Below are 1,153,433 nucleotides of genomic sequence, written 5' to 3'. Positions count from 1 at the left end.
CGCGAGTTCATGGGAGACTGCAGCTTGGAGGTTGGAAGCACGAGATGACTTGTCCTGAGGTTGGAAAACTGTGTATGCGGGTGGGTGGTGGGAAAGAGGAATAGGGCTTATTTCACTGTAGTTGTTTTGTGTTGTTCTGCTGAACATTGTAGGCATGTTATATTGGCACCAGAATGTGTGGCAACACTTGCAGGCTGCCCCTTGCACATCCTTGGATTGTACTGGTTGTCAGCACAAATGATACATGTCGCTGTATCTTTTGATGCACATGTGTTAAATACAAATGTAAAAAGAAATCCGAATTTAGGAATAAATGTAGGAATACATTGAACCTGTTCTTCCATTTGATTCAAAGATGACTGAAGAATCCATCATTTCTATATATCCCTGAACAGCCTTGCTTTGAAAGATTCATCTGGAAAATTGCAACTGGCCCAGCATGCTCAGCTTTCAAGCAGAAAGCTGAAATTTCTGTAACTCCTAACAAGAGTGTGATTATTGATTTCAAAGTGAAATAATTGAGCTATAATTTAAATTAAACTATAATGCCTTTCATACTGGAGAAAATACACACAGTGGCCACTTTATTATGTACACCCACTCTTTAATACAAATATCTAATTAACCAAGCATGTTGTAGCAACTCAATGAATATAAAAAGCATGCAGATATGGACAGGAGATACCTCCAACACCCCTGAGTGTTTGTTTGTGGTATTCTGCTGCTGCAGCCCATCCATTTTAAGGTTATGCATTGTGCTCAGAAATGCTCTCCCCACACCACTGTTGTAACATGTGGTTATTGGCCTTCCTGTCATCTAGAACCAGTCTGCACATTCTCTGACATCTCCTCTTTAAAAGGTATTTTTCACCCACAGAACTGCTGCTCACTGTCCGTATTTTTGCAACTTTTGCTGTAAACTCTAAAGACTTGTATGTCAAAATCCCAGGAGATCAGCAGTTTCTGAGATATTGCAAGCCACCTTATCTGGCACCAACAAACATTCCATGCGTGGTCAAAGTTATTTAGATCACACTTCTTCCCCATTCTGATGTTTGGTTTGAACAACAACTGAAACTCTTGACCACTTGTTCTTCTGCATAAATTTGCTGCCTGATGATTGGCTGATTAGATATTTGCATTAACTAACATGTGTACAGATGTACCTAATAAAATGGCCACTAAGTGTATGCCTCTTCCTGAAGCTTTTATAATCAATTTAATGCTGTTCTTTTCCCTAGGGCAACATGGAAGAACAGCACTGCTTTGCAGATCAAACTATCTGGTGTCTCTAAAAGGGGAAGAACATTGAAATTGGAACAGGTTTTAACAGTCACTGTGGATCTAATATTGAAGAGTGCCACATTATGAAACAAACTTCAAAATAAATTTATCCTCAAAGTGCATATGTCTCCACATACATTCCTGAGATTCATTTTCTTGTGGGCATATTCAATTAATCTATAATAGAAAAATAACCATAATAGAAACAAAAAAGACCACACCAACTTGGGCATTCAACCAGTGAGCAAAATACAACAAACAATGCAAATACAAAAATAAAGAAATAATGATAATAATTGATCAATTAATATCAAGAACATGAGATGAAGAGGCTTTGAAGCTGAATCCAAGGTTGTGGGAATGTGTCAATGGTCAATGATAGGACAAATGAAGTTAACACCTTTAGTTCAGGACCATGATGGCTGAGGGATATTAGACTGTTCCAGAATCTGGTGATGTGAGTCCTGATTCTCCTGTAATACTCTCCTGGTGGCAGCAACGAGAAGAGAGCATGACCTGTGTGGTGGGGTCCCTGAGGATTGATGCTGTTTTCCTGCGACAGTGCTTTGTGAAGATGTGCTCAGTGGTGGGGAGGTCTTTATCCATGATGGACTGGGCTGTATCCATTAGTCTTTTGCAGGATTTTCCTAGGACCATAAAACATTTTAGCAGAATAAGGCCATTTGGCCCCTTGAGCCTGCTCCACTATTTGATCATGGCTTATCCAATTCCCTCTCAACCCCATTCTTCTGCCTTTGCCCCATAACCTTTAACAGCCTGATTTATCAAAAATCAACGCCAGTGGCAATGAATTACACTGATTTACCACCCTCTGGCTAATGAAATTCCTCCCCAGCTCTGTTCCAAATGGACCTCCCTCTATTCTGCTCTTAGACTCTCTCACTATGGGAAACATCCTCTCTCTATCCAGTCTATCTGGGCCTTTCAATATCTGATAGGTTTCAATAAGTTCCCACATTTTTCTTCTAAATTCCAGCAAATACAGGCCCAGAGCCTTATCATATGTTAAGCCTTTCATTCTTGGAATCATTTTCATGAACCTCCTTTGAACCCTCTTGAATGGCAGCAAATCATTTCTTAAGATACGGGTCCCAAAACTGCTCACAATACTCTCAATGAGGCCTCACCAGTGTCTTATAAAGCCTCAGCATTACATCCTTGTTTTTATATTCTTGTCCTCTCAAAATGAGTGTAACATTGCATTTGCACTTGTCTTCCTCACGCTGACTCAGCCTGCAGGTTAACCGTTAGGGAGTCCTGCATGATGACTCCTGAGTTATTTGCACTTCAGAATTTTGAGTTTTCTTCCCGTTTAGAAAATAGGCCATGTCTTTATTCCTTCTATTAAAGTGTATAACCATACACTTCCTGACACTGTATTCCATCTGCCATTTCTTTGCCCATTCTCCTAATCTAAGTCTATCTGCAGCCTCTTTACTTCCTAAACACTACCTGTCCCTCCACCTATCTTCATATCATCCACAGACTTGGTCACAAAACCATCAAATCCGTCATCCAAATCATTGATGTACATCATAAAAGGAAGTGGTCCCAATACTACACCTGTAGAACACCACTAATTATGGCAGCCAATCAGAAAAGTCTCTCTTTATTCCACTCTTTACCTCTTGCCAATCTCTCTGATGCACTATCCATGCTAGTATCTTTCCTGTAATACCATGGGCTCGTATCTTGCTAAGCAGCCCCATGTGTGGCACCTTGACAAGGTCTTTTGAAAATCGAAGTGCACAATATCCCCTGATTCTCCCTTATCTATCCTGCTTGTGATTTTCTCACAGATTTCTAACAGGTTTGTCAGGCGATAATTTCCCTGATGGAAACTATATGGACTTTGGCTCATTTTACCATGTGCCTCCCAGTACTTTGAAACCACATCCTGAACAATCAACTCCACCATCTTCCCAACCACTGAAGTCAGGCTAACTGGCCTAAAATTCTTTTCTTTTGCTTCCCTCCCTTCTTGAAGAGTGGAGTGACATTTGCAATTTTCTATTCCTCCGGAACTATGCCAGAATCCAGTGATTTTTGAAAGATAATTACGAAAGGCTCCACAACTTCTTCAGCTACCTCTTTCAGAACCTTAGGGCATAGTCCTTCAGACCTTTCAGCTTCCCAACCAATTTCTCCCTAGTGAAGCAATTGCACTCACTTATTCCTCCTGACACTCTCGAACATCCAGCATACCTCTAGTGTCTTCCACAGTGAAGACTTCTGCAAAATACTTATTAAATTCATTTTCCATTTCCTTACCTCCCATTACGAGCTCTCCAGCATCGTTTTCCAGTGCTCCGATCTCTTTTCCCGCTTCTCTGTCTCTTCATATATTTGAAAAAACTTTTGGTATACTCTTCAATATTATTGGCTAGCTTACCTTCATATTTCATCTTTTTGCTCATTATGGCTTTTTAGTTACCTTCTGTTGGTTCTTAAAAGCTTCCCAATCCTTTAACTTCCTACTAACCATTGCTCTATTGTATACCCTCTATTTCGCTTTTATATTGGATTTGACCTCTCTTGTCGGCCATGGTTGTGTCATCCTGTTTTAGAATACTTATTTTGGATGTGTCTTTCAAATTGTTCCTAGAAACTCCAGCCATTGATGCTCTGCCATTATCCCTACTATAGTCCCCTTGCAATCAACTTTGGCCAGTTCCTCTCTTATGACTCTGCAATTCTCCTTACTCCACTATAATAATGATACATCTGACTTTAGCTTCACCCACTCTAACTGCAGGTTGAGTTCTATCATATTAGTATTATTGTCTCCTAAGGGTTCCTTTTTCTTAAGCTCCTTATTCAAATCTGGTTCATCACACAACACCCAGTTAGGAATAGCTTATACCCTAATTGGCTTAACCACAAGCTGCTCTAAAAATTGAATTGAATTGAATTGAATTGACTTTATTTCTTATATCCTTCACATACATGAGGAGTAAAAATCTTTACATTATGACTCCTTCTAAATGTTCAATGTATAGTAATTTGTAATAAGTAGCATGTACCACAGGACAGCCAATATAGCATAGAAATACAATTGTGGTGGTGTGAATTAATCAATCTGATGGCCTGGTGGGAGAAGCTGTCCTGGAGCCTGTTGGGCCTGGCTCTTATGCTGCAGTACTGTTTCCTGGATGGTAGTAGCTTGGGATGGGATGACTCAGGTCCCCAGTGATTCTTCGGGCCCTTTTTATAACCTGTCTCTGTAAATGTCCTGAATGGTGGGAAGTTCACATCTACAGATGCACTGGGCTGTCCGCACCACTCTCTGCAGTGTCCTGCGATTGAGGGAAGTGCATTTCCCATACCAGGCAATGATGTAGTCAGCCAGGATGTTCTCAAAAAGCCACCTGATAGGCATTCTAGAAATCCTCTCTCTTGGGATCCAAAATCAGCATGAATTGGAAAACATATTGAAATACCCCATGACTATCGTAACTTTGGTGAACACACCTGGACCTTTTGTACCTTCCTTGGTCATCAAACTTGAGTGCCTCTGATCTGGTCCTCTGCAAATTGCAAATCTCATGGTTCATCCAAGGCTTCTGGTTGTGGAAGACTCTGAATGATTTTGTGGGGATGCACTTTCCTACAACTGTTTTAATAAAGTCCATGACAACAATGGTGTATTCAATCAGGTGCACAGAGGGGTCCTTGATCATGGCCCAGTCCACTGACTGGAAGCAATCCCATTGCTTCTCCTTTGCCTCCCACAACCACTTCTTTGTTGTCCTAGTCCCTGGAGCTTTGCTCTTCAACCTTTGTCTGTATGTTGTATGTAGGTAGAGAGACAGCCAAGTGATCAAATTTACTGAAATAAGACCAGGCATGGAATGGTAGGCTTTCCTTGTCTTAGTATAAAAATGGTCAAGTGTTACAGGTTATATGCTGATGGCAATTGGGCAGGGTTTTCTTCAAACAAACCTGGATGAAGTCCCTGACTACGATTTGAAATGTGTCAGGATGAATTGTTTCTTGTTTGGAGTCGGCATCAGGCAGTATCTCAAGTGCACTCCAAACCTCTAGTAAGCCACATGGGAGGCCCTGGCAAAGTATGTGCAATGTCATGTTTTCTCTCTCCTTAAATGCTGCCTGATCCATTGAGAATTTCCAGCATTTCTATTTTTATTTCAGGTTTCCAGTATTTGCAATTTCCTTTTTTCTTCATATTGATAAGAATAGTGATAGATTAAATGGAGGCACATATAATCTTGCAAAACATAGCAATGAGCCTGAGGAATGCAAGTTAGAAAAAATACATTAGAAAAATGAGCTAATAAATGGGAAATAAAGTGAATGTGAATAAATCAGTTTATAATGATAAACTGTCTGTAAGATCTTTTGCTGGAGATACTGCAATAGGGAATATGGAAATAGCTACTTCAATGTTGCTTCTCAGAAGATATGAAAATAATAACAACAATAATTATTATTATTATTATGATGATTACTATAAAAATAGAGGGCAATGGACAATTAAGAATGAGGAAATTATTGAGTATTAAAAATAAGGCTAACAGGTCTGAGCACCAATAAGCATGGGAATCTGATGATTTACATTAAAAGGTTTCTACAGAGATGATGATTTATTATGATCTTTCAAAATGCCCAAGATTCCAGAATGGGTGCAGTAAACTGAAAAGCAGCAAATATAACACATCATTCATGAAGTATAAATGGATGACAAATGTTAGAGTGATTCTGGATAGATAACGAAATAAAAGGAATCAGTGGACATAGATTTTTAGGGTGCATTTGAAAAAAAGTGCATATGCAAGATTCTTGTTCAATCTCTCAGAGTGCTTAGAGGATTTGTTCTATGATAGAAAACAGAATATGAATAAACAAGATATTTTCAAATTGGCAGCTGGGAATTACCCAGGAGTGATACTTTAGGTCTTGAAGAAGTTTTTTAGCTATGTTAGAAATCATAGAGTCATAGAGAAATTCAGTGTGAATACACCCCTTTTTAGTCCAACCAGTCCATGCCAAACACGTTGTCCACCCCACTAGTCCAAAAGTCCTGCATTTGACCCATATGCTTCCAAACCCCCTCCCAGATCTAAATGCTCCTTAAATAATATTATTGCACCTACCTCAACCCTTGCTCTGATAGCTCATTCCATATATTCGTCAATTTCTGCGTCAGAAAGATTGCCCTCAGGTTCCTTTTAAATCCTTCCACATTCATCTTGAACCTATGCTTTCTATTTTTAGACTACCCTACCCTGGAGGAAAGACTGTTACCTTATCTATGTCACAATGGCGGGGCATTGGGAGAAAGGGTGGACCCAAATACAAGACCCATCTTGTGAGGTTATTTAGGTTTAGTTTATTGTACGATACCATGAAAGCTAGGCAGGAGCAGGAGTAGCAAACTGGACAAGGACTGAGGACTACAACCAGGCTGGGACCAAGGGTCTGGGCTAGGACTCGGAATCGGCTCCCAGAACTAGAGGAAACATGAAGAGGCTAGGGTATGGACTCCGAGCCCGAGACTGGACAAGGACCCAGTATCTGGGTCTTGCCTCGGGCTCGGACCCCAGAACCAGGCAAGTACATGACATGGGCTAGGGAGAGGAGGAACATGGGAACACAAAGCCTCGGTCTCGGGAGAGCAGGTACATGGAACCATGGACACATACACAGAACACAGAGTCGGGACCCCTCCTTGGGTACAGGACATAGGGCCGGGACTCGCACACAGAACAGAGAGCTGGGACCCCTCCTTGGGTACAGGAAATAGGGCCGGGACTCATGACCCTTCGCAAGGCAACGGCAAGAGGGCCTGACTTACCCCATGGAGACGAGGACAAGACACGACAAGACATGACCCCCCGCGAGGCAACGGCAAGACAGCCTGACTTACCCCACGGAGGCAAGGACAAGACAAGACACGACTCCCCGCGGGGCAATGGCAAGATGGCCTGACTTACCCCAGGGAGGCGAGGACAGGACAAAACAAGACAAGACCAACACGAATGAATACCAGACAGTACCTATCTAACTCCAGTGATGGAACTAGACCGAAGTGCAGGCAGGGGCTGCAGATGAGGGCTAGAGGCGAGAGGGGCAGAGAAGGGATTCAGACAAGGGGGTAGGACAGGAATCACAGATCGCCAGGGCCAGGACTTGGCTCAGAACTGGGAAGCCGCCAGGACCAGGACTTGACATGGTACTTAAATGCCGCCAGGGCCAGGACTTGGATGTGGCACTTGGATGCCACCAGGGCCAGGACTTGGATGTGGTACTTGGATGCTACCAGGGCCAGGACTTGGATGTGGTACTTGGATGCTACCAGGGTCAGGACTTGGACGTGGTACTTGAATGCCGCCAGGGTCAGGACGTGGTACTTGAATGCCACCAGGGTCAGGACTTGGACAGGGTACTTGAATGCTGCCAGAGCCAGGACGTGGACGTGGTACTTGGATGCCGCCGGAGCCAGGACACGGTGCTTGGGACCTCCGGGTAGTGCCGAGCTCTCGACTCGGCCCGGGAACAGTAGACAGCAGCTCTTGATTCCCTCCGGCGGGTTAACTGATGGACCCACCTTGAAGAGGAAACTTTGCAGGCTCGCTTCGGCGAGTTAACTGGACAGGGTTGCTCCAGTGAGGAAAGGTGTATTACCGGCACTTGCTTCGGGCGGAGACAAGGTTTGCTCCGGCCAGATGACATTGGCATGCCGTGACTTTGCAGATTTTGTAGACGCTCCCGCACCGAACAGCTGAAAGCCGGAGACTATAAACTACCGGTTCAGCCAAGTGTTAATTGTCTCTAATCACCAAAGTCGAGGGACACGGGAAAACAGGGAATCAACGGTCCGGATCGTAACATAAACAAGCTAAATTTAAAGGGACCCCGATCCGGACCATGACAATCTATGCCCTTCATAATTTTAAACACATCAGTAAGTTCATCATCATTCTTCTACAATTCAAGAATAGAGAATGAGCCTGGTCACCCTGTCCCTATATCTGTCCTTCTAGTCCTGGAAACACTCTCATAAAACTTTTCCACAGTTGTTCCAGTTTAACCATGCATTTCCTATAACACGATGGTCAAAACTGGATACAGCGTTTCAGATGGAGCCTTTCCAATAATTCACACAAGTTGTGAGTCTCGGGACTGTTCCACTTGAATGGTCTCTTGATAGTCAGTTGTTCAAAATTTTAAAGATTAAATTCGATGTATTTTTGGGACCCATAATAAGGCAATCAAGTGGAATAGTGATGCTGAAGTAACGACTAGCCATGAAGGACTGAAGTGCTGTACTGCTTTTCCCTTCTTCTATTAAATAAACTAACCCATAGGTTAATAATGGATTGATATGCCATTTTGTGAAAATTAAAACTGACTCTCCTTTCACACATTAGAAATAATTAAAGTAACTTAGAACCTTTGATAATTACCCTGCCATCAAATGAATTATACTAACAACATGCAGTATACATAAGACATCATTCAAAATAATTCTATGGCAAAATACCTCTGCATTCTTGTGGCCTGTAGTCAGTGGTTATTGTGCTGGTGGAAAATTATTAATTCTCACCATCATAACTCTGTCAAATTGCTGGCATAGTCTGATGCCCACATAAAACTCAAGCATCTGAAAGTTCTTTTGAGTGATAAAAATGACGCACTTCTGCAGTCCTTGCTGGTGTAAACAGCATGGAATGATTGATTTGACATGAGCTTCAAATGTTAGTACGCCTTTTATGAAGGATGAGAATAAACTGGTTAATGAATGATAGATCTTCATTGGATGCCAAAAGAAATTTTCATTTTATGCTAGCCAACAACATCAAAAATACAAAAAGAAAGATGTTCTAATTTGCTGGAGTAATGCTCAATGAATTTCAGAAATTAGATTATACATTTTGTATAGATATTGTCATCTTAATTTTTAAACAATCAACATTGCAATTTATTATTGATCAATCAAAATCAAGACCTTTAATCCTATTTAGATATTTCAATATTCAGTAGGTTTCAATTAGATCTCCCCACTCCACCCCATACTTCGAAACTCCAGTGAGCAGAGACCCAGAACCATCAAATACTCCTGAAACATTAACCCTTTCATTCCTGGGTTCACTGTTATGAACCTCCTCTGGACCCCCTCCAATGCCAGCACATCCTTTTTTAGATAAGGGTCCCAAAAACTGCTCATAATACTCCAAGAGTTGTCTGACCAATGCTTTATAATGCCTCAGCATTACATCCTGGAGGTTATGTAATTTTTTTCTGTAAAATCATGGGCTGTATCTTGTTTAGCAGCCTCATCAGAAATCCATTGGATAAATTAATACAATGTCATGAAATGAAAAAGTACTAAGGCTGTTATCTATCTGCCTGCACTTCTAAATACAAGCAAGATCTATTCTGCAATCTTACTGCATTGTGAGTGCCACTAATTCCCTCATCATTTTCTCTCATAATTTCAGATCAAATCAATGCCTTTAATAAAGTATGCATTGCAGCCCTAGCCCTCACTAGCTTTTGACCTAGTTTTACTTCATTTCTGTGCCTTGAAGCTAATTTTGTTTTGATTGAGGTGTTATCGAAGAGAAACATGCATAAAGGTAATAGCTTAATCTGTTTTCTAGTGTTATATTTGATTGCTTCAAAGATTTATCTTCCTCACACTGAATTGCCTAATTCTTCATTACTGTTTTACTTGACCTTATATGTGTTACTTACAAAGCTGTAAAATCAACCAGCTGCTATAGGTTCATCAAAGAGCCAGGGAGACTAAAGGACCACTCATTCTATGCTGGCTTCAGTTTGTGTGCCTGTGATTACATTTGTGCTTCATCGGTTTGATAGACAGAAGAACAATCTCCCGTGTTGGGTTTTCTCAGTGCTATAAAAACTGCCTATTGATCATCTGCTTCCATGATTCCTGTATATCTATATTTACTCAACATTCATCTGATTATTTTTTTTAAATCTCTGTTTCATTTCTTTCAGAGTCGATTATGTCTCCCAATTAGATTAAATATCTGTTTTAGTATCTGAACATATTTCAGAAAATTTAACTTAGTGGAATAAGTGCTGTTAAAATTCTAATGGATTGCTTTTTTTGGACTTTGTTGCATAAATACCACCAATTTGAGAATGATTAGCTTTTTTGGTAAGATTTTTGAGTTTATTACTACAAGTATTTTAATTATTTCATGAGTATAAATTTTGTTAAATATCTGCTGTTTTCAAAAGAGGCACTCACATAACTTTTGCTTGTAATAAGTGTAATTGTGCTTAATTGTGAACAGACAACTTTGCTGTGCTTTATACAGAATCTTCATTTCAAAGTTCAAAGTAAATTTATGTTCCCACTTAAAACCCTGAGATTTGTTTTCTTGCAGGAAAACTCAGTAAATCTGAGAAATGTAATAGAATCAATGGAAGACTGCACCCAATAGGGCAGACAAACAGTCAATGTACAAAAGACAACAAGCTGTGCAAATACAAAAGAAAAAAAAAAATAATAAATAAATAAGCAATAAATAACTTGAACTTGAGATGAAGAGAACTTAAAAGTGAATCCATAGGTTGTGTTCAAGGTCCTGATGGTGGAGAGGTAATAAGAGTTCCTGAACCGGGTGGAGGGGGTCCTGGGGCTCCTGTGCCATGTGGCTGATGGCAGCAGTGTGAAGAGAGCATGGCCTTGGTGGTGGGGGTTCTTGATGATGGATACTGCTTTCCTGCAACAGCACTTCATGTAGATGTGCTCAATAGTTGTGGGGGGGGGGGGGGAGGGTCTTTACCTCTGATGGACTGGGCTGTATCCATTACTATCCATTACTAGTCCTGACGAAGGGTCTCAGCCTGAAACGTCGACTGCACCTCTTCCTAGAGATGCTGCCTGGCCTGCTGCGTTCACCAGCAACCTTTATGTGTGTTGCTCCATTACTATTTTATAGGATTTTCCATTTAGGGCATTGGTGTTTCCACACCAAGTCATGATTCAACCAGTCAACATGCTCTCCAACTCACATTTATGGAAGTTTGTTGAAGTTTTAGATGTCATGTCAAATCCTTGCAGACTTCTAATGAAGTAGAGACACTGCCATGTTTTCTTTGTAATTGCACTTGCTTCTACATGCTGGGCCCAGGACATGATAATACCAAGGAATTTAAAGTTGCTTTGATCCCCTGATAAGGACTGTCTCATTGCCCTCCAGTTTCCTCTTCCTGAAGTCAATCATCAGCTCCTTTGTCTTGCTGACATTGAGTGAGGCTTTGTTGTTGTGGTACCACTCAGCCAGATGTTCAATCTCCTGATTCATCACTGACTTTGATTTGGCCAATGACAGTGGTGTCATCAGCAAACTTAAATTTAGCATTGGATCGGTGCTTAGCCTTATAGTCATGAGTATAAAGTGAGTACAGGAGGGTGCTAAGCACACTGCCCTGTGGCGCATCTGTGTTAAGGGAGATTGTGGAGGAAAAGTTTTTGCCAATCCAAACTGACTGGGGACTGGAAGTGAGGAATTTGAGGATCCAGTTGCACAAGGAGATATTGAGGACAAGATCTTGAAGCTTACTGATTAGATTTTAGGGGTTGTTAATAATGAATGCCAAGCTGTATTTGATAAAGAGAATGCTGATGAATGTATCCCTCTGTCCAAATATTTCAAAGTTGAGTGAAGAGCCAATGAAACAGCATCTGCTGTGGACCTGTTGCTTCAGTAGGCAAAATGGAGCAGATCCAAGTTGCTTTGCAGGCAGTAGTTGATAGGTTTCATCACTAACCTCTCGAAGCACCTCATTACAGTGAATGCAAGTGTTACTGGATGGTAATCGTTGAGGCAAGTTGCCATGTTCTTCGGCACTGGTATAAATGAAGACTGCTTGAAGCAAGCAGTTGAAGATCTCAGTGCACACTCCCAGCTAGTGGATCGACTCAGGACTTTCATACTTGGTCAAGCACTCCGGATGCTTTCTAGGGTTCATGCTCCTGAAGACTGCTCTCACATTGGTGTCAGAGACTGAAGAAACAGGGTCATCGGGGGCTGTGGGAGTCCATGAAGGTTCCTCCATGTTTTGATGGTCAAAGCAAGACTAGAAGGCATTGAGCTCATCTGGGAACAAAGTCTTGTTGTCACCTATGTTGCATTTGCATTTCTATTGCGGTAGTCATAGGGGATTCCATAGTCAGGGGAACAGACAGGAGATTCTGTGAGCCTGTTAGAGATACCCACATGGTATGTTGCCTCCCAGGCGCCAGGGTACGGGATGCCTCGGATCGGGTCCAAAATATTCTGAAGGGGGAGAGTGAGCAGCCAGTTGTCTTGGTACATGTTGATACCAATGACATAGATAGGAAAAGGGAGGGGGTCCTGAAGAGAGATTTCCGGGAGTTAGGAAGGAAGCTGAGAAGCAGGACCTCCAGGGTAGTAATCTCAGGATTGCTACCTATGCCACGTGCTAGCGAGGGCAAGAGTAGTAGGATCAGGCAGATGAATGCGTGGCTGAGAGATGGGTACATGGGGCAGGGCTTCAGATTCTTGGATCATTGGGATCATTCGGATGACACGAAACTGGGTGGCAGTGTTAGCTGTGAGGAGGGTGCTAAGAGGATGCAGGGTGATTTGGATAGTTTGGGTGAGTGGGCAAATTCATGGCAGATGCAATTTAATGTGGATAAATGTGAAGTTATCCACTTTGGTGGCAAAGATAGGAAAACAGATTATTATCTGAATGGCGGCCAATTAGGAAAAGGGGAGGTGCAACGAGACCTGGGTGTCATTATACACCAGTCATTGAAAGTGGGCATGCAGGTACAGCAGGCGGTGAAAAAGGCGAAAGGTATGCTGGCATTTATAGTGAGAGGATTCGAGTACAGGAGCAGGGAGGTACTACTGCAGTTGTACAAGGCCTTGGTGAGACCACACCTGGAGTATTGTGTGCAGTTTTGGTCCCCTAATCTGAGGAAAGACATCCTTGCCTTAGAGGGAGTACAAAGAAGGTTCACCAGATTGATTCCTGGGATGGCAGGACTTTCATATGAAGAAAGACTGGATGAACTGGGCTTGTATTCGTTGGAATTTAGAAGATTGAGGGGGGATCTGATTGAAACGTATAAGATCCTAAAGGGATTGGACAGGCTAGATGCAGGAAGATTGTTCCCGATGTTGGGGAAGTCCAGAACGAGGGGCCACAGTTTGAGGATAGAGGGGAAGCCTTTTAGGACCGAGATTAGGAAAAACTTCTTCACACAGAGAGTGGTGAATCTGTGGAATTCTCTGCCACAGGAAACAGTTGAGGCCAGTTCATTGGCTATATTTAAGAGGGAGTTAGATATGGCCCTTGTGGCTACGGGGGTCAGGGGGTATGGAGGGAAGGCTGGGGCGGGGTTCTGAGTTGGATGAACAGCCATGATCATAATAAATGGCGGTGCAGGCTCGAAGGGCCGAATGGCCTACTCCTGCACCTATTTTCTATGTTTCTATGTTTCTGGGGGAAGTATGACCTGTTCAAAAATGTCAGGTGACACCTGAACCCGAAGGGGACCAGTATCCTGGCGCGAAGATTTAATAGAGCGATTAAGGAGGGTTTAAACTAATTTGGCAGGGCGATAGGAACAGGAATGATAGAGCGAAGAAGGGGGAAAACAGAAATAAATCTAAGATAAAGTAGTGAGCAGTAAAGATGTCAGGAAGGACAGGCAGGTGATGGGGCAAATTTGCAGCCATTGGGATGAGTTGCAGTGCAATCAAAATGAGAAGTACCAAATACTGGTCTTAAGGTGTTATACTTAAATGCACGCAGCATAAAGAATAAGGTGGATGATCTTGTCATACAGCTACAGATTGGCAGGTATGATATTGTGGCCATCACTGAGACGTGGCTAAAGGATGCATGTCTCTGGGAGCTGAACGTCCAAGGATGCACGGTGTATCGGAAGGATAGGCAGGTAGGCAGAGGGGATGGTGTGGCTTTATTGGTAAGAAATGATATTAAATCATTAGAAAGAGGTGACATAGGATCGTAAGATGCAGAATCTTCATGGGTTGAGCTAAGAAATCTCAGGGGTAAAAGGACCCTGATGGCAGTTATATACAGGCCTTGAAACAGCTGCAGTGATGTGGACTACAAATTACAACAGGAAATAGAAAAGGCTTGTCAGAAAGGCAGTGTTATGATAATTGTGGGGGATTTTAAAATGCGAGTGGATTGGGAAAATCAGGTCAGCACTAGATCTCAAGAGAGAGAATTTGTAGCATGTCTGCGAGATGGCTTTTTAGAACAGCTTGTTGTTGAGCCCACTCGGGGATCAGCTGTACTGGATTGGGCATTGTGTAATGAACCAGAGGTGATTAGAGAGATTGAGGTGAAGGAACTCTTGGAGGGCAGTGATCATCACATGATTGAGTTCACTGTGAAGTCTGAGAAAGAGAAGCCGAAATCTGATGTGTCGGTATTTCAGTGGAGTAAAGGAAATTACAGTGGCATGAGAGAAGAAATGGCCAAAGTTGACTGGAAAAGGAACACTGGCGGGAAGGACGGCAGAGCAGCAGTGGCTGGAGCTTATGCAAGAAGTGAGGAAGGTGCAAGACACGTATATTCCAAAAAAGAAGAAATTTTCGAATGAAAAATGGATGCAACCGTGGCTGACAAGAGAAGTCAAAGCCAAAGTTAAAGCAAAGGAGAGGGCATACAAGGAAGCAAAAATTAGTGGGAAGACAGAGGATTGGGAAGTTTTTAAAAGCTTACAAAAGGAAACTAAGAAGGTCATTAAGAGGGAAAAGATGAACTATGAAAGGAAGCCAGCAAATGATATCAAAGAGGATGCTAAAAGTTTTTTCAAGTATATAAAGAGTAAAAGACAGGTGAGAGTAGATATAGGACCGATAGAAAATGATGCTGGAGAAATTGTAATGGGAGATAAGGAGAAGGCAGAGGAACTGAACGAGTATTTTGCATCTATCTTCACAGAGGAAGATATCAGCAGTATACCGGACACTCAAGGGTAGAAGGGAAGAGAAGTGTGTGCAGTCACAATTACGACAGAGAAAGTACTGAGGAAGCTGAAAAGTTTAAGGGTAGATAAATCTCCCGGACCAGATGTAATGCACCCTCGGGTTCTGAAGGAAGTAGCTGTGGAGATTATGGAGGCATTAGCAATGATCTTTCAAAAGTCAATAGATTCTGGCATGGTTCCAGAGGACTGGAAGGTTGCAAATGTCACTCTGCTATTTAAGAAGGGGACAAGGAAGCAAAAAGGAAATTCTGGACTGGTTAGCATGACATCGGTAGTTGGGAAGTTGTTGGAGTCGATTGTCAAGGATGAGGTTACGGAGTACCTGGAGGCATATGACAAGTTAGGCAGAACTCAGCATGGATTCCTTAAAGGAAAATCTGCCTGACAAACCTATTGCAATTTCTGAGGAAATTACAAGTAGGCTAGACAAGGGAGATGCAGTAGATGTTGTGTATTTGGATTTTCAGAAGGCCTTTGACAAGGTGCCACACATGAGGCTGCTAAACAAGATAAGAGCCCATGGAATTACGGGAAAGTTACATACGTGGATAGAGCGTTGGCTGATTGGCAGGAAATAGAGAGTGGGAATAAAGGGATCCCATTCTGGTTGGCTGCCGGTTACCAGTGGTGCTCCACAGGGGTCCATGTTGGGGCAGCTTCTTTTTACGTTGTACATCAACGATTTGGATTATGGAATAGATGGCTTTGTGGCTAAGTTTGCTGATGATACAAAGATAGGTGGAGGGGCCAGTAGTGCTGAGGAAACAAAGAGTCTGCAGAGAGACTTGGATAGATTGAGAGAATGGGCAAAGAAGTAGCAAATGAAATACAGTGTTGGAAAGTGTATGGTTATGCACTTTGGCAGAAGAAATAAACGGGCAGACTACTATTTAAGTGGGGAAAGAATTCAAAGTTCTGAGATGCAACGGGACTTGGGAGTCCTCGTGCAGGATATCCTTAAGGTTAACCTCCAGGTTGAGTCGGTGGTGAAGAAGACAAATACAATGTTGGCATTCATTTCTAGAGGAATAGAGTATAGGAGCAGGGAGGTGATGTTGAGGCTCGATAAGGCACTGGTAAGATCTCACTTGGAATACTATGGGCAGCTTTGGGCTCCTTACTAAAGAAAGGATGTGCTGACGTTGGAGAGGGTTCAGAGAAGATTCACTACAATGATTCCAGGAATGACAGGGTTAACATATGAGGAACGTTTGTCCGCTCTTGGATTGTATTCCTTGGAGCTTAGAAGAATGAGGGGGGACGTCATAGAAACATTTCAAATATTGAAAGGCATGGACAGAGTGGATGTGGCAAAATTGTTTCCCATGGTGGGGGAGTCTAGTACGAGACGGCATGACTTAAGGATTGAAGGGCGCCCTTTCAGAACAGAGATGCGAAGAAATTTTTTTAGCCAGAGGGCGGTGAATCTATGGAATTTGTTGCCACGGGCAGCAGTGGAGGTCAAGTCATTGGGTGTATTTAAGGCAGAGATTGATAGGTACCTGAGTAGCCAGGGCATCAAAAGTTATGGTGAGAAGGCGGGGGAGTGGGTCTAAATGGGAGAATGGATCAGCTCATGATAAAATGGTGGAGCAGATTCGATGGGCCGAATGGCTGACCTCTGCTCCTTTGTCTTATGGTCTTATGGTCTTATAGTCTTCTGCATTTCTTAGTAAAAACAATGTCTGCAACCGATCTCCATCTTGTTTGGAATATGCAGTTTTTAAACTGACATATATATGTCTTGTGTTGAAAACACAGTTTCCCAAATTATCTCACTGACCTGTCATACTTTCAACTTGTCAACTCAAATTTGGTTGGAATTATCTTCAGGAAACAACAGCCCAGATATTAAGTCGTATGACACTGCTTTCTTTTCAGCATTATCTGACTGAAAATTGATCTAATGTGTGCTAGATAATTTTTGTGATCATTTTTGACCATCCTGCCAGAAGCTTACAACAGGGAACCTGCAATTCTGATGTAGTTTCTGTAGCAGGGATCCATGTGAAGATGTCATTTCCCATTCAATACTCCTTTCCAGAGTACTTCAGGTGAACTCGATTCATGTTGTTTGTGGCATACCAGGTATTTAGAAATTTTGTCTGCAAGTTACCACCTCTATCCTTATTACAAGGTGTGGTAGTGGGGACAAGCTCCCATTACCTAAAAGTGCTTCTCACGGCATGCGCCTCAAATAGCCTCTGACAACCAAGTCCAACTCCTGGCCTTCTCGTGTGGCTTAGCCTCTAAGCCCGGCGGAACTGTTTCTACTGACAGGAGAAGGGGCGAAGGTGGATCCTGGCACCTTAAAACCAGCGCTTCGGGACTTGTCAGCCTGGGAAGACAGTCCATCTAAGGGAGGGAAAACTCTGATTTCAAACCTCCGCTGCCTTGTGGCCATACCCACTCATGGGAAAGGCTTCGGGAGTAAACCCTGAGGACAAATCGGGAGCTGGCGTCCCTTAGGCAGTCTGACGTTGCCTTCAACCTTGTTCTGGCAACTCCTGCGACAACACTGGTGCCAAGCTGTATCGGCCCTTGCCCTTCCCTTGGACAACATTGATGTCGTGGAGAGGGGAGACTTGCAGCATGGGCAACTGCCGGTCTTCAATACAACCTTGCCCAGGCCTGTGCCCTGGAGAGGACACTCCAGCGTCACCTCACCGCGACAGCACAACACAAGACTTTCCAGGAGCAGATCCATGGTCTTGCGAGACTAACGGATGCCACCACCACCACTACCTTATTACATATATAACCAGACAAAAGAACACCTTCTCTCTCACTGTGATCAGACTCTTGAACACATCCCTCACCACAACGTCCTTATATACTGGACAGTATAATCCGTCTTGATGCAGTTAACAGTTTTTAAACTTTCCACATAATAATAAACCAATACCAACAGCAATTGCCCATTCTATCACAAATATGTACGACCTAACACACCCAAATATCCTGTTGCCTGTACTCAGACCAGCACCCCTCCCAATCCTGTGATTCCCTTCACATTTCTACTGCTTTCTCCACATCCCAACTACATCTGCATCCTGAAGTCAATCCTGAATACTCTTTCAGAATATGACAGTTCCACCCCATCCCTAGCATGGTCTGATCCAGACCATCAGCTGTCTAAAGCTACTCTGATCCATTCCATTTTCATATAAAATTGTTTCCTTTCTTCCCCTCTCAACAGAAGATTATATGCTTTATACCATTTTGCAACAGAAGGAAGCTGACCTTTTTTCTCACTACCCACTCACCCTTTCACTCTCACTCACTAGACACTGGGAAGACTGAGCCCAAGTGCAGCCAATGATGGTACATGTGATCTAAGGGAGCAACTCACTCTCAAGCCCTGCTTTGGGAGAGGAAGATTTTTGAGTGTGAAATGAGCGAAACTCAGACCTTTACAAACCACAGCCTTGATTATGCAATTGCGCTTTGATACAGTGGAACAGACCAAAAGCAACTGTTGCCCCACTTCAGACAAGCTCTTCAAGTGCACCCCTTGTGGTGCATTGAAACATCAACATTGGAAAGCTTTCCCACTTAAATTACATCATTAGTGCATAAATATATGATGGAGATGTTGAGAGATTTGCACAGTGTGGTCTAGATTGGAGAAGAATGAGAGAAGATAATTGATGAATGATAAAGATCTGATAGGTCATCTGTGAGAATAAAGAGTAAAAATCTTATTATATTAAAGTATTACCAAATACTTTGTTGGGGCAGAGCTTGTTTCTAAAAAGGATTCTGATTTTCACATTTCTAATCATAGGAAGTGGTGCTTATTTGATAAAACATACTCAAACAAATTCCACTTTGCTGTTTTTTATCTATGGAACAGAAATGTGTTAGTGAACTTCAAATGACCTCTAAAATTAAAAGTAGCTGGATGAATAGCGTGTGCGAAGAAATACCTTACCATGAAAAGCAGATTATGCCACAATATTTTTAACCTTCCTTAATAATGCATTGATTAAAATGAAATAAAAATGATTTCATATCCAAACCTTAACAAGTGAAATATCTTTAAAATTGTTGCAATTTTTTCCACTTTCGTACATAGTCATTTCTCTGAGAAAATAATGAATGTTATATATTTAATGTAGGAAGGCTCTGTACAGGAAAGAGAAGACTCAATATTGGCAGAGTCTTTATGAAGAAACATAGGATGCAGAGAAAACAGCTGAAAGTATGCTGAGCATATACAATAAGATGTAAAGAGCAAAACTCAATTTTACCATGGTATGAAATGAATTGGTTTTAAAACTAGTGCAGGATGTTTCTGTTTTTGATGCTTTTAAAAGACTATGGGATAAAAAGGAAGAAATTGCATTGCCCAGTGTAGCATTGCCCTGATACATTATCTACAAAAACATTTTGCTTGAGTGTTTTTGTATGGGGATTTTAGAACAATTGACTTTAACAGTGCTACCTCCCTGAATCCACATCTCAGATTGCTATAATAGGTTGATAAACCTGAATATGCGTAATACTTATGAAAAACTACAAAGAGAACTGTAAACTAAATAAATTTAATATTACTAAGTTAGTTCATAACAGCAAATTTTAGCCATTATCTAAATTTTTTGATATTTATCCATAAGCAGGCTTAAATTTTGACTCAGCTTCAAGTCTTTGCTGATCAATTTTTTTCACTCATCCAGAATACTACGTGCTGGAAATATTAAAGACTACAACTACTTACAAACTAATTCTTAGAATAACTACTAGTTAACATACTAAATATGCTAATAAAGAACTTGTATTACATCATAATATGTCTTCTAATCATGGCAGTTCTCCAACAAACTGAGGTGCCATTAAAAAGAACAATAGAACAAAGAGCCAAAGGTAAAGATGCTCAAGGGAGATACTGAAGTGTTCTCTACATAAGAGTTGAGAGTAGTGCATGGATTCCATTTTGTCTAGCCCTTTCCCTCTATCACCTATCACCTCCCTGCTTCTCACAACTTTTCCACTTTCTCCCTCTCGCTTGGTTTCACCCATCACCCATCAGCCAATGGCCCCTCCTCCCCACACCCCTTTATTCTGGTTTCTGCTCCTTTTCCATCCATTACTGAAGAAGGGTCTCAGCCCAAATCATCGGTTGTTCTCTTCCTCGGAGACTGAAATCAGAACATCTCTTGAGAGGGTTAACCCTCCAAGTTGTCAGATAGTGTACCTGGTAGGGTACTGAAAACCTGTGCCAACGAACTGGGAGGAATGTTCAAAGACACCTCCAATCTCTCACTGCTGCTGATGGAGCTTCCCAACTGCTTCAAAAATTTGAGTATCATAAGATTGGCCAGGAAGAGCATGGTGAACTACCTCAATGATTATTGGACAGTTGCACTCACATCTACTGTGATAAAGTGCTTCGAGAGGTTGGTCATGGCAGGACTCAACTCCTGCCTAAGCAAGGACCCGAACCCGCTGCAATTTGCCTATTGCCATAGTAAGTGTACAGTGGATACAATCTCATTGGCTCATCACCTGGTCTTTGATAACCTAGACAATAGTAATACTGTTAGATGATTACAGAGATTCTAACAGTATCATACCCTCAATACTGATCAACAAGTTCAAAAACCTGGGCATCTGCTACGGGATCCTTGACCTCAATCAACATCAGTAAGACCAAGGAATTGATGGAGAACTTCCAGGAGAGGAGAGCAAGTCCTCATGAGGGATCAGCAGTGGAAAGGGTGAGCAGTTTCAAGTTCTTGTGTATCAACACCTCTGAAGATCTATCCTGGGCCCAACATATTGATGCAATTACAAAGAAGACACGAGAGTGATTATATATCATCAGGAGTTTGGGGAGACTTGGTATGACACCAAAGACTTGCAAATTTCTATAGGTCTACCGTGAAGAGCATTCCAACCAGTTGCATCGGCATCTGGTATGGAGGGGTGACTACAGAGGATCGGATAAAGCTGCAGAATGTTGCAAACTCAGCCAGCTCCATCATGGGCACCAGCCTCCCCAGCATCAAGGACTTTTTCAAAACACGATGCCTCAAAAGGCAGCATCCATCATTAAATTCACAAATCACTCCAGAATGCCCTCTTTTCATTGCTACCAACAAGGAGGAGGTACAGGAGTCTGGAGGCACAGTTTCTTCTCCTCAGCCATCAGACTTCTGAATGGCCAGTGAAGCCATGGACACTACCTCAGGCTTCTTGCTCACTTTCTGCACAACTTATTCAATACAATTTTAAAAATATATTTCAGATTTTATAGTGTTTTATTATTATGTAGTGCATTGTACTACTGCCACAAAACAAAAAAATTTCACTATATGCCAATGATATTAAACCTGATTTTTTGATTTCCTTCCATAGTTGCTGTGTTCCTCCAACATTTTGCATGCATCGCTGCAGATGTTCAAGGGAGAAACTAAAGCCAGTCAAAACCATGGAAATTGGTGCTGGCAGAAAATGGATCACAGATTCATAATTTTGCAGCAGTAATTCGCATACAATAAATGTAATGACTGGAGGTTAGACATGTAATTTGAGGAAATTTGGTTTTACTCCTTTCCACACTGTCTGTAAAATTTATCTAGATTGCATACGTGACAGAATTCAAAGTACTCCAAAATCAGAGGGATGTTACCATAATTAAGAGAAACCAGCAATGGGGAGGCTGTTGACAGCATTTGTGGAAAGAGAAATAGAGTTAAAAGTAGAAGTTGAACGCCCTTCATCATAACCAGGGAAGTGAGAAGAAAAGTTAGTTTTAAGTTGCTGAAGATGGGGAGGGGCGGATGGGACAAAGTAGATATTTGTGATAGGATCAGGCCAGGTTGGGCTAGTATTTAGGAGCTCCATGGTTGACAGATTAATGGGGTGAGCTGGAGAAAGGAAGAACAAAGGAGCATTTCAAAACTGATATGTAGGTCAGAGGTGTTCTGAGATCTGAAATCAAAAGGAATATACTGGACATGCCCAATAAGTGTTTGTGACGAGGGAATAACTGAATTGTATTCACAGATGGACAACCTTTGAACAAAACAAGCAAAGTGCAAGTTATCCAAATACTTTAAATTTGATACTGAGTCCCAAGTGCTTTAATATACTGAAGCGCACCTTCTATAACTCCAAAAGACTGAGGTTGGGTAAAATACTGAAAGGCTTTTATTCGCTGTACAATACGACCTCCATGGTGTGTATCTGCCCCCGCACTGAGGGGGAGGGGCAAGGCGAAACACCTTTATACAGAAATCTGAGGGAGGAGCCACAGGGGCAGTCAGCAGAGGGGCGTGTCCAGACAGTTAACCCAGTTTCAACATATATATGGTTTACCACATATACCCTGAAGATATTAACTGCATTTTAGCTTAAATTAGGCCTTGTTGGAACCCTACACAAGACCACAGACAGATATGTTTGAGAACCAAGAGTGGATATTAGACCACTAGAAAATGACACTGGCAAGGTAATAGTGGGAGAAATTAAATGGCAGACAAAATCAGTATGTATTTTGCATCAGTCTTCACTAGAAAAGACACCAGCAGTATGCCAGAAATTTGTGAATGACATGGGGAAGAAGTGAGTGAGATTGCTATTACTAAGGGAACCTGGACCAAATGGACTACCCATCAGGCCTCTGAAAGAGGAAGTTGAGGAGATTATTGAAGCATTAGTAGTGACCTTTCAAGATTCACTTGATTCTGGAATGGTGCTGAAGAACTGGCATATTGCATATCTCATTCTGCTCTTCATAACGATAGTGAGGCAAAAGCTGGAAAATTGTGTCCAGTTAGCCTGACTTTAATGGCTCGCAAGATGTTAAAATGCATTACTGAGGATGAAGACCTTTTAGGTACTTGGAAACACATGTTCACATTAGCCTAAATGGTTTCCTTTTTGCCTGACAAATTTGTTCAAATTCTTTGAAATAATAACAGGTAGAATAGACAAAGGAGAGTCAGTAAATGAAATTTGCTCGGATTCTCAAAAGTCCTTTGACAACTGTGCCACACATAAGACTACTAAACAAGATAAGGACTCGTGGTATTTCAGGAAAGATACTACAATGAGCAGAAGATTGGCTGACAGAGAGAAGGCAAAGAGTGGGAATAAAGAGGGCCTTTTCCATTGGCTGCCTAGCGGTGTTCGGCAGGAGCCGGTGTTGGGACTGCTTCTTTTTGTGCTATCTATCCAGGTTCTGGATGACGGAATTGATGCCTTTGTGGCCGTGTTTGCAGACAATATAAAGATAGGTGGAGGAGCATGTCGTGTTGAGGATGCAAGGAAACTGCAGAAGGACTTGGACAGACTATGAGAATGGGAAAAGGAGCAGCAGATGGACTACTGTATAGGGAAGTGTATGCTGTTGCACTTTGTTAGAAGTAATAAAGGTATAGACAGTGTTTCCATTATTGGGAGAGTCTAGGACCAGATGGCAGAGCCTCAGAATAGAAAGATATCCTTTAAGAACAGAGATAAGGAGACATTTCTTTAGCCAGATGGTGGTGGATCTGTGGAGTTCATTGGCACAGACAGCTGTAGAGTCCGTGACTGGGTGTATTTAAAGCAGTGGTTGATAGGTTCTTGACCTTAGAAAGGGTTATACACCAGGGATTCCAGCAAGCGAATGGGAATGTTACGCTCTATTGAGAAGTCTTTAAAGACACTCGTTGAATCATTTAATTTCTCCTCTGGTATTCTTTTTCCGACAGATAATTGAAGTGGAATTCCTATTTCTGGAGGGATACCATCTGCTCCAGCCATCTAACTGTTTTTTTTTTGCGTTGATTCGGTGATATTGTAGTAGTCTTATCATCCACTCAGTCTACCTAATAAATCTAGCTTAGTTTATATACTGAAATGCCTTCTCTTCCTTCAGCATACTTGTCACGTTAAAGTGGGATTCTCAGTAGAAACTAAATTGTGTTGCACCTTATGTGACAAATCTACTCCTCCTCCTCCCATCCCTGGCTCCTTTTGCCTGTCATCCTTCACCCATCCTCATCCCACCAATCAACAACTGGTTGCCGTCTCGCCACTTCCTCTCCTCGTTATGTTGGCTATCATCCCTCTCTTCGCTCAGTCCAGATGCAGGCTTTCAGCCTGAAGTATCAACAATTCCTTTTCCCTCACAGAGGCCGCTTGACGTACTGAGTTCCTCTAGTGGATTGTTTAATATTCCAGCTTCTAGTCTCAGCACTTCACTTTGTAAATCCAGCTATGGTGCTTGTTGTACTTGTTGCTGACCTTAAAGACCTGGGTGTAGCCACTGCTGTGGCATGCATCCCCCTTCTTTAAAATGAAATCAATGATTGGCTCAGCAGGATCCCTGATACTCAGCACAGTGATGTTGTTAAGCTTATTAAGGAGAGTCACAGGTACACACAGCACAGAAGTAGGTCCTAAAAGCCATCATATCCATGCAGACCTTTTGTCTGCGATCTACATGAGGAGTGAAGCTAATAGAAAACTTTCTCACAGACAATAAATCAGAAGGAAAGAAGCAACAAACAAGATGCTGGTGGAAATCGGTGGGTAAGGCAGCACCTGTGAAAAGAAATAGACAGTCAGCGTTTCCAATCGAGACCCAGCAGTTTTCCAAAGAAATTTTAACTATTCTAGAAAGAGCAAAATTAAGGTAAGAATTTGTATAGAGGATTAAAATGAAATGTTACAAAACTATGCAATCTTTATTATTTTGCAAAGGTATAAAATTTTAAACTACCTATCTCAGGCTATAAAAGTCTAAAACTGAAATGACTATTTTCAGATTTAGGAAAGTTATGATAGAATGACCTAACCCTATTAAATTTCCTTAAGTTTGTTATAGCTGGGGTGGTGGTGGGGATAAACTCCCACTCCCTATTAAATGCTCCCAATGGCATGAATCTCAAATAGCCTCAGAGAACAAAGTCCAGCTCCAGGCCTTGACATGTGGCTTAGCTACAAAACCTGGTGGAGCCATTTCTTCTGACAGGAGAAGGGACAAAGGCAGGTTACTGGTGTCTTAAAATCAGTCGTTAAGGGCAGATGGGGCTCATCAGCGGTAGTTGGTAGCCAATCTAGGAGAAAGAAAACACTGATCTCAAACTTCTGCTGCCTTGAGGCTATACCCTCTCATGGGGAAGGCTTCAAGAGTAAACCACGAGGAAGAATCTGGAGCTGGAAATCCAAGGCATTTCTATGATGAATACAACAGTGACTGGCAACTCCTCCCATACTGCTGGTACCAAACAGTGTCGATCTCTGCCATTCCTTTGGATTCATCAGCAGCATGAAGAGGGAGAGCCTGCTACATGAGCAACAACTTGGTCTCCATATCGTAGTCCCCTGGCTTGTACGCAGCTGAGACGCAACATCTATAGTCAATCCAGACCAATGGAGGACCTCAAACCCTATAAAATGTTGGTTACACAGATTCCAATGTACAAACGTTTGTATAACATTTTCAGTGTTTTTAAAAAAGTCGAGTTTACGTATAGTTTAAGTTCTTGGAAGTTAATAGAAGCCCATAAACCTGCACTGCAGAAGCAGGGAACTTTGCATTTTTAGTTTTTCCAGGTGTTACTTTCAGTTTCATGGCAAAAGATGCCAGACACTGACAGTTTCACAGTTATTACAACCACAAGCTCCAGGCCAATACTTCCAGCAGGTGTAATGTAGAGGCAGGTTCAGAAACAATCTCTGTGCCTTGCTAAATTTATTTATACTTGGTGAATTTTAAAATGTGTTGCTATATTACATGTTTTACAATTGTAGCTGTAGCTGGTAGATTTGATTTAACAGGGTAGACAAGGGCACTTGGTGAAAGTGAAGAAACAATCCTCAGAAGGAAAAGATAACCAGAAGTGAAAGTGGAGATCTAATATTTTGTAATATTTTCAAGAACTGAACTTGTGTTAAGTTTGCTTCTGTGATTAAAGCATTTAAGCTTGGATTTTTTTTTGATATTTACAATTTTTAAGATGTTCGCTTAAATTCTTAGTGATTACTGTTATAATAATAGTAAATAACTTAATATTATGAAATTTGACCTATTGCTGTGGCAATACAGAAAAGCAACACCCTTGTGTCACGGGTTCATCGTGAAATTTGAGACTACACTCATTGCTCTTGTACTTGACCTGCATGTTTAGAACAGGCAAAGAAACAGATCTCACATGATGTGTCTTTGCCTGGAACCACTGGCGTTTATGGATCAACATTTTGGGACACAGACACTTATATTCTCATGGGATTGGATGTCCGTGTGAGACTGAGAGCTGGTGACTCAGCGTGCCTGGAGTTTGAGGCTGCACGTCATTGGTCAGACCGGGGGTCAATACTGAAGATCGAAGGCCAAAGGCCAGTTGGAAGTCTGGAAATCAAATGCCGATAATGGCTGAAGACAGGAGACTGGAATCTTGTCCTGCAGTTAGAGGACTGTCTTTATGTATGGGTGGGTGAAAGGGAGGAGAGGGGCTTGTTTTGCTGATCACAAACAAGAGAGAATCTGAAGATGCTACAAATCCAAGCAACACACACAAAATGCTGGAGGAACTCAACAGGCCAGACAGCATCTATGGAAGAAAGTACAGTCAACATTTTAAGCCGAGATCCTTCAGCGGGAACCTTGGAAGGGTCTTGGCCGGAAATGCCGACTGTACTTTTTTCCATAAATGCTGCCTGGCCTGCTGAGTTCCGCCTGTATTTTGTGTGTGTTACTTGTTTTGCTGTTGTTGCTTTGTTACTTGTTGTGTTCTGTGTTGTTCTGTGGAGCATTTTGGACGTGTTATGTTGGCACCGGAATTTGCAGGCTGCCCCCATCCTGAAATTCTTTATCTTTGCAACCATCCACGAAGACAGAGGAGTGTCCCAAAGAATGAATGACAGTCAATTTTTAGAACCCGCAAAACCCCCCCCAGCTCCTCCCACCCATGCACAAGCAGCAGCAAAGCAATGATCTCACCTTCCCCACCAGCAAAGGGAAAAACATCGGCACCCCCCACGAAGCACTCAAGCATGCAGCAAAGCATCAATAAAGACACAGACTTGCAGTACTCCAAAGACTACTCGTTCACCCAGTAATTTGACATAACACAGGCCCCCTCTCTCCCCGATAGGGGAAAAAGAGGTGTCTTCGTTTCACACCAAGAGGGGAGACATAAATCAGCGAGTTATTTGTTATGATGTTAAAGGTCTGTTACGTCACTTTTTCCGAGCTCTGTACCCAAAGAACTTGGGTCTCTGGGCACACAGCCAGCTCGCTGCTTTCGATCTTCTGTGTACTCCCATGACACACCAGTTTCCTGCAGAGGCACCGACCTCGAGCCCATCCACCTCCAGAGCCACAAAATCCCAGAACCCTGAAGGCGCACTAGTCTTCTAGGCAGTGTCCTTGGTATATCGAATAGCAGCCAGCCGTGAGACCCTAACAGCGGGTCCCATTCCCGCAAAGAACCGAATATTGTAACTCTGAATCTGAATCTGGCTCAGGCACTACTTTGGTGATCTTGATGGGCAGGGTATTGACAGGAAGACATTTTCTTAAAACAATGTGTTCAACTTATATTAATAGAGAAGATAATTCAATTAATTGTAAAACACAATAGCGATAAGGAATAAAAAGGCAATAACAAACCTTACTGTAATATGAGACCCTAAGATACAGGAGCAGAATTAGTCCATTCAGCCTATGCTATCATCTGATAATAACTGATTTAATATTCTCTATATTGTCCTTTCTTCTCGCTTCTCACAGGTGTCTCTGGCAATGAATTTCACAGATTTGTCACCCTATGGCTAAAGAAATATTGTTGTATTCTGAGGCTGTGGCCTCTGGAGCCAGACTCTACCACTACAACAATCATCATTTCCACATCTGTTCCACCCAGTTCTTTCAATGTTCAGTAGGTTTCAATGAGATCAGTCTCATCCTTCTACACTTCAATAAGTACGGTCACAGTGTCATCAAATGTTCCTCATATTAACCCTTTCATCCTGGAATCATTCTTGTAAACTTTCCCTGGACCCTCTCCAATGCCAGCACATCCTTCCTCAGAGATGGGGCCCTAAACTGCTCACAATACTCCAAGTACAGTCTGACCAATGCCTTATAAAACCCCAGCATTGCACCTTTGCTTTTTATTTCAGCCCTCTCAAAATTAATGCTAACTTTGCATTTGCCTTCCGCACTAGCAATGCAACCTGCAAGTTAACTTTTAGGGAGTCCTGCAGTAGAACACTCAAGTCCCTTTACACCTCTAGTTTTTGAATTCTCCTTATTAAATCAGCTTAAATCTGCATATTAAACATCTAATGCAAATTCAGTTTCAAATAGTAAAGAAGCCTTTAAACTGCTCCTGAAACTTGACTGGCCACATTCCTGTCTGATCCATGTTTTCCAGCTGTATGCTGCCAGTGGAGTGCTAACTTGGAAGAATGCTGCCTGAGGTGTTCCAGCTCCCTTGTCTCATCTCCTGTGCCATCAGCTTTACACAGGAGTCCATAATGAAATGAGAGCCCAGCATTAAAATAGCGCTTGTCTTGAAAAGGCTTAACTATCTGTGCTTTCCTTTTGCATCATTATCTTCAATGCTGCATACTGAATAGTTAAAGATCTCAGATTCATTGTTTTCTATCAATCCTTGCATGATCCAGCTTATATTTGAGCCTTCATCTTTTCAGCATCTTCAGGTAGAGTAAAATCTGACAAGAAAGACCTCACAGTTTCACTGTGTGAAGGTCAGCAGGCAGTCCTTATTCAGGAACAGAGTGTCATTATACATAAAAACAAACATCTCATAGATTTTCTTTTCTGAACTAATCAGCTGAAACTGTTAATGGACCGTACAAAGTAATTGAAATAATATTTGATCAAGGTAATGATTTTAATGTGTTGAAAATATTTTTGTACCAAATACATGTTTTTGTTTGTAGGGAGTAAGCTTGAAGTGTAACAGACAGGTTAGGTTTGCAGGCTCTGTTGGAACAAAGAGATCAGAATATCAAACAGAGGGATGAAGATAGAATTAAGGTGCTAACGTATTTATTGAATCAAAGAGTAACCCCAGCCCCACATCCTTCCCCGATATTCCTCTCTTCCTGTGATTGACATGTCTAAATAGCAGGTGGAGAAGAACAATGAGGGGACATAATTTATGCAGCAGGCGGAACATTTTCTTTGCCTGGATTTAATCTGATATGGCGACAAAATTGCAAAATTCTCATCCTGCAGATACTGATTCAAGCTTTTGAGGCAATGCAAGTTTTTTTTCTGTTCTATTATTTAACAGCTACATAGTCATTTCATCATTAATAAGTCAGAATCAGGTTTAATATCACTGGCATGTTGTGAAATTTGTTGTTTTGTGGCAGCAATACTGTGCCAAAAAAACTATATATAACAACAAGAATACATACTTGAAATAAATTAAATATTCAGATGGTGGAGGGGAAGAAGCTGTTCCCAAAAATGCTGAGTGTGTCTTCAGTCTTCTGTACCTCCTCCTCAATAATAATGGTGAGAAGAGAGCATGCCCTGGGTGATGGGGGTCCATAATCATGGATGCGGTGTTTCTGAGGCAATAGATTTTGAAGATCTCCTCAATGCAGAAGAGGTTAGTGTTTATGATTGAGCTGGCTGAGTTTATAACTATCTGTAGTTTTTGTTTACAATCTTTTGCAGTGGTCTCTCCATACCAGATGGTGATGCAACCAATTAAAATGCTTTCCATAGTACATCTGTAGAAATTTGCAATTTCTCCTAGGAGGAGGAGAAGATGGCGGCGCAACGGCAGCGCGCGCGGCCACTTTGGTGGTGATATCAAGTCGGGGACCGTGCACAATTCTGATTTGATGGAGACAGACGTGAGAGCATGGAGGAACATCTGGAAAACTTCTGAAATGCCCGCTTCGCTGCCGCTGCTACTGTGTGGTAACCGGAATCTCCGGAGCAGGAGGCCCTGAAATCCTCGGCTTTGCATGTTTCAGAGGCCGGGGCGAGGTCAAAGGCGCTCGGCAGAGGATGGCGCTCAGGAGGCTGTATCGGAGAGGCCGGTCGGAAGCTCGAAGTTTTTGGACGGATGGACTCAGTGTCGGCTGCGGTGGGCTGCTTCCAAGGCATCGGCAAGTTGACAGTGCCTGGAGATTTATGGCAGGGACTTTCTCCCTTTGCCACCTGCTATCGGGGACTCGGGAGTTGATCGACTTGGGGACTTATGAGACTTTATTTACCATACCCATGGTTTGCTCTTCATCAAATTATGGTATTGCTTTGCACTGCTGTAACTATATGTTATAATTATGAGGTTCTGTCAGTGTTAGTCTTTGGTTTGTCCTGTTTTCTGTTATATCACTCCGGGGAAACATTGTATCATTTCTTAATGCATGTATGCATTTCTAAATGACAATAAAAAGAGGACTGAGTGTTCTCATAATATAAAAAATCTTTGGTGACATACCAGGTCTCCTTAAACACCTAATCAAATATAGCTGCTGTTGTGCCTTCTTTGTAATTGCATTAATATGTTGGGCCCAGGATAGATCTTCAGAGATGTTGACACCCAAGAACATAAAACTGTTCAAGTTTAATTGTCATTCAACCATACATGAACACCCATGAATACAGCCAAATGCAACAGCATTACTTCGGGGCCAAAGTGCCAATGGTCACAAGGCATATCTAGCACATGACCCTGAGTTCACAAATGTTGCAACAGTTTGCAGTGAAACACAATATGGCATGTCTTCTGCCGAGCAAACACAGGGGGGCAGCAATGACTCCAGCTTGGATGCTGTACCATATCTCTACTGGCACACCGGAGGAACACACCAAATCCAGTGCCTCTCCCCGGTCAGCTGTAAACAGGCAACTCCGCAGCTTGAGGTCTACTTCTCACCATGACGGAGGCCATGCAGCTCCCCCACAGTCTGCCCCTGGCGTCCACCAATAAATCAGTGGGTCTGACATGCAGTATTCCACAGTAACAATGTCCAAAAGGGTTTTGTGATCACAAGAAGGGCGATTAAGACGACCATTTGCTGTTAGGCTGCACAATGCCTTTGCAAACCAATTCCTCCAACACCTGTCCCACATAGACAGCAGCACAATCCGAAGCAAGTCCAGCGCCTTCAGTCTTTCCGTCAACGAGCAGCATACTGATGGGTAGACCTGCAGTACCCTTAACTCTTAATGTTCAGCAGGGTCTCGTGATTGTAAAACAAGAAGTTCACAAAAGACAATAAAACCTTCTGTTGACCCTGTAGAAAAAGCTGCAGCACCCGACTGTGCTGTCTTCTTACCAAAAGTTATCACCCTTTTCACAGTTGATCCCTCGATGAGGACTGGTGAGTCTTCCCTCAACTTCCCCTTCCTGAAGTCCACGATCAATTCCTTGGTCATACTGATATCAAGCTGATATACTGTATCTCACTCCTGTACATCTTGTTGTCACCATCTAAAATTCTGCCAACAATAGATAAGTCATTGTCAAATTTCTAGATGGCATTTGAATTGTGTCTAGCCACACAGTCATGGACGTAGAGAGTAGAGCAGTGGGCTAAGCATGTATCCTTGAGTTTGGCCAGTGTTGATTGTCAGCAAGGAGGTGATATTATTTCCATGCACTATGGTCTCCCAATGAAGAAGTTAGGGATCCAGTTGCAGAGGGAGGTACAGAGGTCTAGGTTTTGGAACTTGTTGATTCGTACGAAGGATATGACGGTGTTGAATGCTGAACTGCCCCCAATAAACAGCGGCTTGACATAGGTATTGTTATTGATTATTATTATTATGATTATGAGGACACGCAGTCCCCCGTTATTGTCATTTAGTAATGCATGCATTAAGAAATGATAAAATGTTTTTTCCAGAATGATATCATGAAAACACATGACAAACCGACTTAAAAACTAACAAAAACCACATAATTATAACATATAGTTACAACAGTGCAAAACAATACCATAACTTGATAAGAACAGACCATGGCACAATAAAATTCTCAAAGTCTCTTGAAAGCCCCATCATCTCACGCAGACGGTAAACTTCCAGCGCCGTCAACTTGCCGGTGCAGCATCCTGGAAGCACCCGACCACAGTCCGACTCCGAGTCCATCCAAAAAACTCCAAGCCTCCGACCACCTCCCAACACCGAGCACCGGGCACTATCTCTGCCGAGCGCTTCGACCCCGGCCCTGGCAACAGGCAATATGCAAAGCCAAGGATTTGGGGCCTTCGTCTCCGGAGATTCTCAATCGCACAGTAGCAACAGCAGCGAAGCAGGCATTTCAGAAGTTACTCCAGATGTTCCTCTGTGCTTCTCACGGCTGTCCCCATCAAATCCGGATTGTGCACGGCACCTCTAGTTACACATATCGATATCATTCGGAATGGCCGCACGCGCTGCGTCGCCATCTTCTTCTCCTCAATTGTTATTGCCCAGGTGATCCAAGACCAAGTGAAGAGTGAGTAAGATTGCATCTGCTGTAGACCAATCACTGAGATTGGCACATTGCAGCAGGTCTAGGACCTTGCTTAGGCAAGAGTTGATTCTGGCCATTACCTACCTCCCAAAGCACTTCCACATAGTAAGTGTGAGTGAAACTGAGTGATAGTCATTGTGCAGCCCACCCCTGCTCTTCTTGGGGATATATCTGTCACCCCATTGAAGCATGTGGGAGCCTCCAAATGCAACAGTGAGAGATTGAAAAAGGCCTTCAACACTCCTGCCAGTTAGTTGGCACAGGTTTGCAGTACCCTACCAGGTAAACCCATCAGGGCATGATGTCTTGCGAGGGTTCACCCTCTTGAAAAAATGTCCAGGTGTCAGCCTCCAAGACAGAGATCACAGGGCCACCAATTGTTGCAGGAATTCGTACAGGTGTAGTTTTATTTTTCCTTTCAAAGTGTGCATCAGGGGCATTGAGCTCATCTGTGTGTGAAGCAACACTGGCATTCATGATTTTAGTTTTGCTTTATACGAAGTAATGGCCTGCAAACTCTACCAGAGCTGATGTTCATCCAATTCCATCTCTAACTTCATTCAGAATTCTTTTTTGCTCTTAAAATAGCCATCCAAAGGTCATACCTTGACTTCTTGTATAGTTCTGGATCACTGGTCCTGAATGCCACAGATCTAGCCCTAAGCAGAATACGAATCCCCTGGTTCATCCATGGCCTTTGGTCTGTGTATGTGTTACATAGAATAGTGCAACAAAAGAACCCACAATGTGGGTCACCATAATTAGTGAGTTGTTCGTTTTGTCTCCCCTCTTGCTGTGAAATGGGGACATCTTTTTTCCCTTATTAGGGAGGGAGAGAGCCTGTGGTATGTTGAATTACCGGGGAACAAGTAATCTTTGGGGTAGTGCAAGTCTGTGTCTTTATTGTTGCTTTGCTGCATACTTGAGTGCTTGGTGGAGGGTGCAGATGCTTTTTTGCTGGTGGGGGAGGGTGTCATCGCTTTGCTGCTGCTTGTGCATGGGAGGGGATGTTGGAGGGGGCTTTGGGGTTCTAACATTTAACTCTCATTCATCCTTTGGGGCACTCCTCTGTTTTCGTGGTTGTTTGCAAAGAAAAAGAATATCAGGATGTATATTGTATACATTTCTCTGACATTAACTTGAACCTATTGAACAGCCAGGGGTCATACTGCATATAGACACTAATGAATAGGCAGAAGAGGGGAAGATGTTCTATGCAGTGAGTACAACGTTGGGCAGAATCAGCTAAACAGCAAATCAAAAACACCCTAACACTCATCCCTCCTACCTACACAATGTCTTTATGCCTCCATCTTCCTTACATCCATGTGCTATCCAAATGACTCTTAAAAACCTCTAATGTATTTACCTCTACCACCAACCCAGGTAGCGCATTCCAGGCATCTACAATTGTCTGAGTAAAAAACTTAACCATATGACCATAGGACATAAGAGCAGAATTATGCTATTCAGCCCATCTAGTCTGCTCAGCCATTCCATCATGGCTGATCCCGGATCCCACTCAACCCCATACACCAGCCTTCTTGTAATATCCTTTGACCAATGAGGAAGTGACCAACTTCTGCCATAAATATACCCATGGACTTGGCCTCCACCGCAGTCTGTAGCAAAGCATTCTACAGATTTATTACTCCCTGGTTCAAAAAAAATTCCTCTTTAGCTCTGTTCTAAAGGTTCGCTCCTCCGTTTTGAGGCTGTGTCCTCACCAGAGGAAATATCCTCTCCACATCCTCCCTATCTAGTCCTTTCAATATTTGGTGGATTTCAATGAGATGCCCCTGCATTCTTCAAAATTCCAGTGAGTACAGGTCCAAAGCTGCCAATCACGCCACATATGTTAACCCCTTCATTCCTGGAATCATCTTCGTGAACCTCCTCTGGACTCTCTCCAATGACATCACATCCCTTCTGAGATATGGGGCCGAAAACTGATGACCATATTCTAAGTGTGGCCTGACTAGTGTCTTATAAAGGCTAAGTATTATCTCCTTGCATTTATATTCTATTCCCATTGAAATAACTGGCAACATTGCATTTGCCTTCTTTACTACAGGCTCAACCTTAAGTTAACCTTCTGGGAGTCTTGCACGAGGACTCCTAAGTCCCTCTGCACCTCTGATGTTGGAACCTTCTCCCCATTTAGATAATAGTCTGCACTATTGTTCCTTTTACCAAAATGCATTTACATACATTTCCCAACACTGAATTCCATCTGCCACATTTTTGCCCATTCTTCCAATCTGTCTGAGTCCTGCTACAATGCTTCCTCAGCACGACCTACCCCTCCACCTATCTTTCCTCAGCACCACCTACCCCTTTACCTATCTTTCCTCAGCACCACCTACCCCTCCACCTATCTTTCCTCAGCACCACCTACCCCTTTACCTATCTTTCCTCAGCACCACCTACCCCTCCACCTATCTTTGTATCATCCGCACATGTTGCCACAAAGCCATCAATTCAATTAAATCATTGACAGACAATGTGAAAAGTCACGGTCCCAATACTGACCACTGAGGAACACCACTAGTCATGGGCAGCCAACCAGAAAAGGCCTCTTTTATTCCCACTCACTGCCATCTGCCCATTAGCCATTCCACTATCCATGCCAATATCTTTCCTGTAACACCACAGGATTTCATCTTGTTAAGCAGCCTTATGTGTGGCACCTTATCAAATGCCTTCTGGAAATTCAAGTAAATGACATCCACTGCCTCTTCTCTGTCCACCCTGCTTGTTACTTCCTCAAAGAACTTTGACAGATTTGTCTGGCAAGTTTTCCCTTTATAGACACCTCCATGCTGACTTTGACTTATTTTATCATTAGTCTCCAAGTGCCTCGAAGCCTCATGCTTAATAAAAGACTCCAACATTTTCCCAACCACTGAGCTTGGGCGAAATGGCCTTTCTTTTGTCTTTCTTCTTTCTCCTTTCTTAAAGAGTGGAGCACATGCCCTGTAAACCAGGCGGCATCCAGGTCAACATCTTCTGCACCCTCTCCAAAGCCTCAAAATCCTTCCTATAGTGGGAAGTCAGAACTGTATGCAATATACCAGATGCGGCCTAACCAGAGTTATATAAAATTGCAACATAACCTCCTGACTTTTCAGTTCAATGCCTTGACTAATAAAAGCAAACATTCCCAAAGTCCACATAACCACCTTATCAAGCTGTGTAGCTACGTTCAAGGAGCTATGATCTTGGATCCCAAGATCTCTCTGCTCAGCAACACTGTTAAGGATCTTGCCCTTAATAGTGTACAGTCTCTTCGCATTTTCCTCTACCAAGGTGCAGCATTGTCACATTTATCTGGGATAATCTCCATCTGCCCAGATCTGCAACTGACCTATATCACGCAGTATTCCTTGCCAGTCTTCTACATTATCTACTACTCCACCAATCTTGGTATCATCCACAAACTTACTAATCTGCTCATCTACATTTTCATCCAGGTCATTTAAGTACATCACAAATGGCAGAGGTCCCAGCACAGATCCCTGCAGAACATCACTAACTGCAAGCCTCCAGCTTGGATAAATCTTTTCAATCACTACCCTCTGTCTTCTATGATCAAGCCAGTTTGGAATCCAAACAATCAATTTGTCACGGATCCCATGCATCTTAATCTTCTAGAATTGCCTCCCATGGGGGACTTTGGCAAAAGCCTTACTAAAATCCATGTAGACAACATCCATTGCCCTACCCTCATCTACCTCTCTCATCACCTTGTCAAAAAACTCATTCTACTTGATATGACACACCCTTCCCCTCTCAAAGTCATGCTACCCCTCCCCAATTAAGCCCTATGTTTCCAAATGCTTACACTGTATATCCTATCCCTAAGAATTTTCTCTAGCAATTTCCCTTTAACTGGTCTATAGTTCCCAGGATTTTCCAGTGTTCCCTTCTTAAATAGAGGTATAACATTAGCCATCAGCCAGTCCTCTGGGACCTCACCTGTGGCTAAAATGGACACAAAGATACTGCCTCAGCAATCTTATCTCCTGCCTCATTCAATAATCTGGGGATTTATCCACCTCGATGCTCATTAGTAGGCCCAACACTTGCTCCTCCTTGACCTCTAAACACCCTAATATATTCATACACTCCGCACTGATCTGCTGGTCCTCCTAATCCTTTTCCTTGGTAAATACTGAAGCAAAGTACTCATTAAGTACCTCGCTCACATTCTCCGTATCCAATCAAATGTTCCCTCCTTTATCATAGAGTGGTCCCACCTTTTCCTTAGTTATCCCTTTGCTCCTGATGTTTGCATAGAATGTCTTGGGTTCACCTTAATCCCACTTGCCACGGACTTTACATGACCTCTCCTGACTTTCCTAATTCCCTTTTTTAATCCTTTTCTGGCTTCTTTATACTTCACAAGGGCTTTGATAGATCCTAACTTCCGAAGCTTTACATACTTTTCCTTTTTCTTCTTGACTAAATTCATCACCTCTTTCGACACCCAAGGTTGTCTTATCTTTCCATACCCGTCCTTGCTCCTGACAGGAACATAGCTTTCCTGTACTCACTGCAAATGATCTTTAAGTACCATCCACATGTCTGATGTGGACTTGCCAGAAAAAGGTGTTCCCAATTAATTCTACTTAGTTCCTGCCTGATGTCCTCATAATTTGCCTTACTCCAATTTAAAGCTCTCCTGCAAGGACCAAAGTTATCTTTATTTACAGCAATCATGAAAGTTAAGGAGTTGTGGCCATTGTTCCCTAACTGTTCACCCACTGAAAGGTCAGTCACCTGGCCAGGCTCATTACCTAATGCCAGGTCTAGTACGGCCCCTTCTCTCATTGGACCATTCACATATTAATTTAAGATATCTTCCTGGTATTGCCTTCCTAAGAGAAGATGGTGGCGCGACACAGCGCGCAGTGGCCACTCCAGAATGAATATCTGTTATTTGTTAAGTAGGAAGCTGTGCACAATCCTGATTTGATGGAGACAGACGTGAGAAGCACGGAGGAACATCTGGTGAAACTTCTGGAATGCCTGTTTCACTGCCGCTGCTACTGTACGATCCAGAATTTCCAGAGGGGAAGGCCCTGAATCCTCGGTTTTGCCTGTTGCTTGGTGGCCGGGGCCGAGGTCGAAGCGCTCGGCAGAGATGGTGCTTGGTGCTCAGCTGGTCAGATGCTCGAAGTTTTCGGACGGATTCAGAGTCGGCTGTGGTCAGGTGCTTCCAGCGTGCTGCATCGGCAAGTTTGCAGTGCTGGAGATTTATGGCAGGGAGAGTTTTTCTTCTTTCTACTGTCTGCGTGAGATAATGGGGCTATCGGGACTTTGAGACTTTTTTTTACCGTGCCCATGGTCTGTTCTTTATCAAATTATAGTATTGCTTTGCACTGTTGTAACTTTATGTTATGATTATGTGGTTTTTGTCTGTTTTAGTCTTGGTCTGTCTTGTGTTTCTGTGATATCATACTGGAGGAACATTGTATCATTTCTTAATGCATGCGTTACTAAATGACAATAAACGAAGACTGAGGTCTTCATAATCTAATCTAATCCAATATACTTTGCACATTCTGCCCCATCTAAACCCTTTGCACTAAGGAGGTCTCAGTTTACATTAGGGAAGTTGAAATCCCCCATGACAACAACCTTATTGCTTTTACACATTTCCTTAATTTGATTTCGTATCGGTTCCTCAATGGCCAATGGCTATTGGGGGGGGGGGGGGTGTGATTGCACCCTTCCTATTCCTGAGTTCAACCCAAATGCACTCTGTCTCCATTATATCTCCCCTGAGTGTAGCTATGATATTGTCCCTGATTAGTAGTGGAACTAACCACTCCCCTCCCACTTTTACGTTCTCCTCAATCTTTTATTAAAATTTGAAAACCTGGAACATCAATCACCCATTCATGCCCCTTTCTCAACCATTTTCAGTAACAGCTAGAACTTTGTAGTTTCATCACCCTTACCCATAATACTCTTAGCATTCAAATATACACCTTTCAAACTATCCAACACATCACACCTGTTATTTCAATTTTGCCTTTCAATACTTTCCCTGATATCTACCTTCCAGTCCGATCCTTCCCTTATAGACCTGGTGCTCCATCTTTCCAAACCCTGCAAAACTAGTCTAAACTCTTTCAAATAGCTTTAGCAAACCTCCCAGCCAGGATGTTGGTTCCCCTCCAAACAGGTGCAACCTGCCCCTCTTGTACAGGCCACTCCTTCCTCAGAAAAGGTTCCAGTGATCCAAGAACCTGAAATCCTGTCCCTTGCACCATCTCCTCAGCCACTCATTCATCTGTGCTATCATCCCATTCCTACATGCATTGGCCTGTGGCACTGGGAGTAATATGGAGATTACTACCTTGGAGGTCCTTCTCTTCATCCTCTTTTCTTACTGTATATACTCACTGCATAGTACATCTTCCCCTCTTCTGCCTATTCATTGGTGTTTATATGCAGTATGACCCCTGGCTGTTCAATAGGTTCAATTTAATGTCAGAGAAATGTATACAATATACATCCTGATATTCTTTTTCTTTGTAAACAACCACGAAAACAGAGGAGTGCCCCAAAGGATGAATGAGAGTTAAATGTTAGAACCCCAAAGCCCCCTCCAACATCCCCTCCCATGCACAAGCAGCAGCAAAGCGATGACACCCTCCCCCACCAGCAAAAAAGCATCTGCACCCTCCACCAAGCACTCAAGTATGCAGCAAAGCAACAATAAAGACACAGACTTGCACTATCCCAAAGATTACTCGTTCCCCGGTAATTCAACATACCACAGGCTCTGTCCCTCCCTAATAAGGGAAAAAAGATGTCCCCATTTCATAGCAAGAGGGGAGACAAAACAAACAACTCACTAACTTATGGTGTTAAAAGTCTGTTGCATCGCTTTTTCCCAGCTCTGCGCCCAAAGATCTCGGATCTCTGGGCACCGCTTATGATCTTCCGTCTCCCAAGACACACGAGTTTTCTGCTGCAGCACTGACCTTGAATCCACCCACCTCCAGAGCCACGAAAATCCAACCCCACCCTGAAGGTGCGCTAGTCTTCTAGGCCTCGTCCTTGGCATATCAAAAAATGGCAGTCGCGAGGCCTTGAGAGCCGGTCCCATTTCCCTAAAGAACCAAAGTCAGTGTGTAACTCCAGGTCTGGGTCTTCAACGTAACCCTGAAAAGGAAAAAAGAGATATTAAAGATAGAAATAGGGCTGTTTCTGAAGATACAAGCAAAGGAGTCGCCATTGTCTGCCATCATCGTAAGCTCCACCCTCCTCCTTGAGAACATCTTGCAGCCACTCGGATACATCCGGGATGCTAGCACCCAGGAGGCAACGGACCATCCTGGTGTCTTTTCTGCAGCCACAGAATATCGTTTCTGTCCCTCTAACTATTGATTCCCCTATAACTACTGCACTGCCTAAATCTACCCTTCCCTGTTAAGCCTCAGAGCCAGCTACAGTGCCACCAGCCTGGCTGCTACTGTTGTGCTCTGATCAGTCATCCAGTCCGACAGTGTCCAAAGAGGTATACTTGTTGCTAAGGTGAATGGCCATGGGGAATTCTGCACTGACTTTCTAATCCCCTTACCTCTCCTGGTGGTCACCATCTACTGTCTGAAGCCTTTATTCTGGATGTGACCAATTTTTACAGAAGTCTCATCTAAAATATCTTCATCCTCCCAAGTGATCCTGAGTACATCCAACTCGTTGACACAGTGAGTCAGGTGCTGAAGTTAGGTGCACTTCCCGCAGATATAGTCATCAGGTATCCTGGATTCCCACATCTGACAGGAGGATCATTCGATCCTGACTACTCGGTACTAAAAAAAAGTTTATTCTTCTTAACTTTGCTTCTGTCTGTTAAGTCAAAGCCTCCCCACTCTATCACTGGCACACTTGCACAGCCAAATCTACTTTCTTGTTGTATGGAAGCAGATTCACGGGTTCAGTAAATGAAACAGCAGACACTAATTGTCGGTAAGTGCAGCAACCGATTATTCACAGCAAGCAACAAAACACCTTACTCAATGGAAGTCACACAAGCACTGCAAGTCACTCAAGCTATAGATGTTCCAACACTAAACACTAATTCAATACACTTGGTAAATCTGTCCAAGTTACACAACCAGATTAAACAAGTAATAAACAAGTGCTCAACTAGGTGTGCACTTGAAACATGAGCTCCTCTTTCTGTTACCTGTAACACAACTACCAAATGGCTTCTCCAGTGCTGCCTGCCACCCACAGCTTGGAGTCCAGAGAAAGAGGACACATGCATTCACCTTTATACACCTGAAGATCGTAAACCAGCTACAGGTACCCCAGCATGTGATTTAGGACCAGAAACCAGAACTGTAGGGCACAGGAGCTAACCAACGGGAAGATGGCTACATACCTCAAGCAGGTCCATCATTAACCAGCACAGTGGAAGCAACTTTCAGAACAATGTTCAATCAGCAAATAAGTTAACCTTCCACATTATAGTATGTCCAGTATGTTCTCAAAGACACACACTCATCCACACAGATCTTGATGAAGTCAGTGACAACTGTGACATAGTCCTTCAGATTTGAAGATAAAACCCTGAATTTCATTCAGTCCACTGGCTCACAGCAGTCCTGTAAGTGGTCCTCTGCCTCCCTTGACCATGTCTTTTTGGTGTTCACCAATGGCGCTGTGGTCTTTAGCTTCTGCCAATATGCCGGGTGTAGAAGTACAGCCAGGTGATTGGGCTTTACAACGTGAAGGCTGGAATGGCACAGTATGCATTCTTAATGGTGGTGTAGCAGTGTCAAGTGTGTTGGCTCCTCTGGTTCCACAGGTGATATGGTGGCAGTAGTTGGTCAGAGACTTCTTCAGACTGGCTTGCTTGAAGCCCCCCACAATGATAGGAAAGGAATCAGAATGCACTGTTTTGTGACTGCTGATCATGGTACTCAGCTCGTCCAGTGCCTGCCTAACATGGGCCTGAGACAAAATGTACACTGCTACCAGGATGATGGCAGAAAGCTCCTTTTGCAGATAGAATGGATGATACTTGGCCAATAGACATTCCAGATCGGGCAAGCAGGATGAAACAGAACTACCATCTATGTGCACCACGATGTCTTACTCATGAAGCATCCTCTGCCTTCTCTACCTATAAAAGACCCGGCTGTCTTATCTTTGCAGTGGATGGTGAAGCCCTTGGGCTGCAGCACTGCATCCAAAATGGTGAGGTGAACCACGTTTCCATGAAGCAAAGTGCACAGCAATCCTGATATCCCTCTGATACTACAATCTTGTACTGAGGTCTTCAATTCTATTTTCTAGAGACTGTACATTCGCCAGCAGGATAGTAGGGAGTGGGGGGTCTAAGTGTTCTGCATTTCAATTGTACTTGCTGATTGGCTTGCTTTCTTTGTTTCCTTTTACTTAAAAGGAAACTGCGCTCGTGACCCAAGTCTGCAGTCCAGGGTCCATCAATTTTGACGATCAATGCATTTTTTTTAATGTCTTAAAATTGTGTTACTTACCAACTGTGCTGTGGATCTCAGGTGTAGAAGTCCTAAACAGAAATATTTGATGGTTCCCTTCACAGCTGCACTTAATTGGCGCCACCCCAAGTGACATTTGTTTGCTATAGAAATTAATGTGCGAATTGTCAATTCCACCCTTAGATTGGGTATTACTCTGACCAAATTTCTAACCATTTCAGTTCAGCTTCTCTGCTCTAGCTATTGGATTTACAGCTTTTTTCAAAAGTGTCATTACTTAATTGTGTTGAAACCAAAATTATAGTGACTCATGCAGCAAGCTGCAGTTTGGATAATCCTAAAAAATGAACATTGGGAGAATGAGTGATTATGAAAAAACAAGATTTTGAAAAATCAGTAAATGTATGGCTGATGCATGCCCACTTATTCCTCAAAATTACTCTATTCTTCTGTCAGCAACAGTTTGTGCAAGGGAGGCCTCCATATTTCCAAGCCACACAATTTATTCTGCCCATAAATTTGCTAGTGATAAATTGGTATTAAAGTACATCTGTGTTATCTTTTCTTCTTTGAATTTGTTATATGAACATTGGCGTTGATTTGTGGGGTGCAGAAATAAACACCTGTTTCCTCTATGTTAATAGCCCGTTTCTTTGTCGGTCAGTGACCATCTGTGCATTTGGGAGCTGTTCACAAGCTATGGTTTTGAAAACAATTCGCATACATCTAGCCTAAAATATCAGTTGAACTTGGATGCAGGATTCAAATAGGCTGGTATTACTTTAATTCTACATTCAAATGTGAGAATGACAGTAGCATGCAGGCCAACAGCTGATAATTTGGTTCAGCAGTGTTTTGATTTCTGTACATTCTTCCAGTGTCAATTATATCTGCCTCCATCTGTAATATATAATTGTCAGGAAAAAAGTGGCAGGGGATTATTTATTTGAGATTTCACGAAATACTCTGCAATAATTATTGCAAGGAACCATATTCCAACTACCTAGCATTCTAATTATCCATTCTTTATCCAATCGCATTCATTGTTCTTATAGTAGAAATGTTTTGTTTTAAATACCATTATATAGACGTTGATACTTAGCCTTTAGGGAGACAGGTGGAAGGGGAGTATAAGAGGGGAAGGAAAACACCAAAGTATCCTCCATCCAGCGCTATGCACAGCTACAACCATTTCATAAAAGGTTGCATGACATGCTTGCAAGCACCTTCATTAACACTTAAATCAGATTCCCACAGTGTGGTTGGGTAACTGATGCAAGTTTAATAGTTGGTGGCTATAACAGTTCAAGAGCTCTATGTTAAAGCATTGCTTGTTGGACAGAAGAAACAGGAATACATCCCTTCCTCTCAAATAAACCTTCACAAATCCACACCATCCAGATCAAACACTACACTAAGACTCAAGGTTTCTCCCTTTCCACTCAATGCCATGTTTCTCTTTAGCAGCAGAAGTTCCTATTTACTATGGCACAATTACATAAGATACTGGAGGAGGAGCATGGAAAGATGGTGCCAACATTTTTTATTGCAGACCCAAGCAACTTCTTCCAGTTAATCCATGAAGCAGCTTATACTTCTCTCATGTCTTTTCTTTTCTTTCAAGGTGGTTGAGGTCCTGTTGGAGTCTCTGATCTACAGTTTAGACTAGGGTTCTTCGCAAGCAGTAGGCTAATGGTCTAGCACTTCGCTATCTTCAGGAACGGCCTGGAAGACATGCGCACTCGAGGCAGGGAGGTTGGAAGCTGGGGAGTGGCCTTCTGGATGATTTGGTTCCTCACCAATTTCGCTGATTGAAGCGTCATTGGAAACTGAAACATGAAGATCGTAGTCAGTGCATTTGCTAATCGCTGGTTACTGGCAGAAGGCGGCCTCTGTAGTCGAGTGATCCTCTCTCTTTTGAAAGAGTGGGATCCTGTCGGTCCTCAAGATGGGGCAGGGGGAGGGGAGGAGAAATGCAAGGGGGGAATGGCTTGGAGCAGTAACACAGAAGATTGTAACAGCAGAACAGTGAGTTGCTAGTCTCTATTACTGTTGTTGCAGGAGCGATCTCTCTCCTTCGATGACGATAGAGAGCCAGTCTGAGGTAATGAAGTGCTGGGTTGTGGCCTGTAGTTTTGAGGGATTCTGGGTCAAGGTCTCTTTGGTCACTTTTGCTGTTACTTGCATGGTGAGGTGGGGGTGGGGGGGAAGTATGGTGGTTACTGCTGCTTGTGTGAAGGCTGGGAGAAGAGAGGCTTCTGGGCTTTGATGTTTGATCATTCATTCTATGGGGTCTCTTGTTTCATGGATGTCTGAAGAGTAAAAATTTCAGGTTGTATAGAATTAGAATTAACCATTTCTTACATCCTTCACATATGAAGAGTAAAAATCTTTGTTATGTTTCCATCTAAATGTTCAATCACAGTAATTTATAATAAATAGAACAATCAATGCAACATAGAAATACATTCAGGTCAGTGTGAGTTAATCACTGTTCCTCATTTTTGGAACAAGCATAAATGTAGGTGATTTGAGATATCAATTTGTCCTTGGACACATGAGCTAACAGCAATATAGCTGGGACTATGAATGGTATTCTGCTTTTGAAAGTCCATTGCATTCAATAGAATCATATTTTGGTGTACAAATCCACTAATAGATCTCAGTTTAGTGCATATGACCAAAGACAAACGTCCATCCCTCTTGTTCTCCAGCTAAGTGCAGTTTTACAGCATTACTCAGATCTGGAGCAGTTGATCAAACAAGCATTGCATGTACTTAGTATGGTTTTGGCTTCAATCCACTGTAAGCTAGAGACAAATTCATAAACATTTGGCACATGCTGTTGTCATTAAAGAGTCAATTGATTCCTGGAATAATGGTTTATTGCATGTAGATGGATTAAACAAACTGGGAACATACCCTGTTGAAATTAGGAGAGGTGATCACATTTAAAAAAAGACGATTGATCTTGTATGTATGCCTTATGGTTACCCAATGGACAAACCTCAAATTAGGAGGTCAGGATTCAGAACAATGGCAGTTCAGATGTTATAGCTGTATAGAATACAACAGCACAAACAGGCCCTTCAGTCTATCTAGTTCATGCTGAACAGTTCATCTGCGACCTGCATCTGGACTTTAGCCCTCCATACCAACACGCCGCGCCCCCCCCCACCACCATTCATATACCTATCCAAGTTTCTCTTAAATGTTGAAATCAAACCTGCATTTACAACTTCTGCTATTCATTGTAAGGGGCCAAATAGTCTACTGCTTCTCTTATTTCTTATGTTTGTGTTATCATCAAATATGAAGAAATTCAGGATCATAGATATAGCCTAGAGACTCCTAAGCTTGACATTGTCATGGTGCACTCTCACAGGACTGGACCCAGGTGCAGAGGAACAGTGGAAACCCCAGGAAGAGAAGGAAATCAAGAGGTTATACATCAGAATTAGAGCCTTGGAAGAGCAACATCATAGGTAATTAATCATCTCCGACAAAGTAACTTCCCCACTAAGGTGCTGAATGGGAGACCTCTTTAAATAAAGATAAAATGCAGGAAACAGCCACAATTAACTTAACAAGATTAAGCCAAAAACAAAGGCTTATCAACTCTAGTTAAGATATTGATTAGTAAAATCAGGTGCTCAAAAACCCTAGAAACTCACTCTATGGCAAGCCACAGGGTTCACGGCAGTCCCTCCATCTCCAAGGCCAGGACCTTGACAGCCCAGGGAGCTCTTGAGTCAGGTCTGAAAAAACACAAGACAGATCTGGAGCTAGAGGCAGCACTGGAGAATCCAGAACTGCTGTGATGGGCCCAAGGCAGGGCTGAAATACACAAGGTAGACTAGGAGCTCAAGACTCTTGAGGCAGATCTGAAAAAAAATACAAGGCAAACATGGAGCTCAAAAACTATGTAGCTCAGAAATATGATCTTGCTATATTTCCAAGTTATATGTCTAAGAAACACTGTATTTCACTTAGTAACATAGCATATAATTCAGGGAAAAAAAACATAATATGAGAATCATACAAACCTTGTTGACACAGAAAACCTCAGGGGAAAAAAATCCTAAATAAAGACTGGAAAAGCTCGGACCCTTCCCTGGGTCCATGGGGTGTAGAGTGGGTCATTCTGTCAAGGTGCACTCTTGAAGGACTGGACCCAGGTGCAGAGGAACAGCAGGCTTGCTTTGTCACAGAGATCACTGGCACCTACTCAACTCAGGAGCTGCAGACAGCAGGCTCACAACTCAAACCAGCGGCAGGGGATTGGCAGAAATACCTGGAAGAGACAGAAACAAGAGGTTAGACCAGGGGTAAGCAAAGCTATTTTGACCGGCCCGTGAGTGATTTTTCCTTACTCTGAGTGTTTCACGTGACCACACTGATGGACGTGCATGGTGTCTTGTTACACTGGCCCCAGGTTCCGTTTTGTTCCAAACCAAACACTGGTATATACGAATGACGGGAAGGCAGCCTACCTTATTAATATGTATTAGATACTCTCTGTGCAAGTGCAGGTTTTCAGATGGGATCGTTCAAATTTGTAAACAGAAACAGAGTCACTGTATTTTAACAAAAAATCCACGCTAAATATTCAGATATTTACATGTGCTACGATACTTGTTGAATAACTCGCGTTTCGAAATAAAATCAAAGAAAAAAATTCTAATGGCAATGAATGCAAAACGCAGGAAGGTAGATGCTGAGTGCCAAAAAAGCCGTGAAAATGAAGAAAATACCCGTGCCTGCTACGAAGTCTCAAAACGTATTGCAGAAAAGATAAAGCCTTTTACAAATGGAGAGTTTGTCAAAGAATGTTTACTAGCAGTGGTGGATATTGTTTGTCCTGAAAAGAAATCTTTATTTGCATCTATCAGCCTGTCAGCAAGAATGGTCACACGGCGAGTTGAAGAAATGTCAGCAGATGTTAAAAGTTGTTTAAGGGATGCCTGCAACAAATTGCATTTTTTTTCAATTGCGCTTGATGAGAGTACAGACTTGAGAGACACTGCTCAGCTTGTAGTGTTTATGCGAGGAGTGACCTCAACTTTTCAAATTTTTGAAAAGTTTTAATTCCTATGAAGGGCACAGTTACTGGAGCAGACAGTTTTGAAGCTTTGCTGAAAATAATGTCAGAAATGAAACTTAATGTGTCGAAGCTGATTGGCATCACGACTGATGGTGCACCAGCAATGGCGGGACAGAAAAACTAAACTGAGTTCTTTGATTACTAGTTGGCATCCTTGGTTAAGCACAAATGATTTTCTAGCATGTGTTATTCATTAATTTGAGGCAAAACATAACTAGATGTATTTAAATGGATATTTCCCACATTTCAAGTTTTTTATGGCATTTATCTGGCCCACTGTCCGCTCATTAATACGCAATCCGGCCCACAGAGACAAAAAGGTTGCCGACCCCTGGGTTAGACAGTAGAATACCAACAGAGCCACAAATGAGCAACACCACAAGGAAATTTATCCTCTTCAACACAATGACCCCCACTAAGGCACTGAATGGGAGACCTCTTTAAATAATCATAGAATGCAGTAAACATATGCCAGCCACAATTAACTTAATAAGATTAAAGTGAAAATACAAATGCTTAACGACTCTTAGTTAAGATATTGATTAGTAAGTACAGATGCTCAAAATCCCTAGAAGCTGAATGCTCTATGACAAGCTGCAGAGCTCATGACAGATATATGAAAATCAGATTTAAAACTGATTTCCTATCAAAATTCTGGGAAGTGTGTAAATTTACCTTGAGAAAATTTGAACACATACTGTATTTGTGCTTAATTTTCCTGCAAATAAATTGATTCAAATATGTTTAATTTGAACAAGTGATGGAAGAAAAATATAGAATTAATTGCAATCCAATAACATGAAATACCACTGGATATCAAACATATGTTTGAACAAATAATATAGTCAATGAATCATATTTCAGATATTTATCATGAATAAATAGTTATTATTTGTAAAACCATCAATAGAAGTACTTCTTTTCTCAAGCTACTGAACAGAAATAGACTTCTGGTTGCAGAATAGAAGTAGTGTTCCCTCTAACTTCAGCCCTGTACTTTTTCACCCATCACCTCCCAGCATGTTACTTCATCCCCCCCCCCCTCGCACCCCTTCCTGCACCCACCTGGCTTCACCTATCACATTCTAGATTGTACTCCTTGCCCTCTTCCGATTATGGGTCTTACTTTTCAGTCTAGATGAAGGGTCGCAGCTTGAAATGTTGACTGTGTATTCATTTCCTTAGAAGCTGCCTGACCTGCTGAATTCCTCAAGCATTTTGTGTTACTTGCTCTGGATATTCAGCGTCTGTAAAATATTTTGTGTTCCCTCTAAGTTTGTGGGAAATGGGAATCTGTGGGATATATAGGACTGGTCTTGCATTTATTTCTCAATTCATTTGAACCTAGTGAATTTAAACGCAAACAACAGGAATTCTGCAGATGCTGGAAATTCAAGCAACACACATCAAAGTTGCTGGTGAACGCAGCAGACCAGGCAGCATCTATAGGAAGAGGCGCAGTCGACGTTTCAGGCCGAGACCCTTCGTTAGGACTAACTGAAGGAAGAGTGAGTAAGGGATTTGAAAGTTGGAGGGGGAGGGGGAGATCCAAAATGATAGGAGAAGACAGGAGGGGGAGGGATGGAGCCAAGAGCTTGATAGGCAATAGGTGATAGGCAAAAGGGGATACGAGAGGATCATGGGACAGGAGGTCCGGGAAGAAAGACAAGGTGGGAGGGGGGGACCCAGAGCATGGGCAAGAGGTATATTCAGAGGGACAGAGGGAGAAAAAGGAGAGTGAGAGAAAGAATGTGTGCATAAAAATAAGTAACACATGGGGTACGAGGGGGAGGTGGGGCCTAGCGGAAGTTAGAGAAGACGATGTTCATGCCATCAGGTTGGAGGGTACCCAGACGGAATATAAGGTGTTGTTCCTCCAACCTGAGTGTGGCTTCATCTTTACAGTAGAGGAGGCCGTGGATAGACATGTCAGAATGGGAATGGGATGTGGAATTAAAATGTGTGGCCACTGGGAGATCCTGCTTCTCTGGCGGACAGAGCGCAGATGTTCAGCAAAGCGGTCTCCCAGTCTGCGTCGGGTCTCGCCAATATATAAAAGGCCACATCGGGAGCACCGGACACAGTATATCACCCCAGTCGACTCACAGGTGAAGTGTTGCCTCACCTGGAAGGACTGTTTGGGGCCCTGAATGGTGGTAAGGGAGGAAGTGTAAGGGCATGTGTAGCACTTGTTCCGCTTACACGGTTAAGTGCCAGGAGGGAGATCAGTGGGGAGGGATGGGGGAGACGAATGGACAAGGGAGTTGTGTAGGGAGCGATCCCTGCAGAATGCAGAGGGGGGGGGAGGGAAAGGTGTGCTTAGTGGTGGGATCCCGTTGTATAGCACTCTACTATAAGCCTACTGACTCTCACAGCTATCTGGACTATTTCTACTATAAGCCTACTGACTCGCACAGCTAACTGGAATATTCTACTATAAGCCTACTGACTCTCACAGCTATCTGGACTATTCCTCTTCTCACCCTGTCTCTTGCAAAAACGCCATCCCCTTCTCGCAATTCCTCCATCTCCGCCGCATCTGCTCTCAGGATGAGGCTTTTCATTCTAGGACGAGGGAGATGTCTTCCTTTTTTAAAGAAAGGGGCTTCCCTTCCTCCACTATCAACTCTGCTCTTAAACGCATCTCCCCCATTTCACGTACATCTGCTCTCACTCCATCCTCCCGCCACCCCACTAGGAATAGGGTTTCCCTGGTCCTCACCTACCACCCCACCAGCCTCCGGGTCCAACATATTATTCTCCGTAACTTCCACCACCTCCAATGGGATCCCACCACTAAGCACATCTTTCCCTCCCCGCCCCCCCTGCATTCCGCAGGGATTGCTCCCTACACAACTCCCTTGTCCATTCGTCTCCCCCATCCCTCCCCACTGATCTCCCTCCTGGCACTTATCCGTGTAAGCGGAACAAGTGCTACACATGCCCTTACACTTCCTCCCTTACCACCATTCAGGGCCCCAAACAGTCCTTCCAGGTGAGGCAACACTTCACCTGTGAGTCGACTGGGGTGATATACTGCGTCCGGTGCTCCTGATGTGGCCTTTGATATATTGGCGAGACCCGACGCAGACTGGGAGACCACTTTGCTGAACATCTGCGCTCTGTCCGCCAGAGAAAGCAGGATTTCTCAGTGGCCACACATTTTAATTCCACATCCCATTCCCATTCTGACATGTCTATCCACGGCCTCCTCTACTGTAAAGATAAAGCCACACTCAGGTTGGAGGAACAACACCTTATATTCCGTCTGGGTAGCCTCCAACCTGATGGCATGAACATCGACTTCTCTAACTTCCACTAGGCCCCACCTCCCCCTCGTACCACATCCGTTACCTATTTTTATGCACACATTCTTTCTCTCACTCTCCTTTTTCTCCCTCTGTCCCTCTGAATATACCTCTTGCCCATCCTCTGGGTCACCCCCCCCTTGTCTTTCTTCCCGGACCTCCTGTCCCATGATCCTCTCGTATCCCCTTCTGCCTATCACCTGTCCAGCTCCTGGCTCCATCCCTCCCCCTCCTGTCTTCTCCTATCATTTTGGATCTCCCCCTCCCCCTCCAACTTTCAAATCCCTTACTCACTCTTCCTTCAGTTAGTCCTGACGAAGGGTCTCGGCCTGAGACGTCGACTGCACCTCTTCCTACAGATGCTGCTTGGCCTGCTGCGTTCACCAGCAACTTTGATGTGTGTTGCTTGAACCTAGTGAATGCTGATTTTATAAAGATGCTTACAGCTTTGCAGATGAACCTCACTATTTAGTGCCCTTGCAGATGATATAGTTCGTGATACAACACTAGGCAGGATTGTGTGTGGAAACAAGTATATGAAGAGGCTTTCAGGGCATTTAGGCAAGTTTAATCAACGGGCAAGGACATGATAGATGGAATCTAATGTGAAAAAAATCTGAGATCTGGGATGGCCTTCTCTCAAATTTAGAATAATGAGAGGAGGTTTCATTCAAATGTTAAAAAAAATCTTAAAGACTTTACAATAATTCCATCAGGTTTCCAACGAATTTGGTGACTTAAGGTGAATGTGGGAAACAGGACTCTGGTGAGATTAAAGAAAGCATGGAATGCAGAGCTCTGTTGTGTTCAACAGGAGTGTGGAAAACAGGACACCGGTAAGTTTAAAAGGAGCAGGGAAAACAGCCCCATTCATATTTTAAAGAAAGGTGCAAAATGAGACCTTGGTATGTTTAAAGGGAATGCGGGAAACAGCGCTCCATGGAGTTTAAAGATAGTGCAGAAAACATAGAAACATAGAAACATGGAAAATAGGTGCAGGAGTAGGCCATTCAGCGCTTCGAGCCTGCACCGCCATTCTGAATGGTCATGGCTGATCATCCAACTCAGATGATCTCAGTGAATTGAAAGGAAACAAGCGAAAAGGGGTCAGGTGAGGTTAAAGGGAGCATGAGACCAACCTCCTTGTACCTGGACGATGTCATCATCTTCTGCTCTGATTGGAGTTCAGTTCCAAGATTGATCAGTATCTGTGACCAGTTTGAGATGGCATCAGGGGCCAAAGTTAACCACAGGAAGAGTGAGGCCATGCTTTTTGGCAACTGGCCTGAACGATCCAGGGTCCCCTTCACCATCAGATCTGATTACCTGAAAGTGCTGGGGATCTGGTTTGGAGGGGACAAAGCGTGCGACAAGAATTGAATGGGATGGACTGGGAAGGTAAAACAGAAATAGGGACTGTTGAGAGGATACTCCCTATCAATAACTGGGAGAAACCCGATCATCAGTTTAAGGTGCTCTCAAGACTGAAGTACTTGGCACAGGTGTGGCCCAACCTTACTCCTCCAGCTTGGGAATCACCCGAGCTTGTCTTCAGATTCAACTGGGGATCCAAGAAGGAGAAAGTCAGACAGGTCACAATGCACAAGTCGCTGGACAATGGGAGCTGGGAGGCCATTTAGAGTTGAGGGTAAAAAAATACTTTATTCATAAGAGATTAATCTTCAAATTTCTCTACCCTGGAAGGCCAATGATGCTCACTCATTGAGTTCATTCAAAACAAAGGCTTATAGATAACTGGACATCAAGGAAACTAAGGGATTCATTGGAAACAGTGCAGAAAAATAATGATGCGTTAGAAGATCAGACAACATTCCAAGCTCAAAGGGTCCAATGTCCTCCTCTTCCTTTTAACTCTTGGGTTTTTTTAGCAATAAAAAATGAACAATCATGTCTTGAGAGGGGTGAATGGACTCCCTCTGCAATCCACACCCCCCAAAAGATGCTGCTCGATTCCCTGAGCTCCTAAAGTCAATTGTTTATTGCTCCAGGTACCAGCATCTGCAGTCTCTTGTGTCTCTTTTATGCTTTGTTTTCATTCTTGCCATTATACTGTTTTCTTTGTTACTATTTTATGACTATTACTGAGTGTGCTTTGTACAAATGCATGTATACAAGGATTCACGCCTTCATTGTTTTTGACTGTGTTATCTAGTTTTCTTGGGGACAGCATATTATTGACTGGTACTCCCAGACTGTGCATGTCCCTTTTTAGTTTTGTAGCTATCAAGTAGAAGTTTCTTAAAATCAAATTATTAAACTCTCACCTAATTGAAAATAAGTCGTAGATGTAATGCAAAAGGAAAATGTTGCAGAAACTGCAAATCTGAAATAGAAGTTAATATAAAAATACATTGGAAAGTTGTAGGAGTACTTTTGACTGCAAGTGTTGGTAATAACATTTTTAACATTTTCACTTCAGTTGATTCATCTTTAGATTCCCATTTCCATTTACTCTTGCTTCTATCATCGTCACCTTAGTCATTTAAGATCTCTCGTTTTCCACCTGTTCATATTTATAGAGTAATGGAAGCACAGCACAGCACCACTCTCTCAGGCAGTGTGCTCCGTATTCCAACCATCAGCTGGATTAATAGTTTCCCCGAGGTTCCCTCTAACCCTCTTCTCCTTACCTAAAACCATGCCATCTGGTTATAGATGTGTAAAGTATAAAGTATAAAGTACGTTTGTACAAAGATGTCCAAATAATGGGAAAATTTCCTCCTATCTAATCTATGTAAGCTTCTCATATTTTAGAGTCTCCCCTTAGCCCTTTTCACTCGAAGGAAAACAAACATTGCCAATCCTAATCCTTTTTCAGTTCTTTCCTTCACTTTCCCTTCATCTCATGATTTATATTGAAAGGAGATCAAACAGAAGCCTTGATCCTGTGTCTCTCATCTTGTCTATAACCTGGCCAGCTAATTGCTTACAACATTTTGTGCTTTAATTTGTCTTGTGCATTGGTTGCTTGTTACATACACCCGTTAGGGTGCATTCTCCAGTTACCTTATAAGGTAACCGTAGCCTTCAGCCAGGAGCAGGTACCATCAGGTGGTCCCCAACCTTCACAGAGTGTTTCGACCCTTAACCACGACACTCTCCAGTTGGTGGCCCAGCAGTATTGGCCAAATCACTGCCCATCTGCTCCTGGCTTCCAGCTTCCCTCCTCTCGCCTACTCCAAATCCAACAAGAGGCTTGTTCTGCCTCTTCCCCCATCCTATGAGCTGCTTGTTTTTGCTCCTTTCATCCAGGCCCAGTTCTGACAACAACCGCCATGCTGATTTGGCTGGGAAACCTCTGCAGTCGATCGCCACAGGGAACAACCATGCCTACCATCCCTTGTCTTTACACTCCTGCACTAAGGGCTGGTACTTCAAGGCCTTTCTCTTGTGGGCCTCTTCCCATCCCTCCTCCCATGGCACAGTCAGCTCAACCAGAATTATTTTCTTGTCTTTGGTTGACCAGAGTACAATGTTCGGGCATAGGGCTGTGTAGGGTAGACCACATCCGGGAACTACAACCTCCTTCCCACATCGACCCTCATCTACCAGGACTTGGCCATTAGCAGCAGTTTAGGCTTTGGTTGTTTGGTTACGAAAGGCCTAGCTCCCTCTTTGATGAAGGTGATGGCCTTCCTCAAATCTGTGCCAGCCGTCCTCTTCTTGCATCTCTCCCGCTCTAGTGTGTCAGCAAGAGCAGAAGCACCTTATCATTGCACCACCTATACCATCTTTGAGTTAGAGCTGTTTTACACCCGGACAGTGTATGAGCCAGTGTCCCCTTTTGACCACAGAGCTTACAGTTCGGGTCCTCTCTCATCCCCCATGTGTAGTGATGTAATGGTGAAGGAAGGGTGTCATACACAGATCGCAAGAGGAAGGAAATACGGAAGGGCTCCAGTCTCCATAACTCTGCCCATGAGATCTTGCAGTTAGGCAGCTCCCATTTTGTCCAGGCACCCTGGGACCCTTGTTCCACTGCCTTTGACATCCGCTTCTTTTCCTCAAGGATCCGTACTTCTGCCTGTATCATGTCTTGCCTGTTCCTTATGCTTGTGTTTCCCCACTTCTGGAAGTGAACTGAGCCGAGGCCTTGCTGCCTGACGCAGAGGTTGCCGATAATATCTCACAGCTTCAGAGAACACACTGCCTGCTCCACAGCTATGTTGGCTGCCCACTTGTGCCCAGATCTGGTTGTAATGTCTGCTTGCTTTACCAAGACATCATTGGAGTCTCTCAAGCTTAATAAGGCTCTGCATTTTGCCACCTTGAATTCCTCCACAACAGATGACAGGGGAAGCTGCAGTTGACCAGATCGAATATAGAGTTCTACTGAAGAGAAGTTTGGGGGAACTCCCAACCACCTCTGCAGGTGCTTGTTGGTTTTCCTCTCAATGCCCTCTACAGCATTCATGGGGAACTCATAAAGTGTGAAGAGCCAGAGAAGCCTGGGCAGAATGCCGTATTGGTACAGCCAGGTCTTGAATTTACCCGGAATTCCGGATTTGTCGATCTTCTTCAGCCATTCGTCTGTCTGCTTCACAGCATTGGTGACATTGGCCCCATCTGTCAGTGACACATTAAACCACTTCCCCAAGCATTTTATCGGGTTATCTTCAATGGAAGGGATGACCTCACCCTGAACTTGGAGGCTAAACTTGCTAGTAACTTTGCCCTTTCTGATCACCATACACCTGGACTTCTTGGCCTTGAAGGACATCCTTGCCCAAGTGGCTACATTACCCAGGGTTTCCAATACCCATCTTGCTTGGACATGTGACACAGTTGTTATAGTGATGTTGTCCATGAACCCTCGTAGAGCCGGCTGAACAATGCCTAACTCCAGCATCGGGCAGCAGGTTACATCTTCTGCTGCTGATAATAGGAGGTTCATTCCCATAATAAATAGGATGGGGAGATGGTGCACCCTGTTGGAATACCCTTCTGGAGGTCCTGCCAACTAGTTGTGAAATGGGCTGATGTAAATCCGAGTTTGAGTCCTCCTAGGTAGCTGAATAAAATAAAGCCTTCAATAAGCATTCAAAGCAGGAAAGACTGGAAATTCTCAATAGGTCAGGTAGCATCTGTATCGAGAGGAAGAAAGCTAACATTTCGCATTAATAAGCTTTTGTCAGAACCAGAAAAGTTTGAAATAAGACACATATAAATTTGCCAGGATAGAATAGAGCAAACAAGAGAAAAGATTTGTGATGGGAAAGAAAATATGAAAGATTAAATGACAGAGTGGCTAGCAATGCTGGCTGAAAGAAAAGGTTTAAGAATAACAGAGAGTTATGTGTAAGTAGGAAGAGATGAATAAAATCTGGCTGCATATCGAAAATTGTTAAATACTGTTGCTGCTTTTCATTATGCAAATGTGAAAATGCAGAAAGGTAAAAAGCAAAAATAAAAAAGCTCCTGCCACTATTGGCAAAACTAGTAAAAGAGGAAACGAAGAAAGTATTTTCACACAGTACTGTTAAAACCACCATCTAAAAGGCAGGTGCAGTCAGATTCTGTCGGATCATTCAAAGGGCAATTGTACAAGCACTTAAAGGAATAACTTTCAGGACTACATTGCAAAATCTGGTTTAAGAAATTAAATTGATCAGTTCTTTAAAAGAAGTACTATGTGCCACCTTACTGTAATTTTCTTGTATCCTGAAACTTGTCTCAGTTATTTATGGTAATTTACTTTAGAGTATCTGCAGTCTATGATATCCCATATTCAATACTGGACTCCAATGAATTTGATGGAATCAAATTTTAGAATTTGAGAAAAAAAATGGATGCAAAGCACTCCTAAGTGGTCATTAAATATGAATGACTGAAAAACAATTTTCTTCTTCATGTTTCTAAGAGCAATTATCCACAAAATGCAAACTGTTCTATGATGACTGATTTACCTAACTTTTAGCATGCTTGAAGCTTGAATGCAGTTACTTACGTGGGACTATGAACATAATATAAAAACCTAAGAAAAGGAAATGGAGCAAGTATAGTCCACATGGCCTCATTAGCCTGCTCCATCTTTCAAAGAAACAATGTCTGATCTTTCATTTCAATCCCATTTTTTTGACAAGACCCTATGCCATTTGATTATGTTAATGTTTAGAAATCTGTAGATCTCATGTTGAAGGCAACCAGAGAAGGATTCACAAATATTTCTCATATTCCAGTTCTACACAGCCAACCCCTTAATTTTAGACTGTCATACTAGTTCATAGCCAGGGAAATATCTTCCATGCATCTACCCTCTTCAGCCCTGTAATAATTTTGAATATTTCATTGAAGTCATCTCTTATTCTTTCAAACTTCAGAGAACAGAGACTTAATAGACCCATCATTCTGGATTCAAATCTGGTGAATCTTCAAATGAATTCCCATATTTTGGGGCAAGTAGGCCAAAATTATGCACAATATTACAGGAGCAGTCTTGCCAAAACTCTATATAATCCAGGATCCAGATCTTTTTACAATAACATTCAACAAATATTTGCCTTCCTAACCATCTGCAGCACTAGCATATTGCTTTCCAGTGACAGATACAAAAAAAAACACCCAGATCCCTTTTATTCCACCTACCATTTTATTGCCCATTCATTCAGCTTGTCTATATCTCCCACTATTTACACTGGTTTTGTATCATGAATAAATACTGCATATGGTCCCAACAATGAAATTGTTGAAATAGATTGTGAACAGCTGAGGCCAATCTCAGTCTTGCATATCTTTTAATTTATGTGGTCTCTTGTTAAGACCCATTCACCAGGGATGGTATTTTCCCTGCATTAAACCTGTAAAGCTCCTTAAGAATTTTATAACTTTCAATGAGATTTCCTCTCATTCTTCACAATTGTAAAAACAGTCATCCCAGTCTAGTCAATCTCTCTTTATATGACTATCCCTGGAACCAGCTTAATGAATCTTTGTTGGTTTATTTCTGTATTCAAATCCTCTCACAAATAAGGCTAACTTACTACTTTACCTCTGAATTGCAAGCTTCACCTATCTTCAGGAAATTGGGTATGACCACTTCTAGGTCTGTTTGAGTATCAGCACTTCTCAGTCTCTCACCAAATGCTCTATGTACATTTTTTGTCATTTACACTAAAAAAAAGATAATCCTAGATTTTTATACTATTTATTTAGTTTGCCACATTCTTACCCACTGATTCAGTTTATAAGGATGCCTTTAAATCTCTTTACATCCCGCTCCATATTCATAACCCCACCTGCTTTAATACTGTCAGCAAACCTGGAAATGAGACATTTAATCCTCCCAGCCAGATCATTGAAATAAATTGAATAAAGCCAGGGCCCCACCCTTGATCTCTTTGGTGTCTCAATAATCACAACCTGCCAATCTGAGACTGTCTACTTCTTGTTTATTCGGTACAAACTAATTCTAGATCTACAGCATAATTTTACATATTAATCTTATCAAAAGCCTACTGAAAATCCAAATCTGATAAGCTTAGGTGTTGGTTTCCTCAGCTTCTTATGCATCCAAAGAAAGGTACAAAACAGTTTTTTTTTGTGAGGTGCTGTGCTGTAGCATGTTTGTTGTTTACGATGCTAGACGAGATTCCTTCAGGTCCTAAATGCATTTGTAAGTAGTTCAAAAAATTGAACTGTAGTGTCATATTAATTTTGCCCATTGTCTTGAAACATTTGGATACAGTACAGATATGTGTAGCAAATATATCCTCTGATCTTTTTTGAAGGATATTTACAGAAGAATACTTCCAGATTTTGTACCTACAGGTTTCTTGCATTGAATATCCTTGTAATGGTCATGAAGTTAAGACAGATCTTGATTTTGAGGATTTGTGGATTGGTAAATAAAAATAGTACTTCCTGGTGCTCATTTCTATTGGAGCTTTCACCTCCCTTTTAATGGAGCCCTTGTGTGGTACAATTCTCTGTCTTGTTTGTGCTAAATTTTAAAGTCAAATCTCTAATTAACATTTTATCATGCAGCTCCTGTTTCAGTCAGGTGTACAGGATGATGAAGTGCTTTGCCAGTTACCTATTTGGAAGCTGGTTTATTTCTGGCAATCAAATACAGAATAATGCAAACAGTGGTTGATTTTGCAGAACCTGGGTATAATACTGTATTAGCAATTTATCCCCGTACATAGATGTACAAAACTGAAGAAATCTTAATTCAGACATTTTTTTTGAGGTGGCGTTAATATTTTGACAAAATAAATTGGAATGTCACGTGTTTCTTCAGAATTCATGTTGTGTGTCTGTTTATTTGGATCTTCTGCAATGTATTACAAATGTTTGAATTTATATTGTACACAACCAGCTGGAATATGAGATGAGATTTCAGCCCTTGGTATAAGAGCAGATACTGCAAAAGGTATATCTAGTAATTATCAGAAGGTGCTCCAAAGAAATATATGAAACTGCAACAGATGTGATCAAGAGAAGCAGGCAGAAGTTGCATCAAGACCTCCCAGACTTACCAAGACTCTTAAATTTTATGAGGATACTGATTTAAAAGAGATGCTTTACATAGAGATAAAAAAAAAACTAGCAATTGGATGTGTGGACATAAAAAGGGAAGTAGTTTATTTATAAATGACCATGTTATCAACTCACGCATGAACAATGTCACTGAATGTGCTTTGGGTTGCGGCATAATAGCTGTATTTTTTTTTAATGCGTTACAGTCAATATTGTTCCTGCATGGGCCTGACCTGGACTCCCTGGGCTCAATAGAAACTGGGCAAAGACTTCACTCTTTCATTTTCAACAGGCAAAATTGGTTCTCCCAGAATGTTACCTCTCCATATTTTCAGAGAATCATAGAGTCATACAGCACAGAGGTGCCCCATCATGTCCATGCCAAGCATGCTGAATATCTATGCTAATCTAATTTGCCTGCATTCGGCCTGTATCCTTCTACACTTTTCCTCTCCATTTCCCCGGCAGCTTGTTCACAGACTCTATATGAAACCTTCTGTATTCTTTATATTCACACCGGCTGTATAAAAAATATAACCTCTCTGGTCTCCTTTAAATTTCCCTCTTAAAACTTTGCCCCCTAATCTAACCCACATTTTTGCAGAGATAAATAATTTGATTTCCAGTGTTGTAAATGTATGATCTTCTCAATAGATGACATAGATCTTTTGTTTCATAATGCCATTTTATTTTAACCTTGTAGTTCAAGGTACAGTGTGTTAAATTCTCTGTGCACATCCAAATTATCCAGTCCAATTGTTAAAGTTTTAGATAATTAATTACTGACAACCATTGCAATCAACAATGAATGTGATTATTGACCTAAATGCATCTCCACAATCAGTTTAAGTTTTCAAAATTCTATGGAAAAAATATCTTTCTGTCCTATATACTCATCTCCACTCTTAGTGCATGCTGCAATTTTTACACAATGAAATGTTTCAATATTTCAAGATTATTATTTAAAAGATAAAACATTCGTTTTATTTGTCACATGTACATCAAAACATTGAAACACACAGTGAAATGAATCATTTGCAATGGGCAGCCCACTTTTGACACCAACATAACATGTGTACAACTTACTAACCCTAAACTGTACATCCTTGGAATGTAAGAGGAAACCAGAGCACCCAGAGGAAGCCCACTCAGTCATGGGGAGAATGTGCTGTACAAACTGCTTACAGACAGCAGCGGGAATTGAACCCAGATCACTAGTGCTAGAAAGCATATGCCAACCACTATGAAATCATGCCACCCTACATATTCACAAATATACAATAGCATATTTGAATACTTTAGAATTATGAAGAGCTAAAAATTCATTTGGTGCCCACAGTGTCTAATTAGTTGGTCACCAGGTAATTCATCAATAACTGTTTTGGTTGTGGTTCTAACACCACCAGATTCATTACCACTTGAGATTTGAGTTGACAAGTCATATGGAATTTGCATTTCGTGAGGAAAGACCTTTCCTCTATGTCCAATGTCTGTTCAACACGTGAAGATAAACAGTTAGACCTGGAGTCAGCAGAGTTCAGATGTTTCCTAGGAAGGGATGAGAGATTAAAATCTGGATCCGAGCAACTTTAGGCAGAGCTTTCAAGTGGTAATCCTGGAGATGTTGTGGTTGGGTTTTGTGATCAAGGGATTAAATGTTGTATGAGGTGATTGGAACTTGGAGTCGGGTGACCATGATCTGTGATTGAGGTCAGATGATTTAGGATATGATTGCTGGGAGATCCGTAGGAGGGGGATGGTTGCCTTGTGCCTTTGGAAGATGGTTCAGTTGAGACCTTCAGTAGTCTAGGCCTGAAGGAAAGCCTGTAGAAAAATAGTTAAACATCTCCTGTCTGAGACAGCTTTCTGGCATCTAATGAGACTCTGCTGGTAAAACACCCTTCCTAAACTAGCAAAGCAATCATTACTAGTAAAATCCAATAAGGGAGAATGTGTCCAATGACAAAAATGCCTCTGTACAAAGTGAATTAAGTTCTCATAACAGTGCTTAAACGAGCATTTTATGGAGGATGATATCTTAACAAGCACACAGGTATTGGAAAAGGGTGATTCATACAACAGGATTGGAAACAGAAAGTGTGTAACAGACAGCTCGATGTAGGCAGTTCCATCTTGAAACAGCACAATTACTTTGTGCTCTGGGAAATATTGCTTCTCAAAGGTGCTGTTCTGAGAAAGAGAAAGTAGTATGAACATATTTCTTGGCAAAAGTCTTGCTTCATCCGGCTTCTGATATCTTAAAATATGAAACGTTGTCCTATGAAGTTAGTGATTAATAATGAGAACAGTTAAGAGATGAGGATTTCAGTTTTTGCAAGATTTATTCAGGATTATTCCAAATAAATTTTGTAAATTAAAAAATAAATTGTCAATAATACTGTCAGCTTATGCCATACTATCACTGAATAATTGTTGAGGATACTCATTTGCAGTTATCTATTTGGATTAATTTTCTGTCACTTTGCTGCAACTATTCTGAGGTTTCAACAAACAAATTTTTATTTGAAATTCAAGGCTACTAACAGGTTTCACAAGCTTCCACTTTTGAATGCACTGTATTTGCTGAAAGTAAACTTAATGTAAACTGTTTTCGAGATATATCAACATACTCTTTTGGAAGTATCTGTATTGCAGCTCTGACTGTTTTGATTTTATTTATTTTAGATTTTACTGATTGAGCCAAATTCATATTCACAGCAAAGGCACATTTGACCGGATTTATATAATAACAAGGAAGTGTTTTACACTTAGACTAATGGTTGCAAATGATTCCTGTGTATTTTGAATATCGAACACAAGAATATAAGAAATACAAGCTGTGTAGGCTGTCTGACTCACTGAGTTTGATCTAGCATTTATTTAAATATTGGCTGATCTTCTACCTCAGCACCATCTTTCAGAATTATCCTCTTTCATTCCCTTTGATTCCCTTAATGTCTAGAAATTTCTGTTTCAACTGAACAAAAATGTAGTTTTACTCCCATAAAGAATAAAGACTTTCAAATGTTCACCATTCTATTTGTGAAGAAATTTCTCATCTGTTTATAAATTATTCAACCAGAGGAAATATCTTTCCTTCATGTAGCCTGTCAAACCCCTAAAATGTTTTGTTAGCTTTAATGAGATCTCCTTGTTGAAATCGCAAAAACCAGTTCCAGTCTACAATCTCTCCACATATTACAAACAAGTTATTTGAGAAACCTGTCTAGTGAATGGGAAATGGGGTTAGCATGGACAGTTGTTTAATGACTAGCCGAGATATAGTGGGTCAAAGGGCCTGTTTACTGTATTATATTTTTGATTTTATAGCACTTCCTAAACACGAGAGATTCTGGAGCTGCTGGAAACCTTGAGCAACACACACAAAACTCTGGAGGGACTCAGTAAGTCAGGCAGCAGCTGTGGAAGGGAATAAACAGTCAACGTTTCAGGCCAGGACCCCTTCCTTTCCAATCCTGGAGAATGGTCTTGGCCTGATACATCCTCTTCATTCCCCTCCATAAATTCTGCCTGATCGGCTGAGTGTGATGTGTGTATTGATCGCAACTTAGCGGCTTTGCAGATTGTAACATCGAAACAGCAAGCTGTAGGCCTTCCCTCTCACTGTGGCAGGAGTGATCTCCTCGTTAAAGAGAGAGAGAGCCAGTTGGGATGTCAAAGTGTTAGTAGTTTTTGATGGACTCTAGATCATGGTCTCTGGAGGCTTGCTATTGCATGGGTGGGTGATGAGGATGCTGATGCTTTTGCTAGAGTGAGTGGAGGAGGGCAAGGAGGTAGGATTGATACCTTTGCTGCTGCTTGTGCATGAGAGGGGGAGGAGAGTTTTGGTGTTCTTACATTGTCCTGTCATGCACTTTTGGTCTTACTTTCTCTCTATTTCGTGAATGTCTGAAAAGAGTTAGAACTGCAGGCTTTATACTGTATAGATTCTCTGATATTAGATTTTTTTTAGATTATGAGGACACATAGTCCTCTTTTATTGTCATTTAGTAATGCATGCATTAAGAAATGATACAATATTCCTCTGGTGTGATATCACAGAAACACAGGACAGACCCAGACTGAAAAACTAACAATCCCACATAATTATAACATACAGTTACAACAGTGCAACAATACCATAACTTGATGAAGAACAGTCCATGGCACAGTAAAAAAGTTCAAAGTTTCTCGAAAGTCCCACATCTCACGCAGACGGGGGAAGGAAGAAAAATCTCCCTGCCATGCCCAACCACAGTCCGACTCTGAGTCGTCCAAAAACTTCGAGCTCTGATCAGCCCTCCGACACTGAGTACCGAGCGCCATCTCTATCTGAACTCTTCGACCTCAGCCTTGGTCTCCAGCAGCAGGTAAAGCCGGGGATTTTGGGGCCTACCCTCTGGAGATTCTCGATCACACAGTAACAACAGCGGCGAAACAGGCATTTCAGAAATTTCTCCAGATGTTCTTCTGCTTCTCACGTCTGTCTTCATCAAATCAGAATTGTCCATGGCCCCTATTTAACAGAAACAATGTCATTTCACCGGAGAGCTGCCATTGAACCATTGAACTTCTATTGGTTTCCCTCATCCAAGCACAAGTACAAAAAATTCCAGCTGTTTAGACAAACATGATTTTCCTTTGTGTACCTATGTTGGTTCTGCACAGTCTGATTATTATTTTCAGTTATAGATTAAAGCACTTCCCTGGTATAATTAGGGTAATCTATGATAATTACATGTTGATAATTCCCTGTATTCTCCTTCCTTATTATTTTAAAGTGGGGTCAATTCCAGAATATAGACAGTGTTAGAAGATGAAACCCAGAAGATTCATCATTCTCTAAAGACACCTTCAAAATTTTGGGTATGTCAGATCTCAGCTCCTTGAGATTTTCAGCTTTCAATTTCATCACTTTCTTTAGTTTTTTTTTGTTAAATACTCATTTCCCTCAATTCTTCATTCTCATTTGACCCTTGCTTCTCTGATATATCCAGCAGGATTCGTGTTGTTGTCTTCCATGTCGGCAGATGCAAAATAAATGCTTAATTTGACTGCCATTTCCTTATCCCCCATTGTAACTTCTGCTGCCTTTGTTTATAAGGACTTGTCCTTGGTAGTCTTCTTCCTTTATTATGTACCTATAAATGTTGTTACAGTCTGGTTTTGTGCTACTTGCCAGTCTACTCTCTTATTTTGTTTTGCCTCTCTGGACTACTTGATGGCATACCTGATGGATGAGTTTTCTGTGTGCTTGGGGAAATGATGTGAGAATTTGGCATGATCACCAATGATTTGGAAAGCTATAGTAAAAAGTAATTTATTTAATCACTGTATTTGGCCAGTTTTGTCGCTTGAACAATTAATTTTAATCCTTGACATACTTTCAGACTGATGACAGGCTGGTGTTTCAGTCACAGAGTTGCAAAAAATAGAATCATACAGACATGCAGCACTTTTGTCCACTGAATTCACGGTGACCACCAACCAATATGTGGACACCAATCCCACATGACTCACACATTCTCACAAACCACACCCCCCATCTACAAACTGGTGGCAAATATTCTTGCCTTTTAATCTGTTTAATATAAAATACTACCCAGAAAGTGAGTTCATTTATATGCACAATCTTATGCACAAGTCGCACATGAAAAGCAAAATTCACTCCCTTTCAAATATTCATACACACCTTGTGTGAAATCAGCCAAACCCTGTTGTGATTAACCTTTAAGAAGCTGCAATTCACTGTTGAATTTCCCACATCTGCTGATGTCACTAGTCTGCTATGCCTGTATAGGGTGATCAGTACAGGACTGAATGTGATAAGCTTGAATTTCCGCAATTAGAGATAGGCAGGACGGGCATCACTGAGTTACGGCTGAAAGAAGATCACAGTTGGGAGCGTGACATCCAAGGATACACATCCAGGGTTCTGCTGGAAAAAATGGAATCAAATCCTTAGAAAGAGATGACATAGGAGCAGAAGAAGTTGAATTGTTGTTGGTAGAGTTAAGAAACTGCAAGGGTAAAAAGTCCCTGATGGGAGTTGTATATAGCCCTCTAAGTAGTAGCCAGCATATAGGATACAAATTACAATGGGATATAGAAAAGGCATGTAAAAAGGTCAATGTTGTGAAAATACTGAAGGATTTCAATATGCCGGTATATTGGGAAAATTAAAATTATGCTGGATCCCAGGAGAGGGAATTTGTAGAATGTCTATGAGGCAACTTTTTAGAGCAGATCGTGGCTGACCCCACAAGGGGAAAGGCAATTATGAAGTGGGTGTGGTGTAGTGAACCAGATTTGATTAGGGAGCTTAAGGTAAAGGAACCCTTAGAAAGCAGTGATCATAGTATGATAGAATTCATTGTAGAGTTTGAGAAGGAAAAGATAAAGTCAGATCTATCAGTATAATCGTGGAGTAGAGGCATGAGAGAGGAGCTGACCAAAGTTGATTGGAAGGGGGCCCTTGCAAGATGACAGCAGAACAACAATGGCTAGAGTTTCTGGCGACAATTCGGAGGGCATAGGATTGATAGATCAAAGATGAAGGATGAGGCAACCATGGTTGACAAGGGAAGTTAATCGCAGCATAAAAGTAAAGGAGAGGGACAAACTGTAGCAAAACATAATGGGAAATTTGAGGATTCCATAAGGAGAGAAAAGATGAAAAAATGAAAGAAAGCTAGCCAATAATATAAAAGGGGTTACCAAAAGTATTTTTTCAAATATATAAAGAGTAAAAGAGAGGGGAGAATGGATGTCCGTCTGCAGAAAAATGACCCTGTGGAGGTAATAATAGGGGACAAAGAAATGATGGAAGAACTTAAATAAGTATTTTGCATCACTCTTCACTATGGAAGATGCTAGCAGTATGACATTAGAATTTCTAGCATGTCAGGGGGCAGAAATGAGTGTCCTTTCTATTACTAAGAAAAAGTTGCTTGAGAAAAGGAAAGGTCTGAAGGTAAGTAAATCTACTGGAGCAGATGGACGATACACCAGTGTTCTGAAAAAGGTAGCTGAAGAGATTGTGGAGGTATTGGTAATGATCTTTCAAGAATCACTGGATTCTGGATTAGATTCAGAGGACCGAAAAATTGCAAATGTCACTCCATTTTTTAAGAAGGGAGGGAAGCAGAAAAGAGGAAATTATGGGTCAGTTTGCCTGACTTCAGTGGGGTGGGAAGATGTTGGAGTCCATTGTGAAGAATGGAGTTCTGGAGTACCTGGAGACACATGATAAAGAAAGCCAAAGTCAGCATGGTGACTAATTTGTTGGAATTCATTGAGGCAAGATAGACAAAGGAAAATCGGTGGATGTTGTTTACTTGGATTTTCAGAAGGCTTTTGTCGAGGTGCCAGATGAGACTACTCAGCAAGCTAATACCCCATGATATTACAGGAAAGAAACTAGCATGGATGGAAGATTAACTAACTGGCAGGAGGCAATGAGTGGGAATAAAGAGGACAATTTCTGGTTGGCAGCCAGTGACAAGTGGTGATCTGCAAAGGTTGGTGTTGCAGCTGCTTCTTTTCATGTCATATGTGAATGATTTAGACAATGAAATTGATGGCTTTGTGCCCAAGTTTATGGATGATATGAATAGAGGTGGAGGGTCAAGTAGTGTTGAGGAAAAGGGAAGTCTGCAAAGGACCTAGGCAGATTAGAGAATGGGCAAAGAAGCAGTGGATGGAATATAGTGTAGGGAAGTATATGGTTGTGCACTTTGATGGAAGAATATTTTCTAAACGAGGAGAAAATTCAAAAATCAGAGGTTAAAATGGGATTTTGGAATCCTTGTGCAGGATTCCCTGAAGCTAAATTTGCAAGCTGAGTTGGTGGTAAGGAAGGCAAATGCAATGTTAGCATTCATTTAGAGAGGTCAAGGCATTGGTCAGGCTAACTTTGGAATATTGTGAGCAGTATGTGTCCCTTATCTAAGAAAAGATCTGCTGGCATTGGAGAAGATCCAGAGGAGGTTCATAAGAATAATTCCAGGAATGAAGGTTAATGTCTGAGGAATATTTGATGGCTCTGAACCTGTACTTGCTCAAGTTTAGAAGAATGAGTGGGGATCTCATTGAAACCTATCAGATACTGAGAGTTGTGGATAGAATAAATGTAGGGAGGGTGTTTTCCGGATCGGGGTCCCTTTAAATTTACTTTGTTTATGTTACGTTCCGGACCGTTGACTCCCTGTTTCCCTTTGGTCCCCTGTTTTCCCACGTCCCTCAGCTTTGGTGATTGGAGACAATTTACTCTCGACTGAACCGGTAGTTTATAGTTTCCGGCTTTCAGCCGTTCGGCGCGAGAGCATCTGCAAAGTCACCAAAGGTATGGCATGCCAACATCATCTGGCCAGAGCAAGCCTTGTTTCCGCCCGAAGCGAGTGCCGGTAATTTGCCTTTCCTCACTGGAGCAACCCTGTCAAGTTAACATGCCAAAGGGAGCCTGCAAAGTTTCCTCACCATGGTGGGTCTATCAGTTAACCCGCCGGAGGGAATCAAGAACCGCTGTCTACTGTTCCCGGGCCAAGTCGAGAGCTCGCCACTACCCAGAGGCTTCAAGTCAAGTCCTGGCTCCGGGGGCATTCAAGTACCAAGTCAAGTCCTGGCTCCGGGGGCATTCAAGTACCAAGTCAAGTCCTGGCCCTGGCAGCATCCAAGTACCCAGTCAAGACGCGGCCCTGGCGGCAGCCAAGTTCTGAGTCAAGTCCCGGCCCTGGCGGCATCCAAGTTCTGAGCCAAGTCCCGTCCCTGGCAGTATCCAAGTTCCGAGTAGAGTCCTGGCCCTGGCGGCTTCCAAGTTCTGAGTCGAGTCCTGGCCCTGGCAGTCTGTGATTCCTGTCCTACTCCCCAGTCTGAATCCCTTCTCTCCCACTCTTGCCTCTAGCCCTCGTCTGCAGCCCTCGCCTGCACTTCGGTCTAGTTCTATTGCCGGAGCTAGATAGGAACTGTCTGATGTTCTTTCGTGTTGGTCTTGTCTTGTCCTCGCCTCCATGGGGTAAGTCTGGCCGTCTTGCCGTTGCCCCACGGAGGGTCATGAGTCCCGGCCCCATGTCCTGTACCCAAGGAGGGGTCCCGGCTCTCTGTTCTGTGTGTGAGTCCCGGCCCTATGTCCCGTATCCAAGGAGGGGTCCCGACTCTGTGTTCTGTGTATGTGTCCATGGTTCCAGGTACCTGCTCTCCTGAGACCGAGGCTCTGTTTTTCCATGTTGCTCCTCTCCCTAGCCCATGTCGTGTCCATGTCTGGTTCTGGGGTCCGAGCCCAAGGCAAGACCCCGGGACAGGGTTCTTGCCCAGTCCCTGGCTTGGAATCCATACCGTAGCCTCTTCATGTCGCCTCTAGTTCTGGGATCCGATTCCGAGTCCAAGCCCAGACCCCTAGTCCCAGCCTAGTCGTTGTCCTGAGTCCTTGTCCAGTTCGCTACTCCTGCTCCTGCCTTGCTCTCCTGGTATCGAACAATAATCTAAATCTAAGTAACCTCACAAGATGTGTCTTGCATTTGGGTCCACCCTTGTTCCCGATGCCCTGCCACTGTAACAGTTTCCTACAGTGCATGACTCTAGAACCAGATGGCGTAGCCTCAGACTAGAGGGACGCTCCTTTAAAATGAAGATAAGAAGGAATTTCTTTACCCAGAGGGTAGTAAATCTGTGGAATTCATTGCCACAGATGGCTGTGGAGGCCAAGTCACTGAGTATATTTAAAGCAGATATTGACAGGTTCTTGGTTAGTCAGAGCATCAAATGTTACAGGGAGAAAGCAAGAGAATGGGGTTGAGAGGGATAATAAATCAGACATGATGGAATGGCAGAGCAGATGAGACAAATGGTCTAACTGTGCTTCTGAGTCTTGTGGTATTATTATTAATGTAATAATAAGATCAAAAAGATAGGAACTGCAACCTTTATTCATAATATAACAAGGTGAATCATACTGAGATTGTAAAATCCATTGCAACTGAAGGACATCACTAGGGCAACCAATGTTACGTCACCATTGAATATATTGTAAATTTCGTATATTAAAACTACCTGTCCATGTGTGATCATAGAGCCCATAGCACACAAGATCAATGCCCAGCCTTATTGGTCTGCATCAAAGCTATGGAGCTCAAAAGTTTACCAAATCTCAACCCCAATTTACCCGTTTTATGAGCACTCACTCTTTTTTGAGGATAACAAAAGGTTTTTCAGATGTAAAGAAAATAAAAGAGGCAGAAGTAAATATTGGACCTCTGGACGCTGGACAGATAGTAATGGAGGATGAGGAAATGGCAGATTAGCTGCAAAAATATTTTGCTTCAGTCCTCACTATGGAACACACCAGAAGTTCAAGAGTATCGGGGGGGCAAAACAGAGCACAGTTGCTATTACCAGGGAGAAGGTGTTTGGAAAGCTGAAGATAGATAAGTTACCTGGACCAGATGACTAAATCCCTGGGTTCTGAAAGATGTAACTGAAGAGATTGTGGAAGCATTAGTAATGATCTTTAAAAAATCACTAGGTTCTGGCATGTTTCTGGAGGATTGGAAAATTGCAAATCTCACTCCACTCTTCAAGAATGGAGGAGGTAGAAGAAAGAAACTATAGGCCAGTTAGCCTGAACTCAGTGGTGGGGAAGATGTTGGAGTCAATTGGTAAAGATGAAATTTTGGGGTTCTTGGAGGCACATGATAAAATAGGCCAGAGTCAGCATGGTTTCCTTAAGGGAAAATCCTACTTGCAAATCTGTTGGAATTCTTTGAGGAAACAACAAGCAGGATAGACAAAGGGGGATTAGTGGATGTTGCATACTTGCACTTTCAAAAGGCCTTTGACAAGGTGCTACACATGAGGTTCCTTATCAAGGTAAGAGCCCATAGTATTACAGGAAAGATACTAGCATGGATAAAGCATTGGCTAATTGGGAGGAGACAAGAGTGGGAATAAAGAGACGCTTTTCTGATTGGCTTGCAGTAACTATTAATGTTCTTCATAGGTGTTCTTTCTACATTGAATGTCATTGATTTGGATGATGGTATTGATGGCTTTGTAGCCAAGTTTGCGGACAATATGAAGATAGATAGAGCAACAGGCAGTGTTGAGGAAGTAGGGAGGCTATAAAAGGACTCAGACAGATTAGGAGAATGGGCAAAAAAGTGGCAGATAGATACTGTGTCGAAAGTGTATGGTCATGCACTGTGATAGAGGGAATAAAAGTATAGACTATTTTCTGGACAGGGAGAAAATTCAAAAATCCCAGGTTCAAAGAAAATTGGGTGACCTTATGTAGGATTTCCTAAAGGTTAATTTGTAGGTTGAGTAGGTGGTGATGAAGGCAAATGAAATGTTGGCCTTTATTTCAAGAGGACTAGAATATAACAGCAAGGATGTAATTCTGAGGCTTCATAAGGTACTAGTAAGGCCTCACTTGGAGTATTGTGAGAGTTTTGTGCCCCTTACCTAAAAAAGGATGTGCTGTTATTGGAGAAGGTTTAAAGGAGGTTCACAAAAATAATTCCAAGAATGAAAAGCTTAACATCTGAGGAGAACTTGATTGCTCTGGGCCTGTACTCACTGGAATTTAGAAGAATGAGTGGGGATCTCATTGAAATCTATCAGATGTTGAAAGGCCCAAAAACAGTGTACATGGAGAGAAGGTTTCCTATAGTGGGGGAATCTAGGACCAGAGGGTCCAACAACAGCACAGAAGGACATCCATTTAGAATGGAGATGAAGAGGAATTTCTTTAGATTGATGGTGGTGAATCTCTGGAATTCATTGCCTCGGGTGACTGTGGAGGCCTGGTCACTGATTGTATTTAAGGTGGTTCTTGATAGAAAGGTTATGGGAGGGAGGCAGAACTGAATGGCCTAATTCTGCTCCTATGACATTTGGTCTTATGGACTTTATGGTTTTTCCTGCAAACACCAAAGTTCAGAGTTCAAATTATTTTTTCATTATCTCATATATGTCACCATCTACATCCCTGAGATTAATTTTGTTGTGGACATACTCAACAAATCTATAGAATAATAGCTATAACAAAATCAAAGAAGGACCATTCAACTAGGGCATTCAACCAGAGTGCTGAAAAAAAAAACAAACTGAGCAAATACAAAAAGAAGAAATGATATAATAAATAAATAAATAAATAAGCAATAAGTTTAACGTTTTAAAGTTTGAATAATTTGCCCCACTTTTCTTCTCTCAGTTGCCTACAAAGTGACACAAGAAAATCATGTATGACTTGTGGAGGGCTATTTCAAGAGTGAAGAAACATTTTATAGTGAGGCTGGAGGTGACATTGGGCGCACGTTAACTCTGCAAGATTTTCAGGACGTTATTTTCTACAAAATGAAACCAATAGTATGAATGGCAACAATGTTTCACTATCAGATGAGCTTAATGCCTTTTATGTCCACTTTGAGAGGAAGAATATAACCACAGCTGTGAAAATCCCTGCTGCACCTGGTGACCTTTTGATCTATGTCTCAGGAACCAATGTTATGCTGTCTTTCAGGAGGGTGAACCCCTCGCAAGTTGGCAGACACTGATGGAGTACCTGGTAAGGCTCAGAAAACTTGTGCCAATCAACTAGAGGGTGGATTCAAAGAGATGTTCATCCTCTCATTGCTACAGTTGGAAGTTCTCACCTGCTTCAAAAGGGCAACAATTATATCAGTGCCCAAGAAGACTTGTGTGATCTGCCTTAATGACTATCGTCCAGTAGCATTCACATCTATGGTGACAAATTGCTTTGAGAGGTTGGTCATGACAAGAATCAATTCCTGCCTGAGCAAGGACCTGGATGCGCTGCAATTTGCCTATTGCCACAATAGGTCAATGGCAGATGCAATCTCAATGGCTCTTCACATGACCATAGATCACCTAGACAATACAAATACAAGAACTTATGTCAGAATGCTGTTCATTGACTAAAGGTCAGTGTTTAACACTATTATCCCCTCAGTTCTGATCGATAAGCTACAGAACCTGGGCCTCTGTAGTTCCCTCTGCAATTGGATCCTGAACTTCCTAATTAGAAGACCACAATCAGTGCGGATTGGCGTTAATATCTCCTCCTTGCTGACGATCAACACTGAAGCACCTCAGGGGTGTGTGCTTAGCCCAATGCTCTACCCCTCACTATACCCATGACTGTGTGGCAAGGCATAGCTCAAATGCCGTCTACAATTTGCTGAGGATACAACCATTGTTGGTAGAATCGCAGATGGAGATGAGAGGGGCAAACTGGAGTGAGATATACCAGCTAGTTGATTGGTCTCACAGTAACAACCTTGCACTCAGTGTCAGTAAGATGAAAGAGATGATTGTGAACTTCAGGAAGGTGCAGATGAGGGAACCAATTCTCATTGAGGGATCAGAAATGAAAAGAGTGAGGAATTTCAAGTGCCTGAGTGTCACGATCTCTAAGGATCTCACCTGGTTCTAACATATTGATGCAGTAATAAAGAATATGAGACAGCAGCTATATTTCATTAGGAATATGGTTTTTCACATAGGACACTCGAAAACCTCTACAGATGTAACATGGAGAGCATTCTGACAGGCTGAATCACTGTCTGGTATGGGGCAGGGCTACTGCAGAGGATCAAAAGAACGTACAGAAAGTTGTAAAATTAGTCATCTCCATCTTGGGTACTAGCCTCTATAGTATCCAAAACACCTTCAAGGAGTAGTGCCTCAGAAAGCTGACATCCATCATTAAGGACCCTAATGACCCAGGACATGTCCTCTTCTCATTGTCACTGTCAGAAGGGAAGGTAAGAAAGTTTGAAGACACAAACTCAGCGATTCAGGAACAGCTTCTTCCTCTCTGCCATCCGATTCATAAATGGACACTGAACCCGTGAACACTACCTCACTTTTATTATTTCTATTTTTGCACTATTTTTAATTTAACTATGTAATGTACATATATATACTTGCTCTTATTGATTTACTTATCTACTTTCTTTTCTATATTATCATGTATTGCATTGTACTGCTGCCGCTAAACTGACAACATATGCCTGAGAAATTAAACCTCTGATTCTGATTCTGATATCTCTTTGTTTTCTTCAGTGCCATACAATTGAAATCAATGTTTTGCCCTGCCCTTCTCCTGTAAAATGCCATCTATATCCTCTTCTTTTCTTTTCAATACTTGTCCCCAGATTAATAATTTGGCCATTCAGGATTGAGATGTAAAAATTGTCTTCATTTGATCAGTGGAGTACCTTCTCTACATCAGAGAGCTGTGGAGATTGTCTTATGAATTCATTCCACACAGGGATCGATAGATTCCTGGATATCAAGATAATCAAGCAATATTGGAATAACTTGGGAAAATAAAATTGAGATAGAATATCAGCCATGAGCTAATTTATCTTTAGACATATGGGCCCTATGCACTACTTTAAATTGTATTAGTGTATGTTTAGCACATATAGAGGAAGTACTGACTAATTGAAAAATGTTATCCTATTTCTCTATAGGTAGGCAAAGTTGAAGTTCCCTTTCCCATTCATTTTTAATTTTATCAGATATACCTGGCTGTAATTTCATAATTATATCATAGATAGATGCTATTATTCCCTTCTGAAGAGGATTTAAACCTAAAATTTTATCGATGATATCAGTAGGGTATGCGGTCGGGAAGGTAGGCAGCATGGTATTTTAAAAATTTCTTATTTGTAAATATCTAAAAATATAGGATCTAGGCAAATCAAATTTCTTAGATAACTGTTCAAAAGACATGAAACATTTATCCAGAAATAAGTCACGAAAACATGTTATACCTTCCGTGTTCAATATCAAATGGCTTGGTCCATAACCGAGGGTTGAAAAAAAATTAGATATAATAGGGCTTGATAATATAAATTTGCCCATTTTTATTCCCATATAAACCCTGTTTGTGACAGATGTCACTCTGAAGTGGCTTCTTTAACTCATATGTTTTGGTCCTGCCCTCTTTTGGGAAAAATTTTGGAAATATATTTTTGATATTATGTTCATATTATAGTTCTGTGTTTTGATTTACAACCCCATCCTATTATGGCAATTTTTAGATTGTCAATGGTAGAATATAGATTTTTATCCTCTTCAGCCTGTCAGATGATTGCATTTGTTACTTTAATGGCCAGAAGATCTATTTTATTGAACTGGAAGGAGACCAATCCACCTACTACATTTCAATGGTTTTCCCAAACTATATTATATTTAAATTTAGAAAAATTAGAAGTGACATTTTTGATCCTTCGGTTAAATTTGAAGAGACTTGGAAACCATTTACTCAACATTTTCATATGATGTAATTTGACCTTTCCGAATCCTTCTTTTTAACTTAAAATATATGAACGGAGGAGCAGAGTTGATGACATTATTGAACGCGCTTGATTTAAGATAATGGTCTAGCCTTGTTTTGTTCCGTTTGATTTTTTGGGTTTAGTATTTCGTTCTTTTTTTTGGGAGGGGCGTTTCTTTGTTTTTTTTTCTTTTTATTTCTTTTTTCTCTATGATTAATTACATCATGAGTTTGCAAGTCTATTATACTTGTATTATTTGAAATCTTTTTTGTATATGCTTATTGACAATAAGATTATTCCAATCTCTCTGTATCAACATTGTTATTCTGTTTATAACTTTGGAAAATTAATAAAAAGATTTAAAAAAAAGAATATCAGCCATGACTCAGAATGATGGACAAAACTTAAAATACTTTACTTCTGCTACTGTCTTTAAACAGATCAATATTAGTGGAAACTTGGATTACACTGAAACGAATTAGTGTTTAAAATGGTTATCTTTCAGCAGGACCATATTAAAAATAAAGCTGTAAGAAAGTTCAGCAGAATGAGCATTTGAGGACCCGACAGCATGGTGAGATCTGAAGAAGTGGGATTTCCAACTCTAGAGATCATTGGATGCTGAATCGTGGATTTGGATAAAATCACTGGGCAGGACTTTGTCTACATTGACTTTAACATGTTCTTTGACAAAGTCCTGCATGGGAGGCTGGTCCAGAAGGTTAAATCACCTTGGATTCAGGATGCATTAGTAAAATGGATTCAGCATTGAGAGTGGTGGCAGAAGGTGATCTCGTGGTGTGCCACAGGGACTGGTGCTAGGTCCATTATTGTTTACCATCTACTGTATATTAATGATTTTGGTAAACTGAATCAGCAAATTTGTGGATGATACCAAAATCAGGGGTGCAGTAGACAGCAAGGAAATCTATCAAAGCTAGCGGTGGAATCTGGACCACTGATAAAAAATATCAGTGAAAAAATAGCCAATGGAATTTAATGGTGACAAGTGTGAATGCTATGTTAAAGTTGTATAAGATTTTGGTGAGGTCAGATTTGGAGTATTGTGTGCAGTTGTGGTCACCTACTTACAGAAATGATAAGATTTAAAGAGTACAGAGAAAATTTACTCGAGGACCTGAGTTAGAGGGAAAAGGTGAATAGATTAGGACTTTATTCCTTGGAACATAGGAGAATGACGGGTGCTCTTATCGAGGAATTATGAGGGGAACAGTTAGGGTAAATACATTAGGGCTTTTCCTCTTGAAATTGGATGGCACTAGAACTAGAGGTCATAGGTCCAGTTTGAAGAGTGAAATATTTAAGGGGAACCTGAGGGCAATCATCTTCACTCAGAAGGTCATGCAGTTATGGAACAAATGCCATCAGAGGCAGTGGATGTGGGTTCAATTGCAACTTTTCAGAGAAGTTTGGATAGGTACGTGGAAGGGAGGACTATAGTCCGGATGTGGGTAAATGAGATTAGGCAGGGAGCAGGGATACATGTTGGCATGGGCTAGATCTGCTGAATGGCCTGTTTCCATGCTGTAGTGCTCTATGACTCTGTGACAAGATTGTTTGTCCCGCTGGCAGAAACTTACAGAAACTGGAAAATAAGGAGTAAGGGACCTAAGTAAAGGCACAGCTCTCTTTTTTTTAATTGCAGTTCCAGTTTAAAGGCATGAGTAGGGTTTGGCCACTGGGGTTGCAATGGGGACTGCAAAGAAAAGAGAATGTGATCACTTATCTTGTCAAGTAACATTGATGTCCTTTTGTCAGATATCAGGGAAAGTAGGAAAGCAATTATTGGCAGAGCTGGAAAGAATTCAGGGTGTTAAAGCACAGGTCACAGAGAAGGTGACGGTTGTCAGTAAGAATGCCAGTTTTGTCAGCGTAGGGAGATCTTATTTAGTAACAAGGTCAGCAAAAGTCATTGTTATTGTTACACTACCTAACTTAGTTAAACACTGAGAGGAAAATGAATATTACATTAAGTTGTACAGAATTACACATCCAGTCAACAGCAGCAGTATGAATTTCTAAAGTTGAATATCATGTACTAATGCCACTATATGGCAAGCTTAAAGTAACCATCTGGGGCTGAATTTCTATGCATAGTATTTGCAGCACAGAAATAGGTCAGGCAAGTCAGTGGATCTGTGCCAGCATTTCAGCTCCACATAAACAACTATATCTTATTTCATCCCACTGTATCAACACATTCTTCATTTCATTTCTTTCCCATTGAGTTAATTAAGGACTTTCACAGCCCTAATATACAAGTAGTACCTCAGAAATATGAACAACGGTCATCTCCTATCGTGTGACACATTTTGCCACACCATGAAGAATGGTACTTGGTGCTGATCTAACTTAATGAGGTCCAGGGGTTGGTATCACCTCATCTTCTAGCCTAGCTTTAGTGGTGCAGGGATCATTTCCTTTAGTCAGTCTACACTGTCAGGTAAAATGTTACAGCAGTGCTCAGGCAGGACAGATTAGAGGGCTTGTCTACTGAGTCCTTATGGGTGGAGCTGAGAAACAGGAAAGATATGGCCACATTAGTGGGGTTGTATTATAGACCACCCAATAGTCAGCGAGAATTAGAGGAGCAAATCTGCAGAGAGATAGCAGGCAACTGCAGGAAACATAAAGTCGTGGTGGTAGGGAATTTTAATTTTCCACATATTGATTGGGACTCCCATACTGTTAGGGGTCTAGATGGGTTAGAGTTTGTAAAATGTGTTCAGGAAAGTTTTCTAAGTCAATATATAGAGGTACCAACTAGAAAGGATGCAATATTAGATCTCCTATTAGGAAACGAGTTAGGACAAGTGATGGAAGTGTGTGTAGGGGAACACTTTGGTTCCAGTGATCATAACACCATTCGTTTCAACTTGATCATGGATAAAGATAGATCTGGTCCTAGGGTTGAGGTTCTAAACTGGAAGAAGGTCAAATTTGAAGAAATGAGAAAGGATCTAAAAAGTGTGGATTGGGATAGGTTGTTCTCTGGCAAGGATGTGATCAGTAAGTGGGAAGCCTTCAAAGGAGAAATTTTGAGAGTGCAGAGTTTGTATGTTCCTGTCAGGATTAAAGGCAAAGTGAATAGGAATAAGGAACCTTGGTTCTCAAGGGACATTGCAACTCTGATAAAGAAGAAGAGAGAGTTGTATGACATGTATAGGAAACAGGGAGTAAATAAGGTGCTTGAGAAGTAAAAAAGTGCAAGAAAATGCTTAAGAAGGAAATTAGGAGGGCTAAAAGAAGACATGAGGTTGCCTTGGCAGTCAAAGTGAAGGATAATCCAAAGAGCTTTTACAGGTATATTAAGAGTAAAAGGATTGTAAGGGATAAAATTGGTCCTCTTGAAGATCAGAGTGGTCGGCTATGTGTGGAACCAAAAGAAATGGGGGAGATCTTAAATGGGTTTTTTGCGTTTGTATTTACTAAGGAAACTGGCATGAAGTCTATGGAATTAAGGGAAACAAGTAGTGAGATCAAGGAAACTGTACAGATTGAAAAGGAGGAGGTGCTTGCTATCTCAAGGCAAATTAAAATGGACAAATCCCTAGGACCTGACAGGGTATTCCTTCAGACCTTGAAGGAGACTAGTTTTGAAATTGCAGGGGCCCTGGCAGATATATTTAAAATGTCGGTGTCTACGGGTGAGGTACTGGAGGATTGGAGAATGGCTCATGTTGTTCCGTTGTTTAAAAAAGGATTGAAAAATAATCCGGGAAATTATAGGCCAGTAAATTTGACGTCGGTAGTGGGTAAGTTATTGGAGGGAGTACTAAGAGACAGAATCTACAAGAATTTGGATAGACAGAGAGAGTCAACATGGCTTTGTGCATGGTAGGTCATGTTTGACCAATCTATTGGAGTTTTTCGAGGAGGTTACCAGGAAAGTGGATGAAGGGAAGGCAGTGAATGTTGTCTACATGGACTTCAGTAAGGCCCTTGACAAGGTCCCGCATGGGAGGTTAGTTAGGAAAATTCAGCCACTAGATGTACATGGAGAGGTGGTAAATTGGATTAGACATTGGCTCCATGGAAGAAGCCAAAGAGCGGTAGTAGAGGATTGCTTCTCAGAGTGGAGGCCTGTGACTAGTGGTGTGCCACAGGGATCAGTGCTGGGTCCATTGTTATTTGTCATCTATATCAATGATCTGGATGATAATGTGGTAAATTGGATCAGCAAATTTGCTAATGATACAAAGATTGGAGGTGTAGTGGACAGTGAGGAAGGTTTTCAAAGCTTGCAGAGGGATTTGAAACAGCTGGAAAAAATGGGCTGAAAAATGGCAGATGGAGCTTAATACAGACAAGTGTGAGGTATTGCACGTTGGAAGGACAAACCAAGGTAGAGCATACAGGGTAAATAATAAGGCACTGAGGAGTGCAGTAGAACAGAGGGGTCTGGGAATACAGATGCAAAATTCCCTAAAAGTGGCATCACAGGTAGATAGGGTCGTAAAGAGAGCTTTTGGTACATTGGCCTTTATGAATCAAAGTATTGAGTATAAGAGCTGGAATTGTTATGGTGAGGTTGTATAAGGCATTGGTGAGGCCGAATCTGGAGTATTGTGTTCAGTTTTGGTCACCAAATTACAGGGAGGATATTAATAAGGTTGAAAGAGTGCAGAGAAGGTTTACAAGGATGTTGCCGGGACTTGAGACACTCAGTTACAGAGAAAGGTTGAATAGGTTAGGACTTTATTCCCTGGAGCGTAGAAGGATGAGAGGAGATTTGATAGAGGTATATAAAATTATGATGGGTATAGATAGAATGAATGCAAGCAGACTTTTTCCATTGAGGCAAGGGGAGAAAAAAAACAGAGGACATGGGTTAAGGGTGAAGGGGGAAAAGTTTAAAGGGAACATTTGTGGGGGGGGGCTTCTTCACACAGAGAGTGGTGGGAGTGTGGAATGAGCTGCCAGACGAGGTGGTAAATGTGGGTTCTTTTTTAACATTTAAGAATAAATTGGACAGATATATGGATGGGAGGTGCATGGAGGGATATGGTCCGTGTGCAGGTCAGTGGGACTAGGCAGAAAATGGTTCGGCACAGCCAAGAAGGGCCAAAAGGCTTGTTTCTTTCCTGTAGGTTTTCTGTGGTTTCTATGGTTTCTACACCGACAATCTTCTGCTAATTCATCCACAATGTGCGTTCAGTTTGTTTGCGAGCAGCATACCTTTGTTTTTAGAACACCATTGCATTCACCACTGGCAGTTTTCCTTTAAGAAGCTCAATGAAAGGATGCTTGGGATGACACACAACTCAACAGGTTCAAGATGACAAAATTGTTTTACAATGACTTTCTTGAGAAAAGAAATAAAGTCAGAGAGTGAAATATGAAGTTCACATGTCACATTTGTCTCCAGGGTGATTCTTTCTGGCCTGCTTCAATGAGTTCAAAGCCATTCATCCTTCTCTTTGAAAGATGATCAACAAATAGGTAGCTGATCAGTAAACACAAATAACACTGAGTCTTCCTTCTAAACAAAACGTAAAGCCTCGGTGCTGAGGAAGCCTTTAATAATTGGTTGCTTCAGGTCTTCAGGTTGACTGGTTATTTAAACAGCCAGTGCTTGAGCTGAACTTAATCATTAGAAATACTACAAATAAAAAAAAACGGACATTGAAATTGTTAATCAAAGAGGAGCACTTAAATTGTTAAAGTATATTTAAAACAAAATCCATTTTGTAGTTAAGTGCAATTTTTTTAATGCAAGCACTGAGCTTAGTTATCTCTTGTATTCATTTTTCTCTACCAAATTAAGCAAGTTACTGAACTTAAAATGTGTTTAACTTGGTAGAGGATCTGTTCCAGAATTTCCTTCCATAACCGCCAGGACACTGCAGATTGCAGGCCTTCTTGAAAAGTCAGAAAGCTATTGAATCAACAACAATAGGGTCCGCAGATTGATTGAGACTTTTCTATTTGCATGTGTAATCTTCAGAAGTGATTTGAATTGCCCGTCTTTCCTTGCCACAGAAGATACACAAAGAAACATAAAGCACACTGTATATAAATGATCAAGATCTTCTGGTCATGATGACACTGAGGTGTGGTCTCTGTTGAGATCATAGCTCAGTTGTTTTTTATGTTCATAGTGATGGTTTTGGGGACAGGGAGTAGAGTTAGAGGTCAGGTTATGGTTTAGGGACAGGGATATAGAGGAGCTGGAGGTCAAGCCTCTACTCCATGTTAAAACTCCAGCAACAGGGATGGTTAACAAAGAACTTCTGTAGAAGTCGGTCTGTCCTAGATTGGTGGGTCTCTGAATCAGCTGTCCATACAAGCAGGAGGCATGATCAGGCTTGAGAGCCTGTCGGGCAGCAAACCCGGAGTTCGATCCTGGAGTTCCAGTTCTGTCATCAGCTAGTCCGGGAGCTGATAACAAATATGGAAGCCCAAAGTTCGATTGGAAGTCTGGAATTCAAAGCCTGGTAGCAGAAGTCTGGAGACTGGAGGCCGGAGACAGGAGACTTGTTCTGGAGTTGGAGGACTTGTTCGTCCGTGTGTGTAGGTGGGAGAGAGGAAAGGGGCTTGTTTTGCTTTTGTTGTTTTGTTGCTTGTTGTTTGTTGTGTTCTGTTTTGTTTTGCTGAGCCTTGTTGACACGTTATGTTGGTACAACACTAGAGGGCTGCCTCCAGCAAATCCCTATGTATGTTGTTTTGTTAATATAAATGATGCATTTCACTGCATGTTTCCATGAGTAAGTAATAAATAAATATGAATCTGCTCTGAATGCTTCTTTTTTTCTTTTCCTTTCATGCTCTGTCTTCTATTTATAGAACAGACCATCAGAAGACAAAAGGTCGGAATGGATAATTTTGTGTAGAAGAGCACCAAGATGTGGTGCTGGAGAAGAAACAGGAACCTAAGAATAAGAGTCAAATACTTGCCACTGATAACGCTTTGTTATGAGGATGGATGTCACATGCAAAGTTGTAGTACTCTGTCATTCTGCTAACTTGCTTCAAAGGAGAAAGAAATAAAAGGGCTTGCCTTGATAAGCCAAATATTTGTCACCTGTTCCATGCTTTGGTGGATTGCTTGGCAAAAACAAAATCAGTGAAATAGCCCTTAGTTTTAGTGCATCACGAGCCTACAGGACCGACCAATAAAACAAGCCTGTGATTTAGCAGGCAGTTTAGGATGGATAATAATTGCTAGCCTAGCCAACAATGCCTATGTCTTGTGAATAAATAAAACCCAGTACAAACATATCACAGTCCTCAAGAGATTTATGGCATTGATCCACATGCAATCCAAACCTTTTTAAACATGGTGGAAAAATAGAAGCAAGTAAAAAGGAGAGACAGGAATAAAATAAATCAGAACTAGGCTTAGTGATAAATGAGGTTCTGATCTTTTTTAAAGCTTCTGGTTCCCAAGTCTCTGAATCTCTTGGTTCTTATTCCCAAGACTTTAATTTGCAACGCTCTTTTTCTAAGTTTTTGTGTTTAAAAACACTTCAAGTGCCCTCTGATCTTATAGCAATTCCCTGCACATAAGACCACACAACTAGTATCTATAGTAGATGTTGATTTTCAGAAAGAGCTAAAGACTTAGATAACAGGACAAACAAGAGGTCATATTAGTCAATCCATTTGTGCAGTTAATGTAATATAATTAAAAGATGTGGCAAATTATACAAAATATTTTATAGACCATAGAATAGTACAGCACATTACAGGCCCTTCGGCCCACAATGTTGTGCCAACCTTCAAACCCTGCCTCCCATATAAGCCCCCACCTTAGATTCCTCCATATACCTGTCTAGTAGTCTCATAAACTTCACTAGTGTATCTGCCTCCACCACTGACTCAGGCAGTGCATTCCACGCACAAACCACTCTCTGAGTAAAAAACCTTCCTCTAATATCCCCCTTGAACTTCCCACCTCTTACCTTAAAGCCATGTCCTCTCGAATTGAGCAGTGGTGCCCTGGGGAAGAGGTGCTGGCTATCCACTCTATCTATTCCTCTTATTATCTTGTACACCTCTATCATGTCTCCTCTCATCCTCCTTCTCTCCAAAGAGTAAAGCCCTAGCTCCCTTAATCTCTGATCATAATGCATACTTTCTAAACCAGGCAGCATCCTGGTAAATCACCTCTGTACCCTTTCCAATGCTTCCACATCCTTCCTATAGTGAGCTGACCAGAACTGGACACAATACTCCAAGTGTGGCCTAACCAGAGTTTTATAGAGCTGCATCATTACATCGCGACTCTTAAACTCTATCCCTCGACTTATGAAAGCTAACACCCCATAAGCTTTCTTAACTACCCTATCCATCTGTCAGGCAACTTTCAGGGATCTGCGGACATGTACCCCCAGATCCCTCTGCTCCTCCACACTACCAAGTATCCTGCCATTTACTTTGTACTCTGCCTTGGAGTTTGTCCTTCCAAAGTGTACCACCTCACACTTCTCCGGGTTGAATTCCATCTGCCACTTCTCAGCCCACTTCTGCATCCTATCAATGTCTCTCTGCAATCTTTGACAATCCTCTACACTATCTACAACACCACCAACCTTTGTGTCGTCTGCAAACTTGCCAACCCACCCTTCTACCCCCACATCCAGGTCGTTAATAAAAATCACGAAAAGTAGAGGTCTCAGAACAGATCCTTGTGGGACACCACTAGTCACAATCCTCCAATCTGAATGTACTCCCTCCACCACCACCCTCTGCCTTCTGCAGGCAAGCCAATTCTGAATCCACCTGGCCAAACTTCCCTGGATCCCATGCCTTCTAACTTTCTGAATACGCCTACGGTGTGGAACTTGAAAAGATAATCGTCTGCAAGGTTTAAACATGACTGAGTAGTTTGCATTAGAAATCATTACTAAATGAGATCAAACCAGTATGAACTGGGACAGGAGGGTACATGGAGTAAGATACCTGGGAACAAAGGAGTGATAAAGTAAACTTTTTGTTCTCTCTATACTTATTCTTAAACATAAACTATTAGAAATATGTATTGTCAGTTTGATCTCTCTGGGAGCATTCCTGCCTGACTCAGATGAGTTAGGCTTCACTGTAAAATCAGATCTTCCAGAAGAGGTGTGTGAATTGTTCAGGATGCCATTTTTCAGGGAGACATATCTACCTATCCTAGTAGCTTCACCGGACTGTAATTATCCCCACTGGGAAGAATTGAAAGTAAAGCAGCTGTCTTTGAATTTCTTTATCAACCAGCCGCACCAAAACGTGATTTGGATATTTATCTTTTAAAAATCTTGCTACATGCAAATGGTTTCCACTATTTCAAATACATATAAATCGAAAAGGGATCTCGTACTTTCCGGGCATATATGATGAATAAACTCTTCTTGGGCTTCCATCCGAGTACAGTACAGGTATCAATTATAACCAACGTTTGGATGACAAACTCTGCCATCTAAGAAGCCCAAGAAGAGTGTATTTGTACAGACAAATTGTTCTCTTATTGGAGGATCAGTATGTCATGATGTACTCTAACTGAAAAGACATCTGTACTACATAATGAAACAATTATAGAATTGAAAGGAGGTTCTGTGGACGAGAACAAGATTCCCGGATGGTATGTTGCCTTCCAGGTGCGAAGTCTAGGACATCTTGAATTGAGTCCCCAGCATCCTTTAATGTGAGGGTGAGCATCCAGAGGACGTGGTCTATAGAGATACTGATGATCTAGGTAGGATGAGTGACTAGGTTCTGCAGAATAGGTTCAGGGAGTTAGGTGCTAAGTTAAAGGGCAGAAGCTCAAGAGTTGAGATCTCAGGATTGCTTTCCTTACCATGTGCTAGTGAAGCCAGAAACAGGAAGATCATACAGTTTAACATGTGGCTACAGAGTTGGTGTAGGAGGGAGGGCATCAGATTTTTGGATCATTGGGCTCTCTTTCAGGGAAGGTGAGACCTGTAGATAAGAGGTTTGCACCTGAACTAGAGGGAAACTAATATCCTAGCAGGAAGGTTTGCTGGTGCTATACGAGGGGGGTGCCTCAGCAAGAGTTGCAGGGGGATGGGAACCAGAGTGCCAGAACAGATAGTGGAGAGGTTTTGGAGACAGATATGGTTAAAATCTCAGACAAAATCAGGAATCAAAAGGTTGAGCATGAGGTGACTAATGTCCTGACCTGTGTATATTTCAATGCAGTAAGTATTGTAGGAAAGGCAGATGATCAACAAATGGAATTATGATAACATGATATTGTAGCCATTAGTGAGAATTAGTTGCAAGAGGGGCAGACTGACATTACTAATTAGGGAAAATGACGTGGCAGTGCTCAGTCAGGACAGACTGGAGAACTCATCTAGTGAGGTGTTACAGGTGAAACTGAAGAACAAGATAGATATAACCATGTTAATGGGACTATATTTAAGACCACCCAACAGTTCATGGGATTCAGAGGAAATGTGATAGAGATATACAAAACTGTGAGGGGTATGGATAGGGTAAATGCAAGCAGGCAGGCTTTTTCCACTGAGGTTGGCTGGGGCTACAACTAGAGCTTATGTGTTAAGGGTGAAATGTGAGCAGTTTAAGGGGAACATGAGGGGAAGCTTCTTCACTCAGAGGGTTGTGAGAGTGTGGAAAGAGCTACCACGGGGAGTGGTGGATCTGAGCATGATTTCAACGGTTACGAGAAGTTTGGAATGGTACATGGATGGTAGCAGTATGGAGGTCTGTGTTCTGGTACAGCTCGATGGAAGTGGGTAATTTAAATGGTGTAGCATGGACTAGATGGGCTGAAGGCCCTGTTTCTGTGTGTATTTTTCTAAGATTCTATAACTATAAAAAGTTTTTAAAAATGCAGTAAATAAAAAATAGTGGATTTTTTTTTGATTGTGAGCACGTCAATTGTATCAGTCTAAAATGCTAATCACAGCAAGGCCCATCATAATTTGTTAATAAAAAAATATATATATAGTTTGCTGTCAGAGTAAGCCTTTTAAAACAGATTGTAGATACTTATGGTACAGAGTAGCGACTCGATTCACGATGTCCATGCTGTCAGTGAAGTCAGAACCTGCTTTCCTTCAACTCTGTTCATAACCCTGTAGAAGTTTTTCTGTACAGTGAGTTTGAAATTGCTGGATTCTTATTGGAGATATCAATGATTGAGCTGAGTAGGTTTCACTGAAAATAGGCATCAAATCCAGATCTATGATTCAATATGATCTGAATTGAAAATGAGATAAATGTGGTCCAATACACATCTTTTGTGTTTCCATAGACCAGGCAGCAGGGAAATCTATGACACAAAGGCCACATTGCATTCTATGCTGGCAAACAGGATCTTTTCAAATTAGTGACATTTCACACACCTCAGTCTGAACAAAATGTTTCTTTTTATTTATTGAAGAGAATATTATTCTGCTCTATGCTTTATTGAAAATTTTACATTATTTTTGACAGTTTATATACATGCATTCTCAAAACTTAATTTATGTAAAAATGTTGTTTTTCTATCGATAAAGTATATTGAAATTCATGAAAAGAAATAAAACTGCAAATGTTAGAAATTTAAAATAAAAATAGAAAATTCTGGAACTGCTTCTCGGGTTAGGCAGAATGTGTGCAAAGAAAAGTAGAAATTTTGTTTTCAGGTTGAAGAACTGACAGACCTCAAAGCTCAAAATTTGTTTATTACAGGTTTCCCCTGCCATCCAAAGGTAAAGCGTTCTTATGAAACAGTTCGTAAGCGGAAATGTCCCGTAAAGTGAAGAATCAATTACCATTTATTTATATGGGAAAATTGTGTGAGCGTTCGCAAACCCAAAAATAACCTACCAAATCATGCCAAATAACACATAAAACCTAAAAAATAGTAACATATAGTAAAAGCAGGAATGATATGATAAATATACAGCCTATATAAAGTAGAAATATTTTTCCACAATCATTACTGCACTGTTTTCTGTACCGAAAATCTCACGCAAGTGCCGTTGGCAGAAAATCTCACGCAAGCGCTGTTGGCAAAAACACTCTCTCCAGTAACCTTTAAGCTATGAAGCTGCCAAATCATACCAAATAACACGTAAAAATACACAGCCTATATAAAGTAGAAATAATGTATGTACAGTGTAGTATCACTTACCGGAATTGGTTCAGCGCCGAGCACACTGATGATGGTGTGTTAGACTGAGTTGTCGCAGGCTGGGGTGGTGCAGTGGCCCCCACCCTCCAGGCCACCGACCGATAGATTGCCGCGAAGCATGCAGGGGTGCAGCGGTAGCCGGGAAGCACACAGCACATCTTTAAGAAAAAAGCCGAAACAAACATGCGAATTAATTAGGTGCCACCCAGCATGTAATTTTCAGCCCAGATCAGTGCCGATTTCTGATTGTGTCGTCTCTGATCTGGGCCGAAAATTACGTGTTGGGCAGCACCTAATTAATTAGCATGTTTATTTTGGCTTTTTTCTTAAAGATGTGCTGTGTGCCTCCCGGATAGCGCTGCATTCTCCACGAATCGGTATCTGTCCGTGGCCTGGGGGTTGGGGTGGTGGGACACTGGGGTGTCATCTCGTCATCATCTGTTTCCATTAGGGCAGGCAGCTCATCTTCTATCTCTGCCCGCCTCGATGTCGAAGGTTGAGGTTCGTCGTCTGCTGTGGCTGATGTGGAAGGCTTGCTTGACTGCTGAGCCTCGCACATTTTTCTATCACACCGTTCTTTGTAAGGACTCAAACCATCTTGCAAATATCCCTTAAACCCACATACCCTTTCAAAATTAAAGTCGTACTTTATAATTGCAGCAAAAATCTCACACAGTTGCTTCACGTTCAGTTCGCTATTGCATTCGGTTTCGATTGTTATCCTTTTTTCTTCCAATTGCATCAGCTCTTCATCTATCAGATCTTGGTCATGGGATGCCAAAACTTCTTCAAATCATCTTCGTCAGCTTCCACAAGCCAGACTCACTTTGTCCTTGCTTCATTCACCACGATAGAAACGCTTAATTATGTCTAGTTTTACGCTAATGTAACATTACGAGCTCTTTTAGGCTTTTCCGATACCATAGAACTCACCTTGCAAACGGTTGCTCACAGGCACACGTTTAAGCAATGCCGGCGAGAATGCAGGTCCGAATCCGGAGGAGAGCGGCTGCTTGGGGCACACACTGCCTTTTGTTGCGCACTGATTTTTTCGTGCGCTGATTTTTTATCGCGCGCTGCTTTTTTTCGTAACAGTGAAAACACCTTCTGAAAGCGAAAACAGTGTACTAATGTAGGTCTTTCGTAACAGTGCGGTTTCGTAAAGCGAGCATTCGAAAAGCGGGGGACACCTGTATCTTAAAATTTATTTTCTTGCAGGCATTGACAGGAAAACAAAGAAAACAAAGAAATACAATAAAAACAATGAAAAGAAGAGTGTTTTCAACCTGCAAAAAAAAGAATATCTTTCCATAGATGTAGCCAGAGCTGCTGAAGATTTCTAGCATTTTCTGTTTGTATTTCATTAGAATTCATGGAGTATGATAGCTTTTGAAAGGCTTTTGTTTCAAGTTAGGTACTCAGAATGAAACGTTGACAGTAATATTCAAACTAAATTTTACCTAAGAATTAGAAGTAGAAGTGAGCTATTCAGTGCCGTGTACTTGTTCTGCCATTCGATGAGATCATGGTTCAGCACACTCTCCTGCACTCACCCTATATTCTCTAATTCCCTTAACATCCAAAAAGCAATCAATCTCCATTTTAAATATACTAAAAAACTGAACTTGCACAGCCCTCTAGGGTGGAGAATTCTAAAGATTCACTCTTTCCTGTGTGAAGAAGTGTCTTCCTTAGCCTGTCCTGAATTGTAGTCTCATTATTCTGAGCCCCAGGATCAACATATCCTCGCTCTTTACCTAACCTGTCATTTGCACCTGTTGACCAAGGAGGCCGAATTTTATTCAGGATATGCTATTAATTCTTAAGTGTAACCTGTTGAAGTTGTGAGTATAAAAGTGATTTAAAAGCAAATTATCTATCGAACCATGAGACAGATAAGTGTTTGTTGAGACACTTGCTGCTGAGGATACCGATTAGTGCTGCAGCCAACAATTCAAATTAACATTTTTCTACTCATGTTTTGCTATTTTTATTGATTGTAAGAAAGGCAGATATATTGTCATTTTATTAGCTAAAATCTCCACAGAGAACATGAAATCTCATATTTACTTACCAAACATAATAATTCTAAAGAAAAGGATTTCCTAATCATAGTATTATTTTACTTTAAGATGCCTGAATGGATGGTATGTTTGCCAGTGTGTTCTGTATATATTGCGTTACAGACATTAGAGACTGATAGCAGATTATGTTTGTAATGTCAACTTTTGGATTGAAAATGGTGGGCTAGGAATTCAATCATTTGCTACAAGTTTTTCAAGCACAGTGGAATTGATCTTTTGTATGAAATCAATCAAAAAATGCTCTCTGCACAAACTGCAAACATCTATCAGTATAGCCATGAATGCGAGAACCAATGCAAGGAGCATGTGGAGCATGTGTGGGTGACATTAATCATGTAAATACCCAATTACCAGTTCATCTGTAGAACTGGATCACAAAAATGTAAATAGCACAATTAGCACAGTGTGTGAGCAATATAAGAGAAGAAAGACTTAACAGCATAAACATTCTCACACCTGAGCTATTGAAAGCAATCATCAAGTCATTGTATAATGTTGGGAGTTATTAGAAAGACAATGGAAGGTATGCATGGTGGAGAGCATTCTGGCTGGTTGCATCATCCCTGGATCCAACACGTAGGATCAAAAGAGGCGGCAGACAGTTGTGGACTCAGCTGGCTCCATCATTGCACAAGCCTTCCCACCACCAAGGACAGCTTCAGTGCCTACAGAACGCATCATCCATCATTTAGGACCTGCACCACCTGGGACATACCTTCTTCTCACTACTACTATCAGGGAGGAGGTACAGGAGGCTGAGGATCCACACATTGTTTTAGTAACAGCTTCTTCTCCTCTGCCATCAGATTTCTGAATGGTCTGTGAACCCCCCAACATTACCTCATTATTCCTCTTGCGCACTGTCCATTGATTTATTTTCATTGCAACCTATACTAGTATTTTATGTCTTACACTGTACTTCTGCAGAAAACATCAAATTTCAGAACATATACCCATGATAATAAACCTAATTCTGATTCTGCAGAAGTGTTGAACTTTCAATACTGCTGATAAATGGGTGTTTGAGTAGTAGAGTCAGTATTAGGCTCAATATCACTGCCATATGTCACAAAATTTGTTGTTTTATGGCAGCAGTACTTGCAATACATAATTTTTAAAAAACTGTAAATTATAACAAGAAATGTATTTAAAACAATTAAATTTAATTAGTGCAGAAAGAGTAAAAACAATTTGTGAGGTAGTGTACATGGGTTTATTGTCCATGCAGAAATTTGATGGTGGAGGGGAAGAAGTTGTTTCTGAAACATTGAGTGTGTATTTTCAGGCTCCTGTACCTCCTCACCGATAATAGCAATGGGAAGAGGACATGTCCTTAACACAGATTGTGCTGCTGCTTGTGTCAGGGAGATGTCAGAGACATCGGTGCAGAAAGGAAGTGTGAGTGATCGTCTTTGTCACTCTTCTTGTGATAACAATACCACAAGCCCCTGTTGGACATTGTTAATGTGGAATCATGCAAGTCTTAATGGTGGGCAGCAGGGGAACTAACTGCCCGGCCTCAGTCGTAGCAAGGACTCAGTCTCAAGCCCCAGTGTTGCCGACTTGCAGCCACCCAGGAGAGAGGCATTGGAGTTGGTGCATTCCACTGGAGGCAGTGTGTTGCGGTGTTGAAGCTAGAGTCGGTGGTGCCCCCTAGTGTTCACTCGGCAGAAGACAAGCCTTATTGTGTTTGTCTGCAGATTTTTGCAGCATTCATAGACCCAGGGTCTTGGATGTTTTTTTGTGTGACTGTACTTTACTGATATTCTATATGTGCTTTATGCTGTCGTGGCAGTTGGTACTGTGTGTTGTACCTTGGCCCCGGAGTAAAGCTGTTTCTTTTGGCTGTATTCATGGGTATGGTTGAATGACAATTAAACTTGAACTTGTACTTGAATTTGCTTCCTGCTGTTCAAAAATCAATGCCACCAGATATTATTGTTTCCTGAGACAGTCATGTCAGAGCTTTAGACATGCACCCATGTCTGGACAACTGGGCCTGTAAAGGTGAAGGTCCCTATCGCAATACCTTAATACCTGCAAATATTATGTCACCAGTTTCCTTTGACACTGAACAAACCATTCTCCTAACAATCATGTTGAGTATCACAGGTGTCAGGAGATGATCTGAGCCCAATGTACTGCAGCAGCTATGAACACTACTGTGGTTAACACAATTCATTTTGCACCAAGCCATTTCACCATCCTGAAGGCTCAAGTCTGGGTTATGGGTGGAGATCTCTATTGCTAAAAAACCAGTAAACTATTTGGAACCAAGAATGCAGCTCTAAATGTGTCCTTCTTCTACCTTAATGAGTTCAGCTCTGAACTCACTAAAGAATACTCTGCCAATTTGCTGCACTAACAACCAATTTAACCACCCTGAGCTTTCACTGTATTTCAAGCATTGATGGAATGTGTGTGAGGGCTATTTCTTAATTAGATAGGAACTGGAACAACTAGGAGAAGTATGACAGCAGTTTGTACTACACATATTGAAGTGTCCTCTGCAAAACTTGGAAGTTGGTTGGCTTGAATTGTATTGAATTGACTTTATTTCTTACATCCTTCACATAAATGAGGAGTCTTTACGTTACGTCTCCACCTAAATGTGTAATACGCAATCATAGTAATTTATAATAATTTATAATAAATAGAACAGTCTATGTAATATAGAGTACACTCAAATCAGCGTGAGTTCATCAGTCTGATGGCCTGGTGGAAGAAGCTGTCCCGGAGCCTGTTGGTCCTGGCTTTTATGCTCCGGTAGCGCTTCCCGGATGGTAACAGCTGAAATAGATTATGGTAGGGATGACTTGGGTCCCTAATGATCCTATGGGCCCTTTTTACGCACCTGACCGCGCAAGTGTCCTGAATCATGAGAAATTCACAACTACAGATGCGCTGGGCTGTCTGCACCACTCTCTGCAGAGTCCTGTGATTAGGGAAGGTACAGTTCCTATACCAGGCAGTGATGAAGCCAGTCAGGATGTTCCTAATTGTGCCCCTGTAGAAAGTTCTAAAGATCTGGGGGGCACATACAAAACTTCCTCAACCTGTCTGAAGTGAAAGAGGCGCTCTTGTGCCTTTTTCATCCCACAGCTGGCGTGTACAGACCATGTGAGGTCCTTGATGATGTGGATGCCAAGATCCATTGAGGTCAATAGGGGTTAGACCGCCTCCATTCCTCCTGTAATTCACAACCAGCTCCTTTGTTTTTGCAACATTGAAGGAGAGGTTGTTTTCTTGACACCATTGTGTCAGAGAGATGACTTCTTCCCTCATTATTGTTTGAGATAAGGCCAATCACAGCCATGGGTATACGGGGAGTAAAGGAGGGGACTCAGTACGCAGCCCTGAGGGGCTCCTGTATTGAGAATCAGAGAGGTGAAGGTGAGGGAGCCCACTCTTACAACCTGCTGGTGATCTGACAGGAAGACCAGGATCCAGCTGCACAAGGCAGGGTCAAGGCCGAGGCCTCTGAGCTTCTTGTCGAGCCTGGATGGAACTATGTTGTTGACTGCTGAACTGTAGTCCAAGAACAGCATTCTTACATAAGCATCCTTCTTCTCCAGATGTGCAATGACTTTATGTAGAGCAGTGGCCATTGTGTCATCTGTCTATTGGTTGTGTCGGTAGGTGAATTGTAGGGGGTCCAGTGTGGGTGGTAGCAAGCTGCAGATGTAGTCCTTGACCAGCCTCTCAAAGCATTTGCGTATTATTGAGGTGAGTACGACAGGATGACAGGATGTCAGTCGTTCAGACACGTTACCTTGGTCTTTTTTGGTACAGGGACAATAGTGGACAATTTGAAGCAGGGGGGCACTCTACACTGAGAGAGGGAGAGATTAAAAATATCAGTAAACACAGCTGCCAGTTGTGCTGTGCACATCCTGAGTACTCGCCCTAGGATGCTGTCTGGTCCCACAGTTTTGCGACTGTCCACTCATTGGAAACGTCCACTACCGTTGCCGGCAGCCCATTCCATGCACTCACCACTCTCTGCGTAAAAAACGTACCCCTGACATCTCCTCTCTACCTACTCCCAAGCACATTAGAAATGTGCCTTCTTGTGGCAGCCAATCCAGCCCTGGGAAAAAGCTTCTGACTATCCACATGATCAACGCCTCTCATCATCTTATATACCTCTGTCAGGTCACCTCTCATCCTCCGTCGCTCCAAGGAGGAAAGGCAGAGTTCACTCAACCTATTCTCATAAGGCATGCTCCCCAAACCCAGCAACATCCTTGTAAATCTCCTCTGCACCCTTTCTATGGTTTCCACACTCTGCCTGTAGTGAGACGACCAGATCTGAGCACAGGCTTCTGTTTGCCCTGTAATGGAGTCTTTGACCTCTTGCATTAGACACAGTCTGGGGCTGAATCCATAAATGTTGGCAGAAATCTGATTGTTATTCTACACTAGAAAGAATGGATTCCAGACTTTGCACAAAGACCTGTGAATGATTTCAACTGTACCCTCCCATGCTCTTAAGTGTTTCACATGGGCTTTCAACAAACTTTGTCAATTCCACAAAATTCCCTGCATACAAAGGTAGAAGCTTCATTTATAAACTCCTACCCACCCAACTCACTCACATCTATGTCTGAGGTAGCATTCTTGTTCAACTCTTCTGTTAGAGAAGCACAATATGGTCTAATAAACACCTTCTCCTTAAATTGGCTGCTGTCTATTCTTGTCCACGATATTGACCTCATGCAAATGTTCCCTTTAATCCACTCCTAAGTGTCAACAAAGTGCCAGATCTGAGCTGGTGGATGGGATTGACTGATGCAGTAATGGTGTGTTGTCGACTTTGTCTGAATTTGGAGCTCTACCTGGCCACATGCTATTTCTTGTGAGTCTAACATAGGAAAGGTAGATGTGTATGACTTTGACAAGGACTGAAGGTTACTAAGCAAAGCAATTTGAACTTCTCAAAGCTGTAAAACTGAAGACATTGTAGGATGAAGGGTAGGTGAGATTTAGAGGATGGATCAAATATAATAATTTTCAATCATTTGCAGAGCAGCACAGCTACTAGCTCTACAATACTGTGCAAAAGTGTTGGGCACCTACACATATTTAGGATGCCTAAAACCTTTGCACAGTACTGTATTTATCAATGTGGAGTAAACAGCAAATTTGTGAGGAGGAGCAAAGAGAGGATGGTGCCCCAAGGGAGGAGTGGGGGAGAGATGGCAGAGAAGGAATAACAGAGGCTGGGGGTGGTGCAGGGGCAGACACACCCAGCCCTAAGACACAGGCAAGGTCATTACTGATCACTACAGAATGTCTGTCTGGTGCTTCCCACTCCCTCCCCTCTCCTTTCCCTTGTCCTAACCATGATTCCCTTCTCACCGCTCTCTTCCCACTCCCACTCCACAATAGACACTCTTATCAGAATCAGGTTTATCGTCACTTGCATAAGTCATGAAATTTGTTTTTCTTTGCCCTAGCAGTGCCATGCAATACATTAAATTGATACAGTACTGTCCAAAAGTCTTGGGCACCCTAGCTACATATATGTGCCTAAGACTTCCACATAGTGCTGCACGTAGATAGAAGGTGGTGTGAGGGTGCATGTGTCTGGGCAGTGCTGAGTTACTCCTCTGCTGCTGCACACTGGGGCAGTATGGTTGTGTAGTGGTTAGCATAATGCTTTACATTACCAGCGACCTGGGTTCAATTCTCTCCGCTGTCTGTAGGGAGTTTGTACATTCTCCCCACGACTGTATGGGTTTCCTCCAGATGCTCCAGTTTCCTCCTCCAGTCCAAAGGTGTACCAGTTGGTAGGTCAATTGGTCATTGTAAATTGTCCCGTGATTAAGCTGGGATGTGCTGGGCGGCATGACTCAAAGGGCTGGAAGGGCCTATTCTGTGCTGTATCTCAATAAATAAACATCAGATGTGAACGTCCTTCTGCGTGTGATTGTGCTGCAACGTGAAAGAATGATATTCTGATCATAACTGAACATCTGGTCAGGCACAAGGTATGAGTTATATATGTAAATGGTAGAATGATCTAAATGTGGAACTTGTAAATTTGTTGTAAACACAAGAGGTTCTGCAGACAATGAAAATCTAGATTTAACACACACAACATGCTAGAGGAACTCAGCAAGCCAGGCAGCATCAATAGATAGGAATAGGCAGTATATGTTTCGGGCTGAGATCCTTCATCAGGACTTGTTGCTGATAAAATGTTTCAGTCTGTTTGTTCCCCACCATAGATGTTGCCCGACTTGCTAAATTCCTCCAGCATTTTGTGTGTGGCAAATTGGCTGATAAGTTTTGCAGCATTTTTTTAAAACTAACCTTGAGAAAAAAGTGTGAGGACTTTATTTTTCTGTGTGGTACAGGTCCTGAAGGCACCCCTGGACAACAACTCCACTGCTGCTTCATTTCTGTTGGCAAAGTATATTTCTGCTTTCAATCTCTTCCTTGAAGATTTCGGGTCCAGCAATAAGGCTGACTAACAACTCCATCCAGTAACCCACCACCACTACTCTATTATTTGCTGCATTCAACTTGTATACAGTCACTTTACGCACATACAATCAAAGTACCTATATATGTTATCTTATATATTTATATTTATGGTTTTTTTATTATTGTGTTCTTTATCTTTTTATGTTTTTTTTGTGCTGCATCAAATCTGGAGTAACAATTATTTTGTTCTCCTTTACACTTGTGTGTGAGAAATTAAATAACCTTGAATCTTCCACATCCATGATAACATCAGCTGCTCGATGATGGAATGGTCATTTCCCTTTTAAAAAGTGCAGGTTTGTTGCCAATTAAATTAAATTATTTTCAGTAGTGCATGGAACTCCTGAAATTACTCATAGCCAACACATGCTGATAAAGGAAATATGACAATTGATTCCCCTTCCCACTAATGCTAATTGAACTGTTGAGTGCTTCTAGGTGTTCCTGTATATCTTCGGATTTCCTGCACCTGCAGGTACTTTTTTTTTGCTGTAATCCTGGTTAGCAATTGATGGTTATTTATAACTTAAACAACCTCATACAAGAAGGGGAAATTTATGTACTGACACTAACCAGATGATATTTTCACAAGTAGAAAAAAATTGATTAAAAGCTTCACACTTTCTTTTTGGGTTGAAGGAAAAAGTTGCAATGTGGCTGTGCAAAATCAAATGTTGATATCTAGTTTAATTCACAAGAATCTATGGTGATAGAGAAATCACATTTTTCTGGCAATGCTGACAACCTTCCAACGTCACAAGGGAGGATTCTCCTGTGGGTGATTTTTAATCCATTACATTTGGGCTTCTTTTCTGTTAAATTGAACTGGGGGCAATTACTGCATTTTTTCCGCAACCATTTTGGCACACACTATCTTTGGGGAGCCATAGGGATATCATGACTGCAATTCAAGGCTTCTGATTTTAATAGCTTCTCTGTAGAAACAGTGCAAGTTGCCAGTTAATATGCGTCTTTTGAAGAAGTTGTAAAGATGTATATGAAACTTTAAGCTGGATCATGCTGGACAAGGTGCAGCTTTGTGTTCCAGCTCCATGGTTGAACTTACTTTGTATGCCCTCGTGGCTTCTAATATCTTTCTGGAGTCTTGCCAGGGCCCTTCCATGTGGTGTAAAGCTTGCAAGCAATCGCACTGGGCAAGGGGTGAATAATAAGAACCTTCCCCCAGCTTTTCCCACTGAAAATCTGATGCTGGGTATTTAGAAACAAAAGGAAAATACTTCAGTGATTTTTCAAGTGAAAATTTAAAAAAGTAAAAATTATTTGATCACAATTCATGAAATTAAGTAAAAATCATTTAGAGACCATAAGATATAGGAACAGAATTAGGCCATTTGGCCCGTTGAGTCTGTTCTGCCATTTCATCATGACTGATCCATTTCCCTCTCAACCCCAATCTCCCGCCTTCTGCTCATATCCCTTCATGCCCTGACCAACCAAGAATCTACCAAACTCTGCCTTAAAAAATACCCAATGATTTGGCCTAACAGATGGCTGTAGCAATGCATTCCACAAATTTCCCACTCTCTGGTTAAAGGAATTCCTCCCTATCTCCAGTCTAAATGGACATTCCTCTGTTCTGAGTCTGGGTCCACTTGTCTTTGACCCCACCAGAGGAAACATCCTCTCCACTTCCACCTTATTGAAGCCTTTCAATATTCAATATGTTTATTTGTCTTTATTTATCTTTTTTGTGAAGATGAGCAGCCTAATTCAAATGATGAGAGATGTACCAGGCTCTTCAACTCAGTACATAATGGATACACCCGGACTCAACAATGCACGTGGCTACCAATTCCTGAATTCTGTAAGCAAGTCATCGATTAAATACAGTCCAATGCAGCATTCTTCCAATGCTGAGTGGAAAGGGAGCCACGTGCTAAAGAACAGAAAAAATAGTTGCAGTATATGGTTGAATTTCAATCTGCGACAAATAGGCTGAGAATGATTTACCAGGTGTGGAGTAGGGTGAACTGGTGGTCATCAATCACGGCTTGGCTTCGCGAACGAAGATTTAGGAAGGGGGCTGCCCATGTCTTCTTCAGGCTCGCTGGTGGCTGATGAGGCCAATCCAGGACAGCCAGGCCCGGCCACAGCGGCTGCAAAGGAAAGGATGGTCAGAGACGTGGGCGTGTCCTTCGGCCTGCACAATAGTATTTTAGGTGGGGTGCAACGTGCGCGGTACTGGCCCCACCCTTTACACATGGGGTTCATCTGCCATAGCCCAGCAAGCTGGGACAGTGACAGCGAGGTCCTTGGGTCCTAGGAGTTATGTTGGAGTGACCTTCTCCTAGATGGAAGGCCTGACAAGGCTAACGAGCCCCACCTGCCCGGGTTTGGATTCAGAGTTGTCCTTCTCTTAGGCTGGCTGCCAACCAAGGCTAACGAGCCCAGCCTACCCGTCCAATTATTCCACCGGACACTCGGTCGTACCATGACGTAGCAAGCTCGGTGGAAACGGGGGGCACCGAAGAGGAGGTGTTGCTACAGATGCAGTAATGTAGGAGAGGCCATTTGCAGTGGCCTCCTGCCTAGCAGACCAGACAGTGACCACGTGGCGATCACTACACCAGGAATGGAGAGGTGATGTATTGCGCGTTCACTTTCCCTGGGTGAGCAGGATGTCAGGCCCAGACCTCAGCCGCCCACCTGGTGGTAAAACAAAGTAAATTGACAGCATCTTAGGAAACTGACTTCAATTCGGCAACATTTATTTTTAACTGCACAGCATTAGGCTGCTCCAGCAGAGGAGGCTGTCCATTTCTCAATTTCAGTAGATAGTTAATCATTTTCAGAGATTTAAAATTGCCTGTATAATTTGACCATAGTTTTCCTGGCTTACTGGAACTTGCCTGTGAAAGAAAAATGAGCACACAATTCCAGCTGTTGGTCTGAGACATGGCAGGAAGATATGCTCATAATACTGACACCTCACAGCTGCTTTCTTGACTGCCTCTGTGAAATGCTATATTTGCAGCACCTGAACTCAGACATTGTATTGACAACTTTGGAGGTGTGTATATCCTATCTGATATTTGAAATGGATCTACCTGATGACTTAATCCAATGATACTATAAAAACTGCAAAGGCCTTAACCTAGGGAACTAAACAATAGGAAGCTAAAAGAATCAGCTACAGAGTTAGTGAATATATTCAGAGTGGTTTCTCAACACTCTGTAGATTTTGAAACCATTCCAATGATTCAGTAAGTAGAAAATCTAAAACTACCACTCAAGAAGCAGGTCTATTATCGATATGAAATTTGTTAACTTATAAGCAGCAGTTCAATGCAATATGTAGTATGGAAGAAAATAATAATAACAATAAATAAATAAGTAAATCTTATTCAGTCTACTTTATACAGTGTACGTATATTGAATAAATTAAAAATCGTGCAAAAAACAGAAAGACTGTATACTTTTTTAAAAAAGTGAGGTAGTGTCCAAGTGTTCAATGTCCATTTATGAAACAGATGGCAGAGGGGAAGAAGCTGTTCCTGAATCACTGAGTGTATGCTTTCAGGCTTCTGTACCTCCTACCTGATGGTAACAATGAGAAAAGGGCAGGCCCTGGGTGCTGGAGGTCCTTAATAATGGACACTGCCTTTCTGAGACACTGCTCCTTGAAGATGTCCTGGGAGATTTGTAGGCTAGTACCCAAGATGGAGCCGACTAAATTTACAACCCTCTGCAGCTTCTTTCGGTCCTGTGCAGTAACCTCCTCCCACCACACCCCCCTAAAAAAACCAGACAGTGATGCAACCTGTTAGAATACTCTCTACGGTACATCTATAGAAGTTTTTGAGTGTATTTGTTGACATAACAAATCTCTTCAAACTCCTATCCTAAAAGGTGGACGGAAATAAAGGGAACTGTAGGCATGAAGAAAGAAATAATAGGATTCACTATTAAGGAAGCAGTGAATGGATATTTAGCAAATAATAACAGCTCATTAAATGGAACAATATTTGAAAAATTTCACAATTTTTGAGGATGTAATCTGTTAAATTGATGCATAGAAGAAAATGTTAACATGCGAGTAGAGCAAACAATTTGTGTTTTATTGGAAGGGGTATCAAGTCCAAGAAGGAAATCCTGCACCAATTACAGATTCTCCTCTAAGTTGCCCATCTTGACTTACTAACACATTTGCTAGTCCTTTAACATTTCTGATCCAAATGCTGGATCTCCTTACTGTTGGAGTACCTTCTCCAGAAGGATTGCAGCAGTTCACAAAGGTCTTTTCAATGGTCTGGCCTTGCCAAAGACAATCAAATACTTGAAAATACATTAAAGTACTTTCAAATATTGAACAACCTTTGATGAGACTTAACCAAGGGTACATTCTTCAGTTTTGAACTGCATATTGAAAGGGCGATATACCCACCCTAGAGTTGGTGTACATATGTTTATGAGATTCCTTTGTGTGATGAAGAATTTCTCATGTGAAGAAATCAAGTGAATATATGATGAACCAGCTCCAATACAACTATGAATAGTTGCTATACATTGTATAGTGTTCAGTAAATCTGTATAGTTTTCCAGTATTTTTTTCTTGTACCCCTGTTAACTGATGCATTAGTGCCCATTTAAGATGAAAACATTGGCTGCAGAATTTCTGAGAACCTCAGAACAAAATTGTGTTCCCTTTTAAGAGGTGCTAGCTGACAAATGTGATAGAAATTTCTAAGCCTATAACATGGTGATATATAACGTGGCCTGACTAAAGCATCATTTAAGTTTACATCATTAGGAGGACATTTCAGACCCAATACTGATTTGATCAATGTCAGAAACAAAAACCAGCACCATGAATTCAATAAGCTGCTGTATTTTACTCAAATTTCACATTTCATAAAAATGTAAGTAATGTTTAATTAATAAGCCTCTTGCACAGTGAAATATGGTAAATAACTAATAATGCATATTTTGACTTTGCAATCTTTGTAATTTATTTAGGTTAGATAGTATCTGCTTCATAACTTTGATTTTCATATAATTATGGGGGATGAACAGCCTTTCTGAAAGCAGTTTTCTTGTAATACCTGATGTACTACAGGTTGGAATGTTGCAAAATAATGATCAGTTGACAAGAAAAACATAAGTGAATTTTCAATACAGATTGAAATTTTGCACTATTTAATTGCCATAATCATTTCTTTAACCCAGTATTCTAGTTTGTTTTTTTTTATTATCAGAAGAATTTCTACACATCAAAGACGCAAACAATCGAGATTCCCAGTAGTGCATCAAGTCTTTACAATATTATCCTGATATCTTTTAAAATATGTAAAGCTAAGAGGACTTCCAGGTAAGCTCAGTGTTGAATTTAGTTTTATTGCAGAACATCAGTGGGGCACCAGAATGATTGGAATACCAATAGCATAGATGGTAATGAAGGAATGATCTACTAAAAATGATGTGGAAGTATGATCATCAAAATGCAATTTTCTTCTCCACAAAATGAAATGAGGCAAAAGTCTAATTTTCATATAATGGCCAATGAGCAATTTTCATTACATTTGTGACCTCTCATTGCATGTTGCAGCAAATATGCAGTAACGCAATTTCAAGCTAAAGCAAAACTGGCTTGTGCTTTGGAACTGATTAAAGTAATCGAGCTACCATCTAATCTTTTTAAAAAAAGGCAATAAGAGTTATTGGTTTAAAATATATCCTTTGTAGCTTATTTACCCTCAGTTGACTTTCCAACAATATTGCAACATAATTAATCTTAAAACACACAACTTCTGGTTACTGTTAATAAGTCAGAAAAAATGCATCTAATATACCTTGAATAGCTGTTTCTGTCCTACTCTTAACTTATAGATGCTTTTATTTTTCTTCCTCTCTGCCTTCAAATTTCTGGAAAGTCCATGAACCCATGAAAATTATCTTGCTATTTCTCTTTTGCACCATGTATTTATTGTTATTGTAACTTAAAGTAACTTGTTATGCCTGCAATGTACCCCCACCACAAAACAACAGATTTCACGAATAATGTCAGTGACAATAAACCTCATTCCGATTCTGATTATTCTTTCTTACACCTGAGTGTAAAGTGAAGCTCTAATGGCTTCCACATGCCAAAGGTTATTGTTTGCCTTTTGAATGTATGTAGCCAGGTAATGATAGGCCTAGGGGCACTGGCTGATGAAATGCCTCTCTGAGTGTGGGTTTTCCTGAATGGTATTTGCTTGAACTCCAAGCCTATAAAATGTGCCCTAACAGCACATTCAAAGAAGACCTTCTGATGTTGTATCTGTTACCCTTCTCCCCCCTCTTCCCACCACTCCATCCTCCTCCTCCCTCTGCTGTTGCGGTTCCAGCTCCTCACTCATCATAATAGCCAGTTTATAGAATATGGAGCAGACAAAAGTAGAAAACAATTTCTTAAGAGCACTACAGAATGCTCACCTATCTGTCAATGCACCAGAACCTCATCTAAAAGATTGAGGTTCTTCATGAAGCCCCGCCTGGCCTTAAGGATTCAAATGTAATTTTGCTCACAATATCAGTAGGATTGGAATGAGAAACTAGGTCCACACTGTTGTCTAATTCCCAAAACTTCAATGAGAACAAAGATGGCCATATCATTATCAGTGTAGCTAATAGATGCCCAAGGAATCAAAGGGCTCCTATGAGTTCCTCAGATAAATGGTATTGACCATGAGGAATTTCTGGTTGTGTTTACAGTGAAGCTATCAGAGAGAGAGACAACACAATGATCCCTGTGAAACTAGTGATTCAAATAGAGAGTTCGGGCATTTCCTGAAATGTATCATTCCCTGGTCCCTAAAGAGACCTGATGATATTCACATGCCTGTTACCTGAGCTGGTTTATACTGATACAGTCCTTGCTCCTCAAGTAGGGGTCAGCTATTATGTTTCTAGTTCAAAGTGTCTGTGGTAATCAGTGAAATTTGACAGAGGCCACCCACTGCACTCAAGAATGATTAACTAAGTAGTACAGAATCTAGACCTCAAGAGACAGTCCAATCCCAGCTCTGGCTAATGAGGGTAATAATTGCTTTAGACAATGACTACCTCTTGATACACTGTACCCCAGAGGGCTAGAGATAGCAAAGTGACTATATTCTTGAGATATAGTGTGCACAGATTAGAGATTCCATTCCTCTGTCAAGGCAAATCTGACTTGTCTTCGTGCTGCAGGCCAAGAAGGAGCATCAGCTTTTCATGCATGGTAAGGAATTAGTAGTTCACAGCTCAACCAGACTCTTCCCACAGTGTGGTAACAAACTTCTCACAGGCACCTGACTCCCCAGCAAAGCTGCATGCGAGTGATTACATCTCCAGATTAATGGTCACGGAAGATGCTCCTGCTATGAAAACCTGTTTCCCTCTGAGAAGCCAGCATTGTGTTAAGTATTAGTCTATAATAACTTCTCACAGGAGGCTACCACAAAAGGAGTGCACTAAGATTGATGTCACACACGTTTTCTCTACAAGCTCCATGCTCCATTTGCTGGTCTGTTCCACGTCTGGAGGTGGTTGGCAAGAACTCTCAATAATGCTTGAAGTACATTACTTCTCCATATTCACGGGCAAGTGCTTAGAGCATAAAAGTCAGTCACTTAGCAATAAAAAAGGCCAGCTTCATATGAAATAATTTCCAGTTGAAGATACATTAACTGAGTTGGATTTGACTACAGTTGTAGCATTGTACTTAGAGTGAAATATACACTCAGTGGCCACTTTATTATATATGCCTGTACATCTCATTAATACAAATATCTAATTAGTCAATCATGTGGTAGCAACCCAATGCATAAAAGCAAGCAGGCATGATCAAGATGTTCAGTTGTTCTTCAGACCAAACATCAAAGTGGGGAAGAAATTAGATCTATAGTGAAGAAATGTCATCAAAGTGACTTTGACTGGGTAATGATTGTTGGTGTCAGATGGGGTGGTTTGAGCATCTCAGAAACTCCTGAATTCCTAGGATTTTCATGCACAATAGTCTCTAGAATTTACAGAGAATGGTACAAAAAAAATCCAGTAAGCTGCAGCTTTGTGGGTGAAAATGCCTTGTTAATGAGAGAGTACAGAGAAGAATGGCCAGACTGGTTCAAACTGATAGGAAAGTGACAGTAACTTCAATAAACGCATACTACAACAGTGGTGTACAGAAGAGCATCTCAGAATGCACAACATGTTGAACCTTGATAGTAGATTTCTATGCTTTAAGGTAATAAATGAATATATTATACACTCGAACTGTAGCATAACATGTGATTGATTTAACATTGATTAACGGCTCAGCTACCAAAAAGCCGAAGATGTTTATAGAGGGTCATTATATACATCAGTCTATATTTACACCTTAGAAACTGAACTGCCCTGTGGATATTACCTCTAGCCTCAGGAGGATAATTTTAACTTTGTGATATACCAAATATCAAGTGACTGAGAGCTTTAGTGGTTCATTATTATTCTACACATTACAGATTGGGAGTCCATTGGTTTTGGATCAATTACCTCTATATCTACATTTTAGATATGCTTAATATATTTATATTATTAAGATGTACAGTTTGATTCATAATTTTTACACTTTGGTTCTCTTGCAAATAGCATTCTGCTACATTTGAACAGAATTTCCACTTTATTGTAAATGTATCTATATTTTTAAGTACAGTGTATAACTCTATTCATTGTTAACAACCATCCTGTTTTCAAATCAAATTATTTATATTGATTACAGTAGTAACTAAATGTAACCAATGGCTGTTACATAACTAGTTTCATATGATAATTGAAAAAAAAAGCTATTTTAAATTCAGTTTGTGTCCCTGCATTTTCAGCAGAACTGAATTCCCTGGAGGGGGATTCTCACTACAGGAACATTTGGATTATGATTTTTGAGCTGTTTTAGAATATTGCTGTTGACCTTTTGCAAGCTAAATTTCTTGATGCATTCTTAGAACAATTAGCTTTAAATATTCAATGCAATCTGCCTGTGTCATTTGTATATACAATAGCATGCCTGAATGCCTGACTAATCGTAATGAAGATCACCACTGCAGTAAATATTAATGACCTGAGAGCAAAGTCCATTCCTATTCCAATAGTGAGTCATATTTAAACATTTGGAGGCATGCAAGTGTCATATGCATTCATCTACTGTATAAAAATATGTTTTCAGTGCCATATTCAGGGAGCACTGCACAGCCAGTGGGCATTGTCTTTTGAGAGTGAAATATAGACTTAGGCTTTCAATTCTCTCAGGTGGGTATAAAAAGCTTCATGGTGATATTTCAAATGTCATTAAAAGAAGTTCTTGCCTGGATCTATTTTGATATTTTCTTAAAACAGAAAAGGTTGTCATAATGAATATCAAGACTATTTCAGCTCTCAAGCAACACATCAAACCATTCCCCACTTATTTAATTGTAACCTATTCTCTCTCAAGCCTATTAACTCTGCTTGATTCTTCTACCATCTACTCACACCAGGGGTAGCTTACAGCAGCCAATTAGCCTACACTCCACCACGGACTCAAGATGTGACAAGAAACCAGAGCATTCAGGAGAAAAACCCATGTAGTCACTGGTGGAATATGTAATTTCTATACAGCACTGGAGTTCAAGACTGAGACTGTGTCCCAGAAGTTGTGAGGCTATAGCACTATCTGCTACACTATTGTGTTGCCATTATTGTGTGTGTGTCTATATACATACATATACACATACATACACACACAGACACACATATATACATATACACATACACACACACCAGAATTAATTTTTATATTTTCAATGAAGTAATCAAATTATGAGCTAAGTAGTTAGTTATGATTGTAAGTAGATGATTATGACTAAAGTAGTTCAGCTATGAGAAAAGCAATGACTGAAAAGTAACATGGTTCTGAAGACTTTGCCAATCACTTTTCGTAATGCATGTCCTTTATAGAAATACGTGCAAAGGTCTGCAGAAAATTAAATGTAAATTTCCTGTCTGGCAAGATCAGCAAAATAAAAGCAGCTACCTTCAAAAATAACCATAAAGTCACAGAACTTCACATCTCAGAATTTGCACATCTCAGCCTGTCTAATACTTTGAATAGAAGAATCCGTTCTCATCATTGAAAATGTCTTCATTAATCTCCTGAGAACTCAGTTGGATTCCAGCATTGTATTAAAAGAGCTCCAAACTGTGGATGTTCATAATTATCAGCACAATACATACAGTATATATATACTGAAACAGAATGGAGTTTCTTCACCTACAGATTGTGATAGGAGATTGGGATCATGCAATATGAACTAAAATGCCCAACATTTTCCTTCTGCGTCCCTTTATCTGTCTGCTAAAAGAACACAGGAACACTGGTTATAGAGTAACACCCAAAAGCATTTACTCTTGTTGGGACTTCCCTCAATGCTCTCTGGCCTCTGCTGTATCAGGCCTGATCCACATGGCTTATGACAGATTTCCCTAAGCAGGACCAAGCTCAATGCTGAGAATGCAACACAGGTAGGCCCCTTTTAAGAGTTTCTTTGATTTACTCAGCTTTCTTATGAGTCTTCTATACCTTAATACTAAGAGTAGTGGACCTCTTCTCTACCATTACATTCAGGATCCTAGTCTAAACTAATCATCTCATGCGTCAAGCATCCTCCCCCACTGGCAACAACAGTCTAATTTATCACCTCCCACCACCCCCTCTTCTGAGAATTGCAAGGAATTCCTTCATCATCAATTGCCAAAAGCTGATCCTTCCTCTAAACACTTTCTAATTCCTGGACTCTATTCAACCCATTGACCTTTCTTTCTCTGTGTCCCAGTTATGCTCCTGGACATAAGTGATTCGTTCGCCTGCGGTACAGCAGCATAGTATGCTTTTGTCACAAATCAGACAGGTAGCACTTGCTACCTTGGTCCAAATGACTGACCCATGACTTTTAAACATTACTGTCCTGCTCTGCAACTATTGCTTAACTGCATGTGTTGAGGACATTCTTGGTAAAGTATTTGTATTTCTAGAGTCCCTTGCACATAATTTTAGGGATATACAAAAATACATTTTAATCACAGAAGTATTTTTGAAAGGTAAGCTGTGCAAGAACATAGGAGTCAGAGCTGTAAATCTTTCCACAACAAGCTCTTGGCCTCCACCCTAAAATAGGCATTCCCATTTTTTTCTCCAACTCTCCTCTTCTTTATGTGATGCCCTGGTTAAGATTTTTACTGCTATGCTGTAGGTATTTCATTTTAGCAGTTCTGTAAGAGCAGTCTGTTCTGCTTTCAGATGTTTGGGTTTGAGCTAAGATAAGAGGCTTGTTATTCAACTTAGGATTGTGCTGTTAGCCAATCAGGACAGTGGAACTGGCAGAAGGTTCTGGAGAATGTTGGGTCTTTGTTGGCGGGGGCTGGAGGAAGACGGGGAAAAGATGTCTGAGGATGCTGTCCCTGTTGCACAAGGTGCTTTGTGCAGATGAATGGCTTCAAAAAGAAAGAACCAATACTCCCATGGGAGACCAACTTGATTGAGATGGATCTCGAGCGACATTCAGAAGATGGTCTGTGCTTTCACACAGACTGAGGCTCCAGCATGTGAGTGACAGACAAGTTCAAGATGAGCTCCAACTTGTCTGCCCATTTGACTGTTTAAGAGTAATGGGCCCTTTTTGTTATTTTTTCTTTCTTTCATTTAATAACTGTTTGCTTAAATTAACATTCTTAGTTATACTTTATAAATTATATGCAGTCATTTCTGTTATTTCTTGCTGTGGGCAATAACTCACTCAGCATTCAGACAAACAACAGGAATTCTGCAGATGTTGGAAATTCAAGCAACACACATAAAAGTTGCTGGTGAATGCAGCAGGCCAGGCAGCATCTCTAGGAAGAGGTGCAGTCGACGTTTCAGGCCGAGACCCTTCGTCAGGATTCAGACAAACCAGGTTTTGGGTGAGCGAGACACCCCAATTTCAGGGATTTGGCGGGACCAAAGTTGTATGCATCCTAGATGTATGAAGCCAGAGAAAGTTGGGTTTATCACTGCAGAATCTAGTGGCAGTTAGCGAGAGGCTAATGAGATGCCCAGAAAAGGGGGAGGGAGTTTCATTTACAATATTGAGACATGCTTAGTTTGTAACTTTTCACAGTTTTGCTGAAGTCACCACAATGAAATAATAATTCTCTTACTACAATGGCTGCCTGGCATGCTTTGTATGTTTAATATTTTATGGGTTTTATGAAAGTTAATTTTTCTAATATAATTCAGAATTTAAAAAAAAATCTGCTGATGCTGAATGTAGACCGGAGTTGAGGAGGAATTTCTTTAGCCAGAGAGTGGAGAATCTGTGGAATTCATTGCCACGGGTAGCTATGGAGGCCAAATCTTTATGAATATTTAAGGCAGAGGTTGATAGATTCTTGATTGGTCAAGACATTAAGGGATATGGGGAGAAGGGACAAGATTGGGGCTGAGAGGAAAAATGGATCAGCTGTGATGAAATAGTGGAGCAGACTCGATAGGCCGAATGGCCTAATTCTGCTCCAATACCCTATACCTTATCTTATATTGGAAGTCTGAAATATAAACGTAAAGTATTGAAACCATGTAGCAGATCAGACAGTATCTGTGGAAAGAGAAACAGAGTTAATGTTCCAGGTCAAATTCACTTCATTGGAACTGGAGAAGTGAGAGGATAAATAGGTATCAAGTTGCAGAGAGTGTGAGGAGAAAAGGAGAGGACAAAGAGAATTTTTCTGCTGAGGTGAGGTCGCAGGTGTCCTGAAGTTGTCTGGTTGCTTTGATCAGTTAGAGAGTGAGGGAACAGCTGTTGTAGAGAACTGCAGCCAAAAGGAGAGTCAGGCAGCATCTATGGCGATAAAATACTGAACGAATATTTCAAATGGATAACTTGCAGCAGAAGTGACCATATCATGGCTTTGTTTCTCTCTTAATGCCCTTATTAACCTGATGATTTGGTAAGTAGTGTATTGTCACAATAACTCAGGCCTCATTCCATCAGAAATATCAATTTACACACATCAAAGTTGCTGGTGAACGCAGCAGGCCAGGCAGCATCTATAGGAAGAGGCGCAGTCGACGTTTCAGGCCGAGACCCTTCAGTTAGTCCTGACGAAGGGTCTCAGCCTGAAACGTCGACTGCGCCTCTTCCTATAGATGCTGCCTGGCCTGCTGCGTTCACCAGCAACTTTGATGTGTGTTGCTTGAATTTCCAGCATCTGCAGAATTCCTGTTGTTTGAGAAATATCAATTTGTCGTGCCATCTCTCCTCAACCCTTTCTGTACCTAACTTTATTCCTTACCCTCTCAGTTTGACCTGAAACATTAACTCTGATTTTGTATCCACAGATGCCACCTGAACTGTTGAGTAGTTGCAGTATTTTCCTTCTCTGTGTTCTAAGCCTGAGAGAATTTATCCTGGACAGGACTGCCAAGCTCCATTTGTCTCAGTAAATCCTTAATTCACTTGCTAAGATTTTGGAAATCGTAACTTAATTTTAGCAGCAAAGAAACTTCATTCGTGAAACTATTTACAGACCCAGCAGGAATCTTTTTGCTGCTTTCTTTTAACAGGTTTTTTGTTGCAAGTTTTCATCCACAGCCAATCAATAACTTGAAAAAATCTTTGAAGGATCTTTATTACATTATGGATTCTTGGAATAGGAAAGAGGCATCACATCACAACACTCGCCACTGAGTTTTCCTGAAAATACTAATTAATTTCAGTAAAATATCTTGAAACATAGCTACCCTGAGTTGAAAATAAAGATAAAGGAAAGATTAATTGAAATATTCCACAGATATTTGATAAACAGGGAGCTTTACGAGAATATAATATTGAGTTAAAATGGTACATAATGATTTTACCTTTAATTAGCTTTAATATTGAATAAGTTTATGTAGTTTATAGATGTAATAGTTTCATTGAGTTCCTTGTATATATTTCATAATTTAAAAATACATATGTAACAAGTTAATTCAAATGTCAGATGTCAGAACCAAGGATGTAATCCCCCAATCTTTATCTAAGGGGTAGGCAGTATACCTCTGCCACGATTATCTCAGCAATGGTGTCTGACAGGGTTGTATCCTCAGCTCTCTGATTGACACCCTATACACACAAAACTGCATAGATAGATTTGTTCTAACTCAACGGTATTTCCAAGTTGGCTAATGATACCACTGTAGTGGGCTGTATCTCAAATATTGAGAAGTCGGAGTACATGAGAGAGAGTGAGTAAGTAAGAGAGAATAAAATGTCACAGGCATGTAAATAGTTAAGGCAGAAGCACTGGCATGTATGAGTTACAGCCTGCCAATCTGAAAAACACCTACCCGCTTCAATTTAATGTTAGTTAGTTAATCTTCAATCGCCATCTTAACTAAACTTCTGCAACACTGGCTCCTGAATCTCTGATGTTTCTCTGACCAGAACTTTCATGTACAGCATTTTTTGCAATACTATCATGATTGTATATACCATATCTCAACCATAAACAAAATTGACTTTCTAAAACTTGATGAGCACCCAGGGCATGAGGTGATAATAACTGAAGGCAGTTGAGGGGAAGTTCACTGAATAGGTTGTGGGGGAAAGGGGTTATCTTTCTTATGAGGAAAAAAATTAGAATAGAATGGTCTGAACTTCTACTGATAAGCTGTGATCTACTGAAACATGTAATATTCTGTAGGGCGGGGCAGGATAGTTGCTGGATTCCCTCAAATGGCGAAATGTAGTACAAAGTGATATTTTCAAGATCAATTATTTGCCTGTTTAAGATTGAAGTGATGTTGAATTTCAGTGCTTAATCATTCTACCTGCAGCAGATGCAATGGTAAAATCAACATCTGTACAATCATTGTGAAGCCAAAGTCCCATACTGTGGATGCAACCTACCACCTTTGTGATACTGCAATAATGCCAAAGGGAATTAACCCAGAACAAATCTGGCAACTCAAAACTGAACGTGTATGAGCCCATTAACAGCCCGTGATTTCTCCCTCAGCCCCCCACACTCAGTGTAATGGAAGGAAATCGGAGCACCCAGAGGAGGCCTACGCAATTACAGGGAGAGTGCACAAACTCCACTAATGGCATTGAAGGCTAGAATTGAACCCTGGTCACTGGAACTGTGAAACCACTGAAAGAACTGTGGAATCATCATATTCAACAGCATAGAAAATTGCCCAAAAAAAAACCTAGAAATATCCAATTTGGCCAATTACTGACCAGTTAGTCCAATGTTAATCATCAGCAAAGTCTATCAAATGACATTTATTCAACAGTAACCTGCTGACTGATGCCATGCTTGATTTTCAGCTCATGAACTCAGCATACTGTAATGATGGCCAAAATGAGCACTAAAGAGATGATTTCCAAAGATATAGTGAAGGAGACTACTCCTGATATCAAAAAGCCATTCGAAAAAGTTTGTCTTCCCAGAATCCTGGTAAAATTGAAACCAATGTATATCAAGTGGAACAAAATCCAAAGACTGGAGTGATACCTTAAAAAAGGAGCATTGTGAAGGACCCCACACACCCCTCGTACAAACTCTTCTCCCTCCTGCCATCTGGCAAAAGGTACCGAAGCATTCAGGCTCTCATGACCAGATGGTGCAACAGTTTCTTCCCCCAAGCTATCAGACTCTTTAATACCCAGAGACTAGACTGACATCTACATCATGTATTATTATATTGTAATTTGTCCTCTACTGTATCTTTTGTCTTGTTTATTATTTATTGTACTGCCCTGCACTGTTTTGTACACTTTATGTAGTCCTGTGTAGGTCTGTAGTCTAGTGTAGTTTTTGTGTTGTCTTATGTAGTCTAGTGTAGCTTTGTTGTTTCATGTAGCACCATGGTCCTGGAGAAATGTTGTTTTGTTTTTACTGTGTACTGTACCCGCAGTTTATGGTTGAAATGACAATAAAAAGCGACTTGACTTGACTTGATGATACTGAATAAGATCCCATTTCCTCCGTCTCCGCTACATCTGCTCCGAGGATGAGGCTTTCCGTTCTAGGACATCTCAAATGTCCTCTTTCTTTAAGGATCGTGGTTTCCATTCTACCATCATCAATGATGCCCTCACCCGCTTCTCCGTTTCCCGCACTTCGGCCCTCACCCCATCCTCCCACAAAAACAACAGGGACAGAGTTCCCCTTGTCCTCACCTACCACCCCACCAGCCTCCGGATCCAGCACATTATCCTCCGCAACTTCTGCCACCTTCAACAGGATCCCACCACTAAGCACATCATTCCCTCTCCACCCCTCTCCGCTTTCCGCAGGGATCGGTCCCTCCGCAACTCCCTTATCCGCATGTCCATCCCCACTGATCTCCCACCCGGCACTTATCCCTGTAAGCGTAAATGCTACACCTGTCCCTACACCTCCTCTCTTGCAACCATTCAGGGCCCCAAATAGTCCTTTCAGGTGAGGCAACACTACACTTGTGAGTCTGTTGGGGTCATCTATTGCATCCGGTGCTCCCGGTGCGGCCTCCTCTACATCGGTGAAACCCAACGCAGATTGGGGGACCGCTTCGTTGAGCACCTCCGCTCCGTCCGCCAAAACAGACAGGATCTCCCGGTAGCCACCCACTTCAACTCTGCTTCCCACTCCCATTCAGATATGTCCATACATGGCCTCCTCTACTGCCATGATGAGGCTAAACTCAGGTTGGAGGAGCAACACTTCATATACCGTCTAGGTAGTCTCCAGCCCCTTGGTATGAACATAGAATTCTCCAACTTCCAGTAATTCCCTCCCCCTTCCGTCCTCTATCCCTATTTCACTCCACCACCCCCACCCCCCACAGCTCCCTCATGGTTCCGCCTCCTTCTTCTACTACCAATTGTTTTCAGGGCTATGACGTCAATGCTTCCCTTCCCCCACCCCTTTGTCTTTCAAATTACTGGTCTTTCAACTGAAGCTTCAAGCATTCTTCAAATCCTTCCCCACCTTTCATTCTTCAGTCCTGACAAAGGGTTCCGGCCCAAAACGTCGATTCATCGTTTCTGACTGATGCTGCCCGACCTGCTGAGTTCATCCAGAGTACTGAAAGTGTTGCTTTGACTTGACTTGACTTGGTTGGAGACGTTAGAGGTTAATCATCCCTGTCCCAGGACATCACTGCCAGAGTTGCTCAGGGCAGCATCCAAAGTCCAATCATCTTTAAATGCTTTATAATGAATGTCTTTTCATTGTAAGGTCAGAAATAGAATGGTACCTGATACCTGAGCAATATTCCATGCTGTTGCAACTTCTCAGCATATAAAGCAACCAACGCCAGCATACAGCAACTTTCAGGCATTGGCTGATAAGTGGCGTGCCACATACGTCCCACAAGACATTCATAAGGCTATTCACAAAACTGTCTCCGTGAAGGTTACGGTTAAAATTACCTACTTGATTACTTTTACGATGGAACAGTGTGAAAAGCAAGTTGTTTGTTTGATGGTGGTTTGCTGTGCTTCTGATTAACTCCTACTCATATTTTGAGATAGGTTTTACTGCAAATTTTGCTTTAACATGATACAAAATGGTGTTAAAATAATGTAAAGTAATTGATACTTCAACACAATTTGGGTATCTGTTTCTGATAAATTTTAAAGTATAAATTCAGCTTTAAGATTCACTGTTTAATGAATTAAATACCCATATAAACTGTCCATTTGATCCGGTAAGCAAAATGCTTTATCTTTTGGATTATACAATCATTCTTGAGATCAGCTGAGGATTCATATTGTATGCCAGCTTTAAGCTCCACCTTGTAATGCCATTTCATAGAGCTGAATTCAATAAGGAAATAAGGAAAGTTGTATGCAATAAGATGAGAACAAATGTAGAATCGAGCTCATGCAATTTCTTATGTTCTGATAACCGGGACAGCTGTTTGTTCTACTTTCATTTTATTTCTGAATATTCCTTCTAATGGTCATCATGTGCCTGGCAAGAACAGAAGCTCTGCTGGTGAATTGAAAAAATCTTGAGATTGACAGTATGGCACCACTGCTTCATGATGTATCAACGTTTGATGCCTATCCAAAGTTTGTTTTAATAGGATTATGGAATCTGAAATAACACAAATTAAAATATGATGCTCATTGCCAAGCAAAAGCCATTCGTCTGTAAAGTCTGTATTAATTACAGTTTTTAAACTGAATATTTTGAAATGTGTTGATTATATATTTTGACCCAGCTTCCCTTGCACTGATGGGGAATTTCACATTTTTTATTGTGCTGTTTTAAAATTTGGTAGCATATTCCCTAGCTATTTTTAAACCTTACTGTCTGACAGTGAATATTGATAAAAAAGAAAGATATGCTGACATATCATGCAAGGAAATAAGTAACTTGTGTACAAAGACAGAAGAGCCAATCTTCAGATTCAAGAAAAATGGTCCTTCTAATTTATTCTTATTTTTTCTCTTTTTTTTAGAAATGTGTATTCTTATTTTTGAAACACATTTTACTTTAAGAACTCAGTCAAGTATATGAAATAACTTTATTCTACTTCAGATTTACAACAAACAAATGTTAATTAATGATTTGTTCCACCACTAAGGTCCTAATTTATGTTGTTTGTAAAATGACTTTTATACTTTACTGTGTTTTCTATTTGAATTTTGTTTTCTCAGCTTTCGTCTCAAGGCTAATTTTAATGCAATTAATTCTTTCTTGCATTACGTTTAAAATTATCATTAATTAACAACAAAGAAACCTTGCATCAGGATAATGAACTGTGGAATAGAATATCCAAAACACATTATGGCTAAAACCCAATATTTACTGACAATAAAAATGCACATTATGGGGAAAGTTATTAGGAGAACAGCAAATGAGTATTTGAACAAAAATGAATTGTTCAGAGGAAACAGTACAGATTTGTAAATTGTTAAAGTTGGACCATTTGCAAATATTTTTGGAGAAGGTGACTAATCTCTGAGACTTCCTAATGATTTCAATGAACTTTAATCCAAAGGAATAGGGAAAATAAAAGTGCATAAAATTAAAGCCACATTTTTTGTAAAAGAAGTGAATAGATTAGAAGATACAGAGATGTGATAATAATACATTAATAATACATACTTCATTAGTTGGATGCAACCAGTTGTGTCACTCAGGGATTGCAATGGGGCTTCAACACTTCATTATTTGGAAGGGAACTTGTGAAAGTCTTGCATTTCCATGTTTATTGGCAACATTAACTTACATGGCAAAGTAAATAGTGTAGTTGCTATAGAAGTTGTAAAAGGTCATTGATAGACTAAGTAAGTGGGTGTAAATGCAGCAGATGGATTTAAAAATGTGGGAGTAGAAGTGCATCTACTTTGGAGCTAAGGAATATAAATGACAAGAACACATGATCTATGAGACCGCAGAGAAATTTTCTTTAGTAGACAAAAATGTATCCATAAAACATTAATGGAATGTTAGATTTCGTATCGAAGTTCCTACAGTGCAAGAGGATAAAAGTTGTGTTTAATTGTGCTGCAAGTTGTGTTCAATTTTGGGCAAAGGTTCTGTGTGGATTCATCGGAATTATATTACAACAATTTACGTCATGTTGACAAGTTGTAGAAACTATGCTTATTTTTTCCCTTGAGAACAGAAGTTTAAGTGAAAAAACTTGTCTTGCCTACCACTTGTACAGATTGCTGTACAAGTACAGCAGTGCATTGAAGTAGTACTCTCTGGACACAGATCAGCACATCGTAGAAACCAAGCTCTCCTCCATGGACGTTATCTACACTTTGATAAGCTGCTTAAAAATTGATCAGCAAGTTTTTGGTGGTTTTGTGTACACTAATGATTGGTTTCAGTTGCAGAACTTGTTATGTAGTGGACAAAAATTGACATGGCTGCATAGTAAAGATTGTCACTCTCAAATACTACAGTGGGTTGAAATTGTCTGGGAGGCTAGTGTTAATGTGTACCATGAGCAATCTTTCAAAACACTTCATGCTGGTGGCTATCAAAGCAGCCAGGCAGTACTCATTAAAGCACATGACCTTGTTTTACATAGGTATTGAGATGAGTCATCTTTGTAAAGCAGGTGGGAAACTCAGAATGAAGCAGAAAAATCTATATCAATATATAAAACAATTTAATTGTTTTTATGTAATAAATAAAGACTTCCTCTTGTAGCATAATTCAATGCACTTTTTAAACATTGTACTAAACTACTGAGAGATCGTGTCTAAAGCACTTCTTCACACAGAGATAGTATAAATGTAAAAATTCTGTAAAATAGCTGTTGATACTAGGTCAGTTAAAAATTTCAAATTTGAAATTTAAAGATTTTGCTAAGGGTTTGTCATCAAGATGGGTTAATAAAATTATGTTACAAACTGCTTATGACCTAAATAAGTGACTGGAGTAAAGTAGTTAAATGGCACAGTTCTGTTTCAGTGAACATGTTTTAATCAAACTATTTTACCAAAAGATAAAAGTGCTAAATTTAGTATATTTATGTTTTAAATTTTTATATAAGTGAACTGATCATTGAATTTTCATTATCAGATTTTGAATTCAAATGTGATTTTTGTTTGTTATTTACGTCTATTTTTGCACAATTGATTTAGTTCCACTTCAAAACAACTTTTTAAAGATTGATCAACAAGTTTTTGGTGGTTTTGAGTACACTAATGATTGGTTTCAGTTGCAGGCTTGTCATTCAGTGGACAAAAATTGACATGGCTACATAGTAAAGAATGTCAAGTATTAAACAGAATTTTTGAAGCAGTCAAAATGCATGGTTTCTCACAAAACCAGCGTCTTGAGATGCCAGTAGTTGTACTAGATATTGCCAATTTCTGTTCGATAAAGATTGTCTGGAAAAATTAAAAGCCTGTTGGAAGGGTATATTCAACATCAAAGGCACTTTTGGGGATACTATTGTTGAACTATGATGCCATTTTTAAAGATAGTCACACAGAAATCATTGAATCTGTGTCTGAGGTACAATCCAGTCTATAGCAAGGTCCTTATTCTTTGCAGAATTGAATAGAAAAATTGCTTCTGAAATTCGAAATAAATTGAGTTTTCTTCAAAGTTATTAGGTACTACCAGCAGTTATGTTGGACAAAAACTGCTTCATGTTCTCTTAAGAAAAGTGAAATAAGTTAACTGACAAGAAGGAAACATTAGTTATTATCCCCAGCATATAGAAATTACTTCATTTCATTTTGGGAAGATCCTATGCTTTTATTACAGATTGTTACATGCGATGGATGATTCTAGGTTCTTCAGCAGCAATTTCAACAATTTCTGCAATGTAAGGGCACATTATTTTGTTGCTGTGGCATTTTTAAGTGGTTGTTTATTGGTCAACAAAGTAAACTTAATTGCTGATGGTCTGTCCAGATTAATACATGAATCATCTCGGTATTGGTAGTGAAGCATGATTTTGCAATCTGACATACAGACAAGGAGCTCTGTTGAAGTCAGGCTTCAAACACATACTGAGGGTGTGGATCAGCTGAGCCAAATGCCCCAAACACGAGGAAATCTGCAGATGCTGGAATATCAAGCAACACAAATAAAAGTTGCTGATGAATGCAGCAAGCCAGGCAGCATCTCTAGGAAGAGGTACAGTCGACGTCTCGGGCCTGACGAAGGATCTTGGCCTGAAACGTCGACTGTTCCTCTTCCTAGAGATGCTGCCTGGCCTGCTGCGTTCACCAGCAACTTTTATGTGTGTTGCTTGAAATGCCCCAAAGGTTACTTAGAGAGAAGAGTAAAGAGAAAGGAATAATTCAAGGCAGAGAAGTAAATTTGACAAAATGAGTCAGGGTTACCAGACATATGAGATATTCTGATCTTGCTGAAACAATTCAAGTCTGTAATCCAAAGAGGAATTTGAGATGCATTGCAAAAAAGGCCTGAAGCTCCATTAGGTGATCATAACAAAAGGCATATCTGAACACATTGTATAATATATGTTGGTACATCTTTTCCTTATGTCAGGATATTGTTTATCAGTGGCAATGAATTAAACTTAAAGGTTGCAAGTAGTCTAGTTCAAGGAACTAATACATTGGAGCAACTACACAATTAAAAAGTCCAAAATGAAATACAATCAGCTGACAGTCTATAAAGAATATGTATTCATGTGAAGAGTGAAAGCAATTTGCTGCATTTGTGAATACAATGTAAGTACATCTTAAAACGATGCAACATAAGGACCTCATGCATTTGTGCACCTTACAAGTTATACATTCTGCTTTAGGAACTCTTGGTGTGCTATAGATCTCGTCATAGTCAGAGTCAGCTACCAAACCTAGCATGGTGCAAAATTAATCACCAATAACATTACAGAGGCCCCTAAGTACTTGCTATCTTTGTCCTTCTTAAAGATAAAGGTTTGAAAGACAGTTTTGATGTTGCCTGGGTAGTTAACTAGTGAACTTGTAAATGATGGACATCACACACAAAATGCTGCAGGAACTCAGCAAGTCAGGCAGAGGCAGTGTACATGGAGGGGAGTAAAGGGTTGATTTTTCAGGTTGAGACCCTTCATCAGGACTGGAAAGGAAGGGGCAGGAATGGGGAGAGAAAGGGATTGCATACAAACTGGCATCTGATAGGTGAGACCAGACAAGGTGAACACGTGGGAGAAGGGGGATTAAGTAAGAAGCAGGGAGGGGATAGATGGAAGAGGCCAAGGATGAAGATCTTTACACTGTCATGTAAACATAGGAACATAAGAAGTAGGAGCATGGGTAGGAACAGTATATTTTGCCCTTCAAGCATTCTTCACTGCTTATCAGGACTATGGCTAATCTTCTATCTCAATGTCAGTTGCGTGCACATTCCAATCCCTTTAAGATCCAAATTCTGTTGACATCTTTATGAGTGAATTTAGTGACTGAGCCTTACAAACCTTTACCATCCTCTGCAGGAAGAAATCCCTTCACATCTGTTTCAATGACCTAGTTCCTACTGAGACCGCAGTAAAATAGAACACAATGGAAAACACTCAGTGAAGAGGTAATAGAACACAATGGAAAACACTCAGTGAAGAGGTATCCATGGAGAGAGAGACAGAATTAGCATTTAAGGTTGAAGATCTTTCATCAAAACTGAGAAAATAAGAAAACAAGTTGATTTGCAGAGAGGGTGAAGGAGGGATAGGACTATAGGAATATCTCTGATTTTCATTGTAAATGGAGGCTGATTTGCCCACCTGACCCCATGCTCTTACCAACTTACTTTTCTACATTCCTTGAAACCTTCTCCCCATTAATAATTTCACCTTTTACTGTATCATCAGCAACTTGGAAATATGACTTTATTTTTCTACATTTCTTATGGAGATCATATTGTGATATCTGTACCACCCTCTACAATTGGATCCTCGATCTCCTAACCGGAAGACCACAATCTGTGCAGAATGTTAGTAACATCTCATCCTCCCTGACGATCGACACTGGTACACCTCAGGAATGTGTGCTTAGTTCACTGCTCTACTCTCTCTACACCCATGACTGTGTGGGTACGCATAGCTCAAATGCCATCTATAAATTTGCTAATGATATAACTATTGTTGGCTAAATCTCAGATGGAGACGAGAGGACATACAGGAGCAATATATACCAGCTAGTTGAGTGGTTTTGCAGTAACATGCACTCAATATCAGTAACACCAAAATACTGGTTGTGGATTTCAGGAAGAGTAAGACAAGGGAACATGAACCAATCCTCACAAAGAGATCAGAATTGGAGAGAGTGAGCATTTCAAGTTCCTGGGTGTCACTATCTCTAAGGATCTAACCTGATCCCAATATATTGGGGCAGCTACAAAGAAGGCAAAACAGCAGCTATGTTTCATTAGGAATTTGAGGAGATTAGGTTTGTCACCTGAAACACTCAAAGACTTCAATGGATGTACTGTAGAGAGCATTCTGACAGGCTGAATCACTGTCTGGTATTGGCGGGTGGTGGTGATGCTACTCCACAGGATCAAAAGAAACTACAGGAAGTTGTTAAATTTGTCAGCACCATCATGGGTACTAGCCTCCATAGTATCCAAAACATCTTCAAGGAATAGTGCCTCTGAAAGGCAACATCCATCATTAAGGACTCCAGTGACCCAGGACATGCCCTCTTCTTATTGTTGCCATCAGGAAGGAGATACAGAAGCCTGAAGGCACACATTCAGCGATTCAGGAACTGCTTCATCTCTGTCATCCGATTCCGAAATGGACATTGAACCCATGAACACTACCTCACATTTATTATTTCTGTCTTTGTACTATTTCTAACTTAACTATTTTTTATATATATATACTGACTCTATTTATTTTTTCTATATTTATCATGTATTGCATTATACTGTTGCCGCTAAGTTAACATTTTGCATGATGTATGCCAATGATATTAAACCTGATTCTGATTTCTTCTCTAGGTTATGGAGGTTATATTCTTGTGTACACTGGAGCCAGGTTTAAAAAGCAAACATGACCTGTTGGGACTTTCTACAGAGCTTGAGATCACAGGGAAGGTTATTTGTAGAGAGCAGTTCCAGAATTATAAAATGAGAGGGGCCTGTTGGAACTTGCTGCAGAGCTAGAGATCATTTAGTTTGTAAGGCACTTTTGGCAAGAGCCAATAAAATGAAGTTAGGTTTAAGCAGAGCACCATTGTGGGAACAGCTGTTGTGTTAATGGGACAGAGTTAGAGTGAGAAACATTGGTTTAAGAGGGTTTGGTGAGGAGAGGCTGAGAGTAAATTAAAGTTTCTGTCAAGTTTCTCTTTCTTTATTTATTATTGCCTAATTATAATGGTGAGAATGGATCCCAAGTCAGTGTTGTTTGATCTGAGAGACCTTCAGTCTCCCTGATAAATACATCTGGGTGATGCTCCCTTCTCGTAAGGGAGCTTGAACCGAATGGATCATTTGGGAGAATGAAGAGGTGATAGATAGGAGCTGCAGGGAGCTAATTATACATGTGGCAGGAGGCAAGTAGCTGAGTGACTGTTAGGGAGCAGAAAGGGAATAAGCAGATAATCCAGAGTAGCCCTGTGGCCATTCCCCTTTATAACAAGTATAGCACTTTGGATACCTGTTGGGGGAATGGATGTCCTACCAGTGGATAACCCCTGACAAGTTCTCTGGCACTGGGTGTAGCTAAATAGCTCAGAAGGAGAGAAAAGAGGAGTGTGGTAATACCAGGGGACTCAGTAGTTAGAGGAGCAGACAGGAGATCCTGTGGACATGAAAGAGAATCCCAGATGGTATATTGCCTCCTGTCTGCCAGGGTCAGGGAGGTCTCAGATTGGGTCCACAGTATTCTTAAGGGGAGGGTGAGCGAAATAAGTTGTGGTACACATTGGTACAAAGTGACATGGGTGGGAAGAGGGATGATGTCCTGAAGGTCTATTCAGTTAGGTTGGAAGCTGAAAAGCAGAACCTCAAGAATTAATCATCTCTAGACTGCTGCCTGTGACATGCATCAGTGGGGGTAAGAATAGGATGATATGAAAAATAAATGTGTGGCTGAAGAATTGGTGCAGAGGACAGGGTTTCAGGTCTGTGGATCATTTGGGTGTCTTCTGCAGAAAGTTTGACCTGTACAAAAAGAAAACTCAAGGGGAAAAAATATACTTTCAGGCAGGCTTACTCGTGCTGTTGGGAGGATTTGACCTAGGTTAGCAGGCAGATGGGAACCAGAACGATAGGTTACAGGATGGAATAGTTGGTGCAATGGTAGATGCAGTGTGCAGAGACTGAGAGGAAAGATGGGCAGAGGATAGGGCACAATTGCAGTCAGTTTGGTGGGTTGAACTATGTCTATTTTAATGTGAGATGTATCAGGAACAAGGACAATGGAGGTAGAACATGGATCAGTACTTGGAACTAAAAGTTCTGGCTATTACAGAGACTTGGCTATCACAAGTGCTGGAATGTCTACTGGATGTTCTGGGGTTTAGATATTTCAAAAGCGAGAGGGAGGGAGGTAAAAGATATAGACACCGTGGCGCAGATTTGGAGGCAGATTTTGGAAAAGTGCAAAAATAACACGTTTGTTCTCATAGGGAACTTCAACGCCCCTAATATTGATTGGCATCTCCTTAATACAGAAGTATTTTATTTATTTACGTGTACAGCACAGAACAGGCCCTTCCAGCACAATGAGTTGCAAAGCCCAGCAACACACCTTTTGTATGTAACCCTAGCCTAATCACAGGACAATTTACAATGACCAATTAAATTACTAACAGGGAGCGTGGGAGGAATCCGGGGAAAACAACTGAGTGATCAAGTGATCACAATTCTGTCTCCTTTGGAGAGGGATAGAAACAGACAAGTTAGGAAAGTGTTTAATTGGAGTAAGAGGAAATATGAAGCTATCAGGCAGGAACTTGGAAGCATAAATTGGGAACAGATGTTCTCAGGGAAATATACGACAGAAATGAGGCAAAAGTTCAGGGGTTATTTGCGTGGTGTCCTGCATAGGTACATTCCGATGATACATGGAAATAAAGGTAAGGTACAGGAACCGTGGTGTACAAAGGCTGTTGAAAATGTAGTCAAGAAGAAAAGAAAAGCTTAGGGAAGGTTCAAAAAGCTAGGTAATGATAGAGATCTGGAAGATTAGAAGGTTTGCTGGAAGGAGTTTAAGAATAAAATTAGGAGAGCCAAAAGGGGTCATGAGAAGGCCTTGGCAGGCAGAATTAAGGAAAATCCCAAGGTATTCTACAAGTATGTGAAGAGCAAGAGGATAAGATGTGAGAAATTGGACCCATCGAGCGTGACAGTGGAAAAGTGTGTATGGAACCGGAGGAAATAGCTGAGGTACTTAATGAGTACTTTGCTTCAGTATTCGCTACAGAAAAAGATCTTGGTGATTATAGGGATGATTTACAGTGGAATGGAAAGCTTGAGCATATAGACATTAAGAAAGAGCATGTGCTGGAGCTTTTGGAAAGCATCAAGTTGGATAAGTCACTGGGACGAGACAAGGTGTAACCCAGGTTACTGTGCGAGGCGAGGGAGGAGATTACTGAGCCCCTGGCAATGATTTTTGCATCATCGATGCGGACGAGAGAAGTTCCAGAAGATTGGAGGGTTTCAGTTGTTGTTCCCTTATTCAAGAAAGGGTGTAGAGATAACCCAGGAAATTATAGACCAGTGAGTCTTACTTCAGTGTTTGGTAAGTTGATGGAAAAGATTCTGAGAGGTAGGATTTATGAACATTTGGAGAGGCATAATATGATTAGGAATAGTCAGAAAGGTTTTGTCAAAGGCAGGTCATGCCCTATGAGCCTGATTAAATTTTTTGAGGATGTGACTGAACACATTGATGACGGTTGAGCGGTAGATGTAGTGTATATGGATTTCAGCAAGGCATTTGATAAGGTACCCTACGCGAGGCTTATTGAGAAAGTAAGGAGACATGGAATCCAAGGGGACCTTGCTTTGTGGATCCAGAATTGGCTTGCTCACAGAAGGTAAAGAGTGGTTGTAGATAGGTCATATTCTGCATGGAAGTTGGTGACCAGTGGTGTGCCTCAGGGGTCTGTTCTGGGACCCCTTCTCTTCGTGATTTTTATAAATGACCTGCATGAAGAAGTGGAAGGATGGGTTAGTAAATTTGCTGATGACACAAAGGTTGGGGCTGTTGTGGATAGTGTGTAGGGCTGTCAGAGGTTACAGCAGGACATCGATAAAATGCAAAACTGGGCTGAGAAGTGGCAGATGGAGTTCAACCCAGATAAGTGTGAAGTGGTTCATTTTGGTAAGTCAAATATGATGGCAGAATATAGTATTAATGGTAAGACTCTTGCAAGTGTGGACAATCAGAGGGATCTTGGGGTCCGAGTCCACAGGACTCTCAAAGCTGCTGCACAGGAGTATGGTTAAGAAGGCGTACAGTGCATTGGCCTTCATCAACCATGGGATTGAGTTTAAGAGCCGTGAGGCAATGTTATAGCTGTATAGGACCCTCGTCAGACCTCATTAGGAGTACTGTGCTCAGTTCTGGTCACTTCACTACAGGAAGGATGTGGAAACTATAGAAAGGGTGCAGAGGAGATTTGGAAGGATATTGCCTGGATTGGGAAGCATGCGTTATGAGAATAGGTTGAGTGAAATCAACCTTTTCTCCTTGGATGGCGGAGGATGAGAGGTGACCTGGTAGAGGTGTATAAGATGATAAGAGGCGTTGATCATGTGGATAGTCAGAGGCTTTTCCCAGGACTGATAGGGTCTTTTAAGAGACTCCTGGATAGGTACATGTAACTTAGAGAAATAGAGGGCTATGGATAACCCTAGGTAATTTCTAAAGTAAGTACATGTTCGGCACAGCATTGTAGGCCGAAAGGCCTGTATTGCGCTGTAGGTTTTCTATGTTTCTAAAACCCACACACTCATGAGAAGGACATAGAAACTTCTTACAGACAGCATTGGAATTGAACTCTGAGCTCTGACACCTGAGCTGTAATAGTGTTGCACTAACCACTGCACGATTCTGGCATCCAACGGATTGAGATGGAATGGAATTTGTTCAGTGTGTACAGGAAGGATTCCTGGCTCATTTTTCAGGCCAGCTGGAGGTGAGGCCATAATAGATCTTGGTAAAAGGCAAAGAACCTGGTCAGGTGACAGATCTCATGGTAGGTGAGCATTTCCAAGAAACTGATCTTTACCGTAGCATTGTGGAGGGATAGGACCAGACAGTATGGGGAAATATTCAACTGGCAGAAACTTGGGAACGTAAATTAGAGAAGATATACTCAAGGAAATGTGCAATAGAAATGTGGAGGCTGTTTAGGCAGCTCCCCTGGGGGATCTGGAAAGGTTTGTCCCATTGAGACAGGGATTGTATGGTAGGCGAAGGAACCATGAGATGTGGACCATCTTAAGAAGAACAAAGAAGTTTACTTAAGTTTCAGAAAGCAATCATGAGATAGGGCTCTAGAGAATTACAAGGTAGCCAGGAAGGAGTTTAAGAATGGCCGTAGGAAGCTAGAAGGGGACATGAAAATGCCTTAATGAGTCAGATTCTGGAAAATCCCATGCATTCTACACGGAGTTGAAGAACAGGAGGATGACTAGCTTGAGTGTAGGAAGGATCAGGGATAAACAAGGAAACATGTCCTGGAGTCAGCGGAGGTCGGGGAAGTCTTTAATGAAAAACTTCCTTCAGTATTCTACAGTGAGAGGGACCTTGAGGACATCTTAATGCAAGCTTATATGCTGGAACTTATTGATGTTAAGAAAGAGGATGTGCTGCAATTTTTGAAGAACATTAGGATTGTTAAGTCCCTCAGACTGAAAGGGATATACCTCTCAGCTTACTACCAGAAGTGAGAGAAGAAATTGGTGTGCTTTTGTTAGTGACCTTTGCATCCTCATTAACCACAGGAGTAATAGCAGTAGATTGGAGGATGTTTGTTCAAGAAAGGTAATAGGAGTAATCCTGGGAATTATAGATCAGTGAGTCTTACATCAGAGGTGGGCAAACCATTAGAAAACATTCTTAGAGACAGGATTTGCAAGCATTTGGAGAAGCATACTCTGATTTGAGATTGTCCGCATGACTTTCTGAAGGGCAGGTTATAATTCACAAACCTGATTGAATTCTTTGAGGATGTTACATAAAACATTTGTGAAGGTAGAGCAATGGATGTGGTGTATATGGATTTTAGTGAGGTGTTTGACAAGGTTGCCCGTGTTAGTTAGACTCATTCAGAAAGTCAGGAAGCCTGGGAACCAGGGAAACTTGGCTGCATGAACTCAGAATTGGCCTGCCCACAAAAGACAAAGGCTACTCATAGATAGAGTGTATTCTACCTGGATGTTGGTGCCCAGTGTTTTTCTGCAGAGATTTCTGGGACCCCTGCATATTGCAATTTTTATAAATGGCTTGGAAGAGGAAATGAAAGTGTGGGTTATTAAGTTTGCAGAATACACAGAGATATTGTGGATAGCGTAGAAGGCTATCATATGTTACAATGGGACATTTATAGGATATAGAGCTGGGCTGGTAAGTGGCAGATAGAGTTCAATACAGAAAATATACTTCATTTATTTATTTAGTGATAGAGTGCAGAGTCCAGCCCTTCAAACTGCGCTGCCTCAGCAACCCCTGACTACCTCGATTTAACTCTAACCTAATTGTGGGGCAATTTACTATGATCAATTACCCTATCTCATACATCTTTGAAATGTTGAAGGAAATTAGAGCACCCAGGAAAAATCCATGCATTCCATGGGGCAAACGTGCAAAGACTCCTTATAAAGGATGACAGAAATGAACTCCAATGCCCCAAGCTGTAATAGTGTAACACTAACTGATATTCTACCATGGCAAATGTGATACAATTTGAAAAGTCGAGTTTAAGGGCAGAAAACAGGGTTAATGCCAGGATTCTTAGCAGTGTGGAGGAACAGAGGGATCTTGGGGTCTACCTCCATAAATCCCTTAGCTACACAGACAAATTGCAGGAGGAACTCAGCAGGTCAGGCAATATCTACGGAAATGAATAAACAGTTGATGATTTGGGCCAAGATCCTTCATTAGAGAGCCATGCAAGTTGACAGCGTGGTTAAGAAGTCATATGGTGTGTTGATATGAGGCATAAGCACATTTTATGGGGATAGATTCAGTGAGCTCTTATCTTTGGAGCAAAGGAGTATGAGATGTGGTTTGATATAGGTGTATAAGATGATAAAAGATATAGATAGCATGGATAGCCAGAGACTTTTTTTTCGAGAGCAGAAATTGCTAACATGAGGGGAATAATTTTAAGGTGATTAGAGCAAAGTGTAGGGGAGATGTCAGAAGTAGGTTTTTAACACAATGAGTAGTGGGTACATGATACACACTGCCAGAGGTGGTGAGAGAGGCAGGGACATTAGGGACATGTAAGAGACTTATAGATTGGGTCATGCATGAAAGAAAAATAGAGGGCTCTGCTGGAGGGAAGGCTTAGATTAGGATACAAATTCAGCACAGCATCGTGGCCCAAAGGGCCTGGAATGTGCTGTACATTTCTGTTCTCGATGTTCTATCTTCAAAGACATTTCAACCCCTTATATGACTCATGAATAGTTCAAACCCAGGACTGAACTTTGTGGTGTCATTAATCACAGCCTTTAAAGTTCTATTTATTCCCACTCTTTGCTTTCCTTCTAATAACCAATTCTCACTCTGCATCCATGTACTGTCTCCAACTTCATGTACTTTAACCTTATTGAAACAAGCAGCCACGGTATTGACCATACAAGTATACAACTTACACCTCTTCTCTTTCATCTATTCTACTAGCTGAATTTCCAAATATAATTTTTCTTTCTCAAATCCATGTTGATCCTGCTCTTCTGTCATTAGCTACTTCACTATAGACTCTAGCACTGTTCCCTCCATTTCCATTTGGCTAACAGGGAAGTAGCTCCCTGTTTTTACTCTCCTCCCTGCTTAAGTAGTTTGGTCACGCCTGTTATCCTCCAAATGTCCAATAACAATTCCATAAGATAATAACTAGAGCATTTACTATCTCATTCAAATGTCTGGGATGGAGATTACTTGGATTTATCACATTTCAGTCTCATCAACTTCTTTAGCATTTTGTCTATCAATCCTTATTCATGTAGTTTCTCTTCTTCAGTAGACCAATGTTCTCTGATAGTTCTGGCAGATTGTTAAATATTATTTTGTGAAGTGGACACGAATTAGCTAATAAATTTGACTGCCATTTTCCTTTTTCTGCACTGCATTTTTCTCATCTTTGTTTATAAAGACCCTCATGTGACCTAGATAATCTTTACCCTTTTTCATAGCCTTTGTCTTGCCAGTTTACTCTCAAATTCTATCTCACCCTCCTTATTAATTTCCTGAAATCTAAAATGCTCCTAATTGTCAGTGTTGCTCTTTATTTTTGGTAACTGTAGAAAAATCTCTCTTGGATTCAAATTCTCCTGTCTGACAAGGATGGATCACATTTCCTGTTGGATTTTCATGACCTAATGGTTTTTATTTTTACAAATATGGGCTATGGGTAACCCTAGGTAATTCTAAAGTAAGTACATGTTTGGCACAGCATTGTGGGCTGAAGGGCCTGTATTGTGCTGCAGGTTTTCTATGTTTCTAAATAGTGTTTCTCTCCTTTAAATTCTAGCCATTGCCTATTGATCATCATTTCATTCAGTGTAATTTCCCAATCTACCAAGCCAATTCTCCCCTCGTAGTTTCCTATGTTTAGATTTAACAGCCTAATTTTGGATTGAACCACATTATTTGAAAACTCATGTAAGAATTCTGTCCTGTTGTGGTTACGCTTCCCTGACGGCACATTTCCAACAAAGATATCAAATTTACGTGATTGGTCACTTTCTTTTTGGAGATGGACCTGTCCGGCAATTGTGCGTTATTTTCCACATAACGGCTAAAGCCTGTTTGTTGTCTATGTCTTTCCATGTGCAGGCATAGTTTGCTTTATTTTTCTGGAAGACTTGTGATTGGAGTTCAGTTATGTGCAATCGTCAGAAGTAACATCACCTACAAGACAGTTAAAGATACTTGAGCCTAGGACGTTGCTCTGAAAAACTCCTGCAGTGATGTCCTAAGACTTATTATTAGACCTACTACAACCAGTACTACTTTTCTTTGTGTGAAATGAGAACTTTCCATTTTGATACAATTGACTTCAATTTTACCATGACTTCTTGATGCCTTGATATCAAATGCAGTTGTTTTCAACTTATCTCTGGAATTTACCTCTTTGGTCCATGTTGGACAAAGGCTGTGATGAGGTCTGTAGCAAAATGGTTTTAGCAAGGTGGCATCCATGAGTAAATCATTGTTGCTAAAGAGCACTGTTGACTACTTCCATCATTTGCCAATTATTGAGAGAAGATTGACTCAGTGACAATGGGTTAAATTGAATATGTGCACTCCAGAATTCATGAAATATTATTACCATTATATGTGGATATTTAGCAAAAAAAAACAACATTCCAGGTACAATGCAAATTGATAAACTATTTCTGTGATGCAAGTTTTACTAAAAATAATAGAACATTATTGTTTAACTGATTTGTTTGTTACAAATATATTAAAACCTCGAACCTTTTTACATTAGATCACTTCTATGGATAATTTCATTTGAGATTAATTTTCAGCAATTTTGTTGTCAGTCATGGCTAACACTTGACATTCTACATGTATATTGAACAACAGAATGCTCCATTCCATCCTTACAAAGCCCACAGATACATTCATAACAGCATAATTGCTTTATAAACACAACCAATTTTCTTGAAATTTGCATTGCCTCAGTATAGTCACTGTTTGTATAAAATCAAAAAGCTAAACCCAGGTGGTACAGACAAATGAAATTCTTGTGTTCCAAATACACTGCACTGTTAAGTGTTCAGAGGAAGTTTAGTTCATGTTTACTTCTCAGTCTCAGGTGTGCCATCTGCGCTGATTGGAGCCTATGCAAAGAGCTTCCCAGGGAGAGGGAAAAATAGAGTGTGTCATGAAATGTTGTGCGATGTAGCTGGTGGCCAACTCAAGAGCATTATTGGCAGAAGCCTGGGAATAGATTGACTTTGCTGGTTCACAACCCAGGGATGAAAGATATTTTCTGATGGAAAAAAGAAAATTAGAAAGGAAGATTTTCTTTGTGACTCTTTTTGGAGGGCATTTAATTATATTAAGACTAAAGTAATTGTATATCTGATCCATGGAGACAAATAAAAAACATCAATTACCCTTATTAAATGAAGTTGTACAGTCTCAGGTTATAATATGGTGAAGTGGACCCAATCTACACCAACTGAATTTGCCAGATCCAACTGACTGATTTATCAGCATGTAGGCTATATGGCAAATGTTGCAACATGGCTTGTTGAGTACTTTCATCTATGGAAAAGCAAACAGAGTTAATATTCTAGCAGCTGACTGAACAATTCCTTTCGTTTTGTATCCAAGAGCAAGTTGGGACTTTATTTTGATTCTTTTCAATGACCATCATTGAAATCCCGAGAACCAGTTCCTTCTAAATTTTTCGCCTGAGCTTGTTTGCTAATATGTACAGTATATATTACCATATAACATTTATTATATATTGTATGATATAGGAAACATGGGATACATTTGTCCTTCACAAATGTTTACAAGTTTCCTTAGATGGAGATGCAATTCACCAGCCTAAATCTTTTGCTTGCTTAATGAAAACTGGAAAGCCAAATCTTTGCAATAAGAGAATTCATTCTCTGAACCTTATCATGACGGAACAGTTAATAAAAGCTTATAGCAAATTTATTTATTTATTGGCATCCAGCACAGAATAGGCCCTACCAGCCCTCTGAGCCGCGCTGCCTAGCAATCTCCCTATTTATCCTAGCCTAGTCATGGGACAATTTATAATGACCAACTAACCTACCAACTGGTATGTCTTTGGAATGTGGGAGGAAACCTGGGCTTTCTTGGGGAGAATGTACAAACTCCTTACAGGCAGTGACGGGATTTGAACCTGGGTCGTTGGTACTGTAAAGCGTTGTGCTAACCACTATGCTACCACACTATCCCAATTGAAGAGGATTAATATGAAAACTATTTTTTCAGCTCTTCTGATAATATTTGATATGTCAGTAGAAATAACAGTAATAACCAGTCTTTTACTGCAGCAAAGGTGAGCCAATATTTAGAAGTCTCTTATAGGGGCAGGAGTACAATAAAGTGGCGGCAGTTACAAACTGGGTCAACAGGAAAGATATAGTCTGCTTTGATTGTGTTGTAACGTATCTGCTGCTAATTACTCATCCCCTCTTACTAATACTTGCAAAGTTGTCCATAGGGTTTTTGTGGCAAGGTTTGGAAGTAGGTTGCCAGGCCTTTCTTCTGCGCAGATAGTTGGGTCCTGGCTAGATTCGAACACAGGACTACCTGCCTCAAAGTTCAGTGCTGATGCCACTACACCACTGACCGGTCCAACTTGATGTAGATATGATTACAAAATAATTTCTTGTTACTTATCCAGGAATTCTAACCATCATCAAAGTGAAACCACAAATAGCCCTCTATGAGAAGACAATGGCATGGAAACATCAATTAAACTATTTTCTGTCTGCAGCATTAAGTGTTGTGGTTTGTTCATTTGAAGAAATGAGACAAATATAGTACATATGTCTAAATTCACAGTCTCATATTTGAGTTCAACTTCCAGTTCAATACAATCCAATTTGACTTAGGGGCAAAATTGTCACAGGAGAAAGACATGGAGGCATTGTATTGATTTAAATTTTTTTTCTCTCACATTTTTTCTTCATTTTCTGACAAAGTTAACTTTTACTTGCACTCCTGAGCCCTGTACTTTAGAAGTGAATTGCCTAATTTGATTTCTGAAGTGATGTATATGCTGTGATTAGGGAGGAAGTCATTGAACAACACAAATGTGACAGTGAATATTTCAAAAGTACACACTGCCAACATGGAACAGCAGTGTGGTACATCTCACAAAAACAGTAAGTGCATGAAATAGTGAAAACATTAAATGATCATAAAATTAGAATAAATTGTCTGACATTTTAAAACATTCATTTTGGCACTTCTGTGAATTTTTCATATTAACCAGAGTGCCCTTCAGAATCTCTCTCTCTTATGAAGGCAAGCGTGAACACAGAGAAAATAAATATCCTTGGACCTACTGACTGGTGAAAGGTAAACAGTGGTATTCACAATTGATGTATTTCTCATGATGCCCTGCTGTTTTCCTGAAAACTGCTGAACATACATTTTCTTGCCACTAATTCTAGGTTTCTTGCTCTGATTTGGCCATTGGCTGAAATTGAGCAGCGTCTACATGCAAATATACATATTAGACCATAAAACATAGGAGCAGGATTTGACCATTCGGCACATCAAGTCTACTCCACTATTTCATCATGGCTGATGTATTATTCCTCTCAACCCTATTCTGCCGTCTCCCATAACCATTGATGACCTGATTAATCAACAACCTGTCAACCTCAGCTTTAAATATACCCAATGATTTGGTCTCCACATCTGCCTGTGGCAATGAATTCCACAGATTCATCAGCTCTGGCTAAAGAAATTCCTTCTCATCCCTGTTCTAAACAGACACTCCTCTATTCTGAGGCTCTGCTATCTGGACCTAGATTCTCCCACTATAGCAAGCATCCTCCCCATGTCCACTCTATCTAAGCCTTTCAACATTCAATATTGAGCACTGTACTTCCGAAGTGAATTGCCTAATTTGATTTCTGAAGTGATGTATATGCTGTGATTAGGGAGGAAGTCATTGAACAACACAAATGTGACAGTGAATATTTCAAAAGTACACACTGCCAACTTGGAACAGCAGTGAGGTACATCTCACAAAAACAGCAAATGCATGGAATACTGAAAACATTAAATGATTGTAAAATTACAAAAAATTGTATGACATCTTAAAACATTCATTTTGTTAGTTTTCTGAATTTTTCATATTAACCAGAGTGTCTTTCAGAATCTCTCTCGTTTATGAAGGCAAACACGAACACACAGAAAATAAATATCCTTGGACCTACTGACTGGTGAAAGATAAACAGTGGTATTCACAACTGATGTATTTCTCATGATGCCCTGCTGTTTTCCTGCAAACTGCTGAACATACATTTTCTTGCCACTAATTCTAAGTTTCTCGCTCTGATTTGGCCATAGGCTGAAATTGAGTAGAGACTACATGCAAATACACATATTAGACCATAAAATGCAGGAGCAGAATTTGGCCATTCGGCACATTAAGACGTTTCAGCCATTCCATCATGGCTGATTTATTATTTCTCTCAACCTCATTCTCCTGCTTTCTCCCATAATCTTTAAAGCCCTGACTAACCAAGAACATATCAACCTTAGCTTTAAATATACCCAATAATATGGCCTCCAAGGCCATCTGTGGCAATTAATTCCACAGATTCACCACCCTCTGGCTAAACAAATTCATCCTCATTTCTATTCTAAAAAGGCATCTCTCTATTCTCAGGCTCCCACTACACTCTCCCACTATAGGAAACATCCTCTCCACATCCACTCCATCTAAGCCTTTCAATATTTAACGGGTTTCAATGAGATTTGCTTCACTTTCCTAAACTTCAGTGAGTACAGGTCTGGGCCATCAAACGTTCCTTGTACATTAACCGTTTCATTGCCAGAATAATTTTCATGAACTTCCTCTGGACCCTCTCCAATGCCAGCACATCTTTTATTGCATAAGGGGCCCCAAAGTGCTCACTATACTCCTTGTGCAGTCTAACTAATGCCTTATAAATCTTTAGCATTGAATCCTTGCTTTTATATTCTAGTCCTTTTGAAATGAATGCTAATATTACATTTGCGTTCCTTACCCCTGTCTCAACCTGCAAGTTAACCTTTAGGGAATCTTGCATGAGGAATTCCAAGTCCCTTTACATCTCTGATTTTGAATTTTCTCCCCTTTTAGAAAATAGTCTACACCTTTATTACTTCTAACAAAGTGCATGATCATACACTTCCCTACACTATATTCCATCTGCCACCTCCTTGATCATTTTCCTAATCTGTCTAAGTCATTCTGGAGACTGCCTGCTTCCTCAACATTACCTGCCTCTCCAACTATCTTCGTATCATCCACAAGCTTGGCCAAAAAGCCATCAATTATATCTTCTGAATAATTGAAATATAATGTGAAAAGAAAGCAGTCCAGTACTGACCCCTGTGGAACACTATGAGTCACCAGCAGCAAACCAAAAAGGGCCCCATTATTCTGACTCTTTGCCAGTCAGCAAATCTTCTATCCATGCTAGTATCTTTCCTGTGATACCATAGACTCTTATCATGTGTGGTACGTTCTCAAAGGCCTTCAGAAAATCCAAATGAACAAGATCCACTGACTCTACTTTGTGCATATTGCCTGTTATTTCCCCAAAGATTTCCAACAGAATTGTCTGGCAAGATTTCCCCTCAAGGAAATAATACTGACTTTGTCCTTTTTCATCATGTGCCTCCAAGTACCCAAAGCCTCAATCTCAATAATGAACTCCAACATCTTGCCAACCACTGAAGTCAGGCCCATAATTTCCTGCCTTTTACTTCCTTCCCTTCTTAAAGTGTGAAGTGACATTTGCAATTTTCAAGTTCTCCGGAACCATTCAAGAATCTAGTGATTCTAGAAAGATCACTAGTAATGCCTCCACAATCTTATCAACTACCTCTTTCAGAACCCTGGGGTGCAATCTATCTTGCCATCTGACTTAACTACCTTCAGAACTTTCAGGTTCCCAAGCAACTACATTCACTTCTGCCCCTGACATGCATGAATTTCAGGCATTCTGCTAGTATTCCACAGTAAAGACTGATGCAAAATACTTATTAGACTCTTCTGTTATTCCTTTGTTTCCCATTACTACCTCTCTAGCATCATTTTCCAACGGTCCAATATCCATTCTTGCTTCTCTTTTACTCTTTACATATCTGAAAAACCCCTTTTGTATCCTCTTTTATATTATTGGCTTCATGCTTCATCTTTTCTCTCCTTATAGTTTTTTAGTTGCCTTCTGTTGGTTTTTAAAAGCTTTCCAATGCTAAAACTTTTTGTGATATTATGTGTCCTCTTTTTTTGCTTTATGCTGTCTTTGAGTTCCCTTGTCAGCCACAGTTGCATCATTTGTCCTTTAGAATACCTTTTTCTTTGGTACGTATCTATCCTGCACTTTCTATATTGTTCCCAGAAATTCTTGCCATTGTTGTTCTGCCATCATCCCTGCTAGTGTCCCCTTCCAATCAACTTTGGATAGCTTCTCTCTCATGCCTCTGTAATTTCCTTTATTCCACTGAAATACTAATACATCTGACTTTATCTTCTCCCTCTTCGACTACAAGGTGAATTTTGATTCCTGCCTCTTAAGGGCTCCTTTACCTTATGTTCATTCCCTAATCAGATCTGGTTCATTACACAACACCCAAACCACAACTGTCTTCTCCCTAGTGGGCTCAAACACAAGCTGCTCTGAAAAGTCATTTTGTAGGTACACTACAAATTTCCTCTCTTGAGATCCAGCTCCCAAGTGCATGAACAGCGGCAAGTCAGAGATTGGGAGCAAGAGAAGCAGTGACTCACTCAAGTCAGTAAGTGTGATTAAAAAACAGTGTTTCGTCTGAGTTTCAGTGTCTGAACAGTGGCCCAGTCAGAGATTGAGATCCATTAGCAAGTGTAAATTAAAGTAAGGCCAATGCAATGAAGCGGACTTTGTTGGAGTGAACAGTGTTAGAGTGGACATTTTGAGGCTTCATCGTTGAGAAGCGTGAGTGAGAGAAGGTGAAAAGCTGTAGGCAGATTTTTTTCTGTGTATTTATTATTTCTTTCTTTATAATTGCACAGTTAGGCCAGTAGAGTTGCCAGGCAGGATAGTTGAATGCTCCTCTTGCAGGATGTTGGAAGGCAGGGAGACCTCCAGTGACAATAACAACTTTACCTGCAAGAAGAGCATCCAGCTGCAGCTTCTAACACTCTACGTTAAGAAGTTGGAGCTGGAAGTGGATGAACTCTGAATCATTCAAAAGGCTGGGGGCGGGGGGCAATGATAGACAGGACATACAGAGAGATAATTACACCCAAGGTGCAGGACACAGGAAACTGGGTGTCAGTCAGGAGGGTGAAGGGAGTTAAACAGCCAGTGTAGAGTACCCCTGTGGTCACCCCCCTCAACAACAAGCATACCACTTTGGATACTGTTGGGGAGAAAAAGTCACAGTGGTCAAGAGTCTGGCACTGTGTCTGGCTCTGTGGCTCAGAAGGGAAGGGGGAAAAGAGGTGAGCTGTGATGATAGGGGATGAGGTTCTGTGGACGTGTATGAGATTCCCAGATGGCATGTTGCCTCCCAGGCGCCAGGGTCCGGGACATCTGTGTTTGAATCGTCAGCATTCCTAAGTTGGAAGCTGAGCAGCCAGAGGTTGTAGTTGAGTTGCTACAAATGATGTAGGTAGGAAGAGGGACGAGGTTCTGCAAAGTGAGTTCAGGGAGTTAGGTGTGAAGTTAAAGGACAGGACCTCCAGGGTTGTGATCTCAGGGTTGCTATGATGCCACATGTTAGTGATAAGAATAGGAAGATAATGGAGTTTAAAATGCAGCTAAGGAGTTGGTGTAGGAGGGAGGGCTTCAGATTTTTGGATCATGAGGGCTTCAGATTTTTGGATCATAGAGCTCTCTTCTAGGGAATGTGGGAATGGTACAGAAGAGACAGTTTGCTCCTAAATTGGAAGGGGACTAATATCCTAGCGAGAAAGTTTATTCGTACTGCTTGGGGTGGGGGGGGGGGCATAGTTTAAACTAGAGTTGAAGGGAGATGGGAACTAGAGACCCAGAATAGATAGCAGAGTGGTTTTGGAGACAGATGTTGTTGAGACACCAGACAAAATCGGGAAGCAAAAAGTTCAGCATGGTGAGTCTAATGTTTTGAGTTGCATATATTACAATGCAAGAAGTAATTCAGGAAAGGCATAATAGCTCAGGGTATAGATCAACACATGGAATTATGATATTGTAGTCATTAGAGAGACTTGCTTGCAGGAAGGACAAGAGTGGCAGCCCGATATTCCAGGGTTCCGTTATTTTAGACACGACAGAGCAGGATGGGTGCCATTTCTCGTCAGGGAATATGTTGTGACACTGCTTTGTCAGGATGCACTTGTCTAGTGAGGCGTTATGAGTGGAAGTGAGGAATAAGAAAGGTATGACTACGTTAATGGGTGCTATATTATAGACCACCCAACAGTATGTGGGATTTAGAAGAAGAACTTCTTAGAGAGATTGCAGACTAATGCAAGAAACTTAAGGATGTTATAGCAGGTGATCTTAACTCACCAAAAATTGACTGGAACTCCCATACTATAAAAGGACTAAAAGGGGTAGAGTTTGTCAAACGTGTTCAGGTAAGTTTCCTTAATCAGTACATAGAGGTCCCAATGAGAGAGCATGCAACATTAAATCTCCAATTGGTGAATGAGAATAGAGCACGTAACAGAAGTGTCTGGAGAGGAACATTTTGCATCTAATGATCATATGCCATTAGTTTCAAGGTAATTATGGAAAATGATAGATCTGGTCCCCAGTATGAGATTCTAAATTGGAGAAAGGCCAATTTTGATGATATCAGAAAGGATCTGGCAAGTGTGGACTGGGACCCATGGTTTTCTGACAAAAGTGTACTTGGTAAGTGTGAGACCTTCAAAAGTGAAATTTTGAGAGTACAGCTCATGTATATGCCTGTCAGTATAAAAGGCAAGGATAACAGGTGTAGGGAACCTTAGTTTTTGAGAGATATTGAGGCCTTGTCTAAGAAAAAGAAGGAACTACATAGCAGGTACAGGCAAGTAGGAGCAAATGAGGTACTTGAGGTGTATACCAGAAGACCAAGGAGATCATTGTGGACTTCAGGCATGCTAGGAGCCACACTCACGTCCCCATCTACATCAACAGAACTGTAGTGGAACACGTATCAAGCTTCAGTTTCCTTGGTGTCCACATTTCTGAGGATCTCACCTGGACCCTGAACTCTTCCATCCTGATCAAAAAGGCGCAACAGCACCTTTATTTCCTGCGGAGCATCAAAAAAGCTCACTTCCGTCTCAGGATACTGACGGACATTTACCGCTGTACCATTGAGAGCATACTCACCAACTGCATCTCAGTGTGGTATGGCAATTGTCCCATATCGGACCGCAAAGCACTCCAGCGTGTGGTGAAAACTGCCCAACAGATTATCGGAACCCAAATGCCCACCATTGAGAGCATCTACCATAAACGCTGCCTGGGCAGGGCGAAAAGCATTATCAAGGGTGCATCTCACCCTAACCATGGACTTTTTACTCTCCTCCCATCTGATAGGTGTTACAGGAGCCTCTGCTCCTGCGCCAGCAGGCAAAGGAAGAGCTTCTTCCCTGAGGCTGTGACCCTGCTGAACCTCACATCACAGCACTAAACAGTATTGCACCCATATTGTACTGTCTCAGTACTTCTATATTTGTGTGCTGTAGCACTTACTTTATATTCACAGTTATTTTGTAAATGACACTATTCTTTGCATTTCTGGTTAGATGCTAATTGCATTCCATTGGCTTTGTATCTGTACTTGGCACAATGGCAATAAAGTTGAATCTAATCTAATCTAATAAGAAATACAAGAAAACACTTAAGGAAGAAATCAGGAGGACTAAAAGAAGGCATGAAGTTGCCCTATCAGGCAAGGTGAAAGAGAATCCCAAGGGGTTCTAGAGCTATGTTAAGAGCATATGGACTGCAAGGGACAAAATCAGTCCTCTGGAAGATCAGAGGGGTGATCTATGTGTGGAACCAAAAGAGATGGAGGAGATCTTAAATGGATATTTTCATATCTCTACTTACTTGGGTGATGGACACATAGTCTAGAGATGTGAGGCGAAGCAGCAGTGAGGTCATGGACCCTATACAGATTACAGAGAAGAGATGTTTTCTGCCTGGAGACAAATCAGGGTGGACAAATCCCTAGGGCCTTACAAGGTATTCCCTCAGACTCCATGGCAGGCAAGTGCAGAAATTGCAGAGGCTCTAGCAGAGATACGTAAATCATCCTTAGTTACAGGTGAGGTACCAGATGATTGGAGGTTTGCTAAAGTTGTTCCATTGTTTAAGAAAAGTTCTAAGAATAAACTATGAAATTAATAGGCCAGTGAGCCTGACATCAATAATTCAGGGAAGTTATTTGTACGTGGTAGGTCATGTCCAACCAGTCTTAAGAGTTTTTTTTAGGAAAGTTGATGAAGGCAAGGCAGTGGATGTTGTCTACATGAACTTTAGCATGGCCTATGACAAAGTCCCACATGGGAGGTAAGTCAAGAAGGTTCAATCACTTGGCTTTCAAGATGAGACATTGACTTTGAGGGAGAAATCAGACAGTGGTAGTAGATGGTCGCCTCTCTGACTGGAGGCTTGTGACTAGTGGCGTGCTGCAGGGACCGGTGCTGATCCGTTGCTGTTTGTCATCTATATCGAAGTATTCAGTACAGAAAGTGGGATGTTATGTTGAAGTTGTATAAGACATTAGCGAGGCCTAATTTAGAGTATTGTGTGCTGTTTTAGTCATCTACCTACAGGAAAGATGTAAATAATATTGAAATAGTAGAGAGAAAATTTACAAGAATATTGCTGGACTGGAGGACTTGAGTTATAAGGAAAGATTGAAAAGATTAGAACTTTATTTCCTAAAATGTAGAAAATTAAGAGGAGATTTGATAGATGTATACACAATTATGAGGGGTATAGATAGGGTAAATGCAAGCAGACTTTTTCCACTGTGCTTCATGCCCTTTGTTTCTTTGGAATTCGACATTCTGAATCAATAATTTCATCAATAAACAACACTTGATTGGGTGAGACTGCATCTAGAGGCCATGGGTTAAGGGTGAAGAACAACGTTCTCTCTAAGGAGTGCATGTGTACACATCCTTTGCTGCTAGTGCATTATGGAAGTTAAACTGCACACAAAAGGTTGTCACCCTCTACTTTATTGGCATGTTAAATATATTTTACTATCGTACACAATCACATTTCCTTTTTAAGTTTCTGACGCGGATGGTATTGACAATGTGGAGTTTGTGATGATTTCTCTGAAGATTTTAGAACTGGCTTATATATAGTGTTTTTTTATCGAAGAAATTATTGATTCACTATGTCGAATTCCAAAGAAACAAAGGGAATGAAGCACAAAAGAACTGCTAGTTCATTTAAATCAGAATGGCTTAATTAAACAATAGAAGCTGCTACACCAAAACCTCATGAGGTCAGGAACTTAAAGCTACGAGAAATACTTGTGTACAATATAGAAACTGGTGTTACTTGTGTATATTGTCACAATGCAAAAGTTGCTGGAGAATTTGCAAGTTGGAAGAAGTGGAGTGATATTTACAAACTTGACTTTTTAAAGGGTCTCGGCCTGAAACGTCGACTGTACCTCTTTCTAGAGATGCTGCCTGGCCTGCTGCGTTCACCAGCAACTTTGATGTGTGTTGCTTGACTTTTTAAAGCATCATTTAGCAAGAAAATATCATATAGACAGTGTGCAAAAGCTCTGCCAAGAAAATTCTTCATTACTTGCTACAGGCCTGCTACATATGTTTTGTTAGAGTGCAGATGAACAAAGTGAAAACAATTAAACCCAGAGGAGATCAAAGTTCTTATTGACAGTGTTTTGCTGGCTGCTAAAATGAATACCTCTATATATAAAATTCAATGTGTACATGTTGTTGTCACTGGACAAAACATTGCACAGCACAAGATTTTTGTGCACAGTGGTCATTACAAATTAGAGAGAACATTGGTGAGTGGTGAACTGTTTAAGGAGAACACAGGGGAAATTTCTTCACTCAGGGGGTCATGAGAGTTGGAACAAGCTGCCAGTACAAGTGGTGGATGCAAAATGAATTTCAACATTTAAGGGACATTTGGATAGCTACATGGATGGGAGTGTTATGGAGGGCTATGGTCCTGGTGCAGATCAATGGGACTAGACAGTTTAATGGCTCAGAATGCATATGCTTAGTTTTCCATGACTCTATGACTCTGTGACCAACCCTATATTCCCAATCTACCTGCATAGTCAAATCCCCCATGCACTTTCTATCTCCCATTGTAATTTGTATCCCGCATTCTGGCTACTGTTCAGAAGTTTGCATATAACTCCCATCAGTGTCGTTTTACCTTTGCAGTTTCTTAATTCTACTTACAAGGATTCTACATCTTCTGATCCTACATTACCTCTTTCTAAGATTTGATTTCAACTTTACCAGCATAGCCACCCCACCCACTCTGCCAACCAGCCTGTCCTTTCAATAAAATATGTATCCTTTACACATTATATGGGATGTTATGCTCTCAGTTATGATACTGTTTCAGCCATGACTCAGTGCTGCCCATAAAGTCATACTTGCTAAACTCTAAATGCACTACAGTATACAGTTCTGTATACTGCATACATTCAAATATTACACGTTCATTCTTGTATTCATCACCCTTTTCAAATTTTCCCCCATGTTACACTTCAACTCATCCCACTGACTGAAATTTTGCCCTATCATCTGCCAGTCTTTCTCCATGGTCTCTTTACACACCACATCTATTTCTATACCAGCAGCCTCCTCCTCAGCCCTATCATTCTGGTTCCCATCCCCCTGCCAAATTAGTTTAAACCCTCTCTAACAGCTTGAGAAAACCTGCCTAGAAGGATTTTGGTCCCCCTAAACTTCAGATACATCCTGTACTTACTGCACAGGTCATACCTTCCCCACAAGAGATCCCAATGATCCAAAAGTCTGAAACTCTGACTGCAAAACTAATTCCTCAGCCACACATTCATCTACTAAATCATCCTGTCCTTAGCTTCACTGGTGCATGGCACAGGCAGCAATCCAGAGAGTACTGCCCTTGAGATTTTACCTAATAACTTATATTCTTTCTTCAGGACCTCCTCCCTTTTCCTAGCCATGTTACTGATACCATGACATCCAGCTATTCCCCCTCCACATTCAGAATGCCGTGGACCTGACCTGTGACATTCCTGACTCTGGCACCTGGGAGGCAAAATTCCACCTGCATGTCTTTGGCACATCCTCAAAATCTCCTGTCACCTCCTCTAACTATGGAATCCTCATTCACTACTACACTCCTCTCCTCCCCACTTTCTTTCTGAGCTATAGCCAAACTCAGTGCAAGAGACCCAGTAGGTGTCCCCTCTCAACAGTATTGAATGTGGTATATTTATTACTGAGGGCCATGGCCACAGGCGTACTCTGCACTGGATGCCTGTTCCCTTACCCTCTCCTGACAGTCACCCATGTAGTTGCTTCCTGCAACGTACAGGTGAATGCCTCCCTGTGTCTCATATCTATCATATCCTTGTTGTCCTGTATGAACAGAAGGTCAGCGAGCTGCAACTCCAGTTCCTTAACATAGTCTCAAAGGAGCTGCAAGTCGATGCTCTTCATGTAGATTAGTTATCAGGGAGACTGGAGGTCTCCCAGCGTTCCCACACAAAGAACATACCACTAACCCTGGATCCATTCTCACTGCACTAATTATGTACTGTCACATACCCCGTGACGGGTTAAAGATCCAGCAGAAATGGAAAACACTTTTGAGTCCAGTATTGCTATTAACTAATGGTATTTATTAGTAACTACGGAATACAGTAATATAAATGCAGATATATCAAACAGGTTAGCAATGATTATATATAAGTGAGTGTGGAAATATATGAAAACCAAGTGTAACCCCCCTGGCCAGCCTTAGGGTTGCTCGGGTCGCTGTCGTCTAGGGAAATAGCCTCGGCCCCGTCAAACTGGGTAATAGTTTGTGTGGATGCTGTGTGATGTACCCCACCCCACCCAAATAACAGACAATACACCAGATACAATTAAATGATTTACAGTTTATAGATATTACTGGAACTATATCATCAATAGAGAATAAAATATACAAGGAAAATAAAAGGCGGCACACTTATCAAAGTTCAATCTCTTCGTGCACAAACAGTTGGAGCTCAGGACCCTTCTTCTTCACCTTGCGACCCCTTGGACCACATCAACCGGCCACCTGGGACCAACAACGGTGTCGACCAGACGCTTCGCCCGAGTCTGTCTCCATCTCCTCGCCGAACACCCTCCTTGGGGTCCGACCCCGTTAGCAGACATCACAGCACCTGGTCCATCCTCTGTCTCTCCCGCCTTCTCCCTCCAAAACCCCACACATACAAATCTTCCAGATACACCGCAAGCAGAACAACTATCCCAATTGGTTCGTAACATCTTCTTATCACCACCTAACCCAAACAAGCTGCTAGTGCTAAAACTATTTCAGCGTTTAACATAACAAAGAAGCTATTTTAATTAGCCTACGCAGTATCATAAGAGACAAACCCCCCCCACCACTCTCCCCCCCACCAAATAAAGTCATGTCCTCATGACTTCTAAATAACTCGCCAACCAGTCCTGCAGACACGCAACACACACATACACAGATACACACAGTGACAGTGCTCCCCAAACAGTGGGCCTTATGCCCGTCCCACGGGCACTACATAGGCCAACCTATCTGGGAGCTTCTTAACCCTCCGAGACCTCCGTACCCCCTCACCTAAACCCAAAAGGCTCAGACACCACTAGGAATACCTTGGGCCTGCTTGCCAACTCCTCTCTCACTCAGGCCACCATTACAACTTGGAGCCCCCTGTCCCGTGTCCGGGGCCCCGCTTCTTTTCCTTCCTGGTCCTGCCGCAACTCAGACTGCCCTCAGCTAGCCCTCCCCACTACACCTGACTCAGTGGGAGAAGGGCCAAAGGTCTCTTCCTCAATCACGGGGAAGTTAGCGAAAGGCAGCATGTACCACAGGTGCAGCACATCATCCTTTGAATCCGTATCCTTCCTCAGTCCTTCGATCGGTAGCTGCTGTTTGAGTTTCTCCAAACTGAAACATTTAGTCGGGGCTACGCCTTCAGCCTCCTGCAGTCGAGACGTCAGCTTCTTCGGGGACTCCTTCAACTCTCGCCACAGCCTCCGCAGCTCTGACTCAGGATTCCAGGCCATCTCAATCTGGGACGCAGTTACCCCACCAGCTTATCCCACCCTGACCTGAAAAGCAGCAGTTAAAAGATGTTCAGCCTCCAATTTTTTCTTCCTGATGACGTCTTCCAGATCAACTTTCAGTTTTTCCACTTCATTTAAACTGGTGATAGTCATCTTCAGGTTCCTTTCAAGTGTCCGTCTCCCTTTTCTGAGATTTGTCCTCCATTTCTTCACCTCCTCGGGAGTGTAGTCAAACTCCCCTCCCTGGGCTCTCGGTTTTCTGTTGGTCTTAGTCAGAACACTTTCTTGATCTTCCCCAACTTGTAAGTCTTCCAATCTTTTCTGAATCGACGTCTTGAGTTTCTGCTGATTTCTTCGAAGGTGGGTCATTGTTTCTTCTCGCTGGATTAATTCATCAGTACATGACCGCAGTGTCGGCTCGGAATTCTGTTGCTCCTTCTCCACGTTGACGAGCGTGAATTCCAAGGCTGCAATGGTCGTCCCACAAGCACGGCGCTTAGTTCAGTGGTGCAAATCCCCTGTCTCCCGTGTCTCATTCAGGTTGATGACCTGGGTTTCCATCCCCAGGTCCACCACCGTCTGTTCCAACACCAGGAAGTTCAACTGGTATTTCGGGTCATTTTTCTCACATTGCACCAAACTCCTCTCGCCAAAAACTCTTCCACATTTGCCACTTTGCTTCTGTCGCCTGGGCTCAGCCACTCACTTTGCCTCATAGTCCCCCCAGGCGAATCCAAGCTCTAGGTGGTCATCCACATACGCCAAAACTCCACACACCTTCACTTCCCCCATGGTCTTCCTCATGCCCCGAGGGAAGGATGCAGGGGCTCCGGATATGCCCTTGGGCATCTTTTCGGATTGGAAGAATCCTAGGGAACTAATAATGGCCATCTTCGGCTCGACAGCCGCACTCCTTGGGATCTGGCAACATCCACTCCTCAGATCCAGCACATTAAACCACGTCGCATAATCCACAAACACGCTGCCTCCATCTTCCACAGCGCCAGGGTCCAGTGGCCGTGACCTCTCTCTCACCGAGGTGTCTTCAGCGGTCAACTCCCCTCCCTCATGGTAGTTCGGAGCATCTACTAAGAGGGTCTCACCCTCGGCTACTTTCCCTAGGTCGTACCACCACTGGGTCTCGTTTAAATTCAGTACTGGCTCAAGGCTGCTACACACGTCCTCAGAAGCAACTCGACACGCTGGGTGCCCAGACAATGCTCCCATGAACTTCAGGGTCATTATCCAATCATCGTCTTCTGGATAACTACTGGAACTGGTACCCAAAACCTCCGGTGCCCTTTCGGTTGTCAAGGGTAAATGCTTCAGACACCGGTTGTAAAACGAACTGTACAACAACTTGACCTGCGCCCCGGGGTCGTGGATGGCTTTAGTATTGCTTCCCTCTATCCATAATGACACCCTGGGGCATGGTCCCTCTAAGCCTTCAGGAATAGGGTCTTTTCCTTGCAGAAGTTCATTAGTATATTGCTGGGAACGTGCTTCCCCAGAGACCCCAAGCCATTCCCCCACTGGGCCTCCACTAAGTTTCCTGACACCTCTCTGATCAGCTGAACAACTGAAGGAGGGGCTGATCCCCTGAAATGATCCCCCGGCACTGCAAGCAACTTAGCCACCCTCCCAGCCAGAGAAGACACACTGAAAACTTTCCCTCCTCTTTCAAATAACTGACAGCTGTCACTACGGTGTAAGTGAACCTGACAGCTCTAGCACCGTCACCAGCCCGCCTACTCAAACTTTCAATCAATCCCTGTCGCTGTCCCTCAACCGAGCACTGCCACTCATCTAGCAACTGAGAGATCCGCTCCGCCCACGTCTCGCACACCTCCGCCCCTCTTGGGGTGGACACTATCCCAAGTGCCAGGCGGAGCCTGCCAGAGCTAGAACATTTATTCACAGACACTACCTCCAAATCAGACCACTCTTTCCTCTCTCTCCCAACAGCATGGACAGCCCCGAGTGCCATCTTCAACTTGTCAATGCCAGCCTGAACTTGACCAAAGACCGCACCCACCACACATACAGAAATAACCAGCAAATAACCCACAGAGACACACATTACAGATTTAAACAAGGCACCCACACAGCATACCAGTAGACCCAATCCTGGACAAGAGCCCACACAATGTAGACCCCCTGGCCAGCCTCAGGGTCGCTCGGCTCACTGCCGTCTAGGGAAACAGCCCTCGGCCCTGCCAAACTGGGTAATAGTTTCTGTGGATGCTGTGTGATGTACCCCACCCCGCCCAAATAACAGACAATACACCAGATACGATTAAATGATTTACAGTTTATAGATATTACTGGAACTATATAATTAATAGAAAATAAAATATAAAAGGAAAATAAAAGGTGCCACACTTATCAAAGTTCAATCTCTTCGTGCACAAACAGTTGGAGCTCAGGACCCTACTTCTTCACCCTGCGACCTCTGGGACCACCTCGACTGGCCATCTGGGACCAACAACAGTGGTCGACCAGACGCTTCACCCGAGTCCGTCTCGGTCTCCTCGCCGAACGCACTCCTCGGGATCCGACCCTGTTAACGGACATCACAGCACCTGGTCCATCCTCTGTCTCTCTCTCCCGCATTCTCCCTCCAAAACCCCATGCATACAAATCTTCCAGATACACCGAAAGCATAAAAACTATCCCAATTGGTTCTTAATACCTTCTTATCACCACCTAACCCAAAACAAGCTGCTAGCGCAAAAACTTTCTCAGAATTTAACATAACAAAGGAGCATTCCCAAGTATAACATAACAAAGAAGCCATTTTAATTAGCCTACGCAGTAACATAAGAGATGAAAACCCCCTTACACAAGCTTCTTCAAGTCTAGGGGTAAATAAATAGTCTTACGATGATGAGTAAAGTTCAGTTCAGTTCGTGGTATTGAGTTGAGTAGTGATGGAGAGAGAGAGGGGGGAGAGATTTGAGTCTTCAGGTGAGATGACACCGTCAATCTTCCTGTTGTTCTCCAAAATCCTTTAGAAGTCACCGACTGTGACCACAGCAAAGGGGACCGTTCTTCTGTGGTGGAATTATCAACTCAGGCGAGGGTCAGACACACAAGTAACTCCCCACTGGTTACACCCTTTTCACACTGCGAGAGCCACTGATCGATCCTCCAAAATCTACCTCCTCTGTGGGCACAACAAAGCTCATTCAGTGCCCAAAACCATGTGTCTGTAGGTCCAACAGCTGACCTTTTACTTATCTCACCCTGCTGATCACCAGCTGTCCATCAAGCGGCTCCTCCCTTCTCTCTCTGTAAGCACTTGGAAGCTGCCAGTGTCCTTGCAAAGTGTAAACATGCTGCAGAGAAACCATAACACCGTCTCCAAGCAGTGTTCATCTCTCTCTCTCTTAATAACAAGATGTCTGGTGTTGAATAACTCTCTCTCGCTTTTTTCAAAAGCACAGTTCATAGGGGTAATTCAGGACCCCATCACAGTAATAATTGACAAAGAAAGAGAAAAAAGTACCTTACTAGAAAATTATGTAGAACCTCCAGCTGTTCACATTGAAACATCTTGAGCCAATTCCCTACCACTCTAACCCAGGTCCACTCACACAATGGCTGCTCCCACAATAGCTACTCCACATAAACTTCACTTCCTTTTATTCGCTCATATAAAACTTACACCTAGTTTTTAAATTGTTTCCACTGCTCAGATCCTGCTCTCTCACTCGTTGCTTCAAAGAATTACTTTAGGAGCAGGGGCAGACCACAAATTTCCTCATGCCAGATTTATCGTGAACTAAGATCATGACAGATCTGACTGCCTCATGTCTGCATTCCCATCCACTCACAGCAAACCTTCACTTCCATACTTATCAAGAATATATTGATCTCAACCTTACAAATATTAAACTATTCTGCTCCCACTGCCATTAAGGAAGAGATATTCAGAGACTCATAATTCTCTGAAGAAAAAAACATCTAATTTCTTCCATATTCCCTTCTTTTTAAACAATATTACATTTTCCATAAAGGAATTATTTTCCCATATCTGTCTTGTCAAAGCCCCTCTGAGTTCTGTATATTTCCTTCAAATCATCTGCCATCTTTCTAATGGATACAAAACTTAGGTTGTCCACCTGTTCCTCATAAGACAACTTCTCCCATTCCTATATCAGTCAAGTAAACCTTCTCTGAATTATTTCCAATGCATTTGCACCCTTCCGGAAGCAAGGAGATCATTACTGCTCTTGAGTTAAGGTAATGCTACAGCTATATAAGACCTTAGTTTGACCCCACTTGGAGTACTGTGTTCAGTTCCGGTCACCTCATTACAGGAAGGATGTGGATACTGTAGAGATAGTGTAGAGGAGATTTGTAAAGATGTTGCTTGGATTGGAGAGCACGCCTTATGAGTATAGGTTGAGTGAACTTGGCCTTTTCTCCTTGGAGTGATGGAGGTTGAGAAGTGACCTGATAGAGGTGTATAAGGTGATGAGAGGCATTGATCATGTGGAAAGTCAGAGGCTTTTTCCCAGGGCTGAAATGGCTAACACGAAGGGGCATAGTTTTAAGGTGCTTGGAAGTAGGTACAAGGGGAATTTCAGAGGTATGTTTTTCACGTGAGTGGTGGGTACATGGAATGCACTGCCAGTGAAGGTGGTGAGGTGAATACAATAGGATCTTTTAAGAGACTCTAAGATAGGTACATGGAGATTAGAAAAATATAGAGGGCTATGTCGTAAGAAAATTCTAGGCAGTTTCTAAAGTAGGTTACATGGTCGGCACAACATTGTCGGCTGAAGGGCTCGGAATGTGCTGTAGATTTCTATGTTTCTATGTTTAGTACTCTAGATGTGCTGCATACCTGTGAAGTTTTGCCCCTTCTGTGTGTCATACCATATTTGTATGCATATGATCGATTATCAGTAGCTCTGTGTGTATGGGTGGAGAGATGCTGCTCTTGACATCCATCTGAATTCTCTTTTGCTTAAAGTATGTTGATGTTTAACTATTTTGGTACCTCTGTTTCCCTAGTCATGCTGAAGTGCCTGAGTTCAAATCAAATCCAGTTTTCTCTGATATAGCTTCGCTACCTTATAATTTTCTTGCTACACAGATTAGTAATAATAAGAAATTAGCTCAATTCTGCATACAATAAATACCTTGAAACTTAAAGGAAACAATTTTTGAAAAACAAAGTTTCTCAGTATAACTGATATTTTTTTCCTCCTCTTGAACTGTAAATTAAATCTTTAGATTATTGTCTTCACCAAGGAAGGCTGATGATGTTAACTGTTCCATCAGAGACACATTTAACTTCATTATTTAATGAAAATCAGTATAATACGCCAGCACAGCTTGACTGTAGGAGACTGAACCACAGCATGTTTTATTTACAGGACAAATCTTCTAACGTCCATGGTCAGGACTCAGTATTATTCGAAATAATTTTTCAATTTTTACACTTGGTTATAGATCAAAGAGCTCTTTCTTTTCAGTTGAGACTCCTAATCCATGAAATAGCAGAAGCTCAGATACCTTATTTTTATGATTTTTTTCATAATATTTAAATAATTTTAATATTCTCTTTTATCAATGTTTTAATAGTTTTAATTTTATTATGTTATTATTTAACTTTATTTTTCAGTTTTATTACATAAATTTTAATTTTTTCAGCATTCTTGAATGACAAGATATTTTAAAAAGATTAAATTCTCTTGCAGACTTTGAAAAGTGACACATTTCAGCCTGAACTTTGCCTGTTTAGTCCTGACTGTTGCAGGTACTCATGCACAGCAGTAACATTCAGTTAGGCAAAGTGCAATTCTGTATTTCCTGACAAATAAATACCTTTAATGGATCAGTTAAAAACAAGCCCTTGAATTATACAAACCTTACTAATTGCACGCACACACACCCACTAGGTTTTCCTGTCCTTCTGTATACAGTCAAGGAATAGACAAGGTAATACCCAAGAAGAGAAGTTTATGCTAGCCTGGTGAACCTCTTGATCCAGGTGTAATCTCCACATCTCCACTTCTGTGATTGTTGGCCTCCTGGGTTGTTGCTGGTGGTACTCCTGAAATCCTCCATTCTTATCCTCTTTCCTGTTAGATCAAAGTCAAAGTCAAGGCTAATTTATTATCTAAGTACACATACTGTACGTTGCTATGTACTACCTTGAAATTCATTTTCTTTCAGGCATTTACAGAAAAATAAAGGAAGAGAATATAATTTATGATAAACAATTCATTAGTGAAGACTGCATATATATAAACATAACTTGAAGAGTCCTTGAACGTAAGTCTGTACGTTGTGGAATCGGTCCAGTTGTATCTTCTACCTTCTATTGACTTTTCGGTTTCTGGGCATTAGTGTTTCCATACTGGGCTGTAATGCAACCAACTTGGATACTCTCCAATGTGCACCTGTAGAGGTTTGTTATTGTTTTAGGTGCCAAATCTCTTCAGACTTCAAGCACAAGTTTATTGTCATTTGACTGTACATTTACAACCAAAGGAAACAATGTTCCCCTGGACCACAATGCACCCACAAAACATATAACACACTCAGCACAAAAACCAAAATATTACCATAAATAAGTTAACAAAATATAATTCAAAATGCACACAGTGCAGGTAAACAGTAAACAGTACAGAATACAGTAAATGGCATCCTGACCTAGTGACAAGACCTTGGTGGTGATAGGTATTCTTTACACTCACAGCCTAAGGGAAGAAGCTGTTATACAGGCTGACATTCCTAGTCCTGATGCCTCTGTGCCTCCTTCCTGATGGTAGAGGCTCAAAGTTATTGGTGGATGGGTGGCTGGGGTCCTTAACAATGCTTTGGGCCTTTCATCTGCAACAATCCCTGTAAACGTCACAAATAGTGGGGAGCGAGACACTGGTAAACTCTTGGCAGTTTTAACTATTCCCTGTAGGGTCTTGTCATGTGATGCCTTTTAAACTCGGTACAACACAATGATGCAGCCAGACAGGACACTCTGAGGGGTGCTCCTGAGGAAAATTGTTAGTATGGGGCTGGGCATCCTTGCACACCTTGGTCCCCTCAGAAAGTGTAGACACTGTTGTGCTTTCTTGACTAATGAGGAGATGTGGTAGGTCCAGGTTAGATCATCCATTATATGCACACCAGGCAACTTTGGTGCTCTTCACTCTCTCCACAGCAGAGCCATTGATGTGGAATGGAGCGTGGTCAACCAGCACCTTCCTGAAGTTCACAATCATCTCTTTTGTCTTGTCCAGGTTGAGGCTCAGGTTGTTCTCCCTCCATTTGACAAGCCTCTCAGTCTCCTCTTTATATGCTAACTCAGCATTGTTGCTGATGAGGCCAACCACTGTTGCATAATCAGTGAAGCTGATGATGTGATTTGAGCTGAATCTGACAGTGCAGTCATGGGTCAGCAGAGAACTCAGCACACAACCCTGGGGAGCACCAGTGCTCAGCGTGATGGAGCTTGAGATGTTGCTGCCACCTTGGATTGACATGGACATTTCCATGAAGAGCCTCAAGATCCAGTTACAGAGAGGGTGGTGAGTCCCAGTGAGGACAGTTTACCCACCAGCCTCTGAGGGATGATCATGTTAAACACCAAGATGAAGTCAATAAACAACATGCTGGTGTATGAGACATTGTTTTCTAGGTAGGACACCACAGAGTGGAAGCGGGGAGGCTATGGCATCATCAGCACACTTGTCTGAGGGGTAGCTAAACTGGAAAGGATCAAATGTAGCTGGAAGATGGCATTTTATATGTTCCATTGCCAACTGCTCAAGGCACTTCATTATTGTTGAATTCAGTGCCACTGGGCAGTAATTGTTTAGGCCAGTTACAATTACTCTCTTGGGCACCAGAATGAAGGTGGCTGCCCTGAAGCCTGTAGAAGCAGTGGATTGTTTCAAAGAGATGCTAAAGATGTCCACTAAGACCTCTGTTAGCTGTCTGCACAGTCCCTCAGTACCCGAGCATGTATGTTGTCCAGTCCTGCAGTTCATCTTGGGGTTACCTCCTCACCTCAGCTATGGCCAGAGACAGAGCCTGTTCCTCAGGGAGAGAGATGGCTTTACTCAGTGCCACATCCTTCAATGCATCAAATTGTGCATAGAAGGCATTCAGCCTGTCAGAAAGGGAGGCATCAGAGTCACTGATGGGCAGGACAGACTTGTAATATGTTATGGTTCGAACACCCTGCCACGTGAGCTGCATGTTCCTCTTGGCACAAAGGTGTCTGTGAATTTTCTGTTCTTACTCATGCTTTTCCTGGGAGAGCAAGGCTCTTCCTTGCCTTAGAAGCATCCTGACCCCTAATATGAAGGCATTGGTCTGATCCCTAAGCAGAGCACGAATCTCTGCAGTTAGTCATGGTTCCTGTTTTGTCCTGGTAGTGTAGCGTTTAATCATGGTAACATCAATGCAATATTCTATGTCTCCAATCACCGATCCCACATATTGATCAATGTTGACGTGATGATCGTTTGTAGCCACCCCTCTGAATAAGCTCCAGTCCGTGCTTTCAAAACAGTTCTGCAATGCTGAGGTGGCTCCCTCTGGCCAGGTCCTGTTCTCCCTGTAAACCTGTCCACTTCTAAGAAGGTAGAGGCACTGTTATGCCTTCTTTGTGACGGATCTTCCATGCTGGTCCCAGGACAAATACTCCAATATAATAATGCCGAGAAATTTCAAATTACTGACACACTCTACCTCTGATCTTATAATGAGGACTGGCTCCTCCTGTTACTTCCTCCTGCACTAGATAACCAACACTTTGGTTTTGCCGATGTTGAGTGAGAGATTATTATTGTGGCACCCCTCAGATGGATTGTCAATCTCTCTGCACCACGCCGATTCTTCACTACCTTTGGATTGGCCAATGACAGTGGTGTCACCAGCCAACTTAAATATGGCATTAGAGCTGTATTTACAATCACAGGAATAAAGTGAATAGACCAGGGAGCTAAGCATACAACCTTGTGATGCACCCGTGCTGAATGTGATTGTGGTGTTCTCGAGAAGTTGTTACCAATCCGTACTGACTGGGACCTGCAACTGTGTAAATTGAGGATACAGTTGTATAGGGAGGTGTCCCGGCCCTGATCCTGGAGCTTATTGATTAGCTTTCAGGGGATGACAATGTTAATTACTAAGCTGTAATCAATGAAGAGCATCCTGATGTATGCACCTTCATGGTCCAAGCTTTGCAAAACTGGTTAAAGGGCCAATGAAATAGCATCTTAAAACTATAAAACATAAGAGCAGAATTAGGCCACCTGGCCCATCAAGTCTTCTCTGCCATTCAATCATGGCTGATCCTTTTTTCTATCTCCTCCTCAACCCCAGTTCTCAGCCTTCTCCCCATAACCATTGATGCCATGTCCAGTCAAGAACCTATCAATCTCTGCCTTAAATACACCCAACAACCTGGTCTCTACAGCAACAAATTCCACAAATTCACGACCCTTTGGCTAAAGAAATTTCTCCACATCTCTGTTTTGAAAGGGTGCTCCTCTATCCTGAGGCTGTGCCCTCTTGTCCTAGACTCTCCCACCATGGGAAACATCCTTTTCACATCTACTCTGTCTAGGCCTTCCAACATTCAAAAGGTTTCAATGAGATCTACCCTCATCCTTCTGAATTCTAGAGAGTACAGAGCCATCAAACATTCCCCATATGATAACTCTTTCATTTCTGGATTCATCCTTGTGAACCTCCTCTAAACCCTCTCCAATGCCAGCACATCTTTTCTAAGATGAGATGTTCACAATACTCAAAGCCTCAGCATCACAGCCTTCTGTTGACCTGTTGTGACATTAGGCAAATAGAATGGATCTAGTTCACTCCTCAGGCAGAAGTAGATATGCTTTGTGATCAACCTTCATTCACAGCAGATGTAAGTGTTACTGGTCAGTAGTTATTGAGGTAGCTTACTACGTTGTTCTTGGGCACTGGTATGATTGAAGCCTGCTTGAAGCATATGGGTACCTTAGACAGCCAATTGATTGTACTTGGCCAGGTATACTGTCTGGGCCAGATGCTTTTCATGGATTCACCTTCCAAAATAATGCTCTCACATCGGCCTCAGAGACTAAGATCACAGGGCCGTCAGCTGCTGTGGGAGTTCGTGAAGTTGCCTCCATGTTCTCTTGGTCTAAATGAGTGAGTTCATTAGGAGCAAAACCTTGTTGTCACTTATGATGTTTTTCATTTTGCCGCAACTCTGCCACAACTGTCGAGCACCATCCATGTTTCAAGTTTAGTCTGAAATTGCCACTTTGCATGTGATTTGACTTTCAAGAAGTCATACTTGGATCTCTTGTACTTTCCTGCATTGCCAGTCCTGGATACCTCCGAGCTAGCTCTTAGCAGATTGTGAATCTCTTGGTTCATCTAGGGCTTCTAGTTGCAGAAGACCATGAACAATTTTGTGGTGCCACACAACTGTCTTTATAAAGTCTGAGACAACCTTGGTGTATTCATAGTCCCAGTCCACCAACTCGAAGCAGACCCAAGCTGCTCCTCTAACTGCTGCGATCACCTTTTTGTTGTCCTTACCTCTGCTTCCTTGTTCTTTGTTCTCTTCCTATGTGCAGGCAGGAGAAGGACAGCTAGATGATCAGATCCCCAAAATGTGGTCGAAGGATAGAACTGTAGACATTCTTGATGGTAGTATTGAAGTGGTCAAGTAGTCAGTCTGTATATTTCAATTTTGTTCGCTCAGGCTAATTTGACTGGCCGTGTGAGCTTTTCATTCGATCTGGCCCAAGGTTAGAAGCAGTGTTACTTACTTCTGAGTCACGCCTCAGGTGACTTTCTTAGTTTTTTTTAACCAAATCAGAGCACTTCAAACCGGTTCAGTCGGGTCAGTCAAAGAAAAGCCTTAGACTTCTTCAGATCACAGGCTGTTCTATTCACAAGCCAACAATCCCTACATAACCAAATAAATTGTTTCTTATTTTGAAATGTTCTCGAGATAAGCAGATCACCTGCAGAAACTTCATTTTGTTCATTTTCAATTGCTCTGATAAAGTCATCCCTGATCAAGAACCAGTTCACAAAATGGTGGCTACATGAACATACCCACAAAATGGCAGCCTTCAGTCCTTTAACCACATGGCAAGAAAACAAAAAACATTTGGTTTGTCTTCTTCCATTGCCAATGCCTCATTCCTGTTTGCTGATTTGCAGGTTTTCATTACTTTTGGGCAACACTGACAGAGGTGTTCTGGGGGCAACACCTCAGCTCTATGTCACTTGAAGTTTGGATGTCCTACGAAGCCTACTGTTCAGTTCCTGGATATGGATACCTTCTGCATCTGAACAAGATAAGTTTGGGTCGCTGAAGCTAGATCCAGTCTATCACATCTGATATTGTGTATTCCCAGTGTAGTCGTAGATTAGTTTTGTTGTGCTTTGTTGTACCTTTTTTGTATGATGCATAGCCAAAAGAATACATTAGGGAAGCTAATAAGGATTACAAATTATTCTATTTAGCTTTCCTGCGAACTGCAGGATGTAAGATGTACCGGATAAAAATACTTGAGATATTCATGCAAATGAAAGAACCAATGTGAGTAATTTTGCCACATCTTTTTAGCTAGTACATCATATTAATAGTATTAGAAAGGATTAGCTGGGAAACAGACAGGCCCTAGTGCCACTTGGCTATGTAACTCAATGTATCCAATATATGTGTGGTTTGATTTAGTTGCCAAGCAATACATTTTTGCATGATTATACTAAGGAGATTGGAAGCCAGTGATAGTACAAGTTTTAAGCGGATTGCTTCCAAATTATTACTTATGGAGCAAAGGAAAGCCTCTGCCAATGTGTGTGAAGTCCAACAATGCAATGCCATGTTGGCCTTCAGCCATTATTTAGTGCCTGGGTTTTCAGAGTGTTTAATATTCCTGGGAAGTAGTGATAAGCACAGCTTTGATAACAACATGGACAACTATTAGGTGAGTAAGATAATAAAATAATAATTATGCCTTATAGTGCAACATTGTTTTTCATTTGCAGTATCTCCTACAGAAGTGCTGCTCTTGTAAAGTGGTTAATAACATGTCATCAGCTGAAGTTGAGCTCAATGAAATGCAGTAAATCCAATTAAAGGACAAAATATGTTTCTTTGATAATAAATCTGCATTCAGTTTTTTTCAAGAAACTTCTAAGTTCTGTTTAATTAAAGCTTGAAGCATTTATATGTTTTGCCATGACATGTATTTAACATTCAGTTATAAAATATTACGTGGTGATGGATTTTTTTTTAACCATTGCTAACTGTGGCCCACCTGAGAAATATCAATGCAGGTGTAAAAGCACTGTTATGGTTGCTAAGTAGCAGCAACCAGGCAGAAGTGTAGTTCAAGGCCCTCCTTTGAAGATTGTTGCTGAAAGATTCTGTGCAATCTCTGTATTTTCCTCATCTTTTTCACTTCAACCTTGGAAATTAATTCAGTGTTGCTCCTGGGGCTACGTACCTACACTTTTACCTTCTGAACCTTTTCACTGCATATTAACAGAACTTTTTCCTGAGGCATTTCCAATATTTCTATTAAAACAAGAAAGAAAGGGAGAATGAGGAAAAGATTTTCATAAATGTTGCGATCATCCCTTCAACGAGACCTGGTACTGACTTGCATGCAGTGATCCATAGGTTGCAACAAATATTTGCTCTGGACCTGAAGTTCATATCTAACAACCCTACGTTAGACATTGTATGTGAAGTGTATAGATTAATTGCAATTTTTATGGCAAGGTGCATTCTCTGTCACTCTAATTCTGACGGTGTAAAATAGATGTTTTTTCAAGTCAATGGTCCTTTTATCCGCATTGGAAGTAATTCAAAATGAAGCCTATAAAGCTCCAGAGAAATTCGAATAGGGTGTAGATTACAAAGATAAAACGTTAATTTTTTCTCTTGCTTTCCTCCTTTTTCCTTGGTCCTGTTCCTCTCCCTACACAGTGGCAGACAGCTTGAAGATCAAACTCATTTTTGCAGAATGAATAGACATAAAATCATACAACCATAGGATATAGGAGCAGAATTAGGCCATTAGGCCCATCAAGTCTGCTCAGCCATTTCATTGTGGCTGATCCATTATTCCTCTCAGCCCCAAACTCCTGCCTTCTCCCTATATCCCTTCATGCCCTGACCAAATAAGAATCTATCAACAAACAAGAGAAAATCTGCTGAAGCTGGAAATCCAAGGTGATAGATGAAACCTGAAGAGGGAAGGATGAAGAAAAGAGCTGGGAAGTTGATTGATGAAAGAGATACAGGGCTGGAGAAAGGGGAGTCTGATAAACGAGGACTGATGGCCATGGAAGAAAGAAAAGGGGGAGGAGCACCAGGGGTGACAGGCAGGTAAGGAGATATGGTGACAGAGGGAAAAGGGGATGGGGAATGGTGGGGGATTCTTTACCAGAAGTTCAAGAAATTGATGTTCGTGCCATCAGATTGGAGGCTACCCAGATGAAATATAAGGTGTTACTCCTCCAACCTAAGTGTAGCCTCATCACAACAGCGGAGGAGGTCATAGATAGACATATCAGAATGGGAATAGGAAGTGGAGTTAAAATGAGTGGCCACTGTGGGATCCTGCTTTTTCTGGCAGACAGAGAGTAGGTGCTTGGCAAAGTGGTCTCCCAATCCACATCGGGTCTCACCGATATACAGGAAGTCATACCGGGAGCACCAGACACAGTATATGACCCCAACAGACTCACAGGCATCTCCAGCAGGATCCCACCACCAAGCACATGTTACCTCTCCCCACCCACTTTCTGCTTTTAGCAGGGATCACTCCCTATGTGACTCCCTTGTCCATCCGTCCATCCCCACTGATTGCCCTTCTAGCACTTAGCCTTGCAAGTGGAACAAATGCTACACCTGCCCCTACACTTCCTCCCTCACTAACATTCAGGGCCGCAAACAGTCCTTCCAGGTGAGGCAACACTTCACTTGTGACTCCGTTGGGATCACTTCTGGTAATGCAGGACACCCCTTCTCCAGCCCCGTATTTCTTTCACCAATCAACTTCCCAGCACTTTACTTCATCATTCCCCTTCAGGTTTCACCTATCCCCTCCCCCCACCTTTTAAATCTGTTCCTCATTATTTTTCCGCTGAAAAATCTATCAACCTCAGCCTTAAATATACACAAGGACTTGGCCTCCATAGATGCCTGTGGTAATGAACTCCACAGTTTCACCATTCTCTGAGTATAGAAATACCTCCTCATCTCCATTATAAAAGGATGCCTCTCTATTCTGAGGCAGTGTCCTCTGGTCTTAGACTCTCTCATCATTGGAAACATCCTCTCGACATCCACTCTATCAAAGCCATTCACCATTCGATAGATTTCAATGAGGTCACCCCTCATTCTTCTGAATTCTGGTGAACACAGGCTCAGTGCTATCAAACTCTCTTCATATGCCAAGTTATTCAATCCTGAAATAAGTTTTTGTGATCCTCCTTTGAGCCCTCTCCAGTTTCAGCACAAAGGGTCCAAAACTGCTCACAATACTCCAAGGGATGCCACAATGGTGCTTTATAAAGCCTCAACATTACATCCTTGCTTTTGTATTCTAGTCCTCTTGAAATGAATGCAACATCACATTTGCCTTCCACACCACAGACACAACCTGAAAATTAACCTTTAGGGAATCCTGCACAAGCACTCCAAAGTCCCTTTGCACCTCAGATTTATGTATTTTCTCTCCATTTAGAAAATAGTCTAGCCTTTCATTTCTTCCATCAAAGTTCATGACCATACACTTCCCAACAGTGTATTCTGTCTACCATTTATTTGTCTGTTCTCCTAATCTAAGTCCTTCTACAGCCTCTCTACTTCCTCAAAGCTACCTCCCTATTCACCTATCTTTGTATCATCTGCAATCTTTGCAACGAAGCCATCAATTCCATCCTCCAAATCATTGACATATAATGTATGTCACGAATCACCAGAAGCCAATCAGAAAAGGCTCTCTTTCTTACAACTTTTTGCGTCCTGCTAATTAGCCACTGCTTTATCCATGTTGGAATCTTTCCTGTAATAACATGGGGTCGTAGCTTCTTCAGCAGTCTCATAGTGGCACCTTGTCAAAGGCCCTCTAAAATTCCAAGTAATCCTCTTTTGTCTATCCTGCTTCTTACTTCTTCAAAGAATTCCAACCAATTTCTCAGGACGATATTTTCCCTTGAGGAAACCATGCAGATTTTGGCCTATTTTTAATCATGTGCTACAAGCAGCTTGAAACCACCACAGCCTCATCAATCAACTCCAACATCTTCCCAAATGCTGAGTTCATACTTACTGGCCTACAATTTCATTTCTGCTGCCTCTCTCCCTTCTTGATGTGTGGTGTGACGCTTTTGGAATCATTTTCCAGTCTTCTGGAACCATTCCAGCATCGAGTGTTTCTTGAAAGATCATTATTAATGCCTCTACAATCTCTTCACCCAACTCTTTCAGAACTCTGGGGAATACACTATCTGGTCCAGGTGACTTATCTACCTTCAGACCTTTCTGTTTCCCAAGTTCCTTCTTCATGGTAATAGTAACTTCACTCACTTCATGATCCCTGTCACCACCATATTGCTAGTGTCTGCCACAGAGAAGACTGACGCAAAATACTTTTTCAGTCCGTCCACCATTTTCCAGTCCCCATTACTACCTCTCTAGCATCATTTTCCAGTTGTTCAATATCCACCCTTGCCTCTCTTTTACTCTTTTCACTCTATGTCTAAGAAAACTTTTGATATCCCCTTTGATTTTATTGGCTAGCTTACCTTCATATTTCATCCTTTTGTCTCCCTGTGCATATTTATTTGTCTTCTGGGATTTTTAAAAATTTCCCAATCCTCTAACTTCCCACTAATTTTTGTTATATGCCCTCTCTTTGGCTTTTATGTTGGCTTTGACTTCCCTTGTTAGCTGTGATTGTGTCTTCTTGCCATTAAAATACTTCTTCCTCTTTGGGATGTATGTATCCTGTACCTTCAGAATTTCTTCCAGAAGTTCCAGATATTGCTGCTCTGCCATTATTTCTGCCAGTGTTCTTTTCCAATCAATTTAGGCGAATTCCTTGCGAATGCCTCTGTAACTCCCTTTACTCCACTGTAGAACTGATACATTTGATTTTAGCTTCTCTTTCTCAAATTTCAGCGTGCATTCGATCATATTATGATTACTTTTGCCTGAAGGCTCTTTTAGCCTAAGCTGTCTAATCAATTCCGGTTCATTGCACAACACCCATCTAGAATAGCTGATCCTGTAGTGAGATCACTAAAAAGCCATCTCATAGGCATTCCAGCAGCAATCTAATTTTCCCAATCTACCTGCATATTGAAATCCTGCATTGTAATATTGCCCTTTTGGTTTGCATTTTCCATCTCACATTGTAAATTGCAGACCACGTTGTTACTACTGAATATAACTCTCATCAGGGTCTTTTTACCCTTAGCTCTATCCACAACTATTCGCCACCTTCCGACCCTATGTCACTTCCTTCGAATGACTTAATTTCACTTTTTACCAACAGAGCAATGCCACCCCCTCTGCCTTCCTGTCTGTTCGTTTGTTACAATGTGAATCTTTGGACATTAAGCTCCCAGCTACATGTTCTGAAAAATACTCACCCAATCATAGAACATTTAGAAATAAAAACAAGAGTAGCCATTCTAGCTATCTCTATCTGGCTATCTGCACTGTTTTGGCAAAGTTCAGCCTAAGCCCAAGCAATATTACAGCTTTTAGTATTCAGTGGTGCATTAAAATATTACATGTAATTAGCCATTTGAGCCTTCTATCTTTTATTTCCAGAATAAGTTTTCATTACACCCTTCCCTTGTGGTAATTTTTGATTTAATTGCTTCCAAGTTACAAATCCTCTTCTGTTATTCACTATCCACCGCTCACCTCTTTCAACAGATGCCAAAGCCCTTTAAGTTAGTCAACCTTACTTTATATTATGATTGTTGTTCACTCCCCAGAGGCTGGGAGACCCCCTTTTTGTCAATCTCAGCTTTCTAGCACAGCAGCTAACTCTTGCGGGTTAAAAAAGTTGATTTGAGTAAGACAAATTCCCAACCAATATTCCTTGTTCAGCTTCCGGCCATAAACAAGAACAAGTCTTCAATTCTTTATGTAAATTGCAAGCAATAATCAATCTGAAGTTAAAAGGACAACTTTGCAAGCAAGCATCACTTTTTGTAGAGCACAGGTTGCTGGCTCACAGCACAGGTCTGGCTGCTGAAGAGATACAATGGGAAAATGTTGGTTGGACCTGCATCAAACCAGACATCATTGGCTAAGTTATTTATTTCAAGGAAGCCTGCTGACCAGACTGATACTATCACTTAGCATATTAAATAGCTGATCTATCAATAGTTGAGAGATTTGTTTACTCAGAGAGTCAGCCCTCACAGCATTAATTTTGGGCATCTGGAATCTCTATCCCCAAAAGCTTTTGGACTATCTGTGTGTATTTCCCAGCAAAGAATTCTGAAAACCTATCACATGCATGTGAAGTCACTAAGTAGCAAAAAAATAGTATAATTGTAAGAAAGCAGTCAGGTGATAGAAATGGTTAAGGAACAAGAAGAATGACAAACAAATGTGGTGTCTAGAATCAATTCCCCTGCCTTCAATTTCTGTGGCAGATGACTCATTTGTCTGTAACTCGTCAGTATGTCTTTTTAGCTTATAGGAATTTTACCTGTGCTTTGGAATCCTTTGTGTATTAGAGTTCATTTGTAATTTGGGATTTTTTTACAAGATAGAAATCCCCTGTGGTTTTAAACATGTTTTAAGAATTTTATCTAAATTTAAACAAGAAGCAGTAAAAATAAATGAACAGTGTTTACGCTGCTTTGATAGCTGGAAGTATCTCCTTCTTGGTAGGGAAGGGGGACCCACTGCTCAGATAGTGGATATTGGCAGCTGAACTCACCATGAAGAATAATCAGGGAAGTGATGCAGCCTTTGAAGAATCCAGAGCGATCTATATCAGATATGGCTTAACATCTTCATCTGAGTTCAGAACTTCACAGAGAACAAGCCCAATTCCATCATGATATCTGCCCTATCATTGATCTTCTCCTTTGACCCCCTTGCCCTTCCCAATTTTCATTGCTGCTGTAATTAATTCAACTACAATTGTTTTATTTTAAATTTATTCCAGTTTTGATGAACTGCTGATGTTCTTCACTCTCTGTAGGCGTCACCTGACTCACTGAAAATTTCCTCCATTAATGTTTTTTATTTGAAATTGTCAACATCTGCAGCATTTTTATTTAGACTTCAGCACAAATGTTTACAGCCCTCTCTAAATGTTTACTTATGTGCTTTAAACAGTTTATAGCACTTCAGATATACAAATGTATTCCTGGTACATGCAAAAACTTTCACAATCGAACTACATTCCAACACCTTACCGTGAAATAATCTGGCATGCAACATGCCCAAAGGCAAACAGCGGTCTCATGTGAGTACTCCAAGATAAGAGAACATTTATTATAAAGTAAGGAGACAACATTAACTCATTGGTAACAATTTTGTTTCCTGGCCTGAGATTTGTGAGTTCAAATCCCATTCCACAGATTTCAACACATTATCTTCATGAGAAGATCAGTCTTATATTAAGTGAATATTGTGTTATCAGGAATACCTTTAGAATGAGATGATAAAAACAAGGCACCACCTCCCTTTAGAAGCATGAGAGTGATTCCCAATCAAATTTGTCCCACAGCCATCAGATTGCTTGTTTATCATCTCGATGGTCTTTGTGGTACTTGTTTTTATTTAATTCTTCTTTATTATATGAGTGATTTTATATCAAAAATAAAGTATTGCCTTTACAGCATGTGAGACATCCTGGAATTGGGAAAGAGATCATATAAATTTAAGTCTGTCTTTTATCTTCCGTTATGAGTTTATTTTCATGACTCTAGACTTGACATGCTAAGCATGATTAACAAAATGCTTGGTCCAAATTTCCTGCCTATTAAAATTAATGACTAAAAGCTCTGTGCCAGGAGCTTCGTGAAATTTATAATTATATTTCAACAACTTCCTATGATTATGCTTATTAAAATGTATCATTAATTGGATGAAAGAGCTAACATTATTTAACTAGATTACAATTAGGAATGATTTGCTTCCTGTCAGCAGTAAACTGGTCTCAAAATAACATACCTTAAAACTTTAATCATTTGTGTAACGTGGAACATGTAACTGAGTAAAAAAAGAGTTTATTAGGCATCATGCAGCTTTGTGCTTTCAGTTGGAAGCTTTGCATATTATGAGTAAGAATAGAAAATTTAGGCAGGTATGCCACATAATTTACTGACCATTAATTTAAATGAATAAATATTATTATAATTATAATTATTAATTATAATGATTGCAGCATGGGGTTTTGGCTATCAAGGATCACTACTGGAATCCAAAATATGAAAGACGTATTTTTTATTAGTGAATTAGGTCTTCAATGTGTTTTTCCAGTTTTACCACCCTGCTCAAAGAGAAAGTATGAGATGGATTTGATAGTTAAGGCTAAGGAAAATCCCTGGAAGTTCTATAGCTATACTGAGGGTGAAAGGGTGGCAAGCAATAGAGTAGGTCCACTTGGTGGTGGATGAGATTTTTAAAAGTATTTTTCCTCATTGGTTCTTTAAAGGATAAGGGAAACGTCACAACCAGGGGTCATTTTTAGAAAAAAAGAAAAGATTTTTTCCAGTTAGTATGTGTTTTCTCATCATGACCTCGTGGATATACAATTTTCCTTGGATTGCTTATCTTTTATACCTAATACTTTGTCTTTGCACTAGCCCTGGGTTTTCACTTTGTGTTGCACGTGTCTCATTTGGTATCAGGGGGGTTGTTAAGCTCTCTTTGTATTTATCACTTTTATTCTATTTGGGGTGATTGAATTAGCACAGGATTTTCAATCTCTTACATTGTACTTGTTGTCATTGGGGGTTAATGCTTCATCTGAGCACTGGGGCTGTCTGTTTGGTCTTGAATTCCTACATGCTCCAGGGTGTATTTCAAAGGGGCATCCCAACTCCACTTTGTTCAGACATTGTGGATTGTTGTCTGGTGAAACTCAGACCGTTCTTCTGTGTATTGTGAGTGACTTCAGTTCTTGAAGACTCTGTGTAGTTTGCCTGAGTCATTGCTAATTTTGCTGGTTGGTTTATGTAATAAGTCTTCTGTTTTGTTTGAATTGTCAAAGTCACTGGGATTCCTGCACGTGGAGATGATTTGGAGGACATACACGTTCAGGGGAGGAAGTATTTGTGGCCGTACAATGAAATCAGATGGATAAATCTACAGGATCCTCAGATTTTGTGAGAGCCTAGGGAGAAATTGAAAAAGCTCTTGCAGATATACTTGTTTTATCATTAGCCACTGAAGAAGTTCCCAAAGACTGAGGAGTGGTTAATATTGTTCTGATGCTTCAATAAGGCAGCAAGAGTAAGGCAGGGAATTATCAGGCTGTCAGCCTGACAGTGGAGAGTTATTATAGAGGGAATCTTAATGAACAGAAGCTACCAGGATTTGGATAGATGAAGTCTGATTAGAAAGACTCAATGTGGCTTTATATGTGGAAACCCATGGTTGATGATTCTTTTCAAGGTTTTTTGAAAAGGTTAAAAATAAGGTAGATGAGGTTATGGCAGTGGATAAGGTCTATTTGGATTTTAACAAGGTATTCAACAAGGTCCTGCATGGTGTGCTGGTCTAAAAATTTAGGTCCCATGGGATCTACATGGAGCTAGTTAGGTGGATTCAAAATTGGCTCAGAAAGGAGAATGGCGACTAATGATGTGCCACAGAGTTTTGTGTTGAGACCATTGTTATTTATTATTTATATTATTTGGATTCAAATGCACAAGGGTTGATAGTAAGTCTGTTGATGACAAATTGTTAGAAGGTGTTGATAGTGAAGAAGGTCGTCATCAATTACAGGGAGATCTTGATTAGTTAGGAAGTTGCCCAAACAGTGGCAAATGGATTTCAATACAGACAAGTTGAGGTAATACATTTTGGAAAGTCAAAACGGCCTAAGACCCATACAATAAATGGTAGTACACTAGGGAGTATAATGGAACAGAGGAACTGAGGGGTATGAATGCATAGTTCATTGAAAGTGTGTAGACAGTGTGGTAAACATGTTCAGCATACTGTCTTTCATCAGTCATGGCACTTAGTATAGGATTTGGTACATTACAGTATGTTGCAATTGTGTAAATCATCGGTGAAGCTGCACTTGGAGTATTGTGTACAGTTTTGATCACCTATTATTGGAAAGACATGGTTAAACTGAAAAGAGTGCAGAAGTGATTTGCCAGGACAAAAGGGCCTGAGTTATTGGGAGTGGTTGGCCAAGATAGGTCTTTAATCCTTGGAACTTGGGAGAATGAGGGGCAACCATATAGAAAGGCTTAAAGAAGATGGATGTTAAAGTCTTTTCCCTTATGTAGGGGAGATCAATACTCAGGAGTGTAGATTTAGGTTGAGAGTGGAAAGGTTTAAAAGGGACCTGAGGGGCAACTCACATAGAGGATGGTGAGTGCATAGAATGACCTGCCAGAAGATGTGGTTGAGGCATGAACTACAAAATTATTTACGAACCACCTGGATAAATACATCAAGTAGTAGGGCTTAGGACAATATAGGCCAAACACAGGAGATTGAGACCAGTTAAGTGGGCTCCATGGCTGGCAAGGATTTGTTGGACGAAAGGATCTGTATCTGTGCAGTATTGCTATATGACTCCAGAACAGGATGCAAGAGCATACAATTACAATAGAATTCATTATGTTATAGTCATTGAAACTGAAATATTTGATTATCATCAACCTGAAGGACAGGTTGCTGGGCTGTTTGTGATTGCGTAACTTCAGTGACATCCTTGAAAATTTGTGGTGATTGCCAGCGTGTTTCCTGGTCGTACTCTATATAGAGGATTATTTACACTTTTGACAGATTTTCAGGAACTGGCCTGAATATCCCAGTGCCTGGAAAAAGTATTTAGCCTCCAACACTTTGTTCACATAAATGAGTATTGCAAACAGGGATTTTGATCAATTTCTTCACAGTAGTGCCAACCTCCCCAAAAACAAACGGGGAAAATTGTTAAGTAAGAAATACTGAATTTCAAAAGCTGAAATGTCAGCAGTTCAAAAGTGTTCATCCCCCTTTGTTCAGTACTTAGTTGAACCACCTCTCGCAGCTATTACAGCTATTCATCCTTTTGGATAAGTCTCGATTAGATTTACTCAGTGCGATGGAGCAAGACTTGCCCATTCCTTGCAGAATTGCTCAAGCTGTGCCAGGTTAGGTAGGGAGTGGCAGTGGAGAAGAATCTTGAGGTCTTGCCAGAGATGTTTCATTGGGTTCAGGTCAGGATTCTGACTGGGCCATTCAAGGAGATCAATTTTCTTTATTTGAAGCCATTCTGCAGTTGTCTTGGCAGTATACTTTGGGTTGTCGTTCTGTTAAAAGACGAACTTCCTTCCCAGGTTAAGCTTTCTGGTAGAGGCTAACAGGTTATTATCTAGGTTCTCGCTGTATTTCACAACATTCATCTTCCCATTAGCCCTGAAGAGAATTTCAGTCCCTGCTGCAGAAAAGCTTCAACATAGCATAAGGCTACCTCCAACATACTTTACAGTAGGGATGGTGTAACCTGGCTGATGCATGGTATAAGTTTTATGCCACATGCACCACCTAGTATTGAGGCCAAAAAGTTCCACTTTAGTTTCATCCAACCATAAGACCTTCCTCCACATCCTTACTGTATCTTCTTCAAATGGAGAAAATGGACGTACTTGAGTGGCCCAGTCAGAGTCCTGATCTAAACCAAATTGAATATCTCCGGCAAGACCTCAAAGTTGCTGTCCATTGCCATCCCCCAAATAATCTGGAACAGCTTGATCAATTTTACAAGGAATGGGCAAATCTTGCTCCATCACATTGTGCAAAGCTAATAGAGGCTTATCCAAAAGGGTGACTAGAGGGTGCTCAGCGTACTGGTATCTCTGCTGAGTTCTGAGGTGGAGAGCTACCTGCTGAGTACATATGCATAACAATGACTGACTGCCCTTCGCATTCGGAAGACTCAGGACCATAGCAGAGATGCAGTGCCTCCTATTTCTCCAGAAGAAGTCCATCAACTTGCTCTAGGTCCTGGCAACAAGTTCATTAGGTGGGACTAAAGTGACCAGCCGGTGCCAAAGCATGGAGACTACCAGCTGGATAATTTCCCTGGTATGAGATTAGTGACATCGACCCAACCAGCATCCCAGCCAGATGAAGAATTTTGTCTCCAAGTCCTACCAGTTCACTGGCCAAGGCTCTGCGGTGTACTCCCAGATAGAGGAACTGCAAGGTGCTCAACACAAATGGTTTTAGCTCTTCTGGCAGCGAGTCTATCCCCCACTGACCCACTAAAAGACCAGTTGACCCTGGCCAGAGGACTCGGCTGAGAAGACTCCCTGGCAGTCTCATATCCTCTGTAGGTCAATAGGATCTGAGATCATGAGGAGGACCTTGCACGGATCCAGACCTGTCAACTGCTTCCGAAGAAGGCATAGAAAAGGCTCTATGTAGATTGAGTACAGCTGCCCCAACATCAGGTAACCTGATGTACCACTCCCACAAGGCAAAAGGAAGCCATCAAGGATCCATTAACCTTTACCTGGCACTCCACAGCAGCATGCATCAGACAGACACAGGCAACAAAATACGATCCTAGTTCCAACATGCGCAGATCCACCCATTCAAACACCTTCTCCTGATCAAGACAGAGAGAAAGGTTACTGAAAGGCTAACCTCGTGGGACAAGGTTTTAGATGTTTCAGAAAGGACAGGGAGGGAGGCAAAAGAGGTGGGGGCGTGGCACTGTTGATCAGAGGTAGTGTCACAGCTGCAGAAAAGGTGGACACCGTGGAGGGATTGTCTATTGAGTCTCTGTGGGTGGAGTTTAGGAACAGGAAGGGGTCAATAACTTTACTGGGTGTTTCTTATAAGCCACCCAATAGTAACAGGGATATTGAGGAACAGATAGGGAAACAGATCCCGGCAAGGTGTAATAATAACAGAATTGTTGTGATGGGATATTTTAATTTCCTAAATATCGATTGGCATCTCCCTAGAGCAACGGGTTTAGATGGGGTGGAGTTTGTTAGGTGTGTTCAGAAAGGTTTCTTGACACAATATGTAGATAAGCCTAGAGCAGGAGAGACTGTACTTGATTTGGTATTGGGAAATGAACCTGGTCAAGTGTCAGATCTCTCAGTGGGAGAGCATTTTGGAGATAGTGATCATAATTCTATCTTCTTTACAATAGCATTAGAAAGAGATAGGAACAGACAAGTTAAGAAAGTGTTTAATTGGAGTAAGGGGAACTATGAGGCTATCAGGAAGGAAATTGGAAGCTTAAATTGGAAACACATGTTCTCAGGGAAAAGTACAGAAAAAATGTGGCAAATTTCTAGGGGATATTTATGTGGAGTTCTGCATAGGTACGTTCCAATGAGACAGGGAAGTTATGGGAGGGTACAGGAAACATGGTGTACAAAGGCTGTAATAAATCTAGTTAAGAAGAAAAGAAAAGCTTACAGAGAGCTATGTAATGTTAGAGATCTAGAAGATTATAAGACTAATAGGAAGGAGCTTAAGAAGGAAACTAGGAGAGCCAGAAGGGGCTTTGAGAAGGCCTTGGCAGACAGGATTAAGGAAAACCCCAAGGCATTCTAAAAGTGTGTGAAGAGCAAGAGGATAAGATATGAAATTATAGGACCTACCAAGTGTGGCAGTGTGAAAGTATGTCTGGAACTGGAGGAAATAGCAGAGGTACTTAATGAATACTTTATTTCAGTATTCACTACAGAAAAGGATCTTGGCAATTGTAAGGATGACCTGCAGTGGACTTAAAAGCTTGAGCATATAGACATTAAGTGAGAGGATGTACTGGAGCTTTTGGAAAGCATCAAGTTGGTTAAGTCACCAGGACTGGACAAGATGTACCCCAGGCTACTGTGGGAGTCAAGGGAGGAGATTGCTGAGCCTCTGGCAAAGATCTTTGCATCATCAATGGGGACAGGAGAGGTTCCGGAGGATTGGAGGGTTATGGATGTTGTTCCTTTATTCAAGAAAGGGAGTAAAGATAGCCCAGGAAACTATAGACCAGTGAGTCTTACCTCAGTGATTGGTAAGTTGATGGAGAAGATCCTGAGAGGCAGGATTTACGAACACTTGGAGAAGTATAATATGATTAGGAATAGTCAATGTGGCTTTGTCAAGAGCAGGTCGTGTCTTACAAGCCTGATTGAATTTTTTGAGGATGTGACTAAACACATTGATGAAGGAAGAGCAGTAGATGTAGTGTATATGGATTTCAGCAAGGCATTTGATAAGGTACCCCATGCAAGGCTTATTGAGAAAGTAAGGAGGCATGGGATTCAAGAGGACATTGCTTTGTGGATCCGGAAATGGCTTGCCCACAATAAGGCAAAGAGTGGTTGTAGATGGGTCATATTCTGCATGGAGGTCAGTCACCAGTGGAGTGCCTCAGGGATCTGTTCTGGGACCCTTACTCTTGGTGATTTTTATAAATGACCTGGATGAGGAAGTGGAGAGATGGGTTAGTAAGTTTGCTGATGACACAAATGTTGGAGGTATTGTGGGTAGTGTGGAGGACTGTCAGAGGTTACAGCGGGACATTGATAGGATACAAAACTGGGCTGAGAAGTGGCAGATGGTGTTCAACCCAGATAAGTGTGAGGTGGTTCATTTTGGTAGGTCAAGTATGATGGCAAAATATAGTATTAATGGTAAGATTCTTGGCAGTGTGGAGGATCAGAGGGATCTTGGGGTCCGAGTCCATAGTATGCTCAAAGCAGCTGCACAGGTTGACTCTGTGGTTAAGAAGGCGTACAGTGCATTGGCCTTCATCAATCGTGGAAATGAATTTAGGAGCCGAGAGGTAATGTTGCAGCTGTATACGACCCTGGTCAGACCCCACTTGGAGTACTGTGCTCAATTCTGGTCACCGCATTACAGGAAGGATGTGGAAACCATAGAAAAGGTGCAGGGGAGATTTACAAGGACGTTGCCTGGATTGGGGAGCATGCCTTATGTGAATAGGTTGAGTGAACTCGGCCTTTTCTCCTTGGAGCAAAGGAGGATGAGAGGTGACCTGATAGAGGTGTATAAGATGATGAAAGGCATTGATCATGTGGATACTCAAAGGCTTTTTCCCAGGGCTGAAATGGTTGCCACAAGAGGACACAGGTTTAAGGTCCTTGGAAGTAGGTACAGAGGAGATGTCAGGGGTAAGTTTTTTACTCAGAGAGTGGTGAGTGCATGGAATGGGCTGCCGGTACGGATAGGTACATGGAGCTTAGAAAAATAGAGGGCTATAGGTAAGCCTAGCAAATTCTAAGGTAGGGACATGTTCGGCACAACTTTGTGGGCTGAAGGGCCTGTATTGTGCTGTAGGTTTTCTATGTTTCTAAGTCCCAGAGCAAATGGATATTGTCCTGAATGGACTAGCCCAGGATCATGTAGGACTGGTCTGGGTGGATCATTTGAGCCAGCTGGGAACCCAGGAGATTAATCGCTGCCTTGGCTTACATCTTGCACTCAGTGCATGGAAGGGACACTGGGCATCAGTTGCTCAGGCAGCAAAGATCCCCCTTCTCGGGCAGTAGGACCACAACCATCATATGCCAAGACAGGCATTTCACCGGTATTGGTACTGAGGGAATAGTGGAATTCATGTTTTATATTGCAGGCCCAGGGTCAACATAGTTAAATGATATTTGTGCAGAGACAACAAAGTGAAAGCTTTGCTTAATTAACAGTTGTGTAGTGAATTGGCTAACCTAGATCAGTTGATGATAGTCAACAGCTTGGATCGCAGGAGGAGAGAGAGAGAGAGAGAGCGTGACCTCGGAGTGGAGTGGTGTTCCGAAGGAGGTCTATCAAGCAGTTGTGTGCTCTGTGAGGCAGCAGAGTGCTGGCTTCCATTTTACTGAAGGCGATGGTGAACTTGTGGTATTCCTGTGGGAGTTTGGTGAGGTCAAGTGTTTTCTCCATCTCCATGGATTTACGGGGTGAAGTCCCCACTTCAGCAGTGAACCAGGTGACCAGATGAATTAAGGATTGTGAGTGCAGAGCCAGGGTTAACCCAACATGAGAGGATTGTTGTGTGAGTCGATAAGGAGGAATTGGATGTACTCAGAGTGCTCTCTGATGCTCATGTGCCACACTCTGACTATCCCAGACCCCAAGCGATATCCATCAAAGGCTGTGATGCAGAAGGGATGACAGACAAGCTCTGTAGGGAATCCAGCTGCATACACACAGTCCAGAAAGATGCCTGCTGTGACACCAGAGCCTCCTGTGCACATAGAGCTGTGGTGTGGAGAAGGACCAAGGTAGTGTTTTGGGTTATGGTGCTGGAACGAAGATGGGCTGGGGTGGGTGGGTATCTTACCAGAAGGGAGGCCCCTTGTCTCTACCAGGTGGTGCCATTTCCTGGGCGCAGTGGTTATTGGAACTGTGGGTGATCAGCGGCTCCACAGTAAGCACACATGTTGTTTTTCCATCAACACTCACTTTCTTGGGAAGCTAAGGGAGCATCCCTACCAGCTTCTGTACCTCCTACCTGATGGTAACAATGAGAAAAGGGCATGCTCTGGGTGCTGGGGGTCCTTAATGATGGATACTAACTTTCTGAGATACTGCTCTTTGAAGATGTCCTGGGTACTTTGTAGGCTAATACCCAACATGGAGCCGACTAAATTTACGACCCTCTGCAGTTTCTTTCTGTCTCGTGCAGTAGCCCACTACCTCCCCCAGCCCCCATACCAGACAGTGAAGCAGCCTGTCAAAATGCTCTCCATGGTACATCTATAGAAGTTTTTGGGTGTTCTTGTTTTTATACTAAACCTCTTCAAACTCATAATGAAGTATAGTCACTGTCTTGCCTTCTTTATAGCTGCATTGATATGTTGGAACCAGTTTAGGTCCTCAGAGATCTTGACACCCAGGAACTTGAAACTGTTCACTCTCTCCACTTCTGATCCCTTGATGAGGATTGGTATGTGTCCCTTCATCTTACCCTTCCTGAAGCCCACAATCAGCTCTTTCATCTTATTGACATTGAGTATAAAGTTGTTGCTGTGACACCACTCCACAAGTTGGTATATCTCGCTCCTGTACACCCTCTCTCCTCCATCTGAGATTCTACCATCAATGGTTATATCATCAGAAAATTAACAGATGGTGTTTGAACTATGCCTAGCCACACAGTCATGGGTCTAGAGAGAGTGGAGCAGTTGGCTAAGCACACATTCCTGGGGTGCACCAGTATTGATCGTCAGCGAAGAGAAGATATTATCACCAATCCACACAGATTGTGGTCTTCCAGTTAGGAAGTTGAGGATCCAATTGCATAGGGAGGTGCAGAGGACCAGGTTCTGTAACTTACCAAGCAGGATTATGAGAATGGTGGTGTTAAATGCTGAGCTATAGTCAATGAACAGCATCCTGACATAGAAGTTTGTATTGTCTAGGTGGTCTAAGGCCATGTGAAGAGTCATTGAGATTGCGTCTGCCATTGACCTATTGTGGTGATAGGCAAATTGCAATGGGTCCCAGTCCTTACTGAGGCAGGAGTTCAGTCTAGTCATAACTAACTTCCCAAAGCATTTCATCACTGTAGATGTGAATGCTACTGGATGATAGTCATTAAGACAGCTCACATTACACTTCTTAGGCACTGATATAATTGATGTCTTTTTGAAGCATGTGGGAATTTCCAGCCATAGCAGTGAAAGGTTGAAAACCTCTGCTACAATGGTGCCATAACCCACGGTGTAATCCAACAACCATCTTGAGTGTTGACACAGGTGAAGTACTTGATTCGCTGCCTCGCTTCTACTTCCGAAGTAGTCAAAAACCTGGCATATATCAGATGAATTACTCATATTTTTTATAAATGGTGGTTTTAGTGTCCCAGCTAGTAATGAGCCAGGGCAGAACTCACCCAATCAAGAGAGAGATGATGAAGGCAAGATTGCCTCGGTCCGTAGAAAACAGAGATGGTGGAGGTTGGTTTAAGATTCACTGGGACAGGAAGTTGCAGCAATAGGTTGGGGATCCATTAAAGTGTTCGGGCACTGGAATCCAGAGCTCGGAAGGTGGTGGTTGACTGTCACAAGGTTGCTGTACCAAGACAAACAGTTGGAAGAGAGTGAAAAACAAGTGGTCAGCGTTTTCCTGCTGCTTCTGGATCAAGTGCTCAATGTAAGAGAAAACGTCCCTTAGGCAAGAGTACTCTGCAAGGTCGATAAATCATTCACACATCCTGTCAGGAAATGTGTCAGAGGGTTGACCCGAAAACAGAGCAGCGGAAATAATTTAGTGGTGAGCGATAACTTTAATAATAAACTGCCATATAACAAGTCAAAAGGGGCCACAAAACAAGAGAGAACAGATACTAAATTCATAGGCTACTAGGTAACTGAAGGCTGGGAGTAACTGGTTGCGAGTTGGGTTTAAATAGGCTGCAGGTGAGGAGTTGGAAAGGAGTGGCAGGTGATTCCTATTAGTTGAGTGGAGACTGGAAGCTGCATGCCTGTGCAGGCCTGACACGGAGACTTCGAGGCACTGGAAAGTTGGGGAGAACAGTGGGAAGTGTGAGATAATGCACTTTGTGATGTCAAGTTCTGATAAGACATAGAGCATAAATGGGGGAACAATTGGAGCATTGATATACAGAGGGAATGTGGGGTGCAGGTCTTCATGAAAGTGACAACTCAGGTAGATGAATGGGGGTGAAGCATAACAAAGACTTTCCTTCATAGGTTGAGGTATAAAGTTGGGACATCACACTGCACTTGCACGAGACATTGATTAGACCACATCCTGAGTATTAGGTACACTTCTATCATCACACTATAGGAAGGATGTAGTAACAATGGAGAGGTTGCAGAAATGTTTCACCAGGATTTTCCCTGAATGGAAGGCTGTTGAAATAAGGAGAGATTGGATAGGTAGGATATATTTTAACTGCAACAAAGGAGAGTGAAGTATGACCTTTTAGAGATATGAAATAGAGGGGAAGGGTTAAAAGTGAGAGAGGAGAAATTTAGAGGAGATCTGAGGGGCAAGCTTTCTCAGAGAAGGTAGTAGTTAACTACAACAAGCTACCAATGGAGGAGTTTGAGGTCAATTCAATGACAACATTTAAAAGACATTTGGATAAATAAGAAATGGATGCATAGAAGACTAATACAGGCAAATTGGATTAGAGTGGGATAACCATCATGTCAGTTTGGGGGGAAGTGAGCTGAAACAAGCCATATAGGTGTTGTTCAACTCTGATTCTATGAATTAACATCAAGAGCTTTGCCTTATTATTTGGATGCGTATTGTGAAGGCTGGCTAGAGTTTGTTTATATGTATGCAATACACTGTTTCGTCTTTCATCTATTCATTCACAGTAGCCTGGAGCCAACATTATTCATACAGCACCTTTCCATATGGTGATTTGCTTGTCATAGACTACATCCAACCAAAGTAGTGCTGTTCAGTATCTGCCCTTCTCAATCTTGGAACACTACATATCAGCAGAAAGTACAGAATTCCCAAGGATGGCTGAATTATATGCTCTGCCTTCATCTGCATAAATCAGAGTTGTATTTTTATTGTTGAGCACGACACTGTGACAAGGCATGGAAGAAGAATTGTGACAATTATTCTTTAGCATCAAAACACAAACACAATTCACTACTGCAGTTTTATTTACCAAACCAAAAGCAGGTGGATTTGGAAAAGAAAATCCTGGTGTTATTGTTCAGATTTGAATAGATGAAAAATGATGGATTTCCATTTAATGCAATGTGCAATAAAAGCATACAAAAGTAGGTTCATGGAGTGTTTTTTTATGATCAGAGGACTGTTTTCCGGTACAGCTGAGACAGACGATTGTCCTGTTCAGAGGATGTATCTCCACAATTGTAATCCATTATATTTCTGAAATGTAGTTTCAAAATAAATGGAATATTCAGCTCAACATCTAAAATTCTTCTTAAATTTTATCAAGCACAATAATGTTTCAAAGGTGGAAGAGCAGGTATTTTGCATGATATTCATTTATTCCTCAATTAGTTCACTTTTAGTATGCGGATTGAGAAATTGCAATCCAATTGTCCTCTATGAGAAATTGATCAGCCAATTTGTGAGGGTATTGGTTACTCACTGATATCCGAGAAGAAAAGGGAAATGAAAGGAATACGGCTAGTCTCTGGTGTAGATTGAAAAAGCAAAATAGAACTACAACCTTCAAACATTTATAATAAAATACCAACAGTAATCACAGGACTGGAAATTAAATTATTGAATTTCCTCCCATTACTTGCCATGAATTTTAGACCCAAAATACCACGGAGGGTGGAATGAAAGATATGGTACTTATTCTGTATGTTATAATCTTTCTTTGAAAGGAACTGAGATAAAGAAAATGAGATCAATCTGCTCTCAGCTGGAATGGACTCCATCTGAGAATATCATAAGCAGTTGATAATGATGCTTCAGTATGGACTGAGAGATGCTGAAAGCATCAAAGCTTAATGTATTATTTGCCACTTAAGCTCCTTTGAGAGGCCTGTCAATCAGATTTAGTGCTTGAAGATGACACTGGGGATATGTAAAAAAAATGGAAGATTCATGAGATAATGAGAGGAATATTTACTTAATTATACTTGCTCTACCTTGTAAAGATAATGGTAACATAGGCCGTGGCTCTGGATAATCTACAGGCTGGGGGTTAACTCTCTTTGCACAAGAAATGTGTACTATGATTAATCTCTGTACTAGAATTTGAAAATGAAATATTTTTACTTGTAAGGAAAGGTTTGCAGGCAACTGAAATCAGACAAAACCCCACAGGAATATACTAACCATGCTCAATGAACATGCCTCACTTGTAACATAACTCCAATCTATCTTGGCTGACCTGTGTATCGTTGACCAGTGGCTGCATTGTCAAGAATTGAGGTGTCATCTAGACTACTGAGAAATAAAGTAAACAGCGAAGGCATTGGTAAATACAATCACTTCCTTCAAGAATGCCTTGAAATATTGGCTTTGATCATCTGAGTCTACAATCCCTCCTTGACGTAAGTAATCTCTCATATAGATGTTAATCTTTGGTGTTTTCGTTTAGGATCCATTAATATTAGATATTGCTGATCTATTGGCAAAATACTCAGCTTTTGAAAACATCTGACATTTTTTTCTCTATTGAACCAGTTCTCAATGATTAACTGCTTTAATAATTAAGACACGTCACTGGGGCAATCAAAATTAACCAAATATTTATGACTAAAATTATAGCTTTGTACAAAAAATACTAGTTTATCAGCTTCTCACAGGGAGAAGCTCAACAAGCAGAGTCGAGCAAGGATCTTACAATGTGGGAAACTTTCCAAATATACCAGGAGCAAAGGATTTACATGCACATGGAAGAGGATTTATTATGGCAATGAAATAGGAATATGATTTATATTCCATCAGGGATGTTAACTAAAGGAGGAAATGACAAGTGAGTTATGAGCAGTGTCATGGATAGCATTAAAATAATTTCTTGCCAGGAAATGGGGCTTTCTTTATACAGCACATATTATTGGAAGCATTTTCAGTGACAGCTTTAACTTTTCCTTAAAAAATAATTATAATGCAAAGGTGAAATAAAATTGTTCCATATCATTGTTATAATGTTATTTATTTCTGATCTGTCTAGAAATGATGGTCTTGATCATTTGCAAAACAGAGAACAAAGTAAGTAATGGGAATGAATAAACCACTGGATTTTTAAAAAATATATATAATTCCACAGTTAGTCAATAACTATAATTACTAAGACATTTTCAAGAAATTATATCACTTTAGTAATGCCAGCTGGGGTATATGAGGCATCCAGGGAGGGCAGCACCTCTGGTGAAGGGTGCTTGTCGTGTTCATTCTGGGCAGCTCACTCACCATCGGACACTCAGAGCTATCACCTGTGGCTCCTATAGCTGTTTGCATGTGACAGCAGTCACACCCCTGTACACTATTTTAAACCAAGTGAGGATGACCAGTAGGTCTTATATCCCCAGTAAGATAGGGTCATACCTGTTCCTAGTATGCAAAGTCAGTTGCAGTAGACCGGGCAGATGAGATCATTCAGTGAGATCCAATGCCCAGGATCTCAGTGCTGCAATGCTTCTAGGAGAGCAAAGGCATGACAAGGCACAGAAGAAGTCATGGTCAACCACTGCAACCAAGGAAGCCCGCAGTTATGACAACTACACATACTACTGGACCAGGACATCTGATAGCAAGAGAGTGGAATTGCCCCAGTTCAATGACTTTGCATTTTAAAAACGTTTCCTCACAGGTTTCATCATCATTGGGTTTGACAGACAACCACCACCAATGACAACTGCAGCTGTCAGGAAGCAATACCCAACTCTGCCAACTATAGAAGCAGTTTTCTTGGAAAAGAAGATGCAAAAAATTCATCCCAGTTAAATCATAATGTTATTTCCACAATGAACGTGGTATGGTCGAATCCCTGCACCCAAATATTTCATAATAATTACCTTAATCTCTAAAACAATGTTAATTTAATTTTCATTACAACATTTAGCCATGGGTATTTACCTTAATTGAGATAATTAACCAGAGATGAACTAAATGCATTTGGGTTCTCAATGTGTGGAAATTATGCAGTGTAACAGCTCTTTATCTATTATTATGACTCTTAACTTATTATTTTATAGGAAGTTGCCGATTTTTGTTATAGCAATTTTTTTTTAAACATGATACAAAAATGATTGAAAGTTGGTAATAATTGCTTCCTTATGAATTGGGATGGATCAGTAAATGAGGCTTGTTAGAACCTATTTCTAAATCAGGTAGGTTATCTATTGAAAAGATAGACAATGTGCCACATTATGCATGAAAAGCATAGTAAACTAGTCAATTCTAAGAATTATAAAATAAATAAAATAATAATGGAAATTGTGAAGGTAGAAATTTAAGTATATGCTCTAGGGTATGAAGTAACTAGCAAATATTTCCATCTTTAATATCTATATTTTTCCCTTTCAGGGTTCTTTTGAAGACCCTGACCTGGAGTTACATGCTGACTACAGTCCTTTGCGGAAATGGGACCTGCTCCCAGGGTTTCACAACTGGTCGTTGTTCAGCACACCAAGGGCTCAGCCCAAGAGCTCACCTCGCCTTCGGAGAACCGAGTTTTTGTGGCTCTAGAGATCGGAGGATCAGAGGTTGGTGTCTGAGCAGAAGACTGGTGTTTCGTGGGAGATGGAAGATCTAAGGCTGTGTGCCCAGAGACCCAAGATCTTTGGGGGCACTTCTGTTTTCGTGGATGTTTGTGGAGAAAAAGCATTTCAGGATGTATATAGTATACATTTCTCTGACATTAAATGTACCTTTGAAACCTTTGAAATATAGTTAAGAGGAGTCTGTGAATCCCTGATTGTTGATACTTCTAGGACTAACATATATATTTTACAAGGAGATTTCTTCAATATTTTATGGTAAAAGTTAAATCTATGATTAGTAGGTCAGTTACAGCTGAAACCATTCTGCCATTCTATTGTCTATTCCATTTAGTCAGAATCAGTGTTATTATTAAGGAAAGAATGGGAATAAATGGATTTCTTATTTAAGGAAAGTCACTGCAATTGTAGTAATAGTAAACTCACAATATTTGATTTACAAAATAAAGTTTATTATTTATGGCCTTATCCTTGTTTTTACTCATGTCAGGAAAGGGTTAGTTGATTGTATTTTGCTAATAGATTTGAGTATGAAAGACTCATAGAATTCATGGTTAGGAACAGCAGGGCTTCTAAATAAGTTTTTCATTATGAATTGCCAGAAATATTCCTGGAATTCAGCTGGTGTTCTCTCTATTCTTTTATATTTAATGATTCTCAAAGGCAATTTGACCAGAGTTTTGTCAGAAAAGGAGTATGCTGTGTAATTATTTGAGATGTTGAAAATTAACTGAACTTACTACTTATATTGGGTATAAATACTCAAATGAACATTGCTGTTCGGAAATGTGAATTCCAGAAAAATTTGCAAAAATGTACAATGCCACTGATGTTCTGTTGCATAATTGCAATGTCAGGATGTGATAGCTGAATAAAATAGGAACAGATTTATAGAGCTAAACAGCATAATAGAAAATGCATCATTTCAAAAGATGTGCACAGTAGTTTTCTGTATTGGGCCCTAATAGTCATAACATCTGTTATCAATAAACCTGCTTCTGCTATAGAGGCCTGAAGCTGCATTACAAGGGTTGCCTACTATACTATAGATCTCATTGAGAGGAAGCTGGCTTCACTGATCTTATTAGTGTTAGCATGGATGTAGTTTTGCAGAACTCCATTTATAATTGAAGAATACTACTGATCAATGTAGGTCAAAACAAGCAGAGCCAGTAGCTAAAGTACTCAGAAGGACTCTTTTTGGCTCACATTAACTATCTACAGAAGAATTCAGGCAGCTTTAAGCCACTTTTCTATCCTAGATATCTGTATCTTATTTTTTTCCTTCAAATCTCTCCCCATTTGCTTTTGGAAATCACTGCTTCCCCCACTGTTGTAGGCAGTGAGTTCCTGTTAATTTCCCCTCATGACATTAAAAATATTCCTCCTTACACTTTCCCTGTATCCCTTGCCAAATCTTACATGGGAGTCCCCTCTTTTCTGAACAAAGAAGCAACTTTACTTTGTTTATATTTTTTAAATTTTATGCATTTTTGTCATATTTTTCCTCAACTTCCATTGCTTCAAGGAAAATCTCAGTTTTGACAACTTAACTGTAAGATCCATCATTTCTGTAATTATTCTGCTAAATCTCCTCTGCAGCTCCTCGAGGGCCTTCACATCCTTCTAATGGACTTAATACTTAAGATATGGCCTAACTGAAGTTTTATTAAGGTTCATCATAACTTCACGCCATAGGACACTCAAAGCTGCTACGCCGGTTGACTCTGTGGTTAAGGAGGCATACGGTCCATTGGCCATCATCAATTGTAGGATTGAGTTTAAGAGCCGAGAGGTAATGTTGCAGCTATATAGGACCCTTGTCAGACCCCACTTGGAGTACTGTGCTTGATTCTGTTCACCTCACCACAGGAAGGACGTGGAAACCATAGCAAGGGTGCAGAGGAGATTTACAAGGATGTTGGTTGGATTGGGGAGCATGCCTTATGAGAATAGGTTGAGTGAACTTAGCTTTTTCTCTATGGAGCAACGGAGGATGAGAGGTGACCTGATAGAGGTGTACAAGATAATGAGAGGCATTGATCGTGTGGATAGTCAGAGACTTTTTCCCAGGGCTGAAATGGCTAGCATGAGAGGGCATAGTTTTAAGGTGCTTGGAAGTAGCTACAGAGGAGATGTCAGGGGTAAAATTTTTACACAGAGAGTGATGAGTGCGTCGAATGGGCTGCCGGTGGCTGTGGTGCAGGGGGAAACAATAGGGTCTTTTAAGAGACTCCTGGATGGATACATGGAGATTAGAAAAGTAGAGGGCTATGGGTAAGCCTAGGTAGTTCTAAGGTAAGGACATGTTCAGCACTGCTTTGTGGGCCGAAGGCCCTGTATTGTGCTGTAGGTTTTCTACGTTTCTGTGTTCCATTCCTGTATTGTTAAAGCTCAAGATCTAGTCTGCACACACAGAATGCTGGAGGAACTCAGCAGGCCAGGCAGCATCTATGGAAAAGAGTACGGTCAATGTTTCGGGCCGAGACAGGAGCTCTAGTATGCTTAATTAGCTGCTGCTCAGTATGTTCTGTCATCTGCAAATGAACATTCTTTGATTTTGCAGCATCTTTAGAACTGTGACATTACCTCCATATTTTACCTCCCCAACTATTCGGCTTAAATGCAACTGTTGTCACTTCTCTGCATTAAATTTCATCTATTGCTTGTCTGTCCATACCTTTCTATGTATTGTTATAATTGGTTGGTGTGTTATTATCTGTACATAATAAAGAACTACAGTTCCCAGTGGACAACATGGTGGGTTCACCCGGAACTATAAGCTATGACAGTGACCTATTTGCACACACACAGGGTTAAGCAGCAGTTGGGTAATAAAATGTTCTAACGTGAACCCGTACCAAGTTTATCTTCGTTAAGAACAAACATAACGTGGTCTCAGAAGACAGTGAGGTCTAAACACAGAGAAAGCGACTACATGAGTACTTAAGGAACAGCAGGTGAGGTCGGATACAACAGAGAGAAGCTGGCCAGTGAGGCAAGAGGGCACATTGTTCCCAAAGTTCAGCAGTCACTGGATTCACCAAAAAAGTTTCAGGTGAGAGGCTAAATGTCTGTGTCCTGAATAAGCTAAGTTCTCCAGCACCTATGCAGTTTACCACCAATCTAACTGATAACTGGAAACACTTCAAACAGTGATTCAATATATATTTAGCTGTTTTCAGAGCGGAAGGCACTGATGAAAAATTGAAAGCATCTACTTTTCTGCATGTAATTGGTGAAGATACTTTGGACATTCATAACGACTTTCAAATTGATGAGACAGCTTTTACATTGGACACTCTGATGACAAAATTTGAGGGGTATTTTGTCCCAAGTAAAAGCATCATGTTTGAGAGATGTAAGGTTTTTTCCAGCGACCAGAACCAAGGTGTTAGCTTCGACTAATACTTAGACGTGCTTAACACACTGAGTAAGTCCTGTGAATTTGGAGATTTGAGAAACTCACTAGTTACAGACAGAATAGTTTGAAGAATTATCCATTAATGGGGGACTCAGAGAAAGACTGCTACATGAAAACGATTTGACTCTAGAAAAGATTGTGAATATGCGTAGGGCAGTAGAATCCACATGAGCACAAGCTAAGGTTTTGCAGGGCAGACATGCAGAGTATAATGTGAAAACAGAGGTGCAGCAGACAAGGTGATCCCAAAGCAACAGCAAAGTAAAGAAGAAGGCTTAAACAGCAAATGTGGAGGTAGTCGCAATCCAAAGACATGTCCTGCTTGTAGAAAGTCCTGCAATAATTGTGGGTAGAAGACTCATTTTGCAATGTGCTGCAAAGTGGCAAAGAGAAAGATGCACATGGTTGATGAGGAAATTGAGGAATTTTTTGTGGATTTTCTAGACTGCTGGTGCTGGTGAAACAGAATGGGTCGTTCCGGTGATCGTGAATGAGACAATAGTTCCATTCAAACTGACTCCGGAGTTCAGGTGAATCTGTCATCCATGGATGATTACAAGACTCTCACAGTAATGAGCAAGATTTACCTAATGAAGTTAAATTAACAGGCTACACTGAAGAGAACATTCCAGTAAATTGAGGCTGTATAGTACCATTCAAGCACAAGGGACAGCACCTCAAGGCACAGCTGCTGGTTGTTGAAAAGAGAGTACAGCCAATATTAGGTCTGGGTGCTTGTGAAAAGCTCAACCTGGTGAAAAGCATTTCCATAGTAGTTTCAGAGACCAAAGATGCCCACATGACACTCATGCCTTTGAAGGGCTCGCATGCTTATCTGTTGTACACAAAATTCATATAAATGAGACAGTGGCTCCTGTTGTCCATGTATGCAGGAGAGTTCCGTTTCCACTTCGAGTCAGACTTAAACAAGAACTAGCAATATGGAACTGATGACTCTCATTCAGGAAATTGAAAACCAATAGACTGGCAAACTTACTGGTCATGGTGCAAAAGATAAATAGAGCATTGTGGATATGTCTCGACCCAAGAGATCCCAATAAAACCATCGAGAGAGTGCACTTTAAATTGCCAACACGGGAGGAGATCAGAATCAGAATCAGAATCATCGGCAGGTGATATTATCACCGGCAGGCGATGTGAAATTTGTTAACTTAGCAGCAATACATAATCTAGCAGAGAGAGAAAAAAATAAATTAAATGAACCATAATTGATTTACTTGTTTACTTATTATGTATATTGAATAGGTTTTTTTTAAATGTGCAAAAACAGAAATACTGTACATTAAAAAAGTGAGGTAGTGTCGAAAGCTTCAGGAAGGAATCAGATGGCACAGGGTAAGAAGCTGTTCCTGAATCGCTGAGTGTGTGCCTTCAGGGTTTTGTATCTCCTACCTGATGGTAACAGTGAGAAAAGGGCATGCCCTGGGTGCTGGAGGTCCTTAATAATTCCCAGTTTGTAGGTGCCAAGTAATTTAGCAAACTTGACGCATCATTTGGGTTTTAGCAGATGAAGCTTGCTGAGTTTGAGATTGTGTAGTTAACACACCACAGGGAAGGTGTCACTTTCTTTGACTATCATATGGGATTCTGCCTATACCAGAAGTCTACCATAAAACCACCCACATGATGTTTGAGGGACATTCCTGGTGTCAAAACCATGATGGATGATATCATCGGTCTGGGGGTCCACCAAAAATGAACATGATACACAACTAAGACATGATCTTGACGTGACACAGTATGTCAAATGAAATTAAATAAAGAGAAATGTGAGTTTGGTGTTAAGACATTGACCTTCGTAGGAGATGTTATGTCCGTAAGAAGGAGTGAAGCATGACCCAAGAAACACGTCAGCCATCGAAAACATGGAGAGGCCCCAAAACAAAAAGGAAGTGAGATGTTTCTTGGGGATGGTGACCTACCTGGCTAAGTTCATCCCTCGACTGTCTATTGTGTCAGCAACACTGAGGCCAGTCCTTGAGCACTGAAATAAGTGAATTTGGTCTAATGAGCAGGAAGAATGTTTCCAGACACTGAAAGGAGTCATAACTGAAGAGCCCGTACTGAAGTTTTATGATCTGGAAAGGTGTACTAGAATCTCGGCTGATGTGTCCCAGTATGGCCTTGGAGCAGTACTACTGCAGCAGCACAATGACACAGAGCAACCTGTGGTCTGTGCATCAAGGGCTTTAATGAGTGCAGAAGCTAAATGTGCACAAGGAGAGAAAGAGCTTCTCGTCAGCACATATACATGTGAAAGGTTCCATCAATACATCTATGGGCAAGATTTTGAAGTGGAGATGGACCATAAACCACTGTTCTCAATTATGTCCAAACCACTGAATGACTGTCGCATGAGGACACAACACATGTTGCTAAGGCTGCAAAAACATGATGTGAAGATGATCTATACACTAGGAAATTATTCTGTATGGTTGCTGAAGATGTGCTGTCTTGAGCGGTTGACAAGAAAGAATAGAGTGACCGAAAGGTTAATGCAAATGTACAGGCCTACGTTGACAACGACTGTCACTTCCCTCCCAGTATCTCCTGGTAGAACAGAGAAGATTAGGAAAACAGCAGGATCAGATGAAACAATGAAAGAATTGATACATGCAATATGGAAAGGATGGCCAGCAGTTAACAATGACTGTTCAATGTATATTTGGTGTAATTGTTCATGGAGAGCTGAACTGTCAGTAGTGAAAGATATGGTCTTCAAGGGAACAAATTTGTGATTCCAGTATCACTTCGCAAGGAAATTCTCCAGAAGATACACGAAAAGCATCTTGATAAGGAAAAATGTAAACGTAGAGCTTGTGATGTATTGGCCAAGAGTGTACCAAGACCAAGAATGAAGCAATTAGAAAGAGGTGACATAGTGTCGGAAGGTGTTGAATCATTATGGATAGAGCTAAGGAACTTTAAGGGTAAAAAGACCCTGATGGGGTTTATATACATACCCACAAACAATGGTAAGGATGTGGTCTACAAATTACATTGGGAGATAGAAAAGGGCAAAGATGCCAAAAGGGCAATGTTACAATACGCATAGGTGATTTCAATATGCAGGTAATGGGAAAATCAGGATGGTGTGATATTCAAAGCACGGAAATTTCTAGAATGCCTAAAAAAATGACTTTTTAGAACAGCTTGTGGTTGAACCCACTAGGGGATCAACTATTCTGGGTGTGGGGCAATGAACCAGAATTGATTAGAGAGCTTAAGGGAGAAGAATGTTGGGGGAGAAAGTGATCATTATATGATCGAATTCACCCTGAAGTTTGAGAAGAAGAAGCTAATGTCGGATGTATCAGTATTATGGTGGAGTAAAGGAAACTACGGAGACATGAGAGAGGAGCTGGACAGATTTTATTGGAAAAGAACTCTGGCAGGAATGACAGCAGAGCAGCAAAAGCTGGAATTTCTGGAAGCAACTCAGAAGGCACAGGATATATATATCCTATAGAGGAAGACGTATGGAAGTTGACATAACCATGGCTAACAAGGGAAGTCAAAGCCACCATAAAAGCCAAAGAGTGTGTTACAAGGTTCAGATATGGCCCAAGTGCCGAGTGAGAGACATTGAAGCAGGTTGATAGTTCACAGACTTTAATATGAACAGTGTTAAAGGGAAAATAAAACAATAAACGATAAGCCAAACAGGGCCATTAACTAAAACTCTCAAAAGGAAAATGAAGCCTACACTGCGGCTAAAAAGAACATCTAAACATTAAATGAGTACCGCTAGGCCTCACAGTCAGGTGACTTGACAGTCCAAGATCTCAAGGAAGGCCGAAGGCAAACAGCAGCTCTGCTCTGTCCAAGTCTTGTCAAGCACCACGACGACAAGTATGGAGTTAATTACTACCACGATTAAATAATAATTAGCAGACATGTGCAAATTCACAAGTGCAATTGCTGTACTTGTTGTTGTTGTTCGTCCATCGTTGACGTCGATGAGGACCTCGACACCACTATGATGGTGTCGAGACTAGCGCGTGATTTGGATTTAAGTGAGGGAGAGTTGCACAGCGTCAGCCTCACTCTCTCTTCCCAATTCCCATCTGGGTCCAGTGGCAATACAGAGTCTAGACGGCTGGAGATGGGACTAGGCGCAGTGGATGATCAGGACATCTTCTGCGTCTTGTCCTGCTCTACATGTTCCATGACGCTTGCAGAGACCGCCTTCTTGACCGTTGGACTTTCCATTGGTCTCGTCCGCTCAGTCCGCTGTATTTACTGTGCTGCCGAATCCGTGATTGTGACAGGGCCCCCTTCTCTACGCATAGCCCCTGAGGCGCCACAGATCTGTGTCTGCTGGAAGTCCTGTATCAGCGACTTGTTCAAGATGTCCTTCACTGGGAACCAATTACGTTCTTCTGGGCCATACTCTTCCCAGTCCACAAAGTACTGGACCTCACCATGTACCCAGTGAGATGCCAGGAGGTGCTGCACTGTATAGACAAGGAAACCATCTACCAGGCAGGGAGGAGAGGTGACTGGGGCCAGGGAAGAGGTAGTAACTGGCTTGAGCTGGGAAACATGGAATACTGGGTGGATCTTCAATGATGCTGGTAGACACAATCTATAGGACACCTTGTTGACAGCCTTTTCCCATGTAGCGCGGTGCCAATTTCCGGTTGTTGACTTTCAGGGCAAGATACCTTGATGCCAATTGGACCTCCTCTCCTGGTTTGAATGGCCTTACCTGTCGATGGAGCCGATCAGCCTACCGGGAATGTTGTTTCTGGGCGCGCAGCAGAGAAGCCCGGCTCGTCTCCAGGTGCTCTTGTAGCGCCGAATCAGCTGTTCAGCAGCAGGAACTCCTACATCGATCTCCTGATCAGGGAAGAGCAGCGGCTGGAATCCCTTCTGGCATTCAAAGGGAGGCACACCGGTGGAGGACGACTGGAGATTATTGTGGGCAGTCTCTGCCCAAACCAATTGGGAGCTCCAGGACGTGGGGTTGGAGAAGGCAAGACAGCGCAGGGTTGTCTCCAACTCTTGGTTCACTCTCTCAGTCTGGCCATCAGATTGGGTGTGGAAGCCAGACGAGAGGCTGGTTGGACGGTGGGGCACAAGCAGTGGACATAACAGACTGGCAGAATGCTGGCATGATGTCTTGTTCCGAGCGCAGGTGGGACAGGCAGATACAAAGTCGTGGACATCCTGGGACATAGATGGCCACCAAAATTGTCTCTTTATAAACTCCTGTGTCTGTTGAATTCCCAGATGTCCAACCAGACGGGAGGAGTAACCCCATTCCAACACTTTGGAATGCATCACAGCAGGGGCAAACAGCCAGTTGGGAGGAACCCCATCCGGGCCTGGATCTGATTGTTGGGCAGCCCTCACCTCTGCCTCTATTCCCCAGATCACCGGAGCAGCGATACACAAACAAGCAAGAATGGGCTCTGGATCGGCATTGTCCTCAGATCCATGGAATTGCCGGAAGAGAGTGTCAGCCTTTGTATTCTTGCTGCCGGGATGATAAGTGAGGATGAAATTGAACTGTGTGAAGAAGAGAGCCCTGCTTAGGAGAGGTTCTTGTGATCTGTCCAGACCAAGAATGGATGCTCTGCCCCCTCCAGCCAGTGTCACCATTCCTCCAGGGCCTCCTTGTCAGCCAGAAGCTCCCAGTTCCCAACGTTGTAATTCCTCTCAGTCAGAGTCAAGCGATGGGAAAGAAAGACACAAGAGTGCAGCCGGCTATCCGCAGACGAGCACTGAGAGAGGACAGCTCCAATGCCTACATCAGATGCATCCACCTCAACAGTGGATGGCTGAGATGGGTCTGGGTGTTGCAGCAGCGGTGCAATAGTGAAACGTTGCTTTAGCTCGAAAAATGCATCATCCATCCAGTGGAATCCTGCCGAGGTCTTCTTGGTGAGTGCATTAAATGGAGCTGCAATAGAGCCGAAATTCTGGATGAAGCGGTAATAGAAGTTCACAAACCCCATGAAGTGCCATACCTGTTTGACTGTAGACGGCTCGGACCAATCTGCAACTGCTTGAACTTTACAAGGGTCCATTTGAACATTGGATGGGGTAAGTATATTGCCCAAAAACCACACCTGGTCTTTATGGAATTCACATTTTTCAGGCTTGGTGTACAGGTTATTTTCAGGCAGCCATCTGAATACTCTCTGGACATGCTGGAAGTGCTCCTGATGAGAGCGGGAATAAATAAGGATGTCATCTAAATACATAGACAGAAACTGGTTCAACATGTCCCTGAGCACATCGTTAACCAAGGCCTGGAATACACTGGGGGCGTTGGCCAGACCAAAAGGCATCATCAGGTATTCATAGTGGCCATTAGAGGCATTGAAAGCCATTTTCCACTCATCCCCTTCTTTTATGCAAATCAGATTGTAAGCACTGCGCAGATCAATTTTGGAAAATATGGTTGCTCCCTGGAGATGTTCAAACGTAGACGCCAGCAAGGGAAGAGGGTAGTGGTTCTTCACGGTGATGTTGTTCTTCACAGTGGTGTTGTTCTTCACAGTGATGTTGTTCAGGGCCCGATAATCAATGCAGGGATGGAGCTTGCCATCTTTCTTGCTCACAAAAGAAGAAGCCCGTTCCTTTCAGCGAGGTTGATGGACGGATAAACCCTATGCTCAATGCCTCCATGTATTCTTCAACGGCTATCGTTTCAGGATGAGAGAGGGAAAAGAGCCAACCCCGGGGCGGACTGGTGCCAGGTAGGAGGTCTCGGGTACACTTGTATGGCTGGTGTGGGGGCAGGGTGTTGACCTTTATTTCACTGAAAACCTCAAGGAGATCTGCATATTCAGCCAGAATCCCAGACAGGTCCACATCCTTAGCTGACACAGGAGGGGATTCATGTAATGGAGCTTGAGCTGGACCCAGACAGGTATACGAGGGGTGATTGATAAGTTCGTGGCCTAAGGTAGAAGGAGTCAATTTTAGAAAACCTAGCACATCTATTCTTCTTATATCTACACACTTAGTCCAGCGGTTGTGGAGCATACGGATCCCTTCTTTGTAGAAGTCAGCATCTTGGACCTCCAGAATGTGGTCCACAGCAAGGATGATTAATAAATTTGTTGCCTAAGGCAGAAGGAGATGATTTATTACCTTCAAACTTTCTGCATTTTCACTCAAAGAGTTGAACTGCATGTGCATGTAACAAGAGCTATTTACTCATCTCCTTCTACCTTAGGCCACGAACTTATCAATCACCCCTGCTGTGGACCACCTGGAGGTCCAAGACGCTCTCGTTACATGCATATGCAGTTCAACTCTTTGAGTGATAATGCAGAAAGTTTGAAGTTAATAACTCATCTCCTACCTTAGGCCACAAACTTATCAATCACCCCTGCTGTGGACCACTTCTACAAAGAAGGGATCCGTATGCTCCACGACTGCTGGACTAAATGTGTACATGTAGGAGGGGACTATGTTGAAAAATAAATGTGCTAGGCTTTCTAAAATTGACTCCTCCTACCTTAGGTCACAATCTTATCAATCACCTCTCGTACAGGCATGCCAGTCCCAACTCTTGCAGTACCTTCAAAGACCAATCGATCCATGGGTTATGTCGGGATAACTAGGGGAGACCAAGTACCAGTGGCAGTTCAAGTGAATTAACCAGGTAGAAAGATATTTCTTCATGATGGTTGCCTTCGAGCACCAATTACAGGGGTTGGGTGGAAACGTGGATCTGGCCGTTTCCCAGTGGTCGACCGTCTAGCGCCTTGACGTTGCTCTTTTTTTCTTAATTCTTGAGTTGGAACTTCCTATCTTTGAGCGAGAGAGATGTCCATAAGATTCCTGGCTGTACCGGAGTCAATAAACACTTTAAGTTCATGGGTCTGAGACCTCCACGACAAGGAAGCTGCGAGCATTACAGAATTAGGGGCAGCTGACTGAAGAGAGAATCGACCCATCAGGATTCCCCTCCCTGCTGACCCGTATTCTCTTTTACTGGAGGCATGGAACATGCTGCCCGGAAGTGTCTTGGATCACCACAGTAGAGGCAGGAACCTGTCCTCAGGCACCGCTCTCATTCCTCCTGAGACAGGTGCTTGCGCCCCACTTGCATAGGCTCCTCCATGGGCTGGGTGCTGGGTGGTGAGGGAGGGGCAGAGGGCGAGGAAAGACTGTGATTAGGCGGCGTGTAGGAAGTATGAAATATTCTTTCCCTGTGCCACTCAGTTACCCGGTCATCAACTCGAATAGTCAGATTAATCAAGTCATCCAGACTATGCTGCTCATCCCGCACAGTGATCTCATGCCAGATCCCTGCATTCAGTCCATGCTGGAAGGCAGTGATGAGAGATCTCTCATTCCATCCCGTCTCTACTGCAAGGGTACGGATTTGACTGCATAGGCTCTCACCATTCCTCTGCCTTGGTGCAGGTCCAAGAGTCGTTGGGCAGCCTCCTGACCCCATACCGGAAGATCAAAAACCCTCCTTAACGACGCCACAGAATGTCAGCATGGCTGAGCTGCAGGGTATCCTTGCTCCCGTAAAGCGTTGAACAGGCTGAGTGGAGGTCCAGCAAGAAGATTGACCACGTACACCAATTTTTGCACATCATCACCAATACGACCAAGTGGGGCTTGGAATGTCAGCTTGTATTGGGTAATAAAATTCCTGCAACCAGCAGGATACCAGAGTATCTGCCTGGTGGTGGAATACTCGGTTACTGTACGGTCGTGGGAGTCGGCTCTGGTCCGGTCGTGGGATTGGGAGCTTTAGTAGCAGAGATTGTCGGGGCAGCAGAAAAGGAGGACCTGCGAGATGCTGGCAGTGGGGCGGCCTGAAACTGCTGAATTGAGCTGGCAAAAACATTAATGACTATCAGCTGATGCTGGCTGTTCACAGTAAGTTCGTGGACAGCGACTGTGAGTATGGAAATGGCAGACACCTGAGTCCGATTGTCTGTGGTGAGCTGTTGAACAGTTGCAGCCAGGGACGATACCTGTTCCTCCAAGTGAGACTGGGCTTGTCGGCACGAGGTTATCTGCCTCATTGCCTCCGTAACTTCACTGAGAACAGATTCCATTGCCTGTAGCTTATCTCCTACCTGGCCAATGAATCTCACGGTCAAAGTCAGCTGCCCTCTCTCTGCTGAGAGCATCTTTGTCGTCGAAACTTGTTGTTACCAGTTTTGGATATGGCCCAAGTGCGGAGTGAGAGACACTGAAGCAGGTCGATAGTTCACAGACTGTAATACCAACAGTGTTAAAGGGAAATGAAAACAATAAACGCTAGGCTAAACAGGACCGTTAACTAAAACTCACAAAAGGAAAACAAAGCCTACACTGCAGCTGAAAAGAACATTAAGCGAATACTGCTAGTCTTCAGAGTCAGTTCGCTTGATAGTCCAATTTCTCAGGGAGGGCTGAATGCAAACAGGCAGCGAAGTGTTGCTACACTCTGTCCAAGTCTCAACAAGTACTACAATGACAAGTATGGAGTTAAATACTACCACGATTAAATAATAAGTAGCTGACACATGCAAATTGACAAGTGCAATTGCCGTATCTACTGCACTGCCGAATCCATGGTTGTGACAGAGTGGGCATAAAATAAATTAGTGCTAAGTCAGAGGATTGGGAAGCTTTCAAATACCAACAGAAGGCAACTGAAAAAAAGTCATTAAGAAGATAAAGATGAAATATGAAAGTAAGCTAGCCAATAAGATTAAAGAGGATACCAAATGTTTCCTCAGATACATAAAGTATAAAAGAGAGGCGAGAGATGAGAGTGCATATTGGAGCAATGGAAATTGATGCTGGATAGGAGTAATGGGGGACAAGGAAATTGCAGACAAACTGAATAAGTATTTTATATCTGTCTACACTGTGGAAGACACAAGCAGTATGGTAGATGTTTCAGGTGTCAAGAGTCATAAAATGTGTAAAGTTACCATTACTAGAAAGATTTGTGGGAAAGTGAAAGGTTTGAAAGTAGATAAGTCACCTGGATCTGATGACGTAAACCCTAGTGTTCTGAAGGAGGTGGCTGAAGAGATTGTAGAGGCATTAGTAATGATCTTTCAAGAATCACTAGATTCTGGAAAGATTCTGGAAGACTGTAAAATTGCAAATATCACTCCAATCTTCAAGAAGGGAGAGACACAGAAGAAAGGAAATTATAAGCCAGTTAGGTCAAACCTCAGTGATTGGGAAGATATTGAAGGTAAGGATGTGGTTTCTAGGAGGCATGTGATAAAACAGGCCAAACTCAGCATGGTTTCAAGGGAAAATCTTCCTTGACAAATCTGTTGGAATTCTTTGAAGAAATAGCTAGCAGGATAGAGAAAGGAGAATCAGTGGATGTTGTGTCCTTGGATTTACAGAAGGCCTTTGACTAAGTGCCACACACGAGGCTGCATGACAAGCTACAAACCCATGCTATAACAGGAAAAATTCTAGTATGGATAAAGCAGTGGCCGATTAGCAGGAGGCAAAAAGTGGGAATAAAGGCAGCCTTTTCTGGTTGGCTGCTGGTGACTAGTGATGTTTCACAGGGGTCTGTGTTGGGACTGATACTTTTTACATTAATGCCAATGATTGGATGATGGAATTGATCATTGCTGCCCTGTGATGAAGATCTGATGCACAAAGGGGCCGCTTTGCTGAGCATATCTGCTCCGTTCAACATGAGCGGGATTTCCTTTGCGCCCAAACATTTTAATTCCCATTCTGATATGTCAATTCATGACCTCCTCTTGTGCCAACCTGAAGTCACCTTCAGGGTGGAGGAGATCACCTTATATTTAGTCTGGGTAGCCTCAAACCTAATGGCATAAGTATCGATTTCTCTTTCCGGTAAACAAACTTCACCCATCCTCCCACCACCCCTCGCCCTCATATTCCCCTCTCTGACATTTTACCTCACTTATTAGATCCTGCTGGGTGCCCTCCTCCTTCCCTTTCTCCTATGGTCCACTCTCCTCTCCTATCAGCTTCCTTCCTCTCCAGCTCTTGACCTTTCCCACCCACCTGGTTTCACCCATCACCTTCCAGCTAGCATCTTTCCCCTTCTCCCACCTTTCTATTCCAGCATCTTCCCCCTACTTCTCAGTCTTGAAGAAGGGTCTGAGACGTTCACTGCCTCTTCACTTCGATAGGTGCTGCCTGACCTGCTGAGTTCCTCCAGCATTTTGTATGCAGCAATGATGTTAAACTGGCTGGACAGTTGTTACTTGAAATAACTTTAAACCCTTCCTTGAACAAAGATACTCTCTTGGCTATTCTTAGTGGAAAATTATGGCAAGTTATTTGACTCTGTCTGCCTACTCTTTCCTTAGCCATCCATTTCAGGCATAGGCAATCTTGCTTGTTCTGCCTCTGGGTCTTGTATTGCTCCAGCTAATACCTCGCCTCTCCACATACACTGATGTTTGGTCAGCAATTTTTGCTGCAATTAATTCACCAATATAAAGTAACGGAGTGATCTACACCATCAGACATTATTCTTAGTGAGGAAACATTCAGATGCATTTAAGTTCACTTGGGTCCAAATAATGTTTTTTTTGTTATGATGTTGAATATTAAGTTAACAGTTGCCAAAAATGAACCCTTCATTGTTGCACTAGAATGAAAGACAAAATCTTAAGGAAGGGAATTTAGATATGGTATGATACAATTGGTGTAGCATTCTACCATCAGTTAAGAAAAAGTTTCATTATTTTGGTCATACAGTCCAACTCCAGACCCCTACAACTTTTTGTTGATTTCTCTGGTCTGGCTGAAATTAGTTTTCATCTTCCTCTGGATTCTCTATAAGTACACCACAGTGGATCAAAAAGCTGTGTAATATTTGCTCGGGGCACTTTATATTGAGGATTTTAAAGCAGAGCTTCAAGATGCAAATGCCATGGTCATGAACTAATGTGATATGACATGAAATCATAGACTTCTAGTTTTAATTTAGGCTTAAATTTCTCTGCATAAAACACCAAATTATTTCAGTGGTCCTGGGTACAATCAATGATCACATGTTCGAGTAGTTTGAAAGATATTTTATGTTTAATACTGCTACCAGTTTCTTCAGAAATAACAGTAGTTGCTTAGTTCAGACTGAGCAGAATAACATTTAGCTAATGGGCATCACATTGAAAGTACTTTCCGCATTTTCTATCAACAATGCTGCACATTAGTTGAGTGGCTTCTTAAATTGTGCTTAAGATCAGTGAATGCTGGATTATTTAGCACAAGAGATGTGGAAGTTATTTAATGTCATTTATAAAGCACAACATTTGCCACAGGTGCTAGAGACTGAAACATGATGAGAAACTTATTTGTGCTAAGCGTGTTACTTCCTATAGTTCCAGGAAGTTCACAATATGGTGTATGTGGCCATTAAATCCTGACTCAAAGGTTCCTGCTGCACTGGCTTAATACCAGTCAATCTTCAGATACAGATACTGCAGTTATTCCAAAGAAAACATATTTTTGTTATATGTTAATGATATAACAGATTATTGAGTTAATAAAACTTTACAAATGAAATATATACAAGAATATTTTCTAAAGGCTTGTAGTAAAAGTAGAAAATATTGGAAACACTCAGCAGGTCAGACAGCATCTGTATAAAGGAAAACAGAGCTAATGTTTCAGGTCTTTAAACCCATTATAAGAAGTCAGAAATAGAAAAAATGAGATTTATTTACAGTAGCAGAGAATGTAAGGGAGGAATGAACATAACAGAAGGTTAACCAGCAAGTAAGCTATGATGGATTACTGGGGACAAATAAATAGAGGGGGAACCTGAACAAAGAAACATAAAGGCCCCAAGGAGCAGTGTCTCAGAAAGGCAGCATTCATTATTAAAGACCTCCAGCACCCAGGGCATGCCCTTTCCTCACTGTTACCATCAGGTAGGAGGTACAGAAGCCTGAAGGCACACACTCATCAATTCGGGAACAGCTTCTTCCTCTCTGCTTTCCAATTTCTAAATGGACATTGAACCCAAGAACACTACCTCACTTTTTTTTTATATTATTTCTGGTTTTTTTTGCACAATTTTTAATCTATTCAATATACATATACTGTACTTGATTTATTTATTAATTATTATTATTATATTATTTTTTTCTACTACTTCTTCCTTATTATGTTTTGCATTGTACTGCTGCTGCTAAGTTAACAAATATCATACCGGTTATAATAAACCTGATTCTGATTCTGATGAGCACAGTTAGATCATGAGAACAAATAATTATACAAGTTGTAAAATGCAGATTTGCTGGATATACCCAGCAGGTTGGGTTGTGTTACTGTAGAAAGGGAAAAAATGATGAGCCAATGTACCGGGCTGAGAAGTGACAGATGGAGTTCAACCCGGATAAGTGTGAGGTGGTTCATTTTGGTAGGTCAAATATGATGGCAGAATATAGTATTAATGGTAAGACTCTTGGCAGTGTGGAGGATCAGAGGGATCTTTGGGTCTGAGTCCATAGGACACTCAAAGTTGCTGCGCAAGTTGACTCTGTGGTTAAGAAAACATACAGTGCATTGGCCTTCATCAATCATGGGATTGAGTTTAGGATGTGAGAAGTAATGTTGCAGCTATATAGGACCCTGGTCAGACCCCACTTGGAGTACTGTGCTCAGTTCTGGTCACCTCACTACAGGAAGGATGTGGAAGACATAGAAAGGGTGCAGAGGAGATTTACAAAGATGTTGCCTGGAGTTGTTACGTACCCCGTAACTGGGTTGCCAAACCAGCAGAAATGGATCACTCAGTTGGAGTCTGGAGTACTAGAACTAAGAAAGTTTTATTAAAGAAACAAGCAACACAGTAATCGAAAGGATAATAAATGCAACAATTCAACAATGATAACCACACATGTGCACAGAATTAAGATAACAGCATCAATCAAGCTCTATCGTTGTCTAGGGGTAAATGACCAATTTCAAAATGACTCAAAGTTCAGTTCGCAGTAATCGTTGCCATGGCGATGGACAAGGTGGGGGAAGAGAGACAGAGAGAACAACTCATCATTCAGCACAGCTTCACTCACAGACCAGCGAGATTGCTCACGAGCAACTTTTGGGCGGGTCCTTGGTGATGTCACCTGAGGTCACCGACTGTGACCCCTCCTCCAGATGCGGTCGATCCTCTGCAGTGAACCCGGCACCCAGGCAAGGGCGGACACACACCGGGTTCCCGCTGATCGTACCTTTCCACCCTGTGCGTTGTCCGATACTTCTCACCACTCGTGAGAGGCGTACCGCTTCCAGGGTCTCGTTACCTCGGGTGGCGTGTGTGTCTGTCTTAGCGAACCTGTCCCTTTTTATCCCCCTGCTGGGGTATCGCCTGTCCATCACTTCAAAAAGTTCAAGGTTCAAAGGGGGGAGCCGCTCCAGACAGCTCTTCCTCCCACATCCCTTCATTACACATCTCCAGACGCTGCTCCATTGTTCCTTATCTCTCCTTCCCCTGAGGGCAGGTGGCAGACCAACTGCTGATGCCACTGATGCTAGCCCAGACCAGCAAACATCTTAATTTTATGTGTATTCTCGTAACACTTCCCCCCTTTAAGGATTTTTACCGGGAGGTAAAAATTACAAACATGACTACATTATCTGATACATACACAATATACATCGTTAACAGTTATTTAGCTAATACAGAGAATTTGAAGCTGTCAACACCTTGACAGACAGTCATCACATTTTCTGTTCCTTTTACACGTGTTATTAATAATCCCTTAGACCAGGCTCCAACTCAGCAAACTTCATAGTGGCCAAAAACACTGATGAATTGCGACCAATGTAACCTCTCATTTGGTTTTGTCCCGGACCACAACAACAAGGGTCGTCCCATTCCGACTCAATTTTCCCTCGCAAGGGCTTAGTAGGAGGGGGACGGGTATTGACCGCAGAGTTATTGCAAAACTTCCTGCAGTACCCCACCATCTCCAAAAGCCTTCTGAGGGCCCTCTTGTCTGTCGGGGTTGGGAGGTCAGCGATAGCCTGCACTGTAGCTTGCATCACTGCCAACTGCCCCTGTGTCACCACAATTCCCAGGTAAGTGACATTCGTGTGGCCGAATTCATTTTTTCCAAGGTTCACTATCAAGCTGGCTTCAGACAGCCGTGTTAAATTGCCAATACACACCTCTGTGTTCATCAGCCCTTTAGTCACTGAATTACTCGAAAAATATGGGTGTTGTTTACTTGGCTGCCCTATTGTAACAGACATAACCCAACGTCCCAGTTCTTTGCATTTCCTCGGGACAATCAAACACATGGGTGCGAGTCGTTTAATTACTCCTTCGGGGATTAAGGGAGAGACCTTATCAGTAGACCTGGCCAAAACAATAGCCTTCTCCCATCTGACCGATCCCATCCTAATCTTTTCAAAATGGTTTTTTCCTCTTAGCAAGGGGCCCCTAGCTTCATTGATTTCCACGCTAACACCGACTAGGTTTGTTAGCATATCAAAAGCCGGTGACCGTCTCAGTTCGCGTCGGTCATGATCAATAACATTTTTCCCCCTGGGCAGCCGGTAACTCTCTTTCATGATTCCACCAACTGTTTCCTCCAGCACCGCAAAATGTCCACCGGGGGGTACCTCGTGGGCCATGTTAAAAACCTCATCCCCATAACTCTTTTGCACCACCCCCCACTCCTCATCTGCGGATGCTGTACTTGATTTCCCTTTCTTCCTTAGCACCTCCTTATCCGCACAATAGCTTGTCAAGGCTGTGTCAGAGAGAGCGGTCTCGGCCAAAACCATCAGCCCCTCGTCTCGCTCCTGCGTCTGCACAAATTCTTTCCTGGCTACTGCTACGTCCGTCCCAGCTCCCTCACTACCTCTTATCTCACTACACCCTGTCTCATACAAGGTTGGCAGAAATGTTTCAGCCAAATTCACCATCGCGGGCGGGGCCTCCATGCTGGCAGGCTGACCCGTCAATCTCACGACTGGGAACACGATTCCTCCGGCGATGTCATTACCGAGCAAGACTTCCACGTCTTTCATCGGTAATTCGGACCTCACCCCGATCGTGACTAGTCCAGAGACCAGGTTGCTCTGTAAATGTATCTGGTGCAAAGGGACTGACTCTGTCCCTTCCCCAACACCTTTGACCTCTACCTCCCCAGTCTGGGTCTCTGAGCTAAACTCTAATACACTCTTCAGTATTAGTGACTGACACGCTCCCGTGTCTCTCCAGATCCGCACTGGAACTGGTTTTAACCTCTCCTTCACTGACACCAGTCCGGCCGAGATAAACCTCTCGCGCCCTTCCTGGACTTTTTCAGACCTGTCCTTCCCTAGCGGTTCGCTTAACAGCTCAATACAGCCATTCAAAATTTCCGCTTTTCCTTTCCCCGTCTCCTTCCTTGGGGCAAAGCACCTGGACGCAAAGTGTCCGACTTTCCCACAATTATAACAGACGACCCCAGGAGACTTCCTACCAGACTGCTCCCGGTCTACCTTATCCTTTTCACTAGTCCCCGGCTTACTTTCTGACTTTTCCGGTGGACTCTCCCCGCCGTCCTGACTACCCTTCTGGTAGCTTTTACTCGGGGCAACCTTCATTTTATGCGTCAACGCATACTCATCCGCTAACTTAGCAGTTGCGGCTAACGTGGCTGCCTCTTTCTCATCGAGGTAGGGTCTCATACCCTCAGGGACACAACCTTTAAACTGCTCAATCAGAATCAGCTGCAGCAGTCTGTCATAATCCCCCTCTACCCCTTTCGAGGCGCACCAACGCTCACAATATGTTTGCATCTCACGAGCAAACTCCAAATACGTGCGGTCCCACTGCTTCCTCGCATTCCGGAACCTCTGCCGGTATGCCTCCGGGACCAACTCATAAATCCTGAGGATGGCCTCCTTCACCACCTCATACTTCTGGGCATCTTCCGCGGATAAAGCGGAGTAAGCTTGTTGGGCTTTCCCTTTCAGTACACTCTGAAGTAAGACAACCCACTTATCCCTCGGCCAGTCCTGACTTATAGCTACTTTTTCGAAGTGGAGAAAGTACCGATCCACATCGGTATCGTCAAATGGGGGAACCAGCCTAACCTCCTGGGTCGCCCGGAACCCTCCACCTTGGGTCGGCACGAGCCCCTGCTCGGCCCTTATCTTTAACTTCTCCAGCTCAAATTCCCTTTCCCTCTGTTTCTCCTCTCTCTCCAACTGTCTTTCTCTCTCTTGCCTTTCTACCTCTTTCTCTCTCTCTCGCCTTTCTAACTCTTTCTCTCTCTCCCGCCTTTCTAACTGCTTCTCTTCGTGTTCTAACTGCCGTACCCGGAACTCGTGCTCGAGTCTCAGTTTTTCAAGCTGTACCTGTACCGCGTCTCCAGCAGGTTTTTCAATAGACACCTCCCCCAGCTCACCTTGGGGAAACACACCTTTAGATACATAGTGCTCTACAATAGCTCTGTGTATCTCCTCTCTCCTCATTGTCGACTTCACCTTAGCAAGATTCACCCGTTTGGCCACAGCTATCAATTCCGATTTCCTGGCATCCTCTAATGCCTCCAAGGTCGGCGCCTTTATAAATTCCTCAACCTCCATTTCTGCTGTTTGTCTTTTCTTTCTTTCGGGAATTTTAACCCAATCAATTTACTCCGTCCCAAATTTAGCGTTCAAAATCGCGGACGAGAACCCCACTTATGTTACGTACCCCGTAACTGGGTTGCCAAACCAGCAGAAATGGATCACTCAGTTGGAGTCTGGAGTACTAGAACTAAGAAAGTTTTATTAAAGAAACAAGCAACACAGTAATCGAAAGATAATAAATGCAACAATTCAACAATGATAACCACACATGTGCACAGAATTAAGATAACAGCATCAATCAAGCTCTATCGTTGTCTAGGGGTAAATGACCAATTTCAAAATGACTCAAAGTTCAGTTCGCAGTAATCGTTGCCATGGCGATGGACAAGGTGGGGGAAGAGAGACAGAGAGAACAACTCATCATTCAGCACAGCTTCACTCACAGACCAGCGAGATTGCTCACGAGCAACTTTTGGGCGGGTCCTTGGTGATGTCACCTGAGGTCACCGACTGTGACCCCTCCTCCAGATGCGGTCGATCCTCTGCAGTGAACCCGGCACCCAGGCAAGGGCGGACACACACCGGGTTCCCGCTGATCGTACCTTTCCACCCTTGTCGTTGTCTGGGACTTCTCACCCACTCGTGAGAAGCGCACCGCTTCCAGGGTCTCGTTACCTCGGGTGGCGTGTGTGTCTGTCTTAGCGAACCTGTCCCTTTTTATCCCCCTGCTGGGGTATCGCCTGTCCATCACTTCAAAAAGTTCAAGGTTCAAAGGGGGGAGCCGCTCCAGACAGCTCTTCCTCCCACATCCCTTCATTACACATCTCCAGACGCTGCTCCATTGTTCCTTATCTCTCCTTCCCCTGAGGGCAGGTGGCAGACCAACTGCTGATGCCACTGATGCTAGCCCAGGCCAGCAAACATCTTAATTTTATGTGTATTCTTGTAACAGAGTGAACTCAGCCTTTTTTCCTTGGAGTGACAGAGGATGAGAGGTGACCTGATAGAGGTGTATAAGATGATGAGAGACATTGATTGTGTGGATAGTCAGAGGCTTTTTCTCAAGGCTGAAATGGCTAGCACCAGAGGGCACAGTTTTAAGGTGCTTGGAAGTCGGTACAGAGGAGATGTCAGGGTAAGTTTTTTACGCAGAGAGTGGTGAGTACGTGGAATGGGCTGCCAGCGACTGTGGTGGAGGCGGATACGACAGGGTCGTATACGATGGGTAACCCTAGGTAATTTCTCAGGTAAGGACATGTTCAGCACAGCTTTGTGGGCTGAAGGGCCCATATGGTGCTGTAGATTTTCTGTGTTTCTATGTTTCTTTGTTATTCATGTAGTGGTGAGTTCTGATGCAGACAGTGAGAGTTCCGTTAATGAACAAAATTCTATATGCCCAGATGAATGGACTGGTGCTATTCCTCCAGCTTATACTGGCCCTCATTATGAAAGGTTGGATAAAAATGGAGAATTGAAGTCAGACAACAGGAAGCTCAATACTCACAAAGTAATCACTCAGTATGTGTTGGTTTCTCCAGTGTTGAGGAGACAATACAGTGTTTCAAAAACTAAATGCCATACACTAGACTAGGCGAAGTCCAAGGAAATCATTGTTTCAGCTGGAAGGACTAATTGGGCTACTGGATTGCAAAAGGAAAGAGGTAAATAAATACGTAAACATGAGGAATTCTGCAGATGCTGGAAATTCAAGCAACACACATCAAAGTTGCTGGTGAACGCAGCAGGCCAGGCAGCATCTCTAGGAAGAGGTACAGTCGACGTTTCGGGCCGTAGTCCTGACGAAGGGTCTCAGCCCGAAACATCGACTGTATCTCTTCCTAGAGATGCTGCCTGGCCTGCTGTGTTCACCAGCAACTTTGATGTGTGTTGCCTAGAGGTAAATAAATAGGCATTATTTCTCCTGCAATGCATGGGGTAGTTTAGACCATCAATGGTTGAGGCAGATGAGCAAAGCAGAGAGGAGGTTGAGGAGAAAGAGAGGTGCGTTGAATGATGGCATCTCATTGGAACTGGCTGAAATTGCAGGGGATGACCTATTGAAAGTGGAGGCTGATGGGGTTGAAGCTAAGCATCAAGGGAAGTCAATCAATGCTCTGGAGAAGGAATCAGAGTAAAGGTGTGGTAAAAAGAGGAGAAGTGATCAACTGCTCTGTCACCTATGGTAGAGGGGAAGCTATGGTTCAGAAAGTAGGAACATTTGTGATGAGCTTCACCACCGCACTCAATCCAAAGGAGATGAAGGAGTGAGGATAATGGAATGGAGTCCTCACAGGAGGCAGGATGGAAGGAAGTTAACTTAATTTCTCTTTGCTACCTGCCCTGTTGAGTGTTTCCAGCACTCTCTGTTATTCTGCGGGTTGGATTCAGGAGTTGTGAGTTGTTGTTGTGGCTTTATGCAACTCTGATTGACTGCTCTTGGAATATTGTATTTAATTCTGGTTGTTTCATTATAGGAAGGATGTGAAAAATTTTGAGAGGGTTCAGAGGAGATTTAGCAAGATGCTGTCTGTATTGGATAGCAGGATAGATTGAGCGAGTTAGGTCATTTTTCTTTACAGTAATGGAGGATGAGGTGTGAGTTGGTAGAGGTATACAAGATCATATGAGCCGTAGACTGAGTGGACAGCCAGAGACATCGTCCCACGGTGGAAGTGACTAACACGAGGGGCATAATTTTCAGGTGATTGGAGGAAAGTATAGGGGGTGTCAGAGGTAAGTTGTTTTTACACAGAGAGTGGTGGTGCAATTAGAAACACACCTCACCGACATCAATTGAAAAACAGCTAATTAGTCATTCAAATAATTAGCACTACATGTAATATTAAAGTAAAATTCAGTTAACTAGTTAAAATGTATCAGTGAAGATTTCCAGGGACTTGGTAGTTAATACTTATTTAAAATTACTATTGTGTATAACAATTGGCATCAAAGCATATGGTGTATCATCCCTGAACAAATCCAGCTACGTGTGTCTAACTGCAAGCACTAAATCTGCTGTCATAGTTGTGTAGGCCTGGAATGATGGCAATGAGAAAATAAATAATAGTGCGCTCATCACCATCAAGTTAAATCAAGAGTTAAAATTGGCATGTCGCAAAGGTAATTCTACGGTTGTTATGGGGGATTTCAACATGCAGGTAGACTGGGAAAATTAGGTTGGTACTGGACCCCGAGAAAGGGAATTTGTGGAATGCCTCAGAGATGGATTCTTAGAGCAGCTTGTATTAGAGTCTACCAGGGAGAAGGCAATTCTGGATCTAGTGTTGTGTAATGAGCCAGATTTGATAAGGGAACTCGAGGTAAAGGAGCCATTAGGAGGTACTGACCATAATATGATAAGTTTTAATCTATAATTTGAGAGGGAGAAGGGAAGATCAGAAATGTCAGTATTACAGTTGAACAAAGGGGACTATGGACCCATGAGGGAAGCGCTGGCCAAAGTTGACTGGAAAGATACCCTAGCAGGGATGACAGTGGAACAACAATGGCAGGTATTTCTGGGAATAATACAGAGGGTGCAGGATCAGTTCATTCCAAAGAGGAAGAAAGATTCTAAGGGGAGTAAGGGGCGACCGTGGATGACAAAGGAAGTCAAGGACAGTATAAAAATAAAAGAGAGGACGTATAACATAGCAAGGATGAGCGGGAAGCCAGAAGATTGGGAGACTTTTAAGGAGCAACAGAAGATAACCAAAAAGGCAATACAGGGGGAAAAGATGAGGTACGAAGGTAAGCTAGCCAAGAACATAAAGGAGGATAGTAAAAGCTTCTTTAGGTATGTGAAGAGGAAAAAATTAGATAAGACCAAAGTTGGGCCCTTGAAGACCGAAACGAGTGAAATTTTTATGGAGAACAAGGAAATGGCAGACGAGTTGAACAGGTGCTTTGGATCTGTCTTCACTAGGGAGGACACAGACAATCTTCCAGATGTAACAGTGGCCAGGGGACCCAGGGTAACAGAGGAACTGAAGGAAATTCGCATCAGGCAGAAAATGGTGCTGGGTAAACTGATGGGAATGAAGGCTGCTAAATCCCCAGGGCCTGACGGTCTGCATCCCAGGGTACTTAAGGAGGTGGCTCTAGAAATCGTGGATGCATTGGTAATCATTTTCCAATGTTCTATAGATTCAGGATCAGTTCCTGCAGATTGGAGGGTAGCTAATGTTATCCCACTTTTTAACAAAGGAGGGAGAGAGAAAACAGGCAATTATAGACCAGTTAATCTGACATCAGTGGTGGGGAAGATGCTGGAATCAATTATAAAAGATGAAATAGCGGCATATTTGGATAGCAGTAGAAGGATAGGTCCGAGTCAACATGAATTTACGAAGGGGAAATCATGCTTGACTAATCTTCTGGAATTTTTTGAGAATGTAACTATGAAAATGGTCAAGGGAGAACCAATGGATGTAGTGTACCTGGACTTCCAGAAAGCCTTTGATAAGGTCCCACATAAGAGGTTAGTGGGCTAAATTAGAGCAAATGATATTGGGGGTAGGGTATTGACATGAATAGAAAATTTGTTGGCAGACAGGAAACAAAGAGTAGGGATTAATGGGTCCTTTTCAGAATGGCAGGCAGTGACTATTGGGGTACCGCAAGGCTTGGTGCTGGGACTGCAGCTGTTTACAATATACATTAATCATTTAGATGAAGGGACTAAAAGTAACATTAGCAAATTTGCAGATGACACAAAGCTGGGTGACGGTGTGAAATGTGCGGAGGATGTTATGAGAATGCAGGGTGACTTGGACAGGTTGGGTGAGTGTGCAGATGCAGTTTAATGTGGATAAGTGTGAGGTTATCCACTTTGGTGGGAAGAACAGAAAGGCAGATTACTATCTGAATGGTGTCAAGTTAGGAAAAGGGGAAGTACAACGAGATCTAGGTATCCTTGTTCGTCAGTCACTTAAAGTAGGCATGCAGGTACAGCAGGCAGTGAAGAAAGCTAATGGCGTGTTGGCCTTCATAACAAGGGGATTTGAGTATAGGAGCAAAGAGGTCCTTCTGCAGTTGTACAGGGCCCTGGTGAGACCACACCTGGAGTATTGTGTACAGTTTTGGTCTCCAAATTTGTGTAAGGACATTCTAGCTATCAAGGGAGTGCAACGTAGGTTCACGAGGTTAATGCCCAGGATGACGGGACTGTCATATGTTGAAAGATTGGAGCAACTGGGCTTGTATACACTGGAATTTAGAAGGATGAGAGGGGATCTGATTGAAACATACAAGTTTATTAAGGGATTGGACACGCTAGAGGCAGGAAACATGTTCCCGATGTTGGGGGAGTCCAGAACCAGAGGCCACAGTTTAAGAATAAGGGGTAGACCATTTAGAATGGAGTTGAGGAAAAACTTTTTCAAATAGAGGGTTGTGGTTCTGTGGAATGCTCTGCCTCAGAAGGCAGTGGAGGCCGATTCTCTGGATTCTTTCAAGAAAGAGTTAGATAGATGTCTTAAAGATAGTGGAGTGAAGGGATATGGGGAGAAGGCAGGAAAAGGGTACTGATTGTGGATGATCAACCATGATCACAGCGAATGGCTGTTCTGGCTCGAAGGGCTGAATGGCCTACTCCTGCACCTATTGTCTATTGTCTATTATCATTTGTCTGAACTTTATGATGGCAGTCAGTAACAGTTATGGAGGGGAGGAACAGTGAGGAAGGGAACTGAAAATTGTATGCTATGTTCTTCCTGTTTGCTCATTGGTGTTTCTGCGAAGGTTACCACTGTAGTAGCTCAGTCTCCAAACGTGAAGGTTTCAGCTCTAAGAAAATTCTTTATGATGTGCACTGTTTATCATTTTGAACCTTGTAAATGCCTGGGGCTTGTAATGATTTGAGTGAATCTACCTTCTTTTAGCAAATATATGGAAGTTTATAACCAAACCCAAGAATAATTTCAGATGTTGTATAATGTTGTATAGTATTTATTTATTTAGAGATACAGCATGGAATAGGCTCTTCTGGCCCTTCAAGCCTCACCACCCAGCAATCCCCTACAACTGCAATTTAACCTGAACACAATCACAAGATTATTTACAATGACTGATTAACCTACCCGGTTCATCTTTGTGTCATAAGGTGGTGGCTGGGAACGGACCCAAGTGCATGACACAGACACTGACGTACTAGGGACAGGACTAGGATACAGAGTGAGAGCTAGGACATGGACACAAAAACCCGGGAACCCGGAACAGGACTGGACAAGAGAGCTAGGAGCCAGGGCTTGGACTCCGACCCAGAGACTGGACAAGGACCCAGAACCTGGGTCTTGCCTTTGGCTCAGACCCCAGAACTAGACAAGGACATGACTTGGCTGGCAAGCAGGATGAGGCTGGAGTCTTCAGACTTGAGGGGAGGTTGGAGGCCAGAGACTTGAGGCTTGGGGTCTTGAAGCTTGGCTCGGGGCGAGGCTTGGCTAGAGATTTGAGGCCAGGCTGTAGGCCAGAGACTTGAGGCAAGGCTGGAGGCCAGAGACTTGAGGCTTGAGGTCTTGAAACTTGGCTTGGGGAGAGGCTTGACTAGAGACTTCAGGAGAGGCTTGACTAGAGATTTGAGGCGAGGATTGGCTAGAGATTTGAGGCGAGGATTGGCTAGAGATTTGAGGCGAGGATTGGCTAGAGGCTTGGGGTCTTGAAGCTCCTCCTGGGCAGGGCACGGATCCCCACCCAACAGAGGCAAGGGACAGGAAGGGACAGATCCCACCACAGGGTAACAGCAATCTGGCCTGGCTTACCCGATGGAGGCAAGGGACAGGTGGGGACAGGACCCACCGCAGAGTAATGGCAATCTGGCCTGACTTATCCGGTGGAGGCAGGGGACAGGAAGGGAGCTAGGTACAGGGTGGCTCCAAGACAAGACTTCAGGCGAGAATAGGCGAGAGTTACCAGCAAGATAAGGCAAGGCTTCAGGCATTGCAAGGCCAGACAAGAACTTCAGGGGAGGTGAGAGTTACTGGCAAGACAAGGCAAGGCTTCAGGTGAGGAAACAGAAGGCAGGGGAAGGGATACAAGGAGTAAGGACAAGAACAATCCAGCAGCCAAGCCCTGGTCTCTGGAGGTATTTATGCAGCCAGCCCCAACGAGCATCAGCTGCCTCAATTAGTGCTCAACAGAAACAGAAACAGGGTAGACAGGAAAACCTGGAGCAAGGGTTGATGGACCGGACTGTGAACCGGAATGCGGACTTCATGGACTGGACCATGACACTACCCCCCCTGCCCCCACGGGAGCCTCCTGGTGACCAAACAGGCTATCCAGACTATGGATGACCTGAGCAGGTGGGAGGGTACTTAACAGAAGGGAACCCCGGGTGGCAAGAGGAAAACGACAGTGTCTGTGTCGCTGGGTCTATGGTTGGCTGGATCGTTCTGTCATACGGTGGTGGCTGGGAATGGACCCAAGTGCAAGACACAGACACTGAAGTACTAGGGACAGGACTAGGATACAGGGTAGGGCTAGGACATGGACACGAAAACCTGGAAACCCGGAACAGGACTGGACAAGAGAGCTAGGAGCCAGGGCTTGGATTATGAGCCAGAGACTGGACAAGGACCCAGAACCTGGGTCTTGCCTCTGGCTCAGATCCCAGAACTAGACAAGGATGTGACTTGGTTGGCGCAGGACAAGGCTGGAGTCTTCAGACTTGAGGTGATGCTTATGACCAGAGACTTGAGGCGAGGCTGGAGGCCAGAGACTTGAGGCTTGGGGTCTTGAAGCTTGTCTTGGGATGAGGCTTGGCTGGAGACTTGAGGCGAGGCTTGGCAAGAGACTTGGGGTCTTGAAGCTCCTCCTGGGCAGGGTGCGGTACTCCTGTGCAGGGCGCGGATCTCCAACCGACGGAGACAAGGAACAGGAAGGGACAGAACCCACCACAGGGTAACAGCAATCTGGCCTGGCTTACCCGACGGAGGCAAGGGACAGGAAGGGACAGGATCCACCGCAGGGTAATGGCAATCTGCCTTGGTTTACCCGACGGAGGCAAGGGACAGGTAGGGACAGGACCCATTGCAAGGTAACGGCAATCTGGCCTGACTTACCCAGTGGAGGCAAGGGACAGGAAGGGAGCTGGGTACAGGGTGGCTCCAAGACAAGACTTCAGGCGAGACGAGGCGAGAGTTACCAGCAAGACAAGGCAAGTCTTCAGGCAATGCAAGGCGAGACCAGAACTTCAGGCGAGGCGACAGTTACTGGCAAAACAAAGCAAGGCTTCAGGCGAGGAAACAGAAGGCAGGGGAAGCGATACAAGGAGTAAGGACAAGAACAATTCAGCAGCCAAGCCCTGGTCTCTGGAGGTATTTATGCAGCCAGCCCAACGAGAATCAGCTGCCTCAATTCGTGCTCAACAGGAACAGAAACGAGTTAGACAGGAAAACCTGGAGCAAGGGTTGATGGACTGGACCATGAACCGGAATGCGGACTTCACAGACCAGACCATGACACTTTGGACTGTAAGAGGAAACCAGAGCACTCGGGGAAAACCCACACATTCCACACAGAGGACGTACAGAGGATGCCAGGATTGAACTCTGAACTCTGACGCCCCAAGCTGCAATAGCACTATGCTAACTGCTATGCTGCTGTGGCACCCCAATGATCTTTTGATGTGGTAGAAATGAACTGTAAAATAATGAAAATGAGAAATCAAAAGTAAAGTGTCTGATTCATTTTCCTGTTTCATTGATTCAGTCAACTTATCAAATTGCTGCTGTCTCCTCATTATAGCATGATAGATATGTAGCTACGACCTGTGCTATTTGTTTACTGCCTGGATATTATGCAGAGCAACTACCTAATAATGCCAGAGGGAATCCTGGCTCTTACTGATACATTAAAGTTCAGAACCAAACGTGAATACCAACTGAGCTCCCAGTCCTATAGTATCTCATGAGGTGGTGAAGAATAGAACATCAAAAGCTGGGACATTTTTGCACCAGATTTCTGACATCCAACAGTTGTGCTAATCCACATGTACTGATCTTCAGATAAACTTACTTTGATTGGGAATTAATGAGTGAAAAGGCTCATGGCTCTGATTTGACACTTATTATTTAAGGCATTTTTTAATTATATCATCAGATATTTCTGCCTGGTGCCTTCACAGTCTACTCTCAGTTGTTTATTTACTTAAATTAGCTTTCAGATCTCCTATGCCTGACAGAGCATTGATTTGGAGAGATTATTGTTATCCTTGCTTTATTCTGGCCAACACATTGGATATGTCAGACCTAGTAAAAGGTGGCAGAGACAGAGAAGTGGGTCTGGAAGATGGGTGAGAGCAGAATAAGATCCATAATAAATGTATTTACTTCACTTGCACTCTGATTGAATTCTTCTTCAGGAATACAGGTGGAAAAGGCAGTTAAAAATAAATGGTACTTTATAAACAATGGTTTTCCTTGTGCATATATAAATGATGATATTTGATCTCCATAAACTATAAGAACTGCCAAAATTGGAGTATTAGATGAAATTTCATCCATTTTTTCTCTCTCACCAGCTGGTATTTCCCTATAATGTGAAGAGTAGTATAGATGATGAAAGGAGTTGGAGGATAGTTTCTATGAACAACACTAAAAGTAAATGGAAATAAATTGGTTTAAAAATTGGCTTGATAGATTTCATAATACTAGAAAACATAAGACAGACATTGGAGAGCACATAGTGTGGCAACCATGGCATCTATAACAAGGAGGCATCTATTTTATGGTTTTATGAGAATTAGGAAGGGAAAGGGCAGGTTCCTTCAGCCAGAGCATGATTAGAACAAGGAATGGGTCTCCACAGGTATTTATTGGTTTCTTTCCTACTACCAGCAAATAGCATAGAAATGCCCACACTGACATATCTGCCACTAATCTTGATTGAGATATATCCTCTCTGGTGAAGTGATGAATTCCATCAATGATTATGGGCACTTGTTTATTTAAAGATTTTCTCCAATTGAAATTTAACACCAGGGGATAATTTAGCAGAGACTCCTTGTAGATTGTTTTTTTTTGTGCCTTCTTCCAATTTACATTTGCTTTCCCATCAAGCTAGCTTTAAAGTACTCCCTGTTGCTGTTAAACAGTTTCAATCTGTCTTGCCTGCAGTCTTGCCCTCTCATGTGTATGGTTAGGGCTCACTTGAAGCATTTTCGGCAGTTTATCATTTTCCAGACCAGCTACATTGTAATCATGTTTTCCTGAGTTAGCTAACTGATACAAAGCTGTGACAAAATTGCTCACAGATTCTATTTCTTATTTCCTTTGTATAACATTTCCCATTATGACAATTATATTTATAGTCCTTACAAAAATCTTAACATTTTCCCAAAACATTTTCAGTTTAAAGGAGGAGAGGTTATGTTTATGAATCCCATTGACATCAATGGTGAAATAGATATATTTTGTTTTTAAAGCCTGGAAGCTCTTCTGTATTTTTCCATTTTTTTTAAAGAAAAAGCTCCCTCAATATGTTTATATTGACATTTAAAATTTCTTTTGAAAGCAAGATTCCTTGGATTTTCTGTTTTTTCTTTCGCAATCACTTATCAGGTACAGAAGTGATTTAACTCCAACCCAATTTGCTTTTGAGAGTCTTGCTTACACATTCTGATCTGTTAATTTAAGATTAAGTTAACTCATGTTTGTCATACTTGTAATGTACAGTGCAGCTGCTGCGAAAAACTTGTTTTCATGTGATTTACTGTATATCCTGGGTGTGTATGCCTACGACAATAAACTTGAATTTGAAGCCTTCCATATTTCTGTGCAATAGAACAATGGGATGTTTATTGCCACTGTAGGGAAATTATTCAGATTACTTACCCTACAGTGTAAAAAAATGAATGTTTTATAACACTAAGCTATTATATTTTCTGACCCAACTCCTTGCCTATAGGAAATACCCTGGTGTTCTTCCTATTTCCAATGAAAATACAGGGAACCTATCTATATGTACAGTGCTGTGCCAACGTCTTAGGCATATGTATGTGTGTGTATGTATGTGTGTATATATATATATATATATATATATATATACACACACATACACACACACACACACACACACACACACACACACACACACACACACACACACATAGTGCCTAAGGCTTTTACACAATACTGTACTTGTCAATGTGGAGCGGAGCGTGAATTTGTAAATCTAGCAGGACCAAAGGATATCAGGACTGGCGAGGGTGGAGCGACACAGGAGGGTGTGAGACATGTAGCAGAGAGTGAGTGCCAGGGGTGGGGTGTGGTGAGAGTGCAGATGCACTCAGTCCTGAGATACCAGGCAACATCATTAAATGTCAAACAGTTGATTTATTGTCATTACAGAATATCGCTCTGGTGCTTCCCTCTCCCTTTTTTTCCAACCATTATTCCCCTCTGCCTGCCCATTTACCATTCGCAGTCAACTACAGAAAACCACATCATAATCACTCATGTATGCCATGAAATTTGTTTCCTTTTTGTGGCAGCAGTACAGTGCAACACATCAGATTATTACAGTACTATATGATTACTGCATGTATTAGATAGCCAGGGAGTCTAAGACTTTGTCACAGTACTGTACATTAGGACAGAAGCAGCTCTTAAGAATTCCTGACAATTACCTCTGTAATCTGTCAGAGGTGGGAACTTTATTATTTTTGCTAACTTCAAATCCTCATAACAAGACTTAATACTGCTCTGTAACCTGGATAATCATGCAACACATTATTTACTCATAAAAATGAAAATGTAATTAAAAATTATCTACTAAAGTATAAGGCCACTTGGCAGACAGTCATGCATTTGGACCACTGTAATCATCTAAACTCACATCACTAAGAAAACTCACATCACCAGTATTTGGATGAATTTTTCCACCAAGTCCCTTGTTTTCGGAGGGAACAGCTGATTGTAGTTCAGTTGAAGTTTTGGGCTGAAGCTCTTCGGCAGGACTGGAGAAAAAAAACTGATGAGTAGATTTAAAAGATGGGTGGAGGGGAGAGAGGAACACCAGGCGACAGGTGAAACATGGAGGGGGAGGGATGAAAAATGGAGCTGGGAAATTGATTGGTGAACGAGACAGAAGGCCATGGAAGAAAGTAAAAGGGGGAGGGAGGTGATGGGTGGGCGTGGAAATAAGGTGAGGGAGGGAAAAGTGGATGGGAAAGTGTGAAGGAGGGGTTTTGGGGTTATTACCGGAAGTTTGAGAAATTGATGTTTCTGTCAGGTTGGAGGCTACGCAGACAGAATATAATCTGGTGTTCCACCAGTCTAAGTGTGGCCTCATCACGGCGGTGGATGGGCATTATCGGAATGGGAATGGGAAGTGCAATTAAAATGGGTGGTCACTGGGTGATCCCGCTTGTTCTGGTAGAACAAGTCCCAGAACAAGCAGGATCTCCCAATGGCCACCCAATTTTATTTGATTTCTCAAACTTCTAGTAATGCCCCCCATCCCTTCCTTCACCACTCCATCATCTTATCTCCTTGCCCACCCTCTGGTGCTCCCCCCTTTTTCTTTCCGTGGCCTCCTGTCACTTTCTCCAATCAACTTTTCAGCTCTTTACTTCATCTTTCCCCCTCCAGGTTTCACCTATCACTTGGTATTTCTCTCTCCCTTCCCCCACCTTTTAAATCTACTCCTCAGCTGTTTTTCTCCAGTCCTGCCGAAGGGTTTCGACCTGAAATGTCGACTGTACTTTTTTTCCATAGATGCTGCCTGGTCTGCTGAGTTCCTCCAGTATTTTGTTGCTCGAATTTCCAGCATCTGCAGATGTTCTCTTGTTTGTGATCTGTTTGCAGTGTTACTCTGTTAAAATACATCTTTTGGATCACTTTTTCTCACTTCTATTGTTTCTAATTTCCTACTTTTTAAATTCTATTTCCGATTTGGAAGGACAATCAATTCACCTTTTCTAATGAAACCATATTCAGTGAACTATTCTGGAGGCCAAGTATAAGGTGCAAATATTCTCTCCCTCCACAGAATCTAAATCCATCATTTTACGCAATCAGAATGGGTAACTCTGACTGACGTCCATGCATCTTGACACATAGTGACATAAAAATACCAACAACCATGTGCCATACAATTATATCATCATAATCCTGTACTCAACTATCATCATTTAGACTACAAACATTATATCTACATTGGGGATCAGCTGGAAACGCTTGCTGAGACATAGGATCAGCTGTGATCTTCATGATGGAGAAGTGGGCTCAGGGCGCACATTGTCTATAGCAAAGTTCAAAGTTCAAAGTAAATTTATTCTTAACATTCATATATGGCACCATATACTACCCTGAGATTAATTTTCATGCAAACACTCATAGTAAATAGGAGGAAACACAATAGAATCAATGGAAAACCGCACATGACAGAGACAAGCAAACAACCAATGTGCAAAGGATAACAAGCAAAGATAAAATACAAAAGTAATAATGATAGCAAAAAATGTAATAATTTTTGAGAGTTGTAGAGTCCTTAAAAGTGAGCACATAACTTGTGTAATCGGTTCAGCGTTCGTGTGAGTGAAGTTATCCCCTTTCCTCTGATGGCTATGGGGTAATAATTGTTCCTGAACTTGGTGGTGTGGGACTTAAGACTCCTGTACCTCCTTCCTGATAGCAGCAGCGAGAAGAGAGTATGACCTGGATATTCAGTGTTCAAAGTTATTAGCAAAGTACGTATGTAATATATAACCCTGAGCTTCATCTTCTCCAGGAAGCCATGAAACAAAGAAAACCATGGAACCTGTTCAAAGAAGAACATCAACCCCAACCCCCATGTGCAGAAAAAAAACAAATCGCACAAACGACACAATTTGCTGCCTTGACGTCTCAATAGGCTGTACTGCATATGAGACAGATGCAAAAGGCCTATTCTCTTAGGCCTGGCCGCCCTTCCCTGCATTCTTTGGAATCTAGTAATGAGTTGCCTTTAGCGTCAGTTAGCAGAGTGGGCTGTTCTAGTGTCATCCATGATGACCTCTGACAGAAGACACGACTAGAGGTGAAGTATTATCTTCAACCAAAGCTGAAAAATACACGAGAATTGCAAAAGCATATTTTAAAAAATAAAGCAAATATATAATGCTTCTGTTAATGCATTGAAATATGATATTTTTTTTCATTTGACAAAAGCATTAAACTGGTTACCTATTATGCCAAGTCTTTAAGGAGCTTGTGCAGGCTCAGTGTTTCAGACAGACAGTGAGAACACTATATTGTTGCACAGTAAACATATCACATGACCCAATAACATCACAGTATGAACCAACATGGCTACAGACAGAAAATCACATTCATGCTTGGAGATACAGCACACTCTTCCACATTTTTTTAAAGCAACAGTAATGTATTTACAATATGAATATGCATCACCAACAAATAACAATGATGAACTAGTTTAGTGATTAATTAGTCAAGTTTTCTAAATCCTACAATTTTTGGTATTGAATAAAATTTTGGAATGCTTGGTTCAAAATTTCACTCAAAGGAAGTTCTGTTGCTTTGTGAGATTTGCTTACGTTTTGTATTTAACTTCCCAATATTTGCAGTAGATTCACCTCAACTGTAACTTCATGATCAAAGTGTTCACATTGAGATGTGGTTCAACTCTAATGAAGGTAATTTGATCTACTTGTTCACTCAATTATGTCATCAGTTTAAGTCAAACACCTCCTGGTTCTATAAATGGCGATTATGCTTCCTCCTTTCCAACACTAAGGAATTCACCTTCTTGATGTTTTTCTGAGTTTCAAGGTTTCAAAGGTACATTTATAGTCAGAGAAATGAATACAATATACATCCTGAAATGCTTTTTCTTGATTGTAATGTCACAATCATATTATCAATCATTTCTTTCTGTTGAATTCCAGAAATGAAATTTGCTTGAACAAATATCAGGTGTGTTTCAAACTTAGTTTAATAATTATGCATATCTACAGTACACCATGTGCTGATTTGTTCTATTCTTCAGCAAGGTATTGTCCAAATAATTATCCACACTGATTTTTGAATAAATTCATATAAATACATTAACAATTCAGATTGAACTTGTGGATTTTTTCATTTGATATGAAGGAACAGCCATTTGTTTGATACCATCCCATTGTGTGAAGCGTGTGAACAGAGCAGATCAACCCTGACTGTCATTGACAGAGACAAGCTCTCTACTGAACTATGACATACACATGAAGCTGTTAGTTCAGCTTAAGTATATTCAACAGTAGTAAGTAAACCAATGTATTTTACTTGAATACACTTTACTCAGTTGAATGGTTGTACATTGCATGCTTGATATTGCCATAGTAGATGTCACTGACTCAGGACCCTCTCATTATCAGCTATGGATTATAATCTATTACTAGGCACTTTCTGCAGTTGGTTATTTAACAGGCTTCAGTGGTATTAATTTCTGTGCCAATGCCTGGTTACTTATTAACATCTCCACAGAGGTATGTCTGTAAACTGCCATCTCTGCCTGTGGTGTAGTTACTATGCAATATCAAATATTACATGAAATGACATCTGAACTTTTAAATCTTCAAATTGCCACTGAATTGCTCGTTTCAGCCTTGGATGCACAGTCCATCAAAATGCAATATTTATTTTCTGAACTGAACCAAGTGTGTTAAGTAATAGCTATTACAACAATTGCAATTTATGGAAAGAATGGGAAAACATCTAAAATAAAAAAGGAACAGCTGGAAATATTCAGTATGTCAGTCAGCATGTGTTAAGAGAGAAAAAGAAGGTTGATATGCTTTCATCTAATCTTGGAAAGATGTATCAAGTTGCGCAAAAGGGGGACAAGTGGAGAGAAGAAATAATAATATTTATGATAGGGTAAAGATAATGACTGAATGACAGAAAAGTTGATAGTGCAAGAAAATAAGAATGCTGAAAGATTGTTAATCATGCTGACAATTCAAATAGCAATGAATGAAACATGAAACTGTTACACGAAATACAATGGGTGTTAGTTACGTTACAGATCCCGCAACCCACCTACCTGGGTCATGGGATGCTGTACAGATGAGCGCTGCACCAGTTGCCTCCATCTTTTACGCTTGTGGACAAGTGCCTGGGTTGTGACAAAGCTCTCTCAAGTCCACCCTGCAATGTTGCCTGTCCATTTCTTCCACTGTCTGGCCCTTTTTATATTCCCCAGTATTATTTCCTGAAGAATGGTTTTTGACAATCCACTTTATCTTGTTATATGGCCATACCATCTCAGTTTCCTCTTCTTTACTGTGGACAGTAGATCTTCGCAGTGTCTCATGTGTTGAGTGATGGTTCTTTGTACTACATAGTTTAAGACATGGTCTGTATAGAAGATGCCAAGGAACATTAAGAAGCATCTTATTTCTACTGCCTGGATTTCCTTTTGCAGGTCTGCTGTCAAACTCTTTGATCCGCATGCGTACAAGAAGATGGAGAGTACAAGTGCATGCAGGGGTTTCAAATTGAATCAGAGAGCGATGTTATTGTCTCTCCAGATTAGTTTTAGTTCAGCCAGCATTGTTATTGTTTGGGCTGTCCTTGCAACAAGTTCAGACTTTGATCCAACTTGGTTGATGATAGTACCAAGATACTTGATCAGTTTGACAATCTCTAATTCTTATCCACTGACTGTGATTTTTGTCGTGATTGGATCCTCACTGTTTCTCATCAATTTGGTTTTCTCTGCACTGATCTCCATGCCTTATCTGGTAGAGGTATTGGCCAGATGGTTCACGAGGCAGGCCAATTCATCCTCACATCCTGCCAGCCCATCAATGTCATCAGCAAACCTGAGGTCAGGTATGATCTGTCCTCCAATGTTGACTGTGCCGATATGGTCTTCTGGGGTATCTATCATTATTTGCTCCAAAGCTGTTCAACTGTGCATGTAGGAACTCTTAAATAGAATTAGAAGTTCTCAGGAAGTCTGGCAGCATCTATGGAGCAAGAATCTGAGTTCATCAACCTGTACTGTTAACTATCATCAGACTTAGCCTGTTCTAAATCAAACTGAAAAGGCTAGTGAACTAGAAATGTTAAATTTAGTTTTGAATCCTGATGGCTGTAATCTTGTAAATATTAGATGAAGTGTTATTTCAGTCTAGGTTGAGATCCCTTGGAACAGATTACGAGGTCAAAGGGAGAAAAGATAATGGGAGTAGTACATTAAAGATTAATTCTGCTTAAATCGGATTAGATTAGATCTATTAATCACATGTACAAAGAATCATGAATCATTCATGTAACAACCAACACAATATGAGGATGTGCCTATAGCAACCCACAAGTATCACCATGCTTCCAGCATCAACATACCGTGCCCACAATGTTCAGAGAACAACACACAGCCGAAGTACAGTAAATCAGACAGAACAACTGCAAGATAAGCACTTTCCTACTTCCCTGCCCCTATCAAGGATCATCAACCCTCATCCTCTGATCTACTGGCCACAGTCTTTGAGCTTGGGCATTGTAGGTTTTCATCATCGATGCCTACTGGCCTGACCTCCATACTTGGAGATCACTAGAATCCGACATCAGACCTGCCAAATGAACCCAGGCTTCTACACGCCCCATCTGGACCTCCATCCCTGAGATTCACTGATCTTTGAGACATCAGCCCTTGTTCTAAAGCCCGCTGACCCCTGTCCTTGGCCATGGGGGATCGTTGGTCTACTTTGTCAGCTCCTACTGACCAGATCTCAGGGATTACTGGCCTTTAACTATGGAGTGCTCCCTCCATCCTGGGTTCTGACTGCCAGCTTCTGCCCCAGGTTTTTATTTACTTCGTCTGACCTCTAACTCTCCCTCATCCCTATCCCTAAATCCTAACCCAACACCTATCCCTTTGTGCTGTACTCAAAACCATCCCTATGAACCTAAATATAACTAAGTCTGAGCCACAACCTCAACGGACATCACAGCTCAGTGCCATTTTGACGAGACACCCTTTCCCCAAGAATGCTTTCTGCCTTACTTACGATAGAACATTTCTATAGCATCTAACTCTAGAGTATACTTAGGCCAGAACTTCATATCTTTGTACTTTGCTACAGCTGTCTTATTCTGGGCTATGGCTACTTGTGTACCAAAAATCTCAAGCATTTTTAGTTGCTTTTCCATTAATCCAACAAATGTACATACAAGTTCACATGTCTGGTGTTGTGTGCACAACAGCTTTGGCATTTTTAACCAAACCACAAAATAATCTTTGCATTAAGGACAAAAATGCACCTAGTCGCAAGGAACTCTTAAATTTCTTATGAACAATGTAACTGGAGTCTGTGATTTGCAATTTGGAGATCATTTGGGTGATCCAGCATTTTGCTGTCTCTGAAAGAATTCCAACAGGCGCGAGCCTCAAGCGAGAAGGCTGTGGAGGGGAGGGAGGATGTGTGAGCTGATGTTCCATTCCATTTTGTTGAATAAAGCTTCCATTGTTTGCCAATTAAAGCGATGGGGGAGATTGAAATATCAAAGCGAATGCGGAAGGTGAATGCCGACTGCCTCCCTTTTGATCGCTGGTGGAATCGCTCTGCTATCGGAGAGGGGAAATTGTGTGGCCTACTACTGTGCCTGGAGGATGTTGCCAAAGTTTTCTGTGCTGTGGATACTGATATGGATATGGTTTCAGACGATTGACTATGGACTTTTTCTCAGCCTTATAGTTTTTTGTACATTCTGTGTTTTTTGCCAATTCTTTCTCATTTTTTTTGTGTGAGGAGAGGGGCATTTGGAGGCTGATGTTCTTGTGGTGTCTTGTGCAGGGGACGTGGGGTGTGGGGGGTGTTGATCATTGTGTTGCCGTTCTCTTTTTTCTTGGTCTGTAGCAATCTGGAGAAGAATAATCACAGAGTTGTATACTTTGATAATAAATGAACCTTTGAATCCTTTGAATCACTTTGTTTCTTACTGTGCTGTACTTTAGAAAACAGGTAAAGCCTGTATCACGGGAGGGAGGAATTCAGGTTAATCCCAGAAATCGGTCCTTACAACAACTGAGGCGCTCCATGGTTGTTTTGAGGTGACAGACTGGCAGGCACTCTGTGAGCCATCTGGAGAGGATATTGATGGGCTCACAGAGTGCATCACTGATTACATCAACTTCTGTGTGGACTGCAATGTTCCGACAAGAACTGTCCTTTGTTATTCAAATAACAAGCCATGGGTGACAAAGGACATCAAGGACATCCTGAACGCTAAAAAGAGGGCGTTTAGAGATGGAAATAGGGAGGAGCTGAGGGCAATACAGAGGGACCTGAAAGCCAGGATCAGGGAGGCTAAAGACAGGTACAGGAGGAAGCTTGAGTGGAAACTCCAGCAGAACAACATGAGAGAGGTCTGGAGGGGGATGAGGACCATCACTGGGTTCTGGCAAACTTGCAACAGAGGAGCGGAAGGCGGTGTGGACAGGGCCAATGAACTTAACCTGTTCTTTAACAGATTTGACATTGTGGCCCCTGCCCATCCCCCACATGAGTCATCTGTTGTCAGCCCCCAACCCATACATATTCCACTCTCCCCTCCTACCCCTCCTCACAGTCCCCCACCCTGCTCTCATGACTATGCCCCTTCCCCACATGAAACCACCACGGTGGGCTTCACAGCTGAACAGGTGAGAAGACAGCTGAAATGTCTCAACCCAAGCAAGGCTGCAGGACCAGATGGTGTCAGTACCAGGGTGCTCAAAGCCTGCGCCCCTCAGCTATGTGGAGTACTTCGCCATGTATTCAACCTGAGCCTGAGGCTCCAGAGGGTTCCTGTACTGTGGAAGACGTCCTGCCTCGTCCCTGTGCCGAAGACGCCATGCCCCAGCGCCCTCAATGACTACAGACCGGTGGCATTGACCTCCCACCTCATGAAGACCCTGGAGTGACTTGTTCTGGAGCTGCTCCGGCCTATGGCCAGGCCACACTTAGATCCCCTCCAGTTCGCCTACCAGCCCCAACTAGGAGGAGACTGAGGTCCTTTAACACCTGCCGGACGATGCTGAGGATGTTCTACGAGTCTGTGGTGGCCAGTGCTATCATGCTTGCTGTTGTGTGCTGGGGCAGCAGGCTGAGGGTAACAGACACCAACAGAATCAACAAACTCATTCGTAAGGCCAGTGATGTTGTGGGGATGGAACTGGACTCTCTCACGGTGATGTCTGAAAAGAGGATGCTGTCTAAGTTGCATGCCATCTTGGTCAATGTCTCCCATCCACTACGTAATGTACTGGGTGGGCACAGGAGTACATTCAGCCAGAGACTCATTCCACCGAGATGCAGCACAGAGTGTCACAGGAAGTCATTCCTGCCTGTGGCCATCAAACTTTACAACTCCTCCCTTGGAGGGTCAGAAACCCTGAGCCAATAGGCTGCTCCTGGACTTATTTCATAATTTACTGGCATCATTTACATATTACTATTTAACTATTATGGTTCTATTACTATTTATTATTTATGGTGCAACTGCAACGAAAACCAATTTCTCCCGGGATCAATAAAGTATGACTATGACTATGAACTTTTCATAATGACAGGCCACGTCATCTGCACGTGTCAAGAAACACAAGTTGAAAATTTATTGCATTTATTTATTAATTTTTAAACTTAAATTCTGGAAGAGCAAACTTTATTTCGTATCTCAGATGCTTGTGTCGTGTCTTTTGAATTCTGTAAATGTGAATTGCTATTACATAAACAGCCATAACATGTGGAGCGCTGGTATATAATTCAAAAGAGGTGCTGATTTATTTTACTGCATTCTTAAACTATTTGTATGGTGCATTTTTAGTATTTTGGTACAGATAAAATGTTCTTGACCAACTGTGACAATGTTACATTATTGAAAGACTTGCAAACCACATAACTTTCTCAACCAACAGGGTCTCCAACTCAACACTTACAAACGTTATATTGATAGATGTTGAAACCATGTTCATACCTTCTGATACCTTCTGTAACATTAATTGAAAAACAAAAGTAATGAAAAAACAAGCTAAAATAACTTAACATTTTCACTTTCCTTTGCATTTGCCTTCTATCTGCAGAATCAGGATATTCATATTTTTTATGATTTGCCCAATTTGAACCATCATTATACAAACTATTAGTTTAGATTTTCTTTCCCCTTATCTGTATACTCGATATGTGTGTTCTTCTCTGTGTTCTTATTAATTACCTGTTAATGGTGCTCTTTACCATGACCCGTTTCATCTTGGGTCTTTACTTCTTCTGGCTTTTACTATCACATTTTATTTCTCCTACACGATGAACTTCTATCCCCAATGGATATCACAACCCAACTGAGGTTTCTTCAGTACTTTCTCTGTTTTTCCTCCAGGTAAAGCTGAATGTTTCTTCTCCCTTAAGATATACATGACTCTCTACCCACTTTCCCAAGTAGGCACTTCCTCTGTAACTATGATCTCTGCAATTTTGCTTTGGACTTTAGTTTAAAAAACGCATCTGGGATCTTGCTATTTTGCAGAGCTTTGTATATTGCATCTGGATTCTGCTGGCAGTGCATATAAACTTTCTCATAAGCTCCTCACTCAGAATGGTCAAATCTATTCCGAAAAGTTAAGTATACAATAGCAATACAAATTATTTTAGAAATGTACTTCCTCCAATAAACTTGAAATTTGTATTGTGAATTCTTATAGCTTCCAAGTCCACCTTGCAAATTAATTATCATACTACATTACTGTATAAATATATAATATATAAACATGTAAAGGTTACAACAGTGGTTACTCCATGTGTTAGCCATTTTAGGTTCGTAAGAATTCTTCCTGATTTTATATGATCTCTAAAAACCAAGTTTGATATTCTTTACAATATGGAAGATAAGTTATTTTTTAAATATACTTGAAATGGAGGTAAAATGGAAAATGATGTTGAATATGGTGTGTGATATGATTTCCTTTGCTATATATCTTTCTGAGAAGATAGTAATTATAGTATTTTTCTCACAAAGGAATGCTGGAACAACTGATATACAAAATATCAAATTGAGCATCTTTCTTTCTAACAGAATAAGTGTTTTGGGGATCCACTGCTCCAATACTTGGTTGTTTTGCAATTTTTTCACTTGATCTACCTATCAATTTAACGCCAGTAGAATCATTTTCCTGGTATCTTTGTGCAGTATGTATTTGGTTGATTTAATTCCCTGTTGGCCTCAATCTTAAACACCTTTTGAAATGTAGCGTAAGACCTCATTTTCCTTTGCCTGCATATCACTTTGCTTTGATTAATGGAAATACATTTGTATCATTTACCAAAGCTCAAGTCATTCTATACCATCATATTAAACTATTTATATGGTAAAATCACCATTAAAGATTAATTTATTCCAGATGGAAAAGTTGAAAAGAAATAGCAATGCATTCTTGTGATTTTTAACCTGTAATTTCTGTGGATTACATCATACTTATTGCTTGACTAACTATCTCAATCTGACAGGAATCAATTTGTTTCTTTTAATGACGCCCTTTATGAAGAAATTAGAAGCAAACTGGAGAGTGATGTTAAGCAACGAGAGCAATCTCACTTCATCAGCACTGCAGAAGTCATTTCAGAATGTGAGTACTGAAGTGTTTTTTCCTGCTTGACCTTCAACACATTCTGGGAGTTTAATCATGAGGTTCATCACTTAATTGGTTTGTGATGATGATTTTCCTAATATTTTCTCAAGCACACTTCAGCATCAACCCTCAGCATATTGTTAGCAAACTTTACTCTGAATTACTTCCCATGTTTTGTTGAGCGGATTTCACTTAATTCGACCAATAATAAATCACTTCTGAACTCATGGCCATAGCAGCAGAATCTATTTATCAATGAAGCCTCTTTTCATGAAAGTTGATTTTCCAGTAGGAATTCTCAACAGACTAAAATGAGAAAATGTAAAGAGTAATCTAAAATGATTGAATTTGAAGGATACAAGAAACTACAGATGTTATAATCTCGAGTAAGCGCAAAGCAAATTGCTAGAGAAACTCTGTGGGTCATGCAGCATCTGTGGAGCCAAAAGGGTTAAGACCCTGTAGCAGTACCTGAAGTGTGGAGCGGAGTTAGCCAGTATAAAGAGGTGAAAGGACAGGGAGAGGCAGGAGCTGGTGAATGGTAAGTGGAACTCCATGAGGAGGGAGATGATGAGGAAAAAGAGCCAGAAAATTGAGGGTTTGAGAGACAGTGGCTGGTGGATGATGAATGGAGACAGATGAGAAAAAGAGGGATAGATGGAGGCAGAGGGAGGGGATGATGGAAGTAGAGACAGATGCTGGAGTTGACATGAAAACATGAGGGGCTGCAGGTGCTAGAATCTGATAATTCAAGAAGGTGTTAAGTGGATCCAGATAAGGGAGGGATGATGGACAGATGGAAGCAGTTGTTGGAAGGGAGAGGAGACCTGACAGCTTATATACAACGTGGGTTATAAGCAAGCAAAACCATGTGGGAGAGGAGAACAAAACTGGGAGACAGGGCTGGGGTGATGGGTGAAATGGTTGGATGAACTTGGGTAGATCAGAAGGAAAAAGAAAAGGGCACAGGGAGTGTGTGTTACCTATACCTGAAAAAAAAGTCAAAGACTATACAATTGAGTTGTCAACTATCAGGTGTTGCTCTGCTAGATTACAGTATGCTCCACCCCGGTATTGGGGAAGGCTGAGAAGAAATGGTTCAGTATCAAAATGGGAAGGGAGAATAAAATAACCTACAACTGCAGCGGATAAAGATGTCCCACAAAATGTTGCCAAGTCTGCACAAACCTGCGGAGGAAATCAGTATGTCAATGAATTGCCACTGATTATGCCAGCCAGCAGTTCTCCAGATTCCATTACCTGTATCTTTGGTATCTCTGGTGGATACTTGGGCTTGCTGATGCAGAGGAATCCATATCCAGAATATGAGGTGCAGTAGGGAAGAATGGAGGAGGTCCCTGTGAACATTCCTTCAACATCATATGGAAACGATCCTGGATGGTGATGAGGGAATAGGTGCAGAGATAAATTTTACATCTTCTGTGTTTGTAGGGGAAAGTGCCAGAGATCAGTGAAGAATAGATAGGCAGGGATGAGTGAAACAGGGACGTAGCGAGAGAGCGGATACTATGGAATGCAGAAGAGGATAGAAATACCAAAATGTGATTGGAAGTTGGATCCTGTTGCAGCAGGACGTGGAGGCTATAAGGTGAGCACTAATGCAATATTACCTCTCTTCTGCCTGGGCAGATGGGATTGAGCACAGGGCGATCGGAAATAGAGGAAATAAGACCATAAGGCCATTAGATATAGAGGCTGATTTAGGCCATTTGTTCCACCATTTCATCACGGCTGATCCATTTCCCTCTCAGAACCAATCTTCCGCTTTCTCCTTGTACCCATTCACACCCTGACCAATCAGAATCCATCAACCTCTGCCTGAAATATACCCAATGATGTGACCTCCACAGCCACCTGCGGCAACAAATTTCACTGATTCTCCACTCTCTGGCTAAAGGAATTCCTCCTCATTTCTATTCTAAATGGGCATCCCTCTATTCTGAGGCCATATCCTCCAGCCTTAGACTCCCCCACCATAGGAAACGTCCTCTCCACAATGACTCTAACAGGCCCTTTCAACATTCAATAAGTTTCAATGAGATTCCACTCATTCTTTTAGAGTACAGACCCAGAGCCTTCAAACACTCCTTATATAAGATTTTCACTCCTGGGATCACTTTCGCGAACCTCCTTTGAAATCTCTTCAATGTCAACACATCCTTTCTCAGATAACTGACCCAAAACAGCTCATAATACTCCAAGTGAGGCCTCAACAGTGTCTTATAAAGCCTCAACTTCACATTCTTGATTTTAAATTCTAATCCTCTTGAAATGAATGCTAGCATTGCATTGCCTTCCTCACCAGTGACTCAACCCGGAAAGTAACCATCAGGGAATCCTGCAAGAGAACTCCCAAGTCCCTTTACACTTCAGATTTTTGAATTTTCTCTCCATTTGGAAAATAGTCTATGCTTTTATTTGTTCAACCTAAATGCATGACCAGACACTTCTTGACACTATATTCCTTCTGCCACTTCTTTGCCCATTCTCCTAATCTGTCTAAGTCCTTCTGAAGCCTCTCTACTTCCACAAATCTACCTACCTTCATATTGTCTACTAAGCTTGGCCACAATCCATCAATTCTGTCATTGAAATCTTTGACATATAACGTAAAAAAAAAGTAGTCCTCTTATAGACCTATGTGGAACACCACAAGTCCCAGCAGCCAAACAGAAAAGGCCCCTTTTATTCCCACTCTTTGCCTTCTACCTATCAGCTAATGCTCTATCCATGGTAGTATCTATCCTACAGTACCATGGGCTCATAACTTGATAAGCAGCCTTATGTGTGGCACCTTGTGAAAGGCCTTATGAAAATCCAAGTAGAAAATATCCACCAGTTCTCCTTTGCTTATCCTACTTGTTATTTCTTCAAAGAATTTTTCATAGATTTGTCAGGCAACGAAACTATGCTGACTTTGACCTATTTTATCATGTGATTCCAAGTAACCCAACACCACATCCTCAACAATCAACTCCAACTTTTTCTCTAACATTGAAGTCAGACTAACTGGCCTATAATTTTCTTTCTGCTGCCTCTCTCACTTCTTGAAGACTGAAGTGACATTTGCAATGTTTCAGTTCTCTGGAACTATGCCAGAATCTAATGATTCTTGAAAAACTATCACTAATGCCACCACAAACTCTTCAGCAATCTCTTTTAGTACCCTGCGGTACAAACCATCTGGTCCAGGTGACATCTATTTTCAGACCTTTCAGTTTCCCAAGCACTTTCTCCACAGTAATGGCAACTTCACTCACTTCTGCCTTCTAATACTCTTGAATTTCCAGCATACTGTTAATGTCTTCAGTGAAGACTGATGCAAAATACTTATTCAGTTTGTCTGCCATTACCTTGTCCCCCATTACTACCTCACCAGTGTAATTTTCCAGCAGTCTGATATATACTCTCACCTCTCTTTTACGCTTTATATCTCTGAAGAAACGTTTGATATCCTCTTTAATATTATTGGCTAGCTTACCTTCATATTCCATCTTTTCCTTCTTTATAACTTTTTAGTTGCCTTCTGTTTGTTTTTAAAAGGTTCCCAATCCTCTAACTTCCCACTAATTTTTTACTTTCTTATATGTCCTCTCTTTGGCTTTTATCTTGGTTTTGACTTTTCTTGTCAGCCACAGGTACATGATCCTGCCTTTTGAGATGCTTCTTTTTTGGGATGTATCTACACTGTGCCTTACAGATTTCTCCCGGAAACACGAGCCGTTGCTGCCCTGCTGTCATCCGTGCTGTTGTCGCCTTCCAGTCGATTTTATCCAGCTCCTCTTTCATGTCTTTGTAATTCCCTTTACTCCACTGCAATGCCGATGGATCTGACTTCAGCTTTTTCTTCTCTGGTTGCTGGTGAATTCTCTCATATTGTCTCATATCACTGGCCCCTAAGGGTTTCTATACTTTAACCTCTCTAATCAATTCCAATTCATTGCACATCACTGAATCCAGAATAGCTGATCCTCTAGTGGGCTCCAACAGTGAGCTGCTCTGAAAAGCCAGCTCATAGGCACGATGCAAATTCCACCTCTTGGGATCCAGCATCAACCTACGTTTCCCAATCTATCTCCAAATCGAAATCCCTCATGACTACTATCACATTGCCCTTTTAACATATATTTTCTATTTACCATTTTAATCTGTAGACCACATCTTTACTACTGCTTGGGGGTCTGCATATAATTCAAATCAGGGTCTTCTTACCCTTACAGTTCCATAGCTATACCCACAAGGATTCAATCCTTCTGATCTTCTGTCATGTCTTTCCAAAGACTTGATTCATTTTCTACCAATACACCGACCCTACCCCCTCTGCCTACCTATCTGTCCTTTCAATACAATGTATATATTTGGACGTTAATCTCCCAGCAATAATCTTCTTCCAACCATGATCAGTGATGTCCACAACATCATACATGCCTATCTGTAACTGTACTATGAGTCTACCTACCTTACTCCATATACTGCACAGATTTAAATATAAATCCTTCAGTGCTGTATTCATTCTTTTCAATTTTGTCCACCTTTTACATTGCAACTCATCCTGTTGACTGCAATTTTGCCCTATCATCACGCTCTCCTTGCTAAGGGCCTCACTACACACTTACCCTGTTTTCAAACCAACTATCCCATCCTCAGCCCTATCACTCTGGTTCCCATCCCCCTGCCAAATTAGTTTAAACCTTCCCGAACAGCTCTATCAAACCTACTTGCAAGGATATTAGTCCCCCTTGGGTTCATGTGTTACTTGGCCCTTTCATACAGGTCATACCTTCCCCAGAAGAGATCGCGATGATCCAGAAATCTGAAACGCTGCCACCTGCACCAGTTTCTCAGCCAAACATTCATCTGCCAAATCATCTATTCTTACCCTCAGTGGTGCATGGCACAGGCAGCAATCCAGAGATTACTACCCTGAAGGTCCTGCTTTTCTGCTTTCTACCTAGCTCCCTAAAATCTCTCTTCAGGACAGCCTCACCTTTCCCACTTATGCCATTGATGCCAGTATGTACCAAGACTTCTGGCTGCTCACTCTCCCCCTTTGGAATGCCATGGATCTGATCCGAGACATCCCTGATCCAGGTATCTGTGTGGCAGTATACCATTTGAGTGACTCTATCACGTCAACAGCTTCTCATCTTTATTCCTCTAACTATGGAATTGCCTATCACTACTGCAGTCTTCTTCACCTCTCTTCTCTTCTAAGTCACGCGCCAGACTCATTCCCAGAGACCTGATCGCTGTGGCTCCCCGGTAGCTCAATCCGCCTCAATAGTATCCAAAGTGGTATACTTATTATTGAGGGAATGGCCACAGGGTTACTATGCACTGGTTGCCCATTTCCCTTCCTTCCCCCATCAGTAACCCATTTACCTGCATCCTACAAGCTAGGGGTGATTACCTCCCTGTAGTTCCTAATCTACCACTTCCTAAGTCTCCAGTATGAGCTGAAGATCATCGAGCTGCAGCTCTGGTTCCATAACACATTCTCTGCGGAGCTACAGCTCCTGACAGATGTGGTTATTCAGGAGGCTGGAGGTCTCCCAGAATTCCAACGTCTCATACACCGAACAAAGCACAGTCCCTGGAGTCATTCTCACAACACTAACTTTACCCGAGGAATGAAGAATGAAAAAGAAGAAAAAGGAACTTACCAGATACCTCCCTCACCTAAGCCTGATCCCTCACAAGACTACTGAGCCAAAGCCACTCCAACACCAGCCCACTCACACAATAGCCACTCTATTTGCCCCTGTCTTATTTTTAGTCTCCCATTCTAATGAATCCTCTTCACTGATTGGGCATGATCCATCTCGGAAAATTGCTGCAAAGCGCTGCCTTTTTAAATCTTCAATCACGGATCTATGTGAAATTGCTGCTTCTTCTCTTGCTCCTGATCACTGATTGAGTGCAGTCCAACACCAAAATCTGCCGTGTTCATAGGATTGATATTGGGGGCAGCGCAGGGAGTTTGTGGTCAAGGTATGGTTTGGGACAGGGATGGATGGAGTTAGAGATTGGGGTTATAAATGAAGAGTCTGGGCAGAAATTCAAGTCTAGGTTGATGTGCTCCACAGCTGAACATCAACAATCTTGTAGGTCAGGTCGTAGTACTAAAGATATTAGCATTTCCCAGGTGGGAGGACATTCCCAGGTCAGAGGTCCATACAGGGCAGTGAGCCTCAGATGGGATTTGGAGGTCCATGCAAGTTTAGAAGTCAAGGCCCGTCTGAGTCTGGAAGTTGAAGCCCGAAGGTTAAACCCAATGAATTCTAGCAACATCTGCAGGCTGCATCCAGCATGTCCTTGAGTGTGCTGGGTGTTAATGTAAATGATGCATTTCAACATCTCTTTCAATGGAAATGTGACAAATAAAGCTGAATCTGAATCTATGTTAAAGCTTCCTTGAAGAATTGCAATGTTATTCTACTGAAAGTCTCCTAAGAACATTTAGATCATGACCACTTAAAGTGATGAAAGAACAGTTTAGTATTGAGAACCTCTGACCATGGACAGTGACTTGCAAATGAACAATATTAAGCATATAATTATTGAGAATTATGGTCTTCTTTTGATCTGGCTTTGCAATCTATGAACAATATCAACTATTTCACTAGTTCAAAATGTATGCATATCACGTTCCTTTGAAATTTTAGTAATGATTTTGTTTTGTTCCATCTTGTGAGATACAAACCTTGTTTCATGGAATAGCATCTAATTATTCATTTCACAATATGAATATACTGTCAAATGAAATCATTATAAGCCGTTGACTCTGATAGCAGAGCCTCACAAGTTGTCAAAGACTTTCAGGGGCAGAGCCAACAACCTGCTCTAAGAAAGACCCTAATATGAATAACCAGAAGGTTCATATAGAAGATTGCTTCCAAGATCATGTTGGAAAAAACACTGTGGCCTCATTACAGGTGACACTGGAAAATCTTGCTCTTATTCAGTTCTTTCTGTTGTTGCCCCACCAAGAACCTTTCTACTTCATCCTTAAAATTAGTTCCTAAGCCCATCACTTCAAAGGTTCAAAGGTCAAGTTTAATGTCCAAGAAATGTATATAATACACATCCTGAAATTCTTTTTCTTTGCAAAACATCCACAGAAACAGAGAAGTGCTGCAAAGAATGAACGACAGTTAAACGTGAGAACCCCAAAGTCCCCCCGAGCTCCCCACTGCAAGCGGCAGTGAGCAACAATCCCCCCCTCCTCCCACCGGCAAAAATAAACGCACATCGGTACAGTCACCGAGCCCAACCATGTGCTAAGCGATAGCAAAGGCACAGACTTTGCAGTTACCCCAAAAGCTTCGTATTTCATCCCACAGGCTCTCTGTCTCCCTGGCAAGGGAGAGGGAGGCGTCCCCCATTTTCACAGCGGGCAGAAGTCATAACAACAACCCGCTGGTTTACGATGTTAAAAGGTCAAACAGAAATAAGAAACCTCCTTCTAATCACCTCCTGTTCCCTCCTTTAGCTAGTTTATCGGCTCTCGCTATCCTGAACAGCATATGGATGAAGGCAAAAAACAGTAAGGCCAGAACGTATATCCAACACCAAGTGGTAGAGCTGCATCCACAAACATTCCCTTACTCCACCAACAATGGAAAGTAGCAGCAACTTGTACCATCTACATGATGCACTGCCGCAACTCACCAAGTTACTTCAGACAATGCTGTCCACACCCCTAGCATTTAACAATTAGAAGACAAGGGCTGCAAATCATGGGAATACCATCTGAAAGTTGCCCTCCAGGCTGCATTCCATTGTGACTTGAAGATATATCACTGTTCCTTCACCACAGACATGTTAAAATATTGGTACTCTCTTGTTAACAACATTATATCTCAAGGACTGCAGTAGTTCAACAAGTCAACTCACCACCTCCTTCTCAAGGACATCAAAGGTTGGGCAATTAAATACTGGCTCAGATTATGAAGCACACATACATTGAATGAATAAAAAAAACACAGCAATATTTATGGAAATACAATTGAGATACATATTATCAAATAATTTGTATACAGCATCTGAAGTAGAAAGAACAGAGAGCATGTACGAATTCACACTCCCCTGTGGGTTTTCTCTTCTCAAGTGTATCATTATGGGACACAAAGTGACTTCCTTCACGCTGAAGCGGTGCTGTCAAACTGATAATTTTTTTGTACTTATGAAAAAGGTTATAAATATTGTTAAATTAACGGACTCAGGGTGCTTGTCACGTTTTGTGGCTGAGAAATTATTTCTGATGTATTATCAGTCCCTGGATGCCACCAGTTGTTGTAATGTTTTGTTAAATTGCACTGTTCATTCCATTATCAGACCTTCTTCAATCATGCAACAAAAAAAGAGATACAGCATCTATCCAATATTATTAGAACAGTCCCTTATCTTATAATGCTGATGCGTACCCTAAAATTACTAACTTCTCCACAAATAAGCTGAAATTAACAAAAGGGTTTATGTTTTCATTTGGTACCTTTTACCTATTATAAATAGATTGCATGGATTTCCTGCAATTAAAATTACAAGTAAAACTTATATCTTTATATTTGACTGTCAAATCATATTAACATTGACAATGTAATATCCACTAGTTTAAGAAAGTAAATCACATATACAATTTTGCAGAAGTGTTAGCAATTTGAATGCTTTTTCCAATTAAAATTGAAATAGAGGCAACAAAGAATTTAATTCTGGTAAGTACCCAGACAAATGTATAGATGGCAATTAAAATATTAGAGGTTATTGAGAGGTTCAAAATTTAAAGTCAAAGTAAATTTATTATCAAAGTGCATTTGTGAACCACATCCCCAGCTATAGGTAAGAAGCCTCATTATCTTGTGGGCAGCCTCGGGACAGACAAAGGCTATGGGAGTAAACCAGGCAGAAAATCTGTCATGTAGTTTCTAAGGCAGCTGGACGTCACTGACTATCCTTCCAACAGCTCCTGCAGCCAAGCTGGTGCCAAACATATTGCTTCGTTTTCCATTGGACTGCACCAGGGAGGCCAAGAGGGGGATCTTGATGACTGGGCATCCTAGGATCTCCATCCCTTCTGCCCAAGCATGTGCCCTGGAGAGGTTTACTCCATTGACCTTCAAGACAGACGAACCCCATCATATTATCCTCACATATATGAGAGTCATTTCCTTGCAGGCATTCATAGTAAATTGAAGCACAATAGAATCCATGAAAAAACACACACGACAGAGAAGGACATACTATCAATGTGCAAAACGCAACAAACTATGCAAATACCCCAAGAAAAAGTAAATAATAAATAAATGAGCAAAAAATATCGACAACATGAGTTGCGGAGTTCTCAAAAGTGAGTCCATAGGTTGTGGAATCAGTTTCATGTTGGGATGAGCGAAATTGACTGCACTTATCTAGACTGGTTCAAGAGCCTGATGACTGAGGGATAATAACTGTTTCTGAATCTGGTGGCGTGGGACTTGAGTCTGCTGTACCTCTTTCCTGATGGCAGCAGTAAGAAGAGAGCATGGCCTGGATGGTGGGGGTCCTTGATGATAGATGCCGCCTTCCTGCAATTGTACTCCTTGTAAATGTGCTCAGTAGTGGGGAGAGGTTTACTTGTGAAGGACTGGCCTGTATCCAATACCTTTTTGTAGTTTTTTTCCATTCAAGCGCATCAGTATCCCTATATTATGCCATGATGCAACCAGTGAGTATACTGTCCACTGTGCATCTATTGAAATTTGTCAAAGTTTTAGGGAACATGCTGAATCTGTGTAAACTTCTAAGAGAGTAGAGGCACTACTATGAAAAAACACACACGACAGAGAATCCATGAAAAAACACACATGACAGAAAAGGACATACTATCAATGTGCAAAGCACAACAAACTATGCAAATACACCAAGAAAAAAGTAAATAATTAAAAATGAGCAAAAAAAAATGGTAGTTACATGCTGAGAAATTTAAAGTTGCTGACTCCCTGCATCTCTGACCCATGATGAGGACTGACTCATGAACCTCCAATTTCCTCCTCCTGCAGGCAATAATCAGCTAAGGACGGATTTCGTTTTAGTCATCACTTGCCTGGTAGTTGCCACTCTGGACTTGCAGATTACAGGTACTATACATCTACAATTTTTCAAACAGTGTTTATCCTTAGTCAAGTGTCTCATTGCCGACTTTCACCGTATATTCGGATTTAACTCTTTTGTTGATTATAATAAACTTATGATCAGGAATTAATAGCAAAATTTGGGCCTCAGTTCTTATATTAAAATACTATTTTAGAGAGAACAAGTTACAGAGTTTTGAATTTTAGGGAATAGTGATAAGGTTGATTTGTGTACTTTAGTGTTACATGAACTAAAACAAGTTAATTATCTTCAATTCCTTGTTCCTTACCAATTACATAATGAAAATATCCTGATGACTGTTTTCCTTTCCCACCATCAGTCCTCATCAGTCCTATTCCATATTTCTTTATAGCTCCACAACTTACTTACCTGGATACACTATGTCCATCTTTTGATTCTGAACCTTTTGATTCTTTTTGCTGCTTATCAATACTGATAACAAATTTCACATTACATGCCGGTGATAATAAACCTGATTCTGATTCTGACGAGTGACTTATATGAATCAGTTAAACAGCAACACATTGGTGGCGGAGAATGAGAATGTTAATTTTTATTTGAGTGAAGAATTTGCATTGTTTTATTGTTATGATAATTGAGAGTATTAGAGTGTCATATTTTGATTTTAAGAGAGCTATTTGCTGGAAGTTATGCAACAGCAATCAGAATTCATGATTTTATCATTTCTCTACTTTCCTTTTTTAATAAGTCCATCAATTGGGTAATCATGTGTTAAAGTAATAGCAGATAATGTTGGGAATAAAAACAAACATCTCTGGAGAGAAAAATGCAGAGTTAATATTTGAGGTCAATGACCTTTCACTAGAACTGGGAACAGTTGGAGGCAAACAGACTTTAAGATGCAGGAAAAGGGAGGAAGGTGAGTAAAAAGTAAGATCTTTTGTCAAGTGGGAAGCAGGGAGATGAATGAACAATTTAACATGTTTGGGCGAACGTTATGAAAATGATGAAAACAAAAGGTTACTGACAGAAATCCTACACAAGATTCAGAAATAGTTCAATTCTTCATAGCCAAATGTCTAGGAATTTCTGCTGTCAATACTAAGGAGAATGCTTGACAAGCTTATGTGATACTTTTCTACTTTAACTGCGACATTAGCCCATTTTTAAAAGAAATAATGGGGTATCATCTTCATTAAAGCAGCAGGGGAATATGGTATGATTGCATTAACTGTTCATTACTACTTCCAAGTATAAAGTCATTTCTATACTAAAGTTACCATATCAAGTAGAATATATGGCATTAATACACAGTAAGTGTCAATTTGCGTTGACAAATTCTGTTAATTAGAAATAGACTCCCACTGTAATTCAAGTATGTTTGCTAAGAGAACATAAAGGAAAATGGTGTTTCTATTTACAACTGTAAATTAGGTTGATCACACAACTAAATTTTTGATTAGATCATAAACCAGAGAGGGGGCAATTTTACCTTTTTGTTTAATGTGCAACCAATTCTGTAAACCTGTTACATTTGAATGAGTTTATAATTTTGTTTCATACAGCGCTTTTTAGTTGTTTACTAATAATGCTTGTGGGCACATGGCCAAGTGGTTAAGGCATTGGACTAGTGACCTGAATGTCGTGAACTCGAGCCCCAGCCGAGGCAACGTGCTGTGTCCTTGAGCAAGGCACTTAACCACACAGTGACTCTGCGATGACACTGGTGCCAAGCTGTATTGGCCTTTGCCCTTCCCTTGGACAACATCGGTGTCATGGAGAGGGGAGACTTGCAGCATGGGCAACTGTCGATCTTCCATACAACCTGCCCAGGCCTGTGCCCTGGAGAGTGAAGGCTTTCCAGGCGCAGATCCATGACTAACGGATGCCTTAATAATGCATGCTGTTGCATATTCCAAATTTCACTCTCTGCTTTAAAAAGCATTTTGAATTGTTTTTTTTCCAAACAGAGTTTCATCACTCTGACATCTTCAAGTTTGGAAGTAATACAGTAAGATCTATTGGGAATCAACTCTGATAATTGGAAGGCAATCATAACTTTTATTTAGTTTTTATGTATAACTGCTTCTTCCTTAATCTTTACAAATTTAGAGTAAAAGATAATGCTCAGTATCTCGTAAATGTAAACCAAATTCACTAGCCTTAGTTACACTGTATGTACCTTTAACAACATTTAAGAACACTGCAATACTCTTAAGTTATTTTTTAATGTAGCTGTAAAATGTATGTCTTTTCCTGGAGAATTTCACTCTCCCTAAAGTAACAGATGTTTGCCATAGGAAATCAAATACTTATTTTTATTTCAAGCACCTGGTGTAAAAATTGTGTACTGCTGAATCAAGTTTGCCACTGTAAAATGCAGTGTCAAGCTCACTCTGCTCTGTCCCAAAGATATTCCTCAATACAGCTTCCGAAAAGATCCCTTGAAGCAGAAGTATGACATTTGGCCTTTCCAGTACTCAGGCATTTCCTTTTTAATGTGTGAAATGATAATTCATGGGGTGGTATGTCTGCTGCATGTGTTCTGTTGTGAAGCACTGCAAGAGAAAAAGCAAAGTGGAATGAAGTATGTTTACATGTTAATCTGCAGCTGTATTTTTGAAAATAATCATATTGTTACATTGTTGCACAATTTATAAGGAAATTGTTAAAATGTCTTGGATGGTCTGATTCACCCAACTTGCAATTCAGTTTATTTTCATGGAGTATTCTCTGCTCTACTCTCAGAATACACATGATTGTGTGGCTAGGCACAGCTCAAACACAGTCTATAAATTTGCTGATGACACAACTGTTGTTGGCAGAAATTCAGATGGTGACATCAGGCATACAGGAACAAGATAGATCAGCTGGTTGAATGGTGTCACAGCAACAACTCTGCACTTAACATCAGTAAGATCAAGGAATTGCTTATGGACTTCAGGAAGAAGACAAGGGAAAACACACCAGTTCTCATTGAGGGTTTGGAAGTGGAAAGTATTAGTAGTTGCAAGTTCCTGGATGTCAACATCTCTGAGGATCTATCCTCAGCCCAAGATAACGATGCAACATACCACCAGGAATCGAAATTGTCTACAGAACAGATGGCAGACTTTTCAATCTTGCCCGTCTCAAATCCAAAACAAAGACATCCACGAGTTCCCTCATCGAGTTCCAATACCCACAGATGACAACAGTGTTGCATCTCTTTCAGAAAACCACCTACAACATATTCTGACTGCCTTCAACAGTGCATACACAAAACTTGGACTTACCATCACTTCCAAGAAGACTCAGATCATCTATCAACCGTCACCAACAGAGACAAATCGGATAGAACCATCAATTCAACTTGGCAAAACAACCCTGGAAAACGTGGACCACGTACCGTATCTTGGAAGTCAGCTCTCCTCCAATGTCGACCTTAATGACGAGATCCAACATCGTCTTAAATGCGCTGGAACAGCTTTTGGACGTCTTTGAACAAGACTCTTTCATGATCATGACATCTGAACAGACAAAAAAATGTTAGTGTACAAAGCAGTGGTATTCCCAACGCTCCTGTATGCATCAGAAACCTGGACAATATACCAACGACATCTGAAGGCACTTGAAAAGTTCCATCAACACTGTCTTCAAAACATCTTAAATATCAGCTGGGAAGATAGAGGAACCAACGTCAGCGTACTAAATGAAGCAAAAACAATAAGCATTGAAGCCTACATCATCAAGAACCAATTAAGATGGAGCGGTCATGTTGTTCGGATGAAAGACGAACGTCTGCCAAAACAAATCTTCTACTCCCAGCTTAAAGAAGGCAAACGTAAAAGATGCAGACAACAGAAGAGACTCAAAGACATCTTAAAAGCCAACATGAAGAAATGTAACATTGACATCAACAATTGGGAAATCAATGCCAAGGACAGGAAACTCTGGCAACCCATCATCCAAGAAGGAACAGCAACTTTTGAAGCCAACAGATGTGCAGAATTAGAAGAAAAGAGAAGAAAATGGAAAGAGAGGCAGCAACAACCAAAGACCGATCTGCCATCTGGAACTACCTGTCCTGAATGTGGAAGAACTTTCAAAGCCAAGATTGGATTCATAAGCCACTTGAGAGCCCATAAGTAGATCAACAGAACGAAGAAGAACATCCTCGACCTCGAGGGATAGCCACAACGATAACCTCAAGAGGCACAAGCTGAAGGTTTTGCCATGGCCCTCACAGTCCCCCGACCTAAACATCATTGAAAATCTGTGGATAGACTTCAAAAGAGCAGTACATGCAAGACGGCCCAAGAATCTCACAGAACTAGAAGACTTTTGCAAGGAAGATTGGGCGAAAATCCCCCAAACGAGAATTCAAAGACTCTTAGCTGGCTATAGAACGTATTTACAAGCTGTGACACTTGCCAAACGGGGTGTTACTAAGTACTGACCATGCAGGGTGCCCAAACTTTGCTTCGGGCCCTTTTCCATTTTTGTTATTTTGAAACTGCAAAAAATGGAAATAAAAAAGTAATCTTGCTTAAAATATTAAAGAAATGTTGCCTTTTGGAAATCAGTTTCTCTTTTACTCGCTTAGCTGTTCACAGTAACAGAGGTACCTGGAAGACCTCGGCACAGTAATAGAAGTTTTGACCAGGGGTGCCCAAACTTTTGCATACCACTGTATATACTTCTTATTGTAATTTATAGCTTTTATTATTATGTGTTGCAATGTACTGCTGCTACAAAACAACATAACAGATACCAGTGGTATTAGAAAACAAATCTTTTCCCTAGATACTCCCTGGCTTGGTGAGTTTCCTCCAGCATGTTGTGTGTGTTGCCAGTGATATTAAACTTGTTTCTGATTCTGAACACGATAGAGCAACATAATGCCACCTCATGTTTTGTTTTCTTTATTTCTTTTTATATTTAATGAACTTTCCATGCTGCAGCAGAGCCTCCAGCAAAAACACAGTTATCTCACAATGAACTAACATTAAAGGGGACCGAGTAATGTAAATACGATTACTGGCTTCAGATGTAAGAAGCTCCGTAATCAGCATGTCATCAGGAACAAATAGCATATTTGAATAAATTGTAAATTGAAGGAAAAGCAGGAATTATTCCTACAGAAAGAAATACGTTGACTCATGTTTTAAATACATTAAGATTCAAGATTCAAAATGCAAAGTGTATTTATTATCAATGAATGTATAAATTATACCACCTTGAGATTTGTTTGCTTAACAGGCCGTTGAAAAGCAAGGAACCAGAAAGAAACCAATTTAAAAAGGACCAAACCCCAGTGCATACAGAGAGGAAAAAAAAGTCATGCAGACAGTAGAAGTGAGCAGCAATAACAGCAGCACTCTGAACCAGAGTCCTTAGATCCAAATCCCCAGAGCAGCTCGGAGTAGGCCCAAGCCTCAGTATTCACTTCATCATATTGGCAGGCAAGTCGCTGCATAGTTCTATACTTAAGGCACAGCAGCTGGGAGCAGTCTCACAGCCTCTCTGGGCCAGGAGTTGATTTGTCCGAACCTCACACTAGGAACCGGGCCCCACCATGGCGAATCGCTCTGGGCCTAGATTCTGTTGCTGGAGAAGCCGTTCTCAACCTCTCCAAATCGGCTCAATGCTTAACGTGATCCAACCTCGCCTGACTCTTGCCTGTCTTGGCCAGTGTTTAGATTGTTCAAACAGTGTATTATACCTCACTTTAGGACTCAATCCTCACCGTAGCTAATCACTCTGGGCATAGATCACGCCACTCAATGATTCACTTCAGACCTGGATTTTGCTGCCGTAGAAGCCATTCTTGACCTCACCAAACCTAGCACTTATAGTGATCTTCGCTAACATCTGGGTAAATTAGATGGGCATCGGAATTCTTCCAGCATGTCTTCTCCCCTCTGAATCATCCAATCCAACCAGCAAGGCTCCAACTCCAAGTGAATCAATTTTGCAGCGTTCCAGCAAGGCCCATCTCTCGAGTTCACTTTGGCCTCACTTGTCTCTTCATTATTTGTGGTTATGGTCCACAAGACCATAAGAATGTAAGACATAGGAGCAGAATTAGTCTATTTGGCCCATCAATTCTACACCATCAGTCAATCATGTCTGATTTCTCTCTCAACCCCAGTCTCTTACTTCTCTCTATGACCTGTGATGCTCTTAATAATCAAGAAACTATCAATCACTTTAAATATACCCAATGACATTGCCTCCACAGTTGTGTGTGGCAAGGAATTCCACAGATTCACCATCCCCTAGCTAAAGAAATACCTCCTCATCTCTGTTCTAAAGAGACATCCTTGCAATCTGAGGTTGTGCCCTCTGGACCTAGAAAGGACTTAAGTAACCAGCAACATAATGGTATGAGTTTGTACGGTACCTATCATGCTCACTGAATTTCTTTGGTCAAACTGTTAACATAACAGATAACATCCATAGTTCTACAGAGCCGTGATTTCTCCACACAACTTTAGGAGATGCTAACATTAGAGCAGTTGTAAAAACAATTCACTAATATTTCAAATTGCAGATAAAGCTATGGTTTGTTTCAATCAAAGCATTGTTTTTGTGATGACAGTCAAGCGTCAAAAACAGTGTGATTGCCATGAGGTGACAGAGAATTAAGTCATTAAATTGACTTTTATGGAGTTAGCAAACAGGATTCAGATAATGCAATCAAAAAGTGATTGCATCAATGAGTTATCACAGGTGTGATTCTTACAATGTAAGAAAATTTGCAAATTCTGTCCATTGTACAAATGGAAAGAAGACTTCTCTGCGTGATCACTGGGTGAGTGGTACTTTTACTTTAATGGGTTTATTGAGATCTCTGTGTGAGTAATTTAAATTTAAAAGATAAAGGGTACATTACAGGGGATAACATATGAGTATATGAGAGTTCACTAAGAGCTCCAGTTTCCTCCCAAACCCCCAAAAAAAGGTGCTGGTTATTTAACAGGCTACAATAAATTAACCTTTGGTTCAGGGAAGTGGCAAAAAATTTAAAAAGAGGATGTGCATGTGTTAAAGAGGGTAAGTTGCGGGCTACAGGGAAATAAAGGGAAAAGGAAGGGGACTGACTGGCCAAATTCATTCCTTCTGTGAGACGATAAGCGAAGAATCAGGTTTAATATCATTGGCATATGACATGACAATTGTTGCTATGTGGCAGCAGTACATTGCAATGCATAATAATATAACAGTAAATTATAGTAAGAAGTAGATATATATTTTTAAAAGTAAAAATAAATAAGCAGTGCAAAAAGAGAAAAATTAGTGTGTTCATGGGTTCAATGTCCATGGGGAAATCTGATGGCAGAGGGGGAGAAGCTATTCCTTTATCATTAAGTGAGTGCCTTTAGGCTCCTTTACCTCCTCCCTGATGGCAGCAATGAGAAGAGGGCATGACCTGGGTGATGTGGTCCTGCCTTTTTGAGGCATTGCTCATTAAAGATGTCCTGGATACTGGGAAGGCTAGTGCCCATGATGGAGCTGACTGAGGTTACTATATACTGCACTTTATTTTGATCCTGGCAGTGCCCTCACACTCCAGTACCAGGTGGTGATGTAGCCAGTTTGAATGCTCTGCACAGCACATCTGTAGAAATTTGCAAGTGTCTTTTAGTACAAGAAATCATTCAAAGAACATTGAAATGCACTGTTTAATCAGTCAATTCACAAATGGACAGCACCCTGTTCGATTCTGTCTTTATAGATTTAAGGATAGGTATGGATCACATACCTACATTGTTGATCACACAACTAAAAATTTTTCCTTCTAAAATCAGTTACTAGTGATTTTTGGCACAATTTTCCTGAAATTATTTGGAATGTAAGCCCTTCTACATATGAGTTTGAAACGAGATAAATAGATGTTGTGTAATTCATGTGTTCCCAGTGAGATTCTGGATCTCAAATATTTGGTACCTCAGTCACTGAAAGCAAGCATGCAAGTACAGCAGGCAGTGAAGAAAGCTAATAACATGCTGGCCTTCATAACAAGAATTGAGTATAGGAGCAAAGAGGTCCTTCTGCAGCTGTGCAGGGCCCTGGTGAGACCACACCTGGAGTATTGTGTACATGGCTTAGTAATGCACTAAAAGATTGTTTCGTTTTGTGTGAGTATTGTGTGCAGTTTTGGTCTCCAAATTTGAGGAAGGACGTTCTTGCTATTGAGGGAGTGCAGCATAGGTTCATGAGGTTAATTCCCGGGATGGCGGGACTGTCATATGTTGAAAGATTGGAACGACTGGGCTTGTATACACTGGAATTTAGAAGGATGAGAGGGGATCTGATTGAAATGTATAAGATTATTAAGGAATTGGACACACTGGAGGCAGGAAGCATGTTCCCGCTGATGGGTGAGTCCAGAACCAGAGGCCACAGTTTAAGAATAAGGGGTAGGCCATTTAGAATGGAGTTGAGGAAAAACTTTTTCACCCAGAGAATAGTGGATATATAGAATGCTCTGCCTCAGAAGGCTGTGGGGCCAAGTCTCTGGATGTTTTCAAGAAAGAGATGAATAGAGCTCTTAAAGATAGCGGAATCAAAGGTTATGGGGATAAGGCAGGAACTGAATACTGATTGTAGATGATCAGCCATGATCACAGTGAATGGTGGTGCTGATTCGAAGGGCTGAATGGCCTACTCCTGCATCTATTGTCTATTTTATCTACACCACTTAATGCATGATAGGACAAATCCAACATACAAAATACTTTCCTTTGTAATTTCCAATTATTGGGAAAGATTGTTGTGTATTTAATATTTCAGTAATATTTGAGTAATCTTGTAAATGTATTGTTTGATTAAGCATTCTTTGTTATTTATATAATTCATTATGGATATATGTAAAAATCTATGAATTGCAAACATCATGACATTACCACGTGACACGAGCACACTTCGTTTAAAGTAAAGAACAATCTCTCGGCTTTCTTGTTTCCCATTGAATTGGTTTGATGTTTTGGAGTTACAAAACATAACAGTGTCAATGAGGTATTTTTCAAAGAACCCAAGATGGCTACAAACCTGTTGAAGTGTAAAGAGATGTTCAATTAAAAAAAAATGCAATGAGGTACTGTCAATTTTTTTTTTAAAAAAGCAGCGCAGCACGTGTTCTTCGGAAGAGAATACAAAATCGATTTTTGAAAAAAGGCAAGAAATGGAAGAATTCACAGGCTCCTAAAGAGTGAATATCAGATGATACTAGCCATAAAAAAAGCAGAATTAGCTGGCTACATCAGAAAGATTGGCACATTTGATTACACAACAGATAACTGGATTTTATATACTGAATGGATTGAACATAAATTTAAAGCAAATTAATTAGTCAATGAGAAGTGAGTGTCAATTTTGCTGAATGTATTGGAATTAAAGGCATACAGTTTGCTTAGAAACTTGACTGCTCTAACCAAACCAGCCTAAATGAGCTTTGCTGATATAGTGAAAATAATGCAGAAACATTTAGAACTAAGACTATTGCTGAATGTAGAATGCTTTAGGCTTCATAAGTGGAATCAAAAGGAAGGGAAATCCATTTCAGACTACATGGCTAAATTGAAGAGATTGAGCCCTGTCAGTTCAATGAATGGCTTAGTAATGCACTAAAAGATAGTTTTGTTTATGAAATATTACAAGAAAGCATTCACAAATGGCTCCTAAATGAAACACAGCATACATTTAAAAGAGCAGTAGAAATAGCTGTATCAATAGGAATGGCAGACAGTGACACAATTGAGCTGCAGCCAGGAATGAAAATAAGCATGAACCAATTGCAATGTCTATACAGAAACCAACCTGGCTGAACAGATTGTGTTACTGTTGCAGCAGAGGTTTACCAACACCAGACCAATGCAGGTTTAAAGGTGAAACTTGTAGAAAGTGCAACAAGGTAAGCGCATGCAAAGAGAATATTGTGCAGACAAAAATAAATGGACTCCACGGAGAAGAGAAAAAGATAAAAAGTCAAACTGCAGTTTCAAAGAGCACTAATCTGCATGCTGTTGATGAAAACTCTGGTAATGATGATAGTGAAGCAGGGCTGGGTACCCTTGAGATTTACAATGTGAAAGCTGACAATAGACAAGCAATATGGCTTACACCAGAAGTGAATGGCAAATTAATTAATTAACAGTGAAATACAACAACCAACAAGCCACATTGAGCTTGTATGTGGTAAAACCAAGAGGGCCAGCATTGTAGGGGTGTAATTGGCTAAAACAACTGCAACTTGATTGGAGATCCAACCAGCATTTGCTTGCCATTACCCCTGTAATAGCATCCACTGACAGTCATTTAAGAAAGGTCTGGCAGTGTTCAAGCATGGCATTGGATAACCCAAACACATCAAGGGTAAAATAGTGTTAAATGAAAATACTATACCCAAGTTTTGCAAAGCCCGCCCAGTTCCTTATACCATCCATGATAAAGTAGCCAGTGAGCAGATTGAAAGGAGGCTGAAAGAATTTTTTTTCAAGGTTGAGTGGAGCCTATAGGCATTGTCAGCTGTCCCAGTAGCCAAGGAGAATGGGTCTGTCAGGATCTGTCGTGATTTTAGGGCTATTATCCACCCAGTACTGGAAGTAGATCAATACCCTCTGCCAAGGATGGAGAATATCTTTGCAAACTTTTCTGGAGAAAAATATGTCAACAAAGTGGACTTAGCTGAGGCTTACTTACAGATGGAGATGGAAGAAGGGTCCAAGATGTTCTCACCAGAAACACTGGCTTTATTGCTGTAATAGGCTTATTTCTAAAGTAACATCTGCACCTGCACACTGGCAGAAAGCTATAAACCAGATGCTGCAAAGCTGCTCAGGCACACAGTGTTACCCGGATGACATCACTGTGATCAGTAAGGATGACAAAGAACATCTCCAATAAAGTGTTAAAAATATTAGAAGATTATGAGATCAGAGCACAAAATGACAAGTGTGAATTCTTTAAACCAAACATCACTTATTGTGATCGCACCACTGACGTACAAGAATTGCACAAGTATGCTGAGAAAATTCAAGCAGTGGTAGATGCCCCAAGGCCAAAAAACGTACCACAGTTGCAGTCCTTTTTAGGATTTGTTAACTACTATAACAGGTCCCTGCCATACCTGGCTACTGTACCCATTGAACTCATTAGTGCAGAACAGGAAGAAATGGCAATGGTCAAAACAGTCTCCGGTGGCCTTCACAAAGGTAAAGGAAATGATAACATCAGACACTCTACTCACACATTATGATCCACGTCATCCAGTGAAGCTTGCCTGTGGTGCCTCACCTTATGGTATTGCTGGAGTCAAAGTAACACCACCAGCCTCCGGGTCCAACATATTATTCTCCGTAACTTCCGCCACCTCCAACGGGGTCCCACCACTAAGCACATCTTTCCCTCCCCCCCCCACATTCCGCAGGGATCGCTCCCTACACAACTCCCTTGTCCATTCGTCCCCCCCATCCCTCCCCACTGATCTCCCTCCTGGCACTTATCCGTGTAAGCGGAACAAGTGCTACACATGCCCTTACATTTCCTCCCTTACCACCATTCAGGGCCCCAAACAGTCCTTCCAGGTGAGGCAACACTTCACCTGTGAGTCGGCCGGGGTGATATACTGCGTCCGGTGCTCCCGATGTGGCCTTTTATATATTGGCGAGACCCGACGCAGACTGGGAGACTGCTTTGCTGAACACCTACGTTCTGTCCGCCAGAGAAAGCATGATCTCCCAGTGGCCACACATTTTAATTCCACATCCCATTCCCATTCTGACATGTCTATCCACGGCCTCTTCTACTGTAAAGATGAAGCCACACTCAGGTTGGAGGAACAACACCTTATATTCCGTCTGGGTAGCCTCCAACCTGATGGCATGAACATCGACTTCTCTAACTTCTGCTAATGCCCCACCTCCCCCTTGTACCCCATCCGTTATTTATTTTTATACACACATTCTTCCTCTCACTCTCCTTTTTCTCCCTCTGTCCCTCTAAATATACCTCTTGCCCATCCTTTGGGTTCCCCCCCCACCTTGTCTTTCTTCCCAGACCTCCTGTCCCATGATCCTCTCGTATACCTTTTGCCTATCACCTGTCCAGCTCTTGGCTCCATCCCTGCCCCTCATGTCTTCTCCTATCATTTTGGATCTCCCCCTCCCCCTCCAACTTTCAAATCTCTTACTCACTCTTCCTTCAGTTAGTCCTGACGAAGGGTCTCGGCCTGAAACGTCGACTGTGCCTCTTCCTAGAGATGCTGCCTGGCCTGCTGCGTTCACCAGCAACTTTGATGTGTGTTGCTTGAATTTCCAGCATCTGCAGAATTCCTGTTGTTTACCTCATAATCTTTGCATCATGTTCCCTTACTGCTGCAGATTGACAGAGAGGCCTTGAGTCTGGTTTGGGGTGTAAAACATTTTAACTGGTACTTGTATGGGAGAGAGTTTACCCTCATTACTGATCTTCAAGCACTGGTGTCCCTTTTCAATCCACAGAAGGGTGTTCTACTAACAGCAGCAGCATGAATGCAGAGTTGGGCTCTGTTTTTGGAGGACACATTTACAAGATTAAATTCAAGAGGATGACTAATCATGGAAATGCTGATAGATTTTCCTGTATACACTTGAAACATTTACAAAAAAGAACAACATACTCGACATACTCTCCCTAGAGCAAATTGAAAGTTTCCCTATTACGGCAGAAATAATCCAAAGGGAAACCAGAAAAGACACCACAGTGGCTGGAATGTGCATTAGAAACTCCAGTTTCCCTGTTTTTACCTGTGCCAAGATAAACTTCCCTAGTCAGGGGTTGACTTATATGGGGAGTATGCCATCCAAGCTGAAAACTAAAGTGCTGGAGGAGTTATTTGCCTGTCATCTAGACATGGTTAAAATGAAAGCATTGGCTAAAAATATTGTCTGGTGGCTTACAATGGATCAGCAGACCGAGCAGCTTGCCACTGTATGGGATGCCAAGGCATCCAAAAAATGCCAAGAACAGTGCCTCTTCATTCCTGGGAACAGCCATTGCCCTGGCAGGGGATTCATGTTGATTTTGCCAGATCATTCATGAACACAAATTTCTTGGTAGTGGTGGATGTAGCTACAAAGTGGCCAGAAGTGTTGCCAGTAGCCTCCAGTACAGCCTCTCATACTGTCAATCTATTAAGAAGCCACTGTGCAAAGACTGAAGTTCCAGAACACTTTGTCAGTTACAATAGACCACATCTTGTAGTGGAACAGTTTCGGCCACTCCTAAAAATGAATGGAAGTAAACATATTACATCTGCACTGTACCATCCGGCTACAAATGAACTAACAGAAAAATTTGCCCAGAGCCTAAAGAACGCACTGTGAGCAATGTTAGCAGAATACACTGCAGTAGCACTGCACCAGCAGCTCGCTAATTTCCACCTTGCATATGGACGTGCAGCACACTGCACAACCAATTACTCACCAGCCGTGCTGTTCCTGGGTTGTTCCTTGTGTTCACTCTTGGATCTCTTCAAACCCAGTCTCAGGAAAAGTAGGCAGGAGAAATCAAAGGCTCTGCAAACAAGAATGTTCAATGTTTCACTCCTGGACAAGCAGTCTGAGGGATGACCGAGGTGATCAAAAGTGGGTACTCAGAAAGTTTAAGAACTATACCACTCTCCAACATAGCGAAGATTGCCCCTGATGTCATCTCGTGATCACATATCAATCAGTTGAGGAGAGCAGAGTCAATTGTGAGAGAAGAAAGGTGATTAATATTGTTAGAACCACTTCCAGAGTTTCAGAGTCAACTCTTACATCCACCACAGAGAAGGCCTCAGAACCTGAGATTCTTTCACAGCCACAAGTCTCGCCTGCCAAGCAAAGTGGTCCTCCTTGTCAGGAAAGGAGTTATTCCACAATCCTCAGCAATTAAATCATTAGGCCTGAATGTGACAATTTAAAATATACTACGCTGTGGATGTCCATATAGTTGTTGTATTATACTATATGACTACTCTTAGTTGTATAGAATAATATAGTTGTATATCATTGAGATACGTTATATATTGTGCTGGAGTTTATAGCTAAGCAGGAAGGAATATTGTGCATTTAACATTTTGAAAATATTTGAATAATTTTGTAAATATATTCCTTGATTAAGCATTCTTTGTTGTTTATATAATTCACTATGATTATATGCATGTAGCCTGGGAAAAATACACACTCAACAACAATTCCTCTTCAGGTCTTTAATTCCTTTATGTGTTTTAGATGTTTTGATGCAGAAAGAGGGTATCAAAATAAAAATAACAAAATGAATTTAAAATACACAGTTGCTGCTGTTACAATCTCAGCTTAATTTCAGTCTACACACTTGTGTATCAAAAACTAATGTATGCAGTATGAATTTAAATAAAACACAATATACAAAGCCAATATGGTAGTGGCGATTCTAAAAACAATGCAAACAACATTAGAATCCCACCAACCCTGTACCTTATACACAACATAAAAAATGAATAAATACCCCTCATACTCCTCATTTTAATTAAGAGATTATACTCACTTTGGCACACACGTGCTTAACTTCCAAACGTGTAGGCTAGACCTTGAAACAAGTTTTCCTCGCTCACACTATGTGAACAGAGATTAACACATTCACCTTACTCCGTTACATTCACATTCAGTCGTGAAACAATAAAGTAAGACAAAAATAAACTTTCACAAAAACTTTTGCAATATATTGCCTTATAGTTAAATTATCAAGAAGACTAACCTACTTGGCTGATAAGGAATTTCGCACAACCACGCTATCCAGCCTGAAAACTTACTCGCAAAAATCTAAAGTAGCCACACGTAAAACATTTCAAATTACTGATATTCTAGATTTACAATCAAGTATAAATGGATTTACATGGATATTATTAAATATTATTCACATTTCCTCACCATACCAGGAGAAAACAGCTCCCAGCACTCGATGTTCGTCTAAAACATTGTAACTCTTTTTTCGACTCCGCACGTGCATGATATCACCATTTCCTCTTAAAGGCACAGGCAGCCATTGTAGCATTTCAGAGTGAATACATAAGTGTACTTTAACAATAAAAATTAATATTCAGTGGTTACCAGGTTACATGTAAAAATTACATATGTTATGACACAACCACACTGGCTCTATATTTATATGCTAAACACAAAGGGCAATCGTTATTTACAAGGTTATAGACAATGCATAGACAATGTTTTCTTTTGAAGCTACATACAAAACATCACACCTTTTGACTTCATCCTTTCCTCCCAACACCAACATGTCTGGGTTGGTATTCACAGCCTTTAGGAGTGCAAGTCAAATCCACAATGCATTTATTTGGTATTTTATGTGCTAACATAGAGGACAATTAATATTTACATATATAAAGCTGTCTTCGAAACTACCTGTAAACTTCACACTTCCATCCGCAGAGTCTGGCTAGTACTCCGATATTCAGAGCTTTTAGGAAATGCATTGTTATGAACTCAATCCACAGTTCTTTGTTAAGGAACAGAAGACTGATAGCCAGAGTCATTTATGTGTAAATGAATCATCTACCCAAAAACTCACTCTAACACTTACAACACATATGCACATCACTTAAAGTAAAAAAAAATCTTAATACTCACATTTCTCAGCTTCTTTGTTTGCCTTTGAATTGGTTAAATGTTTTTGAGTTCCAAAACATAACAAAGTTGGCTAGTAACACACATCAAAGTTGCTGGTGAACGCAGCAGGTCAGGCAGCATCTCTAGGAAGAGGTACAGTCGACGTTTCAGGCTGAGACCCTTCGTCAGGACTAACTGAAGGAAGAGCTAGTAAGAGATTTGAAAATGGGAGGGGGAGGGGGAGATCCAAAATGATAGGAGAAGACAGGAGGGGGAAGAATGGAGCCAAGAGCTGGACAGGTAATTGGCAAAAGGGATATGAGAGGATCATGGGACAGGAGGCCCAGGGAGAAGGAAAAGGGGGAGGGGGGAAAATCCCAGCGGATGGACAAGGGGTATAATCAGGGGGACAGAGGGAGAAAAAGGAGAGAGAGAGAAAGAATGTGTGTATATAAATAAATAATGGATGGGGCGCGAGGGGGAGGTGGGGCATTAGCGGAAGTTAGAGAAGTCAATGTTCATGCCATCAGGTTGGAGGCTACCCAGACGGAACATAAGGTGTTGTTCCACCAACCTGAGTGTGGCTTCATCTTTACAGTAGAGGAGGCCATGGATAGACGTATCAGAATGAGAATGGGATGTGGAATTAAAATGTGCGGCCACTGGGAGATCCTGCTTTCTCTGGTGGACAGAGCATCCTTGCAGGTGAGGCAACACTTCACCTGTGAGTCGGCTGGGGTGATATACTGCGTACGGTGCTCTCGATGTGGCCTTCTATAAATTGGTGAGACCCGACGCAGACTGGAAGATCGTTTTGCTGAACACCCACGCTCTGTAAAGATGAAGCCACACTCAGGTTGGAGGAACAACACCTTATATTCCAACATCTGCAGAATTCCTCGTGTTAAAGTTGGCTAGTGGTGGGTTGGGGAAGGAAGCTGGGTGTGGTCCATTTGTCATTGAGGATATCAGCAGAGAACAGTGCAGTGTCAATCACATTGTTAGAGAGTAATTTGAATTACCTTGGGCATCCTTAGTACTGCTGCAATGTCCATCCTTCTGAAAAATATAAATGGATCCTAGCAAAGCATGTTTGCAAAATGTTAAGATCTTGTTGATATTGTTGAAAAAGCTTGGGCTGCACTTTGTAAATATAACAAATTCAAAGGGAATATTTCATTCTAGGTCAGGTTGGCATTGCATGGATTAGGAATATATAAAGACTGAAATATACTGGTAAGCATAAAATGGTAGGACACAGAAATCTTTGATATTAAGTTCTTTCACCGAGGAAAACTAAACATCATTGTATATAATCTGTGATGTAAACACAGAAACATCTGTCATTTTATTTCTAAATCAGGTTACAAATTTGATATTGGATGAAATTTATTTTACCATTACCATCAGGATTTCCTCAATATGGTTCACACATATTTAACTGGAAATATGTACATCCTTGGTTGAGTAGACCCAGAGACATGTACTCGACTTTACGTTGCAGTGTCTCAGATAGATGTGTTTAGTTCTGATACGATTATATCCTGTGATGCTACTTGAGTATAGGTATATAGAATCATGTTGAACACAATCCAAAGTTTTCAATTAATAATGGAAATTTTGATTTAATTGTTTGATTCTCTTCTCAAACAATTGGAATGGTAGTTGATATACTATAATTTCAACAGTTTTAGATCTATACCATGTTTCAGATATTAATATTCAGTATCAGTCTGCTCCCCAGTTATCAACCGTTAATTCCATTAGAAAGCGGCAGGTCTCCAACCACAGGTGAAACTGTAATTCAATTTAGTTTAAATCCCTATCCTCTGTTGAGCAACCTCATAATTCTCCTATGATTTCTCAGTCTTTAGCTCAGTGAGTCAAACTAGCACTTCATGGTGTGCAATTAAAACTGTTGGAAAAGCTCAAGTAGAATCATACACAGTGAGACCTACTTTTAACTTCAATCTCATATATCCTGATTCATGACAATAGATATCCCTTTGCAGTGCTGTCTGTCTCAAAAATGTATAAAGGAAGAAAATTCAAATGATATTTTGTATTGATTTACCGTTAACACGTTCAAAATTCTAGCACTCATCTTCCAAGCCTTCAACTGCCTTGATAAACTTACAGCTTTCTTTTTTGTTTGAATCTTCTCCTACACCCTTTACAATGTTTTCGAAGAGCTCTTCACTTCCAAGTTGACCCTGTTTCCTCCCTGAGCTCCTTTGTCTCTTCCTCAGTGAAAAATCATCCCCAAACCCATCCTTTTTAATTTGGAATTAGCATTCAACTTGGTTCTGACTTTGATACCAGTTAGAACTGTATGTAAGAGCAAATGCAATGTGCTACGAATTGCTATGATTCCTTGTTAGCACTAATACAATTCTTTTCTTAGAAATCACCTACACAAAATTTTGAATTTTGCTGTAGTTTAAGTATGATATCATTAATTTAACAGAATACATTATATTATCACAAATTGTCCCTAGTGAATATGGTTACTATGGGTGGACGATAAAGTCACAGCCAGGGCAACATACTATATTTTTTAAGAAATGATAATCATTTGCATCTTCTGTAACACAGACAAGAAAGTAAACAAAAATACATGATATGCTGGTTTGCATGCATATTGTCAACAATCCTGATGATTAGCAGACATGTGATGAGGAGAGATTTTGGAAAAACATTTTCTTAAAATAACTAGTAATCAATCAATAAGAAGAAAATTATCTATCAGTTCTGACACATTGCTGAAAAGGTAATGTCTTTTTATTAATTCTTTCATGCCAGAAGGGAGTAAATAATAGGTGCTGAAAACAACACAACTTGAATTTATATAGCCATTTTAAAGTAATAATATCATTGCAGATTCTTCGCAGTGAGTAATGAGACAAAAGTTAACACCAATCCATGGAAGTGCTCTTTTGACAGATGATTAAAACCTTCATCAGAAAAGTAACATCCTACCTTGAGAAAGAAACTAGAACAGTGTGGGCATTTTCAGAATTTAGCACCAGTTCAGGCCAAGGCATGGTTGTTAATGAGGAGACTCAGGAATCAGATGCTTGAGGTGTAGATAAGTAATTTATTGGATCCTGGAAGATCATAGGAAGTACAGCAGTGGAGTGATTTTAGCACACAAAACATTGGAATATGGACTCTTGTATTTCCGTATTTCTTTAACAACCTCAGTATTTCTTGGCTTTGGAGTCAATAAAGTATTATTTTTATTTTATAGTGTAGGAAAATACAGTCACACAAAACAATAAGTTAAATGTTTAACTATTTACAGCATTGGTTATAGGTAATGTATTGACCAGAAAACCGAAGAACTCCCCTGTTTTTCTTCAGACAGTACTTAGAGACCTTTTGTATTCACCTGTGGGAACAGATGGGATCCCAATTTAAATTCTCACCTAAACTAACTAATCTCCACCAATATGCAAAATTCTCTCTCAGAAATGCATTGAAATGTCAATCGAGATTATGTGCTCTAGGGTGAGTTTGAAACCAAAAGCTTCTGAACTAAAGGTGATGATAATAATACTAAACTAAGGCTGATGCCTTAAGGCAATTGAAATGTCAATGTCATGCAATAAAGACTGCTTACCATTTTGTATTGATTCATTGTACCTGATGTCAGTCTGTAAGTTCCAATTAGGATACCAAATATATGAATTCACCTCACAGAATCAATGAAATATGCCAATTATTTTTTTTTAGTGTGGTGTAATTTACTGCAATTCCGACAAACGGGAACTGGCAGCCAAATGATTTTAAATGGGCTCTGTATATTTTTAGATTCCAGCAGCATGTTATCTGTTGCTCAGGAAAAAAAATGAATCATATTTCTACTGACAATTACTTATTGCCGAAGTTCAGTAAGTTAATATATCTTATTATTACTTAAACAAGATCTCATTTATTCTGCCTTGGCCTGATTAGATTCTTTGTTCCTTAATATTTCTAGATAGTTCCTTGTGTTCTCTTCTGGTAAGCTGCATTCCCTCTATAAATAATATAAGAAGACCAAAACTACACACAATATTCCAAGTGTGGTCTTATCCAGGTTCTATATATTTCTTGAAAATAAAAAAAATACAGATGCTGAAAATCTGAAACAGGAACAGAAAATGCTTGAAAAACTTAGCATGCCAAGCAGCATCTGTGGGAAGAGCAACAATAAACATTTTTGGTTTTGCCACCCTTCACCAAAACTGGGAAAGACAGAGATGCAAGTAGGATTTCAGTATGAAGGAATATGGGGGAAGGATGTGTAAAACAAACATGATTGAAATGCCTAGCACTACAGGTGGGGGGGGGGTGGTGCAGTTCAAAGGAGATATCTAGCTTTAGACACAAAGAGTGTGGGTGCCTGGAATGCATTTCAGTGGAGGTGATGTAGGCAGATATAATAAAGGCATTTAAGAAGCTCTGAGATGGGCACAGGAACATGCAGAAAATGGAGGGGTATGGAACATGTGCCGGCAGAAGAGATTAGGTGGCACTTGCTTAATTAGATCTGCGCAATGTAGTACCACTGAAGGGGCATGTTTCTGTGTTGAATGGTTTTGTGTTCTTTCCCCCTGGATATGGGAGTCCAAAGTTAGAAGGCATAGGTTTGAAGTGATTCTGTTCCCTGCAGGTTTGCTCTCAAATGCTATTTTTGTTCTCTGTGACAGAGTGGCAAATTTAATAGAGCCACTGCCTCAGCTCCAATGACCTGGTTCATTTCTGACCCTGGGTGCTTTCTGTGTGAGTTTCACCCAGTGGGTTTCTTCCAAGTGTCGTGCATTTTTTTCCATATCCCTAAAGGTGTCAGTTTAATTGTCTACTGCAAGTTGTCGACCTGCGTAAGTTTGTGGCAAACACTTGAGGTATATGTTGGGATCATAGGTTACATGAAAAAATAATAGGAAATCAAGATTTCTCCATAAACTTGCATAAAACTAGTGAATTGAACTAGCCTCCCATATTATAAGGAAACATAGAATTCAATTTATTTTTTCCTCCTTTGTTGTTCCCAATCACTGGGTATTCTTCTTTGTCTAGCAATCCTACGTGACTCCATTCTGGATCTACTATTAACTTCCTTTGTCAGCTATGGTTGTCCCACTTTTTATTTTGTATTTTTATATCAGATAGAAATGTGTAGCCTGGGGTAAAGTACACACTCAGGACAACAAAGATTTTTTCGGGTTTTAATTCCTCTATCGGTTTTCGATATTTAAGTGTCAGAAGAGGGTCGTGAAACAAAACGAACGAATTTACAACCAGTTCTCGCTATTACAATCTCAGTTTAACTTTCGATCCACACCCTCGTGTATGGACAGAATTGTGTATGCAGTATAAAAATACACCAGAACTAATACGGTACTAATACAATAGTGGAAATCCTGAAGGTACACAATACAAACATCATTAGAATCCACCCACTCTGCATCTTATACATAACAGCAAAAAATGTAAGCGAATACATCTCATGTAACATGTACACACGTGCTGAACTCCCGAACAGAACATTCACGTTACACGGTTACATGCACAATCAGTCCCGATACAATAAAGTTAGACAGAAGGTAGACTTTGGCACAACTTTTAAAAGGTATTGCCTGCCAGTTAAATTACAGGAAGACTGACCTACTTGGATGGTGAGGAACTTGGTATAAGCCACGCTACCCAGCATTGATTTCTTCATTCATGGAAATCTAAAGCATCCACATGTAAAACATGTCAAATTACCGATATTCTCATGCACCAACAAGCATAAACAAATTCACAGAGCCTTGTTGAGGGAAGTGCCTTGCGAGAAAAGAGCGAGTCTTCGGCGAGGAGGCTGAGAGAGGAGACTACGCCACAGTTGGAGAGGGCGAGAAGTGGAGAAGAGATGACGCTAGGCTGATTCAGTGTGCTGCGTGCATGATGTGGGAGGTCAGGGACACTGATGGTGCCTCCGGATCCTACACCTGCAGAAAATGTATCCAGATTCAGCTTCTAAAGGACCGTGTTGCAGCACTGGAGAGGCAACTGGATGACGTTAGGTTCATATGGGAGAACGAGAGTTTTCTGGACAGGACCTACAGTGAGGTCCTTACACCCAGGATACAGGAAGAGAGACGGAGGACGACGATGAGCAAGGAAAGGATGCTTGAAGTACAGGAGACCCCAGGAGATGTAGCTCTTGTAAACAGGTTCTCCCTCTTGGAAGCTGTCGGGATAGAAGACAGTGCCAGTCTGAGAGGCAGACGGGTCTGCGAGTCAACAATTGGCGTTGAGGCAAAGCCGAGGAGACAGACGTCAGGCACAGCCGTGGTGGTAGGGGAATCCATAGTGAGAGGTACAGAAAGGGGTTTCTGTGTCAACAGGCGAGATTTAAGGATGGTGTGTTGCCTCCCTGGTGCCAGGATCCAGGATGTAACAGACCGATTGCAGGGAATCCTCAACGGTGAAGGAGAACATCCGGAAGTGGTGGAGCATGTCGGCACAAATGACGTGGGGAAGAAGAGGAAAGACATTCTACAGCGCGATTTCAGAGAACTCGGAAGAAGACCGAAAAGCAGGACTTCCAGGGTGGTTATCTCTGGTTTGCTTCCAGTTCCCCGTGCTGGAGTGGTCAAGAACAGGGAGATAATGGATCTGAATGTGTGGCTGAGGACCTGATGCAGGAAGCAAGGATTTACATTCTTGGACCACTGGGGTATGTTTCGGGGTAAGGATGAATTGTACAAAAGGTACGGGTTGCACCTTAATAAGCGGGGCACCAGCATTCTGGCAGGCAGGTTTGCCTCTGCAACACGGGTGTGTTTAAACTAAGTAGTGGGGGGGAGGGGACGAACTGGAAACAAGGATGGAGATAAAGGGAAAGTGAGAATAAGAAAAGTTAAGAACGACAGCAGAATCAACAGAGCAGAAAGCTCAAGAAGGGATCATACAGTATGGCCAAGTGAAATAGGAATTGATATGGGAGGTGAGGGGAGTAATGAATTAAAAGTATTGTATATGAATACACGGTGTATAAGAAATAAAGTAGGAGAGCTTGAGGCTCAGCTGGAAATTGTTAAGTATGATGTTGTGGGAATAACAGAGACATGGCTTCAAGTGGACAGGGCCTGCGAAATGAATATTCAAGGATATACGTCCTATCGAAAGGACAGACTGATGGGCAGAGGGGGTGGGGTGGCTCTGTTGGTGAGGAATGATATTCAGTCCCTTGCGAGGGGGGACATAGAATCAGGAGACGTAGAGTCAGTATGGATAGAACTGAGAAATTGTAAGGGTAGAAAGACCCTAATGGGAGTTATCTACAGGCCCCCAAACAGTAGTCTGGATGTAGGGTGTAAGTTGAATCAAGAGTTAAAATTGGCATGTCGCAAAGGTAATGCTACAGTTGTTATGGGGGACTTCAACATGCAGGTAAACTGGAGGAATCAGGTTGTTACTGGACCCCAAGAAAGGGAGTTTGTGGAGACCGTCCGAGATGGATTCTTAGAACAGCTTGTACTGGAGCCAACCAGAGAGAACGCAATTCTAGATTTAGTATTGTGCAATGAACCAGATTTGATCAGGGACCTCGAGGTAAAGGAGCCATGAGGAGGTAGAGACCATAATATGATAAGTTTTAATCTACAATTTGAGAGAGAGAAGGGAAACTCGGAAGTGTCGGTATTACAGTTGAACAAAGGGAACTATGGTGCTATGAGGGAGGACTGGCCAAAGTTCAATGGAACAATACCCTAGCAGGGATGACAGTGGAAAAGCAATGGCAAGTGTTTCTGGGAATAATGCAGAAGGTGCAGGATCAGTTCCCTGACAAGGGAAGTAATGGACAGTATAAAAATAAAAGAGAAGAAGTATAACATAGCAAAGACGAGTGGGAAGCCGGAGGATTGGGAAACTTTTAAAAAGCAACAGAAGGTAACTAAAAAGGCAATATGTGGAGAAAAAATGAGGTACGAAGGTAAACTAGCCGAGAATATAAAGGAGGATAGTAAAAGCTTCTTTAGGTATGTGAAAAGAAAAAAAAATAGTTAAGACCAAAATTGGGCCCTTGAAGACAGAACAAGGAAATGGCAGACGAGTTGAACAGGTACTTTGGATCTGTCTTCACTAGGGAAGACACAAACAATCTCCCAGATGTAATAGTGGCCAAAGGACCGAGGGTAATGGATGAATTGAAGGAAATTTATATTAGGCAGAAAATGGTGTTGGATAGGCTGTTGGGTCTGAAGGCTGATAAGTCCCCGGGACCTGATGGTCTGCATCCCAGGGTACTTAAGGAGGTGGCTTTAGAAATCGTGGATGCATTGGTAATCATTTTCCAATGTTCTATAGATTCAGGATCAGTTCCTGTGGATTGGAGGGTGGCTAATGTTGTCCCTCTCTTCAAGAAGGGAGGAAGAGAGAAAACAGGGAATTATAGACCAGTTAGCCTGACGTCGGTGGTGGGAAAGATGCTGGAGTCAATTATAAAAGATGAAATTACAACACATCTGGATAGTAGTAACAGGATTGGTCTGAGTCAGCATGGATTTACAAAGGGGAAGTCGTGCTTGACTAATCTTCTGGAATTTTTTGAGGATGTAACTATGAAAATGGACAAGGGAGAGCCAGTGGATGTAGTGTACCTGGACTTTCAGAAAGCCTTTGATAAAGTCCCACATAGGAGATTACTGGGCAAAATTAGGGCACATGGTATTGGGGGCAGAGTACTGACATGGATTGAAAATTGGCTGGCTGACAGAAAACAAAGAGTAGCGATTAACGGGTCCCTTTCGGAATGGCAGGTGGTGACCAGTGGGATACCGCGGGGTTCAGTGCTGGGACCGCAGCTGTTTACAATATATATTAATGATTTAGATGAGGGAATTAAAAGTAACATTAGCAAATTTGCTGATGACGCAAAGCTGGGTGGCAGTGTGAAATGTGAGGAGGATGTTATGAGAAAGAGGGTGACTTTGACAGGCTGGGTGAATGAGCAGATGCAGTTTAATGTGGATAAATGTGAGATTATCCACTTTGGTGGTAAGAACGGGAAGGCAGATTATTATCTAAATGGAGTCAAGTTAGGAAAAAGGGAAGCACAATGAGATCTAGGTGTTCTTGTACATCAGTCACTGAAAGCAAGCATGCAGGTACAGCAAGCAGTGAAGAAAGCTGATGGCATGCTGGCCTTCGTAACAAGGGGAATTGAGTATAAGAGCAAGGAGGTCCTTCTGCAGCTGTACAGGGCCCAGGTGAGACCACACCTGGAGTACTGTGTGCAGTTTTAGTCTCCAAATTTGAGGAAGGACATTCTTGCTATTGAGAAAATGCAACGTAGGTTCACAAGGTTAATTCCCGGGATGGCGGGACTGTCATATGTCGAAAGATTGGAGTGACTGGGCTTGTATATTTTGGAATTTAGAAGGCTGAGAGGGGATCTTATTGAAACATATAAGATTATTAAGTGATTTGACACGCTGCAGGCAGAAAGCATGTTCCCGCTGATGGGTGAGTCCAGAACCAGAGGCCACAGTTTAAGAATTAGGGGTAGGCCATTTAGAAAGGAGTTGAGGAAAAACTTTTTCACCCAGAGAGTGGTGGATATATGGAATGCTCTGCCCCAGAAGGCTGTGGAGGCCAAGTCTCTGGATGCTTTCAAAAAAGAGATGGATAGATCTCTTAAAGATAGTGGAATCAAAGGTTATGGGGATAAGGCAGGAACTGGGTACTGATAGTGGATGATCAGCCATGATCACAGTGAATGGCGGTGCTGGCTCGAAAGGCCGAATGGCCTACTCCTGCACCTATTGTCTATTGTATATTGTCTATTGTCAATTAATGCTCACCTTTCCTCACCATGCCCAGCACACTCTGGGAGGAACCCGATTCCAGTGCCCCACCAGCGTCTTCAGCAGAAACAAAATGGTCTCCCCACTATCCTGCACATGCGTAATAAAATCACTGTCTCCCTTCGAGGGCATTCTATTCTAGCATTACCCGGATGGATGCCTAAGTACACTTTTAACGATACTGAATAAGATCTGACAGTCACCCGGTTACAAATGTATAACTTCTGTAGTTCTCATGTTTGTTCCTATGTATGAAAGTGGTTGGCACATTCTTATGACCACAACTCAATCTTAGATATAGACTTCTGAATACTGATAAAGAATCATTGCATCTTGTTTATTGAGGCCATCTGCTGGATAAATGGCACTGTCTGACAAACTTCTCATGGGAGTTCCTTTTGATATGATATCTCCCTCTGTATTTGCTGGTGGATTATACACCAGTAGATACAACATTGTCCTTGGCAGTAGTTTTTGTTTCAGGTGATAAAACATCATTTTCGAGAATAACCAGCCTGTTCACCTCAATTGATACCCATTTCATGCTGCGCCACATCCACTTCATCAGCCAATAGACAGAGTGTTCAAAACAGTGTTACTTTATTACTGGAACAAAATCAGATACTCTAAATGATTAACCCAGAACTATTGTGAAGGAGGTTTGAGGTCAAGTCTGACCTGGAGTTTGTGTTTTAATATTGAAAAAAAAATTTTAATAGCCTGGATCATCTATGAACACTTAATCTGAAAAAGATGAAAAAGTCATCAATTTAAAATGCTTCTGAATGCTACATAAATTCATAAGTTACATGGCTTTATTTTAGTAGAACATCATTACAATCATTATCATCATTATAATTCATTGCAACTGCTGTTGCTTTTAATATTATGGATCATTTATCAAATAAACTTAAATATATTACAAATAACAACCATGTTACTTTTTTAATGCTTCATAATTGTGTCTTTAAAAGCCCTCTTTAATTTAAAAAAACATCTTCTTCAGTAAGTTTGATCTCTGTTGCTAATGGCAACATAATTGCATACTTTAATTTTCTGTAAATAATAGCTCCAATGTAAAAATATAAATTGCTTAATTGCTGATTTTTATACTCCATTGCATGCAAGCCTTTAAAGCAATATTTTTAATAAAATATAAATGTTCTTTTAAATTATTTTATATTCATATATTAAAATCAAATCCTTCGAAAAGCATTTTCTATTTTAGTTGTTACGTGTTTCATTTTGTTAGGAATTATGAAGTTTATTCTAAATTGAGACAGACGAATGGCTGAAGAAGGTCAACAAATCCGGACTTCCTGATAAATTCAAGACCTGGCTGTACCAATACGGCATTCTGCCCAGGCTTCTCTGGCTCTTCACACTTTATGAGTTCCCCATGACTGCCGTAGAGGGCATCGAGAGGAAAACCAACAAGCACCTGCGGAGATGGTTGGGAGTTCCCCCAAGCTTCTCTTCAGTAGGCCTCTATATTCGATCTGGGCAACTGCAGCTTGCCCTGTCACCTGTTGTGGAGGAATTCGAGGTGGTAAAACACAGAGCCTTATTAGCTTGAGAGATTCCAATGACGTCTTGGTAAAGCAAGCAGGCATTACAACCAGATCTGGGCGAAAGTGGGCCGCCAACTCAGCTGTGGAGCAGGCAGCGTGTTCTCTGAAGCTGCGAGATATCATCGGCAACCCCTATGTCGGGCAGCAAGTCCTCAGCTCAGTTCACTTCCAGCAGTGGGGGAACACAAGCATAAGGAAGAGGCGAGGCATGGTACAGGCAGAAGTACGGATCCGTGAGGAAGAGAAGTGGATGCCAAAGGCAGTGGAACAATGGTCCCAGGATGCCTGGACAAAATGGAATCTGTCCAGGCGCAAGATTTCATGGGCAGAGTTATGGAGACTGGAGCCCTTCCGTATTTCCTTCCTCTTCTAATCCGTGTATGACACCCTTCCTTCGCCATTACATCTGTACACATGGGGGATGAGAGAGGACCTGAACTGTAAGCTCTGTGGTCAAAAGACTCATATACTGTCCGGGTGTAGGTAGCGCCATGATAAGGTGCTTCTGGCTCTTGCTGACACACTAGAGCGAGAGAGATGCAAGAAGAGGATGGCTGGCACACATTTGAGGAAGGCCATCACCGTCATCAAAGAGGGAGTAAGGCCTTTCGTAATCAAACTACCAAAGCCCAATCTACTGCTAACGGCCAGGTCCTGGGAGATGAAGGTCGATGTGGGAAGGAGGTTGCAGTTCCCAGATGTGGTGCACACAACCCTACGCCCGGAAATTGTACTGTGGTCAACCGAAGACAGGAAAATAATTCTGGTTGAGCTGACTGTGCCGCGGGAGGAGGGATGGGAAGAGGCCCACGAGAGAAAGGCCTTGAAGTACCAGCCCTTAGTGCAGGAGTGTAAAGACAAGGGATAGCAGGCATGGTTGTTCCCTGTGGAGATCGGCTGCAGAGGTTTCCCAGCCAAATCAGCATGGCGGTTGTTGTCAGATCTGGGCCTGGACGAAAGGACCGAAAAACAAGCAGCTCATAGGATGGGGGATGAAGCAGAATGAGCCTCTTGTTGGATTTGGAGTAGGCAAGAGGAGGAAAGCTCAAGCCAAGACCAGATGGGCAGTGATTTGGCCACCACTGCCGGCCCATCAGCTGGAGAGTGTCGTGGTTAAGGGTCGAAACAGTCTGTGAATGTTGGGAACCACCTGATGACATCTGCTCCTGGCTGAAGGCTACGGTTACCTTATAAGGTATCTAGAGAATGCACCCTAACAGGTGTATGTAACAAGCAAACAAGTCTGGTGAACTAGTAACTATAGGAACAGAAGAACATATGAAATTAGATCAGAAGTGGGCCATTTGGTTGATCAAACCTACCCTGCTGGACATCAAGTTCAAAGCTGATTTACTTTAGTATAAATTTTTTGGTACAATCCCCACATTCATTGATTTCCTTAACATCTAGAAATCTGACAATCTGCATTCTTAATGAGTGCAATAAATGAGGCCCACATCCCTGTGCTGTAAAGAATTCCACAGAGTTAACAGCCTCTGTACAAGCTAATTTCTCCGCAGTCTATCCATTGTGGTCTATTCATTATTCTGAGGTAGTCATCCTGGTTCCCAGTGCCTTAGCTACAGAAGCACCGACTTTGCATCGAGCCTGTAAAGCTGTGTATGGATTTTGTAAGTTTCCATGAGACCATAAAGTTGCTTGCTTTAGCTGCTAGAAAATTCCTTCAGTTTGCTGCTGAGTGATGAAAGCTGTTGGAAAGTTGTTGACTGGCAATGAAGCAAGAATAAAATGGGTTAGGGTAGAGTTGATACAAAGACCGGTGATTGATGGTTGGTGCAGGCTTGGTGGGTTGAAGGCCTGTTTCCATGTGGTATTTCTCTATGATTTCACTGATTTCATTTTTCTACAGTCCGACTACATTCAATCTTCCCTCATATGGCAAATGCACCATCCATAGAATTAGCCTGATAAGTCATTATGGCAAGAATATCCTCATTTTAGACAAGGGGATTAAAGCTATATGCCATACTCCTGGTGTGGTCTCATCAAGACCCATACAACCGCAGGAAGATATCTTTGCTTCTGTACTCAAATTGCTAGTGTGATAAGATAGATTCTTGACCACAGAATCTATCTTGTTATAGAAACATAGAAACATAGAAAATAGGTGCAGGAGTAGGCCATTCGGCCCTTTGAGCCTGCACCGCCATTTATTATGACCATGGCTGATCATCCAACTCAGAACCCTGCACCAGCCTTCCTTCCATACCCCCTGATCCCCGTAGCCACAAGGGCCATATCTAACTCCCTCTTAAATAAAGCCAATGAACTGGCCTCAACTGTTTCCTGTGGCAGAGAATTCCACAGATTCACCAATCTCTGTGTGAAGAAGTTTTTCCTAATCTCGGTCCAAAAAGGCTTCCCCTTTATCCTCAAACTGTGACCCCTCATTCTGGACTTCCCCAACATCGGGAACAATCTTCCTGCATCTAGCCTGTCCAATCCCTTTAGGATTTTATACGTTTCAATCAGATCCCCCCTCAATCTTCTAAATTCCAACGAGTACAAGCCCAGTTCATCCAGTCTTTCTTCATATGAAAGCCCTGCCATCCCAGGAATCAATCTGTTGAACCTTCTTTGTACTCTCTCTATGGCAAGGATGTCTTTCCTCAGATTAGGGGACCAAAACTGCACACAATACTCCAGGTGTGGTCTCACCAAGGCCTTGTACAACTGCAGTAGTACCTCCCTGCTCCTGTACCTGAATCCTCTCGCTATAAATGCCAGCATACCATTCGCCTTTTTCACCACCTGCTGTACCTGCATGCCCACTTTCAATGACTGGTGTATAATGACACCCAGGTCTCGTTGCACCTCCCCTTTTCCTAATCGGCCATCATTCAGATAATAATCTGTTTTCCTATTTTTGCCACCAAAGTGGATAACTTCACATTTATCCACATTAAGTTGCATCTGCCATGAATTTGCCCACTCACCCAACCTATCCAAGTCACTCTGCATCCTCTTAGCATCCTCCTCACAGCTAACACTGCCGCCCAGCTTCGTGTCATCCGCAAATCTGGAGATGCTGCATTTAATTCCCTCATCCAAGTCATTAATATATATTGTAAATAACTGGGGTCCCAGCACTGAGCCTTGCGGTACCCCACTAGTCACTGCCTGCCATTCTGAAAAGGTCCCGTTTATTCCCACTCTTTGCTTCCTGTCTGCCAACAAATTCTCTATCCACATCAATACCTTACCCCCAATACTGTGTGCTTTAAGTTTGCACACTAATCTCCAGTGTGGGACCTTGTCAAAAGCCTTTTGAAAATCCAAATATACCACATCCACTGGTTCTCCCCTATCCACTCTACTAGTTACATCCTCAAAAAATTCTATGAGATTCGTCAGACATAATTTTCCTTTCACAAATCCATGCAGACTTTGTCCGATGATTTCACTGCTTTCCAAATGTGCTGTTATCACATCTTTGATAACTGACTCCAGCAGTTTCCCCACCACCGACGTTAGGCTAACCGGTCTATAATTCCCCGGCATCTCTCTCCCTCCTTTTTTAAATGTGGGGTTACATTAGCCACCCTCCAATCCTCAGGAACTAGTCCAGAACCTAACGAGTTTTGAAAAATTATCACTAATGCATCCACTATTTCTTGGGCTACTTCCTTAAGCACTCTGGGATGCAGACCATCTGGCCCTGGGGATTTATCTGCCTTTAATCCCTTCAATTTACCTAACACCACTTCCCTACTAACATGTATTTCGCTCAGTTCCTCCATCTCACTGGACCGTCTGTCCCCTAATATTTCCAGAAGATTATTTATGTCCTCCTTAGTGAAGACAGAACGAAAGTAATTATTCAATTGGTCTGCCATGTCCTTGCTCCCCATTATCAATTCACCTGTTTCTGTCTGCAGGGGACCTACATTTGTCTTTACCAGTCTTTTCCTTTTTACATATCTATAAAGGTTTTACAGTCAGTTTTTATGTTCCCTGCCAGTTTTCTCTCATAATCTTTTTTCCCCTTCCTAATTAAGCCCTTGTCCTCCTCTGCTGAACTCTGAATTTCTCCCAGTCCTCAGGTGAGCCACTTTTTCTGGCTAATTTTATGCTTCTTCTTTGGAATTGATACTATCCCTAATTTCCCTTGTCAGCAACGGGTGCACTACCCTCCTTGATTTATTCTTTTGCCAAACTGGGATGAACAATTGTTGTAGTTCATCCGTGCGATCTTTAAATGCCTGCCATTGCATATCCACCGTCAACCCTTTATTGTTTACCTACACTATACTTTTCACTGTATTTGTGACACTTCATTTTGCATTCTGTTATTGTTTTACTCTGTTCTACCTCAATGTACCATGTAATAATTTGAACCATGTGAGCAATATGCAAGACATTGTATCTTCATGTATGTGCAATGATAAACTGATTTCAATTCCAAATCCTGTCAATTTAAAAGGCAAATGTACAGCTTTCTTTCTTTATCATTTGTTTCACCCGCATGTCAAATTTCAGTGACTTGTATACAGGAAACCCCAAGGTCTCATTTAGGATCAACATTTCCCTTTTTCTTACCATTAAAGAAAACTGAATTTCTGCTTTTTATCAAATGACGTAACTTCAACCTTTCCCCACATCAATTGAAACTTCTGACAAACTTGGTAACTGTTTATTGATACAAATTTATGATCTACTTTCTTTGCAGATAATAATTATGGTTTTATGCCAGTCATCTAATAAAACTTGATATTAATATATTGTTGTAACACAGAATATTGTGGATTTTACAATTATATAAGATTCAAATCTACAGTAGATATTTCATTAGCAACAATCTGTCAACATGCATGCTTTATTTTTAAGGCAGTTAATGCTTCTTATTATAGATCAATTTGTAGGTTTTCACAGATAAAACAGCAGAAGATCTTTAAGTTTAAGGGAAACCGTAACATCACCTTTATTGCCAACCAAACACAGAGAAAACACAGTAAAACTCATCAGTAGATCATTATGTCAGACTGGCCTCTTAAAGTGAACCCATCTTGACGTCGGTGCTTGTGAATTAAGAATATTTTTTTACCCATTATGCTACCCTGCACAGGCACACCCCCCCCCACCTCTCCCCCCCCCCCAAATTTTCTAGAACCAGCATTGTGAGCCTGTCTGGAGCTCAGATGAGCCACCCACCTTGGGTTCTACGTTCCTTGTGTGGAAAAGAGTGAGTGCATCTCCCTCATCCAGAGGTGTGTGGACTCGCTCATGGTCATGTTGTGATGCCAGGGGCAGGGTAGCAGAATCCACTGAATCTTGGTGGGCTGCTTTAAGGTGATCAACTGAAATACATTTAAGCTTGCTTCTTCTATCTATGATAAGGGTCTTTTTCTCTCCATTCCAAAATGCGGAATGGGCCCAGGGGAATATTGGTGTGCATCATGGGGGACAAAAGCAAACAAGGTGGAATGTAGGTCAACAGGAACCCAAGGGTGCTGTACTACATGATGGAAGGTAGGATTAGTTGCAAAGGAATTGAATTTACTGAGGAGGGTAGAACACTGTTGAGAAACTGACCAGGTAGTCTTGGCATCAGGAATTAAATCACCTGACACTTGTAATGGCTGCTGTATTCAAATTCAGCCGTGGACAACTGTAGGTCCTCTTTTGGAGCCGTTCTGAGCCCCAGCAAGACCTGCGGAAGACGAACGTAAGGCCATAAGACCATAACATATAGGATTAGAATTAGGCCATTTGGCACATCGAGTCTGCTCCACCATTTCATCATGACTGATTCATTTTCCCTCTCAGCCCCCATCTCCTACCTTCTTCCTGTATACATTCATGGCCTGACTAATCAAGAATCTATCAGTCTCTGACTTAGTTATACCCAATGACTTGGCCTCCACAGCCATCTGTTGCAATGAATTATACAGATACACCACTCTCTCAGTAAGGAAATTGCACCTCATCTCTGTTCTAAAATAACGCCACTCTATTCTGAGGCTGTGTACCCTGGTCTTAGACTTCCCCACTGTAGGAAACATCCTTTCCTTATCCACTCTATTCTAGGCCTTTCAATGTTTTTCAACAGGTTTCAATGAATTCCAGTGAAAACAGAACCAGAGCCAACAAATGCTCTTCATATGGCAAGCCTTTCAATAGCAGAATCATTTTTGTGAACCTTTTTGAACCTTCTCCCGTGTCAGCACATCCTTTCTAAATAAGGGGCTCACAATACTCCAAGTGAGGCCTTTATAAAGTCATAAGATTACATCCTTGATTTTATATTCTGGCCCTCTTGAAATGAATGTGAGCATCACATTTACCTTCTGTACCACTGACTCAACTTGCAAATTGCTCATTAAGGAATCCTGCACAAGGACTCCCAAGACCCTTTGCACTTCAGATTTTTGAATTTTTTCTCTATTTAGAATATATTGTACGCTTTTATTTCTTCAACCAAAATGTATGAATATACACTTCCCAACACTGTATTCCATTTGCCATTTCTTTGCCTATCCTCCTAATTTTTCTAAGCCATTCTGTAGTCTCTCATCTTCCTCTAGATAACCTGCCTCTTCACCTATCTTTGTACCATCCCGCAAACTTTGTCACAAAGTCATTAAAACCTTCATCCAAGTCATTAACATATAGCATAAAAGGAAGTGGTCAACACTAGGCACTGGCAGCCAACCAGAAAAGGCTCTGTTCATTTCCATTTTTTTTCTCCTGCCAATCAGTCACTGCTTTGTCCATGCTAGTATCTGTCCTGTAATACCATGGGTTCTTAATTTGTTAAACAGCCTTGTGTGGCATCTTGTCAAAGGCCTTCTGAAAATCCAAGTACACATCATCCACCAATTCTCCTTTGCCTATCCCGATTATTTCTTCAAAGAATTCCAACAGGTTTGTCGGGGAAGATTTTCTGTTGATAACCACATTACCTACAATCTACTTTATCATGTGCCTTGAAGTACCCTGAAACCACATCCTTAACATTTGACTCCTACTTCTTCCGAACTCCTGAGTTCAGATTAACTGGCCTATAACTTCCTTTCTTCCACCTCACTCCCTTTTTGAAAAGTGAAGTGACGTTTGCAATTTTGCATTCCTCTGGAACCATGCTAGAATCAGTTGATTCTTGAAAGATAATTAGTAATGCCTCCACAATCACTTCAGCCATCTCTTTCAGAAGCCTAGGGTGTATGCCATCTGGTCCAGGTGACTTATGTATGTTCAGATCTTTCAGTTTCCCAAGAATCTTCTCCATAGTAATGACAACTTCATACACTTCTGCCCCCGATACTACTGTCTTCCACAGTGAAGTCTGATGCAAAATTATTCAGTTTATCTGCCATTTCCTTGTCCCCCATTACTACCTCTCCAGAATCATTTTCAATCAGTCTGATAACTTCTCTCACCTCTCTTTTATACTTCATGTGTCTGAAAAAGTTTTGAGATCCTCTTTAATATTATTGGTGAGCTTACCTTTGTATTCCATCTTTTCCTTTTTAACGCAAACATGAGGAATTCTGCAGATGCTGGAAATTCAAGCAACACACATCAAGGTTGCTGGTGAACGCAGCAGGCCAGGCAGCATCTCTAGGAAAAGGTGCAGTCGACGTTACAGGCCGAGACCCTTCGTCAGGACAAAGGGTCTCAGCCTGAAACGTCGACTGTACCTCTTCCTAGAGATGCTGCCTGGCCTGCTGCATTCACCAGCAACTTTGATGTGTGTTGCTTTTCCTTTTTAATGTATATTTAATTGCCTTTTCTTGCTTTTTAAAAGCTTTCCAATTCTTTAATTCCCCACTAATTTTTGTTCTATTATTTGTCCTGTCTTTAGTTTTTATGTTGGTTTTGACTTCTCTTGTTAGCCACAGTTGTGTCATCTTGCCTTTAGAATACTTCTTCCTCTTTGGGATGCACATATCCTGCACCTTTCAATATGCTTCCAGAACTTTCAGTCATTGCCGCTCTGCCGTTATCCCTGCCAGTGTTCTTATCCAATCAATTTTGGCCAGCTCCTCTCTCATGCCCGGTAATTCCTTTTCCTCTACTCTAATGCTGATCCATCTGACTTTAGCTTCTCCTTCTCAAATTTCGGGGGAAATTCTATCATATTATGATCATTTATCTCTAAGGGTTCCTTTACCTTAAGCTAATCAATTACAGTTCATTGCACAATATCCAATCCAGTTTAGTTGAATTCCTGTGCGCTCAGGCATGAGCTACACTGAAAAGCCACCTCACAGGCATTCTAGAAATTCCCCCTCTTGGGATCCAGTACCAACCTGATGTTCCTAATCTACCTGCTTACTGAAAGCCCCCATGACTATTGTAACATTGCTTTTTTGACATGCATTTTCCATGCCTGTTGTAATATCTAGACCACAATCTTACTACTGTTTGGGGGTCTGTATGTAACACCCATCAGGTTTTTAAATTGCGGTTCCTCAGCTCTATCTACAATGATTCAGCAGCTTCCAACCACATGTCACCTGTTTGTAATGCTTAGATTTTGTCTTTCACCGACAGAGCCAAGCCAACACTGCTGTCTACCTGTCTGTCCTTTCAACACAGTATGTATCCTTGGACATTAGGCTCCCAGCTATAATCTTCTTTCAGCCTAGATTCAGTGGTATCCACAATGTAATACATGTCAATCTGTAGCTGTGCTACAAGTTTGTCTACCTTACTCGGTATTAGCGTAATTGCAAGTGTAACACCTTCGGTTCTGTATTCACCCAGTTTAATTTTGTCTGCCTTCTACATTGCAACTCAGCCTGTTGACTACAATTTTTCCCTACCATCAGCCTCTACTTGCTAGCAGTCTCACTACACATTGTCTGTTTCTATACAAACAACCTCATCCTCAGCCCTATCACTCTGTTTCCCACCCCCCGCCAAATTAGTGAAAACCCTTCTCAACAACTCTAACAAAGCTTCCAGTATGTATATCGGTCCCCCTCGTGTTCAGGTGTAACCCATCACTTTTGTACAGGTTGTATGTTCCCCAGAAGAGATTCTAATGATCCAGAAATCTGAACCTCTTCCCCATGCACCAAATCCCCAGCTAAGCTTCACCTGCCAAATCATTCTATTCTTGCCCTCACTGGTGCATGGTATGGGCAGCAATCCAGAGATTACTACACTGGAGGTCTTGTTTTTCAGCTTTCTACTTAGCTCACTATAATCTCTCCTCAGGACCTCCTCAACTTTTCCACCCATATCATCAATAGCTCGCCCTCTGGCTGCTCCACCTCTCCCTTTAGAATACCATGGAGCCAATCTGAGACATCCCTGACCCTGGCACCTGGGAGGCAACATACCATCCTGGTGTCTCTATCGCACCCATTGAATCTTGTCTCTGTTCCTTGGACTATGGAATCACCTATCACCACAGCAGTCCACTTTACCTCTCTTCTCTTCTGAACCACAGCACCAGACTCAGTGTAGAGACCCATTCGCTGTGAGTCCCCCAGTCGGTTATCCCCCTCAACATTATCTAAAGTCGTATACTTATTATTAAAGGGAACGGCTGCAGGGATAAGACAGTAAAATCATAAGACATAGGAGCAGAATTAGGCCATCTGGCTTATTGAGTCTGCTCCACCATTCAATCATGGCTGATCCTTTTACTTTCTCCTCTTCTACCCCAGTTCCCAGCCTTCTCCCCATAACCTTTAATGCATGTCCAATCAAAAACCTATCAATCTGCCTTAAGTACACCAAATGACCTGACTTCCACAGCTGCATGTGGCAATAAATTCCACAAATTCACCACCCTTTGGTTAAAGAAATTTCTCCGCATCTCTGTTTTGTAAGGGCATCCCTCTATCCTGAGGCTGTTTCCTCGTGTCCTAGACTCTCCCACCATGAGAAACATCCCTTCCACATCTACTCTGTTTAGGCCTTTCAACATTCGAAGGTTTCAATAAGATCCCCCCTCATTCTTCTGAATTCCAGTGAGTACAGACCCAGATCCATCAAACGTTCCTTGTATGATAACCTTTTCATTCCTGGAATCATCCTTGTGAACCTCCTCTGGACCCTCTCCAATGCCAGCACATCTTTTCTAAGATGAGGGGCCCAAAACTGTTCACCATACCCAAGGTGAGGCCTTACCAGAGCCTTATAAAGCCTCAGCAATCACATCCTTTCTCTTGTATACTAGACCTCTTGAAATGAATGCTAAATGACATTTGCCTTCCTCACCACCAACTCAACCTGCAAGTTAAACTTTAGGGTGTTCTGCACACGGACTCCCAAGTCCGTCTGTATTTCAGATTTTTTGATTTTTCTCCCCTCTTAGAAAGTAGCCCGCACATTTATTTCTACTACCAAAGTGTATTGCAATGCATTTTCCAACATTGTATTTCATTTGCCACTTTCTTGCCCATTCTCCTAATCTAAGTCCTTCTACATCCTACCTGTTTCCTCAACACTACCTGCTCCTCCACCAATTTTCATATCATCTGCAAAACTGGCAACAAAGCCATCTATTCCATTATCTAAATCATTTATATACAGTATAAAAAGGAGTGGTTCCAACACCGACCCCTGCGGAACACCACTAGTCACTGGCAGCCAACCAGAAAAGGATCTTTTCATTTCCACTTGCTGCCTCCTACCAATTAGTTAATGCTCTAAACATGTTAGTATCTTTCCTGTATTACCATGGACTCTTAACTTGGTAAGCTGCCTCATGTGTGGCACTTTGTCAAAGACCTCTGAAAGTCCAAATATATAACATCCACTACATCCCTTTATCTATTCTACTTGTAATTTCTTCAAAGAATTCCAACAGGTTAGTCAGGCGGTATTTTCCCTGAAAGGAACCATGCTGACTTTGTCCTATCTTGTCCCGTGTCACCAAGTACTCCATCACCTCATCCTTGACAATTGACTCTAACGTCTTCCCAACCACTAACCACCAAGGTCAGGCAAACTGGTCTATAATTTCCTTTCTGCTGCCTTCCTCCTTTCTTAAATAGTGGAGTGACATTTGTAATTTTCTAGTCCTCTGGCACCATGCTAGAGTCCAATGATTTTTGAAGGATCATTTCTAATGCCACCACAGTCTCTATCGTTACATCTTTCAGAACCCTAGGGTGCAGTTCATCTGGTCCAGGTTAAGGCATTATCAGGGATGCATCTCACCCTAACCATGGTCTTTTTACTCTCCTCCTATCCGGTAGGCACTACAGGAGCTTCCACTCACACACCAGCAGGCACAGGAAGAGCTTCTTCCCTGAGGCTGTGACACTGCTGAACCTCTCATCACAGCGCTAAGCAGTATTGCATCCATATTGTACTGTCTCAGTACTTTTATATTTGTGTGCTGTAGCACATTTTTTTATTCACAGTTATTTTGTAAATAACACTATTCTTTGCATTTCTGGTCAGATGTTAAATGCATTTCATTGGCTTTATATCTGTACTCGGCACATTGACAATAAAGTTGAATCTAATCTAATCTAATTTTATGTACCGTTAGGTCTTTAAGCTTTTTGAGCACCTTCTCTCTTGTATTAGTAACTGCATCCACTTCTCTTCCTTCACACATTACATCATCAGGCATACTGCTAGTGTCTTCCACAGTGAAAACAGATGCAAAATACTCATTCAGTTCATCAGCCATCTCCTTCTCCCCCGTTATTATTTCTCCTGCTTCATTTTCTAGCGGTCCTATATCCTCTCTCATTTCTCTTTTATTTTTAACATACTTGAAAAACTTTTACTATCCACTTTGATATTATTTGCTAGCTTGTTTTCATATTTCACCTTTTCCCTTCTAATGATTTTTTAAATTACTGTCTGCAGGTTTTTAAAAACTTCCCAGTCCTCTATCTTCCCACTAATTTTTGTTTTGTTGTATGCCCTCTCATTTGCTTTTACATTAGTTTTGACTTCCCTTGTCAGCCATGGTTGTACTATTTTACTATTTGAGTATTTCTTCATTTTTGGAATACCTGTGTCATGCACCTTCCTCATTTTTCCCAGAAATGCACGCCATTGCTGCTCTGCTGACATCCCTGCCAGCTGTTTCTTCCAATTTACTTTGGCAAGCTCCTCTCTCATACCACTGTAATTTCTCTTACCCCACTGAAATACTGCTACATCAGACTTTACTTTCTCCCTATCAAATTTCAAGTTGAACTCAGTCATATTGTGATCACTGGTCCCTAAGGGTTCTTTTACCTCCCTAATCGCCTCCGGTTCATTACATACACCCAATCCAGTACAGCTGATCCCCTTGTCAGCTCAATGACAAACTGGCTCTAAAAAGCTTTTCTCTTAGGCATTCTACAAACTCACTCTCTTGAGATCCATTACCAACCTGATTTTCCTAATCAACCTGCATGTTAAAATCTCCCAGGACCACCATAACATTGCCCTGGGTACTTTGCACTGGCAACACATTTCCCTTCCTTCTCCTGACAGTCACCCTGTTACCTGCCTCCTGCAACCTAGGGGTGTCTAGCTACTCTGTAGCTCCTATCTATCACCTATTCATTCTTCCATATGAGCTAATGGTTTCCAAGCTACAGCTCCAGTTCATTAATACACTCTCTAAGGAGCTGCAGCTCAGTGCACATGGTGCAGATGTGTTTATCCAGGAGACTGGAGGTCTCCCAGAATGTCCACATCTCAAACACAGTGCAATCACCACCCACGGAGCCATTCTCACTGCCCTGCTCAGCCCTAACAGACAAAGAATGAAGGATTAAGAATTGAAAGGGAAACTTACCAGGTTTTTTTATCACTCGCCCAAGCCTAATGAGCCAATGCCATTCCAAAAGCTGACCCACTCACAAGCATGTCCTCTCTACTTGCATTTATGTTATTTTTATTCACCCTGTCCAATGAATTCTGCTTGGTGATCGGTCGTAGTCAAACTCCAAAACACGGCTGTGAATTTTTGCCTTTCCAATCTTGAATGATGATCTGATTGAAAAGTTAGTTATCTTCACATACAGTGGCTGGGTGCAGTCCAACTCCAATCATGTCTACACTCATCCAACAGGGAAGTGGTGAAACCGCTCACATAGGTCATAGGACTGGGATGATACAATGTGGTGTGATGTAGCCTTTTTCCGAGGTTCTGGGTCATCGCAGCCCATAGGTCTGATATGAATTGGGGACAACGGTCAAAGGAAATATCAGATGGAATGCCAAGCTAAGTAACCCAGATGCTGATGAATGCTCGAGCCACATCTGTGGCTGTCGTTGATGCTAGGGGAATGACGTCCGGCCAACTGGTGGTACGGTCCACCATGGTAAGGAGATGCTTGAAACTATGGGAAGGGAGAAGTGGACTGACCAGTTCCACATTAACATGGTCAAGCCATCACTCAGGGATCACAAAAGGTGCCAATGGCGCCCGAGCATGATGGTTAATTTTTGCCCACTAACACTTAACACAGGCTGCAGTCCAACCATGTATGTCCTTTTTACACTCTTGCCACCCAAACTTTTGTGCAACCTGTTTCTGGTAGTGCAAAAACAGAAGTAATATACTAAATAAAGAAAACTAAGAGGCAGTGCTCATGGGTTCAATATCCATTTAGAAATCAAATGGCAGAGGGGAAGAAGATGTTCTTGAATCACTGTGTGTGCCTTCAGGCTTCTGTACCTCCTTCCCAATGGTAACAATGAGAAGAGGGCATATTTTGGGTGATGAAGGCCCCCATCACCCTGAAAGGAGGAGGAATTATGCACCTCAGTCTGACTAAGTCTAGACTATCAGGATTTGAAAAAAGAATGAGTAAGATAGTTGGGGGAGAGGATGAGGAGGGGTGGTAAGTGATAGGTGAAACTGGGAGAGAGGGAAGGGGGTGAAGTAAAGAGCTGGGAAGTTGACTGGTGAAGGATATAACAGGCTGATGAGGGGGAATCTGATAATCTGATAGGAGAGGGCAGAAAACCATGGAAGAAAGGGAAGGAGGAGGACCATGGTGGGGGGGGGGCATTGCTGAGCAGGTAAGAAAAAAGTTGAGAGAGGGAATTGGGAATGGGGAATGGTAAACGAGAGTGGGAATGGGAGCAATTACCGTAAGTCTGAGAAATCGATGTTCATGCCATCAGGTTGGAAGCAACCCAAACAGAGTATAAGGTGTCGCTCCTCCAACCTGAGTGTACTTTTGTTGCAGAGTGGAGATCAAGGATTGACATGTTGGATGGGAATGGGAATTAGAATTAAAATGGGTGGCTACCGGGAGATCCTGCATTTTCTAGTAGACAGTGTGTAAGGTGCTCAGTGAAGCAGCCTCCCAGTCTAAGTCAGGTCGCATTGATATACAGGAGGTCACATTGGGAGCACAGGATGCAGTAGATGACACCAACAGACTCACAGGGGAGGTGTCGCCTCACCTGGAAGAGCTATTTGGGGCCCTGAATGGTAGTGAGCGAGGAGATATAGGAGCAGATGTGACATTTGCAAGGATAAGTACCAGAACAGAGATCAGTGGGCAGGGACGAGTGGAGAAGGGAGTCACATAGGGAGCGGCTCCTGCAGAAAGCAGAAAGTGAGGGGGAGGCAGAGATATGTTTGGCTGTGGGATCATGCTGAAGATGCTGGAAGTTATGGAGAAATATGTGCTGGATGTGGAAGCTAATGGGGTGATAGATGACGACAAGAGGAACCCTATGCCTGGTATTGTGGCAGGAGGATGGGGTAAGGGCAGACATATGTGAAATGGAAGAGATGCAGGTGAGGGCAATGTTGATGCTGGAGGAAGGAAAGCCCTTTTCTTTGAAGAATCAGGACATCTCATTAGTTCTGGAATGAAAAGCCTCATCCTGAGAGCAGGTGTGGTGGAGTAAGTGTAGGTAAGAGAAGGGGATGGCATTTTTACAAGTGACAGGGTAGGAAGAGGTTTTGTTGAGGTAACTGTGAGAATAAGGGGGATTATAAAAGGTATTGGTGGTTAGACTGTCTTCAGAGATAGAGGTATAGAGAGCAAGAAAGGAGAGATTGGTGTTGGAAATCGACCAATTAAATTCAAGGGCAGGATGGAAATTGGAGGCAAAGTTGATAAAGTTGATGAACTGAGCATGGATGTAGGAAGCAACACCAACACAATCATTAATGTTGCTCAGGTACAGTTGGGGAGCAGTACTAGTGTAGAACATGGACTGTTCCATGTAGCCAACAGAAAGACAGGTGTGGTTGGGACCCATACACATGACCATTGCTGCACCTTTGGTTTGAAGGAAATGGGAGGAGCCAAAGGAGAAATTATTGAGAGTGAGGACCAGTTTCACCAGACAGAGAAAAGTGGTGGTGGATTGGAAATGGTTGCGTCTGTTGTCAATTAAGGAGTGGAGAGTTTCTGATACCCTTCTGATGGAGATAGAGGTGTATAGGCATCAGACATCCATAGTGAAAATGAGACGATCAGGGCCAGGGAACTGAAGTTATTGAAAAGATCATGGGTGTGTGAAATGTCACAGATGTAGGTTGGAAGGGACTGGACCAGGGGGGGAATAAAACAGAGTTGAGATATGCAGATGTAAGTTTGGTAGGGCAGGAACAAGCAGAAACAATGCCTCTACCTGGGCGGGCAGGCAGGCTTATGGCTCTAGGGTAGGAGGTAGAAATAAAAATAAAACAAGGAAGTTGATTTCCAGGGAGAGTCAGAATGTGGTCCATTAGATCTGAAGACCTAGCATCCCCCAGGGAGAGCAAGGAGAGGAGCTGTTGTGCACGCTCAGACTCTGATCATTCAAAACCCTGTAAAGGTGAGTTTTCAGCATACGATATTTTTTGCGTTCAGGCAGGTGTTCAAGCAGACTTCCCACTCTTGGAACCATGGAACTACTGAGTGACACTACTACATAGTCCCACTTTATGTCGTCCATGGAGGTTTCACGCAGCATGAACTGGGCCTCAGCTTGTTCAAAACAAGCAATGGCATTTTGCTCCCAAAGTTCTGTCAGTTTCAAAGAGACTGCATTGCCTGACATGTTGAATAACTCTGGAATCGTCCTAGAGCATTGGGGTTACCAGTGTAGGTTTTCATAAATAAAACAGCAGAGGCGTTTTAAATTTAACAGAAGCCATAACAACTCCTTTATTACCAACCAATCACAGAACATAAAATGTAGTAAAGAAGTTCACATCATTATGTCATCACATCGGACCAGCCTCTTAAAGTGAACCCCAATTCAATGTTGGTGGTTGTGAACTATGCATATGTTTCCACCAGTTACATTACCATACATCTTCGTCTATGGTATTACAACTGTAGGTGTTCAAAAAAAGACTTGTTATGGCCTGAACTAGATTTTCATGTCTTCAGTAATCCTGGAGTTGAACTGAATTAACTATATATGAGGCAAAGATTGCTTCACAGCACTCTCTGAATTCAATTAGCATAACATAGCTCCAAAATAATATTATTGGTGGTGCATATCAGGTAATTCTGTATTTTATCCTGCTGTTCTTGGGAAGGATGTCATATCTTTTAAACTGCTGTATTTTAGATGCATTTGGCCATGCAGCTCAATTTCCAGAAAACTTTAGATCTCTGTACCCTCGTCCATTTAAATTGCTGACTGTGCTGTCTGCTGCTGTTAACAATGCAGAGTCTGGTGCTGCTATTTCACCAAGACAAACTGCCAAAAGTGACCAGAGTACTGGCAGATATGCAACCTCAATTAATTTTCTGTTGAAAATGCATTTTAATGGAAGATTATCTCTTCTATTTTGACAAGCGAATCTCTAACTACTATGCAAGAAGGCTATGGGACTGTGACCTTAATGTCCTCATAGATGGTATTATCTTGGTGTTTGAAGATACATCTACAAATGATAAAATCGGAGTGTTTGAGGTTATGAACAACACAGATATAGATTGGCTGCACTGACAGTGGTGCTTATTCTTTGAAGTTTCTCTTAAAAGAGCAGACACATGAAGAGAAGTTAACTCTCAATAATCCAATTGTACAGCCCCAGTTCCCATGATACTGCATTCCATCCCTTCCATTAATCTACAAGAGGGTAGATGCATGGATTCTTTTCAGTAGTTTGAAACTAGCTATTATTGATGTCAATAATAGTTTTTTTTTTATCCAGGGTTGAACCTACACTAATGCTGCTAAGGATGTAAATATAATTCATGTTATAGCACCGGTATCTTGTTTCCAAAGAGGGAATTAAAATTTAACGAATTCAGCAGAGCACCAATGGTGATTAAGATAATGCCATACTGACTGAAAGCAAACTCTTCCATATGTGGAGAAGAAAGAACTGACAGACAGACTTGAGTGAAAGAGCAAAGTGTTTTCTCAAATACTTTTGGGAATAATAGAATAAATAGCCAGACTTTTTCTGTTCCTATGAAATAATCGAATATCTGTTGGCATTGAATCCCGATGCTGACTGTCATACCTTTGACACTGAGAACCAATGCTCATGATTTGTCCACTCTGTCATCTATTTCTACTGCAGCTGCTGGGATGATAAGCCATCATTTATTTAAGGTAACATAAACTTATTGGCCACCATATTAAGCACACCTGTAATAATATTTAATCAGCCAATAATGAGGCAGCAACTCAATGCAGAAAAGCATGCAGACATAGTCAAGAGGATTAGTTGCTGTTTAGACCAAACATCAGGATGGGGAGGAAATGTGATCTAAGTGACTTTGATTATGGAATGATTGTTGGTGCCATATGGGGTGGTGTGAGTATCTCAGAAACTTTGTACTTTCTGGAATTTTCACACATAACAATCTCCAACATTTACATAAATGGTGTGATAAACAAGAAAATCCAGTAAGCAGCAGTTCTGTGGGCAAAAATGCTTTGTCAATGAGAGAGGTCAAAGGAGAATGGCTAAACTGGTCCAAGCTAAACAGGAAGATGAGAGTAACTCAAATAATTATGCTTTGCAACCGTGGTCTGCAGAAGAAGATCTCTGCATGCACAACACATTGGACCTTGAAGTGGATGGGCTATGGCAGCAGAAGACCATAGACAAATACTTAGTAGTCACAGTTTTAGTTTGAGGAGGTACCTAATAAAGTGGCCACTGAGTGAACACGGTCCATCTTTGGTTTATCTACTGTAGATACACCAAGTGAACTGAATGTATCACTCTATCACTAAGTGTTCCACAGCTCTCCAGTTTTTTGAGTTGCATTTTACTGTAAGCATGCTAATACCACCACTAAGCACATCTTTCCCTCCCCCCCTCTCTCTGCATTCCGCAGGGATCGCTCCCTACGCAACTCCCTTGTCCATTCGTTCCCCCCATCCCTCCCCACTGATCTCCCTCCTGGCACTTATCCGTGTAAGCGGAACAAGTGCTACACATGCCCTTACACTTCCTCCCTTACCACCATTCAGGGCCCCAAACCGTCCTTCCAGGTGAGGCAACACTTCACCTGTGAGTCGGCTGGGGTGATATACTGCGTCCGGTGCTCCCAGTGTGGCCTTTTATATATTGGCCACACCCGACGCAGACTGGGAGACCTCTTTGCTGAACATCTATGCTCTGTCCACCAGAGAAAGCAGGATATCCCAGTGGCCACACATTTTAATTCCGCATCCCACTCCCATTCTGACATGTCTATCCACGGACTCCTCTACTGTAAAGATGAAGCCACACTCAGGTTGGAGGAACAACACCTTATATTCCGTCTGGGTAGCCTCCAACCTGATGGCATGAACATCGACTTCTCTAACTTCCGCTAATGCTCCACCTCCCCCTCGTACTCCATCTGTTACTTATTTTTATACACACGTTCTTTCTCTCACTCTCCTTTTTCTCCCTCTGTCCCTCTGAATATACCCCTTGCCCATCCTCTGGGTCTCCCCCCCCCTGTCCCATGATCCTCTCGTATCCCTTTTGCCTATCACCTGTCCAGCTCTTGGCTCCATCCCTCCCCCTCCTGTCTTCTCCTATCATTTTGGATCTCCCCCTCCCCCTCCAACTTTCAAATCCCTTACTCACTCTTCCTTCAGTTAGTTCTGACGAAGGGTCTCGGCCTGAAACGTCGACTGCACCTCTTCCTAGAGATGCTGCCTGGCCTGCTGCGTTCACCATCAACTTTGATGTGTGTTGCTTGAATTTCCAGCATCTGCAGAACTCCTGTTGTTTGATGCTAATACAATGATTGGTTTTTGGCCATTCAATATGTTACACCCCATTTTATTCCACTGGATTCCAGAATCTTTACCAATTACTCTCCTACTACACCTGCCAGTACTTCCTTTGGCCACTAAAGTTCTCTTAATTAGTTGAGTGCAATTCACCTCTATTTCATTAAAAAAAAATTCTTTGGAATTAGAAGTGCTACCTGTCTGAGGGAGGAGCTTTAAAACACAAACCTATTGTTCTCCTGCACTGCACTCCCATTTTGAAGCTTTGCTGGGTTTGGCTGGGCATTTGGAGCAGAAGTACATTTATAAAGAGAAAGTAGTTGCTTTTAGGTTCAGTCTCAGCTCAAGTATTGTCTAATATATTGTATTCTCAGAGCCACATACACAAGTCTACTTTATATTTAGTATCTTGACAGTAAACGGAGTCATGTATTCATGCTCACAGACAAGTGTTCTTCATCGTGACATATTTTAGCTTTGTAAAAGCAACATGATGTCATGTTACTAATTCAATAATTTTACTGCAGCTCTTTACCACTAAACATATCAGGTTAGACATTTCACTATCAATATTTTTTTAAAAGTCATTTATCTGAGATTCTTAGAGTGATGGAAATGAATTGAAATGTTTAAAACAGATCTGTAACAATCATATCAGTTGGTTAACCATTTTTGTGTGTTTCACCTAAAGCTAAAAGTGAAACAAGTATTGGAGACTGCACGCAAGCCATTTGATCTAGCCTATACCATCGATGCAAGTATGTCTTAATTGGTCACAATATCCTAGCCAGAACGTACTAGTGTTCCTGGGGTAAAGGAAGCATCCACCTTTATCTTCACGGTAAGTTATATGAATGATGATTAATACACCAGGATTTCTTCTAGGAACTTAGAAATTGGCGTTCTCCCTGCTTTGGTGTGATAAGCATGTGTGATCAAACGTTTACACGTACTTAAAAAATTAAATGAAATTTGTGAAATAAAATGTGAAAAGTTGTACAATGGTGTTGAACACATGAATTTATGTTGTAGAACAAGACCTCAGCAGCTCCTGTTGAAAACTTAATGCAAACTTTACAGCTGCATTTTCATTGATGCTCTGAAGTGGAAAAAATGTGACTCCTGATGTCATGGAAGGGCAGTAAACCAGGGGGTGGAAAATTCAGAGGGAAAATCTATTTTCTGTTTTCCTACATTCTATCTCCCCAGTTTACTGAAATGGTTAGAATGACTTTGGTTCTGCAAATGATCTCAAGCCACAAGGCACCATAGGTTAATCAATATGCCACAAATATTATGTGCAGGATAAAACAAGTGCTTTTTATCTGTTATCTATTTATTAGATATTCCATAATAGGTCCTTAATTTTCTGAGGTTAATCATTTCTTGTTACATACACCTGTTAGGGTGCATTCTCCAGTTACCTTATAAGGTAACCGTAGCCTTCAGCCTGTAGCAGATGTCATCAGGTGGTTCCCAACCTTTACAGAGTGTTTCGACCCTTAACCACGACACTCTCCAGTTGGTTCGCCGGCAGTGGTGGCCAAATCACTGCCCATCTGCTCCTGGCTTCCAGCTTCCCTCCTCTTGCCTACTCCAAATCCGACAAGAGGTTCATTCTGCCTCTTCCCCCATCCTATGAGCTGCTTGTTTTTTGCTCCTTTCGTCCAGGCCCAGATCTGACAACAACCGCCATGCTGATTTGGCTGGGAAACCTCTGGAGACGATCTCCACAGGGAGCAACCATGCCTGCCATCCCTTGTCTTTACACTCCTGCACTAAGGTCTGGTACTTGAAGGCCTTTCTCTCGTGGGCCTCCTCCCATCCCTCCTCCCATGGCACAGTCATCTCAATCAGAATTATTTTCTTGTCTTTGGTTGACCACAGTACAATGTCCAGGCGTAGGACTGTGTGCACCACATCCAGGAACTGCAACCTCCTTCCCACATCGACCTTCATCTCCCAGGACCTGGCCATTAGCAGCAGATTGGGCTTTGGTTGTTTGGTTACGAAAGGCCTGGCTCTCTCTTTGATGAAAGTGATGGCCTTCCTCAAATCTGTGCCAGCTGACCTCTTCGTGCATCTCTCCCACTCTAGTGTGTCAGCAAGAGCCAAAATCACCTTATCATGGCACCTCCTATACCATCCTTGAGTTAGAGCTGTTTTACACCCAGACAGTATATGAGCCAATGTCCCCTTTTGACCACAGACCTTACAGTTCAGGTCCTCTCTCATCTCCCATGTGTACAGATGTAATGGTGAAGGAAGGGTGTCATACACGGATCGCAAGAGGAAGGAAATACGGAAGGGCTTCAGTCTCCATAACTCTGCCCATGAGATCTTGCGCTTAGTTTGTGGGTGTTCCTCAAAGATTCTGGTTCTGGAATTGTGTACTGTGCAACCTATGATATTATGGGCCGATTTTTTGGCAGAAGTACAAAATAAACACAAGAAATTCAGCAAGTGCTGGAACTCCAAAGCAACATGCACGAAATGCTGGAGGCACTCAGCAGTTCAGGCAACACCTATGGAAATGAATAAACCGTCAAAGTTTCGGGCCAAGACCCTTCTTCAGGATGGAAAAAAAGGATGAGAAGTCAGTATTTTATAATCTGGTGATTAACAATACACTTTTTAATACTAGTTTGGAAACATCTGTTCACCTCCAAACTCAGAAGGTAAAAGAGACTCAGACAACTCAATGGGACAGTGACTGAGAACAACCTGTGATTCAGCCGGATATGGAGAGGAGTAGAAATAGAACCGTTGGATGAGCTCAGTGGGTCAAGCAGCATACAACGTACAGTACAGAGAACATAGCCACAGAAAAGTGAAGCACAGGAGTATTATTCTTTCATCGATCTAAGAGCGTATCTAAGAGTCTCTTAAGTGTCCCTAATATATCTGCCTCTACTATCACCCCAGGCAGCGCATTCAACACAACCACCACTGACATATCTTCTACAGTTTCTTCTAATTCCCTTAAAATTATGCTATTGTGTATTAACCATTTCCATTCTGGGAAAAAGGCACTGATTCTCCACTCTACCTATGCCTCATCATCTTATATATACATCTCTATTAAGTCACCTCTCATGCTCCTTTGCTCCAAAGAGAAAAGGCCCTAGGTTGCTCAACCTATGCTCATAAGATGCAACATCCTGGTAAATCTCCTCTGTATTCTCTCTAAAGCTTCCACATCCTTCCTCTAGTGAAGCAATCAAAACTGAACACAATAGTCCAAGTGTGGTCTAACCAGAGATTTATGGAGCTGTAACATTACCTTGTGGCTCTTGAACCCAATCCCTCAACTAATGAAGGCAAGCACACAATACATCTACTTCACCTCCCTCTTAACATTTATGGGAACTTTGAGGGATCTATGGATGCAAACCCCAAGATCCTTCTGTTCCTCCACACTGCTAAGAATCCTGTCATTAACCTTGTACCCTGCTTTCAAGTTTGATCTTCCAAAGTGTATCACTTCACAGTTTTCCAGACTGAATTCCATTTGTCACTTCTCAGCCCAGCTCAGCATCCTATCAATGACCTGTTGTATTCTATAACAAGTTTCTACACTATCCACAACACCAGCAACCTCAGAGTCTTCTACAAGCTTACTAACCACACTTTCACTTCCACGGTACCGCAGCATAAAAGTCAGGACTAACAGGCTCCGGGACAGCTTCTTCCACCAGGCCAACAGACTGATTAATTTATGCTGATACAATTGTATTTCTATGTTATATTGACTGTTCTGTTGTACATACTATTTATTATAAATTACTATCAATTGCACATTTCCCGAGGAACCAAATTTCCCTCGGGATTAATAAAGTATGTCTATCTATCTATCTATCTATCTATTGCACATTTAGACAGAGACATAACAAAGATTTTTACTCCTCATGTATATGAAGGATGTAAGAATTAAAATTAATTCAATTCAAATCAGTTCAAGTCATTTAAAAATACACAAAGGGTAGGAGTCCCAGAACAGATGTCTGTGGAACATCACTGGTCACCAATCTCCAGTCAGAATACAGGGCAGGCCAATTATGTATCCACACATCTAGGTTTCCCTGGTTTCCGTGCCTCCTGACTTTCTGAATGAGCCTACCATGGGGAAACTTGTCCAATGTCTTACCAAAATCCATATACACCACACTCAATGCCTTATCTTCATCAATTTGTTTTGTCACTGCCTCAAAGAATTTAATCAGACTTGTGAGGCATGACCTGCCCCTCACAAAGCCATGCTGATAGACTATGTTTCTCCAAATGCTGTCAATCCTATCACTAAGAATCCTCTCCAATAGTTTTCCTATCACTGACACAAAATCACTGGTTTATAATTCCAAGGATTATCCCTTATTTTTTGAACAAAGGAATAAGACCTTAAGAGATAGGAGTGGAATTAGGTATTTTTGCCCAAGGACTCTGCTCTGTCATTCCATCATGGCTGATCCAATTTTCCTCTCAGCCCCAGTCTCCTGCCTTCTCCCCATATCCCTTCATACCTGAACCGATCAAGAATCTATCAACCTCTGCCTTAAATGTAGCCTGGGGAAAAGTACACACTCAGGACAACAAATATTTTTTTAGGTTTTAATTCCTTTATCTGTTTTAGATGTTTTAGTGCCAGAAGAGGGTCTCAAAACAAAGCCGACGAATTTACAACTAGTTCCTGCCATTACAATCTCAGTTTAACTTTCGATCCACACTCTTGTGTATCGCCGAATTGCGTATGCAGTATAAAAATACATAAAGCAAACTGCACAAAACTAATACAGAACTAATACCGAACTAATACTATAGTGGTAATTCTGAAGGAACACAATACAAACAACATTAGAATCCCATCAACCCTGTACCTTATACATAGCAGTGAAAATGTAAGCGAATACATCTCATTTAAGACGTTTACTACTTTTTAGTACACGCGTGCTGAAGTTCCAAACAGAGACTAAACATTCACGTTACGCAGTTACATGCACAATCATTCCTGATACAATAAAGTCAGACAAAAGGTACACTTTGGCACAACTTTTACTAGATATTGCCTGATTGCCTGGTAGTTAAATTACAGGAAGACTGACCTTCTTGGCCAGTAAGGAACTTTGCACAAGCCACGCTATCCAGCGCTGATGCCTTCACTCTTGAAAATCTAAAGCATCCACATGTAAAACATGTCAAATGACCGATATTCTTGATTCACCAACAAACATAAACGAATTCACATGGATATTGTCAATTAATACTCAACTTTCCTCACCATGCCCAGTATCTCTGGGAGGAACTTAATCCCAAAGCCCCACCAGCTTCTTCCTCAGAAAACAAAAATGGTCTCCCCACTATCCTGCGCATGCGTAATGACATCACTGCCTCCACTTAAAGGCAGAGACAGCTATTCTAGCATTACCTGGATGATGCCTAGGTACACTTCTAATGATAATGAGTAGGATTCGACGGTCACCCGGTTACATTCTCCCCTGCATTCAAGTAATCATCCTCGATTACCCGCTCACTACAAGGGTACTTTTAACCTCCTTAACTGCTTCTCTAAAGAGAACTGAACTGAGATTAGCCAGAATCTCAGACACTGCTGCCGTACTTATGGAGACCTCACCAAAGACTGACCTTGGTTCGCGATGTGGGTTAGGGTGCTGTCCAGCATTTATTCATTTATTCCTGCGGGGTGCTGCCACAGGAGGGCTACCGACCTCTGCCCCTGCATTAGCAGTCGTCAGCTCCCCAGTCTCAGTTCCAGAAGGTGTCATATTTTCGGAAGATATGCTGTCTAGGCTAGGGTCAAGACTCTGTGCACCCTGTTCTGACATGTCTTCTACCAATATCACACCATTTTCTGAATCCTCAGAATCTGATTCATGCCCCAGGGGTGAGGTGGCCTGAGTTACTGGAGTTTGCAATCTCCTTCAGGTAGCTGGAGTGGGATGGTTCTCACAGGGCCTGATGTCTACCCTGTTCACCCTCTTGCTAGGCCCACCCTCCCAACGTTCCACAGTGTATGTGTTGCCCAGTGCCTCTACCACCCTGTGGACGGTTGAGTTCCAAGCATCCTGGATCTTATTTACGGCCTGATGTTCTGTTCCTCAGGTAAACCAGCACATTCACATCAACTTTGGGACAGTACACTTTGTCCTACTGCCAGGCAATGCATTCTGCCGCCTTCTGTTCAGAGTATTCTTTTGCTCTGGCAGGCACATCCCTCAGTTGGCTCTGGTGTACAGCTAGCCAGTTATGTTTCCGGTCCACAGTCTGTTCTTGCCCCAGCAGATCATCCACGGGTAAGTAGGGATCCACCCCAAACAACAGATAGTAAGGTGAATACCCGGTGGTTGCACGAGGGGTCGCATTAATATGCATACACCAACTCAGGTAGATGTTCTGGCCATCTGCGCTTCTTTTCTGGAGGCAACATACGCAACAAATCATGCACCGCCCTGTTGAAATGCTCACACTGCACATTGCCAGTAGGATGATGAGGTGTGGTACGGCTTTTCTTTACCCCATATAGTTTGCAAAGCTCAGCTATGACCTCACTTTTGAAGTTACGGCCCTGGTCAGAATGCAATCTCTCAGGAACATCGTACTTCATGAACCATTCCCTCAAGAGCACCCTTGCTGTGGTATCCGCCTTTTGATCCCGAGTCGGAAATGCTTGGGTGAACTTAATGAAAACATCCGTGACCAGTAGGACATTCTCACACCTGTCAGTTACTGGCTCCAACACAGTGAAATCTACAGCTACAACTTCAAGTGGCCTAGAAGCCAGAAACGACTTCATGGGGGGATGGATCATAGGTTGCGGCATCTTAGTTAGCACACAGCGTGGACAATTTTTGACCCACCATGCCACATCCTTGTGTATACCCACCCAAAAACGTCGGCTTCTCAACAACTGCAGAGTACGTTCTATGCCTCAATGGCCCATAGAGTCATATACATACTCTAACACTTTGCTCCTCAGGCTGATAGGTACCAGGAGCTGGTAACACTCCCCAAGCTTCTCATCCTCAACTACCCTATACAGTAACCCTTTACGCTCCCTGATACTGTCCCAGTGCCTTAACAGAGACAAAATAGGTTTAGGCAGAGTTTTACGCTCCTGGCCACTCAGCTTTCTTTTCTGATCCTATAAGTTTCTTAACACGGGGTCTTGCTGCTGAAAAGTCTGCGAGTCCCTATTAGAATAACCTGGGAGGGTTGGAGTGTTCCCTTGCATCGGACCACTTACATCACTAGTACCAGCTTCCCAGGCTCGAATCTGCTTAACCCTACAGCTGTCAAGACCAGCGGTAACCATTGCCGGGTCAAGAGCAGTGCCGCAATTGCTCAAACTACAGATCGCCACAGACCCATCAAACTCGACATCCTCTGAGACAGGCTCAGGCTCCCCTGCAAATGGCTGCCTAGAGAGTGCATCAGCCATGGTATCACTCCGACCCAGATGATACTGGACCTCAAAGTCAAACACTCACAGCTGTGAGATCCATCTCTGCTTTACTGCTCCCAACTTGGCAGTTTTCAAGTGGGATAGGGGGTTATTGTTAGTGATTACAATGAATTTGGAACCCAACAAGTATCCACAATACTTCTCTACTACAGCCCACTTTAAGTGCAAGCAGCTCCAATTTCATGCTGCTATAATTCCTATCATTCTTCTTGGCATTCCTTAATCGCTGGCTTGCATATGCAATAAACCTCTTCCCCGCTCCCTGCTGTTGGTATAACACAGCTCCTAGCCCATGATTGTTGGCATCGGACTCCACTATAAAGAGCCGGGAGGAATCGGCAAAGCCAAGGATGGGGGATCTGGTCAGTTTCTCTTTGAGCAAATCAAAGGCAGTTTGGCATTCTTCCATCCAAGACTGTTTTAACAGCTGGTTTGTTTTATTTGGACTCCCTGCATTAGTACACAGATTCGCGACATTATGCAGTGGACCTGCAATCTTTGAGAATCCCTGAATGAATCGTTGATAATAACTGCAAAAGGCAAGAAACGATCTGAAGTCCTTAACTGTCAATGGTACTGGCCACTACTGAACAGCTGAGACCTTCTCAGGATCTGTGCCTATCCCCTTGGCTGATATCTGGTGTCCTAAGAACTTGATCTCTGACTGCAGAAAATGACACTTCTCCAACTTTACCTTCAGACCAGTCTCCTGGAGGCACTTAAGCACAGTGTCGAGCCTCTCCAAGTGTTTCTAGAAAGTCTGAGAATATCATCCAAGTACACAAGCATGGTTTGGAAGATTAAGTCATTCATGGTTGCCTGCGTGAGCCTTTGAAAAGCCGCCGGTCCATTGCAGACCCCAAACGGCGTGCAAAGGTATTCATACAGACCAAACGGGGTCGAAAAAGCAGTCTTATGCCTATCATACTCCTCTACCACCACTTGGTGGAAACCATTTGCGAGGTCTATTGTTGAGAAAAATTGTGCTCCCCGCAGGGCATCAAAACTCTCATCAATACGTGGGAGCGGGAACGCATCCTTTCTTGTCTTAAGATTCAGTCTCCAATAATCTACGCACAGTCTTATGCTACCATCCGCCTTCCAGACCAACACCACAGGTGAGGCATACACACTATTGCTCACCTGAATCACACCCTTCTTCAACAACTTTGAGATGTGCTCTTTCACTTCATTGCACTGATTCGGCAGAACGCGACGGTATGGCTATGAAACAGGCTCGTCATCAATTAACTGAATTTCATGCTTGACCTTGTCAGTGTACCCAAGGTATTCCTCTTCAACTGCAAAGATATCCAGGTACTCAACCAGTAAACCTCTTAGCTGAGCTTGTTGTCCTTCACTACCCCGAATGTCGAGCTCATCTAGAATTGACTTTAACTTGTGATTACTGCACTCCTCCTTGTCACGTGATCAATGCCAGCCAGAGATCCGCTGAAATCCTACCGCACATTGTAGATCACTATCCACGCACTCCACCTTTGATAGGGTACCCAGCCGGGTCCTAGGTGCGAGCCATACATCCTCTCGAGAGAGGTTTAAAATCTGTATTGGCACTATACGATTACCAGAGTCAATGAGCGAAGGAATGACTATGATACCTCCTGATAAAGGGGTGTTAAGTGACTCAAGTAACATTTTATGGTCACTACCAGCATCTTCAGTGGCCTCGCTAGCCACAATGGTGACTACAGATCCAGCAGATATGTGCTCAGTACCTTTTCCCAATACTCGGACTACTGCTTTCTTTTCAGTAGTATGCATCTGCACTTTCTGGAAAACATCTCTCCAATCAGAACCAGTTTCCCTTCTAGGGTTGTGTCAAACTCTGCGTAGACAAGTTGCCTACACTGGCTGACAATGTTCATGCCCACAATACAAGGGATAGATGGTTCAGTGCTAACAGGATCCCTGACTACTAGAAAGCCACAATTTGGTATCTTCATGCTCATTGCTTGAACCTCTAGCTCTAGATACCCAAAGTAAGGAATATCAAGACCGTTTGCAGCTGTTAGCCTAAGCCAGCCAGCAGTGGACAGCATATCCTCGTCTTCTCCATTCAAGTGTTCTCAAAAGATCTGCTCAGTCAGGGTGCTTACTTGACTACCTGTGTCCAACAGACAACGGACAGCAACACCTGATATTTCAAGCTCAACAACTGGACATGTTCCTATGGCGCATTGCAGCAACTGGGCATGGGATAGCTGTACATTATCTGTATCTATGAGGTTCCGCCGAATTGCCCGACTCCCAACCTCTTGACTCCATTTCCCTTGCAACCCGCTTCCGTGGGCAATTCTTGGCCAAATGCCCTCCCACCTGATACTTGAAACATATTGGTTGCCTATCTTCTGTGAACCTAGGCTGCAACTTATGTCTGCCGCTAGTAGCGCATTTAAAATCCCTCTGTATGGTGAGATCTTTCACTGCTTGAGTCAATTCACAAAGGGCTTTGCCCTGCTCTGCGACTACTTTAAGCACGTCATCTAGTGTGACTGACTCAGATTCCCGAGCTTTAAGAATCGAGCACTGTGCCTGGCTCCTGCTACACTTCGACTTTCCAGACTTTGTATTTCCAAGGGCTCTTCTACGAGCCACAAACGAGCCTCCTCCCTCACTTCTATCATTGAGCACTCAGGGTGGCCCCGCACGAATCTGTGGAGCTCCCTTCTGAGGGAAGGATCCCAGATCCCCTCTATAAATTGATCTCTTAGCACCACCCTCTGATTGGTCACGGCACCAGGGGAGTGTTTCAGTATCAAGTTAAGAGCTTGGGCTAGGGCATGTGAAAACTCTCTTACATCTTCACCCTCACGTTGTTTGCGACTGTAGAAACTATGCCACAGTTGGGGTGCACTACGCTCGTCTCTAAAAGCTTCCCTGAGATAGGTGAACAAGTCATTAGCCCGCTATTCCACAGCATCACTGCGCATACATGCTTCCTCTAAGGTTGCTGCCCTGAGCAGGGACAAAACAAAGTCATACTGATCCTGGTCAGACTGATTTCTAGTATGAAGTGCACATTGTATTTCTTCAATAAAGTCATCAACAGACCTCCCATCTTTCTCAACATCCCCCGTAAATGGAACAAGGTGTCTTTCCCTTGGGACATATACATTGGATCTTTTGCTTAATTTATCTATGGCTGCCCTGGCTCCATCATATCTACTATGCAATTCCCTAATTTGTTCATTCAATTCAAATTCAACTGCTGTGTTCTCTGTGTGTAACATAGTAAAAGGTGAAGACTTTAAAGTTTTCATAACAAGCCTGCAAAAGGAGTTGCTGCCATCCTTTGCTGCAAACGCGATGGCTTCACAGCCCACAGTTCCCTGGATCCATGTCTCCGTTCTGTGTCCTGACATCAGTCGCTGATGTCCCAGCCCATTCCAAGGCTCTACCGCGCTCTCCATGAGGCAACAGGTGATCTCTCCTTCCGCCAGATGGGAACAGAGGTCCTGGTCCTCGTCTTCACCATTACTGTATTGGGTATTGTATATTATACTGCATACAACAATCAGAGACCCTCTAAACTGGCTTGGAATTAGCCCCACTCCTGGTACCAAATTTTGTAGCCTGGGGAAAAGTACACACTCAGGACAACAAGTACTTTTTTGGGTTTTAATTCCTTTATCTGTTTTAGATGTTTTAGTGCCGGAAGAGGGTCTGAAAACAAAACGAACGAATTTACACCCAGTTCCTGCCATTACAATCTCAGTTTAACTTTCGATCCACACCCTCGTGTATCAACGAATTGCATATGCAGTATAAAAATACATAAAACAAACCGCAAAAAACTAATACAGAACTAATACAGAGTTAATACAGTCGTGGCAATTCTGAAGGAACACAATACAAACAACATTAGAATCGCACCGAGCCTGTACCTTATACATAGCAGTGAAAATGTAAGCGAATACATCTCATCTAAGGCGTCTACTACTTTTTAGTACACACATGCTGAACTTCCAAACAGAGACTAAACATTCACGTTACGCTGTTACATTCACAGTCATGGTACAATAAAGTTAAACAAAAGGTACACTTTGGCACAACTTTTACAAGATATTGCCTGGTAGTTAAATTACAGGAAGACTGACCTACTTGGCCGATAAGGAACTTTGCACAAGCCACGCTGTCCAGCGCCAATGCCTTCACTCTTGAAAATCTAAAGCAGCCACATGTAAAACATGTCAAATTACCGATAGTCTCGATTCGCCAGCAAGCATAAACGAATTCACATGGATATCGTCAATTCATACTCACCTCTCTTCACAATACCCAGTATCTCTGGGAGGAAATTAATCCCAAAGCCCACCAGCTTCTTCTGCAGAAAACAAAAATAGTCTCCGCACTATCCTGCGCATGTGTAATGACATCACTGCCTCCACTTAAAGGTACGGACAACTATTCTAGCATTACCCGGATGATGCCTAGGTACACTTTTAATGATAATGACCTAACGGTTTGACGGTCACCCGGTTACATAAATATACATACAGACTTCACTTTCAGAGATGCCTGTGGCAAAAAATTCCACAGATTCACCACTGTCTGGCTAAGGAAATTCCTACTCATCCTCATTCTAAAAGTACGCCCCTCTATTCTGAGGCTGTGTCCTCTGGTCTTAGACTCTCCCACCAGAGGGAACATCCTCTCCACATCCACTCTTTATCAAGGCCTTTCACTGTTCAATAGGTTTCAATTAGGACCTCATCATTCTTCTGAATTCCAGTGAATACAGGCACATAGCTATTGACAAGCCATTCAAACCTGAAATCATTTTCATGAACATCCTTTGAACCTTCTAAAATTTCAGCACATCCTTTCCAAGATAAGGGCACAGAACTGCTCACAATACTTCAAGTGAGACCTCACCAGTGCTTTATAAATCTCAACATTACATTCCTGCTTTTATATACTAGTCCTCTTGAAATTATTGCTAACATTGCATTTGCCTTCCTCACCACAGACTCAACCTGCAAATTAACCTTTAGGGAACCCTGCACAAGTACTCCCAAGTCCCTTTGGGCCTCAGGTTTTTTTTGTACTTTGTCTTCATTTAGAAAATAATCAACCTTTTCATTTTTTCTACCCAAATTGCGTAACCATACACTTCTTGATACTAATTCCATCTGCCACTTCTTTGCACATTGTACTAATCTGTCTAGGCCCTTCTGTAGCCTCTTGACTTCCTCAAAACTATCTGCCCTTCACGTTTCTTTGTATTGTCTGCAAATTTGGCAACAAAGTCAACAATTCCATCATCCAAGTCATTGATATGTCACGTAACAAGAGTCACTCCCAACGCAAACCCCTGTGGAACTCCTGTAGTCACCGGCAAGCAATCAGAAAGGCTCTATTTATTTCCATTCTTTGCCTCCTGTCAATCAGCCAGTGCTTTATTCATGCTAGAATATTCCCTGAAATACCGTAGGCTCATAGCTTGTTAAGCAGTCTTCTGTGTGGCACCTTGACAAAAACCTTCTGAAAATCCAAATTGACATCAACTGATTCTTGTTTGTCAATCCTGCTTGTTAATTTTTCAAAGAATTCCAACTGATTTGTCAGCCAAGATTTTTGCTTGAGGAAACCATGCTGACTATGGCCTATTTTATCATATGACTCCAAGTGCTCTAAAACTACATCCTTGACAATGGACTCCAACATCTTCCCAACCACTGAGTTCTGACTAACTGACCTATAATTTTCTTTCTTCTGCCTCTCTCCCTTCTTGAACAGTGGAGTGACATTTGCAATTTTCCAGTCTTCCAGAACCATGCCAGAATCGAGTGTTTCTTGAAAGATCATTGCTAATGCCTTCACAATCTCTTCAGCCACCTATTTCAGAACCCTGACATGTACATCATCTGGTCCAGGTGACTTATCTAGCTTCAGACTTTTCAGTTTCACAAGAATTTTCTCCCTAGTAATGGTAACTTCACACATTTCATGACCCCTGATACCTGGAACTTCCACCAGCCTTTAATCAAGAGACAGGGAGGAATTGAAACATGTGCAGGGGAAGCTAAAGAAGAAGATCAAGGTGGCTAAAGAGGAATACAGGAGAGAGCTGCAGAACAAGCTTGGGCAGAGGAGCACACAGTAGGTGTGGAGAGGTATGAAGAACATCACTGGCTTCAATCAGCCCAGATGTAGAGCCTTGGAATGCAGGCATAAATGGACCAATGAGTTAAACCTATTTTTCCAATTGTCCTCCTGTTTACACCCCCCTCAGCATAATAGTCGAGGTGCAGAGTCACCCAATGACCCCCTCTTCCATCTTCCTCCCTCTAATTCAACACATGGATGAACAACACAGGCTACCACTGTCTACGTCCCTTCTCCACCATCCACACCACCATCCACACCACCATATGCCAACTGCTATCATCCCAATCCCAATCTTCACCTCCCCTAGTCCCCAACTTCTATCAACTCCCCAGTCATCATGGAATGGATCATCTTCACTATTGAGCAGGTGAGAAGGACTCTGTGGAATCTCAGACATCTCTGTTCTGTCTTGGGAGTGCGGATGTCAGAGCAGATGTCCAGGAAATGAAGAAGATATATAACCATATAACCATACAACAATTACAGCATGGAAACAGGCCATCTCGGCCCTTCTAGTCCATGCCAAACTCTTACTCTCACCTAGTCCCACCAACCTGCACTCAGCCCATAACCCTCCATTCCTTTCCTGTCCATATATCTATCCAATTTAACTTTAAACGACAACATCGAACCTGCCTCAACCATTTCTGCTGGAAGCTCGTTCCACACAGCCACCATTCTCTGAGTAAAGAAGTTCCCCCTCATGTTACCCCTAAACTTTTGCCCTTTAACTCTCAACTCATGTCCTCTTGTTTGAATCTCTCCCACTCTCAATGGAAAAAGCCTATCCACGTCAACTCTATCAATCCCCCTCATAATTTTAAACACCTCTATCAAGTCCCCTCTCAACCTTCTATGCTCCAAAGAATAAAGACCCCAACTTGTTCAACCTTTCTCTGTAACTTAGGTGATGAAACCCACACAACATTTTAGTAAACCTTCTCTGTACTCTCTCAATTTTGTTGACATCTTTCCTATAACTTGGTGACCACAACTGTACACAAAACTCCAAATTTGGCCTTACCAATGCATTATACAATTTCAACATTACATCCCAACTCTTATACTCAATGCTCTGATTAATAAAGGCCAGCATACCAAAAGCTTTCTTCACCACCCTATCCACATGCGATTCCACCTTCAGGGAACTATGCACCATTATTCCTAGATCCCTCTGTTCTACAGCATTCTTCAATGCCCTACCATTTACCATGTAAGTCCTATTTTGATTAGTCCTACCAAAATGTAGCACCTCACATTTTTCAGCATTAAACTCCATCTGCCATCTTTCAACCCACTCTTCTAACTGGCCGAAATCTCTCTGTAAGCTTTGAAAACCTACTTCATTATCCGCAACACCACCTATCCTAGTATCATCTGCATACTTACTAATCCAATTTACCACCCTATCATCCAGATCATAAATATATACGACAAACAACATTGGACCCAGTACAGATCCTTGAGACACACTGTTACACACTGTCCTCCAATCTGACACACAGTTATCCACCACTACTCTCTGGCGTCTCCCACCCAGCCACTGCTGAATCTATTTTACTACTTTGATATTAATGCCTAACGATTGAACCCTCTTAACTAACCTTCCGTGTGGAACTTTGTCAAAGCCTTACTGAAGTTCACATAGACAACATCCACCGCTTTACCCCCGTCAACTTTCCTAGTAACCTCATCAAAAAATTCAATAAGATTTGTCAGACATGACCTTCCACGCACAAATCCATGTTGACTGTTCCTAATCAGACTCTGTCTATCCAGATAATTATACACACCATCTCTAAGAATACTTTCCATCAATTTACCCACCACTGATGTCAAACTCACAGGCTGATAATTGCTAGGTATACTCTTAGAACCCTTTTTAAACAATGGAACCACATGAGCAATACACCAATCCTCCGGCACCATCCCTGTTTCTAATGACATTTGAAATATTTCTGGCAGAGTCCCTGCTATTTCCACACTAACTTCCCTCAAAGTCCTAGGGAATATCTTCTCCGGACCCGGAGACTTATCCACTTTTACATTCCTTAAAAGCGCCAGTACTTCCTCTTCTTTAATCGTCATACTTTCCATAACTACCCTTCTTGTTTCCTTTACCTTACACAATTCAATATCTTTCTCCTTTGTGAATACCGAAGAAAAGAAATTGTTCAAGATCTCCCTCATCTCTTTTGGCTCTGCACATAGCCGTCCACTCTGATTCTCTAAAGGACCAATTTTATCCCTCACTATCCTTTTGCTATTTATATAACTGTAGAAACCCTTTGGATTTATTTTCACCTTACTTGCTAAAGCTGCCTCGTATCTACTTTGAGCTTTTCTAATTTCTTTCTTAAGATTCTTTTTACATTCTTTATATTCCTCGAGCACCTCATTAACGCCAAGCTGCCTATATTTATTGAAGATCCCTCTCTTTTTCAAAACCAAATTTCCTATATCCCTTGAAAACCGTGGCTCTCTCAAACTTTTAACCTTTCCTTTCAACCTAATAGGAACATAAAGATCCTGTACCCTCAAAATTTCACCTTTAAATGACCTCCATTTCTCTATTACATCCTTCCCATAAAACAAATTGTCCCGATCCACTCCTTCTAAATCCTTTCGCATCTCCTCAAAGTTAGCCTTTCTCCAATCAAAAATCTCAACCCTGGGTCCAGTCCTATCCTTCTCCATAATTATATTGAAACTAATGGTATTGTGATCACTGGACCCAAAGTGCTCCCCAACACAAACCTCCGTGACCTGCTCTACTTCATTCCCTGACAGGAGATCCAACACTGTCCCTTCTCTAGTTGATACCTCTATGTATTGCTGCAATACAGCAAAGATGGGCTGCACCAGCTTAGTTCTCTCTTCCCAGGAATCATGTAAGGTGCTCCAGTTATCATCAAGGTCCACCTAATTATTGGATATGCTGGTGATGCTGATTCAGTCACTTCAATAGTTTCAAAATAGCCATTATTGTTTTGCAAACACTTTTCAGGACAATATTGGCTCGAACCTAAAACAGATCACAGTTCGAAAGGAGGTGATAAAGCCCAATTAATTGTGGAACTTATATTTTGCTTTCATGCATGTTTGTAAAACACCTGGTTGGATAATGGGTGGGGTTATTTTTCAGTTGCCCTTGAAAGGATAATTATTTTTAAGGCTGGCTACAATAAATTGCACAGGACATTAATAAAACTATAAGCTGCACAAATTGGCAGATGAAGTTCAACACAGTGAATGCAAGCTAATAGTATATTTTGACTCAAAATATAGATAGTGCCATTATTACTGGCATAATGTGAGTCCAATTGGGATAGAGGAATAAAGGGATCATTAAGTGAAAATGCATTAGGAACTAAAAATTGCTTCATTGGACAGCATGGTAACTAAAACTACAATCAACTCAAAGTTTATTTCTGGAGGGAAGAATGGAAAGCTAAAAAGAAAAATATATTAAACTTGTATTGATCATTGGTTAGAATGAACATGGGCAACAGTTCTGGTTCATATGTTATAATAAGAATACAGAAACAATGGAGATTATGAGTGAAATTTTATATGGATCATATCAGAAATGTGATGGTAAGTATATAATAAAACAGCAATCTGAAAAGAATTTAAGATCATTAAAATTTTGAAGGGTTTAATGAAGTGGACACAAAGAGAATATATCCACTTGTGGGTAACACCAAACTAGAAGACATAATTGTAAAAGAATCACTAGGAGTTGCAAAAGAGAATTCAGGAAAAATAATTTCCAAATCTGCAGCATTATATACGTGCAAGAAACAGACTACTAAAACAAAACCTGCAGGTGATAAAATGCTAATTGGAGATACTCATTTGATAAGTTAATGAAGAAGTGGCTTGTGAATAAGTGATATTTTATGAGTCTATGATCTGGCCTCAGAAAGATTTTGAATCCATCAAGATTACAAAACCATTTTTTATGGGGTGCTTGTCAGACATCTAATCAATTTTCAAAGTCAAAACAGAGCTCCAGAAGTGAAAATGCCTACTGACATATTTTGTGTTGTAGTTTTGTCCTGCTTGCAATTCAGTGACAATTTTTTGAAGTTCATCCTGCACTTTAGGTAGGGCTTTAGTGACAGATCAAAAACCTGCCTTTTTATTGTTGTAGGATTTATAAAAATGTGAACTACTTTTATACAGCCTTGATTTAGTTTTGCTTGTTGAAATCTGCACAGCATCAGAAAGAGGGCCACAAATTGGCTATGCCAAAAAGCACTGAAGCTTTGTTATCCGCAAATCCAGATAATTATTGTCTTTTATTGAGAAATGAAAGTGGTTCCTTTGTTGATTCTGCCCCAGAGTAGTGAGAATAAAAGTAAGACAGGTGATGGGCAGGATAATGCAGCACAAATAGAGAGGACATCCCAATTGCAAGCTCCCAGTCTAAACAGTATTCTGGCCATGACCAATATTCCAGGGATAACTGAAGAGCTGACAGTTTGACAAATCCAGTTTATGGATCAAGTCATCAACCTGGCCTGTCAGCTGTTCTACAGCAGCAAAAGGCTTTATTTAAGTGGAACCTGGCATTTGTTGAGGAAATTAATGCCATTGTGGCCTCATACTTTACAAGTCTGGATTTTGCTGGTAACTTCATTGTTGTATTTGGGATTGTTAAAAGGCATTTGGAGCATGCATCTTCCATGTATCTGGTGCCCTTTTCCTGAGCAATTTAATTGATTTGAATGCAAAAAAGGAAGACTAACAATCTGTGATTAATTTAACAGTTAAATATGTATCAGATTTTAAGAAAAAAGCATAGAACGAAAAAAATTCCCTTATCTAGCCAGAATATTAGACTGTACATAATGAAGAAAAAGATAACTAAAACATTAAAAATGGAGGAAAATTGGGATGCCTGAGATAAAGAATATAAAGACAACTGTTGTTCTTTTTAAATAGATGCCTAAAATAGAAAGCTTAAGACAAGTCCTCAAGAAACTGAGTTTGGAGATACTAAAGGAAAGCAGGAAAATAGCAAATAAATTAAAAATGTATTTGTAATCTTTGTTGCAAACTATTCAAGTAACATCCAAAAATAACTGTAAGTAAGGGATAGGAAAGAAAGGAAGAACACGGGGATATTACAATTATCAGGAAAGTGACATTAAGTCAATTCTTTCAGTTAGTCCTGACGAAGGGTCTCGGCCTGAAATGTCAACTGTACCTCTTCCTATAGATGCTGCCTGGCCTGCTGCGCTCCACCAGCGTTTCTTTATGTGTGTTGCTTGAATTTCCCGCATCTGCAGAGTTCCTCGTGTCTTGAGTCAATTGTTGGAGTTGGCATTGGTACTGATCTGTTATTGTCATGAGTGCCAAGAAGTTGTGAGAAATTTTGTTTTGTGTGATGTGCCATCAGATCATGACAAAAGTACATCAAGGTAGTTAAAAAAAAACAGATTGAGAATATCGTCTTGTAACTACAGAGAAAGTGCAGAGCAGGTAAACATATAAAGTGGAATGGCCACAATGAGTTATGCTGGGAGATCAAGAGTGCATTTTTAGCATATGAGAGGTCTATTCAACAGAACGATTTGTGGCTGTGAAGTCCCCAGATTCTGAAGAACATCATCCCAGGATACTAAAAGAAATGACTAGTAAAATAATTAACAAAATGGATGTGGAGAAGTTTCCTTTTGTGGGATCATCTAGAACCAGGAATTTTAAAAAAATGGAACTGGCCATTAAGACGGAAATAAAGTTTTTCTTCTAAGAAGGCTGTGCGTTTTTGGAAATTACTTCCTCAAAAGCAGTGAAAGCAGTGTTTTGAATATTTTAAGGCTGAGTTAAGCAAATTCTAATAGACAAGAAGGTTCATCCAGCGAAGCACAGAATCAAATATCGCTGTGATGGTTGTACGCTCTAGTATCAATTGTTTGGCAACAATAAAGTATAAAGTATAGATGTACATAATGATGTTTTAGTCAGACTAAATAGATTACTTTAAATGGCAGCTGATTATCGACTTCAGCAGAAGGAAATCGGAGGTCCATGTGTCAGTCTTCATTGGCGGCTCAGAGGTAGAGTGGATCAGAAATTTTAAATTCCCTGATGTTATTATTTCTGAGGACTGGTCCTGGTCCGAGCATGTATGTGCAATTATGAAGAAAGTACAACAACACCTCTACTTCCTTAGGAGTTTGTGAAGACACCTAAAACTTTGACAAACTTCTATAGATGTGTAGTGGAGAGTAGATTGACTGGCTGCATTACACCCTGTATGAAAACACCAATCCTCTTGAACAAAAGCTGCTACAGAAAATAGTGAAATCGGCCCAGCACATCATGGGTAAAACCCTATCCAACACTGAGTACATCTCCGCTAAACTCTGCCTCAGGAAAGCAACATCCACCATCAGGGACACCCATCACCCAGGACATACTCTCCTCTTGCAGTTTTATCAGAACGAAGGTACAGGAACCTGAGGACTCACACCACCAGGTTCAGGAACAGTTATTACCCTTCAACCATCTGGGTCTTAAACCAAATTTCACTTGCCCCATCATTAAAATGTTCCAACAATCTCCTTGTGAAAGTTCCTCACTTTCAAGGACTAATCATCTCATGTTATTTATATTTATTGTTCATTTTTTTTTTATTAATAATTCTTTCTTTTTTGTATTTGCGCAGTTTGTTGTCTTTTGCATATTGGTTGAACTTCCAATTTGGTGCGGCTTTTCATTGATTCTGTTATGGTTATTATTCTATGGAGCATGCCTGCAAGAAAATGAATTTCATGTACTTTGAATTTACTTTGAGTTTACTTTGAATTTACTTTGAACATTGAACAAGCTTAAAGGACCAACCAGCTTTTTCCTGCTCCTGATCTGTTTGTTTATATGTGTGCAACTACTGTGGTGTAATTATAGAAACATTTCGGTTTCTATGGAATGCGATCAATTAAACATCCACTGAATGTCACTTGAGAGACCACGAGTTAAAGGCTAAAAGGAAGGGAATTGTCTTAGTATTCCTGACTGAGACTGTGAGTGCATATGCAACTTAAATTGATGTATTCAGTGATACATAAGTACATAGTCTGAAAGTTGGTTAGCATACTTGGAAACCAACAACTGTTGGAGGATCATTTGTCAAGTGGTTCGGGCACAGGAGAACCGATTTGACTTTTGCATCTGAAGCCATTAGCACACAGCATCTGACCGCCATGCATCAAACATTTCCCTCATAGCTGTTTAGACTGAATTTACATTTGGCTCGCTTCATCTTTGAGATTCTTTTAAGCAGTATATCGCTATTCCAAATAAACCAATACTTCAATGTGAGACCATCGGCAGAGCAGTGAAATTGTTAAACTTTCTAACATTTTCTATCTCCCCCTCAGACACTGGGTGTTCCTGGCTAGATGTTTAAGGGCTGGCTTTGAAGAGAAATACTTGTACATTGTGATAGAAGATCTTGGCTTCTGACCATGCTGACAGGACAGTAGCCTCAGGGAAAGCCTTTCAGATAAGCAAATAAATGCACCTCAGTGTCGAAAGAAATCGTTGAGAAAGTAAATGAGAAAACGTCTTAAAGAAAAGATTTTGAAATTCAAAAACCTGACTTCTAGAGAAGTTGCTTAATGCTGGTGATATATGCAAATAATTTGATAAATAAACATTACCTCTGTTTCATTATTCATTAAGGCTCAAATGATTAACATTAGCAAGTGTAAGAGTTCCTCTCCACAGCATACAGTTATTTTGTCAATAATATGGAAACAATATCAAGTTTAGTTCACCAAATGTGAATACTTTTAAAAGTATGTTATTCTCATTAGGTTTTGGCTTGGTTTAGAAATTCCCATCTTTGATTTATTCATCTACTGACTTGGGAATTGAACCTCTTTCATTAAAATACTCAATATTTTTACTTTCTGAATATTTCATGAACTGCTCCTAAAGAGAGATTCAGAAGAGTGACCAGACCTGAAATATAAATACACTTGAGCTTCTTAATCATAGCTACTTTGTAGTTTGTTTGCAGCACAGCTGATGGTCTTGTGTGTAACTACAACACAGAATGAAAGCAATTCTCACCAGTTTGCTATCAATTAAAAGAATACAAAAATATTTTTCACAGACAACTTGGAAATTTTCCAAGTAAGTACGCCACTGATGGATGATCTAAAAGCTGATTATAAAGAGCTTTATTTTACTAAGGTTTACAATCTTTTTTGGGCTTATCATGCCAAAGTAAAAATGTAATAGATATTCACAATTATGATATTGTAATCAAGAAGTCTTGGAAACATTAGGACGGAAGGCTCTGACAGTAGTAAAGTATAACATCTTAATTCAACTATTTCGCAACCAGTCTCAATGGGGTAATTGATTTTTGAGGCTCAGAAGATTGATGTCTTGGGATATTCCCTGACCATCTGAACATATTCCTTCAAATTCTCTCCTGATTATTTCTTGTCCGTTTATGTTCTTCACACTTCTACTGCTCCCTGAATTTCACTAGTTATGTTGATTATTTTTTACTGGCATAGTGTTTCCAAACATTACTTAATTTCTTTTTCATTTTAGTAAGGTCCCAACAATGGAGACGATGTGTACATTAATTTACAATATTGCAAAATGAAATTTGCACACTTCTAACATATTGGGATGGTAATTTATCGACTTAAGTAGAGCATTTGATATGGTCCCCCATGGTAGATTGGTTCAGAAGATAAAGGTGCATGGAATCTGGGGTCAATCGCAAGTTTGGATCCTGAATTGGCTTTCAGTGCTATAAGGAAAGGTAAGACAAACTTGTGTGGTTCTCCCTAGAGCATTGGAAGCTAACAGAAGACTTGATGGAGGTTTTTAAAATTATGAGAAGCATAGGTGGGGCAGAGAGTCAGAAACAGTTCCCCAGCTTAGAAGTCTGGACCAATGATGTATGAAAAAATATGAGTTTGTGAGTCTAAGCTCAGTTAAAAAAAATCCAGAAATAAGATAGTAGTCTCAGTGAAAGAAACATGAAGTGGCAGAATGTTGAGAAAAACCCACTGAGGAAACGGACCTTTCACACAATTTCAATCCCAAAGCATTATGGCTGATACTTGACTGCCAGGATACATTTATGCAGAAGTAGTTCTAAAAGCTATAGAGTGGTGTTAAAACAGAACAGGGCATAAATGGAATCATTTTAAGAAACAACTCAAGATTACCAAGCAGGAGTGTAAAAGATATTTCTGCGTCTGCTATACCCCAAGAATAATTAAAAATGCATGGTGAACTGATATACTTTTTCTACTTTGCTTGTTAATTTATCTGTACCTCCTACAATTATTTTTTGGTGGAGGGTGAATTAATAATTAATTCATAGGTCTAGTTTGAAATTAATTAATTCATTTTCTGTTGTGCTTATGTTTCATTATTAATTTATGGTAGCTTGGTTTTTTCATTGACATTATTGATTTATTAGTTAATGTTCTTCTAATTTACTCATTTACTGCTGTAGTGAACTTTTTAGAAATTATTGCATTTTTGGGGCTTGCACTATATTCAATCAGTGTTGCAATAATTTCCTGGAATCTATTAATAAAGGTGCACACATGGTTGTAGAATATAATAGTAGTGCTCTATTAAAATACTCTTTCATGCAAACACACTGCATTGCATTAATTTACTAATCTGCATTTGCAACTATATTCTTTTAAACATGACTTGATTCAATCATGCAGTATGACACTACATTTTGAATTCGTTGTGTATATTTTTAGCTTTCTTATAAAATGGAGATTGCTTGTTTATTTTGAGCTGATTGGTTGGCGAAGAAGGGGTGTGAAATGACAGGTAGTAAAAGGTAGGGGTGGTGAGCAGGGGTGGATGGGATTGTTCTGGACTATTTCCTTCTTTTACTGAAATGAAGCAGTGGATTTGCTAACAATGTATTGGTGTAAGACAGAGGCAGTAATTCGTGCATAGAGCCTCTTCTCAAATTTTCCTTGCCATTGGATCATTTCCTTACTCTGTTTGGCCCAAGTGGTGCCTGTTGTGCATGTTAAAAGAAGCTAAAGATCTAGCAGAAAGCCCAGAACCTAGGGTATAAATGGTTAATGGACTAGAAGCTCAGCAACTTACTGAGATGACTAGTAGGTTCTTCTGCCTGGTTAACCCATCTGTGGCCCAATGCCCAATCACCTTCCCTACTGAGAGATAGAAATGGAGGTTAATTCTTCAGGGGTAAAGAGATACAAATTCTCATCTGTAAGGAACACTGTGAAGACTTCCTCTACTATGATTCTATCCTTTCTGTGTGAGCCATCCCGCGGCAGCCTAGAAGACATCCACTCCATACTCACAAAAAGCTGAGAATTCAAGTAAACAAATCAAAGTTACAAGGCCTTGGGTGCAAATGACATGCTGGTAAAACCTAGAATTGGTAATGAAGAACTTTACTCATAGCCTCATCTCACAGTTTGAAAAGAGCATCAGATTCCGTGGAACATCAGTGATGATACTGACACGATACTCGAATACTAGAATCTGAAGCAACAAGCAACCAGCTGGAAGAACTCAGCAGCTCAAGCTTCAGCTGTGAGAGGAAAAGAACTCTCCATCAGGACTGAAAGGGGAGAATCAATGTGGCTCATAGGAATAGGAAAAGGGGAGAAAATATTTTGAGGTGATTGGTTGACTAAGAATGGGTGTGATACGACAGGTAATGGCAGGTAGGGGCGGTGAACGGGGGTTGGATTTGGAAGACTGTGGCAGGTGAATAGATGGAGGCAGACAAAAAAAAAGATGAAAAAGGGGATAGGAGACAGGGACATAAATTGCTACCAGTTCTAGATTCCAATATGTAAAAGAGGTGAGAATGGGAACTATAAGGGGAGAGTCAAGCAGGAGTTGGAACCAAGTGGGCTTGGGGGAGGTCAGGGGGTACTTATGTGTGAAGTGGGTGAATGTATCCAGATGGATGAAGGGGACGAAAATGGGTGAAGGGGCCTCAGGTTGTATGAGCAAGAGAACATAAATCAGAGGACCTGAGGGAGGATCAGAAGGGGAAGGGGACAAAGGGGAAAATGGTGGGGGTATATCTAAAATTGGAAAGATCCACATTCATAGAAATATAGAAAACCTGCAGCACAATACAGGACCTTCAGCCCTCGATGCTGTGCCAAACATGTACTTACTTTAGAAATTGCCTAGGGTTACCCATAGCCCTCTGGCCGGCTGGTGGCATAGTGGCATCAGCGCCGGACTTTGGAGCGAGGGTTCCTGATTTCGAATCCAGCTGGCTCCCTTGCATGCTTTCTATCCATGCTGGGTTGAGCGTCGAGCCAGCAACTCGGCCTCGTAAAAATAAGAAAGCCTGCTAAAAAACTCTGTCACAACAGCGTGCCGACGGCTTTGTGGCTAAGTTTGCTGACGATACGAAGATAGGTGGAGGGGCCGGTAGTGCTGAGGAAACGGAGAGTCTGCAGAGAGACATGGATAGACTGGAAGAATGGGCAGAGAAGTGGCAAATGAAGTACAATGTTGGAAAGTGTATGGTTATGCACTTTGGCAGAAGAAATAAACAGGCAGATTATTATTTAAATGGGGAAAGAATTCAAAGTTCGGAGATGCAATGGGACTTGGGAGTCCTCATACAGGATACCCTTAAGGTTAACCTCCAGGTTGAGTCGGTAGTGAAGAAGGCGAACGCAATGTTGGCATTCATTTCTAGAGGAATAGAGTATAGGAGCAGGGATGTGATGTTGAGGCTCTATAAGGTGCTGGTGAGACCTCACTTGGAGTACTGTGGGCAGTTTTGGTCTCCTTATTTAAGAAAGGATGTGCTGACGTTGGAGAGGGTACAGAGAAGATTCACTAGAATGATTCCGGGAATGAGAGGGTTAACATATGAGGAACATTTGTCAGCTCTTGGACTGTATTCCTTGGAGTTTAGAAGAATGAGGGGAGACCTCATAGAAACATTTTGAATGTTGAAAGGCATGGACAGAGTGGATGTGGCAAAGTTGTTTCCCATGATGGGGGAGTCTAGTACGGGAGGGCATGACTTAAGGATTCAAGGGCGCCCATTCAGAACAGAAAGCGAAGAAATTTTTTTAGTCAGAGGGTGGTGAATCTATGGAATTTGTTGCCACGGGCAGCAGTGGAGGCCAAGTCATTGGGTGGATTTAAGGCAGAGATTGATAGGTATCTGAGTAGCCAGGGCGTCAAAAGTTATGATGAGAAGGCAGGGGAGTGGGACTAAATAGGAGAATGGATCAACTCATGATAAAATGGCGGAGCAGATTCGATGGGCTGAATGGCCTACTTCTGCTCCTTTGTCTTATGGTCTTATGGTCTTATGTTCACTTCAAATTTAGTTGCCCACAGAAATTCTCTACCTTATGCTGGTTCCATGACAGTATGTAAGCTACAACATCTGTCAATGAAGTCTACAACAGAACTAGTGAAGACGATGCCAGTTGAGACTCAGTCATTGTGGCAACATTCTTCTCAATCTTTCCTGTCATGATATTACACAACATTTCCATGACACTTTCAACAGGAATCCAATTAATCTTCAGGACTAACGAGAAGCTGTGAAACTCAAGGAGACTACCTTCCAGAACCAAGCCAACACAAACTTTACTTGTCTGCATGAGCTTTCCACATGCTCAGAAGATAAGCCTTCAAACCATTATCAGCACTTTCACTGAAGCATCTGGTTGATGAGGCCAATTAAGAAAATGAGCATTTGATGATCAAAGCTTCAGACCTGGAACAAAACTCATGGCCTGCCATGTAGCAATGACCTCTTTTCTCCCAAGTGCTTCGGAGATATGAAATGCCAATAGCAGATATCTCAATGTACTGGAAAAATGCTACAACTGCTTTCCCCACAAAACTCTCCAAATGCACTGGGAGAACAAGTGAATCAAATCAAAAAGTGTGAAGAAATTCATTATAGAAGGTCAAATTTAAAGGCAGAATACAGGGTTACTGGCAGGATGCTTGGCGTTGTAGAGAAGCAGAAGTATCATGGGATCCACGTCTCTAGATTCATCAAAGTTACTGTGCAAGTTGACAGGGTTATTAAGAAGTCATATGGTTTGTTGGCCTTCATTAGTCAGGAAGGAAAATAAGTTCAAGAGCCACAAAGTAATGTTGCAGCTCTATAAAACCCTGGTTAGACCACACTTGGAGTATTTCGATCAGTTCTAGTTGCCTCATTATAGAAAGGATGTAGAAGCTTTAGAGAGGGTGCAGAGGATACTTATCAGGACTCTGACTGGCTAGAAGGCCTGTCTTATGGTTCAATGGTTCAATTTAATATCACAGAATGTTTACAGTATACAACCTGAAATTAATTCTCTCTGCAGACATCCACAAAACAGAAACATAGAAACATAGAAAACCTACAGCACAATACAGGCCCTTCGGTACACACTGCTGTGCCAAACATGTACTTACTTTAGAAATTACCCAGGGTTACCCATAGCCCTCTATTTTTCGGAGCTCCATGTACCTATCCAGGAGTCTCTTAAAAGACCCAGTCATATCTGCTTCCACCACCATTGCTGGCAGCCCATTCCACACACTCACCACTCTCTGTGTAAAAAATGTACCCCTGACATCTCTTCTGTACCTTCTTCCAAGCACCTTAAAACTGTTTTTCTGTCATTCATTCTGGTATTAGCCATTTCAGCCTTAGGAAAAAGCTTTTGACTATCCACATGATCAATGCCTCTCATCATCTTATACACCTCTATCAGGTCACCTCTCATCCTCCACCGCTCCAAGGAGAAAAGGCCAAGTTCACTCAACCTATTCTCATAAGGCATGCTCCCCATTCCAGGCAACATCCCTGTAAATCTCCTCTGCACCCTTTCTATAGTTTCCACATCCTTCCTGTAGTGAGGTGACCAGAACTGAGCACAGTACTCCAAGTGGGGTCTGACCAGGGTCCTATATAGCTGTAACATTACCTCTCAGCTCTTAAACTCAATCCCATGGTTGATAAAGGCCAATGGATCGTATGCCTTCTTAACCACAGAGTCAACCTGCGCAGAAGAAAAAAACCAAAAGAATAAATGACAGAAAAACATTAAGACCACAAAATCCCCCACCCCTCCCATGCACAAGCAGCAGCAAAGCATGAAGATAGATTGAGTGAGTTAGGGCTTTTACCTTTAGAGCGATGGAAAATGACTTGATAGAGGTTAGAAGTAATAAGAGGTAAGTACCATGGATAAGCAGAGACCTTTTCCCAGGGCAGAAAGACTAAAATAATGGGGCAAAATTTCAAGGTGATTAGAGAAATTGGGGGGTGGGAATGTCAGAGGTATGTTCTTTATACAGAGAATAGTGGATGTGTGTAATGCCCTGCCAGGAGCAGTGGTAAAGGTGGACATATTTGGGGCATTTATGAAACACTTAGGTAGACACATGTATGATAGAAAAATGGAGGGCTATGTAGGAGGGACAGGTAGAATGACCTTAGAATATAATTAAAAAGGTTGGCACAACATTGTGGTCTGAAAGGCCAATACTGTGACATTATATTTATGTTTGGTGTTCTATGAATCAAAGTCATTCTCCTCTTCCATGCCATCATCCCACTACAAAAATTCTATTATCTCTTTACAACATAGATACAAATTATTTGGCCCACTCACCCTGTAATACCTCTCAGAGAAACCCTATCACTCCTATTCAATTAGGTCCTGTGTACCTTAATCTCTCTCTCTCTCTCTCTCTGACACCCATCAAATGCACAGTGATGATCTTGCCATCCCTATGCTAAAGGGTAACTAAAAGTAACCAACCCATCAGTGTGTCTTTGGAATGTAGCAGGAAACCAAAACATTGGGGTAGAGACTAGATCTAGCACAAGAGGCCAGGATCGATCCCAGGTTACTGAGACTAAGCAACAGCAACTCTGGCTGCTGCATCTCAGTGGCCACCCTTGTCACAGTTAGTCTCTTCCATGAATTTGCATGCCCAACACCAGACTCTGCAAACAGACACCCTAGTCTGAGTTCTGACCCAGGAGGAGGTTACCAGCTGGAGAGGTTAAAGGTTCAAGGATGTCCTGGTACCTCTACGAAGAAATACAGCATCTACACAGACCTGAGGGAATACATGGCCTTTAAAATAGAGAAAGATCTTTCAGGACGGTATTCGGATGCCAACGGCCATGAAGCATGAGGCTGAACGTGAGTGGTGGAATAAACAGACTCTCTCACAAAGTACCCACCTATCCCTATTATCAGTCTGGAAGAGATTGTAGTTCCCAAATTGCACCTCATTTGTCATAACCCACTAAACTGGAGTCAATATCAATCGCAAGGGACATCCAAAGAAGAAGCTGCAAAATTTGAGTCATGTTTTGACTAAATCAAAGAAGAACTACTGGTTTACTTCTCCAAAAGGTGCCATGTTATTGACAATTCAACAATTTTGTGTTAATGACACCGATCCTTTCAATGGTTATATTTCCCTAATGGGATTAAAACTAGTTTCTTTCGGTTTCAATCTGGATTGTAGATCAGTGATTCAGCTATTCAGCTTTTTTCTTCTGGATTATTTTTGATGATTCTGAAATAATGCTTTCACATGTCATTTTTTTGCCGCGTAAGTGTTCATGTGTTATTATTGAACAAATGCAATAGCACATTTTGTTACATTTTAGGTACACTATTTTATTCCATTAACTTTTAATCTTCATAACATTATTGTTGTAGCTTCTGTCACCTTCTTCTTTTGTACATGCCATCATTGTATTCTTTTTAATCACAAAGATAATTCTTTTGAAAATTATATGGTCTTAACTTCCGGCTGTGCACCACTACAAGAGATTGACTGGTTTATTATTAAAGTTCTTGTGTATGACATACATCAGGATGACAAATTTTGCTTATTTTCAGGATATTTGATAAATCTTTAATGTCAACTGTTGCCTGGGCAAAATTATCCCCAAGTTTCCCTGCGGCTGGGATTTATCTTCAGATACATACTAACTTGTATGGGTGTACAGGACCAGTTGTCCCGGGCCTCCCAATCTCAGAGAGAGACACCAAGCCACAGCTATGCCTCAGGTATTGTACCCGGAGGCTCCACATCCAAGATGACTTTTGGCACTTCATCATTGCTAAAGCCTTCAAAAGCTTTTTAACTCTAAATGAGATAGAGCAATTTGAAAAAAAATAAAATGAATACAAAAGATTAAAAAACACATTAATTTAAATACATTCAAATAACAAAACTATAGTTAAAAACATTAACATAATGTAAATGTGAAATAACTCAAGCACTTAGATTTTAACAGAGGGCTAGCTATCGAATTCAAAGGAATGGGTCACTATTTGCTACTAACACTGTTGTAAAGCTAAAGGGTCTTGGACTTCTACATTTGAACATTCACATATTGAATTCTGCAACAGACTGGATATAGTAAGGCTGAGTTCTGGCAGTTTCCTACTGTGCTGGTAGTTGGAGATGTACATGACTTAGCTTTTGAATACTTAGACACAAAGGGCACAGCCAAAAGGCTTAACTTGCACTTTATATTATGGAGGATGGGAGAACGTTAAAAATCTTTGCTCTTACTGATATCTCTTATCCCATACACAGTTACGCAGTCAGAGCCTTGTCCGCACAACTGAGTATGAGATGAGCAATATCAGGAGGATCATGTGAGAAATGTGACAATCGGGGATGCTTGTCTGATCTAATAATATCACCATGGCAACCTAGACCTTTCATGATCAAGATTCAAGATTCAAAATTCAAGTACATTTATTATCAAATACTGGATAAATTATACAGCCTTGGGGTTTGCTTGCTCAAATGGATATTTTGGGCAGGAGACCACCATAGGATAACATAAGCATAAGACGACTATGCAGAAAAGATGATATCAGGAGCAACTGCTCACATGCCTTTTAGCCTTCGTCAAGAAGTGAAAACAGAAGTCCATATGCTTTACCGAATTTATAGATTTATCTGAACATGCCATGCTTTGTACAATCAAAAAGACTGTATGCAGATCACATCAGTAAAGTGAAACAAGTTTCTCCCTCCCTCCATGATGCAAAGGATCAATCAAATAAATATGCTTCCATTAGATTGAGATTAGATTGCATGTGCTTCTCTTGCTCTATAATTAGTGTAGTCAGGAGGATCTTTCTGTCAAGTAGACACATGGTTAAACTGCAATATCATTCAGATGAGTGTTATTTAAATATCACCCATGAATTTGATGTAAAATGTTTGATCTTCACCTGGCTGGTGAGATATACTTACCTGGGAATTCTTTAATGACCCGTATATTAAAACGGTGTGTATGCTGTAAAAGAAGGCAATGGTTACGGATACCATCATTTACTGGATAACTCATGAGTTGGACAGAAAGCTCCCAAAGACTAAATGAAGAAAGATGGGTGGGACTCGAACTATGATGCTGAAACCCATAAACAATGGTAGTCCCAACAGCACAAAATATATCAAGCCGGAGATTATGTTAAGAAGGCAAAACATAAAGCGTTTAGATAGGTTAGAATCCACATAAAAGGACATGATGACCTTGAAACCCTGGTAGTGCTGAATTCAGGCAGAAGTTGGAAAAAATTATGCACATCTATAATATTGAAGCATTTAATGGAAGGTTTGATGGTTACTCAAATTCATTTATTTGTAAAAGTGCAGTTGAATATTTCCTGCTGGATTTCTTTTATGAGAGCAGGTCCTAAAAAAGAATCTACAACCCTAAAAATGGAAGCTGTTATGCAGTCCTGTCTGTTCGTTGACTTCTCTAACTTTATCAATTGGGTCTTAAGAAGTATTTTGAACTAAAGACCAAAGATGAGTATGTCAATTGCAGGTATTAATATGTCATATTTTACCAATGGAATTTTTGACAGCTGTGGAGAATGAGAGATAAGAGGTCTCCTTGAGATAAAATTTGGTTATGGTGTCTAATTCAAAGTCAATGAAGCTTTTGAAATTGGGTTCTTAGTATTGGTACAGTGAAGAATTGCTTTATTTTTTCATTCAAACTGAATGGATATTGTGTGAGCTTTTAAAAGTCAAAGGGAAGAAAAAATTAATGTCAGACTTACACTCCATTGTTTGAAAAGCTGCCAAGGTGGATAAGTGCAGAGAAGTTAGCCCTTTCCACTGACATTTCTCTTGTTTTTGCATTCCAGAAGACAAAACTTTAATTGGGAGAATGGAGATGAACTTTGACAATACCTGCCATTCTAAAAGGGATTTTTTTTCTGGTGTAGCAATGAAAAAAGAAAAAAAAACTCACAATGAATCTAAATATATAAGGACATTTCTCGGATTATTTTCACCAATTGATAATTGATTCTGAAGCTTATCTCAGGAAAATTGTGAACAAGAATAGGTATGATTGGAAAAGTTTGCATGTGAAATCAGAAGGATGAGTTTCATTGAATATCTCCTGTGCTGCAGCACTGGGATGCCATAACTGGTGGGCAAGTATGAGTAATTGCAATCCGCTATGGAAATTTATGATAAGCATGGACAGAGGAATAGGTCTCAAATATTTAGTCATACAACAACAAGTTAATGTGAAAGAGAAAGAGAGAGAAGGGGTGGTAATTGTTCGAAGATTAAAGCATTATGGTAATATTAAACCAAATCTACATTTAGATTACAGGAATGTAGATTCTGGACCAGAAAAGCTGGAGACGGGAAAGAGTTAATAAATGCTTATAAAAAAGGAACATAGAAAATCCTTCATAATATTGCAAGTAAGTATTTAAATCAGAAATAGTTAATATGATTCCATTTTTATTGTAGTGACTCAGGGGGATTATACAGTGTGTACAGTATGTTGTGAAAATGTTGGCCTAGGAAGTGGTAACCTCACAGAGAGTCCTTATAACAAGAGACTGACGAGCAGTCTTGCTTCTTAAGCAAAATCATTAAATTAATGAGAATAGAAAAGTAATCCCCTATCATCCCAGAGCATAGGAATGGTTGCAGCAAAATAATTATATGTTAAAAGTAACCTTAAATAACCTTCAGGGAATAGGTAGGTATGGGTAAAGTTATTCTTGATGTTTCTAATGATACCAGGACAAAACCTGATCAAACTGCTTGACTTCCTCCCCCATTCTCCCCATGAACTGTCGAAAGGACAAGTTATGAAGTTGCTAAATGCAATGGTTAGTTGGGGAGGGATTGTGGATCTCTGAAGGATTGAGTCAGGAAGCATATTCCAGATGAATGCAACCAATTGCAGATGGTATGGAAAAGACAGTAAGCTTGTGTGTTTGCAAAGGAAAGGGGGCATGGATACTGGTGGTATATATTCATTAATCAACATCAGGTGAGCAGTAGGACCTCATTGTTTAAAAATAGCCATGAGATTGATGATTGGAGGAGCCTTTAGAGTTCCCAGTGGGAACTGGTGAACATTGCATGAGGAGGTGATTCAATTGATAGAGATCTACAGCCAGGACTGGAGATGGCAGAATGGAACCGGTGCTAATCCACAACTTAGTTTTGAATACTATCTCTTATTTATAATCACATTGGTAAGAGTAATCAAACACAATGAGGTGTTAGGGTGCTATTGCATTGATTGAAGTATGTAAACTTTTTGTAATTCCTGATGAAAAGCAGATGGAACATGGTCATATGGTATGTTGCTAGGGATCTGGCTTACCCTGGAGAATGGCATTGTATTGTAGTTTGTGGGATACAATGTACAAGACCGTGAAACTTCTTATTATATAGTACCAGTAATGCTTCAAATAACTATTTAAGATTATCAGCGAATGAGTAACAGTAATATAGTAAAGTTTGCTCTACAACATTCCTCCATAGGGCAATAGATTCAATGGGGTGAGTAGTTACCAACACTATTAATGAAATAAACACACTCTGATAAAAGCTGTGGGGACAGGATATCTCTGGTGAAAATAATGCATCTTCATGGTATCCAGATAAGATTTAGGTGTTGAGAAAGTTAACAAAGTACGGCCTAACCTGCGAACAAGAAGCACTGGAGTTTCAAAGGTCCAAATAAACATTCTGTTGATTAAGGTGATGGAGTTATTGGAACAGCTGATCAATCCTAAATATGAGGATGTGACCGGAGTAACTCAAAGCAGTACTAGCCAGGTTTATGGAAGCTGGGAGATTGGCCAAATGAATCCAAAGAGATAAAGTCGAGGGTGTATCCCTGCTGGATTCACTACTGAAGGGCCTAACCCAAATGTGCACAGCAATACATAGCTGCAGGTCTTAACACTCTATAGGAATGGTTTTGCTAATCTCAGCAATGAGTAAGGAAATCTTCTTGTTGCCACAATATGAAGCAGTCCATATAGATGAAAGGATAGCAAGTCATTTCACAACTCTGGACTTCTGTACTGTAGGTGTAGAGTGACAATTTTTCTATCTCTAATGGAAGCTGTTTTGTGTTGCATTCCCAGCCCAGGCAGTGTGGTGGAGATCAGTCTTTGTGATGTAGAACTGACTCTGCCATGACAAAGGAGACAGGGAACTGATTGAATTATTTGAGGAAGTAGCAAAACAAATTGATGAAGGTGGAGCAGTGATTGTGGTGTACACTCAGTGGCCACTTTAGTAGGTACACCTGTACTCCTCGTTAATGCAATTATCTAATCAGACAAGTGGCTGCAACTCCATGCATAAAAACATGCAGATATGGTCAAGAGATTCAGTTGTTCAGACAAAGTATCAGAATGGGGCAGAAATGTGACCTGAGTGACTTTGACCATGGCACGATTGTTGGTGCCAGACCGGGTGGTTTGAGTATCTCAGAAACTGCTGATCTGCCGTGATTTCCATGCCCAACAGTTTCTTGAGTTTACAGTGAATGGTGTGATAAACAAAAAAAAAACATAGAGTGAGCTGTAGTTCTGAAGGCAAAAACACCTTGTTAATTAGCGAGATCAGAGGAGAGTAGCCAGTCTGGTTCAAACTGACAGGAAGGTGACAGTAAATCAAATAACCATGCATTACAACGGGAGTGTACAGAAGAGCATCACTGACTGCACAACATATCAAACCTTGAAGTACATGAGCTACTGCAGCAGAAGACCACAAGCATACACTCAATGGCCACATTATTAGGTACAGGAAGCACTTAATAAAGTGGACATGAAATAAATATGGATTTTAGAGAGCTGTTCAACAAGTTCCCTATTGTAGGCTCAGTCGAAGGTCAGGAGGGGTGCGATTCAGGGAAACCTGGCTCTGTGGATTCAGAATTAGCTTATCCACAGAAGGCTGAGGGTGGTGGAAGATGCTATGTATTCTGACTGGAGGTCAGTGACCAGTGCTATTCCACATGGATCTTTTCTGGATCCCCTGTTCTTTGTGATTAGTATAAATGACTTGGATGAAGAAGTGGAAGGGTGTGTTAAGAAGCTTACAGATGACATGAAAATTGGTGGTGCTGTGTACGGTGTAGAAGGTTGTTGTAGGCTTCAAGTGTATATGGATAGGATGAAAAGTGGCAGATGGAGTTCAAGATAGAAAAGTGTAAAACAGTACACCTTGGAAGGTCAAACCTCAAGGCAGCTTAAAGGATTTGTGGCAGGATTGTTAGCAGTATGAAGGAACAGATTGGATTCCACATCCATTGAACCCTTTAAGTTGCCGTGCAAGTTGATAGGGTAGTTAAGAAGGCATATTATATGTTATGGGGGGGGGATCGAGTTTTATAAAACTGGTTATGCAACACTTGGATTATTGTGTTCAGTTTTGAGTTACCTCATTATAGGAAGGATGTGGAAGCTTTAGCAAGGGTGCAGAGAAGATTTACCAGAATGCTGTCTGGATTAGAGAGCATGTCTTATGAAGCTAGATTGTGTGAGCTAAAACATTGTTGTTTGAAGTGACGGAGGATGAGTGGTAACTTGATAGATTTATATGATAAGTGGCATAAACAGATAGAGTCCACAGCCAGAGACTTTTTTCTCAGGGCGGAAACAGCCAATACAAGAAAACATGTTGAAGGTGATTGGAGGAAAGTATAGAAGTGATGTCAGACATAGGTGTAACTCTATCGCTGTAGGCTCATAACGTGTTAGCTATTACTCTGAATACAAGCTAACAGCAACATAACTTTATGCATGGGAATAATGAAAAGACCATTTGCAATGAATAAACACGTCTAGGGTAATTACAGTTTGGGTAAACACAACACATAAAAGTTTGAATGTCAAGTTAAGAGTAAGTTGGAATGTTACATGTATGAATACTGACACACCCATGTAAATTTGCTGTTAACTAGGAAGCAATAATTTAACTTGCACCAGTATAAATTTAAATTGATATTGTTTTAACAAATAATTTAATCTATAACAAACAAAATAAAGAAAAAGGGCCCATTACATATACTGTATATTAGTTCATGGTGATCACATAATCATTGAAGCTCATTGTTGCATAATCAATCCGGTTTGCTTCATTTCGTTTACTCAGAGTACCAAAGAATTCTGCCTGAAAATCCAGTCCAAGTGAAACATAAATAAATTTCCATGCAATGTTCAAGGACAAGGTGTTGAACTTCCTACAACATCATGTGATAAATAGCTAACTAAAAGTTATCTGTGCATTCTCTGTGAGACTCTGGTCTGCATAAGGATTTTCCTGACAGCAGGATTTGTTGTTCTTTGAGCGTTTCTCTATGTTCTTCTGCTATATTCATTGTCCATTTCCATTTTCCTTCTTTCTCCGTCTCCATTCCCATGCTCTCTCTAGAAAATACTTTCCCCTTTCTTTTACCCATGCTCTCTCTAGAATATTCCCAAAACAAATACTATTGGCTAATTTAACAGGCCTAAATTATCAATCCAGCAAAAATGAAATACTAAATTGTATAACGTAATTAAAGAAACACATTGCATTTTGAGAAAATCTGCAGAAAATAAAATACCCAACAGCATAACTGTATTGATAAAATAAAGCATGGTCTTAAACCAGGGTAATTCATAGGTTTTTTTACACAGGGAGTCGTGGATGTGTGGATTGGTCTGCCAGGGGTGGCGGTAGAGATATTTAAGAAACTCTTGCGTAGACACATAGATGAAAGAAAAATGGAGAGCAATTTGGGAAGGAAGGGTTAGATAGTTCTTGGAGTAAGATGAAAATTTGGAACAATATTGAAGGCCAAAGGGCCTGTACTGTTCTATGTTCTATGTTCTGACTTTGGGAATTGTCTGGTGTAGCTTCTGAGAAGCGCATGCTACTGGAAGATAATGAGGGCAATATTTGGAACCCCATTTGAAGGTGATATCAGTAATATCCTTATATTAAAAATTCCTGTATATTAAGTAAGTCTGACCTGTAAAAGAGTACAATATAGGATAAACCAAAAGTTCATCATGAAAAATTAGTTAATTAAAGATACTTGCCTGATGCTAATATCATCAGAACAGTAACCAAAGCTTAATTGAACAAAGGGCCAATTTTGGATTGAGATCACTAAACCAGGGAAATGATCAAGAAGAAAATTGATGACAGAGACGACTTACCAGCAGCTTTTTGTCTAATGAAGGGTCTCGGCCCAAAATGTCATCTGTTTACTCTTTTCCATAGATATTGCCTGGCCTGCCGAGTTTCTCCAGCATTTTGTATGTATTACATTGATTTCCAGCATCTGCAGATTCTCTCTTGTTTGGGCTTCTTGTCTTAATTAATTAAGACATGATAAATTGAAGTCTATGCATTGGTGGAAATTTTTCAATTTATCTTTAAAATCAGAAGCAGATTTGTGGAGTATTAATGTGAACAGACATCTCTATCCCTTTTTGAGGTGATTTGAGCTGATAATGGAGAATGTGAATGCCACCCTTTCTCCACTGTATGCTTAGATCATAGACCTTAAGACATAGGAGCAGAATTAGGCCATCTGGCCCACTGAGTCTGCTCCACCATTCAATCACGGCTGATCCTTTCTCTTTATCTCCACCTCAACCCCAGTTCCCGGCCTTCTCCCCGTAACCTTTAATGCCATGTCCAGTCAAGAACCTATCAATCTCTGCCTTAAATACACCCAATGACCTGGCCTCCACAGCTGCATGTGGCACAAATTCCACAAATTTATCATCTTTTGTTCTAAAGACATTTCTCCACATCTCTGTTTTGAAAGGGCATCCCTCTATCCAGAGGCTGTGCCCTCTTGTCCTAGACTCTCCCACCATGGGAAACATCCTTTCCACATCTACTCTGTCTAGGCCTTTCAACATTCAAAGGTTTCAATGAGATCGCCCCTCATCCTTCTGAATTCCAGCGAGTACAAGCCCAGAGCCATCAAACGTTCCATGTATGATAACCCATTCATTCCTGGAATTATCCTTGTGCACCTCCTCTGAACCCTCTCCAATACCAGCACATCTTTTCTAAGATGCAGGGTCCAAAACTGTTCACAATACTGAAGGTGAGGCCTCACCAGTGCATTATAAAGCCTCAGTATCATATCCTTGCCCTTGTATTCTAGACCTCTTGAAATCAATGCTAATATGGCGTTTGCCTTCCTCACCACCGACTTGACCTGCACAAGTTTTCTGCACAAGGTCTCCCAAGTCCCTTTGCATCTCAGATTCCTGGATTTTCTCCCCATTCAGAAAATAGTCTGTACATTTATTTTTACTACCAAAGTGCATGACTGAAGTAGAAAAGTACAGTGTGAACATTTATTTTTATGCAAGTATTTATAATGTGTGGCTTGTCCGGGTGTAGTTGCTGACATTCCTTTACCCCATCCTAATTAGTGCCCAAATCACTGTTGTGATAAGAGGAGATAAGGTGCCTCTTTCTATATTCTATTTAACACTGCACTCTCCCTCTATTGTCCTGCATACAAAGACTCTTTGTATTTTTGCCTGTTTATTGAACCCAAAAGACAAATATGGCCTATTGCTTCATACTGAAGCTTGGTCCCAGTTCAATTCGCATTTAGTTTAGATTCAGGTAATCCCACGCTTGAAGCCTTCCATCACTTTATTCTGCAACACATTCAGAATAGTTCTTGTGCTATAATTCCCTATGGAAAAATATGACTCATCTGATGAACTACACCACAAATTTAAGTATTTTTCCTGTAATATTTTTCTCTGCTTGTCTGTTCATGCAAACCACTTCACGCTATGTAACATCTTTTACAAGTGAGCCTCATGAGTGTTCTGACTACTCAACCTTTCCACGTCAATGAAAACTTTTTTTTTGCACACACAAGTGGTCTTTCTCAAAATTGCCTTGTTATATTTCCCTGGTTATTTAGAATGAAAATAATTATATTCCAAATACTTAAATTTTGGCCAATTTTCTACTGAATAACACTTTAAAGTTTACCAAGTATTGTTTATTTCAGTAACATGTCATTTTTTTTAGATTGCCATAAAGTATGCCCTATTCAATGTACAAATTTGAGGTCTGAAGTGCATTGGTAACAATCTGAATATTTTGGTTTAGAAATTCTATTGTACTACAAAATTTTTCAGTGTTAGATAATTTAATTCAAACTAAAAAATGATTGTAATTGTTTTAATGTGAGGGTTACGTAAGTCACTAATTTTGTCCTGGATCTGCAAGAGATGTAATGCATCTTTTAGTAACATAACTGTAAGCACTAAACTTCTCTGGGTCAGAGGGCTCAAGATGTAAAGTAATCACACTGTAGATTGTCAGTGGCTCAAAAATTATTTTATAAAATGTTTCACCTAAAATTCATTGAAGTAGAAAGGAATATTTTACTTAAAGGACAATTTCTGGAGTAAACACAGCAAAAACTGTTGACCCTACTGCCTTTGCATATGTATATGCAGTGAGTTAAACACCTTCTCAAAAGTAACCCGAGTCAGAAGCTTTCTTTCAGGTTTTTAATGAGATGTTACTTGTGAAGCTGCAGAAAACTGAGTAAAATATATAATAAGTTCATTACAGGATCATCACGTGCGTGATTATACTAATACTGTTGATTATTCTCGCAATCGGTGTTAACCAAGGTAACACACGCGCACACACACACACACACACACCATAAATGTAAACTCATGGTGCAACAATACTTAATAATGATAAATGATGAATATAATGTCCTTCAAAATACATCTACTACATATTTACCAATATTAATAAAAACGTAAGACTCAGTGATACTGCTGTTTCAAAGGCAAATAAAAAGAGGATGGAGATTAATATCTTTTCACCAGGTGATTCAAAATGAAATCCATATTAACCCGTACGGCAAGCGATATAAAACACAGTTTATGTAACAGAAGTGATGTTCATACAAAACAAACTGTGCCTCCAGAGGCCAGAACACTCACCTCTTGGCAGCCATAGGCTAAAATGCTGAAATTAGAAGCCAAATGATCATTTCATTAAGTCTTTGGCAAAAGATGGATAGTTTCAGAGACCAGCCTTGAAAACAGTCTTATTACAAACTGTGCATAGTCATTAGCCATTCTCACCTTGAAAGTACCAGCCTTGATGGTGTTCCTGGTGGGGATTTGCAAGAAGTGTTGGGCCAGTTAGCCACGAGGAGAGGGCGAGCTGTCAAGGTTAGAGCCCTCTTGTGCCATGATCAGCTGGGTTGCAATCAGTGGCTCTTCTGGGTTGGTTGTCTGATGCGTTGAACCCTATTATGTACAGTTTGTACATTAGTATAGTATCTCATTGTTTCATAAATATGTAACATAACACAAACTTGCTGTCGGTAAAGAACTTGTTATCATCTAGTTCTGTGTCCTTCTCTTCGGTTATCATTTCTGCCATCTCAAATGCTCAAAGAGCAGCACCGAGTTCAGGTGTTGTTATGGCGAGATCCAGTTTGGGATCAAGCTTTGCCTTGCCCAAGATGAATTCAACTTCACTATATCCAGCAGTATCTGTTGCTTCCATATACCTACGTGTTTCAGTCCCATATTCCTACTCTTTCTCAATAGCTGTCCTCTTAAGTCCTTTGATTGCCATAGCTGGCTAGGGGCAGTTACTAATTACATAAACTCTCATGTGGTACTCCAGAATCTTGGTGCCCAGTTGGTGATCATGAAACCACGAGACTCTGAATTCAATAGTTCAATAGTTTCATTTAATATCATTGAATGTAGACAATATACAACCTGAGAAATTCTGGATCTTCAAAGACATTGACAGAAACTGAATAGTACCTCAAAAAATGAGTTATAGTAAAAATGATAGAACCCCAAATTCCCCCTACTCCATCCTCCTATGCACAAGCAGCAACAAAGCATCACCGCTCCCCTCCCCCATTTATTTCAGCAAAAAACATCAGCACCCATCACCACCAAGTAAGCAATAGCAAAGCCCCCGAGTAAGACCATGATCTACAGTGCAACAAAAACTAATTGTTCACCCATCAATTCAATATGCCACAAGCTCTCACCCTCCCTAATAAAGGGCCACAGAGATGTTACACAGCAAGCGGGGAGACCAACAAGAGCAGAACAACTTACTTATTATGATGTTAAAGTCTGCTGTGTCGTGTTTTCTCGAGTTCTCTGACTGAAGAATCAACAGCAAACTGTTCCCAACTAATGAGAGAGGGAGAGACAGACAGACAGACAGAGAGCAATTCATCAAGTACAGAGACCACTGACAGCTGATCTGTTGTTCCCAATATTCTGTTTTCTCCTGCGACACTTCAGTCAATGACAGTTGCACAGAACTGGATTGTCCACAGGGCCGCAAAATGTATTCTCGATGATCCTCTCTCACTAGGAAGCTGTGGAACATTTGTTCGATGTCTGCCATCACTGCGATGTACTCAGCTCTGAAGTGCATGAGGGCCCAAGCAGACTGTTGTGGAGGTCTGGATCCAACAAGGGCACAGGTTCAGTGATATGCCTTTGAATTGCCCACTTCAATCAAATTCAATTCATATTTGCGCAGGTTTGGGGTGTGGTAAACACTGAAGTTGGGCAAATACCGGTTTTCTTTGTTGGGATCTGGTGGAGACATTAAATCAATATGATTGATTCTGAAGAGTCTCTCCACGAACTCCATGTAATGATCTTTCATTTCTGGTTATCTTCTCAATGTGCAACTGAGGGTTATGAGTTGAATGAGCTCTCTGTTATTTTTGTAGGTGTTATCATGGAGGGCAGAAAGGAAGGGAGCTACACAACCATTTGACTCGTCTTTGCTAAACTCTAAATTCATGGTAATAAAATAATTGTGAGCATTAAACATTTCTAGGTTAGAGGGCATTGTCATGACAACATTACTGTTTTATGAGCAGCTCGAATATAACCTAATGGTATGATTCACCAAAAAATCTAAGAATGTAACAATAAGTTTCTTTTTTAAATGTGTTCCAGATTTCCATAAAATCTGAGATCTGCTTCTGTACAAGTTAAAAGGAATGGAGTGTACCTGGTTACTACCATGGTGCTCCATCTCTGGATCCTCTTGCTGGTTAATATTTTAGCCTAACTCTCTCCCCTATCCACAAACTCTTTGCTGCAGATTATGTTCAAATACTTCACCTTGCAATCAAACTCAATTTATCCCAGCAATTTTTAGATTGTATGTGGGATTATATTAAATACCATTGTTATTAGTTTGACTTTTGTTCTGTCATATTACTTCTACACTTCTTTTCCTTCTAGCATCAAAGAACTGTTCATGATAAGTGAGTTCACAATCATACAATACCATTCCTAAATTTTCTTTCTTTTTCAGGCCAGTTTCTGTACTTCTTGAAAAATTAATCTAATCTTCATCATAAATGAAAGAAAACCCTTTGCAAAAGATTTCCAGGTTTGTACTCTGTAGATCGCTACCTCACTTGTAGAGCAAAGGATACATCTTTGTTAGCAATTAGTACAAAATCACAGGGATTCAATTTAATTACTTATCTCCAGCTTCTGATTGCTTGACATTCTGTTGGGTCTTCAGACATAATTAATATTTTTAACTTCTATTTTCATTACTTCTTCACTGCCTGAACTATCACAACTGAGGGAAACTTGTTATGATCATGTCCATAAGAAAGCTGTACTCTTTCTACTTTCTTTCTTATCATCAGCATAACCAAACCTGCCGTTATTTCCCTTTCACTGCTTTTTCTTTTTGAAACAGAATTCAGAGTCGATTGTATTTTCATTCTGTGCAGTAAGTCCCTTAATAAAACATTGTTGCTTAGAAGTTGCATTGTGCAGTTCAGCGTTTTTGAAAAAATCATGTGAAAAGAGAAATTGTGGACTTTCTATGTTTTCTACAATATCTGAGATATTCCTTTTGGATCCTTTCCATATCTGACACACTAATGCACAGAGGAACTCAGCGATATTTAAATACCATGCAATGCACACATGGATGCTTCTCAGTGTTAAATTAGGTGGCCTATGGATATCACATCTGGTGATTATGTGTGCTTCTTCAGCATTACTTTAAGAACATCTCTTGAATGGACTCCAAACTGTGGCTGGATGCTGGGAACATACAGCTTTCACGTTCTTTAACCCTTCCTGAATACCAGCTTAGGAGTCTCATCTAATTATTTCCGTCCAACCATCTATAACTTTGTAATGCTACACAATCATCCAGATTCTGATTCCATGCTGAATGATACCCTAATGCTGTGATCCCCACAATGATCTGGACTTTTGAGTTAAATGACTTGATAACTTCATTAGGAGTTTGACAAACTCTTAAAAAAAAAAGACTCCAGCAAATTTCTACAGAGGTACAGTGGAAAACATACTAAAGGGTTGCATCACCACCTGGTATGGGGGGTCCAATGTGCAGGATTGAGGAGGTTTTAGAGAGATGTAGGCTCACTCATCATAGGAAAAGCTGTCCTCCACTGAGGACATCTTCAAAAGGAGGTAGCTCAAAGGCAGTATCCATCACTAAGCACCTTCACTGTCCTAGACATGCTCTCATCTCGTTATGACCATCAGGAAGGAGGTAGAGAGCCATGAAGACCCAATGTTCTGGGACAACTTCCTCCCCTCCACCCTCAGATTTCTGAGCAGTCCATGAACCCATGAACGCCACCTCAATATTTCTCAGCACTTTTTATTTGTAACTTACAGTATTTTTTATGTCTTGAACTGCACTGCTGCCACAAAGCAACTAATTTCATGACGTCTGTCAGTGATTTTGATTCTGATTCACACTTTCAAGGCCTTTCAGCTCCACACGTCGCTTTCACGTCACTTGCTGCTGAATATTACAGCTCTGAACCCTTGAACAAATTTACTGTTCTACTGCTGCATGCCATCGCCATTAACATACCTTTACCTCCACATCTGAATTACAAGATCTGGATTCTAAATTTCAACATTATTAGAAAAATAAAATTAATTAGATGAAATTAAAAGTAGTGGAAGTTCCTAAATTGCTTACAAATTATACTCAATATCTTGCTGTTTTCACATAATAAATATAATACTTGAGTTAACTTCAATTAATAATATCATTAAGAGACTCCTTGCACACCCTACATGTCATTTTTTGCAAAATGTCACTTGTGAATATGTGGCCTCTTAGGCCTAGAAATTTAACATTCCTGTATAATGCTGTTTGGGTTAAAAAAGAATACCTAAGACAAAGAACGCATTTATTTTAACTTTTTTTTGGATCATTAGGATCTGTTCAGGGAATGGTATGGTCTATACAAGTTACACCCGAACTTGGGAACCAATTTCCTTGTGGGCAGGTTTGCAAGAGTTGAAAGTGAGGGTTTAAACTAATTTGGCAGGGGGATAAGAACCCGGCTGATTATATGAGGAAAGACAGGCATACTGGGGCAAAATTGCAGTCTGTGGGATGGATTGAAGTGTAACGTGGGGGCAAAATTGAAAAGGATAATGTAAACAGGTCTGAAGATGTTATATTTGAATGCACGCAGCATAGAGAATAAAGTAGATAATCTAGTAATGCAGTTAGAGATTAGCAGGTACAACATTGTGGGCATCACTGAGTCATGGTTGAAAGATCACAGTTGGGAACATAACTTCCAAGGACCCACATAGTATTGAAAGGACAGGCAGGTAGGCAGAGGGGGGTGGGGTGGTTCAACTGGTAAGAAATGAAATCAAATCCTTAGAAAGAATTGACATAGGATTGGAAGATATAGAAGGCTTATGGTTAGAGTTAAGAAGTTGCAAGGGTTAAAAAGACGCTGATGGGAGTTAACCTTTGAACAATGGCCAGGACGTGAGATACAAATTACAACTGGAGATAGAAAAGGCATGTAAAAAGAGTAATGTTACGATAATCATGAACAATTTCAATATGGAGATTGAGAGAACATAGTTGGTACTGGATCCCAAGAAAGCAAATTTGTAAAGTGCCTACAAGATGGATTTTATGAGCAGCCTGCGCTTGAGTCCACTAGGGAAAAGGCCAGTCTGGATATGGTTTTGTGTTATGAAACAGATTTGATTAGGGAGCTTAGGAAGAGGTGATCATAATATCAATTTCAAGTTCAAGTTAAGTTTAATTATCATTCAACCATACATGAATACAGACAGACAAATCAACATTCCTCCAGGACCAAGGTGTAAAGCATGTACAGGACAAGACACACACAGCACAGACAAGATAGCAAACAAACATATAGTTATGCAAAAAAAAATATCGCCCAAGTCCCTGAGTGACATGTTCCACACATTGATGATGCATGGGTGACATCGGCAAGAGAAAGCAGTTATCGGCAGTTCACAGACAAATGCACGCATACAGCCAATCCAGCTTGTCAGTCCACCAGTGAAACACTGGAGGGCACTGACAGGAGAGGCTAGATCCCAAACGAGCATGGGTGCTACACTACACTGCCTCTGACTTCTCCACTCCTGGACAGCAGAAACTGACAAGCCTGCAGCCTGAGGCCTCGTCCTCACCACGTAGTTCTTCCACCATCCATCACACCAACAAACAAGGGAAACAAGCCTGGGGCATCAATGTCCAATAGGACCTTACGGTCATAAGAGAAACATCCAAGAAAATCACCCACCATTGCACTGCACGCTGCCTTCACACACCAACACTGAAACCTTTGATACCTTTCTGCTAAAGGTTCTACAACAAGTCCAGCTTCTCCAACTCCTCCACCAACAAGCAACTTGCCGATGGGTTTACCTGCGATATGCAAATTATTAGAATCCAGCATTGTCTTGTGATCATAAAAAAGACATTTAAGAAATACAAAAGAAACTTTAGCTGGCCCCCGAGAGGTTGCTGCATCCGAGCATACTGCCATCTTACCGAAAGGCAACCAAATGATAGAATTCACCCTGCAGTAGAATGTGCCCTGACAATAAACTGGACTGGTCAAAGAGCACTGAGGCTGTCTACAAGAAGGATCAGAGCCGTCTCTATTTCCTGAGGAGACTGAGGTCCTTTAACATCTGCTGGACGATGCTGAGGATGTTCTACGAGTCTGTGGTGGCCAGTGCGATCATGTTTGCTGTTGTGTGCTGGGGCAGCAGGCTGAGGGTAGCAGACACCAACAGAATCAACAAACTCATTCGTAAGGCCAGTGATGTTGTGGGGATGGAACTGGACTCTCTGACGGTGATGTCTGAAAAGAGGATGCTGTCCAAGTTGCATGCCATCTTGGACAATGTCTCCCATACACTACATAATGTACTGGTTGGGCACAGGAGTACATTCAGCCAGAGACTCATTCCACCGAGATGCAATACAGCGTCATAGGAAGTCATTCCTGCCTGTGGCCATCAAACTTTACAACTCCTCCCTTGGAAGGTCAGACACCCTAAGCCAATAGGCTGGTCCTGGACTTATTTCCTGGCATAATTTACATATTACTATTTAACTATTTATGGTTTTATTACTATTTAATTAGTTATGATGCAACTGTAAAGAAAACCAATTTCCCCTGGGATCAATAAAGTATGACTATGACTATGACAGTTGTAGAGGGAGATGCTAAAGTCAGATGAAGTAAAGGAAATTTCAAAGGCATGAGAGAAGAGGTGACCAAAGTTGATTAGAAGGGGATATTTGCAATCAACTTCTGGCACTAGCAGGGATGACAGCAGAACAGCAATGACTGGAGTTTCTGGGAGCAATTCAAAAAGCGAAAAAGAAGAAGTATTCTAAAGAGAGGATGACGCAGCCGTTGCTGATGGTCAGCAATTGATGGCTTTGTGGCAAAGTTTGCAGATGATACAAAGAGAGGTGGAGGAGGAGGTGGTGCTGAGGAGGGAATGTGATTGCAGCAGGGTTTAGACAAATTGGAAGAATGAGCAAAAATGTGGCAGATGGAATACAATGTTGGAAAATTATGATAATACATTTTGATAAGAGGAACAAAGGTGTGGACAATCACCCAAATGGGGAGAAGGTGCAAACGTCAGAGGTACAGAAGGCCTTAGGAGTCCTTGTACAAGACTCCCAGAAGATCAATTTACAGTTTGAGTCCGTGGGAAAGAAGGAAAATGCAGTGTTGGCATTTATTTCAAGGGGAATAGAATATAAAAGCAAAGAGATAATGCTGAGCCTTTATAAGACCCAAGTCGGGCCACACTTGAAGTATTGTCAACAGTTTTGGGCCCCATATCTCAGAAAGGATGTGTTGTCATTAGAGAGAGTTCACAGGAGATTCACGAGGATGATTTCAGGAATGAAGAGATTAACATATGAGGAGCGTTTGGCAGCTTTGGGCCTGTACTCACTGGAATTCAGAAGAATGCCGGGGGATCTCATTGAAGCCTACCAAATGTTGAAAGGACTACATAGGGTGGATGTGGAGAGGATGTTTCCTCTGATGGGGGTATCCAGAACTAGGGGGCACAGCCTCAAAATTGAAGGGTGACTCTTCAGACCAAAGGTAAAGAGGATTTTTTTAGCCAGAGGATAGTGAATCTGTGGAATGCTCTGCCACAGAATGTTGTGGAGGCCAAGTCCATGCGTATATATAAGGTGGAAGTTGATCATTTCCTGATTGGTCAGGACATCAACGTATATGGCGAGAAGGCAGGTGTATAGAGTTGAATGAGATCCAGGATCAGCCATGATGGAACAGTGATGCAGACTCAATGGGTTGAATGGACTAATTCTGCTCCTAAATCTTAGGACTTATGGTTTAAGTCAAAGACAGCATAAAAACAAAAGGGAGAGTATATAATATTGTAAATAATTGTGGGAAGTTAGAGGATTGGGAAACTAACAGAAGGCAACTAAACAAACAAAAGGAGTGAAAAGATGAAAAATGAAGATAAGCTAGGTAATAATATAAAAGAGGATCCAGAAAGTTTTTTCAGATAGATAAAGAAGAAAAGAGAGACAAAAGTGGATATTGGACCTACCACTGGAAAATGATAATGAAGTGGTATTCTGGAGGACAAAGCAATGACAGATGAACTTAATAAGTATTTTGTGACAGCCTTCACTGTGAAATACACTAGCAGTATTCCAGAAATTTGAGAGTATCAGTGGGCAGAGGTGAGTTCAGATGCTATTACTAGGGAGAAGGTGCTTGGGAAGCTGAAGGGTCTGAAGGTCGATAAGTCACCTGGATAAGATGGACTACTCCTCAGGGTTCTGAAATGGGCAGCTGAAGAGATCGTGGAAGTATTCGAAATGATCTTTAAAGAATCACCAGGTTCTGGAACAGTTCTAGAGGACTAAAAAGTTGCAATTGTCACTCTAGTCTTTAAGAAGTGACAGAGGCAAATGACAGGAAATTATAGCCAGCTAGCCTGACTTCAGTGTTTGGCAAGATGTTGGAGTCCATTGCTGTAAATGAGATTTGGGGATACTTAGAGGTACATGCTAAATTAGGTAGTCATCAGCAAGGTTACCTCAAGGGTAAATCTGTTGGAATTATTTAAAGAAATTGTGACGACAGTACTTGATGAGGATAGTTTGGACCCAAATGCTGGGGTATCTGAAGCAAGGTTCGAGACATGGTATCAAACTGGATCTGAGCACAAACCTAACGCTTGATGATATAATTAGAGGGCTTTCAATTGAGCACAGAACCACAGTTCAGGTCTTCCTTAGATATTCAATTCTTGGCGCTCGAAACATGATTACCAATTTGTGGGACTATACTGAATCCTTAAAAGGGCCACGCCAGCTATTCATACTCCGGGTAGATTGAGCGCCTAAATCCCAGAAGCTGGCGTGATGGGGTGGGGGGGGGGGCACCTCATCACAGAAATAACAAGCAGGATAGAGAAAGGGGAATGGGTTGATCTCATGTACTTGGATTTTCAGAAAGCCTTTGACAAAGTGCCACACATGAGGCTGCTTGAAAAGATAAGAGCACATGCTATTACAGGAAAGACACTCTCATGGGTTTAAAATTGGCTGACTGGTAGGAGGCAAAGAGTGTGAATAAACAGGGCCTTTTCTAGTTGGCTGCCAGTAACTGGTAGTGTTCTGCAGGGTTTGATGTTTAGATTGCTTCGTTCACGTTATATGTCAATAATTTGGATGACAAAGTTGATGGCTCCACGGCTAAGTTTGCAGATGATATGAAGCCGGGTGAGGGGCAGGTAGTGTTGAAAAAATAGGGAGTATGCAGAAGGACCTAGAGTCTTAGAAGCAGATGTTCTTAGACAGATTAGGAGAATGTGCAAAGAAGTAGCAGATGGAATATAGTTCATGGAAGAGTATGGTCACGCAATTTAGTAGAAGTAATAAAGGCATATAAATGGGGAGAAAATTAAAATATCAGAGGTTCATTCAGACTTGAGTGTCCTGGTGCAGGATTCCCTAAAGGTTAACCTGCAGGTTGACTCAGTGGTAAGGAAGGCAAATGTAATGACTGCTTTCATTTCTAGAGAATGAGATTATAAATTCAAGGATGTAATGCTATGGATTTATAAGACATTGGTCAGACCGCACTTGGGGGATTTTTGAGCAGTTTTGGACTCCTTATCTAAGAAAATATGTGCTGATATTGGAGAGGGTCCAGAGGGGGTTCACGAGAATGATTCAGGGAATGGAAGGGGTAACAAATAGGGAGTGTTTGATGACTCTGGGCCTGTATTCGCTGGAGTTTGGATGAATGAGGGATAATCTCATTGAAACCTATTGAATATTGACTGGCCTAGATAGAGTGGATGTAGAGAGCATATTTCCTATAGTGGGAGACCAGAGGACACAGCTTCTGAATAGAAGTCTGGTGAATCTGTGGAACTCATTGCCACAAATGGCTGTGGAAACTAAGTCATTAGGTATATATAAAGCGAAGGTTGAAAGGTTCTTGATTAGTCAGGGTGTTACTGGTTATAGGGAAGAATAAGATTGAGAGGGATAATAGGTCAGCCATTATGGAATGGCAAAGCAGAATCTATAGGCTGAATGGCCTATTCTGCCCTTGTGTCTTATCGCCTGTGGTCTTATATCCACACATCATGAGATTTGATGAATAAGAGCCAATACATTTATAAGTAAGCAACAGATAAATATTCAAATAACTCACTTTCTTCTCAAAGCTATCAGTTCACAAAAGATTAATGTTAAAATGAATTTAAGCCATTTTCTTTAGCAAGCAGTGATAATTAATGTCAATGTGACTCACCTGATTTAAAATATATATATATCTATATGAATCAGACGTTTGCATATTCTAGCTTAAATTATCATTTAGTATATTGGTACACGACTAAAGTTATGCACTTTGTTGGTCCATCAAAAGAGCATTTAGATTGAATTCCCATATTCCGCTCAAGCGCATGTGGAATTTTAATGCTGTACTAATTGAAGTAATATGATGTCTGGGTCAATATTCCTTCCTAAGCAATGGCATCTCATTATCTGACAAATCATTTTGTATTTCCTGGTTTTGTAGTCACATTTTGGAACAAAGCCATTAGCAATAAAATGACAAGATATGCTGGAAATACTCAATATTTCAAGCAATATCTGAATATCTGTAGATAGAGAAACAGGTAAAAATCTTTAAAGACCTTTAGAATGCAGAGAAATGTAGAGTTGAGAGAAATAGAGAACTAAAAAGAAAAGAAAAACAGCCTGCCAGAGGAGATCTGTAAATTAAATGGCGTCTGTGGGAGGAAAGGAGCCCCATATCAGGACAAAATTCAAAACAGGAGGAGAAGTCTAGAATCTGCTGGAGATTGGAAGAAACATATTAAAGTGCAAGGTGAAAGAATGTGGAAATCGAGAAGTAAAGTAGGAAAAGTTTTGAATAAGAGTGGTAGAATCTGTTCTGTATTTAATATTTCAGTAATAGTTGAATACGATTGTAAATATATTGTTTTTTAGCCATTCTTTGTTGTTTACATAATGCATGTAAAAGTATATAAATGGCATAAATCATTACGTCACCGATCCAAATGCGTGTGCCCCAGTAAAAATGAAATTAAGATACGTAATTCCAGGATCCATGTTTTTTTTCTTTGAAGTAGTTTTATGGTTTGGAGTTACAAAACATAACAGAAACATTTTCTAAAATTACCAAAAGCTATTTTTATTACAAATATGGAATAAAAACTGTAATACTGGAAATGTTAGTAATCTGATCCTTCCTACTCAGTTTTGATTCTTGAAGGTGGGGAAAAGGGAGTTAGGAGAATAAGAGGAATTAACGGTCGGGACCGTGACAAACAGGCTCTGAGACAACTTCTTCCACCAGGCCATCAGACTGATTAACTCACGCTGATACAATTGTATTTCTTTGTTATATGGACTGTCCTGTTGTACATACTATTTATTACAAATTATTATAAAATTAACATTGCACATTTAGACAGAGGTGTAGTGTAAAGATTTTTACTCATGTATGTGAAAGATGTAAGTAATAGAGTCAATTCAATTCAACCCTACATTTGGGTTCGCTCATTCCACATGACACTGTTGCTCTTAGCTTTTATGCTGCAGGACCATTTCCCGGATTGTAGCAGCTGTAACAATTTGTGGTTGGGGTGATTTGGGTCTCCAATGATCCTTCGGAGCCTTTTTACACATCTGTCTTTGTAAATGTCCAGAATAGTGGGACAATCACATCTACAGATGTGCTGGGCTGTCTGCACCACTCTCTGCAGAGTCCTGCGATTGAGGGAAGTACAGCTCCCATACCAGGCAGTGATGCAGCCAGTCAGGATGCTCTCAATTGTGCCTCTATACAAAGTTCTTAGGATTTGGGGGCCTATACCAAACTTCTTCAACCGTCTGAGGTGAAAGAAGCGCTGTTATGCTTTTTTCACCATACAGCCAGTATGCACAGAGCACGTGAGATCCTTGATGATGTGTATGCTGAGGAATTTAAAGCTATTTACCCTCTCAACCCCAGATCCATTGATGTCAATAGGGGTTAGCCTGTCTCCATTCCTGCTGTAGTCCACAACCAGCTCCTTCCGTTTTTGCGACATTGAGAGAGAGGATGCTTTCTTGACACCACTGTGTCAGGGTGATGACTTCTCTGTAGGCTGCCTCATTATTATTTGAGATTAGGCCAATCAGTGTAGTGTAGTCAGCAAATTTAATTAGCAGATTGGAGCTGTGGGTGGTGACACAGTCATGGGTATACAGAGAGAAAAGGAGGGGGCGTAGGACACAGCCCTGAGGGGCACCTGTGTTGAGAATTAGAGGGGCAGAGGTGAGGGAGCCCACCAGGTGAAAAGGGGAATGAGTAAATTCATTGATGAAGAAGACAGTACTTCCATCCAGAATTTTGAGACATTTGTTGTACTAAGATATGCCTCCATTTTTTGACTGGATAACTTATTTTTCAAAATTTAAGTTATTCCAAAGGTGTTTCTAGGAAAATAAGTTCCCAGCAGAATTGTCATCAATATTCTAATTGTTATCGGTATTTGATAAAATCTCTGTATTTTAATGTCCGGTGATTTTTATGTCCATCTAACATATTGAGCTAAGTCCTGATGAAGGGTTCCGGCCCGAAACGTCGACTCATTGTTTCTGACTGATGCTGCCCGACCTACTGAGTTCATCCAGCGTACTGAAAGAGTTGCTTTGATCTTTTACAGCATCTGCAGATTATTTTATGTTTAACGTATTGAGCTCCTTACATTATCTATAAATCTCTGCTGAATTACAACTTTAATGCAATCTAATATGACTAGCTTACATTCCTGTTAGATCTACCTTACAGTCTTGTTTTTCTCATTAACCCATTGGTCTCTAATTCTATCTTGAGCCCACACTCTGCCCGTTTCACTGGTGTCTAGTAAAGAAAGAGACACAGGCTATTAGTTAGAATATTAAAAAAATTAGAAAAAATGTAGACAAATGAGATAATTACATTGAGATTAAGGACAGTCAGTCATTTGTTGTATTGTTTCAATTGTATGCCTCATTTCCTTTCACCACATTTACGTATTTGATCTTGTGCTGTATTTTAGAGTCTGATCAGGTGTTTATGTGAACATCGCAGAATCAGCTGCTAAGTGTGCTAAAGAAATTAGGGATTATGATTTATTTGAACCTATTTTATGTTCAATCACAAACTGTCTCTAATGTGTGGTGAAGCCAAAATCATGAATTCAGTGGAGGATCTCTCTCAGGGTTGAAGATAACTAACTTCCATTTTTGTTTGGTGCATTCCAAGGTTCTGGTTGAGGCCAACCTGAGCATCACAGACACTGTCAGAAGAAGAGTAGGAGATGTGTGTTGGGACAGGCAGGTGCAGAGGTTTTACCAAGTGCCAATGATAATTAGTTTGGAAAGTGGCATGCGCCTTCTGCCATATACTGTGTGCTTCCTAAAATTGGACTTACAGGTCAGTCTCCAAAAATGTACAGATTTCAAGTATCATTGTCATCATTCTGCACTAGAGTGAGTCCATCGCAGATGCTTTAGTTAATATCATGGCTTGCATCCTACCAATTGACAGATGACAGATGAAGGCAGCCAGATTTGAGAGAAATGTTTCATGCCCCTCTTCGTTAACCTAATCATATGTTTTTCTAAGAGCAAGAAATCCATATACAATATTTGATACCACCCCTCCAATTTATTGTGGAGTAAGAGAATCATTCATACAGCTTGCTCTCAGGTGAAGTAGTAACATATTTATTTGATACATCTTTCACCTTGGCCGGGGGAAGAGAAAGAGACCTATAAGCCTAACAGATATGGTCCATGCACTCTCTGTTTGTTTATACAAAACTTTGGCACTTTTACACACATTTTAGCAAATAGGTAGAAAATCTTCGGCAGAATACAGTCATTTAGTATCATTCCCTGATCATGATGCAGGATCAGTTGCTTCTGATATCACTTTACTGCATTATCATCTTTTGCCTTCAACTGCTCTCTCTGGTCAAGGTTCAGTTATCTCTTAGTGGATTGATGCATTTACATCCATCTGAAAATGAGAATAGCAATTTTTTTCTTTGTATATGTTAATTATTTATCACAGAATGCCAAATCTCATTTCAAAATATTTCAGCAAATGACATATCAATTTAATCCAGTTGCCTGACCTGCTCAATTAAATTTGAAGTACTGTGCATGTAAAAAAAATCCTCTTCCAGCTGCTATTTCTGTGTGTCAATTAATTTAGTAATCAGGAGAATACACATTAACTACAACTTTGGACTCAATACCCAAGTTATTATCTCTGTTCAGCCCATAACTTCAAAGAGTATGATCAAATCTGACTTATTCTACTTGCTGGAAAACCAGGTACCTAACCTAACAATCTGATGACTAACAACAGCAGAATCACATTGCAATCAACATCAAACTAATTAACTATGTTTAACCATCTATTGCATGGTTATATAGCTCAAATTTGAACTTGAGTGGTTAATTGCATTTTATTGCTGATATACGTAGATTGAGAAGAGACCAATTGAAATTTATTCTGAATGGAAAGATGAATCTGAATATTGCAGTTAGAAAAGAATAAATATATCACTGTCTGAGGCAATGAAAAGAAAGAGCATTTTGAAGATCCAGTAGAATTAGTGTTGTAATAATAAAATTAACTCTATTCAAATGGGATTCTTTTTCATGTTGAGAAACGATTTTAGATTGATGCCAAAAAAGCTGTTAATCTTTCATGCATCACATAAGTGTCAGGTAATTTTGATGTGATCCATACTGTACTAGAGTAAAATGTAATTGATAAATTCTCTTCATCTGTTTTAAACTGAAGTGAAAAATGAGATCCAGGTAAATCATAGCTGCTTGGCTTAAATTTGAACAGATTGAAAATATGGCTTCCATTTATAAAAATGAGGTTTACTTTTTCAGATATTATTAGAAATGTTATTATTATCAGACATTAAAGTATATACAGCTAGTATTAAGTTTTCACAGCACTTCTTTCTCCAATTCTGTTGGTATTGTAGATTTGTTTGTACTTTCAAAATACAGTTGTAAATGAATTATTAATGTCTTTTATGCTGAAGAAAAATGACTATTTTATGATGTTTACAGGAAATTTAATCAGAATAATATATTTTGAATTATTTGGATAAACTCAATATCAAGGCAAAAGCATTCACTACCAACACACACAACTTCCAAGCCAAAATTGGCAAGGTATTGTATGATAGCAGTGTCGTGGATAAGATAATGCAGTCATATAGATGGAAAGAAAAACAAAGGCCTGCCAGCAAGCTATGGACCTTTGTGTGAGCTGCAGGTTCCAAATTCATTGGCATTTACGCTTGGTAAATATTACTGGTTCATTGTAGTACTACTAGACTTTCTCAGCAAGTTCTAACCCTACTACTCTGTGCAATTTAGATCACCTATTTTATTTTTAAATAAATTAAATTTAATAAAACTCTGCTTCATCCTTCTTGTCAATCTGAACTGCACCTTCGCATGAATACTTCAGGTTACCATCATAAGTAAATGCTGATTAATTTGGAATTGTTTCTGTGCTGTAGTTTCTATGGTTCTACGGTTCTATGGTTCTATTTGCATCTCCCACAAAAGCCCTTATCCTGCAGGTAGCCGCTGTTTTGAAAGTTTATGATTTCAAAATGGTTAGTGGAGTTACATGAAGGCATAATTTTCACCAAGTACATTTTAATGTTTGTGTGCTCATGAATATCATGATTAAATACATTGGCTTTGCAACAGCAATTGCTATATCAAGTTCTATGAAAAATTTGGTGCAATATTTTCACAATGATCTCAGAGGCTTTCTAATATAAAAATGCACTGCATGTGATTTGGAAAAGGATTAGTTATCCATATGCAGTATCTTCTCAACTGTTCTCATCTGGATTAATGTGTTAGCTGCTTCTAGACTGTAAAGAGACACTGGTTCTCCGCATTTACCATTCACATCTACCCCTTAGGTAATGGGAATCTGTAGAATCCCCACCTTCGGGTACGTAGCATTGTGTACAGTTCCAATTGCCACACTGCATTTTATATGTGACAGTAATAGAGTACAGAAGAGATCCACCGGAAAGTTGGCCGGAATAGAGGGCTGTTATTATAAGGAGAGATAGATAGGCTGGGTTTATTCTCACTGGAACATAGGAGACTGAGTGGTGACCTTACAGAGGTTTTGAATTTAATGAACAGTATAGAGAGGACAGATAGTCAGAGGGGAGTCTAGAACTAGAGAGCACAAGCTTACATCAGCGGAGATAAATTTAAAGGTGACTAGAAGGTGTGGTTATCTGAAATAAACTGGCAATGCAGGTGATAGAAGCAGAAAAAAACCCAACAATTCAAAGACATTTGGACAGATACTTGGATAGGAATGGAGTAGAGGGATGCAGGACTAATGCAGGAAATTGGGACTGGAGTAGAAAGGCGTTAAAGTTGCCTCGATGAGGAAGATTGAAAGGGTCTAATTCTGTGCTATATAGACTATTTTCTAAACTAGGAGAAAATTCAAAAATCAGAGGTGCAAAGTGTCTTGGGATCCTTGTGCGAGATTCCCAGAAGGTTAATTTACAGATTGAATCGGTAATTTGAAAAGCAAATGCGATGTTAGCATTCATTTCGAGAGGGCTAGAATATAAGAGCAAGGGTGTAATGCTGAGCCTTTGTAGGGCATTGGTCAGACTGTACTTGGAGTATTGAGTGCTGAGAGTCCAGAGGAGGTTCAAGAGAATGATCCAGGAATCAAAGAATTAAAATGTGAGGAACATTTGATAGCTTTGTGCCTGTATTCACTGGAGTTTAAAAGAATGCGGGGGATCTCTTTGAAACCTATTGAATATTGAAAATCCTGGAGAGATTGGATATAGACAGGATGTTTCCTTCTATGGGTGAGTCTAGGTCCAGAGGACACAGCCTCAGAATAGAGAGGCATCCATTTAGAACAGAGATGAGAAGGAATTTCTTTAGCCAGATGTGAATGAATCTGTAGCATTCACTGTGGAGTCTAAGTAATTAAGTATATTTAAGGCAGAGTTTGATAGGTACTTTATTAGTCAGGACATCAAAGATTACAAGGAGAAAAGAGGAGAATTGGATTGAGAAAGATAATAAATCAGCCATGTTGAAATGGCAGAGCAAATGCGATAGGCTGAGTAGCCTAATTCTGCTCCAATGTCTTATGGTCTTGTTTACCACTGGGAAAGTAACAGCACATCCTTCTCAAGTACCTTCTCACAATGCATTAAAGAGCTGCTTCTCAAGTTGCATTGTGGGCTCTGTCCATAGAGCAAAAATATAAAATAAAATTAAAAGACCAACAAGTCTTGCTTTGAGAGCAAGAGAAACACAAATCATGCAAACAACTGAAGCAAACAATTGATATAGAAGATATAAATTGATAAAGAAGCAAGGAAGCTAACTAAAATATCTCCTAGAGATGAGAAACCAGTGAATGCTGATGGTCAAATAGATTCTGATATTCTTGCACATATAACAAGCAGATATATCAAAGAATTAAAAAGGAAAATAGTGTGTCCAGAATCTAATAGTAAGAAGCCGTGTAACTTTGCTTCTTAATGCCTGTTGTTTGGGTTTTCCTGCCTGATGCGGGCTTATTCATAGTATGATCCTTATTTGAAGTTCTGATACTACATTCATTGCTTGGGCATACTGAAATTATATAGCAGATTACGACATCAATCCTCAGATAACAACAACAATAATAAATTAGACCTATCTCTGTATTTTATTTAATGGATAATCCAGTGTTTGCCAGCTGGAAGAACCCTAAATGCAATGTTGAAACATCATCAGTTATTTTCACCATTATTAACATCTTTAAATATCCTGATTATGAGAAATACTGCTTTACACTTGCAGATTCATTCCAAGGTTTTGATATCTGAAGGGAGGTGTGACAGATGCAAGAATTTTGCCCTGAATTCTAGCTTTCAGCCTATGATCTCTCGGTTTTCAGCAAGACAGGAAGAGTAAACAGTGATGGTTATTTAGATTTGTATATTATATCTATTTATTAAAATATGCCTCTACTTACAAGGATGTATGTGTGCTACTGTCCCATCATTGAATCAGAGCAATATCCCAATGGGATCTGGAGAGCCCCAAAGTCAGCCTTAGAAAGTTAGTGTAAGGGGGGTATCACTGCGGGTACAAATATGCACCAGGTAAAGTCCAAGGACTATTCTAGATCAGACTGAAGGCAAAATACTAGAGACCAATTTTTTTTTCTCCATTTCAGTTTCTCGGGTGTCATTTAGGAGAGTGGAGGAAAGTAAAATTGCCTGCTTGCTCTAAGTAAAATGATTAAGAGCTCAGAACATTATGTTCTCACTCTCTTTCTGGCAGTTATTTGAATTAGATTCTGGGAGCAGTCATACAGCTAAGAGTGTTCCTCAAGATTTTGTTAATTCAGATAGTGCAGCAAGGCATGCAAGATGGTTTCAGCTGATAATATTAACAGGGTTATATGCCAAAGAATTGATTCGATAATTGCAAAACGGCAGGTAAACTCAGGTCAGTGAGACTCCAGTCATATATACTCCCCACCTCAAAGGCTGGTTTGTATAATTGCTGGCAGCATTTATAATGTGATTCCCAGGGCTGAATAAATATGAAAGTTAAATCACTGGGCCAATGATAGGAGGGTCCTCAGCATGAAATAAATGGAAGTAAGGCTGCCGAGGAATGGGATAATGGAGAAAATATAAACTTTCATTTTGTCAGTATCTAGCAAAGGTTAAAGATAGCCTTAGCTGGAACTGAAGTGTCAGAAGACTGAGCCAATTTGTGACCCCTGGGAGTTCATGAAGCAAGAAAGCTGTTGATCACAGCAAGGTATGACAACTTAAGTTGACTGCAAATTGTGGAACTGTCTTTCAGAAGAGCTGATGTTCTGATTGCCCTGGGCTCATTCATACCAATTATAACTGATTGTACAGAGCTTGTAAATAGAAACTAATTGAAAGCATAAGTTTGATTCTTATAGCAATTGTTTAACTTGGAAATCAAAGGTATGAAACAGAAGTGACCAAGAAGACACTGAAAACATAAATAAACAATAATTGAAATTATAAATGCTTGAAGTTTTCCTTAATTTAAGAACTGAATATACTTCACTATTGCTAAATGCTGTACCATTATAAATAATATTATAGGAGCAAACAGTCCTTTAAGACATAGCCTAATAATTACTGCTAATGAAGAAACATTCATCAAAATTTTGTAATTTTAAAATGCTACCTATTTGCTGTTGTGGAATTTTGGGAATTGCTAACTGCATGAAATAAAGATTGAAATGTCATTGGAGGCAAAAGCCAATCTCTAATCCAAGGTCTGTGAAAACAGAAATGTTAATCTTAGTGAACATCATGTTGAGATAACCCATTGTGGTTGTCATATGTTGAAAAAATAAAATGGACTGCAGATCAGCTGCTGAGCTATTAAAGCTTTGCACTCACTGTTCATTTGACCGCCAGCAGATACACAGGTGTATTGGTGGTAGCATTTCAGTCACTACACATTGTAGCTCTGCAAGCCATTATTCAACAGAAATATAGTTAATTATACAGTAAATTTCTGTCAGACAAGCCACTTTCCTTTATGGAAAACAGAATTAATATGCAGATAAAGAAGAGAAGATTCACTGGAGATTGCTGTGGGATTGTTTTCTTTGGGGAGAGCAAAATGTGGTATGAAATTAATATGTGCAATGTCTTAACTGAGAATGGTTGGCTTGAATAAAAGTGCAAATTGTCGAAATGTTCCAAACCCTTTCATTGCACCTCAACCAAATAAAAAATATTCTAAGATATTTACATAACCATGAGTAAATTGAAAAATAGAACAGAAATAGACAAATATAATTAATGGACATATTATGGAATTGTTATACTGGCTACCAACTCATTTCCTTTGAAATGGAAGGATGGGAAATGGCTGGAGACATGTTCCCAAAAATATATGTCCAGCAATGATGGTTACAATTGCACATGTGTAATATTGGAAAAGACAAAATTAAGCCTGTGCCCACAGCTCCCAATGCATAAAACATTTACCAGTATTCATCATCATGATTCACACACTAAGAGTATATAACAATACTAGCTGTAAAATGGTGACTGGCACTGAGCAGTCTCTGCAACAATAAGGAGTCAACAGGCTTTGAAGAGGAAGGAAAAGGAAAAAAAAATCACTGAGAGGTGAAATATTTGGAACATGAAAATAGAAAAGCTGGAACTTATTGGAACCTAAGGGCTGGGAACTAGAAGTTTCATAATATAATTTCTTGTGGAAAGAGAAAATGTATCTTCACGAACATACACAAATTATTGAAAAAGCATCATAATCATTAGACAGCAGTAGTATAAACTGAAGTGCCTTCAGCAAATAAACATCAGAGAACAAAATAAGAAAATCAAGCTTTGATATTACGTGTGCACATTCACACAATGGTACTAGATAAAAAGAAGTTGATAATTTCACATTCCTCAGGCCATAATAACTGCTGATGTCATGCATTTGAGATGAAGGAAGAAAGGAGAAGTCAATTCAGTTTGTGCAAAACTGTAAGACAAAACATTATTAAATTTAATGTAAAAGATCTGTCTCAATGATATTGCAATAGGTGCACTGTTTACAGATCAAATCTGTTCCAAATTTATCCTAAATACAGTTTTAAGAATTTGAATATTGTGTATCAAGAGGAACTAAGTTTTATACAAAATATCATGCATATATTCATCTGGATATACTTACGGAGAATTAATTTCAGAAGAGCTTTTAAAAGCAGTCTGTGCATGTAACATTAATAAGTAGATACGCTGCATAATCAATGGTGCTATTGCATAAGGAAGAACAAATCCACATGGGTGTTATGATATGAAGTACAGATTTATTGTGCAAATTGAATTATAGAGTCAATGTTCTGTTCTCCAAGCTGCAGTGGATGATGTTCTGACAAAACAAGAGATACCAGTCTTTTTTAACAGTTCACTTAATAGGATTTTGATACTGCTTATGGTAAATAAAATGATTTATGAAACATCAGCATTGCTGTCCATTATGGGAAAGTGTTCCAAAGTATTTTCACATTAAATTTCTCTTTTTTTCAGCTTTAGAGAACATCTTAGTTCTTGTTTCCATATAGATTTAAGGCTGTGGACTGGTATTGCAAATTATGGAAGAAAATATCATAGCAAAGCAGCACCTTTTCATTTCTTCAAAGAACTGCTGGGTTCCAGCCTCAAACTTTACACGGTTACATATAGAAATAGGAGGAAATACTGTACCTATAATCCTTCTCTGCCTTTCAATGTTTATCTACTTTAATGCCTTATTCCACTTGATTACTTTCGTGTTTAATAACATATTAAGCTTGGGTTTGGAAGTGCTATAAATTTACAAGTTTCAAAGAAATATCTCCCAATGCTAATCTTAAAAATAATGCACGTAATCTGAAATGATAACATTTAATATAACTTCTCTATTCATGGGGAAATATCTCTCAACGTATTTCTTATCTGCTTCTGCTTCTTTAGAATTTTAATTGTGTTACTGAGATTATAGTTCATTCTTTTAAAATTGATAGGTAAGAAAAGACACAATATCTTTCCATGTCCTCTCATCAGTAAGCGAACCTCTCTGGCATCTTCTCCAAGGCAAAGCTTGTGAGCTAAGGAGTCCAAAACTACATGCATGTCAATTCCATTTGGTGCTTCTCTGATCATAAAGCAATCTTTGCCTGCGTGTAGAAAGACCAGAGCAATATTAAGACTTGAACTAATGATTGGTATCCGAGCAGCAGAGTTGAAATGTAATAAGTTCCTTCTTCAAGTGAACCCAAACACCTCCTCTTGGGAGGAGTTGTTACAAGCACTGTTTTAAACAGTTCCTTCACTGACTGTGGCAGTAGAAAATAATGGGTACTATCTGTAATTTATGCTATCCCAGCTCTCTTGTTGTTGCTGCCATCAGGTAGAAGGTAGAAGAGCCTCAGGACTCACACCAACATGATCAAGAACAGTTACTACCCCTCAACAATCAGGCTCTTGAATAAAAGGAGAAAACTACACTCACTTGCCCATCATTGAAATGTCCCTATGATCAATTATCTCACTCTAAGAACTCCTTGCCTCATTATTTCACGTTCTCATTATTTATTTGTATTTACATTTGCACAGTTTGTTGTCTTCTGCACTCTGGATGATATTTCATTGATACTGTTATACTTACTGTGTAAGAGATTTGCTCTATACACCCACAGGAAAATGAATCTTAGGGTTGTATATGGTGACATATATGTATTTGTTGTAGGGGATTCGCAGCCCGTTCCTTAGTTAGAGCCTTCAGCATTTTGGGCATCGAGGGAGAGAGGAAGAGGAGAGCCATCCGCAGTACCACCGATGCGGCAGAGAGGGCCTCAAGATGGCTGTGGCTCAAAAGAGGGGAGCCGTGGAGTCATAAGTAGCTAGCCATCTGGACACAAGCTGGGGTCTGATCAGCCCCGGCTGGGTCACCTGGAGGAGGGTGTATGATGTTGAAAGACCCGAAACACCCGATGATTCAAGGAACGTCACTGAAGCTGTGTCCAGAAGCATCAGTCAATGTATGTCCACAGCATTTTGGTTAAACATTTTCTTTGAATTTTGACCACAGCAAAACTGCTTGGATTCTAAAATGGATATTGTTGAAAAATCGCTGTTTTAGTTACAATGTCTGCCCAAATGACACTCAAAACTGCATTCAAAATTTAGGTTCTGGTCTCATGAGGAGGGGAGGAGAAGATGGCGGTGTGGCGCAGCGCGCGTGGCCACTCTGAAATGATATCGTATTTGTGAAGTAGGTACCGTGCAAAATCCTGATTTGATGGAGACAGCCGTGAGAAGCACAGAGGAACATCTGGAGAAACCTCTGAAATGCCTGTTTCGCTGCTGCTGCTACTGTGCAATCGAGAATCTCCAGAGGGGAATCCCCGAATCCACGGCTTTGCCTATTGCCTGTTGCCGGGGCCAAGGTCGAAGCGCTGGGCAGAGATGGTGCTCTGTGCTCGGTGTCGGAGGGCTGGTCAGAGGCTCGAAGTTTTCAGACAGACTCAAGAGTAGGCTGTGGTCGGGTGCTTCCAGGATGCTGCATCGGCAAGTTTGCGGCACTGGAAGCTCATGGCAGGGAAAGTTTTTCTTCCTTCTATCATCTGCGTGAGATGATGGGACTTTTGAGAGACTTTGAGACTTTTTTTTACCGTGCCCATGGTCTGTTCTTTATCAAATTACAGTATTGCTTTGTGCTGTTGTAACTATATGTTATAATTATGTGTTTTTTGTCAGTTTTTCAGTCTTAGTTTGACTTGTGTTTCTGTGATATCATTCAGGAGGAACATCGTATCATTTCTTAATGCATGCATTACTAAATGACAATAAAAGAGGACTGCGTGTCCTCATAATCTAATCTAATCTAATCATAATCTAATTATCTGGAACTCAGCCACCAACAGAACACTAGCGAAACTTGATTTCTCATTCTACAGTCGCTGCTAGATCTGCTGATTTGTTTCCAAAATTCCTGTTTTCATTTTATTTTAGCCTCAGAGATTCAGGATAATGGTGCTCTTACAATTCTGGTTGTACCATCGTACCAAACATAATTGCCCTCTTCTCAGGGGCCATGATTTTGCTCTGTTAACCTGCAAGATCTGGAGTTGTCTTTCTAAACACCTCTACCATGCTGTGCCTATTTCCTTTTTTATACTGGTCTTTGTAAGCTACCTCTAAGCAACACAACTTCTGGTCTTCCACCTCAATGTCTGCCAATGTGGCCTGGCAACATTTGTTGATATTCTTTGTGTGAGGAGCCTTGAGATGCCTTAATATTAAAGACCTCACATAAAGCTGAATTGCAATTGAATTTACATCAATACTTCTTTCCTTTCATCTTGCAACAACAGATAATGAGCAGATTTGTAGTCTACCCCGCTTCTTAAAAGAGTAACTTTTTTTTGGGAGATGGAAATGGATGCATTGATGGTTGTTAATCTAAGGTATGCAAAATTCATAATACATGCAATGGATGAAGGTCTTCAATTCAGAAGATTGCTTTTTATTGATTAAAGTTGTTGCTAAATTATTTCAATTATATAAAGAACTATAAATCATCAATTTTATTGGTTTGGATTTCATGGCTGCTGTGATGATGACATTGTTAATCTTCTATGATTTCTCCTAGTGCTGCAATGTTTTGCAGCCTTCACAATCTTAAACATCTACAATTAGAATTGATGAAAGTTATTTATGAAACATTATCATCAAAAGGTACTCTAACTATGTACACCTCCTTGCATAAATATCATGTGAAATAATACAGCTGTTTTAGCCCGGTATTTAGTACTGTATTTAGCATGGTCTAGTACTGTGCATTAGTACTGTTTAATATTTATTCACATAGTATTCAATTTTTTTTTAGTGGCATACTATGCTAAATTATTACTTTTCAAACTCTCTGTCCTAAGAACCTAAGGCACTGAGTACAGGAATTGGGATATTCTGTTGCAGTTGTACATGATGTTGGTGACACCACACCTGGGGCATTGTGTAGAGATTTGTTCACCCTGTTATATAAAATTCAACATTAAATTGGAAAGAGTGCATAGACGATTTACAAGAATATTGCCAGGAATTAAGGGTTGTGTTTTGGGGACGAGTTGGGCAGGTTAAGTTTTCATTCATTGAAGCAGAGATGATTTTATAGAGGAGTTATTACTCCTGGGGTACTAATTTCTGGATTGCTGCCTGTGCCACGTGCCAGTGAATGTAGAAACAGGAAACACACATCAAAGTTGCTGGTGAACGCAGCAGGCCAGGCAGCATCTCTAGGAAGAGGTACAGTCGACGTTTCAGGCCGAGACCCTTCGTCAGGACTAACTGAAGGAAGAGCTAGTAAGAGATTTGAAATTGGGAGGGGGAGGGGGAGATCCAAAATGATAGGAGAAGACAGGAGGGGGAGGGATGGAGCCAAGAGCTGGACAGGTGATTGGCAAAAGGAATATGAGAGGATCATGGGACAGGAGGCCCAGGGAGAAGGAAAAGGGGGGGGGGGAATACCCAGAGGATGGGCAAGGGGTATAGTCAGAGGGACAGAGGGAGAAAAAGGAGAGTGAGAGAAAGAATGTGTGTATATTAATAACGGATGGGGTACGAGGGGGAGGTGGGGCATTAGCGGAAGTTAGAGAAGTCAATGTTCATGCCATCAGGTTGGAGGCTACCCAAACGGAATATAAGGTGTTGTTCCTCCAACCTGAGTGTGGCTTCATCTTTACAGTAGAGGAGGCCGTGGATAGACATGTCGGAATGGGAATGGGATGTGGAATTAAAATGTGTGGCCACTGGGAGATCCTGCTTTCTCTGGCGGACAGAGCGTAGGTGTTCAGCAAAATTTGATCTGCGGAGGGCTATTTCAAGGGCAAAGAGACAATTTCAAACGAGGTTGGAGGCAACATCGGATGCACGGCAACTCTGGCAGGGTCTGCAAGACATGACTTCCCACAAAGCGAAACCCAATAGCATGAATGGCAGCAATGCCTTACTACCAGATGAACTCAACACCTTCTATTCACACTTTGAAAGGGAGAACACAACTACAGCTGTGAAGATCCCTGCTGCACTTGATGACCCTGTGATCGCTGTCTCAGAGGCTGATGTTAGGCTGTCTTTAAACAGAGTGAAGCCTCGCAAGTTGGAAGGTCCCTATGGAGTACCTGGTAAGGCTCTGAAAACCTGTGCCAACCAACTAGCGGAAGTATTCAAGGACATTTTCAAACTCTCACTGCAATGGGTAGAAGTTCCCACTTACTTCAAAAAGGCAACAATTATACCAGTGCCCAAGAAGAATAATGTGGGCTGCCTTAATGACTATTGCCCGGTAGCATTCACATCGACAGTGATGAAATACTTTGAGAGGTTGGTCATGGCTAGACTGAACTACTACCTCCGCAAGGACCAAGGACCTGGACCCATTGCAATTTGCCTATCACCACAATAGGTCAACGGTAGGGCCGGATTAAGCTAGTGCAGGGACCTGTAGCATATGTTATAAAGGGGCCCTAAATTTTAAAAAAGCACTAAGTATAAAAACATAAATTATTTACTTGCATAGTAAAGTAATTCAAGTTTTTCATTTCCTATACAGCCAGATAGTACGACAAGTGTGTGACACTTCAGTAATAGTATTACTTACATGTAGGTGTTAACTTCAAATGTCAAAAGTAACAAAACTACAATTTACAAGTTACATTTTCTAGATTTAGCATGAGCAAATTTGTTGATGATGCTGGAAATGTCTATTTCACGCAGAAGTTCATGTTCAATGCTCATGAGAGTAAGATTGTTCAATCTGTTTTGACCCATGGTGTTCCTTAGTTCATTTTTAATCCTTTTCAGTTTTGAAAATGAGCATTATCCACTGCAGTTGGTAACCATGAGTGACAAATAGATGCGCAAGGCATTTTCTACATTTGGAAAACATGACTCCAAAGAACTGTCAGTTATCAAACGGTACAACTTTAATTCTACAAGGTCTTGTTTGGCGCCAATATGAGAAGAAAGATCAGGTTTCAATAGTTCAGTAAACTGCACAAATTCTTCCTCAAGACTTTCTTCGATATCTTCTGGATATGATTTAATAAGATTTGATTACCTCTTTATGATCTCTTCAGGTGTAATGACTGTAACTGATGAAGGAATCCAAAAACACCATTCACCTTTAGATAAGCTTTATGCTTTCTTGACAGGGCAGAAGGCAAGCTGTCAATAATGGCAAGAAATGTTCGGCTTTTAAACTTCTGAGGAGGTGTTTGAGATTCAACAAGTGGATCAAGAGTGCTGGAAACACTGAAATCATCGTATGCGCGATTTTGCTTGTGTTTTCTTCGAGTTTGCTGTTGATAATCTTCACACTTAGTCAGATCCTTGGCTTTTTGCTCAATGTCTGAAAAAATAGACCACATAGCTTGAAAATATCCGTGCAGGGATTCATAAAGTGCACAAGCTGTGTTCAAGTCTTGGCCAGAAGATTGCAAAGAAGCACTAGTTATTTGAAAATGCTGTAATACTTGATCCCACAATAGACTTGGCATGTCAACAAATACCCTCAGAAACTTCTGTAGATGTACCATGGAGAGCATTCTGACAGGCTGTGTCACTGTCTGGTAAGGAGGGGCTACTGCAAAGGACCGAAAGAAGCTTCAGAGTGTTGTAAATCTAGTCAGCTCCATCCTGGGTAATAGCCTACAAAGTACCCAGCACACCTTCAGGGAGCAGTATCTCAGAAAGGCAGCATCCATTATTAAGGACTTCCAGCACCCAGGGCATGCCCTTTTCTCACTTTTGCCATCAGGTAGGGGGTATAGAAGCCTGAAGGCACACACTCAGTGATTCAGGAACAGCTTCTTCCCCCTCTGCCATCCGATTCCTAAATGGACATTGAAACTTCGGACACTACCTCACTTTTTTTAATTTACAGTATTTCTGTTTTTGCACATTTTTTAATAATCTATTCAATCTAAGTAATAGATTTATTGTTTATTTATTATGTTTTATTTTATTTATTATTATTATTATGTTTTCTCTCTCTGCTAGATTATGTATTGTATTGAACTGCTGCTGCTAAGTTGACAAATTTCACGACACATGCCAGTGATAATAAACCTGATTCTGATTCTGCTGTCTTATGGTCTTATGATCTTTATAAAAGGATATATGTACAGAGTATTTTTTCCCTAGAGGAAAAGTTCTCAAAGGCAGAAGTAGGGAGGCTTGATATGAGAAGAAAAAGATTTTAAGGGATGCAATAGGCAACTTTAGTGTGTTATTAGACACTCTAGAAAATTTCTACAGATGTAACTTGGAGAGCATTCTAATTGGTTGCATCAGTGTTCGTCATTGTCGACATCAATGAGGAGCTCGACACCATTATGATGGTGTCAAGACTAGCACGTGATTTGGATTTAAGTGAGGGAGAGTTGCACAGCGTCAGCCTCACTCTCTTTTCCCAATTCCCATCTGGATCCAGTGGCAAGACAGAGTTGAGACGGCTAGAGATGGGACTAGGCACAGTGGATGATCAGGATGTCTTCCATGTCTTGTCCTGCTCTACACGTTCCACGACGCTTGTAGAGAATGCCTTCTTGACCGTTGGACCTTACATTGGTCTCGTCCGCTCAATCCGCTGGAGTCTGTCTTCACATGCTGGGGTAAACAACTCCCTATCTCACCGAGAGTTTGAGACCCATCGGCTACCCTCACCTGGTTTAGTTGGCTTGTCAAAGCCGTTGCCCGGGGTGTGGCCGCTGTTGCATGCAAACATCTACAGGGAGCCACAGGTGAGAGCTGAGTGCCAGGTGGGGACCAAAGGTGGACTAACCGCCTTGAAAGGGACGCAACATATTCCCCCACCAGAGGTGCTACCCCCTCCCTGACACCCCATACACCCCAATTGGTTGCATCAACAGCTCCTCTAACCCTCAACCCAGGAGCACCTCAGGGCTGTATTAAGTTCCCTCCTTTACTCCATGTATACTCATGACTATGGTGCCACCCACAGCTAATCTGCTAATTAAATTTGCCGATGACACTACATTGATTAGCCTAATCTCAAACAATAATGAGGTGGCCTACAGGGGAGAAGTCATCTCTCTGGCACAGTGGTGTCAGGAAAACAACCTCTCTCTTAAGGTCGCAAAAACAAAGGAGCTGGTTGTGGATTACAGGAGGAATGGAGACAGCTAACCCCTACTGACATCTGTGGATCTGGGGTTGAGAGGGTAAACTGTTTAAGTTCCTTGGCATCCACATCACCGAGATCCTCACGTGATCTGTACACAACAGTTGTGTGGTGAAAAAGGCACAACAGCATCTCTTTCACATCAGACAATTGAGGAAGTTTGGTATGGGCCCCCAAATCCTAAGAACTTTCTACATGGGAACAATTGAGAGCATCCTGACTGGCTGCATCACTGCCTGGTATGGGAACTGTACCTCCCTTAATCACAGGATTCTGCAGAGAGTGGTGCAGACAGCCCTTCGCATCTGTAGTTGTGAACTTCCCATGATTCCGGACATTTACAAAGACAGTTGTGAAAAAAAGGCCCAAGGGATCATTGGGGACCCGAGTCACCCCAGCCACAATCTATTCCAGCTGCTACCATCCAGGAAACGGTACTGCAGCATAAAAGCCAGGACCAAGAGGTTTCGGGACAGCTTCTTCCACCAGGCCATCAGACTGATGAACTCACACTGATTTGAGTGCACTTCTATGTTACATTGACTGTTCTATTCATTATAAATTATTATGAATTACTATGATTGCACATTTAGACAAAGACATAATGTAACGATTTTTACTCCTCATGTATATGAAGGATGTCAGAAATAAAGTCAATTCAATTCAATTCATCTGGTATGGAGGGACCACTGCAGGTTCTGAAAGATCTGTAGAGATTATGGACTTAGCCAGCTCCATCATGGGCAACAGTCTCCCCAGCACTGAGGCATCTTTAAAAGATGAGTCCATGAAAAGGCATCATCCACCATTAGGGATCCCCATCACCGAAAACACACTCTCTTATACTAGCTTCAGAGAGGACATACAGGAGCATGAAGACACACTCTCAGGGTCTTATGAACCCCTTTACCCCTCTGCCATTAGCTTTCTGAATGAACAATGAGCCAACTGAAGAGCACTACCGCACTATTTTTTTCTCTGTTTGCACTACTTCTGATTCTGATTCTGAATGTTTTCATGCATAGGCTGGGAGTATATATGGAATAAACTGCTAGTGGTAGTGTTTGAGTCAGGCACAAAAACAACAGTCAAAGTATACAAGGATAGGAAAGATTTAGGGGTATATGAACCACATGCAGGCAAATGGAGCAAGCTTTGTTCAGCATCGTAGTCGGAATGGATGAGTGAGGATGAAAGAGATGTCTGCATGCTGTATTATTCTCTGATTCTATTACTGTACTCTATCAGAGTCAAGCACTTGTTATTGTTAAGATGACTTACTTTTGACTAAAGTGCAGCATCTTTTTGTCAGGTTAGTGTGTACGCCAAATGATCTATTTTGTTCAATAGCATCACCGCCAAATTAGGTCATATGTGCACTACTGTGTACAGTGTTTTAACTTAATGTGGTTGCTGAAAATGACATCAGGTAGCATTTATTCCACTGATTCCTTTCCAAAAGATTCTACCTATCTGAAAAAGTCACCTCAGAGAAGTATGAGTTCATCTAAAGTTCAACGTTATTGGTGTGTTGAGTCTATGCACTCTAACTTTTCAATCTCAAAGTTGTGGCAAAGCAAAGAAAGTATGAGAGACCATTAAGAAATTGGCTGATGTATTATTAAAAGAAAGGTTAAAGTGGTGAAATCTGAATGATGTGCATGAGTTGTAAGAATCCTACCGCTTCTGATTTCTATTAGTGATTTGGATGCAGGAGTCCAAGAAATATTGATTAAAATTGAGATTATCCTTGCTAGAAAGGACAATGAAATCAAACGAATCATCTCAGGAAATCTAGCGTGTAAGTGTGAAATTTAACACAGGCAAGCGTGTCATACTTCGTAGGAGAAGGAAAATGGATGGATATGATAGCTCTTGAAATCACTCAGGGATGAATCTGAAAGATCACTAAATGTTATGACTGTGATCAAAGTCACCGGAGAGACACTAAACCTGGTGATATTGAAGTGTTTATTCACCACAACAAGCAGGAATCATTCTGGAGAAGCTCTCTGTAGAGGTTCACAAAGGTACAGCAATTTTTTACACCATTAAAATCAATAGTAGGCAATTCAATACAATTTCAATAGGTACAATTATATTGATTACTTTAATGCTTTGGGTTGACCAATAGTTTCTTTGAGATACATAATGGAAGTACAATACAATTGATAAGGCACCTCTGAAGGTGCAAATGCCTTTGGGAGAGACTAATTAATGCAAATATTCTAAAATGTTTTGATGACAGAGAGCCAGATACCCAAAAGTACTATCATCAGGGCAGATTCTGAGCACAAAAATATTGTAAGTAGTAAAAACTATTGATTTCCTAGGCCTGCAACCACATTTGCTATCCTGAGCAAAACATCTTTCCGGTTTGCCAGCTTGCTCTCAAGTCATAACGGTTCAAATAACTTAGCCATGTTGCCTAGTTTGATGTAAGCCAATTAACACAACTGCATTTTGTTTGGCTTTTGCAAATGCAATCTCTTAGTCTGAGGAGCATCAACAGACTAAGCAAACTTAATGCACAACAAATCCAAACAACGTGAAGTTACAATCATCAAATCAAACCGAATATAGCTCAAAAAAGTAAGGTGATCTTGAAGAATACATGTTATCTCCTATCACCAGTTCAAAACATCTGTTTCTCCCCCCGTAATTGCTAAAAGAACAATTTATCAAATCCAAATCAGTTTAAAAAAAATACTCCACACTGTTCTGTCACCTCCCCATTTCATCACCATGATTATTGCAACTGACACACTCCTGGGAGGGCAGAGAGCTGTGTGTTGAATTAATAAACTGCATGAAAGAGAATTTGGTGGAGATGAATATAGAGAAAGATAAATCAGCTGCATGCCTGAAAAGTCACCTTCAATCTTTATTTTTCAGAGGTAGAAAGCTTCAGAAGGTTACCTGTCATCTGCGCATGCCCAGCTGCATAAATGCTATGCTCCTCCTAACTGTTTAACGGCTAACCCTCCTCTTCTTCTTGGAAACTCCACTCTGGCCTTTTGCCTGCTCTAGATCTTTTCATTTCTAACTGCAAACGAGACATCAGATATCTTGATTTCACCACTCCTCTCTCTTTTTCAAGCTCATCCTTTCTGAACGCACTACACTCAACTCTCTCGACACCGCTTCCAACCTCAACATCAAACCCACAGACAAAGGGGTGGTGTTGTCTGGGGATTGACCTTTACTTTTCTAAGACTATATGTCAGCTCTTAGACACCTTCTCTTGCTTACCCCTTGAATAGAAACCCACTAGGAAGCAGCTGGCACTGTCTCCCACACTATTACCAACCTTATCAAACTTGGAGATCTCCCATCCACTTCCATAAGCTTCATAGTTCCTGAGCTTGCACTGCCTATTTCTATTTCCTAACCAAGATCCACACACCTAACTCTTCTGGTATTTCTATTGTTTCTCCATGCTCCTGCCCCACTGAACTTGTGTCCACATACCTCAACACAATTTTGTCCCCCTTGATTTGGTTCCTTCCTAACTACATCCATAACACTTCCCATATTCTACATCACTTTCAGTTCCTTGTCCCTGATTGCCTTACTTCACCATTAACATCAAATCTTCATACACTTCCATCCACTATCAGAAAGGCCTTAAAGCTCTCTACTTCTTTCTGGACTAAAGACATAACCAGTTCCCCTACAGCACCATTCTCATCCATCTGGCAGAATTGGTTCTTATCCTCAACAATATCTCTTTCATCTCCCACTTTCTCCAAACCAAAGATGTAGCTAGGGGCACTCACATGGACTACAGGTATGCCTGCCTTTTTGTCAGATACTAGACAATGGGGTGACCTGTTGGGACACCCTTTGAGATAAGGGTAGTGCAGTCTGATGTGAACAGAATGAACATTAAATTTTGCTGAATGCTATTCCTATCTCTTTGATTTGGAAATTAAAGAAGAAAACCTCAGTTTATTAAAGAAGAAAGACACATAGCAAGACAAATATGTGACCAGAATGAACATTAAATATCCATGAAGTAAATTTGAAGGAATCGGGCTTGCTGGGTTAGGTCTGGAATTAAATGTCCGATGTAATGATGTATTTGGCCTTGAATAATCACAGAAGGGTTCCATCCATTCCTAGTTGGAATGACTTCTTTGGCAGCAAAGGATGTCATTTGGAAGAGGCAATTGTATTGTCTGATGTTTTTCCTGAACTCATTTGCAATAGGTTCATCATTGTTGTACAAATTGAGGAGTTCATTAGGTAGAGGCTGCAAATTGTCTATCCTGACCTTTCCCTTCATACAGCAGAAATGTACGGTTTCTCCAGTGAATAGGAAGGCACGACAGTGAGGGCATACTCTGGTCATCGAACCAACATAGCAGAAATGTGACGGCATGCGAGTCGTGCATTTTGCCTTGCTCTTTCTCTGTCGAGGTATTGTTGTCGAAAGCGCCATTGCCATCTTCAGCAACTCTCGCAATAATTGCTCTGTGCTGCATATTCTCAAGTCGATCTTTCCTCTTCTCCTCTGTCTCTTCCTCTCTCCTCCTTCTCTGCCTGTTTTTGTCATTCTGGAGACGCGCAGCCCTTTCATCCTTCGTCTCTCCATCTCTTCTACCATTTGTTCTTCCTCTCTGATCCTGGAGTCGTGTGGCCCTGGCCTGATCGGATTCTTGTTCTCTCTTCCGTCTGTGCCTATTGTTGTCATTTTGGAGACGTGCATGCCTGTCCTCCTCTGTCTCATCTTCTCTCATCTTTTTTGTCCTGACTCTTTGATCCTGGAGTCGTGCGGCCCTGGCCTCATCCGATTGTTGTTTTCTCCCTCTCCTTGCCACTTCCCAATGACGTTTGGCGTCATCTCTTAACCATAATGTCACCCTTCTCTTTCCACACGACATAATTAGGCTATCCATATATTTTTACCCTAATGCTTGATAGAAATAGGAAGCAGTAACACCAAAGCCTCCAAGCTGCTGAGGTTGGCCGTGCGCATGCATCTGGACTTGGCGTCGTGGTCTCCATGAAAGGTGGAAGCGGCTCTGTGAGCATCATGAGGTGCTGCTGAGGCTGGCCATGCGCATGCGTCGGGTTGTGGCGTCCCGATTTCCATGATGGCCGGTCGGGTCTCGGGTGAAAGGCAGCCTGTTGATTTTTGGAGAATGAGTAATCTTATACGAATATATAACCCTGAACTTTGCCTGCATTCTGTAAGTTAGTGCATTTTAATTCCATTTAGCCAAAAAAAGTGCCGCTGTAATGCACCGTTTGTGCTAATTGGAGGTCACAAACAGACAAACAGACAGACAGAGCATGAGAGTTTCAGTAGTATACTAGACAACGGGGTGACCCGTTGGGGCACCCTTTGAAAGAAGGGTAGTGCAGTCTGATATGAGCGGAATGAACATTAAATTTTCCTGAATGCTATTGGTATCACTTTGCTTTGGAAACTGAAGTAGAAAACTTCAGTTTATTAAAGAAGAATGGCAAAGCAAATATAGCTGCTCCTCATTTAACGAAGGACACTTTTGATGGCATCATTTCTGGTTTATCTGCCGCCCTTGTGCCTCTCGTTGTCATTCTGGAGATGTGCAGCCCTCTCATCCCCCGTCTCTTCAGCTCTTCTGCTGTTTGTGTTTGTCTCTGATCCTGGAGACGTGCATTTCTCTCCTCCTCTGTCTCTTCTTCTCTCATCTTTTTTTGTCTTGACTCTTTGATCCTGGAGTCGTGCTTCCCTGGTTTCATCCGATTCTTGTTCTCCTTGCCGCTTCCCGATGACATTTGGCGTTATCCCTTGACCATAATGTCCCCCTACCCTTTCCACGTGGCATAATTAGGCTGATCATTTTTTTTTACCCTAATGCTGGATAGAAGATACGAAGCACTAACACCAAAGGATGTTGATTATTCTTGATGATGTGGTTGACGCTGTCCTAAATGGACGTGATATAGTCACCACTGTCTTTTGACTGCAGCAAAGGGTTTTATGGGTGTCTCGAAGCACCTCATTACAATAAGATTTAATTGGCCGGGTAGCATCCGTGGAAAAGATCGGTCGACATTTCGGGCCAGATCCCTTCGTCAGGACTGTAGGGGGAAGGGGCAGAGGCCCTATAAAGAAGGTCGGGTGAGTGTGGGAAGGAGAAGGCTGGTAGGTTCCAGGTGAAGAACAAGTAAGGGGAAAGATAAAGGGGTGGGGGAAGGAAGGCAGGGAGGTGATAGGCAGGAAAGGTGAAGAAAGAATAGGGGAAAACACAATGGGTAGTAGAAGGAGGCGGAACCAAGAGGGAGGTGATAGGCAGTTGGGAGAGGGGGCAGAGTGAAATAGGGATAGAGGAAGGGAGGGGGAGGGAATTACCAGAAGTTGGAGAATTCTATGTTCATACCAAGGGGCTGGAGACTATCTAGACGGTATATGAGATGTTGCTCCCCCAACCTGAGTTTAGCCTCATCATGGTGGTAGAGGAGGACACGTATGGACATATCTGAATGGGAGTGGGAAGCAGAGTTGAAGTGGGTGGCTACCGGGAGATCCTGTCTGTTTTGGTGGACTGAGCGGAGGTGCTCGACGAAGCGGTCCCCCAATCTGCATCGGGTTTCACCGATGTAGAGGAGGCCGCACTGGGAGCACCGGATGCAATAGATGACCCCAACAGACTCACAAGTGAAGTGTTGCCTCACCTGGAAGGACTGTTTTGGGCCCTGAATGGTGGCAAGAGAGGAGGTGTAGGGACAGGTGTAGCACTTGTGCTTACAGGAATAAGTGCCAGGTGGGAAGCCACCCCACTAGCTTCCAGATCCAACACATGATCCTCCGCAACTTCTGCCACCTTCAACAGGACCCCACCACTAAGCACATCTTTCCCTCTCCACCCCTCTCTGCCTTCCGCAGGGATCGGTCCCTCCGTGATTCCCTGGTCCACACGTCTCTCCCCACAGATCTCCCACCTGGCACTTATCCTTGTAAGCACAAGTGCTACACCTGTCCCTACACCTCCTCTCTTGCCACCATTCAGGGCCCCAAACAGTACTTCGAAGTGAGGCAACACTTCACTTGTGAGTCTGTTGGGGTCATCTATTGCATCTGGTGCTCCCGTTGCGGCCTCCTCTACATCGGTGAAACCCGATGCAGATTGGGGGATCGCTTCGTCGAGCACCTCCACTCCGTCCACCAAAACAGACAGGATCTCCCAGTAGCCACCACTTCAACTCTGCTTCCCACTCCCATTCAGATATGTCCATACATGTCCTCCTCTACCGCCATGATGAGGCTAAACTCAGGTTGGAGGAGCAGCACCTCATATACCATCTAGGTAGTCTCCAGCCCCTTAGTATGAACATAGAATTCTCCAACTTCCGGTAATTCCGTCCCCCTCCCTTCCCCTATCCCTATGTCACTCTGCCCCCTCCCCCAACTGCCTACCTCCTGCCTTTTGGTTCCGCCTCCTTCTACTACCCATTGTGTTTTCCCCTATTTTTTCACCTTTCCTGCCTATCACCTCCCTGCCTCCCTTTCCCACACCCCTTTATCTTTCCCCTTACTGGTTTTTCACCTGGAACCTACCAGCCTTCTCCTTCCCACCCTCCCCCCACCTTCTTTACAGGGCCTCTGCCCCTTCCCCCTACAGTCCTGACGAAGGGTTCTGGCCCGAAACGTCGACCGATCTTTTCCACAGATGCTGCCCGGCCTGCTGAGTTCCTCCAGCGTGTTGTGAGTGTTGCTTTGACCCCAGCATCTGCAGATTATTTTGTGAATAAGATTTAATTATCTCTTATTGATGGGTGGCAGTTAGATCTGTCCCAATCCTGCACATGCTGATGGTGATTAGCAGAATGTGACCCCTCGAAATCCCTCCCCCTCCCTTTCCCCATCCCAGTTTCACTCTGCCCCCTCCCCTAGCTGCCTATCACCTCCCTCATGGTTCCACCTCCTTCTACTACCCATTGTGCTTTCCCCTATTCCTTCTTCACCTTTCCTGCCTATCCCCTCTCTAATTCCCCTCCCCCACCCCGTATCTTTCCCCTTACTGGTTTTTCACCTGAAACCTACCAGCCTTCTCCTTCCCACCCTCCCTCCACCTTATTTATATAGGACCTCTGCCCCCTCCCTCTTCAGTCCTGACAAAGTGTTCCAGCCCGAAACGTTGACTGTTCTTTTCCACGGATGCTGCTCGACCTGCTGAGTTCCTCCAGCGTGTTGTGAGTGTTGCTTTGACCCCAACATCTGCAGAGTATTTTGTGCCCTTGAACTAGAGCTGCCCTGCCCTTTTGCTCCGGTAGGTGTCGCTGCTGAGGCTGGCCGTGCGCATGCGTCAGACTGTAGCATCCGGATTTCCATGATGGCCAATTGGCTCTCGGGTGAAAGCCAGCCTGTTTATTTTTGGCGAATGAGCAATTTTATATGAATATATAACCCTGAACTTTGCCTGCATTCTGTAAGTTAGCGCATTTTAATTCTATTTAGCCAAAAAAAGTGCCGCTGTAATGCACCGTTTGCGCTAATTGAAGATCACAAACAGACAGACAGAACATGAGAGTTTTAGTAGTATATAGATGTGGAACACTCCATATTCCAAGTCTACACTGGTAACGCTCCCCAACTTTTTCTGCTTCCTGCACCCAAACTGATCACAACAATTTCATAAACTTTCCTCAACTTCCACCCTGCCCTTAAATATACTTGGTCCATTGCTGACACCTTTATCCACTTTCTTGATCTCTCCATCTCTGGAGAGATATCCACTGACAGCTATCCACTGACAAGCCTACTGATTTTCACTGTTATCTTGATTATACTCTTTCTCAACATTACTGTCACTTGTAGAAAGGCTACTGCCTTCTTTCAGTTCCTCGATATCCACTACCTTTCTTCTCAGGATGAGGCTTTCCCTTCCAGAACATCTGAGATATCCTGTTTCTTAAAAGAACAGAGGTTCCCTTCCACCACCATCAATGCTGCCCTTACCTGCATCTCCTGCATTTTCCGCACATCTGCTTTCAACCCATAACAGGGATAGGATTCACTACACCTCCCGAAGCCTCCATATCCAGGTGTCTAGCAGATCATTCTGTATAACCTCTGCCAGCTCCAATGGGATACTACCACTAAGATAATCTTTCCCTCCCCCACATTCCCACCCAGGGGGATTGTTCTCCATACACTCCCTTGTCCCTTCATCTCTCCCTACTGATCTTTCTCATGACACTTATTTCTGCACACGTGTCAAGTGCTGTACCTCCTCTCTCACTACCACTCTGGGCCACAAACCATCCTTCCGGGTGGAGCAACACTTCAGTTGTGAATCTGTCAGGGTTATTGAAAGCATCCAGTGCTCGCAGTGAGGCCTGCTCGACATTTGTGACACCCAACGCAGATTGGGGGAAATGCTTTGTCAAGTAGCTTTGCTGCAGAAGTCAGGATCTTCCAGAGGCTATACATTTCAATTTGCTTTCATGTTCTCATTCTGACAAGTCAGTACATGATCTTCTTTAATGTCACGATGACACCACTGTCGGGCTGGAGGTTATAACAACTCGTATTCCATTTGGCTAGCCTACAACCTGATGACACGAAAATCAATTTCTCCAATCTCTGGTAATTGCACTCCTCCCTCTTTCTCTCTGATTCTATTCCCCATTTTGGTTATCAATGCCTTCTCTTCTCCTCACCTGGTCATCACCTCCATGCAGTTCCTCTCTTCCTCTTATTTCCATGTTCCACTATCTTCTTCTTTTGATTCCTTCTTATTCTCATCCATTACCCCTTCCAACCGTCCCTGCCCAGCTTCCGACTTCATCCCCTCTCCCCCACTCACCACCTACCCCCGCCGGCCCCATTGGTCTCACCTATCACCAGCCAGCTCGAATTCCACCTTTCTCCCCATCTTTTTTTGGCTTCTACCTCCTTCTTTCCAGTCCTGATGAAGGGTCTCAGTCCAAAATGTCAATTGTTTATTCCCTGCCTAACCTGCTGGGTTCCTCCAACAGTTTGTGAGTATTGAACAGTTAGGGACTGTCTCAAAAGCAGTCCAAACTCTGCATCTTCCCTGTATTTCCCTCGGAAATGTCACCTGACTCATAACAAAAATCAGTCAGAAAGTGTCTAGGTCTATGAAGCCACTGCAATAATTCTCTCTTCTAGTCCCATAGTTGCTGGTCAGTAGGAATTAAGACATTTCCATCATGAAAGGTGAACATAAAAATTAAGCCAGAAAAAACAGCACACCTGAGGACTGGGAGAAATTCAGAGTCCAACAGAGGAGGACAAAGGGCTTAATTAGGAAAGGGAAAAAAGATTATGAGAGAAAACTGGCAGGGAAGATAAAAACTGACTATAAAAGCTTTTATAGATACGTGAAAAGAAAAAGATTGGTTAAGACAAATGTAGGTCCCTTATAGTCAGAAACAGGTGAATTGATGGGGAACAAGGGGCTATGGCAGACCAATTGAGTAACTACTTTGGTTCTGTCTTCACTAAGGAAGACATAAATAATCTTCCGGAAATAGTAGGGGACCGAGGGTCTAGTGAGATGGAGGGAAATACATGTTAGGAGGGAAGTGGTGTTAGGTAAATTGAAGGGATTAAAGGCAGATAAATCCCCAGGGCCAGATGGTCTACATCCCAGAGTGCTTAAGGAAGTAGCCCAAGAAATAGTGGATGCATTAGTGATAATTTTTCAAAACTCTTTGGATTCTGGACTAGTTCCTGAGGATTGGAGGGTGGCTAATGTAACCCCGCTTTTTAAAAAAGGAGGGAGAGAGAAACTGGGGAATTATAGACCGGTTAGCTTAACATCGGTGGTGGGGAAAATGCTAGAGTCAGTTATCAAAATGTGATAACAGCACATTTCGAAAGCGGTGAAATCATCGGACAAAGTCAGCATGGATTTGTGAAAGGAAAATCGTGTCTGACGAATCTTATAGAATTTTTTGAGGATGTAACTAGTAGAGTGGATAGGGGAGAACCAGTGGATGTGGTATATTTGGATTTTCAAAAGGCTTTTGACAAGGTCCCACACAGGAGATTAGTGTGCAAGCTTAAAGCACATGGTATTGGGGTATGGTATTGATATGGATAGAGAATTGGTTGGCAGACAGGATGCAAAGGGTGGGAATAAATGAGACCTATTCAGAATGGCAGGCAGTGACTAGTGGGGTACCGCAAGGCTCAGTGCTGGGACCCCAGTTGTTTACAATATATATACTAATGACTTAGACGATGGAATTAAATGCAGCATCTCCAAGTTTGTGGATGACATGAAGCTGGGCGGCAGTGTTAGCTGTGAGGAGGATGCTAAGAGGATGCAGGGTGACTTGAATAGGTTAGGTGAGTGGGCAAATTCATGGCAGATGCAATTTAATGTGGATAAATGTGAGGTTATCCACGTTGGTGGCAAAAACAGGAAAACAGATTATTATCTGAATGGTGGCTGATTAGGAAAAGGGGAGGTGCAACGAGACCTGGGTGTCATTATACACCAGTCATTGAAAGTGGGCATGCAGGTACAGCAGGCGGTGAAAAAGGCGAATGGTATGCTGGCATTCATGGCAAGAGGATTCGAGTATGGGAGCAGGGAGATACTACTGCAGTTGGAACAGGAGCCCACCAAAAACATCAAACCATTGTCTCCCGCACAATCACCGCCCTTATCAACTCCGGAGACCTTCCATCCTCAGCCGCTAAACTCATTATTCCCACACCCTGTACTGCTCGGTTTTACCTCCTCCCAAAGATACACAAGCCTGACTGTCCCGGTAGACCCATAGTTTCTGCCTGCTCCTGTCCAACCGAACTTGTTTCTGCCTACCTGGACTCCATTTTGTCACCCATAGTTCAGTCCCTCCCTACCTACATCCGTGATACATCCCATGCCCTCCACCTCTTCAGTAACTTCCAGTTCCCCGGTCCCACCACTTCATTTTTACTATAGATGTCCAATCCTTATACACTTCCATTCCTCATCAAGAAGGCCTCAAAGCCCTCCGCTACTTCCTGGATAATAGACCTCACCAGTTCCCCACCACCACTACCCTCCTCCGGTTGGCGGAACTGGTTCTCACACTCAATAACTTCTCTTTTGGCTCTTCCCACTTTCTTCAGACTAAGGGTGTAGCTATGGGAACTCGCATGGGACCCAGCTACGCCTGCCTCTTCGTTGGTTATGTGGAACAGTCTGTGCTCCAAACCTATTCTGGTACTGCTCCCCAACTTTTCCTTCAATACATTGACGACTACATTGGTGCTGCTTCCTGCAACCATGCTGAGCTCGTCAATTTCATCGACTTTACTTCAAACTTCCACCCACTCAAATTCACTTGGTCTATCTTGGACACTTCTCTCCCCTTTCTCGAGGTCTCGGTCTCCATCTCTGGAGACAGACTGTACACTGACATCTTCTACAAGCCCACTGACTCTCATAACTACCTCGACTATACCTCTTCCCACCCTGCCACATGCAAAACTGCCACTCCCTATTCCCAGTTCCTCCGTCTCCGCCGCATCTGCTCCAAAGATGAGGCTTTCCGTTCCAGGACATCTCAAATGTCCTCTTTCTTTAAGGATCGTGGTTTCCCTTCTACGGTGATCAATGATGCCTTCACCCACATCTCCTACATTTTCCGCATTTCGGCCCTCACCCCATCTTCCCGCCACCACAACAGGGACAGAGTTCCCCTTGTCCTCACCTACCACCCCACCAGCCTCCGGATCCAGCACATTATCCTTCGCAACTTCCGCCACCTTCAGCAGGACCCCACAACTAAGCACATCTTTCCCTCTCCACCCCTCTCCGCTTAAAAATTACTGTTTTTTTCAACTACCAGCATTCTTCAAACCTTCCTCAAAGTTGTTCCTTCAGTCCTGATGAAGGGTTTCGGCCCGAAACGTCGACTAATCTTTTCAACTGATGCTGACTGACCTGCTGAGTTCCTCCAGCGCATTGTGAGTGTTCCTTTGACAACAGCATCTGCAGATTATTTTGTGTTTACGATTTGCTACTCCGCTGCGAAGACTCTTCAAGGTATGCCTACCCTGAAGATGTTTAAATCCTTTCTTCGGCGGGAGTTCAGTGAAACCCTCTCTCACTGCTCCCCCTCTGTGATCTCTCCCTCTCTCCGACTCTTTGACCACATCCTGACTCAGACCCGCTACCACAGCCACATCTCCTTCCTAAGAATGGGTCTCCGCCGCCATCTGTTACCACATGGATTCCAGCTCCAGTTCCAGGCCTCCCAGTTTGGGCCCAGCGAGGATCCTAGGTACCTCCGTTTCCACAACCGCTGCTCCCGTAGGATTCTCCGTGCCATGCTCGCTGCCATGCGAAGATACCTAAGGGCTCTGTCCCTCTCTCTGCCACCACTCCGGGACTCAGTCTCCACCGTCTGCCATGGTCCTCTCCTACACTTCATTCTCTGCCGGATTCACGCCACCAACCGCCGTTTCTTCTCCTTCCTCACGTCCAAGAAGGACAACAAGCTCGCCCGCCTGGAGCCCACGACGACGACCGGCTCCAGCCTGGACCAAAGCCCCTCAGGCCTCGACTTCTCAGGCTTTCAGCAGGCCGGAGACCCATCCGCCTCTGATTCTGACCCTGACCCTGACTGGAACCACTGCCTCCTGAAAAGGGGAACCAGCCCCCGGCGAACCATGGACTCCCTCGCTTCCAACTCTGACCTCAGTTCTGGTGCCCTGCAGGCTACAGTCTCTGCTATGCCAAGTTAAGATCCAGCTCCTACAGAGGTCCCGAAACTCTCCAAACCGGAACCGCTCTTACTGCCGCTGGGTCCCACCACCTATCCTATTCCCCCACTACCCTCTTTCCTCCCATCGACTCCCAAACATCCCTCTACCCCTCATCGTCCATTCCTCTGATTCCTCATCCTCCCCTAACCCCGCTCTCCCTGAACATCCCTACACCGCTCTCCCTCCTGAGACCTCCCACTCTTCACCCTCCTCCAACCCCAGCCCCAACCATTGCCGTGTCTTCACCATCCCATCTGACCTTCCCCTCTCTGAGGCAGAACGTTCTGTCCTTAGCAAGGGCCTCACTTTTGTCCCCCTCCGTCCACACCTCAGTGAGTTCCGTGCCCACCATGATGTTGAGCTCTTCTTCCATCACCTACGTCTCCGAGCCTACTTCTTTGACAATGATTCCCCTCCCCCTACTGATGACCCCTTCTCCTGTCTTCAACCCTCCTCCTCCTCCTGGACACTCCGCCCGGGCCTTCTACCTGCACTTGATCTCTTCATCTCCAACTGTCGCCGAGACATCAACTGTCTCAACTTCACCACTCCTCTCTCCTGTTCCAACCTCACTCCCTCTGAACGCACTGCCGTCTACTCTCTCCGCACTAATCCCAACCTCACCATCAAACCCACTGACAAAGGTGGTGCCATAGTAGTCTGGCGGACGGACCTCTACCTCACTGAGGCCAAACGGCAGCTCTCTGACACCTCCTCTTACTTACCCCTGGAACAGGACCCCACCAAAGAACATCAAAGCATTGTCTCCCGCACCATCACCGTCCTTATCAACTCCAGAGACCCTCCATCCTCAGCCGCTAAACTCATTATTCCCACAAACCGCACCACTCGGTTTTACCTCCTCCCCAAGATACACAAGCCTGACTGCCCCGGTAGACCCATAGTTTCTGCCTGCTCCTGTCCAACCGAACTTGTATTTGCCTACCTGGACTCCATTTTGTCACCCATAGTTCAGTCCCTCCCTACCTACATCCGTGATACATCCCACGCCCTCCACCTCTTCAATAACTTCCAGTTCCCCGGCCCCAACCGCTTCATTTTTACTATAGATGTCCAATCCTTATACACTTCCATTCCTCATCAAGAAGGCCTCAAAGCCCTCCGCTACTTCCTGGATAATAGACCTCACCAGTTCCCCACCACCACTACCCTCCTCCGGTTGGCGGAACTGGTTCTCACACTCAATAACTTCTCTTTTGGCTCTTCCCACTTTCTTCAGACTAAGGGTGTAGCTATGGGAACTCGCATGGGACCCAGCTATGCCTGCCTCTTCGTTGGTTATGTGGAATAGTCTATGCTCCAAACCTATTCTGGTACTGCTCCCCAACTTTTCCTTCGATACATTGACGACTACATTGGTGCTGCTTCCTGCACCCATGCTGAGCTCGTCAATTTCATCGACTTTACTTCAAACTTCCACCCAGCCCTCAAATTCACTTGGTTTATCTCGGACACTTCTCTCCCCTTTCTCGAGGTCTCGGTCTCCATCTCTGGAGACAGACTGTACACTGACTTCTTCTACAAGCCCACTGACTCTCATAACTACCTCGACTATACCTCTTCCCACCCTGCCACATGCAAAAATGCCATTCCCTATTCCCGGCTCCTCCGTCTCCGCCGCATCTGCTCCAAAGATGAGGCTTTCCGTTCCAGGACATCTCAAATGTCCTCTTTCTTTAAGGATCGTGGTTTCCCTTCTGCTGTCATCAATGATGCACTCACCCGCATCTCCTCCATTTCCCACACATCGGCCCTCACCCCATCTTCCCGCCACCACAACAGGGACAGAGTTCCCCTTGTCCTCACCTACCACCCCAACAGCCTCCGGATCGAGCACATTATCCTCCGCAACTTCCGCCCACTTCAACAGGACCCCACCACTAAACACATCTTTCCCTCTCCACCCCTCTCCGCTTTCTGCAGGGGTGCATCCCTCTGCGACTCACTTATCCGCATGTCCATCCCCACGGATCTCCCACCTGGCACTTATCCCTGTAAGCGTAAGTGCTACAGCTGTCCCTACACCTCCTCTCTTGTCACCATTCAGGGCCCCAAACAGTCCCTCCAGGTGAGGCAACACTTCACTTGCGAATCTGTTCGGGTCATCTATTGCATCCGGTGCTCCCTGTGCGGCCTTCTCTACATCCGTGAAACCCGACGCAGACTGGGGGACTACTTCGTCGAGCACCTCCACTCCGTCTGCCACAACAGACAGGATCTCCCGGTAGCCACCCACTTCAACTCTGCTTCCCATTCCCATTCAGATATGTCCATACATGGCCTCCTCTACTGCCATGATGAGGCTAAACTCAGGTTGGAGGAGCAACACCTCATATACCGTCTAGGTAGTCTCCAGCCCCTTGCTATAAACATAGAATTCTCCAACTTCCGGTAATTCCCTCCCCCTTCCTTCCTCTATCCCTATTTCGCATCACCTCGCTCATAGTTCTGCCTCCTTCTACTATTGTTCTCCTGCCAATCACCTCCCTGCTTCCCCTCCCCCATCCCTTTGTCTTAAAAATTACTGTTTTTTTCAACTACCAACATTCTTCAAACCCTCCCCAAAGATCTTCCTTCAGTCCTGACGAAGGGTTTCGGCCCAAAACGTCGACTAATCTTTTCAACTGATGCTGACTGACCTGCTGAGTTCCTCCAGCGCATTGTGAGTGTTCCTGGAGTATTGTGTGCAGTTTTGGTCCCCTAATCTGAGGAAAGACATTCTTGCCATAGAGGGAGTACAAAGAAGGTTCAGCAGATTGATTCCTGGGATGGCAGGACTTTCATATGAGGAAAGACTGGATTGACTAGGCTTATACTCGTTGGAATTTAGAAGATTGAGGGGGGATCTTATTGAAACGTATAAAATTCTAGAGGGATTGGACAGGCTAGATGCAGGAAGATTGTTCCCGATGTTGGGGAAGTCCAGAGTGAGGGGTCACAGTTTAAGGATAAAGGGGAAGCCTTTTAGGACCGAGATGAAGAAAAATTTCTTCACACAGAGAGCAGTGAATCTGTGGAATTCTCCTCTCACAGGAAACAGTTGAGGCCCGTTCATTGGCTATATTTAAGAGGGAGTTAGATATGGCCCTTGTGGCTAAAGGGATCGGGGGTATGGAAGGAAGGCAGGTACAGGGTTCTGAGTTGGATGATCAGCCGTGATCATACTGAATGGTGGTGCAGGTTCGAAGGGCCGAATGGCCTACTCCTGCACCTATTTTCTATGTTTCTATGTTTAACATATAGTTATCCACTGGACATTCTGTATATATTGGGTCATTTTGGAAATGGGGAGCTGCATGAAAAACACTCACTATATCTGCACTGTTGTCTATTTGCAGAGAATGCCTTTTGGGGCTTGTTTCTTGTTTGTTTTTTGACATCAAGGCAACTATATGCCCAGGTGCAGTTATGTTGGATTATATGCTGCAGACTTGAATAACCCATCGCGGAATTATTATGAAAGATCCTTCACCTGCAATGTTTACTCTGTTTGAAGATGTTGAATTATTGTTGAGCATTTTCCAGTTTCTGCTTTAATTTCAGATTCCTAGTATCTATCAGTGTGCTACTCTTGGATTTTCTTTTGTGACGCATGTTGCAAGGATGAGTTAACTTTGTGTACTGAACTCACATTGCAGAGTTTCATCCTATGTAAAGTCTTACGATGCTTAGGTTACTTGTCTTCGCTGGTCCTCCACATGACATCAAGTTATTGACTTATTCCATAAGACAGAGGAGTAGCATTGGGCTATTCAGCCCATTGAACCTGCTCCACTCTTCCATCGTGGCTGGTTTATTATCCACCTCAACCCTCAGCTTCTCACCATGAAACCTTAAATGCTGCTTTCACTATGATGCTGAATAACCTGTGGAATATTTAATTTAGCATTGCAATTTAGCGACCACTTATGTTCTCAGGGATTGATATACACATTCAAAGAAGAACCCCTTGTCTTTGGGCAGGTGCAGAGTGCAGCTGTTGTTCTCTGACCAGTCTACCTGTTACAACATTTTCAGGGAATAACCACCCAATCTCATCCAAGTCAACAGGGTTAAAATTATTCTTGCCCACCCCCCCCCCATTGTGTTCCAAACTATCCTATAAGTCTATCCTCAAACCATTGAAAATATTCCATGCTTCTAAGTCATATGCTACTCAGGGTGAGAATTAAGATATAACATGCTGTATTGATCTTGCTGCCTTCAGATGTTATGAGTTACTGATCTTTGGTAACAGTGAAGAGAAACACTGTCACTGTTAAAATGACAAGATCAGTGTAACCTTTATTGTAGCATAATCTTGTGGGGTAATTTTCAGTACAGATGGGGAAAATTACAACCTACAATCTGTGAAGTTCCATTAGCAGATCAACACTTCTGATAATTTTGGGAGAGAGAAAAATAGGTGTAAGTCAATGATGTGTTGATAAAAGTAGTTATATCAAACTAATGACCGTGTTAGTCTGAACTACTTGTACGTAGCACTGCATTTATTGCCTAGAAACTTCAAACGAAAATTCGAGCTGCCACTTGTGTGATCATTTGAACACGGCCAAGGTGATATTTATGTAAACTATCAGCATCATATAAATTGGCAAAACCACATCTTGGCATATCAACAACTAGCTTAGAATCCTATCAGCAGATAGTAGGCAATGTCCTGATCTTGTTAATAAATTAGCAATTAAACTATCATGTTACATCTCATCAAAAGAGTTGATAATATTCTGGGAGTTTTAAATGAAGTAATGCATGCTTCTCTATCAATAGGAACATCCTGAAACAGGTCTGATTTACAGGAAATAGTTATTTTCAAAATAGCACTGAAAGTGAGGTTGTACCAAATTTGCATTGAAATGTTCCTGGAGAGTATTCTGCAACTTGTGAATGTTTTGCTGCACAGCTTGTAAATGATGCATTATTGGGAGTGAAACAATGCCATAATCCAAATCTATGCAAGTTTACAGTCATTGTTGTGAAATATTTCCATTTTCCTTCACCTTTTGCAAATCTGATTTTCATAAGTATTGGTAAAATCTGTGTGATTTTGTTAAATGTTCAAAAGAGCACTTACCAGGATCCTCAGTGAAAATTAATCTTGTGTTTGGACAATAAAATAGGATGATGTTATTCTTTCAGCACTGATTAGCTTAGGGTTTTCACAACAATATGTTCTGTTCCACCAGGGATGCCAGTATTTTATGGAGCAGTTTTCTTAATTAGAACATAATGCTTTCTTTTCAGCAAGTCTGTAGATAGCATGCGGTATTATTTCAAGTAATTTAGAAAATAATCTGCTTGGAATTTAACTCCTAGCTTCGTAGTAATTTAAGACCCAAAACAATAGCTCTGTTATCCAGGTAATCTGTCTTTTCTGCTCTCTTGAGTATTTTTTACAGCTTTAGATATTGATTGTGTAATGCTAAAATAGGTAAATACTTTGACAGTGAAAGACTACGCTTGAATTGAAAGCTGAAATAAATTTACAAAAATATTACTTTGCAAGAGTTTAATTAGCTAAAGTAAACTATCATTGGCACTCTTTGGACAGGTTCTAGGTCATATATTGTTTTAATTATTTGGTTCATTTTTATAAAATATGCAGATAAAAATTTGTGTGATGCAGGTCATAGGAATCATGGAATAACTTTTTTCCAAGTTGAAGTTCAGCTGCTAGGAGTATACAGCACAAAGTTGCAGACATATTGTAAATCAAAGCTAACTGATACTTAAGTGTAAACTCAGACATCCCACCCTGCAAAAACTGATTTCAGGGAGGTAGCACCATCAATTTGCGGGAGACTTCCGGGAGAGGTAGGATGTCTGCAATAGAGTAGCTCCTTAGCAGCTAGCCCTAGCTAGTTTAAATAACGTTAGCTATGCTAATGAACGAATGGCACCTGTTAAACTCACCTCAGCATGTCTTTTACAGTCTTAACCCACCATGGGCAATAGAAAAGTTACTGTTGCAAACAGTGCAGCGAGCAACACTGTCATTATTTTTGATCCCTATTAGGCAGGGGTACACTTTAGTGTAGTCTGGGGTGACGTACGTTTTATACTTTCTTTTTTTTTGAAACCTCTGCCATGGCGCGCCCTTGCGCTCTCTCTCTCTCTCGTTTGCTTTCTCTCTCTCTCTCGCTTGCTTGCTCTCGCGCTCTCTCACTCTCAAAAAAATTGATTTCCGTGATATTGTATATAATTTGCGGGCATCAGGGAGCCACTATTCATATGCGGGAGACTCCCGGAACTTCCGGGAGAGGTGGGATGTCTGTAAACTGCATATTGACAGAGGTGTATTGGCCTATTTAGTTGCTGCATTATTTAATATCTTATTTCAAGCTGTTTAACAATAGAGTGCCCCAGTTAATACTGGTTAACTAGTCAAATCAAATATCAATTTTCACTTGTATTGCTAGACCCTAAGGTTGGATTTTCTATCACAATGTTGGCTTGTATTCAAGTTTACACAGTTGATTCTCTCCTGATTCAGAAACCTGTTCTGTTTTCTGAATAAATCTGATCAAATACTTCCCACTCCAGATGGTCATTCATACCAAAAATAACAACCCTTTCAGAAAATTGTTAGACTTCTTTTCATTTGTACATTGACAATTTGTAATTGTGAAATTGTGTTCCCACATTTTATGTTAAGCACCTACAGATATTATTTAAAAATATCCTGCTTTGGGCAATGTTGTGGCTCTGGAATCTGTTTAGACAGAAAGGTTAGGGTCAGATTAAGGAAGAAAGATTGGGTCACTTTACACTGAGTAATCAGGAGTTGTTCTGTTGGAGAGTTGAATGGTTGTTTATGGAATGCCTTAGGCAAACCCAAAGGGATACTATTAATTAATACATACAGATAAAACACAAGGTTAAAGGCCTAAACTAGTTAATGTAATTCAGAGATTAAAATCTCTTCACACAATGAAGGAATGATATCTGGAATGGACTTCATAACAGTGCTGGAAAAACCAAAATCTGGAAGACATCTGAGAATGTATGGATACCACCTTAGAATATTTATGGATAGGTGAATTAAGATAATATGAACATGCATTGTAATCGATACTGTGCCACTCACATAATGTTGCATCAACCACCTGTCCATTGTTCCTTCCCATTGTCATAGTTTTTAGCCATAACTTTTTGCTAATGTGTATAATGTAGAAATGACAAGGAGATCTTAAGCAGGTCACCGTTCATTTGGCCTTGGGCTCCATTGTTTGGTCCACTGTGGTGCAGAACACATTCTTATGCTGGAAGATGAGATCTTAGAATTGCACCATTGAGTGCAGTGTGGGAGTGCCTCATGGCAGGCACTCAGGTGTAATGACAGAGTGGTGTTGTCAGTCGTCAGTCATCTCCATGGCCAGGGATGCCTGTGATATCTTTGACATTCCCAAGCACTCAAAAAACATTGAAAACTGTCAAAATATAAAAACAGTAAACAATTTTGAATTACATAAGTATATACTCTTAAAAATAAGTAGAATCATTTAAACAAACCAAAATAGAAAAATGAAATAAAACAAAGAATTTGAATGGTCTTTGATCTGGAACATTAACATTACTTTTGTTTACAAAGATGCTGCCTGACCTGCTGAGTGTTGTCACCTATTTCTATGTTGTGTTTTTCCAGCATTGCAATTGTATTTTATTTTTTATAAATTGAAAAAATGATTTATTTGCCTTTCTTTCAAAACTATTTCCCTTGGATATGATGATCATTTTTTCCAGTGACCCACTTGAATCACGAGGCCTTGGGAGCCTTGAGAGTGACTCACAGGTCTGTGCGTGAAATTTTTTAAAAAGTGTTCCCTGAACTTCAGCATCTTTCGGCAGCCCAAATCAAATTGCAATTCATTAGGGGCAAATAAAAAATAAGGCAGTGAGCCTTAGTTTGTTGGAGTGGACCTGTGTTCAAGCGTGTTCCATCGGGCTTCAGTGAGAATAGGCTTGGACAAGGTACGTACCTAGTAAGTTTCTTCTTCATTCTTCATTCTTTATCTGTTGGTTAGAGCAGTGAGAATGGCTCCAGGGGAATGTGTTGGGTTCTTTGTGTGCGATATGGGAATTTAGGTGGACCTTCAGCCTGCCGGATAACGATATTGGCACCCAGTGCACCAAGCTGCAGCTTCTCAGAGCCTGTGTTAAGGAACTGGAGATACAGCTTGATGACCCTCAGCTCATAAAGGAAACTAAGGAGGTGATAGTTAGGAGCTACTGGGAAGTAGACATCCCTAAGTTGCAGAGTCAGATATTTGGGTGACAGTCAGGAGAGGAAAAGGAAATAAGTAGCCAGTGGGCGACCTCCTCAATAATAAGATATTATTTTGTGTACTGTTGGCGGGGATGCCCAACCAGGAGGGAGCAGCTGCAACTGGATCTCTGGTGCTATGGCTCAGATGGGAAGGACTGCAGTAGTGATAGGGCATTCCATAGTTAGAGGAGCGGACGTGAGATTCTGAAAATGTGAACCTGAATGATATGTTGCCTCCCAGGTGCCAGGGTCAGGGACATCTCTGATTGGGACCGTGGAATTCTAAAGGGGGAAGGTGAGCAGCTAGAAGTCTTGGTACACGTTGGCACCAATTACATAGGTAGGAAAAGGGAGGAGGCCTTGAAGAGAGAATTTAGGGAGCAAGGTAGAAGGTGAATAGCAGGACCTCATAGATATTAATCTCTGGAATGCTGCCTGTGCCACATGCTAGTGCGGGTAAGAATAGCATGATTTGGTAAATGAGTATGTGGCTGAGGAAATGCTGCAGGGCTTCAGATTTCTGGATCATTGGGATCTCTTCTGATGAAGGTATGACCTGCACAAAAGAGATGGGATACACCTAAACCCAAGGGGGACAAATATCCAGGTGTTTGCTGGAGGTGTGGGAGAAAGGAAACTGAGTGAGAGGGCTGAGAATGAGATAGATGTTATAAAGCAGAGGCAGTGTGTAGTGAGACTGTCAGGAAGGAGAGACAGATGATAGGGTAAAATTGCAGTCATTCGGATGAGTTGCACTGTAACAGGGGACAACATCAAAAAGGGTGATGAATACAAGACTGAAAGGTGTTATATTTGAAGGCACACAGTATACAGAATGACGTAGATGATCTTGTAACGCAGTTAGAGATTGGTAGGTATGACATTCATGGCATCACTGACTCGTGACTGAAAGAAGATCATAGTTATGTGCTTAATATCCACAGATATACATTGTTTCTAAATGTCAGGCAGAAAGGCAAATGGGATGATTTGGCTTTGTTGGTAAATAGTGAAGTAAAATCCTCAAAAAGATGTGACATAGGATCGGAAGGTGTATTATCATTGTGGGTAAAGTTAAGAAACTGCAAGAATAAAAAGACCCCGTTGGGAGTTATATACAGGACTCAGAACAGCAGCCAGGACGTGGGCTACCAGTTAAAGTGTAACATCGAAAATGCATGTCAAAATGGCAATGAATCAATCGTCATTGGGGGATTTCAATATGCGGGTAGATGAGGAAAATCATAAGCCCATAAGACCATAAGACAAAGGAGCAGAAGTCAGCCATTCGACCCATCGAGTCTGCTCTGCCATTTTATCATGAGATGATCCATTCTCCCATTTAGTCCCACTCCCACACCTTCTTACCATAATCCTTGATGCCCTGGCTACTCAGATATCTATCAATCTCTGCCTTAAGTTCACTCAATGACTTGACCTACACTGCCACCCGTTGCAACAAATTCCACAGATTCACTACCCTCTGGTTAAAAAACTTTCTTTGCCTCTCTGTTCTGAATGGACGCCCTTCAATCCCTAAGTCATGCCCTGTTCTGATTGGACGCCCTTCAATCCCTAAGTCATGCCCTCTCGTACTAGACTCCCCCACCATTTGAAACAACTTTGCCGCATCCACTCTGTCCATGTCTTTCAACATTTGAAATGTTTCTATGAGGTCCCCGCTCATTCTTCTAAACTCCAAAGAGTACAGTCCAAGAGCGGTCAAACGTTCCTCATATGTTAACCCTCTCATTCCCGGAATCAGGCTGGTGCTGATTTTGGATGCTAGGAGAGAATTTGTAGAATGCTTATGAGATGTTTTTTTAGAACAGGTTGTGATTGAGCCCATATGGGTGCAGCCATTCTGGATTGAGTGTTGTGTAATGAACTAAATTTGTATAAGGAGCTTAAGGTAAAGGATCAGGATGCAGTGTTCATAAATCTGATGGAATTTACCCCGCAATTTGAAAAGGTGAAGCTAAGGTCAAACATAGCAGTATTACAATGGGGTAAAGGGAATTAAATAGATCTGAAAGAGGAGCTGGCCAAATGTGATTGGAAGGGAAAACCATGCCTGGTAAGTGTTGGAATTCTTTGAGGAAATAGCAAGTAGGATAGCCAAAGGAGAGTCAGTGGATGTTTTGTACTGGAATTTTCAGAAGGCCTTTGACGAGGTACTGCACATGAGGCTGCTTCACAAGTTAGGAGCCCATGGTATTACAGGAAAGATACTAGCCCGGATAGAGCAAACTGGTTAATGGGTAGGAATCAAAGAATAGGAAAAAATGGAGCCTCTTAAGATTGGCTTCTGGGGCACCCAGGTGCGACTCGAGAAGCAGCAGTACTCTCAATGGATACGATTAAATATTCCCATTTCAGCCTGTTACCGCTAAAAAGCACAATTGCTCTCAAGGTCAGTACAGTCAACAAAGGTGTCTTAATGCTTTAAAATAAACTATCGTTGCTTAAAACCAACGGAAACAACACACTCTGTGGTCGGAAGGGCCGTGAAGAAAATCTCAGAGAAAGAGTGGGCGAAGATCAGGATTACAAGTGCGTTTAAGGAAACGGGGTTTTAAACTCCCTATACCGACGATCTTGCTGGCGAACGTGCAGTCTCTGGTGAATAAAATCAATGATCTCAGAGCCAGGGTGCTAAATCAAAGGGACATTAGGACCACTTGTGTCCTTTGTTTCATGGAATCCTGGTTAACCCCTTCCATACGGGATGCAGCGATTCAGATCAACAGGTTTACTATATCCTGTCAGGATAGATATAGAGAGTTTCTCAAAAGCAGAGGTGGAGGAGTATGCTTCATGATCAATTCTTCTTGGTGCACAAATATATCAGTGCTGTCCCAATTCTGCTCACCAGACCTGGAATATCTAGCAGTAAAGTGTTGTCCTTTTTACTTACCACAGGAGTTCTCTGGGGTCATTCTGGTAGCAGTTTACATTCCACCTCAGGCCAATGTCAAGCAGGCTTTAGATGACCTGAGCAATGAAACCAACATGCACAAAACAGCACACCCTAACACCTTGCTAACACCTTTGTCCCCCTTCACCCACACCTCAGCGAGTTCCATGTTCGCCATGATGCGGAACTCTTCTTCCGCCGTCTCCATCTCCGAGCCTACTTCTTCGGCAAGGACTCTTCCACCCCCACTGATGACCCCTTTTCCCATCTTCAACCCTCCTCTTCTTCATGGACACCCCGCTCTGGTCTTCTCCCTGCTCTGGATCTCTTTATTGCTAACTGCCGACGAGACATCAACCGTCTCGACTTCACCGCACCTTGTTCCCATTCCAACCTTACTCCTTCCGAACGTCCTGCTCTCCACTCCCTCCGCACTAATCCTAACCTTACTATTAAACCTGCCGATAAGGGGGGTGCTGTTGTAGTCTGGCATACTGACCTCTACCTTGCCGAGGTACAGCGACAACTCGTGGATACCTCCTCTTATTTACCCTTCGATCGTGACACTACTAAGGAGCACCAGGCCACTGTCTCCCACACCATCACCGACTTTAACTACTCAGGGGATCTCCCATCCACTGCTACCAACCTTATAGTTCCCACACCTCGCACTTCCCGTTTCTACCTCCTACCCAAGATCCACAAACCTGCCTGTCCTGGCAAACCTACTGTCTTAGCTTGCTCCTGCCCCACCGAACTCATTTCTGCATACCTCGACACGGTTTTATCCCCCGTTGTTCAATCCCTTCCTACCTATGTTAGTGACACTTCTCACGCTCTTAAAATTTTCGATGATTTTAAGTTCCCTGGCCCCCACCGCTTTATTTTCACCATGGATGTCCAGTCCCTATATACTTCCATCCCCCATCAGGAAGGTCTCAAAGCTCTCCGCTTCTTTTTGGATTCCAGACCTAATCAGTTCCCCTCTACCACCACTCTGCTCCGTCTAGTGGAATTAGTCCTTATTCTTAATAATTTCTCCTTTGGCTCCTCCCACTTCCTCCAAACTAAAGGTGTAGCTATGGGCACCCGTATGGGTCCTAGCTATGCCTGCCTTTTTGTTGGCTTTGTGGAACAATCTAAGTTCCGTGCCTATTCTGGTATCTGTCCCCCACTTTTCCTTCGCTACATCGACAACTGCATTGGCGCTGCTTCCTGTACGCATGCTGAGCTCGTTGACTTTATTAACTTTGCCTCCAACTTTCACCCTGCTCTCAAGTTTACCTGTTCCATTTCCGACACCTCCATCCCCTTTCTAGATCTTTCTGTCTCCATCTCTGGAGACAGCTTATCCATTGATGTCTACTGTAAGCCTACTGACTCTCACAGCTATCTGGACTATTCCTCTTCTCACCCTGTCTCTTGCAAAAATGCCACCCCCTTCTCTCAATTCCTCTGTCTCCGCCGCATCTGCTCTCAGGATGAGGCTTTTCATTCCAGGAGGAGGGCGATGTCCTTCTTTTTTAAAAAAAGGAGCTTCCCTTCCTCCACCATCAACTCTGCTCTCAAATGCATCTCCCCCATTTCACGCACATCTGCTCTCACTCCATCCTCCCGCCACCCCACTAGGAATAGGGTTCCCTTGGTCCTCACCTACCACCCCACCAGCCTCCGGGTCCAACATACTAAGCACATCTTTCCCTCCCCCCCCTCTGCTTCTGCAGGAATCGCTCCCTACACGACTCCCTTGTCCATTCGTCCCCACCATCCCTCCCCACTGATCTCCCTCCTGGCACTTATCCTTGTAAGCGGAACAAGTGCTCCACATGCCCTTCCACTTCCTCCCTTACCACCATTCAGGGCCCCAGACAGTCCTTCCAGGTGAGGTGACACTTCACCTGTGAGTCAGCTGGAGTGATAAACTGCGTCAGATGCTCCCGATGTGACCTTCTATATATTGGTGAGACCCGACGCAGACTGGGAGACCGTTTTGCTGAACATCTACACTTTGTCCGCCAGAGAAAACAGGATCTCCCAGTGGCTACACATTTTAATTCCACATCCCATTCCCATTCTGACATGTCTGTCCACGGCCTCCTCTACTGTAAAGATGAAGCCACACTCAGGTTGGAGGAACAACACCTTATATTCCGTCTGGGTAGCCTTCAACCTGATGGCATGAACATTGACTTCTCTAACTTCCGCTAATGCCCCACCTCCCCCTCATACACCATCCGTTATTTATTTATATACACACATTCTTTCTCTCACTCTCCTTTTTCTCCCTCTGTCCCTCTGACTATACCCCATGCCCATCCTTTGGTTTCCTGCCCCCCCCCGCTCTTTTCCTTCTCCCTGGGCCTCCTGTCCCATGTTCCTCTCATATCCCTTTTGCCAATCACCTGTCCAGCTCTTGGCTCCATCCCTCCCCCTCCTGTCTTCTCCTATCATTTTGGATCTCCCCCTCCCCCTCCCACTTTCAAATCTCTTACTAACTCTTCCTTCAGTTAGTCGTGACGAAGGGTCTTGGCCTGAAACGTCGACTGTACCTCTTCCTAGAGATGCTGCCTGGCCTGCTGTGTTCACCAGCAACTTTGATGTGTGTTGCTTGAATTTCCAGCATCTGCAGAATTCCTCTTGCTAACACCTTTACCATTGTTTTGGGAGATTTTAACAAGGCCAGTCTGAAAAAATCACTAAGCAATAACCATCAACAGATAACTTGCAATACCAGAGGAAACAACACACTGGGCTATTGTTACACCACCATCGAGAATGCCTACTGTGCTATTCCATGCCCTCACTTCGAGAAATCTGATCACCTAGCTATATACTCTATAGGTAAGGAGCATCTGACTAACTCCCTGAGTATAGGCAGAGACTGAAGACAGTAGCACCAGCAGTGAGGAGCAAGAAGGTTTGGACAAGGGAAGCACAAAAGCACCTACAGGACTGCTTTGAATCGGTGGACTGGACTGTATTCAGGGATTAATCTTTGAATCTGGATGAGTATGCTGCAGTTGGTACTGACTTCATCAAAACCTGTGTGAACGAGTGTGTTCCTACAAAGACTTACTGTACATTCTCAACTCAAAAGGCATGGATGAACCAGGAGGTACATCGTCTTCTGAAGGCTAGACCTGTGGCATTCAAATTGGCAACCCAGGCGTGTACCAGAAAACCAGGTATGATTTGCGGAGGGCTGCTTCAAGGGTGAAGGGACAATTTCAAATGTGGTTGGAGGTGATATGAGATGCACAACAACTCTGCCAGGGACTGCAAGCATTACTTCCTACAAAGTGAAACCCAATAGCATGGATGGCAGCAATGCTTCACTACCAGATGAACTCAACACCTTCTATGCACACTTTGAAAGGGAGAACACAACTACAGCTGTGAAGATCCCTGCTGCGCCTGATGACCCTGTGATCTCTGTCTCAAAGGCCAATGTTAGACTGTCTTTAAATAGAGTGAACCATTGCAAGGCAGAAAGTCCCAAAGGAGTACCTGGTAAGGCTCTGAAAACCTGTGCCAACCAACTAGTGGGAGTACTCAAGGACATTTTCAACCTCTCATTGCTATGGGCAGAAGTTCCCACTTGCTTTAAAAAAGCATCAATTATACCAGTGCCAAAGAAGAATAACAACTATCGCCCGGTAGCATGCACATCGACAGTGATGAAATGCTTTGGGAGGTTGGTTATGACTAGAATGAACTCCTGCATCAGCAAGGACCTGGACCCATTGCAATTTGCCTATCGTCACAATAGGTCAATGGCAGATGCAATCTCCATAGCTCTTCACATGGCTTTAGACCACGTAGACCTGTGGTCCGCAACCAGCGGGCCATGGACCGGTACCGAGCTGCAAACCATGTGCTACCAGGCCGTGAGGAAACGATATGATTTAGTGATATGAAACAATATGATTCAGCTGCACCTTTCCTCATTCCCTGTCATGTCCACTGTTGAACTTTAACGCACACGAGGTCATCAGTGACCCAAGACTCAAATGACCCATGACGTGCAAAGGAATAGGTCTGTGAATGTTTATGAATGTTTCTGGTTAATCTTCCAAGTCAGCGTGGGAAGAAGATCAACTCCTCGAGCTTGCAAATGACAACGGGCTGAAAAGTATGTTTGACATAACATCTCTGCCGGCATTCTGAATCAAAGTCAAGGCTGAATATCCTGAGAAAGCCACGAAAGAACTGAAAACATTGCTTCCATTTCCAACATCATATCGCTGTGAAGTGGAGTTTCCTGCAATGAATGCAATGAAAACTAAATTGCAGAATAGACTGGACATAAGGAACCCCCTTTGAGTATCTCTGTCTCCCTTCACCCCTCAATGGGACCGTCTTGTTACAGGATAACAAACCCAGGGCTCCCACTGATTCAGCAATATTGGTGTGTTGCAATGATTTTATATGTTCATACAGGGAAAATATGCACTGTGTGTTTAATATCCAAACGTTACTTAAAATGTTATGATGCTATTGACTTATAAGTGACTTATAATTCAGTGGTCCCCAACCTCCAGGCCACGAAGAATGCAGCGGTACAGCGGTGGCCGGGATGCACCCTGCAGATCTTTAAGAAAAAAGCTGAAATAAACAAGCTGATTGAATTGGTGCCGCCTGGCACGTCAATGTCAGCCCAGATCAGAGGCTATTGCCGATTGCGTCGCCTCTGATCTGGGCCGACATTTACGTGCCGGGCAGCACCTAATCAATTAGCTTGTTTATTTCGGCCTTTTTCTTAAAGATGTGCTGGGTGCGTTCTAGCCACCGCTGTACTACTGCATGCTTCGCGGACCGGTATCGGTCCGCGGACTGAAGGTTTGGGACCACTGTTACAATTGACCTATCACTATACTCATGCGAGGAAAATATGCGCTGTGTGTTTAATATCAAATTCATTAGATAAACCCCTTTAGAAACGAAATTGAGTGTATTAGCCACTTATAAGTGACTTCTAGTTGACTTATCACCTATATTCCGGTTGTGTTTAACACCCACCCCCGGGTTGGCCGGACCGCAAGAATATTGTCAATATTAAACCGGTCTGCGGTGCGAAAAAGGTTGGGGACCCCTGACCTAGACAACACAAACACCTACGTCAGGATGCTGTTCATCGATTATAGCTCAAAATTTACAAGGTGTGGTTGATAAGTTCATGACCTAAGGTAGAAAGAGTCAATTTTAGAAAATCTAGCACATTTATTTTTCAACATAGTCCCCTCCTACATTTACACACTTAGTCCAGCAGTCGTGGAGCATACGGATCCCTTCTTTGTAGAAGTCGGCCTCTTGGACCTCCAGAAAGTGGTCCACAGCAGGTGTGATTGATAAGTTTATGGCCTAAGGTAGAATGAAATGAATAATTAACTTCAAACTTTCTGCATAATCACTCAAAGAGTTGAACTGCACGTGCATGTAACGAGATCTGTTGAAACATAAATGTGCTAGGTTTTCTAAAATTGACTCCTTCTACCTTAGGCCACAAACTTATCAATCACCCCTCATAGAATGATGCTGCAGCAACAACCTGGCACTCAACGTCAGTAAGACGAAAGAGCTGATTGTGGACTTCAGGAAGGGTAAGATGAAGGAACACATACCAATCCTCATAGAGGGATCAGAAGTGGAGAGAGTGAACAGCTTCTAGTTCCCGGGTGTCAAGATCTCCGAGGATCTAACCTGGTCCCAACACATTGATGTTGTCATAAAGAAGGCAAGACAGCGGCTATACTTTATTCGGAGTTTGAAGCGATTTGGCATGTCAACAAATACACTCAAAAATTTTTAAAGTTGTACTGTGGGGAAACATTCTGACAGGCTGCATCACTGTGTAGTATGGAGGGGCTACTGCACAGGACCAAAAGAAGCTGCAGAAGGTTGTAAATCTAGTCAGCTTCAACCTGAGCACTAGCCTACAAAGTACTCAGGATATCTTTAGGGAGCGGTGTCTCAGAAAGGCAGCGTCCATTATTAAAGACCCCCAGCACCCAGGGCATGCCCTTTTCTCAATGTTACCATCAGGTAGGAGATATAGAAGCCTGAAGGCACACACTCAGTGACTCAGGAACAGCTTCTTCCCCTCTGCCATCCGATTCCTGAATTGACTTTGAAGCTTTGGTCACTACCTCACTTCTTTTAATATACAGTATTTCTGTTTTTGCACATTTGTTAATAATCTATTCAATACACATAATTGGTTTCCTTGTTTATTCATTATGTTTTATTTAATTTATTTTTCTCTCTCTCTCTCTCTCTCTCTCTGCTAGATTATGTATTGCATTGAACTGCTGCTGCTAAGTTAACAAATTTCATGTTACATGCTGGTGATAATAAACCTGATTCTGATTCTGACTCTGGCTGCCAGTTACTGGAGGTATTCCACAGCATTCGGTGTTGGGACTTTTTTTTTTGGCTGTATGTCAGTGATTTGGATGATGGAATTAATGGCTTTGTGGCCAAGTTTGCAGATGATACGAAGATCAGTGGAGGGCCAGGTAGTGTTTAAGAAACATGGGAGGCTGCAGAAGGACCGAAACAAATTAGGAGAATGGGCAAAAATGTGGTAGATGGAATACAGTGAGTGTCAGGAAGTGTATGGCCATGCACTTTGGTACAGGGAATAAAGGTGCAACCCATTTTATAAAGCAGGAGAAAATTCAATAATCCTAGGAAGAAAGGGACGTAAGTCTTTGTGCAGGATTTCTTGAAGGTTAACTTTCAGGTTGAGTCAATGGTGTGGAAAACAAATGCAATTTTAGAATTAATTTCAAAGTTGCTCTAGAATATAAAGACAAAAATATAATGCTGAAGATTTATAAGGTTCTGGTGAAGCCTCATTTGGAGTATTGTGAGCGGTTTTGGACCCCTTATCTAAGAAAAGATGTTCTGACTTTGGAGAGTTTTCAAGAAGTTCACGTAAATTATTCCGGGTGTGAAAGGTTTATCATATAAGAAGTGTGTGATGGATCTGGGCCAGTACTCACTGTAATTTAGAAGAACAAAGGGGATCTCATAGAATCCTATCAAATGTTGAAATGCCCAGACAGAGTGGATGTAAAAAGAATGTTTCCTTTTGTGGGCACAACCTCAGAGTAGAGGGGTATCCATTTGAAATAGAGATGAGGAGGAATTTATTTAGGCTAATGTTGTGAACTTGTGGAAGTTGTTGCCGCAGGCAGTTGTGGAGGCCAGGTGGTGGTGGCCAGGCTCCAGGTGGAGCAAGGCGGTGGTTGATAGTTTCTTGATTAGTCAGATCATGAAAGGTTATGGGGAAAAGGCATTAATATGAGGTTGAGAGGGAAATGGATCAGGCATGATCAAATGGTACAACAGACTCATTGGGCTGAATAGCCTAATTCTGCACCTATGTCTCATGGTCTTATAGTCTTTTTGGTAGTTTTGCCTGATTTGACCTTGTGCAGGTTCAATGGACCTTAGCCTGAGACCTGGGAAGTGGAAATTTGTTTGTTTTTTTTGCTGCCAGATGTGATAGTCAGCTGCACAGATAGCACTGTAGAAAATGTCTACAGTGCACAATGAATGTCAGACTTCTGCTGAGAAATATGTGGTTGCTGGATTTGAGTTGGTAAATCTGTCCTCTCAGTCATCTTCTAAAATGCAGTTCTGCTTGTTGACAATAGTGTATAACCCTGAAATCTCTCACCAATAATGAATTTGAGTGATTGCTTTTTAAAATTCTATACTGTGGTTTAAATGTCTTACTGGTTTAAATATGTAATATATTCAATCTCACCAGTGCAAATATAAAATTAAAAATTATTATTATTAACATCAATAATAATGGTAATAATAATAAGCAATAAATACTGAGAATAAAAAATGAAGAGTCCTTGAAAGTGATTTCATAGGTTGCGGAAACATTTCAGTGATGGGGTGGGTGAAGTTGAGGGAAGTTATCCACTCTAGTTCAAAACCCTGATGTTGAAGGGTAATAACTGTTCCTGAACATGGTGGTGTGGGTGCTGAGGCTCCTGTACCTTCTTCCTGATGACAGCAGTGACGTGAAAGCATAGCCAGGGTGGTGGGGTCCTTCATAGTGGATGCTGCTTTCCTGTGACTGCAGCCCATGCGATGTGCTGAATGGTGGGGAGGGCTTTACCTTTGGTGGGGACACATCAACTATTTTTGTAGGATTTTCCACTCAAAGAAATGATTTTGTGTGGACACACTCTTCTATGACTGTTTTTATAAAGTCTGTGACAACCATAGTGTATTTATTCAGATCCTCTGATGAGTTCTCGAACATGGCCCAGTCCATTGGCTCACGGCAACCCCATAGCTACTCCACTGCCTCCCATGATCAACTCTTTGTTGTCCTTATCTCTGTAACCTTGTCCTTTAGACTCAACTGGTATGCGGGTAGGAGAAGGGTAGCCAAGTGTTCAGATTTCCCGAAATGTGGTCTAGGCATGAAACAGTAGGCATTCTTTATCATAGTTTAACAGTGGTTGAGTGTGTTGGGGCTCCTGGTGCTGCAGATTATATGCTGATGATAATTGGACAGTCTTCAAACAAGCCTATTGAAGTCTCCAACTATATTTGAAATACCTGGGGTGGTCTGTTTCTTGTTTGGTGATGGCAACATTTAATATCTGGAGTGCCTGATTAATGACAGTTTTGATGGTAGATAAACAATAGACAGGATCACAGAGGAGACTGTACTTCTTGGTAAGTAGAACAGTCAGCATTTAACTGTTAGCTATTCCAGTTCAGGTGAACAAGAGTGCAACAAAAGACCGCTACCTCTGAACATCACAAAGTGTTTGTCGAAACACAGGCCCCCATCTTTTGCCTTCTCTGAATCAGCAATCCAGTCCTTCATGAAACACAAAATGCAGCAATTCCTCATTTCCCTCTGATATAGTAATTTTGCCCTTAGGTCCTCATTCTTGCTCTCTGGTGACTACATTTGCTAACAAGATGCTGGATAGAGGAACTTTCATTCCTTGGCATTTCCATCCGGCTTGCAATCCTCCCTGCTCCCTCTCTTCTGGACTTGGCACTGTATCTTTGTCTGCTTAAAGGTGCCGGACCAGCATGCTTGAGAGATTAGCCTGCCAAGTCCCTCAGAAGGTTGAGAAATCGCTAATTCATTAAAGCGGTTCAAAAGTTTATTTCTTAAAGAGAAATTACAGGCTGCAGATTGTAGTGAGACTAATTCAGAAGAGATATGTTTAAAGTGTTGAACACGTCACCATGGTTTACCAGTGCCATCTTGCATCACAGATGCAGTAATCAGTAAACCAACTGCTGGGTGGATTCAGTGGCTCATCTGTGGAAGCAGAAGGATGCTCGATTTTTCAGTTCAAGACCCTGGAGCAAAACAAGCTGTGAAGCAAGGGTAACCAACGTAAAAAGATGAGAGGGACAGTTGAAGCAGGGGCCGCTCACTGCAGTCGCCATCTTGAACTCCCAAGTTGCATGCCATTTCAGCTCACCTTCCCATTTCCACACCATCCTGTCTGTCCTTGGCCTTCTTCTCAACTAGGTTGAGAAGAACAGCATCTTATATCCAACCTGGATAGTCTACAATCCAATGGTTTTAATTTCAGGTGATCTACACTCACTTTGTTACCATCATGCTTCTTCAGATCCACACAGGTTCTCTCAACCCCTTTTTTTTTAACCACAAATCTCCTCGTTCATCCACTGTTTTTGATTTAGGTATGTATAGTATGTTCTCGTAGGTACACACTCATCCGCACAGGATTTAATGGAGTCAGTGACAACTGAAAGTTGAATTCCCAAATACTGTCCAGTCCACCGATTCAAAAGGGCAACAATCACACCAGTACCCAAGAAGAGTAGGGAGAGCTGCTTTCATGACTGACGTCCAGCAGCACGCCAATCTACAGTGTTAAAGCACTTCGAGACTTTGGCTATGGTTGGAATCGACTCCTGTCTAAGCAAGGACCTGCACCCACTGCAATTTGCCAATTGAGACAACAAGTCTACAGCAGATGTGATCTCATTGGTTCTTCATGTGGCCTTGGACCACCTGCAAAACACTAAAACTTACGCCAGGCTGATGCGTATTGACCACACCTCAGTGTTTAACACAATCATTCTGACAGTTATGATCATAAAGCTCCAAAACCTGAGCCTGTATATATAATAACAAACCTCATGACATACAGTAGGTCAGTGATATAAAACCTGATTCTGATTCTCACCATTCCTCCATGTTCCAATTTATTCTGTTCCCCCACCTGGTTCCATCTTCTTACCATCCACACACTTAACCTACTCAGCCATCTCTCCCTCTTCTTTACTTATTCCATCTGCCCATCATCCTTCTATATCTGGTGCTTCCTTTCTTATCCGGGTTCATCACTTTCACTTTTTCTGTCTTCATTTATCGCTTTCCATCCTGCGCCTCTACCCCCACTTTTACCTTCCCCTCACATTCCTTCATCTCCCTCCTTTCCTTTAATCCCTCTCTTTATCTCTTTCTACCTATCATACACCAATCCCTGTCCCCTAATTCTGTCCTACATCCCTTCCCCTCACCCACCTGTCTCCGACTTCTCATCAACCTCTTCTAAGTTCCACCTATCACCTACCATCTCCTGCCTCGCCCCTCCCTCTCACCTTTATACCGGCCATCTCTCCTCTACGCTCTCTTTCCTGATCCCTCAATTAGCTTTCACCTCCAGAGATGCTTCCTAACCCACTGAGTTCTTCCAGCGGTTTGTTTTCATCTGCCCTTTGAGAGACATGATTGATTCTCTTTATATACCAACCACTACAGAAGATGATCGGGACTCGCACTCTGCACTGCAATCCCACATGGCTTTTGTGTGTCTGATTTAAATACTGAAAATAGGTTCCTGCATGAAGCACAGGGTTACTGAACAACCATGCACATGGTCCTGACAAATTGTGTGATGAATCGAAGGAGGAACAGATATTCAAAACCATGGGGAGTATATCCTTAGTTCTCTAGCAGAGATTATTAAAATTAGTACTCATATTTGCAGAATCATATACCTTATTTAGTGTTATTTGCATGAATATAAGTAATATGAAGTAACATAGAAACATAGAAAACCTACAGCACAATACAGGCCCTTCAACCCACAAAGCTGTGCCGAACATGTCCTTACCTTAGAAATTACCTAGGGTTACCCATAGCCCTCTATTTTTCTAAGCTCCATGTATCTATCCAGGAGTCTCTTAAAAGACCCTATCGTATCCACCTCCACCACTGTTGCCAGCAGCCCATTCCATGCACTCACCACCCTCTGCGTAAAAAATTACCCCTGACATCTCCTCTGTACCTACTTCCAAGCAGCTTAAAACTGTGCCCTCTCATGCTAGCCATTTCAGCCCTGGGAAAAAGCCTTTGACTATCCACACGATCAATTCCTCTCATCATCTTGTACACCTCTATCAGGTCACTTCTCATCCTCCATCACTCCAAGGAGATAAGGCCGAGTTCACTCAACCTGTTCTTATAAGGCATGCTCCCCAATCCAGGGAACATCCTTGTAACTCTCCTCTGCACTCTTTCTATGGTTTCCAAGTAATGTGATCAAACCACTATTGATGAAAGTTGTTCAGAGTGAGTTTATTATATAAAGGGGCTGTTGTGATTCAGACTATCAGTCACGTGTAAAAACAAAGTAGTCACTAAGCATTATGGTACATTTCATCATGATTTTTTACTTGATTCCTATTTCTTTTAAGCAATTAGTTTGAATCTGAAATTGTGTTTATATTATGTTTCTCCTTTTCCTATGTTTCAGCTTATTTTAATATGGTTTTTGTCAATTGATTTTATGGTCAGGGGTCTTAGATCTGAAGCATTTTGTTTCTCTCTTTTAATGGACATTGTGTGACCTAATTCTAGCATTTTCAAATCTTATTTCAGATTTCTAGAATATGCATCTTTTATATAAGGTATATTCATGCTCTTTTTAATTTCTTCTTAAAGATCTTCTTTTACAGATATTTTACATATTTAGAACTTAAAGAGACAAAAGTAATCTTGTCCTAGTTCATATTTTCAAAATGTGAGGTGAACAGATATTAAAATATAATGCAAAATAATTTGGATGTGCAACTATTTAATTTGATAAATTCCTCATCGACGTTCATGATGTGATGTTTTATTGGATTTTTGATTCTTTTGTAATATGTTGAGATGCTTTCAGCTTTTACAATTGTGATATTTTTCTCTCTGGTTTGAACTATTGCTTTGTGTCCTTCTGAGAGTTTTAATTGTTTTCTGGAGATTTGCCTCTGACCAACACAAGAATCTTTATTGATCAATGTTTTTGGCGAGCTTCTGTGACATTTATTGTATTATATAGCTTCTGTCCACTTGTCAATTTGTGGCATTTTCTTTAAGCTTCATTTGAAATATCATCATACATTCCTGATAGAATAAAATTCAAAAATTGGTCTCACTCACAAGCACTAAACACAGAGTATCACTGCATTTGGTAATTGAACTCCCCTTTTAAAGGTCAGTTCTACTGATGTCACTGGAAATATGACTATGGTACCTCTGAGGTCCCCGGCACATGTGGATGATGAGGCTGATGAGGCTATGGAGACAGAACTTCAGCAAGAATACTGTCTGCTCTTGGCCCTTGCTGTTTATTAATTGCCATATGGTCTTTCAGCTTCCTCTGCGAGTGCCAAGGCAGTGAAACTACTATCCTTATGAAAATAAAATTCTCCCTCCATAAATAGCTCAAGATGGTGCGAGCGACCATTTGCAACCAATGGCAAGATGCTGCTGACAGTTCATGAAACTATTTTTAAATTTCTTCTTCTTCCAAATATGATTTTACTACTAAGCTGTGTACGATTGGAGCCTATGGTTAACATGGTTGATTTAGGGCCAATTGAATGTACTGGCACTTTACTGTCTTTGAGGGAATTGTGGTGGGGTTGGGAGAGGAGTGTGCAGTCTGCAGGCCTGGAAGCCTGGAGATGGGGCATGAACCCATCATTGACTCCATTGTTTTTTCCCTATTAAGACATTGAGCAAGGGTGAAGTTGATGAGGATGAGAGCAAGTGCTCTGTTTGACTGGTCTTCCTCTTCTTCTGCCTCTCATTAGCTGTGGTCAGAGAAAAGTCCAAGTTGCAAGGACTAATCAATGAGGCTCATGGATGAGGACTCTTTTTGGGAGACTTTGAAGTTCATGTCGCATGTGTTTCTGGATTCTGTTTTTTTTTACTGTTTTTGAGCGGTTTGATCAGGGCGCTTCAGCGAAGACTGGCTCTGTAGCCTGCGCTCAGCACTGAACTGAACTAAACTGAAAATTCCTGCACCCTTGGTTTGATGATTGATATTCTACGTGTTGTTTGCTCACTTTTTGCCGTTTGCGCAATTTGTTCTTTTTTTGCACATTGGATGTTTGATGTTTTTGTTTTATGGGTTCTATGGTGTTTCTTTGTTTCGTTGCTGCCTGTCGGAAGATGAATCTCAGAGTTGTATTCTGTATACATACTTAGATAATAATGTATTTTGAATCTTTGACACTTTAGTTTAAACAGAATAGAGGAAAAGGCTCACCTTGCTTAATCCTATTTTGATAGAAATTGAATTTGATGGAAGCAGATGTATCATCTATAGCTGTGGTAGAATTTATCTAAGGAAAGTTATCCCCAAGTTCTACTTCATCTGGTTTCTCGTAGTTGTTAAATAGTTCCTCCCCAATTCACGGTGTAAGCTCTGTCGATCTAGAGATAAAGTGGACAGCATCTTTACTGTGTGACAATTCCATAATAAATCTATGGAGCAGTTTCAGCTATGATACATGGCCTTTCTCAATCACACTTTGTCTTCATTAACTAATAGATACTGTTGAGGAATCTCCTTGACTTAAAAGTCAAGAGACTACAGATGCTGAAATCTGAAGCAACAAACAATGTGCGAGAGAAACTCAGCAGGGGGAAATGAATCGTCAATATTTCAAGTAAAAATACTGCATCAAGACTGAGATTGGAGAGGAGAAGTGGCCCGTATGAAGATGAGGGAAGTGGTGAAACAGGAATACAAGGTGATAGGAGGATGGTAGTGGGGTATAAGATGACAGGGAGGTTGTGGTTGGTAGGGGAGGGGAGCAGGAGGGATTTGTGTCCGAGGTGGTTGGTGAACTGGGGAGGGATACGAGATGACATGTAGAGGAGGGGAGCAGGAGGGAGTTGAGAGACAATGATAGGCAAATAATAGATGGAAATAGACAAAGAGAAAATAAAATATGAGAGGTTTCATCCACTCTTACTCCATTCTTTCTCCCCCATCCATCTGGCTTCACCTATTTCCTTCTAGGTTGTCCTCTTTCCCTTCCCCCTACCTTCTTATTCTGGTATCTTCCCCCTTCCTTTTCAGCACTGATAAATGATCTCGGCCTGAAATATCAACTGTTTATTATTTTGATAGATGCTGCCTGACTTGTTGAGTTCATCCAACATTTTGTGTGTGTTGCTCTAGATTTTCAGCATCTTCAGAATCTCTTGGGTTCTGAGAGGTCAAGTGCGGGAGGGTAGGAGGGAGGTGGACTCAGAAGGTTAGATACAGCTTCTGGAGAGAGAGAAGTTTGAAAACAAAGGGCTATATAGAATACAACAAATGGAGAGGTGATAATGGAAACCATTAGAGGAGAGGTGGAATAGCAGGTGGAGGCAAACCAGATGGGAGGAGAGGAAGCCTGTAAACATTGTGTACAAAGTGAGTAGATGGAGCAGAATAGGATGAGGAGCTGGACAGACGGCCGGGAGGTGGGAAAGGGGACTAAAATAGAAGGACCAGAGGAGGATCAGAAGGAGAGAGAGAGGGGAATGGGGAATAGAGAATGCCAGAGTTGAGAGTTACCTAAAACTGAAAATCTTAATGTTGATAAGATTCTGTTGTAAATTGTATGCAACTGAGAGGTCGGAATGGCCATTGTGGACAGAGGATAGATTCTCTTCAAAAAGACCAGCTTAGCATCCTTCATTATTACTATCAGCTACATTGACATCCCACCACCAGTCCCATCTTCTCCCTCCCATGGCTTTCTGCCTTCTGCAGAGACCATTCGCTCCATGACTCCTGGTCCATTCATCCCTCTCTGTCACAACCACGGATTCAGCAGCACAGTAGATATGGCAATTGTGTTTGTGAAGATGCACGTATCAGCTAATTATTATTTAATTGTGATAGTATTTAACTCCAGACTTGTCATCTTAGTGGTTGTCGAGACTTGGACAGAGCACAGCAATACTTCGCTGCCTGTTTGCATTCGGCCTTCCCTGAGAAATTAAACTGTCATGCCAACTGACTCTGAGGACTAGCAGTATTTATTTAGAGTTTAGATTTTTTTTCAGCCGCAGCGTAGGCTTCATTTTCCATTTGAGAGTTTTAGTCAACTGCCCTGTTTGGCTTAACGTTTATTGTTTTATTTTCCCTTTATCTCTGGTCTCATTAAAGTCTGTGAACTATCGACCTGCTTCAGTGTCTCCCACTCCGCACTTAGGCCATATCTGAACCTGGTTACAGCAAGTCTTGATGACACAAAGATGGACCCGGCAGAGACAGAGCAGCTGACCTTGGCCGTGAAGTTCATTGGTCAGGTAGGAGACAAGTTACAGGCAATGGAATCTGTTCTCAGTGAAGTTACGGAGGCAATGAGGCAGATAATCTCATGCCGACAAGCCCAGTCTCACTTGGAGGAACAGGTATCGTCCCTAGCCGCAGCTATTCAAAAGCTCACCACAGTCAATGGGACTCTCGTGTCTGCGATTTCAGCACTCACGGCCGCCGTCCACGAACTTACTGTGAACAGCCTGCATTAGCTGACAGCCATTAACATTCTTGTCAACTCAATTCAGCAGCCTCAGGCCGAATCAGTCCCACTCCCAGCATCTTGCAGGTCCTCCTTCTCTGTTGCCCCGACAATCTCTGCTAATAATGCTTCTGATCCCATGCCCGGATCAGAGCCGACTCTCATGACCGTACAGGAACCGAGTATTCCACCTCCAGGCAGATATTCTGGTGATTCCAATGGTTGCAGGAATACTATTACCCAATGCGAGTTGACATTCCAAGCCCAGCCTGGTCGTTCTGGTGATGAAGCGCGAAAATTGGCGTACATGGTCAATCTTCCTGAAGAACCTCCACTCAGCCTGTTCAACGCTTTACGGGAGCAAGGATACCCTGCAGCCCAGTCGTTCTGACATTTCATGGCAGAGTTACGGAGGGTTTTTGATCTTCCGGTACGGGGTCAGGAGGTTGCCCACAGACTCTTGGACCTGCACCAAGGCAGAGGAACGGTGACAGCCTATGCAGTCAAATCCGTACCCTTGCAGTAGAGACGGGATGGAATGAGAGATCTCTCATCACTGCCTTCCAGCATGGACTGAATGCAGGGATCTGGCATGAGATCACTGTGTGGGACAAGCAGCACAGTCTGGATGACCAGATTAATCTGACTGTTCGAGTTGACGACTGGGTAACTGAGTGGCACAGGGAAAGAATGTTGCAAACTTCCTATGCGCCGCCAGATCACTGTCTTTCATCGCCCTCTCTCCTTCCCTCACCATCCAGCACCCAGCCCACGGACACGGAGGAGCCTATGCAAAAGGGACACATGCCCCTGCCTCAGGAAGAACAAGTGCGGCACTGGAGGACAGGTTCCTGCCTCTACTGTGGTGCTCCAGGACACTTCCAGACAGCACGTTCCAAGCGTCCAGTAAAAGAGAAAGCGTCCAGGGAGGGGAATCCTGATGGGTCGCTTCTCTCTTCAGTCAGCTTCCCTTAATTCTGTAAAGCTCGCAGCTTCCTTGTCAAGGAGGTCTCAGACCCATGAACATAAGGTGGTTATTGAATCCAGTGCCACCGGGAATCTTATGGACATCTCTCTCGCTCAAAGGTGAGGAGTTCCAACTCAGGAATTAAGAGAAAAAATCAACGTCAAGGCACTGGATGGTCGACCTCTGGGAACCAGCCAGATCCGCCTTTCCACCCAACCCCTCCAACTGGTGCTCGATGACAATCACCATGAAGAAATTCTGATTAATTCACCTGAACTGCCACTGGTATTTCGTCTCTCCTGGTTATCCCGACATAACCCATGAATCGATTGGTCTCCGAAGGTACTCCAAGAGTGGGGACTGGCATGCCTGTCTTCCTGTCTGTGTCCAGCTCAAGCTCCATTCCATGAATCCCCTCCTGTGTCAGCTAAGGATGTGGACCTGTCTGGTATTCCAGCTGAATATGCAGATCTCCTTGAGGTTTTCAGTAAAAGAAAGGCCACCACCCTGCCCCCACACCGGCCATATGACTGTGCCATAGACCTCCTACTTGGCATTAGTCCTCCCCGAGGTCGCTCTTTTCCCTCTCTCATCCTCAAATGGTGGCCATGGAGAAATACATCAAGCATGGGGTTTATCCATCCGTCAAACTCACCGGCAGGAACGGGCTTCTTCTTTTATGAGCAAGAAAGATGGCAAGCTCTATCCCTGCATCGATTATCGGCCCCTGAACAACATCACTGTGAAGAACCGCTACCCTCTTCCCTTGCTGGCGTCTACGTTTGAACATCTCCAGGGAGCAACCATATTTTCCAAAATTGATCTGCGCAGTGCTTACAATCTGATTTGCGTAAAAGAAGGGGATGAGTGGAAAATGGCTTTCAATGCCTCTAATGGCCACTATGAATACCTGATGATGCCTTTTGGTCTGGCCAACGCCCCCAGTGTATTCCAGGCCTTGGTTAACGATGTGCTCAGGGACATGTTGAACCAGTTTCTGTCTATGTATTTAGATGACATCCTTATTTATTCCCGCTCTCATCGGGAGCACTTCCAGCATGTCCGGAGAGTATTCAGATGGCTGCCTGAAAATAACCTATACGCCAAGCCTGAAAAATGTGAATTCCATGAAGACCAGGTGTGGTTTTTGGGCTATATACTTACCCCATCCAATGTTCAAATGGACCCTTGTAAAGTTCAGGCAGTTGCAGATTGGTCCGAGCCGTCTACAGTCAAACAGGTATGGCACTTCATGGGGTTTGTGAACTTCTATTACCGCTTCATCCAGAATTTCGGCTCTATTGCAGCTCCATTTAATGCACTCACCAAGAAGACCTCGGCAGGATTCCACTGGATGGATGATGCCAACCAAGCATTTTCGAGCTAAAGCAACGTTTCACTATTGCACCACTGCTGCAACACCCAGACCCATCTCAGCCATCCATTGTTGAGGTGGATGCATCTGATGTAGGCATTGGAGCTGTCCTCTCTCAGTGCTCGTCTGCGGATAGCCGGCTGCACTCTTGCGTCTTTCTTTCCCATCGCTTGACTCTGACTGAGAGGAATTACGACGTTGGGAACTGGGAGCTTCTGGCTGTCAAGGAGGTCCTGGAGGAATGGCGGCACTGGCTGGAGGGGGCAGAGCATCCATTCTTGGTCTGGACAGATCACAAGAACCTCTCCTAAGCAGGGCTCTCTTCTTCACACAGTTCAATTTCATCCTCACTTATCATCCCGGCAGCAAGAATACAAAGGCTGACACTCTCTTCCGGCAATTCCATGGATCTGAGGACAATGCCGATCCAGAGCCCATTCTTCCTCGCTTGTGTATCGCTGCTCCGGTGATCTGGGGAATAGAGGCAGAGGTGAGGGCTGCCCAACAATCAGATCCAGGCCCGGATGGGGTTCCTCCCAACTGGCTGTTTGCCCCTGCTGCGATGCATTCCAAAGTGTTGGAATGGGGTTACTCCTCCCATCTGGCTGGATATCCGGGAATTCAACAGACACAGGAGTTTATAAAGAGACAATTTTGGTGGCCATCTATGTCCCAGGATGTCCACGACTTTGTATCTGCCTGTCCCACCTGCGCTCGGAACAAGACATCATGCCAGCATTCTGCCAGTCTGTTATGTCCACTGCTTGTGCCCCACCGTCCAACCAGCCTCTCATCTGGCTTCCACCCCCAATCTGATGGTCAGACTGAGAGAGTGAACCAAGAGTTGGAGACAACCCTGCGCTGTCTTGCCTTCTCCAACCCCACGTCCTGGAGCTCCCAATTGGTTTGGGCAGAGACTGCCCACAATAATCTCCAGTCGTCCTCCACCGGTGTGTCTCCCTTTGAATGCCAGAAGGGATTCCAGCCGCTGCTCTTCCCTGCTCAGGAGATCGATGCAGGAGTTCCTGCTGCTGAACAGCTGATTTGGCGCTACAAGAGCACCTGGAGACGAGCCGGGCTTCTCTGCTGCGTGCCCAGAAACAACATTCCCGGTAGGCTGATCGGCTCCATCGACAGGTAAGGCCATTCAAACCAGGAGAGGAGGTCCAATTGGCATCAAGGTATCTTGCCCTGAAAGTCAACAACCGGAAATTGGCACCGCGCTACATGGGAAAAGGCTGTCAACAAGGTGTCCTATAGATTGTGTCTACCAGCATCATTGAAGATCCACCCAGTATTCCATGTTTCCCAGCTCAAGCCAGTGACTACCTCTTCCCTGGCCCCAGTCACCTCTCCTCCCTGCCTGGTAGATGGTTCCCTTGTCTATACAGTGCAGCACCTCCTGTCATCTCACTGGGTACATGGTGAGGTCCAGTACTTTGTGGACTGGGAAGAGTATGGCCCAGAAGAACGTAATTGGTTCCCAGTGAAGGACATCTTGAACACGTCGCTGATACAGGACTTCCAGCAGACACAGATCTGTGGCGCCTCAGGGGCTATGCGTAGAGAAGGGGACCCTGTCACAATCACAGATTCGGCAGCACAGTAAATACAGCGGACTGAGCGGACGAGACCAATGGAAAGTCCAACGGTCAAGAAGGTGGTCTCTGCAAGCGTCGTGGAACATGTAGAGCAGGACAAGACACAGAAGATGTCCTGATCATCCACTGCGCCTAGTCCCATCTCCAGCCGTCTAGACTCTGTCTTACCACTGGATCCAGATGGGAATTGGGAAGAGAGAGTGAGGCTGACGCTGTGCAACTCTCCCTCACTTAAATCCAAATCACGTGCTAGTCTCGACACCATCATAGTGGTGTCGAGGTCCTCATCGACGCCAACGATGGACGAACAACAACAACAAGTACAGCAATTGCACTTGTGAATTTGCACATGTCTGCTAATTATTATTTAATCGTGGTAGTATTTAACTCCATACTTGTCATTGTAGTACTTGTTGAGACTTGGACAGAGTGTAGCAACACTTCGCTGCCTGTTTGCATTCAGCCCTCCCGGAGAAATTGGACTATCAAGCCAACTGACTCTGAAGACTAGCAGTATTCGCTTAATGTTCTTTTCAGCTGCAGTGTAGGTTTTGTTTTCCTTTTGTGAGTTTTAGTTAACGGTCCTGTTTAGCCTAGCGTTTATTGTTTTCATTTCCCTTTAACACTGTTGGTATTACAGTCTGTGAACTATCGACCTGCTTCAGTGTCTCTCACTCCGCACTTGGGCCATATCCAAAACTGGTAACAACAAGTTTCGACGACAAAGATGCTCTCAGCAGAGAGAGGGCAGCTGACTTTGACCGTGAGATTCATTGGCCAGGTAGGAGATAAGCTACAGGCAATGGAATCTGTTCTCAGTGAAGTTACGGAGGCAATGAGGCAGATAACCTCGTGCCGACAAGCCCAGTCTCACTTGGAGGAACAGGTATCGTCCCTGGCTGCAGCTGTTCAACAGCTCACCACAGACAATCGGACTCAGGTGTCTGCGATTTCCATACTCACAGCCGCTGTCCACGAACTTACTGTGAACAGCCAGCATCAGCTGATAGTCATTAATGTTTTTGCCAGCTCAATTCAGCATTTTCAGGCCGCCCCACTCCCACCATCTCGCAGGTCCTCCTTTTCTGCTGCCCCGACAATCTCTGCTACTAAAGCTCCCAATCCCACGACCGGACCAGAGCTGACTCCCACGACCGTACAGTAACCGAGTATTCCACCACCAGGCAGATACTCTGGTATCCTGATGGTTGCAGGAATTTTATTACCCAATACGAGCTGACATTCCAAGCCCCACTTGGTCGTATTGGTGATGATGTGCAAAAATTGGCGTACATGGTCAATCTTCTTGCTGGACATCCACTCAGCCTGTTCAACGCTTTACGGGAGCAAGGATACCCTGCAGCTCAGCCATGCTGACATTTTGTGGCGTCGTTAAGGAGGGTTTTTGATCTTCCGGTATGGGGTCAGGAGGCTGCCCAACGACTCTTGGACCTGCACCAAGGCAGAGGAACGGTGAGAGCCTATGCAGTCAAATCTGTACCCTTGCAGTAGAGACAGGATGGAATGAGAGATCTCTCATCACTGCCTTCCAGCATGGACTGAATGCAGGGATCTGGCATGAGATCACTGTGCGGGACGAGCAGCATAGTCTGGATGACTTGATTAATCTGACTATTCGAGTTGATGACCGGGTAACTGAGTGGCACAGGGAAAGAATATTTCATACTTCCTACACGCCGCCTAATCACAGTCTTTCCTCGCCCTCTGCCCCTCCCTCACCACCCAGCACCCAGCCCATGGAGGAGCCTATGCAAGTGGGGCGCAAGCACCTGTCTCAGGAGGAATGAGAGCGGTGCCTGAGGACAGGTTCCTGCCTCTACTGTGGTGATCCAAGACACTTCCGGGCAGCATGTTCCAAGCCTCCAGTAAAAGAGAATACGGGTCAGCAGGGAGGGGAATCCTGATGGGTCGCTTCTCTCTTCAGTCAGCTGCCCCTAATTCTGTAATGCTCGCAGCTTCCTTGTCGTGGAGGTCTCAGACCCATGAACTTAAAGTGTTTATTGACTCCGGTACAGCCAGGAATCTTATGGACATCTCTCTCGCTCAAAGATGGGAAGTTCCAACTCAAGAATTAAGAAAAAAGATCAACGTCAAGGCGTTAGACGGTCGACCACTGGGAAACGGCCAGATCCACGTTTCCACCCAACCCCTGTAATTGGTGCTGGAAGGCAACTATCATGAAGAAATATCTTTCTACCTGGTTAATTCACTTGAACTGCCACTGGTACTTGGTCTCCCCTAGTTATCCCAACATAACCCATGGATCGATTGGTCTTTGAAGGTACTGCAAGAGTGGGGACTGGCATGCCTGTACGAGAGGTGATTGATAAGATTGTGACCTAAGGTAGGAGGAGTCAATTTTAGAAAGCCAAGCACATTTATTTTTCAACATAGTCCCCTCCTACATGTACACACTTAGTCCAGCAGTCGTGGAGCATACGGATCCCTTCTTTGTAGAAGTGGTCCACAGCAGGGGTGATTGATAAGTTTGTGGCCTAAGGTAGGAGATGAGTTATTAACTTCAAACTTTCTGCATTATCACTCAAAGAGTTGAACTGCATATGCATGTAACGAGAGCGTCTTGGACCTCCAGGTGGTCCACAGCAGGGGTGATTGATAAGTTCGTGGCCTAAGGTAGAAGGAGATGAGTAAATAGCTCTTGTTACATGCACATGCAGTTCAACTCTTTGAGTGAAAATGCAGAAAGTTTGAAGGTAATAAATCATCTCCTTCTGCCTTAGGCAACAAATTTATTAATCATCCTTGCTGTGGACCACATCCTGGAGGTCCAAGATGCTGACTTCTACAAAGAAGGGATCCGTATGCTCCACAACCGCTGGACTAAGTGTGTAGATATAAGAAGAATAGATGTGCTAGGTTTTCTAAAATTGACTCCTTCTACCTTAGGCCACGAACTTATCAATCACCCCTTGTATACCTGTCCGGGTCCAGCTCAAGCTTCATTACATGAATCCCCTCCTGTGTCAGCTAAGGATGTGGACCTGTCTGGGATTCTGGCTGAATATGCAGATCTCCTTGAGGTTTTCAGTGAAATAAAGGTCAACACCCTGCCCCCACACCAGCCATACAAGTGTACCAGAGACCTCCTACCTGGCACTAGTCCGCCCCGGGGGTGGCTCTTTTCCCTCTCTCATCCTGAAACGATAGCCATTGAAGAATACATGGAGGCATTGAGCATAGGGTTTATCCGTCCATCAACCTCGCTGAAAGGAACGGGCTTCTTCTTTTGTGAGCAAGAAAGATGGCAAGCTCTATCCCTGCATCGATTATCGGCCCTTGTAAAGTTCAGGTAGTTGCAGAGTGGTCCAGATCATCTACAGTCAAACGGGTATGGCGCTTCATGGGGTCTGCGAACTTTTATTGCTGCTTCATCAGGAATTTCAGCTCTATCGCGGCTCCAATTAATGCACTCACCAAGAAGACCTCGGCAGGATTCCACTGGATGGACGATGCTGACCAAGCATTTTCAGAGCTAAAGTGACGTTTAACCACTGCCCCGCTGCTGCAACACCTAGACCCACCTCAGCCATTCATTGTCGAGGTGGATGCATCCGATGTAGGCATTGGAGCTGTCCTCTCTCAGCGCTCATCTGCGGATAGCCGGCTGCACCTTTGTGCCTTTCTTTCCCATCGCTTGACTCCAGCCAAGAGGAATTACGATGTGGAAACCAGGAGCTTCTGGCTGACAAGGAGGCCATGGAGGAATGGTGACACTGGCTGGAGGGGGCAGAGCATACATTCTTGGTCTGGACAGATCACAAGAAGCTCTCCTATATTCAGGATGCAAAGAGACACAACTCTCGTCAAGCCTGGTGGGCTCTCTTCTTCACACAGTCAGATTTTGTCCTTACTTATCATCCCGGCAGCAAGAATACGAAGGCCGATGCTCTTTCCTGGCAGTTCAAAGGATCTGAGGACAATGCCGATCCAGAGCCCATTCTTCCTCGCTTGTGTATCGCTGCTCCGGTGATCTGGGGAATAGAGGCAGAGGTGAGGGCTGCCCAACAATCAGATCCAGGCCTGGATGGGGTTCCTCCCAACTGGCTGTTTGCCCCTGCTGCGATGCATTCCAAAGTGTTGGAATGGGGTCACTCCTCCCGTCTGGCTGGATATCCGGGAATTCAACGGACTCAGGAGTTTATAAAGAGACAATTTTGGTGGCCAACTATGCCCCAGGATGTCCACGACTTTGTATCTGCCTGTCCGACATGCGCTCGGTACAAGGCATCACGCCAGTGTCCTGAGGATCTGTTATGTCCACTGCCTGTGCCCCACTACCCTTGATCCCATCTCTAAGTAGATTTCATCACTGGTCTGCTCCTGTTCAATGGAAACACCACCATTTTGATCATTGTGGATCGATTTTCCAAGGCTGCACACTTCATTGCCCTCCCCAAGCTCCCATCGGTTCCTGAGAGCTGCCACACTCATGGTTCAACATGTGTTCAGGCACCATGGCTTTCCTCAAGACATAGTGCCTGATTGTGAACCACAGTTCACTTCCCGCTTTTGGAAGGCTTTATGCTCTCTTGTAGGAGCCACGGCCAGCCTCTCATCTGGCTTCCACCCCCAATCTAATGGCCAGACTGAGAGATTGAACCAGGAGTTGGAGGCAACCCTGTGCTGTCTTGCCTCCTCCAATCCTGCGTGCTGGAGCTCCTAATTGGTTTGGGCAGAGGTCGCCCACAATAACCACAGTCAGAAGGAGAGAGAGAGGGGAATGGGGAATAGAGAAAGCCGGAGTTGAGAGTTACCTAAAACTGAAAATCTTAATGTTGATAAGATTCTGTTGTAAATTGTATGCAACTGAGAGGTCGGAATGGCCATTGTGGACAGAGAATAGATTCTCTGCAAAAAGACCAGCTTAGCATCCTTCATTATTACTATCAGCTACATTGACATCCCACCACCAGTCTCATCTTCTCCCTCCCATGGCTTCCTGCCTTCTGCAGAGACCATTCGCTCCATGACTCCTGGTCCATTTATCCCTCCTTGTCACAACCACGGATTCAGCAGTGCAGTAGATATGGCAATTGTATTTGTGAATATGCATGTGTCAGCTAATTATTATTTAACTGTAATAGTACTTAACTCCATACCTGTCGTCGTAGTGCTTATAGAGACTTGGACGGAGCACAGCAACGCTTCACTGCCTGAGAAATGCCATTCGGCTTTCCCTGAGAAATTGGACTGTCGAGTCAACTGACTCTGAGGACTAGAGGTATTCGTTTAATGTTTAGATGTTCTTTTCAGCCACAGTGTAGGCTTCGTTTTCCATTGGCGAATTTTAGTTAATGGCCCTGTTTGGCCTAGCATTTATTGTTTTATTTTCCCCTTAACACTGTTCGCATTAAAGTCTGTGAACTATCCACCTGCTTCAGTGTCTCTCACTCAGCACTTGGGCCATATCTGAACACGGTAACACTCCCCTCCCACACTTCCCTAACAACTGGCCCATTCCACTGCTATCGCAGGAGCTGTAAACTTACCTTTACACCTCCTCCCTCACCACCATCCAGGGACCCAAACAGTCATTCCAGCTGAGGCCAAGATCCAACTTCATCCACTGCGTTCAGTACTGTAGATGTGGCCTCCCCTGCACTGATGAAACCAAGCACAAACTGGACAACTGTTTCACCTGTCCCCTCCTCCTCTTTGTTTGCTGTTCCTGTGCAGTTTACACTTGCTCCATGATGGCATGTAAGTCATGATCTCCATCAATGGCTCCATTGCAGAGCAAATTTTAGTGAAGGCAGTGTCAAGCAAGGTTAAGTCTTTACCCAACATTTTCTGTAGTCTTTCTCATGAAAAGCTGCACCTTACTTTCTACAAGCTTCACACCCAGAGTGGAGTTGATCTGCAGGAGTATTTGGAAACAGTTCAACTTACAGTGGTTAGCATCCAGAGCCAAGAACACCAGAATCTTCAATTGTTAAACTGCTGCATGCAAACCACACTCACCTGCAGAATGTGTGTCACATGGCAGAGGTTCAGTTTCAGTGGGTAAAAAAATGAAATGTGGCATAGAGCTCATGATTTTTCAGATAGCAAGGATTTTGGTTCTCCTATACGTTTCTAAGATTTAGAATACCTACACAAGGCATGTCAACACATTGAAATGATATCACCAATGCTGTCAATACTGTGCATCAAAGCTGCTGAAAGAAGAAGCAAACATCAGTGTCTTTAATTACATTTATTCAACTCCTTTGTGCAAAGCACATTGTCCATTTGCCAAATACAAGACTCTATTCTGGATTCTATCACAAAAATAGATTACCAAGCAGCCAGAGCAAAAGATGCAAGGGTATGCTCAAAGCTACTTGTAAATACTATATATTCCCACTGAATCCTGGAAATCATTGCCTACAACTATCTTAAAGTGGAAGGTCCTCGGACTTAGATGGTATTAAGGACTGTCAGTCCATGCGTCAGGAAAACACAGAAGAAGAACGTAAATGGTGGAAAAAGTACAGTATCTTAACAACCTGCTTGCTCATCAATCATCACTTTCTTCATTTGCAGTGGCTCCCACATTGGTCTCCTCCATTACGCCAGGACCACAGGTCTGGAGCAGAAAGAAGTCATCCTCAATCCCAAGAGACTGCAAATGAAGGCTGGAAACAATTTTTGGAAGATATTCAGTGCAAATTACCTAGGAGTATTTGAAACACATTTAAAAACAAAAACAAAGAAAATAAAGAAATTGATTCACTTCCAAGGAAAAATGACCAGTGGTTTTTCCTTTTGCTTCCAGAAGGAGCCCAGCGTTGGATAGTAGTTACCTGCCCAGAGCCACCTCTATCACTTTCTCCTACCCACTAAAACAACACTGAAGTTGTCCACAGTTATGCCAGAGTTGACATTTGCAGTTTTGCCAACAATTCATTGCAAAACTGATGATCTGGAAGTCTTTTGTTATTTTACCCTATAAGAATTGATTAAAGAGGAAGAATTTTTAAAAAAAAACTCAGTGAGCTTCAGTAGCACAAGTCTTCCAAAAGATCACTTCATGTTCATTGTTTGATTAAACTAAATATACATAAAACAAATATTTTTTCCTGCTTTGAAACGTACAGCAAATATTCCTGATTTTAAAAATGTCATTTCACCTAAAGGCCATTTGTTATAAAGGTAGTCAACACTTCAAAATCATGATCTATTTTGAGTACTTCAAGAATACTTCCTTTTAGTTTTGTTTTTGAAGAATAGTAAATAAGGCAGAAGAAGAGAATAATATCAAATTGTTCATTTTTATTATTAGCCTAAGGAAAGAATATTTTGTTTGTTTTGGTTTGGATGCATAATAATCTAAATGTTTCAGCCTGGACTATCTTATTAAAGAGAGAAAATAGCCTGAATGAATAATAGATAAGACTAAACTTAACCATCTTTTTTACGGCATTTTTTTTTTAAATTTTATTTTTATTTGGATAAGGAGTTCACAATTATCATGTACTTTTTTCACACATATAACCTTTTCCATTTTTTTATATGTATAAAACTACAATTATTTATACACTCTTAAGTACACATTGAGATGATATAAAAGCAAAATAAACATTTAAATAGATAATTATGTACTGTGGTAAATCTAACCTATTAGGCTAAGTAATGAAATTAGTTGTTAAGAAAAATGGTAATAATAGTTTCCATACAACCCTTCTGGACCATTTCCACTGGTCCAAAATGTTGCATACAAACCTATATACCAACCATTGTAGGTGTTTATATCCCAATTTGTTCGTGCTTGTTCCTGCCCGCAGACATAATTATCCAATCCCTATGTACTTATTTACTTAATTTTTTCTTTTTTTTTTATCCCTTTCCCAAATCTTTCCCTTTACTTGTGATAATTCTCTATTTTCCAAAAAAAAACAACAAACATTTAGACTAGGGGTGCTTACGTTAGCAATATTACTGTGTTGATGAGAAGAGCAATATAAATCATTAGGAGAGTCATCTAAAGTCTGCTCGCATTGGGGTTATATATTCAATCCATTTATTCCAGATTTGATAAAATGTTTCTTTTTGAGTTCTCAGAGAGTAGGTCAACTTTTCCATTTTAAATATTTCCAAGATAATTTCGTACCAATCTTCTAATGTAGGTGGTATTGGATTTAGCCATTTTCTAGTGATTGATTTCTTACTTGCCGCTAAGAGGGCCTGCAGCAACTTTATATCTTCCTTCTGTTCAAGGAACAATACATGCCCCAAATAGAGCGTCTTAAAGTTCAGAGGTATCTGGGACCTAAGTACCTTAACTAATGTTCTATGAATACCTTCCCAAAATAGACTTAATTTAGGGCAATCCCAGAAAATATGAAAATAATTTGCCTCCTTGGAGCCGCATCTTCTCCAACACATCACATTTGTATCTTTATATTTTTCCTGATATGGGGTCTTGAAGTATCTTATAATGTTTTTCCAACAATGTTCTCTCCAAGTCAAAGAATTAGTCGAGGACCATTGAAAGCTGCAGATTTTCCCCCAAGCCTCCTCTGAAAGTACCAACCCCGCTTCTTTCTCCCACTTCTCTTTAATATACAGTGTATTTACATTTTTAGCATGGGAGAGTGCATTATATAGGCGAGAAACTGATTTACTAGGTATTAAACTGCAAGCCGAATTCAGAATCTTGAAAAATTCTAATTCTACTGTTGATAGGTCTGTATATCTACAACTCTGGTTAACATAGTTTCGTATTTGAAGGTACCTAAAAAAGTCATTATGTTCTAGGCCATGTTTGTCCTGCAGGATTTGGAAACTTTGTAATACTCTTTTATCTATAAATGAGAGGTAGGTTGTAAGACCTTTCTTTATCCATAGCTCAAATCTTTTATCTCCTCTGTTGGGAAGGAATTCGGTATCATATGCACACCATCTAAAGAGTTTTAGCATGTTATTAATTCCACATGAATTAACCACCTTCTGCCATACTTTTAATGTAAGATTTATCCAAGCATTATTAAATTTTTCCAACTGGGCCATCAATCCTTTGTCAGCTATTGAGGCCTGAAGAGGAAAACTGTCAACTAATCCAAATTCTATTTCCTTCCATCTAGCCTTATATTCCCTATTACACCAATATAACAGAGGGGTTATCTGTGAGGCATAAAAATAATTTCTCAGGCAAGGAAGAACCATACCTCCTCTTTCCTTCCCTAACTGTAAGGTGTTATATCGAATTCTAGGTTTCCTTCCTTGCCAAATGAAGCGGGAAATCCATTTGTCCCATTCCCTGAATTGATTATCATCCACCTCCACTGGTAAAGTACGGAAAAGATATAATAACCGAGGAAGAATATTCATTTTTATAGTATTTATCCTTGAATTTAAACTTAAAAAGGGGATAAGATTCCATCTATGCATATCTGCTTTTATCTCTGAGATTAATGGCCCATAATTTACCTGTGACAGTGTTGAAAGATCCTTCGGCAGGGTTATTCCTAAATATTTTAATGATTTAGCTTCCCACTTAAGATCGTATGTATCCTGCAATTTTTTGGATGGTGTATAATTTAGCAACATAACCTGTGTTTTCTTTACATTTATTTTATAACCTGATATTTTCCCAAAGTCATCCAACAGTGTAAACAATCCTATAAATGATTTTTCTGGTTCACTCAGATAGACCAAAACATCATCTGTGAATAACGCCACTTTCTGTTCAATCCCTGCCACCTTGATACCTTTTACGATTTCGCTCTGTCTTATTACTTGGGCAAGTGGTTCAATATATAGCGCAAAAAGGAGAGGAGAAATTGGGCATCCCTGTCTAGTGCCTCTCTCTAAAATGAAGGAGTCAGAGAGGTCCCCATTTATCTTAATTCGGGCTGTTGGGCTGTCATACAGAGTCTGAATTACTTTAATAAACCTTTCTTGAAAGCCGAATCTTCCTAACACTCTGTATAGGAATGCCCAACTAACCGAATCAAAAGCTTTCTCAGCGTCCAATCCTACTACCATTGTCTCTGTCTCGTTCTTATTAACCTGTTCTAATATGTGCAGAGTTCTCCTTATGTTGTCCTGTGTTTGTCTTTGTTGAATAAATCCAGTCTGGTCTAAGTGGATTAGGCCAGGTAAAAGCTTTTCCAATCTGCGCGCTAATATAGATGTAAATAGTTTGTAATCTAAATTAAGAACACTAATTGGCCGATAATTGCCACATTCTAGTTTATCTTTACCCTCTTTAGGAATAACTGAAATAATTGCTTCTCTCCAGGAAGGTGGAGTTTCTCCTCTCTGCAAGATCCAATTAAAGGTGTTAAGTAGTAATGGGGCTAACTGTGTCTTCAGGGATTTGTACCACTCTGAGGTAAACCCATCAGAACCCGGGGACTTTCCAGCCTTTAACCTAGAGATGGCCACGTTCAGTTCTTTTGACAGTTACTGGTTCTAATAAACTTTCATTTTGTAAATCCGTAAGTTTAGGTAGATCTAAAAAATTCAATACACTGTCTATATAGGGCTCACTGGGGGCCCGGGGTTGGGAGTACAGCTCTCGATAATACGTTTCAAAACTCTCTTGAATTTTCCCTATTGTACTCTCCACAAGCTTTGTCTTTGGATTCTTTATTTTATGAATTGTATTGTCTGCTTGTTGTTTTCGTAATTTATATGCTAATAATCTAGCTGATTTACCTCCTACTTCATAATTCTTTTGTCTCAGGTAAAGAAAATTTCTTTCAGTTTCCAACGTATAAATATCATCAATTTCACTTTGGAATTTCCTAATTTCCTGTTTTCGATTTGAACTACTTTTGTTGCTATCTCCAACTTGAAGTTGTTTTAATTTTCCTTGAAGGTCTGCTAATTTTTGTGCATTGATTTTTTTCATGTGAGTAGTAATGGAAATAATTTTCCCTCTCAGTACAGCTTTCAATGTATCCCATAAAATCACTGGTGATGTTTCTCCCGTGTCATTAAGGTCTAGATATTCTTTGATTTCTCCCCTTAATCTCTCCATTACTTTTGGGTTATTAAGTATATGTGAGTTTAGCCTCCATAGTGTTTTCCTCATTTTCCTTTCCAGGATTAGAGACATAGAGACTGGGCTATGATCCGACAGATCAATTGTTGCAATATTACAGTTTTTTATCCTGAGTCTATCTGTATTAAAGATAAAGAAATAGTCTATCCTTGAATAGGCTGAATGAGGGAAAGAGTACTATGTATAATCTTTACTAGTAGGGTGTAATTCCCTCCAGACATCTATAATTCCCAACTCCTCCATCAATTAATTCACTTTCCGAGTCAGAGGTTTATTCTGAGTAACTATTCTTGAAGAATCTAATATAGGATTTAATCTAATATTAAAATCCCCTCCACAAATTACTACCCCTCGAGAACTGACCATTAGGTCAAAAATGTGTCTATAAAATGACCATTCACTACCTGGAGGAGCATAAACATTCAGCAATGTTATTTCTGTACCTTCTATTCTTCCTGTGATTTTTACAAACCATCCTTCTTTGTCTCTAGTCTCTGAAATATGTTCATAATTAAGAGTACTTGATATTAAAGTAGCTACCCCTCTTTTGTGACTCAATTTATATGATGAATAAAATACATGCTTAAAGCCCATTCTTTTTAATTTTCCATGTTCAGATTGGCTCATATGTGTTTCCTGGAGGAATGCTATTTGTGCCCTCTCTTTTTTCAATTTAGACATAATCTTATTTCTTTTAATTGGATTCAAAACCCCATTAACATTATAGGAAATTATTTTTACCAATTCCGTTTGCATTTTTCTCTAGTAGAAAAAAAGCACTCTCCTTTTCTAACCAGACAGTAAGCAATCCCTTCTCAACAGTAAACCAAGACATATAACCACACCCTAGACATTTCTGAACGTATAACATTTGAAAATTTTCCCCGACTTCCCACAGTGAGCCCTGAGCACCGACCCCCCTCGGTTCACAGGGATAACCTCTATCTTCACCCTGTGTTAGAGGGCCCTCAGCAGTTTGAATAATCATAGAGAATTTTCTCCTATTTATGTCTCGACCATATTCCTATCATACAAGTTATTCCGCCTAGATTATTTTCAGTTACCAGTTTTCATTTTACTTTTAAGTCCGATTTACTCTTTTCTGTCATTTCTCTTAATTAATCTGTATTCTCTGTACATTCGTATCTGAATATTTGCAGCTTTTCCTTGTAGTTTGACACTCTGTTTCGAGTGGAGCGTCCTCGCCCCACTAACTGCCACAACTTCTGCCGAATCCTCTCCAGTAGTGATTCCGGTTGGGTGATAACTTTAATAGGTAGTCCCCGGTCCGCCAGGTCCGACGTTGCCTCCTCCACCGTAGCGTAAGTTTTTGTCCCTTCGTCGTAAAAGACTCTCAGCCGAGCTGGATACAGGGTCTGGAATCTGATGTTGTTTTCCTTCAGGACTCTCAGTGTTTCCGTATATTCCTTCCGTCTGGCAAGAATCCCCGGTGCGTAGTCGTGGTCTAAACTGATTTTACAGTTGTTCCACATGAAGCCTTTATTTTGCCATGCCCTTTTAAGCACCTCTTCCTTCGTTCTGTAACTGAGAAATCTGACCAGAATCGATCTGGGCTGGGCGCCTGCCGGAGGCTGTGGTGCCAACGCACGGTGAGCCCTTTCTATCTGTAGGTCTTTTGCAGCCGGTATATCAAGGTTCTCTCTAAGCAGCTTCTCCACGAAGGGAATCATCAATCCGGGTTTACCTTCGGTTTCTTCGGGAACTCCGTAGATCCTCACATTTTCCCTTCTCGAGCGGCCTTCTTGATCTATTAGTTTCCACTGGAGTTGGTCTTGTAGCTTCAGCATTTCTGCTATCACCTCTTCTGCATTTTGTAGCTTCTCTTCAATTCCAACAATCCTCGCTTCGGCTTCATCTATCCGCGAGTTAGTTTTTACTATTTCTCCTTTAATATCTTCCAGCTGTTTGCTGTTATCTTGTCGGAACTCGCGAATCTCTCCGAGAATCAAAGACAAAGTCACCGATTCCCCCTCATTATCTCCGTCCTGGCTTGCCGTGGGGGAGCTAGGCCCTTCGCCTTGCTGCATCTCTTTATGTTTATCAGCCTTCAGAGCGGACTTTTTATTCTTGTTCATAGACATCATCCTTGCCCCTTTTATTAATATAGTTATGCAATATTAAGTATTTGTCTAAATTCGATTCTGGGGCAGTTTACCTTCTTTTTTGTCGAGAGACCTTTTCCTTACGCCGCCATTCCCTTGATGACCCGGAAGTCCTCTTTTTGCGGCATTTTTAAAAAACTTTTTCCGAACCCCCACCTGTGAAATATATTTTACTGCACAGATGTCAAAATCAACTTCAGTCTGTTTCAGAGTCAGTACAGGAGTACAACGGTGAACACTGCAGGCCGTATTCAATCTTTCTCTCTAGCATTGTCTGTATGCAATTTGCACATTCTCCTTCCGACCACATGGGCTTCCTGTTCCTGCTCCAGCTTCATCCTACTTCTGAAGGATGCCATGCCTGGTCAGTTAATTGACCATTATCTATTGCCCCCACTGTAGGTAGGAAGAAAAGAAGTGAAGAGAGAGGGAGTTAAGACCAGAAGACCAAAATGCCATAAGGCATAGGAGCAGAATTAGGCTATTTGGCCCATTGAGTCTGCTCTGCCATTCAATCACCCAAACAACCTTCTTGGTAATTGGAATATGAGAGGAAGAAAATTAGAGTTGTACAGATGGATGGACAATATTGAGGTCAATGTGGATATGGTGTCTTTAAGGGTCTGTTTATATGTTGCATGAATCCATAATGGAATACTGAAGTGTTCCTATAAATTCTTGCTGACTGAACAAGAATCACTTGGTGAGTGTACTCCACTTCACTAACAGACTTAGGCAAAAAGCTCTCAAAGCATTTAAATTTGGCAGCCTTCAAACATAAATAACATCTTGTATTTTTCTCATGACATCAAAGGAAGCCTTTTCATTTGTGCCCACTCTTGTAACTGGAAAACATGAGAAAAATCAACAGAGGCACTGAGAATGTGAAAATTGCTGCTCCCTAGGTTAGAACTGAACTCACAATGCTCTAGTTGTGCAGAGACAGCTCTATCTGCTACATCATCTCAATGATACTTGTAGCTATATCATTGCCTCCAGTATCTCCTTTAGCAACAGGCTCAGAAAGGGAAATTGTGGCCTGAATGCAACAATACTTATAGAATGTCTGTGTGAAAGAGACTTTTACAAGTAACATCTCCAACAAGGAAAAAAAATTATCTCCCCTAATGTTTCAGTAGCACTCCCATCATAACTCACCCACCATTGACATCCTGAGGCTAATTACTGATGAAGAATTTAATTACATTAAGCCACAGAGAAAGTAGGGCAGAATCAGGATATTCTGCACAGAATAAGTCATGATCTTCCTCTCCAAAGGTTTTTCACCATCTAAAGACACATGTCAGGAATCTGAACACAAAAAACTTGTCATCTTCTGGGTTAAGGTATTGCATTTCATCTTTACCTTACACATTTGGTCATTCCATTGTTGTTGAATTGTGCCTGCAGCATTTCACCACACACTGCAGCAATTCAGCAGGACTTCTTCACTAGTTTTCACAAACGCATAATCTCAGTCATCTATGAGAGTGTCAACTATTGCTACTTGTGAAAGCCATCATACACTGATGCCTTTCAAATCATCTACCGTGATGATTTGTTAATAAATCATTTTCCTTCACCTTTGCTTGATTAAAATATCATAACATGCTACCTGAGCCACTGCAGTGGGTAAATTCACAAGGCCTGCTGCTCTTCAAGAAGCATCAAAACACGGAGAGCACTTTCATGAGTAATTACAGATAGTCAATAAACGCTTGTCACTTGTTTTCCATGAATGAATAAATAATACTACATTGAAATGTTAGTCCAAATTACATGCACAAGCCTTTAGAAAGCAATCTTTTAGCACAAAGATGAGAATGCTATCACCAAGTTGCAACTGACTTTCTGAGCTGATTTAGTTAACAGTAAATAACATCCTAAGCATTAAGTAATATACTGAATTAAACAGACCCAATATCTCAACTCCTGCACAATTTCCCAACTATAGTCAGTTACCTTTTGGAAAGATTATAAGATCATTTTCTTTAGAGCAACAAAAATAAAAGGCATCTTCATACCAAAACCTGGTACAGTATTAAGATTTAGAGACAATTAGATACAGTGTTCAAAAGACATTGTTGGCCACAGGCAGAAAGACAGATAAAAGGAGAAAGGTTTTATCTGAATATTAGACTGCCCTGCTCATACTGTGGTAAGATGCATTTTGTAAAATGAAAATAATTAAACTGTAGGCATAGGCAATTTGAAATAAAATACAGAAAATGCTGGAAACAATAAGGAGGTTAGGCAGCATCTGTGGAAAAGAAGCATTTCATATTTCAGATCTAAGACTTTTCTTCAGAAATAAGATAATCCTCATTTTATCTACTACTGAACCTAGCTTATTTTTGTCTTTTCAATTTTTGGTGTTTGATCTCCAAAATGGGTTCTAAAATTTCAATTATGTCAAACTTCACTGTTATTAATGAATCAACTCATTAATCCCCAACAACCCTTTCCATGAATGGTAGCTTAGGATGCTCTGTTCCCATTCTTAAAATTCTATGAATTTTGAAGGCTGACCTGACATTCCCTGGCATTGTTCCAATGTCAGCCCAGTGAAGCATATTAATATGTATTGAAGTCATACAGCACAAATATTAAAAGAAATAAAACATGAAAAGCCTTTCTGATGAAAGCAGAAAATGAATTGGCACTTACTACTCTTTTCACCTTTTAGACAAACTCATTTTGAAATCCCTAAAACTTCTATTGGCTAGGTAGAATAATTAGTCTTTATTGCTCTACTAGAAAAATGAAATGAATAATATTATGAGATTTTGAATTCTTAGCACTCAAGCAGTTTATTAAAATGAAATTATCAGAGTATTAAAATTATCCTTTGCATTAATGCCAGTGTTACAACCAGCAGAGTTTATGAAAATTATACCAAATCTCTCCAGTGTGCTGGCTGACAAATGTGGCCAGAAAGCACTGCAGAGAAACTGAACTACAGCAGAGCAATAAAAAAAACCTACGATAAACTCAGGTTTCAATAAATTCATTAGAATGCAGAATTTTAGAAGCAGGTGTGATTTTGCACTTTGTAGAACCAGCATATCGAAAAATAATTCTAAGCATAGTGAAGGATGCATATTATAATTTAATTGAAATCATACAACACTGGAAAATGCTGAAGTGGTTTTAATAAATTATACCTCAAAATATTAATATGAAATGAACGTCTAACAGAATTCCTTGCCATGTTCAGCAACATATTCAGTAAGTAGATATCAAACGTGCAACAAAGTGGTGCATTTTATGATACATATCAACACAGACTGTGCTGGACTCAGTATCTGTTGCTATAACTATATCCTTCTATAGCATTTCAAAGAGATCATTCCTCCATTTCATTAAATATTCGGAAATCCTTCTGAAAAAAAAGAATAAGTGGAATTACATCACAATACAGTTATCAATTTAGTTGCCATTTATCAGAATTTAAGTGGAAAGTGTAATTACACTACTTAATTCATTGCTGACTTGGCCAATCATAATATAAAGCAATCCAAAAGTATAATAAGGGATGTTAGGAACAAATTATATCTTCTTCATTAGTCATTAATTAACAGAGTATCTCAGTACTAGGATTGAAAATTACATCTTATCATGGATTCTCCAAACAGTTGCCTTGGGAAGCCACACTTATCTCAGTATCTTCTCTCATTTAGTCACTAAAAGTTCGTTAAAAGTAGAAGTTTGTTAGAGGGTTCAGTGACAAGCCAAAACTCCTTAACCTCCTAAGAAAGTAAAGAAGCTGATAAGCTTGCTTTATGGCTAGTTCCATATGCTGGTCCTAGGATAGGCTATCCAATATGCTAACACCTAGGAATTTATAGCTGCTGAATTTCTCCTCTGCCACTGTCCCGATGAGGACTAGTACATGTTTCCCCTCTTTTTCCTTCCTCAAGTCAACAATCAGTTCTTTAGCTGTGTTGATGTTAAGTGTCACGTGATCGGCAACAATGAATTATCAATTGAGGCAGGTTTCATAAAAACAAACAAACATTTGTTAAACTCTGCTCAACAAATAGCGAAAAGTATTCAAGCGACTAACTTAACCAGAAGTTAACTGCTATACGGCGACTCTGGAACAGTTTCTTAAAAGGGTAAATGCGAAAACAGTTCTTAAAGTGGTAAATTCGAAAGTCCAAGCGTTTCACACAGTCAATAAGGAGAGACTTTTCTGGAAACGAATTTCTTCAAAGACGTGACGTTACTGCTGATTCTCCAAAGGATTCATGGCGAAGGAAATAAAACAGCTTAAAGGAACTGACCTTTTGCTGGCGAGTAGACTCTGCTCAAACTTCCCTGCTCTTGCAGGAGTTATCTCAGATACAGGTCACCATTTCTGAAACGAATCCTCATTAAGGTCGATCCTTTATAAAACCGCCAAACGACTCCAACTTTATTCAATCCTTCAGGTTCCCATCTTTCAATAAAGTCGTCACTGTCCAATACCACTGAAAAGGGAAAATTATAGATCCAACACACAAACCTGGCAGAAATTGGCGAAACTGCCAGCACCAATCTTTGCACCTTAAAATAGACAGGAAAACTCCGTTTTAAAATGAAACTGCGTCTTGACAAATACGCAGCATAACGGAGCAACTAACGAAGCAAACAATTACTCAACTGAAATTAACTGCATCACCCGGGTTTCCCTTTATATACTTGTTGAGAATGGGTCATCATGTGACCTCACACTGGCAGGAAAATTACATCATGTGACCTCCACAAGACCATTACATCATGCTCATAAGACAGTAACAAAATACCCATGTGATATGTAACATAAGCAAGGTCTGCTTTTATAACACCACTTAACCAGGGATTCATTCTGGTATACTGACACATCACCACCTTTAGTATATTCAACAAGAGTAGTTTCATCAGTGAATTTGAAGATGGCACTGGATCTGTGTGTAGCCACGTAGTCATGTGTGTATGGAGAGTAGAGCAGGAGCTAAGCATGCAGCTTTGAGGTTCATCTGTGTTGATGATCAGCAAAGAAGAAGTGTTGTTACAAATCCACATTGATTGAAGTCTGCCAATGAGGGAGACAAGTGTCCAGTTGCAGGAGGAGATCTCAATGCCCAGCCTGATAATGAACTTGGATGGGATGATTGCGCTAAACACCAAACTGTAGTTGTATGAGATCCTGTTGTCCAGATGGTCTAGAACAGAGCGAAGAGCCAAAGAAATCACATCTGCTGTTGACCTGTGTGGCAGTGGACAAATTGGACTTGATCCAGGTCACCTCTGGGTCAGAAGTTGATTTATGCCAAAACCAACCTCTTGAAGTACTTCAAGCAACACACACAAAATGCTAAAAAGCATGCAAGGGGCCAGCCAGATTTGAGCCTGGAACCAGTCACCTCAACATCTGGTGTTGATGACACCACACCACTAGCTAGCTCAAAATTACAGTTGATGTAATTCCTACCAGATTATAGTTAGTGAAGCACAGGTAACATATAACGGATAACAGATGTAATAAACGAAGGGAACTGATGTAGGATGTAGGTCTTAATGATAAAACTCACAATTTAGGTTAAAGGAGAAAATTATGACAGTGGAGCATTGTTCAAAGTGTGCTTTACCTACATCAAACAATGTTGAATGAGATCTGACTGTGTAATTAATGCATTACATGAATGTCCTGAGACCATTAAACGTAGGTATGATCTGGGTCAGCTTTTTACAAGAGGTGTAATATTAACATGAAGGTATGGTAAGCCGCTATGAAGCTTTTGTGTCTTCTTAATTACTCTGCAGGCAAGTGCAAGGTGTTGCACTTTGGAAGACCAGCCAGGGTAGGTCTTACATAGTGAACAGTACGGCACTGAGGAATGCAGTAGAACAAAGGGATCTGGGAATACAGGTTCATAATTCATTGAAAGTGGTGTCACAGGTTGATAGGGTCATTGAGAAAGCTTTTGGCACATTGGCCTTCATAAATCAAAGTATTGCTTACAGGAGATGTAATATTATATTGAAGTTATATAAAGCATTGGTGATGCCTAATTTGAAGTATTGTGTGCAGTTTTGGTCACAGGCCTACAGAAAAGATGAAAATAAGGTTGAAAGAGTACAGAGAAAATTTACAAGGAATTTGTAAATTTTTCAAGGAGGACCTGACTTATATGGAAAGATTGAATAGGTTAGGATTTTATTCCTTGGAACGTAGAGGATTGAGAGGCGATTTGATAGGCGTATACAAAATTATGAGGGGTACAGATAGGGTAAATGCACGCACACTTTTTCCTCTGAGGTTGGATGAGACTACAACTACAGACCATGGGTTAAAGTTGAAAGGTTAAAAGTGTAAGGGGAACATGGGTAAAAGCTCTTCACTCAGAGGGTCATGAGAGTGTGGAACTAGCTGTAATTCAAGTGGCACATGTGAGCTCAATTTCAATGTCTAGGTGAAGATTGGACAGGTACATAAACGGAAGCGGTATGGCGAGCCATGGTCTTGGTGCAGGTCAATGGTTCGGCATGGACTAGGTCAGTCAAAGGGCCTGTTTCTGTGCTGTTCTCAAATACCTCATGACTCTAAAAAGGATATTGAATTAGTGAATAAAGTATTATGAGAAAAATATGGGAAATTGGAGCAGAAGCCAAAGATTAAAATAGCCATGAGTTTATTAAATGGCAGGTCACATTTCAAGAAGTCATGTAGTTTTCTCCTATTTCCTGTGGACCAGCGTAGAGTAGCCAAGTGAATTTGCAATAGTGTTGTACAGTTATATTCAACAGAAACATTTTGTCTATAATTTTCTATTAAATCCCATCTATACTAATCTTATTTACCAGAACTTAGTCTATAGTCTTCCATGCTTTGGCTATCTATGTTCTCTTTTAGATATTTAAATGTACTGGTTCTCCAATTCCCTCCATCTAATGATCCACCGGCTCAGTTTTAGTTGTTGAAGTTAATATAAATAGGTATTACTGTCATGCCTGAACTGTACCTCAACTTTATCATATACATTAATATGCCCATTCTACAAAATAAAATTATTCTTGATAAGTCTTCATAGCTATGGCTGTCCTAGCGCTTACAATCCACTAGGACAACAATTCCAAGTATGAGTGAAAAGTACTTTCAAATTTCCTACCTGTAATTGAATTTTTGTATTTTGGACATTCCAGTTAGATTCTCCTCATTTATCTGCAACCAGTGACAATAACTTGATCCAAGTATTAAAGCATATAAAGACTAGGCAAATAGTTTTTACTTGTTTCATTTTATCTTATTATTAAATGAGAGAAGATTGGTTGATAGCATTTTAGCATGTGACCATCCTCTCTCTGTGACTTGGCAACCATTTGTTGTAGATTATTGCTGTGTTTTCGGAACCCGCTTCAAATGAAAAAGCATCAGATGTAACAAACAAGAGTAAAATCTGCAGATGCTGGAAGTCCAAGCACTAGAAGAAATGCTGTTTTGCACCTTGTAAGTTCTTTTATAAAATGGCTTTGTTTAAATTAGAAGTCTACTCCTTGCTGACCATCAACACTGATGCACCTCAAGGTGCTTAATCCACTGCTCTACGCTCATGACTGTGTGGTGAGGTACAGCTGAAGCATCATCTATAAATTTGCCGTTGACCAATATTGCTGGCGGAATTTTAGATGGTGACAAGGAGGCATACAGGAATGAGATAGATTAGGTGGTTGGGTAGTGTTGCAACAACACGCTTGTATTCAAATTCAATAAGAGCAAGGAATCATTTGTGGACTTTAGGAACGGAAAGTCGAGGGAACACATACCAGTTCTCATTGAGGGATCAGCGGTGGAAAGGGTGAATAGATTCACATTCTTGTGTGTCAATATATCTAAAGTTCTATCCTGGGTCCAACATATTGATGCAATTACGAAGAAGGCAGGACAACGGCTGTATTTCATTAGGCGTTTGAAGAGACTTGGTATATCAACAAGGACTCTCACCAATTTCTACAGATATACCAGGGAGGGCATTCTAACCCTTTGCATCACCGTCTGGTATGGAGGTGCCACTGCACACAGGTGCAGCACAAGACTGCGTGTTTAGCCCCCCTGCTCTGCTCACTTCACACTTATGACTGAGTGGCTAGGGATAGCGCCAAGGCCATATTCAAGTTTGCTGATGACGCCACTGTTGTGAGTGGAATCAAAGGTGGTGACGAATCGGTGTACAGGAGGGAGACTGAGTGGTCTCATAACAACAACCTCTCAGTCAATATCAGCAAGGCCAAGGAAATGATTGTAGACTTCAGGAGAGGGAAACCAGAGGTCTGTCAGCCGGTCCTCATTGGAGGATCAGAAGTGGAGAGGGTTATCAACTTTAAATTCACGGATGACCTGTCCTGCACCCAGCATGCAAGTGAAATTGCAAAGAAAGCAGGGCAGCACCTATACTACCTCTGGAGTCCACGGACATCTAAAACTTTGACAAACTTCTACTGATGTGCAGTGGAGAGTGCATTGATGGCCATAGGATTGACTTTGATGGCACAAAACTTCTGTGCTGCACCACTGGCTTTTTGGACCACCTGGCGAAGGAAGCCATTGAAATAAAACTAGAGAATAGGAATTTTAACAAAGGCAAAAGCCTCTCTCTTAGTTAGAACTGGAATTCAATTGTACACATCGTGGGAGAGCAGAAAGCTGATTGTCTGAGGACAAACAAATCAGGATGTCATGGTCCGGATTGGGGTCCCTTTAAATTTAGCTTGTTTATGTTACGATCCGGACGGTTGATTCCCTGTTTTCCCGTGTCCCTCGACTTTGGTGATTAGAGGCAATTAACACTCGGCTGAACTGGTAGCTTGTAGTCTCCGCCTTTCAGCCATTCAGCGCGGGAGCATCTGCAAAGTCTGCAAAGTCACGGCATGCCAATGTCATCTGGCCGGAGCAAGCCTAGTCTCTGCCAAAGTGTGTGCCGGTAATTTGCCTTTCCTCACCGGAGCAACCCTGTCAAGTTACCTCGCCAAAGTGAGCCTGGAAAGTTTCCTTACGGAGGTGGTCCGTCAGTTAACCCACCGGAGGGAATCAAGAGCCGCCGTCTACTGTTCCCGGGCTGAGTCGAGAGCTCGACACTACCCAGAGGTCCCAAGCACCACGTCCTAGCTCTGGCAGCATCCAAGTACCACGTCCACATCCTGGCTCTGGCAGCATCCAAGTACCCTGTCCAAGTCCTTTCCCTGGCGGCATTCAAGTACCATGTCAAGTCCTGGCCCTGGCGGCTTCCAGTTCTGAGTCTAGCCCTGGCCCTGGCGGTCTGTGATTCCTGTCCTACCCCCTTGTCTAAATCCCTTCTCTGCCCCTCTCTCCTCTAGCCCTCGTCTGCAACCACTGCCTGCACTTCAGTCTAGTTCCATCACAGGAGCTAGATAGGTATTGTCTGGTGTTCATTCGTGTTGGTCTTGTCTTGTCTTGTCCTCGCCTCTGTGGGGTAAGTCTGGCCGTCTTGCCGTTGCCCCGCGGGGAGTCGTGTCTTGTTTTGTCTTGTCCTTGCCTCCGTGGGGTAAGTGAGGCCGTCTTGCCATTGCCCCGCAGAGGGTCATGAGTCCGGCCCTATGTCCTGTACCCAAGGAGGGGTCCCGGCTCTCTGTTCCGTGTGCGAGTCCCGGCCCTATGTCCTGAATCCAAGGAGGGGTCCCGACTCTGTGTTCTGTGTATGTGTCCATGGTTCCATGTACCTGCTCTCCCGAGACCGAGGCTCTGTGTTCCCATGTTCCTCCTCTCCCTAGCCCATGTCATGTCCATGCCTGGTTCTGGGGTCCAAGCCCAAGGCAAGACCCAGGTACTGGGTCCTTGCCCAGTCTAGGGATCGGAGTTCATACCCTAGCCTCTTCATGTCTCCTCTAGTTCTGGGAGACAATTCCGAGACCTAGCCTAGACCCTTGGTCCCAGCCTAGTCGTAGTCCTCAGTCCTTGTCCAGTTCGCTATTCCTACTCCTGCCTTGTTCTCCTGGTTTCCAACAATAAACTAAATGTATATATACCACCAGTCTAGACACGCCTAGGCATCATCTCTGTTGAAGATGGCAGAATTTGTTACCGAAGTGTCAATTAAAATTGATACCTGCTCCAGGCTGGAGGCCCAAGAAGAGTTTATTCGATCCTGTTATAGTTACTGTTCGATAGATTTGCTGAGTGTACTCACAGGAAAATGAATGTCAGGGCTGTATATGGTGACATATATGTAGTTTGATAATAAATTTACCTCAGACTTTGAAAAAGCTCTAGAATATTGCAAACTTAGCCAGCTCCATCATGGACGCTGGCCTTCCCAGTATCGAGGACATCGTCCAAAGGCAACGTCTCAAAAGCAGGACATGTTCTCTTCTCACTGCTACCATTGAGGAGGAGGTACAGGAGCTTGACATTTACATTCAATGTTTTAGGAACAGCTTCTTCCCCTTTGCCATCAGATTACTGAATGGACAATGAACCCATCAACATTATGTCACTATTTTCCTGCTCTCTTTTTGCAATAGTCATTGAATTTATTCTATATATATAATCCTGGATGTTGCCTGGTTTAGGAGGTTTACAAGGATGTTGCCTGGATTGGGGAGCATGCCTTATGAGAATAGGTTGAGTGAACTCGGCCTTTTCTCCTTGGAGCGACGGAGGATGAGAGGTGACCTGATAGAGGTGTACAAGATAATGAGAGGCATTGATCTTGTGAATAGTCAGAGGCTTTCCCCCAGGGCTGAACTGGCTAGCACGAAAGGGCATATTTTTAAGGTGCTTGGAAGTAGGTACAGAGGAGATGTCTGGGTAAGTTTCTTATGCAGAGAGTGGTGAGTGTGTGGAATGGGCTGCCAATGGCGGTGGTGGAGGCAGAAACAATAGGGTCTTTTAGGAGACTCCTGGATGGATACATGGAACTTAGAAAAATAGAGGGCTGTGGGTAAGCCTAGGTAGTTCTAAGGTAAGGACGTGTTTGGCACAGCTTTGTGGGCCGAAGGGCCTGTATTGTGCTGTAGGTTTTCTATGTTTCTATGATATTCACCCTACTGGCTGCCATTATGTCCTATCGTCTGTCTACCCTTCCTGACAGTCTGGCTACACACTATCTTTGCTTTTTTAAATCCATCCTATCTCTCCAGTTCCCACCCACCTGCCAAATTAGCTTAAACCACCTATGTGTTTATATATATATATTTCTTAGTGTGATTTATAGTTTTTATAATTATGTACTGCTGCTAGAGAACAACAAATCTCATGACATAATCCAATGATATTAAATCTGATTCTGATTCACCAGATTCAAGAATAGGTACTTCCCTTCAACCATTCAGTTCCTGAATTAACCAGCAAGACCCTAATCACTACAGTTTAGTAATGCTATGACCACTTAGGTCACTGCACTAAATGGGCCTTTTTGGTCTAATTGTGTTCTTCCTTGTAAAAATTGTGTATAATTTATATTTAAGTTTTTCTTGTGAATGCTGCTTATGTAACGTTACGTTCCAGTGATGTAGCTGTAAGTAAGTGTTCCATGGCATCTGTGTCTGAGTGCTCCCATGTATATGACTCGACTTTGACTTTGACTCTTTGGCTGTGCCTGACAATCATCAATTGGTACCATATTTGGGACTGCTTTTTGACAAGTATCTGTGAATGGAGTTCATGAGAATCAGACCCATGAACAAAGACACATAAACATTCACTATATAGAACCCTCATTAATCTGTCGTAAGGTCCTTAATTCCTGTTATTTTGAAAAACTACCTAGATTAAATGCTTATGTTTAATTCACTCATATTAATAATTTCATCCCTAATTAAAATAACAATAAATCAAAAAACTATAGATTGTTCCATTTATAATAGGCTAAAGTACTAATCCTTTCTAAATATACTACAGCAACAACTATTTTCCAAATTTAACATTCTATATCTATATTATTCAACAACAAATTAGTTTTCCCCTAAAATCAACATCAATATTTAAGGTATACCTCTACAATGCAAAATAAAATGATGCTCAAATTGTTTCTTTTTATTAACTCTGCTTATAGCGGTGAACCAAGTCAAGACATAATTATATGCTTCCTCTACCAGGTCATACCTGTTGCTTAAGCTGAGGTAATGAGCATCAGTAGTCTTTCATTTAATCAATAAAATCATCACAGCTGAATCTGTTCCCCTGTGGCATCCAGATTTGCTAACTAGCATCACAGGATTAGATATCCTAACAGGATATCAAGGCAAATAGAATGACTCTGCCACCTTCCTGGTAGACTTGGCTCACTCCAGCACCACATGGTGACTTCACTCATTAAGCTACTGTAGCAGCTGACACATTTTAGATCTAAAAAATAATGTCATTAAATGGAAAGTTTCATCAGATACAAAGTTAGAAATCACATCCACTCGACATTTCGACTGACTTTGCAGAAGCTTCAAAAAGACTGATCTTTTCATATATCCTGATTCTGCAGAAATTATGGTTTTTAGGAATATTTGTTTTTGAGTTTGGGGCTCACAAGTGTTAAAATATTTATACATAAGCAAAAGTGCTGAGCATATTTATCGTCAGCATTTTTAGTACATCAGTAAAAACACAGTTGAGTTTGCTACCAATCATTTTCTCTGTCTAAATATTACTCTATGCTTATGCAATACAATTGTCTGCACATTATCTTGCAAAACCTTTTCAGGCTTTTTTGTGCAAATCTGACTTGTCTTCAGCAATTGGTTTTCCATGTTTCTCAGAGTTAGTTTTTGCGCATGCAATCAAGTCCTTAATATTGCTATGTCTTCAGTTTACAACAGATATTTGTTCATATAGAATATACTCTATTACAGTCATTTGGGAGATCTCCAAACTGTTGTCTGCTATAATGATGTAAGAATGTTATACTGCAGATTTGAAATCCCTTTCCTGAATGATGATCGAATGCCTCCAAAACATAACTAATAACATGGAGCAGGATTTCCCCGGGGAATGTCGTGAGTGATTTAATATCTGTTTGCTGGTGGAATATCTGCTGCCAGGTAGCTTCTGAGCTGCCATTTACTGTGATGGGCATCTTGTTTGTGTTGTGAATGCTTATTAATGTTTGTGTTTTTTTAAATTTTTTGCAAATTAACATAAATTTATCTGCTTTGATGTTGAGTCCAGCAACAAAAAGCAGTCGAAATTCTGTTGCTTGTTTACAAATCAGGGAAGCGCACCTAATCCTGCAAACCTCCCAGAAATGTTTTTCATCTAATTATGGCCTTTTACATAACTGCTGTGTTAATTTTTCTCCCAAAACTCTCTCCGTAAACTGCTCCATATCAATCAAGAATTCCTCCAGCATTTTGTTGTTCTACATCTATCTCCTTCTTTAAAGATTCTCCTTAAAATCTAGTTCTTTAAATAAACTCTGGCCCAATATTTTACCTAGTTTGTTTTATTTTTAAAGAATAATTTGAAATTTCTTATTCACTTCCATGTGAACTTATGTCACAGTTGTTACTTGAATGCAAGTTCTTGATAGCACTATGTTTACTGTAAGTCACATCCTAATAAACCATATCTTTTGAGTTTGAGCCACATTTTCCTACTGAACAATTATACTAACAGACAGGTATGCATCCAAGTTATTGGCTATTGTGGAATTCTCCTAGCAACCACTGACAAGCCAATGGTGTTGCTAAGGTGAAATGATCTGACTTTTGAAGAATGAAACATTGCTTCCTAATAAGATTTGTTTGTTTCATGTATTTTAATGCACCAGTGCACTACATGGGAATAAGGTGATTCCTCTACAGATAAATGATCTCTATTACAATTTTATTTTGTTGACCATGACTTGTCAGTTTTCATTACCTATTATAGGTTTATATTATGATCTACCTAATTGCTCAACTCTTCCATTTATTGTTGTTTATTCACTGACAGAGTGTTTTTCATTAACCTCCCTGGGATATTTTGGCTGCAGGCTTATATAAAAAATTAGTAACAATGGTTTTGAAAATGAAACGAGCATCATTATTGTTAATCTATTTTTAACCTGCATGAGAATTTGTTTCCTGATTGGTTTTATATGTTAATGCTTTTTACTGTGCTCTGCAAACAGCTATGTGTCAACTGAAAATACTGTTTACTTCTTTCCTAAATCACAACAGCATTTGTAATTGTTTTCTATAGAAGATATGCCTCTTTTATTTCCTATTTTCAGATGTGTATATTGAGGGAGATAAATTTGGCAATATATCTATATTTTATTAATATTTTTTTTTGTTCTGAGCTTCAAGAGGTAATTCAAACAGTAAATGGTAAGAAGTCATTCACCAGCTATCTTTGAGAAACCTCTGTGTGTAAGATTTTGTAGCATGCATTCAGTGGCCACTTTATTAGGTACACTCGTGCACCTCTTCGTTAATACAAATATATAATCAGCCAATCATGTGGCAACAACTCAGAGCATAAAAGCATACAAGCATGGTCAAGGAGTTCAGTTGTTGTTCAAACCAAGCATCAAAATGAAGGAAGGAATGAGATCTAAATGACTTTGACTGTGGAATGATTGTTGGTACAGATGGCCTGGTTTGAGTATCTCTTGAGATTTTAATACACAACAAGCTCTAGATTTTACAGAGAAAGGTGCAAAAAACAAACAAAAAAAAATCATCCAGTAAGCAGGAGTTATGTAGGCAAAAATGCTTTATTAATGAGAGAATTCAGAGGAGAATGGCCACACTGGTTCAAGCTGACAGGAAGGCGACAGCAGCTCAAATAACCATATGTTAAGCAGTGTTGTGCAGAAGAGCATCTCTGAATTGACAGCACGTGAAACCTTGAAGCAGATAAGCTACAGAAGCAGAAGACCATGAGCATATGTTCAATGGTCACATTATTAGGTACAGGAGGTAACTGTTGTACTGCTAAGGAGAGTATTGGAGGATTTGAGATTCAAGGTGATGTAGACAAATTGTTTCTATTGAGAATCCACTGAATCTAATGCTTATTTTATATCAGAATTAATAATATTGCCTATGGTTTCTACTGACAACATGGGAGAACTTTATTATTTGTAGGTGTTCCTTTTTGTGTCCAAAATATCACCATCCCTAATATTAACCTGAAATTGTTCAGAAACGAGTGAGACCTAAACTGATCTGTAATCAACTCGGGTCACTGGAGAAACTTCATCAGTGTTCAAACACAGGAAACTGTGGATGCTGAAATCTTGAATGATAAACAATCTGGAGCAAAGAATCCTCCAACAGATTGTATGTTGCTCAATCACTATTTATTTTTGTTGTCAAATACTGATGTACTGACTACCACCTGCAAAATACTGATGGGTATATGAATTAATGTTACTTAGAAAAGCCACTTGGATAATTGGTGTGAGTAATGGAATTTTCACCTTGATACAACTGGAACACTCTCTGATGTTGAGATAGGGTGGAATTAGTGAAGAAAGGTGAGTAGATTGTAGATTTACTAGGGTAACCTTAGAGGTTATAAAATGGTAGTCTGCAGTTGATCAATCTGTCACTTAATCGATGAATTGGCCATCCTCCAGAGGCTATGATTTAGGTTATGCTTAGAAATACAGTTTTCTGTAGAAACCGAAAATGGACAGTCCTAGAATTATTATTCCTTTTCTGCAGTGCTAGTTAATGTCTCAATATCACCTTTAAAGAAAATGGATGAAAGAAATTACTACAAATTAAGCAGTTAGAAAGCAGCCAATAAAAGATCAACTATGCATCTCATGGGGTGAGTTACTTTTGGCACCCTTTTTATTTCGATTAACACCTTTCATTTCCACTGGAGTCAAAAGGGCAGGCAAATTAAAAAATATAAGAATGGACCCTTCACCCTGATAGCGATGCGAATTGATTTAGTTTGAAATTATACCGAATTTCACGACACATGCCGGTGATAATAAACCTGATTCTGATTCTGAATGGGAACAAATGCACAGGTGAGGTTTGTCTATAGACCCCTGAATTGTGCTGTTTTAATAGGTATTACATGGCGAAAAATCCAGGGAATGTTTGAAGAAAACTACAATTACCATGGAAGATTTTAATCTCTACACTGATTGGATGAACCAAACTGGTGAGGAGATTGTAGAAGAAGAACTTCTGTACGTGTCTCGAATTGCTATTTAGAGCAGTACATCACAGGCCCTGCCTGGAAGCGAGTTATTTTAGATGTGGTCTTACGTAATGAAGAAAGATTAATGAGGAATATTGTAGTTAAAAGTCCTCGGTCAATATTGACCTCAATTTGACAGAATTCCAAATTCATTTTGATAATGAACACCATAGGTCCATAACCCGAGTTTTAAGTTTAATTAAGGGAAACAGTAATGGTATGAAGAAGGAGTATCTCAGGTGAACTGGATACCAAGCTAAGAAACAGGTCAACAGATGAGCAGGGCAGATATTCAAACAACTAGTCTATAAAGATCAGCAAGATTTTAACTCATTATAAGAAAGGACTCCATGAGAAAGAATGGTTAACAAAGGAGGTAAAGACTAATATTAAATTGAAAACAATGGTAAACATCATGGCAAGGGCTAAAGGTAGGCAAGAAAATGGGAATATTTTAAAATTCAGCAGCAGAACACTAAAAAGCTCATAAGAAGAATATGAATTCTGAGTGAAAACTTTCATGAGGTATAAGAATAAATAATTGAAGGTTCTACAGATATATAAACAAGAAAAGGACAATGAGTGAATGACACTTGTGAATTATTAACAGCATATGAGGTTGCAGCAGATACGTTAACTAATTATTTTTGCAAGTCTTCACCATGGGCGACATTGTTAATATTGTAGCCGTGCTGATACGCTACGGGTTGAACCGTTTACTGTTTGAATCGGCCCACGCTTAAGTACCCGTTCCCAGCAACCCCCGCTCTTTGCGGGGTGGAAGCGACGTCGGCTTCCGGGCCGAGGTCTGCCCCGCACTCGAGTCCTCTCGGTTGCCGTTTGCTGCGGGCTAGCCGGTGACTGCTGGAGCCGGTTCGCTTGCTGCGTGGGCGAGCCACCACATGAACCCCCCCCCCCACCTCCAGAACCAGTGATGGGAGGTGCAGTGTCCACAGCCTGCACACTCTCAGTTCTTTTGGGTGGCTGGCCTCGACGTCGTGGGGGTGGTACCGCGACCGGGCGTTCAAGGACCAGATGCGCCGGTTTGAGACAGTCAATGGTAAAAGTCTCATCCCGACCGCCGATTTCGAGAACTCAGGTCGCTCCACTATAGCGCACCACCTTGTAGGGTCCCTCGTATAGTTGCTGCAGGGGTGGTCTGTGCGCACCTCAGCGAATGAAAACATACTTGCTCTGTTGTGGGTCCCAGGGCACGAAAGAGGGTGTTGTTCCGTAGTGGGACGTCAGGACTGGAGCAAGTGTTCCAAGCCGTTCCCAGAGTTTAGTTAGGACCCCAGCAGGTGTGTCCTCCGGGCCACGGAGTGCTGGCACAAACTCACCGGAAACTGTGAGCGGGGCACCGTAAACAAGTTCGGCCGATGATGCGGCCAGGTCCTCCTTGGATGCCGTGCAGATGCCAAGCAGCACCCAGGGGAGTTCATCCACCCAGTCTGGCCCTCGGAGGTGCCATCAGAGCTGACTTCAAGTGCCTGTGGAAACGTTCCACCAGGCCGTTGGACTGCGGGTGGTAAGCAGTCGTTCGGTGGAGCTGGGTTCCGAGGAGTTGTGCCAGCGCAGACCACAAAGCCGATGTGAACTGCACACCCCTGTCTGAAGTGACGTGGGCTGGGAGTCCGAACCGTGTCACCCAGGTGGTAATCAGGGCTCTGGCGCATGTCTCCGTGGCCGTGTCAGCAAGTGGGACAGCTTCCAGCCACCTCGTGAACCTGTCCACCATGGTAAACAGGTATCCTGCTCCTCTGGAAACCAGCAGTGGGCCAACGATGTCCACGTGGACATGTCCAAACTTCCTATGTGTCGGCTGGAAGGGTTGCAGTGGGGCCCTCATGTGCCTCTGGATTTTGGAGGTTTGACAGTGCATGCATGTCCTGGCCCAGTGCCCAACCTCCTTGCGTAGGCCGTGCCACACAAACCTGTCTGCGATCAGCTGGATGGCCGCCTGGATGGAAGGGTGGACTAAACCGTGCAAGGTGTCAAAAACGCAGCGCCTCCAAGTGGTCGGAACAATGAGCCGAGGTTGCCCGGTGGACACATCGCAAAGGAGCTTCTTACCTTCGGGCCCAATGGGTATGTCTTCGAGGCAGAATCCTGAGACTGCGGTTCGGTACGCTGGCATCTCTCTGTCCAGCCGTTGCACCTCAGCTAATGCCGCATAATCCACCCCTGCAGTCTGCGCCACGTTTTTGAGCCCGAACGGCATCCTGATGAACTCGAACAGGCCAAAGGGGGTAATGAGGGCCGTCTTGGGTACATCACCCGGGTGGACTGGGATCTGATAATACCCTCGGACCAGGTCAATCTTCGAAAAGATGCGCGCCCCATGCAGGTTGGCCGTAAAGTCCTGGATGTGCGGTTCTGGATAGCGATCGGACATGGTGGCGTCATTCAGTCTCCGATAGTCACCGCATGGTCTCCACCCTCCCGTGGACTTGGGCACCATGTGGAGTGAGGAGGCCCACGGGCTGTCGGAACACTGCACATTCCCCATCTCCTCCATCTTCTTGAATTCCTCCTTCGCGGAGCTTGTCGGGCGGTAGCCTGCAGGCCTGGGCATGAAGGGAAGGTCCCTGTGTGGGGATGTGATGTATCACACCGTGCTTGGGGTTTGTTGAGGAAAACTGCAGCGTGATGATAAATGGAAACTCCAAAAACACTCTGGCGAACTCGTTGTCGGAATAAGTGACAGAGTCCAGGTGCGGGGCTGGTAACCTGGCCTCACCAAGGGAGAAAGACTGAAACATCTTTGCATCAACCAATCATCGTCCCTTCAAATCCACGAGCAGGCAGTGCGCGCAGAGGAAGTCCGCACCCAGCAATGGCTGTGACACTGCGGCCAGCATAAATGTCCATGTAAAGCGGCTGGAACCGAACTGCAAGGGGATGGTTCTTGTGCCGTAGGTGCAGATGGTGCTGCTGTTGGCTGCCGTACGTTCTGGTCCTGTTCTTCTAGTTCGGGTATCGTGGCTTGAGGGGGGTAGGATGCTGATTTCTGCCCCCGTGTCCACCAGGAATCTTCACCCGGAGAGCTTGTCCCAAATGTAGAGGAGGCTATCACGGTGATCAGCTGCTGTAGCCATCCGCGACGACTGGTCCTGGCGTTTCCCTGGAATGAGCATGGCAGTCGGCAACAGCAGGCACCGGAACCCCACCTTCGATGATAAAAACACCAAGACTCAGAAGTGGTGCCGTCCCTTGGCGTGGGTGTTACGTGCTCCGCTGCTGAGGTGTGGGAGGGCTGGCCTTTCGGCCGTGCCGCAGCATTAATTCCGATGGTGATTCCGCCATTTTGTTTGGCGCGCCAAAGCACGTCCGCACAGGCAACCAGGTCTCTGAAGTCTTCATCTGCTCGCAGGAGGCAGATGTCTTCTGGCGTTTGCTCCAAGAAGATCTGTTCAAACTGCAGGCAAGGCTTATGGCTGTCTGTCAGTGCTAGCATGTTGCTCATCAGGGCTGATGGTGCGCAGTCGCCCCGCCGTCCATATGTAGTAACAGTGCGGCCCATTCATGGTGGGAGAGGCCAAACGTGCAGATTAACAGGGCCTTGAGTGCCTCGTACCTGTCTGTTGCTGGGGGCTGACACAGAAAGTCAATAACGTGGCCCGCTGTCTCCTGGTCGAGGGCGCTCACCATGTAGTAATACCTGGTGGCGTCTGAGACAATTTGCCTGACCTGGAACTGGGCCTCCGCTTGCTCAAACCAGACCAGCGGTTGGGTGGTCCAGAAGGTTGGCAGTTTAAGGGACACTGAATTCTGCAGAGCCGAGTCGTTCATGTTGGGTCCAAATGCCGCTGGACCATCGGGGTCACCAATGTAGCCCTGCTGATACGCTACGAGTGAAAACAACTCCCTGACTCGAGCCGGGTCGGGTTGAACCGTTTACTGTTTGAATCGGCGCACGCTTAAGTACCTGCTCCCAGCAATCCCGCTCTTTGCGGGGCGGAAGCAATGTCAGCTTCCGGGCCAAGGTCTGCCCCGCACTCAAGAGTCCTCTTGGTTGCCATTGGCTACGGGCTCGCGGGCGACCGCTGGAGCCAGTTCGCTTGCGGCGTGGGCGAGCTGCCACAATATCTCAGATGAGCTAATTTTAGATAACTTGGTAGAAATTACAAAAATCCCAATTACAAGGGATAAAGTATTGGAGAAACTCAAGTGGCTAAAGGCAGACAGGTTGCCAGAATCAATGAACCTATGAATTGAAAATTTTCAGAAATCACTAAATTCCAAGAGGGTACTAGAAGATTGGAAAACAGCCTTTGCACTCCCTTCTTCAAAAAGGGGAAAAGACAGGAGGCAGAGAGCAAAAGCCCAGTTAGTTTACCAGCTATTATTGGCAACATAATCAGCATAGTAAATAACCAAAGAAGAAATAGCTAATCATTTAGGAAAGCTGAATCAGACTGAACCTAGTCAATGTGATTTTATGAACAGTAAATCACGTTTGACAAATTGCTCAACTTCTTTGAACATGGAGAGCTAATAAAGGGAGATCTGTAGATGTCATCTATTAAGAGTTCCAAAAGTGATTTGACAAGGTCCAACATCAGAGATTAGTGCATAAATTAAAAGTCTGCAGTATTGGAAGAAGTATGTTACAACGGATTGAGGACTGGCTGTATCTTCAAAAACAATGAGATTTTGAATAAGTAGTTACTTTGGAGGAGCTAGTGGAGTACCACTGCTTCAGTTCTTGGCCTGCAATTCGTGATGTTTATGTCAATCATCTGGAGGAAGGATCAATATGTAGGGTTTCAAAAGTTTGCTGATGATTTGGAAAAGGGTGAATGGGAACATTATAGTTAATATACCATTATTCTGCAAGTTGAGATAGAGAAATTGTGCAAATTTCTGGCAAATGGAGTTTAATGTGAAGTAATGTAATAATCAAAATTCTAAAATAAATCTAACTGGAGAGGGACTTCAAATGAGTGAAGTATAGAAGAATGTAGGTGTTCTGATCCACAATGACAAAGAGCTAGCAGCAGGACCAGCAATAATATTCATAGTGATGTTTTGTTGCAATTTTACATGGTGCCGTTGCGAACCCAACAAAAATATTTTGTTTAGTTTTCGTTTACCTATAAAAAAGATTGTAATATTAGAGACAGTTTAAAGGAGATTCACAAAACTAACTCCAGAGATCAAAGGTTTGTCCTCTCTCGGGAGAGTAAATAGTTTAGGCATGTATTCCCTGGAGTTTTTAAAACTTTATCAAACATATAGGACTTTCAGAGGCTTCAAAGGGTAGAGGCTGGGATGTTTTCACAGTGTTGAGTCTTGAACAAGGTCACATGTGTACAAGAAATGGCAAGTCAATTGAAATTGAGGTACATAGAATTATTTTTTTGCACAAGTTTATTGAACTTCTGGAATTCTCTGCCCAGATGGGCGGTGGAAGATTGATCTTTAAAAGTAGTTAAAGTGGTGGAAGATAAGTATTTGATAGATCAAATAGAGGAGTGTGGAGAAATGGAACAGAAGAGAAATTGAGGCCAGCAGAGATCAGACATGATCATCATAAATGGTGAGGTATGTTTAAAAGGCCTAATGACCTATCCAGCACCAAGTATTCTTGTGTTCTAGCCATTGCATCTTGTTGTTCCATGTTATATTTGGGGTTATATTGTTTATTCCTTGTTCAGCTTTTGGGCTTTGTCACATTTTGCCTTGTGAGGTTTCCTGGTGGCTAATTACTTAGTTTTGAAGAAAATTCTTCTTGATATTTCAGTAAAAAAAAGACTGTTAAGATATGCTATAGATTTGAATTCAGGATTCAGCATATTACAAATTGAGTTAATTACTGAAATAAGTATTTGAAATTCATGCATTATACTCCACCCCTTTTCTGTTAACAGTAAAAGCACAACAGACTTTAAAATCTCAATTTATTTTCCTGAAAACTAATTCTATTGTCTGGAAGTTGCATAATACCAGACAAAGGAAGATGAGGTGGTGCCACTTGCCAAACTAATTCCACGGTCCTGTCAACTGTACCCCAACTCCTATTTCATGTTTGACATAAATGAATAGTTTTAAGGAAATATGTGCATGCCATCACCAGAATTTGTCTTGGCTATTATAATAGATCCTCCTTTCACTGTAACACTGACAGTCAGTTATACAAAAACAGAAAAGCACTGAGGATAGGTTTATGGTGCAGAACGGAAAGAGGGAGAAGAGGGAAGTGGTAGTGATAGGGGACTCAATAGTCAGGGGAACAGACAGGAGATTCTGTGGATGTGAACTGGACACCCAGAGATTATGTTGCCTCTCAGGTGCCAGGGTCAGGGATGTCTTGGATCGTGTCTACTAGTTTTTGTAGTGGGAGGGTAAGCAGCCGGATGTCTTAGAACATATTGGTATCAATGTCATAGAAAGGAAAAGCAAAGAGGTTCCGAAAAGAGAATTTAGAGAGCTAGGTAGAAAGCTGATAAGCAGAACTTCCTGGGTAGTACTTTCTGGATTGCTGCCTGTGCCATGCACCAATGAGGGTAGAAGCAGGATGATTTGACAAATTAATGCCTGGCTGAGAAGCTGGTGGAGGAGACAGGGCTTCATGTTCTTGCATCATTGGGATCTCTTCTGGGGGAGGTATGACCTGTTCAGAAGTGATGGATTGCACCTGAGCCCAAGAGAAATCAATATTTTCACGGAAAGGTTTGTTCGAGCTGCTGGGGGGTGGTTTAAGCTAATTTGGCAGACGGGTGGGAACTGGAGACATAGGATGGATTTAAAAAGCAAAGATAGTGTGTAACCAGACTGTCAGGAAGGGCAGACAGATGATAGGACATAATGGCAGCCAGTAGTGTGAATGTCGTAGAAACATAGAAAACCTACAGCACAATACAGGCCCTTCAGCCCACAAAGCTGTGCCGAACATGTCCTTACCTTAGAACTACCTAGGCTTACACACAGCCCTCTATTTTCCTAAGCTCCATGTATCCATCCAGGAGTCTCCTAAAAGACCCTATTGTTTCTGCCTCCACCACCGCCATCGGCAGCCCATTCCACGCACTCACCACTCTCTGCATAAAAAACTTACCCCTGACATCTCCTCTGTACCTACTTCCAAGCACCTTAAAAGTATGCCCTCTCGTGCTAGCCAGTTCAGCCCTGCGGAAAAGCCTCTGACTATCCACAAGATCAATACCTCTCATTATCTTGTACATCTCTATCAGGTCACCTCTCATCCTCCATCACTCCAAGGAGAAAAGGCTGAGTTCACTCAACCTTTTCTTATAAGGCATGCTCCCCAGTTCAGGTAACATCCTTGTAAATCACCTCTGCACCCTTTCTATGGTTTCCACGTCCTTCCTGTAGTGAGGCGACCAGAATTGAGCACAGTACTCTTTAGTGGGGTCTGACCAGGGCCCTATATAGCTGCAACATTATCTCTCTGCTCTTAAACTCAATCTCACGATTGATGAAGGTCAATGCACCGTATGCCTTCTTAACCACAGAGTCAACCTGCGTAGCAGCTTTGAGTGTCCTATGGACTCGGACCCCAAGATCCCTCTGATCCTCCACACTGCCAAGAGTCTTGCCATTAATACTGTATTCTGCCATCATATTTGTCCTACCAAAATGAACCACCTCACACTTATCTGGGTTGAACTTCATCCACCACTTCATATCAGTGCAATAGAGATGCAAAATCAAAAAAGGTAGCAATTAGAGTACTCAAAGTGTTTTATCTCAAAGCATGGAGTGTAAGAAATAAGGTGGATGATCTTGTTGCGCTATCACAGATTGTCAGGTATAATGTTGGAGCCTTCACTGAATCGTGGCTGAACGATGGTTGTAGCTGGGAGTTGAATGTTCAAGGTTACAGATTGTATTAGAGGGATAGGATGGTAGGCAGAGGGGGTGGCATGGCTCTGCTGGTAAAGAATGGCATCAAATCAGAAGAAAGATCTGACATAGGATCAGAAGATGTTGAATCCTTATGGATTGAGCTAAGAAACTGCAAGTGTAAAAAGACTCTGATGATAGATATATACAGGCCTCCTAATAATAGCTAGGATGTGACCCACAGATTACAACAGAAAATAGAAACCACAATTTACAATGTGTCAAAGGGGCAATATTATGATAGTAATGGGAGATTTCAACATGCAGTTCGATTGGGAAAATCAGGTTGGAAATCAATCTCAAGAGAGTGAGTTTGTTGAAGGCCTATGAGATGAGCCTTCTAGGGGATCGTTTACACAGGACTGGGTGTTATGTAATGAGCTGGAGGTGAGTAGGGAGCTTATGGCAAAGGTACCATTAGGAGACGTGATCACAATATGATTGAGTTCAATTTGAAATTTGATAGGGAGAAAGTAAAATATGATGTAGCAGTATTTCGGTGGAGTAAAGGAATTACAGTGATATGAGAGAGGAGTTGGCCAAAGTAAATTGGAAGGAGTTGCTGGCAGTGATGTCAGCAGAGCAGCAATAGCATGAGTTTCTGGGGAAAATGAGGAAGTTGCAGGATAGTTGTATCCAAAATTGAAGAAAAATTCAAATTGCAAAATAATACAACCATGGCGGACAAGGGAAGTCAAAGCTAATGTAAAAGCAAAAGAAAGGGCATTCAACAAAGCAAAAAATAGTGGGAAGACAGAGGATTGGGAAATTTTTAGAACCCTGCAGAGAGCAACTAAAAGAGTCATTAGGAGGGAAAAGATGAAATATGAAAACAAGTGAGCAAGCAATATCAAACTGGATAATAAAAACTTTTTCAAGTATGTAAAAAATAAAAGGGAGATGAGAATGGATAAAGGACCTCCAGAAAATTAGGCTGGAGAAATAATAACGGGGGACAAGGAGATGGCAGATGGCAGACAGTGGTGTCTGAAAAGAGGATGTTGTCCAAGTTGCATGCCATCTTGGACAATGTCTCCCATCCACTACATAATGTATTGGGTGGGCACAGGAGTACATTCAGCCAGAGACTCATTCCACCGAGATGCAGCACTGAGCGTCATAGGAAGTCATTCCTGCCTGTGGCCATCAAACTTTACAACTCCTCCCTTGGAGGATCAGACACCCTGAGCCAATAGGCTGGTCCTGGACTTATTTCCTGGCATAATTTACATATTACTATTTAACTATTTCTGGTTTTATTACTATTTAATTATTTATGGTGCAACTGTAACAAAAACCAATTTCCCCCAGGATCAATAAAGTATGACTGTGACTATAAATGAGCATTTTGCAACAGTCTTCACTGTGGAAGACACCAGCAGTGTGCCAGATGTGGAAGGGTGTGAGGGAAGAAAAGTGAGTGCAGTTAATATTACAATCGAGAAGGTGCTCAAAAAGCTGAAAGACCTAAGGGTATACAAGTCACCTGGACCAGATGAATTGCACCCTCAGGTTCTGAAAGAGGTAACGGTGGAGATTGTGGAGGCACAGTAATTATCTTTCAAAAATCATAGGACTCTGGTATGGTGCCAGAAGACTGGAAACTGCAACTGTCATTCCACTCTTTAAGAAAGGAGGAAGGCAGCAGAAATGATATTATAGACCAGCTAGCCTGATCTCAGTGGTTGGGCAAAAGTTGGAGTCAATTATTAAGGATGAGGTTATGAAGTATTTGGATACAGAGGACATGATAAGACAAAGTCAGCTGAGTTCTTTTAAGGGAACATTTTGCCTGACGAACCTGTTGGAATTCTTTGAGGAGATTGCACGTAGGATAGATAAAAGGGATGCAGTGGATATTGTATATTTGTACTTTCAGGCCTTTGAAAAGGTGCCACACATGAGGCTGCTTACTAGGTTAAGAGCCCATGGTTTTACAGGAAAGTTACTGGCATGGTTAGAGCAAAGGCTGATTGATAGGAAGCAGCGAATGGATATTAAAGGATCCGTTTCTGGTTGGCTGCCAGTGACTAGTGGTGTTCTGCAGGGGTTGGTGTTGGGACCACTTCTTTTTATGCTGTATCATACGAGGAACATTTGATAGCTCAGGGTCTGTACTCGCCTGTATTTAGAAGGATGAGGTGGGGGATCTCATTGAAACCTTTTGAATGTTGAAAGGCCTGGACAATGTAGGTGTGGAAAGGATGTTTCCCATGGTGGGAGAATCCTGGACAAGAGGGTACAGCCTCAGGATAGAGGGGTGTCCATTTAAAACAGAGATGTGGAGAAATACCTTTAGCCAGGTGGTGGTGAATTTGTGGAATTTATTACCACAGGCAGCTGTGGAGGCCAGGTTGTTGAGGATATTTAAGACAGAGCTTGATTAGTTCTTGACAGGACATGGCATCAAAAGTTCTGAGGAGAAGGCCGTGGAGTGGGGATGAGGAGGGAAAAAGGATCAGCCATGATTGAATGGCACAGCAGACTCTACAGTCCAAATGGCATAATTCTGTTCCTATGTTTTTTGGTCTAAATTAATAGAAATACTCAGCAAGTCGTGTGACTTACAAGGAAAGAAAAACAGAGTTAACATTTCAGGTCAAAGTTCCTTCAGAATCTGCATTTTGTATTTTGATCCATACAGTTCATCTTCAAAGAGGATTGAGGTCTCCTGACTCATACCATCATTAATATAAGAACTTCAACTTTATATTATTATTGATTCAAGCTTACAACTCACTGGCATTGATCCGGAATTCAACCTTACTCTGCATTGATCCAGACACTTTAATCTCACACTGTTACTTACCCAAATATTCCCAATGGGCTATGATTAATCCATATTTTCCTAATCTTACATATCTATACAACGCAATTTCATGCACACATTGATTTTAATAATGCTAAAAAGCTTGCAAGTACACAGCACCTATAACAGTGTTAGAAAAGGAGCCATTGAGAGATTGTCAAAATCTTCATCCAGATGGAGTCTGTTATTAAGGAAGGACAGAGAAGAGGCAGAGAAGTATACTGAATGAATTCCATTATTTGGGTCTAGGCTACTAAACAAATAATTATCAATGATGAGTGAAAATGTTTACGTACAAGCCAAGGCTATGGTTAAGAAAGAAAATTTAAATAAAAAACTGTAAATTTAAAAAATTGGAGATAAAACCATAAAATACTGATAAAGTCCAGCAAGTCAAGCAGTTTCTATGTAAAGTCCTTTTGTCAGACCTGAAATGAGAACTGCTTATATTTATACAGATGCTTCCTGAGCTGCTGAGATTTTCAAGGATTGCAACCAAAGGTGCTTTATGTGATAGAACCTTATCTAAAATTAGATATTTTGTACAAACGTTATAATTAGAGCTGATGGCAGAGTTGAAATTTTCACTACAACAAACGTTAGCGGCCTCTTGGGAAATTTCCAGCACATTTATAAAGATTTAGACAGCCATGAGCCTCAAACAGTGCCACAGCTGAATCTTGGAGGCAGTGGCCTGTTCCAGAACCAGTCCATTGGCCTGTTGCTACCTGGACAGCTTCCTGCAAGTCCAAGGTATCCAATTTTCCAGACAGGGTTCCGTTTCTTCTTCCCATTTGGAGTGGTCACTTCCTTCCCACCTGCATTGCTCATGTCCCCATGGCTAATTAGATCACAATACACTCCTAAAATATTCTTCCCTTTCCCTATATTCTGCAACATCTTCTTGCCAAGGTAGTGAGTGATCATGGAGAAGATACTTCTGTCTGCAAGTTCACATCTAAAACCATGTACCTTACATTGGGCCTTCTGTAGAGTAAAATGTTGGCAAGTTAGAGCTGCACACCAAGCTGGTTTTTCAGCTATTCCAACACGCAAGCACATATATTGAAGAATTTCCAACACATTGAGTTCAGACTAGGAATTATGTGTATTGAGTTTTCAAAGACTTGGCCATGAAGAACTTTTAATTCAAGAATGAGACGGAATTGTATTTTGGGATCTAATGTAGGCCAAAAATGCTAATGTGCACTTAATTTATAAGATGAATTATTTGAGGTGGCAAAATTGTCGAGAAAGGGATGTTCTAAATGGATGGATAAGCAATACAATGAAGTCAAAACTAATTGACTGTAGCTTTGAGTTAATCTGCAACTCACCAGTATATTCAGCATGAAGCAATGAGAACAAAGGGAAATATAGCTGGTGATGAGTGCAGAAAGCTTGCAGTAAGGCCAAAAACAATGATAAATATAATGGCTCCTCAATTCAAGAAAAAATAGGTTTCATCAGCTTTCTTCCATCTGTTCCATGTAAGCCCTTGGGACTTAATATAGAATATAATAATTTGATAATTTCAGGTAACTATTCTCCCTTTTCACAAATGTGCCTGAACCTCTCTGCTTCAGCTTCATTCTTTTTTTATTCTTTTCTGTCTCCCGCTGACAGCTTTACAGTAATTATTACCTTGACATCTTTTATCTGCACTATACCTCAGATATTTCTTTCCTCTCCACCCCTTCCCCTCTCTGTGACTCAGCCCACTTGTTATTCAGGTTGTTAACTGAGAATAATGTAACTTTGTTTCTCTTCACTGTTTGTCCTGCTGAGTACTTCCTGCACTTTTCTGTTACCATCTTAACAATTCCTGCTTCAGCTAGAAATTACATTGTGGATTTTTCACTCCTCACATAAATTTTTATTCTGGCACTCAATCTAAAAACCGTTAACTTCAGAAGGCCAGAGTTCATGATGCTAAAGTGACTGCATGTTGTACATTTAGAATATCACTTCCATTCAAAATTGGCACGGCTCCTAACTGCAACACCAGTCCCATCTGTGTTTTGACAGGCAGGACAATTATCACCCCGTAACCTTAGTTACTTACCTATCTGCAATTTGGACTGTGACTTTCTTTCAAAGAAATGCTATCATTTTAAATCACATTTTATTCACGCCTTCATCCCAACTCCTTGGAAATTAGCATTCTTCACTACCTAATTTTAATGATTACTGATAACCAAGAGTCAGCTAAAGGCACATACTATTTCATCAAATAAAAAAATATTTTCTGAACATACTTGAAGTTTTCTACAGCTTGATTTTTTTTTTGAGTTTTCATTTTGAAAACTTCCATTTGGCCTGGGCACCCGTGCTGATTTTGCATTGCTTCTAATGGGCTCACGCAGTCACAGAATTTATGGGCTGAAACTTCAGTCAGTTTTTAGTGAGAGCAGAAAAGAAATGATTGTTAGAAGTGAGTTGGCCTTTGAATTGTATCAGCGCCCTCCAGGCGTACAATGTGGAGGATTACTGGGTGCACAGCAGTCTTGTCAATCAAACTGCAAAGTGGTCTCCATTCTGTGTCAGGCAAGTCTCCCAGTCACCCATTATATAACCCTTCTAGTGAAGGCAGTAGCTGGAGAGGCAGCAGATATAAAGGGCTTCTCACTCAATATACAACAACTGAAATCAAACTGTACATGTTCATAGTGGAAAATGTTATACAGTACCTCAATGTACATTGTGTAAAAGCATTAAAAGTTTTAAGATGAATTCCAGAACACTTAACTGCCACAAAATAATCAAAGAAAATTACAGAAGATTTCCAGGCATAACCAGTCTCATTTCCAAAACTAAGTGTATGCTCTTTTCTAGTTGATAGAGAAAGATTTTTTAAAGGTAATAGTATGTAACCAGTATATGTTGAAGATAATTAACTATATACTATGTATTTATATTAGTACAATATAGTACAATATAAGGAGTTCTACTTAAAATATAAGGAATGGTTTTATTATAAAGTAAACTGATAGATGTCAGAAGGATACTGGAAGTTTGAGCATCACACAAGTTGCTGGAGGAACCTAGCATGTCAGGCAGCATCTGTGGAAGTGAATGAACAGTCAACATTTCAGGCTGAAACCCTTCATCAAAAGCAGATACCAGAATGGAGAAGTACGGGGAGGCGGAGGAACACAAGCTGGTAGATGATAGGTGACTATAAGACCATAAGATGTAGAGCAGAATTAGGCCATTTGGCCCATTGAGTCTACACCATTTCATCATGGCTGATTCATTTCCCTTTCAGCCCCAGTCTCCTGCCTTCTTCCTGTATCCCTTCATGCCCTGACTAATCAAGAATCTATCAACTAGATTTGCAGGGGGAGGGGAAACAGAGTGTTAGAGCAGATACTGAGGTGGTGGAGGATAAAGGTCATGCGAGAACTGCAAGTACAGTGCATGGAGTAAAGCCAGATCTAACATATAAAGAGGCTTTGAGGAAAGAGAAGCAGAGAAAAGGGTGTAAAGTTAGTAAGGTAGAAGGGCTAAAGTGTGTGTACTTCAGTGCAAGAAGCATCAGGAACAAAGGTGATGAACTGAGAGCTTGGGTACATACATGGAATTATGATGTAGTGACCATTACAGAGACTTGGCTGGTACCAGGGCAGGAATGGATTCTCAATAATCCTGGATTTCAGTGCTTTAAAAGGGATAAAAAGGGGAGGAAAAGGGGAGGAGGGGTGGCATTACTGGTCAGGGATACAATTAAAGCTACAGAAAGGGTGGGTAATGTAGCAGGATCCTCTTTTGAGTCAGTTTGGGTGGAAGTCAGGAACAGGAAGGGAGCAGTTACTCTACTGGGGGTATTCTATAGGCCCCCTGGTAGCAGCAGAGATACCGAGGAGCAGATTGGGAGGCAGATTTTGGAAAGGTGCAAAAATGACAGGGTTGTTATCATGGGTGACTTTAACTTCCCTAATATTGATTGGCACCTGATTATTCCAATGGTTTAGACAGGGCAGAATTTGTTAAGTGTGTCCAGGACGGATTCCTGTCACAGTATGTTGACAGGCCGACTAGGGGGAATGCCATACTAGATCTAGTATTAGGTAACGAACCAGGTCAGGTCACAGATCTCTCAGTGGTGAGCATCTGGGGGACAGTGACCACCGCTCCCTGGCCTTTAACATTATCATGGAAAAGAATAGATCAGAGAGGACAGGAAAATTTTTAATTGGGGAAGGGCAAATTATGAGGCTATAAGGCTAGCACTTGTCGGTGTGAATTGGGATGATGTTTTTGCAGTGAAATGTACTATGGACATGTGGTCGATGTTTAGGGATCTCTTGTAGGATGTTAGGGATAAGTTTATCCCAGTGAGGAAGATAAAGAATGGTAGGGTGAAGGAACCATGGGTGACAAGTGAGGTGGAGAATCTAGTCAGCAGGAAGAAGGCAGCATACATGAGGTTTAGGAAGCAAGGATCAGATGGGTCTATTGAGGAATATAGGGTAGCAAGAAAGGAGCTTAAGAAGGGGCTGAGGAGATCAAGAAGGGGGCATGAGAAGGCGTTGGTGAGTAGGGTAAAGGAAAACGCCAAAATATTCTTCAATTATGTGAAGAACAAAAGAATGACAGGATTGAAGATAGGACTGATTAGAGATAAAGGAGGGAAGATCCCATCTGGGCCGTACCCTCCAAATATCTGGACCTGCTTGGCGGTTTTTTTGCACTACCTTACTTTCCATTTTCTATTTTCTATTTATGATTTATAATTTATATTTTTAATATTTACTATTGATTTGTACTCCAGGGAGCGGGAAGCACAGAATCAAATATCACTGTGATGATTGTACATTCTATATCAATTGTTTGGCGACAATAAAGTATAAAGTATAAAGTAGATGTGTCTGGAGGTTGTGGAAGTGAGCGTGGTCCTCAATGAATACTTCTCTTCGGTATTCACCAATGAGAGGGAGCTTGATGATGGTGAGGACAATATGAGTGAGGTTGATGTTCTGGAGCATGTTGATATTTAGGGAGAGGAGATGTTGGAGTTGTTAAAATACATTAGGACGGATAAGTCCCCGCGGCCGGATGGAATACTCCCCAGGCTGCTCCATGAGACGAGGGAAGAGATTGCTGAGCCTCTGGCTAGGATCTTTATGTCCTCGTTGTCCTCGGGAATGGTACCGGAGGATTGGAGGGAGGCGGATGTTGTCCCCTTGTTCAGAAAAGGTAGTAGGGATAGTCCGGAGAATTATAGACCAGTGAGCCTTACATCTGTGGTGGGAAAGCTGTTGGAAAAGATTCTTAGAGGTAGGATCTATGGGCATTTAGAGAATCATGGTCTGATCAGGGACAATCAGCATGGCTTTGTGAAGGACAGATCATGTCTAACAAGCCAGACAGAGTTCCTTGAGGAAGTGACCAGGCATATAGATGAGGGTAATGCAGTGGATGTGATCTACATGGATTTTAGTAAGGCATTTGACAAGGTTCCGCATTGTAGGCTCATTCAGAAAGTCTGAAGGCACGGGATCCAGGGAAGTTTAGCAAGGTGGATTCAAAATTGACCTGCCTGCAGAAAGCAGAGGGTTGTGGTGGAGGGAGTACTTTTGGATTAGAAGGTTGTGGCCAGTGGTGTCCCACAAGGGTCGGTTCTGGGACCTCTACTTTTCATGATTTTTATTAACGACCTGGATGTGGGGTTAGAAGGGTGGGTTGGCAAGTTTGCAGATGACACAAAGATTGGTGGTGTTGTGGAAAACGCAGAGGATTGTCGAAGATTGCAGAGAGACATTGATAGGATGCAGAAGTGGGCTGAGAAGTGGCAGATGGAGTTCAACCCGGAGAAGTGTGAGATGGTACACTTTGGAAAGACAAACTCCAAGGCAGAGTACAAAGTAAATGGCAGGATACTTAGTAGTGGGGAGAAGCAGAGGGATCTGGGGGTACATGTCCACAGATCCCTGAAAGTTGCCTCACAGGTAGATAGGGCAGTCAAGAAAGCTTATGGGGTGTTAGCTTTCATAAGTTGAGGGATAGAGTTTAAGAGTCGCGATGTAATGATGCAGCTCTATAAAACTCTAGTTAGGCCACACTTGGAGTACTGTGTCCATTTCTGGCCGCCTCACTATAGGAAGGATGCGGAAGCATTGGGAAGGGTACAGAGGAGATTTACCAGGATGCTGCCTGGTTTAGCGAGTATGCGTTATGATCAGAGATTAAGGGAGCTAGGGCTTTACTCTTTGGAGAGAAGGAGGATGAGAGGAGACATGATAGAGGTATACAAGATAGTAAGAGGAATAGATAGAGTGGACAGCCAGCGCCCCTTCCCAGGGCACCACTCCTCAGTACAGAGCACATGGCTTTAAGGTAAAGGGTGGGAAGTTCTAGGGGTGTATTAGAGGAATGTTTTTCACTCAGAGATTGGTTGGTGCGTGGAATGCATTGCCTGTGTCAGTGGTGGAGGCAGATACACTCGTGAAGTTTAAGAGACTACTAGACAGGTGTATGGAAGAAGTCAAGGTGGGGCTTATATGGGAGGCAGGTTTTAAGGGTCGGCACAACAATGTGGGCGAAGGGCCTGTACTGTGCTGTACTATTCTACGTTCTATGTTCAACTTTGTTTTAAATATACCTAATGACTTGGCCTCCATAGCTACCTCTGACTATGAATTCTACAGATTCACCACTCTCTGGCTGAAGAAATTCTTCCTCATCTCCATTCAAAAGGGCTGCCCCTCTACTCTGAGGTTTTGCTTTCTGGTTTCAGACTCTCCCACCATAGGAAACACCCTCTCCACATCCACTCAATTGATGTCTTTCAACATTTGATAGGTTTCAATGAGGTCACCCCCATTCTTCTGAATTCTAGTGAGTAGAGGCCCAGAACCATCAAATCCTTCTCATAGGACAAGCCTTTCAATCCCAGACTCATTTTTGTGAATCTCCTTCAACCCTCTCCAATGTCAGTGCATCCTTTCTTTGATAAGGGGCCCAAAACTGCTCACAGTACTCCGTGAAGCCTCGCCAGTACCTTATAAAGCCTGAACATTACATCCTTGCTTTTATATTCTAGTCCTCTTGAAATGAACATTATATTTGCCTCTCTCACCACTGACTCGGCCTGCAAATTAACCTTTAGGGAATCCTGTGCAATGATTGCCAAGACCCTTTGCACCTCAGGTGAAACCAAGTGACAAGGAAGGTAGTTGGGTGGTGGAGGCGGTATGGAATAAGAAGCTGGGAGGTGATGGATGGAAGAGACAAAGGGCTAGTGAAGTAGGAATCCAATAGGACAGGACAATAGATCATGGGAAAAAGAGAAGGAAGTGGGAAACCAGAGGGAGAAAATGGGCAGGTCATGAGGTTAGGGGAGAGGAAGAGTAAGAATGAGGGCTTCAAAATGAGAGAAAGCTAAGGGAAGGGTTGATGGGGTGGAAGCAGAGAGGCATAATGACCGAAAGTTAGAAAAATAGATGTTTATGCAAGGTAGGTTAACTTAGCATCAGCTATCAACTTCGCTCGTGACTTTTCAAATATGATAGCTTCTGAAGTAACCATGTAGATCATGGTGCCTCAATTTTCCAAAACTTACACTATGGGGTAAAATCAGGCAACAAGTAAGCAGTTTTCTCCATCAAGCTACAGCCAGAGGGTGGACTTGAGAATTACCACAGTTAATCTCCTTGTACAACTGATTAATATTCCAATAATAATTGTAAGTGCTTCCAAATTAAAATATGCTCAGAATGTCAAGCTAGACTACTAAAGTTGACAATAATTCCATTAATTTGTGTGAATAATATTTTAATAATTTCAACTGCATTCAAATGAAAAATACAATTAAATTGTCAAGTTAGTGAATTTATAATGAAGGTATTTCAAAATCAGTTAAATTCCACTTAGCAGGTGTGTGTGTGTGTGAAGACAATTGAAAGAATGAAAAAAGATCATAATACATCTATAGGAATGCTAAATACTAGAATGAGTGTGATTAATTTTGATAGCGATAAACAGTAAATAACCCAAGCTGATATTTGTTCATCAGGAAACTGAAAAACCATGGAGGATCTTGTCAACCTTCTAACAATTCTTCCAATATGATGAGACAACCCTGTTCTCATAATTCAGAGTAATTGCTGCACTAATTATTTGACATTTATGCCATTTGACATCTGCTGCTTTACAGAAAAAATAGTTTTGATGTGATATTTGAATTAGTGTGTTATTTTGTTGTACTTTTACAACATAATAATGAGCCAATTTCATATTCTCTTTTGTTTTATATTTTCAGTTTTAATTATGTTTGTTTACATGCGTCTCTTCTATCTCTGGAATTTTGGTTGGACTCTCTGTGGACAAAATTTTAATTACAATTGTCATCAATCAGAAATGTCAATTGGTGGTAAAGGAAAATGTGTAAATAAAGAGTTATGAATAATCAGGAATGAGTTACAATACAATAATTTACTTGCTTAATTCTTCTACTATCTTGAAGTATGGTAGTGAATCATAAGGAGCTTTTCAGTGTAATTTGTATCAAGATAATTGGGGCCTGTATTGTGCATGCTGCCTTTCACCTTTCAATTAGAATCCAGCCAAAGGAAAATGGAATGAAAGATTTTTCTGTTAAATATGTTATAAAGTGAATTTAACTCATGCAACCCAGGTCTTGCGTTAGAAACTTCACAGATAAGTAATCAAATATTGGCATTAAATAAGAATTATTGGTTTTAGAGATTGTGAAGATCATTGGATTTCAACACCAGAGTGTAAGAGATCACTTGAAACTGAAATTCTGTTAGAAAATTTGGCTAAAATTTTGTGTTGCCTGAAACATCACTCATTCAGAAAGAGTTAAACTTATTCAATATGTGATATTGCATTTTGGCAAGTTAAACCAGGGTAGGACTTATATCATAAGTGGTGAGACACTTCAACGTGTTGTACCACAGAAAGACTAGAGGTACAGATGTATAGTTTCCAGACAGAGCCAACATAGGTTGGTGAGGAAGGCGTTTGGCATGTGTAACTTCATCAATCAGATCTCTGATTACAGGAGGTGGGATATCATGTTGCAACTGTTCAAGTCAATGGTGAAACCACACTTGCAGTTCTGCTTGGCAACCTTTTGGAAGAATACTATTAAGTTGGATAGAATGCAGAACTAATTCGCAAGGGTGTTTCCAGGGCTGGAGGGCTTGTTAACAGGTGGTGCTGAATAAAATGGGACATTTTCCCCCAGAGTGTCCAAAGCTGAGGAGTAACAACATAAAATCATGAAAGGCGTTTTTAAGGTAGATGGTAGCAGGTTTTGCTCCCAGGACAAAAAGCCTAAAATTAGAACACATAAATTTAAGGTAAAAGGAGAAAAGTTCAAAGGGGACCAGAGGAACATCATTTTTACACAGAATGGTGGGTAAGTGGAATGGCCTAACTAAGGAATCTGTAGAGGTTATTACAATTATAATGTTTAAAAGACATTTTGATAGGTTATGAATGGAAAAGGCTTAGAGGGTATGGGTTAAACAAGGGTGTATGGGACAAGCTCAGACAGACATCTTGGTTGGTACAGATGGGTTGGGCTGAAGGCCATCAGTGAACTGGTCCCACAAGCTATGGACTCACTTTCAATATGTTACGTACCAGCAGCAATAGATCACAAACTGAGCCAGGTTTTAATGTTAAAACCACTATCTTTATTAGTGTCTACTCAAAATATAGAAAATTAAACAAAATAAACAGAAGTTAACAGTGTTATGTGTGTATATGTGTGTGTGTGGCTCCTAAACAGTCAAGCTTAGGAACAGTTCTTAAAGTCTTAAGATGGCCAAGTAGAAAAGGAGCCAGTAATCCATGAAATAAGTGAGGGGAGAGATTTAGAAATTCACGTTAAAATGTAGAGTTAACGCGATTACGAAGAAATTCCACAGGTTCCACACTTGGAAAACAAAATAACAGTCGCCAAAGATCTTATCTGTCGAGTCGTTCCGGAATTCATGTAAAACATCTCAGGGTGACAGTCATAAAATACCCCTTCTTCCAAGTGGTTACCAGATAACACACCTGAATCCAGGTAAGGGTTAACAACAGTGGTCCCACAGGATATTCTGACAAAAATCTGCGTGTGGATTATACGAAGTGACAGTCCCATATCCAATGCATCGTGTTCTGTTGAGCAACCCAATCTTTTGGGCATGGGAAAGTATCAGTCTTTTCCCATTTTACAGCAAACTCCCACTGGCAATTTACATGTCCAAAGTCCTCCTTCTCTCTCTCTCACTCTCTTCTTACTACCGAAGATCTCAGCGGTCTGTCACAGCTTGTTATATTGGTATCATAGTCCCGCCTCATTCAGGCGTCTCATTCAGACACTCACAGTAAACGAAAACTGTGGACACGTAACACCCACCCCCCGAAGCCTCAAATAAGATTTACCTCACCAATGGCAGTCTCCTCACTAAACTCTAAAACATTGTCTAACAAGAGTGACTGAGAAGCCCCAGTATCTCGAAGAATTTTCACTGGTACCAGAGGTGACCCCTCATTCATTGAAACAAGCCCCTCTGACATAAAAGTAAAATAAAACCCCTCTGACTCTTCATCTCATGATCTCAATATTTAATGCTTCTGTATTTGTGTATTTATAGATTTATTTTTCTTTTTTATTTGCACCGTTTGCTGTCCTTTGCACATTGGCTGTTTGTCCATCCTGTAGGATAAAAATCTTTCATTGATTCTATTGTGCTTCTTGGACTTACTGTGTTACCACAAGGAAACAAATCTCAGAGTTGTATATGGTGACATATATGTACTTTGATAACAAATTAACTACGAACTCTTGAACTTATTTTCCTGTGTTGAATAACTCAATTATTCTAATTCTGAGGTGAGTTACTGACATGGATTTACCTTTCAGAAATATTGGATCCATCTTTTAAGTATTATTTTTGCATTTTAATTTATAAGTTTATATAAACATATACTTAGAACTCTGACACATTTACTAAAACACCATGGTACAGATATTCCTTGGAAAGGCTTAAACAGAAGTGAGCCTTGTGTGTGGATTTGTAAAGCTATATTTTTCAAGTGAGGATATGCTGTGAATAATAACATGATGTACCAACACTGATTTGCAAATCTTCCACCGGCAAGTACTTATAGAATTTTTCTTATTGAATCATAATCAGTTCTATTAAGTCTATGGTATATTCTCAATATTAACAGTAAAGTGATTACAAATTGTAGGGCAACTAGTCTAGGAAATGATTGGAAAATGAATAAAGTGCACTCCCACTTGAGGTTTGGCAGCCACATTTAATAAAGCTTTACCACATCTTAAAATGGACGTGCAGAAGAAAATGTATGACATCTTGCTTGTTACTATCGCTAAAACACTGTATTGAACAACTACTGTGTATCTTAGGATAGGGTAGAGATGACTTAAAGGCTGAGGTCAAATCAAATCATTTATAATGGTTTTATAAGAGAAAAATAAAAAACGTTTGAAAAGCCAGGCTAGATCTGTGGATTCAGAAAATGGAATTAACTTCACAGGATGATGACCACTCTCAGAAATGCCCTGTTCTAAAATAAACTAGAAAGTCTGTTTACCTGAACATTTTTCTTTTTTAAATCTTTTTATTGAATAAGTATACAAAAAGGTAAACCATATAAACATTAATACAATGTTAAAATATAATAAAATTCCAGAAGGTGTCAATACCAGAAAAAATACTACAAACAATGTAATTTAAACATAAAAAACCAAGATAACATAATAGTATACTAAATTTTATATATATATCAATGGAAAAAAAAGAAAAAAAAACCCCAAAAAAACCCCACCGTGCAACTAACTAAAAGCAAAGCAAAGCAATGGGCTAACTTGAAACCAAACAGAGTTAAACTTAAAATCACGTCCTCAATCCCGACCTCCATTAAAAACAGTGAAAAAAAACAAGAAGGGTATATATTACATTAAATGAAAATATCGAATAAAAGGTCCCAAAATCTGTTCAAATTTAAATGAAGAATCATAAAGGTTACTTCTAATTTTAACATTTTAAGTTAAACATTAAGACCAGAGGCCTGTAACATACGATAGTCATACATTGAACCAATTTTCCTTCAACAAATGTCAGTTCATCAATGTAATAGGTTTATCAAAGCATTAAATAAGTATACAATAATGATTTTAAAAAGCAATCATTAATATATTATGAGGAGAAGAGGCATGTGGTAAAGGAGTTTCAGGCAGCTTTCCCTAAAATCACAAGAATAAATTCAAGTGTAGAAAATCAATTCTGTGACATCCTGTAATATCAGTTTCTGTTCTCATCACAAAAATAAAACAGTTGTAAAAGTTCTCAGGCAGCAGACTCCATTTGGAAAAGTAAATGATAGTCAGACGTTGTTCCTGGAACCGAATCTTACTTCCGATTAAGCCTTATTCTTGTAAATGCTATAATAATAAAGATGGTAGATTTCTGAGACTGAATTCCAGCAGCAGTCATTAGATTTTCACTGGCAGTTGGCATGTATAAGGTGTAACAACTTGTAGATCTGTGTCATCTCACTTATTCAACTGCCAATCTAAATCGGAAAAGAAGTAAATATAGAGCTAGGAATTATAACAAATTCATTTTTTAAAGTGTTGTGATGTTGAAAATAAGGTTGATTTACAATGGAGCATTTTGAGCACATTTCTGGATGCCTCACGATCTATTAAGAATCTCCAATTATCAGTGGGATTTTCAGTCTCCTGAATAACTTTTTTTCTAGGTTAAAACACCTTCCAGATAATATCACCAGTAGTACAACATACAAAATTCACCTGCAGTCCATTTTTCAAACATTTTTGTCTGATAAATAATTATTCTTACTTCTCACAGAATAACCAAGTTTTTTTTTTGTGTGCCATACTCTGCCAGAGTCTCGGCGACCACTTTTCAAGTGGTTGTCTTGGAGGAAAGATTCTGTGAGTGGTCCCCCACGTCCTTCTCACAGCGAACCAAGTTTTAGGACCTCTGTTTTATCCTGAAAAATGTGGTAATTAAAGGTCAACTTGAAACGTATTCACTTACTAAAAAGTCTAATCTCCTATGACCACAGATGGAGTCTTGCATATGTGAGTGAACTGCTTTGTCTAAAGGCATCCGAGCCACTCTTAGCTTCCTAGCCTCATCATCATTCCTGGATGCTGCTTCTGATCTCTGTCATATCTTATGGCCTGCTTTTCACTGCTACATTAAGGGCATTATCCAATATTCATACTCAGTGCGAGGAGACGCTATTTGCTTTTCCTTCAGCCTACAAATGCAAGTGGATTGGGCTTCAACATTGGCTTGTTGTGCAGACATCCCAATAGGGCAGTCATTCAGTGAGTCCAGAGACCACTCTGGCCATAGTTCTGGTGCACATCCATGGACCTTTGTTGGTGCTGTCCCTTAACAGGTTAGGCTGGATCCCTCAAAGCACCTTCCTATCACCTTCCATCTTTGAAGTATTCATTCCTATCAAAGGAACATTTTCCTATTACTACTTCAACACCAATACAAAGGTGTGAAGCAATTTGAATCTGTTGTATCCATTGAGGAACATCCTTGACTATGTCACTGTCAAATAGTTTTCCAGGCCCCAACAACAACAGTGATGATCTCACTGTGACATAAAGACAGATAACATAGTAAGCCATTTTCTTTGAGGACCTCTCATGATTGCACAGGAAAAGGTTTTCATAAGCAAGGACGGTATGAGTTAGTTTTGTTGAATGAATTGCAATAATTAATGGGCAATTTATGCGGCATCACTTCAAATTTGAGTTTAAGCATTGGACCATACAGTACCTTTTCTGTATTTGCTAATAAATCTGGGGCACATTTTTTAAAAATCTCAACTTGACTTTCTGCCCCCTGCCCAATTGAAACGGAAACGAGAGAAGAGGTGACTCATAGGTCTGTGAGTGAGATTTAAACACAAGCATTTGCAGGCTTTCAGTGTTTTTCCAGTGGCCCAATCAAATCATGATTCATTAGCAAGAGCAAATAAAAGAAACACAGGGACAAGCAGAGTGGCCATTGTTGGAGTTAACCAGTGTTTGAGCGGAGAAGTGTTGTTTTCTTTGTTGTGGGGTGTGTGAATTCTGGGAGACCTACAGCCTCCCAGATAACCACATCTGCACAGGTGCAGCAAGCTGAAACTCCTTAAAGAATGTATTAAGGAACTGGAGTTGCTTTTGTCTCATATGGGAAACTGAAGATGTCAAAGATAAGAGACACAGGGAGGTAGTCACCTCTAAGTTGCAGAGGCAGGTACCTGGGTGACTGTCAGGATAGGGAAAGGAAATGGGTAACCAGTACAGAGTACCCCTGTAGTTGTACCCCTCAATAACAAGTATACCATTTTGGATACTGTTGGAGGGGACGACCTACAAGGGGGAGCCACAGTGACCAGGTCTGTGTCATTGAGGCTGGCACTGTGTCTCAGAAGAGAAGTGGGGGAGAAGAGGACTGTAGTAGTGATAGGGGATTCTATAGTTACAGGAGTAGATGTGAGAGTCTGTGAATGACATAGAGACAGCCAGATGGCAAATTGCCTTCCCGGTGCCAAGGTCAGGGATATTTCGGGTTGGGTAAGAACAGGTAGGTAGGCAGATGAGGTGGAATGACTCTGTTGGTAAAACAATAAATCAAATCTTTAGAAAGAGGTGACAAAGGATTAAATGATGTAGAATCATTGTGGGTAGAGTTAAGGAATTGCAAAGGTAAAAAAAAACTCTGATGAGAATTATATACAGGTCTCCAAACAATAGCCATCATGTGGCTACAAATTACAACAGGAGATTGAAAATGCACATTAAAAAGGCAACTTTATGACAGTCATGGGGGATTTCAATATACAGGTAGATTGAGAAAATCAAGTTGGTGCTGATTTTAGATCCCATGAGAGAGTATTTGTAGAATACCTATGAAATGACTTTTCAAGCAGCCTGTGATTGAACCCACTAGGGTATCGTCTATCCTTAAATTAGATGTTATATAATGAGCCAGATTTGAGTAGCCAGCTTAAGGTAAAGGAACACTTATGAAGCAGAGATCATAATATGATAAAATTCACCCAGGAATTTGAGAAGGTGAAACAGTGTAGTATAGTGAATTACAGTGGAGTATAGGAAATTACAGAAGCATGAGAAAGGAGCTGGCGAAAGTTGATTGAAAGGGGACACTAGCAGAGTTGACACCAGAGCAGTAATGGCTGGAATTTCTGGAAGCAGTCTGCAAGGTGCAGGATAGATACATTCCAAAGAAGAAGTTTTCTAAAGGCAGTATGATACAACCCTAGCTGACATGAGAAGTCAAAGCCAACGTAGAAACAGAAAAGAGGGCATATAATGGAGCAAAATGAGTGGAAAGTTAGAGCAGTAGTCCCCAAACACCGGGCTGCGGACCAGTACCGGGCTGCAAAGCATGTGCTACCAGGTCACGAGGAAATGATATGATTTGGCGATACGAAACGATCTGAGTCAGCTGCACCTTTTCTCATTCCCTGTCAGGCACTGTTGTACTTGAAATAACCTACCAAATCATACTAAATAAGCACGTAAAACCTAAAATAACACTAATATATAGTAAAAGCAGGAATGATATGATAAATACACAGCCTATATAAAGTAGAAATAATGTATAAACAGTGTAGTTTCACTTAACAGAATCAGGAAGATTAAGCCAAAACCGATTTGTAGAAAAAAAATCCGCACGCATGCACACACAGGTGCCCGCGCAAGGCTTCATGGCCATGGTAGTCTTTCTCGGGGTAAACACAAGTGTCCCATATTTGACTGCTACTTTTGTCCCTTATTTGGGAGTGAGAAAGTTGGCAACCCTACTTGAACACCACCCCCTCTGTCGGCCGGTCTGCAAGAATATTGTCAAAATTAAACTGGTCCGTGGTGCAGAAAAGGTTGGGGGCCCCTGAGTTAGAGGATTGGGAAGCTTTTAAAAACCAACAGAGGGCAACTGAAAAAGCCATAAGGAGGGAAAAGATGAAATATGAAGGTGAGCTAACAAATAATATCAAAGAGGATAGAAAAAGTTTTTTCAGATAATTAAAGAGTAAAAGAGAGGCAAGGGTAGATATTAGACCACTAGAACATGACACTGAAGAGATAGTAATGGAAGACATGGAAATGGCGGATAAACTGAATAAGTATTTTGTATCAGTCTCCAATGTGGAAGACACCAAAGGTATAGCAGAAGATTGAGAGTGTTGAGGGCAGCAGTGAGTGAATTTGCTGTTACTGTGGAGAAGGTGTTTGGGAAGCTGAAAGGTCCAAAGGTAGAGAAGTCACCTGGATCAGGTAGACTACATCCCATGTTCTGAAAGCAGTAGCTGAATAGATTGCAGAGGCATTAGTGATGATCCCGCAACAATCAATAAACTCCAACATGGTTCCGGTGGACTGGAAAATTGCAAATGCCACCCACTCTTCAAGAAGGGAGGGAGGCAGAAGAAAGGAAATTATAGGCCAGTTAGTCTGACCTCGGTGGCTGGGAAGATATTGGAGTTGATTGTTAAGAATGAAGTTTTGGAATACTTGGAGGCACTTGATAAAATAGGCCAAAGTCAGCATGATTTCCTTAAGGGAAAATTTTGCCTGACAAATAGGTTGGAATTCTTTGAGGAAATAACAAGCAGGGTAGACAAAGGAGAGCCAGTGGATTTTGTGTATTTGGACTTTCAGAAGGCCTTTGACATGGTGCTGCATATGGGGCATGCTTAGCAAGATAAAAGCCCATGGTATTACAGGAAAGCTATTAGCATGTGTAACACACTGTAAGGTTTCACTGCTAAGGCTAATGTAATGGCTTCTATGTAACGTTCCACTGTTAAGGGAATGGTTTCTCTGTAGCAGCAATGTTTAGCTTATGACTGGAGATAATGGGACTTTGGAATTCAGTGACTATCCAATGGGAGAAATGTTGTTCTTTCTTGTGCGTCTGGGAGCCGGTTTTTCACGGTCTTTTGTCGAGGAGAGATGAAGAGGGAAGATGCATGTGGAGAGAGCTGGTAGACCTCCAGACGGAGTGGACTGCGATCTGAGGGTCTGAAGATCGGCGAAGTTCAGAGGAGACTGATGGTGGAAGAATGACTAGTGAGTGAGCTCCAACAGGGACTTTGACTTTGACTTGGGCCCATTTTTTTGTTCTGATTATTTTCATTACTAACCCTATATTCAGATTAAGATTCATAAAGTCTATCATTTAATTGCATGTGGTGTACTGTCTGATATTTTGTGTTGTGGGTTTGTAACTGGGGGTACGTTACACAGCATGCACACAAACGTGATTACCCAGTTTGTCAGGGCTGAAGGCTGATTCCCTTAGACAAATGAGAGCTGGGCGAGCCTGAGGGTTACACATGGATAGAGCATTGGCTGATCGGCAGGAAGCAAAGAGTAGGAGTAAACTGAGACTTTTCTAATTGGCTACCGGTGATTAATAGTTTTCGACAGAGGTCACTGTTGGGACCACTTCTTTTTACATTGTATGTCAAAAATTTAAATGCTGTAATTGATGGCATTGTGGCCAAGGTTGGAAATGATATGAAGATAGGTGGAGGAATGTGTAGTGCTGAGGAAGCAAGGAGTCTGCAGAAGGACTTAAACAGATTAGGAGAATGGGCAAACCAGTGGCAGATTGAATATAGGGTAGGGAAGTTTATGGTCATGCTCTTTGGTAGAAGCAATAAAAGTGTGGACTATTTTCTAAACAGGAAGAAAATTTAAAAATCTGAATTGTAAGGGGACTTCCTCGTGCAGAGTAATTTAAAGATTAATTAGCAGGCTGAGTCAGTGGTGTGGAAGGCAAATGCAATGTCGGTGTTCATTTTGAGCAGACTAGAATACAATAACAAGGATGTAACGCTAAGGCTTTATATGGCACTGGTGAGGTCTCACTTGGAGTATTGTGTGTAGTTTTGGGCTCCAGACCTAAGATAGGATGTGCTGATATTGGAAAGGTTCAAAGGAGGTTCACAAAAATAAGTCCGGGAATGAAAGGCTTATCATACAATCAGTGTTTGATGGCTCTGGGGCTGTACTTGCTGGAATTTAGAAGAATGCGGTTGGGTGGGTGAAATCTCATTGAAACCTATCAAATTCAGTAAGGGTTGAATAGGGTAGATGTGTTTCCTACAATGGGGAAGTCTAGGACCAGAGGAAACAATCTCATAATAGTGGAACACCCATTTAGAAAAGAGATGGGGGGGGGGATTTCTTTAGCCGGATGGTGGTGAATTTGATGCTACAGGCAGCTGTGGAGGCCAGGTCATTAGTCTATTTAAGGTGGAAGTTGATATGTTCTTGATAGATGGATAAATAGATAGATAGATAGATAGATAGATACTTTATTGATCCCACAGGAAAACAGAATCAGGTTTATTATCATGTAAATTGCTAACTTAGCAGCAGCAGGTCAATGCAATACATAATATAGAAGAAGAAAAAAATAAAATAATAATAAATAAATAAATAATCAATTACAGTATGTGTATATTGAATAGATAAAAATTTGTGCAAAAAAAAACCCCAGAAATAACATATATTAAAAACTGAGGTAGAGTTCAAGGGTTCAATGTCCATTTAGGAATTGGATGGCAGAGGGGACGCAGATGTCCCTGAATCACTGAGTGTGTGCCTTCGGGCTTCTGTAGCTCCTACCTGATGGTAACAGTGAAAAAAGGGCATGCCCGGGGTGCTGGAGGTCCTTAATAATAGACAATGCCTTTCTGAGACACCGCTCCTTGAAGATGTCTTGGGTACTTTGTAGGCTAGTACACAAGGTGGAGCCGACTAAATTTACAGCTCTCTGCAGCTTCTTTCAATCCTGTGCAGTAGCCCTCCCATACCAGACAGTGATGCAGCCTGTCAGAATGCTCTCCATGATACAACTATAGAAGTTTTTGAGTTACCAAATCTCTTTGACATACCAAATCTCTTCAAACTCCTCATGAAGTATAGCCACTATCTTGCCTTCTTTATAACTACATCGATATGTTGGGACCAGGTTAGATCCTCAGAAATCTTGACACCCAGCAACTTGAAACTGCTCACTCTCTCCAGTTCTGATCCCTCTATGAAGATTGGTATGTGTTCCTTTGTCTTACCTTTCTGAAGTCCACAATCAGCTCTTTTGTCTTACTGACACTGAGTGCCAGGTTGTTGCTGGACACCACTCCAATAGTTGGCATATCTCACTCCTGTACGCCCTCTCATCACCATCTGAGATTCTACCAACAATGGTTGTACCATCAGCAAATATATAGATGGAATTTAAGCTATGCCTAGCCACACAGTCATGGATATAGAGAGAGTAGAGCAGTGGGGTAAGCACACAGCCCTGAGGTGCACCAGTGTTGATCGTCAGCAAGGAGATGTTATCGCCAATCCGCACAGATTGTGCTCTTTCAGTTAGGAAGTCAAGGATCTAGTTGCAGAGGGAGGTACAGAGGACCAGGTTCTGTAACTTCTCTATCAGGATTGTGGGAATGATGGTATTAAATACTGAGCTATAGTTGACGAACAGCATCCTGACATAGGTGTTTGTGTTGTCTAGGTGCTCTAAAGCCATCTGAAGAGCCATTGAGATTGCACCTGCTGTTGACCTGTTGTGACGATAGGCGAATTGCAATGGGTCCAGGTCCTTGCTGAGACAAGAGTTCAGTCTAGTTATGACCAACCTCTCAAAGCATTTCATCACTGTAGATGTGAGTGCTACCGGGCAGTAGTCATTAAGGGAGCTCATATTATTCTTCTAAGGCACTGGTATAATTATTGCCTTTTTGAAGCAAGTGGGAATTCTGCCCCTAGCAGTGAGAGGTTGAAAATGTCCTTGAATTCTCCTGCTAGTTGGTTGGCACAGTGTCACAGTGGCACTGCAACTGCACAGTTATACAAATATTAGAAGAAAAGCAAGAAAGAATTAAAAAGTAAGTTACCATAAAAATAAGATGTACAAGATTTACAAGTCAAAGATTACAAGATTTACAATTTCACACTGATAAGAAGGTAGTGCAAGAATTACCATAATATTATACAATACTGGGTGCCACACACATACGCACCGTCTGGATAAGAAGTGATGGTAGCATTGCACAGGGTGTTGTTCATCAACGTATTGAACTGGAGGAGGGAAAAGAGAAGGCGTTGTGCTGAGGAAGTATTGGGTGCCTCAACTCCTGGGCTGATATGCTGAAGTGGGTGTGAACAGGAGGGCAATTGTCAAACCTGATGAAGATTTGGTTTAACACATTTGCTCGATCATGGTTCCCTTCCAAGGCTCGACAGCTCGGCTGATTGAAGCCTGTGATGTTCTTCATGCCTCTCCACACCTCCCTTGAGCTATTCTGCTCAAGCTTGTTCTCCAGCTTTCTCCTGTGTTCCTCTTTAGCCACCTTGATCTTCTCCTTTAGCTCCCTTTCCTCCCTGCCCTCTGATCTAAATGCTGTGGTTGAGAAGAACCTTCATATCACTGGTAACCGATGGTTTGTTTTTAGGGAAGCAGTGAACAGTCCTTGATGGTATTAAAGTGTCCACACTGATGTTGATGTAGCCAGTGATGCAATCAGTAAGTCCATTAATGTCCTTCCCATAAGATTCACAAAGCACTTTCCAGTAACCTCATGGCAGCCGTTCAAGGCCTTGATGACCTCTAGAGACCATTTCTTTACTGTCTTGGTGGTAACTAGTTGTTGCTGTACTTTGGACTTATACAAGGGCATGAGGTGAATCAGGTTGTGATCTGAACTTCCAAGAGGAGGGAGAACTGTGGGGCTGTATGCATCTTTAATACTTACATATGAGAGGTCCAGTGTTTTATTTTCTCTTGTATGACACGTGACAAACTGGTCGATGGTGGGTAGGGTTGTTGAGACAGAAACATGGTTGAAGTTTCCCGATACTGCAATGAATACATTGGGTTGTTGAGTCTGGAGTCTTGTGATGGTAGTGTGCATGACGTCACATGCAACATCGGGAAGGCAGAATGTAAACATTGAGCAGTGTGGTGTGACTGAATTCACATGGAAGGTAATACAGATGCAAACTCATAGCAAGCAGTTCAACGTCTGGACTGCAGATTTGTCCTTTCACAGAAACATGAACAGGATTAACCGTCTATTGTTCACGAGCACAGCAAGCCCACCTCCCTTTCTCTTACCATACTGTAGATTGACTCTGTCTGCTTGTAGCATTGAAGACCCATTTACAATAGCGTTGGAATCTTGGATTTGCTTGTGTAACCATGTCTCAGTGAAACACAAAATGCTGCATTCCCAGTATTCATTCTGTGTCCTCATGAGTACTACTCATTCCTCCATTTAATTTGCCAGTGATCTTACGTTCCCCATAATGATAGACAGAGGATATGGTTTATATCACCATCTCTTGTTGCAATGCGTTTGACCCGATCTCTAGCCTCGGTATCTCCACCTCAGTTTGTCCGGAATATAGAGCTTCTGTTGGGAAATTAAATGCAGCTTCCCAGCAGCTAGTCGCAGCTCCCTCATATTTGCAATATTGCCTCCGCTACTGTAGACGCAGTACTCGATGAAATTAAGTATCCCAAGAGCCAGAAAGATGGTGAAAATGTTCTTAAAGAGATTAATGTCCATTGTTATTTCTCAGTGTTGCAAGCCAGTACAAAAACAAACAAAACAAAAATTGAGACAAACAAACAGAGCTATTGCAATGTGTTGCTGCCTTAATTAAATATTGATTAGTCATGGTATGAAAGGATATGGGGAGAAGGCAGGAGAATGAGGTTGAGAGGGAAATGGATCAGCCATGATGAAATGCCAGAGCAATCTCAATGGGCCAAATGGCCCAATTCTGCTTCTATGTCTTATGGTCTTTCTTCATTAGTCTGTTTCTCAGATTTTGTCTTGGGCTACCTTCTGAGTTTGCTTTTTCACTATGAGTATATGAACATGCTGGTGGCAAAATAACCAGCCAATCCATCAAACTTATCTCCATAAGACCATAAGATATATCCTGTTAATAATAGCTGGAGTGTCATTATTGGATACTTCCTGCCAATCCCTCACCAAAAATCAATGTAAAATGTAAAAAGAAATCTTTTCCATCAGTTTGCTGAAATATTGTTGCCCCCATCATGAATTACTTTGCAACTGACCCATCACTGTTAATTACATTTATAGTTGCTGGTGAACCTGACAAAGGGTCTCGGCCCGAAACGTCGACTGTACCTCTTCCTAGAGATGTTTCCTGGCCTGCTGTGTTCACCAGCAACTTTTATGTGTGTTGCTTGAAATGCCAGCATCTGCAGATTTCCTCGTGTTTGCGTAATTACATTCATATCTTGTTTTCCTTTTGAACAGTTAGACTCAATCCTAAGAAGCACCTGAATTTGCTCTAGAGTTGTGAATAATTATTCAGCCTGCTAAGTTCAAAGTGTTTTCTGTACTTGAGATCCATAATGGTAATATAACTACTTTGCATTGATCACAAAAACATTAGGCCAAATGCATTTAACTACTGAAGCATTCTTTGAGCTCTGACATTACAAAGAAAGATTATTAAATGATTATAATAATTGGTTTCATTTGAATAATAAAAGTCAAATTCTTTGTCATATGACTTCAACAACACATTTTTGGTCATATCTTTCAAAATATCACATCCACAAAACATGATGTAGGTAATATCTAATGCAGGCATTTTGAAAAACTGTACACAAATAAGATAGAAACAGTATCATTCATATGGCATTTTAACGAACTGCTTTATTTCTTGTTGATTGCATATTTCACCTTTGAAGAAAGTATTATTTCCAGATTACTGTGACCAGTGTCTTCTCTTTTCAATCACCTATGCTTTGCAATAATCCAATTATTAAGAGCAATTTATTCCAATTCTACATGCCAGACAGTTTTAATTGGCTTATGTTAAATACTGATCAACCTATTAATGGATTAAAATAGCTAGAGCGTTTATCAGCAGAATTTATTACAGATATTTGAAGTACCAAACAGATGGCAAAACAAATAAACAGTGAAAATTTGGTCTACAGATATAAAAAGTCATTAACAATGAATAAATGTTTTCATTGCTTTGTTTCAAAAGAGCTCTGAGTGTGCATTCTATAAGAGTTAATCACCAATATTATGAAATATCAGCATTTGTACTCAAGTGTAAAGCATATTATCACATTATGAGCATTTATTTTATTTTCATAAATTCATTGACCATACCTGTTTTTGGACAACCAACATTTTTATAAGATTCATAATAGAATAGAAAAGAGCTGTCCTAGACACAGGTTAGCACAATATAAATTTAAGCAGAAAAAGGATGCAATTTGAGGTAATTCTGAGGCACCCTTGGAGTATTGTGGGCAGTTTTGAACCCCTTATCTAAGAAAGGATGTGGTGACTTTTGAGGGGGTTCAAATGAGGTTCATGTGAATGATTCCGGGATTGAAAGGCTTATGAGGAGTGTTTGATAGCTATGGGCCTGTACTTGTTGGAATTCAGATGAATGTGAAGGGACCTCATTGAAATCTATTGAATGTTGAAAGGCCTCGATAAAGGGGAAGTGAAGAGAATGTTTCCTATGATGGGGTGTCTAACACCAGAGGATACAGTGTCAGAATAGAAGGACATCCATTTAGAACAGAGATGAGGAGGAATTTCTTTAGCCAGAGACTGGTGAATCTGTGGAAATTGTTGCCACAGGCAGCCAAGGAGGCCGTGTCATTTTTGGGTATATTTAAGGCAGAGGCGGATAGATCAGTGCATGAAGGTATACGGAGGGAAGGAAGGATATTGGGGCTGAGAAAGAAATGGATCAGCTAAAATAAAATGGCAGAGAAAACCTGATGGGCCAAATGGCCTAACTCTTCTCTAGGTAATGGCTTTATGGTCTAAAATGCTCAGCAAATCAGGCATCATCTGTGGAAAGGGGAATAATGTTAACTGTTCAGGTCTGAACTTAACCTGACCTATTAAATATTTCCTGCATTCGCCACTTTACTTCAGACTTCCAGCATCTGCATTTTTATTACTATAATTAAGCTGTTGGCCAACAATACAGAGCCAATGAAATTAGCAGTTTAATTGCACATTCTTGCAGCATTCCTCATTTGAAGATAGAGGAATGCAGCACAGGAACAGGCCTTTTGGTGCACACTGTCTGCACTAAACGTAATGCCAAATTACAGAAAATCTTTTTGCCTGCTCATGTTCCATCTCCTTCCATCTCCTTGCATTTTCAAGTATCCATCTGAAAGCCTGTTAAAAGCCACTGTTAAATAAAATGAAAAGAGGAAACCTATAATATAAAGATTACTATTTCCCCGTACCTTTTTACATTAAAAGCCAGCAACCCTTTTGCTTATGACCATTCATAATTCAGTCTTTCAGACCATTGTGATGTTGCAGACCCTGCTAAAATGAATGCAATGGTTATTGATCTTCTGAAGCTTCAGTCTTAGGGCATCTTTAGAGTCCATATGTCTGCCACCTGGCTAAACAGTCAAATAAAATGAAGAACTCTTACAAATATCAAACTAAGAAGTAGGAGGTGCTACTAGATCCAAACTAGATAAACCTAGAACATAAAAAAAAATCAACTTTATATTTTGTAATATTTATTTACAGCAATCAGAATTCCTACTACACAATGAGCTTTTAAGCTGACTGCAAATGAACAGTAGCTTAAATATAATGATAGAACCTCACCTACATCATATGTATCACATGCATTTATCTGTGCTATGTGTGACTTGTGCTGTGAATGACTTATGGTACTGTGTCTTGCAGTGTCTGAGGTTATTGACCATAAAACCATAAGATATAGAAGTAGAATTAGGCCATTTGACCCATGAAGTCTGTTCCACCATTTCATCATGACTGATCCAGTTTTCCTTTCAGCCCCAATATCCTGTCTTCTCCCTGTATTCCTTCAAGCCCTGTCCGATCAATGAAGTATAAACTTCTACCTTAAATACACATAAGGAACACTCTCAGTGCGCTGGATGTACTCAGCAGGTCAGGCAGCATCAGTCAGAAACGATGAGTCAACGTTTCGGGCTGGAACCCTTTGTCAGGACTGAAGAATGAAAGATGGGGAAGGATTTGAAGAATGCTTGTAGTGTCAGTTGATAGACCAGTAATTTGAAAGACAAGGGGGTGGGGGAGGGGAAGCATTGAGGTCATAGCCCTGAAAACAATGGGTGGTAGAAGAAGGAGGCGGAACCATGAGGGAGCTGGGGTAGGGGCAGAGTGACATAGGGATAGGGGAAGGGAAGGGGAGGGAATTACTGGAAGTTGGAGATTTCTATGTTCATACCAAGGAGCTGGAGACTACCTAGACGGTATATGAGGTGTTGCTCCTCCAACCTGAGTTTAGCCTCATCATGGCAGTAGAGGAGGCCATGTATGGACATATCTGAATGGGAATGGGACGTCCTCCAACCGTTTCTGACTGATGCTGCCCGACCTGCTGAGTTCATCCAGCATACTGAAAGTGTTGCTTTGATCTTTTACAGCATCTGCAGATTATTTTGTGTTTAAAATATACATAAGGACTTGGCCTCCACAGCTACCTGTAGCAGAAAATTCAACAGGTTCACCATTCTTTGTGGTGGGAGAGATTCACCACTCTTTGTAGGTGGAGTTAAGAAACTGCAAGGGTAAAAAAAACATTATGGGAATCACATATAGGCCTCCAAATAGTAGCCAAGTTGTGGGGTTGAGATTGCAAAGGGAGCTGGAAAAGGCATATAATAAGGGTAATGACACAATTGTAATAGGGGGGGACTTTACTATGCAAAGGGAGTAGGAAAATTAGGGTGATGTCGGATCACAAGAGAGGGTATTTGTTGAATATCTACGAGATGGATTTTTAGAGCCGCGTATGCTTCAGCCTACTCAGGGAAAAGGCTATCCTAGATTGGGTGTTGTGTAGTGACCCAGATCTTATTTGAGAGCTTAATGTAAAGGGACATGTGGGATTGAATTCATACTGCAATTTCAGAAGGAGAAGCATAAGTCACATGTATTTGTGTCACAATGGAATAAAGGGAATTACAGAGGCATGAGAGAGGAGCTTGCCCAGGTGGATTGCAGGGTAATACTGACTGGGATGACAACAGAGCAGAGGTGACTGAAGTTTCTGGGAATAGTTCACAAGGTGCAGGATAGATTTATCTCACAGAAGAAGAAGTTCTCAAACAGCAGAGCTAGGCAGGCAACTGTGGCTGACAAAGGAAGTTAAGGTCTGTATGAAAGCCAAGGAAAGGGCTTAAAAGGTAACAAAAGTGAGTGGGAAGTTTTATTAAAAATCCAACAAAAGGCAGCTAAAAAAGCTACTAGAAAGGAAAAGATGAAATATGAGGGCAAACTAGCTGATTGCATAAAGCAGGTACACTGTATGCCTGGGTAGCCTTGCAGTACCTGGTCCATAGCTTGCTGCCAAAGTGCAGGTGCAGATGCTACCCCAAAAATAAACCTACTGTAGTGATAAAGCCCATTGTGAATGTTTATGGTGAGAGAGAATTTGACTCTTTTTCCATCTCCATCTGTAGGTAGACCACAGCTAAGCCCACTTTGCTGAAGCATTTCCCTCCAGAAAGGTTTCCAAACGTATCCTCTTCCTGGGTAGAATGTATTGATCTATTTTCAGTATTGGGTTGATGGTGACCTTAAAATCTCCACACAACCTGGCAGACCCTTTATTCTTTTCTACTGGAACCATTGGCATTGCTCATGGGCTCCACACAACTTTGGAAAGAATTCCTTCAGCCTCCATGCAGTCTTGCTCACTGGCTACTTCATCACAGATGGTATAAGGAAAAGGCGAGCTTTGCAAAACTTGGGTGTGCCATTTTCATTTCACATCATTTTACCCTTAATATGTTTGAGTATTCTAATGTCATCCTTGAACACCACTGTGGCATCATCCAGTACCTTCCTTAATTTGTTTTCATTTGACTCTACTGCAGGGATGTGGCATGTAAATTGTGGATGATCTCCAATCAGTATGTTTCAGCCAATCACTTCCCTCAATGTTGACCTTTTAATTTCTACCACATACGCCCAGTATGGCTTGTTGGTTGTTGTATTTCACTGTTACGAATGTCATTCCCATAGGAATGATCTTTTCTCCAGTACAGATTCTTAGATGGATATCTGCAGGCTTCAGTTCTGAAATGTTCTTTGTGGAACGACTGAAACCGCTAAGCCAGTGTCCAATTCCATTTTAATTAATTTGTTGTTCACTTATGATGTAAGCCATATTGCTTGTCTCCTGTCAGTTTTCACATGGTAAGTCTCAAAGGCTACCTAGTCCTGTGTCACTCTCATCACTATCAATTTTTTCATCAACAGCATGCAGATAAGTGCTCTTTTTGAAACTGCATCTTGATTTTTTAAAATCTTTTTCTCTTCGCTGTGCAGTCCATTAATTTTACTCAATCATCTCTGACCCTTTCTGAAGAAACATGTGAGTGCTGCTTTTTATAAAACTCAAACATCTTGCTGCCCTTCAATAGGTAAATAGTCATCTCAGGTTTGCTTAAAACTTCCATATTATCACTGTTAAGTTTTGAAACTCTAAGACATAAAACTAACTGCAAGGAAAACTCTCAGCTGGGAGATAATGTTTAAGGTTATTTGTACTTTTAACAAGGCACGCACTTCTGACGCGGTGGCATAATGACATACCTCATTTACGTACTTTTGCATATAATCTGTAATGAATTATATAAACAGCAAAGAATGCTTAATCAAACAATTATTAAATACACACAAAGTTTCTTTCTGCTTCTCCCTGCTAACAGTAAAGAAAGAGTTCACCTTTTTATTACATGTTTTGTTTTCCATTGAAAAGGCTACAAAACTCTTTACTGCCAGCAAAGTATAGTGTTAATTGAGAGATAACTATTCTGTTCTTCTTTCAAGCACCATGCTTTGAAGTATGTTTGTTTTCCTTCAATTATCCGCAAACTTATTTGCATTTCATTGAAGGCAAAATATGTCATGAAACTGTCCATCAAGCAGAGTTTCAAAAAATGTTCTTTTTTTGCTTTGAAATGTATTCTTTAATCTGTGAATAAGAACTAGATACAGTTTGACCAATGCAGAGGAAAAAAATGGTTTAATCATCAAATTGAGTATTTTGACGAGCATTAAGCCACCATGTGTGCAACCTGAATTTAAGCAATTTGTGACTTTTATATAAAATGTACAGAACAATGGCTAAATAAGTTGGGAAATTGTAACTTTGTTTTTTCAAAATTAAAGAAAAAAATCTATTCAAAAGATAGAATATTCCCTGAAGCGCCCTTGCCCGTAAACATTTTTTTACTTGTAGAGCCTCCTGAAAGGCCTAGAAACTAACCCAGTTGGAAAGAAAGTTCAACAGTGACAGTTCATTCTGAGACAACGTCCTCTGAAGAAAAGGATGTGTTGGGAGGCTGAGTTTATTACCATTCATAAATGTACAGGCCAAGGATGTATTAGAATTTTTCTACAATTCCAATGCTTTATTTGGTGGTTCAAAGGGAATAGGCTGAATTTTGTTAGTAAGATTCATGTCAAATTATTGGCATTTACAAAATAAAACATGGACTTTGACTTGAGCATTTCTAAAAGCATTGGCAGACTCTAGCTGGTAAATCCACCGGTGTGCTCAAGTCCAGAAAATACAGTAGGAGGTTCACAAAATTTACATGAGGAAAACCTGCAAGAAACTGAATATTCTTCTGAATAGGTTCAGTATACCCATGCCTAGCAAATTCTGCCTTTCTTCATCCTGATGAAAGGTCTCGGCCCAAAACATCAACTGTTTATTCCCCTCTATAGATGCTGCCTGACTTGCTGAGTTCCTCCAACATGATGCGTGTGTTGCTCAAGATTTCCAGCATTTTGAAATAATGTTACCAGCATAAAATTGTGCAGGTGCCCAGTGTAGCTTCACTTTCTTGCATTTATTTTGATGATAGATTTTCTATACCAAAAGTTCCTTTCATCATTATGATAAATTCAGTATCTGTTCCATAGAATTCTGAAGAGGATATTAAACTCCTTGTGGTATTTATACAGAGAAATTACCAGGGAAATTTAGTATAAAGGTATTTTATAAGGTAATAATGTTGGATTAACAATGTAAAATTCAGACAAATGGTGACAGAACTAGACTTTCTGCATTGTGGTTTTTTATTTAGTACTTGGTTAACTTGATTGATGTGGATTATGTCACTAAACAAGACTCTTCATTTATGACTAATCTGATGCATTTGAAAATTGCTGTGTTTTTGACGTAGGCTTAACAACCATTCATACCATCAGTAATTGGTAGAGGTGTACTTTGTTGAGTTATGGGCTAACAACTTAATGAAATTATAAGAAATACTAATAATTTTAGATTGTCTGTTGCAGATATTGTACTGGAAAGGTATAATTTTAACATAATGGAAGCAGCAACACATAGCAAATTGTAGTTTGTGACTTGTGAATCATTAGGGGACATCTCATGGACTTCATGAGTTGATCCGGGATAAAGGGTTTGTCGTTAATTATTAGAAAGATTCTTAAACATTTGCTGTACTGACTGCTGTAATGGACATTTTTATTATCCTTGTTACCATTTCATTTCTGCCAAGAGATAGACATCTTATCTGGTAAAGCCATAAACCATCAATCTTGTTATATAAAGACTACATAAACTAAAAATAATATGCATGTGGAATTTGAAATTTCATCTCCAAATCTCACAAAAACCTTCCAACAGAAAACAATAGCATGAAGAAATGTTGATACTTCATTTAGTTTTCCTAAATATCTCAACTTCGACTAACAGTATAGGATTTCTCTTCTTTTACCTCTGGGTAGGGAAGAATTGTATGGATAGCAGTAATGCAGTTTCATCATGACTGCCAGTTGGAAAATGCAATTTGCACTGAAAGAAAAATTCCTGGCAATATATTTTTCTATAGAACGTACAGAATATTTGACAGAAAATAGGACTTAAGCTTATTTGTTGCTTGGCAACCTCAGTACAGTTTTTTTTCACAGCAGTCAGTTAATATTGTGCCTCATTTTCAGTATGCTCACTCAATTGTAGGTTATTTGTAACACTACTTGCAATCCACCACAATGAGCTTTCACTAATTTTCTTTCAGCAAAGATCAGAGTATGTCAAATATTCCATAAAATTCTATTTCATGGCCCATTCCCTGACTTTTTCCAAGGTTTTCTTCTCAAACTAAAAGCAGTTCTTGCATGAAACAAGGTCATGGGGGTGGGGAGAAACTGCTGAGGTTTAAGGGTAGAAAGTCATTTTTGAAACTTTGTATTTACTATATAGTGTATTAGTGATTGTATTTTGTACATTGTTCTGAATATTAATTTAATTGAATGAATCGATTGAAAATTCATTTCTTCTATTAATTGGTGCATCATCACCTTCTCTAATTTTGAAGCAGCATCCATCTAAAGCCCTGAAAAATTAATACATAAATGCCCAACACTGACTTGGATTCGTGTGATTGAATCCCAGTGGGATTATTTCAACTCACAGACTTTATCTGTCAAGGGCTCATGCTGAGGAATGATTCCTTGACTGCTCCATGCATCATTTACATGCTGCTCAACTTAACACAGGCTCAGAGCACTCTCCATAAATGGTATAAAAGTTTAAGTGACATTAGTGACCCCATGAAAATCAACTCCTGTGCAATTTTGCAATTAAAAACCCCACTTGAAAACACTTATCTGGATAATATATGAAGTCTATCCATTCAGCAAGATGCTGCTAAAAAAAGAACCAGTCACATTTTAATTGCTGCTTTATCTTTGAGGGTTTTTTTTCTAGCTGCAGAATATGAGCAAAGATACCCCAGAGAGGTTTGTGTGCGAAACAGAAAGGCCAAGTCACACGCACATTATTCTCTAAAGCTGCTACCTTATACTGTCAGTTGTCTTCACAGGATAAAGTTCACCAGGGAGGCAATGATGAAACTGTGCCATCTGCTACAGTGGCAATCAAGGTCACAGCCATTTTCAACCTTTACGACTCTGTGATTGTCCAGGCTGCCATAGGAGATATCTCAGATTTTGTCAATCAGCAAGAAGCAGTGCATTTTAATTAGGTACTTTTCCCCAGTGAAGATAACTTCTTAAGATTGTGACTGTTAGGTCAACCACTTTGCTACCTATGACCGTTCCTATCTGCTGAGTTAATACCTGCATCCCACAATCCCGTTATCACAGATTTTTTTTTTCCCTATTTTGTCACCAATCGGCCTCTGCTCTATGGACTCTAACTATAAATCTTGCTGCCTCACTAAAGCAACCAGCTTGATCAAAGACCCCATCCTCCCCCAGACTTTCTCTCTTCTCACCTCTCCCATCAGGCAGAAGATACTAAGACTTGAAAGCACGTACCGCCAAACTCAAGGACAGCTTCTATTCCATTGTTATCAGACTTTTGAATGGATCTCTTGTATGATAATTGAAATCTTGATCTCACAATCTATGTTGTGTAATCTTGCACTTTATTGTTTACCTGTACAGCATTCTTTTGGTAGCTTTTATACTTTATTCCACATTGTTATTGCTTTATCTCATTAGAGCTCAATGCACTGTGTAATGACTTGATCTGTATAAACAGTATGCAAGACTTTTTTTTCCACTGTATCTTGGTAAAAGTGACAATAATAAACCAATATCAAAACCAATTGTTCTAATTCTCATTTCCACTGATGAGGCTAACTTACTGCATCCTTGATCTCATTCCTAACTGTCCATTTTTTATGGCAACCTTGTGTGTTTGTATTGTATTGTAAATATTTCCACTTAATAAAATGCTAACTAGTACTTTTATGGGCACGTGGCCAAGTGGTTAAGGCACTGGACTGGCAACCTGAAGGTCGTGAGTTCGAGCCCCACTCGAGGCAACGTGTTGTGTCCTTGACCAAGGCACTTAACCACACATTGCTCTGTGACCACACCGGTGCCAAGCTGTATGGGTCCTAATGCCCTTCCCTTGGACAACATTGGTGTCGTGGAGAGGGGAGACTTGCAGCATGGGCAACTGCTGGTCTTCCATACAACCTTGCCCAGCCTGCACCCTGGGGAGTGAAGACTTTCCAGGCGCAGATCCATGGTCTCGCAAGACTAACGGATGCCTCGAACAAACTTTTATCCTTTCATTTGAAAAAAGAATTAATCCCTCTTGTTATCTATTATCTTATCTAGTTCTACCTTTCCCTGGCCTGGTTCTTTGAGCATGCTGTCCCCTTCAGAGTAACTATCTGTCGTTCCTGCAGCTCTTCCATTGTCTTCAGAACTTGCTCATTCCTCCAAGTCTTCTATGTGCATATTTGAGACATCTTTGTTGAAGTCTGTATTTAACTCCAATTTAATACGTTATTGGATTAATTTTAGATAACCTCTTTGTGGAAATAAGGTGTCATCTGGATCCTTATGGAAAAGAGAAGAAAGCTCTTTATTTTAGTCAGCCACATACAAGGGTTCCACTTGACCCAATATCCATTCCAAGCTTCTGTTCAGTGCAGTACATATAAAAGAAATGTATCATATCTATATTAATACTCGATTTTATGAACAGAAACCTTAGAAAATAATAATGAAAATCAAACTTCAATGTGTACAAGGTAAGTTGTTATAAATGAAACATGCAATAAAAACAATTCAGACTTGTTTCTGAAGGCATTTTGACATACATATGCTTGCACACACAAATGAATCACTGTGCACCAATACACACCAACATACTTACATCAACATTCATGCACCAAAGAGTCTTGACAATGCATAAAGTTTTGTACTTGCGGAGAATATAGCTGGAGCAAGTCACTCAGACAGAGTGAGACAAGACAGTGAAAGAATGCTAAACAGCTGCTACTGCTTGACGCGTCACCTTAAAGCTTTTGTGAGAATTTCCATTTATTCAAATACAAAGTTGACAAATTCACAACAGATCATTTGCATGACAAGCTCTGCAAAGGCTTTGGATCATCTGGTAGTTCTGACAAACTGTAGCATTTTATTTTTAAACATTTCAATGTAAAGCATTTGTTTCTATCTGTTGATGTCACTACACTGTCTTGTGTTTCCATGAAAATGTGGTAAGACTAGATGACAAAAAAATCTTTTGCAGTGTTATTCCCTGCCTTGGTAATAAAACATACATGTACATACAGTACTGTAAATGTTACATAAATCTATTAACAATGGTGCAGTCAACTATTTATCTGTGATAAACATCGATTTCTTGCTTACATGCTTGTCAGGATCATCCATTGTTCTTAATCGATATTGAGTAACAATTTGTAATGATGTTGAAGCTGTCAGGATTTATCAGTCTTGTTCTATTAAAATGACAGTAAAATTTGGCACATGCATTTCAAAGAGAAAATCCTGAAGCTGGATCTCCATAAGCTGCTCCACTGGAGTCTACAAAAAGGCAATCAACTCAGGATCAATGATTTAATGTAAACTTTGACTTTTATCACACTATTCTTACCAGCAGACTGAAGAAGATTTTGTCTTGTAATATAAGCTGTAACTATGTTGTTAATATGGTGATTAGAAATGCTTGCTGCTGTAAAAGGTTTCTGATATGTTGGAATTTCAAATTAAATAGCCCCTGATTAATAATGGCTCACACACCATGTCCTTACGTTAGAAATTACATAGGCTTACCCATAGTCCTCTATTTTTCTAAGCTCCATATACCTATCCTGGAGTCTCTTAAAAGACTCTGTCGTATCCGCCTCCACCACCGTTGCCAGTAACCCATTCCACGCGCTCACCACTCTCTGCATAAAAAAACTTACCCCTGACATCTCCTCTGTACGTCCTTCTCAGTACCTTAAAATTGTACCCCCTTGTGTTAGCCATTTCAGCCCTGGGAAAAGCCTCTGACTATCCACACAATCAATGCCTGTCATCATCTTGTACACCTCTATCAGGTCACCTCTCATCCTCCATCGCTCCAAGGAGAAGAGGCCAAGTTCACTCAACCTATTCTCATAAGGCATCCTCCACAATCCAGGCAACATCCTTGTAAATCTCCTCTGCACCCTTTCTATGGTTTCCACATCCTTTCTGTAGTGAAGTGACCAGAAATGAGCACAGTACTCCAAGTGGGGTCTGACCAGGGTCCTATATAGCTGTAACATTACCTCTTGGCTCGTAAAATTGATCCCACGATTGATGAAGGCCGATACACTGTATGTCTTCTTAACTACACAGTCAACCTGAGCAGCAGCTTTGAGTGTTCTATGGACTTGGACCCCATGATCCCTCTGATCCTCCACACTGCCAAAAGTCTTACCATTAACACTGTATTCTGTCATCATATTTGACCTACCGAAATGAACTACCGCACACTTACCTGGATTGAACTCCATCTGCTCCTTCTTAGCCCAGTTTTGCATCCTATCAATGTCCCGCTGTAATCTCTGACAGCCCTCCACACTATCCACAACACCCTCATCCTTTGTGTCATCAGCAAATTTACTAACATATCCCTCCACTTCCTCATCCACGTCATTTACAAAAATCGCGAAGAGTAGGGGTCCCAGAACAGATCACTGGGGCACACCACTGGTCACTGACCTCCATGAAGAATATGACCTAACTACAACCACTCTTCGCCTTCTGTGGGCAAGCCAGTTCTGGATCCAGAAGGCAATATCCCCTTGGATCCCGTGCCTCCTTATTTTCTCAATGAGCCTTGTATTTTGTACCTTAGCAAATGCCTTGCTGAAATCCATATTAGCTATGTCTATTGCTCTACATTAATCAATTTGTTTAGTCACATCCTCATGGAATTCAATCAGGCTAGTAAGGCATGACCTGCCTATGGCAAAGCCATGGTAACTATTCCTAATCATATTATGCCTCTCCAAATGTTCATCAATGTTGCCTCTCGGTATCTTCTCCATCAACCTACCAACCACTGAATTAAGACTCACTGGTCTATAATTTCCTGGGCTATCTCTATTCCCTTTCTTAAGTAAGGGAATAACATCCACAACCCTCCAATCCTCCGGAACCTCTCCTGTCCCCATTGATGATGCAAAGATCTTTGCCAGAGGCTCAACAATCTCCTCCCTTGCCTCCCACAGTAGCCTGGGGTACATCTCATCCGGTCCTGGTGACTTAACCAACTTGATGCTTTCCAAAAGCTCCAGCACATCCTTTTACTTAATATCTATATGCTCAAGCTTTTCAGTCCTCTGCAGGTCATCCTTACAATTGCCAAGATCTTTTTCTGTAGTGAATACTGAAGCAAAGTATTTATTAAGTACCTCTGCTAGCTCCACCAGTTCCATACACACTTTTCCACTGTCGCACTTGATTGGTCCTATTCTCTCATGTCTTATCCTCTTGCACTTCACATACTTGTAGAATGCCTTGGGGGTTTCCTTACTCCTGTTCTCCAAGGCCTTCTCATGGCCCCTTCTGGCTCACCTAATTTCATTCTTAAGCTCCTTTCTGCCAACCTTATAATCTTCTAGATCTCTTGTTGTCCACATGTCCGAGGATCTCACCTGGTCCCTGAACTCCACCATCCTGATCAAAAAGGCACAACAACGCCTTTTTTCCTGCGGAGTATCAAGAAAGCTCACCTCTCACCAACTGCATCTCAGTGTGGTATGGCAATTGTCCCGTATCGGACCGCAAACACTCCAGCATGTGGTGAAATCTTCCCAGCAGATTATCGGCACCCAATTGCCCACCATTGAGAACATCTACCATAAACCTGGGCAGAGTGAAAAGCATCATCAAGGATGCATCTCACTCTAACCATGGACTTTTTACTCTCCTCCCATCCAGTAGGCGCTACAGGAGCCTCCGCTCCCGCATGAGCAGGCACAGGAAGAGCTTCTTCCCTGAGGTTATGACCCTGCTGAACCTCACATCACAGCGCTAAGCAGTATTGCACCCATATTTTACTGTCTCAGTACTTTTATATTTGTATGCAGTAGCACTTAATTTTTATTCGCTGTTATTTTGTAAATAACACTATTCTTTGCATTTCTGGTTAGATGCTAACTGCATTTCATTGGCTTTGTATCTGTACTCGGCACAATGACAATAAAGTTGAATCTAATCTAATCTAATCTAATAATCACCTAGTTTTTTGAACCTTTTGTAAGCTCTTCTTTTCTTTTTGACTAGATTTACAATAGCCTTTGTACACCACAGTTCCTGTACCTTACCATCCTTTCCACATCTCATTGGAATGTACCTATGCAGAATCCCACACAAATATCCCCTGAACTTTTGCCACATTTCTTTTGTACGCTTCACTGAGAACATCTGTTTCCAATATATGCTTCCAAGTTCCTGCCTGTTTGCCTCATATTTCCCCTTACTCCAATTAAATGCTTTCTTAACTTGTCTGTTCCTATCCCTCTCCAATGCTATGGTAAAGGAGATAGAATTGTGATCACTATCTCCAAAATGCTCTCCAACTGAGAGATCTGACATCTGACCAGGTTCATTTCCCAGTACCTTATCAAGCATAGCCTCTCCTCTTGTAGGCTTATCTACACACTGTGTGAAGAAACCTTACTGAATACACCTAACAAACTCCACCCCATTTAAACCCTTCGCTCTAGGGAGATGCCAATCGATATTGGGAAATTAAAATCTCCCACCACAACAACTCTGTTATTATTACACCATTCCAGAGCCTGTCTCCATATATGCTCCTCAATGTCCCTGTTACTATTGGGTTGTCTATAAATACACCCATTAGAGTTATTGACACCTTCCTGTTCCTATCAATGTCCCTTTTAAATTAGACAAACTTCAGCAGTATCCAAAGCACCACCAGCCTCTGCAAACTTACTAACCCACTTTCCACCTCCTTATCTAAACCATTTATAGAAATCACAAACAGCAAGGCTTCCCAGAACAGATCCTTGATAAACACTACCAGTCACTGACCTGCAGGCAGAATATGCTCCATCTACTAGCAACTTCTGTGGGTAGACCAACTCCAAGTCCACATTGCCATTTTTCCATGGATCCCATTGCTGATGTTCTGGATGAGCCTTCCATGGGAAATCCTTTCAAGCTCTTTACTACAATCCTATACGTCACATCCACTGCTCTACCTTCATCAATTTGTTTTGTCACTTTCTCAAAAATGTCAATCAGGCTCATGAGGTAAGTCCTGAACCCAACAAAACCATACTGACTACCTCCAAAAAGACTATGTTTTCCCAAATGCTCATAAATCTTGTTTCTAAGAATCCTCACCATTAGTTTGTTCACCACTGACATAAGACAAACTGGTCTATAATTTTAAAAGGGCCAATTTTCAGTCCTTCAAATAGTACTTAAATGCTAAGGAAGTAGTAGAAACATAGAAACATAGAAAATAGGTGCAGGAGTAGGCCATTCGGCCCTTCGAGCCTGCACCGCCATTTATTATGATCATGGCTGATCATCCAACTCAGAACCCCACCCCAGCCTTCCCTCCATACCCCCTGACCCCCGTAGCCACAAGGGCCATATCTAACTCCCTCTTAAACATAGCCAATGAACTGGCCTCAACAGTTTCCTGTGGCAGAGAATTCCACAGATTCACCACTCTCTGTGTGAAGAAGTTTTTCCTAATCTCGGTCCTAAAAGGCTTCCCCTCTATCCTCAAACTGTGACCCCTCGTTCTGAACTTCCCCAACATCGGGAACAATCTTCCTGCATCCAGCCTGTCCAATCCCTTTAGGATCTTATACGTTTCAATCAGATCCCCCCTCAATCTTCTAAATTCCAACGAGTACAAGCCCAGTTCATCCAGTCTTTCTTCGTATGAAAGTCCTGCCATCCCAGGAATCAATCTGGTGAACCTTCTTTGTACTCCCTCTATGGCAAAGATGTCTTTCCTCAGATTAGGGGACCAAAACTGCACACAATACTCCAGGTGTGGTCTCACCAAGGCCTTGTACAACTGCAGTAGTACCTCCCTGCTCCTGTACTCGAATCCTCTCGCTATAAATGCCAGCATACCATTCGCCTTTTTCACCGCCTGCTGTACCTGCATGCCCACTTTCAATGACTGGTGTATAATGACACCCAGGTCTCGTTGCACCTCCCCTTTTCCTAATCGGCCACCATTCAGATAATAATCTGTTTTCCTATTTTTGCCACCAAAGTGGATAACTTCACATTTATCCACATTAAATTGCATCTGCCATGAGTTTGCCCACTCACCCAACCTATCCAAGTCACCCTGCATCCTCTTAGCATCCTCCTCACTGCTAACACTGCCACCCAGCTTCGTGTCATCCGCAAACTTGGAGATGCTGCATTTAATTCCCTCATCCAAGTCATTAATATATATTGTAAACAACTGGGGTCCCAGCACTGAGCCTTGCGGTACCCCACTAGTCACCGCCTGCCATTCTGAAAAGGTCCCGTTTATTCCCACTCTTTGCTTCCTGTCTGCTAACCAATTCTCCACCCACACCAATACCTTACCCCCAATACCGTGTGCTTTAAGTTTGCACACTAATCTCCTGTGTGGGACCTTGTCAAAAGCCTTTTGAAAATCCAAATATACCACATCCACTGGTTCTCCCCTATCCACTCTACTAGTTACATCCTCAAAAAAATTCTATGAGATTCGTCAGACATGATTTTCCTTTCACAAATCCATGCTGACTTTGTCCGATCATTTCACCGCTTTCCAAATGTGCTGTTATCACATCCTTGATAACTGACTCTAGCAGTTTCCCCACCATCGACGTTAGGCTAACCAGTCTATAATTCCCCGGTTTCTCTCTCCCTCCTTTTTTAAAAAGTGGGGTTACATTAGCCACCCTCCAATCCTCAGGAACAAGTCCAGAATCTAGCGAGTTTTGAAAAATTATCACTAATGCATCCACTATTTCTTGGGCTACTTCCTTAAGCACTCTAGGATGCAGACCATCTGGCCCTGGGGATTTATCTGCCTTCAATCCCTTCAATTTACCTAACACCACTTCCCTACTAACATGTATTCCACTCAGTTCCTCCATCTCACTGGACCCTCTGTCCCTTACTATTTCTGGAAGATTATTTATGTCCTCCTTAGTGAAGACAGAACCAAAGTGATTATTCAATTGGTCTGCCATGTCCTTGCTCCCCATAATCAATTCACCTGTTTCTGTCTGCAGGGGACCTACATTTGTCTTTACCAGTCTTTTCCTTTTTACATAACTATAAAAGCTTTTACAGTCCGTTTTTATGTTCCCCGCCAGTTTTCTCTCATAATCTTTTTTCCCCTTCCTAATTAAGCCCTTTGTCCTCCTCTGCTGAACTCTGAATTTCTCCCAGTCCTCAGGTGAGCCACTTTCTCTGGCTAATTTGTATGCTACTTCTTTGGAATTGATACTATCCCTAATTTCTCTTGTCAGCCACGGGTGCACTACCTTCCTTGATTTATTCTTTTGCCAAACTGGGATGAACAATTGTTGTAGTTCATCCATGCAACCTTTAAATGCTTGCCATTGCATATCCACCGTCAATCCTTTAAGTGTCATTTGCCAGTCTATCTTAGCTAATTCACGTCTCATACCTTCAAAGTTACCCCTCTTTAAGTTCAGAACCTTTGTTTCTGAATTAACTATCTCACTCTCCATCTTAATGAAGAATTCCACCATATTATGGTCACTCTTACCCAAGGGGCCTCTCACGACAAGATCGCTAATTAACCCTTCCTCATTGCTCAAAACCCAGTCTAGAATAGCCTGCTTTCTAGTTGGTTCCTCGACATGTTGGTTCAAAAAACCATCCTGCATACATTCCAAGAAATCCTCTTCCTCAGCACCTTTACCAATTTGGTTCACCCAGTCTACATGTAGATTGAAGTCACCCATAGAGGGAGTACAAAGAAGGTTCACCAGATTGATTCCTGGGATGGCAGGTCTTTCATATGAAGAAAGACTGGATGAACTGGGCTTGTACTAGTTGGAATTTAGAAGATTGAGGGGGGATCTGATTGAAACGTATAATATCCTAAAGGGATTGGACAGGCTAGATGCGGGAAGATTGTTCCCGATGTTGGGGAGGTCTAGAACGAGGGGTCACAGTTTGAGGATAGAGGGGAAGCCTTTTAGGACCGAGGTTAGGAAAAACTTCTTCACACAGAGAGTGGTGAATCTGTGGAATTCTCTGCCACAGCAAACTGTTGAGGCCAGTTCATTAGCTATGTTTAAAAGGAAGTTAGATATGGCCCTTGTGGCTACAGGGGTCAGGGGGTATGGAGGGAAGGCTGGGTTCTGAGTTGGATGATCAGCCATGATCATAATAAATGGCGGTGCAGGCTCGAAGGGCCGAATGGCCTACTCCTGCACCTATTTTCTATGTTTCTATGTTTCTATTATAACTGCTGTTCCTTTATTGCACACATTTCTAATTTCCTGTTTAATACCATCTCCGACCTCACTACTACTGTTAGGTGGCCTGTACACAACTCCCACCAGCGTCTTCTGCCCCTTAGTGTTACGCAGCTCTACCCATATCGATTCCACATCTTCCCGGCTTATGTCCTTCCTTTCTATTGCGTTAATCTCTTCTTTAACCAGCAACGCCACCCCACCTCCCCTTCCTTCATGTCTATCCCTCCTGAATATTGAATATCCCTGAACGTTGAGCTCCCATCCCTGGTCACCCTGGAGCCATGTCTCTGTGATCCCAACTATATCATAATCATTAATAACAATCTGCACTTTCAATTCATCCACCTTATTACGAATGCTCCTTGCATTGACACATAAAGCCTTCAGGCGCTCTTTTACAACTCTCTTAGCCCTTATACAATTATGTTGAAAAGTGGCCCTTTTTAATGCTTGCCCTGGATTTGTCGGCCCGCCACTTTTACTTTTCTCCTTTGTACTTTTTGCTTCTACGCTCACTTTACACCCCTCTGTCTCTCTGCACTGGTTCCCATCCCTCTGTTGTGAACTAACCTCCTCACGCCTAGCCTCTTTAATTTGATTCCCACCCCCCAACCATTCTAGTTTAAAGTCACCTCAGTAGCCCCCGCTAATCTCCCTGCCAGGATATTGGTCCCCCTAGGATTCAAGTGTAACCCGTCCTTTTTGTACAGGTCACGCCTGCGCCAAAAGAGGTCCCAATGATCCAAAAACTTGAATCCCTGCCCCCTGCTCCAATCCCTCAGCCACGCATTTATCCTCCACCTCATTGCATTCCTACTCTCACTGTCGCGTGGCACAGGCAGTAATCCCGAGATTACTACGTTTGCGGTCCTTTTTCTCAACTCCCTTCCTAGCTCCCTATATTCTCCTTTCAGGACCTCATCCCTTTTCCTACCTATGTCATTGGTACCTATATGTACCACGACCTCTGGCTCCTCACCCTCCCACTTCAGGATATCTTGGACACGATCAGAAATATCCCGGACCCTGGCACCAGGGAGGCAAACTACCATCCGGGTCTCTGGACTGCGTCCACAGAATCGCCTATCTGACCCCCTTACTATCGAGTCCCCTATCACAACTGCCCTCCTCTTCCTTGCCCTACCCTTCTGAGCTACAGGGCCAGACTCTGTGCCGGAGGCAGGGCCACTGTCGCTTCCCCCGGGTAAGCTGTCCCCCCCAACAGTACTCAAACAGGCGTACCTGTTGTTAAGGGGCACAGCCACCGGGGTACTCCCCTTCACCTGACTTTTCCCCTTCCCCCTCCTAACCGTGACCCACTTGTCTGCCTCCCGTGGCCCCGGTGTGACCACCTGCCTTCCACTCCTCTCTATCACCTCCTCGCTCTCCCTGACCAGACGAAGGTCATCGAGCTGCAGCTCCAGTTCCGTAACGCGGTCCCTTAGGAGCTGCATCTCGATGCACCTGGCGCAGATGTAGACGTCCGGGAGACTTGGAGACTCCAGGGCCTCCCACATCCGACACTGAGAACAGCAAACTGCCCTCACAGTCATAATGCCCCTCTCCTCAAATAGCAACAGAAAATGAATGTCAAACCTTCCTCGCCTCGCCCACTTCCGCCTAGTACCAAAGACTGTTGAGGGCCCACTTAATGGCCAAACACTTTGTTTCAATGGTGGAATACCTGATTTCCCTTGGGAGGAGTTTTCAGCTCAGGTGAAGAACAAATCACTCTTCTCTAGGTTCTTCTTGTGCCAGCACTGCTGTAATGCCCAGTCCTGAGTATGCGGTGTGGTTATTCCTAACTAAAACCTTTTCATTCAGAGCTTTCAAAAAATGATCTGACCTATGAAACATAGAAACATAGAAAATAGGTGCAGGAGTAGGCCATTCGGCCCTTCGAGCCTGCACCGCCATTTATTATGATCATGGCTGATCATCCAACTCAGAACCCAGCCTTCCCTCCATACCCCCTGACCCCTGTAGCCACAAGGGCCATATCTAACTTCCTTTTAAACATAGCTAATGAACTGGCCTCAACAGTTTGCTGTGGCAGAGAATTCCACAGATTCACCACTCTCTGTGTGAAGAAGTTTTTCCTAACCTCGGTCCTAAAAGGCTTCCCCTCTATCCTCAAACTGTGACCCCTCGTTCTAGACCTCCCCAACATCGGGAACAATCTTCCCGCATCTAGCCTGTCCAATCCCTTTAGGATATTATAGGTTTCAATCAGATCCCCCCTCAATCTTCTAAATTCCAACGAGTACAAGCCCAGTTCATCCAGTCTTTCTTCATATGAAAGACCTGCCATCCCAGGAATCAATCTGGTGAACCTTCTTTGTACTCCCTCTATGGCAAAGATGTCTTTCCTCAGATTAGGGGACCAAAACTGCACACAATACTCCAGGTGTGGTCTCACCAAGGCCTTGTACAACTGCAGTAGTACCTCCCTTCTCCTGTACTCGAATCCTCTCGCTATAAATGCCAGCATACCGTTCGCCTTTTTCACCGCCTGCTGTACCTGCATGCCCACTTTCAATGACTGGTGTATAATGACACCCAGGTCTCGTTGCACCTCCCCTTTTCCTAATCGGCCACCATTCAGATAATAATCTGTTTTCCTATTTTTGCCACCAAAGTGGATAACTTCACATTTATCCACATTAAGTTGCATCTGCCATGAATTTGCCCACTCACCCAACCTATCCAAGTCACCCTGAATCCTCTTAGCATCCTCCTCACTGCTAACACTGCCACCCAGCTTTGTGTCATCCGCAAACTTGGAGATGCTGCATTTAATTCCCTCATCCAAGTCATTAATATATATTGTAAACAACTGGGGTCCCAGCACTGAGCCTTGCGGTACCCCACTAGTCACCGCCTGCCATTCTGAAAAGGTCCCGTTTATTCCCACTCTTTGCTTCCTGTCTGCTAACCAATTCTCCACCCATACCAATACCTTACCCCCAATACCATGTGCTTTAAGTTTGCACACTAATCTCCTGTGTGGGACCTTGTCAAAAGCCTTTTGAAAATCCAAATATACCACATCCACTGGTTCTCCCCTATCCACTCTACTAGTTACATCCTCAAAAAATTCTATGAGATTCGTCAGACATGATTTTCCTTTCACAAATCCATGCTGACTTTGTCCGATCATTTCACCGCTTTCCAAATGTGCTGTTATCACATCCTTGATAACTGACTCCAGCAGTTTCCCCACCACCGACGTTAGGCTAACCGGCCTATAATTCCCCGGTTTCTCTCTCCCTCCTTTTTTAAAAAGTGGGGTTACATTAGCCACCCTCCAATCCTCAGGAACTAGTCCAGAATCTAACGAGTTTTGAAAAATTATCACTAATGCATCCACTATTTCTTGGGCCACTTCCTTAAGCACTCTGGGATGCAGACCATCTGGCCCTGGGGATTTATCTGCCTTCAATCCCTTCAATTTACCTAACACCACTTCCCTACTAACATGTATTTCGCTCAGTTCCTCCATCTCACTGGACCCTCTGTCCCTTACTATTTCTGGAAGATTATTTATGTCCTCCTTAGTGAAGACAGAACCAAAGTAATTATTCAATTGGTCTGCCATGTCCTTGCTCCCCATAATCAATTCACCTGTTTCTGTTTGCAGGGGACCTACATTTGTCTTTATCAGTCTTTTCCTTTTTACATATCTATAAAAGCTTTTACAGTCCGTTTTTATGTTCTCTGCCAGTTTTCTCTCATAATCTTTTTTCCCCTTCCTAATTAAGCCCTTTGTCCTCCTCTGCTGAACTCTGAATTTCTCCCAGTCCTCAGGTGAGCCACTTTCTCTGGCTAATTTGTATGCTACTTCTTTGGAATTGATACTATCCCTAATTTCTCTTGTCAGCCACGGGTGCACTACCTTCCTTGATTTATTCTTTTGCCAAACTGGGATGAACAATTGTTGTAGTTCATCCATGCAACCTTTAAATGCCTGCCATTGCATATCCACCGTCAATCCTTGAAGTGTCACTTGCCAGTCTATCTTGGCTAATTCACGTCTCATACCTCCAAAGTTACCCCTCTTTAAGTTCAGAACCTTTGTTTCTGAATTAACTACGTCACTCTCCATGTTAATGAAGAATTCCACCATATTATGGTCACTCTTACCCAAGGGGCCTCTCACGACAAGATCGCTAATTAACCCTTCCTCATTGCTCAAAACCCAGTCCAGAATAGCCTGCTCTCTAGTCGGTTCCTCGACATGTTGGTTCAAAAAACCATCCCGCATACATTCCAAGAAATCCTCTTCCTCAGCACTTTTACCAATTTGGTTCACCCAGTCTACATGTAGATTGAAGTCACCCATTATAACTGCTGTTCCTTTATTGCACACATTTCTAATTTCCTGTTTAATACCATCTCCGACCTCACTACTACTGTTAGGTGGCCTGTACACAACTCCCACCAGCGTCTTCTGCCCCTTAGTGTTACGCAGCTCTACCTATATCGATTCCACATCTTCCCGGCTTATGTCCTTCCTTTCTATTGCGTTAATCTCTTTTTTAACCAGCAACGCCACCCCACCTCCCCTTCCTTCATGTCTATCCCTCCTGAATATTGAATATCCCTGAACGTTGAGCTCCCATCCCTGGTCACCCTGGAGCCATGTCTCTGTGATCCCAACTATATCATAATCATTAATAACAATCTGCACTTTCAATTCATCCACCTTATTACGAATGCTCCTTGCATTGACACATAAAGCCTTCAGGCGCTCTTTTACAACTCTCTTAGCCCTTTTTAATGCTTGCCCTGGATTTGTCGGCCTGCCACTTTTACTTTTCCCCTTTGTACTTTTTGCTTCTACGCTCACTTTACACCCCTCTGTCTCTCTGCACTGGTTCCCATCCCTCTGTTGTGAACTAACCTCCTCACACCTAGCCGCTTTAATTTGATTCCCACCCCCCAACCATTCTAGTTTAAAGTCACCTCAGTAGCCCCCGCTAATCTCCCTGCCAGGATATTGGTCCCCCTAGGATTTAAGTGTAACCCGTCCTTTTTGTACAGGTCACACCTGCGCCAAAAGAGGTCCCAATGATCCAAAAACTTGAATCCCTGCCCCCTGCTCCAATCCCTCAGCCACGCATTTATCCTCCACCTCATCGCATTCCTACTCTCACTGTCGCGTGGCACAGGCAGTAATCCCGAGATTACTACCTTTGCGGTCCTTTTTCTCAACTCCCTTCCTAGCTTCCTATATTCTTCTTTCAGGACCTCATCCCTTTTCCTACCTATGTCATTGGTACCTATATGTACCAGGACCTCTGGCTCTTCACCCTCCCACTTCAGGATATCTTGGACACGATCAGAAATATCCCGGACCCTGGCACCAGGGAGGCAAACTACCATCCGAGTCTCTGGACTGCGTCCACAGAATCGCCTATCTGACCCCCTTACTATCGAGTCCCCTATCACAACTGCCCTCCTCTTCCTTGCCCTACCCTTCTGAGCTACAGGGCCAGACTCTGTGCCGGAGGCAGGGCCACTGTCGCTTCCCCCGGGTAAGCTGTCCCCCCCAACAGTACTCAAACAGGAGTACCTGTTGTTAAGGGGCACAGCCGCCGGGGTACTCCCCATCACCTTCCTTTTCCCCTTCCCCCTCCTAACCGTGACCCACTTGTCTGCCTCCTGTGGCCCCGGCGTGACCACCTGCCTTCCACTCCTCTCTATCTGACAAAACCCTGTGGTACATCTCACTTAGCACCCCACTGAATATCACGATTAATGGGTATATCATCTGTACAAATATCATCAGAGGCAGAACTGGCATATTTCTTAAGGGTCATAGCCGGCTTGACTTTCTAAGCCTTTTGGTTCCTCTCTTATATAGACTAGTATACAAGTTAGGGCGAAGTGGTAACGCAGTCATTGCTTTGGTTTTAGCACGAGTCATGACTAAGTAAGAAACAGCACTATCTACTCTTAGATTAACAGATGGATGTGATTGGCTACCTCCCTTCCTCAGTAACTTGTGTAGCACAGGCAAATCTCGCCCAAGAATCAAGTCAACTGGTAGTTTCTCCGGCACCCCACTTTTATCAAGTACTTGTGGTCAGCCAGCTCAATAGTAAGTTCTGCCAGTGGCTCAAACTTCCAGTTACCATTGGACACATTGGACAGGTGTTTGGTGACTGTAGTCAACACTAAAGGCAGGGGCATTATTTTTCTTAACTGATGACAGTGAGCTACCAGAATCTAAAAGAGCTTTCACAGGTTTTCCATTAACTTTGACTACTATAATCATAGGATCTTCCTCCTCATGTTCTGCTTGCTTTCCATGACTATACTCACAATCTTTACAGTCATTATCAGCAACATGACATTCTTCTCTTGGTACTTAGCACATGCCTGGTGATTTGGGCTTCTGAGCGGACACACAGAAAACTTATGGACCTGGCTGTTGACAGTGGTAACAAATAAAAGTCTCAGAATAAACTACCGAAGGTTCTCTGCCCTCATTTCTCCCAGTTCCACAGAGTCACTTGGAGGGTTAGAGTGTCTGTTGCTTCAGTATAGTAGCTGTGATGGCACCCCTTATGGGCAATGAGGTACTGCAGGGCAAGTCAAGCTACAATGAGTCCATCCACTGGCTCATCCTCTCAGACCCATGTCTGGAAGAATAGCCTACAGCTGCTGCTCCAGAACAATGGCCTTACAAATCTCCTCCCTGAACTTCTGCTCTGGTCCAATCCATCAGCAGTAGAGACCACTCAGTCAAAAATGCATCTCAGTGGATGACTCACCTGGTGGTAGAGTACTGAAACGGAAGCACTAGTAATAGGTTTCAGCCAAGATATCACACCTCCTTCAGATCATGATAGGTTTTGGACCGCTCCTCATCCATCAAGAGCTTTACCCATCAGTAAGGGCGCTTGCTGGCAGGACCACTCCTTTCTCTGCCTATTGCTGTATTGGGACTATTCATTCGAACCTGAAGAGATAGTTCCCAATATCATCACCTTGTTGATAATAAGGCATCTTGGGACCCTTCCCCAGCAGAGCAGGAAGGTTGAAGGGCTGTTAAGATAGGAAGACAGGACAGGTGACTCAATCTGGATGACAGCCTCAACAGACCTCCGCAGGCTTTCACGACTGGAGACTTCCTCAGTTGCGGTGGATAGCCATGACACCTTCTGTGCCTCGTCATGCCCTTCGCTCTCCATGAGGTGTTGCAGCACTGCCTTCTTGGCCAATGGATATTGTAATTGACCTCATCTGCCCAGTCCAGTGGAACTGGTTTCACATGCTGGAGTAGGCATACCCTTACCTCACTGGGCTTGGGGGTTCTTGACTACCTTCACATGGTTTAGCGCGCTGTCGAAGCGGTGTACCGGGATATGGCCACTGTCGCATGCAAACGGTAACTTGGAGCCACAGGTGAGAGCTGGATGGCAGATGGGCACCAAAGGTGGATGAACTGCCCTTGGGCCAAGTATGACAAGCCCGCCACCAGAGGACATACCATCATTAATTACCAGCAAAGTTAACCTAAGGGTACACATGAATTAGAATATGATGCAGCCCACAATGTAATTACAATCATATTACAAAATGAACAGAAGTATCTATGTTAAATGTAGTAAACAAACAACATGTACACACTTACACATCTCCATTACTAATGAAATGGGATATTCCATCGTGCGTGGTGGAAAAGGCACCATAAAGCCAACCTCGGCATCATTTTGGCTTAGAACCCAGCGGATGCCACATGAATGATAGGAAATGACAGCATGAAACAGCAGAACGCTCAACACAATCGTGCATTTACGTCAAGTACAAAGAAAGAATGAAATCACATAAAACCTTAGCGTCTGGCTCTAAACGCATGCAGCAATGCAGAGGGAAACCAATGGAACAACTATAAGAATAAACAGGGGAAGACATTCAAGTGCATACAGTCACTGCAACGACAGCAGAATGACAAGGCAACGTTTGTGTGTGAGTGAATGTAAAGAGTATGTCTACTGAGTGCTTTACATCACACTTCTTGTCCTGATGGAAACTTAACCACTTTCGGGGTGACAGTCACAGGGATGTGAACGTTCCCTGTGTTCTTTTGTAACAGTGCAAAGGAATTTCAATTTAGACCAAGAATAACTGTTGTTGTTCCCTGTGTTTTAAGCACAGCACTGGATTGGCTAATGTGAGTCCCATAATCACCCTTGATCTTTCACATTACATCATTCCTTCATTCTCAACCTATCAATCTTCCACCACAGCCTGAAAGGTCTGGGTCATTATCCTCCAAACCTTTAATCCTAAATCCTTCAACCTTACAATCATGAGGTTCTTCCAATTATTCCAACCACCCAATCTTTTGACTCCCCAGTCTTCTGATACTCATGCAATGGAAGTCCAAATCTCCACAACCTACCCTAACACTTAGGTAATTATCTGATTTTTGCAGTTGACAATGACCCTTTACCATATTGTCTCCATCAGGAAAGAAGAACTGTGTTAGAAATATTGAAAGACATTAAAGTCGAAGAATCCCAAAGGGCGAATAGGATCCATCCAAAGATGCCAAGTGACGCAAGAGAAGAGATTAGTATTGTTCTAATGGAAATATTTGCATCTTTGTGAAACATGGATGAGGTGTCAGAAGACTGAAAAATAACTTACCTGTATGTTGTCCTCTAATTCAAAAAGGCAATATGGGTAAGGCTGGAAACTATAGCACAATGAGCCTTATATCAGTGGTAGGGAAATTGTTGGAGAAGATTCTGAGGGACAGGATTGATGTTCATTGGCACAGCATTGTAGGCTAAAGGCCTGTATTGTGCTGTGGGTTTTCTATGTTTCTATGTTAAATGCTGACAACCTTACAATTTGTTTGTGTAATAGTTTTCAAAGTTCTAATTTTTCAAACAACAAGATATGTGAAAATAATAAAGAAAATGTAAAGCCAGTGATTTGATTCAGTAATGGAACTGACTAGGTTTGACTTGGTGCTTTCCAATAATTAATGAAGAGTGGTGCAATAATAACTCATTATAATGTTCCTTTGAAGCCTGCCATCCAAAAAGAAGTGTATTCTAATAATAAACCCCAAGGCAGAGTACAAAGTAAATGGCAGGATACTTGGTAGTGTGGAGGAGCAGAAGGATCTGGGGGTCCCTGTGGAATCCCTGTGGAAAAAGGAGTGGGTGGGGGAGGTAAAGATAGAATTAAATTAGTGATAGAATTAATAGCTCTGTTTAGTGGTCTAGATAGAAAGTTATGAAGCAAGACCTCCTGGGTAGTAACTCTAGGTAGAAGGCTGACCAGCAGGTCCTCCCGAGTAGTAATTTCTAGATTGCTGCCTGTGCCACGTGCCAGTGAGGGAAGAAACAGGATAAATGCGTGACTAAGAAGCTGGTGCAGGGGGCAGGGCTTCAGGTTCTTGGGTCATTGGGATCTCTTCTGGGGGAGGGATAACCTGTTCAAAAGTGACGGGTTGCACCTGAACCCAAAGGGGACCAATATTTTCGCGGGCAGGTTTGCTAGAGCTGTTGGGAAGGGTTAAAACTAATTTGGCAGGGGGTGGAAACCAGAGTAAAGGGACTCAAGATAGGATGGATAGTAAAAAAGTCAAGATAGTATGCAGTCAGACTGTCAGGAAGGACAGGCAGGTGATGGGACTTACCTGCAATCAACGGGCTGTGTATCAAAACAATAGGGATGCAGAATCAGAAAGGATAGCAAATATGGTACTCAAGGTGTTGTATCTAAATGTGCACAGTATACAAAATAAGGTGGATGATCTTCTTGCAATATTTCAGATTGCCAGGTATGATGTTGTGGTCATCACTGGATCATGGCTGAAGGGTGGTTGTAGTTGGGAGCTGAATATCTAAGATTACAAGTTATATTGGAGGGATAAGAACGTAGACAGAAGGGGTGGTGTGGCTCTACTGGTAAGAATGGCATCAAATCAGTTGAAAGATGTGACATATGATCAGAAGATGTTGAATGCATACAACAAAGCCAAAATTAGTGGGAAGATAGAGGACCGGGAAGTTTTTAAAAGCCTGCAGACAGTAATTTAAAAAATCAGTAGAAGGGAAAAGGTGAAATATGAAAACAAGCCAGTAAATAATATCAAAGTGGATAGTAAAAGTTTTTCAAGTATGTTAAAAATAAAAGAGAAATGAGAAAGCATATAGGACCACTAGAAAATGAGGCAGGAGAAATAATAACGGGGGAGAAGGAGATGGCTGATGAACTAAATGAGTACTTTGCATCAGTCTTCACTGTGGAAGACACTAGCAGTGTGCCTGATGTTGTAGTGTTTGAAGGAAGAGAAGTGGGTGCAGTTACTATTACAAGGGAGAAGGTGCTCAAAAAGCTGAAAGACCTAATGGTACATAAGTCACCCGGACCAGATGAACAGCACCCTAGGGTTCTGAAAAAGGTAGCATTAGAGATTGTTGTGGATCTAGAAATGATCTTTCAAAAATCATTAGATTCTGGCATGGTGCAAGAAGTCTGGAAAATTGCAAATGTAACTCTGCTCTTTAAGAAAGGAGGAAGGCAGCAGAATGGAAATTATAGACCAGTTAGCCTGACCTCAATGGTTGGGAAGATGTTAGAGTCAATTGTTAAGGATGAGGTGATGGGGTACTTGGTGACATTGGACAAGATAGAACAAAGTCAGCATGGTTTCTGTCAGGGAAAATCCTGCCTGATGAACCTGTTGGAATTCTTTGAGGAGATTACAAGTAGAATATATTAAGGGAATGCAGTGGATGTTGTATATTTGGACTTTCAGAAGGTCTTTGACAAGGTGCCACATATGAGGCTGCTTACCAAGTTAAGAGCCCATGGTATAACAGGAAAGTTATTAACATGGTTAGAGCATTGGCTGGTTGGTAGGAAGCAGTGAGTGGGAATAAAAGGATGCTTTTCTGGTTGGCTGCTAGTGACTAGTGCTGTTCTGCAGGGGTCGGTGTTGGGACCACTTCTTTTTATGCTGTATCTAAATGATTTAGATGATGGAATAGATAGCTTTGTTGCCAAGTTTGCAGATGATACGAAGATTGGTGGAGGGGCAGGTAGTGTTGAACAAACAGGTAGGATGCAGAAGGACTTAGACAGATTAGGAGAATGGGCAAGAAAGCGGCAAATGAAATACAATGTAGGAAAATGCATGGTCATACACTTTGGTACTAGAAATAAATGTGCAGACTATTTTCTAAAGGGGAAAAATCCAAAAAATTTAAGATGGAAAGGGATTTGGGAGTCATTGTGCAGAATACCCTAAAGGTTAACTTGCAGGTCAAGTCAGTAGTGAGGAAGGCAAATGCCATGTTAGCATTCATTTCAAGAGGTCTAGATGTGATGTGATGCTGAGGTTTTAAAAGGCACTGGTGAGACCTCACTTTGAGTATTATGAACAGTATTGGACCCTTCATCTTAGACAGACGTGCTGGCATTGGAGAGGGTCCAAAGGACTTCACAAGAATGATTCCAGGAATGAAAGGGTTATCATACGAGGAACATTTGATGGCTCTGGGTCTGTAGTTGCTGGAATTCAGAAGGATGAGGGGAGATCTCATTGAAACCTTTCGAATGTTGAAAGGCCTAGACAGAGTAGATGTGGAACGGTTGTTTCCCATGGTGGTAGAGTCTAGGACAAGAGGGCACAGCCTCAGGACGGAGGGGCACCCTTTCAAAACAGAGATGCAGTGAAATTTCTTTAGCCAAAGGGTGATGAATTTGTGGAACTTGTTACCACATGCAGCTGTGGAGACAAAGTTGTTGGGTGTATTTAAGGCAGAGATTCATAGGTTCTTGATTGGACATGGCATCAAAGGTTACAGGGAGAAAGCCAGCAACTGGGGTTGAGGAGAGAAAAAAAGAATCAACCATAATTGAATGGCAGAGCAGACTCGATGGGCCAGATGGCCTAATTTTGCTTCTATCTCTTATGGTCTTATGGTCTATAGAATTCCTTTGGCGTATTTCAGAATGATGCGTTGGACGTGGAAGCTTATTGAGTAGTAGGTAAGGACAAAAAGAACTCCATCACTTTTAAGTCATAGGAAGATGGGGTGAGCTTGGGAAATGGAGGAGATGTGAGTGATGGCAGCATCAATGGTGGAGGAAGGGAAACCCAATTCTTCGAAGAAGGAGGACATCTCTAATGTCATGAAAAGTAAAGTTGCCTGCTGGGAACAGATGCGGCGGAGACAAAGGAACTGAGAAAAGGATTAGCTTTTATTACAGAAGACAGGGTAGGAAGAGATATAATCAGGATAACTGTGGGTATCGACACGTCTATAAAAGATGTTGGTCAACAGTTTTTCTCCAGAGGTGGAGACAGAGAGATCGAGAAAGGGGAGTGAGATGCCAGAAATAGACCAAGTGACTTTAAGGGCAAAGTAGAAGTTAGAGGCAAAGTTGATGAAATTGACGAGCTTAGAAAGGGTGCATGAAGCAGCACCAAATCAGGAAAGTGGAAAATAAAAAAGGAGCGGGAGGGAAAGGATAGGAGGACAGCTAGAAGTTGATAGTTGAAGCCAGGTGGGTAGGGAAGATAAAGGACTTGACAGGTAGATTGCGATGAAAAACATACTATTATGAACGTACTTACTAATGGTTCTTGATTAGTAGTACTTAAAGAGGGTTTTTGAATTTGTATGATTTAGCTTGGTTTTTATGTCATGCAGTAATTGTCAATTATGAAAGTTTATTGCACTGTTCTAGGGAATAGAACTGCAATATGTAAAAGTCTTTACTGAAAAAGGTTAAAAAAAAATTGCCAGTGAAGATCCTTTTAGTACATCTGCTTGATAGAAAATGCAAAATAATTCTAAATTTGATGCATGCAGTGCATATATTCTGGCTGCAAAATTTAGCCACTTACTACCTGCTAGGTAAAACAGGAAGGGTGCTGGCAAGTGGAAAGCTCTCTTAAGCCTGAAGCACGCAGAGAGAGTAGATCATGTTGTCGATCTGATATGACGTTAACAGGGCCAAAGAGGACCATCAAAAAAGCAGCTGATATCAGCCGCTCAGCAGGACCTGAGGATCCTGTGCTTAAAAGTGGGAATAGTACTTCCACCAGTCATTTAAAGGAACTATCAATTACTTGCAAGTTTAGTTCCAATTGAATTGATAATGTGATTTGATAGTGTGCTGGTTGGAATAAGATATTTGTTAAATGCTTCTGAATATTTCTTGTCAATGCTTGAAGCTTTGAGTCAATAGTTATACAAGATGAACTTACATTACCTAATGAAGTGGCCACTGAGTGTATGTTTAATGTCTTCTGCAATAGTAGCCCGTAGCCCATCTACTTCAAGGTTCAAAGTGTTGTGCATTCAGAGATGTTCTTCTGCACGCCACTGTTGTATAAGGCAAGGTTATCTGAGCTACTGTTGCCTTTCTGTCAGCTTGAACCAGTCTGGCCATTCTCCTTTGAAATCTCTCATTGACACAGAACTGCTGCTGACTGCATGTTCTTTCGCTTTTTTTCACCATTTTCTATAAAATCTATAGACTAAACACAAGAGATCCTGCTGGAAATCCAGAGTAACACATACAAAATGCTGAAAGAACTCAGCAGGTCAGGCAGCATCTATAAAATTGAGTAAACTGTTGACATTTGAGGCAGAGACCCTTCATCAGGACTAGTGAACGGTATTAGCCGAAACATCAACTGTATATTCATTCCATGGGTGCTGCCTGACCTGCTGAGCTCCTCCAGCATTTTGTATGTTTAACTCCAGAGACTGTTGATGGTGAAAATCCCAGGAGATCAGCAGATTTTGAGATACTCAAACCACCCCGTCTGGCACCAACAAACATCCCACAGTCAAAAGCACTTAGATCACATTGCTACCACATTTTGATGTTTGGTTTGAACAACAACTGAACCTCTTGACCATGTCTGCATGCCTTTATGCATTGAGTTACTGCCACATGATTAGTTGATTACCTACATACATTAATGAGCAGGTGCTCAGGTGTACCTAATAAAATGGCCACTTATTGTATGTCCTCAGTGAAAGGCCTTTGTAGAACCCTGGTGCGCTCAGATGTGTATGTGCTTTGTAATTGCTATTGGGCTCTCCTGGGTTCTATAACATTCCACATGTGTTTTCCAGCAAGCTACCAGTCTATCAAACAGTTCATTGAATAACACCATGGGCTGCCTTCTGTAGGTTAACCCATCAAATACTTATCTAAGTCCTCAACTGCTTTACCTGTGCGTGACCTTGTTCTCTATCAATATGACCCTGAGTCATCCCATTCCACCTGGACCAGTTCATTTGCAACTTATCAGCAAATGAAGCAGTCTACGCCCACATGTTGCAGGATCTAAAAATCATTCAGGCATGCTTTCTGAAGTGGCAGTTAATACTCACTTGACAGAATTGCCAGTCAATGAATAGCTTCAATAGGAGAGTCCACATCACTTTACTTTGACATTGAGTTTTATTTTATTTAGAGATAGTGTAGTATAGGCCCTTCTGGCCCTTTGATCCACACCATCCTGCAAACCTTGATTTCACCCTGGCCTAATCAAGGGACAAATTTTCAATGACCAATGAACCTACTAACTGGTGTGTCTTTTGGACTGTGGGAAGAAACTGGAGTTCCTGGAGAAAACTCATGTATTCCATGCGAGGACATACAGACTCCTTACAGATGACGTTAGATTTGAACTTCCGGTCAAGATAACGCCTTGTAAAAATAGTCCTTTGTTTGATATCTTCTGGATAGATCATGAAACTACCTTTCTCACTTCTTTTATGTTTCTACATTTGTTTCTTGTCTTGAAATTGATTCTGAAATTGTCGGAGCTTGGGTTTTGCTGTTTGGAGATTTGCAGTCTCTGAGGGGATTCCAAGAGGCCGAGGCAACGTGAGCGAACCTCATGGTGAGGAGGTTGCAGTAGGGCTCACGAGCCAATGTTTGACCCCATTTCATATATTATGGCTTCAATTGTTTGCCAATTAAAGTGACACGGGCGATTGAAACATCAAGGCGAGTCCGAAAGTTTGGAGATCATTTTGGTATTCCAGTGCTCTGCATTTTCCGAGAGGATTCCAGGAGGCAGAGGCAGATGTGCGAACCTCGTTGTGGGCAGGCTGCAGGATGGGGCACAAACTGATGTTTGGCTTCATTTCGCCAATTAATGCTTCCTTTGCACGATGATTAAAATGATGAGATAGATTGAAGTATCGAAGCCAGTGGAGAACGTGAGCGCCAACTGCTTGCCTTTCGCTCAGTTGCTCTGTACCGGAGAGGGGAGAGCCTTCTGCTGTGCCTGGAGAGTGTTGCCCAGGGTTTTTCTGCGTTTGGATTTTAAGTTGGACTACAAAATCTTTCTTTCAGTCCTATAGCCTTTATATTCGGTGTTCTTTTTTGCCTAATCTTTCTTTTTGTGGGTGGGTGGGGGATTTGGGAGTTGAGGTGACTGATCTGTTTTGTTCATTTTTTTTTGTGCAGAGAGAGGGATTTGGGGGTCAATGTGCCTGATCCGTTTTGTTTGTTTTTTATTGTGCGGAAGAAGGGATGGGTGAGGTTGATGTGCCTGATCCGTTTTGTTCATTTTTTTTTGTGTGGGAGGAGGGATTTAGGGGTCGATGTGTTTGTTCCGTTTTTGTTCTTTTTGTTTCAGGAAGGTGGTTGATGATCATGCTGCCCTTCTTTTCTTTCTTGGTTTTGTAGCTACCTGGAGAATTGAAGAATTTCAGAGTTGCATACTTTGATAATAAGGTGAACCTTTGAACTCTGATCTGCATTAGCGTAGAGCTAACCGCTATGCTACTGTGGCACCCAACAAAGGCACTACCATTGCAAGACCCCACAGTGATCTGATTGATGTTTACAACATTTATAAATTTCTTACAGGAGTCCTCAGGTACGATGCAGGGACTAGATTTCCCCGACAGATGAGTTAAGGACAGGAGTCAAACTATGAAAATTAGGGGTATGCCATTTAAAACTGAGACAAGGAGAATTTTCTTCACCCAGAGCAGATGCATCTTTGAAATTCTCTACCCAGGTATACTCAAGACAGAAATAAATAACATCGGGGATGTGGGGTAATGTAGGAAAATGAAGCTGAGATAAAGATTCACCATGATCTGAATAATGCCAGGACAAGCTCCAGCTCCTCGTCATTTAATCTTTTACTTATTCACACTGCGGGCTCACTATTGACCAGAAACTCAAATGAAATAACCATGTAAATGCTTCAAGAGTAGATCAGAGGCTGAGTATCCTGCAGCAAGAGACTCACCTACTTAAACCCAAATCCTCCATAGGGTACAAATCAAAATTGTGATGGATTTCTCTCCTCTTACCCAGACAAGATCCCCAATGCTATATAAGCTCAGGAATTGGATGGACTTAAAGCTGAAAAATGTGAGATGTACATCTTGGAAGGACTAATTGGCCAGGTCATACACATTGAATGATGGGATATTTGGTGGTATCGACAAACCATGGGACAAATTTCAGGGATCTTTGAAGCTGACAGCATGATTGTTTTATGGATTTTGCGGATTTTTAGAAAATCTCCCCAGTACCAAGGCAAAGGCTGAGTGAAGAAAACTGCAATTAATTTATATTAAGACATGATTGTTAGTACAGAGATCATTGGCCAAATATCTCATTTCCATGTTCCTTGACTTGATGAGTGAAAGGCACAAATGCCCAGCGACATTATACCTACAGATGCCATTTCTAAGTTCACTTCTAAAGGTAGTGAAGGCAGTATATAAGTCTATGAGTATAAATAACTCAACAGCGTAGTGGCTAGCACAACACTATGACAGCTCTGGTGTAGGAATTCAGAGTTCAATTCCAGCATTTCTGAAAGGAGTTGTATTTTCTCCTCATGACTGTTTGAGTTTCCTCTGGGTGCTCCGGTTTCCTCCCACAATCCAAAGATGTACAGGTTAGTAAGTTAATTGGTCATTATAAATTCTCCTGTGATTGGGATTAAATAGGTGGGTTGCTGGGCGACAAAGTTTATTGAGTTGGAAGAGCCTGTTCCATGCTGTACCTCTAAGTAAATAAATACACTGATGGATAAAGCTAAAATAGATAATGCTGAAAATATTCTGCAGGCCAGGCAGCATGTGTGAAGAAAGAAACAGTGTTAATGGTTCATGTCAAGACCCTCTTCAGAATTGATGAGCTGCTGATGATCTACTGCCTGGATAAATTTTGGTGAATGGGATGGGATCAATGTAAGGAACAGATGCTTTCCTCATCTGTAGCTTGTAAGCCAGGGGAGATAATGGGATGAGGGGTGAATGAGGTTTCAGAAGGGAAGTTCTGTTAAAGGGCCTTTGACCAGTGGTGTTGGTTTTGTTTCATTCTCCACCCACCCAATTGATTGACCTGCAGAGTGTTTTCAGAACTTTCTGAGCTTGTCTGAAAAATGAAGGTTAGGTTTCAGCATATCATCATCTTCTACAGATTTAACCCTATTGCTGATGAAGGCTTAAATCTTCATGGCTCTGATTATGCTCTGCACTTACTCTTTCAGATAAGAAACTGCAGCCATGCTACCTTTGTGTTTTGGGTTTTATTATTACTTCCAATGTAAAAAATTGAGATTTGGTCTTGGTGTTTAATGTAAATTCTCTTGCACCAGTAAGTCTTTGCTCTTTATTTTCAGTATAATTTACTATGATTCCATCTTACTCTGTGGATATCTAGAATCCTATTGTTTGCACCCTGCTGTACGGTACAAGGCAACCAAACCACTATTACTGACATGCTTTGGAATGAGTTGTGACATTCTCCTCTGTGTCTCGCTGGGAGACCTCGTGCTTCTATTACCTTCACTGTTGATTCCATACTTCATTCTGACATCCTATTTAATATTATCTCAATAATTTGCATCACCAGTCATTTCTGTCTTAATGATATTCATCCATCTTTGAAACTCATAAGCTTTCTCATCTCAAAGGAAACTAAGTTCTTGGTACAAAAAATACAATATTGTAAGAAGTTGCACCTCAAAAAAAGTCATACTGCTGTTTTGCATCAACGTAAAGTGAATTGAGTTGCCCATTGAGGCATGAGTATTAATATAACTTAGGACTCAGTTCATGCCAAGAAGTATAAAATGATTTTTCACATTGTTTCTAGTTTATTTTTTAAACTGATTCTATTTTGAAATTACCAATTTAATATTGGGTTACTTTATTAATTTTTCCATTGCAATAAGTGGACAATCTCTGTCCTTGCTTGATATTAAAAATTAACCACTGGGGAAGTGCTCTTTCCAAATTTGTCAAAGCGGAACTTTGACAGCTCTACATCATACAGTTAACCTGATTTAAATCAGATCAGCACAGTTTTTAATTTATCATGCCTGAGTGCTATTTCAGAATTAGAAGCATGATACATAAAATATGGAACTAAAGAAGTACTGATCTATCCAAATCCATTCCTTCCTTTATCATCTGTGCTGGTACTTATACTCACATTCTGTATAAAGTGCCTCAGAGGGTTTTACTTAACCAATTGCAAAATCTTTGGTAGCAGTTCACTCCAAAGGAAAACATAACTTTTAGGTTAGTTTATTAATTTCACAAGTAACAAATGCCAGGCACAATCACTGATATTTCCTCAAAGCACAATGCCCAAGGTAAAGTAGATCCTTTTAAAACCTAATTTGAATCTGTGTAAGGGATTTCTTCTTTTATGTTACTGCGAAGGCTCATAAAATGGCTTCTTTGTTATGTTACAATAAAAATGGTTTTTCTGTAATAGTAACTGCGATGTAAGGAGTTCTCTCTCTCTCTCTCTCTCTCTCTCTCTCTCTCTCTCTCTCTCTCTCTGCTTGTTTGGGTTATATTATTGATAAGAGAGAGAATGAACCAATGAGTGTCCATGTTATTCTTTTTGTGGGTGATATTCTGTCTCATGTGGCTGGGAAACCGTCTGGTTTGGCGGGCTTTTCGGGAGGAGACCCGGAGAAGAAGGACGTGCTGGACGCACTCTGGTTGACCACCGTGGTTGGTTCCGAGCGGCGAGGTGAGGGGGTCGGAGGAGATCAGCCTGGTGGGAAGAGGACCCCGTTAATTGATCTCCAATGGTTGTGCACGAAGTTGTTGAACTCTGATAAGTTTGGCACCTTTTACTTTCCCTTTTATATTGTATCTCTATTAATTACATAGTTCCAGTAAGAGTTATAAAGTGTAATCTGTAAATCGTGCATTGTGTGCCGTCTGATATTTGATGTGTGAGTTTGTACCAGGTGGCATTACATAGCAACTATGCTAACCGTGAGACACGGTTGGGTGGCGGGCGGGGTTTCCCCTAGATAAACACGAGCCGATAGACCTGAGCATTACGTCTGGTTAACCTGTATTCTGTGCATTTCTGATCACCATATAACAGAAAGGATGTGAGAACATGAGAAAGGATGCAGAAGAGTTTTAATTTTAATAGGAGATTAGATAATATAGGATTTTTCTCAGTGGAATGCAGAAGGCTGAGAAGTGACTTTATAGAGATTTATAAAAATATAAGGAGCATGAATACACTTTATAGAGTCTTTTCCTAAGAGGAGAAAAGTCTAAGGCTACAGGGCACAGGTTTAGGATGAGAAGGAAAAGAGATCTGAAGGGCAAATTTTTCACAAAGAGGACGGTGGGTTAATTGAGCAAGCTGCCAGAGGAGGTGGTATGGGCCAAATGCAGGAACATAGCATTAGTGTAGATCGGCATCTTTGTCATTATTGACACATCAGGCTCAATGGGCTGTCCTGTGCTTTAGGCCTCTATTCTCCAAATCTCATTTTTTGGTAGCTAAAAGACCAGAGAAATGAGTTGCTATTAATTCTACTCCATGCACACAGTTAATGACACGTGGAAATAATTTTATAGGCAGTTAATGGTTTTATTATCAAAAATTAAATTTAATAAACTGTTCTCCAGCAAGATTATAACCGGGGCAAAAATAGGAAAATTGTAAATAAGAAACCCCCCCTGCCATAGGGAAAGACATTCAACGATTTTAACTTCTAGCCTGATTTAAATGAATAGTATCATGTAGGGAAAGGACAGAGAGAAAGTAAAACCATTGACATTGCCTTTTCTTAAATTTCAATGTTTTGCTGGGAAGGCCAGCATTTAATACCCATGTTACTGTATCAGAGAAAGTGGTGATGGCCAGCCTTCATGAACAATTGCAGGATTTGGAATGAAATAACTCCCACACTGCATTTGATGAGCAGTCCAAGGATGGTGTGATTTGGAACAACTTACACGTTGGAGAATTCCCTACGTACCTTTGTGTAGTACTGTAATAAAGATGATGTTCTTTTTCCTGGATGGTGGTGTACATCATAACCATTGTTGGAACTAACCTCAACCAAGCAAATACTGAGCATTCTAGACACACAGCCTCTGGTATATTCTTGGAACCATTGAATCTGTAAGGGAGATTCAGTTCAGTTTCTGATCAATGGTAAACTATTGAATACATCTACATGAAATATAGCTGTAGGAAAGCAACATCCATCATCAGAGATCCCCACCACCAAGGTCATGCTGTCTTCACACTGCTGCCATCAGGTAGAAGGTGCAAGAACCTCAGGACTCGAACCACCCGGTTCAAGAACGGCTACTACCCCACAAACATCAAGCTTTTGAATGAAAGAGGATAACTACACTCACTTGCCCACCGTTGAAACGTTCCTACAACCAATCACCTCACTTTAAGAACTCTTTATCGCATTATTTCATAGAAATATAGAAGACCTACAGCACAATACAGGCCCTTTGACCCACAATGCTGTGCCGAACGTGTCCTTACCTTAGAAACGACTCCGCTTACACATAGCTCTCTATTTTTCTGAGCTCCATGTACCTGTCCAGGAGTCTCTTAGAAGACCCTATCGTATCCACCTCCACCACCATCGCTGGCAGCCCATTCCACACACTCTCTGCTCTCTGCATAAAAAACTTACCCCTGACATCTCCTCTATACCTGCTTCCAAGCACCTTAAAACGGTGCCCTCTCGTGTTAGCCATTTCAGCTCTGGGAAAAAAGCATCTGACTATCCACACGATCAGAGCATTTCATCATCTTATACACCTCTATCAGGTCAGCTCTCATCCTCATCCTCATCCTCCGTCACTCCAAGGATAAAAGGCCGAGTTCACTCAACCTATTCTCATAAGCGATCCTCCCCAATCCTTGTAAATCTCCTCTGCACCCTTTCTATGGTTATCACATCCTTTCTGTAGTGAGGCGACCAGAACTGAGCACAGTACTCCAAGTGGGGTCTGACCAAGTTCCTATATAGCTGCAATATTACCTCTCGGCTCCTTAACTCAATCCCATGATTGATGAAGGCCAATGCACTGTATGCTTTCTTAACCACAGAGTCAACTTGCGCAGCAGCTTTGAGTGTCCTATGGACTCAGACCCCAAGATCCCTCTGATCCACCACACTGCCAAGGGTCTTACCATTAATACTATATTCTGCCATCATATTTGACTTACTCATGTTCTCATTATTTATTGCTATTTATTTATATTTGCATTTGCACAATTGTTGTCCTCTGCACTCTCGATCTATCTTTGATTCTGTTATAGTTACTATTCTATAGATTTGCTGAGCATTTCCACAGGAAAGTGAATCTCAGGGTTGTATATGGAGATATATATGTATTCTAATAATAAAATTTATTGTGAACTTTGAGCTTTAAGTCCCAGGATGTCGATGGTGGGAAATAGAATGATGGTCATCCCATCACATGTCTAGGTGAGCTGGTTAGGCCTTCTCTGTTTGGAAATGGCCATTAATAAGTATATGCACTGTAACTATTAATTGCCACTCAACACTCTAAGCCTGAACATTGCTCAGATTTTGTTAGTTGGAGGATGTATCATAAAGGCTTCTTGATAGATTGTATCACACCAGCAGGGGAGTGCCTCTGTTGCTGACTGCTGCCATGGCATTTTCTCTGCACAAAATATCTATCCCTCCTCTGTGCATTTGTATAACAATTCAGAGATTGGCCCCTGAGGCCGAGGAGGTTATTTACATACAACTTAATGAATACCTGCTTCAGTCATGGGTTTTGTCTTTGCTCTGAAGCCTGATTCCCATCAGAAGAGGGCATTCATTCATTGCTTCCCACAGGCCTGCCTGTTGTTTGGAAGGTAAAGAAAGACAATATGCCAGCCTAATTAACTTTTATCAGTTTTGTTTTTTTTAATGATTTTTTTGTTACTGTGTTTCAAACAGAAATAAATACATTAGGCCGAACTATGGTTGATTCATCCCATTAACCAGCTTCAACCTTGTTATCTCCTTTGGTCCTCCCAGAAGCACATTGACATCTTCCAGATGCATAGGAAAATCATTGGAAGTTGTCCAGTCATGGAGTCAAACAACAAGCTGTAACAAGATGCTAAAGCTCAACCCATGAAAAGCTTTACCTGCTTAGGCAAGAGTCAGTGTTGAGGGCAAAGTCTTGCCTTCTGTCATATTGAATGTTTATGCTGAGAGAGAACACTGGAAACACTCATCAGGTCAGGCAGCATCTACAGAGAGTGAAATGGAACAATGATTTCAGGCTGAAGATGTCATGGTCCAGTCTGTGATGTCTGCATTCTGGTTCACGGTCCGGTCCATGTTCCTTATTCCAGGTTTTCTGGTTTTCCCATGTTCTGTTGAGTGCCTAAATTGAAGCACATGATTCTCATCTTGGGCTGGCTACATAAACAGCTCCTGGGTTCAGCTTTAGTTGCTGAACTGTTCCCTTCACCTTCTGTCTGAAGACTTGCCTGCAACGCTGTCAAGTTTGGCTGCCAGAGCAAGACTGGAGCCTTGCTGTGCCTAGATAAGGAGCTGTCTTTTGTTGTTTGGAGCTGTCTCTGTGTCCACTCCTGCACTAGTTGGTCTGGCTGTTTGCTGCTACCTAATGTTGGGATCTGTCTCTGTGTCCATGCCATCACTAGGTAGGTCTGGCCATTTGCTGCTACCAAGTGTTGGGAACTGTCTCTGTGTTCATGCCTTTGCTAGGTAGGTCTGGCCGTTTGCTGCTACCTAATGTTGGGAACCATCTTGTCATGTTCAGCATTCTGTGTAGAGCCCCAGCCCCAAGTCCTTTTCCCAAGGAGAGGTCCTGGCTCTGTGTTCCATGTCCCTCTGTTCCTGTCTCTCAAGCCCAAGGCTCTATATTCCTGTACTCTAGACAAAGGCTCTGTGTTCCTCTCCTCCCCAAGACCAAGGCTCTGTGTTCTGCATTCCTGCCATCCCAAGACCAAGGTTTGGCTGTTCCTGAGTACCAAGTCAAAGCTTCCTGTTCTCATCCTGTCCGTGTTCCTCGACCTGTGCTGCAGTTCCCTCATCCTGTACTAGAGTTCCCTCATTTTGCCCAGGAGTCTCTCGTTCTGTCCCGTAGCCTCGCCTACTCCTGTCTCCCAAGATCATGTCATGTCTTCGCTTAGTTCCAGAGACTGAGCCCGAGTCAAGACCCAGGTTCTGGGTCCTTGTCCAGCCTCATCGTGTCCTCGCCTCGAGGAACCCCAGCCTCGTCGTGTCCTCGCCTAGAGGAACCCCAGCCTCGTCGAGTCAGGGAATGACTAGTTATAAAATATACGCCAGTCATCTGCCAAAATAGTAAAGCCCGATTCCTTTTCCCAGTCGGACCTAATCTTATCAAATGGAGCTATCCTAAGTTTCATGATAGTATTATAAATAATAGCCGTTACACCTTTCTGACATGGGTTAAGGTTAATTACAGTATCTAAAATATATGTAGGGGGTAACTCCGGAAAGGAAGAAAGTATGGTACTTAGGAAATTTCTAACTTGGAGATATCTTAAAAAAAAATGTATTCTTGGTAAGTTATATTTGTTAGGTAATTGTTCAAAAGACATAAGGGAGCCATCTAAAAATAAATCCAAAAATTGTGATATACCATTGGCCTTCCAAATTTGAAAGGCATGGTCCGTAGAAGAGGGGGGAAAGAATATGTTGCCTAAAATAGGAATCGCTCGCCCAAATTGATTAAGATCGAAAAATTTTCGAAATTGGAACCAAATGCGTAAGGTATGTTTAACTATCGGGTTACAAACCTGTTTATGGCATTTCAAATCAAAAGGAAGAGAAGAACCTAAAATGCAGCCAAGTACATAACCTTGAAGATTGTAATTCCAATACTACCCATTTAGGAATGGATAATGTATCTTGGTCAAGTAACCAAAATTTCATGTGTCGAATATTAATTGCCCAATAATAAAATCTAAAATTAGGTAATGCCAAACCTCCATCTCTCTTAGCTTTCTGTAGATGTATTCTACCCAGTCTTGGGTTTTTATTTTGCCAAATAAATGAAGAAATTTTAGAGTCAACTTTGTCAGTGGTAAAGGAAGTGTCTAACATAGAACATATATCGTGTGAAATCTTAGAGAAATCTAGGTTATCTAAAAAGTCACACATATGTTTAGAATCTCGCGGAGACTCTGATTGATATAAAGAGGAATAAAAGTCAAAAAAGGATTGATTAATCTCAGCTTGATCAAATGTCAGTTGATCTTTTTGATTATAAATCTGATTAATTTGAAATTTAGTAGAGTTAGTCTTCAACTGATTAGCCAAGGTTTTTTCTAATTATGCAAACAATAAACTTTTTAAAGCATTGAACTATATAAAGAAGTATATAGCTGAATTATACTTTTTCTGCCTGATCTCCATGTTGGGAATATCTATAGAGTTGATCTCTAATCCCTGGTCTGGTCAGCATGCTACTACCTATATTAGGGAATATTGCATTATGCTCAGGTTTGCTTCTGGATTCCAGGTGGAGCACGGTTTGAGATGCTGTTTGCTGGATTTAAAGCAGTGTTGTTTAATCCCAACTTTTAGCAGTGTACGTCTAAAAATTTATTGTCTGATTCCCTGACTAGGAATTTTTACCTCATGCCACTCACAGTATCCTAACATTTTCCTTCAAAATGCTACCCATTAATTTGATTAACAACTGCGTTCTTGGATCATGTAGATTTGGATGATTTAATCAAAGATGGGATAACTAAAAGATGGAATAGAAATTCACACATTTTTGTATGCCATTTTTATCAATTTTTAAGGAATTGTAGATGAAATGGCATGCAAAAATGTTGAAGAATGAGACAGTAATGAAAATCAGGTGTTAACTACATTGATGGCAAATTTCAGAGAAAATTTACAAGGATACTGCTGGGACTTGAGGATCTGAATTACAGGGAAAGTTTGAATAAGTTAGGACTTTATTCCCTAGAGCATAGGAGAATGAGGGTGTACAAAAATGCATGCAGACTGTTCCTCTGCGGTTGGATGAGACTTGAACTAGAGGTCATAGGTTTAAGGTGAAAGGTGAAATATTAAAGGCAACTTGGATGGGAACCCAAGAGTGGGGCAGGTGTGGAACCAACTGCTGGAGGAAGTGGTGGATGGGGGTTCAATTACAACATTTAAGAGAAGTTTGGATAGGTACATGGACAGAAGGGGTATGGAGAGCTATGGTCAGATGCAGGTAGGTGGGACTCAGGATTGACATGGACTGGATGGGCTGAATGGCTTGTTTCTGTGCAGTAGTGCTCTCTGACTCTATAACAGCTGTGTGTCTGGCAGGTACACCTGCTGCTTATTTTGTGTTGTGATTGGCTGTTGGGTTTGATGCCAGTGGTTGGGGGTTTTGTAAATGGGCAGGAGCAAACTTTCGATTTGCTTGTGATACCTTCTTCTAGTTGATGTAAGAAAAACAGTTTTGCAGATTCCAAGCCAGCACCACAATCCCAACACAAGTGAGTTCCCTTTAAGTATCCCTTTTTCTCATCCGTGCTTACATGAAGGTAAACTGCATTGTCCCAAATTCATGATTTTCTTTCTTTTTCAATCTTTTTATTAGTTTCATAATAATAAACAGAGCATAATTTTGATACAAAGTTATTGGGAATACATGGTTGTAATTGACATAGTTAAATATAAGCCCAGTCGACACTTAAATGTTAAATTTCCCAATCATGCAGGATACAGATAAACAATATAAAACAAAGAAAAATATCTTTAAAAAAAATCATAAAAAGGAAAAAATATATAAAAATATAACCCCCCCCAAGAAAAACTAACCTAAACAGTGTTTATCAACTAAACTAAAAAAAAGACATGGGCTGTTATGTAACATCATTAAAAAAAAAGGAACCATTAGTGTCGACGACTCCGTTCCTCTCAACATATATTACAAATAGAATAAATTTGGAAAAGGTCAAATTACATCACATGAAAATGTTGAATAAATGACTTCCAAGTCTTTTCAAATTTAATAGAGGGATCATAAACAACACTTCTAATTCTTTTTCCAAATTTAAACATAACATAGTTTAAGAGAACCAATGAAATGTGTTGGGAAGATTAATAATGATTTTCAACTGACATTTCCTCCACCCTTCTCCACTTATTGCAACATCCAACTCCATAGCTGACTACTGATCTCTCATCACCTTCTATCCCCTGACTGACAAACAAACATCCAGACCTCTAACTCTATACCTCAATATACAATGGCAGTTCAGGATTTGACTGCTACCAACATGCACCAAACTACTAAATTTTCCCGTAAGGAGTTATGAAGAATGCACATGTTGAATTCCCTACAGCAACATTTTCACGCAAGTGTTAACTAAATTAAATAATGAAATAGCACACAAATATAATGATGTATGTTCCCCGTCACATTTTGAGAAAGACTAAGAAATATTCATTGCTAGTAGTGAAGGCTTTGTTGGAAAATCTATAAAATCCAAGTAATATTTACAGTCAAAGATCTTATGTTCCAAAGTTTGCCAGTGGAAATTAGAAAAAGCTAAATGACTACCTCCACTCATTATCTTTGAGTCTTTCCTAGTTCAGCACCAAACATTTATGATTTCCCAGTATGAGGAAGCAAACACATCCAAATGGTTAACACTCCAAGTATCAATTCAGGAGAATAACAGAGGACTGCAGAAGAAGACAAACAAGTTAGGAACTTCTCTTCTGTTTCATGCACTGAATGCGCAACATGATAAAATGCAGATATCAAACCTTAGTACAGAAAATGGATTCTATTAAGCCAATGGAACTAAAATTTAGAAGCAGTTTTTGATGTGTATCCTTTACTATAGCATGCATTTAATGTGTACACTAGATGATGAATACCATCCAAACCTCTTAACATGGAGGAAACCAATGGTGATTATTCAAATTTGGTGCAAGTGACAATTTTCCTCAGGGAATCCATAGAGAGCATTTCAGTAACAGTTCTGAGGACAAACAAATAGCTGTATTGTTGTAATTTCACATTTCCAGCACTTGCATACTTTGGTTTTGCCAAAAAAATTGAGATATAATTTCCACTGTTATGTAGAAAAAATCTAGTTTTGCAAAGCCAGCATCCCCAAATGTCACATTGATCATGAGCAGATGACCTGTCCTTTCTAAATTTTGTTGGTAGATCATCAAATACTGATGAACACACCAGTATAATCCTCTTCATCTTGTTGAATTAGTGCAAGGGGATCTATTATATCCACCTGAGAGGTTAGAAATGGTGTTGATTTATCATCACATTTCACATATGACAGAGTACTATTTCCAGCTACACCATAGCACCATTAGTTCAAGCCTATAAGCATACAATTTCAACCACAAATTTCTTAACATAAATTGACTTTTTGTGCTAAACATTGGCTTTCAATCAATGACACAGGATTGCTTGTCTGAAGCATTCTAGGATCGAACAGTGAGGCCTTGAACAACATAATAGTATGACAAACTAGAAAAAGACTTACTCACCTCTGCAGCTTTGCAGACTCTCTAGGCTGCCAGATTCTAAATAGGACCTGAATATCTCTGACATTCAGAAGCATTTCAAAAATATATGGATCAAGTCAAGACTTTGAAAATATAGAAAATTATAAAAAAGTAAAACTATAAGCCAAACTAAAACATTTCTGATTAATTAGAAAGAAAAACTCCAAAATGAATATAAAATGGACTTGCTGCATTTTCTTCCACACCTACGGACCTACAAGTCCCATTGAAATTTATAGTCTAACCTGCCACAGAATCTAAGAGCTGATGGCCTGTGTAAATGTTAGTGAATCTTGAACTACATGTGGAGTTCAGTGATGGAGCATGCTAAAAGTTACAGTGTCAGGTAAACGTGAATGAATTTAATACATCATTATGTGTGCATAGAATTACCAGATATGTTGGTTTTTAAATGAGTAAATGCAACTATTTCAATTTAGCACTGTTAGCATTTGCTAGCAAAATCTAGATTATTGGAAATTCCCTTTTGCTAACACTGGAAGTATTTGTATCTAATTTCAAATGCATGTGTTTTTCTAATTCTTTAACAACTCTAAATGATTGACACAAGAAGTAAAAAAAGAACTTTAATGTAGTCAGCTATTTTAATGCTGCAATTGTATTTTTTCATGAAGCTCATCATCCATCTGCATATATTTGCTGCTAATTGATATAGGGAAAATGAAGCTTGTACCTGCATGTTCCGTGTAAAGTAATCATAAACTTTTTCTGACAAATGGGTTTATAAATGCCCTGAGTGTACTTGTAAAATTTCTCCAAGCATTATAATTAAATAAGTACATGCACGTAGAAGTGCAATGAAAACTTAATTGCAACAGCATCACAGGAACATAATATCAGATACATAACATTCACAAAGAAGGCATAAATTAACAACATAAATTATACAAGAAAACAAACAATAAGAAGTCCATTATATTGAAAAATAATCAAAGTAGTCATAACATTGTTATACTGATGTACTGATTGGAGTTGAGCTGGTTAGTCCAACAACTGACTTAGCTGAAAGCAAGTAGCTGATCTTTGAACATGGTGGTCTGGGACATTAGGCTCCTGTAAATCCCACCTGACGGTGGCTGAGAAAAGATGGCCCAGACAGTCAGAGTGTTTGACATTGGAAGGAGGTGCCCTTATTGTACTGGGCTAAGTTCACTACTCTGCAATTTCTTACATTCTATAGTAGTCAAAAGAAATTATATTTGTTTTAATTTTATTTACAGAACATAGAGGCCATCCCTAACTACCTTTGGAAAGATAAAGGTAGTGAAAGATATTAGGTTTCAATTTCAGTTTGATGAAGGAATGGTAATCTATTGTAAAACCTCAGAATGGCATATGAATTAATGAAGACATTACAGATTATATTTCCCATGCATTTGATGCCTCATCTTCCAGGTGTTGTCTAACTTCTGAAATGCTATAGAGATGTTTTACCCATGGTGAAAAGTCAGTGAGAAGTTAGAAAAAAAGCCACTCACCACAGAAATAATCACATCTAACCTGCTCTTGTAAGCATATGTTTCTTGTCCACATATGATTCTGTCCAATAGTATTCTTTAGGATCTTCAAATAAATTTTCTGTGATGATAAAGCTTTTGGAGGTTTGGTGGGGGTGTGGATGAGGTAGAAGATTTAAATCCCTCTTGCTGGAGATGGACGTCGCCTGGCATATGGGTGGCAGTGTCATTATGTATCAACACAAATCTAAGAGTAATTCATGTCTTGCTACATGTGAGAATGGACAGATTACGTTTCCCTGAAATAATGAATTAAATAGAACACTGCAAGTATAAATAAAAATCCTCACTTCTTTACTTTACTTGATTGTCGCCAAACAATTAATACTAGAACGTACAATCATCACAGCGATATTTGGTTCTGTGATTCCCGCTCCCTGAAGTACAAATCGATAGTAAATTAAATTATAAATCATAAATAGAAAATAGAAAAATGGGAAGTAAGATAGTGCAAAAAAACCGAGAGGCAGGTCCAGATATTTGGAGGGTATGGCCCAGATCCAAGTCTGGGTCCGTTCAGCAGTCTTATCGCAGTTGGAAAGAAGCTGTCCCAAATCTGGCCGTATGAATCTTCAAGCTCCTGAACCTTCTCCCGGAGGGAAGAGGGACAAAAATTGTGTTGGCTGGGTGGGTCGTGTCCTTGATTATCCTGGCAGCACTGCTCCGACAGCGTGCAGTGTAAAGTGAGTCCAAGGACGGAAGATTGGTTTGTGTGATGTGCTGGACTGTGTTCACGATGTTCACTTCTGATCATATTACAGGACAAAAAGCAATGATGAGGCAGTTAAAAATATTTAGTCCTGAAGAACTCTTGTAACAATGCCTCCGGGTTGCCATGATTGGTGCTCAATATCCTAGCAGGGCACTAACTGAGCAGGTTATAGTGAGAAAAAGATATTTGATTATATCATTGATTATTTCTCCCAATAATTAATGGGTACACTGTGATAACCTTCGGTTCCCTGTCCACAAAGCCCTAACTCAAAAGAAGATTATAAGCCCTCTCCAATATAGGTATCTACTGGTACTCACTAGAGGGAGGTTATACTGTATCCATCTACTCTTCAGGAACTAGATACTTTCTTGTCTAGTCTGTGTGGTGAGGTCTCTGTGGTGGGCCAAAACCCACTGCTTGAGTAGTGGGTCCTCCCCTCCCTATGAAGGAGGAGATTTTTCCAGCTAACCAAGTAGTTTAATCCAATTTTTTTTAATATTCACACAGCGCCCACTTTATTAGGTACAACTGTACATCTGCTTGTTCATGCAAATATATGATCAGCCAGTCATAAAAGCATGCAGACATGGTCAAATGGCTGATCTCCTGGGATTTTCAAACAGAAGTTTCTTGGGAGTTTACAGGAAATGATGCAAAATACCAAAATACATCCAGTGAGCTCCATTTCTGTGGGCAGAAATGCCTTGTTAAATGAGAGATATCAGAAGTGAATGGTTAAACTGGTTCAAGCTGAAAGGAAGGTGACAGTGACTCAAGTAATCACATTACAACAGTGATGTGCAGAAGAGCATCTCTGAATGCACGACATGTTGAACATTAAAGTGGATGAGCCACAGTAGCAGAAGACAACACAGAGTTTCACTCCTGCACCTCATAATGTGGCCACTGAGTGCATTTCTTAAGATACATTCAACACTCTCAGATGACTTCTGATTTATAAAAGATTTCTGAATTACTAAACATTTACGAACTACAAAAGATTTCCAAGCTCCTGTACAATTTTTACAAACTGTACAAACATATGTACAAGTTATAGATGAATGAGTCATCCATTTCAGAAACCGAAGGCTGAGGAATGAGTTAGATTTCTTCTTTCTCTCACCATTCTCCTTTCATTCCTAACAATCCCAAATACTTTCTAATATATAAATGCTGTTTTACTACCATGACATCATCTGCATGTGATGTTTTCCAGTTATCTGGGACAAAATAATTTACACAGCTGGTCTAAAAGCTTCTGGGGACAATGGCGAAAATAACTTAGCAGTAGATGCTTAGTTTAATGTAGGCTAATGCAGATAGCCCCATTTTCGTTGCAGACAAGACGCCTCAGGGTTATTTCACTTTTTCAACCACATCTCTCAGCAGTCAGCCCAGGTGTCCTTTTATCTTCAAACAAATTACTGCTTGCAAGTTAAGAATCGAAAACTGGATTTGCTTACAACAAGAAGCTGAACATGGAACATTTGTTTGAAGTGCAACTTCGTCACAAACAACCCTGACCCTTTAGAATGGTCATGCTGCTGCAGTAGAATGCTAAGGTTAGAAATAAGCTTCTCACAGGACATCTGGCTTTACTTGATCGGGTTGATTTGCCCTAGCTTTGGGGGGGACAAGAGATACTGTACAGGGACAAGTTCCATTTTGCTTTCTATGGCTATGCGTATCAGAACTGTGTAGGAAAAGCTTCATCCAGTGTCTTCATGCTAATTCACGTAACTTGGACAAACTTCATTTCAGTAATATTTTTTCAAATATAATTATGGTAAGGAATATTTGCACATTGCCAATAATGACATTAGAAGATTATATCATGAAAAATTTAAAGTATTTTAAATCCTGGATATGAGAGATATGGATATTAGCTAAGACAGGATCAATATTTACCATCAATTTATTTTTGTTTCCTTCCACTGCATGTATTTCTGATTTTAAAAGCTTTGTGACGTTGAACTGAGAAGTTGCAGAAACCTTTCAATATTCTGATAAAATGCATGCCTAGAAAAATGTTTACACTGCAAAACTGTCCAAAATGTCCATATCCTAAATGGTATTTGCTACATTTTATTGACTCTATACATCTATCAACTTTTAAAAAACTTAATTGCTGCATGTAAAATATACAAAATAGATGCATGAAGTCATTTAATGGCTCACTTTGACATGATATATAGCTGCCTGAACAAAGAAGATCAGGTATTTCTATGGCCATGATATTACGAGAAGGCAATCACATATTATGCTTTTTTTATATTTACACTAGAAATCTGTTTAGAAGAATATTAAGAATCCCACTATGCCCTCACAAATCAGTTAAAGTTAGTTTGTTACTGTGAGGTTATAACTGTAGAGATCTGATATTTGTTATCACCAATATCTGGATAAATATTTATAAATAAGTTCATTGTTTTGCTTAGTGATTGTTTTCACAATAGGACTTACTAACTGACTGATTTATTGCTGCTCCATAGACAATAATCACAAACTTGGAACAAATGCACAGTTCAAAATATTTGGATCCTATGTGAAGCATAGCACAAATGAAAATATGTATTTTCAAAATCCCATGGGCTGAAACTCAGAAAATGTAAGTAAAGGTGCCTAGATGAAAAAAACACAACATTAAAACAAAATCAGCCACCTTTGCTGGCAACAAAAACACCAATATATAGTATTCTGATTAATGACAAAAATATTAGGACTTAGAAATTCCTATTTGGTGGATATTTTAAAAATTCATATACTGAAGAATGAATTATTAGATATTATTTATTACAATAATATCTAATGTTTAATGACTAGCTATTTAATCAAATATACAGTATAAATAATGTGCAGTGCATAATGCACTCGTATGTTAAAAATACAAAAGGTTAAAAAAAAAGAAACAACAGAGCACTGCAAAAAAAAGAAAGGCTTGCCGAATAATTGGGGCTCATGATGCCATATTTGCATACCTTATACAAATCCATTTCAATGTAAAATAAGATGTAATGGGAAAGTCGTGACAATATGATTTTTAACAATGTTTCTGAATTTGCTCACAGGTCCTTCATGCATTCAACAATAACAAATTGAAGAACTCAGACAAATGCAGTGGGGCACATCAATATGCAACATATGCTATTGAATGCTACTACTGAACACTTGTGCCAGTGCATGAGTAGCTGCATGCCTGATCAGGTGTGACTTAGTAGATCCCTGCTGGTGGTTTGGCACAGGACATCAGCCTCAGATAAGTCCCTTTAGAAAAATCCAATACTCTCTTGCTTAAGCCTTCCTTCATTCCAGCCCACTGAATCACCTCTAACTCTCACACTATGTTCCCCACATAACTATTTATTGACCTAAGAAATCACAGCAGCATCTCCACTTCCTTAGAGGTTTCTGAAGATCCAATATGGCATCTAAAACCAACAAACTTCCATAGATGTGTGGTGGAAAGTATATTGACTAGTTTCCTGGTATGGAAACACCAATACCCTTGAATGGAAACTCCTACAAAAGTTAGTGGATATGGCCCAGTCCCATCACAGAAAAAGACCTCCCCACCATTGAGCACATCTATACGTAGCACTGTCACAGGAAAGCAGTATCCATCTTCATGGACCCCCAACACCAAGCACTTGGTCTCTTCTCACTGCTGTTATCAGGAAGAAGTTACAGGAGCCTCAGGGCTCACATCACCAGTTTCAGGAACAATTATTACCCTCAACCATCAGGTTCTTGAAACAGAGGATAACTTCACTCAACTTCACTTGTCCTATCACTAAACTGTTCCAAAAACCAATGGACTCACTTTCAAGGATCGGTCATCTCATGTTCTTGATGCTTATTGCTTATTTATTTATTTATTTATTTATTTATTTTTATTATTATTTAGGCTTTTTTTCTTATGTATTTGCACAGCTTTTTGTTTGTTCATCCTGTTGGGTGCGGTCTTTCATTGACTCCATTATGGTTCTTCGACGTACTGAGTATGCCTGTAAGAAAATGAATCTCAGGGTTGTATATGGTAACATATATGTGCTTTGATAATAAATTTACTTTGAAATTTGAAACCTCTAGTACCCCATCTACTTGTCACATTACCTGAATCTCTCTTATTACTCGTTTTTTCCCAGATGTTTTATACTAGACAAGGTACAAAGACAAAAAAAAAATTACAGCTGGGAACTTAATATCCAAGGATACATATTGTATCAAAAGCACAAACAAAATGGTAGTGAGGCTGGCATTGCTCTGTGGGTAAAAAATGAAATAAAATCATTAGAAAGAGATAACAGATGTGTTGAATCATTGTGGATAGAGCTAAGGAACTGCAAGGTTAAAGAGACCCTGTTGGGAGTTATATACGGACCACAAACAGTAGTAAGGATGTGGACTACAAATTACAATGGGACATAGAAAATGCATGCTTAAAGGGCAATGTTACAATAGTCATGGGGATTTCAATATGCAGGTAGATTGTGAAAATCAGGTTGGTGCTTGATTCCAAGGGGGGGGGGGGTGATTTCTAGAATACCTAGAGCTTTTTAGAGAAGCTCATGGTTGAAACGATGAGGGGATCAGCTATTATGGATTGGGTGTTGTGCAATGAACCGGAATTGATGAGAGAAAAGAAAAAGAACCCTGATGGAAAAGTGATCATAATATGATCAAATCATCCTGAATTTTGAGAAGGAGAAGCTAAAGTCAGATGTATCAGTATATTAGTGGAGTAAAGGGAATTACAGATCCATGAGAGAGGAGCTGGCCAGAATTGATTGGTAAAGAACACTGGCAGGGATGTCAGCAGGGAAGAAATGGTTGGAATTTCCAGAAGAAATTTGGAAGGCACAGGATATATATACATCCTAAAGAGGAAGAAGTAATGCGAAGATGACACAATTGTGGCTAACAAGAGAAGTCAAAGTCAACATAAAAGCCAGAGACAGAAAATAATAGAGCAAACATTAATGGGAAGTTATAGGATTGGGAAGCTTTCAAATACCAAAAGAAGGCAATTAAAGAAGTCATTAAGAAGATAAAGATGGAATACAAAAGTAAGCTAGCCAAAAATATTAAAGGGAAAACCAAAAATTACTTCAGATATTTAAAGTATAAAAGCGAGGCAAGAGTAGATTTCGGACCACTGGAAAATGATGCTGGAGAGGTAGTAATGGGGTACAAGGAAATAGCAAACAAACAGAATAAGAATTTTGCATCATTCTTCACTGTAGAAGACATTAGCCGTATGGTGGAAGTTCCAGGTGTCAGTGATCATGAAGTGTGTGAAGTTACCATTACTAGGTAGAAGGTTCTTGGGAAACTGAAAGAACTGAAGGTAGATAAGTTACCTGTACCAGATGGTGTACACCAGTTATAGGCCAGTTAGTCCAACCTCAGTTGTTGGGATGATGTTGGAGTCGTTTATTCAGGATGTGGTTCTGGGGTACTTGGAGGCACATGGTAAAATAGACTGTAGTCAGCATGGGTTCCACAATGGAAAATCGTGCCTTACAAATCTGTTGGAATTCTTTCAAGAAATAACAAGCGGTATAGACAAACGAGCATCAGTAGATGCTGTATATTTGGATTTTCGGAAGGCCTTTGACAAGGTGAGGCTGCTTAACAAGTTATGAGCCCGTAGTATTACAGGGAAGAATCTAGCATGGAAAATGCAGAGCTTAATTGGTAGGAGGCAAAGCAAAGGAATAATGGGAACCTTTTCTGTTTGGTCTCACAAGGGTCTGTGTTGGGACGGATTTGTTTTATGTTATATGTCAATGATTTGGTCGATGGAATTGATGGTTTTGTTGCAAAGTTTGCAGATGATGCAAATCTAGGTGGAGGGGCAGGTAGTTCTGATGATATAGAGAGGCTACAGTAGGACTTAGATTAGGAAAATGGGCAAGGAAATGGCGAATAGAATACAGCACTGGGAAGTGTATCCTTAATGCACTTTGGTAGAAGAAATGGAAGGGTTAACTATTTTCTATATGGAGAGAAAATACAAAAAAAATCTAATGCAACGAGGCTTGGGAGTCCTTGTGCAGGATTCCCCAGAGGTTAATTTGCAGGTTGAGTGTGGTGAGAAAAGCAAATGCAATGTTAGCATTCATTTCAAGAGGATCAGAATATAAAAGCAAGAATGTAATGCTGAGACTTTATAAGGCACTAGAGAGGTCTCACTTGGAGTATTGTGAGCAGTTTTGGAACCCTTAGAAAGGATGTACTGAAACTTAAGACGGTTCAAAGGAAGTTCATGAAAGTGAATCCAGGTTTGAATGGCTTGTTATATGAAGATCATTTGATGGCTTTGGGCCTGTATTCACCAGAATTCAGAAGAATGAGGGGTGACATTATTGAAATCTATTGAATGGTAAAAGGCCTTGATAGAGTGGGATGCAGAGAGGATATCTCTTATGGTGGAAGAACCGAAGACCAGAGGACACAGCCTCAGAAAAGAGGGGCTTCCTTTTAGAATGGAGATTAGGAGGAATTTCTTTAATCAAAGAGTGTGAATCTATGGAATTAATTGCCAGATGTGTCTGTGGAGGACAAGTCATTAGGTATATTTAAAGCAGAGGTGGATAGAATCTGGATTAGTCAGGGCATAAATGGATATGGGAAGAAGGCTGGAGATTGGAGCTGTGAGAGAAATTGATGAAATGACAGAGCAGACTCAATGGGCCAAATGGCCTACTTCTGCTCCTATGTCTTTTGGTCTTAGAGTATAGGGTAGCCAGTTGTTCCATTCAGTCAATATCAGTTCTCAGTGCGTTCACACCAGAGCCCCTCCATCACCTATTTCCCCATAGCTTATACTGGTCAATTCCACATTATTGTCAATAGTCAAATTGTCAGTGTGGGGAAACCCCTGTGGTCACACCCAACTACGAACCCCACAACCAATATCACCAACTCTTCCCTCAACAATAATCCCATTTTGACCCCCCTCAAACAATCATACTACTAACTCTCATTGTATCTCCTCTGCCACTCTCCAGTCCCAACCTCCCCAACACACTCATTTTCTCTCTTGCTCTCATTACCTGCCTTCTGGTCCCTCAGCTTTCTCTTCCTACCCTAGGTTTCCTCCTTAGTAATTTCCACTCCAGAAACTTCTGTCCCAGTTTCCCTTTGTGTCCTCCCAAATGCGAGAAGGGTTGTTTTTCAAATACTTTCTCCACCATTCTAAAAACTAGAAGTCATTTATCAGAAAACTATAGATGTTTTTCATGTAAATAACAGTCACAAATATTATTAAAAACAATTTTATTGGAAATACAAAAATGAAATAATCAATGACATGTTATGTTTGGGAGGTCCTTGTGGTGAAGGGATTATCTCATTGTTATCACAGAATATCCTCTTCACAAAATTAACTCTTTCATGTTGATTGCAAGGAAGAGTACAGAACTAGATTATGAGGTACTTGAATAATTAGGAATGCAGAGATGGAAGAGGGACCATAAAATTGATAGCAATGAAGAAGAATATTTTCATTTCATTACCCTGAAATTTAACTAATATTTTCATTATCCTAGTAATTAAGCCCTTATTTATGAGTCACTTGAACACAGTATTATGTTTTTAACAAATAGGATTATTTTAATCAGACCCATTAAAGAGCAGCGTCATATTTCATTTCAAACTTAAGAGCTGATGTCACCTTTATAATATATTTTAGTGCTTATTTCTATTGGAAGACATAATAATGGGCCTGAGCTTGCTGCCAAATGCGTCATTATGTGCCCAAGCTGCTCCAAGCTTCAATGGTGAGTCCCTGTACAATGGCAGGACATTGGACCAAATAAGGATAAAGCATGGAGTGAGGGGATGAACCTGAAAAGCAACTGAAAACTCTTTGATTCAAGGCTCAGCAACACCCTTGGTTTGTTCAGCTGTTAAAAAACAAATAAAGCTGCATCATTCAAGAACAAATCTAAACAATTAAATGCATTTAATTAAACTTAAATAATCCTTCTGATAAATGTAAGGTGTCTCATGAATACCTTGATCTCCTGCAATTATTCCTCTCCAGTCAAATGAATGGATTTGCTGCTCTTCACCCAGGTTGAACCTGGCCCTTGGGTCAATGGCTCAATAGCCAAATGAAAGTGCTGGTGAACTGGCGCAAGTCTGAAAGGAGAGTCCAACTTTGGAACATAGCTGGGAATTACCAATTAAGAGCTGGCAGCATGCTTACATTTCACAAGAATCTCAAACTCATTGACACCTAAACAGGGAAACAATGTTGCTGAGCAGGGACATTTCCAAATTAGTGAAAATTCATTTAAATAACCATGGCTATAAGAAGTAGGACTAGGACAGTCAGCTTTTCACCCCTGTTCCTCCCTGCATAAGATCATGGGCTGACTTTTATCTTAACACCAATTTCTTCAACTGATCATATATCCCTTGATTCTCTTAAAATCTAAAAGTCTATCAAAGTTTATCTTGAAAACGTTTGTTTACCAAGCTCTCATGTTCCTCTTCAGTTAAGAATTCCAATTATTTATTACCCACTGAACAAAGAATATCGGTTATGGTCCCAACTGAACAGGGGCAGGCATCCAAGACTCCACACTCTAATTCCCCAGAACATAGTTACCTGTAGCTGCCACTGTTCCTTAAAGACTCAGACGGCCGATTATTGCCTGCCACATACCATGGCAAGTCTGTACTTAAAGGCCTCATGAGCACTCAGTATTCTATCATAGGAGTTCCACTTCTAGTACTACTGTTTGTAATTTGACCTTTGGATTTTGATTGTGTCATCTTGGTTATTTTGAGTCTGTGTTAATTGCACTTTGTTTCACCACTATCTAGAGCTCTCTCCTTACAGCACAATTGAACCATCATGATCTCAGCAGAGTATGAATGTCCGTGAACTGCACAGGTCTGCCAGAGATCAACTTGTAGGCAGACACGGCAATGTGTTTTAGGAGATCCTCACCACTTTCCAGAAACTCTCTGACTCCGATAGGCCGGATCCGAGTTTGGCCAGAATAGTTGCCAGATCTGGGCATATTCAAGCTGGAGTCTTCAATGCTCATGAGGGATCATTGCACCTACAAGCTCCCAAGTGGTACGAAGGTAGCCGTGATGTATGCTGAGGATTCCTGGTACCGTGCTCCTTGGCCTTTGAGTTACAGCCATCCAAGTTCCTGTCTGAATGCAGTAAGGTTAGCCTATAACATCTTGTTCCTTACTGGAAGAGCCCTTGCCTGGGCCATCACACTCTGGGAGAAAGATTCACTCATCTGTGCCAATGCAGAACTCTTTTCAGAGACTTTGCAGAGGGTGATCTGCCGCCTTGCCACAGGACATGGGTCTGTAATAAAGCTTGTGCCAGGGGAATTAGTCCATAGAATTTCATACCGTGGCTGCAGAGAGCAGTTTGAATATGGAAGTACTAATCACTCTAGTCCGTAAGGGATTGAGTGATGAGATAAAGGATGCCCTCGCAGACCGAGGCCAGGGGTGAATCTAGAGCAGGGGTTCCCAACTGAGTCCTACCACCCCACCAGCCCCTGTGTCCAGCACATAATATCCAAAACTTCAGCTACTTCTAACTGGATCCCACCACGAAGCACATCTTTCTGTCCCCACTTCCCCCTCCTCCACTTTCTGCTTTCTGCAGGGATCGCTCCCTATGTGTCTCCCTTGTCCATTCATTCATCCCTCCCCACTGATCTCCTTCCTGGCACTTATCCTTGCAAGCAGAACAAGTGCTTCGCCTGCCCCTACACCTCCTCCCTCACTACCATTCAGGGCCCCAAACAATCCTTCCAGGTGAAGCGACACATCACCTATGAGTCGGTTGGGGTCGTATACTGTGTCCAGTGCTTCCGGTGTGGCCTTTGTACATCGGTGAAACCTAACATAGATTGGGAGACTGCTTCAACGAGCATCTACACTCCGTCCACCAGAACAAGCAGGATCTCCCAGTGGCCACCCATTTTAATTCTGCATCCCATTCCCATTCCGATATGTCTATCCATGGCCTCCTCCACTGTCGGGATAAGGCCACACTTAGGTTGGAGGAACAGCACCTTATATTCTGTTTGGATAGCCCCCAACTTGATGGCATGAATATCAATTTCTCAAACTTCCAGTAATGTCTCCGTCCCATCCCCTTATGATTTCCGATCCCATTGTTATCTCCTTACCAACCCATCGCCTCTCTCGGGTGTTCCTCTCCCCCCCCCCCCACCACCACTTTTCTTCTTTCTTCCATGGCCTTCTTTCTCTTTCACCAGCTTCCTAGCTCTTTGCATCGTCCCTCCTCTTCCAAGTTTCACCTATCGCCTGGCATTTCTCTCTCCCCTCCCCTTACCTTTCAAATCTACTCTTCAGCATTTTTTCTCCAGGCCTGCCGAAGGGTTTCAGCCTGAAACACCGACTGTACTTTTTTCCATAGATGCTGCCTGACCTGCTGAGTTCCTCCAGCATTTTGTGTGTGTTGCTTGGATTTCCAGCATCTGCAGATTTTCGCTTGTCTGGGGCCCATGGACACCTCAATTAATGGTAGGAGTCCGTGGCATAAAAAAGTTTGGGAACCCCTGTTCTGGAGAGTCTTATAGACCTGGCGATTCAACTCAATAACTGATTAATGGAAAGGAGAAGAGATTATCCGAAGAAAGTCTCCCCCTGACTATCCTCTGTCCTCTCCTATTCCCCAGCCTAGGACTCCTCTTCGACCGCCGCTGATCACAGACTTTGAGGATCCTATAGTCCAGAACAGGCTCTCTCTAGTCAAAAGAGAGAAGGAAGAAGAGGTGCTGCATTTATTCTGAAGAGGATGGACAATATCAGACCTCTTGCTCCAAGTTGCCAGGAAACTCCTATGACCATCCAGTGTAGGGAGCACTGTGACGGTTTCCTGCTGCACACCTGGTTTCACTACCTCCAGAGACTGGTGCTCCCCATGTCACTTTCATGGGAAGACCAAAGGCTTTTCCTGAACACCTTTATCCATTCTGGTGCAGCGGGGGATTATTTGGACTCTCCAGGAGGCGCTCATGGCATGAGGTACACTCTGGATTTTCTCCATTCCCTTTACTTCTTTTACCGGTAAGCACCCTTATTTATTTTGTTTATACCTACACTAAAGAGTTTTATACTATAGATATATTTTTGAACTTTGATTTTAACTTGCCGGAAATGCATACCAGAGCACAAGAACTTAAAAACGGGAAAGACTCTGATGGCAACGGAAAAAAAAAGATGGTGACCCTAAATCATCTAAGGAAGTTCCATTAACTTTTGAAACAATGTCGAAGTTTCTAGATGAAAAACTCAACCAAAGATTCTTTGCATTTGAAGGAGGTTTAAAGATGCTTGAAGATAATCTTAAATTGTTTAGATGTGAATTTGAACTACAACAAGCAAGAATTTCAGAACTCGATGAAGCTGCTCCACAGAGAGACTGCAGGATTGAAACCCTGGAACAAGATCTACCTTCGACATCTCAACTGTTGGAACATTATAAATCCAAGGTTATCGACCTCGAAAATCGATCCCGGAGACAGAATCTGCAGATAATCAGGCTTCCCAAAGACGTCGAGAAGGGTGATCGTATTAAATACTTTTCTCAATTTCTAATGGATGTGTTTGGTTCTGAAGTTCTGGACGCCCTTCCGTTGATCGATCAAGCTCACTGTGCTCTCCGTCCCAAGCTTCCCATAGAATCTAAGCCGAGACCCGTTATAATTCATTTCCGTTATGCTCACATCAAGGATTGTTTGATACGAGCTGCCCAACGGAAAAGTATGATTGAATTTTAAAATTTCAAATTTTGCCTCGTCGAAGATTTTAGTCCTGAAGTTCTGAGGGAACGGATGGCTTTTAAACCTCTGATGTCCAAGTTCTATCAAAAGGACCTTAAACCAGCTTTGCTGTTCCCAGCGCATCTGAGAATTGTTCTCTCCGATAATTCTCGTCATCTGTTTAATTCTCTAAGCGAAGCTCAAAGATTTCTTGATGATCAGCATTCATCTGCTGCGGACTAATTAATGTACTGTTTTTTTCAACTCTGTTTTTATTTGTTTTTTTAAGCTAATAAATAGCTTACAGATCTGGACTTTTATAATTTGAGGGTTTTCACTTTTGGTTTGTAGTATAGGTATTTTTCGTATTTCCAGATAAAAGTTTTCTTTTCCCCTTAGTGATTCTGCTTTTTTTTTTACTTCCAATCTTTTGTTTCTGAAAGTAATTAAGTAGAAGATTTAGTGTTTGATTCCTCTTTCTTTGAAATTTTAATGGAGAAATATTCATTTTTTTTACATTTCAAGATGTCATCTCGTTTTCTTCTTCCCCTATTACCTTATTTTTTCAGTGCGTTATTTACAATCGTTTGTGTTTACAATCACTTGTTCTTTTTTTTGAAATATTAGTAAGAATGTACCCTTTCTGCATCTCAACCAGTGACTTGTTGCCATGACTCTGGATGCGATACCTTTTGTTCTGGAGCAAATCAACCACCAATCATCACCACTCAAGCTCAAGATTGGCTGGCATGTGGAATCAATCTAGTTCCATTTCTTTTGTTCCCCAGAAATACCAGTCATTCTGAGTCATCCCTGGCTGTCATCCCACAATCCAAAAGTCAATTGGACTCCTGGCATTGTTCTGGGCTGGTCAAAGATCGCTGCAAATCCAAAAGAGGCTTTAGAGAACTTCAGAGTTACCTCCTGAATTACCTTCTAAGTTTACTTCAAAGGTTTCAAAGGTACATTTAATGTCAGAGAAATTTATACAATATACATCCTGAAATGTTTTTTCTTTGTGACCATCCACAAAAACAGAGGAGTGCCCCCAAAGAATGAATGACAGCTAAATTTTAGAGCCCCAAAGTCCCCCCTCAGCTCCCTCCATCTCACGCGTAAGCAGCAGCAAGCAACAATCTCCCCTCCCCCCACCAGCAAAAAAAAGCATTGGCACCCGCCACCGAGCACTCAAGCATGAGCAATGCAACAGCAAAGACACAGACTTGCAGTAGCCAAAGACTACTTGTTCACCCAGTATTTGACATTCCACAGCCTCTCTCTCACCCTAATAAGGAAGAAAGAGATGTCTCCGTTTCACAGCAAGAGAGGAGACATACAAACAATTCACTAGTTTATGATATTTAAAGTCAGTTGCATCACTTTTTCCGAACTCTGTGCCCAACGATCTCGGGTCTCTGGGCACACAGCCTTAGATCTTCCATCTCCTACAACACACGGATCTCCAGCCCGGACACTGACCTCTGATCCCCCCATCTACAGAGCCATGAAATCTCAGTCCTCTGAAGGCAAGCAAAGGTCATAGGCCAAGCCCTTGGCGTGTCGAATAACGGCCAGTTGTGAAACCCTGACAGCGGGTCCCATTCCTGCAAAGAACCATAGTCAGCGTGTAACTCCAGGTCAGGGTCTTCAAAAGAACCCTGAAAGGGAAAAATGGAGATATTAAAGATGGAAATAGAGCTGTTTCTGAAGATCCAAGCAAAGGAGTCGCCGTTAAATGTCATTAATCCACCTAAGTTCTTTTTGAGATAACATCTAAGACTTCTTACAAAATTGCCTGTTGAATGTTTCACCTCTAACCCCAATGCACCTGATTTGTCTGGAGTACCTCCACAATATTCAGACCTGCTGGAGGTCTTCAGCAAGTAAAAGGCCACTGCTCTACCACCTCACGGGGACTACAATTGCACCATCGATCTGCTATTGGGTATTTGTCCTGTTCGGGGAGCGTTCCATTCTCTATCAGCCCCAGAGAGAAAAGCCATGGAGGACTACATCCAAGAAGCTCTGGCTTCTGGGTTTATTCAACTGTCCACATCTCCCAATGGGGCCAGGATTTTCTTCATCAACCAAGTCCCTGCGTAGACTATAGGGAGCTATACAAGTTACTGCTACAAATAAGCACCCTCTCCCTCTCATGAACATGCCTTTTGAGATTCTCCAGGGAGCTAATGTACTTTCCAAATTGGGCTTCCTTTATGCCTACAGCCTAATACGTCATTAATCTCACCCTGAAATAGCCTTCCCACAAATCATATCTGGTTTTCTGGTACAAGCCTGGGTCGCCAGACTTGAATGTCACAGATCTAGCCTTCAATAGATGACATACCTCCTGGTTCATCCACGGCTTTTTGTTTGGGAATGTACAGTAAGTCTTTGTAGGCACACACTCATCCACACAGGTTTTAATGAAGTCGATAACAACTGCAGCATACTCATCCAGGTTTGAAGGTGAATCCCCGAATTCAGTCCAGTCCACCAGTTCAAAGCAGTCCTGTAGGCGCACCTGTGCTTCCCTTGTCCAGATCTTCTTGGTCCTCAGTACTGGTGCTGCAGTCTTCAGTCTCTACCTATACTCAGGGAGCAAAAGTACAGCTAGGTTATCAGACTTCCTGAAGTGAGGGCATGAAATAGCACAGTAGGCATTCTTGATGGTGGTGTATCAATGGTCCAGCATGTTGTTTCCTCTAGTATTGCAAGTGATCTTTTGTTGGTAATTGCTTAGTGATTTTTTTCCAGACTAGCCTGGTTAAAATCTCCCAAAACAATGGTGAAGACGTTAGGGTGTGCAGTTTCATGCATGTTGATCCAATTGCTCAGATCATTTAAAGCCTGATTGACGTTGGCCTGAGGTGGAATGTACACTGCTACCAAAATGATCCCGGAAATCTCCTACGGTAGGTAAAAAGGATGGCACTTAACTGCTAGATGTTACAGGTCTGGGGAGCAGAATTGGGACAGCACTGATATATTTGTGCACACAGTAGCCCCACACCAGTCAGCCTCTTCTCTCAGAGCCCCAGAATCCAGTGCCTGAACATTTCCATGGATTCCTGACCCAATGTCACAGCTTCCTCTCCCATTGTACCTAACATTTCGAGCTCCAGCCACCTCCACATTCTGCAGACTGAGCTAAGATTGTCTATGTTGTCTCTCTCCTGACTGGCTGAGCTTTGATCTGGGTTACTGCTAACCGGGACAAAAAAAACCTCCATTTGCAAAAAAATATGAGAAATTCACCAGTGAACTGCACCAGGTTTTTGACCATTTGGGATGTGGACAGGGGCAGTTTATTAGAGAATTGGCCTGCATCAAGACTCACACCCATTGCTAGATTACACTCTGGAATTCAGGACTCTCGCAGCAGAGTGCAGCTGGAATGCAGAAGCACTGTTGGCCCATTCCCATCACAGCACCTCGGAGCATTTGCAAGATGAGATATATACCCATAAGTGGCCCACTGTCCTTGAAAGCCTCAACAATCAGCCACTCCGAATTAACAAGCTTCTTATGGAATGTCCTGACCACCAACTAGAACCCCAGTTCCATTCCCAGACTTATTTCATGCTGCACAAATGCCTCCAGAACCCCTGCAGGAAGGGAGAGCTCCCTTAATCCCGCAAGAGCATGAGCTTCAGTGGAGAAACAATGAGCTGCCGATCACCCGTACACCAAGAGCCCCCCACTAGAGTCTGGGAAAATGGCACCGCCATGCAAAGACAAGAGGCTTTCTATTTGGTAAACCTTCCCCTCCCCCAGCCCCTTGTTCCAGCACCATAGAATGTGCTTTATCTTCATCCACATCTCAATAGCTCTATACACACAAGGGGCTCTGGTGTATTCCAGCGCAGCAGGCAACTTTTTGGACTGGATCCTCTGTATGCAGCATGAACATCCTACCAAGCTCATTTTTCACCCCTTCTGCATCATGACAATTGACAGGCATCCCTTGGGACCCGGGATGGTCAGGCCACGTACACAGTCTGTGCACATGAGAATCAGAGAGCTCTGCAAGTCAATCCAATATCTCCGTATCAACTCACTCAACACTCTACTCATCGTGAGTTACTCCTGGTTGTTTACTCATGACCCTCACCTCCCCTGGTCATCTGGTTCATGGCAGAGTTGGGAGCCCACCTGTCGGACCACCTGCCTACAACCTCAGCTGACTTCACCTTGTCAAGTTAAGCATCTGTTCTCTCTTGTTTAGTGTCCCCTCGTGGCTTGTTATTTTGCAGTTTATTATTAAAGTTATCGCTCACTGCTAAATTGTCTCTGCTGCTTTGTGTTTGGGTCAAGCCTCCTCTATATCTCCTGACAAGTCCATGCATTTTAATGAGATCACGATTCAAGTATTTTGACTCAAGAAAACCTCTACAGCATTTGTTCTAACTTGGGTATAGCCTTCCTTAGTAGGAAACCGGACCCCTAAATTATATGTCCAGTTTGTCTCACCACCATTCCAACATCATCTAAGCATGATACTTTACCTCTTGCAATCAAATCCTTATAAAATGAAAATCAACATGCATTTACCTTGATAATTGTATATTTATTTTTCAGTAACTTGTGTACAAGGATACCCAGATGTTGCTAAACACCAACTTTTCAATCTCTCACCATTTAAAAATTCTCAATATTTGAAAAAAAAATCACATGTCAAATGTGGTGAATGTGCACTTCCCAGGGCTTATTTCTGACCTTAGCTTTCTACTACAGCAGGGTGATCTTTTCAAAGGGAAAAAGTTAAACTTTTAACAAATATTTCTTACTCAGCTTGTTTTTGCAAACAAGAACCAGTCTTCAATTCTTAATATAAATTACTAGCAGTAATCAGTAAGAGGTCAGAAGGATACCTGGGCTGTCTGCTAGGAGACGTGCTTTGCATCAGCTAAACATATGACAATGTGGTTTGTCACTTAGCACAACAAACATGGTCACAAGTATGATCAGTCAATAGTTGGGATATTTGTGTACATGGAGCATTAGCCCTCACTGCTTTCATTTTAAGTGTCTGGGGTCTCTGTCCCCAGAAGCTTTTAGACCATCTGGATGAATTACTTTGTCACTGCAAAGGTATCTGAAAAACATCACATACGAATAGCATTAACCAGAAGCAAACCAGTATAAATGTTAGGAAGCATTAGAGATTGTTAAGAATGAAAAGGAGAATGACAGAAAGCAGAGTGTCAGGAAGAAGAACGAGAGTCCATTTCTCAATGTTCAGTTTCTGTGAAGGATGACTTGTTCATCTGTAACTCACTGATAGGTTCTTTTAGTCTGGAAGAACCATACCTGTGTTTGGAAATCCCTTGAAGTTTATAAATCTTCTGTAACTCACAATCTTTTGTAAATCTGAAGTTCCCTGGGTGATAAATGTCTGTTAAGAACTGTTTGTTTAAATATAAATGTATACTGTATCTTTAAAAATAAAATAACCCGTGTTTAAACTACTTCGTTAACTGGAAGTGTCTCCTCTTGTTAGGAAGGGGGGACTCATCACTCAAGCAGTGGTTATTGATACTGGATCTCCCTGACAAGACAAGGAAGTAAGCTCGTTCTTGAAGAGTAAGTGGGTAAGAGTTTGTCCCCTTCAAAAATCACACAGCTGTCTCTTTTCTGGGTAAGAGTTCCTCCGGCATTTTGTGTGTGTTGCTCAGATTTCCAGCGTCTGCAGATTTTCTCTTGTTTATTACTATCACACACATTTCCCTGCATTCCATTCCATTTATCATGTCCTTGCTTATTTCCATGGCTTCTCTTTGTCCTCCTCTACATCCTCCTTGTATCTCACACTGCCACCTAGATTAATATTATCAGCAAACCTGTGTAACATGCTGTAAGGTTTCACTGATAATGTAATGGTTTCTCTGTAGCAGCAATGTTTGGGTTATGGTTAGAGATAACAGGGTTTGGAATGCTGTTGTTCTTTCTTGTAAGTCTGGAAGAGAGATTTTCGCAGTCTTTTGCCAGGGAGAGAGAAGATGCGAATGGATAGAGTTGGTAGACAACCGGACGGAGTGGACTAGGAGCGAGGGTTCAAAGGGCAGCGACGATCGGAGGAAGTCGATGGTGGACGAACGGCTTATCAGTGAGCTCCAAATTTGCACAATAAACTGTTTCATAAGAATGGGCCCTTTTTCTTTTTTTTTCATTTTCTTTACTAACCATATAGTTAAAGTAAGAATTATAAAGCTTAATCGTTTGGACCGGGGGCTATCACCCCCTAAATTAAGCCGCTAGCCGAAGCAAAAGTTACAATTGTAGGGGCTACGTTCAGGATTAATTCCATTGGATGCTGTGTGATTACCCTGAGCAATGAACCAGTGGGGCAGATATTTGTACTCCGGGTGAATTGTTAATTCCACTGTTAAGTACTGTTAAAGTTGTGACTGTGGGTGGAGGTTTGATAAAATGGCGGACGCAGCTCTCGTTTTAATGCAGACCAGCGCTAAGGTAGCAGTAGCTGAGGGTGGAGATTTCAAAGACAGGGTTCTCTCATTTCTGAGGAGTGAGGAGAAAGTGTGGTTGGATTGGGAATGTCTAATTAGTCCATGTCCCCCAGTGAAGAGTGAGAATTCTGAGTTAGTATCCGCCCTTACCTCTCTGGTGAATAAATGGAAAAATCAGATTCAAAGTTCCAGTTGTGGCAGGCTCCGCTTATTCTCTGGAATACTGTAATGCGCGCCCACCCCTAAAGGGGAGGAGCAGTATGAGACTTGGGCGGAGCGGACCCCTCAGTTGTTAGATGAGTGGCAGTGCTCTGATGATGAAAAGTGACAGAGATTGGTTGACAGTTTGAATGAGCAGGCCACTGACGTCGTGAGAGCTGTCAGGTTGACATCTCCCGTAGCGACAGCTGTCTGTTATGTACAAGCACTGGAAAAAGCTTTTGGCCCGACTGGAAGCCCAATGGAGCTCATGGTGGGGTTTCAGAACATGCGCCAGGAGAAGGGGGAGAAGCTTTCTGATTTTATTTTTCGGCTAGAGACGCAGCTAAATTGCTTGCAGCGCAGAGGGGTCATTCAGGGGGTTGAGGTGGATCAGTTAAGAATGGACCAGATAGCCAGGGGTGCCCAGTCCCATGACCTGATTGCTTGAGATCTCCGACAGTCTCGTAAGACGTGCCCCCCTCCACCTTTTGTTGAGCTGATCAAAGAGGTACGGGAAGAGGAGAACGAGGCGGAGGCATGGGAGGACTCTGTCAGTGGGGTACAGTCCTTGGTAGTATTTCCCTGTGGTGAAGTGACCACAGATAGCCTACCCCAGGGAGCGGTAGAGGAGATTGTGGCAGAATTGAGAATGGAGATATGTCGGCTATTATCAGTGGGTGTGACCCCCCCCATATGATGGAGCTGATGGGGGTCGGATTCCCTAAGGGGACAAACAATGCGGAGGTCTGCTGGCAGCAGGTGTCACGCCAGAAGGAGAGTGAGCCCTCAGGTACCTAAGCAGGGAGAGTCGTTTGGAAAACTTGGAAGAGACCTGGTGAGGGAACGGCCTGGTGTCTCTGGGGAACACATTCCCAGCAATGTACCAAGGAACCCCCGAAAGCGAAAGGCCCAATTCCTGAAGGCTTAGTGGGTCCATGCTCCAGTGTGTCGCTTTGGATAGAGGGTATTTAAGCTAAAACCATACTTGACACCGGGTCGCAGGTCATGTTATTGTACCGTCCGTTTTACAACCGGTATCTGAAGCATTTAGCATTAACATCATCCAGGGCACTGGAGGTCTGGGGGCTTAGTGCTAGTGATTATCTATACGACAGTTATTTATCAGTGAAGTTGGAGCTCTCAGAGGCTGTTGTGGGAGTGTCTGAGGTCCTTGATACAGTGGTGCTGGTTTGTCCGGACCCTGTTGAGAAGGGCAGCATTTCAATTCTGGTGGGGACCAACACCCCTCTGGTATTGAGGCTCATGGGGGCCTGCAAGGAGAAGGCTGACGAGTGCTTTCTGGGAACATTGTCCATGCACCCGGTGTTTTGAGCTGCTTTTGAGGAAGTGCGGGGCTGCATCAGGCTGGATACCGAATTTAGACAAGGGACTGTGTGGTTCACCCAGTCGGAGCCAGTGGTAGTATAGCCCAGGGAAGTAGCGAGAGTGATGGGGACCCCTAAATTCCCCGAGTGCCTGAGGGCGAAGCTCTCTTAGTGGATGCTCTGGAAGACCATGAGGGGGAGTCAGGATTTCCTGCTGGGGTACTGGTGAGGCCCGAATTGCAGAAGCACTCGGTTGTACAGGCGAGCAGGATAGCAGTGATCGTCAGGAACATTACAAAGAGGGAGGTCACCTTCAAGTGGGGGATGCCCCTGGTGCATTTGTTCCCGGTGACGGTAATGTCTAGAGCCTCTGTGAGACACCCCGGGGAGAAACTATTGGAAAAAGGGGGGAAAGTTGACCCCTGAGTCATTCAACTTCGGGGACTCCCCGGTTCCTGCAGGTTGGTAGAGGAGGTTGGTAGAGAAGACTTTGAAGCTGGAAGGTGTCTTTTCCTCTGACGAGTTTGATGTGGGTTGTTCCAAAAGCACGCATCACACTACTTGGATGACTGAAGATACCCTGTTCAGTGAAAGGTCGCAGCGACTGGCCCCTGCAGAGGTGGAGGATGTTCGGCAGCATTTGTGTAAGTTGAAGGAAACTGGGATCATCACCGAGCCCCGAAGCCCCTATGCATCCCCAGTAGTAATGGCCCGAGAAAAGAATGAGAAGGTACGGATGTGTGTGGACTATAGAACTCCGAACAGGCGCACCATTCCTGACCAGTATACTGTCCCGAGGATTGAAGACGCGCTGGCCTGCCTGAGTAGTGCGAAGTGGTTCAGTGTGCTGGACTTGAGGAGTGGATATTACAAGATCCCCATGAGTGAGGCTGACAAAGAGAAAACAGCATTTATATGTCCCCTGGGATTCTCCCAGTTCGAAAGAATGCCCCAGGGCATCTCAGGAGCTCCTGCAAACTTCCAGCAGGTCATGGAGAAGATGATAGGAGATATGGACTTGCTTGAGGTATTGGTATCTCTGGATGACTTCATAGTATTTGGATCCACCTTGAAAGAACATGAAGCAAGACTGCTGAAGGTGCTGGGCTGCCTGAAAGCTGAAGAGTTAAAACTTTCCCTGGACAATTGCCTGTCATGGTCCGGTCCGTGAAGTCTGCATTCCAGTCCGTGAAGTCTGCATTCCAAACCCTTGCTCCAGGTTTTCCTGTCTACCTTGTTCCTGTTTCTGTTGAGCACTAATTGAGGCAGCTGATTCTCGTTGGGGCTGGCTGCATAAATACCTCCAGAGACCAGGGTGTGGCTGCTGAATTGTTCTTGTCCTTACTCCTTGTATCCCTTCCCCTGCCTTCTGTTTCCTCGCCTGAAGCCCTGCCTTGTCTTGACAGTAACTCTCACCTTGCTTCGCCTGTAGTCTTGTCTTAGGCCACCCTGTACCTAGCTTCCTTCCTGTCCCTTGCCTCCGCTGGGTAAGTCAGGCCATCTTGCCATTACCCTGCAGGTGGTTCTGTCCCTTCCTGTCCCTTGCCTCTGTCAGGTAAGCCAGGCCATATTGCTGTTACCTACGGTTGGTTCTGTCCCTTGCCTCCGTCAGGTAAGCCAGGCCGTATTGCCGTTACCCTGCAGTTGGTTCTGTCCCTTCCTGTCCCTTGCCTCCATCAGGTGGAGTACCACGCCCTGCCCAGGAGGAGCTTCAAAACCCCAAGCCTCGAGCCTCAGCTCAAGCCAAGCTTCAAGACCCCAATCCTTAAACCTCTGGTCTCCAGCCTCACCTCAAGTCTCTGGTCTCCAGCCTCGCCTCAAGTCTCTGGTCTCCAGCCTTGCCTCAAGTCTGAAGACTCCAGCTTCGTCCTGCTTGCCAGCCAAGTCACGTCCTTGCCTAGTTCTGGGGTCCGAGCCAGAGGTAAGACCCAGGTTCTGGGTCCTTGTCCAGTCTCTGGCTTGGAGTCCAAGCCCGGGCTCCTAGCTCTCTTGTCCAGTCCTGTTCCGGGTTCCCGGTTTTCGTGTCCATGTCCTAGCCCTCACCCTGTATACTAGTCCTGTCCCTAGTACTTCAGTGTCTGTGTCTTGCACTTGGGTCCATTCCCAGCCACCTCTTCATGACAGTGCCAGTTCTGTCAAACGTCTGTTAGTTATGTTGGGCACATAGTCTGTCGGAGGGGTAACTACAGACGCAGCGAAGATCGAAGTGGTTACCACTTGGCCAAGACCCCAGACTGTGAGTGCTCTGCGCTCGTTCCTTGGGTTCTGTGGTTACTATCAGAGGTTTGTGAAAGGCTATGCGTAAGTGAGTCACCTGTTGAATCAGCTTCTGTGCGGTTACCGTCCTTGAGGAAGAAAGGGAGGTGGAAAAAAGGAAAGGAGGGTGGAGAGTATCTTAGCTCATCGGAGCCCTTTGGACCGAAGTGGAATGCAAAATGTGAGGAGGCCTTTCAGTTGCTGAAGGAGCTGCTGACCCAGGCGCCGGTGCAAGATTTTGTGGACCCCCGGTTACCGTATGTACTGCACACAGATGCCAGCCGAGACAGTGTAAGGGGCATCCTGTATCAGGATCAGGGCTCTGGGTTGAGGCCCGTTGCATTTGTCAGTCAGAGTCTGTTATGCCTCTGAGAAAAACTATCCCACGCACAAGTTAGAATTTCTGGCGTTGAAATGGGTGGTGGTGGATTAGCTGAGTAACTACCTCTACAGCACCAAGTTTGAGGTGAGGATGGACAACAACCCCCTAACTTATATCCTGACCTCGGCGAAACTGGATGCCACAGGCCATCGGTGGTTGGCGGCGTTGTCTGCCTATGATTTCAGCCTGAAGTACCAGCTGGGAAGCTGGAACATTGATGCGGACACATTATCCCGAAGGGTGCATGAGGGATGGGACAGGGAGTGGGAGAGCGTTCCTGCCCTGGGCGTGAAGGCCATATGTCAGTTTGCCATCACCATGAAGACAGTGGAAAAGGAAGGGCAGGAGTGAACGGTGGATCAATTAGGGGCTTCTGATGACGCCATCCCCCAAGTTTACTGTAACCTGACTGCTCTGAAGTCAAATCAGCTGCTGGAATTGAGTCCTGGAGAAGTGGCTGCTGCCTAGCGAGATGATCCAGGCATTAGTACCATTTGGGCGGTGGTCTAAAAGGGAGACATGGCTCAAGCAGAGAGGATGAAATACGCATCAGTGCCTCCATTACTACGAGAATTGCCTCAGTTGGAGTTGACGAACCTGATCTTATACCGGGTCACATCACCCCCAGACAGACCCTGGCATTGCCAGCTGGTTCTGCCCGAGAAGTATCGGAGAATGGTGTTGAAATCACTTCATGATGATTCTGGACATTTGGGCGAGGAAAAGACCTAAAGATTGCTCAGAGACTGGTTTTACTGGCCCCGAATGAAGTTGGAGGTCGAAGAATACTGCAAATCATGCACTTGATGCATATGGCGGAAGACACTACCTACGCGGGCAGCTCCCTTGTCCCACCTTCAGAGTGCAGGGCCCCTGGACCTGGTGTGTATGGATCTCCTGTCAATAAAACCCAATGCCAGCAACACGGCGAATGTTTTAGTCATCACAGACCACGACACCAGATATGCTCAGGCCTTTCCTACCAAGGACCAGAGGGCGTCTACGGTGGCAAAAGTGTTATGGGAGAAGTATTTCATTTATTATGGCCTTCCCAGGTGAATACACAGTGATCAGGGACTGGATTTCGAGAGCAGATGCATCCGTGAGTTACTGGGCATGTTTAGAGTCTAGAAGCCGAGGATCACGCCCGATCACCCAAAGGGTGATCCCCAGCCTGAGAGGTTTAATCGGACCTTGCCTGACATGCTCGGGACTCTGGAGATCAGCAAGAAGAGCAGGTGGAGTCAACATATTGGGTATCTGGTTCACAGTTATAATTGTACATGAAATGAAGCTACTGGGTACTTGCCAAATTATCCTATGTTTGGGCGCAAGGCAAGGTTGCCCATTGACCCTTGTTTTGGGACTGACAAGGGTGACTTACCACCGAAGACTTACCTGAAGTATGTGTCTGACATGAGAAGAGAGTTGAAAATGGCTTATGAATTAGCTGGGGTCGCGGCTGCCAAGCAGAATCAAGGGAATAAGAGGAGGTATGATCAAAAAGTGAGGTTCTCCCAACTCCTGCCTGGAGACCAAGTCCTCATCAGGAACTTGGGACTACCTTGAAAGCATATGTTGGCTAACCACTGAGCAGCTACGCCCTATGTGGTGGAGAGTCAGATGCCAAACCTACCAGTTTTCTGGGTGAAACCAGAGGATGGGAAAGGGCCTGTTAAGGTTTTCCATCGGAACCACCTGTTGCCCCTGGGTCAAGAGGTGCAGGAAGAACCAGAGCCCAACTTGGAGCCTACACCTAGTAAGAGGGCTCTGCGGAAATGCGGGGGGACTACTGGGCCCCCAGCAGGCGAGGTCAGGCCGGCTCACGGATGCTGATTCGGAGGATGAGAACCTGGATGTGTGGTATATGTTGCCTTTCGCTAACTCCCCATTGATTGAGGAAGAGACTCCCAGCCATTCTCTCTTTGAGTCAGGTGAGGTGGGAGGGGCTATCTGTGGGCAGCCTGGGTTGCAACTGGACTCTGTAGGAGAGGAAGCGAGGTTTGGCCACAGGATAGAGGGCTTCGAGTTGCAGGTGGGCACGAGTGATAGATCAGGGGAAGCCTCGCCAGGCAGATTGGAAGTATCCCCAGTAGTGTCGGAACCTGAAGAGTTAGATAATGGGGTGCAGAGGTCTCAGAGAATTAGTAGACCACTGGATAGGTTGGCCTATGTAGCACCAGGGGAACAGAGTGTGAACCCTACCGTTTTGTGAAGCTATGTCACTGCCTTCTACACCTGGATTGGGCTTTGTGTTTTGCAGGAAGGGTTGGCAAATTATCTCAACGTCATGAGGCCATGACTAAATTTGGTGGGGGGAGAGTGTAACATGCTGTAAGGTTTCACCAATAATGTAATGGTTTCTCTGCAGCAGCAATGTTTAGGTTATGACTAGAGATAAAGGAGTTTGGAATGCTGTTGTTCTTTCTTGTGAGTCTGGAAGAGACTTTCGCGGTCTTTTGCCGGGGAGAGATGAGGAGAGAAGACGCAACTAGATAGAGTTGGTAGACCACCGGACGGAGTGGACTTGGAGCGAGGGTCCGAAGGGCAGCAACGATAGGAGGAGGTCGATGGTGGACGAATGGCCGTAGTTGTGAGCTCCAATTTTGCGCAATAAACTGTTTCATAAGAATGGGACCTTTTTCTTTTTTTCATTTTCTTTACTAACCATATAGTCACAGTAAGAATTGTAAAGCTTAATCATTTAATCACATATAATGTACTGTTTGTTATTTCAGGGTACTGATTTGTAACAGGGGACTCATTGCACAGCATTCACCCAAACGAGATTTCTTAAGTTTGGCCGTGCTGGGGGCTATCACCCCCTAAATTAAGCAGCTAGCCGAAGCAAGAGTTACACTTGGATTGATACACTTATCCAAATCATTGATATGTATTGTGAACAGCTGGGGGCCCAACACAGCTACCTATAAAATTCAGTAGTCACAGCTTCCTAACATGAAAACACACATTTATTTCTATTTCCTGATCAGTATTTACTGTGTACTCTAACTTTGCTTATTACTCTGTTGTGTGGTACCTCTAAAACTCAACAGATTTGCATTTGTCTGTTCTAAATATAACCACTGAAAACATTTACAATAGATCTTTTCTAAATGACTTTTTTTCCCCTTCTTCACAGCATACAACAATTGTCATACAAAATAGAAGCTTATTATTTCTTGAAATCCTAAATTCTTCAGACTTGTTCTGATAATAGATAAATACAGAGAGATATTTCTCAGATTTTTCTATAAACCAATTAGTCTATCAATTAATCTATCAACTAATTAGTCATTAATAGCTACTACATCCACACAGATTCTTTTTTGGTATTCAACTGTTGTTCTTGAGGTTACTTTTGGGAGGGAGAGAAAATGTAATACTGTAGTTTGTTTTTCTAGAACTAAGCTTTCGATATTTGCGGCACTGAGACAGGCGCGTGATTTGTGAAGGGGACAAACATCAGACAGAAATTTAATTTTTCATCTTTGGTAGCACAAGCTATTTGTTTAAAATTATTGCTGCACATGCTGACCACATGAGTACTGTATTTTAAGAATTATGAACCATAGGCTATAAAGATAACATTTGTCATCATTGATGCTGTATTAAAAACATCTTAATCTCAAGAGAATATTAATTGACTGGATGTCTTTCTCTTGAATTCTGCTATCCCTTTATTATACATGTTAATATTTGCTACCCAAGAAGCTGTCATAAAATGGTAGCCCAACACATCTGTGCTGATAATACAGATCTTGTGTCAGAATGGTTGATCAAATAAGTAATATCATTTGCAGCAACATATTTTATCTGTCTATAGTGCCTCATAACAAAGCAAGTCAAACTTCTACAAGGCTGTAATACAGCAAAAAACATTAACATGCAATTGCAAAGCTATGTTGCAACTGTGTGTAAAGAAGCAGGAATACTGTAATCTATTTAAACATACCAGTCCAATGCCTTCAGATTTAAAGTTGCTTGTCCTATTCTGCACAAGACTGCTATATAGAAAAGATTAGTGCTTACTGAAGATGAAATAATGATGCCTTGGCTAAATTTACATATGTGAACGGATTTTAAATATTTATAGCATACCTGCAATTCTATATCAGTATCTCTTGCAGAAAGATACATGCCAAAATCCTATAAAGACTTAGTGCAGTATTAATTGGTGATACAATTTTAAAGTTAAGTTTATTAAAGGGAGAGAGAAGATCTGAAGTGTAGATCCTGCATTTGCCTGAAAAACTGCAAGTTCAATATTGCTAAGAAAGAGGCAGTCCATTTGACTGATGCTACATTCACCATTTTAAACTATTGATTTCCTGCCACCTTGTGTCATCTACTAGATATACTGCAGTATCTTACTAATGCATTGTGAACAATACATCCCAGAACTGTGACCTAAAATCCTTAGAAAAACAAAGGCATCAAGTGCACACTGAAGCAAGGAATATTTACCCAAAATCAATTTTCTTAAACCCCCTACCTACCAAATGTGTGAGAACATCTTTAAAAGGTGAACTCCAGTAATTTAAAAAGTACCTTTCTGGCACTTTCAAGGATTTAATGAAGGATTTGCAAGCAGCATTGGCCTTGCCATCAATGCTTATTCCCCAAGTATCAAAGAATACAGAGTACGTTCTCATGTTAGTAGCTAGTTGTGTGAAGTCACAAATTTCTTCAGAAGTAAACTCTAAAGTTGATATAATCAATATCAGCTGTGGGGGGAAAAAATCAACAAATGTATTCTTTATGCTGATACTCAAACAATAACTATTTCTCACGAGTATGCCAACTTTGTGTTTTGTAGACCTTCCTTGCTGTAGCTTTGAATGTAATCCTTTCATCTGCTACTCCCCTGAGTGAGTTAAGGTTGCGAGATGAGTAGTAGGAAACCTGGATGGCTCAACATTAAAGTTGTTGTTTTTAAGAGTCTATTTCCTTTGGGATTCCGTCTGATTTTCAAGGGAAACAGAGGTGATGGAATTGAAAGCAAAAGAAAAAAAATAGCTTCATAATGCAAACCTGTATTTGTTGACACGCTCTACATTAAATTAAAGCAGGCCACAGACTCAGTGGTATCACTCCATAGTGCTATTGCTGATAAAATAGATTTGGAAACTCACAGTTAGATATTTATTTAAGTAGAAAGTTTGTAGTTGGATTGGGATGGCTATTTTTATTGACATTCTTTGTTCCTAACAGTAAAGGCACCTATGGATCCATTCTTTCTGCTCACTTTTTACATGAAATGGAAAGCTGTAGAAAGTTGACCAACAGAGCAGCATTTCCTGAGATTATTTCTCAGGTTTCTAATGCAAGCAAGACAGCATTGAAAGCAAAGATTTCTGCAATAAATTTCCTTTATTTGAAAATCAGCAAGAACTTATCTTTACAAGCAGATACCCAATAGCATTTTTTGTGCACAGTAATCCATGATTACTAATGTGGGCGCTGATTTATAACTGCACATATGGGGAGTGATTGATAAGTTCGTGGCCTAAGGTAGAAGGAGTCAATTTTAGAAAACCTGGCACATTTATTTTTCAACATAGTCCCCTCCTACATTTACACACTTAGTCCAGTGGTCATGGAGCATACGGATCCCTTCTTTGTAGAAGTGGTCCACAGCAGGGTTGATTGATAAGTTCCTGGCTTAAGGTAGGAGGAGATGAGTTATACAGCTCTCGTTACATGCACGTGCAGTTCAACTCTTTGAGTGATTATGCAGAAAGTTTGAAGTTAATAACTCATCTCTTTCCACCTTAGGTGACAAACTTATCAATCACCCCTGCTGTGAACCACTTCTGGAGGTCCAAGTTGTCAACTTCTACAAAGAAGGGATCCGTATGCTCCATGACCGCTGGACTAAGTGTGTAAATGCAGGAAAAATAAATGTGCTAGGATTTCTAAAATTGACTCCTTCTACCTTAGGCCACGAACTTATCATTCACCCCTCTAATATTAACATTTGTATGGCAGTGATTGGACACATTGTTTTTGTGTGGGATTAGACTGTACTTCTAACTGCAGATCTAGATTCTTGCTGCTCCTTTATGGCCTCAAAGTGGATTCTTATCTGTGAGTTCTGCTTTCCTTGCAAAAGCATCAATTACTAGAAATCATGTGATCTGCAAAATTCAGTCAAGCCATCCAAAAGTACTGAATGGTAGAGGGACTGGTTTTACATGGAAATGATAAGCTTTATCTATTAGAATTGATGAAAATTCTTTCACCGGAAGCCACACTGGGAGTTGTTAGGGGGTTTCAGTCCTCCCACAGTGAGAAAGCACAACGCTTGTACTGTCATATCTGGAAAGAAAGCCTGGTCTAATGGGGAAAGCATTGCCCATTTCAATTTCTCCACTGTGTTTCAGTGTTTCCAAGGCATTTGTCTGCCGCAGAGGCCTTTTTGGTTCTCAACTATTGGAAGGTTGGATGTTTTTTTTTCAGTCATTTGCTGAGTTGGGGCAGAACTGAGATTATTCTGAATCAAGTACCAAAGGGCAGACACATCAAATACAATGGCTCAGTTGAGGAAATCCTTGAGGCTGCAGAAGCAAGATCCTGATAAGTAAGGAAGGTGGTAAGTGGAACAGTGATAAGGGACGGATGATAGGAAAATGGAACTAGTTGGTGAGGGAATAGGAAAACCCAGAGTTGTAGTGTGCAGGTGATAGGCAGATGGAAACTAGTGGGTAATATATCTTTGAGGGAATCTTTCCATCTGGTGCTGACTGGGTGTCTGCCCTTGGATGGCTTCCTTTATGCTTGGCTCTTCTTGGTTTGTGTCCTTACTGTGTAAGCCACAGTTAGTTTTCACAGCACTTAGGTTCCAATCTTACTTTGAGAATGCCACTATGCCTCAAACCCTGGTCTACTAAGCAACAGTTAGTAGATCATTTGCACACCGTCTGTTTCAGAGTGTGGGGTCTCATTATTCTCCAAATCTACCATCAGGATAGGAGATCCAGACCAACATTAAACTCTGATTGTGGTCAATGAGTTAGATTATCCACATCAAATGTAACCTGAGATTAGACTCCTGAAATAAGCATTCAGAGCTCGGCTATGGCAAGTGCTTAACAGGAAACTTGTTAAGATATTTCCAGGATGTTCTCAATATTGAAGCTTGCAAAATCACGGGAAAGCCTGGCCTCTGGTTATTCAAAGCAGTGAAGGAACATCTGGCAAAGCAATAAGCACCTTAAGTCACATACATCAAAGTTGCTTGAATTTCCAGCATCTGCAGAATTCCTGTTGTTTGCGTTAAAAGCACCTTAAGTCTCTAGATTGGAAACAGAGGGCACAGAATATCCAAAGCAAAACATCTATCACACAATACCTTTTCATTTATCGTCAGTCTTCTAATCACACACAGGGTTCTTCAACAGAACTCGGAGCAGCAGTGTGGAAGTAAGTGATTCCGAACACTAAGCGATTGCCTAAGAAAAGAGCTATTTTAAAACATACACACATATCACTGTTGTTTATTATGGAATTATAGTCAATTTAAACAAGATTGATAATGCTGTATTTCAATTTTCTGTCATGATAGACTCTGTGGACACAAGTTAATATGGTTTTAAAATCATCCACCTACACTATAAAGGATTAAACTTTTCTTTCCCATAATACTGAGTGCCTTAAGCCATCCGTAATAAACTAGAGTTTACTTGAGTTGCCTAGTAAGGATATATTTACATTACATTTATAGTATAAATTGAGCATTCTTACATTAACCCTACAGCCTGAATTTAGCTTGCCATGATACTTTGCAACAGTACTTAGTTATGTAGAGGAAAGTTAACAGCATTGATTGTGAGGTTATTGTGGGGAGATGGCTTTTGCAGGAATTGAGCTGTTTGTTCTTTTGGTTCAGAGTGGAAGTTAGAAGCAGGACCTGGAGATATTTCTACCCGTGATGAAAGGCCAAGTACTGAATTTCGTGTAGTAACAGTAATTGACAACTCAAATGACTGACCTTTCATCATAACAAAGTAGGCTAGGACAGTGACAAAATAATGCAGTCCCTTGTTCCTTATCCCCCTCAGAAGCTGAATCTGCATTTCCTTAAGAACAACTAAAACCGGTGTAATTTTTAAAGATATCTGAGCTATATAGTGCTTTTCTTCACTTATATAATAACCAAAAAAAAAAGAAAGAAAATCGTTGGATCTCTGTGGAAATTATATGCTTTCAATTTTCAGGATATTTCTTGTAAAACATTTGATGGTTCAAAGGTGGACCTTGCTTCCATAAAGAGAATAAAATGATGTGAATTTACTTGTAATATTGCAGTAGCCAGTATGTGGAGTAAGGATTCTCCATTGTAATACCTGGGTCAGAACAAACTGTAGCATGATGCTGTACAGGCAAGGAGCATTGTGAATTATAAGGAGTGTGAACGACTTTCATGGGAGTATCTGGTAATTTTGTGTCTGGCTCAGTGTGTTGCATAAAACCTAAATCTGGTCTGCAGTTTCTCATCAGTTTCTTTATCAGTTTTTTATTATTATATTGATGGTGGTCTTCAATTATACAATCATGTGATTCACCAATTAAAAAGAACATAGAAATGATGGGGAATACATCAGCAAATATTTGGTGGATGTTGGATATTCATTATGGTTGTGACCTCTTATGAATCCTGCTGTCCTATGTCCCCTAGCAGGAAACTAAACTCTCTAATGCTCCAGAGTTTGACATCTTCCTCTAGTCTCTCTCTGAAAGAGGACAAAGTTGAGCAAGACCTTGGTTTAATTCATCTCACTTAATTTCACAGTAAACAAAAGTACAGATCTATCGCAATGATGAGACCTCTGGAGTTCAATCAATCGAACTTGTGTTTGCAGACGTTTGCCCACAGAGAATCTCGTAATTTTTAAAATAAAGGATTGTGTATTTATACCTATACCATGCTTTTTATGACTTCAAGAAGGCTCATAGTCCTTTAGGTACAATGAAAGATTCTCAATATTTTCATGTTAAGGATACAGAAGCCATTAGTGCTTAGTAAGAACCCACAAATAAACTGTTTTGGAGGTATCGGTTGACTGATAAATATTGTCCAGGATACTGATAGAACACCTTCTGCTACTTTAAACTGTTCATTCACCTGTGAAGCCTGATTTAATGATACATCCAAAGCATAACTCAGATCGTGCAGCACTCCCTTGGTAAAACACTAAAATGCCAGAATAGCTTATGTGCTCTTGCTTTAAGTGGGGCATGAATCTATGAACTTCTGACCTAGGCAAGTAAATTACAGCTGAGGCAAGTCTAGTACTGAAAATGAAAGACTTACTCTACTGCCCTTTCTACAGAACAAGACATAAATTTGTTTTGCTTTGCAGCTTGCTGGTGTCTCTCCAATTTACTGGAACCATTTCTGGTATTTTTAAAATCTGTCCCTCCTTAACGGATTAAAATATTGAAGATATATTTTTGAATATGAAAAAAATTACTTATTAACTGCTTGATTAAATATCTGGTCTTTATTTTAAAGTGGGGGTTAATAACTACCTATTTCATAATTAAAACCTTTTGTCTACCTATCAATTGACTACCAAGTACCAGGTGTTACAGGAAACTATTCACTTTCATCTTTGCATCTACCTAAAATACACATGAACTCAGAACTACTACATAAAATTTATAAGTCTGTGAGGTACAAGTCAGACCAAGGAGGTCAAGGCAGTATTACTTTGTTTATGGATAACATTCATAATCAAAAATAGAAATGTATTCTCTAAATACCTATTAACAGGTCTCAAGCACTTCCAATATTGGTGCAGGTTGTCATTCTGAAATGTCAACAAGTCCTTTCCCCCCCACAGCCTCTACTTGACTTGATGGATGCATCCCGCAGTTTGTTTTTTGACTCCAAATGCCAGTATATGTGATTTCTTCTGAAATCAACAGTTCATCCCCAAGATACAGTAATTTCATGTTGCTATATCATTTGCTTGCTATAATAATAAATTTTGGTAATGTGAAGTATCCTGATAAAATATATTACATATGGTTTGTTGCAAGTTGACACCAGGGCTGGTTTCTGTGAGAGTTTTAAAACAGGTAACAGAGTCAAAGCAACACACATCAAAGTTGCTGGTGAACGCAGCAGGCCAAGCAGCATCTGTAGGAAGAGGTGCAGTCGACATTTCAGGCCGAGACCCTTCGTCAGGACTAACTGAAGGAAGAGTGAGTAAGGGATTTGAAAGTGGGAGGGGGAGGGGGAGATCCAAAATGATAGGAGAAGACAGGAGGGGGAGGGATGGAGCCAAGAGCTGTACAGGTGATTGGCAAAGGGGATATGAGAGGATCATGGGACAGGAGGTCCAGGGAGAAAGAAAGACAACGGTGGGGGGGGGGAACCAGAGGATGGGCAAGGGGTATAGTCAGAGGGACAGAGGGAGAAAAAGGAGAGTGAGAGAAAGAATGCGTGTATAAAAATAAATAACAGATGGGGTACGAGGGGGAGGTGGGGCATTAGCGGAAGTTAGAGAAGTCGATGTTCATGCCATCAGGTTGGAGGCTACCCAGACGGAATATAAGGTGTTGTTCCTCCAAACTGAGTGTGGCTTCATCTTTACAGTAGAGGAGGCTATGGATAGACATGTCAGAATGGGAATGGGATGTGGAATTAAAATGTGTGGCTACTGGGAGATCCTGCTTTCTCTGGCAGACAGAGCGTAGGTGTTCAGCAAAGTGGTCTCCCAGTCTGCGTCCGGTCTCACCAATATATAGAGGGCCAATATCTCAGTCCCTCTGACTATACCCCTTGCCCATCCTCTGGGTTCCCCCACCCCTGTCTTTCTCCCCGAACCTCCTGTCCCATGATCCTCTCGTATCCCCTTTGCCAATCATCTGTCCGGCTCTTGGCTCCATCCCTCCCCCTCCTGTCTTCTCCTATCATTTTGGATCTCCCCCTCCCCCTCCCACTTTCAAATCTCTTACTAACTCTTCCTTCAGTTAGTCCTGACGAAGGGTCTCGGCCTGAAACGTTGACTGTACCTCTTCCTAGAGATGCTGCCTGGCCTGCTGTGTTCACCAGCAACGTTGATGTGTCTTGCTTGAATGTCCAGCATCTGCAGAATTCCTATTGTTTGCGTAACAGAGTCAGAGTGTCACATTGGACAAAACAACCCACCATCTCTACATTGGCCATCGAGTACTTATTGATACTAATTCAATTTGTCCATGTTCTTCTATGTATTGGCAATTCAGGTACTTATTAAGATAATTCTTGAATAATGTATCTGCTTTTACTACACCCTCAGGAAATGTATTCCAAATTCCAAATACCTTCAAGTGAAAAATGTTTATTAATGGATATTTTGTCTTCTCCTCCATAAACTGCCTACCCTGTAGAACTTAGCTGCATTCAGCTCCATGCACTAGTTCCGCAATGGGGGAAAATAGTGTTTGGTCCTGAGAGACTCTTGTAAAGTACCTGAATTTTCCCAGTGTGAAGAAGAGAATCTCAAAGTCGTTTCTCTACACTGGAGCACAATATCTATAGCTGGGTGTTCTGGCTTTCAAAGAACACATCAGTGAGAAATGTTCTCAGTTTAGTGCTCCTCACTGCATAGTCCATTGCAACAGAACCATTTTCAATGATAGGCTCCAACATGACAACACCATCCTTTTTGGAATCCCACCCTACGCAGAGAATGACACATTGCGCAACGGAATGGTTCAGCTTTAAACTGGGGTTCCAACCATGAACTACGAGGATTTTTAATTATCTGGCCTGGTAGTAACACATCTCATATGCTAGATGCCGCTATCCTTCGAAATCTATATGATGGTGTCCTCCCTGTTAGAGTCATCCTAATCCTGATCAATAAGGTCCTGCATCTCAAACATACAGTCACTTGCACCATGTGATTGGGACTGTCAAATTGTGCCAACAGAAATGCTGAAAATGTTTGGCATCACGGCATCATCATCATTATGTGCCATGTTGTAGGACCTGGGAGATCATGGTCTATAGCCATGATTGTTCTTGGCAAATTTTCTACTGAATTTGTCCGCTATTGCCTTCTCCTGGGTGGTTTCTTTATAAGATGGGCAACCCCAGCCATTATCAACGCACTTCGGGGATCGTTCACCTATCGTCAGTGGTCCCATAACCAAGTATTTGTGATAGGCACTAGCTACTCATACAACAATCCACCACCTGCTCCCGTTGCTTCACATAACCTTGATTGGTTGGGGGGTGGTGTTGAGCAGGTGCTACACCTTGTCCAAGGGTGACTTTCAGGCCTGCAGAGGGAAGGAGTGCCTTACACCTCCTTTGGTTTACAGCTATCTCCACCCCACTGCTCATCACAGCATAGCTGTCCACTTGAGATATGAAGCAACAATCAAAAACTCTACTAAATTAATCAATCAACTAAAAGGAATGTGCTAAATTATATTTTGCTAGGTTTCTTGCAGAATCCTTTCCATTGAAATAAACAGACACCCTGTTCCGTCACTTGGTCTAGGCTGGCACAGATTCTTGAAGATGAGTTCACTATCCGGCGCTGAAATCTGTGACGCATCCTATGACACCACCTAACCATTCTCCTTCAGATGCTTACACAAGAAAATACCACCAGATTCACATGGAGCTCCAGACACCTTTTAGGAGCTTACGATTGGCCATAATTTTAGCTCAAAATCTGTGGGTGTATAGTCATAACTCTTACTCAAATTTCATGAATTATTTTCTAAAGATGCTGATTTACACTGGATATCTGATCAAAAAGTGCCTGCACATTTTGGGTATTTCTATATAGACACAGTTCATCACATCTAAGATGGGGCAATTAACGTTTGTCAGTAGTTGAAGTATAACATGTTAATTATGAAATCTTCAAATCTGAGTTATAAGACAAACAATGAATATTATTCCCCTCTCATCCCAAATGACTCTTTCCATATGTCCATCAATTCACTTTCCTAACTCCTCTGTCTCACAAACCTTTTGAACCAGCTAGAATCAGCTAAGTCATTATTAAAAAAAAATCTGAGTATTCCCTTCCCATACTGTTCTGATTAATTATATGGAATTCAGTATTTATCCATCTTGTTCGAGATTGTAGTTAATGGAAAAACTTTCATGACCCAAGGTATCATTAACTTAGACATAGCAACCTAGAAAGTATTCTATGTATGGGTAAAGGATGGAAAAGAGTAAGACATAACATCTGTTTTAAAGAACTACTTCAAAGCAATGGATTTTATCTTGGCTATAGCTTGACTATGCCACATTAATTTAATGTTTTCAGCATTGAGGAGAGTGGTAGAAACCAATACTCTACTTAAAATATTAAATTATTATTTTGTGCTTGTGATTGGCACAAGATTGCGGGGAAGTTCAGTACTGCTTCTTCAGTTACTTCCTTTTAGTTTGTTTTGCAAGATGGTAAATTTAAATAGTTTGCTCAAAAACAATATCCTAATCCTTCTAGCACTCTGAAGGTGTGCTGCTGCATTCAGAAAAGATTCTGCTTGTAACATTGTCCCTGGGGACATCATTGCTTCAAATTCATCATATGCATTCTTGGCAAATATTTAACAGTGTTATGGTTTTAGAGTTTTTAACATAACTACAAAATTGTACAGCAAATGATACAAAACATTTCATTTGAATTATGCTAAAATATGCATAACATTTATATAAAATAATGCATTTATTAAATTTATTAATTATCCTTTTCTTTCCCCTTGGGATCTTATTGCAACTCCTGATTCTAATCTGCTTCGGTTTAGCCAAAATATTTAGGTTTCATTTGCAATTAATTTAATGTAGTGTGAAAGAAGCCTAGACACTACAATATATTAAAACTGACTGATTAATAGGTTAAGAAATATTTGTCCCTTTGTCCATGTAAATTAGTGATACATTTCACTCTATTGCTGTAATTGCCCATTTTATAACAAATTGCTAATGAATTATATAGATGTTATTGTTAACTAAGTGTTTTGCCATAAAGCTGTTTAGTTGTAATATGATCAAATAATAAATATTTTTAAAATTATGATATTTGTTCATACATGCCATACATTATAGACTAACAATTTAGCCAACATTTGTTTACATAAATAACTATTCTATTTTCATCATAAATATATTTCTATAGTGTGCTTAATAATGGAACAATTGTATAGGTTCTTGGAACCTTTGTCCTATTATTTAGTAGTTATTTGTAAATATCAGTAGGCACTTTTACACATGTAAGGCTCCCAAAAGCAGTTATGGCTATCTGTGGACTTATTCAATTGTTTAAAATTTTCTCATGAGCCAACTTTATGTCACAACACCTCAATGTAGACTTTATCATGGCCTCTGCATCACTAGAACAGGACACATAAGTGGTAAGCAGAAGTGCCCTCTTCAGATTCATTCAAGGACCTGTTCACAGAACAAAGGGAATTCTCCCATTGATCTGGTCATCAATCTTATTTCATCCACCTCCATAAAGGTCTCTGTGGCACTTAAATTTAATTTGTGGGACTTTCCTTTGAATGTCAACTTGGAGCATAAGGGTGTGAAAAGAATTGCAGAAGTTCTAGTATGACCTTTAGTCAGTTCAAACCAATCCTTGTGCTTAATATTCCCCCATAGAATATTGAGGACATGTTATTGGCGTTTCAACCAATTTGCAAATCCAGTAGACAGTATCTAAAATAGCAATTAATCCAGAACTTTATTTACAAACCTAGGAATTTTTATTTAACTGGAGTTCCTTTTCAGTCGAATTTCTTCGGGGTATTTCCAGAGCCGGGTCTCAGAGGTCACCAGCCCTTTATCTGTTTCTTAATGTAATTTCAGTAAATTAACGTTCTTAAACTGTTATGATCACCAGAAACATTGAATTATTTACTACTATTTAGGATTGACTTGTAATCGATATCTCATGTTTAAAAATATTGCCCAATGTTTCCGATTACCCTTATCCATTTCCACTTACCCTGTATAAAGGTAAAATTTTGAGTTCTAAGCTACAGTGGAAATGATTACTGTCCACGTTTCCAAATAGTTACATTTGACTATTTGAAAATTGTAACTACTTAATTCCGCCTGATAAATAGTAGTTTTCATATATAGTTTGAAACCACTTTTGTTTCAGTGTATCATCTGTGGCAATCTTGCTTTGATCCATAGTGAAACTGCAAGTTGATCAATTATTTCTTATGTTGGCTGTGAATTGGACAGTGAGCCATAGCTTGTCAAAACCAAAAAAAAAACCTTTGTGGTGTCTTCGTTGTTGTTGAGGCGCTACCGATGATTTAAAAAAACAGCACAATCCACACAACAAATAGTTTGGATTTCGGTGAAGCTGATTTTCTATGCTATGCCAACGTGTTACTTAAACCAGCGAATGAAATAAGACTGGTAATTTCTGGTGTCAGCGAGGCCACAAGCTTAAAATTCACAAGGCATCTCTTTTTAAAGTGGCTAATTTTAACCACATTGCTGATACTAATTTAGTGCCTATTATAAAATCTTCTGTTTCTAATAACAAAAGTGTTGTGGTAAATATTAAGCAGCAGGAAGGTGTAAGTTACTTCCAGTCATAGTAACCAGTAAATCGTAACTGATATTTCCATTGCCATCAACACAACACAAAATATAACACAAGTTTCTGATAAATTTTGAAACAATTATGCAAACTACGGAAGTCGGAGGTAGAAATAAAGGATTAGCCATCAAAAACCAGCAAATCTTTGTCAGTGCCGTCTTTAAACCACGTTCCTGTTGATCTGTTCCATGTTTTGCAAGATACCTCGCTAATAGCTCCGCAATGAACCTAAACTGTCGTGGTATCTAATAAACGTAAACGTACGATCTACGAATAGAACACAGATGAGTGTGAAAGAGTGCCGGGCAGTAACTCGAACTTGTTTTTACCCGATGTAAATAGACGTTTATTACTCTCGCATAAAGCAGCTTGATTAAACCCCTGCTGTTCTGAGCAGCAGCTGAACGGACTGCAATGCCTTGTGCATATGTGTTGCCTGGTGGTGTGGAGCTGGGCAGGACAGTTTGATTTGCCGAGATTGTCCAGAAATTACTCTCAACACAAGAGTGTAGTTCAAATTGTGGAGCGCTGGGCACAAATAGATCACTCAAACGGAATGCTATTGCTTCGGGTTTTATGCAGCAGCTTGGGAATGCTAAACTTTATAATTTCATCCGCTCTTCTGTGTTCGCAAATCGCCTGTCAAGGTAAGGAAACAAAGAAAATGCTGCTGGATTTCGCTTGGAGGAGGAAAGGTAACTTTGCATTAGAATATTCAACGGGAGTCCTGACCGCGCACTCCTCAACGTTGTTGTCTAGTTATAGAAGAAATCTCTCTTCTTTATGTTATCATATGGGGTTAATGGTGTATTATCCTTTTAGGCTTATTTCTTTTGCTTTTGTTAATGGGTCAATATCCCTCAGGGTAACCGGCTGTTTTCAGGGCATGGGCCAATCCCAAATTGGATTTGCCTTTCTTAATGAAATATATCATTGGTAACTTTCGGAAGAAGTTAAACGGTGCATAAGGGCCTTATAAAAATGTTAAATCTCGCAACTCCCCACTGCTGTAATATATTAAAGGAGCGTATTTAAGATTTTTTTGTTTTTTTATTCAAGCTTGTGAACTTGATATAACAGTCATTTGTCTTTATGCTGAGCATAAATTTGCGACCGTGATATTACTCGGACATGAAACCGAATAAACACAGTTAATTGCAGAGTAATGATGCAATTTAATGGTGTTTCCTTTTACCCACTAATGTTCATGTTTGTTGTATTTTTGTTAATAAACTTTTTCATCTGAATTGGGATGAGCGATGGGAAAACAACTCGCTGGTAAACGGTGTTCAGGGTCACTCGACTGCAACAGTGCTGATGCGTGAAATGTATTATGAAGGTTGAACAAATGGTTGATTTATCTATTATTTATTGGTCTGCACTAGGGCTTGGCTTCTGTCGTAGTCTTTCACATAATTTAAGGAAGATGTAGGTGTTTTGGAGGTGAGTGAGATCATGCTGAGCTGCAGAATGGATGGTGAAGCCGGTTGAGAATAGCCTGCCATTAAGTTTGCTCAGGGAATATTAAAATATGAAATAATTTCTTTTCTAGTCCTTCATACGAGATTTAACATGCGTTCAGACTTTGTAATATTATTAAACGCCTAAAGGTGAACTAGTATGGTGTTCGCAGTGTCCAGGTAACTACTCATGAAGGTAGGGAGGACGTGTACCTGTGAGAGTGAGAGGTGGAAGAACCGGAACATGAGACTTCAGCGAACGTTGAATGGGAGGGCGCGGAGATGTGTCCTGCCGGGCTCTTCATTGTGGGGGGGGGGGTGCGTTTCGAATGGATGGGAAGGGGGCGCTTACCTGGGTGATGCACAAAAGGGGAGTTCGGTAATTGCGGAGAGGACGATAATCTCGGAGAATTTAGAATGGCGTGTGTGGGGACCCTACTGGGACGTGCACCCGGCGCCCGTAAGAGGGAGAGGCAGTGATTGTTCCCTGTCTAGTTATATTTACACGTGGTGGGCAGAGCGGCCACGTTCTAAGGTGGTGTGTGCCTTTGACCATATTCTTAAGTAAGTTAAATCGATGGATGAACGCAGAGGGAGAGTGTTGTCGGCTGTGTACTGTGCGGCCTTGAATGAAAATGGGGCTTGACAAGGGACTTGGGGTTGCAGGAGGTTTGCCGGCGAAATCTCCGCTGCTCCAACACGTCAACGGTGTCGGAGTTTTCTAAACTTATTACAGGGTCGGGGGTATATATTGGCACGAAATGATCGCCGTTCCCCAGAGATGATGACGGGTCTTCCGGAGAGCTGGTCTGCTGTCCGGTGGATTCATTAACCACTTCTTGCACGAGCAGTTTCACCCTCTTCACCGAAACTGTGGAGATGCGTTATAGAAATTCGCCATTACTCCCATTAAACTCCATCACACGGGAGGTCTTGCCCGCTTAATTAACTGTTCTTGATATCAGGTCCCCAATGTTTTTGTCCAGTATGGTCTTTTCAAAAATAAAACTGCTTATCATGTAGGGTTTTACAAGAGAGCATTTTCTCGAAGAATCGGTTGGAACGGTAAAAGTGAAAAAAAAAACTTTAGTTCAGTTTAATATCTAAACACCCTAGGCGTGCTGTTGCTTGCTGGCATCGCCGTCTGGTACGGAGGGGCCACTGCACGGGATTGGAAAAAGCTGCATAAAGTTGTAAACTCAGCCGGCTCCTTCATGGGCACTACCATCTCCGCATCAAGGCCACATTCAAAAGGTGATACTTCAGAAAGGTGGCATCCATCATTAGGGACCCAGATCACTCCGGACATGCCCTCTTCTCATTGCTACAATCAGTGAGGAGGTACGGGAGCCTGAAGACACACACTCAATGTTTCAGGAACAGCTTCTTCCCCTCCGCCATCAGGGTTCTGAATGGACGATGAAGCAATGAACACTTACTCAATTTCCCCCTTCTTTTTGCACTAGTTTTTAAAAGTTAATGTATGTAATTATTGTTATTTATAGTTCATTATGTATTGCAATATACTGCTGCCGCAAAGCAACACATTTCATGGCATATTGCCAGTGATGCTGCTTCTGGCACTTTATTCTTTAAATTGTACTAACAAATGCAGATGTTCACAATGCTTGTAAAATATGGTTGAAGTATCACAGCTGAGTAAAACAAAATTAAAGAAATAAGAATGTGCATATCTTCTACTGAAGTAAGCCCATTTACCTTTATTTGAGTTGCTTACTTGGATGAGATTGACCATTTTATTCCTTGACTCCATTTTTGCTATGAAGTATTGTATTAATTACCTTTGTCTCCAATCCATAATTATTAATGTTCTCCGTTATGAATTATTTACATGTTTTGGTGGAAAACTAGAAACTTTGCTGCAGGATACTACCTTTTTTTTTAATTCAATGTAAACATGCTGTTTCATATTTAAGCTTTGCCCATGAATGGGGACAAATGTTGCATAAGGATTTAAAATTGATTAAAATGTTAGGCTGACGAATGTGTTTGAGAATATAAGAGAACTTTTGTTCTGGTCACTACGTCAATGACACTTTAAACTCAGCATTGTTCCAATTATGTTTAATAGCATCTCGTAATATCCATCACACCTGTTTTCTTGCTACCTTGTTAGTGTTTCTTTTGGGTAACATTTTTATTTTTATCAGTTGCATCTCAACACAATTTACTGTATTTCTGTTTGAGCACAATAACCATGTTAAGACAACTTTAAAAAAAAATAGGCTATCACAAAACACAAGTTGCTTGATCCACATCAGAATTTGAAAGCACAAATTGGATTTGTTATTGATGGTTGGAATATACAAATTTTGTTAACAGTATTCATCCCAACTCCTGTAAAAGTCTAACTTGGGTTCTAACATAAATCTTCCTATCTGTAAGTTCAAAGTGAGCATTTATCCATCAAGAATCAACAGTTTTTTGAGACCCTTTTTAATAGTTTCATCATTTTGTTACTTGGTCTTTACCTAGGGAAGATGTGGTAATCTAATACCTGCTTTGTGAGTGTTTTTAGCAATTGTGTATTTGTTAAGAGTAATAAAATAAAGGCCAGAAATACAAAAGACTACAAGTGTGTGAGAAAAAACTGTATATATTGCCTTGGAATAAAAATTACCCTCCTGATATTTGTAGCAGGACCATAAAACTGAATGTGTGAATTTTTCTGTAGTTACGATCACAACCACCACCTCATCTGCATTAAGTTTCTTTTAAACATGCCAAAAGCAAATTAACCTGAGGTCCTTTGTATATCCTTCATTGAGTTTTGGTCCCATATAACCTTGCATAAATTTGTTTTGTTATTGTGTCATTTTAAAGGAGTTTGGTAATAGTTCCTATATCCTTGAGTATTTAGATTAATATGGACCTGATTTAACAATTAACCAATATCTAGCCTGCTGGAGCAAAGTTAAAAGTAAATTTTATTTTCAAAGTACATGTACAACAACATATACAGCCCTGAGATTGATTTTCCTGTAGGCATACTCAGCAATTCTATAAACTAGTAACTATAACAGGATGAATGAAAGGATCAACCAGAGTGCAGAAGACGGCAAATTGTGCAAATGCTAATGTAAATAAATAGCACAAATGAAATAAACAGTCATTAAAGTGTGATCATTTGTTACAGGTACATTTCATTTATGGGGCAAGTGAGTGTAGTTATCACCTTTTATTCAAGAGTCTGATGATTGAGGGGGTAGTAACTGTTCCTGAACCTGGTGGCGTGAGTCCTGAGGCTCTTGTATCTTCTTTCTGATGGCAGCAGCAAGAAGAGAGCATGACCTGGGTGATGGGAATCCCTGATGATGGATACTGCCACCTTAGGTTAGCATTTCATGTAGGTGTGCATTTGTCAGATTTGCCAGTTATTCAGATTTTAAAATTATGTAACACATTTATAGTAAAGCTGTACTGAAATTATGTACAAATGGAGACTATCTTTATTGGAATATTTCATTCTGTCAGGTTCTTTTGTAAAACTGACCTTTGTCTTCAGATTAACATCACCTATATTACTCCATATCATCCACACAACAGCATCAATGGATATAGACAGGACATCAAGGTTGCTTGATTACTGAGCTGTATTTTTTTTTAACTGGAATTGCAAGCAGGTTGGTCTTTGGAAGAGTTAGGTACTCTTTTTGTTTGGTTTATAATAACTTGGGATTACACTTGCTTTGCATAATTATCACCATTCACTAACATTTGAAACGGACTAATTCTGGAAGAAAGGTTTTCTTTCACATAAATTGGTTCTGCTCTTCAATTTCATCTACTAAAGAAGCAGCCTTCAATTTAACACGATGCTATTATGTTTATGTTTCTCTTCTGATAAATCCCCAAATTGCATGAGGCAATGCATATCACAGGCTACTTTGTACCAATTATGTTTTCGTTTACATTTCTTTCAGAAGTTTCTTTTTTTTTGGATTGCCTACTTTGTGCATTTTCTTGCTTGGAGAAAGTCAGATCGTATTTCAACATTCAAAGTCTGAAAGAAAATACCGTAGTTATTTCTCTTTAATGAAAACTTGCAACACAATTTCAGAATCATCCTCAACTATGAGAAATGATTGTATTTTAAAAAAATAGTTCAAGGCCTTGGAGGATATTTTATACTGGATTACACTCCAATATTTCCAAGATAGGAAATAATGAACTGAAATGAGTATTTGATTAGCCACACAGAGACATTACATTATACTGTTTGGTAGGGCCAATGAGGGTAGAACAAGTACAGCAAATGGTAGGGCCATGGGAAATGCTGCAGATCATTGGTGCACATGTCCGCTTCCTGAAGATGCATACAAAAATATTGAAGACGAATGGAATATCAACAGCAACACTAAATGCTGGAGGAACTCAGCAGGTCAAAGTTCAAAGTAAAACACCCAGTGACCACTTTATTAGGTACATCTAAACACCACATTAATGTAAATAATCAGCCAGTCATGTGGTAACAACTCAATGCATAAAAGCATGCAGACATGGTCACAAGGACAGCTGTTATTTAGACCAAATATTAGAATGGGAACGAAATCTGATCTAAAGTACTGTGGAGTGATTGTTAGTGCCGGACAGGATAGTTTAGGTATCTCAGAAATTGCTGATCTCCTAGGATTTTTACACACAACACTAAACATAGAAAACCTACAGCACAATACAGGCCCTTTGGCCACAATGCTGTGCCGAACATGTACTTAGTTTAGAAATTCCCTAGGGTTACCCATAGCCCTCTATTTTCTAAGCTCCATGTACCTATCCAGGAGTCTCTTAAAAGATCCTATTGTTATCTGCCTCCACCACCATTGTTGGCAGCTCATTCCAAGCTCTCACCACTCTCTGCATTTAAAAAAAACTTACCCCTGACATCTCCTCTGTGCCTTCTTCCAGGCACCTTAAAACTGTGCTCTCTCATGTTAGTCATTTCAGGCCTGGGAAAAAAACCTCTGACTATCCACAATGCCTCTCATCACCTTATACACCTCTATCAGGTCACCTCTCATCCTCTGCCACTTCAAGGAGAAAAGGCCAATTTCACGCAACCTATTCTCATAAGGCATGCTTCCCAATCCAGGCAACATCCTTGTAAATCTCCTCTGCACCCTTTCTATAGTTTCCACATCCTTTCTGTAGTGAGGTGACCAGAACTGAGCACAGTACTCCGCGTGGGGCCTGACCAGGGTCCTATATAACTGCAACATTACCTCTCAGCTCTTGAACTCAATCCCACAATTGATGAAGGCCAATGCACCGTATGCCTTCTTAGCCACACAGTTTACCTGCGCAGCAGCTTTGAGTGTCCTGTGGACTCAGACCCCCTCTGATCCTCCACACTGCCAAGAGTCTTACCATTAATATTATATTCTACCGTCATATTTGACCTACCAAAATGAACCACCTCACACTTATCTGTGTTGAACTCTATCTGCCACTTCTCAGCCCAGTTTTGCATCCTATCAATGTCCTATTGTAGTCTCTGACAGCCCTCCACACTATCCACAACACCGTCAACCTTTGTGTCATCAGCAAATTTACTAACCCATCCCTCCACTTCCTCATCCAGGTCATTTATAAAATCACAAAGAGAAGAGGTCCCAGAACAGTTCCACTTGACACACCACTGGTCGCCAACTGCCACATAGAATATGACCCATCTATAGCCACTCTTTGCCTTCTGTGGGCAAGTCAATTCTGTATCCACAAAGCAATGTCCCCTTGGATCCCATGCCTCCTTACTTTCTCAATAAGCATTGCATGGGGTTCCTTATCAAATGCCTTGCTGAAATCCATATACACAACATCTACTACTCATCCTTCATCACTGTGTTCAGCCACATCCTCAAAGAATTCATTCAGGCTCATAAAGCATGACCTGCCTATGACAAAGCCATGCTGACTGTTCCTAATCATATTATGCCTCTCCAAATGTTCATAAATCCTGCCTCTCAGGATATTCTCCATCAACTCACCAACCACTGAAGTAAGACTCATTGGTCTATAATTTCCTGGCTATCTCTACTTCGTTTCTTGAATAAGGGAAGAACATCTGCAACCTTCCAATCCTTTGGAACCACTCCTATCCACAGTGGTAATGCGAAGATGATTGCCAGAGGCTCGGCAATTTCCTCCCCTGCCTCCCATAGTAGCTGGGGTATATCTTGTCCGCTCCAGGTGACTTATCTAACTTGATGTTTTCCAAAATCTCCAGCACATCCCCTTTCTTAATGTCTATATGCTCAAGCTTTTCAGTCCACTGTAAGTCATCCCTACAATTGCCAAGGTCCTTTTCCGTAGTGAATACTGAAGCGAAGTACCTTCGCTATCTCCTCCAGTTCCATGCAGACTTTTCTGCTCTCACACTTGATTGGTCCTTTTCTCTTGTATCTTATCCTCTTGCTCTTCACATACTTGTAGAATACCTTGGGGTTTTCTTTCTCATGGCCTCTTCTGACTCCACTCCAGTGAAATTCTTCCTCATCTCTGATCTAAAAGTATGTTCCTCTGTTCTGAGGCTGTGTCCTCTGGTCTTAGACTGTCCCACCATACGAAACATCCTCTCCACATTCAGTCTATCAGGGCCTTTCACCATTTGATAGGTTTCAATGAGGCAGCCCTCATTCTTCTGAATTCTGGTAAATACAGGGCCAGAGTTATCAAACAGTCTTCGTATGATAAGCCATTCAAACCTGGAATCATTTCTGTGAACCCTCTCCAGTTGCAGCACATCTTTTCTAAGGTAAATGGCCCAAACCTGCTCACAATACACCAAGTGAAGTCTCACCAGTGCTTATAAAGTCTCAACATTACATCCTTGTTTTTATATTCTAGTCCCCTTGAAATAAGTGCTAACATCGCATTTGCCTTTCTCACCACAGACTCAACCTGCAGATTAACCTTTAGGGAATCCTGCACAACAACTCCCAAGTCCCTTTGTAACTCTTTTTTTTTGTATTTTCTCTCCATTTAGAAAATAGTCAACCCTTTCTTCTACCCAAGTGCATAACCTTACACTTCCCAATCCTGTATTCTGTCTGCTGTTTCCTTGCCCATTCTCTTAATCAAAGTGCTTCTGTAGCCTCTCTACTTCCTAAAACTACCTGCCCTGCCACCTATCTTCATACCATCTACAAACATTGCAACAAAGTCAGCAATTCCATCTTCCAAATCATTGACGTATAATGTAAAAAGAATTGGTCCCAACGCAGACCCCTATGGAACACCACTCGTCACTGGTAGCCAGCCAGAAAAGACTTCCTTTATTTCCATTCTTTGCCTCCTTCCAATCAGTCACTGCTTTATCCATGCTAGAATCTTTACTGTAATACCATCGGCTCGTAGCTAAGAAACACACTGTTGAAACTATCAGATGTCAATTCAGTGCAATAAGGAGAATTTTTCAGGATCTGTAGGAGACTGGCTGTTAGGAAAATCTAGCAATCTAACTAAGGAAGGCTGTGTAACACTTCCCACAAGTTCAGTAATCTGTCAATATCCACTTTTTCATGTGAGGTGACTTCTAATATTAGATGCAGCTTTAGCAACTTACTACTGATGTTTTCTTGATCTTTGCTCGACAAAGTCAGGCTTAACTTGCATATATTTAGTTATTGCTTGCCTTGTGATTTCAAAGTTGCTCAGTGATTTTTTTTTTGATCTGCACTGCCATCTGGGCTGGTGAAAATGAAAGCAATGGGTAGGATGAAATATTATTGCACCTGCCAGATGTGGAAAGAGTCTGGAGGTTATACTTGTATGGAGTCATTTGATGGCTACGAGAAGATGAAAGGAGCAAACTGTGTTAACAGAATTTCGCTGTCACTTACTACTCTCCTCATCATATATTGTAGTTTTGGCAACCGTCTAAGCATGCAGTCCTTTAATCCTGTAAATATTTTAATATATTCACTTAGCCATCATTAACCAACTAAAGATCAGGACCTTCAACTTCTCCATCTGCTATATGTTCAAAGAGGTTGTTGCCCATGAACTTGTCCTTCTACTGGATTAATTGTCTGAAGTCATCTGCTTTCTGTATAATCCAAATAATTCATAAACTTGAGATAACTGCATAGGCATTAACCTATCGAAAGTGAAAGGCCAAGTTCAGAGTTGTGAAATAAAGGATCTCTTGTGATGTTTGAACAATGGAGAAGGAGTTTCAAAATGTAAATGTGATGGTGTGCAGAGAGATGAAGCGTTCAAGTCCAAGACATTGCATGGATTTGTCTGTCCCTAGAAACTCTGAAGATGCTGAACCTTAATGCAGAGGACAGTTGGTTTTGTTTTTTCTTTGAGAGTTTGCAAGCTGCTAGTGCATTTTGTTAGCTTTTTCTATCTTGATAAAGTAATTAACATTTTTTATAGCAGAGAAGGTTTTGCTATTTTGGAGATGTTGCTGGCTGTCCTTGCTACTTCCCTAGACTAGACAGCATACACTTTATGTTAAGGGAGATGGATGAAGTTGTTTGCTTTGTGAACATACTTTTGCTTCACTAGCATGTTTCAAAGACTTTTGAAGCTCTTCTTGCTATTTTCTCCTCTGCATATTGTCCCTTTCTTAATCAGAGACCATTCTTTCCAGTTTAGCTTTGGGCAAATTTTGCTGCCGCCTACTCTTTCAACCTTTTATATTCTCTCATTCCAGGAAACATGTATTGAGGCCAGTGGGATTAGGATTTTTATTCTGACTAGCAGCTTGCACTTCTTTGGCATTATATGTTCACTGAGATATTGAAGCCAAACCTGATGCAGTGGAGAACGATTTATAAATAGAGATTCTAACTCATTGAGACAGGTGGCTAGGAGAAAAACTGGTGTTTGCTGATTTTTTAAAAAGTGGTTAAGCAGTAGTTACATTGTAGTAATGTAGAACAGATAGAACATCTCAATATTGTTCCTATAATCAATCGGATTTCATGATGAAATGAGTAACGGGTATCACACAATGCGCATATTTAATTATTAACAGGATGTCACGTCCAAAGTATAGCTGAGGGAATAGATTCATTAACTAGCTAAAATGTAAGCTGCAATTTGATAAAAGTAAAAATTATTAACAGCTGAAAATAAACCTTATTATACCAGTTGAACAACTTTAATTTACGCTTTCATATCCAAGTTAGTAACAATTGGGAAAGAGTAATTGAAGGTTTTCATGTTTTCATGTGTTTTTAAAGTAGATAAAAGTTTGTGTGGGGGGGATAAAATAAGCTATTGCTTGTATTCACAATGTGAAGTATAAAAATAAGGGTAATTGCAAATGGAGTAATGTTCTGTAAATGCATTTATTTAATTGAGGTGCCCTAAATGATGAAGTGAAACCATTAAGTTAGGCAGTAACTCTTCCAATTTAAAAACAAATGAAACCAAGCCAATCATAAAAGAATCCCAAAGTTTCTTTGCACATAGTAAAGTGAGAATGTAGAATGCTATTCCCAATGGCATCAAATTGCTCAGAAGAATTATGGTACTTGAGAAGCAAAGGTATCTAAAACTATTTCTGTGAACAGTTTGGATTCCATGAACGAAATTAAGGTTGAAACTCTGAGGGTGAATGACTTAATCTTAGAACCATAGAACATTTCAGCACAGAAACAGGCCTTTTGGCCCTTGGTTGTGCCGAACCATTTCTCTGCCTAGTCCCACTGACCTGCACCTGCACCATTTCCCTCCATACACGTACCTGTCCAAGTTTTTCTTAAATGTTAAAAGTGAGCCCACATACACCACTTCATCTGGCAGCTCATTCTACACTCCCACCGCTCTCTGTGTGATGAAGCCCCCTCCCAATGTTCCCCTTAAACTTTTCCCCCTTCACCCTTAACCCATGTCCCCTGTTTTTTTTTCTCCCCTAGCCTAAGTGGAAAAAGCCCGCTTGCATTCACTCTATCTATACCCATCATAATTTTATATACCTCCATCAAATTTCCCCTTATTCTTCTACACTCCAGGGAATAAAGTCCTAACCTATTCAACCTTTCTCTGTATCTCAGTTTCTCAAGTCCCAGCAACATTCTTGTAAACATTCTCTGCACTCTTTCAACCTTATTGATATCCTTCCTGTAATTTGGTGACCAAAACTGTACTCCAAATTCAGCCTCACCAATGCCTTATACAACCTCCCCATAACATTCCAACTCTTATACTCAATACTTTGATTTATAAAGGCCAATGTACCAAAAGCTCTCTTTACGACCCTATCTACCTGTGATGCCACTTTTAGGGAATTTTGTATCTGTATTCCCAGATCCCTCTGTTCTACTGCACTCCTCTGTGCCTTACCATTTACCTTGTATGTTCTACCTTAGTTTGTCCTTCCCAAGTGCAATACCTCACACTTGTCTGTATTAAACTCCGTCTGCATTTTTCAGCCCATTTTTCCAGTTGGTCCAAATCCCTCTGCAAACTTTGAAAACCTTCCTCACTGTCCACTACACCTCCAATCTTTGTACCATCAGCAAATTTGCTGATCCAATTTACCACATTATCATCCAGATCATTGATATAGATGACAAATAATAATGGACCCAGCTCTGATCCCTGTGGCACACCATTAGTCACAGGCCTCCACTCCAAGAAGCAATCCTCCACTAGCGCTCTCTGGCTTCTTCCATTGACCCAATGTCTAATCCAATTTACTACCTCTCCATGTACACCTAATGACTGAATCTTCCTAACTAACCTCCCATGTGGGACCTTGTCAAAGGCCTTACTGAAGTCCCTGTAGACAACATCCACTGCCTTCCCTTCATCCACTTTCCTGGTAACCTCCTTGAAAAACTTTAATAGATTGGTTAAATATGACCTACCATGCACAAAACCATGCTGACTCTCCCTAATAAGTCCCTGTCTATCTAAATACTTGCAGATCCTATTTCTCAGTACTCCTTCCAATAATTTACCTACTACCGACGTCAAACTTACCGGCCTATAATTTCCAGGATTACTTTTAGAGCCTTTTTAAAATAACGGAACAACATGAGCTATCCTCCAATCCTCTGGCACCTCACCCATAGATACCGACATTTTAAATATATCTGCCGAGGCCCCTGCAATTTCAACACTAGTCTCCTTCAAGGTCCGAGGGAATACCCTGTCAGGTCCTGGGGATTTATCTACTCCGATTTACCTCAAGATAGCAAGCACCTCCTCCTCCTCAATCTGTATAGGTTCCGTGACCTCACTACTTGTTTGCCTTATCTCCATTGATTCCATGCCAGTTTCCTTAGTAAATACAGGCGCCAAAAAAAAATCGTTTAAGATCTCCCCCATTTCTCTTGTTTCCTTGGGTTTGAAATTGTCCTTGTAGCTCCTGAAATGGGGCTAGTGAATACTTGCTATTGATTCATGCTGCTAATAGTTAATAGCTCACTGTCACTTCTTTTTAATATTATTGCATTCTCCATACCAATTTTAAAGCATTCTCCTGGATAATGTCTAACTTGCTGTGTAGAAATTACAGTAAGTTTCAATGTTTGACGCTGAGATGTGAAATAAGACTGCTTTTGCCTTGGGTCACTTCAAACTTGGATTGAATGCCTCACAGTTCCATGGTCAGAAGTCCTTACTAGACACATGTCCACTAGCTTAACAATCTTAATAGATTTAGAGTAATGTATTGAGGCTGCAACTACTTGATCTTTTGGTAGCAATATACTGGAAGATGGATGATTTTATGGTTTTATGACTAAATTCCATTCAGCTATAGAATACAAATGATAGCAGGAGTGCTCAAGTAATAAAACTCAGAATAATACGTCAGTCAAAAGGAAAAATTATATATAATGTAACAAAACACTTGGTAACACACACACACACACACACACACACACACAAAACACACAATGCTGGAGGAACTCATCAGGCCAAGCAGCATTTATGGAAAAAAGTACAGTCAACATTTTAATTTCACATACCCTGCTGTAAAACATCGTAGTTTCTTTTGGAGAAAAGACTTAACTACATTAGGAATAGCATCATTTCCCCCATTCCTTCAATATATACATGCAACATCTAATTGGATACCATATGCCAGTGTCTTCTTAGACAATGATCAGCTGTTACAATATAAGTTATTAGTTATATAGTTCTCAAAAAGTGCAATTACTGTATATTGGTATTAACTTTATGTGAAGTTTATAATGGAAGGTATTAAAATCAGATTTGTATTGAATCTGAACTGATTTTTTTCTAATTTAACACTGTCACTGCATCAGAATTTACCTTGCAATGTATGATATGAATTAAAATCTCCATATATGTATTGTGACACTCTAGTGGTGATTTTGCTTGTGCTATTTACAGTCAGCTTGGTCTGATTCCTATGAAACTGAAGCAATTTGAAGCTGGCAGTCCTAGTTGTATTTTCACTTGGCAGCAGGACTCAAGGGAACCATTTGCACAATGTATGTAACCGGAACCTGACTGGTTCAAAATTGAATTAGCAACTGCATCATCCAGTATAAAACAATGAATTGTGAACTTGTGCTTATCTAAAGATTTTGGAACACCTTTCATCTTGGAATCTCAGAAGAGGTTCCATTCTCCATGTATATGTGATATTGAGGTAATCTGCTCAAGAGTGCCAGGTCTACCATCAACACAGCTTGAATATTAGTGAGAGGCACTGGTGACTTCTGCACTTACATCATAACCAGTAGTTTAAATGTGCTTGTTTAGCTTCCTTTCATTTCACACATTGGTCTGGCATGTTATGATAAAACATTTAGGAAAAATAAACTGAAGGTGAGAAGGTAAATATAAGGACATTTGAACTTGATTAGTAAATAATAACCTGTCATGTTTTTGTCACTCTGACATTTTGCGTTTTACAAAACTGATGATTTAATATATTTCCTTTGTATTCACTGATACATTGTGTAAATAATAAATGAACTCGAGAGACTGGCTCCAGACTGCAACTAGAAACTAAAGCAAGAGGGATGAAAGCATTGCTATCTACAGTATTATACGTATACAGTGGTGCTAGAAAGTTTGTAAACCCTGTAGAATTTTCTCTATTTCTGCATAAATATGACCTAAAATGCGATCAGATCTGCACATAAGTTCTAAAACTAGATAGAGAACCCAATTAAATAAGTAACACAAAACATTATACTTGCTCATTTATTTATTGAGAAAAAGATCCAATATTACATGTATTTGTTGGAAAAGGTGTGTGAATCTTTGTTTTCAGTAACTGATGTGACCCCCTTGTAGAGCAATAACTTTCAACTAAATGTTTCTGGTAACTGTTGATCAGTCCTGCACATTGGCTTGGAGGAATCTTGGGCTATACCTCCTTACAAAACTACTTCAACTCTGGGATGTTGATGGGTTTCCTTGTGTGAACTGCTTGCTTCAGGTCCTTTCACAACATTTCTATAGGATTCAGGTCAGGATTTTTACTCAGCCATTCCAAAACACAAATTTTCGTCTTTTTAATCCGTTCTGTTGCTGGTTTACTCTTGTATTTCAGATCATTTTCTTAATGCATGATCCAACTTCTATTAAGCTTCAAGTGAAGGGTTGCTAACCTGACATCCTCATTTAAAATGTCTTGATACAATTTTGAATTCATTGTTCCCTCAACTAGTTCAAGCTGTCCAGGTCCTGAGGCAGCAAAACAGCCCCAAACCATGATGCTCCTTCCACCCTGCTTCACATTTGGAATGAGATTTTGGTGTTGGTGTGCAGTTCCCTTTTTCCTCCAAACATAGCAATATGCATTTTTGCCAAAAAGTTAAACTTTTGTCTCACCTGTCCATAAAACATTGTCCCAGAAGCACTGTAGAACATCCAAGTGGCCTTTTACAAACTTGAGATATGCAGCAAATTTTTTTGGGAGAGAAGTGATTTCCTCTGTGGTGTCCTTCCATGAACACCATTCTTGTTTAGTGTTTTTCTTATAGTGGACGCATGAACAGAGACTTCAGCAAGTTCTAGAGATTTCTGCAGGTCTTTTGCTGTTACCCGTGGCTTCTTTTTCATTTCCTTCTGCTAAGGGCCATCTCTCTATGGATAAAGTTTATGTTATGTAATGTCAGGATGCAGAATTGCATTTGTTACTGATACGTTCACAATATTAGTTGCTTACGATGGGAATAGAACTTTGTGTCATTCAGATAATTTTTTTCCATCTACTCTAGTAAATTAGTGAAAAGGTTATTAATTCTACAGTTAGCAATCCCAGTTCTTCTAAGGTGAAATCAATTTACCTTTAATGCCTAATGCCATAAAACTGCAGACACAAAAATCAGAAAATAAAAACATAGTTTTAGTAATAATCAGCAATTCAGGCATCAACTGTGGAGAATGAAATGGTTAACATTTTAGACCAATAATGCTCATCAAAGCTGAACTGAAATGTTAACGATTGCTCTTTCCACAGATGCTGCTGACCTATGGAGTGCTTTGTCCCACTTTCTGTTTTCAACTGAAATTACCTTTAATGAAATTTGAACTCTTTCTATGATTGCTGGTATTGTAACATAAATGCTGAAATCATAATGTGTCAAGTTTTCCTCTTAATATCAGAATAAAGTTAAGATTTTAATAAGGACATGCTCTTTAAAAAAATCAACTTAAACTTTCATTCTCTTCCTTTTCATTTTTATTTGTAGGATGACAAGTTAATTTGTAATAATAATAGTCATTGTATAGAACCATACAGCACAGTACAGACCCTTCCGCCTACAATGTTCTGCAAACCTTTTAACCTACTTCAAGATCAATTTAATACTCCCCCCACCCCACATCATTTACATGCCTATCCTAAGATAGACTTTGACTTATTCTTCCTCTACCATCACTCCTGGCAGCAAGTTCCACACACCCAACTTCTGTGGTTTTTTAAAAGCTATCTCCGACATTCCCCTCCCACCCATACTTTCCTCCAATCACCTTAAAATGATGCCCTCTTGTGCTAGCAATTTTCACCCTGAAGAGAAAGGTGCTGGTGAATCTCTACATCTACATCTGTCTACATCTTCCATATTATTTTTAATGAGGCAACCAGAAATGAGCACAATATTCCAAGTGTGGCTAATCAAGTTTTTATAGAACTGTAAACTTACCTTAGCCCAATACGTAACAGATACTGCCTTAAGAAATCAACATACATGATCAAAGATCCCTATGGTCTGGGTCATGCCATCTTTTTGCAGCTGCCATCAGGTAGGAGGTACAGAAACCTAAAATTCCACAACACCAGGTTCAAGAATTGCTCTTTCCCTACTACCATTCAGTTTTTGAACCAACTTGCACAACCCTAATCATTACAGTTTAGCAACACCTATGAACTCTTTGATCATTTTGTTTTTACTAACATGGACTTGTTTTTTGTTCTAGTTGTGTTGTTTTTAATTGTTTCATTTTCTTGTGAATGCTGCTTCTGTGAAGTGTGCCTGTGAAGCTGCCATAAGTAAGTTTTTCATTGCACCTGTGTATACATGTATTTGTGGATATGACATACTTGACTTTGACTTATTTTTAAAACAGCCATTTCGAGCTGACATTATGCTTTGGATAGTTTTGGGACTGGATCTGTGCTGAGGAGAATGATTTGAGATGCCTCAGCCTCTTATCTTACGGAACTTGTACAGTCAGTCATGTGGAACCTTTTGAGTCTAGATGAATTTAAAACATGCCCCACAAACAAAAGGTCACACTCATAAGAAAAGGGGGGAATCACAGTTTGCTGGAAATCAACTACCTAGAAACTAAAGTGAAATGCAAACACAAGCTTCAGAAAGCTCATAAGGGAACAGAGAAACCAACTTAATACAGAAAATATGGGGCACTAGAAAAGGAAAGGATGGCAAAGAGGTTGTTTGGAAATGGATTAGCAAATAAAATGCATCACGGCTAGCTGTTTAACAATATAAAGAGCTGCACAGTAAATGTGTGCATGTGCAGATTTGAGTGAATTGTTGTGATAGGAGAGATGGCTGGACGACTGTGTGCATGTTGTTATCTGCTTGACTGGAAAGGAGGACACAGCAAGACCACATAGAAAGATGAAGTCCCAAACAAATGAGCAGGAAACAAATGGATAAAAAAGACAAACTTGAAAAAATTGGCTAACACTTAAATGAACACAGTCTGCACAAAATTCATACAAGGCTGCTGAAAGAAATGGCAATGCAATAAAATTAACAAGTAGCCTGAAATAGGTATTAAATAAAGTACAAATTATTTTTCTTTGCCTTTTAATTGTACTGTAATAGGAGCGTTGGACTTTAATTTATCTTGTGAATTGTAATAAAGAACTGTAAACCAAATCATTATTTACTTAAAAAGAATGGCTTGAATCAGAACATCAGCAAAGCACAAAATAAAAGGGGTGATAAGTTCATGGCCTAAGGTAGAAGGAGTCAATTTTAGAAAACCTAGCACATTTATTTTTCAACCTAGTCCCCTCCTACATTTACACACTTAGTCCAGTGGTCATGGAACATATGGATCTTGGACCTCCAGAAAGTGTCCACAGCAGGGATGATTGATAAGTTTGTGGCCTAAGGTAGAAGGAGACGAGATATGGCCTCACAATTTTGTTCTTTTTATCCTCCCCTTTTACTTGTACCTTTTTGGTATGTTTAGCTTATTGCACTGTGCAATGATTTTATCAGTGTGTGCAGTATGCTAGGCAAGAGTTTCATTGTATCTTGGTACATGTGACAATAATAATAAACCAAAGCCAGTGATTGTACCACTAGGTAGAATAAAATATTTTAATAATTACATCCAATTTGCATACTTGGATATTTTTGAGATTTAAAGTCATTTACATCTTTTGAAGACCTTAGAGATAATATATTAGTTGTAGAGTCCAGGAAGTACAGAATACATTGAATCTTCTGAACCTGAACATCCCCATTTTTAGAAAGCTACGTAATGGTTCCAAACTTAGATATTTCCCCATTGTATTATAATTATTTTCCCTTCCTGTTTCTCTAACCATCTATAAAAGTTTTCATTCCATTTGTTTGATGACACTCTTTTAGCCAGTGCAACTTCATCTCACGTGGTTTGCATTTTTCTTACCTCTAGTTTGTCCTTGTCGTGTCAAATCTGTGCCCTTTATTGAATGTGTTTATGATTTTAACCTATAGTAAGAAAAGAAACTACTCAAAACATTGGGAATACCAGCATGTGTGAAAAGAGAAACATGATGAGTAATCTTCTAAAGACTGGAACCATTAATCCTCTTTATCTCTTTCTACAGACACTGTGCCCAACTGTGCTTTCACATTTTTCTGTTAATTACAGAAATTTGCTTCTCAGTGGATTAAAAAGTATTTTAAAAACTTCACTGAGATTTCCTCGCTTGTGTACTTGATTCCCTCATTAGTAAAGATTAGGATTCCTTATTTCTAAACTTTTGTATCTCCAAAGATTTACATGTATTTTCCATTTTTTTCTTTCTCCTTCATTATTTATATATATTGGCTTATTATTTTGGGTTTTTTCTCCTGATGACAAAATTTATCACTTTTGACAGTTTCTGTCATTTCACAACTCTTGATGCTTATTACTGGCTACCATTGTATACCTTCTTGGAGTTAGCTGTGAACTATTTAATTATTAATTGTGTCCAAGTATTTGTAATGAGTATACTTACTGTAGAACAGTTGTCCTAATCGTAAACTCTTTGCCCATGTCTGCAAAATAACCATTTACCACTACTCTCTGCCCTGGCATTTGGGCAATTTCACATGCTTTGTTCCATAACTGCCCAGGTTTTTTTTTCAATTTTGCTTCCAAGCCTGTATGATGGTAGTTTTTCAAATGGCATGTAATAAATAAAACTGGTCATTTTATCTTCAATAATCTTTACTACTTCAGAATCTCAGTCAAATTAAATGTGATTTGCTTTTACTAAGTTGGTGCTGACTTTTATTTATTAGTCTGCACTTTTGTAAATAGTAGCGTTGTCCTGAGCTGTTCTAAATTTTCCCCCAATCTACTGACTTTGAACAAAAATTGTAGCAATTAAAAAAGTTGCTCAGTCCCAAATCCTTCCATCCAGAGTGGGAAGAAAGATTGTGGACAGACCCACTGGCATTCTTCAGCTAGTAATTTTTGGGAGGTGGTAGATTGATCCGAATCAATGGTAGCTGTGAGGATTGTTCATATGCTAAGTGAAATCTTCACTTTGATCCATAAACTCACCTTGCCCCTTGCCCCTTCTGGTCTCTACTATCTGATGAACCTCCTCAAAGACTAACACTGACATGGTTATGACATAACTTTTTTTTACAAAGAAGAATTTATCCATCAAATGAATGGGGTTAAATTATTATAATATAGCTAAGCAGTCAAAGATCTAGGGTAAGTTGCGACTTAAACTTTGGAACTGTTGTTTGGTAATTCAAATAGGCAAACTTGCTTCATTAGATAATTTGAAGATTGAAATTCCGGTTAATGCTTGCTGATATTAGTATTAGCATAATATCACTATCGCATAGTAGTGTAGTGGTTAATTCAATGCTACTACAGCTCGGGGCATCAGAGTTCAGTCCCAGCGTCCTCTGTAAGGAGTCTCTGTACGTCCTCCCCATGGAATGTGTGGGATTTCTCTGGGTGCTCCATTTTCCTCCCACAGTCCAAACAAGTACTGCTAAGTTAATTGGTCATTACTAATTGTCCTGTGATTGGGATAGGGGTAAATTGGGTTTCTCGGGTGTTGCAGGGGAGCACACTAGAAGGGCCCATACTATGTTGTATCTGTAAATAAATAAAATCCATTCTCACAACATTTGAGGATTTCAATTTTGGAGCATTTTGAAGTTAATATAAAATCATCAAATAAACATAAGATATTGAAATTTGCAGTAAAGCGAAAATACAGGTAGCACATAACATTCGTGAAGTGAATAAAGCTTTCGTGTAAATTTTCTTTATCTGAAAGCCTCCTTTCTGAAATATTTACTTCTGTTTCTTTGTACATAGTGCAGAATGTATGGTAGTATAAAGGCATTTAACACTTCTCAACCATGAATTTTTCTCTACATTAATTCCCTAGATACACTTGCTTGAAATAATTTTACAGGTGATGTACACCATTTTAATGTGCTTTCATTACTGACTGCATTCATTTTAAATATTTACATCTCAAATATTTCACAAATTTTGTTGAAGGGCTTACTTGGGATCTTGTGGCATTATGTCATTTGCACAAAGTGCATCTAATACAGAAGAGATTCCATTTCATGCTCATAGTATGGTAGAGGTTCAGTAAAATATATGTGAATTGGATTTTCTGTCAGAACTCATGGCAGGGTGGAAATTCTTGATGAATATTCAGGTTATAGATTTCAGTGGCATGCTTGTGGTTAGTGTCAAATTTTGGACATGGTTGTCACACTTAGTTCAAATCTGGATTAAAGGCATCTTCTTCAAATTTCAAATTTTAGTAATTGTAGCGACTTGTAGCTGTATGAAGCTAATCAAAAGTGGCAATAACTGCTCCAGGCAAGTGGGATGCTTTGCTACCTTTAGGGTCCCTTCACCACTTCAAATAAATATTTTTGCCTCATCTATAACATAATACGATATGATAGCTGTTATATAATAGGGTGGTGTATAGTTTTCTGTTCAGGTACAGATAGGTTAATAGAGCCATTGGAAGGAAAGGATAAAATAAGCAAGAGAAGTGATGAGTGGGCCCACAGAAAGGGGGTGGGTGGGGAAGGAAGAAATTGTGAAACAACAATTTCACCAGATGAGGAAGACGAAAGAAATGGACAAGATGAGGAATATGCGAATGTGGAAGAGGAGTGGAATGATGAAAATGGCAAATTCTGGTCAATGGGAAGATGAGGGATAAGGCAGGAAATAAAGGGAACGTGAATATGAAATCTAGGGGTGTTATTGAATAGGGAGCATTTGGGGTTGTATTAACTGAGTCATTTGGAGGGTTCAGAACAGTATTTTGAATTTGTTCTATCTGCTTGTACATTTATTTGTTTGTCTCTATTGCAATAGCACCACAGATCTGGAGCAACAAACAATCTACAGGAGGAGCTCAACAGGTCAAGCAACACGTTTGAGATGGAAGAGGAATTGTTGATGTTGTATTTTACTCTTCTAATTTATTCCCTTCATAGAATTTCACCATGTCTTCCAGCTGTATATCTAATTATAACTCTAAGCACAAATATTCTTTTGCCACTTCTGGTTTTCATTTGTCTATTATTTTGTATTGTATCATCAGTGATCACTTGTAGCTGAGTATGATTCTTCTCCTGGTGGTTGATCTGTCACTTGTGGGTCCTGAGATTACTGAAGAAGCCAATCCGTGATCCAGAAGTCCGATTGCAGTGTTGGCAGGTGCAGGCCTTTAAAGTGGTGGTGGATGTAGCTGGTTGGGTCTTTCCTAGTCTCTCCTTGCGTTGAAGCTACTTACTCAGCAGCACAGTAGAGGTATTCTTCAAGCTGTGCAGTCCCCACATAGACAGTCCTTCAGCTTTTCTTCACCTGTGCTACTATCCCCATCCTTTCAGGTTGACGTGGCACTGCCTCAGGTGAGTCTTGATATTGTCCTTGAATCACTTTTTGAGCCCTCCAGGACCACACTTTGCACCCTTGAGTTGGCCGAACAGGAATTGTTTAGGGAGGTGGGAATCAGACATACAGATGATGTGGCCAACCTATCATAATTGGTGTTGAGTCATGATTGTAGCTGTGGAGTTAATGTTAGCTTCCTCAAGGATGTTGAGTTCGTAAGCCTGTTCTTCTAGCTAACACTCAAAATCTTTGGGAGGCATCTTTGATGGCAAGTTTTTAGTGATTTTATGTGCCTGCTGTATGTTTTTCATGACTCCACTCCATATAGCAAGGAGGGGAGGACTATAGCTCTATAGGCCAGAAGCTCAGTGTTGGTCTTGACATCCCAATTTTCAAAAGCCCTCTTTCTCAGCCTGGCAAAAGCTCTGCTCACACAGCCTATTCTGCGAATATTTAAAGATCAATGTTGGCTCTTGAGGAAAGAAGGCCGCCAAGATATGGGAAATGATCAGTGATTTCCAGAGGGATGTTGTCAACTTGGATGGTTGATGATCTGTAGCAGGTTGGTGCAGGACTTGGGTTTTCTTGATGTTTAGAGCAAGTCCCAGGAGCTTGTATGCTCTGGCAAAAGCATCCATTATGCACTGCAGATCCTCCTCAGAGTCAGCTACGATGGCATTGTCATCTATATATTGGAGCTCCATAATGGAAGTACTTGACACTTTGCTTTTTGCCTTGAACCTGTTAAAGTTAAAGAGCACGCCCCGCCCCCATCTGTCCTATAGTGAATCTGGACTCCTTGTAGGAGGTCTTGGCCTGTGAGGTGAAGAATGGTTGCAATGGAATGGTAAACAGTTGGGACAATGATGCACCCTGTTTGACCCCATTCTCAACTGTTCAGAGCCGCTATTGCTGATGACTTTTGCACTCATATCATTGTGTAAGAGCTACAGGTTCTTGAGATTTTTCTCCAGGCACCCGATTTTGACCAGTCCCTGCCAAAGGGCAGGACAACTTACAGAGTCAAATGCTTTTGTGAGGTCTATGAAGGCATCTGATGATTTTTTTCCCCTTCCAGAAGAAGGTATATCCACTCTTCTGCTTCAGTTGTCCTTTCTCAGCCAATTGCATTTCAAAGAGGGGGGCAAGGTCAAGTTGGAATCTTCTCAGCTCTCTTGAGATGATGGCAGTGCATCTTTCAGGATGAGCGCTGGCTTCGCTCACCATAAGTGTCCACACATTCCAGGTTCCAAAATTGATATGCTTTTGTTTCAGACCTCAGTTTGGTGATCCCACTGGATGAGGTAATCCAGTCAGGAGTGAGGAGGTAGGCAACTTTTAGGGCTCCTTTTCTAGTCCCTTCCCCATGTGGGATGAGCAAAGTGGGTCCTGAAGAGGGCTGCTCAGTCTTGAAAAGCTCTATTTGCCTCAGTCCAAGAGCAAGACAATTGTATCTAACACCTACCACCCGTGTGCCAGGTTGTAGCTGGGAGCTTCCAGACTTCACTGTCCTTCTCCTGTCACCACTTTGTGATCGCCACAGGGCTTTATCCAAGTTGGTTGATCAGATTACCAAACAAGGAAAAGTGCCTGTGCGTGAGGTCTTTTAATGTGGGGAGACTCGTGCACAGGCAGCCAGTACACTGTCCTTGACAGAGAAAAGGCCAAAATCAAATGGCATGGGGACCAAGACATTTGGGGGCCCTCTTCTGAAGCAGCCTTACTCCGCCTTCACAGCCATTGTGGTGGTCCTCATAGTTTCGAGATTCCAGAGATTCTAATTTACCACCGTCTTCCGCCTGCACCCAGGTTATGTAGCTTATTGATCAGGACTGTGGGAATGATGGTTTTAAACACTGAGCTATAGTCAATGAACAACATCCTTATATAAGTGTTTGTATTGTCCAGGTGATCTACAGCATCTGCCATAGACCCACTGTGGTGATAGGAAGATTACAGTGGATCCAGGTCCTTGTTGAGGCAGGAGTTGATTCTAGCCATGACCAACCTCTCAAAGCATTTCATTACTGTAGATGTGAGAGCTACTGGATAATAGTCATCAAGGGAGCTCACCACTCTCTGAGTAAAAAACCTTCCTCTAATATCCCCCTTGAACTTCCCACCCCTTACCTTAAAGCCATGTCCTCTTGTATTGAGCAGTGGTGCCCTGGGGAAGAGGCGCTGGCTATCCACTCTATCTATTCCTCTTATTATCTTGTACACCTCTATCATGTCACCTCTCATCCTCCTCCTCTCCAAAGAGTAAAGCCCTAGCTCCCTTAATCTCTGATCATAATGCATACTCTCTAAACCAGGCAGCATCCTGGTAAATCTCCTCTGTACCCTTTCCAATGCTTCCACATCCTTCCTATAGTGAGGTGACCAGAACTGGACACAATACTCCAAGTGTGGCCTAATCGTGACTCTTAAACTCTATCCCTCGACTTATGAAAGCTAACACCCCATAAGCTTTCTTAACTACCCTATCCACCTGTGAGGCAATTTTCAGGGATCTGTGGACATGTACCCCGAGATCCCTCTGGTCCTCCACACTTCCAAGTATCCTGCCATTTACTTTGTACTCTGCCTTGGAGTTTGTCCTTCCAAAGTGTACCACCTCACACTTCTCTGGGTTGAACTCCATCTGCCACTTCTCAGCCCACTTCTGCATCCTATCAATGTCTCTCTGCAATCTTTGACAATCCTCTACACTATCTACAACACCACCAACCTTTGTGTCGTCTGCAAACTTGCCAACCCACCCTTCTACCCCCACATCCAGGTCGTTAATAAAAATCACGACAAGTAGAGGTCCCAGAACAGATCCTTGTGGGACACCACTAGTCACAATCCTCCAATCTGAATGTACTCCCTCAACTACCACCCTCTTCCTTCTGCAGGCAAGCCAATTCTGTATCCACCTGGCCAAATTTCCCTGGATCCCATGCTTTCTAACTGTCTGAATAAGCCTACCGTGTGGAACCTTGTCAAATGCCTTACTAAAATCCATATTGATCACATCCACTGCACTACCCTCATCTATATGCCTGGTCACCTCCTCAAAGAACTCTATCAGGCTTGTTAGACACGATCTGCCTTCACAAAGCCATGCTGACTGTCCCTGATCAGACCATGATTTTCTAAATGCCTATCTCTAAGAATCTTTTTCCAACAGCTTTCCCACCACAGACGTAAGGCTCACTGGTCTATAATTACCCCGACTATCCCTACTACCTTTTTTGAACAAGGGAACAACATTTGCCTCCCTCCAATCCTCCAGTACCATTTCCGTGGACAATGAGGACATAAAGATCCTAGCCAGAGGCTCAGCAATCTCTTCTCTCGCCTCGTGGAGCAGCCTGGGGAATATTCAGTCAGGCCCCGGGGACTTATCTGTCCTAATGTATTTTAACAACTCCAACACCTTCTCTCCCTTAATATCAGCATGCTGCAGAACATCAACCTCACTCATATTGTCCTTGCCATCATCAAGTTCCCTCTCATTGGTGAATACCGAAGAGAAGTATTCATTGAGGACCTCGCTCACTTCCACAGCCTCCAGGCACATCTTCCCACCTTTATCTCTAATCGGTCCTACCTTCACTCCTGTCATCCTTTTTTGCTTCACATGATTGAAGAATGCCTTGGGGTTTTCCTTTACCCTATTTGCGAAGGCCTTCTCATGCCCCCTTCTTGCTCTTCTCAGCCCCTTCTTAAGCTCCTTTCTTGCTTCCCTATATTCCACAATAGACTCAGCTGATCCTTGCTTCCTAGACCTCATGTATGCTGCCTTCTTCCTCCTGACTAGATTTTCCGCCTCACTTGTCACCCATGGTTCCTTCACCCTACCATTCTTTATCTTCCTCACCGGGACAAATTTATCCCTTACATCCCACAAGAGATCTCTAAACATCGACCACATGTCCATAGTATATTTCCCTGCAAAAACATCATCCCAATTCACACCCGCAAGTTCTAGCCTTCTAGCCTCATAATTTGCCTTTCCCCAATTAAAAATTTTCCTGTCCTCTTGGATTCTCTCCTTTTCCATGATAATTATAAAGGCCAGGGAGCGGTGGTCACTGTCCCCCAGATGCTCACCCACTGAGAGATCTGTGACCTGACTCGGTTCATTACCTAGTACTAGATCTAGTATGGCATTCCCCCTGGTCGGCCTGTCCACATACTGTAACAGGAATCCATCCTGGACACACTTAACAAATTCTGCCCCATCTAAACCCTTGGAACTAATCAGGTGCCAATCAATGTTAGGGAAGTTAAAGTCACCCATGATAACAACCCTGTTATTTTTGCACCTTTCCAAAATCTGCCTCCCAATCCGCTCCTCTGTATCTCTGCTGCTACCAGGGGGTCTATAGAATACCCCCAGTAGAGTAACTGCTCCCTTCCTGTTCATGACTTCCACCCATATTGACTCAAAAGAGGATCCTGCTACATTACCCACCCTTTCTGTAGCTGTAATAGTATCCCTGACCAGTAATGCCACCCCTCCTCCCCTTTTTCTGCCCTCTCTATCCCTTTTAAAGCCTCATTCTTTGTTTTTTTTGTATTTGCACAGTTTGCTATATTTTGCACTTTGGTTGTCTGCCCAGTTAGGCGCTGTCTTTCACTGGTTCATTTATGATTATTGGATTTACTGAATATGCCACAAGAAAATGAATCTCAGGGTTGTATATGGTGTCATATATTTACTTTGATAATAAATTTATTTTGAACTATGAGGTTTGTAGAATCAGGATTAATATTACTGGCATATGTTGTGAAATCTGTTGTTATGCAGTGGCAGTACATTGCAATACATAATAAAAAAGGCAAATTACAGTAAATATATATAGTAAGAAGTGTGTATATATACTAAAAAGATAAGTTGAATAAATAGTGCAAAAAGAGATAAAAATAAGTAGTGAGCTACTTAGAGTGCCGGGCTTTAGATGTTTCAGAAAGGACAGGGAGCGAGGCAAAAGAGGTGGGGGCATGGCACTGTTGATCAGAGATAGTGTCACGGCTGCAGAAATGGTGGACGTCATGGAGGGATGGTCTACGGAGTCTCTGTGGGTGGAGGTTAGGAACAGGAAGGGGTCAATAACTCTACTGGGTGTCTTTTACAGACCACCCAATAGTAACAGGGACATCAAGGAGCAGATAGGGAGATAGAATCTGGAAAGATACAATAATAACAGGGTTATCATGGTGGATGATTATAACTTGCCCAATATCGATTGGCATCTCCCTAAAGCAGGGGTTTAGATGAGGTAGAGTTTGTTAGGTGTGTTCAGGAAGGTTTCCTGACACAATATGTAGATAAGCCTACAAGAGGAGAGGCTGTACTTGATCTGGTATTGGGAAATGAACCTGGTAAGGTGTCAGGTCTCTCGGTGGGAGAGCATTTTGGAGATGGTGATCACAATTCTATCTCTTTTACCATATCATTGGAGAGGGATAGGACCAGATAAGTTAGGAAAGTGTTTAATTGGAGTAAGGAGAAAAATGAAGCTATCAGGCAAGAACTTGGAAGCATAAATTAGGAACGGATGTTCTCAGGGAAATGTACGGCAGAAATGTGACAAATGTTCAGGGAATATTTGCATAGTGTTCTGCATGGGTACATTCCAATGAGACAGGGAAAGGATGGTAGTGTACAAGAACCATGGTTTACAAAGGCTGTTGAGAATCTAGTCAAGAAGAAAATAAAAGCTTATGAAAGGCTCTAAACACTAGATAATGATAGAGATCGAGAAAATTATAAGGCTAGCAGGAAGGAACTTAAGAATGAAATTAGGAGAGCTAGAAGGAGCCATGAAAAGGCTTTGGTGAGCAGGATTAAGGAAATCCCTAAGGCATTCTACAAGTATGTAAAGAACAGGAGGTTAAGACATGAGAGAATAGGACCAATCAAGTGTGACAGTGAAAAAGTGTGTATGAAACCGGAGGATGTAGCAGACTGAAAAGATTGAGCATATAGACATTAAGAAAGAGGATATGCTGGAGCTTTTGGAAAGCATCATGCTGGATAAGTCACCGAGACCAGATGAGATATACCCCAGGCTACTGTGGGAGGCAAGGGAGGAGATTGCCTACAGAAGGCAAAGAGTGGTTGTAAACAGGTCATATTCTGCATGGAGGCTGGTGACCAGTGGTGTGTCTCAGGGGTCTGTTCTGGGACCCCTTTTCTTTGTGATTTTTATAATTGGCCTGGATGAGGAAGTGGAGGGATGTGTTAATAAATTTGCTGATGACACAAAGGTTGGGGGTGTTGTGGATAGTATGGGGGGCTGTCAGAGGTTAACGCAGGACATCGATAGGATGCAAACCTATACTGAGAAGTGGCAGATGGAGCTCAACCCAGATAAGTGTGAAGTGGTTCATTTTGGTAAGTCAAATATGATGGCAGAATATAGTATTAATGGTAAGACTCTTAGCAGTATGGAAGATCAGAAGGATCTTGGGGTCTGTGTCTGTAGGACACTCAAAGCTGCTGTGCAGGTTGACTGTGTAGTTAAGAAGGCATACGGTGCATTGGCCTTCATCAGCCATGGGATTGAGCTCAAGAGCCGAATGGTAATGTTACAACTATATAGAACCCTGGTCAAACTCCAGTAGGAGTACTGTGCTCAGTTTTGGTCACCTCACTGCAGGAAGGATGTGGAAACTATAGAAAGGGTGCAGAGGAGATTTACAAGGATGTTGCCTGGATTGGGGAGCATGCCTTGCGAGAATAGGCTGAATGAACTTGATCTTTTCTTCTTGGAGCGATGGAGGATGAGAGGTGACCTACTAGAGTTGTATAAGATGATGAGAGACATTGATTGTTTGGATAGTCAGAGGCTTTTTCTCAGGGCTGAAATGGCTAACGCGAGAGGGGACAGTTTTAGGTGCTTGGAAGTAGGTACAGAGGGGATGTCAGGGGTAAGTTTTTTACGCAGAGAGTGGTGAGTGTGTGGATTGGGCTGCCGGCGACTATGGTGGAGGTGGATAAAATAGGCTATTTTAAGAGGCTCCTGCACACAGTTACATGGAGCTTAGAAAAATAGAGGGCAATGGGTATCCCTAAGTAATTTCTAAAGTAAGTACATGTTCGGCATAGCATTGTGGGCTGAAGGGCCTGTATTGTGCTGTAGGTTTTCTATGTTTCTAGGTAGTGCTCATGGGTTCAATGTTCATTCAGAAATATGATGCTAGAGGGGAAGAACGTGTTCCTGCATTATTGAGTGTGTGCCTTCAGGCTCCTGTACCTCCTCCCTGATGGTAACAATGAGAAGAAGGTATGTTCTAGGTTACAAGGGTCCTTAATGATGGATGTCATCTTTCTGAATCATTGCTCATTGATGACGAGAGGGAGGCTAGTGCCGATGATGGAGCTGACTGAGTTTACAACTTTCTGCAACTCATTTTGCTTCTAGCCATAACCAGCCTCTGAAAGCACTCATCACCATAAATGTGAGTGTAACTGGATGATAGTCGTTAAGGCAGCTCACCTTGCTATTCTTTGGCAATGGTATAATTGTTGCCTTTTTGAAGCAGGTGGGAACTATAGCAATGAGAGATTGGATTTGAACACACCTGCCAGCTGGTTGGCACATGTTTTCAGAGCCCTACCGGGTACACCATCAGGGCCTGTTGCCTTGTGAGGGTTCATCCTCTTGAAAGGCAGCCTGTCGATGTCCTCTGAGGTAGAGATCACTGGGTCACCAGATCCTCATAGCTGTAGTTTTATTCTTCCTTTCAAAGCGGGTTTAAAAGGTGTGGAGCTCATCTGGAGTGAAACATCACTACCATTCATTATATTAGGTTTTGCTTTGTAGGAGGAAATAACCTGCAAAACCTGCCAGAGTTTACATGCATCTGATTCTGCCTCTAACCTCAACTGGAATTGTTCTTTTACTCCTAAGGTAGCTCTCCATAAGTTGCACCTGGCTTTTTTGTATTGCCCTGGATCACCAGACTTGAATGTCGTTGATCTACCCCTCAGGAGACTACAGATCTCCTGGTTCATCCACGGCTTTTGAATTCGGATATGTATGGTATAATCCTATAGGCACATACTCATCTAATCTCTTGTATTTATCACAATGAAGGATTGTTTTCTTGTGAAATTACTTCTTGATGAAGTCATAAAATAGTTATGCTTCATACCATGAACTTAACCAACAAGTGATCTAGTCTCTATATAAATTTGGCAAGCAGGGCTGAATTATTGCATACTACAAAGTACTTTCCGAAACAGTTTTGGTATCATTGGCGTATGTCATGAAATACATTGTTTTGTGGCAGCAGTACATTGTAATATATAAAAAATATATAAATTACAATAAGATATATATTAAGTATAGCAAAAAGAAAAATTAATACTGAGGCACTGTACATAAGTTCATTGTCTATTCAGAAATTTGTTGGCAGTGCGGTAGAAGCTGTTCTCAAAACTTTGACTGTGTGTCTTCAGTTTCCTGTACCACTTCCTTGATGGTAGCAAAGAGGGCATGTCCTGAGTGATGGGTAATTAATTATTATTGTAATCTATCGTATGTTGCATTCTATACTCAAATCAGTCACCTGACTACAATCATTGTATTGCAACATGTCAATGATACTTACAAATAAATTCATTTGGAAGTTGTACTCCAAACCATTGTCAACTCATTAGCTGAGGATCGTAAGAACAAAGGTATTGGATTTAAATTTCCACTGAGCTGAAGGACAACGTTACACTATGAAATTGCCCCTGATGTATAATACTATCCTCCGCCCAAAGAGGTTCCCGACAGAACTTGGGAAATGTGGGTCATCCCATTTTTTGGGAGCCACCATATTAGTGAAACAGACATTGGTGATGAAATATGCTTTTGGCTTCATTGTACCATTGCAATTTTTGGACATTTAAAAAGTGTTGGAAGGTCTAGGTTTTAAACCTAGCAATGAAGTCATGCCTACTGATCAGGAGTTAGCCCTTCACTTCCATCACAACCCCTCCCCGACCTGTTTATACTCTGTTACTTTCAATAGGCAGGATTCATAGTTCGTAATCCACTACCCAACTCCAAACCAGATATTTATTGCAACCTTCATTATGATAAAAATTGCCAAGATTAATTGGGAAAAGATTCAAGAGTCTTCTCAATGTAATACTGGAGTTTTTTTTTTAACCTAACTAGGTATCAGAATGTGACCTGCAGGTAAAACTGTACATTGATAATGGATTCATTAAATACATTATATAGCAAAGAATTCTTGATATCTAAATGTGATCAGCATTGTGAGTAACAGTCATAAACAGCTCACCCCAAGGCTATATTTGCTAAATTGAGTGTTTTATATACTGTTTCAATCTCTTCCACTTGCTTTCATTTCTTTAGAAATTGTTTCCTTGAACTTCTTATACAGGACTCCATGTTACTGTTGCCTATTTTAATGTATGGTATTGAATAATGATTTATCCATCTGGAAGAGTTTGGCTAACCTAAATGTATCTGATAAACATCTTAATAGCAACTTACAATAACGCTATAGGATTTTAAAAATATTTGCTGGACTTCTTGTGACTAGAATACAGTCTCATTCATCGTGATTTAAAATTTATATGTAATCTCAAAGGGGCAGACTTCCGCTATTGGGAAAATTTAATCAGTATCTTAATGTATATCAAAGATGCCTGGTTCAATAACATCCAGAGCATTTTTTCAACTCCACGTTATCGGATAGCTGATGTAACATGAATATATTATAAATGTGCCAAACTGTTGATCCACTGCTACATGTTAAAATGATGGGAATAAAGCGTAAGTATTAAGAACAATGGGTTATTAATCTATTTCTGTTGCTCAATGGTACATTTGGAACATAAAGACCATAAGACGAAGGAGCAGAAGTCGGCCCTTCGGCCCATCGAGTCTGCTCCGCCATTTTATCATGAGCTGATCCATTCTCCCATTTAGTCCCACTCCCCTGCCTTCTCACCATAACCTTTGATGCCCTGGCTACTCAGATACCTATCAATCTCTGCCTTAAATACACCCAATGACTTGGCCTCCACTGCTGCCCGTGGCAACAAATTCCATAGATTCACCACCCTCTGACTAAAAAAATTTCTTTGCATTTCTGTTCTGAATGGGTGCCCTTCAATCCTTAAGTCATGCCCCCTTGTACTAGACTCTCCCATCACGGGAAACAACTTTGTCACATCCACTCTGTCCATGCCTTTCAACATTCTTCTAAACTCCAAGGAATACAGTCCAAGAGCGGACAAACATTCCTCATATGTTAACACTCTCATTCCCGGAATCATTCTAGTGAACCTTCTCTGTACCCCCTCCAACGTCAGCACATCCGTTCTTAAATAAAGAGACCAAAAACTGCCCACAGTACTCCAAGTGAGGTCTCACCAGTATCTTATACTGCTCCCTGCTCCTATACTCTATTCCTCTAGAAATGAATGCCAAAAGTAGAAGTGTTAATGTTTTTATCAACACTTGCTGTGTACATGCAAAACAATGTCAGTGCAAGAACAGGTTTACAATAAGATGTAATTATACACCCCAAATTTTCAATTATTTGAATACTGGTGTTTGTAAGATTGAAGAGCCAGTCTTCGACAGCACCTCAGTGAGCTTCTCCCAGATTCCAAGCAGAGTGTAGGGGGAATATATCCTCCTCTGATCCTCCCTACAGCCTCCACCTTTCACCTTATTTCTGTGCCCTTTTGTTTTTGACACCACTGTCTGTGCAAAAGATTATTAATAAGTACCCTCTTAATTACTAGATCCATTAGCAGCCAGCTCCACTCAAAGGCAAACTAACCTGACCTATCCAGTTTCTTCTCAGAACAGAAATCCTCCAGTCTAGCCCACAACCTGGTTAATTTCCTCTTTGCGCCCTCCAACATAATAACACCCGTGTGACTGAAACCTTGTTGTAGCATGTCACGTTACACCTTTGTAAAGCAATGTCTCTGCACTTGCATTGTGGTGCCACAGTTGAAGGAAAGCATCCCTTGTGCTTGTGCTGCCATGACCAGTGGTTGATTGTCTTTTACTCAGAGGTCTCTTTGTTTATCAATGTTCCTTAGGGCCCTACCTCTATGTTCTTCCCTTCTTTAACCTTTCAGATATTGTACATCCCTTTGCACTTGTCAGGGCAAATTGAGGAAAAGCTTCTGCTTCTTGGTGCATTAATTGATTCTGATATATGTGAAATTGATTTCAAAGTTGTCTTTCAAGGACTCTACAACTCATGTTCTCAGTATTTCTTTTTGCACTATTTGCCATTTTGTACATTGGTTTGTCAGTCTTGTGAGTAATTCTTCATTGATTTTATTGTATTTCTTTGGTCTACCATGAATACCTGTAAGAAAATGAATCTCAAGGAAGTACAGTGTACGGTGACATCTACATACTTAGATAATAAATTTACTTTAAATATTGATCCTTTCCTGGTTTTCAAACATCATTCCCATTCTCTCTTCCACCCTGCCATCTTGCTCCCTTTCCACCCTTCAGAGTATCTGCTTAACGCCATTCAGATATTAACACACATATGGAGCCTGTCATGAGTCAGAATGCAATTTAAATGAGGAAGGCTGTTAACCTGAAGTTAGCTCAATACAGCTACTAAAAATAAATGCTTCTAAATCTGTCCCAATGAACAAATAGTGGGAAATTATTTTAAATAATAGAAAATGAGAGATTAGAAATGTTTCCTAGTTAGATTTATGAAACTGGTTGCAATTATTTATAATCACTTAAATACTGTTAAATATTTCCCAAAACTGGCAAATTTTGGAAATGAGCCTAATTACTTGTCTGGTGGAAGGGATCTATTCATGCTGTGATCTTTTTCAAAACCAGCACAGAAGGTTATATAAACTGTAAACTCTGTTGAATGATGTCAAAGAGCTCCCAGCCATGATCTTGACTCCCACGTCCTTAATGCAAAATTTCAATAATTAAGAGCATTTTTAAAGGAAAAAGAATTAACCCCGTTGCTCATTTACAGATCAATAATTCAGACTTAATAACTATAAATTGCTGTTTCTTGCAGAATGAATATTTTGGTGTGGGGGCTGGGAGGCATTATTAATTGTTCTATTGGTTTTAATTTCTTGGAGAGGTAATAGGAACAGGATAACCTGAAAATAGAAGGAAAAGATAATGGTAAATGACAATCTTGAGGTCCTTCTATTACGATAGTAGTATGTCAGAGGGCAAAATGAGAAAATAAGATGGACGAAGTTATTAGCCCTATCAAAAACTTATACTGGAATAATACACAAGAGAAAATAAATACAAGAACACATTGACAATGTAAACATTTTTTAAATGATACTTTGATAATTTGGCATTTTTGAAAACTGGGTTGAAAGAACAAATGCACACGATGGAGGGAGTAGGAATGGTAGTCATGCAAACAAGATATCTAACCTAGGAGATACCTAGTAAGTTTGTAATAGATATGAACTTGGGAAAACAAGTTGCAAAAAAGAACAGCTTTAATCTAGGGAAATGAAGGGAATTGGATTATGCAAAGGAAAAAAGATGGATGTAATTTGGAAACCTAACCAATTAAAATTTCATTCTTTGCTATATAGTTCTTTTACTGATTTATTTGAGAGTGATTAATTATTATGCTTAGTCAAAGTCCGTTCTAAATAATGACCTGTACTAGATATACTGATGTTCATGTTGCAGTTTTAACTGTGAATAAATAAGTCATAATATATAATTGTAAAGGAGAACTGTGTTGGACTTGTCTAAATAATGGTTGTATTGCACACTGGAAGAATCAATTCAGGCAAAACTGTTACCTTAATTTTTATGTATGCTTAGTTGCATTATTCATATAAGCCAAACAGAAAAATAAACGCTGTATGAATTAATATGGTGGTGTTACATTGGAAACCATTATCTCCCTAGTTTTTTTTCTGCAGAATTGTGCATTTTTTTTAAATAAAAAAGAAGAGAAATACTGACTCTACAATACTTCTACATGTTTAGTTTAAATTGATACCGCTATATTGGTTTAATCATCACCAATTGTCAATTCTGCTGTGAGTATATCATTAGAAACAATGATATAGCAAGTATTATTTGCTCATCTATTTATGAAGGTCAGTGGCAATGCTTGATAAGCATATATGTTTGAGCTCACTATTGTAAACAGTACAATAAAGATAAAGTGAGGGCCTTGACCAGGAAGTATTGATGGAAGGTAGGTCCAACAAGTCTCCTTAAAGAGACAAAATTGATCTGCAATACAAACTGTTATCTATCTCTTTCCAGAGATACTGCCTGATGCATTAAGTATTTCTAACATTTTCTGTTTTCATTTCAGATTTGCAGAATTTGTAACTTACTTGATTTGAACTTTTGGACTGGCCCTGTTGTTTGGAGTCCACCAGAAATATCAATATGTTTGACCCTGAATGGATGTGATCTCTTAACATTTTGCAGATTGGGCTTGCATATTTTTTTACTGGGTTGGGAGGGAAGATAGGATGAGAATGGCCCATCCATTTTGATCTTCTGCCCAAGTGTCCATCTCTGTCACTGGAAATGATATGTTTGCTCCAACGTCTTGTGACAACCATTTTGACATTCTCAGACTGAAGGCAGTTCCTGTCAGTTTCAGTCTGGTTCTCATTCAGATCTGATTTAAAAGGATCTGCCATGCCTGGAAACAATACAAGTTAGACCATACTTCATACGTAACTCCCAAAACCATGCCATGTTAACCAGACTGATATTCCAGGAAATTTTATGCAAAGTATCTTCAATTTAATGTAAATATGATAATTGTTAACCTGTGGCAACTACAGTTGGGCTATGACCAGTCAATGAGAGGGGTTCAATAGAAAGGACAAATAAAAATAATGCACGTGCAAGTAGAGCGGCCTTTCTTGGAATGGCCATTGTGCCGGTGTTTAGGGTGGCTTTGGCTCATTCGGCTTGGGTGTGGAAAAGCGCCTGGTAAGTTTCTCTGCTTGTTCTTTGTTCATTCCTCATTTGTTCAGGTGTAGTAGTGTGGTGAGAATGACTCCAGGGGCAGTGTTTTGTACTGTGTGTGGGATGTGGGAAGTCTGGAGACCTCCAGTCTCCCGAATAAACACATCTGCCAGGTGAGTGAAGCTGCAGCTGCTGAAGACCATATCAAGGAACTGGAGCAGCATCTTGATGACCTTCAGCTCATATGGGAGAATGAGGTGGTGATAGATAGAAGCTGCAGGGAAGTAGTCACCTCCAGCTGACAGGAGGAAGGCAACTGGGTGACTGTCAGAAGAAGGAAAGGAAATGCACAGCCAGTGCAGAGTGGCTGTTCCCCACAATAATAAGTATACAACTTTAGATATGGTTGAGGGGGACAACCTACCAAGGGGGAGCCGCGTTGGCCGGGTCTCTGGCACTGAGGAGCAGAGAGGTGAAGAGGACAGCAGTGTTGATAGGAGATTCCATAGTCAGAGGAACAGAGATGAGATTCGGTGGGTGCGATAGATATACCCAGATGGTATGTTGCCTCCCTGGTGCCAGGGTCAGCGATGTCTCAGATCAGGCCCATGGCATTCTCAAGGGGGAGGGTGAGCAGCCGGATGTCTTGCTACAGAGTGACATCAATAACATAGGTAGACAAGGTGAGGAGGTCCTGCAGAGAGATTTTAGGAAGCTAGGTAGAAAGCTAAGAAACAAAAAACTCCAGGTTAGGAATCTCTGGTATGCTGCTTGTGCCACATGCCAGTGAGGGTAAAAATAAGGTGATATAGCAGATGAACGTGTGGCTGAGGAACTGTTGCAGGGGACAGCGGTTCAAATTTCTGGATCATTGGGATCTTTTCTGTGTAAGGTACAATCTCTACTAAAGAGATGATTTACACCTGAACCCAAGGGGATCTAATATAATTGCGGGCAGGTTTACAAATGTTGCTTGGGGGTTTACACTCATTTGGCTGAGGATGAGAACCAGATTGATAGGGTTGAGGATGAAGTCTTTGGTTTACAAATGAAGGTAATGAGTAGTGAGACTCTGAGCAAGGAGTGGCTGATGATAGGGGAAATTGCAGTCAACAGGGTGCACTGAAATGTAAAAGGTGGACAAAATCAAAAAGGGAGAAGGTGCACATTACATGGAATAAGATAGATGAGTTTGAAACACAGTTTCAGATTGGCATGTATGACGTAGACATCACTGAATCATGGCTGAAAGAAGATTACAGATGGGAGCTTAACGTCAATGGATACACATTGTATCAAAAGACAGGCAGGTAGGCAGAGAGGATGCTGTTACTCTGTTGGTAAAAAATCATTAGAAAGTGGTGACAGAGGATTAGAAGGCGTTGAATTGTTATGGGTAGAGTGAAGGAAGTGCAGGGATAAAAAGGCACTGATGGGAGTTACATGCAGACCTCCAAACAGCAGAAAGGATGTGGTCTGCAAATTAAACAGGAGATAGAAAATACATGCCCAAAGGGCACTGTTAAAATAGTCATGGGTGATTTCAACATGCAGGTAGATTGGGAAAATCAGGTTGGTGCTGTATGGATCCCAAGAGGGTAATTTCGAGAATGCCTACGAGATGGCTTTTTAGAGCAGCTCATGACTGAGCCCACAAGGAGGTCAGCTGTTCTGGTCTGAGTGTTGTGCAAAGAACCAGAATTGATTAGAGACCTTAAGGTGAAAGAATCCCTGAGGGCAAGTGGTCATAACATGATAGAATTCACCATGCAGTTTTGCGAAGGAGAAACTAAAATCAGATGTATCAGTATTACAGTGGAGTACAGTGAATTACTGAGGGTTAGGGTTAACCCTAACCCTCAGTAATTCACCGTACTCCACTATGTTAGGGTTAACCCTAACCCTAATGGGTAAAGCAGTGCTAGATGGAATACAGTGTTAGAAGGTGTATGGTCATGCACTAAAAGGGTAGACTATTTTCTAAATAGAGTGAAAATTCCTAAATAAAATTTAATTTGCAGGTTGAGTCAATGGTGAAGGAGGCAAATGCAATGTTAGCATTCATTTCAAAAGGACTAGAATATAAAAGCAAGTGTAAGGGGTTTCTTCTTTTATGTTACCGCGAAGGCTCATAAAATGGCTTCTTTGTTATGTTAGAATAAAAATGGCTTTTCTGTAATAATAACTGCGACGTAAAGTGTTTTCTCTCTCTCTGCTTGTTTGGGTTATGTTATTGATAAGAGAAGGGACGCGCCAATGAGTGTCCATGTTATTCTTTTGGTGGGTGATATTCTGTCTCATATGGGTGGGAACCATGTGGTTTGGTGGGCTTTTTGGGAGGAGACCGAATAGGAAAGACGTGCTGGAAGCGCTCTGGTCGACCACCGTGGTTGGTCCCGAGCAGCGAGTTGAGGGGGTCGGGGGTGATCGTATGGTGGAAAGAGGACCCTGTTCATTGAGCTCCAACGGTTGTGCACGAAGCGGTTGAACTCTGATAAGTCTGGCACCTTTTTCTTTCCCTTTTATATTATATCTCTATTAATTACATAGTTCCAATAAGATTTATAAAGTGTAATCTGTAAATTGTACATTGTGTGCTGTCTGATATTTGATGTGTGAGTTTGTACCAGGTGGCATTTCACAGCAGCGATGCAACAGTGAGACACGGTTTGGCGGGCAGATGGGGTTTCCCCTAGATAAACATGAGCCAATAGACCTGAGCGTTACACAAGGTTGCAATGTTGAGACTTTACAAAGCATTGGTGAGGCCTCACTTAGAGGTTTTTGAGCAGTTTTGGGCACCTTATCTGAGAAAGGATTTGCTGAAACTGGAGTGAGTTAAAAGGAGGTTCATGGAAATGATTCCAGGTTGAACCGCTTGTCATATGAAGCACATTTGATGGCTCTGGACCTGTATTCACTAGATTTCAGAAGATTGAGGGGTGACATTATTGAATTCTATTGAATGTTGAAAAGCTTTGATAGAGTGGATGTAGAGAGAATATTTCGTATGGTGAGAGAGTCTAGGATCAGAAGGCACGGCTTCAGAATAGGAGGCCATTTTTCTAGAATGGAAATGAGGAATTTCTTTAGACAGAGAGTGGTGAATTCCTGGAATTCCTTGCCACAGGTGGCTGTAGAGGCCATATATTTAAGGCAAAGGTTGATAGATTCTTGATTGGTCAAGGCATGAAGGGATACAGAAAGAAGGTAGGAGATCGGTGCTGAGAGGAAAAATTGATAGTCTATGATGAAATGGCAGAGCTGACTTGCTGGGCCAAATGGCCCACTTCTGCTCCTATATCTTATGGTAGGTTCTAGTGAAAGTGGTGTAGGCCCCCTGTAATGTGGGATGTCATCATGTATTATCTACACTCTGAAATTTCTGGGCTATATTGTGTATTTGGGATTTACAATCAGGGACAATTGATTTAGAAATCAATGGTTTGGCAACCCTTAATTTCAACAAAAAGCTGTGCATTCTGAATAAGCTTATACAGTAAGAACAATTAATTTCTTCACACTTCATTTACTCCATCCAACATGTTTTGAATTAGTATTGATGTACTGCAATTGCCAGAGTATCTTGGTAGATACTCTTTGAACACGAACAGCCAGATAAGATGTAGGACCTTGACTTGAAATGTTAACCATCCTTTTGCTTCCATGGATACTGCTGGACCCATTGGCTTCCTCCAGCAGTTTGTTTCCAGCTCGGGACTCTGGCATCTGCCGTCCCTCTTATTCCTCCATATGGTAAATCCCTCTCATCTAGAACAGCTTTCTCTCATTCCTTTACTATCAGGAGGGGACCATTAATCCTCAAGTCTTCCTATGTTATAAACATGAACTATTTTTTTATTGTTTTAGTAGCAGTAATAACTCCTGTTGCTGTCCAATAAAATATATATTTTTTAAATTTTATTGATCACTTCTAATGAAGAATATCTGGCTATAATGCTAAATTTTCCTTGGTTTGCAACCTTCCAACTATTACATTTTTAAAATGCATGTAGAATTTAGCTAATTTCAAGTACATAATGCAGAATTTTTGATTGTATGCCTAAGTTGGTGGTTTGTTTTCATTGCTGAAAATGGGAACAACTTCCTTGGCTCAGAAATGAAAGTAGTTTTGTTTTAAATGAACTAATAAATGATCTAGGAGCATAACATTGAAATCAGTAATAATTTTAATGCTTATATGTACTTATGATTCAACAATCTTATGGGGAAACTGTTTTTAAGTTAATTGGGACTGTACATCTTGAATATTCAAAATCACTTTTTAAAATATATTTTCTGCTCTGTAATCAATACACTATTACACTCATGAGAAAATGTTTGAAAAGAAATCAACTTTTGAAAGCCTGAATTAGTCTTGTATTTAATTTTGATGTATTCCAATGCAATTTAAATCATGTATAGCAAACATTAAATGCACTCAGTTAACCGCCGTAATTTTAGTAATATTAATTGGATTTCACATTGCAATCCAACTGAACTGAAAACCGCCTGAGGAAAATGTCAGTTTCTCTCTCAAAATAAGTTTGCATCATTGATTTAAGGAAACGTTAACTCGTATTATTCTTCATATTAGCAATTAAATAATAAATCTTCTTCTGCATTGTGATGATTTAGCCTGCATGGATTCAGCCAAGTGTGTATGTAATATATTCATCTCCATTAAGCTCTTTACATTTGCTTGTGACCTGGTACTGTTTGTTTTAATCATCACTACCCTGCACTGGAAGCAAACAACTGCAGGTGCTGCAAATCCTAAATGGAAATGAATGCAGGTAGCATCTGTAGCCGGAAACTATGTTCCAGGTCCATACACCTTCATCCGCATGGGCAAAAAGAGAAAACAAATGTTTTTTTAAGTTGCAGGAAAGGAGAGAGCTTTGTGCCATGGTGGTGTTGTGGTTATTACAGCTCGGAGTGTCTGAGTTCAGTTCCATTGTCCTTTGTAAGGAAGTTTACTTCCCGTGTGCATGTGGGTTTCCTCCAGTCCAAAGCCATACCAGTTAGCAGGTTAATTGGTCATTGTAAATTGTCCTGTGATTAGGGTTAAATTGGTGGTAGCTGGGCAGTGCAGCTTAGTGGACTGGAAGGCCCTGTTCTGCGCTGTATCTCTAAATAAAACTAAATGAAAAATAAAACAATAGGGTCAACGTGATGAGATGCAGACCAAAATTGTGGAGGTAATCTTTCCACTAAGTTCTTGTAATGCTGATTTTCTTTCTACTGATCTGAGTACTTGAGGGTAGCACAGGACACATATCACTTTGTTTTAAATTCTAATAGATAACTACTTGTGCGCACTGAGGAACAAAATCACTGCATAACTACAGCCAGTGGTTTCCAGACCAATTGTGTCAAGTGGCTTTCTGCTCTGTGCTGCTCTAATAGTGTGTTTGGTGTGTTTGCAGCTGCAATTTTGTGATTTCAAAATTCCACTGCTTCTAATTTTTATCGGAACTAGTAGTTACCTATTATTTTCTGTTAAGATACTTAATGTGTTAAAGACATCCAATACTCCAAAATAATTATGAGAAATGATGGGAGAAGTAGATAAAAATGTCAAATCCTGAAGGGCATGGCTTTAAGGTGAGGGGGAGGAGTTTAAAGGAGAGTTAGGAGAAGGTGTTCTTTTTTACACAGTGATAAGTACCTGGAACATGCTGCCAGGGAAGTTCGGGAAGCCAATATGATAACAATGTTTAAGGGGCTTTCAGAGAGATGTGAAGAGGCAGGGAATGGAAGGATATAGACCAAGTGCAGGCAGAAAGGATTAGTTTGTATTGGCTTTGTGACTGGCACATACATTGTGGGCTGAATCGCCTGTTCCAGTTCTGCACTGTTCTATGGTTGATGTTACGTGGCAAGTTCATGTACCTTCTTCCTCCTAGACAATAAGGACGATAAATATAAACAGTTAAGAAAAGAAATGAAAGAATGAATTGATGATGAAATCTGAAACAGGAAAACTTGTAAGTTTGTTATACCATGCTTGGAAAGTTTCTTGCTCTTGATTAATACCCTCTGCATAAAGAGGATAAATAACTAGTTATCTCAATTCTATTCCCACTAAATTCAATAGCAAGATCTGGCTTACTGAATTAATGCAACAGGATTCCTGTATGCCCTCAGTGCTATTCTGAAGCAGCCTCAGTGTGTCTTAAACAGTCATACAGCCACCAATGGAAAAACCGGGGACAAGAACACCTCCTGGTACTGATCTGGCTGAATCATTACACGTCATGTAAATGTTGACATTGTTGTTGTAACATTTGTCGCCAGTTATATTCATAAGGACATTGGGTGTTCTCGGACAGTCCATTCAAATTATGTGATAGTGACATCTGGATAAAGATTAGCCTGGCTCACGGGATACTGAAATTCATGTTCTGCCCATTATGTGAATTTGTCTGTCTATCAGTGCCTGAGACTGTATCAAACAAATGCTGTTTATTTCTGCAGTCTGATCCTGTCACCTATTTGCAAGTGTGTTTCAGTTTAGCCTCTATAAATATCATTGGACAGGAACAGAATTGGGCCATTCGGTCCATCAAGTCTGCTCTGCCTTCAATCATGCCTGATTTATTTTTTGCCCATAACCCCATTTTTCTGACTTTTCCTCGTAACCTTTGGCACCCTGCCTAAACAAGAACCTAACAAGCTCTGCTTTAAATATACTCAATGACTTGACCTCTACAGCTGTCCAGGCAATGATTTCCACAGATTCACCACCCTCTGGATAAAGAAATTCCTTCTCATCTCTATTCTAAATGGGCATCCTTCTATTCTTAGACTGTGCCTTCTTGTACGAGAGACCCCATGACAGGAAGCATCGTCTCAACATCCACTCCATCTAGATCTTTCAATACTTGGTAGGTTTCAATTAGGTACCACCACCCCCCCCCACTTATTCTTCTAAACTCCAATGTGTACAGGCGCAGAGCCATCAAACATTCCTCATACATTAAGCCTTTAATTCCCAGAATAATTTTGATGAACTTCTTCTGAACCCTCTCCAATTGCCAGCACATATTTTCTTAGATAAGGAGCCCAAAACTGCTCACTATACTGAATGGTCAACACCTTATAGAACCTCAGTATTACATCCTTTCTCTTATATCCTAGCCCCTTTGAAGTGAATGCTAACTTTGCATTTACCTTTCTTAAAAGTAACTCAGCCTGTAAGTTAATCTATATGGAATCCTGCTCAAAAGCTCCCAAGTTCCTTTTGCATCTCTGATTTTTTAATTTTCTCCCCGTTTAGAAAAGAGTCTATGCTATTATTCCTTCTACCAAAGTACATGGCCATACACTTTCCCTACACTATAATCCATCTGGCACTTCTTTGCTCAGTCTCCTAATTTGTCAAAGTCCTTCTGCAGACAGCCTGCTTCCTCACCACTGCCTCCCTCCACCTATCTTTGTATCATCTAGTAACTTAGCCACAAAGCCATCAATTCCGTCATCCAAATCATTGACATATAAAATGTGAAAAGAAGTGGTCTCAATACTGACGCCTATAAAACATCACTTGTTGCCAGCAGCTAATCAGAATAGGCCCCCTTTATTCCAAATCTTTGCCTTCTGACCATCAGCCAATCTTCTATCCATGCTTGTATCTTGTCTGAGGTACCATGGGTTCCAATCTTTTTAAGCAGCCTTGTGCGTGGTCTTCTGAAAATCCAAATAAACAACATCCACTGATGCTGTCCATCCTGCCTATTATTTCCACAAAGAATTCTAACAGATTTATTAGGCAAGATATCTCCTTAAGGAAACCATGCTGACTTTAGCTTACTTTAATATGTGCCTCAAAGTACCCCAGACCTTCATCCTTAATAACAGACTCCAAGATCTTGTTAACCACAGAAGTCAGACTAACATGCCTATAATTTTCTTTCTTCTGTCTTCCTTCCTTCGTAAAGAGTAGAGTGATAATTGTAATTCTCGCTTCCTCCTGAACCATTCCAAAATCTAGTGATTAGACCATAAGACATAAGATATAGGAGCCGAATTAGTCCATCTGGCCCATCAAGTCTGCTCCACCATTTCATCATGGTTGATCCAATTTCCCTCTCAGCCCCAATCTCCTGACTTCTCCACATATCCCTTTATTCTCTGAACAATCAAGAATCTATCAATCTCTACCTTAAATATACATAAAGACTTGACCTCCACAGCTGCCTGTGGTGAGGAATTCTTGAAAGATCATTACTAATGCCTCCACAATCTCTTCAGCTACCTCTTTCAGAACTCTGGAGTGTAGTCCACCTGATCCAGGTAGCTTATACACCTTCTGATGTTTCAGCTTCCTAAGCACCGTCTCTGGGTAATAGCAACAACTTACTTCTGCCCCCTGACACTCTCGAATTTCTGGAAATCTCTGGTGTCTTCCACAGTGAAGACGAACGCAATATATTTATTAAGTTTGTTGGCCATTTCTGTGTCCACTCCCACCCCTGTTACTAACTCTCCAGCATCATTTTTCAGTGGTCCAATATCCACTTTTGCTGCTTTTAGTCTTTATACAGTATATCTGAAAACAAAACTTATTGTATTCTCTTTGATAGTTTTGGTTGGCCTACCTTCATATCTCATTTTTCGTCTCTTATAGTTTTTTATTTGCCTTCCATTGGTTTTTAAAAAGCTTCCCAATCCTCTAACTTCCAACTAATTTTTGCTAGATTATATGCCCTCTCTTTGGCTTTTACGTTGACTTTGGCTTCTCTTGTCAGTCATGATTGGCTCATCCTCCCTTTAGAATACTTCTTCATCTTTAGAATGTCTCCATCCTGCCCCTTCTGAATTGCCTCCAGAAATTGCCATAACTGTTCTGCTAACAACAGGAATTCTGCAGGTGCTGGAAATTCAAGAAACACACATCAAAGTTGCTGGTGAATGCAGCAGGCCAGGCAGCATCTCTAGGAAGAAGTACAGTTGACGTTTCAGGCCAAGACCCTTCGTCAGGACAATCATAACTGTTCTGCTGTCACCTTTGCTGGAGTCTCCTTCCAATCAACTTAGACCAGCTCCTTTCTTATGCCTCTGTAATTCCCTTTCTTCCAATGTAATACTGATACGTCTGACTTTGTCTTTTCTGTCTTGAAATGCGGGGTGTGTTCTATCATTTATGATCACTACCTCCCTTACTTTACTTTAAGCTCACTAATCAAATCTGGTTCATTACACAACACCCAAGCTAGATTTACCTTCCCCCTAGTGGGCTCAACCACAAGCTGCTCTAAATAGCCATCTCAAGGCATTCCACAAATGACCTCTCTCGGGGTCCAACACCAACCTTATTTTTCCCAATATTCCTGCATATTGAAATCCACCATGACTACTGTAACATTTTCTTTATTATATGCTTTTTCTGTTTCTCTTTGAAAGTTATATCACACATCCTGGCTACTGTTTGAGAGCCTGCTTATAACTTCCATCAGGATCTTTTTACACTTGCAGTATCTCAACTATACCCATATAGATTCTACATCTTCTGATAGCTCTTTCTAAGGATTTAAGTTCAATTTTACCATCAGAGCCACCCCACTCCCTCAGCCTACCTGTCTATCCTCTACATACAATGTATATCCTTGGATGTTAAGCTCCTAACTATGATGTTCTTTCAGCCATGGATCAGTGATGCTCACAACAACATACCCACCTGTTTTTGTACTACATGATCATCTACCTTCTGCAATATACTGTGTGCATCACCCTTTCAGACCTGCATTCATCACCCTTTTCAATTTTACCTTGCTGACTGCAACTTTGCCCTATCACCTGCTTGTCCATCTTCAGTCTCACTACACGTTGTGTTGACTTGCATACCAACTGCCCCATTCTCAGCCCTATCACTCCAGTTCCCATCCCCCCACCAGCATGTAGTTTAAACCCTGTCCACCAGCTCTAGCAAACCTGCCTGCAAGGATATTGGTCCTCCTCAGGTTCAGGTGTAACCTGTTTTTGTACAGGCTATACCTTTCCCAGAAGATAACCCAATGATCCAGAAATCTGAAAACCTGCACCCTGCACTACTTTGAGAGCCACTCATTCATCTGTACCATCTGCCCTGACCAGCATGTGGCTCTTGGAGTAATCTAGAGATTGCTACCTTAGAGGTCCTGTCCTTCAGCTATTTCCCCTAATGCCCTATACCCACTGCATGGGAACTCTTCCCTCTTTCTACCTATGTCATTGGTGGCAATGTGCACCACAAATTCTGGCTGCTCACCTTTCCTTTTGAGAATCTTCTGTGGTTTAGTGTTTAAATTGAGATTTGCCACCCTCTCACTATGGAGCAATTGGAATGTAAAAAATATAATATTCCCTGACTTCGTCATTCCATTGGTATAAAATGAGAGGATATTTGTGATCACCAGGAAGAGCAGGAGTTCCCAAATGATAGCAAGTGTATAGTACTGGATACCACTGGGAGAAGTGGATAGGAGGGCTAGTGACAACACATTGTTTCGCCCTTCCCTGCAGTGCCCACCAACACGAACACTGCTAGGGTTGGATGAAACAAGGCTGTGAGCGAATAATGATAGGGCATTCTGTTGTAAGTGGTCAGGTCACATTTGCATGGCCACAAGAGAGGTTCCGGGGGTTGGTGTGTTGTCTCCATGGTGTTTGGATCAGGAATGTCTCTGAGCAGCTATAGGGCATTGTGTAAGTGGTGAGTGAATGGCCAGAATTCATGGTACATGTAGGAACTAATGTCATGGATGGAGGAAGGGAAAGAGGCCTGCAAGATGACTTGAAGAAGATAGGTGAAAGGCAGACCTTCAAAGATTGTAATCTCTGGATTGCTTTGAAAACCATGGATATGTGAATATAGGAATAGAAGGATAATCAAGATGAATACATGGCTGACGAATAATGCGGGAGGATGTGTTTCGGTTTCCTGCATCATTAGCATAATCTTTGAGGGAATAGAGGATCTGTACAAGCAGTATAAGTAGTACAGCAATCAGAGTGAGATCAGCAGCCTTGCTTGGGGTGTTGGTAACACCGCTGAGAAAGGTTTAAACGGAGTTGAATGGGGAAGGGGTCTCAACAGTTGTTTAGATGGAGAGGTATAAGCACCTGGAGGGGAAATAGTTAGTCAACCCAATAGTAGAAAGAAGAGTGAGTCAGCATCAAGGGAATTTAACAATTAATTGCTTCTGATTTAACAAGGGGAATTTGTAGTGAAGTAGATCAACTCTTAAGTTTTAATCATGCAGTTGTACAGTTTAATTGCCATCACTGAAACATGATTGAAAGATGAACAAGACTAGCAACTCAAAATCCCAGGTTATGGAATTTTTAGGAGTTTTAGGGGGTTAGGTTTTGAACCATAGCACCATTAGTACAAGGTTGTGTTTCTTCATTATTGAAGAATATCCTAAAAGGTTTACACATATAAATTAGAAACAAAATGGATGTTGTCACTTAGCGGTATATTACAGAACTTCCAACAATCAATGGGTGGCAGAGGAACTGATATGTAGGTAGATATCAGAAAGGTGCAATGAAGTAGGGTAAAAATGCTAACGGATTTGAGTTTCTCAAATACTAACTTGGTGTGATTTAGTATTAAAGGCTCTGAGATAATGGGGGTTTTGAAATGCAAGAGACTGCATTTGCTTGAATGAGAAGCAACAATCAAACTGCTGGAGGAACTCAGCATCATCTGCTAGGGGAAGTTAATTTTCTATGTAACTGTGCATCTGAACTAAGTGGAGAGGGAAGGTAGCCAGAAGGGTGATTTGTGGATCGAGGAGAGTAAAGGACCATTTTAGTCATTGAAAAAGGTTACAGATGGACCAGTAATTAATGTTTTCAGTTGGGACAAGACCAATGTCATTATATAAGGGAGAACCTTACTGTGTGATGAACCAAATGAACCCGATTTGACTGCAGAGCTTAAGGTAAAGGGATCCTTAGCAGATAGTGTTCATAATATGATAGAATTTACCCTGCAGTTCGAGAAAAAGAGAGAAGCTAAAATCAGATGTATCACTATCAAGGTAGAGTAAAGAGAATTACAAAGGCATGAGAAAGCTGGCCAAAGTTGATTGGAAGGGGACGCTAGCAGAGATAATGGAAGAACAGCAAAGGCTAGAGATTCTGTGAGCAATTTGAAAGGTGCAGGATAGATATACACTGAAGAACAGTAATCTAAATGGACTCTGAGGCAACTGTGACTGACATAGGTAGTCAAAGACAGCATAAAAGCAAAATAGAGGGCATATGATATTGCAAAAATTAATAAGAAGTTAGGGGATTAGGAAGCTATTAAAAAGAAACAGAAAGCAACTAAATCAAAGCAGTAAGGAGAGAAAAGGTTATGAAAGTAGGCTAGCCAATAATGCAAGAAAATACTAGAACTTTATTTCAGATATATAAAGAGTAAAAAAGAGGAGAGAAAAGTTATCAGACCACTAGGAAATGACTCTTGAGTAGTAGCAAGGGGGAACAAAGAAATAGTGGATGAACTTAAGTATTTTGTACCAGTCTTACTGTAGAAGACACTAGCAACATGCCAGAAAATTGAAAAGATCATGGGGCAGAAGTCAGTTTAGTTCTAATTATAAAGAGAAGGCGCTTGGGAATCTGAAAGGTCTGAAGGTAGATAAGTCACCTGGACAAGATGGACCACACCCCAGTGTTCTGAAAGAGGTTGCAGAAGAGACTGTGGAGGCATTAGTAGTGATCATTCAAGAATGACTAGCTTCTGGAATGGTTCCAGAGGACTGGAATATTACAAATGTCACTCCACTCTTTAAGAAGGAAGGGAGGCAGAAGAAAGGAAATTATAGACACAAGAGATCCTGCAGATGCTGGAAATCCTGAGTAACATGCAGAAAATGCTGGAGGACCTCAGCAGGTGAGGCAGCAGCTATGAAAATAATTAGTTGATGTTTCATGCACACACCTTCTCCAGGACTCCAAAGGAAGGTGGAAAATATCAGATTAGAAAGATGGAAGGAGGGGAAGGAGGACTAGCTAGAAGTTGATATGTGGGTTGGGTGGGAAAGGTAAAGGGCTGAGAGCAGAGGAGAGTGGACCATGGGAGAAAGGGAGGAAGGATGGGCACTGGGGTGGTGGTGGGGGGTTGTTATGCAGGTGAGAAGAAGAGGTAAAAGGCCAGAGTGGGGAATAGAAGAAGAAGGAAGGGGGGTGATGAAAAGGAAAAAAACCTGAAGATCAGTTAGTCTAATTTCAGTGGATGGGAATTGGTTGAAGTCCATTATTAAGGATGAAGTTTCAGGGTACTTCAGGCCAAAGTCAACCTTAAGTGGAAATCTTGCCTGTCAAATCTGTTGGAATATTTTGAGGAAATATTAGACAGGATAGACAAAAGTGAGTCAGTGGATGTTGTTTACTTGAATTTCCAGAATGCCTTTGACAAGGTTCTGCACATGAGGCTGCTATTCAAGATAAGACCCCATGGTATTATTGAAAAGATACTAGTTTGATAAAGGATTGCTAGGAGACAAAGAATCAGGAAAAAAGGGGCCTATTCTCATTGGCTGTAGGGGTCTGTATTGTGACAGATTCTTTTCACATATGTCAATGATTTGGATGACAGAATTAATAGCCTTGTGGCCAAGTTTGTAGACAATACAAAGATAGGTAGAGGGGCAGGTCGTGTTGAGGAAACAGGGAGTCTGCAGAAGTAGTTAGGCAGATTAGGAGAATGGGTAAAGAAATGGAAGATGAAATATGGTGTGGGGAAGTGTATGGTCATGCACTTAAGGAGAAGGAATGAAGGCATAGACTGTTTTCTAACCTGGGAGATAATTCAAAAATCAGAGTTGCAAATGAACTTGGAATCCCTGTGCAGGATTCCCTAAAGGTTAGCTTGTAAGTTGAGTCAGTGGTAAGGAAGGCAAATGAAATATTGACATTCATTCTGAGAAGACTAGAATAAAGCTGAGGCTTTATAAGAAATTTGTCAGACTGTACTTAGAATATTTTGAGTAGTTTTGGGCCCCTTATCTAAAAAAAAATGTGCTGGCATTGGAGAGAGTCCAGAGGAAGTTCACAAGAGTGGTTCCGGGAATGAAATGCATAGCAGTTAACATATAGCAGTTAATGCGACACTTAGGGCATTGAAGTTTGGAGTTCACGTCATCAATAAAGAGCTTGTTCATCCTTCTTGTGAATGCATGGGTTTCCTCTGGGTGCTTTAGCTTCCTCCCACAGTCCAAAGGTGTAATGGTTTGTGGACTAATTGGTCATTGTAAAATGTTCCGTGATTAGGATAGGGTTAAATCAGCACAGGTCGAAAGGCTGGAAGGGCTTATTCTGCACTCTATCGCTAAATAATAAATAAATAAATAAATAAATATTCATAGCTCTGGGCTTGTACTTGCTGGAGTTGAGAAGAATGCGTGGGGTAGGAAATCGCTTTGAAACCAATTGAATATTTGACGCAGCTTATTATAAATATTAGGGACTGAGGCCAATTAAAAGACCTAGATAAAGTGGGTGTGAACAAGATGTTTTGTATAGTGAGAGTGTCTAAGACCTAAGGGCGCAGCCTTAGAATAGAGGGACATTGCTTTAGAACAGATGAGGATGAATGTTGTTAGCCAGTGTGCGGTGAATCTGTGGAACTTATTGCCACAGGTGGCCGTAGAGGCCAAGTCATTGGGTATATATTAAATGGAGGTTGATAGGTTCTTGGTTAATTAGGGTGTCAAAGATTACAGGGAGAAGGCACAAGAACGGGGTTGAGGGAGGAAATAAATCAGCCACGATAAAATGGTGGAACAAACTTACTTGGCCAAAGAGCCTAATTCTTCTCTTTTGGCTTAAATTATTATTGACCTTGTTGTGATTGTGAACAAAGTCATTGAGAGATCCTGAAGCTACTTGACATAGAAGTCTTTATTCAGCTAAATGAACAGCAAGCATCATATTCAAGACGGTCTTGGAAAAGAGGCCAAAAGTGATCCAAAATGACATGACATTTTTATATGCTAAAGATCAAAGGTAATAGGACAATTCTGTAGTTACAATGTACTTGCACTGTTTCCTTTGAATTACATATAATTTTCAGACACCTCCACTCCACCCATACTTCAGTCACCCAAAATAAATCTTAATGCCCACTGACTCTGAGTCAGATTCGTGCATATGTAGGCATCTGAGGACAAATGGAGTGATTCTTTATTTGCTATCAACTCTAAAATTTAGCTCCAGGAATTCCATTGTTCACAGCTGCATTTTAAATTCAATCTGTAATCCATGTTCAGGATTGAAGACTGACTGCTTTTGAAATTAGTATTTGCTATGTAACATAACTCCAGAACATGTCCTAACAGACCTCAAATGGGAGTATCTATTTGTAAAGAAGTTTACATTTTCGCAGTGGGAAGCATTCAAAGGAGAAATAACAGGAGTTTATTGCCAATATTATGTTCCTGTAGGAGTACAGGCCAGGAAAACTTGGACACTGAAGGATAATGAGGGTTGCATAAAGAGGTGAAAGAAAACAAATGATATTTAGGGAACTAAAGATAGGAAGTGGATGGGGATTGAGGAGTATGTCAAGAGTGTAGCAAGTGTAGGGAGTTGCTTTAAACTGAATTTAGAAGGGCTAAGAGGCATCAAAACAGAAATGAAGTAAATCCAAAGGTATTTTATGTATATAAAGGACAGAGCAATAACCAGTAAAAATGTGACCCATTATGAAAGATTGGAAGAGTGACAGAATTGTCAATAATGTGTTTGTCCCACTTCTATTGCATTGGAATGTAGTCTTCGGTTGCAGAGAGATCTTTTGGTGAAATGGACTAAAAAATTGGCAATTAAATTTAATCAAGACAAATATAAGGTACTGCATTTTGGCTAGGACGTCATGGATAGTTGGTTGGTAGAGATTATTAAGGAAATGAGAGACCTCTGAATATAGGTCCTTAGATTCTTTAAGGTGGCACATAGGTAAACAATGTGGTTAGGAAGGCACACGGGATACTGCCCTTGTTAGTCACAACATTGAATACGGCAGCAGGGAAGTTATTTTCCAAATTTATAAACACTTTGGTCAGAACTTAGCTGGAGGATCATGTGCAGTTTAATCACAATGGGTGTAGGAAGGAGGTGATCGTGCTGGAGAAGGTGCAGATTAGATTTACCAGGGTATTGCCTGGGATGGAGATGTTCAGTAGCAGACCAGAGAAGCTAAGACATTCCTGCCTGGAACAGGGATGTAATGGTGAGGTGGAGGGAGAGTGTTGGGGGTGGGGAACCTGACTGAGGCATACAAAATTTGAGATGTTATAGATAGATTACGCTGCAGGAAACTTTTCCATTAGGTAATTCTATAGAGACAAGTAAAATTAAATTATATAGGGAAGTAGGAAGAAACTCAGAGGGGATATGAGGGGACTTCTTTTCAACCAGAGAGCTGTAAGTACATGCAATGCACGGCCTGAGAGAATGGTTGAAGCTGGGTTGCTTGTAGCAGTGAAGAAATATCCAGTTGACTACTTGAATCCTTTAGGCATATGCTGGGTAACCAATAGCTGAGTAATCTGACCAATATGGAATGCTGCCCAGTGGTGGGCATGCATGAGATGGGCTGAATGGCCTATTTCCATGCTGTTGGAATCAATTAATCATTTTCAGCATTTTTATTATGGATTTGTGCAGTTCTGGCAATGACTCAAGGTCAGAGAAATTGGCAGCATTAATTGGTTTCAGATTCCCTACCTTAAATTTTCAATCAAATGTTTTAAATTCATATATCAGATAACTAATCCAGTGCATTGTAAGTGTAGTGCCAGTGATCGCAGTCTGCTCATTTACACCTTATTGAAAGAAGTAAATTAGAAATAACACTGGACTCTGAGCAACTGAAGCATGAGATATTGTCCATGTTATTTGTTTAAGCTCTTTGGAAAAGGGAATTTCACTACTTCACCTAATGAACTAATCAAATAGCAATATTAAAAAGAAATCTCAAGATATAAGCCCACTGTAATTTGAATTTGTTTTTTTTATTTTGTCTGTTGACCTTGACTTTGAATATATCTAGTATTTAGCAAAAAAATAATAAAACCAAGGGCTTGTTTAATGCTTGAGCACAGGAGGAAATGCCAAGATTGGAGGTGCAGTTTTAAATGAAAAAGCTGCAAATATGAAGGAGACTCTATGTGTCATCAACCCAAAGTCACCAAATTGATGATTTTGAGCTGATCCTCTTTCACCAAGTGGAAGAGATAGAAATAAAAATCAGGTTTATCTGCAAAAATTAAGGGTGATGCAAATAGAAAAGAAATGTCTGTGATAGCATTGAGTCTGAGACTCTGACACGTGGGGGTGGGGGTGCTAGATGAGAGAAGGTGGAAAACGCTCGTTATTTACAGCTTCAAACATTGGTATAGGATGAACTCTTTTATTACTGCTCTTAGTATTTTGAAAAGTTGTTCCGACATGAACATCTTAGAAAATGAAATCCTGTAGGAGTGTCGACAAAAATCAACACGAGTGCAATTACTTCTGGCGTACACTTTATTCCCCAGCAAACAAATGGCAACGTTTTATATATATATATCAGGAAAAAAACACCCCCAAAACGTAATAGCGTAGAATGTAACACGTAACAGACACGACAAGCTTATCCCTGAACAGTCTGACAGTCTGGGTGAATTCTGCTTCATAAAATTAAGGAGTCCCCATATATAGCCCCCCCCCCCCAACCAAATTAACCCTAGCAGACAAAGTCAAGTGAGCAGGGGCCCACAAAACTCAGCCGAACCTACTCCTGCCTTCACGGGCAGGTGCCGTGGAGGAAGAACGGTCAATATCTGAAGGCCTGGAGGTGGGCAGCAGGCCCCTCTGCGGGGGCGGTGTCATTTCCACTGGAGAGTCCAGGCCCAAGTGGGCAGGCTTGAGATGATCCACAGAAACACTGTCTGGGATACCTCCAAAGTCCGGTGTAAAAAAAAAACTTATCCCCCGCGTCCAACATGCGTAACAGACCGTCATAAGGCAGCCGCAGGGGACTCTGATGTCCACCGCAATGCACAAATGTATATTTTGCCTCCCGCAGACCCGGCAGCAGGTGCGACCACGACAGGCCATGCTGCATTGTGGGCCCCGGAGCGAAAGTTTTGGTGCTGCCGTGAAATGGACCATGGGACTGTAGATGATGGGAGAAACTCTCCCGGCACCTACAGGGGTTGCCCAAAAAGGAGCTCTGCAGAAGAGGACTGAAGGGTTCACCTTGGGGGCCGTCCTCAGGCCCAACATGACCCATGGTATTCTGTCCATCCAACAACCGTTGCTGAGGTATGCATGGAGAACGACTGTCATTGAACGGTGGAACCGCTTGCACAGACCATTGGCCTGAAGGTGATAAGCTGTGGTCCGATGTAGTTTGATCCCTAGATCACGGCAACCGCACAACAAAGCTCGAACGTAAACTGCGTCAGTCGGTCTGAAGAGATATCTGATGGCATGCCGAACAAGTGATTCATGAGCCAATGAACGCTCATGCCACCCCCATAGCTGAAATGTATTACAGCAGCACTGCCTTCTGCCAGTATATGGTCCTGTCAATGATGGTGAAGAGATGGATAAATCTATGGGATGAAGGGTAATGGACCAACCAAATCCATATTCACATGGTCGAAAAGCCACTCAGGGACTCCGAAAGGATCCAAAGGAGCCTTTGTGTGTCGACGCACCTTTGCGCATGGACACATCAAGCAAGCACTAGCCCAGTCCCTGACATCCTTCTTAACGTCATGCCACACAAACTTTTCTGTCACCAGTTTCTGTGATGCCCTGCAGCCCGGGTGAGAAAGCCAGTGAACCACATCGAAAACACGCCACCGCCAGCTCGCTGGCACAGCCGGCTTGGGTCGCATCACACAGTAGTGAAACGCCTCTGTCGCCAAAAATAAAGTCCGTCAATTTCAACCCTGTATCTGCCGAACGCAGCACCTGCACGTTCGGGTCTGAAACCTGGTCTGCCACAGCTGGGCGTAGTCCGTGCCCATATGGACAGCACAGTGAAGGACCAGGAAAAGCAGTCAGTCATGAGGTTACGCTTCCCCACGACATGTTGGATGTCCATGGTGAACTCTGAAATAAAAGAAAGATGGCACTGCTGTCACAGTCGATCGTGCTGTACTTGTGTTCGCAGAGGCGAAGCTGACAGTTTAAAAAAGGTGAGAGGCTGGCAAACGCCATTGACCAACTGCTCATGCACCATGCCAACCATGCAATCTGACTCGTCCATGTTGAGAATGATCGATGCGTCTGGTGGGGGAGTGCCAGTATTAAACAATGTCTGCTTTGTGTCCAGGAATGCCTTGGACCTTTCCTACGTCTAGTCCACGACTTGCTTAGCCGCTTTTCCCTTAAGGAAGGGAGGAGAAGATGGCGGCGTGATGCAGCGCGCGCGACTGCTCTGAAATGATATCATATTTGTTCAGTAGGGGCCGTGCACAATCCTGATTTGATGGAGACAGATGTGAGAAGCATGGAGAAACATCTGGAGAAACTTCTGAAATGCCTGCTTCGCTGCTGCTGCTACTGTGCGATCCAGAATCTCCGGAGGGGAAGGCCCCAAATCCTCGGCTTTGCCTATTGCCTGTTGCCGGGGCCGGGGTCGAAGCGCTCGGCAGAGATGGTGCTCAGTGCTCGGTGTCAGAGGGCTGGTCGGAGGCTCGAAGTTTTCGGATGGACTCAAGAGTCAGCTGTGGTCAGGTGCTTCCAGGGTGCTGCATTGGCAAGCTTGCAGTGCTGGAGGTTCATGACAGGGAGAGTTTCTCCATTCTACCCTCTGCGTGAGATGATGGGACTTTCGAGAGGCTTTGAGACTTTTTTTTTACTGTGCCTATGGTCTGTTCTTTATCAAATTACGGTATTGCTTTGTACTGTTGTAACTATATGTTATAATTATGTGGTTTTTGTCAGTTATTTTAGTCTAAGTTTGTCTTGTGTTTCTCTGATATCATTCTGGAGGAACATTGTATCATTTCTTAATGCATGCATTACTAAATGACAATAACAGAGGACTACGTGTCCTCATAAACTAATCTAAAGGGGGCATGTGAGCTGAGCTGCTTTAGGGACAAAAGTTCACCAAGCCCAAAAACTCCTGCAGGAGCTTAGCAGTGACTGGCTGAGGGAAGTGCTTAATGGTCTCAACTTTAGCTGGCAGGGAAACTGACCTGCTGCATTGACATGGTGTCCAAGGAAATTGTCCACAGACAGTCCAAGCTGGCACTTCGCTGGGTTGACGATAAGACTATGCTGACTAAGGCATTCGAAAAGGGTTTTCAAGTGTAAGAGATGTTCATCAATAGAAAAGCTTCCCACCAAAATGTAATCTAGACAAACAAACAGGAATGGCAGATCCCAGAGAACACTGTCCATGAGGTGCTGAAATGTCTGAGCCATGTTCTTCGGCCTGAATGCCATTCGAAGGATCTCGAAGAAAACGAAGCAGTATAATAACAATGGTTTTAGGAGTGTCAGTCACGTGGACAGGGACCTGGTGATAACCGTGAATGAGGTTCACCTTCAAGAAAATAATTTTCCTTGCCAGGCAGGCAAGGAAATCCTGGGTGTGAGGGATTGAGTTTTGGTCAAGGGTCATGGCATTGTTGAGGCAGCGGTAATCACCACATGGACACCCCCCGCCTCCTCGGTTTTCGCACTATGTGGAGAGGAGAAGCCCATGGACCACTAGACCGCCTGACGATGCCTAGGTGCTCCATAGCGTCAAACTCAGCCTTGGCGACAGCTAGCTTCTCCGGGTCAAGGCACCTGGCGCGGGCGTGAACGGGTGGGCTGGTGGTGAGGATGTGGTCTTGCACCCCGAGTTTAGCGGTGGAGGAGGAGAAAGAGTCAGTTCTGGGAACTCAGCGAGGAGGTGGGCGAAGTCATCGGAGGCAGAAAGAGCTCTGGACAACTTTGAAGTGCCAGTGGCACTGAGTGTGCTGGAGAAGGTGTAGAAAGTCTCTGCGTTGACCAGACGCCAGCTCTGGACCTCAACAAGAAGGCTGTTGGCGCAGAGGAAGTCAGCTGCTGGTAGGGGTGTAGACACCACTGCCAACATAAAATTCCAGGGGAACTCAAATTCAAAAGGGTATGAGAAGGCAGGGGAGTGGGGATCACTGGAAGAATTGGATCAGCCCATGATTGAATGGCGGAGCAGACTTGATAGGCCGAATGGCCTACTGCTGCTCCTATATCTTCTGGTCTTATGGTCTAACTTCTGCCCGCTGAAGCACAACCATCTTATACTTACAAAAAGTCCAGATGGTGCTCCCATTCGCAGCCTCGAGAGACAGTCCCTATTCCCCAGTTCATATGTCCAATTTAGGCGCAGGCAGGATGCTCAGCTGAGCACCCATGTCACAGAGGAAATGGCACCCGGAAACAGACTGTAATGAACAACAAACTGCTTGACCTGCTGATACCCGTTGTAGCTAACGGGTGCTGGCCGTTCCATTTTCCTGACTCCTTGAACCCACAGAGTGGCCAGCACTTCTTGCTCTTGGCCCCAAACCTTGTGTGGTAGAAACATAGAGTAGGAGACCCATCATTGAGCCACTGCGATCGTCTCGTTCAGGTGGCGGTGAAGTGGCGGTTTCCCAAATCGGTATTGGTGAGGGAAAGCACCTTGGTAGAGCCTGGAGCTCTTTGAGGGGAGAGCCAGCCAGAGCCAACCGCACCTCGCCTGGTAGTGGTTGCAGGAATAGCTCTCTGTAGATGAAACATGGCTGATATCCACCAAGGAGGGACAACATGTGGTCCATCAACTCCAGCGGCTTGGAATCACCTAAGCTGGGCAGTGAGAGGAGCCGACAGTGCGCTCAGACTCGGAAAGTTCGAAAGACTTTAGAAGGAGTTGCTTAACAGTCTCGTATCTGTTGACTTCTGGGGGTGGGAGGGGCGGTGCTGAGGATACTCATCACCCTGGTTACCATAAAGCTGTCATGGACTTCTTGATCAAGATGGCGCCTGTGCACAACACTCCTTCAGTCAACATCTTCTAGATGGATCATGAAACCATGTATTTCACTGCTTTTATGTCTTTTTACATTTACTTTTCTTCCTGAATGTGATTCTGAAGCTGTTGGAGCTTGTGATTTTCAGTTTGGAAATCGTTTGGGTGTTTCAGCACTCAACAGTGTCCGAGGGGATTTCAGCAGGCAGGGGCATTGTGTGGGAGCTTCATGGCGAGAAGGCTGCGATCTGATGTTTGACTCCATTTCACTGATTAAAGACCATAATATGTAGGAGAAGAATTAAGCCATTAGGTTTGCTCCGCCCATCATGGCTGATCTATTTTTTCTCTCAGCCCTAATTTCCTGCCTTCTCCCCATATTATTCCTGCCCTAACCAATCAATAATCTATCAATCTCTGCCTTAAATATACATAAGTACTAGTCCTGCACAGTTGCCTTTAGCTACGATTTCCACAGACCCTCTGGCCAAAGAAATTTCTTCTCATCTCCATTCTGAAAGGACACCCCTCTGTTCTGAGGCTCTCCCACTATAGCAAACATCCTCTCCACATTCACTCGATCAAAGCCTTTCACCATTTGATAGGTCTTAATTAGGTCACCCTTCATTCTTCTAAATTAAAGTGAATGCAGGCCCAGAGCCAACAAATGCTCTGCATATGACGAAGTGTTTAATTCTGGAATAATTTTCATGAACCTCCTTTGAAACCTCTCCAGTTTCAGCACATCCTTTCTAAGATATGGGAATCAAAATAGCACACAATGCTCCAAGTGAGGCCTCACTAGTGCTTTATAAAGTCTCAATGTTATATCTTTGCTAGTGCTCTTGAAATGAATGCTAACTTCCGTTAATGCCCCACCTCCCCCTCATACCCCATCCGTTATTTATTTATAAACACACATTCTGTTTCTCGCTCTCCTTTTTCTCTCTCTGTCCCTCTCACTATACCCCTTGCCCATCCTCTGGGTTTTCCCCCCTCCCCCTTTTCTTTCTCCCTAGGCCTCCTGTCCCATGATCCTCTCATACCCCTTTTGCCAGTCAACTGTCCAGCTCTTGGCTCCATCCCTCCCCCTCCTGTCTTCTCCTATCATTTTGGATCTCCCCCTCCCCTTCCCACTTTCAAATCTCTTACTAGCTCTTCCTTCAGTTAGTCCTGACGAAGGGTCTCGGCCCGAAACGTCAACTGTACCTCTTTCTAGAGTTGCTGCCTGGCCTGCTGCGTTCACCAGCAAACTTTGATGTGTATTGCTTGAATTTCCAGCATCTGCAGATTTCCTCGTGCTAACATCACATTTGCCTTCCTAACCACAGACTGAACTGGCAAGTTAACCTTCAGTGAATTCTGCACAAGGACTCCCAATTCCCTTTGTACCTCAGATTATTGTACAGGTGTCCGCTGCTTTTCGAACATTCGCTTTACGAAACGTCACTGTTACGAAAGACCTACATTAGTACCCTGTTTTCGCTTTCAGAAGGTGTTTTCACTGTTACGAAAAAAAGCAGGGCGCGAGAAAATCAGCACGCTAAAAGGCAGCACGCGCCCCCAGCAGCCACTCACCCCGGATTCAGAACTTCATTCTTGCCGGCATTGCTTAAACACATGCCTGTGAGCAGCCGTTTGCAAGATGAGTTCTAAGGTATCGGAAAAGCCTAAAAGAGCTCGTAAAGGTGTTACACTTAGCATAAAACTAGACATAATTAAGTGTTTTGATCGTGGTGAACGAAGCAAGGACAAAGTGAGTTTGGCTTGTGGAAGTTGCCGAAGGTGATGTTGAAGAGGTTTTGGCATCCCGTGACCAAGATCAGATAGGTGAAGAGCTGATGCAATTGGAAGAAAAATGGATAACAATCAAAACCGAATGCACTAGCGAACTGAACATGAAGCAACTGTCTGAGATTTTCGCTGCAATGATGAAGTATGAATTTAATTTTGAAAGGATACGTAGGTTTAGGGGATATTAGCAAGATGGTTTGAGTCCTTACAAAGAACTGTGTGATAGAAAAATGCGCGAGGCTCAGCAGTCAAGCAAGCCTTCCACATCAGCCACAGCAGACGACGAACCTCGACCTTTGACATTGAGGTTGGCAGAGATAGAAGATGACCTGCCTGCCTTAATGGAAACAGACGATGACAAGATGACACCCCAGTGTCCCACCACCCCAACCCCCAGGCCATGGACAGATACCGATTCGCGGAGAATGCAGCGGTAGCCGGGAGGCACACGGCACATCTAAGAAAAAAGCCAAAATAAACGTGCTAATTAATTAGGTGCCGCTCGACACGTAATTGTCGGCCCAGATCAGAGATGATGCAATCGGAAATTGGCATTGATCTGGGCTGATAATTACGTGCCGGGCGGTACCTAATTAATTAGCATGTTTGTTTGGGCTTTTTTTCTGAAGGATGTGCTGTGTGCCTCCTGGCTACCGCTGCACCCCTGTATGGTTTGCTGCAATGTATTGCTCGGCGGCCTGGAGGGTGGGGGCCACTACACCACCCCAGCCTGTGACGACTCAGTCTAACACACCATCAGTGTGCTAGGCACTGAACCAATTCCGGTAAGTGATACTACACTGTACATACATTATTTCTACTCTATATCAGCTGTGTATTTTTACGTGTTATTTGGTATGATTTGGCAGCTTCATAGCTTAAAGGTTACTGGAGAGAGTGTTTCTGCCGAGAGCGCTTGCGCCGTGTTTTTGCCAACAGCGCTTGCGTGAGATTTTCTGCTGACGGAGCTTGCGTGAGATTTTCGGTACGGAGAACAGTGCAGTAATGATTGTGGAAAAGTATTTCTACTTTATATAGGCTGTGTATTTATCATATCATTCCTGCTTTTACTATATGTTACTGTTGTTTTAGGTTTTATGCGTTATTTGGCATGATTTGGTAGGTTATTTTTGGGTCTGTGAACGCTCACAAAATTTCCCCATATAAATAAATGGTAATTACTTCTTTGCTTTACGACATTTCGGCTTACGAACCGTTTCATAGGAACGCTGTACCTTCGGATGGCGGGGGAAACCTGTATTTCCTCTCCATTTAGAAAATAGTCAACCCTTCTTCTAATGAAGTACAAGATGTGCACATTGTTATCATCAAAGGAGGGTCGCTTGTCCTTTAGGTGGAGATATACTGCAGAGTATTGACCTGAGGTGTCAGCTCTCCTCTGTTGGGCCATGTGTTGTGAAATGGTTATTTTCTCTTGCCGATATACAGATCTACGCAGTTCTCTTTGCATTGGATAGCATATACAATATTGCTTTGCATATGTTTGTGTGTAGGATCCTTGGGGTGGATGAGTTTTTGCCTGAGTGTGTTTGTAGGTTTGAAAAATACAAGGATTTGGTGTGTGTTGAAAATCCTTCTGAGATTCCTTTGAAGATAACAGTGTGCACATTTTGGACAGGGAAGACAGCTGGTTTGAATGAGGGATCAAAGAAGCTATCTTTGTCAAACTGGAAACCCCATCCCTGATCAGCCATCAGCTATTTACAATGCAGTCCTAACACTTCTACCCTGGCATTCCACGACAGTTCACACCTCCATTCAAGCAAAGATAAGACCCTCTCATTACCCCTACAACTCTTATGACCCTCCTGTGATTGCTATACCTTTAAACAACTTTTATAAGCCGGAAAACTACCCACCATGGATCAAAACTGAAGAAGCCTTTCGGATGAGTGGCGAAATGTCTTCTAGACAACACAATGAGTCCAGTTGCCTTTATTTGCTACCTCTTGGCATTTATCGTTTTTTAGTTGCCTCCTGTTGGATTTTAAATGTTTCCTTATCCTGTGACTTCCCATCAATTTTTGATATATTATTTGCCCTCTCTTTTGCTTTTATGTTGTGTTTGACTTCCCTTGTCTCACACGATTGCCTCATCTTCCCTTTAGAATACTTCATTTTTGGGATGCATATATCCTGCACCTGCTCCAGAAACTCCAGCCATTGCTCTTCTTCCTGTTTTGTCACCTTTCAATCAACTTTGGCCCACTCCTTTCTCGTGCCTCCTAAATTCCCTTTTCTGATGCATCTGACTTTATCTTTTCCCTTTCAAACTGCTGGATGTATTCTATCATATTATGATCCCTGCCTCCCATGGTTCCTTCACTTTGAGCTCCTCCATCAAAGCCGGTTCATTACACAACACAATCCAAAATTATACAGTCGACGTCAGTCCTGACGAAGGGTCTCGGCCTGAAACGTCAACTGTACCTCTTCCTATAGATGCTGCTTGGCCTGCTGCGTTCACTAGCATTTTTTGTGTGTGTTGCTTGAATTCCCAGCATCTGCAGATTTCCTCGTGTTTACAATCCAAAATTGCCTTTTTTTCTAGTGGCCTCAACAACAAGCTGCTCTAAAAAGCCATCCTGTAGGTATTCCACAAATCCCCCCTTTTGGGTTCCAGCATCAAACTGATTTTCCCAACTTACCTGCATATTGAAATTTCCCGTAATTATCGTAACATTCCCCTTATTAAATGCCTTTTCTATTTCCCTTTGAAACTTATATCACACATCCTGGCTACTGTTTGTTAGTCTTTATATACTGTAACTCCCATCAGGGCTTTTTTACCTTTGCAGTTTCTTAACCCACAATGATTCTACTTCTTCTGATCCAATGTCATCTCTTTCTAAGGATTTGATTTCATGTTTTACTAATGGAGCCACCCCATTCCCTTTGCCTACCTGTATGTCATTTTGATACAATATAAAACCATAAGACATAGGAGCAGAATTAGGCCATTTGGCCCATCGAATCTCCTCCTCAACCCCATTTCCCATATGATAAACCCTTTCATTTCTGGAATCATCCCTGTGAACTTCCTGTGTACCCTCTCCAATGCCAGCGCATCCCTTCGAGGATGAGGAGCCCGAAACTGTACACAATACTCAAGGTGAGGCCTCACTCGTGCCTTTTAATGCCTCAGCATCATATCCGTGCTCTTGCTTTCTAGACCTCTTGAAATGAATGCGAACATTGCATTTGCCTTCCTCACCACAGACTCAACCTGCAAGTCAACCTTTAGGGTGTTCTGCACAGGGACTCCCAAATCCCTTTGTGTGTATCCTTGTATGTTAAGCTCCCAGTTATGATCTTCTTTCAGCAGTGACTCATTAGTTCCCACTAATTCATACCTGCCAATCTTTAACTGCTGCAAGATCTATCTTATATTTAAATGCATGCAGTATACAGAATAACACCTTCAGTCCTTTGATCATCACCCTTTTTGATTTTTGTCCCTGTGTTTCATTTCAAGCCATCCCGCTGACTGCCTTCTTTTGCCCTATCATCTGCCTGTCCTTTACTGCACATTGCATCTCCTTGTATACCAACTGTCCCATCCTCAGCCCTACAATTTATTTTCTTATCCCTGTGCCACATTAGTTTAAACCCTCTCCAAGAACACCTGCCTGCAAGGATAATGACCCCTCTTGGGTTCAGGTGTGAACCATCCTTTTTGTACAGGTCATATCTTCCCCTGAAGAGATCCCAGTGATCCAGAAATCTGACATCTTTCCCCTGCCTCAGTTCTTCAGCTACGCATTAATCTGATAAATTATCCTATTCTTACCCTTGCTGGCCAGTAGCACAAGCAGCAATCCAGAGATTACTGCCCTTGAAGTCCAGCTTTTCAGCTTTCTACCTAACTTCCTATATCTCTCTTCAGGACCTCATCCCTCTTCCTGCCTATGTGATGTGTCCCAAGATTTCCAGTTGTTCGTCCTCCCCTTTTAGAATGCAGTGGACTTGATCTGAGACATCCCTGACCCTGGCGCCTGGGAGGCAACGTACCTCTTGCGCAACCACAGAATCTCCTGTCTGGTCCTCTTATTATAGAATCCCCTATCACTATTGAACTCCTCTCTCCTACATTCCCTTCTAAGCCACAGAGCCAGACTTAGTGCCTGATACCCAGTCACTGTGGCTTTCCCTTGGGAGGTCATCCCCCAGTGGTATCCAAACCTATTTTTGAAAGACACAGTCATAGGGATGCTTTTCACTGACTGCCTGTTCCCTTTCCCTCTCTGGACAGTCCAGCCAACTACCTACCTTCTGCAACTACCTCCCTGTAGCTCCTACCTATCTTTTCCTCATTCATATGAGCTGAAGGTTGTCGAGCTGCAGCTCTAGTTTCTTAATACGGTCTCGTAGGAGCTATATCTGAATGCACTTTTGTAAAAATGTAGTTATCAGGGAGACTAGAGTTCTCTGTGAGTTCCCATATCTCACACAAACATGTTGCTAACCCTGGATCTATTCTCAATACACTAACTGGGTATTAATAAACAAAGTTCTTGCTGTTCTTTATGAATGGAGTATTAATGGCACCTTAAAATCATGCTAAAAAGCAAAATTATCCACTTTATTCCATTACATGTTTAATGTTATTGGCATTCTTCCAATTCTGTGTTAATATATGACGCTGCAGCACAAGGATGTTGTGAAGCAGAACAGTTTAGCTGCTTCCTTGAATATGATAAAACTATTCACATAGTAAAGAAGACTAAAAAGGAACATTCAATACAGTATTATCTAAATACAGTACTCTTGTATCTGGCACTCAGATATACAAAAATAAATCTAATCATGTATATTGTATGTTAGAAGGCCCCGTTGTAATATCTCAAGCACCTTAGACGGGCAGAACAGAGTACTTCCAAGATGACTTCCACTGCCTGACAAGTGCCTGTCCGGAGGACTCCATTTTTTTTTTCTCTGCTTGGACCTTAAGTGATTGCAATTAATTAGTTCCTTAAGCATTTGCCACTCAGGGGCAGGAGTGTCCCATTCTGAGGCTGATTCTCCATAGAAAGAAATGGAGTGAAGTAACCATGGTGGGTATTGATGGTAGGAAGGTAACGTGAGCGTATCCATTTAGGGCTGGGGAACAACATACCAAATTGTGGGACCAACTCAGATTCGCTGTGTAACAGGTACAGGCTCCCCATTCATTGGTAAATGGAAGTGGCATCAAAAGCCTGCAGTTGGCTGGGAACCTGACTTAAGGCTATGTTTTGAAGCAGGTTCAAGAACCAAGCAGAGCGTTGGTGCACACCAGATTTTCAATTAAAAAGAATACTGGAGTGTTGGGTAATATAGATACGCATGTGAACTCCAGAGTCATTGCTTTTATTCTAATGCATTGGGACATAGAGAAGGTATTTATTCAAGATTTGGTTATAATTTTCAGTTCATTTAGCGTTGCATTTATTCACACACACCAATAAAGTTTAAACTGCATTGCTTTAGTTGGCATACAAGTTTGAGCATCTATACCCTGCTCTCAGGCTTCTGGTATGTGAACGCCTTATCATTATTGATGACACAGCAGAATTGCCGTTTAAGTCACCAGAATAATGAATTCATAACTCTACAGCATATTTTATTGACTACTGAACTTTTAAAGTATTAGTGTTAATAAAATTTTAAAGCTTTGATGCTTTATTCATGCTGCTTAGCTATCGTCTCTGCTCCTTTCCTTCTCATTTGTTACTTTCATTGGCTATGATGGCGAATTCATACAAAATATAAAGGATGCTAAGAATATTCAGCAAATTGGGCAGTGTCTCTGGAGAAACAGCTAGCATTTCAGATGAATGCTCTTTTATTAAATCTGATGTTTGGATGGTAATTTTTGTATATGCTTACTTTGCGGATTTTAATACCTGTTGCTATTTTAGTAATTGGCAACATTTGTGGTTTGGAACAAGTTGCAGTGTTAGGCAATGAAATTAAGAAGAAAATAATCACTGAAAAAGCAGTAAAGTGAATCGTTTGTCCAGCTTTGATAACTTTGATTTAAAAGATGAATTGAAATAGATATGATTGTGTTCTTGTTTATTTTATGTAGTGTGTTGTAAAAGACTGTTCAAATAACTACTATAATATGTAAAATGGACGGGAATTCTTCTGTTACTTTCCCTTTTAGTTGTTATAATGGAGTTGTTGTCTAATCATAACAATGAATCTCTGTCAATTAGTCTATAACTAAACCAGACATAATGCTTTGCAGAACAAGCAATTGACTTTGTTGTGGCTGCAATGGGATCATTATTGAGTCCGGTATCAATTTCAGTGGAGCAACGTGATCCTCCTGTACCATGAGGCACAACTAACTGCTGTGCATGCTATTCTTAGAAGCTATTTTCTTTATACTGCTCGTTCATGTACGTGAGTAAAGTATCGAATTGATCCACTGTTTTCAGAATTTCCCCCAATGTAATCATCCATCAAGTAAACTGAAGTCAATGCTAATACTGAGTCCTCTTTAAGTCAGAGAGTTCAAGACAGTTCCTCTCATGCTGGTAGTAATATGTGCTGAATGGCGGGCTGCAGTGCATACAACTGCTTCTCAATATCTTCACTTCCAGAGTGGAGATTAGTGTTAAGGGATTAATACAGGGACATGCTGCTGAGGTAAAGGGTCCATCAACATGTGTCTATTTTCAGTCGTCTTTCCTGTTTTAGTGTGAATATCCCAAACAACTCAACTATCCCCACCATAAGCTCCATTGGCCCAACCTGCAGTAAAATTCATAGATCCCACTTGGATCAGTATAAAGAACTTTGAGAAAGAAAGCAGTTGATTCAAGTCGTGCTTTCTTTGGATTCAGGATGACTTGCTTCCTCTCTAGTTCTAGAGATCTTCAGCCAGATGAGTATCAATAAGTTCTGTGACAGGTTGGCTAGATGGAGAAGTTGACGTGCCTTCATATGGCCTCCATATGTTACTATCGGTTCTGGTTGTTCCTTTGTTTTGGGGTCCTTGGGCTGGTGTTCTCCATCATTCCACATTTCACTGCAAGGATATCCTTGAGATGCAATATACACAGGTACAAGAATCTAGGAAAAAGGAAAACAGTCAGAAGAATTCACCAAGTCAAACAGCATCCATGGAAGCAAAGAGATGGTTGGTATTTTGGGCGCTTGCTTCATGATGCTAAGTTGTGACTTCCATTGTGTTGCGGCTCAAATTTAGCTGTTATTTTAGTTATTTATTAATTGGTTCTCTTTTAGGTTGGTAGAGATGATTTTTGGGGTCAGAGAGGAGAGTTAAGGGCCAGGTTAGGGTTTTGAGACAGGGATGTGGAGGAATTAGAGTTCAGCATGGAATGTAAGTCTCCATCTGCATTTGAAGGCTAGCAACGCGGATATAAGATATCTGCAGAACAAGTCGAATGTCAGGCTGGAAGACCAGCGTGCATGAGAGTTGGTACCCAACCCCCCCAACCACAGAGTAAGCGAGTTGTCAATTGGTTCTGGAGTTGGAGTTCCGCGTGGGCAGGATAAATGATGTCCAATGACCCCCTAGGTTCACGGATTGGTGAGACTGGAATTCACAGCCTATTGTTCAGGATCCCATCATCAGCAGGTTCAGAGTTTGACGCCTGGTTTCTAGTGATCAGCAGGTCCTTAGGGTTGATGTGAGGATCGTATTGTGGACATGCTATGCTGGTGCCCGAATGTATGGTGACACTGCGTGCTGTCCCCAGCGCATCCTCAAACAACAGATTTCACTTGGATTTTATTTTTGATATACATGATAAATAATCTTGAATCTTGTTACTGGTGTAAGGCATAATGTGACCTGGCCACTGCTGGTGACAAAGAATCAGGTGAGCCCCTGCCAATGATGTTGTATAGTTACTAATTTAACACTATGAGTTCAAAAACAGGGTTTTCCAACCCTTCCAAACATAAAATATGTTAGAAGTCTGATATAAAATGGGTAATACTAGAAATGTTCAGCAAGTAATGCAACTTTTGTTGGGATAAAAGGACAGTTATTGTTTTTTTTTGGTCAGACACTGTTTCCTTGAGCGTCGGATGTATGTGTTTTATCCACTTCTGTTGCACAGCTTCACCTTTTAGCTTATCTAATATCATGGGTCAGAAATTTGTTCCGGCGCTAACTTTACAGGTTTAAAATGGATGACTATGCATCCAAAATGGTGGCTGGTAAATCACCAAACCAACCAAGATTTTGAGAAAGACTTCAGTTTGTGTCTCAGAGCCTCAATTGAAATCGGAACTAGATGCTCTGCATTTGCTGTGTTTATGTTATTAATAATCTGACAGAATTAAAATATAGCAACTCAAATCCTTTCACAAAATTTTACAAGGTAATATAGCATCACTTAAAAATGATTTGCGTTACAAATTATGCACCTGAATTTTCTTATACTGCAAAGTATTTGGTGATGGCATGTAAATCATTCAACAGGTGAATTCCAGTTGGGAAAAAGAGGCAGTTAACACAGTACATTAAACAGCTAGCTTATTAGGCGCATCCTCAGCTGTAATCACATAAAACATGTTTGCAATTATAAACTGACAATGGCATCATTTCAGAAAAATGTAGAGAAATAAATCAAGTCAAAGCCAAGAACAATAAACAGATCTTGAAACATTTAACTATATAATGGTTTATATTGCTGTAGGAAGACTAATAATAAAATCAAAGGACATAAAGGGGTAGATATATGTTAAGCAGGACTGTACAAATTAATTCATTCTATTCAAAGTAAAATGGACTCCAGCTTGAGCTTTTATTTTGCTCCCTGGTTCTTTTACTCCATCTCTGGATATATAGCAACAAACAATCTGCTGAAGGAACTCAATGGGTTGAGTAGTTTTTGAGAGTGGGAGGGCTAGAGGAATTGTTGATGATGCAGGTTTTCAACTTGAAATGTCAACAATTCTTTTAACCCCTCACCCCCACCCCCCTGCGCAACCCGTACAGTTGGAATGTGGGCCATTAGCAGCACCTGTGGCCTTTTGTGTTTCTTTGAGGACATAGAATCGAAAGTATTAGTGCACGTGCACTGCATTCCATTTTCACGATGTGGCCTCCTCTGCATTGGTGAGACCAAGTGGAGACGAAGCAAGCGATTTGCAAGCATCTATGCTCTGTCTGTAATGGCCATCTCGAGGCCCTAGCTGCAATTTTCTTTTCCTATTCCTGCATTGACCTGTCCATCCTTGGCCTTCTCTACTGCCAGGGTGAGAACCAATTGAAACTAAAGGAAAACCAGCTCATTCTACCTGGATAGTCTACCATCTGATGATTTGAATATTGAATTTTCTGATTTTGGGTGCTCCTCACCTCCGTTTTGTTTTCCCAACTTATTCTCATCCAAGGTTGACTGTGTTCCTGCTTATCATGCTCCTGGCTGTCTCCACCTTTACTCTTTTCTCCTCCCACCTCCGTCTGCTTTTTATTTGGTTCTCTCTATGTATCATCCAACTGCCTGTATGATGATTCATCTCCTCTTCCTCCCCTACTTGTCCCATTTGCTCATCACTCTTTCTTGATCCACAAATCACCTGCTGGCCCCTTCTCAAGTACTCCCCCTCTCCTCTGCTGGCTCTCTTCCCTCTCTGCTTTAAGTCCTGATGCAGGCTTTTGAGCCCAAAACACCAGCAAATCCATTCGGCACCCCCCGCCCCCCCCCCGTACCACAGATGCTGCCTGACCCTCTGATTTCCTCCAGCAGACTGTCCATTGCTTCAATTCCAGTATCTGCATTCTCTTGTCTCTATTGATAGATTAGAACTCTTTATGCACTTATTAATTTTTTTCCCCATCTGTACCATTGTGAATGTCTATTCAGTTATTTTTTTTAAACCTGAGATGCAAATCTTTCAAGTAGTCGAGAAAGTAGCTCCACTGAGATGCAACATAAATTGTTTTCAAATTGATTGCATTTAATAGATGTATGCGAACAGTTATGCAATTTTCTCTTGGCACATCAGTAATCTATACAGAGAAAAACTTAAGTATAATGTCAGGAGTAATCCACTAGGATAACGTTCAAAAATCACCAATTATAAAAAAGTAGCTGCATTTCAAAGGTATGATTAAAAGGCTGCTCTGGTGCAATTTAATTTTTTTAAATATAGGATGAGTTGGCAAATTCGTGCAAATTCTGTGTTTTAACAAAGGCAAAGGACGTCCTGATATCTTGTTTCAATCTTTTTTATCTGTTGAATAAAGGAAATATTCAGGCCATGAGTTACTTGGCTTTTTAACTGATCTCTGCAATCAAAATGCAGATCTACCGTCCAAAAGCGGGCACGTAGCTATCTGATTCTACAGTTTCTCTGGTATATTGAAAAACTTAATAGCAATTATTTTTCCTGAAATAGATACAATCTAGCATTAACAAATTAAAACATTTTTTGTTTATTATCCTGTAAGACTTGTTATCATCAGTTTGAAAATATATCTTTTGGGTTAATTATGTAGGAGATTTTATTCAATACTCCAAAAAATCTTTGTATTTATAGGAATGACTAATGATGCATCAAAGACTTAAAAATCTGGTAAATATTTTAAACTCTAAGAAGTGTTGGCTTTAAGTCAAATTCTACTAATTCTAGTCAGGCAGTAATCAGACTACAGAATATATTGATTCCAATTTAGCTTTTATATTTTCAGCAGTAGTTAGTAGTATAAATATCTTACAAAAAATCAATAGTTAATGTATTTTCATGTTTTTTTTCCCCATACTTACTGCATAGAATGTTAAATAATAAACCTGGGAATGTAATTTGAATATGTTTCAGGTTTCCAGTCCCAACTTCATTTGGGGCTTGGCTGTATTTTAATCAGAGCATTTTCTAATGAACTACAAATTTATTGTTGAATCACAAAGGAAATTCTATCAGACTAGAGCTATTACTATGGCATAAAATTACAGTTTCTTAATGAAAAATGTACATAGATGCAACAAAGGAATATCTATCAATACTATAATAGAAATGTAATTGGTCTTTGAGATCAAAGATCTTCATACTGAATAGTTTAGTGATCTCTGGTCTATAGAGTGTCTAGATTTAATTTTACAAGTTAATCATATGATTTCTTAAATGTGAAATTCTGAAATATGCTTTTCTGATTAAGTTTTTTTTATCAGTAATTCTATAATTAACAGGATTATAACATATTTGGTGTATGATATCTAACAACCACTTCTCTGAGGTTGTATATTGAAAACTATGCATTTTTTTCAAGATTATAAAGAAAAATAATACCTTATTGAAAAGTAAATATTCCTCCCGTCACTTTCGCCTTCTAATTTGATCAAAGAACAAATTTTGATGAGTTTGATATTTACAAAGGAATATCAAATGTAACTTTTCACGTATGTTTAGTTAGCCAAAAATCCTCAGAGCAACTAAACATACAATAATGGCTTTGGCAAGAAACAAGATTCCAAGAAATTTTTCTGTCATTCGAAGTCTAATAATTAAAGAAGAAAGTGTCTTACAAAAGATAAAATATAGAAGGAATATCAAGCAACACACATCAAAGTTGCTGGTGAACGCAGCAGGCCAGGCAGCATCGCTAGGAAGAGGTGCAGTCGACGTTTCAGGCTGAGACCCTTCGTCAGGACTAACTGAAGGAAGAGTGAGTAAGGGATTTGAAAGTTGGAGGGGGAGGGGGAGATCCAAAATGATAGGAGAAGACAGGAGGGGGAGGGATGGAGCCAAGAGCTGGACAGGTGATAGGCAAAAGGGATATGAGAGTATCATGGGAGAGGAGGTCCGGGGAGAAAGACAAGGCGGGGGGGACCAGAGGATGGGCAAGGGGTATAGTCAGAGGGACAGAGGGAGAAAAAGGAGAGTGAGAGAAAGAATGTGTGTATAAAAATAAATAACGGATGGGGTACGAGGGGGAGGTGGGGCATTAGCGGAAGTTAGAGAAGTCAATGTTCATGCCATCAGGTTGGAGGCTACCCAGACGGAATATGAGGTGTTGTTCCTCCAACCTGAGTGTGGCTTCATCTTTATAGTAGAGGAGGCCGTGTATAGACATATCAGAATGGGAATGGGTTGTGGAATTAAAATGTGTGGCCACAGGGAGATCCTGCTTTCTCTGGTGGACAGAGCATAGGTGTTCAGCAAAACGGTCTCCCAGTCTGTGTCGGGTCTCACCAATATATAGAAGGCCACATCGGGAGCACCGGACACAGTGTATCACCCCAGCCGACTCACAGGTGAAGTGTCGCCTCACCTGGAAGGACTGTCTGGGGCCCTGAATGGTGGTAAGGGAGGAAGTATAAGGGCATGTGTAGCACTTGTTCCGCTTACAAAGATAAGTGCCAGGAGGGAGATCAGAGGGGAGGATCTCCGCGTCCAACATATTATCCTCCGTACCTTCCATCACCTCCAACGGGCAGCTTCCGGGTCCAACATATTATTCTCCGTTACTTCCGCCACCTCCAACGGGATCCCACCACTAAGCACATCTTTCCCTCCCCCCCTCCGCTTTCCACAGGGATCGCTCCCTACGTGACTCCCTTGTCCATTCATCCCCCCATCCCTCCCCACTGATCTCCCTCCTGGCACTTATCCTTGTAAGCGGAACAAGTGCTACACATGCCCTTACACTTCCTCCCTTACCACCATTCAGGGCCCCAGACAGTCCTTCCAGGTGAGGCGATACTTCACCTGTGAGTCGGCTAGGGTGATATACTGCGTCCGGTGCTCCCGATGTGGACTCCTATATATTGACGAGACCCGACGCAGACTGGGAGATCGTTTTGCTGAACACCTATGCTCTGTCCGCCAGAGAAAGCAGAATCTCCCTGTGGCCACACATTTTAATTCCACAACCCATTCCCATTCTGATATGTCTATCCACGGCCTCCTCGACTGTAAAGATGAAGCCACACTCAGGTTGGAGGAACAACACCTTATATTCCGCCTGGGTAGCCTCCAACCTGATGGCATGAACATTGACTTCTCTAACTTCCACTAATGCCCCACCTCCCCCTCGTACCCCATCCGTTATTTATTTATATACACACATTCTTTCTCTCTCTCTGCCCAGCCTCTGGGTTTTTTCCCCCCTCCCCCTTTTCCTTCTCCCTGGGCCTCCTGTCCCATGATCCTCTCATATCCCTTTTGCTAATCACCTGTCCAGCTCTTGGCTCCATCCCTCCCCCTCCTGTCTTCTCCTATCACTTTGGATCTCCCCCTCCCCCTCCCCCTCCCACTTTCAAATCTCTTACTATCTCTTCCTTCAGTTAGTCCTGACGAAGGGTCTCGACCCGAAACGTCAACTGTACCTCTTCCTAGAGATGCTGCCTGGCCTGCTGCGTTCACCAGCAACTTTGAAATAGTGTATTTACTTCAGTTTTAAATCTTTTGCTTTTTCTAAGTTAATATACTTGTTACATTTGATATGTAACATGTATGCATGCTGTAAGAGTTGAAGACTGATGTTAAATCTGTGAATTGGACTATCAATGCTAATTGTTAGTATGGAAATCAGTACCTGACAAAAATGGATATTGTTGACATTTCTGTTTGAAGGATAATGGGTACTAGTTGAGAGATTAGTCAGACTGGTTGATGAATAAAATTGATAAGGTTCGTACTACAATCAGTGAATGTAAGCCACGGCACAGAAATGTAAGAAAATATTCTAAGTCAAAGTTGATGCAAGTAGTATTTGACTAAATCTGTGACTGTAGGACATTGGAAAGAGAATGTACCTTTATAGTAGAGAGATTCTGGGCTTTGAGATTCATCCCTGTACATACTAGGCATACAAATTCTGTGCAATACAGACAGAATACTGGAGGAACTCAGCAAGTCAGGCAACAACTATGGAGAGGAATAAACAGTCAATATTTCAGGCCAATGCCATCCATCAGGACCAGAAAGGAAGGAGAAAGAAGGCAGAATACTTCATACTTTATTGTCACCAAACAATTGGTACTAGAACATACAATCATCACAGCGATATTTGATTCTGCGCTTCACACTCCCTGGATTACAAATATTATATATTAAAGATATTAAAAATAGTTAAAATTAGTAAATATTAAAAATATAAATTATTAATCATAAATAGAAAATAGAAAAATGGGAAGTAAGGTAGTGTAAAAAAACCGAGAGGCAGGTCCGGATATTTGGAGGGTACGGCCCAGATCCAGGTCAGGATCCGTTCAGCAGTCTTATCACAGTTGGAAAGAAGTTGTTCTCAAATCTGGCCGTACGAGTCTTCAAGCTCCTGAGCCTTCTCCCAGAGGGAAGAGGGACGAAAAGTCTGTTGGCTGGGTGGGTCGTGTCCTTGATTATTCTGGCAGCACTGCTCCGACAGTGTGCGGTGTAAAGTGAGTCCACGGACGGAAGATTGGTTTGTGTGAGGTGCTGCGCCATGTTCACGATCTTCTGCAGCTTCATTTGGACTTGGACAGGACAACTTCCATACCAGGTTGTGATGCACCCTAGAAAAATGCTTTCTACGGTGCATCTATTAAAAAATTAATGAGGGTTTTAGGGGACAGGCCAAATTTCTTTAGTTTTTTCAGGAAGTAAAGGTGCTGGTGGGCCTTCCTGGCATTGAACTCTGCTTAGTTGGACCAAGTCAGGTCACTTGTGATATTGACCCCGAGGAACTTAAAGCTTTTGACCTGTTCCACTTGCACACCACCAATGTAAATTGGGTCGTGCGGTCCGCTGCTCCTTCAGAAGTCAACAACCAATTCCTTCGTCTTGCTGACATTGAGGGATAGGTTATTGTCTTCGCACCATGCCACCAGGTTCTCAATTTCCTCTCTGTACTCAAATTCATCATTACCCGAGATATGGCCTACAATTGTTGTGTCATCAGCAAACTTATATAAGAAGTTTGGGAAGGAGAAAGCATACAAGCTGGGAGGTAATAGGTGAAACCAGGTGAGGGGGTGGGTGGGGGAGGAGAAATGAAGTGAGAAGTTGAGATGTAATAGGTAGAAGAGGCTGAAGAAGAAGGAATCTGATAGGAGAGGAGAGTGGGCTATGCCCAGCAATTCATGGGCTATGTTAGTTGTTGAAGTAAAACAGCACATTTCACTGGATGTTTTGATACACGTCACAAATTTGATCTTTCTGTTTCAAAAAGATAAATATTGAATTAGATCATAAGACATAGGGACAGAATTAGAATAGTTGGCCCTTTGAGTCTTCTGTATCATTCCATCATGGCTGATTTATTATCCCTCTCATCCTCATTCTCCTGCATACTCCCAGGATCTCTGCTCGTCTAGAAACTATCAGCCTGCGCCTTAAGTCCTCACCACCCAAGCCGTACACTTTTCTCACTGCTGCCATCAGACTGAAGGTACACGTGCCTCAGGACACACACCACCAGCTTCAAGAACAGTCGCTACTCCTCAACCACCAAGGTCTTGAGCAAAGGAGAGTAATTACATGAGATATTCCATAATCAATGATCTCAACTTAAGGACTCTTTATTACGTTATTTCATGCTCTTGTTATTTATTGCTATTTATTTATAGTTGTATTTCAACAGTTTGTCGTCTTGTATGCTCTTCCTTTTTCATTTATCCTGTTCACATTTACTATTCTATAGATTTGCTGAGTATGCCTGCAGGAAAAAGAATCTCAGGGTTGTGTGTGGTATTCTGATAAATTTTTTTTGAACTTTGAAATGTGTCCAATAACTTGACCCTCGTAGCTCTCTGTGGCAATGACTTCCACAGATTCACCACCCTCTGGCTATAGAAATTACTCCTCATCTCTGTACTGAAGGAAAGTCCTTCTATTCTGAGGCTGTGTCCTCTGGTTCTCGACCCTTCCCTACCTATAGGAAACATTGTCTCCATGTCCACGTTTTCCCTAGACCTTTCAATATTCAATAGGTTTCAAAGAGATCTACTTTTCTCATTCTTCTAAACTCCAGGCAGTACAGGCCCAGAGCCATCAAACACCCCTTGTATGTTAACCCTTTCATTCCCAGAATCAGTCTCATGAACCTCCTCTCGACCTGTCCAATGTCAGTCCATCTTTAGGTGATGGGCTCAGTGTTACTCACAATAAGTGTGACTCAAATTACATCATCATATGGTTTTCATTATTGAATTATACAATGAAAATAAGATGATAATGCAATATGAGTCATTGGGAAACCACAGCGTGCTGAGCACGTTCATTCTTAGTACTGACTGGTCTTAGAGTGGTTTCTTAAACCTTTTTATTGTGCAGAGTTTTCCATTTTGTTTTGGGAGAAATCTGTGAAGGAGGAGGCAATGAACAAGGACGAGCAGCATTGAGGGGAGGTGATACACCAACAGCATAACTTGCTCTTTGGGATGCCAGTTCAGGTCTTGTTATTTTGAGGTTCAAGTGTGTTGCAGTATTTTATGCTAAAACCCTCTTGTGCACAATGTACTTCGAATCATTCCTGTGAAGAGTCTATCTAAGTTGTCTGTCATGTATTCTGATTTATCTTCAAATTAAAGTGAGCTTGACAGCAGATCCTAAGAAGGAATGTATTTTTTGAAAAAAAAGTGCAACAGAAATGTGTACCAAGAACTGTATTAGTTAAAGGAACTATGAGAAATAATACTGTTCTGTTTTTTTTAACTATTGTGTGGTTTAGTCTAATTTCTATAAGGGGTAAAAATGATCGGCATAGATTTCTACTGTTTGGTGCTCTTGGCTACCATCCTCTGGGTCTTACGATGGTCATAGGCCAAAGGGGTGCAAAGACATTCATCCAACAGCACACACAGTATGTAGAATTCAGTTCAAGGACTATACAGGTGATGAGCTGAAGGAAGGTAAGTATTGACTGGAGCTGTTGTTCCAACATCACCTCAGGCTGTGCTACCAGTAAGGTAGAGTTGTTGCTTCAAATTAGTGGAGTGCTGCTTAATTTATAGTTGATCTACAAACTAAAAACCAGGAAATTCTGGACAAACTCAGTAAGTCAGACAGCATCTGTGGAAAGAGAAGCAGTTAACCTTTCATGTCAAGGACCCTCCATTGAACTGATTCAGAGTTGAAGATTAATTTGCTGACCAGAGCCTGCCACTCCTTGCCCTATACTTGCTCTGTGATTTTGCTGTTAAATGTTCTCTGCAGCTGGCCACTTTTCCCATGGAAAAAAATCACCACAATGCCATCCAGCATTTAGACCACGCTTGTGTCGTCTCGTTTTTACTGTGTACTGTACCAGCAGTTATGGTCGAAATGACAATAAAAAGTGACTTGACTTGACTTGAGGGAGGCTCCAGCAGTCTGGGTCTGGTGAGCTAAACTTGGATGAGGCTGTTGCTTTCCATGCAAACGCTCCAATGATGTTCTTACCACAACCTGCATCTCTAATTTCCTAATCAACTGCTAATTACCAAATGAAACCCAGCAAATAGCTTTCCAAAGTGTAAGTAACTGAACTAATTACTATACATCATGGTTTAATAAGGTGTAATCCTGGAGCAATTTAGCTGTCCTGAAGAATCATCTCTGGTGTCCTCCATTGCCTACTACAAAGCTTAAAATTGTAGCAAGTGGAATGTAAGATGGCTGTAGCTTTCTCTTTTTGGAAATTATTATTTGCACATTATTAATGTGACAGTGTTATGAGGTATATTGGAGGCTTATACTTGATTCTGACTCCAGGCGCACTCAACATTTTAGAAACAGTTTCTTCCCTTCCACCATCAGATTTCTAAATGGAAAAGGAACCAAGCCGCGTGCACTATCTCACTATATTTTGCTCTCTTTTTGCACCAACTAATCATATACTGTTGATTCTACTGATTCTCTGTGCATCAGCTGGTGGGTTATTTCATCAGCTGGTGGGTTATTTCATGTTTACTCCCTTTCCAGGGTGCTCTGTGGTTTCCAGCCCTGCAAAAGGAAAACTGCAGATATGATGAGATGCACAGCATTGGGTAAGATGAGAATGGAAATTAGTGCTGATAGGTAGATGGAAATATGAAGAAGTCCACAGAGAAGGACGAATTTAGTGACAGGAAGTGATTTGTGATCAGAAATTCAAGTTGCTCAGTAGAACAATATACTGTAAAACTGGATATTAAGAATATCAAATATTGCAGGTCTACCCCACTAGCAGGTTGTTCAATAACACTGGAGCTGGATGTTGCATCCCATTTTGCAATGTGCTACAGCCACCCAGGTATCAGAGGTGGTGCAAAGTCCAACAAATGGTGCAAATGGATGTGTTGGGCATTTCTTCTTTTGACCATAGGACCCTGTTGGACATTGGTAATGTAGAATGCTACAAGTAGAGTCAATGAACCATGGTTATAAAGGATGTAGAAAATCTTTTTAAGAAGAAATGAAAAGCTTATGAAAGGTTCAATAAACTAGGTACTATTAGAGCTCTAGAAAATTACGAAGTTGCAAGTAAGAAGCTTAAGAATGGAATTGGGAGAGGCAGAAGGGGCCATGAGAAGGCCTTAGTAAGCAGGATTAAGGAAAACCCCAAGGCATTCTACAAGTATGTGAAAAGCAAGAGGGTGAGTTGTGTGAGATTAGGGCCAAGCAGGTGCAACAGTGGAAATGTGTGCATGGAGTCGGAGGAGATAGCGGAGGTACTTAATGAATACTTTGCTTCAGCATTCACCAGGGGAAAAGACCTCGGCAATTGAGGGGATGACTTACAGTGAACTGAATTGCTTGAGCATATAGATGTTAAGAAAGAGGATGTGCTGGAGTTTTTGAAAAGCATTAAATTAGATAAGTCACCAGGGCTGGATGAGATATATGCCAGGCTACTGTGGGAAGCAAAGGAGGAGATTGCTAAGCCTTTTGTGATAATCTTTGCATTATCAATAGGGACGGGAGAAGTACCAGAGGATTGGAGGGTTGCAAATGTTGTTCTCTTGTTCAAGAAAGGGAGTAGAGATAACCCAGGAAAGTATAGACTAGTGAGTCCGACTTCAGTGGTGGGCAAGTTGTTAGAGAGGATCCTGAGAGGCAGGATTTATGAGCATTTGGAGAGACATAATCTGATTAAGGATAGTCAGCGTGGTTTTGTCAATGGCAGATAGTACCTTATGAGCCTGATTAAATTCATTGAGGAAGTAACAATATGCATTGATTAGGTAGAGCAGTGGATGTATTGTATATGGATTTCAATAAGGCATTTGATAAGGTTCCCCACGTAAGGCTCCTTCAGAAAGTAAGGAGACATGGAATCCAAGGAGACCTTGCTTTGTGGATCCAGAATTAGCTTGCCCACAGAAGTCAAAGAGTGATTGTGGATGGTTCGTATTTTGCACGGAGGTCGGTGACCAGTGGTGTGCCGCAGGAATCTGTTCTAGGACCCCTCCTCTTTGTGATTTTTATAAATGACCTGGATGAAGATGTAGAAATGTGGGTTAGTAAGTTTGCTGATGACACAAAAGTTGGGGTTGTTGTGGATAGTCTGGAGGGTTGTCAGAGGTTACAGTGGGACATCGATAGGATGCAGAACTGGGCTGAGAAGTGGCAGATGGACTTCAACCCAGATAAATGTGAAGTGGTTAATTTTGGTAGGTCCAATTTGAAAACAGAATATTATATACAAACAATGGTAAGACTGCTGGCAGTGTGGTGGATCTGAGAGATCTTGGGGTCCATGTCAATAGTTCACTCTAAGCTGCTGCGCAGGTTGACAGTGTTATTAAGAAGGTGTGTGGTGTGCTGGCATTCATCAACCGTGGGATTGAGTTCAAGAGCCATGAGGTAATGTTACAGCTATATAAGACCTTGGTCAGATCCCACTTGAAGTACTGGGTTCATTTCTGGTCACCTCACTACAGGAAGGGTGTGGCTACTGTAGAGTGAGTGCAGAGTAGAGCTACAAGGATGTTACCTGGACTGGAGGGCATAGAAGTTGAGTGAACTTTGCCTTTTCTCCTTGGAGTGACGAAGGATGAGAGGTAACCTGATAGAGGTGTATAGGATGATGAGAGGTATTGATCATGTGGATAGCTAGAGGCTTTTTCTCAGGGATGAAGTGGCTAACACGAGGTGGCATAGTTTTAACGTGCTTGAAAATAGGTACCGAGGGGATATCAGCGGTACGTTTTTCACACAGAGAATGGTGGGTGCATGGAATGCACTGCCGGCAGTGGTGGTGGAAGTGGATACAATAGGGTCTTTTAAGAGATGCTTAGATAGGTACATGGAGCTTAGAAAAATAGAGGCCTATGCATTAGGGAAATTCTAGGCAGTCTCTAGAGTAGGTTACATGGTCAGCGCAACATTATGGGCCGATGGGCCTGTAATGTGCTATAAATTTCTATGTTTTACGTTCTAAGTCCAGTTCATTGGTGAGACTGGCAGAGGAGCTATGTGGCCTTAGTTGTTGTGTGTGCCAGGCCCTCATGCCACAGGGTCACCTGTGCAGATTCCCAGCTGCTGACATGCCAGAAGTGGTGTGGGAGAGAGCAGAAACACAATAGGAGACAATGCTGGTTTTGGGGCTGGCCTCCTCCCACTGCTGCGTCATCCAGTGTTCACTCAGTGGAGATCAAGCTGGAATGTATTAGTCTGTAGCTGCACTAGCACGATGAGAACTACTGTATGCTTGTTCTTGCAGAAACATGGAGCCAGGACAACATCCCATGCACCAACAGTCTACAGGCTATGACACTCAGGAACTTGGGTTCTATTACTTCTTTGTGACTATCAGTGGTACGCAAGTGGAACAGGTCAAAAGCTTTAAGTTCCTTGGGGTCAATATCACAAATGACCTGACTTGCTCCAACCAAGCAGAGTCCACTGCCAAGAAGGCCCACCAGTGCCTTTACTTCCTGAGGAAGCTAAGGAAATTTGGCCTGTCCCCTAAAACCCTCACTAATTTTTATAGATGCACCGCAGAAAGCATTCTTCTAGGGTGCATCACAACCTGGTATGGAAGTTGTCCTGTCCAAGACTGGAAGAAGCTGCAGAAGATCGCGAATACAGCCCAGCACATCACACAAACCAATCTTCCGTCCGTGGACTCACTTTACACTGCACGCTGTCAGAGCAGCACTGCCAGGATAATCAAGAACACAACCCACCCAGCCAACACACTTTTTGTCCCTCTTCCCTCCAGGAGAAGGCTCAAGAGCTTGAAGACTCATATGGCCAGATTTGGGAACAGCTTCTTTCCAACTGTGATAAGACTGCTGAACGGATCCTGACCCGGATCTGGGCCGTACCCTCCAAATATCCGGACCTGCCTCTCGGTTTTTTTGCACTACCTTACTTCCCCTTTTCTATTTTCTATTTATGATTTATAATTTAAATTTTTAACATTTACTATCGATTTGTACTCCTGGGAGCATGAAGAGCAGAATCAAATATCGCTGTGATGATTGTACGCTCTACTATCAATTGTTTGGCGACAATAAAGTATAAAGTATGTTTTTTCTGCTATTGTAACCATCTCGTCTGCTTCATGCAGGCTTCGATTACACCAGTTCCTGAGAAGAGCATGGTAAACTGCCCCAGTAACTATTGTCCAGTAGCCCTTACATCCACAGTGATGAAGTGCTTTGAGTGGTTGGTAATAAAACATATCATCTCCTGCCTGAGAAGTAAATTGGATCCACTCGAATTTGTCTACTGGAGCATCAGGTCCACAGCAGATGCCATCTCATTGGCTTTGCACTCAACTCTGGAACATCTGGACAGCAAAGATGTATACATCATCATGCTCTTTATTGTCTGCAGCTTGGCATTCAATACCATCATCCCCTCAAAACTAATCAATAAGCTTCAATATCTTGGCCTCAATACCTCCTTGTGCAAATGGATCCTCTATTTCCTCACTTGCAGAACCCAGTCAGTTTGGATTGACAACAGCATCTCCAAGATCTCCTTCAGCACAGCTGCACCACAGGGCAGTGTGCTCAGCCCCTACTCTGCTCACTTTACACTTATGACTGTGTGGCTAAGCACAGATCCAATGTCATATTCAAGTTTGCTGATGACACCACTGCTGTAGGCTGAATCGAAGGTGGTAACAAATCAGCTTATAGGAGGTAGATTGATAATCTGGCTGAGTGGTGGCATAGCAACAACCTCTTATTCAATTTTGTCAGGACCAAAGAGGCGATTATTGACTTCAGCAGGAGGAAACTAGATGTCTATGAGCCAGTCTTCGTTGGAGGATCTGAAGTGGAGAGGGTCAGCAACTATGTTCCCTCTAAGCTGTGCGCGTGTGCACACGTTTTTCAACCAGCGCACAAAGGAAATTAATGTGCGCACAAAAGGTTAGTTACCTAAAATAATGTGGAGTGACAAAGTTAAAATTTTGCTAAGCCAACAACGTGAAGAAAACATCACGGTAGATACAAGTTCGCTGTTGACTTTTATAAATAGTCTTTGTGTTCATTTAGAAGAAGGCTTTCCTGAAGATGAGGTACAAGAATGGTCAGCTTTTGATTTCTCCGCAATTGCTGATTGTGACTTCACATTTGGCGATGAACAAGTTAATGCTTTATGTCTAAAATATCATGATTTTCTAGCTGAAAATACTGTAATAGTTAAACAGTTTAATGATTTCAAATTTTACATGCAAAAAAAAATTAAATCCAAACTGATTTCAAACTTTGCTCAAATGGTGGCATTTATACTTCAAAATGAACAGTTTTGTGACCTTGCACAGTTGATGGACATTGGTGGAACTTTTCTTGTGTCTAGTGCGGACTGTGAGTGAGGTTTTAGCCTAATGAATCAACTCAAAAACAAGCTGAGAAACCGTTTAGGTGAATGTCATTTGGATATGTTAATGAGAATCAAATGCTATCAATTGGGTGGAAGTTCTATTTGTCTAGATAGAGTTTACAAAGAATGGGTAAATGCCAAAGACAGGAGAGAGAAAAAATAACTGAGTGACTTAAATATGTATGTTATTCTGTGCAGTTTTATGTCAAATATTTTGTAAATCTACATAAAATGTGCCATGTGTGCATTCAGTGCGCACATACTTTTGTCACAAGAAAAAGATTTGCATAATGTAAGATTTTTGCACACACTGACACACAAAATTAGAGGGAACATGGGTCAGCAACATTACCTTTCTCCATGTTATTATTTTGAGAACCTGTCCAGGGCCCAGTACATAAGTGTGATTATGAAGAAAGCACTGCACTGCTTCTACTTCCTTAGGAAGTTGCTAAGACTCTGCATGACTTCTAAAACTTTGTCAAGCTTCTATAGATGTGTAGCAGAGAGCATACTGACTGGCTGCATCACAGAATGGTGTGGAAGCACCAATGCCCTTTAATGTAAAATCCTACAGAAAGTAATGGATTCAGCCTAGTCCATCGTGGGTAAAGCTCTCCCCTCCCCAACTGAGCACATCTGCATGAAGAGTTGTCATAGGAAAGCAGCATCCATCATTAGGGACCACCGCCACCAGGACATGCTCTCTTCTCACCGTTGTCATCAGGGAGAAGGTATGGGAGCCTCAGGACTCACACTACTAGGTTCAGTACCATTTATTACCCTTCAACCATCAGTCTCTTGAACCAAAGAGGATAACGACGTTCAACTTCACTTGCCCCAACACTGAAGTGTTCCCAAGACTTATGGACTAACTTTCAAGGACTCCTCGTCTCATGTTCTCACTATTTATTGCTTATTTATTTATTCTTATTATTTCTTCCTTTTAGTATTTGCACAGTTTGTCTTTTGCACAGTCACTGAACACCCATTTGGGCATTGATTCCATGGTGATTATTATTCTATAACGGATTTGTAGAGCATCCCGCAAGAAAATGAACCTCAGTGTTGAAAATGGCGGAATATATTAACTTTGATAATTTACTTTGAACATTGGGATGTGCTATGTGTGTCTGTTGGTACTGTGTTGCATTTTGGCCCATAAAGAAACACTACTTCCTTTGACTGTATTCATACGTGTGGTTGAATGACAATTAAGCATGAACCTGAACTTGAAAACTGGAGGTGCTGAATTTTGGAAGAGAAGTCCAATGTGTCACTGTTAAGTACATAATGTAGCCAGCAAGTAGATTGCACTAACTCCATCAAAAATGATGATACCAGTCTCCAATATAAGCATTACATAAACAGCCCTTATTTCTAATTAGCATTAAACTGCTTCATGATCTTGCACCCCTTATGCTTTGAGTTGGTACCTGAACCAAATGGCATTTACATCTCATTAGGATATGTCCATAAGACTATAAGACCATGAGATATAGGAGCAGAAGCAGCCCATTCGGCCCATTGAGTCTGCTCCACCATTCAATCATGGGCTGATCCAATTCTTCCAGTCATCCCCAGTCCCCTGTCTTCTCCCCATACCCTTGATGCCCTGGCTAATCAAGAACCTACCTATTTATGCTTTTAATACCCCAATGACTTGGCCTCCACACTCTCATGGCAACAAATTCCACAGATTTGCCACCCTCTGACTAAAGAATTTCTCCGCATTTCTATTCTAATGAATGTCCTTCAACTCTGAAGTCATGCCCTCTTTTCATAGACTCCCCTACCATGGGAAATAACTTTGCCATATCTATTCTGCTCAGGCCTTTTAACATTCGGAATGTTTCTATGAGAACGCCCCTCATTCTCCTGAACTCCAGGGAATACAGCCTAAGAGCAGCCAGATGTTTCTCAAATGGTAACCCTTTCATTCCTGGAATCATTCTTGTGAATCTTCTTTGAACCCTCTCCAATGTCAGTATATCTTTTCTAAAATAAGGAGCCCAAAACTGCACACACTACTCCAAGTCTGGTCTCATAAGTGCCTAATAGAGCCTCAATATCACATCCCTACTCTTAAGTTCTATATCTCTAGAAATGAATGCCAACATTGCAGTTGCTTTCTTCACCACCGACTCAACCTGGAGGTTAACCTTTAGGGTATTCTGCACAAGTACTCCCAAGTCCCTTTGCATCTCTGAATTTTGAATTCTCTCCCCATCTAAATTATAGTCTGCCCGTTCATTTGTTCCATCAAAGTGTATGAACATACACTTTCCAACATTGTCTTTCATTTGTCACTTCTTTGCCCATTCCCCTAAACCATCTAAGACTCTCTGCAGGCTCTCTGTTTCCTCAACACTACTCGGTCCTCCATCTATCTTTGTATCATCAGCAAATTTAGCCACAAATCCATGAATCCCCATAGTCCATATCATTGACATACATCGTAAAAAGCAGTGGTCCCAACAATGACTTCTGTAGAACTCCACTAGTAACTGGCAGCTGGCCATAATAGGATCCCTTTATTCCCACTCTCTGTTTTCTGCTGATCAGCAAATCCTCCACTTCTGCTAGTAACTTCCCTGGAATTCCACGGACTCTTACCTTGCTAAGCAGCCTCATGTGCGGCACTTTGTCAAAGGCCTTCTGAAAATCCAAGTACACCACATCTATTGCATCTCCTTTGTCTACCTTGCTTGTAATTTCCTCAAAAAATTGCCGTAGGTTGGTCAGACAGAATTTTCCTTTCAGGAAACCATACCTGCTTTGGCCTATCTTGTCATGTGCCTCCAGGTACTCCGTAATCTCATCCCTAACAATCAATTCCAGCAACTGCCCAACCACTAATATCAGGCTAACAGATCTATTGTTTCCTTTCTGCTGCCTCCCACCCTTCTTAAATAGTGGAGTAACATTTGCAATTTTCCAGTCATCCAGTAAATGCCAGAATCTATCGATTCTTGAAAGATCATTGTTAATGCCTCTGTAATCTCTCCAGCTGCTTCCTTTAGAACCCTAGGGTGCATTCCGTCAGGTCCAGGAGATTTATCCACCCTCAGACCATTTAAGCTTTCTGAGGACTTTCTCAGTCATAATTTTCACAGCACATACTTCACCTCCCTGACACTTTTGAATGTTCAGTATACTGCAGATGTCTTCCACTATGAAGACTGATGAAAAATATTCTGCCATTTCTGCATCTCTCATTACAATATCTCCGGCATCATTTTCTATTGGTCCTATATCTACCGTCAACTCTCTTTTACCTTTTATATACTTAAAAAAGCTTCTAGTATCTTCTTTGATATTAGTCTCCAGCTTCCTTTCATAGTTCATCTTCTCCTTCCTAATCAACTTCTTAGTTTCCTTCTGCAAGTTTTTAAAAGCTTCCCATTCCTCTATCTTGCCACTAGCTTTGGCTTCCTTGTATGCCCTCTCTTTAGCTTTTACTTTGGCTCTGACTTCACTTGTCAGCCACAGTAGTGCCCTTCTTCCATTTGAAAATTTCTTCTTATTTGGAATATATCTGTCTTGCACTTCCCTCATTTTACGCAGAAACTCCAGCCATTGCTGCTCTGCTGTCCTTCCCGCTAGAGTCCCTTTCCAGTCAACTTTAGCCAGTTTCCCTCTCATGCCATTGTAATTTCCTTTATTCCACTGAAATACCGACACATTGGATTTCAGTTTCTCCTTCTTAAATTTCAAAGTAAGCTCAATCATATTGTGATTACTATTTCCTAAGAGTCCCTTAAACAAAAGCTCTCTTATCTTTGCACAACACCTAATGCAGCACAGCCGATCCCCTTGTGGTCTTAACAACAAGCTTTTCTAAAAAGCCATCCCTTAGACATTCTACAAATTCTCTCTCTTGATGTGCAGTACTGACCTAGTTTTCCCAATCCACTTTCATGTTAAAATCTCCAACGATTATCATGACATTGCCCTTATGACATGCCTTTTCTATCTCCTGCTGTAATATGTAATCCACATCCTGGCTGCAGTTCGTATAAAACTGCCATTAGGGTCCTTTTACCCTTAACATTTCTTATCCCAACCCATAGAGACTTTACACCTTCCAATCCTATGTCATCCGTTTTAATGATTTAATATTATCTCTTGTAAACAGGGCCACACCAACACCTCTGTCTACTATACTATCTTTCTGATACACCTTGTATCCGTGGACGTTCAACTCCCACTGGCAACCATCCTTTAGCGAAGTTTCAGAGATGGCCACAACATCATACTTGCCAATCTGTAGCTGAATTTCAAGATCATCCATTTTATTTCTTGTGCTGTGTGCATTCAAATATAACACTTTCAGTCCAGTATTTGTTGCTTTCCGGCTTAACTGTACCATGCCTCATTTGCCCTGTAACTCATCCCACTGGCTGTGATTATGCCTCATCTCCTGCCTGACCTTTCTATCATCTCTGTTGCACACTATCTTTGATTTATTTCTGTTTCCCCCTTCCTCAGCCCTATCACTCTAGTTCCCATCCCCCTGCCAAATTAGTTTAAACTCTCCCTGACAGCTCTATTAAACCTGCATGCTGGGATATCGGACCCCTTTGGGTTCAGATGTAACCCATCCCTTTTGTACAGGTCGTACCTCACCCAGAAGAGGTTCCAATGATCCAGGAATCTGAAGCCCTGCCCCCTACACCAGTCTCTCAGCCATGCAATAATATGTGTGATCATGCTATTCTTGTGCTTGTTAGCACATGGCACAGGCAGCAATCCTGAGATTACTACCCTAGTGGTCCTGTTTTTCAGCTTCCTACCTAATTCCCTGAATTTTCTCTTCAGGACCTCCTCCCTTTTTCTATCTATGTCATTGATACCAACGTGTACCAAGACTTCTGGCTGTTCACCCTTTCCCTTCAGAATACTCTGCACCTGATCCAAGTCATCCTGCACCCTGACACCTGGGAGGCCACACACCATATGGGTATCTCTATCAGGCTGACAGAACTTCCTGTCTCTTCCCCTCACTATGGAATCCCCTATGACTACCACATTTATCAGCTTCCTCTTTCCTTTCTGCACCACGGAGCCAGGCTCAGTGCCAGAGACCCAATTGCTGTGGCCGTCTTCCGTCAGGTCACCCCCCTCAACAGCATCCTAAACAAGATAATGACTACTGAGGGGCATGGCCACAGGGGTGTTCTCTACTATCTGAACTCTTCCCTTCCCTTTCCTGACAATCACCCACTTATCTAACTCTTGCAGCCTCGAGGTGACTAATTCCTTGTAGCTCCAGATCTCTAACATGCTCTCTCAGGAGATGCATCTCAGTGCACCTGGCGCAGATGTGGCAATCTGAGAGACTGGAAGATTCCCGGGATTCCCACACCTTATACCCAGTGCAAAGTACTAACCCTGCAGACATGCTCTCTATTCCTCAAAAAAATGCAAGGAAAAATGAAGTCAACTTACCCACTTACCTTGCCAAAGCCCTGTCACTCTGTCTCAGACCACTCAGTCGATGACCGCTCAGCTAGGCAGTGTCTCCCTTTTATGCCTGAATCATCCCTGCTCTCCGATACACGATTGGTGCGTCGGTTATAGCCGAGTTCCCGCGAAGCTCTTCCTTTTAAACTTCGCTCCCAGAGCTCTGTGGAAATCTATTGAAATAGTGGAGGGCATGACACAGTAATTGTACCATTTAATTGATGGGCAAAAATGTTTTTTGGGAAATAACTTTTAAAAGCTCTGTTAATTAACTGAATTTTACACTCAATGACTACTTTAGGTACACATGCACACTTGCTTGTTAATGCTACTCTCTAAAGCGCCAGTCATGCAGCAACAACCCAATGTGAAAAAGCATGCAGACCTGGTCAAGAAGTTCAATTGTTGTTCAGATCAAACGTCAAAATGGGGAAGAAATGTGATCTAAGTAACTTTGACTGTGGAGTGATTGTTGGAGCCAGATGGGGTGATTTGACTATCTCAGAGGCTGCTGATCTCCTGGGATTTTCACTCATAACAGTCTCTAGCATTGAAAAGGAATGATGTGGGAAAAAAAGTCAGTAGGTGGCATTTCTGTGGGCAAAAATGCCTTATTAATAAGAGAGGTCAGAAGAGAATAGGCAGACTAATTCAAGCGGACAGGAAGGTGATAATAACTCAAGTAATCATGCATTACAACAGTAACAATCATACAAAGAAACATCTCTGCAAGCAAAAACACATCAAACCTTGAGTCGGATGGGTTACAGCAGCAGAAGACCATGAACATATACTCAGTGACTACTTTATTAGGTACAGGAGCTACCCGAAAAAGTGGCCACTTTGGTAATGGTATTGTGTACCATTATGGAATGTGGTTTAGCTCAAAATGATCAGAGTAATAATTCCACTGCCAATCTGTTTGTTATCTTTCATGCCTGATCTACATAATGTTTCCCTAAATGCGAAATATGATTGACAAGTCCTCCATTTGTCTTTGGAGCATTTGTGGGTGACTACCTGTTTCTGAACCTGAAACTTCTTCACAAGGAGAAAGCAGCAATTTGGAAGCAGCTGTTTGAGAAAGGTGACAGGCTTCTGAGTTATTGTGAGTTTTTGCATTACGATGGATAAATCAAGTCACACAATATTATTATTAAAATCCCTATTACATGTCTTGAATTAAATTGGGTGAATATCACTTTAAACATTGAGAGAGGCTGGCTACTCTGCATTCTTCTACTACAATTAATAAATGAATTTTAGTGTTGACAAAATGCTACAAAAAGAGAGCCTGCAATGAAAATTCAATTTTAAAGAAATGCAAGGTCACCCACCAGTTTCGAAATTTTTAACAGTATTACAAGAGAGCCCTCGGAATTAAAATTGGACTATTTTACCAAGATTATTTTCAACCAATCTGTACTGAGAGGCAAATTTATCTGGACAGCTTGTGAAGTTCAATGGGAGTGACCCATGACCCATTGACATTAGTTAGAACTCAGTGCAGACAATTGCAGAATGGCAAATCAATTACTTCAATGAATAATGGAACAATTCAATAATCATGTTTTTTAGTGACAACTGGCATAAAAAATGTTGACAGAAGCATAAGAGCAGTCTTTCAGAACACATCTTGAACAAGGTTTTTGCAGTTTTTTCATCTATTTAATTTCTTCGTTGACCTTTAGAAATGAAGGGTAAGAATATCAATTCAGGTTTATATCGCCTTTATAACACTGGATTATATAATAAAAGATCAGGTCATTTATTGTTAAAGATGACCAATTTTGATTAAAGGAGTTTATTTATAAAGGCATAAGGAAAATTGTGCTTGGTGATGCCTGGAGATTTTTTGTTATTACTGATAATTTTAAACTATGGATGATCATGCTGTAGACTTCAGCTAACAACTAGACAATGAATTCAAGGAACGTGTGGTGAATGATTTTTAATCACAATCTCAGAGAGTTTTGTGTCACAACTTGCTGGAATATAGGAAGGTAGGAACTGGCAAACCAAAATTTTAAAGGAGGAAAATAATTGCCATTTTTTTAATTAATTGAAGCTAGCTAAATAGATTATCAATTGTGTTCTTTGATCATTACCTATGAATTCCAACAATTTTTAAATATAGACATGTTAGTGATGGACTTGTGAAATTTAAAGGCTGTAATAAAAGTTTAATAGATTGCAGGATTTATTAGAAATTGATTTCCATGCTCAACATCCTCCTTCACCTGCAAATTGGAAAGAATAGTAAGATGTTACATGAGACAGTAGATTCAGATTGATTTGTTCCATTTCGACTGTTATTGACTAAAATATGAGAATCTATGGGAGAAGAAAAGAAGTCTCAAGTCATAGAAGAATTATTTTAAAGCAGATAACACAATCACTTCAGAGCTTTACAGGTAAAAGGCAAGTTTGTGATATTTGTTCCTATATATGATTGCTCGGTCACCAATAATTCCTTTACCAATACATCATTCTCAGTGGTCCTGCAGTAACCATTACATTATAACTTCCACGATTTCTGCACAGTTTCCATTGATGCATGAAAGTAGAGTAATGGCACTCATTCCCTTTCACTGAAATATGATGTTTGAATTATACAGTTAATAAGAACAATGCATTGTAAACAAAGGCAACAAACAATTCAATGTTATAACCATATAACTTTATATGAGTTAATCATGTTTTAAATTTAAAAGCTTTTTTGATTTATCCCAGAAAAAAATGAACTTTGAGTACTGACATTTAGTTGTGATTTGAAATGTAAACACTGAAGAGCTGGAATATCATCTGAGAATAAAATTCTTAAAGTGAAATTGAGCAGTCTGTGAAAGAAACTATACTGGCTTTCAGACATAACTTCTGGCCTGACTCATAAGAAGGGAAGAGATACTTGCAAACAGTCATCTTGATGAGGCTTGCTTTCTGAGATTAATCTATGGAAAGTTATGACTCAATCATGACTGGATTTTAGACTGGACTGGATAAGGCTGTTATAGGTTCAAACCTCCTGGAAAGGAATGGATAGAAGGTGAGGAATGAAAATCAAGAATGTTTAGGAAAAGTGTTTTTGACTTGAGATTCTCCAATGGCTATTTCTGTTAATTTCTGGTTGTCTGTTCTTTCATTATGACTGAGTTGTACTTCAATCTGAAACTTACTGATAGCTCTTTTCATTCATTCTCAAAAGCATGGCCATTTAAACGTTGTCTATTTGCTTCTAAATATAAAAAGATCATAATTGGTAATTATAAACATGAGGAAAGTCTGTGGATACTGGAAATCCAAAGTAACACACACTAAATGCTGGAACTCAGCAGGTTAGGCATTATCTATGGAAATGAATAGGCAGTCAAAGATTCTGACCAAGACATTTCTTCAGGCCTGGAAAGGAAGGGGGAAGACGCCAGAATAAAAAGGTGGTGGGAAGCGGAGGAGGATAGCTAGAAGGTGATAGGTGAAGCCAGGTGGGTGGGAAAGATAAAAGGCTGAAGATGAAGGAATCTGGTAGGGTAGGAGAGTGGACCAAAGGAGAAGGGGCAGGAAGAGGGGACCCGGTTGAGGTGATAGGCAGGTGAGAAGAGGCAAGAGGCCAGAGTGGTAAACAGAGGAGGGGAGGGGGAGGGATTTTTTTAACGGGAGGGGAAATCGATATTCATGCCATCAGGTTGGAGGCTACCCAGAAGGAATATAAGGTGTTGTTCCTCCACTCTGAGAGTGGACTCAGGGTGGCATAAGAGGAGGCCATGAACTAACATGATAGAATGGGAATAAGAATTGTCACCAGGAAGTTCAGCTTTTGGTGGATGGAGCAGAGGTGTTTGACGAAGCAATCCCCCAATTTACAAAGGGTCTCAACAATGTAGTGGAGGCTGCATCAGGAGCACTGGACATAATAGGTAACCCCAGCAGATTCACAGGTTGCTGTTGCGTCTGTGCACAACTACACATCAATTAAGTAAAAACACATACACAGGAGATGGCTTTAACTGTTGTAGTCACATTGCAACAATAGCGAGAGAAAGAACAATGTGCAAAAGTAGACAACCACACATGCACAGACAACAGATTAATAGGTAGTGCTAAGGAGGGGTCAATGCTCTAAAACAAATAGATCCATGCATTGCATTTCGTCCCCCTTTAGATTTGTATAACATAAAACTGTGTTTGTAAAAACATTCACTTTCCCTTTCATAAACCCGTATTCCACGTAAACATGCTTTCAAAATAACAATCCATTTCTAACTTTACAGTTCTAAAGGTTCAGTCTTTTTGGATAGCAATCTGTTTCTTTCAGGATAGTGCCTCTAGTCCTGTGGAATGACATCAGGTTTGGAAGGTGTCTTGTGTAAGACAACCTTCTCAATTTCTGGTGTCACGTTGCTGTCAGTGACATCATCACTGAGAGGTATGTCCGGTGACTATAATGTGTCCATCTTGTTGAATGTAGTCGACACAGGTGTGTTCTTTGATTGAGCACCCAGTATCTGGTCCACATGATGTTGTCTCTGTGTCTGATCTTCAACATCCACTCTGTACATCATGGTCTGTTTCTTGTAGCTATCCTACTGGATGTCCACATGTCTTCTCGGTAATCATGCGCTAGGACTTCCTGTCCAATCTCAAACCTCCTTGCTGCTTCACTTGGCAAATGGCTGAACTGTTTCTTCTGTACTTTCCTCCAGAGGTCTAGTTTCAGAAGATCTATGTGAGCGTTGAAGGTGTTTAATTTGTTGTTGCATGAACAGAGTTCTGATACACAAAAAAATGAAGTTGTCCACCTTGTGCTGTACAGGAATGTCCTCCTTGTCCATTACTTTAGTGGACTTCTTCAAAGTTTGGATAAACCTTTTAGCTAATCCATTCATTGCTGGGAGGTGAGGAGCTGACTTGAAATGCCTGATGCCATTTTTCTTCATGAACAGTTGGAATTCTTATTACGGTCCATTCTCACTCACAACTTGTTCTGGTAAGCCATTTCTGGCAAAGGTAGTCCTCAGAGCAGAGACGGTCTTTGCTAAGGTAGTTGACTTCATTGGTATAATCTCCAGCCAGCTCAAATGAGCATCCACAACAATCAGGAACTTGGAGTCCACGAATAGCCTGGCAAGCCCAATATGTACCCTTTGCCATGGTGAAGACAGCCACTCCCATGGGTGACAAAGTACCTGTGGGGGGTGTACTTTGCACTTTTTGGCATCCCAAACGGCTTTTGGCCAAGTCGTCAATCTGTTTATCTATTCCTGGCCACCACATGTGGCTCTGGGTGAGACTCTTCATCTTGACTGTACCCAGGTGTCTTTCATGCAGATTTTCTAACACTTTTGTACTCAGTTTGGAGGGAACCACAACATGCGATCCGCACATCAGCATTCTTTGACCTACCAACAGCTGGTCTTGTCTTTCTGAGAACTCTGGAAACATAGGTTGACCATGAGCAGGCCATCTTTGCGTGGTGATTTCATAGACATTTGACAATGTTGGGTCATTCATTGTTTCCCTTTGTATTTTGGAATTTGTTACCAGCAACTGGTCCACCAATGCAGTGTGGAACATTTCTGCTGAGTCACAGTATGAAGATCTTTCTTCTTCAGTTGCCAACTGTGGAAAATATGACAACAACATTGCTGTGTTTGGTACCCTTGAACTCCTTGTCATAAGAGTCGGCTCCTAGGAGTAGTGCCCAATGTTGTAACTGGGTAGTGGTCATCACTGCAATTGCCTTCTTGGGATTAAAAATGGACACAAGGGGCTGATGGTCCATCACTAGCATAAACCTTTGTTTGTAGAGGTAGTGGTGGAACTTCTTTATTCCCGAGCCTCTTGGGTTCGATCTGTGCATAGTTGTGTTCTGCGTTTGTCAGTGACCTTGAAGCAAATGCAATCGTGTGTTCAGATCCATCTTTAACAATGTGTAGCAAAACAACTCTAATTCCATAAGGGGATGCATCCAACACCAGTTTGATGGGTAGGGATGGGTCATAATGGGTGAGCAGTTCATCGGATGTTGTTAGTTCCCTTGAAAGCTTTGTTTCCTTGAATGCCTTTTCATATCTTTCTGACCATTCCCACTTTGCTCCTGTCTGTAACAGTGTGTTCAATGGATACAGCACTCTAACAATGTTTGGAAGAATCCAATGGTATTAGTTTACAAGGTCCAAGTATGACCTGAGTTGTGACACATTTTCCGGTTTGGGTGCCTTTAGCAGTGGTCCCTAACCACCAGGCCGTGGACCGGTACCAGGGTGCAAAGCATGTGCTACCAGGCCGCAAGGAAATGATGTGAGTCAGCTGCACCTTTCCTCATTCCCTGTCATGCACTGTTGAACTTGAACATAGGGTTGCCAACTGTCCCGTATTTGCCGGGAAATCCCGTATATTGGACTAAATTGGTTTGTCCCATACGGGACCACCCTTGTCCCGTATTTTCCCTGCTAAAGTAGAGCGTTCCTATGAAATCGTTCGTAAGTGGAGATGGCGTAAAGCGAAGAAGCAATTACCATTAATTTATATGGGAAAACATTTTTGAGCATTCCCAGACCCAAAAAATAACTTACCAAATCATACCAAATAACACATAAAACCTAAACTAACACGAACATATAGTAAAAGCAGGAATGATATGATGAATACACAGCCTATATAAAGTAGAAATAATGTATGTACAGTGTAGTTTCACTTAACAGAATCGGTAAGATTAAACCAAAACTGATTTGTAGATAAAAATCAGCACATACACGCATGTGCACGTCGCGCATGCGCACACAGGTGCCCACACAAGACTTCATGGTCATGGTAGTCTTTCTCGGGGTAAACACGAGTGTCCCGTACTTGACTGCTACTTTTGTCCCTTACTTGGGAGTGAGAAAGTTGGCAACCCTAACTGTAAAAGACATGCTGAGGTGAGCTTAACCCTACTTGAGCACCACCGCCGCCCCCCCCCCCACCCCGCCCCGGGTTGGCCGGTCTGCAAGAATAAGATTGATGCTCACCTTGAAATCTCCATGTATGTGAATGGCTCTGGCCTTCCCTTTCTTGATCACAGGGACAATTGGTGTGCCCAGTCACTCTACTCAACCTTGGAGAGAATTCCAGACACCTCCAAGCTCTGTAGTTCAACATCCACTTCATGACATAGTGCATAAAGCATAGTGCTTTATGGAATCTTGGTGTTGCCAATTCATCCAGTTCAATTCTGGCCTTCATGCCTTTGAGCAGGGGTCCCCAACATTTTTTGAACCATGGACCGGTTTAATATTGACAATATTCTTGTAGATCGGCTGACCGGGGGTGGGGGTGGGGGGGGGGAGGGGGGAGGGTTGCCAACTTTCTCACTGTGTTTACCCCAAGAAAGACTACCATGACCATGAAGCCTTACACGGGCACCTGTGTGCGCATGCGTGTACGTGCCGATTTTTTTTCTATAAATCGATTTTGGCGATTCTGCTCAGTGAAACTACACTGTACATACATTATTTCTACTTTATATAGGCTGTGTATTTATCATATCATTCCTGCTTTTACTATATGTTAGTGTTATTTTAGGTTTTATGTGTAATTTGGTATGATTTGGTAGGTTATTTTTTGGGTCTGGGAACACTCAAAAAATTTTCCCGTATAAATTAATGGTAATTGCTTCTGCGCTTTATGCCATTTCGGCACAAAAGGTTTCACAGGAACACTGTACCTTAGCAGGGGAAATATGGGACAAGGGCAGTCCCGTATGGGACAAACCAATTTAGCCCAATATACGGGAAGTCCCGGCTAATATGGGACAGTTGGCAACCCTGGTGGGGGGGGTGTTAATCACAGCTGGAATATAGGTGATAAGTCAACTATAAGTCACTTATAAGTGGCTAATACACTCAATTTCATTTCTAAAAGGGTTTATCTAGCAAATTTAATATTAAGCACACAGCGCATATTTTCCTCACATGAATATAGTTATACGTCAATTATAAGTCACTTATAAGTCAATAGCATCATAACATTTTAAGTAACGTTTGGATATTAAACACAGCACATATTTTCCTCGTATGAACATATAAAATCATTGCAACACACCAATATCGCTGAATCAGTGGGAGCCCTGGGCTTGTTTTCTTGCAACAAGACGGTCTGATGGAGGGGTGATGGGAGACAGCGATACTCAAAGGGGGTTCCTTATGTCCAGTCTATTCCGCAATTTAGTTTTCGTTGCATTCATTGCAGAAAACCCCGCTTCGCAGAGATATGTTGGAAATGGAAGCAACGTTTTCAGTGCTTTCGTGGCTATCTCAGAATATTTAGCCTTGACTTTGATCCGGAATGCCGGCAGAGATGTTATGTCAAACATACTATTCAGCCCGCCGTCATTTGCAAGCTGGAGGAGTTGATCTTCTTCCCACACTGACATGGATGGCGCATGGGTAATAACTTTGCGTGTGGTCAAGTTCAACAGTGCGTGACAGGGAGTGAGGAAAGGTACAGCTGACTCATATCATTTCATATCGCCGAATCATATAATTTCCTCGTGGCCCAGTAGCACATGCTTTGCGGCCTGGCGGTTGGGGACCACTGCCTTTGAGTTTACCATTCCCCTTCTCATACACCTTATTAGCATTAAGCAGCTGTGCCAGTATCTCATTATTAGTACCGTTTGGGCTGCTGTTGCCTGTTGATGCCACACTGAGAGCTTTGATTGAACACCCGTCTAGTTAGATGTTTCTCAAACATTCACGTCCAAAAGGTCTGACCCTCCACTTTTCAACACATAAAGCTTTAACTGCTGTGTTTGGCCTGAATTCGCCACTTTCACCTTCAGTTTGCCTTTGGGAGACACTTTTTTGCCTTGGGTGTAGGCCTTTAGCATCACTGAGGTCTTCTCTAATGGTATCTTAGAAAACAGTCTGTTTTAGCCAGCCTCTGGAATTATGGACAAAGCAGACGCTGCATCCAGCTCTGTTTTCAGTTTTACACCAGACAAATCAATGGTGATCCATATGACAAAATAGTATTGCTTCAGTAATACTATGCATTTCCAGACACGACAGTTCACCTTTGTCAGACTCCATGTCGTATGATTCTGTTTTATATTTGTTAACTTTATGCATTCACTTAGTCTTGTATTTAAGACATGTCGTTCGTTTGAGGTTTTTGTCTGCCTTACACACTCTCCATGTGACCTTACGTATGACAATTTCTGCAGACTTTTTCCTTGAACCAACAGTCATTGCATCATGGGAGGATTTGCCACATCAATAGATCTTTAGCTTTTTGCACTATTCATGGACGTTTTGTGCTTTTCACATTCTAACCTCCTTTTCTGTAGTTCTGCCACATCCTTTGCTGCAGTCTCTAATGACATTGCAATGGTCAATGCCTGTTCTAAGGTTAAGTCTCTTTCTGACAGTAGCCTCTTCTGAGTGTTTTGACTATGCATGCCGCATACAAGACTATCCCTAAATCACTCAGCTATTACAGCACTTAGGGCTCAAGTGATTTTGTGAAATTGTAACAATTTTGTCAAACATCTTGCTTGCCGGCTTTGCAGGGCTTACTAAGTTGTGTAAGTCGTGTACGTTCTTGGTCCCATTAATCTAAGAAGCGTAGGTGCTTTCTTTTGCTTCTCTACGTTGTTCGTGTACACTAGAGTTCCACCCTCTTGATATGACTTTCAGCCTTCATTAGCACTATCAAATTCATCAACTTTCCCAACTGAAGCCATTGCCATGCTATTTTCTCTTTAAATTCAGCACGTCTTTCACTGTTACAATGCACAATACTTAAGTATGTGTCAGCATTTGTGATGGCCTTTCCTTGCTGTTTAATTCTTGCTGTTTCATCCCATGACTGTTGGTGTAGTCCGTGATATTTTCTGACATTCAGGTTCATAGTTGTCACCAACTTGATGTGTCTGTGCACAACTACATATCGATTAAATAAAAGCATGCACAGGGGAGATGGCTTTAAATGGTGTATGCACGATACAATGAGAGAGAAAATGTGAGAGAGAGAGAGAGAGAGAGAGAGTGAGAAACAATGCAGTTGCATAGACTGCAGCTCAATATGAAGTTCAAAAGGGGACGAGGTCATTGCTCTAATAGAAATACATCCATACATTACAGTTGCCTCACCTGAAAGGACTGGTTAGTGCCCTTAGGTGACGGACAAGGTGAATGGGCAGTTGTAGCACTTAGGTTGCTTGCAGCATTAGGTACTGGGGGGGACGAATCGACAAGGAAATCTCAGAGGCAATGATCGCTGCAGAGAGAGAGGGGAGGTAAAGTTATGTCTGGTAGTAGGATCCCTTTGGTGATGCTGGAAGTTGTGGAGAAACGATAACAAACCTACAACAAGACAAAATCTGCAAATGCTGGAAATCCCAGTAACACACACAAAATGCTGGAGGAACTCAGCAGGCCAGGTAGCATCTATGGTAAAGAGATTAGGGTTTCAGCCCGAAACATTGACTGTACTCTTTTCCATAACTGCTACCTGGCCTGCTGAGGTATTTGTGTGTGTTGCATAAATTTATTGGTACTTAATTCATTACTACCTTGTACTGAAATACCTTTACTTACATGCCATCTGGACAGATCAATGCATACATAAGTACTGTCATCATTATCATCATTAGGTACTGTGTCATGTGACGTGGTTGATCGTGGTCCTCTGACCATGATTGTTCTCGGTAAATTTTTCCTCAGAAGTAGTTTGTGATTGTTTTCTTTTGTGCAGTGTCATTACAAGATGGGTGACCCCAGCCATTATCAATACTCTTCAGAGACTGTCTGCCTGGCGTCAGCGGTCGCATACCAGAATTTGTAATATGCACAGGCTGCTCATATGATCATCCACCACCTGCTCTCATGGCTAAATGTGACCTTGATCAGGGGGCTAAGCAAATGCTTCACCTTGCCCAAGAGTGACCTGCAGGCTGGCAGAGGAAAGGAGTGTCTTGTACCTCCTTTGGTAGAGACATAGCTCTACCTCACCACCCGGATATAATATATAAGTACTGTACATCAATATAAAAGGGGAAGGGTGCAGAATACAGTGTTACAGAGAAAGTGCAGATATTTAAAGTGCAAGAGCCATAGCAAACAACAGGAATTCTGCAGATGCTGGAAATTCAAGCAACACACATCAAAGTTGCTGGTGAACACAGCAGGCCAGGCAGCATCTCTAGGAAGAGGTGCAGTCGACGTTTCAGGCCGAGACCCTTCGTCAGGACTAACTGAAGGAAGAGTGAGTAAGAGATTTGAAAGTTGGAGGGGGAGGGGGAGATCCAAAATGATAGGAGAAGACAGGAGGGGGAGGGATAGAGCCAAGAGCTGGACAGGTGATTGGCAAAAGGGATACGAGAGGATCATGGGACAGACTCTGATAATAACAGGATAAAAGCCGTCTTTGAGTCTGGTGGTACGTGTCCATCCCTGAACAGCAGGACAGATAACATTTGGAGATCATTTGAGAACATGGTCTCATTGACTGATAGCCTGAAGGGATGAAGAGGGGGGAAGTGAACATGCAGCTGCAAATTTAAGTACAAAATGCTGAAGAATTTTATACAGTATAAAAAGATACAGTGCATTGTGTGAAAAGGAATTTGTGACAGTTTAGAAATGAGGATACCATAGAGAATTTTGGCATGGGTTTGAGTTGACCATAAATGTTTAGGTTAGTAATGTTTTTTTTTCCCTTAAGGTATTCAGTTAGACATAGTATACTAGTAATATTGTTAGCTTTCCATTTATATAGATTAGTATATAAATATATGTTAGATGCTCAAGTTTTATTGTGAGTCTTTACTTTCAATACTGATTACAATCTTGAGGTCCAAATATTTCCCAGAGATTTAGTTAAGAGACACATTGCAGAATGATTTTTGGGATTTGCCCAATAATATGCTGAAGATTCTCAGCAGAAAATAATGAGGATAATAGCTCAACAATGAAATAATTTTATAATAATTCAGTTCAATTCTCTGTTCATACTCATGAGCAGGTTATCAGCAGACAGAGGTATATTTAAAAAAAGAATGATTTGATTGGTAATCCATTTTTTTCTAAGAAAAGTAATTTAGAGTCTTAGATAATGGTAAAAATAATTCTTAAAAACAAGTCAGTGCTGGCTTCTTCTCAGATATAGCAATAGAGTTTCCAACATATAAGGGCATTTTGATAGATCTCAAAATAGTCTGCTGTCAGTTTATGATGATAAAATAACCTGTGTTTAGTGGCTGAGGAAAATTCCCAACAAGGAATGACAGAAAACAAACAACTAACATTTTTTCATGGCTATTATCTAATGAAATTCTTTTCCTGGTCCACAGTTTGTAAATGAAGGGATTTTGTTACAGTAGTATTCTTCTGGGAAACATATAGGAACAAAGATTTTATTTTGAGTGAAATTCTCTTTCTGGAACCATTTTTCTCCAGTGAAACATTTCCTAAGGTCATTTTGTATGTGGGTGTCTTTTTTAATGTATCAGTGCTTAAACACTGCTCAGCTAAAACCTTTAACATGATCACTGTACTGAAAGATGATATAGTATTGCACTACTTGCATTAATGGATTGATGATAGCCATTGCATTCATCGTATTGACACTGTACTACATGTCACCTTGGACTCTCTGCCTGTCAAAGATCAGTCTACTGTCAAGATGAAGCCACACTCAGGTTGGAGGAACAACACCTTCTATTCCGTCTGGGTAGCCTCCAACCTGATGACATGAACATTGACTTCTCTAACTTCCGTTAATGCCCCACCTCCCCTTCATACCCCATCCGTTATTTATTTATTTTTATTTTTTTCTCTCTCTCTTTTTCTCCCTCTGTCCCTCTCACTCTACTCCTTGCCCATCCTCTGGGCTTTCCCCCTCCTCCCCCTTTTCTTTCTCCCTAGGCCTCCCGTCCCATGATCCTCTCCTATCCCTTTTGCCAATCAACTGTCCAGCTCTTGGCTCCAACCCTCCCCCTCTTGTCTTCTCCTATCATTTTGGATCTCCCCCTCCCACTTTCAAATCTCTTACTAGCTCTTCCTTTAGTTAGTCCTGACGAAGGGTCTCGGCCTGAAACGTCGACTGCACCTCTTCCTAGAGATGCTGCCTGGGCTGCTGCGTTCACCAGCAACTTTAATGTATGTTGCTTGAAATTCCAGCATCTGCAGATTTCCTCGTGCTGGAAGGAGAAATCAAGGTTCATACCATCATGAGGTTGATGGCTACCTAGATGGAATATGAGGTGTTGTTCCTCCACCCTGAGTGTGGCTCTTCATGGCAGAAGAGGCAGGTATGGACCGACATTTTAGAACAGGAATGGAGTGCACACCGCTAATTGTACCTCTAGTGCTGGGGTGTAAGATCTTCATGTTCTTACATATAAAGATCACCAAAGGCTCACCCTAGTTCAGCCATGCAAATGCTGCTGCCAAGAAGGCACGTGGTGCTCCTACTTCCTCGGAAAACTGAGGAAATATAGTGTGTTCCTGTTGATACTCACCATTATTATATGTGTGCTATAGAGAGGATCACAGCTTTATATGGCAACTGCTCTGCCCAGGAACACAAGAAATTACAGAGTTATGAACAAATCCCAGTGTATTCCTTCACCCCTTTACCTCTTCCACCTAGCTTCTTCATCACTTGTCCCCCAGCTACTCACATTCCCTATCACCAGCTCTCACTTAACATCTGCCAGCTTGTACTATTTTTCCATCCCCCCCCACCCACTTTCTTAATCTAACATCTTCCCCCTTCCTTTCCATTCCAGATGAAGGGTTTTGCCCAAAATATCAACTGTTCATTTCTTTCATTGATGCTGCCTGTCTTGCCGAGTTCCTCCAGAATTTTGTTGCTAAAGATTTTTGGCATCTGCAGAATCTGCAGTGTTTATAATTCACTTGGACTTCCAATTTAATGTACTGCCTTCACACTGAAGTTTCTGCATTAAAGAACAAATCCAGGTTTGTGGAGTAGTCCAATTCAGAGGCAAGTATTATAGTTGCCTCTCGCTTGAATTCCCCCTCTCATTCCCATTCCCTTTGGCCTCTCATACAATACCCACAAAGCTCAGAAGAACCAATGTCTCAACTTCCATTTTGTGTCTTAACTTGATACCAGCTTCAGATACCATTTTCAGAACTGTTTGGTTGACACAGCTGCTTGACTTGCTGGTATATTCAATGTTCTTTCACTTCAGATTTCTAGCAAACGTCATCTATCCCAGTTTTCTGGTATTTTTGCTCCTTCATCTTCTATTTTTCTCCCCTGCACAGAGCAGATGTAATTAACAACCCTATGATCTGCTTTTGGATAACACCAACACACCCTGTATCGTTCAATCTTCTCTTGGTCTCCATCTTTTCAAAAGCATTAACTTTGTCATCTCTCCATTTTATCTGCAACAGGAAATGTTTGCTTTCTAGCAGTTATCAATCTGAAACAATAATTTTGTGTTTCTCTCCACATTTGCTGCCTGAACTTGTGAAGTACCTCTGGCATTTTCTACGACATTATCAATGTGAATTTGAGGCAATATGTGCTTGAGATTAAAATTTGTAACTGGACGTTGAACTTTGAGCAAAACTATTTGTGGCACAAACAGGGCAACCTTCATTTTATTTACAGAGATACTATGTCACATTTCATGTTAGTGTTTCCAGAACCAAATTAATCTTTATACAGGAATCTCTGCAGAATAACATTGCTGTGTAGGTATATTTGATGGTTCATGCAGCCAGCCATCATCCCAGAAATAAACAAATTGGCAAGGTGAGATCTTTGACATCAAATTTAATAAAGATTGTGTACAAAATCAAAATCCTCACTCAATCTTTTGAAGTTATTTAATAATCTCAATTTCATTCCCTTTGAATTTATGTACACTGATACGTATCTTGCTGCCTCAGATGTCAGTCCATGTCATTGCTTCCTGCTAAGCAAGCTGCAGGCTCCACCAGTAGATCCATTGAATCGTGTACAGCATAATGAAGGACATGAAGTGAACGTGCAGGGAGCACAGCCAGAGTGCTCTGAAACCTCAAACTTTTTCTATTTTCAATATATTTAACCATCTTTTTGATATGGTATAGAAATTAACTAAAGAATGCCTTCACGATGGTGGGCAACTTGAGTTGACATGGACTAGTCAAAGCTTTGGATGAAGATAGGTACAAGACACTGGGATCCTTACTTATTAGATCTGATCTGAATGGCATTTTTTTTTTGTAGAACACTGGTGGGGCACATTGTTGGAGGAGGTGTATCATATCTGTGTGCTTACAAGGAATCTATGGTGATTGATCCCATGGTCAGTGACAGATGTACAGTATGTACAATGCAGTGTGGATGAGATTAAGTAACTTCCATCTCCTGCATCTTGTTGCAGCCACAGGTCTGGCAATTATTTTCATCAGTTTTCAGCCAGCCCAGTTTGTTAGGCAACAGCATCACCTTGATGAATGTAGTCTTCCACCTAGTCTGCATTCTGACCCTCCGGAGAATGCTCACTGTGCAGGAGTATGCTAAGAGGTGGTAGCATCAGGAGAATTCTTTGATTGACCTCAAGCTATTAGACTTCATAATATATAGGACAGAAGACTTCAGCGTGTATTACACAAGCATCTCTGGTGGGCATTCAGTAAGAGAGGCAGGACATTAGTTCATGGGTAGGAATTTAACTGTTTCAGCCTTTTGCTTGATTAGCTTGTGGGACTATATTCGGGCTTTACACAATCAATAGATACTAAGTTGACGCAACTATGAATTCAACTAATGAAACTTTTATTTTTAAATGCTTTTGATACATCTGAGCTAGTTTTCTTAATTTGCAAATTTAATTAGTGCACTGAATTTAAAATGCCAGCTGACGTGGCCTGGATTACTTGTGCAGAAATATAAGCTTGATGTGGTTTTGTTTTTGTCAGCTATTTAATCATCATTAAAAAAAAAGGTCTAACCATTAAGAGTCTGTTTCATTTTCTCAGTGCCAATTCTAAGTTAACTCTACGTTTTAAAGAACGAGATCCATCAGATGCTGGAAATATTGAGCTGCACACAGAAGATGCTGGAGGAACTCGGCAGGTCAGGCAGCATCTATGGAGGGAAATGAACAGTCAATATTTCAGTCTGAGACTCTTCATCAGGATCCAAATCCTGATGAAAGGTCTCGGCCTGAAATGTCAACCGTTCATTTCCCTCCATAGATGTTGCCTGACCTGCTGAGTTCCTTCAACACTTTATGCGTGTTGCTCAATATTTGTCCACAATTGGAAATTTTAAAAAACCAATACCGATTCTGGAAATCGGAAATAAAAAACAAAAATGGTTCATCATCACCTTTGCTCCTTCTCTTGTCAGTTGAAATGGTTTTCCCAGGCTTGGTAGCTAGGCTACACGTGAAGGCCAGAAGCTGGACTTGGTTGTCAGATGCCATCTGAGACACACACCATTGGGAGCATTTAATAAGTAGTGGGAGTTTATCCAACCCAAGCTATAACAACCTAAAGGACCAAATATCAAGAATGAGGAAGAAATGTGATCTAAATGACTTGGATCATGGAATGATTGTTGGTGCCAGATCGGTGGTCTGACTATCTCAGAAATTACTGACCTCCTGGGATTTTCATCCACAACAGTCTCTGGAGTTTACAGAGAATGGTACGAGAAACAAAAAAACATCCAATGAGCGGCAGTTCTGTGGATGAAGGTGCCTTGTTAATGAGAGGTCAGAGAGTGGTCAGACTGGTTCAAGCTGTCAGGAAGGTAGCAGTAACTTAACTAATGAAGTTTTACAATAACGGTGTGTAGAAGAGCATTTCTAAATACACAACACGTTGAAGCTAAAAATGGATAGGCTGCAGCAGCAAAACACTATGAACATACATTCAATGGCCACTTTGTTAGGTACAGGAGGTACCTAATAAAATGGCTACTTAGAGAATATGTACTTCGAAAATAGATATTTTTTGAACTTTGGTTAAGACTCTTAGTTGAAGCCCTATACAAAAAAATATAACAAAAAAAATGTGGATTAACTCTTTAGTGTAAACCTGCAAATTGAAAGATGCCATCATCTGTTTGAAAAATTAAATTTGGCTTTCTTTTACATATTTGGGATAAATTGAAAATGATCTAATGCTATAGTGAGAATAAAAGAGCAAGGGAGGTATTTAAGTCAATATCATTTTTAAAAATAAAGTGTAGTACATGGTGTTTTTACTTCTTGTTAATGCCTGCATCCTAAATGCAAGCTGATTGTTATGTTTATTATACTAGATAGTGTTTACAGCCAGTGAAGTTTTATTTAAGGGTGAAGTGCTTTAAGACATCCAGGAAGAGACATAAACGATGCTTGAAACATCAACCTTGTTTTCATCTCTTCTGTTTTCCAAATGAGAGGCATCTCATTTTGCCCATTGAGCAGCATTTAAATTACTCCATCTCTCTTCACTTGTAGGATGCAAGTCCAGTCCTGCTGCTGCTGACCTCTCAGAATCAGAGTGTAAAGATAATTTTTAAAAAACTTGTTTCATAAAACTCTGCATGAAGGCAAATAACTGCTGTTGCACCTAAAATCTGGAATACTCATATGAAACATGCTACAAATAACTTTTATACTTGATTTTAAACTGCTTTATGTTTTTATTCCTATTAGTCCTATTAGTTGTACTTCAGTACAGGTTTCCCCCGCCATCCGAAGGTAGAGCGTTCCTATGAAATGGTTCGTAAGCTGAAATGTCGTAAAGCGAAGAAGCAATTACCATTTATTTATATGGGAAAAATTTGTGAGCATTCGCAGACCCAAAAATAACCTACCAAATCATGCCAAATAACACATAAAACCTAAAATAACAGTAACATATAGTAAAAGCAGGAATGATATGATAAATACACAGCCTATATAAAGTAGAAATACTTTTCCACAGTCATTGCCTGAACTGTTCTCCATAGCGAAAATCTCGTGCAAGCGCTGTCGGCAGAAAATCTCACGCAAGCGCTGTTGGCAAAAACACGGCGCAAGCGCTCTCCAGTAACCTTTAAGCTATGAAGCTGCCAAATCATACCAAATAACACGTAAAAATACACAGCCTATATAAAGTAGAAATAATGTATGTACAGTGTAGTATCACTTACCGGAATTGGTTCAGTTCCGAGCACACTGATGATGGTGTGATAGCTGAGCCATCGCAGGTTGTGTGGTGCAGTGGCCCCCACCATCTGGGCCACAGACCAATACATTGCAGCAAAGCATGCAATGATGCAGCAGTAGCCAGGAGGCACACAGCACATCTTTAAGAAAAAAGCCGAAATAAACATGCTAATTAATTAGGTGCCGCCCGGTACGTAATTGTCGGCCCAGGTCAGTGCCGATTTCTGATTGCATCATCTCTGATCTGGGCCGACAATTGCGTGTCGGGTAGCATCTAATTAGTTAGCATATTTATTTCGGCTTTTTTCTTAAAAATGTTCTGTGTGCCTCCCGGCTACCGCTGCATTCTCCGCGAATCGCGGGGTGGTAGGACACTGGGGTGTCATCTCGTCATCTGTTTCCATTAGAGCAGGCAGCTCATCTTCTCCTGTGACTGCCTGCCTCGATGTCGAAGATCAAGGTTTGTCGTCTGCTGTGGCTGATGTGGAAGGCTTGCTTGACTGCTGAGCCTCACGCATTTTTCTATCATACAGTTCTTTGTAAGGACTCAAACCATCCTGCAAATATCCCCTAAACCTACGTACCCCTTTCAAAATTAAAGTCGTACTTTATCATTACTAATTCGGTTTCGATTGTTATCCTTTCCCCTTCCAAATGCATCAGCTCTTCATCTATCAGTTCTTGGTCATGGGATGCCAAAACCTCTTCAACATCATCTTCGTCAGTTTCCACAAGCCAAACTCACGTTGTCCTTACTTCGTTCACCACGATCGAAACGCTTAATTATGTTTAGTTTTACACTAAGTGTAACACCCTTACGAGCTTTTTTAGGCTTTTCTGATACCTTAGAACTCATCTTCCAAACGGCTGCTCACAGGCACGTGTTTAAGCAATGCTGGCGAGAATGCTGTTCCGAATCCGGGGGAAGAGCGGCTGCTCAGGGCACGCGCTGCCTTTTATCGTGCGCTAATTTTCCCCGCGCGCTGTTTTTTTTTCGTAAGAGTGAAAACACCTGCTGTTAGCGAAAACAGGGTACTAATGTAGGTCTTTCGTAACAGTGAGGTTTTGTAAAGGGAACGTTCGAAAAGCAGGGGACACCTGTATTCCATTCATCACCTGATTGGTAATGCATGGAAGACTTCTGCTACCAATTTCTGCCAGTGTTTTCTTTTTTTAATGCTTATCAATTGACATATCTGAATGTGGCCTGATATGATTCACTTTATTTCCTTATTTCCTCCTTTTTATGTTCTCTGTCCTTTTGATATGATGTAACTAAACTTCAAATTACTGTGTAGATAATTGCAAGCATAAATATTTATTCTCCTGTTCTTTATCACAACAATCGAGCTCCAGAACAGGTTGCCAGGCACCTTTTTGAGTTTCTGTATGGTTACTTTCAAAGGTTTAGGGTTATTGAGTTTATCAGTGTGGGGTGAAAGGAACCATGCAAGTAAAAGAACTGCAGCAAAAATAGATGAGTTGTAATAACGTTTCTTTTGTCCCAGCGTAGTTGCTCATCTGATTAAGACCAAATGGTATTACTGCTTTAGGACTGCATTTCATAAGGAAATTACTTTTTTACCTCTAACTTGTGTTCAACACTTTTTATGGAAATTTTTAATATTATGTTTAATTTTATGTTCTTTGGCTGAATGTTCCATACTGTATATCGGGTTGTGCATGTGTATTATAGAAAACAAAGCTTAAGAGAATTGGACTAATGTATTATATTCTCAGAAGTCAGAACTATTTTATAAAACTTGAATTATTTGTGCAAAGTTAACTGGATCTGATATCCACATTGATCACAAATAACAAGTAATTTTGTGCTGTCCTTCTTTTACTATGAAATTTATACTGATGGATTATGAGAAGAATCTTCTTTTAAAATAATATCACAGATGCTTAAATTTGGCTTTTGCCTAATACCTTCTACTTGTGTAAATTACCGATTCCCATAGAAAAGTTCCGCGGTTTAGAGGACTTGCAAATATACAGGGTTTGCATTGCAAATTAAGCAGTGAATCCCCTTAACATTTGGTGAACAGTTCCTGTTTACTATAACTTAATCTCGAACATTGTTGTTCTTCCTCTGCATGTCTTGAGGCGTATCAGGTGGCAACCTTACTGTTTCTTCAGCATTTGTCTGTTCTTTACAAGGCTGAGTTGCTCGTTCAACGTGTGGGAGCCAGCTAGATTCAAACCCAGGACTGGTGTGGATGCCACTACACTTTTGGCTGGTGGAATCTTGAATTTTGGGTGTATTAAATTCTGTTTCTATGTAAGTAAGGAGCTCACAACCATTTCCATCTCTGCACTATTGATACTAAAAGGGGCATGCACTCCACTCCACTTTCTGAAATTAATGACCGGCTCTTATGTCTTGCTGACGTTGAGAGGGAGGTTGTTGTCTTAACATCATGCTATTAGACTCTTTTATCTCCTTCCTGTCCGCTGTTCCATTGTTCTTTGGGATCTAGCCCACTATGGTAGAGGAATCTGCAAAACTCTAGGTAAAGTTAGAGCCAAACACAGCCACACAATCATATGTATGTAAGGACTAAAGTAAATTATCCTGAACATGGCAGCCTTCAGAATCAGAATCAAATTCAGGTTTATTATCCCGGCATGCGACATGAAATTTGTTAACTTAGCAGCAGCTGTTCAATGCAATACATAATCTAGCAGAAAGAAAAAAAAATAATAAATAAACAAGTAAATCAATTACGTATATTGAATAGATTTTAAACAATGTGCAAAAACAGAAAGAGTGTATATTTTTTTTAAAAAAGTGAGGTATTGTCCAAAAATTCAATGTCCATTTAGGAATCGGTTGGCGGAGGGGAAGAAGCTGTTCCTGAATCTCTGAGTGTGTGCCTTTAGGCTTCTGTACTTCCTCCCTGATGAGAACAGTGAGAAAAGGGCATGCCCTGGGTGCTGGAGGTCCTTAGTAATGGATGCTGCCTTTCTAAGACACCGCTCCCTAAAGATGTCCTGGGTACTTTGTAGACTAGTACTCAAGATGGAGCTGACTAGGTTTGGGCAACCTGTGTGGAGCACAATCTTGAACTAGGTGTTTTTGCCTATACTTACTGGCTGAAGCCTGTTGTTCAAGAAGCCAAGAATCTAGTTGCAGAAGAGGGTCCCAATTCTTAGTTCTAGGAATTTGGAGATGAGATTGTATGGAATTATGCATTGAAAGCAGAGCTATGATTAATAATCAAGAGATTATGTAGATGCTGGAATTTTGAACAACACAAAAGCAATGGAGGAACTCGATGGGTCTGGCTGCATCTGAAAGGATTTGAACAGTCAGTGTTTTGAGCAAGGACCCTCCACAGTCAATAAATAGGAATCTGACGCGTGTCTGTATTATCCAGATGTTCCAGAGGTGAATGTAGGATTAGGGAGGTGGTATCTACTTTGGATTTGTTTTGACTGTAGGTGAATTATGAGGATCAAGGCTATTTGGAAGCTGGAGTTAATATGCACCATGACTGGCGCCTCAGAGCACTTCACATTGATGAATGTCAGAGCCACAGGTGACAGTCAATAAGGCACATAACCTTATTTTTCTTTGACACTGGAAATGTAACCAAATGTAATGCAAGTTGTAAACCTCAGATTGGAGTTGGAATAGGTTAAAGATCGGTGAAGGATCTGAGGTCATAGCTGGGACTTCATCCAAGCCACTTTCTGTGGTTTTATCCTCCGATCTAATGACTGTAACAGTGACCATGGGTACAACAGATGCTGGTGGGGTGAATGATGTCGTTTCATCGACCTTTTGTTCAAAGTGTGCACAGAATGGATTGAGCTCACTGTGGAGGGATGTGTTGTTGCCACTGCTTCTATCCAACTACATTTTGTAGTCCCTTATAGTATGAAAGACTTGCCACAACTGAAAACTGGTCTGAGACTTTGGTTTGATATGGTCTCTAGACTTCTCCGATAGCTTTACAAAGATTTGCCATGGAAGTCAGGACCACCTGATTTGAATGCCATGGACTTCAGTAAGGCGACGTTCTCTTGATTCATCCATTGATTTCAGTTGGGGAATACTAAGATTGAATTACTTGATATGCAGTCTTCTAGCCACTTGCTGATGAAGTCTGTGACATGAGTGGCATACTTCTTTCGACTGGCCACTGAGTCCTTGAATATGGATGAAACCACCAGTTCAAAGCAGTTGCATAGAAGCTCATCTGCTACCCAGATCAGCACTATATGAATTCCTGTACTTGATCCTCGCATTTCAGTTTCTGCTTGTAAGCAGGGAGCAGGAGTGCAGACTAATTCTCTCAGATCACATCATCTGCAGAGCCTCTTGTGTTTATAATTTTCTAAAATGGATGGATATGGAGCAGTAGATATCTTTGGTTCTGCAGCAGTTAGTTATGTGTCATGTAAAATTTCTATTCTCATTTCATCTCCTTAATGTGTTATTTCATTTAAATAATATTGTCTGAGTGAGCTGATGTTGTAGTGCCACTGTTGACAGCAACATTGATTTATGCTGTCAAACCCATAGCTATTTCCTGATTTTTATGCATTTTGTCTTGATATAAGAAACAGATTGAAGTACTTTGTTAATGTAAACAATAGCGATATAGCTGTGTTGGAGAAGATGCCGTCAGTAGTATTTACAATATTTCATATTTTGGCTTTTCTCCTAAAATAATAAGTATACTTTATAGATCTTCTGAAATAACATATGCATGTCAATGGATTCTTTTAAGATCTTAATGTCCCGAAGTATTTTCAGATGAGCTTTTCAATTGTTAATTTTTAAATGGTAATTGAAACTTAACACACTGATGATATAAAAATTGTGAAGATTTATGTATATTATCATTTAGCAAACAAATGCTAGTTTTCCATTAGAAGTAAGCCAATTGTTAAAGGCTGTACATTCTAATTGTTAGAAGTGTCTATGTTCATTTTCCATGCAGTTGTTTAAATTGCTATTTGAGATATTTCATCTTGCAGGTGATAAATGGTCAAGTAACACAGTTGAGTTTGTATTTGTAGCAAAATATTTGTTTTTCTTTTGGTCTTGTTTGATAGGTACTACAGTGAATAGACTACCTCTGGTCTATTTTTCATTGTTGTCAGATAATATGCTGGGTCTCTGTCAAGTATGACATTCAACATTGGTTAGACATTCGCTAGTGTATAGCCTACTCGATATGAAAGTAGATTCAGAGTCTTCAGAGCTTAATGGACCTTAGCTGTGTTGTAACAGTGGAGTAGAATTTGGTTTTAGATGTGGTATAGAGTGGACAACAAGACTTTCAGTGGGAATTTGAAATTTGGCTAGAATTTATAAGGATTTCAAACCTTTGTTGAACTGTAGAAGGAAAAACATTGAAGGATGGCAGTGTTAAAGCATGGTAAAGTACAGTAGGAAATTCCTGAAGATAAGAAGTGATAGCTTTTATTGTGCAGAAAGAAACTGCTTGTACCGTTAGACCTTATCAGAAAAAAGCCCAATCAAAATTGCATCTGTTTTTGAGGTTTTTGATCTGAAAAACAACTTCGGTTGAGAATCACACTGAAAACTTTGTACTCAACAGCCAAAGTTCAATTCCCTCTTTTCTGAGTATGTTCTACACTGGTCTAACCTATTACTGGACGTGGTTTTGTCATTAGAATTTTATTTTTAAACTGCTTAAAGTTCAAGGTTCAAATGCGAGTTAGATTATAATTTCTGGCGTGAAACCCAACTGCATCTCATGGTGGTGGCAAATAAGATGATCACCCTCTCCATCCCCTGTCAAACATTGATCCTATCTTGTGTAAAGATCGATATCTAAATTTCCTCATAGAAGTGTGGACTGACCACAACTATCAGTTAAGGCTGAGAATCTCTATGATCTCTGCTGCAGCTTAACATTTTATATTTAGTGAATGTGCTTGTCCATCATTCCTTTGCTTCAAAGGAATTAGATAATCCTTCAGTAAGTGTAAATCAATTTATCCATTCACAATTTATTTCAAATTTCTTTGACAATTGGTAGCTGAGCCATAGCTTAATGGCATATTTACTTTGCTACCACTTAAAGGTCAAAGGAGATCACAAAATGACCATTAAACCAAAGTACAGTTGCAAACTTTAAGCAATGCATAGTATTCCTCCAAATTTAATTTGATGTTCGATAGTCAGGGAATAATTGTAATGAAAAGAAGGCTTGGATATGAAAATTATCTGCACTTTAAAATAGAGGGGGGGTGGAAGACTCCAAGAAACAAAAGGATCCTCATAAGCTGCCGCCTGATTTGTTAGCATCGAGAAAATAATTTGTCGAATGATTAGTAATGACATCAAAGAAGTCCAGAAAAGTATGGTATGACAGTCTTGCTTGTGGCTCCACTATCTTGTTTAACATTCTGGATTTTATTTGTCACCAACGAATCACCTTGCTGAGTAAATCTTTATAATTTTCATCCACCAATCAGAAAATCCTTGCAAGTGTTTATTGTGATGGACTGCATTGAGGAAAAGAATACAAATTCATTACTGTAAAGATATATAGCATGAAAGAGTATTTTTGAAAGGCATGATTTTCTTGGAATAGAAGCATGACGCTTCTCAAAGCAGTTTTGGAAAACTATTTTGTAAATAGACTTGCTGGTGGTAAGGGTGGCACTCCCAGTCAGATCCTTCCTCATGATCGAAACATCACTCTCACTACATGCTGCCCCCAAGAGTTCTGTAGCTGTGGACACTCATCTCCTTGTGAACTGTGGGTTTGTGAAAAGGGTGTAGGGAATAATGTAAGGGCCTGTATTACACTTCTTCCTGAACAGCTGCATGACAGAAGACTTTCTGATCCTATGGGCTGTTCTCAGGGACACAAAGAGATGGACATCAAGGACTCAGTCACAAAATGCTGAGTAGACCAGGCAGCATCTGTGGAAAAGAGTAAACAATGTTTTGGGCTGAGACCCTTCATCAGATTTTCTTGTTTTTTTGGATGTCAAGTGCTGCTGGAAGATCATCAGCTTGTTTAAAGACGCCCTTTGGTCTGCTGAAACTTGTTGTTCTGCCGTCACATCAAGATGTTCGTAGAGCCTGGCTGCAGGAGTACATGTTGAGGGATGCACTGAAGCCTGGTACAGCCGCCACGAGGGGGAGGGAGGGAGAGGGAGAGAGAGAGAGAGAGAGAGTTTTTGATTTTGATTTGAGGAAGCTTCTCAGTGATGAAAGTAGTATACCACTAGGTTATTATCAGACCATTTGACTACACTGCATGAATTTTTTTTCTGTATATTTGGTTTCCAGGGTATGATGACTGAAATTTTTTAAGGATGCATCAGAGAATTTGTAGATGTGTGTAATTGAACTGAAAGTGTGCATGACTAGTTTAGTAGAATAATATTATGGGAGATGAATTTGGATCATTATTAACTGCCAAGTTCATATGACCCAAAGGATTTTCAAGGAGAACTTTGGAAATGAATCACATGTGAGAAGAGCAAAGAAATCACATATGACTGTATCACTCCATCGTAGGCAGCTTTTCCACATTTGAAACATGGATCATTTTTTTGTAATTTATGTTTTATTGAATTTCATCATCAAACAAACATTTCCATAAGATGTATTTTGGATACTATACATATATATCGTATAATCATATTTGTCACAAATCTCCACATAATATTTATCTGAGGTATACATTTATAGAAAGGAGAGGAAAGAAAGAACAATCGAAAGAAGAAAACTATGTACAGAGTAGGGAGTGATTTTTTTTTAAACAACATATTCATTGACTTGTGAGAATAAAATCAGGCCTATGAGGTGTTATGTAGTTAAACCATTTTTTTCCAGTATGAATAAAATTGTTCCAACTAATGATTAACAGATGCTGTTATCTTCTCCATTTTGTAAATGTCCATTGTAATTTCCATCCATACATTTAAAGTTAGCCTCTCCTGTGATAACCATTTCCTGGTAAGGGACTGTTTACCAGCCACCAGCAGTACATTCATTAAATATTTATCTCTTTTCAACCATTCTTGAGGTATGTACCCAAAATATATGATCTTATTCTCTAAAGTTATTTCACATTTAAAGATGTCTTGTAGGGCATTATGTATCCTACTCCAATAGTCTTTGATAACAGGGAATATGATAATAATTTGGATTTTGATTTCCACAATTTCTCCACCAAACAGGGGGGTTACTATCATAATGGGATTTCTGAGAGGATGTAATAAAATATCTTATCAAGTTTTTCCACCTGAACTCCCTCCATTTCTGTGAACTGGTACACTTCCATTGATACCTCCATATTATTGTCCAGTCTTCCTCAGATATTATTATCCCTCCTTCTTTCTCCCATTTTGTTTTAATGTATGTAGTCGAATGTGTCTTAAGATTTGACAAACCCTTATACACGCTTGAAATTATTCTACTACCGTTGTCTGAATTATATGCTTTTCTAAATAGCTCTGTCAGACACGTACTTGCCTTGGTTACATTTTTAACCGTCCTATTAACATACTGTCACATCTGTAAATACCGTTAAAAGACTTGTTTTTCTAATAATTGTTTCTCTTTGAGCATTTCAAAACTGAACAGTGTTCCTTCTTTCATTATATTTCAAATAGCTGTTATTCCTTTAGCTGTCCAGTCCTTAAATCTAGCATCCAGTTTATTCAGTGTAAAATCCGAGTCATATGCACACCATTTAAGAATTGCAATGTCTCTCTCTAGTTTATATTCTTTTATAATAGTTTTCCATATTTTAAGAGTCCATTTCACCCATAGGTTATCAATAGTATTTATGTAACTTTGTAGGTTATTATCAGCCAAAATTGCCTGTCTGGGGATGGAAAGTATCTTCTCCTCATTGTTTTTGCATTGAGCATATCACAGCTCTCAACTGCGCTGCAAAATAATAATCTCTAAGAGGCAAAATAATAATCTCTAAGAGAAGGTAGGCCCCATCCCCCCCTCCCCTTTTCCTTGGCTAATTGCAAAGTTTTGAGATGAACCCTAGGCCTTTTACCTTGCCATATATATCTTGATAGCATCTTGTTCCATTCATTGAATTGATTTTTGGTTAATCTCTATTGGTAGGGTCTGAAAGAGATACAGTAGTTTGGGCAGTATATTCATTTTAATAGATTCAATCCTTGAACTGAGACCAAGAAAAGGGCTTAGGTTCCATCTTGTTATATCTTCCTTAATTTTTTTAAAATATAGGCTGATAATTGCATTCTAAAAATTTTGCCGAATCTTTTGGCATAATGATGCCCAAATATTTGACAGACTCTGTTTGCCATGCCCAAGGATATCTATTTTCAATTTCTCTTGGTGGGCTATAGTTATATGAAAGTAATTGGGTTTTATCTATGTTATTCATTTTCATGTTAAGCTTTCATATAAATAGTGATACATCAGTAGTTTCTTTAGAACTGGATGAATGCAATCTCTTTTGTATAATATGTTAATGTTTGTATCTGGAACTCTGACCTATCTATCCGTGGGCTTCTTGTTGTATTGAAGCCCAATGCAAGCAAGAGGAAGAACAGTTTATCTTCTATCTGAGCATTTTTGCAGCCTCCTGTCAGACATCCCACCATGCAAAAACTCATTTCAGGGAGGTAACACCATCAGTTTGCTGGAGACTTCCGGGAGAGGTGGCATGTCTGCAATAGAGTAGCTCCTTAGCAGCTGGCCAGCTAGTTTAAATAACGTTAGCTATGCTAATGAACAAATGACACCTGTTAAACTCACCTCAACACGACTTTTGTAGTCTTAACACACCATGGGCAATAGAAAAGTCACTGTTGCAAACAGTGCAGCAAGCAACACTGTAATTATTTTGACCCTATTAGGCAGGGGTACACTTTAGTGTAGTCTGGGGTGATGTACTTTTTATATTTTTTTTGGAACACTCTGCCATGGCATGCTCTCACTCATGCTCTCTCTCTCTCTCTCTCTCTCTCGTGATCGCTCGCGAGCTCTCAAGCACTCTCACATTCTCTCTTGCTCGCTTTCTCGCTCGCTCTCACTTGCTTTCTCGCTTGCTTGCTCTCGTGCGCGCGCTTTCTCTCACGGTCACTCACACGCTCTCAAGCGCTCTCACTTGTTTTCTCTCTCGCTCTCTCGCACATGCGATCTCTCTCTTGCACGCGCACTCTCTCTCGTGGTCACTCTTGCGCTCTCTCTTGCTTTCTCTCGCTCGATCTCAAAAAAATTGATTTCTGTGATATTGTATATAATTTGCGGGCATCAGGGAGCCACTATTCATATGCGGGAGACTCCCGGAACTTCCGGGAGAGGTGGGATGTCTGTCCTGTGTTCGGCATTGATTTTCCAACTTTAAGTAACTTGCTCTTTTTGTCTGGATTAGGGCCTATCATTTCTGCCAGTCATTCACCCATGATTTTTTTTTACTTTTTTTCATTCCATTAGTACAACATCTGCAGTCTTTTAATATCTGATACATGGGATAGAATCATGTGAACAGGCCAGGAAGAAGGCAGTTCTATAATCAAAATCAAATAAACAATTATAATTGACCTGATTTTTAGTTGCTTACTGTGGAAGTGACTTTCTTCTTTGATTTCATCTATACTTTTATGAGATTTGAAGTTGCTTTGGCAAAGTACTTAATGATAGAATTAATGAGCAGGAAGGGAATGCGTCACAATTGTAGTGGCAGAGAAATCTAGGAGAAAATAGAGAAAATCAGCAAATTATCAGTGAGGCAGCAAAATATTAATGAGATGTGATTTTTTTTAAGGTTGCTATAGGTAACTGGAAGTAATCCAATGAGAAAGAAAAAGGGAAATGAAGACAATGGAAAACTATGTATATAAATCAATGGTAGAGGTTTGAAAGGGAATTTTAGTAATTGTGTGAATTGTTAATTTGAAAAGAAATGAAAATTAAAGTGATGGTAGTAACAAACAGTGAATGAGCTACTAGTCAGAATAGACATTTGCACTTTTTATATTTCATATTCTCATTGACTTCTGGCTTACTTATCTCACCTTACACGCTTTGACTGTCAGTTTGTCTCATTCTAAATGTCTGCCTTTGAATGCTATTACTACCTAATTAGCTGACTACCTTTTCCCTATGTAAAGTAAGTATGAAGATGAACATACTAACTGATAGGGTTACCTTTGCTTTAAAATCTTCTCTCTTGCTGATATTTTAATATTGAATCATTCCAAAGGTGCTTCTAAATTCCATAAGACCACAAGACATAGGAGTAGAATTAGGCCATTCAGCCCATTAAGTCTGCTCCTCCCACAAATGAGAAAATCTGCAGATGCTGGAAATCCAAGCAACACACACAAAATGTTGGTGGAACTCAGCAGGCCATGTAGCATCTATAGAAAAGAGCACAGTCGACGTTTCAGGCCAAGACCCTTCATCAGGACTTCTCCTTCATTCAATCATGGCTGATTTATTTTCCCTCTCAACATCATTCTTCCCTCAGCCTTCTTCCTTCTTTTTTAGAATTGTATTCTAAACTGTTCTTTCAGAATTAAAGTGACTTGAACAAGGAATCTGTTATTGAAAAGGAAATGCATATTCTAGAGTGTCTTAATGCCTTAATATTGGGATTATTTGCAGCATTTTGCAATGAAATATAAATTCTGAGGCATTTAATTTGATGCACAGCAGTTCAGGAAAAAAATGCTTTGTTAATATTGTTTCCAATAGTTGAGAAACTGGTCTCAAACGTTTACTATAAAGGCTAAATTTAACGTAATGTGCAAGATTTATTAGAAGGTGTTATCAAGGATTGAAACTCTTTCTAACAGATCCAGTCTTTATATAAACTCCAAGAGGGCAAATCAGTAACACAAAATTCTGTTTTATTATTTTAATATTCAAAAGCAAAATTCACAAAGTCAAAGCTAATGTGATAACAATAGAAGTCTTCAGAGTTTCAGTATTTTGACTAAGAAAACTTCTTTTCTTCCTAATCACGGAAGTTGGAAGATAACTGGGTCCATTTGCTGATTTCATTGGAATTGCTAATTGTATTGCTGTGAAACAATACATTTTCCTCTCTGAACTCACTTTGGTTCACAAATAATACATTTGATTATCAGTGTAATGTGACACAATTACTTAAGTTAAAAGTGGGCTTATTCTATTTTTTATTGATTTGCCATCTCTGAGTAGCCCAATTATAAATTAAACTGCATTTAAAATCTAACTGAACAACTTAATGGTTTCATGGATGTGTAGTTGCTAGTTTCTTACTAGATTTGTTCAGAATGCTATTTGCTTGCATTTACTGTTTGCATGAATTTTTTTCCCCTCTGCACATTGGGTATGTGACGGTTTTTTTTAATGGGTTCTGTTGTGTTTTTTTTATCTTATGGCTGACTGTAAGGAGACAAATCTCAAGGTTGTATAATGTATACATACCTAGATAATAAATGTTCTTTGAACTTGAAGGAATAGTGCTGTTTGAATGGATTTTAGTTACATGGAGAGACTGTGGTGCTGTTTTGCTTGAAACAGGAAACATTAAAGGGAGATTTGATAGAAGTGTTTAAAGTTATGAAAGATATTGAGAATGAATGCAAAAGCATAAAATATATGTAATAATAATTCAAATATCTAAAGGATAGAAAATAATTGCCAGGAATTATATGGGTAGATTTATTAAAGGGAAAAAAAATCACTATTTTGTATGATGTACTGATGGAAGAGACTTTAATTCTGACTTTCTAAAGACAATTGAAAGAGAAAAAGTTGCAGGACTATAGTGAAAGGACACACGGATGGGATTGATTGAAACTGGCTCACACAGAATGCACAAATAGCTGTCATATGGGATGTCATTTCATGATTCTGTGATAAATTAACAGTTCAGAAAGATATTCTAGTTCTTACCCGCATAACCAAATAAGTTTCCTATATTTGAACCTCCTACAATATCTGCAAGTGCTTGAGTACTTTGCATATATCATGGTAATTCCAACTATGAAAAGCAATTACATTTAGAACTTTAAAAGAATTAATGAAAGACATGGATATTCAGATGTAAGGATAATTAGATAGCCATAGATGAGAGCAAATTTTGCAAGTTATATTCCACAATGAATTCTCTGCACTTGCCACATTCATTAATAATGTATAGCTGTTGTGTTAATTTTTTAGTATTGGACTGTGGCTTTTTCACATGCAAGCATCAAGGGATAGTAATTGAATTGTTCAAAATGATTCCCTGTCAAAGTGGGTTATTGGGCACTGCAGTTTCTGGTACCATAGTAATATTCCAAACGTGGAATACCTGATCTGAGTTTGACCTACTAAGGAGACACCACATGGAAATGAATGAATTCACATAAGAAATTCAGATCAGAAAACGTTCTAAACATTCTAACAACACAATAGGCACTTAAATGCTTGTGTCATTGTTACAAGATAAATTACTAGTGATTAAAACAGTTGCTTACTTTATTACTAAATGAATGAAGATATCCTTGAGATTGTCCTCCTTAGAAAGCACTATATCAATGTAGTACCATGCAAACTGTTACACTTTGACTAGCATAAAGCAGTTTAACAATGCTGAGTCTATACTCTCTGGATTAGCATATCAAAGACATGCAATTCTGCAGATGCTGTGTACCTTGAACAATGCTTACAGAATGCTGGAAGAACTCAGCAAGCCAAGCAGCATCCTGATAAATGGGCTTGGCCCAAAGTGTTGACTGTTTATTCACCTGTATAGATGCTTCCTTTTTGCTGAGTTTCTCCAGCATATCAAACCAACTTATTTGATAATTCTTGTTTAGTTTTCTTAGACTGTGTATCTTACAGCATTAATCAGATGATCTCCTTCTCTACAACTTGAAAACTGGCAGAGAGCTTATTTTAGTTTACCAGCTAAAAGGTTTTTTTTTATCAGCACCATATGCCTACAAGTGTAACTGCCATCAACAATGAAACATACAATTTATAAATGAAAATTGAAATTAAAATCTAGATGTCAGTAAAGTGCAGTTACACAATGGTATTATTCTCCACTACTGGTGAACAAAGGCTAAAACTGTTTCTCTGGTCCTCCTTGTGTAATTCATAGGTCTAGCTGCCTTTGGATTATTTTATATCAAGCAACCTCAGAGAGCTCTATTTGAAGGAACTTGAGAAAATAACTATTTTGCTAAGGATGTAAAACAGTCTAAATGCTTCTGAAATGAGGTTTTAAGAAAAATCACTTCATTACCTACAAAGCATGAAAGAGTACTGTATTTATAAACTGTGTATTTCAGAAAATACAGAGTTATCTGTTTGAGTAAAATGGTTATTACCTGCTTTACAAACTACAACACAATTGTCTGGCAGGTATCAAGTGCAGAACTCAAAAGTTATTCCCTCCTTCAGTAATGATGCACTTTGCTTTGTTGATTCTGTCAGATGCTGTTGATATGGATCAGAACTACAACCAAGTGGAACAGGTCATTTGCGTTAGAATCACATATCAAAAAAGCTTGTAATTTTATGGAGTGGAAGTACTTAAATTTTCTCTTCAATGCATGGTCTTTGACTGTTGCCTGATTGGATTTGCACCTCATATCTTGCTAGACATCATCTTTCTAATACAAACAACAGGAATTCTGCAGATGCTGGAAATTCAAGCAACACACATCAAAGTTGCTGGTGAACGCAGCAGGCCAAGCAGCATCTATAGGAAGAGGCGCAGTCTCGGCCTGAAACGTTGACTGCGCCTCTTCCTGTAGATGCTGCTTGGCCTGCTGCGTTCACCAGCAACTTTGATGTATCTTTCTAATACAACTACTTTAATATCTTGACCTTTCTGCATGAGTAGATGTGCAAAGCAAGCCTGCCCTTTTTGATTATTCCATTTTCTTGAGAGTTGGAAAATAGTTTTATCGTATCACAGCTAAATTTGTATTCATCAACATTCGAGGAAAAGTTCAGTTAAACCATTTATTAGCAAAATTATTACTTATGACATTTTTATGGTACTTTTGGGAGCTAATGTGAACTTTCAAAATCTACAAAAACAAGAAGAGATAAAATCATTGTTCTGTTTCAATTCCACTGCTGAGAAATTTGTTCACGTAGCAACATATTTTATGTTTGCTTCAAAATTCAAAATTGTTGCAAAATGAAAGGTAATGAAAATCAGGGACACGAGCCAGTTGCATGAAGTGTTCAGTTTTCCTCTGCATCTTTCTGCATCTGGTATCCTAACTTGTGTAGCAATTAAACATGTGCAGGCTCAAATTTGTTCTGGTATTTTCATTCGCACAGGGCTTCATACCACATAAGGAAGAAACAGGTGTAGACAAGTTAGCCTCTCAAGCTTGGTCTGTCATTCAATAAGATCATTACTGAACCAGTTTTGGTCCCATCAACATGAGCTTCCTTCTCGATCCTTGTACCACTTGACACTTTAGTAATTCTAAATTTCTGTAGATCCTTTTTTTTTTGAATATATGAAACAACTCCACTAATACAGTTTATGGGGATAGAAAATTCCAAATGTTTCAGCCGTCTAAGGTGACAATAAAGTTCTACTCTGAACCTTAAAAAGGTGATGCCTTATTCTGAAACTGGCCCACAGTTTTAAATGTTTCAGTTGTTCTCAGACTGACTTGCGTTATACTGATCAAGCTTAGATCTGTTTACCATTCTTTCCACAGTGGAGAAGTATTAGAGGAAAAGCCTTCCATCTGGGATTAGTAATCAGTAAAGCTACTAGGACTTGATGTTTCAATCCCCATGTTAAGTCAGCACTCTCGATGTTGGCAGTGGGCTTGGAGTGGTGACAAGGAGGGAGGGTAGGTACGTCATCGGGGTCATCAGGTGGGCACCCTCCTTCTTTGACATTTTGTTGATAAGCCCACAACATCTCCAGAGGGCTCAACAGTGCTGCCTGGCGTCCCAGATACACCCCCCTCAGTTCCATACCCTCCTGTCTTCATCTTGCAGCCCAGTTGTTGTCTTTCCTTTTAATCCAAATTTATTATTTGGGGCCTTATTTACTTGAGATTCTTAACTGTAAGCCTTGAAAGAAATGTTCAAATGTAAAGCACTTATTCACTATTCCTGTTTTAAACTTGATGAATCATGATTGCTTACTGGAATCCCAAATTGGTCTTTACAGGTGACTTTATAGTAAAATAGAATTATTCACATCTTATGAATCATGCACTAATCAGCGACATATCAATAATAGAAAGCAGAAAACTCAGCAGCCCCAGCATTATCTTCTGTGGGGAAAACAGAATGTTCCAAGTTGATGACCTTTTATCAGAATTGGCAATAACTTTGAGCATACAAATTAGGGTTGTAACAGACATTAAGCAAGTCGATAAACATAGAAGACATAGATTCGGGATATGCCATGGAATGGGGCTGGAGCAGTGAATCAAAAAGGACCTGTGTTAAGCGGAAGTCAAATCAATGAAATAACCAACGATAATGATCATGTTAATGGAACAAAGAATAAGATAAAGTTTAGGAAAATTTAGTCTTCTTGAGCCTTCCCATGAGATTGAAGATGACTTGCTTCTATTTATGTTCTGAGGTGGCCAATCAGGTCTGCACACTCTGCCGCAGGTTAGTTAAGAGGTTTTTAGTTAAATGGGTAGTTTTGGAGTTGTTTGCTGTTTGTTTCTCATATTGGAATTCAAGCTTTTCTTGAATTCAAGTTTCTCATACTGGAATTCAAATATTCCTTTTCCACTTTGACCATCATGGCTGGAAATGTTCCATATTTTTGAGGAACTTTTGAGAATATTTTTATATTTCCACTATTCTCCAGTTTGTATCTTGCCATGACTGAATCATGATGTTGAGTGAATATTTTGGGAATTGGAGGTTAGGAATGTCATCTATCTGGTCTGCTCAGAGTGCAATTGGGATTTGACTACTGGGATATTGGTCTGGGAGAGGATACTGATTTTGAGTCATTTATTTTGCCTGTGGATTTGCTGAGACCTGTACCTTTCCAGTGATTTAAAATATTTGCTCCATGTCTTAGGAGTACAAAGGAGAGTAGGATTACGGGTACCTTGTAGACCTGTGTTTGAAATCCTGATCTACAAACACACTGTTCCTCTGTCAGGCAAAGTCAGTGCTGGTGCATAGAGAGAGGTGGCAGGTTTCATTCACTGTTAGCCTTCACTGAGAACTGACTACCAACTCTGGGCAGGCTCCTGACAGATGCCCGGAAGAGGGACCATATTACTTCTATCCTGGCCTCTCTCCACTGGCTACCAGTATGGTTCAGAATTGATTTTAGGGTTCTCCTGCTTGTTTATAAAGCCCTAAATGGGCTGACCCCCTCCTATATCACAGACCTTCTAACCCCTTATTCAACTTCCAGGTCCCTCAGGTCGGCTGACTTGGGGCTCCTGGCTGTCCCGTGATCTAAATTTAAGATCAGGGGTAACCGTGCCTTTGCTGTTGTAGCCCCTAGACTGTGGAACAGCATTCCCCTCCATTGACTCTTTTAAGTCCAGGCCTAAATCTTACCTTTATTCACTAGCGTTTGAATCTTCCTGATGTGGCTGATTTTTGGCTTGTGCCCAGGTTCATGTGTTGTTTATTTTGTGCCTATAAGCTGTGTGCCTTGTTGTTTATATCTGTGTTTCTTGTATTTGTGATTTTAGCTACCTGTTATGGTTTGTACAGCATTTTGGTCAACATGGGTTGTTTTCAAATGTACTTTATAAATAAATTTGACTTGACTTGACTTATGGAAAGTAGACTCATTACAGGCCTTTATTCTCAAAGGATGCTGTGGAGAAGAGACAGATTGGTGGAGGACCTTAGTTTTAGTACTTTTAATGTAACCTATCTCCTCATATACTTCAGTAATGTAAAGCTCTGAATGTATATATAACAAGAATCACTGACTATGCAGTTTAATAACTGAAGTTGGTTCTGGAGTGGGGGCAGTGGTGTTTGAAATAGTGTTACTGTTCTAAATGTGCTCTACTTTGGTGAGTAGCTTGTTGAAGGTGAGGTATGGATTTGTTGTAAAAAAAAGATATTGACTAGATTGGCACTAGTCTACACTGAGAATGAGCTTTTGGATACCTGAGATATAATCATGATCTATATTGTCACCATGAAGCAGACATGGAATGAAAATGAATTTCTGCGGACAGATTTGTGTAGAATACTCCACGCTACTTGACTGATTCTCTATGGCAGAGGTTCCCAACCTTTTTTACGCCATGGCCCAATACCATTAAGCAAGTGGTCTGTACACTCCAGGTTGGAAACCCCTGTTCTGTGGTAACTTCATTTCCTTTTTCAATATTTTTATTAATTTTCTATTTACGAGAATACAGAGTTCAAGGAAAAAGAAATAAATCGAATACATTGTACTAAATCGCACATACAAACTCCTTACTCTATATTCATACAAATTGATTAATTCATTATATATTGAAATATAGTAAATTCATTATATGGAAAAAATCTAACCCACTACCAAGACTGAAGCTGATTAGTAAAGAAGAAAGAAGAAAAAGAAGTATATTATTAGCCATCATCTGTGTTTTAACAGCTAATCAAAGGTTTTGAAAATAGTTCAAAAAAGGTCCCCATAATGTTTGAAAGTCTTGATTAGATTCAGAAATTGAGCATCGAATCTTCTCTAAATTTAAACATGACATCACATCACGCAGCCATTGAACGTAAGTGGGCGGGACCACATCTTTCCATTTAAGCAAGAGCCCTCCTAGCTATAAGAGAAATAAAAGCCAAAATGTGCAAATCAGATTTCTCCAAAATAATATCCTTTCCTCCAACAATACCAAATAAGGCAGTCAAAGGATTCGGCTTGAAATTTACTTTAAAAAGTACTGAGAAGGTTTGAAATACTTCTTTCCAATATTTTCAAGACTCAGGCATGTGCAAAACATATGAATGAGTGAAGCTTCTCCATTATTACATTTATCACAATAAGGAGATATATGTGAGACAACTTATCCTTGGTTATGTGGGCCCAATGGACCACTTTAAATTGTAGGCGAGAGTGGTGAGCACATTAAGATGAAGTGTTAACCAATTTAAAAAAAATATTCCAAGTTTCCTCAGAAATTGAAGTCTGTGAGTCTTGTTCCCAAAGATTTTTAATTTTATCTACAGGAACACTTCTGATTCCCAGCAACATATTATAAATATTAGATATAGATTCATTATAAAAAGGTTTCAAATTAAAAATGACATCCAGTAGACTCTTATCTGGACTTTTAAGAAATGTACATATTTGAGACCATAAAAGTCTCTTATTTGTAGGTATCGAAAAAAGTGAGTTTTGGGTAAGCTATATTTAGCTGACAGTTGCTCAGACGAAAGGAGACTTCCCTCCACAAACAAGTCCTGGAAGCATTTAATACATAATCTATCCCATTCTTTAAAAGCCACATCTATCATAGAAGATTTTAAAAAATAATTAGAAAAAATTGGACTTGAAAGAGAAAATTTCAGTAAGCCAAATTATTTTCGGAATTGTACCCAAATTCTCATAGTATGTTTAACTACCAAATTGTCAGTAAACTTACTTAGGGATAAAGGAAGTGAGGATCCAGGAAGAGAAATAATAGAACATTTATTAACATAGTTAGCTTCTAAAGAAACCCACATCAGACAATCCTCACGATTAATGTAATATAACCAAAGTGTAAGATTACGTATATTAACTGCCCAATAATAAAACCTAAAGTTTGGTAAAGCTAGCCCTCCATTCTTTTTAGCTTTCTTAAGATGAATTTTGTTTAGTCTAGAATGCTTATTTTTCCATATATAGGATGATATAATAGAATCAAGAGAATCAAAAAACGATTTAGGGATAAAAACAGGTACTGCCCGAAAAAAATATATAAATTTAGGTAAAATATTCATTTTAATAGAATTCATTTGACCAATCAATGATAATGAAAGAGGCAACCAATTTGATAGTGTCATTTTTACATAACTCAATAGGGTAAGAAAATTTTCTTTAAATAAGCACTTATAATTTTTAGTATTTGTTATACCTAAGTAAGTAAATTGGTTTCTTACAATTTTAAAAGGAAGATTAGAATTACTTGATAGCCAATTATTCAAAGGAAAAAGTTCACTCTTATGTAAATTCAGTTTATAGCCTGAGAACTGGCTAAAACAGGAGAGTAAAGAAAGTGCATGGGATAATAACTTCATTTCCAGAGTTAAAAAGGTCAATGATATGATCGTCAAGGAAGAAGGGAGAACAACTCCATGAAGCACACTTACAAGATAATGTTTCATGCACAATCTCATCAGAATTGGGTTTAATATTACCTGAATATGCCATGAAATGTGTTGTCCTCATGGCAGCAGTACAATTTCATGTAATAGAAAAACTCTATTACAGTAAGTATAAATGTATTAAATATTTAATTTAGTGCAAAAATAAAAATAAAGAAGTAGTGAGGTAATATTCATGGGTTTCAATGTCCATTCGATGGCAGAAGAACAGAGGGGAAGAAGCTGTTCCTGAATAATAGAGTGTGTGCCTTCAGGCTTCTGTACCTCCTTCCTGATGGTAGCAATGAGAATAGGGCACGTCCTGGGTAATGGGGGTCCTTAATGGCGGATGCTGCCTTCTTAACGCATTGGTCTTTGATGATGCCTTGGATACTAACGGAGGCTAGTGCCCATAATGGAGCTGACAAAGTTTACACTTCTCTGCAGCTAATTTCTATCCTGTGCAGTAACCCTCCACTGACCCTCCCCCCCCCCCATACCAGACGACAATGCTGCCAATTGGAATTCAACACACACAAAATGCTGGAGGAACTTGGCCAGGCCAGGCAGCATCTATGGAAAAGAGTAAACAGTCATTGTTTTGGGCTGAGATCCTTCATCACGACCAGTTAGAATGCTTTTTACAGTGTATCTGTAAAAATTTGCGAGTGTCTTTGGTGACATTTCATATCCGCTCATCTCCTAATGAAGTACAGCTGCTGTCAAGCCTTCTTGGTGGCTGCATTGTTATGCCGGACTTAGGATAGATCCTCAGAGGCTGACACTCAGAAACGATCAATTATTGCCAAAAAAGATGAACGCGGCTTCCTTCATCATTGGTGAAATATGGGTCCCCTGTACCTCTGGATGTAACGTTCCCTCTAATTCAGAGAGTAGCTCACTGTCACAGTATAGTTGAGGAGAATCCTTGGGAGAACTTCCCTCTGGACAAGCAGTAGGAAGACTCTACCTGTGCTTATAGGTAGGATTAGTATTCCTTCATGAAGATTGTTACAGATGTGGCTTACAAAGGTATCCTGACATGTGTTCTGTTTACAAAATACAAGACACCAGGTTGTAAATTGGTGTCCAGGTTCCCCTCTAAATTACTTAAACATTTCAGTAGAGTTACCATCCACTGCAAGGCATTTTCAACACCTTTGTGGTCTGGTACTGGTATTCTGTTGGATATAAGTAGTTGAGAACTCTTGTCAGGAGAAAGTCACCATTGAGAAGCTACCCAAAGTGCTCCCCACAGGTGTGATTGCCTTTTATTAATTTGGTTTCTCTTCAGGTCCTGCCAGTGTGGGTCTTTGCATGTTGGGTCAGTAGGTAGCCCTGAAAATACTGAAATAGCCACACCATGGTTATCATTTAGCTGCTGGATCTCGAGCAAGTTTGCAGTCCACCATCTGTACTTTAGATCATTGGCTTCTGTTTGGCAGCCTCAGGAGCTTGTAGATTTGCTGCTTAAGGTATGCTGGAGTTTTCAGTACAAGAATAGTCCAATACTTCAGTTTAATATCAGAGAATGTATACAGTAAACAACCTGAAATTTTTACTCTTCACAGACATCCATAAAACAGAAATAAAATACAAAGATTGAATGACAGAAACATTAAAACCCAAAAGGCCCCACTGCCCTTCACATGCAAAAGCAGCAGCAAAAGCATCAACATTCCCCCCTCCCCCCACTTGCTCCACCAAAAAGGGAAGGGGGAGGGAGAAAGGGAGAGATCTTTCAACAGCCGCGCACACCGCCTGCTGCCTCAACGCTTCAGACTCCCACGATACTTCAGTCAGTGACATCATCAAGGAACTGGGTCATACAAGGGGCCACACACCAAAGGCACACATCTTCCAGGCCACACCTGGAGATATCAAAATGCTAGTCTGCACGTCAAGTTCAAGAATGAGAACCCACTGCTCGTGGAGAACTGTAGTTTGAGCTGTAGCTATAGATCATGGATTCCGACGGGACCCCAGTCACATTTTAAAGAAAAGAGAAACATGAGAAAAGAAGAAAAAGCTGTTACGCAGACAAACTGGAAGAAGTTGCCTGGGTCTGCAAAAACCACTGACATCATCTTTTCTAGCTCCTCCTCTTTGCTTGCTTCCATTATTAATGGGTGTGTGGATTTTTTTGGACATTCTCATCAAACAAATGCTTATTTTTTTGGCACAGTATCTTTGATTCGCTACCTTGATAAATTTTGTGAAGTTTTAGGGCAGTCCATTCACTGGGATTTTCTGTTACTAAAATGAAAAGGTTATTGCACACCAACAATCAAATGAGCTTGATAGAGAAAGGCCTTGGTCCAGTGGTAAGTGGATCCTAGGTAGCTGGAGTCTTACATTCTGTTGCATGAACATTGGTATATGCAAGTGGATGGGTGTCTGTTAGAACACATGCAAGTAGACAGGTAGGATCAGATAGAGTTGCCTGCTCCACCCACTTCAACACGTACTCCCCCCCCCCAACATTATCTCTCCTATTCTCCATCTTTGAATCACCAACCTCTAATTTCAATTTCCTTTCGACTATCCTCTCACCATCTGATTGCTCCAGCACTTAGTTATAATCTCTTGCTTTCTCTTGCACCCTCCTACTTGCCCAACCCTCCTTCCCTGTTTCAGGTAACCCTTTCACACACGGTGTCTCAGCTCTCTTCTACTGTATCTAGTCTTTGAACACCTCCCCCATTTGCAACCATGGCTGTTCCATGTCATCTTCCCATTGCTCTCGAGCTCTGGAGAAAAGAAATTCTCAAAGAAAATTTGTTTTAATGAAAAAGCAATTAACCTAAATGGTAAATCTGTCATTCTCTGCCAGTACATCTTGGTCTGCTGAGGAGCAATTTTCAAATTTCCAGAGTCAGCTTTTTTTTCACGTTTCTTAAATTTGTCCAATGTAGTTGGTCAAAATGTTGGAAGTTTTCATTTGGCTACTGGATACTGCCTGACTTGATTGAAACCCCAGGAAAGATTTCATTTGGCCTCTAGGTGAAACTAGCTGAATGATTTCTCATCAACTGAACCCCAACCTCACTAGTTCCAGATCATTTAAATAGGCAGATCCTACTAGGACCACTTCTGGGCATTTTCTGATACTGCTTATATGCCTGTACTACAGCCAGCCCCAAGAAATATCAAGAATTGTGTATCTCAGAGTTGTAAGTGTCATAATGTTCCAAGCCAACTAGAACGGCAATTGTCTGGACCATTGTGATGCCCACTGTATTTGGCATCCATGCAGAGACTTTTCGTTTCACCAGGATTAGTTTGAGAAGGACCATGAGATCTAGTCATGAATGTGTGAAAAATAGAGAAAACAAACAAGCTTTCAGCTGAAGAACTGATGCATGGAATAAGTGTAGAAGGTCTAGCATAAATGGAGGAGATCGTGCTTATCAAGAAAGGATAGATTAGGTGCTGGTATCCACTGGAAGGAACACTTCAAAGATTTCCTCAATGTGAGTGTAATTGATCCCATCACACGATGCACTATCCACACACTTTTGGTGTTACACCAACACAACGGAAGGTTAAGACCATAAGATATAGGAGCAGAAGCAGGCCATTCAGCCCATCGAGTCTGCTCCGCCATTCAATTATGGGCTGATTTAATTCTTCCAGTCATCCCCACTCCCCTTCTTTCTCCACATACTCTTTGATACCCTGGCTATTCAGGAACCTATCTATCTCTGCCTTAAATGTACCCAATGACTTGACCTCCACAGCTACTTGTGGCAACAAATTCCACAAATTTACCACCCTCTGACTGAAGTAATTTCTCTGCATCTCTATTCTAAATGGACGTCCTTCAATCCTGAAGTCATGCCCTCTTGTCCTAGACTACCCTACCATGGGAAATAACTTTGCCATATCTAATCTGTTCAGGCCTTTTAACATTCAGAATGTTTCTATGAGATCCCACTTCATTCTCCTGAACTCCAGGGAATACAACCCAAGAACTGCCAGACATTCCTCATACTGTAACCTTCTCATTCCTGAAATCATTTTTGTGAACCTTTTCTGAACTCTCTCCAATGTCAGTATGTCCTTTCTAAATTAAGGAGCCCAATACTGCACACAGTATTCCAAGTGTGGTCTCATGAGTGCCTTATAGAGCCTCAACATCACATCCCTGCTCTTATATTCTATACCTCTAGAAATGAATGCCAACATTGCATTCACCTTCTTCACCACTGACTCAACCTGGAGGTTAACCTTTAGGGTATTCTGCACACAAGGACTCTCAAGTCCCTTTGCATCTCTGCATTTGAATTCTCTCCCCATCTACGTAAATAGTCTGCCCATTTATTTCTTCCACCAAAGTGCATGACCATATACTTGCCAACATTTGCCATTTCTTTGCCCATTCCCCTAAACTATCCAAGTCTCTCTGCAGGCTCTCTGTTTTCTCAACACTACTCGCTCCTCCACCTACCTTTGTATAATTGGCAAATTTAGCCACAAATTCATTTATCCCATAGTCCAAATCACTGACATACATCGTAAAAAGCAGCGGACACAACACCGACCCCTGTGGAACTCCACTGGAAATTGGCAGCCAACCAGAATAGGATCCCTTTATTCCCACTCTCTGTTTCCTGCTGATCAGCCAATGCTCCACCCATGCTAGTAATTTACCTGTAATTCCATGGGCTGTTATCTTGCTAAGCAGCTTCATGTGTGGCACGTTGTCAAAGGCCTTCTGAAAATCCAAGTGCACCACACCTACTGCATCTCCTTTGTCTATGCTGCCTGTAATTTCCTCAAAAAATTGCAGTTGGTTAGTCAGGCAGAATTTTCCTTTCAGGAAACCAAGCTGGCTTTGACCTTTCTTGTCAGGTGCCTCCAGGTATTCCGTAATCTCATCCTTGCCTCTCTCCCTTCTAAAATAGCGAAGTAACATTTGCAGTTTTCCAGTCATCTGGTACAATGCCAGAATCTATTGATTCTTGATAGATCATTGTTAATGTTTCCGCAGTCACTCCAGCTACCTCCTTCAGACCCGAGGATGCATTCCATCAGGTCCAGGATATTTATCTACCATCAGACCATTAAGCTTCCTGAGCATCTTCTCAGTCATAATTTTCATTGAACATACCTCACTTCTCTAATACCCTTGAATGGCCGGTATATTGCAGATGTCTTCCACTGTGAAGACTGATGCAAAATAAGCATTCAGTTCCTCTGCCACCTCTGTGTCTCTCAGTACAATATCTCCAGTGTTATTTTCTATTGGTCCTATATCTACCCTCAACTGTCTTTTACCCTTTATATACTTAAGAAAAAGCTTTTTAGTATCTTCTTTGATATTAGTCGCCAGCTTCCTTTCATAATTCATATTTTCCTTCCTAATGTCCTTCTTAGTTTCCTTCTGAAAGTTTTTAAAAGCTTCCAAATCCTCTATCATCCCACTAGCTTTGGCTTCCTTGTATGCCCTCACCTAGGCTCTGACTTCACTTGTCAGCCATGGTAGTGTCCTTCTTCCATTCAAAAATTTCGTCTTATTTGGAATATATCTGTCTTACACATCCCTCATTTTTAACAGAAACTCCAAACGTTGCTGCTCTGTTGTCCTTTCTGCTAGTGTCTCTCTCCATTCAACCTTGGCCAGATCCCCTCTCACGCCATTGTAATTTCCTTTATTCCACTGAAATACCGACACATTGGAATTTAGTTCCTCCTTCTCAAATTTCAAAGTGAGCTCAATCATATTGTGATCACAGTTCTCCAAGCGTTCCTTAACCTCTCTAATCACCTTTGAATCATTGCACAACACCCAATCCAGAACAGCTGATCCCCTAGTGGGCTCAACAACAAGCCATCCCTTAGACATTCTACAAATTCTCTCTCTTGAAGTCCAGTACTAGCCTGGTTTTTCCAATCCACTTTCATGTTAAAATCCCCAACAATTATCATGTCATTGCCCTTCTGACATGCCTTTTCTATCTCCTGCTGCAATTTATAATCCACATCCTGGCTGCTGTTTGAGGGCCTTTATACAACTGCCATTAGTGTCCTTTTACCCTGGCCATTTCTTCACTCAACCCATAGAGACGCTACACCTTCCCATCCTATGTTATCTCTTTCTAATTATTTAATATTATTTCTTACACACAGGGCCACACCACCCCCTCTACCTACTAACCTATCTTTCTGATACACCGTATATCCTTGGACATTCAGCTCCCAATGGCAGCTATCCTTTAGCCACGTTTCAGAGATGGCCACAACGTCATACTTGCCAATCTGTAGCTGAATTTCAAGATGATCCATTTTATTTCTTATGTTGCGTGCATTCAAATACAACACTTTCAGTCCAGTATTTGTTGCTTTCTGTTTTAACTGCGCCACACCTCTATTGCCCTGTAATTCATCCCACTGGCTGTGATTATGTCTCATCTCCTACCTGTCCTTTCTATCATCTCTGTTGCATACTATCTTTGATTTATTTCTGTTTTCCCTTTCCTCAGCCCAATCACTCCGGTTCCCATCCCCCTGCCAAATTAGTTTAAACCCTCCCGAACAGCTCTCTTAAACCTTCCTGCTAGGATACTGGACCCCTTTGGGTTCAGGTGTAACCCATCCCTTTTGTACAGGTCATACCTCCCCCAGAAGAGACCCTAATGATCCAGGAACCCAAAACCCTGCCCCCTACACCAGTCTCTGAGCTGCACATTAATATGCGTGATCATGCTCTTCTTGTGCTCATTAGCACATGGCACCAGCAGCAATCCTGAGATTACTGCGCTGGAGGTTGTGAGAACTAAAACATCAAGGCTTCTGAAGTGTACAGAATCCAGACTGAAAACCTGATATGTATGGTGAGAAGATTCTGCTGAATATTTATAACTCATCTCCTTTATCAAGAAAAAGGAGATACCTGTTTGCAGTAACATCTGAGGGTGAGGACGTTCCTATTATTAACATTTCTTCATTCAGAGTGTGTCCATGTTGTATTGTTATTTCCAACTAGTCTTCATCTCTTCCCACCTCTCATTACTCGGTCTCCCAACACCTAACTACTGGTCCCACTCTCCTCTTCCAACTGATTTTCTATTGCTTAGTTCTTATGTTACACCCCACCCAGAATTCAACTTACTAATGCTGTCCTTTCACTTTTCCTGATTCCCACTTTATACTTCCTGAGTTCCAGGAAACCCATCCCCAGTCCTTAGGATATGCTGCTAGAACATCAGCCCATTCTCTCCTTGAATCATATCCCAATGCCCCGTACTGTTAGTTAAATCCTGTCCTTTTGTATCCCATACTCTATTGCACCTACATCTCACTTCCCATCACTCATGAGGGTGTTAACCTCCTAAGTGGTTTCAGATGATACCATGAAGTCTGAGCCGTCTCAATCCAGCTCATGGTTGTAGGCATATTCAGATTCATTTCAGAATAATTTATTGTTTATTCACCTGTACATCAAAGCGTACATTGAAAGGTATCATTCGCATTAACAACTGAAACAAACTAAGCATGTGCATAACCATGGCAGCCCGCAAGTGTCACCACACATTCTGACACCAACGTAACATGCCTACAAAGTTCAGATCTGCAGAACAACACAGAATACAATAAAACAGCCCACACCAGGTAACAAAGCAAAAGCCAAACAAACCACTTTCCCAAAATGCACAGTCTTCCACCACCAAGACAGACCTCTGGACCTCCATTGAGACTTTGACTTCCCCAGTGGGCTTATGAGCTTCTAGTAGTCTTGTGAACATGCAAATCCAGGGCTTTGACCATCAGTCTTTGATCTTTGAAATAGTGAGGGTGAGTAAGAAATTTAAAGTAAGGTAGTCTTTAATGAATTAGTCTACATACACTGAAATGCAGTAATATACACTGACTTATCAATGTCACTGGTGACATTGTCTCTGCATTTCATTGATGGAAAATAGTTCGTTATATTAATAGGCATGGCATATTTTTGAACATATTAATTGAAGAACAAAAATATTGAAAATAATTCTACATCCTGTTGTGAAATGATTCACTAATATTTGGTATGATTCTGACCAGCTTGCTTTTGTATGCATTACATTTGGTTAGATCTGCATAATTTAGTGTGTTGAATTGTGATGTTTCTATAATTAATTTAGGAGTGTGTGTGGTGGTCAGGCAGTGGGGAGTAATTTTTTAGCTGTTCATTTCAAATCATTTTCTGAGACTTTCCATCACAGATATTTGAGACTTGACATCAAAGATATTTGATCCTTCAGTCATTGACTGGCTCACAGTTGAACTCTGCGAACATTTTCTGTGGACTTTGAATCAGAAAGGTGTTGAGTTAGAAAGTATTGTCTAGTTTACTGAGAATGCAGAGAAAATCATTTATGAGATCCCTTATCATGACAAACTTAGTATTTCCTAGGCAACAAATCACTTTTGTTGTCACATCTATGATGTCACTGATGCAAGGAAAATATTCAGCTTAATTATATCATTAGTTTTAATGATTGAAAACCTTTCTGAGGTCAGAGGTTTTTAAACGCAAACAACAGGAATTCTGCAGATGCTGGAAATTCAAACAACACACATAAAAGTTGCTGGTGAACGCAGCAGGCCAGGCAGCATCTCTAGGAAGAGGTGCAGTCGATGTTTCAGGCCGAGACCCTTCGTCAGGACTAACTGAAGGAAGAGTGAGTAAGGGATTTGAAAGTTGGAGGTGAAGGGGGAGATCCAAAATGATAGGAGAAGACAGGAGGGGGAGGGATGGAGCCAAGAGCTGGACAGGTGATAGGCAAAAGGGAGACGAGAGGATCATGGGACAGGAGGTCCGGGAAGAAAGACAAGGTGGGGGGGGGACCCAGAGGATGGGCAAGGGGTATATTCAGAGGGACAGAGGGAGAAAAAGGAAAGTGAGAGAAAGAATGTGTGTATAAAAATAAGTAACAGATGGGGTACGAGGGGGAGACACACATTTTAATTCCGCATCCCATTTCCATTCTGACATGTCTATCCACGGCCTCCTCTACTGTAAAGATGAAGCCACACTCAGGTTGGAGGAACAACACCTTATATTCCGTCTGGGTAACCTCCAACCTGATGGCATGAACATCGACTTCTCTAACTTCCGCTAATGACCCACCTCCCCCTCGTACCCCATCTGTTACTTATTTTTATACACACATTCTTCCTCTCACTCTCCTTTTTCTCCCTCTGTCCCTCTGAATATACCCCTTGCCCATCCTCTGGGTCCCCCCCACCCGCCTTGTCTTTCTTCCCGGACCTCCTGTCCCATGATCCTCTCGTATCCCTTTTGCCAATCACCTGTCCAGCTCTTGGCTCCATCCCTCCCCCTCCTGTCTTCTCCTATCATTTTGGATCTCCCCCTCCCCCTCCAACTTTCAAATCCCTTACTCACTCTTTCTTCAGTTAGTCCTGACGAAGGGTCTCGGCCTGAAATGTCGACTGCACCTCTTCCTAGAGATGCTGCCTGGCCTGCTGCGTTCATCAGCAACGTTTATGTGTGTTGCTTGAGGTCAGAGGTTGTTCAGTTCAAAAAGAAACCAGGCATCCCATAATAAGTAGATCAAGTTCAGAAGAGGAAGTACAAATGTTGATGTAATTAAATTGGTAGTTCATTTCAAGAGAATTCTCCCAATAAAACGTTGAGTTATTATATTTACATTTATTCATTCAAGCTTCACTGGATTGTTAAAATCTAATGGAGTTCTCACTGGATATTCTGCCCTCTTCCATTGACTAAGCCTAAGGCAATGCATCAATTATATATAAAGGTCCAACAATGAGAATTGCCCATCTTTTCAAGATGAAAATTAACCCAATTGCATTCCAAGTTATGCACCATAGTGATTTGTCACATTATGCAAATGTTTCTATCTCTCTATGTTCAAAGTGCATTCTAATCTGCCATTCAACAAATTACTTTTGTTAATCTGTTTTGGTATTATTTTGTCAGTTTTCCATTATTATCTTTTAATTATTTCAATACTGACCTAACTTTATGGCTTCTGATTAGTTAACTTCCCTTATCCTAGATGTGTCAGATTACCTACACATCAAAATAGTGCATTTTCTAAATATTAATCATAAAAGCAAAAGCTGATCATTCAATGAGATTGTCTGACATGCCTCTCAACTTGAACCACCTTCCTTGGCCTTGTATCCCTTTATTGCCTACATTGGAATTTAAATTACCAGTTGAAGGCTGCTCTTTTTGCTTTTGTCATATCCATTCCTCCATTGTCTTTTACATGGTAAACCAACTCAAGGTATTGAATGGAAATGCTGGCAGTCTGGCCTGGAAGAGGTGGCATTTCATAACATATGGGTAGGTTTTGGGACACCTGTGAAATTTCTGGTACCAAGCTTACTGGCTGCTCTCTGCAGGCCATTTCTCAACTGCACTTGACTGCAGGATTCCCTATGGACAATGGAGCTAGACCTTGCTGCAGTGTATCTGTAGTTACTGTAGAATCTGTTTCTAGATACTGTGCCTGGTTATACTTAACCCAGAATATCAGAGATTTGTAGCACTGTTACAAAGGGAAGAAATTTTCAAGCTATTTGTGACTTATTCTGTTTTTAATTCCTTTGTCTATTTCTAATATATTTTATATTTAAAGTGCTACTAGGTGTTTCATTTTAATTTTAAATCATTTATCACTTCAGAATGTCAGAGATGGTTCTTGTCTGGCACCTGTGTAGTGTGAACCTCATTTGCCAATTTTCAGTCCATACCTGAATGTTGTTGCAGTCCAGCTTTGCAGACATCCCACCCTGTAAAAACTCATTTCAGGGAGGTAGCACCCCCGCCACCAGCAACCCCATATCCACCCACCCCCCCCCCCGTCGACCTCCAAAGGTGTATGTAATACTTTGTTTAGTGATCTTGTCTAATCTGTAAACCAAGTTGGGTATATGCAGAAAATGTGACATTAAAATATGTACTTATATTATATTATAATGTTTATTCTATTACAATGTTATGCAAGTCTATAGGGAGTTTGGCATCATCAAGTAGGACATCAATAGCGTAGCTCCTTAGCAGCCAGCCAGCTAGTTTAAATAACGTTAGCTATGCTAATGAACGAATGACACCTGTTAAACTCACCTCAACATGTCTTTTATATTTTAACCCATCATGGGCAATAGAAAAGTCACTGTTGCAAACAGTGCAGCGAGCAACACTGTCATTATTTTGGAGGTCGACTGTAAAGCCCGCCCACAGAGAAAACTGATAGGTCTACTTAGCAGGGGTCCGCAATCGTTTTTGCACCGCAGACCGGTTTAATATTGACAATATTCTTGCGGACTGGCCGACCGGGTGGGGGGGTGTTAATCACAACCGGAATATAGGTGATAAGTCAATCGTATTATAACACTTTAAGTAACGTTTGGAAATTAAACACACAGTGCATATTTTCCCCGTATGAACATATAAAATCATTGCAACACACCAATATCGCTGAATCAGTGGGAGCCCTGGGCTTGTTTCCCTGCACCAACACAGTCCCATCGAGGGGTGATGGGAGAGAGCGATACTCGAAGGGGGTTCCTTATGTCCAGTCTATTCCGCAATTTAGTCTTCATTGCATTCATTGCCGAAAACTCCACTTCACAGAGATATGTTGGAAATGGAAGCAACGTTTTCAGTGCTTCCGTGGCTATCTCAGGATATTCAGCCTTGTCTTTGATCCAGAATGCCGGCAGAGATGTTATGTCAAACATACTTTTCAGCCCACCGTCATTTGCAAGCTCGAGGAGTTGATCTTTTTCCCGCACTGACTTGGATGATTCACCAGGGATATTCACAAATGGGTCACGGACCCATTCCTTTGCACATCTTGGGTCACTGATGACCTCGAGTGCGTTCAAATTCAACAGTGCATGATAGGGAATGAGGAAAGGTGCAGCTGACACATATCGTTTCCTCATGGCCCAGTGATTGGGGACCACGCTTAGCATGGAGAGAGACCAATCAGGATGCTCGCTCTCCCTCTCAAAAAAATCTATTTCCGGGATATTGTATATAATTTCTGGGCGTCAGGGAGCCACTATCTATATGCAGGAGACTCCCGGAACTTCTGGGAGAGGTGGGATGTCTGAGCTTTGTGTATTGCTTTCTAAGGAGCTGCAAATATAATTCAGGATTGTGCAGGTATCAGTGATCATCCTGCTTTCTTGACCTTGGGATGAAGGACCATTGATTAAAGCAGCTGAAGATGGTTGAGCCTTGGCGTTGCCCTGAAGATCTCCTGTAACCACGTTCTGGAGAAGAATCTTTGAGTTCCAACTGCATGCATTTTTATTTATCCAAGGCAAAACAAACTATTCAAACTAAAACAAACTATGCTTTCCCATAGTTGCCTATTGATTTATCTTCCTTGAAGGCACACTTAGACAAGTCTGTGAACAATATTGATGTACAGAGAAATCTTGGGTTCCAAGTCCATAGTTTGGTGGTAAAGAAGGTATATGGCATGCATGCCTTTATAAGTCAGGGTACTGAGTTCAAGTATCAGAAAGTTATGTTGCAACTTTTTAAAAGTCAGGCTGCATGCGTAGTATTGCATCTGCTTACCCCACTGTAGGAAGGATTTGGAGGCTTTAGAAAGGATGCAGAAGAGGCTTACAGGATGCTTCTTGGATTAGCGGGCATATGCTATAAGGACAGTTTGGAAAAAAACTTCTGCTGATTTCTCTAGTGTGGAGGAGTCTGAGGGGAGACTTGATGAGGGTTTATGGGAGGTATAGTTAGAGTAGACAGCCAGTATTTTGTTCCCAGAGTCGAGATGTTTAACACTAGAGGCTATGAATTTAAGGTGAGAGGGGTTAAATTCAAAGGAATATGCAGGGCAAGTTTTACAGAGAGTGGTGGGTGCCTGGAATGTGCTGGCAGAGTTTAAGTTCAAAGTAAATTTATTGTCAAAGTATTTATATGTCACCATGTACAACCCTGAGATTCATTTACTTGCGGGCATACACTGTGAATCCAAGTAACACAATAAAGTCAGTGGAAGACCGGAAAGTGGTGGAGATTAATATAATAAAGGCATTTGTTTTTAGATAGGCACATAAATGTGCAGAGAATGGAGGAATATAGACATTGCATAGGTAGAAGGGATTAGTTTAGATAGGCATTTAATCACTAGTATAATTAGTTCAGCACAACATTGCAGGCTGAAGAGCCTGCTCATGTGCTCTACTGTTCTATGTTCTTTAACAAAGGCAGTCACTCTCAACGTATTTGTACTGATAGTTTGACGGGATCCAGTGTTGAGTGACACATGGAAATTCGTAACCATAATATATCACTGCTGATGACACCTTCTGTCACCTTACCATCAAATGAAAGGAGCCTGATTAGTTAGTAATTAGCTTCATTGAATTTATCCTGATCTAGTGGATGGAAATTGATTTAATGCTGCAATTCAATTAGGTGATGCATAAATAATGTCGCACAGTTGAATCCCCAGGCTAGATTGTCTACTGGCCTGGAGATTCAATAAACAAAGAAATAAACAGTTAAGTGTTTTCAGAGTTTCAGAAGTGTGAGGCGCACTTTGTAAAATCCCAGGAAACTGCTCAGTACCTCTATCTGAGAAGCCAACTTGATTCATAGTGAAATGATTTTGAAGGTTCAATGTTTCGACCTGGTTTCTAATCTGTTAGTATAATAGGTTCCAGGATGCTGTGAAAGTTAGGTCACTGCAAGTGCTGAAAGATGAAGTAGATTTTGAAAAGTCTGGAGAACGGAGATCAATGTAGAATGAGCAAGGAATAGGCTTGGAGCAGTTTGCCTAGGATCATATTAAATAGGGTGGTGGGAAGAAGGGGAGCTTCAGGGCCTGGTGGCCTACCTTTATTTAGGCTGAGGCCGAGTCCTACTCCTAATTAGTCTGTTCTTGATAGCAATACCAGCAGTCACACACTGGTGTGATTTATCTGTGGACTCTGATTTTATCCATTTATTTATGGACCCCCCCCCACCCCCTTTCTTCTCAGACGACCCAGGAAATCCAGCTCATTAGCTCCTCGCTAACAGCCACTGGATCCCATGGTGGTAAATTCACCTTTCTTCAGCTTTGTACGTCTAGGATGTGTTCAACTTTGGTCCCGCCAGATCCATGAGGTTGGGATGTCTCGCCCACCCAAACCCCAGTTTGTGTGAGTGCTGTGTGATTTACTGCTCCAGGCAAGAAATAACAGACTGTGCACTGTGTACAATTTATAAATAAGTATTTATAATAACAATTTATAAATGAAAGAAAGAAAAACACAAAAAGGGCCCATTATTCTTAACAGTTAAATGTGCTCTTAAGTTGGAACTCATCTTGAACGGCTGTCACTCACGTGCTGGACCCTTGGCCTGTGTGAAAGCACACAATACCTTCCGAATGTCTCTTGAAACCCATCTCGAATAAGCCGGTTTCCCACAGGGGTACTGGTTCTTCCTTCTTGAAGCCATTCAGCTGCACAACGCACCTTGTGCAATGAGGGGCGGTATCCTCAGCCATCTTTTCCCCGTCTTCTCCCAACTTCTTCCAACAAGGACAAAGACCCAGCATTTTCCAGAACCTTTTCCCAATTCTACTATCCCGATTGGCTAACAGCACATTCCTGAGTTGAATACCAAGTCTCTTAGGTCAAAAAAGCTGAAAGCAGAACAGACTGCTCTTACAGAACTGCTAAAAAGAAGTATCTTCAGCACAGCATTAAAAATCTTAACCAGGACATTACATTTATTCATTTAATGAGATACAACGTGGAATAGACTCTTCTGGCTCTTTGAGCCACACTTAACCGTAGCAAACTCCTGACTTAAACCTAGCCTAGTCACGGGACAATTTACAATGACCAATTCACCAATTCGCCTGCCAACCATTACCAACCAGACTGTGGGAGGTAACTGAAGTACCTGGCAGAAATCCACGCAGTCACAAGGAGAACAAACTCCTTACAGACAGCAGACAAGAGGAGAACCTGCAGATGCTGGAAATCCAAGCAACACACACATAATGCTGGAGGAACTCAGCAGGCCAGGCAGCATGTATGGAAAAAGTACAGTTGACTTTTTTGGCCGAGGCTCTTTGGCAGGACATGCTTATTTGTGTTCATGCAGGAGAGCAATTTGCTCATGTAGAGCACAGCTCTCGTTCTGTGAAGCAGCAATAATATGATCTTCTGGCTCCACGCAACCTGCAGGAGGTACAGGAGCCTTAGGTCCAACATCACCAGGTTCAGGACCAGTTACCCTATAACTATCTGAACCAGCACACAAAACTTCACTCACCACCACTCTGAACTGATTCCACTATCTACAGGCTCATTTTCCAGGACTCTACAACTCATGTTCTCAAGATTATTTATTTTTTATTTGCACTATGTGTTTTCTTTGCACATTGGTTGTTTGTCAGTCTTCATTTATTTATAAGTTCGATTATATTTATTTTTCTGTATACAACTGCAAGAAAATAAATTTCGGGATAGTATATGTTAAGTTATATGTACTTTCATATTAAATTTATTTTGACAACAACAGCATGGGCTGGGTCTTCGCCACACTCCTTGTCATTTTCTCCCTTCAATCTGATAGGCCTAATAAAGCCTGTGTTTCTTGTTTGGTGTGTTTCAGCATCAGAATTCTTTTGAATGTTTCATGACTGTGATCCTCATCTGAATTTTCTGGGATGGTGAGGACGTGTGTGTCCCTTTCCAACATGTTTCTGTCTCAAATTCCCTACACTTGGTGCCTGACTGCAGCCTAGGAGCACCTGGTGGATCTCCCATGTCAGGAGTCCTGCCCTCTCCCATGATGTGTGTTGCTGTGGTTTAGCGGCCACAAGGAATGTGTTTTGTGGGTTTGCAGCTGTCTGTGACTGAGAGTTGGGGTGAAAACAGCTGTTCTGAATTGAGTGTGGTCCCAATGGGGATCCGGAGATTGTATTTTTAAACTTTATAGATGTATACCACCTTGATACTGTTTCACATTTGTTTTTGACTGACTGGCAGAACAGGAGTTGAGCACTAAATACAGCATTATTGAAAATAGTTCAAAATAGTGCAATCCAGTTTATAGGCACATGACTGTGCCTTTTCAACATCACTTTCCTGAGATCAGTTTACTTTCCTGTACCTTTAAGGGATTAAGAGTGTAAGTGTGAAGTGTGAAATCAGAATCAGGTTTATTATCACCGGCATATGACGTGAAATTTGTTAACTTAGCAGCAGCAGTTCAATGCAATACATAATCTAGAAGAGACAGAAAAGAAATAGTAATAATAAAATAAAACATAATAATAAATAAACAAGTAAATCAATTACATATATTGAATAGATTATTTAAAAATGTGCAAAAACAGAAATACTGTATATTAAAAAAGTGAGGTAGTGTCCAAAGCTTCAAAGTCCATTTAGGAATCAGATGGCAGAGGGGAAGAAGCTGTTCCTGAATCACTGAGTGTGTGCCTTCAGGCTTCTGTATCTCCTACCTGATGGTAACAGTGAGAAAAGGGCATGCCCTGGGTTCATGTTTCTCTTGGCTTGGTTATCTAAACTGGGAGATCAGAGTCTCAGAAGTTATCAGCCCTTCTGGTTAAAGGTAAGAAGGAGTTTCTTCTCCGAGAGTGACACTATTCTCTATTGCACAGGTCTGCAGAGGCTCAGTCAGGATTGATCAACAGACGCTAATTTATTAGGGTTTGTGTGAGAAAGTAGGTAAACAATCAGTGAATGATGGAGTGGCACATGGGGATGAATGGTTATTTTTGCTTCTATTTCTCACATTCTTGACCGTTCATAATATCTGCTGAATTGAGTTCTTAAGAGCATCTATTAAAAATCATAGCTCTCAGGTCCTTGGCTCCAGCTTTATTAAATGAACAAGCCTGGTACCAATTGGATGTATAATTGCAAGAATCTGTTTACCTGGTGTGTGCAACAACTTCAAGCATAGTTGGTGACTTGTTTTTTTATATCTTGGGTGCAGAGAGCAGGGATTACTTTTGACAAGTTGATTTTCACTCCCTTCACAAAAGCAAGAATCTTAGAGGAAGGCAGGAGCTTCTGCTTAAAAGAAATTGTTGAATTTGATCCATTGGCTGCCATATGTATATGGACACCTGACGATCACCTATGGAGTTGTGATTCACATTGGTGCTCCTAAAAGAACTATTGCAGGGTAATTTTGGAGTAGCAATGAATACTTGTCTTGGTGTGAGAAATATCTTGTGTTTGTTTGAGGTCCTTGACTTAATTCTAGCCTGATTGCTTGACTCTGCAGAGGTTTGAGCACTCTGCTCTGTTTGGCTCAGCTTGAGCTCTCACGCTAAGAGTTGCAGTCCTCGCTGCTAGCCTCATCTATCCCAGCGAAGTTTACATCAGCCTTCATAAGCAAATAGCAGAGAAAGTATGGAAGTGTAGAAGTGAAACTAAAAAGCTAATTAAGGAAAGCAAAGGGAATATGTGCAAAAATGTTAGCAAGTAAATTTAAATTTAAGAAAATCTTTATTATCCTTTTGCACACTTATCAAAGGGGGGAAGGAGTAGGGCCAATTTAGGATCAAGAAACATTAATTTGTGCAAGCAAATGTGGTTTCAGAATGCAAACTTTAAAGGCTATCTTTACAAAAGTTAAGAAGGAATAGTGTGAAATATTAGATAGTATATTATGTAAAAACAGAAGCTTCAAATGGTCATCTTAGAAAATGGATAAATTGTCATGTCTGGAAGAAATGTATCCCAAACTGTTGAAAGAAGCAAGGAAAGAAGATGGAATGTTGACGTAAGATTACAGATGTTGGGATCTAGGAGCATAAAACAAACTACTGGAGGAACTCAGTTGGTCAGACAACGCCTGTGGAGGCAAAGATTTAGTCAGTGTTTCAAGCTGGGACTGCATCAGGACTGAGTGTGTAAAGGAGAGATGACCAGTATCACGAGGCAAAGGAAGGGGGAGGTGCGAGGCAGAAGCAGGCAAGTGAAAGGTGGATTCAGCTGAGGATGGGTTAATTGGTGAATGGAACCACGTGACAGAGGAAGGGGTGAAGATAGTGACAGAGGAAGAAAGGTGGATGGTGGTGACAAGGAGCTACGTGTTATAAAATCTGATAAAGGTGATAAGTGAAACTAGATGAGGAAAGGATGCTGGGAAGAGTGGAGGGAGGGAATGGGAGATTTCATGGGTTAAGGTTGTGGATGACAAGTACATGGGGAGGAGAAAAGAACTGATTAAAAGAGGTCTTGGGACTAGAGGGACTAGAAGTTCTGGGAGGTTCAGAAGATGAGAGATAGGAACAGAGTGGGTGCAAGTTACCTGAAATTGGGGATGATATTTGGTTGTAGACTACACAGGAGGAATCTGAGGTGCTGCTCTTCTAATTTGCAATTGGCCTCACCTTGGCTGTGGAGGAAGCTAGGGCAAGTATGTTGGCTGTAGGGAATGGAAAGGGGAGTTGAAATGGCTTGTAGCTGGAAACTCAAGATGGCCACTGCGGGATAGAGTGCGGGTGTTGGTAAAGTGGTTGTGCAGTCCGTAGAAGCTCTGTTCATTTTTAAATATCCCTGGCTGCAGAAGTGATACTAAAGCACTGGAAGACTACTAGTATTTTGCTACTGTTTTAAAGGGAAAAAGGAATAAACCAAGAAATTAAAGGCCAATTGGTTAACTTTTTTGATTCCTAGAATTTTTTCCAGCAGCATTTTGAGATACAATTAATCAAGAAGTATTGGCATTCATTTGCTTAGAGAAGAATATATCTCATAAAATTGATTGAATACTTTGAGGAGGTACCAAGAGGATCTGACGGGCTTTCATCTGATGTTCCCTGCATAAATTTTAGCAAAGGTTTTGGTATAGTCTTGATTGGTAGGTTTGTGAAAGTATTGAAAATTCTCAGGATCCAAAGGGAAATTGGCTCAGTGGCAGAAAGCAAAACATGATGGTTAATGAGTGATTTTACAATTAGCATGGTTGTTAGCTGTGGGACAAAAAATAGGGGTGTGATGGAATCTGATGATTATTTAAGATGTCTGCATGGTTGATTGATGTTTTTAGAGTGAGAAGTTTGTCAATAGGTTGGTTAGTTTAGTAGGAGAGGGGTATCTGCAATTTCATTGGTAGTGTTGTGAAGTCATGATTTGGGACATACAAAAAGGACAGGAACTACGCAATAAAGAGCGTGTACTGAATAGTGTAGAAGAATGAAGGGACTTTGGAGGTGCATATCATTAAAAGAAGCCGGGTGAGCCATTTGAGGTAGTTATAAAAACCTTTTTTGTCCAAGGGTTAGAATACAGGAATAAGGTGTATACTGGAAATATATTCAAAATTCAGAGTGCTTATCTTTTGAGTTGATGAGGTGAAAGGAGCTTATCAGAGAATAAAATTATGAAAAGCCTTTGTGGAATAGTTTATTGTTCAGTCAAACTGAAAACCTAAGACATTTAAGTAATTGATAGAAAAATTAACGAAGAGGGAAGGAAACATTTTTTTCCCCAGGAGGTGCATTGGCTTTGGAACTCTCTGCTGCTTGAAAGTGGGTGGATGAGAGGCCCTCATCACATTTAACTAGCTCTGGGAAATGCAGTTCGATACTATGACCTGCAGGGTTACATGCAAAGTGTTGGAGGATGTAATTATGTTGGATAGCTCATCTATGACAGACATAGACACTAGAGATTGGTTCCATGTTGCACACGTTTTCTAAGTGCTTTGTTATGATATCCTTTAGTTCTTAAGAGTGCAATTTAAAAATCAAAAAGGTTAAGTGTTTAAAACTGTATACTATTCAAATATCACAAGCAATATGTTGTGTAGCTCTTGGGAAAATGTGCCTTTAAAAGAAACCACATTTCATACATAAGTATACAAATACAAGTAGCAAGCAATCTGCTGAAGAACTCAGGGCTGAATTGTGCATGTTTTAGGTCAAAAACCCTGCACCAGGACAGGTCTCCACAGATTCAAGTATTTGTCTCTCTTTCCCGAATGCATATTTTAGCACACAAAGTACACCAGCCATATTTTGCTTGTTTTGATATCTTTAATTAAGAATGTAATCTTCAACCAAATGGATCGACTATTCATCTATGACTAGATTAATGAACCTAATTGAAATGTGCTGAGTGAAGCTGATTTGCGTTTGTAAGATGTTGTTAGTCTCATTAATGACAAACTGCTGCAGTGTTGTTCAACAGCAATAAAATCTAAGGACTTAAAATATGATCTCAGTTATTTGTGCTAATTGAGTAAAATTATGGAGGTTTCATACAGTATTGTAATTTAAAAAAAAATTGGTTCCATTGTATTCAGGAGAAAAGTATAATGTATTGCTGTTTGTTTATACCATAAATAACATTTCTCTCCCTTTGAATGCCAAATGACTGGAGGATATCTCCATTGCTTCCAGGAATAACTGTACCTCTGTGAAGAAGTGACTTTGCTCTTCATTCATTTACTGTCTATATTAAATACAGAGCTGCTGAGCACTACAGCACCTACTGATGGGGAGCATTTATGAAAATGCAAGTACTTACTGGCCTGGGAAACTGGCTGTTGCTACAAAGAAAGCACAAGTTTGCATACGGATTTATGATGGCTCAAAATATGCTAAAGCCAACAAAATACATCAGTTAATGAAACACAGCATACATTTGCATTCGGCGAGATCTCACAAGCAGTAATGAAGCGCGTGAGATGTTTCTCTAAGGATGCAACTCTCCTTTCTTTCAAGCCTTCGAATTCACCTGAAAAAGGTGATATGGCCTCATTTCTGCCCAGCTAACATTCTATTAGGGCTGTGCTGAAGAGATGGTATTGAATATTTGCTCAAAACTGTAGCATTATATATAAATTGAAATGGTTACTGCCAACTTATGCCCTTAATTGGATTTCCATTTTGGCTAAACTGGGCACTCTGCTTTTGAACCATTTTGTCTTTTTCAAAATGTGTTGCACCAAATTGCCACAATGTTTTACTGAGGAAATTGTAATTATACAGCATGATCCTTTTTGTTTTGATATTGTATGTCTATTAATAATGCCAAAATGCAATCTTTTAGTGGGAGATGTTAGTGAATGAGCTCACAGGTTAATGATGTTAATTAAGGTTCAAGCAAATCAGTTACATTTTGTGCCTAAAATATAATTTAGTTTTTATTTGGTGTTGCTTCCTTATTTTTACTCACTTTGCTGTGGGTGGAGAATTGGTTAGCAGACAGGAAGCAAAGAGTGGGAATAAACGGGACCTTCTCAGAATGGCAGGCGGTGACTAGTGGGGTACCGCAAGGCTCAGTGCTGGGACTCCAGTTGTTTACAATATATATTAATGACTTGGATGAGGGAATTAAATGCAGCATCTCCAAGTTTGCGGATGACACGAAGCTGGGTGGCAGTGTTAGCTGTGAGGAGGATGCTAAGAGGATGCAGGGTGACTTGGATAGGTTGGGTGAGTGGGCAAATTCATGGCAGATGCAATTTAATGTGGATAAATGTGAAGTTATCCACTTTGGTGGCAAAAATAGGAAAACAGATTATTATCTGAATGGTGGCCGATTAGGAAAAGGGGAGGTGCAACGAGACCTGGGTGTCATTATACACCAGTCATTGAAAGTGGGCATGCAGGTACAGCAGGCGGTGAAAAAGGCGAATGGTATGCTGGCATTTATAGCGAGAGGATTCGAGTACAGGAGCAGGGAGGTACTACTGCAGTTGTACAAGGCCTTGGTGAGACCGCACCTGGAGTATTGTGTGCAGTTTTGGTCCCCTAATCTGAGGAAAGACATCCTTGCCCTAGAGGGAGTACAAAGAAAGTTCACCAGATTGATTCCTGGGATGGCAGGACTTTCATATGAAGAAAGACTGGATGAACTGGGCTTGTACTCGTTGGAATTTAGAAGATTGAGGGGGGATCTGATTGAAACGTATAAAATCCTAAAGGGATTGGACAGGCTAGATGCAGGAAGATTGTTCCCGATGTTGGGGAAGTCCAGAACGAGGGGCCACAGTTTGAGAATAGAGGGGAAGCCTTTTAGGACCGAGATTAGGAAAAACTTCTTCACACAGAGAGTGGTGAATCTGTGGAATTCTCTGCCACAGGAAACAGTTGAGGCCAGTTCATTGGCTATACTTAAGAGGGAGTTAGATATGGCCCTTGTGGCTACGGGGGTCAGGGGGTATGGAGGGAAGGTTGGGGCGGGGTTCTGAGTTGGATGATCAGCCATGATCATAATAAATGGCGGTGCAGGCTCGAAGGGCCGAATGGCCTACTCCTGCACCTATTTTCTATGTTTCTATGTTTTTATGTTTGCTCCCAGAATCTGCATTCCTAATTCCTTCCAGTGTTTCATATAATCAAGAAAGAGATGGAGAAAATTTTGTTTCCAATTGTTTTCGAGTTTCCTCATTTTATTGTTTTACTTCATTTCCTTTATCACCATAGTGAATGGTCTTTTAATGCTCTGCTTCATCCTTTCATTAAAAATTGTCTGAACTACTGAACTAGGTAGTAGTTGTACTAGAATTACTATTGTCTTAATTCTGCTGATCCTGTTTTTCTATTCAGTTATTTTTAGTGTTGAAACCCCTGGCCCCTCTTTCTAATTATTTTGAATGATGCTATGGTTGCAATTACATAATTCACTCACCCTGGTTCATTTCCAACACTTATCCCATCCTTAAAATGGGGATGTGTTGGAGAAAGATGTGCCGCATATGCACCAGAAGTTCCTGTCCTTCTTAGCATTCAACAGCATGTTTGTCAGGTTTTATATTAGTATAATTACCTTTGCTTCATGTCTTTCAGATTTACTGTTAGATCTGTTCATCTATTTCCATTTCGCTGTTTGGAACCCTCCGCTCCAGTGAAATGGAAATAGATAACAGATCTAACAGTAAATCTGAATAGTAGGAAAATCTCTGAACAATATTAACAGCTTCCCATCTGTTCCTCAACTCAGAATTCTTTACTGTAGAATTGTGTTGTGTATCATTTCTATTTAGAACTGCCATAATATTCTTAGCACCAACACACACCTCTGCTCCTACCTTTCTTTAATCATTGAATGGTTGCAAATGAGGAATATTAAGAATTCATTCTTACTCTAATTTGAAGCACTTCATAATCTCATGTCGCAATTAATATAGACAGTCCCATTCTCTGAATTGATACTCAAATCTTTACAATGCTTAACCCAAATAGATTTTAGAATCTTGGCAATGTGAGATTTATTGGAGTGTCTTCCAGTCTGTAGTGATTTTTTTCACCATTTGTCTTAGCAACTAAGGTAGAAGTGAATACCTTCCATCTCCAATAAGCTAACCTTCACCTTGCCTTTGATCCTGAAAGGTCACTAGTCTGCTGAAGGTTTAATAAGGTATGTCAGGCTTCCACATATGGGACACTGATGTACAGCAATATATGCCTATAGTCATGCATTAATTGGACACCTAGGGACTGAAATCTCTTTGGGTTCACAAAGTACTGTGGGCTCACAGCAGGAACTCCTGTGGCCTTGAATGTCCAATTATTAAAACTATTTCTCTCAGCACTCATTGGATGCCAACAAGCTGATAAAAATTAATGGGATGCTCACTCATCTGTCTTGCTTCTGCATTAAATTTAATTAAGTAGACTGACCCACTAAACACTGTATTAATTAAATGCCTTGTGGAAGCCTAGGCACCAAATTGACTGACCTGTCAGAAGTTGCCAGTTGCCCCTTGGTATGATCTTATGGCATGAAAGTTAAGCAGCTGTTCTATAGAGGTCCTAAGGTTGCAATTATCTCTTGTTCAATTGCTGATATATTTAGAACAATTATTAAAATATTAACTTCTAGTAATTCGCTAAACTTTAGCACTTCCTAAATAATGAATTTGTGAAGATTCCTCACCAAAAGTCCCCTTGTGGCAGTTTTACTCTCAGTCCATTCTTAGTGTCATCTTGAGGTCTTGGATGTTATGGCTGTTCTGAGGCTGTGAATAATCAAGGAAAGTAAGAATTCTCTCATATCTGAGATGAAGCCATAAAAATATATATTTCTGTGGGTTTAAATGTTTCTGCAGCTTTGTCTACTGACTCTCTTTGCCTGGCAGCAGACATTAGGACACAAACAGCAATCTCCTCAGAGCACTGTCCTTTGATATTCTGATAATACTGACTTTTCTTCAACCTTGTGTATTTTTCATTTGGGAAGGATCAAACATGCCAAAACAAATTAAGCTGTTCAGCGCACTAATGCAAACCAATGACCTTTGTGCTTTTTTTATTTTCTGGACTTTTGTTTCCCAGCTGTGCATCATCTTGCTTTTACTCCTCTGACCTCTCCTCTTATTTATTAAAGCCTACAGAGAGAGACTCTGATAAACTTTGAACAGGTATAGATCTGTTGTGTTAAAAGTGCTTTGAACCAAATAGAAATTAAATACATCACGTATCCATTAAAATTAAACTACTCTAGGATTGTTAAACACTGTTCATGTAAAATTTGCATTAAATACTCTGGAATTGTACTTTGACGACACTGGATTAGATTTGCAAAGATAATAATAATGGTAAAAAACAACCCCCAGAACTAAATAGGCAGAACTTAGCAGTAGCGGCAGCATTAGAAAGCTATAAAAACAAGTGGCAATGGGAGCTACATAAAGCAGGTGCACACACACACAGACAGGGGAGTTGACAACTGCACAAGTACATCTTAGATCAGTAGACAAGTTAAAATATGAGGAATGAGTACAGACAATATAAAACATGTAATTCACTGAAAAATTGAACATTGAGCTGCTTGGAGAGAGAGTGAGAAAACATCTGGCTGAAAATAATGAAGATACAAATATTCACAGAATTCATTTATTTTAGGTAAGTGTCAAACACTGACAGTATTCTGTATTGGCAGATTGCATATAACAGTATATACAACTGAAGTTCAGTTATCTCTGGGTATAGCAAACTGTAGGTATGAAATAGCGAACAGCTGGAGGAACTCAGAGGGTCCTTCAGATTTTTTTGCCCCAAGTACTATCATCTGCAGTCCCCTAGGTCTGCATTGCATAGGTATGGTTGTATGTTTAAGTTGATGGCAATGCCTTGGTAGCATTCGATTACTGACTAATATACTTAGGAACTCTTCTGGATTTTTGGACATTTGTATCTTAAATTTGACCCAAAGCTCTATGTTTGTCACCGCACTCTCTTTATTTTTGTTTTCCTTTTTTGCTTTTGCTTTGAACTTTCTTCCAAGCTGGTTCATGTTTGTTATCAACTTACCATCTATAACTTGACCGGATTTTTTTGATGCATCATTTTCTTCCATGTCTTTAGTCTGCCTTTTTGTTGGGAGATAACCTGAACCATCAAAAGTGGCTCACACTCTCTCCATGCATTGACTTCTATTGACTTTGCACCTGTCTGAATGATCTCCTTGATACCTCAATTTATGAGAAGTACAGATTTTTTTTTGCTAACTGTGTGTGAAAAGGGCATTGATTTGCATATGGTTAGTGGGTAAAACTTTGGGCATGAATAGACTGCAATAAATTAAATGAACAGCCATAGCACAAGAATTTGATCAGTAAACTGTGCCTCTTTCAGCTGAGAGCAAGGATGAGAAAACAAAAGTATAAGAACATAAGAAATAGGAGCAGGAGTAGGCCATCTGGCCTGTTGAGCCGGCTTCACCATTCAATAAGATCATGGCTGATCTGACAATGGACTCATCTTCATCTACCTGCACTTTCCCCATAACCCTTAATTCCCCTACAATGCAAAAATCTATCCCACCTTGTCTTAAATAGATTTACGGAGGTAGCCTCCACTGCTTCATTAGGCAGACAATTCCACAGGTTCACCACTATTTGGGAAAAACAGTTCCTCCTCATCTCTGTCCTAAGGTTACTCCCCTGAATCTTGAGGCTATGCCCCCGAGCTCTAGTCTCACCTATCAGTGGAAACAACTTTCCTGCCTCCATCTTATCTACCCCTTTCATAATTTTATATGTTTCTGTAATATCTCCTCTCGCTCTTCTGAATTCCAGTAAGTACAGTCCCAGGCTACTCAATCTCTCCTTGTAGTCTAATCCCCTCATCTTTGGAATCAACCCGGTGAACCTCCTCTGCATCGCCTCCAAAGCCAGTATATCCTTCCTCAAGTAAGGAGACCAGTATGTCGATGATGTTAGCAATTGGTTAATAAAACTACATTTACTGAGGCACAGTGAAAACCCTTTGGCACTGTTTCTCATACGGATAATTTCAAAACGTAAGTGCATCAAGATAGAAACAAATGGGAGAAATAATAACTGAATCCCTTATTAAAGCATTGATATTAAAAAAGATTATGTTTATGCCTATATAATTTTGCTCCTGAGATTTGGAAATGAAATAATGGAGCTGGTACAGTATTTTAAAGTAAAATCCACGTCAGCATTTAGCAGATTGACAATCATGAGCATGTATTGAAGTGATAGCTCAAAGCTTTCATGGAGCTCAGGAGGGGTGTTAAGGCTTGCTACATTTAAAGCCCTATGAATGAATATCATGAGTTAAGTATGTATATAATAAGGGGTCTCATAGGATTATGTGGAAGGTGAATTTGAACGTATTTATTAAAGCTCCTTTGATTGCAAAGAAGTTAGTTTCCAAATATTAAAAATGAGTATTGTTTTTGTTCCAAACCAATATTCTTTATGGGTTTGTTAAACTCTGGAAAAACATATGATTTCTTCGCTCATTTCCTTGATATTGGCATAATGTTAGTCAATTGTTACAATGTTTACATATGAAAAAATGCAGCACTACTTCTAATTAAAAGTGCATTATCATTATTATGGTAAAATACTCATCTTTTAAAATGTGCAAATCACAAAAATATCCACGTACATACTTAGGCATTACATCACCTGTGTTCATTGCACAACCGAATTGTTCATTCAATCCCCGTGAAAGGCCACCTTTTAGCTTAGCTTGAAAATAATAGAATACTAATCATCAAAGCTCCAGTTAGTTTGATGTTTCTTGGCTCAATGCATAAGGCACTTTGCATTATGAAACTCTCTTTTATGATCAACAAAGTTTTATTTACAGTAATGTTAATGTTACAAGATGTTTGTGTACATGATTATGCATCATTAAAAAAGATAATTTCATTTAGGATGTCCTGTTCATATGTTCAATGTGATTTACTCTTAATTCTTAAATCTTTCAAATTTCTCATTGACACTGGGGATATATTTAACTCTACAAAAGAAATATAATTTTTGAAATTTCTGTATTTGGACAATAGTTTACCTCTGCTGAGACAAGTTTTCCTTCATACCATTTCAATGTTCCATTATTTTCTCTTATCTCTCTCATGGATCTTCCTTTCTTTATTTCTGCTCTCCATAGTTCAGTGGATCTCCTCCCTTCACATTTCCACCTGCAGTTCTCTATCAGCTTCATCTAGTTGTCCCTCATTTTCAGCCATTCTCAGTTTTCACCTTTTCTATCTTGCTCTCTTCTATAGTGCCTCTTGAGATTAACAATACAGCAGTTGTAAGAAAGAAAATATTTGTTTTTTATGTGTAATAGATACACTGTACAATAGAAAAACTCCATCCCAGATGTTAAAGAGAGCACACCCATGACTGCAAATGTCTGAACTGAAATCTTTTGAAATTCTCTTGATTCAGAACACTTCATCCATATAGAAATGTTATGCACTCATTTCCGATTTCATACTCAACTGATATCACAGAAAAAATTCTAGGCATAAATCCTTATCAGAAGGGATTAATAGCAACTATTTATGATATAATTATGAAAATACAGCCAGGTATATCTGATAAAATTAAAAATGAATGGGAAAGGGAACTTCAACTTCACTTACCTATAGAGAAAGGGGAGAACATTTTTCAATTAGTTAGCTCTTCCTCTATGTGTGCTAAACATACACTGATACAATTTAAGGTAGTGCATAGGGCCCACATGTCTAAAGATAAATTAGCTCGTTTTTACTCCCATATAAATCCTATTTGTGACAGATGTCACTCTGAGGTGGCTTCTTTGACTCATATGTTCTGGTCCTGCCCTCTCTTGGAAAAATTTTGGAAAGATATCTTTGATATTATTTCAACAGTTTTGCGTTTTGATTTACAGCCCCATCCTATTATGGCAATTTTTGGTTTGCCAATGATGGAACATAGCTCTTTATCCTCTTCAGCCTGTCGTATGATCACATTTGTTACATTAATGGCCAGAAGATCCATTTTATTGAATTGGAAAGAGACCAATCCTTCTACTACATTTCAATAGTTTTCTCAAACTATGTCATGTTTAAATTTAGAAAAAATCAAGAGTGTCATTTTTTGATCCTTTGGTTAAATTTGAAGAGACTTGGAAGCCATTTATTCAACATTTTCATATGATGTAGTTTGACCTTTTCCAAAACCTTTTTAATAACTTAGAATATATGAATAGAGGAGCTGAGTTGACAACATTAATGAATGTATTCGATCTAATATATTGGTGCAGCCCTGTTCTTTTTGGTTTTTTTTTGTTTTTTGGTGTCTTTCTTTGTGATATCCATTTCTTTTTATTTATTTTCTCTTCATGATTAATTATATTAAGAGTCTGGAAGTCTACTACACTTGTACTATTTGTAGTTTTTCTTGTATATGTTTATTACTAATAATGTAATTTCAATCTCTTTATATCACTATTGTTATTATGTTTATGAACTTGAAAACTAATAAAAAGATTATCAAAGAAAAGAAAGAAACATTATGCACTATTCTACCTGCTTTAATGAAAGTGGAAGAGGGAAGGCAGGGTACCTTCCCTGGAATACTGAAGGAGGCAAGGCAGGGGATTGCTGGGGTCTTATCCACGATCTATATGACCCCTCTAGTTGCGTGATTTCCTGGTAGAGAATAAGCAATGTTGTTCCTTTGTTTGAGAAACGCAATTGGGATAATCCAGGGAATTGTAGGCCAGTGAACCTTGTGTTAGTGGTGGGGAAGTCATTGGAGAATATTCTTAGAGACGGGATTTACTCACATTTGGAAAAGACACAAGGATAGTCAACATGGTTTTGTGCTTGGTGAAGACCAGTCTCTCAAAAATAGGCTGATTTTTTTTTGAGGATGTGATGATGCTGATTGATAAAGGGTAAGGCAGTGGATGTTGTCTATATGGATTTCACTAAAGCATTTGCCAAGGTCCCTCATGGCAGGCAAACACAGAAGATTAAAGCACCTGGTGACTTGATGGGTTGGATTCAGTTGGGCTTGGTGACAGTAGATAGTGCTGTATGGGTGTTATTCTGACTGAAGCTCTGTGACCACTGGTGTTCCGCAATGATCAATGCTGAGACCTCTGTGATGTATGTAAATGATTTAGACAAAAATGTAGAGAGCCTGATTAGTAAGTTCGCAGATGACACAACAATTAATGAATGTGCGTTTTAGTGAGGAATGTTGTCAAATGATACAGCAGTCTCCAGATCATTTGAAACTTTGGCAGAGAGATGGAGTTTTATTAAATTGGCAAATTTGATTTATTGTTGCCACATGTACCGAGGTACTGTGAAAAATGTTGTTTTACCTGCCATCTGTAGAGACTACATGCACAAAATGCCACAGGAACTCAGCAGACCAGGCAGCATCTATGTAAAAAGTATACTCGTTGGCCCGAAACATTGACTGTGCTTTTTCCATAGATGGTGCCTGGCCTGCTGAGCTCCTCTGACATTTTGTGTATGTTGCTCTGATTCCAGCATCTGCAGATTTTCACTTGTTTGTGATCTGTAAAGACTATTTCATTTCAGCAATGCATTGAGGTAGCACCAAGGGAAACAATAACAGAATCCAGAATCAAGGGTTGCAATTACAGAGAAAGTGAAGTACAGGTAGAAATGAAGTACAAGGCCATAACATGGTGGATTGGGAAGTCAAGAATCCATATTATCATAATAGGGGATGGTCCAACAGTCTTATAAGAGCGGAATATAAGTTGCCCTTCACCTGGACGTGTGAGATGTTGTAATTTGGATGATCAAGTGGAGAGAACAAATGTGCAGTAACTGGCAGGATCCTTCAGAATATTGTGGTGCAAATCCATAGGTCCCTGAAAGTGGCAACAAAAGTTATGGGATAGGGGAGAAAGGGATAGTGCATGCTTGCTTCATCCATTGGGGCATTGTGTATAAAGACTGGGAAGTCATGTTGTTGCTGTGTAAACTTTTGTTAGGCCACATCTGGAATATTATATGCAGTTCTAATCACCACATTACAGGAAGTATGTTGAAGCTTTGGAAAGAGTGCAGAAGAGGTTCACCAGAATATTGCCTGGATTACAGACTATAAGGAGGTGTTGTAAAAATTGAGATTACTTACACAGGAGCGTAAGAGGCTGAGGGGTGGCTTGCTAGAAGTAAACTGAGAGGCATTAATAGGCTGGATAGAATTCTTTTTCTTTCCCAGGATGTAATTGTTAAATACTATTAGGCATAGATTTTAGATGAAAGAGGAACAAGTTTAAAGGGAATTTGAGGCAAGTTCTTTGTTACTTACAAAGAAGGTGGCAGGTGCCTGGAACAAGCTACCAAGGGAAATAGTGGAAACAGATACCATAGCAGACATACACATGAACAGGCAGGGTATAGAGGGAGAGACAAGAAATCAAAGATGCTGGAATCTGGAGCAATGAATAATCTGCTGATGACTATCATCATCTGTGGGAGGAAGAGAGTTGTCAATGCTTGAATCGAATCCCCGGATCAGGCCCAAATCTGGGAATGGGGGATATGGATTATCTGCAAGTAGATGCTATTTAGATTGGCATCGTGGTCAGTAAAAACACCAAGAGCTAAGTAGCCTGATTTCATGCCGTGCCATTCTCTGTTCTAAATCATTTGTGATTTTAAGGGACACTAAGTTGGCTAGTTAAGGGAAACTATTTCTTTTGGTGGTGGAATCTATGATGATGGGGCATGATTGGAAAGTTAAATCCAGACTTTTTGGGGCTATTTAGCAAGTATTTCTACATGTAACAGGGAGTTGAAATTTACATCTTCCTTAAAACAGCAATTAATGCTAGTTCCACCACTGATTTTGAGTCTGAACATAGTTTCTTTCTTAACCAGAGTTATTTAGGGATTTGGAGAAAATGATAGCTGGATGAATAAGCCCACAAGATTGTAGCAGCTCTGTGAAAGGTTTGGACAGGCTCTGGAGTAAGTGTTTACTCCTACGTTTAATGACAACAATAAATCAATAAATTCTCATTTGAGTCCTCCTGTTGCATTATTATAATAATGAAATAATTGTGATTTATTTCAATGCTATTCTTTATTCAAGTTATACTATTACTTGGAGCCTGACACAGAGATAAGGCTGTTTTGTAAATAAAATGCAGTGGAGCTAAAAAAAAATCCATCTACAGCCAGCGTTTCTAGACACTGGAAAGGCTGTTTACCACCTTTTATTCTTTAATCCATGCCCCCTCATATCAAGTACTACTTCATTTGAGAAGGTGAAAGTGTTCATCACCACCTCCACTCTTCTATAAACAGCAAGTTAAGGACATGTTTATGCAGCAATATGTATCTTTGGATTTATTATCACACCTCCAAAGGGATCCTTTTTAAATTTCTGCCCTGGAATCTGACATTAAGCAGGGATCGAATGAAGCTTTGCAAAATCAGGTTCAGCTTCCCACATTTAGAAATAGAGCAATTAAGGTAAATTGGACTAAAAGTATTTTACATTACATATCAGCAGTGACTTCATGATGCCATTAAATTACCAAAAAACAACTAAAGTTGGAACAAAATATTCCTCGAGAGATGTGAAACTAAGGAAATCTTTTGAGCTACAAGAGGTACAAGACCACTTTGCCAAAAATGTCCATTGTTGGTTATCTGGTATTACATTGAGTTTCATGCCCAAAAGCTGCAGCATCCTGGTTATCTTATTAACAAAAGTCATGTTTAAAATATTAAACTATTTGAAGGAAGAACAATTTCTCTGCTCCAGAGGTAGATCAACAGTTTCTGCATGTTAAAGGAACTGAGCAGTGGTGGACAGAACAGCTAATTACAGTAGAAAATCAGACACAATCTTAATGAAATGTGGAACAGGCTTGGAAGACCTCCTATTTTCTCTTTGTATTCATGTGTGTGTATTGTGGCAGAAAACATAGCACTTCTGTTTCAGTGCTACAGTGCCTTGAGTTTGAAACTGAAGTCCGTTGTTTGTGCGAAGTTTTCACTGTCCCCCAGTGAAAACGTGTGTTTACCCCAGGGAGTAAGGTAAAGTTTCCTCCCACATGACAAGAACATGCTGCTTGCTAGGTTAATTGGTTACTGTAGATAATTACACAGAGTTCATAGAGTTATACAGCACGTGGGCCCAACTGCCCTAGGCTAACTAAGATAACTCATCCAGGCCAGTTCAATTTGTCAGCATTTGGCTACCGACTAAAAACTTTCTAATCCATGTACCTGTCCAACAATCTTTTAAAAGTTGCTGTTATACTTGTCGAAATCATGGCCTCTGGCAGCACATTTCGCTAATTTACCGTCCTTTCTTTAAAAAAAAGTTGTTACCCATGTTCCAATTTAAGTCTCTTCCCCTCTTCTTAAACTCATGCCCTCTAGTTCTTTATGCCCCACCCTGGGGGAAAAAGACTGATTGCATTCAACTCTATTTGTGCTGCTCATATACACCCGTATAAGGTCACCTCTCAGTTGCCTATGCCCAAGGAGTGAAGTCCAAATCTCCCCAACTTCTCCCTTTCACTCAAATCTTCAAGTCCTAGCCTTTTTTCCTCGGAGTGACGGAAGATGAGAGGTGACCTGATAGAGGTGTATAAGATGATGAGAGGCATTGATCGTGTGGACAGTCAGAGGCTTTTCCCCGGTACAGAAATGGCTAGCATGAGAGGGCACAGTTTTAAGGTGCTTGGAAGTAGGTACAGAGGAGATATCAGGGGTAAGTTTATTACACAGAGTGATGAGTACATGGAATGGGCTGCCGCCGACGGTGGTGGAGACAGATACGATAGGATCTTTTAAGAGACTCCTGGACAGGTATATGAAGCTCAGAAAAATAAAGGGCCCTAGGTAATTTCTCAGGTAAGGATATGTTCAGCATAGTTTTGTGGACTGAAGGGCCTGTATTGTGCTGTAGATTTTCTATGTTTCTGTTTCCTAGCAATATATTTGTAAATCTTTTCTTGACTGTTTACAATTTAATAGCAAATTTCCTATAAAAGGGTGAACATAACTGAGCACAATACTCCAAATGCTTTCTCACTGCTGTCTTGTCCAACTGCACCATGACCTCCAAACTTGCATTCCCAATGACCAGACTTCGTTCCAAAAGCCTTCTTCACTACCTTGTCTATCTGTGAAACCACTTTCAGGGACCACATATCTGTACTCCTAAGACCATCTGTTCTGCAACATTCCCTGGGTCCCTGCCATTCACTGTAAAAGTCTTGTCTGGATTTGGCTTTTCAAAATGCATCAATTTATTCAAATTAAGCTCCATTTTCTATTGCTCAGACCACATACTCAGCTGATCAAGATCCCAATGTAATTTTTGAAAACCTTCATTGTCGACCTATTTTAGTGTCATCTGCAAACCTGCTAGTCAGGATTGCAGAATGATTTAGGAGATTATTGGTTCAATGGAAAAAGTGGGGACACTGCATAAATGGGATTGCTCTGAGGCTGGTACAGCCTCAATGTGCCAAATGCCATCATCCCATGTAATGAGAAATCTGAGCTATTGTCATTTTTAGTAAAGTGTTGAATAGGGAGTTGCATTTCTAGCTATCAAGACACCAAGTAAGTTGAATTATTTTTTATTTTATCTCCCAGTGGCATTCTCTAGTGATCTGTTAAGTATTGCTTCAACTGGATAAGCATACTGTATATGTGACAAACTCATCCTGACATTAGAACATTGAGCTTGGTCCTACATAAACATTCAAATCATCTGTTTCATGACAGCTTTGTGAAGCCTTAATCTCCATCTGGCATCTTGGTTGCATCTATTACACTCTCAGTGGATTTTCTATGATTTAATTTCAAAATTCCTATTTCCTGACATTCCCAAACTGAACTGATGTTGAACTGGGAAAGGATATAGTATTTCTGATACAAAACATTGAGAAAAAATAATTTCACTCTTAACTTTACAACTATGTAAACAACTTTTAATGTAAAGGATTAAAAAGTCTGCTGGAGGAACTCAGCAGGTCAAGCAGCACTAATGGGGAGGGGGAGTCAGGGAGGGGGATGGAATTGTTGATGTTATTAGTGAAGACTCTGTCTTGGTGCAGGATTTTGACCTTTTCGTTCCACTCCCCCATCTCCCACAAGTGCTGCATAACCGACTAAGTTCCTCCAGCAGATTGTTTTTTGCTCCAGATTTCAGCATCTGCAGTCTCTTGTGTCTGCAACTTTAATATAAATGGTAATTATATATATATTTGATTTGAAATGATGCTGATCTTTTCACTCTTTCTCTCAGCAAGATTCTCCAATGTATTCTAGAGACAATACATTGATGAATGCTTTCATGTGAAACATCTGTTCAGAAGAGCTCAATGTCTTTTTATAAAACACTTGAACAAATAGGCTAAAATAATTATACTCTAAAACACTGTACATTGGTGTGTGTATATGTATGTAATATATATTTATAGGCATCCGTTTGTCTCATGAGACCCTGGATTTGCGCTTTGGAAGGTTTCCAGGGCACAGGCCTGGGCAAGGTTATATGTAAGACCGGCAGTTGTCCATGCTGCAAGTCCCCCCTCTCCACGCCACCAATGTTGTCCAAGGGAAGGGCATTAGGACCCACACAGCTTGGCACCGGTGTCGTCGCAGAGCAATGTGTGGTTAAGTGCCTTGCTCAAGGACACAACACGCTACCTCAGTCAAGGCTCGAACCATCAACCTTCAGATCACTAGACGAACGCCTACACCACTTGGCCACGCGTCAACACATGTAATATATATAATCAATTCTTACTAATTGGGACACATCAGAACCAGTACATTTTGGGCCAATTAAATGGCTGCCCTAATTAACCAAGTTTTCCTGAAAATAGTAACAAAGGTATTTTTTTTAAATGAAAAACTTACGGTTTAACTGAGAATCAAATTGTGTAATTATTTGAAGTACAGAGCAAATTAGAACACTACCAATACTACTGTTGGGTATGTGACAACAGACCAAATTATCAGAAGATTGATGCCGATAAAAGGACAATGGGGGAACAATCAGAAATGTTAATGAGAGACGAGAGGGGAGACACAGTTCCGAGTATTGTCAGAGACCGGTTGCTTTGAAATGTCTGAAGTTTGATGGACAGGCGATACCCCAGCAGGGGGATAAAAAGGGACAGGTTCGCTAAGGCAAGAGACACACGACTCCACGAGGTAACGAGACCCTGGAAGCGGTGTGCCCCCACAAGTTGGTGGGAGTTTTGGAGGTCTGTTTGCGGGACCAGCCATAGACGCACAGGGTAGAAAGGTACGGGTCGGCGGGAACCTGGTGTGTGTGTCCGCCCTTGGCTGGGTGCCGGGTTCACCGCAGAAGAACGATTGTATCTGGAACGGAGGGGTCACAGTCGGTGACCTCAGAAGACATTACAAAGGGCTCGCCCGAAAGCTAACTGCGAGGAATATCGAAGGTCTGTTTGGAATTCAATTTGCATATTCATTCGTTCTCTCTCCCTCTCTCTCCCCAACGGCACGACGGCGATTACTGCGAACTGAACTAAACTGAACTCTGTCACTTGTGACTGATCATTTTACCCCTAGACTGCGATAGAGCTTGATTGATCCTATTATCATAGTTCCGTGTACATGTGTGTTTATTCATTGCTAACCTGTTGCATTTATATCCTTACTATTAGAGTAATGTGTTGCTTAATTCTTTAATAAAACTTTCTTAGTTCCAGTAATCCAGACTCCAACTAAGTGGTCCATTTCTGCTGGTTTGGCAACCCAGTTACGGGGTACGTAGCAGGTAACATAATTGGTGGAAAAGTACATAATTCACAACATCTGACATTGAGTTGGGGTTTCACTTTAAGAGGCTGGTGTGATGTGATGATATAATTACATAAAGGAATTTTAGCACACTTTGGTGTCAGTTTTTAGTGTTCAACAGATGAGTTCAATAGTTTTTTTCTGAAACAACTCTGCTGTTTTATTTGTGAAGACCTACACTACTCCAATACTATAAAACTGTGCATTAATGCCTATTAGTTATCAATGGAGGAATTCATCTGGTGTATGCTGTCGTGTATGGGTTGACCAGGGAAGAGTAGCATCTATGGTGAGGGTGCTTGTTGTGTCCATTCTGGGACATCTTGCTCACCTTTGGTCCCCACTGGACACTCAGCTCTCACCCGTGGCTGCAAGTAGCTGTTTGATAGATGGGCTAAACCAGGTGAGGATAGTTGGCAGTTCTTATACCTGGTCAAATAAGGTCATGCCTGTCTAGCATGTGAAGTCAGTTCCAGCGGGCTGGGCGGATGAGATCAACAGTGAGATCCAATGGCCAAGAAAAGAGTTCTAAAGGCAAAAGCATAAGGCACAGAAGCAATGGTTGTCCACTGTAACCATGGAAGAAACTTGTTTGTGACTACTCGTACCAATGGACCAGGACTTTCGATGTAGAGAGAGTGGAGGTGTTCTGTTGCAACAGCTTTTCCACCTTAAAAACTCTCCAGCACAGGTTTCAATGATACAACAGACATCCATTTTCTTTTGCTTGACTGAGAAGGTGCTCAGGAAGTTTAATGGTCTGAGAGTGGATAAATCTCCTGGACCTGATGGAATGTACCCTCGGGTTCTAAAGGAAGTAGCTGGAGAGATTGCGGAGGCATTAACAATGATCTTTCAAGAATCGATAGATTTTGGCATCGTACTGGATGACTGGAAAATTACAAATGTTACTCTGCTATTTAAGAAGGGTGGGAGGTAGCAGAAAGAAAACTATAGACCTCTTACCCTGACATCAGCGGTTGGGATGCTGTTGGAATCGATTGTTAGGGATGAGATTACCGAGTACCTGGAGGCACATGACAAGATAGGCCAAAGTCAGCTTGGTTTCCTGAAAGGAAAATCCTGCCTGACTAACCTACTGCAATTTTTTGATGAAATTACAAACAGAGTAGACAAAGGAGATGCAGTAGATGTGGTGTACTTGGATTTTCAGAAGGCCTTTGACAAGGTGCTGCACAAGAGGCTGCTTAGCAAGATAAGAGCCCATGAAATTACAGGAAAGTTACTAGCTGATTGGCAAAAACAGAGAGTGAGAATAAAGGGATCCTATTCTGGCTGGCTGTTGGTTATCAGTGGAGTTCCACAGGGGTCATTGTTGGGACCACTGCTTTTTACGATGTATGCCAATGATTTGGACTATGGGATTAATGGATTTGTGGCTAAATTTGTCGATGATACAAAGATAGGTGGAGGAGCGGGTAGTGTTGAGGAAACAAAGAGCCTGCAGAGTCTTTAAGGTAGTTTAAGGAAATCGGCAAAAAAGTGGCAAATGAAATGCAATGTTGGAAAGTGTATGGTCATGCACTTTGGTGGAATAAATAAACAGGCAGACTATTATTTAGATGGGGAGAGAATTCAAAATGCAGAGATGCAAAGGGACTTGGGAGTCCTTGTGCAAGTGCCCTAAAGGTTAATCTCCAGGTTGAGTTGGTAGTGAAGAAGGCGAATGCAATGTTGGCATTCATTTCTAGAGGTATAGAACATAAGAGCAGGGTTGTGATTTTAAGGCTCTATAAGGCACTCATGAGACCACACTTGGAGTATTGGGTGCAGTTTTGGACTCCTTATTTTAGAACGGATATGCTGACGTTGGAGAGGGCTCAGGGAAGATTCACGAGAATGATTCCAGGAATGAAAGGGTTACCGTATGAGGAACCTCTGGCAGCTCTTGGGCTGCACTCCCTGGAGCTCAGGAGATGAGGGGGGATCTCATAGAAACATTCCAAATGTTAAAAGACCTGAACAGATGGCAAAGTTACTTCCCATGGTAGGGGAGTCTAGGACGAGAGGGCACAACTTCAGGATTGAACTATATCCATTTAAAACAGAAATGTGGAGAAATTACTTTAATCAGAGGGTGGTAAATCTGTGGAATTTGTTGCCACTGGTGGCTGTGGAAGCCAAGTCATTGGGTGCATTTAAGGCAGAGATAGATTGGTTCTTGATTAGCCAGGGCATCAAAGGGTATGGGGAGAAGGCAGCAGTGTGGGGATGACTGGAAGAATTTGGATCAGCCCATGATTGAATGACGGAGCAGACTTGATGGGCCAAATGGCCTAATTCTGCTCCTATATCTTATGGTCTCATAGTTTTAAAGTCGAAATGAACAAAATTAGCGCAGACACAGTGCAGATGATGGATTGTCTTCATACAATGCTTTTGACGATTGCATCCTCTGAATCTTCATTTTCATTTCAATATTCAAGATGGCTATGTGGCCAGGTTACAAAACAAAACTATTAATAAAAACGCTAGAGACTGGAGCTAAGTTTACAGGGGCTTTTTACGTATGGAACCGGACTGAACACATATATACAGATGAATACGCGCCTAATAGCGCATGCTCAATAATGTGTTACTACAACATAAAATAGACCCATATTATACAGTAGGCTATATGGTACACTCCTCCCCTTTTATTTTAAAAGTGTACCAGCTGTTTCTTTTTTCTGGGGCACTACGCTAAACAAATACTGTATGAGTACCCTTAATATACAAACGCCCACCAACTGTTTAATTAGTAACCTAATAATATGAAATTATAACAAAGTAATGTAATAATAATAATTATTATAATTGAAGTCTCTGGGGGGGGGGAGGGGGGCTTCTTTGCCTCTCTGGGTAACGTCTGCCCTGCAACGTTTGATTTGGGGAATTAGTCTCCACAGGTACATTAGGTGGGTCCTCAGCACTGATGACAGACTTAATCTGTAGGGGAGGCTGATGTGGTCACATCAGGAGTGTTTGCTTCTATGTCCGGGGAGTCAGGGCAAGATGTTGTTGTGTTTTCCACCTGAACATTCAGGATTTGGTCCACATGACGCGCTTTTATGTCATGGGAGTCCGGGCAAGGTGTTGTTGAGTTTTTCACCTGAGTATCCAGGATTTGGTCCACATGAGGTCTCCATATGTTCTCTCCCACCTGTACTCTGTACATCAGTGGCCCGTCTATGGCGGAATTTATACCTAGCGGCCACTCTTCAGTTCGGTAATCCCGTGCAAGAACTGACTGTCCCACACTGAAACTCCGTGTTGGCTTAGCATTCAAGTGTTTGAACTGTCTGTTCTCCACATCATGCTGTACATCTGGTTTGAGAAGATCCATGCAGGACCTCAGGTTCCTGTTTAAAAACATCATCACTGGAGTCTGATTAGAGGTTGCATGTACTGCATTACGATAGGCAAGGAGGAAGCTGTCTGTCTTGTGTTGTAGTGGTTGATTTTCACTCTCTTTTGCCTTGATGGCTTTCTTGAATGTCTGTACAAATCTTTCTGCCAAGCCATTTGTGGATGGATGGTAAGGAGCCGATGTAAAGTGCTTGATTCCATTGTTCTTCACAAAACTTTGGAATTCTTCAGAGACAAATTGTCGTCCATTGTCTGTGCAGATTTGTTCTGGAATGCCATCCCTGGCGAACATGGTCCTCAGAACTATAGTGGTCTTTTCTGATGTGGTTGTCTTTATTTTGATGACCTCTGGCCATTTGGAGTGTGCATCAATGGTGATTAAAAAGATAGAGTCCATGAAAGGTCAGCAAAGTTGATGTGCACTCGCTGCCATGGTGATGAGGGCCACTCCCACAGATGGAGAGGGGCTTGTGGTGATGTGTTCTGGATCTTTTGACATCCAGAGCAGTTCTTGGTCATGTCCTCAATCTGTTTATCGATTCCTGGCCACCACACATAGGGACAGACAAGACTTTTCATCTTCACGGTACCCAGGTGCCCCTCATGCAATTCCTCCAGCACTCTGGTGCGTAGCTTGGGAGGAATCACAACTTCTGAGCCACACATTAGAGTTCCCCGACACACTGACTACTGCTCCTTCCTCACTGAGAAGGCTGGAAACAGTGTGTTACCACGTGCTGGCCATCCCTTTACCGTGATGTCATACACTTTTGGCAATGTAGGGTCATTGCGTGTTTCCCTTTCAGTGAGGCTGTTTGTTACTGGTAATTGTTCAACTATTGTTGTGTGAAAGATCTCTACTGAATCCATTTGCATAGTTACCTCGAAAGTGGGCAGTGGTAAATATGACAAACCATCTGCAATGCCTTGTTGCTTGGTCCCCTTGTGTTCAATGTCATACCTGTGACCTCCTAAGAAAAGAAACCATCACTGTATCCTTTGTGCTGTCATCACTGGAACGCCTGTCCTTGGGTTGAAGATTGACACGAGCGGATGATTGTCAGTCAACAGAGTAAACTTTTGACCATACAGGTAGTGACTAAATTTCTTAACTCCCCACACGAGGCTTAGGGCCTCTCTGTCAATCTGTGCGTAGTTGTGTTCAGCTGAAGTTAGCGTTCTTGAGGCAAAGACTATTAGTCTTTTGGAGCCATCTGGAAACTTGTGGATAACACAGCTCCTACCCATGGGGTGAGGCATCAAAATCTAGCCAGATCGGTAAGGAGGGGTCAAATTGTGTGAACACCCCTTCTGAAGTTATGAGTCTTTTAGTTTCTTGAAATGCTTTTCTCACAGCTCTCAGTCCACTTCCATTGTGTCCCTGTCTGTAATGGTGCATTTATTGGGTGTAGGACTGTGGGTAGGTTAGGCAAGAACTTGTGGTAGTAGTTCACTAGACCCAGATATGCTCTCAGCTGAGACACATTTTCAGGTGGTGGTGCCTTAAGCACTACTTCTATCTTGTCTTGAGACATGTGTAAGCCATCCTTGTTGATCACATGCCCACAGTATGAGATTTCCTTTTTGAAAAACTCACATTTCTATTAGCTTTGAGCCCATACTCTTGTAACCTGGTGAGCACTTGTTTTAGGTTAGAAAGATGTTCGTCGTCATCGTTGCCAGTGACAATGATGTCATCCAGGTTACACTGAGTCCCTGCAGAACCTGGTCCATTGCCCTTTGCCCAATTGCAGGCGCTGATGCTATCCCAAACACCAACCTGTTGTACTGGTAAAGTCCTTTGTGTGCATTTATTGTCAGGTATTTCTTGGATGCTTCCTCGATTTCCATTTGAAGGTAAGCCTGGGCCAAATCGATTTTTGTGAAATGTGCCCCTCCTGACAGGGAAGAAAAGATGTCCTCAATGTGAGGTAGAGGATACTGTACTGTGTGGAGAACAGGGTTAGCAGTCATTTTAAAGTCGCCACATATGCGCATCTTGCTTGGTTTTCCTGGTTTTGTGCTGGAGATATTCTTCATCACTGGAACAATAGGCGTGGCCCATTCACTCCAATCCACCTTTGATAGGACCCCAGTCTGCTCCAGATATTTCAGCTCTGCCTCTACTGTAGGACGGATTGCATATAGCACTGGCCTGGCTTTGTGAAATTTTGGACATGAATTTTCCTCAATCTCAATCTTTGCTTTCATGCCCCGAAGTGTTCCTTGTTAATTTAACCCCAGTCGCTTGTTTTCTTTTTAACTCACTGACCTTTTTTTTTGCTAGCGCCACGAGCAATGTCTGGCTAGATGAGTGTGTCGCTCCTTTTTTTAGATCTCCATTGAGGTAGGCAGACCCTCAGCCCTGGGGTTCAACGCCGGCTGTGGTCTCGCCTGGATGCGCTACGGCTCCAACTGTGTCTTTTGGTTTCCCGACGTTCCCAACTCCGGCTGAACTCTCGCTTCCTTTCAGACTCGCAGCCTCACTCTGCCTCTTCTGAGTGCCGTTATCAATTAAAACACGGCATTCCGATATGATGCAGGTTCATTAACCTCGTCGCCAATTTGTTGTGTATGTGGCCGGGTTACACAACAAAACTATAAATAAAAACGCTAGAGACTGGAGCTAAGCTGACAGGGGCTTTTTACTTACGGAACCCGAATTGAACACATATATACAGATCAATACGCGCCTAATAGCGAATGCTCTATAACGTGTTACTACAACATAAAATAGTCCCATATTATACAGTAGGCTATATGGTACAACTATCAGTACCTACAAATTCTTCCTAGTTTATAAATTGTTCAAGAAATGAACTCATTTCATTTTCAATCCTGTCTATTTCTGGAATCTCCAAGACTGAATGCTTGAAACAGCAGTAAGCAAAACAATTCTAAGTGGTCTTTCTTCTTATTTGTTATCAAGTATTAGTGACAAAATGACTGCTTTTTGAACCCACAAATGAAAATTGTGTTATTTAAAAACTGTTTGCTCTAAGCATGTCACGCAAGTTCACACGACAGGTGAGAAGTTAGAAACTGGTTGGCAACAGTCTCCTTTTCCAATTAAGCAGCATGGTCTCCCAAATAAATAAAGGGAATCCAGTCTATTTTCTTGATTAGTTTTTGTTACGTGTATATATATATTGTTACGTACCCCGTAACTGGGTTGCCAAACCAGCAGAAATGGATCACTCAGTTGGAGTCTGGAGTACTAGAACTAAGAAAGTTTTATTAAAGAAACAAGCAACACAGTAATCGAAAGGATAATAAATGCAACAATTCAACAATGATAACCACACATGTGCACAGAATTAAGATAACAGCATCAATCAAGCTCTATCGTTGTCTAGGGGTAAATGACCAATTTCAAAATGACTCAAAGTTCAGTCCAGTTTAGTAGTTCAGTTCGCAGTAATCGTTGTCATGGCGATGGACAAGGTGGGGAAGAGAGACATAGAATAGGAACAACTCATCATTCAGCACAGCTTCACTCACAGACCAGCGAGATGGCTCACAAACAGCATTTGGGCGGGTCCTTGGTGATGTCACTTGAGGTCACCGACTGTGACCCCTCCTCCAGATGCGGTCGATCCTCTGCAGTGAACCCGGCACCCAGGCAAGGGCGGACACACACCGGGTTCCCGCTGATCGTACCTTTCCACCCTTGTCGTTGTCTGGCACTTCTCACCCACTCGTGAGAAGCGCACCGCTTCCAGGGTCTCGTTACCTCGGGTGGCGTGTGTCTGTCTTAGCGAACCTGTCCCTTTTTATCCCCCTGCTGGGGTATCGCCTGTCCATCACTTCAAACAGTTCAGGGTTCAAAGGGGGGAGCCGCTCCAGACAGCTCTTCCTCCCACATCCCTTCATTACACATCTCCAGACGCTGCTCCATTGTTCCTTATCTCTCCTTCCCCTGAGGGCAGGTGGCAGACCAACTGCTGATGCCACTGATGCTAGCCCAGGCCAGCAAACATCTTAATTTTATGTGTATTCTCATAACAATATGTATCTATATGTGTATATGTGTGTGTGTATTTATACAGTGCCTATAAAAAGTATTCACATACACCCTTGGAAGTTTTCATGTTTTGTTGTTTTTCCACATTGAATCACAGTGGATTTAATTTGGCATTTTTGACACTGATCAACAGAAAAAGACTCTTTCGTGTCAAAGTAAAAACGGATCTCTGCAATGTGATCTAAGTTAATCATAAATATCAAACACAAAATAATTGCTTGCATAAGTATTCAACTCTTCACGCCAGTATTTAGTAGATGCACCTTTGGCAGCAATTATAGCCTTGAGTCTATGTGACAAGGTCTCTGTCAGCTTTGCACATCTGGACAATACAGTTCTTCCCCATTCTTCTTTACAAAACTGCTGAAGTTCTGTCAGATTGCATGGGCATCGTGAGTCAACAACCCTTTTCAAGCCCAGCCACAAATTCTCAGTTGGATTGAGGTCTACACTCTCACTTGTCCACTCCAGGACATTAAATTTGTTGTTTTCAAGCCATTGCTGTGTAGCTTTGGCTTTGTGCTTGGGGTTATTGTTTTGCTGGAAAACAAATCTTCTCCCAAGTTGCAGTTCTCTTGCAGACTTAATTAGGTTTTCCTGCAGGAGTTTCCTGTATCTTGCTGTATTCATTTTACCCTCTACCTTCACAGGCTTTCCAGGGCCTGCTACAGTGAAGCATCCCCACAGCATGATGCAACCACCACCATGCTTCACGGTAGAGATGGTGTGTTTTTGATGATGTGCAGTGTTTGGCTAACGCCAAATATAGCATTTAGTCTGATGGCCAGAAAGCTCAATGGTAGAACCTTCTTCTGTCACAAGCACAGATTCGGCAGCGCAGTTGATACAGCAATTGTGCTTATGCATTTGCACGTGTCACCTAATTATTACTTAATCATGATGTTATTTAACTCCATACTTGTCGTCGTAGTGCTTGTCAAGACTTGGGCAGAGCAGAGCACCACTTTGCTGTTGTTTTGCATTTGGTCTTCCCTGAGATATTGGACTTTCAAATCAACTGACTCTGAAGACTAGCGGTACTTGTTTAATGTTTAGATGTTCTTTTCAGCTGCAGCGTATGCTTCATTTTCCTTTTGAGAGTTTTAGACAATGGCCCTCTTTGGCCTAGTGTTAATTGTTTTATTTTCCCTTTAACACTGTTCCTATTAAAGTGTATGAACTATCGATCTTCAATGTCTCTCACTCCGCACTTGGGCCATATCCAAACCTGGTAACAGCAAGTCTTGACCCAAACAATAAACTATTTCCTTTCTTGCATGGTCACTTAGTTTTTGAGACAGCCTGCTGTAGGCAGATTTACAGCTGTGCCATATTCTTTCCATTTCTTGACGATTGGATTAACTGTTCTCCAAGGGATATTTAGTGACTTGGAAATTTTCTTGTATCCATCTCCTGACTTGTGCTTTTCCATAACCTTTTTTTTCATGGAGTTACTTAGAGTGTTCTTTTGTCTTCATGATGCCAGGATACTGACTCGCCAGCAGATGGACTATGGAGGGCATTCTGACAGGCAGCATCACTGTCTGGTATAGGGGGTGGAGGTTGGGGGGAAGGTTGCTACTGCACAGGATTGTAAGAAGCTACAGAAAGTTATAAAATTAGTCAGCTCCCTGTTGGGCACTAGCCTCCATAGTATCCAAGACATCTTTAAAGGGTGGTTCTTCAGAAAGGCGACGTCCATTATTAGGGACCACCATCACGCAGGACTTGCTCGCTTCTCGTTGTCACCAGTGGGAAGGAGGAACCGAAGCCTGAAGGCGCACACACCGTGAATCAGGAACAGTTTCTTCCCCCCCCTAAAATGATTCCTAAAAGGACATTGAACCCATGAACAGTACCTCACTACTTTTTTTATTATTTCTGTTTTTGGACTATTTTTGATGTTACATTATATTCTTACTGTAATTGATTTACTTTATTTTTTCTATATTTATTGTCTATTGCATTGTACTGTTGCCGCTAAGTTAAGAAATTTCACGATGTATGCCGGTGATATTAAACCTGATTCTGATTCTGTAAAACATTTACAGTTGTGATGCAAAACCATTGTTTTGAGAAAATCCTACTTATTTCTTCGCTTACGCTGTCTGACTAGCTAATGATATCCAGAATTTCAAGTATTTAATTTTTTTTTATCAGTGCTGGAGGCTGTTAATTGTAGTGGTAATATTTTGGTGGAGCTGTGAATGAAATGAGAGGGCTATTGCACATGTTAAAATACTTGCAGTATCTCAGTACTTGACTCTCTCCCTTTACTCAACTAGAAAAAATCTGATTAGAAAACATGGCTGCACAGACCTGATCTGTGTTGTGTTCTCGTGTTCCTGCATTCCAGTTATTCCACCAATAGAATATCAGCATCATATGAGTGTGTATTTCAAACATGAATAAAATTGTTCCAGCAGGTTTTCAGATAATCCTAAAATGAGAAGTTTCCTAGAAGTTCTGCTGCAGAAGTAGGGTAGAGTCTACAAATTATATACTTGGGAGATTATCTTAATCCCTACTAGAAAATTCTGCACACATTCAGGTTGTTACAACAGTGCAATTGCAGGTAAATAGATACAGTTAAAACTCAGACAAACTTAGTTAACCAGAAGTATCACATTTTGAGATGATATAACCAATGTTAACAGTGGGGAAAAAAAAACTTCAAAAGCCAAACAAAAACTTTTGCATAAACTTAACCTATCAATGGAAATCACTTGACCTTGCACATGTAGAGCGTCAAGTAGCATTTTATGGTAAAGTGGGATTAGATGTATTTCTTGCATATCATAGAGTTCAAAAAAGGTAGTAAAATACAGCCAATTAGATACTCATTTGCAGCTTTAACTGAAAAATTGAGTTGTCATAGTTTCACAGAAAAATCTTCTCCAGGCTGAATAATTCCCAGCTCTACTTTTGTGAAGCAGAGAGAAGGCAGTGTAATGCTCAGAGAGTCTGATGACTGAAGGCGTCCTGATGAATTGCTTGGATTTTAACAAATATTGTTAATGCAATATCCTTAGTAATGACTCACCTCAGCTGAACTTTAAAGCTTGTGTAAAATGTCAAATATGTGTTGCATCTCTTGGAGCAGAAGTGTTCCTAATGTCAATTAAACAAGGATAACAAAGATGACTTTCCCTTACCAACTGACACCTGGGGCTTTATCTGATTGTTTGCTTTTCCTCTTGCAATCTTGGAGTCTCTTAAAGCAATTCTAAACTTCAGACCACACAGTATGTTATGTGATGGGCTGCCTATTTTCACTTCTGTGATATTGCCAGACCTTTCTGCTTTTCCTGTATTTATTGCTCAAAATCTCTTCTAAATCTTGTTATCCCTGAGCTTCATTTTTCCAACAGATTGGCCTCCCTTTTTCTGCCTAAAGGTAGCTGTTCTCTGCTTCTGAGCTAATTTCTGCAAAAAAAAATCCCTGTGTTTTCAGACTAATGGTGGGTTTACACCATGCCTTGATTTAAAAATACTCATGCTTTCCCAGTCCCTCTGTGGTTTCGTTCCCATCCATCTACCTCTCTGATATTTTGCAACTTAGATCCTTTGAAGATTGCTGCAGACCTCTTGTTCTGGACTTTTCAGCATTCTGACACTTTAATCATTCTGGCAATGGTGAATGTGCCTTCAGCTATCTTGGGTCTAGGCTTTGGAATGTGTGACATCTGAACTTGTAAACCACTCTATCTCTCCATTAGAGATGGCACTTAAACCTGCCTCATCATTTGTGCTTTTTGTCATCTTCTATGAAGAGCTATGCATTTTTGGTTAATATCTCTCCTGTCAAATGTCTTTTAAAAAAGAGCTGCATAAGTTGATAGACCAGCAGTGGTGAGAAGAAAGTGTTTTCCTTCTCAGGAGTAAGATATGGTATTTCATGGAATTTGATGGTCACATTGTCTGGGAACTATCAGAACATTGTTTTCATCCTCTTTTCTATTGGTAGCCAGATTTCTGCACCTCTGTTCAATGCAAAATTATAAATGGATGGAATTATAGTATTAGTAGTCTCTTAACTTGGACCTTGCTTCATTTCCGAAACAGCCATATATTTACCCTAACGAAACAGCTTTATATTGGAGATATGGATATCCTGACCAAAACAATACACTCAATTGCCACTTTATTAGGTACCTCCTGCACATAATAAACTGGCCACTGAGTATGTTAGTGGTCTTCTGCTGCTGTAGGCCATTCACTTCAAGGTTTGACATTTTGTGTGTTTTGAGATGCATTTCTGCACCTCACTGTAGTAACAAAGGGATGTTTGAGTTCCTGTCATCTTCCTATCAACTTGAACCAGTCTGATCATTCTCCTCTGATCTCTCTCATTAACAATGTGTTTTTGCCCACAAAACTGCCACTCACTGGATTTTTTTTGAGTTTTTCACACCATTCTCTAGAAACTCTAGAGACTGCTGTGTGTGAAAATCTTAGTAGTTCAGCAGTTTCTGACATACTGAGACCATCCTGTCTGGCACCAACAATCATTCCACAATCAAAGACACTTTGATCAGGTTCCTTTCCCAGTATGATGTTTGGACTGAAAAACAACTGAATATCTTGGACCATGTCCACGTGCTTTTATGCATTGAGTTGCTGCCACATGACTGGATGATTAAATATTTGCATTAACAAGCTGGTGTACCGATATACCTCATAAGGTGGCCACTAAGTGTATATTCCTAGATCTTCAAGAGGAGGATGATGAGAGCAAATAAGAATGTCATGCATCATAGTTAGAAGTAAGGTTTTATGTTCAGCTTCTTTTCTGAATGGATCATTCAGAATTTTCCATAATTAACTAAGGCATGAAAGATAATATCAAACTTCAAGAAAAAGTAAATAATTGCACAAAGGCAGGTGGAAAGCTAGAAAACTGTTCAATTAAAAATATATATCTAATAAATGACTAAAAGATTAATAAGAAAAAAAATACTGTTGGACAGAGAAAAAAACTATTCAAAATTATAGAAAACAGTTATCATGTTTAATATTGGTCAGGTTGAAAGTGAATGATTGCAGAGAGTTTATAGAAAACAATGATACAATTTAATTATATTGGTATTTGTAACAATGCAGATGCTGTAAGAAATATCCCAGAAATGAATACTGGAACTGGAAAGGAGAAAGGAGCCTGGCGAAAGTTAACAATCATTAAGGCATTTTTACTGATAAAATTAGGATGAGTAGGGGATACTGCAGGCTGATAATTCCCCAGATTCTAATGGTCTTTATCCTGCAGTCATAAAAATAGTAGTTAGTAATGGTTGGTGTTTTAGTCTTAATTTTTTTGAAGTTCTCTGGATTCAGCAAAGGTTCTATTACGTTGGAAAATTCAAATGCAAATTCTTTATTCAGGGTAACAGAAAACAGAAAAATACAGGCCAGTCAGCTTTCCCCATGTTACATGGAAAATTTTAGAGACTAACTTTAAACACTTGGAGCATTTAAGAAAAAAATCATGGTCGATGTGTATTTTGTGAAATTATCTTTGGCTAATTTATTAGAAATTTGTTGTAAAGTAAATTATGTTGTTGATAAAGGGGTACCAATGATTTCCAAAAGATACTTTGAGAAATGCTAATCAAAGATCATTGAGCAAATTTTAAGCTAATGGATGGAAGATTACCTTCTAAGAAGCTATGCACAAATAGGACTTACCTGGTTGGCAAGATGTAGCAAATGTTGCGCCACAAGGATTAATTAATGCTAGGGGCCTTGACATCTTACAGTTTATATAAATGAACTGGATAAAAAAAAATATGGTTGCCAAGTTTGCTTATTTCACAAAGTTAGAAATTTTAATAGTGGAGAGGGCATAGGTGATTATATAGGTTTTGTGAGTGGGCAAACATCTGGCAAATGGACCAAAGCATGTCAAAATATGAAACTATCCATTTGGGCAGGATAACCAAAATATGTCATGTAAATAGAAGTCCAAGCTTAATAAGGAAGGTAAAATGCATACCAGATCAGTGGGCTAGAAAAAAAAGAACACCTGCATGTTAATAGTTTCTATGGATATGTAAATAAGAGTTCTTGCATGTGGGACTTCAGTGTACTAGTTTATGGTTCACAAAAGCCTATTATATTGTTAGTGCAAACAATGAAGATTAGCAGACTATCATTGTTATCACTAGGGGAACTGAATTCAAAAGTGGAAGATGAGCTTCAGTTAGTGGCTGGTCATGAAACCAATGTAGAAACATAGAAACATAGAAAATAGGTGCAGGAGTAGGCCATTCGGCCCTTCGAGCCTGCACCGCCATTTATTATGATCATGGCTGATCATCCAACTCAGAACCCAGCCTTCCCTCCATACCCCCTGACCCCTGTAGCCACAAGGGCCATATCTAACTTCCTTTTAAACATAGCTAATGAACTGGCCTCAACAGTTTGCTGTGGCAGAGAATTCCACAGATTCACCACTCTCTGTGTGAAGAAGTTTTTCCTAACCTCGGTCCTAAAAGGCTTCCCCTCTATCCTCAAACTGTGACCCCTCGTTCTAGACCTCCCCAACATCGGGAACAATCTTCCTGCATCTAGCCTGTCCAATCCCTTTAGGATCTTATACGTTTCAATCAGATCCCCCCTCAATCTTCTAAATTCCAACGAGTACAAGCCCAGTTCATCCAGTCTTTCTTCATATGAAAGACCTGCCATCCCAGGAATCAATCTGGTGAACCTTCTTTGTACTCCCTCTATGGCAAAGATGTCTTTCCTCAGATTAGGGGACCAAAACTGCACACAATACTCCAGGTGTGGTCTCACCAAGGCCTTGTACAACTGCAGTAGTACCTCCCTGCTCCTGTACTCGAATCCTCTCGCTATAAATGCCAGCATACCGTTCGCCTTTTTCACCGCCTGCTGTACCTGCATGCCCACTTTCAATGACTGGTGTATAATGACACCCAGGTCTCGTTGCACCTCCCCTTTTCCTAATCGGCCACCATTCAGATAATAATCTGTTTTCCTATTTTTGCCACCAAAGTGGATAACTTCACATTTATCCACATTAAATTGCATCTGCCATGAGTTTGCCCACTCACCCAACCTATCCAAGTCACCCTGCATCCTCTTAGCATCCTCCTCACTGCTAACACTGCCACCCAGCTTCGTGTCATCCGCAAACTTGGAGATGCTGCATTTAATTCCCTCATCCAAGTCATTAATATATATTGTAAACAACTGGGGTCCCAGCACTGAGCCTTGCGGTACCCCACTAGTCACCGCCTGCCATTCTGAAAAGGTCCCGTTTATTCCCACTCTTTGCTTCCTGTCTGCTAACCAATTCTCCACCCACACCAATACCTTACCCCCAATACCGTGTGCTTTAAGTTTGCACACTAATCTCCTATGTGGGACCTTGTCAAAAGCCTTTTGAAAATCCAAATATACCACATCCACTGGTTCTCCCCTATCCACTCTACTAGTTACATCCTCAAAAAATTTTATGAGATTCGTCAGACATGATTTTCCTTTCACAAATCCATGCTGACTTTGTCCGATCATTTCACCGCTTTCCAAATGTGCTGTTATCACATCCTTGATAACTGACTCCAGCAGTTTCCCCACCACCGACGTTAGGCTAACCGGCCTATAATTCCCCGGTTTCTCTCTCCCTCCTTTTTTAAAAAGTGGGGTTACATTAGCCACCCTCCAATCCTCAGGAACTAGTCCAGAATCTAACGAGTTTTGAAAAATTATCACTAATGCATCCACTATTTCTTGGGCCACTTCCTTAAGCACTCTGGGATGCAGACCATCTGGCCCTGGGGATTTATCTGCCTTCAATCCCTTCAATTTACCTAACACCACTTCCCTACTAACATGTATTTCGCTCAGTTCCTCCATCTCACTGGACCCTCTGTCCCTTACTATTTCTGGAAGATTATTTATGTCCTCCTTAGTGAAGACAGAACCAAAGTAATTATTCAATTGGTCTGCCATGTCCTTGCTCCCCATAATCAATTCACCTGTTTCTGTTTGAAGGGGACCTACATTTGTCTTTATCAGTCTTTTCCTTTTTACATATCTATAAAAGCTTTTACAGTCCGTTTTTATGTTCTCTGCCAGTTTTCTCTCATAATCTTTTTTCCCCTTCCTAATTAAGCCCTTTGTCCTCCTCTGCTGAACTCTGAATTTCTCCCAGTCCTCAGGTGAGCCACTTTCTCTGGCTAATTTGTATGCTACTTCTTTGGAATTGATGCTATCCCTAATTTCTCTTGTCAGCCACGGGTGCACTACCTTCCTTGATTTATTCTTTTGCCAAACTGGGATGAACAATTGTTGTAGTTCATCCATGCAACCTTTAAATGCCTGCCATTGCATATCCACCGTCAATCCTTGAAGTGTCATTTGCCAGTCTATCTTAGCTAATTCATGTCTCATACCTTCAAAGTTACCCCTCTTTAAGTTCAGAACCTTTGTTTCTGAATTAACTACGTCACTCTCCATGTTAATGAAGAATTCCACCATATTATGGTCACTCTTACCCAAGGGGCCTCTCACGACAAGATCGCTAATTAACCCTTCCTCATTGCTCAAAACCCAGTCCAGAATAGCCTGCTCTCTAGTCGGTTCCTCGACATGTTGGTTCAAAAAACCATCCCGCATACATTCCAAGAAATCCTCTTCCTCAGCACCTTTACCAATTTGGTTCACCCAGTCTACATGTAGATTGAAGTCACCCATTATAACTGCTGTTCCTTTATTGCACACATTTCTAATTTCCTGTTTAATACCATCTCCGACCTCACTACTACTGTTAGGTGGCCTGTACACAACTCCCACCAGCGTCTTCTGCCCCTTAGTGTTACGCAGCTCTACCCATATCGATTCCACATCTTCCCGGCTTATGTCCTTCCTTTCTATTGCGTTAATCTCTTTTTTAACCAGCAAATATTGTTCTCTTTTAAAAGAAGGATAGTAGTGATTGGAACCTGTTCCAAAAAAGATTTGCTGGACTATATGCAGCATTGCTGGCTTGTCTAATGGGACTGTACTGGCTAGTCTTGCATTTTCTGGAATTTAGAAACAAGATAGCCACTTGATTGACACATACAAGTTCCTGAGTCATTTGCATGCGGCTTGAGAGGATGTTTCCTTGTGTAGGAATCTAGATAAAGTTCAAAGTAAAATTTAATATCAGAGTGCATACACGTCACCACATACAACCCTGAGATTCTTTCTCTGCAGACATATTTAGCAAACCTATCGAACAGCAAATGTAAACATGATCAATGGACAACAAACTGTGCAAATACAAATATAAATAAATAGCAATAAATAATGAGCATGAAATAACAAGATAAAGAGTCCTTAAAGTGAGAGTGTCAGTTGTGGGAACACAAGAAGTAGAATATGTGTAGTTATCCCCTTTTAGACAATAGACAATAGGTGCAGGAGTAGGCCATTTGGCCCTTCGAGTCAGCATCGCCATTCACTGTGATCATGGCTGATCATCCACAATCAGTATCCAGTTCCTGCCTTATCCCCATAACCTTTGATTCCACTATCTTTAAGAGTTCTATCCATCTCTTTTTTGAAAGCATACAGAGACTTGGCCTCCACAGCCTTCTGGGGCAGAGCATTCCATATATCCACTACTCTCTGGGTGAAAAAGATTTTCCTCAACTCCGTTCTAAATGGCCTACCCCTTATTCTTTAACTGTGGCCTCTGGTTCTGGACTCACCCATCAGCGGGAACTTGCTTCCTGCCTCCAGCGTGTCCAATCCCTTAATAATCTTATATCTTTCAATCAGATCCCCTCTCAGCCTTTTAAATTCCAGAGTATACAAGCCCAGTTGCTCCAATCTTTCAACATATGACAGTCCTGCCATCCCGGGAATTAACCTTGTGAACCTACGCTGCACTCCCTCAATAGCAAGAATGTCCTTCCTCAAATTTGGAGACCAAAACTGCACACAGTACTCCAGGTGTGGTCTCACCAGGGCCCTGTACAGCTGCAGAAGGACCTCTTTGCTCTTATATTCAATTCCCCTTGTTATGAAGGCCAGCTTGCCATTAGCTTTCTTCACTGCCTGCTGTACTTGCATGCTTGCTTTCAGTGACTGATGTACAAGAACATCTAGATCTCGTTGTGCTTCCCCTTTTCCTAACTTGACTCCATTTAGATAATAATCTGCCTTCCCGTTCTTACCACCAAAGTGGATAACCTCACATTTATCCACATTAAACTGTGTCTGCCATGCATCTGCCCACTCACCTAGCCTGTCCAAGTCACTCTGCATTCTCATAACATCCTGATGTTCAAGAGCCTGATGTTTGAGGGGTAATAACTGTTCTTGAACCTGGTAGTGCAAGTCCTGAGGCACTTGTACCTTCTACTTGATGGCAACAGCAAGAAAAGAGCATGGCATGAGTGGTGAGGATTTCTGACGATGAATGCAGCTTTTCTACTGCAACGTTTTATGTAGATGTGCTCAATCATTGGGAGGGTCTTTCCAATGATGTACTGGGTCAAATCACTACCTTTTGTAGGAATTTCCGTTCAAATGTATTGGTTTTCCCATACTAGGCCATAACGCAGCCAGTCAGCACACTTTCCACCATATATCTATAGGTTTTTGATGACATGCCGAATCTCCGCAGACTCCTGAGGAAGTAGAGGTGCTGTTATGCTTTCTTTGCAATTTTTTTTATATGATGGATACAGGAGAGGTCCTCTGAGATAGTGACACCCAGGAATTTAAAGTTACTGACCCTCTCCACCTCTGATTCTACAATGATTATTGGCTCATGGACCTCCGGCTTCTCTCTCTTGAAGTCTACCATCAGTTCCTTGGTCTTATTTACATTAAGTGAGAGGTCACTCAGCCAAGTTTTAAATCTCCCTCCTGTGTGCTGATTCATCACCCCCCTTGATACAGCCTACAACAGTGGTGCTGTCAGCAAATTTGTATATGGTGTTAGAGCTGTACTTAGCCACAAAGTCATAGATGTAAAGTGAGTAGAGCAGGGGGTAAGTTTACATCCCTGCTGTGCTCCTGTGCTGATGGAGATTGTGGGGCAATGTTTTTGCCGATTTGGATTGACTGGGGTCTACAAGTGAGGAAATCCAGGATCCAATTGCACAATGGTATACTGAGGCCCAGGTCTTGGAATTTACTGATTTGTTTTGAGGGGATGGTGGTTTTAAATGCTGAGGAGTAATCGACAAACAGCATCCTGATGTATGCATTCTTGTGTCCAGATGTTCCAGGGTTGTGTGAAAAGCCAACAAGATTGCAACAGGTCTACAACAGATGCTTTGGTAGGCAAAGTCACCACTGAGACAGGAGCTGATATGCTTCAACACCAGCCACTCAAAACATTTCATCACTGTGGATGTAAGTGCCATAGAGCGGTAGTCATTACAACAGGTTACCACGCTCTTCATGGGCACCAGTATGATTAATGCCTACTTGAAGCAGGTAGATACCACACACTGCCGGAATGAGAGGTTGGAGATATCGGTGAATGCACCAGACAATTGGTCAGCCCAGGTCTTCACTACATGGCCAGGTACTCCATCGGACTGGATGGTTTCCTTGGATTCAGCCTATTGAAGGCAGCCAGATACAGAGAACAGTGGATCATCAGGAGACATGAGGGTGCGCGATGGTCCCTCCATGTTCTGGTGGATCAAAGCAATCATTGTAGGCATTGAGCTCATCTGGAAGCGAAGTTCTGCTGTCCCTTATGTCACAAGATTTAGCTTCTTAGGCAGTTATGGCAGTCAAACACTGCCACAGTTGTCAAGCATCCCTCGTTGGTCCCAGTCTAGTCTGGAGTATCCATTTCACCCGTGAGATGGCTTTCTGAAGATCATGCCTGCAACTCTTGAAGCTTTCTTGATCTCTAGACTTAAATGCCTCTGGTCTGGCTCTCAGCAGGTTCTGAATTGCATTGTTCATCCAGGACTTCTGATTGGAGTAAACCCTAATCGATTTCATGAGGGCACAACTGCTTTAATAAAGATAAAATGGTTACTATCTGAAAATTATGGTTACTATTTGAAATTATTTAATATAATTAATATAGTAAAATTGTTTCTCTGACAAAAGTTAAAAATGATTTTATTATCGAGGTACATGAGTGTCACTGTATGCTACCCTGAGATTCATTTTATATGCAAAAAAACTAAACACAAAGACAAATAACCAATGTGCAAAATTCAACAATTTGTGAAAATACAAAAAGTAAAACATAAAATAATAATAATCGATAAATAAGTAATAAGTAATATTGAGAATACATGTTATAAAGTCCTTGAAAGTAAGTCTATAGGTTGTGGAATTATTTCAGTGTTGAAGTGAGTGAAGTTAGCCATGCTGGTTTGGAAGCCTGGTGGTTGAGGGATTATAACAGTTCCTGAACCAGGTATGTGGTGTGGGACCTATGGCTTCTGTATCTCCTTCCTGATGGCAGTAGTGAGAAGAGAGCATATCTTGGATAGTGGGGTCCTTGATGACAGATGCTGCTTTTTGCAACAGCGCTTCTTGCAGATGTGCTGAATGGCGGAGAGGGATTTACCTATTATGGACTGGACTGTATCCATTGCCTTTTTTTGGATTTTCTGTTCAAGGGCACTGGTGTTTCCATTTTAGGCAGAGATGCAACCAGTCAGTATATTCTCCATCTTTAGAAATTTGTCAAAGTTTTAGATGACATTCTGAATCTTCGCAAACTTCTAAGAAAGTGGAGCATTGTGAGCCTTTGGAAACCTTGATCAAATTGGAGATGGAAGTCTTTGAATATTTTTTAAGACCAGGTTCAGCAGATGTTTCATAAGCAAGGTGGTGAAGCAGGGGATAGACAAAATTGAAAGTTGAGCTTACCTTCAGATCAGCAACAAATACTAGATCAGGATTCAGGAGCTAAACGGTGCTGCCACGTGCTGCTTCTAACTGATTTCTTTCTGTTGCCCAAGAAAGGACAGTTTAGAGTTTCCTGATCATTGTTACTCCAGGAGGTTGCACTTCCACCAAAGATTATTGGGGAAAATATCTCAAAATGAATGAAATTCATTCCCTCCTATCACCAAGAGACTTGCCAAAACATTCAGTCACCATACTTCCTAATAGAAACTGGCTAGGAAGAAATGAGAGTGAGCTTCTGCTATAGGCTGGCAGGTACAAGGAGATGTGTAAAGCTTTTCTTTATTCAATTAAAGTGAAACATGGAATGTGATGCAGTTTATCTGGTTCTGCTCTAAATGCCAGTCATCCAGGAAGCTGTTGTACCCCTGTCAGCCTTGCAATTCTAAATCTCAAGTCCTGACGGTTGCTGTGTGTGCTGCCGTCACAATTCTGACTAAAATAAGGCTTCCATAGACACCAGTTCCATTGAGGTCTGTGCCAGTACATGCAAGTTACGGAGCAATCTATTGAAATTCTGAAAGCCTGTTTTGCATGCCAAGATAAATCTGACCCTTCTTTTCACTGAGCTGAAGGATTAATGCAGGTCACTGCATCAAACTAGCGTGAAAAAGAACAAAGGATTTTTGTACTCAGAAGCTGCTGGTGATGGTGGAAAAGACAGAGTACCTTCCAACATACGGAGATGTACAAAAGAGGAAGATTTCCAACAGAATCCCCAACAACGAGGAAGAAATAACATAGTTCAGAATCAGAATCAGGTTTATTCTCACTGGCCTCTGTCATGAAATTTGTTATCTTAGCAGCAGCAGTTCATTGCAATACATGATAATATAGAAAGAAAAAAATAGCCAAGTAAATCAGTTACTCTAAGTATATATATGTATATTGAGTAGATTTAAAAATAGTGCTAAAACAGAAATAATACATATTAAAAAAAATGAGAGTGTGTTCACGGGTTCAATGCCCAATTAGAAATCGTATGGCAGAGGGGAAGAAGCTGTTCCTGAATCGCTGAGTGTGTGCCTTCAGGCTTCTGTACCTCCTTCCTGACAGTAAAAATGAGAAGAAGACATGGACTGGGTGATGGGGGTGCCTAATAATGGACGTCACCTTCCTGGGGCACCACTCCTTGAAGTTACTTATGTCCAGCCAGACATATTTTATAGATGAATCTTGACTGCTTCCTCCTGACCATTATCAAAGATGATCTCCAGGAAATTTGATTCACCCAATGTGATCAAGAAACAGCTCGGAACACTGGATACAGCAAAAACTCTGTGTCCAGATGTTTTAGTGAGGTCTTGAATGTGGGAACTAGCTGCATTTCCAGCAAAGCTGTTCCACTGGAAGAACATCACAGGCATATTTCTGAGTATGTGGAAATTTGTTCAGATCTATCCTGTTAACAAAAAAATACATAGAACAACCCCAATCTTACTGTTCAGTCAATTCCTATCTGTATTAACGTGATGGAAGTTGTCACCAATAATACTATCCAGAAGCATCAACTGACCAGTAGCCTGCTGATTGATACCCAGTACAGAACCATTCCGCTCGAGACTTCATTAAGGCCTTCAGCCAAATAAAGACCAAAAAGCTGAATTTTAGGGAGGAGTTGAGGGTCGGGTGACTGTATGTAACTAAATGTAGTGTCAAGGTGACTTGGTACAACTGAAGTCAAAATTCTAGAAACCTGCCCAATGGTTGGGGTCATAACTTGCTCAAAAGAAGATAGTTGTGCCCATCAATTATCAAAGTCTCTGGATATTAGATTACAAGGACACTCAGTCCTCGTTTATTGTCATTTAGAAATGCATGCATTAAAAAGTGATATAACATTCCTCCAGAATGATATCACAAGAAAACACAGGACAAGCCAAGGCTAAAACTTACAGAACCACATAATTATAACATATAGTTACAACAGTGCAAAGCAATACCATCATTTGATAAAGAGCAGACCATGGGCACGGTAAAAAAAAAGTCTCAAAGTTCCGATAGCCTCATCATCTCACGCAGGCGGCAGAAGGGAGAAACTCTCCCTGCCATGAACCTCCAAGCTCCACAAACTTGCCAATGCAGCACCACTGGAAGCACCCGACCGCAGCAGACTCTGAGTCCATCTGAAAACTTTAAGCCTCTGACCAGCCCCTCCGACATAGCCTCACCGAGCACCATCATCTGCCGAGCGCTTTGACCCCACCCCAGCCGCCGAGCAACAAGCAAAACCAAGGACTCGGGGCCTTCCCCTCCGGAGATTCTGGACCACACAGTAGCAGCAGCAGTGAAGCAGGCATTTCAGAAGTTTCACCAAATGTTCTTCTGTGCTCTCACATCCATCTCCATAAAATCAGGATTGTGCGCGGCACCCTACTTGACAAATAACAGACATCATCACCGGAGTGGCCGCTGCAAGTTGCATCGTGCCGCCATCTTCTCCTCCCTCCTTTATATGACTATATGAATCTAAGAGGTCATTTTGGGTAGTATCCTTGGATCACCTATTTTCAGCTGCTTCGTCTATGACCCTTCTTTTAACACTAGGTCAGACAAGGAAATGTGCACTGATGATTGCACTATGTTTAGTTCCATTTACTACTCCTCAGCAAAGGTAGCTTAAGCCTACAAAGCATACAAGTTTGAGCTGATATATTGTCCGGTAAATAACACTGTTGCTATAAAAGTGTGAGGCATTGACTATCTCCAATAAGGAAGAATCCAACTACTTGTGTTTGCTATTCAATGGCATTACCATTCCCAGGTCTCCTACAACCAATATCCCATGGGCTTCCATTGACCAGAAGCCCAGTTGGACTACATAAAAACCATGGCTGCAAGATCAGATCAGAGGTTAGGTAGCTGGTGGTGACTCTCACACCCATCTATGTATAAGGCACACATCAGAGGATAAAGGAGTTTACTTTGCTCGTCTCAGTGAGAGGAATGCCAAATTCTCTCAAGATGATACACAACTTCCAGAACAAAACAGCCTATTTAATTGTTACTTCATCAATCACCCTAAATATTCATCCAATCCTTCCCATTTAGCAAGGCCTGTGGCAAAGTCCCACATAGGAAGCTGGTCCAGAGGTTTCAGGATGAAATAGTAATTTGGATTCAACATGAGTTTAGCAGGAGAAGACAGAGGCTGGTAGTAGATGGTTGCCTTTCTGATTGGAGGTCTGTGACTAGTGGCGAGCTGGAGTTTTGTTGTTTGTTATATATATTAGCAATTTGGATGATGTAGTATATTGAATCAGAGAATTTATGGATGACATGATCTGCAGATGGTGTTTGGGCTATCAGCACTTGCAGCTGGATTTTGACCGCCTGGAATATGAGCTGACAAATGGCTGTGGGTGTTGCACTTCAGGAGGACAATCTGGAGTGGGACCTACACAGTGAACAATAGGACACTGAAGAGAGCAGTGGAACAAAGGGATCTGGGAATACGGATCCATGCAATCTGGGGTGGGACCTACACAGTGAACAATAGGACACTGAAGAGAGCAGTGGAACAAAGGGATCTGGGAAAGTGGCATCACAGTTAAACAGGGTCATAAAGACAGCTTTTAGCACATTGGCCTTTATAAATCAAAATACTGAGTACAGAAGTTGGGATGTTATGTTGAAGTTGTGTCTTGGTGAGGACAAAATTAAAATATTGCTATCAGTTCCCATTACCTACCTACAGGAAAGATCCCAATAAGATTGAAAGAGTACAGAGAATATTTACATGGATATTGCCAGGACTTAAGGAAGGTTGAATATGATAGGATTTTATTCACTCAAGGATAGAAGACTGAGGGGAGATTTGACAGAGGTATACAAAATTGAGGTGTATAGATAGAGTACAAGCTGGCTTTTTTCCCACTAAATTTGGGTGAAACTAGCACCGGAAGTCATAGATTAAGAGTGAAAGGTGAAATATTTAATGAGAACCTGATGGGGAACTTCACTCAGAGGACGGTGTGAGTGTGGAATGAACTGCCAGTGGAAGTGGTAGATGTAGGTTTGGTTGAAACACTTAAGAGCAATTTAAATAAGTACGTGGATGGGAGGGCTGTGGAGAGCTAGTCAATAGGACTAGGCAGAATAATGATTCAGCCTCAACTCGATGGGCTGAAAGGGGTGTTTTTGTGCGGTAGCGCTCTGTGACTCTATCCCCTGCATCACTGACGTGCAATGACCTCGCGTGCAGTCTTAAAAAGTGCCATCACTCACCCTGCTAATCCAACAGCTTCTCCCAATTCTGCAGCTTCTGTCATCAAAAGGATAACTGCAACAAGCGGATGGGAACAGATGATCTACAGGTTCACTTCCTGATTTGGGGGGAAAATGCTGCTCTTTTATTGTTGCTAGCTCTCAATCCAGGAACTTCCTACACAGTAGGACAGAGAATGCCTTCACAGTGCACACTGTAGAAAGTGACTTATCACCACCTCCACCACCTAAACAATGAACAATGACCCATTTTAGGGTTACTTGTTTTTAATTGATTTGTAACTTAAATGTCACTTGTTACGAGAATACACATAAAATTAAGATGTTTGCTGGCCTGGGCTAGCATCAGTGGCATCAGCAGTTGGTCTGCCACCTGCCCTCAGGGGAAGGAGAGATAAGGAACAATGGAGCAGCGTCTGGAGATGTGTAATGAAGGGATGTGGGAGGAAGAGCTGTCTGGAGCGGCTCCCCCCTTTGAACCCTGAACTGTTTGAAGTGATGGACAGGCGATACCCCAGCAGGGGGATAAAAAGGGACAGGTTCGCTAAGACACACACACGCCACCCGAGGTAACGAGACCCTGGAAGCGGTGCGCTTCTCACGAGTGGGTGAGAAGTCCCAGACAACGACAAGGGTGGAAAGGTACGATCAGCGGGAACCCGGTGTGTGTCCGCCCTTGCCTGGGTGCCGGGTTCACTGCAGAGGATCGACCGCATCTGGAGGAGGGGTCACAGTCGGTGACCTCAGGTGACATCACCAAGGACCCGCCCAAAAGCTGTTTGTGAGCCATCTCGCTGGTCTGTGAGTGAAGCCGTTCTGAATGATGAGTTGTTCCTATTCTATCTCTCTCTTCCCCCACGTTGTCCACCGCCATGGCAACGATTACTGCGAACTGAACTACTAAACTGGACTGAACTTTGAGTCATTTTGAAATTGGTCATTTACCCCTAGACAACGATAGAGCTTGATTGATGCTGTTATCTTAATTCTGTGCACATGTGTGTTTATCATCACTGAACTGTTGCATTTATTATCCTTTCGATTACTGTGTTGCTTGTTTCTTTAATAAAACTTTCTTAGTTCTAGTACTCCAGACTCCAACTGAGTGATCCATTTCTGCTGGTTTGGCAACCCAGTTACGGGGTACGTAACACACTCTAAATAATTCAGATGTTATTTTAAATTTAGTCACTGTGCTTTTATGCTGTTTTTCACTGAGTGGAGTAACACTGCAATCACGTTGTCCTCAGCAATGACAATAAAGCTCTAACTTTACTCATTGGCAAATAGGACAATAACTAGTGCAGTGGAATGAATGGTGAGGGCTGGTAACTAGTAAATAAGGATGTGGATCACGCTAATGTTGCAACAGGGAACTGCAGATAAAGGCTGGGAGTAGAGACTTGGAATGCAGCAGTGACTTTGTCCAAGGTACGGGAGTTTCATTAATTATGTTATAGCATGCACATAATAGAGAAATAACCATAACAGAATCAATAAAATACTGCACCAATTTGCTCTTTCAACCAGTGTGCAAAAGACAACAAACTGTGCAAATACAAAAAGAAAGAAATAATGATAGATAGATAGATAAACAAACAAACAAACAAACAAACAAACAAGCAATTTCTTTATTTGAGATGAAGAGTCTTTGAATATGAGTCCCTAGTTTGTGGGACCAGTTCAATGATGGGGCAAGTGAAGTTATCCCCACTAGTTTAAGTTAAATTTGAGGGGTAATAACTGTTCCAGAATCTGGCAGTGTGAGACCTGAGGCTCCAGTACCACCTTCCTGATGGTAGCAGCTAGAAGAGAGCATGACATGGGTGGCGGGGGTCCCTGATGATGGATGCTGCTTTCTTGCAAAAAGGCTTCATGTAGATGTGCTCAATCATGGGAAGGACTTCCCCATGATAGACTGTGCTGTATCCATTACTTTTTGTAGGGTGTTCCATTGAAGGGCATTTGTGCTTCCATACCAGGCTGTGATGCAGTCAGTCAATATGCTCTCCACCACACAGCTGTAAAAGTTTATCCTTATAATTGCAAATGTGTGCTGGGCCCAGGATATGTCCTTTGAAATGATAATATTAAGGAATTTAAAGTTGCTGACCCTCTTGAACTCTGATGCTCTGATAAGGCCTAACTGGTGGACCTCTGGTTTTGTCTTCCTAAAGGCAATAATCAGCTCCTTGGTCTTGTTGACATTGAGTAAGAGGTTGTTGTTGTTGCACCACTCAGCCATGTTGTCTGGTTCTCCCACCTATATGCTTATTCATCACCACCTTTAATTCTGTTACTAAAATGTAATTTTATTCATAATATTGTGAACTGAGAATATAAAAGCTCTAGCAAATTCATGCTCAGGTAGATGGTCTCCTGGTGCACACCAGTTTTTAATAAATTGTCTGTCATTTCAAACACCAAATCCATATAACACTGATATTGTTACCTGATGTCTAGATGCTGAAAATTATCATTTTTTAAATTAAAATAAATCCCATTAAAGTTACTTCACAGTTCACACTGCTTTCCCGCCTTCACTCCCAGTTTGATAATTACAGCAGGTTTATTTTTCCATCACAACACACTCAAAATGCTGGAGGAACTGAGCAGGCCAGGCAGCATCTATGGAAAAGAGTAAACAGCTAACGATGAAGGGTCTCGGCCCAAAATGCGGGCTGTTTATTTTTTTCCATAGATGCTGCTGGCCTGCTGAGTTCCTCCCTCATTTTGTATGTGTTACTTGGATTTGCACCATCTGCAGATTTTCTCGTGTTTGTGTTTTCACTGTCTTTGTTCCACTTCCTAAAACCTAAAAGTCTATGTATTTTGCATGCAGAATTCTATGTAAGCTGTGTTTCCTTCAGACAACAGTACATAATTCAATCTCCTCAGCTACAACAATTTTTAAATGCTGCATCAGCCTTGCATGCCAGTTAAGTTGTGCTCCAAATCTGCTACTTCTATAGAACGTTTCTGTTATAAAAGGTGGCTACAAAGAATGATTCTCCTGGAGACTTAATCATTCCATAAATGACCAAGATAGCTCATGTACTAGAGGAATTAATTTCCTGTGTTAGCAGGTGGTACTAGGTTAACATCTGAAGATCATTCCCATGTAGACTATGGAGGGGATCTAAAGGGAACAAGTTAATGATGGTCTCTGATGAGACAGTGATAACTCATTCTGTTTGATTTGTTTTCCTCCTATGGTTTCAAGTAATCCGCTTATCTTTTCTATTGGCCTTGTCTCTTTATTTTTTTTTCTTCTGTATTCTGCTCCCTTAATAAGTCAATCAGTATTTGAAATTGTATTTCATAGCCTCACATTTCAGCTTTAGTTCTTTTGATTCTTTGAAATTTAACTGCTGGTTCAACCCAACCCAGCTGGTATTTCAGAGCTTCTGTCAATCATCCCACTCTTTCAACAGCATTAGTTCCTTTTATTTCTTTTAATAATAATACATGCTCTCAGCTTCCAATAGCTTCCAGTTATAAAAAAATATATATTCTTGCATATCCTATTTTATTTTCTATAATTTACTAAATGTATTGCCTTTCAACTTTTATTGAAACATCTTAAATTTCTTTGTTCACCCATTATTCACTGAAACTTTAATCATTATCTTATTTCACCAGTTGCACCTGAATTGTTTTCCTATTTTGGGGACGAATTCCAAAATGACAGGGAATTAACCTATCCATTATTATGTTAATAATTCTGCATCGCGCTTTTCAAACTTGGAAGACTAAGGGTATTTTACGGTTTTTGGATTTATTTTTAGATGGTTCCCTTATGTCTTTTGAACAATTATCTAATAAATATAACTTATCAAGAATATATTTTTTTAGATATTTACAAGTTAGAAATTTCCTAAGTACTATACTTTCTTCCTTTCCAATGCTTCCTCCTACATATATTTTAGATTCGATAATTAACCTCAATCCATGTCAGAAAGGTGCATCGGCTATGATTTATAATATTATTATGAAACTTAGGAAAGCTCCATTTGATAAGATTAGGGTAGATTGGGAACAGGAATTGGGGCTTACCATTTCTGTGGATGATTGGGGGCAGATTTTACAATTAGTTAATACTTCCTCTATTTGTGCTAAACATTCCCTAATTCAATTTAAAGTGGTTCATAGAGCACATATGTCCAAAGATAAGTTAGCGCGTTTTTACTCGCATATTAATCCTTTCTGTGATAGATGTTCGGGGCAGATAGCCTCTTTAACTCATATGTTTTGGTCTTGCCCTACTTTGGAAACTTTTTGGAGAGATATTTTTAATATTATTTCTAAGGTATTAAATATAGATATCTCTCCTCACCCTATTACTGCTATCTTTGGACTACCTAAAATTTCTAGTAATCTTTCCCCTTCAGCCCGTAGAATGATTGCAATTCTTACTTTAATGGCGAAAAGATGTATTTTACAATATTGGAAAGAGCTTAATGCTCCAACTACCTTTTTCTGGTTTTCTCAGATGATTTTATGTTTGAATTTGGAGAAAATTAGAAGTAACCTTTATGATTCTTCATTTAAATTTGAACAGATTTGGGGACCTTTTATTCGATATTTTCATTTAATGTAATATTTACCCTTCTTGTTTTTTTTTTCACTGTTTTTAATGGAGGTCGGGATTGAGGACGTGATTTTAAGTTTAAGTCTGTTTGGTTTCAAGTTAGCCCATTGCTTTGCTTTGCTTTTAGTTAGTTGCACGGTGGGTTTTTTTGGGGGGGTTTTTTTTTTCTTTTTTTTCCATTGATATATATAAAATTTAGTATACTATTATGTTATCTTGGTTTCTTATGTTTAAATTACACTGTTTGTAGTATTTTTTTTGGTATTGATACCTTTTGGAATTTTATTATACTTTAACATTGTATTAATGTTTATATGGCTTACCTTTTTTGTATACTTATTCAATAAAAAGATTTAAAAAGAAAGAAAGAATAATTCTGCAAACACAGGACTTCGCAACGTACTGTTCCAATTCTTCCTCACCCTTAGCTATTTTCCCACTAACACTTCAGTTACTTCAGACTGCTCAAGCCTTGCTTCTATTTTCCACCCGTTCCTCAGTACCATGTTTGTGTCATTGCATTTCTGCCTTTTCAGCTTCATTACTTAAACATCTTGGCATGTATTTCTTGTCAACACTCTCCATTTCTGCAAGGTAGTCTTTGCCATATCCATCACTTCCCCTTCCCCATAGTAACATCATTTGGTAAATTGTACTGCAGTGGATACAAATTAGTTGGAACACATTGGGACCAGTACATTTTGGCCCAATTAAACAGCTACCCTAATTAGCTGAAGTTTTATAGGAATAGTTAAAAGGTATAAAAAAGACAAACTACCATTTAACTGAGTAACAATTTATTTATTTATTTAAGTGAAATACTGAACAAATTAGTACATTACCAGTACAGTACTATAAAAGCATACTAGTTCCAAAATGTTATCTATGAAGAAATTTATCTGCCGTGTTCTTTTGTTAGTAAATGAACAAAATTAGCGCACTTAGTGCAGATAATGGACTGCTTTCATGCAATGCTTTAGGTGATTGCATCCTCCAAATCTTCATTTTCATTGTACTATTCAAGACAATTGTCAATAACTTCGTTACTCCTAACTTGTTGAAGTAGTGAAATCGTTTCACTTTTGCTCCTGGCTTTTCTGACATTTCCAAGCCTGAATGTTTGAAATCACAGAACCACATTGAGCAAAACAGTTCCAAGTTGTCTTACTGCTTATTTCTCGCCAACTATCAGTGACAAAAAGTCTGCTTATGGAAAAACAAACATATGCAACTGATGCTATTTAAAAATTGATCGTACTAAGCACAGTGTAGTGTCTATAATGGCCACATAAGTACATGCTCCAATTAACTGATGGCCCAATTAACTGGAATCCACTTAAAAATTTATTCTCTCTTGTAATATAATATAGAAATGTAGAAAACCAACAGCAAAATACAGGCTCTTCGGCCCACAAAGCTGTGCCGAACACGTCCTTACCTTAGAGCTACCTAGGCTTACCCATAGCCCTCTATTTTTCTAAACTCCATGTACATATACAGGAGTCTCTTAAAAGCCCATTCTATGTACTCACCACTCTCTGTGTAAAAAAGTTTACCCCTGACATCTCCTCTGTACCTACTTGCAAGCATCTTAAAACTATGCCCTCTCGTGCTAGCCATTTCAGCCCTGGGGAAAAGGCTTCTGACTATCCACACGATCAATGCCTCTCATTATCTTGTGCACATCTATCAAGTCACCTCTCATCCTCTGTCGCTCCAAGGAGAAAAGACCGAGTTCACTCAACATATTCTCATAAGGCATGCTCCCCAATCCAGACAGCATCCTTATAAATTTCCTCTGCACCCTTTCTATGGTTTCCACGTCCTTCTTGTAGTGAGGCGACCAGAATTGAGCACAGTACTCCAAGTGGGGTCTGACCAGGGTCCTATATAGCTGCGACATTACATCTCGGCTCTTAAACTCAGTCCCACAGTTGATGTAGGCCAACGCACTGTATGCCTTCTTAACCATGGAGTCAACCTGCGTAGCAGCTTTGAGTGTCCTATGCACTCGGACCCCAAGATCACTCTGATCCTCCACACTGCCAAATGTCTTACCATTAATGCTATATTCTGCCATCATATTTGACCTACCAGAATGAACCACCTCACACTTACCTGGGTTGAACTCCACCTGCAAATTCTCAGCCCAGTTTTGCATCCTATCAGTGTCCCGCTGTAACCTCTGACAGCCCTCCACACTCTCAACAACACCCCCAACCTTTGTGTATTCAGCAAATTTACTAACACATTCCTCCACTTCCTCATCCAGGTCATTTATAAAAATCATGAAGAGTAGGGGTCCAAGAACAGATCCCTGAGGCACACAACTGGTCACCGACATCCATGCAGAATATCAGCCATCTACAACCACTCTTTGCCTTCTGTGGGCAAGCCAGTTCTGGATCCACAAAGCAATGTCCCCTTGGATTCCATGCTGCCTTACTTTCTCAATAAGCCTTGCATGGGGCACCTTATCAAATGCCTTGCTGAAATCCATATACACTACATCTACCGCTCTTCCTTCATCAATGTCTTTAGTCACATCCTCAAAAAATTCAGTCAGGCTCGTAAGGCACGACATGCCTTTGATAAAACCATGCTGACTATTCCTAATCATATTATACCTCTTCAAATGTTCATAAATCCTGCTTCTCAGGATCTTCTCCATCAACTTACCAACCACTGAGGTAAGACTCACTGGTCTATAGTTTCCTGGGTTACCTCTACTCCCTTTCTTGAATAAGGGAACAACATTCGCAACCCTCCAATCCTCCGGAACCTCTCCCATCCTCATTGATGATGCAAAGATCATCGCCAGAGGCTCAGCAATCTCCTCCCTCACTTCCCACAGTAGCCTGGGGTACATCACGTCTGGTCCCTGTGACTTATCCAACTTGATGCTTTCCAAAAGCTCCAGCTCATCCTATTCTTTAATATCTACATGCTCAAGCTTTTCAGTTCACTGTAAGTCATCCCTACAATTGCCAAGATACTTTTCTGTAGTGAATACTGAAACAAAGTATTCATTAAGTACCTCTGCTATCTCCTCCGGTTCCATACACTGTCACACTTGATTGGTCCTCTTCTGTCACGTCTTATCCTCTTGCTCTTCACATACTTGTAGAATGCCTTGGGGTTTTCCTAAATCCTGTCTGCCAAGGCCTTCTCATGGCCCCCTTCTGGCTCTCCGAATTTCATTCTTAAGCTCCCTCCTGCTAGCCTTATAATCTTCTAGATCTCTATCATTACCTAGTTTTTTGACCCTTTCATAAGCTCTTCTTTTCTTCTTGACTAGATTTACAACAGCCTTTGTACACCACGCTTCCTGTACCCTTCCATCCTTTCTCCATCTCATTGGAACGTACCTATGCAGAACCCCATGCAAATATCCCCTGAACATTTGCCACATTTCTTCTGTGTGTTTCCTTGAGAGCATTTGTTTCCAGTTCATGCTTCCAAGTTCCTGCCTGATAGCCTCATATTTCCCCTTACTCCAATTAAACGTTTTCCTAACTTGTCTGTTTCTATCTTTCTCCAATGCTATGGTAAAGGAGATAGAATTGTGATCACTATCTCCAAAATGCTGTCCCACTGTGAGATCTGACACCTGACCAGGATCATTTTTCAATACCAGATCAAGTACAGCCTCTTCTCTTGTAGACTTATCGACATATTGTGTCAAGAAACCTTCCTGAACACACCTAACAAACTCCACCCCATCTAAACCCCTCACTGCAGGGAGATGCCAATCAATATTTGGGAAATTAAAATCTCCCACCACAACAACCCTGTTATTATTACTCCTTTCCAGAATCTGTCTCCCTATCTGCTCCTCAATGTCCCTGTTACTATTGGGTGGTCTTTAAAAAAATACCCAGTACAGTTTTTGATCCCTTCGTGTTCCTAACTTCCACCTATAGAGACTCCGTAGACAACCCCTCCATGACTTCCTCCTTTTCTACAGCCATGACACTATCCCTGATCAACAGTGCCACGCCCCCACCTCTTTTGCCTCCCTTCCTGTCCTTTCTGAAACATCTAAAGCCTGGCACTTGAAGTAGCCATTCCTGCCCCTGCACCATCCAAGTCTCTGTAATGCCACAACATCATATCTCCAAGTGCTGATCGACACTCTAAGCTCATCCGCTTTGTTCATAATACTCCTCACATTAAAATTTACACTTCTCACACCATATGTCTGAGCGCATCCCTTCTCTATCACCTGCCTATCCTCCCTTTTGCACTGTCTCCAAGCATTCTCTATTTGTGAGTCAACCTTCCTTTCCTCCATCTCTTCAGTTTGGTTCCCGCCCCCCAGCAATCCTAGTTTAAGCTCTCCCCAATAACCTTAGCAAACCTCCCCGCCAGGATATTGGTTGCCCTGGGATTCAAGTGCAACCCGTCCTTTTTGTACAGATCACACCTGCCCCAAAAGAGGTCCCAATGATCCAGAAATCTGAATCCCTGCCCCCTGCTCCAATCCCTCAGCCACGCATTTATCCTCCACCTCATTCTATTCCTAAACTCTTGCCCCCTCTGACGTACCTTGTCCTGGTGGCAATAATATACTACTTTTAGCTTTTGAGTAGCTTTAATCCAAAAAGTACATGTTTCTGTAAGTGGTAACTTTTTATATCATACATGGCAAAAAAGTGCATACGTCAATATGCCAAATGCCTCCAAAAATAAGGTCCTATATGTTCTTCTGTATTTCTGAAATTCTGTGTCGAATGTGCAGCCATTACAACATTACACATTTAGCATTATCTACTAGAGATTATCTTTTAGGCAAATATGGGTGAATTTGAAGTAAATTAATATTACTTAGTAGCTTTGAAAAATGTGTCATATTTCTTTAAGATAGTAAACCTGTTTTCCTAGTACAATAGTGCGTGCAATGTATTCATCTCAATAACTAACGTTTACAACAAATGAATTGGTAGTTATCTATTATTCAACACAAGACCACACCAATCAACGTTCCAACAGGACACAAAAGGCAAATCAATACCTCTTCAGTACTGTTGATAAATAATTTCTAGTTTTCCTTTCTAGTTCTGTGGTAAGTGAATCTGTGATATAAAGAAATTGTGCAGGAATGTTACCTCCACAGAGAGAAATGTTGAACTATTACACATGAGCCACATGCTACTACAGCAGAGAGAAGCAGCAACAAACTGTTTTACATTCACAGCTTAGTAATCAAGTATACATTAAAAAAGCAGGCTTTCAAAGCAGTAGTTTATATGATTACATTGCATGCTGTTTAACTGATGTCTGCTCGGGGTTAAAGTTCACTTCCTCGGAGAAGACTTATGGACCTCTCTACACCTTCCAAATGCACTTTCAAAGAGTTGTTGGTTTCTCCATATGTTGCTGAAAGCATTGCTGCTGTAGAGAAATCAATATTACCATCAGTTGAAGTAAGTTTTTGGTCCTGAGATGAAGTTTCATTCTTACTACCTTACAAAATAATCTGCTGAGAAGGTGGCTGAGGAAATTCAGATGATATTTAACTTGGGCAAGTGTGCTCTCCAGGGCAGCACAGTAAATGCTAGGGTTCTAGAGATCTATTTTTATTTATTCTATTTAGAAGTGCAACATGGAACAGGCCATTCTGGCCAGTAACCACTGATTTAACCCTAGTCTAATCACAGGACAATTTACAATGACCATTTAACTTTAATATGTATTGGACCGTGGGAGGTAACTAGAGCATTCGGAGAAAACCAGTGCATTCTACGGGGAGGATGTACAAACTCCTTACAGGGGATTGAGATCTGAACTCCGACGCCCCAAGCTAGTACAGTTAGTGTCGTTACGTTACCATGGCACCTAAGTACATGGTTAACCTGAAAGTGGCAACACAGGTAAACCGTGTAGTACAGAAGGCATTTGGCATGCTCACCTTCATCAGACAGGACACTGAATACAAGAGTTAGGATGTCTTGTTACAACTTTACACGATATTGGAGAGCATAATTGAAGTATTGTACATAGTTCTGTTTGCCTGGCTGAAGGACAGAATCATTAAACCAGAAAGGGTGTAGAACAGGTTTACTAGGACTGGATGGATTGAGTTATAAGGAGTGACTGGATATGCTGGTGTTTTCTTTCTCACTGGGGCTCTTGTTTTTTTTCCTGGAGTGCAGGAGGCTGAGGAGTGACCATACAGAGTTTTATAAAACTGAGGGGCATAGAAAAGGTGAATGGTAACAGTTTTTATCCCTGGGTGGGAGAGTCTTAAGTAGAGAGCATAGACATAAGGTAAGAAGGGATGACTGTCCAGTAAGAATCTATGTTTGGGTCTCAATTTGTATCCCTCCATTCCTTGCATATTCTTCTGTTCATCTGACCATCTCTTAAACACTATTATTCTATTTTCTTCCACCTCTACTCCTGGCAGTCCATTCCAGGCACTAAAATCCCGCTCCACACATCTCCTTTAAACTTTCCCTTTCTCATCTTAAATGTTACATCCTCTAGTATTGGAAATCTTTAGCCTAGGTAAAAAGATACTGACTGTCTATTCTATCCATGGAATTAGAATTGGTTTACACCTATGACTGTGTGGATAATTACAGCTCCAACACGATATACAGGTTTGCTGACAACACCACTGTTGTGGATTGTATCAAAGGTGGTGATGAATCAGCATACCGGAGTGAGATTCAAAACTTGGCTGAATGGTGTAATAAAAACAACCTCTCAATCGATGTCAATAAGACCAAGGAACTGATTGCAGACTTCAGGAGAGGAAAACCAGAAGTCCATGAGTCGGTAATCATCAGAGGATCAGAGCTGGAGAGTGTCAGTAAACTTAAATTCCTGGATGTCACTATCTCAGAGGATCTGTCCTGGACCCATCATATAAAGCTCGACAGCGCTTCTAGTTCATCAGGAGTCTGCAGAGATCTAACATGTCATCAAAAATCTTGGCAAACTCCTATAGATGTGTGGTGGAAAGTGTGCTGACTGGCTGCAATATGGCCTGGTATGGGAACACCAATGCCTTTGAGTGGAAAATTCTATAGAAGGTACTGGACTCAGCCCCGTGCATCACAGGTAAAACCCTACCAACCACTGAGCACAGCTACATAAAATGTTGAAGTAGAAAAATTGCATCCATCATCGAAGATCCTCACCACCCAAACCATGCCCTTTTCTTTCTGTTGCCATCAGGTAGATGGTACAATTGCCTCTGGATTCACACCACCAGGTTCAAGAACAGTTACTGCCCCTCAACCATCAGGCTCTTGAACAAAAGGGGATAGCTATATTCATTGAAGGACTCTGTTATATTGTTATGTCACACTCATTATTTATTGCTATTATTTATATCTGCATTAGCACTGTTTGTTTACCTTTAACAGTTGCTAATGTTTACATTTTACAGTTTCTGTTCTATAGCTTTGCTAAGTATGCCTGCAGAAGAAGGATTTCAGGGTTGAATGTAGTGATGTGTGTATGTACTCTCATAATACACTTTACGTGAACTTTGAACTTTATTGGTTTATCATTACCGAGTATGCTTGTCTTACATAGTGTTCATAGAGATCAAATCTTTGAGGCAGAACAAGGTAAGACAGTAGGAGAATGCAAATACTACATAACAACTACAGAAGGAGTGCAGTGCAAGAAAACAATAGGTGCAAGGTAATAAGGTAGATTGTGAGGTCAAGTGTCTATCTTATTATACTCGGGAGCCATTCAATAATCTTATAATAGCAGTGGAGAAGCTATCCTTGAACCTGATGGTACATGCTTTCAATCTTTTGTATCTTCTGTCTAATAGAAGAGGAGAGAAGAGAAATTGTGCGGAGTGGAGTGAGACTTTTGTTATGCTAGTTGCTTCACTGAGGCAACTATAGACAGTACATTTTGCCACTTATAACCTTACTAATTTTTATCAATTTTCTATAGCCTCTATGTTCCAGAGAAAACAAACCAACATTTTTCAATCTCTCCTCATAGTTCAATCTCTAATCCAGGCATCATCCCGGCAAATCCCCTCTACACCCTTTTCAAAGTCTTCACCTACCTTCTGTAGTGGGGTAGCCAGCATTAGTCATGCACATTTCTCTGACCAATGAAGGCAAACATGATGTACACCTCCTTAACCACCCTATTTACTTGCAATTTCAGTGAGCTGTGAACCTGGGCACCAACATTCCTCTGTGCTGGAAGATGGCATTAGGCTAAGTAGCTGTCATTTCAGTGGCATGGATTGATGGGCTAAATAGCCTCCCTCTGCTGCAAGATGTTTTGATTCTGTGCTCTTCAATTCTGAGACTGTTAAATGTTTAAATACCCAAATGACTCTGGATCTGAACCTAAGCTATAAAAAGAACAAGTTTTCAACATCTGTTGGAACTGGAGAGAAGACTGCACCTCAGAGAGGGGCTGGAAATTTAATTTTCTCTGATCTTGAAGTATATCACCATTTTGTCTAAAAGTTTCCTCCTGCAAAGTTTCCTCCGCTGTCTTTACAAGACCTATGTCCCAAAACTGGGCAGACAACATGATAAGACTTTAAGAGAACAGTTGATTACTCCTCAGGTATAATGTTTCTCTGAAAATGTTCTAAATATTAATGCATGTTTAATTAAAAGCTGATAATTCCAAAAGGTAATGCTGTTCACACCATCTGTAAAGAAAGTGAGCTGTAAGTGTTAGAGGTGACATATTTCACTGGAAATATACTTGCAACAATCTGGGGCAGTCTGTGCACGAGGGATGAATTTGTCTTTGAGTTTGACTTTGAGACCAGTGCAGACAGTTGCATGAACCTGTGCTTGTGGTTTCCAGAAGCTGCAGTTAAATAGAGTGTTTGTACTGCACTGAAAGCTAGGGTCATCCCTGTGCTAAAATCCTTCCAGTCTGCCTCACTTAGGGGAGAAAAGTCTCCACAAGCAAAGTGGCGAAACATGTTTCTTTTGGTGAATATGTTTTTAACATTCACAGTAGGGAGGAGCATTTAGCTTCGTTGCAGGGTTTGTAATGGTGGAAGCATTAAGTGAAGACGCTCAAGGTCATGTACACCTTCTCCATATGTGTCCTTCGTATTATGAAGCTGCATGAGAATGCACAATTCTTTACATATCTGCAGCAGGTATTAATTCTTTACTTAAATCCTGATTGACTTGATGTGCTTTGAATAAATTGGGTGAAACCTTTTAAAGGTAAATTCCCGAGGTCAGGGAAGTAAAGGAAAGGTCTAATTAATATGTGAAATTTTGACAGCTGATACCTGCTGTTTCTGAAACAAAGTAGTGCTACAGGGGAACCCATGAGCGCTCTTTTGGAACAGGTGTGAATGAAATTAATGGCTTTTTTGAGTCATTAAGAAGTGTTAAGGAATTTACTAATGCTATTGCTATACCTGTGTGGGTGAGGCAGGGTTGCGGAGAAGGTGCAGACAGTCTGCCAATATTACTGGAGAAGAAATCAGAATCAGTATTCTGCACTTCAACAGAATATTTCTGATTTAGGGTCATAGAACAAAAGCCTGAGTTTAATAGAACAGGGGTCCCCAACCTTTTCTGCACTGCGGACCGGTTTAATATTGACAATATTCTTGCGGACTGGCCAACCCGGGGCGGAGGGCGAGGGGCGAGGGGAGGGTTGCCAATGGACAACAGTAGCAGTCAAATACGTTGTGTTTACCCAAGAAAGACTACAATGACCATGAAGCCTTGCGCGGGTGCAAATGTGCATGCGCGTTGTGACCTGCCGATTTTTTTTCCTCTTTCTGCAAATCCTTTTTGGTGATTCTGTTCGGCGGGGGGTGGGGGGGGGTGTGAATCACGACCGGAATGTTGGTGATAAGTGGCTAATACACTCAATTTTATTTCTAAAAGGGTTTATCTAACGAATTTAATATTAAACACACAGCGCATATTTTCCTCACATGAATATAGTGATAAGTCAATTATCAGGGGAGCTTGAAGTAAGTGTTGAATGAACTTCCAGTAGAAGTGGTGGAGGCAGGTTCGATATTATCATTTAAAGAAAAATTGAATAGGTATGTGGACAGGAAAGGAATGGAGGGTTATGGGCTGAGTGCAGGTCGGTGGGACTAGGTGAGAGTAGCGTTTGGCACAGACTAGAAGAGCAAAGACGGCCTGTTTCCGTGCTGTAATTGTTATATGGTTATATAAGTATCATAACATTTTAAGTAACGTTTGGAAATTAAACACACAGTGCATATTTTCACCGTATGAACATATAAAATCATTGCAATGCACCAATATCGCTGAATCAGTGGGAGCCCTGGGCTTGATTCCCTGCACTAAGACGGTGCCATCGAGGGGTGATGGGAGACAGCGATACTCGAAGGGGGTTCCTTATGTCCAGTGTGTTCCACAATTTAGTTTTCGTTGCATTCATTGCAGAGATATGTTGGAAATGGAAGCAACGTTTTCAGTTCTTTCGTGGCTATCTCAGGATATTTCGCCTTGACTTAGATCCAGAATACCGGCAGATATGTTATGTCAAACATACTTTTCATCCCGCCGTCATTTGCAAGTTTGAGCAGTTGATCTTCTTCCCGCGCTGACATGGATGACGCGTGGGTAATGACCTCGCGTGTGTAATGGCTCAACAAAGCGTGACAGGGAATGAGGAAAGGTGCAGCTGACTTATATCGCCAAATCATATCGTTTCCTCGCGGCCCGGTAGCGTATGCTTTGCGGTCTGGTACCGGTCCGCAGTCTGGTGGTTGGCGACCGCTGTAATAGAACACATCACATTGTGTGCCTTGTTGTATGATGTAGGAAATCAGAGTCCATGACCATGATTGTTCTTGGCCAATGCTTCCACAGATGTGTTTGCCATTGTCTTCCACTGGGCAGTCTCTTTCCAGAATGAGTAATCCCAGTCATTATCAATGCTCTTCAGAGGTTGTCTGCCTGGGACAACTGTCAGTGGTCGCATAACCAGGACTTGTGATATGCATCAACTGCTCACACGACCATCCACCACCTGCTCCCATGGTTTCACGTGACCCTGGTCAGGAGACTAAGAGGGTGCTATGTCTTGCCCAAGGGTGACCTGCAGAGGGAAAGAGCAGCTTACACCTCCTGTGGTAGAGACATATCTCCATCCTGCCACATATTAATAGAACGTAGTTAATCAGTTTAGGAATTTAAGAGCTTATTTACACATTCTGTTTTGGAAGATTATTGTAAATTATTCACATTAAGCATTAAAATATTGGTCAACAAAAATTATCCAAATAAGATGCCTGTGGGCTTAATATTTTTGTTTGCTGCCAAGTTGATACATAGGGTACAATTGTGAAGTGATGATTATACATATGGATTACATTTCTTGAATTTAGAGCTGATATGAAAGATTGAAAAGATTAGCTTTATTTATGGCATGTACATTGAAACATACAGTGAAATGTGCTGTTTTTCACTAATGACCAACAGTGTCCGAGGATTGTACTGGAGGCAGCTTGGAAGTGTTGTCACCCTTCTGGCACCTACGTAACCTATCCACAGTTCAGTAACACGAAGCCTAACCATAAGTGTATGTCTTTAGAATGTGGGTTGAAACCAGAGGAAACCCAAGCAGTCATGAGAAAAACATAATCAGCAGTGGGAATTGATCCCCAATTGGTGACTGCTGGTGCTGTAAAGCAATTGTGCAAATTACTATGCCACCATACTGCCCAGTGAACTGAAACTTGGTTGGTTGCCAGATGTTTCACCTAAACATTATTAGAATGAGGAACTCTATCTAATAACAACACAAATTTTGATATATTAGATGTAAGAAACTTACTATTTACTCAATTAAGTAAAGTTAAAATAAGGTGCAGTTTTTAATTATGATCTGTAGGAGCAGTGGGATGAAATGGAACTTAACTGTATTGCTTTATGCAACTCTTTGCTCAATGTACTGTGGTTACCGAAAATAGTTGTATAAAGAATACAATTATAACAATCCTCAGGCATAAAATTGATTTTTTTTTTTACAAACTTGCCATAAATCCACTGAATCTAAATGTTCGGTCAAATCTTCTACATGTATACAGTAGTCATAAAGGCATACTAATGAGGGGCCAATCTGCATCAAACGATTTTTCCTAACTCAAAAGCCTTTCACCTGCTGCATGCCCGAAGTCAGGAATATGAGGAATGTATTCTTCTTATCTGGGTGCAGACAGCTCTGATACTCAAAATTCTACCAGTGCAATTCATCAAGACTCCCTGGACAGCACCTTCCAGACCCACAATGACAGTGGCTTCAATGGATAAACCACAGTAATTCAATAATTCTATTCATCACCAACTTCTCATTATTTGATAATTGCTGGCCTTACTTGCTTTCCCACGTTCCATCAATTGATGAAATTATATTGTGCTCCTACAAAGGGGTTGGAATATACTTTCTCAAATATTTGGGTAGAGATTGATGTTTCCATACCAGTGTTTCAATGTTGAGCTGTCAAATATGACTGGACAAATTGATCTAACAAATGCCTTGAGTGAGATGAATCCAAAGATTCAGAGGTTGGATGCAGCTTGCACAGTCTGTGATTTGATCATTTATTTTCTCATAATTCATTGCTTTTCAACAATATATTTAATATACAGTACTGTGCAAAAATCTTGGGCACATATATATAGCTAGAGTATAGTAAATTTCTGCATCGCACTGTATTGCTGCCACAAAATAAAAAAAACAGATTTCATGACGTATGTGAGTGATCATAAGTATGATTCTGATATGGGTCTCTATTATGGACTGAGTTTGGGAAGGGGGCAGGGAGAAGGGAATCATAGTTGAGAAAGGGAGAAGGGAGAGGGGAGGGAGTGAGAAACACCAGAGAAACATTCTGTAATGATCAATAAACCAATTGTTTGGAATCGGTTGATGTTGCCTGGTGTCATAGGGCTGGGTGTGTTTGCACCCACACCACCCCCACCCCGGACACCTTCTCTGCAACCTGTCCCACACCACTCCCATGGTGCGCCACCCTTACCAACACCCTTCGCTCCAGCCAGATTTGCAAACTTGCTCTCCTCATTGGCAAATACTGTACTGTGCATGTGTCAAAGACTTTTGCACAGTACTGTATCTTCATGAAGTGTGATGATTTGCTGTCCATGTTCTTGCTGCAGCTTGTGGCTTCTTTTTTCTGGTGATTACTGCAGTCCAAGTAGAATAGAAACTCACTATGTATAGAGTTCACCTGAACCTGCAAGGGCACCAGTATGTGGGCCATGCCAGTTCTGTCACAAGGTTTCAATACTATGCTCAGAGAATATCTTCACCACTTAAAGAATTCCATAATATAAATATTATCCATGCCTATGGTGAAATGGTAGTTACCGAAACTTCAGAATATGTACGCACAGGTTTTACAATATTTTACACAGAGGTTTAAAAATAAAATCACTTATCTTGCATCCCATGTATCACTAAAATAATACCAATCAATTAAATGAAATGTTGTTATGTGAAAAATAATGTATCAGGCTTCTTGCTCTGTAAAGTATCCTTAAAAATTCATTCCTGGCTGCCAGCACTAAATGAGGTATTTTAACTGCAACTTTGCATTCTTCTGCTTCTGAAATTTGCATATGCTGCAGTCAATGAACAGAAAATAACAAACTAAGCAGAACAAACTGTTATGTTTTGTAACTTCAAAACATTAATCTTATTCAAAGGAAGACGCAGGAGTCCAAAAATGTGGATCTAACTTTGAGTTTAAGCGAGGCACGCACGTAAATTGTGGCAGCATGGTGACTTATGCAATTCATGTATTTATACCTCTTACTCATAATTAATTATTTAAATAAAGAATCATACTTAATCAAACATATATAAGATTACTCAAATATAAGTGAAATATTAAATACACAGCACTCCTCCCTGCTTAGCTATAAACTCCAACTCACGTAGAATGCATCTCAACTATATAGACAGTAATCCAACTACTATATACAGACACCCACAGCATAGTAAGTTTTAAATTGTCCCATTCAGGCCTAAAAAATTTAATCGCTATGGAGGATTTCTTACTCTTGTGAGATAACGTCTTTCTTGACAAGGGGGAATCACTCAGCTTGGCAGGTGAGATTTGTGGCTATGAAAACAATCTCAGGTTCTGGTTCTGGGCCTCCTCCATGGTGGTTGTAGGAGTTGTTTCTGAGACTGCAGGAAATGGTTCTGACCGCAGTAGCCACATTTCTTCTCCCTTTTCCTTCTTGTTTGTGTGTCTTGATCTGGGGATGGTCCATTTAGCTCACTGGAGTATACTCACAAATGCTGAATGTTTGTAATTTTTCTGAAGCTCCTTGTACTCCATTCCAGCTGAAAACCAAACCACGTTTTTCAAATAACTGCCTGATTAACTTATCAAAAGCTTCCTCAGATGTGTTGTCTACAAAAACTGTTGTAGTCTGACCACAGCTTCCATCACTTCTACAGTTCCTCTTAGCAACATGGTCCTTTCTTGGTCCCATACACATTCCAGCCAGAGGTGCAGAGGTTAGCACCAACACCTGCTGAACAATGGTTCATGGTGTTCAGCATGGAGACAGTTGTGGCATAGTCAGCATCTTTCTTAATTTGCTTTCATATGGCTTTATTGCAGGGGAGGTGACATGCAAATTGTGGCTGGATCTCCAATCAAATTGTAGTTGTATCAGCCAATCATGCTTCCACAATGCTGCTCCTGCTGTTTTTACCACACCCAAGCTCAATGTGGCTTATTGATTGTTGTATATCCCAGTAACAAATGCCATTCCTACAGGAGTTATCTTTTCCCCAATATAAAATTTTAGTTGAATATTTGCAGGCTTCAGTTTGGTACCTTTGAAATGCTGTTCAAACTCATTTTTGTGAAATGACTGAAACAGCTGAACCAGTGTCTTATTCCATTTTAATCAAGTAGACATTTGCTTCAGGTGTAAGCCACACCTTTTTTCTCCTGTTAGTTTTCAAAAACTGTAAATCTCAAGTGTAGCCAGTCCTGTGTCACTCTCATCATTATCAGATTTTCGTCAATAGCTTGAAGATTAGTGCTCTATTTGAAACTACCTCTTGAACTTTTAGCATTTTCTCTTCCGTGAGCAGTCCAGTAATTTTTGTCTGCCTGACATGCCCCTTGTGTGTGTCCTACTTTGTTGCATTTTCTGCATGTGTTGCCTTTAAATCTAAATTTGTTTGATTTTTATGAGCCTCTGCCTCAATAGTAACACAATTTGTTTAGCCAGGTCTGTTCCTGTTTAGACACTACAATTTTAGTCTTGCTCACTTTCGTTTCTGACTGCAACTCAATTCCACCTCTGTCTGTGGTTTCCATTGAAACAGCAATTTCAACTGCTCTTTTGAATGTAAGTTGTGCTTCAGTTAGGAGCTGCTTTTGAAAGCTTTGTTGTAAGATTCCACAAACTAAATGATTCCTTAGTTCATCTTTAAGTCCATTGACAATGGAGTTAACATTAACTGTGATCATTAACTGACAGTACTCAGTCAATTACTTCAATTCAGTGAAGAATGCTGAAATGGACTCCTTTTTGATTCTGCTCATGAAACCTAAGGCATTCTGCAATCAACAACGGTATTTGTTCTAAATGTTCCTGCAATACTTTGACAATATCAGCAAAGCTCATTTCTGATGTTTTAGTAGGAGCAATCAAACTTTGAAGCCAACTATATGCCTTTAAAGCATGTATTTGGCAATATTGGCACTCATTTCTCATTGGCTATTTCATTTGCTTCAAAAGACTGTTCCAGTAGCTCAGTGTACATGAGCCAATTACCTGTTGTGTAATCAGACTTGTCAATCTTTCCAATGTAACCAGCCATTTCTGATATTTTTAATGATTATTATCACAGGGTACTCACTCTTCTTAAATCCATGAATTATTCAGTTTTCATAATTTTTTAAAAAAATTGATTGCTTGTTCCCTTCCAAGAACACTTCTGCACTTCCTTTTATTTAAGTCGACCTGTTTCTGCACATGTTGGCAGTTTTGTTGTTCCTTCCTGTACTTGAGCAGATCAGTAGCCATTTCAGGTTCATTTTAAAAATACCTTGTCACCAATGTTATGTTTTGTAACTTCAAAACTTTAAACTAATACAAAGGAAGTCATTGTGTCCGAAAATCCGGGTCTAACTTTGCGTTTACTTTAAATGAGGCATGCTCATATTATGTGGAAGCCTGGTAATCTATGCAATTCATGTATTTATAGATATATTACCCATAATTAATTATTCAAACAGCAAGAATTCTTAATCAAATAACATATACAAGATTACTCAAGTATTAGTGAAATATTAAATACACAACACACGCAGCTATTGTTGTTTAATGCTATTAACTGGGATATATTTTGAGGCAATTGAGTAGCCTGTTTCATATGTTTCCTTCCAAAGCCAAAGATGCAAATAAACTAACAATGTGTGGCTTTCAAATTTTCTCTTCTTTTGGTATGCTACAGACATAGTTGTTTATTGTGATGCTAACAATCCCTTAATGTGCATGAATTGACATCAGTTCTATTTTCAGGAATGTTTGCATTGATAATGTGATATGGTCTGAACAAATGAAGCATAATTTTTCAAGCATGGATTTTGAATATAATTACAAATGTCTTTCCTCTGTTGAATACCTGAATAGAACTTCATTAATTTCTTAGCAAGATACAAGTTTTGTTTTCATGCATACAACCGATCGGTAATGGTTTGAATTAAAACGACTTGGGTAGAAAGTTGGGTTCATTTTATTTGAAGAAAACAGTAGTGCAACCAGTATCTAGGGATGTTCCATTTTAGGAGGAAAGGAAAAGATCATAATCACTTGTGACGGAAACAGTTGCTAGTCCAGCTTGCTAAAGCTGTGATTGATGATAAACAGCTGGTGCTAATCGAAATAATAAGTGTGCTTATCAAGCAAAATATCTTCAACGCAGGTTTCTAATTAGCAGCTGTGACCTTATATATCAAGGGCTATGATTAAATTAATGAGGAGAATTGAATCTACTGCTGCAAATGAAAAAGATATTGTCAAGGCCCCACTCAATTCCAGGTTCTTTCAAAGACATAATTAGTTTGGAATAGCCATTTAGAAGTTGGAATGCTAATTAATATGTTAATTAGGTTCTTTAAGCATTTATATTTATGCCAATTTCTTAAATCCAAGTTATAGAAGAATGAGTACATCTGTTGTAATATTGATGACTTTGCTTGTGAAATAATTTTTTTTGTACATAGGAAAAAAATTCAATACTGCTATAACTTTTCAAGAGGAGAGTATTGATTTGGGGAGATAAGCATTCTCTACCTCTGGAGATGTTTGTTACCCATGTTGTACTCTGAAGAATTGGAATATCAAAGATGCCATGGCTGAATGTAGACCTAAAGCCATGTGTATTTGAGCAGATTAGTCATAATGCAGTAACTAATTCTCTTTTATCATGTTTTTTTACAATCTCAGATTGTAAAAATGTAGATCGTTGCTGTGAAATTATTGACCATAATATCCACTATTTGTGTATAGAATCAGTTCTAATATGCATTTAATTCCAACTGTGACTTAGTCAATGGCTCTCCATCTATAAGTATTGATCCCTTGTATTGGCATATGCAGATAGATGTTTAGTTCCAACCAAACTGGTGATGAACAACAAGAGGGCCTTTGAACTAAACAGGTGTCAGTCTGTCTATATATCACTGAGAGGTCAAGGGCTTGATTGAGGCCTGCAGTTCAAATTTAGGTAACTTTGAGGGAGCCAGTATTTGTCAAAAACAGACAAAATTCCAAAAATTGAACAATTTTGAGAAAAGTTACTTGAAGGTTTGTACTTGGAGTAGCAGAAGCATTCCTACATCCTGTGTGATGAATGTGGGGTGCCCATTCAAAAGAAGTATTCCAAGTAGAAACCACATTGCATATTGCTAGAGCATAGGAAATGCTGTTAAACATAACTAGTGCAGCTTGTTTCAACCGCATTTATGCTTGAAAAAACTCATTGGACATATTACAAGAAACTCCAATTTTGTTTTTGCCTATTTCCTCCTTCTTGGCCTGCAAGGTCACGACCCCATAAACAAACCCCTGGATTTCCAGCTGCATCTCTTCTTCCATCCTCAAATGATGTGTGGTTGTGAGCCTCACGTATTGAAATGGATCCTGCTCATCACTTTCTAAAATCTTCCTAGAAAGTTCTATCGTTCCATTAACCCATGCTTGTTAAAGAACACTACTTTACTACTAAGCAGAGTCTCAATTAGTTTCCACATTTTATTCCTATCCTTGTCTACAAGGTCCACCCCTAAATCTCTCTGCTCCTCTAATTCAGGGTCCTTACTATTTCCCTAAATTGTGCATTTCATTGATATTGTGCCCTCAGCTGTTAAGGCCTCAACTTACTCTGAAATGTCCCTACCTTGTTACTCTTTCCTTATTGTGTTAATTCATCTCTTCAGTCAGGCCTATAGTGGTTTGCCTGAATAGCTCCTCATATGGTTCGACACCAATTTTATTTGAAAGTTTCAAAGGTTCATTTTATTGTGACAATATACATGTACAACACAACTCTGATTTTAATCTTCTCCAGATAGCCATGAAATAGAGGAAAAAAACAGCTGAAGACATTGAAAAGAAAGACAACCTCCCCTCTCCGCATGAGAAGGAAAAAGAAACAAAACTTACAAACTCAATACCCTCCACCCCATTCCAAGCACAAAAAAACTAACAAATCACCCACATGGAAAACTGACAGCAGGAACATCAAACCACTGATTCACCCAACATCTACCTTGATTTGGAGAAATTAAAACATCTGAATTTAAACTGAGCACTTAAGAAGCAATACAATGCAGATTTTGGTTGTACATTTATCAAATGTAACATGACCTATTTCTGTGGCCATCAGCAAAATGTAAATCATACTAAGAGATATTAGGGGCAGTTTCTGTAATTGTATTCTTTCTTGAACAAACTGTATAATTTATATTAAATTTATGACCCGTTGTGAATGCTTATATGATGTTGTTTACCTCTGAATCTGTTGCAAGTAAGTTTTTCATTGCAACTGTCATATGATAATCACACTTTGACTTTCAACTTTGATTGCCCCACAAAAGGGGAAAAACCAGGTGTCAGAATTATTTTGTGTATGCCACTGCTTTCACAAGTTGCAATGGAATTTAAATAAAAATAATTCTGATCTAAACTTTTACTTCCTTAACCATTAAGAATATATTTCCAGAGATCAGAAGTGAATCTGATCAAACTTTCTATAAATTACTTTGATTATAATACTTGCCTCATTATTTTCATCTGCAATCCTTTCTCCTATTACCATGGCATCATGCAATCTTATAACTTGTGCCAAATATCTGCTTTTTTGTATAATTTGCCAGAAGTCATGATATAGGAAATATCTTTTATCAGTTCAAATAGAACGCTTAGGGCATTGGAAATAAGTAATGCTTTTGTGACTGAGAGACCCGACAGCTTGGCCTATTTTGTATTGGCTGAAATGCTTTAAATTTCAGTTTCCCACCATGAATATCAGTTACTTACATCCGTTTACTTTAAGGACACTTCCATCTGTGGTATACTTGATATATCCTGGTCATGTACATTTCTTTCCCATGTAATGTACTGCACATCTTGATTCATACATCTGGGACATCTAAAATCTAATAATGTCCAAATCTGAAAGAGTAGCGTGGCGGTCCATTAGTGATTACCGCAGATTTGCATTACCTTGATATAATTATACAAAATCTGAATTAGCTGTTGAGTATCACAGTTGAACTCTGGACAGTATGTTAATTAATAGGTTGTTTTGTAAGTTGAATCGATTTGATCGATATTTTATAACTAGTAGCTAGCCTTAAGAGAACTGTTATGTTTTGTAACTCCAAAACAAAAATTAATTTAAAGAAAAACACAGAGCCAGGAATAATTCATTTATGGTAGGTTTTACTTTAAACAAGGTGCGTCATATGAAGTGAAGGCATAATGATATATGTTATTTATTTACTTTTACACACTATTATGTAAACAGCAAAGAATGCTTAATCAAACAATATATTTACAATATTACTGAAATATTAAATACTCAAGATTCCTCACTGCTTAGTTGTAAACTCCAACTCAATATAGAATGCATCTCAACTTAAATAAACAGTATACTATATAATACAACTCCTATATAGACATCCACAGTATAGTAAATTTAAATTGTCCTATTTAAATTTTAAGATTTAATCATTGTGAAAGCACGCTTATTCTTGTGGGATAATGTATTCTCTGACAAGGAGAATCACACTAGTTGGCAGGTGAGACTGTGGTTCATGTAACGGCAAGGAACAGCCAAGGAACGGCATAGCTGGTGAGTTGTTGGTTGTGGAGTGTGCTGCATTGCGAGATGCAAAGAAGAAATTGGCGAGATTCCAGTTCAAAATCAGTGTAATGTGTTCTAACATTGCACACAGTACGTGCATTCTTTAGACTCTGAGCAAACCTTTTTGCCAAGCCATTTATATAGCTGGGTGGTACAGTACAGAGGTAATATGTCATATTTCATTAATTTTCAGGAATGACTGAAACTGCTTTGCAACTAACTGTGGTCCACTGTCACTGACTATGTTTTCTGGAACACCAGTCCTTGTGAATAGGCTTCTATACTGGAGTTATCTTTTCTCCTGTAAGTTTTTAGCTGGATATCTGCAGCATTCAATTCAATATTTCCAACATACCATTCAAAGTCTTTTTGTGGAATGACTAAAACAGCTGAGCCAGTGCCCAATTGCATTTTAATTAATTTTCCATTCACTTCTGGTGTAAGCCGTATTGCTTGTCTGATGTAATTTTCACACTGTAAATCTTAAGGCTACCTAGTCCTAAGTAAGTCTTATCATTACCTAATTTTTCAGCATGCAGATTAGTGCTGTTTCTGAAACTGCACCTTGACAATTTATTTTTTTCTCTTCCCTGTGTGGTTCATTTATTTTTCTCTACCCAATATGGTCTTTGTATGTGTCCTACTTTGTTTCATTTTCTGTATGTTTCACCTTTAAGTCTGCATTGGTCTTGTGTAAGTGAACCTCGCCACATTAACACAGTTTGTTCTACCAGGCTGATTTCTGTTTAGACATTGCAATTTTGCTCATGCTTACTTTTTTTCCTGACTGTAATTCAATTGTCTACATTTCTATTGATGCAGCAATTTCAACTGCCCTTTTAAATGTGAGCTGTGCTTCGTTAGGAGCTGTTTTTGAACACTTTCTTGTAAGATTCCACAAACTAAACCATCTTCCATTAAGTCCATCACTGAACTGACAATGCTCAGACAATCTTTTCAATTCAGTCACATACACTGAAGTGGACTCCCTTCCTTTTGATGCTGCTTATGAAAGCTGAAGTGTTCTGCAATCAGCATTGGTTTTGGTTCTAAATGTTCTTGCATTACTTTCACAATATCAGCAAAGCTCATTTTGGCTGGATTGGTGGGAGTAGTCAAAATTCTGAGCAACTGTATACCTTGAAACCCAATGCATTCAACAAAATTGGCACTTCCTTCTCATTGGCTATTTCATTTGCTTTAAAATATTGTTCAATTGGCTCAATATGCACATTCCAGTCATGTCTTGTGCAGTCAAACACATCTATCCTCACGATGTAGCCAGCCATTTCTGCTTTATTTAAAAAAAAATCTTGATTATAATCACGTGGGACTCACTGTTTATGAACCTATGAATATGTAAGTTTTCTGCATTTTTTAAACTTGAACATCTTTACCTCTGAAAAGAAAGCGTGCTGCATTTTATTTTTTTAACTCTCATGTCTCACTGCACTTTTCTTTAACTTGAACACCCTGCTGTGCTTTAGCAGGTAGGTAGCCGTCTCCGGTTCATTTTAAAAATACCTTATCATCTCTGTTATGTTCTGTAACTCCAAAACATAAAGCTAATTGGAAGGAAGTCACAGAGCTGGGAATAACACGTGTACATTGAGTTTTACCTTAAGCGAGGCATGTACGTATGATGTGGCGGCATAATTACATGTGCCATTTACCTACTTTTACATATAATCCACAATGCATTAGGTAAACAACAAAGAATGTTTATTCAAATAACATTGCTCACATTTTACTGAAATATTAAATAGACACCAAGAATTATTTTTCATACTAATATCCCTAAATGTGGACCAAGGATCTGAGACATGAACTGAGTTTGTTGTACTTTTGGCCAGACAGATTGTCTGGAGTTGACATGTCAAATGTTTGATGGAACCTTATGGTCATCAGTGATAAAGCCAATCAAATTTGAGTGGCATTCATATACTCTTTCAAGGGAAGCAGCACTCTTTAAGGGTTTTTGTATGTTTATTTTCAAGAATATAAAGTTCAAGGGGTTTAAACTTCTGAATGGTATCTGCTGTACAGTATATCTCAAACTCAATGCAGAATATGATTAATGAACATTGCAGAACTTCTACTCGATTCTCCATTTTTTTGCAATTCCAGTGCTTTTTTGATGCTGCCAAATAACTAATTCAATTAATTTTTCTCCACTAAGTGAATTCTTTTGTCTTTTATGGCTCTCCATCTGCTTCTAATATTGTCTAATTGTGAATGAGTTTTGCTTTCAAAAACAAGTTGAGTTCAGATATTATGGTTTAAACCAAATAAAATTTCTACACGACATCTATTCACTTTCTCATCACGGGCCTTGCAATTTTTATGATATGCTATTTTCATTTGTTTCCTTCTTGCATAATTAACAATTCTCTCTGTCAATCCATTATTTTTAGAATACAGTACCATTTGTTATCTGTATATGGCTTATGTTGCTACCTACCATAAATAAAGAAATATTTGCATTTGAATGAAATACAGTAAAAACTACATTGTGCTTTGAACCCATAGACTTTTAATATCTACCAATGAGGGCAGACAGAAACTGATTTTTTTTGCATCTCAACCTAGAGTTACGACCTATGACATTTCAGTAGTCAATAAGTGCTGCTTGGAAGCATCAGCCAAGTTTAAATGCTGAAATCTCTGCAAAGTGACTTAATTGCTTGGTCTGTAGATTTGGAGGCAAAAGTATACCAGTAGCACCAAGGCTATTTTGACTTCTAGTAATTCATACTTCTTTTAGGGTTCAATATGAAAGTGGCTGATACAGAGCTTATGTATTCTGACAACAAAATTCCACATAAGGCTCACTCTTTTGCATATTTTGAGTTGTTCTCACTCCTGTGCAACTTGGCTGCTGCTTGCCATCTGGTGTTTGCAACACATTCCGAACTCTGTCTTAAAATTAACTGAAGCATTCTTAATCAATTTTTTGCTACTGATGGCGTGCTTTTTGTTTATTATTTCCCAGTTAAGTTGCTAATAATAAAAAAAAGGAGACATGCAATTCACTCGCAGCAAGACATAATTCTTCATCAAAAAAATAACTTAAAGCTCCCTGGTGTTAATGGCACAAATGGCATGCAACAACGTGGAATAAACCAAATAGAAAATTATAGCTATGACTACTGTGTTGTTAATCAGACTTGCATTAAGTCAAGGTGATTATTCTGCAAACACAAGAACATCTGTAAATGCTAGAAATCCTAAAGGAAAACACAGAAAATGCTGGAGAAAATCAGCAGGCCAGGCAGCATCTGTAGACAGGAGTAAGCAGTCGATGTTTTGGGCTGAGGCCCTTCTGCAGAGCTGGAGAGAAAGACTGGTCAGAGTAAGAAGATGGGGGGAGGATAGGAAGAAGTACAAGGTGATAGGTGATAGATAAAACCAAGAGAGCGGCAGTAGGGAATATAAAAAGCTGAGAAGTTGTTAGGTGATAGAGATAAACAGATGGAGAAGGAGGAATCTTCTGGTAACTGCCCCCTTCACAATTCCCCATTCCTGTTTCCCTTTCTCACCTTATCTCCTTACTGTCCCCTCACCTTCCTCTAGTGTTCCTCCCCCTTTCCTTTCTTCCATGGTCTTCTGCTCTCTCCTATCAGATTCCCCCTTCTCCAGCCTTTCTCTCTTTACTTCAGCCCCTCCTCTTCTCCCGGTGGGTGTCACCTATCACCCACCACTTTCTTCTGCTCCTCTTTCCACCTTCTTACATTGACTTCTCTTTCCTTCCAGTCCTGATGAAGGGTCTGGGCCCACAATGTTGACTGTTTATGCTTTTCCATAGCTGCTGTCTGGCCTGCTGCGTTCCTCCAGCATTCTGTGTTATGATTATTCTGCACCATTTTATTGGCAAGTTTTGCTCAGTTTGTTATGGGTACTGTATATTTGAGATATGGGCTTTTTATGAAACCAATCATGCCTTAATTTAGAGTAACACACAAATAAATTAAAAAGGATGGAATTATAGCTCATCGCCTTTCATTCCAGTGCAGGACATAATGACACAGATGTTGACTGATCATGAGCAATCAATCTGTCAATTTGGTCCAGACATCAGGCAAGTAAACTCTAGCAGCAGAAAGCACTGAAAGGTCAATGTCCCTGATCCTTACAACTATGCTTTTGTTTTGTCTCAAATCACTGCCTTCACCTAAAAAAATCTAAAATAAAGCTCCTTTGCCTTTGTGAATGAATCAATACAATCTCTTTTCATTGTCTGCTTAGTGAAATTGTTTTGGATCTTCTTTTCACTTCAGAACCCGCTCCAACTCATGAACTTGCATGTGGTTTGTGGGCTATTCTTGGTCTCATTGGTACCAATTTAAATATGATAATCAATTCTAGTAGTGGTCTACATTCTAATTTAATGATGCACTCATTGGTTTCCTGGGCTTCGTGAATTTGCCTTTTAAACCAAGGAAAGGAAGGAGCAGCAGTTTGTGGGGCCTGTTAAATTTATCAATACAAATAACTAATGCTAGTAGCTACTTTCCTAACAACCACAGAAAGAATTGCTGAGATATTAATTTTGGTATACTGGGAATATTAAGATGCAGATCAGGTCAGAGGGCATTTTAAGTGCCACAGATTGAATTTCAAATCAAAAACAGGTTGCTCATCAGCAAAAAAAAAAGCCTTTTTGTGAAGAGATTTCTCAGAAATGAGCAGAAAGGCAAGGAGTGAAAGAGCTCAGCTCATTCGAGCCCGCTCACTTTGTGTAGTGTGCAGCAGAGGCTTGGTTTCATTGATCTTCTTGAGAAGCAGTTCATTTGAAAACTAGATTTGTCATGACACATGACAGCAGGCTGCTGCTATCTCCTAGAAGTCTGGCTCTCTTGGGTAGCTGATGTCCATGGATTGTCTGTAGTTGTGAACATGCAAACATCTTAATTCTTTTAGAACTAATTTGAGTTGCCATAGATGTCCAATAGCATTGGATATCCTACCCCTGGAAGAAGACACCATTATAATGCCCAGTGAAGTCAAATCTTTTATGCTTAAGGTGGATTTCTCTATTCTCTCTGGAATTATAAGCAGTGCATGTCTTTGGCTGTGCTCATAAGATACCACATTAGCATTTAAAGTTCCAAAACTTGCAAAGTACTTGAAAGATTTAACACTGCTAACAAAATGATTTAATGCTATCAATCCCAATAAATCTCCCTCATTTCCATTTCACTAGTTGCCTCACACACAAACCCAACACAAAAACATGAGAGGAAGGCAGTATGACCTCATTTATAATTTATTATTGAGTTTTGCAGAGGTGGTCCCTTGAGCAAACTATTTATTGACCCACCTCATAACAAAAGGTTTCTTCTTGGGGTGTCCTTCAGAAACTTGTGGGTTCTGAGTTTGCTATTGAGCCCAACATGAAAACTACAAACCTTTACGTGGATAGAGCTGAAGTTGGCTGATGAGATGCTTATGTGGGTTGTGCTCGGTGATGGTTTGCTCCTCATGACACTTATGCAGATCCTCTCCGTGTGTTTTGTACATGGCTGCTGGTCTCAGAGCTTCCCGAAGTAATCTTGTATTAATTCAAGAAGTCTTTGAACATTTCCTTGAATCTTTCCTCACTTCACCTGGAAATCTGTTTCCATGATAGAATTCTGAAGAAAACTGTTGTTTCTGGAGACTGGTTCGGGTTTGTGAATGCTGTGACTGAAGCACCTTCAATAACTCCAAAAGACTGAAGTTGGGTAAAATACTGAAAGGCTTTTATTCGCTGTACAATACGTCCTCCATGCTGAGTGTCTGCCCCAGTCTGAGGGGGAGGGGCAAGGCGGAATCACCTTTATTCAGGAACTGTGGGAGGAGCCACAGGGGCAGTCAGCAGAGGGGCGTGTCCGGACAGTTAACCCAGTTGCAACATATCTATATGGTTTACCACCGTGACCTGCTTATACATACAGTGGCCACTTTATTGGGTACCTCTTCTGCACACTACAGTTGTAACAATTGATTATTGAGATTACTGTCACCTTCCTGTCAGCTTGAACTAGTCTGGCCTTTCTCCTCTGACCCCTCTGATTAACAAAGTATTTTTGCCCACAGAACTGCTGCTCACTTGAATTTTTGTTTTTGTTTTTTGCACCATTCTCTGTAAAGTCTAGAGATTGTTGTGCATGAATATCCCAGACAAACAGCAGTTTCTGAAATACACTAACCACCTCATCTGGAACCAACAATTATTCCATGGTCAAAGACACTTAGATCACATTTTCCCCATTCTGATGTTTGGTCCGAACAGCAACTGAACCTTTTGATCATGTCTGCATGTTTGTATGGATTGAGTTGCTGCCATGTGATTGGCTGATTAGATATTAGCATTAATGTACAGGTGTACCCAATAAAGTGGCCAATGTGTGTAATTGGGGATGATAGTCTGGTAGAGGACCTGACATTGGTTCATATATTCTTCCAGTGAGTCACAGGGGCAGTATTGGTCCCATTTGCATTTGGCAAAGCGTCATTGCTGATTGGTAGACCCGAATCAGAATCAGGTTTATCATCACCGGCATGTGTCGTGAAATTTGTTAACTTAGCAGCAACAGTTCAATGCAATATATAATATAGAAGAAGAAGAAGAAGAAAAATAAAATAATAATAATAAATAAATCAACTATATTATGTGTATATTGAATAGATTAAAAATTGTTTAAAAACAGTAATAATATATATTTAAAAAGTGAGGTAGTGTCTAAGGGTTCAATGTCCATTTAGAAATCGGATGTCAGAGGGGAAGAAGCTGTTCCTGAATCGCTGAGTGTGTGCCTTCAGGCTTCTGTATCTCCTACCTGATGGTAACAGTGAGAAAAGTGCATGCCCTGGGTGCTGGAGGTCCTTAATAATGGACGCTGCCTTTCTGAGACATTGCTCTTTGAAGATGTCCTGGGTACTTTGTAGGCTAATACCCAAGAAGGAGCAAACTAAATTTACAACCCTCTGCAGATTCTTTTGCCCCTGTGCTGTAGCAACCACCTCCCCCCACACCCCCATACCAGACAGCGATGCAGCTATCAGAATGCTCTCCACGGTACATCTATAGAAGTTTTTGAGTGTACTTGTTGACATATCAAATCTCTTCAAACTCCTAAGGAAGTATAGATGCTGTCTTTCTTTCTTTATAACTACATCACGGGTTGTAATGAAGTCGATAACAACTGCAGCACACTCATCTGGATTTGAAGGTGAATCCCTGAATACAATCGATTCAAAGCAGTCCTGTAGGCGCTCCTGTGCTTCCCTTGTCCATACGTTTTTGGTCCTCAGTACTGGTGCTGCAGTCTTCAATCTCTGCCTATGCGCAGGGAGTGGAAGAACAGCCAGGTGATCAGACTTCCCGAAGTGAGGGCATAGAACGCATGGTAGGCATTCTTGATGGTGGTATAACAGTGGTCCAGTGTGCTGTTACCTCTGGTATTACAAGTGATCCATTGATTGTAATTGCTTAGTGATTTTTTTTTTCAGACTGGCCTGGTTAAAATCCCCCAAAATGATGGTGGAGGCATTAGGGTGCGCTGCTTCATGCATGTTGATCCCAATGCTTAGATTATCTAAAGCCTGACTGACATTGTCCTGAGGTGGAATGTATACTGCTACCAAAATGATCCCCGAAAACTCCCATGGCAGGTAAATAGACGACACTTTACTGCTAGGTATTCCAGGTCTGGTGAGCAGAAGTAGGATAGCACTGGTGCAGAAGGGGTTAACCAGGATTCCATGATACAAAGGACACGCGTGGTCCTAATATCCCTCTCAGACGTGGACTTTTGTCTAGATCTGAGATATTATTCCTCAAATAACTTTTTTTTAATTGACCAAAGGCTGTGTTGATGGTGCAGATTTTAGCATTGATGTCTACCTTCACTGAAAGATGACTATTAAGATTTAGAAAGTGATGGATGTTTTAGAGTCTTGTTGTGAGCAAGGGCAACATGGTGAATCAAGAACAGGTTGCTAGAGGACGTCTGCCTTGCATACTCAGAGTAAAAACCATTTTCTTGTATGATTCTCTACTGTCTCCTCTCAGAGCTGCTCCCTGAGTCTGTGGATTCTGTCCACCCAGGAGCACAGTGGACGTGATCTTCACCACACAACAGCTCCAAAATAGATGTAGGAAAATGCACTAACCACTACAGATGACATTTATCGACCTCTCTAACTTCATCAACCGGGGAGATTGTAGAACGCCATGAAATTAACTTCTTACAGAAATTCACATTTTCTTGCATCTTTGGCATGGTATTAAGCAATGAGTCTGCATGAGAACTATTCTGTGAACACAGGTGTCAAACAAGCAGCAAAACTACACTGGTGATTTTCTCCATTTGATTCCTCCTCTTCCCATCCAAAAATTCCTGCTGTAGAAGTGAAGCTAATCTTCATAACTATTGTGAATCCCTTCATCATTTGGTAACCAGACAGAAGCCAGGCTACAAGCCTCAATAGTTGGGTTGCAGAATGCAAATTGCACATTAATCTGCTCAGATTCAGACACTGAGCTCTGAGCTTAAAGTCAATGCTTTCACAGTCACTTAAGAAGATTGTAGTTGTGCAGTTCAATTTTTAGATAGTTGCATTACATTTTTAGTGTACAAATTCTACCTGATGTTTTATATAAAATCTAATAAGGAGTTCCTTAGAACCCCAAGAGTATAATTAGTAATCAATACTCAGCTTTTAAGTAATGTGTAAAGTTAGATTTGTGCTTGAAAACTTCTGGTTTATAATCCTGAAAGGAAGGGTTCCCCAAGCAGGACTAAAACTGAAATGAAAGTGAGAAATTTTCTGCAGCCATACCATTGCTGTAGTTAGGTGTTATTTGTAAATTTCATCAATTTGAAACATTGTCTTTGATGGTTTTCCTACGCTCTCCAAGGTGTTATTGATTAGTTGCCTGAGGAATGTTCACGTCAATCTTTCAGGATATAAAGGTCTAGAAATTCAATTGCTTAGACTTTGATTTTATGAAGTTCTTTTTAAAAATGAATTGTGGATCAAAGTTAATTGATGATTAAAAACCTATCATAATCTGTAAAATTTGATCATGTTTTTTCATAATGTTTTTGTGAGAGGTCCAACACAAGAAGGTAATAAACTAAAGCTCATTGATGTCAGAAACATTGAACATTAAACCCAGAGCAGCATTAGAGATTTCAAATTATTGTATCCTATTTTGTGAAGAAAATCTGCGTAGTTAACATTGCAGTAGGTTTCCAATATGAACAGGAGGAGAGGGGTTGATGGTGAGAGCCTTATTTACAGAGGAGATTGAAAAAACAGCAATGAAGTGTTGAGTCCGGAGAACTTATTCCCCTAAGAGTCACCTTAGGGTAACCTCTGTCTGTCTGAGTGTATAAGATTTTCGAAGTTTACAATGTCAGCCAACAGCCATGGACACCAAATTGCAACTCTCTTTGAGAGGAAGATCCAAGGGTTCTTAGCTTCCAGATCAGCCATGTTGCACTGTTTGCCATGCACCATTATACTTCTAGTTATGTATATTCCCTACATGAAAGATACTTATTCTCTGTTTCCTTGAATAGATGCCAACATGGTTCATCGACACATTGATCGGCAGGTTTCACAAAACCTTGGAGTGAAAGAATTTATCTATGAGGCAATAGTTGAATATAGAATTCTAATGGCGGAGCTCATCTTCTCTAGTAAAGTTCCTGTAATATTACAATTATAATCTATTTATTTATGTATAACCTATTTCTCCATCATCTTCACCTATGGAACTTTGATCCTATCCATAAGAGGATATCGAGTGGCAAATGATTAATCTAATGGACTCAATTAAAGCATTTGCTTCAGTTGTTTTTTGTGTGGTATAGAAATTTGCACACAGCCAAGGCAAGCAAAATGTTACAGTGGCAAACATAACAGCAGATGTATAAAATAGAGAATGTCTCCAATTGGGAGATTGGGAAAAACAAATTGATAAGAGAAATGATCTTATTCTTAGGATAAATTGGGGAGAGGTTCAAGTTCCAATATCCCACTAGGAAATACCAGGATCAGGAGATCATGCACATCAAAGCTAAGAAATGTGGTGGAAAAGGGTAACCAAGTGTGGCAGTGAGAAAACTGAGTAATCAGTATTCAAAGTTGAAAGTAAATTTATTATCGCGGGACATATATGTCACCATAAACACGTTGAGATTCATTTTTTTACAGATATACTCGGTAAATCCAAGAACCATAATAAAATTAATGAAAGACACTTTATTCCATCATTTCAGTGCCAAAGAAGGCAACAGCATCCTGCTTAAATGACTATTGTCTGGTGGCATGAACTTCAACCATTATGAAATGCTTTGAGTGGCTGGTTATGGAGCACATTAAAAACATCAAAACATAGAAAACCTACAACATAATACAGGCCCTTTAGCCCACAATGCAAACATGTACTTACTTAGAAATTACCTAAGGTTATCTATAGCCCTCTATTTTTCTAAGCTCCATGTACCTATCCAGGAGTCTCTTAAAAGATCCTATTGTATCTGCCTCCACCACCATTGCCGGCAGCCCATTCCACACACTCACCACTCTCTGCATAAAAAAACTTACCCCTGACATCTCCTCTGTACCTCCTTCTCAGTACCTTAAAATTGTGCCCCCTTGTGTTAGCCATTTCAGCCCTGGGAAAAAGCCTCTGACTATCCACCACACAATCAATTCCCCTCATTAACTTATACAACTCCATCAGATCACCTGTTATCCTCTGCCGTTCCAAGGAGAAAACACCGAGTTTACTGAACTTATTCTCATAAGGCATGCTCCCCAATTCAGGCAAAATCCTTGTAAATCTCTTCTGCACTCTTTTTATAGTTTCCACATCCTTCCTGTAGTGAGGTGACCAGAACTGAGCACAGTATTCCAAGTGGGGTCTGACCAGGGTCCTATATAGCTGTAACATTACCTCTCAGCTCTTAAATTCAATCCCATGGTTGATGAAGGCCAATGCGTCAGTCCTTACTCCCAGATACATTGGACCAATTTCTGTTCACTTATCGCTCAAGTGAATCCACTGACAATGCCATAGCCTTTGCCCTCCACTCTGTCTTGTCCCACCTGGAAAATGGGGTCTCATATGCCAGACTGCTTTTTATAGACTTCAGTTCAGTGTGTAACATTATCATACCCCAAAAACTTGTGGTATCTCCCTCTACAACTGGATACTGGACTTCTTAACAGAAAGGCTATAGTCAGTCCATGTGGACAGCAATGTCTCTAGTCTAGTCCCATTACATGGTGGTCCACAAGGCTGTGTGCTCAGCCCACTGTTGTTCACACTGCTGACACATGATTATGCCATGAGATTCAGCTCCAACTGTGTCATCAAGTTTGTAGATGACACAACAATGATGATGAGACAGAGTGGAGTGGCTGGTGGATTGGTGTGAGAAGAACAACCTCAGTCTGAATGTGGAGGAGACCAAGAAAATCATTGTGAACTTCAGGAAGATCAGATGGACCATCCCCCTCTGAAAATACATGGCTCCTCTGTAGAGAAAGTTAAGTGTACCAAGTTCCTGGGAGTAGTTTACATCAAGAATGACCTCACCTGGTTCCTTAATATCATCTCCCTGAAAAAGAAGGCAAAGTAGCACTTCTGGTTTTTAAGAAGACTTAGGCAAGCAAGGCTCCCCACCCCTATCTTAACTGTTTTTTACAGGAGCACCATTGAGTATGCTGACAAGTTGCATGTCCATCTGGTATGGGTGCAGCTGAGCATTGGACCAGAAGTCCCTACAAAGGACTGTGAGAACAGCTGAGAGGATCATAGGGGTCTCCCTACCATCCATCAGAGTCATTTATCAGAAGTGCTGTGTATGCAGGGCCCTTAGTATTATTAAGGATCCCACAGCATTCTGTTTGACTTTCTACCATCAGGCAGGAGACTCTGATGCATAAAAAAAAGGACAGCGAAGATGGGGAACAGATTCTTCCCTCAGGCCATTATGTTTCTGAAGTGTCACTGGATAGACTGTTCCATACCTTACAGTATTTAATTTATGCACTTCAGTTCATGGACCTTCTGTTTCGTCCTCCTAATGTGAATAATCAGCTCTTTGGTCTTGCTGACATTGAGTGAGAGGTTGTTGTTGTGGCACCACTCAGACAGATTTACAATCTCCCTTCTATATGCTGATTCATCACCACATTTGATTCAGCCATCAACAGTAGTGTCGTCAGCAACCTTCATTATGCAATTGCTGCTGTGCTTAACCACACAGCCTTAAGTATAAAGTGAGTAGAGCAGGGGCCTAAGCACACAGCCCTGTGGTGCACCTGTGCTGATGGAGATTGTGGAGGAGATGTTGTTACTAATCCAGACTGACTGGGTGTGCAATTCAGGAAATCGAGGATCCAATTGCACAAGGAGGTCTTGAAGCTTATTGATTAGTTTTGAGAGGATGATAGTTTAGAATGCCAAGCTGAAGTCAATAAAGACTTTCCTGATGTATGCATTTTTGCTGTCAAGTAGCAGAGAAGATTTTCTTTCCCTTCTGGTTACATCTGGTATCTTTGTTTCTGTTCATTTTAAAGGATAGCGAGAGAACAGGTGCTGCACATACAAGTGAAAATTCCACTGGCTCTTACCATGTTTTAAAGAAATAAGATCCATCTAAGTTATGTTTCAGGTATAATAGACCATAAGGCCATAAGATATAGGAGCAAAAGTAGGCCATTCAACCCATCGTGTCTGCTCCGCCATTCAATCATGGGCTGATCCAATTCTTCCAGTCATCCCCCACTCCCCTGCCTTTTCCCCATTCCCGTTGAGGCCCTGGCTAATCAAAGACCTATCTATATCTACCAATGACATGGGTAGAAAAAGGGAGGAGATCCTGAAGAAAGAATTCAGGGAGTTGGGTAGGAAGCTGAAAAACAGGGCCTTCAGGGTTGTAATCTCAGGACTGCTGCCTGTGCCACATGCTAAGGAGAGCAAGAATAGCATGATCAGGCATATTAATGTGTGGCTGAGAGACTGGTGTAGGGAGCAGGGTTTCAGATTCCTGGATCTTTGAGGCGTCTTCTGGGGAAGGTATGACCTGTACAAAAAGGACGGTTACACCTGAACCCTAAGGGGTCCAATATCCTAGCAGGCAGGTTTAATAGAGCTCTCAGGGAGAGTTTGAACTAATTTGGCAGGGGGGTGGGAACAACAGAAATAGGGCTAAGGAAGGGGAAAACAGAAATAAATCAAAGATAGTGTGCAATAGAGATGATAGAAAGGGCAGGCACGAGATGAGGCATAATCACAGCTAGTAGGATGAGTTACAGGGCAATAGAGGTGTGGTGCAGTTAAAACAGAAAGCAACAAATACTGAACTGAAAGTTATATTTGAATGCACGCAGCATAAGAAATAAAATGGATGATCTTGAAATTCAGCTACAGATTGGCAAGTATGATGTTGTGGCCATCTCTGAAACTTGGCTAAAGGATGGCTGCCATTGGGAGCTGAACGTCCAGGGATATACAGTGTATCAGAAAGATTGGTTAGTAGGCAGAAGGGGTGGTGTATCCCTGTGTGTAAGAAATAATATTAAATAATTAGAAAGGGATGACATAGAATCAGAAGGTGTAGAGTCTCTATGGGTTGAGTTAAGAAATGGCAAGGGTAAATGGACCCTAATGGCAGTTGGATACAACCCTCCAAACGGCAGCCAGGATGTGGATTACAAATTGCAGCAGGAGATAGAAAAGGCATGTCAGAAGGGCAATGTCATGATAATTGTTGGAGATTTTAACATGAAAGTGGATTGGGAAAACTAGGTCAGTACTGGACATCAAGAGAGAGATTTTGTAAAATGTCTAGGGGATGGCTTTTTACAGCTTGTTGTTGAGTCCACAAGAGGATCCGTTGTGCTGGATTAGGTGTTGTGCAATGATAAGAGAGCTTATGGTTAAGGTACTCTTAGGGAACAGTAATCACAATATGATTGAGTTCACTTTGAAATTTGAGAAACAGAAACTAAAATCCAATGTGTCAGTATTTCAGTGGAATAAAGGAAATTACAATGGCATGAGAGGGAAACTGGCCAAGGTTGACTGGAAAGGACAGCAGAGCAGCATTGGCTGGAGTTGCTGCAAAAAATGAAGGAAATGCAAGACAGATATATTCCAAATAAGAAGAAATTTTTGAAGGGAAGAAGGACACTACCGTGGCTGACAAGTGAAGTCAGAGTCAAATTAAAAGCAAGAGAGAGGGCATAAAAGGAAGCCAAAGCTAATGGCAAGATAGAGGATTGGGAAGCTTTTAAAAAGTTGCAGAAGGAAACTAAGAAGGTCATTAGGAAGGAAAAGATGAATTATAAAAGGAAGCTGGCAACTAATATCAAAGAAGATATTAAAAGCTTTTTTAAGTATATAAAGGGTAAAAGAGAGTCGAGGGTAGATATAAGACCAATCGAAAATGACGCTGGAGATATTGTAATGTGAGAGACAGAGGTGGCAGAGGAACTGAATGCATACTTTGCAACAGTCTTCACAGTGGAAGACATCTGCAGTATACCAGACATTCAAGAGTGTCAGGGAAGTGAAGTATGTGCAGTGAAAATTACAACTGAAAAGTTGCTCAGGAAGCTTAATGGTCTGAGAATGGATAAATCTCCTGGAACTGATGGACTGCACCCTTGGGTTCTGAAGGGAGTAGCTGGAGAGAATGCAGAGGCATTAACAATGATCTTTCAAGAATCGATAGATTCTGGCATTTGCCGGATGACTGGAAAATTGCAAATGTTACTCCGCTATTTAAGAAGGGTGGGAGGCAGCAAAAAGGAAACTATAGACCCGTTAGCCTGACATCAGTGGTTGGGAAGTTGTTGGAATCAATTGTTAGGGATGTGATTACGGAGTACCTGGAGGCACTTGACAAGATAGGCCAAAGCCAGCATGGTTTCCTGAAAGGAAAATCCTGCCTGACAAACCTATTGCAATTTTTTGAGGAAATTACAAGCAGAGTAGACAATGAGATGCAGTAGATGTGGTGTACTTGGGTTTTCAGACATCCCACCCTGCAAAAACTCATTTCAGGGAGGTAGCACCATCAATTTGCGGGAGACTTCCGGGAGAGGTGGGATGTCTGCAATAGAGTAGCTCCTTAGTAGCTAGCCAGATAGTTTAAATAACGTTAGCTATGCTAATGAACAAATGACACCTGTTAAACTCACCTCAACATGTCTTTTCCAGTCTTAACCCACCATGGGCAATAGAAAAGTCACTGTTGCAAACAGTGCACTGGCATTATTTTTGACCCTATTAGGCAGGGGTACACTTTAGTGTCGTCTGGGGTGACGTACGTTTTATATTTTCTTTTTTTGGAACACTCTGCCACTCTGACTTTTTTTGGAACACTCTCGCTCTTGCTCTCTCTCTCGCGCGTGCGCTGTCTTGCTCGTGGTTGCTCTCTCTCTCGTGCTTGCTTTCTCGCTCTCTCTCTCTCGCGTGCACTCTCTCGATCTCTCTCTCTCCTGGTCGCTGTCACTCGTGCTTGCTTTCTTGCTCTTGCTCCTGCGCTCGATCGCTCGCTCTCTCACACTCGCTCTCAAAAAAAATCAATTTCTGGGACATTCTATATAATTTGCGGGCATCAGGGAGACACTATTAATTTGCGGGAAACTCCCGGTACTTCCGGGAGAGGTGGGATGTCTGGGTTTTCAGAAGGCTTTTGACAAGGTGCCACACATGAGGCTGCTTAGCAGGATTAGAGCCCATGGAATAACATGGAAGTTACAAGCATGGGTGGAGCATTGGTTGATCAGCAGAAAACTGAGAGTGGGAATAAAGGGATCCTATTCTAGCTGGCTGCCAGTTACCAGTGGAGTTCCTCGGGAGACAGTGTTGGAACTGCTGCTTTTTACAATGTATGTCAATGATTTGGACTATGGGGATTAATGGATTTGTGGCTAAATTTGCCAATGATACAAAGATAGGTGGAGGAGCGGGTAGTGTTAAGGAAACAGAGAGCCTGCAGAGAGACTTAGATAGTTTAGGGGAATGAGCAAAGAAGTAGCAAATGAAATACAATGTTGGAAAGTATATGGTCATGCACTTTGGTGGAAGAAATAAATGGGCAGACTATTATTTAGATGGAGAGAGAATTCAAAATGCAGAGACATAAAGGGACTTGGGAGTCCTTGTGCAGAATACCCTAAAGGTTAACCTCCAGGTTGAGTCAGTAGTGAAGAAGACAAATACAATGTTAGCATTCATTTCTAGAGGTGTACAATATAAGAGCAGGAATGTGATGTTGAGGCTCTATAAGGCACTCGTGAGATCACACTTGGAGTATTGTGTGCAGTTTTGGGCTCCTTATTTTAGAAAGGATAAAGGAGTTTTGAGCTCATTTTATCAGGCTGATAGAACCTCCTGTCTATTATGTCCCGAATATTAAAAGGCTTGAACAGATTAGATATGGCAAAGTTATTTCCCATGGTTGAGGAGTCTAGGACAATAGGGCATGACTTCAGGATTGAAGGACATCCATTTAGAACAGAGATGCGAAGAAATTACTTTAGTCAGAGGGTGGTAAATCTGTGGAATTTATTGCCATGAGGCCAAGTCACTGGGTGTATTTAACACAGAGATAGATAAGTTCTTTGTTAGCCAGGGCATCATAGGGTATGGGGAGAATTCAAGGGAGCAGAGATGACTGGAAGAATTGGATCAGCCCATGATGGACTGGTGGAGCAGACACGATGGGCTGAATGGCCTACTTATACTCCTATATCCTATGGTCTTATGGTCTTATAGTTTCCTTTTATTAGCTTTCACATTTTCATCCTACTTTTTCCTCCATCTGTAACAAAATCTTAAATGGGGGTGTTTTAAAAAGTGAGATCTATTTTATTTTGTTAATGGTGTGGTAAAAATTCTGTTTAACTAAATGAAATCAGTTAATGAGTCATATAATTTGAACATAGGAAGAACTGATCTGCTGCTCAACTCTTAAAATTGCCTTTCATTGAGGACATGGTACATTAGAAAGAAGTTTGATACACAATCTTGGAGGAGAAACAGAATTTTGCAGAGACCTGTAATCTTAGTTCCCAGTGAAGAGAACTTTCTGCAGTTTTGCATTTGGCCCAGAATTTTAGCCCTTTAGATCCATTAGTGATGTACGTGATGTCCGTGTCAAACCAGTTTCAACTATGCATTGCTAATTTAGTTCATTTACTCCGAAACTAAATCTAGCTTGTCTAAATTCAGTTTAATATTAGAATTTTAAAATGATGGAAAATAGCCTTTACTTGTCACTTGACATGATATCAGGATTGTAATGATAATGATGGTACCAGTGCATATCAGATAGTGCGCACAAGGACAGCTGGTTTTGTTGGGTTCTAGCCAGCATTAGCAGGAAGATGAAACATCCTTTGGGAGGCGGGGTGGGGAAGTTTAGGGTTGGGGGGAATAAACAATCTCTGACACTTGAAGCATCTATCAGCAAGGTCATCAAGTCACAAGGGCTGGCTATGTACATCAAGATAAGATTAGTATCAACGAGAGGACCTTCAGAGCACGTCCTTCAGAACAAATTTACAGCACTGCTATTCAGAGAGCACAAAACATCTGCCAGAAAAACTGGGGGTGCTTTTGATCTAGGAAATATAACTTACCAGTGGTAAACTGGGCCAAAAATATAAGCTGGTTTTGGAGGGCTGGATATACTTTCCAGCATTGAACATCTGTTAGTTTAATAGCTCAGCAGGAAGTTAGTGACAGGTGAGAACCTAATTGTCCTCTAACCCAGGGACTCTGATCTAGAACTTGTTGCCAATAAAAGTGTCACCAAAACTAATACTTCAGGAAGAGCCAATATTGAGCGAGTGTGCTTACAAAATGAAGATATTCCAATAGATTTTATGTAACTTGACAGGTTCTCCTTAAAAGTTGGGCATCACAGTGTCACAATAGTTTTATGCTGCTACATCACAAATCAAAACATAGAGTTTGATCTTGATATCAGGTGCCATCTGTGCAGAGTTTATTCCAGGTGCTCTTGTTTCCCCCATGTTCCAAAGATTAATTAGCTACTCTAAAATACCATTTGGTTAATGGCAAAGAAAAAAATCAAAGGCGAGCTAACAGTCATGTGTGGGAGAGAATAAGCTGACAGGGCCTGAGGAAAATGAAAGAGAAAATAGGACTAATGGAATTATTCCTCTGAGAGCAGGCATGGAGCTGATGGGCCAAAGGGTAACCTGCTCTGTCATTAATGAGATATGCTAATTGAATTAATCCAATATCACATGAAATGTAGTATTAATGACTATTAAATTCAGGAATTCAACACAAGGTAGAGGGGCAATTTTACTCTGAATGCAAACCACACAGTTAAATTTTGACATGCCCTTCTAAACTTCAGAATAATTTGGTCTTCGGATCTGTGAATGAAGGCACTTCTTTACTGACTGTTCAACCCCATTCTCCCCGGTCTTGGTTGGGCTACTATCTCCTTCAGTGCAAAAAGTCAAAGCCTTTGTCCTCTCTGAAAACACGTTAAAACCAATGAATCCATTCCGTACACTGCTCTATTTCTTTTGCCGAAACCAATCTCGATGCATAGTGTCATATTTGCTGTTCCAGATTCCAGAATCTGCAGGCTTTCGAGTCTGCTTTTCACAACCTTAGCTGATCTGTACCTCCAGCACTTTGCATCCTGTGTTTTTACCTCTGTAACAACTTTCCTGCCATCAGCCATTTGGTAACTGCAGATTTAATCTGTGTCTTTTTTTGCCGTCTCCAGGCTCATTTAAATCAGAATCAGATTTAATACCACCAGAGAGTTTGTGAAATTTGTTAACTTTACAGCAGCAGTACAATTAAATACATGATAAATATAGAGAAAAAACTGAGTTACATTAAGTATTGTAAATGAGGTACGTTTATATATATATAGATATATATATATATATATATATATATAAATACATGTATGCTTATTAAGTAGTTAAGTTAAAATTAGTGCAAAAAACAGAAATTTAAAAAGTGATGAGCTGGTGTTCATGGGTTTAATGTCCATTTAGAAATCTGATGCAAAGAGGAAGAAGCTGTTGCTGAATCACTGAGTGTGGGCCTTCAGGCTTCTGTACCTCCTTCCCGATGATAACAGTGAGAAGGGGGCATGCCCTGGGTGGTGGGGATCCTTTTTTAAAAATTAATTATTTTTATTTTTATTTATTACAAACAAAAAAACACAAAAAATACAGCACAGCCACAAAAACCACAACCATAACAAAATCAAATTAAATATTGAGCAGCAAAATTTGGACTTATTTTCCATCTGACATAGTTTGCATTTCGTTGTTTGATTGTTGGGGGGTTTTGTATTGCTATATTTACGCTCTATTCTTGGTTGGTGCGGCTGTAACGAAACCAAATTTCCCTCGGGATTAATAAAGTATATCTATCTATCTATCAAAAGGGAGAAAAATATAAAGGCAAAAGTAAACATAGACAGCAGAGGTGCACCACACCAAAAAACCTCAGTCCTCACCCCGTGAGAAAGTCCAATACAGGGCCCCATATCCTTTCAAAGATGTCCCCTCTGTCCTCATTAAATAGTCTCAGTCTCTCCAAATGTAAAGTATTTGCTGGTTCTCTCAGCCACAGATCGTACATAGGCACAGAGTCCATTTTCCACATTTGCAGGATTAACTTCTTAGCAATCACCATTCCAAATGATACTGCCATTTTTTTCATACTTATATAGATAGGGAGCTTGCTGCTCCAAGGATGGCTATGGCTATGAGCAGGTCTGGTTCCCACCGCTTACCAATAGCCTCAAAGAAACAGTGAAAGATACTTTTCCAGTATGCATAAAGCTTACAACATGACCAGAATGAATATGACAAGTTACTGTTCACAGATTTACTTCTATTACAAACTGGTGAAATATCAGGGTAGAGACTGTGCAACTTTTTTTTGGAATAATGGAGTCTATGTACTGTTTTAAACTGTATAAGTCTGTGTCTGATGTTGACCGAACAATCATGTATGCTCTTTAAACACTCATCCCAGACTTCCTCTGTCAGTTCTATACCCAGTTCATCCACCCATGCCTGTTTAAAACTGCAGTATTCATTCGAGCTCCATTATGTGGGATCTGATAAAAGTAGGATACCGCACTACGAGTAACAGGATCAAATTTATGTTTTGCCTCCAGGGACTCATGTTTGTCTAAAACTTCAAAGTTAGGTATATATTTCCTAACATAATCTCGAATTAGTAAATATCTAAAAAAACTAGATGCAGGGATATTGTAAACTGCTTGTAACTGTGCATATGAGGCAAAGTTTCCATTAATATGTAGGTCACCTACACTACAGATGCCTCTCTGTTTCCAGGTAGTAAAAACAGTATCATTCAGGCTAGGCAAAAAGGAATGATTGTCACAAATCAGAGTGTCAATATAAGTTTTTGGGGCCTTAATGTGTAGTTGAATCTGCTTCCAAATTCTTATAGTGCTGCCAACCATGAAGCTGTTACTAAAATGTGACTTGTTAACTGCAGTGGGGCTATTAAGGAGAGCTGGTAAGGAAGTCTTCTTACAAAGCACTCGCTCTATGAGTAACCATGCTGGGCACGAGTGGTGGGGATCCTTAATGATGGATGCTGCCATCCTAAGGCACTGCTTTTGAAGATGTCTTGGGTACTATAGAGGCTAGTACACATAATGGAGCTGACTAATTTTACAAGCTTCTGCAATTTATTTTGGTCTTGTGCAGTAACCCCTCCATACCAGACAATGAAGCAGCCAGTTAGAATGCTCTCCATGGTACATTAGTAGAAGTTTTTGAGTGTTTTAGTTGACGAACCAAACCTCCTCAAACTGCTAATGAAATATAGCCGCTGTCTTGCCTTCTTTATAGCTACATCAATATGTTGCATCCAAGTTAGGTCCTCAGAGATAATGACACTCAGGAACTTGAAATTGCTTACTCTCTCCACTTCTGATCTCTGTATGAGGATTGGTTTGTGCTCTCTCTTCCTGTGTTCCTGAAGTCCAAAATGAGCTCTTTGGTCTCGCTGACATTGAATGCAAGGTTGTTGCTATGGCATCACTCAACTAACCAGTTATCTTGCTACTGTACGCCCTTGTACAGCTCATTTGGCTAGCTTATTGTCTTGTATAAACCCTCAGCATAAACTCGTTTAAGCTCATCATTTGTGATTTAGTTGAAACAGCTCAAATTTAGCTACTTATCCTGTTTAAAAGCTATCTGTTTCTCACATTCACTACAACTTACATAAGACTATTGATCCTTCAAATATTTTGATTTCACCCAGTGGCCTATAATGCTTCTTTCTCCTCAATTCAGCGAGCCATGAATTAAACCATTTAAGAAGATCCTAAATTCTAGAATTCCCTATCCAGTGTGTGCTCTCTTTTCACATTTCCTCTTTTTAAATCCATCTTGAAGCCTGTATCGTCAATTACACTGGACAACAAAGATTTTGCTTCCTGAGTACTCTTGAGTGTATCTTATGGATTTTGGGCTGCTGATCATGAAAATCAATGGTTCCATTTAATATCAGAGAATGTATACAGTATACAACCTGAAATACTTGCTCTTAGCAGATATCCACAAAAACAGAAGAGAATCCCAAAGAATAAGTAACAGTAAAATATTAGAACCCTGAAGTTCTCTCTTCCCCTCCCCCATGCACAAGCAGCAGCAAAGCATCAACTATTCCCCCTCCCCCTCCCCCACTTATTTCAGCACCCATCACCCACCAAGCAAGCAATAGCAGAGCCCCCAAAGAGAAACTATGATCTGCAGTCCAACAAAAACTAATTGTTCATCTGACAATTCGACATTCCACAGGCTCTCTCTCTCTCCCTAATGAGGGACAGAGAGATGTTACCCTTTCCACAGCAAGAGGGGAGACCAACAAAACAAAATAGCTTGCTGTTAATGAAGTTACTGTCTTCCATGTCACTTCCATGCCGAGCTCTCCGATTTGAGAATCGGGAGAGGGAGAGAGATCGCCATGAAATTTCCTTGCCACGCCATTAAAAAAAAACCTATCTTTGTTATTTCAATCGATAAGTCAGGTCATTTAAATGTTGCATATAATGTAAGCTGAAAAGTTTTCTATCTTGTCGACAGGAATGCCTGGGCACGGTTAGACGGAGTGAATAGTGGATGTCAAGGCAAGTTTTAGAAAGGCGATAAATTTCCATGAAAGATTTCAATATTTGAGACATATGTTTCCCAGCATAATTGATGCCAAGATTAAGGAAGTCATTTTTGTACATCCACAAATCAAACAGGTTATCAATGACAAGCAGTTTGAAGAGCTTCAAGTGGGACTGGAGAAAATCACATGGAATGCATTCAAGGATGTTGTTGAAATTTTTCCTGGAAACTACAGAGCACCAAACTATATGCAGTTGGTTGACAACATGCTTCAAGCATACAAAACCATGAAGATTGATTTTCTGCATTCCCATTTAGACTTCTTCTCTGCAAATCTTGGCACTGTCAGTAAAAAGCATGGTGAAAGGTTTCACCAGGACTTTGTGGTCATGGGGAAACGGTATCTGGGCAACTGAAATACAACGATGCTGGCTGATCATTGTTGGACACTTAAGCAAGAAGTCTCCGACACTGTGAACAAATGAAAATCATCAATATGTTTTTAGCTTAGTTGAACTGTAGCAAAATGTCAGCACCGTTATGAAACTAAATGCTTTATATTTAATAAAAGTTAATTTCTTGTTTTTCCAAATTCCTATGTGATACAAGTAGTCTGAAATTATATTTGTGTTCAGGTTCAAGCTGTCTATCATAACCATAAAAGATTACTAATGAAGCAAAACTTTTGAAATTTTTTTTGCCCAGTGTAATCTCCTCAGTTGTCTTTCTTAATGGGTTAATAATGAGGTCTATTAAAGTGTGTTCTGATATTGCTTGTGAAACCAGGGTGTAATTACACAATTTAAAACAGCCATGAGATCAATCTTTCATTTTTGGGTTTGACATCAAGTGCACGGCAGCAGGAAAGATTTGGATTCAGGAAAACTTTGTCGGTTTGGCCAATGACAGCAATATCAGAATCCGGTTTATTATTGCTGACACATGTGGTGAAATCTGATTTGTGGCAGCAGTACAGTACAGTGCAAGAGATAAAAATTACTACAAGTGGTTCATGGACCCTTCAGAAAACTGATGGCAGAGGGGAAGAAGTTGTTCCTAAAACATTGTGTGGGGTCTGCTGGCATCTGTATCTCCTCCCATAGGTAGTAAGAATAGAGGGTATGTTCCAGGTGGTAAGTGTCCTTAATGATGGCTACCACCTTTTTCAGGCATGACCTTTTGAAGATGTCATTAATGGTGGGAGGGTCGGGCCCATGATAGAGCTAGCTGGGTATAAAACTCTCTGTAGCCTCTTTCGATCTAATTTCACAATGGACTCATTTACTATAGCTGTTCCTTATTAGAATGAAAGTGTTTAGTGTATTGTAGATAGTGACGATTTAGAAGTTTGCTACCGGCTACCAAAAGGAGAAATTTGCTCCCTCTGAATTCATGGCAAGAGTTACTAAGGTCATTTACATTTCCTAACATCATACTGCAATTGAAATGACTAAATACTTGTTCCTCTGAGGTGTAACTTTCCCAACCCCCCCTTCCAATTCCAATTAAAACATTAGTTTAAGACTTTACAGACTTATAATCCATTTTAAATGTTTTATATCATATTTAGATTTAATGATTTAGACTGTTGAATAAAATGATTAAACATTGCAATCATAAAAAGCTTAATTTAAACATCTGGCTCATCTCAACATATTCATATTCTTACAAAAATATTTTGATCTGATTCTGATAAAATGAGACATGAAGATTTAGGTGACTCATCTGATAAATTAGTTTTGTAAGAAACTATGCCTTAGACAGACACTAGATCTGCATTATGCTCACCAAAAATGCAGTGTTTAATTCATCACATTTGCATCCTTTCATCAAGTTGACAGGTAGTTTTAGTGAATAAGAAAAAATGGACAAGTTAACCTACTAAATTAAACCTGTGTAGTTTATGTGGATGAGATGATGATGAAGCCCCATTTTTAGCTAGAAAATTGCTTTGTACTTTTCTAAGAAATTTTTAAAAATAATGGTTGGTCTATATTAACTCAGCAGTACACAGGTACTCCTTCTGATCTACCTGTATTCAAGTTTTACTGGAGCATTCTCTTGTTTCTGTTTTTTTAATCTTCGGATGGATAGTTGCAGTCTGGCTGTTGAAAGTATCCAGTTATATTGCGGTTTCCTGCTTAGTTAGCTTTGCCTTTGGGTGAGTAGTTATTTTGGCTTTGAGGTAGTGATTCTTCTGTTAACATCTGGCTACATCACGGCCTGATAGGGAAACACTAATGCCTTTGAAGGAAACTTCTACAAAAAGTAGTGGATACAGCCCAGTCCGACATGGATAAACCATTCCCCACAATTGAGCACAACTACACAAAGGAAAGCCCAAACCATCAGTAGTGATACCTATCACCCAGGTAATGCTCTCTTCTCTCTGCTGCCATCAAGAAGAAGGTTCAGAATCCTTGGGACTCACACCACCAAGTTCAGGAACAGTTATTACCGCTCAACCACCAGTCTCTTGAACCAAAGGGCATAATTTCACTCAACTTCACTACCTCATCGCTGAAATTTTCCCACAATATATGGACTCACATTCAAGGATTCCTTATCTCATGTTCTCCTTATTAATTGCTTATTCATTATTATTATTATTATTATTATTATTATTGTTATTTTTGCTTTCTTTTTGTATTTGCACATTTTGTTGTCCTTTGCAGACTGGTTGAACATCCCAGTTGGTGTGGTCTTCCATTGATTCTATTATGGCTATTAACCTATTTTGGAGTTATTGTGTATGCCCACAATCTCAGGATTGTGTATAGTGGCCTATGTGTATTTTGATAATAAATTTACTTTGAACTTTGAACTGGTTCAAGATGCATCTTTGATGAGAACCCATTGAAAACAACCTATAAGATGGCCAGCAGGTATATTGGGCTCTGCTTTTCCCAAAATAAACAGTGCTATTAATGGATAAAAAGAAGTTGTGAGGAAGAACATTCTTCCTTTACTCCCTTCCCCATTCATCTTCCCATATTATATAGCGAGAGGATTCGAGTACAGGAGCAGGGAGCAGGGAGGACTTTCATATGAAGAAAGACTGGATGAACTGGGCTTGTACTCGTTGGAATTTAGAAGATTGAGGGGGGATCTGATTGAAACGTATAAAATCCTAAAGGGATTGGACAGGCTAGATGCAGGAAGATTGTTCCCGATATTGGGGAAGTCCAGAACGAGGGGCCACAGTTTGAGGATAGAGGGGAAGCCTTTTAGGACCGAGATTAGGAAAAACTTCTTCACACAGGGAGTGGTGAATCTGTGGAATTCTCTGCCACAGGTAACAGTTGAGGCCAGTTCATTGGCTATATTTAAGAGGGAGTTAGATATGGCCCTTGTGGCTACGGGGGTCAGGGGGTATGGAGGGAAGGCTGGGGCGGGGTTCTGAGTTGGAGGATCAGCCATGATCATAATAAATGGCGGTGCAGGCTCGAAGGGCTGAATGGCCTACTCCTGCACCTATTTTCTATGTTTCTATGTTTCTATTACCCTGCAATAGAATTAAAATGGCTGCTTCTCATAGCAACTTAATGGACTTGCCAATACATGTAAGTATTTCCTGAAGAAAGGCACATTAAAGAGGTAGGTTTGTTGATCCAACGTACTATCACTACTTTCCCCTCTGTAATTGCCAGCCAGCTGCTGGGGGGTCTTCATTGTTTCTCTTTTGTGTCCAGCCATATTCTTGATGAGAAGCCTGTATGAGCCATTTACAATTGTTGCCCAGGGCCAGCTGAAATTGCTACCTTGGACTGATAGCTGAGGGGATGGTCAAGTGGTGATAAGAGAATTGTTGAGGTGGAGTAATGGTGAGTTGAAATATGAGGTAACCTTTTGGGGCAATAGTTCAATGCTTTACCTTTGTCAACAATCTCCAGGTGCAGTGCTGAACCGGCTGAAGAGGATTTCAAAACATGATGTATGATCAGTGCTACTTCAGTCCTCCTCTTGAAAGTGATCTCCCGTAGAATCTGAAGAGGATGGTTATAATGAAGAGTGTATGATTGGGGGAAATGGGAGCCACATTTCTATGCTTCTGCAGAAGAGAAGCAATTCTCGCATGCCGTATCTCTGGTGCAGAAGGGTTATAATCTGTTCACAACCCCTGATGGGTTGCGGCTTCTACAGAAAAGCAAATCAACCACTTGCGGTATATCTTTGTCCCTGGAGAACAGCTAGATCCTATGTGCCACATCATTTTGATCCTGCAGACTGTGGCCTGTTCATGGATAGCACCCAGCATCTGCCTTGCTCATGAATCGCATCATTCCATCTGGAACGTAATGTTCAAAGTGGCACCGCTCTGCATCCTGAAGTCAAAGTAGATGCCTGATGCTATTCTGCTGTTCCTGTGGAGTTTCAGTTTGCCTCACCTTCCACTAGATCAGGGCTAGATTGAATAAGAGTGGAAAGACTGTGACTTCTTCTGCAGCAACCATCACCTGAAGCAGGCCCTGTGTGATGGGATTAGAGCAGAACTCTTGCAGTAAAGAGCCCTGACTCCACACAATCACCTGTGAAATCAGGAAAAGCTTCTCTGCCTTGATCCTTGTCCTCTCTTACGTTCAGCCAGGCAGCTTGATTTGAGCAATATGCAAGTTGCTGATGACAGCAAACTGGATGGCAGTGGGCTATGTCAATGTAAGGAATCTTTGGGGAATGAGGATGGACTAAATGATTGAGACATTGCTGTTGGAACATAATGTGGAAAAATGTTCAGTTATTCATTTTGACAGAAAAATAAAAATGCAGAGAAAGAGATTATTTCCTGGCATAATTTACATATTACTATTTAACTATTTATGGTTTTATTACTATTTATTATTTATGGTGCAACTGTAACGAAAACCAATTTCCCCCGTGATCAATAAAGTATGACTATGACCATGACTATGAAAAGCAAGGGTGTTCAAAAGGACTTAGGTGTGCTTCTACATGAATCATTGGATGTTAACATTCAGGTACAGCAAACGATTCAAAAAGTAAATGAATTTTCCTGGCCTTGTACTCAACTCCTTGAGAACTAGAGATATATTGTTCCAATTACATTGTGTCCAACTTAAATCATAACTAGAATGTTTTCTACAGGTGTGGACTTGTTTCTGAAGAAGAATACCCTTGTGTTAGAAGGAGTGTGGCAGTCATCCAAAAGACTAACTCTTGTATGGCAGGCTTGTCATATGAGGAGAAATAATACATATAATTTCACCAGGGTTTAGAAGAATGAGGGATCTTTGAAGCATATAGAATGTTTAAAGGTCTTTACAGGCTAGACTTGGAGAAGATGTTTCTGCTGGTTGCGGTGTCTAGAGCAAGATCTGTAAATGATGGTTGATCATTCAAACAAAATAGAGAAACAAAAAGCTTCCTTTTTTTGAGTGGTTGGCATACCCTGGGAATTTGCTGTTTAAGGTTAATTGCTATTTATAGGAAACAAGGATAAGGGTTTGTGTAGCAATGTGGTGCTGAGGTAAAGGATCAGTCATTATTGAAAATCTTATTGAAGATAAGTAAGATTTTATTGAATGCTGGAAAAGATACAGGAGGCCAAATGGTCCGCTGTTTAATATTCTACAGTGTTTGCAATCCCATTGAGCAAAGGCATGATTACCGTAAGATCAGAAGACAAAGGAGTAGAATTAAGCGATTGGCCCATTGACTTTTCTCCGCTATTCAATCATGGCTGATCCTTTTCTCCCCTCCTCAGCCCCACTTCCTGGCCTTCGGCCCATAACCTTTGATACCGTGTCCAATCAAGAACCTATCCATCTGTGCTTTAAATAAACCCAACAACCTAGTTTCCATGGCTACCTGTGGTAAGAAATTCCACAAGTTCACCACATTCTGGCTAAAGAAATTTCCCTGCATCTCTGTTTTAAATGGACGCCACTCTATCCTGAGTCTGTGTTTTCTTGTCCTAGACTTCCCCACCATGGGAAACAACCTTTCCACATCTACGCTGTGTAGGCCTCTCAACATTCAAAAGGTTACAATGAAATCCCCACTCATCCTTCTAAATTCCAGTGAGTACAGGCCCAGAGCCATCAAACATTGGACGTATGATAACCCATTCATTCCCGGAATCATCCTTGTGAACCTCTTTTGAACCCTCTCCAATGCCAGCACATCTTTTCTTAGATAAGGAGACCAAAACTGTTCATAATACTCAAGGTGAGGTCTCACTAATGCCTCATAAATACTTAGTATTATTTCCCTGCTCTTGTATTCGCAATCTCTTGAAATGAATGCTAACCTTGCATTTGCCTTCCCCACCACCAACACAAACTGCAAGTTAACATTTAGGGTGTTCCGCACAAGGACTCCCAAATCCCATTGCATCTCAGATTTTTGGATTTTCTTCCCATTTAGAAAATAGTCTGCACGTTTACTTCTTTTACCAAGGTGCATGACTATGCATTTTCCAACAATGTTTTTCATTTGCCACTTCTTGTCCATTCTCCTAATCTGTCTAAGTCCTTCTGTAGTCTACCTGTTTCCTCAACACTACCTGCCCTTCCACCAATTTCCATTTCATCTGCAAACCTGACAAATATTCCATCATTTAAATCATTGATATACAGCATAAAAAGAATTGATCCCAACACTGACCCTGCACAACATCGTTGATCACTAGCAGCCAACCAGAGAAAGGATCCTTCCATTCCCACTCTCTGCCTCCTACCAATCAGCCAAATCTCTAACCACGTTAGTAGCTTTCCTGCAATACCATGGGCTCTTGACTTGGTAAGCAGCTTCATGTGTTGCACCTTGTCAAAAGCCTTAGACAAGTCCAAATATACAACATGCACTGCATCCCCTTTATCTATCCTATGTGTAATCTCCTCAAAGAATTCCAATAGGTTGTTAGGGCGTGATGTTCCCTTAAGGAAACCATGTGACTTTGTCCTATCTTGTCCTGTGTCACCAAGCACTCCATAACCTCATGCTTAACAATTGACTCCAACATCTACCCAACCACTGAGGTCAGGCTAACTGGTCCATAATTTCCTTTCTGCTGCCTCCCTCCTTTCTTAAAGAGTGGAATGACATTTGCAGTTTTCCAGTCCTCCAGAATCATGCCAGAGTCCAATGATTCTGGAAAGATCATTAGTAATGCCTGCACAATCTCTGCCACTTCCCCCTTTAGAACTCTAAGGTGCAGTCCATCTGGTCCGGGTGACATGTTTTCTTAGGTCTCTCAGCTTTTTGAGCATCTTCTTCCTTGTAATAGTAAAGGCATTCACTTCTCTTCCCTCCACACCTTTCAACACCTGGCACACTGCTAGTGTCCTCCACAGTGAAGGCTAATGTAAGTTCATCTGCCATCTCCTTGTCCGTCGTTATTATTTCTCCAGCCTCATTTTCTAGTGGTCCTACATCCACTCTCATCTATCTTTAACTTCTTGCATTTTTGGAAAAGTTTTTTTTCCATCTACTTTAATATTATTTGCTAGCTTGCTTTCATATTTCATCTTTTCCCTCTTAATGACTCTTTTAGTTGCTTTTTGTAGGTTTTTAAAAGCTTCCCAGCCTTCTATCTTCCCTCTAATTTTTGCATTGTTGTATGCCCTCTCTTTTGTTTTTACATTAGTTTTGACTTCCCTTGTCAGCCACAGTTATACTATTTTGCCATTTGAAGATTTCTTGGTTTTTGGAATACATCTATTCTGCGCCTTCCTCATTTTTTCCCAGAATCTCAAGCCATTGTTTCTCTGCTGTCATCCTTGCCAGCATCTGCTTCCATATTACTTTGGTCAATGCCTCTCTCATACTATTGTAATTTCCTTTACTCCACTGAAATACTGCTAGTCAAACTTTACTTTTTCCCCTATCACATTTTAAGTTGAACTCGATCATATTGTAATCATTGGCTTCTAATTGTTCCTTTACCTTAAGCTCCTTAATTGCCTACAGTTTGTTACATAACACCCAATCCAGTATAGTTGATCCCCTAGTAGGGTTAATGACAAACTGCTCTAAAAGCCATCTCATAAGCATTCATCAAATTCAATCTCTTGAGATCCATTACCAACCTGATTTTCCCAATTCACCAGCATGTTATCATCTCCCACGACTAACTAACATTGCACTTTTGACACACGTTTTCTATTTCCTGTGTAATATATAGTACACATGTCAGTGACTGTTATCAGGGTCCTTTTAACCTTGCAGTTTCTTAACCCAACCCACAAGGATTCAACATCTTCTGATCCTATGTCACATCTTTCTAATGATTTGATGTCATTCTTTACCAGCAGAGCCACATCACCCCCTCTGCCTACCTTCCTACCTTCCTAACCCTTCAATACAATATAATTTGGTGTATATTCAATGTACATTCAGTTTCAAACTCCAACCATCCTTCAGCCACGATTCAGTGATGGCCACAACATCATACTTGATAACCTGTAATAATGCAACAAGATCATCCACCTTATTTCTTATATTCCGTGCATTAAGATAAAATATTTTAAATACTGTATTTGCTACCCTTTTTGATTCTGCATCCCTAATGCACTGGTACTCACCCTGCTGGCTGCAATTGTATCTTATCATCTGCCTGCCCTTCCTGATAGTCTGATTGCGTGCTATCTTTGCTTTTTCACCATCCGTCCTGTCCTGACTCCCTTCATTCTGGTTCCCATCCCCCTGCGAAATTTGTATAAACCCTCCCCACCAGCTCTAACAAACCTGCCCGCAAGAATATTGGTCCCCCTTTGGTTCAGGTGCAACCCATCACTTTTGTACAGGTCATACCTCCCCCAGAAGAGATCCCAATGATCCAAGAACCTGAAGCCTTGTCCCCTGCATCAGCTTCTCAATTCTCTCTTCAGGACCTCTTTGCTTTTCTTTCCTGTATCATGGGTATCAATATGTAGCAAGACATCTGGCTGCTCTCCCTACCTCTCTAAAATGCTTTGGTCATGATCCGAGATACCCTGACCCTGGCACCTGGGAGGCAACATACCAACCGGGTGTCCAGTCATTTCCACAGAATCTTCTATCTGTTCCTCTGACTACTGAATCCCCTATCGTTACTGCTTCCCTCTTCTCCCTCTTCTCCCTCTTTCCCTTCTGCACCACAGACCCATGCTCAGTGCAGGTAACCTGGTCTCCATGGCATTCCCCTGGGAGGTTATCCCCCACAACAGTATCCAAAGTGGTATACTTATTATTGAGGGGAATGGCCACAGGAGTGCTCTGCACTAAGTGCCTATTCACTGTCCCATTCCTTGTCCTAACAGTCACCCAACTACCCACCTCCCACAACTTAGGGGTGACTAATTCCCTGTAAATCCAATCGATGATCTCCTCACTCTCCCATACAAGCAGAAGGTCATCCAGTTGCTGCTCCAGATCCCTAACATAGTCTTCAGGGAGCTGCAGCTGGATGTAGTTTACACAGATGTAGTTCCCTGGGAGACTCTGGATTCCAACACCCGGCATGAAGAACACACAATGGCCACTTAAACTACACCAAATACCCCTGGCACAGAAGAAAAAAGGGAAGCTTAACAGAGATTTACCCAGATAACTTACCCAGAGTCAGCACCTCTTCTGAGCCAAAACCTCCTTTGAGCCAAAGCCTGACACTCCCACTGGCCCACTCCCCAAAGGGCTGTTGAATGCCCCTTAACATATACATATTTATTCATTCCTCTGATCGATTTTGTTCCCCCATTGCATTGTTAGCCTCAAAGATGATACTGTGAGCTGGAAAACACAATGATGCATTTGGATTATTATTCCTGTACCATCATTAGAGTGGTATGTTAGTGCAGTGGTTAATTTGTCACATGGGTGTAGTTGAGTGATGCAGGCTCATTGGGCTGGAAGGGCCTGTTACTGTGTTGTTCCTCGAAATCATTAAGTCTTCACTCTTGCCATTCCAGCTCTGAATAGTGGTGTTCTGGTGAGATAAACTGGGGGTTTATGAAATATGAAAATGGAATAATGTTTCATTTTACTTATTTACTTACTAAGTGATACAGCTTTTATGTTCCAGCCTTTCAAGCCACACTGCTTCAGCAACTCCACAACCCTGATTAACCCTAGCCTTATCACATGGCAATTTACAATGACTAATTAATCTACCCGGTACTTCCTTAGAATGGGGGAGGAAACCAGAGCACCTGGGGAAAGCCCATGTGTTCCGCAGAGAGAAGATACAGACATTCCTTACAGAGTGGTGTCAGAATTGAACTCTGAACTCCAGAATGGCCCAAGCTGTAATGGCATCACTCTAACTGCTATGCTAACCATGACATCCATTTACATGTGTTCCTAAAACAACAGAACACATGACAATGTAGTAATCACTGTTTGTTACATATAAAGGTTGTTAATGAGAATATCTGGCAGATTTCATATAGTTGTACTGAAGAAGTGGTTGGAAATTGATTATCTCAACTGCCCAGGAACAAAAGAGAAGATATTTCCTACAACATAATGAAGTATCACCCTTGTCATGGTCTTTTCTTGTGCGGGTGTCTTCTCCCCTTTAGCCAAAATGGAGGAGATGAACAATCACAAGGAGGATATTTACCCATTTGATTTGATATCAGATCTATGCAAGTTCAATCCAGCCACTCTCACTTCTTCACACTTACCCCACAGCTCTGCAAATTGTTTCTCAAGCTCCCTTTCAAAATGCCACAATTGAGCTTTCCCCCTATCTCTGGCAGTGCATTCCAGTGCCAGATCTTTTGCTGGATACAAGAATTCTAACACTTTTTTTTTAGTGAAGCAATGTCATTTGAAGTTGCTTATTTCTTAAACTTCCTCTAATGGGAACTCTTTTTGCTAAAGTGTGGATATAACAGTCCATTTACAGTTGAACCACTCTTTCCTGACAGCTTATCATGACGACTTTGCTCTTTGCACTCTGTGCCTCTATTTATAGAGCTCAAGATCCCAAATGATTTGCAACTTTCTTAGCCTGCTCTGCCACTTACAACATGCACACATAATTCCAAATCTTGTGACCCTTTTAGAACTGTGCCATCTGGCTTATATTGTCTCATGTTAACAAAATGTAGCTCTTCACATTTCTCGGCATTTAATTTCACATGCCATATATTCACTTATTCCACCTGTCTGTCTTTTCTCTTTGATGTCTATTATTATTATCCTTACAGTTCACTGAGCTTCCATAATTTAAGTCATCTGTAAACTTCAAAATTGTGCCTGATACATACGTGATGTTGAAATAATTTGTGTAAATTCTGTAAAGCAGTGATCCTGGTTTTCCAAAACATTGACTGTTAATTCCACTCCATAGATTCTGCCTAACCGGCTGAATTCCTGCAGGATGCTGTGTATTAACCTGGTGCAAATGCATGGAAGCTCCACTATATACTTAGCTCCTGTCTGGCAAGCAGCATTTTACTACAATTCCCAGTCCAGATGAAGGGTCTCGACTCAAAACTTTGACAGTCCATCAGCCTCTATAAATGTTCCCTGGCACATTGAGTTCTTCAGCACATTTTGTGCATGCTCCAGATGTCCAGCATCTGCAGTTTTTTATGTCTCTCTTTTACTACAATTATTTTCTTCATGTTACTTGGGTATATCTTCCATTCATGCCGCAAATGCCTATTTTGTTCTTTTCATGGGACACTTTAGCAAGAATTTCCTAAATCTTTATCAGGGAAATGTTGTTGATGTACTGTTTACAGACTCCCCTCTATCTCTTCACCCCTGAATTTGTAGGACAGGGAAATGTTCCCACCTCCATTCCCTCAGAAACCCAGCTAAGACCAGGTACCTTTTCAACTGCAAATGCATCTTGCCTCTCTTAATTGTGTACCATTTTAATTATACTACTTTTGGAGTCTGAGGTGGAGGGGGTTGACTATCCATGGTGGGATGTGGCTGAAAGATGCTATAGGAGAAGGTAGGATGTATGAATGATTGTTGAAGGGCTAATTGTGTGGAGATAAGGAAGCAGTTTTCACTGGTACATAGTTCACCATGACATGTCACCCACTTCTTGCTGCTCTTTAACGTTGGTTCTCTTAGACTTCAGAACCCCTGGCACAGTGGACCTCCTTTCTGATATATTCATTTGACCAGTGTTTTGAAATGCTTTTTCAGGGATTCTTAGAACTCGCTTCCACAGCCTGCAGCTGCCTTCTCCGACTTGGCAGTATGATGTGCTATTATCTGTATGCCATGAGATGTGTGGTAGTAATGACTGATGTCCTTCTGTGATTTCTGCACTCTAAAGTATCAGCAGCTGAGCTGAATTGAGTATGAACCCATTGGAACTCTACAGATCTTTTTTTTAAAAAAAAGGCTTCTCATTGGGTGTAATGCAATCATTGTTTCAAACCATTTCACAATGTTTTTAATGAGGAGTCTAATTTGGTGCCAGGCTAAATTAGTGATGTTTTGGTGTGTTGAAAATAGGTCAGAACTAATTTCTGTGCAAATAAGGGTTGACTTAGGAGTTTGTCTCAATTAAAATGCACAAATGGAAACATGTGAAATTGCAGATCTGGAGGAGGAAAATAAACAAACTGGAGGAACTCAGTGAGCCAGGCTGCATCTATGATGGCAGAAGGATAGTCGATAATTCAAGTCAAGATCCTGCCTGGTCCAACAAGTTCCTTCAACAGTATTATTGTTGCACTAGGCACAAATTGTTGTTAATGGGTGATAAGTTGGTGAAGAGGTGTCATTTCCATCAGAGCTGAAAATATATCCTTATACCAAAATAGGGAGCTTTTAATGAGATGCAGGTAATCACTAAGTAAGGAAAATCATTTGTTTCTCTGTCAGAAAGAGTAGGAGTTTATAGAAGGTAGATAGTGGAAGACTTGGAACTGGCCACAAGGTCAGGCCTCTTACGATTAAACTATTTATATCCCATTTAGGAAGGTGTTACAAGGCAACGATGAGGTGGATGAGGATTTTCTCACTGAGACTCATTTTTATTGTTGCTTTACTCTGCAGTAAAGGAATCTGAACATGTTAATAAACTTTCTTCTTAGATGACAGTGATGTTGACATCCATTTTCACTAGAAGCTTTCAACTTCTGGACTCCAATCACCTTTTGGCTTTATCACATTAATTTTGCTTTAGTTTCCTACTGAGCTCTATTATGTTGGCATAAAGTGACAGGTCCATCCAGAACCATCTACTGGCAGAAGAATGCATGCCTTATGTCCTTGGTGCTTGTGTTTGTCGGTAGTGATGAAGCAGGATGGCATGAGGAGATGATGAAAATCAGGAGAAACAAATAAGATATGGTAACTATTGTTACTCATCTTTTCAGACAACATGATACAAGCTAGTTTAATTATGGCCTTAGTGCCTTTACAGTTTCTGTGGAACAATTTTTTCCGGAGTTTCAGCTCAGATATAAAGCTAGAAGATTTCAAAAAAAAAGTCAGGGAAGGAGTTTGAATCAAATATCTTGCCAAACAAAATCTGCGCAAACGTAAGTTAAAGAGGGTAATTGGTGCATTAAGAAGGTCGTAAACGTTGCACTGGAATTTGGTATGACAATTCTTCACTGGTATTACAATGAGGTCCAAGGGTTGACATGACCAAAAGTGTCATGCTGAAGCCTCGTTGGAGCCTTGCTCATTCATTTTGTGTCTCAAAATTGGAGCATATGTCCCTGGAGAAAATCATTATTTTGGCCTAGACATATGAACCAATATCAGTTACCTAATTTAAGTCACTTTGTCAAACTAGTTCCCAGTAACATGACATCTCCATGCCATCAAAATGATAAATATCTGCTCTGTAATTGAAATATAAACTGCACATTCAGAATGTAATCATTGTAACTGGAAAAAAATGCCATGGGCAAAAACAAGGGAACTTCTCCATTAGTTATCCAAGAAATTCTTGTAACCTGGGCAAGAAATAATGTCTGCAATAAGTACGTTCCCAGAGCAAAAGGGGCAATATTTCTTTGTACACTTTTTTTCTTATGGTTTTGAAGGTGTGCACATCTTATTTAACTGGGACTGTGATGCTTCCACCTTTAGAAGGATAGCGATAAGAGTGTATTCTATTGAGCGCTTTGACAAATGACTGTCATTTTTTACCTGTCCCTGCCCCAAGTATGGAACTAAATACAAGGTGATTTGTGCAACCCTTTTTACTGTACATCATCTCATTTCTCATCCAAACTGTGACTATATTGCTTGTACGTAAAAGGACTTCTGAAATAATGCAGCCTTGGAAATATAGCTCTACTAAGGAGAGAATAACTCCTCTCTGACAAAATGGCTGACAGCTTCACTCCTAAGTATCAAACAACAGTCACCCATGATTTTGCAAAATGTATTTTGAATCAGAAATTCCTTACACTATTTAGTATCAATATTATTGATACAGTGTAATTATCTGCAAGGATAAATCAGTCATGGTTTAGAGAATATTTCCAATATTTATATACATGATGCATTTGTTAACAAGAATTTACCTAGTTACTGCATAAAGCTATGATGTAAATATATCATATCCAGTTTAGTTCGCTCAAATTATGAATAGGAATTACAAATATTTTGTTTAGAGATAACTGCAATACTCTTAAAATATTTTTAAAGCTTTCTAATATCTTGGACAGTTTACTTTGGAATACATTTTGGTTATTTAGTATTTTTACCTATCATGTAAACTGTGATGGATGGCTAAGTATCAGTAATTTCATTCTTCTGCCAATTACTACTCAGAGAATTTACTTTCTCTTTTTAACAACATGCAAGAATGAATGATGGGCATGCCTAATGAAAATGAAACCCATCTTTTAAAATAAAGGTTATTTTTCATTATTGGATACACTCAGTGGCCACTTTATTTAGTATATCCTGTACCTAATAAAGTGGCCACTGTGTGTACGTTTGTGGTCTTCTGCTGCTGTAGCCTATCCACTTCAATGTGTTGCATGTTCAGAGTTGCATTTTTGCTCACCACTTTTGTAGTGCATTGTTATTTGAGTTACTATCACCTTCCCGTCAGCTTGAACCAGTCTGACCATTCTCCTCTGACTTCTCTCATTAACAAGGCATTTCGCCCATAGAACTGCCACTCACTGGATGTTTTTTGGTTTTCATTCCATTTTCTGTAAATACTAGAGACTGTTGTGTGTAAAATCTCAGGAGATCTGGAGTTTCTGAGATACTCAATCTTCTCTGTCCGGCACAAACAACCATTCCATGGTCTAAGTCACTTATGTCACATTTCTTCCTCATTCTGATGTTTAGTCTGAACAAATGAACCTCGTGAACATGTTGACATGCTTTTATGCATTGAATTGCTGCCCCATTATAGGCTGATCAGATACTTGCATTAACAAATAAGACTTAAGGTGTACCTAATAAAGTGGCCACTGAGTGCATGGCCTTTCTTTATCCATTATCTTAAAATAAAATACTACAATGCCATTGCTAAAATAGCATACCATACAGCAAAGTACAGACAGGGATAGTTCATTTGGCCCTCGGAGCCTGTTCCACCATTCAATACTATCATGTCTAATACTCAGACAATACCATCTTTCTGTTCTCTCCTTGTATTCTTTGACGCATTTCATGTCCAGAAATCTATCTACTAGACAAGTACATTTTTTGCAAATTGATCTCCACAGTCTCTCCAGTAGAAAATGCAATACAATAAAGGTGTTTCTCCTTCGGTCAGTCGTGTTACTGTGACCCCACCTCCCCCCTCCCCCCCCCCAGTTCTAAGTCACCCAGACAGAAAATAATTCCTTCAGCCTGTTGTACGTGTTTCAGTGAGATTACTTTTCCAGTGAATTTAGGTCTATTCAATTGAGTCTGGTTGAATCTTCACTGCACTCCCTCTAGGGCAACAATATTACTAAAATAACCTCCTATTCCCTAGAGGGTGTTCAGTATGATTAGGTAAGCTCTGTTTCTGGTGGAATATTTTGAGTTTCAAAGTCTTTAGTGAAAGAACGGTAAGGAGATGTTAAGGATAGCATATAAACACAGTAAATAGCCTTGGGTTTGGCAGTGGCGTATATAGCATGGCCAAAGGTGGGAGACTTTTGAGAAGCCATTATCAATTCACTTTTAAAATTATTGAACCTGAGTTGCTAAAATTACTGTAAGGTTTTATTTTCAAAGGCATCCTTTGGCTTTCACTTTAAATATTCAGTAGATGACTCTATAAATACTGAACTGCCAAACAGTATCATAATGGAAAAGATCAATAGCTATGCACCTTGCATTAAATTTGCCAGCTCTCAAAAACTCCCTGTCAAGATTATTTGCCTAGAAATGCATATGCATCATGAACTTTTTTCGGCATTTTGCAATTTAAACTTTCTATTTCCAAATTGTTCATGGCACTTTAGAAATTCCACTGAGAAGTTTTGAGTGTGAACCACCAGTGCAGCAACAAGAGTGTCACATCAGGGGCGCGCAAGATGATACCATTCCTCATGCAGTGTTACTTTAGGAACTTAGCACAGGGAATGTGGACTATATTGTCCTGAAAGCAACTTGACCATTCCTGGGACAGCCTAGTTTTTAGTGCAATTCAAAACTGGATGTCTGCTGGACAAGTCAGCAATTTCATTTATACATGTACTCCACCTCCTTGCTCCCAGCCTGCTCAACAAAATCCAATGAACTCTTCACTACCTTCCAGTCTAGAATGTAGCGCCGTTAAAGGAGATGAATCACAGGCTGCACAATCATGAATGAGAGTCAATACATGGCATGCAATATACACAAGATGCTGGAGGAACTCAGTGGGTCAGGTAGCATCGATGAAAATGAGTAAACAGTCCAGGTTTCAGTGAGACCCTTCTTCAGGACCCATGAGACATCACATGACATGTTATACAACATAATCTTTGCTGACAAAGTTAGAAAAAATAATTAACATTCTTTGAGAATGGACTTTTTTCAACTTGCTGTTCTGTATGCGTGAGACAGGCTTTTAAAATCAGGTGATGCTGCATTAATTAATGCATTTAACGAGTTGAAGGAGAGTGCAGTTGAAAAGGTTGGTTTAAGGTTACATGGATAGGTTTGGATGTGGATGATCAAATACTATATCAAGCACAATATATAATGCACTGCCAGAGCCATGGGACTGCCATTAGTAAGGTACAGCTGGCCAAGCATATTTTTCAGGCAGCGAGAGCAGCTCAGCACAAAAACAGCGTCATATTTGGATTGATCACAGAAGGCAATGATATTTATAGCCATTTCCTCTGAAAAAAATAAAACTTAAATGTACAAAACAGTTACTTTCTGTAATTTGTCCATAGAGCAAATGAAAATATTTTCAATATAAAGCGAGTACATGCGTCAGTTTTTGAGGACTTGATATTTTCATGAGATGCTCTTTTAAAAGAAAGCATTAGTCACTGGCTGTAATCAGTTCATGAAGCAAAATCCCAGAGCACTCAATTATAACCTGAAGCAGCATTTTTTTTTCCCTTTCCCCAGATTCATGATCATTTTACATTGTTAATAAATCCCACCTGGAATAGAGAGCAGGTGTGAATGATGACATTCTCCTGCAATACTTTATCTACAATGAGACAAAAGTCTTTCAATGACTAGAGCAGGTAACACCCATTCCTTATAATGTGTTCAGTATTCAAATCTAATTCTTGATGGGTCTCAAGGCACTATTTCATCGCCATGAATAGCTTTAGTTACTTATTTTTGACAAGATGGGCGGCTTATGCATATTAAGGAACTTTACTTGAAAACCTGGCTATGAATCAGGTAGTATGTTATATGTTAGAGTGTTCATCTTGTTGGGTAAGACAGATTTACTGCTTGACCTCTAATTCTGTTACAACTTATTCAATCACAAGAAACTTTGTTAACAGCACAATTAAAATCCCATGGAGCTTCCTGGTAATAGTGAAAATTTAAAAAAAAGGGTTAGAGAATGTTGTAAGTGTTCATTAATTTTACATTGGAAAAGATCCAGTTTTCTTGTGTTTTACAGCAGATTTTGATATTTTTTCTTTAGTTCCTTAATTATGCATTAAATATCCTTGTCAGAAGTCTAGCACAGTTACTTGTCCAGTTTCTATCATTCAATCTGTTGGTCAGTATTACATCCAGTAGAATTTGTAGCATGTTCTTTAATTAAGCTGTATATTGTGAGTTGGTGCCCCAGAAAACTGAGAATTGTAAAGCTTCGAAGTTGTCTTGAATTTTTGGTGCTATCAAACTGTGAATGTGTTGCTATGCAAAGCTCAAATCTGCTGATTAAATATACAGATAACACAACATTGATAGGCTTTATTTCCAACACTGATGAGACAGCTTACGGAGCAGAAGTCAACACCCTGACACAGTGGTGCCATGAAAACAACCTCTCCCTCAATGTCAAAAAACGAAGGAGTTGGTTGTGGATTACAGGAAGAACAGACACTGGCTAGCCCCTACTGACATCAATAGGACTGTAGTTGAGAGAGTGAGTGGTTTCAAGTTCTTTGGTGTACACATCACCAAGGATCTCAACTGGACTGTACTTGCCAGCTGTGTGGTGAATGAAGTACAATAGTGCCTCTTCCACCTTAGACGGCTGAACAAGTTTGGCATGAGTCCCCAAATCCTAAGGTCTTTCTACAGGAGCACCATTAAGAGCATCCTGACTGGCTGTGCCAGAGTTTGCTACAGAAGCTGTATGACTCTCAATCACAGGGCACTGCAGAGAGTGATGCGGACAGCCTAGCACATCTATGGATCTGAACTTTCCTCTATTCAGGACATTTACAGCAGCAGGTATGTAAAAAGAGCCCGGAGGATCATAAGGGGCTCTGGTCACTCCAACCACAAACTGTTTAAGCTGCTTCCGTTTAGCAAATGGCACCGCAGCATTAAGGCCAGCACCAACAGGCTACGGGACAGCTGCTTTCACCAGCCCATCAGATTTATCAATACACACTGATCCAATTGTGTATCTGAGTGTACATACATGTATACAAAACAATTATGTATACAATCTTAGTGTTTGGGCAATATCTTCTCACACTTCCCTTCCTTATTGTTTGTACATAGTGACAGAGATACAACATAAAGATTTTTGCCCCCTCATGTTGTGAGATGGATGTAAGAATCAAAATTCTAATTCTAATATACTGAAACTAAGAAAATGGCCAGTTAATCCAAAAGATTCCCGTAAATATGCAAGCTCAACCCAAATCTTTATCTTCCACCATCCACTCACCCGAACCCATTTCCAATCTACTCTTGAGTGAAGCCGAGTTGCATGTTCATTTCTTTCTCCAAAAAATTAAAGACAATTGTCCAACTGTAATTGTGGCACAGATTGAAATCTTGCAGGCACCCCACTAGAAACATAAATTAATAAATTTTGAATACCTTAATATTAAGGACAAACAAAAGCTATGGAAGTTATAAAATTAACAGATCAGTGGGTTAGTTTGGTAAAACTCCATTGTCATTGATTGAAAAGCAAAACACTTCAATTGCTGGTAATACTCAATAGAACAGGCAGTATCAGTGTGGAGAGAAGCAGGGTTGACATTTCATTTCCATGAATGTTAATTCATTTTAACTGTCTGTCCTTCTGTAAATGCAGTCTGACCTGCTGGCTGTCTCCAGCATTTTCCTTTTTCTCTTGCTGTTGACTTTAGTGTAACCTGCCTGACAAAATTGGCATTTTTGTGTCAGGTTCTCATCTAACTTCTGTCACAGAGGTGTAAGAATGGCTTAACTATATTTAACTTACAATGTAGCATTTTATTTAGTTTTTTAAGTAAGCTGCTGTGGATACTTTATTAATGCTTTTATTAAAAAACTGTTGTACAAAATATCTTTTATAAATTGTCCACAGCTGAAAGCTCACCATCTGAGCAATTAAGATGATTGACCATGTGTGCCTGAGGCTATATTTAAGTGTGCCAGTACAACAGAAATGGATTAGAGTGATCAATTTCATTACTACGCTGTTTATTATATTGGTTGATCATTTTATGTACCGTTCCATGGGGTTTCTTCAGCAGTGCATATTACTAATCACTCGAGCAGAACTGTATCATTGAATTAATGGACAATGGTATGGTGCTATAATCTATATACCACAGAAAAAAAATAATTAAATTAAAATGTGTTAGAGAGTTATTCCTATTTTAATCCTTGTTCACTGCTAGATTACACATTTGTATTTTAAAATATTTTGGTGGATCCTTCAGGCTATTTCTTGAACTAAATTGATGGCCTGAAACATATCTGCTTTGCAAAGAAGGAATTGCACAGTTTACACCAGTGATTTTAATCTGTGAAGGAATGTTATCCAACCACATTGTGTTCCAGAAAAAAATCATTTTGTTCAGTTTGCAAGATGATTTAATCCCAAAATGCAACTAACCAATTTAATTTGACATTACTGTCAACTGTTCTTCTTTTCAAGAGGAGTTGGGATAAATATGATACATTTTACTTTTGCACCTGGGAAACATCACAGACTTCATTCTAATCTAATCCTCACAGCTGAAGACCAAATATGAAAACATGGCTTTGTGTTCAGAAATGGGAATGAAAGATTTGGTCAGCAATGTTGAATGATTATAGCAAGGTTATGTTACTGCCCACTATGCCGCTGGTGTTTAGGGCAGCAATGAAGGTCCTCCTTCTCTGGTGAGATTCAGAGCTTCCTTCATCATGTCAGTAGCTTCCTCTCGGTTTTCACTGTGGTCAGTCAGGCAAGTCCCGGGTGGTGACTCAGGAATAACATCGTACTCAGATTTAGAACGATTCTTCATTGCTGTTTCCGTAACAATTTTGTTTTACCAGTAGGGGTTGGTAGGCTCGCGCTGAACTTCCAAACCTGAAGGACCGGTGGACCACTGTTAGTCTGGCCTCAACCCTTTGACTTGCTCAGCATGGGTGACCCTACCAATTCTCAGGATTTCAAGGTCAAAAGTTGAATGTCCTGAATAATATAATTTCTGCCCCTTTAAAATTAACAGTCAAAAATACGCTACAAAGGGAGCATGGTTCTATTTGTTTCACACTTTTGAAAATCAAAATATTCTACAGATGTTGGAAATTTAAAATAATACTGAACGTGCTAGAAGTACTCAGCAGTCAGGCTGTATCTGTGGGAAAGGAAATAGAATTATTGTTTCAGGTTGAAGATGATCTGATGAAGGATCTTCCACCCAAAGCATTAAATCTGTTTTCTTTCCCCCATTGTTCAAACCTAACTTGCTGAGTATTTTCAGCATCTTTCACCTTGCAATTTCTTTCATCTTGCTATCTTTCAGATGCCGTGAGAGATTTTTTTTTTCTTGTGCCTTTTAAACTATAACATGAGGTGAAAGTTTATTTTGGTACAAAAACAGCCACACTAAATATGAAAATATTCACAAATTCTTAAAACATTAAGTAACTTAGAACAGCAAAAAGCCTTAATGAAATAATCTGTGAAAATATATACTGTAAATGTTCACTGCAGTTCAGAGAATATGTGGAAACCTAACAAAAACCTACACTGTTCGGTGATGTTTGTCTGTGTCCCAGCTATAATATTCCAAGCTGAAACATATTAAGATTATTAGCTGTCATGTGACATTATGCCATTAATTGTAGGTGCATGCCATGTTTCCTGCCACTCTGTTAAAGGATCTCAAATTTTATGTTCAGTTATGGGTTCTTTTAAGTTCACAAGACTAATAGGCAGGAGATGCTTATTGTACATGCGAGAAATTTACTAATTCTGTTTAATATGTTGTCAAACTCCCCCTCTATCAAATAGCAACTGAATACCCTTACACATTACCAATTTCTCTAGAGTTTCTAAATTCTGTAACTTTCTAAATTATTTTATCCTTCTGGACACTAAGCTGGGAGTTCTCTGTCATATCTTGGACCTAAACCTCCTCTCTTCACCTATGGATCATGACTTAGAAAAACTTTTTCATGATGGCATTGAAGTGAATCCTTGAAGGTGTTGGCTCATTTTAAAATATTGTGGTTTCAGAGATATAGTAAGAGGATCATCTATCACAATACTAGTTCTCAGACAGATCATTAACAAATCCTGCATTGTAAAGTACTGGATGTGATGAATTTGAGATTTATGAAAGAGAATGAAAACTGTGGAAGACAGGGTGTGTGACCCAGAGCTGAGCAAAGCCTTCAAGGCCGTCATTTCTCAGGCCATCAATTCACTTTTGCTATGGAGTGGGAATTTTTTTAAAAGATGTGTTAATTCCCTCCCACAGTAGAGTACCTTATTAATGGCAAATCTCTGCATACATGCAATGTGAAGCTTCTAATTGTTATATGTATAAGCATTTTCACAGAGAGATCATATGTTTGGCACTGAGCAGGAATTTTTAATACTTAGTTTTTATTGTACTGTACCTCTGGATAATTTCTTGTAATACATGTGGTATAATTCACAAATGTAAGCATGGGCCTGTGGTGTCCGGAGAATTCTGATTCTCTTAATCACTCTAATTAAGGAAAATGTTTTGATTGCTGTCGCATATTATGAAAGATGTCTGAGTTGGCACATTGGGCTGGTTGGGTTGGGCTGCACTGGCAGCGAGCCAGTAGATTGATGGAGAGTAGTCGGCTCGCAGCTGTGTATGTGGCAGCATGTTCCAGTCTTCTGTCCCTGAACACTGACAATCAAAAAGTTTTGCATCTGACCATCTATTTTAGATCTGGACTTGTCAAGGATTCTGGGAGCATGCAGTAAATTTTTGACCTGAGGGGTTGAATACACCTGGTATCTGTTATTCATCATTAGCGCATCTTGTAAGGCCTCATTCATTTGAATGTGGCTACCAATTAAAATGCTAGTCTTCATTGTACAATTTCATTTAATAATGATTTCGCATGTTCAAACCTGTTTTTCATCTCAATTTTTAATATTTTTTCTAAGTAATTCTAGTTTCAAAATCAATGGGGAAGTCTTGATTTTTGCTTGTGGCTCACTGAACCTTCAGGCAGGCTCACAGAGGCAAACCCACAAGAGTACTGGGAGTTGTGTGGCCCTGATAAAACAGCAATGTGGTCTGTTCCATATCAGTGTAATCTACTCTAATAAATGCATTTAAAGCATGATTTTACAATTACCTGTTAACCAATCACAACTGTGCGTAATGCTTTTTTATGAACTCATTAAAAGGTTTAGTGCTGCAGACTCATCTGAATGATTCAGAAAATGTTAAATAATCAATAGAGTTTCATCAGTATTTTGCATTCACCATTTCATCATTTTCACACTATAAATTAAACGTGTTTTTGAATATTTTCACAGTAATTACATCAGAAGTGAATTATCATCATAAACTTCAGGCAGAAAATAAAATATCTAATATTAAATTAAAAAGTACTTTGGAACTTATTAGTTGTTCCATGTCTTTAAGTAAAATTGCCATAACAATTTTGCATGTATACATTTATCAACAGCACACAAATGTATTCCGTTCAATTCAATGCATTTGAATTTAGGTATCGGTAGTTTGAACACAAACAAGAGAAAAGCTGCAGATGCTGAAAATCCAGGCAACACACACAAAATGCGGGAGGACCTCAGATGGCTACAGTTTACATTTCAAGCCAAGACCCTTCAGCAGGGCTAAAAAAAAATGAGGAGACCAAGTTAGAAGGGAGAGGAGGAAGAAGCACAAGGTGATAGCTGAAACTGGGGGTGGGGAGGGGTGAAGTAAAGAGCTCGGAAGTTGATTGGTGAAAGAGATACAGGGCTGGAGAAAGGGGAATCTAACAGGAGATGACAGCGGCCATGAATGAAAGAGAAAGGGGGAGGAGCTCCAGAGGGAAGTGATGGGCAGGCAAGGAGATGAGAGAGTGAAAAGAGAATGGGGAATAGTGAAGCAGGGTTATTATCAGAAGTTCGAGAAATTGATGTTTATGCCACCAGGTTGGAGGCTACCCAGATGGAATATAAGGTGTTGGTCATCCAACCTAAATGTAGCCTCATCACGAAAGCAGTGCAGGCCATGCATGGACATATTGGAATGGGAATAGGAAGTGAAATTAAAATGGGTGGCTACTGAGAGATCCTGCTTTTTTCGGTGGTGCTCAGTGAAGCAGTCTCCCAAAAAAAGTAGTCTGAAAATGTCCTTGACTTGGATTTCCAAGAGCTATGCACAAACGTAAAATTGTTGCAGAATATAAGTTCATTCTAGTAGAAACTGTTGACAAATACATGGTAGTGTTCTCTGTAAATAAATCAACCTGTCTTTTGGTACAACGGTCTGTATTTTTCTTTAAGTAAGGCAGCAGTTAGTTTTGTTCTGATATTTATTCTCACATAGATGAATAGATCAAAGGTCTGTAGAAAATACCCACGCAATGAATTGGATTGAGGTTTGATGATTCAAGAAAGCATTGAGGAGCAAGAGGATTGCAAGAAAGTACTTGAAGAATGAGAAGTCTGTGGTGCAAAGGATGTTCCAGAAACATTAGGAAATGTTACTTGAAAGCCACTGGTTTTAAAGGACACTGGGAATGAGATCCAATGCGGAGTATTGATGCCAGGGATGCAGTTAAGTGCAGATAAACAACTTAGTTCATCCTCTGAAACACAGCAAGGCAATATAATTTGCCAGGGCAGAATTAGTAAGGATGGAGTGGGACATTGTTGGCTGATGCCAGTTATGAATAAAATAAGTGAGGAGAATTGTAAGGATGGTACTGGAGATATTTGGATGATGAAAATATGGATTAAGGTTTCACTATTGCTTGGGGATAAGGGACCAGAGACAAGCAACCTCGTAAAGAAGGAAATCTATAATAATAAATAATCGGCAATGGAAAATATTGTGATCTTGGGATTAAGCATTAAATATAAGGTGGTAAACAGTAAGTTAGAGAGTTAAAGGCAAAAGATTTTTTTTCCTAGAAACTATCAGCTTTAGTGGTATTGAGTTGAAGAGATTTGCTCATGAGAGACTTAAATTAATCTTCAATAAATGTGGTGATGTATAAAGCCAGTCTTCATAAAATTGTTCATCAGTCACAATATGCAGCAAGCTAAAACTGAGCTTTTAATATCAGTTACAGCTATTTAAGCATGAACCTGGTAAATCACAAATATTGCCACTGCTACTTCACAGTCTGCATTCTCTGTACAGTACTGTGATGGGAATCAGTAACATAACAATAGCTGAGTAACTCAAAGGCCACTTTTCTGCCCAGGTCTCTGCAACAATATTCAATCAGTAATAAGGCATGAGGAATTGTGGACTTTTGAATGTGCAGAAAGGCTTTGTCATTTCAGAGCTAATGGCAGAAATCTATATGGTGGATAATGGGAAGAAACAGGGACAACGTAGGAAATAGCAGTTCTTGGATCAGCTGTTGGAAGTGGCTGGAAGTGTTTCCAATAGCCTCCACTACAGCCTCGCTCACTGATTTGTTGAGAAGCTTCTTCTCAAGGATTGATGTTCCAGAACCCTTGGTTGGTAACAACAGTTTGTTGTGGAATGGTTTCAGTTGTTCTTGAAAATGAATGCATCTGAACTGTAGCACCCAGCTACAAATGGCTTGGCCGAAAGGTTTGTTCGAAGTCTAAAGAAAACACTGCAAGCAATGCCAGCAGAACACACTTCACTTACACTGAATCAGAAGTCTGGCAATTTCCTCCTTGCCTAATGCAATGCAGCACACTCCACAGCCAACAATTCACTAGTTGTACTGTCCCTTGGCTGTCCCTTGTGCTCACACTTGGATCCCCTCAATCCCAGTCACAGAAGGAATATGCAGATAAATATCTGAGACAGAGTGACGCTTCCTCAAACAAAGAGTTTTGATGTTTCACTCCTGGACAAGCAGTCCTGGCAAAGGACTACAGAGGTGATCAAAATTTGGCACTTGGAAAGATTATGGACAGAGCAAGACCCCTCTCCTGCACAGCAGAGATTGTATCTGATATCATCTGGAGATGACCCATCAGTTAGTTAAGGAGAGCAGAGATGATTGTTAGAGAAGAAAAGTGACCTTGCCCTTGACCCTGCCTTGTGCAGCTAGATTCTAGACATCCTGTCAGATTGCCGGCAGGTGATAAAAGTGCGCTCCCTCACCTCCACCCATCTGACTTTCAATACAGGACCCCTCAGGGCTGTGTACTAAGTCCCCTCCTCTACTCTCTGTATACCCATGACTGTGTCGCCACCCACAGTTCTAATCTGTTAATTAAATTTGCCAACAACCCTACATTTATTGGCCTTATCTCAAACAATAACGAGCAGGCCTACAGAGAAGAAGTCATCTCTCTGACACAGTGGTGTCAAGAAAACAACCTCTCCCTCAACGTCACAAAAACAAAGGAGCTGGTTATGGACTACAGGAGGATTGGAGATGGGCTAACCCCTATTGACATCTATGGATCTGGGGTTGAGAGGGTAAACAGCTTTACGTTCCTTGGCATCCACATCACGTGGTTTGTACATACTAGCTGTGTGGTGAAAAAGGCACAACAGTACCTCTTTCACCTCAGACGGTTGAGGAAGTTTGGTATGAGTCCCCAAATCCTAAAAACTTTCTACAGGAACACAATTGAGAGCATCCTGACTGGCTGCATCACTGCCTGGTATGAGAACTGTACCTCCCTTAATCATAGGACACTGCAGAGAGTGGTGCAGACAGCCCAGCACAAATGTAGTTGTGAACTTCCCATAATTCAGGACATTTACAAAGACAGGTGTGTAAAAAGGGCCCATAGGATCATTGGGGACCCAAGTCACCACAACCACAAACTGTTCCAGCTGCTAACATCTGGGAAGCGGTACTGCAGCATAAAAGCCAGGACCAACAGGCTCCGGGACAGCTTCTTCCACCAGGCCATCAGACGGACTAACTCACGCTGATCTGAGTGTATTCTGTCGTATTTATTATAAATTACTATGATTGCACATTACATATTTCGACAGAGATATAACCTAAAGATTTTTACACCTCATGTATGTGAAGAATGTAAGAAATAAAGTCAATTCAATCAAACTCAGAGCTATCAGAACCATTTCTGCAGTCCCAGAGTCAACACCTACAACCACCACAGAGGAGGTCCCAGAACCTAAGATTATTCCACAGTCGCAACTGTCTCCTGCCAAGCATAGTGACCCCTCTTATCAGGAAAGGTGTTATTGCACAGGAGTAAGAAATCCTCTACAGTGATAAAATCTTACGGCCTGAAGTATAAGTTGAGATGCATCCTTTATTGACTTGGTGTTTATAGCTAAGCAGGGAAGAGTGTGTGTGTTTAATATTTCTATAATATTATGAATATATTTTCATTAAGCATTCTTTGTTTACCTAATTCGTCATGGGTTATATGTTAAAGTACATGAATGGCATACATCACAATGCCACAAATCATAAGTGTGCGTTTCCCTAAAGTAGAACTAAAAGTACATGATCTATTGTTGGCTCCCATGTTTTCTTTCAATTATTTTATATTTTGCAGTTTAAAAACATAACAATTAATGCTGTTTTTCCTTTTATCTCCATTACCTTGATACAGAAAGCAGAAATTATTTCAATGTTTTAACTTATCTTCAATTCCTATTGAATTGTTTGGGATTAACATTACTTTTGTGCCTCCATTCATGTATCAATATGCATTATTTAAATGTTGCAATTTTTACAGTGTTTCTTTTTTGTACTCTTTTAATAGCTTCTGCATATTGTCTCATTTATTTCAAAATATGTATCATGTTTCATAGTCTGAAACTTAATGTAGTGAACTATCAGCAGTTAACTTCTTCGAGGTACAAATGAGTCTTTTGATGTCCTATGGAGAAACTTCAGCTGAATGAGGCTGGAACAGAGTTCTCCTTCACAGTTCTTTGGGCTTTGTAAGAGAGTGAAAAGCAGGACTGGTTGTAGGCATGACCTCAATCCTCTGAAGTCCAAGAGTTACCATGGTGATGTCTTGTATTCGCTATAATTGCACTGTCTTTTTCACTTTATGGGTGTATTCTCTTCATCCCTGCAATGTCTGCTGGTTTGTGAGATGTTTGAGCTGGATTGCTGCTTCCCACCTCAGCCCGCTTATTGCAGAGTAGGGACCTATTGTAGCCACATCTTATATTTGATGGTATTTCTCTTGTCCAGGGAGCCCAAACCTAAGGGCTCAAAGGACCTTTTCCAAGTCAAGCTACAGAATGCAGAACAAATTTATTTCCACTGTTCTTGTATATAGGCGCAATGACATCAGAAGGAATACAAATATATTTGATATCAGCTCCACAAAATCCACCATGGATGCAAAGCTACAAGAGCCCTACAATGCCTAACTGGAGGGGCTGAGACTTGCATTTATTAAAGAGTTCCACCTTGCCAGGGTTATTGCTGAAGAGTCCAAGATAGATCATTGTAGAATCATAAAACACAGAAACAGGCCACTTGGTCCATGCCACTCCACCTGCCCAACCACACTAATCCTATTTGCCTGCATTACAAGCATATCCTTCTATGCCTTAACCAGTTACCCTGTCTAAATGCCTTTTAAGCCTAGTAATTGTATCTGAGTCGACACCTCCTCTTACAGCACATTGTGGATACTTCACCCTTAAGCTATTTCATCTCACCTTAAATCTATGCCTCCTCTTTTTGATATTGTGAGAAAACGGTTCTGACCACTGATTCTATTTATGCCTCTCATTATATACTTCTTTCAGGTCATCCCTCAAATTCCTTTGTTTTGGGATACACGGACCAGGTATATTTATTCCCCTCCCCCTCCCCCTCCCCCTCCCCTCCCTCTCCCCCTCTCTCCCCCCTCCCTATATATATATATATCTTTCTATCTCTTTCTTCTCTTTCTATCTCTCTCTCTCAAATATTGTTACATCCTTCCCATATCAATGGCTTCTTTAACTTTTCTGTTCTTGCTAATTGCTAGAACTCCCTCCTCATACTAATGTCCTCAGACTCCACACAAATCATCTGTTCTCCCCCTCAGTCAGCTGCCAGGCTTTAGTTGTTTGCATAATCACCTCCTCATTTGATTCTCAACCCCGCCATGGTGGAAGTTTGTCAGGCAGAATTAACTCTCCAGCACATTAGTATTTAAGCCCTGATACATAATGGAATATCAATATTCTTTCAACAGTTCAATTCAATAAATGACTTTTCTTCCTGAAATCACAATTAATTCTGTTCAAATGTCCCTATTTTATTTTCAAAATTTCTATAATTTACTATTTTATGGACGCCAGTCGTAAAGCTTGTCCTTGGGGCACCACTTCTTGTGTTCCTCCAGTTCAGACAAACATGCATTCCTCAACTGCTTATCCACACTAACATTCTCCTTTTATACTGTGCCAGTGAGTCTGTCAAAAAATCATTTATTCAAGTTGTACAAAGTCATGAAAATTCACATGTACAGCATCCAATGCTTTTCTTCAACTACAAATTCAGTTTCTTCAAAATGGTCGATTTAAAATTGACCCATCCAGCCTTTTATAAGTCCATGATGAGATTTAATTAATACTTCTTTGTCTTTCAAAGTGAGCTTCCATTTTATCCAACTTTATAATGACCAACGCTTACTCATTTTCACAGTTATCTGGCCTATAGTCACAATTTTATAGGTTTAATGATTTAGACTTCAGAGTAAGTACCTCAAGTAAATTACGCAGCTGATTCCAACTTTGTATAGAACAATGAAGAAGAATGTATCATCATATAAGAATGAATTAGGAATTTTATTGACAGGGCAGACAAATGGCTTTAACAGAAATGAATGTGAGGTAATGTACATTGATAGAAAAAATGGAAACCTTGCCTACTTTTTACAAAATAATACACTGACAGAGATAGAAGAGCAAATGGATCGAATGATACTGGCAGGTAAACAATTAAAAGTAACATTTCAGTTTATCAAAGTAGTTAAAATGCTAACAAACCCTGAGTCTTGATTTCAAATAAAAAAAACATGATGATAAACTATATCTCATAAAACATACCTCCGGCTTTATCTCCACAAAAATAAAGTTCCAAGCATTGTAGGAAATGCAGCAATGCTTACCAAGATAGCAGCAGGTCAGGGAAATTGAACTATGAAATAAGAATGAACTAGTTGTGTTTTTTTCAAAACTGAAGACGGAAGCAAAACCTGACTTGAAGATTTTAAATGATGAAAGAAATGGACAGTGCATTTGTGAATGAAAATTCGCAGTTGTGTGAATGCAAATCCATTAGTCATAATTACAGGACTGTGAGCATGAAATTATGTGTGTGTGTGTATGGGGATGGGGGGCTGAGGAAAAATATTCTCAGACAGGTTGGAAATTGTGACTTTCACTTACTGTAGTGGTTGAGAGGGATATCTAGTAAATTTTCTTAAAGTATTGTAACAAAATGAGAGCATGTGCTGAGAAGCCGAAAGAATAGGACGTCAAGTATAAAGACCAACTTTTCTAGCTCTGCTGAATGACCTGTTCCTATAGTACTCCAGCAGCACATGCCGCAGACAGTGCTGTTACCACAGCTCTGGAATTTAGTCTCTACCTCCAACAAAGTGAGTGTAGAAGTATGTATGCTTTCCTTTTGCCTTCTACAACTTGGTTCATATGTTAATTTAACTGATGTGGATTATCATTGCTGTTAGTGGGTGGGGAGCCCATAAGACATATAACAGCAGATTTAGATTGTTCTGCCCATCGAGTCTGCTCTGCCATTCCATCATGGCAGATTTATTATGCCCCTCATCCCCATTTTCCTGCCTTCTCCCCATAACCATAAGATCATAAGACATAACAGCAGAATTAAATTATTCAGCTCATCGAATCTGCTCCACCATTTCATCATCGTGGCTGATCCAATGTGCTCTCAGTCCCAGTCTCCTGCCTTCACCCCATACCCCTTCATGCCCTGAACAATCAAGAATCTATCAATCTCTGCATAGAAAGACTTGGCATCTACAACTGCCTGTGGCAAAGAATTCCACAGATTCACCTCCCTTGTGCTAAAGAAATTCCTCCTCATCTCCATTCTAAAAGGACACCCTTCTATTCCAAGGCTGTGTTCTTTGACTCATCTTCTCGACATCCACTGTATCAAGATTCACATTTCGATAGGCTTCGATGAGGTCACTCCTAATTCTTCTGAATCCTAGTGAATACAGGTCCAGAGCCATCAAATGTTCTTTATATGACAAACCATTCAGTCCTGGAATCATTTTTGTGAATCTTTGAAACCCATCCAGTTTCAGCATATCCTTTCAAAGATAAGGAGCCCAAACCTGCTCATAAAACTCCAAGTGAGGCCTCACCAGTGCTTTATAAAGATTCAACATTACATCTTCGCTTTTATAGTCTAGCCTTCTTGAAATGAATGCTAACATTGCATTTGCCTTCCTCACCACCCGCAATCTGCAAATTAACCTTTAGGGAATCCTGCACTAGGACTTCCAAGTCCCTTTGTGTCTCCGTTTTTTGTATATTCTCTCCATTTAGAAAATAGTCAACCATTTCATTTCTTCTATCAAACGGCATGACCATGCACTTCTCGATACTGTATTCCATCTGCCATTTCTTTGCCTATTCTCCTCATCTATCTAACTCCCTCTACTTCGTCAAAACTACCTGCCTCTCTAGACCTTAGACTGCCCCACTATAGAAAACATCCTCTCCACATTCACTCTATCTAGGCCTTTCAAAATGCAAAATGTTTAAATGAGATTCCACCCCCCCATTCTTCTAAACTATAAAGCACTGGTGAAGTCTCACTTGAAACATTGTGAGCAAGTTTGGGACCATTATCTTAGAAAGGATGTGCTGAAACTGGAGGTATTTCAAATGAGACTCACAAAAATGACTCCAGGATTGAATAACTTGTCATATGAAGAGCGTTTGATGACTCTGGATGATTCACTAGAATTAAGAAGACTGAGGTGTGACCTCATTGAAGTCTATCAAATGGTGAAAAGTCTTGATAGACTGGATGTGGAGAGGATGTTTCCTATGGTAGAGTCTAAGACCAGAGGACACAGCCTCAGAAGAGAGGGGTGTCCTTTTAGAACAGAGATGAGGAGGAATTTCTTTAGCCGGAGAATGTGGAATCTGTGGAATTCTTTGCCACAGACATCTGTGGAGGCTAAGTCTTTATGTGTATTTAAGGCAACAGTTGATAGACTCTTGATTGGTCAGGATAAGATGGGATACAGGGAGAAGGCAGGAGTTTAGGATTGAGAGGAAAATTGGATCACCCATGACGAAATGGCAGAGTAGATGCAATAGGCCAAATGGCCTAATTCTGCTCCTGTATCTTTTGGTCTTATGGTGTTAAGAAAAGGCCCCGAGCCTTCAAATGCTTCTCATATGTTAACCCTTTCATTCCTGGTGTAATGCTCATGAATCTCCTTCCTCTCCATTGCCAGCACATCTTTTAGATAAGAGGCCCAAATCTACTCCCAATACTCTGTGCAGTCTAACCAATGCCTTATTAAGCCTCAGGATCAGATCATTGCTATTACTTTTTCGTCCTTTCAAAATGAATGCTGACATTGCATTTGCTTTCCTTACCACCTACTCAACTTGCAGGTTAACCTTTGAAGAATCCTTTGCTAAAGGTTTTGTCCTCAATCGAGTCAATGTGCATATGAGTGAGAATAGGTTGCGGGTAAATAAGTAATGAGATTAATGTTATTGCTATGAGAGCCACAATGGACTTGATGGGCCAATTGGCCTCATATCTTTAGGAAAATTTTGAGAATATGCATGATATATTCTAGAAAATGCAAAGAGGACTGGGGACTAACTAACGTGCAAGTGCTCAAGAATAGAGACATGGATAATCCAGAAATGGAAGTGGGTGGAGCAGAGCCAGAGGACCTAAGGCCATGGCAGGACAAGCCAATGCACGAGATGAACCATCACCAGCTATGAGAGGAGGCTGACATAAGGAAGTCCTACCAATGACTGGAATTGGCAGGGCTGAGGGACAGCAGAAAGGCGCTACTCATGGCTGCACAAGAGCATTAGAAGCAGGGATTTGTTGGACCAGACAAGACCCAAGATGCAGACTGTGAAAGGAATCTGCTGAAACCATCTAGCACGTAGCAGAGGGTGCAAGGTGCAGGCAGGGACAGCATACACTAACCAGCACAACCAAGTTGCAGGAATTGTTACAGGAACATCTGCACTGAGTATGGATTGGACACTCCCTAGTCCAAAGGGGAAACATCCAAGAATGTAGTGGAGAATGCCAGAGCTAAGATCCTGTGGCACTTCCAAATACACAAGCAACCAAATATCGTAATACTGGACGAGGAACAGGAAAAACAATAGGAATAGATATGACAATCGCAAATGACAGTAACAAAGGAAGAAAGAATATGAAAAGCTGGAGGAATACTAGTTCTTGGAAAAGCAGATAGAAAAGATGTCAAAGTTTAAAGTCAGAGTAATCCTGGTGGTGATAGGAGCACTTGGAGCTATGACACCTAGACTGTGAGAGTGGCTTCAACAAATCCTGGGAACTGGTCCAAAAGAGCACGCTACTCGGAACAGCAAGGATACTGCACCAAATGCTCATGCTCCTGGCCTCTTGTAGAGGAACAGAGATTGAAGGAAAATTGCACATACAGACCACCCATAAGGGGTGAGAAAAAATTATATAGATAGATACTTTATTGATCCCAAAGGAAATTACAGTGTTGGAGTAGCATTCTAAGTACACAGATATACAAATATTAGAAAAGAATTAAGAAAGAATAAAAATAAAAGTTACCTTTAAAAATCAGATGTACAAGGTTTACAAGTCAAAGATTACAAGATTTACAAGTTGACACTGATAAGATGGTGGTACAAAAATACACACCTGTATTTCGGACTCCTGTGTCTTCCTTTGAATTAGTTTAATTTTTTGAAGTTCACAACATAACATTGCCAACAAGGATCTTTAAAATGAACCTGGCATGACAGCCGACATGTTAAGGTGCAGCAAGTCATTTGAACTAAAAATAAAATGTAGCAATTGAAAATAAAAGCAGCCCAGCACATGCAGAGTTGGTCTTCAGAAAGGAAGGCGCAATTGATTTTTTTGAAAAAGGCTATAAACAGAAGAACTCAGGGTTCATAAAGAGTGATAATAATGATTAAGAATGCAGAAATGGCTGGCTACATAGAAAAGAGAGGTACATTGATTTACACTCCAAATAACTGGATTTTATATACTGAGCTAATTGAGCAGTATTTTGAAGCAAATGAAATGCCAATGTAAAGTGAGTATCAATTTTGCTAAATGCATTGGGTTTAAAGGCATACAGTTTGCTTCGAAGTTTGACTGTTGCAATCAAATCATCAGAAATGAGCTTTGCTGCTATTGTATAAGTAATGCAGGATCACTTAGAACCGAAGTCATTGTTGATTGCAGAACATTTTAGGAAGAGATTGTCAATTCAGTGATAGGCTTAATGATGAACTGAGAGATTGTTTAGTTTGTGGAATCTTGAAAGAAAGCATTCAAAAATGGCTCTTCATTGAAAAGAGCAGTTGAAATCACTCTATCGATGGAAACAGCAGTCAGAGAAGCAATTGAGTTGCAGTCAGGAATGAAAGTGCGTGTGAATAAAATTGCAGCACCCAAACAGAAACCAGCCTGGCCAATAAAATTGTGTTACTGTTGTGGCAGGTGCTCACATACACCAATCAAATGTAGATTTGAAGACAAAACCTGTAGAAAATGCAACAAAGTAGGACACATACAAAGAGTATGTCAGGCAGACAACGATAAATGGTCAGCACAGGGAAGAGAAAAGGCTAAAAAATTCAGTTGCAGTTTCCAAAAGAGCATTAATCTGCACACTGTTGAGGAAAATTCTGATAATGATAATGATAATGATAATGATAATGATACAAGACTGGGTACCCTTAAGATTTACAATTTGAAAACCAGTGGGAGACAAGAGATATGGCTTATGCAAAAGTGAATTGCAAATTAATTAAAATAGAACTAGAGACTTGTTTAGCTGTTTCAGTTATTCCACAAAATGAATTTTCATGGCATTTCAAAGATACTAAACTGAAGCTTGCAGATATCCAAATAAGAGCTTATACTGGAGAAAAGGTAACTCCTGTGGGAATGACATCTGTAACTGTGAAATACAACAACTGACAAACCAAATTGAGTTTGTATGAGGTAAAAGTAGAAGGACTGGCATTGTGGGGGGTATGATTGGGTGAAACAAATCACTCATTTCCATGCCACATCCCCCGCAATGAAGCCAACTGAAAGTAATGGATTGGATGATGACACAACTGTCTCTATGGTGAATGCCATGAACCGTTGTCCAATAAAGGACAAGCAGGTGTTACTACCAACCTCTGTGCCTCTGGTTGGAAAGCATATTGAGCCAAGGAAGAACCATAGTTGCCCAGAGCAAGCATAGAAGTGATGAAAGCAGTGGTCTGATACAACAGTTTTTGTAGGATTCTGATATGTTAATCAAATGCAGCTTTGTTTTAAGCTGGAAGAGAGTTCAAGGAGCTTCAGGAAAGTTGCAAGAATTTGGCTTTTGTGAGTATAAAGAACCAGCATACACTCTGTGTGCATTAAGGTTATTGCGCAGACTTCAAGTGGGAAACAAAAAGGTGCTTATAAAAGTAAATGCAAAGACCAAAGCCCAGCTGATTAAATGGAAGGCCAAAAAAAAAGTAGTCAATGGAGGTACAAAAAGAGAATTTGTCAGATGATGCTGTGAATGAGGAAGCCAAGAGGAGAGATCAGATCATAAAGGGAGCAACAGAAGGATTAATAAGAGAATACTCCAGTGAACTACATGGGCTTTCCCAAGATCAAAATGCACAAGCTAGAAGAAGTAAGAGGAGGGAAGAGATGGAGAGAAAGGAGGAGAAAGAGAAAGGTGTGAAAGAGAGAATGAACATGAGCAAGAAAAAGACAGGGATTGAAATAAATCCAGAGAGACAAAAGGAAAAGAAATGAGTACAGAGCTGTCAGAACTATGTTATGATGTGTGTGCATAATACAGAACTTCATTTCCCAGTGTGCAATGTAGGCAGTTCACCTGGAACCAGAAATGGAGTTGGTGAACGGGGCACGCACACACTTTGGCGGGCTGAAGGTCCCAAGTAAAGTATGATCAAGCTGAAGCCACAATGTAAATAATTTGGTTCAAGCATTTTACCCACTCAAGTTTGCCTTTGTTAAAGAACAAACATAACGTGGTTTCAGAAGTCAGCATAAGGTATAAATATGAAGCATAAATGAATATCACAAGCAACAAAGAAAAAGATGCTGCTTTTGATAGAGAGCACATTGTGTCTTGAGCTGCCAAGTTCACTGGATTCAACAAGAGAATATCAGGTGAGAGATGCTGAAAATTCTGTAATGGATATCCTAAGCCCTATGCAGTTTACTGCCAACCTAACTGATAACTGGAAATGCTTCAGTAATTTAATATATATTTAGCAGCGAGTAGAGCTGGAGGTGCAGAGGAAAAATTGAAAGCGTCTATCTTTCTACACATAATTGGTGAAGATGCTTTGGACATCTACAACAACTTTCAAATTGATGAGACAGACTTGAAATTGGACACTCTGATGGCAAAATTTGAGGAGTATTTTGTCCCAAGTAAAAATATCAAGTTTGAGCGATACAAGTTCTCCTGTGAAAAGAAACAAGGTGTTTGCTTTGACCAATACTTAACTGAGCTTCACACACTGAGCAAGTCCTTAGAATTTGGAGACTTTAGAGACTCACTAGTCAGAGAAAATATAGTTTGTGGAATCCCAGATAATGTCCTCAAAGAAAGATTGCTCCAAGAAAAAGACTTAACACTAGAAAAGCCTGTGAATATGTGTAGGGCAGTGGAGACCACATAAGCACAAGCTAAAGAGCTGCACAGGGAAGAAACAATAGTGCATGCTGTGAAAACAAAGGGGCAGAGCACAGGGTGTTTCTCAAAGCAACAGCATAGCAAAGAGGTGGAATCAAACAGTAAATACAGCAAATGTGGAGGTAGGCACTTCCCAAAGATGTGTCCTGCTTATGGAAAGTCCTGCAATAATTGTGGGAAGAGGAATCATCGTGCAAAGTGCTGTAAGGCTACCAAGAGAAAGGTGTACACAGTTGCTGAGGAAGTGGAGGAAGATTTTGTAGATTCTCTGCAGTAATTCCATTCATACTTAACACAGGAGCCTGAGCGAATCTGTTGTCTGTGATTGATTACAAGATTCTCAAATAAAGAGAAAAATTTACCCTGTGAAGTTAAAATTGACTGGTTATACTGGAGAGAACGTTTCAGTAAAAGGGAACTGTATAGTGACATTCAAACATAAGGGATTTCTCCTAAAGGCACCTAAAGATTGTTGAAAAAAGAGTACAGCCAATATTAGGTCTGACTGCATGTGAAAGGCTCAACCTGATGGAAAGTGCTTTCATAGTGGCTTCACAGACAAAAGGTGACCAGGCAACACTCAGTAAAGAGTACACAGATGTCTTTGAGGGGCTTGGATGTTTACTGATGTAACTTATGAAACTCATAGCAGCATCCATGAGAGATCCAGAGAAGTTATGCAAGAGAAGCACAAGAACTCCACCTTCCATAGACACTCATACCAGCTACACCAGCATGATAGTCAGGATGCCAATGCTGAACAGAGTGATTATGGTGAAGGAGTCACCAGTCTAACTTCCACATCATGCAGCTTTGGTTCAAGATCTGTCTCTCATCAACTTCCAGTCAGAGACAGGAAATCAAAAATATCTCCACAATCTTCTCTAAAGCTGAAGAGGGAAAATAAAAAGGATGATGGTGGAGTGGGACCATACAGACCCAGAGGTCAGAACAACAGTAACAATTTAACACAAACCAACAGGAGGAGTTGCTATCCATGATACATAGTCAACGGAAAGAGCTCAGTGAATTGAGAGAAAATCATTTGGAACTTGTGCAAAAACACACTGATCACATGGATGTAGTCCACGGCACCTTTATGAGGCACATGGAGTGAATTATGATCACACAGCAAGAGCAAGAACAGACACAAACAGATAGGATCTTAGCAGAAGGATGTGAAAAAAATGAACATGTAGATCAGAGTCTGAAGGGGATCAGTAAGCCACTACAGACATGGATTGAGATGAATCAGGGAATGCATTTGCTTATGGCAATTGGTTTATGTAAGTATCTTTGTTGGAATGCATTGTGTCTTGCAGGTTTATGAGGACGTACTATTGTGTTTGTTTTCTTCAAAGGGGAAAGCTGTCTTATTATGTGTGTACATAATAAAAAACTTCAGTTCCCAGTGTGCAATGTGGGTGGTTTGCCCAGAAGCGGAAGTGACATTGCTAAATGGAACACACACTCAATCTTGGCAGGCTGAAGTCCCCGAGTAAAATGTGGTCAAGCTGAAGCCATTCTATAAATCTGCAAATTAAAATAGTTCTAGCGTTTTTATCCATACACGTTTGTCTTTGTTAAAGAACAAATATAACAAGAACCACTTCCGACAGTCCCAAAGTCAACTCGTACAACCGCCACAAAGGAGGCACCAGAACCAGAGATAGTTTTCACAGTGACAAGAATCAGCTGGCAAGTAGGGGAATGCCCCTGTCAGGAAAGATGTTCTCCCACAGGAATAAGAAAGCATCCATAGCGTGAAATCTTTTAGCCTGAATGGGGCAATTTCAAAATTTTCTATGTTGTAGATGTCTGTGTATAGTAGTTGTATTATATAATATACTGTGTATATAGTTGAAATTCCTTCTGTATGGAGTTGGAGTTTATAGCTAAGCAGGGAGGAGTATTGTGTATTTAATACTTCAATAATATTTGGGTAATTTTGCATATATATATATAGATTGATTAAGTATTCTTGTTTGTTTAAATAATTATGGGTTGTATGTAAAATACATTATTGCATATGTTATATGTTATATATGATGCGTTCACACCTCACTTAAAGTGCACTGAAAGTTACACCCACATTTCAGACTCCTGTGTTTTCCTTTGAATTAGTTTAATGTTTTGAATTTACAACATGTAACAAGTTAGGAAGCCACGTTGCAAACATATAAAAATTTTGTTTGGCCACACTTAGAGTGCTTTGCTCAATGCTGGTTGCCCCATTACAGGAAGGGACTAGAGGTTTTGAAAAAAAGTTCAAAGAAGTTTATCATGATACCTCCTGGTTTAGAAGCTATGAACTGTGAGGAGAGGCTGGACAAGCGTGAGTTGTTCCTCTGGAGTGTTGGCGGCTAGGTGGAAACCTGAGATGCAACAAAGACTGCCAGTAACTTTTCACCCCCAGAATAGAAATGTCATGTATTAGGGGACATGCATTGAAGGTGGGAGGTGGAAAGTTTAAAGGAAGTCTTTTTTAATATATAAACAGTGGTAGGTGCCTGGAACAGCTGCTGTTGTAGTGGTGAAACCTGATGCAATGATGGTGTTTTAAGAGGTTGTTAGACATATGAATGTGAAGGGAAAGCATAGATATGGATCATGTGTAGGCAGAAGAGAATTAGTTTAATTTAGAGTCATTAGAGAGTATAGATGCTAGAAACCTGGAGCAAAACACACAAAATGCTGGGGGAACTTGGCAGGTCAGGCAGCATCTATGGAGGGAATGAACAGTTGATGTTTAGAGCTGAGTCATTTCTTCAAGACTAGAAAAAGAGATCAGATGCCAGAATAAGAAGAGGAAGAAGCCCAAGCTGGTGGGTGATGGGTGAATCCATGTTCAAGGGAAAAATCAGGAAGATGGAAAAGGGGTATGATGTGAGAAGCTGGGAGGTGATAAGTTAAAGGGCTGAAGTAAAAGGATTATTATAGCAGAGAATATTGTGTTTTGCACAGACATTTTAGCTGAAGGGCCTGTTCCTACACAGAAGAGCAACAAAATTTGAAAGATTGTAATCAATTCCTCTGCCATTTTGTCCATTACTTCTTTAGGCACTTGTCACCACCAATTCAACTTTGTGTTCCCACACTGTAAGCAGCACAATCATTATTTGATACTTTTATCCATTTAATTTCCACTATTCCATCTTTTTTCATGGAAAACAAAACACCGATATAACAGCTGCTATTTTTCCTTGTCAATGTGAAATTACCCTCTTCATTTCTTTAATTTGCCTTTTGTTCTGTTAACAAATTTATTGAGTTCCTGCCACTTTATCTCCGTCTCCTTGCTTACTCATCATATTTTCTTTTATTTCTAATTTATTTCCATATTGCCAGCATTAGAGGTACCACATGATTCCCTCAACACTTCTGTCTCTGTGGGCAAGAATAAGTTAATTTTGTTTCTAAGTCGCTTCTTTCACAGTATTAACATGGCATTGGTGTACAGTAGATTTCTCCTTCTAAATTCACTCATCTTGAAGATCTAAATTATCTTGGCCAACCTAATCTGATTTATATTTGAAGCAGGGTGTTATCCCCTTTTCTACAGCATCCTGCCTAGCAAACCAAAGAACAAACTTGCATTTGCTTCATTCACTTTCTTGAGCCCAAGGTGTCCTAAATGCTTTTGTCATCCATAGAAACATAGAAACATAGAAAATAGGTGCAGGAGTAGGCCATTCGGCCCTTCGAGCCTGCACCACCATTTATTATGATCATGGCTGATCATCCAACTCAGAACCCCACCCCAGCCTTCCCTCCATACCCCCTGACCCCCATAGCCACAAGGGCCATATCTAACTCCCTCTTAAATATAGCCAATGAACTGGCCTCAACTGTTTCCTGTGGCAGAGAATTCCACAGATTCACCACTCTCTGTGTGAAGAAGTTTTTCCTAATCTCAGTCCTAAAAGGCTTCCCCTTTATCCTCAAACTGTGGCCCCTCGTTCTGGACTTCCCCAACATCGGGAACAATCTTCCTGCATCTAGCCTGTCCAATCCCTATAGGATTTTATACGTTTCAATCAGATCCCCCCTCAATCTTCTAAATTCCAACGAGTACAAGCCCAGTTCATCCAGTCTTTCTTCATATGAAAGTCCTGCCATCCCAGGAATCAATCTGGTGAACCTTCTTTGTACTCCCTCTATGGCAAGGATGTCTTTCCTCAGATTAGGGGACCAAAACTGCACACAATACTCCAGGTGTGGTCTCACCAAGGCCTTGTACAACTGCAGTAGTACCTCCCTGCTCCTGTACTCGAATCCTCTCGCTATAAATGCCAGCATACCATTTGCCTTTTTCACCGCCTGCTGTACCTGCATGCCCACTTTCAATGACTGGTGTATAATGACACCCAGGTCTCGTTGCACCTCCCCTTTTCCTAATCGGCCACCATTCAGATAATAATCTGTTTTCCTATTTTTGCCACCAAAGTGGATAACTTCACATTTATCCACATTAAATTGCATCTGCCATGAATTTGCCCACTCACCCAACCTATCCAAGTCACCCTGCATCCTCTTAGCATCCTCCTCACAGCTAACACTGCCACTCAGCTTCATGTCATCCGCAAACTTGGAGATGCTGCATTCAATTCCCTCTTCCAAGTCATTAATATATATTGTAAACAACTGGGGTCCCAGCACTGAGCCTTGTGGTACCCCACTAGTCACTGCCTGCCATTCTGAAAAGGTCCCGTTTATTCCCACTCTTTGCTTCCCGTCTGCTAACCAATTCTCCACCCACACCAATACCTTACCCCCAATACCGTGTGCTTTAAGTTTGCACACTAATCTCCTGTGTGGGACCTTGTCAAAAGCCTTTTGAAAATCCAAATATACCACATCCACTGGTTCTCCCCTATCCACTCTACTAGTTACATCCTCAAAAAATTCTATGAGATTCGTCAGACATGATTTTCCTTTCACAAATCCATGCTGACTTGATTAATCCATGATTAATTGTTGCTGGAACCCATGCAGGATTTGTTGGGGATGGGTTGGAAAAGAACTATTCATGCTTTGGGCTGAGACCCTGCTTCAGAACTGATCACAAACAAGAGAAAATCTGCAGATGCTGGAAATCCGAGCAACACACACAAAATGCTGGAGTAACTCAGCAGGGCAGGCAGCATCTAGGAAGAGAATACAGTCGATGTTTTAGGCCGAAACCCTTCGGCAGAACTGATGATTTTTTTTTGTACCCAATTATCAGCATTTACAGACACAAGACTATAATGTTAGTTCTGTTTCCTTTATGATGTTTGCAGCTCAGGAAGTGGAGAGAACTCGTTCTCTCTGAATGTTACTGTGGGATCATCTACATAACCAGGCTGCAGTTTAAACCTCCACTCAAAAGAAGCTATTCTCAGTTCTACTTTGGTGTACTGTGAGTTATCTGCAGCAAAGTTTAAACTTACCAGAGAGTCACATTGGTACACGGATGTAACGGCTACCACTCATGCACACCTAATAACTTCTTTCAAACTGCATTTGTAACAAGTGCTGGTAAATCTCATTTGCACTTATGCTACTGACAGAGAGGAAATGCATCCTAAAATTTCATGATGTTTAGCAACTACAACTTTTACTGCAAGAGCTGTAAAAGAAAAGCTATAAAGCTTATTGGGAAGAAAATTTAAATGTACTAAATCTGGTAAATGGACTACATTACAGTTATGGCAAAGCATGTTGTATTATGCTCCTTTTAGGATAATATAATTAATGAACATTTGTCTCTACTAATCATAAAACCATTAAATTACGTGTAAAAAATATTGTTACAAATCTATTTCAGTTTCAAACTGCTGTTTACTTTATCCAATTTCAAGTTTCAACCTGGTATCTAAATGGAGAGAAAAGGAATCAGGTTTATTATTACTGACATAATGTCATGAAATTTGTTGTTTTGTGGTAGCAGTACAGTGCACTACATAAAAATTACTACAATTTTCAAAAATATAAACAGTGCAAAAGAAGAAAGGTGAACTATGGATTCATGGACTGTTCAGAAATCTCGTGGCAAAGGGGAAAAAGGTGTTCCTAAATCATTGAGTGTGTGTATTCTAGAACTTGTACCTCCTTCTTGATGGTAGGAACGGGAAAAGGGCATGTCCTAAATGGTGAAGGTTCTTAATGGTGGATGCTGCCTTCTCAAGGTATCACCTGTTGAAGATGTCCTCGATGTTGGGGAGGCTAGTGCCCATAATAGAGTTGGCTGAGTCTACTGCCCTCTACAGTCACTTTCAATCCTGTACATTAGAGCCTCCATACCAGACTTTAGTGCAACCGGTAAGAATGCTCTTCATAATACGTGTAGAAATCTGCAAAGGTTTTGGTTACATACCAAAGCTCCTCAAACTCAGAATGAAGTATAGCCATTGACATGCCTTCTTTGTGATGGGATCAATATACTGGGCCCAGGATAGATCCTCTGAGATTTTGACACTTGGGAACTTGAAACTGCTCACCCTTTCCACTGATGACCCCTCACTGAGGACTGGGTGTGTTCTCCAGACTTCCCTTTCCTGAAGTCCACAATTACTTGATCCTGCTGATGTAGAGTGCAAGATTGTTGCTGCTGCAACACCACCAAATCGGTCAATCTATCTTGCTCCTGTATACCCACTTGTTTCCATCTGGGATTCTGCTAGCAGCAGAACAGAACAAGAAGAGTAAGCAGTTGCGGTTTTTCAGGATAATAGTGGCTCTTTACCAAGAACAATCATGGTCATGGAAAGACCACGATCACTGATGTCATATGACAGGGCACATAATGAACAAAAGGACTTGGCTCTGTCTGATCTCTACCTGTATATGGCTTGGTGGGTTCTAATTCTGATGAGAGATCATTGATCTGAGACATCAGCTGTATCTCTATTGATCTGAATCATTAGTTGTATTTCTCTTTCCATTGGCATGGCTTGACCTGCTGAGTATTGTCTGTTCAGAGTGTCTCAATATACTTTACAGTCCATGATCTGCTGGTAAAGTATGATCATCGTAGTGCATAAAATCACAATGTCTGTCAAGTTCAAGTTCAAGTTTAATTATCATTCAACCATACATGAAATAATGTTCCTCTGAAGCAATGATTTAAAACATATTACCAGCAGCACACAACACATAGCAAATACAGCACCTATGGCTTTGACAGCAGGAAAACATACAGTCTCAGAAAATTGAAGCTTAAGTCCCCGAGTGCCACGGCCTGTAGATTGATGGTGCATGGGATGTTGTCCTGGTCCAGCTTCTGTCCACTGAGCGTGAACACTGGAGGGCAGCAACAAGTGAACACTGGAGGGCAGCACCAAGCGAACACTGGAGGCAGCAACAAGCGAACACTGGAGGGCAGCAACAAGTGAACACTGGAGGGCAGCACCAAGCCAACACTGGAGGCAGCAACAAGCGAACACTGGAGGCAGCAACAAGCGAACACTGGAGGGCAGCACCAAGCGAACACTGGAGGGCAGCACCAACGGGAGAGTTCAGCTCCCAACCCAGTACCAATTTCAGCGTGCTCATAGATGCCTCTGCTCTTCCCCACATCCATTGCCTCTGGCGTCTCCTGCAACAGGTGACCCCACAGCATGACGGCCTAGTCCACACCACAACCAAGGTAATATAGTTCACCTGCGGTCTGTCTCATCAATGAAATAGTGAACCGAGCTTATAGTATTCTACATTACCAATGTCCTAAAGGATCTGGGGATCACAAGCAAAATATTCAAGACAAACACTCTCACCTTTTATTGGACCGCCCATTGCCTCAGCACAACAACAGTATGCTGGAAGTCCAAGCGACAACCCAACAACAGTACACAATAAATCCAGCTCCATCAATATCGAGTAACTTGCTGATGGAGTAGACATGCAGTAGCTGATGTTCTTAATATCCAGCAGCATCTTGTGATCATTAGTCATAGTCATAGTCATAGTCATACTTTATTGATCCTGGGGGAAATTGGTTTTCGTTACAATTGCACCATAAATAATTAAATAGTAATAAAACCATAAATAGTTAAATAGTAATATGTAAATTTTGCCAGGAAATAAGTCCAGGACCAGCCTATTGGCTCAGGGTGTCTGACCCTCCAAGGGAGGAGTTGTAATGTTTGATGGCCACAGGCAGGAATGACTTCCTATGACGCTCTGTGTTGCATCTCGGTGGAAATGAGTTTCTGGCTGAATGTACTCCTGTGCCCAACCAGTACATTATGTAGTGGATGGGAGACATTGTCCAAGATGGCATGCAACTTGGACAGCATCCTCTTTTCAGACACCACCGTCAGAGAGTCCAGTTCCATCCCCACAACATCACTGGCCTTACGAATGAGTTTGTTGATTCTGTTGGTGTCTGTTACCCTCAGCCTGCTGCCCCAGCACACAACAGCAAACATGATCGCACTGGCCACCACAGACTCGTAGAAACTCCTCAGCATTGTCCAGCAGATGTTAAAGGACCTCAGTCTCCTCAGGAAATAGAGACGGCTCTGCCCCTTCTTGTAGACAGCCTCAGTGTTCTTAGACCAGTCCAGTTTATTGTCAATTTGTATCCCCAGGTATTTGTAATACTCCACTATGTCCACACTGACCCCCTGGATGGAAACAGGGGTCACCGGTACCTTAGCTCTCCTCAGGTCTACCACCAGCTCCTTAGTCTTTTTCACATTAAGCTGCAGATAATTCTGCTCACACCATGTGACAAAGTTTCCTACTGTAGCCCTGTACTCAGCCTTATCTCCCTTGCTGATGCATCCAACTATGGCAGAGTCATCAGAAAACTTCTGAAGATGACAAGACTCTGTGCAGCAGTTGAAGTCCGAGGTGTAAATGGTGAAGAGAAAGGGTGACAAGACAGTCCCCTGTGGTGCCCCAGTGCTGCTGATCACTCTGTCGGACATACAGTGTTGCAAGCACACGTACTGTGGTCTGCCAGTCAGGTAATCAAGAATCCATGACACCAGGAAAGCATCCACCTGCATCGCTGTCAGCTTCTCCCCCAGCAGAGCTGAAAGATGTAAAGAGTGAACAATTACACTGTAGGTTGGACCTGGAGTGGCTGGAGTGGCTTGAATAATGTTACGAGCCAGCATAATCCTAACCCTTTACTCCCTATGTTAAGCAGTGATATCCCTGGAAAGCCCTCAATTTTCCCAGGAAACTCTAGAAATTCTGCTGTAGTAATTAAATCCACAGCACAATAGAATTTTATAAGAATATCAATTGTTTCATGCACTTCCATTTATTCCCAATGTTAATAATGGTGCTTTTGGATCTTCCATACATACAATACGAAATGCACATCTGAATGTCACTTCAGCTAAATTCATTCACATGTGCATGGCCCAAGGATATGCCCAGCACTCATGCAGAAGCATCTTTTCACTGTGAATGCACAGCTTGATTTGGCAGCAGTTAAACAAGATCCATCTAAGCACAGAATTCTGGCACTAGGAACTGGCTGCAGGTAGGTGTCCTTTAAATTGCTTCAGGTGTCATTGAAGAACATGAAACTGCCATGCTATTGGCTCCATATGTTGCTGGCGACTTGGAATGGATGACAGGCTGTCTGGGAACTAGTAGACCAGCTGTAGCTGAGCCTACTTTTCTACCTTTGCTTCCTTGCCAGTAATTTTCCTCATTGCTCTCTTCCTTCACTCCTTTAATCACAAATATTACACAACTGTTTGTCTTGGATACAGAATTCCAAAGATTCTCTGGGTGAAGTAGTGTCTATATTCAGCCCTAAATGTCAAATGTATCATTTTGGGACTGTTACACCTGGTTCTAGACAAACCTGCCAGTGTATACATCAGATTCACATCTACCATATCAACCTCTGATAATTTGTACATTTTCGTGAGATTGCCTCTCATTCTTCTAAATTTTAAAGCATTCAGGCTCAGTCTGCATAATCTTTGCTTATATGACAACCCACGATCCCAAGAATCAATCTGATGTGCTGTACCTTTGCTTTTCTCATTTTATGATAACTATATGTATCCTATGGGTTGAGAGAGCAGATCTCAAAGGTTTCAAAGGTACATTTAATGTCAGAGAAACGTATACAATATACATCCTGAAATACATTCTCTCCACAACCATCCACGAAAACAGAGAAGTGCCCGCAAAGAATGAATGGCAGTTAAATGCTAGAACCCCAAAGCCCCCCCAGCTCCCCCTCCCACACGTAAGCAGTAGCAAAGCAACAATACCCCCTCCCCCACTGGCAAAAAAAAGCATCGGCACCCACCACCGAGCACTCAAGTGTGCGGCAAAACATCAATAAAGACACAGACTTGAAGTACCCCAAAGACTACTCATTATCCTGGTATTCAACATACCACAGGCTCTCTCTTTCCATAATAAGGGAGAAAGAGGTGCTCTATTTCACAACGAGAGGGGAGACATAACAAACAACTCGCTGATTTATGATGTTGAAAGTCTGTTGCATTGCTTTTTCTGAGCTCTGTGCCCAAAGATCTCAGGTCTCTGTGCACATCGCCAAAGATCTTCCGTATCCCATGAACCCCGGATTCCTGCAGAGACACCGACCTTTAGTCTGCCCATCTCCAGGACAGCCATGAGATCCTGGAGCTCTGAAGGCGAGCTAATCTCTTAGTCCATATCCTTGGCTTATCGAATAATGGCCAGTCGTGAAACCCCGAGAACGGGTCCCATTCCTGCAAAGGACAGAAGTCAGCATGTAACTCCAGGTCAGGGTCTTCAAAAGATCACTAAAAGGGAAAAATAGAGATAATAAAGATGGAAATAGAGCTGTTTCTGAAGATGCAAACAAAGGAGTCACCGTTAGGCACCAACGTCTCCTCCGAAACTCCTCCTCCTTGAGGATCTGTGCACAATATTTCAGCTATAACCTCACCATGGCTTTTGCTTAAGACTCCAGCACTGCTCTCAGTGACACCCATTATCACTGCTTTCACAGTTTTTAAATGAACTGTTTATATGACACTATGCCAAAAATAAATAAAATACACTATGTACAACCTGCAAGTGAATCAAAACTCCAGGAGGATCAATTGGTTGACTGGAAAACTCAAAGAACTGAAGATCAATTGACAAAACACTGCTGTACAGAATGTAACATAAAAATCATGGGGGTATTAAAATTACTATTTTCATTTATTTTGAAGATCTTAATATGTTAATTTGGAAAAGATTGGCCATGAGATGGAGGGAGAGGAATGGTTAAGTGGATGGAAAGACAAGAGACCATAGATGCTAAAATCTGGAGCAACAAAAAAACATGGACTCCTGGAGAAATTCAGTGATCAGGCAGGATGGTAACATTTCCCTCCCCATGTGCTGCTTGGAAGGTTATATGATCAAAGTTACAGGTGTTCCAGTAGTGTAGATAATCAAATCCTCCTTGGTATCAAATTTGTATCACTAATGGGTCTTTCTCCATCTGAATTTTGGAAACAAATGCCCAGACTAAGAGTACATACTGCAAATGATTCCAGAACTATCAAGCACACATAAGCTATTCCTTTGGGCTGAATATAATTTCTTCACCATTTTAAAGACTCAATTATATATCAGTTGGTCTTCATACTTACAAAGTAAAAATTTCAAGTTATTTTGTGGTTCCCGAGAGCCTTCATAACTAAGTATCAGGTAAATCGCGCAGAGCTTTTTTCAAAGACTGCTTTCCACTATTTTCATTTGCCTTTTTTTAAATTCTGCTTGCATTTTTCTTTTTTTTAATCTATTCCCCTCATTATCCATGGCTCTGAGATGCCCAGAATTTCAGAGATTCTTTATCATGTGTCTTCTGATAGCAGTGACATTAAACTATGAATCTTTATTGAAAATGAGGAGAGGGAATACAAATGAAAGGATTATGCATACACTGCAGTGATTGAAACACGACAATTATATTGCTGAAATTACTTCACAGCATTGGATATGCTTTACTAAATTGCTGGACTAAAATGCTTGTGAGGAATTTGATTTCATTTGTTATTGTGACAAAAGTCATAACACATCAAAGCAAGGCTATCCACACTCAATGACATTTGACGAATAATAATAATGTAATGATTACTGTGAGGTATTGTGTAATAATTTAGAGCTAGGCTGAGGAAATTAACTGTACTGTCAGAAAGATTACAGGCTCCTATTTTTCTGCTGTTGTTGTAAATTAATGTACTCGTAAATATTAGAGAACAGTCATGCAAGTAGGTGATGTGTTTAGCCACTAATGTGGAGGAGTACAAGCTGGCAGGTGCCAAGTGAGACCAGGTGAGACTGTCCTCTCATATTAGATCTTTTCTTTAGTCCTTTACTTCCACTTATCATCTCCCAGCTCCTTATTTCATCCATCCTCTCTCTCACGCACCCACCCACATTCCCCCTCACATATTTTCACCTATCATCTGCCTGCTTGTTCTCCTTCCCTCCCCCCACATTATTCTGCCTTCTGCCCCTTTCCTTTCCAGTTGTGATGAAGGGTCTTGGACCAAACTGTCAAGTGTTTATTCCCTTCCATATCTGCTGGCTGGCTTGCTGAGTTCCTCCAGCCTTCTGTGTCTGTTGTTTGACATTATCACGGGTGCTTAGGAGTAAAGTTCTTCCAATGGGCGATCTACAGGAGAGAAGGTAGAGCATAATGAAGAGTCTATACCATAGTGCACAGGGCAGGAGTTTCACAATCCATTGTTTTTTTTCAACTTAGTCAGCCATTAACATTGTTGTAGAGATGGCAGAAAACCTGTGCAAAGATTCGAGATATACCAACTAGTTGAGTGGTGTCGCAGCAACATCCTTGCACTCAACATCATTCAGACTAAAGAGCTGATTGTGGACTTCAGGAAGGATAGGATGAGAGAATATGAACCATCCTCACAGAGGGATCAGAAGTGGAGAGAGTGAGCAGTTTCAAGTTCCTGGGTGTCAAGATCTCTGAGGATCTAACCTGGTCATATCGATGCAGTGAGAAAGAAGTCAAGGCAGCAGATATATTTTATTGGGAGTTTGAGTCACCTAAAACACTTGAAAACTTCTACGGATGTACCATGGAGTGCATTCTGACAAGTGGCATCACTGTCTGGTGGGGAGGGGTGGGGCTACTGCACAGGATCATAAGAAACTTCAGAAAGTTTTAAAATTAGTCAGCTCCAACTTGGATACAAGCCTCCATAGTATCCAAGACATTTACAAGGAACAGTCCCTCAAAAAGTTGATGTTCATTACTAAGGAACCTCATCACCCAGGACATGCCCTCTTTGCACTGTTACCATCAAGAAAGAGGTGTAGAAGCCTGAAGGTACACATTCAGCGATTTAGGAACAGCTTCTTCCCCTCTGCCATCTGATTCCTAAATGGGCATTGAACTCATGAACAATTTTTTGAAAATTATTGCTATATTTGCACTATTTTAATTTAACTAATATATAAATATATATAGTTACTGTAATTGATTTACTTATTTAATCTTTTTCTGTATTATTATGTATTGCATTGTACTGCTGCCGCTGTTAACAAATTTCATGACATATGCTGGTGATAATAAACCTGATTCTGATTCATTCCACTTTCACCATACATATTTAGGCTAAACTGCTCCTTCTGAATATTTAATCTGATTTAATATTAAAATGCCATTCTGATTTAACAACATTGTGGGTCGTGTTTCCATCCTTTTATACAATGTCACGGTAGTTTTCTAGTCAATATTTGTGGCTAACTTAAGTGTATACTTTCATTAGCCATATCAATCAAGTTTATTGTTTACTTTATCATAAATTATAATTTTGATAGTAATTGCATGACTCCTCAGTGTTCTCAAATCAATCAGAGGAAGGTCTTCTGAAACGTCCAACAATAATAAGTGGTATCATGAAGGTGCAGTGCTCATCATAATGCTTTACAGTGCCAGTGATCTCGGTTCATTCCCTGACTCTGTCTATAAGTAGTTAGTATGTTTTTCGCATGACCATGTGGGTTTCATCTGGGTGCTTCCATTTCCTCCAACAAAGACATATAGGTTAGCATTAGTAAGTTGTAGACATGCTATACAGACACTGGATGCATGGTGACACTTGTGGGCTGTCCCCAGCACGTCCTTACACTGTAATGTTCATTGATGCAACCGATGCACTTCAATAAATAGTATTGATGTTTTGATGTACACGTGACAGATAAAACTAATCCAGTCTAATCTAACCACATTCCGAAGACCTACATGTTAGTAGGTTAATTGGTCACGTGCAGGGAATTGGGTAGCACAGGCTCGTTGGGCCGCAAAGGCCTGTTACTGTACTAAATAAAATTTTAATATGTTATATATTGATTCTTTTCTATATTGCTCTTTTGTCTTTATTGGGATGCTGGATCCCAGGGTGATTGACAATTTATTGTAATCTCATTAATAGGTAGCAAAACACGTCCTTTTCTCCACATGTAAATACAGGCTTTTCATTTGTCAGTTTTGGCTTAATTCACTTGCATTCATTGTTAATGAGTTAGATGATATTCCTTATTGCATTGAAATGTATTTTTTGTGAACTTAATTTGCAGTATTTTTTCGGTAAAGATCATAGAATGGTAAAACCAATGCTTTTCCATTTAAGAAAAGGAATAATACTTATATTTTGTGTTTGCTTTGTGATTTCAGGTTATAATCAGATTGAAAGTTATATCTCATTTGAAATTTATGTATAAAATTCTACATTTTGAAAAATAAATTCTAAATTTTTAACACTAGTTTTCATGTTTGCACATTTTTCAATTATATGATGTACTGTATATTTAGGTTTTAAACAATATATATGTATGCCATACATCTGGGGTCCCCAACCTTCATTGCACCGCAGACCGGTCTAATATTGACGATATTCTTGCGGACTGGCCGACCGGAGGTGGGGTGTTCAAGTAGGGTTAAACTCACCTCAACATGTTTTTTACAGTTACGGTTGCCAACTTCCTCACTGCCAATAAGGGACAAAAGTAGCAGTCAAATCCTTTACCCCAGGAAAGACTACCATGACCATGAAGCCCTGCGTGGGCACCTGTGTGCACATGTGATGTGTACATGTGCGTACGTGCCGACTTTTCCCCCCACAAATCAGCTTTGCCTTCATCTTCCCAACTATACTGTACATACATTATTTGTACTTTATATAGGCTATGTATTTATCATATACTTCCTGCTTTTGCTAAATGTTAGTGTTATTTATTTTCGGTTTTATGTGTTATTTGGTATGATTTGTTAGGTTATTTTTTGGGTCTGGGAACGCTCAAAATTTTTCCCATATAAATTAATGGTAGTTGCTTCTTTGCTTCATGCCATTTCGGCACGAAAGGTTTCATAGGAACGCTCTACCTTAGCGGGGGAAATATGGGACAAGGGCGGTCCCATATGGGACAAAGCAATTTAGCCCAATATACGGGATGTCCCGGCAAATACAGGACAGGTGGCAACCCTATGTTCAAGTTCAACAGTACGTGACAGGGAATGAGGAAAGAAGCAGCTGACTCGTATCGTTTCCTCACGGCCCGGTAGCACATGCTTTGTGGCCTGGTATCAGTCCGCGGCCCGGTGGTTGGGGACCGCTGCCATACATAATAATTGCATACTTAAAACACAACAATACATAAATGACAATGAGTTATTAAACTTTGTGAGATCATTGAAGGTTTATTATTTCCACTTCTGCTGCACAATATTTTAATGTCATTTTGTATGGATTTCATATATCACCCTCCATACAGTTCACATTGTTATTGTTCCATTTAGATGAATTGGTGTGACATTTTAATAAATGTAATTTCATGTGAAGCAGTCTGTAAAATAAGTTGAAACATGAATTATGCAAATGAAAATACTATACTGAATACGGCTACAAATAATCTAATTACTTGACAACCAAGATGAATAATTTCACTGATAGTGTCACTTGTAATACCAGCCCATTTCATAAATATTTAATTCAGTGATTAACAGACAATAACCCCCTGAAAGATGGAAAGTAAACTTGAAATTTAATAAACTGAACTATTTCTGATAAATATTCTGTGGAAAATTTATGTGCATTTTACCGTAAGTTATTTTAATTAAATACATTTTGGCAGTTCTTAATGTGCAGATTGTCAATGAAAATTTATTTTTAACCTCTACACAGATGAATGCCGTCTTTATGTGCTCTGCTGACAAAAAGGCAATTAGCTTTGTAAGAAGAGAAGGCGAATTTAAGAGTGAAAATTGTGATACTGAACTCTGGCTGCTACATTTTGACTTAGTTCATTGAATTGCCAATTTAGTGTCCAGATCAACGCAAAAGGGTTAAGGTCAATTATTTAAATTCTAACTTTGGGCAGCATCTTGGTTAGTGAGGAGCAGACACTGTCCAAGAAAATCTCAACTAAAACTTCTTGATGAGTTTATCATTAACTACAAGCGTTTGTAATAAAATCACCAGAAAGTTTTCAAAAGGATCATTGTCCTTAGAGGCCATGTCAGTGTCACCTTGTATCAGGAAGGTTGAAGGAAATTGAATATGGATGGAGAATTTACTTCACAAAGGCCTCAACTTGCTTTTTGGGTCTTTTTTCTTGACAACACATGATCTATTCCATCGCTTTTCATGCAACAAGCAGATGAAGTTTGTGTCAGTGATTTTCTTTTCCTTTTCATATGCCTGGTCATTAACATGGGCAGGCAGTAAACCTTTGATTAATAGTCTATGCTTTAGGAAGAGAAATTTCCCCTCTACTATCAGATTTCTGAATGGTCCATGAATAATACTTGTTATTCCTCTTTTGCATTATTTTTTGTAACTAATAGTAATTAGTACTTCTAGCACAATCAACAAATTTCAGAACTTTTATCAATGCTAATAAATCTGACATTGAGTTCACATTCATCCTCAACAAACTACTTTGATCAGCAGCTAGGAAAATGACAAATCCTTATTCCAACATAATGCAGGGTGGCAGACAAACAGATGTCTCAGTTATAGACACAAAGTGTTTTGTTGATCCTCTCTATCCTTCTATTCAACATCAAATCATGGATGCATCAAAAATGAATGAAATTGAAAACCACAAAGCTCTTGGTTCCCATCACTAACCAGGATCTTGCGCCATTTTTTACTACTGAGGTGTCCTGTTTATAAGCTTTAAATTCTGGATCTTATGGATCACCAAGTTTTTAACATCACTTCTTCTGCTTTATCTGCATTTATGCGATCTGTAATTCCTTTAACCATATTGTTGTATTCCAATTCGTTGACATTTATGGTTCTTCTCCATGAGGAATTTGTCAAGTTTTTTGTTTAGTATGGACAAAAGAAAAGAATTCAAACATCAAATCAAGTTTATTGTCACATCCACAAGTATGGTGAGATACAGATACAATGGAATCCAGCTGGCTCTCTTGCACACTTTCCATCCGTGCTGTGTTGAGCGTCAAGCTAGCAACTTGGCCTCGTAAAAAAGAAAGCCTGCTATAAAAACGCCATCATGACGGCGTCCTGATGACTCCACTCGGAGTTAAGGGCTTTCTTCTTCTTCTTCTTCTTCTTCTTCTTCTTCTTCTTCTTCTTCTTCTTCTTCTTCTTCTTCTTCTTCTTCTTCTTCTTCTTCTTCTTCTTCTTCTTCTTCTTCTTCTTCTTCTTCTTCTTCTTCTTCTTCTTCTTCTTCTTCTTCTTCTTCTTCTTCTTCTTCTTCTTCTTCTTCTTCTTCTTCTTCTTCTTCTTCTTCTTCTTCTTCTTCTTCTTCTTCTTCTTCTTCTTCTTCTTCTTCTTCTTCTTCTTCTTCTTCTTCTTCTTCTTCTTCTTCTTCTTCTTCTTCTTATATCAGAGTGGAAAAAAAACCCACCACAATCAGAGACAAATCTATGGTAGTGCAAGTTGTATTCCATGGCTATGGTGGAATTAGGATTGTGTACTATAGGTCAGTTCAAGAAACTGATGGTTGTAAGAAGTTAGCTGTATCTGACCCTAGTGTTGTGGAGCTTTGGATACCTGCATCTCCTGTTAGATAATGGCATTGACATCAGGACATGATGCAGATATTGGGGAACCTTTATGACAGATATCATAGTCAATAAACTGCAGCTTGAAGTATGCATTAATGTTGCCTAGATGGCCCAGGCACAGTGGAGAGCCAGTTAAATAGCTTCTGCTGTTGACTTGACGTGGTAATAGACAAGCTGAAGGGGATTCAGGTCATTTATGAGACTGGAGTTGGTTTTGTTGCAAATCAGCATCTTTGTACACTTCGTTACGGCGGATGTAAGCAATACCAATGATAGTCATGGAGGCGTCACGATGCCCGCTTTGGACACTGATTCTATAGATGCCCTTTCAAAGCAGGTGCAAAGATTAGAACACATAAGCAGGCAGTTGAAGATGTCCTTGGAGTTGCAAGCCCGTTAGTTTGCAATGCTTATTGAAACTTGCTAGAGTTTACAATGAATGACTTTTTGGCAAAGTCAACACCGTTATCCAAAAAAAAAAGAAAATCTATGAAGACTCCAGGCAGTCTTGTCATAGTGCAGCTTAATTCAGAAACAATGCATTTGGTGCATGCATTTTTATGGAAAATTGTTTTACTCACGTTCTTTATCCTGAACAAAATAATTCCAGTCTCTTTCCTCGGAAGGGAAACTGTTGAAAGAACACAGACCTATACTCCAAACTGCTTCTCTATTTTAAATCACTGGTCAAAAATATCCACTTTATTGTCTTTTTCTGAGTTATGAGAGTCAATTGAAATCTCACAGTTGTTCATGAAGATTTCAGTTTAATCCCTGTATCAGTTCTCCACACAGACTGACTCTCAAATTTGATGTACTTACTATTTTTCAGGTTACCAAAGGTGATTTGCTTTGAGGCATAAAGCTGTCATATCCATGAGTGAACTACAGGTCGACCTTCACTAATCTGACTACCTGTAATCCGGTTCCTTCGATAATCCGGCACTGATTATACTTAATGTGATCCTTCTGTAATTTGGCATTTCCACTAATCCGGCACTCCTCAGGTCCCAATGGTGCCGGATTAGTGAAGGTTGACCTGTATTATTTTTAAGAAAGCATCACTGTCTCAATCAGAAAAAAAAATTTCCGACTCAGTTAGAACCGAGGCATGATGCTAATGGCCATAAACAAAATATAATGATTTCCCTAAGGTGGTATATATTGAGATGGGAATTATTGTGTTTGGAAGAGGGGTGTTGGTGTTGGTTATGAAAGATAGTATTTTAGATCTCAAAAATTTATTTTATTTTTTAAAACGGATACATCTACTTGTAAAAATAGTCATGGGCCATTGTTTTGCCTGTGCCTGGGTAACTGCCCTTGCTCCAGTGTTGCAGAACTATTGGCCTCATAAAACATCTGAACATATAATCAAACCACAGTGATAACAGCGCCTGTCAGACCTGCCCAATTTAGATACCTTCCTGGTGACTCGCCAAATTCTGTGGTAGGTTACTAGGAACTGTGAACTGTCAAAACTGACATGATCAGGGGCATTCTTAACATCTATACCTTTCAAAACCTTTTGTTAGACGTTGTGTCAGCTGTGTTAGTAGAGAGGCTGCTAGGCTGGAATCGTCGATATATACAATAAGAAGTAGGTAAGTTTTTTTGAATCCATGGAGTCTTTCTTACTTAAAAGGACTGCTGCTATTCTCAAACAAGACGAGTCACAAGATGTCAGAATTAATATGTCTTGGTGAAACAGATTATTTTATTATTAGTCAATAGAATGAGAGCCAGTCTTCATAATTTTAATTATTAGTTCATAGTCAATAGTTCCTCACCTTTGTGGTTTCTGCCTGTGGTAAGGTGGTTGCTACATCTATGGATCATCTGTTACGTTTAACACCAGGGGTCCCCAACCTTTTTTGCACTGCGGACCGGATTAATATTGACAATATTCTTGCGGACTGGCCGACCGGCGGGGGCGGGGGGGGGTGTGTTGGGGAGTGTTCAGGTCGGGTTAAACTCACCTCAACATGTCTTATACAGTTAGGGTTGCCAACTTTCTCACTCCCAAATAAGGGACAAAAGTAGCAGTCAAATACGGGCCACTTGCGTTTACCCCAAGAAAGACTACCATGACCATGAAGCCTTGCGCGGGCACCTGTGTGCGCATGCATGATGTGTACATATGTGACGTGCGTATGCACGTATGTGCCGATTTTTTTTCCCACAAATCGGTTTTGGCTTAATCTTCCCGACTACACTGTACATACATTATTTCTACTTTATATAGGCTATGTATTTATCATATCATTCCTGCTTTTACTATATGTTAGTGTTATTTTAGGTTTTGGTAGGTTATTTTTTGGGTCTGGGAACACTCAAAGATTTTTCCCATATAAATTAATGGCAATTGCTTCTTCGCTTTACGCCATTTCAGCAAGAAAGGCTCTACCTTAGCGGGGGAAATATGGGACAAGGACGGTCCCGTATGGGACAAACCAATTTAGCCCAATATATGGGATGTCCCGGCAAATACGGGACAGTTGGCAACCCTATGTTCAAGTTCAACAGTGCGTGACAGGGAATGAGGAAAGGTCCAGCTGACTTATATCATTTTCCCGCAGTAGCACATGCTTTGCAGCCTGGTGGTTGGGGACTGCTGTTTTACACTGAGCTTATGAATTGTTTCCTGAATTGAAGCTAAGCTCCATTGTCTTAAAATATCTACTTGGTTGCAACATGTTGACATTGTGACATCATTTTCGGGCTTGTGTTTCTACCACGTAATCAATGTACGTTTGCTTTGACCACTTCAGAATCTTCTCATTTACAAATGTAACATTTGTTTACCGCGTTGAATTCTAGAAGTTATATCCATGGCATTGCAGTGAGAAAAATAAACTATTAAATAAGGTGCATATTTTACAATTAATAGTTTAGATCACAAACTGAGGAACACTTGACCCTATCACTAATAAGTACTGATTGATGCCTGAATAAATGTGTTCAAAGAAGAGAAAATTTGCAGATGCTCGAAATCCAAGCAAGACACAAAAAATGCTGGAGGAACTCTGCAGGCCAGCCAGCACTGTGGAAAAAAGTAAACAGTCTGCAGTTCTACCCATGTAAAATAGCTGTTGCTTATATCTCTTTGTAGTATGGTGTAATAATTTGCAGACTTATCTATTGAAACATGGAAAATAATTGACAGTGTCATTTATTATTAGCTTTTATACTTCCTTCAAATGAGTCACCCCCAGGCATCCATCATTTTTACCTGCTTCATATTGCCTATTTACCAATAGAAATTTTCATGCACTCTTTTCCATTGCAAAAGTTGTTTTATCTTTAAAGGCATGCAGTTGCATTGAAATCTTGATCTCACATACAGTACGTGCCTATCAAAAGGGTATTCAATGACTTGGCAAACTGCTCAGTTGTGCCTTAATGGGAATGCACTTGAGCTCAAATGATGTTGCCTGAGTAAATCTCTATAATCCTGAAAGTGTCTTAGAAAGAAAAAAATACTTTTGTATGGTGTACCAAAGAAAAAAAAATAAGCCTTCCATTAAATTATTAATCTGATTCAGGGAGACTGCAAAAATAACTGGGATTGGAAGTGGTACAGTTAGTAATGGTCTTGTAAATTGGGGTACATAGCTAGTCATAGTCGTACTTTATTGATCCCGGGAGAAATTGGTTTTTGTTACAGTTGCAGCATAAATAATTAAATAGTAATAAAACCATAAATAATTAAATAGTAATATGTAAATTATGCCAGGAAATAAGTCCAGGACCAGCCTATTGGCTCAGGGTCTCTGACCCTCCAAGGGAGGAGTTGTAAAGTTTGATGGCCACAGGCAGGAATGACTTCCTATGACGCTCTGTGCTGCATCTCGGTGGAATGAGTCTCTGGCTGAATGTACTCCTGTGCCCAACCAGTACATTATGTAGTGGATGGGAGACATTGTCCAAGATGGCATGCAACTTGGACAGCACCCTCTTTTCAGACACCACCGTCAGGGAGTCCAGTTCCATCCCCACAACATCACTGGCCTTACGAATGAGTTTGTTGATTCTGTTGGTGTCTGCTACCCTCAGCCTGCTGCCCCAGCACACAACAGCAAACATGATAGCACTGGCCACCACAGACTCGTTGAACATCCTCAGCATCATCCGGCAGATGTTAAAGGACCTCACTCTCCTCAGGAAATAGAGATGGCTCTGACCCTTCTTATAGACAGCCTCAGTGTTCTTTGACCAGTCCAGTTTATTGTCAATAAGGAATCCTTGGCTTAAAATCTGATCATTGTTATATTTGATGTATTGTTGGCACTCCTCACACATAGCTGCATATTCAAGGCACGCATCTGGATGTATTTGGTAGTCAGCTTTGCTAGGTATTTTAATTGCTGATGAAGCAGCCTTCCTACATGAAAGAACTGAACTCAGTCTCCAACATTCTGTGGAGATGTTTGACCACACTTCAGTGAAAGGAGCTCCAAAATATGTAAACAACAGGAATTCTGCAGATGCTGGAAATTCAAGCAACACACATCAAAGTTGCTGGTGAACGCAGCAGGCCAGGCAGCATCTGTAGGAAGAGGTGCAGTCGACGTTTCAGGCCGAGACCCTTCGTCAGGACTAACTGAAGGAAGAGTGAGTAAGGGATTTGAAAGTTGGAGGGGGAGGGGGAGATCCAAAATGATAGGAGAAGACAGGAGGGGGAGGGATAGAGCCAAGAGCTGGACAGGTGATAGACAAAAGGGATACGAGAGGATCATGGGACAGGAGGTCCGGGATGAAAGACAAGGGGGGGGGGTGACCCAGAGGATGGGCAAGAGGTATATTCAGAGGGACAGAGGGAGAAAAAGGAGAGTGAGAGAAAGAATGTGTGCATTAAAATGAGTAACAGATTGGGTACAAGGGGGAGGTGGGGCCTTAGCGGAAGTTAGAGAAGTCGATGTTCATGCCATCAGGTTGGAGGCTACCCAGACGGAATATAAGGTGTTGTTCCTCCAACCTGAGTGTGGCTTCATCTTTACTTCACCAGTCTCAGTGCGGTGTACTTTAGGACCGCATGGCGCACCAAACCTATGCTCATCCTCCCGTATACTTTAAATCATCTCTAGATTACTTATAATACCTAATACAGTGTAAATTCTATGTATGTAGTTGTTATGCTGTATTGGCTAGGGAATAATGACAATAAAAAAATTTATTTCCAACAAAAATATTCAATAAAACATAAAAATATACAGCTTCAAATGAACCGAATCAAACACATGGTAAATGACTTATTGGAATAAATGTAGAATGTCACCGTCACTGTCACTATAAAACTTCAGTAACTTGTCTTTCTGTTTATTTAAATCATATACAGTAGTAGTTCAGACACAATTTTCTCAGTAAGATGCCACACAGACACACCACAATCAAGCTTCTGCAATAACTCCGCTTTCTGCGTTATTGATAATGGTGGATGCTTCCTGCTCTTTTTCTCATTGTTATCCACAGGGGTATCTGCAGCTCTATTTGACAGTTTCACAGTGAAATTAAGCACAAAGTCAACAGTGAACACAAAATATCAGTGAACAGCAAATGTAGGTGTAACCAGTACAAGCACTGAGCCACAACTGACGTCTGGCGGCCTCTGCTAGTGCTGCTACGTCGCACCTGAGTGACGTCAGCTGCTGGCGAAAAAGACATCGGCTTTCAGAGGTTTTTGGATTTCAGAATTTCGGATAAAGGAATGTGCACCTGTACTACAAATCATAATTCAGTCTAATTGGTAGTTACAAAAGTAAGGATAGTTCTAAATTCTGCAATAGCACATACTCTATACTGTTTTGACACAAGTAGTGAAACAGAAGGTTCATATTAGCTTTTTAAAAACTGATACTAACTTTGCATATTTTATTACATGTGTGAATACTGTAATTAACTACCTTCTAATTTGACCAAATCAGCAACAGCAGCAGGACTTCGTCTAAACAAATGAGCACAATGTTCAAGTGTTGAAAATGTAATGGGAAATGTAATTCAATTCTCTTCAGGAGAAAAAAATAAATTAGTCTGCTTTACTGAGAAGACAAACTATAATCTAGCCTTTGCTATGTCTTTAGGTATCGCAACAAAAGGAATGCCATGTAATCTGTCAATCTTTATTTTCTCTTCCCACATTTTGGCAATTTTTTGAAATAGAATTTATTCTGATGTATCGTTCAGCTGGATAATCATAATAATATGACTAATTGGGAGTAATACATATTATATTAAGTGAAGTTATTCCCAGCGCCACTGGGCTGTTGGTAGGAACTCATTCCTTGGATCATTGTATTACTTTTCCAGCAACTATTCAAATCTCTGCAGAGGGTACATAAGGTCTCCACAACTATCAATACTTTGACCTTATTCAGCCGCATTTAATTTTGAACAAAATCAATATTTAGCAATACAGCATGGAATAGGTCCTTCTGGTCCTTCAAGCCATTGCTGCCCTAGCTAACCCCTGACATCTAATCACGGGTCAATTTACAATGGCCAATTAACCTACCCAGTATATATTTGGACTGTGGGAGGAAATCGGAGCATTCCACGGGGAGGACATGAAGACTTCTTATAGCTGGCGCTGGAATTGAACTCCGAGTTCCGGAACTGTAAACTGTGGCAAGGCAATGAAAACACCATATGAAAACCAATTAGTTTTCTTGCCGCCATGCACGAAGAAAGAAATACTATTAGACTGCAGCATTTTCTGGGGCTCCAACAGAAGAATATTTATACAGTCATAGCTAAAAGGTGAGTTGTGGTAAGAACGTTGGTAATGTAAAATTCTGTTCTCAAAATAGACTAAGTGAAGTTCCATATTTGAGAAAAGGTGCAAGTTGTTGCAAATCTGAATGAGCCTTAAGAGCTTTTCTACTCTGGATCTCCGGACAGGAAACAAAAATTCCTTGGATGTTTTATTATAAGTTCTTCCAGAATAACAATAAAAAAGCGTGAAACATAGATTAGCATTACATAAGATCCTTATTCCAGCGTCATTTCTTACATCTAAGTATAAAGTCACAAAGCGCTATGAATTTTAATTTAGCAGTCTTTTGAGTTTTCATTATCTTAGTCCTGTACCTCAGACAACCAATGAATATATTACTCCAGACAGTAAATGCAACTCCATTATTTATGGAAAGTGTGAGAGAAAATGTGAAATAATAAATATGTAAGTCTATCATTTGTTGCTGAAAGGTATTAGAATCTATAATTAAAGACTGAACAACTGACTGTTTGGAGAAATTTCAGCTGATTATGAAAAGCCACAGTGGATTTTTAAAGACAGCATCTTGTCCAGTGTGCCAATTAAATTTTTTTGAGATAATAACTAAATAAGCAGGCAGGGAGATAGTTATGGATTTAGGTTGTATGGTCCTAACAATGCATTCACTAATGTTCCACATAGGAGACTCTTGGCTAATATCAAATCTCTAGATATTGGCAGCAAGTTTGGTTATGTTACTGGTTATTTGCTAGAAGGCAAAGTGGTAATACAGTTCCTCTCCAGGTTATGGCATGGTTCTGTTCCTGTAAATGTTTATAAACTAGACAGAGCACAAATTGGAAATATGGCCATGAATAGAGTTTCCATGCAGCAGACATTCTTGCAGCCCTGCAACAGGTGGCAAATCCATCCTGTCAGTCTCCCAAGTATTCCATTGATTTTATGAGCTACTGTATATACAGTAAGGTGCTTGTGAGCTGGAGAGACCTGTAATGCATATGTATTCTAATATGAGGCAAATCTACTAGTTTTTCATAAAGGCTTGTGCTAAGATATCAATAATGCAAGTGAACAGTCTTATCCTTGTCAGTGAGAAAGGGGCTAGTACTGATGTGGGTATAAAATCACAAATATTGATAGATTAACTGAGCAGGCAAACTGAAAGGAGGAATGGAACCAGAAGGAGGTGATGGGTAAGTGAGGAGCATAGAAGGGGTGAGAAGGTAACCAGAATGGGGAATGGAAAAAGAGGAAAATGTGGCGAGGGAAAAAATTACCAGAAGTATAACAATTCAACATTCAGGCTGTCAGGGTGGAGGCTACCCAGATTGAATGTGGCGTTTTGCTCCTCCTACAAGTTTGGCCTTATCAAGGCAGTGAAGGAGATCATGGACAGAGATGTTGGAATGGGAAATTGAACTGAAATGGAGTGCCATGGGACTTCCTGCCTTATTGTGGTGGATAGAGCAAAGATGCTCAACAAAATGGTCCCCCAATCTACAATGTGCCTCACTAATGTAGAGGAGGCCACACTGATTTATTGAGACCCAACACCGATCGGGGAACTACTTTGTCGAGAATCTTCGCTCTATCCAGTACATAAGTTATTATCTTTATCCATTTCAGTTCAACTTCCTGTTGTGATTGTGATTTTTAGGACATTGAAAAACTAATTATTTAGGTGAAGATAGGTGTGTTTTTTTCATTGATAGGACAGGCCAGGAACAGGCAGCATAACATTAAAGTCAGAGTTAGATATCAAAGAAAAGTAAGGAAAAATTCCAATAGAGAAGTTAGGAAATAGTTCTGCGCCTGAGGGAAATGTGTGGCATTCACTCCTGATTAAAAGCATTAAATCCTGACTGAATTAGTAATTTCGATTTACAACCATATTATGTATGACATGGGAATTTAAAAAAAATGGACTTAAGGTGGGTGGAAAATTTGAAGTATAAATTGACCATAATCTCATAAAATTGCACACCAAATTTGAGAGGCTGTATAGCCCACTGCCTCCCAGAGTTCATTTACAAAATAGCACATGTACAATGTGACCTTTTTGTTCTACTAAGTGATAAGTAAGAAGTTTGATTGGATGAATTATAATTCATACAAATTTGAGTACCATTAGACCAAGAATATTTCAGAATGTGTTGAATAAACAGCTCAAGGCAAAGAATTTCTGAAATGTTTATTTTACATGAGAATCAGAAAAGAACACAAGCACACCATTTGTACAATTGAATGCAGGGATCCCAAATTACTTACAAGGATACATATATAGCTATGCGTTTACTTTGAGTAAGCTATCCCACACATTTTGTTAAAAGTTAAACTAACCTCAGAATCCTAGAATCCCACAAAGACTGGTGTATAGTTGGAATGAACTGCCAGAAATAGTGGTAGAGGTAGTCACATGAGCAACATCTAAAAGCCATCATACATGGATAAGCGGGGTATAGATTTCTATTGGATAAATGTGGACAGATTGCACTAGCTTGCTGGGCAACAAAGGTGGGTTGAGGGGCCTGTTTCCTTGCTATATGGCTCTAAGTTACCATGGGTGGCAGAAATGTATAGCTCGACTCTGATCTGAGTCCTTCCTCTTGCATGGTGAAGTTCCTTGGAAAAAAAAATGGGCAATTCTTGGAACCAAGAAGTCAAGGTCTTCTTTATAGGACAGTGCCAACTTTCTGGAAAAAAAACTGCTTTGTTTGGAAATCATGTGACTCAGACAAATAATTTCTGTCCTTTTTCCTGCAAATCAAGTGACTCAGAAAGGAGTCGAGCATTTTGAAGAAAAGGATGCCAGCATGCACTTAGTCTTTGCAGTTCTATAAAAACACATAGAGAAGTATGTGTAAGCAATTTAGACCCTTCTATCTCTTCACTATCCGGTATGCTTCAACTTCACATTACTGCATAATTTCCTCCCAATCTTTGACCATCCCACACACAAGAAGATATCTGATTCAGCCTTGAATACACTTAATTTAGTCGTATTAACTATTTAGCCTTGAGAGGTAAGAATTGAAAAAAAGTTCTGAAGATTTGTAATGCAGGAAGCAACTATTTCTCACCATTTTACTCTCACACCTCATCTTGACAACTCATCCTGAAATAATTCCGTATACTGATAGAAATATAATTTCTCTATGGTTTGCTTTGGATCTAAAATTAGAAGTATGCTGAGTTTCCACCATTATGATTTAGATCTAAAATTGCAGACATTTTGTAAGTATCTTAATAAATTCCCTGCTAAAATGCTTAGCCCAAGTACTATTCCAATGATTTTTCAGTTAGCTCCCTTATGACGTGCAGGTGATTTTAGCATGGTTATCTTGACTCTGAGTCAGAAAGCTGTTTAGAGGAAAACATGTTGTGAATTGTTTCTTGGTTACATTTCAAGTTGTTCACTTTGCAGTAAATGTTAGCGGAGCGATTTGCCATCTTTAACAGTTATTGCAAAATCTTCTCATGCAGGCTTTAAACTTATGCTTTTCATTCATGCCAGTGGTTTTACAACCCAATGCCATTGTCATCCATAAAAATTAATGTAGAACCACTAAGACTTTGAGTTGAGGCAGGCTCTACATTCCTCAGGGAGATCACAGGAGTACCACATATACTCATTACAAAGACAGGATACAGTCTGACAGTAGCAGTCTGCTATGTAGCACGACTATGATCAAGCAGAACATATTTTATAGTCAATTTGTTCAGCAGCATCCTGAACATCACAGCCCCTGCTATATGTCTGATAAAATTAGGATAATGCCAAGCATGTTTGTCAGAAATTTTTCAGAGCCTTACTTGAAAACTTAAAGAACCTCACATTGAAAATCCCAACGTAATCAGGTCCCTCTCTCAACAAATTTAATTGAAGTATAAATAGATCTTAAAAGAAATGAGCTTACATTTCCCTTAAAATACCTCAGAGAGAAATTTTATGATTGAAAGTGGCTCTTATGCAGTAGCATTGTATTCAGTGTTCCATAGCTTTCAACAATTTGCCTATCGCCGCAATAGGTCTACAGTGGATATGATCTCATTGGCTCCTTACACGGGGTTGGATCACCTGGATAGTACTAATACTTACTGTATGTCTGGCTGCTGATTATTGACTACAGCTCTGCATTTAACACGATCATTTCTGATCAAAAAGCTCCAAAACCTGGGCCCTTGAACCTCCCTCTGCAACTGGATCCTCAACTTCTTCTCTGGAAGACCACAGTCTGTCTGGATTGGAAATAATATCTCCGCCCTCGCAGGTAATCGACACTGGCAGACCTCAAGGGTGTGTGCTTAGCTCACTGCTCAACTCTCTCTATACCCATTACTGTGTGGCTAGGCACAGCTCACATGCCATCTATAAATTTGCTAGCAGCACAACTATTGTTGGCAGAATTTCAGATGGTGATGAGAAGGCATACATGTGTGAGATAGATCAGCTGGTTGAGTGGTGTCACAACAACCCTTTACTCAACATCAGTAAGACTAAAGAATTGATTGCTGACTTCAGAAAGAGTAAGATGAGGGACCACACATTAGTTCTCACTGAGGGATCAGAAGTAGAAAGGGTGAGCAATTTGAAGTTCCTGGATGTCAACATGTCTGAGGATCTATCCTGGGCTAAATATATCAACAGAATTGCAAAGGAGGCATTACAGCAGCTATTAGAAGAGATTTATTATGTCACCAACAATACTTGCAAATTTCTACAGATGTACGATAGCGTTCTAAGTGGCTGCAGCACCTTCTGGTATTGGTTGGCGGGGCGGTGAGGGGGTGGGTGTGATCAAAGTAAGCTGTGGAAGGTTGTGAACTTAGTCAGCTCCATCATGGGCACCAGCCTCCATGGCACCTTCAAGGAGCGATGACTCAAAAAGGAAGCATCCATCATTAAGGACTCCTATCACCCAAGGCATGCCCTCTTCTCACTGCTACTATCGGGGAGGAGGTACAGGAGCCTGAAGGCTCACACTCAACAATTCACAAATAGCATCTTCCTTTCTGCCATCAGATTTCTGCATGGACATTGAACCCATGAACATTGCTTCACTACTTTTTTTTCTCTTTTTGCACTAATTTAATTTAACTTTTTAAAATATTATTATTTGTACTTGCTGTAATTTACTGTTTTTATTATCACATATTACAATGTACTGTTGCTGCATAACAACAAATTTCACGACCAGTGCCAATGATATTAAATTTGATTCTGATTCAGAATATGTAACATAAGCTGTACTTGGCGTATCCTTATTTCCATATTGAAAAACACATTTGGTCAGCACTGGATAATAATTAACTTCCTGAAGTTAAGATGCATTTTTTTTAAGTGGGCACTAGAAACCAAACTGTGACAAATGCAAATGACTGACAAAAAGAATCAGATACTATGAATTGGAATGTGTTTCCATTGATTTACAGATTATTTTCTGCTACTTCCCTAGCCACCCGTCATTGACATTTTTATAAAATTGTCATATATTTGAATGTCAAGTGAGGACTTGTTAAAACAAATTAATATTCCAAAAAGCATTTCTTGGTTTCTGTACTCACTGAGGTGTAAACCCTAGAATGATACAAAGAACAGAAATAGAGATCCAAGCAGCGGATTTCTATATAGGCTTTAACATCCTCACCAACTCTCTGTAGAGCTGACGAAGGGTCTCGGCCTGAAACGTCGACTGCGCCTCTTCCTATAGATGCTGCCTGGCCTGCTGCGTTCACCAGCAACTTTGATGTGTGTTGCTTGAATTTCCAGCATCTGCAGAATTCCTGTTGTTTCCCTGTAGAGCTGATCTTTATCCTAATTCTTTTTTTTTCATCTGTATTGCAACCAAAATGCAGGTATAGTGATCAACAGCTCACAGCTGATTAACTTTGCTTCCTACCAGCAGAACGGGTAATTGTGGATGTTTTTTTTTCTCCCCCCCTCTGACCACTTTATGTGTATCTTCTGCAGTGCCAGCATTTGCTTCTGGGATTGAATTTTATTATATTAGGTTTTGTTTGTGTGAATTTACTACTGAGAGAAACACATTTATTGGCAGTAAATCTACTTTTGACCATATAATCTGGTCTGTGATAATGCTGGCAGTAATAATTACTGACAAGAATCATTGGGCCTGATTAATCAAATAATTTGACAATGTAACAGGTGAAAAAAAAACTTGTAGTTACAGTTTCCTCATAAATTTTAGTCAAACTCTGCATTGATGTTGCTAAAATGCACCGTAAGAAGTGGAGGAAGGAGCCAAGCAGAATATATTTTACAAAATTTAATGTTGCTTACGATGGCAGAAAACGATGAGGAAGGGAGGACCTTATTCTCACACCTCATCTATTAAAGTGTTCACAAGAAGAATTTGTTGTTTGGGGTGGTTCCTCCTTGCCTATTGGTCATCTTGCCTTGATAATAGTTCACCATTCTCTTGTGGAGCTAAAAAAAAGGACTTCTTAAAAGAGCTGCGCAAATGCATGCACATCTAGGAGCCTCTTCTAGTCCTGATCTATTCCTGTACCAGATTGTGTTGCAGAAAATTCTGATTTGCTAAACCCTATCAATGAAGTGGCAGGAGGATTATACCAATTGGTTTCAAAAGTTGCACAGAGTTAGTTCACCCCTGGTGTCTGTGAGGCTTGTATTTGCCACCCAGTGCCTGAATTATGCCAGCTGTCCATGAATTACAGATAATTTCAAGTGCAGGGAAAAGCCCCGTCAGTGGCTGTAAAAGTTAATACTGCTCTAAATTTTTATGCCATGAGATACTTCCAGCCTGCCTTGGGGAGATATAATCTACAAATTCCTTCTGCAGTCCGCACCACATAAAACAGAGAACAGATGCCATTTTGATGCTGCATTCAAGTGGGCCTCATATTTCATTATGTTCCCAATGATCCCACCAAGGCAAAGAGCGCAACTCTTCTCCAGTTGAGAGCATCACTATTGTCCCACATAGCCCTAAGGACAACTGATGAGCTCCCACTAAATTATTCTAATGAAAAAGATTTTTACTAACTCATTTTCCAGCTGGTGTGTGATGTCAGCCGCATTATTTTTAATGTGAACATGCACTACTTAGGAAGCTCTCTAGATTACTTAGAGGCTGCTGCAGTTTATCACAGATGCATGTGCCTGTATGCTCATCCGATGTTGAGGAATACTCTCCGCCACTAATTGAAGCCCCCACTTTGTTACTCAAAAGCACCAGAGAGTCGGTGCGATATGCTTGAAGTAGAGTAGAATCTACAACTCCATGTGTGGAGAATTGTAGTAGACTTCAGAAAGATGTCGACAGGCTGGTGAAGGATAGAAACACAGATGATTGGTGTCAGCCATTCAGTCCTTTATTTCTGCTCTGCCATTCAGTATAATCATTTCATGATCTGCATTTTTCAGGATAATTAGTTGATCATTAATCTCAATATCATACCTTCATGCCTTTTCTCTAGAAATGTATCACACACCCAGCAATTCAGGAATAGCTTCTTCCCCTCTGCCATCCGATACCCAAATGGACATTGAAGCTTTGGACACTACCTCACTTTTTAATATACAATATTTCTGTTTTTGCACATTTTATAAAAATCTTTTTAATATACATAATTGATTTACTTGTTTATTTCTTATGTCTTATTTTATTTATTATTATTTTTTGCTTTCTCTGCTAGATTATGTATTACATTGAACGGCTGCTGCTAAGTTAACAAATTTCACAACACATGCCGGTGATAATAAACCTGATTCTGATTCTCATCTTGATTCTTTCGTTAATGTGTTAAATAACTTAGACCTTACAACTCTCTGTGACAGCAAATTCCATGGGCTCACTACTTGAAAATCTCCACATCTCATTTCTAAATTTCTCACTCTCTTACTTGATACTACAGCCCCTTTTTCTAAGCACTCCAGTCAGGCAAAAAATTTCCTCCCACACACAAATATCCTGGCCCTGTCAGTATTTTCTATTAGATCCTCTCTCATTCTTTTAAGCTTCAGGGAATGCAACCTAGTCAACTTTCTATCTCTCCTCACTCCATTAAAAAGTTCCACCCTAGCAAGAACTATTCTGGTGATCCTTTGCTGCATCCATTCGATGACAATTATAAGTGACTCCATTCCATTTTCCAGTGAGCAGGGAGACATGGAACACTGTGTCCAGTTTTGGGTACCTAGCTTTAGGGAGAATGTGAAGGCTTTAGAGAGGCTTGAGTTATGAGGATGGACTGAAAAAGCAAGGGTTGTTCCCGTAGGATCAGAGGAAGTGATGACGAGATGAGATTAGAGAAATTTTGATTCATGGAGGATACAGACAGCAAATAGAAATAATAGCAGAGGTGTCAAGAAAGAACACATGGAGTAAAGGTGATTGACAAAAATAAACAAACTGGACATGAGGAAATTTTTGTTTTATACCCATTTGGTTAGGGATCTGAAATACAGAGCTAAAGGAATGGTACAGACTGATTCAGTTGTAGAATTCAAGAGGCAGCTGGATATGTATCTGAAAGGAAAGAATTTTCAGAGCTGTAAGGAGAGGGCAGGGAGTACAGCCAACCGGTACAAACCTGACAGGCCAAATGCCAGCCTCCTATGATCTAACCACACTGTCATTCCACAGTTAAAGGATTTAATAAAGCAGTAAATGTTAATTAAAATGATCAGAGTACATTGCTTCTTTTTCAGGTCTCTGGCTCAAACACAGCACATGAGTCAAATTTGTTCTTTGAGTAAGATTGATTCTGTCCTCTGCAGATAAGGGAAAAAAAATACCTTTCAAGGGCTCAAGAGCAAGAAGGCCTTACAAGTGCAGAGGAGGCATAGCCATTGGCTGCCATTTCCAATTATTTATAATACCTGCACTGGCATCTTATTATATTTCCTCTGTTCCATGCCTTTGATCTCATCCCTGTTCATACTTTTTGTTTTGCAAGGAAAACCTTAACAAAGGCACTACTGCATCCCCCTTGGACTTTGTCACAGCAGTTCCGAAAGTCGTCTGTTCCTTTGAGGAAGGGCAAGGGTTTGTGTACATTGTTACCTCTCAGTGGCGATTGGGCACCCATGAAGGAGTTGATTGCTGTTTTCTAAATTAAACTAGTTAAAGATCAATTAAATAGTCAAAGCTACAGACCCACTTTACAACTGTTGACTTAAAGATCCGACTTAACAAATAACATATGATTCATTTATGTTAATGTTTCCCTACAAATGCTGAACACAAATGTTTATATTGGGTCTGCTGGTTCTGGGTACCTATGATTGCTATGATACTAATACTCACCACATTAACATTGTAATACCCCTTTGGAAATAGGACATTTATGCTTCTCCAGCTTAAGGTATTTAATTAGATAATGGCTGATTTCCATCTACTTGCCTTAAAGCCATAGAATGATAAAATTCTATAATTATTAATTTTGAACATTTTAATTCATTCAACTTCAGGTTTTACTGAAGAACTCAAAGCATACTGGTTAATTTGAGTAAAGTGAGCTTATATTATCTTTATTATAGGAATGACAGATTTCATTGAACCATACAAAGTTCTTAAAGGAAGCAAACAATCTTCTGAAGTAATTGAAAAGGTTGAACAGTATCTTTTGGTGGCGGGGGTGGGGGGAGAATGATAAATAAGTTATGGGTTGAAGACTTGTATTAGCACTAATGCGGTTCCTCATGCAGGGTTTAAATCCAAAACATGGACAGTTCCTTTCCCACCAGAGACGCTGTTAGACCTGCTGAGTGTCTACAGCAGACAACCTTTTTACTCCAGATTTGAACATCTGCAGTCTCTTGGTATCTCATGATTTTAGATGGCTTGAAAGGGTTGACATTGTTTCTCCTGGAGAGAGAACACAGTTATGACACAGTAAAAGGACTAAAACACGTACCCATTTCTAAACTGCAAAGGTTGTGCATTTTGCAGTTCTCTATCCTAGAAAATCACTTGTCTAAGATATTCAATGATCAGATACATTTTTCTTTGGTAATGAGGAACTGATGTTGGAAATGAAGTTGGTGCAGAAATTCAGATATGACATTAAATGCCTGAGCAAGTCTGAGGAGCCATATGGTTTATTGTTTTTTTCTGTTCCCTTACATTGATTTTTTTAGCATTATAATTTTCATAACCAATTTAAATGTGAAGCTCAAATTCTGTGCCTTTCTTCACTGCTATTATCAGAGGAGAGTAACCCGTATTTGAATTGTAGCTTCCTAGATTTTCCAGAGAAATATTGAGTTTGATGTGAATCATAGTAATTTTGTAGTTGAAAGAATCAGAATTTGAGTACTGTTTATTATGCACTTTGAAGTTTGTACTTAAACCTTAGTGCTAACTCTACAAATCTTACTAAAATAGCATGGGAATCTCATGTATGTTATAAGCCATTCATATAGATTAATAATGCTCTCCTCTGTTTCGGGGAGTTAGCAACTTGCCTTATTTACTCAAAAATAATAGAAAACTGGACTATTATTAACAGACAATTACTATGCAGTACTCCTTATCCCAATTCCTATTCGAATTGAGCAATATGTACAGACTGTATGAACTTCTGAGTGTGGCAAGCCCTGTAAATCTGTAAATGGGATATTAGTGAAAACTAAATCATCTTTGATGCGATATTTTGCAAGCACCATAACTAAATAAAAAAAGCAAAATCAGATTCTGCATTTTAAAACAAAACTTTGTGGCTTCATTGTATTACTGTATATTGTGACATTCCAGTGACTATCATTAGTGTTATATACACCTATAAAACACAAGCTAATAAACTATTTGCCTTATGGTTTTAAAGGGCTGTTTGATATGCATTAAACATGCACTACTTATGAATTTAAAAGCTCCACTAATTTCAGGCAATGTTAAGTTTTGAAAGAACTTCATCTGTGTTCCCATGGTTGACAACTAATAGTCATTGATTTGATGATGGATCTGTTATAGAGCTTTTGCTGGATGATGTTGCTATTACCATGAATGAATGCTTTATAAGTGGTGGCAACTGTGATAGGAGTAAAGTTTGTTTTCCATGAGAAACTCCAATGAGGTTTCACATTTGCAATTTAAGCAAAGTATAATATATAGAATGTTAATATGTCTCATGCATAAATGTTTTCAAATACACTAGGGTAATACCCTGCTCTATCTTCAACTAATTTATTGAAAGCATGTTTTCTAGGTCTGAGTAGACATTTGTACTTGGTCATTAGCATTAAGCATGCAATCATGTTAACCTGCAGGACATTTTACCCAAATTCCACCAACATATCACAATGTCCACTAGGGGAACAAACATGTTAATACAACAGACAGGGAATTGACAAAGCCATACCACACCCTCATCTTGGCCTTTCTGACCACATGTTATTCCAGCATATCGACTGCTGCTGACTGAGGAGGCTGAAGAGGGCTGGACTATGCACCTCCATACTCACATCATACAGATGTGCAGTAGAAAGCATCCTAACAAGCTTCATCACCGCATGATATGGGAACTGCACACAACCGAGAGGAAGGCTCTATAATTGGAAGTCAAATTTGCTCAGTATATCACTGGCACCAAACTACCCTCATCAAGGACATACATATATAAAGGGCCAGTAACACATTGAAGGACTCTGCTCGTGGACTGTTTGTCCCACTCCCATCAGGGAGGAGGCTACATAGCATCCATGCCAGGATCAGCAGACTCAAAGCAGTTACTTCCCCAAGCAGTAAGGCTGTTCAAAACCTCCAGTCAATAACCCACCCCTCCACCCACCCCCCACCACCACCGCAACTTTATCATTTCATGTCAGCCACCTTATGTACAGGAAATCCTGTACCTTCCGTTGCTTTATGGGCATAAAATCAATCTATGTATGTAAGCTAACTTATATATTTATATTTGTTGTAGTTTAAAATTATTATTGTGTTCTTTTAGCTTAATTGTTTATTTTTGTGCTGCCTTGGAGTCGGAGTAACAATTATTTCATTCTCCTTTACACTTGTGTACTGGAAGTGACATTGGTCCAAGGTTACAATTGAGTGTTACACCCCGTTCAGAAATTCTGAAATCCAGTTCAGTTGATATTAATAGGACTAAATTTTCGAAGCAGAGTATAATGCAAAGCCATTGTTGAACTATACTGTTAGTATGTGTGACTGAGGACAAATATCTACCCTTCAAAATTGAATATATTTTGAATTGATATATTTAAGTTTCAATCTGGATTGTGTATTTATAGCTCTAAAGTAAACTTTTTAACAGAGTGAAGTGCAGTGTCCATGGAATTTGAATTTAGCAAGTAAGATTTATTTAATTTAAGCTTAAGTTTATACTGGTTTAACCTTTCAATTTTAAATTGCACTGATAAAAAGTAGCAAGCATATTGCTGTAATGCTCCCAGGAAATTGGGTATCTATCTAGAGCTGATTAATAAATGACACATGCAAAGTTTGGAACTGATACCAACAAATAAGTATTTCAATTAAATTATCTTAGGACGGTTGTTGTTAGAAGAGATGAATTGTAGATATTGTATGTAGGTGCTGATGAAAGCTACAGGTATCATCTGTAGCTGTCCACAGCAAGAAGAACCTTGATGTTGGGAAAGTGACAAGGAAGATACCGGTAAAAGGGTTTACATTGGGTGCTGGATACTCTTCTGTACAGCTGTAAGCTTGATTTCTGTAGTCTGTGTTACCTGTCTATTGGCAGAAGTGAAGATACCTCCTCATGCTGGAGAGGAAGTTTGAGTTGCTGTAAATTATGTAGGGATTAATTATGCAGAAAGGACAAAGAAAGGGGTTTTGCTGAAGGAAATTGAGCAGCTGGGGCTCACATTTTTTTTAAATGTAGAGCTCCAAAGCTGAGGATCTCTGAATTGTTACCTGAGTTATGTGTAAATTGGCAGAGGTAAATCAATTTGGAGAATTGTATGTGTGGCTTGTAGATTAGGTTAATGACCATTTAGAATCATGATTACAATGTGACAAGGATGAAAAATTAAATATTCCTAGTTGTATAATTTCCAGAAGAATGGGATAAAGACAGCAGAGAGGAAAGATCTTAGCTCAGAAAATTGAGTAGCAGGATCGGATTATATGGAGAAAATAAGCAGCAAGGGGAACAGCACATTGATGGTAATTGCATATTAGTCCCCATGAAGTAAGGTTTATATGGGACATGGAATTGACTAGGATATTAGAGGTGCATGCAGCAATTTACAATAATACAGCAAATATAGAGGTTTTTAATCTATCTTAGCGGTGATCCAACATAGCCAGCAAGAGTGTAGAGGATGAATTGTTATGTGTTTTCCTGGAAGTACATTAAGGCACTAGTGAAAGATTTGGACTTATTTTGGATCTAGTATTGTCTAAAGAAGAAGTATTAGAGGATGAGTTGCTCATTTAAAGTAAGAGTCTGGATTTAGTCAAGGTGAAATAAGCTGAAAAATATCAAGTGAACTTAATGCAGACAATTATGAGGTAATGCACTTTGGGAAGACAAACCAGTGCAGGACATACACAATGAATCATAGGGCACTGAAGAGTGCAATAGAACAGAGTGATATAGGAATACAGATCCATAATTCCTTGTAAGTGGGGTCAAAGGTCGATACGGTTTGTAAAGCGAGCATTCAGAAATTGGTCTTCATAAATCAAAGTACTGAATCAGGAGATAGGATGTTGAAGTTGGTGAGGTCTCATTTGGAATATTGTGTACAGTTATGGTCACCTATCTATAGGAGAAATAGCAATAAGATTGAAGGAATACTGGGAAAATTTACAAGGATGTTACTGTGTCTTGAAGACCTGGGTTATAGTGAAATATTGAATAGGTTAGAACTTTATTCACTGGATTTTAGGAAAATGAGGTGAGATTTGATAGGGGTATACAAAATTCTGAGGGGTATGGATAGGGTAAATCCGAATGGGTTTTTCCCACTAAGGTTGGGGGAGACTAGAACTAGAGGCCATGGATTGAGGGTAAAAAGTGAAATATTTAAGGGGAACCTGAGGGGGAACTTTTTCACTCAGAAGATGGTGTGAGTGTGGAATGAGTTACCAATGGAAGTAGTAGGTGCGGGTTCAATTGTAACATTGAAAAGAAATTTGGGTAATTACGTAGATGGGCGGGGTATGAAGAGCTATAGTCATGGTACTGGTAATGGGAATAAGCAGCATGGGACAAAGATGACACAAAGGGTTTGATTCTCTGCAGCAGTGCTCTGTGACTCTAAATGAATGTCATAATATGATAGATTTTTTAATAAAGATTGAGAGTGATTCAGTTTAATCTGAAATTAGAATAGAAAACCTGAATAAATCAAACTACAAAAGCAATACCTATGGGCTGGTTATGATTGTTTGGAGACCACATAGACAGTTTTCATTAAGATGTATAACATTAAACTAGCAAAGGCCCACTTATTAAATGAATTTATACTCTGTGCATAAGCCATTTATCCCTTTTTAAGACAAAGAGTAAACAACAAACGAACTTAAAGAAAGTGTTTCATCAATGGAAAAGGCATATTTGAAAGCCAAACAAAATAGAGAAAATTTCAGAATTCAGTAGAGATAGACCAACACATTGAGAATGAAAATAAAAGGAGGCTAGTGAGGAAACATAAAACAGAATGTAAGTGTTATGTTTTGTAACTCCAAAACATAAAACTAATTACAACAAAAAGATGGGAGTTCAGGAGAATAGGTTTTAGTTTTGTTTTTACTTTGCTTACGTGGCGCAGTGGCGGTGTGTTCCATTCAAGCGCTTTGTACATATATCCATAATGAATTGTTTAAACAAACAAATAATAATTAATCAAACTATATCCTTACAAGATTACTCAAATACTACTGAAATATTAAATACACAACACTCCAATATAAACTCCAACTCAGTATAGAATATATCTCAACTTACGTACACACTATACTATATAATGCAAACAACAGGAATTCTGCAGATGCTGGAAATTCAAGCAACACACATCAAAGTTGCTGGTGAATGCAACAGGCCAGGCAGCATCTGTAGGAAGAGGTACAGTCGACGTTTCAGGCCGAGACCCTTCGTCAGGACTAACTGAAGGAAGAGTTAGTAAGAGATTTGAAAGTGGGAGGGGGAAGGGGGAGATCCAAAATGATAGGAGAAGACAGGAGGGGGAGGGATGGAGCCAAGAGCTGGACAGGTGATTGGCAAAGGGGATATCAGAGGATCATGAGACAGGAGGTCCGGGAAGAAAAACAAAGGGGGGGGAACCAGAGGATGGGCAAGGGGTATAGTCAGAGGCACAGAGGGAGAAAAAGGAGAGTGAGAGAAAGAATGTGTGTATAAAAATAAATAACGGATGAAGTACGAGGGGGAGGTGGGGCATTAGCGGAAGTTAGAGAAGTCGATGTGCATGCCATCAGGTTGGAGGCTACCCAGACGGAATATAAGGTGTTGTTCCTCCAACCTGAGTGTGGCTTCATCTTATTCTGACATGTCTATCCATTTTAATTCCACATCCCATTCCCATTCTGACATATCTATCCATTGCCTTCTCTACTGTAAAGATGAAGCCACACTCAGGTTGGAGGAACAACACCTTATATTCCATCTGGGTAGCCTCCAACCTGATGGCATGAACATCGACTTCTCTAATTTCCGCTAATGCCCCACCTCCCCCTCGTACCCCATCCGTTATTTATTTTTATACACACATTCTTTCTCTCGCTCTCCTTTTTCTTCCTCTGCCCCTCTGACTATACCCCTTGCCCATCCTCTGGGTTTCCACCCCCCCCCCCGTCTTTCTCCCCGGACCTCCTGTCGCCTGATCCTCTCATATCCCCTTTGCCAATCACCTGTCCAGCTCTTGGCTCCATCCCTCCCCCTCCTGTCTTCTCCTATCATTTTGGATCTCCCCTCCCCCTCCCACTTTCAAATCTCTTACTAACTCTTCCTTCAGTTAGTCCTGACGAAGGGTCTCGGCCTGAAACGTTGACTGTACCTCTTCCTAGAGATGCTGCCTGGCCTGCTGCATTCACTAGCAACTTTGATGTGTGATACTATATAATGCAACTACTATATAGACAACCGCAGCATAGTAAATTTTGAATTGTCCCATTCAGGCCTAAAGATTTAATCACTTTGGATTACCTTCACTTTCTTACTCTTGTGGGATAATATCTTTCCTGATGGGGGTGGGGGGGGGGGTCACTCTGCTCGGCAGGTGAGACTTGCAGTTTGAAAGAAACTTAGTTTCTGGGCCCTCCTCCATGGTGACTGTAGAATTGACTCTGAGACTGTAGGAAGTGGTTCTGACAGCTTTAGGCACCTTTCTTCTTGACATGTTGGCATCCCAAACAGTGCAAGGCAAGCTTCCCTAGATGATATGGATCATAATGTGTGAGTACAGTGTCTGACATCATTATTTCCTTTACCCTTTGGAAAGCCACCTCTCACTGCTTGGTCCATTGCCATTTCTTCCTGATCTGCAGAAATGAGTTCAAGGAGTGGAACACAGTTGCCAGGTTTGGCAGGAACCTGCTACAGTAATTAGCAAATCCTAAAAAGGACCACAAATATCCATTTGCCTTGGGGCATCTGCCACTGCTTGAATTTTCTCATGCATACTTATGTAATCCTTGAGAGTCAAATGTGTGACCACAGAAGGAAATGCTTGGTTTAAAGAATTCACACTTGTTGCATCGTACTCTGAGCTCATAATCTTCTATTTTTTTTAATGCTGTCTTGAAATTTTGAAGATGTTCCTTGTCTTCCTTATTGGTAAAAATGATGTCATTCAGATAACACTGAATGCCTGGGCAGCCTTGCAGTACCTGGTCCATAACTTGCTGCCGGAGTACAAGTGCAGATACTACTACAAATATAATCCTATTCTAGCCATAAAGCACTTTGTGGGTGTTTATGGTAAGAAATGCTTTGTGTTCTTCTTCCAACTCCATCTGTCGGTAGCCTTAGCTAAGTCCACTTTGCTGATGTGTTCCCCCTCAGAAAGGTTTGCAAAGATATCCTCTACCCTGGGTGAAGGGTATTGATCTACTTTCATTACTGGGGTTGATGATGACCTTAAAATCACCATAGAGTCTGACAGACCCATTCTTCTTGGCTTCCGAAACCACTAGTATTACTCATAGGCTCAACTTAACCTTGAAAAGAATTCCTTCAGTCTCCGTGTAATCTAATTTACTGGCTACCTTATCACAAATGGTATAAGGAATGAGATGGCTTTGCTTATGAAAACTAAAGCATTCTGCAGTCAAGTATTTTTTCAGTTCTAAATGTTCTTGCATTTCACGATATCAGTAAAGCTCATGTTGGCTGGTTTGGTTGGAGCAGTCAAACTTCTAAGCAAACTGTATGCATTTAAATGCAATGCACTCGGCAAAACTGGCACAAACTTCTCATTGGCTATTTCATTTGCTTCAAATTACTGCTCAATTTGCTCACTCTACCTGAGCCAGTTAGCCATTGAGCAATCAAACACATCCATCTTTCCAATGTAGCCATTTCCACTTTTTAAATTTATAATTATTATTATTGTTTACGAACCCATGAATTTGTCTGTTTTCTGACTTTTTTCTAAACTCGGCAATTTCTGTCACTTTCTGAAGGAGAACATGCTGTGCTCTGTTTTTTTTTACTTGAATGTCTTGTTGTGCTTCAAAAGATAGGTAGTCATCTCAAGTTCATTTTAAGATGTACTTGCTGCCACTATTATGTTTTGTAACTTCAAACCTTACAAATAATTGCAAGAAAAAGGCAGGAGCCTCGGAGAACATGTCTTAGTTTCATTTTTACATTAAGCAAGACGAGCGCATAAGGTGAGGTGGCATGATGACATATGTCATACATGCACTTCATACATATAACCATAATGAATTATTTAAACAAAGAATGCTTAATTAAAGCATATATTCAAAATATTAATCAAACGTTACTGAAATATTAAATACACAACTGTAAGAGCTTCCACAGATACTGTATGCAAAGAGTCAAAATTGTAAAAGATTACAGCGATGGCCCTAGAAATTATGACAGGCAAAATTATATTGAAGAATAAAAAGAAGACTGAGAATTTTTTAAAAAATAGACAGCATTTTCTGTCTTCACAAAGAAGATGCAAAAATGACAGGTTTAGAGTAAATGAGAAACCAAAAAGAAATTAGTGTCAGATTAGAATTGGAGAAATTAATGAAATTAAAGGGGATAAATACTCATGATCTGATGTTGCTGGCAATGACAACAGTTGTTACCTTCAAAACTCTCATAGATTCTAGAATGTAGCATCATTATTTAAGAAATGATGGAGAGAGATGATGGAAAATAGACTTATCATCTTGACAGCAATAGCAGTGAACGTGCTTGAATCTATTTGCAAGGGTGATTGGGCACTTGGAGTATTATTAACATCCACGTGGATTTCTGAAAGGGAAATTGAGTTTGGCAAAGCTTCTGGAGTTCATTGTGAATTTAGCTAGCTGAATAAGTGACAGCAAAGCAGCTGATGTGACGCATTTGGACATTTAGAAGGTATTTGATATGGTGTGCACAGAAGATTATTGTGCAATCTTAGAGCAAAAGGCACTGAGTGTAAAAATTTGGCATACACTTTGGATTAGTTCAAGGAGGGAAAACAGCTAATAAGAATAACTGGAATATTTCTTAGGTTGGTGACAAGTGGCGTGCTATGGGAGCCCAACTACTCACAATCTAACAGTAATTTGAATGAAGGGATGAGTTGTATTAAGTGCAAATTTGCAAACGAAGCCAAACCTGACACCACTATGGTCTATAAGAAAGGTATTAATAGACTAAATGAATGGATAAGATAGGATATATGGAGAAAAATACAAGGTCATGGAGTCTGGAGAAAGATTGAAAGGGGGTGGTACTTATAGACATCACCTCAGCAGTGAAGCATCACCTGATAAATTTGAAAGTTTGAAGACTAATCCTGATTGTAATTGAATTATGGAGCAGGCATGAGCCTATCCATGCCTTTATTACTGATTTTCTAGTCCTGTGAGGGGTTTGAGACACAATCTAGTGAGAAGTGGGTAGCATGTGTGAGATAGGGCTGGCCTGTATGTAGAAACGTAATAAATGCATCATGAATGCAGCTGTCAAATTTATAGTAAAAGTTAGCTAAAAAAGAAAAGAAAGAAATGACAGCCTTCCTTACTGGAGTTATAAATTCTCAGATGCAGAATCATTGTATCAGAAACATTTTGAAGCATAAGAATGAAATTTGAGAGAGTGACGAGAGCATAGTTGGGTAAGGCATAAATGCAATAGAAATGTTTATTTGCTGAGATTTAGGACCGTTGGATTTGCTGTTTTGCAGTATTGTGAGTTGGTGGGGGGATCACTCAGTGATGGTGTTACTACACTTTCTGCAATATGAGCAGTATTTTTAGTTGATTGATGCTAGGTTCAAGTTCAAGTTTATTGTCATTCATCTGTATACATATTGACAAATGAAACAATGTTCCTCCGGACACAATGCATACAGTAATATTACAACAAATAAATTAACTAATAATAAGGTATATTCAAGAAAATGGACATTTTGCATAAAGTACATTTATGACACCAGTTAACAAGTAAACAGTATAGTGCAATTACTGCTTCATAAATGTTGAGAACTGGATGATGGTTATTCAACTTTGCTGAATTGTTGTTACAGAAAGGCATCCGTGTATGAATAGCATACACTGGGGGAACTCAGAAGGTCAGGCAAAATCTATTAGAAATGATCAAACAATCGGCATTTCAGGCCAAACCCCTTCATCAGGACTGGAATGGAAGGTGAAGAAGGTGGGGGGAGTGGAAGGAGGACAAGCCAGAAGGCGATAGGTGAAACAGGTGCATGGGGAAGGAGGGATGAAGTCAGATGCTGGGAGGTGATGCATGGAAAAGGCAAAGGGCTGGAGATGAAGGCAGTTGATAGGAGAGGAGAGTGGATCATGGCAAAAAGAGATGGAGGAGGGGAGATGATAAGCAGTGAGGAGAAGAGGTAAGAGTTCTTCTGTGTGTATCAATGTATGAATAATACTGTATGTTAGAAGTTTATCTTCTCCAGCTTGGGGCTTCTCCCTTTTTTGTGCTGTCCAGATTAACCTTGCCCATTCATAACTCCACAGGAGTGTGACAAAATGATTCCCAAGATATTCAGTGACATTGTTAGAGAGTGCAATGAAATTTGTAATTACTGTGCTCTTCCCACTCAAAATGGTGTTGAAATACAGGGAGAATTACCTTTGTCAAGACTGCGCAGGACTATCTTTTCTGCATTCGCCAGTTTTCTCCATTGAAAGCAGCCATGCTAATAAGCTGCAGAAATGCATGCGTGATTTCCTTTATTGTAGCATGCACTTCTTTCAACAAGCCCATCCCAATTAAATAACCTTGAGAAAATCTTCAGTCCAGGTGTTTTTATAAGGAGCTCATTTTAGGAGGCCATTGTAATCCACCATGATTGTTTTATGTGCATTTTGTCTTTATCGCTGTGACTAGCTTCAATAAGCAACAACCACTTATATTAAGTTTAAATTAGCAACATTATTATTTGCTGTAATGTTTTAAAAACATTCTATTCTGAAGCAGGGAAAGCATACCTTGTTTTGTGAAACACATCTGATGTATTTCCCATCCTGGTACTTGTCAAATATAATCAAACAGGCTTCTTGAAGTGACGAAATGTGATATATATCTGCCATCAGTCTCAGAACATTTATTTTTCATTAACAGTTAAATGCATACATGAAACACATTGGTAAGGGTTCAGTGAGTTCTTTTTCTGGACTTGAATTTTACATTGATGAATTGATGCAATCAATGTGCCACATTCTGATGATAGCAACTAGAAGGCAGACAGAAAAGCATGTGGCAACAGTCTAACTGAGCAACACAAAATCTACAAATGCAACGGACCCTACTGTACATAGTACTGCCCATCTTAATCAGTACAAAACCTAAACAAATTCAGTGCATAGTTATGAGTTTTTTGACTTCTAACATAATTCATGATCAAAGTTTAATTGTTAAATATACTGTTAAAACACTGAGCAGAAATATTTCTTTCAATTATAAATCTACAATAGAAAATGTATTTGGAATAAAAAAATATTACAGTAGATTCTGGTTAATGGGTCATCAGTTTATTGGGGCAGCTGTTTATTTGGGACAACTCCTAAATAACAAAGACTAATTGAGAAAATAACCGGAATTCCCTTTGTTAATTTACAATACCATGCTGCTTAAGTGGAATAGTCAACTGCTGCCGAAGAGTTTCTAACTAGTGTCACTGAACACTGGCCCATCCCTCTCCTCCGGCTCCCACACTCTGACCTTTTCCATCAACACAGGAGCACCGCAAGGACGTGCACTTAGCCCCCTGCTCTACTCTCTTTACACCTATGACTCTGTGGTCAAGTACAGCTCTAACACCATATACAAGTTTGCTGAGGACACCACTGTTGTGGGCCGTATCAAAGGTGGTGATGAATCAACATACAGGAGGGAGACTGAAAATTTGGTTGTGTGGTGTAATAACAACAACCTCTCACTCAATGTCAGTAAGACCAAGGAATTGATTATAGACTTCAGGAGAGGAAAACCAGAGGTCTATGAGCCAGTAATTATTGAAGGATCAGAGGTGGTAAGATCGTAACTTTAAATTCCTGGGTATCACCATCTCAGAGGACCTGTGCTGGACCCATCATATAAATATAATTGCGAACAAAACACAACAGCGCCTCTACTTCCTCAGGAGTCTCCAGAGATTTGTCATGTCATCAAAAACCTTCGCAAACCTCTATCAGTGTGTGGTGGAAAATGTGCTGACTGGCTGCAATACAGCCTGGTATAGGGACACCAATGCCTTTGAGTGGAAAATCCTACAAAGCATAGTGGATTCAGGTACATCACAAGTAAAAGCCTCCCAACCTTTAAGCCCATCTACATGAAACGTTGCCATAGAAAAGCAGCATCCATAATCAAAGATCTTCAGCACCCATGTCATGCTCTTTTCTCGCTGCTGCCGTCAGATAGAAGGTACAGAAGCTCAGGACTCACACCACTAAGTTGAAGAATAGTTACTACCCATCAGCCATCAGGGTCTTGAACAAAAGGGATAACTAAACTAATTTAAGGACTCTTTTATCTTAGACTGTAAGACCATAAGACACAGAAGCAGAATTAAGCCATTTGGTCCATCAAGTCTGCTACACCATTCAATCATTGCTGATTTTTTTCCCTTCTCAGCCCCATTCCCCAGTCTTCTCCCCATAACCTTTGATGCCATGGCCAATCAAGAACCTATCAATCTCTGCTGGAAATACACCCAACGACCTGATCTCCAGAGCTGTCTGTGGTAACAAATTCCACAGATTCATCAACCTTTCGCTAAAGAAATTAATCCGCATCTCTGAGGCTGTGTCCTCTTGTCATAGACCCCCCACCAAGTGAAGCTTCCTTTCCACATCTACTCTGGCTAGGCCTTTCAACATTCAAAATGCTTTGATAAGATCCCCTTTCATCCTTCCAAATTTCACTGAGTAGAAGACCAGAGCCATCAAATTTTCCTCATATGGTAACCCTTTCATTCCTGGAATCATCTTTGTGAGCCTCCTCTGAATTCTCTCCAATGCCAGCACATTTTTTTTTAAGATAAGGAGCCCAAAGCTGTTCATGATAGTCAAGGTGAGGCCTCAGCAGTGCCTTATAAAGCTTCAGCATCATATTCCTGCTCTTATATTCTAGACCTCTTGAAATGAGTACTAATATTGCATTTGCTTTCCTGCAAGTTAAGCTTTATGGTGTTCTGCACAAGGACTCCATAAAAACTTCTTCGAGTGCAAGAAGGACAAGACTGCGCAGGCATGTGACGTCAACAGGACAGCACGGAGAGTTTAAAAAGGCAGGTTGCTACCAACGGCTGTCTTTTGGATCGGGACTACAGAGCGTCGTGGGAGCTGAATTCTGAGGGAAGGCAGTTTTTTTTAAAAACTTCTTCGAGTGCAAGAAGGACGAGACTGTGCAGGCATGTGACGTCAACAGGACAGTGCGGAGAGTTTAAAAAGGAGACCACCCTATACAGCGGGCAGCTGACTGAGTGGGAGCAGAGTGTAGGGCTTTGGCTTCAACGGGCTTCAGAGGTAAATGGGAAGAGGTGAGAGCGAGGTACGAACTCTTTCTATCTCCCCCCTACCTCTGCGAATCAGCCCGGACAGACAGGAACAGCAGGGCTCTCACAGCTAACGGTACGAGCTAACGGTTCAAAAAGTTCATATGTTTAGCGAGGTAAGTGGGTGAGTAGACTTACTTTTCCTGTTTCATTCCTGTAGAATTATATAGGGTTAGGTTCAGGGTGTCAGATGTGGGAATCCTGGGAGACCTCCAGCCTCCCTGATGGCCACATCTGTGCCAGGTGCACTGAGATGCAGCTCCTCAGAGACCGTGTTAGGGATCTGGAGCTGCAGCTTGATGACCTAGTGCTTATCAGGGAAAGTGAAGAGGTGATAGACAGGAGCTACAGGGAGGTAGTCATTCCTAGGTTACAGGGGTCAGAAAACTGGGTCACTGTCAAGAGAGGGAAGGAAAATGCCCGGATAGTGGAGAGTACACCTGTGGCTGTCCCCCTCAGCAACAAGTATCTTGTTCTGGATGCTGTTGAGTGGGATGACCTGAGAGGGTCTCTGGCACTGAGCCTGGCACTGTCGTGCAGGAGAGAAGGAGGGAGAAGAGAAATGCGGTAGTCGTAGGGGATTCCATAGTCAGGGGAACGGACAGGAGATTCTGTGAGCCTGATAGAGATACCCGCATGGTGTGTTGCCTCCCAGGTGCCAGGGTACAGGATGTCTCGGATCAGGTCCTGAATATTCTGAAGCGGGAGGGTGAGCAGCCAGTTGCCTTGGTACATGTTGGTACCAATGACATAGATAGGACAAAGGAGGAGGTCTTGAAGAGAGACTTCCAGGAGTTAGGAAGGAAGCTGAGAAGCAGGACCTCCAGGGTAGTAATCTCGGATTGCTACCTGTGCCATGTGCTAGCGAGGGCAAGAGTAGTAGGATCGGGCAGATGAATGCGTGGCTGAGAGACTGGTGTAGGGGTCAGGGCTTCAGATTCTTGCATAATTGGGATCTCTTCTGGGGGAAGTATGACCTGTTCAAAAAGGACAGGTTACACCCGAACCTGAAGGGGGCCAATATCCTGGCGGGAAAGTTTAATAGAGCTGTTAGGGAGGGTTTAAACTAATTTGGCAAGGGGATGGGAACCGGAATGACAGAGCGGAGGAAGGGAAAAACAGAACTAAATCGAAGATAGTGAGCAATAAAGATGTCGGGAAAGACAGGCAGGTGATGGGGCAAATTTGTAGCCATTGGGATGAGTTGCAGTGCAATAAAGTTGCAGTGAAATCAAAGCGAAAAGTATCAAATACTGGTCTTAAGGTGTTGTACTTAAATGCACGCAACATGAGGAATAAGGTGGATGATCTTGTCGTACAGCTACAGATTGGCAAGTATGATATTGTGGCCATCACAGAGACCTGGCTAAAGGATGTATGTCTCTGGGAGTTGAACGTCCAAGGATACACGGTGTATCGGAAGGATAGGAAGGTAGGCAGAGGGGGAGGCGTGGCTTTATTGGTAAGAAATGATATTAAATCATTAGAAAGAGGTGATATAGGATCAGAAGGTGCAGAATCTTTATGGGTTGAGCTAAGAAATCGCAGGGGTAAAAGGACCCTGATGGCAGTTATTTATAGGCCTCCAAACAGCTGCAGGGATGTGGACTACAAATTACAACAGGAAATAGAAAAGGCTTGTCAGAAAGGCAGTGTTATGACAATTGTGGGGGATTTTAACAAGCGAGTGGATTGGGAAAATTAGGTCGGCGCTGGATCTCAAGAGAGAGAATTTGTAGAATGTCTAAGGGATGGCTTTTTAGGACAGCTTGTTGTTGAACCCACTAGGGGATCGGCTGTACTGGACTGGGTATTGTGTAATGAACCGGAGATGATTAGAGAGATTGAGGTGAAGGAACCGTTAGGAGGCAGTGATCATAACATGATTGAGTTCACTGTGAAATTTGAAAAAGAGAAGCCGAAATCTGATGTGTCGGTATTTCAGTGGAGTAAAGGAAATTACAGTGGCATGAGAGAGGAACTGGCCAAAGTTGACTGGGAAGGGACACTAGCAGGAAGGACGGCAGAGCGGCAGTGGCTGGAGCTTATGCAAGAGGTGAAGAAGGTGCAAGACAGGTATATTCCAAAATAGTAGCAATTTTAGAATGGAAAAAGAATGCAACTGTGGTTACAAGAAAAGTCAAAGCCAAAGTTAAAGCAAAGGAGAGGGCATACAAGGAAGCAAAAATTAGTGGGAAGACAGAGGATTGGGAAGTTTTTAAAACCTTACAAAAGGAAACCAAGAACGTCATTAAGAGGGAAAAGATTAACTATGAAAGGAAGCTAGCAAATAATATCAAAGAGGATACTAAAAGCTTTTTCAAGTATACAAAGAGTAAAAGACAGGTGAGAGTAGATATAGGACTGATAGAAAATGATGCTGGAGAAATTGTAATGGGAAATAAGGAGGTGGCAGAGGAACTGAACAAGTATTTTGCATCAGTCTTCGCTGATGAAGACATCAGCAGTATACCGGACACTCAAGGGTGGCAGGGAAGAGAAGTGTGCGCAGTCACAATTACGACAGAGAAAGTACCCAGGAAGCTGAATAGTCTAAATGTAGATAGATCTCCCGGACCAGATGGAATGTACCCGCGTGTTCTGAAGGAAGTAGCTGTGGAGATTGCGGAGGCATTAGCGATGATCTTTCAAGTTTTTAGATTCTGGCATGGTTCCGGAGGACTGGAAGATTGCAAATGTCACTCCACTATTTAAGAAGGGGGCAAGGAAGCAAAAAGGAAATTATAGACCTGTTAGTTTGACATCAGTGGTTGGGAAGTTGTTGGAGTCGATTGTCAAGGATGAGGTTACAGAGTACCTGGAGGCATATGACAAGATAGGCAGAACGCAGCATGGATTCCTTAAAGGAAAATCCTGCCTGACAAACCTATTACAATCTTTTGAGGAAATTACCAGTAGGCTAGACAAGAGAGATGCAGTGGATGTTGTATATTTGGATTTTCAGAAGGCATTTGACAAGGTGCCACACATGAGGCTACTTAACAAGATAAGAGCCCATGGAATTACAGGAAAGGTACATACGTGGATAGAGCGTTGGCTGTTTGGCAGGAAACAGAGAGTGGGAATAAAGGGATCCTATTCTGGTTGGCTGCCAGTTACCAGTGGTGTTCCACAGGGGTCCGTGTTGGGGCCACTTCTTTTTACATTGTACATTAACGATTTGGATTATGGAATAGATGGCTTTGTGGCTAAGTTTGCTGACGATACGAAGATAGGTGGAGGGGCCGGTAGTGCTGAGGAAACGGAGAGTCTGCAGAGAGACTTGGATAGATTGGAAGAATGGGCAGAGAAGTGGCAAATGAAGTGCAATGTTGGAAAGTGTATGGTTATGCACTTTGGCAGAAAAAATAAACGGGCAGACTATTATTTAAATGGGGAAAGAGTTCAAAGTTCGGAGATGCAACGGGACTTGGGAATCCTCGTACAGGATACCCTTAAGGTTAACCTCCAGGTTGAGTCAGTAGTGAAGAAGGCGAATGCGATATTGGCATTCATTTCTAGAGGAATAGAGTATAGGAACAGGGATGTGATGTTGAGGCTCTATAAGGTGCTGGTGAGACCTCACTTGGAGTACTGTGGGCAGTTTTGGTCTCCTTATTTAAGAAAGGATACGCTGACGTTGGAGAGGGTACAGAGAAGATTCACTAGAATGATTCCGGGAATGAGAGAGTTAACATATGAGGAATGTTTGTCCGCTCTTGGACTGTATTCCTTGGAGTTTAGAAGAGTGAAGGGAGACCTCAGAGAAACATTTCGAATGTTGAAAGGCATGGACAGAGTGGATGTGGCAAAGTTGTTTCCCATGATGGGGGAGTCTAGTACGAGAGGGCATGACTTAAGGATTGAAGGGCGCCCACTCAGAATAGAAATGCGAAGACATTTTTTTAGTCAGAGGGTGGTGAATCTATGGAATTTGTTGCCACGGGCAGCAGTGGAGGCCAAGTCATTGGGTGTATTTAAGGCAGAGATTGATAGGTATCTGAGTAGCCAGGGCATCAAAGGTTATGGTGAGAAGGCGGGGGAATGGGACTAAATGGGAGAATGGATCAGCTCATGATAAAATGGCGGAGCAGACTCGATGGGCCGAATGGCTGACTTCTGCTCCTTTGTCTTATGGTCCCTTTACATCTCAGATTTTTGGATTTTCTCCCCACTTAGAAGATAGTCTGCACATTTATTTCTACTACCAAAGTGCTTCACCGTCCATTTTCCAACATTGTATTTCATTTGCCGCTTTCTTGCCCATTCTCGTAATCTGTCTAAGTCTTTCTGCTACCTACCTGTTTCCTCAACACTATATGTTCCTTTATCAGATTTTGTATCATCTGCAAACTGGGCAAAAAAGCCATCCATTCCATCATCTAAATCATTGATGTACAGCATAAAAACGTGGTCCCAACACCGACCCCTGCAGAACACCTTTTGTTACTGGCAGCCAACCTGAATAGGATACCTTTATTCCCACTTGCTGTCTCCTACCTATCAACCAATGCTCTAATCATGCTGGTATCTTACCTGTAATCCCATGGGCTCTTAACTTGGTAAGTAGTCTCATGTGTGGCACCTTGTCAAGGGCCTTTGTAAAATCCAATATACAACAACCGCTGCATCTCCTTTATCTATCCTACTTGTAGTGACATGTATGTGCTCTGATAATAAATTTTACTTTAAACTCTTGAATTTTCATTTGTTCTGTATTTCATTTTAATATAAAATTTGTAATTTGTAATCAGTTTGTCTTTTTTCTATATTTTTAACTATTTCAATGAAACTTTGGGTAATTGGGCCAGTCATTTAATGTAGCAGTCCTGTAGTGTCCCGATTAACCGGAATCCACTCATCAACAAGTTAGGAACTAAAAGAATTTGAAGGTATCAACAATCATCTTGAATGTTACAATGAAGATGAAGATTTGAAGGATACAATCATCAAAATCATTGTATGAAGGCAGTCCATTAGGTGGCTATGGTGGCTATGCTGATTTTGTTCATTTAGAGTCAATCAAAAGAACATGGCAGTGTACGCTTGTCGAATTCCTCCATCGACAACTATTTGGATCTAATACAGTACACAGTTTATAGTACTGTAGCAGAATGGTAGTGTCCTAATTTGTTCTGTACTTTACTTTGTACTTGAATACTTAATTTCTTACTCAGTTAAATGGCAGTTTATCTTTTCATGCCTTTTTAACTATTTCCATGAAGCTTCAGCTAATTGGGGCAGCCACAAGTTTGGACCAAAATGTATAAGTACTGATATGTCCCAATTAACTGGAATCCACTGTAATTAATATTTATGACAAATGTTACAGCTTTAAGAACGGTTTGTATAATTAAGCATGACTAGTTGCTTATAGATGTGAGTCACAGACAACAGTTGGATACTTGCAGGAAGTCACTCAGGGATATCAGGGCTATCAGGATTTATTCTCAAACTCCAATCAATTTTCATCTCAGACGACAGCCAGATGTGGGAAGTTAAGAATTCCTAAGGTTGGCTGTTTACCTGCTTTCAAAACTGACCATTGACTCCATCCAAAGAGTGTTGAATCCCCTAGGAGAGGGTGATGTCTTTATTTATATACCAGCAATGTCTGGCATATGGACTGCAATCCATTCATTTGAACAGGCTCACCAACCTTATGGAGAAAAAATACATATTTTCCTTTATTTTCATTTTATAATTAGTTATTGGTGTTTTAAGTGTTTTAATTAAATTTATTCTCAACTGTATTTTACTGATTTAAAAGTATTTCCAGTAGTTTTTAATTGTCTCTATCAGATGATCTTAAAACATTAGTATAGAGCTTTTGCAGTCTTTGGCAGCTGGCATTCTGTGAAATACTATCAGACCATTCCATGCTGAGACCGATCCCTATTGTTGTTAGGATTCCTGATCCACCGTATGGAGGGTATATATCTAACCAAGCCCATTATACATGGGGAAACGTGATGGTTAAATGGGGGAGATGCAAGTCCTCTGTGTACTAAGTCTGGATTCAGCATGACCTAGTACTTATGAAATAGATCTGAATTTTCTGGATCTGAAATGGTCTATTTTTAGCAAGCAGAAAATTTTTCAGATTCTTTCAAGAAATGTAGTCAGATCTTCAGGTTACATATTCTGGTATATTTATGTGGAATTTTCAAGCCCATTTTAATTTGACTTTATAAACTAATAATTATATTTTTGGAGTATAGATTTTCCTCCTGTGAGGTTACTGAATTTAATGTCAATACATGTTTATTTTAGTTCAGTAATAATGAGAATTAAGTTCAACAGTTTTTACCTTGAAATTGGGCTCTCTTTATATGGCATGAATATAAAAATAATGCCTTTGTTGTTTTGATGTTCTTCAGAAGGAGGCTTCAGATGCTACTATTTAAAATAGTTACAGATCCTCTGTAAAAAGTAATCTATACAGAACTATCAAATAAGGCTTTGTATGCTTCAATTGCAACAACATTCAAAGTAAATTTATTATCAAAGTACATAAATGTCACCACATACAACCCCGAGATTAATTTGCTTGCAGGCATACTCAATTAATCCTCAACGGAATAATAACCATAATAGAATCAATGAAAAAATTCTTCAATTGGTTAGTTTATCCATATATGTGCCAAACATGTGTTGATACAGTTTAAAGTAGTGCACAGGGCCCATATGTCCAAAGATAAACTATCTCGTTACTACTCTTACTTTAATCCAATATGTGATAGATGTCATTGTGAGATAGCTTCTTTAACTCACATGTTTTGGTCATGTCCTTTGTTGGAAAAATATTGGAAAGATATTTTTGTCATTATTTCAACGGTTTTGAATATAGACTTATTACCTCACCCAATTACTGCTATCTTTGGATTACCAATGATAGATTCAAGTTATTTAACCCCCTCAGCACGTAGGATGATTGCATTTCTTACTCTAATGGCTAGAAGATCTATTTTGCTGAATTGGAAAGAGATTAACCCTCCTACTGTATTCCATTGGTTTTCACAAACTATGGTGTGTTTGAATTTGGAAAAAATTAGAAGTGCGGTTTATGACCCTTCCAATAAATTTGAAAAAACTTGGAGGCCATTTATTTAGCATTTTCATTTGATGTAAGTTGATCATTTCCAAACTTGTTTTATCTCTCTGTACTGCTGGTTGAGAGGAGTGGAGTCGTCGACACTAAGGTTTTCTTCTTTCCCATTTTTAAGTTGTTAGTATTGCCCAAGTCTTTAGTTTAGTTGACTAATTCTGTTTAGTTTAGTTTTTTTGGGGGATAGGGTTTTTTTTTTCTTTTTTTTCTTTTTCTGTTTTTTTTTCAGTTTTTTTTTTTGCTTTGTATTATTCATTCCTATTCTACACGATTGGGAGTTTTGTCAATTTATACTATTTGGTCTTATAATTATTTATTTTAACTGTAACAATGTATCTCCTACTATTTGTATTATTGTTATGTTATGTTTTCATTCTAAGAAATTAATAAAAAGATTGAAAAAGAAAGAAAGAAAGAAAGAGCACACCAATTGGGCATTCAACCAGTGTGCACTAAAATGAAAGAAATCATATTAATACATAAATCAGCAATAAATACCAAAAACATGAGATGAAGACTCTTTGAAATTAAGTACTTGGTTGTGGGAACATTTCCGTGATGGGCAAGTGAAGTTGTCTCTTTTGGTTCAAGAGCCTGATGGTGGAGAGGCAATAATTGCCCCAGAACCTGGTATGGTGAGTCCTGAAGCTGCTGCACCTTCTCCCTGATGGCAGTAGTGAGAAGAGAAAATGACCTGGGTGGTGGGGGTCCCTGATGATGGACGCTGCACTCCTGCGACAATGCTCTGTGTGGACGTGCTCAGTGGTGGAGAGGGCTTTATCCCTGATGTCCATACCCTCTATTCTTTGTAGGATTTTCCATTCAAGGGCATTGGTGTTTCCATGCCAGGCTGTGATGCAGTCAGTCATTTATACTCTCCACCATACATCACGGAAGTTTGTCAAAGTTTTAGAAGTAATGCTGTATCTTCACAAACTCCTAAGGACGTACATGCAATGCTGTGCTTTCTTCATAATTGCACTTAAGTGCTGGGTTCAGGACAGATCCTCTGCCATGATAACAGTGAGCAATTTAAAGTTGCTGATTCTCTCCACCTCTGATCCTCCTTGATGAGGACTAGCTCATGGACCTCTGGTTTCCTCCTCCTGAAGACAAAAATGAGTTTCTTGATCTTGCTAATTTTGAGTAAGAGGTTGTTGTGGCACCACTTGACCAGATTTTCGATCTCCCTCCTATATGCCAATTTGTCATCATCTTTGATTCAGTGTACAACAGTGGTGTTGTCAGCAAACTTGAATGTGGCTTGGCCATACAGCCATAAGTGTAAAGTGAGTAGAGCAGGGTGCTAAGCACACAGCCTTGATGGAAATTGTGTAGGACATGTTGTCGCCAATCCGGACTGACTGGGTCGGCAAGTAAGAAAATCAGGAACCAAGTTGCACAAGGAGGTATTGAGGTCAAGGTATTGAAGCTTATTGATTACTTTTGAGGGGATGATAGTATTGAATACCAAGCTGTGGTCAATAGAGAGAATATTTAATATAATACAATGGTTGCATTTCATAGTTTATTACAATGACCCCATTGCAGTAAAAAGACATCAAGCATGCCAATGTGTATAATATACATGCATTACTAGAGTCCATTTAAACACATTGGCATGGTTAACATCATTTGTGAAAAAAACATGTGTAAAACAGAAAAATAGATAAAACTTACTAGAAACTCCTACATGGTAAATACACTTTTTGATGGAGGAAGTTTGATGGTATTGGGTTCCCTGTTTGCAAAACCCTAAACTCAGAAGAAGATTTGATTCCCTATCCAATGTAGGTATCTATAGGTACCCACACTATAGGAAGGTTATACTGTAAAAATCTACTCTTCAAAGACTAGCTTACTTCCCTGTGTAGTCTCTGTGGTGAGATCTAGCTGCCAATACTCACTAACAATGTTTTATAAACAAAGTTTTATTTAATGATACACATTAAAATTTACACAAATAGTTCTTAACTCAGGTTAACACTTACAGAGGATTTCTAATATATAAAAGATTTCTGAATTATAAAAGATGTACAAACTACAAAGGAGTTCTAAACACAGCTACAATTCCTAGAACTAGAAGATGCCAACAAGTTGTAGACCAACGAATAGTCTGTTACAGAAACTGGAGGGTTGAGGAATGAATCTGAGTTCTTCTTTATATGACCACATCTTTCTTCATTCTCCTTGTCATTCCTAACAATTACACCCCCCCCCCCATGTGGTCTTTCTGACATTTATAGACTATTTCTTTTGGATGACATCATCTGATATGATATTTTCCAGATACCTTTGTTGGGGCAAAATAACTCATAAAGATGGTCTTAAAAGCTTCTGGCTACAGAGATCCCAAACATCCATAACTGATGCTGTTTTGGGCTGACACTCTGAGTATGCAAACATCCCAATTTGCAACCATGTTTGATGTGCTTAGTGAAACAACCCTATTGTCTTGTGTTTGGCTAATGCATGCAAGAACTCTTGATCACATCACTTCGCAAAGCAGTTCTGCTGTGGGCTGCAGCCTGTATTCTGTAACATTGTTTGCAAAGCTGTGCATCCAACTTCAAACTGATTACCGTTTGCAATTTATATGAAGAACTGGAGACTGGTTCATGTTTACAACAAAAAGACTGAACCGCGAATATTTGTAAAAAATTTAATTTTATCACCAACAACTCTGTCTGACTCTTTGGAAAGTTCATACCGCTGTGCTCAAAAGCTGAGTTAAGCAGTAAGCCTCTCGGGCCCTAAAAAGCGAATATCCATCTCAAAAGTGGTAAAGAAAGGTACAAGCACAATATTTTTAAAAAATAGACAAATACTTGGATGGAAACAACAGGAATTCTGCAGATGCTGGAAATTCAAGCAATACACATCAAAGTTGCTGGTGAACGCAGCAGGCCAGGCAGCATCTCTAGGAAGAGGTACAGTCGACGTTTCAGGCCGAGACCCTTCGTCGACTGTACCTCTTCCTAGAGATGCTGCCTGGCCTGCTGCGTTCACCAGCAACTTTGAAATACTTGGATGGGAAAGGTTTTGAAGGGTATGGCCCAAACTCTAGCTATTGGAATTATATTTGACAGATCTCTTAGATTGCACACGCTGGGTTGAAGGGTCTGTTTTTGTGTTGTGTAACTCATTGAATCTATAAATCATTCAGATGAGTGAATTTATTTGAACAATGGTCTCATGATGCTTAACATATGTTATTATAGCTAGGTGTAAAATCGGTGTTACAGTTTAATTCTCAAAAGCTCTGCATAGTGATTGACTTGAGCATCGGTATGTTTTGCTTAATCCTTTGTTTTGTAAATAAGGTACAGCCTGTTTATATAGAACTCTGCAATGGATTTGCATTGCTGACTTTTCTTTAAGTGATCTCAAGAGAAAAGGGAGGACAAAGAAATCATTTCCTCAGTGATAACTGATATCAGCAAAAGTGACCATAACAATCTTTTGGATTGTTATAAGATTCTTGATCTTTAGGAGAGAAAGCTTGTCGTTTTGCGGTCTGGTTTTTCCTTGACCCACACTAAATTAATTGACCCTTAATTTGGCACCAAAGTGGCCTAGAAATCAATTTTACTGCTATCTCTCTGGGTTAAATATTGATGCGAAGTCTGCAACTCAAGAACAGGAAATGTTGCAAACTCTATCTTTTTTCCCCCCCCCTTCAGATGCAGAATACGGTGAAACACATTCCGAGTCCATCCCAGTGGCCTCTTCAGAATCTTTGCCTCATTTTCTTGTTGAACCAGAGGATGTGTACATTGTGAAAAACAAACCTGTCACCTTGGTCTGCAAAGCAACACCAGCCACACAGATATACTTCAAATGCAATGGTGAATGGGTGCATCAGATGAATCATGTAACGGAAGAAACCATTGACAAAGTCACAGGTAAGTTTGCACTTATTAATTGTGAAAGTGAAATTAAAGATGTACATTCTGAAACAAAAATGCTTAATTAAATTTTATTGTGCAGACTACAACCTAACCTGATGGTTGGAACTTGGGAAATAATTGAAAGAATAGATAAAATCAGAATAATTAGCTATATCCTTCCCATGCCTCCCTAAGCACTGGAATAATTAAAATCTGGACATGATTTTTAATTCTCCAACTTTAGGTAATTTACTGTCTTCCTTTATAGAAATAGCCAATTCTGTCAGAAATCATTTTGGCTCCACTTTACCTCTACAACTTGTGCAGCTGGGCCTGCTGGACATGTTCCACAGCCTTGTTATGAATAACCCGTTGCACTGACAAAAAAGTATTTCTTCAAAATGCTAATTCTGCCCATTTGGCCTTGCTCTATTCACTTTGTCTTCCTTCTGACACCTTTTCTATTTCTGAAAAACAACTCTCTCTTTCTCTTCATTCCTGGTTTGACAAAGGGTCTTGGATCATTTCATAGAAACTGCCTGTCCTGTGGAAAGCCATGGAATTTCTGTTAAAATAATGTCATTTGCTTTGAATTTGCCTGAAACACAGGAAGAGCATCAGTCCTCCCTTCTATTTTGCAGGGAAACATTGGGCATCTTTACTGCTCAATGATCCTTCTTCGCACTCTTTCCAAAATACTGAAGTGAAACATAACAAAAAAGCATATGCTCAAAGTATTGAGGTATTGAGTCGGTCAGATTGTGTCTGTGGGAAGAGAAATAAATGTTTCAGGTTTTTTAAATTGGTTGTAAGGAATCTTTATAAATTGTGATGAGAGCTTGAAACTATTAACAGTTTCTCGTCCCACAAATGCAGACTGACCTCCTGAGTTTTCCAGCATTTGTGTGTGTTTTTAAGACTTCTAGGATGGTATTGGAGGCTTTCATCCCTTTCCTATTCGGCCACTTATTATCGTGCAGTTAGATTCTCCTAAAACTCATGGCTTTGAGCATGCATCCTGCATGCACCAACCCTTCTCCTCCTGTTAAAGTTGAGGGTTACTCGATGAATCAGAGGATACCTAATACAGTCCTATAATATGGGTCCACTAATCTTTAGAAATAGTTATTTTCACTTTCTTGGAAATCCCAAAGTTTCCCTTATTTCAAAGATGTTCTGCATCTGCATGGTTATTTCTACCTTCCTTAACAAATTACTCCTCTGTGTACATCTCACAAGACCAGTATGAACTATGCTTTACTGTTGATCATGCATAATAACAATATGTCTGTCATTGGCACTGATGGTCCATAAATCATGTATAATTTATACTGACTATAAGCTCGTGTTTTCAGGATACACGTTTTCCAGTGTAAGATGTCTGATGGGCTTGTAGGCTGATTTTCATTTCCTTGATTATGTCTTTTAGTCCAGCACCACACAACTTGTTCGAAACTAGTTGCAAGTCGTTCTCTATTGCATTTTCCTGCATTGGCTTGGTTGTTCTTAGACTAGCTGTTTCAGCAATCCTTATAAACAAGAGAATGAGAATCAGGTTTAATATCACTGGCATATGTTATGAAATGTGTTGTTTTGTGGCAGCAGAATATTGCAATACATAATAAAAAAATATAAATTACAATATGTATATATAAAGCAGAAAAATGAAGTGAATAAATAGTGCAAAAAGAGAAGGGAAAAGTAGTGTGGAAGTGTTCATGGGCTCTTCCTGAAATGCGAAGTATGGGTCTTCAGGCTCCTTGATGGTAGCAATGAGAAAAGAGCATGTTCTAGGTAATGGAGAACCTCAATAATAGATGCCACCTTTCAGAGTCATCACCTCTTGAAGGTGTCCTGGATACTGGGGAGGCTAGTGCCCATGATGAAGCTGACTGAATTCACAACTTTCTACAGCTCTTGCCAATCGTGTGCACTGGTCCTCCATACCAGATAGTGATGCAATAAGTTTGTATGCTCTCCATGGTATATCTATTGAAAATGTTGGTAACGTACCAATTCTCCTCAAACTCCAAATGAAATATAGCCACTGTTGTGCCCTATTTGTAATTGTATCAATATGTTGGGCCCAGAATAGATCCTCAGAGAACTTACAACTGCTCACCCTTTCCACTTCTGATCCCTCGCTGTGTTTCCTTGACTTCTACTTCCTGAAGTCCGCAGTCAATTCCTTGGTCTTACTGCTGTCAGGTGCAAGGTCGTTGCTGAAATACTATTCAACCAGCTGATCTGCCTTGCTCCTTGTATGCCTCAATGTCACTATCTGAAATTTTGGCCAGTGTAGTTGCATTTGAGTAGTGCCTAGTCACACACTGTGTGCCTTGTGTGTGTCAAGTGGGCTAAGCATGCATCCTTGAGGTGCACCAATGTTGATTGTCAGCAAAGAGGAGATCCAGTTCAGAGGGAGGTACAGAGGCTTAGGTTCGAAAGCTTGTTGATTAGAACTGAGGGTATGATTGTGTTAAATGCTATAGTCAATAAACAGCATCCTGACTTAGTTATTACCATTATCCAGGTGAGCCAAACCCAGGTGGCGAGTCAGTGAGATTGCATCTGCTGTAGACTTTTTGTGGTGATAGGCAAATTGCAGCAGTCCAGGTCCTTATTGCAGGAGTTGGTTCTCATTGTGCCCAACCTCTCAAATTTGAGTGCCATTGCGTGATAGTCATTGAAGCAGCTCACCCTGCTCTACTTGGGCGCTTGTATGATTGTTGCTCTTTTAAAGCACGTGGGAATCATGATAAGAAGCACCACAGAAGCATAGTGGTTAGTACGACGTTATTACACCTTAGGATGTCGGAGTTTGGAGCTCTATTCCAATGTCTTCTGTAAGAAAGCTTGCACGTTCCTCCCTTGTCCGCGTGGGTTTTCTCTGGGTACTCTGGTTTTCTCCCACAGTCCAAACACGTAGCAGATACAGTAGTAGGTTAATTGGTCATTGTAAATTATCCTGTGCTTAGGATAGGGGTTAAATCAGTGGATTGCTGGATGGCGTGCCTCAGTGGGCCAGAAGGGCCTGTTCTGCAAAGTGTGACTGTTTCTCTCTTCACAGATGCTGCCTGACCTAGTGAGTATTTCCAGTATTTTCATTTTGTGTTATAAATTGTGAACTGACCATTATAAATAATGATGATGTTGATCAACACAGCACCATGTATTACGTAACTGATGAATGTCACTTTGCTGGAGACCTTCAGTTGTCTGAGATGGTTTAATTTAATGCACTTACATCTAGCCATGGTACTTTGTTGACTTTGCCAAAAATTCACGTCTTCCTCAGGGATCGGTGTTGCATTCTCCATAACGTTTCTCTTAAGTTATGCATTATAATATGTCCGCATACAGGAGTTCACAGAGTCAGTTGGAGACAGTTCCTCATGGAATTTACGTGCCAGGTTTAAAAAGCGACCGGGAACTGTTGGGAATTGTCTCAGAGCAGGAGAGTAGGAGAAAGTTTTTTGTGAAATTTACACGCCATTTGTAAAAAGCAAGGAGGCCTGTTGGGCCTTAACTGTAGAGCAGGAGATTGTGGAGTGAGCTAGAGACAATTCCTTCGGGACTTTACGCGCCAGGTTTAAAAGGCTACTGGGGTGAGCTGGATCTTTTGGTGGTCTGCAAACATCACAAGAAGTTATTTTTCAATGAGGCACTGTGGGGTTTAAAAGAGCTTGGAGATTTCCAGAATTTTTCAGTGGGCTGCAGTCAGAATGATCTGTTAAGCACTCAGGAGGGGCCATGAAGCACCTTCAATAACTCCAAAAGACGGAGGTTTGATAAAATACTGAAAGGCTTTTATTTGCTGTACAATATGACCTCCACAGTGAGTATCTGCCCCCGCACTGAGGGGGAGGGGCAAGGTGAATCACCTTTATACAGGGTCTGTGGGAGGAGCCACAGGGGCAGTCAGCAGAGGGGCGTGTCCAGACAGTTAACCCAGTTACGACATATATATATGGTTTACCACAGGCCAATAAACGGAAGTAGTGTGTGAGTCGTGGCTGGAAGAACATCAAAGGATACACATTGTATCAAAAGGACAGACAAGTAGACAGAGGGGCTAGGGAGGCTCTATTGATAAAAAATGAAATCAAGTCCTTAGAAAGAAGTGAGATAGGATTGGAAGATGTTGAATCCTTGCGGATAGAGTTAAGAAACTGCAAAGGTAAATAGACCCTGATGAGAGTTATATACAGGCCTCCGAACAGTAGCCAGGATGTGGGATATAAATTACAATGGGAGATAGAAAAGGCACATAATAAGGGCAATACTATGATCATAATGGGGGATTTCAATTTTCAAATAGAATGGTAACTCAGTTTGTGCTGAATCCCAAGCATGGAGTTTTGTAGAATGCCTGCAAGATAGCTTTTTAGAGAAGCTTGTGGTTGAGCCCACCAGGGGAAAGGCAATTCTGGAGTGGATGTTGTGTCACAAACTGGATTTGATTAGGGAGTTGAAGGTAAAGGAACGTTTTGGAAGAGGTGATCATAATAAGATAGAATTCACTCTGCCGTTTGAGAGGAAGATAAAGTCAAATGTATTAGTATTACAGTATTACACAACCAGACTGTGTAACAGTTTCTTCTCCCAAGCCAATAGACTCCTCAATTCCCAGAGTGTAGCCTGACACCAACCTACACACACACACACAACTGAACACCACTCCACTCCCTTTGTAATTTTTGCTCATTTCTTTCTCAATTCCTGCTAAATTGTTTACATTTATATTTACATCATTTATTATTATATTGGAATTTGTCCTTTGCTGTGCCTATTGTCTTGTTTATTAATTATTGTACTGTCTTGCACTGTTTTGTGCACTTTATGTAGTCCCGTGTAGGTCTGAAGTCTAATGTAGTTTTGTGCTGTCTCACATAGTCTAGTGTGGTTTCGTGTTGTTTCATTTAGCACCAAGGTCCTGGAGGAATGTTGTCTCATTTTTACCGTGTACCATACCAGCAGTTATGGTTGAAATGTCAATAAAAGCAACTTGACTTGAGGAGTAAACAGAATTACAGAGGTATAAGAGAGGGGATGGCTAAAGTTGATTGGAAGGGGACACTAGCGGGAATGACTGCAGAACAGCAATAGCTGGAGTTTCTGGGGGCAACTTGGAAAGTGAGGCAACTTTTACTAACAAGGGAAGTCAAAGACAGTATAAAGCAAAGGAGAGAGCATACAATATAGCAAAAATTAGTGAGAAGGTAGAGGATTAGGAAGTTTTTAAAAACCAACACAAGCCAACTAACAAGCCACAATGAGAATAAAAGATGAAATATGATGGTAAGCTAGGCAATAATATAAAAGAGGATTACAAACGTTCTTTTCAGATTTATTAAGAGTGAAAGAGTGGTGAGAGGGGACACTGAAGCACTAGAAAAAGACGATGGAGAGGAAGTATGGGGGTATAAAGAAATGGCAGAAGAAATTAATAAGAATTTTGTGTCAGTCTTCACTGTGGACACGTGGCCAAGTGGTTAAGGCACTCGACTAGTGACCTGAAGGTCGTGAGTTCGAGCCCCAGCTGAGGCAGCGTGTTGTGTCCTTGAGCAAGGCACTTAACCACACAATGCTCTGCGACGACACTGGTGCCAAGCTGTATCGGCCCTAGTGCCCTTCCCTTGGACAACATCGGTGTCGTGGAGAGGGGAGACTTGAAGCATGGGCAACTGCTGGTCTTCCATACAACCCTTGCCCAGGCCTGAGCCCTGGAGAGTGAAGACTTTCCAGGCGCAGATCCATGATCTCGCAAGACTAACGGATGCCTTCACTGTGAAAGACACCAACAGTATGCCAGAAATTTTGAGAGTGTTAGGGGGCAGGAGAGCATGTAGTTGCTATTACTAAGGAGTTATGTTTGAGAGGCTGAAAAGTCTGAAGGTAGACAAGTCACCTGAGCTAGATGGAATATACCCCAGGATTCTGGAAAAGGTAGCTGAAGAGATTGTGGAGGCATAAGTAACGATCTTCCAAAAATCACTAGATTCTGGAATGGATCTGGAACACTGGAAAATTGCAAATGTCACTCCACTCTTTAACAAGAGAGGGAAGCAGAAGAAAGGAAATTATAGGTCAGATAGCCTGACTTCAGTGGTTGGACGATGTTGGAATTCATTATTAAGGATGGGACTTTGGGGTACTTGGAGGCACATGATCAAGTATGGCAAATTTAACATGGTTTCCTTAAGGGGATATCTTGTTAGAATTTGTTGAGGAAATAACAAGTAGGATAGACATTGGGGAAATTTGTGGATATTGTGTACTGGATTTTCAAAAGGCCTTTAGCAAGGTGCCACACATGAGGCTGTTTAACAAGATAAGAGCCCATGTTACTACAGGAGAGATATTAGCATGGATAGAAGATTGACTGACTGGCAGGAGACAAGGAGTTGGAATAAAGAGGGTAGATTCTAGTTGGCTGCTGGTGACTGGTAGTGTCCCATAATGGTTGGTACTGGGAGAGCTTGTTTTCACATTATATGTTGGTGAGTTAGATGACAGAATTGATGTGTTAGCGGATCATACAAAGATAGGTGGAAGGGCAGGTAGTGTTGAGGAGGCAGAGAGTCTGCAAAAGGACTTGGGCAGATTAGGAGAATGGGCAAAGTGGCAGATGTAGTATAGTGTATTAAGTTTATAATCATGCACTTTGGTAGAGGAAATAAAGGTGTAGACTGTTTTCCAAGTGGGGAGAAATTTCGAAAATCAGAAGTGCAAAGGGACTTGGCAGTCTTTGTGCAGAATTTCCTAAAGTTTAGCTAGCAGTTTGAGTCAGTGGTAAGGAAGTCAAATGCAATGATAACATTTATTTTGAGAGGACAAGAACATAAGAGCAAGAATGTAATACTGAGGCCTGTACTTGCTACAATTCAGAAGAATGAGGGGGATCTCTTTGAAACCTATTGAATATTGAAAGGTCTAAATAGAGTGCATGTGGAGAGGATGTTCCTTATAGTGGTTGAGTCTACAGAGGGATGCACATTTAGAACAGAGATGAGAAGGAACTTCTTTAATCAGAAGTTGATGAATTCATTGCCATGGATAACTGTCGAGGCTAAGTCATTGAGAATATTTGAAGCAGAGGTTGATAGGTTCTTGATTAGTCAGAGCAACAAAGTTTATGGGAAGACGGCATGAGTATGGGGTTGAGGGGGATAATAAATTGACCATGATGGAATGGCAGGGCAGACTTGATGGGCCAAATGTCCTAATTCTGCTCTTATGTTTTATGATCTTATGCCTTATGTCATGAAATGACCCTCCATTAGACTGGATAGCAATTTCTTCCACTACTCAGGCATGAAACAGATTCCCATCATAGTTGCTACTGGAAGCTGATCCTGCCCCTTCAAAACAAAGAGATCCTGTTGACAGTCAGCAAAAAATGTCATAAATTAATATGTATATTGCTGAATTGATTAGTAATATCTACATTAGGCTGCTGTTTATTGATTACAGCTCAGCATTCAACACAATCATACCTCAGTTCTACTCAACAAGCTCCAAAACCTGGGAATAATATCTCCTCCTCATTGACAAATAACACTGGCACACCTTGAGGAATCGTGCTTAGTCACTGCTATCATTTCTCTACATCCATGAATGTGTGACCAGGCATAGCTCAAGTGGCATCTATAAATTTGCTGATGTCACAACTATTTTTAGCAGAATTTCAGATGGTGATGATGAGGGGTACAAGAGTGAGTTAGATCAGTTGGTTGAGAAGTGCTGTAACAACACCTTGCACTCAACATCAATAAGACCAAGAAATTGATTGTGGACTTCAGGAATGGGAAGTTGAGGGAATACACACCAGTCCTACTGAGGGATTAACAGTGGAAATGGTGAACAGTTTCAAGTTCCTGCGTGTCAACATCTCAAGATCTATCCTGGGTCTAACATATAGATGAAATTACAAAGAAGGCACATCAGCAGTTATATTTCTAAAGGAAATTGAGGAGACTCTTGCAAATTTCTACTGGTGTATCGTGGAGAGCATTCTCACTGGTTGCATTGCCATCTGGTATGGAGAGGCCACTGCATAGGATTGGGAAAAAGCTGAAGAAAGTTGTAAACTCATCCAGCTGAATCATGGACATCAAGGACTACTTCAAAATGTGTCAATGCGGCACCCAACATTAAGCCCCCCCATCACCTAGCACAGGCCCTCTTCTCACTGCTGCCATCAAAGAGGAGGTACTGGAGCCTAAAGGCACACACACAAAGTTTCAGGAACAGTTTCTTCCCCACTGCCATCATCTTTCTGAATGGACAATAAACCCATGAACATTATCTCACTATTTTCTTCCCTCTTTCTTCACTACTTACTTAATTTAATTATTTGTATACTTGTATTTCTTATTGTCACTTATAGCTTTTTTCATTATGTATTGCAATGTACTGCTGCCACAAAACAACAATTTTCACAACATATGCCAGTGATATTAAACCTGATTCTGATTCTAAGTTGCACATTTGAGCAGTAATGGGCAGTGGTTGACTGTGTGAACTTTAATAAACATAAATGGTACCAGTAGAAGAAATGGATTAGAGCTTCTCTGGAGTTCTGAAATTTTGGTGTCCTTCTGCTGACTTTAATATTTGCCGCAATGACATTGACAGGCAGGTGAGTTTGATATCACAAGTCACTATTTCTCTATCAATATTTTATGCTCTTGGTGTCAGCTTTCAACTATTTAGAGGATTTGACAATGCACCAGAATAGATGATGAGACTCAGAGCAGACGAAACATGGTGCATTTAATTACTTATAGAGAAAAAAGTCCCATAACATATGAAATATGTATTACCTGGAAATAACGACAAACTTAACATGGAGAAACGGGAAAGAGAGTGTGGAAGGGGAAAAGGACATATCACATTTATTTCAGCTGAAGTGTTCTATATTATTTGTTTTTGGAAATAATACTAATTCAAAGCTGCTCCTGATAAATGTAATACTAAGCCAGATTCTCCATGCCTGTACATCCAATTGGGAGTCACAATGTGAGACACTGGAGCTCTCAGAAGCCAGATGTAACAAATTCCACTGGGCTATATCTGTTCTTCTGACTGACCCCATGGGAACGCTCAGGGTCGTTTATTGAGAACTGTGCAAAAATGGCCTTTTCCTGCAGTATGCATCTGCTGTACTGGCCACCTAATTTGATTGTTTCTTTAATGTCCAAATTTGATGCAAGAAAGACGACTCCAGCCTTGGGAGAGTAATTATCAGGATCTCGGGTGTTGGGAGACAAGTGGGCTGTTGGGACCAGATGTAGCTTGAGGTGGCGGGTGGGAATGCAGCCAGAAGTCAAGTCATGAATGGTATAGTACTGTTAGTCAAGTTACATCATGGGGTGGGTGTGGGGAGTGGTGCTTTGATGCAGATGGCAGCATGAGACTTCTGAAGGTGGACATAGGACAGTGGGTAAGTTGGCGGGGTGTAAAGATGAAGATGACATAGCGGGGGGTGGGAGATGGAGAACATTTCAGTGGGAGGGTGCACAATGGAAAGATGGTAGTGAAGGGGTGACAGCAGAATGCGGAGATGAAGTTAAATTAAAATGTTCAAGCTCCATAAATGATATTGAGCAGGAAGCAATTCAATTTGCGTTGATCTTTGTACAGCCCTCTATAGCCCATGTGCTCCCTCAGCTCCAGCAGTCAAACAGATTTCTATTTACAAAGCTCCCTCTGTAGTCACTGACCAGAAAAAAAAAATGGCTTGAAGTAGATGTGCACTGCTACTCCTTTATTGATGCAGATGGCTGCTGACCACGGGGGTGTTTAGAAATTTGCATATACTTCCAGCAGCAGGAGGGAGCCTTGGCTACAACTGCATCAGGGACAGAGAGAGAAGCTTCCTCTCGCTTACTCAAAGTCCTGTGCCTGTGCAGGGCTGTCGGTCGCCAGATGAGTCCTGGGATGAGAGGGATTACCAGGGGATTGTCAGCACACTGGACTGGCACAGAGCAGCAGGTAATGTCGCTGCCTCACAGCTGCGAGGACCTGCGTTCAAAATCCTCCTCATCACTACCTGGATTTCTGCTGAGTGCTCTATTCTCTCAAATACCAAGCAGATAGCCGGTCATGGTAATTATTCTGCAAGTGTCAAAAGAACATAAAATAATCTCAGATTCAGTGAGCCTAATGGCCTCCTGCAACATAGGAAGTAAGGAAATTCAGTCTGTGTAAAAATGTTGTGAACACTCAGCTCTTCAGTTAAGATACTGTGCTCCCATTGGTGGGGAAAGCACATGCTGTCTTTTGGTGCTATGTGATGTTCCTTTAAAAATACGTCTATATGTCAAGGGTGAATCAGATACATAATTCAGAGTAATAGCAGGCTAATGTATTCTCAGTTTTTCATGTTCTTTCATGTTATAATGACAGAGCTGATAAGATTGTAAACATAGATGTTAACTGTCTTTTCTCCCCCTGTAACTCCTACAGACCATCTGGTCACTTGTGATTGGCAACTATTTTCTAGCCTTTGAAGAGTCCAAATATATGGTTTAGAGGACGATTTAATTTTCACTCTTTTCACAAAAATTTGACATGTCTGCTTATCACAGCTGACAGCTATTACTTGACGCCCCACTATTCCTGTCACACCACAGGAAGTTTAACCTTGGATTTAATGGTGCTTTTGATTATTCCTTTGCCATTATTACTTAATTATCAATTTAATTATCCAGATGAGGCAACTCCCTTGTGCATATGATTAATTCCCAAAGCAATTCAATGCATCTGCCTGTCTGTAAGAATTTTAACAGCTCACAAATCACTTCTTGACATTTGAGGGCATTTTTTTCCCTGCAAACTGTGCTTCTGATATACCTTTTTCTGAATTTCTGAATATCACATAACTTAGTGTTAATTTTAAATTAATTAGTATCATAATTTCATTACATCCTATCCAATGTACTCAGCATGTTCAAGTAAATACTTAAACACTGACTGAAATATATCAGGCAATGCGTTGCTGACCTTCTCCACGTCATTTCATTCAACATTTGCAGTCTGTAGCGAAGTGGGGACAGAAGAATAATATTAAACAAGATCAAGGAATTAGTCCTGTAGCAGGGAAACCATCAGTGAAACAGCCTAATGGGAGCAAGTGAAGGTTGGGCAGGATAGAAGTGGAGTTCAGGCCAGCAATTATTTCAGAGATGATCTTGTTGAAGAATAAGGGATTGTATGACCTTAAGCCTGCTCCTCTTTTATAAGTTCTCATTCTCATTTTCATTTACTTTCCATTTATTTATTCATTTGGAAATGTTTTCAAACCCATTATAAATCTAAGACATCTCATGACAACACTCATCTATATTTTAGTATTATCCCCCCCCCCACCCTCAGTGAATATCCAATTCCAATATGGAAATGAGGCCTAGCATTTAAACTGGCATAAACTGAGAATCCCTTAGGTCTGTTCCTCCTTTTTCTAGCCCACTAGTCTTGATCACTCTCCCACTTCATATTAAAATTAAAACTAATGGATTTTGTAATGTGCTCATAATATAATGGGAAGAGATCCCATTGAGTGATACAACCTTCATATGGGACTTGACAGAGTAGATGCAGAGAAATTGGTTTTTGTAATTGAAGTGTCTAGAACCAAGAGTCAGTCTCATTTTTAAACTTCAGCCCACAAATAATAAAGGCCAATATGCCACTTGGTTTCTGAGTTACTTGCTGCACGTGCATGATAACATCTAGATTCCTCTGCACTCCACTCATTTGCAGTCACTCTCCATTTAGAGCATGGTTTGTCTTTTGATTCCTCTCAGCAAAGTGTGTGATCTCACAGATTCATATGGTAAACACCATTTACCAAATGTTTTTCCCCTCATTCCATCTATCTATGCCTAGTTGTGGAGTCTAAATATTCTCATCACCAATTTGTTATTGTCAGCAAATTTGGATGCTTTGCATTCTGGACCCTCCTCTAAATCAGTGCTGCTTCTTCTTCTTCATGTGCCTTGCTTGGGCGATCATGGCTCTCCACATCGAACGATCCCTCACAGCGTCAATAATATCTCGCACACTTAGATCTGTTAGTTCTTTCACAGTGTCTATATATTTTCCTCTTTGCCTTCCTCTTCTGCGTTTCCCAGGCATACGGCCTTGTAATGTAAGGCATTCTATTTCTCTCTTTCTGATGACATTGTGGCGACCCACTTTCCAGTGCACTGGAACCGGCTCACAAAACGGAGCGCGCTGGCAGAGAGGCCGGCCCCAAAAAGGGCGCCAGGCCATCTTCACCAGCAGGGGGAAAAACTCACGCGCAGGAAGGGTCTGTGAATATGCATTCCCCACGACAGTCCCGCCTGGGGAGGGCAGGAATGGGAAGGCTTTAAAGGAGGCTGCGAAGTTTGAATAAATCTCTTTTTTCACAACTACAACTCACCGACTACGTGTCATTATTCTAGCGCTGTGTGTAGCACACCGCTACAACATGACATTTAAGTTTCCTTTCATTTCATGTTCTCATTAAAGATCTTTTTGTATGGGCACGTTGGAGTACTGTCTCATTAGTTACCCTATGTCTATATGATATTTTCAGCAGTCTTCTAAGAAACCACATTTCTATTGCTTCTAAGTTTCTTTGGAGTTCTGGTGTTATAGTCCATGTTTCGGAAGCATACAGCAAGATTGACCAGATGTAACATTTTAGTAACCTAAGTCTTGTTGTCATAGAAATGTGTCTGTTGGTAAAAATAGGTTTCATTTTTTGGAAGTTGGTTTTGGCAATGGCAATTCTTCTTTTTATTTCTACTTTACTTCTAGCATCTTGTGATATAAAGCTACCCAGGTAATTAAAGCTGGTCTTTTGTTCAATCTCTTGGTTACCGATGTACAATTTGCAGTTGAGAGTATCCTGTTGTTTTGATATTACCATACATTTGTTTTTTTTACAGTTGAAGGTTAGACCAAAATCTGCACTTGTTTGTACTACTTTGTCTAGGAGGATTTGTAGGTCTTCTGGAGCACTTGTTATTAGGGTGGTATCATCTGCATATCTTATATTGTTGATGTCAACACCTCCAATTTTTATCCCATCTAGGTCTTCTATTTCTCTGAGAATCATTTCACTATAGATATTAAATAATTCCGGTGAGGCAACACATCCCTGTCTAAATCCTCTTTGAATTTTAATCCAACTGCTTCTATTATCATCAATTTTTACCACTGCCATTTGATTCCAATATAAATTTTGAAGCAATTGTTGGTCCCTTCCATCAATGTTTAGTTTAGTGAGAATTTGAAATAATTTTTCATATTGCACTTTGTCGAATGCTTTAGTGAAATCAATAAAACATAAGAAGACATCAATGCTATAGGAAGTAAATAACTGTTGACCGCACACTGATCCTTGTGCGACTCCACCAATTACATATTTCCAGTCTGAAAACTGTCCTCAATGTGATAACCAGCCTTCAACCCATGTTAACATACCACCTCAATACCTTGATCTATTGCGAACCAGCCATTTATCCAGCATGTTATAAAATACCTTCTGAAAATGCTCTCTGAAGTCTATTCTCCATTAATGCAGACTGTGTGTACTCAAAGATCTATAGAAGTATTTATTCAAAGTAATCTTCCTTTCATTAACCATATCAGCTTGTTTTGAAACCATTAAACTTTTCTTAAAGTTGTTACAGTCAGGGGTGGTAATGGCGACAAGCTCCCACTACCTATTAAATACTCCCAATAGATGTTTACTTCAAATAGCCTCTGACAACCAGGTCCAGCTCCTGGCCTTCATGGGGCACTAAGCCCAGCAGAACTGTTTCTACTGACAGGAGAAGGGGCAAAGGCAGGTTACAGATGCCTTAAAACCAGTCACTTCGGCAGATGAGGCTCATCAGCCGTCGTTGTCAGCTCACCTAGGAGAAGGAAAACTCTGATCTTAAACCTTCGCTGCCGTGCAGCTATACCCATAGGGAAAGCTTTGGGAGTAAACCCCAGGGAAAACTCCAGAGCTGGAGTCCCTAAGGCAGTCCTATGTTGAGTTCAATGCTGACTGGCAACTCCTGTGACACTGCTGGTACCAAACTTTATCAGTCTCTGCTGTTCCTTTGGGTTCATCAGATGCGTGGAGAGTGAGAGCTTGCTACATGGGCGACAGCTTGCTCTCCATATTGTACTGCCCAGGTTGGCCTATCTAGACAGCGAGGATGCAACGTCCATGGCTGACCCTGACTGACGGCAGCCTCAATTAAACTTTTCAGGTGATCAGTTAGTTCTTTCTTGGTTTATGGACTCCTTTATATTCTAACAATATATGTCAGTGAACTAGCACATAGTTTTTTTTTTGTTCCCTCCCGTTTTGATTAAGGACATTACATTGGAAGCTTTCTAATCCATTCGTATCATAGAACCATAGAACCATAGAACCATAGAACCATAGAAACTACAGCACAGAAACAGGCCTTTTGGCCCTTCTTGGCTGTGCCAAACCATTTTCTGCCTAGTCCCACTGACCTGCACACAGACCATATCCCTCCATACACCATCCATCCATGTATCTGTCGAATTTATTCTTAAATGTTAAAAAAGAACCCGCATTTACCACCTCGTCTGGCAGCTCATTCCATACTCCCACCACTCTCTGTGTGAAGAAGCCCCCCCTAATGTTCCCTTTAAACTTCCCCCCCCTCACCCTTAACCCATGTCCTCTGGTTTTTTTCTCCCCTTGCCTCAGTGGAAAAAGCCTGCTTGCATTCACTATATCTATACCCGTCATAATTTTATTTTGTATCCTCCTGGGATTCACTGAATTTTGAGAAACCAACTGCTGATGTTTCCACTTTTGCTGTCATTTCTTTTATAACTCTTGGATGCAAATTCTGGATTTGGGCACCTTGTCTGATTTCTTATCCCTTACAGTACAAATTCTACTCTTAATTCTTTATATAGTTCGCTGTTGGTTTTAATATTCATTATGTGTTTGATTTATGCTACCAACTCCTTAGTTTCATTTTCCTTTTTTTATGTCCACTGAAACTCTCGCTGCTTGATTTTATGTTACCTGCTGTTTTTAAACTCATGATCAATTCTCTCCTTTTTAGATTTTTGGTCCTCTGCAGATCCCTAAAAATATTCTCAGTCTTCTGGTCTATCACCAGCTTTTGCCACTTTATAACATTCGGTTAAATTATGGTTTAAAAATGTAATTGAAATCCTTTGTTAACTGCAGTTGATTCATCCTTCTCATTGAGTTATTCTATTTGATTAAATAAATATCTGTTGATTATTATGAAATAGCTGCTTCGGTTGATGCTCATCCACTGACTTTAGTCTTATTTCTAAATCTATCTAGGTACCTTTTATCTTTTAATTACCCTATTTAAATTGAAGACATTGGTTGTGGTTCCCAAACTATTGGCCCGATAATACTAAAGTATTGCCTCTCAGATATATCAGTAAGTCTACCAGGTTGTGATAGCTACTCATTATAGAATCCTAAACTACAGTATCTATTATCAATCCTATCTTAATACAAGGGGTGATTGATAAGTTCATGGCCTAAGGTCGAAGGGGTCAATTTTAGAAAAGCTAGCACATTTATTTTTCAACATAGTCCCCTCCTACATGTACACACTTAGTCCAGCGGTCGTGGAGCATACGGATCCCTTCTTTGTAGAAGTGGTCCACAGCAGGGGTGATTGATAAGTTCGTGGCCTAAGATAGAAGGAGATGAGTTATACAGCTCTCATTACATGCGCATGCAGTTCCCCAGGGTGACCAGGGATGGGAGCTCAACGTTCAGGGATATTCAATATTCAGGAGGGATAGGCATGAAGGAAGGGGAGGTGGGGTGGCGTTGCTGGTTAAAGAAGAGATTAACGCAATAGAAAGGAAGGACATAAGCCGGGAAGATGTGGAATCGATATGGGTAGAGCTGCGTAACACTAAGGGGCAGAAGACGCTGGTGGGAGTTGTGTACAGGCCACCTAACAGTAGTAGTGAGGTCGGAGATGGTATTAAACAGGAAATTAGAAATGTGTGCAATAAAGGAACAGCAGTTATAATGGGTGACTTCAATCTACGTGTAGATTGGGTGAACCAAATTGGTAAAGGTGCTGAGGAAGAGGATTTCTTGGAATGTATGCAGGATGGTTTTTTGAACCAACATGTCAAGGAACCAACTAGAGAGCAGGCCATTCTGGACTGGGTTTTGAGCAATGAGGAAGGGTTAATTAGCAATCTTGTCGTGAGAGGCCCCTTGGGTAAGAGTGACCATAATATGGTGGAATTCTTCATTAAGATGGAGAGTGACATAGTTAATTGAGAAACAAAGGTTCTGAACTTAAAGAGGGGTAACTTTGAAGGTATGAGACGTGAATTAGCTAAGATAGACTGGCAAATGACACTTAAAGGATTGATGGTGGATATGCAATGGCAAGCATTTAAAGGTTGCATGGATGAACTACAACAATTGTTCATCCCAGTTTGGCAAAAGAATAAATCAAGGAAGGTAGTGCACCCGTGGCTGACAAGAGAAATTAGGGATAGTATCAATTCCAAAGAAGAAGCATACAAATTAGCCAGAGAAAGTGGCTCACCTGAGGACTGGGAGAAATTCAGAGTTCAGCAGAGGAGGACAAAGGGCTTAATTAGGAAGGGGAAAAAAGATTATGAGAGAAAACTGGCAGGGAACATAAAAACGGACTGTAAAAGCTTTTATAGATATGTAAAAAGGAAAAGACTGGTAAAGACAAATGTAGGTCCCCTGCAGACAGAAACAGGTGAATTGATTATGGGGAGCAAGGACATGGCAGACCAATTGAATAATTACTTTGGTTCTGTCTTCACTAAGGAGGACATAAATAATCTTCCAGAAATAGTAGGGGACAGAGGGTCCAGTGAGATGGAGGAACTGAGCGAAATACATGTTAGTAGGGAAGTGGTGTTAGGTAAATTGAAGGGATTGAAGGCAGATAAATCCCCAGGGCCAGATGGTCTGCATCCCAGAGTGCTTAAAGAAGTAGCCCAAGAAATAGTGGATGCATTAGTGATAATTTTTCAAAACTCGTTAGATTCTGCACTAGTTCCTGAGGATTGGAGGGTGGCTAATGTAACTCCACTTTTTAAAAAAGGAGGGAGAGAGAAACCGGGGAATTATAGACCGGTTAGCCTAACGTCGGTGGTGGGGAAGCTGTTGGAGTCAGTTATCAAGGATGTGATAACAGCACATTTGGAAAGCGGTGAAAGGATCGGAGAAAGTCAGCATGGATTTGTGGAAGGAAAATCATGTCTGACGAATCTCATAGAATTTTTTGAGGATGTAACTAGTAGAGTGGATAGGGGAGAACCAGTGGATGTGGTATATTTGGATTTTCAAAAGGCTTTTGACAAGGTCCCACACAGGAGATTAATGTGCAAACTTAAAGCACACGGTATTGGGGGTAAGGTATTGGTGTGGGTGGGTAATTGGTTAGCAGACAGGAAGCAAAGAGTGGGAATAAACGGGACCTTTTCAGAATGGCAGGCGGTGACTAGTGGGGTACCGCAAGACTCAGTGCTGGGACCCCAGTTGTTTACAATATATATTAATGACTTGGATGAGGGAATTAAATGCAGCATCTCCAAGTTTGCGGATGACACGAAGCTGGGTGGCAGTGTTAGCTGTGAGGAGGATGCTAAGAGGATGCAGGGTGACTTGGATAGGTTGGGTGAATGGGCAAATTCATGGCAGATGCAATTTAATGTGGATAAATGTGAAGTTATCCACTTTGGTGGCAAAAATAGGAAAACAGATTATTATCTGAATGGTGGCCGATTAGGAAAAGGGGAGGTGCAACGAGACCTGGGTGTCATTATACACCAGTCATTGAAAGTGGGCATGCAGGTACAGCAGGCGGTGAAAAAGGCGAATGATATGCTGGCATTTATAGCGAGAGGATTCGAGTACAGGAGCAGGGAGGTACTATTCCAGTTGTACAAGGCCTTGGTGAGACCGCACCTGGAGTATTGTGTGCAGTTTTGGTCCCCTAATCTGAGGAAAGACATCCTTGCCATAGAGGGAGTACAAAGAAGGTTCACCAGATTGATTCCTGGGATGGCAGGACTTTCATATGAAGAAAGACTGGATGAACTGGGCTTGTACTCGTTGGAATTTAGAAGATTGAGGGGGGATCTGATTGAAACGTATAAGATCCTAAAGGGATTGGGCAGGCTAGATGCAGGAAGATTGTTCCCGATGTTGGGGAAGTGCAGAACGAGGGGCCACAGTTTGAGGATAGAGGGGAAGCCATTTAGGACCAAGATTAGGAAAAACTTCTTCACACAGAGAGTGGTGAATCTGTGGAATTCTCTGCCACAGGAAACAGTTGAGGCCAGTTCATTGGCTATATTTAACAGGGAGTTAGATATGGCCCTTGTGGCTACAGGGGTCAGGGGGTATGGAGGGAAGGCTGGGGCGGGGTTCTGAGTTGGATGATCAGCCATGATCATAATAAATGGCGGTGCAGGCTCGAAGGGCCGAATGGCCTACTCCTGCACCTATTTTCTAATGTTTTTATGTTTCTATGTAACTCCTTGAATGATTATGCAGAAAGTTTGAGGTTAATAACTCATCAGGGGTGATTGATAAGTTTGTCGCCTAAGGTAGATGGAGATGAGTTATACAGCTTTCTTTACCTACACATGCAGTTCAACTCTCTGAGTGATTATGCAGAAAGTTTGAAGTTAATAACTTATCTCCTTCTACCTTAGGCCTCAAACTCTTGTTTCACCTAGCAGTTTCATCTAGGGGAAGACAGCCTCCGGCCCGACCGAACTTAAGAAATCCTGTTTGTGTGGATGCTACATGATGTGTCCACTGTTTAAAAAGGAGTACCATGAAATAACAAGCAGTGCGGAATATGCGATTAAATGATTGAGCTTTAAATCCAAATGACTAGGTGCTGTGCCTTACCGTGGCCAATGTGAGGAGAACCCTGTGCAGGGTCAACCCACGGAGGCTCCTGGACCAGAAAATATTTCTGGCAGAATGCTTAGAGGATGTACAGACCAGCTAGCAGAGATTCTCACTGATATCTTGAACATCTCCCTGAGCAGCGCCATTGTTCGTATGTGCTTCAAGGCTGCCACCATCGTCCCTGTGCCGAAGAAGTCTTCAGTGTCCTGTCTCAGTGACTACCGTCCCATTGCACTCACATCCATCATTATGAAGTGTTTTGAGAGGCTCGTCATGAGGCACATCAAGACCCTGCTGCTCCCCCCTCACTGGACCCCCTGCAGTTCATGTACTGTCCCAACCGTTCAACAGATGACGCCATTGCCATCACCTCCAGCTGGACAAAAAAAAGACATATACGTTCGAATGCTGTTCATAGACTTCAGTTCAGCATTCAACACAATCTTTCCTCAGAAACTGATTGGAAAGCTGAGCCTACTGGGCATGAACACCTCCCTCTGCAACTGGATCCTAGACTTCCTGACTGGCAGACCTCAGTCAGTCCGGATTGGAAGCAGCATCTCCAACACCATCACACTGAGCACGGGGGCCCCCCAGGTCTGTGTGCTCAGTCCACTGCTGTTCACTCTGCTGACCCACGACTGTGCTGCAACACACAGCTCAAATCACATCATCAAGTTCGCCGATGACATGACCGTGGTGGGTCTCATCAGCAAGAATGATGAGTCAGCATACAGAGAGGAGGTGCAGTGGCTAACGGACTGGTGCAGAGCCAACAACCTGTCTCTGAATGTGAACAAAACAAAAGAGGTGGTTGTTGACTTCAGGAGGACACGGAGCGAGCACTCTCTGTTGAACATCGATAACTCCTCCATAGAGATCATTAAGGGCACCAAATTTCTTGGTGCTCACCTGGCGGAGAATCTCACCTGGTCCCTCAACACCAGCTCCATAGCAAAGAAAGCCCAACAGTGTCTCTACTTTCTGCGAAGGCTGAGAAAAGTCCATCTCCCACCCCCCATCCTCACCACATTCTACAGAGGTTGTATTGAGAGCATCCTGAGCAGCTGCATCACTACCTGGTTTGGAAATTGCACCATCTCGGATCGCAAGACCCTGCAGCGGATAGAGAGGTCAGCTGAGAAGATTATCAGGGTCTCTCTTCCCATCATTACAGACATTTACACCACACGCTGCATCCATAAAGCAAACAGCATTATGAAGCACCCCACGCACTCCTCATACAAACTCTTCTCCCTCCTGCCATCTGGCTAAAGACACCGAAGCATTCAGGCTCTCACGACCAGACTATGTAACAGTTTTTTCCCCCAAGCCATTAGACTCCTTAATACCCAGAGCCTGGACTAACAACAACCCTACTGCCCTCTACTGAGCCTATTATCTTGTTTATTATTTATTGTAATACTGCACTGTTTTGTGCACTTCATGCAGTCCTGGGTAGGTCTGTAGTCTAGTGTAGTTTTTGTGTTGTTTTACGTAGTTCAGTGTAGTTTTTGTATTGTTTCATGTAGCAACATGGTCCTGAAAAAACGTTGTCTCGTTTTTACTGTGTACCGTATCAGCAGTTATGGTCGAAATGACAATAAAAAGTGACTTGACTTGACTTGACTTGAATTTGACTATATGGTTGGTAAAGAAACAAAAAAGGGCCCATTCTCATGAAACAGTCTAATGTGCCAACATTGGAGCTTACAGTTCCGTTCATTTGTTCCCTGTTGACTTCCTCCAAGCAGAGCCGATCCTCGGACCCTCGCTCCAAGTCCACTTCATCTGACGGCCTACCAACTTTCTCCATTCGTGTCTTCTCTCCTCATCTCTCCCTGACAAAAGTTTGCAAAATCCCTGATCCCAAACCCACAAGAAGGAATACACATTGCAAAGCCCTGTTAACTCTAGTCATAACCCAAACATTGCTGCTACAGGTAAACCATAACCTTAGCAATGAAACAATTATATAAGCAGTGTTTCAATGAAGCCATTATATAAGCAGTGAAACCTTACAGCGCGTTACACACATCTACTCTGTCTAGGCTTTTCAACATTTGAAAGGTTTCAATGAGATCCCCTTCTGAATTCCAGTGAGTACAGACCCAGAGCCATCAAACGTTCCTCGGATGATAACCCTTTCATTCCTAGAGTCATCCTTGTGAACCTTCTCTGGACCTTGTCCAATGCCAGCACATCTTTTCTCAGGTGAGGGGCCCAAAACTGTTCACAATGCTCAAGGTGAGGCCTCATCAGTGCCTTATAAAGCCTCAGCAATACATCCATGTATTAGAAACATAGAAAACCTACAGCACAGTGCAGGCCCTTCGGCCCACAAAGCTGTGCTGAACATTCCTTAACTTAGAAATTTAATTGAACATAAGGAAATTTAAAAAAAACATTTTATTCCAACATGAATTGTATGGGCCAAAACAATGTGAGATAAATCAATGTTTTTTTTTATGTCCAATTATTATTGATTAGCATTTATGTTCAGAGTCAGCTTTTATTTAATGGGTATTCAGTTGGTTCTAATGGAAATCTGTAATTATGATATTTCTTGAATTCAAAACAAACCAAAATTTAAAATTAGCTTTTTATCCTATAAAGATTGTGACAGGCAATTATAGTAAATTCCATAAGGATCTTACTTTGCTTTAAGAATTATTTATGTTGAAGAAAGATGAAAAAGCTGTTTGTTATTCAGTACTAGCAATGCATAGAGATTTGGATAAAGATGTATTTAAGAAAAAATGAACAGTATTTCTGGCTACAGTTTCAGAATATTGGATATGTTTATTCAGATATCATGATGAGGGATTGCAGTGGCATATGTTAACAGGACTAAACTTAAAACTATCAAGATAATGAGCTGTAATTTCATATATTAAATATTTAACCTATAAATGAATGTCAGAAGAATGTAGTTATTCGGCCCATTGTTCCAACAGAGATTTTTTGACATATACCGTATTCTATCAACATAATTCTATTTGAACTATTTTTAATCTGGTACTTTTTTATAGACAAATCTGCACATTAATTGGCTGAGCATGTTAAAGATTATTCTCATTAATATGGATGAATGTGGAGAATGGATTTTAAATGTCTCGTTCGCATCGACTTGAAGGTCTTGTTATGTTGCTGATAGTGTCATGTATTATTAGTGTAGTTAATATAAAATATTATAGGACAAATTAATAAAGAACTGCCTCATTATTTGAAACACCAGGTTTCAAAAGTAATTTATGTTCATCAGTTTTTGACTGGATCTGTTTAATTAGATTTGTGCTTCCAGCCATACAAGTATTCTGCTGAAAAAGAAATTTAAGAGAATGAACAAAATACCTAACTGGTTAAAATTAAGCTAAAGTCATTCATAGTTAAACCATTAAAATCAATACTTCTTACTTATTAAATGATAAATAGCATCCTGAAATAAATCATTAGATTGTAAAAGAATGACATTTTATTCATCAAATGATACAGCATAGTTATAGGCTCTACTGGCCTAATGAATCCACACCATCCAGTTGCACCCATCTGACTAATTAACCTACTAACCCATACCTATTGGAATGTGGGAGGAAACTGGAGCACGTGAAGGAAACCCATGCGGTCACAGGGAGAAAATATAAGCATACAGACAGAGGTGGAATTGAATCCGAATCACTGGCACGATAATAGGGTAATGTGAATTACTATGCTCTATGTAGAGGCTGCATTCTTGTGGTAGTGTTCCTTGTAGATTTTCTCAGTGGTGCAGTGGGCTTTGCCTTTATGGACTGGGCTGTGTTTACCACTTTTTGTAGGCTTTTCTGTTCTTGGGCATTGTGTTTTCATACTAACCCATGGTGGAAACAGTCAGGACAAAGTTACAGAGGTCAATAAAGATTCATAAGTAGAAATTTACTTTTGCAACCCTGAAATTCAAAGCTTGTTGCCATTATCAAAGACCTCCACCATCCAGGCTATGCTCTCTTCTCACTGTTGTCATGGAGAAGGAGCTACAGGAGCATTAAGTCCCACACCGCCAGGTTCAGGTACAGTTATTACTCTTCAACTCAGGCTCCTGAACCAGCGTAGATAACATCCCTCAGCTTAAGTCTGAATTGATTCCACAACCCATGGACTCACTTTTAAGGACTCTATAACTCGCGTTCTCAGTGTTATTTATTTACTTATTCATTGATTATCTTTTTTTATATTCTCACAGTTTGTCTTCTATTGCATGTTGTTTTTTTGGTCAGTATTTGTGTATAGTTTCTCACTGATTCTACTGTAATCCTTTGTTGTACTGTGAATGCCTGCAAGGAAATGAATCTCTAGGTAGCATATGGTGACATGTACATACTTTTGCTTTTAGCTTTGAACTTCGTAACTAATTTGAAATGTTTTCCACATTTATGCAAGGATACATTGACAGAATGCCACAATATATTCATTGCTACCACCAACTATACTTGTGTTGCTATGAACTTAATATGCTTGGGTTCACCAAGCTCAATTCTTCCTCTATCCAACTAGCTCATTCATTATATTTTATTCATTTCAAAGAAAAATGTGAGGTTGTCTTTATATTAATGAAATTTCTGCAGCTAGGATACAATGAGCACAGCAAACCACTGATTTTAAACAACACTTTCAGTTATTCATTATTCTAAAATACTGCAATTAAAGTAGAATGTTGTGGGCTGAATGTTGCATTGGAAATAATGGTACTAACAACAGCACTCAACATTCTTAAGAAGTAAATTGGACAGTTACAATGACAAAGCATCCACAATTACATGCATAAATCAGCACTTTGCTAACCAATATATCCTACACCTTTATTACTTACACAAGAATAACATCTTACTGAGAGGTTCATCATTGCTAAGATGTGATGGTATGAAGTTGCTGTTTTGCTTGATTTATATCCACCTAACCCTCCAGGAACAAAGTAGCTGGGGACTAGTGGAAAATAGTAGCTTTAAACATGATGTGAAAATGTAATTAATAAACAACCTCTCAGGCCTTGAAAACTCACTTTAATATGTAAAAAGTCTAATTTCATCATACTTTAATTATAGCTGAGTACTTAAACTATCGAGTAATATTTCTTTTTCTTTTTTAATCTAATAGTTCTCTATAATGTTTGATTTGACATTTTAATATTCCAGCTTCAAGTTCAGACCCTCCCTATGTTGCCCATTAATGATTCTTTAATCTTGTTATTTACTCTGTTCATAGGATTCAGTTCCTCTGTAGGGAACTGCTTTTCTTTTAGGCATTAGCTCTATTTTCATTTTCCATGTCCCTATTGCCTGCTCACACATTCATCTTTTTAAGTATCTACTCCTATGCATTTTTTTTAATTAACTGTTTAGTGTGCATCCTCTCTGTATGCTTCTTACCAAATTGTCTTTCCAGAAAATATCATCTGCAGTCTTCCTGCTCAATTATTAAAATGTTTAAGTAACTGACATTACTTAGTCTTTTTACAGTTAAGCACATTTTTGTTTTGTATATAGTCAACAAATGTTGATGTGTGCAAATACAAAACCCAGAAAGCAAACACGTAAGAAAAATGTATTTCATGTAACTCTTTCCATCTTCTCTCACAACTTCTTTTAAGCTGTAAATATTAGAAAGAAAAAAGAGAAATTAGTCAATTGCCATTTTGTCATCCATCATAAGAATTCCCCATTTCATATCTAAACTTTCTACACCACTCTAGAATACAAAAGCAAGGATTTAGAATGCAAGAGCAAGGATGTAATGCTGAGGCTTTATAAGGTACTGGCGAGGCCTCACCTTGAGTATTGTGAACAGTTTGGGCCCCTCAGCTTAGAAAAGATGCGCTGGCATTGGACAGGGTCCAGAGAAGATTCACAAGGATGATTCTAGGAATGAAGGGGTTATCATACGAGGAATGTTTGATGGCTCTGGGTCTGTACTCGCTGGAATTCAGAAGGAAGAGGGGGATCTCATTGAAACCTTTGGAATGTTGAAATGGCTAGACAGATTAAATGTGGAAAGGATGTTTCCCATGGTGGGAGAGTCTAGGACAAGAGGGCATAGCCTCAGGATAGAGGGGTGCCCTTTCAAAACAGAGATGTGGAGAAATTTCTTTAGCCAAAGGGTGGTGAATTTGTGGATTTTGTTGCCACATGCAGCTGTGGAGGCCAGGTCATTGGGTGTATTTGAGGCAGAGACTGAGAGGTTCTTGATTGGACATGGCATCAAAGGTTACGGGGAGAAGGCTGGGAACTGGGGTTGAGGAGGAGATTAAGAAAAATGGATCAGCTATGTTTGAATGGCGGAGCAGACTCGATGGGCCAAATGGCCTAATTCTGCTCCTATATCTTATGGGCTTATTGAAAATATTTTAATGGATATAATACAACAGTTATTACGCTACAACCATCATGCTTCTGAACTGGTGTCGGTAACTTTAATCACCACTAGTTCGACCTGAGTCTATGACCTACAGACTCCTCTTCAAGGACTCCTTGCAACTTATGCTTTCAGAACTTTTTGTTTGTTTTTGCACTATTTTTCTTCCTTTGTACGTGGATTGTTTATCCTTTTTTGATTTATGTAGTGTTTAAGAAGTTCTACTGTACTTTTTTCCAATAAATACCTGCAAAAAGAAGAATCTCAAGGTAGTATATAAAAATACGTATTTTGATAATAAATTTATTTCGAGCTTTTGGTTTATAATATAGTTTTCTAAGGAAATTGATGTTCAAGGATTTTAAAATATCTTAAATAATTTTCATGCATAATATGTTAAGTGTATTTTTATGTACTCATTTCTATTTACCCTACATGGTTTAATTTTCTTTGATTTTATTAGCGTTCCATTTTTAATTATACCTCCTTAAATTATTTATTCAGAATCAGAATCAGAATCAGGTTTATTATCACTGGCCTGTGACGTGAAATTTGATAACTTAGTAGCAGCAGTTCAATGCAATACATATATAAAAGAAAAATAAATAAATAAATAAATAAATCTTATTGTATACTATATAAATATATTGAATAGATTAAAAATCATACAAAAAACAGAAATAATATATACCTTTTAAAAAGTGAGGTAGTGCCCAAGGGTTCAATGTCTATTTCGGAATCAGATGGCAGAGGGGAAGAATCTATTCCTGAATCACTGAGTATGTGCCTTCAGGCTTCTGTATCTCCTACCTGATTGAACTAATGAGAAACCTTTGACCTTAGCCTTAACCTTTGATGGTTCGCTTTCTTTTTTGTTGTTTCATTGTTTATATCGAAACACAATATATTGGGTCAAGCTTAGTATTGCTCTACAGGAAATAAAGTCCTCACACTTACAAATAGAAACCAGTGCAGAGAAGTTAGCCTGATGCACATTTGCAAAAGTTCAAAGATGTTAGCCCATTGTGCAATGGGCCCAGACAAGATTCACTTATAAACTTCTGTCAAATAAATCTTTGCACAGTGGTTTAGTTGGCTTCAGAGATTTTGAATACAATTTTTAAAAATAATTTGAAGAAAACTAAGTTTTAAAAATTAAACATTTAAAATATATTCAAAATCATTAAAAAATGTAAAATATCTAAATAAAACAAGAGGTAAGAAACAACAATAGTAACCTACAGCTGATTTTTGGAATTGAGGGACAAGATCTCTCTGTGCTAAGCCAAAACTGTCACACGTTGTTTAAACAGTTTCTCCAACTTGAGAGCTGTGAAAACTTTTGCACTTCATGCTCCCTTGTTATCTCCATGGGAGGTTCACAACTGGAGACAATTGCAAAACACCTGAAGGGAGACTTCACCTTTGTTATATGGAGAAATCTTTGCTGTTATAAAGATGACCATTAATGTTTTCTGGCAGTGTCTTGATTATTATGGTTGATGTTTCCTTCAAATACCTTTATCTACTTGCTCCATTTCCCTAAATTAGTTTCCACGTGGATTGTATTCATGACCACATGCAGTCAGAGGTGTCAAACAAGTGATCCATCTTAGGTTATTGTTGAGATCGCCAAAAGTCAGAATCCTGCCAATTTGATTTCTTCCACATGACACTGAGAAATATTTATGTGACTAGTAGCATCCCAGCAGTTCTAATGAAGACTATGATTATAATGATTATGATTATGAGGACACGCAGTCCCCTTTTATTGTCATTTAGTAATGCATGCATTAAGAAATGATAAAATGTTTTTCCAGAATGATACCACGAAAACACATGACAAACCGACTTAAAAACTAACAAAACCCACGTAATTATAACATATAGTTACAACAGTGCAAAGCAATACTGTAATTTGATAAGAACAGACCATGGCACAGTAAAAGTCTCAGAGTCTCTCGAAAGTCCCATCATCTCACGCAGACGGTAAACCTCCAGCGCCGCCAACTTGCCGATGCAGCGTCCCGGAAGCATCCGACCACAGTCCAACTCCGAGTCCGTCCAAAAAACTCTGAGCCTCCGACCACCTATTCGACACCGAGCACCATATCTGCCGAGCGTTTTGACCCTGGCACCAGCAACAGGCGATACACAAAGCCGAGGATTTGGGGCCTTCGTCTCTGGAGATTCTCGATCACACAGTAGCAGCTGCAGCGAAGCAGACATTTCGGAAGTTACTCCAGATGTTCCTCTGCGCTTCTCACGGCTGTCTCCATCAAATCCGGATTGATGCACGGCCCCCCTAGTTACACTAGTGAGCCACAATAAGCTAAGTTACTAGCCAATGTGCTCCAAAATAGTTGAAACATTGGTATGTCAACTGCACCATGCTCATTAATATGAGATTTCTGGAGCAGATCAGAAACTCGTTCTCTGGGGAGTGACTTGATTCTGACTCTGCAAAGCCTTTCCATTATTCACAAGGCACAGATCAAGCAAATGATAGAATACTTGACCCTCATCTCAATGAGTGCAGCTCCAACAACTCTCAAGAAATTTTAAGTCATCTAGTATACTTGATTAGTATCCCATCCACTACTCTAAGTACTCATTCCTGCAACCAATGCATAATAACTGCTTTGTGTACCATCCTCGAAATGTACTGCTGTTACACAGCATGACTCTCCTGACAGTACCTAACAAACTGGCAATTTTTACCACCAAAAAGAACAAGGACAATCAGTGCTGGGAAAGAGCACCAGCAACAGATTTCCCCTTTCAGTTCAACACAGCCCTGCCTGTGGAATATATCACCAAACATTCCTTCATTGTTACTGAGTAAAAGTGCTCGAGCTCCCGCACTGTTTAAGTACCTTCACGAGGGGAACTTCAGTGGTTCAAAATGATGTTTCAGCACCACCTTTCCAAGAACAGTTAGGGATGGGCAATGAATGCTGGAATGCTGGCCTTACCAGCTCAGCAGAGGAACTGGAAAATGAATAAATGGGAAAGAAAAATCTGATTTTGAAACAGCTCATGAATGACTTAGAAACTCGTGCTTAGAAATTCTATGGCATGTGAGAATGAGTGCTCCATAGTGGACCCTCGGCAGTTAATTGCTGCCCCTGTCTGTACTTGAACTACTGTGATATTAATGTGCCAACCTCAATGCTTTGTCTGCCCAAATGGTCTATTCTATTATACATGATGTACAGAAGCAAAATGTGTTCACAAATGGTACATTTTGTGATCTTCTGCAGGCAATTACTCCTATCTTTATTGCCCCTGATTATGGAATTTGAAAGTGGCTTTTACATAAGCAAAGGGTGTGGATGGGAACATTCACTATGTTCCACCAACAGCCAACGTGATAGCAATTGTTGTAGGTAGACATGTGAAACAGGGATGTTGGTGCTTGAATGGCTCTGCAGGAACCCAAGGCAAAGAAAGCTGCAGATGCTACCTTTTTACAAAATCCTGTAAGGCCAGGATAAATTGCTTCCTCTCCAGTTCTGGGGAGTAGAAGATGCATTTTGCATGGTATTTTTTAACATGGGATAATGTCATATATCAGCTTGACAAAGCAAGACCTTGGTTCATTGATAAGGAGGTGCAAAGTGATTGGATTTATACAAAGCAATAATGACCTTGCTGGGGCGGTATGGGGAGGGGTACCTTCACTGTTAGACTCCCCAGATGCATTCCAGATGTGATTTTCGGATTTTAACTAATATGCTAAAAGGCTTCTCCCTATCTATCAGTCCTTTCTGTCAAAGCCTGCATTGTTCACACATGACATACTTGTAGCAAAAAATCATGGTAGATGCATTAATCATGAGTGCCAGTTAAAGTCATGAACTCTCTGTGGTAATTTTTGTGTGAGGGTGACAAGTATAGTGACTGAATTTAATGAAGTGTATCTGGTATACCCAGGGTGCTCAGGCTTGTTTGGAAATCAAATTTTAAATGAACTTCATTTTCTTGTCATATAAAGCTGTTGCATTCTGCAATAAAATTTCTAGCCTTCATCTTTTCAATATAATTTGCCATAAATTAAAGTGGTACTGTATTATTTTTATTTTGTCATAAATATAGATTTATCATGAAACACAATATGGTGGAAATTAATTCACAGTTGTACATGCAAGATGCATGATATAATAACACGTTCTTTGGACTATGCTTCTGAAACCATGTTCTACTGAAATATATTGAATGAAATTTCAAAAGTTATTTTCAGCATATGAAGATTACCAGTTTACATATGTAAGGGGGTTTCGACTTTTATGTTACTGCGGAGGCTAATTAAAATGGCGCCTTTGTTATGTTAATCTGGGGAATGCGGCTTCGTTGTGTTAAACGCTGAGAAAGTTTGCGCTAGTAGCTTGTTTTGGTTTAGAGGGTGATAAGAGAGTGCTTTTAACCAATTGGAATAGTTGTTATGGTTTTGGTGTATTTGACGATACTGTATGCATGGGGTTTTGGGGCAGAAGGTGGGAGAGCGAGATAGAGGATGGACGATGTGCTGTGGTGTCCACTAACAGGGTCGGACCCCGAGGAAGGCGTTCGGCGAGGATATGGAGACAGACTCGTGTGGAGCGTCTGGTCGACCACCGTTATTGGTCCCAGGTGGCCGGTCGAGGTGGTCCGAGGGTCGCAGGGTGAAGAAGAAGGTCCTTGAGCTCCAACAGTTTTGTGCACGAAGAGATTGAACTTTGATAAGTGTGGCGCCTTTTATTTTCCTTTTATATTTTATTCTCTCTTAATTATATAGTTCCAGTAATATCTATAAACTGTAAATCATTTAATCGTATCTGGTGTATTGTCTGTTATTTGGGCAGCGTCAGGTACCTCACACAGCATCCACACAAACAAATTACCCAGTTTGCTGGGGCCGAGGGCTGTTTCCCTAGACAACAGCGAGCATAGCGACCATGAGGGTGGCCGGGGAGGCTACATTGTGTGGGCTTTGACCGGGATTGAGTCTGCTGGTATGCTGTGTGGGTGCCCTGTTTAAATCTGTAATGTGTGTCTCTGTGGGTTATTTGCTGGTGATTGCTGTATGCATGGTGGGTGCAGTCTTTGTTCGAGTTCGGGCTGGCATTGATGAGTTGGAGGTGGCACTCGGGGCTGTTCATGCACTTGGGAGATAGAGGAAAGAGTGGTCTGATTTGGAGGTAGTGTCTGTGAATAAATGTTCTAGCTCTGGCAGGCTCCGCCCGGCGTTTGGGATAGTGTCCACCCCAAGAGGGGCGGAGGTGTGCGAGACGTGGATGGAGCGGATCTCTCAGTTGCTAGATGAGTGGCAGTGCTGGGTTGAGGGAGAGCGACAGGGATTGGTTGAAAGTTTGAGTAAGTGGGCTGGTGACGGTGTTAGAGCTGTCAGGTTCACTTACACAGTAGTGACAGTTGTCAGTTATTTGAAAGAGGGGGGAAAGTTTTCAGTGTGTCTTCTCTGGCTAGGAGGGCGGCTAAATTGCTTGCAGTGCCAGGGGGATCATTTCAGGGAATCAGCCCCTCCTTCAGTTGTTCAGCTGATCGGAGAGATGTCGGGAAACTTAGTGGAGGCCCAGTGGGGGAACGGCTTGGGGTCTCTGGGGAAGCACATTCCCAGCAATGTACCGATGAACTTCCGAAAGGAAAAGACCCTATTCCTGAAGGCTTAGAGGGGCCACGCCCCAGGGTGTCGCTACGGATAGAGGGAAACGATTCTTAAGCTATCCTCGACCCCGGGGCACAGATCAAGTTGTTGTACAGTTCGTTTTACAACCGGTGACTGAAGCATTTATCCTTGACAACCGCAAGGGCACCGGAGACTTTGGGTACTAGTGGCAGTAGTCATCCAGAAGACGATGATTGGTTAATGACCCTGGAATTCATGGAGGCATTTTCTGGGCACCCAGCGTGTCAAGTTGCTTCTGAAGACGTGTGTAGCAGCCTTGAGCCAGTACCAAATTTAAACGAGACCCAGCGGTGGTACGGCTTGGGGAAAGTAGCTGAGGGTGAGACCCTCTTAGTAGACGCTCCAAACTACCACGAGGGAGGGGAGTTGACCGCTGAAGACACCTCAGTGAGAGAGAGGACACGACAACTGGACCCTAGCAGTGTGTGGATTATGCGATGTGGTTTAGCGTGCTGCATCTGAGGAGTGGATGTTGGCAGATCCCGAGGAGTGCGGCTGTTGAGCCGAAGACAGCCGTTACTAGTTTCCTAGGATTCTTCCGATCCGAAAAGATGCCCAAGGGCATATCCGGAGCCCCTGCATCCTTCCCGCGGGGCATGAGGAAGACCATGGGGGAAGTGAAGGTGTGTGGAGTTTTGGCGTATGTGGATGACCGCCTAGAGCTTGGATTCGCCTGCAGGGACTATGAGGCGAGGCGAGTGGCTGAGCCCGGGTGACCGAAGCGAAGTGTCAAATGTGGAGGAGTTTTTGGCTGGAGGAGTTTGGTGCAATGTGAGAAAAATGACCCGACATACCAGTTGAACTTTCTGGTGTTGGGACAGACGGTGGTGGACCGGGGGATGGAAACCCAGGTCGTCAATCTGAATGAGACACGGGGAAGCAAGGGGATTTGCACCACACTGCGGTCATGTACTGATGAATTAATCCAGCGAGAAGAAACAATGACCCACCTTCGAAGGGATCAGCAGAAACTCAAGACGTCGATTCAGAACAGATTGGAAGACTTGCAAGTTGGGGAAGATCAAGGAAGTGTTCTGACTAAGGTCAACAGAAAACCGAGAGCCCAGGGAGGGGAGTTTGACTACACTCCCGAGGAGGTGAAGAAATGGAAGACAGATCTCGGAAAAGGGAGGCGGACGCTTGAAAGGAACCTGAAGATGTCTACCGCGAGTTTAAATGAAGTGGAAAAACTGAAAGTTGACCTGGAAGACGCCCTCAGGAAGAAACAACCGGAGGCTGAACGTCCTTTAACTGCTGCTTTTCAGGTCAGGGTGGAAGAAGCTGGTGGGGTAACTGCGTCCCAGATTGAGATGGCCAGGAACCCTGAGTCAGAACTGCTGAGGCTGTGGCGAGAGTTGAAGGAGTCCCCGAAGAAGCTGACGTCTCGACTGCAGGAGGCTGAAGGGGTAGCCCCGGCTAAATGTTTCAGTTTGGAGAAACTTAAACAGCAGCTACCGATCGAGGGAATGAGGAAGGATACAGATTCGAAGGACGATGTGCTGCACATGTGGTACATGCTGCCTTTCGCTACCTTCCCCGTGATTGAAGAAGAGACCTTTGGCCCTTCTCCCACTGAGTCAGGTGTAGTGGGGAGGGCTAGCTGTGGGCAGTCTGAGTTACGGCAGGATCAAGAAGGAGGAGAGGCGGGGCCCCAGACACGGGACAGGGGGCTCCGAGCTGTAGTGGTGGCCTGAGTGAGAGAGGAGTTGGCAAGCAGACCCGAGGTATCCCTAGTAGTGTCTGAGCATTTTTGGGTTTAGGTGAGGGGGTACGGAGGTCTCAGAGGGTTAAGAAGCTCCCAGATAGGTTGGCCTATGTAGTGCCCGTGGAATGGGAGTAAGGTCCACTGTTTGGGAAGCACTGTCACTGTGTGTATCTGTGTACGTGTGTGTGTGTGTGTGTGTGTGTGTGTGTGTGTCTGCAGGACTGGTTGGCGAGTTATTTAGAAGTCATAAGGACATGACTTTATTTGGTGGGGGGAGAGTGTAAGGGGGTTTCAACTTTTATGTTACTGCGGAGGCTAATTAAAATGGCGTCTTTGTTACGTTAATCTGGGGAATGCGGCTTTGTTGTGTTAAACGCTGAGAAAGTTTGCGCTAGCAACTTGTTTTGCTTTAGAGTGTGATAAGAAATATGTTATTAACCAATTGGGATAGTTGTTATGGTTTTGGTGTATTAGATGATACTGTATGCGTGGGGTTTTGGGGCAGAAGGCGGGAGAGCGAGACAGAGGATGGACGATGTGCTGTGATGTCTGCTAGCGGGGTCAGACCCCGAGGAGGGCGTTTGGCGAAGAGATGGAGACGGACTCGTGTGGAGCGTCTGGTTGACCACCGTTGTTGGTCCCAGGCGGCCGGTCGAGGTGGTCCGAAGGGTCACAGGGTGAAGAAGAAGGTCCTTGAGCTCCAACTGTTTTGTGCACGAAGAGATTGAACTTTGATAAGTGTGGCGCCTTTTATTTTCCTTTTATATTTTATTCTCTCTTAATTATATAGTTCCAGTAATATCTATAAACTGTAAATCATTTAGTCGTATTTGGTGTATTGTCTATTATTTGGGCGGGGTGGGGTACCTCACACAGCATCCACACAAACGAATTATCCAGTTTGCCGGGGCCGAGGCTGCTTCCCTAGACGACAGCGGCCCGAGCGACCCTGAGGGTGGCCGGGGGGGGGGGGGGCGCTACACATATATAGTGCATTTAATGGTGGGTCATTTTTGATTTATTCAGGCAGGTGTGCTGTTGGGGAGGGTTGAAACTAATTTGGCAGGGCGATGGGAAGCAGAGCGTTAGGGCTGAGGATGATACAGCTGGCATACAGGTCAATGCATTCTGCAATGAGACTGTGAGGAAGGACAGGCAGATGATAGGGCAAAATTGCAGTTGGAGGGGCCAAAATTAAAGATATGCTAGTCAATATCAAAGAGGATACTAAAGATCTTTCAAGAAACACTAGAATCAGGAATAGTTCAGGAGGACTAGAAAATTGCAAATGTCACTCCATTCGTTAAGAAGGGAGGGAGGCAGAAGAAAGGAAATTATAGGCCAGTTATTCTTATTTTAGTGGATGTGAAGATTTCGGAGACCATTATTAAGGATATTGTACTTGGAGGTGCATGATAAAATAGGCCAAAATTGACATGGTTTCCTTAAGGGGAAATCTTGCCTGACAAGTCTGTTAGAATTCTTCGAGGAAATAACAGGCAGGATAGACAAAGGAGAGTTGGTGGATGTTGTTTACTTGGATTTTCAGAAGAACATTGGCAGAAGACCTCATTCACATGAGGCTGCTTAGCAAGATAAGAAACCATGGTATTACAGGAAAAAATATTAGCATGGACAGAAGATTAGCTGACTGGCTGGAACAATGAGTTGGAAAAAAGGGGGCCTATTATAGTTGGCTGTCAGTGATTAGTCATGTTCCCCAGGGGTTATTGTTGGGACTGCTTCTTTTCACATTACATATCAACGACTTAGATGATAGCTTTGTTTGTGGATAATACAAAGATAGGTGGAAGGGCAGGTAGTGTTAAGGAAGGAGGGAGTCTGCGGAAGGACATCGACAGTTTGGGAGAATGGACAAAGAGGCAGAAGGAATATAATGTGGAGGAGTGTATGGTTATGCACTTTGATAGAAGGAATAAATGCATTAGACTATTTTCTAAATGGGGAGAAAATTCAAATATTCAGGATTCCTTAAAGGTTAACTTGTAAGATCATTGAGTTGTAAAGAAGGCAAATTCATTTCAAGAGGAGTAGAATATAAGAGCAAGTATGCATCACTGAGACTTTAAAAGGCATTAGTGAGACCACACGGAGTATTGTGAGCAGCTTTGGGCCACTTACCTAAGAAAATATATGCTGGCATTGGAAAGGGTCCATAGGATGTTCATGAAAATGATTCCAGGAAAGAAAAGGTTAACATATGAGGTGTGTTTGATGATCCTGGGCCTGTACTCACTGAAGTTTAGAACAGTGGCCCCCAACGTCCAGGCCGCGAAGCATGCAGGGGTACAACGGTAGCCAGAGCGCACTCAAAACATCTTTAAGAAAAAAGTCGAAATAAACGAGCTAATTAATTAGGTGCCGCCCAGAAGCCAGTCTTCATTAGAGGAATGAGGTGGAGAGGGTCAATAACTTTAAATTCTTCGGCATTAAGGATTGATGTTTCTCTCTCTGAAAAGTGTCAGAGGATCTGTCCTGGGACAGGATACAAGGAAGCAAAAATTAGTGGGAAGAGAGAGGATTGGGAAGTTTTTAAAACCTTACAAAAGGAAACCAAGAAGGTCATTAAGAGAGAAAAGATTAACTATGAAAGGAAGCTAGCAAATAATATCGAAGAGGATACTAAAAGCTTTTTCAAGTATATAAAGAGTAAAAGACAGGTGAGAGTAGATATAGGACCGATAGAAAATGATGCTGGAGAAATCGTAATGGGAGATAAGGAGATGGCAGAGGAACTGAACAAGTATTTTGCATCCGTCTTCACTGAGGAAGACAGCAGTATACTGGATACTCAAGGGTGGCAGGGAAGAGAAGTGTGCGCAGTCACAATTACGACAGAGAAAGTACTCAGGAAGCTGAATAGGCTAAAGGTAGATAAATCTCCTGGACCAGATGGAATGCACCCTCGTGTTCTGAAGGAGGTAGCTGTGGAGATTACGGAGGCATTAGCGATGATCTTTCAAAAGTCGATAGATTCTGGCATGGTTCTGGAGGACTGGAAGATTGCAAATGTCACTCCGCTATTTAAGAAGGCGGCAAGGAAGCAAAAAGGAAATTATAGACCTGTTAGCTTGACATCAGTGGTTGGGAAGTCGTTGGAGTCAATTGTCAAGGATGAGGTTACAGAGTACCTGGAGGCATATGACAAGATAGGCAGAACTCAGCATGGATTCCTTAAATGAAAATCCTGCCTGACAAACCTATTACAGTTTTTTGAGGAAATTACCAGTAGGCTAGACAAGGGAGATGCAGTGGATGTTGTGTATTTGGATTTTCAGAAGGCATTTGACAAGGTGCCACACATGAGGCTACTTAACAAGATAAGAGCCCATGGAATTACGGGAAAGTTACATATGTGGATAGAGCGTTGGCTGATTGGCAGGAAACAGAGAGTGGGAATAAAGGGATCCTATTCTGGTTGGCTACCGGTTACCAGTGGTGTTCCGCAGGGATCAGTGTTGGGGCCGTTTTTTTTACATTGTACATTAACGATTTAGATTATGGAATAGATGGCTTTGTGGCTAAGTTTGCTGACGATACGAAGATAGGTGGAGGGGCCGGTAGTGCTGAGGAAACGGAGAGTCTGCAGAGAGACTTGGATAGATTGGAAGAATGGGCAGAGAAGTGGCAAATGAAGTACAATGTTAGAAAGTGTATGGTTATGCACTTTGGCAGAAAAAATAAACGGGCAGCCTATTATTTAAATGGGGAAAGAATTCAAAGTTCTGAGATGCAACGGGACTTGGGAGTCCTCGTACAGGATACCCTTAAAGTTAATCTCCAGGTTGAGTCAGTAGTGAAGAAGTCGAATGCAATGTTGGCATTCATTTCTAGAGGAATAGAGTATAGGAACAGGGATGTGATGTTGAGGCTCTATAAGGTGCTGGTGAGACCTCACTTGGAGTACTGTGGGCAGTTTTGGTCTCCTTATTTAAGAAAGGATGTGCTGACATTGGAGAGGGTACAGAGAAGATTCACTAGAATGATTCCGGGAATGAGAGGGTTAACATATGAGGAACGTTTGTCCGCTCTTGGACTGTATTCCTTGGAGTTTAGAAGAATGAGGGGAGACCTCATAGAAACACTTCGAATGTTAAAAGGCATGGACAGAGTGGATGTGGCAAAGTTGTTTCCCATGATGGGGGAGTCTAGTACGAGAGGGCATGACTTAAGGATTGAAGGGCGCCCTTTCAGAACAGTAATGTGAAGAAATTTTTTTAGTCAGAGGGTGGTGAATCTATGGAATTTGTTGTCACGGGCAGCAGTGGAGGCCAAGTCATTGGGTGTATTTAAGGCAGAGATTGATAGGTATCTGAGTAGCCAGGGCATCAAAGGTTATGGTGAGAAGGCAGGGGAGTGGGACTAAATAGGAGAAAATGGATCAGCTCATGATAAAATGGCGGAGCAGACTCGATGGGCCAAATGGCCTACTTCTGCTCCTTTGTCTTATGGTCTTATGGGACCAGCATGTAACTGTCATGACAAAGAAAGCATGGCAGCGCCTATACTTTATTAGAAGTTTGTGTAGATTCAACATGTCACCTTGATCCTGACAGCCCTGTCTTTTCAGCCTGTCTGGGCTGGTGTTTAAATCGACCAAACAATGGAACAGCTAAAGGCTCCAGCGCCCTGGAAAGAGGAGTGAACATCGCGTAGAGCAAGTAAAATCAGCAATCGCCTCTGATCCGGGCTGACATTTACGTGCCAGGTGGCACCTAATTAATTAGCTTGTTTATTCCAGCTTTTTTCTTAAAGATGTGCTGGGTGCACTCCAGCTATCGCTGCACCCCTGCATGCTTTGTGGCCTGGTATCGGTCCGTGGCCCGTAGGTTGGGGGACCATTGATTTAGAAGAATAGACAATAGACAATAGACAATAGGTGCAGGAGTAGGCCATTCGGCCCTTCAAGCCAGCACCGCCATTCACTGTGATCATGGCTGATCATCCACTATCAGTATCCAGTTCCTGCCTTATCCCCATTACCTTTGATTCCACTATCTTTAAGAGCTCTACCCATCTCTTTTTTGAAAGCATCCAGAGACTTGGCCTCCACAGCCTTCTGGGGCAGAGCATTCCATATATCCACTACTCTCTGGGTGAAAAAGTTTTTCCTCAACTCCGTTCTAAATGGCCTACCCCTAATTCTTAAACTGTGGCCTCTGGTTCTGGACTCACCCATCAGCAGGAACGTGCTTCCTGCCTCCAGCGTGTCCAATCCCTTAATAATCTTTTATGTTTCAATAAGATCCCCTCTCAGCCTTCTAAATTCCAGAGTATACAAGCCCAGTCGCTCCAATCTTTCGACATATGACAGTCCCGCCATCCCGAGAATTAACCTTGTGAACCTACGCTGCACTCCCTCAATAGCAAGAATGTCCTTCCTCAAATTTGGAGACCAAAACTGCACACAGTACTCCAGGTGTGGTCTCACCAGGGCCCTGTACAGCTGCAGAAGGACCTCTTTGCTCTTATACTCAATTCCCCTTGTTATTAAGGCCAGCATGCCATTAGCTTTCTTCACTACCTGCTGTACTTGCATGCTTGCTTTCAGTGACTGATGTACAAGAACACCTAGATCTCATTGTGCTTCCCCTTTTCCTAACTTGACTCCATTTAGATAATAATCCGCTTTCCCGTTCTTACCACCAAAGTGGATAACCTCACATTAATCCACATTAAACTGCATCTGCCCACTCACCCAGCCTGTCCAAGTCACCCTGCATTCTCATAACATCCTCCTCACATTTCACACTGCCACCCAGCTTTGGGTCATCGGCAAATTTGCTAATGTTACTTTTCACTCCCTCATCTAAATCATTAATATTTATTGTAAACAGCTGCAGTCCCAGCACTGAACCCTGCGGTACCCCACTGGTCACCGCCTGCCATTCCGAAAGGGACCCGTTAATCGCTACTCTTTGTTTTCTGTCAGCCAGCCAATTTTCAATTCATGTCAGTACTCTGCCCCCAATACCATGTGCCCTAATTTTGCCCACTAATCCCCTATGTGGGTCTTTATCAAAGGCTTTCTGAAAGTCCAGGTACACTACATCCACTGGCTCTCCCTTGTCCATTTTCATAGTTACATCCTCAAAAAATTTCCGAAGATTAGACAAGCACGATTTCCCCTTCGTAAATCCATGCTGACTCGGACCAATCCTGTTACTACTGTCCAGATGTAGTGAGACAGTAGTAACAGATAGATGCAATGAGGGATATCTCATTGAAATCTATCAGATATTGAAATGCTTAGACAGAGTAGATGTGGAGACAATGTTATCGATAGTGTGTGAGTCTAAAACTAGAGGGCACAGCCTCAGAATAGAGGGATGCCCATTTAGAACAAAAATGAAGAGGAACTCCTTTATCCAGAGAGTGGTGAATCTGTGGAATGCATTGACATGAGTGCTGTGGAGGCCAAATCATCGAGTATATTTAAAGCAGATGTTGATTGATTCTTGTTAAGTCGGGGAGGCAGAAGACTGCTGTTGAGAGGAATAATAAGTTAGCCATGATGAATTGACAGCACAGACTTGATGGGTCGCGTGGCCTAATTCTGCTCCTATGTCTTATGATTTTATCGTCAATTTTCCATATTACTAGTTCTGAGAACTTTGCACCATCAGAGCCTTTATAATTGAAGATAAAGCACCAGAAATTCAATTGCATAGACTATATTTTGACTGTGTATTCCTGAAATTCTCTTGCAGTTATTTGTATTTCACAATTGCCCTATGGCCATCTGTGCACATGTGAGTGATCAGAGGATTTTACAAATAGTTTGAAAAGATTAAATAATGACTGAAAAAAATTAACTTGAAGCACATTTAAATGATATAAATTAATTAAAAACATTAACAATCGGCTGCAATATTCCTACCTTTTCCACCAGATTGGTTGAGAACTGCTGTTGGGGTCAGTATGCTCCTGATTTCCTCCCTTGTGCTTTGCAGTGCAGTTCCCAGAACACATTTAAGTGTGTTACTAAATAAATTTATAATTATTTTTTAATTATTTAATACTGCTTAAACAGTTCTAAATGTGTCTGTTTAAATCAATGGTGCATATAAAATTCTTACAGAGCTTGTCAGGCCAGATGCAAAGTTAATGTTTCTTCTGCGACGTCTAGAACGAAGGGCCATACTCTCAAAATAAGGACTCCATGTTTCAGGACAGAGATGAGGAGAAATGTCTTCACCCAGGGAATATTGAATCTTTAGAATCTGGTTGCTTGATTAGGAGGTACATTCAAGTAAAGATGGACAGATTTTTGGTGGTCAATTAATTAACGGGTATAGAGTTGGTGCAAAAAAAGTGACACTGTGGTAAATAATCAGCAATGATTATATACAATGGTGAGCACTTACAAGGAGTCCACTTCTGCCTCTATTTGGCATCCGAGGACTTCCTTGTCTTGCAGGATGGCCATGGCAATGAAGCCTTTATCTTGATTGGATCTGCAGAGCTGGAAGAGGTTAGCAGTGCAGAAGCAGTTGAGTGTTACCCTCAAGCACATTAAACATGAGAAATTCTGCAGAAGTTAGAAATCCAAAGCAATGCATACAAATGCTGGAGGAACTTAGCAGGTCAGGCAACATCTATGGAGATGAATAAACTGTCAGTATTTCAGGCTGAGACCCTTCTTCAGGACTGGAAAGTTACGGGGAAGATGTCAGAATAAAGAGGTGGGGGAAGGGGAAGGAGGATTGCTAAGAAGGTGGTGGGTGGATAGGAAAGATAAAGGGCGAGAGAGGAAGGAATCTGATAGGAGATGAGAGTAGACAATAGGAGAAAGGGAAAGAGAAGGGGGCCCAGCAGGAAGTGGTAGGCAGGTGAGAAAAAGTAAGAGGCCAGAGTGGGGAATAGAAGAAGACGGGAGGGTGAGGGATTATTTTTTACCAGAATGAGAAATAGTTATTCATGCCATCAGGTTGGAAGCTACCCAGATGAAATATAAGGTGTTGTTCCTGCGCCCTGAGGGTGGCCTCATTGGGGCCAAGAGGAGGCCATGGACTGACATGTCAGAACAGAAACAGGAATCGGAATTAAAATGTTTGGCCACCGGGAAGTTCCACTTTTCGTGATTGAAGCGGAGTTGCTCGACGAAGCAGTCCACCAATTTATGTTGAGACTCAACAATGTAGAGGAGGCCACATTGGGTGCAATAGACACAGTAAATTGAGAACCACTTTGTCGCGCACCTCCGCTACATCAGCTCCATCTACCAAAAGTGCAACTTCCCTTTACCTTTGTTACCCACCTGGCCTCACCTATCACCTTTTAGCTATCCTCCTACCCCTCGCCCGAACTTTTTATTCTGGCTCCTTCCCCCTTCCTTTTCAGTCCTGAAGAAGGTCTCAGCCTGAAACATCGACTGTTAATTCATTTCTATAGATGCTGCCTGGCCTTCTGAGCTCCTCCAGCATTTTATATAAACACAATGTTCGTTCAATAAAGCCCAAAAAAAACACGTCTACCATACTGAATTATACCTCGATAACCCTATTCAAATAATTGGCAATGTGCAACACTGTCTGCCACATTTTTCTAACCAAGTTCAGACTTAGAATCAGGTCTATTATCACTGACATATATAATAAATCTTGTTGTTTTGTGAATAATAATATGGGTTAGTGGGCCATTTGGAAATCATCTGACAGAGGGGGAGAAGCTGTTCTTAAAACATTGAGTTCTCATTCTTTCGGCTGCTGTACCCCCTCCATGAGCAGTACAATAAAGAGAATGGTGATGCTCCTTCATGATGGATGCCTTCTTGAGGCAACACCCCTTGAAGAAGTCCTCAGTGAGAGGAGAGTGTTTTACCTGTGATGGGACTGGCCGAATCTGCAGCCTTTTGCAATCCTCTGCATTGAAAGTGCTTTGCTGAACTGATGTTTTAATGATGGAACGTAAAGATGATTTAATTGAAGTTTTCTGATTCTGAAAGGAATTAATGAAGATAATCATGATAAATTATTCACAATGGTGAAAGATTGAAACATAAGGGGGTAGAGGTGAAAGTTTGGGGAAAATTAATAGACACATAGTTATTAGCTGGATGACAGAAAGGACAGTTTAGCACTATGCAGGCAATTTTTTTGAGTTTCCATTTTCCAGTAGCAAATTTGTTTGCCAGAAGTGTATACTTGAACTACATGTTCAAATGATATACTAACCATTCACCTGCAAGATATGTGATACTAATGGCATGTTGAAAAACACACAAGTTGAGCCAGTGAAAGTTAGCTATCTAAAACCCTTTATTATAGTGCTAATAGTTTTGGCACAAAATGTCCCCAAGTCAACAGAGTAAATCTTGAGTGGTTCCTCCTGTTGGCACTATGATATTGATGGTGGAGTTTATTGAAAAAAAAGTTGTATTTCTCTGGGTATTCGTGAAAGCAATGATAATATCATAGACCCAGATGAGATATGAAATTTAAAATATATTCTTTCTGGATGTTTTTTCCTGATTCAATAGCACCTGCTAGTGTCCAACTGGGAATAATTGGATGGTTATTGAAATATAACAGGAGGATTGTTTACAACCTCCCATTGTCAAATTAGATTTTTTCCTTTGGTGTCACAAATCTTAGTAATCTTGTTGCTGAAATAGGCTGACGGGGGGTTTACAGGGAATACTCCATCAGAATTTGAGAAACTGAATTATCTAACAAAAAATGATAGTGTATTAGACCATATGACCATAAGATATAGGAGCAGAATGAGGCCATTTGAGCCATCGAGTCTGCTCTGCCATTTCATCATGGCTGATCCATTTTCCTCTCCTGCATTCCCCCATATCCCTTCATGCCCTTAACAATCAAGAATCTATCAACCTCTGCCTTAAATATACCCAATTACTTGGCCTCCACAGCTGCCTGTGGCATTGAATTCCATAGATTCACTACTCTGGCAAAAGAAATTCCTCTTCATCTCTGTGCTAAATTGATACCCTTCTATTCTGAGGCTGTGTCCTCTGATCTCAGACTGCCCCACCATAGAAAATATCCTCTCCACATCCACACTATCAAGGTATTTCAACATTCCCTAGGTTTCAATGAGATCCTTCTTAATTCTTCCGAATTCCAGTGAGTACAGGCCCAAACCCATCAAACACTCCTCATATGAGAAGCCATTCAATCCCGGAATCATTTTCATGAACATCCTTTGAACCCTCTCCAATATCAGAAATGTCTTAGATAAGGGGCCCAAAACTGCTCACAATACTCCAAATGAGGCCTCACCAGTGCCTTATAAAGCCTTCACATTAAATCCTTGATATTATATTTTACTCCTCATGAAGTTAATGCTAACATTACATTTGTGTTCCTCACCACTGACTCAACCTGCAAATTAATTTTCAGGGAATCCTGTACACGGATTCACATGTCCCTTTGCAGCTCAGATTCTTGAATTTTCTCTCCATTTAGAGAATTTTTACTTCTTCTACAAAAGTGCATGACCAGACACTTTCCAACACTGTATTCCACCTACCACTTCTTTTCTCATTCTCCAAATCTGTTTTAAGGTCTTCTGTAGCCTCTCTTCTTCCTCAACACTACGTACCACTTCATCTATCTTTGTATTGTCTGCAAACTTGGCCACAGAGCCATCAATTCCTTTATTCAAATCACTGACATATAATGTAAAAAGAAGTGATCCAAACACAGACCCCTGTGGAACACTACTAGATACCAACAGCCAACCAGAAAAGGTTCCCTTTATTCCCACTCTTTTCCTCCCGCCAATCAGACAACGCTCTATCCATGCTGATATCTTTCTTTCATGGGCTCTTAACTTGTTAAGCAACCTCAAGTGAAACTTTGTCAAAGGCTTTCTGAAAATTCAAGTACACAACATCTACTGATTCTCCTTTGCCTATCCTGCTTGTTATTTCCTTAAAGAATTCCAACAAATTTGTGAGGCAAGATTTTCCCTTAGGGAAGCCATGTTGACTTTGGCCTATTTTATCATGTGCCTCTAGTACCTTAAAAACACATCCTTAACAATTGGCTCCAGTATCTTTCCAACCACTGAGGTCTGACTAACTGACATGTGATTTCCTTTGCTCTGCCTTTCTCCCTTTTTGAAGAGTGGAGTGACATCTGCAATTTTGCAGTCCTGTGAAACCTTGCCAGAATCCATTGATTCTTGAAAGATCATTACCTATGCCTGCACAGTCCCTTCAGCCACCTCTTTCAGAACACTGGGTATAGATCATCTGTTCCAGTTTCCCAAGCACCTTCTCCTACTTCACTCGCTTCTGCCTGCTGATACACTAATGCTCCCAACATACAGCTAGTGTCTTCCACAGTGAAGAATGATGCAAATACTTATGCAGTTTGTCCCCCGTTTCCTAGTTTCCCATTGCTACTTCTCCAGCAGCATTTTCCAGTGTTCCAATATCTACTCTTGCCTCTCTTATACACTTTATAATATCTGAAGAAACTTTTGGTATCCTATTTAATGTTATTGGCTAGCTTACCTTTGTATTCCATCTTTTCCTTCTTTATGTCTTTTTAGCTGCCTTCTGTTGGTATTTCAAAGCTTACCAATCCTCTAATTTCGCACTAATTTTGCTCTATTATATGTTCTCTCTGTCTTTTATGTTGGCTTTGACTTCGATTGTCAACTAAAGTTGCATCATGCTGCCTTTAGAACATTTCTTCTTCTTTGGGATGTATCTATCCTGTGCCTTCTGAATTGCTCCCAGTAACTCCAGCCATTGCTACTCTGCCATAATCCCTACTAGTGTTCCCTTCCAATCAATTTTGGCCAGCTACTCTCTCTTGCTTCTATAATTGTCTTTATTCAATTCTAGTACTGGAGCATCTGACTTCAGCTTCCCCTCGAATTGTAGGTGAATTCTACCATATTGTGATCACTGCTCCTAAGCATTCATTTACCTTAAGCTCTCTAATCAATTCCAGTTCGTTGCACAACACTCAATCCAGAATAGCTGATCCCCTCTTAGGGTGAACCATGAACTGTTCTAAAAAGCCATTTCATAAGCATTCTACAAACTCACTCCCTGGGATCCATCACCAAATTAATTTTCCAATCTACCTTTATAGTTTCTTAGCTCAACCCACAATGATTCTACACCTTCTAATCCTATGTCACTTCTTTTTAATGATTTGATTTCATTTTTTTTTACCAACAGAGCCACACCATCCCTTCTGCCTACCTGCCTGTCCTTATGATACAATGTGTATCCTTGGACGTTAAACTCCCAGCTATAATCTTCTTTCAGCCATGATCCAGGGATGCCCACAATATCATACATGCCAATCTGTAACTGTGATGCAAGTTCATCTACCATATTTCATATAAAGCATGCCTTCAAATATAACACCTTGAAGGAATTGTCTGCCTCAAGGTCTTCTAAGAGGGGAGTGTTAGCTTCTTTGATTCAATTATTTTATCACTGAAGGGATCTTAACATCTGGATATTAAACCAGATCCCAAATAGAAGGAAATGTAAAAACATCATTTTACTCATGAATGGGACACGACAAAGACCAGGATGGGAATGTCCTGACTGAAAATGTTACTGATATTTCAAGTAATCCCATAGGAAGTGAGGTTTGAGAAGTGCCCAAAGCAGTGTTTTTGGCACATGCCTTTCATCTGACCTTATGCCTTTGGTGTGATGGTCACCCTTGAAAGTTATTGGAACTTCCTATGGTGTGAACAATGACACTCTTTTATGCAATGAATATTGATGTCAAAACATGATATAAATCAGGGGTCCCCAACCTTTTTTGCACCGTGGATTGGCCGGGGAGGGGGGGTGTTAATCATGACCGGAATATAGGTGCTGCCCCGGCACATGAATGTCGGGCCCAGATCAGAGACAACGCAATCGGCAATCGCCTCTGATCTGGGCTGACATTTACGTGCTGGGCGGCACCTAATTGATTAGCTTACTTATTTCGGCTTTTTTCTTAAAGATGTGATGGGTGCATTCCAGCTACCTCTGTACCACTGCATTCTTCGCGGCAATGTATCAGTCTGCGGCCTGGAGATTGGGGACCACTGAATTATAAGTCACTTATAAGTCAATAGCGACATAACATTTTAAGTAATGTTTGGATATTAAGCACACAGCGCATATTTTACTCATATGAACATATAAAATCATTGTAACACACCAATATCGCTGAATCAGTGGGAGCCCTGGGCTTGTTTTCCTGCAACAATACGGTCCTATCGAGGGGTGATGGGAGACAGCGATACTAGAAGGCCGTTCCTTATGTCCAGTCTATTCCGCAATTTAGTTTTCGTTGCATCCATTGCAGAAAACTCTGCTTCGCCGCGATATGATGTTGCAAATGGAAGCAACGTTTTCAGTGCTTTCGTGGCTATCTCAGGATATTCAGCCTTGATTTTGATCCAGAATGCCAGCAGAGATGTTATGTCAAACATACTTTTCAGCCCACCGTCATTTGCAAGCTCGAGGAGTTGATCTTTTTCCCACGCTGACATGGATGATTCACCAGGGACATTCACAAATGGGTCACGGACCCATTCCTTTGCACGTCTTGGGTCATTTGCATCTTGGGTCACTGATGACCTCACGTGCGTTCATATTCAACAGTGGGCGTGACAGGAAATGAGGAAAGGTGCAGCTGACCCATATCGTTTCATATTGCCAGATCATATCTTTTCCTCGCGGGCCGGTAGCGCATGCTTTGCGGCCCGGTACTGATCTGCGGCCCGGTGGTTGAGGACCACTGATATAAATGATCCAACTGTGCTTCTATGACATGATAAGCATCCTTCTCGAATCATGACCAAAGGAAATTTGAAACCTGCAAGTCATTCCAAATCTGGAGAAATGTCTGATGATGCAAGCTGTGGTGGGAAATTCTTTCAAACACTGACATTCTCCAATTCCAAACTGCAAGGGAAGAAAAGCCACACTTAACCTAATAATTACATTTCATGAAATGAAATCTTCCAGTTTTCATACTTGTTACTTTTCTTTGTAAGCACATGTAATGTCGCAATGTATTAATTGGAAAAAGTTGTGTCAAAACAATCACACTTTAAACTTCGCTTCAGGAATTTGTCATAATCTGCAGAATGGTGAGGTTTTGTAGGTATACGTGGAATTTTGTGGGCGTTGCACTAAGTGTGATTGATGCCTCTATGAATCTTTATTATGATGCTTTGGTTTTCATTGCACTGTTTTGAAAGTTTCTAATTAGTGATAAAGTGAGCATGTCATTCCAATACGTGAAGCAGAACTGTGTTTAGCTTACAAGATACATCAAAATGAATTTACTATAGATATTGAAAGGGTGAATTTGTGTAAATCGTTTAGAATGTTTTCACTTTTTAACCAATGGATCGGCATTCATATTCCTCCCTTTTAGCTGGATCAGTTTCCTTCTGTTGTGTAATCAATAAAATGAGACTCATGCACCCCGTGAATATATCACTTACATGCTCAAACTTCCTCCCGGGATTCTTGACATCCACATAAAATGAGTTATTGTGCAGTCTTTTCTTCATTGTTCGAGGAATTTTTACGAGGACGTTTCTGGGGATTGAAGACCTGAGTTATAGGGAAAGGTTGAATAGGATAGGACTTTATTCCTGGAGTGAAGAAGATTGACGGGAGCTTTGATAGAGGTGTCCAAAATTATGAGGGGTATAGTTAGGGTAAATGCAAGCAGGCTGGGCGAGACTAGAACTAGTGTTGATGGGTTAAGGATGAAAGAAGAATTGTTAAAGGGGAACATCAGGGTGGAACTTCCTCAGCTAGAGTGTGGTGAGTGTGGGGAACAAGCTCCCAGCAGAAGTGATGGGTGCGGTTATGATTTCAACATTTAAGAGAACTTTGGATGGCTGCATGGATGAGAGGGGTATGGAGAGCTATGTTCTGGGTGCAGGTCGATGGGACTAAGTAGAATAATAGTTCAGCACAGACTAGATAGGCTGAAAAGCCTGTTCTGTGCTGTGATGTTCAATAACTCTTTGACTTTGTTACTTCCCTAGATAACTGTAGTAGATGCTCTAGTGATTATATGTACAATCAATATTTTTTTCTAGGTTCTCTCAAGGCTGTGATAGCACAGTTTTTTAATGGTTTCTCTGCAGAGGCTGAACTCTATTGCAATGGGCGTTGCAGACATAGTGGTGCCATCCAACAGCTCTGGCAATTTTCCTGTGCTTCTGTACATCATGTTCTGCCAAGTCAAGTGTCAAGGCAGCACTTTCTGACTGCTTAAATTGCACTTTCCTTAGATTCTTATTTTGTAGTTCTGTTTCATTGAATGTAATTAGCTATTCACATCCAAAATACGTGAAGTTTAAAATGTTGTATGTTGTCTACTTCTGAAATAGCCCTGGAGATAATGAAGATGAAAATGACAATGAATGGCCGTCCCTGTACTACTTCAAACTATAATGGGCACTATATCCATAAGAAAGCATTGCTTCCAGGTTTCGTATGAAGAAAGCAGACTCTGAGGTGCTTTCGAAACATTCAGACTTATTGAATTAATGCATTGCAACATGACATCACATCATGACTTTGATTCGAAAACTTTCAAAAGTATCAGAAAGTTTTCAGGTGTGTGCTATACTCAAAAAGATGACTGGAGGAAAATATGTGGGGGACGTGAAAAGTAGGCTTTTTATACCAAGTGGTGGGTGCATGGAACACACTGCCAGTTTGGGTAATAGAGGCAGATAAATTAGGGACATTTAAGAGACTGTTAGATAGGCAGACGGATGATAGAAGAATGGAAGACTATGTAGGAGGAAAGGATTAGATTGATTTTAAAGTAGGTTAAAAAGTCAGCAAAACATTGTGCGCCAAAGGGTCTACACTACACTGTTACGCTGTACGTTCAAATTTTCTGTTTTTTTTTAATTAATAATTTAACAGAATGACTATTAGATATTGTGGAGTGAGGCTATGCTCTTTGACAGAGCCAACAGACGATTGTATTGTTTTAAAGATATTCTTTATACTATGGAGAATATTGACAGAGGAACTAAAACTCATAGAAGCAAAATCATTGTTCACACTGTTGCAATTTATAGTTGTGCAGCTATATTAATTATGATGCTTAAGTACATCTTAAGAAATAAAATTAATTTTCTTTAGCTTAATTGTGCACTGAAACATGCCATTTACTTTTAATTTTACTTATCTGTGAACATACAAAGTGCGAAAATTACATTTTTGTTAACATGACTTATTTATAGATCATGGAGTTGGGCATATTTTTTGATTTGTCCACTTAGCCAGATACATTTAATTGTTTTTCTGTCACTGGGCAATGTTCTACTATTTGGTTCTTCATCAACTGGTAATACAAAATTTAAATAAGCAAGCTGAAACAGATATTCTTACTGATATTGGAATTTACCATTGTTTCTTTCAAAATTTTTCATAAATATGCAATATCCAAAAACTATATTGCATCAACTTCTATTGGTCATGAAATCACTACTACTGAAAAAGATGAGTAGCTTTCAGGATGGAACATCACCAGTTGAATGATTCCCTACAGGTCTGTTATAATTTCATCTCTAAGTTTACCACCTTACTTTCATATCCCCCGGATAATAAATCAAAATGAACTACCCAGAGCTATCATAAAAGCATCATTTTTATAAAGAAGGTCCATCATAAAATTTTTGGAGAAAATCAGATTGAGTAATAAATGTGGTCTTCCCAATTTATTTGAAATCCGTGGGCAAAGTTTCTGGCATATAAAGCTGATGAGACCATAAAACATTGGAGCAGAATTAGGCCATTCGACCCATCGAGTCTGCTCCACTATTTGATCATGGCTGATCCATATCCGTCTCAACCCCATTCTCCTGCCTTGTCCCCATTACCACTCATGCTCTGACTTATCAAGAATCTATCAACCACTGCCTTTAAAACACTCAATAATCTGGCCTCTACAGCCACCTGTGGTAGTGAATTACACAGTCACCACCCTCCGGCTAAAGAAATGCCTCCTTACCTCCACTCTAAATGGACATCCCTCTATTCTGAGGATGTGCCCTCAGGTCCTAGACTCCCCCACTATAAGAAACATCTTCACCATATCAATTCTACCTTGGCTTTTGAACATTCTTCAAAATTCCAGCAAGTACAGGCCCAGAGCCATCAAGCACTCCTCATATGATAAGCCTTTCGATCCCTGAAATATTTTTATGAACCTCTTTTGAATCCTATCCAATGTCAGCACATTCTTTCTTAGATAAGGGGCTCAAAACTGCTCAAGATACTCGAAGTGAGGCCTTGCCAGTGCCTTATATGACTCAGCATTACATCCTTGATTTTATATTCTAGTCCTCTCGAAATGAATGAATGCTATCATTGCATTTGCCTTCTTCACCACTGACTCAAACTGCAAGTTAACCTTTAGGGAATCCTGAATTAAGATTCCCAAGTCCGTTTGCACTTTAGATTTTTGAATTTTCTCCCTATTTAGAAAATATTCTACGCTTTTATTCCTTTTATCAAAGTACACCGCTGTACACATCCTGATACTGTACTCCATCTGCCATTTCTTTGCCCATTCTCCTACTCTGTCCTTCTGCAGCCTTCCTACTTCCTCTGCACTACCTGCCCCTCCACCTATCTTCGTATTAGCCCAAAACATTGACATACAATGTAGAAAGAAGTGGTTGCAATACTGACCCCTGCAAAGCATCAGAAAAGGCTCCTTTTATTCCCTCTGTTTGTTTCCTGCTAATGAGAAAGTGCCTTAACCATGCCAGTATCTTTCTTGCAATACCATGGTTTCTTATATTGCAAAGCAGCCTCAGGTTTGGCAACTTGCTAAACACCTTTTGAAAATCCAAGTACACTACATCCACCGATTCTCCTTTGTCTATCCTGCTTGTTATTTCCTTAAGGGAAACCATGCTGACTTTGGCCATTTTATTGTGTGTCTCCAAGTACCCCGAAACCTCATCCTCAACAATCAACTCCAACATTTTCCCAACCACTGAGGTCAGGCTAACTGGCCTATAATTTCCTTTGTTCTGTCTCCCTCCCTTCATGAACAGTAGAATGACTTCTGCAATTTTCCAGTCTTTTGGAACCATGCCAGGATCTAGTAATTCTTGAAAAATCATTACTAATGCCTTCAAAATTGCTTTGGCTACCTTGCTCAGAACCCTCTGGTGTAGTGTATCTGATCCAGGTGACTTAACCACCTGCAGACCATTCAGCATGCCAAGCACCTTCCCTGTAGTAATGGAAACTTCACCCATTTCTGCCCCTGATACTCTCAAACTTCCAGCATATAGCTAGCATCTTCCACAATGAAGACTAATGCAAAATACTTATTCAGTTCATCCGTAATTTGCTTGTCCCACATTACTATCCCTCCAGTGTCATTTTCCAGCGGTCCAGTATGTACTCTTTCCTCTTTTTTACTCTTTTTATATCTGAAAAATCTATTGGTATCCCCTTTGATATTATTGGTTAGCTTACCTTCATATTGTGTTGGCGTGTAGCCAAGTGGTTAAGGTGTTAGTCTAGTGATCTGAAGGTTGCTAGTTCGAGTCTCAGCTGAGGCAGCTTGTTGTGTCCTTGAGCAAGGCACTTAACCACACATTGCTCTGCGATGACACCGGTGCCAAACTGTATCGGCCCTAGTGCCCTTCCCTTGGACAACATCGGTGGCGTAGAGAGGGGAGACTTGCAGCATGGGCAACTGCCGGTCTTCCATACAACCTTGCCCAGGCCTGTGCCCTGGAAATCTCACGAGACTAACAGATGCCTATATACCTTCATATTTCAACTTTTTGCTCCTTACAGCTTTTTTAGTTGCCTACTGTTGGTTTTTAACAGCTCCCAATTCTCTAACTTCCTTCTAATTTTTGCTCTATTATATGCCTTCTCATTTGCTTCTTTGTTGGCTTTGACTTCTCTTGACAACCACAATTGTGCCATCCTGACTTTAGATGATCTTTGGGATGTATCTGTCCTGCACCTTCTGACTTGCTCCCAGAAACTCTGTTGTTGGTGCTCTGCCATCATCCTTACCTGTGTCCCCTTCCTATCAGTTTTGGCCAGTTCTTCTCTCATGCCTTTGTAATTCCCTTTACTCCACTGCAACACTGATACATTTGACTTTAGCTTCTCCCTCAGGGTAAATTCTATCAAATTATGACCATTGTCTCCTAAGGGTTCCATTACCTTAAGCACCCTATTTAAATCCAGATTGTTAAACAACACCCAATCCAGAATAGCTGATCCCTTAATGGGCTCAACCACAAGTTGCTCTACAAGCCATCTCATAGGCATTCTACAAATTCTCTCTCTTGGGATCCAAAATCAGCACCAACTTGATTTTCCCAATCTATCTGCATTTTGAAATCTCCCATGACTATCATAACGTTGCTCTTTTTACATGACTTTTCTATCTCTCTTTCTTTTAAAATCTTTTTATTGAATTAGTACACAAAAGTTAAAACATATAGAAACTAATACACTGTTGCGATATAAATGTACAAGAGATATTAATACATAAAAAAATACAAACAATGCAAATTAGTTATAAAATGACTTTTCTATCGCTCATTATACTTCATAGTCCAAATGCTGGCTGCTGTTCAGAAGCCTGTATATAACACCCATTAGCGTCTTTTTAACCTTGTGGTTCTGTAACTCTACCCACAACGATTCTACATCTTCCGATCCTATGTCACCTCTGTCACTTGATTTCAACAGAGCCACAGCAACCCCTCTGCCTACCTGCCTCTCCCTTCAATACAATGTGTATACTTGGATGTTAAGCTCCCAACTATGATCTTTTTTCAGCCATGACCCAGTGATGTCCACAACATGATACCTACAAGTCCCTAACTGTGCTACAAGAACCTTATTGCATATACTACATGTATTTAAATGTAACACCTTGAGTCCTGTATTTGTCACCATTTTGATTTTGTCCTCCTTTTACACTGCAAGTCATTCCACTTACCGTAATTTTGCCCTATCATCTACTTATCTTTCCTCACAGTCTCACTACACACTGCCTCTGTTTGCACAGTATACCAAATGCCCCATCACTCAGTTTTGCATCCCTCTGCCAAATTAGTTTAAACCCTCCTGAACGGCTCTAGCAAACAAAGATATTGGTCCCCCTCGGGTTCAGGTATAACCCTTCCCTTTTGTACAGGTCGTGCCTTCCCCAGAAGAAGTTCCAATGATCCATAAATCTGAACCCCTGCTCCCTGCACCAGTTCCTCAGCCACGTATTCACCTGCCAAATCATTCTATTCTTATTGTCACTCGTGCGTAGCTCAGGCAGCAATCCAGAGATTACTACCTGGAGATTCTGCTTTTCAACTTTCTACCGAGCTTCCTAATTTCTCTCTTCAGGACCTCCTCACCTTGTCTACCCCTGTCATCAGTGCCAAAAGGGACCCAAGTATTCTAGCTGCTCACCCTCCCCCTTTATAATGCCTTTGATACTATCCAAGACATCCCTGACCCTGGCACCAGAGAGGCAACATATCATCCAGGTGTCTCTATCGTGTGCCCAGAATCTCATGTCTACTCCTCCAACTGTGAATCCCCTATCACGATTGCAGTCCTCTTCTTCCCGCCTTCCTTTCTGAGCCGCAGCATCATACTCAGTGCCAGGGACCCAATCGCTGCAGTTCCCCGCTGGTAGTTTGTTCCCCTCCCCCCCCCCACTTCCAAAATTGGTGTACTTAATATTGAGGGAAGCACCCCACAGGAGATGTAAACTTAATTCAAAAGTCTCTGCTTGAAGGGGAGTGTGATAATTGCAGCCAAAAATATGCTTAAACTGTTATTGTGGCTTGTGTGGTTCAAGGTAAGGAACATTGTGACTGATGCCTTCAAGCTTTGCTGATAAAATTGTTGTTACTTGCAGGACTTGTGGTACTACAGGTTAGAACTGATATTTCACGTCAGCAAGTAGAGAAGATGTTTGGTTTAGAAGAATATTGGTGCCAGTGTGTGGCATGGAGCACCTCAGGCACCACTAAAAGTCAAAAGGCTTTTGTCCGCATTGCATGTGAGTATCTAAACTTTCCCCCAGGTGTAACTTGCATGTCAATATTTGTTAAGATTGCTAAAATTTGTAACTGTTCTTTTGAAAAGTTATCTGCATGGTTCACTTGTTTGCCTTTTTGGCCATGATAGAAAAGTGTTGAATTAATTAACAAAAAACATCATCTCTGTGGTAATAATGTTTACATTACTAGTCAGCCAAACTTAATCTTGATGGGGAGAAGCAATTCTGAAGCAGCTAAGCACCAGAGTCTTAACTAATATTTAACACATTCTTTCTCGAAACATTATTGAAATGATTTGGTTTTGGAGTTGGACGTTAGCTACCATAGGTCTAGATAATTTTTTATAAATTCGTTTGTGAAGTACTTGAAATTTTCCGAGCATATAATAAAATGCTATTTAAGTGGAAATTGTATTTTGATTTTTTTTTAAGAAGCATTTTCAAAAGTGTGAAATAAATCAGTACAAATATTATGGGAGCTTTCATTTAAGGCCACTATTTCGGCCAAAGCAATGTGTGTGTCCTTGAGCAAGGCACTTAACCACACAATGCTCCAGTCTACCCAGCTGAGAATGGGTACCAGCAAAAAAAAAACTGACATCCTATCCGGGGGCGGGAGGGGCGGATTCTCGTACTCTCAGTCGCTTCATGTCACAGAAACTGGCATAAGCACCGGCCTGATGGGCCACAAGGCTCGTGACAGACTTTAATCTTAATAATAGTTCCTATGGCTATAAGTGAACTGAAGGATTGTACTTCTCTTCCAAATTTGTTCTGCTTGTTAACCCATCCTAGTTCATTCCTGTCTATGTGCAATTTCCTTTAGTATAAATCACTTTAGAGCAAAGCAAACAGCTTATCTCTACAGAATCTGCAGATTTACTTGCCACGAGTATTAGTTTTAGTTTGCTCAAAAGTAGATATGGCCATATCCATGAAGGATTAATTGAAGGATCGGTTTGCAGAGAACTCCCAAGCTCCTTGCTGAGAAGTCTTATTTTTCTGGTTGACAGGTTCTTCCATTGTGCCTAGAGTCCAACATTTTTTTAAACAACTAAGAGCAAGACAACTCCCTCTTTCAAATGTCTAGATTAAAATTGCAATGTTACAAATTTATTATTAAAGATACATCCCATACTCTTAACATTTTAGATCATAAAGTAAGATTTATATTATTTTCTAAACATGCTTCAAGCATACAGGGTATATATTGGCTAAATAGACTCAGTTATGTTCAGTATACAATATACTTTACCTTTATGCTTTGAATAAATTTAACACATGTAAGAAAACATTATTCGAGATCCTGCATGCAAAATAATATTTGGACACTTCTTTCTACAGCTTTATTTTTGTCATAAAATGTCCATCTTCATATTTCATCGAAAAATTGAATGCTAATCATATATTTTACGAATACAATCTATTTGGCCTGTTGATTTTATTTGTCAATTGAAGCTTTCTACTGTAATGCATAGGGCAATCCAGCACCTATACAGGCCCTTTTGTATTAATGGGACCATCCTCGTCGTTCTGTGTGGAAAATGTTGCTGTGGAGGTTTTCTACTCTTGTGGGATAATGTCTTTCCTGAGAAAGGTGGGGGGCGGATGGGTCACTCTGCTTGACAGGTGAGACCTATGGCTGTTAAAAAAATCTCAGGTGCTGGGGCCTGCTCCGTGGTTGTTGTAGGGTCGACTCTGAGACTGCAGGAGGTGGTTCTGCCAACTATGGCCACCTTTATTCTCTAACAATTAACTCTGCTCTCCTCAGCTGATCCATGTGTTGTTTCCTGATAACAACAAATGCAATTCCCACTGTGTAGGAGAGTAGTCCAGTTCTGTCCTTAACCTTTCCAAGAACCTATTTTTGATCATCACTGTAGTGCCTCACCAGGACTACTTGTCCATGAGTGAAATATAGAACTCCTTGTATGAGGAGCCCTCAGCTTGTCTCAGCTGTTTGTTGTGCATACTCCTTCTGAGATTAGGGCTGAGGAGATCCAAGTGTGAGCGGAAGAGACAACACAGCAACAGCATAGCTGACAAGTTGTTGATTGTGGAGTGTGCTGCATGGAGATATACAAAGAGAGAATTGGCAAGCTTCTGATTCAGTGTAGAGTGTTCTGCCGATATTGCACACAGTGCATTCTTTAGAGTGTGGACAAATCTTTCTGCCAAGCCACTTCTAATTGGGCGGTGCAGTGCAGGTGTAATTTGTCTTATTCTGTTCATTTCGAAGAATAACTGAAACTGTTTCACAACAGACTATGGTCCATTGTCACAGACTAAGTGCTCAGGAACACCAGTCCTAGAGAAGAGGCTTCTCAACACATCAACAGTGTGAGAGACTGTAGTGAAGGCTATTGTGAACACTTCTGGCCAGTGTGTAGCTGCATCCACTTCTGCCAAGGAATTTGTGCCCATGAATTGTCTGGCAAAATCCACATGAATCCTTTGCCAGGGCAATGCAGGCCATTCCCAGGGATGGAGAGGTGCTGTGCATGACATCTTCTGGATGTATTGCCATCCCAGAGTGCATGGCAAGGCTGCTTGATCTGCTGATCTATCTCAGGTCACCAGACAAAGCTTCAAGACAATGCCTTCATTTTGACTGTGCCTAGAGAACCAGCATATAGCTCCTCCAACACTTTAGCTCTCAGCTTGGAATGTACAACTCTCAATCACCACATAAGGAGTTCCGCAGTGAGGGCAAGTTTGTCCTGGAACTGGGAAAAATGGGGGAACTGGAATTTCTGCTTCATATTCCAAACATTTTGGGTTGCCGTGTAGACCTGAGACAGTGTGGGGACTACTCTGCTTTCCCTTTCAATCATCCCTGCTGTAATAGCAAGACTATTGATTTCCATTAGGAAGAAAATGTTCAGAGGAGTGTCCTCTTTTGCAAATTTTCTGGTACTTCCTTTTCCAATAATAAATGGGACAATCCATCAGCATTTGCATGATTAAATGTCCTTTTGAATCTGGACTTGTAATTGTGTCCTCTAAGAAACAGAACCTAGCTCGGAATTTGTGCTGCTGTTGTTGGTACAACACACTTCAATGGATTGAAAATGGACAAAAGTGGTTGATAATTAGTAATGAGGGTAAATTCTGTCCCACACAGGTACTAGTTAAAACATTTTACATGACAAACTAGACTCAAAGCCTCTCTGTCAACTTGTCTATATTTTTTTCTGCGGCGATAAGGGGACATGATGCAAATGCTATCACTTCCATCACTCACAACATATAACATGACTGAACCTGTATCACAGGCACCACAGGCATGCTTCTCTGGATAATGTGGATCATAATTTGTGAGTACAGTGATGTCACCATTCTTTTTGCTCTTTGAAAAACTGCTTTGTCCACTCCCGTTTCTTCCAGATCTGTAGGAATGAGTTCAAGGGGTGGAACATAATAGCCAGGTTTGACAGGAAATTGTTACAGTATTTGACAAATCCTAAAAGGGACCACAACTGTGATATGTCCTCTGGCCCTGGGGCATCCACCACTGCTTGAATTTTTCTCAGCACACTTGTGTAAACTTGTGCATCAATGGTGTGACCACAGCAAGTGATGCTTGGTTTAAAGAATTTGCACTCGTCATGTCATACTCCGAGCCCATAATCTTCTAAGATTTTTTTAAATAGATGTTCCTTGTAGTCCTTAATAAAGGCATCCCTTAGTCTGGCGAGACCATGGATCTGCACCTGGAAAGTCTTCACCTGGACAAGGTTGTATGGAAGACAGGCAGTTACAGGCCTGGGCAAGGTTGTATAGAAGACAGGCAGTTGCCCATGCTGCAAGTCTTCCCTCTCCATGACACTGATGTTGTCCAAGGGAAGGGCATTAGGACCCATATAGCTTGGCACCAGTGTCGTCGCAGAGCACTGTGTGATTAAGTGCCTTGCTCAAAGACACAACACATTGCCTCGGCTGGGGCTCGAACTCATGACTTTCAGATTGCTAGTTGAATGCCTTAACTACTTGGCCACGTGCCCACACAGATGTTCCTTGTAATCCTTATTGGTGACAACAATGTCATCTAGGTAACACTGACTGCCTGGGCAGCCTTACAGCATCTGGTCCATAGCTTTCTGCCAGAGTGCAGATGTAGATGCTACTCCAAAAGTAGGCCTATTTTAGCAATAAAGCCCTTTGTGAATGTTTATGTTGAGAAACCCTTGGACTCTTCCATCTCTGTCTGTAGGTGGTTTTGGTTGTCTGTCATGTCCAACAATGATAGGAAACCTGGATGGGAGCATTTTTAAGATAGAAAGGCTGTTGCACTTGGCAGTTTCACTCTCTTGACCTTAGAAGTCCAAATCTTTCTGTACGAACAAACATCACAAACTGGGATCTTCATGTGCCTAGTCCACCGGACCTTACTTTGCATACTGGGACAAGCATGATACTAACTCATTGGGTATGATGCCACTGGCTACCTATGTATAGGCAGGCCTCATCTAAGTACCCTTTGCTGAAGTGTTTCCCTCCAGAATGGTTTGCAAAGATACCTTCTATCCTGGGTTGAGGGTATTGATATACTTTCAATGGTCGTTCGCCCATCGTTGACATCGATGAGGACCTCGACACCATTATGATGGTGTCGAGACTAGTGCGTGATTTGGATTTAAGTGAGGGAGAGTTGCACAGCGTCAGCCTTACTCTCTCTTCCCAATTCCCATCTGGATCCAGTGGCAAGACAGAGTCTAGGCGGCTGGAGATGGGACTAGGCGCAACGGATGACCAGGACGTCTTCTGTGTCTTGTCCTGCTCTACACGTTCCACAATGCTTGCAGAGACCGCCTTCTTGACCGTTGGACCTTCCATAGGTCTCGTCAGCTCAATCCGCCGGAGTCTGTCTTCACATGCTGGTATAGACAACTCCCTATCACACCGAGGGTTTGAGACCCGTCGGCTACCCTCACCTGGTTTAGCCGGCTTGTCGAAGCCGTTGCCCGGGATGTGGCCACTGTCGCATGCAAACAGCTATGGGGAGCCACAGGTGAGAGCTGAGTGCCAGGTGGGGACCAAAGGTGGACTAACTGCCCTGAAAAGGACGCGACATGTTCCCCCACCAGAGGTGCTACCCCTCCCTGACACCCCATACACCCCAATACTTTCAATACTGGGTTGATGATGACCTTAAAGTCACCACAGATCCTGACAGATCCATCCTTCTTGGTTGCTATGAACACTGGTTTTGTCAATGGGCTCCACTCAACCTCAGAAAGAATTCCTTCAGCCTCCATGTGATCTAGTTCACTTGTTACTTTATTACGAATGATATAAGGAATCAAACAGGTTTGTAAAACTTGGGTGTGGTATTTTTATTTGACATGATTTTACCCTTGATATGTTTGAGTTTTGTAACGCCATCCTTGAACACTGCTGTGGCATTATCTACTGCCTTTCTTAATTCACTTTCAGTTGACTCTGTTGCAGGGGGTGTGGCATTCAAATGGAGGATGCATCTCTAATCAAGCTGTAGTTGTTGTATTTCACTGTTCAAACTCATTTTCTGGAATGACGGAAAACACCTGAGCCAGTGTACAATTCCAGTTTAATTAATTTGCTGTTCACTTCTGGTGCAAGCCTTATTGCTTGTCTAGAGAGATAGATAGATGCTTTATTGATCCCAAAGGAAATTGCAGTGTCATAGTAGCATTACAAGTGCACAGATATATAAATATTAGAGTAAAAGTAAGAAAGAATAAAGAATAAGTTACTTCAAACAGTCTATCAGGAGGGGGCCATAACTTCCCCAGCTATAGGTTGACTCATTATAGAGCCTAGTGGTCGAGGGTAAGAAAGACCTCATATAGCGCTCTTGGGAGCAGCACAGTTGTCTCCATCTATTCCTAAAAGTATTCTTCTATTCAGCCAAGGTGTCATGTAGAGCAGTGGTCCCCAACCTCCGGGCCGCAGACCGATACCGGGCCATGAAGCATGCAGGGGTGCAGCAGTAGCTGGAGCGCACCCAGCACATCTTTACGAAAAAAGCCTAAATAAACAAGTTAATTAATTAGGTGCAGCCGGGCACGTAAATGTCAGCCCAGATCAAAGGCAATTGTCAATTGCGTAGACCCTTAATTCCCCTACTATGCAAGAATCTATCCAACCTTGTCTTAAGTACATTAATGGAGATAGCCTCCACTGCTTCATTGGGCAGAGCATTCCATAGATTCACCACCCTCTGGGAAAAGCAGTTCCTCCTTGTCTCCATCCTAAATCTACTCCCCTGAATCTTGAGGGAATGTCCCCTAGTTCTAGTCTCGCCTATCAGTGGAAACAACTTTCCTGCCTGAATTTTATCTATCCCTTTCATAATTTTATATGTTTCTATAAGACCTCTCATTCTTTTGAATTCCAGCAAGTACAGTCCCAGGCAACTCTCTCCTCATAGTCTAACCCCCTCATCTCTGGAATCAACCTGGTGAACCTCTTCTGCATCGCCACCAAATCTAGTATATCCTTTCTTAAGTAAGGAGACCATAACTGCACACAGTACTCCAGGTGTGGCCTCACCAGTACCCTGTGCACTTGCAGCGTAACCCCCCTGTTCTTAAAATCAATCCCTCTAGCAATGAATGCCAACATCCCATTTGCCTTCTTGCTAGCTTGCTGCACCTGCAAACCAACCTTTTGTGATTCATGCACAAGCACTCCCAATTCCCTTTGCACAGCCACATGCTGCAATTGTTTACCATTTTAAAAATAATCTGCTTTTTCCTTCAAAAGTGGATGACCTCTCATTTACCAACATTGTATTCCATCTGCAAGACCCTTGCCCACTCACTTAACCTATTTATATCTCTCTGCAGACTCTCCGTATCTTCTGAACAATTTGCTTTTCCACACAATTTGGCATCATCAGCTAACTTAGATACGCTACATTTGGTCCCCTCTTCCAGATCATTAATGTATATCATGAACAGTTCCAGGCCCTGCACTGACCCCTGCGGCATATCACTCACCACTGATTGCCAACCAGAGTAACACTCATGTGTCCCAACTCTCTGCTTTCTATTAGTTAACCAATCTTCTATCCATGTTAATACATCACACCTCCCCCCGCAACCCTATGCATCTTTATCTTATGGAAAAGTTGTTTATGCTGCACCTTATCAAACGCCTTCTGCAAATCCAAACGTTCATCTGTTCCTCTCTATACACTGCGCTTGTTATATCTTCAAGCTATGTTGATTGCATTGTCCCAGCACACCACCACGTAGAAGGTTGTACTGGCGACAACAAACTGGTAGAACATGTGAAGGAGTGACTTGCATACTCTATAGGACCTCAATCTCCTCAGGAAGCAGAGGTGACTCTGGGCCTGCTTGTACTAAGCCTCTGTGTTGGTGCTCCACTTGTCTGTCATCCAGGTGCACCACCAATTACTTGTAGATTTTCACTGCATCCACAACAGCACCATCAATAGTAACAGGGAGCAATGCACGCTTAGTCTTTCTGAAGTCCATTACTATCTACTTGGTCTTACTAATGTTGAGCTACAGAGGATTCAGCAACTTCGATCATTGGACAAAGTTCTCCACCAGGGCCCTATATTCATCCTCCCATCCTCCCTTTATACACACAACTATTGCTGAGTCATCAGAGAATTTCTGCAGATGACCTAACTTAGTGCTTTATCTAAAGTTCGAGGTATACAGGGTAAACAGGAAGGGAGCCAATACAGGCCCCTGTGGTGCCCCCGTGCTACTTATCGCCATGTCTGACACACAGCTCTAAAGCCGCACAAACTGTGGTCTGTCGGTCAGGTCCGTTGTTAGTCTCCACATTGTAAATCTCAAGGCTACCCAGTCCTGAGTCACTCTCAATATTGTCATATTTTTTGTCATATTATGGTTTTATTTTATTTATTATTATTTTCTCTCTCTGCTAGCTTATGTATTGCATTGAACTGCTGCTGCTAAGTTAACAAATTCCACGTCACATGCCGATGATAATCAATCTGATTCTGATTCTGACAGCATGAAGATTAGAACTCTTTTTGAAACTGCAAATTGATTCTATCTTTTTCTCTTCCCCCCCCACAGCCCACTTATTTTGTCAGCCATGCATACTCTTTGTACGTGTCCTACTGTGTTGCAATTTCTGCTAGTTTCACCTTTAACCCTGCATTGGTCTGATGTATGTGAGCCCCTGTTGTAATTGTAACACATTTTTATCCAGGCTGGATTCTGTTTAGATGTTGTAGTTTTGTTCATACTCACTTGCATTCCTGACTACAACTCAATTGTGTCTCTGTCTGCTGTTTCCCTTGATACTGCAATTTCAACTGTTCTTTTAAATATGAGTTGTGCTTCAGTTAGGAGCTGTTTTTGAATGTTTTCCTGTACGATTCCAAAAACTAAGTGATTTTCTTGGTGCATCATTAATCCTATCACAGGACTGACAATGCTGAGACAATTTCTTCAGACAATAAAGGAAGAGAATGAAATGCAGAAATTGTATGTAATAAGATTGGAACAAGAAATGATTTAGACTTGGAAAAGACAGATGCTTAATGGGGAGTACATATGACAGACAAAAAAGTGGAATGCCAATAGTAATAATTAGATACTGAGAAAGAAGCTGAGGCAAATACAGGAGAGAAAAGCAATTTAAATCATTCATGAGATTTCAATGTTCTATTCGAGATTATAAAATTTGTATTGCAAATTGATGCATCTTCCCCCTTCATGATGACCTGCGCCACGAGAGAGTCATAGTATTTTCAGTTTGATAGTAACAACTTTAAATTTTAATTATAATACAGGGAATATCAGAATCATTAAAATGGTCAGTTGACAGGTACATCATACCTGAGATAAGTAATTTATATTGCAGTAATTTTGTAAATTTGTTAATTGAAATTATTTAATTTCACAGCACTAAGTAATTAAAACATTGTAATTTTCTAATTACAAGGAACTCAAATAATGTAGAATCAAGATCCCACATTAGGTTTGAAAATGTCATTACTGATCTTATTACCAATCATCCCAGTTCACACAAAATACTCCAATTCAACATGACTAGAATAAACGTCACACCATTGATTCTACTGCAGTCTATTTTTTCTCTCTCTTGGGACCCAAGTGTCGAAAGGAAAGGTCAGTATTTGAATGCACAGTCCTAATTGCCTTTGTGACAATGATTTCAATGCACTGCCTATTTGAAGTATTGCAGTCATGTTGGAGAAACGGCTCCCCATTGCTGTTGGGTAGTGTTTTCTAGGATGGTGACCCAATAATAATAACAAAATAGTCACATATTTCCAAGTCAGCGTAGTTTGTGTCTTGGAGAGTTGGTCATCATGCCATGAATCTGCTGCTCATCCTTTCATGTAGTTGAAGTTGTGGGTTAGGAAGGTTCTGCTAAAGACACCTTGGCAAGTTGCTGCCATGATGTACTAGTGGCAAAGAAAGTGAAGTAATTCTGCATTATTGTTTGGTTTTAATTGATGAACTTAAATAGTATAATTCCAAGGAAAATGTAAATCTATTTCTCGAAGTGCTTGAAGCCCAGACTTGCCTCTGTTTAAACTGCATCAGTTACATTGAACACTGTGGTTTTGCGGCTACATCAATTTTCCATTTGTACGTGCAAGAGTGTGCATGCCTTTGATTGTCTTTGTGCTAATATCTTTCCCCAGAGTCAGTGGACAGACTGTGCTGACAGCTTGTATGATACAACCAGGTTGTTGGCAGCCTGTCATTTGCATAGTGGGCTGAAGTAGCCTTGGTATCAGAGGGATGGCAGAAAGCCAATAGTTTTGGTGATCTTGGTTGTCTCTGACAGAAGCAATATTGCTATATTTATATTGAGTTTATTGTGAACAGAACAGCAACAGTGCTACGGAAATATATTCCTGTGTAGAATAAAACTCTGATAATACAGTACTCCCGGGGCTTCTGATGTGCCAGCTGGCAGACTTTCTGGGCTGTTAGACTTTATTCCGAACAATAGCCAAACACATATTTAATTCACTTAATTTTAAATGATACACCATAGACTAGTATGTTTCCATGTGAGCCCAGTAAGTTTAAAGGGAGTGAGGAAAATGGGGTTCCTTAAGTTTAAAAGGAAAATGGGTGGTGTGCCATAAGAAGGCTTAGAAAACAAGTTTCAGATGTATTTACAGGGAGTGCTGGAACTGAGGCTCTATTGAGAATTAAGGGGTTCAAGGAAATTTTGTGAGCAAGATTTCAACCCATGAGGAGTTCTGAACATTAGTGGATTGTTAGAAATTTAATGTAAATTGAATTTTGGAGTGTCTATTGCTGCCATTATTCCATTGAACGGGGGTTCCCAACCTTTCTAATGCCATAGATTTCTGCCATTAACCGAAGGGTCCATACAGCCCAAGTTGGGAACTCCAGCCATGGAATATTTTTTGAACATATCTCTTTCAAAATGGGAAATCATCCTATATAATGCATATAAAAGGATTTCTGCCTTGTTTTCCACTGTGACATCACTGTCAGTGAGACCTTCAACAACCCTTGTTCAGAAGAGAAACCACTTTACTATGTCCTTTGACTTCCATACATGCAGTTCTTTTCAGAAATACAAAATAGAATTCTGTCAATTAATTTGATGCTCAGCAAAATATCAAGAAGTGATATACTAATCGAAGAGTTGGGCCACATAACACTTGTAGTTACAGTGCTACACATAAGAAAATAGATACTTAATCTCCAGATTAAGGCATGGTTGAGATAATTTTCAGATAGCTTCAAGTTATGTTCCAATTCCATTTATGACCCCGCTACCTCTGACCCCAATTCATACCCTTTTGGCATGAACTGACTTCTCTTGTCACCAAATTTCAATTTGTAATCCATTTTGACCGTCAGGTCTCAATTCATAACTCCTCTTTACCCTTCGATCCTCATTCTTAACTCCTCTCCACCCCTGCAATCTGATTACAGGAGACCCAGCCACTGAACCTCTCTTTGTACTTTTGGCTCAGAACTTTTAAGCCATGAGTTAATGATCTAATTAGTCATTGTTACAGAATGCAATAACAAATTAATAGTTAGCACTGCAGAATTTCTAGGCCATTTATCATTACTGCCAATATTATGATCATATTATGCATTATACTAGGGCTCTCTAACTGTATTCTGTTGCAGAACTTCTCAAATATAAGGATCCATCAATATTACTCTTTTCCATCTGAGCCCATGTGAAGAGAAAGGTTTTCATTAAAGAGGCAAATTTTAGCAGTATCCTATTCAGCATTTAAACATCTCCTGAATCAGCAGGTAGTTTCTCACTTTCTATTAATCCACCTAAGGTGAAAGCAACCTGCAACGAACATTCCTCATTAACCAAGAATATTGTCCTCAACCTTGACAATTGATTATTTTTTTTGCTGTAGCTATAGAATCAAGCTGCTGGTGCAGGCTATTGCAAGTCGTGGCTCATTAAAGGTCATAATGTAAACATCTGTAATCCTCAGATAACATTCTTCAGCACATCAAAACCTAACATCATCAGCCCCATTCCCCAAGTCGAAGACAATGATTACTGCATGTTCAACAAATTTACAACACAAAGACACCTAATAAAAGTGGGAAGGAGGCCAATTTGGAATGACCTCGATTAAGACTTGGATACAATATGTATCAAAATGATACAACTACTTAAACGCATGTAGCCCCCTGGTAAGCCTCAGGCTCACTGAACTCGTTTTTGTCCAGAAGGAGCAGCCTTCGGCCCCACCAGACTGGGTAATCAAATTTGTGTGGATTCTGTGTGAGGTACCCCACCCCGCCAAATAACAGACAATACACCATAAGCGATTAAATGATTACACTTTATAGATCTTACTGGAACTATGTAATTAATAGAGATAAAATATAAAAGGAAAGTAAAAGGCACCAAACTTATCAAAGTTCAACCACTTTGTGCACACAGTTGGAGCTCAATTAACGGAGTCTCCTTTCCACCATTCCATCCCCTCCGACCTCCTCAACCCACCGCCTGGGACCAACCGCGGTGGTCGACCAGACGCTCCACACAAGTCTGTCTTCGTCTCCTCTCCTCACCGAAGACCCTGGGCCTCGGACTCCTGCTCGGGGTGCGTTCTACCCCCCAGCTTACAGCATCGCATCTCCTCTCCCTGTCCCCATCGCGCCTTTTCCCTCAAAGCCCACGAAAAACAATAGCTTACAGACACACAAGAAAGAATAACATCTATCCCAATTGGCTCATTCCATCTCTTATCAATAATATAACCCAAACAAGAAGCGAGCGAGAGAGAGAGAACTCCTTATATCACAGTTATTATTACAGAAAAACCATTTTAATTATAACGTAACAAAGAAGTCATTTTGTTAGCCTTCGCAGTAACATAAAAGAAGAAACCCCTTACACACATAAGGCCAAAAAGTCTGCAATATCGTAAAATAAACCATATATTCAAGAGAATTTTAACTCTTGCTTAATATTCATTTGAGAGTTTAATATTGAGCATTACATACCATTCTCTGAATGGTGCATGTGTCCTTTATTTATTTTTAGGTCATGAGAGTAATGCCCTTGCAAAGATGGTAGTTTCCTGTTCCAGGGGAAAGCTGAATTTGAAAGTACATCTAAACATTTCTAGGATTTAGATCCAGAATTGAAGATGCTGCATTCCCAAGTCAGGAGACTGTGTGGCTTGGTTAAAAAGTTGTAGATTGCATTCCAAACCACTTCTTGCTTTGCATGCATGTCACAGATTTGACTGGTGATGTTGGAGGTGAACAGTGCAGTCAGTGGATAGTTCACAGTGTAGCTATGAACAATTAGTTATTTATAAAAGGAATTAATATTTGTGGTGGTGTATGAGGTGGCAGTCATGTAATTAGCTTTCTTCTGGATGGTGTTACTGACATTTCTTTGGAGAGTGGCTGGGTCTGCCTGAGACAAGCAGAAGCTTTGTTAGAGTATGACTTGGATAGGATCCCAAGGTAATTTTCATAATCCACCAGTTGGAAAGGACAACATATCTCATAGAATCGGTGTAGCCTCCTGAGAAATCTCTATATTAGGAAATTTGTTGCCTCCATAAAATATTCTTTGCAGGTGTTAAAAAGGTTTAATTAGTAAGTTTGTGGATAAAGCAGAGTGAGAGGCTACAAAACCTTTTCATTTAGTTTATTAGATTAGGGCAGAGTACCAGCAGGGGGAATAATCCTGATCAGTCCAAGGTGATGTACTTTTGGAGGACTAATAAGGATAGTGTGAGGGTCTAAATATGCCTGCAGATGTCAGCACAGCTAGATAAGGAGGTGAAGTAGATATGAGAAATGCAATCAGTAGGCATCTTATTAGGTACATCTGTACACCTGCTTATTAATGCAAATATATAATCAGCCAATCACGTGGCAGCAACTCAATGCATAAGCACATAGAGACATTGTCAAGAGGTTCAGTTGTTGTTCAGACCATATATCAGAATGTGGAAGAAGTGTGATCTGAGTGTCTTTGACTGTGGAATGATTGATGGTGTCAGATGGGGTAATTTTTAAGTCTCAGAAATTGCTGATATCCTAAAATTTTCACACACAAGTCTTTACTGCAGGAGTTCCTAACCTGGTTCAGGGGTTCCTAACCTCAGTTGATGGTAGGGATTCATGGCATAAAAAAGGTTGTGAACTCCTGCTCTGGTATTTACAGAGAATGGTATGAAAAACAAAAACCATCGGGTAAGTGGCAGTTCTATGGGTGAAACCGGCTTGTGAATAAGAGAGGTTAGAGGAGAATGGTCAGACTTGTTCAAGCTGACTGGAAGGCAAATAACCAAATGATCCCATATTACAACAGTGATGTGCATAAGAGCATTTCTAGTCATAGTCATGGTCATAGTACACTTCAGTACATTTCTGAATGTACAACACAATAAACCTTGAAATGGCTGAGCTACAGCAGCAGGAGACCATGAACATATACTCAGTAGCCACTTTATTCGGGGCAGGAGATACCTAACAAAGTAACCACTGAGTGTATGTTCTCTCATCAAAGAGAATTTAAATTATATTTGTTAAAGGCTCTATTAATGAATTTAAAGAATTTGGTATATGAATTTATTAAAGAGTTTATTAATTGTATGGAATATAAGAGCTGGGAGGCTATGGTAAAATGTTGGTTAGGCCATTGCTGGTATAGTTTTGGTTGCAATTCTATACAAAGAACATGATTTTTCATTGGAATGGGTAGAAGATCCTGGAATGAAGCAACTTAGAACATAGAACAGTTTTACTTAGTTATGAAGAGAGTAAATAGATTGGATTTTTAAATTTCTTGGAGTGGAGAGTAAGGAGGAATATAGTTGAGGTATTGATAGTTATAAGGGCCACAATTCAAGTAGATATAAATAGAGCTATCTAAAACTAGAAAGCATTTCATAGTTTTAGTATAAGGTGTAAGATAGTGGTCGCCAACCGGTTGATCGTGATCAACCGGTCGATCTTTGAGACTTTCCCAGCAGATCCCGAAAAAAATGAAAAATAAATATCTAAGTACTGTTGTAAAGTGAGCATTATAAAAATAAGTAATACTAATTAGGATAATGGTAATATAGCAATACTCCCGCTACTGAAAGCTGTTTGTAAAGAGAGATTGTTTCCAGGTTGCAGGGTGTTATTTCCGGTCTTTTTGCCCGGTGCGCATGCGCATGACTAAACGATTTAGGAGGTCGATCTTGCCTTTCACTAAGGCTGAGGTAGGGGATCTTGGGCTTAAAAAGGTTGGCAACCACTAATGTAAGAGATCTACAGTAGATTTGAAAAAGAGTTTTTTTCACCTACAGAGTGGTTAAAATCTGAAACATACTGCCTGAATATTTAACAAGTATCTAGGTGAGTGTATGGACAAATTGAGTAACAAAATAAGCAGTTAAACGAAATACTAAACAAATTAGAACACTACCAATACAACTAGAGTACTATAAAATTGTGTACCTGTTCCCAATATTTATTGAAGGAGGAATTCACCCAGTGAAGCTGCCATGGCCCTTTGACTGACTGTTAATGAACAAAATCAATGTAAACACCTAGTGCAGATAATGGACTGGCTTCATACAATGCTTTCGAACATTGCATCCTCCAAATCTTCACTTTCATTGTAACATTTAAGATGTTCATCAATACCTTTAAATTCTAAATAACTCGTTCAAATAGTAAAATTATTTCATTTTACTACCGGCCCATATCTGATATCTCTGAACTTAACTGCTTGAAACTGCAGTTAGCAAAACAGTTCTGAATTGGATTACTACTTATTTCCCGTCAACTGTCAGAGACAGAAATCACTACATTTTGAACATAAACACACACAGCTGACACTATTTATTTAGAGAGGTACTGGTCCTTTGAGCCACGCCACCTGGCCGAATCACAGAACAACTTACAATGACAAATTAACCTACTAACCGGTACATCTATGGACTGTGGGAGGAAACCGGAGCACATGGAGGAAACCCATGCATTGATCGGGAGGACATATAAACTCCCTACAGTGGATACCGAAATTGAACTCTGACCTGTAATAGCATAGCGCCATGCTAACTGCTATGCTACCAGGGCGCCAATTTAAAAACTGCTTGTTGTAAGCAGTGTTGTGTCTAACTGCCACAAAAGTGCACACAACCGACGCTAGTTAGAAACTGTTCCATAAGAGTCCCCTCTCACAATTAAGCAGCAGAGTCTCCCAAATGTTTCTTAATGTTGTTATAACTGGGGGGTGGTAATGAGGCAAGCTCCATTAAATGTTCCCAATGTGTGTGCCTAAAACAACCTCTGACAACCAAGACCAGCTCCTGGCCTTCATGTGTGGCTTAGCTACTAAGCCTGGCGGAACCATTTCTACAGGCAAAGCAGGTTATTGGTGTCTTAAATCCAGTCACTTCAGGCAGATGGGGCTCATCGGCCGTGGTTGGCAGCTCAGCTAGGAGAAGGAAAACTCTGATCTCAAACCTCCATTGCCTTGTGGTTATTCCCACTCATGGGGAAGGCTTCGGGAGAAAACCTGGAGGAAAAGAATTTACAGCTAGAGTCCCTAAGGCAGCCCTACATTAACTTCAATGCTGACTGGCAATTCCTGCGACAGTTCTAGGATCAAACTATATCGATCGCTGCCCCTCCTTTGGATTCATCAGATGCATAGAGAGGGGGAGCTTGCTATCTGGGCAACAGCTTGCTCTCCATATTGTATTGCCCAGACTTATGTACCTAGACAGCCAGGAAACAATATCTATGGTCAACTCTGACCAGTGAAGGCCTCAACCAACTCAACCAAAGTGTCCTAAATAAATGAAGCGAATACCATCTATTTTCTTGATTAGTTTCTGTTCTTTAAGATGTGTCTGAAATAGTGGCTGTCCTGATAACTGATGGCCCAATTATCTGGAACTTGTTTTAGTAACACATCAGATGCTATGGACCGAGTGTCAATAAATGTGATTATAATAGGTGGATGATTAATGACTGGAATTAACTTGGTGGGCCAAAGGCTTGTTTTTGTGTTGAATGACTCTGCAAACCTATGATTCTATCACTAACAGCTGTATAGTCTTACTTGTGAATCACTTCATGGTCAATCAAAATTTTCCCACCATTGCAAAGTACTCCCAGTGTTCCAGACAATATTTCCAGGAACTCCATCCCCTCTGTATAACAAAGTATTTTGATGAGCATTCGGTCCATGACAACAGATGAGAAGAGTTCCTTTATCTCAACTGCCATTTTTATTGTGATAAGCACAATAATAGTCAGAGCACGACAGCTCAGTGAGAACTAATACAGTCACATACAGATGGGGCAGGTGATTATTACACCCCCCGGTTACAGTCAGGATGGTACACAACTGTATAACCCAAGTGAAGGTAAATTTAACAGCTCACCATAATTTGACTGAAAACGCATGTCACGAATGCTTTTTAAAACAAGAACAATAAGCGAGGAATGCCGGGGCATGCTGTCAAACTGAGGGGTCAGTTGTCCCTGGCAACCCCAAAGTCCAAAAAGTCCCAGTGGTGGTCGACACTGCCAGCTGGGGCACTGCCCAGTTCTTCCCTCATTGCTTCCTCCAACGGCTTCTGTTTGAAAGGCTGCACCATTGCCACTAGGCGGGCCCTGTAGTCAGGCCACTCAGTTAGCGTTAGGTCAAGGAGGGCCCACAGAGCATATCCCCGAGTGCCAGGGCAAGGTGCACCACTGTCTCGATGGAGCTCCATCCATTGTGCCATGCGTCAAGTTTGACTTGCTCAGGCAAGTCTCCAAGCAGCCGGTACCATTGTATCGGGGGAGCTTCAGGGTGGACCTTGTGGTGTTAATTGCTAGGGCCTGTTAGTCCTCTTCTTTCTCTGGCAGTGTTGGTGGTACCTGCTTTGATGCCAGTCCTCCCATGGCGGCGGCATCTTGAGTTCCCTGGCGTCATCTGCGAGTGATGCACTTGCGGGTACAGCGGGTAGGAGAGCCTGGGTACACTCACCCCATTGGGGTTTCCTGGGAAGGAATGATACTCGGTTCCCAGCTTCTCCCTCTGGGGCAGTGTCTGGTCTTTGGGAGCTCAGTCCCAGGGTGCAGGGGAGGCATACCGCTCGGTTGCTCAACTTATTCCCCGGGTCTTAAGGCACTCTTTGCTCTTTAATTTCGCCGTAAATTTCTGTTCCATCTCCTGACACCGAGCATTTGGTCCATGATGACAGGCAACAGGAGCTTATTTATCTCAACTGCTGCTTTAATTGCGGCAAGTACAATAACAGACAGAATACAACAGTTCAGTAAGAACTAACTCAGTCACGTACAGATGGGGGTGGTGATTATTACACACCCCAGTTATAGTCCGGGTGGCACACAAACATGCAAGCGAATAACTGCATAACCTGAGCTAAAATAAATGAACTTGAACATCCCACCCTAATTCTTGAACATACCCACACCTAGAACACGTTTTAAAACAAGAATACCAAGTAGCCCTGGCTACTAGGAATACTGGGGTGAGCTGCCGACCGCACTCCTGGAGCATCAGAATATGTTAGATAACCTCTATATGTGGATATATAAATTTTAACTAAAGCTTTTTGCAGCATTATCTCCAGAAAAGTATTGGTGAACCTAACAACTGACATCAAAATCCTTCATCTTACAGTTCAGTGCACTTGGACATTTTCATTCACTTCCGTCTCCTGCACAACAAATATGCTGCAGTACTGTTCCCTCAAAGCTGTGCAGGTGTGTGGCCGTGCCGTAACTGAAATGCTCCCGTGCACTTAGCCTTTGTTCCTGCACAGCTGTACATTCTAAATATTCATAGTATGCATATTACAAATAAACATTGAAAGTGCAGCGCAGTTTTCAGGCCATGTAAAAACTTGCTGCTCAGAGCAATGGTTGGTCCTCACAGCTGTAAAAAAAGATCAGAGGGAACATTGAGCAGCACTATCATTATTGCAAGCTGACGTTTGTGGAATCAGAAAAAAAAATACAAAAATCAAATAGGGAGTAAGATCACTGGCGTCTCCCGAAGGATGTAAGTGCCAAAAGTATTTCTGAGATTATTTTAATAAAAGAATACTTTAAAAAGCTTTTTAAAATATATAATCAAAGGAGATGTGTGAGGATGAATTTTTTTACTGAGTGGTAGGTGCCTGGAATGCACTGCTAGCGACAGTGGTAGTGAAAAATAACCTAGAGGAATTCAGGAGGCTTTTAGAGAGGCACATGAATGCACAAGAAATTGAATGATATAGACATTTCACAGGCAGAAGGGATTCATTTAGTTGGGCATTTGGTAACTAATTGATTACTTTGGCTCAACTTCACGGCCAAAGGGCCTGTTCCTGTGCTGTACTGTACCATTGTTCTAATCAGATCAAACCAAGTGGGATACGTTCAAAATCATGCTGATGTTTGATAAATTTATGTGATTAACTTTTTAATTCAAATTAAATGGCACTTAGGTGATTAATAATGAAAGCAAACAGCATGTTTGTATTTGAGTTAAATGACTTGGCATTTCCTGTAAGCATATTGTAAGTAACTAACTGCACAGTCCTTGCAACATGGAGGAGAAGAATCAGAACCTGCAAATGCTTAACCCACCCACAGAATTTACCTGGCATATGGTAACTTGAAAGCAGACATCCCACCTCTCTCAGAAGTTCCGGGAGTCTCCTGCATATCGATAGTGGCTCCCTGATGCCCGGAAATTATATACAATATCCCGGAAATAGATTTTTTGAGAGGGAGAGAGAGAGGGAGAGCAAGCATCCTGATTGGTCTCTCTTCGTGCTAAGAGTGGTCCCCAACCACCGGGCCACGAAGAACCGATATGATTTGGCAATATGAAACGATATGAGTCAGCTGCACCTTTCCTCATTTCCTGTCACGCACTGTTGAATTTTAATGCACGCGATGTCATCAGTGACCCAACACGCGCAAAGGAATGGGTCGGTGACCCATTTGTGAATGTCCCCGGTGAATCATCCATGTCAGCACAGGAAAAAGATCAACTCCTCGAGCTTGCAAATGACAGTGGGCTGAAAAGTATGTTTGACAAAACATCTCTGCCGGCATTCTGGATCAAAGATGAGGGTGAATATCCTGAGATAGCCATGGAAGCACTGAAAACGTTGCTTCCATTTCCAACATATTTCTGCGAAGCGGAGTTTTCTGCAATGAATGCAATGAAAACTAAATTGCGGAATAGACTGGACATAAGGTACCCCCTTCGAGTATCGCTGTCTCCCATCACCCCTCGATAGGACTGTATTGTTGCAGGAAAACCAGCCCAGGGCTCCCACTGATTCAGCGATATTGGTGTGTTGCAATGATTTTATATGTTCATACGGGGAAAATATGCACTGTGTGTTTAATATCCAAACATTACTTAAAGTGTTATGATGCATTAACTTATCAACTATATTCCAGTTGTGATTAACACCCCCGCCCCCGTTCGGCCAGTCCGCAAGAATATTGTCAATATTAAACCGGTCTGCGGTGCAAAAACGATTGCGGACCCCTGCTAAGTAGACCTATCAGTTTTCTCTGTGGGTTGGCTTTACAGTCGACCTCCAAAATAATAACAGTGTTGCTCGCTGCACTGTTTGCAACAGTGACTTTTCTATTGCCTATGGTGGGTTAAAATGTAAAAGACATGTTGAGGTGAGTTTAACAGGTGTCATTCATTCATTAGCATAGCTAACGTTATTTAAACTAGCTGGCTAGCTGCTAAGGAGCTACGCTATTGATATCCTATTTGATGAGGTCAAACTCCCCGTAGACTTGCTTAAAGTTGTTATAGAATAAACATGATAGTATAATATAAGTACATATTTTAAAGTCATATTTTCTGCATATACCCAACTTGGTTTACAGATTAGACGAAATCACTAAACAAAGTATTACATACACCCTTGGAGGTCAATGGGGGGGGGAGGGGTGGGATATGGGGTTGCGGGAGGCAGGGGTGCAACCTCCCTGAAATGAGTTTTTGCAGGGTGGGATGTCTGTGAAAGCCACTTAACCTAGTGCACTCTACAATGTGGGAACTTTGCAAACAGAAAAAACAAGTTGTACTGCTGATTATCCCACTACTGGGCAATACAAATGTAATTAGTATTCAGCGAAAGGTGATATTCCCCTTTGGTGGTTTCCGTGGAAATGACTGATGTACCTGATAGTAAATCTGCTTCAGATGTGCATCAGTTTGTGTCCTTCCCTTCACGGTGAGCCTTTTGGAGTGTCACAGGGAAATCAGTCCATGTTGTTCTGGGGCCAACCATTGTGAATTCCAAATATTAGTCCAGCCCTTATGCATTTTATACAACTTTAAGCATGGAATATAGTTTAAAGCCAGTGAAGACTAAACTGGGAATCTGTGAATAGGTGTTCTTTAATAATGGTACCCTCCATCATTTTTGCTGATGTTTGATAGTAGATAATAAACAGCTTAGTTGAATTTGTGTTGATTTTTTTCTGAACAGCACATACCTGAGCAACTTCACACATTATTGATTAGATGCTAGTGTTGTAACTGAATTGGATCAGCTTGGCTAGAGGCATGGCTAATTCTGGAGCAAAAATCTACAATACACATTTGGTATATTTGTGAAGTCATTGCCCTATATAGTCACCTCAGCCATTTCATACTATCATATGCAATGAATCAAATTATCTGCAGATTGACTGTTCTGATACTGGAATCTCAGGATGAAGGCAATATCAAAGTTCAAAAATATTCCAAGTACATATATGTCACCATATACACTCTGAGATTTGTTTCCTTGTGTGCATACTCAGTAAATCCAAGAAACATAGTGGATTCAAAGGCTACACCTAACAGGGTGGACTAACAACCAATGTGCAAAAGACAACAAACTGTGCAAATCCCAAAAAAATAAAAAAATAAAAAAATAATATTAATGATAGATAAATAAGCGATAAATATCAAGGACATGAGATGAAGAGTGCTTGAAAGTGAGTCCATAGATTGTGGGAACAACTTTGTGATGGGACAAGTGAAGTTATAGAAACATAGAAAACATACAGCACAATACAAACCCTTTGACCCACAAAGCTGTGCCAAACATGTCCCTACTTTAGAACTAGCTAGGCATTACCCATAGCCCTCTATTTTCCTAAGCTCCATGTAGCCATTCAGGAGTCTCATAAAAGACCCTAACATTTCTCCCTCCACCACCGCCACTGGCAGCCCATTCCACGCACTCACCACTCTCTGCATAAAAAACTTACCCCAACATCTCCTCTGTACCTACATCCAAGCACCTTAAAACAATGCCATCTCGTGCTAGCCATTTCAGCCCTGGGAAAAAGGCTTCTGACTATCCGCATGATCAATGCCTGTCATTATCTTGTACACATCTATCAGGTCACCTCTCATCCTCCGTTGCTCCAGCGAGAATAGGCTGAGTTCAATTATCCTATTCTCATAAGACATGCTCCCCAATCCAGGCAACATCCTTGTAAATCTCCTTGGCACCCCTTCTATGGTTTCCACGTCCTTCCTGTAGTGAGGCGACCAGAACTGAGCACAGTACTTCAAGTGGGGTCTGACCAGGGTCCTATATAGCTGCAACATTATCTCTTGGCTCTTGAACTCAATCCCATGGTTGATGAAGGCCAATGCACCATATGCCTTCTTAACTACAGAGTCAAACTGTGTAGCAGCTTTGAGTGGCCTATGGAATCAGACCCCAAGATCCCTCTGATCCTCCACACAGCCAAGAGTCTTACCATGCTATATTCTGCCATAATATTTGACCTACCAAAATGAACCACCTCACACTTATCTGGGTTGAATTCCATCTGCCACTTCTCAGCCCAGTTTTGCATCCTATCAATGTCCAGCTGTAACCTCTGACAGTCCTCCACACTATCCACAACACCCCCGACCTTTGTGTCATCAGCAAACTTACTAACCCATCCCTCCACTTCCTCATCCATGTCATTTATGAAAATCACAAAGAGTAGAGGTCCCAGCACAGATCCCTGAGGCACACCACTGGTCACCGGCCTCCATGCAGAATATCACCCGTTTACAACCACTCTTTGCCTTCTGTGGGCAAGGCAGTTCTGGATCCACAAAGCAATGTCCCCTTGGATCCCATGCCTCCTTACTTTCTCAATAAGCCTTGCATGCGGTACCTTGTCAAATGCCTTGCTAAAATCCACATACATTACATCTACGGCTCTACTTTCATCAATGTGTTTAATCATATCCTCAAAAAATTCAGTCAGGCTCATAAGACACGACCTGCCTTTGACAAAGTCATGCTGACTATTCCTAACTATATTATGCCTCTCCAAATGTTCATAAATCCTGTCTCTCAGGATCTTCTCCATCAACTTACTAACCACTGAAGTAAGAAATCCTCACTGGTTCAAGAGCCCGATGGTGGAGGGCTAATAATTGTTCCTGAACCTGGTGGTATGGGCCCTGAGGCTCCTCTATCTTCTTCCTGATAGCAGCAACAAGAAGAGAGCATGGCCTGGATGGTGGGGTCATTGATGATGGATGCTGGTTTCGTGCAACAGTACTCTGTGTTGTTACGTAACCGGCAACAATGGATATTAATCGAGACAGGTTATATAAAAACAACCAAACATTTATTAAACACGTATAAACGATAAGAAAAAAAAACAAAGGAAAACTTTAACCGGAGGTTAACAGCTACGCAGCCGTTCACCAACTTCACTCGGCTCTGGTTCTTAAAGCGTTAAATGCGAAAACAGTTCTTAAAGCGATACAGTCAGATATAGTTCTTAAAGCGATAACTTCGAAAGTCCAACAGATTTACACATTCAATTGGGAGAGACTTCTCTGGAGAAAGATTTCTTCACTGACGCACCTTTACTGCTGGTTCTGTCCACAGGATTCCCGATGCCAAAAATAAACAGTTTAAATCGACTGGCTTTAAATTCCTTTAGAGAGAGAGCACTTTTTTGCATGAACTCATTGCGCTTTTGCAAGAGTTATCTCGATGCAGGTTTTCTCCAACGAAGACTCAATAAGGTCGATTCTTTATTAAACTGCCAAACGATGCCGACTTCTCTCGATCCCTCACTTCGATGAATTCTTCACTCTCCCTTCAAAACTGTCGGAATTGAGTAAATTGGCACTTCCAGCCACAAATTCCCAGTCCAAATACGATACCTTGTAAGAGGATGCACCTTCCGTTTTAAAAATGAAACTGCGTCACAAAAACAAACAAGCAACAGAAACAGAGGCACAACACGTTCTACCTGGAAATCTACAAACTCAAAAACCTACTGCGTCACCTGAGTCGACCCTTATATAGTCACGGGGCACATGTCATCACGTGACCTCACATCGGCGGGAAAATCACATCAGGTGACCTCCAAAAGACCATTACAGCATTCTCACAAAAAAACAGATCACCTTGAGTATGTAACACCTCCCTCCAAAAAAAAATGTGGTCTCTTGAAGAACAAAATTTTAACAATTTATACAAAAAAATAGAAAGGTATAAAATTTACAAAATACATAATCCATACAATCTTATCTTTCAGCCCTTTACAAACTAATGTACAGTTGGAGTGTTACAAGTGATAAAATATCACTCCAAAAAAAAAACAAATTTTCATTGTACATTTAACATCTAGACAGACAATCAGCGATCACATTGTCCTTACCTTTGACATGAGTGATCAAAATATTGTACTCCTGTAACATTAAACTCCAATTTAATAATCTTCTATTTTTGTTTTTCATCTTACTTAAAAACACTAATGGATTGTGATCAGTATAAACTGTGAGTGGTTTATGCGTAGAACCAACATACACTTCAAAATGTTGCAAAGCTAAAACAAGAGATAACAATTCCTTTTCTATTGTTGAATAATTTCTTTGATGGGCATTAAATTTCTTAGAAAAATAAGCTACCGGACGATCAACTTCATCACCATTAACTTTTTGAAGCAAAACTGCTCCTGCAGCTTCATCACTAGTATCTACAGCTAACGAAAATGGATTTTTGAAGACAGGAGATTTAAGTACAGGTTGACTACATATTAGTTAATGGAAGAGCAATGTTTGCAAAATTCTTACAAAATTTTCTGTAATATCCCACAATACCCAAGAATCTTCTGGGGTTTTTTCTACCAGTGGGAGTGGGCACTTCCAAAATTGCCTGCACTTTTGCTTGAACAGGTGCTAATTTCCCCTGACCCACAACATAACCAAGGTAAGTCACTGTGGCATGCCCAAATTCACTTTTAGCTAAGTTGACAGTTAAATTAGCTTTTGAAAGTCTCTCAAATAATTTCTCCACCACCACAATATGTGCTTTCCACATATTATTACCTGTAACCAGATCATCAATATTGGCATCTGTATCTTTTAATCCCTGAATCACGCTATTAATCATCCTCTGAAAAGTACTTGGTGCATTCTTTCTTTTTAATTCTTTTTATTGAATAAGTATACAAAGGGTAAACCATAATGGCACTAATACACTGTTAGAAATTACAGGAGATATTAATACAGAAGAAAAAATTGATACAAACAGTGCAATTTAAACATAAAATAATATGGTAAAATAATAGTATACTGATTTATATATATATATATATCAATAGAGAAAAGGAAAAAAAAAACAAAAAAAAGACCCCCAAAAAAAACCCACCGTGCAACTAAACTAAAAGCAAAGCAAAGCAATGGGCTAACTTGGAAACAGGTAGAGTTAAAGAACTTAAAATCACGTCCTCAAACCCGACCTCCATTAAAAACAGTTAAAAAAAAGGCAAGAAGGCAATATAAATATGGAACAAAAGAGAAAAAAAAATTACATTAAATGAAAATATTGAATAAAAGATCTCCAGGTCTGTTCAAATTTAAGTGAGGAATCATAAAGATTACTTCTAATTTTCTCCAAGTTTAAGCATAATATCATCTGGGAAAACCAAAAAAAGGTAGTTGGAGCATTAGGCTCTTTCCAATGTCGTAAGATACATCCTTTCGCCATTAAAGTAAGAAATGCAATCATTCTACGGGCTGAAGGGGAAAGATTACTGGAAATTTTAGGTAATCCAAAGATAGCAGTAATAGAATGAGGAGAGATTCTATATTCAATACCTTTGAGATAATATTAAAAATGTCTCTCCAAAAAGATCCAGAGTAGGACACGACCAAAACATATGAGTTAAAGAGGCTATCTGCCCCGGACATCTATCACAAAAAGGATTAATATGAGAATAGAAACGAGCTAATTTATCTTTGGACATATGTGCTCTATGAACAACTTTAAATTGAATTAGGGAATGTTTAGCACAGATAGAGAAAGCATTGACTAATTGTAAAATCTGCACCCAGTCATCCACGGAAATAATAGAACCCGATTCTTGTTCCCAATCTGACCTAATCTTATCAAATGGAGCTATCCTAAGTTTCATAATAATATTATAAATAATAGCCGTTACACCTTTCTGACATGGATTAAGGTTAATTATAGTATCTAAAATATATGTAGGAGGTAGCGTCGGAAAGGAAGAGAGTATAGTACTTAGGAAATTTTTAACTTGGAGATATCTAAAAAAAATTATTCTTGGTAAATTATATTTATTAGATAATTGTTCAAAAGACATAAGGGAACCATCTAAAAATAAATCCAAAAACCGTGAAATACCCTTAGTCTTCCAAATTTGAAACGCACGATCCGTGAAAGAGGGAGGAAAAAATATGTTACCTAAAATAGGAATCACTAGCCCAAATTGGTTGAGATCAAAAAATTTTCTGAATTGAAACCAAATACGCAAGGTATACTTAATTATCGGGTTAGAGACCAGTTTGAGGCGTTTCAAATCAAAAGGAAGAGAGGAACCTAAAATAGAGCCAAGTGCATAGCCCTGAGCAGATTGTAATTCCAATACCACCCATTTAGGAATGGATAGTGTATCTTGGTCAAGTAACCAAAATTTCATATGTCGAATATTGATTGCCCAATAATAGAATCTAAAGTTAGGTAATGCTAGACCTCCATCTCTCTTGGATTTCTGTAAATGTATTTTACCCAATCTCGGGTTTTTATTTTGCCAAATAAATGAAGACATTTTAGAGTCAATTTTATCAAAAAAAGATTTTGGAACAAAAATCGGTAATGCCTGAAATATATATAAAAATTTTGGCAGAATAAACATCTTAACTGCATTAATACGACCAATCAAAGTTAAATATAATGGAAACCATTTAGATGAAAGTTGAGTAATATGATCAATTAAGGGTAAAAAATTAGTCTTAAATAAATCTTTGTATTTACAAGTAATTTTAATCCCAAGATATGAGAAATAATTATTAATCAATTTAAATGGTTCTTCATCCCAAATGGAAGAACATTATATTCATATAATCCAGATGGGGTTACAAATGCTGAAATCTCTCTACCTCTATCCGTCAATGGAACACACCAATAACCTTTTAACAAATCAATTTTTATAAGGAATTTGCCCTGTCCAACTTCATCCACACAATCATCTACTCTAGGGATTGGATATGCATCGGTCTTTGTCACAGCTCTCACTTTTCTGTAATCCGTACAAAACCTAATACTATTGTCTGGTTTAGGCACCATAACACATGGCGAACTCCAATTCGAATTAGAATGTTTAATAATATCATTCTCTAACATGTACTTAATTTCCTGTTCAGCAAGTTCACATTTTTCCTTGTTCATTCGATATGGATGTTGTTTTATGGGTTTTGCATCTCCCACATCTACATCATATGTAGCTATGGTGGTTCTTCTAGGGACGTCTGGAAATAAATCTCTATACTTAAAAATCAACTTTTTCATCTGCTCTCTCTGTTCCAGCTGTAAATGAGCTAATTTTTCATCAATGTTTTCCTGAATTTTTGAATTTGGCAACCTGGCTGAAATAATGTTAGGTTTAAAATGAGTTTGAGGTGAACCCTCTAGTAAGTTTTCATCAAGATCAGACTCATTATTAATCACAACAGTCATAGTAGCAACTTCTCTTTCATAATATGGTTTTATCATATTTATATGACACAGCTGTGTTGTCTTTCTCCTATCTGGGGTTTTTACCACATATTCCACCTCATTTACCTTAGATTTAATCTCATAAAGACCATGGAATTTGACTTGTAATGGGTTTGTTTGCACTGGGAAAAGAACCAACACCTTATCTCCAGGCTTAAATGACCTCATCCTAGCTTCCTTATCATACCATATCTTCATCTTCTCTTGGGCTAACTTTAAATTTTCCTTGGCCAAACTACAAGTTTTGTACAATCTCTCTTTAAATTTAAAAACATAATCTAACAAACTAGTGTGTACTTCTTTATTAATCCACTGTTCCTTCAACAAAACCAAAGGTCCTCGAACTCTATGTCCAAACACAAGTACAAAAGGACTAAAACCTAATGATTCCTGTACTACCTCCCTTACTGCAAAAAGTAGTAGATGCATACCTTCATCCCAGTCCTTTTCATTTTCTACACAATATGTCCTAATCATAGTTTTTAGTGTAGAATGAAATCTCTCCAAGGCTCCTTGTGATTCTGGATGATAGGCTGAGGAAATAATCTGCTTCGCTCCCAGTTGATAAACTATCTGCTGAAACAACCCAGACATAAAATTACTACCTTGATCTGATTGTATTTCCTTAGGCAGCCCAAAATAAGTGAAGAATTTTATAAGAACCTTTGTCACAGTTTTGGCTGTTATATTCCTAAGAGGTACTGCCTCTGGAAACCTAGACGTTGTGCACATAATAGTTAATAAATATTGATGTCCAGTTTTAGTTTTTGGCAAAGGACCTACACAGTCTACAATGATTTTTGAGAGCGGCTCACCAAATACTGGAATTGGTTGCAGTGGGGCCACTGGAGTAACTTGATTAGGTTTACCAACAATTTGACATGTATGACACATTCTACAAAATGTCGCCACATCTTGTCTTAAACTAGGCCAATAAAAATGTTTAGAAACTTTGTTCATAGTTTTCTTTACCCCTAAATGACCACCCAAAGGAATACTATGAGCCATAGTCAAAATCTCATTTCGGTAAATTTTAGGAAGAACAACCTGATGATTAACTTCCCATTCCTCACAAACAGGAATTGTAGGTGATCTCCACTTTCTCATTAATACCCCCTTTTCAAAATAATATCCAACTGGTACTTTTCCAATTTCACTATCTGGAAGAGCTTGTTCTTTTAATTTAACTATCTCAGGATCCCTACCCTGCTCTGCTATCATCTCCTTCTGAGATAGAGACAAATCTTCCTGATCAGACTTACCACCAAAATCCTGATCAAATAAGGTAGGTAAGAAAGTTTCTGATACATCCTCAAAATACGAATCTTGATTTGAACTGTCATGGGTAACAACCACATCATTTACATCAGTCTTTTTAGCCATAGCTCTTGTTACAATACAGGAAGAACCTGTGTTAAAATCCCTCTGTGGTTCCTCAGAATTTGAATTTATTGTCAAATACACTTCAGGAAAAACTTGTCCACCTGCTAAATCATTCCCCAACAAAAGAGAAACATCATTCTATGTAAATGTACTGGCATAAGGGCACTCCCTACTCCTCTTATATAATTTACCTCACCGATGTCAGACTCATCACTAAACCTTAACACACTATCTAATATTAGTGATTGTGAAGCTCCAGTATCTCTAAGTATCCTTATTGGTACTGCATTGGATCCTTCTTTCAAGGATACCAATCCTAACAGCCTCATATCCCTTCTTAACTTGGTCAGACTCTGACACATCTTCCTTAATATTTTCTAAACCCTGTGGTTTTACAGGTTTTCCAATATGCTGCACACAGCAGCTGGGGCCACTTCTTTCTCTTTCTGTTTTAATCGAAAGCAATTAGCCACCACATGTCCAGGTTTCTTACAATAATTACAAATAATACTAAAATAGCTGTCCTTCACATGTCTCCCTTCATCCTTATTTTTCTCACTAACTTCAAATTTAATGTCTAATTTACCGTGACTCTCTGTGCTAGTTTTCCTTTTAAAAATTTTACCCGGAGAAAATTTATTCTTGTGAATAAAACATACTCATCAGCCAATTTAGCAATCTCCCGCAATGTAGCAGTGATCCGTTCATTTAAGTATGTTCTCACTTCAACAGGAATGCTTCTTTTAAATTCCTCCTGCAAAATCAGCTCTTTCAATTTATTATACTCCCCATTCACATTTTTAGAGGAAACCCATCTCTCAAAACACACAGATTTCTCATAGGCAAATCCCACATCAGTTTTTTAAAACTTCTTCAAACTTCTAAATCTTTCTCTGTACGCTTCCGAAACCATCTCGTATGCTTTTAATATATTCTCTTTAACAATATCATAATCCAGTGCATGCTCAGCATTTAAAGCTGTATAAACTTGTGCCTTGCCTTTAATTACACTTTGTAGCATCACTGGCCACAGGTCCTTCGGCCGCTTTAAACTCAGAGCAACTGTTTCGAAATGTTGGAAATATGCATCCATATCAGCTTCATTAAGTGGAGGAGCCAAAAGAACCTCACGACTAGCTATAAATTGTTTCGTAGAACCAGAAGACTGACTCCCAAACTTTAATTTCTGCATCTCTAGCTCGAATTTCCTCTGGTTTTCTGCTTCTCTTTCAGCAAACTCCCTTTTTCTAAGGGCTTCTCTTTCTTCAAATTCCCTTTTTTTATTAGCCTCTCTTTCGGCCATTTCCACTTTAAATGTTTCAAACTTTAACTGTTCAAGATGCAACTGCATTTCCAGATTACTCAGTGGAAACTTATCTAACAACTCCTGATCAAACAATTCCAAATTAATATAATGTTCAGCAATTTTCCTTTGTATGAAAGCCTTATTGGAATTTCTCATAATCCTTTTAATATCCAAACTCTTAGCAATCTCCAATACCACAGATTTTCTCGCAGTCTCTAAAAATTCCGAGTCAGGCATCTTTAAAAACCCGTCAATATCCATTGTTGCTGAATATAACACACACACCAATCAAACCAAAAAAAATCGGGTATTCCCCTTTCCCAAATCAAAATGGCAATTACCAGCACTTAAACTCAAAATCGGAACATATCCCACAAGCCCCCACAAAATTATGTTACATAACCGGCAACAATGAATATTAATCGAGACGGGTTATATAAAAACAACCAAACATTTGTTAAACACGTATAAATGATAGGGGAAAGAAAGACAAAGGAAAACTTTAACCGGAGGTTAACAGGTACGCAGCCATTCACCAACTTCACTCGGCTCTGGTTCTTAAAGCGTTAAATGCAAAAACAGTTCTCAAAGCGATACAGTTAGATATAGTTCTTAAGGCGATAACTTCGAAAATCCAACAGTCTTACCATTCAATTGGGAGAGTCTTCTCTGGAGAAAGATTTCTTCACCGACGCACCTTTGCTGCTGGTTCTGTCCACAGGATTCCTGATGCAGAAAATAAACAGTTTAAATCGACTGACTTTAAATTCCTTTAGAGAGAGAGCACCTTTTTGCATGAACCCATTGGGCTTTTGCAAGAGTTATCTCAATGCAGGTTTTCTCCAACGAAGACTTAATCAGGTTGATTCTTTATTAAACTGCCAAACGATGCTGACTTCTCTCGATCCCTCACTTCGATGAATTCTTCACTCTCCCTTCAAAACTGTCGGAATTGAGTAAATTGGCACTTCCAGCCACAAATTCCCAGTCCAAATACAATACCTTGTAAGAGAACACGCCTTCCATTTTAAAAATGAAACTGCATCACAAAGACAAACACGCAACAGAAATGGAGGCACAACATGTTCTACCTGGAAATCTACAAACTCAAAAACCTAATGTGTCACCTGAGTTGACCTTTATATAGTCATGGGGCACATGTCATCACGTGACCTCACATTGGCAGGAAAATCACATCAGGTGACCTCTAAAAGACCATTACATCATTCTCACAAAAAAAAACAGATCTCCTTGAGCATGTAACAGTGTAGGAGTACGCAATGATAGGGAGGACTTTACACATGATAGACGTTATCCACTATGTTTTGCAGGACTTTCTATTCAAGGGCATTGGTGTTTCCGAACATGCCATAATGCTATCAGTCAATTTACTCTGCTGCACATATCTATAAAAGTTTGTCAAAGTTTTGACACAATGCTGAAGTTTTGCAAATTTCTAAAGAGGTAGAGGCATTGCCATGCTTTCTTCATAATTGCACTTATGTGGTGGGCCCAGGACAGGTCCTCTGTCGTTATAGCACCAAGAAATTTAAGTTTACTGACTCTCTCCACCTCTGATACCCTAGTGAGGACTGGCTCATCGACCTCCGGTTTCCTCCTCCTGACATTAATAATCAGCTCCTTGGTCTTGCTGACATTGACTAAGAATTTGTTGTTGTGATACCACTCAGACAGATTTTCTATCTCCCCCCTATATGCTGACTCGTTACCACCTTTTATTCGGTCAATGACAGCCTTGTTGTTAGCAAACTTAAACATGGCATTGGAGCCGTGCTAAGCCACACAGTCATAAGTATAAAGCAAGTAGAGCAGGAGACTAAGCACTCAGCTTTGTGTTGCGCCTGTGCTGATGGAGATTGTAGAAGAGATGTTGCTGCCAATCTGAACTGACTGGGGTCTGCAGGTGAGAAGATCAAGGATCCAATTGCACAAGGAGGCACTGAAGCCAAGATCTTGAAGCTTATTGATTATTTTTGAGGAGATGATGGTATTGAATGTTGAGCTGTAATTGATAATGAGCATCCCGATGTATGCATCGTTGCTGTCCAGATGTTCCAGGGTTGAGTGACAGGCCAATGAAATGGCATCTGTGGTGGACCTGTTGAGCCAGTAAGCAAATTGAAGTAGATCCAAGTCACCTCTCAGTCAGGAGTTGGTGTGTTTCATCACCAACCTCTCAAGACATTTCATCACAGTAGATGTAAGTTCGACTGGACAATAAACACTGAGGCAAGTTACCATGTTCTTCTTAGGCACTTGTATAATTGATTATTCACACAGTATTTCTAACTAAAATATTTGCAAAATCCTTCTGACTTTTCTTGACCACTTGGCATCATCAACAATGAAGATGGGGACACTCTCGGAGATTCATCCTCACAAAATTATCATCCACCACTAATCATGTCTATATATGAATGATCTGCAGGACTTTATTTTGATTCCTTAGTTTTGAGATCAATTAGCACTATTTTATGCTTCCTGGCTTTGTTGATTGGCATGTATTGTCCCAAGTTACAGTTTCACCCAGGTTGAAACACACTTTTTTGTACATCTTGTTCTGCACCCAAAAAGTCTTTGCGCACTACTCAATGAAGTGGGGAATGATCCCTTGTGTAGTATATTTAATAAATCACTAATATTTCAGTAATATTGTAAATATATTGTTTGATTAAACATGCTTTGTTTACATAATTCATTATGAGTTATATGTAAGACATACATGATTGACATGCATAATTATGTCACCACATCATTTGTGAAGTCTCACTTAAAAAAAGGAAAAGAAAAACCAAATAGACAAATATACCAGCCCCTGTGTCTTTCTTTTGATTAGTTTCTTGAATTACAAAACATAACAGTGGCAATGAGGGTGTTTAGAACTAACCCGAAACGACTAACTACCTGTTGAAGCACAGCACATTTTTCTTCAGAAGGGGGAGAGAGACATTCGAGTTTAACATAAAAAGGCAGAAAATAAATGAAATTAACAATCAGTGAGCATGGCCATAAGTTCATAAATACTGAGCAGTGAAGGGTAAAAACAAGAGGGTCAGTGGTGTGGGAGTATGCTTGGCTGCGACACCTACTACTTGATGGAGATTCATCCACCATTTATATACCAAATCCCCTGCAATAGAGTCAACTGAAAATGAATTAAGAAAGGCACAGGATAATGTCACAACAGTGTTCAAGGTAAACTCAAACATATTCAAGGGTAAAATAGTTTTAAAATAAAATGCTAAACCCAATTTTCACAAAACCAGTCTGGTTCCTTATACTGTCTGTGATATATTAGCCAGTTAGCTAGACCGCATAGCGGCTGAAGGAATTCTTTCCAAGTTTGACTGGAGCCCATAGGCAATGCCAGTGGTCCCAGTAGCCTAGAAGGGTGGGTCTGTCAGGATCTGTGATGATTTAAAGGTCACCATCAACCCAGTACTGAATATATGTCAATACCCTCTGATCAGGTTAGAGGATATCTTTGCAAATCTTTCTGGAGGGAAACCCTTCAGCAAAGTGGACTTAGCTGAGGCATACCTACAGATGGAGATGGAAGAAGAGTCCAAAGTGTTTCTCACTGTAATCACTCAGACAGAGCTTTATCACTATATTAGGATTATTTTGGAGTAGCATCTACACTTGCACTCTAGCAGAACGCTGTGGACAAGGTACTGCAAGGCTGCCCAGGTACTATGTGTAACCTGGATATCTGATGAGGATGACAAGAAACATCTCTAAAATCTCAGGACAGTGTTAAACAGATTAGAAGATTATGGACTGAGAGCATGATGTGATGAGTGTGAATTCTTTAAACCAAGCATCACCTACTATGGTCACATCACTGACACACACGAATGTATATATTTTTCAGTTACTGCTGAAAGGGCTATTTCTGGCATGTCTCGTCCATTCACAAATGGGACCATGTGCAAAACAAGCTCTACAAAATTAGCTGAAAACAAAGAACGCATTAGATGCAGGACAGAAAGAGTCATTGAGCAAATGTCCTCATCTATGCCGACTTTTGATGTAAAGATTAAATCCATGAATTTGTTAATGTAATTGGGATGAGAGTGAATAGAGTTATCAGCAGTTACAATATTTAGAAGAGTTTTCTGAGATTTGATTGCATATGATTTGCATTATACCTTGTTTAATTTAACCAGTAGAAATGCCTGGGTATTAAATCTCCATTTTAGAAAGATTAATGTTAGATTTAAAAAAAAATTAGTTGCTTTTTAATAACAAAAACACTCTTATGAAGATTGAAAAGGTAAGTTTATTTTTGTTGGAATTTGTTTCACAACAGTGGAAATGGAATTAATTGTGTTTTTTTGTTTTTGGATTGGAGATCTGCGGAAAAATTTTGAACAAGAGCCAATAGGGAAAGAGGTTCCTTTGGATCAAGAGGTTTTACTTCATTGTCGTCCCCCAGAGGGTATTCCATCTGCAAAGGTAAGAAATAGTACTGCTCAGGAATTCAACAGAAACCACCAGATAGCTAGCTCGAAATCTGTAACATGCAAAATAATTTAACGTTTGCCTTAAGTTATGTTTAAAGCAATAACTTCTTAGAACAAATCTAAACATGGCATGTGCACTAAAAATCTGAACAAATTGAAATAAAATTTTTTAGAAATCTGATATACCCATATTATATTAGCCATCTTATAAGTGGTGTTTTATATTCATGTTCATGTAATTATCCACCCAATAATTTGTGTTTATAGCAAATAAGTTCAACAGTTCAATAGTTCCATTTAATATCAGAGAATGTATACAAAAAGCAACCTGAAATTCTTGTTCTTTGCAGACATCCACAAAAACAGAAGCGTGCCCCCAAAGAATGAGTGACAGTAAAAACATTAGAACCCCAAAGCCCCACTCGCCCCTTCCATGCACAAGTAGCAGCAAAGCAACGACCCTCCCCTCCCCCCCATTTATTTCAGCAAAAAAGCCTCAGCACCCTCTGCCCGCCAAGCAAGCAGTAGCAAAGCCCCCAAGAAAGACCATGAACAAAATCTAATTGCTCATCTGACAATTCGACGTACCACAGACTCTTTCTCTCTCCCTAATAAAGGGACAGAGAGGCGTCATTCAGGTGTCATTCAGCAAGGGGGGAGACTAACAAGACAAAAAAAGTCACTGATTTGCAGTGTTAACGTCTGCCATGTTGCTTACTCAAGAATTGGCAACAAACTCTCCCTCACTGACAAGAGAAAGAGAGAGTAGTTCGCCGAGTACAGAGCGCTGTGACAGCTGATCTGCTATTCCCAATATTCTGTGTTCTTCCCCCTGTGCTTTAGTCAGCTGCATGGCAGAGAATCGGCTCATCCCCAGGGCCATAAATTCTCAGGACCCCGAAGGCCTGCATATTCTGGGGAAAGTAATTTTATAACAGATATTACTGTTTGAGGCATAGAGATTATATTAAAATGAGAATTTATACCACAGGCCAGTTGATTTGAGTAAGCCAGTGTGTATTCTTACCTGAGACTATGTTGACTATGAGATAAAATATCCATGAAGATCTCCCAATTGCCCACTATAGTCCTGACAGAGATCTTAAGGAAAAACTACACTATCCATTGGCATATTACCCAGGATTTCTCCTAATTCCAGATTTAGAACAAAGACCAGGGACCCCAAGAGGAAATTCCGCTTGCATACTGCCAATCTTTTTCAAGCTAAATACTTGTATTTTTGAAATGAGATTCATATATATTCTTGGGTTACACCTGGTTTACATTAACAATTTCATAGCATATAATATCAGTGTTATTTCCATACATACGTAAATTTATAATCATTTTACATAACTGAAATTAAATATGTGAGCTTCATGATTAAATATTTTTCTCACCATTATCCTCACAGGAATTATTAATCTTAAACAACACATAGTATACATTTTCTATTTCTACTACACATTAAAGCAAACATAGTGTCACTCAAGTCTGAATTGCCAGACAAAACCCAAGTACTGAAGATAAGAATAATTCACATTTTCCAGTTAGGAAATATATAATTTCAAACTTATTACAGTTCTTCTAGCTTAAAACTTTATTTTATCCCTGTGAACCAAAGGGTGAGGATTAAAATGGTATCTTGTTGAATTCCTGCAGATTTAGATTAGATTAGTTTAGATTATGAAGACACTCAGTCCTTGTTTATTGTCATTTAGAAATGCATGCATTAAGAAATGATGCAATGTTCCTCCAGAGTGATATCACAAAAAAAAGGACAAACCAAAGCTAACACTGACAAGACCACATAATTATAACATATAGTTACAGCAGTGCAAAGCAATAATTTGATAAAGAGCAAACCATGGGCACGGTAAAAAAAGAGTCTCAAGGTTCCTGTTGACTCCCGATAGTCCCGATAGCAGGTGGCAAAAGGGAGAAACTCTCCCTGCCATAAACCTCCAGGCACCGACAACTGCCGATGCATTGGAAGCACCCGACCACAGCCGACTATGAGTCCGTCCGAAAACTTCGAGCCTCTGAACATCCTCCCAATACATCCTCCCAAGCACCATTCTCTGCCAAGCGCTTCTACCCCGCCCCACCCGTCGAGCAACAAGCAAAGCCGAGGACTCGGGGTCTTCCTCTCCGGAGATTCTGGAACACACAGTAGTAGCGGCAGCGAAGCAGGCATTTCAGAAATTTCTCCAGATGTTCTTCCATGCTCTCACATCTGTCTCCATCAAATCAGGATTGTGCACGGCACCCTACTTGACAGATAATAGATATCATTCACCGGAGTGGCCGCTGCACGCTGCATCGCGCCACCATCTTCCTCTCAAATTTAGTTTCCCTGGCTTTCTGGATCTGTAGTCTAAATGCCAGCAAAATTATGATGTTTCAGAATCCAACAGTGTTGTTTTAACCCCAGCATTATGGGGCATTCGTGAGTTCTTCAAACTTATTGGCTCCTTGCCCTTGGCAACATTCTATTTTCCAGTATGCTCTGATTCTGTCTTCTATTGAGAGTATGGGTCCCAGAAATTCAAAGCCACATGCAGACCATCTTTGATGTTCACAAATATTGAGTAACACTTAGAAGTTTCTTATGATCAAAGGAAAATAGTTAACTAGTTTTGAGAAACAAGTGACAGATCAAAAACAAGAAAAAGAATTTCGATAATAAAGAATGATACTAAATGCAGGAGCCAATGTCTTCAATTGATTTGAATGGGAGCTGTCATGCTTATACTACAGTAACTTGGTAAGCATGTTCTCCTGATTGAGATGTGGGTGCCCTTGTAAGATTGCAGTACCCTGTTGGAGCTCTGTGGAGAAACCTGTAAATCCTAATGATTAGGATTAAGGAGGAAAGTGTGTTTCCATGTCTGAAATTGTTGGTCTCTAATTAAAGTATTTGAACAAAATGATACTCCTTACTATTATATTCCAAAATCTCTGTTTTGTCCTATTTTAGTGTAATTGTTTCACTTTATTGCTTTCTATAGCTCCATATATCTGCAGAATTTTCACATTTTCTTACGTTTTAACGTATGTTCTGTCTTACCACATTTGTTCAACTTCATTGAAGACTACATTTTCAATTTACTTACAGATGCTTTCCTGAATATTGCTCACCATTTATCTCTGGGCTTATTCATTGACAGTTTTGATCCTTTCACTATGATGAAGACATTACTCATCAAAATCAAAAGAGTCCAGGCATATTCAGCTCGGTGTTTGTTATTTGCGTGCCACTCCGATTCAAAATCGCCTAAAAGAGCAACAAAAAAAAGGAGCAACGACAAACCAGGAACACGTCATAACATGAACTACAGAAAGCAATCCACAAATGCATTGATTTTACTCATCTGTGACACATGTGACTTGTAGTTTTAACATAATTTATTTTTTTTAATGTAGTGCTGCCACAAAACAACACATTTCATGACATATGCTAGAGATATTAAACCTGATTCTGATTCTGGTTCTATTTCTCTGAAACACTGGTTTCTAGCATAAGTGAGGAAGTGTTCTATGCCCTGATGAAACTGCAATGACGTCCAGGGGTGAAGCCGCCCTCTTGATTTGAAAAGGCCACATATATTCCTGACAACATGCAGGTCACGAGGTCATGCAGATTTGCCAGTCATGAGAAGATCTAGCTTAATCTGTCTGTGTTTCTTACTCCTGAGTTTGGTGTATAACTCACATTAGAATCAGAATCAAATCAGCCAGGTTTAATATCACCGACTTATGTTGTGAAATTTGTAAAACTTTGCGGCAGCAGTACAATGCAATACATGATAAATATAGACAAAAATGGAATTACAGTAATTATATATGTATATGCATACTAAATAATTAAGTTAAAATATCTATAAGTTAAAGTACCTATGATGGCGCTGACTAGTTTTACAACTTTCTGCAAATTACTTCGATCCTATGCAAACAAGAGAAAATCTACAGGTACTGAAAATCCAAACAGCACATGCAAAATGCTTGAGGAACTCAGCAGGCCAGGCAGCATCTATGAAAAAGAGTATAGTCAATGTTTTGGGCTGAGACCCTTCATCAATCCTATGCAGTAGCCCACCCCCCTACCCCCCATACCAGACAATGATGCAGCCAGTCAGAATACTCTCCACCAGTACATCTGTAGAAGGCTTTGAGTGTTTTAGGTGACAAACCAAATCTCCTTAAACTCCTAATGAAATATAGTCACTGTCTTGCCTTCTTTATAGCTGCATCAATATGCTGCAACCCGGTTAAGTCCTCAAGATATTGACACCCAGGAACTTGAAATTGCACACTCTCTCTATTTCTGATCCCTCTATGAGGATTGGTTTATGTTCCATCTGTTCTGAAGTCCCCAATCAGCTCTTTGGTCTTATTAATGTTGAGTGCAAGGTTGCTGCTATGACACCACTCATCTAGCTGGTATATCTCATTCCTGTATGCCCCATCATCTTCTTCTGAGATCCTGCCAGCAATAGTTGGATCATCGATGAATTTATAGATGCCATTTCAGCTATGCCTAGCCACGCAGTCATGGGTGTAGAGAGAGTACAGCAGTGGTCTAAGCACACATCCCTGTGGTGCGCCAGTTTTGATTGTCAGCACGCTGGAGATGTTATCTCCAATCCACACAGAGTGTGGTCTTCTGGTTAGGAAGTTGAAGGTCCAGTTGCAGAGGGAGGCACAGAGGACTGTGGGAATGATGGTGTTGAATGCTGAGCTATTGTCCATGAACAGCATCCTGACATACGTTCAGGTGATCTAAGGTCATGGTAATACCCATTGGGATTGTGTCTGCCCTAGATCTACAGTAGTGATAGGTAAATTGCAATGGGTCCAGGTCCTTGCTGAGGCAGGAATTGATTCCAGCCATGACTAACCACTCAAAGCATTTCATCACCTTAGATGTGAGTGCTACTGGGTGATAGGTATTAAGAAAGCTTACACTGCTCTTCTTGGGCACTGGTATAATTGTTGCCTACTTGAAGCCAGTGGGAACTTCCGACTGTAACAATGAGAGATTGAAAATGGCTTTGAATACCCCCGGCAGTTGGTTGGCAAAAGTTTTCAGAGCCTTACCAGGTACACCAATGGGCCTGCTGCCTTGTAAAGGCTGATATATACTTCTGCATAGGCTCTACGCCGTAGCCTATGCCAGTGGCCTATGCCATTGGGAGCATTTATACTTGTGCGTTGGTGTGTCTGTGTCGCTGCGCAATTCACTGCCATAAAGCTAGTTGGTGGTGGGGTTTCTATGCCACTGTGTTGAGTTTCTTCGTGTTGAGTTTCTTTGTGTACGACAAACAATGGCGACTGAATCTGAGCGCATCATGTTGGAGTTGGAGCTAATAAATGTTGAACAAGAGTTACTTTTATTGAAATTACTGCAATGCAGAAAAGAGAGAAGACGTGGGAGGAGATGGTGTGTACGACCATTGAACGGATTGAGGCAGAGGGAGGGTGAATTTTCTGTGCTTGCCCGGCCACTGAGAGACATGGACGAGGAAATGCATTTCAAATATTTTCAGATGTCAGCAGGTAGATTTGATGATTTGATGAGAAGAAGCAACCAGAAGTGCATAGGAGGAAATGCGATGCTACCAAGCGGACCAATCACAGTTGTTGCAGTCTGCGTCACCACGACACGTAGTTACATTTTTGGGGAGGTGTGCATCAGACTACAGTGTGGGGTACGCGGCTATGCCATACCTACGGCATAGATTCGACGCAGAAGTATAAATTGGCCTTAAGGGTTCACCCGCCTGAAAGACAGCCTGACGTCAGCCTCTGAGATGGAGATCACAGTGTCGCCAGATGCTGCAGAGATCTTCATAGCTGTAGTTTTATTCTCCCTTTCAATGTGAGCATAAAAGTTGTTAAGCTCGTCTGGAAGTGAAGCATCATTTTCATTCATGATGCTGAGTTTTGCTTTATAGGAAGTAATAGCCTGCAATCCCTGCCAGGGTTGACGAGCATCTGACAATGCCTCTAACCTCTCTCGAAATTGTTTCTTAGTGCTTGAAATAGCCCTCCACAAGTCGTACTTGGTTTTCTTGTACAGACCTGGGTTGCCAGACTTAAATGCCACAGATCTGGCCATCAGCAGACTACGAACCTCCTGATTTATCCATGGCTTGTGGTTTGGGTGCGTACAGTAAGATTTCATGGACACACACTTATCCACACAGTTTTTAATGAAGTTGGTGACTATAGTGACATCTCATCCAGAGTCGAAGATAAATCACTGAATACAGTCCAGTCCACCGATTCAATGCAGTCGTGTAAGCACTCCTGTGCCTCCCTTGTTCCATACCTTCTTGGTCCTCTCTGCCTAGACTCAGGGAGTAGAAGTAGAGCCAGGTGATCAGACTTTTCAAAGTGTGGAGGTGGAATAGCATGGTAGATTTTCTGGATCTTAGTGTAATAGTGGTGCAGTGTGTTGTTTCCTCTGGTTATTTGTTGATAATAATTATTTAGTGACTTTATAAAACAGGCCTTGTTAAAATCCCCCAAAATGATTAGGAAGGCATTAGGATATGCTCATTCACGCCTATTAATTGCATCGCTCAGTTCGTCTAGAGCCTGTTTGACATCGACATCGCACCCATTGTGATAGTTGTAAATCTTACACCAGCACATATATCACACTAACAAATAATCTCAGCATAGAAGTTTTGCACGTGTTCTCAGAGCTATGTTAAGCTGTCACTGAACAACACCCAGAACTATTTTGCTTTTGAGTTTGATGCTTAGGTATAAAACAGTTGAAGATGTGTTGAATGGTATTGATTCGCCCTTGCTGAAGGTAAACTTTTCACAGTCCATACTATTTCAATTCCAAGAACCTAAAGAAAATCCTGATGTGTGATTAAGTCTATTTGGAATCACGAAGGAGAGAGATCAGTAGGTTGGGTGAGGAGATGAGCCATGAATCAGCAGACAAAGGAAGAGCAATGGATGGCTGTTTGCATTGAGTGATGGTGGTAAGAGACTGGAGGCCTCTGATCATTAGTTAATAGTGAATTTGGGTCTGGTGAATTAAAGGTTGTTACTTGGTGTTGATGGGATTGGATTGTGTGGCAGATCTGAAGGTGAGCTAATAACTAAATTTCAAAGCTGATCTCACTGCGGCCTACTTGAGGATGTTTCCTTTCTGTTGGAGAAAGGCAATTCCATGCAGGTCATGCGAAAGCCTTCTTCTGTAGGGGAAGCTTTCAGGTAATGTGGATCCTTTCACTGCAAACAGAAATGCCGCAAAATGTCAAATGCTTGGGTGCGTCACCTGATCGGAAGATTTTCTGTGTTTTGTGTGGCAGGGTACATCTATTCTGTTGTCCTGTTAGGTGCAGTATTTCACTGATTTTGTCGTGTTTCTTAGATTTACTGTGTATGCCCACAAGAAAATGAAACTTACAAACACGAGTAAGTCTGCAGATACTGGAAATCCAAAGCAACACAAACAGAATGCTGGAGGAACTCAGTAGGTCAAGCAGCATCTATGGAAAAGAGTAAACAGCTGATGTTTCGGGCCCAAGGGTCTCGACGTGAAATGTCAATTGTTTACTCTTTTCCATAGATGTTGCCTGATCTTTTGGGTTCTTCCAGCATTCTGAGTGAACTTCATGGTTGCATATGGTGACATATATGTAATTTGATGGTAAATTTACTTTTTAGTTTCGTACATTGAGGAAGCCAGAACAAAAAAAAATTGCTGACCATGTGCCCCATCCATTCATTCTAGTCATTTTCATTTAACTTCACGATGAAGATTGAATCATGTAGTATCCTCAACAAAGTATCATACTATGTACATAAGAATACAAGAAATAGGAGCAGGAGTAGGCCATCCAGCCCATCCAGCCTGCCCTGCCATTCTATAAGATCATGGCTGATCTGTCTGTAAACTCAGCTCCATCTACCCGCCTTTTTCCCATAACCCTTAAATCCCCTACCATGTAAAAATCTATCTAACTGTATCTTAATTATATTTAGTGAAGAAGCCCCAAGTGCTTCCCTGGGCAGAGAATTCCACAGATTCACCACTCTCTGGGAGAAACAGTTTCTCCTCATCTCCGTCCTAAATCTTCTCCCCTGAATCTTGAGGCAATGTCCCCTAATTCTAGTCTCACCTACCAATGGAAACAACTTTCCTACTATCTTATTTATCCCTTTCAAAATTTTGTATGTTTCTATAAGAACCCCTCTCATTCTTCTGAATTCCAGAGAGTATAGTCCCAGGCGACTCAATCTCTCCTCATAGGTTAACCCCTTCATTTCTAGAATCAACCTGGCGAACCTCCTCTGCACTGCCTCCAAAGCCAGTATATCCTTCCTCAAATATGGAGACCAGAACCACACACAGTACTCCAGGTGCGACCTCACCAGTACCCTGTACAGTCGCAGCATTACCTCCCTGCTCTTGAATTCAATCCCTCTAGCAATGGAGGCCAACATTCCGTTTGCCTTCTTAATAACCTGTTGTACCTGCAAGCCAACTTTTTGGGATTCATGCACAAGCACTCCCAAGACCTTCTGCACAACAGCATGCTGCAATCTTTCACCATTTAAATAATAATCTGCTCTTGTATTATTCCTTCCAAAGTGGATGATCTCGCATTTACCAATGTTGTATTCCATCTGCCAGACCTTGGCCCACTCACTTAGCCTATCTATATCCCTCTGCAGACTCTCCACATCTTCTGTACAATTTGCTTTTCCACTCAGTTTAGTGTCATCAGCAAATTTTGCTATGCTACACTCAGTCCCCTCTTCCAAATCATCAATGTAATTTCAAGATGCATCTGTTTTAGTGTGATTAGTACAGTAACCCTCTCATTATGGCTCCTAACAAACTTGGCTCGTTGGCTAACTTTGGCTAACAGCCACGTGACTCAGCACTGCATGTGTAATGGTGAGAAGGCCACCTTCATTAGTAACATACGTCTAGGGTCGGTATGATTTAGGTTCAATCAAACAGCAAAGTTGGAATGTTATGATGAGGGAATGGAAATTGTTTTGAATGCAGTGTAAATGCTGCCCCATGCAAAGTTATCTTTCATGAAGAAATAACAGACCTTACACCAGCGTAAAATTAAAGTGGAAGTATATTTACAGATATTTTAATTTTAACAAACAGTTAACAGGGGAAAAAGAAAAGGGCCCAGTACAGTTAAACCAGTCTAAGTGTGCACATAAACGTTGGAGCTCATTTCTGGATTTGCTGGGTGCATCGCTTTGATTACTCGAGTCCTGAACTCACATTATGTGTGAAAGACATCAGCCATGGCTCGAACTTCTCTCAAAGACCATTTCGAATGAACTGGCTAATTCAGAAGTGTAGACACTTCCTCCATAGAACCATTCGTCTACAAAAATTGCTCCTTACAACGGGGTCTGTCCTTCGAGAAGCATTCTGCAGACATCTTCCCTTGTGCTCCACTCCACACCTCCTGCCAACAAAACACCCAAACCAGACCCTGTCCCTCAGAACTCTGATTCCCCTTGGCTCTTTTGAATGTTCCATGGCATCCTTCCTATTGGCTAACAGAATATTCCAAGGCTGAGCAAACATGCCTTATCTTAATCAAAGCCAAAACACTAGTCTTGAAGCTTAACTAACAGAACACACTGTGTTTGCAGAAAAATCTGATAAAATAAAAATACCTCACAGCACAGCAATAGAAATACAATAAGACATGTTCTTAACCAGGGCATTCCAGTACCAGTGTTTTGATCTTTAAAAGTAATAAACTTAAGTCTTATTTACATTAATTCACATGACTCAAAAAATCCTGTGGTGAAAGTAAATGTTTAGACATCTGAAACAATGATAATTAGGTAGTTTGAACTCAAAGCCACTTCTCCAAATGCTGAGCCTTTTGGATAAAGCACAGTACTAGGAATCCAGATTTGTTAAATTTACACTTAATGTCTGTAATTAATTTGTATTTGAAAGGTGGAATGGTTGAAGAATGAAGAACTAATTGACCCAACTCGGGATCCTAACTTCTACATCACCTTGGATCATAATTTGATCATCAAAGAGGCTCGATTATCCGACACAGCAAATTACACCTGTGTGGCAAAGAACATCGTAGCCAGAAGAAGAAGTGCAACTGCTGCAGTAACAACATATGGTAACAAGATTTTAGATCTTTGTTTATCACTCATATAAAATAAGCATAGGTATTTTGCTCAAGAATGGAACTTCAAAAATTATAATGGTAATTGAAAGTAAGCATTTAAGAAATTTAACGCTTCATAATCTTTTTACTCAACATCATGCATTTCTTGGTTAGTTTACAGCTTGGCAATGGTTCACCATTATGCTCTGACACATTTTCCATATTAATCTCACATATTATCATTTTACATACAATGGTTGGGCAGTCTTCATATGACCAGGATTTGACAATACAGTGCTGCATTGTGACCCTCAAGGAAGTTCTCATTGTCCAATTTGATCCTTCAGAAATCCCCAAACACTAATTCCCCACAATATCTTTTCACCTCTTCAACAGCGCAGCCACTTGTGGCTTAGGCCCTACACCGTCACCCCATATTCCCCTTTTATTCAATTGTCTAACTTTGTCCAATAATCCTAGTTACTCCTCAGAATTCAGCCCGCCAAAGCCCCATGTTCCATGTTCCGTGTTGATTCACTTCAAACCCACCTTCCGTCCATGATAGCACATTTTCAAATTTGTGAATATACCCAATCAATGGCACTCAATTTACAAGAGTGATCTACAGTGAAGCATTGTGTGCTGCTGTAATCTCTCAGAACAGAATATGCAGGCCAGCATAGTTTTCTTAAGTATCTCTTAAAATGTTCACAAGAATAGTACATAAATTTAAAATCTAAAATTGTTCTCATCACCTCAGTTAAGAATATCCTTTGCTTCTGGAACATGACATTGTGGCACTCTTCAGTCATAAATGCACAAGATGCTCATTTATCAAAAAGAACCCCAATACAAAGTATATTGAACTTAATTATATGGCAATTATTGTTGAAATTCCTCATAAGTATTTTCTTACCACAATTGCTTGATCTAAACCAATACAGGTTTCCCCCGCCATCCGAAGGTAGAGCGTTCCTATGAAACGGTTCATAAGCCGAAATGTCGTAAGGCGAAGAAACAATTACCATGTATTTATATGGGAAAATTTTGTGAGCGTTCGCAGACCCAAAAATAACCTACCAAATCATGCCAAATAACACATAAAACCTAAAATAACAGTAACATATAGTAAAAGCAGGAATGATATGATAAATACACAGCCTATATAAAGTAGAAATAATGTATGTACAGTGTAGTATCACTTACCGGAATCGGGACAGTGCCAAGCACACTGATTATGAAGTGTTAGGCGGAGTCGTTGCAGGTGGGGTGGTGCAGTGTCCCCCACCCTCCAGGCCGCTGAGTGATACATTGCTGCGAAGAACGCAGGGGTCCAGCGGTAGCTGGGAGGTACACAGCACATCTTTAAGAAAAAAGCCGAAACAAACATGCTAATTAATTAGGCGCCGCCCGTAATTGTCGGCCCAGATCAGTGCCGATTTCCGATTGTGTCGTCTCTGATCTGGGCCGATAATTACGTGTCGGTGGCACCTAATTAATTAGCATGTTTATTTCGGCTTTTTACTTAAAGATGTGCTGTGTGCCTCCCAGCTACCTTTGCATTCTCCGTGAATCGGTATCTGTCCATGGCCTGGGGGTTGGGGTGGTGGGACACTGGGGTGTCATCTCGTTGCCTGTTTCCATTACAGCAGGCAGCTCATCTTCTTCTATCTCTGCCCGCCTCGATGTCGAAGGTCGAGGTTCGTTGTCTGCTGTGGCTGATGTGGAAGGCTTGCTTGATTGCCGAGCCTCGCGCATTTTTCTATCACACAGTTCTTTAATAAGGACTCAAACCATCCTGCAAATATCTCCTAAACTGACGTACTCTTTTAAAATTAAATTCGTACTTTATCATTACTCATTCGGTTTTGATTGTTATCCTTTTTTCTTCCAATTGCATCAGCTCTTCATCTGTCAGTTCTTGGTGATGTTTTGCCAAAACCTCTTCAACATCATGTTCGTCAGCTTCCACAAGCCAAACTCACTTTGTCCTTACTTCATTCACCACGATCAAAACGCTTCATTATGTCTAGTTTTTACCATAAGTGTAACACCCTTACAAGCTCTTTCGGGCTTTTCCGATACCATAGAACTCACCTTGCAAATGGCTGCTCACAGGTGCGTGTTAATGCAAAGCAGTTCCGGATCCAAGGGAGAGCGGCTGCTCGGCGCGTGCTGCCTTTTATCGCGTGCTGAATTTTTTTTTCATAACAGTGAAAACACCTCCTGAAAGCGAAAACAAGGTACTAATGTAGGTCTTTCGTAACAGTGAGGTTTCGTAAAGCGAACATTCGAAAAGCGGGGACACCTGTATGTTGAACTCTCTCAGCTGAGCTACAACATTGACAATCCTCTTAAATATGTGGTAAACCCTTATGTAATCTGGGTTCTTCTAATCAGCAATGAGTGTAATGAATCCAAGTCTGCTTTTTATACTTTCTCTGATTGTTCAATTATGGTTGCATCAAAAATCCATCGAAATTATTTTCCTTTCTGGCAGCTGACTCGCACTGTATAACTTGAGATCCATGTAATAGCTATCTCTTGATTTGACTTCGATAATTGTGTCAATCATGTTATGTGTTGCTCTAATTTCTCCAAACACGAACCTGATAAGTCCTTGATAATAATCGATAAATTAGTTTATTGAACATAATTTAACATAAGACTTGCTTAATTCAAGCAGTAGTGCTTATCTTCACTTACTCTTGCAAGTCTTCCAGGTTTTTATCACAACAGGGGGATATCATTGACTTTTGGAAGATGAGCTTTAATTGTTCCTCCAGTAGTTCAGACATCTTCTCCCATGTAGACAGTTCCAAATAGCTTCACTGGCATGCAACTACTTAAATGGAAGCAAGCTATCCACCTCCAGCCACATGCTGTCTAACTCCAGTGACTGAGTTTCATCTTGCTATGTTGCTCCAGTATTTTTTGTGCTGTTGGATACTGTGGCATGTTAAACCAGACACACAGGGGCCACTATTGATCCTGCTCGAGTAACTTCAAATCAGTCCTGAACTACAGTGCTGTCGGTGTGGAATTCGTACATTATCCTTGAACCTAATGGTTTTCTTCTGTGTGCCCAGGTGTACCTTTAATATTCCAAAGATGTGCAAGTTGGCTGATGTAAATTGTCCCTAGGGTATGGGTGCACAATTGAATCTACAGGAAATTGATGGGATGGCAGGGCAAATTAAAATTTTTTAAAACAATAATTGTCTAAATGAGTGCTTGCTCATTGGTGCAGCCTGTGCAGCTGAGGGGCTTGCGTCTGCTGCATGAATCTAAGATCTGAGGCACAAAGCCTCCAATGTGGGGTTGCAGATGTGAAGTAAATGGGAAGTTCCTTTTCATAAATAAATCAAATAATATTTCAACTTATGATTTAAAATTAAGTTCTAACTTAATAAAATTACTTACTTTATATTTAATAATATTTGGACATCCTTGAATATCAGAGATATGCTGTGATGCATAAAGACACTTACATGTTCTGCATCTTGTGTACATCTGGCTAATTGGTATAAATTAAATTCCATTTTTATAATTTCCAAAAGCAGCTGTGGAAGCTTTCTCAGCTGGTTCAGAGTGGGGCTTCCTCAGTTTGACCCCTGCTATCACTCAGAGCTTGCTGTTGAGGATCAGGATACTTGAGACTAATGAGCTAGGTCCTTCACTTCTCGATTCCAGCCAGGTTTGCACGTTTTATTATCACCCGCTGCTTAAGCTAAAAGAGAATCAGTGATTTTCTCATATAATAATTGTGAGGTGTTTTAAAGGTAGTGAATCAGTATGATGAATTGCTAAATGAAATCCCTGGAGAAACTGTACAAATTATGCACTTAAAAGTCAATATTGAGTTCATTGATCACCAGGCAGGTACTCTGGTTACAAATAAGTAAGATGAGATTTGGCCTCTTTTTAATCAGCTCTTTGTGAGGAGACCAATGATCACAATTCTTCTGCTATTCAAATACAATTCACTTTACACCAGAGAGCCAAACATCACATCAGGAAATTAAACACATCAACAGCATGGAAACAGATGTATGTTAGATTGTTATGGATTTGGCAATCTTTGGATCTTCAAGTGGCAGGTAATAAAAATACTTTGAATGGTATTTGCAAACGAGTTTTCATTGTTACTGCCTCCTTCACTGTTAAAAGTCATTTGCTATAAAGCTAGGAAAAGCTAACATTTGACAAAAGTAGAGGAATATTTTGCATGTGACCAAAAAACCGTTTAAACTAAAACTTCATTAAAAAAAATCTGTTGTGAGTATTGCTGATTAAGCCGGCATTTATTGTCCATCTCTAATGATTTCAAGAAGGTAGTGATGAGCTCTCTCCTTGAACAGCTGCTATTGTGTAAGGAAGGTATTCCCACTGTCCATTTTATGATAGTACATTGTATCTAAAGAGTGTCATTGATGAATGATATCATGCCAATCAAATTGGCTTCTTTATCCTTGGTGATGTTGAGCTCCTTGATATTTGTCGGAGCTACATTCATCCCAACAAATGAAGATACTCTATCAGTGTACCTACATGGGCCTTGCAAATAGCAGGAAGGTTTTGGTGAAGGGCTTGTCAAGGGAGGCTATTTGTATGGAATTGAGGAATGGGAAAGGTGTAGTAACACTTATTGGGGTGTATTATAGACCACCAAATGGGGAGCAAGAATTGGAGGAGCAAATTTGTAAGGAGATAGCAGATATTTGTAGTAAGCACAAGGTTGTGATTGTGGGAGATTTTAATTTTCCACGCATAGACTGCGAAGCCCATACTGTAAAAGGGCTGGATGGTTTGGAGTTTGTAAAGTGTTTGCAGGATAGTTTTTTGCAGCAATACATAGAGGTACCATCTAGAGCAGTGGTCCCCAACCTCCGGGCAGTGGACCGGTACTGGGCCGCAAAGCATGCGCTACCAGGCCGCGAGGAAACGATATGATTTGGCGATATGAGTCAGCTGCACCTTTCCTCATTCCCTGTCACGCCCACTGTTGAGCCATTACGCACGCGAGGTCATTACCCGCACGTCATCCAGGTCAGTGCAGGAAGGATATCAACTCCTCGAGCTTGCAAATGATGGCGGGCTGAAACATATGTTTGACATAACATCTCTGCCGGCAATCTGGATCAAAGTCAAGGGTGAATATCCTGAGATAGCCACGAAATCACTGAAAACGTTGCTTCCATTTCCAACATATCTCTGCAATGAATGCAACGAAAACTAAATTGCGAAATAGACTGGACATAAGGAACCTCCTTCGGGTATCGCTGTCTCCCATCACCCCTCGATAGGACCGTCTTGTTGCAGGAAAACAAGCCCAGGGCTCCCACTGATTCAGTGATATTGGTATGTTGCAATGATTTTATATGTTTCTACGGGGAAAATATGTGCTGTGTGTTTAATATCCAAACATTACTTAAAATGTTATGATGCTATTGACTTATATAACCGTATAACAATTACAGCATGGAAACAGGCCATCTCTGCCCTTCTAGTCCGTGCTGAACACTACTCTCACCTAGTCTCACCGACCTGCACTCAGCCTATAACCCTCCATTCCTTTCCTGTCCATATACCTATCCAATTTTTCTTTAAATGATAATACCAAACCTGCCTCTACCACTTCTACTGGAAGTTCGTTCAACACTTACTTCAAACTCCCCTGATAATTGACTTATCGCTATATTCATGCGAGGAAAATATGCGCTGTGTGTTTAATATTAAATTCATTAGATAAACCCTTTTAGAAACGAAATTGAGTGTATTAGCCACTTATCACCTATATTGCGTTCATGATTAACACCCCTTGAACAGAATTGCCAAAAACAATTTGTAGAAAAAAATCGACACGTACACGCATGTGCAAATCACGCATGCACAGTGGTGTCCGCGCAAGGCTTCATGGTCATTGTAGTCTTTCTCGGGGTAAACCCAATGTATTTGACTACTACTCTTGTTCGTTGGCAACCCTCCACCACCTCCGAACCGCGCCCCCCCTCCCCCAGTTGGCTGGTCCACAAGAATATTGTGAATATGAAACCGGTCCGCAGTGCGAAAAAGGTTGGGGACCCTTGATCTAGAGAAAGGGCAGTGTGGGATCTCCTGTTAGGGAATGAGATAGGTCAGGTGACGGAGGTTTGTGTTGGGGAGCACTTCGGGTCCAGTGATCACAATGCTGTTAGTTTCAATATAATTATGGAGAAGGATAGGTCTGGACCCAGGGTTGAGATTTTTGATTGGAGAAAGGCTAACTTTGAGGAGATGTGAAAGGATTTAGAAGGAGTGGATTTGGACAATTTGTTTTATGGGAAAGATGTAATAGGGAAATGGAGGTCACTTAAAGTTGAAATTTTGAGAGTGCAGAATCGTTATGTTCCTGTTAGGTTGAAAGGAAAGGTTAAAATTTTGGGAGAGCCATGGTTTTCAAGTGATATTGGAAACTTGGTTCGGAAAAAGAGAGATATCTACAATAAATATAGGCAGCATGGAGTAAATGAGGTGCTCGAGGAATGTAAAAAGAATCTTAAGAAAGAAATTAGAAAAGCTAAAAGAAAATATGATGTTGCTTTGGCAGGTAAGGTGAAAATAAATCCCAAGGGTTTCTTCAGTTATATTAATAGCAAAAGGATAGTGAGGGATAAAATTGGTCCTTTAGGGAATCAGAGTGGACGGCTATGTGTGGAGTCAAAAGAGATGGGGGAGATTCTGAACAATTTCTTTTCTTCGGTATTCACTAAGGAGAAGGATATTGAATTGTGTAAGATAAGGGAAGCAGGTAGGGAAGTTATGGAAACTATGATGACTAAAAAAGAGGAAGTACTGGAGCTTTTAAGGAATATAAAAGTGGATAAGTCTCCGGGTCCTGACAGTATATTCCCTAGGAACTTGAGGGAAGTTAGTGTGGAAATAGCAGGGGCTCTGACAGAAATATTTCAAATGTCATTAGAAATGGGATGGTGCCGGAGGATTAGCGTATTGCTCGTGTTGTTCCATTGTTTTAAAAGGGTTCTAAGAGTAAACCTAGCAATTATCGGCCTGTCAGTTTGACGTCAGTGGTGGGTAAATTGATGGAAAGTATTCTTAGAGATGGTATATATAATTATCTGGATAGACAGGGACTGATTAGGAACAGTCAACATGGATTTGTGCGTAGAAGGTCATGATTGATAAATCTTATTGAATTTTTTGAAGAGGTCACTAGGAAAGTTGACGAGGATAAAGTGATGGATGTTGTCTATATGGACTTCAGTAAAGCCTTTGACAAGTTTCCACATGGAAGGTTGGTTAGGAAGGTTCAATCGTTAGGTATTAACATTGAAGTAGTAAAATGGATTCAGTAGTGGCTGGATGGGAGATGCCAGAGAGTCATGGTGGATAACTGTTTGTCAGATTGGAGGCCGGTGACTAGTGGTATGCCTCAGGGATCTGTAATGGGTCCAATGGTGTTTGTCACATACATTAATGATCTGGATGATGGGGTAGTAAATTGGATGAGTAAGTATGCAGATTGATACTAAGATAGGTGGCGTTGTGGATAATGAAATAGATTTTCAAAGCTTGCAGAGAGAGTTAGGCCAGTTAGAAGAGTGGGCTGAAAGATGGCAGATAGAGTTTAATGCTGATAAATGTGAGGTGCTACATTTTGGTAGGACTAATCAAAATAGGATTACATGATAAATGGTAGGGCATTGAAGAATGCAGTAGAACAGAGGGATCTAGGAATAATGGTGTATAGTTCCTTGAAGGTAGAATCTCATGTGGATAGGGTGGTGAAGAAAGCTTTTGTTATGATGGCCTTTATAAATCAGAGCATTGAGTATAGGAGTTGGGATGTAATGTTGAAATTGTACAAGGCATTGGTGAGGCCAAATTTGGAGTATTGTGTAAAGTTTTGGTCACCGACTTATAGAAAAGATGTAAACAAAATAGAGAGAGTGCAGAGAAGATTTACTAGAATGTTACCTGGGTTTCATCACCTAAGTTACAGAGAAAGGTTGAACAAGTTGGTTCTTTATTAGATTAGATTATTCTTTGGGATGTAGAAGGCTGAGGGGGGACTTGATAGAGGTATTTAAAATTATGAGGGGGATAGATAGAGTTGACGTGGATAGGCTTTTTCCATTGAGAGTGGGGGAGATTCAAACAAGAAGGCATGATCTGAGTGTTAAGGGGCAAAAGTTTAGGGGTAACATGAGGGGAAACTTCTTTACTCAGAGAGTGGTAGCTGTGTGGAACGAGCTTCCAGCAGAAGTGGTTGACGCAGGTTTGATGTTGTCGTTTAAAGTTAAATTGGACAGCTATATGGACAGGAAAGGAATGGAGGGTTTTGGGCTGAGTGCAGGTCAGTGGGACTAGGTGAGAATAAGAGTTTGGCACGGACTAGAAGGGACGAGATGGCCTGTTTCCGTGCTGTAATTATTATATGGTTATATGAATTAGAAGACGATTCACACTTTGCGCATCGCCCATTCAGACCCTCTCTTACAGCTGCAGTATTAATGTGACAGATGCAAGAAAGCAAGCAAGCAATGCACGCTATACTATTGGAAACCTGTCAGCATCAAATGTGCACTCGGAGTTTCCATCAGGAAGCCTGAGATGAAAGAAAGAGTCATTGCTGTTGATATCTATGCTATGCCTGGTGCACATGTTACCCAGCTTATTGTAGAGCCTGGAGTTACATAAATGAATGCAATACAAGGGAAGTGACCAGAAGGAGCAACCTAACTTTAACTGCTTCCCACTTTTGTATATTACGTATGAATCAACTGAAAGAAATCCTCATTTACATCATATAATTTTATTTAAATCTTCATGACATTATAGAAATTTGGGGAAAGCATCTTTTCCTTGTCCTAAATTTAACAAATGTCAATGTAGAAAGATAAAAGTGTGCAAATTGCTGACTAGTCTTTCAAGCTTGTTGTATGTGGTCATGGGGCGATTTGTACATCTCTCACCCTCATCATTCCCCTTCCATATGAACACTCTTGGAGGAGACAAGATTAAAAAAATACTTGAACACAACTTCCTGTTTATCTTCCTGTATTTTGTTTCCTTTCACATTGTGGGAGGTTAGGCAGAGGAGGAGACAATTTAGTTACTCTTGTCCATCCAGCTGAAAAAAGACCATCACGTTGTATATTATGACACTTCAAGAACACATCTGTTTCTAAGGACATAAAATGTGCTTCTCCCCCACACTTTCAAGCAGAGTTCAGATCCCTTTCATCCTCAGAAGTGAAGCTTATTATTCCTGACACACAGCTGGTGAAACCTCCCACAACGGCTATAGGTCCACTTCTATTAAGCTCAATCATATTCCTCAAACTACCATGACTTCCATGTAGATTTATGACTCAATGAAATATTCATGTATCTCATATCTCTGCAGCAGTTTCTGTTGCATTACAAGATACGAAAATACTTGCATGGAATCTTTGTAATCAAATTCCATCATTCTAAGCTTAACTAGAAAGTCCAACTCCTTACTTCTGATGAGGTAACTAAAGTGTTTAATTTCGTATCTACCCTGTGGTCAGCTTAAAGATGTTTAAAGATTAAAGAATAGTTTGAGTTGTCTCATATGTATCTAAACATTTAGTGAAATGTATTGTTTAAGGCAAATCAAATCAGCGGGAATCATGCTGGGCAGCCCACAAGTGTCACCATGCTTCCATCAGCAACATAGAATGTCCACGGCTCAATCACCCTAAATATACATCTTAGGAATGTGGAAGAAACTTATACGGTCATGGTGAGAACGTACAAACTCCTGGCGGGCAACAGCAGGAATAGAATCCCCATCTATGATTGATGGTACTATAATAGCATTGTGCTAACCATGATGCTAACAAGTCACCCAGCTCAACGTGAAAATGTGAACTTGACAATTACTGGAAATTGTCTAGAATTGTTGGACATGTTCACTGATGACCATAGCAAAGACCCTTCTGAACCTCCCCAATTCCCTGCCTTCCCTACCCTGTGCTATCCTCCCCTAAGAGCAGGAATCAAGACACTCCTGCTACCTCACCTTCCATTCTCCAGCATGTCTCCACAACCAGTCGCCCCAACCCACCCCCCCTCCCCCCACAATGTACTAATTCCACTGAAAATAAGTGAAATTTGCAGTTGGGAGCAGTGCCTGATTCACGCTTTTGCATTTGCATCATGCTTCATTGCAAGAAGTTCTATTGCACAATATTTATTTATTTGTTCCCATGGAAATACATATTGAGCTCTGAGTTTATTCTGAGGTGCTTTTCAGGATGCTTGTACATCTTGAGATATTAACCATAAGACCATAAGCCTTTGGAGCAGAATTAGGCCATTCAGCCCATCAAGTCTGCTCCGCCATTCCATCATGGCTGATCCCGGATCCCTTTAAACCCCAAGAACCTGCCTTCTCACCATATCCTTTGATGCCCTGACCAATCAGGAATTGATCAATTTCTGCCTTAAATATACCCACGGACTTGACCTCACTGCAGTCTGTGGTAGAGCATTCCACAGATTCACTTCTCCATGGCTAAGAAGGTTTATCCTTACTTTTGTTCTAAAATGTTGCCCCTCAATCTTGAGGTTGTGCCCTCTAGTCTGGATACCCCCACCACAGGAAACATCCTCTCTACATCCACCATATCTAGTTCTTTCAACATTCTGTAAGCTTCTTTGAGAACCTCACAAATTCTTCGAAATTCCAAGGCTGCCAAATGCTTCTCATATGTTAATACTGTCATTCACAGAATCATCCTTGTGAACCTCCAATGACAGCACATCCTTTTCTGAGATATTTGGCCCAAAACTGTTAACAATACTCCAAGTGCGGCCTGACTAGTGTCTTATAAAGCCTCAGCATTATCTCCTTGCTTTTATATTTTACTTCCCTTGAAATAAATTCCAACATTGCATTTACCTTCTTTACCACAGACTCAACCTGTAAATTAACCTTCTGGGAGTCTTGCATGAGTACTCCGAAGTCCCTCTGCACCTTTGATATTTGAACTTTCTCCCCATTTAGATGATAGTCCACACTATTGTTCCTTTTTCCAAAAAATGATACTAACATTGTATTCCATTTGCCACTTTTTTTGCCCATTCTTCCAATTTGAGTCCTGCTGCAATCGCATTGCTTCCTCAGCACTACCTAACCCCCTCTTCCTATCTTTGTATCATCTGCAGACTTTGCCACAAAGCCATCAGTTCCATTTTACAAATTGTTGACAAACAATGTGAAAAGTAACAGTCCCAATACTGACGCCTGAGGAACACCACGAGTCGCTGGCGGCCAACCAGAAAAGGCCCCATTTATTCCCACTGGCTGCCTTCTGCCTGTCAGCCATTTCTCTAACCATGCCAGTATCTTTCCTATAACAGGATTTCATCTTTTTATGCAGCCTCATCTGTTGCACCTTGCCTTCTGCAAATCCAAGAAAATAATGTTCATCAGTTCCCCTCTATCCATTGTGCTGATTAGATCCTCAAAGTACTCCAGGAAATTTGTCAAACAGGACCTACCTTTTCTGAATCCATGATGCATCTACCTGATGGATCCATTTCTTTCCATTTCTTTAATGATAGCTTCAAGCATTTTCAAACTACAGATGTTAAATGAACTGGCCTATAGTTATCTGCCTTTTGCCTACATCCATTTTAGAACAGTGGTATCTTCCAATCTGATGGGACCTGCCCAGAGTCCAGAGAATTTTAGTAAATTATCACCAAAGCTTCTACTATAACTTTTGCCATTTCTTTCAGTATCCTGGGATGTATTCCATCAGGACCAGGGGCCTTATCTATCTTCAGGCCCACAAGTTTACTCAGCACTACCTCTTTAGTGATAGCTATTGTATCGAAGTCCTCACCTCCCATCGCATCCATCACATCTCTCTTTGGCAGGTTAGGTGTCCTCTACCATGAAGACCGACACAAAATAGTCATTCAAAGCCTCTGACATTTCCTCATTATATCAAATACCCCCTCCATGTCCTCCAAGGAACCTATGTTCCCTTTAGCCAACCTTTCCCACTTTACATAATTACTAAAACTTTTACTATCAGTTTTTATATTTTGTGCTAGTTTATTTTCATAAGCTAACTTCCCTTTATTTATTGCTCACTTAGTGGTTCATTGTTGCTTTTTAAAGTTTTCCCAACCTTTCAGTTTCCCAAGACTCTTGGCGACTTTGTATGCACAAGCTTTTAGTTTGATGCCTTCTTTAATTTCCTTAGTTATCCAAGGCTGGCTCTTCCCACCCTTACTATCCTTGCTTTTAATTGGAATATACTTTTGTTGAGCTCTGTGACAAATCTCTTTGAAATTCTTCCACTGTTCCTCAACCATCACACCATATGTGTTCCCAGTCTACAGTAGCCAAATCATCCCTCGTCCCATTGTAGCCTCCACTGTTTAGGCATAATACACTGGTTTTAGATTGAATTATTGCTCCCTCCATTTCTATGAGAAACTCAATCATTTGTATAAGAAACTACAAGGTCGCTAAATTTTTACCTGTTTCATTGCACAGGACCAGATCTAAGATAGCACATTCAGTAACATGCTGTTCAAGAAAGCCTTCATGAATACGTTCTATGAAGTCCTCCTCAAGACTGCCTCAACCAACTTGATTCACCCTATCAATGTGCAAGTTAAAGTCCCCTATGATAATTGTTGTTCCATTCTTACATGCTTCAGATATTTCTGTTTATTGTCTGTGCCACTGTAATGTTATTATTCAATGGCTGATCAAATATGAACAACTCCCACTGACAATTTACTATTCGTAATCTCTACCCAGATAGATTCATCCTGATCTCATCTTTAGTTAAGAGCTCTACTTCACTTCCCTGACCTTCCTGCCTATCTTTCCATATTACCTGATATCCTTGGATATTTAATTCCCAATCCTCTCCACCCTGCAAGCACATCTCTGTAATGGCCACTAAACCCATTGTACTGATTGTGCCACAAGTTCACTGACTTTGTTTTGAATACTATGGGCATACTAAGTGCCCTTACGCTCATTGTGCTTTTAAAATCTTGTAATCTTTTACTCTTTTGCACTTGACTTTTCTTCACTCCACTCTTATTTTCTCTTTTTTATCTTTTGCTTTTTCTTTATCTTTATCCACACTTTTCTTTTTCACTTTATCCATACTTCCCCAAATTGTTGAACCCACTCCCCTACTATTTAGTTTAAAGACCTATCCACAGCCCTAGTTATGCGATTCACTGGGATTCACGGTTCAGGTGGATTTACATTCATCATGGTCATGTTACAGCCATCATCTATTTGTAAACCTGCTGACTTATCCTCAGCTCTATCATACTGACTCTCATCCTACTGCCATATTACTTTGAACCGCTCCCCATAGCTTTAGAAAACCAGGAAGAATATTGGTCCCCCTTGGTTTCAAGTGCAACCCATTCCTCTTGTACAGTTCACACCCGCCCCAGAAGAGGCCCAGTTATCCAGAAACCTGAATCCAATTCTTCAGCCGCTCATTTATCTGCCACCTCATTTTATTCCCATCCTCACTGTCACGTAGCACAGGCTGCAACCCTGAGATTACTACACTTGAGGTCCTGCTTCTCAGCTTCCTTCCAACTCTCACTATTTTTTCAGGACCTCCTCCCTTTTTCTACCTATATTGTTGGTATATGTACCACGACTTCTGGCTGCTCACCCTCCCTTTTCAGGATATTGTGGACGCATTCAGAAACATCATAGACCCTGGCACCTGGGAGGCAAGCTACCATCCGTGTTTCCTTTTCAAGTCCACAGAATCACCTATCGGTCTCCCTGGCTATAGAGTCTCCTATTACTGACGCTGTCCTCTTCATTTCACTACCATTCTGATCCACAGGGTCAGATGGATCTCCTCTCAACAATACTCAAAATGGAGTACTTATTGTTGAGGGGGATGACCACAGAGATGCGCTCCACTATCTGCTGTTCTCTCTTCCTTCTCCTGACAGTCACCAATTTATCTGTCTCCTGTGGCCTTGGGGTGACTACCTCCCTGTAGCTTCTCTCTATCATGCTTCACTTTCCCTAACAAGCCAAAGGTCATCAAGCTGCAGCTCCAGTTCCTTAACATGGTCCTTTAAGGAGTTGCATCTCGATGCGATGCACCTAGTACAGATGTGGCCACTGGGGAGGCTGGAAGTCTCCTGGAAATCCCACATCCTGCACCCAGAACAGAACACTGGCTCTGTAGACAGGAGTTAAATAAGAAAAAAAACATATAAGAAGTAACGAATGTACTTACCTTCTTACCTTGCCTCCACCTGTTCTCGCCAAAGCCCTGTCGAACCAAAGTCTTAGTAATCTGATTCAAGACTACTCCAACGAAGATGGTTCACACGATCGCCACTCCACTAGGTGGTACCTTTCTTTTATAGTGACTGCATTTTTAAAAAACTCTTCACTGGACCTGTGTGGGAACGCTCCTGTTGCATCTGCACAGTACTCCAATCAACAACTCCTGTTGAAAAACTTGCTGCTTTTTAGAGCTCTTCACTGGACCTGCACAGGAATGCTTCTGTTGCATCTGCACAGTATTCCAATCAACCTTCTGTCACATCTAGATCTCTCTCTTCCTGAATAGCATACAATTCACAGACATTTGTACAGTATGCAAATGCATACTAGTGCCTAACATAAAATTATATTATTTCAAACTGGGTTTGCCGGATCTGAGGCATTTCCCCCAATCCTATCCATTTTAACATTTAAGAATAAATTGGACAGATACATGGATGGGAGGTGTATGGAGGGATATGGTCCGTGTGCAGGTCAGTGGGACTAGGCAGAAAATTGTTTGGCACAGCCAAGAAGGGCCAAAAGGCCTGTTTCTGTGCTGTAGTTTTTCTATGGTTTCTATGTCACTCCATTGTCCATTTTACTCATCTAAATTCTTGATACTTGCGTGGGACTTTATATCATCTCCAGTCTGCTTCAAAGTTTAAGTAAATTTATTATCAAACTACATATACAGTCTGTCACCATATACAATCCTGAGATTCACTCTCTTGCTGGCAATCACAGTAAATACAAGAAACTCAATGGAATCAATAAAAGACAATACCCAACAGGGTAGGGAATCAACCAATGTGCACCCTTGGGTTCCTGTATCTTCTTCCTGATGGCAGCAGCAAGAAAAGAGCATGACCTAGATGGTGGGGATCCTTGAGGCTGCTTTCCCATGACAGCACTCTGGATGTGCGCAAAGGTGGGAAGAGCTTTACCCACGATGGACTGGCTGTATCCACTATTTTTGTAGGATTTTCCGTTCTAGGGCATTGTTGCTTCAATACCGTTCCATGATGCAACTAGTCAATATACTCTCCACTACAGATCCATAGAGGTTTATCAAAGTTTCAGATGACATGCCAAATCTTCACACACATCTGAGAAAGTAGAGGCACTGCGGTGTTTTCTTCGTAATTGCTCTTACATGCTGGACCCAGGACAGGTCCTCTGAAATGATAACACTGAGGAAGTTGCTGACCTACTCCACCTCTGATCCCCTGATGGGGCCTGGCTCATGGACCTCCAGTTTCCTCCTTCTGAAGTCAATAATCAGCTCCTTGGTCTTGCTGATTTGAGTAAGAGATTATTGTTGTGGCACCACTCAGCCAGATTTTCAACCTCCCTCCTCTATGCTGATATGTCACTACCTTTGATACCAATGACAGTGGTAAACATGGCACTTGGAGCTGTGCTTAGTCTCACAATCATAAGTATAAAGCAAGTAGAGCAGAGGGCTAAGCACACAGCATTGTGGTGCACCTGAGCTGATGGGGATTATTGCTGCCAAGCCAAACTAACAGGGGTGAACAAGTGAGGAAATTGAGCATCCGTTTGCACAAGGAGGTATTGAGGCCCAGGTCCTGAAATTTATAGATTAGTTTTGAGGGGATAATAGTATTGAATGCTGAGCTGTCGTCAATCAAGAGCATCCTAATGTATGCATCTTCGCTGTCCAGATGTTCCAGAGTTGAGTGAAGAGCCAATGAAATGGCATCTGATTCGACCTGTTGTGATGGTAGGCAAATTGCAGCAGATCCTAGTCGCTTCGCAGGAAGGAGTTGATACTTTCCATCAGCAACCTTTCAAAACACTTCATCCCAGTGGATGTAAGTGCCACTGGACAATAGTCACTGAGGCCGGTTACCACTATCTTCTAAGGCACCAGTATAATTGAAGCCTGCTTAAAGCAGATGGGTACCTCAGACTGCTGAAGTGAGAGGTTAAAGATATTGTGCACACCCCTCCCCTTTCAATAATTATAATGATTAATATATATGTTGCAGAGTATCAGTCCTGGGGGAGACTGCAAGTAACAGCCTACTTGCAAAAATGCTACCATTCATGTCAATCTTTTATTTACAAAAAGGCAAACTATTCCTGTTCAAACCCAGAAACTGTATTCAAATTCTGCAGAATCCTATTGCATTCAGTGTTTTTTTTTTGCATTTGACCTAAGGATTTAAAAAATAAATCATGTTGCACGATGTCAGCTGCATAGAATGTGGAATTCAAAATTTTCATATTATTTAACAGTTGATAAGGCATGATACATTTCTTTAATATAACTGATTTTAAGACCCAAGGCTTCCTTTGCCAAGAGAAATTGAAAGTATACAACAAATAGGATTAGGCTGCCTGTCTCCAAACTACACAGAAGTTGGGTGATACACTCCTGCCACATGGTCTCAGCTGAATGTAGTAATGCACAGTTGGAACTTGAAGATTTCATGTTTAATGATGCATATTGAGCAAGGGTAGCACCCAGCGACATCAGGGTAATTATTTATGAGTGAAATTGAATGCAAGGGTGACATGCTTTCCCCATTAATGAAGGAAAGAAATCTGTCACTCTCACCAAGAAAACATGATTAAAACAAGTTGTTGAAAGTTGTGACTGAATACAATGAAGGAAGTGGTTTATGGACACAATCAGATTATGAAAATTGATCACAAATGCTGGTTTAATTACATCCTGTGGTTTAAAGCACTTCTACTCTTAGACTACCTGTCCAAAATTCACTATTACATATTCCCTCACAACACCATCCATAGATGACCCACCAGTTCTACCCATTTATCCTGACTTATGATTATTACACCAAAGCCATTCACACAGTTGGGCCTATGCTGGCTTCTTTGAGAGTCCATTCATCCTCATTTTGTATCCCTATTTCCTATACAACTATTTTTCTCTCTCACAACTCGCTTTGCCTTTTTTGCTGTTAAGTTACACCAAGGGGTAATGTACAACAGCCAGTCAATCTATAATTTTGGAACACGGCAAGAAGTCAGAGCATTCAGAGGAAACACACACGGTCAGGGAGAGACAAGCCGAACAGTGCCCATGGTCAGATCAAACCTGGAGCTATGAGCTGCAGTGCTGTTCACACTCATTGTTCAGTTTTGGCACAGCCCAGCTCCTATGCAGCCTCGCAGAGTGCACTGCATCCACCAGTCAATAGCTCTCCCTCATTCATTCATTCTTACCCATTCTACAACAAAATGCAAAGTACAATGCAATGGTCAGACAAAACAAATTTCTGAGGGCACAGGTGCAGGGATTGATGCCAGACAGACATACAGTATAAAACAGGCTTTTTGACCCATAGAGTACAAACTGACTATCATTAATCTACATTAATCCCCTTTTATTCTCAGCACACTCCTATTAACTCTATCCACATTCTATCACTCGCCTACACACTAGGGACAATTTGCAAGTGCTGATAAATCTGCTAATGTGAATATCTTTAGGATGTAGGATGAAGCTGAGGCACCTGTAACTTCTCCACATAATCACAAGGAGAACATACCAAGCCCACACAGACAGCAGCCCAGGTCAGAACTGTAGCTAGGAGGCTGTGGCTCTACTAGCTACACTATTATGTCATCCAGTGCCATGGGATTAAGTGACACATATGTACCGTCCTCAACTGGAGATGAGAAACTGGAAGCTTGTGGAAAACTGGTGACAGAAATTAAGTATTCTTGGCACACATAACATGGAAATTTTATGACTTTGACATGACAATCTTCCAAGGTCCCCATCAATACTTAAAGTAATAAAGAACAATAAAAACAAGAATCAGAGGAACACACACAAAATACTGGAGGAACTCAGCAGGCCAGGCAGCATCTATGGGAAAAAAGTAGAGTTGACATTTCGGACAAATACTCTTCAGCAGGATTCTTCAGGACTGGAGAAAAGAAGCTGCAGGGTAGATCTTTTAAAAACGCAAACAACAGGAATTCTGCAGATGCTGGAAATTCAAGCAACACACATCAAAGTTGCTGCCTGACCTGCTGCGTTCACCAGCAACTTTGATGTGTGTTGCAGGGTAGATCTACTCTTTTCCAAAGATGCTGCCTGGTCTGCTGACTTCCTCCAGCATTCTGAGTGTGTTGCTTTGATTTCCAGCAGCTGCAGATATTCTCTTGTTTGTGAAGAATCAGAGGATCTCATTTGCCCTGAGTGAATGCCTTGTACAGGACTGTGGACTAGGTCAGATGGTGTTATGCCATCGATGGGTCCCTTTGCTTTTCACCTGGTGATTCACACTCACAAGTAAAACATAAACAGTCACTGATTGTAAGAATGGCTGTTCAGAGTCCATTTTGTCCAGGTTCAGTCCTCTTCAAACTCAGATCAATGAGACATACAAAACTGAACATTGGGATCTGTCCCCAAGCCAGGCTCCAACAGAAAGAGGAAAAGACCAACCTAATAGTGGAACTCCGAGAGGTTTGCCACATGCCCCATCTCCATTAAGGTTTCAGCTTGGCTTTCCAATAGTTTCTTACAGACCATACTCAATTCAGATATGGCTAGATCTGTAAACAAGATGTCACATTCCTCATCCACAGCCTCTGTAGCTTTCCAGGGTGCTAATGAACCAGGATGGAAATGCCGGCGAATGGTAAAATTCATTTTCCAGCCATTGCTACTCACCTATAAAATTATTGGTTCCCATAATGGGCCTCTTTCCTGTATGTATGCTCAGTAGCAATGTATGTCATACATATGTATTACTTAATACTGCACATAAGAAGACTATTTAATCCATTGGTTCCATGCCATTTCTCAATAGATCTTTCACCTGTTCATCCTCCACCTTTCTCTCATATGCCTGTCATACCCGCTATTATGTTTGGCTACATACCTACATTTTTTATAGTAGCTAATTAACCATCGATTTTTGAGAGGTTGGGGAAATTGGAGCGATAGCAGACATCCAGTTGGTCACTGGGAGAATGTGCAACCTCCTCATAAGGAAGCATCTTGGAATGCAGCGAAACTGGCAAGTCTGAATAGCCACTCCTTTGAACAGCTGTCATAACTACCAACTTTATGGCGAACCTATCTATCACTAGGATTATTACTTGAAATTAATTGCAAGGCTTGTTGATGTATCTCCATTGGTGCCTCAGGAAGAGAAAGATGTAGAAGTCTACCAGGCCCAGTAGATAGCAGTGTTCTTTAGAAGACTAGTGGAAACCGCTTCACTGTCAACAGTACAACACTCCCAAAAGGTTAAAAGTGGCCCTCGATATCAGTGAAAAATGTTGTCATCTCTTCTACTTCCAGCCTTCCACCTGTGCACTTCTGTGCTACACTGTTGAAGCACCCATCACAACGCACTGAGGTTTAGTTCTTCTGAGGTTTTGTCAAATATGTATACATCTGCCGACTTTACCTTATCAATCTGATAGCTCCTAAGGCAGAGTAAAACATCGTTCCATAAAACATATATTTGCCGCAAATATTTCAGAAGGAGCTGAAATACCAGCTCCAACGAGAAGCTTTCTTTAGATGGAATCATCATAACTTTAAATATTCAGCTGAACCATGCCTTAATCTTACATATGTTCATTGGTCAGTTTCCCAAGCACAAAGCTATCAATCTGTATTTTACACATTCAATTTGAAAGTAAGTAAAATGCCCTTAAAGGTAGCCCCTCAGCCCAGGAAGCTAAGAAAAATCCAAATATTAAATAAAGCTTTGCTCCCAAGTCATTTTGATCCATCAGCTGGCAGCAATAGTTTATTTTAAATGAGAAAAGAATAACAGGCAGTGACAAAGATCACAGAGCAAGGTTGCCTGAGTCTAATCGAGAAACAATAATTAATAAGCGATCATGACTTATTAATTGATAAAAATAGCAAAAATAGAGTTTAAGTGAAAAACAAATGTTTTATTTCTGAAGATTGTGTATCAGTTCAATGTTACTAAGGCAGCTAGATAAAGTAATTTGAAAGATTTAACATTGCTTTAGGCTTTGAAAGAAAATGATTTTTTTTGTTTCTTTGCAATTTGGAAGGGCTTATAAACGCAATATCAGAAAATCTTTCTGTATTGCAATAGGTTATAAGCATTACAAGGCCATAAAATATTGCCAAATTATCTTGCAGAATGCAATAGTTTTGTCTATGTCTGATAGTAGTTTTATAAATATTACATTTACCTGTAAAACTTGCTGTTGGCAGCAACCCTGTTAATAACTTTCAATAATCAGGGATTACAAGAGAAAAAACTAATTACTAAAAACATGACTGCAATCATAACGCAAAAAAAGACACATAAAAATTATTTTAAAAATTGATCGCACTTGTGAGTTGATCAAGGATCCAAATAATACCTGAAAAAATGCTGGATAACAAAAGGATTCTATTTAGGTATGGCAGGGTATTTTACAAACATCAACGGTAATGAAAATTTTAATCAGTCAGAGTTCATCAAATTTGTACGAAAACTGTCATCTCCCTTCCATAGTTTTCAGGCTAGCCAGTGTCTAGATATTAACTTGATCAAGAGAGAAAGAATTTGCAATAATATAGCATTATTTATCACTATAGAACATCCCAGAATACTTTACACCTAATTATATCAGATATGAAGTGTGGCCATTTTGTGAATGTAGAAAACTAGAAGATACTTTGAACAGTGAAGGATTCCGCAAACATCAATGTCATGGTGATTCAATAATCTATTACAATGACATACGGTGATTAATATTACCTGAAGAATGGGAGTAATTACTCTGCTCTTTAAAATAATATCAAATATTCCTTTACACCATTCTGGGAAAATGGACACATCCTTGATCTAAAGTAATATCAAACAGAATATTGCTGACAATGCACTCCTCCCTTATCTCTGCATTGCGAGTATCATCCCAGCCTAAGTTTCTGGGCTTGTGTTTTTGCAATGGCATTAATCTCCACTATTTTCAGACTCAGACCTATGTGTGCTGTCCAGTACTATTGTCATCAATAATTTTGTTAGTCAAGCATGTTATAATATCTTGATAGATACGTTAATAAAGTCAGAAAGCTGCATGGTCTGTCTGAGCTAAAGAAAAGATAAGCACTGAAAGGATATAGTTTAATCATTCCTTTGGTTGCTCATTCCCTTCAGTGACTGGGAAGTGATATTGTAGTATGTGGTGTGATTTAAATGGACTCATTTATATTGTTCAACACTAAACAAATACCTTAGCCTTTTGTGTCAGTATTTATTCACATCACATTCTTTTATTGCTTCATACTTTGGGGAGTAGTGTATTTTACTGCTTACAAATGGAACATGTTTTTTTTCCTGAGTGTTTGAAAAGCTGTTAATTCACTCCTGGAAAGTGACTTTTCAAATTCTGTTTATTAGTCAATATGATATTAATGAACAACAGTGTCAGACGTTTCAGCAGGTGGTGTCATTTTAGAATTGTCTTCAGATCACTAAAAATGAACAATTTATGCGATTTGTTGTGATAAAACTGAGCAAAGCCTCAACAATAAAGCAACACAGTGCTCTTTATGTATAGGGCAAACAATAGTGTTTCCCACTAGAAGTAAAATGGTTTTGACTTTTTTATGAACTAAGAATATACAATACTAGAATTTATCAAATCAGGAAATACATTGGCCAGATATGATATGGAAATGTGGAATTTAATGTGCATAAGTGTCAACCATTCTGGGATTCCCAAACAAGTTTACGGGATGTGGGAATCTCAAAGTTTCTGGCAGCTGTTTACCGAAGTTCTCATCATTGCAGTCTGTCACCGGATTCTTCATGAAGACTAATGATTAAGCATGAAACGACAGCAATTCACAAATTAATTTGAAGAATCTTAGTTAAACAGTCTGTGATCAGTAGAACCTAAAGCAGGTGTTCTAATTGATTCATTTATGTGATGGATTAAATTGTGTATTGGTATTTTTGGATTTCAAAGTTTAAATAATTTTATTATCAAAGTACATCATCATCATCATCTCATAGTTGAGAATGATTCTTCCCGTGGTGGTTGATCTGGTTGCTTGCAGGTTGTGAGATGACTGAGGAGGCGGATCCGTAATCCGCAAGCCCTATTGCCATGTTGGCAAGTGGAGGTCACTGAAGTGGTGGTGGATGTAGCTGGTTGGGCCTTTTCCAGTCTCTTCTTACATTGAAGCCACTTAGTCTCAGCAGTACAGTGGAGGTATTCTTCGAGCTGTGCAGTCCCTCATAGAGAGTCCTTCTCCAGCTTTTCCTATCCTGTGCTAATTTCTCCCATTCATTCAGGTTGATGTGGCACTTCCTCAGGTGATGTCTTGATATTGTCCTTGAGCTGCTTTTTCTGCACTCCAGGAGTGCGCTTTGCATCCTTGAGTTGGCTGAACAGGAGTTGCTTAGGGAGGCGGGAGTCAGGCATATGGATGATATGGCCAACTAATCACAATTGGTGTTGAGACACAATTGTGGTTATGGAGGTAATGTTAGCTTGCTCCAGGATGCTGGAGTTAGTACCCCTGTTCTTCCAGCTAACTCTCAGAAACTTTCAGAGGCATCGTTGATGGTAGGTTTCTAGGGATTTTATGTACCTGCTGTATGTTGTCCATGACTCCACTCCATATAGCAAGGAGGGGAGGACTATAGCTTTATAGACAAAAAGCTTAGAGTTGGTCTTGACATCCTGATCTTCAAAAACCCTCTTTCTCAGCCTGGCAAAAGCCCCACACACACAGCCTATTCTGCAAATATTTGAAGGTCAATGTTGGCTCTTGAAGAAGGCTGCCAAGATATGGGAAATGATCAGTATTCTCCAGAGGGATGCTATCAACTTGGATGGTTAGAGGTTTAGGAGCTTGAGCAGGTTAGGTTTTCTTGATGTTTAGATCAAGATCCAGGAACTTGTATGCTCTGGCAAAAGCATCCATGATGCATTGCAGGTCCTCAGAGTGACCAACGATGACATTGTCATCTGCATATTGGAGCTCCATGATGGAAGGAGTTGACACTTTGCTCTTTGCCTTGAACCTGTTAAGGTTAAAGAGTGCCCCCCCGCCCATCTGGACTACTTGTGGGTGGTTCTTGGCCTCTGAGGTGAAGAATGGTTGCAATTAAAATGGCAAACAGAGTTGGGGCAACGATACACCCCGGATTGACCCCAGTCTCAACCTTAAAAACGTATTATTTCCGAGTCACTGTTGCTGATGACTGTTGCACTCATACTATTGTGTAAGAGCTGCAGGATCTTGAGGTGTTTCTTCAGGCACCCAATTTTGGATAGTACCTGCCAAAGGACAGAACAATTTACAGAGCCAAATGCTTTGGTAAGGTCTATGAAGACCATTTAAAGTGGGAGATTTTTTTTCCTGGGCTTTCTCCTGCAATTGGTGTGCTGTAGAAATCATGTCACATGACCCTCTGGCTGAACGAAAGCCACACTGAGACTCAGGCAGGAGATCTTCTGGCAGAGGCGAAAGCTGGTCACATAAAATTCAGGTGAGAACCTTCCTGTTATACAGAGGAGGGAGAAACTCCTATAGTTTCCACAGTCAGCTTTGTCATCTTTTTTGAAAAGTGTGACAATCAGGGCGTCCCTGAGATCAGCTGGAATCTTCTCCTGGTCCCAGATCTTGACAAGCATGTCATGAATATGATTTAAAACTTATGTGAAAACTTCATTGAGGATTTCTGCTGGAATTCCAACAGGCCCAGTGGCCTCATTTCTCGCAGGCCGTCTACACCTCTTTGATACTAAGTGGTTTACTCATGTCCTCCTTCATGTGTCATTGTGGAAGCTGGCTGATTGTCAATGTACATATACAGTATGTCACCATATACAGCCGTGAGGTTCATTTTCCAGTATATGCAAGAAACACAATAGAATCAATGAAAGACTGCTCCCAAAGAAAGAGATGTTAATAATAATAAATAAATAAGCAATAAATATATAATTTAATTTAATTTGCTTTAGTAGTCTGAATTCATTTGAAAGTTTTAAACTACTCTATGAGTTTTATAAATTTTATTGCTTCATTTCAATGTTATTTTAATCAGTGTTTAATAGTTTGGACTGTTTTTTTTAACTCTAAGATTCACAAACAGTCCTTTTGACTGCTTTTTCAGCCAGCAATGCCTTGACCAACGCTATGCTGTCTACCTAAGCTTATCTTTCAGCAGCATCGAATGGGGCTTAATCTGAAAGCTATAGGAGCAGAATCGGCCATTCTGGCTGATTTGTTTTCCCTGTCAACACCTTTCCCCTCACTTCTCCCCATAACCTTTGATGCTCTTACTAATCAAGAACCTATCATTCTCCATTTTAAATACACTGAATGATATGGCCTCCACAGCCATCTGTGGGCAAAGAATTCCACAGATTCACTACCCTCTGACTAAAGAAATTCCTCATCACTGCTTTAAATGGATGTTCTATTCTGAGGCTGTGCTCTCTGGTCCTAGCCACCTCCCTCTATAGGAAATATCTTCACCATGTCTAACCTAGGCCTTTCAAGATTTGATAGGTTTTAATTAGATCCCCTCTCATTCTTTTAAATTCCAGCAAGTACAGGCCCAACCCCACCTTCATACACAATCCCTTTCATTTTTGGAATCATTCTTTTAAACCATCTCTCCAATGGTAGCATATGCTTTCTTAAATATGGGGTTCAAAACTGCTCACAATACTACAGATATTGATTGACTAGTGCCTTATAAAGCCTCAGCACTATATTCTTGCTTTTATATTTTACTCCTCTTGAAAGGAATGCAAACATTGCATTTACTTCCCTTACAAATAACTCAATCTGCCAGTTAAGCTTCAGGGAGCACAAGGAATCCCGAGTCCTTTTGCACCTCTGATCTCTGAATTTGCTCCCCATTTAGAAAATAGTCTATATCTTTATTCTGTCTACAAAAGTGCATGACCATACACTTCCCAATATTGTATTCCATTTGCCACTTCTTTGCCTGTTTTCCTAATCTATCTAAGTCATTCTGCAACCTCCCTACATCCTCAACACTACCTGTCCCTCTGTTTCATCTGCAAACGTGACCATAATACTATCAATTGCATCATCCAGATCATTAACATACACCGAAGAAAGAAGTGGGCCCAACACAGGCCCCTGCAGAATACCTCTAGGCATGGACAGATAATCAGAAAAGGCCTCTTTATTCCCTATCTTTGCCTTCTGCCAGTCAGCCAATCTCCTGTCCATGCTAGCATCTTTTCTGTAATACCATGGGCTCTTATCTCGTTTAGCAGCCTCATAAAGGGCACCTTGTCAAAGGTCTTCTAAAAATCTACACTGACTCTCTTATGTCTATCCCGACTGTTATTTCCTCAGAGAATTCCAATATTTGTCAGGCAAGATTTCCCCTTAAGAAGATCATGCTGAATTCTGCCTATTTTATCATTGTCTCCACATACCCTGAAACTTAATCCTTAATAATGAACTCTAACATCTTGCAAGTCAGTGAATTCAGGCTAACTGGCTGATAATTTCCTGTCTTTTGCCTCCCTCCGTTCTAAAGAGTGAAGTGATGTTTGTAATTTTTCTGCCCTCTGGAATAATTCCAGAATCTACTTATTCTTGAAGGATTACTGTAAATGCCTTCATAATTTCTTCAGCAACCTCTTTCTGAACACTGGAATGGAGTCCATCTGGAGCAGGTGACTTATCCAACTTCAGACCTTTCAGCTTCCTAAACACTTTATTTTTAGAAATAGCAGCTTCGCTCACTTATGCCCCTGACACTCTTGAATTTCTGGCATGCTGCTGGTGTCTTCTGCAATGAAGACTGATGCAATAAACTTATTGAGTTTGTCCACTATTTCTTTGATCTCCAATATCATTTTTTAGCAGTCCAATATCGCTTGTTGCCTCTCTTTTATTGTTTATCTGTCTGAAAAAAATTGATATCATTTATATTATTGACTAGATTATATTCATATTTCATCTTTTCTCTCCTTATTGCTTAATTAATTGCCGTCTGTTGGTTTCTAAAAGCTTCTCGATTCTCAAGCTTTCAAGTACTTTTTGCTGTACTGTATATCCTTGCTCTTGCTTTTATGCTGTCTTTGACTTGGCCTCTTGTCACAGTTGCGTCATCCTTCCTTTAGAATGCTTCATTTTCTTTGCGATGAACTAATCCTGCATCTTCCAAATTACTCTCAGAAATTCCAGCTATTGTTGCACTAGCATCATCCCTGCTAGTGTCCCCGTTGGTTAACTCCTGTCTTATGCTTCTGTAGTTACCTTTACTCAACTGTAATACCGATACATCTAATTTTAGCTTCTCCCTCTCAACCTGTATGGTGAGTTCTATCATATCATGAGCACTGCCTTCCAAGGTTCCTTTACCTTAAGATCTTATTACATCCAATCCAGAATTGCCTTCTCTCTCGTGGCCTTCACCACAAACAGCTCTCAATAGCCATCTCATAGGCATTCTACAGGTTCCTTCTCCTGGGATCCAGCACCAACCTGATATTCCCAGTCTATCTTCATATTGAAATACCCCATGATCTTTGCAATTTTGCCACTTTTACATGCCTTTTCTATCTCCTATTGAGTTTGTACCCCACATCTTGCCTACTGTTTGGAGGCATGTATATAACTCCCATTAGGTCTTCTTACCTTTGCAGTTTCTTAACTCTACTAAAAAAGATTCTACCTCTTCCAATCCTTTGTCACTTCTTTCTATGGCTTTTCACCAACAAAACCACCCCACCACCTCTGCTCAGCTCCCTGTCCTTTCAATATAATATGTATCCTTGTATGTTAAGCTCCCAGCTGTGATCTTCTTCCATCCCCAACTCTGTGATGCCCACAACATTGTACCTGCCAATTTCTAACTACGCTACAAGATCATCTACCTTATTTCATATACTGCGTGCATTCAGATGTAACACCTTCAGTCTTGTATTCACTGCCTTTCTTTTCAATTTTATCTCCATGTTTCCTGATAGTAAATTCTTATTCCTCTTTGAACTTTTTGTCTTCTCTTTATTCTGGAGACTTCGATAACCTCTTCTGCACTCTCCTCTTCTACTTTATCCATCCTTTTCCAACCCATTCCCCTCACCCCAGTCCAGTGACTCCTCAGGACCCTGATCCCAGCATGGTTTTGTTGAGCCTGTCCCGTCGGAACAGTTCCCTCCTTCCCCAGTACTGGTGCCAATATCCCACTAATTCCAGCCCACTTCTCCCACACCAATCTTTGAGCTCAGTCATTTGATTCTGTGATCTTACTGGTACTGCGGCATTTGCACATCTTGGATATCAATCCAAAGATTATTACCTACTTAGATCTGCATTTTAATTTAGTCCCTAGCTGTTCAAATTCCCTCGGCAAAACTTCGTTCCTCATTCTTCATACATTGTTGGTACCCACATGGACCATAACAACTGGATCTTTCCCCCTCTCTCCATATTCCTTGCAGATCAGATAAGAGGTTCAGAACGCAGGCACCAGGCAGACAACACAGCCTTTGGACACTGATCTTTGAGACAGAGAATTGTGTCTAATGTCCTGATTAAATTATCCCTAATTAGAACTACATTTCTGTTCTCTTCCCCTCTTAAATGGCTCCCTGAAACTTGGAGCCAACATTCAGTTGCTCATCCTTCCTCTCAATGAGATTTACATGGGCAACATCCCGCCTTGCAGCTGAGGGCGGGGCGAATTTTTGCAGGAAATTCTCGACAAAGGAATCAAGAAAGGTAGGTGGAAAGGAAGGACAGTTTGTCCACTGAAGACTGCAAAATCTGATCTGTTATAGTACATCTTACAAAGTTTGTTCACTGAACTTTGTTAAGCTGTTCTCTTTAATATATTTTGCTAACATGCATTAATCTTCAATATTTTTGTATTTCTACAATGTATTGAGACTGTTTATAAATTAACAGTGATTATGTTTATAAGCTATTCAGTGAAATAAAAGGATTTTTAGAAGTCCTGAAGACATCAGAGATGCAAATCAACCCCATTTAAATTTTTCATTTTCAGGCCTTTGTCTTTCCTTTCCATTTTGACATAAGATAATAAATAGTTAAGCAACTGAGAAGTTCTGAAAGATCAACACATTTAGGTTGGACCTGATGTGATTTGTCAGTCAATTGAACTTTTATTTTTTTCTCAGATGTATTGGGTTAATATAGCTAAGCATTGTTTAATGATATTTTATATCAGCAGTGTTATATCCTTCAACACAATAAACTGAGGCATAGAAATAAACAATATCTCTTTGTTTACTTGTTAAACTGCTTTAATCATCAAAATGGATTTGGGGTTCAAAATTCTCAGAATAACCTTTACTTTTTCATATCTATGTAATCCTATCAATTGCTTATATTCAAATAATAGAACACTATTATTTATCATGATGCTTTTGATTTGTAGAGGTATTTGGTGTATTTATTGGTTGCCCCTTTTGAACAGTAAATGGTGGCTGGTCCACATGGACAGAGTGGTGGCCCTGTAGCACTACCTGTGGTAGAGGATGGCAGCAAAGAACACGCACTTGTACCAACCCTAGCCCTCAGAATGGTGGATCATTCTGTGATGGAGAGAACACCCAGAAAACTGCCTGCACCATCTTGTGTCCAGGTAATTATTTAACTTCTAATTGTTTTTCATATATTTCAGTTGCCTATTCCCAATTTTCAGTTGGGACTATGTATAAGCTGAAAAACTAGAGACTCAGAATTAATCAGTCGTAGAAACTAACAGATATTCATTCATTTTCATTCTCTCTCTCTCTCTCTCTCTCACACACACACACACACACACCACTCACATCTAAACATGCTAATAATTTCATCTGCAGAACTTTGTCAGTAACAGTTTGGAAATCTTAAAAAAAACACGTGATTGAGCAGGAGATCAAATGAGAATGAAAACTGGTGACAATAGGTGGAGTTATGTGGACAGTGAAACAAAAGCTATTGAAGGAGTGAGATTTCAGTGCGAATGTAAAGGTGTGAGTTGTGGAGTTACAGTGAGTGAATGTGAAAGTAACTGGCTCCGAACTTGAGTTGTGAAAATGAAATACAAGTCAGTGAGTGTCTGTGTGATGGATATTAACTGTCCAGGGCCCAGGGGAACATTTTACTAAGCTCAGCTTTCTAACACAACAGCAAACTCTTCCAGGGTCAGTGACTTATTTTTGAGCAAGTTAAAGTGCCAACCAATATTCCTTGCTCATCCACTTGTAAGCAAGTGAGCAAAAGGGTCCTCATTGGCCCATTATTTAATCAAGAGAAAACAAGGGGGTCCACTTCTGTTTAATTAAACAATGCATTCACCTGGGCTGACAAATGTAACTGAAAAATGTCACATTGTGTGAAGTCAGCAAGCAGTGAAACTGTAAGAGAACAGGTAGGTTTGTTAGGAATGACAGAAAATGACTAGAATCTATTCCTCTGCTTTCAATTTCTGCAATAGACAACTCGTTCATCTGCAACATGTTAGTATGACTTTTAGTTTATAGGGGTTGTACCTCCATTTTGGAAATCCTTTGTTTCTGAAATCATTTGTAATTTGGTAATCCTTTATAAGATAAAATTCTCAAAACTCAGGATTTCTATTTAAATATAAATGTATCACTAAAAATGAATGAACAGTGTTTAAACTACTTTGATAACTGGAAGTATGTCTTCATTGGTTGGGGGGGGGTTGCTGCTCAAATGACAGGAATTAGCTGCTAAACTCACTGTGGATGATAAACAGGGAAGTGATCGAGCTTTTGAAGAGTAGTTGGCTATAGTTTTACCTCCCTCTAGTGCAAGTATGCATAGCCATCTGTATCTGATAGGGCTTAGGATTCTTATTTGAGCTCAGAAACTCAAGGACAGCAAACCCAATACCATTACATCTCTGTGATTGAGTGGAAGATATACAAGGAAGATAGAGTGCAGAAGTAATAAAAAAAAGTAGAATACAACATTTCTATTTACTTGGAACACTTAAGACATACAGTCCATATTGCACACACTTTCAGTAACCAATTTTCTTTTTGAAGCTTCTTCCAAATACATATATGTAAGCTGGACACCAATTGATACAAATCACCTAAATACAATTAACACTATCTAATTACAATTAACACAAATTAATATATGTCACAAGGATACAATTAACACAAACATACAGTGGAATAGCAGCTGATTTTCAAGGCATTTATAATTGTTCGATGTTTTCTACTAATAAGTATCTTTTTATACACTATTATTTACTGTAAACAATTTTTCCATAATCATTTGAATGAAATTTTTGAGTAGATTATATTTAGAAAATTATTGAATAAACCAAGCAAATTTTTGTCTGGGGTTCTCCCAAGACAAGCATTGCAGCTGGACCTGAAAGGATTTGTCAGATCCAATGGTCCAGGGTAAGAATTCAATGATGTAACAATGGCAGCAAATTCTGCTTAAAATGCATCTGTTGAAAGTTGCAGAATATCATGAGGCATGACACAGGAGCACTATTAAAGAAAAATTGCCTCCACACAAAGGAAGGAGCTACAATGGAAGGTGACCAAAGGAATGACATAGAAGAAAATAAGAATGGGGGTCAATTGGAGTGTGGGTAGGAGGTGGTCGAGGATGTATTAAGGGAATAAAAAAAAGAGGGCTGGTGATCTGACATGTAAGCAAAATCTGCTAGAAATTATTGTGAAAAAGGAAGATGAGTTGATGTTAACTGATATTTTAACCAATTTTTTTTGAATTTCAGGTACTGATAAACTTTTTATTCCTTTCCATATTTATTCTTTGGTTTTTAATGAAAATTGTACAATAACTTGGTCAGTTCTGTTCGTAGGTTGTTATGTATACTTATAATTTAATTTCTTCTCTATATTTAGTGTATATTAATATGCTAGTAAACGCAGGGAGAAACAACAAAAGTTAACAGCATGTTTTCTGTGATCTAAACTTGGAATTCCAGCATGAGTTTTTCCAGCATTTTCTTTCACATTTCCAGCATCTGCTTCTGTAGTTTTTTGTTTACTGACTACACAATGAAACAATGTTTTTCTAACTTTTCTGGAAAAGCAGTTTTAATGAGAGTAAAGATTAGCGAGAGTCAAGAGAATTGTGTGAACAGATAAACAAATGATTTTGAAGGATTGAAATTTCTGCCCTCTGATACATAAGCTATGTCTCCCATTAAATCTAACTACAGAGTGAAGCAAGTAGCAATAATCTGAAAATATTTTAAGAAAATAGTTTTGAGTATCTATGCCACCTCTACCCAGCTCACACCTCACCCTTTACTAATGGGTATTGAACATCTGAAAATTAGTGGCTAGTTCCGAATGAGCTTCTCCTCAAATTTATACAAAGATAGCACTTAGTTTTGTTGTCAATATCCATTTTCATTTTGTAGTTATTCCACATTATCCTGTGCTATTCTCCTCAGATGAATAACTAATAATTTTTTTTTCATTAAAACCAATGAGGGATTTAATTGTGAATAAGTATTTCTTTTTGTTCAAGAAAATATCTCATAATTGTAATCATCTTGTCAATAAATTGTATATATTTTTGATATGAATGATCACAATTCCATTTAATTTTAAAAGATAGAAGATAAATTAGTCTTGTGTAATGTTACAAAAGGTGTACAAAGTGTGAAATTGTACTCCCACCACAAAAGACATCTGAATTCTGCTTTCTCTGTGCAGTTTTGTTATTGTTCTGGTGACCAAGGAATAATTGATCCATAGGATGAATTTGCTTAGAAGTATTCACACACATATAAGATATGTATTTAGTTCAGCCATTGTAAGCTACAAAATCAAGGATAGAGCAGGGGCAATGAATCAAACAAAAGTTAAGTGAATGATACATCAGATGCAGTTAATTGACTATACCTTAGCATTTAAAATAATCATTCCCGCAGTCCCATTTGAAGAGCTACAGAACCTAGGTCTCTGTACCTTCCTCTACAACTGGATCATCAACTTCCTGACCGGAAGACCAGAATCTGTGCAGTTTGGAAATAACATTTCAATCAACACTGGTGCACCACAGGGATGTGTGCTTAACCCACTGCTCTTCTATCTCTACACTCATGATTGTGGTTAGGCATAGCTCAAACAGCATCTATAAATTTGCTGATGATCCAACCATTGGTGGAAGGATTTCAGATGGTGATGAAACGGGTTACAGGAGCGAGACATACTAGTTAGTTGAGTGGTGTTACAGCAACAACCTTGCGCTCAGCCTCAGCAAGACCAAGGAGCCGATAGTTGACTTCAGAAAAGGTAAGACAAGGAACGCAACCCAATCCTCATAGAGGGCTCAGAAGTGAAGAGAGTGAGAAATTTCAAGTTCCTGGGTGTCAATATCTCTGAGGACCTAAGTTGGATGCAACATATAGATGGAGCTATATAAAGAATGCAAGATAGCCGCTATATTTCATTAGGAGTTTGAGGAAATTTGATTTGTCAATTAAAACACTCAAACTTCTACAAATGTACTGTGGAGAGCATTCTGACTAGCCACATCACCGTCTGTATGTGGGGTGGGGGGGGCTACTGCGCAAGATAGCAGTAAGTTGCAGAGACTTGAAAAATTAGTCAGCTCCATTATGGGTCCTAACCTCCTTAGGATCCACTACATCGTCAAAGAGCGGTGACTTAGGAGGGCAATCAATAAGGATCCCTCCACACAGGACACGTCCTTTTCTCATTGTTACCGTCGAGAAGGTGGTACAGAAGCCTGAAGGTGCACACTCAGCAATTCAGGAATGGCTTTTCCCCTTTCTCATCCAATTTCTAAATGGACATTGAACCCATGAACATTACCTTACTACTTTTTCTTCTGTTCTTTTTGCACTGCTTATTTTACCTTAACTCTTTAATACACATACTTACTGTAATTAAGTCTTTTTTCTCTATATGTATTTATCATGTACTTAATTGTACCACTGCTGTAAATTTTATAACATATTCCAGAGATATTAAACCTGATTCTGATGCATATGGCCAGAGAATGTTAAAACTTCAAGAACCGTTTATGTGGATGTTATGGGATGGGGAGAAGATTGTGGAACTGCTGATGGGAGATCTGGAAAATATTTTTATGCTCAAGAAAATTAGTTCCAAGCTGTAGAACTTGGAGCAAAGGTAACAATGACTCCCACTCCCACTCCCACTAATCAAGCTCTTTTAATATAGCACATGCAGATATCAGAGGAAATGACCAAAATCTTTGTCAAAATTTTAAGGACTATTTTAAGGAGAGGTGCTGAGGATTAGGGCGAGGTCTTAAGTGTTTAATCACTTGGCAGCCGAAACGTAACCGTCAATGATGAACCAATTAAATTCAGGATTGCTCAGGAGAACAGAATTGGAATTTGCTTCGGGTGACTGGCCATACTAAAGGAGTTTTATAAACTGAGAATTAAAAAATGGTAAACACGAGGAATTCTGCAGATGCTGGAAATTCAAGCAACACACATCAAAGTTGCTGGTGAATGCAGCAGGCCAGGCAGCATCTCTAAGAAGAGGTACCGTTGACGTTTCGGGCCGAGACCCTTCGTCCTGACGAAGGGTCTCGGCCCGAAACGTCGACTGTACCTCTTCCTAGAATTAAAAATTGGTTCCGTTATTTTAGGGGAAGCGTCTTTTGGGGAGGAATAGGAAGGAAGATGTGTGTATGGCAAGACTGAGGTTTGGACATATGGGTTTGCACTCCACCTTGGCACTTGTTGGTAAACATGGGAATGGGTGGTGTGACTTTAGTAAGGTGCCAGAGACAGTGGAACATGTGATCATGATGTGCCACAGGTAATCAAAAGAATGTAGGAAGCTGTTTAGGCAATTATTGGGTAGATCTGGAGTGCCTAGCTTGCAGGATATTCTGGCACCTGGAGCAGGGATGGTTAAGTCCTGTGGGGCTCGAGTGAACTTTTAAATTAAAACAGGTTTGTGAGGCCATCATGGATCCTGTCATACTCCTTAACAGTAGGTGGTGGTAATGCACCTTCCTGATAAGTGTGAGCCACCATTAGCACAGAAGAAGAGAATTGGAACGGATGGGGGTATAGTCATAGAAAAATGGAGGAAGGAGTCAAACCATTGAAATCTTGAAATGGGGAGTTAATTAAAATATGAGAACACTCAGTCCTCTTTTTATTGTCATTTAGAAATGCATACATGCATTAAGAAATGATAAAATGTTTCTCCGGAGTGATATCACAGAAAACAGGACAAACCAAAGACTAATACTGACAGAACCACATAATTATAACACATAGTTACAGCAGTGCAAAGCAATACCATAATTTGATGAAGAACAAACCATGGGCACGGTAAATAGTCTCAAAAGTCCCCGAGTCGATCGACTTCCGAGTCCCTGATAGCAGGCGGCAAAAGGGATAAACTCCCTGCCATAAACCTCCAGGCACCGTCAACTTGCCGATGCCTTGGAAGCAGCTGACCACAGCCGACACTGAGTCTATCCGTCCGAAAACTTCGAGCTTCCGACCAGCCTCTCCAATACAGCCTCCCGAGCGCCTTCGACCTCGCCCCGGCCGCTGAAACAAGCAAAACCAAGGATTTTGGGGCCTTCTGCTCCAGAGATTCCGGTTACCACACAGTAGCAGCGGCAGCGAAGCGGGCATTTCAGAAGTATTCCAGATGTTCCTCCATGCTCTCTCGTCTGTCTCCATCAAATCAGAATTGTGCAAGGTCCCCTACTTGACAGATAACAGACATCACCACTGAAGTGGCCGCGCGCACTGCTGTCGTACCCCCATCTTCTCCTCCCGAATATGTTAATTGCTTTTAGGATTTTAAAACTGGAACATTTCAGCCAATTGAAACTACCTCAGAAGAGAGTAGTAGACTTCTCAGACAATGCTATGAATATTCTTGTAATTGAAATTAATTGGGATTGGGGAAACAGACAAAGAAGATTACATAGTAGGAAATCTGCCAACAGAGAAGCCACGACAATGGGAAGGATGTGCACTCTGATATTGGAACCTCCTAACTTCCCTGACCTTCCCCCTTCAGTTCACTGATAACACGATTTCTGCAAAGGTAAGTGTGTTAATAGCAAGCTCTATTTTAATGTTTACAAACTGGAGTCCAATATAACTTACAAAAGTTTAATGACAGCGCTAAAGGTTACATGGTTAGGAATGATTAACATAGGACAATTATTTAAGCAGACATTCCTGTAAGGCATCCATACCCTTGGAATAACTGTTTCTCAAAATCATTAGCATGATAACCCTTTAATTTTTTTACAGCTGTGCAGACCGACCATTGCTCTGAGCAGGAAATTTTTACATGGCCTGAATACTGTGTGGCACTTAAAATTGTTTTATAATATGCATACTATGAATATTTAGAATGAAAATTGGAAAATCACATACTATTATTTTTATTAATTGAAGGGTATAATGAAACACAGTATAACAAAGAAAATATTTCACATTTAAGTGTGTTCTCATCTATCTTTCTTACAAATTCATTGTCTTTAAACACTGTCCAGAGGAATTTTGTATCCAGATGAAAAATGCATCTTAATCTACATTCGATCATTTAAATCAGGCATTCCCAACCTTTTTTATGCCATAGACCCCTATCATTAACCAAGGGGTCTATGGACACCAGTTGGGAACCCCTGAAGTGGAACATTTTCTACTCTTTCTGGACTGACATTTGATTGAATTCATAAGACTGATTCCACATTCACAGTCAGCACTAGAAGCTTGAAATGTTTCAATGATATTGACATGACTTGACAGTTCTTCAAAATCTCTGTTTCTAAGCACGTGGTTCAGCATATCAGTGGACGTCTTAATTGAACCAGTCTTAACTTTCGCAGAAACAACAAATTTAAGATCGCTGTATTAGAACCATAGAATAATAGAACAATACAGCACAGAAATAGGCCTTTTGGCCCTTCTTGGCTGTGCCAAACCATTTTTTCTGCCTAGTCCCACTAACCTGCAACTGGAACAAATCCCTCCATACACTTCTCATCCATGTAGCTGTCCAAGTTTTTCTTAAATGTTAAAAGTGAGCCTGCATTTACCACTTCATCTGGCAGCTCATTCCAAACTCCCACCACTCTCTGTGTGAAGAAGCTCCCCCTAATGTTCCCTTTAAACTTTTACCCCTTCACCCTTAACCCATGTCCTCTGGTTTTTTTCTCCCTTAGCCTCAGTGGAAAAAGCCTGCTTGCATTCATTCTATCTATACCCATCATAATTTTATATACCTCAATCAAATCTCCCCTCATTCTTCTACACTCCAGGGAATAAAGTCCTAACCTATTCAACCTTTCTCTGTAACTCAGTTTCTCAAGTCCGAGCAACATCCTTGTAAACCTTCTCTACACTCTTTCAACCTTAATAATATCCTCCCTGTAATTTGGTGACCAAAACTGTACACAATACTCCAAATTCGTCCTCACCAATGCCATATACAACCTCACCATAACATTCCAACTCTTATACTCAATACTTTGATTTATAAAGGCCAATGTACCAAAAGCTCTCTTTATGACCCCGTCTACCTGTGATGCCACTTTTAGGGAATTTTGTATCTGTATTCCCAGATCCCTCTGTTCTACTGCACTTCTCAGTGCCCTACCATTTACCTTGTATTTTCTACCTTGGTTTGTCCTTCCAAAGTGCAATACCTCACACTTATCTGTATTAAACTCCATCTGCCATTTTTCAGCCCATTTTTGCAGCTGGTCCAAATCCCTCTGCAAGCTTTGAAAATTTTCCTCACTGTCCACTACACCTCCAATCTGTGTATCATCAACAAATTTGCTGATCCAATTTACCACATTATCATCCAGATCATTGATATAGATGACAAATAACAATGGACCCAGCACTGATCCCTGTGGCACACCACTAGTCACAGGCCTCCACTCAGAGAAGGAATCCTCCAACACCACTCTCTGGCTTCTTCCATTGAGCCAATGTCTAATCCAATTTACTACCTCTCCATGTATACCTAGCAACTGAATCTTCCTAACTAACCTCCCATGCGGGACCTTGTCAAAGGCCTTACTGAAGTCCATGTAGACAACATCCATTGCCTTCCCTTCATCCACTTTCCTGGTAACCTCCTTGAAAAACTCTAATAGATTGGTTAAACATGACCTACCACACACAAAGCCATGTTGACTCTCCCTAATAAGTCCCTGTCTATCCAAATACTTGTAGATCCTATCTTTCAGTACTCCTTCCAATAATTTACCTACTACCGACGTCAAACTTACCGGCCTATAATTTCCCAGATTACTCTTAGAGCCTTTTTTAAACAATGGAACAACATGAGCTATCCTCCAATCCCCCGGAACCTCATTTTAAATATATCTGCCAGAGCCCCTGCAATTTCAACACTAGTCTCCTTCAAGGTCTGAGGGAATACCCTGTCAGGTCCTGGGGATTTATCTACTCTGATTTGCCTCAAGATAGTAAGCACCTCCTCCTCCTTGATCTGTATAGGTTCCATGACCTCACTACTTGCTTGCCTTATTTCCATTGCCTCCATGCCAATTTCCTTAGTAAATACAGACGCAAAAAAATAAATTTAAGATCTCCCCCATTTCTTTTGGTTCCATACATAACTGAACACTCTGATCTTCAAGAGGACCAATCTTGTCCCTTACTATCCTTTTGCTCTTAATATACCTGTAGAAGATCTTTGGATTATCCTTCACCTTGACTGCGAAAGCAACTTCATGTCTTCTTTTAGCCCTCCTGATTTCTTTCTTAAGTATTTTTTTGCATTTTTTATACTCCTCAAGCACCTTATTTGTTCCCTGTTTCCTATACATGTCATAAATCTCTCTCTTCTTCTTTATCAGAGTTCCAATATCCCTTGAGAACCAAGGTTCCTTATTCTTATTCACTTTGCCTTTAATCCTGACAGGAACATACAAACTTCGCACTCTCAAAATTTCTCCTTTGAAGGCCTCCCACTTACCAATCATATCCTTGCCAGAGAACAACCTGTCCCAATCCACGCTTTTTAGATCCTTTCTCATTTCTTCAAATTTGGCCTTTTTCCAGTTTAGAACCTCAACCCAAGGACCAGATCTATCTTTATCCATGATCATGATTGCTGCGATAACTTTGAGGCATCATTTTTGTTGTAATAGTAGCTGAGTAATTTTTTGTCAGTCACATAACATTCTCTTTTCCAAATTCAAAATTGGTTGCATTTGCAATGGGAACAGGGTCAAATGCTTACCTTTCTATTCACTCATTGTCAGGAGAGCTCTTATTCAAGTGATTACACACCTTGAATGAATCGAATAATAGGTACAGTTTCTACGGCGGAACTTGTAGATGCAAGCAGGTCTTTCACTTTATCACTCCAATAAACAGTATCACCATGATACTGTGACTGTAACATGTTAATTTCTACTTTTGCATTCTCTGGTAATTCAATTGTATTCAAACAGCTTTTGTGAAGGAAATTTGCAAATACAAGATCTTCTAAAAGGTTAAGAACGGTTAAATTAATTAATATTGCAGATTGGTCAAAATCTTAATGCTGATTGAATCGTTATATTCATTAACATACCCTTTGTAAACCTGGATCAAAACTTTGTAATTCCTCATTAAAGCAGCAATGGAAAATGTCTTGACAGCCATCTTACTTCGTTAAGTGGTCGAAATGACACATCACATTCTGTGACATGAGATAATTCTAGCTTTCCTTTATAGCTGATGACCTGCTGAACATTGTATATGCTGTTTGTAGCAGTGTTTCTATATCCTGCATAGTCCCAGGTCTTCTTTGTGTGAAATGTCATGTCGCTCAGACAGATACTTAATTTCTCAGTGAATAATTATTGCCACATCATTATTCTTTCCAAGCATAACATTTGCCCCGTCTGACGTAAACATCACCAACTTTTGAATCTCAAGATGATTGTTGATATAAAAACTATTTATTGCCAAGTTAATATTGATACTGTCACATGCAGTTAGTTTCAAAATACCCACAAACACAATCTCATCAGAAGTTTAATTTTCTTGTTGAAACTTAAAATACAAAAGTAACATGTTTTGTACAGAAACTTCTTTAATTTTGTCAGCAGTTAGTGTATGGAAAGAAGATTTCTGCAGTTCTTCCATTATTTGTTTCTGAAGCGCAAAACTAATACACTCAGCAAATTCAGACACATGGTTCATGCTGCAGCAACTCTCTGAAATATTTACATATTTGGCCACATGCATGAATTTCTTATATGAAATCCAAAGAAGCATTAATGTTAATTGCTAAGATGATGTTATCAATTACCATCTTGACCATATCAGAGTTAGAATTTTTTTGTACATCATGTTTCATTCTTATTTCATGTTCTTTTGGAAGTTCAGTTAGCATGAACAGAGTTCCACATTTTTTTTGGCTGCGTAATTTGGTAACTGCATCTTTCTGAATTCTCTGGTTAAGGTGTTGTTTTAAGTAATCTAACTTGCATTCTTCCCATTTTGTTCCACGACTGAACTTCCATCTGCCCCCGACCCCTCAACTTTCACTTCTGCACAAATGATACAGTACCCTACACTGGTGATGTATGTAATTGGTGGAAGCTTAGGTAATTCACAACCACCAACATTGACTTGGGGTTCACTTTAAGAGGCTGGTTTGACATGATGACGTATTACGTAAAGTTCAGTTTTTTTGGAGTACAATAAATGAGTTGTTACAGTTTTTCTTAACCATAAAATACCTCTACCGTTACATTTGTGAAAATCTACATTGGTGACCCCAATTCTCCAGGACAAATCCAGAATTATTGACTATGTTGGCCAAACAAGAGAAACTCTGTAGATGCTGTAAATCTGATCAACACACTCAAAATGCTAGAGCAACTCAGCAGGTCAGGCAGCATCAATTTTTTAAAAAGTACAGTCACCGTTTTGACAGGACTCATGTTGACCAACCCAGATACTTTGAAATGGAGTCCTGGGAGCAAAATGGTGTTGCTTGGTTTGTACAAACCGAGACCCAATTCGCACTGTGAGGAATCACTACCGAAGACACCATTTTTTTTTAATGTGGTGGCGCTGCTCAGCAACTCCATGGCAGTGAGAGTGATGAGTCTGTTTGAACACCCGCCTGAACACGATAAATACCAATCACTGAAAACTTACCTTTTGCAGTCCTTTGGACTATCGGAGTCTGAATGTGCCAAACAAATGCTCTCCATGCCCAGCATCAATGATGCTAAGCCTTCAGAGCTAATGGACCACATTCTGTCTCTCCTGCGAAATCACCATCCTTGTTTGATTTTTAAAGAACTCTTCATGCAACAATTGCCTGATCGAGTTCACAGAGTCCTCACTAACGCACCCATTAAGGATCACAGTGAGCTTCCGATAGTGGATGATAGTCCACACTCAGCCAGGCAGCAGTACATCATTCCTCCTTTCCCTGCCTCAGCAAGGTTCCCAACATAAGGATGCTGTGACTGTGAAACAGATGACACCTGGCCTGTGTTTTTACCATGCTTGCTTTGGTACAAATACTAGGAAGTGACGATGCCTTACAGTTTCGACAATGCCAGCACATCAGGATATTAGAGATCAGTGAATACTGTAGCTCCCAGCCTCCAGAGAAAGGTTCGTTATGGATATCCTTACAGGATGACTCTTCCAGTGTCACACGGGCGCTCAAGTGAGTGTGCTGCTAGTATCGCCTATTGAGAAGGCGAAGAGCGATGAAATCTTGCTGGAGGCTGCCAATGGCAGCAGGATCCAGACTTGAGGGACATGGTAGGTGACACTCTGCTTCAGTGGGCGACATTACAAATGGAATTCATCCTGGCTAAGGTAGCTAGACCTCCACTCACTGCTGATTTCCTGTGTACCCATGGACTATCAGTCGATCTTAAAAACTGGTGGCTTGTGGATGTCAAGAACTTTGGGTCATTACCCTGTTCACCAAGCAAGTTTCCCAAAACAACCATGTGAAGCGAACGCACCACTGTATATGAATTTGTTCAACTATTGGGCAAATTCCCAAACCTCACCAAGCCCACTATCTCCACTATGGTCACAGAACATGGGGTCAAGCACCACATTCCCACAACTGGCCCACCACACAGCTTCCCAGTAATGTGACCACCAGGTGGCCAGAGGTTGTCCCTCCAGCATTAACGACAGTCGCAGACACGGTTCAGCAGCACCTAGGTTGCTCGATTTGGCACTCCATCTGATATTTCCACTGACCGTGGTCCCCAATTCGTATCAGACCTCTAGGCTGTAATGGGCCCAGAACCTCAGTGTTAGGATGCAGCACATCACAGCGTATCATTTGCAGTCCAATGGCTTGTGTGAGTGGTTTCACTGTTCTTTAAAGACTGCTCTGAAGGCTTCCCTGACCGAAGAGTGTTGGCATGATCATCTCCCATGGGTCCTGCTGGGGCTCAGAACAGCTCCGAAAGAGAACCTGCAGTCGTCCCTGACAGAGTTGGTATATGGTCAGCCATTATAAATGCTAGGTGATTTCTTTCCAGACGTCACGATTGCTGATCAACCCCTCATCAGTAAATTAAATTTTTTTTCAGCTATCCCTACGCCCAAGGTGGCATGGCATACAGCACTCTTGGGTTTCTTTTGACCTATATTCTGCCTTGTATGTTTTCATTTGCTATGACACACACCAACATTCCCTTAGGCCCCCTTACAATGGCCCATTCTGCACTTTCTGATGGTGAGAAAGATTTTTATCATAGACAAGAGGGGTAAACCTGAATGTATTTCAGTAGGTCACCTTACATTGGCCCACCATGATTTGGAGGATTCCACTACCATGTGGCTGCCATCACAACATGACCATGATCATGTCAACATATCTCTCGATGAGTCAGATGCACATACTGTTCTTCCACTCATAGAACACTGTACTGAAACGGGCGGCTCATCCGAGCTCTGGACAGGCTCACAATGGCGGTTTTAGTGAATTCTCGGTGGGCCTGTGTAAGGAAATGCAATTGGTAGAAATATAGATAACTCACAACCGCCGACATTGAGTTGGGATTCACTTTAAGAGACTGGTCTGATGTATTACGTGAAATTCTGTTACTGCACTTTTTTGAATTCGGTGTTTGGAGTACAGTAAATGAGTTGTTGTGGTTTTTCTTACCATAAAACACCACCATCGCTTTATTTGCAAAAACCTACACCTGTATCTTGATTTATAAAATTATTGCTATTTTTATTTTTTGTTTTTGATGTGAAAATGGCAATTCAGTATCATTGAGTTGCAAAATCCATTCTAACTTATATTTTGCACAAGCTTGGTTTTTCAAAGCATTTAACTCTTCTGCTTTTCTTTTCAACATCCTTGGGATGCTAAAGCTACTAATAATTATTATTTGAGAATACCAAAAAATTACTATTTGAACAATTTAACAAGGTAAGTTGAAAACCTTATCATTTTAATAAAATAATCACAGACATGAAGAAAATTATGGAAATGAATTTTCTTATTCCATCAATTTTTAATTTAAATTTTTATTAGATATTGATGTTTTTTGAAAAATACTAACCAAAAAGTGTCAGAATTTAGAATTTTTCACATCAAGCACACACACAAACAACAACATGCAACACAAGTAAGCAAAGTCAGGCAGTCAAAACAACTGACAGGCACAATGGCAAAAGCAAAATGTTTTGACTAGACAGCATTGGCATTCAGCAGGCTTGCATTTTAGTAACAATGAGCTACCGACTTCCATTCTGTATTTTTTGTTACAATTTGTAACATGTTGTAACTTGAAACTCCGAAACATTTCAAAGCTTCATCGTATTTATATTGTCAAAGTAAAAGTTGTGGTTCATTTATTATTTACAAAATTTATGGATTATATTCATTAAAACAATTACAGGGTGTTTAACAATTAACATAGATTTCAAAATTATATTTGCATAATTTCAAAATTATATCAACATTATACAAAAGAAAATTCTATCTGTGCAGTGACAAAGGCTACGTGCACAGGAGCATTTCAGTTACCGTGCAGCCATGTACGTGCACAGCTTAGAGAGGACAGTGGAGCTGGGAATTCTCCAAGTGTCAAATAAACCAGACCCACTGAAAATAACAACTGTTCTGCTCTCGTGCAGGCCAAAATTACAAGGAATTTATGGGATTGTCATGTTGAGGATGAATGACAACAGATATTTCTCCATTATTCCAACAGGAATATAGTATAGTAAGATCCCATCAGTTGAGAGAAGAAAGAATTGTTCCAGCATCTACTGTTGCTTTGTGACAAACAGGTACCAAGGTTCAAAGTAATAAGAGATTTTTGTTTTCTAATAGTTACACTGAGATTTCCATCAGAAGAGTATAGAAATGAGAAGTGTTTATACTCATTGCTTTTTATCTTTGTTTTTCTACAGGATCGAAGGAAACTGGCCTAATATAAGGCCACTGACATTAGGGACTTCATTTAATGTTCACACACATTTTCATTCAGCTACTCACTCATACTCATAATCCCAGAAAGCAAACACTCAAGGGTGTGAGTGTCAGTAGAGTGGGGGGGGGTGGGGAGGAAAAAGAAGGCAGAATTGCAATCGTACACGAGAAGCAGAGTACAAGTGGTGTTCACGGGGATTTCAGATGAAAAGATGAAGGAACTGAAGAAGGACGTTTCTGAGGAGAAAAAGATGCTATCTGCTAGCTGGAAAACACCTAAACAAGGACACAATGACATTAGGGTCCAAGAATTGAACAACAAACTGGTACTGAGACTCTGTAAAGCCTCTCTGGGAAGTGAAGATCACCTGGCATGAGGCAGAGTCCAGTGCCCTCTTGTGGCAGTTCATGTGAGTGGCAAATGAATACATCTCAACATTTGCCCTATAGAATGTAATGCCTGTTGTGCCACCCTTGATCTTTTCATTGGTATGATGTACAGGCCTTTGATAATGGAAGGGAGAGAATGGGGAAAATCGGGATTCTGTATTCTTCAAGCACTTTTGTGAAGATCTTTTCAAACATTAAAGGCAGTTTATTCCTGAGACTGTGGGATATTAGGAAGTGTGTCTTTTTTTTTGTATTCTCGTAGCAACCAATATACTGAACACACTTTGAGCCAGGAATTTGTGAGAGCATTTGTGAAATCTGAATTTCTGTAGGACAATAGCAATGGTATGTCTGCTCTCTGATGGATTTGTTTGAAGAAAATTGTTATACCAATATTTAGGAGATTTCAAGACATGAAACAGATATTCACAGCATTCAATGGCACTGAAATGAGGGTCACATACTCAAGCACTTCACGATAAAAAGGTAGATGACAATGTTTCCGACCTCCAGGCACTGAGCAGAAGATTAAAATTCAACTAAAAAGATTTGAAAACCAATAAGGACAGTTGGTTTAAATTAACATCCCACTTTCAAAGCTATAATTTGATTGTCCTGGTCAGAAGTAGTTTAGTGATTCTGATATTTTTCTTTGACATCATATGAGCTGAATGTGCTGGCACCAACTGCCACTTCATTGAAAAGGAGAATCTGCAGCACCTTGGGCCAATGAGATTAGATCTCTGCACCTGCCTCAGGTAGGTAGGGTGATTAAGGTCATTTCCAGGTGCAGTGATACAGCCAATGAGTTTCAATCCAATGTTGTTAGATTCAGTTTTAGCTCTGAAACATTTTGTAATTAAAAAAACCATGCTGGATTTACCTGCTTCATTCACAGAAGTTAATTCCAGCTATTTTTGAAAGTTAGAATGAGAAATTTCACGAAAGCTATTTGGTTCAATACTTTGAAATGTAAACCAGTATTATGGCATTCTAACTGAGGAACATTAATTTTCTTAAATACTGAAGAAAATAATAATACACATTGAGACACATGGGATCTTCATGCGCGTATGTTGGTTGTCACAATCCCTACTTTACAAAGAAGTTCAAATTCACTATTAACTGTAAAAGTAAATGAAATAATTGATAGACACAATCCTTCCTCCTGCGCTACTTCAGAGACTAAGTTTTATGTAAAATTTGTTTAAAATAATTCAATCAAAACAATGTCAGTTGTAGCCTGGAGTTTCAGATGTGCTTTATTTTTTTTAAATCTCTAGTCAACTAGATAACGCCCATAGCCACACCCTCACCTATCCATTCTTGCAAAGTGCATCAACCACTTCATATCATATTCCTCATGACTCCTTAATTTTGTTTTCTCTTGGCACGTGGCCAAGTGGTTAAGGCATTCGTCTAGTGATCTGAAGGTCGCTAGTTTGAGCCTCAGCTGTGGCAGCGTGTTTGTGTCCTTGACCAAGGCACTTAACCACACATTGCTCTAGTGTCTCTGCGAGGAGTGGCGCCCCACAGACTTTCAATCTGCGCCCTGTAAGGCATGAAAATGCCTGACGCAGGCCTCTGAGCATGGTCTGAGTTGACATTCCCTCTCCCAAATAGTTAATAAAATTATTCCCTCACCATTTATCTCTTCGCAGTTGGTGGAAGCTTACAGCAACCAAATGGTGACTGCAATTCAAAAAGCAATTATTGGCTGCAAATCACCCTGGCAGTTTTCCACAAATATTTTAAGCACTCAGAAGTAATATCCATATTGCATTTATATAGCAGTTTAATTTTGTAAAACATCCTAAAGGATGGCACAGGAACATAATTAGAAAACACAAGGACAAAAATTTAGAAAGATAAAGGCAATTAAAAAAATACAAATGTGTTGATATAGTACATTTTTGCAACCTCAGCTCACATGAAAATTCTTTATAACCAATAAAGAAACCCTAATGCTTATTGAGGTGCAATTATTGTTGCAGTATAGGAACACTAAGATTAGTTTGGATGGTGTAAACTCCCAGAAGAACTTTGTGGTAATGACCAAGCAATCTATTTTAGTTCTATTGCTGCTAATTCAGGAATAAACATATTCCAGGACACTGGAGATATTTCCCTTCCTCTTCATTGTAGTGCCATCTTTAAAGATCTGTCAGAGCTTCAGTAAAGTATCATCCAAAAAAATGACTTCTCTGATTAAGCAGTACTCCCTATTATACTGAAGTTTCAGAACAGATTTTTGTGTTTGGTTCTTGACTGGGAGTAGAACAACAGAAGTCTGACTCAGAAACAAACTATAAGTTGACTGAAATATAGATGGCATTGCGAACCGTTTTAATGAATATATTGAGCTCTGGTATTTGTATGTGTGCATGTGAAAGAGAGGAAGGTGAGAAGAGATGGACAGGGAGAGAGATGGGAGATAGAGAGACAGAGAGGGAGCGAGAATCAACATCAGTAAAAATGAAGAAAATGGACTTTTTGTTCTAAAGCACCAGAAACATGAAGGCACAGCTACTACAAGTGAAGGGCAGGAAATGAGGGATGCACAAGAAACAGAAACAAATTGGAAAAAAGCTTGCTCTAGTGAAAGAATTTAGAGAATAAGAATGGGGGAAACAAAACAAAAATCTTCACGAGAGTTACATATTTATGCTATGTCAAGAAGAATCCTTGACCTCTTAAAAAATTTTGGATGGTATATTGGCTGTAAAAACACCAGTAAAAATGTAATTGCATCTTTCATTAGAGGAATCGGATTAATGTTGCTTGAAATTGATGTGTTTTTATTTCTAGTATTAGAATGGAAGATGTTATAAGCGCATTTCACTTGAGCAATAACTACAATTAAAATTTCATGTTGTTTCACCTTAATACATAACTATAATCACAGTTTATATAAGGTTTATTTTTATTGACATATGTGGTGAAATTAGTGTTTTGTGGCAGCAGTGCAGTGGAATACATCAAATATTCTATAAATCGCAACGTGAAATAGGGTGCCACAGTAGCGTAGTGGTTAGCACAACCCTGTTACAGCTCGGGACGTTCTGGAGTTTGGAGTTCAATTCCAGCACCATCTGTAAGGACTTTGTACGGTCTCCACATGACCGCATGAGTTTCCTTCGGGTGCTCTGGTTTCTTCCCACAGTCCAAAGATGTACCAGTTGGTAGATCAATTGGTTATTGTAAATTAACTATATTAGTGTTAAATGGGTAGATCACAGCTCATTGGACTGGAAGAGAGATTCCATGCTGTATCTCTAAATAATTAAATACATAAAATATAAAATAAAAAAGTGGTGTAAAAAGAGAGCAAAAATAGTAAGGTAGTGTTCATGGTTTCATGGACCTCTTAGGAATCTGATGGCGAAGGGAACTTACGGCGGAGTTTTCACTGATTCTTTTATAACATGCTATTGCCGCAGTAAAAGTAAATCTTTATTCAGATTTTTCTGTAAGGCATTGTCATTGGTAAAAAGTCTGCTGTAAAATCTTAGTAGTAATTATTAACATGCATGGTACACCAACCTGCTAAGACACAAAGAAGTTAACAAGACATTTATAGTTTGCTGTGATTGAGAAAGCCTTGATATTTACTTATCCTCAAATTGAAAGCCAGTTACTGCTGCTTTAAAAGTGTCTTTGGATCAATGGAAACTAAAAGATTAAGTCAGCAAGAGAGATATAGGAGATACTAATGGTGAATATAGATTTTTTCAGCCAATAATCACAACTTAACAAAATAATAAGTTATTTACTTCTGGGAGGAGAGTTGTTTCCTAATCTATTAATGATGATACATATTCTGGAAATTTACTATAAATTATGCACTTTCAAATTGATATTTTATTATTAAGAAAAATAGAATAACTTTCCTAGGCAATTAGAATTTGAACATAAAACATAGATATATAATACAGGTACAGACTCTTTGGCCCGTAAAGTCATGCCAAATTAATTAATTTAGTAATCAAATGACCTTCTGCCCATACAATGTCTATATCCATCCATTTTCTGCACATTCATACACCTATCGAAGGGCCTCTTGAACACCCCTATCATATTTGTATCCACCACCCCTGACAGTGCATTTCCGGGCACCTACCACTCTCCCTGTAAAATAAAAAATTGACCTGCACATCCCCTTTGAACTTGCCCCCTCTGAACCAAAATACATGGCCTCTTACATTAGACATTTCAACACTGGGGAAAAGATACTGGCTGTCCACTATATCTATGCCTTTCATAATCTTATAAACCTCTTTTAGATTTCACAAGCCCCCACCACTCCACAGTAAATAACACATTTGTCCAACTTCTCCTTATAGCACGTGTCCTCTAATCCAGACAGCATCCAGGTAAACCTCTTCTGCACCCTCTCCAAACCCTTGACTTCCTTCATTTAATAGGTCAACCAGAAATGAAAGATATACTCTGGATGCAGCCTAAATAGTGTTCTATAAAGCTGAAACATAACTTGCTAATTCTTAAATTCAGTTCTTCAACAAATAAAAGCAAGCATGTCAAATGCCACCTTAATCGCCCTATTAACCCTACTTTCAGAGCACTATGGATATGGACGTCAGAACCGCTCTGCACATCAATACTGTGAAGTGATTTGCCTTTAATCGTGTACTGGCCTTTACATTTGAGCTTCCAAAGTGCAACACTCCACATTTGGCCTGGGTAAACTTTCCTGCCTTATCCCTGAGTGGTTCCATCTGTGCTCTAGTTATTCCCTTGCTTTCGACGTATGTGTAGAATGCCTTGGGATTCTCTTTAATTCTATTTTCCAGGGACTCTTTGCATGGCCCCTTCTGGCTTTGCTAAATCCCTCCTGAATTCTCTTCTGGGTTCTTTATAATTCCCAAGTGCTCAGTTTGATTTTAGCTTCCTAAAACTTTCAACTATCTGGTTTTCTTTTCTTTACTAAATTCACCACCTCTCTCGACATCCAATGTTCCCTAGTTGCCATCCTTGTCCTCTCTTTGTATAGGAAGGTACCTGTCCTGAACTCCGCAGTTGGTGTTTAGACACTCTCCACATGTGAGACGTGGACTTGTTCAAAATCAGCTGGTTCCAAGTAACTACCATAGAGTCCATGTACTTTCTTATAACTTCCCCTGCTCTGATGTAATACTCTCCTGCAAGGACTATACTTACCCTTACCATTGGGCTATCTAAAGACGTAAGGAGTTGTGGTCATTGTTCCCTAACTGTTCTCCAGCTGAAAGGTCCGTTTACCCGGCCAGGCTTATCACCCAACACCAGGTCCAGTATAGCCCCTCCTTTTGTTGAACCATCTACGTATTGATTTAAGAAACCCTCCTGTATGCACCTAGCAAATTCTTGCCCATCTAAATCTCTTGTGCTTAGAAGGTCCCAGTCTACATTAGCGAAGTTGAAGTCAACCACTACAACAATCCTATTGTTTTTACTCCCTTCCTTAATCTGCTTGAATATCTGTGCCTCAATGTCCCAATAGCTCTTGGGGGTGTCTGTAGTACAATCCAATCAGACCTTCCTTGTTTTTAGGTTCTACCTATATAGACTTAGTGGCTAAGGCCTCCATGCCTCCATTATGGTCCCCTGGAAATTACTGTGAAATTGTCCCTGATTACAAGTGTAAGTCCTCTCACTCTTCCCTTCCTTCTCTACCTTTTCTAAAATATCAAAATGCCAGAACATTAACTGTCAATTTCCATCTCTCTCTCAACCTCATGGTCCGTATACTGATCCAGTCTCTAAGCTTTTCATCCTTACCCATAATATTCATAGCATTAAACTAAATACACTTCAACCCATCTGTCTTATTGTGTCAGCTACTTAGCTCCAGCTTGTTCTTACTGGTTATGCCATATACCTTCCTCTAAATCCCTTCACTTTTTGACAGTACTCTGGCACCCAACCCTCTGCCAAACTAGTTTAAACCCTCCCGAGTAGCACCCGCCCCTCTCGTATAGGTCACCCCTGTCCCAAAGGAGGTTCCAATGACCCAAGGACCTGAAACCCTGCCACCTGCACCACTTCCCAGCCACACATTCACCTCTTCTATCTTTCTATTCTTGTCCTAACTAATGTAGTGTACGAGAAGTAATCGAAAGATGACTACCTTTGAAGTGGTCCGGCCTTTCTGCCACTTTCCTAACTCCTTATACTTATTGCACAAACCTCTTCCACTTTTCTATTGATATAATTGGCATCAATGTGCACTATAACCTCTGGCTGCTGCTCTTCCCGCCTGAGAATATTCTTCAGTCACTTTAAGAGACCTTCGACTCTGGTTCCTGGGAGGCAACCCTCTCACAGCCATATAATCTCCTGTCTATTCTCCTAACTATTGAGTCTTCTATCACTATTACTTTGCTTTGTGTATCTTTCCCTGCTGAACCACAGAACCAGCTACAGTAGTACCAACCTGACTGCTGTTGCAATGTCCTGATATGCCACCCTCAGCATCCAGATGTTGCTGAGAGGAATGGTTTTGACGGGATCCTGTACTGTCTGTCTTGTCCTCTTACCTCTCCTGGTAATCACCCAACTATCTACAGCTTGTACCTTACATGTGACTACTTCACTAAAACTTTTAACTAAGGTGCTCTAAGCATCCTGGATGATTCTAAGTGTGTCCAACTCCACCTCAAAGATTCATACACTTATTACTAAAGTATGTATGTGGTATACAACCCCAAGATTTGTTTTCCCACAGTCAGCCACAAAGCAAAGAAAACCATGGAACCCATTCAAAGAAAAGCATCAACCCTGCTTTCCCCTTGTGCAAAAACAAACACATCATGAAAAGGCAAAAAAAAAATGAGTGAAAACCTCAGAACATAAATCAGACAGCCTGACCTGCTGAGCTCCTCCAGCACTTTGTGTGTACTGCTCCAGATTTCCAACATCTGCAGTACCTCTTGTGTCTACAATCTAGCACTGTCATTCATTGTCTGTAGGCTGCCCCGATCAAATTTGCCCAAACTAGCAACAAAAAAAAGGAGCAAATAGAAACACTTCATGATGTGAACTACAGAGTCCAGTCCACAAACCACATCAACTAAACCTTGTCCAATATCCAGGACTCTGGCACCATCCTCCGACAGCATCGAGGGAGAGAGAGACCATTCGATTGCAGGGACCTTCCTCCAGGATCGGCGAGTGAGAGGAGAGACGGCTATTACAAGCAGATACCTTCCTCTGACAGCATCGAGGGAGAGGCTGGTCGATGATGCTGGACATCCGCTCACCTTCCCCTCTTGCCTTGATGATTTCAATCTTCCACAATGCCTTAGTCAGTGAGGTCAGTTCGGAATGGAGTCAACCATGGACTCGCACCCCTGGCTTCTTGGCCTCGAGGCTGCATGCTTCACTCGAAACCTCACCGAACAACCTCAGAGATAGCAAAGCGCCAGGCTGCTCAATTAGCCTGAAGTCACAGCACCAAAATGTAAATTACAGGCTCCAATAGTAGCAGAAATGCATCTGAAAGAAAAAGAGGATGGAAAAGAAGTGAAAGAAATAGCTTTGCCAACCGTCTGGAAGATGTCGCCTTAGGTCATGTTGTTTGCTGGCGCCATCTTCTTCTGGAACTCAGTCAGGAGCTGCTCCTATAGAGGTACAACCTATATGGGTATAATCTTCAGGAACACTGGCAGTCTCCCTGATCTCCCACACCCTGCAGGAGGAGCATACCATTGCCCTAAGTGACATTCCATCTTTTCTAATAGGAAAAATAATGCTAAGGAAAACCTTATCTGCCCCTACCTGCTCAGCCTCCTTTCACTGAAGCCTCCTAAGCCAAAGCCTCAGAACTTATACTCAACCACAGCTCAAAGACGACCACGTAAAAGTGAGTGATTTCCACTTGAAACATAATGGAAAGAGAGAGCGTACATCCTCTCTCCATCTCTTCCTCTCTGCCCTGACAAAAAGATGCTTGTATCATTTTGCCATTGATCTTCTGCTTACGAAGGGCTCAGCTTTCAGGTAAGCAGAGGGTCTACTGTGCTCAAAACATCTGAAAAGCAGCCTGCATAGTTTAAAGGAGAGTTTTGTTTCTTGAATGTTACATTGATGTCATTAGATATAACAATTATGTATCTGGAAGTTGCAGCTTTAGTCAGTCATTGAGAATCATGAATTAGAACTTTAGCCAGCAAAGATAGTGAGTTAAAGGTTTTATAATAGAGTGATTCACTCAATATTTCTGAAAGGTGCATCTATATGTATGTCAAAAATCTTGCACAAAAATGCAATCCTGAGTCCAAACTGTACTACAGGGTAAGAGCTACAATCATCAAATCAAAGTGTTTGCTGTGCCCAAGCAATGGCTCTGTTTCTCAGGCAGCATGCCATGTAGTTACAGCCGCACATAAGAGATGCGGGGGTAGTTTCTTTCTACTTGTGTGAGACTCTGGCATTTGATGTGCTGCAGTCAACCTGATGTTGCTGGATCACTCATGCAGGAGGTTGCATTAGTAACAGCCACAAACCATGACAAAATGGCTCCGCTATTAGCAAATACAAATCAACGTCATTGTTATAATTGCAACTGCTTGGCTCTGATGTTGTTATAAATGATGGAAGTGGATCAATTGGAGAAATCAGAAGACAGCCACATTCTGATGATTTTAATTGGGACTTTAGCACAGATGCTGCAGTTGGCCTCATTGCTCTGTGGGTTGCAGAATCAAAAATCAGCCAGAATTAATTTCAAAGCTGAACCACTGCTCAAGGGCAAGTGTGTGGAAAGCACTTGAAGACAGGTAATGCTAAACTGCCAAGCATCCGCATAGGTAATTGAAAATTTGCAGGAGAGTAGGAGGAAAGAAGTTCTTGATGTTTCTGGGAAGTGAACTGAATAACTTATTTACATTTCCACTTTTACTTTGAAATGCCTTTGTACTCCTGGAGTGACAATAGTAACCCCGCATTAAAAGTCACAAAGTGCTTCCAGATTTGTTTCTTTTAAGGTTTGACGTCACTTCACAACAAAAAAAGGCATTCATTGTTTTCATAATTGTAATAATTAGAACCTTTACAAATTTATATTGTGTTTTGGAGAATAATAATCAGATCATGTCAAAATGCATCATTCTGTATGTAGCAGATGTATAAGCTGATGATTTACAACTTCTATTTGTGAATAATTTAAACATAATGCCTTTATCATGCATTGCGAATAAATTAATTCAAATACAAATAGCTTTGTATTTATAAATTAGGTCAGAATAAAACAATAATGACAAAATACCAAAACCTTTTATAATTTTTCTGAATTATTGACAGGAAAACAAGATTAGGTAACTTTTTTTTCATTTAAACTGTATTTATTATACTCACAAATACTGTGCAAACGTTAAAAGTACTTGTGACATATAATGGGCAGTGCTAATGTAATATACAGTTTTATACATTCTTCACATTACATGAAGTATGTAAAATCACATTAAGCATGTCCAGAAAGTTGGAACCTGATAAGTTAAGTACAATTTACTATTACATGATAAAATGAGAAAGGAAGTTTTGTGTAGAGCACATTTTGTCATGGTCCGGTCCGTGAAGTCCGCGTTCCGGTTCACAGTCTGGTCTGGTCTTCTGGTTGTTCCTTGTTTCAGTTGGGCTTAATCATAGGCACCTGATGCTCGTCTTGAGGCTGGGAATATAAGTGGCCCTGGGGTCAAGTGTGGGTGCTGGTTTGTCTTATCAGTATCCCCTTGGAGCAACCCGCTGGTAGAAGGCTAGAGCAGACATTCATGATCTCTAGGCTTAGTTGGACGACTACCGCTTCATGGAGCCTTGTTGTCTCTAGTCGGAGCAGTCATCGTGGTATGGATTCGGCCATTTCCGGGGCCAGCTGAGTGGCCATCTGTCACTGTGAGCTATATATGGATTCAGCTGTTTCCATAGCCAGCCAAGCTTGCTGGCCGCTCCGAGACTCAGAGCCACCCTGGATTGAGCTCCCGTCTTGTCCTTGCCTCTGTGGGGTAAGTCAGGCCGTCCTTGCCGTTACCCTGCGGTTGAATCTGTCCCTTCCTGTCCTCGCCTCCGTTGGGTAAGTCAGGCCGTCTTTGCCGTAACCCTGAGGAAGGACTGTTCTCTTCCCCTCCCCATCTGAATCCCTGACAGGTTCCTCGGCAGTTTACCTTGACGGTCATCCCATCCCAGCATCCAAGGAAGGGGCCTGGCCCTGCGAAAGCATCCCGGCCCTGTGTCCTAGGAAGGGTGCCGGCCCTGTGCTGTAAGAAGGAGTTCCTCGTCCTGCCCAGTCTTTGGCTCGGAGTCCATACCCAAACCTCGAAGAACCCAAGACTCGCCTGGTCCTGTAGCCAAGCCTCGAAGAACCCAAGCCTCGCCTGGTCCTGTAGCCAAGCCTCGAAGAACCCAAGCCTCGCCTGGTCCTGTAGCCAAGCCTTGAAGAACCCAAGCCTCGCCTGGTCCTGTAGCCAAGCCTCGAAGAACCCAAGCCATTTCCAGTCCTGTAGCCACGTCATGTCCTCGTCTAGTTCCGGGGTCCAAGCCCCAGTCAAGACCCAGGTTCTAGGTCCTTGACCAGTCTCTGGCTCAGAGGTCCAAACCCAGGCTTCTAGTTCCCAGTTCCTTGTCCGGGTCCCACTTTCCTAGCCAAGGTCCTAGCCCAAGTCTGTGTTCCTGTCCCAGCTCCTAGTCTGTGTCCAGTCCCATCCCTAACTCTAGTCCCGCCCAGTTCCCAGTACTTCAGTGTCTGCGTCTTGCATTTCAGTCTGCCATCAACGCCCACCTTATGACACATTTGGGGTTATATAACATTGCTGCTTTAAGAAAATGTCAATCCAAGAGGTGCTCTTTAACAGTATAGTTGCTCCTTTTCAAATTATGGAGATATGGATATTCATGTAGTCTGAGAGGACTGCTTATGCTTTGGTTATCTGATTTTATTTACTGTACTTCTTGCCACAATGAGCCAGCAGTGTAATCTATCACTATTAATTCTGGGCAGCTTTATATTCTCTGCCTCATACTGTATATTGAAAAATGCATCCTTTAAAAGGTGCAGGTATTTTGGCTTTTGTATTTGTTTTTTTTTTGTATGTATCTCTTAAACAACTTTCTTGAAGCCCTGTAGACCCTCTGGTGAAAGTTACTCTCAATCTCTGGTGCATAGGGAGTTCTAAGATTTCAATCCAGTAACAGTGAATATGATAGGAAAGTGTGTGGCTTGGAGCAGAATCAATAGATGATAGGTCTTATGCTCTATGCAACAATTATTTTCCTAGCTTTTCTATTCACCTTCAGTATTTGTTTTAAATTGATTAATGACACCCAGTCCAAGGAAGGAATAATCTGGTGAAGCAGAAATGACTCATTATGGCTCCTGGACTTTGTAAATGTTATCTGTGTATGTACCATTCTAGATCAATGTAATATTGCCTGCATTATATTACAGCAATGATTACGTCACATTGTACTGCAGACCAAGAATAAAATACTGCAGATGCTGGAAAGATGAAATAAAAATGGAAGCTGGTCTAGATGCTTGACAGGTCATGTAGCATCTGTGGAGAGAGAATCAAAGATGTTTCAGATTAAAGATATTTCTACAGCAATTGGAAAAATTAGAATGAAACAATTTCAAGAGTGCTGTGAAAGGAGGAAGGGCAATTAAACAAAAGGGATGGGGGTGTTCTCAGAGAATGTAGAGAACAGAAGGGTCTGAAAAGCACAAATGGTGGTGATACAGGCTGGAGGTGATTCATAGAATCATAGAGCAATACAACACAGATACAGGCTCTACAGCCAGAGTCCATGCACCTACCCAGTTAGTCCCAATTTCCTGTGCTTGACCCATATCACACCGAACCTCTATGTACCTTTCCAAGTGCCTCATAAATGTTATTATTCTACATGTCTCTGCCACCTCCTCTGGCAGCTCATTCCATATATTTACCACCCTCTGCATGAAAAAGTTGCCCCTTGGTTCCCTTTTAAATCTTTCCCCACTTACCTTAAATCTATGCCTCCTAGCTTTGGACTCTTCCAAACTTATCCATGTCCCTCAGCATTTTAAACATGCCTATTAGTTTGCCTCTCGCTCTCCTACATTCCACCCAAAAAAACCCAGCCTGGCCACTTCTCCCCATAACTCCGGCCCTCTAGTCCAAGAAATGTCCTCAAAAGTCTTTTTTTGAACTATTTCCATTTTAAGTACAGCTTTCCTATAACAGGATGACCAAACTTGCACACAGTATTCCATGCACCCTCACTTATACAGTTGAAACATAACGTACCAACTCCAATACATAATGTCCTGACTCATGAAGTCCAATATGCTAAATGCCTTTTTTCACTTCCCTGTCTACCTATGACATCACTTTCAAAAAAACTGCACAATTGCCTGTCTTTTATAAATATCTCTAATGCCCTATCATTCATAATATTTTCCCTATGCTGGTTTGTCTTTCCAAAATGTATCACTTCATTTCTATCCATATTGAAATCCATTTGCTACTCCTTGGCCCACTTCCCTGGCTGATCAAGAACCCCTTGTAATCTACAATAACTTTCTTCACAGCAATAACCTTCACTTCACTATAAACAACTCTTCCTAACTTTGTGTTATCAGCAAACTTATTGGTGGAGCCTTGTTATTCACGTCCAAATCATTTAAATAAATAATGAATAACAGGGGGACCAACACCGAACCCTGTGCACATCCCTAGTCACCAGCTTCCATTCTGAGAAACAACCTTCAACAAACATGTATGCTTCCTACCTCTGAGCTAATTTTGAATCCACCTGACGTAGTTGTCCCTGGATTCCATGGGACCTAACCTTCTAAACCACAGTGGAGAAGGATAATGAGCACAGTAGCGTAGAAGTTAACATAACGTTATTACAGCGTCAGCGACCCAGGTTCAATTTCATCGCTGCCTGAAGGAGTTGCAACTACATGGGTTTCGACCCACACTCCAAAGATGTACAGGTCAGTAGGTTAATGGGTGTAATTGGGCAGTGTGGGTTCTTGTGTCTGAAGGGCCTGTTCCTGTGGTGTATCTCTAAATAAAAACTTAAAAGAATAAAGATAAATATGGAGGAGGTATAGACCAGAAGATGAATGAAATCTGAAGTATAAGAACTGAGAAAAATTAAAAAAAGATGAATAATGGTTTTAAAACGTTTGATTATCTGAAACTGCTGAATTCAATGTTAAGTCCTGAGGCTATGCTGTAGAACAAGTTGTATAAATCACTGTATTTAAAAAGGTACTTGATATCAGTGGACATGAAGTTAAGAACAGTCTATATGCAAAATTGGTCTTCTATATATATTTCTTCTTTTTATTTCAGTAGATGGAAGTTGGACTGAATGGAGCAAGTGGTCTACTTGTGGCGCAGAATGCACACACTGGAGAAACAGGGAATGCGCTGATCCAGCACCAAGAAACGGAGGAAAGGAATGTGATGGAATTATCCTGGAGTCAGAAAATTGCACAAGTGGTTTATGTCCTCGGAGTATGTATGACTTTAACATATGACGTCCACTTCAAAAAGTAACACTGCAAGCTAGACATATAAAGTAGAGAATCGTTCATTATCTTGCAATTAGTTTTTGATGTATTCAATGGGAAGTGTAAAGCACAATGCCTTAAATTCTATCAAAAAAAATCAGATCTAGTATTAAAAAGATAGAAATCTCCATTGAATGCAATCCTCTTTTTGTACTATTGTGTGTATAAAATATATCAGCTTTAATTAAAGATAGCCATATGCAGTAGACCCAGCTGATATATCAAAGGTATCAATTTGAAACTGTTTTACTTTTCACGAGAATGCAGCAAAACATAGTTACAAGAAATAAATTAAGCATAAATACAAAATACAGGGATATTCAGTTTAGATTGATTTTAGACTTTGGTATCTAATGAGAGTGGGGCAGATAAGTGATGAAACGGAATTATATCGTCTTTACTACTCAAGGTAAATCCTAGTTTCAAAAAGTAGAAGGCAGATGAGGGCCCTTTTAACACAGTGATTTGGAATAACTTGGAATGGATTTTGGAATTAATTTCAATAGTAACTTTCTACAGTGTATATTTGAAGATTCAATTCTGAAACAAAGTTTAATGTTCAGTGAATATTGCACAAGGTTGAAAGGAGGATTATAGAAACTAGAAAATAAACTTACAAAGGAAATAACATAAAATGTATTAAAATTCAGTTTAAGACCTAAAGACCATAAGATATAGGAGCAGAATTAGGCTATTTGGCCCATCAAGTCTGCACCACTATTTCAGCATGACTGGTTCAAGAATATCATAATTTGCTTAGGAAAAATCAGTATGATCTAATGAAAAGAAAACTATATGATGAAACATAGAAACATAGAAAACCTACAACACAATACAGGCCCTTCAGCCCACAAAGCTGTGCGGAACATGTCTTTACCCATAACCCTCTATTTTTCTAAGCTCCATGTACCTAGAGGAAGGTCTAAAGAGGTAGGGTCTCTTAAAAGACCCTATAATTTCCGCCTCCACCACCACCGCCGGCAGCCCATTCCATGCACTCACCAGTCTCTGCGTAAAAAAACTTACCCCTGCCATCTCCTCTGTACCTACCTCCAAGCACCTTAAAACTATGCCTTCTTATGCTAGCCATTTCAGCCCTGGGAAAAAGGCCTCTGACTATCCACACAATCAATGCCTCTCATCATCTTGTACACCTCTATCAGGTCACCTCTCATCCTCCATCGCTCCAAGGAGAAAAGGCCGAGTTCACTCAACCTATTCTCATAAGGCAAGCTCCCCAATCCAGGCAACATCCCTGAAAATCTCCTCTGCCACCCTTTCTATAGTTTCCACATCCTTCCTGTAGTGAGGTGACCAGAAATGAGCATAGTACTCCAAGTGGGGTCTGAGCAGGGTCCTATATAGCTGCAACATCACCTCACAACTCTTAAACTCAATCCCCGATTGATGAAGGCCAATGCACCATATGCCTTCTTAACCACAGAGTTAACCTGCGCAGCAGCTTTGAGTGTCCTATGGACTTGGAACCCAAGATCCCTCTGATCCTCCACATTGCCAAGAGTCTTACCATTAATGCTATATTCTGCCATCATATTTTACCTACCAAAATGAACCACCTCGCACTTACCTGTGTTAAACTCCATCTGCCACTTCTCAGCCCAGTCTTGCATCCCATCAATGTCCCGCTGTAACCTCTGAGAGCCCTCCACACTATCCACAATGCAATTAAATAGATGAATTAAATACATTTCTTTTAAGGTTACAACTAAAAGGGATAGTAAACCAGGGGAGGTAATAATTTTGGATTTATGAAGAGCTGTCTCACAAGATGAGGAATCAGGGACTGGAATAACATGAAAAGAATAACACAAGCACAAAAAGGTGAGAAATGAGGTGTTTTTTTTTCTAAACCTGGCAGGCTATTTAGTGGAGTGAAAACTCAGCTATCACAGTCATTCTTGTTCCAGAAATTGACGCAGGTTTTGAGCACTTAAATTGAGCTGAATTGTTATAGTTAGTCCAATTTCTTTACCCCAATCCTGATTCTCACTAATCCAAGTGAGATCTCATTTCACAGAATAGTAACTCAGACACACCCAGAGCAGATCAATGCAAAGTCCAAGATTTTTCTGTGTAGCTCCCAAGTAATACTGTGAAGTGTGTGTGTTTCTGTGTATATGGCTCTTTCAACATATTGTAACTGATTATTTTCTGCAAGGAGTTCATGGCATCCTATCTTGCAAGGATGTTCATATAAGACTTTATCTTTGAAATGACTTGCATCTCAAGGGCTGGAAGATCAAACTAATTGTGGCTTGACTCTGGAGCAGGTGTTCCCAACCCGGGGTCCATGGCCCCCTCATTTAATGGTTAAGGCTCCATGGCATAAAAAAGTTTGGGAACCACTGACCTAGAGAGAGGTAGAGTTGTACAACACAGAAATAGGCTACTTTGTCCAACTGGTCCATGCCAATTAAAGTGCCCCAACCAAGCTAATGCCATTTGTCAGTGTTCGGCCAATAAACTTCTAAACCCTTACAATCCATGTACCTGTTGACCTGTCTTTGAAAAGTTGTTATTGTACCTGCCTCAACCACTTTCACTGGCAGAATGTCCCATATACCTCCCACCCCTTAGCCCATAATCTCCTGCAGTATGTTCTTGAGCTCTAATTATTGACTATGTCCACCTGAGAAGTTCTTGGTGGTAACAGCTGCAAATATGGAAAGAACAGCTTACTGATAAACAGTAGGTAAAAGAATCAAGTGATAGGGACTTATGAGGATGGGAAATAGCATATTACTCTTTGTTTAAACTAGCAAAGTTAAAACGGTAATTTAAATTCTGATAGAAAGAAAATGTTCCTGAAGTAGCTGTTGATTTTGTAATCTGAGTTTGCACAAAGTTTCAACTTGACCATGAAACTCGTCAGCTGCTTGTTTGGTGGCTAAAGTATAGTTTTGTATTTACTGATATATTTTAATGCAGGTTAGAAGGATATGAATTGTTCACATGTGATGTTAATTTAAAGGAAAGGGGATTGTATCCTAACATTTTCCAAGTTAAGTTGCTGTCAAGTCTGGATGAATATAACTGGGGATACTTCCATTTTCTAAAGTCTTCCATGTCATGGTTAATTTGTGTGGTGAAATTCCTACATATTCCATACCACTCGAAAAGCAACATATGTTTGATATGTTGGAATGGGTAATGTGAATGTGCACCAAAAAAAGCATTATTCTGCAATCAGAAAAAATAAATAGGTGGGAAAACTGAGGTGAAGACAAGAAGCATGTTTTCTAAACCTAGGAAAATTCCTTGTATTCTTTCTGAGCCCAAGGATTACTGTAATATTTTAAATGATTACCTGAGCCTTCCAAAGCCTGAGCTATCTTTGTTTAGAGCAGTGGCTAAGTTTGTAAGTTTGCCAAAGGCTTCATCAGGGAAGGACTACAGCTGTTAAATTATGCATGCATTTATCTACGCTGGCACCCAACCCTGCCTGATTTGGGGTTATTTGCAATGAATGTGTGAATGGGAATACTTCACTTGCACATGCAGACACACACACAAGACACACCTGTGCAGATGTACATACCTGCATGAAACCACAGATTTCCACGTGCTCAATACAGCCAGAAAATCTCTCTTATTTCTGGATTCTAGTATTCATTGAATGGCTAAAGGGTTGTGAAAATATGCTCATTTTCCAAAGAGACGCTCACTCATCTAACTACCCACAAGTCAATTTAACAGCTTTGGATTTGGTATATTTTAGAATATTTAACTAAAGATGTAATTATTTAAATATCTATACTGTATCATTAAACACATTTTCAGCAGATTATATCTCACAATCTAAAGTGGTGATTAACAAATCCAGTAAAATTATTTAACGAGGAAATGAGCACAACTGATGAGGATGTTCTATCTATTGCATCATCTATCTCAGAATTTCATTATGTGAGGATGTTGAAAAAGGAGAGGAGGAAGGATAGAACATTGGATTTGCAACTATGTGAAATCTATAAAAAAGAAAATAGTTAAGTATATTCGTCAGTAGCAAAGAACCAAAAAAATTATACCACAGAGTCCATCATCAAAATACTTTGATTTATTGTATTTTAATGAATTAGAATGAGTAAAGTACAAATCTGTGAGAGGATGCTGTTAAATTGTAGAATGATACAATACACAGCAGGTGGAATTCAATATCAAGACAATTAACTAGAGGAATCCCTTGATAACAAAAAGTACTAAGTAGGTAAATCCAAACAAATAAATAATGTGATACCATATATTACAGCAAGGAATGCAATGTGTAAGAGTTGAGATGCAGTTATCAATCCTTCTAAAATATCTATAATGCCACTGTTAGCTTACTGCACAATAATTTTAGGCTTCACATGATATTGGAAAGATATTGAAGAAATAAAGAACATATGGTCTAGATTCACTAGGATGATAAGTGGTATTAAGAATTATTGCTATCAATAAACTTTGAACAAATAGAGCTATTTTCATTGGAATACATTAAATTATATTTCATAAGTCTTGATAATTATGAAGGATGGTTAGAAACAGAATGTCTGCTATGATTGATGCTTTAAGATTGAGGGGAAATGATATAAATCTAATAGATATAGGACAGATGTTTGGAGAAATTATTTTTATGCAAAGAATTCTGACATTGTAGAAATTATCAATAGGAGCATCAGTTGAGGATAGTTGAAGAATGTGGTTGAAGTAATGTGAAGTAAACATGAATAGGAACAAGGTTTCATATTAAATTAAGAACATCCTTCCTTTGTGGGAGCAGGAGTTTGTGGAGGGGCTTTACGCAATTAAAAAGGTCAAGAAGGATATTATCCCTTACTAAACTGTATGTATTCCCATGGGTTGTGAACAGTGTTGAGAAAGTAAGGAATTCTCTTAGCCATGTCTTTTATTTGTCTTCAATGTTCTCGCTCCTCTTGAGTGAGATTTTTAGATGTACCTCCAAGAATTTTGAACGGCAAAGTCAAAACCTACAATAACAGATTAAAGAAAGCTCATGGGGTCAAATCTTCATGGAAAAACAATGATATGTTAATGGTATTCAGTATTATTATGCACAAATCAGTCAATTGGTTCAAGGTATAAAGAGGTGTGTAGTGAATCTAGATTATGTTCATCAGTGTACATAATCAGTGTACAGTGTACAAGCCTGTCATTCGCCTCATCAAAGAACATATATTACCCTGAGCCATAATGTTTTTAAGTGCTTGAAACATATTATGTATTAATATTCATTAAATTGCACAGAAAATTAAGGCTTGCCCGTGGGTAATTGTGTAATTATCCTTCTAGCAATTTTATTAGAAATTTAATGCAAAATAATGTCCATAGTCACAAAATGTAACAATTTATACAGACTCATTGCTGCCTAAATAAATTATTATTAGGAATACTAACAAATTTCAAATTACATCTTTCAAACTAAATCTTTTAAACTTGCATTCTTTTTCCTGTCTCTTTCTGCACACTTTTTTCAGTTGCATTCTTCTTTCATTCTCTTTATTTCTCTGGAATAACTGCAGTTCATCTATACAGATTGTTCTTTATTTTCTTTAAATTTGTAATTTTATTTTTTTTATATATTACCATTTAGAGATTTGGCAGTGTCATGTTTTTATAGATTACAGAGGAAAATCAAATATAATTGAATATTGAGGAGTTCATGCAAGTTGCATGCAAAGTTTTTCCACAAAGTTTAAGATACTTGTACCTGATTCTGCATTCGCTTAGTGTGGCCATTCATGCAGAAGCAATATTTCACGTTGCTTGAGAAGCCAGCTTCTAAGTGATTTAAAGGGAGTATCTCTGATTAAGTTGCTGCCCTACAAAGGGAACCTAGTGCCAAATTAATATCCAATGAGGGATGTATTTACCTGACTCTCTTTTGGGGCACCTTCAACCTTGAACACCCCTGACTTACCTATCTTTAACTAAACTGCATGTCTGAAAACCAGCATGCATAGTCCAACCATCACAATCCCTTCCCCAATTCCCACAATTACTTAGCATAATGAGCTCTTTCAAACAATGAACCTCCTGTCCATTGCTCCCATCCCACTAACAGTTACTAGTCATATGCCTTAAGTGCTCATGCTATCCCTCTCGCCTAGATTCCTATATCCATTTATTGACTTGGCTCTCAGGACTCTCTCTTTAGACACTGGCTAATGTTGCAGGCATATCTTGCTTATTCAGGTATTCTGCACTGGATGATTAAATACATACTTTTAATTATGCAAGAACTCAGAATGTTTTGAGATTCACACAGTATTGACTTTGGATGCAACTATCTCATAAACAATATATTTGTTGAGTCATGGGATCTATCTAATTAATATTCATTTGGAAGTGCTGGCCAAATGCTAGGTGTAAATCTCAATAATAGCCCTACTGTTTATTAAGTTCCTAATCCTTGTTGTGCTCAACTTAAAAGAATGTAACCAACTGATGATGCATCTTCAGTTGTCCTACTTATGAAGAAATTAGTTAAGCTTAAAGGTGCAAAGTGTAGTATGAAGTTCCCACAGTTAGCAGCAGTGCTCATATATTCTTAACCGCTCAATCTTTAGCCACTGGAGAGCTTGCAACCCTTTGATGAGCCATGAAGGGGCATCCAGGTAGCCAGGCACCAGTCACAATTCTCTCCCCTACAAATGAATAACAACTCCACATAAGGCAAGAACCTCAATACAAAATTTACTGGAAACTACCACTTGATTTCCAGTAAACCTCCTCAGACAGACCTCCTTGTGTAACTAAAGCCTAAAACTAAATATCAGTCAGCCATCTTGTCAATGTATTTAGCTGTTGCAAGAGGAAAAACACTAATTCTATTTCATCTTCCAAAAAGCTTTTCAAGCCATTGATGCTTTCAATGTGTTTGAACGTGTCTGAATATTCCTGATATTAAAAAGAAACTAGTAAAAAAATTAAAACATTATCAAAAATAAAATCAACTAAAATAACTTTTAATTAAAATATTAAAACAAATAAAAGTAAACATTTGTATTACCTGATTATTCTGTTTCTTTCCAGCAGTAAGGTATATTTTTTAATGACTGGGGACAAATGGAATCCTGATGAAGGGTCTCGACCTGAAATATCTAATGTTAATTTCCTTCCACAAATGATGATTGAGCTGTTGAGTTCCTCTAGCAACTTCTGTGTTTTTTTTTAATTAGTGGTCTTACAGATCCAGAATGAGGTCTAACCAGACACAAGATCTGGAAACTGATTCTCTACCAGTAATGCTGCGGAGTTTCAGCAAGAACCTGCTGCACTATGGATCTGCCTGTGGGATTCATTTGTGTGATGTAGTCTAGAAATCACTGGCTGAGCTCAATCAAATAAGCTTGAGATGTCTTTCATCTGCAGAGAATCCTGAATTTGTTAGCATTTACCTAATGCTCAAGATAGCACTAAACTGCTGTGTCTGCTGAAGTTGCATTTCAGACTTAGTTATTTTCAAGGGTTTTTTTCTTCCAGGTACATAGGGATGGCTTTGGGGACAGAGGGGAGATATGGGTTAGGGGCAGGAATGTAGGGGAAATTGAAGGACATGCAGTAGTTTAAGCCTTGGCTCCACTTATAAAGGTTGTAGTCAGATGTTAGGCTGGAAGACCAGTGAGAACATTTAGGGTCCCGTCATCAGCAAGACCAGAGTTCAAGGCCAGGAGATTGGGCCCTCATTTAGGGTCCTCATTTGTGATCATCTGCGAGTCCAAGGACAATACCGAAGATTGAAGCACAAAGGTTGATTGAAAGTCCAGTTTGAAGCCCAAAGGTCAATTCAAGGACCAGATTGAAGTCCAAAGTTCAATCAGAGGTCTGGTTCAAAGCCCCAAGGTCAATTGGAGGTCTGAATCAAAGGTCCAAGGTCAATTGGAGGTCTGGATCGAAGTCTGAAGATTGATCAGAGGTCTGGATCAAAGCCCAAAAGTCAATCAAAGTCAAGGCTTGATGGCCAAACCCCTGAGTCTGTGAATCTCTGCAAATCTGCTGGGGAAGTCGGGGCTCAGTTTCTGCAAATCCATGAATCCACTACAGACGGGAGGCCAAAGACAGCCTGTCCAGGGGTTAGAGGGCTGTGTATGTGAATGGGAGGGAGGTTTGTTTCACGGTTGTTGCTTGTGTTCTGTGTCGTTCTGCTGAACATTATGGGCATGCTTTGTTGGCACTGGAATGTGTGGTGACACTTATGGGCTGCGCCCAGCATATCCTTGGGTACATTGGTTTTTAACGCAAACAATGCCTTTCACTGTATACTTGTATGTTTTGATGTATGTACATGTAATAAATAAATCTGAATCTGAAAAAGTATTGCTAAAGTACCATCAAAGCTAGACTGATGTAACATTATTTTGCTCAAATAATATAAATTAAATGATAACAAACATAGAATTACAGTTAACAAACATTCACAATTTCATAAAGTAAAACAGTGGAACAATGAAAGTACATGTTCAAAATGAGAAAGGCAAAGAGTAGACTATTATATAAGGTAGATAAATATTTAAAACCTAATTTTGAATTTGTATTTAAAAGCTTCAACCATTTACTTAATAAACTTCAATTACCTGCATCAATGACATTCTAGCGAATAGCTTACTATTTCTGTAAACTTGAATGTAAAATCAATAACCCTAAAGCTGTGACCTTGCATTTCGAAGAATTCAAGAACTGTCTAACTGTGAGAGTCAGATAAAGGGTGGTTAGTTTAAATTGGCTGAATGAGATACCAGGCTCGGCATGCGATCCTTTAAAGGCACTGTGAGGAAATAACCACAGAATGAAAGTTCTTTGCATATGGTGAGCATAAATTATATATTAAATAATCATAATTTCATTAAACTGCTGTGAATTGTTCTAATGCCATAAGCATTGCGTAATATTACATAAGATTGATGGCACAGAAACATGTCATTCAACTCACAGTTTAAGCTCCTCTTCAGTTTCTTCCAATCTTTCCTCAGCAAAGTCGAACAGCCCAATCTTCAGTTCCCTTCATGCCTATATTTTTGCCCAGCCTTCCCTTTTTTTATATTATTTTCTTCAATCACGCACTGCGCTATTGAGCACCAGCTTCCTAAAACTTTTTGGCAACAATGTGTCTTTTCTGAAATCCTGATGAAGTTTGTGTGAGATTCTTTATATTGTTATATACTGGTTTTGCTTTACCCTAGAAAGTAAAAAACAATCAGTGTCTATTCTGCACAAGCTCTTCATAATTTTAAAAACTTAGTTTTTTTAAAAATTGAGTCATGACCCTCTTTATGTCCAGATATGTACAGTCAAAAAACACTACAGCACAGAAATAGGCCCTTTAGCCCATCTAATCTGTGCTGAACCATTCATTTGCCTAGTCCCATCAACCTATACCCAAATCATAGCCCTCTCATTCATGTACCTATCCAAATTTCTTTTAAATGTTGAAGTCCACCCCACATCTACCATTTGTGGGATGAAGACAGAAACGGGTGAATTTACTATGGGGAAGTGTTTGTCAAATCTATTCAGGAAAGTTGCTTTAATCAGTACATAGAAGTCCCAACTAGAGAGAGTGTGATACAAGATCTCCTATTAAGGAATGAGACAGGGCAGGTGACACACTGTGCAGGGAAACACTTTGCTCTAGTGATCATAATGCCATTAGTAATCATGGAAAGGAATAGGTCTGGTCCTCAGTTTGAGATCCTAAATTGGAGAACAGCTAATGTTGATGATATCAGACAGGATCTAGCAAGTGTAGATTGGGATAGATTATTTTCTGGCAAAGGTGCACTTGGTAAACGGAAGGCCTACAGAAGTGAAATTTTGTGAGTAGAGAGTTTGTATGTTCCTGTCAGAATAAAGGGCAAGGATGAGAAGTTTATGGACCCTTGGTTTTTGAGGGATATTGAAGCCCTAGTTAAGAAAAAAGGAGGTGCATTCAGGTATAGGCAGGCAGGAACAAATGAGGTACTTGAGGAGTATAAGAAATGCGAGAGAACACTTAGGAAGTAAATCAGGGCTAAAAAAAACCACGGAACTGCTCTAGCAGACAAAGTGAAGGGAGTCCTAAGGCTTCTACAGATATATTAAGGGCAAAAGGCTAGTGAGAGACAAAATTGGTCCTATGGTCCGCAGCTCACCTCTTCTCCCCGCTACCCTCTGAGCCACAGATCCAGACTCAGTGCCAGAGACGTGCTCTCTGTGGCTTTTCCCTGGTAGGTAATTCCCCTAACATGGTTGGGATACCTTATAAAAATCCTTTGAAAATCTAGTTAAATTAATGTCTTACTCTCCCAGTCACCACCTCTAAGCATTTATTTGACCAATAGGGAAACATTACTGTAGTCCTTTGAACATTTAGGTAAACTACATACAGTATATCTCCTGTAATACAATGGCTTACTGTCTGTGACCTCCTCTAAAAATTCATTAAAGATGGTCCAGGAAGATATCCCTTTGGAAATACATGCTGACTATTCATTATTATAGGTTTTTATCTTAAGATGTTATTCCATTCTCTTTTTTAGAAAGTATTTCAATATTTTCTCTGCCACCTGTTATCTAACCGCCTTATAATTCTCTGGACACATTATACCCTTAAATAGGTTTTATTTGCAAAAGAAGTGAAACATTTTTTATGATTAAATAACACTGAATCAATGATTAATAAATAGGTTTTACAAATTCGGATACATTTCGAAATTATTTGCTACTAAATTTAAATTTTGGCTATTTTGCTTCAATCTACTTTTAATGCTTTTTCATGATACTGAGATTATTCAATAATATTTAATGTAGTTGTAGCTAAAGAAGTATATTTGCCATTATATCTGGAACAAAATCCTTGTCTCATCACTACCATCAGGGAGGATGTACAGGAGCCTGAGAGGGCACACTCAGCATTCTTAGGAACTTCTTCCCTTCAGCCTTTACATTTTTGAATGGTCTGTGAACACTACCTCACTATTCCTCTTTTGTTCTATTTATTTATTGTAACTTGACGTGATTCTTTCACTGCATTGCTGCCACAAAATGACAAATTTCACAACATATGTCAGTAATAATAAACCTGAGAATGAAAATCAGGGAACATTTTTGTTAGTATGTAACTCTTACTAGAACCATAGATTAGACCAGAGTTTGTCAACTGGGGTTCTGCAGAACCCTAGGGTTCTGCGAGAAGGTACAAGGGCTACCGTGAGAGATCATAATTAAAATAAATAAACATTGTGTTTTGAACTTTGTGCAATGCACAATGCTAGCGCTTGCAGAGGTGGGCAGTGACCAAGTTGCCCTGTTAGCAATCTGGTTGGAGGTCTCCAAGCCCAGTATCTTACTGACATTGAGTGCCAGGTTGTGGCTGCGGCACCACTCCACTAGTTGGCATATCTCACTCCTGTACACCCTCTCATCACCACCTGAGATTCTACCAACAATGGTTGTATCGTCAGCAAATTTATAGATGGTATTTGAGCTATGCTTAGCCACACAGTCATGTGTATATAGAGAGTAGAGCAATGTGCTAAGCACACACCCCTGAGGTGCGCCAGTGTTAATCATCAACGAGGAGGATATGTTATCACTAATCTGCACAGATTGTGGTCTTCCAGTTAGGAAGTCGAGGATCCAATTGCAGAAGGAGGTACAGAGGCCCAGGTTCTGCAACTTCTCAAACAGGATAGTGGGAATGATGGTATTAAATGCTGAGCTATAGTCGATGAACAGCATCCTGACGTAGGTGTTTGTGTTGTCCAGGTGGTCTAAAGCCATGCGGAGAGCCATTGAGATTGTGTCTGCCATTGACCTATTGTGGCAATAGGCAAATTGCAATGGGTCCAGGTCCTTGCTGAGGCAGAAGTTCAGTCTAGTCATGACCAACCTCTCAAAGCATTTCATCACTGTCGATGTGAGTGCTACCAGGTGATAGTCATTAAGGCAGCCCACATTATTCTTCTTAGGCACTGGTATAATTGTTGCATTTTGCTGAGTGCTATGAAGGTGAAGAATGACTGCAGAAACTAGCCTACTTAGGAAACATTTTCCATCATATGAACCAGTTGAACAAGTCTCTGCAAGGCCCTGGAGAAAATGTTTGATTTCAAGTGACAAGATTCTTGGATTTAAAAGGAAATGGAATCTTTGGAAAAATCATGTCGGATGTTGCAAGTTGAATCTTGATATTTTTCCGCTGCTGCTTGGGGTTGAGCATGAGGATGGATATCAGAAAGACTTGAGACTTATTGAAAATTACCTGGAGAAACTGCAGAGCAAAATTAAATAGTTTTTTCTTCCATTTCAACACGTGTATAACTGGGTGAAGGACTTTTTCTCTGAATCTGCTCAGCTGGGGAACTTGAACTTGAGAGAAGAGGAAGAACTTTGTGAGCTGCAGTCTGATTGTGCTCTCAAGAAAAAAATTTACTGACCTGTCCCTGGACAAGTTCTGGATTTCTGTGAAAGAATAAAGTATCCTGCCATTCATAAGAAAGCAATGAACATTTTTGCTGCAGTTTCAAATTTTTACATGTGTGAGCAAGATTTTTCTTGTTTAATGAACATGAAGAGAAAGGATAGAAATTGTCTCATTTCAGTTGAAGGTGAAATCCATGTGTGCTTATGTCGAGTTCAACCCAGAATTGAGTACTTGTGCTACAAAAATGAACAGAGGTTTCACATGCTAGATGTATATTTGAACTTGATCATGTCACTTAGTAAGAAAATGTTTTTTTCAAAGTCTTGTCTAAAATTGTGTCTTAGGCTACATTTTCATTCATATTGCTTTGGCTTATGGTTTTTAGTCACTTTACTATTCAACATTGTCAATAAATTTTCATGTTGTAAACAGCATTAATTAAAATCAATATACAACCTTTATTTAAATTCAATTTACCAAGCTTACCTTTAGAAAAATTAAATCCCATTTTGGCTTAGGCCAGCTATTTAACAGATATTTATTATGTTTGCCTTATGAGTTTTTAAAATTTATGAAGGGCTAAGAAAGAGATTAATTTCAAGAAAGGTAAGTTAAGTTTAACTACCTGTTTTTTTTTCAAAAAAGGTTGGTTAAAAATTCATCCTCTGCTCAAAAGAACATTGGCAATTATTTTTGGATTATTTTATCTACAATCTACTGATCGTGCTAACGCAGTGTGAGCCATAGATATAATAATTTTTACTCAGGGGTTCCTGGAGACCTGAAAATTATTTCAAGAGTTCCTCTAGGGCAAAAAGTTTGAGAAAGGCTGGGTTAGTTTATTTAAAAATGAATTACCAAACCACATTGCCAAATATTGTTTGCAAATTGTTCAGTACCACTGAATGACTGTTTGATAATGTGCTGAAGAAATATGTTGCAAGCTATTACCAGATAGATGCTTAGATGTTTCCCTGGAGTTTTAAATAAGGGAAGAAACACACTTAACAAAAAAGGCTGATGGTGTATCAAATGGATAGTGTAGTAATTTAGAATATTGTTTTTCCTTCTGTCACCTGGCATCAAAGCAAGCCTAAGAGCAAGGATTTCTTCTCTCTGTCAATCATCCAAAAAAGTTTTGAAGCCAACTCATTGATTTAGAATGAAGAAGATTTTTCAGGACATGCACAAAGAAATTTCTTGATCATTTTGCCTTCCATCAAGGAATGAAGTAATATTTCACCTGCTTCTGGGAAAAGGCAGGGGACGATTGGAACTGTGATACTTTGAAACCATCACTTTATTAACCACAAGATAAATTAGTTTAACATGATCAAGGAAAGACACTGGTGAATATCAATGGTAAGAGTTATTGTCAACAATTTCAGTGATTAATTACAGATTAATTGTACAGTAAATCAGTTATGGGACAATGAAAACTGTTGAGGTAATAGATAATGAGATAAAAATTAGACATATTTCTTTAAAAGGGAAATATTTCATTGCTGACAAAGAAAATAAAAGACAAAATACAACAGGAAATACTTTATGACCGGTGCAGCAGTACAAGAAACCAGGTTACCACCACCTTCTTGAGGGTAATTAAAGATGGGCAATCAGACACAGGTTCAGCCTATGAAGCCCTTGTCCTTTAGTTGAATACAAAAAAAAGATGCATGTTCCATAATTCACTCCTTAGACAACATTCCCTTTTCTGACTTAAGATGAAAGGAAGATTATTGAGGAAACACTGGAAAGTCAACAGCACTTCAAGAAACTCCACCCATGATGTCCTGGGGATGTATGAATGGCTTTAAATCCCCACAGCTATCTTCCTTCAAGCAAGTATAACTCCAACCACTGGAATCCTTTCCTCCTGATAGCAACTGCTCTCAGTTTAACCAGTCACGTTCAGTCAAATGCTACTTAATACTCGGGGCAGGAATTTTTGCCTCATCTCTGGGATTCATCTCCTTGTTGAACATTTGGACCAAAGTTGACATAAGCTGAGTGATTCTGGCAAAAAAAACAAACTCCTCAGTGGTCAGCAGGTTGTTTGTGAGTTCTCTGTGCTTGGGAGGACTATTGATATAATTCCATCATAGAACTGATTGAACTTCAAGTAACTGGATTGAATTTGACTTTTCCACTCTGTCAGGTAGACTGCACTGGAACAGACTGGCAAATCTTCACTTCTGTAGTTGGCTATCATCTGATCTCAAAGTCTTTGTTTTAACATCATTGCTCTTGGGTATTCCTTAATATCACAATAAGCATTTCAAAGGATTACAAGGACTTTGAAGTACATTTATAAAAGAATGTATAAATTATACACCTTGAGATTTGTTTGCTTGCAGGCCGCCACAAATCAAGAAACCTGAAATAACCCAATAAAATAAATACCAACACCCAATGTGCAGAGAAAGGGGAAAAAAACACAAATCATGCAAACAGTACAATTGAGCAACAACATTCTGAATGAAAATGAGTCCTTAGACCCAACTCCTGGAGCAGCCCAGAGAAGGCCCAAGCTTTGGTATCAGTTCTTCATATTAGTAGGATGGATAGATGTTAGCAGGGGTGCCTTCATAGCCATGGAGAGAGGAGTGAACATCATAGGAGAGTGAATGAAGTCAGCTCCGATCCCGATGTCCTGTCTTTACAGTATATCGTTTCAGTTGTTCAAACAGTGTATCGTACCTCACACTAGAACCCAGGCACTGCAGCAGCAAAGGGCTCCGGACCTAGAACATGCCGCCCAATGGCTCACTGTAGGCTCACATTTCGCCAGTCAGAAAAGGTTTTATTAGTTATGTTTTTAGTTGAATTTATTGCCTTTTAAACTACCAGTGATCTGTCACACATGTTCAGTGGTGCCATCTTAAACCAGAAATGCAGCAACTTAACTGCGAACCCACTTCTGAGGAACTAGATAGTTTTACTTCTGTAAACTATCTGAGGAAGAAACCATGGTGGATTATCTCTTCAGCTCTTTGACGGAAAATGATTAGATATTCTTCGGCCTAATCTGCAGCACTAACAGGCAAGGTTCCATCATCATTATGAATGAAAATATTATTGAGATGTAGTTGTTCACTATGTGTTGTGTCGTATGATGTGGATGATCATGGTCCTTCCATGATCATGACTGATCTTGGCAAATTTTTCTACAGAAGTGGCTTGCCACAACCACCTTCTGGGCAGTGTCTTTACAAGACGGGTGACCCCAGCCATCATCAATACTCTTAAGAGGTTGTCTGTCTGGCATCAATGGTCGCATAACCAAGGCTTCTGATATGCAGCAGCTGCTCATACGGCCACCCCCCACCTGCTCCCATGGCTTCATTTGGCCTTGATCAGGGTCTAAGCAGGTGCTACACCTTGCCCTAAGGTGACCTGCATGCTAGCAATGGGAAGGGGCGCCTTACTCTTCCTTTGCAAGAGATGTATCTTCACCCTGTCACCCCTGAGAGGTGGTAGGGTAGTTATTTTTCCACAAGAACAGATAGAAATTTTTATCTGATCGACTGACTATGGTATTTTTCATTTCTGTCTATTACATACTGTTTTTACTATTTAGCACACTTTGTTGTAGCTTTTCCAGCAAGGCATGTTATTTTTATGTGGTGATAGTCCTGGCATGGGTTTCTGCCCTTCTCATTGAACCATGGCTGATCCTGTGGATAGATTGTCAAGGTAGGCTGAGGGATATACCTGAACATATCACTCAGTCTAGCACAACTTGTAGTGGTGTACATTTCTGCTGCTGATGGTTCATAGCACTTTATAGATGCACAGGTTAGGGTGGTTAGGCATGTTTTGCACCTATCTCATTACACACAAATTTAATGCCAGACAAGGCAATTGTAAGCATCCTAATAGGACTTTAGTGGTTATGATTCATCTGCTACAGAAAGATTTTTGAAAATGAGGTCAAATGAGCTGGTCCCATCTTTTGGTTCACCCTGTCACACACCCCGTCTGGTAGCTTTAACTGTCAAGGTTTGGTGAGTAGTGATGCTCCCAAGCCACTGTTAGTGATGAACTCTGACGTTCTCTGGTCTCAGTGCATTCAAGGACTTTTCTATTTTCAGTGTTTCTTTCACAATTCATTTTCACAATGGAATGTTGGTTTGTTAGCGCAAAGAGGTTTTATTCCCCATGTTTATTCTCAACATGAACTACTGTGGAGATGGAGCTAATGTTGTGGATCTTTAGGCTACACCCTCCCCCACTCCTTTTGCCACTGTGCCACCACCTGGCTGGAGGATCCATTATGCCAGAGAGAGATGGGATGTTCCAGGGGATTGTCAGAGAGGAATCTGGCTACTTGTATGTAAGGTATCATCCTGCAAATACAACAATGAATGATCTGTGGAATGATTCTTCCAATTTTTACACTAGTCTCCAATTGTTTGAGAAATATTTATTAAAGTTGACTAGCAAAATTTTGCTTTGTCAAGGCCTTTTGTTCTGTTTGGTTTTATCTTTTTCGTAATATTTTAAAATAGTAGTCATTGTACAATTCTGAGCATTTCCATCAGTTTTTCAGAAAATTCTTTGTCTTTATTTCAGATTTCAACAACTGCAGCTTTTTGAGTTTCATTTACTGTTACATCCTTCCTTTACAATGGGAACAAATGTTTGTAAACGGTAAAGTCAGAGGTACTTTTGTTTAATTACATTGATTTGAGTTTTTTTTAAGTTGTACTGTCATTCTATTTCCTTTGTAAAATTATTTTAAAATGTACGAATATTTTTCATATTATCAGTTTTTTAAATGTTTTTAGATATTTGAGAATTCCATTCATTCATTTGTTCATCATGAACCATTTAGTGAGTGGGTTAGTAACTAGAGGTCAAAAATTCAACATTGTAGGGAAAAACGTTTCAAGACAAGATAACATTTTGTTCTACATTTAAGGAGATACTGTGATCCCAAGTATTTTAGTGGAAAAGGTGCTAGGATTCTATAAATGGAAGGTGGGCTGAACTTCTACAGCTGTACTCAGACACTAGGTGGTTTTTGTTTGGAATCTGAGACATCAGCCATCAGAAGTTACATGATGGATGGGTCTACACTTGATATTGGTTTAGGTTTCTTATTTTCACATGTAAAAAGATAAAGTGAAAAGTGCATCTTGCAGACTGTTCATACACATCAGGTCAATGAAACACAGTCATTGAGGTAGAACAAAGTAACAAAACTGATTAAGATATATAAAGAAGTGAAGTGCGGCTAAACAATAAACTGCAAGATCATAATAAGAAGATTTTGAGGTCAAGAGTCCATCTTATCATACAAGAAGTCCACCAGGAGTCTGATAAGAGTGGGATACAAACTGTCATAAAGCATAAGACATAGGTGTAGAATCAGGCCATTCGGCCCATCATGTCCACTCCGCCATTCCATCATGACCAATTCATTATCTCTCTCAGCCTCATTCTCCTACCTTCTTCCCATAACTTTTGATGCTTTAATTAATCAAGGACCTATCAACCTCTAAATATTCAAGATTCATTTATTATCAAAGAGTGTATAAATTATACAACCTTGAGATTTGCTTGCTTGCAGATAGCCACTAAGAAATATGAAGGAACTAAGTTAAAGAAAAAGAAGAAGAAAAATAAAAATCCAACACTTGATGTGCAAGAGAAGAAAAAAATCATGCATACAAAATATACACAAAGACCTGGCCTGCTCAGCCATCTGTGGCAATGAATTCCACGTACTCACCACTCACCACCCTCTGACTAAAGAAAAAATCCCTCATCTCTATTCTAAAATGGATGTCCCTCTATTCTGAGGCTGTGCCCGCTGGTCCTAGACTCCCTTACTATAGGAAACATTCTCTCCACATCCACTCTCTCTAGGCCTTTCAATATTCGATAGGTTTCAATGAGATCCCCACACCCAATCTTCTACACTCTAGTGAGTACAGGCCCAGAGCCATCAAATGCTCCTCATATGTTAACCCTTTCATTCCTGGAATCATTCATGTGAACATCCTCTGGACTCTGTCTAATGCCAGCACATCTTTCCTAACATCAGAGAAACAATACTGCCCATAATGGTCCAAGTGCAGTCTGACTAATGCCTTACAAAGCCTCAGCATTAGGTCCTTGCTTTTGTATTCTAGACCTCTCAAAATTAATGCTAACATTGTATTTGCATTCCTTACTCAACCTGCACGTTAACATTTAGGGAACCCTGCACAAGGTCTCCCAAGACCCTTTCCATACTTATTTTTAAATTTTCTCCCCATATAGAAAATAATCCACCCCTTTATTCCTTCTACAAAAGCGCAAGACCATGCACTTCCCTACACCATTTTCCATATACCGCTTCTTTGCCCATTCTTCCAATCTAAGTCCTTCTGCAGACACTCTGCTTCTCAACATTATCTGTCTCTCCACCTGTCTTCGTACTGTTTGCAAACATGACCACAAAGCCGTCAATTCTTGCATCCAAGTCAGTGACAAATAACGTGAAAAAAGCAGTTCCAAGACTGACCCCGGTGGCATACCACTAGTCACAGGCAGGCAACCAGAAATGGCCCCCCTTATACGGACTCTTTGCCTCCTGCTAGTCAGTCAATCTTTTTTCCATGAGAGTATCCTTTCTTCTGCCTCCCTCTGTTCTTAAAGAGTGTAATGACATTTGAAATTTTCCTGCTCTCCAGATCCATTCCAGAATTTAATGATTCTGGAAAGACCATTACTAATGCCCCCCACAATCTCTTCAGATACCTCTTTCAGAATCCTGGGGTGTAGTCCATCTGGTTCAGGTGACTTATCTACCTTCAGACCTTTCAGCTTCCCCAATACCTTCTCCTTGGTAATAGCAATGAGACTTACTCCTGACCCCCGACACTCTCGCATTTCTGGCATTCTGCTTGTGTCTTCCACAGTGAAGACTGATGCAAAATTCTTAAGAAGTTGATCTGCCATTTATTTGTCACCTCTCCCACCCCGCCTCTCCAGTGTCGTTTTCTAGCAATCCACTCTTGGCTCCCTTTTACTCTTTATACATTACATCTGAAAAAAAAACTTTTTGTATCCTTTTTTATATTATTGGCTAGCTTATCTTCGTATTTAATCTTTTCTCTCATTATGGTTTTTTAAGTTGTTTTCTGTTAGTTTTTAAAAGCTTCCCAATCCTCAAACTTCCCACTAATTTTTGCTATAATATAAGGCCTTCACTTTTGCTTTTATGCTGTCTTTGACTTCCCTTGACAGCCTCAGTTGCCTCACCCTCCCTTTACAATACTTCTTCATCTTTGGTATGTATCTATCCGGCACCTTCCGAATTGCCCCCTTCTCTCTTGTATTTTGACTTATTTGCCAGCTGCTCACATCTCTAAAATGGCTCCCATCACCTACTTCTGCACCCCAGAGGCATAACTAGTTGATGAGTATATTCAACTAAGAAATCTGAATCCTATCTATAAATAATCAATGTAATAACCTAGAGAATTGTTAGTATTGCATGTAACATGCATGTCTATTAGTAGTCATCAGTCATTGTGAGCTAAAACTCCCAACATCTGTCTCTCCAGATGTAATTAAATAAACTTCATTTTCACCAACTGAAGTGTTCACCGGTACTGAATAGTTGCCAGATGTGGTAATGAGAACATGAATGGGCATGCTAATGACTTTTCTCATTTGTCAATATAATTTAATTTTACTTCTCAAACACTACCATCTTGTTTCTTTAAAAGAGTGCAAATTCAATGTTTTTTAATTGACTTGTTAATGGATTTCCCTGGCCTTATTTTATTATAGAAAATTATAAACTTTAGAAAGTTCAAACCATTACTTTGAAAAGGCAAAATTATTTTTGCTTTCTTTTAGTTACATGACATAAAAAGTCAAATGGTTTGAATGATGAACCGATTTCAGTTTTAATGGTGCAGAAATCGCTTAATTTCTTTTCCAGGTCATGATAGCATGCCTAAATTAATGGAGGAAAGAAAAGTATTGCAGAAAAATCAAGCCATTTCTTTGCGATTCCTAAAAAAACATTTTTTCCCCAAACTGTACAGGAAAGTAGCAATGTTTTTGCTTTGCTCATGGATCTCTTAAACTAGTATAATGTTAACTTATTGCCCATTCTCACCTACTATTAGACTTCGATGGATCATTTCTGAACTGCTGCGGTTTTATACTAATATCCGTAAGTGGGGTAAGGTATTTTACACACTGACAATTAAAGTGCAGTTATATATGTTTGAAGCTGGATGTTGAATGACTTTGACTCAGAGGTAATGGTGTTACCATTATATTTTTTCCCTAATGGTGTCATGCATGGTCTGTTAAGTGTTGTTAATAAAAGATCAATGACCAGGTCAATATTCAGCTCATTGACAAGGACATTGAAGAATGTTTATCCTGGATAATGTTGGGTTTCTTGATTCTTATTACGGTTGTTCTCATTTAAGTGAATGGTGAACATTCCATTCACATTCCTAATGGGTTAAATCTTTATTTGAATTTCCTTATACAAGACGGCATTTGAGTAAATCTGCACTGCATGTTTCCTGAACTCTTATTATTCTTTTCAGAATTTGGAGCTAAACCTACACAACATGGCTTTATTTAACCTTTATATTAGCTCGTCCTTCCTACTTTTTCTCTGTTGTACATTTTACATAATGAGTCTGGAGTAAACTACACTTCCACATTACTTGATAGACCCCACTTAATGTTACGTGCTTTGAATCAGAACATTTTCTGTTTGATTATGTGCATTGTAATGATAACCATCAATGTTATGTATGCTTTCAGTGATTTCATAAAATTATGCAGGAAATCTGAAAGTCTAATTCAATATCATGCTAACATCTGAGAAAAAAAACAATCCTTATTTTGTTTAAGTACTGTAAAGAGCACTTAGGAATATGAATTTTAAGAGAAACTCTCCACAATATAAAGACGTTCCAGTGACCAGGACTATGGAAGAACTAATGTCAAGACATCTTTTCTACTAACCCACAAAGCCAAATGGGTCTTGGTTTTATTAGAGATTTGAAAAAAAAGAGCAATCTTTCTGTATTGTGTTCCTTCAGTACTCAATTGATATGTGTATCCAAATAACAGTCAATAATGAACTCTGATCATTATTGAATTGTATTATAAGACCATAAGACAATAAGATAGAGGAGAAGAATTAGGCCATTTGGCCCATCGAGTCTGCTGTGCCATTTCATCTTGGCTGATGCAATATTCCTTTCAGCCCTAATCTCCTGCCTCCTCCCCATATCCCTTCATGCCCTGACCAATAAAGAACCTATCAACCTCTGCCTTAAATATAACCTCTGCCTCCACAGCTGCCTGTGACAGTGAATTCCACAAATTCACATCTCTCTGGCTAAAGAAATTCCTCCTCATCTCCGTTCTAAAGGACATCCTTCTACTCTAAGGTTGTGGCCTTAGACTCTCCCACCATAGGAAACATCTGCTTCATATCCACTCTATCAAGGCCTTTCACCACTCTATAGATTTCAATTAGGTCACCCCTCATTCTTCTGAATTCTAGTGAATACAGAGCCAGAGCCATCAAATGCTCTTCATGAACCTCCTTTGAACTCTGTCCAGTTTTAGCATATTCTTAAACTGCTCACAATACTCCAAGTAAGGCCTCACCAGTGCTTAATAAAGTGTCAATGTTACATCCTTGCATTCCTCACCACAGACTCAACCTGTAAATTAACCTTTAGGGAATCCTGCACAAGGATTCCCAAGTCCCTTTGTGCCTTTTTTTTGTATTTTCTCTCTTTTTAGAAAATAATCAACCCTTTTATTCCTCCTACCAAAGTGCATGACCATACACTTCCTGATACTATATTCTATTAGCCACTTCTTTGCCCATTCTCCTAATCTGTCTAAGTCCTTCTGTAGCCTCTCTACTTCCTCAAAACTATGTGCCCCTCCAGCTATCTTCCTATCATCTGAAACTTTGCAACAAAGCCATCAATACCACCATCCAAATCCATCAATACCATCATCCAAATCATTGACATATAACAAAAAAAAGTATCAATCCCAACACAGAACCTTGTGGAACACCACCAGTCACTAGTAGCCAATCAGAAAAGGCTCCCTTTATTCCCACTCTTTACCTCCTGCCAATCAGCTACTACATTATCCATGCTAATTTTTTTTTCTGTAATACCACAGACTCATAGCTTGTTAAGCAATCCAATGTGTGGCATCTTGTCAAAGGCCTTCTGTAAATCCAAGTATACAACATCACTGATTCTCCTTTGTCTATCCTGCTTGTTATTTCTTCAAAGAACTCAAACAGTTTTCTCAGGCAAGATTTCTCCTTGAGGAAACCATGCTGACTACAGCTTATTTTATCATGTACCTCCAAGTACCCTGAGACCTCATCCTTAATAATCGACTCCAACATCTTCCCAACCACTACGGTCAGATTAACTGGCCTATAGTTTCCTTTCTTCTGCCTCTCTCTTTTCTTAAAGAGTGGAGTGACATTTGCAATTTTCCTGTCTTCCGGAACCATTTCAGAATCTAGTGATTCTTGAAAGATCATTACTAAAGCCTCCACAATCTTTTCTGCCACCCCTTTTAGAACCCTGGTTTGTACACCATCTTGTCTAGGTGACTTATCTACCTTTAGACCTTTCAGTTTCCCAAGAACCTCCTCTCTAATAATGGTAACTTCACTCACTTCATGACCCCATACACCTGGAACTTCCACCGTACTGCTGGTGTCTTCCACTGTGAAAAATGATGCAATATACCTATTCCGTTTATCTGCCGTTTCTTTGTCCCTCATTACTACCTCTCCAACATTATTTTCTAGCAGTCTTGCCTCTCTTTAATATTATTGGCTAGTTTACTTTCATATTCCATCTTTACCTTCTTAATGACTTTTTTAGTTGCCTTTGTTGGTTTTTAAGGACTTCCCACTACTTTCTGCTGTATTTTATGCCCTCTCTTTGGCTTTTTTGTTGGCGTTGGCTTTGTCTTTGGCAGGGGTGGTACCATACAGAAAAATGGCTTAGGGTCGACAGAGGTCATAAGCTACTTAGACAGAGAGGGTTTCTGCTACATTAATAGCTGCACTGCTTAAAAATATCATAGTGCCTTGGATTTTAATTATTATTTTCTTAGTAGTATGTTTCACTGACAATAATGTTGGCATAGCTCTGATAGGATATTAGGCCAAATTATAACCCTCTGTTATCTGTTCCACTGGTTTCTAAAACTATATGCAAAATTAATTTTACTTGCTTAAACTCACTACCAAAAATCATGAATATTGCAAAGCTATATTAGTAAAGTGTGGTTTGGCTGTGTTTAGTTTTAAAAGCTACATTTAGCTATGAAAAGTTTTACTTGGCACTTAGATAATCGCTGTATATTTTAGTTTTACTTGTAGGTGGCATTTGAACTATTTTTTTTAAGGGCCTTACTATTTGAAGAATCTCTATAGTTTGTAAGAAGAAAAATACACAGAAAAAAACAAACTCTTAGGATGTAAGGTATAAAAGCTTGTAAAAATCAAGTTAATGTTGCACGTACACCACTAAATGGCTTTAAAGGTGAGGACAAACATTTAAAATAATGACCAGGAACAAATATTAGACAGCTAGGAGTAATGAATTAAAGTAAAGTGGAACCGAAGGGCCAGATACACTTTATTACTGAGCACTCAGCTTTGTGGCAGGGACGTAACTCAATGCTAGTAATTTGAATGTGATTACTAAACTTAATTGATAAGAACATAGGAAACAGGAGCAGGAGTACAGTAGTTCATTTAGCTACCTGACCCTGCTTTGCCATTTGAGAAGATCATAGCCGATATATTTCAAAACAATTTGCATGCCTTATCTCCAATCGCTCAGTTCTTTTAATATCCAGAAGCCTATATAATTTATAATTGCAGTACAATTGCAGTAATTCATCATTACTATATTATTAAATCTTCTGGCAATGAAGGCCAACATATCAACATCTGTGTCTGTTCTCTCTGTGATTCCCTTGTCTGTTCATCTCTCTCTGTGGATTTCCCTCCTGACATTTACCCCTGCAAGAAGAAGAAGCACAGCACAAGTCCATTCATCTCTTCCTTCACTTCCACCAGTCCTTCCAAGTGAGGCTACACTTCATCTGCATGTCTGTTGGGGTTATCGATTGTATCTTCTGCTCCTGGTGCAGCCTCCACTACATCAGTGAGACACAATGTAGATTCGGGGTCTGTTTAATCAAACACCTTCACTCTGACTGCAATAGGCAGGATTTTCTGGTGGCCAACCACTTTAATTCCAATCCCCATTCAAATTCTGACATGTCGGTCCTTGGTCTCCTCTACTGCAATGATGAGACTACTCTCAGTTTGGAGGGGCAACGTCTTATATTCTGTCTGGGTAGCCTCCAACTTGATGGAATGAACATTGATTTTTCTAACTTACATTATTTTTCCCCTTCCCCCTTCTCTCTTTGTCCATTCCCCACTCTGGCTACCCTATTACCTCTTCTACTCTCCTCACCTATCTATCACCTCCCCTGGTGCCCCTCCTCCTTCCTTTCTTCCATGGTCCACTCACCTCTCAGATTATTTCTTCTTCAGTTCTTTACCATTTCATCTATCACATCCCAGCTTCTCACTTCATCCTCCCTCCCACGCCTACCTGCCTTCCAACTCACCTGGTTTCACTTATCACCTTCTAGCTTGCAATACTTACTCTCCCCCACCTTCTTATTCTGGCTTCTTCTCCCTTCCATTCTAGTCCTAATGAAGGGTCTTGGCCCAAAACGTTGACAGCTTGATCCTTTCCACAGATGCTGCCTGACCGCCTGAGTTCCTCCAGCATTGTGTATGAGTTACTCTGGGATTTCCAGCATTTGCAGAATCTTTTGTGTTTACCTGGTGGAAATACTTTTGTTTTCCTTGCTCATCTCTGGGCAAAATTTCTGTACCTCCTTGCCCACCAGCACTTTGAAAATATATTACAACAGATCCAGAAGGCAATTACTCACCAACGTCACAAGGACAATTATTTAATGATGATTCTCCGCCATACCCACATTCCTTAAGTAAATAAAAGTCAAGGAGAAACAATATTCTCCTTTTGTCGCAGTCACCAATCCTACCTTCCCTCTGCTACTGATCACTACCTGCTCGGGTATTATTTCTAAATGCAGGCACAGAATCAGACTTGCAGTATTACCTCTGTTTTATATGACATGGAATTTGTTGTTTTGCTGCAGCAGTACAGTACAAAGAAATAAATTACTATAAATTGTAAAAAGCAGGATTAATGAGATTGTGTTGGTGGATTGTCCAGAAATCTGATGGCGGAGGGGAAGAAGCCATTTTTGAATTGTTCTGCATGAGCCTCAGGCTCCTATACCTCCTCCCTGATGGTAGTAACGAGAAGAAGTGAGGATCCTTAACGACAGATGCAACCTTCTTGAGGGAACACCTTTTGAAGATGTCCTCAAGGATGGGGAAGGTTGTGCCCATGATGGAGCTGCCTAAATCTGTAACCCTTAGTATCCTCTTGCAATCCAGTGCATTGAAGATTCCATACAAGGCTGTAATGCAACCAGTCAGAATATGCTCCACCATACATCTATAGAAATTTGCAAGGTTCTTCGGTGACATTCCAGATCTATTTAAATTCCCAATGAAGTAGAGCTGCTTGCATGCCTTCTTCATGATTGCATCAATGTGTTGGGCCCAGGACAGGTCCTCCAAGATGTTGACACCCAGGAACTTAAAGCTGCTCACACTTACCATGCTAACGCATCAATGAAGACTGTATGTTTTCCCAACTTCCCCTTCCTGAATTCCACAATGAATTTTTTGGTCTTGCTGACACTGAGGGCAAGGTTAATAGTTAAACCACATTTATCCTTCATTTTGAGTTTGATCAGGTCAATAAATTCCCAAAATCATTACAGCCTGGATCCAAACAAGGACAAAAGAACTGCATTTAAGAACATAAGAATATAAGATATAGGAACAGGAGTAGGACATCTGGCCCATTGAGCCTGTTCTACCAATTAACAACATCTGGCCATGGATTCCCACTTCCCATTCCCAAAGAAGATATTTTTCCAAGGCTGCCTCTACTCTCATGATGTGGCCAAATGCAGAATGGTGAAGCAACACCTTGTATTCCATTTGGGTAGTCTCAACCCTGATGGTATCAACATCAATTTCTCTAACTTGTGGTAACTACTCTGCTCTCTTCCACACTACTACCTCTCCCCCAATTTTGTTTTCCCTCATTCTGGTAATGTTTTAATCCCTTCTCTTCCCTCCTCCCCCCGCCCCCCCGGCTTCTCCTCCCTACTGTCATGACCTGGCCGTATCTTCCCCTCCCCTTCTCTTCCCCCCCAATCTCCTCCCCTGCTGTCATGACCCGCCTCAGTTCCCCATTTCCTTCCCTTTAATCCATACTCTGCTGGCCTCTCCTTCAGCCCTTTACATCTACTATCCACTATCACCTCTTCATTTCCCACATCACTTCCTTTGATCCCATTTTCTTTCCACCCACCCATCTGCCATTCCTCTCACCTGAACTCAACTATCACCTGCCAGCTTGTACTCCACCACCCTCCCCCACCCCAACATCTTCTTATTCTGGCTTGTACTCTCTTCCTTTCCAGTCTAGTGAAGGGTCTCGATCTGAAATATTGAATGTTTTTTACCCTCCATAGTTGCTCCCTGACTTGTTGAGTTCCTCCTGCATTTTGTGTGTGTCACTCTATTGCTAATTATGTTGCATGTAGCTACATGTACAAATACATGGTGATTAGCAAAAGTCAATGTGGTTTTGTGAAAGGAAAAATATTTTTGACCAAGTTATTGATCTTTGAGGAAGTAACAGGTGCTGTGTTAAAGAGGGCTTGGAACTTGAACAATGTTTATATTTCTGGAAGGTATTCAATAAGCTGCTGCACTGAATAATGACTCATGGTGTAGGAGTTAATACACTGGCATGGATAGAAAATTGGCAGGCAAACAGGAAATGAAAAGTAGGCGTAAATTGATGTGTTTCTTTTGTTTGGCAATATATAATGACTGGCGTGCTGCAGGGATTGGTTTTGGGGCTAATCCTTTTACAATGACATTAATAACTTAAAATACAGGCACCCATGGTATAGTTGCTTAACACAAAGATAAATACATTGTTAAGAGGGCATAAGGAGACCCTAAAAGGATGCAAGTAGATTTTATAACTGGCTAACAATTTAGCTAAAGGAATATAATGTGAAATTGTTCAATTTGACAGAACAACAGGAAAAAAGCTTGTTACTTAAATGCTTGAAGATTGCACAGCTCTGACATACAGAGTGATCTGTATGTCCTAGTGCAATATTCACAGACTCATATAGGTATAAAAAGTAATTAAGAATGTCAAAAAAAAATCTTATTGTTTGTTGTTACAGGAATTAAATATAAAATTAGGAGATTATACTTCATTTACATAGGACACTAGTAAGACCACATTGGATTACAGTACTGTGTACATATTGGTTTCCTTGATAAGTAAAGACATTAATAGCTTCAACCAGTTCATATAATGTTTACTAGACTAATACCTAGAATGAGTGTGGTATCTTATGAAGAATGATTGGTCACGCTAGGGTGGAATTTAGAATAGTGTCTTTGAACATTTTAAATCAGAAGGTTGATAGGTACTTAATAAGCAAATGGTTGGAGAGTAATGCAGAGTTGAGGTTTCAATCATATTAGTCAGTCTCAAACTTGTTATATGACACAACAGGCTCAAAGTGTTGAGTGGACCATTCCTGTTCCTAACTTATCTCCTCATATTTGGAATTTGTCAGTAAAATACGCATAAAGCAAGACCTTGGCAACAATCAGACATGAGGTAATAAGAGACTGGAAACATTTGGGCCCTACACATGTCAGGGAAGGTCCATTTCCATCTGGAAGGAAACAAGTAGCATGTCAACACATAATTTTTCCTCTTAGGCCGCATGCCATGACCTATACTCAGTTAAACTCCCACAGGTTAATTGTGCCTTGCAATTCCAGCTCATGTGGTATATTGCTCTCCAATTTCTCCTCTAATGCATTTCATGGTCTTCAAATAAAATGTGAATGGCTCTTTTTAAATATTTCTCATTTTCAGCATGTGTAATGCCTTTCTTTTCAGGTAGACATTGCACAATCTAATGTTAACTAATTGGAATTTGATGATCTATTCGTACCAGTATCAATGTGACACCATTAAAATTTAAATGTTCAAATTTAAATCCATAATGAGAAGACTATTATTTCTGAAAATGACTTACTTCAACTGAATTGCTAACATTATCAGCATCTTTAGAGATGATCATTTCTATTCTATTTTTAAATTTTATTTTCTATCCAATAAAATGTAGTTAGGGATTTAGAAGACTGCAGCTCATTTAGCTTAATAAAGGATTGCAGTTGACAATCATGTAGGATATCCTGAGCTTGTAAATAAGTTGAATTCTAATTTTTTGCATTGGTTAATTTTGATTCTGAATTCTTGCTGTAATGAACAGGAAATTATCTCGTATTTTCTGATGCATTATATGTATTCAGTGACTGTTCAAGTATGTTTTGTTCTTCCAGGTTCTGCATTGCCAGCGGAAGTGGCCCTGTATACTGGTGTTGCAGCAGTAGCTGTATGCCTCACATTATTGCTTGTTGTCATAATACTTGTGTATCGAAAGAAACAGCAGGACTTCGATTCTGATGTCACTGACTCCTCAATTTTAACAGCGGGATTCCAACCTGTGAACATTAAAACGCCTAAGCAAGGTTAGTTATTACAGTTTTCTCCCAGAAAAGATTTTTTGAAAAACTTTACAATTGGGAAAATATAAGGAAGCAAAACACAAAATAAGTTAAGAGGACAAGTATAAACGAATCGGTGTAATATCCTAAATTCAGTATAAATACTCAATCCTTTCCTATCCTGACTGCACAGATCTTCCTGCTACTTGTTCAGGTGTATCAATTAGCCAGTAGAGCATATCAGAAACAGAACTTGAAGAATTCTAAGATTTTCTCCGAAATGGAAGTCTTTGACATTTTTATTTATTTTCACGATGTCTACATCAATGACAGCTTCTGCATTTTTGCCTATGTCAATCCCATTGAGAGGGATAATAAGTCTGCCCCTTGAACTCTGATACTCTCCATGTTGTTGCCACTTTACTCAGTTAATAAATTAGCAAGTTTACAATCATAGAGATACAACTAGAGAGAGATTTGGAATGATATAAGCCCAATCCATTGAAAGTGGTTAGAATATATTATTTTAATTTTAGAGATACATCTGGAAGAGGCCCTTCTGGCCATTCAAACAATGCCACCTAGTAATCCCTGATTTAAACCTAGCCTAATCATGGGATAAATTCCAGTGACCAATTAACCTACTAACTAGTATCTCTTTGGACTCTGGGAGGAAACCAGAACACCCAGAGAAAACCAACGCATTCTATGGGGAGGATGTACGAACTCCTTACAGAGGTCACCGGGATTGATCTCCGAACTCCAACGCTCCGAGCTGTAATAGTGTTGCGCTGACTGCTATGTTACGGTGGCTCCCAAATATGGGGCCCCAGGCTTCATTAGTAAAAGCAAAGAGCACAAGAGAAAAAAAAGACATTATGAACATTGATACAGAAGTTTTGCTTCCAATTCTGGTCACCACATTGTAGGATGGATGTAAAAGTTTTAGAAAATCTGCGGAGATTACCAAAATGATCTCACAGATGAGTCTTTAATTAAATATTAGGTAAGGGAAGATGAGGTTATTCTCTGTGGAATAAATAAAATTGTAAAAGTTCTAATAAATGTATTAAAATATAGGTAGAGTAGATAGAACTAAACTAATTCTATTAGATGAGGGGTTAATAATCAGGGGATGCAGAATGAAGACTACTGGCAAATAACCTAAACTAACATTTTTTATTTTACATGGCTAGTGGTGAGAATCTGTAGTGACTGCCAGGAATAACAGTGGATATAGATTCAATTGTAGCATTCAAAAGGAAACTGGCTAAGTATCCAAAAAGAAAAAAAAAACATGAGGGCAATGGAGAAAATCCAGTACAGGATTGGCATTCTGTCTTTGTCCCTGCTTTGTAATTCTGTGATTACATATAGTCTCAAAGCTGTTCCATAAAACCTTTGCAAGAACAAAGTATTGTGTTTTTTAATTTGCATTTCAAACTTCAATTTATCAAAAATGCTTATTCTGATGAACCAAGCAACAACTTTAGATTATGTGGTCTTGCTCGGGTGCCCAGCCTTATGTTCAGTGATACCAAATGTATTGGTGGGTTAAGTGGATCATTATGGCTGATTTAACAATCTTGTACTTTTTTTTAATATATTTACATATATTAGTTAAGAACTTTTTCTAAAGACTGAATTACTAAATTTTAAATAAATCAGTAAAGACCTAAGATCCAGTCGATAATCATATCATTTGCCCTGATTGGTCTACCTTGGAAACTTACCTGTTGCCGGAGACGTTGGATAGTTCTGGAAATCAATTTTCTCAACTGTATGTGAAATAGAAGCAATGATTGATATCTCTGTTTCAAAATGCAAGTATAACGTGAAGTATGGTAACGTTATTACCATGCCTAGATTTCTACAGAGAATTTGGCTATCTATTCGTATGTAAACATTGTTCATACAATTAGGGTGGCATTGTAGCGTAGCGGTTAGTGTCACACCTTATAGAGCCAGCGTCTCAGCTTCAATAAATGCTGCTATCTATAAAGAGTTTGTACTTTCTTCCTGAAACAGCATGGATTCCTCTGGGTGCTCTGCTTTCCTCTCACATTCCAGAGATGTATGGGTTGATAGATTAATTGGCCATGTGGATGTATTTGGGCCATTGGACCAGAAGGGTCTGTTACTGTACTGTATCTCAAAATAACTAATTAAATAAATACATTTTACAGACCACCATTCTATGTGATTTAATTGGTTCACTGCTCATCTGAATGATTATGCCCAAATTTCTAATAATTAAAATGTTTGAATCAAGATGTATGCAGGGATAATTCTGAGAACATACAATATTATACTGATGTGAAAACAATGAATAGTAATCCTTGAAATGCAGAATATTTTTCACTGTGGCTTGTCTGTTTTCATTCTGATAGATAACTCCCATTTGCTTACAATCCAGCCTGACCTCACAAGCACATCAACATTCCAAGGGTCCATCCGTTCACGACAGGATATTTCAGACAAGATTCCAATGACTAACTCCCCACTTCTGGATCCACTTGCAAGTGAAAGACATACGTTACGTAATGGTACAGCAATTTCCAACACTTCCAACTTTATGGAGAGGCTTTCGATGCAAACGAGCACCAGATCATTATTGAGGGATGCTTCAAATACTGCATTTGGAACATTTAATTTTTTAGGTGGTCGCCTAACCATTCCTAGCAGAGGTAAGTGAAATTTCAATCAACAGCTAATAGCCATTAAAGTGTCACTGTGTAACATCAATCCACATTACTCTTATTGTGTCACAAATGTGGTTAGTTCTAAAACTTTTCCATATTACAATTACAGAAACATTGTAACACTGCTGCTTACAGAAAAGTATGCAATATACATATATTAATTGAAAAAGTATTCTGCAGCATACTAAGAGTAGACTTTCTCCTTTTCTTTGAGGAAAGCATGATTGTGATTGACAATCTGATCATGTGTCAATAAAGAATTAGTAACGGACTGCAGCTTGTTATTATATATTTTACTTATGCTACTTTTTCTGGAATCCTACATTATCATTGCAAGGTGGTTGTGGTACAGTAATACTACATTTTGTACAGATGCTATTCTATGGAATTGCTTGCTCTTTCGCCTAACTTCCCTGGATTAGTGAAATTAACTACAAAACTTCCTTGAAGAAAATCCAAATAACCTGCTTAAAGCAACTTTGCGCGGTTTCCTGACTCATTTTGCAGAAGTTTCAAGTGCTGCTAGGATAGACGAATATCAAAAACATTGAAGATTGTGTACTTCTGATTGAGATGATAGACATGTCCTGAGCCACCACTTGGCATGACTCTCTAATAGAACCTGAGGCAGAAAGTATTCCAACTGTGGCATGCATGGAATTATATTTAGTCTGTAAACTTACTTTGATTAGGCCTACGTGTTTAAAAGACAACTGTCTCCTCTAGGACTATTATACATACCTCAAACTACCCTCACCAGTTCCTTATTTTTGCCTTTTTCTTAACATAGAAACAATAGATTTCATTTAAGATGTCAATATTTCCATTTATTGTGTGCAGTTTTGGTCCCCTAATCTGAGGAAAGACATTCTTGCCATAGAGGGAGTACAAAGAAGGTTCACCAGATTGATTCCTGGGATGGCAGCACTTTCATATGAAGAAAGACTGGATGAACTGGGCTTGTACTCATTGGAATTTAGAAGATTGAGGGGGGATCTGATTGAAACGTATAAGATCCTAAAGGGATTGGACAGGCTAGATGCAGGAAGATTGTTCCCGATGTTGGGGAAGTCCAGAACGAGGGGTCACAGTTTGAGGATAAAGGGGAAGCCTTTTAGGACCGAGATTAGGAAAATCTTCTTCACACAGAGAGTGGTGAATCTGTGGAATTCTCTGCCACAGGAAACAGTTGAGGCCAGTTCATTGGCTATATTTAAGAGGGAGTTAGATATGGCCCTTGTGGCTAAAGGGATCAGGGGGTATGGAGGGGAGGCTGGTACAGGGTTCTGAGTTGGATGATCAGCCATGATCATACTGAATGGTGGTGCAGGCTCGAAGGGCCGAAGGGCCTACTCCTGCACCTATTTAAACTTCTTCGGTGTACCTATTTCTATGTTTCTATGTTTCTGTATGGTGTACATTTTACAGAGATGAATAAAACCATCAACTGATGATCTCCAAAATACCAAATGGTACAATAAAAATCTTCACAGATTAATGCTAAGTTTTAAATTACAGCAAATTATTTATATTCAGTGTTTGCCTTGTGTTTACATTATTATTTCTCCATCTGCCACTTAAGTCTGGCAGTTTAATAAAGTAATGGGTTTGGAGCAGATGTTAGCATTAGATATATGAACCATGTAAACTCAAAACCATTAAAATATTATAAACCTCAAACATTAATGGCCATAATATTCTGATAATACATAATGGACAGACAGCTCCCTCAATTTATTATTCCTAAAAACACTTTTTTTATTTCCTAAATTAACACAACATAGAATCTAAACTAAAATACTGTTATCAGTAATCAATGGATCCCTGTGACTCATACTGGTTATGAAAGAACATACTACTTGCCCAGGGACACCCAAGTGTGAATAGAGCCCTACTTTCAGGGTAGGTAATCGGACTAAGCCAAACAATCCCTCAGCTGCCCACTGCCTGGTACAGTGAAGGACTACCCTAGGCTAAGCCCAGAAGCAGCTCAACAAGGAGGTTCCTTCTCTAGCCCAATCTTCTCCTTGTCAGGTTTTGGTAGAAGGTCTGTCAATCTAAACAATTGAGTGTGAGCAGACTTCTAGCTAAACTCTTATAAATCTGGATTGATTCCAGATTTCTGTGGCCTTTAATCACATGGGCCATATACTTAAAACCAATTAGGTCACAAAAGAACAATGAAAATTATGCGAAGTTTTTTTTCAGCATTTACAGTAAAATCATTTAATTTGTGGTAAATCATTGTTTACATGAGTCTCGTTTGTGCTATCTGTAAAGTCATTTTAAAATCACAGTCATAGAGCACTAGAGCACTGAAATAAACTCTTCGGCCCATCTAGTCTGTGCTGAATGGTTATTCTGCTTAGTCCCATCGACTTGCACCTGAATTTCAGCCCTCCATTCCCCTCCCATTCATGTCCTTATCCAAACTTCTCTTAAATGTTGCAATCAAATCTGCATCCAACACTTCCACTGGCAGCTCATTCCACATTCACAACTCCTCTTGCTGAAGAAGATGACCCTCAGGTTCCTCTTAAATATTTCACCTTTCATCCTTAACCTATGATTTTTAGTTTAGTCTCACTTAACCTCAGTGGAAAAAGCCTGCTTGCATTTACCCTATCTATACCCCTTGAGAAAAAGAGGAAACAGGTTTAAATATTTTGTGTAAATTAGAATGATTGTTTGCACCTGTTCTGGAAAATAATGGTGCTTCCAGCTAGAACATGCAATGAAAGGGAAAAGAAAACTACACTTTTGCCAATACCCACAGTGTTTGATGACCCTGTGATCTCTGTCTTGGAGGCCAACATTAGAACATCCTTCAAGGGGGTGAACCCTGGCAAGGCATCAGGTCCCGATGGTATACCTGGCAGGGTACTGAAAACCTGTGCCAACCAACTGGCTGGAGTGTTCAAGGATATGTTCAATGTCTCACTGCTGCAGTCTGGTATTGCCACCTGCATCAAAAGGGCAGCAATAATGCTGGTGCCCAAAGTAGAGCAGGGTGACATTCACATCTACTTTATGAAATTGGTCATGTCTAGAATTAACCCCTGCCTGCCTGCTGCAATTTGCTGACTGCTACAACGGGTCTAGAATGGATGCAATCTAATTGACTCTCCACTGGGCTTTAGACCATCAGCAATAACTGTGTCAAGCTGTTTAATGATTACAGCTTGGCATTCAACATCATCATCTCCACAGTACTAATCAGCAAGCTTCAAAACCTGGGCCCCTGCTCCTCCTCCTCCTCGCTGACAATCAATAGATCACCAACTGCTCTACATTCTTTACGCTCATGACTGTGATCTCAGATGGTATCGAGGACGTGTATAGAGGTGAAATAGATCAGCTGATCAAGTGATCTTGTAATAACAACCTTTCACTCAATGACAGCAAGAACAAGGAGTTGATTATAAACTTCAGGAAGCGGATGTCAGGAGACCATGCATTAATTCTCGTTGAGGGGTAAGTGGTGGAAAGGGTGACCAGTTTCAAGTTCCTGAGCATCAATATCTCCGAAGATCTATCCTGGGCCTAACATACTGATGCAATGATGATGAAGACACATCAGCGGTTATACTTAATTAGGAGTTTGAGCAGATTCAGTATGTCACCAAAAATTCCTACAGATGTATCATGGAGAGCATTCTGAATGGTTGCATCACGGTCTGGGATGGAAACACTAATACACAGGATCATAAAAGGCTTCAGAGAGCCATAGACACTGCCAGCTCCATCAGGAGGCATAAACCTTCCTCCCCCACCACCACCATTGAGAACATCTTCAAAGACAATGCCTCAAGAACACAGCATCCATCGTGTAGGAGCTTCACCATCCTTCATATTACAATCATCAGAGAGAAGGTACAGAAGCCTGGAGACCCACTCTGAAATGTTTTAGGAGCTGCTTTTCCCCCTCTGCCATCAGATTTCTGAACTGTTCCTAAACATTCGCTTTTGAACTATTTTTCTAACTGTCTGTCCATCTACCTATTTATATTATTGTAACTTACAGTATTTGTCATGCCTGAAGTCTACTGATGCCACAAAACAAGAAATTTCATGACATATGTCAGTGACAATACACCTAATTGTGATTCTGATTCTGCTTCTGAAACACAAGGTACGTAATTTCTTGATGCAAACCAAGTCACGCTCTCAATTAAGATTATTGAAAAAACCAAATCAGGAAAATCTAATTTTGTTCTACCAAAATATTTTTAGTTCACAATGTCAATAGTTTAAGCATATTCTGAGGCATTTAATTAGTGTTATATTGACATGAAATATTCCTGTACAAACATTCTTTCATTTTAAATGATAGACTGCAACTTTCCTTATTAATAATAATAATAATAATTACACTTGCATTTTCAAATTCTGTTGAGGACTCTTGTTTTAACTTTATTGCTTGAATAATTAAACAGGTAAATGTGGATCTGATATATAACACTTTAGAAAGATGTTATTTTCCATGAAGCAGAAATGAACTAATTCAGTAGCATGGAAAGGATTCTTGTAAGAAACCATGAAAGATAGCTTTGGGTATATGGAGATTTCTTGGTATTCAAAAATCTATTATGTTGAGTGATTTTTTTTCAAACAGGGTTCCTCATTTTCTTTTGAAAGTTGAAACTTGAGCAGAAAATCAATCCAGCATAAGCTCCCTTTGAAAGATGCAGAAGTGACATAAATTATAACTAGTGGGAACAATTGGAAGGAAGTGGAATGAACATTATGCATTAGATACTTGATGAGTGCATCAGAAGGAACCTGTTAATTAAATCAGGACATGCAGTGTTAAAGGGATTGTAACAGCACAGCTGGGAATGTGGTTAGAAGTCAGAAAGTGGAGCAAAATGACTAATGGGAGCTTATTTTAGGAAGAAGAAAATTAACAGTAACTGCGTTTGGAATATTGTTGCCACGCTTCAGGTGTTTTACGTGAGGAAGATTGCAGTGGTTTTGGATGAAACACAGATGAGACTAATTAAGATGACATTAGAAGTGATGACTTCATTTTAATCTGGAAAATCTGGGTGAAATTACTTTATATCAAACACGCAAAGCAGTCCCTTTACAGAGCAAGAGCCCATTTTCCCCCATGCTAAACTCTGTTGTGATCAATATGCTAGATTTTGCAGGGGAAAGGCAGAATTTCGCATAAAAAAAGAAAGACTAGAGCTTACTGGCCTCTCTATTCCACACTTTTCCTGATTGTGTTCCTTTGTTGGAATCCTCATGGTTGTTGCAGGAGTAATGGTTCAATTCATTTGAAAGGAGAGGAATAGGTGCAAGAGAACAAGGTAAGTATTAAATAAATTACATTATTGAATTGACTAGTCAAATGATGGATTTAATCTTTTGTGTATTGCGAGTTTCAGTCTTGCTTCTGCAATATTTTACAAATTTTAATATTTTTCTGTATAGTTAAGAGCTTCCAAATATTTCTGAAGGTCAGATATTTTAAAGTTTTGAAAAGTTTTGATTATTGTCAAGGCTATGGCTTTGTTGAAAAAAACACTTTAGTAATCAAGTTTTGTGTGTGGGCATTTTGTGCAGTAGTTCTAGTAAGAATATTTATGTGCACAAGGTCTTATTGTTATACAGGCTCTGTCTTTGAGGATTCATTCAGTCACTTAACGGCAGGTTCATAATTAGAAGGAGATCTGAAAAATATAAGTTTGGCTGCGTTGTATATCACAGGTGAGGCTAGGTGTTTGACCCCAATAGTAAGCTTTGAGAAATGAGTAAATAGCTTTGGGCACAATGGAACGGAGTTTCTAATTTAGTATAAGCCTATTTTACACCACTTATGTAAAATGGTTTAACTGTCCTAAAATCTTTTCTAGAAAGGTTAAGTGTAAATTAGGTATCATTGTTCAAAATTCTGATTTTGCTACGATAATTTAGGATCAACTATTTTATCTTTAGGTGAGAAAATAACAATAACCAATCACCATTTAAATGATAGTGGATGTTTTAAATGAAGGAATATTATTCAATGGCGCACACTATAGCAATACCAAGAAGCCAGCTCCATCTCATCAAGTCCTATGACCCTTTTATGTTCTCTGTTACCACTCCCCTTGCCCAAAATCATTACTAAATAAGCAAAAGTCTCTTCAAATAATAGAGAATAAAATGAGAGTATAGGAATCAAATAGGTGTTTTAGGGTTGGCATGAACTTGATGGGGTGAAGAGCCCAGTTCTGTGCTGTGTGATTCTATTACAGAATCCAGCTGATGAATTACAGCTATGGTACACTCTGCACAATTTTACATTTCATTCACAGAGTCTGTCGGAATGGTTTCACTATTTTACAGGTGTGATGGGAGGATCAGAGCAGCACCTTTACATAAAGTGTCACTGGAATATCAGGTGATTGCTGTGGAGAATTGTTGCCTTCTTAAAAGAAAACATAGATGCATGCTGGAGCAAGACCGAGGCAGCATAAAAAAAAGCAGGATATTGAATTTGAGCGGGGTACACTGGCAAAGAACTTTGCTGGATGAAAGGCCTCCTTTTGCACCGTGAACATATTCTGTAGCATTAGGTCTGTGGGTTGTGTGATCACAAGCAGGTCATCAATAATACTTTTGCTTTAAGTAATGGAACTATACAATGAATGTGAAGTTTTCCCTTGTACTTCAGTTCTTTCTCACATAGTATTGGATGAATTGAGGGGGCAAGATAAATAGGTTTATTTGGCCTCAGTAATGCAAAGAGCATGGCAGGTCAGATGATTTAATGGAGAGCTCCTGTTTGCTGGAACAGCACTGTTGCATAAAAGAATCAGGCCATCTGGTTGTCAGGAAAACCAGCAGTTGCTGCTAGCCTAAAATAAAATTTAAAATGCTGGTAAAACTCAACCAGTCAAGCAGTATTCACTTGGAGAGTTAATGTTTCAGGTCAGTGACCTTTCATCAGAACCAGAAATAAATTAGTTGCTGGGAAAGGGTGAAAAGAACAAATGAGAGGCAGATTATAGTTTGCCGCATCTTCCTCCTTCACTCTCAGCTTTGTGGATAAAATATTCCCTCTGCGATTCTCAGTTTTTCCTATTCCATCTCCAACAATACCCATCCCTTTTAATGACACGCCTCCAGACAACACAGAAAATGAAACAACTGCTGTGTACCCTCCATTATCACTATTGTGCCCGTTAAAGTTGTGAATTGTACCTCCTTTCATTTTAGAACACTATATTTGGTTCTCATGACGTAGTTTTCCCTGCATGGAGAAACAAAATTCAGATTGAGTAACTGCTTTAAGAACACCTCCACTTAATTGTAAAATGCCTTCCTGTCACTATAGTTCATCATCCATTCTGCACCCTGACTTTTCTGCTTTTGGTCTCCTACTCTGCACCTAAGAAGCTCAGAATAAACCCAAAGAACAGTAACTCTTCTCCTGTCTAGGCTTATTAGGACTTTTCAAACTTAGTTTTGAATTCACAATTTAAGCATTTTTCAGGCAACCAATAACTTCAACTTTGTATTTTATTCTTTTCTTCTTTTTTGTGAATTAAGAATTCATCCATCTCCAGTTTATATTTATACCTCATAGTTGTGTTAGGATAAATTCAGTCTTGTGTTCAAGCCTTAGCTCAGTTACTGAGGGTTGGGACCTTACTTCTGCTGTTCTTCGACGAGTTAACAGTGTTAGTAATGATTCAGATTCATGTAATTAAAATTATCACTGGAGACAAGTTTTGGACGGTTAACTGCTGTTGATGTGATTTGGATGAGTCGAGTGCTTGAAAGATGGCGTTGAGGTACACATGATGCAAGGAGATCATCAAAAATGGGATTAACTCTGAACCCAATGCCTCTACTTTCTTAGTAGAAGTTTTCACAGATTTGTCAAAGTTTTAGCCGACATGCCAACTGTGATGGAGATGATACTGGTTGTATTGTGACCTGATATAGGAACACCAATGCCTTGAATGGAAATGCCTACAAAATGTAGTGGATACAGCCCAGTCCATCACAGGTAAATCTCTCCACACCACTAAGCACATTTACAAAGATCACAGTCACAAGAAAGCTGCATCCATCATCAAGGACCCCACGATCATGCTGTCTTCTCGCTGCTGCCATCAGGAAGGAAGTACCAGAGCCTCAAGTCTCACACCACCAGGTTCAGGAACAGTTATTACCCATCAACCATTAGGCTCTTGAACCAGAGGAGATAACATCACTCACCCCAACACTGAACTGATTCCACATCCTATGAACTCACTTTTAAGGACTCTGCAACTCATGTTCTCCATATTTATTACTCTTATGACTTTTTTCTCTTTGTATTGCACAGTTTGTTGTCTTTTGATTGTTCATCTGTATTTGTGTGCACTTTCATTTATTCTATTATGGTTCTTTGTATTTACCATGAATGGCCGCAAGGAAATGAATCTCAAGGTAGTAGATAGTGATGTATGTACTTTGACAATAAATTTATTTTTAAAACTTTGAAACCTTGTGTATTTAGAAAGAACTCAGAACTGAGAGTGCTTGGATTTCAATAGCTGTAAATAGGAAATAATTCCTCAAGTTTACTCCAGCTTTTGGTTTATACTTGAAGGCTAAAGGCTAAAATCACAATATTATGATTGTGCTCCTTATAATGAAATTATATCTCATGGTTATCTTCACTAGTTCTTTTGTCAAAGTTTATTGAGTTAGTGGGAAACAGCTCATTAATATGCAAAATGGCTCTTTAAACAAACCTTTCCATCTGACAGTACCATTCTATCTGTGTTAACCAATGCTAGATAGCCTTTAATTGTGTGGGAACAGCAGATGGAGTGACTGGTTCTATCATTTGTATTATAAAGTGGAATATTATATCAAGAAGCTGCTCAGCATTATAATTACAAAGTATTTCTGATACTGCATTGTACTCCCAAACTTCTACTCAGTTTCCAACATCTGGATGAGCAGAACAGAATGTGCAATGGACCTTATTTTCATCCGCCTATTTTGTGTGTGCTCAACAAAGGAAGCAGCAAAAGATTGCACCTTCGTAACTTATTCCCTGTCGATACCACCAGGAGAAGCTTAATGCTTTTGTAACATTATGACAAATCTCATTATGATCATTGTTGAAACCAACATTACTTAAGGTCACTTTTCTTACAACCAAATTTAAGGCCAGAAGAAGGCCATACCAAAAATGATGGTACTTTCTACTTGAGCAATTTTAAATTTTGCAAGTTACAATATCCTTTGCTATTGTCCCACCTATCTGTATAATCACTGATGTCTGCAGATGAAATCGTGGGTGATAGCATTTTGATCCTGGGCCAAGGCAACTAAGGGACATCAAATGCCTCACATTCTCCACTGCTTTCTGATGTTTTCCAGGATTATATGTAGCTCAAGATAGTTTGCATGCTTTGTGTGTATCTTTCAGTCTTGTCACATAATGTATAACATCCAATAGATATGCATTCAGCTTGGGGGAAAGAAAAAAAGAGAAATTGACATTATATTGATTGCCAACTTATAAAGGAATGCTTGGAAAACAAAGTTGTGATGTGAGCAGCATCCTTCCTCTGCAAATAGATGTGAGCTGTATGAAAACAGTTGATGCCCATTAAAGAATCCATGCATTTTATTTTAGAGATAACAAAATTTGAACTCCAGACTCTTGTTTCTATCTAGGTATAAGCTTACTCATTCCACCAGAAGCTATTCCTCGAGGGAAGATCTATGAACTATACCTTACTGTCCACAAGAAGGAGGACATGAGGTACGTAGCAATATCAATGTATGTGTACATATATTCTCGTATTGAATAACAATTTAGCAAGACGTTTCAAAACATGAACTTAGTGGTGCAGATTGCAGGGCAGATGCTAACTGTATATGTTTATTATTTCTGTCATGCGGTGAGAGCAGTACAGGTAAACTAGCATAATTGTCCTTGGGAAATTAGTGGTGGGATGGCTTCCCGTAATGTTGCATTATATCTGATGATATTGCTGGACAGTGTTGTTGGGTAGGATATTCCGGGATATAAAGGAATGCCATTATTTTACTGAATCATGATTGGGTGTAGCTTAAAGTGGGAACTTGTATGTAGTAGCATTGCTTTGGACCTACTGCCCTTTGGGTGGTAGAAGGGTTTGCAAGGTGCCATCTAGGTGATCAAGGCATGTGATTGCAGTGCCCGTTGTAGGTGGTACACACTAAAGATGTGAAGGAAGTAAATGTTCAGAATGATGAATAGGGTGCCAATCAACTTTTTAAAGTATTTGGGCAGGCATGACAGGCAAAGTCAGTGTTTACTAATCATCAGAAAAAGCTGCCGACCGGAACCACAGCATTCCTTGTTACGTTTTGTACTACAAATCATAATACTAATTGAATGGAAACACTGTGAAAAGATCATTTTTACTTCTAGCAAGGTTTGCACATATGATGTGGTGGCATGACGCTGTAAGCCATTGACGCACTATTGTATATAACCCACGATGAATTATGTAAGCAAACAAGTAATGCTTAATCAAAAAATATAGTTCCTATATTACTCAAACAGTACCGAAATATTAAATACACTACACTCCTTCCTGCTTAGCTATAGACTCCAACTCAGTATAGAAATCATCTCAACATGTATACAAGTGTTGATTCTGGGTCTGCAGGAAGTGGTTCTGACATCTTTGACCACCTTTCTTCTTTAACAATTGACTCTATTCTCCTCGATTAATCAATGAGTCATCTCCAGATGATATCAGATGTAATTTCCACTGTGTAAGAGAGTGGTCCTCTTCTGTCCTTAATCTTTCCGAGTACCCACTTTTGATCTCCTCTGTAGTCCTTCACCAGGACCGCTTGTCCAGGAGTGAAATGTCAAACTGCCTTGTTTGAGAACTTCCTTTTGTCTCAGCTGTTTGCCCTGTATACTCTTTCTGAGATTGGGATTGAGGGGATCCAAGCATGAATTCGTAAGGCCAGTGATGTTGTGGGGATTGAACTGGACTCTCTCACGGTGGTGTCTGAAAAGAGGATGCTGTCTAAGTTGCATGCCATCTTGGTCAATGTCTCCCATCCACTACATAATGTACTGGGTGGGCACAGGAGTACATTCAGCCAGAGACTCATTCCTCCGAGATGTAGCACAGAGCGTCATAGGAAGTCATTCCTGCCTGTGGCCATCAAATTTTACAACTCCTCCCTTAGAAGGTCAGACACCCTGAGCCGATAGTCTGGTCCTGGACTTATTTCATAATTTACTGGCATAATTTACATATTACTATTTAACTATTTATTACTATTTTCTATTACTATTCTATTACTATTTATTATTTCTATGACTATTACTATTTACTATTTACTAATAGTAATATAACTATTACTATTTCTATTACTATTTATTATTTATGGTGCAACTGTAACGAAAACCAATTTCCCCCGGGATCAATAAAGTATGACTATGACTATGACTATGAACACAAGGAATGACCCAAGAATAGCATAGCTGGTTGTGGAGTGTGCTACGTTGTGATAAGCAAGGAGGGAATTAATGAGCTTCTGATACATTTTAATGTGTTCTGCTGCCATTGCTCGTAGTGCATTCTGGTAGACTCTGAATAAAACTTTACATCAAACCATTTGTAGCTGGGTGGTACGGTACAGATGTAATGTTTTATTCCATTCATTTTGAGGAATGACTAAAAATATTACACGACAAACTCTGGTTCATTGTCACTGACTATGTTTTCTGGACACCAGTCCTTGAGAAGAGGCTTTTTCAACACACCGATGGTGTGCAGGACTGTAGCAGAGGTGTTAGGAACACTTCTGGCTACTTTGTGGCTGCATTCAAAAATGTTGTGCCCGTGAATGCTCTGGTAAAATCCACATGAATCTGCCAGGGTAATGCAGGCCATTCCCTGGGATGTAGAGGCACTGTTCTTGGCATCCTCTGAACATGTTGGCATCCTGAACAATGCATGGCATGCTGCTCAATCTGCTGATTGACCCCAGGCCAGGAACCGAAAATTTGAGCCAATGTTTTCATTTCATCATGACTAGATGACCAGCAAGTAGCTCCTCCAACACTTTAGCTCTCAGCTTGGATGATACAGCAATTTTCAATCTCCACATAATACAATCCCGTCAAGGCAAGTTCATCACAGTGTTAGTAAAAAATGGGGGAACTGGAATTTCTGCTGCACATACCAGCCATTTTGGGATGCCATGTAGACCTCAGACAGTGTGGGGTCTTTTCAGGTTTCCTGTTGGATCATCTGTGCTGTAATAGGGAAACTTTCGATTTGCATCAGGTGAGTATGTCAACAGGAGTGTCTTTTTTTTGTAAAATCTTCAGTTATTTCCTTTTCCAAGGGTAAACAGGACAATACATCAGGAATCCCATGATTAGTCATCCTCTTTAATTCAATATTATAATTGTATCCTCCAAGAAATACAACCCATCTTTGCATTTGTGCTGCTGCTGTAGGGGAAAGCTGTTCTACGGATTGAAAATGGACACTAGTGGTTGATGATCAGTAACGAGGGAAAACTCTTTCCCATACAAGTACCAGATGAAACATTTCACACCCCAAAATAAACTGGGACCTCTTTGTCAATATGTGGAGATTTTTCTCAGCAGCGGTAAGGGAACGTAATGCAAAGACTATGGGGCTTACATTTCCAATATTCCTAATATCCTCCATCCTGGGCAGGAGGTGTTGATCTACTTTCCACACTGGGGTTGGTGGTGGCCTTAAAATCACCACAGACCCTGACAGACCCATTCTTCTTGGCTACTGGAAGCTCTGGAATTGCCCATAGGCTCTACTCAACCTTGGAAAGAATTCCTCCAGCCTCCATGTGATCTAGCTTATTGGCTACTTTATCACAGATGGTATAACAATCTGGATGTGCTTTGTTAAACTGGGGCATGGCATTTTCATTTAACATTATTTTACCCTTGATATGTTGGAGTTTTTCAATTGCCATCCCTGAACACTGTTGTGGCCTCATCCAGTACCTTTCTTAGTTTGCTTTCAGTTAACTCTATTGCAGGTTATGTGGCTTGCAAATAGTGGATGGATCTCCAATCAAGTTATAGTTGTCTCGGCCACTCACAGCCCCATAACGCTGGCCCTCCTGTTTGTTTTCTTAAACCACATACAAACCCGAAAGGCTTGTTAGTTGTTGTATTACACTTTACAAATGTCATTCCCACAAGAGATATCTTTCCTCCAATACAAGTTCTTACTTGGATATTTGTAGGCTTCAGTTTGGTATCTTTGAAATACTATTCAAACTTATTTTGTGGAATGACTGAAACACCCAAGCCAGTGTCCAATTCCATTATAATTAGTCCATGGCTTCCTCTCTGACATGTAGACACCACACTCAGGTTGGAGGAGCAACACCTTTATTTTAACTGGGTAGCCTCCAACCTGATGGCATAATTTCTCGAACATCTGATCATTTACCCCCCCCCCCACCATTCCCGTTCCCACTTATCTCTCTCGTCTCATCTCCTTACCAGCCCATCACCTCGCTCTGTTGTTTCCCTTTCTTCCATGGTCTTCTACTCTCTGCTATCAGGTTCCCCCTTCTCCAGTCCTTTATCTCTTACCTATCAGCTTCTTGACTTTTTACTTCACCTTTCACCCTTTCCCAGTTTCAGCTATCACTTTGTAATTCTTCCTCCCCTCCTGCGCCTCCCTACCCCCTCTCCCCAACTTCTTGCTCTAACTTCTCATCTTTTTTCCAGTCCTGATGAAGGGTCTCAGCCTGAAACATCAACTGTTTATTTTTTCTCTAGATGCTGCTGAGTTTCCCAGCATTTTGTTTCTGTTAATTAATTTGTTGTTCACTTCACATGTAAGCCATATTACTTGCTTCTTGTTAGTTTTCACATTGTAAATCTCAAAGCTACTCACTCTTATTATTAGATTTTTCAAAGCATGCAGGTTAGTGCTCTTATTGAAATGGCAAATTGACTTCTTACCTTTTTCTCTTCCATGAGGTCCAGTTGTTTTTGTCTGTGACACATGCTCTTTGTATCTGTCCTACTTTGCATTTTCTGCAAGTTTTGCCTTTAAACCTGCATTGGTCTAGTATGTGGGAGTATCTGCCACAATAGTAACACAATTTGTTCAGCCATGCCAGTTTCTGTTTAGACTTTGCAATTTTGTTCATTCTCACTTGTATTCCTGACTACAACTCAATTGCGTCTCTGACTTCTGTTTCCATTGTTACAGCTATTTCAGCTGCTCTTTTAAATGTAAGTTATTCTTCAGTTAGGAGCCATTTTTGAGTGTTTTCTTGTAATATTCCATAGACTAAATGACTTCTCAGTGCACCATTAGTCCCATTACAGAACTGATAACATTAAATTTCCTCAATTCTGCCACATACTCTGAAATGGACATCCCTTCCTTTTGATACCGCTTAAGAAACCTAAATCACTCTGTGATCAACAATGGTTTTGGTTCAGAATGTTCCTGCATGATTTTCATGATATCAGAAAATTTCACGTCAATCAATGCACACAGAATTACATTTCAGTCTGAAATGCAGACTCCATTCTTTTCCATAGATGCTACCTGGCCTGCTGAGTTCCTCCAGCATTTTGTGTGTATTGCTTGGATTTCCAACCTCTGCAGATTTTCTCTTGTTTGTGATTGAAATCTCACTTCGGCTGGTTCGTTGGAGCAATGAAACTTCTAAGTGAACTGTATGCTCTTCCACCCAATGCACTCAGCACAACTGGCCCTCGTTTCTGGTCAGCCATTCCACTTGCTTTTTTATCCAAATTTTCTCTATCTATCCAAAGTTGCCAGCCATTTCTGCTTTTTTCTCTATCTATCCAAAGTTGCCAGCCATTTCTGCTTTTTTAAAAAACATTATCTTCACTGCATACACATTGTTTAGGAACCCGAGAATTTATCCACCTTCTGCCTTTAAAAAAAACTCTACCATCTCTGCGCCTTCCTGAAGAAGCAAATGCTGCGCTTTTTTCTTTTTTTTACCCATATATTTCTCGCTGCACTTCATACTTTTAACTCGAACGTCCTGCTGCGCTTCAACAGGTAATTAGTCATCTTGGGTTGATTTGAATCTTCCTCATCACCACCTCTCTGTTTTGTACTCCAGAACATAAAACTAATTGAAAGGAGACACAGAGCTGGGAATGCATTTTTACTTTCAGTTAGGCATGCGCGTATGACGCGGTGGTGTGAAGATGTACAAACATATACCATTCACACACTATTACATATGAACCACGATGGATTATTTAGAGAATGCTTAATCAGACAACATATTTACAATAGTACTCAAATATTACTGAAGTATTAAATACCATACACTTCTAATGGAGGATTACCCACAGTGTTGTTTGATAAGGAGTTACAGTACGAAGGGCCAGTTTGTTTTGTTCTATAAGTTACTGAGCTCCTTTAATATTATTAGAGCTGCATTCATCTAAACTAAAATGTACTTTACAACTCTGGTATACCTATCACATTCCATGATTTTCATCCCTTTGCCACTTCCACATCATTCCAAGTTATCATTCCCACTACTCCCCATCTTCCCCCCACTTTACCTGTATTCACTCATCACTCACAAGTCCCCCTATAATTTATCCTACCTTCTGTCCTCATTCTTTCCAGTTCTTGTGAAGGGTCTCAGACCAAATCATCAACATTTACTAATTGCTGCCTGACCTGCTAAGTTCTTCCAGCAAATTTAGTCTGTTCTTCCACTTCAGCATCTGCCGTCATTCTTGTGCCTGCCATTCACTGGCTTTTGCCTTGTTGATGTTGGAAAGGTTTTAGTACAGAGATTCCTCTGGGAGAGGGGAAGGGGCAGGGGCAGGAACCATAGCAAAAAATCACTGATTTTCCGAATTACAAGTGCAGCTGACCTGTAAAAACGACTCCACTCTACATAGAATAGGAATATGAAATCATCTTGGTTGTTAAGACATTAGATATATTCAGGGATGAAATAGATAGTTTAATACTTCTGGAGGAAATCAACAGTAATTGAAATCAGAGAAAAATGGCACTGAGGGCACAGATCAGGTCAGCCTCATCTTGAATCACCAAGTGAACTCAAGGGCCTTTATGGCCTACTGTTGCTTCTATTTCTACCTTTATGCTTAATAGCTAAGCTTGCTGATATTAAAATTTAAAATAAGATAAATAACTGTTTTATTTGCATGTATTGTCATTTGTCATACAGTTGAAATTATTTACAAGGGCCTTCTAAAATTAGATTTTTTGCATTGCAAATCCCCAATATTTATTGCAATGCCAACCATAAGCTTCATTTGATTCGCTTCTCCAGAGATTTTTGCTCCAATTCTTATTAGAGGCTGGTTAAAACCACATTGTGGGGAGATAATATAACTTCAGAGTAAACTATAAATGGATGTTTATGTGCAACCATCCTGATAACTCACAAATATAAAGTCATAATTTGGCTTAAACATATCAATCCTGGTTTACTCATTTGAATAATGGTGCTCCTGTTACTTCCATTTATGTTTTTTTCCTTCCAAAAGCAATTTCCTTAGATATTTATTTACATCATTTCAACATAATATTTTCACTTATTTAATCTGAGAAGAAAGTTTGACAAGTAAAGAATGCAACATTGCGTGAATGGACACTTATGATAAAATTTAGGTTTGTTTTAATCACAGATCATCAATTTAAAACAAGAGTAAGTTGGCAGTAATTGCTAATTAGAATGTAGTATTTTAGCTTTAACAAAATAAAAAAAATCCTTTTAAGTCTTGATGTATATCCAGGAGCAATAAAGGCCTCACACAATTTAGTCAAACTGTTCTTGTTTTTTTAACCTTTAATGAGAAAAGGAATCTTTTTTATGCTATAGTTTTAAGAGGAACTGTATGATGAATTGTAATAAATATAGATGAGAATAATAATCTTCTGCACTGTTTATTCTGCACTGCTCATTAATGTTTTAACATTTTGATAATTGAGGTTACCTCTAGCAGGGTGCCAGACCCTGCTCAGTCCAGTTGTCAGCTGTGGGCCTCCAGGTGTCCTGCTAACTGGGCCGGTCATCCTTAGCATTCAACATTGTGCAGAAGGAAATCTGGAGAACTGGTCCATCAAGCTGAAGAAACAATCACCTCAAGGAAACTGGGAGGTAAAAAAAAATGTTTTTGCCTGCTTTAGGTGGATTCTCATATGAACAGTGCTGTGTACAGGATAACTAAAACAGTGCTCCGAGAGAAAGAATTCTAAGTAACTTGCAAATTGCCTGTGGTCAATTAATAAACACAAGTTTGTGACTATATAAGCTTTCAAAGGAATTTTAATTGAATCTTCAGAAACTTGGTCAATCTAATAATCATTGTTAGTAATGATTGATGGGTAATTAAATGTAAAATACACTGGACAACAAATTTTTTCAAAAGTGTTGCTTCCTTAGAATTTTTTTTTTGTTTATGATAGACTGCTTGAAGATGAACACAAATATAATTTCAGACTACTTGTATCAAGTAGGAATTTGGAGAAACAACAAATTAACTTTTATTGAAAAAATGTGTTTAATTGCATAATGGTACTGATGCTTTGCAATAGTTTAACTAAGTTAAAAATATTTTGTTCATGATTTTCATTTGTACTCAGTGTCTGAGGCCTCTGGCTTAAGTGTCCAACAATAATTCGCCAGCATTGATAGATTCCAGTTGTTCTGGTATCTTTTCTCCATGACCTCCACGGTAAGACCATTCACCATGCTCGTCACTAACAGCACCAAGATTTGCAGGGAAGAAGTCTAAATGGGAATGCAGAAAATTAATCTTTAGTAACATGTTGCATTTCATGGTTTTATATGCTTGAAGCATGCTTTCAAACAGCTACATGTAGTTTGGTGCTTTGTAGATGCCGAGAAAAATTTCAACAACTTCCTTGAATGCCTTCCATGTGATTTTCTCCGGTCCCACTAGAAAATCTTCAAATTGCCTGTCATTGATGACCTGTTTGATCTGTGGACCGACAAAACTCCTTTCCTTAATCTTGGCATCAGTTACTCTGGGAAGCATCTGTCTCAAATATCAGAATCCTTCATAGAAATTTTTGTGCCTGGCGAGAGCAAATTCCATCCTTACAGTCCTGAACCTAATAATTATTACTAAAACCTGTCCTACCATGCAGCAGCCACTCCACCTAAGCCTGCCCAAGCATGCCTGGACAAGATAGGAAACTTTACAGCTTACATTGTACGTAACATTTTAATTGTCTTGAATTATGAATTGAAATAACAAACATAAGTTTATTAAAAAATGGTGCATGATAGGGAAATTTCATGGTGATTTTCATGATCAGTAGCCCAAAATTCATAAGATACACCTAAAGGTATTCAGGAAGCAAAATCTTTGTTGTCCAGTGATCTAAGCATAGCAATTTTCACTGAGGTAAAAATGTGTTCAAAAGATGACATTTACAAATTTACAGTTGCAATCAGAAAATGGCTTTAACATTATATTCTTAATCATGTAAAGTATTTGTTTGTAATGAGTTATTACAGTACATGTGGCTTGCTTGTTTCTATAATATGAGTAATATTTATTGCTTAAATGCTATCTCCCTGATGGCATTGAGGATTGACCACATAAAATGAAACTCAGCTGTACATAGAGAAAACAGTATAAAAGTAACAAGGTCTCTTCCCTGAAGAACAATGGTTGATCTTTTAAAGAATCTAGCGACCTTAATGGCTATCTAGTACAATGATTTTAAAAGTTTAAGTTATGACACTTGGGTAGATTGCAAGATGTAATAAAATGGGCCATTATTTCTGCTTTGTTAAATGACCGCTGGTACATAGACCAAAGAACCATTTGCTTAAACTTGATCACCTAAAAAAAAAGTTTGAAATCCATTGATTTTGTATTTTAGTGGTCAAATTATTGAATTTGTGTTGTATCAGTAAGAGCCACGTAAGTAATTCATCTAGTATTATTTACTAATATTATAACTGAGTTGAAGTTTCCTTTCTTTGTTCAGTGTTATAATGTAGAGAAATTTTGCCATATAACTTGTAAATGGGAATAAGTTATTCTTAAAATATATAACTTTGGCATGCATTATTGTGATTATGTAAAATATTGTGATTTGAAAATCTGGACTATAAGCAGGTGTAGGAAAATCTAATGGATCTCTCAACATTTTTTTGGAAGTTGAACAGAGGTAGACCATACCTCTGATCCTTAGACCTTCAGGAATGGTGCCTGCAGCAGGAGGCCTTAACTTTTTGGCCCATCAGTCAGTTTGGTGTAGGCAGTGGCAGAGCATCCAGCAATTAATAAGATTACTCAGTCCCCAAAGTTCTCCTAAATGTTTTGACAGTAGACAATGTTAGTCTCTTTTTCAATTAAAAATCCATGAGTGCTTTTTTTCGTTATGTAATATTTTTGATACTCAGGAGTATTTCAACACCACAAAAGCAAATGAAAATAGTTTGAAAACTTAGACTAATCATTTATAAATCAAATCTGATAAATTAAATAATTATTTTCAGAACTGTAATGTAGCCTTTGCTGTAGCCTTTTTGTCTTAACTGCATTCCTACAAAAAACACTAAAATCACTGGTGACTCAGATTCTGCTTCTGGCCTAACCAGAACATAATCAAGAGATGTTTTCTTTGCATAATGCATGATGAAAATATAAAATTCTTACATCACAGAATATGGTCATTTAGCCCTGAAGTGAATAAACCAGTTTGAATACCATATAGAGCAATCCTTTGAATTCCATCCCTAGTAGAAATGTTGAGAAATCTAACCACAACTGGACACTACCTCTGGATATGTCTCTATATTACCTCTATATCTGTCAATAAGTTTAGCTATTCTGCATTTGACTGCATGTGCTAGATTTACTTTCATGCAAATGGACAAATGCTGATTGTTCTGCTTGGACTATAGACATTAGATTTACTGTCAGATCAATAATTTATTATCCCCAACACTTCTATTAATCAGTATGGAGTCTTCTTTTTTACTGTTACTCACCACAGCAAAAGCAGAAAATAGGATATTGCAATGAACAGAATATATTTTGAGGAGAATTTGACACTAGATTTTTAATAAGTTCTGTGCTATTAATTTTCCATCACTAATCTGCTGTCTAACCGTGAGCGTTAAGGTTTCAGAGAAAATTGTATTTTCCATTAGGAGATACAAAGGCGGCAGGATAGGAAATGTCTCATCGGTTGAATAGGAATTAATTAATGTTTACTGTAATTGCTCTTTTAACTGGTTCCTTGTTGTCATATTTTGAGAAGAATCTGAATACTAGATTTAAAAAATATATTCTGTATCACTAATTTTCCATTACTAATCTGCAGTCCTGTGAATGCTAAGCTTTCAGTGAAAATTGTTTTCTATTAGGGGATACAGAGACAGCAAGATAGCAAATATATCATTGGTTGAGCGGGAGTTAAAGGATGGAAAGTTAAATCCAAAGCAATAGATCTGCTAAATATATGTTTGCTGTAATCGTTCTGTTAACTGGTTCATTGTTGTCATTGATTTTAAAAAAGCTGACTTTGAACAATATCTCCAATGAAGACTAAACACCCAGCCCACCAATTATCACCAGATTTCAAATTGTTGACTATACTGTGCTTATTTTTGTTTAATTAGCTCAAGGGAAAACTTCAGAACAGGAATGTAATTGAAAAATCCCAATGTGACGTTCAAATGTGCATTTCACACTCCCTATGAAAACAGTACTTGACAGTTTTAATTAATTATTGCAAGCCCAAACAACTAAAATATGAAAACTAAAACAAATGCTGCAAATATTGGAAATGAAGGAAAGTAAGAAAATTTCTAGAAACATTGAGCAGGTAAGTCAGCATCAGTGAAAGTAGACAGTCACCTTTTCAGATCATGTATTGGAGGTGTTGCTGAGATGGGATTGGCTTGCCTATGCCCTGAAATGCAGAGAGAGAGATCAAGAAAGGTAAATAGCGCACAAAATAGTGGAGGAACTCAGCAAGGCAGGCAGCACCTATAGAGGGAAATAAACAGTCAATGGCCTGGCAATACCTTTCAGTCCTGATGAAGGCTTTCAGCTCGAAACATAACTATTTATTACCCACCATAGATACTACTTGACTTGTCAAATTCCTCCAACTGTGTGTGTGTGTTTGTGTGTGTTGCTCAAGATTTTCACCATCTGCAGAAACTATTGTATTCAAGATAAGAAAGATGGGAAGAGTCAGAGGTAGATTGGATGTAAGTGATAGTCAAGAGAAATTGGCAGCCAAAGTGATGGAATTGAAGTAAATATCCAGTTCTAGTGAAGGATTCAAAAATCTGAAATGTTAATTGATTCTCTTTCCACAGTTGCTGCCTGACCTGTTCAGCATTTTAGCACATTCTGTTTATATACATAAGAAATTATTACTTTAAAAGTAAGCTTCAATAATGCTATAGAATTAGAGAGAGGACAAAAACTTTTAAACTTTCAAAATACAAAATAAAAAATTATCTCAGATTATCACAGGTTAGGTAGTATCCATTGGCAGAGAAAAGTTTTAGGTGATAACATTTCAACAGTACCTTCTGTTTTTCATTTCACTGATGCCTGCCCTACAATTTCTGCTTTTATTTCTGATCAACACCTGCAGTATTTTGTAAATGACAATACATAATAGACCAATAGGCATACATGGAGAGGACTGGTTAATATTTTTAAGTGAATGTCAAAGCAAGACCAGTAGGTCGAATGGCCTTCTCCTGTTCCTAATGTTCTTATCTATAAATCAGCCTTGCCAATTCTGGGAATGTTAATGTCAGCAATTTAAACTTTACACTCTCACTGCCGTTCTTAATTTTCTGCAGTTCCTGTCTCCAGGGCTGAATTAATGCTCTTGCCTACTACTTGACTAGTTAAGTGGTTGTTAAACCACTCGAGAGGTGGGAAATGAGCATTAAGCAGGCAAGAACCTGATTGGCCCTCTTTTCTGCCAAAATGCCTGAAGAAAAGCTAGAGATTGAGTTAAATATCCTCTGGGTAAATTCAATCAACAATTCCAGATGCTACTAGTAAAATTAACAAAATGAGGCAAAATTTACTCATTTAGTATTATAAAGTTTACTTTCATTTTACTAATGACCAAATTCTTGATTGTGTCTTTCTTAAGGTTTGTTCATAATTAAAGTCAAAATGCATGAGGAATGTTGATTTTGTGAAGTAATGTTAATGTGGTAAGGTTATATGCTGTATTGATATATTTTATGCAATCGGCATAGAACAATATTAAGAAACTTCAAATAAACAAAGTAAAAGATTATGTCAGAGAATTGAAGGAATAATCACGCAGTTTTACATATCAATGATTAGATTAATGCTCTTGCGTGTTATTCAGTTTGAGAGATGGTTAAAGAAAGTTACTGGACTACGGGGAAAGGGCAATGGGATTAATTAGACAACTCTACCGTGGAAGGATGAATACCCTCCTGTAGTGCTCTATCATTCTATCATTCTTTGTGAAGTAGCTGATGAGCTAATTTAGGTTAAATTGAGAAAACGTGGTTTTAAAACACATTTTAAACTCTGATTGAACTCATATTTTCTATGGAAGGAAAGAAGTATTAGAACTTGTTATTATGCACAAATCATCCTTTGTGGAAAGGGCGATGATGTGATAACTAAATCAATAATAGATAGCTGTATTACAATTAATAATAAACCATGTGAGAAGCAGGGAGAGTCAGAAAAATATTCACTCTCAGTGATATTTCTGATCTTTGATAATTTAACAAATTCAGGAATGAAATTACAGACATAGCAGTGTATTGCATCATGATAGCCATATTGGTGGAGTTGCATCATAGTGTATTAAAATTGTAATGCATCACTTTAAAGAAATGGAGTCATAAATTTGGAAGCAGCCAGTTTGGCTCATTGCATCTCTCTTCAAGCACCCTGTTAACCCCACACTGAAATCATTTTAATGTCCCCATATTCTCATCAATTTCCCCTCCACCTGCCGCTCCCCTGGTCCTACCACACATCTACACACTAATGGCAATTTGCGGTAGCCAAGTAACGAACCAACCTGTAAATTTTTGGGAGGAAATCTTTGTAGTGATGGAGGGAATATGAAAATTTTATAGACACAAGTGATTAGGGTTGAACCTGGGTCACTGGAACAGTGAGGCAGAAGCTCCACTGTTTGCACCACTGTTCAATTTTATTTTCCTTGTCTAGATCATCATTTGTCAAGACATAAGACATAGGCCATTTGGTCCATCAGATCTGTTCAGCCATTATGTCATGGTTGATCCATCTTCCCTTTCAGCCCCATTCTCCTGCCCTCTCCCCATATCCCTTCGTGCCCATAACTGACGTATATAATCTTTCAGGGGAAAAGGCTCTGTGTTGTGTTCATTTTCATAAAATTGAGCTCATTTTAACAGTTTTCCTTAAGTTCAGTGGAACTGTTCTGCAGATGGAAGCCATTGCTGTAGAATGTTTACTCTCCATTGACAGTACACTTCCACTGGCAGAGATATCAAGAGCATCAGGGCACTCGCACTGAAGGCAGGTGCATGTCATAGAAACAGCCAAAGGCCCTGGCTTGCAGCCACCTTTGAGATTTGTGTGTAAATTTAACTCAAAGGCAACAGCTGCAAGTCATTGAGTAGGTTATTGTAAAAGCCACAACAGCAGTGCTAATGATTTTTTTCCCATAATTTCGCTGAGTTGGCGAGGAGCCAAATAACACGATAATTGGCCAGATTAGATTTGTTCTCCATTTTGTTGACAGAATCAATCTGGGAAAATTCCATTTTATCAAGGAGTTGCCAGAGCTATAGTTCCTTTGGAACATTTTATCTCAAAGACAATGAATTCTAAAGCTGATGTCTTTAGTTCTAGTCAGGATAGTGTCAATCCACAGCCTTTGGTACTCTGGCACATTCAGTAATTTTGGGGTGGGCAGATAGGTGAATCATTTTGGCTGAAGACTCTAAACTGCAATGCTCGCAATCTCAAAGGTACTAGTATTGCTAGCTGAAAATAGGTGCTCTCAATTGTAGTGCTCCAGCAAGTCTGAAGAAGGTAAGGTACATAAAGTCTCCTCATTTAACTGCTACGTTTCACTAGATTAACACACACACTAGCTGGAGGAACTCAGTAGATCAGGCAACATCTATGGAGGGAAATGGAGTTAACATTTCAGATCAAACTCTTCATCAGTAATGGGGATCTTGACTCAATGTTAACTTTCTATTTCCCTCCATACATGCTACCTGACCCTTTAAGTTCCTCCAGTTCCATCCAGATTTCCAGCACTGGCAGTCTCTTGAGTCAACATTTCACTTTAGAGCTTTAAAGATTGTCCCACAGTCCTTGGTGAACAAACTCATCTGTCTAAATACACCACTGTGCAAGTGGGTGTTGGATTGCCTAACCAACAGATATCAGATAGTCAGGATCTCCTCCCTCCTCCTCATCCTGAACACAGGTGATATGTGCTGAGCATTCAGCTCACACATGACTGCATGGACAAGCAGCTGAGTAATCGTATTGTCAGGTTTGCTGATGGCATGACAGTGGCGGAGCACATCACTAACAACAATGAGATGATGACAGAGAGCAGAAGGGAGAACCTGAGGCCTGGTCCCAGGCAAATAACCTCTTCCTCAACAAGACAAAGGAGATGGTTATTGATTTCAAGAGAACTCGCACCACTCACACCCCTCCTAACATGTTATTGGGAGTGCACATCTTGCACAATCTCTTATGATACCAGAACATATTCTATACAAACAGGAAAGCTCACCAACCCCTCTACTTTCTGAGGAGGCTGAAGAGAGCTGGACTGTGCACATCTATACTGAAATCATTCTACAGATGCGCCATAGAGAGCATCCTAACAAGCTGCATCACTGCATGGTATGGAAACTGCACTGCTGTGGACAGAAAGGGAAGTTAAAACTGTCCAGTGTGTCACCTGCACCAACCTACATGCCATTAGAGATTTATACAGAAAGGTACCAGCAAAGGGCCAGAAACATCACGAAGCATCTCACTCACCTTCCTCATGGACTGTTTGCCCCTTCCCATCAGGGAAGTGACTATGAAGCATCCATTCTAGGAAAACCAGACTCAAAAACAGTTACTTTCCCGAAGCAATAAGGCTGATCAACACCATTATCCACTATACCCACCAACCCATCCCTTCACACCCACCACAATCACTGCTTTATCATTTCCTATTGGTCATCTTGTATACAGACCCTCCTGTGCGTAGTGTCACTTTATGGAAATGCAATTATTCTATGTATATAATCTCTCTTATACAGTATATTTATCTTTTTTATTGTGTTCTTTATCTTATTTTGTCACTTTGCATCAGATCCAGAGTAACAATTATTTAATTCTCTTTTACACTTGTGTACTGGAACTGGTATTAAACAATCTTGAATCTTGAATCCTGAATTTGATCTGAGCTTTTGTTTATGCAATCGGATTGTTCTGTCATTGTCACGCACTAATGTCACTTGGCTATCTGTCTCCAGAGCTTCCTCATTACTGGATCCCTACCCAGCAGCACCTGAAATATATATTAAAAAACAACAGTGCAAGCAGGTGACTCACTACTACCGTCTCAAAAGAAAGGCAATAATTTCACCAAAGTTTTTTCAACACATGTTAATTCACTTCCATAAAAATTGAATTGTACATTTTTCTCCATCCTTCCATAACTTCAACCTGCTTGTTTGTTACTGAGGTTTATTTTTGCATTACTAAAATGTTGCAATAACCAAAATCTTGGCAGTTCAAATTTGAGTGAAGCATCTCATTTTTGGTTGCACAGTCAATAAGATCTTTACCAGAAAGATCAAAAGAGGGATTAATTCTGATTTGGCTCACAAGCATCATTTAAATAATTTAGTTCTGTTTTGGATTCCTTTATCATTTCCAAGTTTTAAGGATGTAACAGAAATATTGAACAGAGATGACATTGTTATTGGAGGACAATTGTATAAAATTTGATTTATTGGCCATGACAAAATGGTGTCTACTTAAATTGAGTTGTTATGAGGTTTCATACCCAGCTAATTTCATAATCAAGAAAAAATCTGCAGATGCTAGAAATCTTACTGAAAGGCCCTGGCCCAAAACGTCGACTGTAATCTTCTTCCTAGATGCCACCTGTCCTGCTAATTTCTTCTAATCTCAGTTGTCACTCAATGGTCTCAACATACCCCAAACGGTGAGGATGCCTTATGATGGATGTCAACTTCTTGACAACATCTTTAAGATGTTCTTGATAGTGGGGATTGTTGTGACCATTGTGGAGCTGGTGAGTTGACAACCATCTGCAGGCTCTTTTATTCCTGTGCATTGGAGGCTCTATACCTGGTTGTGATACAATGTCAGAATACTCACCATTATCTGTCTGTAGAAATGTGTAGGGGTCTTTGGTGACATACTAAATCTCCACAAGTTTCCAACAAAGTAGAGTAGCTAGTGTACATCAAGTGTGGATTGGGTGATGGTGTGGATTTCAAGAGAAAGTAGAAATGTAGATTGCTGAGCAGTAAGAGGACAGAAAGTCATCATCTGAAGGGAGGTTTTCTTCCTGATGTTCACCCTGGTGGTATGAAACTTAAAGGAAGTTAATGTTAAGGAGCCCTGTGGTAGATGTGTTAGGTAGTCTATTTGGGCTAGAGAATGAGGACCAGGAATTAAACACAGGATCACTGTTGGTGATTTGGGATTGAGATGAAAAGGGAAGTACTTACTTTGGAGGGTATTTGGAATTTTCTGTCAGAAAGGTGTGGATACTCAATAAATGAGTACTGTCAATTGATTTTTGAGCTCTAAATATATAAAGAGGTATGAAGATTGTGCAAAAAAAATTAGATGACATACAAGATCAGCTGCAGTCTTATTGAGTTATTCTGTTCAATTACATAGACCCAATTTTAATATGCACTTTGTGTTCTCTAATGAAGTAGAACTATAGCTAGCTTGCAAAAAAAGTAAGAATTAAATTGCAAATGCCATTATTTGTGAAATATGAGTGAAATAAGCCTTTTAAAAAAGCATGCACAGCATTTTGAAACTTTGCGTAAGTTATGTTAACAATTTGAATGAACTCAATTCTTTAGATATTAATTTTTGTAAGAGATTTTTAAATGTCAGATTTTTCAAAAATTGTGCATTTATATTTATTGTCCACTATTCCAATTTTTATTTCCCATCTTTTTTCTTTGCTTGATATAATATCATATTTAGAGTTATAGAACACTACAGCACAGAAATGGGCCCTTTTGGCCCATCTATACTGTACCAAACCATTAATCTGCTTTGTCCCATTGACCTGCACCCAGACCATAGTCCTCCATACTCTTCTCATCCACATACCTATCCAAATTTCTCTTAAATGTTGGACGTGACTCTGCATCCACCACTTGAGTACCAGTTTATTCCACACTGTCATCACCCTCTGAATGAAAAAGTTTCCCCTCACAGTCCCTTTAAACACTTCACCTTTCACAATTAACCCATGACCTCTAGTTGTAGTCTCCCCAACCTCAGTGCAAAAAGCCTGCTTGCATTTACCCTACTTATACCCCTCATAATTTTGTATACTATCAAATCTCCCCTCAATCTTCTAAATTCTATGGAATAAAGTCCTAACCTATTCAACCTTTCCCTATAACTCAGGCCCTCAAGTCCTGGTAGCATCCTTGTAAATTTTCTGTACACTCTTTCAAACTTATTTATATGTCCTGAGTGTAGATACTATTGTATGTATACTGTACACAATGCTCCAAATTAGGCCTCACCAATGTCTTGTACAATTTCAACATAACATCCCAACTCCTGTACTCGATACATTGATTTATGAAGGCCAAGATGCCAAAAGCTTTCTTTACAACCCTATCTACGTGTGATGCCACTTTCAAGGAATTATCGATCTGTATCCCTCGATCCCTCTGTTCTACTGCATTCCTCAGTGTCCTACTGCTCACCATGTAAGACTTAACCATGGTTGGTTTTCCCAAAGTGCAACACCTCACACTTGTCTACAATAAATTCCATCCGCCATTTTTCAGCCCATGTTTCCAGCTGGTCCAGATCCTGCTTCAAGCTGTGAAAGACCACTACACCCCCAATCTTGGTGTCCTGCACAAATTTGCTGTCTAGCTTACCACATTATCATCCAGTTAATTGATTATAGATGACAAACAACAATAGCCACAGCACTGATCCCTGCAGCACACCATTAGTCACAGGCCTCCAGTCAGAGGCATCCATCTACTACCACTCTCTGGCTTCTCCAATAAAGCCAATGTCTAATCCAAATTACTACCTCATCTTGAATGCCAAGGGACTGAACCTTGACCAACCTCCCATGTGGACCTTGTCAAATGCCTTGCTAAAGGCCATGTAGACAACATCCACTTCCTTTCCTTCATCACCTTTCCTGGTAACTTACTCGAAAAACTTTATACGAATGGTTAGACATGACTTACCACACATAAAGCTATATTGACTATCCACAATCAGTCACTGTCTATCCAAATACTTGTATATCCTGTCTCTTCCAATACCTTTCCCAGTGCAGATATCAGGCTCACTGACCTATAATTTCTTGGGTTGTTCTGAGAGTCTTTCTTACACAATGGAACAACTTTTTAGCTACAGATATACTCCAATCCATCGGCACCTCACCGATGGGTGAGGAAGTTTTAAATATCTCTGCCAGGGCCCCTGCAATTTCTGCACAATATTCCCACAGGGCCCAAGGGAACACCTTGTCAGGCCCTAGGGATTTATTCACCCTAAATTATCTCAAGACAGCAAACACCTTCCCCTCTATAATCTGTATAGGGTCATGACCTCACTGCTGCATTTCTTCACGTCTATTGACTCTGTCCGTCTCCCACGTAAATACAGAAGTAAGCAATCCATTTAAGATCTTCCCCCCATCTCTTTCAGCTCCACACATAGAATGTCAAATTTGCTATCCTTTTGCTCTTAATGTATCTGTAGAGCCTTTTAGATTATCCTTTACCTTGTCTACTAGAGCAACTTCATGTCACTTTTTAGCCCTCTTGATTTACTTATCTTGCATCTTACACATCTCAAGTACCACATTTGTTCTTGTCTGCCTATATATGTTATGCATCTGCTTTTTCTTAACCAGAGCCTCAAAATATCTTGAGCCAAGGTTCCATATGCCTGTTATTCTTGACTTTCATCCAGTTTAATTTGACTCTTCACTTATCTTGTCTTTTTTTTTTCTTTTTCAATCTTTTTATTGGTTTCATAATAATAAACATAACATAGTATTGATACAAAGTTATTGGGATTACACTGTTGTAAGTAACATATTTAAATATAAACCCAGTTGACATATGGGTATTAAACCTCCCAATCATACAGGATACAAACATAATATACAAAGAAATGTTTAAAAATATAACATGAAAAAGGGGAAAAAAATATATACCCCAAAAGAAAAACTAACCTAAACAATGATAACCAACTAAACTAAGGGAAAAAAAAGACATGGGCTGTTATGTAACATCAAAAAAAAACATTAATGTCATTGACTCTGCTCCCCTCAACATATAAAAAAGAAATAGAATAGGTTTGGAAAAGGTCAAATTTCATCATATGGAAGTGTTGAATAAATGGCCTGCAAGTCTTTTCGAATTTAATAGAGGGATCATAAATAACACTTCTAATTTTTTTCGAAGTTTAAACACAACATAGTTTGAGAGAACCAATGAAATGTGGTGGGAGGATTAATCTCTTTCCAATTCAACAAAATGGATCTTCTAGCCATTAATGTAAGAAATACAATCATCCAACGAGCTGAAGAGGTTAGATGACTTGATTCTATCATTGCTAACCCAAAAATTGCAGTAATAGGGTGAGGTTATAAATCAATATTCCAAACAGTTGAGATCATCTTATTTATTTATTTATTTATTTATTTTAATGTTCCAGTCTGATTGGTTAAAGAGATACACTGTTTCATCTGTTGATTTGGCTTCCAGATACTTAGCATAATACAATGGTAACAAGAGTAAACATAACCAATATAAAATACCTTTCAATGTCTGGTGAAGCAAATTTTGACCCAATAAATAAATATAATGTATAGAAATACACAAGGGTTGCGGATGTTGTTCCCTCATTCAAGAAAGGGAGTAGGGATAGCCCAGGAAATTATAAACCAGTGAGACTTACTTCAGAGGTTGGTAAGTTGATGGAGAAGATTCTGAGACGCAGGATTTATGAACATTTGGAGAAGTATAATATGATTAGGAATAGTCAGCATGGCTTTGTCAAAGGCAGGTCATGCCTTATGAGCCTGACTGAATTTTTTGAGGATGTGACTAAACACAGTGATGAGGGTAGAGCTATAGATGTAGTGTATATGGATTTCAGCAAGGCATTTGATAAGATACCCCATGCAAGGCTTACAGAGAAAGTAAGGAGGCATGGGATCCAAGGGGACATTGTTTTGTGGATCCAGAACTGGCTTGCCCACAGAAGGCAAAGAGTGGTTGTAGACAGCTGATATTCTGCATGGAGGCCGGTGACCAGTGGTGTGCCTCAGGGATCTGTTCTGGGACCCTACTCTTTGTGATTTTTATAAATGACCTGGATGAGGAAGTGGAGGAATGTGTTAGTAAATTTGCTGACAACACAAAGGTTGGGGGTATTGTTGATAGTGTGGAGGGCGTCAGAGGTTACAGCGGGACATTCATAGGATGCAAAACTGGGCTGAGAAGTGGTAGATGGAGTTCAACACAGGTAAGTGTGAGGTGGTTCATTTTGGTAGGTCAAATATGTTGGCAGAATATAGCATTAATGGCAAGACTCTTGGCAATGTGGAGGATCAGAGGGATCTTGGGGTCTGAGTCCATAAGACACTCAGCGCTGCTACGCAGGTTGACTCTGTGGTTAAGAAGGCATACGGTGCATTAGCCTTCATCAATCGCAGGACTGAGTTTAAGAACCGAGAGGTAATGTTATAGCTATATAGGACCCTGGACAGGGCAGACCCCACTTGGAGTACTGTGCTCAATTCTGGTCGCCTCACTACAGGAAGAACGTGGAAACCATAGAAAGGGTGCAGAGGAAATTTACAAGAATCTTGCCTGGATTGGGGAGCATGCCTTATGAGAATAGGTTGAGTGAACTCGGCCTTTTCTCCTTGGAGCGACAGAGGATGAGAGGTGACCTGATATATGTGTACAAGATAATGAGAGGCATTGATCATATGGATAGTCAGAGGCTTTTTCCCAGAGCTGAAATGGCTAGCATAAGAGGGCATAGGTTTAAGGTGCTTGGAAGTAGGTACAGAGGAGATGTCAGGGGTACGTATTTTACGCAGAGAGTGGTGAGTGCGTGGAATGGGCTGCTGGTGGCGGTGGTGGAGGGGGAAACAATAGGGTCTTTTAAGAGACTCCTGGATGTATACATGGAGCTTAGAAAAATAGAGGGCTATGAGTAAGCTTAGGTTGTTCTAAGGTAAGTACATGTTCGGCACAGCTTTGTGGGCCAAAGGGCCTGTATTGTGCTGTAGGTTTTCTACGTTTCTATGCTTCTATGAAACATTTCAGCTTCTTTGTTTTTTCAGCTTAATACAAATGCCTATTTGCCTTATAAATGAATATGAATGGATCACATTTGAACACATACTTAGACTTGCATATAGTACAGAAATTTAGTTACTCAAGTGCATTTTAGATCCCAAGGATGTTAAAAAAGGAATTTCCTTGATATCATACACATCAAGAATTTATCTGCTGTTCCCTGTGGTAAAGTTGTGTTGATACTCCAAATATTCCTTGAAATTTTCTTTTAAAATAATTAAGACCTGTTAAGATTTTTTATTAAATTATATCTGTCTCCAGAAAAGAACTGAGAACCAAAGTCACATGGTTGGTAGTTTAATGGGCCATTGTACATACAGTGTGTAATTGAGTGATAGATTCTGGTGGGGTTGACGGAATGGGGTGCGGGGGTGGGTAGTTTGCAGAATAAAATTAGCAAAGGTTTATTGTAAAAGGTTCTCTTGATGGCTGGTTATGCTGAAGAACTTGTTTTTGTGTCATATAACTTCACGACTAAGAGATGAAGTAAATAAACTTGGACTTGAAGTTTGTGTCCATAAAATTGTGGAAATATGGAAACAATAAAACTGATTAGAAATAAAATTAATAAGGAAATATTTATGATCAGGAATTCTAGTCACTAGCAGAAAGGGAATATTGGAACAGCATACTGAAGATAGTAACTTCAGAAAAATTGAATTTAACATGTATTTTAAATTATTTCTGGTTGTGAACAGCCCCTCTTGATACTTGAGTAGAATTATTATTTTCTAATTACCTGTATTTTTAATATCAGTGCATGTGAACTGAAATTAGATAAAATCCACTGGCTTGGAAACATCAATTCTCTGTCGTGTCAGTGACCTACTGTTTGATTCATTCTCCACTTCTTAATCCTGCCAAATTATTTTTATCTTAAAGGTTTTAGCTATTGTTTGCTAGCTGTCTACTCTTAGGACATTTGGGAAAACAATGTTCAAGTTAATTTCATTAAACATTCTGTGACCTCTAAATACTAGGTTCCCAAATAGCATTGCTGATTTGTTTTCTATTCAGTATGGCATTTAAATCCAATTTAACTTTTAAATTCAGTTTCTAGCCACTTTTGTTTTATTCCCATGGGAAGATACTTACATTTTCTTGAAATGGTCTTTCAAATTATCTTCTGTTTACTTTGTCCTTTTGAACATAGGATGATATTTCTGAAGGATAGATGATGAGGACTTTGGCACTTGATGTGACAGAAGTATTGATAAAATGAATATTGTGATCATTTCATATTTGAAATGTCTACAAATACTATCAAAAGGATAAAACTACTCTAAGAACTCACTTTGCTGGATTACAGAGGGAGAATGTTGCATTATAAGAGGTACTCTGATTAAGATGGAGCCTTATTGCCTCTTCAAATGACTTGGGTAGATGTTTAGGAACCCACGACACTTTCTGATGAAGCAGTGAAATTCTCCAGGTGATCAGATCAGATTTACCAGTTATTTTTACTTTCTGTCTTTAGAATTATCCTACATAAAATAAAACTCAGTTAACAACTACCTTAACACTTCTGCATTGTGCAAAGCATTTTCAGACCTTTGAGAATATCGGTGTACAAGAACTGGCATCTCTGTAACACATGCTGAAATCATCAGTGTGTCTCAAAGCACCTAACAGTCAATTAGATACCTTTGAAGTGCAACAGTTGTGTAATGTAGGTAAACACAATGAATAATGTGCACAAAGTAACATCCCACAAACAACAATCCCCATTTTGATTCCTGGGCTAAGAGCTCAAACCAGCCAGGGGAAAGTGGGATTATTATAATTATCCTCAGCACGCCTGGATTTACGGAAATAAAAAATCAATTTTTTTCTTCCAATTAGCATCCAACACCTCTTGGGAAGTACAATTCTCAGGTGAGAATAAGATTGTACATTGTCAAGAAGACTTACTGTACTTGGGTAAGGTAGATATAAATGCCAGTAATAAATAAAACAAAGAGCCATGAATGGAAATTTGGAAACAAAACCATGTATTAGATTCCTTAACCATTGTAGGTCACTGAAGTGTAATGTGGTTTATTCCTAAGCATATTTACTGATGGATTTAAATAAAAAGTCCTAAAATAAGTAAGGACTAGTCAAGTTGCTGGTTTGTTCATTGTTATCCTCTTCAGGAAAATATTTTTAAATTTTAGAAAACTGTATAGTTTTAGCACAGGAAAAGAAGCATGTCACTGATGACGTTCACTTCATGGTAAATATAAAAAGATATTAACCGGGGAAATCAACTTAAGTTGCTACTGTGGTGTACTGTATGTTAATCTAGAAGATTTTGTTGCATTTGTGAGGTTGGCAAGGAGAACTTATATACGTATTGTGTCTGGATTTCATTCATCTGCATAATATCTTCTGTCTATTGTGTACATGTATTTGTCATTTTTTAAATCTTTTTTGTCTCTCTTTCTGCAGGAGATATTACATTTGGGGCAAGAAATTCCTTCCAATCCTTATTATTGTCAGCTTGATGGACAGATGTCCCACATATTTACTGAAACACTGGGTAAATACACTCTAGTTGGTGAATCACTGAACACAAATGCAGCAAAGCGTCTAAGACTAGTTCTGTTTGCACCAGGAGCGTGCACATCATTGGAGTATAGCATACGGGTCTACTGTCTGGAGGATACGCAAAATGCATTGAAGGTAAACAATTAATCTGATTTTAGATAAGCCTATTGATAGTAATGTGCTGCATCATATTAATTAGGAGTAATAATAAGAGTGTATGTGGATTGGCTGAGCAAGATTGAACAATACTGTCAGAGCAAGATCCAGAACTGCGCTGCAAACTCAGTCACATTTGAGTGGCCTCCCATTTCATCATCATTTTCATGTGGTATTTCCATCAGGATGCAGCTCACTGCTTCACCTGCTGCTGTAGAAGTGTACATGTCCTTATAAACTAACTTTGAAAAGTCAACCCCAATATTAGACTGGTTATATTCTTTGGCTTTACCTGAAGGTAATTTCCTGGCTTTCTAGAAGAAGTGCCCAGGGAGGAGGTGAGAGGGTGGTGTGGAAAGGGAAGGTGAAAAGTGAAAAACCAGCAATAGTTAGGATGTGGAACATTTCTACTAAGTATTACTAGCACTCAGAGAGATGAATGGAGTTAGAGTTAAAGCTTCAGTCTACTTGGACAGATCAGTAACAAAGGAGATACGTATGATAGGGGAATATACCTAGATTTTCCAAATCGGCATCTTGCCACAAAAAGAGCTGAGCAACTTTCCATTACCGTCCTTATCTCCACAGGCCATGCTTACAGACCACCCGTATCTCCACAGGCCATGCTTACAGACCACCCGTATCTCCACAGGCCATGCTTACAGACCACCCGTATCTCCACAGGCCATGCTTACAGACCACCCGTCCTTATCTCCACAGGCCATGCTTACAGACCACCCGTATCTCCACAGGCCATGCTTACAGACCACCCGTATCTCCACAGGCCATGCTTACAGACCACCCGTATCTCCACAGGCCATGCTTACAGACCACCCGTATCTCCACAGGCCATGCTTACAGACCACCCGTATCTCCACAGGCCATGCTTACAGACCACCCGTATCTCCACAGGCCATGCTTACAGACCACCCGTATCTCCACAGGCCATGCTTACAGACCACCCGTATCTCCACAGGCCATGCTTACAGACCACCCGTATCTCCACAGGCCATGCTTACAGACCACCCGTATCTCCACAGGCCATGCTTACAGACCACCCGTATCTCCACAGGCCATGCTTACAGACCACCCGTATCTCCACAGGCCATGCTTACAGACCACCCGTATCTCCACAGGCCATGCTTACAGACCACCCGTATCTCCACAGGCCATGCTTACAGACCACCCGTATCTCCACAGGCCATGCTTACAGACCACCCGTATCTCCACAGGCCATGCTTACAGACCACCCGTATCTCCACAGGCCATGCTTACAGACCACCCGTATCTCCACAGGCCATGCTTACAGACCACCCGTATCTCCACAGGCCATGCTTACAGACCACCCGTATCTCCACAGAGCTACTTATGGCTCTAATCATACGTTTTAGCACTAGATCTATTTCTCCATTCTCTGTACATTGAGCGGTGATAAAATTGGAGTAAGTAGAAAGACATGGGGTTCTGATAGTTCGGCTATGGAGAAATTATTTCCCTCTGGATAGAAATACTACAGAACTATAAGCATTAATGCTGGTCATTTAGGAGTGAAAATGTACTTTTTATGTGCAAGTGATAAGTGAGGGCAGGATGTAGCTCTTAAAGATCTATTACATTTCAGAAGTGATATTGTTGAAGTTTTCGAAAGTGTAGAATAAAAGATGTCAACAGACATGAACTAAAGATGTATAAGTTCCGTTAATGCACAAATAAATAAAATCTAACAGAATAATAGTGCAAACTGAATGGGGGAAGATGTTAATTTGAAAGGGCCCTGATTTCATTTATTATTGATCTACAATAAATAGAACTAAACTCAGAAACATACATGGCAGAGTAGAAAATTCAAATACAGAAAATATTAGAAGACAGATGCCTCTCTCAAATTTCTGAAAAATGGAGTGTTTTGACACCAAATGTCACAACATTAATATTGAACTTGTTTTTACTGAGCTGACATTCTGCCTAACTTGTAATTTACTGATGAAAATTCAACACATCATCAGCCAATTGAGCTACAAATTGGCATTTGCAAAAAAAAAAGTAACACCTCTCATTAGTAATTCAATCCAAATCTTATATCCATTAAGTTATTGTTGGACTGGTTGAGATCTGTGAAAACATTTTACCTTGAAATGGCCCTACTGAAATCATAGCATATCACATGAATTATTATGCAGGTGAAATAGTATCCCTGAGTTTTGCAGTGCAGTAAGGTAATCTGGTGTCTGCTTATATCACTGACCTGCATTATTCGTTAATTATATTAGATCTTGTAATACAGGAAGTAACAAATTTAACCTATTTTGACATTTTGTCATTTAAGCTGATTCCCTAAATGCTAATCATGTGAACTCTAAGTTGTTGAAAGAGGAAACTGCTCTAAAAACATCAAATCTTCGATAAGATATTCTAATAGACTTACAAAGTTTTCAGAAAGAATGAACATCTAGCTGCACGTTCCTAGTTGAAAAATAATAACTATAGATAGTTCAAATGGTTATAAAGCTTGAACTAATAGGTATTATTTATATCAATCCTGTGCCAGGTTTGATTTACATCTCCTACTTAAATTCATACATTTCAGATTGTAGCCCTCCAATTTCTGAATCAAAAACTTTGTGAATTGACAGAATACTACTAAAAATTAAATATTTTTAATTGTGTAATCTATATAAAATAATATAGCAACATAAATAACATTGATTTTAGTATTATCATGATCACTCAATCTAAAAACCTTCAAACTTGTAGTAAGGATTTGAAGTTGATTTTTAACAACACCCAACAGGCAGAAATACACCAATTACAGATGGAAAATTGCAAGTTTTTAATTGATTGCTTAATTTTTGGAATGTGGAAATCACTAGCCGTATTGCATTTATTGCTTATCCCTAACTGTTTCTGCCAAGTGATAGAGAGCCACTCCAAATCTTCTGACTAACTTACTTCCACAGCATTTTGGAAAATTCCAAGAAGTCTGCCCTGTAATAACTGAACTGTGATATTTTTTCCAAGAATGAAGTACTATTTAGAAAGGATTTTTGCTGCTCACCACTTGTTTTTGTCCTTGTTGGTAGAAATCAAAGGCTTCCAAGTTAATGTTAAGAGTTACTTAATGAAGTAAATGTATTGCTAAGGGCATGTTGAAGTGCCCTTAGCAATACATTTCCAACAGCTCCCTCCCCTTTCTAGATCTTTCTGTCTCTATCTCAGGAGACAGCTTATCCACTGATGTCTACTATAAGCCTACCGACTCTAACAGCTATCTGGGCTATTCCTCTTCTCACCCTGTCTCTTGCAAAAATGCCATCTCCTTCTCGCAATTCCTCCGTCTCCGCCGCATCCGCTCTCAGGATGAGGCTTTTCATTCCAGGACGAGGGAGATGTCCTCCTTTTTTAAAGAAAGGGGCTTCCCTTCCTCCACCATCAACTCTGCTCTCAAACGCATCTCCGCCATTTCAAGCACATCTGCTCTCACTCCATTCTCCCGCCACCCCACTAGGAATAGGGTTCCCCTGGTCCTCACCTACCACCCCACCAGCCTCCGGGTCCAACATATTATTCTCCGTAACTTCTGCCACCTCCAACGGGATCCCACCACTAAGCACATCTTTCCCTCCCCCCCTCTGCTTTCCGCAGGGATCGCTCCCTACGCAACTTCCTTGTCCATTCGTTCCCCCCCATTCCTCCCCACTGATCTCCCTCCTGGCACTTATCCTTGTAAGTGGAACAAGTGCTACACATGCCCTTACACTTCCTCCCTTACCACCATTCAAGGCCCCAGACAGTCCTTCCAGGTGAGGCAACACTTCACCTGTGAGTCGGCTGGGGTGATACACTGCGTCTGGTGCTCCCGATGTGGCCTTCTATATATTGGCGAGACCCGACGCAGATTGGGAGATCGTTTTGCTGAACACCTACGCTCTGTCCACCAGAGAAAGCAGGATCTCCCAGTGGCCACACATTTTAATTCCACATCCCATTCCCATTCTGACATGTCTATCCATGGCCTCCTCTACTGTAAAGATGAAGCCACACTCAGGTTGGAGGAACAACACCTTATATTCCGTCCTCCAACCTGATGGCATGAACTTTGACTTCTCTAACTTCTGCTAATGCCCCACCTCCCCCTCGTACCCCATCCGTTACTTATATTTATTTTTATACACACATTCTTTCTCTCACTCTCCTTTTTCTCCTTCTTTCCCTCTGACTATACCCCTTGCCCATCCTCTGGGTTCCCCCACCCCCTTGTCTTTCTCCCTGGGCCTCTTGTCCCATGATCCTCTTATATCCCCTTTGGCAATCACCTGTCCAGCTCTTGGCTCCATCCCTCCCCCTCCTGTCTTCTCCTATCATTTTGGATCTCCCCCTCCCCCTCCCACTTTCAAATCTCTTACTAACTCTTCCTTCAGTTAGTCCTGACGAAGGGTCTCGGCCTGAAACGTCGACTGTACCTCTTCCTAGAGATGCTGCCTGGCCTGCTGCGTTCACCAGCAACTTTGATGTGTGTTGCTTGAATTTCCAGCATCTGCAGAATTCCTGTTGTTGGCATGTTGAAGTGGGTTGTTCTCTGCTGATTAATGTTTAACAGTTTGCGATTTGATGAAGATGCGACCATAGGACATAGGAGCAGATTTAGGCTGTTCAACCCATTGAGACTGCTCCACCATTCCATCATGGCTGATCCCAGATCCCACTCATCCCCATACACCTGCCTTCTTGCCATATCCTTTGATGCCCTGACCGATCAGGAAACTATTAAATTCCACCTTAAATATACACATGGACTGGCCTCCTCCACAGTCTGTGGCAGAGCATTACACATACTTACTACAGTCTGGCTAAAACAAAATTCTTACCTCTGTTGTAAAGAGTCACCCCTCAATTTTGAGGCTGTGCCCTCTAGTTTTGGGTACCCCCACCATAAGAAACATCCTCTCCACATCCACCCTATCTAGTTCTTTCAACATTCAGTAGATTTCAATGAGATTCCTCCCTGCCCCCCCCCCCAAACATTCTTCTAAATTCCAGTGTGTACAGACCCAAAGCTGCCAAGCGCTGCTCATATGTTAACTCCATCATCCCTGGAATCATCTTCACACACCTGCTCTGGACTCTCTCCAATGACAACACATCCTTTCTGAGATAAGGGCCCAGAACGGTTGACAATACTCCAAGTGCGGCTTGTCCATCATCTTATAAAGCCTCAGCATTATCTCCTGCTTTTATATTTTATTCCTGTTGAAGTAGATACCAACATTGCATTTGCCACCTTTACCACAGACACAACCTGTAAATTAACCTTCTGTGAGTCTTGCATGAGGACTCCTAAGTCCCTCTGCACCTCTGATGTTTGAACCTTCTCTCCATTTAAATAATAGTCCACACTGTTGTTCCTCTTACCAAAATACATTATCATACATTTCCCAACACTGAATTTCATCTGCCACTTTTTGCCCATGCTTCCAATTTGTCTAAGCCCTGCTGCAATCATATTGCTTCTTCAGCACTAACTACCCTCCACCTATCTCCATATCATCCACAGCCTTTTCCACAAAGCCGTCAATTCCACGATCTTAAGTCATTGTCAAACACTGTGAAAAATAACGGTCCCAATACTGACCCCTGAGGAACACCACTAGTCACTGGCCGCCAACCAGAAAAGGCCCTTTTATTCCCACTCTCTGCCTCCTGCCTGTCAGCCATTCCACTATCCATGCCAGTGTCTTTCCTGTAATGCCATAAGATTTCATATTGTTAAGCAGCCTTGTGTGTGGCACCTTATCAAACACTTTCTAAAAATCTAAGTAAATGACATCCACTGCCTCTCCTTTGTCCATCCTGCTTGTTACTTCCTCAAAGAACTCTAACAGGCTTGTCAGGCAAGATATCCCTTCTCAGAAACCATGCTGACTTTGACTTACTGTATTATTGGTCTCCAAGTACCCCAAAATCTCATTCTTAATAATAGACTCCAACACTTTCCTGACCACTGAGGTTAGGCTAACTGGCCTATAACTTCCTTTTTTTTGCCTTTCTCCCTTCTTAAAGAGTGGAGTGACATTTGCAAACTTCCGGTCCTCCAGGACCCTACAGAATCAAGTGGCTTTTGAAAGATCATGAACAATGCTTCTGTTATCTCTTAAACAATCTCTCTCAGGACTCTGGGATGTAGTCCATCTGGTTCAGGTGACTTATCCACCTTTAAACTTTTCAGTTTGCCTAGCACTTTTTCCTTTGTAATAGCAATGATACTCACTCCTGCTTCCTGACACTCATGGACCATTGGCATACTACTAGTGTCTTCCAGAGTGAAGACTGATGAAAAGTACCCATTAAGTTCATCTGCCATTTCTTTTTCCCCCAATGCTACCTCACCAGCATCATTTCCAGTGGTCCAATATAAACTCCCTTTTACCCTTTATATGACTGAAAAAGCTTTTAGTATCCTGCTTTATATTATTGGCTCGTTTGCCCTCATATTTCATCTTTTTCCCTTCTTATAGCTTTTTAGTTACCTTTTGTTGGATTTTAAAAGCTTCCCAATCAACCAACTTCCCACTCACTTTTGCTACCTTATATGCCCTTTCCTTGGCTTTTATGCAGTCCTTAATTTCCTTTGTCAGCCACGGTTAACTACCCCTGCCATTTGGGAACAACTTCTGTGGGACATATCTATCCTGTGCCTTGTAAACGATTCCCAGAAACTTCAGCCAAATCTGTTTTGCCATTATCCCCACCATTATCTTCCTCCAATCCACCTGGGCAAGCTCCTAGCTCATACCTCTGTAATTCCATTTACCCCTTTATTCCATTGCGATACTGATATATGTGAGTTCTGCTTCTCCCTCTCAAACTGCAGTATCAATTAAATCATATTATGATCACCATTTCCTAAGAGTTCCTTTATGTTCAGCTTCGTAATGAGATTCAAGTTATTACACCACACCCAATCTAAGATAGCCTTTCCCCGAGTAGGTTCAAGCACATGCTGCTTTAAAAAGCCATCTCATAGGCATTCAACAAATTCCCTCTCTTGTGATCTGACACCAACCTGATTTTCCTAATCCCCTTGCATATTGATGTCTCCCTTTACAATTGTGTCATTACCCTTATTACATGCCTTTTCCAGCTCCCTTTGCTACCTCAACCCCATATCTTGGCTACTATTTGGAGGCCCATATATGATTCCCATAATTTTTCTTTACCTTTGCAGTTTCTTAACTCCACCCACAAAGATTCAACATTCTCCGATTCTGTGTCACCTCTTTCTGAAGATGTAATTCCATCTCTTACCAACAGAGCCACACCACTGCCTATATCATCCTGCCTGTCCTTTCAATACAAAGTATATCTTTTGACGTTAAGCTCCCAACTATGGCCTTCTTACAGCCATGACTCAGTAAAGCCCAGAACGTCATATCGACCAATCTCTAATTGCGCCAGGAGTTTGTCCACCTTATTGCGAATATTATGCGCATTTAAATACAGCACCTTCAGTCCTGCATCTCACCCTTTTGAATTTTGCCTCTGTGGTACAATTTAACTGTTCGCTCTGTCTGCATTTGTATCCAGTCATTGGCTTTTCCTTCCTTACAGTCATGTTACACCTGTCAGCTACTTATAAACTTGTTGGCTTATCCTCAGTTCTATCATCCTGGTTCCCATCCCCCTGTAATATTAGTTTAAACCACTCCCAACAGCTCTGGTAAATCTTACCGCAAGAATATTGGTCCCCCTCGGATTCAAGTGCAACCCATCCCTTTTGTACAGGTCCCACCTGCCCCAGAAGAGGTCCCAATAATCCAGAAATCTGAATCCCTGCCCTCTGCTCCAATTCTTCAACCACACATTTATCTGCCACCTTATCTTATTCCTATCCTCACTGATTAGTAGCACAGGCAGCAATCCTGAGATTACTACCTTTGAGATCCTGCTTCTCAGCTTCCTTCCTAACTCCCTGTATTCTTTTTCAAGTCCTCCTCCCTTTCTCTTCCTATGTTGTTGGTCCCAATATGTACCATGTCTTCCGGCTGCTTTCCCTCCCTTTTCAGGATATTGTGGATGCCTCATATGGGCCAGGGAGAATAATCTATCACACTCATGATTTGTTCTTCGGAGTTGCATAAAGGTTTTGGGGAGACAGGTGAACCACATGCAGCTAGAGACCTGTCTTAACCTTTTCTTATAATTGCAGTCCTTACGTGGCTGGTTGATTTGAGTTTCTGCCCAATGGTAACTTTGAGTATGCTGTTGATGATGGTCTAGGTAATACTAATGTTGTTGAATGCTGTGGATAATTGGTTTGGCTCTCACTGATTAGGGATATTCATTACTGTGTGTTACTTGCCCTTTGCCAGCACTTGTTTGGATGCCGCAGGTACACATGGCTTCTTCACTGCCTAAAGAGTTACAAATCAAATTAAACACTGTATAATCATCAGCTAGCTTTCCCCTTCATGATCTGGTGACAGAAAGAAAGTCATTGATGAAGTACTTGAAGTTGATTGTGCTTCAGAGGCTGCACTGATAAAAATCCTGTAAGATTGTGTTGGGGCAAGTAGGTGTGACTGAGAGTCAGTTGGAAGTACTCTGCCGTAAAAATGATTACATTTTAAATTTAAAATAAAATATACCGCAGCATGTTGAAGTTTAATTGAGGCATTGAAATTTTTTTACTGAATTACGCAACAGGTAGTTATCTACAATTCCATTTGGGTAACTGGCTGTTTATTAGTGGCACCAGCTAGTGTAGTGGTTAGTGTGATGCTGTTACAGCTCGGGGCATGCCAGATTTCCGAGTTCAATTCCAGTGCTGTTCTGTAAGGAGTCTCTACGACCTCCTTGTGGAATGCGTGCGTTTTCCCCGTGTGCACCAGTTTCCTCCCATGGTCCAAAGGTGTACCGTGTAGGTTAACTGGTCATTGTAAATTGTCTGGTGATTAGTTTGGGTCAATCGGGATTCTAGGCTGGTGTGGCTTGAAAGGCTGGAACGTCCTATTCTGCCCCGTATCGCTAAATGGATTAATAAAGATTATCCTGATTCAAAGCAATTGAAAAAAATAAACCAGAAAAAGAACATTTCTGCTTCTTTGGGGATTTTATAAGACAATTCATGAATTCTAGGCTTTGAATAAGTCATTATGTTTCACTGTCATTGAATATTCACACAAGTATCTTTCATAAGATGGCAAGAAAAATATAGAATGTCTATTTGTGGAACATTGTCCCATTGTGAAATGTGAAGCTAATAAATTATATGGAAACAATCTATCATAATCATGTTAAACCATATGACTTTGCTTAATGGTAAGCAGTAACTTATTACTCCATATTAATATCCACATACACTGCTAATATTTCATTGCTTGGTTTGGAGATTAGATAAATTAAAGAAAATATTATATATACAGATAACATATGATACAGGAATAAGAGAAATCATATTGTGGAAAATACTTGTTCAAGTTTTTGAACCATCTAAAATGAAGGTAATAATTCAACGTATTTACAATAGGTGTGTGCATACTAAGGTGATGTATGTTAATTGACAAACTAGTTCCTGAGGAGCGTTTCAGCTTTTGCAGTTTGTTGTAAGCTAAAATGAGTATTGAGTGAAATGATGAGTGCGGATTTTGAGTGGATTGATATTGATATCAATTGATCTAAGTTAGGCAATTCACTACACAACTCTTAATCAAAACTTGTACTTTGTCTCAGCACAAACATCAACTTGAATATGTTGACCTCTGGCCAGCAATGTAAAACATGAATTTTACTGTTTCCTCTGTATCAATACACACTCAGGCCACTTCTCCAATTTATAACACTGAAATAAGTGATCTCCCGTTACCCAAACAATTTATCCTTCTCCTAGCCCCTGGCAAGGGGGGTCTTCTTTGCAATAGGCTCTGCAGTTCTCGCTGCTTTGCATTCAGAGACCCATACTCTTGTCAGTTCAAGTGATGTGTTTATTCTCATTGTCTCTGTCCTATCTGGCTAACGTGTGTCAGCTTCCCATTGGTCTAAACCACCATCAATTTACTGCCCTTTTTGCAAATGTAAACTTGTGGTTAATGTCACTATATCCAGCTATTAGGCTTGAGTTACTCAGGTCAGACGCAGACTCCACTGTTTGTAAACCTGCATGTTCTATCATACCAAAGAGCACCTTATTTGGAAATGATAACTTCTTATTTGGAAATGATCTCTAGTTCTGCAGATAACAAGAGCATCATTGTGTTCACTTCAGAAGACTTTGATCCAGCTATTCCTGAGCAAAACCAGGTCACAAAATGCAGGTGCAAAGCAGCTTCACAAAATTGCTGCCTCCATTCCTTCAAGCACATAGCAAGAACAAAAAGGATTGATTTGTCTACTTCCACTATCCATGTCTCATTCGAGTTCAATGTTTTCTTCCACGTTGTAAGTTCTTCCCCTTTTGATCCATAGAAAATTCTGGGGATAGCACTACTGTTTATATCTGAGTGAATTCAGATCAAAGGAACACCAACATTCATGACTACATCAAATAATACTGAGAAAGATACTAACAAAACATCCCATTGACTGTAAAATGTAGATATCAAAGCATCAGCATATTTAAAATTATGTCAGTACAAAAGCATATAAAGGAAACATGATAAAATATTCCTAGGTTCATACTATATGTTGGGGTATATAACAATGAATAAAATATGAGGTATAGGTACAGAGTACTCAGAGTAACAACATCATGGTGTAAATTCAAATGAAGTCACCAAAAAGAGACTTGAAATGGCACTTAGCACGTAAGCACAAGCTGTTTAAATTGCCATAGAAAAACACTTAGGAAAATACTTTGGATCACTAGAACAAAAAGCAGAACCATAATAACTTGCAAAATAATATGAATCCAAGGATGTACACTAGGATTTAGACTTCAGTTCCAAAGCTTTCTCCAAAAGGGCGCAAAACGTCATTAGCTAAATCTCCATGACCTTTAATGGTCTTGGATAATTCATCCCATTGCCTAATAAGAGATTTATTATGGTTAATATAAAATTCAAGTGAACAGGTGTTTAACGACAGGACTGCATAACATTTGTCCAGCCAAAATTAAGTCACTCAAAACATTGGAAACTGCAACATTGGAGTTAATCAAACTGCAAATTAAAGATCCCTTCTTGTAATGTGAGTTTGAAGTATCATTCACTAAAGGAAATTTCATAAATGTCCTGTTATTGACAGGCAAAATAGGTATTGAAGTTATCATAAGAAACAAGCCAACGAACTATTAACTCATTCTTAACCAAATCCTCTGGGCAAAACCATTATTCTTCCTTCTGGTGGCAGAAGGTCAAATTTACTCCTTTTGTCTCTGCCTGAACCTCATTACACAACAAAGGACTAGTAACAGTTGGCACTACAATGGTTGTGGTATCAGTTTTCATTGAATCTACCATGGGGTAAATTGTATATGTAAGATCTTGATGCTCCAGTGCAAATGGGATTAAGCTCCCTGGGGCACATGCTAACCTATGATCTCCTTTCTGATTTGTGTCCACCCAGCAATACCATTACATTAACAATTAAGATGTACCTGGGTTATAAACCCTTCTTTTTCCTGACTCAGGACCCAAAGTATCTTGTCCTTAATGGCTAACATCAAAGCAGATGAGTTAAAGAATCAGAATCAGGTTTATTATCAGCGGCATGTGTCATGACGTTTGTTAACTTCGCAGTAGCAGTTCGATGCAAAACATGATAATCTCAAAGGAAGAAAAAAGTAAATAAATAAACCAAGTACAGTAAGTATATATATGTATATTAAATACGTTAAAAATAGTGCAAAAACAGAAATTATATATTTTTTTAAGTGAGGTAGTGTTCATGGGTTCAGTGTCCATTTAGGAATTGCAAGGCAGAGGAGAAGAAGCTGTTCCTGAATTGCTGAGTGTGTGCCTTCAGGCTTCTGTACCGCCTTCCTGGTGGTATTAATGAGAAGTGGGCATGCCCTGGGTCCTTAATAATGGACGTCACCTTTCTGAGGCACCACTCCTTGAAAATGTCCTGGGTACTACAGGGGCTAGTACCCAAGATGGAGCTGACTAATTTTACCCACACCAGACAGTGATGCAGTTATCCACAGTACATCTATAGAAGTTTTCAAATGTTTTGGTTGACAAACCAAGAAAAGGATTTATCAAAATAAATAGTTGAGAACAAATCGAGACCAAGTCAACATGTGAGATATTTTTTTTAAATCTGCAGAAAACAGAAAACACTAAGAAAGTAAAGATATTTAAAAATAAAAATAGGAAATGACAAAAAGTGATTTAAAACAGTTGTGGAGACATTTCAAAAACAATCAACATTTTTCAATGCATTCATGTGAATTTTGTCGTAATGGAGTGAATAAATAACAGGACAACACGTCTAGTTCACTCTGTCACAACTGGCTCAGTCAAGATACAAAATTTCCTACTGGAAGGGCCTTAGTTCATTGAATTGGATACTGAAGTGAAGGAAGGATTGATCAGACAGGTGAGGTATTATCCAAAGTGATTCTATAGGCGTATTAATGGCAGCTAAGAAAAGGGGGAAATGAGTGGTGTTGTATTGGACCACATACATTAGTAGGGCAAGGGTACTGAAGGCTTTAAAATGCATTAAGATGGCTGAATGTACGGGGCCTGAATAGTGCATTCTTGGACCTTATGGGAAGCTTGACAAGAAATTGCAGGGGACCTTACAGAGGTTTTGGCTTGATCTCCGGCCACTGGCATTGTTCCAGAGGACTGGAGAGTGGCTAATGTGGTACAATTATTTAAAAAACAGTAACAAAAATAACCAGCAAACAACAGGCCAGTGAGTCTGACATTTATGGTGGGGGAAGAAAAGCTGGATGGGATCCTGAGGGACAGGATCTACCAACAGTTGATATGGAGCAGTTGGCACTAATTGTATACCACAGCAGGAAGGTAGCATACATGAAAAGCAGATGCGTATTGCATTGCCTTGCCCTACACCACCATAAAGAAAAAATGTACTTACGTGGGAAAAGACATATGAGAGCAGTAAGCAAAATGTCCCACCCCTCCATTATGTAGGACATGCAGGCCTACTCATGCCCACAGCGCTGCAAAATGTGTAAGAATTCTGCATGGAAGGTCAGTGACTGCATCTTTAAATGGCATATTCCACCAATGGCACTGCTGATTCAAATACTTCTCAATGGACAAGACTCTGATCTCCTAGCCTACCACCGGTAAAGACGTTACACAACATTCACATGTTCCACCATTCCCTCACACACAACTCATACAAACCTAATATATGTTTCCTGCTCTGACAAAGTGTCTCCAACTTGAAACATTAATTTTGCTTCTCTCCCCACAGATGCAGCCTGACCCTCTAGTACTTCTTATTAGAGTATGTAGTTCCTAACTTGCACTCACTGCCAGCTACTCAACCATAACTTTCACATCCCCCAAACATACTGCACAATATTCACAGACTTCCTTTTTTACAGGACAAGGTTCACACCACTAGGACAGCAGAAGCTAACTCGGGGTTGTTCATCCTAATTTGATCTTCTTTCTCCCTTGGAAGATATGGCCATTATTGTTGAAGTGCCCACAGGTGGTGGTTAATCATTTGGTTTACATGTTGGATGATGATAACATCATACCTAATTCTCCTCCCCTTATCTGACTTTTTTGGTTTAGTGTGAACATGTATTTCTTACCTGTTCCACACACCATCCACTAGTCACAACCCTAGCTTGGTGCCTTTCCCATTTCCCCTTTAAGAGTGCAGGAAATGACACCAGCTAGATATGAATATTAAGTGAATAAACAAGATGCCAGTGGTGCCAAAACAGCCCTTTAATGCCCACTCATTGTGCCACAAGCTTGGATACAGCACTATCCTTGATTTCAGAAGATACCACAGAAGTAATGTTTGCCTATTATAAGACTGACATAAGTGATATTCAATCAGGAGAGGAAGAAGGTAATACAGGCGGCATCTCCGCAGGGAGGACACACCGATTGTGTTAGGAGCAATCAGATCATAACTATTTTGGCACTACATACAGGAAGAAAACATTGAGTCTGTGCTATGTTTGGTGTATTGGCACACCTGCCAAAGAGAGTGTGTCAGAAGTTCATGAATTTAATGCCCAATGGCTAATGTCTCAGCCTCCATGCACCACAGCCAGAAGCTGCTTGACCTCACTTTGGTGCAATCCACGCCACGTGGTTCATATCCAAGCTCACACTCTGACTGTGAAAGTAAGTCTGCATAAAAAGCTTTCAGGGTGTTGCAGCTGTCCAGCAAATTATTGTGGCTCCTGCCCTGTTACAGGATGACAACATGAGTCCATGCCACTCAGCCAATGCCAATGCAAACCAGACTGTTTCCTCCCATGCCCAGATAGCACACTCCAAATTGGGAATTCTAGAATTTAAAAAAGCCTGAGTTTATCCTTCAAGACTATCTGTTAACACATGCAATGAAAGCCAATGGCTTATTATAAGTTGTGGTGTAGATGCTGGGGTGGAACTCTACCAAAATAGGACTTGGGTAGGTAGAATCAGAACCAGAATCAAGTTTATTATCACCAGCGTATGTCACAAAATTTGTTAACTTAGCAGCAGCAGTTCAATGCAATACATAATATAGAAGAAGAGGGAAAAAGTAATAAATAAATAAATAAATTACAGTATATGTGTGTTGGAGAGATTAAAAATCATGCAGAAACAGAAATAATATATATTTAAAAAGTGAGGTAGTGTTCACGGGTTCATTGTCAATATCCATTTAGGAATTGGATGGCACACGGGAAAAAGCTGTTCCTGAATCGTTGAGTGTGTTCCTTCAGACTTCTGCACCTCCTACCTTATAGAAACATTGAAAACCTACAACACAATACAGGCCCTTCAGCCCACAGAGTTGTGCCGAACATGTCCCTACCTTAGAATTTATTAGGCTTACCTATAGCCCCCTATTGTACTAAGCTCCATGTACCTATTAAAAGTCTCTTAAAAGACCCTATTGTATCTGCCTCCACCACCATTGCCGGCAGCCCATTCCACGCACTCACCACTCTGAGTAAAAAACTTACCCCTGACATCTCCTCTGTACCTACTCCCCAGCAACGTAAACCTGTGTCCTCTTGTAGCAACCATTTCAGCCCTGGGAAAAAGCCTCTGACTATCCACACAATCAATGCCTCTCATCATCTTATACACCTCTATCAGGTCACCTCTCATCCTCCGTCGCTCCAAGGAGAAAAGGCTGAGTTCACTCACCCTGTTCTCATAAGGCATGCTCCCCAACCCAGGCAATATCCTTGTAAATCTCCCCTGCACCCTTTCTATGGCTTCCACATCCTTCCTGCAGTGAGGTGACAGTACTCCAAGTGTGGTCTGACCAGGGTCCTATATAGCTGCAACATTACCTCTCAGCTCCTAAATTCAATTCCGCGATTGATGAAGGCCAATACACCGTACACCTTCTTAACCACAGAGCCAACCTGCGCAGCTGCTTTGAGTGTCCTATGGACTCAGAACCCAAGATCCCTCTGATCCTCCACACTGCCAAGAGTCTTACCGTTAATATATATTCTGCCATCATATTTGACCTACCAAAATGAACCACTTCACACTTATCTGGGTTGAACTCCATCTGCCACTTCTCAGCCAAGTTTTGCATCCTATCAATGTCCCGCTGTAACTTCTGACAGCCCTCCACACTATCCACAACACCTCCAACCTTTATGTCATCAGCAAACATACTAACCCATCTCTTCACTTCCTCATCCAGGTTATTTATAAAAATCACGAAGAGTAAGGGTCCCAGAATAGATCCTTGAGGCACTCCACTGGTGACTGCCCTCAATGCAGAATATGACCTGTCTACAACCACTCTTTGCCTTCAGTGGGCAAGCCAGTTCTGGATCCACAAAGCAATGTCCCCTTGGATCCTATGCCTCCTTAATTTCTCAATAAGCCTTGCATGGGGTACCTTATCAAATGCCTTGCTGAAATCCATATACACTACATCTACTGCTCTTCCTTCATCAATGTGTTTAGTCACATCCTCAAAAAATTCAATCAGGCTCGTAAGGCACAACCTGCACTTGACAAAGCCATGCTGACTACTCCTAATCATATTATACCTCTCCAGATGTTCATAAATCCTGCCTCACAGGGTCTTCTCCAACAACTTACCAACCACTGAGGTAAGACTCACTGGACTATAATTTCCCGGGCTAGTTCTATTCCCTCTCTTGAATTAAGGAACAACATCCACAACCTTCTAATCCTCCGGAACCTCTGCCGTCCCTGTTCATGATGCAGAGATCATCGACAGAGGCTCAGCAATCTCCTTCCTCACCTCGCACAGTAGCCTGGGATACATCTCATCTGGTCCCAGCGACTTATCCAACTAGTTGCTTTCCAAAAGCTCCAGCACATCCCCTTTCTTAATATCTACATGCTCAAGCTTTTCAGTCTGTTGCAAGTCATCACTACAATCACCAAGATCCTTTTCCATAGTGAATACTGAAGTAAAGTATTCATTAAGTACCTCTGCTACTTCCTCTGGTTCCATATATACTTTCCCACTGTCACACTTAATAGGTCCTATTCTCTCACATCTTATCTTCTTGCTCTTCACATACTTGTGGAATGCCTTGAGGTTTTCCTTAATCCTGTCTGTCAAGGCCTTCTCATGGCCCCTTCTGGCTCTCCTAATTTCCTTCTTAAGCTCCTTCCTATTAGTCTTATAATCTTCTAGATCTCTAACATTACCTAGCTTTCTGAATCTTTTGTAAGCTTTTCTTTTCTTCTTGACTAGATTTATTACAGCCTTTGTACACCACGGTTCCTGTACCCTACCATAGCTTCCCTGTCTCATTGGAACGTATCTATATAGAACTCCACACAAATATCCCCTGAATATTTGCCACATTTCTTCCGTACTTTTCCTTGAGAACATCTGTTTCCAATTTAAGCCTCCAATTTCCTGCCTGATAGCCTCATAATTCCCCTTATTCCAATTAAATGCTTTTCTAACTTATCTGGTAATAATGATAATAATGAGAAAAGGGTATGCCCTGAGTGCTGGGTGTACTTAATAATGGACGCTGCCTTTCTGAGACACCACTCCATAAAGACGTCCTGTGGTCTTTGTAGGCTAGTACCCAAGATAGAACCAACTAAATTTACCACCTTCTGCAGCTTCTTTCAGTCCTGTCCAGTAACCGCACCCCCCCACCACCATACCAGACAGTGATGCAGCCTCTCCATGGTACATCTATGGATGTTTTTGAGTGTTTTTGTTGACATACCAAATCTCAAACTCCTAATGAAGTATAGTCATTGTCTTGCCTTCTTTATAGCTGCATCAATATGTTGGGACCAGGTTAGGTCCTCAGAAATCTTGACACGCAGGAACTTGAAACTGCTCACTCTCTCCACTTCCCATCCCTCTATGAGGATTGGTACGTGTACCCTCATCTTACTCTTCCTGAAGTCCACAATCAGCTCTTACGTCTTACTGACATTGAGTGCAAGGTTGTTGCTGGAACACCACTCCACTCGTTGGCATATCTCGCCTTTGTACACTCTCTCGTCTCCATCTGTAATTCTACCAAAAATGGTTGTATTGTCAGCAAAATTGTAGATGTATTTGAGCTATGCCTAGCCACACAGTCATGTGAATACAGAGAGTAGAGCAGTGGGCTAAGCACACACACCTGAGGTGCACCATTGTTGATCGTCAGCAAGGAGGAGATAACATCACCAATCCACACAGATTGTGATCTTCCCGGTAGGAAGTCAAGGATCCAATTGCAGAGGGAGGCACAGAAGCCCAGGTTCTGCAACTTCTCAATCAGCTTTGTGGGAATGATGGTGTTAAATGCTGAGCTATAGTTGATGAACAGCATTCTGACATAGGTGTTTGTATTGTCTAGGTGGTCTAAAGCCATGTGAAGAGACATTGAGATTGTGTCTATTATGGCGTTAGGCAAATTGCAATGGGTCTAGGTCCTTGCTGAGGCAGGAGTTCAGTCTAGTCATAACCAACCTCTCAAAGCATTTCATCACTGTAGATGTGAGTGCTACCAGGTGATAGTCATTAAGGCAGCCCACATTATTCTTCTTAGTCATTGGTATAACTGTTGCTGTTTTGAAACAAGTGGGAACTTGAAGCAAGGGTATCAGTGAGAGGTTGAAAATGTCCTTGAATACTCCTGCCAGTTGGTTGGCACAAGTTTTCAGAGCCTTACCAGATACTCTGTCGGGGCTTTCCACCTTGTGAGGGTTCACCGTCTTTAAAGACAGCCTAACATCGGCCTCTGAGATAGAGATCACAGGGTCATCAGGTGCAGCAGGGATCTTCAGAGCTGTAGTTCTTTTCTCCCTTTCAAGGCAGGCATAGAAGGCATTAAGTTCATCTGGTAGTGAAGCATCGCAGCCATTCATGCTATTGAGTTTCACTTTGTAGGAAGTAATGTCTTGCAGACTCTGCCAGAGTTGCCTTGCATCCAACCTCATTGGAAATTGTCTCTTCACCCTTGAAATCACACCTGGTTTTCTGGTACAGGCCTGGATCGCCAGCCTTGAATGTCACAGATCTAGCCTTCAACAGACGATGTACATCCACGGCTTTTGGTTTGGGAATGTACAGCAAGGCTTTGTAGGCACACGCTCATCCACACAGCTTGATGACAACTGCAGCACACTCACCCAGATTCGAAGATGAATCACTGAATACGGTCCAGTCCACCAATTCAAAGCAGTTCTGTAAGCACTCCGGTGCTTCCCTTATCCAGACCTTCTCGGTCCTCACTACTGGCAGGCAGTGGCAGGATAAGTAAAAGGTGTGGTTGGAGCTGGGAAAATAATATTTTTTTTATTTCAAAATATACTTTATTCAAAAATAAAATTATATACAATAAACCATTCAATGACTCTCAATCCTTTACATACGTTTCCCTTACCGTCTCTAGGTATTTATACTTTTGGCCACCCACGTGGCACTCTGTTGGTTTACCTTCCCACACCATTGTTGAGGGGTATACTCCCCGCCACCCAACCCCTCCCACTCCCACGGGAGAAGAACTCTAAAATGTGGTCCTTCCCCACTGGGCCCTTGCGGTGGCTGCACCAAATTTCAGCGCGTCCCTCAGCACGTACTCCTGCAGCCGAGAATGTGCCAGTCGGCAGCATTCTCCCACGGACATCTCCGTGTGCTGGTAGATCATCAACTTTCAGGCCGACCAAAGAGCGTCTTTCACCGAGTTGATGATCTGCCAGCAGCACCAGATGTTGGTCTCCGTATGCGTCCCCAGGAACAGCCCGTAGATCAGAGTCCTCTGTTACGCAGCTGCTGGGGATGAAACATGACACTAGCCTGTCCATCCTCCTCCACACCTTCTCTGCGAACTCACAGTGTGCAAAGAGGTGAGTCACAGACTCTTCCTCACTGCAGTCCTCCCCTGGGCAGTGGGGTGTGGAGACGACGTTCCGGGTGTACGGGAGCGATCTGAGTGGGAGGTCCCCTCTCACTGCCAGCCAGGCGAGGTCCTGGTGCCTGTTGGTGAGGTCTGGCGATGAGGCATTCTGCCAGATGAACTGGATGGTCTGCTCAGGGAACCACCCCACTGTGTCCATCATGTCCTTCTCCTGCAGTGCCTGCAGGACATTACGTGCCTTCCACTGCCTGTTGGCCCTGTGTTTAAAGGCGTTGACCCAGAAAAGCTTTTCTAGGAAGGACAGGTATGGTGGCAACGAACAGCTGACTGGGGTGTTGTGTGGGAGTGGGGCCAAACCCATCCTTCGTAGCCAGGGCGACAGGTAGAACCTGGGCACATAGTGGTACTTGATGCCCACATATCTGGGTTCGACACATAACCTGATGCGGCCACACACGAAGCTGTGCATCAAGGTGAGGGCGACATTGGGGACGTTCTTGCCCCCATTGTCCAGGGACTTGTGCATGAGGGTACATCTGACCCGCTCCATCTTGGATCTCCAAACGAATCTGAAGACAGCTCGGGTAATTTCCGAGCTGTAGGAGCAGGGGACGGGCCACACCTGCACCAAGTACAGCAGCCCTGAGAGCACCTCACACCTGATGACCAGGTTCTTGCCCGTTATCGATAGGGAGCGCCCTCCCCACAGTCCAAGTTTCTTTTTCACCTTGGCAGTCCGCTCCTGCCAGTTCTTGTTGCACCTCAGCCTCTCCGAAGCAGATCCCCAACACCCTCACGTGGTCAGACCTGATGGTAAAGGGGACACTGGATCAGTTGGGCCAGTTGCCGAAGAGCATGGCTTCGCTCTTCATGGGGTTGACCCTGGCCCCCGACGCTAGTTCAAACTGTTCACAGATGCTGATCAGCCTACGAACTGACCTTGGATCAGAGCAGAAGACGGTGATGTCGTCCATGTACAGGGAGGTTTTCACTTGGGTCCCTGGCAGCGTTACCTCTCTTATGCCCTCATCCCTCCTGATGGCTTCGGCAAAGGGTTCAATGCAGCCCACAAACAAGACGGGGGAGGGGACAGCCCTGCCTGACTCCAGACCTGATGGGGAAGCTGTCTGTTTCCCACCTGTTGACCTGGACTGCACTACAGATGTCTGTGTAGAGCAGTCTGATCCAATTCCGGATTCCCTCCCCAATTCCCATTTTGGAGAGCACGTCCGCCATGTACGTGTGCGATATCCTGTCGAAGGCTTTCTCCTGGTCCAAGCTGACCAGGCAGGCATCCACTCCGCTGTCCTGCACGTAGGCGATGGTGTCCCTCAGCAGCGCGAGGCTGTCTGAGATCTTCCTGCCCGGTACAGCAGAGGTTTGGTCTGGGTGGATCACCTGTCCTAGAGCAGACTTGACCCTGTTGGCGACAGCCTTGGACAGGATGTTGTAGTCCACATTCAGGAGAGAAATGGGCCTCCAATTCCTAATGTCCTCCCTTTCCCCCTTCTGCTTTAGATGAGGGTGATGATACCCTTCCTCATGGATTCTGACATGCTGTCGGCCAGAAGCATAGCGTTGCACACTTCCAGCAGGTCAGGGCCCATCCGGTTCCACAGGGCCGAATACAACTCAGCCGGTAAGCCGTTGCTTCCGGGAGTCTTACTCGACTCAAAGGAACGGATGGAACCTGTCAGCTCGTCCAGAGTCAGTGGCTGATCCAGACTCTCCCACTTGCCGTCGTCTAAGACCTGCGTGATAGATGACAGGAAGTTGCGGGAGGCTGTGAATTCTGTAGCCTTTTTGTCATACAGACTGGCATAGAAGGACCTGCAGATCCACAGTATGTCTGTCTGCGAGGATACGACTGAGCCATCCTCTTCCTTAATGTTGTAGATCACAGAACTCCCCCCGTGCACCTTTTGGAAGAAGAAGCGTGAGCACGTCTCGTCCTGCTCCACGGTTTAGACCCTTGATCGGAAGATGATCTTGGAGGATTCAGTGGTGAGGTGCTGGGCTTGCCAGCCCTTCACCTCTCGCAATTCCTCCCTGACATCCACCCCCTTTGACTGCAGAAGGAGAAGTTGCTGCAACTCGGTCTGGAGTTTACGCAGTTCCCTCTGCTCCTGCAACACACATCAAAGTTGCTGGTGAACGCAGCAGGCCAGGCAGCATTTCTAGGAAGAGGTACAGTCGACGTTTCAGGCCGAGACCCTTCGTCAGGACTAACTGAAGGAAGAGCTAGTAAGAGATTTGAAAGTTGGAGGGGGAGGGGGAGATCCAAAATGATAGGAGAAGACAGGAGGGGGAGGGATGGAGCCAAGAGCTGGACAGGTGATAGGCAAAAGGGATACGAGAGGATCATGGGACAGGAGGTCTGGGAAGAAAGATGGGGGGGTGGAAACTCAGAGGATGGGCAAGGGGTATATTCAGAGGGACAGAGGGAGAAAAAGGAGAGTGAGAGAAAGAATGTGTGTATATAAATTACGGATGGGGTACGAGGGGGAGGTGGGGCATTAGCAGAAGTTAGAGAAGTCGATGTACATGCCATCAGGTTGGAGGCTACCCAGACAGAATATAAGGTGTTGTTCCTCCAACCTGAGTGTGGCTTCATCTTTACAGTAGAGGAGGCCGTGGATAGACATGTCAGAATGGGAATGGGATGTGGAATTAAAATGTGTGGCCACTGGGAGATCCTGCTTTCTCTGGCGGACAGAGCGTAGGTGTTCGCGCAAAGCGGTCACCCAGTCTGCGTCGGGTCTCGCCAATATATAAAAGGCCACATCAGGAGCACCGGATGCAGTATATCACCCCAGCCGACTCACAGGTGAAGTGTCGCCTCACCTGGAAGGACTGTTTGGGGTCCTGAATTGTGGTAAGGGAGGAAGTGTAAGGGCATGTGTAGCACTTGTTCCACTTACACGGATAAGTGCCAGGAGGGAGATCAGTGGGGAGGGATGGGGGGGACGAATGGACAAGGGAGTCGTGTAGGGAGCGATCCCTGCGGAAAGCAGAGAGAGGGCGGGAGGGAAAGATGTGCTTAGTGGTGGGATCCCGTTGGAGGTGGCAGAAGTTACAGAGAATAATATGTTGGACCCGGAGGCTGGTGGGGTGGTAGGTGAGGACCAGAGGAATCCTATTCCTAGTGGGGTGGCGGGAGGATGGAGTGAGAGCAGGTGTATGTGAAATGGGAGAGATGCATTTAAGAGCAGAGTTGATAGTGGAGGAAGGGAAGCTCCTTTCTTTAAAAAAGGAGAACATCTCCCTCATCCTAGAATGAAAAGCCTCATCCTGAGAGCAGATGCGGCAGAGACGGAGGAATTGCGAGAAGGGGATGGCGTTTTTGCAAGAGACAGGGTGAGAAGAGGAATAGTCCAGATAGCTGTGAGAGTCAGCAGGCTTATAGTAGATATCAGTGGATAAGCTGTCTCCAGAGACAGAGACAGAAAGATCTAGAAAGGGGAGGGTGGTGTTGGAAATGGACCAGGTAAACTTGAGGGCAGGGTGAAAGTTGGAGGCAAAGTTAATAAAGTCAACGAGCTCTGCATGCGTGCAGGAAGCAGCGCCAATGCAGTCGTCGATGTAGCGAAGGAAAAGTGGGGGACAGATACCAGAATAGGCACGGAACATAGATTGTTCCACAAAGCCAACAAAAAGGCAGGCATAGCTAGGACCCATACGGGTGCCCATAGCTACACCTTTAGTTTGGAGGAAGTGGGAGGAGCCGAAGGAGAAATTATTAAGAGTAAGGACTAATTCCGCTAGACGGAGCAGAGTGGTGGTAGAGGGGGCCTATCACCTGTCCAGCTCTTGGCTCCATCCCTCCCCCTCCTGTCTTCTCCTATCATTTTGGATCTCCCCCTCCCCCTTCCACTTTCAAATCTCTTACTCACTCTTCCTTCAGTTAGTCCTGACGAAGGGTCTCGGCCTGAAACGTCGATTGCACCTCTTCCTAGAGATGCTGCCTGGCCTGCTGCGTTCACCAGCAACTTTGATGTGTGTTGCTTGAATTTCCAGCATCTGCAGAATTCCTGTTGTTTACCCTCTGCTCCTGCCTTGCTTTCTGGATACCCTTGCGAATGAAGAACCTCTTCATATTCTCCTTGGTGGCTTCCCACCAGTGAACAGGGGAATCAAAGAAGGCCTTCTAGGTTCTCCAACCTATGTACTCCCTCTCTAGTTCCTTGATGTTCTCTGGGGCCAGCTTTACGTTCAGTTTCCACTTCACCCTGCCTTCCTTCCGGTCCTCCCATAAGGTGGCTCGGGGGTGGAGGGGGGGTGGGGGGTGAAATTATTGATGTAAATAGGCACTGGAGCATGGTGGGTAGCACAGCACTTTACAGTACCAGCGACCCAAGTTCAGTTTCCACTGTTGTCCATAAGGAGTCTGTACGTTCTCCCCATGACCAAGTGGTTTTTCTCCGGGTGCCCTGGTTTTCTGTCACAGTCCAAAAGACATACCATTTGGTATGATAGCTGGTCATTGTAAATTGTCTTGTGATTAGGCTAGGGTTAAATCAGGTTGCTGGTTGATGCAGCTGGAAGGGCATATACTGCTCTCCATCTCAATAAATAAAAATGCCTGAGATCTAGGAGAAAGCCTGAAAGGTAATCAATGGGAAAATAAGTGATCAGCAATCCCCTGTATAGGCCTGCGAATCACAATATTGCAGAATAAATATGTCATATTTATGCATTGGATCAAGTCAATCAATAAGCCAAGAAACTTTTTCCCTGTGTCTCTAAAATATTAACACTTAACCTGTTTTTACTCCCAATGTAAAGCTTACAGGCTCAATGCTGTAGGCGATCAGCAATTATTTGCATGGTGAGGAGGGACGTATTCATTCTCCCAATTCCTTTGCTTTCTACTGGCTCTAAAGCATGCTGATTTCCCAGTGTAAAGAAACACACCCTGCTGTAAAGAAGGCAATGGTGGGTGGAGGTGAAAGTTCAGAGGTTTACTCAATAGTACCGAATAGTTGACGTGGTATGAAATTCTTTTGTGTTAGCTAACAATGTAAAATTGCAGTGGGAGCGGTGATAGGAAAGCCAAGGTCACGAATGTGGCTCCAACAGCTGCAGTCACAACAAACTTGAGAAATGCAAATAAAATGTGTCCTGAAGTGGTTTCAATCCTTCCAAAAAATGTGTATTTCTCTGACTCTCTGACTCCCGTAATAGAAACATAGAAACATAGAAAATAGGTGCAGGAGTAGGCCATTCGGCCCTTCGAGCCTGCACCGCCATTTATTATGATCATGGCTGATCATCCAACTCAGAACCCCGCCCCAGCCTTCCCTCCATACCCCCTGATCCCCATAGCCACAAGGGCCATATCTAACTCCCTCTTAAATATAGCCAATGAACTGGCCTCAACTGTTTCCTGTGGCAGAGAATTCCACAGATTCACCAATCTCTGTGTGAAGAAGTTTTTCCTAATCTCGGTCCTAAAAGGCTTCCCCTTTATCCTCAAACTGTGACCCCTTGTTCTGGACTTCCCCAACATCGGGAACAATCTTCCTGCATCTAGCCTGTCCAATCCCTTTAGGATTTTATACGTTTCAATCAGATCCCCCCTCAATCTTCTAAATTCCAACGAGTACAAGCCCAGTTCATCCAGTCTTTCTTCATATGAAAGTCCTGCCATCCCAGGAATCAATCTGGTGAACCTTCTTTGTACTCCCTCTATGGCAAGAATGTCTTTCCTCAGATTAGGGGACCAAAACTGCACACAATACTCCAGGTGTGGTCTCACCAAGGCCTTGTACAACTGCAGTAGTACCTCCCTGCTCCTGTACTCGAATCCTCTCGCTATAAATGCCAGCATACCATTCGCCTTTTTCACCGCCTGCTGTACCTGCATGCCCACTTTCAATGACTGGTGTATAATGACACCCAGGTCTCGTTGCACCTCCCCTTTTCCTAATCGGCCACCATTCAGATAATAATCTGTTTTCCTATTTTTGCCACCAAAGTGGATAACTTCACATTTATCCACATTAAATTGCATCTGCCATGAATTTGCCCACTCACCCAACCTACCCAAGTCACTCTGCATCCTCTTAGCATCCTCCTCGCATCCTCCTCACAGCTAACACTGCCACCCAGCTTCGTGTCATCTGCAAACTTGGAGATGCTGCATTTAATTCCCTCATCCAAGTCATTAATATATATTGTAAACAACTGGGGTCCCAGCACTGAGCCTTGCGGTACCCCACTAGTCACCGCCTGCCATTCTGAAAAGGTCCCATTTATTCCCACTCTTTGCTTCCTGTCTGCTAACCAATTCTCCATCCACATCAATACCTTACCCCCAATACCGTGTGCTTTAAGTTTGCACACTAATCTCCTGTGTGGGACCTTGTCAAAAGCCTTTTGAAAATCCAAATATACCACATCCACTGGTTCTCCCCTATCCACTCTACTAGTTACATCCTCAAAAAATTCTATGAGATTCGTCAGACATGATTTGCCCTAATAGATGTTATTCAATTCCCATTCAGTTGCATCCATATTCATTTGCTCTAACTCTTCTCTGAACTATGATTTCAGCTCCCTTATCCCTGCATCTCACTTTCATTCTCCTAGCCCTTAACCAGAGTACCATTTAATGCATTTATATTTATTTTCCATTTTGCACTATTTTAATTTACCAATTTAAAAGAAAAGTTTCATTTTAAAATCTGAAACTTTAGTCGATATCTTTGAAACAATGACAATATTTCTTGGGCATCAGTCAACTGATATGCAATGTAATTTCAAAGCTGTTAATTTGCCAGTTGCTGTCATTAATTGTTTTTTTTATGCAGGAAGTAATGCAACTGGAGAAGCATCTTGGAGGGCAACTCTTAGATGAGCCGAAGATTCTTCACTTTAAAGACAACTATCACAATTTACGACTCTCCATACATGACATACAAAGGTCACTCTGGACCAGTAAGCTGCTGGACAGCTATCAGGTAAATCTAATTAGAAATTTATCTGTAAGTAATTAAAAAAAAGCAATTTTATTCCCAATACAGATAACAGGAAATCTATTAACACTCTAAAGACATTCGATGAAATACCACACAAAAGACTGATGGAAAAAGTATTGCGCAGAAGTAATAAATATTTTGAGAAAACTTAATTGTACACATAGGCATGCCCCAGGGATGTGTACGAGGACATAGGCTTTTCACAACACTCATGAATGACTGAGATGAAAGGACAGAGAGCTGTGTATCTAGTCATAGTCATAGTCATACTTTATTGATCCCAGGGGGAAATTGGTTTTCGTTACAGTTGCACCATAAATAATAAATAGTCATAGAACCATAAATAGTTAAATAGTAATATGTAAATTATGCCAGTAAATTATGAAATAAGTCCAGGACCAGCCTATCGGCTCAGGGTGTCTGACCCTCCAGGGGAGGAGTCGTGAAGTTTGATGGCCACAGGCAGGAATGACATCCTATGACGCTCTGTGCTGCGTCTTGGAGGAATGAGTCTCTGGCTGAATGTACTCCTGTGCCCACCCAGTACATTATGTAGTGGGTGGGAGACATTGTCCAAGATGGCATGCAACTTGGACAGCATCCTCTTTTCAGACACCATCGTCAGAGAGTCCAGTTCCATCCCCACAACATCACTGTCCTTACGAATAAGTTTGTTGATTCTGTTGGTGTCTGCTACCCTCAGCCTGCTGCCCCAGCACACAACAGCAAACATGATAGCACTGGCCACCACAGACTCGTAGAACATCCTCAGCATCGTCCGGCAGATGTTAAAGGACCTCAGTCTCCTCAGGAAGTAGAGACGGCTTTGACCCTTCTTGTAGACAGCCTCAGTGTTCTTTGACCAGTCCAGTTCATTGTCAATTCATATCCCCAGGTATTTGTAATCCTCCACCATGTCCACACTGACCCCTTGGATGGAAACATGGGTCACCGGTACCTTAGCTCTCCTCAGGTCTACCACCAGCTCCTTAGTCTTTTTCACATTAAGCTGCAGGTAATTCTGCTCACACCATGTGACAAAGTTTCCTACAATAGCCCTGTACTCAACCTCATCTCCCTTGCTGATGCATCTAACTATGGCAGAGTCATCCGAAAACTTCTGAAGATGACAAGACTCTGTGCAGTAGTTGAAGTCCAAGGTGTATATGGTAGAGAGAAAGGGAGGTTGGGTGACTTAATAATTCTGTGGATTGGAGCTCATTGAAAGGGAAATTGAAGAAGTGAGAGTTAACACTAGCAGGAAGGAGCTCATATTCTGGAAATTTGAGAATAATTACTTCATGCTCAAAAATCAGGGTATTTTCAAAATGTTGACAAGCTAGAAACTATGGATTGACAGAGTTATTAATTGGTATAAATCAAGAAATCACCAAAATCTAGGGGTAGTATATGGTGACACATGGGTACTTGGATAATAAATTTACTTTAAATTTTGAAAATCTGGGAGATATATGTAAGAAATAATTGTAAAAGCTATTGGAATGTTTGACTCATCTCCAGGGTCAGTAATGCAGAGGGTTCAATTTCAGCTTTAGCTGTAAGCACTTGATAACCATAATGTGTTTAGTTCAAGGCATTATACAGAGAAAGAATACAGTATTTCAGTTTTGAATATTTGAAGGCAGACCAATATTTTGCCAATTATATTGTTAATTAGGAGTTTGAAGAGATTTGGTATGTCAACAAAAACAAAAACTTCTATAGCTGTGCCACGGAGAGCATTCTGACAGGCTGCATCACTATCTGGTATGGGGGCGGTGGGGCTACTGCACAGGACCGAAAGAAGCTGCAGAGAGTCGTAAATCTAGTTGGCTCCATCTTGGGTACTAGCCTACAAAGTACCAAGGAGTGATGCCCTTTTCTCATTGTTACCATCAGGTAAGAGGTACAGAAGCCTGAAGGCACACATTCAGCGATTCAGGAACAGCTTCTTCCCCTCTGCCATCCAATTCCTAAATGGACATTGAACCCATGAACACTACTTCACTTTTTAATATATACTATTTCTGTTTTTCCACAATTTTTAATCTATTCAATATACATATACTGTAATTGATTGATTGATTGATTTTCTTCAATATTATGTATTGCATTGGGGAGAGAGGAAGGAGGAAAATGGCAACTTACGAAGATGTAGTGGCATTCTAAATTTGAGGAACTTGGTGGGGGGGGGTGGGTGCAGGTGGAGGGACAGCACTCAGTGAAGAGTCAAAAACATTGCAAGACCAGAAATTTGGGTTAGGTAATCAAATTGGAACTTACAGAAGTCAGTCTGTAAAAGGTTAATAAATGTATCAAAAAAAGAGATTAATTCAGGTCATGCTGAAACAAAGTGCAAGAGGTAAGAACAGACTGAGAGAGATAGCTCTTAAAAAAAACCTGGAGCTGAGAACCACACTTGCCCGGAGTCTTGACAAATGTGTCCTGGAAGTTCACAAATGGCTGCAGATTAGAGAGAAAGGTGAACTGGGAGAGTAATTACATTTGTGAAAGGGCCTGCAGCAACAATATTAATCAGATAGATTCTGAAACTGCAACCTCCATCAGAGAAGGTGAAGGTCAGTGTCAATATGATGTCACGTAACATTTATTGAGTTTTGCTGTACTTAATGATACTGATTTAACCTGATAGCACCACCTGCAGGAATAATACAACTAAAGTGCTGTATCCTACAGTGTTTATAATCTATAATATACAAAAAAATATTGGGGCAAATGAAATGTCATTCAAGTGTGGCTGATTATTGTAAACCATTTAAAATTATTAGATGTTCATGTTGTACAGTTATATCAAGTTAAATTTATAAATTCATTTCTTCTAAGAAAGCTTATCATCACAAGTTGAAGTTGAATTTTAGATGTCTTGAATATATATATATATTATCAAAATAAAGGCAAGTAATTTATTTGAGGCTTAGAGAAATGCTCCTAAGGCTGAACATGACTGTGTTTTTCAAATACAAATGGGGGGAAAAATAAATGATAAATTAATAAATAAGATATAGAATTCGAGAGCATTAGATGAAGAGTCCTTGAAAGTGAGTCCATAGATTGAGGGAACAGTTCAGTAATGGGGTGAGTGAAGTTAGCCCCTCTAGTTTGAAGTCTGATGATTGCGGGTAATTCCTGAACCTGGCTGTGTGAGTCCTGAGGCTTTGTGCTGATGGCAGCAGTGAGAAGAGAGCATGGTCTGGATGGTGGGCATCCTCAATGATGGATGCTGTTTTGCTGTAATAGCTCTCCATGTAAACGTGGTCAATATTGGAGAGGGCTTCACCTGTGATGGACTAGGCCATATCTACTGCATTTTGTAGGATCTTCTGTTCAAGGGCATTGGTGCTTCCAGATCAGACATGAGGCAGCCAGTCAATATACTCTCCACCACACATCTATAGAAGTTAAAGTTATAGATGTCATGTCAGATCTTCACAATATTCAAAGAAAGTAGAAGCATTGCTGTGCTTTCTTCATGATTGTACTTGTGTGCAGAGCCAAGGACAGATCCTCTGAAATAATAACATCGAGGGATCTAGAGTTGCTGATCCTCTCAACCTGTGATCCCCGATGAGGACTGGCTCATGAACCTCTGGTTTCCTCCTCCTGAAGTCAATAATCAGCTCCTCGGTCTTGCTGACATTGAGTGAGAGGTTGTTGTTATGGCACCACTCAGACTGATTTTCAATCTTCCTTCTATATGCTGATTCATCACCACCTTTGATTTGGCCAGTGACAGTGGTATCACCAGCCAATTTAAACAAGGTATTGGAGCAGTGCTTAGTCTCACAGTCTAAGTATAAAGCAAATAGAACAGAGGGCTAGGCACACAGCCTTGTGGTGCACCTATGCTGATAGAGATTGTGGAGGAGATGCTGTTGCCAATCTGAACTGACTGTGGTCTGCAAATGAGGAAATCAAATATATAATTGCACAAGGCAGTATTGATGCTAAGGTCTTGAAGCTTATTGATTAGTCTTGATGCAGTGATAGTATTGAATGCCAAGCTGTAGTCAATAAAGAGCATCTTGTTGTATGTATTTTTGCTGTTCAGCTATTCCAGAGTTGAGTGAATAGCCAGTGAAATGGCATCTGTTGTGGACCTGTTACTCAGGTAGGCAAATTGCAGCAGATCCAAGTTGCTTCTCAGCAGGATTTGATATGATTCATCACCAACCTTTCAGGACACTTCATCACAGTGAATGTAAGTGCTGCTGGGCTATAGTCATGAGGCAGGTTACCATGTTCTTCTTAGGAACCAGTATAATTGAAGCCTGCTTGAAGCAGGTGGGTACCTCAGACTGCCAAGGCAAGAGGTGAGCAATGTCGGCCATTTGATCAGCACATGTCTTTAGTACTCGACCAAGTCTCCCACCTGGGCTGGGTGCTTTCTCGGGGTTCACCCCCCCTGAAGAATGCTCTCGCAAGGTCATTGGGGGCCGTCGGAGATTTTTTTGTAAGCAGCCTGCAGCAGACGCCATTGTTCACCAGCACGTCTTGGATTTATGATTAGTTGAATCAGTGCAGATACTCTGGTAATTATTCCTAATTGCCTCTGAAGAGGAGAATAAAACAGCTTCCTTGAACCACTGCAGTCCTCCAGTGAAACTGTTCTTGCTGTGGTATAAAATAGTGAGAACCACATTCTTCATACCAGAACAAATATTTCCTAGAAAAGATTTACATATCTAGGAATGGACGATACAGGGATCTATCTTCCCACATACTTGATCCTTTCCCTTCAAGCAGGTGGAGGTTATTAATTTTGGAGGATGTGTGAAGAACCTTTGATAGTTTGTGTTTTTTCATTGGGTTTGTTTACTGGTTGCATTCTTTTATTCTTGCATAATCCCTTGGCATCAAGGGCACTGTGCATACACTCCATGTTTGTGGGTCTCTGATGGCCAGTGCGGGAACAGATGAGGCAGGCAGTGGGTAGCTTGTGAGGTGGTCCACTCCCTCAACAGCTCATATAGAGCTTCCACGTGCTCACATCCATCCTGAATGCTGGCTATCCACTTCGAGCAATCGGGCATCAGAGGTTCCCAGGAGTTGCTGCGGATGTTGCAATTCTTCAGAGGCTTTGAACCCATCCCTGAACTTTGTTAAACTCCTTCTACAGCTGAACTTGGATGAGTGTATTTATCTTTGGGGCTCTGGAGTTAAGCATGCAAAGCTGACTGAGGGCAACTAGAAACTTGATTTCTGGCTGTTCCGGCCTGAGAGAATGTTGTTACTGGTTGGTTTGTCTTTCCGGTGAATTTAGAGGATATAGTGGAGACTAGTGGTAATTCTGCACTGCATTGAGATGCCTGCACAAAAGCAAAAAGGACCAAAGGGATTTCTGGTGCTTGGTAGGCCATGAGATTTGTACTGGGTCTTAATCTACAAATGCTTACTTCTCATTTAAACAATGGTTATGCTTTCGCACTAAAGTGATTGGTGAATTTCCTCATCGCTATCTCTAGCAGGTCATCTCTGAGATGTGAGAAATGATCCACAATTTCCAGGGTCTTACTGCGAATCTTTCTCGTTGGAGGGCACCATGGTACAGCTGAGCAGGCTAGTAGAGGATTTGTGTCTTGCAAATGTTGGATATAGTGGGCATTCTCTTGTATGCTTCTGTGAGCAAATTGACAATATCTTAGAGCTCATTTTCCATAGTGTTGAGGCTTCGTTGTCCTTGATTTTGAAATATGATCGTTGGAGGTTCCTCATTGGTTCTAAAGACTGAAAAAAATGTTGGTACAACCTTTTTTGATGCCAGTCTTCACTGGAATTGATTTTATTATGGATCCATTGTTAGTAACACGGTTTACATTCCTTTGTGGACCAAACGGGTTTTGTGCGTAACTGAATCTGTGGGGTGTGTTTCTCACCCCTTTCTTATTGATGGAGTCAAAATCTTAGTGAATTTGAAGAAGGCACTTATTGTGGCAGGTGCTACTCCATGCACTTTGCTTGGAGTTGTCACACAGTGAAGATCATGATTGTCATGTCTCTAGATTGAATGGAATCCACACTGATTTTGAGAGTAACTGAGCAGGAACTTGGCAATGATCTTCCCCATGATAAAAGGCGGAGAAATACTAAAATAGCCACCAAAGTTGCACTTGTCCCTTTTCTTGAGTATGGTCACAATTATGGCATTCCTGAAGTCCCTTCATATCCTTTCCAAGATGTGGAGATGTGGAGTCTAAAGCTCTTCTCCTTTGAGTTTTAGGATTTCTATGCAGATACTGTATGGTTTTGTTATCTTTGAGTTCTTTCTGTTCTGCACATCAGAGCTGTTTTGCTTTTAGTCATTGTACTTATTGCTTTGCAAAGTGCAGTAGGTTCCAATAGGTCTCTTGGATGAATCCATTGGTAAGTACCAAAAGAATAGTTGCAACTGACTATTAGAAGGAACAATAGTCAGAGTCACGGACAGTGTGTGGAGGACTACAATTAACCATGTGCACTTTGCACTCAATGGAACAACCAATCCACTGCATAGCATTTATGACTCTATGTACACACCCAGATTAATTGTAGTTTTTTTCATGAATTATTGTTTCTTTCTAATTTAGTTCATCCTTAGAAATAATGCCTAACTCACTTAATTTCCTAGGAAATTCCATTTTATCACATTTGGAATGGCTGTCAAAGAAATCTGCACTGTACCTTCACTCTGGAACGGTACAATCTGTCCACAACTGAACTCAATGGTAAAATTTGGGTTTGGCAAGTAGAAGGAGAAGGACAAAGCTTTCACATTCATTTCAACTTTGCCAAGGTAAGACATACCTGATAATTTTCAGATTTATGAGAAACATCTCATTATTTATGAGGGGAATCAATTGCATAGCTATAAAATATGATAGATTTAGCGCAAAATCTAGTATGAAAACTAGAAATATGAAATAACAATAACCAAAGAGCAGATTCAGACGGTGTATATGGTGAGGGTGACAGTTAATGTTTCGGGATCATCTTAAATACAAAAATCTGCAGATGCTGTAAATCCAAAGCAACACACACAAACTGCTGCAAGAACTCAGCAAATCAGGCAGCGTCTATGGAAATTAAATAAATAGTTGACGTTTTGGCCCAAGACCCCTCTTCAGGATTGGAAACTGGGGGGGGGGGGGGGGGCGGGAGGGGCGATGCCAAAATAAAATGGTGTAGAGGGAGGGCTATTGTTTCTTCTATTTAATTTCTGATGAAAATAAATAAATTCCAAAGTTAAAAGAGGAAGGGAAAGAAAAGAAAGGAAAGGTTTATTAAAGAAAGAGGCAGAAGATACTAAGTGGCAAAGGTGTAGATGGAAGAACAATTGATGAGTTAAGAGTAAATGGAAACCAGTCATAATTGTTATGCGTAATTGCTGAAACTAGCATTGGGTCTGTGGCTGGTTTCAGGATGAGGTGCACTCACTAGTGTTTGTGTTGACGTCTACAGGAAAATGCAGGAGAGTGAGGACTGAGGTATCAGAATGGGGGTGGGAGCAGAGTTCAAGTGACAGATCTTATTCTTTTACATTATTTTCTGGGTTTATTTTTATGTTTTCTACATAATATGGAGTCATACAGCAAAGGTGTGAGCTTCTGACCACCATATCTACACCTGCCTGTGGGCACAGTTTCTCAGCAATCAGGTGATTCAAGTGCTCATCTAGACAATGCTGTTTCTACCACTTCTTCCAAATATGCATTCCAGGCACTTGCCACACTCTGGCCAAACAAAGTCCTTCTCAGATCTAAATTTCTAACCTCTTATCCTAAATCTATGTTCTCTGGTTTTAGTCATTTCTGATAAGAGGAAAAATCTCCAAAAGGCTACTTTAACTGTATCGTGGTTAATCACACATACTACAACCTTATCTCTTCCTAACCTCCTCAGCCCCATGGGAAATAAGTCTAACCTCTTTTGTCTCTCCTCAAAACACTCCATCCCAGGCAACATCCTGATAAATCTTTTCTTCAGACTCACCAGCACAACCACATCTTCCCAATGATGTGCTAACCAGAACTTCATGCAGTATTTGAGACGAGGTTTGACAAATGTTTTATAAAATTGGAACATAACCTCCCTTTTCTTGTATTCAAATCCTTGCCAAATGAAGGCCTGGGCCTGATGTTCCCACTGAACCATATGCCTTGTCTAAATATAATGCAGTAACTAACAACAGATACCTGGTTTGGTAGATAGGCATGTTTTAATATTAAGTGGAACACAATAAATATGACATCATTACATACATGCCTGATGCATAACACTCATTATGAATATAAGATTGATCCATGATGAGCAATACCTGGTTAAATTTTCAGGAGAAGATTTACTGCAGAAACAAACAGAATCATGTTCAATTAAAGAATAAAGGAATTTCATTTGCAAGGGCCGTTTTCAAAAATTTTACTGAAAACAAACTACTAAAATGATACAATCATCATGTATGGGATGAGGGAACAATCAGAAAAGCAATTGGATCAATACAAAATATCTATATTTTAGCAAATGGCAAATCATGAACATTTTTAATGCACACTACAAGCAATAGCATCAAAACCTCAGATCTGTATCAGAAAAGATTGTACCTGTATATAAAAATTTGGAAGCTCAATTTATCAGCTTAAAACACTTTTTCACAAAGGATATTAAATAATTTCCTTATGTTAAAGCAAATCTCTAACATATTTAAAAGAGCCCATCAGAACTTTTGCACCGAGGGTAGGTTTCATTGCTTGAATATAGGTATTTGTCTTTGGGAGAGGCCAGAATGTATTCCCTCACAATGTAGGGTGATACTTATCCTTAGAGTTTTTGAAATTTCATTCATGTGGGAGCTGAGAATATTCAAAACTTTTCAGCTTCTTTGAAATCAAAGCCAACAGTCCCATGTTTGGACCCTGAGATGATTTCCTTCAACTTGTTGGAAGGTTGGTAGAAATTTTTCATTGAGCTGAGACCCTATTCTGCTAACCTAAAGGTATGAAAAATCCCAGACTGGGATTTGCATCCCCGACTCTATCCTTCCAATATAGTGCAAATGGCTTTGCCCACAAACTAGCCTCTAGAAAACTGGGCTGAGATTTGGACCTGGATACACTAAGGGCTTGAGTTAAGCTTTGGTTATTTTGCCTTAGAATTAGAAGACAATGTAGCCCTTGTTGATTTTCAGCCCATGTTGTTTCATGCACAGATGTAGCCTAAATTATTTTCTTAATGCAAATGGTCAACAAGAATGATTTGCTAAATAGTTCAGTTAGGTAATTTGGCCTTGAGCAAAACATAGTTATTTTGCACAGTGAATACAGTGGGTGTGCTGTGTTTTTATTGTTTTTGTAGAGAAACAGCAGCCAACCTCTCTGAGGTTTTTGATTACCTCCAGACAATTTGGCAGTAATGTTAACAAAGGCTCATGCCAAAAGGAAAGCATTTTATGAAGTACTTAATTTCCTTCAACACTGCCAGGAAAGCCATGCAACCCCCTTGTATCCACTCACATTTAAGTTGATTGCTTTCTGATTGCTGTTGAAAGAATTATACCAGAAGGGGAATTAATAATATCAGGAGGTTGGATTTAAAAAAAACTTAGCAATTTCCTCTGAGTAGTGTTGACATTAGTAAATGAAAAGTGATGTATATTTACAATTGTGCCAGATATCAGATTTTGTAAGCCCACAACGGTGTGAAGCATTTGGCTGGTTACCATTTGGACAGCTGGATGGATCTTACCAGCATGTGGTGAAGTGACATTCAGTCCATCTCAGTTTATAGCAACAGCCAGCTGCTAACGATTAGAGCACCAGAAGCACTGCAAGGTGAACAGAAAATTTTGCCAATCCCTGGACCAATGAACTTTATTTGACACTAAGTTCCCAGTAATCTATTCAAATTACCAGGGCTTGTTGGAAATCAGAGTGCAGCATCACTGCAGGTACATCTCAATACAGAACCACATACTTGTCCCCAGTGTTTGATGTTGCACCTGGCTGGGCTTTCAACATGAGACCTGGAAAGAGCTTCTTATCTGTGTATCCCAGTCAAACTCGAGGGGCAAAAGCTCTGTAAATGTTGCCACAGTAAAAAAAAATCTGATTGATTATTGCATGCAGGAGGGTAGGAATAATTAGACAGTGGTTCTGCAATGTTAAAATTCTCCCCTCCATCTCTGTTATGGAAGTCCACAGTTAGTGGGCCAGATTGGTCTGATGAGATCATTAATTGGCCAGCATTTAGTTGGAAGTATGAAGATAATGGGCAAAGGTACTGACCGTGAGAAGAAATCATAAATAAACATATTGTCTGGGAAAATATTGAGAAACGTGCAGGGAGCATTAAATGTAGAACCAATATTGTAGAGTTAAAAGGGATACTTTCTCAGTAGGGGAAGATAGTTAATCATCAGCTCAAGAGCATAGCAAGTTAATTACTTAGATTTGTTTTGGTTTATTAATTATGTTCTAATTCATCTCACTGAAGCTTCTTTAATTCCACAAAACCAAATAAATGAAATGTTTTAGTCAGTTATTGGTGATACTGAGGCATTCATCTAAATTAATTGTAATAACATAAGGTAATGCAAGGCAAACTTTGTGTGACCAAAACTCAGCCAAACAAAGCTGTGATTGAAGTATATTTACCATAGATCTGACTAGATATTTTCTGAAATTAACTGAGGTTCTCTGGTAATTTATGCAATATTACTTTGGCTCCAGGGGACCAGAGACAACTGCAGGTTACTAGAAAGGCCCATTCTGTAAGAGCTGTTTATGCCCACCCAAAGGTGTGTGCAATTGTGACCTTTGATTTGAATGATCTTTCATCTGCTTTTTGAAAGTGGATTTTAATTTATTGTTAAATGATTGGCTAAATTCAATAGGCAGAATGGTCTAATTCTGCTCCAATGTCTAATAATCTATTGGTCTTAAACCAGTGTTGAAGTTAAGTTTCAAATGCTTAATTCTAAATTACTCCCTGAAGTCTTTTATGAATATATGGGGCTTTAAATTTATTTACCAATAAAATGAGAAAATCAAATTTCCACACGCAGAACAGCCAGTCTTTTTATGTAGTCCAAAAAGACAACTCAGTAAATCCTATACGTATCATGTATTAAGATCAAAAGAAATATCGGCTGAATTAAGATGTGACATACAGTCATACCCAGTTGTGTCACAAGAACTTAAATTCATCTGTATAGTGAGCTTATTATTCAAATGCATACTTGATAGTTATTGGCGTGGCTACTACTTGTCAGCCACCCCCACCCCACCAAGGTTCTACATGCCACATACCTCAAGACTAATTAGAGATACTAAGTGCTGATGGATCCTTTAACATTAATAACTGATTAACTTGAAACAGTTCAGATAAAGGTTGTAATAATAACACCACATTAGCACCAGCTAAAGTGAATTTGATCTGCTACCTGATGAAGGGTATCAGCTCAAAACGTTGACTGTTTATTCCTCTCCATGCTGATTTCCTCTGGCATTTTGTGTGTGTTGCTCTGGATTTTCAACATCTGCACAATCTCTCGTGTTCTTGATCTGCTACCTTTGCTTTTATTACGATGTTCATGTTCTCAGGCCACTGGTATAAAAGAATCTCAAACTTGCCTGTGTATGTATGTGTGTGTGTGTGTGTGTGTGTGTGTGTGTGTGTGTGTGTGTGTGTGTGTTAGTCCACCGAACTCCTTATGTCACTGATTCCTGATGATTGCGGGTTGACTTCTGGTACTGATCCCATGAGCATTATCTTATTGCTTACTGGTCATGAGTGCATAGTGCCTTCTGCCCTCCTTTGGGTACAGGACATCTCTCCCATTTGCATCTCCTCTGGCTAGATCTCCTGTGAAGTGTCTGCAAGCACTCCTGTCAACTGTCAATGTTACTTGCATCAGAATGAATCAAAAAGCATTTCTGTGCCTGTGCTTCTTCCATAATATATGCATCTTCTTAAGAACTGACTTTAGCCAATAGCACTGCTGAAACTGAGCTTTCATAGAAAGCAATAAGCCAATACATAGCACTGGTTAGCCTTGATCATCTGTTGCACACCCATGTTTGTTTTCATGGGATATAAAGTTCAAACACGTCCATTCTTTTAGAGCACATAAGATTCTTCTTTCTTATTTTCTTTTTGATTTGTCTCTATCAGTGAGGTGAAAGTGACCTATTATAGGTATATACACCGTTAAGAATAATCCTAATCCTAAAACTGATCAGTAATGGGTTTTAATATTGAATTTTTTAAAAATCTTATGGCATTGATTTCAGTTTCACAAAAACTGTTCCCAAGTAACACAACCGATTAATTTTGACTTAAAATTTGAGCTGGCTAGAAATCAGCATTAATTTTCATTTGTGAATGATTCAGAGTGATTGGAATTAGAGTGCAATTAATTCTGATTTCCATTAATGCAATATCAAAGTGGCTTTGTAGGTCATGACCATATCTTTATTTCAGACTATGTTCTGGCAGCAAGGAAAGACAGCTGTTGGTTTTTTTTTAAAGTTTTAGTTTGTTAATGCTTATTATCCTATTACATGTAATTTAATTTTCATCTCCTCTTTTGATCCAGTACATGGCTCTGGGAGAAGAGTTTTACTGTTGTATCAGAATCTGGGATGTTTTAGCAATAAAAGATGTAGAAACAACAGTGCATTATTTGGCCCCTTATATTTGATCAAACACTTAATAAGATCATTTCTAATCATTTACCTCAGAATCAGTTTCCTAAACTATCAAAGGTTCCTTCATTCCTTCTCTATTCAAAATTCTATTTGCCCTGGTCTTGAACCTTTGCTGCTCCCTTGTGCAGAGAATTCTGATGATGCATTACCCTCTAGATTGGAAAAGTTTTAGGTATTCCAGCCAAGGAAGGTATCATCATTTTGTTCACCCTGGCAAGCACTATTAAACAAAAATTGCATGTTTCCATCTTTCCTCTAAACTTGAGAGGTTAGTCCCAGTCTGCTTAATTTCTCCTCAGTGGGTAAACACCCTATCCCATAAATCAAACTGGTGATCTTTTGTTGTTTCCTCTCTACTACAAGTATTTATTTCATTGGGAAAGAAGAACAGACTTGTACACAATATTCCAGATGCAATTTTGCCATAGCCCTATGTAATTGCAATAAAACTACTTTACTCTTTTAATAAAGACCAAGATATCAGTGGCCTTTCAAATTATTTAGGATAACTATAGTACACTGATATTTATGAACAGACATCTAGTTCTCTTTCAAAAACTATAATTTCTTGTGACACAACTGGGTATGACTGTATGTCACATCATAATTCAGCCGATATTTCTTTTGGTCTTAGTACATGGTCTAGGATTTACTGAGTTTTCTTTCTGGACTACTTAAAAAGACTGGCTGTTCTGTGCATAGAACACGGAAAGTTCTATATTTTAAATTGAAGTATGAAATCTTCAGTGTTTCCACATTGTATTTCAGCTGGCATGTTCTTGCTCATTCACTCAGCCTATCCACATCCCCCAAAGCTTTCCTGCTTCCTCTTCCCATGTTTCATTACAATAAGCCACTTTTTTTAAACAGTTATGCGTGTCTCAATAGTTAGTGTCGCTGCAGCTGTTCCAGTTAGTATACCACAAGTAGATGCATATACGTATTTAAGTTTTTGGTGAACTTTCTAACTAATGTAGTATTACTAAGCCTCATTGGCACCTGTATCTTTAGGTAGTCTAACTCCACTGGGGTTAGGCACTCCAGGTTGGGAACCAATATTCTAGAAAAGTTATATTATTGAATTGTTTTACTTTCATTGTTTAGAATGGCCATAGTGGTATGATAGGTTCCTCCACTTTCTGTACAGGCTGTTGATTCTATCCAATAGCCTGGGGATGGGTTCATTTTAAAAAGGAGGCAGGTAGCATTGTTATTGAGGCATCTTGCTTGAGTGTCTGGCACTGATTCATTAGAAAAACAGATTCGGAGGCCCTTAACACATTAGAGAGAAAATTTAATTAAAATAATTTCTCACTGGGAAATTGGAGCCAGTGTTTGGAGACAAATTATTCCCTCTGAGAGAAGGAACAGCTAATGCGTGCATCAGCACTGTGCTGGGATTTCAGCGTATCTAGAAAACTTGCATATGACCTTCCATTCTGTTTAAAGAAGATGAGTATCATAAAGATAATGAGATCATACTGATGCTTTGCACAATTGCTGGAAGGCATTACTTAGAGACAGTGCCATATGTTCATTCACCCGTGACCAATTTTGAATGGATTGTAAAACTAGTCCTGTTTGATCTTGTATAGGTCTGTGGAACAACATGCAGAAAGCAGTCAAATCTTTTATATTCAATGGGATAAAATGTGCAATGCTGTAATTTTTAAAATAATATTGTATTACTAACTAAGCAGTTAAAATTACCAAAAAAAAGTTATCTGCATCTGTGCTGTAGATATGGTCCCTCTTCACAACTTACGGAGAATACACTTGCTGCAGCCCATAATGTTCCACTAAGCAAAATTAGTAATAAAAATATCAATGACTCTATTTATTGATAGTGCTAGAGCTCAAAAATACTTTATTTCATTTCCAGTCTTTAGTAGAATACTAATCAGTGATTGTAGAAAGGCACTGTTGCAATGTTCAATTTTACAATTATATTTGAACAACATTTGTTTATTATACTGACTTTGACTTTGAGTGATATTGTTGGGTCTTAATTTTAAAATGTCTCCTTTTTAATAAATGTTTCTATGAAAAGGATAGTTATCTCAATCAAGCAAGATTTCTTTTTCCTAATAAAATTGATGCTGCTCCTGAAAATAAGTAATAGATGCTCAAGGAAACTGTGCTGATATTTTTATGAAACTCTTTATCAGAAATAGTTATTGTACAAAATGTGAACAACAGCATAAATATTTAAAAATACTTCAATAGAAGCTGAATAATTGGTTGTTTATAATGAATTTGCAGCATAATCACACTCTAGCTACCGAAGGAGGTTCAGAGTTGAATCAACTATTTAAACAAATTCAAATCTTCAGAGCACACGATTATGAGGAGTTCATTTAGTCCCACACTTATGTTCTATTACTCAGTGAGATCATAGATGATCGGTAGCCTAATTTAATTCCACTTTGCATTCCCTACAAAGCCAAGCAATTCTTACTATTGCAATCCTATATAGTGAACCTTTGATCAAGTGTCAATGCCATTTTTTCATCAACTGTTTTAATTCTCTTTCTCCCTCTGCCTATGCTGCTGATATTGTTGACTACTACCAGCATGTATGGTTTTATTTCAGATTATGTTCTTCATTTATCTTCACTAAGATAATTATTTTAATCTACAGGAGCAAAATCAGAACAAGCTGGAGACACTCAAACAATGTAGGCAGCATCTGTGAAAAGAGAACCAGTGAAGACCCTTTGACATGAAACACTGACTCGTTTCTGTTTCCACAGACAATGATCTCAAACTTGAAATCTTAATTGTTTCACTTTCCACATAAACGCTCAGTGGCCACCTTATTAGAGACACCCACACGCCTACTCATAATGCAAATATCTAGTCAGCCAATCATGTGGCATGAACTCAATACGTAAAACCTTGCAGACCTGGTTAAGAGGTTCAGTTGTTCAGACCAAATATCAGAATAGGGAAGAAATGTGAACTAAGTGACTTTGACTGTGGAATGATTGTTGCTGCCAGAAGGAGTGGTTCAAGTATCTCAGAAACTACTGATCTCCTGGGATTTTCAGGGCTACAGTCCCTGGAGTACCGAGAATTATTACAGAAAACAATGTGAGAAACAAAAAGACATCCAGTAAGCGTCAGTCTTGTGGGCAAAAACACCTTCATAATGAAAGAGGTCAGAAGAGAATGGCCAGACAGGAAGGTAACCTTGTGTTCCAACAATGGTATGCAGAAGAGCATCCTCTGAATGCATAACACATCAAAATGTGAAGTAGATAAGATTACACGAGCAAAAAACCTCAACCATGCACTTAGCAGCCACCTTGTTAGGTACAAGAGGTATCTAATAAAGTGGCTACTGAATGTATGATGCTGTTAAATGGCAGGAAAATCTTACAGGATCTTATACGCTACTTCTGCATTTCTTCCTAATGTTCTTTAAGCATCTTGTCTATTAAAAGGAGAGGACCTCTCTTAGAGACCTGCAGTGCAAGTTTAATCAGTCAAGGTGATTTGTTGCTTTCAATCCTCTTCACTTCTTTAATATTTTCTCTTCAGTGGCTTTAATTACGTTCCTTAACTGCCTTTGGACATTTGGATGCACATGATTTGAAATTTATATGGTGTCTTATTCAGTGAGGACAGTTAGAAGATATTCACTAAATACAGTATTTGATTACTGTCTCAGCTATTTCCTCATGCTTTTCTATTGCTTCATCACATCGAGCTATCCAGAGTTTAGGCTCAAGCTGATGGAGATTATCGTTATCAGTACATTTGCCAGTAGCAATGTCCAGTAACTGCAGATGTGGTGATTTCGTTCCAGTATCATCAGATGTTACTTTTAACATTATTTTGTATTAGTTTTCAAAACGTTCATTAGTAAATCTAGGCTGTGCTAAATTAGTCTTGAAAAATGGTCCTTATCTTTGGTTTCAGGTAATGCTAGTGAATTTGAGTAACCAAATATTTTTTTGTTGAAAGCAATATATGAGATATTTTGAGATATATATGAGAATATATACAGATTACTCATTGAGCCCCACTAAGCAGTGTTTGTTACCAGATAATGCAGCACAAAATATTAGTCTATGCTTCACTGACTCCAAAGGTGTGCTGAAAAAAACAAGCAAATTTTTATAACATAATACTTTCCTTATTTTAAAAGATCTGGGAAGAGCAACATTAAAAAAAAACATGTGACTGACTTTGAAAGCATGAAATAAAACAGAAAATGTTTAAATGAATTAAATTTTAAATCCCAGAAGTGGAGAGAGGAGAAAGTGATTGAAAAACTTCATTGTATTCAGTCTGTGAAATTTCAACTTTTATGTTGTGCTCTTTGCATAACAGAAATCCATTATAACATATTTGAACTATTATCTTTTTTTAAATTTCCATTAGGATGCAAGGCAAACTGACTTCCAATTTATGGAGCCAAATAACTGTGGCACATCTTTAGCAGGACCATGTGCTTTCAAAATCCCTTATCTGATTAGGCAGAAGATTTGCAGCAGTCTGGATATTCCAAGTTCAAGAGGAAGTGACTGGAGAATGCTGGCATATAAATTGAAATTGGACCGGTGAGCCTGAATGAATTTATCCTTGAAACAAGTAACTTTTTAATGGTAAAATCTTGCTGTGGATTTTTTTCCATACTCTATACTGGGCATCTAGGTTTAAAAGTTATAATTTCTTGCAAGATTACCCTCAGAGGTAAATCAAGATGTAGTTCATAGGTATTTAGTACTATTTTGTAGCGATGTGCTACACACAGAGCTAGAAATAACGACATGCAGTCTTTAAGTTGCACTCGAGACTAGTTTATTCAAACTTCATGGCACTGGCTTTTACGCAGTTCCGTTCCCGCCCTCTCCAGGTGGAAGTGACGTCAGAGGTGCATTACAAAAGTCTCTTCTTGCGCGCGGACATTCTCCCCTTGGCCAGAAGAAGGGCCAGTGCTATTTTGGGGCTGGCTTCTCTGCCGATGCACGCGCCATTTTGTGAGCCGGTTCACCTGCGTAGAAAGTGGGTTGCCACATAACCCGCCCCCCCCCCACAGAACCGGTGATACACCCCGCCAATGTCCACAGTCTGGATCAGTCTCTGTTTGGGTGGTCTGCCTCTGCGCCGCGGTGCCTGAACCTCGACCGGCTGCGCCAAGTCCGCATGGGCCGGTTTGAGTCGGTCCACCGTGAAAACCTCCTCTTCCCCCCCAATGTCCAGAACGTACGTGGACCCATTGTTCCTGATCACCTTGAACGGCCCCTCGTACGGCCGCTGTAGCGGTGTGCACCCCTTCGTACTAATACACACTTACAGTTCCGCAGGTCTTTGAGTACGCAGGTCAGGATCTGTCTGTGCTGTGAAGTGGTTACAGGGGCCAGGTTGCCGAGCCTTTCTCGTAGTCTGTCCAGGACTGCTGCAGGTTCTTCGCCTTGCCCCCTTGAGGCTGGTATGAACTCTCCTGGGACGACCATGGGTGTGCCGTACATCAGCTCAGCCGAGGAGGTGTGCAGGTCCTCCTTGGGCGCTGTGCGGATTCCGAGCAGGACCCAGGGAAGCTCGTCCACCCAGTTAGGCCCTTTCAGGCAGGCTATGAGAGCCAACTTTAAGTGATGGTGGAAGCGCTCCACTAGTCCATTCGACTGTGGGTGATAGGCAGTTGTGTGGTGTAGCTGTGTTCCCAACAGGCTGGCTACAGCCAACCACAGGCTGGAGGTGTACTGGGTGTCTCTGTCGGAGGTAATGTGGGCTGGTATCCCGAAGCGTGCTACCCAGGTTGCAATCAGCACTCGGGCGCAGGAATCGGTGGTGGTGTCGGTGAGCGGGACCGCCTCTGGCCATCTCGTGAACTGGTCTACCATAGTTGGGAGGTACCGCGCTCCTCGCGACACTGGCAGGGGCCCCACGATATCCACATGAATGTGGTCGAACCTCCGGCGAGTGGGTTTGAACTGCTGCGGTGGAGCCTTGGTGTGCCGCTGCACCTTGGCCGTTTGGCACGGAGTGCACGTTTTGGTCCATTCGCTGACCTGTTTGTGAAGTCTGTGCCACACGAACTTGCTGGAGACCATCCGGACAGTTGTCCTGAAACATGGGTGCACCAAGCCGTGTTGGAGTTAAAAACTCGCCGCCGCCAGGCTGTCAGGACGATGGGGCGTGGTTGGCCGGTAGCCAAGTCACACAGGAGGGTCCTCTCACCTGGGCCTACGAGGAAGTCTTGCAGCTGCGAACCCGAGACTGCGGTCCTGTAGCTGGGCATCTTGTCGTCTGCCTGCTGCACCTCTGCCAGTGCTGCATAGTCCATCCCCTGGGACAGGGCCTGGATAGCTGGTCTGGAGAGTGTGTCCGCCATGACATTGTCCTTTCCCAAGACATGCTGGATGTCTGTCGTGTACTCGGAGATGTAGGACAGATCTCGCTGCTGGCGGGCTGACCAGGGATCGGACACCTTCGTGAATGCGAAGGTCAACAGTTTGTGATCTGTGAACGTGGTGAACGGCCTGCCTTCTAAGAGGTACCTGAAATGCCGGATCGCCAGATATAGTGCCAACAGCTTCCGGTCAAAGGCACTGTACTTGAGTTCAGGTGGCCTTAGGTGCCTGCTGAAGAACGCCAGGGGTTGCCAGCGCCCCTCGATGAGTTACTCCTGCACCCTACCGACTGCTGTGTTGGATGGGTCCACTGTGAGGGCGGTTGGAACATCCGTTCTGGGATGTACCAGCATCGTGGCGTCTGCCAAGGCTTCCTTGGATTTAACGAAAGCGGCCACAGCCTCTTCATCCCAAGTAATGTCCTTGCCTTTACCCGACATCAGAGTGAACAAAGGGCGCATGATACGGGCTGCTGAGGGGTGGAAGCAGTGGTAGAAGTTCACCATACCAACGAACTCCTGCAGGCCTTTGACTGTGTTGGGCCGGGCAAAGTGGCTGATCGCATCTACCTTGGCGGGCAGAGGTATTGCCCCGTCTTTGGTAATCCTGTGGCCCAGGAAGTCGATGGTGTTGAGTCTAAACTGGCATTTGGCCGGGTTGTTCGTGAGGCTGAAATCACTCAGGCGGGAGTAGAGCTGGCGGAGGTGGGACAGATGCTCCTGACGACTACTGCTGGCTATGAGGATGTCATCAAAATAGATGAATGCAAAGTCCAGGTCGCGTCCCACCACATCCAGTAGCCACTGGAACGTCTGTGCGGCACTCTTCAGGCCAAACGGCATTTGGATGAATTCGAACAGGCTGAATGGGGTGATGAGTGCTGTTTTGGGGATGTCTTCAGGGTGTACAGGGATTTGATGGTTTCCCTGGACGAGGTCTACTTTGGAAAAGATGTTTGCCCCATGCAGGTTTGCTGCAAAGTCCTGTATGTGCAGCACGGGGTAGCGTTCTGGAGTTGTAGCCTCGTTCAGTCTGCGGTAGGCGCCGCATGGTCTCCAGATCCCAGCTGCTGTGGGCACCATGTGCAGGCGGGAGGCCCATGGGCTGTCGGACCGCCGTACGATCCCCAATTCCTCCATCCTCTTGGACTCCTCCTTCGCCAGGCGGAGCTTGTCCGGGGGGAGCCTTGGTGCGCGGGCGTGGAGGGGTGGTCTCTGAGTAGGAATGTGGTGCTGTACTCCGTGTCTGGGCATGGCTGCAGTGAAATGCAGTGCCAGAACCGATGGAAAGTCTGCCAGGATTCTGGTGAATTTCGTTGTCAGACAGCGCGACGGAGTCCAGGTGTGGGGCCGGCAACTTGGCTTCACCCAGGGAGAATGTCTGGAAAGTCTTGGCATGGACCAGTCTTTTCCCTTGCAAGTCGACTAGCAGGCAGTGAGCTTGCATGAAGTCCACCCCCAGGAGTGGTTGGGCCACAGCGGCGAGTGTGAAGTCCCACGTGAACCGGCTGGCGTCGAACTGTAGCTGCACCGTGTGGGTGCTGTAGGTCCATATCATGCTGCCGTTTGCGGCCCTCAGGGTGGGTCCCGGCTCCCCGTTGGGGGTAAGACTCTGATTTCCACTCCAATGTCGACCAAGCAGTGGCATCACGACTGTTTGTCCCAGACGTACAAGAGGCTGTTCGTGCCCGGGTGAAGATTGAAAAGGAATACGCACAGTCCACGGCGACCGTAGAGGTGTTCCGGGACCGTTGGGCTCCGCGGGGTGTAAATGCCATCATTGATGAGGATGGCAATATATTGGTTTAAGATGTATTGTCTGTTTGTAGTGTAGTAAATATGTTAGTCACTGGTTTTGTAAATATTGTATAGCACCGACATTTGTAATAAAGAATTTTGTTTAAAAAAAAGAGGCTGTCCTAGTGGCCAGTCACCGTAGCCATTAACGGGAACTTGCAGGGCAGGAGACAACAGCGGGCTTCTGTGCCCCACCGCTGGTGGTAGAAACACCACTGTTCATTGGCCTCCTCACTCCTACCTCTGGGTTGTGTGCGCTCCGTTGCTGGGCCTGGTCTGGCCTGCTGTTGGGCGCGTGGCTTGGTAATCTATCTGATGGACGCCCTGCTCTCCCTCTTGGCTTTCCACAGCACGTCTGCCCAGGCCGCCACCTTCTGGGGGTCATTTAAATCTGTGTCAGCCAGCAGCAGCCGTATGTCCTCGGGCAGTTGCTCTAGGAACGCCTGCTCAAACATGAGGCAGGTTTTGTGCCCTTCAGCCAGGGCCAGCATCTCGTTCATTAATGCTGTCGGCGGCCTGTCTCCCAAACCATCCAGGTACAGCCAGCGGGCACCTCGCTCACGCCGTGAGAGGCCAAAGGTCCCGCTGAGCAGCACTTTGAATGCTGCATAATTGTCTCCTTCTGGGGGTGACTGCACAAAATCCTCAATGTGGGCGGCTGTCTCCTGGTCAAGGGAGCTCACCACGTAATAGTAACGCGTGGAATCAGAAGATATCTGCCGAATCTGGAACTGGGCTTCTGCTTGGTCAAACCACACGCGTGGTCGCAGCGTCCAGAAAGTTGGCAGTGTCAGCAAAACCGCGTGAACAGATGAAGAGTCGATCACTTTTGGTCCAAATCCCGTTTGGACCGTCGGGGTCACCAATGTAGCGATGTGCTATACACAGAGCTAGAGATAATGACACGCAGTCTGTAAGTTGCACTTGGAACTAGTTTGTTCAAACCTCGCAGCACTGGCTTTTACACAGTTCCATTCCCGCCCTCTCCGGGCAGAAATGATGTCAGAGGTGCATTACAAAAGTCTCTTACCGTGCGTGTGGGCTTTCTCCCCTTGCTGGTGAAGAAGAAGGCCCAGTGCCATTTTGGGGCTGGCCTCTCTGCCGACGTGTGCGCCATTTTGTGAGCTGGTTCGCCTGCGTAGAAAGTGGGTCGCCACAATTTCACATTTAATAGTCGAATTAGAAAACACCTATCAAGACATGGTTAACTCAATATAAAAAAGTGTACTATAGATCAGTACAACCCAGGGAGAACCATGCTTTAGTACCATCAAAGTAACCAGCAGTAATAAGCAGTTAATTTTATTAAATAGTAATTATGCCCCATGAATGCAAATGTTTCACACAGTTTTGATAATACTTTTGCCTTGTAAGGCCCATCCAGATACTGTTAAGGAGTACTATTGCCCTATAAATGAAAAATAATAATAGTTCTAGCATTGCTGATAATTGGTAATAGAAGTTTAAAAAATAATATTCACAATTGAGATAAACAAATTTCAATTTTCCATTATAACTTTACAGTTCTAATTATAATACTTTAAACATTTAAGAATTTTTTGTTCATTTCTTGTTATTCTCAGTGCTTCTGTTTCTTTTCAAAAGCACCATCTTATTTCAGCTGCTTTGTTCCAGTTATCAGCATTCTGATAACCTGTTGGTTATGCTGAAAATTCATTTCTGAGAACCAAGCAATTAAGCTGAAAGTCATGTGTTTGTGGAAGCAAAATGTATATCAGTTCTATAGCATTGTCTGTAATTGTAGAGGAAAAATCACAGAAAATCATAAGATGACATCATGAATGCAGGAGGTGAGGATAGTTCAAAACTAGACCTAACAATTACATTAATTATTCTTAGCTGAAGAACTGAGATTAAGCAGAAAGATGGCTTTGGTTACATTTATTCATTCCTGAAGAGTGGCTCCCTGTCTTGATTATAATTATTGAGGTTTTACTTTTGCCTTGAGTTTATTTCCTCTTGTCATCTGTATAGGCACTTGCACTACACAGCAGAATGTTTTATTTACTTATTTAGTGATGCCATGCAGAACAGGGTCACATTGCCCAGCAACCCACCTATTTAACCCTAGCCGAATCACAGAAAAATTTATAATGACCAATTAACCTTCTAAGCGGTATGTCTTTGCACTGTGGGAGGATACTGGAACACTCAAATGAAACCTACATGTTCACGGGGAGAATGTACAATCGCCTCGCAAACAGAGCAGAATTAAACATCTAACTCCCCAAGCTACAATAGCATCAGTCTGACTGCTATGTCATTGTGGCGACTAAATTATACTTAAATTGTTCTTTTGTACAATTATTTCTATAAAGTAACTCTTCCTCCTGCTCTCTAACTCTCAGGATACTTATGTATTTGTTTTCTGAAATACGGGTAGTTGGATTTTATCAATGGAAATTAAAAGTTAAAGACTATTCCATTAACAAACTGAATTATCAATACTCAGAAAATGGCCTGGACGTTTAGAATCAGAAGAAGACAGTTTTGGAGTCATGTGGGTATTTTAACAATGAACATAAATAGTATTAATTTTCTAGAATTTATATTACAACGTTTTTTACCAACCCTAATAAATGTTGATTCAGCCACTTCTCTAAAGCAAGGCGTTGCTTGGGAATTCAAATCCCCCATATCTGTTTAGTATAAATGGAATATTTGAAGTAGTAAAAAAATCCAGCCATGCACATCTTTCTCATTTAAATCCTATTGATATTTACCTTTATTTGGGCATGTTTGCATTTTCATGGTTTTTGTGGTGTTGTAAAAAGACTATGTTGTCTTGCTCAAGTAATGCATTTGTTCTAAATGTTGCTAAGTATAATTAACTTCCAAGTTTCTGTTAAAGTATATTTAGAGAACCTATGGAGTACTGTTTTTTTTTATCATTTTGTGTGCTAGTACTTCTCAGAAAAAGATGATCGTTAACAGAAATCAAAAACTATTGCATGGATTTCAATCTTCCTTCAGCGTTTCCCTCTGGGCATCATCTGCTAATTCGTAGAGCAACCAAAGATGCATAGTGAGGTCCAATGGCAGGAAATGGGTCCCGATGCAGGGAATTGACCCAAAATATTCTCCATTCATTTGTTTCTATAGATAACATAGACCATACATAGAACATAGAAATTTACAGCACATTACAGGCCCTTCGGCCCACAATGTTATGCTGACCATGGAACCTCTCTGGATCTGAGCTTTTTCACCATATTATTTATTACTTAGCATAAAACATGCAATTATGACCAAAGCATGATCCAGTCTAGATATGCAAAGCAGACCCTAACAAGATGTCCAGGATCAGACTTGTGTTGCCTCAGAGATCCTGCCCGAGTTGGTCTGTAGAATTCAGTCCCGATAATTTGCTATATGTAGGTCCACTTCAAGCAAAAAAATGTAGTATATCATTTGCATAATTTCTGCCTCATACCTCCAATCAGATTTTCCCATTGTGACCACCTCTATAATAATCCCCACACGTGGTTCAGTCCAAAAGTTTCATGTCCTGATAAAGGGTTTCAGGCCAAAACGTCGACTGTTTACTTTTCACCATAGATGCTGCCTGGCCTGCTGAATTCCTCCAGCATTTTGAGTCTGTTGCTTTGAATTACCATGTTTGTAATATTTGTAGTTATGTTTTCCCTCATTCAGAAACTCTTTAAGAGGCTCTTAAAACTTGGCACAATCTGGATTTTTGAGGGAAGATAAATGATTTGCACTCAAGTTTTATTCAGCAGGAGGAGTATCAGAACAATCAGTGAAAGATGCAGGACTTTATAACCAATTTAACAGTGTTGTGTACCTAATTTCATGGCAAATCTTTGGGCAAAATTGAGCTTGATGAAGGTAATTTTGCTCTGCATTTGTGCTCCTCATGGAGTTCAGTGATGCATCCCTAACGTGTTCGGATTCCCCTGCAGTACCTCTCTTCAATCCTAGAGGGGTCTCCAGAAGAAAGATAGGTGTAGGCACTCATTGATTTGTATGAGGATTCATGGCCCAAGGTGTAGATGAAAAAAGGTAAATTCAGTCATTTCTTTTAATTATTTATAATAATTCATTTATTTCCTTTAGTTCTAATGTTTTGAATCTCAAAGCGTATTATGTTCCTTTTAAAAAGTATTTATGACAGCTAATATTTAAATATCTCTGAATATCAAAGGTGCTGATAATGTATTTTAAAGTGTTACAAGTTTCATCAGGATGTGAAGTTCTACCCCGTCTCCAAATTTGGAGCTTGACAAAAATTGTCAGTGCATTCCAGGGCAGGTGCTCACCCCTAAGGTCCTCGTGAACGAGTTGCTTTGGCTGTGAATGTGGCAGATGTGCAAAGGGCTGGGTTCTGCTCAATGTTACCTCTGATTGTTAAACACTAAGGATGTGAAAGATTAAAATATGCACATTCATTATGATGGTAAATAATTTTCTGAATCAAAAGCTCATGAATTTAATAATACAATTGTTCAGAGCCATGTCTGCTTCTGTATTTTAACAGGTATCTCAATTATTTTGCATCAAAAGCCAGTCCTACCTCCGTGATTCTTGACTTATGGGAAGCTCAGCATTTGCATCATGGCAACCTGAACCATCTTGCTATGATCATGGCAGAAATGGGAAAGCAAGAGCCAATGATTTTTGTCGTGTCAGAGGCAGAATGCTGAGGTAGTTTCAATATGTTATTGACAAATTGTGAACATTAACTTTAAAGGAAAATACTCAGATTCAACTGAAGTGTTGCTTAAGCAGTAACTCTTTCACCCTAAACAAGATTAATCTATTTTCAATGGATTAAGGCTTCTATGTAGATTTGCTACTTTTGTTAACATTCATGACTGAAGTGGATTTTGTATTATGTATGTTCACTAATTCAAAAAGGGCTTCAAAATAATTGCTCTTTAGCCCTGAATGGTCTATTGGAAAATTATAACTACACCACATTTTGTAGTGCATAATATGATAGGAAGACCCCACATTCAATCCTTCTATATTGATAAAATGATAAATTATAACTAGATTGGCAAAAGGGTATTGGAATTGACCTCAGGATTTCTAGGCTGGATAATGGAAACAATGGACAGTAGTCCTTGCTCTTGATTAGCAAATGATGCTGGTTATACACGTGTGTGTGCGTGTGTGTGTGTGTGTGTGTGTGTGTGTGTGCGCGCGCGCGCGCGCGTAGTGGAATTGCACTCTGCTGGAGGTGGTGAAGGTGGAAAGTGAGAGGCACATGTTTTACGTAAACCAAAAGAGGGAAAAGTATAGTGGACAGCTAACCAGCTTCAGCTGGCTGATATAACAGGTGGATTGACTTGTCAACCCACTCTTAAATGACCAGTTCCACCTAATTGGGGAAATGCATTCTCCCAGACTAATGTCCAGTTACCCAAGTTGAAATTGATTTTAGATTGTTATGCATCACACTGATACTCATAAATTTAGTTTGAGAAGGTCGGCATCCCATTTATAACACATTCTTTCCTATTTCATGTCTCATCATTTTCAGATTTAGTTTTATTGAACATCATCAGATATTTATACCATGTTTTGCGATATCTTGTATTTTTTTCTTAAAACACGCATCAACAGAACTTAACCATTTGATACAATTGATTTTCAATGTATTGGAGAAATTTATCTCCGTGAAATTTAGCCTAGACCAAGGTGCAGTATATAATTAGTTCTTTATATGCTTTCTTCACAAATTCTAAAGGTGTCTATCATTCATTTATACGTCCCCACCTTAATGCTGACTCAGATATTCAGAATTTATGGTTACAAACTAGTTTATAAATTTATACCTAAAGTTTTGAAGATTGCTGGGCTATAAGTCATATTTCTGGTATGTAACAACTTTTAAATCAATTTTATCTCAACTCAGCACACACACTATGCTGGAGGAACTCAGCAGGCCAGGCAGCATCTATGGAAAAAAAAAGCACAGTTGATGTTTCGGGCTGACGTTTGTCCTGTCAAAGGGTCTAGGCCTGAAATATTGACTACTTTTTCCATAGATGCTGGCCTGCTGAGTTCTTCCAGCATTTTGTGTGTGCTGCTTGATTTCCAGCAACTGCAGATTTTCTCTTCTTTGTGATTTGGTTTATCTCAACTCACTGATATCTACAATCTATTCTGTATATTTGAATCCACCTTTAGGAATCAGAATGAACTGAATTGAACATTTTATGGCTGCATTTCCTTAAGCATTATAACATGTACATTGGAGATGTTGTGATGGATTCAAACCTCTTTCTTAAGAAGAATGTAAGGAATGAATAGCATGTTATACTTTCTTAGGATTATATGAGTGACAACACTATACACATAATGCACAATAGGCTTTTTCCTTTAACATAGATTGAACCTCCAAACTTCACACAACAAGAATGGTTTCCATTTAAGTAGGAGTGCATTGTGAAAATTTGTGCTTTGCTAACATTGTGTGATCTGATTGGGCAGCTTCAGAACTCCAACTTACTGAACTACTTTCCAAAGTCCATATTTTACCTACCAGGGACTGATTTCTTTCAGTTTTTTTTAGTCCTCTGTGCAATCCTTAGTGAAAGGACTGCTGTAGTCATTCCACTACCAGAGGTACTCACACAAATTGCATGAACACAAAAGCTTCTGCAGATGCTGAACATCCAGAGTAACACTCAAAGGCTGTCTAAGGAACTTGAGACAATCAAAAACAAAATCATCCACATTTGTGACAAGCTGATGACACCCACAGCATCTCTAGAAATAATGTAGAGTTTCTGCAGAATATTGCATTCACAGGCTTGGGTGTTTCAAGGCTGTCAGTACTGAGGTATACAGGAAGACCTGGGCATTTCATTACCTGGAGGTCAAAGTTATCTGACTGCTTAGTTTCTCTGTTGGAATGTTTTTTCTGAGTGCCAGGTCTCTCTGTATGTAGCTCACTGCTACATCTAGGTCACCCAGGCATTGTAATTACTGAAAACTGATTTTTTTTGAATTCAGTGTGGTTCAGGTAGGATCTCAGACATTGGGAATTGCTCACAATGCAGGGAACTGATAGTTGTATGTGTACATTTGAAAAACACAGGAACACATCAAAAGGTAAGAGGAGAGGGCAATTATATTGAATGGTGGAGCAGGCTCAGGCTTTTAGCCTACACGTCAATTGTTTTGCAAGGAACTTACATTGATACTAGTGCAATTTCTGAGTCTATTAGTTACTGATAGCAAGAGAAAATTTCAAAGGCAGGAACTTTAATTCTTTTTTTTTCTTGCTGATTCTCTGTAAGCCTTGCTTACCACAGGTATTATTAACAAACCTGCTTAAAAAGAAGAACAGTTGAAGTAAGAGAAGCATCAGCTTTAGCAAACATCAGTTAGATCTATTGGTGTTTGGCAGCAGAAAGGGTGGCCCAGGTACAGTGGTAAAGGGCAGGTGTCAGCTCCTTGGATCTATCAGTTTTGAATGTGTCATTTCCCTGGGGCACAGCAGCAGGTTTGCTATACTGGGAAGTCAGGCTTTCTCAATGTTTGTTTAGAATATTCTAGTCCAAAATCATTTTGCTGTTTACTCTTCCAAGCCCGGGGCTGAGATCATCACCCTCATCTCCTGAAAGATGGAACAAGAATGGGGTTTGGAGTGTGTCAGATGTTCAGAGAGGGCAGCAGCAGGGATGGTGCCTCAGTCCTGGGCATTATGCTGCTGGCAATTACCCTTTCAGACACCTCTGTGCAGGTGTGCTGAAAAGTTCCCTCTGTGAACGGTAAAGAATGACAGTTCCTCATTACTTTCACCTCACACATAACTGTTCAAGACAACTTTAGAAAGTCTAAAGACAGCCCTATGCTCATAATTAAGCTTCAGTGAATATGATCTTACTTAGTGAAGTGCATACCCCCTTTAAGCAGTTCCCAGACATTTTCTGGAAATTGCATTAGCCATTAATTAGGCAATGTCTTTTTGGATACAGTAGGTTGTTTATCTATCATATTGAGAGACTGTGCAATTAAAAATAACCTCCAACATCATCAAAGCTTCCTGTTCCTTGTTCCATCTGGCTGAGTTATGCTTTGGTGCATAGATTTTAATAATAATAATAATAATACTGCAGGTTAATCTATTTCAACAATGCACAGTATGACTAGAAAGATGGGGCATAGGTAAAGTTCAACTTTTCATACACTCTCCAATATTCTTGATGAATACTTATTCAGAAGGCTGTTAATTTTCTTTATTTTATGTATATCTAGCTCTACATTGTCTTCCACATATCACCGTGTGAATTAGAAATTACATACTTTGTTTAAAGAAAACATTCTCTTGGGAAATACATGAAAATTTCATGACATATCCTTTCCATCTACTATTTAATTAAGGAAAGAGATCAGAACCTCTTCTCTTACAAAGTGAAAACATAGACGAGTCGGTAAATTAGAAGCAATTAGTGTTAGCTGTTGATAAATTACTCAAGTTTGTAATCGACGATAACGTTGCCACTTGTTGGAGAAGCAGGAAAGAATCAAGGTTGGTCAGCAGACTTCCAATAGGCAAGCAAATGCTGAAATGTCTTTTGGTTATTTTTTCCCTCTGAAAGCCAGGATTTAAGGGTTGAATTGTGTTTAGGGTTCTGTATTAACACAAAATAAATTTAAAGGTTTTTGGAATACTCAGTTGATATGATAAGGGACCATTGCTCTATCTCTTATCAGGCAATATGGATCCTATTCATTTTGAGACTAGCAATGTGTTATATTTACACCCAGATCCTGGTCAGGAGTAGCTTGTTTTATTTACTGATGAAGAATAGGTATTTTGAAGTTTCATGATTCTCCTGCTGGCTGAACATTCTCAGAGAAAAGAACAAAAGAACGGACAGCTGTTAAAATATGAGCATGAAGTCTGCAGGCCCAAGGCCTGGAGGTAAAGATGCTGGAGGTCAGATTTTATACTCCAAAATCTTCTGAAAAGAAAGCAAATGCCAAAATCATAGATCAGCCTATGAAGGATACACAACATGTGGTTTGTATTCTCTTCTGTGAGGACAGATGTGAGATTAAGTAAGCTAAAGCCATTTAACATGTGATTTTTGATGTAAGCTTTCTGTCCCAAAATTACGTGGAATGAGTGGCTTGGGAATGGTCCAGTTGACTCATTGGTCTGTGCTGCTGATCATGCTTCAAGAATTTTCTATCCTGTAATTTGCCACAACTAAGTCTTTCAGTACATCTTTCCACTCCCTTTTCCACATCTGTATAATTTATTTTTGCACTGTATTTCTTAATCACTTCCAACAGCAGTGAGTTTAATGTTCTAGCCAAACCCCCTCATTTCTACAGTCCACCAGCCCTTCCCAGTGTTACTGCCCTTCACAACCTTATTGTGCCCAGTTTAGAGACAATATTGTATCAACAGATTCTCTTTCCTACAAGTGGAAACATGAGTCCAAATGCTAACAGGGACTGCTACTCAAATCAGATAGTAGGAAATCTAGTTTAAAAATTTTTCAAAATAAAGTCAGTGTGATTGATAGGGTTCAATCCCAGGCAGAAGGTGTTGGTGGGGATAGACTCCAGAGCAGACAGTGGGGAGATCTGTGAGCCTGGTGTGGCACGCATGGTGGAGGTCCACACAGAAGTGCAGCCAGAGGCTTGATGAACCAGGCACGCACACCCGCTCTGTAAAACTAAGCCCCCCATTTTTGTTACTGTATTTAAGTGGTTGTCCGCCTGCATGTTCAAGATTTTATTACATTTCAAAGTGTTGGTGTTGCATTGGAAACTTTAAATGTTTTAGCCTAATCATACCCTAAAACACTCATACTTCTCTCTGTGTCTAACCTGTCGAAATCACTCAGCATTTTCAGGACCTGCCTTATGTTTCAGCCTTATCTCAGAATCAGGTTTAATACCACTGGTACATATAATGAAATTTGTTGTTTCTGTTTCTGACAGTTTCTGGAAAATGCGCTAGTCTGTTCAATCGTTCCCATTGGTGCATAAGAAATGAAAGCAGGGTAGGCCATTTGGCCTCTCATAATTGTTCTGCCATTCATTAAGACCACAGCTGATCTTTTACCTCAATTATACTTTCCTGCATGTATGTTACTTACTTTGAGATTGAAAGACTGATCACAGTCTACAGCCTTTCCCTCTGACAGTTTTGGTACCAACAATATAGACATTTCTTTGCTTTTGTGAATCCTGTACAACGGCAGCCTGAACAACAAGAGGGCCATGTACATGATACTCCTAATTTTCATGTATGGTGCCCTGTCTGCTTGTATTTCACACTTAGCAGAATACAACATTGATTTCAGTCCCCTCAACCCTCACCCTGACTTTTGGTACCAGAACATCCCACTAACTTTGTTCTCCACCTTTGTTACTGACATACAACACTACATCACAGAAACAAGCCCTTTGGCCCATCTAGTTCATGCCAAACTATTATTCTGCCTAGTTTCATTAACCTGCACATCAACCATAGTCCTCCATGTCCCTCTTATTCATGTACTTGTCCATATTTCTCTTAAATGTTGATAGTAATCCTCTTTCACCCCTCCCACTGGCAGCTCACCATCAGCTCAGTGAAGAAGTTCCCCCTAAGCATTTAATCTTCCACCCTTGACCCATGATTTTTAGTTCTAGTCTCACCCAACCTCAGAGGAAAAAAGCCTGCTTGCATTTTACACTATCTATATCTCTCATAGCTTTGAATACCTCTATCAAAATCTCTCCTTATTCTCCTACACTTCTGGGGAAAAGTAAAATCCTAACCTATTCAATCTTTCCCTATAACTCAGGTCCTTGAGATGATTGTCATTGTTACCCTTAACCTAATCTTGAACATTTCTGTATTGGTCCTTGAGATCATTGTCATTGTTACCCTTAACCTAATCTTGAACATTTCTGTATTAAGTCCTGAAGAAGGGTCTCAGCCCAAAACATTGACTGTTTACTCTTTTCCATAGATGTTGCCTGACCTGAGTTCCTTCAGTGTTTTGTATGTGCTGCCTTGAACGTACTTTCTTGTATTCACAACCATTCTACAGTTTCCTCCTTCTTTCTTTCTTGCCTGATATGGTTTTCAATTATGATGTTCGATACTGTCAAAGTTATGCTGTTGGTTGTTCCAATCGAGGAACTGTTCCAGCTCGCATGCTTTCAAATTGTAAAAGAATGCTGTTAATCCTTAATACTCATCTGCTCCCTTGCTAGTTCTAGAAAACCCTCACAGAATTTTCTGGAAATGAGTTCTTGCCAGTGTTCTGGCGGCACTTACCACTCAGCCAACTATGAAGAAATGACCTGGTGACATAATTATTTTTTTATTTCTGAGACATTGGTGTGCACGTATGGACTGCTTTATCTCCCACATTATAGTGATGAACCCTTTTCAAGATTATTTCCATGGCTGTAAAGCACTCTGGAGATACTGATGATATGAAAAAAAAAGCCCTTTCTTTGGATACAAATGATGAATTATTTTTTTAAAATGTGGATTTAGCATTGCCGGATGCCATTGGTCTCAATTCTCAATCCCTCTTAATTTCCTTCTAGTTCTGAAATGGCTTCTTCTTGAAGTATGCAAGCATTTCTATTTAAGCATCCCTACAGAATCTGGTGCCATCATCCAATTGATGGCAATCAATGTGCAATTCAGCAAACAGATCGCCAGATTAAAACACAACTCATTCTTCTGGCCTTTCGTCACAGATCTTAAATCTGTATCGTTGAGTGCCTAAACATCTTGCCAGTTGGAATCTGCAGTTGTTTAGCTCATACTAATTTGGGGATCGTGTTTGGAAAGCTTTCTTTTCTGTTTTTATTGGACGTGTGTCCTCAGCATGGAACATACAGAAAGCATCTGGAGATTTTTTTTTAAGATTTCAAGTTGAACATTGTACTCTGGCATTAGGAGTGGTTATGATCAGTGACTGGATGTCCTTAATGCATTTGTAAAAGCAATTGTAATCTGAACCAAGGCACTTATACCATTAAAATTCAGTAGTTTAAGAGTTGAGTCAACTTTTCTTTAATTGTGCATTTAGACACATTTACATGGTAACACCAAGCATTCAGCAAATTATAACAAAACTTTATTCCACCACAGTTGGCAGTGGTTAATTAAATATGAGTCATTCTTATTAAATATTGTTGCTACATAAGTTAGTGTGCATGAGATCTGTTCTGTATCAAATATCATAAATTGCAGGTTGCAGATCAACAACAAATTAATATCCAGATTAAGAAAAACTTCAGTACCTTGTTGCTAAGCAGTGTACATTATTTCTACCTTATATTGAAAAAAGAAATTCAGCATATAGCTAGTTTTACCAATTGTAAATGTCTAGATATGCAGTCATTGCACTTAAGAAGCCTTTTGTTGAAAGGTACTGGGAATATGTGTTTTGTAGTGTTATGGTAATAAACTTTACAGATGTGAAGACTATGTAAATTGTGTGTAATTATTTTTATGTGCTTGCTGTCATTTGCTGTATATGATGTAAAAATGCAACTTTACAAAGGCAATTCATGTAAATTACCATTGACGCGCTTCCTTTAAATAGTTTTCCCTGTATTAAAATGTTTGTGACATAAATGGTAAAATTGTTTGAACAGTGCTATTTTATACTTTTTACACTGTATTAAGTGCATATCTCTCCAATTAACCTATCAAGGGACAATATTTGAATGTTTGAACATGTCTCAAGATTTGAAAAGATAATTAACATTTGAATTTTGTTGCTCATATTTTACAATGGTGTAAATCATGTATAGTTTCGTCTAACTCTTCAAATATTAACTACATACCAAACTTCCTTGAGCTTATGTTATTGCATATTTGAAAGGATAAAACACAATGACATGTTCACAACAACACAGTAATAACTTCAAAAACATTTGTCCATCAAAGTGAAGGACACACATTAGAAACATAGTCCGCTAAAGTGAAGTACACACATTAGCAGAAGTTTGAAAGTAAAATATGATGCATGGTCCTAGTGTATTATCAGTGTTGTGTGTAAAATGTTAATTTTCATCTATTAATGTTTTTTAAAAATTAGATTTATTTTGCAAGAATGCAACTGTAATCAGAAATATGCCATTTCTTTGGTGATGTTACGAATGGTTGATGTCTACTTTCCATTTGGTGGCCAAAGCTGTGTGCTGAAAACTGGTTCGTTCATTTTTGTGCACTTTCTTAATATTTACAAATTCGACATGAGGCCAGGGCATTTCATTATATAATGCTACTAATGCATTAAAACATCCAGAATACTGTTTAGGTTAGTATTGGTAAACTTTACGAGTTAAAAAAAATGTAAACATTGGCTTCAAGGTGGAAGTAAATTTGTATTGTGTCCAGCGAAAAAAAAATTAGGATTAAGCCAATACTTTTTGCTTAAGTTTTTAAAAAATATATATTTCTTCACGCTGGTTTGGCTTGTGATTTTGCAGCTTTGTGCTGAATAATTGCATTGTAATTTTCATATTAACAGTAATTCTTTTGAAACCCAAGCTATTGTTTAGAACGGCAATAAAGAATCCAGAGTAGAACTGGTCAATGTTTTTTCCAAACACTTTCTTGTACAGCTGTTAAGCAACTATATTACATTTTAGATCAATGACTAAGTACAATACTTTAAATTAATTTGAAATACAAGGTCTATACATGTTCTATTTTGAAAAGTAATTCTGAAGTGCTTTCAAGTATATTGGCCTTATGTATATATACCCACTACAGTAAATCAATGTATTGTAATTTAACCCAAGATTCTAGTAAAATGAAGTATATATTGTTAAAATTGTTGAGTTGCTCTTTACTGCATGTTGTACACGCATTAAATATTGAAGCAGAAGTCTGATTCTTAATCTAATTAGGAACTAAAAATGAATCCAAACTGACCTTTTTTTTAAAAAAAGTTGTGATCATGTAGCGCCGTAGCCCGTTCCAAATGAAAGCCTAAGATATTTTACAAATTTCCATGTGTCTACACCATTAAAGGCAAGGAAAGTTTGAGTGGCCAAAAACACAAAGGTATTTTTAAATAGATGAAAATGCAGAGCTTGTTTCTTCTGAGTTCTTTGTTTTATTAATTACAACCAGTAATTTTTTATCAGCAGTGAACCTAAACATGGATTTATTAAATACATTTTCTCCATTCTTTGGTCCAAGCACCATAATTTAAAAAAATAACTATTTTAATCAAAGTGATTCATCACGGACAACTGGTTAAAGTGTTGAAAACCTTACTCTGTAGCTTTCTTTTTGATTTAATAAGCACGCAGCAAGTAAGTTTTAAAAAATTCAGTTACTTAAGAGGAAAAGTTGTCGAAAACACTTGGGGATGACACCAGAATAAGGGGCAAAATGGAAGAAAACAAAGCAGAAATAAAATTTACCCTTGGGGTAATGAAAGTGCCTCATCAGCCCTGGCAAATGGTGACTTATCTCTGCACAACTGAGAGCAAAAACTAAATTCTGAGGTTGCTTTCAGTGGAGTATTTTTCAAAAATTACACTGGTTCTGGCTCTTATGGAGATCAGCAAGAAAATCCTATATCAGAGCAGTTCCCCAGACATAGGCTGGGGAATTCTCTTGCAAAAAATTGGATTTGGCTTGCTGGTGCTCCATTCTGGTTGCCTCAGATGTGGTTGAAAGGATGTGAAAACTTTAGAGCCAATGCAGAGAAGATTTACAAGGATTAGAACCATGTCTTATGAGGAAAGGTTGAGTGGGGTATGGCTTTTCCCATTGGAGTGAAGGATGAGAGGTAACTTGATAGAGATCATGGACAGCCCCTACCTTTGTCCCAGGGTGGAAATGGTCATACGAGAGGCCATGGTTTAAGGTGATTGGGGAAAAAGATAATAAAGATG

The 1,153,433-nt window shown here is 40.8% G+C and overlaps 1 protein-coding gene and 1 long non-coding RNA gene across 7 annotated transcripts; one reads left to right on the top strand and one right to left on the bottom strand.

The window, feature by feature from the left end:
* Positions 1–29,154: 29,154 nt before the first annotated feature.
* On the bottom strand, positions 29,155–46,514 carry LOC134348915 (uncharacterized). The gene is made up of 4 exons (XR_010018521.1): positions 46,295–46,514; positions 45,923–46,132; positions 39,762–39,942; positions 29,155–29,261 (listed from the first exon to the last, which is right to left on the bottom strand). It is a non-coding gene; the product is annotated as an uncharacterized LOC134348915 (long non-coding RNA).
* A 492,559-nt stretch (positions 46,515–539,073) lies between these two features.
* Positions 539,074–1,152,388, top strand: unc5a (unc-5 netrin receptor A). Of its 6 annotated transcripts, XM_063053434.1 has the most exons (17): positions 539,074–539,443; positions 868,414–868,635; positions 922,272–922,415; positions 957,024–957,127; positions 967,112–967,292; positions 996,042–996,209; positions 1,024,755–1,024,919; positions 1,054,009–1,054,197; positions 1,056,564–1,056,860; positions 1,066,551–1,066,638; positions 1,073,873–1,074,041; positions 1,090,983–1,091,216; positions 1,117,524–1,117,673; positions 1,124,317–1,124,481; positions 1,134,779–1,134,957; positions 1,143,067–1,143,233; positions 1,150,110–1,152,388. In XM_063053434.1, exons 1-16 carry the CDS (start codon positions 539,224–539,226, stop codon positions 1,143,230–1,143,232), a joined length of 2,841 nt encoding a protein of 946 aa, XP_062909504.1. In that variant the 5' UTR covers positions 539,074–539,223; the 3' UTR covers position 1,143,233; positions 1,150,110–1,152,388. The 6 variants fall into 6 exon arrangements, with proteins under 6 accessions (XP_062909504.1, XP_062909503.1, XP_062909509.1 ...); XM_063053433.1 differs by having other exon boundaries at positions 1,143,067–1,152,388; XM_063053438.1 differs by lacking the exon at positions 539,074–539,443 and adding an exon at positions 539,455–539,491 and having other exon boundaries at positions 1,143,067–1,152,388.
* The last annotated feature ends 1,045 nt before the right edge of the window (positions 1,152,389–1,153,433 follow it).

The sequence above is a fragment of the Mobula hypostoma genome, chromosome 7 (assembly GCF_963921235.1).
Source record: "Mobula hypostoma chromosome 7, sMobHyp1.1, whole genome shotgun sequence".
NCBI classification, from domain to species: domain Eukaryota; kingdom Metazoa; phylum Chordata; class Chondrichthyes; order Myliobatiformes; family Myliobatidae; genus Mobula; species Mobula hypostoma.
This window is presented reverse-complemented; position numbering and strand designations above follow the sequence as displayed.

Excerpts from the sequence above, each read along its gene's own strand:
- unc5a (XM_063053434.1), top strand. The coding sequence starts at position 539,224 with ATGTGTTGCCTGGTGGTGTGGAGCTGGGCAGGACAGTTTGATTTGCCG. Across the intron at positions 996,210-1,024,754 it reads CTGCACCATCTTGTGTCCAG|TAGATGGAAGTTGGACTGAA; the intron begins GTAATTATTTAA and ends TTTTTATTTCAG. Across the intron at positions 1,066,639-1,073,872 it reads CACAAGAAGGAGGACATGAG|GTTACCTCTAGCAGGGTGCC; the intron begins GTACGTAGCAAT and ends TTGATAATTGAG.